At 40.6% G+C, this 1136145-nt stretch overlaps 12 protein-coding genes, 2 non-coding genes and 2 pseudogenes across 58 annotated transcripts; 7 read left to right on the top strand and 9 right to left on the bottom strand.

Annotated features, from left to right (window-relative positions):
• Window positions 1–4337: 4337 nt before the first annotated feature.
• MICAL1 (microtubule associated monooxygenase, calponin and LIM domain containing 1) lies at window positions 4338–16051 on the top strand. Of its 14 annotated transcripts, none has more exons than XM_033867622.2 (26): window positions 4338–4713; window positions 5090–5153; window positions 6244–6542; window positions 6636–6843; window positions 7123–7227; window positions 7391–7531; window positions 7642–7797; window positions 8522–8622; window positions 9360–9617; window positions 9871–9986; window positions 10189–10315; window positions 10517–10598; window positions 11192–11339; window positions 11748–11938; window positions 12310–12401; window positions 12525–12566; window positions 12799–12882; window positions 12998–13154; window positions 13471–13547; window positions 13836–14106; window positions 14223–14317; window positions 14582–14695; window positions 14820–14913; window positions 15094–15193; window positions 15307–15380; window positions 15775–16051. In XM_033867622.2, exons 3-26 carry the CDS (start codon window positions 6285–6287, stop codon window positions 15921–15923), a joined length of 3240 nt encoding a protein of 1079 aa, XP_033723513.1. In that variant the 5' UTR covers window positions 4338–4713; window positions 5090–5153; window positions 6244–6284; the 3' UTR covers window positions 15924–16051. The 14 variants fall into 14 exon arrangements, with proteins under 14 accessions (XP_033723513.1, XP_033723512.1, XP_073645593.1 ...); XM_033867621.2 differs by having other exon boundaries at window positions 6241–6542; XM_073789492.1 differs by having other exon boundaries at window positions 6209–6542.
• A 139-nt stretch (window positions 16052–16190) lies between these two features.
• SMPD2 (sphingomyelin phosphodiesterase 2) lies at window positions 16191–19110 on the bottom strand. The gene is made up of 10 exons (XM_033867625.2): window positions 18978–19110; window positions 18700–18796; window positions 18508–18584; window positions 18057–18150; window positions 17819–17908; window positions 17491–17573; window positions 17232–17364; window positions 17032–17136; window positions 16698–16851; window positions 16191–16596 (listed from the first exon to the last, which is right to left on the bottom strand). The coding sequence occupies exons 1-10, from the start codon at window positions 19025–19027 to the stop codon at window positions 16208–16210; spliced, it is 1272 nt and encodes a 423-aa protein (XP_033723516.1). The 5' UTR covers window positions 19028–19110; the 3' UTR covers window positions 16191–16207.
• A 473-nt stretch (window positions 19111–19583) lies between these two features.
• On the top strand, window positions 19584–53828 carry PPIL6 (peptidylprolyl isomerase like 6). 3 transcript variants are annotated; one of them, XM_019929555.3, is made up of 8 exons: window positions 19584–19723; window positions 22779–22874; window positions 26003–26191; window positions 29487–29549; window positions 29654–29801; window positions 39159–39215; window positions 48217–48352; window positions 53630–53828. In XM_019929555.3, exons 1-8 carry the CDS (start codon window positions 19622–19624, stop codon window positions 53739–53741), a joined length of 903 nt encoding a protein of 300 aa, XP_019785114.1. In that variant the 5' UTR covers window positions 19584–19621; the 3' UTR covers window positions 53742–53828. The 3 variants fall into 3 exon arrangements, with proteins under 3 accessions (XP_019785114.1, XP_019785115.1, XP_073645597.1); XM_019929556.3 differs by having other exon boundaries at window positions 48217–48363; XM_073789496.1 differs by lacking the exon at window positions 22779–22874 and having other exon boundaries at window positions 19622–19723.
• Window positions 53829–61273: 7445 nt separating this feature from the next.
• CD164 (CD164 molecule) lies at window positions 61274–75724 on the top strand. 2 transcript variants are annotated; one of them, XM_019929559.3, is made up of 6 exons: window positions 61274–61581; window positions 64417–64500; window positions 65927–65998; window positions 67455–67490; window positions 71511–71567; window positions 73082–73215. In XM_019929559.3, the coding sequence occupies exons 1-6, from the start codon at window positions 61395–61397 to the stop codon at window positions 73126–73128; spliced, it is 483 nt and encodes a 160-aa protein (XP_019785118.1). In that variant the 5' UTR covers window positions 61274–61394; the 3' UTR covers window positions 73129–73215. The 2 variants fall into 2 exon arrangements, with proteins under 2 accessions (XP_019785118.1, XP_004331327.1); XM_004331279.4 differs by lacking the exon at window positions 73082–73215 and adding an exon at window positions 73222–75724 and having other exon boundaries at window positions 61285–61581.
• A 17261-nt stretch (window positions 75725–92985) lies between these two features.
• On the bottom strand, window positions 92986–184110 carry LOC101321152 (uncharacterized). The gene is made up of 17 exons (XM_073789490.1): window positions 177533–184110; window positions 168805–177009; window positions 167607–167761; window positions 167389–167526; window positions 159170–159330; window positions 157931–158042; window positions 156471–156520; window positions 155915–156091; window positions 148939–149056; window positions 146275–146437; window positions 130187–130342; window positions 125591–125820; window positions 124522–124660; window positions 122900–123122; window positions 112779–112888; window positions 99740–99904; window positions 92986–98204 (listed from the first exon to the last, which is right to left on the bottom strand). The coding sequence occupies exons 5-11, from the start codon at window positions 159292–159294 to the stop codon at window positions 130329–130331; spliced, it is 759 nt and encodes a 252-aa protein (XP_073645591.1). The 5' UTR covers window positions 159295–159330; window positions 167389–167526; window positions 167607–167761; window positions 168805–177009; window positions 177533–184110; the 3' UTR covers window positions 92986–98204; window positions 99740–99904; window positions 112779–112888; window positions 122900–123122; window positions 124522–124660; window positions 125591–125820; window positions 130187–130328.
• On the top strand, window positions 173058–173130 carry TRNAE-UUC (transfer RNA glutamic acid (anticodon UUC)). The gene has a single exon. It is a non-coding gene; the product is annotated as a tRNA-Glu (tRNA).
• A 39260-nt stretch (window positions 184111–223370) lies between the features above and the next one.
• On the bottom strand, window positions 223371–314332 carry CEP57L1 (centrosomal protein 57 like 1). 5 transcript variants are annotated; one of them, XR_012324776.1, is made up of 12 exons: window positions 314003–314199; window positions 280850–281070; window positions 279128–279307; window positions 277848–277969; window positions 263983–264099; window positions 262931–263008; window positions 262351–262437; window positions 257530–257607; window positions 257172–257413; window positions 256006–256150; window positions 252701–252839; window positions 223371–224746 (listed from the first exon to the last, which is right to left on the bottom strand). XR_012324776.1 is itself a non-coding variant. In XM_033867608.2 (11 exons), the coding sequence occupies exons 2-11, from the start codon at window positions 281010–281012 to the stop codon at window positions 253632–253634; spliced, it is 1431 nt and encodes a 476-aa protein (XP_033723499.1). In that variant the 5' UTR covers window positions 281013–281070; window positions 314223–314332; the 3' UTR covers window positions 252899–253631. The 5 variants fall into 5 exon arrangements, 3 of the variants coding, with proteins under 3 accessions (XP_033723499.1, XP_019785105.1, XP_033723500.1); XR_012324775.1 differs by lacking the exons at window positions 223371–224746; window positions 252701–252839 and adding exons at window positions 253715–253850; window positions 255343–255500; XM_033867608.2 differs by lacking the exons at window positions 223371–224746; window positions 252701–252839; window positions 314003–314199 and adding exons at window positions 252899–253850; window positions 314223–314332.
• Window positions 314333–315473: 1141 nt separating this feature from the next.
• Window positions 315474–447385, top strand: SESN1 (sestrin 1). 10 transcript variants are annotated; one of them, XM_073789489.1, is made up of 11 exons: window positions 315474–315752; window positions 407022–407087; window positions 407916–408116; window positions 408746–408928; window positions 410812–411054; window positions 414202–414349; window positions 416579–416691; window positions 418861–419051; window positions 420334–420478; window positions 439471–439558; window positions 444049–444163. In XM_073789489.1, the coding sequence occupies exons 1-10, from the start codon at window positions 315474–315476 to the stop codon at window positions 439525–439527; spliced, it is 1626 nt and encodes a 541-aa protein (XP_073645590.1). In that variant the 3' UTR covers window positions 439528–439558; window positions 444049–444163. The 10 variants fall into 10 exon arrangements, 9 of the variants coding, with proteins under 9 accessions (XP_073645590.1, XP_019785096.1, XP_019785099.1 ...); XR_002175235.3 differs by lacking the exons at window positions 439471–439558; window positions 444049–444163 and adding an exon at window positions 419244–419371 and having other exon boundaries at window positions 420334–420469; XM_019929537.3 differs by lacking the exon at window positions 439471–439558 and having other exon boundaries at window positions 444049–447385.
• Window positions 379713–379828, bottom strand: LOC117307547 (U12 minor spliceosomal RNA). The gene has a single exon (XR_004521316.1). It is a non-coding gene; the product is annotated as a U12 minor spliceosomal RNA (small nuclear RNA).
• LOC109549067 (large ribosomal subunit protein uL23) lies at window positions 412341–412903 on the top strand. Its single transcript, XM_019929552.3, has one exon. It carries the CDS (start codon window positions 412362–412364, stop codon window positions 412830–412832), a length of 471 nt encoding a protein of 156 aa, XP_019785111.1. The 5' UTR covers window positions 412341–412361; the 3' UTR covers window positions 412833–412903.
• Window positions 412351–694772, bottom strand: ARMC2 (armadillo repeat containing 2). Of its 4 annotated transcripts, none has more exons than XM_073789488.1 (19): window positions 694494–694772; window positions 624255–624409; window positions 536550–536810; window positions 535995–536067; window positions 527743–527914; window positions 520381–520582; window positions 507172–507248; window positions 502721–502819; window positions 498389–498564; window positions 493229–493331; window positions 491406–491629; window positions 476524–476669; window positions 472484–472583; window positions 457817–458132; window positions 446041–446163; window positions 445621–445734; window positions 443522–443654; window positions 443009–443169; window positions 412351–427317 (listed from the first exon to the last, which is right to left on the bottom strand). In XM_073789488.1, the coding sequence occupies exons 3-19, from the start codon at window positions 536765–536767 to the stop codon at window positions 427283–427285; spliced, it is 2472 nt and encodes an 823-aa protein (XP_073645589.1). In that variant the 5' UTR covers window positions 536768–536810; window positions 624255–624409; window positions 694494–694772; the 3' UTR covers window positions 412351–427282. The 4 variants fall into 4 exon arrangements, with proteins under 4 accessions (XP_073645589.1, XP_033723498.1, XP_073645588.1 ...); XM_073789487.1 differs by lacking the exon at window positions 412351–427317 and adding an exon at window positions 427326–436725 and having other exon boundaries at window positions 694494–694771; XM_019929553.3 differs by lacking the exons at window positions 412351–427317; window positions 624255–624409; window positions 694494–694772 and adding exons at window positions 427326–436725; window positions 543067–543208.
• A 13583-nt stretch (window positions 694773–708355) lies between these two features.
• Window positions 708356–826242, bottom strand: FOXO3 (forkhead box O3). 4 transcript variants are annotated; one of them, XM_073789479.1, is made up of 4 exons: window positions 826049–826206; window positions 824117–824869; window positions 727445–728880; window positions 708356–713282 (listed from the first exon to the last, which is right to left on the bottom strand). In XM_073789479.1, exons 1-3 carry the CDS (start codon window positions 826130–826132, stop codon window positions 727480–727482), a joined length of 2238 nt encoding a protein of 745 aa, XP_073645580.1. In that variant the 5' UTR covers window positions 826133–826206; the 3' UTR covers window positions 708356–713282; window positions 727445–727479. The 4 variants fall into 4 exon arrangements, with proteins under 4 accessions (XP_073645580.1, XP_073645581.1, XP_073645583.1 ...); XM_073789480.1 differs by lacking the exon at window positions 727445–728880 and having other exon boundaries at window positions 826049–826230; XM_073789482.1 differs by lacking the exons at window positions 708356–713282; window positions 727445–728880 and adding an exon at window positions 781445–784339 and having other exon boundaries at window positions 826049–826238.
• A 49239-nt stretch (window positions 826243–875481) lies between these two features.
• AFG1L (AFG1 like ATPase) lies at window positions 875482–1070576 on the bottom strand. Of its 9 annotated transcripts, XM_073789483.1 has the most exons (15): window positions 1070230–1070567; window positions 1039777–1040000; window positions 1020253–1020304; window positions 1011545–1011646; window positions 1010493–1010623; window positions 998393–998492; window positions 979585–979643; window positions 944301–944360; window positions 941785–941867; window positions 935577–935668; window positions 919456–919530; window positions 919103–919203; window positions 882691–882831; window positions 878379–878492; window positions 875491–876449 (listed from the first exon to the last, which is right to left on the bottom strand). In XM_073789483.1, exons 1-15 carry the CDS (start codon window positions 1070363–1070365, stop codon window positions 876321–876323), a joined length of 1599 nt encoding a protein of 532 aa, XP_073645584.1. In that variant the 5' UTR covers window positions 1070366–1070567; the 3' UTR covers window positions 875491–876320. The 9 variants fall into 9 exon arrangements, 8 of the variants coding, with proteins under 8 accessions (XP_073645586.1, XP_073645585.1, XP_073645584.1 ...); XM_073789485.1 differs by lacking the exon at window positions 882691–882831 and having other exon boundaries at window positions 875482–876449; window positions 1070230–1070571; XM_019929531.3 differs by lacking the exon at window positions 944301–944360 and having other exon boundaries at window positions 875491–876481; window positions 1070230–1070568.
• Window positions 987125–987852, bottom strand: LOC141276009 (ras-related protein Rab-22A pseudogene; annotated as a pseudogene).
• LOC101324221 (large ribosomal subunit protein eL42-like) lies at window positions 1053038–1053576 on the bottom strand (annotated as a pseudogene).
• A 21333-nt stretch (window positions 1070577–1091909) lies between the features above and the next one.
• On the top strand, window positions 1091910–1135876 carry SNX3 (sorting nexin 3). 2 transcript variants are annotated; one of them, XM_004318322.4, is made up of 4 exons: window positions 1091910–1092217; window positions 1125018–1125113; window positions 1133445–1133569; window positions 1135132–1135876. In XM_004318322.4, the coding sequence occupies exons 1-4, from the start codon at window positions 1092056–1092058 to the stop codon at window positions 1135235–1135237; spliced, it is 489 nt and encodes a 162-aa protein (XP_004318370.1). In that variant the 5' UTR covers window positions 1091910–1092055; the 3' UTR covers window positions 1135238–1135876. The 2 variants fall into 2 exon arrangements, with proteins under 2 accessions (XP_004318370.1, XP_073645587.1); XM_073789486.1 differs by lacking the exon at window positions 1125018–1125113.
• Window positions 1135877–1136145: the final 269 nt, after the last annotated feature.

The following is a 1136145-nucleotide window of genomic DNA, read 5'->3' as shown; positions in this document are numbered from 1 at the left end:
TATGTGCACATATCACCATTCTCACTGGAAATGTACCAGAGTAGGAAAGCTTTTAGGTAACAAGTTTAGGTAACATTAGCAAGAGATCTTAGCTTTTTTCTTTTTTAATGTAAGTGAAAAATACTACTGTAATCCCTTTCTACTACTATGTAGAAAGGGAAAAATTTGAGCAGAGCTCAGGGAACTTCCCCGGTCTTAGAACATAGATTTATTATTTATTTTGAATTAATATCCATAATATTCGATTTAAAATATGGATTTGAAGATTTTCCAAATGAATAGTTTGGCTCTTGGTTTTACTTCATTTGTATTTTATCCTTGTTAGATGAAAAGTTAAACTGAAGTGTCCTTAGGCTAAATTAGGGATATAAACAAGAATGTTTACATTTTAAAAATCTACCTCTCATAGATAATTCTAGTATGATTAAGTGGCTTCTGAACAGATTTTCCTATAATCTTAATGTTTGAAGTATGAAAGTACTCTCATAACAAAAATATGGGAAAGTAAACAGATCTTGAACATATTTGTATTTTTAATCTTTGTCGCCTGTGTTATCTCGGAGTCTGTGCAATCATCACACTTTGACTTCTGGGGAAGGGATTTGAATAAAAAGCGGCATATAGAGGATAAAGTTGCAGGGAAGGGTAAGAAAGAATGAGAAACTGAAATTTTCGATTCTCTCACTCTTACCAGCCAAGAAAGAAGGCTGGGAGTCATTCTTGATGGGCCCCTCCTCACCCCCACTCCCAATCCGTCATCAAGTTATGTCAGTTTCATCTCAAACTATATTTTGAGTCCATCCACTTCTCAATCCCAACTGCTACACCATCACCATATCCTCTTGCCTGGACTCCTGCCAAGGCCTGCCTTTCTTCCCCTCCCTCACCCATTTCTCTGCTGGAAATGGTGATCTGTCTGGGCTTACCATTGTGCCCATAGCATCAAGCAGAGTGCCTTGCTAAGTGCGTGGATATCATGTTATTAACGCAAACACGATCGTTATCTCTGCTCTGCTTACAATCCTGCAGTTTCGCACTGCACTCAGAATAAAATCCCCAACCCATCTTCCTCTTGGGTCCCTTCCCCATTCTCACTTCCAACCACACTGTCTTCCTAGCTGTTCCCCAAACATACCCAGCAACTTCCTGCCTTAGGCTTTAAGGCAGGCAGTTTCTCAGGCTTGAAAGGTTTCTTCCCCCTACTCTCTGTCTCACTAACGTCTGCACATCTGTCAGAATTCAGTTCAAGTGTTGCTTCCTCACCCTCTAATCCTCCCTGACCCTCTGATCTCAATCAAGCCACACTTTCATATCCGTCCACAGCACGCTACACTTTGGTCTCAGCTGATAATTATTTTTACATTAGGAGCTGTGTCTGCCTGGTTACACTGCAGCCATGGCTCCTGACCCAGGACCATGGCTGTGGTATTTGAACACGCTGACCTACAGGTGTAAAGTCATATATAGGGTGGCTTAGAACCGTCACCTGCGGTGCTAGGGATCTAGTTTCCGACTCCAGGCTCAGGAGATGAAAAGTTAGGAGGTGAAGTAAGGATGGCATTGCAGGAAGACAGAACATGATGTGGATTAGAGGAAAGGGATCCTGTTTTAATGGCTCAGGTTTTTGACCTAGGCCACTGCTGGAGTGATTATTTGCAAAAACATTAGAATGTGATTCTTTTTTTTTTTTAAGAAGATGGGGGTAGGAGTTTAATTTATTTATTTTTGCTGTGTTGGGTCTTCGTTTCTGTGCGAGGGCTTCCTCTAGTTGTGGCAAGCGGGGGCCACTCTTTCATCGCGGTGCGCGGGCCTCTCACTATCGCGGCCTCTCCTGTTGTGGAGCACAGGCTCCAGATGCGCAGGCTCAGTAGTTGTGGCTCATGGGCCTAGTTGCTCTGCGCCATGTGGGATCCTCCCAGACCAAGGCTCGAACCCGTGTCCCCTGCATTAGCAGGCAGACTCCCAACTACTGCGCCACCAAGGAAGCCCTAGAATGTGATTCTTTTTTTTTTTTTTTTTTTTTTTTTTGGGGTACGCAGGCCTCTCACTGTTGTGGCCTCTCCCGTTGCGGAGCACAGGCTCCGGATGCGCAGGCTCAGCGGCCATGGCTCACGGGCCCAGCCGCTCCGCGGCATGTGGGATCTTCCCAGACCGGGGCACGAACCCGTATCCCCTGCATCGGCAGGCGGACTCTCAACCACTGCGCCACCAGGGAAGCCCTGATTCTTTTAAAACTACCTTTTTGTGGAATTCCCTGTCAGTCCAGTGGTTAGGACTCGGCACTTCCACTGCCAAGGCCCCGGGTTCGATCCGTGGTCAGGGAACTAAGATCCCACAAGCTGTGCCGCATGACCAAAAAACCACAAACTGACTTTGCATGTATCAACCACTTATTTGACCCAATATGAATTAGCCAGTGTTTGTGCCAGTATTTTTAGTTTCATATACACATATAATGTGGATCATGACTCAAGATTCTAATTAAGAAGAGAAACACTTGTAGATAAATAATAATTTATTCTTTTAATTAGAGGTCTTTTTTTTTTTTTTGAAGAAAATCTAAATAGAACTTGTTTTGGGCCTTCTGGACTATACATTTCTTAGAGTAACCAACATTGAATAATAGGATTTTAGAATCAAAATGGGTTGATGAGGTTGAGTAATTAAACTGCCTCCATTTAGATTTAAGACTGAAGCATGGTGGTTGGTGACTTTTCAAGGTTACGTAAGTTTGTATGAAGCAAAGGTGGCATCTGGCCAGATCTTCTAGATTACAAACCAACATATTCCCCATTGATCTTTGCTCCACTGTGTATCTTTAATTAACATAAAGTGAAACTCCCAAGTCAGCCGTTTTTTAAGCATTGATGAAGTCATTATTGTTCTGTGATCTCTTTTAAAGACAAATTTTACCATCTGCCATTCAGAGAGCCACACAACCCTGCCTGGCTGAGACCACAAGTCACTGAGTCAAGGGCCCCTGCTGGGCCTCAGCTAATCCACTAAATCAGCGCAGCTGCTTATTTACCATCAGCTAATGAAAGGGAAATGGAGTGATTCTAAAAGCCTGGTAACCCATTCAGACTGGGCTTTAGAACCCTTCTTACACTATGTATTTAAATACAGGTGTGTCCTCCATTTAGATATTTGGCAAATTGTTTTCAAGCCAAATAACTAGTCATACTCAACTAGTCATACTCAAGAGCTAGAATGGGTCCAACTGGGAGGCTGTCCTAGTTTCCTGAGCCTGACCTGGCTGAATTCAGGCCTCTCCTGGCAGAGAGCAGGCATTTCCCCTTCCCTGCCTGCTTCTCAGCTCAAGCTGGGAGCAGTATAAGTATACAGGTCTTGCTTGTTCTCAGAGGGTTTCCAGACAAAATGCAAAGTGAGAATAAAGAGAAGGGAAGAGCCATAGGGTAACCATTTTTTTTCTGTCCCTGGATCTCAAGAGGAGGACCCTCCCATTCATTCCTCTGTTTTGTTAGTGTTTATTATGTCACTTCTTCTAAACAAGAAACAGCTTCTACGATGCCAGCCTTTCATTTGTCACATTGGATCAACACTGGTGTAGTGGAGTCCAGATAGACCTGGGTTCCATACCAGCTCTGCCACTTGCTGTGTAACTTTGTTGCGGGTCACAGAACCTCTGTGACCCTCGGTTTCCTTTTCAGTAAAGTGGGACTCATGTGATCACTGAGATTAAGGTAATATTCATGGTAGATGCTTAACAAATGAGATTGATGTTTTATTAATATTAACTAGTTGAATGACCTTGGAAGAGTACCTTCACATTCAGCTGTTTCCTTATGGGGAATATGAGGAAGTTGATCCCAAAGGTCTCTCAAGCCCTTTTCAGCACTGACAGCTCTGTGGGTCCTTTCTCCAAGGCATTCTTGAATATTGGGGAACTAGCCTCTCACCCAAACACCCCTCTCATTTCCGCCGGTCTAGTACCCTCACGCCCAAGACCCTCTTGCCCGCTCACTCATGCCGCTGTGGAAGCTGCAGATTGCCGAGTTTCCAGGGCTCTAAATCCGTGCCGGTTGCCCGCAGCCCGGGTCTAGAGGCAGACTGGTTTCAGGGGAGGCGGACCCCGAGCTTGGATCCATCGTGGGGCGCCCGGGCCGTGGATCTCCTGGTAGGAGAGGTGAGGAGGACGCAAACGCTACCTATGGATCCAACAGCTTCTGCAAACTTCTTGCCCAATCCGAGCGCCCTCTCCGCCCAGTTCTCGGGGGGCGGCCACGCAGTACGTACTGCGCAAGGGCGGGTGGCCTCGCCCTCCCGGGAAGCGCTAGCTTTCAGGCGCAGGCTCTGAGAAGGAGCCAGAGGCCGCGGGTGCGCAGTAGGGCTCCGGATACCTCCGACCCGCTTCTCATTGGCCCCCACCAGGCGGGGCCCGGGTCTTCGGCCCTCAAGCGGAAAGCGGCGCCGGCTGCGCCACGCCCTCGGGCACCACCCTGCAGCCATGGGCGGGCCCTTGGCTGCCCCCAGCCGGGAAACGCCGGGTAATGAGATGCTAATGAGGCGCGAATAAAGCCTCTGCGGGCCGCGTGCCCTGGTGCGGGAGCCTACACACTGCGTGCTGCCCTGTAATCCCGGCATTTGGTCCGCGCCTCCTCCAACTCCCTTCCTCCGTCCCCGTCCCCCAACCCGCCGGACTGGGACGCCCGCCTGGCAGGAAGCGGCCCCTACGGGCTCCCGAGCCCCCGGGTAAGTTGTCCAGCTGCGCCAAATGTGCGGCCCCCGCCCGCGGAGGCCCGGGGTAGGAGTAGGGGTGCGCCTCCGGGGAAATGTGGCTCGCGGCGCTCCTGAATTCCGCCTGGCCGGTCCGGCCCGTCTCTCTGCACCTCCGTCCTGCTCAGCCCCTCCTCAAACTGTACGGTCTGGAGTGTGAGTACCCCCGACCCCCGCTGCCAGTGGTCCAGCTCCCTCTCCATCCTTCCAGACCGGTCCACCCCTCGCACATTATTTGTCCTGGTGTTTCCAGGTTGGGTCCCCCCTCTCCCCACTTCGCCGAGGTCTTCCTCCTTCCCACCCCCTAAGAGAGACCTTCGCCCTTCTTGACGTTCCGTCCGCCCCCATCCAGGTGACCTGCGGCGGCGATTTTCATCTCCTGCTTCGGCCCGGCCGCTGGGTTCGGGCAGGGACCGGTGAGGCGACCGAGCAGCGTGAGGGGGATCAGCCCAAGGATCTCCCCCCATGAGTGCCACCCTCCTCCTACTCGAACTCCCCCGTGGGCAGTTCTCCAGGAATCCCCGTGCCCTCTGATTCCTCCGGGTCCCAGCGTGAGAAAGCTCTCTCCAACACCCCTCAAGTTGCGTGGGGGCCCGAGCGAGGGAGAAGGGGACAAAGGGAGGCCTTGTTTCGGGAGATTCCTGGGAGAGCATGCAGGGATGGGGTGGGGCGTCAATGGGAGTGAGAGGAAGCTGGGAGGGGCGAACCCTGCTGCCCTGTCGCCCCCGCAGTCCCCCAGCCGTACTGTGGCCCACTGGAGCAGTGGCAAGTCACAAGGGAAGTATTTTGACCACAGTGAGTCAGAAATAGACCCAGTTGTGTGTTACTCAGTCAGATGCAACATCCTGGGGCTGTTCCGTGCAGTATTTTGGTGGTGGGAAGTGGAACCTACAGGGTTAGAGACCATCTCCTCCCCGTGGTGAGGCAATGAGCAGCGCTAAGGAGGAGAACTTTGCCCCTGGCATAAGATGCACCCCACACCCAGCGTCACACTGAGTCCCTCGAGGGTGCTGGGCACAGGGAGGCTTGGGGTGAGATAGGGCAGTACATGTGCCTAGCAGCTGGGGTTGCCGGTGTTAGATCTGTCCCTGTCTGTACTGCACGGAAAGCTCTCTTCCTGGGCACCCTGCCCTCTTCACATCCGAGAAATTACCCGTGCTCTGCTTCCAGGGCCCCGAGAAGGCAGGGTAAGAATTCCTGTCCCCTGGGCCCCAGAGATGGAGCAGGGCTTGGAGATCCCTGAGCAAGAAGGCTGAGGTGGAGGCTCCCTGGCTTTCCGCGTGCCCTCTGTGCCCAGGACTGCTGATTTTTCATTTCCAAATTTGGCAAATTTCACTTGGAGTGGAAGGGATAGCAGTTGTCACTGGAGCAGCTGGCAGAGAGCAGCAGAGCCAATCAGGGTTGGACCTGGAGCTCCCTGGGGATACCAGACTTTCTTCTCCCCTTCCTTTTCCCTTCCTCCTTTCTCCAGCCTCTTCCCTTCTCTTCCTTCCTTCTCTCCAGCAGCCACGTGCCCCTGCCCCTCCCTGGGAGCCTCCGAGGTCTCCATGGCCTCACCCACCTCCATCAACCCAGCACATGCCCACTTTGAGAGCGTCCTGCAGGCCCAGCTGTGCCAGGATGTGCTGAGCAGCTTCCAGGGGCTATGCAGGGCCCTGGGGCTGGAGCCCGGTGGGGGGCTGCCCCAGTACCACAAGATCAAGGCCCAGCTCAACTACTGGAGTGCCAAGTCGCTGTGGGCCAAGCTGGACAAGAGAGCAAGCCAGCCTGTCTACCAGCAGGGCCGGGCCTGCACCGGCACTAAGGTGGGTACCCGGTGCCTGGGATGGGGCCTGGAGAGTGGGGGAAGTCAGAGGAGGGGCCAGATGCCATGCCGATGCTGCCTTGTGTGTTCGCAGTGCCTGGTGGTGGGTGCTGGACCTTGTGGGCTGCGGGCTGCTGTGGAGCTGGCGATGCTTGGGGCCCGAGTGGTGCTGGTGGAAAAGCGCACCAAGTTCTCTCGTCACAACGTGCTCCACCTCTGGCCCTTCACTATCCATGACCTTCGGGCACTCGGCGCCAAGAAGTTCTATGGGCGCTTCTGCACAGGCTCCCTGGACCACATCAGTGAGCACCATGTGGTGGCCTGGAGGGGCGGGTGAGCCTGGGCCTAGAGACAGGCCAGTGGAGGGGGTCAGGGGGCTGCTGCTGGGCCGGCCAAGAGGCAGGGTGGATAAGATTCACTTCAGCCAGGCGGCTTTCAGGACTCAGGGCCCTCACCTGTAAAATGGGCAGTTGGACTGAGTGACTTCTAAGACCTTCTCCGGCTCTGACCAGGAACACACTGGTGCTTGGGAAGGCTGTGGGAACCTGGGGTCCCTGTTCCTAATGTCCTCTCCCTTCCAGGCATCCGGCAACTTCAGCTGCTTTTGTTGAAAGTTGCATTACTGCTGGGGGTGGAAATTCACTGGGGTGTCACTTTCACTGGCCTTCAGCCCCCTCCCAGAAAGGGTAAGTACTTCTCTGCTCCCGAGGACCCCCAAGTATTTTTTTCCTTACCTACTTTCCATGGCTGTTGTGAAGGTGTAATTTGATAGTGTGTCATTGCTTTCTAAACCATAAAGCCCTTTAAACGTTTATTTAATTATTTCACTGGATTGTCCTGGGAATACAGGGGCCCCTTCAGATTTCCACACACCCTCTGCCCCAGGGAGTGGTTGGCGTGCCCAGCTCCAGCCCAGCCCCCCAGCCCAACTGGCCAACTATGAATTTGATGTCCTCATCTCTGCAGCTGGAGGTAAATTCGTCCCTGAAGGTGAGTGATCCCTTCCCTCGAAGAAGCCAGCATCTTGAGCTCCTTGTGGGCCTTTCTAGGCTGTTACACCAGTCGTCCTCCTGCCACCACCCCCCTGTCCCCACCTCTAGGCTTCACAGTGCGGGAAATGCGTGGCAAACTGGCCATTGGCATCACGGCCAACTTTGTGAACGGGCGCACGGTGGAAGAGACACAGGTGCCCGAGATCAGCGGCGTGGCCAGGATCTACAACCAGAGCTTCTTCCAGAGCCTGCTTAAAGCCACAGGTCAGGACCACCCTCACAGGGTTTGCCCCCCTCGTGCCTCACTGTGGCCTGCCTCCCACCTCTCCCTCTCAGACCTGTCCACAGTCCAAGGAATCCCGTACTTTTCCATCTTTGTGGTCATGGCAGCAAAGAACTTGAGCCCCCAGGGATTCAGCAGCCACAGCCCCACTCAGCCACCCAGCATGACGAGTCTTAGAAATCTCTCGCAAAATGCATGGGATTTTGCTTTGTGCTTCTTTACATATGCTTTAATATAAAAATGCTATATAACCTGCTGTATAAAAAATAAATAAAATAAAATTCAGGAATTCAAAAAAACAAAGCAAAACAAAATGCTATATATTCAAAATGAAAGTGGTACTTCCAGAAGATGCCCTGTGGTTACTTTGGCTTCGCACTGCCACAGCCCCTGGAGTGTGCACATCCCGGTCGGAGAAGCCGGGCTGTCCTCTGCAAGCCTGTGGACTATGTGGTGCACATCGCCCAGCTGCCACCCCACCCAAGTTTCTCATTTTGCTCCACACCTTTAGGCCTCCTGGGCCTGGGACAGATGGTCCGCTGTGCCACCAGAACTCATGGGCCCCCCCTGTGTGTGTGTGGGTAGAGGTGCTGCTGCAGGCTGAGCTGTGATCCCAGCTCTCAGAGGTCAAGCATGGCTGGGGTATTTGGAGAGGTGACACATGATGACGAGGCACATTCCTCGTACCCTGCCCTATCCCCACAGGCATTGATCTGGAGAACATTGTGTACTACAAGGATGACACCCACTACTTTGTGATGACAGCCAAGAAGCAGTGCCTGCTACGGCTGGGGGTGCTGCGTCAGGTGGGGCCCGGGCCCAGGCAGGGAGGGGCTGGGTGGTGGGCCCTGGGAGGTAGGGGCCAGGCCTGGACACAGTCTCTCCTTGGGTGTGGAGGGAGTCCCTCCTCTCTGCGATGGCGCTTCCTCCACCTCGATAAGCTCTTCTCCCCTGGGACTTACGTGGCAACCTGAATCATATTCTGGGCTAAACACCTTATACCAGCCACAGGACTACACAACGTAAGCTCCATGAGGGCAGGGGTTTTGTCCGTCTCTTGTTTACTGATGATTCCCAGTGCCTAGAATGGTGCCTGCTATGTAGTAAGCACCCTGAAAGTATTTGCTGAATGAACTAGTTGAACACCTACTATGTGATAGGTACTTTGTTGAGTTTTATGTTCATTTTCTCACCTAATCCACACGAGTACCTTGAGAAGTTAGGTACGTTATCTCTAAATGATGGGGAAACAGGCTCTGAGAAGTTCAGTGACTTGTCCAAAGCAGGTGTATGGTAACAGTAATGATACTGGGCCTTGGAGGCAGGGTGGGACCTGGGACCCCCAGCGAGCGGCAGGCTGAGAGTTGAGGACAGGGCTCGAGTGTGGGAGGCTGGACATTCAAATTCTCCTCCCAGCTCAGCCTTCAACTGCTGTGTAGTCTGGGGAAGCCCGTTCCTGGGGCCTCAGGATGTGTACCTTCTACACCTAAGGGGATGTGATGGCCCAACTGACCCTGCTGGTTCTGATCTGTTGGCCACATAGGACTGGCCGGAGACCGACCGGCTGCTGGGCAGCGCCAACGTGGCGCCCGAGGCTTTGCAGCGCTTTGCTCGGGCAGCTGCCAACTTCGCCACCCACGGCAAGCTTGGGAAGCTGGAGTTTGCCCAGGATGCCCATGGGCGGCCCGACGTCTCTGCCTTTGACTTCACAAGCATGATGCGGGCAGAGAGCTCTGCTCGGGTGCAGGAGAAGCATGGCGCCCGCCTGCTGCTGGGGCTGGTTGGGGACTGCCTGGTGGAGGTGAGGGGTCAGTGTTCGCTGATTGGGGAGGGGCTCTCCGGACCCCTTGTGAGGAGGCACAGGGGTTCCCTGGCTGGGGGAGGAAGCAGCCTCGTGGGAAGGAGGGGGTATAAAAAGGTCTGCTTCTTGTAAGGAGGAGCAGAAGGTGGCTTGGTGTGTCAGGGCCCCCTCTGCTATGGCCCTGCAGTCATCTGGGCGTGGACACCCTTGTTGGACTCTCCCTGAACTGTTTCCTGTCCTTCTGCCCCTGCAGCCCTTCTGGCCCCTGGGCACTGGAGTGGCCCGGGGCTTCTTGGCAGCCTTTGACGCCGCCTGGATGGTGAAGCGCTGGGCAGAGGGCGCTGGGCCCCTAGAGGTGTTGGCAGAGAGGTGAGGTCTGAATTGGGGAGTTGGGGGGCGGGGTGGGGGCAGGGCTGGGTATAGGACAAGAGTCAGGAGTAGGGTCGGGGATGCTGGTTGAGTAGATGGGGGTGTAGAGAAAAGAGAACGCAGGAAAGGCCTGGCACTTCTGGAGGGGTGGGTGCTGATGGTACCCTCCCACTTGTGCCTGATCCTGCCCTCATCTCCCCAGAGAGAGCTTGTACCAGCTCCTGTCACAGACATCCCCAGAAAACATGCACCGCAATGTGGCCCAGTATGGGCTGGACCCAGCCTCCCGCTATCCCAACCTGAATCTCCGGGCCGTGACCCCCAGTCAGGTCAGAACCCCTGGCACCACCCGCCAAGACTTCCCGGGTCAGCTCCCGCACCCCAGGTCAGGCCTTCCCTCCTGTGGTCTGCCCAGTCCCTGCCCTGCGGGTGAGTCCCACCCAGGCAGCCCCTCCCCCATGGACTGGGGGGGGGGGCGGCGGGGGTGTGTGTGGTCCGCCTGCCTGGAGACCTGAAAGGGGCTGCCTTAGGTACGAGACCTGTATGATGTGGAGGCCAAGGAGCCTGTGCAGAGAATGAGTGACAAGACAGACTCAAGAAAGCCGGCCACTGGTGAGCAGGCCTTCCTCCGGGGCCATGTCCAAAATATTTACCAAGCAGTGAGGCACGAGCACCAATGATCAGAACAGTGGTAGACGCTGGCGGCAGGGAGCAGGGTGCTGGAGCACTGCTGGGTGGTGGAGATGTTTGGGGCCTCCTGGAGAGTGCAGGGCAGTGGGGTGCTCAGCAGCAGCCATTTGCCAACTTGTGTGGAGTATTTCAGCACTCTAACAGCCGCTGTAACGCAGCAGCTGGATGGCAGCAGAGCTGCACTGTTCTCAGCTGTCTGCCCCTTCCCGCCTTGCAGACCCCAAACCTGCCTCTCCTTTTAATCTCTGGGCCTCCCTTGCCCCTCAGCTCATAGCCTGCTGCCCTCTCTGTGGCCAGCAGTGGTTTCACTCTATTCATTCCCCTACTTTATTGCCAGAAAGATTTTTTCAAATGAGAAAACTGGGATGAAGGAGGTGCTGCTGACAGTGAGTGTTAGGCTGGTGCCCAGTAGGCGTGGGTCCCTGCTTCCCCCTCCCATATAGACCCCGCACCCAGCAGCTGGGCTCTCTCTGCGGGCCCTGGTGCCTTCAGTACAGCGTGGCTTCCTCTCCTAGGGTCGGTGGCCACCCAGGAGGAGCTGCTACACTGGTGCCAGGAGCAGACGGCTGGGTACCCAGGGGTCCACGTCACCGACCTGTCTTCCTCCTGGGCGGATGGGCTGGCTCTGTGTGCCCTCGTGCACCGGCTGCGGCCCGGCCTGCTGTGAGTCAGGCATTGGGCTTGGGGGTCCCTGATAGCTCCTCCCTCTCTAGGCAGTGTGGAATGGTGGGCGATCACTGTGTAGGAGTTAGCACACCCAGCTGCGTCCCAGGCCACCCCTTGCTAATAATCCTGCTCTAGTCACTTTGCTTCCCTAGAGATAGATTTCCCGCCTGACTCTGCCTGCCCATGAGAATCAAATGCATTCAATACGAAGAGCTTTGTGAGTGGTAGAAGCCCCCCAAGGCCAGATGCTGTTGTCATGGGAGGGGTGGGGGGTAGGTAGCACAGAGAATAAAAACCCTTTATGCCCTCTCCTCCCTTTCCCGGTGTCCCTCCCCTACTGCTGTCTCCCCCTTCCATGGGGCAAGTTCTGGTCTCCCACTGGCCTTTCTCCCTGACGCCCCACAGGGAACCCTCAGAGCTGCAGGGAGTCGGGGCTCTGGAAGCGACTTCTTGGGCGCTGAAGATGGCAGAGCATGAGCTGGGCATCACGCCCGTGTTGTCCGCACAGGCAATGGTGGCAGGGAATGACCCACTGGGCCTCATTGCCTACCTCAGCCACTTCCATAGTGCCTTCAAGAGCACACCTCACAACCCAGGTGACCCGGAGGTGGGGAGGACGGGGTGGGGTGAGGAGGGAAGGAGGGAGGGAGGGAGGTGTGTGTGTGTGTGTGTGTGTGTGTGTGTGTGTGTGTGTGTGTGTGTGTGTGTGTGTGTGTGTGTGTGTGTGTGTGTGTGTGTGTGTGTGTGTGTGTGTGTGTGTGTGTGTGTGTGTGTGTGTGTGTGTGTGTGTGTGTGTGTGTGTGTGTGTGTGTGTGTGTGTGTGTGTGTGTGTGTGTGTGTGTGTGTGTGTGTCCGTGTCCTCCACGGGACAGCCTGGGAGAGGTATCCTCTATCCTTCTGGGCTGGCACATAGCTGTCTGTTCTGGGGGGTACAGTATCGGCCCCCTATCTACCCTGATTCTCCCAGCAGGCCCAGTCAGCCAAGGCTCCCCAGGCACTGCCAGCGCTGTGCTGTTCCTTGGCAAACTGCAGAGGACCCTGCAACGGACCCGGGCCCAGGTGCGGAGTTTGGGTGGGGTTGGCCTGGGCAGTGGGTTCCTTGTGGGGATCCCTGGGGTGATGAGGATGTTCAGAATGGGGGAAGGGGAGAACTGGGGGCTCAGAACGTAGGACTTCTTGCAGGGAAATGGGGAGGATGCTGGTGGCAAGAAGCCTCGTGTGGAGGTAAATGCACGCAGGGGCCGGACAGTCCCTTCCCTGAGGTACTCTTTCCCATATCCTGTCCCCCCAGGCCTTGCTCGCCACCCCAGCTCCTTGTAACCTCCCCCCGCACCATCCAGTCTCGCTTCCTAGTCTCACTCCCTATCCCTTCCAGTCCTTTCTATTCATCTGTACACATGGACTCCCCAGCTGATCCTGCCCCTCTGCCTCTGGGCCTGAGCACTTACCTTTTTAGGTAGAGGCTGAGACCCCAAGTACTGAGGAGCCACCTGTCCCAGAGCCTGATGTACCAGTGACACCCCCATCCCAATACCAGGAGGTGAGAACAGGGGCCCTGTCTGCAGGCAGAGGCCTTGGAAGGGCAGGGAGGGGAAGGGAAAAACTTGGCAGCTGCCTCGGACTCCAGCTGACCTGCGGCCTGGGGGTTGGTGCAGGCCAGTGCCGAGGATCTGTGTGCACTGTGTGGGGAACACCTCTATATCCTGGAACGCCTCTGTGCCAATGGCCGTTTCTTCCACCGGAGCTGCTTCCGTTGCCATATCTGTGAGGCCACATTATGGCCAAGTGGCTACGGGCAGCACCCAGGAGATGGTGAGTGGGCCTGGGAGGCATTCAGAGGGACTCTGGGTCTGGCCCTGCTTGGGGGGGCCAGGAGCTTGAAGGTGGAGGGGAACCGGGGTGCTGGGCATGAGGTAGAAGCAGGCTGAAGATGACACTTTCTTCTCCTGAGCTCCGTCTCCTCTGTCCCCTCCAAAGCCCCAAATGCGGGGTTCTGAGAAGCCAGGAGGCTGGTAGAAATTTATCAGCCAATGCAGAGGCCTGTCACCCCCACCTTCCCTGATAAACCGAACATCTGTTCACCGGGCTGCCTGCATCTGATGGATCCTCCCCTCTCCCGCCTTCCCAGGACATTTTTACTGCCTCCAGCACCTGCCCCAGCCAGGCCACAAAGAGGATAGCAGCGACAGAGGCCCTGAGAGTCAGGTAAAAGCTGTGGAAGTGTGGGATGGAGGGTGGGAAGGAGGAAAGGGCTCTCTAAGCCCGAGACTTTGCTGGGGGTAACTGAATGTTCTCCACTAGTGTAAACTGCATGATGGCAGGGATCTCTGTACCGTCTTACTTGTTGATGAATCCCAAGTATCTAGAACACTGCCTCACACTGTTCGGTAGACGGCATAAATGAATGAACGCCAGGGCCCACATCTGTCTCAAGGGGCTGCCTCAACCCACCCTGGCCAGGTCACTGACCAGAGCATATGGTGGCTCTTCTAGGACCTTCCGACACACAGTGAGAATAACATGCCATCACGCCCCTCGATTCCCGGGGCCCCCCAGGAGGGGACCACTCCTGTCCCAAGCCAGCCCACCCGTCAGCTGATCCGCCTCTCCAGCCCAGAACGCCAGCGGTTATCCTCCCTTCATCTCACCCCTGACCCGGAAATGGAGGCTCCACCCAAGCCGCCCCGAAGCTGCTCCGTCTTGGCCCGCCAGGCCCTAGAGGGAAGCTTTGTGGGCTGGGGAATGCCAGTCCAGAGCCCTCAAGGTAGCTGCTGGCCCAGGGTGGGGATGGGAGGGTGGTATTCGGATTCTTGGACGGGGATGTGGGGAATGGGGAGGGAGGTCCTGCGGATCTCAGCCCATATCCACTTCTCTGCTCAGTTCTTGTGGCCGTGGAGAAGGAGGAAGAAGAGAGTCCCTGCTCCAGTGACGAGGAAGCAGAGGAAGACGTGCCATTGGACTCAGACACAGAACAGGTGAGTGGGAGGAACCTGGCCACCTATTCTGCCCAAGCCAGCACACATCCACTAAATATACCCTGGCCCCTGCCCAGGAGAAACCCACAGCACCCATCCTCTTGAGCCCAAATGACTCTGAATGTCTTCTCACCCAGGCTGACTCTTTCATGTCTCTAGGCCTCCACCTTTTCTATCAGAACTTATGCCACTTCCAGCCCAGGGTCTTTCTGGTCCCTTTCAAATGCAGCTTTCCCAACCCCTATCCACCTGACCCTGTCATAGGTTCTGTGGAACTTGGCTAAGAACTCTGGCACCATGAACAGTTACCCAACGTGGCGTCGGACTCTGCTGCGCCGTGCTAAGGAGGAGGAGATGAAGCGGTTCTGCAAGGCTCAGGTGCGGCCTAGGGGTTCCCGGAGGTTCTAACGGGATCAGGGTTCTGAGACTGGGGATCAGAGCTCCTCCGGGACTCTGTTCTTGAGCAATCTGCAGACTCCTGGGCCTTCTGTCTTGTACTCAGGCCATCCAACGGCGACAAAATGAGATCGAGGCTGCCCTGAGGGAGCTGGAGGCCAAGGGCATGGAGCTGGAGCTGGCTTTGAGGAGCCGGAGCAGTGAGTGAAGACAGGGAGGATAAATGAGCCTAGGACACCTCTGCCTCCTGGCCCTGTGTTCCACCCCCAGCGACCCCCAGACTACCAGGCTGTGGCCCACAGCAGGTTCTGTTCCTCATGCCGTGATTCCTGTGACCCTCCTTAGAAGCCTGACTGGCCCCTCTTCTTCCTTCTTGTCAGGTTCCCCCGAACAGCAAAAGGCACTATGGCTAGAACAGTTGCTACAGCTTGTTCAGAAGAAAAACAGCCTGGTGGCCGAGGAGGCTGAGCTCATGATCACGTAAGGGGTGTCGGAGTTGGGGCGTGGGGGGCAATGGCGTGTGAGCCAGGCCCCACAGCCAGGTCTTCGGTCACCCTAGACACCTGTGCCTTTTCTATCCCTGCCCCCCACAGGGTGCAGGAGCTGAACTTGGAGGAGAAACAGTGGCAGCTGGACCAAGAACTGCGAACCTACATGAACCGGGAAGGTAGGTGGGATGTGGGGAGAGGCTGGTATTTGCACAAGCCTCGTGATCTCAGATACTGCCCAGGCAACAGTCCTCTAGTCTGAGTACCTCTGAGGCTGAACTGCCTTTTGAATTGCTTCTTGAACTGCAGGAAGCCAGAGGATGGGGCTCCAGGCCCACATTCTGCGCCTTCAGTTCAATCACAGCTGCACAACTGGGCTTTTACACAAGATTCCTTTAAAAGTGGTATTGCTGCTAAACAATGCTAGAAAACCATTAGTGTTGATAAACCAAATTCAGAGTGGGAAACAGCTGGGGTTGTAGAAGTCACACAGGCCGGGATTAGGTTGTGCCTCTCCTGCCGTCCTCCCCGTTCTCTGTTCTCTAAGTAAGTAAGTTTCACCCCTCCCTTCAGAAACCCTGAAGACAGCTGCTGACCGGCAGGCTGAGGACCAGGTCCTGAGGAAGCTAGTGGACGTGGTGAACCAGCGAGATGCCCTCATCCGCTTCCAGGAGGAGCGCAGGCTCAGTGAGCTGGCCTCGGGGCCAGGGCCCCAGGGCTAGAAGAGGGTAGGCTGCCTGTCTTCTTCTCTGCAAGGAAGACTGCCTCACCCCAGGTCAGTGCCACCCTGTTCATCAGGGCTGCCTGGGAGAGGCCTCACTGTTTACAATAAAAAAGCTTCTGCCGTAAACAGGACTTTGGCTGCCTACAGGGGGGAGGTGGGGGAGTGTGCAGGGAGGGCAGCTGTGTAGGAGCCTGAAGGTCTACACTGTGACAATCACACCGACCCTTGGCCCCAATCACTGCCTCTACAAGGAAAAAGGCAGTGCCACCAAAGTGTCAAGCTTTATTGTTCCTCTGCTCTGTCTACTTCCTGCTGTCCCAGGAGCCCGGCTGGCTGGGACTCTGAGCCCAGGTCCTGGGCCTCCCTTGCCCTTCCCAGCACATGCTGGAGCTCAGCTCGGGCCCGACACAAGCCCTTGGCCTCCTGCACGTGGAAGAGATAGAATGCACCCGCCCCCAGCACCAGTCCTACACTGGAGGTCCAGAGCAGTACAGCAACTTCCCTGATCTCTCCTCCAGCCGCCAGGGCACACAGCAACGCCAGGAGAAGAAGCCCTAGACCAATCACGTAGCCAGCGATGGTGGCCCACCAGCGACCTTGAGCCATGCCCTGGTCCAGTTCTGTCCAGGCCTCCCGTAGCACACTGATCAGCGGAGACCTCTCTGCTGGTCCTAGAACAAAGCGGGACAGTGGGGAGGGAGAGTGAGGGTCTGAGGGAGGGATGGGGCTGCCCCATGGGGAAGGGCCAAGGAAAAGGATGGGGCTGACTCACCATGGGTAGGGCTGGGGTTGTGCTGGGGGGGGCTGTGTCTCACACACAGAGTAGCCATCAGCGCCTCATGATCGGAGAGGGGGCTGCCGCCGTGAGGCTCGTGGCCTGTAGTAGTTCTGAGAGTCTTACAGAAGATGTATAGCCCAGACACCGCCTAGAAAAAGAGCCAGAGAGAAATTTCTGAGAGCGCCTTTCCCAGAGAACCAGTTCCTGGCTATCCCATTCTCCAGCCGCCACTGATAAAGACTAGACTAGTTGGACAAAGAATCAGCATAGGCTGATATGCCATGAAGAGAGACAGAGACTGAAGGCACATTGCAGGGAGACGTCTGACCTTATAAAGCACGTAGTCAATACGGATACCCAAGGGGAACTGCTCTAGCTCCTGCTGGTTGACGTAGCAGTTCTGCGGTACCATCGTACAGCCTTCTTCAGGGCCCTAGGTGAAGAGTGGGCTTGAATGAGGATGCAGCGGGAAGGAGGAGGGAGAGAGGCTGAGGGTGTAGGTGGGGAAATAATCAGGCAGGTCCTCACCTTGAAGTCCCGAGTCTCCAGATAGGCATCCTGCAGTCCCGTCCACTCCTTCAGCAGGCGGAAGCCCAGGTCCTTTGGGTGCAAGTTGAGGTCCCCACACAATAGAACCACATCAGCTTTCTTGGACGTGTGGCTGGGGGAACCAAGATGGTAAGGCAGGAACTCTTCCCTCACCAGCTCTGCCCTAAAAGTGGGGCCTTAGCCACCCTCAGTTCCTGGACCCCATCCCACTTCCCCTGTCAAGCCCAGGCTCACACACTGGATGAACTGGGCCAGTTCCCAAGCTTGGGCCACACGATGTGCTAGGTAGATGTCCTTCTGTCTATTGTACTCGGCATGGAGCTGAACAAGATAGAGGAGATAATTGCAGATGAGACTGAGGGTCCCAAGGGCAGGAGTAAATCAAGCTTGCATCTGTCACTTGGCACGCTGCTTGGTAAAATATGTGTGAACCTTGCCTACTGGCCTTGGGAGATCCTGCTGCCACGCCTCACCCCAAGGCAGCCTGGCTAAAGGAGGAGTCCCATCTTCTCCCTCCCAGGACCAGGACGCCTGTCCCAGCCTTAAGCACTGCCGCCCTCACTCACATGGGTCACGTAGGCGTTGAGCACCAATCCACCCAGACGGAGCACCAGCAGCCCCACGGCCTTCCCACAGAACCAGTCACCGTGGTGGATCTGTAGGCAGGAGGGGGCGGGAACTCAGGGCACTGCTACCCTCTTTCTGCCCATCCCCTGCAGCCCTAGGAAGGCCACCTCCTTTACCATGTGTCACAGGGCGGCGGGGTAGGGAAGGGACGTGGAAGAGGTCAGAGGTCAGGCTCACCATGTAGGGGTAGCCATTGAGGGTGAAGACGTGCTGGGTGAATTCCTGGATTGGGTGTTTGGAGAAGACACAGAGACCACTGCCAATGATGCCACTGAAAAGCCAAGTCCTAGTCAAGAGCCACAAAAGCAAGGAGAGAAATACCCAGCCCCCTCCCCCTCCCTCGTCTCCCAGCTCTTATCAGCTACTGTTTCTCCCTCTGCTGCTGGTACCACCCCAGATCAAAGCTCAAAGAGACGGCATTTACGTGGGCGGACAGGATGGCCTGATGATAAATCTGATGAGCTGAAGAGCTAGGTCTTCCTCATTCCACCTTCTCCTGCTCCCACACTCAGAAGAGAGGGCGCTGGGGCAGAGGGAGGCGGGCGCAGGAAGCACGGGGAAGGGCTGGCTGGCAGGGCCCAGGGCCTCCAGCTCTGAGATCAGGCTTCGGGGCCAGTGGGCTTCTCACCTCCTGAAGTAGTGTGCTGCTGGGTAGGCGGGGAGCAGCTTCTGCCTCAGGTACTGGAAGTCCTGCTCGCTCCACACCTGAGGGGAGGGGTGACGATACCTGCCGGTCCTTCCCCCAGGGCGGGAGCCCCCGCCCGCGCCCCAGCCGCCCCCACTCCCGCCGGGCTTCCACACCAGCTCCGCGCGGCCCCACCTCCTCCAGGAGAGCTAGGTCGAAGCTCTCCCTGTTCAGAAAGTCTCCCAGGCGCTTAACGCGGTCGGCCCGGTGCTTGCTCAGGTAGGGAATGCCCCTGAGGACGAAAAGCGCAGGGGAGGTGACGGCTGGGGCCAGGCGCGGGCCCCGGAGGTAGGGGTTGCCCCGCACCCCGAGGGTGTAGGGCAGGGGAGCGCCGTGGGCTGGCTGTGCGAAAGGCCTCCTGCCTCTGGCGAGGGGGACGGCGGCCCCAGACCCGGGTCGGCGGGCGCACTCACCAGCAGTTGAGGTTAAAGACCTTCAGTCGCAGGGAGAAGTTGGGCTTCATGGCAGGGACGCTCGGCGGCGCGGGACGGCTCGGCCTCCGCAGCGACGGTCGCGTTGGGGACAGCGGCGGGCGGGCGGCCTTCCCCGCGGGGAACCGCGCACAGGTGCTCGCCCTACTCCCGCTCTCCCGGGAAGGCCGCGGCCCCGAAGTGCCCGCGCCCGGGGACTGACTCCCGCGTTACCCGGGGAACCGGCCGGCTGGCCCCAACCTGGCTGCGCGGCAACCCGGAAAGGCGATCTGCGGTGAAATCAGGCGCTGACTGGAGGCGACTACCGCGCTGGAGGACCCTGGGCTTGGGGTCCCAGAGGGGGTCCGTGGATGGGGGGGCGGCGGCGGCGAACCACGCTGACGCACGCTAGGCGTGGGGTCCCTGTTCCTTTTCTCCGAAGCTCGTCGCTGGTGGCGGCCGCCCGCGCGCCCTCTCCAGCCTCTCGAACGCCTCAACAGCAACAGGCACAAAGTTGAGGAAAGGGCGGACCTTCGCCGACCGCCCCGCCCCCGGCCCCCTCCTTCCGGCGAGCGGCGGGGGCGGGGCCGCGCGGTTGCCCTGGCGACGCGCTATGTTTGTGAGCCGAGGAGTCCTTGCGCGCAGCCATGGCGAGCAGCTCGCAGACGCCGCCCGAGCAGCCGCTGCAGGTGAAGGTGGTGGGGCTCTTCAAAAGCTCCAGCTTTCAAATTGCGAAGAGCGCCGCTGAGGTAACCGCGAAGAAACCACAAGGGCGGGAAGGCCCGTCCGGCTTCCGAGTCGTGCGCCTCCTGGTGGCGGGGGTCGAGGTTCAGGGAGGGGATGTCCCGGCCGGGGTGGGCTGTCTCTGGATGGATATCTGCGTGCAGAGGGCGAGGGCCGGTCCAGGCGGGAGTTACACTTCGAGAAGGGCTACCTTTAAAGAGAGATCCGAGCGAAGGAATCGTTCAGAACCTTTTTGGGAATAACACACATTTTATCCCACGTTAATTTTTTTTTTTTTGCGGCACGCGGGCCTTCCTACGTTAATTTTTAACTGAAATTATAGATTTTAAAACTTTGTGAAAAAAATGTTACCATATAACTAGCTGATTTTTTTACAAACTCCTTTCCCAAGTGATTTTTGAAAACTATTCATTCGGGGAGGGTTTTTGTTGTTTTTCTTTAAAGTTTCTATAGCAGTCACTGCATTCCAGTTGAATTAGGTGCTTATGGGATTTCTTAACAAATGACCCACAAGTGCTTTGGAGACTACAGACATTTCTTTGTAAACATGCAGAACAATGTAAAATGAAAAACACTTTAAGTAACTGGAAGAATTAGGCCAGGTCAGTAATGCCGCAGCATTCCTACAACCCGAATGCAGGAGAAATGTAGAAGTGTATAAAATGTTGAAATGTAAAATTCAGCACTTCTTTGGGGTTTGCTCCAGAAATGCTGTTGTAAGATTATGCCAAGCTTCTCTCCTTCAAAACCCCAATAGGCTCCAGGACAATGCCTTATTCATGTCTGTACCTCCCAAAGTACCCAGCTGGATACTTGAAACAAAATGTTCCCAAATAGAATTAATCTTAAGAAATTCCTAACTTCTTACCTGCTCCAAGTCCACAGAGTTACAGTCTGAATTTAAATCAAGTCAGGAAATAGTGACTAATTTGTGAAATAGGTAAAGTTTACATTAAGATGAAGAGAACAAGTGATAAGAAGTCTGTGAAAATGATACATGGATCATTAAAAGAAGTAGAAATTATGGACTGTGTTAGCTGGGCTGATAGGATCAGCAAAGTTATATGGCTCAAATTGTATTTAATAAGTGTGAGGGATTTTTTTTCTCTTGTTTTTCTTAGCTCCTTTTCTGAAGGCATATGTTTTCTCCACACTGTAGAGAAGACGTTGGCATATTTTTTTTCTGTAAAGTCCACATATAAAATTATTAGGCCTTTGGAACCATAGGTTCTCAGTCATGACTACTCAACTGTGTCCTTGTGCAAAAGCAGCCACAGACAGTATGTAAATGAATGGTGGTTTTCCAATAAAACTTTTATTATGGACACTGAAATTGGACTTGCATATAATTTCACAGGACATGAAATGATTCTTCTTGTGATTCTTTTTCAACTGTTTAAAAATCTAAAAATTATTCTTAGTTCTCAAGTCTTACCAAAACAGGCAGTGGTCCAGCTTTGGCCTGCTGGCCACAGTTTGCCAACCCCTGTTGCAGAGGACACTAAGTCAAGCAAACAATGTCTTTATTATATTAATAATGTTAATTTTCACTTTCTTAAGTTTTGCCTACCATAGCTCTATTTGAATATGAAAATATATGAATGTAAATTCAGTTAGTTCTGTTAATAAAGGATCCTTGAATATATTTCCAACATGATCACTTGTGAGCAATCCCTGATGCCTAATAAACTGAAAGATTTAGATTTATAAAGAGTATTACATAATGTAGTCCCTTCTGGAACAAATTATGAAGAAAGCATGATTAAGTATGCTTAATTTGAAAACTATTGGGCTTATTAGTTATTCCAGATGGTCCCTCAGAAACAGCAGTCATCCTGTACGACTGCCTCAGACAGAGCACAGACGCTGGAATTGAGAAAAAGGACACATCAGCTGTTGGTTGGGTACAGCAGACTAAGAAGGAAATGGCCAGATTGCTGTTGCCCTCTTCTGCTACCCCTGGTCCCAAAGCAGGGTACACTCACATCCTGGCTTTCTCCCCCTTGGACTGTCCACCCTGTGTGAAGCACGCCAAGTCAGTGTCCCCTTAGACCACAACAGAAGTGGCCAGATGACACTTTTCCCTTGTTGGTCCATTTACTTCTCAGACTTGCTCAGAAAGGTGATGCCTAACTGTTACTGCCTCAACTGTCTTCCCTTGCTTTAGGAGGAGGCAAAGTGTAACATAACAGGAACCAAAACTTTTTTTTTTGACAGATGTTGTTAACCAGTAAGAATTTTCTCTGATTCATATAGACAAAACAAAATACATTAAGTCAATACATGCTTAATGTCTAGACCAAAACACATTTAATATTTACTTCTCTTTTTCCCAAGGGGTATAACCACAACAATATCCTTTTGGTCATTCTCCATATGTCAGTGAATTAAAGCAATAACATTTATTTTAGTTAAAAGTATCCATAGAGGGGCTTCCCTGGTGGCGCAGTGGTTGAGAGTCCGCCTGCTGATGCAGGGGACACGGGTTCGTGCCCCGGTCCAGGAGGATCCCACATGCCGCGGAGCGGCTGGGCCCGTGAGCCATGGCCGCTGAGCCTGCGCGTCTGGAGCCTGTGCTCCGCAACGGGAGAGGCCACAACAATGAGAGGCCCGTGTACCGCAAAAAAAAAAAAAAAAAAGTATCCATAGATCCACTGAGGTTTAGTAAGAGTTTAATTTAGGGAAAAACTGGTCCTAAAAGAACATGGCAGGTCACAAAACTATTGGCATAAACTCACTTGTACATTTGTTTATGCAGTTGCTATGTGTGGATGGTCCACTATGTACCAAATACTGAGGCCAGTGGGAAACTAAGACATAGTCTTTGCCCTCAAGGAGCTTATTCTCTTCAGATGAGAGACCAATTAGTATGGACTGGGGAGGGACTTACTGGAGGTAAGCACAGGGGCCTCTGGGAGCTGGCGAGGGGTATCTAAGCCAGACTGTGGCTTGGGTGTATGTTGCATAAAACTTCCTGAAGACCCCATAAAAACTGGGGGGAATGATTTCTACTTTAAAAGAGAACTTACTCTAAAATAATTATTCTATTTTGAAACCTAGAGTCTGAAGAGTAATTATCCATCCAAATTTGAAGACCCTATAATAGTTCCTGTTCAAGAATTTGCATGGGATCAATATCTACAGGAGAAAAAAAGGGTAAAGGATATTTGGGGTGTGGGAAATGAGCCAAGTTTTGCCTGATTTATTTACATATGCATTGGTTTGGAAAAACTGAAGCAGTAATTTTGATACAACTAGATTTTATTTCTCTAAATTACGTACTTTTCCTAAATTATTTCAGTCATTTTACCCAGCTGATTTTAAGAAAGAGTCAAACATTTACAGAATTTTCTTTTGGAAAGCATGTGATAAAGGTAAGTTTTAAACTCTCAGTGCTGCTATTTACTCCTGCCGATGGCTACCTCTCTTTCCCGGCATATCACTTACTCATACTTCCTGTGACACCCGGGCACTCAGGTTACTGTGGCCTGGCACTCTTTTTGGCCCTAACTCTGGAAGGTTTCAGTGGTGTCCAGCACAGATATAGCAGGGGAGCATGTAGGGTTGCCTAGGGGAGCTCTGATGGTAGGCGCCAACTTCCCACAGGGTAGCCGTGTCCTAATGGACGCTTCCTTCTCTGCATTCTCCCCCCTAACAGTACCCTTGGAGAACTCCAGACCCGAAGGCTGGCAGAGCTTATCCAGGGATGGCAGATTGGTTTCCTCTTGGGTGCCATCCCTGATTAACTGGTAGTGCTGCCTGGAACATGTGGCATCCTGGCTCAGATACAGCTCACGTTGGGGGGCAGACTAGAATGGGTACGCCTCCTGCTTGTCACCCTTGGCCTAGTCCTGTGGAGAGTCCCAGTCCTGGCTTCCCTGCCCAACCGCATCTCTCAGTGGCTGAGGAGATCCCATTTCCCCTGACCAGAGCAGTTTTGATTGTCCTGTGCTAGATTGCACAAGGATGTCCTGTGATTTACCATGCAGATGGTGCTGCTTTACTTCACTCTCTGCTCAGTCACATGAACGGTGCAAGACTGAGTCAGGAATACCGTATGTTAAGTCTCATACCATTTTCACAGCCACAGTACATTTTCATTATATAATTCAAACAGAACCATAACAAACACTTACCTATGGTGCTTATTATATGCCAGGCACTATTCTAATGACTTCTATAAATATTAACTCTAATCATTACAACAACTAGGGTGACCAGTGGTCCTGGTTTGCCTGGATCTGAGGGGTTTGCTGGAATGCACGAATTTCAATGCTAAAGCTGGGACGGTCCTAGGCAAATTCAGACAGTTGGGCACCCTAACGTAAAACAATATGTTTTTCTTCATTTTTATCATCAAACTTCCTAAACTGCCTATCGTATCGTGCTCTCCACCTACAGGAGAGCCATGATTTCATGCTTCGTGGTTTGCACCCACTCCTCTTCCGTATTCCCACCATACTCTGAAACACTGGTGTGGATTCCATTCTGCAGTTTCTGACCCTTGTCAGCCTGAGTTGCTAACCTTGAGCTGTTTTGTGTTCTCTTCCTTCTGCTTTTCTCATGGGGCCTGAATGAGGCTTCCTAGGTCATCAATGCTGCTTCTTCCCACATATCCTTAACTCCTGTCTTTCTTTTCTTCCTTCCCCCTCCTTCATCTCCTGGATACTTGCCACCTTAACCTCTTCTTCCTCTTCAGGCCAGCTTTTTGTTCTCCTTTCACATAAGCATTGTCTTATGTTATACATAGTGCTTCTTAGTACATTTGAGGTTAGTTTGCACTGGCCTCAGTGCCTCAGTATAATGTAATGCCAACCATGAGGGATGGCTTCAGACCCTTTGGGAAGGCCCTTTTTCCCCCTCCAAAAAAAGGCAACATCATACATCTTAGTGCTGGAAAGCCCTAGAAAACATCGGGTCCAGCCTGCTATCTTAAGGCAGGCGATGAGGGCTCCTCATGTATAGAAGACACCCAGACAAGGCACGTAATTTTCAGCCTCCAAATAAAGTGTACCTGCTACTGCATTTCTCCTACCAGGCTAGCTAAAATATCCACAATTAAACTTTCCCTCCCCTTTTTAAAGTTTTGTGTCCTGTAAAATGTGAGAACCCTGATGAGTTTCAACATTCCAGGGAGTACTGACCCATAGGCTCAGCGATTGACAGTTCAGCATGAACAAGTTTAGGAAGTGAGGAATCTGAAGCGAGCTCCTCCTGAGAGAAGAGCGGGGAATGGAGCACGCTGGCAGCTGAAGGCAAACGGTTCCCCAAACCGGCGTTTCTCCAAGTGCGGTCTCCAGACCAGCCGCAGCAGCGGCGTCCCATGGGATGTTGTTAGAAATGCAGATTCTCGGGCCCCACCCCAGAATCAGAAACTTGGGGTGGGGCTCAGGAAACTAATTCTGACTGCCCACTAAAATTGGAGAACAGCTGTCCCAGATGATGCATGGCTTTGCCAGGACTGGCACCGGGTAATAACAAACCAGATCTACTCCGAGGCCACATTATTCAGTGGCCACACACTGAGGTTTAGGAGGTTGGCTGGCAGTGCTGTATGGATAAAAACACCAATGCACTTCATTCTTAGGGGCTTAGGGCTTAAAAGTGTTAAGGAGGGACTTCCCTGGTGGTCCAGTGGTTAAGACTCTGCACCTCCACTGCAGGGGGCACAGGTTTGATGCCTGGTCGGGGAACTAAGATCCCACATGCTGCGTAACCAAAAAATAAATAAATAAATTACTTGAGTTAAAAAAAAAAAATTGTTATGGAAGGTGAGTTCTCTTCCTCACGGCCCCTGGTGTGCCCCGCAAACTGCTGCTGGCCCTCAGGAGGCATTTCCTCACCTGGTCTGATTTCCCTCCATCAAAAAAGCGTTCTTTCCATCCTTCCCATTGAAAACCATGTCTTATTTAGGACCCCTAACCAACTATGCCTACAGTAAAATGTGCTTCAGAAATGAAGCTAAAAGATTGCATTTTGTTTTCAAATTAATATAACAAGTATGCTATGCACACAGACTTCTTTACCAGATTACCATCTATTTTCTAAGATCGTACCATTTTAAAGATCACTGTTAGGTCATTCTTTGATTTCAACACCATCAGAGTCTTGAAAATGTTCTTAAATTCCCTTTGAGAGCAAAATTCTGAAAGACGGCAAAAAATATATTTTAAAGATTCAGTCCTAGGGTTGATTCAAGCTCTGGCTTGTGGGTTTAGCTAAGTTCCCCCCCCCATCCCTACCCCCAACCCCCACTACATTTTTTTGGTCCTTTTCCTTTACAGGAACTTAAGAAAGAAATCTGGGAATATTCTTCCTATGTGATGTGTTTTATTAACGATCAGCTCCTGGGTGATGCACTTGATCTTCAGAAATGGGCCCACAAAGTGTGGGATATAGTTGATTTTAAGCCTCCTGCACTTTACGAAGCACTTACTATGGATTATTCTGCCAAATTCTTAAGAGACACGAAGGCAAGTTGCACTAATTTTTTAAAGGAGAATAGTGGAATCTTTGAGCATTTACATTGATTGACCATTAATTACTGATAACCTAGCAAAGGGAATATAAAAGAGTAAGAGACTAGGTTAAGTTCTCAATGACCTTATGATCCAGTTGCAAAGGATTCATGGCAGGGTTTGGCTTGGTGGTGTGTAAAGCAAGCCTATCTCACAGCAGGCAGATGGCACCGGGAGAAGATCATCCCTGTTCAAACATTTCTACTCCCAGCTAGAAGCGTATATGCATTAATTATCATCTATTTAAAAATATTAAGACCTTCCCCCTCAGAGAAGGTCAAGCCTATCCTTCATTCACCTTTAGCATGAAATATTTTAATTAATACTTTCTAACACCTAAGTGACAGCTACTGCACTAGAGAATGGCAAGTTTGAGAAGGTGATGTTTTAAAGCATGACACATAGTTGTCAAGAGCAGGACTAGACAAGCTATGGCACTGGGGAGGTTTCCAATGGCAGAGGACAGCTAGGAAGCGTGAGGTCCAGAGAGCAAGAGACAGCCATCAGGGTGGAATGGCAATAGAGGTAAAAGTATGTAATTTTGCTCAGAAACCTTGTAGCCAACAGCTACCACATGCTGAAAATTATTTCACGCCTATGGTGGCCTGTGCCTACATAAAGACCCAGTGCTAGGATCTGAGTTGTGCAAAGGCAAAGACCTTGTCTCGTTCACCCTTGTTCAACCACTGACTTGAACAGAATCTGAAACACTGGAGGTGCTCAGTGAATATTTTGTTGAATAAACAATGCACTTGGAAAATGCTTGAAACTCTAGGGTGTGGGGAGGAAGTTAACATTCATAGCAGTTCATTCCCAAAGGGTCAAGAGTCTAGAAGTACATGGTGTACTCTGGGAATGGCAGGGGACAGCAGGGAGGCCAGAATTAGTGGGAAACGACACTGGGAAAATGAGAATCAGTCAGGATTCTTGGTGCCAGCAGTACCAAGCTGTTCTAACTAACTTGAGGAGAAAAAGTATGTATTAAAAGGATGTTGGGGGGGCTTCCCTGGTGGCTCAGTGGTTGAGAGTCCGCCTGCCGATGCAGGGAACACAGGTTCGTGCCCCAGTCTGGGAAGATCCCACATGCCGCGGAGCGGCTGGGCCCGTGAGCCATGGCCGCTGAGCCTGCATGTCCAGAGCCTGTGCTCCGCAACGGGAGAGGCCACAACAGTGAGAGGCCCACATACTGCAAAAAAAAAAAAAAAAAAAGGATGTTGGTAACCTCACAATTGACAGGAAAGCTGGAGAACCAGCTTTGGAAAGCAGGCAGGAACCAAGGGAGACCTGGCAGCAGGAAAACATGACCAGAGTCATGCCCCAGGAATGTGCAGCCAGGATGCTGCCATGCGTGCCCAATGGCCCTAATGCTGCCTTCACCAAGCATAACTTCTCAGCTCTCCTTGGGTCTTTGTCACTTCCTAGACATCTAAGGCCCCGGGCAGGAGCACCTGACTAGTTGAGCCCAGGTTATATCCCCACACCCTGGCTCACACGTAGCGGGGAAAGAGAGGAGGTTCTCCGGAGGCTGGTGCAACCTTGTGAGGAGTTTCTCAAATAGGAAAGGTGCTTAGATGTTTAAAAAAAACAAACAACAAACAAACCCCAAAACCAGATCCACTAGAGAAAGGTTGAACTTACTGTCCACTCTTAACCAGTTAGTTAGATTTCATCCAGAAGGAAGTAAGCCAACAGAACTTTTCATCAAGAGTATGACAACATCTTCTTTGGTGTTTCGGAAAAAATTTTAGGGCTGTGACCAAACAGGGTACAGTGGGGAAAGCTTGGTGGCAGGGCGGCCATTTGGAAATCTGCTATAATAGTGTGAGCTAGAAATAATGACAGCCTGAATTAATTAGTGGCAGTAAGGAGAGAGGACCCAGATTCCGGAGAAAATCCTTGGATTTTTTGCACAGAGGCTAGATTTTTTGTGCTGAGTAAAACCCAGGGACTTGTTTACTTCTGGTTTGGAACGATATAGCAGACAATTAGGTTTGGCTGCTAGGTGACATTATCTTGTGTCACAGTCACTCTCTTTTCATTAGAATTTTTAGAATTATCTACTCTTAACAACCACATAAAGATAATATATTGATGCCCAGGGAAGTTTAATGATGTCTGAATGCACTCACTCACTTCAGAAATCAATTATGACTTGCAATATGTCCTTTTTCCTCCTAAGCCTATGAAGTTTACTATGCCTCTTATTCTAAAGTTATAATATTCTTTTACAATTAAGAACTTGTAGTACAGAAGCTTAGAGGCACAAACAATTAATTATAATAAGTATGGATGTAATACTTCATTCCTGGATGCCAGATATTACAATACTATTTCAGTCTTTTAATTTAAAAAAAAGCTTAGAGCGACATAAAATAATGATAGTGATACAACTAAAAATGATTTCATTTATGCCTCCTAGACTCTTAAGAAATAGGGCAGGGCAAATTATGTACTTGTTAAATCAGGCAGCATTTTTATATATGAGAATGGTGCCTAAGAGTTGAAATGTATTCCATTAGATGTGTTCTGCTCCCTAAATGAATGCTACTGTGATGGACAACAGTGTTTTCACTTTGATGCCTCTTTGTAGGGCTAGACAAGGGCTCACAAATGTTAGTTGTCTCTACCAGAAAGTATGTCAATTGAAAACAAGAGCTGGGGGTATCTGGGAGTATGAGGTCATGAATGAAATAACTCAAAAGCACATCATCCTCTCTTTCCTACCCCTGGTATGGTACCTCCTATTCATATAGTGGCCTTATTTTCCTGCTCAGAAAGACTATGGCCTGGCTCTGCTCAGCTAATCTGTGCAGTCTCTGAAAATCCAGAACACACAGTAACCAAATCCATGGGCTCATGTTGGATCTTTTCCCAGAATTACTCAGGAAAGAAAAGAATTCCCAGTCTGCTGCTTTTTCCAGAGGGAATGACCAGTGTTCCTTTCCACACCCAGTTTGTGATGCAGTGGATATATAGGCCATGTGCTGTCAGTCTTGTGTGATAGGTTAATGTGATTCAGAGCTTTACCACTTAAGGGTTTTAAAAAGCATGTTATTTAGGTAGTAAAATTTTGGTATAATGAAACAAACATCCTTAAGTCATTCTTTTAATTTTGCTGTTACATTATCTACTGTTAATGCTGTCAATCATCTTATCACTGAAAACATTATTCTATTATATTTTTGGTCATTTCTAAAACTTTCTGCTAAAACACTGACCTGCATTACCTTCTTCTCTCTAATTTTAATAGCATGATTTTGTGTTCTTGGACATTTCTATTGATTTTTATCCAATCGGAAGATTGATTTTTGAGGTAAGAGGTTTTTGGTTGTTGTTTTTTAATAAGTTGGGGGGAGTGACAATCTCTGTCAAAATGTTAAGTTTTTAATCTATGAAACCTTTTCTCTTTATTTTTAGCTGTATTGTGATGCATGTCCCAAAACATGTAAAAATTTTCAGATCCTGTGCACAGGAAAAGCAGGGTTTTCCCAAAGTGGCATCAGGCTACATTACACAGGTTCCATTTTTCATCGAGTGGTACGGAATGGTTGGATACAAGGAGGAGGTGAGTTTAAAAGCTTAAATACAACTTAGTTGCAACATTAAATCAAAATGTCCAAACTTTTGTTTATCTGCCTTTGTGAAATTCATACAGAATTAGATATATTTAATAGTAGATGTTACATATATATTTAAAGGATGTTTTATATGGCCAAATGATGAATTAAGATATTCATACTTTTTAAAAAAATTCCCTGATCTTTAAAATAAACAAATCTAAAGTGTGTCACCAGGAATATTCCAGGTTAAAAAGTAATACAAGCAAGTAGGATAGAGCAGAAGCAAGAAGAACTACAATCCTGCAGCCTGTGGAACGAAAACCACATTCACAGAAAGATAGACAAGATGAAAAGGCAGAGGACTATGTACCAGATGAAGGAACAAGATAAAACCCCAGAAAAACAACTAAATGAAGTGGAGATAGGCAACCTTCCAGAAAAAGAATTCAGAATAATGATAGTTAAGATGATCCAGGACCTCAGAAAAAGAATGGAGGCAAAGATCGAGAAGGTGAAAGAAATGTTTAACAAAGACCTGACCTAGAAGAATTAAAGAACAAACAAACAGAGATGAACAATACAGTAACTGAAATAAAAAATACACTAGAAGGAATCAGTAGAAGAATAACTGAGGCAGAAGAACGGGTAAGTGACCTGGAAGACAGAATGCTGGAATTCACTGCCGTGAAACAGAATAAAGAAAAAAGAATGAAAAGAAATGAAGACCAAGAGACCTCTGGGACAACATTAAATGCAACAACATTCACATTATAGGGGGTCCCAGAAGGAGAAGAGAGAGAGAAAGGACCTGAGAAAATATGTGAAGAGATTATAGTCGAAAACTTCAGTAACATGGGAAAGAAAATAGCCACCCAAGTCCAGGAAGTACAGAGAGTCCCAGGTAGAATAAACTCAAGGAGAAACATTCCAAGACACATAGTAATCAAATTGACAAAAATTAAAGACAAAGAAAAATTATTAAAAGCAACAAGGGAAAAACGACAACATACAAGGGAACTCCCATAAGGTTAACAGCTGATTTCTCAGCAGAAACTCTACGAACCAGAAGGGAGTGGCATGATATATTTAAAATGATGAAAGGGAAGAACCTACAACAAGATTACTCTACACTGGCAAAGATCTCATTCAGATTTGATGGAGAAATCAAAAGCTTTACAGACAAGCAAAAGTTAAGAGAATTCAGCACCACCAAACCAGCTCTACAACAAATGCTAAAGGAACTTCCCTAAGTAGGAAACACAAGAGAAGAAAAGGACCTACAAAAACAAACCCAAAACAATTAAGAAAACAGTAACAGGAACATACATATTGATAATTACCTTAAATGTGAATGGATTAAATGCTCCAACCAAAAGACACAGGCTTGCTGAATGGATACAAAAACAAGACCTGTATATATGCTGTCTACAAGAGACCCACTTCAGACCTAGGGACATATACATATTGAAAGTGAGGGGATGGAAAAAGATATTCCATGCAAATGGAAATCAAAAGAAAGCTGGAGTAGAAATACTCGTATCAGATAAAATACACTTTAAAATAAAGAATGTTACAAGAGACAAAGAAGGACACTACATAATGATCAAGGGATCAATCCAAGAAGATACAACAATTATAAATGTATATGCACCCAACATAGGAACACCTCAATATATAAGGCAAATGCTAACAGCTTTAAAAGAGGAAATCAACAGTAAAACAATAATAGTGGGGGACTTTAATACCTCACTTACAGCAATGGACAGATCATCCAGACAGAAAATTAATAAGGAAACACAAGCTTTAAATGACAAAATACACCAGATAGATTTAATTGATATTTATAGGACATTCCATCCGAAAACAGCACATTACGCTTTCTTCTCAAGTGCACACAGAACATTCTCTAGGATAGATCACATCTTGGGTCACAAATCAAGCCTCAGTAAATTTGAGAAAATTGAAATCGTATCAAGCATCTTTTCCAACCACAACACTATGAGATTAGAAATCAGTTTCAGGGAAAAAAATGTAAAAAACACAAACACATGGAGGCTAAACAATACATTACTAAATAACCAAGAGATCATTGAAGAAATCAAAGAGGAAATCAAAAAATACCTAGAGACAAATGACAATGAAAACATGATGATCCAAAACCTATGGGATGCAGCAAAAGCAGTTCTAAGACAGAAGTTTATAGCGATGCAATCCTACCTCAAGAAACAAGAAAAATCTCAAATAAACAATCTAACCTTACACCTAAAGGAACCTGAGAAAGAACAACAAACAAAAGCCAAAGTTAGTAGAAGGAAAGAAATCATAAAGATCAGAGCAGAAATAAATGAAATAGAAACAAAGAAAACAATAGCAAAGATCAATAAAACTAAAAGCTGGTTGAGAAGATAAACAAAATTGATACACCTTTAGCCAGACTCATCAAGAAAAAGAGGGAGAGGACTCAAATCAGTAAAATTAGAAATGAAAAAGGAGAAGTTACAATGGACACCACAGAAATACAAAGCATCATAAGAGACTACTACAAGCAACTCTATGCCAATAAAATGGACAACCTGGAAGAAATGGACAAATTCTTAGAAAAGTATACCCTTCCAAGACTGAACCAGGAAGAAATAGAAAACACGAACAGACCAATCACAAGTAATTAAATTGAACCTGTGATTAAAAATCTTCCAAAAAACAAAAGTCCAGGACCAGATGGCATCACAGGTGAATTCTATCAAACATTTAGAGAAGAGCTAACACCCATCCTTCTCAAACTTTTCCAAAAAACTGCAGAGGAAGGAATACTCCCAAACTCATTCTACAAGGCCACCATCACCCTGATACCAAAACCAGACAAAGATACTACAAAAAAAGAAAATTACAGAATAATATCACTGATAAATACAGATGCAAAACTCCTCAGCAAAATACTAGCAAACAGAATCCAACAACACATTAAAAGGATCATACACCATGATAAAGTGGGATTTATCTCAGGGATGCAAGGATTCTTCAATATATGCAAATCAATCAATGTAATACACCATATTAACAAATTGAAGAATAAAAACCATATGATCATCTCAATAGATGCAGAAAAAGCTTTTGTCAAAATTCAGCACACATTTATGATAAAAACTCTCCAGAAAGTGGGCATAGAGGGAACCTACCTCAACGTAATAAAGGCCATATATGACAAACCCACAGCAAACATCATTCTCAATGGTGAAAAACTGAAAGCATTTCCTCTAAGATCAGGAACAAGACAAGGTTGCCCACTCTCACCACTATTATTCAGCATAGTTTTGGAAGTCCAGCTACGGCAATCAGAGAAGAAAAAGAAATAAAAGGAATACAAATTGGAAAAGAAGAAGTAAAACTGTCACTGTTTGCAGATGACATTATACTATACATAGAGAATCCTAAAGATGCCACCAGAAAACTACTAGAGCTATTCAGTGAATTTGGTAAATTTGCAGGATACAAAATTAATGCACAGAAATCTCTTGCATTCCTATACACTAACAATGAAAGATCAGAAGGAGAAATTGAGGAAACAATCCCATTCACCATTGCAACAAGAAGAATAAAATACCAAGGAATAAACCTACCTAAGGAGGTAAAAGACCTGTACTCAGAAAACTATAAGACAGTAATGAAAGAAATCAAAGATGACACAAACAGATGGAGAGATATACCATGCTCTAGGATTGGAAGAATCAATATTGTGAAAATGACTATACTACACAAAGCAATCTACATATTCAATGCAATTCCTGTCAAATTACCAATGGCATTTTTTACAGAACTAGAACAAAAAAGCTTAAAATTTGTATGGAAACACAAAAGACCCCAAATAGCCAAAGCAATCTTGAGGAAAAAAAAAACGGAGCTGGAGGGATCAGACTCCCTGACTTCAGACTATACTACAAAGCTACAGTAATCAAGACAATATGGTACTGGCACAAAAACAGAAATATAGATCAATGGAACAGGATAGAAAGCCCAGAGATAAACCCACACACCTATGGTCAACTAATCTATGACAAAAGAGGCAAGGATATACAATGGAGAAAAGACAGTCTCTTCAATAAGTGGTGCTGGGAAAACTGGACAGCTACATGTAAAAGAATGAAATTAGAACACTCCCTAACACCATACACAAAAATAAACTCCAAATGGATTACAGACTGAAATGTAAGACCGGACACTACAAAACTCTTAGAGGAAAACATAGGAAGAACACTCTTTGACATAAATCACAGCAAGATCTTTTTTGATCCACTTCCTAGAGTAATGGAAATAAAAACAAAAATAAACAAGTGGGACCTAATGAAACTTCAAAGCTTCTGCACAGCAAAGGAAACCATAAACAAGACGAAAAGACAACCCTCAGAATGGGAGAAAATATTTGCAAATGAATCAATGGACAAAGAATTAATCTCCAAAATATATAAACAGCTCATGCAGCTCAATATTAAAAAAACAAACAACCCAGTCAAAAAATGGGCAGAATACCTAAATAGACATTTTTCCAAAGAGGACATACAAATGGCCAAGAGGCACATGAAAAGCTGCTCAACATCACTAATTATTAGAGAAATGCAAATCAAAACTGCAATGAGGTATCACCTCACACTGGTTAGAATGGGAATCATCAGAAGATCTACAAACAACAAATGCTGGAGAGGGTGTGGAGAAAAGGGAACCCTCTTGCACTGTTGGTGGGAAATGTAAATTGATACAGCCACTATGGAGAACAGTATGGAGGTTCCTTAAAAAACTAAAAATAGAATTACCATATGACCCAGCAATCCACTACTGGGCATATACCCAGAAAAAACCATAATTCAAAAAGACACATGCACACCCCAGAGTTCACTGCAGCACTATTTACAATAGCCAGGTCATGGAAGCAACCTAAATGCCCATCGACAGATGAATGGATAAAGATGTGGTGCATATATACAATGGAATATTATTCAGCCATAAAAAGGAACGAAATTTGGTCATTTGTAGAGACATGGATGGACCTAGAGACTGTCATACAGAGTGACGTCAGAAAGCGAAAAAGAAATATCGTATATTAAGCCATAGAATCTAGAAAAATGGTACAGATGAACAGTTTGCAAGGCAGAAATAGAGACACAGATGTAGAGAACAAATGTATCGACACCAAGGAGGGGAAAGCAGGGAGGCGGGGGTTGTGGTGGGATGAATTGGGAGATTGGGATTGATATATATGCACTAATATGTATAAAATAGATAACTAATAAGAACCTGCTGTATTAAAAAAAAATTCAAAAATTAAGAAAAAAGGATAACATTTTTTTAACCAAAAGATAATTTTAAATGCTCACCTAAAAAAAGGTGTATGTAGAAAATACAGTGCTTTTAAGAAACATACTAAAGGTGGGAATTTGAAAACAGAATGAAAGAAAAACAGCTTATTTCTCACCAAAGATGTTACATTGTTACAACTGCAGTAAGATCTAAAGCATTTTGGTCTGCATCTTTGCTTTCCATTCAGGTCAGTCCTTTGGCTTTACACAGACTAGGTGCCTGATTAGCAGCACAAAATTCAATTTTGGAGGCTTTTTAGGAGATATCCCATAGGGAGCAATCAGGCAGCAATTTAAAATTAATTGGCTTAGTGTGGAAGGCGATTTGCTTGAACTTGATGAAATATGCAGGGGCTTAAATTAATAATGTTTCATTAGTTTTCTATAATCTGGAACATTCTGAGGCTGATAAGGAGGAAAATGTAGATTTAATCCAAGTATCTTGTATGTAAATCAACTGTTTTTTCCTCAGTTTCTCTAAGATATCACCAATACTGTTTTCTAACCTTATTATTTTTCACTTTATATAGTATTCATCTTCATATGTCAATATACATAAACACATAAAATGTTCAGGGTCTGCCTAATTTTTCATCATAGTGCTATGCCAATTTAATTAATTTCCCATTGGTGAACATTTAGACTGTTCTCCATTTTTTGTTAGTATAAAACAATCCTCAAGAGGGCCCATATCGGGACTTCCCTGGTGGCGCAGTGGTTAAGAATCTGCCTGCCAATGCGGGGGACATGGGTTTGAGCCCTGGTCCGGGAAGATGCCACATGATGTGGAGCAACTAAGCCTGCCCCCACAACTACTGAGCCTGTGCTCTAGAGCCCGCGAGACACAACTACTGAGCCCGCGCACCACAACTACTGAAGCCCACGTGCCTAGAGCCTGTGCTCTGCAACAAGAGAAGCCACTGCAATGAGAAGCCCGTGCACCGCAGCGAAGAGTAGCCCCTGCTCACCACAGCTAGAGAAAGGCCCGAAGCCCGAAGAGTAGCCCCTGCTCACCACAGTTAGAGAAAGCCCGAAGCAGCAACGAAGACCCAACGCAGCCAAAAAAAAAAAATTAATTAAAAAAAATAATTTAAAAAAAAGGGCCCATATCAGTGTCTCCTGATACTTAGTTCAGTGTTGACTCTGATGTGTTTGGCTTCCGGAGGCTGTGTTCTTCTTTGTTTTGCTTTTGGCTAGACCTCCCCTCACCGCTGTGAGCCCCAGAGCAAAGTTTGGGAAAAGTAGGCCATGTTACTTGTCTATTTATTTGAAGTAAAATTTCCAAATAGTAAGTGTATAGGTCTCAGGTCATGGTTTCAGATCACAAGGCAGGGATGTTTAAGGACAGTTTGCAAAAGAAATTCTGGTTACTAAATTCAAATCCAAACTGATACATACAAGTTGTACCATGCTGGATAAGGCACTTGTCATCTCTGAATAAGTTTCTTAATCATAATTATAATATCACAGGTTGTGGTGAGGATTCAATGACATGGTATATTGAAAGTGCCAAGCTTTTTAAGTATTCTCTTCCTTCAGATGTCAGATTCCCACAGGGCTGTGAGTAGAATTTTGGAGTACAGGAGCTAAGTGTGGTTTGGTGTTGTGCCTTAGGATGCTTCCAGGCACTATTGCTCGCCCTTTGGGACCAACAGGCCCCACACAGCCGTCCTTCTCCCCCCAAGCCCATCTCATCTTCTGACCTCTCCCTCTTGCTCACTCTGCTCCACACATTAGGCTCCTTGCTGTTCCTTAGCACATCAAGCATATGTGTGCCCTGAGGTCTTTTGTCGTTTCTTTTGCCTGAGATATCTACACCCAGCTATTCCTCCATGTATGCCCTTGCATCGACCCCTGATCTGTTTCTGATTTTTGCTGAGTTTATCTCAGCAGGGACTACATGACCACCCTATTCAAAAACTGCCACCTTCCTCTTCATATACCTCTCCTCACCCCCTTCTCTGCTACTCTCCTATCCCCTTACCCAGCTTTATTTTTCTTCCTAGCACTTTTCACCACTGGACATACTATTAATATTTCTTTGTTAACTGATTTATTGTCTGTTTCTTTTCACTAGAATATAAGTTCCATGTGGGCAGAGATTTTTATCTATTTTGTTCAATGTTATATCCTCAGGTTGGAGAACAGTGCCTGGCATATAGTAGATGCTTTTTAAGAATTTGTTAAAAGAATGAATGAATGAATGGATAGTTAAACAGGAAATATATATTCTGTTCATTTCTGAAGTATGAAGTTAATGAAGATACCAAGTTATGAAGCCACTTTGGCAGTTATTAAGCCTCTTTGTGGCTCCCATAGCCCTACTGCCTTTAGAAGGATCTCTTGAGATATAGTTTAATATATTTTATCATCATCATGGTCATCAGAATGATGGTAAAGATGATAATGAGAGGATACATTCCATAAGTGTGTGATGCTGCACAATAATAATGGCCACTAATGAAGGAGCATGACACTCTGCCAGGCACCACACCATGTGCTCTCCCTACATGACTGCCTTTAACCCTCAGAACTACTTGGGAGGCACTTCCCATTATCCCTGTCTATATTGATGAGGAAACAGTTTTGGAAAAGGTAACCAACATCAAGATTGAAATCAAAATCATCTGACTTTGAAGTTTACTTTTAACCACTATTCTGCATTGCTGAATTTGTTGCCAGAAGTATAGAAATATTAGATATCCAAAGCTGAATTCAAGGGGGTGGGTTATGGACACAAAAAATATTAAATACTGACTGAAATGGTGTCAATATAAAATATTCACCTGGGAGATCTAAAGCAAAGGGCAAGAGTAATGGCAGGTGTTAGAGACAGAGGGCAAGGGAGTGTCACTGGTATTTACATAAGTTGGCAAGGGAGGGGAATCACCTGGGCAGATTTGCCTGAGCTGAAGGAACTGGTGCTAGAGGACATTCAAGTTCCACACATCTGGATTTAGCCTGGGGCTACTGCAGCAGGCTCCTGAGAATAGCCATAGGCTGGGGGTGAGTGGGAGGGTGGGGGCAGAAGTATCAGGCAGAGTAGTTGGAGACTTAAGGTTTATCAGTTAACTTCTGAACCAGCTTTATGAATAGTATAATTTAAATGCTATAGGCCCCTGTCCTGCATAAATTCTCTCCCCATGCTTGCATCAGATTTCTTTAAAATAGCACAGACTCTTTTATTATAAAGTACTCATATTGAGTTTAAATGGCACAGTCCTTCAACAGTTATTTATTGCGCACTATTCAAGGAGGGTGGTCTACAGAGCTGAAGGAAGTAAAGGGTGAGATGGGGAAAACACAGACCTCAGAGACCTCTAGTTTCATTAAAGCTAGCTTTGCTTCCCTGGTAGCTGTGAATTGATAAAATAACTTGTGCATGGAGGATTTTTATAGTAGGATCATTGCCTAAGCCAAAATATGCATATAATGCATATCACGTGAAACAAGTCCTATAAATATCATTTTTTAAAAACCTCATTATATTACGAAGGAACTTCTTTTCTAAAATACCAGATACATGAGTTATATCACCATAGGGCAAGGAATAAAAATTTGAACATTAATTCTTTTTAGAGTATCTATTTTTATTCTTGCGTTAAAAAGACCTTACTGTTCCTATTTCATCCTCTCAGCTTAATCTTTCCATTTTTCTGAAAAGCAAGATGTATCATGGAATAACTTGTGAAATAAGCAGAATTTATATGAACACACACTCTTTAAATCGTGACCACAATTATAATTTAATACTTCATCATTTCAAAGGTTTTGCATTAAATTTAACTTATTTCAGAGTTATGAGGGAAAAAAATGGGATCATAAATGTAAAGCTACTTACAAAATACAAGTGAAATCATTATAGAAATATTTTCATGGTATAGATATTAAACAATTAGGTAACTTACTCTAGTTATTGTTATAAGTGGAATCATAAAGCATTCTTTCCCTGCCATTACTATATTTTCTTTTTTAGTCTCAGAATGTTAATGTTTATTTATTGCTGTTTCTCAGATATAGTTGCTGGAAAAGGAGATGGTGGAGAGTCAATTTATGGACCAACATTTGAAGGTATGTATCTTTAAATTTTGTCAGTCACATTTTAATTGATTATTCAAATTTAACAGGACTGGATGATTTCACAACCCCAAATTAGATAGTGTTTGGGGTAATATACTACAAGTACACATACTAAAAGTGGGAATTTAAAATAGGGTAGGTGGGAAGGCATCCCAGTCCAGTTCAGTACAGCTTTGTACATAAAATTTTTCACTTGCTTAATTATGTTATTTCTTTAGGATAAGTTTCTAGAATTAGGATTGTAGGGGTAGAAGGGAATTTATATTTTTAAGCCTTGTACTTTGCCATGCTCACACTTAGAATTGGTACCTTGATAATCATCCTACTAAGACTGCTGTTGGGGATTCTGGAAAGATGATAGTGGTGGTGGCATAGTTCTTTAATTTTTTGAAATCCCAACATAAATACAGACCAAAAAAATTAGATAGGAAAACTAAAGACCCATGGATAACACAACAAAACTAGGTGACAAGGTATCTACATGAATTCCAAATATAAACAGGTAAGGACAAACTACCAACAGCCACAAAATCTGCATGGTATCAGCATGTATGTGAGAGAAAGCAGGGCATCTGACAGAGCTGAGAATATAGAACTCCACAATAGGCAGTAGCAGTTGAGTGCATGGAGCCCCTCATAAGGCTTGAGGAGGCTGGAGCAGTCTAACCTCTGCAAACTCTCAAAACCGATCTGAAAGGCCTCTCTTTCAGGAAGGAAGAAGTGCTGGGAATGGAATAAAAATTATGCAGGTATCGGGACAACAGTGATAAAGAGGGAAAGGCAACAGAGTCAGGAAATCTCAGAAAGCAAGTTGCCACACAGCTGAATAACACATGAAAATAGAAGAAGAGGGAACTTTGTGAAGTTAGGAAAACTACCTTGCTTCTAAAGCCACACCTACTTCTAAACATTGAGGAATACTAATTTTACATAAAACTAAAGTTGCATTAAAAAGCAGCAGAAATTTTCATGATTATTTAAGAAAAAAAAAAAAAAGAGCACAGTAACATCGCTACAGATAATGAAAGTACCCTAGAAAGAAGGCTCACAGAACAGAGCAAAACTGTAACAATTTCAAAACGAGCTAAAAGACATGAAGACAATGATATAAGACAGGAAAGAACTCATAAATCAAAATGAGGAAGCTTTAGACATGAGGTTACAGAACTAGAGAAAAGAACAATAAAAGAAAATTTCAGAAATGAACAAATTAGGAGGAACACAAGACCAAATAGGCAGTCCAGTGGTTAAGACTCTGCCCTTCCAATGCTGGGGGCATGGGTTCAATCCTCGGTTAAGGAACTAAGATCCTATATGCTATGTGGCATAGCCCAAAAATAAAAAAATAAGAGAAGTAGAAGGTAGAAGAAGGAAATTTTTTTTAAACCAAAAAGAGATGAAGAAAGCTAAAAACGATTTACAAGAAAGTGATAAATACTAAAGATAGAAAGAGAAGATCCAGCATACAGATGATAAGTATTCCTAAGGAATTAAACCAATGGAAGGGAACGCAACAAACACTAAGAATTATAATTAAAGAAAACTTTCCTGAAATAAAAAAGGATTTGATATTCTATATTTTGTTTTGGGTGGTGATTACACAACTATACCCAACTGTCAAAATGCATCAAAGTGAACATCTAAGACATATGCATTTTACTGCATGTTTATACCTCAAGTAAAAATATCTGCTTAAAAACTTGAAACTACTTACTGAAAGAACACACAGGTACCGGACAATACTGAACCAGAACAACCAACACCAGACATATTTTACTAACGTTATTAGATATTAAAGAAAAAGAAGAAAATTCTTTGGGCAGGTAGTGAGTCACAGCAAGTGATTTATAAGGGGAAGAAAAGTACATTATCATCATACTCTTATGCCAGAAGAAAATACAGTAATATATTTAGGATGCTCAAGGAAATGAAAAGTGAACTGGGGACTTTATATCCAGTCAAACTGAATTTGAATTATAAAGGGCACACAGAGTTATCAACATGTAAAACTTTAGGGAATAGTGTTGTCATGAGTCCTTCCTGAGGAATCAGTGACTGTAGCATGAGTTTCATTCAGCCAAATTACAAGAGGGACCCTGAAAGAAGAACTGGTGGTGAGCATTAATCATATAGTTACTTATAAAACTAAAATTTAATGAGGATTAAAAGGGTGAGAGTATGGTATACAATGACTATATGCTTAGTCTAACAATTTATTTTAAATGAAAGAAATGGGGAGAATATATGCAAAATTTTAAACTATTTTCAGTAAATTTTACTGGTGATGGTATTATTAATATTATTTTGAGATTGTTATATATATAATGTAGGAAAAAACAAGTAAGTAATTACGGGAATTTCTAATTTCATCATTTCCTGTGTCCTTGAGAACTGGAATCTTCAATGTGGAAGAAAGGAGATACAGATGAAATACGACAGAGGTTAATAAGTAAAATATTCCATAGTCCTGAATTTGAATTAGAAATATCACTTTAAACTCAAGAAGTATCATATCTGTATCTGTATCTATATCTATATCTAATCTATACCTGTATCTATAGTTCTGCCCATGGAATTCATCTGCAAACAATGACCAGCCGAGTAATGACAGAGACTCCTGGAATTTAGATTGTTGTTTTGAAATGTCATTTCTTGATTAAAGAAACCAGGGCCTCTGCGACAAATGGCAGATTCCAGTTCTGAGACAGGAAATTTTGAAATGAGCCTGGAACCTCAGTCATGCTATCATGGCATCAGACAGCCAGGAGTGCTATTAAAGATTTACTGGGGTCATGGCAAAGGGCTCAGGAGCCAATTTGAAGAGTCTCTCACTGGCCAAAGATGAAATAATTTGAATAGTAATTACAGTTGATTGAAACCCAATAAATGTTTTAAATCCATGAGTTCATAATGATATTATAAAATAAAACCTACTTGCTCACCTCTGGGGGAATGATAGGAAATGAATTCATTATCTTGAAAACTGATAAATATAGGTAAAGAATCAAGCATTTATCTTGCCTTTCCTATAGGAACTACACCAAACTGTAGATAAGGGGAGACATCGTGTTATAAAAGTATACCAATTAATAATGAAAAGGAAAAATAAAATTAGAATGTCACCATTTCGCTGCCTCCAGGGAAATAATGGATGTAGGCATTGGCTGCATCAGCGTCTGCTAACTTCACAAACACAGAGACAATCAGACAGTATGAGCCTTCTGTTGAGAGGACACACTACCAAAGGGATAGAACAAGAGTCTGATGAAGCTGTTGGACCTAGCTTCCAATTTGCGAGAAATGCAATCAGTTCTGCTATAATGTGTTCTTAAAAATCTGTGCTATGTAAAATCATGAAATGAAAACCACAGGACTTATGGCAAAACTGAGGTAAAAAAACTTCCTCGGTGACACATTAATAAATAAGTTAATAACCTAATAAAAACAGTAACACAGTTTTATATATATTATGTGGTCAAGAAATACATCAGAACCATAATAAATAAGGCACTTTACCCTGAAAACTCCTTGACATCTGTGGAGGTGGCATGGGAAGAGCTGCAGCTTGTGAGTGATCTTGAGGTGGCTGAAGGAGCATTATCTGCAGCCAGAGGGAAGCTGTAACTCCAGATGTGGGTGGATGCAGCTCATACGTGGTGACGGATGTGGCTGGTCACGTCTGAGGTGTGTGTGTTCCTGGGTAGCTAGCTCAGTTCAGCAGAGGCAGTCTCCTACATTCGCCTGGTGGTTCTCCTAGAGGGAAGTGCATTAAAGCAGGGGTGAGATTCATCATGCTCAAGTCATTCCCTCCCTAATATATCAATCAAGGTGAAACAATCTGCATCTTCAACACAAGTATTAGCACAGAACCCACAGGACAGGGAACAGAGAAACCTGTTGAACTGCACCGTGTGTGCAATCGGCAAACTCTGGCCTGGGAGAAATTCTAGAGGTGAAATAGCTTAGGTTCATTAACAGATAAAGTGTAAAAAAAGAAAGGGATAGAGGTAGAACCTGTGGAGGGAAGGCTGGCAAAGTTCTTTTTCTTGGTCTGAATGGTGATTAAAAGGGTATTTGCCTTATAATAACTTTAACAATAATTCTAACTATAGTGTTCCATGGCTTTTTGTGTCTATACTTTAATACAATGAAAAGGTTTAAAAAATAATCAATGGCCAAAGGAAAAGGGAAAAGTAAAAGCTGGTTTTCCTTCTAAAGTCATGTGGAGACAGCTTTATCAAATGAAATCATTCAAGTGACACCACTCATTTATTTATTCATAGAACTTTAAACTCTTAGTTAGGTGCTGACATGGTACTAGGACCTTAGAAAACAAAGATAATGTGACCCAGTTTCCACACTCCAGGATTTTAGTGTTTTTGTACAGACAGACATTTAAACAGATAAAGTACAGGCGCGAACAGGCGGAACACAGGCTCTAGGAGCATGGGCTTCAGTAGCTGTGGCTCACGGGCTCCACAGTCCAGGCTCAGTAGTTATGGCCCACGGGCTTAGCTGCTCCGTGGCATGTGGGATCTTTCTGGACCAGGGCTCGAAATGGTGTCCCCTGAATTGGCAGGCGGATTCTTAACCACTGTACCACCAGGGAAGTCCCTCCTTGTCTTTAAATGAAAGTAAACATTAATAAAAAGCAGAGCCTGATGCACTGTCAATATTCAATAATGCAACTAAGTTATGCAAAAGTATTTTTTAGTAGAAATAAGAACTGAAGATAATGTGGTCTGGGTAGCCATTTAAGGGCTATTCATTGTTTTTAATTGTGAGATTTATCTTATATAGAGAAACTGCATATGTACAATTTAAAAATAATTATTGGGACTTCCCTGGTGGTCCAGTGGCTAAGACTCCGCACTCCCAATGCAAGGGGCCTGGGTTCGATCCCTGGTCAGGGAACTAGATCCCACATGCTGCAACTAAGAGTTCACATGCTGCAACTGAGACCAGGCGCAGCCAAGTAAATACATAAATAAAAATATTTTTAAAAATATATTTTAAAAAAACTTAAAAATTATAAAGCAACCCCCCACATTACCATCTTTGTCAAGAAAAAAAAACTGCCAGCATGCCAGAAGCACCCCATTTGTCCATCCTCAATAATAACTCCATCTCCCTATTAGAGGTAACCACTAACCTGACTTTCTCCTTGTTTTTCTTGTTAAACACTTGTGTATGGATCCCTAAATAACAGAGTTATTGACTATTTTTGGACTTTATATAAATGGACTCATATGGCAGGCATTCTTTGTGTCTTGTTTCTTTCGTTCATCACTGCCTATGAGATTCATCCATGTCGTTAATAGCTGGAATTCTCTCATTTTCACTACTGTTTAATATTATGAATATACCCAAATAATCTATCCATTCAAGTACTGATAAACACTTGGCTATTTATTCCTAATGTCATGTACACAATCAACATGTTTTAAAATAAATATTTCAATGTCAAAGAGTGTTCTGCCTATGTTCTCATCTAGGAGTTTTATGGTTTCAGGTTTTACATTTAGGTCTTTAATCTATTTTGAGTTTATTTTTGTATATAGTGTGAGGGCATGTTCTAATCTCATTGTTTTACATGTAGCTGTCCAGTTTTCCCAGCTTATTGAGGAGACTGTCTCCTCTTCTCCTCTCCATTGTATATTCTTGACTCCTTTGTCATAGATTAATTGACCATGGGTGCATGGATTTATTTCTGGGCTCTTTATTCTGATCCATTGATCTATGTGTCCATCTTTGTGCCAGTGCCATGCTGTTTTGATTACTGTGGTTTTGTAGTATATTTTGAAGTCTGGGAGGGTGGTACCTCCAGCTTTGTTCTTTTTTTTCCAAGGTTGCTTTGGCAATTTGGGGTATTTTGTGGTTCCATATGAATTTTAGGATTATTTGTTCTAGTTCTGTGAAAAATGTCATGGGTGTTTTGATAAGGAGTGCATTAAATCTGTAGATTGCTTTGCATCTTTGTTTCTTAAGGCAAAAGAAATTAAAGCAAAAATAAACAAATAGCCTAATTAAACTTAAAAGCTTTTGCACAGCTAAGGAAGACATCTGCAAAATAAAGAGACAACCTACTGAATGGGATAAGATATTTGCAAATGATATGACCGATGGGGGTTAATATCTCCAAAACATGTAAACAGCTCATACAACTCCATATGAAAAAAAGAAAAGAAAACAACCCTATCAAATGGGTAGAAGACCGGAATAGACATTTTTCCAAAGAAGACATACAGATGGCCAAGAGGCAGGTGAAAAGATGCTCAACATCACTAATTATTAGAGAAATGCAAATCAAAACTACACTGAGGTATCACTTCACACCAGTCAGAATGGCCATCATCAAAAAGTCTACAAATATCAAATGTTGGAGAGGATGTGGAGAAAAAGAACCTTGTACACTACTGGTGGGAATGCAGTTGGTGTAGCCACTATGGAAAACAGTATGGAGGTTCCTCAAAAAACTAAAAATAGAACTAAAATATGATCCAGCAATTCCACTCCTGGTATACATCCAGAAAACACAAGAACACTAATTTGAAAAGATACATGCACCCCAATGTTCAAAGCAGCACTACTTACAGTAGCCAAGCTATGGAAGCACCCCAAGTGTCCATCAACAGATAAATGGATAAAGAAGATGTGGTGTATATATATATATATATATATATATATATATATATATATATACACACACACACATACATACATATATACATACATACATATATACATACATATATATACATGTATATATATATATATATATACACAATCGGATATTACTCGGCCATAAAGAAGAATGAAATACTGCCATTTGTAGCAATGTGAATGGACTGAGAGAATATTATGCTTAGTGAAATAAGTCAAAGAAAGATAAATACTGTATGTTATCACTTATATGTAGAATCTAAAAAATAATACAAATGAGTATATAACAAAAAACAGAGACAGACTCACAGATATAGAAAACAAACTAGTGGTTATCAGAGGGGAGAGGGAAGGGGGGAAGGGCAAGGTAGAGATATGAGATTAAGAGATACATACCCCTATGTATAAAACAGAAGAACAACAAGGATATCTTATATAGCACAGGAATTACAGCCATTATCTTGTAATAACTTTTAATGGAATATAATCTGTAAAAATACTGAATCACTATGCTGTACACCTGAAACTAATACTGTAAGTTAACTATACTTCAATTAAAAATATAAAAAATAAAATATTTCATTAAAGCAGTTTAAGAATGCTAGGTAGCATACCCAATTTACTTTTATATAACAATAAGTAATTAGTGAATAGCTATTATTATTTAAATATGCTGGTAAAATTAGGGCAGTAGGTTTAAAAAATTGATGTTGCAGGATTCAAGTCCAATTTCTACTTGACATTATTGTCTTCAGAAAATTATATAGAAATGTCCCAAACTGTCTGCTTATTCCCTTACCAGAGAGAATAGAGGCAGTTTCCCCAAACTTGAGAAAGCAGTAGTTGCTTTTATTATAAACATCAGAATGAGTTTTATATTAAATAAATTCAGAAACTGATTTTCTTCAGCAGGTGAATTCTGATTTCTATTTCAAACAAAGTTAAACCCTTAATGCTTTAAAAGTTCTCCCATAATCACAGAATTTTTGGTAAAAATGTTATAACTCTATAAATTTTCTTTCCAGTTACTTTCAGAATTTAAGAAAAATTGATCATAATATCTAAGAGCAATGACAAATACCATTTTGTTAAAACTCTCTGAATCTCTGCTTGGGCAGATTTCTATGCCATGTGATTTTCTATGAAATTAATGGGCTATTCTCTATTCCACTGAAATGAATATGGAGTATCAATGTAATTATAAAGATATATTTGCACAAAAATACTTTATTTTCATTTCATAAGATTTCAGAGGTCTTTATTCAGTGTGCAGTTTAAGAAGCTAAAAGTAACCACCATAGATATGGCTTAATTGCTTTGTTGTCTTAGGTTTGAAACTTAAAATAAGAATAGTCAGCAATTGCAGTTTAAGAAAATCTTGACAGTTAATATTCATATCTCTCAATTATTCCCAGAATTTGATAAAGTTATTGAATGAAAACTTTTACTGAATTTCTCTTCTATTACTTCCTTCTGTGTTTTTGAGTTTGGAGGCAAATCTTATTTCATGCTGGAAATGGTTCTTCCTGAAAATGGTGGCCCAATAATCACCATATAATTTTTTTACTTATTAATCTTACACTAAAAAAATCACTTTCCACAAAATCTTGGTCAACCCATATAAGGTTTGAAATTAAAATTCGTTTAAAGACTACTAAAAATAAGCATAAATTAACTTATTTTCATCATCAATATTTAAGGCCACACATGTGCCAAGTAATGTGCTAGGGGGCCCCGGGGGTAAAGCGATGATGAGATAAAGCCCCTGCCTTCACAAGCATGAAACAGCCTGTAAACAATTACATAAAGTGTTTTAAAGACTATAATAGAGGTCTGCAGAAGATGCTGTGAGGGGAAGGGTCTGTCTGTGAAAGGTTTCTCCAAGGAGTCATTTTTTTGTTTGTTTGTTTGTTTGCAAGGAGTCATTTTTAATATCACATTGATAGTTTGAATAAAATATTACTGCCAAAACAATACAAGAATGTTTGCTGACTTTTATTCCTAAAAAAAGGTATGTGCTTCCTTTTGTATTATTAATTTCAAGTTCTTCCTTTTACATTATCTATTTTCTTAGCACACTTGTTTTTAGCTATATTAATGATAAACTAAAGGTAAATGCTCAAATAGGTCTAAGACTTTCCAGCTTCTCTTTTTTAACAGCCCACTTAAGTGAAAGTAATATGAAACAAATAGAATATTTACAATTTGGAATATATTGCTAAATATGATTGAGAACCCTTGTTACCAAGCATTGTTTGTGCTTTATGTATTAGTATCAATCAAGAAAATAGAAATATTTTAGTGACCTATTGCATATTGTCTTTTCTAGATGAAAACTTCTCAATCCCTCATAATAAAAGGGGAGTTCTTGGAATGGTCAACAAAGGCCATCACAGCAATGGGTCACAATTCTACATCACACTACAAGCAACTCCCTATCTAGATAGAAAATATGTGGCTTTTGGGTATGTGCATTGTAAGTTCGTCTATATAATATTCATATATGTAAAAATGTGGTTCAAAAAGATGTGGGTAAGTATTGTACATAGTCTACGGGTAACTAAAAATAGAATTTAAAAGCCAAAGTAATACAAATACTGTAGACAAACATGTTCAGAAATAAGTATTTCATAAGAAGCTTGCTATCTATAATAAGCATGGAAACCATTTAGGCACAGCCATTATAATGTCCTGTGCATCCATCCATCCATCCATCATCCATCCTTCTATGGCTCTTCAGCCTCAAGGATATTGTCAATTCTTTTAACTACGAATAACACCACAGTTCTTAATAATGTAGATATATTTAGATGCAAAAGTGAGGTGAAGCCATTTATGTAATTGTCCATGAACACTGTGAAGAGAGAGAGAAAATCATCCAAGCTACAAGTAACTTTATTTTTACTGAGCGATTTAAAATATGGAAATATCTCAGGTAATAATTACTAGAATATTATTAGCAAGATGCTTATAGGCATGTGGACCTAATATGGATGGTGACTATACTTTTCATCACTCCCGTGTTTCATATCTGTTTGATTACTGAAATGAATATAAATTGAAGCTTACTTTGTCTTTCCTGAATTGATGTATAAGGTGTCAGAACTTTTCTGAATATTAGATTATTCTAGCTACTCCACAGGGATAATTACTGACTCTTCATCCTCAGAAAAAATTCCAGGCCAATGTTAATTTTAAGCACAATTTAAACAAAAATTTAAGCACAATTATTCCTTCAGTGTAATGCAGGTGATATTTCCAGGTTGAAAAAAGCAGAAAGTATATTTTCATCCAAAGGAGATTTCTTTAAAGAGATGATTTTAACAGCTACATAAGCTAAAATAATGCATTTTCCCTGGTCTTAATAAACTATATTCTGATTTTGAAAATGCATTCTTCAATTATTTTTTAAATCCAAATAATTCTTACAATTTCTTAGGTCTTTTAAATATCTTCCCGTCATCTTGCTGGTAGTAACTTGCCCTCAACCATATGCTTAGGTGATCCTTTATATCCTTCCAAAAGGTACCTTTCTCAAATGCAAACATGACTACTTTAAAAAATTTAGTGACTCCTTCACCACCTCCACCCCCAGATGCATACAGCCTAGAGTTCAGAGCGGCATTCCAGGTCCTCCACCCTCTGGCCCCACATCTTTTTTCAGCCTTCACTGCTGCTGGCCTTCTGACCCATTCATTCAACCAGCATTCTATTAGGCACCTAACAAGTGCTAGTCCCGGTGCTCAGTCCTGGGGCAAGAGTGATGGGGCACAACTTCCGCCCTTCGGGGAGCCTATATAGTGTGTTGGAAAACCCAACAACTGTGACAGTGAGACATGAACATGCAAGCCCTGTAAAGAGTGCACTGGGAATACAGGAGAGAGGGCAAGGCAATAAGTACCCTCCAACTCCTTAGTAAAAGCCAACGCAGATCCTACAGGATGGTAGTGGAGAGGAGGAGTGCTTGGTCTCCTTTTGGCGATTGCCTTTTTCCATGTGATTCATCTTTAGGGGAATCTCTCGCACTAATTCGTTATCACCAACACACTGGCCTCAGGGAGGCACTGCACTGCTTTTATTGCTCTAGCCTAAGTATAATCTCAATTTTTTTCCCTTAAGCCTCCAAGTAACAGCTGAGTCTGGGCTGAAATATTTAAACAAGACCTGACAGAACGCTAGGGGAGAAGCAGAAAAGTAATACCATGATAGGCAACTAGATAATCTGACAAAATATAACTAACTCCTTCAAAATATAACTACCCTCCTTCCCTGCTGTAGAACTGCCTCTAGTGGAAGATGCTTTCTCTTCCCTATCATCACAGAGCACCCGCAGGTTTATCTGAGCTTCCAGAAGCCCAGACATGGTTACCAAGGTCCAGAGAGATACAGAAATTTCCTTTCCTATTTGAGACAGACCCTCCTTCCAAGCCCTAGTTTCTGGTACATGAACTTGCCTTGTCTTCAGATGGATGACACTGGGAATGCCCTTTAGGGGAGATTGCATCAACCCACAGTCTTGTTAATGGCCCTGCCCTGTGGTTTCACAGGGAAAGAATATCAAAATACAAGCCTGTAAGATCTCCATTCACACATACATAGGTCAAAGGGGTATACGTTGGGGATAGTGCTGGGGAGGAATTAATTTCATTATAAGGGACCCCTAAAGTGGGGAGGAGTCACGGGAAGCTTCATGAGAAGGTGAAATGGGTACTGAAAGTCATGTAGAAGCTAGCCAGATAGAGAAGGCTGGAAAGCAAAGTGAGTAAAATAAATTTTAGAAAGAGTGAAGGACCTCTGTAGAGAGGCCCTAAGGAGTATCCTATCTACCAGTCATCTAGTTTGGCTAGAGCTTAGAGCCCAGGGGGAAATGGAGAGAGTAGAGGCTGGAGAAGATGAGACAGCCAAGTCCTGGCTCTCAAAGGGCTGTGGGTGCCATGCTGCTGAGCACAGGCCCCCACCTGAAGGGGCTGGGAAGCCATGGAGAATTTTAAGTTGGGAGCAACATGACCAGGTTCTTGTTCTGAAAAAAATCTCTTTTTAGCAGAAGTGAGGAATTAATTGGCAAAGGATGAAAATGAAGGTAGAAAGGCCAGTTAAGAAGCGATGGTAACCACCTAGAGGGGTGGGATAGGGAGGGTGGGAGGGAGACACAAGAGGGAGGAGATATGGGGATATATGTTTATGTATAGCTGATTCACTTTGTTATACAGCAGCAACTAACACACCATTGTAAAGCAATTATACTCCAATAAAGATGTTTAAAAAAAAAAAAAGAAGCGATGGTAATAGTAGGCCATAAATGAAGTCCTAGTCTAAGGCACTGGCAGTACAGATGAGCAGGGGATAAATGGAAAAATTCAACAGATATTTGGAAATTAGATTCAAAAAGACTTTATGACTATTTAGATGTTGGTGGTGAGGTTATGGGAAAGGTATAGAGCAATGGTATCTAATAGAACTTTCCGCAGTGATGGAAATGTACTATGATCTGTGCTGCCCAATATAACAGCCGCGAGCCACATAAGCCACTTAGCACTTGAAATGTGGCCAGTGCAACTGAGGAACTACATTTAATTAATTTAATTTAATTTAAATAGCCACCTGTGGCTATTGGCTACCATATTGGGCAGTGAAGATCTGGAGGAACTCCTAGGATTTTGGAACTGAGTGGATGGCTGGTGCCATTCACTGCAGTAGAGAATACAAGAAGGAGGATATGGGAGAGAAGATCATGAATTCAAGATGGACAAGTTATGTTTCAAGTGAAGATACCTGTATGACAGGCAGATGGCAACTCCTGAATACCAGGAGTAGGTATTCAAGCTGGGCAAGGGCTAGAGATGTAGATCTGGAAGCTTTGAACATGGCAGCTGAGCTGCAGCCAGACCAGAGTACCATCCCTCCCAGAACAGCCTCTGGGCCTTTGCTTGTCTTGTTACGTTCTGCCTTCCTTCAGTCTGCCAAACTCCTGTTCAAGGCTTAGGTCAGAAATACCCCCCCTAACTACCAAAATCAAACTGCCTCTTTGTCCTCTTGGCACACTGTGAACAACTTGGAATAGGAACTGAGTCTCACTTACTTTGTGCCCTAACACCTGTCACAGTGGAAAGGTGCACACAGTAGGTGCTCATTCTGTATTTGTGAAACCAATATGGAGAATAGGCTTCACAGCCTCTTGGGGTTTTTTTTGTTTTGTTTTTTTTTTTTGTGGTACGCGGGCCTCTCACTGCTGTGGCCTCTCCCGTTGTGGAGCACAGGCTCCAGACGCTCAGGCTCAGCGGCCATGGCTCACGCGCCCAGCCGCTCCGCGCATGTGGGATCTTCCCAGACTGGGGCACGAACCCGTGTCCCCTGCATTGGCAGGCGGACTCTCAACCACTGCACCACCAGGGAAGCCCTTCACAGCCTCTTTGGACAGAGGTGAATCTGTCCATTTATTCCCTGCTCTTCATCCTCAGAATGTATATTGTGTCCTGCTCTGCGTCATGTTTTCTAATTGCGATGGCAAAAATAGAGCCCCCCAGAAAAGAAATGACTAGAGATGGTCAGTGTCAGCACTGACACTGTCCCCATAAAGGATCACGAAATGGAAATTGCACCTTCCCCTTAACCACTGCTTCAACCCAAACACTGGCAGAGGGCACAGTCCTATGTTTAGAGCTATCTCTCTGGCCTCTGCTGCCTTTTTTTAGTTGAGAGAACCATCAGAAGTCTAGTTCCACTCAGGGAGTTCTGGCTTGTGGCCAGCGAACATGTACAGAGACCCAAACTAGCATGGCTCTGGGCTGTCTTTTATTCATGTATTCAGTGGATGGCAATGAGGTGCCCACTCTGTGCTAGGTACTGAGCACTAAGCAAAAGCATTTAAATTGGGAGCAACATGACCAGGTTCTTGTTCTGAAAAAAATCTCTTTTTAGCAGAAGTGAGGAATTAATTGGCTGGAAGTCCTAGTCTAAGGCACTGGCAGTACAGATGAGCAGGGGATAAATGGAAAAATTCAACAGATATTTGGAAATTAGATTCAAAAAGACTTTATGACTATTTAGATGTTGGTGGTGAGGTTATGGGAAAGGTCTCTGCCCTCAGGGGAGAATCAGAAATTAATCCAAGAAGCATAGAAATAAATGTCAAATTTATCCCTGATCACTCCTATAAGGGAGAGGGGGAACTTGACATAAGCGGGGCGGGGAGGGGGGCGGTGTCTGGGAAACATCCCCCAAGGTAGTGATGGCTAAGATCTGAAGGAAGGCCAGGAGGTGACCAGGCCAGGGGACAGAGGGAGGCAAGAGCAAAGGAGACAGCTGTGGCAGGAAGGGCACATGGGGCGGTGGCTGAAGTGCTGAGAGCCAGTCTGGCTGGAACCGACAGAGCAAGGGAGCATGCTGCAAGGCACCCTCAAGGGGAGTGGGGAGGCCGGCCATGGGAGAGGCCTTTGGTCTTTATCATAAGGATGATGGGAAATTATTGAAGTGTTTTAAGTGGGGGAGGTGAGACCACATTAGCATTTTGAAAAGATCGCTCTGATGGCAGTGAGGATAACAGACTGGAAGGGTCCCGGAGCAGGTGTGGAGGAGCATGGCGAAGTGGACATATCTAGAGCTATTTAAGATATTTATGACTGATGTTAATTTAATTTGTAGGAAACAGCCTTAGCTAAGCTAGATAGGACTCAATTTAGGAATGGAAGCTAAATGTGAAAATTTATGACTGACTGAATTTTCCATTTTTTTCTCCTATATAGGCAATTGATTGAAGGAACAGATGTTCTTCATCAACTAGAATTGGTTCCAACAGAGAACGAAAGACCAATACAACAATGTGTAATTATTGACAGTGGAGAGTTTTATGCCTAACCTTCATATCAGTATTTTCTGACGATTTATTATTGTATATCTGATCAGCTGTTTCTACATTTAATTAAAGTGTTTGTTAAAATTTGATTTGAAAGCTGTGGCGGATGCTGTAGGTTAGCTCTCCCAACACCCAATCCCTCCCCATTTTCCTTTCTTGCCTAAAGCAAAATACACAATTTTCTAGCCTCCTTTGCAGCTAGGAGTAGCCATGGGATACTGTTCTGGCCAGTGAGACAGCAGCAGAATGCCAGTGGTCCTGCCCCTTCCCCTCTATCCAGTCTTGAATGCAGAGAGGCTGGAGCCATGAAGGAAAGGCCAAGAGAACAACAGAGGTGTCAGCCCCAATTCTTGAGCTGCGGGACCAATACCAGCAACTCCCTATGTCTAGATTTCTTGCTATCTGAGACAAATAGATCCCTGTTTGTTGGTCAATTATTGTTACTTGTAGTCAAAACCATTCTTAATTTAGCAGCAGTACCTAATGGCCTTTGAATCCTAAAACATTTGTACCTATAACAGAATTATGTTGGTGTCTGTAATTATATTTCTGCCATAAGAAAATTGGTAAATAACCAAATAGAGAGGCAACAGAAAAAAATTCATTGTAATATTTCGTTGTTTATACATAACATTCAGAAAGGGATATACACTTTAGATGGTTTTATGAATAGAATGCTTGTCTCTGAGCCATACCAACCATATGAAAACCAAGGGCTTGGGTTATAGTCCCTGTGGTGGTGGACTCCTGAGATGTTACTGGGATCCAGCTTTATCAGCTGCCCCTTAAGCTGAGATTCTCAAACCCACGTCCCCTACGGAAGCTTTTAGACAAAGACTACAGGACCCTGTCCTTGACCTGCAGAGTCTCTAGATGGGGGACAGGGATTCTGCGCATTTGCTTAGCTCTCTCCCCAGAGGTTCTTATTTAAGCCACCTGGGCACTGGGCACTTGGGAATCACTGCAAGACATAAGCAACATGTTTCAGCCCCCTTTTTGCAGTCAGTGAGGTGCTTGCCTCTGTTAGTGGTGACTGCGCTCAGCTGCCGCCACCACTGCTGTCGAACTGCTGCTCTGCCCAGACCCACTGCACTTCTCTTGCCCTTAAGTGAAGGTTTGTCTTCCAAGCACCATCTCTCTTTGAGCTGATCTTAAGGAGACAGCCCCCTAATTGACCTGGGGCTTGCCAAAGGGAGGCAAAGGATTTTTAAAAACTTTTAATTTTGAAATGATTATAGGTTCACAAGCAATTGCAAAAATAGAACAGAGCAGCCCTGTGTACAGATCACCGTTTCCCCAGGGGTCCTATCTTACACTACAGTATAACATCAAAACCAGGCAACTGACAATGGCAGAGTTGTCATTTTATCCTGTATATTGTAGATCTGTGTGAGTGGCACCACAATAAAGACACAGAACTTTTTCAGCACCACAAAAGCCTCCCTCTGGCTAGCCCTTTATAGTTAACCTACTCCCTTGCTCCCATCCGGCATCTATATATACCTCTATCTTCCTCCCTTCCTTCCTTTCTTTCTCTCTCCTTCCCTCTCTCTCTCTCTCTCTTTTCCTGTCTCTCTCTCTCCCTCCTCCCTCCCTCCCTCTCTCTCTCTCTCTAATAACAGCTTCATTGCTATTGCCATATGGTTCTATCCTAAGCTCTGAGGTGGACGGTGAGGAAGCGTACTGCCTGTGTCACCTTCTCAAGTGACCCAGGGGCAGCAGAATGTTAAGAATATGTGTTCTAGAGCCAGACAGCCTGAGTCTGAATCCTGGCTCTGCCCTTCCCTTGCTGCATGAACTCAGGTAAGAACTTCACTGTGCCTCTATTGCCTCATCTCAAAACAGCAGTACCTACCACACAGAGCTGCTGTGAGGGTTCAGGGGATCAGGAATTTGTAGACAGGATCTAGAATACGACCAAGTGCTCGATACACATGATTAATAAAATCCTGGTATATGACCTTCAGAGTGTTGTCTAGGAACTTGTATTTTTAAAAAACTCCTCAATGACTGATTAACAGCCAGATTTGGGAAACACTGAAGAGGAGGTATCTCCTCCTCTTCTACTCTTAGGAGTTTTGGCCAACCTGAGAATTCAAGCTGTTTGTATGAAGCCTCCAGATCCACTCCCTGGGCCTTTGGAGGGGTTCCTCCAGTCACACTGGTGACACCTCAAACAAAGGGGCGCTGGGCTTGCCGCAGAGGCTCTCAGCAACTCCTGAAGCATGCAATGAAAGAAACTGACACGTTGCAAAGGTCCTGGTTAAAACATTACAGGAATTAGTCACGTAATAACAAGCAGCAGAGCAATTCTTACTGGCAATGAACCTGTATATTAGGGCATTAAGCATCTTTCTGATATTGTGAAAGAACTGGGATATTTGCATGGGTGTAAGAAACTGATGCCAGCTCCCCTTATTTTTCAGTTTGGCTGCAATGTAAAGGTAGAACTCTGCTAACCACCTAAAGGATGGCAAGTTCATGGTCACTTTGTTTGCTCTCACTTCCCACTTTTAGGCTGTGTAGAAACTTTAGTCACAGATTGTATATGCAGTGGTTCTTACTGCCATCATTTAAAGGTACATGCACTGATACTTCTGTCTTAGAATATATTGTCTTAGAATGATTTATGTTTAACTATATTGTTTGGAGAAACTGATTGTTACAGAGGACTCAGAAGCTTATCCCAGTTAACTCCAAATATAAGACTTTGATTTAACCAAAATGAAAGATTCCGATTTGATTAAACAGAAGGAATTCTAAATTTGTCCAAGTCTACAAATATGAGAGTAAAGGCATTCTGATGCTTTGTACAAAATGTTAGCTATGTGACCTAGCCCTAAATGCTGATATGGCCAAGTCAAGTACATATGCTCTGTCTTACGCCAAGCCATGTGAATAAGCAGAGTGTGGTATCGTTTCATTTTGTTTATTTTGGGAGATTGGAGATAAATATTTTAAATTCTGTCTAAAGAATATGTTTTCCCCAACTCCAAACAATGCCAGCTATTTGTTAATGAACGAATAGGCTGGCAACCTCAGGATTCCATACTATTTACATTTTATACATATTTAAAATCAGGTGTGTTTGTTTTAGTCCCAGCTAGCTAGCAAAATGGTGCCCAAATCACTTAACCTTGCATTTTCTTCATTTGTAAAAAGAACAAATAGGAGTAAAGAAGTTGTTAGCGCCCTTCAGGCTCTAAAACTTCAGTGGTTCCCTGCGTAAATTTATAAAATCAATACTATTATCTACTTTTGGGCTTCAATTTCACTAGTAAAATCGGGGTACATCTATCTCATAGTGGTTTGAGGATTGAGATAATTTGTGAAGACACCACTAATGATCCTTGACACATAGCAGAAATTTGATAAAAATTATCTTCCCATCCGGAATGTCAACCCACAAAAAACAGAGAAACTGCCACTGATAGAAAGAACATCATTATCATTTCAAGAAACAGCAAGTCCCTGTTATGCTCAGTGTTAGCTATTCTCACTAACATACTAATTTCCAATTGACTGAATTAATTCAAAGGTATATCCTCAAAATTAAAATTAATCTCTATCAACCTAGTGATACTCTTTCCCTCATGGAAACTCATTTTTTAAACTACTATATTGCTTATACCATCCACTACCCTTCCCAAAATGGAATCGCAACTTAAACTTGCAAATCTAGTTGGTCCATATCTCCAATAAATTTTATACATCATACAAAATGTAACAAACTCAGTAGTAACACATAAAACACAAATTACAAAGTTTGACACTTGATAGGGGGCTTTGAAAACGTGGTGAATCATAGGTTCTTCTACTTCAGTGAGCATCAGAAATGCTTGAGCCTATTAAAACACAGATTCCTGGGCCTCACACCAGTTTCCCATTCAGTGGATCTGGAGTGGGTTGGAGAATTTGCATTTTTAACATGTACCAGGTGATGATGATCTGCTGGCCTGGAGACCACACGTTAAGAACCACTGGGATATATTAAAGTCATAGATACATGAGAGACTTGTGGCATACAGGTATGCAGAACAAATAAAAAAGTTATTAAACGCTAAAGTGTGACAACAGAAAAGAATGAGAAAAAATGATGAGACAAGAAACTGATTTCATCAAAGCAGCAGGGAGGTATGCAAACACTGATCAATCAGAAGGGATAGCAACTAGAGGCCTGGTGCAGGGTCCTAGAGCTCTTGGCTGGGCTGGAAGTGAGCCCTCCGCTTCTAGAGAGGCAACAGGGCAGTCTGGGGTTTCAGAAGAGTGACTGGGACCCTTGCTTGGGCTGCTCGGGCAGTGATCTTTACCATTCAGTACAGAATCAGTTGAACATTTTAATAAGCAGAATATCCATCAGGGTGTGTTCCGACTGAAAAGCAGCACTCCAAGACAGGATTGGGAGGAGCACAAAGGATGCCTGGGCACAGGGGGAAGTAGTGGGTAATGCTGGTATCAGAAAGCTGCCTGGGTGTAGTTTACTTTGAACTCGGGGGTTGTTCCTAAGGAATGAGTTATTAACAAGTCTTCATTCTGTTTCCTAAAGGACTAAGAGATATAATGGGAAAAGCTCTAGCCTGCCCAGGATTTAAAGCAGTATAGAAATAAAAATAAATGTGTCTCAAATGCCAGCCTAAAGGGAACCTAGGCTGGGCTCCAAGACTCCTGCATATCCAGTAGTTTTGTGTTGCTTGTACCATAACCTTACATACCTTTGTAAAACAAGCAAAAACCCAAATAAAGAAACAAAAACTTCACAACATGTCTTGCTTGATGTAATTTTGTAGAGGATTCACCACTAAGAATTGCAGCCACTTAGGAGAATAGTTCTCCACAGGTTATAGTGTAAAGCAGTCTTCTCAGACTTTAATAGGTGCACATATGGATCTCGTTAAAATGCAGATTGTGATTCAGGAGGTCTGAGGTGAGGCCTGACCTGCATTTCTAACAAGTTTTCAAGTGGTATGAATGGTATTGGTTCATGAACCAGGCTTCGAGAAGCAAGGGTAAAGTAGTGGTTTGCAACCTAAGCTGCAGACAAGAAACACCTGGGGAGTTTTTACAACTCCTGAAGCCCAGACTTTATTCCAGATGAATTAAATCAGTACCCAGGCATCAGTATTTTTCAAAACGTCTGGGTGGTTCCTATTTTCAGCCAAGGTTGAGAACACCTGCTTTAAAGTGTAATGCTCCCCTGTGAAACCCTGGAACAATTATCAAGGAAATACCATAGTCCAAGTGGAGAGCATCTAGTATTTTATCACCAATCCTAATCACAGTGTGAACAGTAAGAATACGAATACACAGTTTTAGCTCACTGTTAATATTTGACTTATTACAATCCTTCTCTAGTTTTGTTGAAAGTTATTTAAATATTACACAAGGTTTAATACCTGTTAAAACTGTATTATACGCATGTAAATCAAGAAGTTAGAACACTCCCTTACATCATACACAAAAATAAAATGAAAATGGCTTAACTTAAATATGACATGACAACATAAAACTCCTAGAAGAGAACATAGGCAGAACATTTTCTGACATAAATCGTAGCAACGTTTTCTTAGGTCAGTCTCCCAAGGCAAAATAAATAAAGACAAAAGTAAGCAAATTGGACCTAATCAAATGTAAAAGCTTTTGCACAGCAAAGGAAGCCATAAACAAAACGAAAAAACAACCTGCGGACTGGGAGAAAATATTTGCAAAGGATGCAACCGACAAGGGCTTAATTTCCAAAATATATAAACAGCTCATGGAGCTTCGTAACAAAAAAAACAAACAACTGTATCAAAAAATGGGCAGAAGATCTAAACAAGACATTTATCCAAAAAAGACATACAGATGGCCAACAGGCACATGAAAAGATGCTCAATATGGCTAATTATTAGAGAAATGCAAGTCAAAACTACAATGAGGGACTTCCCTGGTGGTGCAGTAGTTAAGACTCTGTGCTCCAAATGCAGGGGGCCGGGGTTCAATCCCTGGTCAGGGAACTAGATCCCACATGCATGCCACAACTAAGAGTATGCATGCCACAACTAAGGAGCCCGCGAGCCACCACTAAGATGCGGCGCAACCAAATGAATAAATATTTTAAAAAAAAAGTTGACTCGTGCCTTCATTTGGTCTGGTGTCAGATGGTTATGTGCTAAATAAATACCGTGTGAGAAATATCCTGAGAAAAGAAATACCTTTCTTTGTTTGAAGGCTGATAATGAGACCTCACTTACTTACTTGTCTGTACTCTCACGCTTCTGGCCATAGGTTGGATCAGTCAAAAACCGAGTTTCTTGTTTACATCCAAGCAAATCTCCAACTAGTGTAGTTGATGGAACAAATATTCATAGTCATGAGGGTACAGAAGCATCCCACTGATCCGATTTTAGGGTTAGGAAAGGCTTCAAGTTTAGGTAAAAAATGATAAAGCACTTATGCAGTCTTCTTTTTTGGCGTTTCCATAGAAAAGCAGATCTCAAAAGCAACTGATGTTGTTATTTTATTAGACTAAATGCACGTAATTAAAATTAGATGATAATACAAATAGCTGAAAACAGCGTTAAATACAGCTTTTATAACCTAAGTTCTACCATTTGATATAAGCATGGCTGCACTTCTGAATATTTTTGTGAGTTGGGCATCAGATGGCGCTCACCCTTACTAAAAGCCTGAGCTGTGACAGAATATTAACAGGCATTTCGAAAACCGGCCCTGACGCCAAGCAATTGTGCTTTACGGTCAAGTCTCCTTTTAAGTTTCGGTTTCTTCACCTGTAAAGTGGGGGTGGGAACAGACCAGATGGATTTCCAACCCGTAGCGTCTTTCTTTGTTTGATTCTTCGACTACAGCGGTGGCACAGACTGGCTGCTGCTACCGCTGGCTGAAATCGCCAGATTTAGATAAGTCAGGGTGGGAAAGCGTAACAGAGGTAGACAGTGTGCGTTCCCGGCTGGAAGGCAGGAGACCGCTTTCGGTGTTTCAGCCGCTCACATTACGTGGGCGGCGGAGCAGAAACTCCTTAACCGCGTGGTGCCTCCATTTCCCTGGGGTGTCCCAGCACAAGGTTACAGAATTCCAGCAAAATCGACTTTCAAGGAAAAAAGCGCGGGTCCTACGAAGCATACTTATGCAAGCACGTTGGGAACGCGGGAGGACAGTACAAACTTAATTCTTCCTCAACTAAACGCCTGAAAACAACTTCCGCCCAGCGGGTCTCAGGTCTGGGAAGTGCTGCCCCGCAGGTCACGTGGGACCAAGCTGGTCGTTCGCGAGGACTCCGTCGCCACATCATGTAGGTTGTTCCATCTAAGCCGGGGGGAAGCCTTCTCTATTACAGGAACAAGAAAAGCCCAGCCGCGCCCTGTGTGGCAACCTGAGGGCAAATAAGAGTTTCCTGTGTCTAGGCAGTTTCTTCGCTTGGCCAGTACAGTCGCTTTGGGGAAAATCTTGCCTCAGTTTCCTCTCGATTCCTCTGTTCCCCCTTCCGTAGGATTCCAGTTGGTATCGCCGGCTCCCCGCCTCCGCACGCCGCCCTCACGTGACACCGGCGCGCTCCCGCGGGGGGAGCCGGGTCTGAGAGGCGGCGCCGCAGGAGACGGAGGGACGGGCGCAACGTTGGGTGTCTTAGCTTTTGCTCCAAGGCCAGCGCGGAGGACGCGATGTCGGGGCTCTTTCGCCCGCTGCTTTTGGCCGCTGGCTGCCTGGCCTCGCTTTGCGTGATGACCGCAGCTCAGAACACCACCCTGGCCCCGAACACGACTGCACCCTCGGTTCTACCGACCACCACCACCACGACAGCGCCGATGCCGCCGCCGACCCTCGCGACGGTCACCACTCCAGCACCAGGTGGGCGCCGGCCCAAAGGGCTTTCTGCTCTCGCCCCCCCGCTGGCCCTCTCCCTGCCGGTGGTGCGCGCGGGGCCGGGGCGGGCCGCGGTCCGGCAACATGGCGGCCCGTCCGAGTCCGGCCGGGGACGGGCCGAAGTGGCCGCTGTTGGGGATCGCCCCGGGGGGAAGGGGCGGCTGAGCCTTGGGGCCGTTGGGCTGTTTCCGGCCCAACAGTGTCCTGCCCGCCTGGAGGTGTTGTTTAAAAGTGCCTCGTAATCTCCATCCTCACTTCAGGCTCCGAAGAGGGGACGTGGCTTTCTTCCGTGGTGGCGGCAGTGAGGTTGATTATGGGGCGAGGCTACCGCCTCCAAAGTTGGCGATGAGACCGAACTCCCTCTCTCTGGGGTTAGTCGTTTGTCCACCCAGGTCTTCTTTTCGAAGGGAGGCTTCTCCCGAAGTTGGCGAAAGAAGGAAAGAGACGCTGCAAACTAATGCTTGCTGGTGTCTCAGCCCTAGGTCTGAAAAAATAAGTCGTTTGATATTTAATTATATCGGTTTTGCGGATAGGTATGGGATATATTTGAGGCTTGAGCATTTAATTAATTAAAATTTTGCACTCCGTGCTGTGTGCAAAGGAGAAAAAGTACCTATTCGTGTACCCGGTGCTTCGCATGTATCTGTTAGTATTTTAGGCTAAACTAGAAGATAAGTGGTGAAACCTAGGAGGTGGCTGGAGATAAAGTAACTCCGCCAGAACCATGTGTTTAGTAGATTGTGAGGCTGAGATTGGAACCCAGGTTTGTCGTTCTTCTAAAACTAGATCAGGACCTTTTGTTAAGCTCTGCAGTCGATTTGGAGACTGGTTGAGGCATACACTGAATCTTACAGCAGAAATTGTCAATGCCGTGACAACACGCACGAGAGGAGGGAAGATAAATTTTAAATTAAGGTGAAGAACCTTAGATATGTAAAACTTGCAGTCTAGTGTGATTGGTTATCCTAGTTAATATTGGGTAAGGAGTAACTGGCATATAGACCGAAGACTTGAAGTGTAAGAATTTTTACCTTTTGTTTTTAGGCCGATCACGTTGTTTTACAATATCTTCTCTAGTTTTTGTATTTTGTAGGAGTTTAATGACATATATAGTAAACTTAATGTTATTTGTTAAATTTAGAAAGATGTAATGGTAAAATTCAAACATCTTTTAATGAAGAAAGGAAATTGCAGTACAATACTGGAGATTCTAACCGCACTATTCCTAAGATGATAGAGCAGAATTTGTTTTCCGCTTATTTGGTAGTTTCCTCCTAGAATTTTTTTCGAGGGGGGGGTTGGGGTGGGGTGTGTGTGTGTTTAAAGAGAGGCTTGGAAATATGTTAATTGCATTTGTGTAATTGAAATGAGTGCAAAGGAGATGATTTGTGTTTTATGTTAAGTGGTGGTTGGATAAACTGCAGCCTGAAAGGCAGCAAGTTTAGTTCATTGTAAATAACATACACTGTGCTACCCAAATATTCATCATCAAGCACAGAAGATTTTAAACAACTAGCATTTACAAACCTCTGAAGAACTTATTTCTACTTTATGACTCCCTGCCACTCCCCAAAGGGTATGGTATATGTCCCAATCTCTGATAGATATTGAAATGCAATGTGTTTATGCAGAACTATTTTTTAGGCACGGGGAAAGCAAATGAGAATGTTTTTTGGAGGCATCTAGCTTCTAGGAAAATGTATAGAGCCTAACTCTATAGTCCATTTGTTTGTCCAGACTTTGAATTGTAGTTAGCTGCCTTAGATGTCCTGTCTCAGAGCCGTTTGGCTTAAATTATTGACAAAGACCTTGCTAACTTGTTAAATTATGTGATTGTAGCCCCCTCCAGATGTGTTGTCTCTTATCCTCCCGTCATGGAAAACCCCGGAAAGAGTGGACCGTTTATGAATTACCGATCTCAGATTTTTCAGGATAGGCATCATCGGAGCTTGGGTTCAACCTGTAATAAATCTTTATTACTATTAAAAATTGCAGTTCACATCTCATGTTTTGGGGCAGTGATTTCCTTGTGTATAGTGTTGGCCTCGCAACAGCCTTTTTTCCAGTATTTTTCTTTTTTAAGGAACACTCAAGAAACTCTTGAGTGTCTGAAATAGTTGCTGTGCAAAAAGGGGTTGTTTAGATAGGTACCAAGAAATATTGAGCGTTCCCACTAGCTTATGCTTTTTCCCCCCTTTCTCTTGAGTTGACTTCTGGCTTCATAAGTTTTTTATAATGATAGGAATTTTTTAGTAAGCCACTTTATAATGTTTTTTTTTTTCTGTGTGTGGTTTTAAAAGAACACGTAAGATCTACCCTCTTAATAGATTTTTACGTGTACTGTACAGTATTAACTATTAGCACAGAAGATCTCCAGAATTTTTCATCTTCCTTGAAGCTTTATACTCATTGAACAGCAAACCTCCATTTCCCCTCTCCCAGCTCCTGGCAACCACCATTTTACCTTCTGCTTCAGACTTTGACCATTTTAGATACTTTATATAAGTGGAATCATGCAGTATTTGTTCTTCTGTGACTGGCTATTTTCACTTAGCATAATGTCCTCAAGGTTCATCCATGTTGTAGTGTATAAAAGGATTTCTTTTTTTTTAATGGCTGAATAGTATTCCCTTGTATGTGTGTAACACATTTATCCATTCATCTGTGGATGGGTTATACAGTTTTGCCATTTTCTTGAAATAGTAAGTCTGGTACTGTATGTAATACTTGCTGTTGTTTAAAAACGGTAACTAGTACAAACTCAAAATAAGATACCAATTAATTGATTTTATATATTTTAACCCCCACTCCTACCCTCAGAAATCTGTGAAAGCCGCAACAACTGTGTTTCCTGTTTTGACCCTAATGCTGCTAACACTACCTGCTTTTGGATAGAGTGTAAAGGTAAGAAACTTCGGGATTGCTTTAATTTTGAGAGTTCAGTATTGTTTTGTTCTAACATTTAAAAAATACTGCAAGGTATTCTTGAACACTTGAAACTTATGTAAAACATTTGGGATGGTGTGCATTACTTATTTTGCAAATCAAATACTTTTCCTTTAAACTTAAACCAATTGCTTAATACTCTCCCTAAAATCTTTTGTTGTCTCCCATGCTCCCCCCTTTAATTTCTTAGACTTGATAATTAAGGCTCGATAGCTTTAAAAGGAGAAGAAATTTTAGACCTTTGTGGTTAGGTTAAGTGTACTAGTACTCTGAAATTAGCTGTGAGAGAAAGCTGTGGAATTTTCCCCTGAAAACTGTTCCCCAGTAAAATGTTTGAGGCATTTATCTTCTGTAGATGTCCTACTAGATGAACTATAAAGAGACCTTATGAAGCATTGTTGGATACTTAGATATGGGAGAATGAGGTGGGAAAAGAGTGACTTTTTTTGTGCTACTGTTAAGTTTTAAAGTTGTCTTTAATTTGATTGAGGGATAAAGAGCTAGATGGAGATAGTTTGAAATGCCAATAAGGTTTTTGTTAGAACCACCGGATTACAGCATAAATTATTCTGTTTTCTTAAGGTAAGATGGTTGCATTTTTTTCTTATCAGTAAAACAATTTCTCAGGTTTTTTGTTTTATATATAAAGAAAAAGCCAAAGCTACATGTTAAGCTTTATTATTCTTCATTGAAAAATTGAAGAGTTCTGGCAATTATGTCACTACGTAACAAAGTTTAAAAGCCTCTTTTAAAATTAAGGTATTAGCTTAAGTTTGAATTAAATTAACTTTTTTGTTGTATAAGGGTCACTTTTCTTTAGGTGATAAAATGGAATTTAAGAGTGTGCCCCTCCCCTCTTGTATGGCAGAGTTGGCAAGTTTTGGAGATTGAATGCCTGCCTTACTGTAGGATATGTTGGGGAAGCTTTCCCTTGCTGGTGCTACAAGTCTTCCCATCCAGGAAAGTGGTTTTAGAAAGTGTAGAAGACTAAAGCAGAGATCTGGAACAGAGATCCCACTGCTGCTATGGGGCACCTCTCATGTTTACTAAGCCTTTATTAGTTTCTAAGGACTTCCCCCTACTGACTCAGCCCTCTTGTGGATTCTAGCAACCTTCCTGGTATAGTACCACAATTCTGAGATATACGTGTTTCTGACTTATCTGTTCAGTATATTCATGTGGATTTTAAAAGGATGTTTGGAGAGATCCTATGTAATATGTCTAAAACAAGGGGAAAAAGATAATAACAAAGTATTTTGTTTATCTGTGGACTTCTAGAGAGTTTATACCTGAGTTCGATTTTTGGAAGCAACTCTGGAGCATAGTAACAAAGTCAAAGATAATGTGAATAATTGATGCTCTTCCCGTCCCCTTCCAATAACAGGTAAAAGCTACTGTTCAGATAATTCAACAGTTAGTGATTGCAAGGTGGTGAACAGCACCGAATTCTGTACTGGTAAGTATTCACATTGGCGTCTGGGAAAAGTGGCTACAAAGAGGTAAGGAAGATCATTGCCTCGGGAAGCCTTATTTCAATATTTGGTTTAAAGCATTTCCATAATTCTAATCTCATTACAAACTTGGATCTGAATAGTATATTCATATTGATTGCTGAAAGGACAGTGTTCTGAAGCTTGATTTAGTCATTTGCTGGTACATACCGTGGAGTGCTGTACAGATATCTCCTCCTCTGTGTTTTTTTTTTAACTCTTCCAGATACTCACTGTATTTTACACCCTCTCTTTATTTGCATTTTACAGGCCTGGACAACCTTGTTCTGGCACTTTCTTGATTATGGTACTGGTGATTATCACAGTCTGGATCAGTTTGTGCTATGGTTAAATGAATCCTCTCTGTATTCCTCCATTTTCTGTACTTTGGTTTGGGGAACTTGGTTATTTAACCTTTACTCTGCCCAGGAAATAGTTTTTAAAAATTCCTAGATGAAAACTGATTTTTCTAACAAGATTATAAATTAATTGGAAAGTCAAACTCCTAATTTGGTGTGTAGATAATAAATAGAATAAAAGATTTTTCTGGAGTGTGTCAGTAACCTTGAAAGACTACCTGTAACTGTTTAATTTTGGTAGGGGTTTCCCCATTCCTCTCGCCTCCCCCCATCCCAAGTTGAACTTTGTAACTGAAACTTTGATTAGTATCAGATCAGTTATACCCGATGTAGAGTCCATAATATGGTTTAGGTGGTAAATGAACAAACAGTTTTAATATTTATTTTAATGTGTGTGTACCTGTGATTTTATGATAATATTGTTTAGAAGTAAGATTAAGTATAGAATTTTAAAATACATTGAAGAAAAACTGAATAAGTAATTCTACTCATTTGATGATGTATCAGTTAGAATTAGTTTTGGCTATCAAGGACATAAAACCCCAAATTAATATGGTTTAATTGATAGATTAGTTTGGCTCTTGTGTAAAGGAAATCTGGGTTTCAGTGCAGCTAGAGGGCTAGAGAGGCATCTCTACAACCATTAGACCCAGGCTCCTTCTAGGTTTTTACTGTGTCATTCCTCAGAAATGGCTTTGACCTTATTCTCCAAGGTGAATGCTTATGTTCCAGCCATCAAAATGGTTTTCCTGCCAACAGGAAGAGGAAGGGAAAGTGAGAGACCCCTACCTTACAGATACTTCCTAGCAGTTGCACATGGCTACCTAGCTGCAGGGGAGGCTAAGAAATGTCTTTGCATGGGAGGCTGTCACTAAAAATTGGTGCTATTTCGAAAGAAGGGAAGGCCAATATTGGGACAGAGCAACTCTCTACTCCATATGCGGCACTTAAATGAAAACATTGTGAAAGTGGCACTCAGATGACTGCAGGTTGGGAAATAGTGTTACAGATTGTGATATTTTAGACAGCTTTGACTTACATGTGTGTTTGTTTTTTTAAATAGTGCCCACTGCCACACCATTGCCAACCAATTCTACAGGTAATACAAGATAATTGACTCTTTTCCCCCTCCTTTGAAGGTTTTTAAGCTTTTTTTGATGAATAACTTTAGTAATTAAATATCTAAAAATCAGTATGATTTTAAAAATGAGTAGACGTAGTCTTGGACTACAGTAATTACATTAACGTGTACTATTTGTGACAGTGAAACATAACTATAGTGTTTCACGTTCATTGAATTTGAGCAGATTTGCCATAGCTTTGTACATTGAGTCTGCAAACAGCTTTTTGTGCATTTTGTGGAACTCTAAGGAAATATAGAAGCCTAAAGGAAATTAATTCTCATCATCCATAGGTACACCAAAAGGTTTTCAGTTCTTCCAGACTTTTCTCTTTGTGTATCTAAATAAATACACTTATTAGGAAATTGGATGATATGGCCATGCAGGTTTGAATTGTTCTCCCTGTTAACTGCGCACGTTGTTGTATGCACTTTAGCCATCTACTCTTGGTTGGATAGTTAGATCATCTTTCATTCTTCATGCAGTGAATATCTTATAGGAAAGTATTTGCTGTCATCTCTGGTAGGATTGATTCAAACAGCATTCTCTGTCAGAGGATATGATTATCTTAAGACTCTTAATAATGATTGCTTTCCAGAAAGATATGCTTTTCATTCCTATCAACAACTGGAAAGTTTTTTACCACATCTTCAACAGCAATTAAATAGTATCTCCTTGTAAAAATCTTTACCAATTTGATAGTAAGACTAAATAATTAAAAAACATCTTCTCCACGACAAGTACTAGGCTAGAAGATAGGGATATAGGAACACAAGTAAGATAGTATTTTGTCTGTTGTAGGAACTATGAAAGGTCGGGAAGCACAGTGTGTTGGGGGATTTGTAGGAAGGTGTGTGTGTTGAGTAATATGTGGTGACAGCTTCCTGGAGATGTTGACTGAGTCTTGAAATTACCCTGGTAAAATCCGAGAGGAACTTCCCAAGTGGAGCAGGCTGGTTAGCTCATGTGAAGGAGAGGTAAAAGAGTATAATAAAGTCAGGGAATTGGCATTTGGAGTGTCCAGTACAAGGCGAGAACAAGTTAAGCTGGACAGTCAACAGGTCAAGAGCCAGATTGGGACGTGCCATTGTATACTTTGCTGGTGGGTTTGAAGCATGATGAGATTTGCATTTTAATAAAATAACTTACTTTAACTGTGTAGAGAGGTGAGTGGAAAGAGGCAAGAGTGAACACAGATGAGATATGCTATTGCAGTAATTCTAGAGAACTAATAGCGGAGGAGTTGCAGATGTATGCAAATTGGCTTAGGAAGTAGAAAGGAAAGCACTTGATGATTGAGGTGATGGGAGAACTCTGCTACACAGCACAGATAAGTTAACCATTGTAGGCAGTGGTAGAGTCCACTGGAGCAGCTTTGAGAGAGAACAGGGCTTGAGGACCAGGCTCTTGGGAACAGTAATGTCTAAGAGGTGGGAAGAGGACTGGATAAGAAACTGAGTAGGGATGGGCAGAGAAGTAAGCCCAGAGACGTGTGCCTAAGAAAACCTGTGTTTGTGTGTGTAGGCGTTTTAAGTGTAGTTTTTCAGAGGAAAAAGTAGTCAAATGGTGTAACGAGGCTAAGAACTCATTTTGAAAGACTTTGGCAGTGTTGAGCTAGCTTGTACCAGCTTCTGCTGGCACAGCTCATCCCCCCTGTACCCTCAGTGATACTATGTTGGCAGCTTGAATTAATGGCTACAATGGGAGTAGTCACTCCATGGAAATCTGCAAATTCTACAGAAAGTATTTTGGAGAGCAAACAGTTGTGTGCTGATAAAACCACCAGAAGTCATTGACAAGGAGGATGTGTTAAAAGTTGATGAAAGCAGAGATACTGAAAGAATATGGATTTCCAGAAGGTAGGATATGAACAGAGAGGGGCAGAGGAGGAAATAGTTTCCCCAAAACTATTGTGGGTTGCTTTTCATTTCTTCCTTATGAATCTTGATGTAGTTCTACTTACTCTACACTGGGTTCTCCTGTGATCTCCTTGAGTGTCTTTTGTTTTCTCTCTTTGGTTCTGTGAAGTGGAAGGAGGTCAGGGCTTGCTTGCAGAAAATGCATCAATTGAGTGGTAATTAGTGGTTGAAGAGCAGCCTTTGTATGGTCTCTTTCCATGTCAGCTGCTGAAGAGAGCAAGTGAGAAATAAAGGAACTGTTAAAGAAATGATGCAAGGAGAATCTGATTTATGTAGATAGGCTTTCAGTGAGGTTAATTATATAGTCTAACACCAGTACAAATAATATAAGTATTATAAACATAAATAAAAATATTTATAGGTAACATAATATCTTACAGTAGAATGACTAAATTATATTAGAAATACAGTGGAAAATATATTAAGTAGAAAACAAACTGTGTTAAGTAGTTCCAGTACAATTTTATTTTTTTGTTGTATACATGTCTAGAAAAATGGCCAGCAGGAAGTAACATGTTTCTCAGAATGATAGAGTCACTTAAATGCTTCTACTGTATTTTCTAAATTTTCTATCACCAGTAGCAGCTTTTATAACCTATGAATTATTTTTTTAAATGAAAGGAACATAGGGTAGGTCAACAAGGTATTCCCTAAGTAGTGCCTGATTTTGAAAATTTTACCAGTGTAATACTTCGGTTAAAAGTAAAAATATGTAAATGTTTTGCCTATTTCAAAAAATGAATTATTTTTTTAAAAGTGAGGGCAACTTTTACAAATACCCAAAAATTAAACCTCATAGCTCTGCCTTCATTGATTATGTAGTGGGCTTCTGGTGCTTCAGAGATTTAAACCAGTGCAGATTTCAAAATTAAAATACATATATATATATATATATATATATATATATATATATATATATATCTTTTACCATGTTCAGAGGGTGGTAGTGAGAAACAAATAGCAAATTTGCAAATTTTTTCCCCTAAGGTTGTCAGACAAAATTAGTATTTTAAGATTGAAAAGAATTTGACATATGTTTAATTTATGAAGTATATTTTTTGTTTCACAGAATGTATAAGCAACAAAAACTTTGAAGGGATTATGAGTCTTAAAATAACCATACCCTCTAATCTAGGAATTCTGTATAAGAATCAGTCCTATCAGAGATGAGATCAAATATTACCCTGTAAGATGTTCATAGCATGCAGAAATGAAAGATGACCTAAATGTCCAACCAAGAGCTGGACCGCGGTGCTTACAGTTAGAGAGAAAGGGGTATAAATAAATGTGTGTGAACATATCATAGCGTTTGCTAATATCTATTAGTAGTATCGATACTATCAGAAGTCTCAATATAGTGCTTTAGTTCCTAAAATGTTTTTACATTCAAACTGACTCTTCCCATGAGTGCATTTCTTTAGAGACACTCATGCAGTATGGTAGAGAGAGCTTACCCTTGGGCTCTTAATATCATTTAGATGGGGAATGATGGCCCCAGGGCACCTGTTCTTTTAAATAAAATTTTTGGGAACACAGCCATGTCCATTCATTTGCTTGTTGTCTTTGACTGCTGGTGCATTACACAGTGCACAGTCTAAAATATTTACTGTCTGCCTCATTAAGAAAAGTTTTCCAAGCCCTGGAAATGAAGAAGATAAGCAAATCTTGATACTTACATAGACTGAATTGTATTTGTTTCTTACCTGACTTATTAAAGTTAATAGTTTTTGTCTTGGAAGCAAGATTATTGGGAAAGAACTTGTAGTTCCCTCACCTAAATACTAATTCTTGCCCTTCTGTGTGTCTTTTTGCAACTTTATCCAAGTGTATACATAAATTTTTATACTTAGATATGTACATAGATGTTAACATAGATAGAAGTTTTTGATTGCTTAATGTTTTAAAATACACTTCAGAGCTAATATTTTGGATGCATAGATATGTTATTGAACCATTAACTGAGATTTGGCCTTTATTCTCTAAACAATTTGAAAGCATGTTGAAGTGGTAGTAGTGTTTCTAAAAGATGCTAGATAATTGAGAAATTTAAAATTTTAATACATTTTGTTTACATTCCAGCTAAAACCACAACTCCGCCTTCCCCTTCTACAGCTTCCACCACAGCTACTACATCAGGTAATTGAGGTTTTTTTAAACTAACAGCGGGGTAGGATGTGTGTGCTGTGTTGCCTTTTACTATTTCTGCTATCACTGTCCAATTTTATTCATGAATAGTTATGAACTGAAATTCATCTCTTGTATTTGGAGGACCAAGATAGTAGGCTGTTAAAGCAATAAGATAGGTTTGCTGAGAGTCCTCTTCTGGATTTTTAAAGTGTAATCACATTTGGCATGACATGTTAGAATTAAACAGTAATGGTTTTCCAAAACCCTTTCAGTACAACCTGTAGGTGAAATCTAATTTCTTATAACTTAAAAATTAAATACTGATTATTGTTAGGGATTCGTTGTGTGCTGTATTAGACCATGGCAATTTGAGTGAAGGTAATATAGCCATCCTTTTTGCTGTGAAGGGTCTAAAAAGCCAAGATCACTACCAAATGTGCACCTCATATTTCTTACCATTTCTTATATTCCTTTATAACCTTTGCTAGTGTGTGTGAAAATTAACTTTTTATTAATTAATGATTTGACATGTTATTAACTGAATCATATTTAGGTTATGCCACAGGGCACTGTAGGTACACAGGTTAGGAACCCTTCCCTCCAGCCATATTTGTAATACTGTTTTGATTCTCATGAATATTTTATGGGTTTTTTGATCCTTTTGGTTTCATTCTTGTGCTACCTTTCTCTAAATTGCAGCGAAGCCATTCTGTCTTCACAAGAAGAAATACAGAACAGTTGTAATTAATTTTAAAGCTGGCCAACTTATACAGCCACAGGAACCAGTGTTTATTTGCTATTCCAGTTAAGAAAATAAACTTTATTTTAAATATAAAATTGTTGGGACTTCCCTGGTGGTCCAGTGGTTAAGAGTCCACACTTCCACTGCAGGGGGCGTGGGTTGGATCCCTTGGTCGGGGAACGAAGATCCTGTGTGCCGCGTGGCACAGACAAAAATTTTAAAAAAAGAAAGAAATTGCTTTTTGTTAAAGTGGATGGTGCTCCACTTGAAACATTTTAGTCTCTGGAAAGGAATTTTTGTTTTGTTTCTTGTTGAAACATTTTACTGCCTGAAAAGGAATTTAAATTTTTGTGCTTTATTTCCTTTGGTAATACTTTTTCATTATAACATTTTCAGAGTAAAATTTAAATGTCTTTAATGGTGAGTTCTGCTTGTTAGAATTACAAATTGAAGATTTATAAGATTATAATTGTAGATTATTAAGATTACTTTTGTAATTTGAAAAACTAATCAAATTTTTATTTACCTTATATATTTAGTAAAATGCAAAAGTTGTATAAATTTTAAACACAAATATTAATATTTACTCTAGCAATTAACTAAAATATGTAGTCTGAAGAAACCAGGTTTTAAAAGTGCTTGACATGTTCCCAGGGCATAATGTGCCAGGAGAGTCATTTTTGTCATTTTCATATTTGAAATTATATAGCAGCATTGACCATTTGATGTTGCTGGATAGAATGAAGAATGGGATTGGTAAATGGTCGTCTTCCTCAATTAGGAAGCTGTAAAGACTTGACACGAGAGGAAATACTTCATAGAATTTAACACATGGCAAAAAAGAAGCTCAGGTGAGTCTTGAAATTATAGAGGATCATGAGACTTATTAAGTGTTGTTATTTCTTTCATCTCATTTAACAGGTACAACTAATACCACTTCAGCTCCGACTACACAACCTGCGCGGAAGTCTACGTTTGATGCAGCCAGTTTCATTGGAGGAATTGTCCTTGTCTTGGGTGTGCAGGCTGTAATTTTCTTTCTCTATAAATTCTGCAAATCTAAAGAACGAAACTACCACACTCTGTAAACAGACCCGCTAAATTAACAAGGACTGGTGTGTAACTCACTGAAACCAAAACATTATCTTTCAAGATGTCCCACATGGAAGACGCTATTCTAGGATCTTTAATTTTTCAAAGGATGCATATAGGAGCATCGCCCTTGAAGAAAAATCAGTGAAATCTATTTGCTCAACGGGAATATGTAAAATATTCTGCATGAATCCTTGTGGCTGTCTTCTTTTATTTTAAATGGCTGCTGCTGTGGGATTATGTTCTCTCTTCTTGACATGCCAAATGTAACTCTGTAAGTGATGGAAAACATTGTCCTGCGCAGACAACCTCATGACTCTTTTGGCAATTTAAATATAGTTATTTTAAAGCCTGAAAGCTGCATTTTTTCATCCTAACTCAGGATGTAGTTTAGTGACCAGAATTGAGAAGAATGTGCCAAATGAGCATCAATCAGGTGGATTTGGGGCTATCGTTGCAAAAGTGGAATAAATTTATAAATTTAATATCCTTAGAGTAAAATTTTGTGCTTGATAAGTTATTTTTTCTACATTAGAAAAAAGATGCCACACAGGGAATTACATTCCAGATTTAAAGAAATGAATGGAAAGGATACAAAACATTAAAGTGTAGCAGGTTATTGTTCATACTTGTAAAGCACCTTATATCATTGAGAAAATAAAGAACAGTGCCTTAAAAGACAGACTGAAAGGTAGACTGTAACTTAAAATGTTGGTGATTTGTTCTTTCACATTAATGAAGGGAAGAAGGGTTGGTCTGAGGATGTAACTGTTGATGTGAGCAGTAGTAAACCTGCTTTTAGATACCATACTGTTAGTACTCAATTGAAAACTTACCTACTTTATTTCAAGCCTGAGTAATCTAAAGGATGTTATACAAAGTCAAAAGCTTTCATCTATTGAATCTCCCAACGTTTTGCTTATGGCTGTTAAAAAGTATAGAGATAAAGTTGATTTAATTATATTTTCCTTTGTACTTCAAAAAATTATCCTAACACTGTTGTACCTTAAAAGGATTTCCACGAAGCTTTCTGGAAAAGTAACTTCTGTAAGGCAAGAAAGAAAGAAGTTGTTTTAGAATCATTTATTAACTCTTTAAATGAGACAATCATTTTAAGTTTTGAGACAGCAAACGTGAGCAGTGTAATTTCATGAAAAATTTTAGTTGATCAGATTACTGTAGATTTTTAATGATGATTGCCCTGGATAAACAGGTTGTACTTTTTTTCTCCTTTTCCATCCTTTTCTTCTGAGTTTCAATTGCTGTAGTATAAGCATGCATACTTTTATTTCTTTAGCTTCCTTATGAAGCACTAGTTTTTTCAGGTTTAGAGGGATACTTCGTCCCTGCCTTTGACACATTGGATTAGTTCAGAGGCTTAAATCAGTTTAAAATGAGCTTTTGCTTTTCTAGGTCATTAAGGTTTTTTGTTTTAGTTTCTTTAGCCTATAGTGGCTATGTTTAGCACTTGGTTTTCAATATTTTATAGTAAGAAATGACAAGTTGCTTTGGTCCATTTCATAAGCCAGAATTCCTTACATTTAGATAATTAAAGGTTCTTAAAATGAAGATTTACTGTTTCTTCTTTACTTGCTGGTACAGCTAAAGTTTGTTTTACTTGCACATTGGTACATATACCTAATGTTTTCAAGTGCCTTAATTGTTTAAAATCTCTGGCTTCAAAGGTTTTTGGGGAAAGGTAGGCTTACCTCACATTTTTGTTTCCCTCAGTAGTAATATTTTAGGTACCTCACAAAAAATTTTATTATGGTGCCATGGCTATTAGTTTTTAGTGAGTGCTTTAAGATACAAGATTCAGTTGAAAACATACAGAATTTCCATTCTCCCAAAGTGGTAAAAATTAGCTACAATGGTATAATTGTCAATTACCTAGATAGGAATACCTTGCCACACATTAATGTTAACACTATAGCTACTTTTGTGAAAATATAGCTGATGAAGCCTCTCATCTTCTGTAATTTTGAATACTACTCTAACAGAATCATAATATGGAATTAGATTTTACAAAAAGAGCTCTTACAACAGAACTCACAGGCTTTTCCCCTCTTCCTTTAGCAGTTTAGTGTCTTGAGCCATTAATAATTTTTGGGTTCTTTTTAATCCAGAAGGTATATAGAAACCTTTTCAGATTTTTCATCTGATTTGTTCATGCAGATTGTAGGTCTATTAAAATCCCTTATTTTACCTTACAGATATTTGTTGCACAGACACTGCTGTATTTAGAAATTTCTATTTCAGTTCATTAAAAACTGCAAAACCAATCTGTATCATGTACCAAACTGATTTTAAATAAATCTACATGTTTGTTGGATTAATCTGCTCTTTTTTATTAACTAAAGTATGTTTTTATATTTTGATTATGAAGTTTAATGCTAGTGAGTTTACCTTAGTCTGTTGGGGGATGGCTTGTCTCCTCAGTTTTTCATTGCTCCTGAAGACTAGCAGATAGTAACTAAGGGACATATTCATCAGTGGAGAACAGAGCCTTAGAAATGATAGTTGGAGGGAGGACTTGGTATGCCTGTGGGATTGACATGCAAGTTGATCTTCCTCAAATCATTAGAAATCATCTACTTATGTGCTAGTTAAGCAAGTATTTATCAGAATACCATCTGTTGTTAGATATCTGAAAGCTTGTTTGTGACTTTCTGCCTTATTCAGATTGCATATAAAGTAAAATTGGGTTTCTGTTCAGAGACTTTGGTATAAATATCTAGGACAAAGCCACATGCTGGTATGTGAAATCTGGTTCTTTAGGCCCATGTTTGGGGCAACATTATATTCTATATTAAATCACAGAACTTGGACTAAGAAGAGAGAATAAATACCTATCAGCCTTAAAATCCAGAAGAGTGTATTGAAGGCTCCTCAAAACATTGCTAGAGACAAATTGTTATTTTGATAAGAATGGTGTTCACAATAGGTTTTTTTTTTATGATAATGAAAAGTCCTGTGTATTTCCCCATGTAGTTACCATCCCTGTGCTCTTCCTTAATTTGTATAGATAACCTGTTGCTGGTGTTATCTACCTTCTGCCTAAAGGATGTCCTTTAACCTTGAACATTTCTAGTTTTGATGGTACAGGTATTGTTGATGAATTCTTCCAGTTTTTGTGTGTCTGCTTTCGTTTTTGAAAGACGTTTTCATTGGATATAGAATTCTAGGTTGACATTTTTGCTTTTAGCCCTTTAATGATGTTGATCTATCATCTTCTCACATGCATCGTGTCCTATGAGAAATCTCATCTTTATCTTTTGTTCCTCAGTACATGTTTTTTTTTTCCTCTTTAAAGATTTTTCTCCTTATCACCATTTTGAGCATTTTGATTGTGATGTGCTATGCTGTAGTTTTCTTTGTTTCTTGTGGTTGAGGTTTGTTGAGTTTCTTGGATCTATGGTTCTTCATCACATTTGGAAAACATTCAGCTATTTCGTCAGGTATCTTTTTCTGTTCTTTCCATTCTCTGTGTTGGGGACTCTAATTACACAGAGGCTGCTAGAAGGTGACTTACAGTTTACGCATGCACTGTTTAGGTTTTTAAAAAATCTTTCTCTGTTTCATGTCAGATTATTACCATCTTCAAATTCACTAACTTCTGCTATGTCTAATCTGTTTTTAATCTTACCCAGTGTGTTTTTCATTTCAGGTGTCGTCACTTTTAAAAGTTCAATTTGGGTGTTTTTCACGTTTCTGCGTGTTCCATCTTTACTTTTTGAACATATAACAGCTTTTAACATCTGGGTCAGTTTCTGTTCATTGACTTTTTTTTCCCCTCATTATGGGTCATATTTTCCTACTTCTTTGTAGGCTTGCTAATTTTTTATTGCATGCCAGACATAAATTTTAACTTGCTGGATGCCAGTTATTTTTGTTCTGAAAACTATGAAAACAGTTGGATCCAACTTGGAAACAGTTGGATCCTTTCAGGTCTTGCTTTTAAGCTTTGTTAGGTGAGACCAGAGCATTTGTTCTAGGGTTAATTGTTCCCCAATTCTGTGTACGTAGTTCCTCCTGGATTAAGAGGCTTTCTGGTCTGGGCTAGTGGAAACAGCCTCTATTCCTAGACTTGTGTGCGTTCCAGGTACTGTTTCCTCTAAACCTTTCCCCAGCCTTGGGTAGTTTCCTCATGTACATGTGCTGACCAGTACATTGCTGAACACTTGAGGGGAGGGGTGCGCTCTGCAAATCTCTGGAGTTCCACTTTGTGTAGTTTTCTCCTCCCTGGTCCTCTGCCCTGGGAACTCTATCTCCCTTCGTCTCCCTTAACTTTCAGCTCCATCTCCTCAACTCAGGAAGTCCACTGAGCTCTGCCTGGTTGTTTCCTTCCTGCATCATGGCTTAGAAATTCAAGGCAGTAAGCTGGGTCGGTGGTTTTCTTTCCTTCAGGGATCACTGTCCTTCTTTGCCTAAAGTCCAATGTATTGAAAACCACTGTTTAATGTGTTTTGTCTAGTTTTTCATTTGTTTCAGGGTATATCCAGTCTCTTATTTCATCTTGGCCAGAAGAAAAAGTTCGAGATAGGACTTTAGTCTTAATTTTTAATTATTTAAGTAATAAATACATTTTTTTTTCTTGAACTATTACAGGTGAAGTCTGCTTTGACCATCCCTAGCCCCTTCCCCTTCCTTGCCCTCCTCCACTTTCCAGAGGTAATTACTAGAATTGGTTTGGTGTTAAACTCTTCCCCTCAGCAATTTATATACACATAACTAAATGTACCCTTAAAAAAATATATGATGTGAATTTTTATTTTAACATTATCCTGCAACTTTTTTTCCACTCATTAGCTATACCAAATTCTTAAATTCTCTGTTGGTATACGTAGTGTGAATATTGTAAGTATCTACCTATTGAAGCACAATTAGGTTGTTTGTAATTTGTAGTTTTTACTGTTTTCTAAAGAATATCTTTGTACCTGTCACCTTGTTTATGTATGAATATTTCTCTAGAGTAAACATGGAGAAGTGGACACCTACGTCACAGGGTTTCCACTTTAAAATTTTTAACACACTGAGATTGCCTTCCAGTCCCCACCAGCAGATATCAGAATGTTTTCTGTATCCTTACCACTTGATATTGGCAAAGTTAAATTTTAATATTCCAGTAAGTAGAATGATTTATTTGGTTACTATAATTAATTTGTACTTCCTCTGTGAATTGCCTGTTTTTCTATCATCTTAACATTTTGTAGATTTTTTTAATCTTAAAATATGCTGGGTGCTAACCCATGGTCAGTGGACTTTCTTCAGTCATTATTTTCAAGTCTTTGATTTTGGTGTCTGTTTCAGCAGGAGACAGAAGCCACATAATATGAACAGGAAGATTTGACAGAAAAGTATTAACTATAGGAGTAGATTGGAGTGATGGGGCATATTATCTGTAATATTTTAAGAAATAAAAATCTGCAAAGCAGTAAAGAGAACTCTAAAGAATACACAAAATAGCAAATCTCGGGAATAGCCACTATCTGTGTTCCTTGTGGCTGAATTCCAGAAATCAAGATACAACCATGGCTCTTGGGATGAAGCTTGTGACAGCTGTAAATCCCTTGGCGATGGTGCCAGGGAAGCTATCCATGAGGAGATACTACATCAGTGGCAGTCTGTGAAGTCATCCAACAGGGGGTGCAGGGTAAGGTGACACTGTACTGCTAAGCTATATGCGCTGCTAGAGCTGGGCACTGTTAAGAGTCTACCCAGAACCAGGAAGAGAAATTCCTCCAGTACCTTCTACTGACAAAACATGCCACCTAGCAAAAAAGTATTCATATGGCCCAGCTCCATTTTCACCATAATAATTGATGGAGCAGGCAACAAGGAGTAGATTCAAAGCCCTTGTTTCTAAATTAATGAACTTCCACTATATATTCGATATTTCTTTTGCGCTTTGTCAGAACCTCAGTTGGTCAGGGTTCTTCACCTGGTGGAGTGACCCAAATATTCATTACCAAAGGTTCTGAATCCTCTAATTGTCCTACCTGTTTTGGTCACTGTCATTTTTCATTAACCTTTTCTGTTTCTCAGGTACCCAGAGAATCCCCTGTGTTCCAGATATAGCCCTTGCCTCAATTATGTACCAGCAATACAACCTCCCTTTGGTAATCAGAATTGATCATTCCAGCCAGTGTAGTAAGACCTTTTTCTGCCTATTGGTTTAGCGGCAAAAGAATCCTGGCCAAGCGGCAGTCTCATCTTAGATCTATTTAGGCCCATTGTTGTGTCCCTAGATGAAGCATCCCTTGGAAACTAAGACCTCCAAACCAGCACAGTTCGAGGTTGCTGGGATGAGAGTATATTCATGAGAGGTGCCACCCCTTGATCTTGGACCCATATACTCTGTCTCAAGCCAGCTGCTACCTTTAAGACAGAATTCCATCCTTGCAGGGTGGTGTCTCCCAACTGTTACACACGAATACTCTGAGCTGTTCCACCTTTCAGTTAGACCAGCTACTTCTGAGTGTTGGGGTATGTTAATTTCATGAGCTCACTGCAGCATTTCCTTGATTGTGAAATTGTTTCCTTGGTTAAAAGAAATGCTATAGGAAATGCCATGATGGTGGGTAAGGCATTCTGTGAGTACATGACATGGGTCAGGTGGTAATGCTGAAAGAAGCATTATGGACAGGAAGGCAATCCATGTCCAGAATCCATGTCTATTTTAGTGAAGTTGAATCTCTGCCCCATCTATGATAGAAGGGGTCCAATGTAATCAAACTGCCACCAGGTGGATGACTATCACCCATGGGATTGGTGGAGTACTGTGGCCTTAGTATCGGCCTCAGCTCTTGACAGATTAGGCACTTGTCAGTAGTGCATGCCAGCCTTAGGAAGGGGACGTCTATGTTGTTGAGCCCATTCAAAGCCTCTGGCCCTGCCACCAATGCTATATTGTTCATGGGCGCAGTGAGCAAGCACTAGGGTAGCTGGGGAATGAGGTTGACTGACACCCACGGAGTACATTATTTTTTGCCCACTGGATTAATAAGAGCCTCCTCTGCTGTGGATGACCTTTACTGGACATTGACATGGGACACAAATATCTTCACAGTGTGTGACCATTCCCAGGTCCATCCACATACCTGTTCCCAGACTTCCTTATCACCAGACTTTCAATCCTGTTTCCTCCTAGTCCTTGGATAACCGAACCATCAGCCCATGAATCAGTATAGATCTGTAGCTGTGGTCATCACTCATTCAGACATAGTGGACAACCAGATGTACTCTCAGACTTCTGCTCACAGGGAGGATTTTATTTCACCATTGTCCTTCAGGTCCACCCCTCGTGCTGCAGATGCCCACTTTTGGGTGGAACCAACAATATGCAGACCTATCTATAAAGCAGGCTTGATTTTGTTTTGTTTTGTTTTTTCTTTTTTGGCCAGCTAGTTGTTAGAGCACCTCAGGTCAGAGGTATGGATTGAGTTGATACTGAGTCTGAGCCACGTGTTCAAGGACACTTTATGTTGCAGACCAGCTCAAGCAAGCTAAGTCTATTGTATACCATTTCCATTGACTGCTGCTGTGCATGCTCAAGTTTATGACTAAGTGGGTCCTACAACACCCAAATCATGATGGGAAGCTCAGGCTATATGATCACCTAATCTCCCTTGGTTAGACATTCAGTCTCTACCAAGGTGCAAAAGGAGAAGAGTTATCTTCAGAAGAGGGCAAAGATTTGCTCCAAAATCCTAGGGGTCTGCCCTGTGATTCTCCTACTGGTGCTTGACAGAAGCTCCATGCTGTGTCCCTATATGCCTGGACACTTAGTATCATTGGCTCTGTTGGATCATACGACCTAAATGGCAGAGCAGCTTATACTTTACCTCAAATTCACAACAGGGCCTTCGCGAGTGATTTCCTACTCAAAATTGGTAGTCTTACGGGTGACTCTCTAGGTTGGTTGAAGTAGCACACTCAAATATAGTATATGTTTGCCTTTAAAATCCAAAAAGGCCTACTTAGCATCATACCTCTTTTTTCATGGTAACATACTGTGAGATGAAGCAATATGGCTTTCATCTTGGGGGTTCATCATGCTCTAAGCCCCCAGAAACTCTGTTGCAGTTACGTTTTGTAGGATTTATCTTTCACCCTCTAGTTCTTACGAGTCTTACTAAGGTACCTAAGTACTTACTACTTCCTGCTCATCGTATCCAGTCAGCATAATTTTGTCAATGTAGTGGATCAGTGTGATGTTTGTGGAATATCATGATGCTCTAGGTCTCTATGAACTATATCATGACAGAGCAGGAGAACTGATGAAGCCTTGAGGCAAGAATTTGAAGGTATATTGTGACCCTTCCAGGTAAAAGCAAACTGCCTCTTGTGTTCCTTGCAATTTGATATGGAGCAAAAGGCATTATAACAGTGTAACAAGTGCCAAGGGCATACTCATTTGCTCCAGTAAGATACTGCATCTGGGATAGCAGCTGCAATTGGAATCACTACTTGGTTAAGGTGTGAACCTGATAGTCCCTAGTCATTTTCTAAGATCCATCTGTTTTCTGCACAGGCCAAAGTGGTGTGTTAAGTGGTGATGTTAAAGGTATCACCACCCTCACTTTCAAGTCTTTGATGATGGCATTAATCTCTGCAATTTCCCCAGAGTTATTGCTTCTAGTTTCTTGATAGAAAGGGGAAGTTCCAGGGGCTTTTCATTATCCCTTCCTACCATAATGAGCCTTTAACTAATGGGTCAGAGAATAATATTGGAATCCTTTCAGTTGCTAATTATGTCTATTCCAATTATATACATTCAGGAAGTAGGGAAATAACCACACTGGACCAACTGGGTCTACTGTAATTTGGACCTGAGCTAAGCTATCACCTCACTGTAAGCCTTCATTTTGACTGGTGAGCCATAGTGGTGTTTTGGGCTCCCAGGAATTAGAATTAATTTAGAGGTAGAATTAATTTAGAGGTAGTACCTAGTAAATGCCAAATGGTCTAGATTTTTTTTTTTCCTCTCATGAACAGTCACTCTAGCAAATAATTATAGATACCTAGGAAAATGGAGGAAGATCTATGGTATGTACCTTCAAGGGGATCTATCCTCCTGTAGTTAAGGGGCCCTGGTCTGTGAATTGACTTAGGTCTGGAATCTGGATGAGAGGCTGTAACTCTTCATTGTGCCTATTCAAGTCAGGTTTTGGCTACCAGAGTTTCTCCTGTGTAGATCAAGCAATATTCTATCAATAGTTGGCTGCCCATAGGATTTCATTCATGGAGGTGCATCAACCACCAAACATCTCTGTGTGCCAAGGCATTTTGACTACTCACATGTCCCTGCTGCCCTTTATGATAGATGTCCCACCTTGTCTTGGCAGTTGGCTTCTGCTACTGTGGAAGTGCATCATCATCACTGAAATGAGAGAGCCCGTTTCAACAGCAGTGAGAAACAACAAGATTGTAAATTCATCTATCTTGGTAATTTAGCATTTTGCACAATTAAAATTTGTGCTTGACTTTTAGCAGTATTATCCTCCTAACTACAAGAAATAAGAGATTTTAAAAGGCTACTATCAAAGCTTTCTGGTTCTCAGGGCCATGATTTGAGCTGGGAATCAAAGGACCTGAGCTTGTCATTTTCTTCCCTAAGTGCTGAAGTGCATTAAAAAAAACTCCATCCCACACCACAGTCCTTATGGTCATCATTACTGCCATGAGAGTCAATGTAGGAGCACTTTAGGTTCCCAAGGTAGTGCTTCAGCAGGTACTTCATCACAGTCTACGAGAGGTGGTAGCTCGGTTAATTGTCATTCCACTGCATGCAAAGGATTACACACAGCCTTCCATTTCCCCTTAGCAAGGAGCTTGGCATTGTGTTCAAGCCCAAGGATGTAACCAAACAAATCCCCAAACCCCATCTTTGTGGGTCTGTCTCCTAGGACCACTCCGTTACTGGTATCAGTTCTATATTGGTCATGGGCCATTTAGGTGACAGAAATCACATGGAAATCAAACGGGGAAAGTTTAATATAAAGAATTATTTAACAAGGGATTGAAGTAATGGGAGGATTGGCTGGTAAGCAATAAAGAGAGCTCTAAAGGATATAGGAATATCAGATACAGGGAGCCACCACTACCCTCCTGGGCTGACATCCAGACCTCATGGGAGAGGGTGTGGCCAAGGCTGAATGGCAGAGAAGTTCACTGAGGCTGTGAAGCATCCAAAGGGGTGCTGGGGCAGGAGAAGCTCCTTCATAGGAGGAGCCATGCCAGTGGCACTCCACCAGGGAACTGCATGCACCACTGGAGTTGGGCATTGCAGAAGCTGCGTGTGCTACAGGAACCTGGTGCTGCAGAAGCCATGCATACTGCAGGAGCCTGCCTAGAGGAGGACCCCAGAACCTGGAAGAGAAACCCTTCTTCCTTCTCCAGGGTCCCTCCAGCACCCTATCCTGACAAAGCTTAACATCTTGCCAGGTGACAAAGAAGAAACGTTTACAGGGTCCAGATTCATTATTTCATGGAAGACAGTGAAGGATGAATTTGGAGCTGAGAGGTCATAAATCGTTAAGTGGTATCATACCTGGTCATAACATGTTGAATTTTTAATTTTGATGTCAAAGTCATCAATCTTCCTTTTGTTTTTTATGTCCTATTTCAGAAATAAGTTTGTATGTCTGTGCGTGTGCATGTGTGTGTGCATGTAGATATTTAATCCATTTGGCATTCATTGTGTATAGTGTAAGGTGATGATTTAATCTAATTCAAATAGACCCAACTTTTTCCTTAATTTGAAAAGCTACATATATCATATATAAATTTATGTACGTAAATATGTTTCTCTAGTCTCTTCTGTTCCATTCATCTATTTATTTATTCCTTTACCCAAGATAAATTTTCCTGTCTGAACAAAAAGACTTGGATTAGGACTTTATAAAAGTCTGAAGAGTGTCTTGCCATTTATAGGAAGAAAAAAAAGACTGTTAATAGAGAATGGTGTTCTTAAGTGAAACAAATAGAAATAAGTGCTTTGAAGTTTCTTTGGATTAATCTCTGTCCTGGTTTTTCACTTGTTAGTGAATACTGTCTGGTAGCAATGCCCTCTCTCCTGGCTCTCTCACCTAATCAGTAACTCTAGAACCCATATTACGAGGTTGCTCATTGACCAGAGGCAAGGCCTAGGTTGTAGAAATGCAAATCAAGGGCCTCCCTGGTGGCGCAGTGGTTGAGAGTCCGCCTGCTGATGCAGGGGACACGGGTTCTTGCCCCAGTCCGGTGCGTCCGCAACAGGAGAGGCCACAACAGTGAGAGGCCCACATACCGCAAAACAAAAACAAAAAGCAAATCAACTCTTATGTTTTAAAATTCAGGGCCAAACCCTACTTCATCTGGGACAACAACATGTACTCATCTCAGTTCTTCCATGCTATCTTCACAATACAGATAGTAAAATTTAGATAAAAGGCTTAATGGAATTTAGAATCATTTTTATTCACTCAAATGCTCATAGAAATAAAACTTGGAAAAAGGATATATGATTACCAGTCAGGTCTGAATGGGATTCTGGATGGAGCCATTTTAACTTGAAAACCTGAAAGTTGAACATTTTCTGCCACATTGGGTAGGAAGACATGGTCAATTCTTTTTTTGTGTTTAATAGGTACCTGCAATATAAATATTAAGTAGATACTGGAGCCTTTTAAAAAGATGGTGAATAATTCTTGTTATAGCATCATTACAAGTCACTGTTATTAATAAGACCAAGGTCATTGGTTCAGTCTGGGTTAGGCCATTTAGTGTGCCTTCTTGTACATATTTTGCCTCTTGTTATAAAGGGAACTGGTCAGGAATGAATCCATCAATGGAAAGCCATTTCCAGCTAAGGAAGGAAAGATATCCCATATTTGGAGTAATCAATAAATTCTATTTGTGTTGGTGCAGTGCTACTTTTTAAAAGAAAATCATTGGTGTTCTTATATCTCAGCCATGTATAAACTCCTCTCAATCTGTATTTATCTCACTTGTTTCATAGGCCTTATTTCAGAAGTCAGACCTTAGATAGATTTGAAGAGGCCCCAACTAATTTTGTGGCTTTCCTGGACCTCAGCCTTTTTGCTCGGGGTCTCTATACTGTACGCAAGCCAATGGGCCCACAAGACACTTCCTTATTTATTAGAGTTTATTTAGTAGGGTAATGTGGCCAACAATTAGTCTTAGACCATCACCCTTCTAAATCTCTAAAACCTAGTGGATGTCCACTAATGTAGTTAGCTACTTAGCAGCTTTCGCAACCATAAGAGTTGTGATCAGCAACCTGCCCCACTGCAGGAACATTTGCTTTGGGGAGTGAAATGGGGATGGAGTGAATCTTAAAAGCCTTGTGGTCCCATACAAATCAACAGAATGTTGCTTCCTTTTGGAAAGGGCTTTGCAGAAACAAATAGACATATAGTAGAACTTCACCTTTTGCTGAAAGATGACTGCACAGAGATTGGTGGGCCAAGCAAAAGGTGGGTATTGATAATGTGGCCCTACTTGGTCAAGGATCTCAATTGGGTATGTTCCTGACCTGCTTCTTCCCTCTCTGTGTGTCTCCCCTTAACTGTGTCTAAAAATACTGCAACAAACTTTTGGTCCACTAACTAGACCATCAGTTTCAAAAGAGGCCTTAGGATGGCATATTTTCTCTGACAGAATGATTATATTTTTTCCTCTTAATTTTTCTCAAGGTAAGAGGGGAGGAACTGTTAAATGTGTTGACTAGATATAAAAACCTCTGGAGGGGATTCTGAAAAACAGTGGAGCAAAGAGTGTAATACTTATTACACTCAGAGAAGGCAGTGGAAGAGGATGCAAATAGTGTTTTACATAAGCTAAGAGCTGAAATATTAAAAAAAAAATCTTCAAATATATGCTATACTTCAAACTAATCTGCATTCCAAGAATTTCTTTGGAGGGTAGATTTCTCACGTGTTTTAAGATGACTTCTGAAATTCTTTATTTCTGCTCTGCCAAGGAACTCAGATAAAGGCTCTGATGCTGCTAGTTAATTATTGTAGATAATCAAAAAAAAAAATTCAGAGACAGAACACGGCAAGGTGTTGGTACTGACTTTCATACCCATTTACTGAACTGTAATTGAGTGAGAGCTTTTGGACTTAATTGTTTCAACATCAGAATTTTATTACTGAGGAGTGATGTCATCAAGATGGCAGAGTAGGAAGCCCTAGACCCTCCTTCCCACATAAACACACTGATTCAGCAACAATTCATGGACAAATTCCCTTTGTGAGAAATCCAGAATTTTATTTTCTAACACCCAACCACTGAGATAAGGTCCTGATACACAATTTTTTTTTTTTTTTTTTTTTTTCTGGTACGTGGGCCTCTCACTGCTGTGGCCTCTCCCGTTGCAGAGCACAGGCTCCGGACGCTCAGGCTCAGTGGCCATGGCTCACAGGCCCAGCCGCTCCGCGGCATGTGGGATCTTCCTGGACCGGGGCACGAACCCGTGTTCCCTGCATCGGCAGGCGGACTCTCAACCACTGAGCCACCAGGGAAGCCCCGATACACAATTTTTTAATGTAAGTTTGAAGTGACCCTAAATCCATAATTTCATATTTACATTTTTCATTGTTTCATATACATAATCAAATTTATCATTACTTACAGTCTTTGGCCTTTGAATCCTTCTTGTTATTTTACTGCCCATGAGATGAGTCTTTAAAAGGTGTTACTGGCTGTATCTGGATGATGTGGAAGCAGAACTTAGGGAGTAGTGAGCCAGGGATATAAGGCCTATAATGTGAAAAATGTTAAATTGTATCTCTGGTTACAATGTACAGGCCTAGATTTAATTCATAAAATTTTAGAGCTTAAAATGGGCCTCTGATCCAGCTTCATCAGTTCTGAGTGAAGATGTCAAAACCTGGATGGAGTCTTTTGCCTGAGGGTCCATGACCAAGTGAAAGAGAAAGAGGTGATGGGTTACTTGGACTTGTGGGTAGAAGTGGACAGACTGAGATACTCACATTAATAGAACTTGGTAATTAATTAGATTTACAGGGTGAGGAAGAATAGCTCTCAGATTTCTGGCTCAACTGGTTAGATGTTAATTTTATTTTATGGTGGATTTTATGATGATGGCACATACATGCTCAACAAGTCATTGTTGGTTATTAGATCAGAAGGATAGATGTGTGGGAAACATGAGTGTGTAGAGAGGAAGCAGACAAAGATTAGCTCAAGACCCCTGAGAAGACAGAAGCCCATGGGATGCTGTTAACAGCAACTGTCCCAAGGAAGAAAGGGGGCACCTTTTCCATTTTAACAGGAGGGAAGGAGAAGCAGCTGAGTATAGATGTAGGTAGGCTGGGGACAAGAAGTAGAGGGAGTTCCCATCTGATAGGGGAGGAGGACAGTGTCTGAAAGTCTGAAGAGACCAGGAAGATTTAAAATAGTTGCTGCATTATAATAACTTTAAATAGAATATAATCTATAAACACATTGAATCACTATGTTGTACACCTGAATCTAATATGATACTGTAAATCAACTATACTTCAATTAAAAATAAATGAAATAAAATAAAACAGCTGCTGTGAAGAGGAGGCGAGAGTGAGCTGACTCTACCCTTGGCTCCAGGGGAGAACATGTGAGCTGGGCCTAAGCCTACCAGGCATCTCAGTCTCTGGCTTCAGTGATTTGTTCAAAATTGGTCACATGACCTGAGTCAGCCTAGTCAGAGCTCGATTGCTTTTAACTGTCCCTTCTCCACACCCCACTCCTGCCATGTGAGCTTGAACAGAGGATGGAAGCTACAGGGGTGGCAGCCATCTTGCTTCCCAAGGGGCTCTACTTCCTGTCTGCTCTCAGACTGCTCAGGGCCCAGAGATGCAGAGAGAAATCAGTCCTCAAGAAATAGTTCAAACCTTGATCGCACCCATATGGATCAATGGAATGGAATAGAGAGCCCAGAAATAAACCCACACATCTATGATCAATTAATCTTTGACAAAGGAGGCAAGAATATACAATGGAGAAAAGACAGTCTTTTCAGCAAGTGGTGGGAGAGCTGGGCAGCTACATGTAACTCAATGAAGTTATTAGAACACTCCCTTACACCATACACAAAAATAAACTCAAAATGGCTTAAAGACTTAAATATAAGACATGACAACATGAAACTCCTAGAAGAGAACATAGCCGAACATTCTCTGACATAAATTGTAGCAATGTTTTCTTAGGTCAGACTCCCAAGGCAATAGAAATAAAAGCAAAAATAAACAAACGGGACCTAATCAAACTTTAAGCTTTTGCACAGCAAAGGAAACCATAAACAAAACAAAAAGACAACCTACGGACTGGAAGAAAATATTTGCAAACGATGCGATTGACAAGGGCTTAATTTCCAAAATGTACAAACAGCTCATACAACTCAATAACAAAAAAACAACCCAGGGCTTCCCTGGTGGCGCAGTGGTTGAGAGTCCGCCTGCCGATGCAGGGGACGCGGGTTCGTGCCCCGGTCCGGGAAGATCCCACATGCCGCGGAGCGGCTGGGCCCGTGAGCCATGGCCGCTGAGCCTGCGCGTCTGGAGCCTGTGCTCCGCAACGGGAGAGGCCACAACAGTGAGAGGCCCGTGTACCGCAAACAAAACAAAAAACAAACAAACAAACAAAAATAACCCAACCCAATCAAAAAATGGGCAGAAGACTTAAATAGACATTTCTCCAAAGAAGACGTACAGATGGCCAGCAGGCACATGAAAAGATACTCAACATGGCTAATTATTAGAAAAATGCAAATCAAAACTACGAGGTATCACCTCATATACCAGTCAGAATGGCCACCATCAAAAAGTCTACAAATAATAAATGCTGGAGAGCGTGTGGAGAAAAGGGAGCCCTCCTACACTGTTGGTGGGAATGTAAATTGGTATAGCCAGTATAGAAAACAGTATGGAAGATCCTTAAAAAGCTAAAAAATAGTTGCCATATGATCCAGCAATCCCACTCCTGGGCATATATCCAGAGAAAACTATAATTCGAAAAGACACATGCACCCCAACGTTCATAGCAGCACTATTAACAATAGAGAAGACGTGGAAGCAACCTAAGTGTCCATCAACAGATGAATGGATAAAGAAGACGTGAGATACACATGCACACACACACACACACACAATGAAATACTACTCAGCTATTAAAAAAGGATGAAGTATAGCCATTTGCAGCAACGTGGATGGACCTAGAGATTATCATACTAAGTAAGTCAAAGACAAATATGATATCACTTATATATGGAATCTAAAATATGATACAAATGAACTTCTTTACAAACCAGAAATAGACCCACAGACGTAGAAAACAAATTTCTGCTTGCCAAAGGGGAAAGGTGGGGGGGGAGAGGTAAATTAGGAGTTTGAGATTAGTAGATACTAACTACTGTATATAAAATAGATAAACAAGTCCTACTGTATAACACAGGGAACTATATTCAATATCTTGTAATAAACTAAGGCAAAAGAATATGAAAAAGAATATATATATACACATATGTATATATATATGTATATATCTGAATCAATTTGCTGTACACCAGAAACTAACACAACATTGTAAATCAATAAAAATTCAAAAAATAAAAACAAGCCTTGATCAAGCCAGCTTAAGCCAATCTATCTCTGAACATTTCAGTTTTGTAAGCCAATTGATTCCATTTTTTTCCTTAAGCATTTTGAGAGTAACTGAACTAGAACAAATTGTAATTTCTCAGGAGTTACAAGATCCTAAGGGGAATCCATGTTAATGCTAAGTAAAGAGAACTTGCCCCTTAATTCTGCTTCTGCTGGGAAGCAGGGAGGCTGCTGTGACCACCTCTACAGAAAGGAGAGAGACCTGGGTCACCTCACGCTTCTGGCTAGACATCTGAGAAAGGAGTGGTAATGGCTGACTTTTACCTTTTAGCACCAATAGTATAGGTAATATCTGGCTGTCCTCTAGTGCTTGGTACTAAATTTAGACAGGTATGACCTCTGATGAATCTACACTCTGGAAAGGGAATGTTGCCTGCCATTCCAGTAAATGAAGAATGTTGCCTGCCATCAAGCCATCAGCTACTGCAGTTCTGCTCCCCTCAGTGTGCCCTGAGGGGAATTTAGGATGGAGAAAAACAGGAAACATTCTGTGCTCTGGAAGCTGGCCCTAGATGGTTAAGATGCATACCTAGGGAATAATTTCAATGAGCCCAGACTCTTGCATCTTCCCATACATAGAAAAGCACTAAAATCATTAACTTGTTTTTTTTGTGATTAGCAGTAATCTTATGATGTTCAACCACATGGTTTGTTTTTCAGCAAAACTCCTCTATATCCTGGATCCTTCTCTACCTCTTCAGAGCAGTTCCTCAGAGCTATCTGAGAGGCTGTCTCCTGGGCTACAGTCCTTAGTAAGCTCCCCAAGTAAAACTTAATTTGCAGCTTTTAGGTTGTGCATTTTTCTTCAGTAGACAACATGTAGAAAGTCCTAAGCAAACCCCCTCCCGTCGCTGCAGGAGACAGATAGGGGCTGAGACTTGGGAGTAACTTCTACCTCTGCTTCCTGAAAGAGAGGCTTCTCTTTTACTCCTGCCGTGTCCCCAATCCTGGGAATTAGGGTTCCCCCCACCTGCCTCCTGCCCCACTCTGGTCCTTCTTTGTAAATGTGCAGGTCTTAGAGGACACAGATGGCAGTTTGAGAGGACATGTTAACTCAGAAAGGAATTTAAAAGATGCTTGGCTGGGCTGGAGGCAGAGGGGAAAGGGAGAAACAAAAAACCCCAGCGAGAGTGGAGAGGAGAGTGCAAGGACAGAACCACTCAGGGTGGGTGGTCAAAATAGGGCCCTTGGGCGCTCTTGATTTGCTTCCTCTCTGGACCTGGGCTGGGGTGGGGGACGCCAGCCCCACGGTCAGGGCCCAGGCAGCAGGCACCGGCAGGCAGGAGCACCCTGGGGCTTTACCAACAAGCCCAGCCTTGTTCTTAGAAAACCCAAACTATCTTGACCTTTGAAAAGAATCTTTCTGCCTCTGACAGGCTATGTTTTCTCACATCATTCACACTATAAGTAGCCAAAAGGAAACACATAAAGGAGGACACACATATATGCAAGTGTAATAACCAACATTTGCTCAATGACCTAGTGCTACTACACTCTGTGGCAGACACACATTGTTTCACTGAGTCCTCAGAATACACCTTTGAGGTGGGTATTTTTCAGAGAGGTGAATTAACCTGTCCAAGGTCACACAGCTAGCAGTGACAGAGGAAGGATTTGAACCTTGGCTGTCTTACCCCAAAGTCCATACCCTCACCCACCAGCTATGCTATGGAACAGAAAGGAGGAGCTTGGCTGACCTTAACAATAAGCTGATCGTGGCTACTGATTGGGTAATATTTTTGATAGATCTAGAAGAGAACCTGGAATTTATTTAGTCCTCATCTTATAGGGGAAGAAGTTAGTTTAGAGACATCCCGGAGTCTGGCCTCTTTGCTATTTGCTGGCTGCACTGTCCGGAGTGCTGTTTTGATTGCCATTTCCATAATACTCCTCAAGCCCCTAGGACCCAAGAATCATGATGTACTTTCTGAATAACATCTGAGAAATGTGGTCATTAATATCCTATCGGGGAGGAAGAAATTTTCCTCTACCTTCTAGGTTCTTCTGGCTGGTCTAAGAATTGAATTGACATGAGGTGGATTAACATGAGAAAAGCAGACAAAAGTTTAATAACATGTATACATGGGAGAGACTGAGGAAAACTGAGTTACTTGCCAACGTTACCGAAGCTCTCAACTTAAATACCATCCTCAGCTAAAGACAGAAGAGGATGATGAGGATGGGGGAAAGTCAGCTATGGGAGGTTACCAGGAAAATCACAATAAACAAGGGTAAGACTGTTACACAGATTTGTCTTTTCCATAGATAAATTTCTAGAGATTTGGTCATCCTCCTCTTCCTCGTACTGAAGAGGGAGACACCCTTACAACTGTAAACAGTTTTTACAAAAGGGCAACTTCTTTCCAATGTCTGCTTTTTCTCAGAGACAACCAGCTTAAAACAATATGCCAAAGAGACATATTAGGGTGGCAAACTCTACTCCTCTATAGGACCAAGGTGTTAAGATGCTTCAAAATCTAGTGAACTACACAATGTTCTTTAGTTGACATATTTCAACTGGAACCAGTTTTTATGATTGAAACTTTTTAGTAGAGCCTATCAGTACTCCAAGGTGAACTGAAGTAGAAAGTTCTGACTGCAACCGAGGATGAAGGTTTATTCATTCATTCAATAAACATGGAGCACCCACTCAATAACCACTGGTTTGTTATCGTTAGTCCCTGGGGCCCTCCTTCAATCCCAACCCTGGACCCTGAGAGCTTAGAGAGAGAAAGGGTATCCTTACCGCCTGGTGAGCTCCTCTGGGCAGAGGATCTCTCAGTGTCACTAAGCTGACTTTGTAGCTCTTCCATCCACTGGAAAGCATCCAGCTCCATGCTACGCTCGTGGGCAAGCCGGCTTCTCATCTGAAGGGAAAAGTGCTTGGGAAGCAGAGATGCTTCTTGGTGCACACTTTTGTCAGTTCACTGTGAGGGGTGGGTTGGGGTATTACTATGGAGAGTGTGGGTCCCAGGCTACCCCAGGAATACAAGTCTTTGTGAAATCCTGGTCAGGCTGAACTCAGCCTTCTGAAAATCAGGAGCTCCAGGAAGGCCAAGAACTTAATCAGAGAGGGACAGAGGCAGCCCTGGGAACCCTTTATTACCTTATAATAGCCGGAAGTTTACTCACAAAAGTCATATCTTTTATGTTTATTTTATTAGAGGGGAAGTGGGGAGGGGGGAGGAACCAGTTCACCTTGTAGGCCAAGCCATGCATCTACCCCAAGAACCTGTGGGAGCCCCGGGATGGCTTCAAGCAAAGATGTGATCTCTTTTCCAGATCTCTATGCTGAGTTCAACTCATCATGTGCAGGGAATGCTCTGAGCACTGTCTCCAGGCCTGACACAGGGCCCACAACCAGAGGCTAACTTTGTGTTTGCTCTCCCCTTGCAACCCTTACCCAGAGTCCCCTGGCCAGAGAGTCGCTAGGTCCAAAGCGTGCCTTATCTGCATAGATCACAGGCATTTTTTTCTTTTTTAATTTATTTTTATCATCTCCTAATTGTTTTTAATTATAAAAAAAGTAATAGTGTAATGGGTTGAATAGTGTCCCCCACAAAGTGTCAACCTGGAACCTCAAAATGTGACTTTATTTGGAAAATAGTCTTTGTAGATGTGATTAAGTTAAGATGAAGTCATACTGGATTAAAGGGTGGGCCCTAAATCCAATGTTGATGACCTTACAAAAAGTGAAGCAAGTATAAACACAGGGAGAGAGAGAGAGACAGGGAAGGGGGCCAGGACTGAAGAGCTGTAGCTGCACGCGGAGGGACGCGGGGGATGGCAGGCAGCCCCCGGCAGCTAGGAGAGCCATGGAACAGGTCCTGCCAGAGTCTCCTGTAGGGACCCACACCTTGATTTCAGACTCTGGCCTCCTGAACTGTGAGAGGATACATTTTTTATCCTTTTTTTTTGTCATTTATTTTTGTAAAATTCTCCTTACTGATCTCCTTGAGCACTTGAAACACTTGCAATCATTTAAACTTCTGATTTCTGTTTCCTAATATCTCTGGTGAATTAACTGACTTATTCATTCAATGAATATGTGTGAAGTACCTACCCCAGAAGGTGCTCAGTTTTTTTTGTTTTTTGTTTTTTCCCTTTGTGTTGAATTTCATTCTGTGGTCTCCTTTGTTGGGACTTGCATTAGTCCGCATGTACACTATATTATTTCCTCCCTTTTTTTTTTTGCTGTGGGGTTTTTTGTTTTTTTTTTTTTTTTGCGGTACGTGGGCCTCTCACTGTTGTGGCCTCTCCCGTTGCGGAGAACAGGCTCCGGACGCGCAGGCTCAGCGGCCATGGCTTACGCGCCCAGCCGCTCCGTGGGATGTGGGATCTTCCCGGACCGGGGCACGAACCCGTGTCCCCTACATCGGCAGGCAGACTCCCAACCACTGTGCCACCAGGGAAGCCCCAACTGTGGGGTATATTTAAGAATAACATATTGAGTCTGGAAACCACTTTGCCTTTCCTTTTTTATTTCTGTAGTTCCAGAAACACCATGAATAAAATTCCCTTATAATAGCTTCCATAATACTTGCTGCTTTTCCAGATTATTCATCGAGATTTTCCAAAAGATCCCTCCTAGTTCAAAGATTAGAGCCAGGTAGAAATATGTTTTTCAAGTGGCTTACAAAGACGTCAAGATTCTGGGCCTCGTGGCAGTCAAGCCATCATCTTTTGTCACAAGCAGCCTGAACCATCACCCAGGTATAGATATTTCCATTTCCCTGCTGTTCCTGGGAGTGCCAAAGGTGAGGAACACCGCTCTGGAGGCATGAGAGGCACGGAAAAGACAGGGGAAGAATCAAACAGCTGTGGCTGGTACACCCTGATTTACTACCTCTCACTGGAGTTACCTGTCAGAGTTCTCTCTGAATTTTCTTCTGCTGGAGCTGGCCCAGTTTAGAAGTCATCTTGGACTCTTCAGTAAGGAGCTGCAGGTGCTGTTCTTTTTGCTCCACATCCTCCAAAAGCTTCTCCATGCTAGAGGTTTTCATTAAATCCACCTGCTGCCGGTGGCGAGCTTCCTGGGTCACTCTGTGTTCTAATTCTTTCAGCAATTCAGCCTATGGCAGGAAAAGGCCAAAGGAAATAAAGGCACAGAGTCTTTCTTCTCAGCAGAGGGCAGGGGATGAGAGGTTGGCCAACACAACTGTCCCCTCCATTAGCGCCCAGGGGCAGAACTGTGTGAAGTATTCCTGGGCTCAGGGTACCACAGCCCAGCTGCTCTATCCTGTCCTGTGCCAGCCAGTAGCAAGACCAAATAGTCATATCTACCACAACCTGCATTTTCCCTGTCACTCTGCCTTTATCACGCAATAGCAATGGAAGGGCTGAACCTGGAGACACAGGGTGATGCAATACGTACAGTGAGTGGGGAAGGGAGGTGCTAATCTTGTCTCTGTTTCGACTTCCAAAATAGCCCTGAGGAAGCCAGATACTAGATGGTTGGAAAAGGAAAAGAGTAGTAATAATTGGTTCTGTTCTGAAATTTTTCTAATCAACAGTCACTAGAAGGTCGATCCTTAATTATAATATTAATAATGATGATTAATATTTGTAGGGTGACTTTATATAATTATACATCATGACTCACTGGCACACAATAATGGAAGAATTAGGGTCCAAAAGGAACAAATTATATTTTATGTTTTAAAATATGCCCAGCTTTCCTCGGCTGTTATTTGAACTCAGCTGTTCTCTCTCTAAACGTAGGGTCTCTGTTTCATTCATGCTCAGAGGGTTGGCACAGTTATTAAGAGCTTAGACTTAAAAAGCCTTTATTTTGGTGCCAGGCCCTATAGAGCATCAGTAACTTCTGAAATTAAGACTTAGTGTGGGTCATCAGGAAAGGAAACCAAGACTCTCTGCTTGGGGCATAACGCTGATGGCAGGGCCACACTCATGGAAAACATGCTTGGAGCGTGAAAGGAATGTGTTAGAGGCAGAGACCCAGACCCCAAGATACCCTCTGGGTAAAAAAGATCCTCAGAGAAACACACAGAACAATCTTAGTTATGAGCTATATTTCACTATTTTAGCCAAATATGAATAAGAACAAAAGCCTTTTGGCCACTGCCCCGGTTTCTGGGCTGGAAAGAAGGCAGAAGGGAAGCCAGGGTCCAGGCCATCTTTCACCAGTAGTGCCGTCTGCTTGGCTTCACACTGTGTTCCTCTGGTGACTGCTACAGGCAACGGAGTGCCACGTATGGTCGCCAGAGCGTGTTCAAAGAGAGGGAGGAAGAGGGGTTCTGAGCTCAGACACCTGGCTCTCCTGCTACTTGCATATCCTCACGTTGTCTGCCTGAGCCCTGGCCAGGGCCTGCCTTAGAGCCAATAGCTGTTGACAAAATAAAAGCACTTCTTGTTCTGCCATTAGTTTGATGTTCAAACACTCTTTTTTACTTTGCATAGCTTCCTGTGAACATCCCAAACACAGTAAGGTAGGATATAAGTTTCCTTTCCGTATTTTCAGCTTCCCAAGGAGTCTCTAAACCACTTCATCATCCATCGTTCTCTAAAATTTCTGGTAGAACACAGCTCCTGCTGGCCACTGCTTCCTTGATTTCAGTTAAGAACAGTGTGACAGATCAGAGTAAATAAAGACTTTCAGAAACAGTAAGTAAAAGTTTCCAAACCACTATTGATATGTGCTCTGGTTTCAATTTTCCTTAAAGCAGATTTTCCACTTATTGTTCCTTCATTTTCCTCAGATCATCATGATTGAAACTCAAGGATTTGCAGTGTTTTGACAAAGCTTGCCCGCTCCATCTTTTCCCTTCCCTTGTGCTAAACTCTGATCTGTTCTCTCATTTGCTTCTTTGCCATTTGCTTCTGGCTCTTTCCTATTTCTCCCCAGGCTCTGCTCTTGCCCGTTCCCAGGAAAACTTGCTACCTGACACCAGCACAGCAGCTGCAGCCAAGGAGGCCAGTGCCACCCCCTCCCCCTGCTGGGCCGGGCCTCCCTCCCCCAGCGCTCTCACCTTCTCAGCCCTGCTCAGCTGGCCCCGGAAGTGCGCCTGCTGCACCGCCAGCCTCCAGTGGCCCAGGCTTCTCATTTTGCACACCAGGGCGGCCAGGCTGCAGTTGTCCTGCTCCAAGGCCAGCAGCTGCTCCTGCTTAGAAAAGCCTTTCAGAAAAGGCTGCCCCCAGCACTTTTCTCAGGAAGGACATGAATCCTGACATCAGAAACATGCCTTCCAGAAGATGAGACAATTGTGCAGTGAGACCCAGTGCCCTTTTCAAATGCCTGACACAAGGATTTCTCAGGGAAACAGGACAGGAATGCAAACAGAGTGAGCAGTGGGGTCAGACGCTAGGATGAAATGCTGATACCCCACTCAAAATGAGATCACATACTATGGCTGGATTTTCTTTCATTTCTTCGTCAGGTCTGGTGGAGCCCCATTTCTTCTTTAGGCCTTTCTTTCGTATTGTCAGTCCCTTCTGTTCTTACTTCACCGATGAGCTCACACACTTTCTGGATCAAATTAAGCTGATTCTCATCCAGCTTCTGCAAATTGCAGGCTCAAGTTCAGGAAGGTCAGCTGAGGAAGAGTCACTTTGCCCCCTAAAACCCAACTTTCAGAAATAATATCACATGAAAACAACATCCACCCAGACAATTACTCCATCGGGTATTGTCTGGAAGCCTCACTAGCGGCCCCTTTAGTGTTGTCTTCAACCCGCAGGGCTTCATCACCCGCACATCTCAGAGCCTGTGGTTGTCAGAGGCCGAGACAAGCTGAGCAGGTAGAAGAATGGGAGGTCACAGGCGGAAAACCAAACCACTCCCCAGCCACCCCCCCCCCCACTGCCCCATACACAAAGGGTTACTTGGGAATTTGAACCTAGGGATTTTTGCTATCAGTTTGACCCAGCAGAACCTGACCAGGTAAGACATTGTCCATGAGCCACTAACAAGGAACTCCATTAAAAATAGATAAATTAAGGGCTTCCCTGGTGGTGCAGTGGTTGAGAGTCCGCCTGCCGATGCAGGGGACATGGGTTCGTGCCCCGGTCCGGGAGGATCCCACATGCCGCAGAGCGGCTGGGCCCGTGAGCCATGGCCACTGAGCCTGCGCGTCTGGAACCTGTGCTCCGCAACGGGAGAGGCCACAACAATGAGAAGCCCGCGTACTGCAAAAAAATATAATAATAAATAAATAAAAATAAAATAAAATAAAATAAAAATAGATAAATTAGAGGAAGGAATCAAGCTGGCTGCCTTCCTCTTTAGGCTCCAACAGAAATCTCATTGTGAAACAGCCCGTTCCGAATGTCTATGGCTAACAGCTTATGGTGAAATAGCTCGCTCATCAGTAAGTACAACTTGGAGACCCAGCATCCTTGGGTGAGGGGTGACTGTGGGATATCCTTTCACCTCTAAACCACTTCCCGGGAGAGGAAACAGGAGGTTAGTGCCGGGGAGCCACAGCAGGAAGCCTGGCTACTGGCCACACAGCAAAAGCTTCACCATCTTCTTGGGACCCTGGGGTAAAACAGCGATTCCCCTACCTTCAGGGGCTTGTGGAACTCACTGAGCCTGAGAGAAGTGGAGAATTTCCTTTTTGTCTAGGAATCTGGCAGAAACTAAAAAGAACCTAAGACATTTTCCAACAATTTGACACCCGAAAGATGGCTTAGTAAATTCTAGACTTCACTGTCTGCTCACCTCTCTCCTGCAGCACCAGGCCCAATGCACGTTGGTTTGGATACCTTAATATTTGTAAGCATTTGTGTTTTGTGGACACTTCACAGTAAGGAGAAAGGTCCATTCCTCTCTGGAATAACCAGACCAAGGCAAGGCATCAGTGGAAACTCCTCTCAATGGACCAACTCCAGGGACCATCCTGGAATCCTTTGGGGGAAGGGAGTAAGGGAAGGACCCAAATGGGGCTGGCTCTGAGGAACATCTAATAGCAGAGAAGGGGGCAGGTCTGGGGGAAGCCATGGACTTGGGGGTGGTAGGTTTGTACTGAAATTCTCACTTGTAGGGCAGGGGGACCAGGCTCCACAATAGCCCATTTTAGGCATGGGTCTCCATCTTACAGCTGCTCAGACATCATAAGACAGTGACAGGCTTCCACAGTGCTGTGGGCACATGGGAACCCCCTCACTCCTCTTCTGCCTGGATCTTTACTGACAGGTCAGCAGCTCCCTGACACCAGATGTGAGAGAAAGGCTGATGGGCATTTTGAAGGTTGTAAAATCTCTGAAAGCTGATTCAGATTCTGAATCTGCCCAGTGAGCTTCCAGGAGGCGGCTGTTGCTACCTACACTTACACTGGGGTTTGGCCTGGCCCAGGGCACTGTGCTCTCCTGTTTTGGATGGTCATTCAATAGACAAAACAGTGACATAAACTGTTGGGGTTTGGGAGAAGAAACTCCCCCTTCCCTCAACAGCAATCAGATGGCAACATGGCAGTAGAGTGAGGAAAACTGCAAATATCTAAGTTATTTAAAATTCAGTGTCTCTTTTGGGAAAATAATGACCACTCATTGCTGACTCATTCTCTGCAGCGAAAGCCTGGAGCTGGAGAATTCTTGGGCCCAACAATCTCTTGCTGTCACAAAGCTCACTCTGTTATTGATCTCTCCGTACAGCCACCGCGGGGGTCAGGTACACCCGGGTCCCCACAGGACTGCCCAGACATCCGACCCAGGTCACTTACTTTGATGTGCAAACATGTCACAAACAAAGCTTGAACTAATGCTTCATATTCTTCTTGGACTTCTTTTCGAATTTGCTTTTTGAGATCCAGAGTCTCCTCCTCCCAATCCGTGAGTCGAGTCAGAGCAGTGACTTCCATGATCATATTGTGACTGAGCTCTGCAATCTAGTAGCAGAAATTTTGTTTTAATGGAAAATAATTCAGGAATTCCACATGGCCACTGCAAAAAGAGTCCTTTGTATCAATATATCAATGTTGAATTGGTATTCTACTTTGAACTTAATGAAGAAGGTGAATATCCTGTTGTGCAAGTGTGGGCAGAAGAAGCTAAAGTTGGCTTAAGGGTCCCAGAACAGTTCCAGACACATTGTAGGTGCTCGATAAATGGCTGCTGAATGAATGAACCCAGAAGAGATGCTACTTAAGTACTTTGGAGAAAATACTTCAACTGTCTTGGCTTCCATTTCCAAACTGGCCTCCCCATGACACCTTAGCCTATATACCTCCTCCTCAGAAGGCACATTGGCCTCAAAAGAAAACAAACACCCCCCCCCCCCAAAAAAAACAGAAAGAAAAAACAAAGCAATAAAAAAATAACAAAAGTCACCAAAAAACTAAGAAAAAAAAAGCCCTCATTGCTTAAAAAGTACAGGCACACTCCTTGGATGTCTCTGCAGTGGACCAGTCATTGATGGGATTTCTATAGGAAGGGGCACAAGAAAATGACACCAGGATGTCCCATGTCTGACTACTGCTGAGATTGTGGATTTGAGAAATGGAGAACTTTTTTAGTAATAACTGACCTACCTGACCAGCCTTGTCTTCAGGTGGCCTCTGACCTCTTCGTATAATGTCTAATTCCTAAAGAGGAGAAAGCAGTGCATACCCAAACTCAAATATTTATTCAGTGCACCATGCTCCAGACAGCCCTCATCTGTGTTATTCGTGCTTCTTTTTGAGATCCTCAGGCTCCACCTGGAGCTAGGACTGTGCTTGTTGCTCCACTGAACTTTAGGACGGGATCTCATTTTAAGGAAGTCTCATCAGTGAGACCCATGATGTGCATCCTAAAGACAGAGTTCATTCAAGGATCCTAGCTTCTTTGCTGAACCAGGAACAGCACAAAGTCCCTTGGGCTTGCTGAGGGTGGGAAGGTCAGCTATGGATCTTCCCCTGGGGGCCAGCTGCCTTACTGCTTACCTCTTATATTCCCCACTAGACCCCTCCAAAGCATACAACCCAGTGTTGCTGGGGCCATCACCTTCCCAGCTGAGAAGACCAGAGCCCAAGGAAATGAGCCAATGAGAAGAAAACGTTGGAGAGGGCCATCTACCCTCAATTCTTGCATAAGAACACCTCCCTGCACCAGACTGCACCGTGTTTTATTTCCTCTTTGGAGTGATTCCTGGGCCTTCCTCCCCACACCTTCCCCAATGCACTTCTTGTCTGTCTGGGAACATACTTGCTCTTTCTGGCAGAGCTTCTGCCTAGCATGCTCCAATACATGCTCTTAACACATGGAGTAGCTCTCGAAGTTGCTGCATTCTTTGGCCATCACATCACAACCCAGGGAAAGGAGGCAGGTCTCGAGGTGGTCTTTCCTGAAAGTGATCTGAAAAGGGGCATCGCTCACAGCAGCTCCCCCAGGCAGCCCCACCACACCAGAGCTCAAGGCACATGTTACCTTGGCTTACAGATCCACTTCCATTTCTCCTCCATGGAAAAACATCAGCTCTGTAGCCTTGAAAGTCTCTCTTTCAGGTCTGCTCTTAACATTTGCAGGGCCAGGGACAAGAGTACAAACAGATGCCCACGTTCCACGTGTCTAAGTGTTCTATATATTTAAAGGTTATAAATCAAACTATTAAAATGAAAATGTTTAATTCTCCTACTTTGAAAAACAGACCTTCAAAGGGACTCAGGAGGCCAGGTTTGATTTTTATCATCCTTGGACTACTCTGAGTTCTATGCTGAGATATGGTCAGGGAGAGCTAGTCTCCAACCCATAGTTTACAGTTTGACCCCCTTTGCTTCCTCCCTTTGACCTCACATCACACGGGTGGGAGGGGGGCTTGCATGCATATAAGCAGACACCCTGGCTGTCCACACCCCTGCACAGCTGTCCTTGTCTACCCCACAGGCCAGGGCGTGCTCACGGGTGGTGAGGCCCATTCTCTCTCTGGGGAGAATGATCTGGGGAAGGGCCAGGAATTCCAGTGCCCAGGTATCCGGAGCACGGTCCAGAAGGAAGGCCAGGGATCGGAGTGGGCACGTCCCCTTGGCCGTGGGGAAGGGTGGGGCTGGAGCAGAGCCAGAGGGGCCTCTGAAGTGGGGCCTCTGACAGGGGCACTTCTTGCCTTGGTCAAAGGGCCATAGTTCTCCCTCTCTAGGCAGTCCCATTCCATTCCTTTCTCTAGGCTGCTGGGCACCCTTTCTGAAGAGGTGGTCTTTAAGGAACAGAGGAAAAGTCCAACCGTCCAAGGCAGACTTAGGTTTAGACTCCAAGAGAAATGGGAGCCAATATGTGGAAGGTAGGGCAGATCTACCTGACTAGGACCTGCACGTCCATGGGAGTGCTTGTGTGTCTCTGTGTGTCTGTATCAGCGAGTGTGTCTGTGTGCATTTGTGTGTGTGTGTCTATATTCATAAATGCATGTCTGTGTGTGTTTCTCTGTGTGTCTGTACCTCTCTGTGTATGTCTCTCTCCGTGAGTGTTTGTATAGGTCTCTATAGGTCTGTATGTGTCCCTCAACACGTATCAGTGAGTGTGTTTGTGTGTGTATCTGGCAGTCCTATGGGGCCCACTCCAAGATTCAGCCTGCTCAGTTGATGAGCTTTATCTGTGACACTTCCAGGGTCTGGACGGCTCTAGGCTCACTGGAAGTTTGCTGCACAAACTAGGTTCTCCTTCCAGCCTGGGGTGATTCCCCTGGCTCTGATTTGATTGTCCTGGTGACACTGTCCTATCAGTGCAACCTCTGTGCCACTGACCTCCAGAGAGGGCCCAGACACGCTTTGCCAGGTCAGGCAAACTAGCGGAGATGGCAAATACTGATAAAAACCCAGTACTGATGGAGTGAGGAAAGTGGCTCGCTCACCACTGCTGACAGGAGGAGAAGTCAGTGTAGTACTTTGGAGGGCAGACCAGCAGTGGCTGTGAAAGGGTTTTAAAATATTCATGCTCTTTGATCCAGTAACTCCTCTTCCAGGAATTTATTTTTAGAGAATAATAAAAGTTATACACAAAAATATATGTTAACAGATGTTCTTTAGAGTAGCCCTTCCAATAGAAAAGAAAAATGGAAACAACCTAAGGTACTTAATGATGGAAAACAGGTTGAATACGTCTTATTCATCTATAGGATGAAACACTAAACAGCCACCAAAAACTGTGCTGTGGATGTATGTTTATTGACAAGGAAACATGTTTATAACATATAGTCAAGTGAAAAAAGTACACTACAACAAAAAGGCATATAGAATAATCTTATTTTGTTAAAAAAAAGTGCATGAATTTTTAAAAGTTATAAATAAAATTTGGAAGGAAAGACACCAAAATAATAATAGTGGCTATCAATGAGGGTAAGATTATGAGTGTATTTTCTAATACATCATATTTCTATTTTCTAATATAATCATAAAATGTATATATAATTATAATAATTATATATAAAAATGTATGCCTAAATAAAATGTATATACTAATTTAAAAATAGTAAAGCTTCGGTAAAGGTTATCAACTATAGCAGCTTGGCAGGATGCACTCAAGACATGCATAATGGAAACAGTAGATGAAAACCTCTGCTCATGGGGGATTTTATGAGCAGGAGCCAGGCAGTCAGGGGAGGCGCTCAGCCTCCCACCCTCACTCTCCAGGGCCTCCTCAAGGGGTTCCCTCAGAGGAGGTGGGTGAGGTCAATCCATCCTGGTCCTGGAAAGTGAGCAGTAGGACAGCCAGAGTCCACTGCTGACACCAAGGCAAAGGACACCAAGATTCCATCCCCTGGACCTTTACTTCTTTATGGTGAAAGGGCCAAGGCTACATGAATTAGTATTGACAAAGAGAGCACTTCCCAGACTGAGTGCGTTGAAAGCCTGAAGCCTTGAGAAGTCATGAGACCACATTGGGGCCATCAAGGTGTGGCTGGTGACCTCATCCAGGTGGGCCAGGCCCAGTGCTTGGAGTCAGCCACAGTGACTCACCCCTCTCTGTCCTGAACAGCAGTGCCCAAACTTGAGCATGCCAACAGGGCCTCCACAGGGCAAACACTTCTCAAACTAATGCCTCCATAGCCACTGCAGATATAGGATCCCAAACAAACAGAAATGCAGACTTGAACCACCATGGCCCTCTGCCATCCTCTCTTAGCCAGCATGCTATTTTAACCAGCCAAGGAGGAAGCCTTGGATGAGTCTGTGTTACACCAAAGAGGTAAGAATAGCCAGGACTCCCCTTGAGCATCTCCAGAAGCCAGAGAAATCATGTTGCTCCCTTCCCTCAGTGGCTCTGCTGAGGCTTCAGGAGACTGGGCTGAAAGATCAGCTCAAGGCGATGGCATATAGGGGGTGAGGGGAAGGCAGGGAGAGGAGTAAGGGCCCTGCCAGAGCATCTGCAATGGGCACATGGACCATGTCTGAGTGGGGCAGACAGGCAGCAGTGACTGACAGGTGACAGAGAGGTGCAGGGAGACTCCCAGTTCCCAGCAGTCCCTCTCTCCAGATGAACTTTGCTTCTGCAGATGGTACTTGGCCTCCCAGAAGCAGCATTGGAGCCACCTGAGCAGCATCTGTTGTGGGACTACAGCCTATGTGCTTCTGTTGGCAAGTCTTATGAGCTCAGAGAGCAACTTGTTTCTCAAAAGCTGTTCTACAACTCACCCCTGCCTTCCTAGGTCACTAAAAGTCTGCTTGATGTCAAAGTGCAGCACAAAGGGGCTTCATCTGCCAACTTCCCCTAGAAGGCAGGTGCCTGGGTTGCATAAGAACCAGTCATGACCGTTGGCCCAGTGCCCTCCAGTGGGCTGATTTCTTCACCAACTCTTAAACCTGAACCATATTGTGTGGCACTGGCTGGAAGAGCACAAGATTGCCCCATGGATTCTTCTGGAGATCCAGCCTGGAGTGAAGCATGGTAGGTGCCAGGCCTTGTTATGGCAAAAGTCTGACCCTGCTGGGAGCAAACTGTGCTTCTGTGGTTTGCTTCCTCTCGGAGCCCCTCACAACAATCCATCTAACATCAGGCACACACAAGGTGTTTTGATGATATTTCTAAAACCTACCTCTGCTGACAAAATACTTCAGTGACTTCCCACTGACTCTGGGATGAAATCCAAACTCCTAAGGATTACACACAAGGCCATTCAGGATCTGGCCCTGCCTACCTTTACAATCTCCTTCTCTGAACTCTGCTATAACTCCCTTCCTAGATTGCTGCCTTCCCTCCCCAGCCCTTCTTCCTCTGGCCAACTCCGACTTGTGCTTTAAAACTTGGCCCAGGTTAATCTCATCGACTTCCGGGAAGATGGCAGAAGGGTAAGACACAGAGATCACCTTCCTCCCCACAGATACACCAGAAATACATCTACACGTGGAACAACTCCTACAGAACACCTACTGAACGCTGGCAGAAGACCTCAGACCTCCCAAAAGGAAAGAAACCCCCCACGTAACCTGGTTAGGGCAAAAGAAAAAAATAAACAAAGACAAAAGGATAGGGACGGGTCCTGCACCAGCGGGAGGGAGCTGTGAAGGAGGAAAAGTGTCCACACACTAGGATGCCCCTTCGCGGGCGGAGACTGCGGGTGGCGGAGTGGGGGAGCTTCGGAGCGGAGCTGCGGAGGAGAGCACAGCAACAGGGGTGCGGAGAACAAAGCGGAGAGATTCCAGCACAGAGGATCAGGGCCGACCGGCACTCACCAGCCGAGAGGCTTGTCTGCTCACCCGCTGGGGCGGGCGGGGCTGGGAGCTGAGGCTCCAGCTTTAGTCGGAGCACCGGGAGAGGACTGGAGCCTGCAGGGCCAGGGCGTTAGTGCACCGCGGCTAGCTGGGAGGGAGTCCGGGGAAAAGTCTGGACCTGCCGAAGAGGCAAGAGACTTTTTCTTCCCTCTTTGTTTCCTGGTGCACGAGGAGAGGGGATTAAGAACGCTGCTTAAGAGAGCTCCAGAGACGGGCGCGAGCCGCGGCTAAAAGTGCGGACCCCAGAGACAGACATGAGACGCTAAGGCCGCTGCTGCCGCCACCAAGAAGCCTGTGTGCGAACACAGGTCACTATCTACACCCCCCCTTCCGGGGAGCCTGTGCAGCCTGCCACTGCCACGGTCCCGGGATCCAGGGACAACTCCTCCGGGAGAACGCACGGCGCGCCTCAGGCTGGCAATGTCACGCTGGCCTCTGCCGCCGCAGGCCCGCCCCACACTCCGTGACCCTCCCTACCCCCGGCCTGAGTGAGCCAGAGCCTCCGAATCAGCGGCTCCTTTAACCCCATCCTGTCTGAGCAAAGAACAGACGCCCTCCTGCGACCTACACGCACAGGCGGGGCCAAATCCAAAGCTGAGCCCCTGGGAGCTGTGAGAACAAAGAAGAGAAAGGGAAATCTCTCCCAGCAGCCTCAGAAGCAGCGGATTAAAGCTCCACAATCAACTTGATGTACCCTGCATCTGTGGAATACATGAATAGACAACGAATCATCCCAAATTAAGGAGCCGTGTGGATGAAAGGCTCTTGGTGCTGCAGCCAGGAGTTAGTGCTGTGCCTCTGAGGTGGGAGAGCCAACTTCAGGACACTGGTCCACAACAGGCCTTCCAGCTGCACATAATATCAAACGGCGAAAACCTCCCAGAGATCTCCATCTCAACGCCAGCACCCAGCTTCACTCAACGACCAGCAAGCTACAGTACTGGACACCCTATCCCAAACAACTAGCAAGACAGGAACACAACCACACCCATTAGCAGAGAGGCTGCCCAAAATCATAATAAGTCTACAGACACCCCAAAACACATCACCAGACGTGGACCTGCCCACCAGAAAGACAAGATCCAGTCTCATCCACCAGAACACAGGCACTAGTACCCTCCACCAGGAAGCCTACACAACCCACTGAACCAACCTTAGCCACTGGGGACAGACACTAAAAACAACAGGAACTACGAACCTTCAGCCTGCAAAAAGGAGACCCCAAACACAGTAAGATAAGCAAAATGAAAAGACAGAAAAACACACAGCAGATGAAGGAGCAAGATAAAAACCCACCAGACCTAACAAATGAAGAGGAAATAGGCAGTCTACCTGAAAAAGAATTCAGAATAATGATAGTAAAGATGATCCAAAATCTTGGAAATAGAATAGAGAAAATGCAAGAAACATTTAACAAGGACCTAGAAGAACTAAAGATGAAACAAACAATGATGAACAACACAATAAATGAAATGAAAAATACTCTAGATGGGATCAATAGCAGAATAACTAAGGCAGAAGAACGGATAAGTGACCTGGAAGATAAAATAGTGGAAATAACCACTGCAGAGCAGAATAAAGAAAAAAGAATGAAAAGAACTGAGGACAGTCTCAGAGACCTCTGGGACAACATTAAATGCACCAACATTCGAATTATAGGGGTTCCAGAAGAAGAAGAGAAAAAGAAAGGGACTGAGAAAATATTTGAAGAGATTATAGTTGAAAACTTCCCTAATATGGGAAAGGAAATAGTTAATCAAGTCCAGGAAGCACAGAGAGTCCCATACAGGATAAATCCAAGGAGAAATAGACCAAGACACATATTAATCAAACTGTCAAAAATTAAATACAAAGAAAGCATATTAAAAGCAGCAAGGGAAAAACAACAAATAACACACAAGGGAATCCCCATAAGGTTAACAGCTGATCTTTCAGCAGAAACTCTGCAAGCCAGAAGGGAGTGGCAGGACATATTGAAAGTGATGAAGGAGAAAAACCTGCAACCAAGATTACTCTACCCAGCAAGGATCTCATTCAGATTTGATGGAGAAATTAAAATCTTTACAGACAAGCAAAAGCTGAGAGAGTTCAGCACCACCAAACCAGCTCTACAACAACTGCTAAAGGAACTTCTCTAGGCAAGAAACACAAAAGAAGGAAAAGACCTACAATAACGAACCCAAAACAATTAAGAAAATGGGAATGGGAACATACATATCGATAATTACCTTAAATGTAAATGGACTAAATGCTCCCACCAAAAGACACAGATTGGCTGAATGGATACAAAAACAAGACGCATATATTTGCTGTCTACAAGAGACCCACTTCAGACCTAGAGACACATACAGACTGAAAGTAAGGGGATGGAAAAAGGTATTTCATGCAAATGGAAACCAAAAGAAAGCTGGAGTAGCAATTCTCATATCAGACAAAATAGACTTTAAAATAAAGACTATTAGAAGAGACAAAGAAGGACACTACATAATAATCAAGGGATCAATCCAAGAAGAAGATATAACAATTGTAAATATTTATGCACCCAACATAGGAGCACCTCAATACATAAGGCAAATACTAATAGCCATAAAAGGGGAAATCGACAGTAACACATTCATAGTAGGTGACTTTAACACCCCACTTTCACCAATAGACAGATCATCCAAAATGAAAATAAATAAGGAAACACAAGCTTTAAATGATACATTAAACAAGATGGACTTAATTGATATTTATAGGACATTCCATCGAAAAACAACAGAATACACATTTTTCTCAAGTGCTCATGGAACATTCTCCAGGATAGATCATATCTTGGGTCACAAATCAAGCCTTGGTAAATTTAAGAAAATTGAAATTGTATCAAGTATCTTTTCCGACCACACGCTATGAGACTAGATATCAATTACAGGAAAAGATCTGTAAAAAATACAAACACATGGAGGCTAAACAATACACTACTTAATAACAAAGTGATCACTGAAGAAATCAAAGAGGAAATCAAAAAATACCTAGAAACAAATGACAATGGAGACACGACGACACAAAACCTATGGGATGCAGCAAAAGCAGTTCTAAGAGGGAAGTTTATAGCAATACAATCCTACCTTAAGAAACAGGAAACATCTCGAATAAACAACCTAACCTTGCACCTAAAGCAATTAGAGGAAGAAGAACAAAAAAACCCCAAAGTTAGCAGAAGGAAAGAAATCATAAAAATCAGATCAGAAATAAATGAAAAAGAAATGAAGGAAACGATAGCAACGATCAATAAAACTAAAAGGTGGTTCTTTGAAAAGATAAACAAAATTGATAAACCATTAGCCTGACTCAACAAGAAAAAAAGGGAGAAGACTCAAATCAATAGAATTAGAAATGAAAAAGGAGAAGTAACAACTGACACTGCAGAAATACAAAAGATCATAAGAGGTTACTACAAGCAACTCTATGCCAATAAAATGGACAACCTGGAAGAAATGGACAAATTCTTAAAAAGGCACAACCTGCCAAGACTGAATCAGGAAGAAATAGAAAATATGAACAGACCAATCACAAGCACTGAAATTGAAACTGTGATTAAAAATCTTCCAATAAGCAAAAGCCCAGGACCAGATGGCTTCACAGGCGAATTCTATCAAACATTTAGAGAAGAGCTATCACCTATCCTTCTCAAACTCTTCCAAAATATCGCAGAGGGAGGAACACTCCCCAACTCATTCTACGAGGCCACCATCACCCTGATACCAAAACCAGACAAGGATGTCACAAAGAAAGAAAACTACAGGCCAATATCACTGATGAACATAGATGCAAAAATCCTCAACAAAATACTAGCAAACAGAATCCAACAGCACATTAAACGGATCATACACCATGATCAAGTGGGGCTTATTCCAGGAATGCAAGGATTCTTCAATATACGCAAATCAATCAACGTGATACACCATATTAACAAATTGAAGGAGAAAAACCATATGATCATCTCAATAGATGCAGAGAAAGCTTTTGACAAAATTCAACACCCATTTATGATAAAAACCCTCCAGAAAGTAGGCATAGAGGGAACCTTCCTCAACATAATAAAGGCCATATATGACAAACCCACAGCCAACATCGTCCTCAATGGTGAAAAACTGAAAGCATTTCCACTAAGATCAGGAACAAGACAAGGTTGCCCACTCTCACCACTCTCATTCAACATAGTTTTGGAGAAGAATTTGGAGAAGGAAGCAAAAATCACAAGAAGCCAACGTGGGTTCAAGAACAGTCAGATCAGATTAAACTTTTCCCTCAGGAAATATAGCAGATGCAGTGTATCTGGATTTCAGCAGGACATCTGAGAAGGTTTCTTATGATGTCCTTTTGGACAAACGGAGAACATGGGCTGGGTGAAAGGACAACCGGATGAGTTTCTGGTCACTGAAAGACTGTGCCCAAAGTACCTGTTAAGCCTGGAGGGGACCCAGAGTGGGTAGCACAGCACTTGGGGCCTCTCCTTTCATACACTGTTATTAAAGGCTTGAAGGAAGATACCGAGGGTAGGCTGACATGAACCTGGAAGGGAGAGAGTATGGTGGATGATAAAAATCCAGAGTTTTAAAGATTTCAAGAGGTTCAAAGAGTGGACCAAGTTGAACAAGAACAAAGCTAATAATAAGGCAGTAGCAGGATGCCTGAAGGCCATGTGTGGGCTTCAGGTAGCTGTTAGCCTAATGAGTCAGCTGTGACAAAACCTAACACATTCATGGGCGTTAATCAAAGCAGAGCACCCAGGACAAGGGTACTCTTGGCTGGCCAGACAACCTTGAATTTAGAGGATCCTGACCAGGAGGGTGGGGCACTCATAGAGGTTGAAGGAAAGGAAGCTGGTTTAGGCTGAAGAAGGGAAGGCAGGGCTCAGGCTTTCCTTGCACACCAGTGCAGTCTGCTCTGCGCAGGGGCACCCAGGTGAGGGGAGCACCATTTCCCTGTCCATGTGCCCTGGTATAGGCTGTACGGCCTGAAGGAATGGGTAAATATTTGTTATCCACCACCCAGAGGGGCACCTGTTTGGGTCTGTCCTCCTGGAGCTGGCCCAACTTGTAATTTTACAGAAGACTCATGCATGCTAGCAATGGCCCAACTGAGCTTCTCTGACTGACCTGCCCTCATTTATCTCAAGGCTTGTTGTGAGGGGTCAGAACCGTGATCTGTGGTGTCCCAGAGACAGAACTAGGATCCATGGTGGAGACAGTGGGGAGGCCAAATCCAGATCAGTAAGAGGTGCCTGAAACAAGAGTTGCCAGGGATGGGGGTGGGGAGGTATGGGTGGGGATTGAAAGAGAGTGAGCTCCCAGTCACTGCAGATGATCCAGAAGAGACTAGAAGCCCACCAGGCACAGACTTTGGAGGGACCTAACATTCTGGGGTCCTGTTATTCCAAGACAACCGCAGGCTGATACCAGCCTCTTCAGTGTGCCCTCAGTTTCAGCTGTGCCTGATCTAGGTTTGCCCTGTTTACTAATACTCACATTTCTTTCCCAGAAGATCCTGTCTTCAATGTTGGGGTGAAGTACATAGATAAGGGATGAGCAGATCTTGAGCCACAAACTTTTTGTTTGCTTTTTTTATCACAGTAAAACATACATTAAATTTGCCATTTTAGCCATTTTAAAGTATACAGTTCAGCGGCATTAAGTACATTCACAACGTTGTGCAATCAATCTCTAGAACTCTTTTCATGTTGCCAAACTGAAACTGTACCCATTAAACACTAACTTCCCATTCCCCCACCCGCCAGCCCCTGACAAACACCATTCTACTTTCTGTCTCTATGAATTTGATTACATTATGTACCTCATCTAAGTGGAACCATGCAGCATTTATGTTTCTGTGACTGGTTTATTTCATGTAACAGAATATCTTCCATAATGAAGCATGTGTCAGAATTTCCTTCCTTTTAAGGAAAGCCACAAAAGTTTTTGATTCAAACATTTTTCTGAGCATACCCCACCTTAATCACCTCTGTACTTCTGCTTGAGGATCACTGAACTGCAGGGATCCAAGAGGAATTACTTCACCCCCTCATCAGAATACACAGCACCACACTGGGTATAATTGAAAGCTTAAAACAAATACATATAAATTCTGAGGAATAGTGTATCTCTAAGCAAGCTTGTGAATTCTCTACCTTATAAATAAGAACTGAAGTGCTTATTATAAAATTATGGGGACTATTTGGAGAGCTTAGAAAAATGTAAATGTGGAGAAAATGTTGTCCAAAAAATTGAGCACATTTTTCTAAGGCAGGCTTTTAAAAATGATTGAATTTCAAAGGACACTGGATTCACAGCTACCTACTGCACTTAAGGCTTAATTCCTTAAAGATCCTAAAAACTCTGTTATGGCCAAATATCCACAAACACTCTCTCATACTGCCTTTTCAGCAGATTCCTTTGATTTAGAAAGGTACCTCCTGTCAATAGTAAACAGTTAAAAACTCCAAGGACTATGTGTATGCCTGTTGTGTGTATTAAATATATATTATTGTTAAATACATATTATATGGAGTAGTTATGAATTCAAATACATATACACACATACAAATTGTTGATACTGGTTTCCTTTGGGAGAGGAAACTGGGGATGATGGAGTGGAATAGGGGTGAAAATGTTACCTCTCTGAGGTGTTACGTTTTCTTCATATTGCACATTTAAAGAAGTTTTCTAGGTAGTGATTTCATAGGTTATTTTGGTTTTTCTCTTAAAATTTTTATACTAAAAAAATCAATAACAGGAAATGTTGCTAAAAACAACTCATCCATAAACTCCAAGGTTACTCTAAAGAATTGGTCAAATCTGAAATTAGCCAACATGTATATTCTAATTACTCTCCCAACTTAATTAGAAATCAGTCTTTTTCCAAAATTAAAATGGTAACATGTGATTTCTACTTTGAGTTCAGCCTCAGTTTTCACATCTTCAACTCTAAGGGAGTAAGGGAAGCATTAGGAGATGTGTTAAAGGGAAAGTCTTTCTTGTTTGTGTTTATGTTAAAAAAAAAAAAAGCAAACCACACTCTAGAATGACTAATTTTCAGTACATACCTCTAGTCCACCATCCTGGTAATTCTCCAGTAATCTCTGTACAAAATTTTCAACTATTTGTGGTCTGATAACTGAAAAGTTTTCTCTCATGACTTGGTGTTTCCAAAGGTCTAGGGGAGAAACATACCAACACCAGTACCAGAAAATATTGAACAACCATTAATAGCTACGAGATGGCAACTGTCTGAGACATAACACTGGACACAAGCTGTCACTTCCAAATACACAAAAACTAATGGGTGAGGCAGGGGAGGGGAGGTGGTGGTTGAGGACACAGGATCCTCCAGAACATGGGAATAAGGAAGATCTCTAACAAGATTCCTAACAAAAAGATTTGGAAAACTACCTCTGAAGTCCAGTGAACAATATTTTGTTACCATAACTAAAAATCCCAAATCAAATATAATTATTGATCCTATATGGCATCTGTTTTCATAAAGTCCCTATATGTATCTGAACAATTATTTGGACCTAACACAACGATCAGAAATAAATGAAGAGCTATTATATTTATCTATTTAAGTACATTCCTGGTGTTACAAGGCAAAATTAATTTGAATGCAGAGTTAATAAAAAAAGAGGAGGAAATCCAAAAGAGAGAAGAAAGAGTCACACATTAGAAATGTTGAGAGCCGCAGAAGATGAACTTTAGCTCCTGCACTGAAGCAGCAACAGGGCTGACACACATGTGATGAGGCATATACACAGTTATTCAGAATAGCATTGCTGAGGACAGCAAAAACTTAGAAACAATACACAAACTGTGGTATATCCTTCCAATGGGATAGTATGCAGCTGTAAAAAAAGAGAAGAATTTCTCCATGTACTGATGTGAAAAGAACCATAGATTAAGCGGAAAATGCAAGGTGTAGAAAAGTGGGTATAAAATGCTATCTTTTAAAAGAGAGATACAGAAAATAACAATAAAGGGAGAGGCTATCCCCTCAAGTCTATTCAAGGTCATTGGTCCAAATATTTGCCTTTCTCTGATATCATCACTTCTCCCCTCTTTCCTGAATCATTCACAAGAGCACACATTTCTCCCACCTCATAAAAATTCTCCACTTGACCCCATTTCCCCTGTCAGCTTTTGCCTCATTTCTTTGCTCCCTTTCTAGCAAATCTCTCAGAAAGAGATGTCTATACTTAATGTCTGTGACTTCTCTCAAAATCCTTCTTAGACCCACTCACACAGCTTTTACCTTTCACTCCACTGAAACTGATTTTGTCATAAACACCAGTGACCTCAACATGGCTAAAGCCAGTGGTTTTACTTGACTGCCAATAACATTTCACACAATTTTTCACTTCCTCTTTCTTGAGAAACTTCCATCACCAGACGTTGGGACACCACCCTGTCCTAGTTTTCCTCTACCTCACTGTTCCCTGTAGGTTCCTTTTGCTGGTTCTCCTCCTGCCTCCCCCCTCTACCACCAGCTCTTAACATTAGAGTGTCCTAGGACTCAGCCCTTGGTTCACCGTTTTTGTTTTTCCTATCTGCACTCACCCCCTTGGCTATCTCATTTAGTATCATGGCTAAATACCATCTGTATACTGACAACCCTCAAATTTAGATCTAATATCCACTTGGCATCTCTTCTTGGATGTCTAAAAGGCATTTCAAATTTCACTTGTGCATAATTAAATTTCTGATCTTCCCTCCCTAACTTGCCATCTCAACTGATGGCAATTCAGTTTTCCCAGTTGCTCAGGTCAAAAGCCTTGGAGTCATCATGGACTCTTCTCTTTTTCCCAAACCCTATACCCAGTTCATCAGTGACTACTTTAAAAATATGCCCAGAATCTTACCACTTAATACTTCCACTGCTCCCAACCTTGTTTGATTCACCATCTCCTCTTGCCTGGATTACTGCAATAGCCTCAAAACCAGCCTCTCCCTTCTTCCACCCTTTGTTCCCAACATAGCAGCCAGAGAGATTCTATTCAAATGTAAGTCAGATCATGCCACTCAAAATCTGGGACAGGCTCCCCATCACATTCAGAGTAAACACTGAAGTCCTTGCAAGCTCCTGCACAGTCTGTTGTCCTTTCATGCTTCCTCTCTGACTTCATCTCCTACTACTCTTCCTCACTCTCTCCACTCCAGCCACACTTGGGTCTTTGCTGTTCCATGAATATGACAGGCATGCTCTGCTTCGGGCCTTTGTATGGGCTGTCTTTCTGTCTGGAATGCTCTTCCCCCAGATACCCACACAGCTAACTCCCTCACCTTCTTCAACTCTGCTCAAAACGTCACTTTCTCAGTGAAGTCTATCCTGACTACCCTATTTAAAATTACAATGTGCCCCTTTGAACCTTCACACCACCATCCTCCTCACTCCATTATTTTCTTATTTCTTATGTTCATTGATTATTGTCTGTCTACCCCCTTCTAGATGATAAATTCCATGAGAGTAAGGATTTTTGCTCCATGACAGTTAGGATGTACAGTAGTCTTCCCTTATTCGTGGTTTTGCTTTCTGCAGTTTTAGTTACCTGTGGTCAACTGCAGTCTGCAAATATTAAATGGAAACTTGCAGAAATAAACAATTCGTAAGTTTTAAATTGAGCACCATTTTGAGTAGCACAATGAAATCTTGGGCCATCCTGCTCCATCCCGCCCCACCCGGGATCCCCAACCACTAACATAGTCTCCTGACATCCAACCATGGACGTCATAATGGCCCGATGATCCAGGGTCACCTGAAGCAGACGATCGTCTTTCTGACCTGTCGTTAGAAGATCAACAGAAGCCCAGTGCTAAATCATAATGCCAACGTCATTCGCCTCACTTCCTCTCATCACGTAGGCATTTTATCATCTCACACCAACACAAGAAGAAGGGTGAGTACAGTACAATATTTCGAGAGAGATCACATTCACGTAACTTTTTTATAATATATTGTTATAAGTGTTCGATTTTATTATTAGTTATTGTTCATCTCTCACTGTGCCTAACTTATAAATTAAACTTTATCGTAGGTATGCATGTATAGGAAAAAAACACAGTATACTATATAAATCATATATATCTATATCTATATCTATATCTATATCTATATCTATATCTATATCTATATATATAGGGTTTGGTACTATCCCTGGTTTTAGGCATCCACTAGGGGTGTTGCAACATACTCCCTACAGAAGAGGGAGGACTACTGTATGCCCAAAACAGTGCTTAAAATATATAGCCTAGAAAATAGCAGGTGCTTAGGAAATAGGCATTGAATAAAAGAATGAAATAGTATATATATAAAAAGCACTGAAAAGGATATATTAAAAACTGAAAAAGATGATTACATAGGGGTGGCAGAAGGGGGTCAATGGTGGCAACAAGCCTGCTAAATATATATGTTTTATGTCATTTTGAGTTTTGAACCAGGTAAATGCATTATCTGTTAAAAAATAAAATCAAATTTAAAAATAATATGACAGTGCTGGAACAATGAAGTATGTCAACACTCTTTAACTTCCATATGGGAGAGCAAAAGTACTTGTGTACGTAATCATTTTGTGTGAGGCCTACTTCCTCGCCCATGGCCCCAGGAGAGTCTTTTTTTTTTTTTTTAATTGAGGTATAATTGACCTACTACATTGTGTTAGTTGCAGGTGCACAACATAGTGATTCAATATTTCTATACATTACAAAATGATCACCACCATAAATCTAGTTACCATCTGTCACCAAAGTTATTACAATATTATTAACTATATTCCCTCTGCTGTACATTTTGTCCCCATGACTCACTTACTTTGTAATTGGAAGCTTGCACCTCTTAACCTCACTCACCTATTTCTCTCCTCTTCCCACTCCGGGGGAGTCCTGAAACTGACAGAGCCGTAGGGCTTCAGAGGTGGAAGCCAAGCCCCGCCCCACTCCCTTTTCTGTTGGGGGTGGGGTTGGCCACCAGCAAGTGTACCCACAGGGCCTCTCCCTGCCCCCACCTGTTTCTAATTTTAGATGAGATTTCCTACTCATACTTTCATTTTCAGACGGGAGACTCAGTGCACACAAGAACAAGCGTCCAGCAAAATCCTCCCCGAAATGTGGATATGACAGAGCAGGAGCCTCTGGTATTTGCACTTATTATTTATCAGGGGTCCTGTTTTTCAAAATGGAACTCAACATTTCTTCTACAATTGGCTACTTTCCATCATAAACAAATAAATCTGATTTTGCTTTTTCTTTAGGATAATAAAGGTGAATAGACATATCACCACTGTCCTAACATAGTTGAAGTAGAAAATCCAAGAGTTAATGTTGTGCCTAGAAGTTCATACTTCTAAGATGTTTAAGACTTCCATAAGTCTAAACTTTGACAAGACAGAGCTCATGTATGTTTCAGAAATGCTCAGATAAGAAACTGGATACTTTTTCCAGGGTACTCTCCTGGCAGGTCTCTGGCTCACAGATAATCCTTGCCAGGGGCCACACACTTCTACAGTTTGGGGATCTTCACCTGGCAAATGCCCACAGAGCTGGTTTGGGGTTTAGCTATGGGTTCAGCTAAGGGGGTAATATTTTACTGAAGTGTTGGGAATTCTTCCCTCATGCTTCCTCCTCCTGAGTTCAAGTGCAGACATGCACCTGCATCTGTAGGCAGGAGTCAGGCAAAGTCAGGATGAGAAGAATTCATCCCAGAGAAACAGTTCCTGGCCAGGTGGTGTTGGTGGTTTCCAAATGTGTCCCATTTTAGGTGTGTGTGTGCATGGCTTCTTTAAGACAATGCATGGAGATGGGAGGGAGATAGCACACTGGGGGTACAACTGCGGTTTTTTCTTCCCTCTCACTCTGTTCCTAGGTCATTTGACTGAAGGAAACTTTGACTTCCTGGTGGCCAAACGACTTCCCCTCTCCTCCTCTCTGAACACCCCACACCCACACAGCCCCCTCCTTCTGAAGGGCACCTGGTTTGGCAGCACTTCACTTCTCTAACACAACCACCAACGCTCTGCACCTGAGGGGCCCCTGCATCCTAAGCCAAGGCAGAGTTGAAATTTGAAGGCACACAACTGCCAATCACGTTGTTCTCTTGATCAGCTGGGTGGCTGGGGGCAACTGGTAGGTTGAAAACCTTATTGCTTCAAGCATATGTATGAATTTTGTACTCCTGTGTTTCTCAAACTGCTTCCCAGAACACTAGTTCTTTGAGGTGATGAAAGATATTCCCAAGGGAATAAAAGGGTTCTGTGGTCAAATAAATTCAAAGAACATTTCATACTCTCTCTCTCTGGAGATTCAACACACAGTAGGATAGTAAAGGCTCTGAGAAAGTCTGGAGTAAAGGAACCTTTCTAACATTATTTACTCCCAGTTTCTGAAACTTATTTTTAAAAAGCAAATAAAACCCTTCTTCCCTAACCCCTGCAAAACACAGTAGAAATCCTCCTGTCCAATGCAATCAAGACTAAGAGTTGGTTCGTCAATCATAAGAAGTCTGTTAAACCAGAGAATGCTTAAAAAATGACATGCACTATCTTAAACATTTTATTTTAATTAAAAATACACAAATAGGGCTTCCCTGGTGGCGCAGTGGTTGGGAGTCTGCCTGCCGATGCAGGGGACATGGGTTCGTGCCCCGGTCCCGGAAGATCCCACGTGCCGCGGAGCGGCTGGGCCCGTGAGCCATGGCCGCTGAGCCTGCGTGTCCGGAGCCTGTGCTCCGCAACGGGAGAGGCCACAACAGTGAGAGGCCCGCGTACCACAAAAAAGACCCAAACAAACACAAATATAAACATTTGCCAATCTTCTAACATAGAGCCTAGGCTTTTTCTTTGTATGTACCCACTCACTGGAGTTCTGTACCATCTTTCCTCTATAAATCATAATACATAGTGTGTGGTCTACAATTTCTAGTGTGTGTGTGTTTTCGGCGTGTTTCTCTTTAAGGAGAGAAATCTTAAAGACCATGAAACAATCCAAAAGCATCATCTTTTGTTTTTTTAAAAGAAGTTTTAGGTTCACAGAATAATTGAACAGACAATTCAGGGAGTTCCCATAAATCCCCTGCACCCTCACCCAAAACATACAGCCTCCCCGGCTATCAACATCCCGCACCAGTGTGGTACATCTGCTACAACTGATGAACATACATTGACACATCACTATCATCCAAAGTCCACAGTGTACATTACAGTTCACTCTTGTGAAACTATGGGTTGGACAAATGTATAGTGGCATGTATCCACTACTGTAGTATCATACAGAATAGTTTCATTGCCCTAAAAATCCTCCGTGCTCTGTTATTCATTGTTCTCTCCTCTCTCAACTGCTGGCAACCACTGATCTTTTTACTGTCTCCATGGTTTTGTCTTTTTTTGAATGTCACATAGTTGGAATCATACAATATGTAGCCTTTTCAGGTTGGCTTCTTTCACTTAGTAATATACATTTAAGCTTCCTTCATGTCTTTTCATGATTTTATAGCTCATTTCTTTTTAGCGTTCAGTAATATTCCGTTGACTGGATGTACCACAGTTTATCTATTTCAACTTAGTTTTTAGAGAACAGATCTTTCTTTTTGTACTCCTATTTCATTGGTTTACATAATAATTAAATTACTCAAACACAATGACAAGTAAAACTGGCACAAACAGGTTTGGAGCAAACAACGATCAATGATGCTAGGTAAACATATGCAACCCAAAGGCTGTGATTAGTGAGTACTTTGCTGGCTTGTGCTACCAAAGGAATGGAAAGCTTCAGGTCATCCATGAGTCTGTTAGTGAAGGGGGGTTGGGAGAACTACTGCATTAACATGCTGAGGAGTTAGTATTCCAGGGCACACTTCTGGGGAAATGCTGACTTAGCCCATGTTCTCCCAAATGTTTTGATTGTGCTTCCTTCAAGAAAAGCATTTTTGTTCACTCACCTTTAACATATGTCTGTTTATGTATTCATAACTACCTCCAGTACTATCGATGGCTAATATTGCAAAGCATGATGTACATAGGGTGAGATTCATCAACAATAAGAACGAATCTCAATCCACATTCCCAATAGTTTCTTTGACTTAAAAAAAAGTTTTGTCTGACTTCTTAGATGTGATTAGGTTATCTTTTTTAACCCCATAATGTGGCTAAAGATAAGCATGTACTAGGATTAGTACTGTCAACTCTACTCTTTCTTATTATTCTCTTGTGCATTGCCTCCCCGTGGTCACTTCAGGACGCCTTAGTGTAGCGCGAAACATGGGCTTCTTACATACAGACGTAATCTATTTAGAAGTTCTAGTATTTTCTTCCCACACCCCTGGGATATATGCCTCCACTTTGGAGGCTGCTGGCCTTATAAACTTCTCAGAGAAATTTAGAAGATCAATTAAAAATTACTTCAATGCCAAAATGTCAAAGATGGGGAATGACAGAGCCTTTTTGAATCAGTGGTGCCCATCTCTCTGTTAAGCAAGCCGTGAGGATATCTGGGGCTGCTTTTGATCACTCTCAGGGGAGCACAAGCTACCAAGAACTAGCACCAGACCAGGTGTGGCTGCCACATTTTCAGATGTTCACTGACAAACTGGAAGCTCATTCAGAAGCTATATAAAAAGATTAAGCTCCAAGACAAGGTGGGGAGGAGGGAAGGAAATAGGGGAGAAATATTCGAGCCTGTGATGTCCCCTGTTCTCAAGACTCTCCATTCCCAACTCCCTCTGGAGAAACCCCTAGCCCCAAGCTAACCTTGACCACAAATGGTGATCTCTGCATGAAGAAGCAGCCCCTGTTGGAAGCCCAATCCACTATGGCTGCTTCTTGCTGCTGAGATGAACAGTAGGTGAGTGCGAGTTCCAGGTTTTATCACCCTCTTCTACATACCCAGCCCACAGAGGTCTCAGGAAGACTAAGACGAAGAATATAAAAGCACCCCTAGCACACCGTGGGGACTCCATCACTTGTACTAGGGGAACTCAGCACAGGAGAAGACCTAGGCCTCTCCACCGAATCATGCTGAACCATGATTCAAAAACAAAACCCAACAATAACAAAACACCCTCATTACTGGCATTTATTTAAAAAATCTTAAGAGTACAGACTCTGAACAAGACTTTAGAATTGGCCAGTATACTCTAGGTTTTGGTAAGGTTTGGTAATATCAACCTTACCACCATTAAAAATAACTCTACCCCTCCCCTTTGCCTGACTCCCACCAGCCCCTTACTGAAGGCCCTTTCCAAGCACAGCTGCCAAGCACCCTGCACAAGGCAACACATAGCACAGCTGCCAAGCAAAGACACTTCCCCTCCGGGCCCCCACCCGGAAGTCTCAGAAGCATCACAGCCCTGAAACGTGCAGATGGTTGCACCTGCCCTGTGCTTGTGGATTTTCTCCAAGGACTCAGAAGGGAACCGCCTGGATGCAGCAAACACAGCACAAACAACAGTCGCTTTGTGTCTTGTTAAATGTTCTGTAATCAGAGCTCAACCACACTCCACTCTCTGGTGACAGTCAGAGATGCCCATTTGGTGGGGGCTTGCTCTCTCACTGCAAAGCCTTTTCCCAAAGTCCTGCTTACAGAATTCAGTTGCTCGAAGCACTGATAAAACCACAGTGTCTTAGATGCCCACAAAGGTTATTAATTAACATTACAATGTCTGTGAACCTTGTCTCAAAAGGAAACCATTATTTATTTTGTTAGTCAAACAACTCCCCTTAGCTCAAAGGTTGTGGATTTTCCTACAGAATTAGTAGGAGTTAGGAGTAGACACTGTAGTTCAGAAAGGACCGGCCACATAATCTATGGTGCCCCATGAAAAATAAAAACGCAGGCCTTGTTCAAAAAGCAGGAAAAAAGTGCCATTAAAGGTACTTATAAAATGTAAGTACCAACATTATAAAATATAAAATGTTCTTCTTTCTTCTTCAGTCTCTCTCTTGACCTGTCACAGTGTTTTTGTTTTTAATGTTGGCTCCTTGTTATGGGGATGCGCGCAGGGGTACCAGGGGCCCCACCCTGTGACTGGTGCATGAATGCACCTGGTCTACTAGCTACTGGACTGAGGCTTCATGCCGAGCCAGGGGCGAAGAAGTTGAGGTGGGCGTCTCCTCTTCCTTCAGGCCCATTGCTCCTATCTACCGCGGATGGGCAACCCCAAGGGTATTGCAACCTCTGCCCTGGGATATTCTAGGTTCCCAGGGATGGGCAACAAGCTCACACCCAGTGAGTCACCCATCAAACATAGCCTGGTGCTGCCAGTCTGGGGTCCCTGAAATACTGTCAGGTACACATGCCCCACACATGCCCTCGCCGTGCTCAGGCCCCCACTGGGTGGGGAGTGGCAGCCATTGCTGGATGCAGATGGTGAGGGGGAAGTTAGTGGTGCCTGGGGTGCCAGAGGGCAGAGGAGCAGGCAGCTGAGAACTCCTCCTGGCAAGGTGGGGAGGCAGCAGGAGTGTGTGTGAGCCCAGGCTACAAGCCTTTGGTGCATCCTCCATTGACTCACTGGATGCCACTTACAAAATACAAATTCTAAGTGAAAATGAAGAGTACAAGATGGAACCTACAAAGCATTAAACCCCAAGTGCCCCTGTGAGAGTCCTGTGGGAGTGTACTAGTCACTTGCCCATTAAGTCACCCTGACTTTAGACCTCAAATGAAACAATTTTGATTGTCTTCCTATCCCAAATATATGTATTTCTAAGATATATATTTATATACGCTTATATATAAGAAAAAGCTTTATGTGTTTCCCCCATTTCAACTTTATATCAGCTATGAGTTAATCAGCAGAGACTGAAGTTTACAAATGTTTTCTACTTAAAAGCCCTTTAAGTCAAGAATATATATCAAAACGGTAAAAGTACTTCTCTCTGAGCACAGGGAACTATAGTCAATATCTTATAATAAACTACAACAGAAAAGAATCTGATAAAGAATATATAACTGAATCACCAGAAACTAATACAACCTTGCAAATCAACTATACTTCAATAAAAAAAACTTTTTTTAAGTACTTATTTCTTGGGCCAAGGTGTTAAAAAGTAATTTTTATACTATTTTCTGGGCGTTGTAGTGTTTTTGTTTTTGTTTTTCCATGAATATGGACACATGGATTGCTTTCATAATTAGGAAAAAAAATAAAAATGTTATTTTATAAAGTAATAAAATAAACATACTTTACCTATAGGGAGAGTATGCTGCTCCTTGGACTTTTCTGATACAACTAGTGTTATCTCTCTGTTAACTTAATACCTCCTGGATCATATGAATTTCAAGATTTTCCAGAAGTTTCTGAAGCTAGCGTAAGAGTTTGAGAGCCACTCTCCACTATTGGCTTATACTCTAGGCTCCTAAATTCTTGCATAAGGGCCTTGGGCTGGGTCCAGTCCTTTTGTTACTCTCTCCTGGGGAAGAAGAAACGGTTCCTTTTTTGGGTTCCCAAGTGGGGTAGATGCACCTTTTTGGAGACAGACATCTTTTCTTCCTGGCCCACATCTTGATTGATAAAATATATCCCTTTTTACCAGGTTCTGCTCAATTGCAAAGTGCTCAATGTCCGAAGTGACCTCTTGTGTTTTGGAGTCTCTAAATGTGGCCAGGAATTTCATGAGCTGTTATTATAAGAAGCGCTTAGGTCTGAAACTCAATTTAGATGCCAAGGAGGATTTCACGGGAAGATTTAAAACTCCATACATGATCAAGAAAAAACTATGTTCCAATACCCCTGAGCTCTTACTCTACCCATTATGCTTGCAAAGCCCACGTTTCTCCCTGTCAGAGGACCCAGGTGCTAGAGAGGAAGCAGAGTTCAGAAGGGTAAGCAACGGGCTTGGGACTGGGGTGTGTGTGTGGGCAGGGGGTGGGGGTGGGGGCGAGTGCTGAGTTCTCCTGGATGCTCAGTGGACATGCACCTCTGCACTTACACCCAACCAGCTAGAGTCTTTGTTCCCTGTTACAATAAGCACAGCCAGGCAGAGCCCGCATCCCAGGACCAAGAGGAACAAACACTTGGGAAAACAACCCCTCCACATAGACCATCAACACACACCAAATAGACTAGTACAGAAATTGTGTTGTCTTATTCTCAGAAAAACAATCACAGGAGCTATTTTAAATATTCCACTTCCATGAGTGTGCGTGTTGCAGGGGAGATACCTGTGTGCAGGATTTTATGTTTAAGATGCTAGTGGTTATGTTTTCTATTGTCTTTTTTTTTTTAATTTGAGGAAAATAAAAATATGAAAACCTAGACTTACAGAACTGAGATGTTAAAGGGTAGTTATTTGCTTAATCAAAGCCCCACATACCTTTACATACTGAGTTTCCTCAGAGTCTGTTCAGCAATTTACAAACCCTCAATAAACACTTATCTTCTTAGCAAAAACACCACTTGGGTATATCTGTAGTTTTACATGCTAATGTCATAAAGCAAATTTTCAAGTCAAGTTCAAGATAACTCCTGCAATGGACTTGAGGACACGGGGTGCGGGGGGAGGGGGAAGCTGGGGTGAAGTGAGAGTGGCATAGACATATATACACTACCAAATGTTAAATAGATAGCTAGTGGGAAGCAGCCGCATAGCACAGGGAGATCAGCTCGGTGCTTTGCGACCTCCTAGAGGGGTGGGATAGAGAGGGTGGGAGGGAGGCTCAAGAGGGAGGGGATATGGGGATATATGTATGCATATGGCTGATTCACTTTGTTGTACAACAGAAACTAACACAGTATTGTGAAGCAATTATACTCCAATAAAGATCTATTAAAAAAGAAAAGAAAAAGAAAAAAAAATAGCTCCTGCATACCTGCTGAGTTTTTATTTCAATTTCTGAAGCTCCTTTAGGGGGAAGAGTAGACTTACTACTTATTATAAGTCCTTCAAATTCATCCTCTTTCCTGATCCGCCTAGCTATAGCTTTCATGCTAGGGTAGAGAATGTGAGTTCTATTAAAGAAGAGAGACAGAAATTAACAAACATTTTTTCTCTTTCAGATTCTCTGACAATTCTTTTCATTCATGTTCTGTTTCCTGTCATCATGCATAAACCTCCCAAGTCATCACAGACACTTACATCGACATCTAAATCCACCACAGTTACCACTCCCTTAGTCAATATTAAATCGTGAGGCCTTTTCCCATTGGGCACATTTAATTTCAGTCTTCATTCTTCAAAATATTGACAAGTCTCCTCACTCCCTGTTTACCAGGAAAGCTGACTGTCATAACTCATAAGATAGACAATTTGGACTAGCCCACCAAAGTGAGCCCTAATACCCTCAGTAAGGCCCTGGGGTGGTGGTTGGGTGCTTAGTGAATGCTTGTTTGGTTACAGACACATGGCAGAAACCACATGCCTTTCCCACCAGCTAAGTCACCCCAGCCAGGGCTTGAAGTTGAGAAAACAACCCAGCACTCTGCATACTGAACACCTCATGCTGCACCATATTGTACCCTTGGCTGTGATGCCTGAGGCTCTCAGAGACTCATTAGACTTGGGTCTAATGGGGCGGAGAGCGGAGAGGAGGCCACGGCAGCAGCACTCCCCACTCAATTCTCGCTGGGATCCTATGAGCTAAAAAGCTTAGAGTTAGCACTGAAGGGACACTTCAGAAGCACCAGTTCCCAGGGACAGAACTCTGGGAAAATGATATACAGTGTTGCTCAGTGGAACCCAGGGCTGTCCCTGCAGTCAATAGAACTCAGCTTTTCCCGTAAAGCACTGTTCACAGAGACACACTGCCCAGCTTCCTCTGTGATCAGTGGGGCTAGGCATGCCAAATTCATGGACCAAACGTCACCCTCAGAGCAAGGGCAGTCATCTGCCAGATCCCAGGTTCCACTCCTTCACATGAATTTCCCCCTGAGCACACTCACCCATAGAGCTCCGAGAACTGTTTGTGGAGAGAGGGAGAATTGATGTCCCGGCCTCACAGCTTGAGGCGGCCCCAGTGCTCCTTTAGCGCTTCCAGTTGCTTCCAGAGCACCAGAAATGATCTCAGCAAAGCAAGGGACATCACTGCATCACACGGGCCCCCCAGCAGTCTGGAGGTCTTTGGGCTGCTTTGGAACCGGCTTCTGAATCCTTGTACTCTGGACAAATCTGGCTGAAAGCATTACAGAAATTCTTTTTTTTTTTTATTAGTCATAGACCCCTACAGGATGACCTTTTACATTCATTCAGCTCATGCAGAATGAAGTCTTTGGAGAATGACTTTTCTCCCCAGGAGTAATGGTTTACAGGCCAGCAGCACATGTAGAGCTTAGAGAGTGTAAGCGTCCTTCCTGAATAGACAGTATATAGAAAGGAGAGAAATGTCTCCATTTCAAGTTTCTGCTTGAGCTGTGAACCACTCACTTTAAAACTCTTTTACTTGGGTGCCAACATTTTATCTGCCGTTGAAAAATTGAGCCTTTCATATTTAGCCTCTGCATTTTGGAAAGAGCTCTTCCACACACTCAAGATTTAACAACCCATCGTGGTAGAGCTATATTATAACTTTAAATTGGGGATTTTACCCATTTTATGGGTAAGGAAATGGAAACTTAAGTTTATCTTATCTCCTATTCCTCCTCCCATCCTTTAAAAGTTAGGCAGAGAACATGTCTCTTGATTTGAATTTATTATTCAATAGGAAATTTCACTTTAAAATTATGATTTGTTCATTCATTCTTTGGTGCTTTCATTAAATAAGTGTTTGTTGAGGGGCTGCTGCGAGCCCAGGAGGACGTGGAGGGAATAAGGTTTTCAGGTCCCTGCTCTCCTGCACCAGCGATGTGAGGGCCAGGGCTACCCAGAAAGTGACAGACAGAAGGGGAACCTGTATCCCACCCTCAGCCTGAAGACAGTGTCTCAGTTATAGGAAAAGGAGCTTTCCTTTGCACACCTGGACCATGATGTTATGACAGGAAGGGACGCAGAGGACATTCAGGTAACAATACCTTGGACACTCAAGTTTCCTGGTCAGGAACAGGAAGAACCACCACATGATGTAACTGGACCCTAGATCAGTGCTATTAACATATGGGGAGGGTAGGATGGGGGTGGGGCCTCCAGAAAGAGAGGTGGTTAGGGGAAGAACTACAAGCAAGACCAAGGGGAGAGTGAACTCCCGCCAACAGCTGGCAACCCTTCCACCTAGTAGCCTACCTCCTCAACAATCAGCTAATTCATGCGTTTCCAAATTTATTTTATCCTCAGAAGCCTTTCAGCAAATGAAATCTTACTCAGTGACCCAAGATATCCAACAGACCAAGGCCAAGCGTGGTGACAAGGAGGGGGCTGCCTACAGGCCATGTAGTTGGGCCCCTCCACTCAAAAAGCCCCAAGGTGCCTCTGAGGAACCCAGGGCTCCTGGGACCATTCTAAAGGTCCTGAGCTAATCCATCACCTTCACTTGGGAGTCTTAGAGACTGAAGTCTAAGAGGTCATAGAACTGGTGGCATAGCTGGGACAGGAAACCTAGAGTCCTAAGTCACAGGCAGTATAAATTCCAGGGCTGCCTATTGTCTATGAATATTGAAATACTCTTAAATGGAACCAATCATAAAATAAAACCAATTAAAATAAATAATAGTTTAAAAGCAAACTTACCTTGTTAATATATTCCTGTTAAGAGAAGTCTTCTCTTCCTAAGTGTTTTACAGGATGGGAGAAGGAACAGGAAACAGGATAAAGAACAAGGCAGGGGAGGGCAGAATTGTCAGGGAAAGATGGTAATCCATCAGAAACAGGGCCAAAAGAGAGTAAACAGAAGGACCAAAGGGCCCTTTGGCAGGCTTCTTGGTCTTGGCACTACTTGGTCTATATCCAGCTTTGCAAATGCTCCCTCTGGGTGAGGCATTGAATCCCGCTGTGGAATTTAGTTGGCACATCTAGCATACTTCATTTTCCACTAGTTGGCCTGAAATGGACTTGTGACTCAGTTTTAGCCAGTGAGACACAAGAAAAATCTACTGGAAGTCTTCTGAAAAAGATTTCCCTCCTTGATAAAAAGACAAAGCCCCTTAAGGAGAAAGCTTTTTTGCTCCTGTCTTCATCTTACAAGGATGAGGGAGACATTTTACTGACATACCCAGGATGGCAGAGCTGGGTGCCTGCACCAACATGAACTGCCTCCTTCTCGACCTGTTTGGAAAGATTAATACACTTTCTAATTTAAGTCATGACTAGTTACTTCTAGCAGGTGCACCCTAACTGGCACAGAGGGGTATTGGCTCAAAGGTGGGAGATCAGATAAAGCTTCTGAAAGAGTGGTTTGGAAGTTGAAATCTGAAGGATAAGTAGGAGTTAATCAGATGATGAAGCAGAGAGTGGGAGGACAGGGAAGTTTTCCACCAGAGGGGCCAGTTTGCATGAAGGTACTGAGGAGAGAGCATCGTGCATCTGACAAAATAAAAGGAGTTGAGGGTAGAGATATTGGCATGATTCAGGTTGTGAAGATCTGGTTAAGGCACCCAGACTCTATTCTCAGGGCAGTTGGAAGTCATTGAAGAGTTATAGGAGGGAAGTGACATAATCGGGTTTGCATTTTAAAATACTATCCTGGTGAGTGGACGTGAAGGAGGCAAAGGGAATACAGGGAGTCCTTTGGAGGTTATGATCTTGGCCCAGCATTAGGAGATGACAGTGATTTGGACTGGTGGAGGGGAGTGCTGAGGGAGGATGGAGAAAACTTGAAAGATATTAAAATAATAGGATAGTAGAACTTGGTGTCTGATTGTGGGGTATGATAGACAGAAATCAAAGATGGGTGTCCAGATTTTTTTTGCCTGGGTAACTGGGCAGGTGGTGGTTAACTGACAGGGAATAAGGAAGGAGGAGCACCTTTAGGGGCAGTAAAATGAGCTCAGTTTGGGACACGGTATCTCTGAGATGGAACAAGGCAGTTGAACATATGAATCTGATAGGATTGAGATTTGGACTAGACATATAAATTTTGGAATCATCGCATAAAGCCATCCAAGTTATAAAATTAGCTGGGTTTGCCCATGGAGAGGGCGAGGAGTGGAGCAATATCATGGATAAGAGTATGAGGGAGCTCCGGGGCCTGACTGTTAGGTTGGAACCTGCGTTTCTTTTCTCTCTCGGCAAGTGACTTTCAGGCATATCATTTAACCTTTTTGAGTTTTGGTATTCTTACCTGTAAAATGAGAATAATGAAAGTACCTACCTCATAGGATTATTGTGAGAATTAAAGAAATTAATAGTTAATAAAGCCTCTGAACAGATCTCAATCATAGACATTATTAATTAATAATTATCTATTAATAGTGTTCAGGGCCAACTTATTGATTAGACACAGAAGGCACAGTGCTTAGGGCCCACAAAATGTTTTAATTTCTTTTAAAATCAGAAAGAAAAAGAATATTTAGGTTGAATAAAATGCTATAATTTATGATATTAATATATTTTTCTTTATATTAACACAGTTGTAAACTATAACTCTTCATGTTTTTTAATGGAGAAATGGGCCCACAAAGACAAAAGTGGCTAGAGTCATGGAAGTCAAAATGCAGCCCTGGCAGTGGTGGAAGTGGGACAGAACCCAAAAAGCAACATTTTCAGGATTGGCAGAGGGAGGGCACTTGACACAGAAGTCTGAGAAGGCATGGCCCACGATGTCAGAGGAAAACTGGAGAGAGTTGTGCTTTAGAAGCTAAGGGCAGAGAGGCTTCAAGAAGGACACACTGTGTCAAATGCGGCTAAGGATTCAGGTTGGAAGGGGACTGAAAAGTAACCAGGAGATTTAGTGACAAGGACCACGGTGCTCTCAGTGAGAGCAGTCTTGATGAGATGAGGAAGAAGACAGATCACAGTTTCTTAGGAGTGGATGGAAGGTAAGGAAATGGAAATGGCTGGTGCAGAGACTTTGGCTCTGAAAAGGGGACTCTTTAAATGGGGGCACTGGCTAGCTTACCCCACGTCCAGACAAGTCTCTGTCTAGTTCCAGAATCATGCAGAATTGTTTCAAGTTATGATACTAGGAGGACTACTGGCTCTTGGTACGTTAGAGCTTCAGGGAGGCAAGTCCGGAGAAGGGAGTGCTTGCTTAGGAGTCCATGGGCTAGCGGAGTGATGCAGACAGGAGCCAGGCTGAAGATGTTCACCTGGGGCCTCTGTCATACCCTGCCAAGTCCAGCCCGAAATGTGTGAGACTCACAAGGAAAAGCAGCCAGTTGGAGTTCAAACTGGTTTCAACGGACCGCCCCCCATGAAGTTTGTTCTAGTTTTAAAATTAAAAGAAATAGATATACCACTGATCATGGGACTTGCTGTGAAAGAACATACTTTGGAGGGGCTCTCACGGGCTACCCCTGCTTCACTGCTGCTCCTGTGCAGCATAAGCACAGTCCCGGGACCCTGGGAGAGGCTATGGGATGGATGAAGCTATCTAGTCCATCTCCCAGATAGAAAGGTCCTTCAGTACAATGCAGCACTGGTCAAGTACGTAGACCGTTCACCAAGAATACCTGTGTATTTTTGTCCAGTGTGGCCTGCCATCCTGGGGGATGCTCCATGATCATATGATAGTTACTCAGAAGAACATCTTCCATTAGCAGTTGCTTGTCCGCCAGCTCTCCATGAGCCACCTTGAGGTCACGGTCACTCAGCCTACAGAGGCATAGCTAAAAACAAAAAGGAACAAAATGAAACCCAAACATCCGTTTTGAACACTTCTATGTATCCTTTACACGTGGTTTTGAGGGAGAAAATTAGGAGTAGTTGTGTTTACAAGCCCCATGCTCTCAACTATTAAAAAAAAATCCATAAAAATCAGAGCAACATATCTAGCTCAAAGTCCCCCTTGAACATATCAGACTTTCGGCTCTGTGTGGAAGTCCAAGTTTCCTAAACCTTATGGTGGTGTCCGTATGTGGTGTATGTATAGTGTGATACATGTATGCACAGGGAAAATACTGGAAAAAAACCAAAATGAACTGTGACCGTCCCCTAGTGGGGGACTATGATTAATTTTTTTTTAAGCCATTCTTACTATTTCACTTTAAAAAAAAAATCTTTTCACTTATGGAAACTTTTGAGCACATACAAAAGCAAACAGAATAGCTCCCATCACCCGGCCCTAAGAACCACAAACCTATGGCCAGTCCTGCCCCATCTTCATCACTCCCCACCTCCATATTATTTTGAAGCAAATGTGCCATTGACTTTAATGTTGTTAATAATACTTTTTAAATATTTTCTATTTAAAAAAATGAAAACACAATAATACTTGCTTAAATAATCAGGGGGAAACATATAATTGAAAGAAATTCTCCCTTTGAGTCCTGCTTAAAGAGTTCTCTTCCTACTACTGTAGGTTGGTCAGTAGTCACACGTCTCCGAACTGCCAGCCTGGGAGTTACTCTAAGAGTTCCCGAGAGTGATCAGAAATGGATGACCACTCCCTCAGATCATTATTAGCCATGAGTATTTCAGCTGTTTCAAGTCTGATGCCAGCTGAAACCACGATTTTCTTGTGTCATAAGAAAACATGACTCACCTTGCAGCACTGGGTTTACAGTTTCATAACCAAACACCTTGCTTATCTCATAACTTATTCACCGCTGACTAGAGTATGAAGGATCAGACCTACGGACCCAATGACACCTGCTTTGCAGTCTGCATTCGGCTCTCTCTGTGACAAGTGGGAAGACCTATCCTACCTGCATCTTATATTCTAGGGTATCTGGGCTGCTACTTGTAACTGGAAATGGTCCTCCATCTTCCAGAAATGCTCTCCAAGGGAACAGCACAAATGCCTAAAAGAACCAAATAATAAATATAATAATGCTGCATAATAATGTCCATAAGAAATAGACATTTGTATATGAACGAGATGTCTGTGTCTGCACACCAGAACGCTGTGGGATGATTTCTCTATTATGTAGAAATAGTTCTTGATGGATAGTCCCGGATGATGCGCAGGAGAGAGTAATAATCTTATTTTTTAAACTGATTTTTCAGAAAGTGACTAAACACTGAGGGTACTTAAGATTTCAGTGTAAATAGTCAACACCAGTATTTTGAAGTCCCAGAATAGTATAAAACCAATAGTACATATTTATAATCAAAAAAAGTAAACTTACTCAAATTTTTTCAATATTACAAACCTTAAATATTTGTCCTTTATCTCCATTGTGCTCCAGTTCTAGGCATCAACTCAAAACCAATGCCACAACGTTACACATGGGCCTCTGTCTTCTCCACATCACTGTCCAACAGCCAAGGCATCCCCTACTCCCTGGGGCATGACATGCAGTCCTGGATATAGTGGGCCTGTCCACCTGACCCCATTTTACACTTCCAGACTCGGTACTGGCTTCAGACAATTCCCAGAGTTGGAGTTGATTCAGGTAGCAGGGAATCAGGACACCTGCATCCACCTAACCCCAGGCAACACTCAAAGGCAGCAGGAGCAGGCCCAACGGTCACGGTCCAACCCTGTCTTCGGGTCTAGATGAGGGTCAAGTCTTGGGCCAAGAGTCGCTGTCTTGTAGTTATGGAAGGTAGAAATGTGAGACTTACCTGGGGTTGATGCTGGCATTGCTTGGCTTAGCTTTGTAACATAAAACATTAAGTTGGAGGTTTTGGAGTCAAAAGATCTGGGCTTGTGAGGTGGTTTTAAAGATATGCCCACAGGGACTTCCCTGGGGGTCCAGTGGTTAAGACTTTGAGCTTCCACCGCAGGGAGCACGGGTTCGATCTCTGGCTGGGGAACTAAGTTCTCACTGTGAGGCCAAAAAAAAAAAATACGTCCACAAATTCTTTTTTTTTAAAAAGATTTTTTTTAATGTGGACCATTTCTAAGTCTTTATTGAATTTGTTATAATATTGCTTCTGTTTTATGTTTTGTTTGTTTGGCCACGGGGCGTGTGGGATCTTGGCTCCCTGACCAGGGATCAAACCCATGCTCCCTGCATTGGAAGGCGAAGTCTTAATCAGTGGACTGCCAGGGAAGTCCCGGTCCACAAATTCTTTGATTCTCTTCCCATTAAGAGGTGCAGCACCTTGACCACAGCCTCATGAGAGATCCTGAACAAGAACTACCCAGCTAAGCTGCTCCCAGACTCCTGAGCCTCAGAAACTATATGAGATAATTAATGTTTATTGTGTCAATCTGCTAAATTTGGGGGTAATTTGCTCTGAAGCCATAGATAACTAATACAGTTTGTGACCTGGTGTTGCCATGACTATGCGGCAGTCTGATCTCTGGCCTTCTAGAACCTCAAACTCTTTAGTTGTAGCAGGTGGGTAATATAGTTAGTGCCTAGGAGCAATAATATTTGCCAGGATTACATTCGATAACGCATGTTGTTACCGGGCTGTTCACAACTCAGCTGCTGACCTAATTTACGTTATCGTAATTGCTATCATTATTATTTATTACATGGAAGAGATCAGGTGTTGGTTTTGCTACCAGCTGTGAGCAGATAAGCTGTTGTCCCAATTAGCCTGTTGAGCGGTTTAGAGGGAGAGCACCTGACTGGGAATAACAGCGGGCCATGGGGGCCTAGCCCACTCTACCACGTGAGTGAAGGCTAAAGGGCATTCCAGCACAATGCACGTTTGATTGGTATATAAATAGCTCTCAACACACCTGGAGGCTCTGTGGATCCAGCAGCTGTGGCAAGCTGAGCTGGGAAGCAAACATGCTCTTCACGAGAGAGTTGCTCAGTGGCGGCAACCCATGCTACATGTCATCTGTGACAGACTGGTAGGCAGGAGCATTTCCAGCTGCCAAAAATGTTCTTCTACTAAAACAGGAAGGGAATCTCATTAACAGCAGTTACTCAAGTTTCTAAAGCTCAAAACTCTCTTCAAGGTTACTGGAGCAAGATAACAATTTGAGATATCAACAGGTTTCTTCCTCAGCAACATCATCCCTCACTCCCTTTTCTTTACACACTGCCCTTCACTCTCACAGTTCACAGCCCTCAAGGGAAAGGTAGCTATCCTCTAGACTAGCACGGTCTAGCTGCAGAACTTTCTGCAGGGCGGAAATGTTCCATATTTGACTGTCCAATATGGTAGCCACTAGCCACATATAGCTGTTGAGCACTTGAAATGTGGCTACCATGACTGAGGAACTGAATTTTAAGTCTTATATCACCAAAATCAATATTAATTTAAACTTTTAAATTAAAATAGCCACATGTGGCTACTGTACTGGACAGCTCAGCTGTAGCTCTAGAACAAAGACATCAGTTGTTGAATTTATTTTAAGACCAGTAGCTGAGACAGCAATTCCTGATATGTAAAACCAAATTTTAAGTTAAATAATAAGAGCCTGGGGTTTGAGAGAGAAAGCTTCTTGTTTTGTTTTGAACAAAACTTGGCTTTGCATATCAAGAACCAAAAATCCTGGAGACTAGAGCATGGAATTTATACCATAAGTCACAGAGAAGGAAGTATGCTTGATAAATTACAATCATTTTCTTGCCCCAAAGGAAATGAGTTTAGCGAGCAAGGAAAGACTGTCTCTAGAGCTTAGATCCTGTGGATGCCCAAGAAAAGATGATGAAACAGGATCAGTTTCGGGGGGATCCAAAAGATCCCCAGGACAGAAGGGATCTTTTGCCTAAATCCTCCATGGGCTTTGCCAAGTCATGCATAAAGCAGATATCAAAAAGGAGATTAGTGGGCTTCCCTGGTGGCGCAGTGGTTGAGAGTCTGCCTGCTGATGCAGGGGACACGGGTTCGTGCCCCGGTCCAGGAAGATCCCACATGCCGCGGAGCAGCTAGGCCTGTGAGCCATGGCCGCTGAGCCTGCGCGTCGGAGACTGTGCTCCGCAACGGGAGAGGCCACAGCAGTGAGAGGCCCGCGTACTGCAAAAAAAAAAAAAAAACAAAGAAAAAGGAGATTAGCAATGACTGAGGGAGATGTTAGCACTGATGGAAATGAGGCAGGCTCCCAGAGATGAGCAGATAGTCAAGTGTTGTGGAAAGACCTGAGGAGTGCCTAAGACCCCACAAGGGGGTGTCCAAGTGGGGTGCTGAGCAGCAGACCAATCAGAAGAGATCTGGGATTGGACAGAGATGGGTGAGGTAGCCACTCCTCTTCAACTGCTGGGATGATTTATAAGCACCCCCAGGAATTTAGATCACCTCTGAGAAGGATAAAGGAGGAGAAGGGTGTGGTGTAAGGCTTAAGGTAAGGTCCAGTATTAGTGCTGCCTTGACATCTGGTAATATTGGGAGGGCTTTGAATGACCTAACTATAAGTTCCCCTGCCTACTCTGCTCCCACGGGTAAGGTCCCCTAGTCAAACAAACTTCCTTATCAAAGGGACCAAGTACAATCCCTGCTTATCCCCAAGTAGTGGTTTCAGTTCCCTGCCAGACCACAAAATTATTCAAATGAACCAATCACATCCTCCTATGGGAGCCAGGAAGCACTATATCCTCTTGATACTACAAAGCCTGCCTCTCAAGCCCCTAGTTGTTCACTCTGGTCACAAGTACAAATCCTCTGTGGCCCTGCATGGCATGCTATGTTCTATTCCCCTCAGCTGTGAGTACATGTGATGAGTAAACTGCTGTTGATCCCATCTGTCCAGTATTTAGTGTCATGTGTTTGGCCATCCCCATAACCTTAGGGCGGAATCCCTCCCTCACCAACAGGGTAAAGAGGAGGCAATTAAAACAAAGGTAAAAGGGGATAATCTTGAATTAATTGATTTTATATCTCAAACTGACCACTTTAAACTGTAAATGTGGCTGACTGACATGGAATTGAAAAGTTTAATCTTTTTGTCAGCAGAAGTAGGGGCTTATGAACTTAAGTTCAAAGACAGATAAAGGTAACTCTATTATTTGCATATCAAACCACTGTACTAGTGCAAAAATCATACCACCCTTTTCACGTTTTTGTGAGAATTAACAAAAGATAGTTGCATACAGTTATATACTGAGACACTGAATAAAAACTTTGACTTATCCTGATAGCTCAAGGATGGCGCTTGGAGTTGCTCAATGGATATATAAACATTTTCTCCTGTTTCTCATATCATTCACATGCTTTCTCATGATTCTCAATGAGCCCTGCCAAGAGGCCCATGATTCATTCAACACCCATGTGACAGTGATGTATCAAGCATCTACTATGTACTGGGTACTGTGTCAGGAACTGTCTGAGATACAAAGATGGGTCCCCCATGGATCTGACCTTCTAGCCCAGTAGGGCCCAGTGAGGCAGAGCTCATTATCCAGCCACTTCTGACCTTCCTCTAAACTCCCAAGGCACTTTCTATATATATACCTCCCTTATAGGTTGTATATATCTTCTTAAAATAATGGTACTGCAGACAAAAAAATGTCGCCTGCCATTCCACTAAACAAAGAATGTTGCCTGCCACCAAGTCATCAGCCAATACAGCTGCCCCCCAACGGTGCACCCTGAGGGGAATTCAGGATAGAGAAAAACAGGATACTGGCCCTAGATAGGTAAGATGCATATCTAAGAAATAATTTTAATGAGTCCAGACTCTTGCATCTTCCCATATGTAGAAAATCACTAAAATCATTAACTTGTGATGTCTGTTTTTTGTGATTAGCAGTAGTCCTTTGATGTTCAACCACATGGGTTTTTTGCTCTTTTTGCTGTTTTGCTGTAAAAACTCCTCTATATCCTGGCTCCTCCCTTACCTCTTCAGAGCAGATCCTCAGAGCTATCTGAGAGACTGTCTCCCGGGCTATAGTCCTCAGTAAGGTTCCCGGAATAAAACATTTGCAACTTTTAGGCTGTGCATTTTTCTTTAGCCAACAGTACCAAAAAGCAGAGTATTCTAATGGAAACATTTATTTTCAGCCTAAATCAAGAGCACAGAAGCCCAATATCCCACAAACCTCTTTCTGGTTGACTCCTTCCATGTCATTCCTATGCTTTTCTCCCACCAATCCACAAAATTATTTTCTCTCTCTCAGCCTCTGGGTCCAGCTTTGTTCGTACCTTACTGTTGACTGTATTGCTTATATCTTAAAAGATGTTTTAACATCTTTAAAAACCCTTGCTGGCTGGGGAGAGACTGCCCTTCCCTGCATAGCTAATTCTTAGAGATAGCTAAGGGCCCAGCATGCCTTTGATATGCAAACTAACCAATCTGAGCCATACGTCCTCTGACCCTTGCAACCCAGGAGGCAATGTTTCTCTCCTTTAATCATCCCAGGGCTAGTTAACAGGCAACTAGAGACCTCTCCTACAGCCCAAGGCCCGCTGGAATTATTCAAAGTAGCCGATCTTAAACTGTTCCTCTGCCCTGCCTTGCCTTTCCAGGTCATGGCCTAAGCACTCTCCTTGCTCCCGACCTGTGGCCCTGTATGACATGGCATGATGGATGTTTCTAGGAACTGAGTATAATAATTTTGTTTTCCTGAGTCTCTCCTGTGTCTCCTCTTGTGGCTGCACCAGACTGATTTTCACATAAGAGAACATAGAACATTGACTTGCTCTCTTATCTTGGTAAGTTTGTGCAGAACTTTTAACTACTAAGTGCCACAAACAACCACAATTTTTGGCAGAGTTTTAGAGCCCCAAACACGTACTAGGTCTATTAATTTATAGATGCTTGGAGACTATTAAAAAATATCAATACAGTTCAGATGTAAATATGACTGCTACTCTAAGCTAGAGAACCATAGCACATGATACACTCTTTAGAGAGACGAGAGTCAGATTCTAGGCACCACCGTTGGTCAAATCATTGGTTAACCTTTTCCTCACGTTCCTAATTCTTCAGTCTAGATCACTGTCCTTGATAGGTCCCATCTCTCCTTTATCAATAGTACTACTTATTAGGGAGCTGTACAATGTAATGCTATGTATAGAAAGGGGTCTCAGAATGATACTTAACATTTTTAGCACTATATCCTCTTTTATTTCCTTCCTCTCCATGTACCCCATATTTTGAAAGATTTTTCTACCAAATTAAGCATTCTCCTGTTTTTAACTCAAAGCCACATAAACACCTAGCCTAAGATCTGAGCTGTAGGAAGAGATGAAGAAACATGATATAAAGGAAAGAACAGGGCACTGGAGTCAGAAAAACCCTGTGAATGTAAGGTCTGCTACAACAAGCTTGTGACCCTGGGGCAAGTTATGCAACTTCTCTCTCTATTTCTTCATCTGTAAAGATGGTGATATGATTGCTATTCCACAGAGTTGGCACATGGCGGGAACTCAACCAAAGCAAGTTCCCTCTCCTCCTTATCTCATTCATTCTTATGATTCCAGTTAAAAAAAGAAAGAAATGTGACATTTTCTTTACCTGCAAAACTTTTGGGCAAACGTGTCTTTTTCATCATGTCTTTAGAAATACTGAAAACAGCTCACTGTGACAACTCATTCAGACCCTCAGTTGGTAAACCTGGCCTGAGCCTTCTGTTGGGGTAGGTCTGACCAGTGCAGCTTGCCAGCAGCACTCAAGATACAGGGAAACTCACAGGAATGAAAGGTCAGCTTGCTGCTTGTGCCAGTGCTACACCTGCCAACTGCTAGCCCCTAATAAAGTCATGTCTCCCCAGCAGTCCACTAAAATACAAGGATAGATGTATCACGTTCTCCAAACTGTTTTGCCACACTCCAGCCGCCTTACTGTCAATAAGTGGTCAAGGGTTTCCTAGAATACCAGTCATGTTGTGTGTGACACAGTCAGCCATAATGCGATCCCAGGCAAGCTGGCTGTAGCCACAGGGAGCAGGGAATTCATGGGACACATGCTAGGGTTTTTCCTGGATGCAAGGATATGAAAAAGAAAATGAAACCCAAAAAACGCCTGCAAAGTGGCCGGAGGAGGCCAGGCAAAAGTTGTGGCTCTTCACTTCTCAGGCGCTGGAGACCAGGAGCACATGGGGCCTTCTCTGTGTCGCCCAGACATCCCCAGATAACCCTGAAGCACACTTTAATATCTGTGTGTTCAGAGACCCTCAAACTAGGTGAGCATAAAGATAAACTGAAAAATGAAGAGAAAACCAACACAAATTCGAGGACCAAGAAATTGGTGTTGCTTCTTGAGAGATTGCTTGATGAACTCTTAAATCAGGCTTATCGCAGAAAGTTAAGGTACCTTTGGTTTATTTCCTTAAATTCCTCCTTTTTACCGTATTCACTCTGAACATCAATAATACACTCAGATCAGGGGCACTCTGCATGCCATATGTTTTATTCTGTCCTATAGAATTCCTTTGAGGGACTTTTTTTTTTTTTCTGGTTTCCCTCCATTCTTGAATTTCAAACGAATTCAATCCTTTAAATCAGGGAGGGAGTGGCAAACTCTTTCTTAAAGGGTCAGATAGTAAATATTTTCAGCTTTGTGAATCATATAATCTCTGTTGCAACTATTCAACTCTGTGGTTCTAGTGTGAAAGCAGTCAGAGACTATCTATAAATGAATATGCCTGGCTGTGTTCCAAAAAAACCTTCATTTCTGGACACAGAAACTTGAATTCCACATAATTTTCATGTGTCACAAAATACTACTCTTGAGTTTTTCCCTCAACCATTTAAACACATAAAAACCATCCTTAGGGCTTCCCTGGTGGCGCAGTGGTTGAGAGTCTGCCTGCTAATGCAGGGGACACGGGTTCGAGCCCTGGTCTGGGAGGATCCCACATGCCGCGGAGCAACTAGGCCCGTGAGCCACAACTACTGAGCCTGCGCGTCTGGAGGCTGTGCTCCGCAACAAGAGAGGCCGCGGTAGTGAGAGGTCCGCGCACCGCGATGAAGAGTGGCCCCCGCTTGCCACAACTAGAGAAAGCCAGCGCACAGAAACGAAGACCCAATACAGCAAAAATAAAATAAATTAATTAAAAAAAGAAAAAAAAAAACCAAACATCCTTAGCCCACAGGTCTTACAAAATCAGGCAGGGGCCTATGGCAGTAGTTTGCTGATCTCTAACTTAAACAGATGAGATTGATTAGAACCAATTGTACTACTGAAGCATTTACCTTTGGCGCAAATGATTAATTCACCTGAAATTAAAGATAAACTCAATCCTCAGGCATTTCTTGCTCTGGCTAATAAATAACTCTTATAGGTTGGTGGACATGCCCAGAGGTGAATGACAGGCCCTGGGCAATGTGATTCTGATGCCATCAGAGGACAGCACCAATTTCTATCAGGTCCTTGGCAGAGGACAGGTCGACAGGAGCAGAGTGAAACTTTTGTGCCTAGAAACATTAAACTTTCTTGCAATCTGAGCTGGTCTATGCCACAGAGAAGCAGAGGCCAGATATGAGGGGACTCTACGGGGCCACTGTCCTGTTGTCCTTGAGCTACATGCTTCTTCTCCTCCCCTGGTCTATGGAAGTATGCTGTTCTCATTCCAGTAACAGTTCCTTCTTTTCAAACTCAGGAGAAGTCTTCAGTTTACATAAGCAAAAAGTTCCCTGGGGTAAACAGTCATATTTACTCAGTTGGTGAGCTCTGGGAAGGGCGAGGGAACTTCTCCAAGCTTCCTGTCTCTTTTGGTTATCTAAGGACTTCTCCTTGCTTGCAGGTTCAGCACTAAGTAAAATCCTCAAGCGGAAAGACATTTATCTTTCAGCTTCTCCTTTCCTCCTGCCTCTTGCCTTCTCTTTGGAGTCTCCCTTTCCATCAATCCTGCTGCTGTCTGGCATCCATCCTAGCTCTCAGGCTTTGGAGTCAAATGCACATAGGTTCTAATTCTGGTCTGCTACTCACTGGCTGTGTGATTCCAAACACAGACACACCCCAAAGACCTCTGAAGAAAAAAGGCTGGAGGAAATGCTATGAATGAAGGACTCCTGGTTCCTTCTGAGGTCCTCTGAAAAATATACTGAATATACTGAAACCAGTCATTGGACACAGTGCCCTCCATTCCTGCAGACTGAGAGCACCAGGGCAGAGAAAGCCCCATAAAGCAGTTCCTGGGGGAAGCAGAGGGGCTCCCCTGGGAGAACCGGAGCAAGCTGAACTACATGGAGCTGGAATCCAAGAACTTCTGGGGTATAGTCCTATTTCTTCATCCTATGTAAATTCCTTGCAAATTCGGACTTGAGATTTCAGAGCCCAGAGGGCTAATGAATGGCCATCATGACAATTAGTCAAAACCTTTATATCCTACGTGCTTGACAAAGCTACAGCTCCCAAAGCTGTTTGTCAATCAAAAGAAAACAAATTAGCCTGATTTTTTGTCCTGCTGAATTTGCATTCTAAATGCAGAGTCCCATGATGCTCAGAGTAAGAAAAAGCAGAGCAGAAAGAGAAAATATGGTTCAGTACAAGCCCCACATTTCTATTCTCTATGGACACTCATGCTAATGGTGGGAAGTGATTATAATCCACAGATAAAAGCACTGCCCTCCCAGGTCCCCCTCATTGACTAAATACTCACACTGGGAATTTATCAAATGAAGTTAATTAATTTTGACAATTTAAGAATAAGCAGAGACCCTCAGGCCTGACCTCTTCCCTTCCCATACACAGCTTATTATTTATACAGGAAACATTGTGACTCTTAATCCAAGCTAATTTTTTCATCAGTCATGATTAATTAACCAAATAAACATTCTTTTTGAATGCAGAGTATTTAATACCTACAAGGCCAGAGGTAAATTAACTTATTTATAAATTTAACTCAGGTGGTGATTTCCATTGGTTTCAGATGTGCAGTGAAAAATTGTGTGTTTTTGAAAGGTAATTAAGGGCTGAAAAATAAAACTCTTACGAAAAATCACCTTCAGAAGTATAAAAAATGTGATTCCTAATAAAACAGCCTGTTATGCAAACTAACTATATTGAAATCACATTTAATAAAATCAAGAATATTATTATCCAACAAAAACACAGTTCACCTGGACAGCCTCCGCAGCCGAACGTGTTTGGTAGCGGCAGTGTTCTGGATCAGGTTGTGCCCCCGACTATTTAAAGCTCATTATCTAATAGTGCCAAGAGTGGCCTCCCTCCATGATCACTCAGAAACACCTGCCCCACAGAATTTATTGGACAGGATTAGCACTCCAGCCCTTACCGGATGAGGTACCTCACTGCAGCATCAAACTGCAGAAACATAACCTCCCTTTGAAGGAGGAGGACCTGGGACACCACAGTGGGGTCTTGGGGTCTCTGGAGGCTGTCAATCATTTTCTGCAGCTCTTGAAGCTCAGACCCTAGAAGATGGACGACATTTTACTCACTGTGAAACACAGGCTACCCTAGCTACCCTGTGAACCATTTCACCTCCAAAGCTAACTTTTTACCTAAATTGACTTCTCTTTGTTTGTGAGTATACTAATTATATGTTTTGCAAGATCAGCAAAGCCTTATGTTCTAGAACCCAAGGTCTGATTTATCTTTCCTTCCTTCCTTCCTCCCTCAGGAATGTAATAACTTGCTTTGCTTTTCAGCAGAATAAGAACATACTGTTGAAAGAAAGTTTCAGTGTTTATAAGGCTACAGACTCTAAATAGATTGAAAAAGAGAAATTACAAGGAATGGGAAAGTATAGGCCTCAGTAAGTCTATTAGGGGCTTGAAATTACTATAAACCAGCACTCATTTCTCATAGCCATGCCATTCAAATCAGCCCTGTCACTGGCTCATCCTGTCAATGGCTCATAGATTAAAGAAGACTCAGGACCATCCAAGGCAAGCAAAAATATGTATACATATATGTATACATGTATACAGACACATACATAGATCCTTCTAGGAGATTCTCATCATTTCAGGAGTAGATGTGGGAGATCCTAAATTGGCTTATTTCTTGGACCCTTACTGCAAAAGATTTATATGTGTTTTGGATGGAAATTTAAGTTAGAGGCCTTTTGGGGCACTCAATACTGGTTTGAGGAACCTGGCCTGGGTCTAGATGGCTGTACTAGCATCTCTATTATTGGCTCAGGAAATGAGCTGCTTAGAATGGGAGAGCACAGCAAGAAAATGACAAGCCCTTAGGGAGCACTCATGGGGCAGGTGGGTGGGCCCCATTTCCAGGGCTACCAGAATGTCAGCTGATCTGAAGTGCTCATCAGCTCCCTGTGGGCACAGTGATAGTTTTCTACTTGAGAGGACATCCCTGCTATGGGAAGAGAAGGATTGGGAAATTGATCACCATCCCTGATTGTAGCCCATGCAGAAGTGAGATGGGAGATCCACGAAGCATTTCCGGAGTTACTCTATGTCAACCTCTCATCCAGACTTGAGCAGCCTTGTACCCTATCTGGCCCGGTACTGGATCTCTTCCTACATTTCTGGCATGGAAGGCAGGGGAACTGAGGGAGCAGGGAGGCTGTCCCTGAGAGCCTGATCAGGGCAGAGCCAGGTCTGAGAATGGTTGCTAATATGTACTTGCAATATATGCTCTTGGCTTTAGGAAAAGATGAGCAGTCCAGATTTTATATCCATTTGATGTTTTACACACCACAGAAAAATGTTTTTTGGGTATTTTCCCAGCCACAAAAGAATTGGGGCCAATCATTAGAGTTTTTATGAATCCTCTATAAATCTGATGGTCATATTGGGCTGAAAAGAAACTTCCACCAGAAGAGGAGTCACAGATCAAATTGTACAAGAACTTTCAGAATGTTGCACTGGATGGGAGAAGTGATGGTCAGTGAGCCTTATTTGTTCAAGGTCTAACGTGGCTGGTCTACAAGCAATACACTCTGTCAGGCTATGCAGCAACCAGGGGGAAAGGTTTATCATCGCCTGCAATGACAATGAAAAAAGAATACGAAGTTGTACATACCCTGTGATTAAAGCTCTGTAAAATGTATTTTGGGCAAGGGCTAGAAGGAAGTAAGGATAAATAAAAATATTTCACTTGTTACAATGGTTGGATTACGGGTGATTTTTCTCTTTTCATTATTTCCATTACTGTTTATATAATGCTGTGTGTGCACTTTTACACGATCACTTCCCAGCAAAATTGTTCTGTGCTGACAGGTGGCATTATCATTAAAGTACAGGTGTGGAGGAGGGCCTACCTTTTCTTTGTTACGCACTGGTAACAGTCCTCATTTGGGTCTCCCTTTCTTGTGGGCTCACACGGCTCAGTGGGAGCAGAGATGGCAGGCACAGGCAGGGAAGGCAGCCTGTCTGTGAGGAGGCGGCAGATGGTTGCCGTGTGGTCATGGGGGTGGTGGGAGGAGACCCTCCGCCGGGAAACAAATGAGCCTCTTCTTGTGCCTTTCCCCAGGAGGGTTCCCTTTGGGAAATCAGACAGAGAGAGCAGAATCACAGTGGCCCTGCTTCCATGTGAATACTCAAAGCCAGTACATTTTGTTCATGAAACCCTGAGTTCAGTGTGTAGTGTCTGGGTTTAATTGGCCTCCTAATCCTTTACAAGAAAATCATAATGTAAACTCCTACATTCTGATTCCACCCTCTGCTTCACACTGACTCCAAAGGGAGTTGCTGGCTTTCAGGGAAGGAGAAAATTTGGCAGGGTCCACAGAACTAGCCCACAGTATCTCATAGCTGCTTCCTCAGTCAAGTGGGAGGACCACAGCTGAAATTCGAAGTGTCTCTTTAAAAGATATTTTAAAGCACATAAGTCTTCAAAAGTCACTTTAACTCCAAACAGCTCTGAAATGGCTAAAAGGAGTTGGGTGGGTCTATGAACAGACCCGTCTCCTCTTTTCACCTTAGTTTTCCTTGTCTCCTCTGGGAAGCAGGCCAGGAACTGAGCAGCCTAGCCTTTTAAAAAAGATGATTATCTTAGAATGGAATTTTTTTTAGTTCAGTTTGCTCTTTATCTATTTTCAGCGAAGCAGAGTATGTAAAACTTTGCACATTCTCCCTGGAGCACAAATGTTTTTACTGGCAACATGACAAGGTGTGTCTCTCTAGTTGTACACCTTGGAAAGCCTGGGCCCCAATTATTTCAATGGTTTCCAGTTCATAAGCATTTAAGTAGTAAAAAACCAATTTCCTTCATCCTCAATTCTAGGTCCTCAACAATTTGGCCTCATTTACCACTATCCCTCAGTGTTGCACTGGTGGGTTCATCATTCTTTCTGGACCGGCCATGTGTAGTCCTGCCTGTTATCTTTGCCAGTATCCTTTTCTTGTCCCCCTTTAGGACAAGCCCTCCTATTTTTCTCCATTGATTCAAGTGAGGACAAGTCCTCCCAGATCACCCTCCCTGAGGGCTCTTCCCTCCCAGTTGCTACAGAACTTCCTATGCAGTGACTTCTTTTGGAAACATGGCTCTGGCCCTACCTTGGCTTCTATCTCATCTTCTCAAGGGCAGGGATAGCATTCTTCCTTGCCCATCCTCCTTTCTCCTGTCCCTCATCTACAGTCCAGCCCCACACCCTCCCAACATCCAGCTCCACTGCAGAGCATCTTAGTTTATTTTCTGAGTTAACCCCTTACGACAGTCCCCAGATTAGCAAAAGGAAAGGAGCTAAGAGTTCTTTGGAACTTCTGTAATCTCTTGATGCTTATATTGAAGACTTGCTAGTAGGCCTGCAACAATTCTGTGCTTTCTGCTGAGGTAGCACCAACCCCTTCCCTTCTTCATGCTGCCTCTCCTCAGATATAGGATCAATCTTCCTCGTGGAACAAGTCAGAATCTCCCACGAACATTTCCTTGATGCACCGCCCAGAGAGGAATAGGTTCAGATTATATCATGTTTGTTTTAAGACCACTAAGTTTAGATAGGCATGTTACCTCATTTCTTTGGCTCTTCTCACACTTTAAAATCCTTGTCTACTATGTTATAATATACTGCTGTTAATTGATTAATATTTACATGACTAATGACATAATTAGGATGGGAGTCAAATTATTTAAATAGTAAGACCAGTTTCACTGCTTCCGATAAACCCAGCTTACTAAGCATTTCAGTGTCTTTAATTTACCTCATGCATTTATCTGAGAACTTGTGCTGAGTGAGAGTTCACGGATTAGCACTGGGCAGATAAAACAAAAGCCTCAACTATTCTTACTAACAGGACTACCGGGTCATTGTTAGCTTACTGAGGGCTGTCCGCAAGCTTCTTGACAGTGAATGCTTGGCCTTGACCTTGCCACATTAGTTCACGAAGCCCAGAGGGGGAAAGGGAATGAAAGCAAAGCTAATATTTAATGGGGACTTGTACATCCTTCTAGAATTTTTACAGATTTTAATCCACAGAACATCTCCCTGAGACAGGTGTTGTCACCCCTGTTTTACAGATGACAAACATAGAGCCAGGGAGTAAAGTGCCCAGCTTTTAGTAAACCAAGTGACAGAGGCAGGGTAAAAACCCAGGCCCCCCAAATTCTGACTTGGCATACTTCATGGTTTAACCTGTAAATGTGGAATCAATCCGTTTGGAGGCAGTATATAATGGGACTTTCCCTTTGCCCTTCTGTCATTTATGAGGAAATATTTTAGTCCTGTCTTTCCAGGTATTAAGAGCTTCATAGTAATTAACTAGATGGGGGAAATCCTTTCACAATGTATATGTATATCAAATATAAAGTTGTTCACTTCAAATATATGACAATTTTATTCTTCAATCAGGCCTCAATAAAGCTGAAAAAAAAAAAGAGCTTCATGGAATTTCAACTGAATATTGAAGGCAATTTTAATCACCTTTAATCACTTACCAATACCCTTAGTTCCTCCCCAGTCGTCTCTCAGAGGGTTAGGACTTAGAGGAAATTCAAAATTTGGACGATTTCCAAGTTTAGCCAAACTGAAGAGGTAGGCCACAATGTCATGGAGACGGGCTATCAGCTGTAGAGTTAGCTTTAAGGCTCTAAAAGCTACCTGTGGGTAAAATCAATACAAGGAAATAATTTTCAAGAAGCTTCTAAAGGGATATAAAAATATATGAGCATCGATTAGGAATAATATATTTAAACAAGAATATTTAGATAAACATTTTCACAGTATAATACAGGATAATAGTTACAGGATAATATCTGAAAAAAAGAACAAGCCTTTTCATGAACTCAGGTTATATATGTCTTTGGACAAGGTAACTCTGGCTGGGGAATTAAAGCAAAGTGTTTCTCTTTGTTTAAAGCCATTGGAGGCCCAAAACACATCAAAATGTGTTTGTATGACTAACTATCAATGAATTACAAGGGTCACAAATAAATTCCTAGCAGGGACTCATATTCAGACAACATTACCCTGAGGGAATACCTGTAAGCAAAACATAACTACTTATCAACACAGTTTAAACACATGATTGAAAAACAAACAATGGATCATAAATATCAACATTCAGTGAAGGAAAAGAGAAAAATTATGATTTAACTGCAGAAGGAAGTAGTTTTATATATTTTTAAAAACCCTAAAAATTCTTCCGTGAATGAATGAAATAAAGGGTAGTTCTATTTCTAGTTTTTTGAGGAATCTCCATACTGTTTTCCATAGTGGCTGCACCAATTGACATTCCTACCAAAGGTGCACAAGTGTCCCCTTTTCTCCACACCCTCACCAAGACTTGTTTTCTCGTCTTTTTTTAATAATAGCCATCCTAACAGGTGTGAGGTGGTATCTCATCATGGTTTTGATTTGCATTTCCCCGACGATTAGTGATACTGAGCACCTGTTCATTTATGTATTGGTCATTGGTATATCCTTTGGAAAAATGTCTGTTCAGGTCCTTTGACCATTTTAAAATCGGATTATTGGTTTAAAATTTTTTTCTTTGTTTTGTTTTTGCTTTTGCTATTGAGTTATAAGAGTTCCTTACATATTTTAGGTATTATCCCCTTATCAGATATATAGTTTGCAAATATTTTCTTGCATTATGTAGGTTGCCTTCTCCTTTTGTTGAGTTTTTTCTTTACTAGCAGAGACCTTTTAGTTTGATGTTATCCCACTTGTTTATTTTTGCTTTTGTTGCCTGTGCTTTTGTTGTTGTATCCAAAAAATCATTGCCAAGACTGGTGTCAAAGAGCTTTTTCCCTGTTTTCCTCTCTGATTTTACGGTTTCCAGTCTTACAGATAAGTATTTAATCCACCTGAAGTTAATTTTTGTGATTGGTGTAAGATAGGGATTCAGTTTCATTCTGTTGCATGTAAAATTACCATATGATTCAGCAATCCCACTTCTGAGTATATATCCAAAGGAGATAAAATCAGTATATCAAGGAGATTATTCATACTTCCATGTAGCATTACTCACAATAGCCAAGATATGGAAACAACCTAAGTGTCCAGTAGATGGATAAAGAAAACGTCACACACACATGCATGCAAACACACAGGAATATTATTTAGACATAAAAAAGAAGAAAACCTTGCCATTTACAACAACATGGGTAAACTTGGATGACATTATGCTAAGTGAAATAAGCCAGACAGAGAAAGACATACACTGTATGATCTCATTCATATGTGGAATCTAATCAAAATGAAAAGGTCAAACTTATAGGAAGGTGGTTGGTTGCCAGGGGATGGGGGAGATGGGCTGATGTTGGTCAAAAGGTACAAACTTTATTTATAAGATAAATAAGTTCTGAGGATCTAATGTACAGCATGGTGACTATAGTTAATAACACTGTATTTTATACTTGAAATTTGTTAAGAGAGTTAGACAAGCATTCTCACCTCCAAAAAAAGGTAACTATGTGAGGTGATAAATGTATTAATTAGCTTAACTGTGGTAATCATTTCACAATGTATATGTATATCAAATCATCATGCTGTACACTTTAAATATATACAATTTTATTTGTTAATTACACCTCAATAAACCTGGGGGGAAGAAAGAAAGGGTAAGAAACCTAAATTGCTAAACAGGTTTTCACTTACAAAGAAAAATCAGAATGTTCCCAAATTGCCATTTTCAACATTGCATTTTATTTAACTAATACTTGAATGTTTTATGTATTTCTATATCTACTCTTTTTTAATGGTCACCCTCCATCAGTAAATGAGGTACTTGGAGGGACCCCTCAAAAAACAGGAACCAGCTAATGACTGTGGTTAAGTGCGAGCTCAACCTCTCCTTAGTTTCAGCGCATCAGGGTGGGATTTTCTTGGCGTTGTGGAGGAAATTAAGGATTAATAAGGAATGTCGGAAGCTCCAATTAGTGTTCAGTAATGACCATGGAGAAACAGAACTATGAAATAATGAGGCACAAGGGAAAATATAATAAAGCAGGCAAAAACATGAGGAGCTGTGAGATTTCAGTTATTAGGTGTTCCTGAAAAAAAAACAAAAACAAGAGATGTTCTCTGAAATTGATATGTTTAACTGTGGGACATAAAAAAGCCAATTTCCATTCTGGCACACATAAAAAAATACAAACCTTTTCAGGCAGAGTTTTGAACATAATCAGCACTTCAGAAGGATGGGGTATGAACCATAAATTGAGGAAGACTTTCCCGTCAGCAGGCAGCAAACGTCGCGGCCAGGGCTGAAAACTCCTGCGGCATGAGAAGAAAACTCCGGGAGTACAGCATTTCTCTTTCTAAAAGGGGCGTCTGGCATGAACTTATACCACCGCCCTCCAGCCACAGCCCAGAGCCCACGTTGTGGTGACACACACACCCAGCGTCTAAGCCCAAGGGCAGCAGCCCTCCTTTTCAGGCTGCTCACAAGTGGCCACAGTTATAAATAACTCAACAGGAGAAGAGCAGTTGGGCTGGTTTTAGCTTCAGCTGTTATCGGGAGGAAAGAGTGGGCACAGGGGGAGGGAAAGGTGTAATAAGAAAGGAAGCGGAGGGCATAAATTAAGTGCCAGCACCATACCTCGGGTGACATTTTCTCACTTAATTCTTATGACAACCTTGGGATGTTCCTATGTCGTTCCTGTTTCACAGATGAGAAAACTGAGGCCCTACCAGGCTACGTAGATCTTTCCTATCCAGCTCCTAAGAGATGAAGTTGAGATTTAAGCGCAGGTCCGTCTAGTTCTAGAATCCAGGCTCTGGAGACCAGCCTCTATTTTCCTTCTCTCCCCACCACGTTTCCTGCCAGGTTCTCTAGACTCTGGCCCACTTTTCCTTCTTTCTCCTTTCTTCCTCCTTCAAATACTTGATCATTTCTTAGGCAGCAGTATTGCTATCTCTTCGTTACTGGTTTACATACAAATACATAATTCATATATGTCTGGTGTAAGGATTCACACAAGCCCAGGTACCCACTACCTGGCCTGGGAAACAGAATGTCTCCAGCTCCTCTGAAGCCCTTCCACAGCTCCAGAGTCCCAACTTGCTCCACCTTGGCTGGCAGTGCCTCAGGGCACCTCAGTCAAAAAAGGCAAGAACTGAACTCCTCACCCCTACCCACACCCCGATCCCAGGCTTCCTCCTGTGTTAAAAGAAACACAATCCCCAAGTCCTCAAAACCAGAAACCAGGGAGTCATTTTTAGATCCTTCCTTCTTTATCCCTCAGGTCCTATTGATCCCATTGCTCTCTTGTACCCAGTTTCCATTCCCACTCCATTGTCTATAGCAAGGACTCTCAACGGGAGGGTCTCACGTTCTAGGGAGCCTTTTGGAAATCACAGGGGCATTTTTTGATTGTCATTATTTCTGGGTCCTTAGGAGACACTCAGATGACCCTTTCCATTTCTTAAAGTAAAATGTAATTCATTTTAACTGAGGGCTGAATGTTTTCGATATCAAACATTCTGAATACGAAACTTTTTAAATTACTAAAACTCTACTTGGAGTAGTCTCAAGTCTCAGGGTTTTAATCAGGTAATTTGAAGCTCAGGAACAAAGTATGGTGGTGTTAGTTTGGAGAACTTCTCTTATTTCAGCAACCACAAAGTCAGACTATCCTGTCCTGGAGTAGGTCAAAACCAGCTTAAGCTCGTCTTATCTCTATTATTTGTTTGAAGGTGCCCCAAGGAAACACTGACTATCAACAATAAAAAGTCATAAGGCCCGTGTCCGAGCACACAGGTCTGTGGGCCATGGGGCGTGCAGCAGGGTGGCTGAACTCAGTCTTGGCCTCTGAGAAGCACATGTGTTCCTGGAGCCACAGGGCCCTCTACCACATGTTATCCTTTCCTTCTCATCCATTATTTCCTGCCATTTCTACCCCTGCCTGCAGCAGGTAGCCCTCTACTGAAGGGGGACAGAGAGGGCAGCAGAAAGCTTTCGGTGCTCAGTGCAGGAGCAAAGCCTGGTTCTCAGCCCTTCAAGGAGGAATCTTCCCCGCTTGTGATGGCCCACCAACTCAGTGGTCTGACAATTCCTTGACCTGCTCGACATCACCCCCTTCACCTCCATTCTCCTTCACTGCCCACTCCAGGGCCACACTCCAGACCTTATCATCACCGGGAACCATATCACCTCTAAAGACTTAAACTCAAATATCCTACTTTCCAGCTCAACCTTTTATTCTTCCAGTTTTCTCACTCATTCACTCCCACTAAACCTCCTTCATCCCCACAAAATATGCTCCTTGACGTCATCCAGCCCTCTGGCCTCCCCTTCCATCTGTCAGTTCCATTCTGACCCCCACTACTCCCTTCCCTATCCACACTGGGTCTCACAGCCAAGCACATGAACTACTCTCCCACCAGCACCTTCGGTTCTCTGCCTTTTTGTACTTGTGACCCACTTATCTAGCAAAACCCCAGCTCTGGATCCCTCTAGCTAGTCTGCTTTCTGCTTCTAGTTGCATGCTGCTGAGCACAGCTAGAGGAACTCACACTGCTAATTGCATTGATGCAGCAACAAAAAAATGGTTTCCAGCCTGAGCTGTGTCATGCCAGGGAAAATTGGTTTTCTTTCCTTTGATCAGCTGTCATGTCCATTTCCTTTTTTAACAACTCCAAGTCTTCCTTAAGCCTCATACCAAATTCCTAGCAGCAGATGATGACATGGTCTGTTATTTCATAATTGAATTAAAGGGGCTGGAACTGCCCCCACTTCCTGTGGGCTCACTCTCCCCTCCCCATCCTCCCTTTCAAACCAAGGTCAAAGGCACAGGCACACACACAGGATATGAAGTGAAGACAATCTCTGCCCTCAAGGATCTTACATTCCAGAGGCAGCTAGACCTGCGAGCATGATGCTATGATAGAAGCATGGAGGAATGGAAGTATGTGAAAGTGGAAAACATCCAGAATAAGAAGCATCTGAGACTTGCTGGGAGACCAAGGGAAGAAATTCACAACAGGGGCTTCTGAGCTGTGATTCATTATCTCCCCCTCCATATCTCTCCTCTTAATGGCACTACCATTCTTTTTTTCCTCCATTATAAAATGTGATAAAACATATATAACATAAAATTTACCATTTTAACTGTTTTTAAGTGCTCATTTCAGTGGCATGAAGTATATTAACACTGCAGTGCAACCATCACCACCATTTATGTCCAGAAAAATTTTTTTCCATATTCCAAAACTGAAACTCTGTACCCATTAAACAACAGCAACACTGCCATCTTTTTATTCACCCAAGCCAGAGACTCTGGGTGACATCCTAGATTCCTCTTCCTTCTCTTCACTCAGTTCTGCATTAAATCTAGCACCTGGCCTAGCTGATTTCACTTTCTAAACATCTCCTGTCTGTACAGTTTTAGTAGGTTCCTAAATGGTCGCTGACAATCATCTTGCCCCCTTCTCCCTGTTTGTTGAAGCACAAATGGCAGACTTCTGGATGGTTGCCCTTCGTGCTGTACATTTTGCTTCCCCAACTCATCCTCACATACCTTGGACAGGAGCCACTGGGAGGTCCACATGCTGTCTCATATCTCTGTGCCATTACACATGCAGGTCTCCCAGCATGAACTGAATTTCTCTTCCTTGTGCACCTGAAACACTAGTCATCCTTCAAGACTCAGGTTAAGTGTCCCCTCTTCCCTGAAGCCCACCTAGCTCCTCATCCCCACCTCCCTGCTCCTTCAGATAATACTGAATACTTCCTGGTGAGTGCTTTCATTATACTTTAATCTTATTCTTTATCACAACGTACTGTAATTGCCTATTTCCCCTTGCCTGAAGGGAAAGAACCATGTCTAATTCATTGCTATACAGTGCTTGGCACCAAGGCTACCATGTACTGTTGTTCAGATTGTGCCCTGAGGCAACCAGCAGTGGCTGAGATCCAGCCTATACTTTACTTGCCAAGCTCTGCACCCTGGCATGGGGCTACCCCTGCCCGGGGGAAACCGTGCTTTCTTCTAATCCTCATAAAGCAGCAGTGTGGCATAGTGGTGGATCTGGCTGTCACACAGTAGGGGCTTGAATGTTAGTGTCCTCTCTTTCTGTCCCTGCTTTGCTCCTCTATCAGCCAGTGCCATGGCTCCTGGGAGTGTGGCCAAGTGTCATCCCAGTCTCCAGACTCCAGTCTCCTCTAGAGCCATGAAGGACATAGAACCCTCAAGGGGCATCATTCTTTGGAGGAGAGCTTCCCTTGGCTCCTCTTCTATTTAGGTTCTGGTTTAGGGGCAGGTGTCTCTGCTAAAACTAAACAGTATGTTACAGCCTTTAAGGATTGAGTAGCATCTTAGGATTTTAGACCTACAGAATTTACAGGGCTCTTCTAGTCAAGGGGATGGCAAACACAAGCAGGGAGGCCTCCTTTCTCCCTTTCCTTGACCATGGTATGACATTGCCAATCAATCACAACAATATCACAAGTTTGGGATGTCTTAGAATCCTCAGCAGGACACTAATACAGCAGGACACAGAACTGACATTTAAAATAAAACATTTCTTATCCTTGATCTAACACAACTCCTTATTTTAGGAATAAGGTGAGGACCTCTGTTCTCCATGACCCTCATTCCTCAACTCTGTCCCTTTATCTCTAGTTAATCTTGACCTGGGATGATTCCCACTGATCATTTCATGAACATTCTTAGATGGCTCCCTTCCCAGTAAGTCTTTCCTGAGCAGTCCTATTCCTTGGAATAAAGCTCTAGACAATTTAGCACTAAGAAACTTAGCATGTTTAACTTCAGAGAGCTGCTACAATCTCCTCACTTATTTGATGGAAAGTTGAAGTCCAGAGATTGAAGAAAAGTGATTTGCCCGAGACCTCAGAACAACTTATGAATATGCCGGGTAAAGTCCAACATTCTAATTCTTGGGCCATGGCTCTCCCTATTATACCTTCTTGTGGCTGAGGTTCATTTCTTATTAATACTCAATGCATGGAATCATAGACTTTGGAGTTAGGGTTAGGGTTAGCGTTAGAATTATATACAGTACCTTTTCCAAACTTCCACAGAAGACAGAACTTCCTTTCTCCATGCTCCATTTCATGTGAGTGTATCAAAAGGGACATGTTAAAATCTAGAGGTTTTAGGAAGCAGGAGATGGGTGTAGTGGAGAATTGCTGAATCTGTATCAGTCAGTTGCTGTTCATCCACTGCCTGACTATATGACTTGGGCTCTGGGTGGGCACTCCCTTTGCTCACACTTTCCTAGACCAAAGCCCTGTCCTGAAATGATCACACATTAACTGACCAGACGATTTAGGGCTCTAGCCTCTCCCATTTAAATGACTGTTTCCCTTAATCTTTAGGTAACACACATCATCTACAAAAAAAAAAAAAAAAACCAATAACGGAATAGAGCAAAACCTGCAAGTTGGAGAGATTTTTTTTTCCCTCTCTACATCCTGACCTCCTTATTTGGTGGCTGCAAATAAAACAGATTAGAAACCAAAATAGACTTCCTTAATCCATTTATCCTAAATAAGAATGTAGTGAACTCACGGTTAGAGTTCTGTAAACTATTTTTAAAATTTGATCCAAATGTAGATTGGGTTTATAAATGGTTGACATGGCTATTGGGTGGATGAGAAAATGGAACTAAGAAGTCTTAGAGGATTATCCTGTGATGTTTTTATATGAAAGAAAGAGGCACTTCAGCCTCACTGGGCAATAGATGTCCAGTCAAACTTTCAGCAAAATTATCAGTCTCCTGAGGTATTTTTTGCCCTGCTTCTCTCTCTAATGCATTCTTCCATTAGGTAAATCCTGAATTCTACCCAAGTGAATGTACTGGCTGGGCTCATGAGACAAAACACTGGTAATCCACAAACTGGTCATCTTATAAGTATCAAGGTCAGATTGGCCACTATTTTGATAGCCAGCTATCAGTCAGTCAAGGGCAGAGACTCAACTTCTTTGATTCTCTAGCATTCTCTAGTCTGTTCTACCATCACCTTTTCCTTGATGAACTCCAACTTACTTGTCACCTCTTCTTTGACTTTCTCCCTGAGGCCCTGGGCTAGAGTTCAACACTTCCTCTTTTGTGTCCTCACGGGACTTTCACATAACTCTAACATGTTATCTTTGAAATCTTTGAAGTGACTTGTTTGTTTATAGAGATTTCCTCCACTAGACTGAATTTATTGCCAGAGCCAAAATGACTCATTCACCTTTGTAACTCCAGTATACATAACAAAGTACTTGGTACTAACTAAGCACTGAACAAATAATGGTTGAATAATCCATGAATGATAAGTGAGTGAAAGAGTGGTCTGATACAAACGGTCTTTCAATTCCCTTCCATCTTTCTGTTCTGTGATCATATTTATTATTACTCTTACTCAGAACTAAACTCTGTGCCCATGCCAAAAGGGAAAGAGTAAGGAGGGAAGGCAGCTCACCCTATAGGGCGTTTTTGCTCCCTCTTGGAGGCTGTGTAACTGTGTAATACCCCCTTTTTTTTTCCTCAAAGGAGATTTGGTCACTTACAGCACAGGTATGCCAACTCCTCCATCCAAGTGAGTGAACTCTAGGTAGGCTGAATTACGAACATCTGGAAAACTAGATAAGGCATGATAAGAAGGCATGGAAGCAGCTCCACTCTTATCACTTAATATCATTCTACATATATATATTTTTCTCTATCAGTGAAGTACGGAAGGACACTGATTTATCCAAAGCACTGGAGTATCACTGTTTTGTTTTGTTTTTTCCTGAATATTTCTTCTACTCCACTGAGTAAAATATTTGAAGCCAGAAACAGTTCAAGATCAGGTTTACTTATTTGTTTGCTTACTTTAGATGCTGGCCTATGTAAAAGGGTGTGACTGATGACAATCTCTGGGTACTCCAGGGGTAAACAAAACTTCATAGATTGAAAAAGCAGTCGAACAGCCCATAAACAAAGAACTCCTTTTGCGTTCAAATACAAAGATACACTTATTCTTGGAGTGTTAGCCCTTTCTTTTCCCCTTCTGGACCGGAAGATCAAGGTTAAATACGTTAAAGGGAGCAAGATTTCCATACCAAACTTAACAAACCTCTCCCCTAGGAGAAGTGGGATGGGGAGGGGGAATAACAAGCTCTAAAGAGAATTCTGCACCTGGGGTCAGGCTTGAGGCCCTCCTTGGAGTCCCTCGACCCCTTCTTTTCTTGTGGTTGTCCCACCACGAAAAAGGTATCTCTGATGGTAGGGAAATCGTCCAGCAGGGCTCTCAGGCTGTTGCAGTATGCCATGATCTGCCCCCGAAGAGCATAGTGAGACATGTGGCGGTTGAATCTAAAAAGTCAGAAGAAGAGATGATGTACAGAGGTGAATCTAAGTTGTTCCATCTCTCACGGAAGTTCCAGGATATAAGTCCCTGGAGACTTTTCAAAGAGAATAGAGGACCTCTGTCAAGAAGAAACGTCTGTTTTGGTTAGGTTGCTGTTGTCTGAAGGCAGAGACATGGATCTCTTCCAAGTGCCTCTTAGCCATCACTTCTGATACTGCTTCCTCCGTGTGTCAGAAGGCAGTTTAATTTGCTTTTATCCAGTAGGACTGTGGCTTATTTAAACACAAACCAGCTGATTAATTGTATGGATTTCTGTATAATACTGTTGTTTATTGAGTTCAGAGTCATAAATCAGCATGTGTAGTTCACATATACTATACTTACTTCTGGCAATATTCAGCTATAACATCTCTCTTGACTTTCCCAATTTCATCCTGTGATAAAAGAGAATGACAGTTTTCCTATTAGACAGTTGGCTGTAAGAATTCCCCAAGCTAATACATCTGTACAAACTTATAGCTAAGTTAAAGCAGGAGAAGGCCACACAGCTGACATATTCTTTCTGAAGGTCAACCTACTGGGGGATATTCCTCTGTGGGTCTTTCCTACTCCAGCACATCTTGTGAGTATGCCAAGAATTCAAGGCCCTTACCACTCTTTACCTGAACCATTTCTCAGGGTTATGTTTGCAGAGAGCAGTCTGGAGGGATGAGGTAACATCTCTCTCTAGAAAAAAAAGCAGGTGGATTCCCAAGCTCAATGTCACTCAACTGTGACACAAAACTGCGTGTACCTCGGCTCCTCCATGTTGCCCCTGTGGAACCTCGGAGGCAAAAGGAAATGGCGCAAACATGAGGCTCATGAGGCTGGCTCTGCTGTGAGTAACAAAGTTCTTTGTCTCTGACCTAGGAGTCTTGTGTCCTCTGCCAGCATCCTCAGAACAGTAACAGGCTAACTTATTAGCTTATAAGTAGGCTAAAATCCCAGACCTTGACAAAACTGACAATTATATTGTCTGAACCCTTTCTAATCTGATAGGCATTGGATATTCCTGAAGGGCAGTTAATGAGCTAATATACTTTTCACTTGGTCAATATTTTTTGAATATTTTAGTTAAAAAAGTAATTTACTTAATTACTTATCAAAAGGAGTCCTTTGCCCCCATTATTGCTCAGCAGTAATCTAGAAGGTCTAGCCTCCATCATATCCAATTTGTAGAACTTGATTAGGTAAATTGAAGTCCTTCCTTTTCAGTCACAGGTATGAACAAAGCCTAGAGATTGTGAACCTTGTCATTTCATTCCCAAATAACTATATATTAGCCTAAGGACTTCTTCATCAAAAAATTAATGAATAATGAAATAATATCCATAAAATTAAGCAACACTTTTAATTGACAAAGGTTTGAATTTCATAATACTTCTCAAAAGATTAGGTTAGTATAAAACTGTTTAATAGAAACATGGTGGTAGTGTCTGAAAAACCAAGATAACAGGTGAATTTGATGGCAAGAGCCCTTGTGTACCTTGTCTACACGCCCTAAGCACCTGTGGGTCACTCAGGAGTTGTCAAATGTTCCAGAGTAGGTGCTGAAACTAGGTCTGCTTAGAAAGTGACAAAACAAAATGTGCCCTTGGAAAAATGCACATATTTTAAAAACTAGACTGCAATTAGCTTGAATTCCTTCCTTTCTATTTCTTACTGAACTCTCTTTTTCATTTCTTTATATTTTCAATAGTTCTAACCAAATAGGCTGAAAGCAACAGGTTCCAAATTAAAAATTTTTATTTGTTCAAATGTAAAAGATGATGAGATCTTTAGGGAGCCCTTCTTACTACACTCACGAGGTTCTTCATTCTGTCAGCCATGGCTTGTTTCCTGAGGAGGAAGGCGTTCAGCACAATGTCCCGCAGCCCCACCTTTTCTAGCTGAATAGACACGAAAGCTTCCAGAGCCCTGACAAGTGAACAGAGACATGTGAGCCCAAGGCAGGAGGTGAATGGACATATAACAATAAGACTGGTGGACAGGAACACCTGGGGCTGCATACTGGGCACTGCAACAGGAGATCATGTGGCTCTGTTTCTGTGGTTCTTACCTGCTCCAAGTGTTTCTCTTATATTCAGTGGGGATGCTGATATGTCACCATCCTTGTTGGGGACCCCCATGTGCCTGAGGCATGCATCATCAGTCCCTCCTCACTCCCAAACTTCATAGCCTGGCCCAGTGTTTGTACTCCCAAGGTCCCTTTGTGCCCTCCTGGTCTGAACTGTAGGGGTACCTGGACTGAAGTGGCCTCCTAAGGGTCCTCTTGACTAGACACATTGGTCTTAAATCTCCCATCCACACATTGGGAATGTGAATTTAGAGCACTCAAACTCTGGCCATGTGTCAGATTAAGGGCATCTTGAGGAGTAGAGTGGCTTTGCCTGTTACTTTTTTTTCATTCTAAATTTGCCAGAATTAGACTAGAGTCTCATTGGTATGCCTCAATAAAATATTCAGAGCATTCATAATTATTACAGAATACAAATGTCGTATTTTGTAATACAAATTATTACAGAATACGAGATCAAGATATAATACAGAAACCCTGGTTTATAGATATATGTCTGTAGAGGCCGTGCCTCTCTGACACTGTACCATTCTATTATTCTAAGCAATGGAAAAACCCTTGTTAGAATAGTGAGGATAGTTCTGTGCTTTTCTGTTTAAGATGTGGAAAATTTGGACATGTTCATATTCTTCTTCCTTATGTTCTACCCTCGTTGGAGTTCGAAAAATATAGAGAGAGGGAAGAAGGAGGGGAAGAAGGGAAGAGAAAGAGAAAGGAGAAGAGGGAGAAGAGTCGAGTCTGAAATTAGGAACCGTTGACTCTCCTTCATAGATTGGAGCATATTAGAAGGAGCTGAGCCTTCTTGGTGTTTTATAACGTTTTCAGACAAGGTCTTAAAAATTTAACACATGCTGGTGACTCTGGGAGTTTAGGCATCATTCAATCCCATAATACTGTTATTAACTAGCTTGAAAGAGGACATTTTTGTTATTATAAACAACCCTTCACCGTCACCCCCGTGCAGTACCTTTTGGTAGCCTGGAATCTTTCTGAAGGATGAATAAGCGTGTCTGGGACTTTTGGAGTTGCAGCTAACAGCATGCTTTCTATGCCATTCACAATTCTGGAATTTCTTCTTCTGGTTGGACCCATTCCACTATGATTTCTCAGACCTGAGCAAGTTATTTCCTAAAATATTTCAAACCAAAGTGAATTAAATTTGTTGGATTTGTAAGTCCTGTGGTACTGACTATAAAATTATCTCACAGCCATAAGTGACCCCAAATACATGTAAATGGCTGGATACACTGGGGGTGGGAGGGAGTGGAAGGGAGAGAAGAGAAGGGGAGGAGAGGAGAGAGTAAGGGAGCAAACGGAAGAGAGATACCATTTTGCACAATGAAGGGGTGAGGCACTAAGTGTGACTATTTCCAAAATAGAGTTGTCTAAGGTGCTCTGAGAAAAAACTCTTCATTTTACAAGGTGGCTAGTTGGAGTGCTTTGTATACTGGCCTCTCAAGAAATACAGCTGATGAACTTCATGGCTGCAAGATCTGAAAAATCATCTCAGGGTGCCCTTTTTTTTTTTTTTTTTTTTTTTTGCGGTACATGGGCTTCTCACTGTTGTGGCCTCTCCCGTTGCGGAGCACAGGCTCCGGACGCACAGGCTCAGCGGCCATGGCTCATGGGCCCAGCCGCTCTGCGGCATGTGGGATCTTCCCAGACCGGGGCACGAACCCGTGTCCCCTGCATCGGCAGGCGGACTCTCAACCACTGCGCCACCAGGGAAGGCCTGTCCATTCTTGTATAGCCTAAGCATATGGAGGTGGGCTGTATATGCTGCCCTGCATAATGTAATAATGAGGGAGGGAGAGGTGGAGGGTGGGTGGGGAAGGAAGAGGGGGAAGAAAAAAAGGGAAATCTGTATCTTCCAATATTCCTATTGGTTATGGAACTACAGGGCATGATGGATGGAATTCTTTTACATTTGTCTAAAATACTAACTAAAAGAAAAATATTAAGCCTTCAAAGGAAAGACTATTCTTCTTCAAAGAAAGAAATAAGTTCTCCATAGCTGAATTACTGAAGGACACTTAAGGAAAATGAGACAAAAGAAAAAAATCTTGGGTTAAAAAGTCTAAAGTTTCCATCTTGATTTTTTCTGAAGACTCTTGGGCTATCCCAGTCTCCTGGAAATAGTAGAATATACAAGTTCAGAAGACTCAAGAGGTCTTTGAAAGGCTATGAGTGAGCTAAGAGGGAAGAAAATAAGCTCTGTAATCAGATCCTAGTGCTGACACTCAGCTGGTGATCTTGGCTCTGTTCCCTAACCTTTCAAAACCTGTTTCCTCACCTAGAAAAAGGGGATGATGTCCTCCATCTCCTAGGGCTGCTGAGAGGACCCATGAGCTCAGGTATATCCATCACTTAGCTCACTGCCTTGCCTGGACCATAGAAGCTGCTAAGTGGAACCCTTAAATCCTTGACCCCCTCAAGTTGCACTCAAAATCTCAACCATGACCATCTTTTGTTTCTATCCTCACTTTCTTCATTTTTTCCAGTCCCTTCCTACAAATATGATCACATCTATTTTATTCTTAATTCTCCGACCCCTCAATCTTCCTCTTCAATTCTGACCCAACTTCTTAAAGAGTTATAATGGACTAAATGCTTGTGTCTCCCCCTAAATTCTTACGATGAAGCCCTAACCCCCAGTGATGGTATTTGGAAATGGGGCCTTTGGGAGGTAATTAGGGTTAGATGAGGTAATTAGGGTTAGATGAGGTCATAAGGGTGGGGCCCAAATCTGACAGGGCTGGTGTCCTTATAAGAGGAGGAAGAGACACCAGAACTTTCTCTCTCTCTGCCTTGTGAGGACAGTGGAAATGCAGACATCTGCCAGGAAGAGAGCTCTCACTAGAAGCTGATCATGTTGGCTCCTTGATCTTGGACTTCTAGCCTCCAGAACTATGAAAAAATAAATTTCTGTTGTTTAAGCCACCCAGTATATGGTATTTTGATATGGCTGCCCCAGCAGACTAATGCAGGAGCTGTAAATATACCCTACTTCTACATTGCTATCATTCTGTCACTCCTTAACTCTGGCAGTCTGGCTTTCACTCTAACCCCCTTAGAACTGCTCTTTCAGAGTCAGCAATGAACTTTTGAGTGAACTTACCTCAACATAATAATGACAAACCCACAGCCAACATCATGCTCAATGGTGAAAAACTGAAACCATTTCCACTAAGATCAGGAAAAAGACAAGGTTGCCCACTCTCACCACTATTATTCAACACAGTTTTGGAAGACCTAGCCACAGCAATCAGAGAAGAAAAAGAAACAAAAGGAATCCAAATTGGAAAAGAAGTAAAGCTGTCACTGTTTGCAGATGACACGATACTATACATAGAGGATCCTAAAGACGCTTCCAGAAAACTACTAGAACTAATCAATGAATTTGGTAAAGTAGCAGGATACAAAATTAATGCACAGAAATCTCTTGCATTCCTATACACTAATGATGAAAAATCTGAAATTAAGGAAACACTCCCATTTAGCATTGCAACAAAAAGAATAAAATACCTAGGAATAAACCTACCTAAGGAGACAAAAGACCTGCAGGCAGAACACTATAAGACACTGATGAAAGAAATTAAAGATGATACAGACAGATGGAGAGATATACCATCTTCCTGGATTGGAAGAATCAACATTGTGAAAATGACTATACTACCCAAAGCAATCTACAGATTCAATGCAATCCCTATGAAACTACCAATAGAATTTTTCACAGAACTAGAACAAAATATTTCACAATTTGTATGGAAACACAAAAGACCCCAAATAGCCAAAGCAATCTTGAGAAAGAAAAAGAGAGCTGAGGAATCAGGCTCCTTGACTTCAAACTATACTACAAAGCTACAGTAATCAAGACAGTATGGGACTGGCACAAAAACAGAAATATAGATCAATGGAACAGGATAGAAAGCCCAGAGATAAACCCACACACATATGGTCACCTTATTTTTGATAAAGGAGGCAAGAATATACAATGGAGAAAAGACAGCCTCTTCAATAAGTGGTGCTGGGAAAACTGGACAGCTAAATGTAAAAGAAAGAAATTAGAACACTCCCTAACACCATACACAAAAATAAACTCAAAATGGATTAAAGACCTAAATGTAAGGCCAGACACTGTAAAACTCTTAGAAGAAAAGATAGGCAGAACACTCTATGACATAAATCACAGCAAGATCCTTTTTGACCCACCTCCTAGAGAAATGGAAATAAAAACAAAAATAAACAAATGGGACCTAATGAAACTTCAAAGCTTTTGCACAGCAAAGGAAACCATAAGCAAGACGAAAAGACAACCCTCAGAATGGGAGAAAATATTTGCAAATGAAGCAGCTGACAAAGGATTAATCTCCAAAATTTACAAGTACCTCATGCAGCTCAATATCAAAAAAACAAACAATCCAGTCAGAAAATGGGCAGAAGACCTAAATAGACATTTCTGCAAAGAAGATATACAGATTGCCAACACACACATGAAAGGATGCGCAACATCACTAATCATTAGAGAAATGCAAATCAAAACTACAATGAGGTATCACCTCACACCAGTCAGAATGGCCATCATCAAAAAATCTACAAACAATAAATGCTGGAGAGGGTGTGGAGAAAAGGGAACCCTCCTGCACTGTTGGCGGGAACGTAAATTGATACAGCCACTATGGAGAACAGTATGGAGGTTCCTTAAAAAACTAAAATTAGAACTATCATATGACCCAGCAATCCCACTACTGGGCATATACCCTGAGAAAACCATAATTCAAAAAGGGTCATGTACCACAATGTTCATTGCAGCTCTATTTACAATAGCCAGGACATGGAAGCAACCTAAGTGTCCATCGACAGATGAACGGATAAAGAAGATGTGACACATATATACAATGGAATATTACTCAGCCATAGAAAGAAACGAAATTGAGTTATTTGTAGTGAGGTGGATAGATCTAGAGTCTCTCATACAGAGTGAAATAAGTCAGAAAGAGAAAAACAAATATAGAGAATTGACTTGAGGACACAGGGAGGGGGAAGGGTAAGCTGGGACGAAGTGAGAGAGTGGCATGGACTTACATATACTACCAAATTTAAAATAGATAGTAGTGGGAAGCAGCCATATAGCACAGGGAGAGCAGCTCGGTGCTTTGTGACCACCTAGAGGGTTGGGATAGGGAGGGTGAGAGGGAGACGCGAGAGGGAGGAGATATGGGGATATATATATATGTATAGCGGATCCACTTTGTTATAAAGCAGAAACTAACACACCATTGTAAAGCAATTATACTCCAATAAAGATGTTAAAAAAAAAAAAAAGCAACCATCCTAGCTACTACATGTTTCCAAGGATTTTGAATCACATCAAAGAGAATGTTATTAATGAAAACATTTTGGAAGAAATAATACTAGAGGTATTGTTGCATCTCACTTCTCTATGTCAAACTTTTAACCATTTATTCCCAGAAGAGAAATTTGAAACATTAAGGCAAAATTGTTGGGTAAAAGATCCATTCGCTTTTTGAAACCCAGAATCAATAATTGAGTTCAACTTGGTGCCTGAAGAAGAAAATGAATTATTATAGCTCAGTTCTTCATATACATTGAAGAATGATTATGAAACATTAAGTTTATCACATTTTGGATTAAGATAAAGGAAGACTTTCCTTTGATAAGTCGAAAGAGTATCCTGCTCTTATTACCATTCACAACAACTAGTTTGTGTGAGCTAGGGTTTTCAGTCTTAATCCAGAAAAAACAAAGGAAAGGAATGGATTAAATGGTGCAGCAGATATGCAAGTAGCATTATCCTCCTGTGTTCCAGACTGGCATGAACTTATGAACAGGCAAGCACACCTACCACGTTAAATAAATCTTTTTTTTTTAAATTGGAGTATAGTTGCTTTACACTGTTGTGTAAATAAATCTTACCTGGTTTTTGTTTTTTCATTTCTTATTTTGTGATTTTTTATATGTTGTATTTAAATGTTAATTTAGCACTGTATGTGATAACTTTATGTTTTAATTTTTGTTATATTTAATACTAATAAAATCATAATGTAATTTAAAAAAAGAAAGTAAAAGGGAAAAATTTGCCATCTACAACTTCAAAGGAATATTATCAATATGCCTAATCTAATTAGTGCATAACTATGTGATTCTCTGCCTCTTTATTACTTTTTTATCTTTGGAGTAAAAATTCTTTAAAAAAAAAAAAGGAATTAAGGGTCCAGAAATACACTCTTACATTTACGGTCAACTGATTTTTGCCAAGGGTGCCAGGACAATTCAATGGGGAAAAATGAGTCTTTTCAACAAATGATACTGCGACAGCTGGATAAGTACACTCAAAAGAATGAAGTTGGGGCTTCCCTGGTGGCGCAGTGGTTGAGAGTCTGCCTGCCGATGCAGGGGACACGGGTTCGTGCCCTGGTCCGCGAAGATCCCACATGCCATGGAGCAATTGGGCCCGTGAGCCATGGCCACTGAGCCTGCGCGTCCGGAGCCTGTGCTCTGCAACGGGAGAGGCCACAACAGTGAGAGGCCCGTGTACTGCAAAAAAAAAAAAAAGAATGAAGTTAGACCCCCTATCTCACACTACATATAAAAATTAACCATAAATGAATCATTGACCTGAATATAAGAGCTAAAACTACAAAACTTTTAGAAGAAAACATAGGAGTAAATCTTCCTGACTTTGGATTAAGCAATGGTTTCTTAGATGTAACACCAAAAGAGTAAGTGACAAAAGAAGAATTGGTAAATTGGGCCCAGTCCCGAAAGCGATGGCGGTTGCAGTTGTGGGTCTTACTTCTCCTCCCTTGCCCTAGAGGATCTTCTCTTTTTCTCCCTTTCTGCCATTCCAGCAAGCTGCAAACCCTCTGAAAAAAATGCCTCTGCACCTCTAGCTCTTGTGGAGGTTGGTGTCTTTAGTGGAGTCTCCTATTTCAGGGGGACCTTCAAGATGGCTGACGAGTAAGACATAGAGATCACCTTCCTCCCCACATATACATCAATAATACAACTACATGTGGAACAACTCCTACAGAACACCTACTGAACACTGGCAGAAGACCTCAGACTTCCCAAAAGGCAAGAAAATCCCCACGTACCTGGCTGTGCAGCTGACAGGATCAGGCCTGACACCAGGCCTGGTGTCAGGCCTGAGCCTCCGAGGTGGGATAGCCAAGTTCAGGACACTGGACCACCAGAGCCCTCCTGGCCCCACGTAATATCAATTGGCAAGAGCTCTCCCAGAGATCTCCATCTCAATGGTAAGACCCAGCTCCACCCAACAGCCAGCAAGTTCCAGTGCTGGACACCCCATGCCAAACAACTAGCAAGACAGGAACACAATCCCACCCATTAGCAGAGAGGCTGCCTAAAATCATACTAAGTTCACAGACACCCCCAAAACACAGTGCTGGACACGGTCCTGCCCACCAGAAAGGCAAGATCCAGCCCTACCCACCAGAACACGGGCACCAGTCCCCTCCACCAGGAAACCTACACAAGCCACTGAACCAACCTCACCCACTGGGGGCAAACACCAAAAACAATGGGAACTACGAACTTGCAGCCTGCGAAAAGGAAACCCCAAACACACGTTAAGTTAAACAAAATGAGAAGACAGAGAAATATGCAGCAGATGAAGGAGCAAGGTAAAAACCCACCAGACCAAACAAATGAACAGGAAATAGGCAGTCTACCTGAAAAAGAATTCAGAGTAATGATAGTAAAGATGATTCAAAATCTTGGAAACAGAATGGAGAAAATACAAGAAGAATAGGTAAATTGGACTCATCAAAATGAAAAACTTTTGTTTCAAAGAACACCATCAAGGAAGTAAGAAGATGATCCTCAGAATGGAAGAAAATATTTTCAAATCATATACTTGATAAAGAACTTGTATTCAGAATACGTAAAGAACTCTTATAACTCAATAATAAAAAAAAATCCAATTTTATAAAAGGGCAAAGGATTTGAATTGACATGTCTTTAACAAAGATATACAAATAGCCAATAAGCACATGAAAAGATGCTCAATGTCATAAGTAATTAGAAAAATACAAATCACAGCCACAGTGAGATATCATTTCACCCTCACTAGATGGCTAAAATAAAAAAGAGAGATAATAAAAAGTGTTAGCAAAACTCAAAACATACATATGTCCTTACAAAAACTTGTACATAAATGTTCATGGCAGCATTATTCATAATAGTTAAAAAGTAAAAACAACCCAATGTCTGTCAACTGATGAATGGATAAGTAAAACGTGGTATATACATATAATAAAATACTATTCATCAGTAAAAAACGAAACAAAACAAAAACGAAGTACTGGTACATGCTACGACATGGATGAAGCTTGAAGACACTATGCTAAGTGAAAAAATTCAGACATAAAAGGCCATATATTGTATGATTCTATTTGTATGAAATGTCCAGAATAGGCAAATCTGTAGAGACAGAAAGTGGATTCCTGGTTGCTAGGAGCTGAGGAAAGTGGGGAATGGGGATTGACTGCTAATGGGTACAGGGTTTCTTTTGAGAATGAGGAAAATGTTCTGGAATTAGATAGTGGTGATGATTGCATGGTCTTGTGAATTATACGTTAAAGGAGTGAATTTTATGTTATGTGAATTGTATCAATAACAACTAAAAAATTCAGAAAAGAAAGAGAATATATTTTGTGTTACCTTTTGTGAAAAAAAGAAGGGCAAATGTATCTGGTTACTTTTGCAAAAAGAAATACAGGAAGGATAAAACAGAAAACAATGGAATCATTTATCCACAAAGGGTAGGGGTGGAGGAACAGGATATTTTCTGCTGGTTGATTCTAGCTTGTCAATATTATAGAGTCACATACAATGGAAAAATTATCAGCAAACCACTGAAAATTAAGAGACCCAGTAAGAATTTGATCATATGTCAGTTTGTATTAGGAAAGAAGGAAGGGAGGGGAAGAGGGAAGGAAAGAAGGTAAAAAGATAGGGAAAAAATGGTCAAAAAAGGGAGAAAGACAAGGAGGGAAAAAGGGAGGATGGGAAGAAGGAAAGGAGGAAGGAGTGGAGGAAGGAGGAGGGAGGGAAAGGGGGAGGGAGGAAACAATGGGGCAGCCTGACAGTAGCTGGTGGTAGTCGTAGCACGCCTCAGGCTTCTCTATCTTACAGGCTGACCTTGACATCAGCATGACGGGCCCCTCAGGGAGTGTGATAGAAGGACGCCTGCTGGACAGCCACCATTAAAGCATTTTTCTGAGTAGCTTGGCATGCAAGGGTCACTTGCATATTTTCCACTCCCGGATGGAACAAGAGCTAAAGGAAGAAATGTGAAAGTAATTAGGAATTTCTCTCATAACAGAAAGGTGAAGTTGAGGGTGGGGATCACCACTTACTCAACATGTAAATGTATGGATCAAACTGCTGGATATGTTGAGATCCTTGCTCCTCAGCCACAAGCCTGAATTTGGTCTGTCCATAAGCAGTGTTTCATCCCATGAAGGCAGGCTCCAGGCCTAATTGCTCTGTATCTGGACAGCATCAGGTTTCCCTAGTTATCAGAAAAGGATGAGTAGGCTCTGATTAACTAGCAAATATATGCTCAAAGGTAGGCTTTTGTAAAACTGCCAAGATTGGATTAGTGTTTAAAACATACACACACAAATACAAACCTGCACATACACATATAGAAGCAAAGAAGTCCATCTGAGTGACAGAGAAATGCAAATCAAAACTGCAATGAGGTATCACCTCACACCGGTAAGAATGGGCATCATCAGAAAATCTACAGACAACAAATGCTGAAGAGGGTGTGGAGAAAAGGGAACCCTCTTGCACTGTTGGTGGGAATGTAAATTGATACAGCCACTATGGAGAACAGTATGGAGGTTCCTTAAAGAACTAAAAATAGAATTACCATATGACCCAGCAATCCCACTGCTGGGCATATACCCTGAGAAAACCATAATTCAAAAAGATACATGCACCCCAATATTCACTGCAGCACTATTTACAATAGCCAGGTCATGGAAGCAATCTAAATGCCCATCGACAGATGAATGGATAAAGAAGATGTGGTACATATATACAAAGGAATATTACTCAGCCATAAAAAGGAACGAAATTGAGTCATTTGTAGAGACATGGATAGATCTAGAGACTATCATACAGAGTGAAGTAAGTCAGAGAAAAACAAATATCGTATATTAACGCATATATGTGGAACCTAGAAAAATGGTACAGATGAACCGGTTTGCAGGGCAGAAATAGAGACACAGATGTAGAAAACAAATGTATGGACACCAAGGGGGAAAAGTGGCAGGGGTGGTGGTGGTGGTGGGATGAATTGGGAGATTGGGATTGACATATATAAACTAATATGTGTAAAACAGATAACTAATAAAAACCTGTTGTATAAAAAATAAAAAAAGAAAGAAAGGAAAAGAAAAACATTGACATCATGGCAGATAGAGTATAAGGGAGAGAATTTAGAATGCAATTGCATTTGCATGGCCAGCGGTGATAGAAATTAGTTTTTACTGGCCACTCATTCTACTGTTACATTATTTTTACTTTGACCCTCTCTAGGCTCACCTATCTATGTGGTCACTGTCCTCCAGCAGAGCGATCATAAAGACAGGAGGTGGATGGACCACCTTGTCTTCGTGTGATGCAAATTCAAAGTGAACAGGCCTCAGATACAAATGGAACTCTTCAAAACCCATCTCACATGCCAAGTCCTTATAAGACTAAAAGGGAAAAAAAAAAAAGCCAAGAACATTTGCTATTATTTTCCCCTAAAAGGAAAGTAAGTGGTAAGAAAACCAAACCATCTGAATAAGCACAAAAACAAAAGTCAAAACAAAAGTAAGCCAAGTCCGGTGTGAAGTGAATGAGTCACAAGGGTTTTGAGTCTGCCCTAAGCTCTGACAGTTAAAGACAGTAGTTAAGGTCGGAGGAGATATGCTTGGGCACTTCCTCAACTCTCATTTCCTACAAGTTGGCTTCTATCTTCAGAGCCCTCCTGAGGTCACCAATATTGCCCTCAATAGGAGGTTCACCATTTTTTCTCAGAGCTCCTCATGGTTGGCCTGTCTCCTCCTTGAGGAACATTTTTGTTCTCCTGGATCCAGGATCTCCATGCTTCTGCCTCTTGACTACTCTCTCTCAGTCTTCACTGGCTTCTCCTCTTTTTGGTTGTTGAAGTAGCCCTCCTCTACCACCCATGCCATGTCACTGACCTTGTTGGAGACACTGCAGGACCCCACGTGGGTCACCCGGATGGCTCGGAAGGGCAGTGGCGCCAGTCGCATGTGCACAGCCCCTGCTAGACGTTCCCCCGGGCTGTTGATGACACGGTTGTGGCTCTGGCGGACCACAAAGAGCTGCACCCACCCCATGCCAGGGCACTGGCTGAGCAGCCAAGCACTGCTGCCCCCGTCCCGCCACCATTGCTGCTGCTACATTCCGGCTTCTCCTCTTTATTTTCAACACCTGTTTCCTGGTGTTCTAAACCTAATCCTCTTCTCACCTTCTCCATGCCCTCCTTAGGGAGTCTGTCATCCAACTCCAGGCCCTAACCATCACCCCCTTGTGTAAGAACCTGTGACCCCCATCTCTGTCCTGCTTCAATTCTGAGCTCTACTCTCACGTGTCCATGGCTTGCAGCCAGGATCCATTCAGATGTTGCTCTGGCATTTCAGGCTTCTGTGTCTAGAATGCCTTCCCTTCCTCTCTTACCCCCATTCTAACACACATCTTCATCTTGAGAATTTGGTACATTAAGGCTGCGTTCAAATGGCACCTGTATTAGTTTGCTAGGCTGCTGTGAAACAGTACCATAAACTGGGGGGCTTAAACAACAGAAATTTGTCTCAGTTCTGGAGGACAGAAGTCCAAGATCAGTGTTGCAGGGTTGGTTCCTTCTGAGGGTTTTGAGTGAAGGAGCTGTTCTAGGCCTTTCTCGGCTAATAGATGGCTATCTTGTCCTTGTGGTTTCACACAGTATTCCTTCTGGGTATGTCTGTGTCCAAACTACCTCTTCTTATAAGGACACCAGTTATATTAGATAAGAGCCTACTCTGATAACTTCATTTTAACTTGACTACCTCTGTAAAGATCCTATCTCCAAATAAGGTCATATTCTGGGGTACTAGGGGTTAGAGCTTGAACATATGAATTTTGGAGTTACACAATCATCCCTAGGCCCTTTTCTATGGAACTTTCTCTGATTCACTTAGAAAGAGTGAAATACACTATTTCCTGTGCTCCCATAGTATTTTGTTCATATGACTAAAATATCATACTAAACTTTATTAGGGGGAACTTTTACATTGTGAACTCCCTGAGAACAAGGATCAGAAATTATGAGGAGGTAGTATCATAGCAGTTAATAATATCTGGGCTCATGGTTTGAATTCTGCTTCTACTACTTTCTAGTTATTTGATCTTAGGCAAATTACTTAATTTTTCTGAGCCTCTACCTTCCTGCTGGTAACATGTTTGTAAGCTATCATATCATAATATATCATAAGGACATCATAAAGCTATCATATCAAAAGAATATTCTGAGGAGTACATGAACTAGTACATGTAAAGTCCCCAGTACAGACCCTGGCCACACCAGGCCCTAGACAGTGGTTGATGGTTGATGATTGGACTCTTTGCATCTTCAGGGCCTCTCATGGGGACAGAACACAAAAGAACTCATACACGTTTGCAACAAATCTTCAAGTTCCATGTTTTTGCAGTTTGGGGAACATGTTCACTTAAATGTCTTACCATCATCTCACGCTCATACCTAAAACCTAACTCACTAAGTGTTCTCTCCCCCTGCCTGCTGAACCTTCCATACCTCTGCCAGACCTGGATGCTGTCACTGACTCATTCTTTCCTTTCTTTAGGCCCTCCATTGCTTCTGCTCTGCTATTCAACTTCATTATATTTGAGAGCAAATACAATCAGTATTCACTGAGTGCCCAGTGAGGGTCAGGCTTCATACCCCTGATAGGATACTAGGGAGCTTACACTAGCAGGAAAACCAACAAACCAATATTAAGCATCTAATTAAAAGGCAATGGCTGAATGAAGAGGAAGCCCGGGTGCTTGGAGGAGAACCCAGCCTAGCTGAGTGGTCAGAGAGGCATGTGGGGAGGCCTGAGTGAGAGGATAAACAATGGAGGGAGGGAGAAAGGGAGGTCATCATTTCAGCCATTTAGAAAGCTCACTCTGGCTACTCTTGGGGCACAGATGGGGCAAGGCTTGCAGGTAGGGGGACCCGTAGTCTGTTATCCTCCATCTGGATCCTCAGTCCCCCTACTGACCGTGCTAAGTGTACACTCCCCAGACTCATCTCTATCAGCCTATGCCAGAGGGTCAAGAGTTCCAAAAGTTTGGAAAATGTCTGTAGGAGCAGCATATGAGAATCTTGGCCTTGGTTCTGTCCTACGTCTGCTGCAGACTTGAATGCAAGCAGGCCTATCTCCCCCACGAGGAAGGGATCGCCCATCACTTTAGCTGAAAACAGCTGAAAGAAAACAGAATACTTTTTAAAACACACACACACACACAGAAATTTGACATATTAAGAAAAATACATCGGCAGCATAGACTTTGGATCCAGAGTTCCTGGGCTCAAGTCCTAGCTCTGACACTTATAAGCTGTGAGATTTGCGGCAACTTATTCAATTTAGCTGTCTCTCAGTTTCCTCATCTGCAAAGTGGGGATAAGGATAATAACAGCACCTAATAGGAACTGATAGATCAAAACTGTATCATAGGGTTGTTGAGAGGGTTAAGTGAGTTAATATATGCAAAAGTGCTTGGTACAGAGTATTTGCTATTACCATTATCATAAATGTTTTAAGCCAAAATAAAGAGAGAAATGATAAAGATGACCTAAATAGAAATAGAAGTATCTGATATATTTCAAGTATTTTAGTGGCCAATAATAATAATATTAATAATTTCTTATAAACTCTAATTGAAGTTTTAAAAATTTCAAGTATTTTCACATATATTAACTCATTTTTATTTTCACAAGATACCTATGATTTAGGCATCACAGATACTATTATTTCCATTTTACCAGTGAGGGGTCTGAAGCAACACTGAAATTTTCTAAGGTCATACAACAGTACCAAGAATAAACTTAGGTTTCCTAGTTTCAAGCTGTACTTTTTTTCTTTTTTTTTTTGCGGTACGCGGGCCTCTCACTGTTGTGGCCTCTCCCGTTGCGGAGCACAGTCTCCGGACGCGAAGGCTCAGCGGCCATGCATGGTTCACGGGCCCAGCCGCTCTGCGGCATGTGGGATCTTCCCGGACCGGGGCACGAACCTGTGTCCCCTGCATCGGCAGGCGGACTCTCAACCACTGCGCCACCAGGGAAGCCCCCAAGCTGTAGTTTTACAGTATACCAAACTGCCTCTGCAGTGCTCCTCCACTCAGTCAGCCCTGGGTGATTGGTGAAATAACCACATTGCTCTTTTAATGTCCTTCTGCCTTGCTCACCTCCTCTGCTCTGGCATTTTTGCTACCCTCTAATATACCACTCCCAGCAAGGACCCAGTTTGGAGACCCCCTAGTTTGCCTTTCCTGGTTTGGCTTCCCAAGGGTAGATCCACTTATTTACCAAAGTCCTTGCCTACTCAGAGATGCAATTTCTAGACAATTGAAGTCTTCCAAAGTGATAAAGAGATTTATTAAACTAATTTCCTGCTTGTCTTCTGAGGGCAATACCTGCCCCATTTTCTGTCCCAATACAAAAGATTAATCTGAATATTCATCATTTCTAGGTCCCAATTTGAACACATTTCAAAAATAATAACAATTAAAGTTGTGTGGGGAATTCCCTGGTGGTCCAGTGGTTAGGACTTGGCACTTTCACTGCCAAGGGCCTGGGTTCAATCCCTGGTCGGGGAACTAAGATCCTGCAAGTCATGCAGTGCGGTCAAAAATATGAAATAAAATAAAATAAAGTGTGGGATCAATGAGAGACTGGATAGGTACACCATATATTCACTACGATTTATAAGAGGACTAAAAATACATTTGAAAAAAGATCTGTTACCATAATACAATGTGAAAATAATCCTCAATAAATGGTAGTAGGATACATGGCTGGTAATTTGGGGAAAAATTCTATTTTGAGCCATACCTTACACCACACACACACTCATATACACACACATACATGCACACACACTCCAGGTGGAACACTCAAAGGAGTTAAATATTTTTGAAATAAGATAAAACCTTAAGAAGTTACAATAAAATAAGATAAAATATGAAACATCTGGAGGAATTTTTGCTTTCTGGATTTAGGAGGATACAAGAAATTGCAAAAGAAAAGACAAATAGATTTGACTACATGAAAATAAGTTTCTGTTAAAAAATAAAAAGACAAATTGGGGAAAATATTTGCAGAAAATATGATGGACAAACGGGTTAAAGTTTGTTTTTTTTTTTTAAAGAAGAGTCCATGTAAGTGGATAGGAATGACATTAGGATTCCAAGAGATAAATAAACTAAGGGAAAGAACAGAAAATTCATAAAAAATAAAATTAGTAACAAGACATTTGGAAGAATATTTAATCTCAACAAATAGCAAGGAAAGAAAATCAGCAGTGTAATGCCACCTTTATATATAATATGTATACATTAGCACAGACATTACATGCTTATAACTAACATTGTAGGGTATAGCAGAACTGGTACTCTTATACACTATCAGTGGCATGACTCTTCTGGAAAGTGATCTGCCAGCATAAATCAAAAGACTTAAACTTTGCTTCAGCAAATCCACTGCTGGGATCTATCCAAAGGAATTGATTCAAAATACGGAAAAATCTGTGAGCATGGAGATGTACCTTATAGCACTTTTAATAATAATGAAAAATTGGAAACTACTTGAATGCCCATTGATGGTTGGATAAGTTATGATTCACCACTTAAGGGAATTATGTGGTCGTAAAGGTGAGTGAGTATAAAGACTATTAGCAATACAGAAGAATATATAATATGATGTTAACTGAGAAAAACAGGAGATAGTGTATGAAGGATATGATTAGAAAGAACTATGTAAAACATGTATATGAAGAATACTTGAATTCAGAAAAATAATGATTACAAATGCATTTGAATTGTTATATTTAGAGTAATTTTCTGTTTTCCTCTTTTGCTACAATTCTAAATTTTACTTTTGATCAACTCAACATTAATTTAAAAGAAAATAAAACTTTAGTTTGGGCAGGAGGAGATAGGAGGCTGAGGCAGACCTGTGGAACAAATATTTTTGGCAGCTGGGGTCCTTGAAAGTTCCTTCATCTTTTTTTTTTTTTTTTAGCAGTACGTGGGCCTCTCACTGTTGTGGCCTCTCCCGCTGCGGGGCTCCAGACGCGCAGGCTCAGTGGCCATGGTTCACGGGCCCAGCCGCTCTGCAGCATGTGGGATTTTCCCGGACCGGGGCACGAACCCGTGTCCCCTGCATTGGCAGGCGGACTCGCAACCACTGCGCCACCAGGGAAGCCTGAAAGTTCCTTCATCTTAATAGCAAGTAAGGTCAAATTAGAAACCCAGGCTCAACTGTGATAGCCTTAATAGAAAAAGAAAAAAATTAAAATCCAATTACATACACCATGTAAGGCACTGGGCCACAGTTTGAACCACAGAGCGTTAGAGCTGGAAGGGGCTTTAGTGATCATTGAGCTCACTTCTACCCTCCTCCCCTCAAATACACAAACATAATGTTAAAAAATAGGAAAGTAAGGCTCAGAGTCACACAGCAAGTTAATGCAGGACTGAACTTGAGTCCAAGTCACTGACTCCTCACTCAGTGCTGTCTCTCCTCTACCAGATCTCAGCTCAGGACAAAAGAGTACATTTTAGGAAGAATCTTAGAAAGAAAAAAATTTAATTAAAAAGATATTTTAAAAATATAAATAATAAACCAGAAAATATTTTCCCCATATCTAGTACATCTCCCTTTAAATTATAACTGTAGCAGCATCCTGATAAACTAGAAACTTTGAAAATGAAAACTAGAAACTTTTTCAAAAATGAAAAAAAAATAGAAATAAAAATGTTGTCAAGCCCTAGGACTATGATCTGTCCCTGGCCAGATAGAGGGGAATAGAGCCAAACATAAAAACAAAGCTAAGTAGTAACATCTGGGAGGAAACATTCTCTTTGCCAAGGACCCACCTACCCCTTTCAGAGAACCTACGTCTTTCTGGAGCTGTGCGCCGTACCAGGACTTGGGCTTGGCTGGAGTGAGCCACACATCCAGGGCCAGCTGCAGCATGTGTCTCTCTAGCAAGGTGAGGGCACTGGCTGATGTGGGCCTGCAGGTGTGGCAGGCCTCCCTGAGGAGGTGCTCAAGGGCTCTGGGGATGTGCAAAGCCAGGCCCAGGGAAGGATGGAACTCCAGCAGGTAAATGTTTGTCAAAGCTGGGCTTAATGAAGAGAAACAATTAATGACGATTTTACACAGTGAAGAACTTAATGTTTCTACAGGTATTTGGATTTCATATTTTTTGAGACCAATAAAACACTCTTATAATCCAGGGCATCATAAAAAATTGGAAGCTCAATGGGGTCTCAGAGGCTGTCCAGGGAGCCCATCAAGTTACACAACATGCTTTTTGCTTTAATGTGAACCTTTTTAAAACTAGAAGACATAGTTTACTCTAAAAGCCAAAAAGAATAAGATTCATTATAAGTCAAATCATTATGCTGTATACCTTAAATGTATACAGTGCTGTACATCAATTATATCTCAATAAAATTGAAAAAAGGGATTCTAAGATTGTATATGGCAAACCTGTCAACATTTCAGTAATCAATATTTAGCCAAATATTTGAAAACAAAATAACTTAATATAAAAGTATCTAAATATTAAACAAGTACTTTCCATGACTATTTCTATTTTTCACCCGATTCTTTATCCATTTTTTTCCCCCAAAATGATAATGGATGAAGACGATTTTTAAGTTCTGTACACAACTGCTGGAATCATTCATGTTTGCCATAAAAATGTTATATTTTATGAATGAATGAGGCCAGAGATAATAAAACACTTTTCTGTGGGTTATTGCTTTGGAAATAAAGGATATAGCACCAGTCAAGTCAAGGGCCTTTCTATATCTAAATACTTCTTAAACCCATGCAAATGGGATTCTTCTTACTCCTAGATCTTAGGAAATACAAACCTAAGTCTGGAAAGGAATCTCATCAAGTAAATATCATTTGCTTTTGAGACACTCTGACAGGTTTTAGTATCCATATAGTCCTAGCATGTTCTGTCAAAAACCACTTCCTGAACAGTAGAAGTGGTCTCAAACTTACTATAGTTAAAAAATCAGTCCTGTGAAAGGTCTTTGGAGAAAATGCAGTCTTGTGCCTGGAACTCCCAGGGTTCTTTCTCAAGAGAAAGAAAGAAAAGGTTAGAACCTCAGCTATGAAATCCCATGGCACCCTACCCATGGGATGCCTGTCCATGAAATGATGGACCAAGATGACATCACAGCCCATTGTGGCAATCTCTTACTGCAAGTCTGCCTGTACTGCTAGACTATACACTTCACAGGAGCATAGGGCCATGCCTGCATTGTTCATTCTGTGTCCTCAGCTCCTAGCACACTGCCTGGAACATGTAGATGCTCAAAAATATTTGATGAATGTTGAAAGGAGCTGGACAATTTCTCCACCCATTTGGAGCAACAGAGAGGTTGTGATCTTGGGTTACACAGACCAACTTGGAGCCTGTCACCAGCTTCTTGGTTCCTCTGTACCCCTGAAGCCTGGAAAGGAATGGTGAGGGGGAATCATACCACATATCAAGGGGGTGACTTCATGTACTCTCTCTGAATGATCTCAGGAAATTTAATCTGCTCCTTAAAGGGGTGGAGGTGGTATCACAAGATAAGCCTGCAGAAACCTTTTTGTTGACACTTGCTAGAATAAGGAAATTCGTTTTTGAGAAATTTAAAGCACATCTGTGTTTCACATATGTTGGCTTGTGTGGCACCTCTGATAAATCCTACGACAGCATTTCAAGAGCAACCGGGGTTTTTTAGGACTCCTCAAAGGAATGAAGATTCTGCACCCAGTGGCATAAGTCTAAATTCTAGCCTCCTATTCTTTATTTACAAAGTAAATAGATATTGAGTATGCAAAGGGATCCCTCTTCTGTGACTTTTATATTTACTTCTCTCAGCTCCAAATACTTGAGAGGTGCTTTGTAGAATAGTATTAGGCTTAACATCATACCCTTAAATTATCCAGAAATTAAAAGTAAAATGTCTAAAGACAACACCAACTTACCAGCTATTGTTGATGGAAATGAGTTATTTGCAAATTATGTTAAGGGGAAGTCCAAATGTATTGCTAGCATCTGGATGGCCTTCACGTCAAAGCCTCTGGACATACTCCCACTGACACTCTATCTAGAAATATCACATAAAAGTTAAAATTAGAAAAGTCAAACTTTCCCATGGATGTGAGTTATGAGCCTTGGCATGATAAGAACAGAACATCAGCCCTTTGCATCTCTTCATTATTTGGCTAATTTTCACCCAGACATGGGTTTTAAGGATTCACTCACACAGAGACATGCTTGTCTTTAGTCTGAGCCGAGGGTCCGCCAGGGAAAGCAAAGGCAACCAGCTTCAGGCGATCTTAAGAGGCACAAGAAAACTTCTTTCTGTCAAATAATTGACTACAATGAAAAAATTCTAAGCAGGCCTAAGGTAACTGTACTGCAACAATCGTTATCTTCTAGCCTTTCCCCAGAGGACACAGACTGTGATCATTTCCTGTAGTGTCCTAGAAATAATTGCAACCTTTTAAAAAATAAATATAATTTTACACTTTAATGTCTTACAAGGGGGTAGGTTTCATCCTTCTTTCACTATAAACTCTGTGACTGAATGAAAACAGGTGGTCAATTCTTTGGTATCGTTAAATGCAATTAGGATTGGAAACCTCCCTTTAAGATTGTAGTCATGCTTGGAATTCAACAATGCAAATAAGCTTACAAATAAACATCGTGTACGTGCTGCCCTAGAAAACCCAGATTCTGGACTGGGACTGAAAGGAAAACACGATTTTCAGTTCTGGCCTGTGTTTTTCATCCTCTTCTCACATGGAATCTTCTAAAACCCAAATATACTCACGTAAGGATGCCCCTCACCAGCTGCAGGTGAAGCCTCAGGCAGGTGCATTCCTCTCCGTAGGCCTTAATGAAGTAAGGGTAGCTGAGATCAAACCTTGGGCACCTGTGTATGCCGTTAGTGATCACTTGTGCTAAGGCAAACCTCTCCTCTGGGTCCAACACACGCTGGTAGGCTTCAGAGTAATTGCCAAGAAGTTTCAAATAAGGTTGACAGTCAGGGAACAGGGCCCAGCAGAGAGAGGTGAGCCTCCACCCATTCCATGCTTTGGAAAGACCCCCCACCATCAACAGGAAAGGGACAGCTCTGAACCTCTGGGTACCAGGCCAGGGTGGGCAGCTGCCGCACCAGTGCAACACAGACCAAGCTAGGGAGGGTGAGGGACAAAGCACTCGTTTCACCGCTGTCCCCTCTTCCTCTGCTCTCCACAAATAAAGGGGGGTAATATAATGAATAATATAACATCTAATAATTATAAGCTCCAATGAGACAGTGCATTCAATGTCACTTCATCAAATCCATTTATCTCCAACACCTTTTTCCACAGACCCACTCTCCCTCCCCCATTTTACTCTATCACCAAAGGTGAGCAGGTGGCCTCCACCCCTCTTCTACATCCTCAGTCCCATTTATGACCCTTTCGCTTTAACAGTTTGCCGAAGTTTCACCTATGTAGAAATGGTGGGGGAGGGGGTTAGAGTGGCAAGCTGAGGATGAAAGTGCCCTCTAGCTATAAAGGCATTTATCCCAGATCAGACTTCACTAGGAAAGGCCTACGTACAGAACTCTCAAGAGAATCGAGGGGGCTTCTGTTTTAGTGGAGTTCACAAGTCTTTTCTAAAAGCCGAAGGAAGCTTCCATGCACTAACCATTGAAGAGGGTTCTTAGTGTGGGAATTCAGAAAGAGATGCTCTTTATTTTGTTTTTACATTTGTTTATGCACTTAAGGAATTTCTGTTCTCTGTGTAAATTCTATTTGTGTGTAATCAGTCATGGTGCTAATCAGAAAAAGCTCTTCAGAGATCACTGGGCTGGAATCCCAAACAGGGACCTAAGGGCCAATATGTAAGTAGTTCTGAACAATGTAATTACTTTCTTAGGGTTGTTTTAAAACTTTCATAGGAGGGAGGGTGGGAGGGAGGGAGACGCAAGAGGGAAGAGATATGGGAACATATGTATATGTATAACTGATTCACTTTGTTATAAAGCAGAAACTAACACACCATTGTAAAGCAATTATACTCCAAAAAAGATGTTAAAAAAAAAAAACTTTCATAGGCCTTAGATTCACTTACTTTTGGAGACCCTGACCCACATTATATCAAATACATTAAAACACATCCCAATCAATTTTTTTCTGTAAAAATGTTAAATGATATTTATAATTTTCAAATTATTTGGCTATGAGCAATACATTTCATTAATGATTGGCTATGATTTCTGGGTAGTATGTACTTGAGAATTCTTATGAAGTGAGAAAATCTGACCTATAAATTGTTTTCAAATGTAATGAGATGTTTACAAGTGCTCAGTTAAAGTTTTAACATTTTATGGACATGTCAGTTAAGCATTTATTGATAACTGTTTTGTATTTCCTTTTTGGATTTCCGAGTAATGCATGTTTTTTTTTCTCTCAGATCTCACATATTTTCAATGGTCCCTGAAAAGCTCTTAGATCCTAAACACCACGTCTATATTACCTGATGGATAAATCAACTCTAACTGAAAGCTTCTGAACTTTTACTCCCAATGGTCTCACAACAGAACAGATCCCTTTCCTCTGCCGATCTAATCCAACTTCCCCCCAAGAGTTTCAGCTCAACATGTCCCTCCCCAGTCTTCTCTGACCCACTCCTCTAATGGAGGTTTCACGCTTCTGAAAGGCCTCAGCTCTCAAGGTAGCTGTATCACCAAAGACACAGGTGTGCCCAGTGTGTGCATTTAATTGACAGCAAGGAGTGAATTGTTGAGCCTGCAATTTCTACCCACCCGACAGCCTAGCACACGCTGAGATGCATTAGAGAAAGAGCATTTTTTGTTTCCTTGGGTGTTGGTCTTCCTGGTAGTTTGAGGCCAGGAAGCCAGCTCACTTCTTAACAAACTACGGAATTTCCTAAAAGGAGATAAAGAGCCCCTTTCATTGTGTGGAGCCCATAGCTAAGAATGCAAGACCAGAAAGAATTGAGAGGGTGTAAGCACTACTTGAATATAGGTGGCAACAGTGCAGCGGGGAGTAAAGGAACCAAGTGGCAGGAAAAGCCAGGAGTGTCTCCATCTTGCAATAACAACTCCTGAAGCTCCCAAGGAGGTAAACACTTGAAAATCAATAGCAGACTAGGAATCAAATACTGCCTTAGTAATAGAAGTCCAGTGTCTGAGGGCTTCAATGCTAAGGCTCAAGCAGGGAGAGCCTGGGGCACTTTATTTAGCATCCAGTTTTGCAGGATGCCCTTTGGGAAACATTGGTTCAAAGGGCCTTGGGTCAACCTCAGTATAAAAAGGATAACACCAGAAGAGGCTAAAAGCTTAGGACACAGAATGTGCTCCACAGGTTAAAAACTCACACAGCTCAGAGTGTGAAATGAAGGTGCAGCTCCCTTGCCTTTAAGTGAACCCCAGGGAAAATGAAGCAAGCAGGGTGATCTAAATGACCTTATCCCATCCACAGGGCTCTACTCTAGAATAGCATTCAGTTATTAAATAGCAGAAGACAAAGCAGAAACGAAGGAGTGATGGGGTAAGAAGGGTGCCACTCAATAGCCTAGGGGAAGATTAGAAAAGAAACAATAACTTCCCTAAATCATTCTGGATGAATTTAAACCTTTTTGGCTGGGCCAGGGCAATCCCAGGAGCTGGTTTATAGTATTTGTATTGCCTTGACCTGTTTTTGTACAATAAGCCCTATTGTTTGGTTGTTTGGCAGGGGAAGTTTGTGGTAAGGGTTCTTGCTGGTGATTCCAATCTGGTGATACCAGGTTGCAGAGGCTGGTGCTAAATTGCCACTATCACTTTGTTGTTGGTAGGATTACCAGATTTAACAAATAAAAATACAGGTCATCTAGTTAAATTTGAATTGCTGATAACCAATCAATACTTTTTCAGTATGTCCCCAATATTGTCATATTTTACCTGGCAACCCTAGCTGTTGAGAAGGAAAATGTGGCTCTTTTTAAATTGACAAGCCTTTTTCAAGCTTTGCCCTCCACCTTGAAAAGCTCTCAGATGGTCCTTTGCATAATTTTATTATGAATTCTTTCTTAGTAGGGGTAGGACTGTGATCTTTCTGCCTCACAGTTGCTATTTATTATCTGTTTGCTAACTGGCCCATTTCCATTTAAACTCTGGGCTGGTATTTGTCTAAGAAGTCTTCCTAGCCTGTCAAATGTCACCTGTGTATGTCAAGGGCCAACTCTCAGGCAAAGTAATACGTGGTGCACACTGACGGTAGGCATCAAACATTGGAGAAAATAGAAAAGTGAATAATCTCAAACCGGACTGTGTTTATATTTTTTACCTCAGCCTTTTTTTATTTCTTGGACTTAAAATACTTTTAAAAACAGTATTTTAGGTCAAATGAAAGTGCAAAACAGAAAATCAGTGTCAGACACATCTTGTCACAGAATTTTTGGCCTTTTTTTAGTGCTCTAAACACTAATTCAAATTACCCTGAAAATGTGTCCTCTGGTGGCTGTGGAGAGAATTAGCAGTTGGTATAAATGTCAGGAACTGGCACAGCTGATGCCCAGCTTCTGAGTCTCTTAATCCACCTAAATTCACACCAGCTCTATTTTTATGAGCCTTTTACATAATATGGCTACTTTAAGGATTTAAGACAAGCCAATGTGTTTGAACAGTTCTTGACTTTAGTGATTCCAATATAGTTAACAATAAAAAACAGCTGAGGACACTTGGCAGTAGAATCAGTACTGGGGGAAATCAGTTGTACTTTAGATAAAAATCTGGTTTATCCATTAAAATTAGGCCCTTTCAACAATTTCTGATTTAGAAAGCCACATTTTCCAGTTTTGGGCACTGATAGCTCAGTTTCTATAGGGAACACATTCTTGGGGTAGAAAGGAGGGAGATATTTTCAATGATTGTTTTAAGTTAAAATAATTTCACATACCACAGAAGAAACCAGTGGACAGCCCTGGTAGCTTAGCACAGAATGAACCCTAGGCCAAAGTAAGAAGAAATTTGTTTTTTATTACTCTCTGCCTTTCTATTCTTCTCTGCCATTGAGTCCTGCCTGGGGCCTCCATAAAAGGCCTAGAAGAACTGAAAGTGGAGGTGGGGAGAGTACAGAAAAGGGGGGCTGCTTAAAACTCATGTCTGGCCCAATAAACTTGTCGAGTTTGAGGATTCTGTATTACTTTACGTTTAATGCAGCCTCTCCAGTTTCTACACTGAGTCTAAATCTCCCATTTACTCAGCTGATCACAGTAAGGTTCTGTTTGGCAGATCAAGTTTGCAGATGCAAACTCTAGAAGCCACTTGTCTTTGAAAAGAGGAACAATTTTCAAGGCCAAGGCTTGCACCCTTTAAGTCCAGCCAGTTGTTTTCAAAAGTAGGTGACCTACATCTCCATGAGTAACAGACCAGAGCGTAGATGAAATGGTAAACCCTCTACTCTACTAGAAAAACAATTCAAAGAAAACATTTCCACTTCCTCATCCTCCGACCACATCACAATGCCCTGTAACTGGCTTCCATCTCTGCTACGCTTTTGAGAGAGTCCTACAAAGCTGGCAATGACTGCCTGATGGCTGACCCCACTGTCTGGTTTTTAGGACTCACCTTTCTTGATGTTTCACATCCACACAGGAAACCATCCTCTCCTAATTAAAATGTTTTTTTCCTGTGGGCTTTCCTAACACTATCCCTTTCTTTTTTTCTTCAGTCTCTTTGGCTCCTCCTTCTTGCTCCTCTCATGGATTCTTGTTCCATGACCTTCCCGTGAAATGTAAGTGTTCCCAGGAACCCATTTCAGGCATCTCCGGCTTTTCCTAGTCATTTCGATTCATTACTGTGGTTCAACTTCCACATTCATACTCATACCTGCTCCTGAGCTTCAAACCTACAGCTCCCGCAAAACATTCACACCTGGGTTTTAGCAAACTCTCCTCACACACCTGTGTCCTAGACTCAATGCTACCTTCCCCTCTAAAGAGGCTCCTCCTCTTTCATTCTGTTTCAGTTAACAGCCTCCTCCCTGAGCCCGAGGAAGTCATTTTAATTCCACCCTCATTCTCTCACTCCAACATCCAGTCTTCAAATCCTATTATTTCCATTCTGGAAATCCTTGCCCAACTGCTCTCACCCACCCACATGTGGCATACCCTTCTAAAGGCCATAATAAGGTCAGTCAGTTTGTCTGTGTTTAGCAAAGTGAGGCTTGTCCCTGACAGGACAATGAACATGAATGGAATCATCATTCATTCTCGATAAAAGCATACATATTATAAAAGGGCCTGAATTATACAGCCCTCTAACAAATTTCCCTTATGATAAAGTCATATCCTTCACATTTTATTTTTTGTAACAAAGAACCACAGTAAAGAACGTAAAATTTATTACTCACATCCTTACAACTAGCTAAGGTTATTTAAATAATTATTCATTTTATTGGGAACTGCTCTAAAAGACCCACTGGGTTTAAAAAAGTATATTGGGGTTTATAAGAATGTTCAATAGATGTTTTGTTTTCTAGGTAAAAATACCTGGCGCTTGTTTTCTAGAAGAGTTGCTTCCCAAGTCCACATGTCATACAGCACAGCAAATCTGTCCATACCTGCATGGGCCCATCCCCAGTCCTGGTCAACATTTGACTCGCTGCCCTCTTTGTGACCTGGTAGAGAAATGGATGAAAATGACCAGAGACAGGTCTCTCTATGAAGATATTCCTAGTAGAAATGGACCCCTCAGATTGTCAGCTCCCTCTCAGGAAGGAAAACACTGAATGGGTAACTGGGATTCCTGAGAATCGGTTAAAGAGCCATGGGCAAGACCAGGTGCTAAGTTCATACTTGCTGACTTTTAAATCAACAGAGGTTTTTGTTTTTACTTCTAGTTTTAAAAGACTAATTTTAGAAATATAACCAAAATTCAGTTAACATGAAATATTTACTAAAATGTCTGCAAACCTGTAATTTAAAGGCAAAACACACATTTCTCCTTTGGTAAAAACAGGTCCCTGGTGGTTTAACAACAAACCCAGTTTAACCTGCTGTATCAATTGATGCCAGCCAAGTCAAAATTTTTCAGGGAAATTTCTAAGATATTCCTTAATTATGTTAATTACTAACTTAAATCAATAAGTGTAATCATTGCCATTATTCAGCTAAAATATTTTCCCACTATAGTACTCTAAGTTTTCACTGTCGACATCATTATTGCTTAAAATTTTAAGTGGTCTATTTCAGAATAAAATATTCAAAAGTAAGAGATTTTCAGGTTTAATAATTATCAAGTATATGGTGCGTACTTGAACAAGAGAAAGGCTTTGGTCAGGAATTTCTATAGCAGCAGTTGGAAAATCATTTTACAATGGATGACCGTATACTCACTAGCTCAGCGAGAGATGCTCATGTGACTAAGTATTTCAATCAAAGTAAGTTCTTAAGAGATGGAAATAGTCGAATCGTAGCGTAAACTAACATCAGCAAAAAATGATGCATTAGAATGTAGGATGACCAGTAGAGATAAAAGCTAAGAGCTGAAATTAAATGCCCTGGAATGTTGGATGCCAGCACTGCATCCCATGATTCAGATCCCAAATGGTCTGCAGCAAAGACAGAACAAAGAATTCAATCTAAATTAATTCTGTCTGGGATCTGAAAGATTAATTGTCAAACATTCTTAGAGCAGCCTTTTATAACAATATGAACATGAATTATCCTTAATTAAAGTCTACATATATTACAAAATAGCACAAACTCTTGCTAAATTTCCCTCCAAGTGTTGCAGTGTGTCTAGAAACTCTAAGTTCTTTCCAAATGCAATGCTAATGCAGTCATATTATTCCAATAGGAATATTCTTACCTCATCTACTTCTAAAACTGGATAAATTTGAGTGATGCCAAAAGGAAGAGAGAATACAGATTACGGGTTATTTGATTACCCTGACTAATGACTTCTCCCTCTGGGGTTTGTCTGGCATTTTCCTACCCAGGGCTTTTTGCATCCTGGTGGTTTTCTGTTAGGAACTCAGGAATGTCTCTGCTTCTAACCGCAGTTTCCCCAAGGTCAATCAGTTTTTTGTCACTTAGAAAAAAAATCATTAATTTCCCTCAGGGCCCTGCACCCAGTGGTGGGTAAGGCAGAAATGCCACTGGGCAACAAGTAGAGTCTAAACAACAGTAAGAACTATAACCAAGTTACAGTCTCCAACAAATGGAGGACCTGAGCTGGAAACAAAACTGTATCTTTTCTAAAATGGTGTGTGTTGGGGAGGTGTATGTGCTTATTGAATTTTCAGATACTATTGTATATGCCTATATATTTTGAGGTGGGAGGTGTTAAATAGAGCCCTTAGTGGTTTTTGTCTGTTTGGCTGGTTGACTTTAAAAAATCTGACTTCTGACCTTTAATAATTAGGAGCTTCCTTTGACTAGGAGTTCCAAAAGTGAACATATTGTTTTTTATGAAATGATAGGCACCGGTGGAAAACAGAAATGATGCTGAGAAAATTACATGTAACATACAAAAATTAAACAGTTTGCTTAGATTTATAAGCTAGCATGTCAGCCTCTGCTGGCATTTAGCTCCTATAGCCTGTTATGCAAAATGAGCTCTCCTCTGAGGAAAAGAGGGACAACTTAATGTGGTATGTTTTATCCACTTTACTGGAAAAGACCTTTCTTTCCCAGTGTTCTTGTACAGGGGAATTTTCTGAGACTTTAAAGAAATGGCTACCGGATTGAGTTCTGAAGCTGATGGAAAGCAGTAACAGTGTCAGGATGCCGACTGTAATGCCATCATCTACTTAAATGGTCTTTTTTTCCACTTTTCCCACCCCCAAGTCATGGTTCAAGCCCTTTATATAGACATACATATTTCTTTCCTTTCCCTCCCTGACTTCCTGTGTCTGAAATGTACACTTATGTCCACAGGAGATGAACTGTGAAGATGAGATGGCCAAACTACCTCACACAGGGTTATGGCTCAGTCACTATAATATTTCCTTTTTATTTTCATTTCTTCCACAGCCATGTGGAAGACCTTCCTTCTAATGTTTTTGTGGTGTAGAGAGTTGATCCTTCAATATTATTCTTGGAGGAGTGGCAAGAAAAGGGTGGCAATAATTACCTGTTTGACTAAGGTATAATCTGATCTTTGGGATGATTCATATGTTTTTAAGCCTGCAAATTAACTGATGCCAAAATAACTATTTGAGTATAGTAACTATAGGAAAATTGGTGCCCATCATTAATGCTTTTCACTCTATTGATTTCTGCCATCATTTGTTAGGAAAAAGGTTAGGCCTTTTGGCAATGTAGACAATACTTCTCTGGCTAGCCTGCCTTTTTCTAAATCATCTTTTCATTAATTTCAAATAATAAATAGTACTACTACTACTACTACTACTACTATAACCCAGTCTAAGAACTCATCAAACTTTGTTGGGTGACTGACCCAATCCTTTGGCTACAATCTTTTAAAACGAAAATAAAAAATATCTTCTAGTCTCCACCTCACCTGCAGAGTGATACTTTCTCATAGCTATTTTATCATAGCTATTTTTTCTGCATTTGAACAGCGTGATATACTTTGCAAAGCACTTTCATTTATATTGTCTGGCTGTGACCTCACAACCATTCTGTTACGAACAGAACATTTCTTTTGTTCAACAAACATTTACTAGATACCTACTATGTGGAAGATATATATACAACTCCCCACTTCCTTTTGCCACCTGAACATCTATTAAGAATGGCAAAGTTTCAATGCCCTTAACCAAGATCCTGATCTTCCCAATAAACCTGCTCCAACCACATCTTAGATGATGGCAACACCAAACTTTCAGATACTCAGGCCAAAACTTTGGAATCAACCTTGACTTCTCTCTTTCTCTCATATTCTACATCCTAACTGCCTGGAAATCATAGCGGCTGTACCTTCAAAATATATCCAGAACTTGACCATTTCTCATCTTGCTGTCTTCCCAGATGCATTGTCTCTAGTTTGATCAGTGTAATAGCCTCCTAACAAATCTCTGCTTAGCCCTTCAGTCTATTCCCAATACAGCAGCACAAGTGTTAAAATGTAAGTTAAATCACATCACTCTCTGGCTCAAAACTCTCCAAGGGCTTCCCTTCTCACTCGAAGTCCTCAAAGTGATCCATAAGGCTCTGCATAACCTGTTCCACTCTTCCAATCTCTCTAACCTCATTTCCTAACAATTTCCCCCTCATTCACTCTAGCTGCACTAAGCTCTTTGCTGTTCCTGCAACACTGCTGGACACGGTTCTGCCTCAGAGCCTTCGCATTGGCTCTCTCCTCTGCCTGGCACTCTTCTCTCAGTCAGTCACATGGTTTGCTTCCTGATTTCCTTCAGGTCTTTACTCAGATAGTACCTTCTCAGTAAGGCCTTCCCTGATCACCCTACTTACACCTGGCAATATCCCATCACCAACTCTCTATTCCCTTTTCCTTCTTAATTTTTCTCCACAGCTTCTACCACCATCTTCACCAGTCCACAAAGCCTAGGTTATTCTATGATAAACAACCCCAAAGCTCAGTAGCCAATACTTAAAATTAATGTATCACTCAGGCAGAGCTCACTGCAGGACTAGTTGCTTTCTAGGCCTCTCTCTTCTAGCAGTGACCCAGGGATCCAGGATGTTTCTATTTTGTGGCTTGACATGCTGGAGCGTCATGGATTGGCTCTTACATGCTTTGGACTGGAAGTGACACATCTCATTTCTGCTCACAGCCCTCTGGCGCCTCCCAACTGCAAGGGCCTAGGATGTCTGGAGAAGCTTTGGTGCCAAACCATTAGGCATTCTATATATGTTTCTTACTTATTTATTTAATGTCTTTTTCCATTAAATAGTTCCATGATGGCAAGGATTTGTGACAGTTTGGTTTACTGCTGTATCCCTAGTGCCTAGTATATTTATTGGTCAGAACATTTGTGGGGTGAATGAATGGGAGGATGAATGAATGACAGGCTCATAGCCTGTGGGAGTAGATAAGCCAACAGTTTTAGAATGAGCCAAGTGCTGTAATGTAGGTAGACAAGTCATAGGGAGAAGCACTCAGCTCTGCAGAGAGATGTAAGAAAGACTTCTCAGAGAGGTAATGTTTGGATGGACTTGAATAGAGCAGGCCTTTATCAAGGAAAGAGGAGGTGAGGGACAGAAGGGCCATTATGCACAAGACCCAGAGGCATGAACAGCTCTGCCCATTCAGAGGAAGGCCAGGCCCAGCTCTGTAAGAATGAAGGTATAGGGACAGTGGGGGGAAATGAGGTCTGAAAGGTTGGCAGGGGCCAGCTTGCACCCAGCCTTGTAAACTTCACCAAGGAGTCTGAACTTTATCTTGTGAGAAACAGAAAATTCATAAAGACTTCAAGCAAGGGAATAAATGTGATTATGTTTGGGCAAAGATCTGGAGAAATTTATAAAACAACGAGGAGTGCCATTTTCTTATTTAAAATTCTGTTCCTCACCAACCTTGGAATTAGTCCCACATCCTGAGGAGAGCCTAGCCTTTCATGGTCCGCTTTTTTCTGCAGCCTCATCTCCCACTACTTGCTCACAACAGTCTCTGCTACCAGCATGTCAAGTCCAGGCAGATCCTGAACACACTATGAGGTGTCAGGCCTATGTGTCTGAAGAGACATGCTCAAGGTCAAACAGCCAGGAGAAGCCTGCTGTCTCTCATTCTGGGGCCCTTTCTACCCTGCCACATGCTTAAAGTAGGCACATGGCAAAGTGTCCATGACAGGTTGTAGGGGCTTTCCTTTTCTGGTATTATCACTGAGCAAACACATGGCCCCAGACTTTCTTCATGGGATCAAACACACTGGGCCCAGGGAAGAGGGTCTCCATCTCAGGGGCTTCTTCGATGTTAGCTCCCCTGGCTGGTAAGCCCAGTGATCTTGCTCCCAGTAGCCTCAGCCCTGGCCTGGTGAGATCAACCCAACATATTAGCATCTGTTCCTTCCATCTTCTACATGGGAAAGAATCACATAGTTATTCTGGACATTCTAGATTAAATGCTGACATGGCCACATACATGGAGTGCAGTAAACCACATGGTCCTATTAAAGACCCTGAAAGAGGCCACTTCCTTGAGTTTCTCACACTGAAGTAGTAGCTGCTGGCAGCTTCTTAAGGGTGATGTTATTCCTATCATTTATGAGAGCATAGGAAAGAAAAACTGTATTACCCTTGAGAAGCTCCTCCTACAATTAATGGGACAGGATAGGATTTGTCTCCCCTCTCCTCCTTCATTTTCACCCCACCCCATCACAGAACAAACAAACTGGGAGATGGGCTCAGTGGTAAGAAAGATCTTTTTTTAATCTACAGCTGTGATATAAGACAGGCTGGATATTAGCAACAGAAAGATGTGTTTGTTTTATGGGTGTGTTTGTTTCCAAAGTGTCTTAACCCTCCTCTCCAGCTCCACTGTGGAACATACTAACTGGACTTGACAAAGCATGAACTAGGATCAAGGGAAGAGGGCAGAGGGGTAAAAAGGGAAGTCTGTGTATGGTGAGGAGATGGGAGGGGGGGAATCGTTAGGGAAGGAGACCAAAAAGAGGAGTCTCCCAGATACTGAGTGAAAGTTGGACTTGAGGTGACTAGGTAGGAAAAATAAGGAAATGTTTTCCAATATCTAGAGCTGAACTGTTCAATACAGTAGGCTCTAATCACATGTGGCTATGGAGCACTTGAAACGTGGCTTGTCTGAATTGAGATGTGCTGTACATATAAGGTACACACTAGATTTTGAAGATTTAGTATGAAAAAATATATATCTCATCAATGATTTCTTTATATTGATTACATGTTAGAATGATGATATTTTGGATCCATTGGGTTAAATAGATGACATTATTAAAATTAATTTCATGTTTCTTTATACTTTTTATAATGTGGCTACTAGAAATTTTTAAATTATACCTGTGGTTTGTGTTATATTTCTACTGGACAGCACTGCTGCAGACTGCATATTAACAATATTTGATAATAAGATTTCATACCCTTATAAGACATGACAATCATAAGTCAGGGGTCATACAAGCTTAAAATATGACTTATTTAGCAGCTAAATAGATTTTATTTTTCACATTTGTCAAGTTAGTATCTTTTAAGAAGATAAAATCCATATCAAACCCCACCTTCAGGAATAAACCTTCTAGAGATTGAGATGAAAATATTGCAAGAGTGTCTACGACATTTCAAGAAAATGTATGCATTTTCAACTTTAGTCCCAAAGAAAGGGATTTAATATGAATCTTTTAGACTATAGAAAAACATATTCAAGAGATAGTAAAAGCACCAAGGGACAAGCAGGTTTTGGGAGGGATAGATTTTTCCCTGTTTCAAATTTTTTTCTACATTTGTTTTTTAACCTATTTTTTAAATTGGGGTTTAGAGAACAGGAAAGAGGCAAAAAAAAAAAAAGTACCTCTAGCAATGTCAAGGAGGGTCTTACAAGAGTTTCTCTGTAAGGACATGTGGTTCTCAGGATAACATAAAGGGCCCCTCTTGCTCTGTTCACTATCAAGTGGACAAACCAGCAGCTGAAATGCCTTCCTTCCTTCCTATTGTGGTTTCCAGGGCTGAGTGTTCCCTGCCCATGTCCTGCTCTCAAGTGGACACTGCCTTTTATTGTGGGTTAAAAAGTCATTTCCCTTTTCAACACCATTTTTCAGAAAAGCTATTTCCCTAGAAACTCCCACCTGTTACTTCATCATGTTAACTGATTCCAGGTGTTAAGAAGAAGGTGGCTTGGGAGATGAGATAATCATGGAAGAAAAAATTGTAGCAGAATCCTCACCTTGTGCTCGGCAGATGTCCCATGGGCATAGTGGTGAGCGCTTAGGCCTTGCGAGGTGCCCACGCCTCCTTTTGCCACATTTACCCAGAAACTATCTTCTGAGGTGGGGACCGGACTCCCTGCAACCAAGGTAAGGCCTGAAGTGTTGATCGTCAGTGTTCGCTTAACAGATCTAAAACAGTTCAGAATTCCTAAGCAGATGCGCTGAAACAAAGAAAGAACAGGGTCATGACCCTGCCTTTGCTGGCCCACCCTACAGAGTGAAACTCACTGGGGCCCCAGAAGTTGGCAGGTCAACCCTACTGCTGGAAAAGGAGCACACCACCCCACAAAAGGCCTGGTTTCATGGAAGAATCAGAACAAAGAACAAAGTGTAAAAATGCATTACTACCAGAGTAGCAGGAAAGCCCCCTTTCCAGACAACCAAGCAATTCAGATACATGCAGGGCCATCCGCATACCTGCAGCTCCCTGATCCCCAGGTGGCGCAGATACAGAAAGGACAAGTAGGTCCCCCTCATCAGGACAGGATCTCTATCAATGGGCCCAGTCCCGTCATCCAAGCCCAGCAGTTGTAGGGCCACTGCATAACTGTACCTTTAGCAGGAAGGAAAAACAGAACAAATGCCTTTCTCCTCAAAGTGGTTCAAAAAATTCACATATACCATACTGAAGTCATTTTATTTCACTTCACAATAGCCACTTTTTAAAAATGCCCTGGAAGGAAAATAATGGCTCTATATGTATAAATTCAAAAAGAAATTTCTCTTAGCAATCACTCTCATTAAAAATTCCGTCCTAGGGTGAAACATTAGTTATCTGGTCTGCTGTAACACTCTTGCTTTTATTTCAGCTTCAAATATTTTTGAGTTAATATGTAACCTACACATTAATCAGTCACTCAATTTTCTCCACAGTGTTTATTCCATTTCCTTGAGTCACCAATAAATGATTTCATTTTACCCTGTCTCTTTCTTCTGCTTGACAGGCTCATTAGCACACTGGCTAAGACTTATTTGTGCTGGGTCATTTTCATCTCGTTCCACTGAAAGATCATCTTCCTTCATGTTTTCATTCTAGCAAAAAAGTAGCATTAGTTGAATTACATGAACATTCACAATATTATTAACAAAATCAAAGTTGGGTCATCACAAAATTAAATCTCATGATCCAAGGCACATTTAGATGAAAAAGGAGAACAGCCTTATGATCCATTTCAACCTGACCTATGAAAATCTGGATTTCTACAATAAATTAGAGGTCGCTGTTTTTACTATGATTCATCTTATGAAAAGTGGACACACATATTTGTAGATGTTTGGAACCTCGAACCTCTCTAATCTAGTCTTGTCCCAGGCTGAGAGAGATCAGTGGATTAAACTCCTCTACTTTTTAGCTATATGATTTAATCATCTAAAGTCTTGATCCTGTTTTCACGTTTGTAAAATAGCATGAAATTGAAAAATAAGTTGCTGTGAGAATTAAATGTTAGAATGTGTGTAAAGCTCAGTGACTGGTACCTCATAGGTGTTCAGTACATGCCAGTTCTCTCCTGGCCAGGGATAGCAGTAGTCAGTCAGCCCTGTAGGATCTACAAGAATCTGTGGTTTACACTTATTTCCATAGACATCTTTCCTAATGTCGAGAACGATGAGGTCATGCACCCAGGGCCCTAAGGAAAACTGTGAGGAAGGTGATATTGACCTATGGTCCTACCCCTGCCCTCTGGGCAGCCCCTTTCTTAGTTGCCCTCTCTGCCTGAACCTGGGCATATACCCCATTCTCATAAGATGTGCTCTTTCATAGTGGCACTGATCCTCATGAAAACACTGATTGTCAATGGCTTAGCTGGGTTACTTGTATTCTAACAGTGGTTCTCAGAATTTCAGCAAGTCCTTATGGTAGAAACTGTTGGCTGTTCCCCAATATCCATTCTCCTCTTCTCCCACAGTACTTGAATACGTAGCTTGGCACATGGCCACCCAGATAAAGATGACTTTTCCCAGCTTCTCTTGCAGCTAGGCGTAGCTATGTGACTAAGTTCTGGCCAATGGAATGAAAGTAAAAATGCCATGTGGCAGCTTCTGGGAATCACCCTCAAGTGGCAGCTTCCCCATTCCCATTTTCCGTTCCGCTGCTTAGCACATGAATGTGACAGCTGGAGCTCCATCTCAGACCAAGTGTTGATCTCAGGTATGGAGGCCACATTTGTTGGAACTTCAGGATGGAAGTAGCATGGGCCCCTGAGGACTCCATGAAGCAGTCATCACATCAGCTCTGTACTTCCTACCCCTGGATATTAATATGAGGGGAAAATAGAGAAATTTCCATCTCCTTTAATCCTCTGTTATTTTGTTTTTAACTACGACCGACACACAAACCTAATCTTAACTAATAAAGTCCCCAGGACTCTAAAGATAGACTACCAGTTTTTATGACAGGCAGTGGGGAAGAAAACTTTGGACAGGGATATTGGGAAGAGACAGTGAAAGAGAAAGTTGTCTAACCGGGTATCTCTATGTGGCTTCCCATTCTGCCTGTGGGCAGAGGTAGCTCCTGTCTGTTCCAGGTAAGTATGTACATCAGTGTATTTCTGTGTAAACATCCCACAACCCAAGGACTGGAGAGGACCCTAGGAGGTGACATGGTGCACTCCTGTTCCTTAATATAGGAACACAGGATCATCATCTCTCTGTTATTTAAAATAAAAAAAAATTCATAGGAAATCCATGAGGGGGGTTGAATTTTGATAGTTTCTATTTGACCCAGAATATTGGGTGAGAGGGGCTCTACCGAAGCCTTTTACCTCTGGGACTTATATTGCTCTTGTGTTCAGCATTGCCTGATATGGCTCCAGACGGAAGCCTAGGAGTCACAGCTTTTCTCTGTGGGGTTGTGACTTTTTCAGCTGCTTCTAAAATTACCCAGAATTACACAGGAAGGAATAAGAAGTGATGTCAAGTTACAGTGAAAGAAACTTTGAAGGAATGACTGAACAAACCACAAAAATACTGTTGGACCGGCAGATTGCCAGGAAGAAAGGAAGCGGGCACAGCAGGCTAGGGTGAGTAAAGATAGACAGCCCAGCATCCTCCCGGAAAAGCGAACCAGCCACAGCCCACAGAAGCAAACTGCTTAGGAAATGCCGTAAGTCCATGAGTGTATTCCCCTAAGAGAACTGGACACAGCGTAGTTAAGCAGAGGGCTAATGAGAAACCAGAATGTCAATACCACCTGTGTTCATTCTCTCTTCCTGGGTAGGTTAATTCTTTGACATTTACACTGCCTTGTGGCTGGGTCTTTGAAACCAGAATGGCTGAGTTCATGTTTTTTTGACAGTTCAGGGATTTCCACTGATTGCCAATCTCATTTTCTCCCGGAAAATTGGCAGAGGCAGTGGAGTGGGAGGTAGAGTGGAGGGAATAATTAGGGGAAAAGTAAGCCTATTATGTATTTCCCACCTGCCCAAATGTCTCTACGGTTTACTTGTGTATACCCACAAAGTAAAAAGACTAGAAGGATATATACCAAATGTTAACAATACTGTTGTTATATTTGGGTGATAGAATAATGGGTGATTTTTATATTCTCCCTTGAACTTTTCTATATTTCCCGAATTTTCTGTGATAAATACATGTCACTATTGTCATCAGAAAATGTTTGTTTTTAAAATGTCCTATTGAACTTAATGACGAAAGCCAGGAAAAAGGTGTTTCATGTTTCCCTAAACTTCCTGTACATTGGAGCTACCACACACAACACCACTTTTGTGAGAGCACGCCACGTACTCACTATATTGCATTATCGCTGGAGATGGAGGGGGGCAGGAACACAGATGGGGAAAACGGCTGTCCCCTTCTTCCCTCCTTCGTGTGGCCAGTGAGAAGAAGCAAAAGAAGAGGCAAAGGATGCAGTGTTTTCTGCCACTTCACCACTCCATAAAGTTAAAGAACAGCGACCAACGTAAACTGTAGCTTTAGAAATATGATGATCCATAGCAGTATTTAATGTCTGTACATAGCCATTTTAATAATCAGGTGTTTTTGAGAAGAATGGAATTGGACACAGTAATAGAATTACAGGTCTGGGAGTATCTACGCAGGGGTAGCTGGTCCTTCTTCTGATCAGGACTACAGTTAAATTATCTTAAGTTTTCTTCAAAAGAATATCCCAAAATGCAGTCCATCTGGATCAGAATTAACTCTTTCTAGTTATACATCGTTGTCAATTAACAAGCACATGAAAATCTGACCTTTCTTACCTCCCAAACCCAGATCTTTAGGTGTATGTGGAATTAGAATTGTGTTTAAAGAAAAGCCTTCAATGCTAATAGTAAATACAAAACATTTAAAAACTCTCTAAAGAAAGGTTACTGGCCAACAGTATTTACTAAGAATTTTTCAGAAACTGTTCTGAAGTTGCACTACATTTAGTGTCTGTATTCTCTCAGAGCTGTCAAAATGAACAGTCCTCTGAGGTTTGCCTTCCTTCATGCAGAAGGCCCTTAAGAAAGTTATTTTTCATAGGGTATTGGTGTTCAGAATCAGGATGCTGCCCAGCATACACGTGCTAAAATTCATACTTGACTGCTATGTGCTTGCAAAATAGTAACAGAGCTTTAAAATTCATATCCACATTCCTGTGACTCCTCCCAGTTGCCACCTTTTCCTTAATCCTAATCTCATCTGACTAGTATTCAACATTCAGAATGGCAACACACTACTATTGGTGCTCTGATACTGCATAAAGCGCTTGACCAAAGCAGAAATACTGGAGGAGGTCACAAAGTAACACCCACAGGAAAATGTGAAGGAAGGTAGAAAACTATTGGTTGTTGCCTCAGGGTTTCCTTCTTAAACCCTGGGCTATTTTCTGTTCCCTACTTGGATAGCTCTTCTCCAGGTTGTGTGCATGGCTGACTCCTTCTTGTTCATCAAATTTCAGCTCAGATGCCCCCCACTCTGAAAGATCTTGGCTGACCTCTCTATCAGAGGATGTTCCTCTCTACCCCACTGCCCTCTACTTCTCGGTTTTCTGCATGGCACCCACACATTAGAGATGTAGATTTACTTCTTAGTTACTCGTTTATTGCATGTTTCTTTCCTTAAGCCCAGCACAATTCATGGCACAAAAGGTAGTACCCATGCAATTATCACTGAATGAATGAATGGGAAACTGGAAAACTTGTATGACACTAATATGTAGGGTAATCTGTGTGTGTGTGTATGTTATGTTTCTCCCCATGCTCCACCTCTAGGAACTATAGATATTCTAAGTCTGTTTAGGGTCTATTTACCATAAATCAGCTTGAAAATACAGTGTTCACATTTTTCTCCCTTTGGTCAATTCCAAGAACAACTAGCCAGTAACTAGCCAGAGGAAGTGGTATTCTTTCCCTTCTTTCCTTCCTTCTTCCCTCCTCCCTCCTCCTTTTACCACTATCGGCCCCCAGGAGTTTAGTTCCCCCTACTCTCATAGCCAAGGAGGAAAACAGATTTGTGGTGATGGCTCTCAGATGTTAATACCAGAACTTCCCAGGTAATTTCATCAGCATCATTGACTGTCAGGATCCTAGGAGCAGAGGTCTTGTTCAGAGATACCTGGGCTCACTCTGCCTTCACTCTCCTCCTTTCTTCCCTATTCCCTGTGTCCTCCCCCACAAGTTTGGTTCAAGAAGCAGAAGAGTCAGATGTTTTTAAATTTCCCCTTGTTAGTAGAAGGTCTTCTTGAATGCTGACATATACCTCAGTGTGACACAGCAATGGACTAGGAAAAATGTGGCTGTTTTCTCAACTCTGGCAGGATATTAGCTGAGGAGCGGGTATCACTGGTAGCTGCATACCCTGTCAGGGAGTTCAGGGGCCAGGGAAAGCCATGCTATGATATGCTGCATCTCCTCCTGGTCTGTGTGGCCAACTCATTTTTCATTAGATTCTCTAGATTTTTGTCTACACAGATTAAAAAGGTATAGAAGGGGTGTGTGTGTGTGTGTGTGTGTGTGTGTGTGTGCGCGCGTGTGCGCGTGCATGTGTGTACACAGAGGCATGCTTCCAGCATGTGTTTGCTTACAGCCAATCTGTAACTCATTAGATGCATTTCAGGCTTCACTTTCCCCCATACCCACCCCGGGATGGTGGACCATGACAGTGCTTCTTTCTCTAGCATTTTACTAAAATTCTCCATACCTGTGACTTTATGTGTGATTTTTAGTCACTCTACAATTATCTTTAGGGGTGAAAGTAATAGAATTATTATGCAGAATGGGCTCACTACAAATTCATGCCCTCTTACTTCGACTGGGCTCTCTGAGCTACATTGTCATATTCTTTTCTTGCTGGTGGTCCTGTGGCCTTCCCCCCACAGCGATACCCCTCCTCACGTGCCACTCATACCTTCTACCTCACTAATTCAGACCTCCTCCTCCTCTCTCTCTGAGACAGCCGGGGCCATTCACAAGCTCCAGCATCTTATCTTTTGCACCTGAAAATTCTATGTACCTCATTCACCTCAAGGGAAGTGATGCCATTCTCCTTTTCTCAAAATTACTCCTCCACCTGGTTTCTTCATCCCATACCCTCTTCTTTCCCCAGGGTCACCTGTTTCTCAGATTTACCCTTTCATGTCTTCCATCTCTTCTCCACTGCTCCTTCCTCTCAGACTATAAACATACCAGGTCTTCCCATCTTCAATAAGCAAATGAAACAAAACTCTTCCCTTAGAGCAACAAACGAATAATAGCCAATTATAGTTTCAAAAATCTTATAGTTCCATTGTAAGGATAAGTACCCACTAGCTTTGTGTAGAAACATCCTTTCATTGCCAAACTCCATGCCTATCCTATGTAGCAGCTACCTAACTGGCTGCCCTGCCTCCAATCTCTCCCTTTTTCAATCCAACTAATAGCCTGCTACCACATTAATCTTCCTAAAATACAGGTTTGTATATATATCACTTCCCTTATAGGATTAAGCACAAATTTCCTTAGTCTGGAATTCTGGGCATTCACAAGATGCCCCTACCCGCCCCCCCACCCCCCAAAAAAACTTCTCTTCACTCTATTTCCACGTGACTCTTCCACTCAACCTAACTGAGCTTGAACACTCCATATACCGTATCTCCTCTGCACTGTTGTTCATGCTTCCCTCCTGGAATAGGCTCCCCACTTCCCTCTCTACTACCACTTCCCTAAGCCCTATGCTTCCTTCAAGCCCAGCTCAATTTCCTCCTCCTTCAAGAGACTTCCCCCAATAGAACCAACCCTGTGGAGATCACTTTCTCTCTAAATACAATATTTAACATCTGTCCAACTCATCTAGTGTTCAGCACTAGACTGTGCAACTTTGCATTGGTATTTACTGGTTGAGTATAAGTCCCAGCAGCAAGAACATCTTGTATTACACCTCTTTACATCCCTCTTTCAAATTATCATTTAATACTTTTTATAATGAAAACAAACCCAGCTAGGTATACAGCTTTTAGGGGAGGATCTCTAAAAAAACTACCAAAGTAAATTTCTAAGGTCTACACACAGGTGGTGAGTTGAACAGAAAGGCGTATTGGTTATTTCTTCCTGTTGTACCTGGTAGAGGTTGATGTTGCTATAAATAGTCTCCCAGATTTGGTCATAGTTGCCCTGATGCAAACCCTGGGAAGCCACAAATGTTGGATGAGACGAAGCCAGCGAGACTGTTTTTGCAGCATGATCTTGGAGCACTTGCATTACTCTCTCAGGGTTGGAAATCTTGAGTAGAAGAGAGAGGAGAAGGGATGGTTGGGAGAAGGGTTATTCCCTACTTTTCAGCAAGAATCTGGTCATGTTCTCATGAATAAGAAAGAAGTCCCAGGTGGGACTTTATTCAATTAAAAAATAAAAGTAAACTCAAACATCATGATTCCCTTAGGCATGTTCCTCCATTCAACACTGTACCTATTCATATGTACACAGCAACTCATTTAAAATTCTGTGACAACCCCCTCAACACAACAGCAGGTGCACCCCCACACGTGTTGTGGCACCAGTGAAAAGATAAACACTCATCAGTTTTGGGTTTGTCTACTCCTAGGAAGCTGTGAGGAGATAGAGGAGGAGGCAGCTGGGTAGTGTGAGAAAAGCACAGGCTTTGTAAGGACACAGACCTGGGCTCATATTCCTGCTGGAATCCTGGCTTTTCATGCAAAGCAGGACAAGTCAACCTAACAAGAACGCTAGTGAGGTCTCTCCTAGGATTGCTGCAATAATGCCTGGCATGTAGTAAGTGCTGAATAAATGTTCCTTTTCCTCCTCTAGAGGTAAAAAAATCAAATAATAGTCCCAGAGCTGAACTTCTACTTCAACGATACACATATTAATATATTTCAATTATTTTAATACCACAAAGAACCTCAAAGATAATTTAGTCCAATCCCCATCAAAATCCCAGTGGCATTTTTGTTGAAGTAGAAAAATTCATCCTAAAATGCATATGGAATCTCAAGGGACCCCAAATAGCAAAAATAATTTTGAAAAAGAAGAACAAAGTTGGAAGACTCACACTTCCTGATTTCAAAACATATTACAAAGCTACATTAATCAAAATGGTGTGGTACTGGCATACACTAGACATATAGACCAATGGAATAAAATAGCGAGCCTAGAAATAAACCCTTGAGTGTATAATCAAATTATCTTAGTAAGGGTGCCAAGACCACTCAAAAGAGAAGGGGACAGTCTCTTCAACAAATGGTTCTGGGGAAAAACTGGATAGCCACATACAAAATAATGAAGTTGGATCCTTATCTTATACCATATACAAAAGTTAACTGAAAATGGATTAAAGATCTAAACATAAGACCTAAAACTTTATAAAACTCTTAGAAGAAAACAGGGGAAATTTTTCATGATATTGAACTTGGCAATGATTTCTTGGATATGACACAAAAAGAACAGTCAAAAAAAAAAATCAGGGACTTCCCTGGTGGTCCAGTGGTTAAGACTTTGCCTTCCAATACAGGGGTGCAGGTTCGATCCCTGGTCAGGGAGCTAAGATCCCACATGCCTCGTGGCCAAAAAACCAAAACAGCAGCAATATTGTAACAAATTCAATAAAGACTTTAAAAATCGTCCACATCACACACACACAAAAATCTTAAAAAAAAAATCAAACATAGACAAACATGACTACATCAAACTTAAAAAATTCTGAAGGACAAAATTAACAGAGTGAAAAGGCAACCTACAGAATGGGAGAATATATTTGCAAATAATATATCTGATAAGGGGTTAATATCCAGAATATATGAAGAACTCCTACAACTCAACAATTTAAAAATCAAATAACCCAATTAAAAAATGGGCAAAGAATTTCAAAAGACAGTTCTCCAAATATGATATACAAATGACCAACAAGCATATGGAAAAAGGCTCAAAATCACTAATCATTAGAGAAATGAAAAGCAAAACCACAGTGAAACATCACCTCATATCTATTAAGATGACTAATGTAAAAAAAAGAGAAAGAAAGAAAATAACAACTGTTAATGAGAATACAGAGAAGTTGAACCCTTTTGCACTATTGGTGGGATTGTAAAATGCTGCAACTACTATGGAAAATACTATGGAGCTTCCTCAAAATAAATTAAAAACAGAATTATCTTACAATCCAGAAATTCCACTTCTGGGTACATATACAAAAGAACTGAAAGCAGGATCTCAAAGAGATATTTATACATCCGTGTTCATAGTAGCATTATTCACAACAGCCATGATGCGAAAGCAACCCAAATGTCCAACAACAAATGAATAGATAAAATGTTGTGGATACATACAAAGAAATATTATTCAGCATTAAAAAGGAAGGAAATTCTGACATATCCTACAACATGGATGAACCTTGAGGACATTATGGTGGGTAAAATAAGCCGGTCACAAAAAGACAAATACTGTATACTTCCATAATATGTGGTACCTAGAGTAGTCAAACTCATAGAGACAGAAAATAGAATGGTGGTTGCTAGGATCTAGGGGGAGAGAGGAATGAGGAGTTACTGTTTAATGGGTAAAGAGTTACAGTTTGCCAGATGAAAAGAGTTCTGGAGAGGGATGGTGGTGATGGTTGTACAACAATATGAATTACTTAATACCACTGAACTGTACACTTAAAAATGGTTAAAATGGTAAATTTTATGTTTTGTGTATTTTACCACAATTTAAGGAAAGAGAAGGAAAAAAGGAAAAAAATAATATAAAGGGATCCCATGTAACCCTCACTCTGTTTCCCCCAATGTTAATATCTTACAAAACTATAGTACAGTATCACAACCTGGATATTGACATTGATACAGTCAAGATATAGAACAGATTCATCACAAGGATCCTTCATGTTGCCCTTTCACAGTTACACTCCCTTCCCTTCCCCTCCAGTCTCTCCTTAACCCATAGAATCCATGAATCTGTTCTCTATTTCTATAATTCTGTCATTTCAAGAGTACTGTATAAATGGACTCATACAGTATTTATGGGATTGAGTTTTTTCACTCACACAGTTCTCTGGAGATTCATCCAGGTTCTTGAGTATCTCAGTAATTTGATCCTTTTTTATAGCTGATTGCTATTTCAGGGTATGGATGTACTTCAGTTTATCCACCCACTGAAGGACAACCAGATTGTTTGCAGTTTTTGGCTATTGTGAATAAAGCTGATATAAATGTTCATGAAAAACAAGGAAGAAGGAAATCTGGTCACATGCTACAACATGGATGAACTTTGAGGACATTCTGATAAGTGAAATAAGCCAGAACAAAAGGACAAATACTGTATGATCCTATGTATATGAGGTATCTAAGAGCAGTCAAATTCGGAAACAAAGTGGAATGTGCTTGACAGGGGCTAGGAGGAGGAGGAAATAGGGAGTTGTTTAGTAGGCAGAGAGTTTCAGCTTTGCAAGAGAAAAAGTTCTGGAGATCTATTTCACAACACTGTGAATATACTGAACACTAATGAACTGTACACTTAAAAATGGTTAAGATGATAAATTTTATGCTATGTGTTTTTTTTTTACCACAATAAAAATAAGGTAATTTGGGCTTCCCTGGTGGCGCAGTGGTTGAGAGTCCAACTGCCCATGCAGGGGACACGGGTTCATGCCCCGGTCCGGGAAGATCCCACATGTCGTGGAGTGGCTGGGCCTGTGAGCCATGGCCGCTAAGCCTGCGCGTCTGGAGCCTGTGCTCCACAACGAGAGAGGCCATAACAGTGAGAGGCCCGCATACCGCAAAAAAAAAAAAAAAGGTAATTTAGTCCAATATTTTGATTTCACAGATGAGGAAACTAAAACTCAAAGAGGTTATGTGACTAGAGCAATATCACACAGAGACTAAGTGTTAAAGCTGTACTAAAATCCAGCTGTTTTGACAATTGTTACTCTCTAGTGAAAGCTAACAGGATATAAAAGTTTGGCGATTAGATTAGAAAATTCCAAATATAGCCTTCGCAGTGAAACCATGACTAACATTTTTTAAAAGTGGAAAGAATTCAATTTTCTGAGAACAGAATTTTATCTACAAGGGATCATGGTTATTTTTTTACCTTCAAAAACTTTGCTTGGAGTTGCATTAATACATCTGTTCTCTGTTCTTTTAGTTTGGTCAAAAGCTTCTTTTGCCAAGGATCACATTTTGGCTTAATCTAGTGGACAAACATGTTCACACAAACTTACAATATAACAGAATGGTTTTCAGTAAAAGTTGCAAGCAAAGAGAATCAAGGACCTTCTGAAATGGGATCTGGCCTTTAGTGCTAGGAAGTGTGCTAGAGCATGTGAAGTCTTGGAAAGGGTCTGTGTGGCTTCACAGATCTGTGGAAGGAGATGGCAACAGCAGTTCCTGTTTGTACCTGGCCTATGAGATGCAGTAGCTCCATCTGGGATGACACAGCGCTATCCATTGGCAGAAGGGACCCCAATTCCATCAGTGTTGGGCATTGCACTTAATTTATGGGGCAAGAGAAGTTTGTCCACAAAAACTCCTTGTGGCGGGACTTCCCTGATGGTCCAGTGGTTAAGACTGCGCTTCCAATGCAGGGGGCGTGGGTTCCATCCCTGGTTGGGGAACTAACATCCCACAAGCCTTGTAGCGCAGCCAAAAAAAACCCCCCACAAAACCCCTTTTGGTTCCACATGTAAAACTTCACCTTTCATATTAACAAGTTGTATTTAAAAAATTAGTACTATGGCTGTAAATATCAATATATCAATATAGTGACAACTCTCAAATTTAGATCTAGATCTAAGCTCCAGCCTGTTATATCCAACTATCTCCTTGATATTTATACTTGAATGGCATGTGTAACAATCTAAAACAGAAAGCCGGGCTTCCCCTATACCAACCACCTATTTGCTCAAGCCCCAGATTTAGGAATAATCTGTGGTTTCTCTGCTTTCCTCCCATCCATCTTTATCACATAAGACTTTTCTTTCCTTCATGATACAGTTGATCCTCATTATTCATGGGTTTCGTATTTGTGGATTTGCCTACTCACTAAACTTATTTGTAATCTCAAAAATCTATTCAGAGCTTTCCTGGACAATCATGGACATGCACAGAATAGTGAAAAGCTTGAGTCACCCAACTCTGTATTTCCAGCTGAGGTCAAACAAGTTGACATTCCACCTTCTTGTTTCAGCTTATACTGTAAACAAGTGTCCTTTTTACGGTCTAGTTAGTGCCACATTTTAATATTTTTTGTGATTTTCGTTAGCTATTTCACTGTTTAAAATGGCCCCCAAGCATAGAGCTGAAGTGCTCCCTCGTGTTCCTAAGTACAGGAAGGCTGTGATGTGCCTTACAGAAGGAAATGTGTTCAGAAAGCTTCATTCAGGCATGAGTTATAGGCCATGAGTTTGATGTTAATGAATCAACAACATATATAAAATAAAGTGTCTTTAAACAGAAACACACAATAACTAGTTATGTATTGATTATGTATGATGAACCTAACCCCATACTTCCCCTATGAGCTGTGGTTCAGGATTTAACTCAGTGTTTGTGGCAACTTTATAGAACATAACCACCCCAAATAATGAGAATCGACTGTATTTACCACTACCTCAAATCATCTCATTTAATCTGCTCACTTTCATATTATTGTGAATTGTGTATCTCCAGCACCAAGGGCCATGCCTGACACACAATATGTAGTCAATCAATAGTTTTTGACTAAAAAACTGGATTTACACAGCTCAATTATAACTTTGAGCATTATTCTTTGTTCTTGCCAAGTAGCCAAGGTCACTAACAACAACAAAGGAGTTCTGACACAAAAGGGAGGGGCACAGGAATATGTGGGAACTTCCAGAGAAGGCAGATCAGTCTGGCTAACTTCAACATAGACCCGAGGCAGGAAGGAGCTGGGAGATGCTGGTACACAAGGCCAGGTTCTCTGAGCTGCCTCTCCTGAGTCAGGTAGGCACCTACCCTTGCTCCTAGGGGACAGTTTGCTGAGGGCATTGAGGAGAGGGGATAATAGGGATCTGACAGACCTGATGCTGCCAGGTTGCCTGGCCTCCCTGGAGGACACTTTATGACACTGCTTACATCATTTACAGGTGACTGTCACCAAAGGTCTCCTTACCTTTATAAAGGAAATCCAGTTGGCTCTCTTTTCAAGGCCATACCAGGTCCTACCAAACCCAAATTCTCCACTTTAGCTATCTCAGCATCATAATCTGGAAATGTTTGCATTCTCTGTTGCTCCATGAAGATGCTTTGAAATTTTGGGGAAACCTAAATAGGATTGAGAAAAGAGAAGCAGAGCCCAGAAAAAAAAATCTCAGGTTGTAGGCAATTTCAGAAACAGGTATTGATTGCCTCTGAAACAGTCCTGGAGTCAAACTAATTCATAAAACATGATTCTATGACAGTAACAGGACCTTAAAGGTATATACCTAAGGGGCACATGTATTCAGTCAGCCCATTACCATAACTGTGTGTCGTGTTACCTGTTCCAAGTATCTGCTCTGAAGATTAGAAATAATTTAATATATTTATTTATATGTATTTTGAGCTGGACCATAAGTGGGAAGTAAACTGTCCATCTTTGGAAACACATTCCCTTTTCCTGGCACCTGGTAAATGAGAAAATCTAAGGGTTAGATAAATCCTGCTCCTAGAAGCCTGACCAGGATATTGCTAGAGAGAAGGGTCCAGATGCTGGGGCCTGTTAAAAATCTTTAAGGTACCTCAGTCAAACCCCTCACATCTCAGTTCCAGACTGAGACAGACAGAAAGACAGGCAGAGAAAAGGACAAAGAGAGAGAGAGAGAGAGAGAGAGAGAAAGAGAGAGAGAACCTATCACAGTGCTGGCACACACTAGGGCCTCAACAAAGGTTTCTGGAATAAGTAACTTCAGTGAGTCACAGAGCTAAAGATTCTTCCAGTTAATGCTGGTACCTCCCAGGCTGTGCTGTCCAATACTGTTGCCCCAGCCACATGTGGCTATTTAACATTTAAATGCAAATTTATTAAAATTAAATAAAATTTAAAATTTAGTTCATTTACTCTACCCACATCTCAAGTGCTCAAAGGCCACATGTGACTAGTGTTAACACATCGGACAGACACAGATCATACCCCTCGGTGCAGGAAGTTTGATGAGACAGTGCTAGTCTAAGGCTAGGGTGGCAAACTTTTTCCTAAAGGGCCGGATAGTAAATATTTTAGACTTTGCAGACCACATGGTCTCTGTTGCAACTACTCAACTCTGCAGTTATAGTGGAAAGCAGCCACAGACAGTACATAAATGAAATGGCATGGCTGTATTCCAATAAAACTTTATTGCAAAAAAACTAGGTGGTGGGCTATAGGCTGTAGTTTGCTGACCCTGCTCTAGGGCATTAGAGAACCAAAATAAACACTCTTCCTGTTTGTAGAAATTCTTCCTACACAAAAAATTTGTTGTAGTGTGATTATCTTGGAAGCACAATTAGCATTGCGCATAATACTGTTATAAGAAAATCAAAAGTAGAAACTATCTCTATATAAAGAAGACAAGCTATCCTTTGGGGACAGGGCTGCTCTGTGGGAGGGCTCTGCAGCCTCATGTTCTTTTGTTATCACCGATGATAGTCTACTGTGCCATAAACTACTTTTATTTATTTGGACTCTTTTTAAACACCACCTTGTTCTGATTCTGGTTTTCGTCTATCATAATACGCTGATAATGAGGGTGAGGATATTCCCATAGAAGCACTCTCTGCTGAAGACAGTGCTGCTGCTGCTATGAAAAGAAAGACAAAAGCTAAACATCATCACCTTCAAAGAAACCAGAGGACATGTAATACCACTGGTTTCAGTGAGCTTAAAGAGTCTATGTTACATACTAATAAAAATAATCCTAGGAAAATAATGCTGGAACAAATACACATGGATGCAAAACTGCAAGGTCAGAGCAAATGGTGATGAAACAGTGGCTCCTTCTTACACGAAAAGTGTTCAAAAACATACAGATTTGATCTTTGCCTTTTTGGATTAATCAACTTACCATTTTTACCTAACAAATATATATATTTACAAATATTATACACCCAGAGCTAGAAAAATATCTTTATGTTGAAACTCTGGCTGAAAACTTTATTATTGTAAATTCGAGGTTCTCTATATACAATCCTATTTTTCCCTTTGAAACAAGTTTTAACATGGCTTCTGATAGGATGATTTTTTTTCAAGGAGGTGCAATGCCATGTGAGAGCAGACTAGACTGCATGACTTTAAAAATCACTACACAATATACACTCTATTGAATATAAAGCATTTTGCCAATAGGAGAGCTATTGGAACACTTTCTGATAATCAGAGGGCTTTAGACACTAAACAACTCCACAATATAAAACTGCCAAATCTTGGCTATGTTTACATTATCTACTATGGATTATAACCTACCATTTTCTTTAAATTCCACTGAAAAATAATCCTACAGTCTCTCTGGTCTGGATATTCAAGGGGCTCATAACTCTTACAGAGAGAAAGTTCAACTGCTAGTCTAAATTTCACTTATTACATTTTATCACTCTAGAAACAATTGTGGCAGTATGAATATTCAACTTTGTGGCAAATACCAGTATTTTCTTTTATGAACACCTATACTTGTATTAAGAAAGAATCCATAAAGTACCAAGGAAAAAAGTTCTATCTCCTTAGAAGCATCCCTTAGCTCTTCCATGTCATATGGGATACTGAAATGGGAGAGCAGGAGCCTCAGCTGAGGTTTCAGTTCTTCTGTTTCTGTTGTGTGTTGGGGCAGAAAGAAAGCAGCTTCTGTTCTTGTTGGCCCTGAAAAAAAATCCAAAATCAAGAGCATTAACACCAATGAACACCAGTCAGGGAGAGAAAAAGGAGAGTCCTTTGAGATAACTGGAGTCAGGGCCTCTTCTGCTGATGGGGAAGACCATTCTGCTCCATGCCCAACCTTCTCTTCCACAATCTGTAGACTGCCCCACACTCAGCCAGGCCTATCTGACAAATTCTTGGTGCTGGCTTTCTGGGGGAGGTAGCCAGGACCCTCCCTTCTCACAGTCTGCAGGAGAAACCCAACATATCTTTTGGGGAATGACTTAGTGGGAACAGAACTACCTATAGTCCTTTGGGGTAAACAAAGAATATGATTTATAAGTTAACAAACAAATTAGGAGAAGCTGAGAACCTTCACCTCCTTTCACCTGGCTCACTCCTACTCCTCTCTAAGCACCCAGGTTGGACTTTCCCCTGGAGATGCTTTCTCTGATTCCCCACAGCTGGGTTGGCTGCCTCTCCAGGTGCACCTGGTAAACTATCACGCAGAGTGAAAACCTGATCGGGTTTCTAAGTCATCTGTAATACAAGGTAAGGGCAAGAAGACTATTAAATTGATTCAGATAAGCAAAGTCTTTAAAAATCATGTAAAATTAAAAATGAAAAGAACCTTAGAGATCACTTCATCTGAAAGGTTTATTATGGAGATGAGTAAATTGAGGCCAAGGAGATGAAATGACTTAAACATGTAGGCTCACAGTGAGGCCACAACAGTAGGCCTAGAGCTCAGTACTCCCAACTTCAAGTTCATTGCTTTTCTCCTCTATTTTAATTGTCTAGTTATAAAGATGGAGATAATAATTTCTTTTCTTTTTTTTTTGGCAGCCCCACATGGTATATGGGATCTTAATTCCTTGACCAGGGATCGAACATGCACCCCCTGCATCGGAAATGTGGAGTCTTAGCCACTGGACTGCCAGAAATCCCCAGGATGGAGATGATAATTTCTAAGGGAAGTGTCTGTTATTTTCTTCCATCAGAAAATATTAAATTAACACTTGTTAATTAAGAAGATACAATTTTGGGGAATTCCCTGGTGGTTCACTGGTTAGGACTCAGTGCTTTCACTGCTGAGGCCCAGGTTCCACCTGTGGTTGGGGAACTAAGATCCCACAGGCTGAGTGGTGTGGCCAAATAAAAAATATATATATATATAACTTTTTGGTACATAGAGAAATTTCAAGCAAGATCAGGTGACAAAACAGCACATGTGCAAAATCACAATCTTCTTTTTTCCACATTTCCCAAGGGGAAAGAAGACTTCTTACCTGAAACGCTGGTATTCATAGAGCCTGGAGATACAGAACCCTGGATGTTAGGGTCAATGTCATTGACAGGGACCTTTTCATTTTCCTGACCAACACTGGGGACTTCATCAACAGCTACACTCAGCACTTTGGAGATGGGCAAATACTGGAGGGCCTACAGAAGGGGACAACCAAGAGATCACACATCAACTCAGTTCTCACAGAAGCTTCCAGACTTTGTTTCAGGAGCAGCCCTTGACTTTGTAGAGGAGGAAGGAGGTGGAGGTGGGCCTCAGTAACTTGCCCAATCATGAAAGGTAAATCTGAAGCTGGGGGACCTGGTGATATCACCACCTCTAAGTGGCCTTAACCTCTAGGCAGGTCTACATTGATCAACCACCCATAACGGACAAGGCATTGTGTGAGGTGCTAGAGATACAAAGATAAATAAGATATGGACCAAATTCAAAGAGTTCAGAGTTTAGTGGGGGATCCAGGACTTATAAGCAGTTCATTACGATTATTACTATACCATGTGACAGGGGAGAGATGATTCAGAGGTAGATCCCATAGTGACTGATTGGGGAAGGGATATTGTCAGGATGATGGCCAGGTTTCATGGTTGGTTGTATCAGTGAGATGAGGTATAGAGGAGTAAGAAAAGATTAGGTGGCAAAATAGTAATCTTTCTAAAACAAACGTGATCACATCACTGCTTTCTGATGCCTCTATCTTGTGTTAGGGCCTCTCCTCTGTGACTCTCTTTACTCTGTGATTATACTTACCACACTGTATTTAAGTTGACTATTTACTTGCCCTTTTTCCTACCATCCTGTGACCCACTTACTTTTCAGCAAAGATTATATATTCCCTACATGGCCCAGGATATGTACCTGGCATAAATTAGACCCTCACTAGATGTTGCTGAATAAAAAAGTGGATCTACATTAGACAGCATAAATCCAGAACAAGAGGATGAAAACAAGAACTTATAGCGTGATTATGAAATAGTTTAACAGAAACATCTTTGAAAAAGCTAAATGGAGTAATTTCATTAGAGCAAGCTTCCAAAGGAAAAAAGTTTCAAAGGTCTCAAAGAAAAAAGCTAGTGACCCATTATTTTCTTGTCATTTGTAAGGCAGATGGAACGCAGAAACTGACAATCAAAAACTGAGAGGTGTGAGAAAACAATGTGCTGCCCATCCTGGGAAGGCACTGCATCATCATATAACTGTTTCACGTACCTGCAGGTAGTGGTGAATAGTCTTGAGTGAGGGTAGGTGACACAATAACTAATTTGTGTAAACAGTCAGGTCTTCCTGTGCCACTAAGTTAGGAGGATTGTTTTTTCCCATAAGGAAGTTTTCTCCTGCAACAGACAATCTATCAGCTCTCTGAAGGGCAACATTGTACTCCTGCATAATGTAGGCAACTTGTTTCTGTTTAGGAGAGATGCAAAGACAGAACTTGGTTATTTACAAGCCTTACTTCTTGTGTCATTTGCTTCCAAGTATGGTGTAATACTGTTTGGGAACCAAATAAGAGGCTTTTGGAATATCAAAATTCTTCCATATTCTGAATTTGACTGACAAGGACAGTGATCAGTCACATTCTTAGGACTCTGAAGGAGAGTGACCCAGCAAAGAGTCAGTGCACAAGGATATTTATTTAGTAACTGGAGTTGACTTCTTAGATTTTTACCTATAGCCTATGAAGAAAAATGTATTTTCTATAATATAAAGCTTCCTTCAAATCTCATTCTTAAAAATAGGTACCATTATCTTCTGCCACAGGCAGAACTGGCAAGTAAAGGCAGCCACTAGTTCCCTTCCCATCTTTAGCTACCACTTTAAAAGAAATTGACAAGATACACTGTGGGAATGTAAACTGGCACATCTATTATGTAAACAGTATGGAAATTCCTCAAAAAATTAAAAACAGAACTACCATATGATCCAGCAATTCCACTTCTGGGTATATATCCAAAGAAAACAAAATCAGTATCTTGAAGAGATATCTGTATTCCCATGTTCAACTGCAGCGTTATTCACAATAGCCAAAATATAAAAACCTAAGAGTCTGTTGATGGATGAATGGATAAAGAAGATGTGGTACATACACATATAATGGAGTATTATTCAGCCATGAGGAAGAGGGGAATCCTAATATTTGTAACAACATGAATAAATATGGAAGACATTATGCTAAGTGGAATAAGCCAGAGAAAAAGACAAATACTGTATGGTATCCTTTGTATGTGGAAGCTGAAAAAAAAAAAGTCGAACTCATAAAAGCAGAGAATAGAACAGCGGTAGCCAGGGGCTGGGGGGCGGGGGGAAAAGGGGAGATGTTGGCCAAAGGGTACAAATTTACAGTTATGTAGGATGAATAAGTCTAGAGATATAATGTACAAGCATGATGACTATACTTAATAATAGCCCATAGGTTCTGTTCATGGGCCTCCTACCTTTTTATAAAAAGGATAAAGTTGCTCCATGATCTTACTGTGATGGCAAAATCTCTTCCACCTAAGCATGTGTAAATATTTACTCTGGGCCCCTGGGTAATTCTCGCTGTATAATACTTTAACAACAACAAGAAAAATTAACACTTAACCACCATGTCATTTCTCAAGTCCTAAGATCCCTTAGGAAAGCAGCGCAACTTCTTTCTACCTTTCAAAATATTCCTATGTTTGCTTTCTGTGCTATGTCCAGGAGTTTTTAGGAACAACCTGGAGGAATGACATTACTTCATGTTTGTGGAACTGGAAGTCTCAAAAGGCCATTTTTTAAGCATTTGCTTAGTTTACTATCTGGAGTCTCCCCCAGGTTGTCAAAAGTCATGAATCTTGTACTTCAACAATTTACAACCTAGACTCTGCCCTGAATAGATGCATAGTAAGATACATAAACAGGTGAATCAAATGCATACATAATAAGAGGAAATAATGGCACCCCACATTTTTATAGGGCTTCATGGTTTACAGAGTACTTTCTACATATCTATATATACATATATATTCTTATACATTTACTAATTACATGTATACATTTACTATTTAAAACATATTACTTGATAAATAAATATATATAACTCAACGATGTTGCAAGGTGGGTGGAGTACATATTGTTATTTAAAAAAAATAAATAAAGGCTATTTGGTTAAGATTCTTACCAAAGGTGGAAAGAAAAAATGAACACTTAGAATACAATTATAACAGGAAGACTGGATTAAATCTTAAGAACACATATAATGGGAAAATAAGTCTGATTGTTTTGGAAAGATGTATTTTCTACATGAAGATAATAAAATTGAGAAACCTGTCTCAAAATTGATTTGGAGAGAAAAGCTCTCCAATTAAAGAGGGTGGGGAGGGAGGGGGGAACTGATAAAAACAAAACAAAACCAAAAAAACCAAACCTGGTTCACCATTCAAATTTAAATGAAGCAAGTAGGCATTTTGCCATTCCAACAGATTGTAGTTTAATTTATCAGTTGGTGAACAATTTTAGCAGTGACATAAAAGCCTATAAAATTATCTAAAGCTAAGCTTAAAAGTTTGCTTTTACACTGAAGTTTATGACTCTAAAATACAAAGCACATTACAAGTGAGATTACAGCTTCTAACCTTAGACCAAGAATTTTACTTATACTTAAAGATAGTCAGATAAGCCAACTCTTTTAAAATATTTTATTTCTGATAAAAATAATAGTGGCTATGATGGAATAAATAGGGCCAGACTTACCCTTCCATCATAAACAACTAGAATATAGGACAAATTACACAAGGCAACTGTTTTCTGACATGAGACAACAGACAATGCAGGACTCTTGTCCTTGAGAGAAAGGAAAAAAATGAAATGTGCCCAGGTTTTCTGCCTGAAGAAGGCAGTTTTTGAACCATAGAGTAGGAAAGCAGAGCACGATGGTCTCTCCAAAATCAAGTTTGGGAAGCTGAGTCGGCCGGAGTTTGCAGGGCAGAGTACTGGAGAGGAGAAAGTTATGCAGAAAAAGGGTTCCAGAAATCTGCATAGAGATCCCTTTGAGCTTTTTGCTGACTATTAAGCCCTGAATACAGAGAGCAAAACTCCATGAGGCTGTGCAAAGAATAACTAACTAGGGAACTGTAAACTGAACACTTCTCAGAGTTCAAACAGGACTAGGAGATGTTCACGTTTCAGTCAGACAGGGTGAAGAGTCCTCACTGAATACCTGGGGTATTCAGCAGAGACATGAGAGGGGTGACAATTTAGTAAGAAAAATAAACTATCTCTAGAGTAAAGGTAACTCTAAACCTGCTCTAATAAAGCTTAAAAACCAAGCCTTGTAAGTGTGAAGCTGATCTAAAACTTAATTGCCCACCAGAATGAAGACCAACATCTTTAAAGGAATACAAAAAAAAATCAGCATTCAGTAATGTAAAACTGCAATGCCCAGTGTCCAAAAAAATTACTAGACATGCAAAGAAGCAGGAAAATATGACCCACAAGCAGGAGAAAAATTAATGAAGAGAAACAGACCCAGAAATGGCACCAGTGAGGAAATTAGCAAACAAGGACTTTAAAAGGGATTTTATTAGTATGCTCAGTATGTTCAAGAATTGAAAGGAAAATGTGAACATAAGAAGAGAAACGAAAACTATTAAAAATAATGAAATAGGGACTTCCCTGGTAGCACAGTGGTTAAGAATCCACCTGCCAGTGCAGGGGACATGGGTTCAAGCCCTGGCCTGGAAAGATCCCACATGCCACGGAGCAACTGAGCCCATGTGCCACAACTACTGAGCCTGCGCTCTAGAGCCCGCGAGCCACAACTACTGAGCCTGCGTGCCACAACTACTGAAGCCTGCACACCTAGAGCCTGTGCTCCACAACAAAAGAAGCCATTGCAGTGAGAAGCCCATGCACTGCAACAAAGAGTAGCCCCCGCTCGCGACAACTAGAGAAAGCCTGTGTGCAGCAACAAAGACCCAACGTAGCCAAAAAAAATAAAAATAAATTTATATAAGAAAAATAATGAAATAGAACTTCTAGAAATGAAAGCTATATGAAATAAAAAATTCATTGGAAGTGATTAACAGCAGATTAGACAGTGCAGAAGAAATGATTAGTTAACTTGAAGATATAGCAATAGAAACTATACAAAATGAAGCACTGGGGGAAAAAAAGACAGAAAAAGATTTAACAGAGCCTCAATGACTTACGGAACAATATGAAGTAATTTAACATATATATCACTGGAGTCCCAGAAGGAGGGATAAAGATAGAAAATATATTTGGAGGAGGGACCTTCAAGATGGCGGAGGAGTAAGATGTGCAGATCACCTTCCTCCCCACAAATACATCAAAAATACATCTACATGTGGAACAACTCCTACAGAACACCTACAGAATGCTCGCAGAAGACCTCAGACTTCCCACAAGGCAAGAAAACCCCCACGTACCTGGGTAGGGCAAAAGAAAAAAGAAAAAACAGAGACAAAAAAATAGGGACCTGCACCTCTGGGAGGGAGCTGTGAAGGAGGAAAAGTTTGCACACACTAGGAAGCCCCTTCACTGGTGGAGATGGGGAGTGGGAGGTGGGGGAAGCTTTGGAGCCTTGGAGGAGAGCGCAGCAACAGGGGTGCGGAGGGCAAAGCAGAGAGATTCCTGCACTGAGGACCAGTGCCGCCCAGCACTCACCAGCCCGAGAGGCTTGTCTGCTCACTCGCCAGGGCGGGCGGGGGCTGGGAGCTGAGGCTCGGGCTTCAGAGGTTGGATCCCAGGGAGAGGACTGGGGTTGGCAGAGTGAACACAGCCTGAAGGGGGCTAGTCTGCCACAGCGAGCTGGGAGGGAGTCCGGGGAAAAGTCTGGACCTGCCTAAGAGGCAAGAGACCATTGTTTCGGGGTGCACGAGGAGAGGGAATTCAGAGCACCGCCTAAACGAGCTCCAGAGACGGGTGCGAGCTGTGTCTATCAGCGCAGACACCAGAGATGGACATGAAAACGTTAAGGCTGCTGCTGCAGCCACCAAGAAGCCTGTGTGCAAGCACAGGTCACTACCCACACCTCCCCTCCCGGGAGCCTGTGCATCCCACCACTGCCAGGGTCCCGTGATCCAGTGCATCCCACCACTGCCAGGGTCCCGTGATCCAGGGACAACTTCCCCGGGAGAACACATGGCGAGCCTCAGGCTGTTGCAACGTGACGCTGGCCTCTGCCACCTCAGGCTCGCCCCGCATTCCGTACCCCTCCCTCCCCCCGGCCTGAGTGAGCCAGAGCTCCCTAATCAGCTGCTACTTTAACCCCATCCTGTCTGAGCAAAGAACAGACGCCCTCAGGTAACCTACATACACAGGCAGGGCCAATCCAAAGCTGAACCCCAGGAGCTGTGCGAACAAACAAGAGAAAGGGAAATCTCTCCCAGCAGCCTCAGGAGCAGCGGATTAAATCTCCACAATCAACTTGATGTACGCTGCATCTGTGGAATACCTGAATAGACAACGAATCATCCCAAAATTGAGGCAGTGGACCTTGGGAGCAACTTTAGACTTGGGGTTTGCTTTCTGCATCTAATTTGTTTCTGGTTTTATGTTTATTTTAGTTTAGCATTTAGAGTTTATTATCACTGGTAGATTTGTTTATTGATTTTGTTGCTGTCTTTTTTTAAAATATATGTATATTTTTTTCCTTTTTCTCTTTTTGTGAGTGTGTATGTGTACACTTCTTTGTGTGATTTTGTCTGTATAGCTTTGCTTTCACCATTTGTCCTCGGGTTCTGTCTGGTTTTTTTTTTTTTGTATAGTTTTTAGTGCTTGTTATCATTGGTGGATTTGTTTTTTGGTTTGGTGGCTCTCTTCTTTCTTTTTTATATTTTATTTTTAATAATTTTTTAATTTTTAATTTTAATAACTTAATTTTTTTTCTTTCTGTCTTTTTTTTTTTCTCCCTTTTCTTCTGAGCCAAGTGGCTGACAGGTTCTTGGTGCTCTGGCCGGGTGTCAGACCTGAGCCTCTGAGGTGGGAGAGCCGAGTGCAGGACATCGGTCCACCAGAGACCTCCCAGCCCTACGTAATACCAATCGGCGAAAGCTCTCCCAGAGATCTCCATCTCAACGCTAAGACCCAGCTCCACTCAACAACAAGCAAGCTACAGTGCTGGATACCCTATGCCAAACAACTAGCAAGACAGGAACACAATCCCACCCATTAGCAGAGAGGCTGCCAAAAATCATAAGTTCACAGACACCCAAAACACACCACTGGATGCGGTCCTATCCACGAGAAAGACAAGATCCAGCCTTATCCACCAGAACAGAGGTACCAGTACTGTCCACCAGGAAGCCTACACAACCCACTGAACCGACCGTACCCATTGGGGGCAGACACCAAAAATAAAAGGAACTACGAACCTGCAGCCTGCAAAAAGGAGACCCCAAACGCAGTAAGTTAAACAAAATGAGAAGACAGAGAAATATGCAGCAGATGAAGGAGCAAGGTAAAAACCCACCAGACCAAACAAATGAAGAGGAAATAGGCAGTCTACCTGCAAAAGAATTCAGAGTCATGATAGTAAAGATGACCCAAAATCTTGGAAATAGAATGGACAAAATACAAGAAACGTTTAAGAAGGACCTAGAAGAACTAAAGAGCAAACAAACAATGATGGACAACACAATAAATGAAATTAAAAATTCTCTAGAAAGAATCAATAGCAGAATAACTGAGGCAGAAGAATGGATAAGTGACCTGGAAGATAAAATAGTGGAAATAACTACTGCAGAGCAGAATAAAGAAAAAAGAATGAAAAGGATTGAGGACAGTCTCAGAGACCTCTGGGACAACATTAAATGCACCAACATTTGAATTATAGGGGGTCCCAGAAGAAGAAGAGAAAAAGAAAGGGACTGAGAAAATATTTGAAGAGATTATAGTTGAAAACTTCCCTAATATGGGAAAGGAAACAGCCAATCAAGTCCAGGAAGCACAGAGAGTCCCATACAGGATAAATCCAAGGAGAAATACACCAAGACACATATTAATCAAACTATCAAAAATTAAATACAAAGAAAAAATATTTAAAGCAGCAAGGGAAAAGCAACAAATAACATACAAAGGAATCCCCATAAGGTTAACAGCTGATCTTTCAGCAGAAACTCTGCAAGCCAGAAGGGAGTGGCAGGACATATTTAAAGTGATGAAAGGGAAAAACCTACAACCAAGATTACTCTACCCAGCAAGGATCTCATTCAGATTTGATGGAGAAATTAAAACCTTTACAGACAAGCAAAAGCTAAGAGAATTCAGCACCACCAAACCAGCTTTACAACAAATCCTAAAGGAACTTCTCTAGGCAGGAAACACAAGAGAAGGAAAAGACCAACAATAACAAACCCCAAACAATTAAGAAGATGGTAATAGGAACATACATACTGATAACTACCTTAAATGTAAATGGATTAATTTTAGGCAATTCCAACTTTTTTCACTTTTATTATAATGCTGCAATAATAATCTTTATGGAAAATCTTTCCCCCCAGGTTGTGAGTTATTTTCTTAAGAGAGATTTCCAGAATCTTCCCTAGGTCAGCCAACAGTTTTTGAGGTCTGCGACTATCTTAGTCAATGTTGTATTGCTTCATAATACCAGCACAGGGAGTAACTAGTAGAAATTTAGTGAATTGTTTAGTGACTATAACTAAGCTGAACTTAAATGGCGTGGGTCTCTAACAAAGAAGAGCATTTATATTAACCAAGTTCTGCAAACCACACATATAGAGAAAATCCTACCCTGGCCAGAGGACATACCAGAAAGCCAGCTTTGTTCATACATTTCCACCAAATTCCAGATCTACTTTTCAAATTGCAAAATGACTCTTACCTGCAACAGAAGCAAAGGTAAATTTTCAGGAGTGTACTCTCTCCTTAGGCAGCTCTCTAGCTCCCTCTGCATGACATCTGCTTGAATAACAAGGGGTTTTGACTCAGCCACCTGAACCCGGGGTTGGGGGTGTGGGGAACAGAGCAAGCAAACAAAAGGAAAGAAGGAAATAAAACTATCAGGGTCTATGACGGAAAATGGCATATAATTTATGATAGTTTTTATACAACACATTATGCTGTTACATATAATGAATTTACAAATAATGAATTTTAACATCACAAATCAAGGAACTGTGAAGTTTAAAACACTACAAAAATCAGATCTCTCCAAAGAAGTATTGGCCTGCTCTGATCCAGCAGTGAGCTGAATATTGGGCTGTTTTGTCTTTGTAACCACTGTCAATAAGATCAGCTGTTTGTTTGCAAAAATAAGCTTTCCCTGCTAACAGTTTCCAACAAGTTAGCAAATTCTAATTTATTGTTGTGTTGATATCGCCCACTGTTCTACTCATCTGTAAAGTTTTCTTTAGAGCCAGTTCCCTTTCTCTTTGAAAGTAAGAAATGTCCTTTGGCATTCGAACAGAGCTGCAGAAAGTTTTATGCAATAGAAGCTGTAATTATAGAAGCTATAATAAATCAGATTAAAGATAGGCCCTGATTAATCTGTAACTCCACAACTGCTCATTTCTAAATAAGTGTATCGTATTATACTGGAATGTTGGGGGCATGTAAAGGCCACAAGCTTCTGTCTTAGTCAGAATCTCTCTTGTGTACACCTCATGCCGGTTAAACCTTTCCCTGGGCCAGTTTTTCTCTCCTTCTCATACAAACATCGTCTTTCCTCTACCCCTGATTTACCTCTTTATTTCTGACAATAGTAAGGATGTTTCTTTCTCCCACCCATATTTCCTTCAGTAACCACATTTCTAACAACTACTGTGCTTATCTGACCTCTATCTTACCGTAGCTGACACATAAAATCATTATTTAATAATTTAAACAAAATGTTTTTATTTTTGTGCTCTTGCTCAATTATCTAGAGGGTGAAAATGACCCTTAAATATCAAACATGAAATACTTTGGAAATTATCTGCACCAAACTTTCTGCTTCAGAAAAATTATTTATCCCTAGGAAAAGCATAGCAGAAGTGTCTGCTTAAGCACCCTCTGACTGCTGTCCAAGCCCAATCATGAGGAAGTTGTTTGTACCAAAGGCTCTGACATGAGGAGGTACAAGCAGCACTGCCTGGGGCCTGATAAGAGGTTGGATCCTGGATCAGGAAGAGGAGCGCTCTCCCCATTGGGTGTAAGATACACCCCAAGGCTTGGCAGCTTTGGGTACATTGCAACCATGGAGCAGATGTTACTTCCTTAAGATGGGACTTCGGGAACACTGGCAAGGGAGCCACAGGAGATAGTTCTGGAACACATGTGAGAAACCACCTTGAGATCTGAGGGGGACTGTAGTCAGTAAAGTATGGTTAATGTTCATATGACTGTTATCAGTCCCCATGGATAAGTTTTAAGGGAAGATAAAAATAGACTTGCCAGCAGTTCACCCCACTGGAGGCAGTGGTCCTGTGAAACGAACACCAGGCTGACAGTCAGGAGGTCCCTCAGCCACGTGAGGCTAAGCTTGATCCATTTGTGTTGAATTCACAACTGCAGTTGGAATAATGCCTTCCCTTATCTCCTCACGTCTTGTTTTTGTGTTGTTTTTTTTTTTGTTGCGGAGCACAGGCTCCGGATGCGCAGGCTCAGCGGCCATGGCTCACAGGCCCAGCCGCTCCGCGGCATGTGGGATCTTCCCGGACCGGGGCACGAACCCGTGTCCCCTGCATAGGCAGGCGGACTCTCAACCACTGCGCCACCAGGGAAGCCCTATGTCTTGGTTTTGATGGAAAAAAGACAAAAGCTCTGAAAGGGTAAAAGCATTAATAAATCAAAGGTATAACTTCTGTGATTACTGGGTACCTGAATTCTGGCTGCAGCCTCATGGAGGTGGAGAACCAGTAACCACCTAGAAAGGGGACCAGCTACTAAAGGCAGTTAGAGAAACAGAAGAAACCCATCCCTTCCCTGCCCTTTGGTCTTCTAATTCTTTGGCATGCTGGGAGATTGGGTGGGGTTCTGGGTTTAGTTCTCTGACCCACTCTTGCTTAGACCATGCTCAGACCATGCCTTTCCTTTAACCCCAAAGTGTCTGCGAATGACCTAAAAGAGATTGGTGAACATGGTATGTACATCAAGCCAAAAAAAGAGATTCACTCATTTGTTCATCAACATACATCAACATACATTCATTCATCTATGTATTCGGCAAGCATCTATGAAGTACTTAACAACCACAAAGACCTGGGCTTATGGGGGCAAGATGAGGGAAAAAATGGGAAAGAAGGAAGGAAGCTAGGAAGGAAAGAAGGAAGGGAGGGAGGGTGGAAGGAAAGATGACTAAGGCACAGTTATCCTCCAGTTCTCAATAGATTTTGTAGTCTAGTAGGAAATGAGAATTCTAAAGTTATTATCAGGAGTGGATATTTTCCATGGACTCCAGAACCAAGCACAACACCTGGCAAACAGAAGGTGATCAATAAATGTTTGTTGGTTAATAGTTAGATTCTTCAGGTCCAGTGTTTGGTGGTTTTGGGGAGTGGAGAAATACAGGTATCCAGAGATTTCCCATCACTCTGTCCTAGAAGGGACTTCAGAAAACCTTTCTTACCACAATGCTCAGTGGGCAGCCCCTTGCCTGACACCCTGACATTTAAGTTTTAACAATATCAACATTTGATCTTTGCATGGTGTTTTATAGTTTTCAAAGTGCTTTGGCATTCATGATCTCAACTGACCTTTATAAGGTAGGCAAGGTACATATTTTTAACCTTTCAAATAAAGGAACAAAAGCTGGGAGAAATTACGACTTGCATGGTCCCATTCCCTTTCCACTTCATCACACAATCCTTGATCTGCTTCATATACCTCAGGGCTTTAAATACCAAATTATAAAATACACTAAATACTGGTTCTTCAGAATCATCTTTGGAAGGAGGTACTAATGTACCTATTTCCTGCTTCTTCTCCAGACCTTCCCTCTCCAACCTTCACCATCCACATTGTGTTTACTCAGCTACTCAACCTAAAAGGGTCCTTATAACTGCTCCTCTTGATCAATTGTGGCAGTAGCAGAAACAGAGGAGTTTGAATGTCCTGGGCCCATGAGGGCTGAATTGGCTACCCTGTCTCTCTAAAAGAATTTGATTGCTATGGTTGGCAGCATTTACCTATAGAATAGCTCCTAACAGAACATCATTTTGCAGAATTCATTATCAAACACCTCACGTTATTTTCGTTTTGAAATTTCTCATCAAAATCAAGGTCAAATTCAGTTAAAATATCATTGGAGAAAATGAGATTTCATTGACTATGATTTGTATAGTAGCTTCTGGAACTTTAAGACAATGATATTTGTGAGATGTAAGAGCACTTTTCCTTCTTCCTTGGTAGCACATTGCCTCTAAATGCCTTGACAATTCTAGAATATAGGAAAACCTTAGGGGCAGCAGTTAAGTCTGAGCTTGAGATGATGCCAACTGTCCAAGTAAAAAGGAGAGGGGCTTCTGATGGAGACTATGGGATGAGAGTAGGGGTTAAAGCCCCTAAGACCATGCCTTCACACTGCCCTTATTTACCTGTAAGCTCGATGAGTTGACCCCTGAAGAGTCCCCTGTTCTTCTGTCTCAGACTTCAGTTCTGTCAATTGTACAGCCAGTTCTTTTTCCAACACCTGGATCCTTTCTGTGGAAGCAATCTTATAACTTTCATCCATGGTTTGCATTTACTAATTTTCTGATCCCTGAAAAAAAGAGAGAAAAAATTTGTGGCCGACTTCCTCAGTGACCATTAACCAGTGCATGGGACTTTTCTATCATTGTCCAAGAAATCATGTCAGTTTTGTCGAAATGTATGCTTTTGTAATTTGGAGAAACAGCTGGACCAGACTGCTGTCATTTACGAGTTAATTACCATTTGGTAAACAGTAGAGAAAACATAACATAGGTTAGAATATCCATTGACCATCTTTGTTCAGCCCAGCTCACCTTTAGAAACATCTCTGTTCCAGCTTTGACTGTAAGGGTTTATTAAATGAGTTTGCATCCACCCTGCCTGACTTCTGTTGTCTTCATAAAGGCTGTAAAGGGGATTACACACTAAATGTTATGAGTGGTGGTTACTGCTGCTTTCTAATACCACTTCAGCTGGAACAAACAATAGGTATGCGCAGGATCCCTCTACTTGCCTAAAGTATATCTCCATAAGCCTTTTTGAAGGCATGAGCTTCTGACAACGGGTAATAGACTGAGGGTGCAGGTCTGTGGCGCATGATCATGATCCATGTACTTTTGGGTTTGGAAGAAAATCACGCTTACGCATTTGAATGTGTTTTCTTAATTCTGAATGCTGATATTTGTCATATAGCTTTTACAATGAAATAAAATAGTTGATAACCACTTCCTACCCCCACTGCCACCCCAGTTCACAGCCTGTCAGATTCAACACAATTGTTTGCTAAGTACTTAGTGTCAATATTTTAATGAACAACATAGATTAACTTCATGACCCAGAATGAGACCCACGAATTGCAGGAGATTCAGTAGATGATGTGTTTCTTGTGCTACTGCTGCCCTCATCTGTCCTGGATGAGAAGGGGTAAAGTCACAAGAAGGGGTAAAATATTTAAACTTTTCTTTTTTCCTTTGACATTTCTAAGATTTTCATTTTCAGAGGTATTTCATTTTCTCAAGTTACTCTGCTGCCTTTTCAACAAATAGGAAAGATGTAGAGACGTTTTGTGTAGAGGCTACCTTTGGGAGCCTATTCATTCTTTTTATAAATATTAAAAATGGAAATGAGCATTGTGTTCAGTCTAGGTTGTGAACCTGCAGAGTTATAAATCTGTCATGTTTGGCACACTGCTGGAGCTCAGTAAAATGCACTGTTGTTGTTCTCAGCAAAAGTAAAATGTTGTTATGAAAAGTATTTGCCACTTGGCAGTGTCCTTTCAAGTTGGGCAAACAGTTAAACAGCTGCCTTAACAGCTGCATTCCAACCAGCAGCCAAGAGGGGCAGCAACACAGACTGACATTCTTCTCCCAAAGGATGGATATTCTGCCCTTATTTCCTGATCACTTTCAACACTTCACAGCTCAGAAATGAGAACATTTAATCCTGCATCATTTAGCTTGTTACACAGTCAAGTACAGTATTCACAAAATTAACATAAGGAGAGGTTGGTCTTTGCCAACTGTCCGTGAAATGCATCCAACCCAGAGGAATCCACGCCTGCTGAGCACTCATGGCCAGTGTTAAAGAGACAAACAACTGTTTATTTATTTATTTTTAACTTTTTATTGGAGTATAATTGCTTTACAATGGTGTGTTAGTTTCTGCTTTATAACGAAGTGAATCAGTTATACATATACATATATCCCCATATCTCTTGCCTCTTACATCTCCCTCCCTCCCACCCTCCCTATCCCACCCTCCCTATCCCACCCCTCCAGGCGGTCACAAAACACCCGAGCTGATCTCCCTGTGCTATGAGACTGCTTCCCACTAGCTATCTATTTTACATTTGGTAGTGTATATATGTCCATATATACACTACCACTCTCTCATTTTGTCCCAGCTTACCCTTCCCCTTTCCCGTGTCCTCAAGTCCATTCTCTAGTAGGTCTGCGTCTTTATTCCCATCTTGCCCCTAGGTTCTTCATGACCACTTTTTTTTTAGATTCCATATATATGTCTTAGCATATGGTATTTGTTTTTCTCTGTCTGACTTACTTCACTCTGTATGACAGGCTCTAGGGACACAACAGTTTATTTTGGGAGAGGGAAAGATGGGTTCCATTTATCGAGCACCTACTCTGCGTGAGACAGGCACTGGGCCCTCATTTAACGTCTCAGAAAAGAGATTCTCAAGAATTGTTTCAATAGTGTCTTTTAAAAAATAAATACATTTAATTAACTATCAACTATAAACAAACAAACCAACCCCCCCCCTTTTTAAAAGTGGGTTTAAAAAGTGGTACAATCTAAGCTCTAAGGAAAAGATGGTAAGATTAGCTTGAGTAGGGTTTGAGGGTGTTTAATAGGTAAAGTGGGCTTCAATGGGGTTAAAGCAGGAATGTTTAGAAGAGAAATAATGAATAACTTCAGAGTCTTATAGGGAAATGTATAATGCATGTCAAAAACTTCAAAGTGACTACCAAAAGAATGGAAATGCAACACAGAGCTTCCCAAACAAGCAGGGGTGAGGGATAGGAAATGGGTCTTTTAAATCCAGTAGAAGGCAGGAAAAGAGAAAAAAGGAAACAAAAAGAAGTATGGTAGAAATAAGTTCAAATATATCAGTAACTATAATAAATGTAAATAGATAAAGCCCATCTATCAAAACACATAAATCAGCACAGTTCTGAACATTTTTAAAACCCCTAAAATTTGGTAATGTGATAGGTACCAAAATAAAACAATGATTTTTATTCTAGCAAATGCTAGAATAGAATTTAAACTGTGAGCAAGCTGGCCCTGTATCACCATGGGGCAATTCAATCTTCTTCACAAAGATCTGCAAGGTACTCCATAACTTCGCTGGGTAAACCATTTTTGATGCTTGGTCATCTTTTTTTTTTTTTTGCAGTACGCGGGCCTCTCACTGTTGTGGCCTCTCCCGCTGCGCAGCACAGGCTCCAGACGCACAGGCTCAGCGGCCATGGCTCACGGGCCTAGCCGCTCCGCAGCATGTGGGATCTTCCCGGACCGGGGCACGAACCCGTGTCCCCAGCATCAGCAGGCGGACTCTCAACCACTGTGCCACCAGGGAAGCCCTATGTTTGGTCATCTTTGATCATCAACATGTTCTTCCTGTGTACAAATGAAATTTCTCCTGTGACACATTATACACCATCTCCTGGATCAGTAGGGTAAGACTAACTGTTTTAACAAAAAGACACAGTCATCAGTGGCTTAAAGAAAAAAATTGTTTAAATGTGTCTAATGTAATGTGTTTGGTAAATGTGTGTAAACTGCCTGCTCCTCTTGGACATTCAAGGACCCTGGTTCCTTCCAAGTCAGTTCCACCATCCCCTAGGCATTTTTCAGACAAACACATTAGTGTTTTCTCCTCAGTGTGGCTACAGAACATGACCTTTAGTTGGGTGAGGGGACACACAAGACATATATTTGATGTTCTGAATTGGATAACCTGCATCTACTTCTACTTTACGGAGAGCTTTGTTTTGTTTTTCTTGAATGGGTATTGAATTGTGTCAATTGCTTCTTCAGCATCTATTAAGGTAGCCATGTGACTTTCCTCATTTATTTTTTTAATGTGGTGAATTTCACAGATTTTCTATTGTTAATACAAAACTGCTTTCTTGGAATAAATCCCACTTGGCAATGATCTGTTATCTTTTTTTTTTTTTTTAAAGAAAAATGGACTCATTTTGCTACTATGTTGTTTAGGATTTTTGCATTTATGTTCATGAGAACAATTGGCCTGTCATTTTCTTAAAATGTTCATGTCAGATTTTGGTATCAAGATTATACTACCCTCTTAAAAAAATGTTGTGAACTGTTCCTTTCTCCTCTATATTCTGAGAAAGTTTAAGGTTGGTATTATTTCTTCCTTAAATGTTTGGAATAATTCACCTGTGAAACATCTCAGCCTGAAATTTTCTTTATGGGAGGGTTTTAAATTACAGATCCAATATTTTTAACAGATTATGATTATTCACATTTTTGTTTCTTTTTTATATACATTTTAATATTTTTTAAAAGAGCATTTCATCTAAGTTGATTTTTTTTGGTGTAAGGTTATTCATAATATCCTTTTATATTATATTTTTAACAGCTGTGTTGAGATATAATTAATACACCATACAATTAACCTGCTTAAAGTGAACAATTCAATGATTTTTAGTGTATTCACAGTGGTGCAACCATCACCACAATTCATTTTAGAACATTTTCATCACCCAAAAAAGAAAACCCATATCCATTAGCAGTCACTCCCCACTTTTCTCTAAGCCACCCCACCCCCCAGCAATAGGCAACCACTAACTTACTTTCTATCTCTATAGATTTGCCCATTCTGGAAACTTTATATAAATGGAATCATATAATACATGGTCTTTTGTGACTGGCTTCTTTTGTTTCCCATAATGTTTTCAAAGTTCATCCACGTTTTAGCATGTATCAGTATATCAGTCCTTTTTTATAGCTGTATATTATTCCATTGTATGCTTATACCACTTTTGTTTACTGGTTCATCAGTTGGTGGAAATTTGGGTTGTTTCCAGTTTTTGGCTATTATAAATAATGTTGCTATAAATATTCAAGTCAAAGTTTTTGCCAGACTCTTCCAAAGCAGGGGCACCATTTTATAATCCCATCAGCATTGTAGGAGGGTTCTAATTTCTCTACATCCTTGTCAACACTTGCCACCTTTCTTTTTTATTTTAGCCATTCTAGTGGGTGTGACGTTGTATCTCACTGTGGTTTTGACTTACATTTCCTTAATGGCTAATGATGTTGAGTATCTTTTCATGTACTTATTGGTCATTGGTATATCTTCTTTGGAGAAATGTCTATTCAGATTCTTTGTCCATTTTTAAATTGAGGTTTTTGGTTCTTTACTGATGAGTTGTAAGTGTTCTTCACATATTCTAGATACATGTTCTTTATCAGATATGTGATTTGCAAATATTTTCTCCCAATCTGTGGGTCATCTTCTCACTTTGTTGATGTTGCCCTTTGAAGCCCTTTATCTTTTTTTTTTTAACATCTTTATTGGAGTATAATTGCTTTACAATGGTGTGTTAGTTTCTGCTGTATAACAAAGTGAATCAGCTATACATATACATATATTCCCATATCTCCTCCCTCTTGCGTCTCTGTCCCACACCCCCATCCCACCCCTCTAGGTGGACACAAAGCACTGAGCTGATCTCCCTGTGCTATGCGGCTGCTTCCCACTAGCTATCTATTTTACATTTGGTAGTGTATATGTCCCTATATACATTACCACTCTCTCACTTCGTCCCAGCTAACCCTTCCCCCTCCCCATGTCCTCAAGTCCATTCTCTATGTCTGTGTCTTTACTCCTGTCCTGCCCCCAGGTTCTTTAGAACCACTTTTTTTTTTTTTTAGATTCCATATATGTGTTAGCATATGGTATCTGTTTTTCTCTTTCTGACTTACTTCACTCTGTATGACAGGCTCTAGGTCCATCCACCTCACTACAAATAACTCAGTTTTGTTTCTTTTTATGGCTGAGTAATATTCCATTGTATATATGTGCCACATCTTCTTTATCAATTCATCTGTCGATGGACACTTAGGTTGATTCCATGTCCTGGCTATTGTAAATAGAGCTGCAATGAACATTGTGGTACATGACTCTTCGTGAATTATGGTTTTCTCAGGGTATATGCCCACTAGTGGGATGGCTGGGTCGTATGATAGTTCTATTTTTAGTTTTTTAAGGAACCTCCATACTGTTCTCCATAGTGGCTGTGTCACTTTACATTCCCACCAACAGTGCAAGAAGGTTCCCTTTTCTCCACATCCTCTCCAGCTTGATGATGGCCATTCTGACCAGGGTGAGGTGATACCACATTGTAGCTTTGATTTGCATTTCTCTAATAATTAGTGATGTTGAGCATCCTTTCATGTGTTTGTTGGAAATCTATCTTCTTTGGAGAAATGTCTATTTAGGTCTTCTGCCCGTTTTTGGATTGGGTTGTTTATTTGATATTGAGCTGCATGAGCTGCTTATAAATTTTGGAGATTAATCCTTTGTCAGTTGCTTAATTTGCAAATATTTTCTCCCATTCTGAGGGCTGTCTTTTTGTCTTGTTTATGGTTTCCTTTGCTGTGCAAAAGCTTTTAAGTTTCTTTAGGTCCCATTTGTTTATTTTTATTTCCATTTCTCTAGGAGGTGGTCAAAAAGGATCTTGCTGTGATTTATGTCATAAAGTATTCTGCCTGTGTTTTCCTCTAAGAGTTTTATAGTGTCTGGCATTACATTTAGGTCTTTAATCCATTTTGAGTTTATTTTTGTGTATGTTGTTAGGGAGTGTTTGAAGCCCTTTATCTTTTTTTTAATTTAATTTTATTTATTTTTTATACAGCAGGTTCTTATTAGTTATCTATTTTATACATATTAGTGTATACATGTCAATCCCAATCTCCCAATTCATCCCACCACCACCACCACCCGGCCACTTTCGCCCCTTGGTGACCATACGTTTGTTCAGCCCTTTATGTTTTTAATGTCTATGGGATGTATACTGCTGTCTCCTTTTAAATTCCTGATACTGATAATTTCTGTACTTGCTATTTTATCTTGATCAGTCTTATTAGGGATTTAATAATTTTATTAAATGTTTCAAATGACCCATATTTAGTTGTTTTTTTTTTGCGGTATGTGGGCCTCTCACTGTTGTGGCCTCTCCCATTGTGGAGCACAGGCTCCGGACGCGCAGGCTCAGTGGCCATGGCTCATGGGCCTAGTTGCTCCACAGCATGTGGGATCCTCCCAGACCGGGGCATGAACTCGTGTCCCCTGCATTTGCAGGCGGACTCTCAACCAGTGCGCCATCAGGGAAGCCCCCCCATATTTAGTTTTATTGTGTCTACTCTATGTCTGCCTTCTCTTTCATTGATTTTTGCTCATTTATTATTCATCTATTATTGATATTTATTTATATAATTTATTATACAAATTGAGCTATACCTATTGATTTATTTATCATTTATTATTTACATATTTATTATTTATTAAGAGTCATTTATTATACCATTTATCTTACTATCTTAAATTTAATTTGCTCTTCTTTTTCTAGCACTTGAGATGGAAGTTTAGATCATTAATTTTTTACCTGTCTTCTAAGATATGCATTTAAAGCTATAAACTTCCTTCTAAGCATTATTTTAGCTGCATTACCATTTTGGATGTTGTGTTTTCATTATTTATCATTTAAATGCTTTCTAGTTTCCATTGTGATTTCTTCTTTGACCTATAAGTTGTTTAGAGGTGGTTCTATATTTCTGTTATTAATTTCTAGTGTGATTGCACTGTGTTCTGAGAACGTACCCTGCATGACTTCAATTTTTAAAAATATTTTAAACTTGCTTTATGGCCCAACATATGATCTGTTTTGGTAAATGTTCCAAATACTCTTGAAAAGAATATATATTTACTATTGTTGGGAATAGTGTTCGATTAGGTTAATTAGATCACATTTCTTCTTAATCTTTTATATCTGATTTATTGGTATGATTTTTATGAGAAATTGAGACAGGTATATTAAAATCTTTGATAATAATTATGGATTTTTCTATTTCTTCATTTAGTTCTGACATTATAGTTTTATATATTTGAAGCTATATTATGGCTGTATACAAATAGGATTGTAAATTTTTTTTCATTGAATTGAAACTTATCATTATGACATGTCCCTCTTCATCTCTAGTCATATTTCTTCAAGTCAAACTTACAAATTAGTAATATAGTCACAGAAGTTTTTTGTTTTGCTTTGTTTTTGTTTTGGGGGTTAGTATTTACATGGTGTATCTTTTTAATCCTTTAAAATTATCTGTGTCATTTTGTCTCTTCAGTCTGAAAATCTTTGTCTTTTAATTGGAGCACTGAGTTCATTTACATTTAATGTGATTACTGTTACAGATGGGTTTAAGTGCACAATCTTACTATGTATTTTATTCATTTTATTTATTTTTCTATTTGTCCTACCTATTTTTTGTTCTTTTATTCTTCCCTTCCTTCATTACTCTGGATTAATCAAGTATTTTTATTATTCTGTTTTGCCTCTTCTATTAGGTTTTTAATTATACTCGTTTTCTTTTGGTAGTTACCTATAGTTCTCAAATTTTAGTGTGCATCAGAATCACCTAAAGGACTTCTTCAAACATAGATTTCTGGGCCTCACCTCCAAAGTTTCTGATTTAGTAGGTCTGGGGGAAACCTGGAAATTTTCACTTCTAACAAATTCCCAGATGATGCTTATGCTGCTAAATCAAAAGGCCACACTTTGATAGTTACTCCTCTAGATTCCAATATATTCTTGACTTATTACAGCCTACCTTAAGCTAGTAGTTTTTGTTTTCATGGTGTCTTCCACTCTAAAGCTAGCAATTTTTTTTACAGTCTTTTACTATCCAAATAAAAATCTTACAATGGTTTAAGTCCACATAACTCCTTCCTACAATTCATGCAACTGTTTATTATATGTCTACACATAAACTCCATAATATTTTTATTTTTGCTACTTTGAAAGTCAATTAAAATTTTTTTACCCATATATTTATCTTTCCTGCTGCTCTTCTTTCCTGAAGATCTGTGCTTCCATTTGAGTTCATTTTCCTTTAGCCTGAAGAACTTCCTTTCATATTTTTCATAGTGTGGGTCTGCTCCTGATGGATTCTCTCAGCTCTCATTTGTCTGAATAAATCTATATTTCTACTATGTTCTCTAAAGATATTTTAATTGGACATAAAATTGAGAGTTTTTTTTTTCTTTTAGTACTTTAAATATCTCTTGGCTTCCATAATTTCAGTAAAATAGTCATCTGCCCTACTGTTGCTTTTTGAAAAAGTGCCTTGTTTTCTCTTGCTGCTTTTAAGATTTTATCTTTGTCAGCAGTTCAACTATGATATACTTAATTATGGTTTCCTTTGTATATATCCTTGTTGTGTATTGAGGTTCACTGAGCTTCTTTAATGTTTGGAATGATGTCTATCATCAATTTTCGAAATTTCTTGACTATTATCTCTGCATATATTGCTTCTGCCCCATTCTCTAATTCTCGTCCTTCTATGACTCTAATTAAATATATATTTGACTGCTTCACTGTATTCCACATGTCTCTTATACTAAGTTTTATTCTTTGCATTCTTTTTGTCTCTGTGCTTCAGTTTTGGGTACTATCAACTTATCTGTCCTCAAGTTCACTAACTCTTTTTGCTCAGTCTAAGCTATTGCTAAAACTGCACAATGAATTCTCAATTTTAGCTGTTGTATTTTAAAAATCTGTAATGTATATTTAATTATTTTTATAGATTCCAATTCTGTCAAAATTATCCATCATTTTATCCATTTTGTCCATCTTTTCCTTTGCTCCCTTGCACGCGCGTGCACACACACACACACACACACACACACACACACATATATACAATTTTTTTTTTTTTTTTTTTTTTTTTGCGGTACGCGGGCCTCTCACTGTTGTGGCCTCTCCTGTTGCGGAGCACAGGCTCCGGACGTGCAGGTTCAGCAGCCATGGCTCACAGGCCCAGCCTCTCCACGGCATGTGGGATCTTCCCAGACTGGGACATGAACCTGCGTCCCCTGCATTGGCAGGCAGACTCTCAACCACTGCGCCACCAGGGAAGCCCTATACAATTATTTTAAAGTCCCAGCCTACTAGTTCCAATATCTGGATCATCTATGGGTTTGCTTTTATTATCTGCTTTTTCTCTTATCACTCACATTTTCCTGCCTGTTTTCAAGCCTTATAATCTATTATATGCCATATTTGGGGTATAAAATGAACAAATGGGACTTGTAATGATGTTATTTTCCCTCATAAAGGTTCTCCCTTTCCTCTGTTAGTTGCATAATTTGAAGGGCTGATCACCTTAATCCCATCAGGAACTGAACTAGATTGGGGATGGATTCTGGTTTTAGTTAGACTCAGTCTACCTCTTGTTTGTCATTTTTCCTCAGATGTGGCTCACCTGGACTTTTGATCAATAGCTTGGAAGGTCTCTTTCCTTTCAGCCCGTAAACACTATGGGAGATTCAGTCTGCCCTTTGGAGGTTTTAATTTAGCTCATTAGCCTCTCGCCTCATGTAGCTTTAAAATCTGGCAAATGTCTTGAGAGGAAAACTCATCAAGTGTTTCTTGCTGACTTCCTGTCTCTGGTGGGAGTTTGTCTCCTAAGCACTGTGGACAGATTTCACTATGACTTTGCAATCCAGCTTCCTTCCTGGGTATGGCCTTCTGAGACTTTTGACTGACAGCTGGGCTTTTCCCTTTCTTCTCATCCCTGAAATTCTGTCCTTCAAAAGTTTTGAGCTTAGCCTCCCATCCCATCAAGTTCAATATCTGGCCAAAACTTGAGGGACTGTTTGATGCAGTTCCTTTTGCTAGCAGGAATTTATCTCTTCACCATGAGACTGCAGATCTTATTCTGCCTTTCTTGGCCAGTTCTCCAGTTTCTTTTATACTCTAGCATTCAGCAAATATCCAGTGGTATTTTTCAGAATTTAAATTCAAATCTGTCATGCCTGCATCCATGGCCTTCAAAAACTCCCCTGGCTTTTCTTTGTCCCAGTGGAGTCCCCATGCCAAAAACAGAGTCACTGTGACCAGAATTGGTAAATGTTCTAAGGAATAAAATAGCCAGGGATTGTCAAGTGACCTAGGAGGGTTCTTCCCTTTCTGGAATTTTAATTCTTCTAGTCTTCATTGTGTCTATAACTTCCCAATGACTTTAAACATATGACTTTGTAATTTATTGTTTTAGTGGGAGCGTGGCTTTTCTACTAAATCTTACCTGAAGTAGAGGTCTCAATACTAACTTGAGAGTACTACCTAAATGTATTCTCATATTTTCTATTCTATTTCATTAAAAACAAACTTTTAGTCACAACCCACTAGTAATCAATGTTAGGATCCACTAATGGATCATAATCTGCATTTTGAGAAAAACTGCTCTAATAGATCTCTGGGAAAAACCAAGGTGCCTGGCTGTTTGGAAGAGGTCAGCTAACAGATATGGATTAAATGGACCTCAATCCTCTTAGTATTATATAAATTTTTGAAGTATATAATTCTGCATGCATTTTTCTTTGAGGTATGACAAGGTCAGCTTTTGCACACAATTTACCTTCTCACTGGAATACCCTGGCAAATTTAATTTTGTTATACTCCTTCTCCTGGATTTTTTGTCAGGCAAAATCAAATTCTTATGATTTGTCTTAGTCATTTGTATATTAACCCTATACATTCTAAGTTTCCATTATTTTGTCCACAAAGATATGACAATTTCTTTCAAGAAAAAAGAAAAAATATCCCTCATATCCAAAGCACCTTCCCTCAAACTTTGACTTTCCCCTCTGTACTGTTATGTCTTTTACCTTAAGTGATAATAAACTACCTCAGTATTTGTTCATGGAAGGATTTGTAACTACCAAGGACTAAAGGAAGCATGTATGGAAGCAAAACTGATACAATGCTTTGCTGCCATTATCAGTAAGTGTGTACATCATAATAATAAAATAAAACAACTTGTACCCTGAAAGATATAAAAGAAGCAAACAAAAACAGGGTCCCTGTGCCTGGTTCACTTTCCCAAAACAAAAGAATCCTTAGGTTTTGTTTATAAGTACTGACTGCCTAATAAAAGCAACTTTATCATCAAGTTTCTGCAATATTGATAGTTGAAGATCTGTGATAACCTCTGTGGCTACGACAACTGTGTGAGAAAATTTCTGTCTTTTCTACCATGGACTGCATAACTACAAACTTGGTCATGTTTGTAATTTTGTGGGGTTTTCCCCCCATTTTTTGTATTTTTTAATTTGATGAACCAATTCTTTTAAAAACTTGGAGTTTCTTGCAAACTTTTCTTGGAAGTAAACTTTTCTAAATGCTTTGTGTCTGACTATTCCTTTGGCAATTCTAGAGATTCCACCAAGATTTTATGTATTTATCTACCAGAGGTGTATTCACCAGCCAGAGCCAAGTAAACTGCATTGTCCATGAGGAGCAACTCAAGAGCTTTTTGAGGTGTATCTTTTTCTAGTCTTAGGGTGAATCTCCTGTGGCAATAGTTTTTTTTGTTGTTGTTTTTAATTGAAGTATAGTTGATTTACTATATTGTGTTACTTTCAGGTGTACAGCACAGTGATTCAGTTACACATATACATATATATTTTTTCAATTCTTTTCCATTATAGGTTATTGCAAGATATTGAATATATTAGTTCCCTTTGCTATACAGTAAATCTTTGTTGTTTATCTATTTTATATATGGTAATGTGTATCTGTTAATCTTATACTCCTAATTTATCCTCCCCCCTTCCCCTTTAGTAACTGTAAGTTTGCTTTCTATGTCTGTTTCTTTCTGTTTAGTAAATAGGTTAATTTGTGTCATATTTTAGATTCCATATATAAGTAATATCGTATTTGTCCTTCTGTCTTACTTCACTTAGTATGATAATTTCTAGGTTTATCCATGTTGCTGCAAATGGCATTATTTCATTCTTTTTTATGGCTGAGTAATATTGTATATATATACCACAACTTCTTTATGCATTCCTCTGTCAATGGACGCTTAGGTTGCTTCCTTGTCTTGGCTATTATAAATAGTGCTGCTATGAACATTGGGGTGCATGTATCTTTTTGAATTAGAGTTTTCATCTTTTCTGGATATATGCCCAGGAGTAGGATTGCTGGAACATACGGTAACTCTATTTTTAGTTTTTTAAGAATCCTCCATACAGTTCTCCATAGTGGCTGCCCCAATTTACATTCCCACCAGCAGTGTAGGAGGGTTCCCTGTTTTCCATACCCTATCCAGCATTCATTATTTATAGACTTTTTGATCATGGCCACTCTGACTGGTATGAGGTGATACTTCACTGCAGTTTTGATTTGGATTTCTCTAGTAATTAGTGAGGTGAGCATCTTCTCGTGTGCCTGTTGGCCATCTGTATTTCTTTGCAGAAATGTCTCTTTAGGTCTTCTACCCCTTTTTTGATTGGGTTGCTTTTTTTTTTATATTGACTTGTATGAACCATTTGTTTATTTTGGAAATTGAACCCATGTCAGTCGCTTCATTTGCAAATATTTTCTTCCAGTCCACAAGTGGTCTTTTCGTTTTATTTATGGTTTCCTTTGATGTATAAAAGCTTATCAGTTTGATTACGTCCCATTTGCTTATTTTTGCTTTTATTTCTTTTGCGTGGGAGACTGATCTAAGGAAACATTGGTCCAGGGACTCCTGTGGTGGTCCAGTGGTAAAGAATCTGCCTTATAATGCAAGGATGCGGGTTCAATCCTTGGTCAGGGAACTAAGATCCCACATCCCGCACACCACAACTACTGAGCTCATGTGCCTCAACTAGAGAGCCCATGTGTGCTGGAGCCCACGCACCACAACTAGAGAGAGAAAACCTGCATGCCACAACTAGAGAGAAGCCTGCGGGCTGCAAAAAATCCTGTGTGCCACAACTAAAACCCAACACAGCAAAAATAAATAAAATAAATAAATAAAAAGAGGGCTTCCCTGGTGGCGCAGTGGTTAAGAATCCACCTGCCAATGCAGGGGACATGGGTTCGAGCCCTGGTCCGGGAAAATCACACATGCTGTGGAGCAACACAGCCCATGCGCCACAACTATTGAACCTGCGCTCTAGAGGCCGCAAGCCACAATTACTGAACCCGCGTGCCATTACTACTGAAGCCTGCGTGCCTAGAGCCTGTGCTCCGCAACGAGAGAAGGCACTGCAGTGAGAAGCCTGTTTACCTCAATGAAGAGTAGCCCAGCCTCGCTGCAACTAGAGAAAGCCCGCGCGCAGCAACAAAGACCCAACACAGCCAAAAATATAAAATAAATTTTTTGAAAAATTTAGGGAAAGAAAAACATTGGTACAATTTATGTCAGAGAATGTTTTGCCTATATTCTCTTCCAGGAATTTTATAATGTCATGTCTTATACCTAAGTCTTTAAGTCATTCTGAGTTTATTTTTTATATCGTGTGTGGGACTATTCTAACTTCATTGACTTATATACGGCTATCCAGCTTTCCCAACACCATTTGAAGAGACTCTTTCTCCATTGTATATTCTTGCCTCCTTTGTTGAAGATTAATTGACCGTAAGTGTGTGGGTTTATTTCTGGGCTCTCTATTCTGTTCCATTGATCTATATGTCTGTTTTTGTGCCAATACCACGTTGTAGCTTTGTAGTATTGCCTGAAGTCTGGAAGGGTTATGCCTTCAGCTTTGTTCTTTTCGGCAACAGGATTTTAATCTAGTTGATTCTATTTCTTTTTCTGACTCTTTATGTTTGTTTGGTTGTTTCCTGGTTAAGTCTTTTTCATGCTGGTTCTGATTTGTACACAACCACTAATTTCTCATTTGGTGGCAGCAATGTTGATAATATAGATTTTAATGTTCTTACTGTCTGATCTTTATGAGGTCTTTATGACAGAATATCTGATTGTACTTTATATTTGTCTTGAGGATTTTGTTATCTTTTGTCATCTGAGATACATCTTCCCTTTGCTTCTGGGTCTTGAGACATTGATTTAGTCAATCTGATAACTAGTTTCAGTAGTAAGTTGGGAAGTTGTTCATATCATTCCCTACATTACTGATTTATTTTATTGTTGCCTAACCATTGATGATATCCTCTGTGCTGTTTTTCATGTGTGTGACACTCTGAGTTCAAATTAATTAAGAAAAAAATATTTTTGTGCCCACAGGAATGGAGAGCAGCCACTGGAGATCTGGAGCTGCTACCATCAGCCAATTAAATTTTTTGTACTTTGATTACATTTGATCCATCTGTGGCTAATGTTATAAAACTAAGATTGTTGGTTCTTTTTGTTTATTTTTAAAAAAGACTCTTTTCCTCTTTGCAAAAGGAAGGCACAGCTTTTAACAATAGTCTGTTTACAATTATAACTTTCTCTCTGAAGCTAAATTTCTCTCTTCCTCAGCATGCTATTTGAGATTAATAGGTCAGAAAAGTTGTACTCACTATATAGGGATATCTAATTCCAATACCAGATTTACCATCAAAGAGAATATACACAATGGACAAAATTAGAAATTATTTTCACATGCTTTTAGAGCAAAGGGTAGAGAGAGACTTTAAAGGTTTTGTTTGGTTTGTATAACCATTCTACAAATGAGCCTGAATTTATATATTAATAATGCTGTCTTAAAACAACTATATGTCTCTTTCCTGATCTTATCACAATGTGATTGAATAAGAGTGATTGCTACTGGCTTGCCTAGAAATTCATGACCACTGCAAGAAATCTAAAAAGCTCTGGGTGTATAACTTTTACCCTCTCTCCTCTCAAAAGAAAATAAGAAAGCATAAATACACAAGTGAGTCAAGTAAAGATGTGAGAAACAGCTTGGTGTCCAAAAACAGGGTGTTAATAAACTTAAAGTTGTGCCCCCAGCTCAACCCACGATCTGATTGAACAGTACTACAAAAATAGCATACACACAAAGAGAGAGAAGTCCAGCTATAAACTCTCCAGAGCTCTTTTCATAGCTTTCCCATAAGATTAATATGTTTATCTGTTAAGTGAGGGCATATATTTTCTGAGCACCTTTGCATATTTCTGGAGCGGTGGTCCTCAACTGGGAGTCATTTTGATCCTTTTCTGCTCTGCGGACATTTGGCCATATCTGGATACATTATTGGGTGTCACAATTGTGTTTGTGTATGGGGGTGCTATTGACGTCTAGTGGATAGAGGTCAGGGATGCTAACTATCCTGCAACGCACAGGAGAGCCCTCCCAAACAATAAATTATCTCCTTAAAATGTCAATAGTGCCAAGGTTGAGAAATCCTGCTCTAAAGAAAAATTAGATTATAAGTCTCTTAAATTTAATTGCATTCCTTTTTTGATTGGCTTACAGAGACTACGGAACACTTTTATAAATTTAAAATAGAGAACTCAAGAATTTTTAGAAAGGGAAGAAAACATCCAACTTTCATTGCTTTAAGTCTGTTGATTCTTAAAAAAATATTTCTCTTAATGAAGCCTATATGCAGAAGGAAAAAAAAACTTTTAGCTATGAGTTAAATCAATTGCCTTGTTTACAGGTTGACAAAATAAGTAATGCAATGTAAATTGACAGAGGAGAGAGAAATATTAATAAACTTTATTACTTTTAAACTTAATTCGAAGAGCTCTTAAAAATTAAGAATAAAAAATAGAAATAGAAAATACGAAGTTCAAAAGTTTGTATTTCTAATCAAGGTGAATCCTTGAACAAATTTGACTAGCTTAATAATGCTGTCTTAAAACAACTATACGTCTCTTTCCTGATCTTATCACAATGTAAATTAAAATGTTAGCATACTAGTATAACTCATGAAAGGCTTGGGTTTGTTTCCACAAACCCAAAAAAACCTAATTAATTAAACTTTATAGAAATTTTTCTAATTTTTTTTTTTTTTGGCTGCACCTCTCAGCTTGTGGGGTCTTAGTTCCCCAACCAGAGTTCAAACCCGAACACTTGGCAGTGAAATGGCTGAGTCCTAACCACTGGACTGCCAAGGAATTCCCTCTAATTCCTAAACTAATATTAAATTGAGTTAATCATTTAATTAATAATCCTTGGATACAAATTACAATATCTAAGCAAGTCATTTGTGGAGAATGAAATAAATACTGGGTCAACAAACATAGTTTTAACATACCCCTGGCTTTGCTTTTATACACTGTAAGTGACCATTAATTAATAGGTTGAAAAGATATATATGAGAAACTGAGATATGTTGGTATATTCCTTTTTAAGAAATGTAAAGGAATATTTATGTGTCTGTAAAGAGGTGTATATGCAAAATGATAAATTTTTATTTCCCATGGTAAATATCATGGGAAAAGGAAAATGACTTTGTCTTAAAGTAAAATTGTCTGCTTGTGCCAGAATGTTAGCTAGATGTAAATGAATTTATTTATAAGATGAAGGAAAGACTTGTGAATCTTACTCTATAAAATATGGAGGGCATCCAAAAGAGTAGAACTAGAATTTGGATTTTCTTTTCTGTTAAATTGACAAATTAATCTTTGAGTATATGTCTACTTGGAACAAAATGCAGTTAAAAAGTATTTAGTGCCCAAATAGCAGAGGTTTCTTGTATTACCAAAATACTCTTGAGAGCCTAACATTTTGTGCTTTTGCCATACCTTTCAACTGTTTGTTTAAACAAAAGTTCCTCTGGAGAACAGTATAGAGGTTCCTTAAAAAACTACAAATAGAACTACCATATGACCCAGCAATCCCACTACTGGGCATATACCCTGAGAAAACCATAATTCAAAAAGAGTCATGTAGGGCTTCCCTGGTGGTGCAGTGGTTGAGAGTCCACATGCCGATGCAGAGGACATGGGCTCGTGCCCCGGTCCAGGAAGATCCCACATGCCCGGAGCGGCTAGGCCCGTGAGCCATGGCTGCTAAGCCTGTGCATCCAGAGCCTGTGCTCCGCAATGGGAGAGGCTACAACACGGAGAGGCCCGCGTACCGCAAAAAAAAAAAAAAAAAGAGTCATGTACCAAAATGTTCATTGCAGCTCTACTTACAATAGCCAGGAGATGGAGGCAACCTAAGTGTCCATCATTGGATGAATGGATAAAGAAGATGTGGCACATATATACAATGGAATATTACTCAGCCATAAAAAGAAACGAAATTGAGTTATTTGTAGTGAGGTGGATGGACATAGAGTCTGTCATACAGAGTGAAGTAAGTCAGAAAGAGAAAGACAAATACCATATGCTAACACATATATATGGAATCTAAGAAAAAAAAAATGTCGTGAAGAACCTAGGGGTAAGACGGGAATAAAGATACAGACCTACTAGAGAATGGACTTGAGGATATGGGGAGGGGGAAGGGTAAGCTGTGACAAAGTGAGAGAGTGGCATGGACATATATAGACTACCAAACATAAAATAGCTAGCTAGTGGGAAGCAGCCGCATAGCACAAGGTGCTTTGTGACTACATAGAGGCATGGGATAGGGAGGGTGGAAAGGAGGGAGATGCAAGAGGGAAGATATATGGAAACATACGTATATGTATAACTGATTGACTTTGTTATAAAGCAGAAACTAACACACCATTGTAAAGCAATTATACTCCAATAAAGATGTAAAAAAAAAAAAAGATGTGGTACATATATACAATGAAATGTTACTCAGCCATTAAAAAGACTGAAATAATGCCATTTGCAGCAACATGGATGGACCTAGAGATTGTCATACTTAGTGAAGTCTGACAGAGAAAGACAAATATGATATCAGTCATATGTGGAATCTAATTTAAAAAAATGATACAAATGAAAGTGAATGACTGAGATAATGTTATCAAGAATAGAGAGACAAAAGTCAGAAGTAAGAGTTGATTTACAGAGGATATTAATTAATATAATATGATGTTGAATTGTTTATAAGATATCTAAGTGAAGTTTATCTCAAGAAGATCTGATTTTTATTAACTTCTATGTTTGTTTACTTTTGTCAATAAAAATGGTTCAAGGGAAAAAAAAAGTTCCTCATCTTTGAAAAAGTTCCCTAATAAGTATCATTACTTGATGCTTAGTTTATTTTAAATATTGCCTGTAAACTTTATTTAATCGCTTACTCATATCTTTTCTCCTCTGATAACATTTTTTGATATTGCATTTCCAAAATTCAGTCCCCAAATTCAGAATAAACAACTCTTTACTATGTCTTTTATACCAAAGTTGTCTTTGGGGTTTCCTAAACAGCTGCCAGACAGCCACAAAGGTTTGCTCATTTATCCTACAAAAGGAGTGTTAAAAATGATATGTTCGATATACTCCAGATTATTTATTAGCTCAAAACTTCTGTAAAAGTCATCCTGCTTATCAAGTCCTCAATATGAAAAGAACTTGCAAATCAGTAAGAGGAGTTTAACTTAATTGCCTTTAAGTAAAATGCATTAATATAAAATAAAGATACTTTAGTAATTGTGTAACTTTCAGGTTGGACAGAAAAATAGTCATGTCCATCTACAAAAATTGGCATAAAACCTATTTTTAAAAATTAATTTTTTAAAAGAAATATTTTGTTTCCAGTTGACAATCCCAAGATGTTTTATGGGATAAATTAAAAGAACATGGAGACTACTTAATGCCTACTCTGTCCATAATATAGTTTTTCTCTCAAGGTAATTATTAACTAAATCCTCAGAAAGTGATTATGTGTTATTTCAGAAAAAAGGGATTTCACTCTTCACTATTCTATCATTGTTGGCTATTACAAATTAACATGAGCCACTGAGTCTTGTCATCCATAGATAGTTTCTGCTTTTTCCTTACATTTGCCTAGTCTTAAGTCCCTATTATGAGCTACACAGACCAGAAATTGAGTCTTCTGGCAGAAACATGAAAATAGTGAAAGCCTCAGTAAAGACTTTTATCATACTCATAACTGTTGACTCTACAGGGAGTAGACTCATGGAAGCAGACTTTTCAGTATAAGCTGATGTCAGCATGACAAACAAATACCTGTCAGACTACCAAAGATAGAGTCAGATTTCTAGGATTCTTTAAATCCAGAAGCAGATAACTTTGTGAAATAGATTGCTTCACCCAAAATCAGAAAAACAAGAATTATTTACCCAGGGGTAAATTAGTTAATTATGACTAATGTTCTATATCTAATGGACATATAAGAAAAATTCCTTTCTTCTTTATTTCAAACTCTCTATTGGCCACACTTGTATAAACTGGAATGAAACACTCTTTAAATGGCATCATGTTCCAACAGAGCCTTTGGAATTCAGAAAAAAAATTCTATGAAAATTCTCAGTATAGCTTATAAGTAATACATTATTAGAGAAACATAAAAATTATGATTCTGGAGAAAATGACATAAAAAACTATTCCAAAATAATAAAATTGGTTAAAATTACACAAAATACCTTTACTTAGTTCCTTACTTTTCATGGCCATGACGCTATTTTACATAGGTTCCATAAAAATATTCTCCTTTCTGCAAGGCAGTTACTTAAAAATTGCTTTTGCAACCATGGCCATGTCTCAAATCTCATTATTAAACAAGGTCCAAGCAACTTGCTTGAGGTGAACTGGATGGTTCTTGGTTCCTGGTCTTGGTATATGAGCTGATAAGAGCAATATTTTACATATAAAAGTAACGACAACCATATGAACTTTACAAAGCCTTCAGACAAAGTTAACTCCTAAATTTTAGTATCATGTGACTCTAGTTTTATTAACCAAATTACAAGGTTTTTGTATATGTGTGACCTTTCATCAATTTACATAATAAAAACAAAACATCAAAGTAATGATATTGAATCAGAAAAACACAAAACAAATTTATGTTGTCAAAGCCATGCCTTAGGAGGAAATTTGAAGGCAAAATTGACACCTTAACCAGAGTAAGCAATGCACATCACATTCCAAAATCAGAAAACGAAATAAAACAACACTGTGTAGTAAAGGATTAACATAGTCTGTCTAGGCTGTGTAAACCTTTCACATTCTGAAGAAAGATTTCACACTTGCTCAATTCCTGGGAGATAACCTCTAAGCCCTTGGAACATTCTGCCTTATAAAAACGTTTTAGTTTACCTGGGAGTCTTATGCCCTGCCAGATGATCTATGCTAACAATGTGATTTATGGTGGGGGCTTTCAGCCATTTACTATCAGCTTAACCTCTAGAGGGGATGGAGACTGAAGGTCAGTCACATGTGCAGTCAGCCATGCTATGTGACCAGCCCACAATTTAAAAACATGGACACCAAAGCTCAGAGGAGCTTCCTTGGTTGGCCATACTCCAAGCATACCACACATCGTTGCTAGAATTAAGTGCTGTCTGAATGACTTCACTGGAAGAGGACAAGTAGTAGCTCATGCCTGGTGTTTCCTGGACTTTGCCTTATATCCATTTTTGAGTTGCTGATTTAAATTTGTATCTTTTTGCTGTAATAAGCCATAACTGAGAGTATAATAGCTTTTCTGAGTTCTATGTATTCTTTAGTGAGTCACTGAACCCAAGGGTGACCTTGGGGACCCCTGAAAACACACTTTGCAAACGTGAGATAAAGTAATATCAACAAAAACAGTCAATCGGCCTGGTTTTTGTTTCCCCAGTAAATGAAACCTTGAGTCTTTCCTGTAAGTTATTCTCTGATAAAAACAACAGTATCAAAAAAAAAAAAAAAACAAAAAAAAAAACAACAGTATCCCTGATTTTGGCAATGCTGATGTCTGAAGATATGTGATGACTTTTTTGGATATGACAATTATGTGAGAAAACTGCTGTTTTCCACCTTGAAGAGAGTAACTGTAAACTTGGTAACCTTGGTATTTTTGTAAGTTATTTTTTTCTTTTAAATACTTGTCATATCTTTGATTTGTGAAAGCTATCCTTCTATAGCTTGGACTCCCTTACAAATCTTATTTGCATATAAACTCCTTTTCTTTTCTGAATGCTTTAGTCTCTGAGTGGTTTATGTTTTATTTCAGTCAGTGGTAATTTGTATCAATAGTACTTTAGTAGACTGATTAAGAGAATCAAACTTCACTTTCTGCGGAATATCCGTAGAAATGCTCAGAAGTGGCTCTGAGAATTAGAAATCACAGGAAAACATTCTACCTAAATACCAAAGGCACAGTCCTCACTCTACTTGAGAGCTATACGGTAAAACAACAAAGCGAAAAGAACCCTCTCTGAAAATTTAGCTTAGGTGCCCAATATTTAAAACACACCACAAGACAGAAGCATAGTATGTAATAATGATATAAATTCTTCCAAGTTTATCAAACCAAAGAGTTGTATACATAAAATCATAGAATAAGTTTTTAAAAGACCAGTTCCTTTTGAGATTAAAGTAAAACATAGAACTTCTTAACCTAGAAATAATTTCTTTTAATTCTGGTACTGAATTTCCCAGCTTTAAATTTGTGGCTTAGCTTATTTTGGGGAAAATGAAGGTAATTTTTTAACTTTATGCTCCAACATTCAATATTTAAGATATTAATAGTGCTATTCTTTCACATGTATTACATATTTGGGGTTTAGCTATCTCTGAAAATATATTTTTAAAGTATTAAAGGTACTTTTCCTTTTGCTAGAAATTATAAATTATAAAACCAAAAATGTTCCATGGAATTCTCAAGAGTGTTTTAAAATTTAATTTTAAATGGGTTTCCTGTGTACCAATAGGGTTTACGTTTTGAATAACACATTTGTGAAGTTAAAAGAACCTACAGTGATGGAAAGTGAAATACTTTCCAATTCAGCAAGAAGATTCTGGACAAGTGCCCTGTAAACAGCAATCTTATATTTCAGGCAAGAAATGATTCACATTCTGTACTCGTTCAGTAATAGATTTTTCTGAGAAATACCCTACAAGTCAATGTACACTTAACTTTTTTGTGTGTGTGTGGTACGCGGGCCTCTCACTGTTGTGGCCTCTCCCGTTGCGGAGCACAGGCTCTGGACGCGCAGGCTCAGCAGCCATGGCTCACAGGCCCAGCCGCCCTGTGGCATGTGGGACCTTCCCGGACCAGGGCACGAACCCGTGTCCCCAGCATTGGCAGGCAGACTCTCAACCACTGCGCCACCAGGGTAGCCCTGTACACTTAACTTTAAGGAAACTAACCAAAGAATATCTTCCAAGGTTTTTCAGAACTTATCCTAAAATTTACTTAATCAGATCAAACAAAATTAGGTCAAAAGTATATTATTTTAACTACAACTAGAAGGTCTGGCTCACATTACAATCCTCTTTTCATAAAGACTAAAATCTATTTAATGATTTAAGCACCTTTAATAATTTGTAGTGGTGAATAAACTTTCACAAGTGACTAGAATCCTATTATAATGAACATCATTCTAATGTTCACTTCCTTATGGCACTTCTTCCTATGTTCTGACCATAGCCCAGAGCTGATACGGCCATGAAGAAATATGTTGAAAAGGATATCAAAAGTCACAGAAATACAGCCTCTCAGTTGGTAGTTAGTTCATTTAATGAAGGTATTTTTCAGGTAAGATATTTATATACTCCCATTCACTCATTTAAAAATATTTTATCAGCTCAGTAAAGTGACATGTTTTTAAAGAGTGTCATGTGGGTGGTACATCAGGTTTTAAATTTTTTTTAGTGTTGTTGACTGTTGATGCTCAGACAAATAGGGTTTGTCAAGGGATAAATTTTTGCTCATTTCAGATTCAAGACATGCACACAGTTTTTCTCCCACAAATCTCATTTCTTTATGCATTTTAAAGTTGTCTCAAGCACCATACAGAAAAAATTTCTTTCCTATCCATAAGACCCAAGCTTGGTTAGATTCCACACAGAGGCACTGTCTAGATAGAAACAATGGGTGAGGAGTAACAGGGCCATTTGTTAAGGAATTCATGTTGAATATATTTATTTGTATCTACATTAGGAAAACAACACTCCTCTAATGTAGGTTGGCTCGTGTTTTGAAAAGAGTATTCTATAGACGAGCAAATGTAAATACCGTTACATTTAAAATGGGACTTCTATCTGTAGAACATACAAAACAAATTTGAAATGGTATTTCTGGGCTAAACAGTAGTCTGCCACAAGCCATAGCAGGGGATTTCAGAGTATTCCTGGTTTTATTTTATTTATTTTATTTTATATTTATATATTTGTTTATTTAGGCTGCGCCGGGTCTTAGTTGCCACATGCGGGATCTTCCTTGTGGCATGTTTAGTTGCGACATGTGGGCTCTTAGCTGCGGTATGCATGTGGGATCTAGTTCCCGGACCAGGGATTGAACTGGGCCCCCTGCATTGGGAACACAGAGTCTTACCCACTGGACCACCAGGGAAGTCCTCAGGAGTATTCCTATTTTAAACTGGCTATCTCACTTTCCTCTACAACATCTTTCAAATTCATTCCCTTTGAACATTTATTAAGAGCTGGCTTTTTCTTTTCCAAATAACATTTAGGACTATATTTTAAATTATAATTCAGTACTCACAAAGTTTCATGAAACACCACTACCTTCTCTATGTGTGATGCACTCTGATAGTTTCAATGCTATTCTATATTATTTTCAAAATGTTGGTAGTGACCCACTAAACTGATTTCACAATCCATTAATAGGATATGAGCTACAGTTTGAAAAATATTGACCTGGCCTAAGTGATAAGGAAGATGAAGTATGAGGAAACTGAATGGCTTAAATTCATAAGGAAAGTGACTGGCAATCATTTGCATAATTCTGTGCAAGTCAATAATTGGCCTCTGGAATATAACTTGTCTCTATATTATTTTTCTGTTGCAGTCTAAATCATTATTGCTTGACTTTTGCCCCCCTCATTCTCCACTCGCTTCCCATTTACTTCCGTGTTTCATACCCATTCTTTCTACTCATGTCTTTGAATTTGATGCTTGTTATGTGGCAGTACTTGTTTGAGATTACTAGGTGAACTGGTATCTTCAATCAACAAGCCTATAGAAAATTAAGAATCCGAGACCAATTCTGCCATATATATAAAGATAGTGAATGAAGAAATACAAACAGGCCAACTTTATCTATCAATGGTTGAAAACAAAGGTTTGGTAGACAAATATTTTTAGAGCATCTATTCTGTGCTGGTCATTATACCTCTGTGTCACCTATTGCTTTTTTTCCTTGTATGTTTATGTATAAGTCTTATCTCCCCTATCAGACTATAAGCAACTTGAAGACAGAATCCATGTATAATGTGTCTTTGAATCTCCCATAGCAACTAGCAAAGTATCTTGAGATCAACAAATCCTTGATTATTAGAGATCAATAAATACTTGCTGAATGAACAAGTCAAACACACCAATATACAAGTAAAGAACTACCTTGGTTCTCAAACCTCTTCCTCTTAGCATCATAACATCAAAGAAAGCATCATTCTGAGTGCCTGTTGTCTGTGCCCACAAAGAAACAAATAATAAAATACTGAAGTATTCTTAACAAGTGGTTATGTAAAATATGATCACATATTCTTAAAAGATGAAACAGCAGAATAGCTGAACCGGTGCCTGAAACAGCAGTACCTGACCCAATATGGTCACTCCGGATGAGACCCAATATGGTCACTCCGGATGAGACTCCGGATGAGAAATGTAATTATTAAATATTTATTGAGAGGCTACTTGCACAGGGCAGGTATTATGCTAGGTGCTGGGCTACAGCGGTGAGCAAGAAAGAATCTTGCCCTCAGGGAGCTTTCAGTCTATGGGAAGACAAACAAACAAATGATAACAAGAAAATGTGCAAAGTGCAAAGATAGGAAAAATATCCAGAAAAGGCAGCTAAGCCAGAATTCGGAGCAGGTAGGGGTGTGAAGAGGAGGCTTAAAGAGAGCTTCTTAGAGGCAGCAGTTAGTTGAGACCTGAAGAATGAGGGGAAGTTAGACAAGCAAAATCTGTGCAGAAAGTATGGTGGATAACTTCACCTTTATTTTAAAAGATTATTCTAGAAAGCTGATTATACCATTCATAGAACTTTTTATCTTCCTTTGACAGAAAATTCATAATGCCCAACATTCCACCTCCAACCTGGATCCAGTCTCCCAACATTACAGACTGTTGAACTGGTCATTTACAAGTCTTATATTGTCAAAAAAACCCACCTCAGAGCATAAAGTAACAAGAGATCAATTTGCTTCTCTAATATTTTCTGTTAAAACTGTTAAACACATAAGATACAATGGACCGTGCATATATAATAAAAATACATTTCTTCAGTGGGGGTGTACTGTTATAATTCTAATGATTGCCTATGGCATCTAGTAGGCTCTTGCACCAAATGAGAATGCAATGACACTGTACCCATAAGGAGAACACTCCCAAAAAACCCACCAGGAAAAAAATCCACCTGATTCTTTAAGTAAATCATTTACAGCTATACTCAAAACAAACTCTGGTCTAGACAATATTTTAAAACTTTAAATTTGCAATTTTGTTATGTCTAATTCTCCTTATGTAACAAAATACAAAAAAAAAAGGAATTAAAGGAGGAAAGTTACATGAAAATAAGTATGAAGAAAAAAGCTGAGGCATTGGCAAGGTCTATTTAATTACCAAGAAGTGAATTTATTTTCACATCAGTGACAAGTCAATTATTTTTATTTATCCTCATTTTACTTTAACTAAAAGGTGCCATGGCACCCATAAAGAATTTTTTTAATCTCACAGATGCTCTTATGCCTTAGATAGGTTTGTCTTGTTGTACATCTGGGAGTCGGCTTATACTTATCTAAACTTCACATACAATTAAATGTTCTCCGTAGGTACAGCTTTAGTTACAGCTGAATAGAGTTCCAGGAAATCCCATTAGGAGTTTCACTATTTACTCTACACCAACAACGGCAGCTGGTGCATTTTTGGCCACCGTGAGCACTCCTTCCATTGCGCATGACCAACCCACCTTTTCCCCTGAGTTTGATGTCTCACAAGTCAAATTTTAATTTAACTTTTGATGTTTTATCATGGGTTAAGAATACTACTTTATAGTTAAAATTTTATTTTTAAAGTAAGAAGGCTATACAAAAAACTCAGAAATAATTTTCAAGCACACCATCCTAGCCAGTTAGCCCACTGCATTAAGTATCTCCTTCTTTAATCTTATACTGCTAAAAACTGAGCATTTCCCTCCAACCCTCCTACCTTTAGCTACAACCTGATAAAAATGGCTATGTTGCCAATGACCCACACAAGTACAGTTAATTCAAGACCCCAGCTCCTATTTCCAGGATTAGAATAGTCACAATACCTCCTGCTTCAGACACTCAAACTTTCTAGTTTCAGTTTCATTAAAGTTGAGACCTGTCGTGGCTAAAAAGTTCCAATTTCATTTTTTTCAATTTCTGATTAAATAAAAAACAAACAAACCTGTTTTTACTTAAGTGAACAAAATCTATGATATCCTACCGAGTTTCTGCTAGGCAGAGCACAGCTGCGGGGTTGCTACAGCAACTCTTGTACACTGACCATAGACTGCCCCATCCAGGAAGGAAATCATTTGCTCCACCCCCTGAGGAGTCAAAGGCAAGCAGCAGGCTGTGAGCAGAGATACATTTTGAGTTCAGTAATTGTGATCGAGCAATGAGAGACCATTCCTTATTGTCTTTCCTAATAAATGTCACCCCAACAACACAAACTCCAAACCAAGTTGCTGTGTGTGATTATGTATTTCTGCACCATAGTAGGACTATATTCTTTACCCACCCCCCACTAGAAACCTGAGCCACGAAACAAGCCAAAGCAATTTCCTCCCAGGCACATAGAAAAAGAAAAAAAAAAAAAAAATTAGGATATTCTCACTTTTTTGAAGAGTACCTTTTGGCTCTTGCTTTCAGGCTCTAACCCATGCAAACTTAGGTTCTACGACAATTTTTTCTTTTTTTTGGCTACTCAGATTTAACATTTATTGAGTTTTTATTCAGTGCCAACACTTCTGCTGGGTGCTTTGACATGTTATTTCATTTAATCTCACAACAATCCTATGAAGTAGGTAGTAATATAATCCCACCTTTACAAGTAAGAAATGGAGGCTCCAAAAAGTTATTTGATCGCCCAAACTACTAAGTGGCAGAATCACAACATGAACCCAAGTCTCCTAATTCTGAAATCCATGTTTTTTTCTACTACACTACACTGATTTTGCAAGAAATGTCTCAATTCTTAATTGAAATATTCAAGTGTTCTTTAAATGAATTTAATTTCTTATGGTAATTTGTTTTAGTAATACATTTCCAAAAGTAATGACTTCAATACTGATAAATCTATCTGGCCACTGTCCTAAGTGCATAGAAAACAAAGGCACAGAAAGATAGGGCTGCATTAATAGTCCTGGTGAGTTTTTTGCTAAGTATAAACTACAGCACTCACATTCTTTTTTTGTTTTTTTTTTTAAGCATAATTGAATTTTATTTTCTTTTTATATAGAAAAAGAAAAAAATGAAATTTATACATTATTACTGAACACCAGCACATTTTATTATTGATGATTTGAGATGTTTGCTTTGTAAATTAAGACTGAAGGTTAACACACTGGGAATGAGCACTGTAAGCAGATATAGAGGGTGTGTGTGTGTGTGTGTGTGTACTGTAAATATATATATATAATATATAAATATATATTTATATATTATATATATACATAATCTTGTAAGAAAGGAAACAAAGAAATTAGCTCCCATATTAAATATCAAATATCAAGCTTAAACTGGCCTAGTACATAGTTTTCTAGGATTTATGATTATGATTCACTAAAGTTATATGACTTACTAATGTAAAGACCTCAAGCTGTTAGACATATTCTCAAGAAAGAAAAAACAAATGAAAAACAAACAAAAATAACCTACAACAACAAAAAAACAGTGAACTTAGTACAGAGCCCTGTACATAATAAAATGTTTGGCAAATGTTTGTTAAATGCAAAGATCTTCAAGAGTTACTGTGATGCTGGTAGCCAGCCAGTGTCCCAGGTATCTACCCTCTCTAATTAGCTACAACAAAGCCTGCTCTTTTCTGCCTCCTGAGGTCAGCCCTTTGGTGAGAAGGGAAGAAAGGTGCACAATACGAAACAGCTTAAGTGGAATACTGACAAGAGGGAAAAAGAAGCCAAATATACAAAACTAAGAATCTAATTTATCTTATGCTACCCAAGTCCCCTCCAAATCTGAAAAGGCAACTGCTCCCAGGCACTCAGAAATGGGAGGAATGGATTATTGTTTGGGTGAGGTGATCGGCTGGAAAAAGCCCTGAAATATGTTTCAAAATATTCTGGACTACTGTATTCCTGATTCAGGTGGTATGTTAAACAACAATGTGCATATGTCTGCTCTTTGCCTTATTTGATGACATTAACAAAGCAGCCAGTCTAGCAGTAAAGCTGAAGTATCTCTGGAATAGGAAGTGAAGAAGGGGAAAGGGAAAAATCTTCAAACCTTTGAATTAATTTTACTATTTTTTTTTTTTTTTTTGCGGTACGCGGGCCTCTCACTGTTGTGGCCTCTCCCATTGCGGAGCATAGGCTCCGGATGCGCAGGCTCAGCGGCCATGGCTCACGGGCCCAGCCGCTCCGCGGCATGTGGGATCTTCCCGGACCGGAGCACGAACCCGTGTCCCCTGCATCGGCAGGCAGACTCTCAACCACTGCGCCACCAGGGAAGCCCTAATTTTACTATTTTTATAACATGCATCAGGGTTGTTTGCTGTAGTCCTGATTGAAAAATGTATCAATAATCATCAAGTCTTTGTTTTAGTAGGTGTGTAAAGGTCATTTGTTACTGTTATTCAAGATGTAACAATAATGACTTTATCTTTAAAACAGTAGATGGTACTGTGAACAGATTGTCACAGGGAATTGCCAAGACATAGATCAGTCTGGGAGTTGGTGGCAGGAAATTAGAATGAGATACAGAGCAAAGTGTCAACAGCAGCAAGTGTGCATATCTGCCATTTTTTATCAGTTTTTTTTTTTAAAGCAGTGAAGAGGAGACCTGGATGAACAGATCTCTAGAAAAAAGAGAGGAAATTCCTGAAGAATGTATATAGAATAGTGGAATTGGATTCACAAAAGAAGACATCATCTAATGGAGTTAAGTTCAAGTCTTTCCAAACTTGAACACATGCAAAACCTTAATCCAACGTTAGATTTTTAAAAAATGTGTAAGTAACTTCAAATTAATTGTATAAGCCTGTCTTAGCAATTATCATTTATGTTTTTATATATAAAATGACGAATATATTAAGCAAGCATTCAAAGTAGTTTATTCAATGTTCTAATATTATTCTTTAAACGGATGAAGGAAATCAGAAGTTAACACTTAGAAAATGTATGTCTCCCTATGTAAAGAATCAAGATTTCAGTAGAAAACAGTATCACAGAAGACAGCCACGATTCAGTTAGTATGAAGCCAAGATTGCTGAGAAGGTGCAGTTCATGAATCAAAATTAAGGGTAAAATCAGGAAATTGAATGACTAATACCAGAGAGAGGAAAGGGTCTTTGAAGGAACTAAGCAAATATGATCTTGGATAGATTATCTCGGCACATGGCTTTCAAAGGGAAGGACAATGGTTAGGAAAATAAGGAAAAAAAGGAAGACCGTGAAACAAGATGAAACTCTGAGATAATGATGGAAATAACCTGAAGAAACGTCAATTTTAACCTCTGTTCTACAACCACAGTTTCCAAAGATTTTATTTTAGATGATGGTGATTATTATTATTAAAACAAAACTTATGCTAACTAGAACAACTTTACTACTGCTTTCTCATTCTCAAATTCTCTATTTGATTCATTTCTGGTTAATTAGTTTCACCTTCTGTTGGAGTTTTAGGTTTTGTTTTTTTTTTAACATTTATATTGGAGTATAATTGCTTTACAATGGTGTGTTAGTTTCTGCTGTATAACAAAGTGAATCAGCTATATGCATACATATATCCCCATATCTCCTCCCTCTTGCGTCTCCTTCCCACCCTCCCTATCCCACCCCTCTAGGTGGACACAAAGCACCGAGCACTCACATTCTTGAGGAGAAAAGGCAAAGTTGAAAAATAGGTAAGGTGATGAAACTGAGTTTATACGAAGCAGTCTGTGACATCTCTGGGGCTGAAGGTGCTGTAAAGGGAGAGGGAGTGAAAGTGGGTGAAGGACAAATGTACTATTTGAACCAAAGGGAGAGAAACTTTTATCTCAGCCATTAGGTGCTTTCAAGGACAATTCCAAGTATAAATGTGCCGATTTTCAGTCATCTCCCCACTTCAGGTATGGAAAGGTCTTCTAACAGCACCTCTTCTCTCAATGAGACTGAATCTCAGTTTTCCTCCTCCCCCAACAGAGGGTCCACAATTACCCTCTTTCTCCTACACACACTTTTTGGGATTTCCTAGGAGGATATAAGGACTGTCTTTTAAAAAAATTGCTTTTCCTAGCTCCCCAAGATGTTGATCTTTTTATTCTTTCACACCTATAGCTTGAACATCCCCCCAGCTGTAGATAAAGATGTACCTCCCAATTCCTTCGGAATCACCATCTCTTAAACTGCTACCCTATCTTCTGAGTTCCTCACTTCCGTTATGCCTTTTCTGTCAGTCTTCTAGTTCTACTTCAGTTGATGACTCCAGTTCTCTAGTTGCCCCAAAGGATTCTGATGAGAAACCAAATAAGTTCAGAAGAGTTGTACTAGTTTCCATAGGCTTCTGGAAAGATAGGTCAACAAATGTAAATTTATTATAAAGCATATATGTACAAAGAAATCTCTTATGGCACCACTAATCAAAATATCAAAAATATAGTTACAAAGGAGTAAGATCAAAAAAAACAAAGCTAGATTTGTAAAAGAGAATGGGAATAGCAGAGGAAGGCTTCCACAGCTGAGTTATTGTCATCTAAAAATTAAGTAACTATGGGTTCCTATTTGTAATTGTCACATAAAAACTTGGGCTAAAGGCCTCTTCCCAAAGCTTTTCCCTTTCCAAAAAAGAAAAACATTTCCCAGCTCTAAAACAAGATAGGAAGGAAGCACCAGGAAAGTTAAAAGACCTTTCCATACTCTGTTAATTTTGTATTGGTTCTTAAGGTTCCAAGCCTACTAAATGAAAAAGTGTTATGGCACTTGTATCTCAAATTTAACTCAGTTTTAAATATCATCAGTCTAGTATAATTTTTTAAATTTATCTTAAGGTATCTGCAAAGTGAACAATGTTTCTAACACAAGATTAGGTACTTCAGTCAATAAGAAAAACAAGAAAGCAATCATTTATTATTTGGGGCTCTTAGGAGGTCATTAGGCACTAATTTTAAAATATATAATTTGACACTTTATAGAGGCTAGAAACATAATTCAAAATTTCATAAAGGTATATTAAATTAAAACCACTTTAGACAGTTCAAGATCTCACTGACAAAGTTCATTTAAGGTGACAGTTTTGCTACTGTGTTACTGTTCCCACATGATATCATCTCTTCTCAATTTCATTTGAAGATTATGGACTCGTATTGGAGGAAAGTTGCTGTTTTTTTGAGGAGAGTTAGTTAGCAAACATTTTCTGGGGCTATTTTTTATGTTCTTTGATCCTTTACAGTTGCTATCTTCTTTCTGAATAGCTGAAGCTTCACTCATCTTCAAATTCTGAACTTTTTGCTGCAGTTTGCAGACCTGGAGAGAAAAAAATCTAACATTTTAGTCAAAAATATACTTAAAATATACCTTACAGTAGATGGATTGGATTGATGGTTTAAAGATTACATGAAATTAAAAAGTTCGTTAAGTCTTTATTTATTGAATACCTATTACATGCCTAACACTGTGCTAGTTAGACAAAAATATAATGAATAAAACAATCTTTGCTTTCAAAGAGTTTACTGCTCTTATTAGTGAAATCAAAGCATATATGTGACAACTAGAGAATAATTCAAGCCACAATAACTTTGAGTAGGACAAAAAGTATATATCTGAGAAGGCTAAAAGTAGGACAAGATCAATGTGGGCTGGAGAAGCTGAGAGGAAGGAATGTTTATGTAAGATATGAAATGGGAAAAATCTGGAGAACAGGGAGGTGAGAGAAGGACCTTTCAGGTGACACTAACAATAAAGCAAAGATTTGATGCTAGGAATGGACATCAAGTTTATAGAGTCTATATATATATATATATTTTTTTTTTTTTAATTTAAAGTATTCATGAATTTAAAGTACTACTGAATGCCAGTTTAAAAAAAAAAAGGCAAAGGAATAACTTTATCTCATTGAGGAGTATCTAGTAATGATTGGGTAGACAGAATTAAACAAAACTTATAAACTAGTCAAAACCTATTTCTTCGAAGTCCAGTCCATTACTCAATCTTTTTTAAATTTTTAAATATTTATTTAATTAAATTAATTAATTTATTTTGGCCAGGCCACACGGCTTAGCTCCCCAATCATGGATCCAACCTGTGCCCCCTGCAGTGGAAGCGCAGAATCCTAACCACTGGACCGCCAGGGAATTCCCTCCATTACTTAATCTATTTCACTTAAGCACAGCCTAATTTGTAGAGCTGGTCTAGACATTGGCTAAGTATCTGGTGTTCTATTTGTCTAAAAATGCTTGAAATTTTATACTGCTATAGTTATTATGGAATATAAATAATATTTTCAAAATATTATTTATGTACACACTTCCTAAATTTAAAAAAAGTGACTATTCTTCTATTCCTTTCAAGTTTCTCCTGTGTGATTCTAAGAAAGTATACAAGTTATATAATCTTCACCCTAACACAATCATACAAAAATTTTACTTACTATAGACTTAAAAGCCAGTAAAGTGAAAATGTTTGCTTCAAAATTTCATTTCCTTCTTTCTTTCTTTATTGGCTATAGAAGAGTAAAGGCAGTAAAATTCTGCATTCTTTATTACTTTCCTATAAAAGTGGGGAAGGCTTAATTGTGAGGTTAATATATCACCAACTTATATGAATGCTGATTATTCCATAGGCAGATAGCTACATGATATGACCTGAGGGTTCCTGGAAAGATTTTCTCTGCTTTCTGTTCCAGTAGCATAATCGTACTAAGAATGGAGTCATTGTCTTGGGATAAAATATAATATTCCATGATTTTTTCATTAAAATATTAAAACTGTTATGCCATTCTTAGCTGTTAAGAACTTACACACAAGGATAGAGTCCCCCTCATCACCCCTCTAGAGCTAGCTCAGCACAGGTCCCCAGCGAATGGAACACAGCATAGCTTGTTCTGGGAAACTGGAAATAGCAGTCTTAGAGTTGGGGTACTGCTTCAGAAGCCAGGTTTATATATGCACTAGACACCTGTTGACATAAGGGGTTTCATTAAGGCATTAGGGAAGAGAGGGATAAGGGGAAAGAATGCTAAAAGGATAACTGGGAGAGCTGTAAAGCAAATCTAGCCTACCTCTTAATTTTCCCAAACTTATTTTTGAATACATAACTAAACTTTCTTTTCTTTTCTTTTTTTGGCCACACCATGAGGCTTGCAGGATCTTAGTTCTCCAACCAGGGATTGAACCTGGGCCCCAGCAATGAACGGGCTGAGCCCTAACCACTGGACCACCAGGGAATTTCCCATAACTAAACTTCCTTGTTTCCTTTTCTTTGTATTATCTTGGAGAGTTACATAGGAGGCCATGTTATTTCAATGGACAGATGACTCTATAATAAGCCTAAGGGATTCCTATCTATCATCTTTTCTCTAAGCCATACATACAGGCCTCAAATTTGGAAGGTCATACAGAGATATAACACTGAATCCAGATACATTATCTTTTCATTAAAATCTTTTACTAAAGCCTCTTACATTGTCTTGATGCTTCATTAATTTAGAAATTTGTTCTCCTTTAATTTCCATTTTCTTGACTAAATGTTCTAGTTCACATTCTATGTTTTCACAGACTGATTGGCTTTCAGTTTCTTTCATTTGATTCAGAAGGTCTTGGTACTCCCTATGAAAGAAAAGCAAATATCAAGCACTATTACAGTTTATAGTATATGTCTTTGTCACAATTAGACAATATTCTGTTCAATCATAAATTTTAATCAGAGTTAAATATTAACCTTCAAAGACAGTCTCTTTCTGTAGGGTTATCAAATTAAATCTATGGTAATTATAAACAGGCTCTTATGATTTGAGATTAGATATATTTAGAAATATATTAGACTTAGGATCTTAAAGAATCCTAAAAAAAAGGTCTGAATCCTTGATGTTTACAGTTAAATGTAGTAAAATATTCTGATGTCCTTAGCTAGAGGCATTAAGGGACTCTTTTTCATTCCAAGTTTGGAATTCTTAATGTAGAATCTGTGGAAGAATTCCAGCTATAGAAGTATTTGCCTGAGAAATCCCTAGATTTGGTGATAGCCTACTCAAAGAAACACTGCCAATAGAACTAGTTATATCTTCTACAGAGGTCTTAGTTCAACTAGCTGGCCGCCCAAATCACATATTTTCTGGAATTTTTGTTGAATATATATTTAAACTTGAAGCTTAAAATATATATCCCATACAGAATATTGTTTACTATGGATGCTTCAAACGTGTAATGCAGACCAGCCAGAATCTAAAACAAGAAATTGCTTTCCTATTTATCTAATGAAATCATTCATTTAACTAAAAAGATTATAAAAAACAAATGGAGAATCTTTCTTATAAAAGTATTTGTGAGTTACAATTTAAGGTCACCAGACTCCATTTGTTAGAATGACAGAAATATTTGTCTATCAGTTCAGATCTTGGGAATACAGAAACACTTTAAATTGGAAAAAGTAGTAATTACACATAGATAATTAAAATGCAATTTAAATACAACAAATATAATGAAAAATCAATGACAACAAATCTGCAGATCAAAATAAATCCAAATGGCTAAGTAAGACTTTTAAGAATTTATAAGTGGCACTGTTTGAAAGACTGAGAAGAAAAAAAGATACCTAAATATCTTGCTACTTCTTCTGATAAATACTTACATAGTCATTTGGTCCAGCTCATCTTGCATTGCCATCAAAAGTTCAGATAAATTGTTACAAACGGAAATGGACTTTTCTGAGTCAGAAGGTACAGCTTCACATTGAGAAGTTGATTTAGAAGGCTTGTAGAGACATCTAGGTTCAGAAACTTCAGCCAGTTTCTGAAGGATATGTGGCCTGTAATGTTGCATTGTCTGCAGGTTTGGGGTACTTGCATTCCTGGAATGGCCTGCACTGGCAGACTTCGGGGGAAAAGAAATAGCTGAGAACGATTTTAAATAACTGATGGCATTTAAATATCACTTACAACAAAGCCTGAGTTTATCTGACCAAGTATCCTCATTTTTCCCCCTCTCACCTTCTCAGCCACAATAGGCAGTGATCCAAACTTTGAATAAATTTGCTGAGGTGGTCCTCTCTTTAAACATTTAGTTTTCTAAATATTGACAAGGGAAAAAGTAAACAAAAAAATATTTAAAAAGACATTTATCAAATGCAACATTATTAGCCATTAGGAAAATGCAAGTTACAATGAAACATCACTATACACCTATTAGAACAGCCAAAAAAAAAAAAAAAGTGACACCACCAAATGCTGGCAAGGATGTGGAGAAACCAGATCACTCATATGCACAAAATAATGCAGTCACTTTGGAAGACAGTTTGGAAGTTTCTTATAAAACTAAACATGTAGTTATCATATGATTTAGCAATTGCACTTTTAGACATTTATCCCTGAAAAATGAAAACTTATGTTCACACAAAAACCCATACACAAATGTTTATAACTGCTTTATTTGTGATAGCCTAAAACTGAAAACAATCCAAATATCCTTCAATAGGTAAATGGTTAAACTGTGGCACATCCATAACATGGAATACTACACAGAAACTTTTAAAAATGTATTAATACTTGGTGGATTGCAAGGGAATTGGCTGAGCAAAAAAAGCCTCTCAAAAGGTTACATACTGGGCTTCTGTGGTGGTGCAGTGGTTAAGAATCCACCTGCCAATGCAGGGGACATGGGTTCGAGCCCTGGTCACGGAAGATCCCATATACCGCGGAGCAACTAAGCCCGTGCGTCACAACTACTGAGCCCACGTGCCACAATGAAGCCTGTGTGCCTAGAGCCCATGTTCCTCAACCAGAGAAGCCACAGCAACAAGCCCGCACACAATGAAGAGTAGCCCCCACTAGCCACAACTAGAGAAAAGCCCACGTGCAGCAATGAAGACCCAACGCAGTCAAAAATAAATAAAATTTTTTTAAAAAAGGTTACATACTGTATGATTACATTTATATAGCATTCATGAAATAAAATTATAGAGATGGTAAACAGATTAGAAAATGCTAAGGGTTAGGGAGCAGGATGATGTGTAACTATAAAGGGATGGAATGAAGAAATCTTATAGAGGTGGAATAGTGCTGTATCTTCATTGTGGTGATAGTTACATGAATATACACATGTGATAAAACTATATAAAACTACATATACTCACACACACACATACATATACACACACAACTAAGTGAATAAAAAACGATTGAAATCTCCATAAGTTCTGTGTATTGTACCAATTTCAATTTCCTGGACTTTATACTATATTTATGAAAGATGTTACCATTGGGGAAAACTGGTTGAAGATACATGGGACCTCCCTTTATATTTTTTTGTTATCTCCTGTGAATATATAATTTTTCAAAATAAAAAGTGAAAAACAAAAATAGACACTTATGGTTAGGATATGGAACAATGGTAACTGCTGATTGGAACATAAACTGGTCCAATCACTTTGGACATTATCTCGTAAAGCTAAGGTGCATAACACTTATGGCCCAGCATCTTAGAGAAACTCCTGAACACATGCACCAAGAGGTATGTACAAGAAAGTTCTTAACAGTGTTTTTTATAATAATAAAAAGTGAGAAACAAACCAAATGATCACTGAAAGGAGAAAGGAAAAAATATTTTTAGCAATAAAAAGCAGCAAACCATAGGTATATGCATCAATTGGAAGAATCTCATAAACTTAATGCTGAGTGGAAAAAGAAAGCTGCTGAAGAACACGAACAGAATAAGTCCATTTACATAAAGTTCAAAGCATAACCCTAAAACATGTATTTCTTAGGAATACTTATTTGGCAAAGTAATTTTTTTTAAAAAAGCCAGAGAATGATAAAAGCAAAATCAGAATTGTGGTTAATCCTTGGACGGAGGGAATACAATTTAGGAGAGATATATGCTGGGGCTTAACAGTGCTGGTAATGTTCTATTTCTTAAGCTGGGTGGTCACTCTACCAAGTGCTAATTTCATTATTATCCTTCGAGCAGACATTTTTTGTTATATATACTCCTTCATGAAACATTTTTAAAAAGACACTGCTGAACTACATTCTTTTTTTTTTTTTTTGCCGTACGCGGGCCTCTCACTGCTGTGGCCTCTCCCGTTGCGAAGCACAGGCTCCGGACGCGCAGGCTCAGCGGCCATGGCTCACGGGCCCAGCCGCCCCGCGGCATGTGGGATCTTCCCGGACCGGAGCACGAACCCGTATCCCCTGCATCGGCAGGCGGACTCTCAACCGCTGCGCCACCAGGGAAGCCCTGCTGAACTACATTCTTAAAAGTAAATGATTTCACTATTTTTGTAGGAAGGATTGAACTAGGGTGACCAATTGTCTCAATTTGCCCATGATACAGAATTTTCAGTACTAAAACTAGGAAAGTCACAGGCAAACTGGGGTGAATTGGTCACTCTAGTTAACATTTCACCAAGAGAATAATCAATAAACTGAGCATATTCCATAATGAAAACAAAATATTCCGAACTCTAAATGAAAATTTAGATATCTTAACTATTATAAACATTCAATTTTTTTTTTCTGAAAATTAAAGAAATAAAATGGCTTAGAGGTAGAGAAATCACAAGTTTGTGAGTCAGTTCTTATTCACTCAGAGTTGCCTGGTGACCCTGGACAACCACTCAACCTCTGTACTTCAGGAACGGTAATTTCAAGTAATGGAAAACAATGGTCTGGTCTAAGGCTATTTCAAGCAGTTATAATTAAGAGTAAAAGAAATTTAATTCTTTTAATTACTATATTGGATGAGATCTCTGATTGATTAGTCTAACCTTTTAAGAGAATAATGAAAACGTCACAGGAAAGGCTTCCATCATCTTGCTTACCACATTCAAACAGCCCGATTCTTTACTTCCAAGTTCACCTTATACTGTTGTCGCTTACCATCTAGAAGTATAGCTCTAATCATTTGCCTACAAGCCTGCAATGGTTCCCAATGACTTATAGAATAAAAGTTCAAATTCTTAACATAGCATTGAAGATCAGTCATAATGTCACCTCAAGCTATATTTTCAATTTCAGTCTCATATGACACCATCTCACACCCAGTACTGGACAATTACTTATCGTTTCGTGGAAAAACCAACTATACTCTCAGACTGTAAAACACTTCTCCTCATCTCTATCAGTACTTACTAATTTTCCAAGGCTGCCTTTAATGCTGCTTCTTGCATGACCCCTTCACATATTCTTTATCTATACAGCACCACAGTACTTTGTTTATACCTTCATTAAGTTTTTATTATACTCTGTCTTATATTTGTATATTTATCTGCCTTTCTGTAAATTCCTGTGTTATTTATCTTTTTACTACCTAAAGGTACTAGTCTATGTAAATCAAGATGTATGAATTGAATGAACTACATTCAGGATATGGAGTGTCAGTGAGACAAGCAGGACTCTCATTGAGGTCTCAAAATCAGATCCTACCTTCAGCAAGCAACGAAGTGTCCCTGCCATCTTTAAAGGGAGGCATTATTACAGGCAGATCCTATGAACTTGGGACTTGAACTAACTACTTTTTAAAAGTGATTTTGCTGTTAATTACTTTTTCTTTTCTTCCAGCAGCTACCTTTTCTTTCCTTCATTTCTTTTACCTTGTTTCTCCCTGTACCTTATTAAAATTTTTTTTCCACTAACTCATCAAAGGATGCCATAAAACACAAATACAAAATTAAGTCAATAATTTTTCCACTTGCAAATTACTTATAGTGATTTTCTATTTGGCTTTGCAGCTTCTAATCTTCCTGTAGAGACAAGAAAGAAAACATACTTGAGGAAGGAAATAAGCTAAAAAATCAACATAAATTGCATTGGGAAAATGCTTTTCATTACTGTATTTTGCAAATTCTTTGAAAGAAAAAAATCTGTGAAAAATGCAGCCAAACTATTAAATAGTAACTCTTATTTATGGAATAAATAACTAGCTAAAGTTAAGTATAACATTTCCTCCATTATCGTATCCATAGGGTGAGCCTATGGCAGTGGCCAGAACTTGCAAATAGCATGCCTGGTTCCCACAGCAAAGAACACACACAAACACTACATGCTTATTGAGTAAACAGTAATGATGGTCATCAAAACTATAATTTCAGAATCATGAGATTAAAAGGGATTAACATTTTCTTTCTTACCATTATAAATAAGAAAGTTTAATATAATAAACCCCAAACATCAACTCATCTAAACAAAATATTATTGGTAAATCTATAAAGTACTTCCCCAATCTTTATTTTTAGGCAAATCCAAAGGCTATGAGCACAGAAAAAAATAAATAATTTACCTAGAGAAATGACTATAATTTATAATACAATATAATTTAATACTGTATCTTTGTCTTTTTATTGTGCATATATTATATAAAACTGCTTCTAGGATCTATTGTGCTTGTCAGTATCTATTGTGTTGTTTATTGCCTCTTTCGTAAAGTATCCAAAGTACATTTCTCTAACAGTTTAGTACTAGGAAAATGTTTGTCTTTCTAGAAAAACTGGAAAGCTTATTGTTATTTCACAAAGATAGATGTACTGCCTATTATATGCTCCTTTTTGCTTTGGCTGTTAAGCAAACTCAGAGCTAGGTTTTGCACTCAACTGCTGTTACTTTCTTTAACCTAAGTTTTATGGAATTTTCTGTCCTCACACCCCAAACCATCATTACTTGACTCATGTTTTTAGGCCCATTTCAAAGCATTGTCTTGTATTATAAATCTTTTCAAATTTTTTTTGGAAATGGATAGGTATAAATATTAAAAAGGTAAAGAAATAAGTATTAGCAAGAAATAAGTATTAGCAAGATAAGAATAAAGTGTTTGCATACCTTTGAAGATTTCTTCTTTTCCTTGGAGCGCTTTGGATTTGATACTGAAGACATCAAAATTCTACTGATTTCAAGTTCAGTTTGAAGCTACAATATTGAAAAAAAATGTATTAAATTGATTTTTAACAAGTTCCTTCTTCTTCAAAAACATTATAATGAGGATCAGATCTCAATTTATAAAGACAAAATATTTTTTGAGGAAGAAAAGAAAACCTCAAACACTATTTTTTGTGTGAAAAAGTTACCAGGTCTACTGGTAATTACAATCATTTTCTGTTTTTAAGAGAATGAATTATTTTATATATCTCAAACTGAAAACAATCTATAGCAGGAATTGTTTCAACTGAGAATATATATATGTTTGTCAGAATTTCAAAAGACCAAAAGATCTCTTGGCAATACATCCAAGTATATAAATATACTGGCTGACTTATTGAGAACTTCAGTATTATAGCAAAATGAGACAAAAAATAACAAGCTAGGAAGCAGAAATTAGAGTCTAGAATACAGGCTTCAGTTAATAAAGTACAATAAAACGTACATGATTTTAATGTGATAGATGATATAGTGCTCTATTTACCTGAGAAGCTTTGTCTTGAAAGAGCTTACGCTGATGTTCTTCTTCCTTTAGTTTTTCCTCTAAATGTTTAATCTTGCCCTGCAAAAGAATAAAAAATCTGGGATTATTATACAAAAACTAAAGCCAAATATCTTATATTCCTTTTCCAAATAGAGTCCTTAGGGTATTGATTCTTGATAGTTTGGTAAATTAAAGCAGAAAGTAAGAAAAAGGAATGGCAAAAGATGCTAAATTTTTCTTGGCTTTCTTCCTATGCTTCTTTACCTGCTATTATATACAAGAAGAACAAAGGAAAAGCAAAGAATGTATATGCATAGGCTCTTTTAACTTTCATCAACAAAATCATAATAATGAAAAATTTGGGAGGTTTTAAAGGTCTAGAATGTCAAACAATTATAGTCTTGGGTCTCAATGTTTCATTCAAAATATAGACAAATTACAACAAACATCTATTTATGCTGTACTTAGGGAAACAACAGTAATATACATGAAATGATATGATTTGACTCATACCATGTATATACTGTATAACCTTATACACATAAGTATTTCATCTTATATCCATGGTGTAGTTTAGAATAAGAAGACAGTATTATTTCAAAGGGTGAGCTTCCTGAGTGATGGAAAACTCAAGGAAGGCTTCACAGAGGAAGCAGGACTGGGAGAAAGTCCTATGAAATGGATAGGATTTGGGTGGAAAAGGAGAGGGTATTTCAGGACAGGATCTAGAATAGGCTTAACTTAATTGTAAGTGGTGAAAGGCAATCTTTTCAATATCCTTTAGGTAAATTACTTAACGAATGAAAATGTTCTGCCATTGCAGAAGAAACCAAAACTACAATTTCACATCAAAAGGCAAGCTCATTCATGCTGTGATAGAATATATTAACTTTTCATCTCTATAGGCAGGAATTCATATCTGGATTACTAAAAGTTGTTAATGAAGTTTTACGAATCTAATTTTACTGCATATTCACATACAGTGTAATTATGCTTAATACTAAAGATTTATTCCTGGCATCACCACTTCAAAGAAACAAGTAGAAGCTTACCTCAGCAGTTTTCTGAGTTGTTGTAAGTTTAAAACATTCTTTTTCTAAGACATCAAGCTTTTCAAGTTTTGCTTGCAGCTTCATATGATCCTGTTCTTTTTCCCTTTGAAGCTGGGCCTGGAAAGGAAAAAAACAAAACCTAAGTTTGGCAAGTGATGCCAATGGCTCAAGAGTAATACAATTTCTAAGAATTCAAAGTATAATATAAATCTGTCATAAGAAACACGCACATACATGTACATACTTTAGGTGCTTATGAGCAAAAAACAAGAAAATAAAATACTTTTAAAAAACAAATATAATGTGTAAAAAAAGATATTAGATCAATGGAACAAAATCTTCTATGTATCTTTATATAGTATTTCTTACTATGGAAAACATCATCAGTGAAACGTGTATTAAATAAATAAAGGTGTTATTCACAAGGTGACCAAACCAGTCACTGATTTACCCCCTCTCTAACTATAACATAGCAAAGTAACTATCAGAGGAATAAAACATACAGAGAACTATCTTTTATTAACTTAAAACTGCTCTAAAAAAATAGTCTATTAAAAAACAAAAAACTGAAACAACCAATAAACAGAGTCTTGGTGACCTGTGGTCTAACATTCAATTGGAGTTATAGAACAAGAAGAGAGAGAAGTCAGACAAGGATAATTATTTGAAGGATAATGGCTAAAAATGTTCCAATTTTGATGAAAAATATTAACTAACATATTCAAGAATCTAAAACAAACAAAAAATAACCCAAGCAGAATAAATACAAAGAAAACCCCATTTGGGCACATTATCAAATGGTGGAAAACCAGTGATAAAAGGAAAAAAAAGCAGCCTGAGAAATAACACATTATGCACAGAGGAATGAAGATAACAATTCTCATTAGAAACTATGAAATCCAGAGGACAATTGAGAGAACAGCTTTAATGTGCTAAAAGAAAAAAAGCATCAACTAGAATTCTATATCCAGTGAAACTATCGTTCACCAATGATGGTGAACTAAAGCCTTTTCCAGACAAATACATGCTAAGAGAATTCCCAGCATACTTTTAAAAGAAGTACTTCAGACTAAAGGAAATGACACTAGATGAAAAATTGATTCTACATAAAGAAATAAAAAGCACTGGGAATGGTAAAAATGTGGATAAATATCTCCTTGTTTCTTAATTTTCTTTAAAGGAAAACTGATCATTTAAAGCAGAAACAAAAACAATGTATTGTGAGTTATATAACATATGTAGAAATAAAATATATGAAAACTGTAGCACAAAGGGAGACAAGTGGAAGCATACTGTGGTAAGGATCTAATATTACATGTGAATGTTTTAATACTAATTCATGGCAGACTGTGGTACGTTAAGAACACATATTTTAACCTGTAGAGAAGGTGCTAAAAAGGAGAAGGAGAAGGGAAAAAGTACAAGAAGAGAAGTCAATAGAATATAAGAAGAAACCACTAGAGAACTTAAAAAATATTTTTAGCTGAAAGATAATGAAAATACAAAATATCAAAATCTGTGGGATGCAAGTAAAGCAATGTTTACAGTGAACTTGATAGTTTTAATCACAAGATATAACATTTAAAAAGAAATAATAAAAGTTTTAAAATCAATAATCTAAGTTTCTAACATACAAAGGTAGGGAAAAAATAGCAAATTAAACCCTACATAAATAGAAGGAAGGAAATAATAAAAATGAAGTGCAAATCAATGAAATAGAACATAAAACTTTAAAAAAAATTTTTTTTGAAAAAATCAATAAAGTTGATAAAGTGATAGGTAGAGTGATAATTTTAAAAAGAGCAAAAATACAAATTAGTAATATCAGGAATGAAAGAGGGACTTCTCTAAAGACACAAGAAGAAACGAAAATCTGGGTAGCCCAATCTCTGTTACAAATAAATTGAATTCATTATTCAAAAACACTTTACATTTAAAGAAAACTCCAGTCCCAGATAGCATCTATCAAATTTGAATTCTATCAAACATTTATGGAGGAAATAACACTACTCTTATACAAGGTCTTCCAGAAAATAGAAGAAGGAATCTTCCCAACTAATTTTATGAGGCCAACAAAACCATAACACCAAAACCAGACATTATAAGAAAATTACAAACCAAGATTCCTCATGGACAAAGGCACAAAAATAGTTAAGCAAAATATTAGCAAACTGAATCAAGCAATGTAAAAAAAGAATACTATTTTAAGATTGATTGGGGTCTATACCAGGAATGCAATGTTGGTTAACATTTGAAAATCAAACAGTGTAACTTACCATGTTAACAGAAGGAGTGAGAAAAATCATATGACCCTTTCACTAGATGTAGAAAAAGCAATTCACAAAATTTGATACCCATTCACAATAAAAGCTTTTAGCAAACTAAGAATAGAAAGTAATTTCCACACCTTGATAAGGAACAACTATGAAAAACCTAGAGGTAATATCCTAGTGAAAGACTGGCATCTTTCTCCCAAAGATCAGAAACAAAACAAAGATGTCAGTCCTTACTACTCCTAATTAACACTATACTAGCGGTAATAGCCAGAGCAATAAAGTATGAAAAAGAAATAAAAGCCAAAAAATTTGGAAAAGGAGAAATAAAGCTGTCTTTATTCACAGATGACATGATTGTGTATAAAGAAAATCCTTTGAAAATATGAAAACTACTAGAATAAATTTAGCAAGGCTGCAGGATACAAAGTCACATAAAAATCAATTACATTTTTATATGCAGTAATAGAAAAATGAAAAAAAGTCCAATATTGCTCATAATAACATTAAGAATACAAAGTTCTTAGAGATAAATTTAACAAAAGATGTGCAAGACCTCTCATAAAAACTACAAACCACTATGAAGAGAAAGTAAAGAAGACTGAAATAATAGAGAAATATACTATGTTCATGGATCAGAAGATTCAATATTTTCGAGTTATCAATTTTTCCCCAAATGATCTATAGATTTAACAATATCCCAATCAAAATCTCAGCAGACTTATTTTTTAGAAAATGTTACACTGGTTATAAAATTTATATAGAAGTGCAAAGGATCTATAATAACAACAAAAAGAACAAAGCTGGAAGATTCACACTACTTGATTTCAAGACTTATTATAAAGCTACATGGTATTAGTGTAAGAATAGACCAAAAGATAATACAGAGTCCCAGAAACAGACTTTTTCCATCTTTGCCAATTGATTGTTGACAAAGGTGCCCAATGAATTCAACAGGAGAAAAGAAATCTTTTAACAAGTGGTGCTGGAACAACTGGGCATCCACATGGAAAAAATTTAACCTTGAATATTTCCTCTCACCATACAAAAATTAATTGCAGATGGATCACAGGAAAAAAATGAAAACAAAAAGCTTTTAGAAGAAAATATTTTGGAAAACAGTTTCACAGTTTCTTATAAACATACACCTACCCTGTGGTTCAGCAATTCTACTACTAGATATTTGTCCAAGAGAAATTAAAACATATGGTCACAAAATAATTTGTACAAGAATGTCCATAGCAGCTTTATTCATAATATCTCCAAACTGTCCATAGCAGCTTTATTCATAATATCTCCAAACTTTATTCATAATATCTCCAAACAAGCCAAATGTCCATCAACAGAAAAATGGATAACCAACTTGTGGCATATCTATATAATGAAATTCTATACAGCAATAAAAGGAATGAACTACTGATACATACAGCAACATGGATTAATCTAAAAAACTTTATGTTAAACCAAAGAACCAGACACAAAAAAGTACATTTTCTATGATCCAATTTATATGAAGCTCTAGGACAGGCAAACTTAATCTGAAGTAAAATAAATCAGAATAGTAGTTGTGTTGTTGGGAGGTGGGTATAGAACAGGGAATAACTTGGCAGAGATATAAGAAAATTTCTGGGGTGATAAAAATGTTCTGTTGGACTTCCCTGGTGGCACAGTGGTTGGGAATCTGCCTGCCAATGCAGGGCACACAGGTTCAAGCCCTGGTCCAGGAAGATCCCATATGCCATGGAGCAACTGGGCCCATGCGCCACAACTACTGAGCCTGCACTCTACAGCCTGTGTGCCACAACTAAGCCCACATGCCACAACTACTGAAGCCTGCGTGCCTGGAGCCCATGCTCCGTTAACAGGAGAGGCCACCACAATGAGAAGCCTGCACACTGCAATGAAAAGTGGCCCCCACTTGCCACAACTAGCAAATGCCCACACACAGCAATGAAGACTCAACGCAGCCAAAAATAAATAAATAAATGAATTTATTTAAAAAATGTTCTGTTATTTGGTAGGACTATGGATTACATGAGCATATTCATTTATCAATAATCACTGAACTGTACATTTAAGACCTGTGTATTTCACTAGATGTAAATTATACTTCAATAAAAACATTTAAAAAATGGTTAAAAGTCACTGATCTACAATATTTAGCTAGCATAGGAATTTCTACGTTATTTTATAAGGTAAAATGTGAATAGGTGAATAGATAGATATCTTGTGCTTTTAATTGGCATTTCCCTGGTTACTAATGAGATTGATCAAGTTTTCTATAAATGTATGACCATTTGTGATTCCTTTTATCCTGCAAAATGCCTCTTCATAACTTTGCCCACTTTTCTACTGCTTTGTTACTTTTTGTATCTTGCCTAAAAAATCTCCCTTAACTCCAAGGTCATAAGGATATTGTTCCGTATTTGCTCCTAAAAATTCCAACGTTTACATTTAAGTCTTTAATCCATCTGGAATTGATTTTCGTGTATGGTAGGGATCAATTTCTTTCTGCTTTTTTTTCTCACACAGATAACCAATTTTCCCAAAACTGTTTAGTGAAGTCTGACTTTTCTCCAATGTTCTGCAGTGGCATCCTTGTTTTATATTGAGTTTCCACATAAGTGTGTCTGACTATATCCTATTCCTTTATTCAGGTGTCTATCCATACAAATATCATGTTAATTTTTATTTATTTTTTTGCGGTACGTGGGCCTCTCACTGTTGGGGCCTCTCCCGTTGTGGAGCACAGGCTCTGGACGCCCAGGCTCAACGGCCATGGCTCATGGGCCCAGCCGCTCTGCGGCATGTGGGATCTTCCCGGACCGGGGCACGAACCTGTGTCCCCTGCATCAGCAGGCGGACTCTCAACCACTGTGCCACCAGGGAAGCCCTATCATGTTAATTTTGATACCATCAATACAGTAAGACCTCACCTTATTCTTCTTCAGAATAGCTTGGCTACTCTTGGACCTTTCCTTTTTATATAAATTTTAGAATCACTTTTCCAGTTCCTTGAAAAACCTATTAAATTCTTGCCCATTAAAATCCAGTATTGACTGGTACTTTACCCATTTCCAACATAAAGCAAAGATCTTAGAACACTTAAACTATATTTACCAGTTCCCAATTTATGAGCTTCTGTTCTCATTAATTTTAATCCTTTATATATATTTAAATACATAAATAAAACATTATTATTGCTGTTTTATACAATATTCATTTAGATTTACCCATATATTTACCATCTTCGTTGTTCTTCATTCCTTCCTGCATCTCTGACCTTCCATCTAAGACACCTTTCCTTCTGTCTGAATAATGTCCTTCGGTGTTTCCTTAGAATGTATCTCCTAGTAACAAACTATCTCAGATTTTGTCAGTCTTAAAATGTCTTCACTTTACCTTTATTTCTGAAGGATATTTCCCCCAGGCATTGGACTCTAGATTGGTAGTTATTTTCTTTTACTGCCTTAATTATATCCATTTTCTTCCAGATTCAGTATTTTCAGTTGAGAAGTCCACTGTTACTTTAATTGCTGTCCTTTTGAACATACCCTTCCCCCCACCGCCAGCAGCTTTTAGGATTTTATTCTTGTCTTATTATTTCTTTTTATTTTTCCTACTTTGGTTTTATCTTCTTGAATCTGTGGTCTGATTTTTTTTAAATCAATTTTTTAAAATTCCCAGCCATTATCTCTTCAAATATTGTTTCTGTCCTATTCTTTCTCTTTTCCTTTTGGAACTCCAATCACAGATAAATTTGACCTCACTCTAACTTCTGCCTCTTACTCTCTTTTCTAAATTTACTATTGTTTTGTCTCTTCATTGATCTGGACAGTTTCAGTGTCTAGTTCACTAATTATCTCTTCTAATCTGCTATTAGATCCACCATTAAGTTCTAAATTTCACTTATTGTATTTCTTAGTTCTACAATTTTTATTTGGTTCTTTCTCAAATCTGCTCTGCCATTTTATGGTTTCTAATGCTCTACTGAAAATTTTGTTCCTATCTTCTGTCTCCTTGATTTTAGCAAGCATAATTATTTTAAAGTCTCTCTCTTCCAGAGCCAGTACCTAGCTGGAGATAACTTATGAGAGTGTTTATATAGTCTGTTATGTATGCTATCTCTTTTCATAGTGCTTTATCTCCTTCTCCCTGTTTATCTTTGACTGAAAGTTTCTCACTATGTAGAAGAGATGTTTATAGAAATAATTTGAGGTCCTTGGGAACATTAGCCATCCAGGATAACTTTAATCCAATTTCGGGGACTAAGATTTTCTGGATTACTCTGATAACCTAGAGCAGAGCTGTAATCTGGGTTGTTTTTCTTCTTGTTCACCATTACAAAGCATTCAGAGCACAGAAGATATACCACAGTTCCTACTCTTGGCAGGCCCTGGACTCTAAATTTCCTTAGCCCCATAACCATGGCTTTCAAAAGTATTATTTAGCCTCTCAACAGACGCTTCTGGAATCAGAAATGCCCTAAGAAGGAAGGGACCTGAAACTAACCTCTCTAGAGCTCAACTTCTTTGGATTTAAGTCTGCACACAGATTTTTGAATTGGTGATTTTACATCACCTTGTTAACTCTACAATGCCTTTGTGTACTTTCTTTTCTTCCTTTCTTCCTCCCTCCCTCCCTTTCTTTTTAATTTTCTGTCCAGTTTTTTGTGTTTTCCTCTACAAAAAGGTTGGTCCAAACAACCTAGTATGTATCACCATAACTGGAAATTTCCTATATACAGCTTTATATCCTATTTAAGATTTTTAATATGACAATCTTCCCATGGCATTAAATGTTCTTTAAAAACATATTACAGGAGGCTCGGGCTTCGGTCGGAGCGCAGGGAGAGGACTGGGGTTGGCGGCGTGAACACAGCCTTCAAGGGGTTAGTGCACCACGGCTAGCCAGGAGGGAGTCGGGGAAAACTCTGGACCTGCCGAAGAGGCAAGAGACTTTTTCTTCCCTCTTTGTTTCCTGGTGCGAGAGGAGATGGGATTAAGAGTGCTGCTTAAAGGAGCTCCAGAGACGGGCGCGAGCCGCGGCTAAAAGCGCAGACCCCACAGACGGGCATGAGACGCTAAGGCTGCTGCTGCCGCCACCAAGAAGCCTGTGTGCGAGCAAAGGTCACTATCCACACCCTCCTTCCGGGGAGCCTGTGCAGCCCACCACTGCTAGGTTCCTGGGATCCAGGGGCAACTACCCCGGGAGAACGCACGGCGCACCTCAGGCGGGTGCAAAGTCCTGCCGGTCTCTGCCGCGCAGGCTCATCCCGCACTCTGTGCCTCTTCCCCGCCCCCCCCGCCCCCCCCCCCCCCATGCCTGAGTGATCCAGAGTCCCCAAAGCAGCTGCTCCTTTAACCCCGTCCTGTCTGAGCGAACAACAGATGCCCTCCGGGACCTACATGCAGAGGCGGGGCCAAATCTAAAGCTTAGCCCCTGGGAGCTGTGAGAACAAAGAAGAGAAAGGGAAATCTCTCCCAGCAGGCTCAGAAGCAGCGGATTAAAGCTCCACAATCAACTTGATGTACCCTGCATCTGTGGAATACATGAATAGACAACGAATCATCCCAAATTGAGGAGGTGGACTTTGAGAGCAAGATTTATGATTTTTTCCCCTTTTCCTCTTTTTGTGAGTGTGTATGTGTATGCTTCTGTGTGAGATTTTGTCTGTATAGCTTTGCTTCCACCATTTGTCCTAAGGTTCTATCCGTCCGTTTTGCTTTTTAAAAAAATTTTTTTCTTAATAATTATTTTTTATTTTAATAACTTTATATTTTACTTTATTTTATTTTACTTTATCTTCTTTCTTTCCTTTTGTCCTTCATTCCCTCCTTTCTTCCTTCCTCCCTCTCTCCCTCCTTTCATTCTTTCTTTCCCTTTCTTTCTTCCTTCCTTCCTTCCTTCCTTTCTTTCTTCTTCTAATTCTTTCTTTCTACTTTTTATCCCTTTTATTCTGAGCTGTGTAGATGAAAGGCTCTTGGTGCTGCAGCCAGGAGTCAGTGCTGTGTCTCTGAGGTGGGAGAGCCAACTTCAGGACACTGGTCCACAAGAGACCTCCCAGCTCCATGTAATATCAAACGGCGAAAATCCCCCAGAGATCTCTATCTCAACACCAGCACCCAGCTTCACTCAACGACCAGCAAGCCACAGTGCGGGACATCCTATGCCAAACAACTAGCAAGACAACAACACAACCCCACCCATTAGCAGAGAGGCTGCCCTAAATCATAATAAGTCCACAGACACCCCAAAACACACCACCAGACGTGGAACTGCCCACCAGAAAGACAAGATCCAGCCTCATCCACCAGAACACAGGCACTAGTCCCCTCCACCAGGAAGCCTACACAACCCACTGAACCAACCGTACCCACTGGGGACAGACACCAAAAACAACGGGAACTACGAACCTGCAGACTGCAAAAAGGAGACCCCAAACACAGTAAGATAAGCAAAATGAAAAGACAGAAAAACACACAGCATGTGAAGGAGCAAGATAAAAACCCACCAGACCAAACAAATGAAGAGGAAATAGGCAGTCTACCTGAAAAAGAATTCAGAATAATGATAGTAAAGATGACCCAAAATCTTGGAAATAGAATGGACAAAATGCAAGAAACATTTAACAAGGACCTAGAAGAACTAAAGATGAAACAAGCAATGATGAACAACACAATAAATGAAATTAAAAATACTCTAGATGGGATCAATAGCAGAATAACTGAGGCAGAAGAATGGATAAGTGACCTGGAAGATAAAATAGTGGAAATAACTACTGCAGAGCAGAATAAAGAAAAAAGAATGAAAAGAACTGAGGACAGTCTCAGAGACCTCTGGGACAACATTAAATGCACCAACATTCAAATTACAGGGGTTCCAGACGAAGAAGAGAAAAAGAAAGAGACTGAGAAAATATTTGAAGAGATTATAGTTGAAAACTTCCCTAATGTGGGAAAGGAAATAGTTAATCAAGTCTAGGAAGCACAGAGAGTCCCATACAGGATAAATGAAGGAGAAATAGACCAAGACACATATTAATCAAACTGTCAAAAATTAAACACAAAGAAAACATATTAAAAGCAGCAATGGAAAAACAGCAAATAACACACAAGGGAATCCCCATAAGGTTAACAGCTGATCTTTCAGCAGAAACTTTGCAAGCCAGAAGGGACTGGCAGGACATATTGAAAGTGATGAAGGAGAAAAACCTGCAACCAAGATTACTCTACCCAGCAAGGATCTCATTCAGATTTGATGGAGAAATTAAAATCTTTACAGACAAGCAAAAGCTGAGAGAGTTCAGCACCACCAAACCAGCTCTACAACAACTGCTAAAGGAACTTCTCTAGGCAAGAAACACAAGAGAAGGAAAAGACCTACAATAACGAACTCAAAGCAATTAAGAAAATGGGAATAGGAACATACATATCGATAATTACCTTAAATGTAAATGGACTAAATGCTCCCACCAAAAGACACAGATTGGCTGAATAGATACAAAAACAAGACCCATATATATGCTGTCTACAGGAGACCCACTTCAGACCTAGAGACACATACAGACTGAAAGTAAGGAGATGGAAAAAGGTATTTCATGCAAATGGAAACCCAAATAAAGCTGGAGTAGCAATTCTCATATCAGACAAAATAGACTTTAAAATAAAGACTATCAGAAGAGACAAAGAAGGACACTACATAATGATCAAGGGATCGATCCAAGAAGATACAAGAATTGTAAATATTTATGCACCCAACATAGGAGCACCTCAATACATAAGGCAAATACTAACAGCCATAAAAGGGGAAATCGACAGTAACACATTCATAGTAGGGGACTTTAACACCCCACTTTCACCAATGGACAGATCATCCAAAATGAAAATAAATATAAGGAAACACAAGCTTTAAATGATACATTAAACAAGATGGACTTAATTGATAGTTATAGGACATTCCATCCATAAACAACAGAATACACACTTTTCTCAAATGCTCATGGAACATTTTCCAGGATAGATCATATCTTGGGTCACAAATCAAGCCTTGGTAAATTTAAGAAAATTGAAATTGTATCAAGTATCTTTTCCGACCACAACACTATGAGACTAGATATCAATTACAGGAAAAGATCTGTAAAAAAAATACAAACACATGGAGGCTAAACAATATACTACTTAATAACGAAGTGATCACTGAAGAAATCAAAGACGAAATCAAAAAATACCTAGAAACAAATGACAATGGAGACACGATGACCCAAAACCTATGGGATGCAGCAAAAGCAGTTCTAAGAGGGAAGTTTATAGCAATACAATCCTACCTTAAGAAACAGGAAACATCTCGAATAAACAACCTAACCTTGCACCTAAAGCAATTAGAGAAAGAAGAACAAAAAACCCCCAAAGTTAGCAGAAGGAAAGAAATCATAAAAATCAGATCAGAAATAAATGAAAAAGAAATGAAGGAAACAATAGGAAACATCAATAAAACTAAAAGCTGGTTCCTTGAGAAGGTAAACAAAATTGATAAACCATTAGTCAGACTCATCAAGAAAAAAAGGGAGAAGACTCAAATCAATAGAATAAGAAATGAAAAAGGAGAAGTAACAACGGACACTGCAGAAATGCAAAAGATCATGAGAGATTACTACAAGCAACTCTATGCCAATAAAATGGACAACCTGGAAGAAATGGACAAATTCTTAAAAAGGCACAACCTGCCAAGACTGAATCAGGAAAAAATAGAAAATATGAACAGACCAATCACAAGCACTGAAATTGAAACTGTGATTAAAAATCGTCCAACAAACAAAAGCCCAGGACCGGATGGCTTCACAGGCGAATTCTATCAAACATTTAGAAGAGCTAACACCTATCCTTCTCAAACTCTTCCAAAATATAGCAGAGTGAGGAACACTCCCAAACTCATTCTATGAGGCCACCATCACCTTGATACCAAAACCAGACAAGGATGTCACAAAGAAAGAAAACTACAGGCCAATATCACTGATGAACATAGATGCAAAAATCCTCAACAAAATACTAGCAAACAGAATCCAACAGCACATTAAAAGAATCATACACCATGATCAAGTGGGGTTTATTCCAGGAATGCAAGGATTCTTCAGTATACGCAAATCAATCAACGTGATACACCATATTAACAAACTGAAGGAGAAAAACCACATGATTATCTCAACAGATGCAGAGAAAGCTTTCGACAAAATTCAACACCCATTTATGATAAAAACCCTGCAGAAAGTAGGCATAGAGGGAACCTTCCTCAACATAATAAAGGCCATGTATGACAAACCCACAGCCAACATCGTCCTCAATGGTGAAAAACTGAAAGCATTTCCACTAAGATCAGGAACAAGACAAGGTTGCCCACTCTCACCACTCTTATTCAACATAGTTTTGGAAGTTTTAGCCACAGCAATCAGAGAAGAAAAGGAAATAAAAGGAATCCAAATCGGAAAAGAAGAAGTAAAGCTGTCACTGTTTGCAGATGACATGATACTATACATAGAGAATCCTAAAGATGCTACCAGAAAACTACTAGAGCTAATCAATGAATTTTGTGAAGTAGCAGGATACAAAATTAATGCACAGAAATCTCTGGCATTCCTATACAGTAATGATGAAAAATCTGAAAGTGAAATCAAGAAAACACTCCCATTTACCATTGCAACAAAAAGAATAAAATATCTAGGAATAAACCTACCTAAGGAGACAAAAGACCTGTATGCAGAAAATTATAAGACACTGATGAAAGAAATTAAAGATGATACAAACAGATGGAGAGATATACCATGTTCTTGGATTGGAAGAATCAACATTGTGAAAATGACTCTACTACCCAAAGCAATCTACACATTCAATGCAATCCCTATCAAACTACCACTGGCATTTTTCACAGAACTAGAACAAAAAATTTCACAATTTGTATGGAAACACAAAAGACCCCGAATAGCCAAAGCAATCTTGAGAACGAAAAACGGAGCTGGAGGAATCAGGCTCCCTGACTTCAGACTATACTACAAAGCTACAGTAATCAAGACAGTATGGTAGTGGCACAAAAACAGAAAGATAGATCAATGGAAAAGGATAGAAAGCCCAGAGATAAACCCACGCACATATGGTCACCTTATCTTTGATAAAGCAGGCAGGAATGTACAGTGGAGAAAGGACAGCCTCTTCAATAAGTGGTGCTGGGAAAACTGGACAGGTACATGTAAAAGAATGAAATTAGAACACTCCCTAACACCATACACAAAAATAAGTTCAAAATGGATTAAAGACCTAAATGTAAGGCCAGAAACTATCAAACCCTTAGAGGAAAACATAGGCAGAACAGTCTATGACATAAATCACAGCAAGATCCTTTTGACCCACCTCCTAGAGAAATGGAAATAAAACCAAAAATAAATAAATGGGACCTAATGAAACTTAAAAGCTTTTGCATAGCAAAGGAAACCATAAACAGGATGAAAAGACAACCCTCAGAATGGGAGAAAATATTTGCAAATGAAGCAATGGACAAAGGATTAATCTCCAAAATACAAAAACAGCTCATGTAGCTCAATATCAAAAAAACAAACAACCCAATTAAAAAATGGGCCAAAGACCTAAATAGACATTTCTCCAAAGAAGATATACAGACTGCCAACAAACACATGAAAGAATGCTCAACATCATTAATCATTAGAGAGATGCAAATCAAAACTACAATGAGATATCATCTCACACCAGTCAGAATGGCCATCATCAAAAAATCTAGAAACAATAAATGCTGGAGAGGGTGTGGAGAAAAGGGAACACTCTTGCACTGCTGGTGGGAATGTGAATTGGTACAGCCACTATGGAGAACAGTATGAAGGTTCCTTAGAAAACTACAAATAGAACTACCATATGACCCAGCAATCCCAGTCCTGGGCATATACCCTGATAAAACCATAATTCCAAAAGAGTCATGTACCAAAATGTTCATTGCAGCTCTATTTACAATAGCCCGGAGATGGAAACAACCTAAGTGTCCATCATCGGATGAATGGATAAAGAAGATGTGGCACATATATACAATGGAATATTACTCAGCCATAAAAAGAAACGAAATTGAGCTATTTGTAATGAGGTGGATGGACCTAGAGTCTGTCATACAGAGTGAAGTAAGTCAGAAAGAGAAAAAGAAATACTGTTTGCTAACACATATATATGGAATTTAAGAAAAAAAAAAGGCATGAAGATCCTAGGGGTAAGAGAGGAATAAAGACACAGACCTATTACAGAACGGACTTGAGGATATGGGGAGGGGGAAGGGTAAGCTGTGACAAAGCGAGAGAGAGGCATGGACATATATACACTACCAAACGTAGGTAGATAGCTAGTGGGAAGCAGCCACATAGCACAGGGAGATCAGCTCGGTGCTTTGTGACCGCCTGGAGGGGTGGGATAGGGAGGGTGGGAGGCAGGGAGACGCAAGAGGGAAGAGATATGGGAACATATGTATATGTATAACTGATTCACTTTGTTAAAAAAAATACACAACAAAAAATATATATTATATTACTATAGAAAATATGGTCACCTGTTGTTCTAGGATCATATTCTTCTCTCGCTCTACATTGAGAACCATTCTCTTTGTATATTCTAGTTGTTTCTCTAGAAGGGTACAGTGAGACTGGGCTGAGCTTAACTGCATACTTATATCTATGAAAAAGAAAAAGTAATGAGTCAGTTAGTTATCACATAGATCAGAGAGTTATAACAAGAAATGTATTCTATGAATTCAATCAACAGCTAAAAGTTCAAGAGTTCTTTAGTTCTAAATAGTGACTCTCCAAAAGTTATGAACATACATTTTGTGTGTATCTCATTAATTATATATAACCAATTTAACGATGCCTCCTCATAAACTCCCAGAGGGCATACTTCTGAAAAGGAAGGATGTCAGTGACCTGTGGGATAACAAAAAACCTGGCTCTTCCTGGGAAACAACACCATCTGGAAAATAGAGGACCTAAAGTCTCTTTCCTAACAATACATTTCTTCTCTTTCAGGAAACTCAGGTATATGCATTCTACCATTCCCATTTTCCTCTGTTCTCGACTACTAACTGCACAGTTAATTCTATTTATAATAAGCAACCTCGTTCTAATTCTTTAATTTGTTACTTTCCTCAGCTCTTTCTTCTACTTTTGTCCAATTACCTTGGGATGTTTTTTTTTCCTCCCCATTTCTTCATTCTATTTATAAGTTGAAACACAAATTTGAACCTTGTTTATGAGGGTGATGTAGTGTTACAAGGAAAAAAAAGCCACAATTTTTAAGTGAAATTATATAAAGAACTTATGTTCTAAATCTCTAAAACAGATGTCCAGAAGTCCTTTTCATAATTTCCACAGAAGCCTCCACCTACCTGTCCATTTCTTCCAATTAATCTTTTAAGTTAAATATAATTTTTTAAGTTAATTTTTATTGTTTTATGTTGTTTAATTACTAGTATTGCTTTATATTTTCTAATTAAAAAAAAACTAGTGAAAACATGAAGTATTCCAATTATATTATGGGCTAATAACATATTGCATTTTGTTGGTATTCTGAAAATATTATAATTCTTAAACACAACTTGTCTAATTTTTCTTTTAATCTCAAAAATTTATGAACTGGGATAACAGATATAATAGAGGTAAGTTCAAAATTACATCCATTTAATGCAAATACCAAAATGTCTGAGAACAAGCCCTCAATGTTCGAATGCATATAAGAACAAAGATATTTGAGTAAATCTTCTTAGACTGGGCTTATTATTTTTAAGTTGTAAACTTTGGTAACCACTTGTTTCTGAGAACTATTGAATGTTCTTACCTTTTTTCTGCTTTATTAGTTCCTCATGTGCCAGATTTCTCTCCTTTGTTTCATCCTCCAAGGCCTTTTTATACTGTGCCGCTTCTCTGGAAAGAATGTTCAGGTTATCTTCAGCTTGTGTTCTCTCTAACTCTAAACGATGAATCTTTTCCTGAAGAGTTTTTAAGGCTAAAATAAGAGCTGTTGAAAAAAAATTTGCTTGATATTTTAAGTGAGAATTTTTGAACACTTAACAATCATAGTAGCATATAAAAGTGAGCAGTATGTTTTTGTTAGTGAACCAAAAAAAATAAGTAATTTATATTCCTCATCAAAAAGAAAAATGACAAAACTTTAAAGCGGGACAAATTCTAACATATCTTACAAAAACAATATATTTATGATTGTATTTAGTACTTTCGTAAATTTGAGGTATGAGAAAGCTAATAATCACTAAATTTAATAAAATAAATATATTCAAATTAAGGCAAAAAGATATGTATATATGTATATGTATATATGTGTGTGTGTGTGTATATATGTATATGGAAAGAGAGAGAGAGACAGAGAGGGAGAGAAAGGGAGGAAGGTTGGGAGGCATAAGAGTATGAGCATGGATAAAGAAAATTAAAATATAGTGCCCACTAATTAACAAGGAAACTTAGGTTTAAAGTTAAAAGTTTTTCTCAGTTCTTCATGTATTCAGTTTCAGTCAAACCAGAAACATTTATTGTTTCTTTGTCCAAGATATAATGTTAATAATTAGGACATATGAGATAGAACATAGTTTCTTCCATTAAGAAAAAATTACAACCTAGTGGTTTAACTGATGTCAGGCTTGAAAGATTATAAGTGTTACACATGTACTACTGTGATTTCTTTTCAGCTATATTAATATCTTCATGATTCAGATAAGCTCAGAGTTATAAAATTTTCAAATATTGTCTTACATTTTCTTCTCAGTTACAACTTTAAATTATAAAAAACTAGAGATAATTGAATATAAATAAATGTTATAAGTTAACTTTCAAATAGTTTATATCCAATTAGAAAGATGTCTGCTAGAGATTATTTTTTGATTTGGATTATTATTTCTTCAGTTGCTTTGCTCCACAAAGCCAGTCTATTTAATAATGGCAACCATTATTATAAAAGATTAAAAAACAACGTGACTATCATCATCTTAGAAAGTAATTTGTAATGGTGTAGGTATGCCTGGAGTCATAAACGTTTTCCTAATTCAATTTTAAGATCCTCCTAAGCTTGTATTTTAAAAGTTATATTACTTGTATTTTGTAGTTACTCCAATGTACTGGATTCATGAAGAATTTTCAAGGGTAATTTCAGATATATGAAATTACTGAATTTAATCCTTGACTAAGACAATTCTACTTAATTCATTAGTATTCTAATCATCTTGTTTATTAGAAGGATTCTGAAAATCTGACCTTTTATTCTTCAGAGAGTATTTTCCTATTTTCTAATGACGTTTTAATGATAAGCCTGTAATATGTGCTTAGCTGGTTATATTAATTTTCATCTTATAGCTGAAGAAGCCAAAATAAAAAAATGTTAAGTAACTTAAGTTTACAGAAACTTTAAGAAACAGAGTCAAAATGAGCAGTTTTACTAAGATTAGTTAAATACACAATCATCTTATTTTCTATATAAAAATGAAAAATTTTGTATAACATACTTTGTACCATTCCCCTAATGTTAAATAAGATTTTATATTAGCATTACCTTGGCTATTTGGACTACGAAGCATTTTAGGAGAGGTAACTTCTAAGTTCACAGAATAGTGAGTCTGAGATGATTCAACACTCTGGGCGATTGATGGAACAAACACTCTTTCTGGAGGTTTACGATAGCTTCCTACTATACTGTGCATTAATTCAGAATCCATTATCTGTACTTCTGTACTGTGCCAGTAAAGGAATAGCACAGTATAGCATCATTCTTTCCTATGTGAATGACAAAAACATTAGACAAAAATTCAGATGAAACTTTAAAATAAATACATAATCATATACTGTGGAATTTTGTCTTTACGAAGTTAATTATCACAAATTCAACTATAATAAATTCAGCAGTAAAAGAAAGAAAAATGACTATTTACTCTATAAACAGTATAGACAATTCCGCCTGACTTTCAATGAGTATATGCTCTGGAGTGAGCGTTACATGCGTGGTGTGAATTTGCTGGTTTCTCAGTTGATCATAAGTTCATCATCTGAGCACCCCTCTAAAAGAGTTTGACTCTAGGGTTCAGAGAGAAAAGTATATATTCTAAAAGACAACACAGCTTTGAAACACAAGCCACCCACATAACATGATTCTCTAAGACTCTAATGTACTGGCCTCCTAAGGGATTTTCAAGGATAATTTTGGATATATCAATTTCTGAGTCTAACCCTTGAATAAGACACAACTCCACTTAATGCACTAGCATTCTAATCATGTAGTTTAGAAGGGTTCCAAAATCTGAAAATCTAAAATAGCTTTACCTTGTCATTCTGGGCTTTTTTTGTATGTTTGTTGGAGAGCTCTTTTAACCATCTTAGCAGATAATTTTTAAATGTTCCCAAATCATTTTATTTTCCTTTCTGTAATTTAAATATTTTAGAAATGTATTCTACTTAATAGATTATAGTCAATGTTAAATAAATTAACTCATAACCACACTGAAAGAAACAGAAAATTGTTTATACACAAAACAATTTACCAGCACAATTTTTAGAATGAAAGCTTGCTTTAAAATGTAAATTTAGAATTCCTTTGTAGAATTATAATTAGCCTACTTTAATTTTTGAGAACTGTAAAATTTCAGTGATTTCACTACCTTCCCAATTCACAGGGCAAAGGAAGATACTTCCATGACTGTATTTCCTGGGATGGCAGGGAACATAACTTCACTCAATAGGATTTTCTACTTTAGCCACTGTCATGATGTGTAGTCTTCCAGGACATTCTCATCAGTCTAAATTAGAGGTTATAGAGCCTAGGAAGCTTTGCTAGAATACTTGATGCTCTTTGATCTTAGGAGGTGATCATTTTTGCTTTTGTTATTAGCACCAGCTACCATTTACTAACCATGTCTCTGTCCCTCTGGGTTCTTGCTGCTTAGACACTGTCTGCTCCCCTTGGGAGACTGCATCTATCTAAGTTGCTGTTCCCTCAAAAAATAAGAGAGCAAATTTAGTTACAGCTGGCTCACAATAAAGTAAAGGCAGGGCCCCAAAGTACAGATGTTCTGAACATGGTTGTACATCTTCAGAGAGAGGTATGTGGTTGAAACTATCCAAAGAACTTTGGAGTTACTCGAGAAATCTGATTCAGTTTTCAGCTCCTGCTGAGTCTCTCCAATAATGAAAAGAATGAAATTTTGCCATTAGTCACTATACACTGAAGTCCTTGGGAGGACTGTCTGCTTCCTCTGTCCCAAATATAGTATTATTTTACAAAGTCAATTTTTGCACCAATTAAAAAGAATTCAAGGGTTTTAGCATATATGAAATGACTACTCAGAAGATACCAATAAGTTAAAAATTAGACCAAAGTTTATTTAAATTAAATGTGTAAACACATCTGAAAGTTGGCATAAGCAGAGTAATAACCTACTGGTATATGAAGAAAAGAAAGGAAACAGTAAAGAAATGAGAGAAAACAAGCCATGGGGTTCTCACTGTAATAGGGGTTCCAGCTTAACCCTTACAATCTAGCCCTGTATTATAAACAAGTGCTTAAAAACTACTCAAAGCTTATTTACATAAAGAACCGAGGCATCCTAGGAGAAAAACTCTGAAGGAATATGACAGATGTACAGAAACCCTGATCCAAAATCAAAGCCTTAATTGGTGGAGAAGAGGAGGAGTGATTCTGAGTAGAGTATGGTGGTGGTCATTTTAATTCATCTCTGACCTAGTCCCATCTACTTATACATGGCTGTAGGGAAGAGAGAGGGCTGGAAGTAAAAAGTGAGAAATATTTCACCAAGATCTCTATAAAAGATTGAGGCACTAGCTGCCTTGCTTTGTATAAGATGTTATATTCCAATGAAGGGGGAAGTTGCCAGAGGTCACTAACACAGTTTTGGCACTTTAAGAGTTCTGTTGCATTGGTAGTACTGTTCAGCCAGAGAGAGACAGCAAGAGAGTGACAGAGCAGCTGGAAAGGACATATTCATGGCATGTATGAGAGAATTTTCTAGAGGAAGTTTTCTGAAAATACAGAGAGCTGCCTAAGCCCCATCCTCCAAGGAATGTGAATGTTTGGTATGAGGTGTAGCTGTAGGTTATTGAAAAGACCTCAGAAATTCTTGTTGGAGTATTCTGTCCCACAGGTAGGGGCAAAGGGCTGTAAAATGTGGGCCTCGATTGTATCAATAGCCTGGTAAAGCTTAGGAAAACTCAAGTTATGCCTGGAACCATTCCTGACAGCTTGTAAACAATCAGGGAAATTATCCATTGCCTCTATGGTGTATAAAATTAAGACACCTTAATTGGCTGCAACTAAGGTGCCACTGCATGAAGAAACTATCCCCTCTAAAGAATGTGCTGGACACAAATACTTAACTGCAAAGCATTTTCACTCGTTCTTGAGGGAAGTAATTGTTCCAAAATGGTCCCTTTAAATAACCAATGTCTATTCCTGCTGGTGGCATCATCTTTGTGTAATCTCATAGGACTATTAGGGAGACAGCATTTAGGAAGCAGTCAGAGATACTACAATGGGTTCTTGAAATGGAGGACTCTCTGTTTCCGTACTGGTAATTCTTTCAAGTTTAGATTTTTTCCTTGGAGAGACTGGAGAAAGATCAACAGCTCTGCTTCTTTTATCTGGTTTTCTTTGTGTATGCATCTAGATTAACTTATCCAAAGAGCAAACACAGTAAAGGCTGGACTAACTTTATTTTATTCTTAATGTATATTACTTTTAAAAGTACTCTTACAATTGAGTAGAATAATTTGAGGTTAAGGAATTTGCCTTACAGATGCTCTAATAGATATTACAACCTATTATTTACAACATATAATAACTAAGGTGTTAAGACAGTGATATAAAAACTGACTGGTCAATAGAAATTAGTAAATCTAAGAACTTCACATAAATACTTCCATGGGATTCAACAAATGTTTCATTTGTTGTTCATTCAATGAATGATGTTAGAAAAACTAGGGAAAAAACCCAGTTAAACCTTTCCATAATAGCACACATCAGTACAGAACTTCAAATAACCTACAGAGTTAAAATTTTTTTAACTTTAAAAATTATAAAAAAAAACAGTGAATAGTTAAAATAATCTTAGAAGGGGGCAAGATATTTTGTGTTTAAAGGCAGGAGGAAAATAAAGGAAAAGATACAAAGACTACATGAAAATTCATTCTACAACATATAGAAATTATGAAAAAATTTGAAAGACAAAAGAAAAGCAGAAGATAATATTTGCAATCACTTATGCAGCATTCTGGCCAGGAATGTGTAACCTGAATCTCAGTACATCACAAAAGCCACAAATGGAAAACATTCTATTTTTTATAAAGGGGGGACTGTTTTCTTAAAAAATGGCAACGTCATAAAAAATGATGACATGTCTAGGTATATATATCCAAAAGAAAATTGAAAGCATGGTTTCAAATAGATATTTGTAAACCTATATTCATAATGGCATTATTTACAATAGCCAAAAGGTGGAAACAACCCAAACGTCCATCAATGAATGAACAGATAAACAAAATGTATATACATACAATGTAATACTATTTGGCCTTAAAAAGAGAAGGAAATTCTGGCACACGCTAAAACATGGATGAACACTGAAGACACTATGCTAAGTGAAATAAACCAGTCACAGAAAGACAAATACTGTATGATTCTACTTATATGAGGTATCTAGAGTCGTCAAACTCATAGAAACAGAAAGCAGAATGGTAGCTGAGGGGAGGGGTAAATGGGGAGTTGTAGAATTTCAGTTTCGCCAGATGAAAAAGTTCTGGAGATTGGTTGTACAACGATGTGTGGCAGGAGAGACAAGTTAAAAACAAGATATGATTCAATGGGATAAGTTCCATAACAAAAGCATACACAGAGTGTTATGGGAGCACAGAAGAGGGATTATCTAACTCTGATTGACAGAGAGATAAGTAAAGCCAGAAATAATTTGGAATTATGAACAGTTTTGAAAGAGTAGTTTAGGTAAATATGGGAGAGCTAACATATACACTGACTTTTGCTTCCTCTTCAAAACCCACTAAAATAATATTAAAACTTTTTAAAAAAGATAAACCTGAAAGGACAAAGAAATCAGAAAAGATGACAACAACATAACTTTGGAAAATGGAAAACACATGTACAAGTAATAACAGACTTAGCTAATGCAAAAAGGCAGATTCCTAACTCAAGTAATAAAAGTGACTTTTAAGTTTACCCTATAGAACCTCCAAAATGGCTCATGAATTAGCTACACCTCTGTAGTAAATTTGTAAGTTGTTAAGATAGGGCTGAAACCTAGAGAATAGGATGAAAGTTTAATTTAGACGTAAATTATATGCCCAAATCTCCTTTGCTTCTCCATACAACCAAAAGACTGCTTTATCCCCTCGTCTGGGAAGAAGACCAGTAGTTGTTGTTGTTGTTGTTGTTGTTTTAATGAAGAGGGACTTTTAGAGTATCTCTGGATTGGGAGACACTCAGCACAGGTGAGGGTGGGGAACCAGACTGAAAGGAGGAAGATTCAGTACACAGAATACTGGCAGTCTACATATCCAAGTGGAGACGGGAAGATCCTTATCAAGGGAATATGACTAGCCCAAGTTAACAAAGATACTAAAGGCAATAAAATGAATGGATTGGACGGATTTGGAATTTCCAATCAGTTTTTTAGTGCTCCACTCTTAAATATAAGTTGTTTAACAAAGGCTTACGACATTGAGGAAAGATGTGAAAGACAGAGATCAAAACAAGCAAACAATAAATGGCTTAACAGGAACACAAAATTTGGAAAAACATAATTAAGAGATATAATCATTGAGGGACATGACAGATCCTAGTGAATTTGGCTTGAGCATAGTGAGTAAATGTTGGCAATAAGAGATGGCTAAAAAGGTATATGAGGGCCAAACCACAAAGGATTTGGTATATCACACAAGTAGTTCGTATTTTATAGGATCAGGCAATAGGGAGCTAATAAAGGATATAAAGGGGAATAACATGATCAGGTTTGTATTCTGAGTTTATTCAGATGGCCCTGAGGTAGATTGGAGGGAGAAGAAATTACAGGCAGAGAGACAATTTAAGAGGTTACTGAAGTAATTAAGATGAGAAAAAATATAAGGCCTGAACTAAGACTGTAGTAAATGAGATCAACATGGAAGATTCTTAGAAGATACAATCAAAAGGACTTAGGAACCAACTAGATATGTGAAATGGGGGAGAGGAAAGAATCAAAACCACACTCCAAAATTTCACTTGGGCAAGTAAAGAGATGGTGGTGGCATTAACAGAAATAAGAAATAATATAAAAGGAGATACAAGTCTGATGGAAAACAATGAACTCTGTTTTAGATATAGTTGAATCTGAGGTGCCCACAGACAAAGTCAAAGTAAGAACAAGTAATTCTTTAGTATCTACATCTAATATGCTATGCCCTGTAGAAATAAACACACAGGGCATAGCTTCTGCAGTCAAATAGTTTGCAATCTCACTGTTGAAAAAAGACAAACAAGAGACAATGAAAAGGGAGAAAAAAACACAGGGGGTGAGTTAGCTAGCAGTATACCCAATAAAATTGGTTTGCTTATTTCATAATTATTAAAATTTTATTGACCATTCTTCAATCTCATTATCCTAAATGAGTCTGAATAGAAGAAATATGATTACATGAGTAAAATATCTTGTTTTTTAAAGAGTACAAAGCAATCTTTTACAAATATTTTATAAATTATAATACAGCATCTAATTGTTACGTGTACAGTTAATTCTCAATGCTATGCTGTAAGAGCTACCTGATTTCCAGCAAACATATTAATTTGTGGATTTAAGATAACTAGACTTACGAACATTTTATCTAATAATCAGAAAGTTAAATTTTTCCTTACTGAACTTGAATATAAATAAGTTTAAAACTTAAAAATGTCTGAGATTATTTAAATGATTAGACTCTCCATCATCTTTACCTGTACTTTATCTTGAATATTCAGTCCAGAGAAAGTGTTCCTGATTCAATATAAAGTGAATAAAGGATATACAATTATATAACTATAGCTCAATTTTTAAAAAGGACAAAGATAAGCATAAAAGACTATATATGTATTAAATAATATTTATTATAATATATTATATACAATAAATAATAATTGTAAATATATTAAATGTTACTAGATGGACAATAGATTTTTATTTTCTTATTTCTACCTTATACATTCTCTACAATAAATACATATTAGTTTTATAATAAGAAACAAAAACTTACTAAAATAGTTTCCTTTTAATTAGATTTCTACAGAGGTAGAAAATGGTGAAGATGTAGAGTATCAGTGGCTTATATTGATATTTGTAGAAGCACTTATATCTTTTCATTTTTAAGGGTCTTATGCCTCTTATATCAACATAATCTCAGGGAGGACAATTATGTTTATTTCTTCTGTAAGCTTCTACAATCTAAATTGCTTTGCTCTGCAAAGGGGCATTGTATCCTCAGGGCCTAATCCAAAAAATACTTGTAAAATGAATCCCCTGAAACTAATTTGATATGTCAACAACTTTTCCCTACCTTCTTACACTAATGTTTGTCATAGTTAAACCCAACAATTCTATAAATACTATCCTAAGTTTTAAAAAATCACATATTATACCTTGGTATATACTTTTGCATACAGTGTATATTGTGTTTCTAACCATTTCTCTTGTAAAAAATTAATAAACAGAAACCTCAATTAAATAGAGTAGAGATCAGAAGGGGGAGCTCTTATGCCCTGCGACATAGCTGAGTCCAGCAGGTAGAAGAAATACTCTTCTTTCCTGGCAAGGATTCAGCCAATGAAAAGCCATAGATTCTTTGTTTACTATAGCTCTCCCAACTTCCTTTCCCCTCTATAAAAGAGTTCGCCTTCCCTTGCGCTGCAGGGATTTGCACAGGGCTCACCACAGTTGCAGACTCCAAATTGTAATTTTCTGCTGATCCCAAATAAACCCATTTTTGCTGGAGAAATATCTGGCAGTCTGTTTTGGGTCAACACCCTTTAGAATGGTTGATGGCAAACTTATCACATGTAGAAAGAATTTAGAAATTGAGTCAACAAATAATGAATTTTAAAGTTAACAATACTCAGATTAGTTGCTACAAATCCTCCTTGGCCTTTACTATTTTTTTTTCTCCCACAGATAGAGCACACATAATAATCAGAATTAATTACGGGAGTACTGATTAGTCAGGCAGCCCAAGGGCGAATGAGCTGTTGGACAATGATAAATAACTAAAGCTTACCTATTTAATTGCCAAAATTTATTTCAACTAGTTTTAAAAGAAATATTTCTAAAATGCTTAACCTACTTTTTTTCATTTTAGATAGAGTATACTCAACACAATTTAACCTTAAGGATATCACAATAGAATTTTAATTATGCACAATGATACTTAGAGAACCACACTGATATTTGTTGGATTGTTTGCCCTTTCACTGGAAAGTTCCAGACTGTTACAGATTTTGTTTTCTGTCTTTTCACCTCTTGCTATCTCTTCTCTTCCTGCCTGCTTATGAACTGTCTACTTGACTCTAGTAGAATATATCCCTCCCCTTTCTAATTGCTTTCCCAACCTAAAACAAGTAAGAAACAATAAAACAATCACACTTTATTCATTAACCACTCAAAGATGTAAAACATAGTCCTTGGCAGCCCTTAAAATGTTCATAGCTTAATTATACTAAAAAGGGTGCTATGGGAACCCAGAGGACGGGCATCTAAACAAGTCTGGGGGTTTCAGAGATGGCTTCCTGGAGGAGCTAGTTCTTAAACTGAAAAACAAAGGATGAATGAGTAGGATTTGACAGTCAAAAGAAAGTGAGAGAATGAGTAGAGAAAAAGATCAAGTGTATAAGCAAAAGAAATAGCACGGTAATAATAAAACTAGGGATAACTCACATTTATTGAATGCTTATTATGTGAATTAATTTACTAAAATCCACAGAGCAACTCTATAATGCACAATTATTCCAATTTTAAAGATGAGTAAACTGTGGCACAGAAAAACTGTGTTTTGCCCAACACAACTAAAGTGGCAAAGTCAGAACTTGGCTCAAAGTTTGGCTCTAAACCTCACACTTTTGACTCAGGCAGTTTGGCTCTAAAGCTCTCACTTTTAACCACCATGCTATATTGCTGATTTATGCAAAGTTATAAGAGCTAGAGAGGATGTGGTGTTTTGGGCAAGCTACTACAAGAAATGTACAAAGCTGGAAGATTGCAAATGTGCCTGAGTGTTGCAGAAGAGGAGGCAGAAACCAGATCTGAGGAGGCTTGTAAGCCAGGCACAGGTGTTTGGATTTTATCCCGCAGGCAATGAGAGCCACCCAGCAGAGGAGTAGCAGTATCACATTGCCTTTGATAAAGATTTCTGTGAGTTAGAATGGAGAAAAACAAGCAGAGGTTAGAAGTCCAGACAGAAGACTATTCCAGAATGCTATGTGAGGCAATAAAGATCCGAACCAAAGCAACAGAAATGGGGATGAAATGAAGGGGACAAATTAGAGATAATTAGGATACTGAATTCACAGAATGTATGACTGGGATGAGGAAAATTAATGATAGGGCGAAATTAAATATAGCTCTAGTCAAAGCAGAAAACAGATTTTGAGGGGTGTCGAGGTGATTAAAAAAAGGTTCATTTTAGACATGCTTGACATACTTGTGGGACAATAACAACATAAAAACAGCTACCACTTATATTGAGCTTAGTGCCAGGCACTGTCAAAGAAATTTACATGTATTGATCCACAGAATCGTCTAGGCAACCCTATGAGGTATTTATATTAATTTCATTTTACATGAGGCAACTGAGAAGTTAAGTAACTTTGCCAAAGGTCACAGAGTTATATAAGTGGCTGAGCTGGGACTTGAGCCCATGTACCCCAGATCAGAGTGTATTCTGCCTTTAATAGAGACATGTCAGTTGTATAGATGAATCTGGCATCCAAGAAGAATGGTTTAGACTAAAGATAAGGATTTGAAAACCATCAGTATATATAGATGGCAGCTGAAGTCATGAATATTCACTTAGATATAGAGTATGCAGTTTTTCTCTAAGTATGGTTCTTCAATCACTTAGGTATGAATACCTTGAGGATATTTAATAAAAGTGAAGATTCCTGGGCATCACCCAGGTCCACGGAAACATAATCTCTGAGCATAAGGCACAGAAATATATAATTTTCACTCCCCAATTGATTCTTATGCAAAAAAGTTTGAAGATCACTGATGAGGAATGAGCAAAGAAATGTGTAACAATGACACTGAGTTTATTACAACTGTGCCTACAATGCGAGTAAACAAGCTCTGAAGAAGTACAGTAAGGGCCTAAGCAAGCATCTGATGGATCTTTTATCAAATGTAAGTCACCACCTATTGTAAGATGCACTATTCTTTCACATACCACAAGAAGAGAAAAATAGGAGACCTCTCATGTAAAGCTGGAACAACAGAAGGGCCACAAATACTGTGTAGAATAAATGGCAACTAAACCCACAAAGCAGAAAGAGACAGCAAGAAAACTTGAATGCCTTTACCTTTCAAGTACTGGGCACCAGGTAGAGGGAATTTTATCCAAAAGACAATTCTTACACAGCTTTACAGTCTGAATTCACACTACCAGTGGGGTAAAAATAAAAAAACAAAACAAAAAATATATAAATCTCAGAGAATTTAATTTAAAATGGTCTCAGGTAGTAGTGCAAATGACTGCTAGAGGCAAATGCAAGTCCTTTCTGAAGTAATCTGATTTCAATCCAGGCCAATAATGATTACAAGATGTATCCCTATTTTAGAAGTGTTTTTAAATGTGAAAAAAATGTCTTAGAATCACTAAAATGCAGTAAATGGAATGTATGCCTGCCCAGAAACTTTTGGGTGGAGTGGCTATTTTCTGGCTCTCAAATGTACTTCATACATAATTTCATATAGGTGTTGATTTGTTTTTAAAAGTAAGAACTACAAAATAAAGACTATTTAAAATTCTAAAAATCCTTTTCCTTCCCATCACATTAAACATTTTTAATTATTCACTCTAAATATTAAAAAAATCTTATCCATAAAAAAATATAAATCAAACAAACAAAACAACCAACAAGTGAGATCAGACAAGTTGTACCCCAGAGTGCATGTAAATGCTTCAGTGTTCACTGGGACTTTGAGAACTAGATTGCAAAATTCACCACAGGCCCTGGTAACAGTCCAGACACAACAGGAGGAAGAGCAAACTTTGCTCCTGCCAAAGATGATGATTTACAGTCCCAGTCCAACACTTGGTGTTCTTTCTTTCACGCACAGGCCACAAACATACTATCTTAATATTTTCATTATATCCAGAATACCTGGCCCTTTCTAAGAAAAATTGATCCCTTCCTAACAATGCCGCTGTGAAAAAAAATTCCTTTAGCACTTTTATAATATTCCAGTAAAGGAGTGTATTCCTTGTTCAGACATGCACTTTCCATCTTTTCCAAGGGTAGTATAAAACACTGCACAAATTACACACCATAATTGCTCTGGGAACTTAGAAAACTGCAATTTCATTGAATAGCAAGCATATCATCCAAACAGGTGGTTAAAGGACTAAAATGGCTTTAGAGTGAGAGTAAGCACCAATTGATCACTGTGAGGAGTTCCCTAATTCAAATGTGTGACTTACATATAAACTAGTTATACAGCCAAACTGCTGGCTTCTCCCTACTTTTAGTAGATGAAGGTCCTCAAAATCCCTCTCACAGCGCAATCTGTCTAGAGCAATTGATAAAAGAATTCTAATTTGAATCTCACTCTTGCCACTCCCTGCCACAGTACCTCTTTCACTCAGGAAAGCTATTTCCTATCCCAGGAGTAAATGCATACATATATGTATATACATGAGTATAGGGATTTTTCTAAGACTGTAGAAAGTAAAGTTTCCCACATCCCTACCTACAATTTAATATTCACTTTCCCATAGAAACAAGAGAATAATGGTTTTATAGTGCCACTGATGTTCCAACCATGTTATAAAAATATTGTTTCGGGACTTCCCTGGTGGCACAATGGTTAAGAATCCACCTGCCAATGCAGGGGACACGGTTTTGATCCCTGGTCTGGGAAAATCCTGCATGCCGCGGAGCAACTAAGCCCGTGCGCCACAACTACTGAAGCCCACGCACTCTAGGGCCCACGTGCCGCAATTACTGAGGCCACGTGCTGCAACTACTGAAGCCCGGGCGCCTAGAGCCCGTGCTCCGCAGCAAGAGAAGCCACCGCAATGAGAAGCCCGCGCACCACAACGAAGAGTAGCCCCTGTGTGCAGCAACTAGAGAAAGCCCACATGCAGCAATGAAGACCCAACGCAGCCAAAAAATAAATAAGAATTTTTTAAAAAAGAAAAGTTTTTTAAAAAAATATTGTTTCTATGTGGATCTGTGGAAAATTCACTCTGAATGTCAATGTCAACCTACTTGGTAACTCTTGGGATAAAGTTTGTTAGCACGGTTTATGTACTATGTAATATTTAATGAAACAATTTTTTTTAAGTGGCCCATAATCCAATTATACAGAAACTCCTATTAACATGTTTTTTTAAAAAGTAGTATACCCACAGGTAACAAAACTTAAACAGCACAGAGAAGAACAAAATAAAAAGTAATAACTTTTCTACTCCTAGACCGTTGACTCCCAACCACATCTACTGCTTTCCCCTCTCTGAGGGTAACCACCAACAGCAGATTCTTAAGAATAGAAAGAAAGGGCTTCCCTGGTGGCGCAGTGGTTGGGGGTCCACCTGCGCATGCAGGGGACACGGGCTCGTGCCCCGGTCCGGGAAGATCCCGCGTACCGCGGAGCGGCGGGGCCCGTGAGCCATGACCGCTGAGCCTGTGCATCTGGGGCCTGTGCTCCGCGACGGGAGAGGCCACGGCAGTGAGAGGCCCGCATACCGAAAAAAAAAAAAAAAAAGAATAGAAAGAAAAACAATTATTCATATACCTAAGTACTTTTCTTTTGGTGACTTTCCTGTCATATACATCAATGAACAGGAAAGATTTATCAGATTCTAGAAGCTTGGCAATCTGTTCGATTATAGCATTACTGGTTCATTCTTTACCACTGCATCCCTGTTGCTATTGCTACTCTCTTGGATTTAGCAATGATGACTAATTCTTTGCTGAGGCATTTCCCCCTCCATTTCTATGGATCTGAGGACTGAATCTGCATGATTCTACTAAGGAATATGATGTAATGGATTGAGTTGTAAGACCTGGGTTCTTTCCTGTTTCTGACACTTACATAGCATGTAATCTTAGTTGTTACTTCCTTTCTCTTAGCTTTGGAAAATATAAAGTATTATGTAAATATACAGTGGTAGAAGTAGAAGTGATAAACTCTTTATCATTCTTTTCTCGGAGTTTCAGTTTCCTTATAACTTAGCCTTTATATATATATTAATCTCTGACATAAATTCTTCCCTTCCCTCCCTGTAATAATTCAACTTCCTGTACTTCTGTTTCCCAAATTTTTCTGACATGTCAGGTTTTCATTCCTCCTAACTAGCAATGTAATTCCTCTCTCTCTCTCTCTCCACACACACACACACACACAAACACACACACGCCACATTCTTGACATTAAACTATTTCTGAAGTTCTTACCGCCTTACATTTCTAGAAATTTTACCTTTACAGGGACTTTTGTTTATATAATGCATTTCCATTCTCCCAGATGAGCAAAGGTACTTGTAACCTGTACTGTTTGATAAGGCAGTATAGCATAGTGGCTAAGAGGTGGGCCCTGCAGCAAGACTCCTTGGGGGTGAATCCTGTGTGATCTAAGGCAAGTTTCTTAAACTTTCCATGGTTTTCCCCTACCTATAAAATGGGAATAATAAGTCTATATACGTATTTCAGAGAATTATATGTGATGAATCAATACAAAGTTCTTAGAATAGAGCTTGACTCATAGTTAGCACTCGGCAAATCTTACTGATATCTAAAAATCTTTATACGTTGAATATCACGTCCAAAATTTTGTTAGTATAATCATTGATGTCCATAATGATACTGAGAAACAACAAAATCCAAAAGTCCCTTTTGAACTATCAAAACCTAAACTATATCTAGTACTGTTCTAATATCATGCCATACTATGAAGTTTCCAAACAGTAGTCTATAAATGGTATATAAGATGACTTTTCACAAAGTAGAATGCTCCATTCCCCACAATATTTAACTTACTTATAGTAACTTTACACTGCCGCTGTACAAACCCAATTTTTATACCTAAAGCCTTCTTTACACACAGCCCTCCTCAAGCGACAATATTACGTTGGGGGTTGCCCTAATATATTTGCTTTTTATCTACTCAAGATGATAATTTATTTCTTATCAAGTACTGACCACCATTTCTCTGAATTTTAAAAGTTCACATCCACTCAGATGTCCCAGAGGCACCTCAAACTCATATCTGAAACTTAATATATCATCATTCCCCTAAAAACTTTTTCTTCTTAAATTTTTTTTTTTTTTTTTTTTTTTTTTTTGCGGTACATGGGCCTCTCACTGTTGTGGCCTCTCCCGTTGCGGAGCACAGGCTCCAGATGCCCAGACTCAGCGGCCACTGTGCACGGGCCCAGCCGCTCCGCGGCATGTGGGATGTTCCCGGACCGGGGCACGAACCCGTTTCCCCTGCATCGGCAGGCGGACTCTCAACCACTGCACCACCGGGGAAGCCCTTCTTCTTAGATTTTTAATCTCGCTTAATAGTATCATCCCCCTACTTCTCAACCCTCAAGTTCTGAGGATTTCAACACCTAAAACACTTCTTGAATCACCTATACTGTCTCATCCTACCACCACTAACTAGGTGCCCTAGCCTAGGCCCTCATCATTTTTTGCCTCGACTACTACAATGGCCTTCTAAAATGATTTCCCTGACACTGATCGTGTCCCACTAAAACTATACTCTTCTCTGCCTCTAGAGTGATCTACCTAAAATTACAATCCAGCCATGTCACTTCAATGCTTAAAACTTTTCAGTGACTCCTCACTGCCTTCAGGATAAAGATCAAGCATGTTCTCAGGGCCTCGATGACCCGTTCTCTATCAATCTAATTCTTTTCTCCTGCCTGCCTATACTGAGTGAACACATTTCTAGTGTTCATATTGTATTCTCTTCCTACAGTATTCTTACCCATTATGCAACACACAGTTTATCAGTTAATCTGTCCATGAAGCTTCCCCTTTGCATACCTATATACTTAATATATTATATTGAAATAATCTGTTCATGTCCTCCCCATTAAACTGAAAGCCTTGAGGACAGGGATCAAGTCTCAGTCACCTTTATAACTTTAGCACCTAATTCAATATTTAATAAATGCTTGCTAAACTGAAATGAATTAAAGGCCTAAAAGCCATGCAGAGTTCTAAGATAAATCCTAGTGACAAGTCATCTCAATGTGAAGTAAAAGGACGATGCCTATGCCATTCAGACAAAAGAGGGCTCTAGTCACTAACAGTAGTGCCTGAGTTATTCTTTCAAAAAGCAACACACCCATGTTTGTCTCCTTAGCATCCAGAGCTCCAAATTTATAATTCCAATTCTTATTCCTATTAGCAAGCTGCAGTATCTTAACCACACCAACTTTTGACATGTATGTCTGAAGTGAACAACTGTTCTAAAGGGCTGAAGTAATCTGTTGATGGACAGAGTTGTTGACAGGCTGATCTGTAAAGAGACACCATTAAGCCCTTACTTTTTTCCAAACCGGACTTGTTGGCACAGCTGTTAAGGTCTTAACATGAGAAATAGCATATGTTATTGAATAGCACAGAGGGAAAAAGGACAAACCAGATATTCCTGCCTAGCTGAGGCAGAAGCTTAGTTAAGATAATTAAAATACATTTTACTTAAAATGCACCTATGAAAATTTATATGACCTTCCTCTTATAGCTTCCAATTCTTCATTAGTTTCCAATGTTCATCCTTTACTTCTAGCTAGCTGTGCCAAATGCTGAAAGTGTTGAGGGCCTCCCAATGTACCACTAGCAGCCAAACTACAAGAGGCATAGAGAAGACCCTATTATGATGGCTAAACATGAGATATCTTTATTGTTCCTAAGAACTTCTCTTGCATCCAAATAGAGACTACACCTGTGACTGTGTCAGCATAACTCACTTCATTTAAGATTGAGATGACTTTTCAGTAAAGGTAATGTTAGGAACCTGCATAATTTTCAGTTTTCATCCCACTTCAATTCCAACACTATTTGCTGAGTGCCTAACATGTGCCAGACTTTGTGCTAGACATGGAGGGAGAAAGAGGAAGAGGGCATAGTCTGAGGAGAAATAAATGCAATGCCTAACCAATGTGGGCCTTTGAACTTGCTCTAAACTACTACTAATCTGGTATCCCACAAAAATTGGGGTTGACCCTCCAATGCTGCTTTCATCATGGTAACCAGCCAAGTTTGCCAGTCCAGCTCAGATGAGCCTTAGCTAAGACAGACTCAGCCTCCTTTCGACCTCGAACTAAAAACTTCCTATTGCCGCAGACTACATTCCATTGAAAGGTATACAAGGGTTGTAGCACAGCAAAACCAAAAGGCACGGCCAAAGGCATTTGCACTGATAAGTTCAATCATTAATAATATTATTCTTATGTATATGAATACTGCTAACAACTTCTTATACTTACATTATATATAAATCCATAATATTTTACTGTGCTAGCTGAGAGATTAGGGTGAGAGTATTTGGAAAGAGGTTTGACAAAAAACTGAAAACAATATATATACTGTTTTTCTCCCCGATTACAAAAGTAATACACGCTCATTCTACAAAATTTGGGAATGACAGAAGAAAATAACAATCACTATAAACTCTAGCAATCTAAGATTGTTAAGGTATTATTAATACTTTGGTATCTATTAAGTCAATCTTTTATTATTTTAACCAAAGTTAGGATTGTATCATACAATGTTTATGTAAATTGCCTTTCTACTTAACAATATACGATAAACATTTTCTTGTATCATTAAATATTCTTTTAAAGTATAGGGTTCTTTTAGTGGCAGTAGATAAATATTTATGTAAATTACCAATTTTTTTTATTAGGATACAAGTTAAAGTTTTATTAGGATACAACTTAAGTTAAAGACAGTTTTGATGCTTCTGATACATACTGTCAAATTGCCTGGAACAATTTTATTTTTTAACATTTTTTTGGAGTATAATTGCTTTACAATGGTGTGTTAGTTTCTGCTTTATAACAAAGTGAATCAGTTATACATATACATATATCCCCATATCTCCTCCCTCTTTCGTCTCCCTCCCACTCTCCCTATCCCACCCCTTCTAGCTGGTCACAAAGCACTGGAGTTTTTTTTTTTTTTTTAATGCGGTACGCAGGCCTCTTACTGTTGTGGCCTCTCCCGTTGTGGAGCACAGGCTCCGGACACGCAGGCTCTGTGGCCATGGCTCACGGGCCCAGCCGCTCGTGGGATCTTCCTGGACGGGGGCATGAACCTGTGTCCCCTGCATCGGCAGGCGGACTCTCAACCACTGCACCACCAGGGAAGCCCTCCTGGAGCTATTTTAAATTAAGACATTACTGGAGCTTTGCTTAGACTGAGACGAAGTCCTAAAGTTCACAATTCTCACCATGTCTTGAGACTATTTCTCCAATCTATAATATTTTTAACTTTTACAAAGCCATCAACTGTCATTAATTTAGCATTAGCTTTAACATATTTGTTAATTATAGCTTGTGTGATTTAATTAAATTGCTTTAAGAAACTTAGTTTTATTTTAGCAAGGTCTGGACACATCTGCCTTCCTCTGTAGTTCCTTAAGAGCAGAGACCATATCTTATTCATTACTCTATTATCCACTGGCCTTATTAAATGATAGTCATTCAATAAGCATTTGTTGCACTTGATTCAATTAATGTAGAAATACATAAAATGAAACACATCTAAGGCTAATAGTTAACAAACATTTATTAGTATATGTAATGCATACATTCTACTTCTCTGAAATCCGGATTCAACTTTAAATTATATTTGGCAACATTTTTTCTTTCATTGTGGCACATAAAGTAATGCTGTGCCTTACAATCTCTGGTGCCTTAAATTCAATGAATAAACTCTTCATAAAACCATACACTGAGAACATTTTTCTCATGCTACTAAGTAAGTAAATGCAAAGTGCTGATCATGGATCTCTACAGCTGCACAAAGATGTGAGGGGCTATCCCCTATAGGGGTTCCTCTGCTCTATTAAATCAGTGTGTTAGGTCTTCGAGGCCAGAACTTCACCTTATTCATCTCTGTATTTCTAACATATGCTCTCTAGGGGCTCAATAAAGATCAGCTAAATGAATAAAAACATTTGGCTTGGAGGAAGGGAATGATTGGGTGACAGGGGATGAGCCACACTGTAAAGGAAGAAAACAAATTATAAAGATAATGTGACAAGAAATAAAAAGAAGGAAATATACTTATTATTCTAAATATTTAAAGATTATAGATTTACAACTCACTATGGTTTATACAGTATTTATCAAAATGTGTCCTACAGAATACTAGTTTTATAGGATATTAATTGGAGTTACTCCATAAATTAAACAGATTTCCAGGCAAATAAAATTAAACTAATTTGGGGAAATTAGTAAAACAGCATTAACCAACTTCTTCACCAGCAAATTTTATCAGTATATTTAACATTCTACTATCATTTTGAATTTTTCAAAACAGAGATAGAGCATGTATCTCCCAAACTTATTTGCAACAGAAAACATTTTTGGGGGTCCTCCTGAGAAATCAGCGTTCCACAGAACAGACTTCAGGTAATGTCTATATACAGAATCTTCAAAGCAGCTCTACACGGAAGACAGTTATCAAAATATCATGAGATAAGTAATTGATAACAAAATAACAACTGGTAACAGAAATAAAGAGAAAATTGTCTAAAGCATCCGTATTGCATACATAGAAATTCATATTTCCAGTGGAGGAGGGTAAAGGAAGAGAAGTAAAGAGACTGTCCTATAAAACAAGGGTTAAAGATTGTAGTATTCATGCATTTAAGTTCACTTGATTTAGTAAATAACTACTCTGGTGTATCTGACTAAATGGTACCCCAAAATTGTAGTGTACCTTCAAAAGTACCTGACAGAATCATGATATAACCAAATTATTTGGTAGATACTATAATTTTTCTCATTAACACAACTCATGAAATAAGGAGGGTTCATAGAAGAGACAGTAAAATTGAGTAACAGAATTCAAACAACTGGCATAAAATTATTTTAGAGTAAGAAACAGAATTTGTCTCTTATATGTTCTAAATGAATAAAGTCTAAAAAAAAGAACATATCACAAGAGAAGTTTCACAGCCATTATCTATCCTTTTTTGAACAGAAGAATATAAGGAAATACAATTAGGTTCAAACAAAATGAGAAAAGTGAGGAACATTAAATACCTGGGGTCAGAGACTCCTCCAAAGCACTGCTACTTACTGATGGGGCATTACATTTGGATTTGCTGGTATGGTGGCAATAATACGGAGTTCTAACTAGTCCTGTGACCTCATCCTAATTAGTAGCTTAACTTCTCTACAACTTTCTCTCTATATAAAATAAAAGGGTTGACTTAAGTAATCTTGAAGTTTTCATCTATTTCTAAAATTCTAATAAAAGGGAAGCAAATTTACAAACATGTTGAAATGTTACTTAAGCTTTTGCCATAAATCTTGAGTTTAGAAACACTGGGATAATGTCAAATAAAAATTTGTAAGTCCTTAAATTTACTATAGAGTTTTAGTAATCAAAGCAGTGGCGTAAGGAGAGACAAACAGACTGATGAACAGAAAAGAGTCCAGAAACTGACTCTGGTACATATAGGAATTTGGTATTATGAAAAAGAGGGCATTTTCATGGGGAAAGGATTAACCAGTCACAATTTGTGCTGAGATAACATACTACCCATATTGTAAAAAATAAACATATATCTCCACTCCATGCCAAAGACAAAAATAAATTCTAGCTGGACTGAACACCTACATGTAAACAACAAACCAGAACTCTTTTAGAAGAAAATATAGAATATGTTTCAGACTTTGGGTAAGAAAGATGTTGTAACAAACAAGACAATTTACAACAAGGAGAAGGAAAAGGGATTAAAAACTGTACTAAAATTAAAATTTCTATGCAGCAAAAGACACAATTGACAAAGTTTTTTAAAAAAGCAACATATATAACAGATAAAAGATTAGTATCTGAATTACAGAAACAACTCCTATTCTACAAATCATTAAGAAAAAAACCAAACAGCTCAATTAACAAAGGGACAAAAGATATTAACAGTGGTTAACAGATGAGAAAATATGAATAGCTAAAAACCAAAAAGGTACTCAACTTCAGGAAATACAATGTAATCAGGAAAACACAAGTTAAAACAACAATGAAAAATTATTTCATACCCATTAGGTTGGCATAAAAACCTGTCAATATATAACAAGGATGTGGGGAGATGAAAATTTTCACACACTGCTGGTGGGAGGGTAAACTGATGTAAAATTCTGGAAGACAATTTGAAAGTTCTGATGCTGTATATACTCTATAACTCAGCAATTCCACTTCTTAGTACTTATGAATGAACCCTAGAGAAAATGGCATATGTTAATTTGGAGATATGTATAGTGATGTTCATTGTAGCCTTGCTTGCAATAGAAAAAAATGAAAAAATAATCTAAATATATATTAACAGGGAAATGAGTAAATTGTCATATTCATACAATGAAACACCATAGAGCAGCTAAAATTCAAAAACTAAATCTACACTTAGCTACATGGATAAGCTTTGCAAAATATATTATTGAGTGAAAAAAGCAAGTTATACAATGACATATCATAAGATGTCTGTTTTGTAAAATTTTTTTAAACACAAAGACAATATATTATATTGCCAAGGGCACTTCCACCACACACGTAATTTTTCCTTCCATTATAAAAGAATTAAATTAGACATTCTCTAACACCATATACAAAAATAAACTCAAAATGGTTTAAAGACCTAAATGTAAGACCAGAAACCATAAAACTGCTAGAGGAACACAGAGGCAGAACACTCTTTGACATAAAATGCAGCAATATTTTTTTTTCTGATCTGTCTCCTAAAGCAAAGGAAATAAAAGCAAAAAATAAACATTGGGACCTAATTAAACTTAAGAGCTTCTGCACAGCAAAGGAAACCACTGACAAAACAAAAACACAACCTACTGAAAGGGAGAAAATATTTGCAAATGATATGACCAATAAGGAGTTAACATCCAACATATATAAATAGCTCATACAGCTCAACATCAAACAAACAACCCCATTAAAAAATGGGCAGAAGAAATGAACAGACATTTTTCCCAAGAGGAAGATGCTCGGCATCACTAATCATCAGGGAAATGCAAATCAAAACCACAATAAGATATCACCTCACACCTGTCAGAATGGCTATCATCAAAAAGAACACAAAAAACAAGTGTTGGTGAGGATGTGGAGAAAAGGGAACCCTTGTACACTGTTCATTGGAATGTAAATTGGTGTAACCACTATGGAAAATGGTATGGACGTGTATCAAAAAACTAAAAACAGAACTACCATATGACCCAGCAATGCCACTCCTGGGTACATATCTGAAAACAAAAACAAAAACACTAATCCAAAAAGATACATGTACCCTAAGAGAAAAACAAATACTGTATGATATCACTTATATGTGAAATCTAAAAAATACAACAAACTAGTGAATATAAGAAAAAAGAAACAGACTCACAAATATAGAGAACAAACTAGTGGTCACCAGTGAGGGAGAGGGAAGGGGGAGGGACAATATAGGGATAGAAGATTAAGAGGTACAAGCTATTATGTATAAAATAAGCTAGAAGGGGACTTCCCTGGTGGTGGAGTGGTTAAGAATCCACCTGCCAATGCAGGGGACATGGGTTCGAGCCCTGGTCTGGGAAGATCCCACATGCCGCGGAGCAACTAAGCCCATGCGCCACAACTACTGAGCCTGCACTCCAGAGCCTGTAAGCCACAACTACTGAGCCCACGTGCCACAACTACTGAAGCCCGCATGCCTAGAGTCCATGCTCTGCTACAAGAGAAGCCACCACAATAAGAAGCCCGCACACCACAACAAAGAGTAGCCCCTGCTTGCTGCAACTAGAGAAAGCCCATGCACAGCAACGAAGACCCAATGCAGCCAAAAAAAAAAAAAAAAAGCTAGAAGGATATATTGTACAACATGGGGAATATAGCCAATATTTTATAATAGTTATAAATGGAGTATAACCTTTAAAAATTGTGAATCATTATATTGTACACCTGTAACTTATATAACATTGTATATCAACTATACTTCAATAAAAAGATTAGATTTTATAATTAAATGAAGCAAGCAAATGAAGCAAAATATTAACAATTTATCCATTCCAAGAGGTAGGTAAAAGGGTTTTATTATATTTTTCTTTTTGTTTGAAATATTTAAAGTTTTTAAATGACACAATGACACAAAATTTTAATACCTTACCTCTATATATGTATATATTCACATAAAATATGTGGATAAGGAAAATAAGAGTAGGAAAAAAAAGAATGAAGCCAGCAGTGAGATTGGTCTATAAAATTTGTCATAAATTGTGTGTGTGTATATATATATATGTGTGTGTGTGTATATATATATACACACACACACATATACATATAGTGAGTCGGCTCACAAATATTTAAATAAGGGCAAAATGAATATAGTTTTTTTTTTTTTTTTTTTTGCGGTACGCTGGCCTCTCACTGCTGTGGCCTCTCCCGCTGCGAAGCACAGGCTCCGGACGCGCAGGCTCAGCGGCCATGGCTCACGGGCCCAGCCGCTCCGCGGCATGTGGGATCTTCCCGGACCGGGGCATGAACCCGTGTCCCCTGCATCGGCAGGCGGACTCTCAACCACTGCGCCACCAGGGAAGCCCTAGATTTTTTTAAAAAATAATAAATTGTTTAATCTATTAAAGTATGCCAGAAATACTGGAGATTTAGACATTCAAAGCATATTATAGTAAATCTGGTAACATCAAAGACAGAGGAACTGGAGAAAATATTAAAAGAGTAAATCTGATTTAAGTGGTTCATTCATTTATTCTTGAGAGATAGAAGCAAAATAACACAAAAAAAAGAAAAAGAATTCTTTTCTGAGAATAGTATGTATGACAGTGTTTCAGAAAGTAGGTGTTTTAAGGCTTAAAAGAACATAATTCAAATCAATTTTGTTACAGACACCTTAAAAATAAAATCTAAAGATTCAACATTTAAAAGCCTTTATGATTCATCTGGGCAACACATAAACACCAAGGTACACATATAATAAACAATTGGTTGATAAACTGTTTTCCAACAAGCCAAAGTAAGAAAAACCAAGTATTTCAAGGCAAACCTATTCACATTACTAAATGGCAGATAATTAGGAAAATTTCCTTTAAAAACAAAATTGAAGTCAGTCAAAATATAGGGAGATATTTAAGGTTCAGATGGCTTCATTGTTTCACAGTATAAAAGAGTGAAACTATTGGAGAGAAACCACAGGTGGATTTTTGCAAGCCTGTATGACTAGGCAAAGTAGCAAAGAAATAGCAATGTGAACAAATAACAGGGTGTATTAACTGAAGTAAAATATTCCTAATTGTAGGAAGTCTCCCCAAACAATTTGCACATACAGCACTCAGCCAACTGCACATGTTAACAATAGATAACAGTAGAGCGGCACTAAAATGGAGCTGTTAGTCCAGTCTCCTGATGTGTTTCAGATAAAGCTCTCCCTGGCCCCATCTTTGGGCTGACTTCGAGCCTCTCGCTCACTGAACAGTTTTGAAGAACAAAACTTATATAGTTGTGAATATTCAGTATATTATTTGTTTTTTTAAAGTTTCTGTCACCTTTTAATATTATTGATCAAAGTAATTAATAATTTCAGATCCAGCAGAAACTTTCTTAACATATAAATGAATCTAGGCACAGATCTTATACCTTTCACCAAAAAGACCCTAACTCAAAACGGATCATAAACCTGTAACATAAAACACAAAACCATAAAACTTCTAGAAGATAACATAGAAGAAAATCTAGGTGACCTTGAGTCTGGCAATGACTTTTAGGATACCAAAAGCACAACCCATGAAAGAAAAACTGACAGGTTTGCCTCTATTAAAATTAAAAACTTCTGCTTTGCAAAAGACACTGGCAAGAAAATGAAAAGACAAGCCACAGACTGGGAGAAAGTATTTGCAAAAAACATATCTGATAAAGAACTTGTGTCCAAGATATACAAAGAACTCCTAAAACTCAACAATAAAAAAAAGAACCACTCAGTTTTACCGACCTGGAGAAGTTCTTCTAAATTCCATAGTATCTATTTACTTTATTTGTGGCTAGAAAAATAAGGTAGACATTATAAAAATAAGAGCTCTGAATTAAGCAGTATAAAACTGTACCACATTAAATAAAATTTTATGTGATTGGTAATTATATTTTCTTGAAATATACATTCTTTACATTTTTTATATCATATAGATATGTTACAGATGAAATATGGTGTTTTTAAAAATTTCTATAACAAAGCTGGACATGGAGTCCTTGCTCAGAAATACAGTAATCTCTCATTTTGCTGTTTTATGAAAAATCATAATTGCCATATTTTTACTTATAGCAACTTTCCCCAATTAAGAAGCTTAAAATATAAAATATTATTAAAGCTAAGTTGTAAATTTGGGAAAAATGAAATATAATTCAAGGATCTCATTATAAAATCTTAGAGAATGCCAACAATAGTAGCATTATACAAAATAACACTTTTCAGTTCAACCACAAAGCACCTTATAAATATTTCATTAATATCAATCAAGTTGAAGGACAAGTACTATTTTACATAAAGATGATCATTTTGATGATACTGTTTCTTTCATTTTTATTTTTTATTACATCTTCATTGGAGTATAATTGCTTTACATTGTTGTGTTAGTTTCTGCTGTATAACAAAGTGAATCAGCTATATGTATACTTATATCCCCATATCCCTTTCCTTTTGCATCTCCCTCCCACCCCTCTAGGTGGTCACAAAGCACCGACCTGATAGCCCTGTGCTATGCGGCTGCTTCCCACTAGCTATCTATTTTACATTTGGTAGTGTATATATGTCCATGCCACTCTCTCACTTTGTCCCAGCTTACCCTTCCCCCTCCGCGTGTCCTCAAGTCCATTCTCTACGTGTGCATCTTTATTCCTGTCCTGCCCCCTAGATACTTCAGAACCATTTTGGTTTTTAGATTCTGTATATATGTGTTAGCGTATGGTATTTGTTTTTCTCTTTCTGACTTATTTCACTTTGTATGACAGATTCTATCTAGGTCCATCCACCTCACTACAAATAATTCAATTTTGTTTCTTTTTATGGCTGAGTAATATTCCATTGTATATATGTGCCACATCTTCTTTATCCATTCATCTGTCGATGGACACTTAGGTTGCTTCCATGTCCTGGCTATTGTAAATAGAGCTGCAATGAACATTGTGGTACATGACTCTTTTGGAATTATGGTTTTCTCAGGGTATATGCCCAGTAGTGGGATTGCTGGGTCATATGGTAGTTCTATTTTCAGGTTTTTAAGGAACTGCCATACTGTTCTCCATAGTGGCTGTATCAATTTACATTCCCACCAACAGTGTAGAAGGGTTCCCTTTTCTCCATACCCTCTCCAGCATTTATTGTTTGTAGATCTTTTGATGATGCCCATTCTGATTGGTGTGAAGTGATACCTCATTATCGTTTTGAGTTGCATTTCTCTAATGATTAGTGATGTTGAGCATCTTTTCATGTGTTTGTTGGCAAACTGTATATCTTCTTTGGAAAAATGTCTATTTAGGTCTTCTGCCCATTTTTGGATTGGGTTGTTTGTTTTTTTGTTATTGAGCTGCATGAGCTGCTTGTATATTTTGGAGATTAAGCCTTTGTCAGCTGCTTCATTTGCAAATATTTTCTCCCATTCTGCGGGTTGTCTTTTCGTCTTGTTTATAGTTTCCTTTGCTGTGCAAAAGCTTTTAAGTTTTATTAGCTCCCATTTGTTTATTCTTTTTTTAATTTCCATTTCTCTAGGAGGTGGGTCAAAAAGGATCTTGCTGTGATTTATGATACTGTTTCTTGAGTGCCAATTGCTAATCTAAAACTTTATATTATCTCATTAAATCTTCACAACAGCCCTGGGAAGGCAGGTACTATCCTCCCTTTACAGGTAAGAAAACTAAGGCTATTTCATCTCCCACATTCAAAGTTAGTGAGGTTAAATAACTGACCAAATTCACACTGCCAGTAAGAAGTAAAGTTGGGATTCATACCCAAGATACTGTGACTCCAAGGTCCATGCTCTTCTCACTATTTGAATCTACAGCTACATCTCACAAAGAACAGTTAGGGTTTCACGTACAGAAGGTGTTCATAAGCAGTACTGGTCATTGTTCACCTGAATGACTCATAGGTCCCTCAAAGAAGATGATTAACATGTGCAAACTTGGACTCAGTATCTTTCCATCCAAGACTGGTCTTCCTAATATATTCCATACTCTGATTAATGGAAGGAGTTACTCCTTACCATCTGGATAGTAGTCTCCCAGGCATTTCCTTTTTTTATCTCCATGATCCAAACAGTCACCAAATCCCATTGAGTCTACCTGCTAAACATCACCCTTCTCTCATCATCACTCACACAGTCCTTCAGCTACTATCCTATCTCTATCCCTCGCTGTTCAGCCAAACTTCTTCAAAGAACAGTCTACATTCCATGCAGGTTGTATGCTTAAGGGCAGTTCTTAATGGCAGCTTCTTAATTATGCTGCTGTATAATTAGTGCCAATCATAAAGCTTGTCCATATTAGGTTTTCAATAAATACTCGACAAATGAATGCAAATATCAGGCTTTCATTCCTCCATTCCCCTGTAAGTGCACTGAAAAAGGTCATTTTCTGATAGGAAAATGGCACTGCCTTCTTTAATAAATAAAATTCAGATCCTCTGAGGTTGACAATGGAAGAAGAATCTCTACATGCAGAAGAGGAACTTATGAGTTAAATCTACAAGCTCCAGTTCTTGTCGTTAATATTCACTTTCCCCTTGGAGATCTCATTATCGCTGTCCCTCCTCACTGGCCTCACTGGGAGAAGGGTGCTGCTCCCCTTATAATGCTAGAGCCTTGTCAGATCTATGATTATGACTCTTTCCCCTATATATCTTGATACAACAAAGATAAAGTTATGATATTTAAATAAGACTTTACCAAAGTCAAAATATAATAAAAGAGAAGCAAGCACAGACACCAAAAAAGTAACCAGGCAGTGAATCTTAAAAGTTAGGATTTTCTCTCTGGGGCTTTTAGGCCCTGTTCTATCATAGTTCCTGATCTACCCTCAACTGGTGAGCACTATTTTAGCACCCACCACCCAAGAATCCATGCTTACCATATCCCCTCCTTAAAGACTAAACCTAGGAAAGAGAACCCAGAAGGATCCAGAGTTACCTATCCCCACTTAAATCCTTTTATCCAAGTTGTAGTTTCCTGATCTGGAACCTACATTTTTGGTAGAGGTGAACAAGAGAAATGCCAGCCCTTTAGGAGAGACTCTCCTATCTTCAGGGAGCAGCATGGTTTTACCCTAGGCCAACCCAAGTCAATCAGTCTTTATCTCAATACAGCATAGTAATTCAATATTAATATGGGAATATACACCAGATGCATATATTATAGGGTAACAGAGACTACCTACTGTCAAACCATTCAGTAACTTTAGCCTTCTAGACATGTTGGTAGCATTCTCCATATTGACTAGTCATTTCTTCTTGAAATTTTCAACCCTGGTTGCCCATTTCCTGGTTATTCCCTTCCTTCTCTGGTCAGTTTCAAACTACCGTGGCTCTTATTCTGCATCCTCACCATAGCCAATTGTATTTGCTCCCATGGTTATAGTATAACACTAACATAATGGTTAAGAGTAAGCTTTGGATGAACTCTAGCATTTCTTTTTTTTTTTTAGCTATGTAAGGGCCAAATAATATAAGTGCAAAGCATTTAACAGACTGCCTGAACCGCAGTAAGCACACAGACATGGTAAGTTAAAAGCAAAATAAAACAAAATACTCTAATAGGCTGATAGTTATAATACATCTCTAGCTCAGACCTCATTGTTGAGCTTAACATCAATGTACACCCCTGTGATATGTGGGGCCTACAAAAACTTAGAAATAATATTACCTTCAGAAGGCTAAACTATAAATCAGTACATAATGGACCAGAGCAGATATATGCAAAGTTAGCTTATAGAGACAGAATGGCTCTAAGACCAGAGACTAGGCTACAATATAAATGTTTTAACATATTTAAAGACAGAATGTTTTCATCAAAAAGAACAGCTGTCAGGAATAGAAAAATTTAACTCAGATGGGCAGAAATTGGAGGCAATTTAAGCTCTACTGTAGAGGTTCTCAGAGCTTAATGCTATTAAGTGACCACAACATACATCTAATTTCCTTTGTTGTGATTCCAAGCTCCTAAGCAACCTGATTTCTCATATAATCTTCCTAAACAGAAAACCCCTTAGTCAGAGAATCAGTATGCTATCTACTTGACAAATATCTCAAAGTATATCAATAAACTGGCATCCTGATAAATTCATCAGTCAAGTGTGTGTGTGTGTGTGTGTGTGTGTGTGTGTATCTCACAAACTCTGGTGCATGTAGAAAGATTGTGTTTGTAAGTGCACAAGACTTAGAAGCCCTGTTTTTCTTACAGTCAATTAATCAATGAATTTCATAGTGAAAGCCTCTTGTCGGAGACCAGCCAGTCAGCTTTTTCCTTGACTAGAGGAAAGCACTATTGACTAGAGCACTATTCATTTAAAGCATAAATGAATGTAGAGGATAGTCGCGCATTTTTACGTAGAGTATAAAGTAGAGGATATCCTCTACTTTATACTCTACGTAAATATGTGCGACTATCTTATAACAGGATGAGACATGCAGGAACATGGTAAAGATATCAGCAAATCCAATTTCATGAGGGTGAGCACTACAACTCACTAGCAATAAAAGTTTTGCTCTCTTTTTAAAAAAAAAATTTATTCATTTATTTAGGCTGTGCCGAGTCTTAGTTGAAGCACACGAGATCTTCGTTGTGGCATGCGGGATCTTTAGTTGCAGCATGGGAGAATCTTTTAGTTGCGGCATGAGGACTCTTAGTTGTGGCATGCATGTGGGATCTAGTTCCCCAACAAGGGATCAAACCCGGGTCCCCCCCATTGGGAGCGCGGTCTTACCCACTGGACCACCAGGGAAGTCCCAGTTTTGTTCTCTTTTAAGACTAATTTTCTAAAATGTTTTCATTATAAAATATCCTCCTCCATCCATTAATTATCTTGTGTTTTTGTAAACAACAGGTAAATGTGCAACACCTTTGAAAATTCTGACATTACATTTTTCTTCCATTCATTCTTTCGTCAAGTATTTATTAAGTTCATTCTGTCAGACACTGTACTCGGAGCTGAAGATGTGCAAAAACTGGCACAGCCACTGCTCTGGCCTGCTTAAGCTTTAGAAGCAGATACACTTAAGTCAAATTATCACACTAACAATCGTAAAACTACATTTGTAACTTATTAGCAAGTAAAGTATACAGCACAATAATAGTATGCAATAGGGGCATTTAATCAGATCAGGGAAACTCTCAGAAAGTGATATTTCAGCTAAGATCTACAGGAACAGGAGTCAAAGACTAGTCTGGATAAAGAAAACAGTACCATACTCACTGTCTCTAGCTCGTCTTCTATTCTCTCAAATAAAACACCCTTCTGGCTTTTCTACCCTTTACCGCACTGAAACTGCTCTCAAGATCCTCAGTGAGCTCCACGTAACTGTATGCAGTGATCAGCTATCCTCATCTCACTTGACCTAGAGCGGCATTTAACATAACTTAGCATTCCTTCCTCCTCAACCACTTTCACTTGCGTTCTAGGATGCCACACTCTAGGTTTTTCTCTCGGTTCACTGGCAAATCCTGCATAGTTGCAGATAAATCCAAATCGACCCAAACTCCATGGAGTGCCTCTTTTTGTGATACCAGCTATTCTCGGTGTTTATCTACTATCAAAACACTACTGTGAAGCTTAAAATTATATCTATAGGCAGATCTTTACCCTCATCTCTGGACTCATTTATCAAACTGCCTGCTCCACACCTCTACTGTAATGTCTTAGAGGCATCTCAAACGTAACACGGCCAAACCAAACTCCTGATTTACCCTGCTACCCCAACACACAAATCTGGAGACTTTCCCATGACACTGAATGGTAATTCTCTCCTAGTTGCTCAAGCTAAAAACTTGTAATCATCTTTGACTCTTTTACTCTCACACCTTATATCCAATCTGTCAGCAAACCTGTTGGCTATACTTTCATAATATATTCAGACTCTGGCCTCTTCCCACTGCCTCCACTGCTATCACCCTGGCCCACTACCACTACCATCTTTTACCTGGACTATTACCTTACCTTTCTATTTAGTGTCTCTGCTTCTACACTTGCTTCTCCATGGTCCATGATCAACACAATTTAAAAGAAGTAATCAATTTTAAAAGTCAGATCATGCAACCCATCTGCTCAAAACCTTGCAACGGCCTCCTATCTCAATCAAAAAAGTCAAAGTTCTTTCAATCACCTACATGACCTCCATCCTCTGTGACCTCATGTTTTTCTCCTCTCCTGCCACACTGTTATTTGTCAAATGTGAGGACCCGCAGGCCTTTGCACCGGCTGTTCTCTTCACAGAAACGTTCCTCCTCCAGGCATCTGCATGACTTACTCCTCCTCCTACTTCAGATCCCCTCAAATGACCCTTTTTGATTAGGTCTTCTCTGACCACCTTATTTAAAAGTGAACCTTGCCTCCCAAAACCTGGCACTCTCCATCCCCCTTCTGAGTTGGTTCTTATTTTTCTCCACTGCATTTGTCTTCGTTTACTATATATGTCACATTTTTATTGTCTATCTCTCCTTAGTAGAATGTAAGATTATGAGAGTAGGGACTTTTGTACATTGTGCTCAGTAGTATAACCTCAATGTCCTGTTATATAGTAGGCACTCAACAGATACTTGTTGAGTGAACAAATGGATAAAAAGGAATATGAGAACCAGTGACTGAAGAAAGATCTGTATGGCTGAAGCACAGATAGGTGGAGACTGGTAGACTAAGTGAGGCTGGAAAGGTGGAAAGGGACCAAATGACATTAGGCTTACAAAGAAATTTTGCCTTTAAGATTAAGGCAGGACATCACTAAATGGTTTTAAGAGAAATCTGAATTTTGAAACAGTTATTCTGGCTACTGTTTGGAGAACTAATGGAGAAAGGCCAGAGTGAATAATCACTATTGCAATGGTCTTGGCAAGAGATTATGGCAGTTTAGAAAAGACTGTGCTTATGTAGATGCATGGAAAAGGATGGATTTGAGGGATATTTGGGAGATAAAATTGATAAGTCTTAATAATAATTTGGATACAGAGGTATGAAGGACATTAAGAAAGACACGGGTTCGAGCCCTGGTCTGGGAAGATCCCACATGCCGCGGAGCAACTAAGCCCGTGCACCACAACTACTGAAGCCCGCGCGCCTAGAGCCCGTGCTCCACAATAAGAGAAGCCACTGCAATGAGAAGCCCGCGCACCGCGACAAAGAGTAGCCCCCGCTAGCTGAAACTAGAGAAAGCCCACACGCAGCGACGAAGACCCAACGCAGCCAAAAATAATAAATTTATTAAAAAAATAGTACTAATGCTTAGGTTTCAAATTTTCATCATAAGTGGATGGTAGTGTCTTAAAGTGAAGTAGGGAACACTGGAAAACAATCAGATTCACAGGTGATAACCATGCATTTGGTTTTAGGCATGTTAAGTTTGAGGTACTTTTGAGATAGCCAAGAAATATCAAGAAGATGTATATAAGAAAGCTGAAAGGTGAAGCTGGATGGAGCTATACATTTAAGAGTCATAGGTGGTGGCAAAACCATGGCTATGAATGAGATCATATTCAATTACATAGCAAAAAGGAGACTCGGACTTAAGAAACTACCCTATGAGCTTCCCTGGTGGCGCAGTGGTTGAGAGTCCGCCTGCCAATCCAGGAGACGCGGGTTCGTGCCCCGGTCCGGGAAGATCCCATATGCCGTGGAGCGGCTGGGCCCATGAGCCATGGCCGCTGAGCCTGCGCGTCCGGAGCCTGTGCTCCGCAACGGGAGAGGCCACAACAGTGAGAGGCTCGCGTACCGCAAGAAAAAAAAAAAAAAAAGGAAACTACCCTACCCTTTGTGGGCTGGACAAAGGAGGATGAGCCCCTCAAAAAGAAAAAAAAAAGGAATGGCTTTTTTGGTTTTTGAAATCATACTCATAAGAAGTTCTCATTTTTTAAAATTCTGATTTTAAACCAGTAACATTAGAATGTCAAAGGCTTTCCAAATTAAACCAATTCATCAGAACTATAAATCTGTTCAAGGATAGATGACTTTCAGAAACTATCTGGAAAATTCACAGTACCTTTCTCTTTGCTGCTTCAAAGTACATCAATACACAAAAAGCTATCCCTCTCAAAATATGTATGATTTTGGCTTATTGCAGTTTCCTGAAATTATCTTCTCTCTCTCACTCAGGGCCTCACCATATGCTGTTCTTTTGGCCCTCTTTCCCTGAGATGAAGATTTCCCTGACTTCCCAAGACTGGGCTCAGTGATCTTTCTAGCCATCCCAATGATATAGTACTATATGTTTAATGTGTGTAATGTGTAGTATGTTTAACCATTAGTTTAACTAGATAACAGTCTTTTCCACTGTTGCATACTTAGTACCTAACAAGGCTAAGTTTTAAGAAACACATCTATTCTGCAACGTGAAGGATTAAAACCTAATTTGGTCTTCAGTCCATTGACAACACTTCAAACGTCGACTTTCCTCAAGAGGAATGACTTTTTAAAATCAAACAGTAATTTGTAAACAAATGATTGAATCTTTAAAAAATACTAAATTTTGGAGATTTTTATGTCTCTCTTCATATTGTATCCTTAAAGCCTGCAAAAATTCATATTTAGGAATACCGGGGATTCTTTCTCCTTTAGTCTCATACAAAAGGGATTTTACAACTCTCTTTGAAAGCCTGGCTTGCGGTGACATTTGACTGATCAAATAAACCACAACCCTGTGCAATGGCAAACAGGTGCAATTGCATAGGGGTACTTAATCCATGCCGCGCGAGCCCACTTGAGAGAGCGGAAGTAGAGGCAGCAGCGCGGAGCACCCGGTTCCACAGCATCCTCCTTCCCTGGCCTTATGCTGCACCCTCCGACCCTCAGGATAGCAACCATTCCCAAATTCTCGCCTCAACGCGCCCTCGGGATTGGGCACCCGGACTAGTCCTTCCCACATAGATTACTAACAGAAGTCCCTGGACTAAGGATACAGCCCTAGATGGCTTGGTTTCTAAAATCCCAGAGGAAATGAAGGAAAAATCCTGTCAAAGGAAAAGTGGCAACCAAGCCCACAATGCTCACCAAACCGACGCTCTCAGTCAATCTCCGTCAACGCTAACCCTTGGCTCGCAGGCCGCCACAGGCTACGTCGCAGTGGCTCACGGGGGCGGTAGTTTCTGTCGCAAACAGAACGCGCCGAGGGCACCAAAACTATACTTCCCAGAAGTCAATGCGAGTACGCCCTGCCTTCTTAAACCTGGGTTTAGCGTAATAAAGAGACCGTTTCTATTTTTAGGCTGACCTTAAATTTAAATTCAAGAACTTCCAGGTGTACGTCTGTGCTACACTCTCTGCCGTGCTTGTGTACTTCAGCTGTCCCTTATTTTCCTTTCCCCTTGTTCAGGCCAAAGAATCCAAACCTCAGAGCAGCTAGAACACCCCCCCGGCGCAGCTTAACTGCCTTTTAAGGCGCATGCGCGCTGCCCGCCGTCACGCAAGCGTAACGGCCGGCAGCAGTTGGCGGCCGCGCGCGGACTTGGGGTCTAGGAGGTAGCCTGTGGGAGGGCGGGGTTTTTTCCAATGGCTTTGCCTCCGCGGGTCGCGTCTGCTTGGGCGGGGAACAGGGCGCAGGGGCGGGGGCGGCTCCTCGTTTGTGCCGGGCGGAGAAAGGGGAGGGGCTGGGGGTGAGGACCCCATCTTCCCTCCCCGCTCCCGCCCTCTGGGCCGAGCCCCACCGATGGGGCTGGGCGAAGGGGCGGGCTCTGCGCCGCGGGCCCAGCCGTTCCACCAGCTTCGCTCCCCAGCCCCGCGCTCGGGGATTGCGGGGCCGCCCTGTGCCTGTCTGGCCTGGCGGGCGGTGGGCGAGGACGCAAGGATTGGAAAAGAAACGGCGTCTGCCCGGGGAGTCCGGAACCGGCAGGCCGGAGACGATTTCCCCCAACGCCGCCACCGAGACAGCGGCTGCACGAGGCTGCCGACCACCCGGGAGCGCCAGGGTCTCTGGCCGCCGGGGCCAGCAAGCCAGGGCTCGGCAAGCCTTCCCAGCCAGCGCCTGGCCGGGAGGGAGGAGCTGCGGAAGGCGGGGACTGGTGCCGGAGGAGGGGCGGAATGGGAACGCTCCCGAGAACACCGTGGCTGCACAGACAAAAAACACCGAATGGCTGGTGAGCGTTCAGCTGTTACCAGCCTTTTTGGGCAGAGTACGGGTTTGACAGCTCCACAACGTGAGGATATCCGCTGACGCCGAGAGACGGAGGAGAACGCTTTCCCGACACTGCCTGTCCAGCAAAGCCAGCGCTGTAAGGTTTCAACTTTCCAACTTTTTTTCTCAGTCTCTGACCAGAAGACTGCCCCTCCGGGCAGAAGGAGAGGGCGAGCTCTATCTTGTAGATCGAAGACACTTCTGCCTCCAAATGTCACCCAGACGTATGTTTTCATGACGATTCGAGTTCTCTGATTTTATTCTTACATTTCTCGTTTTAAAAAATGCAAAGTGCTTTGGGGGACATGCTGAAAGGTAACTGAAGACAGCAAAGAAAAAACTCCAATTGTCATGGCTGAAGGAGAGAATGAAGTGAGATGGGATGGACTGTGCAGTAGAGATTCAACTACTAGAGAGACAGCACTGGAAAACATTAGGCAGATCATTGTGAGAAAAACCGAGTGTCTTCGTTTGGTGAAAGAGACACCTTATCGTCCAGCAGACGGCCTTTCAAATGCTGTTTCTTTGGATGGGTTGAATAAGCTTCTTGCTCATCTGCTTATGCTTTCTAAGAGGTGTCCCTTTAAAGATGTAAGAGAGAGAAGTGAGTTTATTCTGAAGAGCGTCCAGGTAAGAAATAACATTATAAGTACAACTGTTTATCTAGTAATGTGAAGTTTTACTTGCAGATATTCACTTTGTATTTGCTTCAAATAGATTGTTATAATTTGAACCACTCAACATCTTAAATTTAGACTGTTGTAAAACATTGAATTTGGGGTTAAAATTGGACAAGGTGAACTAAAGTAAAAGTAATTTTCAAATACAACTAAACAAGTATTGTCTTTCTAGAGAGTATTAGCAGAAATGCATCATTCCTCCATTGGGAGATTGGGATTGACATATATACACTAATATGTATAAAATAGATAACTAATAAAAACCTGCTGTATAAAAAAATTTTTTAAAGAAATGCATTCCTCCTGGGCAAAATATGTGAAAACTACAGTTAATTACAAATGAATACTTACTTTTCCTTATATTCATTTTTATGTGTTGTTGAGAAGTGTAGCCAGTATGCTTTTCACATTGCTACAAACAGTGTTCTCTGTGGAAAGTTTCACGTTTAAAACCCTCTAAAATGATAAAGAAATATTTCCTAGTCAGCTTGTTCGAGATAACTGGTGAAACAATTTCCTCTTGTTCTTAAAAACAAAGCAAAAAACCCGAGAATCTGTTCCCTAAATGCAACCTTTTTTTCCTGAAAGAATTATATAAAATAATAAAAGCCCATGTTATAAAGGAGCTGACATCTGCAGATTGAAGAATTGGATTCAGGTTGAGTGAATGGTAGGCTGTTATGGTCAGTTACTTAACTAGCTTTCTCTGTGTTTGCCTAAGTTGTTTGATTCTTTTTTTTCACATATATACCTATTTAAGTTGTGAGTGCAAAGGATAAACGATGTTATAGTTTTCCTCCTGTTTGTACATATTCAATTTATCTTGTTTTATTAGAAGATATATTAGAAGGTTTTTTTTTAAGGGAAAGATTTTTAGATATTAAGAATTGTCAGAAATGGTCTTTAAGCTCATCAGTCTAAATTACTCAATCCACATGTGTTCAAAGTCACAGTATGAGAAGTTTTTTAAATTTATAATTTACTTGGGTATATATGTAAGCTAAGATGAACAGTTTTTCTATTTTGGTTTGAATTCAGTTTAAAGCAACAGAAAAATAAGAATGTGTATAAAATGAAGACTCTAAGATCTCTGGATATTTCTTCTCACAAACGCTGTGGAAACAATAGTTACAATTTATATTTATCCAGAGTTACTAGAGAGGAATTATTCTAGTACTTGAAGTTTACCTCTTTGAGCATCAAAAGTTATTTCTCTATCTTTTAGTGTAGTGACTACAACAACAGTTTTTTTCATAATGGGGTCATCATTATGCACATCAAGTACATACTCTTGTACAGCTGAGGGTGGAATGTATATGTAGGCCTGTATGATACATTTTGTTTGAATTTGTGTGTTCAATTTTTATAGTCTTTCTGTTCCTTACCTTACTGTTGGTATACTTCACTTCAGTCTCTTCCTGAATCTTTTATTTTGCTACTTTTTTTTATATTAGAATGGGAAACCAGATAACCAGTTTTGTTAAGAGTTAGATTGAAAACAGAAGTAATGAGGTTCTGGGGAGTACAGGGTCAAAGGACTAACATAATGGTAAGTAAAGTGGTACTGGTGTCAGACCTGGGCTCAGGTTCTCCTCCTTTATTAATATACTGCATACCCTTGAACGAGTTAAGTTACTTGACCTCTCTTAAGCTTGGATTTCCACATCTATAAAATGGTAATAACAATACAGAGGTGTATTACTATAATAAATAATATAAATTATGATAACTGAGATGTAAAGTGCCCCATATGTAATGGATGCTGCTCTCCCCTTTCATAAAAGAAATACATGGACTGTGTGATATGTATTTCAAGACTCATTCATCCTGCAAAAGGATTCAAGAATCTCTCCTGTAAAGATTTCCCATCAATTTATGCCTTCTTTCTCATCTCTGCATCTATTGCACATTATTCCAGCTACAATTCTAACAGGCACTTTACTTATATTGGGCTATAATCACATGTTTATGTGTCTGTCTCTCCCAGAGCCTGTGGGAGAGACAGAGCTCCTCTCCCGGAGCACAGGCTCCGGACGCGCAGGCTCAGCTGTAAGTTCTCAAGAGTGTTGACTGGGACCTGGAAGCTACTAAATAAATACTGTTTCTTAGTCTGAATAGATGAAGTTACTAGATTAGGGAGTTTTCATCCCTACATCATTCATTCATGCCTTCATTCAACAAATGTTAATTGAACCCCTGATGAATGCCATTCTAAGAACTGAGAATCAGTGGTAACAATTTTGACATTCTACTGAAGGGAGACAGACCATAAACAAATAAACAATATAATTTTAGATAGTAAAGGAAGACTTCCCTGAAGAGATGGCATTTAAGCAGAAATGAATAGATATTATCCAGGCAAAAATGAGATTTGTGAGAGGGACATTCCATGTATAGGGAATAGTGTGTGTGAAGGCCTCATGGTAAGAGAGAGCAGGTGAATTTAGGAGTGGAAAGTAATGCAGTGTGGTTGGAGCATACAGTGTGAGGAGAGTGTGAAAGTTTAAGTACATGCTCTGGAGTCAGACCTGAACTCTACAGCCTTAGGTAAGTTACATAATCTCTCCTTGACTCAGTTTTCTCACCTGCAGAATGAGGGTGATGCTAATAGTTCCTGCCTCACAATGAGAATAAAATGAAATAATGCTTATAAAGCATAGCACAGTGCCTAGCACATAAGAAACACCCATAAAGTTAGGAATTCTGTTTTTAGGCAGGAGCCAGAGAACAGAGGATCTTGTGGGCCATGTTAGGAGTTGTAGGCTTTATCCTAGCAACAATGGGAAGCCACGGAGGGGTGTTGAGCAAGATGGTGACATGATACATGGTGTATTAGAAGCATCACTTTGGAAGCAATTTGAAGAATGGATTTCGGGGGTCGAGAGTGAATGTACAACAGTTAGGAGGTTGTTCACTAGTCCAAAGCAAAAATGGTGGAGTAAGATGTAGTGGGCAAAGTGGAAAAAGGTGAATAGATTTGGGAGATAGCTAGGAGTTAGAACCTATGGGGTATAGTATTTAATTGGATATAGGAGATGAGGAAAATAAAATCAAGGATGGCTCTAAAGTTTCTAGCTTGAACTCCTTGGTGAATAATTAAATCATTTCGGGAGACAAAAGAGTGGTAGAGGGTCACTTGAGGGGAATGGTGAGTTCTGTTTTGGACATGTTGAGATTAAGTTGCCTATGATAAATCTGATTAGAAATAGCTCTTAAAGGGATTTCTGCCCCTGCCACCACTTTTCTACTCCTGACATTCTTATCTCTCACTTTTCTCAACCGCCTTTATATCCATCCTCCACGTAATTGCAGAGCTATTTATCTAAAATAAAAAGCTGACCATGTTTCTCTCCTCCCTAAAATCCTTTAGGATAGAATCTAAACTTAAGTATGTTACTTAATGTCCAGCATCATCTGGCGTCCACTTAACGCTGCAGCCTCACAAGGGAAACAAAATAATGTAGTGCTCTGTAATGCCTTGTTATTCACTAGTAAGCAGCAAAAGCTGAACTGCATTTGCAATTCTTGCAGCTGTTCCTGAAGGGGCCCTTAATTGCTATAGGTCAGCTCAGAGGAGTATGGTCAGGAAGATATGGTAGGGTGGTGGTAGGATGGATTCAACTCAGAATGGCTAAACATGTAAAAAATTGGCACATTGAGAGATAGCATTCTCTGTTTGTATTCCTGTTCTCAATTTATTGATTTCAAGTCAGCATACTTAAATCTGTTCAACACATTTTTGAGAACTATTCTGTGCCAGGCACTATAGTCAGGACTGGAAGATCAATTAGATTTGTTCCCTGTTTTAGAGGAAGGTCTTCTGTTCTCATAGGAGATTTTAGTTGTGCTGTTTGTTTGTTTGTTTACACCCATAATACCTTTTGGATATGCTTGATTCCCTAAGCAAATGAATGGAGTGGCCCAATATACTATTATAGTCCACTGGTGAGCTATTGTCTTTATGATACATGTAATTAAGGGGGGAAATGTGAGTATGTGTATATTCATCAAAACATTATGAGGAGTATCCAAAATAGCCAAGTACTTTTCCAAGAGTAGTCATTTGATCCTTTTCATTTCTATACCATGACAAAGGAAAACAAATTTTCTTATATGCCTGTCAGCAATTAACACTATCTGAAAGTAACTTGGCTTAAGGTAGAAAACTTAGACCAAGTAAGAAGTATTTATCTTAAGTGGGATGGAGGAGACTTTCATTTAGTGAAGTGATTGTTACCCCCCAGGGAGAAATGAAACTTTAGTTGTTGGGTATGGTGCATATTTATAGTTGTAGAGTTGCAGTTGGAGTATCCAGTTGGTATCCATTGGGTAATATATAGTTTGTAGGTTTAACAGTAAGAGGTTAGTAAACCTCCTATTGTTCGCATAATGAGTCTGGAAGTTAGGCTATTTCAAGCCTGAAAGATTGATTCATTAGCTGAACTATGTTACCTTTTTGCCTTTTATCTATTTGTTCTCCAGGCACCATGTGTAGTCATTGACCATTTGCAGCTAAGAGGAAAAGAGTTTTTCCCCATGCCTCTATTAGGGAAGAAAAGCTTTCCCCAGAAACCTTCCAGCAGACTTCTTCTCAGTTTCTATTGACCAGTGTCACATGCCCTTTACTAAGCCAGTAACTGGCAAAGAAATTGGGCATTTCTATTTTTGGTTTGGATTAATCCACATTCAGCCCCTAAGAGCCAGAAGAGCCCCCATCGTGTGAACAAAGGTTTCTGTTGGTGAGGAAGAAGAGGGACAGAAGACAGGTTAGTCAGAGGCTGCCAATAAAACTGATATCTAACTAGGTAATATATTGCTTTGGTCTAGTTATAATTTAGATTCTATTAGATTGGAAATGTAACTAATTTATAATGATGCTATAAAATATAACAGATTCGGAACATTCTAGAAGCAGATTTGGCCTTTTAAGATGATTGTTTTGTTTTTATTTCTATTTTACTGCCGTGTCTAGTCAAAGCCAAAAATTTAAGGTAGTCCATCTCAAACATTCACTGCTGACTCTTAGGTATCACAGCAAATATGAAAGTCCTCTTTCAGTGTTTACACTGAGCTTCTCTCTTCCATATCCACTGTTTTTTGGCCTTCCTTATTTTATTGATACACTGAGAACTCAGTCCCTTTCCCTCAGAAAGCCTCCTGCTTCCTCTTATTCCTATCTTTGACCACTTTCTTTCTTTGCTTTTGAGCTCAGAGGAGAATACTATTTACCCTCAGGTTGTCTGGGCTTCTTTGGAAGAAGAATGTAAAGAAGTTGAAGGCAAATCTTTAACTTTTTTTTTTTCTAAATGCTTTGAAAACAAAGTAAAAAGCCTATGTTCTTTCTACTCACTGGCTTACAGGATGAATCATATCTACACTATCTACCCTCAGTGTCCTCTTCCTTTGTTCTGACTTTTAAGAAAGATTGAAACTAACACGGATACTCTTTTTTTTTAAGTTTTCAGATTTCAAATATTTTATTCCTGCTATAGTGCCCCAAATGGTCTTTAGCATGGAAACAAACAAAAAACCAGAATGATCAATTTTTAAAATATTTTTCTAACATTGTTTTTGTTTATAAATGAGATGTAGTGTTTTGTGGGGAAATGGGATGTTAAACACTTGCCTATTAGATTTCAATTTAAGGTCATGGGTTGTTTATGTCAGGAGGACTCCCTGAAACAATAGTTTAGCTTAATTAGAATTATTTTCTTGTCTTTAATACTGTGTGCCCTTAAAGTGCTATACAGATCATTCTTGGAGTAAAAGAATTTGAAAATAGATGTGCTGTTCTCTTTGTTTTAGGGTTATATTTATTTTCCTTTTGTAAGCCATTAGAAATTTGCAGGATATCTTTTAACCAATTGAGTAGATAATAACTTAAACAGCCAACTTAAGGATTTGTTGAAACTTTGATGTGACAGAAAGTAGCTGTAGAATCTTCGGTTTGATGAAGGATTATTAATCACTTAGAACTTTGAAACAATGGGGCCCTATTTGGTGTTATGTCTTAATCATAAATAATTTCATATCTAAAAACAGTGTTTATGAGTAGCAAATTAGCATGTACTGGAGGAACCAGAGGCACGGGGAAATTTTAGAATTTGTGGAAGGACAGGGGAGATGCTGGTGGAGGGAAGGCAGTACTTAAATTGCATAAAAGGATGAAAGTTATGCTGGATGTATATCAGCACCAAGCAAGCCTCGCCACCAATTACAATCTCTTCTTTGTCACAGTTTCTCAAATCAGTCTGTTTTTTTCACACCATGATAAAATATTTACTTTTATTTTTATTTTATTTTTTTTGCGGTACGTGGGCCTCTCACTGTTGTGGCCTCTCCCGCTGCGGCGCACAGGCTCCGGACGCGCAGGCTCAGCGGCCATGGCGCACAGGTCCAGCCCCTCCGCGGCTTGTGGGATCTTCCCAGACAGGGGCACGAACCTGTGTCCCCTGCATCAGCAGGCGGACTCTCAACCACTGCGCCACCAGGGAAGCCCCAAATATTTAGTTTTTAATTGAAGTCAATAGAAAATAGGATTTACTTTGACCCAGCTTTTGTAGATCATATTTATTACATTAAGAGAGAAAGACCTTAATTGACCTTGATGTTATGAACTACTACTTCAGTTACACTAGCACAGTAAACTCAGGGGCATCTGAGGGTTCTTCAGAATATTTGATAATGGTATTACTAGGGGCAATGGGCAGACTGGAAGTTTAACCCACACTATGGGAACATTATTTTATGCTTTGCTTTTTTTCCTGTTGGTTACTACACCAAGTTAAACTAATGTCAGTAAAGATACATTTACCATGACATTTGTGTATAGAAAAACAGTCTTTAAAAGATGCTTGTTTTTTATGAAATTGAGTTATTTGTAGTGAGGTGGATGGACCTAGAGTCTGTCATACAGAATGAAGTAAGTCAGAAAGAGAAAAACAAATATTGTATGCTAAACACATATGAAATAAAAAAAAAAAGTTTCTGAAGAACCTAGGGGCAGGACAGGAATAAAGACGCAGACATAGAGAATGGACTTGAGGACACAGGGAGGGGGAAGGGTAAGCTGGGACGAAGTGAGAGAGTGGCATGGACATATATACACTACCAAACGTAAAATAGATAGCTAGTGGGAAGCAGCCACATAGCACAGGGAGATCAGCTTCATGCTTTGTGACCACCTAGAGGGGTGGGATAGGGAGGGTGGGAGGGAGATGCAAGAGGGAGGAGATTAGGGGATATATGTATACATATAGCTGATTCACTTTGTTATACAGCAGAAACTAACACAACATTATAAAGCAATTATACTCCAATAAAGGTGTTAAAAAATATTGCTCAAAGAAAAAAAAGATGCTTGTTTTTTAAAAAAAATGCTTTTTCACTGAAAATACTTAGGGAGTTTTTGTAGGATAGCTGTTAGGACCATTTATTGGACTTTCACAATAGGCGTTTTTATTGTTGAAAGCCTGTATACTGCTAGTAAACTGTCACCATTTGTGACATGTTTCAGTTTATATGAAAAAGACTTGTGAAATTTGGCAACACAAGAATCATGTCTTCTCATGTTCTTATCTCTTTTCTACAATTACTTATAGAAAAATCTAATAAGATTGCAATGAAATATGGAATTACCTTAGAAAAATGAAATACTTTTAGTTTTATGCTTTCTTTAAATCTGACTCTTTTTAATTTTAAAAGGGAAAGGTCTTCATAGATTTTTAAAATATTATATTATAAAATTACCTTCAAACAACTTCCTAAGCTTTTAAACCATACTAAAGGAAAATAAAATTTATGGTGTGAGTTTTGTTAGTTATATTACCCAAATCAACTTTCATATATACATATTCATTAAATGAATAGTATTAATGTTTTAACTTAAAAATTGTTTAAATTGACAATATTTTATACATATATAATATATACGTATGTATTTTATATATATATAAAATATGCACATACATACATATACATATGCTTTCTTAAATAGCTAGGATAATTTGTCAATTCTATGTGTAATATTCAGTAAAGTCTAATTAGAATCTTAGTTTACCCCACTAAAAATGAGCATTTACTGTTTTCACACTTCACTGTTTGACAAGCATTGCAGTCGTCTTTAAACTTGACATGATTTCATTTTCTAGCAAGTTGGCAGGTGTTAGCTGTCTATAATTATAACTGAGTAATTTTTCAAATGCTATTCATAGCCTAAACACAGTAAGAAATTCTTCCGATCATGTGATAAAGGCCAAGCCTTGCAAAATAATGGTAGAATGATATGATCAGTGGTACCGAAGGACATATTTAGAGAAGCCTTTCAAAAGTAAAAAGTGATTTAAATGATAGGGAGACGGGGTTTCTCACAAAATAAGATCTCTCAAGGTCATTGATAGTGATTACACATCACCAAATTAAGGTGTGTCTATTTTTTCATCTAACAAGTAATGTATACATTGGCAGTCTTAAATTATAAAATATTAATCTGTATTTATTCAGTTTTCTTGATGACAGAGATTCTGAGCATAAATGAAATTTTATTGAGGCTGTATAGATTTTACCACTGAATGCACTGAATATTTTTTCTCATTTCATTCATGAGGTATTTACTGTGTACCTACTATATGCCAAGCGCTGTGCTTAACTATCTTTTGGCATATCAAAGAAAAGGCTGTAAGCGTCTCTTAATTTTAATCATTATTCTACTTTAAAAACAAAAGAAGCTTTTGCTTTTTCTTGATTTTTTTTTTTCTTTCTAACCATCTATTTTAAATATACAGTCTCACATTGACTAGAGATGTTGCTTCAGAAGGGTTTAAAGATCTTGGATTTTCTTTACCAGCCATGAATAAATTAACCTCTGTAGTCTGTTTCCTCATTTGTGAATTGACATAATTTTAATATCTGCCTTGTGATGTGATTATAAAAATTAAAGGAGATCATATTGGTAAAGCATTTTGTAAACTTTGATATACTGTACAAAGTTAATTACGAATAAACTTTTTGAGACTGTTTACTTATTGTAATATGAGGATAATAATACCACTCTCACAGGGTAGTTTTGAGAATTAAGTGAACAGTAAAGTATGTAGAAGTGGGCCTGATACACAGTAAGTGCTCAGTAAATATTGGTGATGATGGTGATGAATATTGGTGATAATAAAGAAGATGATGATGAACTTGATCTAGGTCTTTTAGCTAATGAGTCAAACTCCAAACTGGCATTACTTTAGGATTTTTCTGTTTAGAGTTTAGGATTTTTATGTATTGACTTATAATTGACTTTCATATATCCCACTCTTTGTATCCACATGTATTTACACCCCTAATTGCCTTTTGTACAGTAAATTTTAATATATTAACATATTAATGCTATGTCCAACTTTACCAAAGGATGCTTCTAACCAACCACTGCCTCAGGGTAAGTGGTGGACTTACTCAGAATTTTGCTCCGTTGGTGATGGCAGATCTGTAGCATCCATCCCCTCCTTGGAGTTCAGCACCATTCTAGTATGTCAACGTGGCACCAGTAGGGAGGGGTCGCAGGCAAACAGGTGCAGGTGCATGTGTCATCCAGGGGTCAAGTGTACATGGAGAGGTCCATTGCCAAGGCCTGTGCTTTAATACCTGGACAGCAGTAAAGGAGCATGCTTAAACCATGGGCTTTAGAGTTAGTCAGACCTGGCTCTAAGTCCTACTCTGCCAAGCTTTGTGACCTTGGGCAAGTTATATAATCTGCTTAAGCCTCAGTTCCCTCACAGAGTTGTGAGGATTAAATGAGGTAACAAGTGCAATGTTTACTGTAACTCAGCACTCAGTGAATATTAACTATTAGTATTCTGTTTTGCCCTCACAGTGCAGTTGGGGGAGAGGAGATGGGAAGTTGAGCCCTCTGGCACCATATGCCCTTTAGGGTACCCCAAGTCTCTGGGCAACTGGGAAAGTTTTCACCTACTTTCCAGGTCTCTTGGCCCTAGGAAATAGCATCCTAGAGGAAATAGCACCTCTAGGAACCAAAGTAAGGGTTTTATAAACATTGTTTTAGTACTCTGGGAACCGGATTCCTCCCCTGATACAATGCTCGTCTATTGTTCCATTTAGGAACATCTGACTCTCCAATGTATCTTCAGGGGTAAAAAATGTAGAAAAGCAAATGATGACTTATATGCCAGTGCTGTCAGTAAGCAGCTGAATCCTCTGTGCCTAGTCGATTCATGTCTGATACTTCAGGCAAATTTGCTGCAGAGACTGCCTGCCTTGATGGTCTGCTGAGGAGATTAAAGCTGCACTATCAGTGTTCCTACTCAGCTTCCCCCAGTGGGAGCTTGACATATTAAGCAGAAGGTCCCCAAAACAGTCCTTTCACTCTGGCCGGATAACTGGCCTGGCCTAGACTGCTTGATATGATTTTAAGAACAAAGTAACTAAGCAAAGATTACATGGCCCCAAAGATACCCCAGAAGTAACAGGGCTTGAAGAGATTTTGTATCATGTTTGATTTCTTGAATTTGCTTCATAGGGCATGGCAGGTGTCTTTGGGGCTCCTCCTGAGCTCCCATGCCTGCCCCGCTTAGAATCTGCCACACATTGGGACAAGGTTACCTAAAGTCATTTTCAGCAGTCTCTTAATCTTTCTAGTTTCGAAGAAATGTGTATTTTTGAATGTAATAAGAATAGGCATTCTATATGCGAAACCTAGTTCTTAACCCTTTTCATATATTCTTAACCCTTTTTATTTAATCTTCACCACAACACTGTAAGAGTAGGTATTATTAGCCCCATTTTATGCATCAGGAAAAAAAATCAAGGCTCAGATGGGTTAAATAACTTGCCCAAGGTATCATAGCTCAGTAAGAAAAGGAGCCAGGTTTCAAACCCAGGCTGTGAGACTCTAGAGTCCATGCTTTTCATCATTATACTGCATTATCTGAATAAAAATTTAATATGTTTCCTATTAAAATATATATTACTTTCTTTTCCAAATTATTTTTCCTTCAGGATGAAATGTAAAACTTTGGTTTCTAGGAGAAACCACATTCTCAGATGTTATTAAATTGCATATCAAATTCCTATTTAAACCCTGACCCATCTTGAAATTGCATTTGAACTCTATTGAATCTTTGTGTTTCACTGTGGCATATAATTTTCATTATGTTGTCATTATAAATTTCAGCTGATTGCAAGAAGGTGGCTAAGACTGTGATCTTGGAAATATGATATATAAAAGGCTTATCTTTACATTAAGAGATTACCAAGTAAGATGATTTCTTTAGTGAACTGCCTAAAAGAAAATTTGGTATATTTCCGTGAGTAATAGACTCAAGATTAGCTTTGAATGTTAAAAGAGCATTCTCCTAGCTAGTTCATTGTTGCCATGACAATGCTGGCAGTGTGAGTGCTGTAGTAACTCCTTGCAATGATCTTATTTTAGACCCTAACGTTTGCAGTGTTGAACATCCCCTTCCCCGCCCCACAAGTAGCGGAAAAGTACTGGTTTTATAACTGGCTTCTGGCTTTGTAGCTGAAAGACTGCACTATTGTGGGCTTAAAAAAATGGTGTAGGAGTGTTGAGTGTTTTTCTCGTGGATTATAAACGTTTGAAATTTCCCAAAATGTTGTATTGCGTTACATGTCATACAGCAAGTTGTTTACAGCTAAAAAGAAAAGGGGCTTCTATTGTCTTTTTAAGAAGTCAAGCCCAGATTATATCATTACTTGGAGCTCTTATAGAAATCATTTTTCCACTTGTATGTTTCCTGTGCATACTTGAAAGTCTTTGGATTCTTTTATTTAGTTATTTGGAAAATTATCATAGGATCATAAAGGATTATGTTTAAATAGTGTAAAAAGTATTTTTTTCTTGTCCTTTCCATAGTTCAACATTTACCTGATTAAATTGGAACATTTTAATCTTGGTTTCTTAAATTACGAACTAAAGTTATAAAATGATTTTAAGAAATTACCCAATTTGAACTGTGTTAAACTAACATAATTGTTTAGACATTGTTAACTTTGTTGCCTATATGTTATAAATTAGATTTTAAAATATTTCACTGATATTTTCTAATTGTAAACCCCATTATAACTATACTGTTAAGCACAAAATATTTTCAAACTCATAATAGTAAGTGCCATTTTGTATACTTTTGCATACCATTTGTTAGGTCAGAGGTTTGGTATCTATGGCATGTACACTAAAAATCTAGTATAGCATGATGAAAATAATAATATGGCAGTAAACCTTGTCAAAGAAGATGGAAAATCTAAATATTATACTTCTTTCATTAGTGACAACTACTAACAAACTACTAACAAATTTGCTTTTTTTCCCTAAATACTGCATTAAAAGTTTAGTTCATCTTATTTAGATGCTGAAGATTTAAACAAATCTTGGATGATTGGGCCTGTACTAAGTATTGGAGTATGGGTGTCTGGCAAGCCCTTTTCTTTCTTCATTTTAATGTATAAAAGTAAATTTCTAAACAAAAATTTCACTCTAAGCTAGAGTTGTGTTTGGCTCTTCAACCAAGCAATGAGTATTTTAATCTTTATTTTATTATTATTTTTTGTTCCCTTTAGTGCATTTTGTTATTATAAATAAATCCTTAGTGGGAATTGTTCTGATTAAGGGGTGTCTAATTCCAATTTATACTGGCCTTCAATGGCTCCTTCTTTGAACTTGGAAGTAATTTTGTAGTAAAATGTGAAGAGTCAAACCTTGAGATAAATATTCTGTCATTTTAGTACTGCATATTTGTATTAAATGCTTTTTATTGGTTGGAATGAAACTAAATTATAGTTCTTTTTCCTTTCTTAAAATAATAACAGGGTTATTGTTTTCTTTCCTGAACTCACTATACCTCTAGCTGACCTCCCTCTCTATCTAAGGCTGAAATGGGAATACTTTTTTAAAGTAAGAATTCATTTAAAATCTTTCTTTGTGCCTAACACTGTTATGGCACTGTGATAAATATAAAAAGAAGTTGAAAACAACCACTACTGTTAAGAGTTTTGCAATGATTTAGAGAAAAGCAATTAAGAACAAATCAAGACTTTCACTAAAAATGTTAAATTTTGTGGTAGTACGTTGACAGTAGTGCAACTGTTAGTGGGAGTGTATGTACACAGTAATTCCACATCTAAGAACTCATCTGAAAAAACATGTATGATGATAATCTCTGTAGTATTATTTATGATATAAATGTGTTTATATTATTATATATAAGTTGGTAATCTAAATATCCAATAATGAAATTATTAGTTAATTAAATTATGGTACATCTGTATAAAGGACTATTACATAGTTATTGAAAGTTGTTTTAAAATGTATAAGAAAATTAAAAATTATATTTAAGTGGAAAAGCAACTTTTAAAATAGCAGGCCAAATATATATTTTTTTATAGAGAGGGGAAAATGTCAGGAAACCTGCTTGTAACAAAATAGTACCAAAACCCTGGTTCTCTTTTAGAGGTGGGATTATTGGAGATTTTAATTTTTCTTTTTATAATAATAATTAATAAATATTTAATTTTATTGAGTGCTCACTATATGCCAGGCTTTGTTATAAGCATTTGACATATAACATTGCAAGATTTCACGTGGGTTACAGGTTTTGAGGAAGCTATCTTCCCAAAGCAAAACAAATATGAATACACCCACTTGCTCTGAAATTAGATTAAATTTCTAATTTATTTAGCAAAGGAAACATGAACGTCTCAAAAGCTAGGGTTTCTTGTTGAGAAGAAGCACTTGCCAGCCTGCTTGGGTACTGCTTTCCTTGGTCCTCAGTGCTCCTAAAGGTGGTGCGACTGCTGGTGACACTACCTGTGTCACACCAGATCTTCAAAACTCAATTCTTGCTATATTTTGCCTTTTTATATTTGACATTTACATTCACATTCTGGAAGAATTTTTACAAACTACCTGTGCACTTCCTTTGAAGGCTCATTTTACTGCAATATCTAGTTTCATACCTACAGCCATTCTGTGACGTGAGTTTTACATTTTATAGATGAGGAAACAGAAAGATTAAGCCACTTAACTCAAGTAGTGAATACTGAGAGTTAGGAGGCATGTCTGACTCTACATCCTTAAGCACCAATCTGTTTTCCTATAGTCTTTTTGTTTTTGTTCGTGAGCACATATTATTTTTATATTGGAAGATGACTTAAAATCAATGTGGGAAAATTAAACGACATATAGAGCGTTAGAATAATTCAGAGCAAGGAAAGATCAGAATGGGTTGGGTAATAAAGACAGCTTAGTGGAGCAAATAACTTTTAATGTAATAATTAACTTTTCTTCTTAGCTTATCTGTTTGTTTATATAAGTACACACTGCTTCTATCCCCAACATGCCCAAACCAAACCTCTTATTACTGGCTGTAACTAATGCTCTGTTGTTCTTTCCTGCAGACTAAATTTTGGCCTCATTTTTGTTTCCTTATTGTGACCCCCCCCCCTTTTCTTTCCTTTTGCTATGTGTCAGTGCATGTATGAACATGTAACTGTGACTTTTGTCAAAGCTCCTTCTCACTATACTGTTGGGCATTATAAATAAAACAACTCTAGCTTGGCAGTTTCCATGTGGTAATACCATCATAATTTAAAGATTGAGCTGGCTAAAAGAAGTTGCAAAAATTACATAAATTGTATTTAAAAACTCACTGAAAGGAAATAGAACTAAGATCTTGAATATTGTCTGATGAATTAACTTCACAGCATAAACTAGAGTTGATGTTCAGACGTTATGCACTGGCATGCAATACTTGTTAAAATACTAAAGTATTTTCATACCAGTTGGTAAATAGTAAACTCCAAAGAGCACTAAAACTAATAATACATAGTCAGGATGGGTGGCTTATCTTAGAAGCCACACATGCACTTAGATTCCATATTGGTCTGGTCACTGAAGCATGGAGCTAGGAAGTTTGCTCAGATGTTTTATTATTTATTTCAGATGTTGAAGGTACAAAACCCCTTGGGTGGGAGAGAGATACCAGGCAGGTGAACTGAGGAGAACCTAATCTGTAAACTCACAAAAGAAGTGCCCAGTTGTGCCAGGGGCACAAGAAGGGTCTAGGCCTTGGTGGTGACTGGGGAGGCTGCCAAAAGCCAGTGACAGATTCTCAGGGTATGCGCTCTCAAGTGGGCTCAAGCAGCTTTTCTTTGTTTAACAACTGAATTAGTTATCTGTTGCTTCATAACAAATTTGGTGGCTTAAAACAATACACATTTATTATCTCACAGTTTCTGTGGGTCAGGAATCTGGCTGTAGTTTAGCTAGGACCTCTGCTTCACGGTCTCCCACGAGCCTACAGTTAATGTGCCATCCAGGGCTGTGGTCTCATCTGAAGGCTTAAGTGGGGAAGAATGTGTTTTCAAGTTCACATGGCTGTTGGAAGGATTCAGTTCCTTGAGAGCTGTTGGATTGAGAACGTCAATTCCTTGCTGGTAATTGACTGGCAGCTCTTGCTGTTCCTTGCCATGTGGGCCTCTCCACTTGCTTCTTCAGAGAGAGCACCTGAGAAGAACCAGAGACAAGATACCAGCAAAAGAATGCTAGCATGACAGAAGTCAGTCTTTTATAACCAAATGTTGGATGAGACATGCCATCAGTTCTGCCTTAGTCTGTTCATTAGAAGAATATTACACAATAGAGTGAGTACCAGAAGATAGGGCATGGATCCTTGGGAGCCATTTTAAAGCAGCCTACCACAGCAGCTTATGTCCTGAAACTAGGTGCTGGGACGAATGGGCCTCCCTGCCTACTATGAAGAGAGTTGTAATTTAGGTTATGCCCAGGAACCTAATTAATGTCTGGAAGAGAGTGCAGTCCAGCAAGTGACAGTATGAGCCCAGGCTCTGCCCCCCTTCCCAGCCTTGCAACCAGTCTCCAGATAAAGGAGCCTCACCCCAGCCTGGCCAGTAGTTGCCCTCCCCAAGGCCCTACTGCCTCACTGATTGGAGGCTACCAACGTTCAGTTGGAGAGGCCCGCCCACCTCCCTCTAGCAGCTTCTTGGTCTTTTTTTCTCCATCTTCCCCCATGACTCTTCTGACCCTATTATTCCTGTGTGATCCTAGGAAATTCCCTAATTCCCATTCTTTGTACTAAATGTAAAAACAGCATTTGTCCAAAAGGTAGGAAGTGGCAGACAGCTTTCTTTTCATCATTTAATGATTATGTAATGAGCTGTGAATCAAATCTTGGCTGTATTAATGATTTGAGGGGAAGGGGAATTAAAAATAAAGCCAAAAACTTCTATGAGCATTCTCAAATTGAATAACAAGATTAAACATTATTGCAAACCCAAATTTTTAATTCAAATCTCCCAAATTCAAATTGGTATACTACCAATTTAGTGATATCTAAAAGAGAACAGGTGAAATAATTTATCTTTTTTCATTTTTTAAGCCCAGTCCTTATAAATTTTGGCTATTGCAAAACCAGGCCAAAATGATTACATAACTGACAGCAAGTTTTAAAAAATTTTACCCCACTGAATACAATGTTGAGGCTAGGGTTTTTTTAATTGTAGGGAAAGCTCTCAATTTTAGTTTAAAAATATCATTTATCATATTCTCATATTTCATTTTTAATATCTTGGCCAAATATTTGATGAAAATTAAAATGTTTTTCCCATGTATATTTTAAATCAAGGATAAATATATATATGTACTCCAAATGCTAACAGTGGTTACCTCTGGTCTGTGGTTTATACTTTTCTATATTTTTCCAAAATTTTTATAATGGATACTTCTGTTTCTTCTAATAAGACCAGAAAACACATGCCATTGAAAAGAAAATAAGCTCAATGCACCACTTTATTCATAGCAGGATGACCTTTATGGTAAGTAGATCTTGAGCATACTCTCTAAAATGTTTCTTCTAATATGGTATATACTAACTTTAAAAGCTTTAATTCTTTAATTTTCTGTATAAATACCTTTCTTTCAAAGACTTTGGCTGTTGATAGAGCAGATTTTTTCCTAACGAATTTTGCATTTATAGGTTTTTTTTGTCTTCACACTATGAAAATCTACTCCGAATTCTCAGCTTGTTGTAGCTTTTATGAGCACTAGATGGCACTCTTGCTCAACTGAAATCTGGTTTATCGATCATATTTTGGTGCTGTGGGCCTTAGAAGAGTTGGATGTACAACTTAAGAATGCTTATGTTTCTCTTTTGTTTTAGAGGGAGGGCGTATGCGAAGAAAGGGAAAGTTTCCAAATTTAAGTAGCTGAGCTTAAATGGTTCAGTTTTTTTCATCTATCCAGAAATCACCATGTTGATAACAGTGATATCAGTCACTCATTCCACAGATATTTATTGAGCACCTGCTATGTTTAGGCACTACATACATCAGTGGCCAAAAGAGGTAAAAATCACTACCCTCATACAGCTTACATTCTAGTGCTTGGACTTTTTCTTCAGGTGCCATTCTAAGTTCTGTACTTGGAGTCATCCATTAACTCACCCATTTCATAAGAAGAAGCTGAGGCACAGAGAGGTTATCTAACTTGCCCCTGTTCACCTGGCTAGTGTACCTGGGAGAGCTGGGATTCAAACTGAGGCATTTAGCCTCTGAAGTTTGTTCTATTCATCTCAACACTATACTGCCTCTCAAAATGAAAAAATATTTTATTATTGCTTCTGCTGAAAGCAAATAATATAAATTTACCTGTTTGTTTATATTGTCCCTAGATCTGTTCAATTCACATATTATTGCCATTTTTTATTGAAAAAACACTGACTAAATACAATACCTTTTTAAAAATGATTCTGTGGACAAATATCATAGTATTAGCTCTCTTTCAAGATAATGGCGATCAAGTCACAGACACAGCTGGCCTTGTTTCAGTGTATATTTAAGCATCCTTATAGCTCTGTTTACTTTAAACTGTTTGTATTGCCACGTAATAATTTGGGTATGTTGTATTGCTGAGAGCTTAATCAGGTTGTGATTCAGTTGTTGTATAATGAAACATGGGCCCTCAAGTATCAAAAGTTAACAACTTGCCTGCTTGCTCCGGTGTTTGGTTTTACATTTTAATAGTACTGTGTTTATAAAGAAAATAGAGTAAGGTCAATAATACACTATGAAAGCTTCATGATTTGGGAGAGGAGTGGGCAAATTTACCTTCCTCTAAAAAAAAAAGTTTTATATGACTTAGGATAATTTACAATTATATTTGTATTTCTGAAGGACCAGAGTTGTATTCAACAACATACTTGTAAGCCACTGAGTATAGACGGAAAACCAGCCACCATAGAATAAAAATATTGATGACTAATTCATACACACACAATTGATAAGTAAAACTTGCCTTCAGGGAAGCTGAAATAGTTAGTTCTTAACAGCTAGCTAGGCCCCTGTTCTTTTTTGCTGCAGAACTGTCTTAGATTACAAAACTATGTTTCTGATTGCTAATAATCAGAGTTAGGTATCTTTTAGTTAAATGAAATAATTAGTAAAAGAGAATCACTGTTGTTCACCAGGGAGTGGAAGGAAGTTTTCAGCGAAGAGATTTATTTTGGCAGATGCTACAATTTAATGGTTCTCAAATTGAGGATTTTGGCTTTTCTAGGGGCCTGTTTGCCCCTTAGATTGAATGCAAAATTGTGTAGACTGATGAGCGTTATTTCTTGAGAGAGAGCCCAAGTTTTATCAGATTTTCAAAGAGATTATAACCCCAAAAGATTAAGAACCACTGCTAAAACTGAGCTACTGCATATTAAGCTTACTTTTCTTAAACTTTAGAAAAAAGTTTAAGTGATTGAAATTTGGGAGTTTTAAACCAACAAAGGGAAAATTTTGTTGATTCAATGTTAGCTTATCCCTCTTGGTCTAGTGATCCTCTTGTGGTATATCTGGTGGTATTGGTACTTGAGTTACTTAATGTTTGTCATAAACTGGCAGGCAACACCTCACAGTTTAGAGGTTAAAAGTTTAAGTCTTGTTTCAAGAATATTAAGACGTGGGGAGCTCAGCTGAGCACAGCAGAGCTCCAGCCCTTGTATAACAGAAGCAAGAAATACATACTTGCAAGCCACTGAGATTTGGGGGTTGTGTTTTTCCTCAGCAAAAGTTCATTAATACAGAAATTGGAAATAGCCATACTGTCAGGGTCCATATCCTGGTTCCCCTAGTTGTTTAACCTTGGACAAGGTACTTAACATCTCTAAGCTTCAGTTTTATTACCTGCAAAATAAGTGAGATAATAGCACCTTTATCTCTTTAAGGTACTCAGCATAGTGCCTACCTTAGTACTTAGTACGGCAAAAAACATTAAATCTACCCTTGTATATGACTCAGTTGTCGAAAACAGCAAGTCTTCTTACCTTCTAGCTCCTTATCTTGGTTTATTTTTCTTCTTAGCCCCAAACATTGTTACTAACTTACTTGTTGATTCTATCTGCCCTACTAGGTTGTAAGCTCCATGAAGATGGAGACTTTTTCTTGTTCATTGCCAGGCTCCCTAAGCCAGTGGTAGCACATACAAAGAGATGTCCAATAAATATTTGTTGAATGAATGAATAAATGTTAGCTACTATTACTAATGGGCCATTTCTGTCCATGTTCCCATCTGCCTGTATCAGCTGCAGCTTCAAAATGAGGTAGGTATACCAGGACAAAAGTCTCTTTCCCTAACTGGGATAGCTGAAATTATAGCTTCAAAAGGAATATTAATCTCGTTAGGCCCTCTCTACTGTGGCCTACAGACCAGCAGCATCTGTGTCACCTAGGAAGTTGTTAGAAATGCAGAATCTCAGGCCTCACCCCAGTCCTACTGAACCAGACTTGAATCCCCAATGACTCTAATGCATATTATAGTTTGAGAAGCACCATGTTGACCATTTTAAGGATTTTGGATTGTATCCCAACAGTAATGGAGAACCACTAAATTTTAGGGTGGAGATTACATTATCAGATTTGTTATTTAAAAGACTTTTTTTTTTTTTTTTTTTTGGTGGTACGCGGGCCTCTCACTGTTGTGGCCTCTCCCGTTGCGGAGCACAGGCTCCGGACGCGCAGGCTCAGCGGCCATGGCTCACGGGCCCAGCCGCTCCGCAGCATGTGGGATCTTCCCGGACCGGGGCACGAACCTGCGTCCCCTGCATCGGCAGGCGGACCCTCAACCACTGTGCCACCAGGGAAGCCCCAGATTTGTTATTTAAAATGATCACTCTTGGGTCAGAAACAGTGGTTGTCTTTGGGAACGGAAACCTTTTAGCTGGGGACAAAGATGGGACTGATGCTTTTTGCAGTATACTGTTATCCAGATTCACTCTGATATGGCCATCATGTGGCCTGTCCACCCTGTCCTCCTACCCCAACCCCACTCTCAGACATACCATGAAGGCTGGACACCTGCCCTCACATCAGGACTCTCTGTACACCCACATACAGCTACCACTTGCCCACTCCTTGGGCCTAGAGGTGTCCTGATGGGCCCTGTGTTCAGCCAAAGGTGGACAACCTATGAGCCCTGGAAGAGGGCTTAGCCCATCTGGGCAGAGAGTCCCAGGGTTCAAGTACCTGGAGCATGGTCTTGATGAATATGTCCTTGGCTCTGTGTACTCTTCCCCTACTGAAGGGGTGTACCTGAAAGAGGCATATAACAGGCCCTCTAAAGTGCAGGGACCCCATTGTCTGGGTCTTAGAAATGTAATGCCTTTTTGTACCTTTTATTTTCAAATCGTGTGAATGTATTTTTCAATGTGAATATATTACCTACATTAAAAAATAAATAAAATAGAATATTAAACTATAATAAAATTACATGGGCTTCTGTGTGGGAAAGGATAGGAGGGGTACAGCAATGGGAGCATGAAAACCAATTAAAAAGCTATTGCAATGTTTCAGCAATAATTGATATAATGTTTGGACTAGCATGATAGTAATGAAGATACAGTTTCAACTAGTTTTCCATTTAGGTATTTCACTGCTATTTTGCTTAGATTGCATAAACTCAGTATTATTATTTTTTTCTTAAACAGTGTGTGGGGGGTAAGCCTTCTGGCCCTTGAATATTTGTATTTTTACTTTGCCCTCAGGTTTTATTATAGTTCATTAGAATTCTAGATTAAAATCATTTTCTCAGAACTGTGAAGACAGTTGGAGCTCCATCTTAACCTTTTCCCATATGTCCTTTCTTTTCTTTTCTTTTTTCCTTTTTATTCTATACTTCGGAGAGTTCCCTGAAGTTTGTCCTCCAAATTACAAATTTGCTCTTCAGCCTGGTTCTGTTATTCAGTGCTTCTATTGATGTGTTTATTCAGCAGTCATGTTTTTAATTTTCAAGAACTCTTTCTTATTCTCTGATTGTTCCTTTCTCAGAACAACCAATTCTTGTATTATGAGTATTTTATTCTCTGTAATCTCTCTAAGGATGCCAATATAATTTTTAATTAGTTTCTTTCCCTCCCTGCTGGATCAGCCAGGATTCTGGCAGGAAATGGATGGCACACTCAAGTGGGGTGCCTGAAGAGAGTTTAATGAAAGTGTGGGCAGAGTTAAGGGAAACCAACAAGATGATAAGCATTTTGGACTAGTAACAGCTATAAACTTCAAGGGACAAGGTTTCAGAGAAGTTACTGGAACACGATGACATTTACAGCTATAGGAGAAGGCTGCCAGCCTTACAGGAACTGTGGCCTTCAATAGAGGAATATACTCACTGCTAGCCCTCAGCCTGGCAGGGAGGTAAGTGGAGGAATAAATACCCTGACCTTCTTCCTCCGCCTTTCAATCTGTTAGCCCCTCCCATTGGAAGAGTGTAATTATAAGCCAGATGGCAAGGGAACCCCAGTGATACAGTCCATAGAGGTGAGCATTTTGAAGCACAAAACAAGGTAGAATAGGTCAGAGAGACAATTTGGAGAGGCAAATAGAGGATACATGACATACCTATACTATATCTATTTCATGCTGTTTAGGAAGACATCTTGATGGGCGGATTGGGGCTGTGAAAAGAGTAGCACTTTGGGCTGATCTGGTAGATGGTAGCAGTAAAAATAAATTGTTTGGGTGAATAGTCAAGATGAGAGCAGTTGTGGTGGGGGGGAGAGTACTTTTTCAAGATTCGAGGATTCAGAAACAAGGGAAGAGATGAAAGAGAAAAATCTGGGGAGAGGGAGGATAAGATTGGCATATAGCTATTGGAATGAGGGTCTGCCAATGAAATGGGTCCCTTTGAAGTGTTTACATTCATTCTTATTTTGCATTTGGAGAACGATCATATTTAGCAACAGTTTTAGGAGATTTTCTCAGTCCATACAAGACTTTTACACTCAGTGACTGCATATTAGTGATGTTTTGGAGGTTGATGGTGGAGTGGGCACTGTGCAGAGGGAGTGCCATGAGAGCTCAAGGAAGTGTGTTACAGTGTGGAGGAGTCCACAGTGAAGGTGACACAATTCCTTTGTGCCCAGATAAACTAAATCTCTGTGGATGGGGAGGGGAAGTTGTATGGCTGGGAAGACATTGAAATTCAAGTTATTTTGTTGAACAGTAAGGGCTGCAGGACAGTGGGACATTCAGACTGCAGGCTCTTGCAGTTATATGATCTTTTATTCATCAGAAAAGCAACTAAATTAAATGGTATTAGAATGCAGGTTTAAATAGAATATATTTTAAATAAACCTATCTAAGGGAACAATTGATTTTGTTAATATTGTACCAGAATAGCCACATCCAAGGAGGTAATGAGATTATAATAGATTTTTGTTTGTTTTGTTTTTTTTCCCAGATCTGAATGTTTGTTTTGTGTTCTGGTATCTCTTTACTACTTCATATGTGGTTTATGTTTGCTGTACTGCAGGTCTTCATTGATTCTTGACCCAAACAAATCAATTTTTCTCTGCATGGACTCTCTAAAACTTTTAACACTGTCTTTTGCTACTGTAATGTGTTCCTTGTGAGGCCAGTCATTATTCTTTTATCCTTTAAAATAGGATTCATTTATATCTATTGGATATTTAAGTGGTTTAAGAACTTTCACCATTTTAGGTGTCTTGGACCCCTTGCAACCTTTCTTCCCCTTGGGTAGTTTTTCATACTTGTTCCTTAGACTTAAGTTAACCAATTTGAGTTGTATGATATTCTTAATTTTATCTTGTTAGGTTTTGGGTCTGCTTTTCAATGATTCTGATAGTTTGGTTGTTCTATGATTTTTCTAGGAATGAACATTTATTCCATCATCTTCCTAGAAATCCCCTAAGCTTTTTTTTTTTTTCCTTAAAAATAAATAACTATTTGGTAAATTTCTTGGGTTTCCACTCTGCTGCTGGGTTATTTAAGCACTTTGCCATTATTGTGTTCATTAGTGGCTGTTTCAGAGTCCCCTCCAGGATAAAATCATTTTCTTCATGTCACACTTTCCTGAAAATAGAAGACTATCTAGTTCACTTCTTTGGCTTAATTTTTTATTAAGTTTAAATGCCATCGGATAATCTCAGTGCTCTGATACATGTCCAGATCTTAGTTACCAAATTGGTCTAATTTTCCTAAGGGAAATAGAATAGACTCACATATGAGTCCTACCTACTTTCTTTTTCATCCTATCCCAGAGGGTTTCACATGACTCTCTTATCCTCACTACAGGGGAGAAAGAGAAATAGTAAACCTCTACCCCCTCCTCAGAACAAAAAGAAACAAAAAAACCCAAAACAACAACAACAACAAAAAACTGTAGTAACTAATCTATGCTTCCTAAACAGGCTTGTGCTTGCTTTTCCCTTCATTAGGAAGCTACAGCAAAGGATCTAGGGAGAAAGAGATATGAATAGAAATTGTAGGTTTGTGTCTTTTTATTATTAGCTTACAGATATATTATTAAGCCCAAAATCAAGATATGGTATCTAACAAAGTATTACCTGTCGACATGAGTATTAGAATTAATTTGCATGCAAAACCAGAATTTCTAGAGTATTATCTTAGTTTCATAAGTTTACCTTCTACTCTGTATATATTGGTAATTCTTTTATCCATTTAAAAGATACTTTCAGATTTTGAGGGGGCAATCTCATTCTTAGCTTCTTTAGGCTCTTACCCTACATTAGAATAAAAGGAGTTCTTTGTAAAAAACCTTCAATGTCTTGGTTTTAGACTGTAATTATAGATAGTATTTTGTGTTATAATAGGAAAAAGGCATTACTATATTTTAAAGAAAATAAATTATATTTTTAAGTTTTGTTATTTTTCTGTCTTTAATAAATGGACAGTATTTTGTGACACTGAGAATATTACTATCGCTCTGTCCACAAATGTCTGAAAGACAAATGTGTGATTCAGAACCTTTTCTACACCTGAGTACATATGTATTTTATTTTTTGGCTTGTAGCCTTTCCCCTGTTAAGCCCAATATTTTTTTTTTCTTTTTTCCTTTTTTCAAAATCCTCTAGTCATCTTATACTACCTTCGAAGGTCCTTTAGAAAGAAGAACAACTCTGCTTCAGAATTTCCTCCCCTTGTCTCATGATCATATAGAAGGGAATGTGTGAGAGGGTCAATTAAATGATTTTAAAAACTGATTTTATATTTTAGTTACTTAAAGCATAATAGATTACTATTTATTTTAAAATTGAATAATAAAAAGAAACAGGTCTATGAAAATTGAATGAGTTAATGGAAATAGGAAAAGGAGAAACTAAATAACAACATTTATTCTTAAAAAGCTGAGAGGCAACATAATAAATAACAGCATTAAGGAAAAACTATATTTTTTTAATAAACCTGTAAGAACACTGATAATAATAATGATTCTCAAATATGCCTATATCGTTAGGGAAAATAAAAGCTTATGAAAGTTAATGTAATAGATGTGAAAATGAGAGATAATAGGAAAAGAGAATTTAGAAGGGTTAATACTCCATTAAATTTGGGGACTGAGCGGGGAGAGATATTAAAAATAAGTGCAAAGTTTCAGGTTTGGCAGCTCAGGAAGTTGGTCCAATAGCAGGAGAAGTGGTTGGGGTAAATATTAGGGTAAATAACTACCCCTAATTATTATTATTTCATGTGTCTTATTCAAATAACACAATTTCATATGTAAAAGGTAGCCTATATGTTACAGTTAATGAAAAAACTAAGAGCACTCAGTACTATTATTGGTAACTGTTTTTAAATTGTCACAGTGTATTTGGTAATCTGAAGGTTTGCAGACTGATAGTTAGGTGTAGAAAGTATAAAAGAGAGGTCTGTTTATTGTTGTTTTGCCTCTTACATAAGTAGAGAACACTGAGTGTTATTAGTTATGAACACACAGATTTTGACAACATTATATTATCAGTGATGTAGATTTGTTTACACTTGATGTACTCTCTGTGGTTTTCTCTTTGCTTTGCTTTTCCTTTTCTTTCCTTTCTCTTTCTCTCTTTCTAATAGTTGATATTCTCTAAGCTCGTTAAAAAACCAGCTGATTACGACCCATGTTTTGATTTGGTGATTCATGATAACTTGTGGCTTTCAGATCTTGCCTTATGTTCTACATACTGTCCTTAAATCACTTTCTATTTTGACATCAATCAGTACATCATGGGGCAGAGTATTATCTACATAGCTGAATCCATGAGGCTTTGGGGTCAAGTATACTACCTCCCATTATAGTCTGATATAGTGCCTGAGTCACCTTAGGTTTATTGACCCTAAGCATATAATTCAAGAACATAAGGGTATAGCTGTTTGATTATTTGGAATGTTCGTAGTCTATAGGAAAAAAGGGGGCGGGGAGGAACGCTAAAGGTTGGCAGATACCAAGCCAGTTTAGTGACAAGGCTAAATATTAGTTCACTAAGATCCTAAGACTATTTCATGATGATTGACCATTCATTGTTAATTTCCATGTCATGAATTTCAGTTAATTCTTTGGATCCAAAATTATGCACATGGCTCAATTTTATTTCACCTATTTAATTTAGCATTGGTATGAGTAAAGTAAAAGGCTGAAAGTTAGGGTAAAAGAGAAGAAAGCCTAAATTTTTCAAGGTTTTTTTCCTCTTTAAAACTATAGCTATTTTCAGGTATTTTTAGATACCAGATGACTTGTGAAAGTTTCGTTTTTCCCCTCTATAAAATGCTTTATAAACTTCACAATATACAATGAACATCTTTCTACACAAATATATAAAGGTCCCCTGCTGAAGAATTTATAGACTGGTGAAAAGATACTCAGATTAGAAGATGTAACACAAGACTCACCTGATAAAGGTATCATCAAAAGGTTAAATCAGCAAAGGTACACCAGAAAAATGCAAAGGGAAAACAGCAGTGGTCACAGTATTAATCTCAGAGACCTCAGCATTGAAAGGTTAGGCAAATGTCACGATAGTGAGGATGCATAGGCAATTCCTCAGTAGCAGTTCCCTAAACTTTCTCTTGATTGTTCTCATCTCCTTCATGAACATTTCCACATCCTCTTCATCCCTTCCCATCCATCATCGTCATTGAACTGCGCACTGGGTATGGCCCATGGGGAATTTGGGGCAAATCATTGGTCTCCTTCCTGCAGCCTGCTGGCCTTTCCCCACCCAGGGCTTTCTCTTTTCTGCATTCTCTCCCCTGCTCCCCCAATTTGTTTTTCTTTAAACTGTTGCTCCTGGGCCCAGACATGTACCTGACCCCTCTTCAGGCCAGAAGCCCCCTCAACCTCTGTAGGGCAACTGGGAACTGGGACTCAAACAGAGCAGTGACCAAGCACCCAAGAGCTGTTTCTCTCTGTGGAACGGTTTTATTGCTCATTGATTTGGTACCATTTCAGTTGTCTTGTTCTCCCTGAGACCAACAGTGAAGTGCATTTCAGACTTTGTAGGTGAAGGAATCTCTAGCAATTGTATATTTACCTTCATGTTTAAATTCATGTTATAATACTGCTATTTTTCTATGTCTGTCTCTCTCACACACACACACACACACACACAACTTTAAAATTCTTATAATGATTTCTGATGGTGTTTTGGTCAAGGGCAAAATTCTATATATGGCCTCACATAATTTATCATCCAAACTGGGACATCATGAGAAGATGGATCATGACAGGTCAACAGGAGTAAACCAGGACGAATAGTCACCCTTCCTATAAGGCTGTCTATGGTCAGGCAGTTGCTGACCTCTTATCTTGCAGTATGCTTTTCCTTGCTCTGTATGGCCCAGGCTCACGGACTGTCTGCAGTTCCTTTTTCAAGTGCACTATGCTTTTGACTGCTTACTCTTACTAGAAAGCCTTTATATTTGTCTTTCCCTCTCCCTTGACAGCTTCTCCTCTCTCTTTTTCACCCTAATAAACTCCATTTAGTCATCTTTCAGATCTCACTCAGTTGCAACTTCCTCGGCTAAGCCTTCTCAGACTTCCCTTACTAAATCCATTCTCTCTCATTATTCCTCAGGGCACATACTTTATTACATTTAGATCATTCTTGGGTTAATGTCTGTCCTCCACTAGAGTGAAGCTTCATGTAGGTAGAGGCCCTGCCAGGTTTTTCTCATCATTTATTTCTCTGTCACTTGGTAGGCACACAGTAAAAGCTAAATAAATATTTGTTAGATTAATTCATTTAAAGGAGGAAGGTAAAGTCAAGTTTACTACATAGCCCAAAATATTTAGGGGAAATAAGTTCTGATATGTCCATTTAATTTTTGTTTAAAATAATTAATACATTTATATTTATAATTGAAAATGTTCAGAATCTTAGAATTTTTCATTTTTATATTATACATAAATAAAAAGTTCTAACACTTTAAATTTATTGGAAAAAACAATTTTTTTGTTCAAGGCTGTTTCTTTCCTTATATAACATGCCTTTCAATTATTTAGGTTTAATCTGTGGCATCAGCTGTGGTTCACAAGTCTCTGTGTTAGTTAGCTCATTGTTCTTTTTTCCTAAGGGAACTTTAAATTAGAAAAAATTTATTGATGCTTTCATTTTATATTATGCACATTTTAAAATCAGATATACATCTGAGTTGTGAATAATATTTACAAGATATTTGAGTCGAATGTGTTTTCAAAGAAAATGTTAACTTTCTGTTATTGTAGCAGTTTTAATCACAAATTAAATCAAGGCTCATGCACATTTATTGAATTAACCATTTAAATTTATTTGATTTGAAGTCAGCCTATCCTGATGGCAAGATTGGGAGGGGAAGTTAGAAAGAATAGTGTATGCTTTCCCTCTTGAGACATTGAAAATTGTCTGGCATAAATTTAATGAAGAGGGAAGGAAAAACGTGATTATTCCTGATTATATTGGTCACTTGTCTTGGGGGAAAAATTGCTACCTTCCAGTAACAAATTTTCTGAGGCTTACTAAATGACTCCATGACACAGTTAGTACTGATCTCATTTAATCATAATTTAAACAGGATTAAAGTATTCTATTGTATGTAGTTAAAGTAGAATGGAGTATCTGACAGATACTGTACTAATTATAGTCATTAATGACCTACTTTTTCTGACCTAAAAAGGTAAATGAAGGAGGGAATTGTCTTTGCCTTTCAGGGATTTTCCCTTTAAAAGAGATTAGTTCACTGTCATTGCTGTTTATTTTCACATGACACTTTTCTAAAATCTTTATAAAACTCCACAGTGCTGAACTAATCCATGGAAAAAGCAGAATGCATCTTCTCCCATAGGAAAAAAGACTTGGTAGGTCAGACCTCTCTCACTGCAATTAGAAATTGTGAAGTTTTGAGAATTCCCTGGCTGTCTAGTGGTTAGGACTCCAAACTTTCACTGCCAAGGGCCCAGGTTCGATCCCTAGTCCGGGAACTAAGAAATTGTGAAGTTTTATAAATAGGCTCTTTTAACAAAAGACTATGGATCAGCAATGCACACATGAAGTGTTAGTATGAAAATGCTATTACAACGTTTCTTATAATACTTCCCTTAAAAGTCTCCTTTTAAGTGTTTTAGAATGTATTTGGGGGGAGGGGGGAACTAACCTCAGAAAATTGTCCTTTGTTAATGTTTTATTTAGTGGTGTCTTTTTTCACAGATTAGGTGATATTTACTCCTTAATATAAATGTGTATGTGTGTTGTTATCATTTATTAATGCACGATGCTTAACAGAGCCTAGCTTTGGTGCTTTCAGGCTCAGAACTAAAGGGGTGATTTGTAGAAAACCAAAGTAGGTCAAAGAGTACCATGGTGTAGCAAAAGGGAAGTCCCCATGCTTACTCATATTGTCTTGCCTCTGGTGGAGTTCACTTTCATTGTTATGGTCTAGACCTGTCTTCCTGTGAATGGAAGAAAAGTAAAATTGAAGAAAAGTTTCAGGAAAATTATCATAAGTAATTTTTTATAATAATGTATCATTATCAATCATTGGTAGGGTTGGTGGGGGCAGCATAGGTGAGAATGAAAATTAGAACTGAATTTAATCCTAGATTCTACAGGTCAAAAGCAAAATTATGCATAAATAGGATAGCTTCTCTAAGTATAATATAAGGAGTGCTGTGTGGGTCTTTGTGGAATGGGAACTAGTATTTCAAATTTTGCCAGCCTGTTCTGCTTTTTAACATGTAGCTGTTGTAGAAGTGACCATGTTTTAAAATCAAGGAATCAGTTCATGTCATATTAGTTCTGAACATATGCAATTGAATGAACATTATAGGCAAATCTACTGATCATTGGAATAGCAACTATGAAACACCATTTTGTGCCTACTTTACTTGACTAATCCTATTAGAATCTAGGAGTATACTTCAGCTAGCTTCAAAGATCTGGAATGTTTTTTACATCTCAAAGTTAAAATGAAATTTTCTTAAAATTAAATTTTAAGAAATGGCTTCCTTGGGTTGGTTAAATGTTTAGGAGTTATTATCTACAAATTTATATATGTGAAGTTGTATAAATTTTGGAAAACTCTATATTAAATATGGTGTTTCCTCAAATATAGTATTCCTGGTATCTTGGATTATGTTATTTCTTAGAGCAGAAGGTTTCTTTTCTGGCTAAATTTCCTTTCTTAGATCCTTCCTCTGCCTCACCTTTTTTAAGGGCAAGAGACCCATGAACATGCTAATAAGCCTTTTAGAGCTCAGAGTTGCTGAAGTTATTTTCTATTCTTATATTTGCCAAGAATTGCTGACAACTTAAAAGCTATCATACAAGTGAATACCAGTTGCCTAGATTGTTTCATGATTTTGGACAAGTGTGGATCAGGATTTCCTGTAATTTTACTTCCTCTTCTGGGGCTGTGTTGCCTCTATCTCTGAGCAATTGTACACTTGGAAAGAAAAAACAAAGCAAGGTCACTGGATCTAAGTTACTTTTACTTCTGTGCCAACTGAACCTTTCCTTCTGCTATGTGTTACAGTTTTGGCATCTTTTGGCATCTAGAGAGAGACATTTAGGAGGGGGAACGTGGGGGTTTTAGGAGAGATTTTTTTGAGCTTAAGCCTCATGTTTTCTGTACTTCATTCAGGGCAGAGACAGCCAGTCCCTGCTCTTTGGCTGAAACGTGTTCCTAGAATCCATATGATAAAGCAGAGCATCCTAAGAGAAACCAGTTTTCCTATGGATTGTATAATCCAGCTGTTTAGAATCCATTCCTGAATTCTCCGTGTTTTGTGGTGTGGCTGAATGGATCTTTAAAAAGGATACATCAAAGGGGATTTATTTTAAGATTAGTAGGCATGCTACTTAAAGAATTGTAATTGCTTCCTAAATGAAGAGGATAATTCTAACCATTGCCTTTAGATACTAGGAGTGCCTGCAGTTCCGCCTGGGTATTTTTTCTGGATCAGGGAATGAACTCCTGGGTTCCAGAAGATAAGAGAAGTATGAACTTCTGAGCAGAGTCAGAACTTTGAATAAAAGGAACCTATCTTTGAAAACCGTAATTGGGTTTTGGGAACTGTTGCGTATGTCACTTAGGAATGTGTTTGGCTGCAGATAACAGAAAACTACCATGTGGCTTATGCAGATGGAGGTCTTCCTCCAAAAGAAATCTTAATTGAAGTAGTTCAGAGCTGATGCTGATGCTTAACTGTATTAATGATGACTCTCTGCCATCCTTAGAATGTGGTTCTCACTCTCAGGGTTACCAAATGACTCATACTTTCAGCATCACTGTACTTTTTATCTATTGTCACATAACAAATTACTCCAAAACATATCTTAAAACAACAAACATTTTTTTAATCTCATACAGTTTCTGAGGGTTGAGAATTGAGAGTGGTTTAGCTGGGAGGTTCTGGCTCAGGGCCTCTCATGAGGTTGCAGTCAAGATAACAGCTGGAACTGTAGTCCAACTAAGGCTTGGCTGAGCTGGAGCTATGCTTCCATCCTAACTCACATGCCTTGGCAGGAGGCTTCAATTCCTTACCACATGGACCTCTCCATAGGGCTGCTTTTGACATGGCAGTGGGCTCCCCCCAGGGCAAATGGTCCAAAAGGGAAGGGGAGTAGTCTTTTATAACCTCATCTTGGAAGTGAGGTATCATCACTTCTGCCATATTCTGTTGGTCACACACCCTGATATGGAATGGGAGGGAACTACACAAAGATGTGAATAACTGGAAGCCAGGATCACTGGGGCCATCTTGGAGGCTGCCTATTACACATCACAAATATATTCCTTTCAATAAGAAAGAAAAGAGGCAGAAGCAAGAAGAACTATAACTCTGCAGGCCGTGGAAGGAAAACCACATTCACAGAAAGACAAAATGAAAAGGCAGAGGACTTTGTACCAGATGAAAGAACAAGATAAAACCCCAGAAAAACAACTAAGTGAAGTGGAGATAGGCAACCTTCCAGAAAAATAATTCAGAATAATGATAGTGAAGATGATCCAGGACGTCAGAAAAAGAATGGAGGCAAAGGTTGAGAAGGTGCAAGATATGTTTAACAAAGACCTAGAACAATTAAAGAACAAACACCTAGAAGAATTAAAGAACAAACAAACAGAGATGAACAGTACAATAACTGAAATGAAAAATACACTAGAAGGAATCAATACCAGAATAACTGAGGCAGAAGAATGGATAAGTGACCTGGAAGACAGAATGGTGGAATTCACTGCCATGGAACAGAATAAAGAAAAAAGACTGAAAAGAAATGAAGACAGACTAAGAGACCTCTGGGACAATGTTAAACGCAACAACATTCACATTATAGGGGTCCCAGAAGGAGAACAGAGAGAGAAAGGACCCGAGAAAATATTTGAAGAGATTATAGTTGAAAACTTCCCTAAAATGGGAAAGGAAATAGCCACCCAAGTCCAGGAAGCACAGAGAGTCCCAGGCAGGATAAACCTAAGGAGAAACACGCCGAGACACATAGTAATCAAATTGACAAAAATTAAAGACGAAGAAAAATTATTGAAAGCAACAAGGGAAAAATGACAAATAACATACAAGGAAACTCCCATAAGGTTAACAGCTGATTTCTCAGCAGAAACTCTACAAGCCAGAAGGGAGTAGCACGATATATTCAAAGTGATGAAAGGGAGGAACCTACAACCAAGATTACTCTACCTGGCAAGGATCTCATTCAGATTCGACGGAGAAATCAGAAGCTTTACAGACAAGCAAAAACTAAGAGAATTCAGCACCACCAAACCAGCTCTACAACAATGCTAAAGGAACTTCTCTAGGTGGGAGGAAACACAGAGAAGAAAAGGACCTACAAAAACAAACCCATAACAATTAAGAAAATGGTAATAGGAACATACTTACTGATAAGTACCTTAAACATGAATGGATTAAATGCTCCAACCAAAAGACACAGGTTCACTGAATGCATACAAAAACAAGACCCATATATATGTTGTCTACAAGAGACCCACTTCAGACCTAGAGACACATACAGACTGAAAGTGAAGGGATGGAAAAAGATATTCCATGCAAATAGAAATCAAAAGAAAGCTGGAGTAGCAATACTCATATCAGATAAAATAGACTTTAAAATAAGGAATGTTACAAGAGACAAGGAAGGACACTACATAACGATCAAGGGTTCAATCTGAGAAGAAGATATAACAATTATAAATATACATGCACCCAACATAGGAGCACCTCAATACATAAGGCAACTGCTAACAGCTATAAAAGCGGAAATCGGCAGTAACACAATAATAGTGGGGAACTTTAACACCTCACTTACACCAATGGACGGATCATCCAAAAGAAAATTAATAAGGAAACACAAGCTCTAAATGACACAATAGACCAGATAGATTATTTGATATTTATAGGACATTCCATCCAAAACCAGCAGATTACTCCTTCTTCTCAACTGCACATGGAACGTTCTCCAGGATTGATCACATCTTGGGTCACAAATCAAGCCTCAGTAAATTTAAGAAAATTGAAATCACATCAAGCATATTTTCCGACCAAACGCTATGAGATTAGAAATCAATTACAGGGAAATAATGATAAAAAACACAACACATGGAGGCTAAACAATATGTTATCAAATAAGCAAGAGATCACTGAAGAAATCAAAGAGGAAATCAAAATATATCTAGAGACAAATTACAATGAAAACACGATGATTCAAAACCCATGGGATGCAGCAAAAACAGTTCTAAGAGGGAAGTTTATAGCAATACAAGCCTACCTCAAGAAACAAGAAAAATCTCAAACAATCTAACCTTACACCTAAAGGAACTAGAGGAAGAAGAACAAACAAAACCCAAAGTTAGTAGAAAGAAAGAAATCATAAAGATCAGAGCAGATATAAATAGAAACAAAGAAAACAATAGCAAAGGTCAATAAAACTAAAAGCTGGTTCTTTGAGAAGGTAAACAAAATTGGTAAACTTTTAGCTAGACTCATGAAGAAAAAGAGGGAGTGGACTCAATAAAATTAGAAATGAAAAAGGAGCTGAGCATCATAAGAGACTACTAAAAGCAAACTGTGCCATAAAAATGGACAACCTGGAAGAAATAGACAAATTCTTAAAAAGGGATAATCTTCCAAGACTGAACCAGGAAGAAATAGAAAATATGAACAGACCAATCACAAGTAATGAAATTGAAACTGTGATTAAAAATCTTCCAACAGACAAAAGTCCAGGACCAGATGGCTTCACAGGTGAATTCTATCAAACATTTAGAGAAGACCTAACACCCATCCTTCTCAAACTCTTACCAAAATTGCAGAGGAAAGAATACTCCCACACTCATTCTATGAGGCCACCATCACCCTGATACCAAAACCAGACAAAGATACTACAAAAAAAGAAAATTACAGACCAATATCACTGATGAATATAGATGCAAAAATCCTCAACAAAATACTAGCAAACAGAATCCAACAACACATTAAAAGGATCAAACATCATGATCAAGTGGGATTTATCCCAGGGATGCAAGGATTCTTCAATATATGCAAATCAATCAGTGTGATACACCATATTAACAAATTGAAGAATAAAAGCCATGTGATCATCTCAATAGATGCAGAAAAAGTTTTTGACAAAATTCAACACCCATTTATGATAAAAACTCTCCAGAAAGTGGGCACAGAAGGGACCTACCTCAACATAATAAAGGCATATACGACAACCCACAGCAAACATCATTCTCCGTGGTGAAAAACTGAAAGCATTTCCTCTAAGACCAGGAAGAAAACAAGGATGTCCACTCTTGCCACTGTCATTCAATAGCGTTTTGGAAGTCCTAGCCACGGCAATCAGAGAAGAAGAAGAAATAAAAGTAATACAAATTGGAAATGAAGAAGTAAAACTATCACTGTTTGCAGATGACATGATACTATACATAGAGAATCCCAAAGATTCCATCAGAAAACTACTAGAGCTAATCAATGAATTTGGTAAAGTAGCAGGATACAAAATTAATGCACAGAAATCTTTTGCATTCCTATACACTAACAACGAAAGATCAGAATGAGAAATGAAGGAAACAATCCCATTCACCATTGCAACAAAAAGAATAAATGCCTAGGAATAAACCTACCTAGGGAGGTAAAAGACCTGTACTCAGAAAACTGTAAGACACTGATGAAAGAAATCAAAGATGATACAAACAGATGGAGAGATATACCATGTTCTTGGATGGGAAGAATCAATATTGTTAAAATGACTATACTACCCAAAGCAATCTACAGATTCAATGCAATCCCTATGAAATTACCAGTGGCATTTTTTACAGAACTAGAACAAAAAAATCTTAAAATTTATATGGAGACACAAAAGACCCTGAGAGGCCGAAGAAGTCTTGAGGGAAAAAATCGGAGCTGGAGGAATCAGACTCCCTGACTTCAGACTATACTACAAAGCTACAGTAATCAAGACAATATGGTACTGGCACAAAAACAGAAATATAAATCAATGGAACAGGATAGAAAGCCCAGAGATAAACCCACGCACCTATGGTCAACTGATCTATGACAAAGGAGGCAAGGATATACAATGGAGAAAAGACAGTCTCTTCAGTAAGTGGTGCTGGGAAAACTGGACAGCTATATATGTAAAAGAATGAAATTAGAACACTCCCTAACACCATACACAAAAATAAACTCAAAATGGATTCGAGACCTAAATGTAAGACTGGACACTATAAAACTCTTAGAGGAAAACATAGGAAGAACACTCTTTGACATAAATCACAGCAAGATCTTTTTTGATCCACCTCCTAGAGTAATGGAAATAAAAACAGATGGAACCTAATGAAACTTAAAAGCTTTTGCACAGCAAAGGAAACTACAAACAGTACGAAAAGACAACCCTCAGAATGGGAGAAAATATTTGCAAATGAATCAGTGGACAAAGGATTAACTCCAAAATATATAAACAGCTTATGCAGCTCAATATCAAAAAAACAAACAACCCAATCCAAAACTGGGCAGACCTACATAGACATTTCTCCAAAGAAGACATATAGATGGCCAAGAAGCACATGAAAAGATGCTCATCATCACTTAATTATTAGAGAAATGCAAATCAAAACTACAATGAGGTATCACCTCACACCAGTTAGAATGGGCATCATCAGAAAATCTATAAACAGCAAATGCTGGAGAGGGTGTGGAGAAAAGGGAACCCTCTTGCACTGTTGGTGGGAGTGTAAATTGTTACAGCCACTATGGAGAAGATATGGAGGTTCCTTGAAAAACTAAAAATAGAATTACCATATGACCCAGCAATCCCACTGCTGGGCATATACCCTGAGAAACCATAATTCAAAAAGACACATGCACCCTGATGTTCATTGCAGCACTATTTACAATAGCCAGGTCATGGAAGCAACCTAAATGCCCATCGACAGACAAATGGTTAAAGAAGGTGTGGTACATATATACAATGGAATATTACTCAGCCATAAAAAGGAACTAAATTGGGTCATTTCTAGAGACATGGATGGATCTAGAGACTGTCATACAGAGTGACGTAAGTCAGAAAGAGAAAAACAAGTATCGTATATTAGCGCATATATGTGAAACCTAGAAAAATGGTACAGATCAGCCGGTTTGCAGGGCAGAAATAGAGACACAGATACAGAGAACAAACGTATGGATACCAAGAGGGGAAAGTGGCCGGGGTTCGGGGGTGGTGGTGGTGGCGCTGGGATGAATGGGGAGATTGGGATTGACATATATACACTAATAGCAATAAGGTAGATAACTAATAAGAACCTGCTGTGTAAAAATAAAATAAAATAAAATTTTAAAAAAAGAAAGAGGTAGTGCTAACAGACGTCTATTTGTGTCTCACTGGCCGGAACTGTGTAACATGACCTCTCAAGGAAGGCTGGGAAATCAAATGTTTAGTTCTTAGAGCTTCTGTTGTAGAGGCAGCCAGGGGAAAAGCAGGGGAGAAGCAGGTAAGAAATGGAATTTGGGCTGGCCTAAGGTCCATTGTCTGCCACTACCAGGGCATTTAAAGACTATAACTACTTTTAATTTGCCTGTATTGCGTATTCTTAGAATTAACAGTTAGCTTTCTAGGAGATTTAATCAATAAAAGTGTGAAGGGCTTCCCTGGTGGCGCAGTGGTTGAGAGTCTGCCTGCCGATGCAGGAGACACGGGTTCGTGCCCCGGACCGGGAGGATCCCACATGCCGCGGGGTGGCTGTGCCCGTGAGCCATGGCCGCTGAGCCTGTGCGTCCGGAGCCTGTGATTGATTGATAAATAAATAAATAAATAAATCCCTGAACATTTTTTTAAAACTTTTTTATTGAGGTATAATTAACATGCAACATTATGTTAGTTTCAGGTATACAATGTAATGATTCAAAATTTGCATATATTGCAAAATGATCACCATAATACATCTAGTTAACATCCATCACCATATATACATAGCTACAGAACTTCAAAAATTTCTTTTTAATGTAGTGATTCCTCTGTTACAGAAATAAAGCTCTTACTGGTGTCTAGCTACCAGAAAATATCAGAAATTTACTTAATTATGAATCATAAGAAAGTTTGAGGAAATTTTAAGTTATTTTTCTCCTTTGTATTCTTCTGTATTTGTCTGAACAAAATATTCTGACAGTAAAAATTCTGAAATTTGAGACTATTCCCAATGTCTATATTTTCAGACATCTAAATAAATAAATGTTTCATATATCATGATATATATTATATATCATGAAACATTTCATATATCATGTTTCATATATCATGTATCATATAGCATATGCAATTAGATTAGTAATTTATAAAATTTTTGGAAAATTTGAAACAATCTCTGCCAGGCACTTGCGCTTGGTGAGCTTTTCCTTTCTATTGATGCCTAAATTTGGGGGAACCATATTGTTGATTGGAATAGCCATATTTGATTTTCATATATTCTTTCAGCAGTTTATACCAAATTACATACCTGAAAAATGCCCTACAACTTGAAAACATGGGAGTAGAATCTGAACTTAACCTTGGGACCCAAGAAGGACTGGAGCGGAAGGTGGTGGAAGTTGGATGCCAAACATCAATTAAAGGGAGGTTAGGACCAGAGTTATCCTATGCTGTTTTACCCAGAGACCAGAAAAGGAGAGGTTTCTCTCTGCAGAAAATAGGCTGAAGAGGAAGGGACACCACATAACCACTGGCAGGTAGAGGTGAGGATCGGTACCTAGAACACTGAAAATATATCCCACTCGGAGAGGGGGCTTGTTTCCATAACTGTGCTGGAACAACTGTTCAACTTCTTCGGGAAAGTAGAGTCTGAACCTATCTCACACTAACAAATGTAACTGATATTTAATTCAACCTCAAGTTAGGAAAGGTCTTTTAAATAAAGGGAAGAAATATTTAACAGAGAAAATAGTTTTGACTGCATAAAAATTAGATACATCAAAAATACCATAAAATTAAAATATAAACCAGAAATTAGAAACAAAAATTGCATCATGTATGAAAAAAGTTAATATTCTTAGTGTATTAAAAGCTCTTAAAATCAATAAGAAAAAGCAAAAGACAAAAATAGAAAAAATAAAAAACTGTCAACAAATGTGCAAAAAAGGTTCAAATTCATAATAATAGAAGAAATTTTTGAAGTGATTATTTTCTTGCCTACTATATTGGCAGTTTTAAAAAATGATAATCCTTATATAAGTCAGGATATACCGCATATAAATTTATGTAACATAATTTTTCATCTTTCCAGTAATTTCACTCAGAACAAAAATCATATTTCTTCACAATTGATCTCTAATGGAATGCTTTAACTGTTTTTTAAAGGCTCATAAGAATCAGGTATAAAAATATTTTAAAATCATATGTTTGAACTTTAGACTGTACTCTTCTATTAAACTGAGAAAATTAATGAACTTATTGTTTCTCCCTTCCCCTCACCTCCTGTTTTTGTTAGTCAAATTATTCCTTTATATTCTTAAGATCTATGACATTTAAATTTTATTTCATAAGCATAACTCCCAGAGTTAGTCTATATTTAGGTGTATTTGTGGTTCATCATTGATATGAATAATCAACAGAAAATTAAATTGACAATAACTTAGAACTCTGTTCAGAGAATTTTAGCCAGATATCACCCCCCCTACACAACACACACAAAAAAAAAACTAAGGAAAGAGAAACATCTTGCTGGTAACATTAAAAATGGAAAGGTTGACAAGGGGAAAATTGGGATAAGAAATAATCCCAAAAGAAAGATGAAAAGTACTAAAACTGTACAAAGTAAGTTTACCAATAAAAAAAAGCAAGTCAACTTTTCTCATCATACTTGAGAGAATAAGACTTGGTAAAAATAATGGTTACAAAAGACAACTCACAATGATAGATCCTATAACTGATCAAATTTTATATGGATGATAAAATTTGATATGGGTAAAAATCTGATGGATGAATCAAATCTTCACTGTAAAATTTATGGGCAAAGAATTTATTTCAATGAAAATAATTTCAGGTAACTGAAAATTGAAAAAAATTGGGTAAAATGCAACTGTACTATATAGATAATTGATCATAGACTTCAGTTGCTTCAGAAAGTATATTCTAGATGAAATTGATTATTATTGTCATAATAAAAATTCAGAAGATGCAGTCAAAGCATTCTGAACATGTGTGATCCAAAGGACTGCATAAATGAATATAGCAACTAATCTACATGTTAATGGAGATTACAAAAGATTTATTACCCAAGGGTCAAATTAATTGAAAATAACATAGTTTCTACATGACATACAGTCTTGTTATATTAAGATTGTTGGCATATAGGGAGGATATTTTAAGACTGTATCTTGGAAATACCTTTTTTTTTTTTTTTTTTTTTTTTTTTGGAAATACCTTTTACTATAATCTTTCCCTTTACTCTTACCTCCCACAGCCTGATGAATAGCCCAAGTTTTTCCAGCTTATTCTCAATGGTATGTTTGTTTCCATTTTCATAACTCGGATACCATCATTTCTTGACTACTATTAAGTCTGAAGTCTATGTCAACATTCCCTGCTTCCAGTTCAGACCTGGGGCCTCCACATGCCTCTGTATTAAATATCAGCTGATTGACCCACACCTGTTACAACCAAGCCCAGACCATTTTCTAGTACTCTCTCTTTATATAATCCTCTTCTGTAGTTGTACATCAGACCCAGAAGGAAAAAAACAAACCTCTTTTGAATTTATCTACATTTGAGTTTATTTTAAAAGGTATTTAAAAGCCCACTTTGGTTCCTCAAGTGTTCAAACTTATTGGTACAGATATGATAGGTCCCAGAAAATATTTTCAAAACTGAGCAGATATTTGTCCTTCTATTCCTTGCTTCATTAAATCCAGCCTTTGTGAATTTTCTTACCCTTAAGTTTTTGAATTTCAAATAAAAGGAGTAAACGTGTCTTGTGCCTTTTCATAGCATTTAGGGTTGAAGCCAACATCCTTAATGTGGCCTATGAGGGCTTTCACTGCCTGGGTCCTGCCTATTCTCATCTCTGTGTTTCCCCTCATTCCCTGTGTTCCTGCTTAGTTCACTGTCTTTGTTATTGTTGTTCCCTCTTTGATTCACTGAGGTCCTTGCTATCTCAGAGCCTTTCTCATGCCTTTCAGTCTGCATGGAATATTCTTCCCTGTTCTCCCTCCCTTCATGCTTTATTAACACGTACTAATCCTTTATATGTCAGCATAAATGTTAATTATGCTGGGAAGTGGGATGTTGCATATGCCTCTAGGCTTTGTTTGCTGCCTTATTGTCTGGGTTCCCCTCCCACCTCATTCTTTACTACCTATATAATCTTAAGTAAGTTATTTGACTTTTCTCTGAGACTCAATTTCTTTATCTGTAAAATGGGGGGAAATTATTGATGGATAAGGTACTATGATTATTAAATGAGAAAATGAGAATAAGCCATGTAAAGTACCCAGTCCAGGGACTGACTAACATTGAATGAAGTACTCAATAAATGTAGATAAAATTATTCCCAACCCACCTCCTACTCCCAATTCCTGATACATACACACACATTACCAAACAGTCTAGGCCAACTCCTTCGCTATTATGTAGAGACATATGACCACATACCTCTTATTCCTAACATAGTTTACCACCATTGTGATTTAAATTCATTTGTTGATTGGTCAATTAGTCTGTCTCCCTTGACTAGCTGCAGAGATTATAAGATTTAGTTTATAAGCCCTATGGGAGCAGTAACTCTAGTTTTGCTCACTGTATTCTTAGCCCATAGTAAGCCAATAATAAATATTTGTTGAGTAGATGAACAAATGAATGAACTAGAGGTATATCCTGTCTCCTCTCAAAACAGCATACTAGATGGTAATGTTTCCTGTAGGATACTCTTGCCTTTAAGCCTATGAATCACAAAATCAATAACAATGACTAGAGAATAAGCTAGTACCATGTCACGTTAGTGATTTATCATTTTCCTCCTGTATTACAGAACAAAAGAAAACCAGCAACTGCAATTTCTAAACTCTTTGCAATTCTTCAACCCTTCTAATGTTTTTCATACCTTGGAATCCTATCTTTGACATAATAATAGTCCAGTGTAAAGGTGATAAGAGTGACCCAATTTAAACATTCCTTAAAGGGTTACATTTTCTCTTTCAAAGAGTCAATTCACATAGTGTTACTCATTAATATACAGTGTTGCAGCTTATCTAACTCTGTTAATGTTAAAAATAGTCAGCTGATATGTTGTATTATCACTAAAGTAACACCATTATAGTCTGACTCAGTTCAAATGTTCAGTAAGTAAAAAACTAGCAAATCTTTGTAATAAAATATTTTGGTTCTCTTTGAAACTTCATGAAACCCTGCAATTTCATAAAACCAATTTTAAAGCTACTGATCCAAAAGAATTTTAAACCATTGTGAAACTAATCTCTGAAATGAGTTCTCTGTTTCTTAACAGGAGTTAGTTTATAAGTTTATAAATCAGTTGTTTAGGACTCAACTTATATTTCTTTGTATAGGTAGTATTAATACTTGGTGGTTAGCTTCAAGAATCAGCTCACACAAGTAAACTGTTCAGCCCATTCTTACTTGAAAAGTTATAGTAACTGAACAACTTTTACCATAACAAACTACCACTTATAATATTATTCCTATGGAAAGGTATGTTTGGAGGACCATATCTCCCCTATCTAGGCAGTAGAAGCTGTGTTTTTGCTTCTTCCCTTTCCTTACCAGACTGGGATCCAAAGACTGGAAGCAGGATTTGGAAAAGAAGGGAGGCTAGTGGTGAGTGATTATTTGTTGACACCAGTATTTTATTAATTTCACATGCTTACTAAAAGAATATAGCACTCTTGGGTACTTCCCTGGTGGTCCAGTGGTTAAGAATCCGCCTTCCAATGCAGGGGACACGGGTCGATCCCTGGGCTGGTAACTAAGATCCCACATGCCACATGGCAGCTAACCCCTCAAACCACAACTAGAGAGAAGCCCACATGCTGCAACAAAAAATCCCACGTGCCGCAACTAAGACCCGACGCGGCCATAAATAAATAAATAAATAAAAGAGAGAGCGCTCTTGGAAAGTTGCTCTTCTTATGGTCAAACTGGAAAACAGAGCATTTGCCCTTAGGCTTAGAAACCTTGGTTAAGGGTTGTGTAAGTCTGTTGTGATTTGGAGATGGGATGGAACTACTGCTGCTTGCCCACTTGTAAAGACTGGTTATTTGAAAGTTGGAGACTGCTTTGGTATTTGTCTGCTTCTCTTAGGAAGTGAATTTCCTCAATCTTTTAGACCATTCCAACTAACTTTATTCCTCTTGCAATTTAAATCGGCTTTTTAATATTTAAAGACTTGCCATACTGTCTCTATTTGTTAGCAAGATGGTAAATCTATGACTCATTATAATTGAAATGACTTTTTTTTAATGATAAGAAAAATTCATGTGTCTTTTCTAGTCTGGGGATATATTCACTGCTACCTAAGGTGCTGTTGCAGACAGACACTACCTCAGCTAATAGCATAGTTGGTCAGTCCTAGAGCGGCTCCCAGTTGAGTCAGTTATTACTCTATTTGGACATGTTTAGATTCAAAGTTTCTTCTTTCCACTGGCTATCTCTATCATGTGATTAGAACAAGGTTGTGACATGCCACAAAACCTGGTGAAAATTGAAAAAGTAGTTAAGTCAGATGCCTGATAACCAGTTAGGCTTTATCACTGAATTGGGCAATATTTTTACTTCATATATACAGAGTTTTATTTATTTATTTATTTTATTTTTGGCTGCATTGGGTCTTCGTTGCAGTGCACGGGCTTTCTCTAGCTGCGGTGAGCGGGGGCTACTCTTCGTTGAGGTGTGCGGGCTTCTCATTGCGGTGGCTTCTCTTGTTGCGGAGCACAGGCTCTAGGCGCGCGGGCTTCAGTAGTTGTGGCGCACGGGCTTAGTTGCTCCGCGGAATGTGGGATCTTCCCAGACCAGGGCTTGAACCTGTGTCCCCTGCCTTGGCAGGCGGATTCTTAACCTCTGTGCCACCAGGGAAGTCCCAGAGTTTTAAAAATCAGTTGTTCCTATATTTACTACCTTTCCTTTATTCTTGTTTTTTTTTTTTTTTTTTTTTTTTTCGGTACGCGGGCCTCTCACTGTTGTGGCCTCTCCCGTTGCGGAGCACAGGCTCCGGACGCGCAGGCTCAGCGGCCATGGCTCACGGGCCTAGCCGCTCCGCGGCATGTGGGATCTTCCCGGACCGGGGCACGAACCCGTGTCCCCTGCATCGGCAGGTGGACTCTCAACCACTGCACCACCAGGGAAGCCCTGCCCATTTTTTGATTGGGTTGTTTGTTTTTTTCATATTGAGCTGCATGAGCTGTTTGTAAATCCCTTGTCAGTTGCATCGTTTGCAAATATTTTCTCCCATTCTGCAGGTTGCCTTTTCATTTTGTTTATGGTTTCCTTTGCTGTGCAAAAGTTTTTAAGCTTAATTGCTTCCTATTTGTTTATTTTAGTTTTCATTTCCATTACACTTGGAGATGTATTGAAAAGGATATTGCTGTGATTCATGTCAAAGAGTGTTCTGCCTATGTTTTCCTCTAAGAATTTTATAGTATCCAGTCTTACATTGAGGGCTTTAATCCACTTTGAGTTTATTTTTGTGTGTGCTGTTAAAGAATGTTCTAATTTCATTTTTTTACATGTAGGTGTCCAGTTTTCCCAGCACCATTTATTGAAGAGACTGTCTTTTCTCCATTGTATAGTCTTGCCCCTTTTGTCGTAGATTAATTGCCATAGGTGCGTGGGTTTATTTCTGGGCTTTCTATCCTGTTTCATTGACGTATGTGTCTGTTTTTGTGCCAATACCATGTACAGTTTTGATGACTGTAGCTTTGTAGTATAATCTGAAGTCGGGGAGCCTGATTCCTCCAGCTCTGTTTTTTTTTTTTTTTTTTTCCCTTCAAGATTGCTTTGGCTATTCGGGGTTTTTTATGTCTCCATACAAATTTTGAGATGTTTTTGTTCTAGTTCTGTGAAAAAATGCCATTGATAATTTGATAGGCATTGCACTGAATCTGTAGATTGCCTTGGGTAGTATAGTCGTTTTGATAATATTGATTCTTCAACTCCAAGAGCATGGTCTGTCTTCCCATCTGTTTGTGTCATCTTTGATTTCTTTCATCAGCATCTTATAGTTTTTGGAGTACAGGTTTTTGTATCCTTAGGTAGGTTTATTCCTAGGTATTTTATCCTTTTTGATGCGATGGTAAATGGGGTTGTTTCTTTAATTTCTCTTTCTGATCTTTTGTTGTTAGGGTATAGAAATGCAACAGATTTCTGTGTATTAATTTTGTGTCCTGCAACTTTACCAAATTCATTGATGAGCTCTAGTAGTTTTCTGGTAGCATATTTAGGATTTTCTATGTATAGTATCCTGTCATCTGTAAATAGTGACAGTTTTACTTCTTCTTTTCCAATGTAGATGCCTTTTATTTCTTTTTCTTCTCTGATTGCCATGGCTAGGGCTTCCAAAAGTATGCTGAATAAAAGTGGTGAGAGTGGACATCCTTGCTTTGTTCCTGATCTTACAGGAAATGCTTTCAGCTTTTGACTGTTGAGTATGATGTTAGCTGCAGGTTTGTTATATATGGTCTTTATTATGTTGAGGTATATTCTCTGTATGCTGACTTTCTGGAGAGTTTTTATCATTGAATTTTGTCAAAAGCTTTTTCTGCATTTATTGAGATGATCATATGGTTTTTATTCTTCAATTTGTTGATGTGCTGTATCATACTGATTGATTTGCAGATATTGAAAAATCCTTGCATTCCTGGGATAAATTCCACATGATCATGGTGTATGATCCTTTGAATGTATTGTTGGATTTGGATTGCTAATATTTTGTTGAGGATTTTTGTGTCTGTGTGCATCAGTGATATTGGCCTGTAATTTTCTTTTTTTGTGGTATCTTTGTCTGCTTTTGGTATCAGGCTGATGGTGGCCTCATAGAATGAGTTTGGGAGTATTCCTTTCTCTGCAATTTTTTGGAATAGTTTCAGAAGGATAGGTGTTAACTCTTCTCTAAATATTTGATAGAATTCTCCAGTGAAGCCATCTGGTCCTGCACTTTTGTTTGTTGGGAGTTTTTAAACCACAGTTTCAATTTCATGACTTGTGATTGGTCTGTTCATATTTTCTATTTCTTCCTGGTCCTGGTTCAGTCTTGGGAGATTGTACCTTTCTAAGAATTTGTCCATTTCTTCCAGGTTGTCCATTTTATTGGCATATAGTTGCTTGTAGTAGTTTCTTATGATCCTTTGCATTTCTGTGATGTCCATTGTAACTTCTCCTTTTCTCATTTCTAATTTTATTGATTTGAGTCCTCTCCCTTTTTCTCTTGATGAGTCTGGCTAAAGGCTTATCAATTTTATCTGTCTTTTCAGAGAACCAGTTTTTAGTTTCATTGATTTTTTTCTATTGTTTGTTTGTTTCTATTCATTTATTTCTGCTGTGATCTTTATGATTTCTTTCCTTCTATTAATTTTGGGTTTTGTTTTTTCTTCTTTCTATAGCTGTTTTAGGTGTGAGGTTAGGTTGTTTATTTGTGATTTTTCTTGTTTCCTGAGGTAAGATTGTATTGCTATAAATTCCCCTCTTAGACCTGCTTTTGCTGCATCCCATAGGTTTAGGATCATCATGTTTTCATTTTCATTTGTCTCTAGGTTCTTTTTTATTTCCTCTTTGATTTCTTCAGTGATCCATTGGTTGTTTAGTAGCATATTGTTTAGCCTCCACACGTTTGTGTTTTTTACAGTTTTTTTCTTGTAGTTGATTTCTAATATCATAACGTTATGGTCGGAAAAATGCTTGATATGATTTTTTAATTAATTATTTTTAATTTTTGGCTGCATTGGGTCTTCATTGCTGTGTGCAGGGTTTCTCTAGTTATGGCAAGCATCGGCTACTCTTCATTGTGGTGCACAGGCTTCTCATTGTGGTGGCTTCTCTTGTTGCGGAACATGGGCTCTAGGCACACAGGCTTCAGTAGTTGTGGCTCGCGGGTTCTAGAGTGCAGGCTCAGTAGTTATGGCGCATGGGCTTAGTTGCTCCATGGCATGTGGGATCTTCCCAGACCAGGGCTCGAACCCGTGTCCCCTGCCTTGGCAGGCATATTCTTAACCACTGTGCCACCAGGGAAGTCTGCTTGATATGATTTCAATTTTCTCAAATTGACCAAGGCTTGCTTTGTGGCCCAGTATGTGATCTATCCTGGAGAATGTTCCATGTGCACTTGAAACGAATGTATTCTGCTGCTTTCTGATGGAATGCAGTATAAATATCAGTTAAGTCCATCTGGTGTAATGTGTCATTTAAGCTCTGTGTTTACTGATTTTCTGTCTGGACAATCTGTCCATTGATGTAAGTGGGGTGTTTAAGTCCCCCACTATTATTGTGTTACTGTCCATTTCCCCTTTTACGGCTGTTAACATTTGCCTTATATATTGAGGTGCTCCTATGCTGGGTTCATATATATTTACAATTGTTATATCTTCTTCTTGGATTGATCCCTTGATCACTATGTAGTGTCCTTCTTTGTCTCAAAACAGTATTTTAAAGTCTATTTTGTCTGATACAAGTATCGCTACCCCAGCTTTCTTTTGGTTTCTATTTGCATGGAATACGTTTTTCATCTCTGTTTGTTTGTTCTTTAGTTCTTTTAGGTCTTAAACATTTCTTGTGTCTTCTCGATCTGTGTCTCCATTCTTTTTCCGAAATCTTGGATCATCTTCACTATTATTACTGTGAATTCTTTTTCCAATAGATTGCCTATTTCCACTTCACTTAGTTGTTCTCTGGGGTTTTATCTTGTTTCTTCATCTGGGACATATTCCTCTCCATCTCATTTTTTCTAACATTCTGTGGTTGTGGTTTCTGTTCTGCAGGCTGCAGGATTGTAGTTCTTCTTGGTTCTGCTGTCTGCCCTTTCATGGATGAGGCTGTCTAAGAGGCTTGTGCAGGCTTTCTGGTGGGAGGGACTGGTTCCTGCCCACTGGTGGGTTGAGCTGGGTCTTGTCCCTCTGGTGGGCAGGGCAGTGTTCAGGAAGACTTTAAGCAGTCTGTCTGCTGATTGGTGGGGCTATGTTCCTACCCTGTGGGTTGTTTCACCCAAGGCATCCCAGCACTGGAGCCTACATGCTGTTGGGTGGGGCTGGGTCTTGGGGAGAAAATGGCAGCCTCCAGGGGGGCTCACACCAATGAGTATTCCCCAGAACTGCTGCTGCCAGTGTCTTTGTCCCTGCAGTGAGCCACAGCCTCCCCCTGCCTCTGCAAGAGACCCTCTAATACTAGCAGGTAGGTCTGGCCCAGTCTCTTATGAGGTAACTGCCTTTTTCCCTTGTCCTGGTGTGCACAGGACCTTGTGTGCACCTTCCAAAAGTGGAGTTCCTGTTTCCCCCAGTCCTGTGGAATTTTTGTGATCAAACTGCACTGGCCTTCAAAGCCGGATTCTCTGGGGGCTCCTCCCCCTTGCCAGACCCCCAGTCTGGGAAGTCTGACATGGGGCTCAGGATGTTCACTCCTGTGGGAGAACTTCTGTGCTATAATTATTTTCCAGTTTGTGGGTCATCCACCTAGCAGGTATGGGATTTGATTTTGTCGTGATTGCGCCACTCCTACTGTCTCATTGTGGCTTCTTCTTTGTCTTTGGATGTAGGGTATCTTTTTTGGTAGCTTCCAGCATTTTTTTTGTCAATGGTTGTTCAGCAGTTAGTTATGATTTTGGTGTTTTCATAAGAAGGAGTGAGCTCACTTCCTTCTACTCCGCCATCTTGAGATTTTCTCCCCTTTGTGTTTGTTTAGACATTTAATTGTTATGATGCAATTTTCTTCTTGAAAAAAATTTAAAAGTTCTTACGTAAGTTAACTTCCTTTCAGTTCTACATTATTAAAATATGTGTTAATATAATATATAATTGACTTCAGATATTATATATTAATAAATATTAGTATGTAACATATTAATATAAATCATAAATATCCACTCTTTTTTTAAAAAAAGAGGGGGTTCTTTATTTTTTTTTAATAAATTTATTTATTTATTTTTGGCTGTGTTGGGTCTTCGTTGCTGCGAGCAGGCTTTCTCTAGTTGCAGTGAGCGGGGGCTACTCTTTGTTGTGGTGCATGGGTTTCTCTTGTTGCAGAGCACGGGCTCTAGACATGCAGGCTCAGAAGTTGTGGCTCACGGACTCTAGAGCACAGGCTCAGTAGTTGTGGTGCATGGGCTTAGTTGCCTCGTGGCATGTGGGATCTTCCCGGACCAGGGTTTGAACCCATGTCCCCCGCTTTGGCAGGCGGATTCTTAACCACTGCGCCACCAGGGAAGTCCCTCTTCCTTTTTTGATACCGTCTTTTTCTGCTCTGATGTGCCAAGATGTTTTCCAAGTTTTGCATAAGTTATGGCTATTATTCACATATTCATTCATTCATGCATTCTACAGATGTTTGTTGAAAGCCAGCTCTGTGCAAAGAAGGGTGCTAAGCAAGCAGGATAGATATAGTATGTCCCAGACCCTGTCCTCAAGAGACTTCTTGTTTAGTGGAGGAGATAAAGAAGTAAACAGATAAAATGTTTTAAGTACTCACCCCCTCACTTTTTATAGTTCTCAACTTCACAAATTGGAGTATTATCACAGCCTGGGATATGTGGTTGTATGTCAGTGGAGTAAATATTTGACAGGTCATGACTTGAGCCTATTGCCTTGCCTTTATTGCAGGTAAATTTTGAATGATGTGACCAGTGATTTTGGTTTTATTTTGTATTTACAGGGTTTGCCATTAATAATAATTAATTCCCTTCTATGGAATACTCCTGTTTGTACCTCAACAGATGCAAATTTTCCTCTTGTTTGCCCTACAGCCCTTTTGGTACACTTAGAAGTTGATTTCCTTTTCACTGATGGGACTATTTCTTAGTGTTTTAAATTGGAACATATCTTGCCTCATGAACATTTAAAGTATTACTTTAAGTTTCTCCCAGATGAAGTGCTCTCATCTAACATGTGCTTGGAATTGTGCCACTTCCAGTCGTATGTAAGCTGTACCATCCTCTCCAGTATGATATTTCTGTTGCACCTTGTAGTGAAATCTGCATATTTTCCCCACCTAGAGTAAATGCAGCATATCTCCCTGGAATTTAAAATGGGGTGGAGTTTACAGGGGGGACAGGTCTTAGTAAGAAATAGGTAATTTAACTGATAAGTAATTTAAAACATTATTTTAGGTTAAAAATAAGCATGGCTATATTAGGGACTAAGATACAAAGTTTGATATAAATAATTGTCTGGCTTTGGGCCAGCTACTCTTGGGCTGTTCATCACTTTATCCACTATGGAAGGAGTTCTCTCCCCTCAAAGATTAGAAATGCCTCTGTGGGAAATTTTGAGAGACCCTTCCTGTCTGATCTTATAAATGTGGTGTTAAAGGGAAAGGCTAGAAAAGGTAGCTGCCTTTTCAGACCATGTATCCTTATTTCTTTGATAGTCACTACATTTTAACAGCTGTCCTTTAGAAGTAGTTCCACTGCTTTGTTGACTAAATCCACTGGAGCAATACTGATGGTACAGATCTCAGGTTGAATAGGCAAAGTAAGTGGAGGAATATCTGTGGTAAACTCCTACACTACCAATAAGCAGGGCCATTTAGGGGCAGCTGAATGTTTATTTAAGCCTTTGTGATCTTGGAAGACAAGATTTAGGGGGGCCCATCTATGAAGGACATTCTTCTTTTCATGGTCTCAGTGAATTTTCAGAGCTTAAGTATTGCCTCAGATTTTTTAAACCTTGTAAATATAACATTTTTTACTTATGTTCCACAGTGGGTGAATTATTGAATGTTGAGGCATTAGTTTTTCTTCTAGAGCAAAGGATGGGTTACACTTTCTTCAGTCCATACAGGTTCAAAGTCAAATTCTCATTTTCATTTAGAGTTCTTCTACATCATGCCTCACGTTACATTGTTTATTTAACATTTATTGAGTATTTACTCTGTGCACTAGGGAAACAGAGAAGGCAAGGCAAAGGCTTCACTCTCAGGGAGTTCACAGACACGTGGGGGAGATGGACAGGTGACAGGCAGTTGCAATAAATAGTGGCAAGTGCTCTGAAGGAAGGTCAACTTACCCAGGAAAATGACTAAAAAGGGCAAAGCCTGAGGTTTTATTGTGGTGTCAACATGTGCTTGACTCCAGAAGTATGTGGGGTAGCAGAGGAGGTTTTGGATGATTGAAAATGAGGGGACACAGATAGGGAATGGTCAGGGAAGGCTCTGTAGAAGACTATAGCCTCAACTGGCTCCTGAAGCCTGACTGAGGAGCACCCGGTTGAAGAGGTAGGAGATAAGGTGCTCTAGTCAGAGAGATTAGCATGTGCAAAAGCACAGTCATGAGAGTTATCATGTTTGAGTCGAACTCAGTAAGTTGAACTCAGTATGATTGGAGAGATTCAGAAGGGAATTGTATGCCATGTGAAGAATCTGGATTTCATTCTGAAAGTTAAAGGGAAACCTATGAAGGATTATAACATCATCAGACCTGCAACTTAGAAAGACTTTTCCAGACTTTTCCAGTATGGAGAATAGGCTGGAAGGTGGCACAAACAATGAGACAGAGAAGAGGCTGTTGCTGTAATTAAGAAAAGAAATGGACAGGAACCAAATTGATGGGGTTGAGGGTAAGGGGATGGATTTGACAGTTTTTAGGATGTGTAAATATTCAGAACTTTGCAAGAGATTAGTAAAGGAGTCAGAGCAGCCTATGCAAGGACTTGCAGATTTCTGCATTGGAAACTGGATGTATGCTGAGGCTCATTTTGGAGATAGAGGATAGAATATAAGAGCTGGTAGGTAGTGCAGTGGGATGGGTTGGGAGAAGGTGATGAGTTTGGCTTTTAATGTGTTGGATTTGAGATGGCTGTAGGATATCAAGGTGAAATATATTAGGTAGCTGGATAAATGGGCCTCAAATTCAGGAGAAAGGGTGAGATGTAATTACAGCCTTGATCAGTGTTCATTGTTGAAATTATGCCAAGAGTGAGATCACCCAGGGAGAAAATATACAGTAAGAAGAGGGTTGAGGATGGATGGAACATTGGAGAACACCTATTTATAAGAAATCAGCAGTGGAAGAAGAATCATTAAGAGATTGATATTGAGTGGCCAGAAATAGAGGATGGAACCTGAAAGAGGATATTATCCCAAAAACCAGGAAGGGGAGATTTCAGAAAAGGATTGGTCAACATTGTCAATTGTGGAAGAAGTAAAGTAAGACAAGACCTGTATGGTGAAAATGCCTGGGCTGGAGGTAGAAGGCAGCCAAGGGGCAGTGTCTGATAGACCTGAGAAGAGGAAAACCCTGAAATAGCCAACAGATATGGAAAATATGGCAGGCCAATTTGCAAACAGTAGCTGAAATGGGGAGGAATTTTGCTCATTACAAAAGTAGGTGAGTGCGAGATCCACTGTAAGAAAAACTAAAGAGACTGGAGCAGTACAGCTTTTATGAACTCTTAAAACCAACCTTTCTGTGACTTCTTTCTAAGACAAGGTCCCATACTGAGAAACAGTAGAATAAAAATTGAGCAGAATAGGGACAACAGAGATGAAAAGAAAAGAAAGTCTGTGGGAGAGGAGAGTGGAGCCCCCAAAAATTGCAGAATGCAAGCTGTCACAGTTTTGAAAACTACTCAAAAACAACAGAAAAGGGAATTCTGTGAAGTTAGAAAATCTGTCCTGTCTCATTCAAAAATTTCAAGAAAGCTAATGTCACATAAAAATGAGCAATATACAAAGTTATAATAGAGAATAAGGAGTTGTCTACAGACAATGAAAGCATGCCTGAAAGATTAGTCAAATATTGTAACCTACTATTTAAAACAAAAGACATTAGGAAAACAATAAATGAAAGAACAACAAAAATAAGAATTAGAAAAACTCAGAAGTGAGGTAATATAACTCTGCAACAAATTAAAAGAAAAAATCATTTCAAGAAATGCATTAAACTGGAAGGAACGTAAGCCCAAGTAAATAATACCATAAGAGAAATAGAAGGTGAAAAATAAGGAAGGAAACTTTAAAAATAGGAAAGAGATGAGGAAAAAATTTTAAAGGATTTTTGAGAGGTGACAGATATTAAGGATAGAGAAGAGCCAACATAGAGATAATAAAAGCCACTGAAAAAGAAATCAGAGGAAGGGAACAAAATGAATACTAAAATTTACAATTCAAGAAAACTTTCCTGAAATTAAAAAGAAAGAAACTGTATATTGAAATAATATACTGTGTGCCTAAGAATATTAACCCAGAATGGCCATTATTACCAAGACATAGTGATATTAACTTATAAGGGAGAAATTAGATTATCATTAGACTTTTCAATAGCAATACCAAAAGAAAATAGAGCAGCATATTTTATATACTCCAGGAAAGAAAGTGAGACAAGGATTTTCTAACTTTCAAGTGTAAACAACAAACTTTTCAAAATGTACCAGCTCAGAGAATCTATTTCCTGTGATCACTTCCTATAGAATCTACTTAAGAATGAGCTTTAGACTGTCAAAATGACCAGAGAGACATCAGCAAGGTGTGACTGTTGCTACTAGGGTGTCATTAATTGCTTTTAGGCCCTCTTAGCAGACAGAGTAAGGAAATATATATGTGTATACTAACCTGTGTATATGCATCTGTAAATATGTCTGTATATAACCATCTCTATATTAATCTAAACATGAGTTTGTAGTGATATTTCTAACTCTAATCCATTACCACATGGATCATTCTAGATTTCTCCCCTTATCTGTAAATTCCCCCTCCAACAGTGGGAAATCTGGCTCACATCATCCACAATCCATTTACTTAATCATTCAATTTTAGTATATATGTATAGCCGTATAGAATTGTTGACCCACACTCATGTAGAAAACAACTTCAGCAATGACTGTGCAGTGCTTACATACAATTCCTTTTGCTTTAGTCTTATAGACTCTACTCATTTTCGAAGTTACTAAGATCGGCAAATTTTTCCTTTACCCACTTCAGTGAGGTTGTTTCATACATTTGTAATTTAAGTTAGATTCTCTTGTCACAGTCTGCATTCCTTTCTGGGACCCAACGCCCCAGCCCTCTAGATGATTTTTTTAAATTTGTGTTCATTGTTTTACTTTTTGCTCCATGAGTTCTTTGGGTTTTCACAAATGTATAATGTCATATATCTAACATTGAATATCATACAGAATAATTTTATCACCTAAAAAAATTCATGTGTTTCATCTATCCAATTTTGCCCTCTTCTTCCAAATCTCTGGCAACCATTGATCTGTGTACTGTCTCCATATTTTCCCCTCTTATTCCTTTTCTTCTGCTTGCTTCTCAGTTTATACTGATCTTCTTTCTCGAGGTTCTTGAGGTAGGAACTTAAATTATCTATTTGAAAATTTCCTCTTTCCTTATGTATGCACGCAGTGTTATAAATTTTCCTCACACTACTGATTTAGCTGTGTCTCACAAATTTTGGTATGTTGTATTTTCTATTTCTTCAGTCTATTTAAAAATCCCTTGATATGTTCTCTTTTATCTATGAATTATTTCTAAGTGTGTTTGTTTAGTTTCCAAGTTTCCATTTTCCTGTTATCTTTATGTAACTTATTTCTAGTTTGATTTTATTGTGATCAGAGGACACACTTTTATTTCAGTTCTTTTACATTTGTGGAGGTTTGTTTTATAGCCATAATATGATCAATTTTGTTTCATATTCCTAGGCATATGAAAAGAATGTGTATTCTACTGTTGGGTGGAATGTTCTACAAATATAGATTCTGTTGTTTGATGGCATTGTTGAGTTTCTTCTACATCTTTGCTGATTTTCTGTCTAGTTCTATCATTTGTTGAGAGAGGGATGTTGATCTCCAACTATAATGTGGATTTGCCTATTTTTCCTTTTAGTTCTATCATGTTTTGCTTCATATATAATATTTTGCATCTCTCTTTAGTGCATGAACATTTGATTACTATATCTTCTTGTTGGATTGATCCTTTCATTGTGATATAATGTCTCTGTCTCTGGTGATTTTCTTTGCTCTGAAGTCTACTCTACCTTATGTTAATATAGACATTCCTGTTTTGTGGGAGGGAAAATGTAAAATACACATAAAATTTGCCATCTTAAACATTTTCAAGTGTACAATTCAGTAACATTAAGTACCTTCACATTGTTGTGCTAACACCACCATCCATCCACAGAACTTCTTGCAGTATTTTGATTGATGTTTGCATGATATATCTTTTTCTATCCTACTTTCATCCTGCCTATGTTGTTATAATTCAAGTGAGTGTCTTGTAGACAGCATACTGTTGGGTCATGTTTCTAAATCCACTCTGCTGATCTCTGTCTTTTAATTGGTATATTAGACCATTTACATTTAATATAATTATGTTATATATGGGTTTGTATCCATATTATATGTTAGCGCTTACACCTGCCATTTTATTTTCTGTTTTCTGTTTGTTCCCTTTGTTGTTCATTTTTATTTCCTTTTTACTGCCTTTGTTTGGGTTTGTTGAATTTTTTTAGAATTCTATTTTGATTTATCTATAGGTTTTTTTTTTTTTGGAGTGTATCTCTTAGTACAGATCTTTTAGTGTTTGCTCTACATATGACATTTTATATACATAACTTATTACAGTGTACTGGTGTTATCATTTGTTTCCTTTTATCTGAGAATATCTTGGTTTCCTCCTTCATTCTTGATGGATACTTTCACTGGATGTAGAATTCTGGGATGACAGTTTTTTCTTTCTGCACTTGAAAAATGTTGTGCAACTTCCTTCTGGTCTCTATGATGAGAAATCTGTTGTCCTTCAAATTGTTTTTCCCTGTAGGTAAAGTGTCATTTCTCTCTTGCTGCTTTTCTTTGTTTTTATTTTTCAGAAGTGACTATGATGTGTCTTAATGTTGGTTTCATTCTGTTTGGAGTTCACTCAGCTTCCTTAATTTGTAGGCTTATATCTTTTGCCAAATTTGGGAGTTTTTAGCCATTATTTCTTCAATTGCTTTTTCAGTCCTGCTGTCTTTGCTCTTTCCTTCCGAGATTCCAGTAACACAAATGTTAGATTTTTGTTATAGATCCACAGGTCTCTGAGGCTGTATTTTTTGTCAGTCTGTTTTCTCTCTGTTGTGTGGATTGTGTAATTTCATTTTTCTGTCTTCTAGTTCACTAATTCCTCTGTCCACTCCATTTTGCTGTTGAGTCGATCCATTGAGTTTTATATTTCAGTTATTATATTTTTCAGCCCTAAATTTCCATTTCATGGCTTTTCTTCATAACTTCTGTTTCTCAACTGAGACTTTATATATTTAATTTGTTTCAAGTGTTTGAAATTGCTGTTGAAGACTTTTTAGGATGGCTTCTTTAAAACAATTCTAATGACTTTTTCATCTGAGTATTGACATTTATTGATTGTCTTTTTTTATTCCATTTAAGATCTTCATGGTCCTTGGTATGACAAATAATATTCAATTAAAACCTGTACATTTGGGGTATTATGTAATGAAATTCTGGATCTTATTTTAGTATTCTGTTTTAGTTGGTTTTGTCTAAAACTTCTCCAGTAGGGAGATGAGCAAGCACTGCCTTCCCTGCAAGGTGGAGGTAGAAATCCAGGTTCCCCATTTGGCCTCCATCAACACTCAAGCAGAGGGATGAGGGGGACTCTATGTTATTTCTGGGAAGGAGTGCACGTTCTAGCCCTCCATCAGGTCTCCAAAGGCACCTGATGATAAAATTATCCTGATTGCAAGGAGTGGGAGTGCCTTGTTACTGCTCCCATGACACCACAAGTTGGAAGTGGCCTCATTACTACGGGGCTATGTTAAAAGTCCTGACTCTCCCCTAGGCCTCCTCATCAATACCACCCTAACAGGGAAGGAGGAATGCTTATTCTGGTGTGAGTGGATGTTCAGGCTCTCCACATGGTCTCTGTCACTAACATTGCCAGTCATGGGGTGTGAGAAGCACTATTGCCCAGTGGGGATAAACATCCCAGCTCTACTGGGCCTTCTCTGGCACTACCCTGGCAGGGAGTTTAGGGTACCTTGTTACATCTGGGCAAGGGTGGGAGTCTAGTCTCCCTACTTAGCCTTTGCGGGCATGGGTGAGAATAGGGCCACAGTTTTGTTGTTGTGGTGGTGGTGCTGGTGGTGGTGGTTGACTGAAGTAGAGTGGTTACTGCTGAAAAATGTTCTGTCTTACTAGGCTCACCTTTTCCTGGTCCTTTGGCTACAGAGACCAGGCTTTTATATTTCTCATCTATAATAATTGATCTAAAACATTGTTAGATTTTTTTAAAATAAAACATTGTTAGAAAAAAATTCTTTCCAAATAGGTCTTAATTTATAGTGTTTATATTGTTTCAATTTTTTATAGTAGGAAGACACAGACATATTGAATTCACATACTTGCAATTATATAATTTGTGGTAGAAGTACTATCTATTATAAATGTATGTTTAATAAAATATATCTTATGCAGCAGAAATCTTCCCATTTTTCAGTGGTACTTAAGCCAAAACTAGAAATATTTATGTATTTACCTATCTAAACATTCATACATTCATCATCAGTGTCCTAAATGGTTTGCATAAGGATATTAGAGGCTTAGAAAATTATCTGCTAGATTGTTTTAATTTGATTAATTTATACCCCAGGTCTACTGCCTTTTTTTTTTTTTTACTGCTATCATTTAAAAGATAATTTCTCAATGCTGCGTTGGAATATTTTGTTATGAAATTTTTAAATAGTTCAAGAATTATGACATGGTTTAAGAGAGAAGAGATCCCAGGATTCTTAGTTAAGCAATCAATTCTGAACTAATCAGTGCTACATCATTAAAATATTCTATATTATTCACATATTGATCATGGGCCCTGTTGTTTTCCCATGACATGAGGAATTTTTGTGATTGAACCTTGATTCCTTATGTTATAGAAACTTCTACCACTTCTTCATTGCCCTCAAAATCCCTCCTTTGGCTCATTAGTTACTTGTTAGTGCCACAGGTACTTGTACAGGTAAATGCTGGGTTGTCCTTGGAGAGAAGAAATGGTGAAATGTTGTCTGCTATTTTTATGTTTCAATTTAAAATGATGAACACTCTGCAAACTGAGAATATGTTGTTAAAAAAAACTTAAATTAGTTTGTCATATAGATGGTTAACATTTCACTTGTTTTTAAGAAGCTAAAATAAAATCAAGGAAGTGATACCAAGAACTCCTGTTTTAATTTAATTATTGTAGCAAAACACCTGATGTAATTTGCTGGCGTTGCCTCAAGAGTCCTTGGACAAATGTTTACATGTAGAGTAGCACTACCAAAATGATAAATTCGTAATAACTTTCCCACATTTAACAACTAAGTTGACAGAGAAATCAGAAGTCTGAACATTAATTAAACTCAACCCTTTCGTCCTTTCTCTGTTCTCATCACCACCCCAAAAAACCTTCAGTTTGATACTTTTGTGCTAATCAATTAAAGAAGTATATTTAAATATAATAGAAAGTTGATATCATATAAATAAGAAACCTGCCAACTTAAATTATTTCCTTTGAGAAAGGGGGAGTTGCTGTTGTTGTTGTTGCTTAAATAATTTTCATTAGTGCTATATATAGCTGAAGACTAGCAATTCAAATAATAATCTCTCTTCCCATAACTGGGGTTTTCATGCTGAAGATAACACCTCGTATCAATTGGCCATGTATTTCCAGTTAGCTGTTTTCCCAGTCATGGTTCCCAAGTGAGCTCAGCCATCTGTATTCTCCTAAAGAACTCCATTGGGCTGGTGGTACATACACATTTGTGAAATACCAGCCACAGCCATGGTGCAGTCAGTGTGTGGCCACAAAATAACCCCCCTCAATGTGCTTTCTCCCCTCTCCCATCCCTGTTTCCTTTTCAGATTTGAGGCCACAATAATTCACTTGACTAATGTATTTTCTACATGAACAATACTCTAGTTAGGAGAAAGAGGACTATCAACAAGTTTCTTGAAAAACTGAATTTGTAGCCAAAAGAACTCTTAATAGAAACTTAGTTTGTAAATTCATGAAAATACTTGTTCCCATTTCTGTCAACTTCATTTTGCTATTTGGGTCAACCAGTTTAGACTCTGTACATGTAAATTGTCTCTATATAATTTAGTAACTTAGGATTTTTACTACTAGTGATAGGACTATGACCCCTCCCACTTTAGACACTTAAGCAGTGCTTAGCTAGATAAAGAAGCCAGCACTTGCTGGCAGTACTTAGTAGAAAAGCCACAAGACAACACTGTGTTTTATGAATTTGATGTTCTCACCTCCAAGTTAACTTTTTAAAATTGAGCCTCATCTTGAACTGAAAACAGTAAAATATAAAATGATACTTTCACACTAATAGTTACTATTTGCAAAAGTGAAGGGAAATTATAGTAAATTCTCAGTTATCTGTCATGTTTGAGAATGTGGGATATTATGGTTAGTAGGGTATTGTGACTTAAAGGTTTTATGCAGCATATGCATATCTATACTCTAAACAAATTTGTGCAGTAGGCAAAATTTATCTTTGACCATGGTCTTTCCCCACCCCCCATGGGATCTTTCCTTGTTCACAGACACAGAACCTGTTCTTTTCTCTACTGCGCTAATAGGCCATCAAAACCTGGTCTTAAGGAAAAACTGACCCCTACAATGGAATTACATCACGCATACATTTAACTTATGCAAATGTAACTATTCTTGTTCATCAAAAGAATTTTCAATGTGAGGCAGAATGTATTTTTAATATAAATATCATAGGCAATTCTGCCTAACATTATACTCAATGAGCATATGCCCCTGAGTGAGTGTAAAATAAGAAACAGAAATCTGCTATGTTCTCCATTGGTCTGAGTTCCTGATCACTTCTCATAGAGTGAACGTCTCACCATTCTGAGGGTATTTCAAGTGTTAAAAGACTTCTTTTTTTTTTTACACAAGGCTTTTTTATACAAGCCTCCTAAACACAAGCCAATGACTCCAACTGGTGTTGAACCAAATAAACAGTCATCAGCTCTAATACTGAGGGACAAAATGTCTGCTTTGGACTTATTAAGAAGTGGACTATCTGTCTTCAGTCTGGTACCTTCAAAAGAGATTTTCAAGGATAATTTTATCTACATGGTTTTCACCTTACATGCCTATGTAAGGTTTGAATCCATTATGTAGTTTGAGTTTTTTCTTTTATATGAGTTTTATATTTGCATTTTAACAGAAAATAATGGAATTAATCTGCTTATAGAATTATAGGCATTATTAAACCTCAACTAAGTATGAAAAAGAAAGACAACTAGGTATCATTTTACTATTTCCATCTCTGAGGGAAAATTTGGGTGACACATTTTTATGTGTTTTTTTTTTTGGTAATAGCACTTCTAAAATTACACCAAGTAAGCAGCCATTTACTCTATCAAATCCTAAGACCAGCCCTGATTTTACACACAGATTTCCAAGTTTCTCAACACTATAATATGATAAATACATCAACATTTAAACTGTGTATTTCACCTCTGGTTCTCAATTTTTTCATTTATAGAAAGTATTTGTATTTAGACACTCTCCAAATTGCAATTCTAGCTTCACTCAGTTTATTTTATAATTATTTTAGCTCTGAAATCTATGATTATTATATCAGATGTGGACTAGATGCTGGATATATAATTGCGTTGTTTAATCAGAGGGGATTTTAATATCTTGCAGTACTTCAAAGTCATCCCCATGAATTAAGGTTGCCATAACTACTGCTATGCAAAGATACCAATTAGTAGAGATTTATAGTTTCTAGGGCCTAATGATGTTTACTGTGTGAAATAAAAACATACTTTTTTCTGTTCCCTAAATCCAATTTGATAGAATAAGAGGGAAAAAAACCAGATTTTTAGGACTTTGCTGGCCAACATTTGAGCTAAGATTTTAATTGGAAGAATACATTTTTATAGAAAAGAGTAGTGCAGTATTGTTGCATCACAGAGTCTTAAATAGCATGGTTTATAAATGAGGTAACTTGTTTTTCTGGACTTATGGTCCATGGGGGAGGAAAAGACTGTCTTTACTACTTAGAATGTTTTCTTGCTTTTTTATGCTGTATCAGGAATATAACAAGTGTTATGTTTTGGCTGCATGTTATGGACAGGGACCCTGTAGAAAAAGACAAGGGACCCTGAGTTTCCTGACTCAGGTGCTAAACAAAAGCCAAAGAAAGTTTTTAAGCATCCTATAAGCCTTTTTGCTAGTACTGGTGGGAGAGTGTTCCTGTTTTTCTCTGTTTCAGATTTATAATTGTTTATTTTACCATAATTATTTCATATTAATTTTTATATACTACAAAAATTTTTATTAGGTTAGAGCAGTTTTATTAGGCTAGAAAGTAAACATATGATACTTTCCTAATGGAGAAATACTGAGAATAATACTGCTCAACTGGAAACAAGAAAGCTAAAATTGTGGTAGCACTTCCTCCAGGTATTTAGCTCAAGCTTAAGCAGAGTTGTCTGAAAAGTTAACAGGAAAAGAAACTACTTGTGAAGTGTTAAAACCACAATCTAAGAAAAAAATTTTTTCATAATGTCATATTATAGAGTATTAAGAACTAAATGTCACAGACTTGTTTAGTAGTATTTAACAAATACATTTTCCCTCACCTAAGATAAAAACAACAACAACAGAAAGGCACCAAAATCCCAACATCAGTAGCTGAATTGTTTGGGTGTTTTGTTTTTGTTTTTTCATTCTTCTGGAGCCATGTGGCCAGCAATAGCACCATCTTTATATTTTAGGCAAAGAATGATTTTCAGGTTTTCTATGTCTCACAGTGGGACGACAATCCAAAGTTAAAATTCATATTAATTATTTGAAACTTAGAACTTATTTTCTCACTCTGGCAAATCCTAAAAACAACCCATAAAAGCCAATTTTAAGTGCTCTATTGCCAAACAATAAAGTTAGTAGCAAAAATGATGGTTATATTCTATTTTAGCAGTGTTTGTGTGAGAAAATTAAACCTAAATTTTGATTGGGGATTTCAACAACACTGCCTCCCCATTCTACTGAATCACCTCTTTCCTCAGGCGACACTGGTAGAAGAAGGTTCCAGTAAGAGGTGAGAAGGGGTAGAAGTTCTAAATAGGCGCTGGGATTGGGAAGGAATAGTGGGGAGCTTTCTGAGGGTTTGTGAAGGTCTTTGCTTCTAGCAATGCAAACAGCAGATATAATAATAAGGAGGGCGGTTGCTATTCTCTAAAGGTTCCAGAAGTTTAACAATAAGCTTGTCCCTATTAATCACTAACACAGGAAAAAGGTTTTAAGGATATATGAAGCCCAGTAAAATTTATTGAGTGTGTGTTCCTTTCCCTTCTCCCTCCTTCTTCCTTTGCTATACGGTTACATCTTGCCTTTGTCCCTGAGAGTCCTCCTCCACACCTCCTTATTTCCTGCTCCCTCTCCATATATCTGTTTTCTCCCAATCTTTTATATTCACTTACTTTCACTTTGATCCTTTAGTAAAATTTGGGACTATAGAGGTGTAGTACACAAATAATAGAACACAGTTCAATCTGCATTTTAAAATATTGCCTGACTTAGCTCTCTGAAGTCAGGGTCTGTTTTATTCATCAACTAACAGAATACAGTAGGCACTCAAAATATGTTGAGTAATGAACAAATAAATGCTGTTTTTGAGGACAGTTCTTTTATGGAGTTGAAATTCTAGGATGAAGAGCAAAATAGACTCTAGAGTGGATGGGGGTAGACTAAAGAATAGGTTAGAATATAACTGTGGTAGTGGTGGAGCAGCTGAATGAACTCACCCCCCTCTCCCTCCCTCCCTTAACACCATTGAAATGAATCAAAGGTAATGTCTACAGGTGTCCAGGAGTTTACAGTAGGAATAAGAAGAAAGGGGACATAAAAAGACCAGGCATGTATAAGTTGAGAACAAACTTATTAAGAAAACAAGTGAGCTTAAATTTTGGCTTTCATTTTGTCTGTATTTTTTAGGATTGGATTATATTAGGCTGCCAGTTCAGAAAATCCAATATAAGAATTCTTTTTTTTTCAATATAAGAATTCTTAAAAAAAAAAAATAATTCTTATACAGGACAGTTTCTTTCTTTCTTATGTAAATGAAGGCAGTCCAGGACTGCTTCAGAAGCTCCATGTAATCATCAGGTGCCCAAATCCTTCCGTGTTTTTCCAGCAGCCTCAAGATGTGGCTTCATCTCTAAGACAGATATCCAAGATGGCCACTGTAGCTCCAGAATCACATCCACATTCCAGATAGAGGAAGAATTTACTAGGAGAATAAGCATGTGCTTCGTCACTTTAGTGACATTTATTATGCACACTCCATTACCCTTTATAATCACATTGGCCAAAGCTTACCAACTTGGTCACACCTAGATGCAAGGAAAGCTGGATAATTTATCTTTTTTCTGAGTGGCAATATACCCAACTAAAGATTTGGGGTTTTATTAACCATAGAAGAAGCAGAGAATCAGCACTAGGGACAACTAGCCATCTCTACCATATTGACCAATGGATTTTCTTGGAAAAATATCAATAATAAAAGGTAGACAAAGAATTGTTATAGAAAACAATATTGTATTGTTTTTAAAATATAGATTCTCTTTTAATGTGTAAAATAGTTGAGGCTAGGTTGTGCTTGATATTAAATTATTTGCAGATACTTAGTAAACATTGTAATTAGAAGAAACAGCATTACAAATACTAAATTTTAAAAAGTACATTGATACCTAATAATTTTAATCTTAAATGCACCTTGTTCAAGCCCCACACACCAAAAGGATGAGTAAAATTTGAGTATTTCACAAACGCTGTGCTAAAGAGTTATTTAATTAATATTTTAAATAACAACTGCTGGTTCGATGTATTGTAGCTCTTACTGTGTAGCTCTCAGAGCTAATAGTTACTGACCACTTATTATTCCAGTCACTGTGTGATTTCATGTAATCCTCTGGCCTTCTAAGGTCACTATATTATCATTCACATTATACAGGTGAGGACATCAAGGCTAAAAGAGATTTAATTTTTCCTTGGAACCCAGTGTTGTTGGACTCTAATGCCAATGCTTCTAGTCATTATACTTTACTGCTGCTTCTTTATAAATGTTTAATAGTATAATCTATCTGATTGTTACCTTGTATCCACATAGAAAAAGATCTTCTCATTTTAAGTACTGATTCTTTTCACTTAATCATACTACTTTAAGCTCTAAAGATAATTGCAGAGGGACATTATGGAATAAAAACAGCTGGAGGCATCTGTCCATAAGTGAACAGTCACAACAAATAAAAGCAACCTCAGTATCTTATCCATAAGCATCTCATCAAAACCATCTTTGACAACACCACCTTTGCCTTATACAGTATTTGTTTAGATACAAAGTGGAAAGAAGCAAAGGCTTCTTGGGAAATAAATTTTCTTCTAATTCATAATCAATTTGCTGGGCGGGGGGAGGTCACCTTAGGAGCAACCTTTACCCACTCAAAAATTCATCTCACATTAGCAGTGAGGATTCAGGTATCACTTCAACTCATTGTTTTCCTTACTGATAAGTTTAAGGCATTCGTAATCAAATTTTAAGATACTGCCTTCTTGACTTTACAGAATATGTCTCCTGCATTCTATTTCTACTCTCATCACTCTGGCATACATCCAGTTACCCCTTAACTAGACCATTACACTGTCTTAAAGTCTATTTCCCCTTAGCTTCTCCCCACAACTCAGACCATCCTAGAAGTTTCTCCTAATCTTCTAAAATCAAAGCTCAGTCACCTCATTTCCCTGCTTGACACATTTTTTATGATCTCTTGACTTCTTCCCTTCATCTGAAGCCATAGCACTGCTTATACCTTTAACATAATTCCATTGTGTGTGGTTCTTTATTGGATTATAAAGCTTCTTAGGGCTGGAATTATGTTTCTTTCATCTTAGTGTACTCTGAAATATCCTGTGTGGGTTCTTGCAAAGCATTGTGTTCCCTGTAGAGAGTTGTTAAATGAAAGTTGTTAAATTCTTTGCTCCCTTTAAGGCCAAAATGTGGTTTAAAAAAATTACAGCCTATTATCCTCAAGCAGTGGTTATAAAAAGTATATCTTCTTCCTACCTTTGTCACGACCCTGATCCAACCCTCTCCTTCATTAAGGGGTTTTGGGTAGATAGAAGGAAAGAAGGCTTGGAATATCTCTTTCACTGAGATTGAGGCTATCTTCCACATTACATTCTTCCTTATTTAAGCATGGCTATACATGTATCTGTCTTTTTACCTGTTCATATAATCTTAGGGAAAGTAGCCCTAAATCTGTTTCCTGATCTTATACCCCTCCTTACTTCCTCTGATTCACCCATTATGTGCCAAGGGATTCAGTGCTGAACAAGATGGGTCATTTCTTACCTTTGGAGCTTTCAGTTTAATAAGAGAGACTGGCTAGCCCACTAGGAATTACAATGCAGAGAGATAAGTGCTTTAACAAGGGAAGTATATAAGGGAGATATTTACTATGCTCAGTGGGTGGGGGGAGGACAGGGAAGGCTTCTCCAAGGCAGTGATTTCTAACTTCAGACTGACAGTGAGAAGTGGGCCTGGATTAGAGGGAACAGAATTGTGGTCAGAGGGAAGAGCATGTGCACAAGTCCAGGAATGATCCCTGTGGGTAGACTGTGAAGTTAGGTAAAGTTGTGAGGCTGAAGAGGAGGGAGACAGTCTCACTACCTCTTCCTTAGATGTACTCAGGTTTCCTTTGCCTGTGCTCATCTTGTACACTTGTGAAAGTCACCACTTTCACCACTTTATACCACTACTCAGAAAGCTTTTAGGGCTCCATTATTGCCTTTTGCTTTCTCTAGTCTCCTCTTTCGCTGGCTTTGTAGGCTCCCTAAAACTGACCCTAACTTATTTCCCACTGCTTACTAACTCATATCTCTTGCCAGGGACAAGACAATTTCCTTTCAGTCTCTAGAGTTCATCAAGCTTGTTCTCTCCCCTGTGCCATTCCCCTCTACCCATCTTTCAAGCCTATACTGACTCTCCATTGCTGCATATTTTTCAGTTTGTGGCATGTAATTTAACACAGAATTACACATTGCCTACTGTTGTCCTCATTGTTTCTGAGTCTTTTATCATCAACTGTATTGTAAGCTCCCTGAGGGCGGGCTCGGAAGCTGCATTTTAAACTGTTGAGTAGGGGAAAGGAAAGGACATTGGACCTGAAGTCAGACAGACCTGCATCTGACTCTGCCTCTGCCACTTAAAGGTTGGCTGGTTTCTTCTTGGATAGTACAGGAATAATGAGATCCATCTCACAAGATGGTTGTGAGAAATGGCACAGTCACTCCATGGGAAATTTGTGGACTGTAAAACTCTATATACATTTTCATTTTGTTCCACAGTTATGTAGAGTTATATTCATTATATAATGTGAGATTTTATGGTTCCTTCCAAGACCTTAGGATCTTGAGAATTGCAGACAGTTATTTCTCCTTTTTGACATATTTCTCTCTAATCCAGGTCCTGGCCATTTTTATTCTTCCTCTGTTTCATCTATTTCTGCCCTGTCCTCAAACTTATGGATGAAATCATTTTAGGCAGCCGAGAAAATAGTATTTTGAGACATGAAAAAGTCCAGTTGCCTAATTTATTGATACACTTAAGAAATCTCCCACTGTCTTTTTCTCCTAGCATACTCTGCACGCATAGGAAACAATTACTTAGCATCTACACCTTTACATGAATGCTCTGGACATAGAGCACTGCTCAGGCCTTTGTGGGCATTCTTCTTTTTTTTTTCCTGTGGTCATTCATAGTCCTAGTTTTTCTGATATCCCTGCTTCTCCAGAACCCATTCTTCTTATTTTTCATTTTTATACCTCTCCTTAGACCAGATTCTTGGATCAGGGGGTCCTATCAGTGACTTGTCAGGTTTTAAAGCTCAGATTCTGAGGGTTCGAGGGCTAGGGATCTTGTTTATGCTATTGCAGGACCAAAGAATGGGGAATCAGAGGAAGCAGACACATGCCTCTAATCCCAAGTGTCAGGGAAAGCTATGGCCAAGTTAAAAGGCCATTTTATTAATTATTACCTACCACTTATACTAGGGGGAAAGAAGGGACCCAACATACTGTTGTTGGTTACCTTACTATCTAAGAACTTACATTATTTGTCAGTCTTTGACTGTATCTAAGAACTTTACTGAGGAGGTTGAAGAAGCTCAGGAAAATAGACTTTAATTGAATGCAAATTTATATAGGAAAATAATGAACATTTCCTTCCTTACTAAGAAAAGCAGAGAGTAGACAAATCTGCTTGTTATTGGGGAAAAGGAATGTTTACGGGGGAGGGGAAGTGGTAGAAAAAATGGCAACATTTAAAATTCAGGGCTTCCCTGGTGGCACAGTGGTTGAGAGTCCGCCTGCCGATGCAGGGGACACGGGTTCGTGCCCCGGTCCGGGAAGATCCCACGTGCCGCGGAGCGGCTGGGCCCGTGAGCCATGGCCGCTGAGCCTGCGCGTCCGGAGCCTGTGCTCCGCAACGGGAGAGCACGACAGTGAGAGGCCCGCGTACCGCAAAAAAAAAAAAAAAAAAAAAAAATTCTGTATTCATGGCATTTTAGGCAATAATTCACACTCAAGAAAAATATTTAATAAAGCAAAATCATCCCTGCTACTCATAAGAATTGTTCTGAAAAGTAAAATTGCCATGAATCAAGTGCATTTAGTCTGGAGACCACCTTTTCGGTATAATTACTGTGTTTTAAACCATGGTTTCCATTGTTCCTAATAGTGTCTTTAGTTATCAACAGCTAGGGAAAAAATCTAGGACACGGAGCTCTATAATCTTTAGAAATAGTAGCTCTCTGAAATTCCTTATAGAACTCAGGACCATTTTTGCTACTTTGGTTCCCCATTTACTGCTTACATTATTGCAAATGTTCTATAATAAATAATCTTCTTAAGCAGAGAGGATAGAAAGTATCCTAAAATCATTTTCATACACTAAATCTCTATTTCAGAGTAGTCTTGAAACTGTAAGAATTTTAGATGATTATCAAGTGAACAGTTTAGACTCTAAATGTACATGAGACAGTTAATGTACATTTTTCAAGGTAATCTTCAAACCCAGTTCAAAGATACCTTCTCTCATGTCACTGATAGGCACAGTGTGTGATTCCAGTACCATTTTTTCATTTCTTCATCTGCAGATTTTTTGGCATGTTTAGGTGGTACTATTATTTTCTGATACAAATAAGCATAGTTTGGGGACTTTTTAAAAGTACCTCTTTGTTCAACACACTGCTTACATGGCCCAGTCTTTGTTTTTTGCCAGATCCTAGGATTGGGGGAATCATTTTTAAGTATTGGATTCTCTTTGTCTCTATGGTATGTGCTGCCCAGTTTTCCAGGTGGCATCAACTAATATTGCTTTTTAAGAAGTGGTTTTTTATGACCCAAGGATACCAAAGAAAAACTGTTATTTAACCCTGTCTTCAATATCTACCTGCTCTCGTCTCTGGAAGAAAGATGACTTTATTTTTTTGCTGTCTGAAGTTAATGTAGCAGAAAATCATCAGAACAAGACATAGACTAGAAGAAAATATTTGCAACACATATATCAGGCAAAGTCTTGTATTCAGAATAAAGAACACTTTCAACTCAGTAGCAAGAAGACAACCAGCCCAATTAAAAAAAAAAATTAACAGAAGATTTGAATTGTCACTTCATGAATGAAGATATATAAATGACCAATAAGCACATTAAAAAATGTTCAATATCGATAGTTATCCAAGATATACAAATTAAAACCACAATGCATTATTACTACACAAGGGCTTCTCAATTTCAGCACTTGACATTTTGGACCAAGTATTTCTTTGTTGTGAGGGGCTGCCCTGTATGTTTTAGGATGTTTGGCAGAATCCCTAGCCTCTACCAGGTACGTGTCAGTGGCAACTGACTTACCTACCAGTTGTGAAAAACAAAAATGTATCCAGACATTGTCAAATTACTCTAACAGGGCAAAATCACCCCCAGTTAAGAACCGCTTCACTACACCCATTAGATTGACTGAAATGAAAAATATTGACTATGCTAAGAGTTGGTGAAGATGTAAAGCCACTGGAACTCTCATACACTGCTGGCAGTAATGTAAAAATGGTTCAACCACTATGGAAAACAGTTTGGCAGTTCCTTAGAAAGTTAAACCTATGCTTGTTATATGAGCTGGCCATTACACTCTAAGAAAATAAAATGGAAACATATGTTCAATACAAACCTATCTAAGATCCTTAGGGAATGTACTATCCTACTTAGATGAGAATTTTACACATGAATTGAAAATCTTAAGTACAAAGAACCTTTTCTTTGTTGACATGTAGCATTTTTTCCACTTCCTTACTGGGATCATTTTGCTTCTTCCTGAACTGAAGCTACTTCAGTGAGGATATATTGGTGTAGACTCTTACTTTTTCTCTCTTAAAATGTGTTTCTTGCATTCACTTTCTTAAAAGATAGTTTCATATATTAGTACAATTCAAGAAAGGCCATTTTCTCTCAGTGCTTCAAAGATATTTTTCCCCCAGATCTTCTGGCTTCCATTGTTAAAAATTAGACTGTCAGTTTAGTTTTTCCTTTGTAGGTAATCTGACTTTTCTCTTGGATAACCTTTAAGATCTTCCCTTTTTCTTGGAATTTTTCAGTTTTACTCTATGTCAAGGTATATATTTCCTTTCATTTATTCTGTATGGGATTCATTGTGCTTCCTGGAAATGAGGATTGGTGTCTTTAATCAGTTCTGGAAAATTCTCAGCCGTCATCTCTTAGAATATTGCCTTTCTCCTTCGAGAACTCCAATTAGATATATATTAGACCTTCTATTCCATCCTCCATGTTTTTTATTTCTTCTTCCATATTTTCCATCTCTTTGTATTATGTGCAACATTCTGGATTATTTCTTCAGATTTACTTTCTAGTTTATTAATAATTTTCTCCTCATCTATGCTGAATACACTGTTTATCTATTGAATTTTGTTTCAATTATTGTAAAGTCTGTATTGGATTCATTTTTAAATCTGGTTATTTTTTGATGGTTTCTTGTTCCTCATCCATACTTTCAATTTCCTTTAAAAATTTAAGAAACATATTAAACTGGTATTCTGCATCTATAATTCTAACACCTGAAGTCTTGCAGGTCTTAGGTGATTATTGTTTCTTCAGACCTCACTAATGGTGCTTTTTTTCATGGTATGTTTTATTATTGTAAGCTCACATTCATCAGAATTTTATCTCCTTCAGAGATAATCTGTATTTCTGACTGGAGCCTGGGGGACATAACCAACCCACTTTAACTGAATCCTTGCCTTGTTTTTTGATTGTTTCTTTTAAGACCAGGTAGATAAAGGGATTTAAGGCCCCAGCTCCTCATATGTGAGCCACTTTGTGCTTATAAATTTTCAGAGGAGGTTTTACCCCTTCTACCAAGAGCAAAAGTTGAAACAGGCAAAATTTTTACCTCCTTTTGTAGATGGGGTGTTTTTCCTAGTTAATGCTTTCAATGATAGTTTAGCCTTTTGGGGTTTGGCACCACCCAGTTTCCCAAGTCCTAGGCTTTGTCATCTGTTCCCTATGCTGCTGCTCTAGGTTACTGGGGATTCATAGCCACCAGGATCAGTAATCCCTACCTCCTTGGATTCCTCCTATTGGCCATTTTTGACTTATGAGGATTGCTGTTACTTTGCCAGTTTAGCCATACCTTTTAAATTATATTTCTTATAGATATATTTGTAGGTGTTTTTTACAACGTGAGTAAGAATCATTATCATGGAGGTTAGCTATTACCCTAATCTGTCAGAGAGTGGTGCTGTCAGAGCTCCTTAAGGCTTATTACATCAAAGTACACTTTTAGGGGACTTAACCTGGCAGTCCAGTGATTAAGACTACACCTTCCAATGCAGGGGGTGCAGGTTTGATCCCTGGTTTGGGAGCTAAAATCCCACATGCCTCATGGCCAAGAAACCAAAACATAAAACAGAAGCAATATTGTAACAAACCCAATAAAGACTTTAAAAATGGTCCACATAAAAAAAAAAATCTTAAAAAAAGCCGTAGACTTTTAGTAAATGGCCTACTACTGTACTATCCAAGTTCTTATTTCTGCTTTTTTAGAACTTTTCTGACTCTTTACTTGTGATCAAATGGTTGACTATCATTCTTTCTCTGTCAGTGTAAACAGTAGTAGTCCCTACTTCCTTCTAAATTACTGTGGAATTAGAAACTAAATAAACAAGCTTTTTGTAATTTTATACAAAATAAAAGTAAATTGTGTCTAAGAGAGGTAAACCAAAGGTTTTCCTCTGAGTACAGTACATATTCTTTGGTATATATACTCTGTACCATCTATTTTACTTTTTTTTTTTCTTACTTGTTCTAGATTCTTTTTTTGAGATTGTCAAACGAGTCAATTCAGGTATAATGAGATATTACTATATAAATAGTGTATAATAATCACCTATTTTGTCCAAAATTACTGATTTTCAAATGTGAAAGAAAACATTTTAAGGGGTGTGTGTGTAAATAATCATTAGATTTAATCCTACCAAATCACTCTGAATTCTACTTTTTGTGTGTGTGTGTGTGTAGGCAATACGGTATTTAACAACTAAGAAAAATTACCATATTTTCTTATGTTTTAAGTCTGTTAAAGTGACTCTAATGATTATGTGCCAGTTTGTCTTCATTTATGTTTTCATTTTTCCCTTTTACATAAAATGTTATAATGTTTTCTAGATGTTATGGAGCATTCGTATTCTGGCAGTAGGCTCAGTGGGGAGTCAGTCTAGATTTCCTAGAAAGGGATGATGTTCTAATGACTTGGGTGGTCACAGAGGGTGGGGTGAACAGTCAATTATACAAAAGAGATTTAGGGAAAACAGTACAGGGGAAGATAGGGAGGGATGAAGAGAAAAGTTCATGGTCCCTTGGCCACTTTCCTAATGGACATACAATCACTGGAATAGTAACAGTGGAAAGGAAACTATCTGACAACATCATGGTATAGTAGAAAGAACATGCCTTTGGAGTCGGACAGGCTTAAGTTCTAACCTTTGCTCAAGCCCCTTGCTATGTGACCTTAGGTATTTAACCTCTCTGTCTCACAGTTTCCCATTTCTGAAATGAAGATAGCATCTACCTATAGGGTTATTATAAGGGTTAAGAGTTCAAACATGTAAAGCATTTAGAGGAGTACCTGACACATACTAACTAAAATATGTGTTAGCTATGCTGTTAATATTACCAAATCTGCAACCATGAAGCGTAGCATCTATCTACTTCAAATCTTAGACTAAAAGTCAAATCAAATCTTAGACTAAAAATCTGGGCTTCCGTGGTGGCGCAGTGGTTGAGAGTCCGCCTGCCTATGCAGGGGACACGGGTTCGTGCCTCGGTCAGGGAGGATCCCACATGCTGCGGAGCAGCTGGGCCCGTGAGCCATGGCCGCTGGACCTGCGCGTCCGGAGCCTGTGCTCCGCAACGGGAGAGGCCACAACAGTGAGAGGCCCGCGTACCGCAAAAAAAAAAAAAAAAAAAATCTTTGACTAAAAATCTGAGTTACTGGTTTTGAGGCTCTCCATCAACCGGCAGTCAGTTACCTAAGTGCCACGATAACAATCAGGTGTTTTGCATAACACAGAATCCTGCTTTCCAAGCCCTTTGTACCTCTTTGCCTTTGCAGTTTAAGGCATTTCTCAGTCCAAGTGTCCCTTTAGGAGCAAAAAGACTACAGTAGGTGGATCTTATAAGGAAATCATAAGAAGGTGGAGAAAGGAAGAAGGTATGGATATTGTTTTTAAAGAAGGTAGACTGGGAAGAAAAAAAATGTCTGGCTGATAGTAGATGCCTAATTAATATTGGTTGAATGAATATTGAATAAATAGGCCCAATATATCCATACATATAGAGATTCATGAATTTAACAGAAACATACACAACCAATCCCTGGTGTATAGATACATAAGTGTTAAGTAATTGATGAAACTTTCAGTAATATTTGGATGGATACTGTTTTAAATTATTAAGGCTTAAGAGACCGAGGAAAATACGAGCTTGATGTAGAGTGTCTCTTTCCCAAATGATGTATTGAAAATACTTTTTTTTCTTGACACAGCATAGCTTAGTTATCTGTGACATTTGAGGATAGAGGAAAAGGATAAAGTAAGGATATCACCAATAAATAAAACCTAGAGTTAGTCTCCAAATATTTGTTTAATTTCCCCCTACCTTCCTAGAGATGTATAGAATACAATGAAATATTGAGAGGAAGTATACATATATACATTTTTGACAGCACCCTACAGTATCAGTAGCAAATTTCTTATGTTTTTTAGTGCATGGTAAGTTCAGTATATAATTGATGATATGGCAAGTCAAGCTGATCTGCTTAAAGTAATTTTTTTTTAGGGAACTAAAACTAGCAAATGATCTAAGCAGTACTTGAAGAAAAAAACAAAAGGTGGTTCTTGAAGATTTTTACAGAAAATATTAGAAACTGCTTTAGAAAACTTCATAAATTTGGCAAGCCAAAAGCAGAATGAAGAAAATTATTAACTATTGTTTCACAGTGTTTTTGTGTCTCTATTGCAAGTAACACTGTCAATTTGAGCAAATACTGAGGTTTGCACTAAACATTACAATGATGAAATCTGTAACTCTTTGAAAATCCCTTCTAAATCCTCAGAAAACTTTCTTCTCTCAAGAATATGTATTGAGTGATAGAAATAAGGAGGAAAAATTACATAGAATGGCACTGTACTATTTGTTGTTTGCTTGTTTTGAAGGTTGTATTTGTATGTGGTTGTTTTAAATCATATTTACATTTTTTGGATTCGCACTGTAGCATTTTCTTATTGGGTCCCCCCCACCAATCCCCCGTGAATTTTAGAAATTGAGTATTAGGGAATTTACGAAGAGAAGAATCTTATACATCTTCCTACCCTTATCCTCTATGCACAGACAAGAAAGAAAATTTCCCGCAAAATTCTATATATTATTACAAATACCCAAATATTTTAAAGATAACTTTATACAGGATCTGGCACAATAAGGATGTAAACAAAATTATCACTACATTACTAAAATCTGATATATTTTGTTTAGGGTTGGTGAAGAGATTTTATCTTTCCTTAACCCAGGACAGTCTATCCTGTTTTATAACTTGTGCTCTGCTCTGACATTATATAATTTTTTTAAAAAAAGCAAAAAACAACAACAACAAAAAAAAACACTGAAGGTTGGACTGCATTGGTATCTGGATCGGTTGAGTCCTTACCTGTTTGTCTGCTTTCTGATTGGCTGAAAACTGTTGCTAAGCTTGTTTTTTGTTCTTCGGGAAAGTCAAAAGTTGAATGTGACCTATTTGAACTGTATCCTGCTGCTTTTGACTCTGCTTTGCTCTTTCTCCGATCCACATACTTTTGTCTGCTATCTTTTGAAGTTTAGATTTTTTTTAACCCATCAATTTGTAAATTTAGAGTGCAGTATTTTAAGGTTTTAAGATTTTAATTGTACATTTGTAATGCACAAATTAGAGTACAGTGGTTTATTCTTTTTTTAATCTGGTTGAATACTTGAAAGTTGAATTTTCTGACATTTAAAGCACGTTCTAATTGTAAAGAGCAAATACATTATTTAAAGACCTGCCTATTACAAACACAAAAGATTATTTGGATATCAATAATATCTTTATTGTTAATAACAATTCCAAAGTGCATCACTGAAGAATTTATTAGGTCACCTTTTTGTGTTTTAGGATAAAAGCTATTATTGATCATATTGGCATGTATGTCACTGAAGGATGAGATTGACTTTATACATGTTTTCTGGAGAAAGGCTAGAAGGATTGACAGTCCTTTCAGTTATAGACCAAATCCGGGACAGCCTAAATAAAAGTTCTACTGGAAGCCAAGTTTGGTTTGTAATTCAGTAAACCATAATTGAACTGTTGTGATTCCAAGAGCCTTTTCTCTAAGGCTCTATTTGGCATTGATGGGAATGAGACTTTGAATTAGATTTCCCCGGCACTCTTTTAGAACCAGCAGAAATCCTGGGAACATTCTCTGAGCCTTAAAGCCTGACTCAAGCCTTGGATGAACAACATAGGGAGCTACAGACTAGCATGGATTCTCCAAACCTACTGGGAGTTCTAGTGTACAGATCAGGAGATGTGGCATGTATATAAAACAGTGATGTTCAAATGTGTTATTGATTTTTTTTTTGTCCACATAGTCTTTAGTGAAACAGTATTACCAGAATTCTGATTTATATACAATATCTAAAACTGGTGTTTTATTAATAAATGATCTCTTTAAAGTTCGAATAAGTAAAGTTAAATTATTTATCAAGCCAATTAGTGAGAACAATGAGCTTATGTTTTAAACAAACTTGAAATAAAGGGGTTATGGATTATAGTTACAGTATTTCTGTATTTTCTTGTATTCATAATATCAGAGAAATCTGGACTGACACAGCAAAGTACCTACATGCTGTAGCAGCCCACTCACTACTATAGTTTTACTCGAGCAGATGCAGGCAGGCATGAATTTTTTAGAAGGCCAGAACACACAAACTATACCCTTCCTCGCCACTGACAAATTTACAAGAATGTTCAAACATACACTCACAGAGATGATGGAAGAAGCTTTATTTACTCCAGTATCTAAATTATTATTTTGGTGGTTTCCAATGCATTTGCTGTTTATAGATGTTTGTAGGTTACCTTGAAAAAGAAAGCTCAAATATAATATTTCATAATATCTCTAAAGTACTTATAAGAAATACAATTCTGAAATCACTGGTAATGTACAAAGAAGCCTGGTGTAGGAGGAAGCCAGGTTCTGTTTAGCGTAAAGCATATTAATTCTTGATAAAATCAGGAATTATATTAACAGAGTAGAACTTTAGAGCTGAAGTAAAGTATGAGAGATCATGAAGTTCATTTGCCCTTCATTTTAAATTTGAGGGGACTAAAACTAGAAGGGTTGTTAAGAGATTGCCATACCTTCTGGGGTTTTGGTTTTGTTTTCTTATTTGTTTGTTGTTTTGTTTTTTTCCTCAGAGTTGGACATTAGTAGATGACTCCCTATTTAATGATCCCTGACAGAATCCCAATCTATTTGCCAATCTGTATGACTTATGTGAGGTTTAAGTCTAAATAAAATAGATGTCCAATCTCAAATTAAGATGTTTCTGCTTGTTCATAGGATTTAAGAAATTAAGTGCATATAATTGGTATTCAGTAAATATTTATAAATAATGAATGACTGAAGGGTTTACGTATTATTAAGATTTCTGTTAATTGGTAAAATAATAGCACTGACATCCATACATAAACCTATGCCGAAACATACTTTTTAAATTAGAGATATAACAAGTTAAAAAAGAATACTACCTTCTCCAACTTGTAATATCTGAATAAAATCCTATTTTAGTGTTTCTCAACTGCCAAAAATTAGGAAAATCAGATTTTCTATTACTACAAATGAAATGATCTTGAATTCTGTTCAAACTTAATCTCATATAACAAAACAAAACAAAACATAATTTTTAAAGTTGCATTCTTTTTTTGAGTATTCTTAGCTAAATAGAGAGATAGTAGTGGTAAGTGAAAATAAATATATTTGTTGAATTACAGTGCCCTGAATGTACCCACATCCTTTGGGCAGAGGGAATAATGACCCACAGAGGTGCAGTGAGGATTTTGGAGGGCAGAAGAACAGATGAGAAAATCCAGTGAATGGCATTTAATTTCTAAAATGCTTAGTAATATGCAAGTAGTTTGTAGATGTGGCCTTGTACTTTGTGACGAGGTTAAGGATCTACAACTTAATACCCTCTTGAAAAACAAGAGATCTCAGAAGGAGGCAAAGAAAGAAGGTGGTTTAAAGGATTAAAGGACCTACAACTAAAGATTATCACAAAGGAACTGCGTGGGGGGTTCTTTGAGCTGTTAGAAAAGCACATATTGAACTCTATTCCCAGCTTGGTAGTACTAATCATCGTGAGGGGACATGGATAGGGAGGTCAGGATAGCTGTTATAAACAAAAAATAACTTGATTAAAAGATTTTAGAATATTGTCATTAGGATTTTGTTTCTTTGAATTAAAATTATCTCTAGTTTGAATAAAACATTCAAAATTCAGACGTGATTAAGCAGATGACTTACTAATATGCATTTAGCCTAAACATTTTAACTGTGGGTAAATTCAGTTTTATAAAGGAAGTAAACACTTGAGAATTCAGTTCCATGAAGTCTGTGGGCTCAGGATAAGTTGAAGATATTAGGTTTGATTTTAATCTATTTTGAGAAGACAATTTTTTATATTATGCCAGACCAATATATTCCTTGGACGTAAAATTATAGGTTACGTATTAAAACCAGTTATTGCCTTGTGCCCACAAACAGAAGCATTTTGAGAATTTAAAAAGCATTTTCACATATGTTTTTAGGTACAGATGAAATCCAGCTCCTCAAAAACTATTTTTTTTAACATCTTTATTGGAGTATATCTGCTTTACACTGTTGTGTTAGTTTCTGCTGTGTAACAAAGTGAATCAGCTATATGTATGCATATATCGCCATATCCCCTCCCTCTTGAGCCTCTCTCCCATCCTCCCTCTCCCACCCCTCTAGGTGGTCACAAAGCACTGAGCTGATCTTCCTGTGCTATGCGGCTGCTTCCCACTAGCTATCTATTTTACATTTGGTAGTGTATATATGTTAATGCTACTCTCTCACTTTGTCCCACCCCCCACCCCCGTGTCCTCAAGTCCATTCTCTACGTCTGCATATTTATTCCTGTCCTGCCACTAGGTTCATCAGAACCATTTTATTTTAACATATTTATTTTATTTTATTTTTTTAGATTCCATATATATGTGTTAGCATACGGTATTTGTTTTTCTCTTTCTGACTTACTTCACTCTGTGTGACAGACTCTAAGTCCATCCACCTCACTACAAATAACTCAATTTCATTTCCTTTTATGGTTGAGTAATGTTCCATTCTATATATGCGCTGCATCTTCTTTATCCATTCATCCGATGATGGACATTTATGTTGGTTCCATGTCCTGGGTATTGTAAATAGAGCTGCAGTGAACATTGTGGTACATGACTCGTTTTGAATTATGGTTTTCTCAGTGTATATGCCCAGTAGTGGGATTGCTGGGTCATATGGTAGTTCTATTTTTAGTTTCTTAAGGAATCTCCATACTGTTCTCCATAGTGGCTGTGTCAATTTACATTCCTACCGACAGTGCAAGAGGGTTCCCTTTTCTCCACATCCTCTCCAGCATTTATTGTTTGTAGATTTTTTGATGATGCCCATTCTGACCAGTGTGAGGTGATACCTCATTGTGGTTTTGATTTGCATTTCTCTAATGATTAGTGATGTTGAGCATCCTTTCATGTGTTTGTTGGCAATCTGTATATCTTCTTTGGAGAAATGTCTATTTAGGTCTTCTGCCCATTTTTGGATTGGGTTTTCTGTTTTTTTGATATTGAGCTGCATGAGCTGCTTGTATATTTTGGAGATTAATCCTTTGTCAGTTGCTTCGTTTGCAAATACTTTCTCGCATTCTGAGGGTTGTCTTTTGATCTTGTTTATGGTTTCCTATGCTATGCAAAAGCTTTTAAATTTAATTAGGTCCCATTTGCTTATTTTTGTTTTTATTTCCATTACTCTAGGAGGTGGATCAAAAAGGATCTTGCTGTGATTTATGTCATAGAGTGTTCTGCCTATGTTCAAAAACTATTTTAAATACAATACAGTATATATGCACGGCCTGCCCGAGAAATATTTTCTACTTGAACATGTCATACATTAAGTATCTTCCATTATCTTTTTGGTTTTTTTTTTTGAGTTGGTATTTCTTTTTTGTCCTTCTTTAAAACCTTCAGTAACTCCTAAGAACATATGGGATAAAGACCTAACTCTCAGTTTCCCACTACACTCACCTTTTTCTTGAACCTCATCCTATTCCAGATTAAATCCATTCCTTATTATTTACTTCAACAACAATGCTGAAAAGTAATTAGCTTCTAAAAGTCGTAATGAATGAATTTTCCCACCTAACTTTGATATCTCAACACTTTCTTTACGGTCACTTCACTTTAGAGAAGCCTCAGGGTGTTTAAAGCCAGACTTGGTTACAAAATGTTCATGAATTTGTCAAACTATGGTATGTATACAGGCAGTGTCTGACTTGTAAGTACCTGCCTGACTTAACAAGTCAGCCATATGTACCATTGCCCAAACCTATATAGTCACTATCTTGGTAGTGCAGGAAGACAGGAACAGAAAAATCAAAGGAGCTTGGGAATATCTGGGGTTCCAAAGGGGAAGATGGGAAGAGACTATGAAAAACAGAATTTGCTTGGTAGAGCTGGAAAGGACAAGCTGATTCCCAAGCAGAACCTGCCTGTCTGCCTAAATAGTGACCCCAAAGCCTCCAAGAGTGTTTGTCTAGATGGCCCATATCTTTTATTATATGAATATTGAACTTGAAATTCATTATTAAGTTTTCAGTTGAGTTAAGCTTCTTTTTTTTTAATGGAAACGTCTCTGTGGAGTTCACTCATTCAATACACTCTTATTGAGGGTCTACTGTGTGCTGGGCACTAAGATATGAGAAATACAGCAGTGAACAAAAAAGACAAACATTCTGATTTTATGGAGCTTACATTCTATTGAGACAGACTAAATAAATAAATAAATTAGTATGAGATGTCAGTCCCTCATATAATAAGTGTGAGTTAGTATAAGAAGCCTGTTTTCTTCCTAATACCTACCAGTTATTCTAAGAAGAATAGGGGTAATGTGAGGAGCAGGTAGGAAGTTGGGTAAACTCTATTGAGGGAGCTTTGGGTAGCATGAAGTTACCAAAGGTCTGGGGAGACACTGAGAGGAATGACAGGGGTAGAGAAATAGAGGAGAGAAGCTCTCAAAGACCAAGACCACTCATTCCATGATTTCTTTTTTCTTTTCTGTTTTTTAAAACCAGATCTCACCCTGAGTATGAGCAAGGGAGATACATTTTTCTTTCTTCCTGCCCTCTTTTCTCGCCATCAGAATCAAGAACTTAAGCTAACATACCATTATTGACATTTTAAAAATATTCATTAAAGGAAGCAGCCCAGCTTCTGCTGCTTTGGATTCAGACAGACCTAGGTTCTGATCTCAGTCTGCATTTGACTACTTTTACAACCTTGGACAAGTTACCAATATTTCATGAGTTTCTGTTTTACAAATTTGTAAAATAGAAATAATTGTATCTGCCATGTAAGTGTAAAGTTCTTAGTGTCTGATATATTGGTCTTATCATTAGCCTGGAAAACCTGACCATGATTTAACATGCTTATTCTTTGAGGGAAAGTGATTTTCTAATTTAAAACCACTGACACTATTTGGAGTACTACTTGTTTACAAATATGAGTGATGGTCTGTTTCTAAAACCCTATGTAGAAATTTAAAACTGTGCATTTCTAAAAGAAGAAACCCTAAAGGAGAGAAAGATAGCAAAGATTTGTCAACGTTCTTGCTCCTTTATAAGTAATATAATTCTAAAAATTAAATTGAAGAAGTGAAAAAGTAGAGGACAAATAAGAGAATATAAAATTAACGTTCAGTACTAGAAGGATCTCAACATACCCAAAACGTGATGTTGAAAGGAAAAAAGTGCTTAGCAGGCAAGCTATATATTAAAAAAAAACAGGAAGATATCAGCTAGAGGAGAAAAATCTTGACAAAATTAGTAAGCAGAAGTAATCTTAAAACCAGCATTCATTCCAAGTAAAAATGTTTTAAATGACAATACGGCATTTTTTTCAAGAATGCTTAAACCACATAAATCTAACAAATCCCACTCCCCCTCTTAAAGGAGTTCTTTGGTTTAATGGCTAAAATCATGGCTATGTGTATCTAACCAATTATTAAATATAATTTCTAAAGAATAGATCTACAGATCTATAGTACTTTAATTCCTTTAGTTAATGAGAAAATTCAAGATTTAATATGTGGTCCATGAAAGTGTGATTATACGTTTTGGCCTGATTAGTATTCTTTCTATTAAAATATACATATTCTTTTTCATTAGGTGACTATATTTTTTAAAGTCTAATGGATTTAGGGAAGCCACTTGGTCAGGAGAGCATATAAGTTGAGATTTATCTCCTAAATTTCAAAAACAAAAGTATGAGGCATCATTTCCTTTCTCAAGAAACTTATTATCATGTTGGAGAGACAAATCCACCTTCATCCCTACACTTTGTTTCATTTCCATTGTTCTTCACATCACCCTCTTGCCTTGACAGAATTGCCTCAGCAGCCTTCCTAGCTCATCTTCCTGCCTCTAGTTTTGCCTAAACCTTAGCTGAAATGCAAATTTGATGTCATTCTACTCTTTAAAACTTTTAGTAACTCCACACTACTCTTAAGAATGAAATTTATTGTCCTTAATGAATCTTAAACAAGGTCCCTTCTTACTGTTTATGTTTTACCTAAACTTCATCCATTACTCTCCATACCCTGTGCTCTAGACCCCAGTGAACTTCCTTTATTCAGTTTTCCTAACGGACTACCACTCTCAGTCTTTCCCCTGCCTGTGGGCTTTTGCACATGCTGGTTTCTTTGCCTTAGAACTCTGTCTTTACTCTCCCAAACACTCCCCCGATTTTCTTGCCAAGGCCTCTCTACTAATCCTCTAAGCCCCCTAGCTCAGATATCTCTTCCTTCTGGAAGCCCATCTTGAACCACCAGGCCACGTCTGGACTCTCAATGCCACATAGCTCTCTGCTCAGATCAAGTCATTTGACACCACTCTTTTACATGGGTGTAACATCTCGTTCTTGAGAAAATTTAGAGTTGAGACCATTCCTGCTAATGACAAATGCAAAAACCTCACTTTGATACAGTTTGAGTAGGTTTACCAAAACATTTTTATTTTTATATTTATTTATTTGGCTGTGCCTCATTGCTTGTGGGAGCTTAGTTCCCCGACCAGATATTGAACCCACACCCTTGGCAGTGAAAGCTCGGAGTCCTGACCACTGGACCACCAGGGAATTCCCAAAACATTTTTAGAGGAAAGGAAATATTTCAGATTTACTTCTTGGATTAGATGTCAGGATTCTTCATCGAAGAAAAAAATGTTGAAAGGAAATGTTTAAATAGCAGATTTTGTAAATAGCTGCTGGCCTATAATGATAGCCTGTGGTAAATATCAAAAATGTAGTCCTTTGCAATTACTAATCGGTGCTCAGGAGGTTTACTACATGCTTAGCACTGGGGGTTCATTAGCAGAAGCACCTTCAGGACATCTGGCCTACTCACGTAGTGAAATCTTTGGAAAATATAAACTTTTTATTAAATGATTTGGAACAAAGCATTTCCAGAAGTGAGATCTACACAATGATATTTGCAGGTCAATACAGCTGTTGGAATTCTTGGTTAATAAATTTGGAGGCAGCTTTTTTATGTTAGAGAAGAGAATGACTAATTCACAGTTACTGCTCTATCAAAAAGAGCAAAAATCAGTACTCTTTGAAGACCTTAAGTCAGTCTTTATAGAAACCATAAAGGAACCTTGACATTTAATGGCTTGAAAGGGTCTCAGTAAGGACTGAATTAGAATATATTAAAATTATTTTTCTTTTTATGTAAGGCAGCATCAAAATAAACTGAAACTTTCAAAGAAGGAGGAGGGAGGGAGAGAGAGAAAAGAAAAAGAAAGAAAGAAAGGAAAGAAAGGAAGGAAGCAAGGAAGAGAAAGAGAAAGAAAGGAAGATCCTAATTGGAGCTTCTTATTCAATTTCAACATGTTTCTTCAATAAATATTTATCAAGCACAAAGTATCAAACATGAACATATATATACATACACACATATACACACATATATGTATATATACACATGTGTATACACAGTTTGCAGTTCTAATTTGCATTTAAACCATTTTTGCATTAGCTAAATGCATGCTTTTTCTTGCCTCATTAGAAAATAGAAAGGTAAACATTCTCCATTTTGTAAATGATATTTTAATGTTACAGACAAGGTTATGCCCTACTAGACAGCTAATCCCCACTATTTTATTCCTTCCTGAAAATAAAATCACAGCTCAACTCTTCTAGAGCCATTTTTCACATACTTCCCTCATTAAGTAGCTCTATAGCTCACAACCCCTACATCAAGTCCATTTATGTTTCCATGTTATTCATCTACAACCAGTTTATCTTGGAGGGTATGTCATATTGCTGCAAATTGGATGGTTTACTGGGTTTATTTTTGCCTGTGTGTTTGTGGCTGAGTGGGCATCAGATTAGACTGTTTTTGTGGCTGTGCTCAGAGGAAGAGAGCTTGGACGTCTCTGTAACCTTTTCTTCTATGTCAATATTAACCTCAAATTGCTTTTCTTGACCAGTAAAAATATTTTGGGTGCTTTAGCAATTTACAAAAGTGTATGAGAACATATAACATCATTTTATTTATCTGGAGAAGATAAATAAAAAGTAACCATTTTTAACCTGCTACTTTTAAAATTTGACACTTTAAGAGCTCAAAGAGTAACTCAGTTTTCTCTGAGACATTTTAACCTCACTCCTAAGACTGAAACTTATTTTCATTTATGAGCCCTGGTTCTGTGTCTGTCAGTATTATTGACTTAAACTCTGCTTGTTTCCTTCTATCAGAATGTTCCAACTTTTTTTTTTTTTTTTAACCTGAGCATGTAAGCCTTTGAAAATACGGGGCAAACATGCAAAAAAAGAGACCTGATTTAGGAGTTAATTTTTTAAAAAGAAGTTAATGGAGCCCTGTAAGGAAATAGTGTTGACACAGGACTTGAGAGATTTGTGTTCCAGATCCAACAATGTCAGTTATTTGTGTTCCTTTATGACCTGTTTTCTCACGTTCCTCATCAGGTTTCAGAGAGAGATTCTTTCTTTAGAACCTAGGGCGCTTATAAGGAAACAATTTTAAAGCTTTCGAATATACTTGTGAAGAAAAGAAATTTAGAGATCTGCTACCAAGGCTTATCTGTGTAGGAGAGTGATATTTATAGTTTCTACATAGCTTACCCAAAATAATTTTACATTGAATATGGGTCATGGTCCCCTACTTGTTTCTTCATTCTGCGGCCCAGTCAGCGCTGTTTGGGCATTATTGGAAAGAAAGAAGGGAAATTTCAAAAGTTCATAAAATGTGAAGCGAATTTGATTCCTCCTGGTGGTGTCGGGGTCAGCCTAGAGGTGGGTTGCTGTTTGGCTCTAGGTAAATGGACCCGAGCGGGTGGAGGGAGGGCAAGCTTTCAGCTGCTGATGCTGGGACAGGGACACTTTTGCCTTTCAACTGAAACCCGAAGGCTCGCGCTGCATCTTCCAGCCGCAGTGCACGCACAGCTCCCGGCGGACCGAGCCCATTCCGACCCGAGGATTAGCTCCTCGCGGGAGTTCGTTCCCTAGAGGCTGTTTCTCGGCCGGCCGCGTAGCCCGCTCCCCGCCAGGGCCCGCTCCTCAGCGCCAAGGAGGCGGGGTGCCGCGGCGCTGCGAGCCCCCATTGGTGCGCGCGGCTGCCGACTCGGCGGAGTGACGGAGGGGGCGGGGCCGCGTGTCTTGTTTGTTTGCGCCGTCCCGCCCCCGCACTGCCTCAGCCGTCAGCACGGACTGAGGCGCTCAGCCTCTGAGCTGAGAGGCCGACTGGCAGCCCGGCCAGCTTTCGCCTCCTCCGCGCCGCCGCGGCTCCCTTGCGCGTCCGCAGCTGTCCTCACGCTGACATGCGCCTGGCCACAGCCGCGAACGAGGCGTATACGGCCTCGCTGGCCGTCTCGGAGCTGCTGGGCTGCAAGCAGTGTGGCGGGAGCCGCGGCCAGGACGAGGTACCAGGGCAAGGGACCGGGCAAGTGGGCGGGCGGGCACCCGGCCAACTGCTTGGGCTGCACGGAGGTCGCGTCGCTTCCCCACCCTCGCACCCTAACAGCTTCGGAGAACGCTCCCCGGGGAGGGCGCCCCTGGAGCTACCGCCCGGACGGCCGCCCTGCCCGGCGGGGCGTCGCAGGCTGGCCCGCGCCCCTCAGGTGAAGGGGCGGCCAGTGGTGTTGGGGGGGCGTTTGCCACCGAGAGTCGTCCCCGGGCAGAAAATGTTGCGGCTGGGAGGGACAGCTGCCTCGGTCATTTAAATGGAAGTCTCCGAAACGTAAATAACGTTGTCTTCTGTACAAGTCTCCACAAGCCAGAAGAAACCTAACAAACTAGTCTCACGGTAGAACAGCCTGTGGATTTTTTTCCCCCTCAGCGTCTTGTCAAAAAAAATTATTCGGGAACCCTCACTCTCTTCGCCTCCTACTTTAAAAAAGAAAGAAAAAGAAACATATTTCGGTCAGTTAAAAATGATGTTGCCTAGAATAAGTATGTACTGCCAGCTCTATGACGTTATGCACAGCGTTTACTCTTGTATTAAACTATCTCTTTTTGTGTCTGAATTGGCCTTCAGAAAGAGCTATTTAATTGTAACATTTTGTATTTTCCCTAAGTGGCTGCAAATAGGGCACCATTTGAGAGTTACTAATACACCTTTAACTCAAATTTGAAACTTTAAAAGGCTTTAATTCAAAAGGTGGCAAGGGAGAAAGTAGAGAAATAGTAATTAAAATCAGAATGTTTTAAGTATTGACTTAAAGAAATGTAAATACGAGGTAATTTCTCTACTGTACTGCCCACTAAAATGACTCAGTGTTAGTATTTATATGTATATATATTTTTTGTAAATGGAGTCTACACCATGATATACTACATATATTCATATAAACTTAAATGAAGACACTTTCTCCTGAAGGTTGTAGAACACCAAATGCTTTTTCTAGATTTTAGCATTCATGGAAGGCTATAGAACACCAAATGCTTTTTCTAGATTTTAGCATTCATGGATACATAATGTGCTCCTTGTTTCCAGATAATACAACAACCTAAAAAAAGTCTCATAACTGTTGCTTTGAAACTTTATCATAGAAAAGAGTGTGAAAATGTTGAAATAGAATTTACAGTTTCTGTTTGCAGGCTGTAACAGATCTGTTCTCATTTTGAGCCTCAATCATTGTGCTTGAATCTGTTATTTCTGGTGGTATTTGTGTGCAGAATCCTGGTTTTTGCCCAGATCTAGAATATCTAAATATAGCCATGTCAACTGGAAGATACAGATACATTTTATCAATAGCTTGCACATTGATTACAGAGCCTATGGGATTGTGTTCGGGACACCAGGAACCTTTGTATAGTTGTATTTCATTTTTAAAACCTCCAACATGTGGGAAGATAAATTAGGAAGTAGTGCTTTATAGGAAAACTATTCACTTTACAAAAGAATTAATAACACAACTCTTTCAAATAGCAAGCTTCCACAGTGCCTTTAAATTAAACCCTTTCCAGGAATGGAACTCCTGACTAAAGTATAGGGCACACATATGGCCTAAGTCAGCCTTACAAAGCCAGTACTTTGAAGTCAGTGAGTTTTTATTTTTCTAGAATGTATTTCATAGAAGACCAGACACTGGAAAAAGAGGTACCTGAACTTTGAGTATTTCTAAATTCCCTATAAAAGAGTTAATGACAATTTTAGAAGAAGCACTAGTACATGTCGTTATAATAGGAAGATTTCTTTATAATGCTTCTAGATTTCTTCATTTCTATTTAAAAATTTCAAATGTCAAAAGGCTAGCACCCAGCTATAGGCAATGATTCTCATAAATAAGGAAGAGTGGGATGGGAACTTTTACTTTTTACACAGCATATTTTTGCCTTGTTGAAATGTGTTTCAAACAGAACTGCTTTTGTAATTTTTTAAAATATCAAAATTAATATTATTGTGATTATCAGTATTAAGACATCTAGACAGTTTAACAATGTACCAAGTGCAGTGAGAAAAAATAAAATGATTGAAGTGATCTAATCATTTTTACTTTTCAACTAGTTTTGCATGTAGATAGACACTGTAAGCCAACAAATGCTCTCATTTTGCACTTGTGGCAAACTGTTCATTTTTTTGGTTAAAGATATTCATATGGATTCATAAATGTATCTGAGAAATTTGAAAAATCTGATTAGAACAGTAAATTCATAAACACAGATTCATACAGTGATACATTACATACATTAGTCATTCTGTGGTGCTGTCAACATTTGCTGAGAATTTTCATACTGTGAAAATTAGTGTGTTAGTATACACTGTAGAGGAAACAGATATCGCGTCAGAGATTTGCAGCAATGTTGTGATGGCAGAGGCTGTTGCTATGACTTCAAAGATGCTGATTAGGAGGATTGTTGAGAGGAGAAGACTGTTAGTTCCCATGTTAGATTTCCCAGCCACACCTTCACCAAGAGCCCGTGAGGTTTGTGCTGTGGTTAGCATTTACATCTGCTTCACAACAAGGCCATTTGCCGTTGGCAAGTGCTGCCTCCTTGAATTTAGATTGGCCAAAATTTGTTCAAAGTCTGTAATTCAGTTTCTTACAGGTACATATGAAGGCACAATTGAAGGAACCTTTAGGACGTTATGAAGTGCACTTAGTTTGGCTTACGATCACACCATTGAAGACCTGCAGTGCCTTATTTTTTTTTTTTGTAATCAATACCTGCTAGAAAATAGGGTAGCAACTAATTTGTCATGTGACTAGGAAGTGTTTCAAAAGTGAGTTTTCCAGAAAGTTGAAACTTTTACCCCTTTAGAAATCAAGAATACAATTGTATAATAATAATGGTATCTAAAAAGACCTTTAAGTATCAAAAGCTCTTTTAAAAAAATTTATTTACTCATTTATTCATTTTTGGCTGCATTGGGTCTTCGTTGCTGTGCGCGGGCTTTCTCTGGTTGCGGAGAGTGGTGGCTACTCTTGGTTGCGGTGCATGGGCTTCTCATTATGGTGGCTTCTCATTGCAGAGCACGGGCTGTAGGCGCGCGGGCTTCAGTAGTTGTGGCACGCGGGCTCAGTAGTTGTGGCTTGCAGGCTCTAGAGTGCAGGCTGAGTACTTGCGGCGCATGGGCTTAGTTGCTCCGCGGCATGTGGGATTGTCCCAGACCGGGCTCGAACCCATGTCCCCTGCATTGGGAGGCAGATTCTTAACCACTGCGCCACCGGGGAAGTCCCTCAAAAGCTCTTAAAGAGGAGCTTTTGAGAGTAATTAATTAAAGACACCAACTCTAGAACCAGACTTCCTGGCTGTTTTCAAGATAATTGTCACCTGTTTCCTTTTCCCATAAGTTAGAGCTCAATTTGTGTGCTGTGGAAGGCTAGACGGAATCAATGACCTGCTTCCTGACAGTATCTGGATTAGGATAAATTGGGATGCAGTTTCAGAGTTCATAAAATTCTATTTTACCTAGAACTAGCCATAAGTAAAATAATGAAATTGGAGTCTTAAATATCAGAGACTCCATTCCATTCCTTTCCTTTCTTCAGTTCTTCTATTCTGTCCCCTGCTTTGTTAGACTGGTACCTCACCAAGGAATGAATGTGATCTTAACAGTAAGAGGTTCTTAGCATAATAGGTTTATAGTCCGTTCCTGAGAATGTTTGCTTTTTCTTAACATCCTGTTTTAAAACACATAATTTTTCATAAAATACATAAAAGAATCTATTTCTAAAGGAACTGGGAAAGAAAGATTTGACCTTTGAAGGCAAGGAAGAGGGGAGACAGTGATACCAGTATGGCCACTAAATTTGGCTACAGGGATAGACTTTCAAAGACTTGAGAATTAGAAAGGACCATTGGGAAAGACCTTTGGCATGCCTATAGGAAAATATTCCATTTCTGAAACATTAATAGTCATTTTCTTGGAACTGTAAAGCTATTGTTTTGTAAGTTTGATATATAAACTATCTATTTGGTATAGAAATAAAACCAAAACAATGTACTTCAACCTCTTTGTTTTGAGGCCCATGTGCTAGGAATCTGGTCTTATTTTTAAAAAAATAAACACACACACATACACAATCCACATGCTGCTAATGTATTTGTAGGATAAAGTCCTAGAAATGGAATTGGTAATTTTTTTCCCTTTCCTTACAAATAGTAACATAATATATACATATTATATACTTTGTCTTTTTCCCCCCACATAATATATCTTGGAGATCTTTTAAAGCCAACTTGTATAGAACTGCTTCATTCTTTGTGAGGACTTCATGCTATTCTAGTCTATGATCATACTAAACTTTATTGAAACAGTACTCTATTGATGAGCATTTAGGTTGCTTTATAAAATCTTGTACTACTAGAAACAATGTTGCAGTGATTATACTTTTACACATGACATTTTAGAAATGTGAGTATAGGGTAATGTTTAGGATGGAATTATTGATTAGGGTATGTAACTTTTAAATATTGATCAGTATTTCAGATTGCCCTCCTAGAGGTTGTAGTAATTTATACTCCTTTTATGTTTCTTGATATTTTTTCCTCACACTTCAAAACACTCCCATCAGAAAGTATAAGCAATGAATGGCTATTTCTCCACCCCCTCTCCAACACAGCCTATCATCAAACTTTTTGATCTTAAGCAGTATTTTAGGTGCAAAATTGTATCTCAGTGTTTTATTGTGAGGGTTGATCATTTTTTCAGCCATTTATATTTCATTTTCTTTGAACTGTCCATGTCCTTTGTTCATTTTTCTGTGAGGTTGTTGGGGGTTTTCTTAGTGATTTGTCTTTATGTATTAAAAAAATTTAGCCCTTTGCTATATGAGTTGCAAATATATGTCCAAGTTTTCTGTTTGCTTTTGACTTTATATGTTTATTTTTCCCATATGAAAGTCTTTATTTTTATGTCATCAAATTTATCAATCTTATATTTTATGATTTCCTGGTTTTGTGGCATTCTTAGACCTAAGTCCACAGGTATTTTCTTCTAATACTGTAATGTTTTTTATTTTTGTTTTTTACACTTATATCTGATTTATTGTGGAGTAAAGTATGATTTAAGCCTCCAATTTCACTTTTTTCTGAGTGGCTCTCCAGTTGTACCAAAATCATTTGTTGAATAATCCATTTCTCCTCCTTTGAAATGCCACCTTTTGTATACTAAAGTCATAAGAATAGTGTCTCTTAGGTAGAAAATGAATAATAAACCCCTGAAATGGGGTGTTTGCTAAAATGCATTTTGTTTAAATAAGATAGTAAAGAACTGAGAAGGGGTATTGATTTTTAGCCTTAAAGTCTTGCCCAATATATTTTGTTAGAAATATATGTAATTAAATCAGAAAGGCCAATAGAGTCATCATTTTATATAAATGGCTGCATTTGTGCCAAGATGATGTATTGAATAGCAGGAATGTGGGTTTTTTCCTTGCATTTATTGTAGGATATTAAAATTGAGACACATACATGGCTGGGGCAGTGAATTTAGTGCCTCCTCTAATGAGGGGCATGGTTATTAGACATTACTGTCTTCAGTATAAGTGTGGAATTATCAGAGTAAGAAATCACTGACCTCCAATACAAGATTATTTGAAACATATATAAAATTTTAGATTTAGTTGGCAAATCCAGCCTACTTTGAATCTGAATCTTGAGTTCTCCTAATTAAGATTCTCTTCAATTTTGTCCTGCCTGCTTAATTTTTAAAAATCCATTCTGCTCAAAAGGTTTTCATTCACTTGGACCAGATTTCTTGAATTGTTGCCACATGTTCTTCTCTGACTGCCCCCTCCCCCCTTTTTTTCCTTTAAAAGGAAAGCATCTGGTTTATATCATGAAGGACTTTTGGAAGCAGTAGAGAGAGGGTAGAAATAATATTTGTATGTAATTATATAAGCAAGGGTTAATATTTAGTTGTTAAAGAAGGAGGGGGTTTTTTGTTTAGAGACTAGAGTGATAGGACATGAGCCTCAAAAAGAAAAAAAAAAGTCTGAATTACATTTTGGTTTTATTTCTATTAGCACACTGTATTGAGGGAAAAGATGGAAGCCTAACAGTAGATTGTCAGTTTTTGTTAACCACACTACACTGTCACATAAAGTATAGAATTCTAGGTTCACTATGTCAAAAGGCAGAAAACCATTTATTTTTTAATTAGTTGAGCTCCTCTAAAATATAATATAAGCAAAGTTGATGAGATCCTATAAATTAAAAATTTAAGGAAAACTCACAAACAAAATTAATTTCTCTAAAATTGTTTTACTCAAGCACAGAGAAACCATGCCCTGTACTACTTTCTCTTTTGTGGATTTAAATAGCTTTTTTATTTTTCATAGTATTTCTGTTCTTGTGAAGTGTTATTATAGATGTAGTAATAATTATACTTCTTTCAGTTTAAGACATCTAGGTAGAGGTTATGGCTTTTTCATTTCCTGACAAGATGCACAGGGATTGATATTTTGGTTGGTTGGGTTTTGGATGTACAAACACATTGGTCTTATTTTGTATCACTGACAATCCACAGGGTTGGCTGCTATGTGCTGAACTTTCTGTTCTAGACTTTCTGCCAAGTACTTTATGCAAAACTCTGGTTTTAGTGAAACAGGTTTTATTGTTTTTAGTCAGAGTTGTATTATAAACTGTTGTCAGCTATGTGATGCAAACAGAGGATCTGGTATATATATATGGCCATGAAAATAAATCACCAGAACAAGCCAGTCTCTGTTCAACTGGCTGTTTTTCTCTCCCATTCCTGTGGCCTCAGTTCATGTTGTTTACTGCTGGAGGCCTGAGATGGTGTAGTTTTCTTTTCTAGGAACTTGGAATTAGAATTCCTCGACCACTAGGACACGGACCAAGCAGATTCATCCCAGAAAAGGAGGTATGTTGTTTGTGAAAGTACATAGTGAACTGTATGCTTTTAAGGAAAAGCTTTCATGACCCACATCTTCGCATCTGAACAAGTTGTTGGTCAACAATATGCTTTACACAAGTTAATCATCATGTTTTGGCAGTGAATATGTGGGATTAAAAAGCTGTTATAGTCATGTTGATTTCTAGTATTTCATGATGCTTTTCTAACACCCATATTTAATCAAGCAAAGGCAAGACTTTTTTCTGACCAATGATATGCCACCTGCTTATATTTAGATGTTGCTTAGGTGTGCCCATAAGCCGAGTTACTTGGTCTTGGCCAACTCCACAGGCTGGTATCAATGCTAGAGTGGATCTTTAATTCTAAATATGTAAATGCTCCTATACTTTGTTTTCACAGGGATTGTTTACTGTTAGTTAATTTTGGTTCTCTGTAAATTGAGGGAGAGTAGGTGTTGTTAAAAGGAAAGGCATTAGGGTCTGTTTGCAAGCTCTGCAAATTTGATAATCTAAATCTGGGTTCTGGATTTAGATCTGGATGTCTGGATTCTGGTCAAGTCTGCAAGCAGCCTATCTAGATGGCCTTTAATGTCCGGCCTTTGTTGTTTTTCCCCTACTACATGATATGTGACTCTTTATTCTGCTATCTTGCAACAAGTTGAGTTAAATTTGTAGAATTATAACCTCTCTTTAAGCCAAATTTAATCTGCTTCTAGGTGACACTTAAAGTGCAGTGCATGCATATTCCTTTTTTTTTTTCCTTCCCCTGCATGTTTTCTTTCTTTTACACCAATTTACAATTTCTGAAACCATGGTTTTCCTCTCTTTCATACAGATTCTCCAAGTGGGGAGTGAAGACGCACAGATGCATACTTTATTTGCAGATTCTTTTGCTGCTTTGGGTCGTTTGGATAATATTACCTTAGTGATGGTTTTTCACCCACAATATTTAGAAAGTTTCTTAAAAACTCAACACTATCTACTGCAAATGGATGGGCCATTACCCCTACATTATCGGCACTACATTGGAATAATGGTTTGTAAACATTCAGTGAAAAATTCTTTCTGCCTGCTTTATTAATCTTTTTAAGAGATGGTTAATGCTTCAAACACAGAAATAAATACTTATGTTCTAACTTCTAATCGAATTCCTGTTAAGTAGTATCTATTTTTCCTCTTTCTAAATAAGTACGCTGTCAAATATAACAGAAAAAGAAATATGTATTTACACTCTGTTGAGAACCATTTTCTATTAAATACGAGAATAAAGTAGAACACAAGATTATTTCACTGATAGTTCAGATTGACATAAGTGGTGGTACTCATGTTCAATTTATAAATAATATTCCATTGTTTTATGGTTGGCACCTTAATTGAAGTTTCTTCTTAATCTGAGGTTCTGACAGTAGGTATAAAATTTTTCTAAAGTTCAGATACTTTGATCAGATATTTTATTTGTTCTTGGGATATTTTTGAGGTGCTTTCTATAGTGTATGAATTTTTAAATGTTTATATGAAAACTTCATTTCTGTAGTATATGGAAAATTTGAAAACATACTAATCAAAAACTTAATTAGCTGTTTTGCATATTGTAAAGAAAAAGATTTGTAGTTGTTCAAGATTTTAATATGTGTAATTAGAATAATCTTTTTGTTTTCTCTTAAGGCTGCAGCAAGACATCAGTGCTCCTACTTAGTGAATCTCCATGTAAACGATTTCCTTCATGTTGGTGGAGACCCCAAGTGGCTTAATGGTTTAGAGAATGCTCCTCAAAAACTACAGAATTTAGGAGAACTTAACAAAGTGTTAGCCCATAGGCCTTGGCTTATTACCAAAGAACATATTGAGGTAAGTAGAGAATATATCTAGGGTGTCATTAAAAAAAAAAAATTAGACTAATTTTTAGAGCAGTTTTAGGTTTACAGAAAAATGGCACAGAAAGTAGAGTTCCCATATTCTACCCCCGTCAACCATCCACCACCCCCCGCCCACACACACATCGTTTCTCTATTACTAACATCTAGTATTAGTATAGTACATTTGCTGTAACTGATGAATTAATAATGTCTAATTTACATTGGGGTTCACTCTTTGTGTTGTACAGTTCTATGGGTTTTGACAACTGCATAATGTCGTGTTATCCACCATTATGGTATCATAAAGAATAGTTTCACTTCTCTCAAAATCTCCTATGCTCCCTCTATTCATCTCTCTCCCCTTCCCCCTGAAACTACTGCTCTTTTTTACAGTCTTTATGGTTTTACCTTTTCCAGACTGTCATATAGTTGGCATCACACAGTATATAGCCCTTTCAGACTAGCTTGTCAGTATGCATTTAAGGTTTCTCCATGGTTTTTCGTGGCTTGGTAGCTCATTTTTTATTGCTGAAAAATACATGTATGGATGTACCTCAGTTTATCCATTCATCTATTGAAGGACATCTTGGTTACTTCCAGTTTTTGGCAATTATGAATAAAGCTTCTACAAACATTCACATGCAGGCTTTTTGGTGGACATAAGTTTTCAACTCAGTTGGGTAAATAACTAGGAGTGTGATTGCTGGATCGTATGATAAGCTTGTGTTTATTAGCTTTGTAAGAAACTGTCATCCAAAGTGGCTATACCAGTTTGTGTTCCCATGAGCAATGGATGAGCATTCCTGTTGCTCCACATCCTTGTCAGTATTTGTTGTTATCAGTGTTCTGGATTTTAGCCATTCTCATAGATGTAAAGTGGCATCTTGTTGTGTTATCTTTTTAAAATACCATTTTAAACTAGTTTTGTCTGGTTCTATTTATTAATAAAGATAATAGAATAAAAGTAGATGGACATTCTCTAAAAGAATCTACCATGCAGTGGAAATTCTTAAAAATACAATATATTTTTGGTGTTGTCTTTCTCTTTTTTTAGAATATTTATTTATTTATTTATTGGCCATGCCTCAAGGCTTGTGGGATCTTAGTTTCCTGACCAGGGATGGAACCCATGCCCCCTGCAGTGGAAGTGCAGAGACCTAACCACTGAACCTCCAGGGAATTCCCTAGAATATTTTAGATTCTTTTATGTAATTGAAGCATCTTTTTATCAAGGAGATGCAAGATTTGAATATGATTAATGCAATGTCTGTTACATTGTCTAGTAATATAAAATTACATATTATAAAATAGATAATGAAGCAGAATGGACACAGATTTGTAAGACTTTGAAGAACTGTAGACTTTACCTTGAGCATAATTTTTAAAATAAATATAATTTGATGATTTAAGAATATTCAGAGTCAAGCTGTTCAAACCACTTTTTAAAAATTCCTTGAGGAGGCCTGATAATAAAGAAAAACAGGCGTATTTTACACAGTAGCTTCTACTTTAAACACAAATTCATTACATTTCGTTTGAGACTGCACTAACAACATAGTTAATGCATTCATAATCCATCATCTGAGATATGGCAACTGCTTTTAAACAAAATGTATTCTACATTTTTAAATCAGGATTTCAGAAAGTCAAAATAATAACGAATGTGTCGTTATCAGTTTATCTTAAGCTCTATTTGTGAATACATATTCATAAAAATTAGCAAATTCTGGGTTCTACATGCCTCAAATTGTAATTTTATCTTAAGTTTTATATAGTAACTAATCCTGTTTTCAGTAGGTTAAATACCAAGATGAACTGTATTCTTTCATCAATACCATACCCCAGCATAAAAATGTTCTCGTTTTTTTTCCCAAGGGACTTTTGAAAGCTGAAGAGCACAGCTGGTCCCTTGCAGAACTGGTACATGCAGTAGTTCTACTTACACACTATCATTCTCTTGCCTCGTTCACATTTGGCTGTGGAATCAGTCCAGAAATTCATTGTGATGGTGGCCACACATTCAGACCTCCTTCTGTTAGTAACTACTGCATCTGTGACATTACAAATGGCAATCACAGTGTGGATGAGATGCAGGTCAACTCAGCAGGAAATGTTTCGGTAAGTATCTATTATTTATTATAGGATCATCCTAAGAGTAATCACAGTAATTGCTGTTACATTATTTTTTCATTTGGCTTTTAAGAAAATCTACCCTATTAAGTCCAAAAAGATATTAGGCCCCCATACCTGTTCATTCAGCAAGTATTTATTGTCTGCCTCCAAATGCTCAGCACTAGTCTGATGCTAAGGGACATACAAAATTATAAGACCCTCTAGGAGGTTACATTTGAATAATTTTAGGATCAGAAGCCACCAGCAATGTGCCCCATCAGAGCCATCTGGTATTGAACAGCTACTGAGTGAGATGAGGGGAGACTGAGAACAGTGGAACTTGGTGGTAGAAACTTCCTGATGCTGATCACATCCTTTTGCACAGAAGAAACAGGCTGTCTTCTTAATTACTTTTTAGAAGATTTAATCAGCCTTGATCTGGAATTTCTCCTTTTAAAATACTTCTTCATGTTTTAACTTCTCACAAATATATATAAAAGTGAATGTAAATTTATTAAATTGCTTTTATCTCTATTCCTTCTCTTCTCTGGCTTTTATATTTTCTCAGTTATGTTATTCCTTTGAAACAGATCAGAATGAGTTGAATTTTCTGTAAGCAAATTTGAATTCTATATATGATGAGTCAAAATTCCCTCTGCATTCTTTAGCTGTAGTGAAAGAGAAAAGGGTTTATATTTCCAAATTGAAATCAGAGAAACAACATTACAGTCTTCTGAATACTTTGCACAGATTTTCTCAGTTGTATTATTTTAAACAGATTTGGACAGGTTAAATTTATATATTTGACTTTAACGTGTATTTGACTGTTAACGTATATTTGACTGTGGGCAAGTTATCTAACCTCTCTGAGCCTCCATTCTTTCATTTCTAAATGAAGGTCAAACACAAGGTTATTGTAAAGTTTAAATGAAATGTCTCTAAAGAGGTAAAAGGCAAAAAAAAAAAAGGTTAAAAGGCCTAGTACAGTGCTTGGCATTTATCAGGTACTAAATAAGAGGTAGCATTTACATATGGTGAGATTAGCACAGGAGGGAAAATCATGTTCCCAAGGTTCATCACTGTGCTGTGCTGGCAATGCCCAAGACCATCAGTTCCACCCTCTGTTGAGCTATCTGGATTGTTGTTGGAGGCCTGCATATGGCCACTGATTATTTATCAAAGCTTAAAGGTTATGAGATGGTCTAAGGGAGAGTACATCAGTTGCTAGGATGCTTAGAGTTGGATTGTTGTCCTTCCCCACCTTTGATTTAGTACAAGGCTAAAGAAAAAGTACTGAAACCCTTTTCACGAAGATGGCGCCGAAAGCGAAGAAGGAAGTCCCTGCCCCTCCCAAAGCCGAAGCCAAAGCAAAAGCTTTGAAGGCCAAGAAAGCAGTGTTGAAAGGCGTACACAGCCACAAAAAAAAGAAGATCCGGACGTCACCCACCTTCCGACGGCCCAAAACACTGCGGCTCAGGAGGCAGCCCAAATATCCTCGGAAGAGCGCCCCTAGGAGAAACAAGCTTGACCACTATGCCATCATCAAGTTCCCCCTCACCACCGAGTCAGCCATGAAGAAAATAGAAGACAACAACACACTGGTGTTCATTGTGGATGTCAAGGCCAACAAGCACCAGATTAAACAGGCTGTGAAGAAGCTCTATGACATTGACGTGGCTAAGGTCAACACCCTGATCAGGCCTGATGGAGAGAAGAAGGCATATGTTCGACTGGCTCCTGACTATGACGCTTTGGATGTTGCCAACAAAATTGGGATCATCTAAACTGAGTCCAGCTGACTAATTCTAAATATAAAAGTTTTCACTAGAAAAAAAAAAAAAAAAAAAAAGAAAAAGTACTGTTCCTAGTTATCCCTCTATTAAATGAGATAATAGTGAAATAATAGAATTTTTAAAAACTTCCCTAGTAGATAAGCTCCCTGTTCCCAGGTGTTGAGCATTTTTTAGCAATAAATATTTTTAAATTAAGGTATGTACCTTGTTTTTTTAGACATAATGCTATTGCACACTTAATAGCCTACAGTATAAACAGTATAGTGTATAGTATAATACAGTATACAGTATAATGTACAGTACAGTATAGTGTATTTTTGGCTGCATTGGGTCTTCGTTGCTGCGCGCGGGCTTTCTCTAGTTGCAGCGAGCGGGGGCTACTCTTGGTTGCGGTGTGCGGGCTTCTCGTTGAGGTGGCTTCTCTTGTTGCAGAACACAGGCTCTAGGCGCGCGGGCTTCAGTAGTTGTGGCTCGTGGGCTCTAGAGCAGAGGCTCAGTTGTTGAGGTGCACGGGCTTAGTTGCTCCACAGCATGTGGGATCTTCCCAGACCAGGGCTCGAACCCGTGTCCCCTGCATTGGCAGGCAGACTTTTAACCACTGTGCCACCAGGGGAGTCCCTAAACATAACTTTTATATGCACTGGAAAACCAAACAATTCATGACTCGCTTTGTTGCAGTGGTGTGGAACTGAACCCACAATATACCTGAGGTATGCTTGTCTATTGACAACATGCCCAGTGTACACAGTTGATGCAAAAGCACTTATACTTTGTGTACCTTATTTAACTGATTGAGCAAGTAAAAGCTTAACTCTTAAATATTCAGTTCTGTTTTAAATCGACAAGTAGTGTTAAATTTTTAAAATTTAGCATTGATAGTAATATTATTACTAACTTTAGTAATAAAAGGTAAAACATTAGAATGTGTTCTTAAAATCATTTTTCTCTTATATTTTAAAATTTAAATATCTGTATATATAATAGGCCAAATAATTGTTTTTTTGTTTTTGCGGTATGCGGGCCTCTCACCATTGTGGCCTCTCCCGTTCTGGAGCACAGGCTCCGGATGCGCAGGCTCAGCGGCCATGGCTCACGGGCCCAGCCGCTCTGCGGCACGTGGGATCTTCCTGGACCGGGGCACGAACCCGTGTCCCCTGCATCGGCAGGCGGACTCTCAACCACTGCGCCACCAGGAAAGCCCCAAATAATTGTTTTTGATTCATCCATGTGCATTAAAATTATAAGAAGATCTTTTCTTATATTGTATTAAGATGCAAATTCTTATGAAACAGACTTAATAAAATTCAAAAGTTTCATTCCGTGTTTGACATATGTAACCTTAATTGCACTTTCTTTTCAGGTAAGTGATTCCTTCTTTGAGGTCGAAGCCCTCATGGAAAAGATGAAGCAGTTACAGGAATGTCGAGATGAAGAAGAGGCAAGTCAGGAAGAGATGGCTTCACGTTTTGAAATAGAAAAAAGAGAGAGCATGTTTGTCTTCTCTTCAGGTAAAAGCAACCATTACATAGTCAATAAAATGTCTATTGTGTCCAAAAACAAAAGCCCAATTTTTTAAGAGAATTTAAATAAAAGTATCCTTTTTTATTGGAATATAGTTGATTACAATGTTGTATTAGTTTCAAGTGTACAGCAAAGTGAATCTGTTATACATATATCCACTTTTTTTTTCAGATTTTTTTCCCATATAGGTCATTACAGAGTATTGAGTAGAGTTCCCTGTGCCATACAGTAGGTCCTTATTAGTTATCTATTTTGTATGTAGTAGTATGTATATGTCAATTCCAATCTCCCAGTTTATCCCTCCCCCCTTTTCCCCCCAGTAACCATAGATTTGTTTTCTACATCTGTGACTCTATTTCTGTTTTGTAAATAAGTTCATTTGTACCACTTTTTTTAGAGTCTACATGTAAGCGGCGACATATGGTATTTGTCTTTCTCTGACTTAACTTCACTTAACATGATAATCTCCAGGTCCATTCATCTTGTGGCAAATGACATTATTTTGTTCCTTTTTATGGCTGAGTAGCATTCCACTGTATATATGTACCACATCTTCTTTATTCACTCCTCTATTGATGGACATTTAGGTTGCTTCCATATCTTGGCTATTGTAAATACTGCTGTAATGAACATTGGGGTGCATGTATTTTCAAATTATGGTTTTCTCCATATATATGCCCAGGAGTAGTGTTGCTGGATCAGATGGTTAACTCTATTTTTAGTTTTTTAAGGAACCTCCATACTGTTCTCCATAGTGGCTGAACCAGTTTACATTCCCAGCAACAGCTGTAGCATTTACTCTTTGAGATAAGATGATGGCCATTCTGACCAGTGTGAGGTGATATCTCATTGTAGTTTTGATTTGCATTTCTCTAATAATTAGTGATGTTGAGCATATTTTCATGTGCTTTTTGGCCATCTGTATGCCTTCTTTGGAGAAATCTCTATTTAGATCTGCCCATTTTTGGATTGGGTTGTTTTTTTGATACTGAGCTGCATGAGCTGTTCATATATTTTGGAGATTAATTCTTTGTCAGTTGCTTCGTTTGCAAATATTTTCTCCCATTCTGTGGGTTATCTTTGCTGTGCAAAAGCTTTTAAGTTTAATTCAAATATGGCTTTCCTTTTAGAAAGGTTATTGCATAGGTAGAAAAGGAAGTTATAGTGAAAACAGCACTAGACTAAGAGAGAGGACATTTGATTTGGGTTCTAATACTAAAAAATCACTGCTAATAAACTTTGTGAATATAAGTCATTTAACATTGAGTGCTTTTTTTCCTCTTCTTTAAAATGAGGAAATTGCATTCATAAAGGCCTGAGATTGCTTCCAGCTTTAAAATTCTATGATTTGTGAAAAGGAGCTACTTCTTAGATAACTAACAACAACGTAAATCCTTTATGTTTGGCCTTTATCAAATGTAGGCTATAGGATTTAATATGTAAACCAGATAATTTAAAGGAAAAAAGTTAATAAAGTGTGTCAGTGTATTTTGACAATAATAGAGTGGGACAAAGAGTATATGTTAAAAGCAAGTTTCTTAATAGCAAAGAAAAAATCAAATTTGTATAAATGGAGGTTGGATGTTAGCTTGAGGAGAAGTCTTTGATTTTATTTACTTGAAACTATAATCTCATCGACCCCTAAACATGAAGATAATCTGAAAAGGCTTAGAAGCAGTGCAGGAAACATTGTAAAAACAGTGACACACAGAACCTCTTTCCTTTGTTCATCATTTTAGAATTGTTTCTAGGACCTTTGAGCTGTTAAAGAGATCATTTTATATATTGTGTGACATTAAAAATAGTCCAAGTGCTAAAGTTTAGAGCATAAAGTTTAAAGTTTATATTTGTTATCACCATAAAGATTATTCAAAAGGGTGTTCATACTTGGAGTACATACTTTTCAGTAGAACCTAGTATCTATAAACTACAGTCGGGACACAGAGGGAGAGAGGATCTGTGAGAGAGAGGAATTAAAAACAGAAAATTAACCATGAGTATTTTTTTAATAACAGAATCTACTTTTATTATATTCCATTTATTAGTAAGTAGGCTATTTCTCTTTATAGTTTTAAGACTTTATTTTAGTTGATATTGGTTACTCAGTGTCAGAGAAAGGGTAATCCTGTTTTTACTTGTTATAGGTAAAATGAATTTTAACTAGCATCCTGTTTTTGAAAGTCTTTCAGTGGTTTTTTTTTTTTAAATTATTTCAGATGATGAAGAAGTTACACCAGCAAGAGATGTATCTCGTCACTTTGAGGATACTAGTTATGGCTATAAGGATTTCTCTAGACATGGAATGCACGTCCCAACATTTCGAGTCCAGGTAAAATGACAACTTGTTGTATGTACATGCTCAATTAGAAATACCTCAATCTGACTTAAAATAAGAAAGAGCCATCTGGATTTGAGAACAGAAAGCAATGCAGAGAAAAATAACTTTTCTACGTACACGTAATTCCCTTAGGTATGTTTATTATATTGTTAAAGTTCATAAATCAGTTGCTCAGAATTCAAAACACATTCACCCATAAAGCAAAATTACAATAGTGGTTAGGTTCCCAGAGATGGTATGCAGAAACCCAGTTAAAGTTCCTACTATAACTAAACAATAAATAATAGTTGTGTTTGAACCTAGCTTGCTTTTATAGCACTGTTTTACTGAGCCCCAGTGTTAAAGTGAGGCGATTTCTGCCCTGATATGCACCAGGCCTGAGTGACAAGAGAAATGTCCTCACAGCATCTCAGGCATTATGTGTGTGGGGGTGAAGCGAAAGAGGATGAGAAAGAGTGAAAGATTTGCTTAAATTAGGACTTATAGGGAAAGCAGATATTTTGTTTTCTTTTTAATTTGGGTGAGTTTTTACAGATACCATAGAAAATAAACCATGATTACAATAACCTAATTCCCTTTAAAATATGAACTGAATGTCATTTGAAGCAATGAGAATTTTTAAAGGTTTCAAATTTAAAGCTTAAAGAGGATTCACATAAATAAATCTTATTCCAAAATTACTTAGTTAGCACCCATCTCTTAGAATAAATAAAGTTACTGGGGTAGGGAGTAGAATTATTGTTGGTAGACCCAGTTTGTTTAGCTCCATAATCATTAACTTTGAAATACACAGTAAAACTTCCCAGTACAATTCTGTATATACTGAGTCCATGGAAACTTAGGGACCTCATTGTCCTCCAGGATACCAGGGTCCTTCTCTGTTTTCGCTTTGGCAGGAGGCACTGTGCTAAGTGCTTTGCGAGTATATCTCAGAAGTAACAATTGCTGTATCTTCTAGTTCCAGAATAAAAGTTGAGAATCATCAATTAGCAAACATTTATCTATTCTGTGCTGTAGTTTTGGAAGACCGCTTCCAATCCGTCAGTAGAAACATACTGTAGTTTAAATGTTTTTCTTAAACAGTCTGTTATATATTTCATTTAGATAGGTAAATATATAATTCAGATGAGTTGCTGTTCCCAACTTTCCCAATTATTGTGCAGGGGCTATTATAACTCTTTTACCAGAATTATGAAAATATTTGAGAACTATGATTTTTTTTCTTTGCTCAAGGAACTAACATATTGTTTAAGGAGACAGAATTAGGCACAAGGAAGAATTATAGAATATTTTACTCAATAGTGAAGTTGTATCATGAAATATAAAAGATTACAATTGAAGGGATCATGTGGACTGGAAAATTTTATGGAGGGAGATTAGGATTTGAGAGATTTGAATGGTTTAAAAGCATGGGCATTGTAAGCAGAGGAGACTGTAGGCAATAACTGAGCATAGGTTGAGGGAAGGGATCATAAACTGACTGGGCTGCTAAGACCTTCAAGCAAAGGATAAGTGGGAAGTTAGTTTAAAATTGATCAGATTTGTAGGTGATGATCAGATTTGTAGGTTTTGACCATAGTGATGGCATAATATCAAAGAGGTGTTTTAGGAAAATAAATATGGTAGTAACATTGAAGTGGGAGGTTATTAAGTTTTGCTTGAGATGGAAAGAAAGGAAGCAGGGAGACTTTAATTTGGGAAAACTAATTAGGAGACACAATTAATAGGGCTGAGAATCAGAGGTGGGTAGGAGGAAAAAGAATGAATGATGGATACCTTGAATTAAAAATTTACAAAGTTTGAGGACCATTTGAATGCCTGCAGCAATAGAAAAGGAGAGTGGCCTCCCAAGATGGGTCATCTCTGGAGGCTGACGGGTGAAACAGTGAGAGAAAGCTGAATATGGGTGACCTGTGTGTAAGGGGAAGAGATTCCACTGGTTTTTAAACTCGCTGAGTTCAAAATGTAACTTTTGCATGTTGCAGTATAGAAATTGAAAACATCAAACTGGAATGCAAGTGAAACTGAGAGCTAGGAATGTACTAGAAAGGCAGTGGATTTCAGCTGCCAGTAATTTCACTGCACCGAAGAGCGACAGACGTAGAACTACAGTTGGCCACGTTTTAATTAATTCACATTTGTTCTGTTCTCTGTATTTAGGACTATTGTTGGGAAGACCATGGTTATTCTTTGGTAAATCGTCTTTATCCAGATGTAGGACAGTTGATCGATGAAAAATTTCACATTGCTTACAATCTTACTTATAATACAATGGCAATGCACAAAGATGTTGATACCTCAATGCTAAGACGGGCTATTTGGAACTATATTCACTGCATGTTTGGAATAAGGTTAGTCTGTTTTCTTATGTTTATGAAGAGGTATTTTCCTTTAGCCTAAATTATTCAGGTGCTTGGAACACATATGCACACAGACCTACGTTAACATACTCAAAACCATCCCCTCCCCAATAGCTTATTTTTATGCATTTTGTGCTTCAAAGACTTGATTTTTTGCAGCTTGGTGTGTTTTCTCTTGCCTAGCTAAGCAGGAGGGAGAGTTAGGAATGCTGACAAGAGTTAAATAACAGATGCCTCCAGGGAAGAGGAGAGCAAGCAAGCTGGCCCAAGAGCATAGAGGAAGAGGCAAAGTTTGTCTCTGCACATTTATGGTATCTTTTCCCTTTGTATCATCTTTTATCTCCTGACACACTCATACTTCTACCTTCATGGAACTTAGAACTCTTACAGTACCCTTCTAAAGAGTACCTACTCCCATGATATTTCATCAAAATACAAAACTTTCATATCCTGTTAGGTATTCAGCCACATTTAAACACAGCCATCATAAACCACCTTCTAACATACACAAACAACCATGCTGTGGTACTTTCTGATTATTTTAGCTGTAAAGTCACACTTTGTCTTGCTTCTTCACTTTATCAGTAGCCAGGCTATGACTTTAGACTCCTGAATGGTTATACAGGACCCGCTTTCTTCCTTTTCTACTAAAAACCAATTAGGAGACTTCAGTTCTAGGCACTATCTGCCAGTGCGGCAGAGGAGACATTGGTGCCTACGACCATCTTGGCTTAGCCTTTCCCAAGTGTAGACGCTGTGAAGCCATCTAGAGACTGATTCTTTCCTCTCAGACACCTCTCCCCCTTTTTTCTCATCTGACCCCAAGAACTCCTGCCCCCTTTTTTCTCATCTGACTCCAAGAACTCCTGGAAACATAAGAAAAAAAATTTATTTACACAAATAGATTATAATTGATATATCATGTAATAGTATCAATAAGTATTACTGTCTGATTAATTTGTTAATTTCTTAATATCAGCAATACTCAAACTTTGTTTCCAGAATTTGTTCCTCAGTGTGGTTGCTTATTCATGATTGTAAATATACGGTTGCTTGGGCACTGGCAATTTTTTTGTTCATCTGACTTCTGTTTCTTACCCCTTTATACTCATTCATCCACCCGCAATGAAACGTAAAAATTGTAAAGCTGTCATTTTGGGGGATAGCTACCTACACGAAGAGGGGGAAAGAATACAGCATTTACTATTGATGTCTGTACTTCCATAAGAATAAAACAGACTATACATAAAATTCTCACATTATCTTTTAACAGATATGATGACTATGACTATGGTGAAATTAACCAGCTATTGGATCGTAGCTTTAAAGTTTATATCAAAACTGTTGTTTGCACTCCTGAAAAGGTTACCAAAAGAATGTATGATAGCTTCTGGAGGCAGTTCAAGCACTCTGAGAAGGTAAGTACCTATTGTGTTTACTCTAATTTAGCAGTGATCCTTATTCTCCTTCACCTAATCTAATGGGTCTCAAACCCCTTCCATCACTTCTACCAACCCAGATAAGAACACTCCAGATCAGCTGTCTCACATACCCCTTGGAAGGGAGACCTCATTATGGTTTAAAGTAAAAGAATAAAGACAGGGAGAACAGGTGTGCTGGCCTCTCCTCAGAGTGCTGGCATCACTGTAACTGCTTCAGAGAAAGAAGAGAGTGTTTGTGAATGATGATTTGGCAGGGAAGTTTTTATTCTAACAAACCTTCAAGAAGAGATGTGATCGAATATAAATACAAGCTCAAAACATCTATCCAAAAAAGATCAGACAGCTTTTGTTTTGAGAAACTGATGTTATTCAGTGGCACACAGAAAACATTTCTGGTGTTTATTAGATGCACTGAAACTGATTGTGAATGCTTATAACCCTCTTTTTTTTTTTTTGCATCTTTATTGGAGTATAATTGCTTTACAGTGTTGTGTTAGTTTCTGCTGTATAAGAAAGTGAATCAGTTATATGTATACATATATCCTATCTTAAATGATAATGTGTCTTATATTCAGGTTCATGTTAATCTGCTTCTTATAGAAGCTAGGATGCAAGCAGAACTCCTTTATGCTCTGAGAGCCATTACCCGCTATATGACCTGATGCCTTTCCTCCATTAAAGAAGATGAACGATCAGCAGATATTGTCCTACAAGGGGAAGGTACTAAGCCCCAGGACCAATGGTAGATAAAAGAATTCAGAAATCCATTGTGCCATGATTCCTTTAGTTTCTGCTATTTTACTGTGGAAATGCCACTGCTGGCACAAGCAGTGAGTGCTTGGCAGCTTCAAGTTTAGAGCTGTGAAGAAGGGCTGCTGTTCACAGTATTTTGCTTTTTGACAGTACAAGATGCTGTATAACTTTTAATACAGCAAATAGTAACTCTCAAAATCCTGTTGCTTTTATGTTAAAAAATAACAAGAATTGGAGCATGCAAAGAATGGGACTTTTTGATAATGATGTAAGCTTTTATATTGATACGTAAAGGATTTTAGATATTGGTGCTGCTATTCCTGCTGGTGGAATGAATAGAGTGGCTGTTCCAGTTAAGCTATTAGTAATAAAGTGAACACTGCTACTATCTGAGCCTACGTACATAATTTTTGTGGTTTCAAATTAAACTTGCATATGTGTTAACTTTTTTTGCACCTAAAATTACTCACAGCTCGGCAAAGACCATTATGATGGTAACAGCTCATTTCTTTCATACAGTTTTTTAATTCAGTTATTGGATGATACTAAATTACAGTGGCATTCTTAAAGATTTTCTTCAAAAAGCAATCTTAAATGAAAGTGTGTAAATTATAAGAAAAGCTGGCTACCTTTTGATATGCTGTTTCCCAAGATTCTCTGACACTGGAGGGCAGCTGTCTTGTACAGTATTTTTGTTTCCAGCACCAAAGTTATGGGAAATATTGCTGTAGACTGCTGCGCAGTCCCAGGTGCATTCTGCCCCTCTGCTCCTGCCCACCTCATGGTCCCCACTTCAGAGGTTGTACAGCTCCTTAAATAATAAAGCTGGAAAATATATTTAGTCAGGTTATCAAATTTGATTTACAAAAATGCTAGCTTTGTTTGAAATGCAAACAGGCTTGAAAAAAATGTATTAAGTACTTTGTATTCTGGAGGCGTGAACTGCTTTTGAAGTCTGTCAGTATTATTGGTATTTTTCAATAAAGAATAATTTTTCTGCAATTTTTTTGCTGTCTCAGTCTCTTAAAAAGTCATGACTTCACAATCGGTAGCTATGCTGTTTCTTTTGACTTTTTCATTAGCCATCACACTTAAATAATTCTGTAATCAGATGAGAGACTTAAATGGCAAACTCTTGAAGTCACTTTGAAAGATATAAAGAAAAGTTTTATCTCGGAAATAACTGGTACAGCCCCATGCCTTGTCCATTTTGAACTGAGGTGGACTGAGATGTTTTAGAAGTCAAATAGAATTATTAAAAATTATTAGAAACAAAGGCTAATTAGGGAGCCACTACAGAACAAAAAATGACACTGTCAAACAATTAGAAATAGCTCTAAATTTAATCAAAGCTGTTGTAATAACTCTCTTACTCATCAAAACATTTACTGAGCTCCATCTAGTGCCTATAAATTTATAGTGTGGGATGGGAGGCACAGTTTTGAATGGAGGGGATGTACTTACCTTCATGGCTGTTGAGAAGATTGAGAAGATAAGACTATCACCTTAGATAAAAATTATCTTCAGTATATTTAAAGATATACATAAGCCCATTTCTAGTCAGCTTACAATAATATACAAATGGTCTTACCCATTGAATTTGCATCATACCTCTGCCCTTTTCTGTCTGCTGCTGGGTTTTTTCATCATAGCAATACAGGTGAATCCAACAAGTAAAGTTGCACTGGATTTAAATTTTTACTCATTCTGCTTCTGCTCTTTGTTCTTTGCACTTGCTCTTGAAAATACAAAATTTCTAATAGAGGTTCTAATCAGTAGTAGGATGATCACAAAACAAGATAAACTGAATTCATTATCTTCTTTCACTGAAGCTTATAAACTACTTACAAATCATGATTTGAAATTTTAATGAGTAAAAAAGTGTGCTTATATCTAAAGTAATAAAGGCATGCCTGTGATACAAAGTTGATGTTTCAGTACCTCCCATTTAACAGGTGTTTCTTATTACTCAATGTTTTCTCAAAACTAAACACACAGGATTTCTAATGTCACTATAATCTTTGAAACTAATAGTTTCCAAAATAACTGGGGATGGTAAAATAGAATACACTATGGAATACCAAAACTCTCCCCCACAAGAGGAATTTTTTTTCTTAAATAATCATGAATAGATTTCTGGTTGAGGTTTACAAGATTCAATTTTTACATCAGTTTTTTGGTAAAAATTGGGGAACTTTTTTATTAGATGAAACTTAATTCAGTATCTCTTACTATAAGAATGAGATTAAATTCTAAACATTTATGTATTTACCACAATTATTAACTTCATATAAATAATGGTGATATTTTTAACTTAAAATTCATTTAAGAGTTAAGAGATTTTTAATTCTTCTAATGGTTTACCTATTTCAAATTATTTTGATAACAGACCATTGGTAGGTAAGTAAATAAATAAAACTTGTTGGATAAGCATGTTTTCCAAGCACATTTCACTCATTAAGATACTCAAATTTTGTCACATATTTGTGACTAGTGAATATCAAGGGAAAGCAAAAGGCAGGTAGGTGGGGAGTGACATCACCAGTGAAGCTCCAGGTCCTTGTTCCCCATGAGACACTGAGCTAACAACAATATAAGGACCAAAATACCTTTGTGAGAACTCTAGAAACCCCTTGGGAAGCTATAGCTCAGGCAAACACAAAACCAGGAGAAGGCTGCACCAAAAGGTGTTAAGAAAATTTGGGGCATTTTGCTTGTCCTAGCCCTTCCCTTTGCCTGGCACAGTATGATGCAATTGAGAGGAAACCCCCAATTCGTGGCTCCTCCCTCAGGACAGAAAGGAAGAAGGTGAACTTGTGTCCAGTATTCAGGCTTGTCTGGGGGCTGTTTGAGGGACTGAATTGTGTCTCACCTGACTTGGAGCACTAGTGGGAGTGGTAGCATGGTTTGGATGCTGGTTGTGGGCCACTGAAAACAGAAGTGGGCGTAGAGGTGCATTAGAGCAGCAGGGAGTCTACAGTTCGGTAGGCAGGTGCAGGAGATCCAAGAGAGTACAGCCGGGAATAAAATAGAAAGTGGAACAGGAAGCTCCTGAGAAGAAACAGAGACAAGCCTCTTAGGGAAATTAAGACAGTTAAAAGCAGATATATATCTTGGAATGAAAGCATACACACATGCCCAAAGAAGATACGTCCCTGGAAGTAGCTATTTTTCAAATGCCCAAATGTCAACAAAGTTCACAGGGTATATAAATAAACAGAAGAATGTGGCAAAATCTAAGAAACAAACCTAGAGAAACCAACCCTAAAGCAATGCGGAAATCTGATTTACCTAACAAAGAACTTTAAACAGTTGTCTTAAAGATGCTCAATGAACTAAAAAAGAACGAGACTGACAAATCAGGAAAATGATGCATGAACAAAATGAGAATGTCACTAAAGAGACAGAATAAAGAAGAAATCAAATTCTGGAGCTGAAGAATACAATAATTGAATTAAGGAAAAAAAACTAGAGTTCAACTGGAGATTTGATCAGAGAAAAACTAATCAGTGACCTTGAAGAGTTACTGATACTATCAATAACTTTATAGTTACTATTAGTAACCTTGGAGGTTATTTGATATTATCAAGTCAGAGGGACAAAAAGAGAAATGAAGAAAAGTGAAGAGAGCCTAAGGGACTTAGGGGGACATCAGTAACAAAGTGGGGAGTGGGCAGAACTGTAAAGGAATGGAGTTTTGTATGCAAATCAAGTTCTTATCAGCTTAAAATATTCTTATAACTTTAACATTTTTAAATGTAATCCCCATGGTAACCACAAAGAAAATCTCTTTAGAATTTACACAAAAAGAAATGAGAAGGAAATCAAAGCATGTCACTACAAAAAAAAAAAAAAAGTCAGTGAAACACAAAGGAGGAAGAGGGGAAATGAGGTACAAAAAAGCTACAAAACTTGCAGAAAACAATTAACAAAATGGCAGTAGTACGTCCTTCCCTGTCAGTAATTACATCAAATATAAATGGATTGAATCCCCCAATCAAAAGACACAGATTGGCCAAATGGATAAAATAAAAAAGAGGATTCAACTATATGCTGTCTATAAGAAACTAACTTTAGATCTAAGGACACATATAGACTGAGAGTGAAAGGCTGGAAAAAGATATTCCATGCAAATGGTAACCGAAAGAGAGCAGAGGTGGCTATATGAATATCAGACAAAAGGGTCAATTCACCAGGAAGCTATAACAATTATAAACATATAGGCACCAAATACCTAAATATATGAAGCAAATGTTAATAGAATTGAAGAGAGAAATAGATAACAACACAATAATAGTAGGAGATTCAATACCCACTTCCAAAAATGAATAGAACCAACAGAAGATAAATAAGGAAACAGAGGACTTGAACAACACTATAGATTAGTTGGATCTATCAGACATATACAGAACACTTAAACAGAAGAATATACATTCTTCTCAAGTGCACATGGAACATTCTCCAGGACAGACCACATATTAAGCCACAAAACAAGTCTTAACAAATTTTAAAAGATTGAAATCATACAAACTATCTTTTCTGATCATAATGGAATGAAACTAGTAATCGATTGCAGAAAGAAAAACTGGAAAGCCCACAAGTATGGAGAAATTAAACAGCACATTCTTAAAAAGCCATTGCAAAGAAGAAATCACAAATGGAATTAGAAAATATCTCGAGATAAATTAAAAACAGAACACACCAAAATTTATGGATGCAGTGCTAAGAGGGAAGTTTAGAGCTATAAACTCTTACATTAAAAAAGCAAAAAGATCTCAAATCAACAACCTAACTTCACACGTCAAGGAACTAGACAAAGAACAATCCAAACCCAGAGCTAGCAGAAGGAAGGAAACATAGAGCAGAGATAAATAAAACAGACAACAGAAAACAATAGAAACAACAAAACGAAGAGTTGTTTGAAAAGATCAAAAAAATTGACAAACCTTTAACTAGATTAAGAAAAAGAATCAAATATATAAAATCAGAAATGAAAAATGGGACATTAACAACCAATGTAAAAAAAAAGGATAGAAACTATTATGTATTGGGTGGGCCAAAAAGTGCCTTCGGTTTTAAAGTAAAAATAAAAGACACATTTTTCATTTTTACCAAACACTTTATTGAACGATGCATTCACCCTTTTGTTCCACTTCCTTCTGCCATTTTTCAGGCACCTTCATAATTCTATCTTCCCAAAACTTTATCTTTTTTAAATATATTTTTTAATTAATTAATTAATTTTGGCTGAGTTGGGTCTTTGTTGCTGTGTGTGACCTTTCTCTAGTTGTGGCAAGGGGGGGCTACTCTTCATTGCAGTGTGCAGGCTTCTCATTGCGGTGCGCAGGCTTCTCATTGTGGTGGCTTCTCTTGTTGCGGAGTGCAGGCTCTAGGCACGTGGGCTTCAGTAGTTGTGGCTCGCAGGCTCTAGAGCGCAGGCTCAGTAGTTGTGGCACACGGGCTTAGTTGCTCCACAGCATGTGGGATCTTCCCAAACCAAGGCTCGAACCCGTGTCCCCTGCATTGGCAGGCGGATTCTTAACCACTGTGCTACCAGGGAGGCCCAACTTTTATCTTTTTGAGCAAAGAACTGTTCCAGGTGCCTTCTACAGTCTAAAATTTCAAAAAATTGAAATTTTTTCCATTAAGAGAATTTTGTAAAGAACAAACTAAATGGAAATCCAAAGGTGCAATGTCTGATGAATATGGCAGACGAATCAGAACTTCCCAGCCAAGCTGTAACAGTTTTCGCCTGGTCATCAAAGAAACATGCAGTCTTGTGCTATCCTGATGGAAGATTACGCAGTTCCTGTTGACTAATTCTGGACGCTTTTCGTCGAGTGACGCTTTCAGTTGGTTTAGTTGGGAGCAGTACTTGTTGGAATTAATCGTTTGGTTTTCTGGAAGGAGCTCATAATAGAGGACTCCCTTCCAATCCCACCATATACACAACATCACCTTTGGATGAAGACCAGCCTTTGGTGTGGTTGGTGGTGGTTCATTTCACTTGCCCCACGATCTCTTCCGTTACACATTGTTGTACAGTATCCACTTTTCATCGCCTGTCACAATTTGTTTTAAAAACAATGTTTTCATTACATTTCAGTAGAGAATCACATGCAGAAATATGGTCAAGAAGGTTTTTTTCACTTAACTCATGTGGAACCCAAACATCAAAGCAATTCACATAACCAAGCTGGTGCAAATGATTTTCAGTGCTTGATCTGGATATTTTGAGTATATCGGCTATCTCCCACCAGGTATAACACTCATTGTTCTCAATTACTGTTTCAATTTGATCGCTATCAACTTCAACTGGTCTACCCGACCGTGGATCATCGTCCAGTGAGAAATCTCCAACACGAAACTTCGCAAACCACTTCTGACACATTCAATCAGTCACAGCACCTCCTCTATAAACTGCACAAATCTTTTTGTGCGTTTCAGTTGTGTTTTTACCTTTCTTGAAATAATAAAGCATAATATGCCAAAAATGTTGTTTCTTCTTCCATCTTCAATATTAAAATGGCTACGCAAAAATTCACCAATTTTGATCTTTTTTTAAACACATGCCGATATGACAGCTGTCACATACAATCTAACAACTGTTCCGAATGACGTTAAAAATAACTAACTGCTACTAGAGCCATCTTATGGAAAAAAACGAATGAAACTTTTGGCCAGCCCAATACACAAATTGGATAACTTAGAAACACACAACCTACCAAGACTGAATCACGAAGAAACAGAAAATCTGAACAGACCTATAACTAGTATGGAGATTGAAATCAGTAATCAAAAACTCTCAACAAAGCCCAGGACCAAATGGTTTCACAGAAAAATTATACCAAACGTTTAAAGAAGAGTCAACACCAAACTCATCCAAAAAACTGAAGAAGAGGGAACACTTCCAAACTCATTCTATGAGGTCAGCATTACCCTGAAACCAAAGCCAGACAAAGCGGCTACAAGAAAACTACAGACCAATATCTCTGATGAATACTGTTGCAAAAATCCTTAATACTAGTAAAGAGAATTCAATGGCACATTTAAAAAATGAAGATAGATTCCTGAAATGCAAGGATGATTCAACATATAAAAATTGATCAGTGTAATTAATACACCATGTTAACAGAATGGAAGGGGGAAAAACACATGATCATATCAATTGATGCAGAAAAATCATCCGGCATAATTCAACACCCTTTCATGATAAAAAATACTCAACAAACTAGGAGTAGAAGGAAACGATCTCAATGTAATAAAGGCCATATGTGAAAAGCCCACAGCTAACATCATACTCTGTGAAAGACAAAGCTTTTCCTCTAAGATCAGGAACAAAACAAGGATGCCTACTTGCACCACTCATAGTACCAGAAGTCCTAGCTAGAGCAATTAGGCAAGAAAAAGACGTCCAAATTAGAAAGCAAATTTAAAATTATCTCTCTTTGCAAATGACATGATCTTATATATAGAAAACCCTAAAGATTCCCCCCTCACACACACATACACACACAAAATAAAAAATTAAATTTTAAAAACCTGTTGGAGATAAATTATTCAGCAAAGTTACAAGATACAAAATCAGTTGCATTTTTATACACTAACAATGAGCAATCTAATAAGGAAACTACGGCAACAATTCCATTTATAATAGCATCAAAAAGAATAAAATACTTAGAAATAAATTTAACCAAAGGAGTTTAAAGACTTGACACCGAAAACTACAAAACATTACTATAAAAAACTAAAGGAGACACAAATAAATGGAAAAGGACCATTCGATGAGGAAAGGACTGTCTTTTCAACAAATGGTTCTGGGAAAACTGGATATCCACATGCAAAAAAATTAAGTTAGACCTTTACCTTACAACCATACACAAAAACTAACTAAAATGGATTAAAGACCTAAATGTAAAAATTAAAACTTTAAAACTCCTAGAAGAAAACATAGGGGGCAAAGCTTCAGGACACTGGATTTGGCAATGATTTATTTGACATAAGACCAAAAGGCAACAGAAAAAATAGATAAATGGAACTACATCAAACTTACTTCTCTAAGCATCAAAGGGCACAATCAACAGTAAAAAGGTAACCTACAGAATGGGAGAAAATATTTGTAAATCATGTATCTGACAAAGGCTTAATATCCAGAATATATAAATAACTCCTTTAACTCAACAACTACCACCAAAAAACAACAAAACAAACAAACAAAACCCCACAAATAGCCTGATTAAAAAATGGGCATCTTACAGTTTTCAGAGTACAGGTCTTTTGCCTCCTTAGGTAGGTTTATTCCTAGGTATATTATTATTTTTGTTGCGATCGTAAATGGGATTGTTTCCTTAACTTCTTTGTCTGATATTTCATTGTCAGTGTATGGAAAAGCAACAGATTTCTGTATATTAATTTCGTATCCTGCAAACTTACTGAATTTATTGATGAGGTCTAGTAGTTTTCTGGTGGCATCTAGGATTTTCTATGTATAGTATCATGTCATCGGCAAACAGTGATAATCATACTACTTCTTTTCCAATTTGGATTCCTTTTAATTCTTTTTCTCCTCTGATTGCTATGATGAGGACTTCCAAAACTATGGTGAATAAAAGTGGTGAGAGTGGGCATCCTTTTCTTGTTCCTGATCTTAGAGGAAATGCTTTCAGATTTTTACTGTTGAGTATGATGTTAGCTGTGGGTTTGTCATATATGGCCTTTGTTACGTTGAAGTATGTTCCCTCTATGCCCACTTTCTGGAGAGTTTTTATTATAAATGGATGTTGAATTTTATCAAAAGCTTTTTCTGCATCTACTGAGATGATCATATGATTTTTATTCTTCAGTTTGTTAATGTGGTGTATCACACTGATTGATTTGCAGATATTGAAAAATCCTTGCATCCCTAGGATAAAACCCACTTGATCATGGTGTATGATCCTTTTAATGTATTGTTGGAGTCAGTTTGCTAGTATTTTGTTGAGGATTTTTGCATCTATGTTTGTCAGTGATATTGGCCTATAGTTTTATTGTGATATCTTTGTCTGGTTTTGGTATCAGGGTGATGCTGGGCAAAAAGAGTGAGTTTGGAAGTGTTCTGTCCTCTGCAATTTTTTTGGATGAGTTTGGTATTAACTCTTCTCTAAATGTTTGGTAGAATTCACCTGTGAAGCCATCTGGTCCTCGACTTTTGTTTATTGGAAGTCTTAAAATTACTGATTCAATGTCAGTACTGGTAATTGGTCTGTTCATATTTTCTATTTCTTCCTCGTTCAGTCTTGGGAGACTGTACCTTTCTAAGAATTTGTCCATTTCTTCTAGGTTGTCCATTTTATTGGTGTAGAGTTACTCATAGTAGTCTCTTATGGTCCTTCTGGTATTCTGTGGTATGGTATTTCTGTGGAGTCTGTTGTAACTTCTTTTTCATTTCTGATTTTATTGATTTGGGCCTTCTCTCATTTTATTCTTGGTGAGTCTGGCTAAAGGTTTATCAATTTTGTTTATCTTTGTTTAGCCAGCTTTTAGTTTCATTGATCTTTTTTTTGTGTGTGTGTGTCTCTATTTCATTTATTTCTGCTCTGATCTTAATGATTTCTTTCCTTCTACTAACTTTGGGTTTTGTTTGTTCTTTATCTAGTTGCTTTAGGTGTAAAGTTAGGTTGTTTGAGATTTTTCTTCTTCTTTTTTTTTTTTTTTTGTGATACGCAGGCCTCTCACTGTTGTGGCCTCTCCCGTTGCGGAGCATAGGCTCCGGACGTGCAGGCTCAACGGTCATGGCTCCCGGGCCCAGCCAATCTGCGGCATGTGGGATCTTCCCAGACTGGGGCATGAACCCATGTCCCCTGCATCAGCAGGCGGACTCTCAACCACTGCGCCACCAGGGAAGCCCACAGTCTTTATTTTAAAGTCTGTTTTGTCTGATGTAAGTATTGCTACTCTAGCTTTCTTTTCATTTCCATTTGCATGGAATACCTTTTTCCATCTTCTCACTTTCAGCCTGTATGTGTCTCTAGATCTGAAGTGGCTCTCTTGTAGACAGCATATATATGGTTCTTGTTTTTGTATCCATTCAGCCAGTCTATGTCTTTTGGTTGGAGCATTCAGTCCATTTACATTTAAGGTAATTATCATTATGAATGTTTTTACTGCCATTTTGTTAATTGTTTTGGATTTGTTTTTGTGGGCCTTTCTTCTTTCCTTCTTCGTTTGTCCTCTTCTCTTGTTATGTGATGACTATCTTTAGTGTTATGCTTTGATTCCTTTTTCTTTTTTGTGTGTATAGATTTTTGATTTGTGGTTACCATGAGGTTTTGGTATAGCAGTCTGTATATATACATGATTGTCTTAGTTGCTGATCTTAGTTTCAAATGCATTTTAAATACTTGCATTTGTACTCTCCTCCCCTCATGATTACTGGTTTTGATATATTTTACATCTAGTTGTTTTGCATATCTCTTAACTGCTTATTGTGATGATTTTACTACTTTTGTCTTTTAATTTCCCTACTAGTTTGTGTTTGTTTGGATGATTTTACTACTTTTGTAGATTTTACTACTTTTACTACTTTTGTCTTTTAATGATTTTACTACTTTTGTCTTTTAATTTCCCTACTAGTTTGTGTTTGGATGATTTCCTATCTTTACTGTATGTTTGCCTTTACCAGTGAGCTTTTCCATTTCCTAATTTTCTTGTTTCTAGATGTGGTCTTTTCTTTTCTGCCTAAAGAAGTTCCTTTAGCATTTGTTGTAAAGCTGGTTTGGAGGTGTTGAATTCTCTTAGCTTTTGCTTGTCTGTAAAGCTTTTGATTTCTCTGTCAGAGTACAAGACCATAAACTATAAGTCCATGTACTCCATAAACTATAAGATGCTGATTAAAGAAACTGAAGATGACACAAACAGATAGAAAGATATACCATGTTCTTGGGTTGAAAGAATCAATATTGTTAAAATGACCATGCAATCCAAGGCAATCTATAGATTCAATGCAATCCCTGTCAAATCACCAATGCCATTTTTCACAGAACTACAACAAAATTTTTTTAAATTTGTATGTGAACACAAAAGACCCCAAGAGCCTAAGCCATCTTGAGAAGGAAAAACGGAGCTGGAGGAATCACACTCCCTGACTTCAGACTATACTACAAAGCTATATTAATCAAAACAGTATGGTACAGGCACAAAAACAGGCATACAGATCAATGGAACAGATCAATGGAAAGCCCAGAAATAAACCCCCACATCTACAGTCAATTAACATATGACAAAGGAGGCAAGAATATACAATGGGGAAGAGACGGTCTCTTCAACAAGTGGTGCTGGGAATACTGAACAGATACATGTAAAAGAATGAAATTAGAACATTCTCTAACACCATATACAAAAATAAACTCAAAATGGATTCAAGAACTACTGTCAGACCTAAATGTAAGACCGGACACTATAAAACTTCTAGAGGAAAACTTAGGCAGAACGCTCTTTACCATAAATCACAGCAATAGTTTTTTGGATCCCTCTTCTAGAGTAATGGAAATAAAAACCAAAATAAACAAACAGGACCTAATTAAACTTAAAAGCGTTTGCACAGCAAAGGAAATCATAAACAAAACAAAAAGACAACCTACAGAATGGGAGAAACTATTTGCAAATGATGTGACTGACAAGAGATTAATTTCCAAAATATACAAACAGCTCATACAGCTTAATATCAAAAAAATAAACAGTCCAATCAACAAATGGGCAGAAGATCTAAATAGACATTTCTCCAAAGAAGACATACAGATTGCCAACAAACACATGAAAGGATGCTCAACATCACTAATCATTAGAGAAATGCAAATCAAAACTACAATGAGGTATCACCTCACTCTGATCAGAATGGCCATCATCAAGAAGTGTACAAATAATAAATGCTGGAGAGGATGTGGAGAAAAGGGAACCCTCCTACACTGTTGGTGGGAATGTAAATTGGTGCAGCCACTATGGAGAACAGTATGGAGGTTCCTTAAAAAAAACTAAAAACAGAAGCTACCATATGACCCAGCAATCCCACTCCTGGGCATATATTTGGAGAAAGCTATAATTCGAAAAGATACATGCACCCCAATGTTCATAGCAGCACTATTTACAATATCCAAGATATGGAAGCAACCTAAGTGTCTGCTGACAGATGAATGGAAAGAGAAGATGTGGTATATATACACAATGAAATATTACTCAGTCATAAAAAAAAGAGTGAAATAATGCCATTTACAGCAACATGGATGCACCTAGAGATTATCATACCAAGTGAAGTAAGTCAGACAAAGATAAATATAACGATATCACTTATATGTGGAATCTAAAAAAATGATATGAATGAACTTATTTACAAACAGATATAGACTCACAGACATAGAAAGCAAACTTATGCTTACCAATGGGGAAAGCGGGGTGGGAGAGGGATAAATTAGGAGTTTGGGATTAACATATACACACTACTATATATAAAATAGATAACAAGGACCTACTGTATAGCACAGGGAACTGTACTCAGTATCTTGTAATAACCTACAATGGAAATGAATCTAACAAATGTATGTGTGTGTGTGTATGTGTGTGTATGTGTGTATTATATATATATATATATATATCTGAATCACTTTGCTGTAAATCTGAAACTAACACATTGTAAATCAACTATATTTCAATAAAAATTTTAAATAATTATTTTTCAAAATAAATAAATAAAAATGGGCAAAGGACTTGAATAGACATTTCTCCAAAGATGATATATGTGGCCAAAGACCATATGAAAAGATACTCAATATCACTAATTATTAGAGAAATGCAAATCAAAACCACAATGAGATACCATTTCACAACCACTAGGATGGCTACTATCAAAAAAAACCCAAAAAACAAAAGCAAAACAAACAAACAACAGAAAATAGCAAGTGTTGGAGAAGATGTAAAGAAATGGGAACCCTTGTGCACTGCTGGTGATGTGAAATGGCACAGCCTCTGTGGAAATCAGTATAGAGATTCCTCAAAAAATTAAAAATATTACTACTATATGATCCAGTAATTTCGTTTCTGAGTATACACCCAAAGGAATTGAAAGCAGGACCTCAAAGATGTATTTACACACCCATGTTCGTAGTAGCATTATTCACAATAGCCCTGAGAGAGAAGCAACCCAAATGTCCTTTGATGAGTGAATGGATAAAAAAGTGTGATATAAACATACAAGGAAATATTATTCAGCCTTAAAAAGGAAGGAAATCCCATCACATGCCACAACGTGGATGAACTTTGAGGACATTATGGCTAAGTAAAATAAGCCAATCACAAAAAGACAAATGCTGTATGAAATATCTAAACTAGTCAAATCAAATTCTTGGAAACAAAGTAGAATGGTGTTTTCTAGGGCCTGGGGAGAGGAGGAAATGGAGAGTTGTTTAATGAATTATAGAGTTTCAGTTTTGCAAGATGAAAAAGTTCTGGAGAACTGTTGCAGAACAATGTGAATAAAGTTAACACTACTGAACTGTACATTTAAAAATAGTTAAGATGGGGACTTTCCTGGCAGTCTAGTGGTTAAGACTCCACACTTCCTCCACAGGGGATGTGGGTTCGACCCCTGGTTGGGGAACTAAGATCCTACATGCCACACAGTGCACCCCCCCCGAAAATAAAAAATTTCTTTTTAACTTAAAAAAAAAGTTAAGATGGTAAATTTTATGTGTTTTTCACCATAATTTTTAAGGCAGGTAGATGGTTCCAAATGGTCCAGCTTGCACATGAGTCTAACATGGAGAACAGGTACAATGGTATTCCACTATGAGTTATATTAGTTATAAATACAGAGAGTGCTGTTTTAGGGGGAAGAGAGTTTTAGCTTTTTCACTGAAAGTAGAATATATAGCCTGCTATGGTTAAAATAAAGACTTAGATCTTCAAATGTTTTTGAGAGATTAGCCTGTCAGACTTTTTAAAAATGATTTCAACTATTGGAGTGAATCTACTAGCATATAATTACAGATGAAAGACTTATGGATAAGGTGCGTGTCTCTAGAGGATTTTGCTGAGCCCCAACCAGGGATGAGCCCCAAACTAGAGGAGCCCTTGGTAAGTCTATTTGTTCCTGGAAATTTAGGTTTTTTCTAATAGATTTTAAGAGCCCATCTAGTCTGGGATGCCTGCCTTCATCCCATTAGTCTTGGTATTTTGTCAGTGTGAGAGATGAGCTTTTTGGTTATTAATGGCTCATCTCTCACCCTACAGAGTAGAGTAGTAAATCTACTTTTATTTCCAAATCGCCTTTGGCTAATATGGGATAACAACGGTTATCTCAATTTCTTTGGTTTTTATCATTTATTCAAAGGCCAAACTTATCCTACAAAGAGTGGCAAACTAATAAACTAACTACCATCATAATTTATTGAGCACCTACTATACATCAGTCACTGTACTGGACAATTTGCCCATTTTGTTTTTTTCCCTAAACTACACGATATTAAAATAGATATTAATGCCATTTTACAGTTGAAGCTAAAAAAAATTAAGTTATTTGCCCAAGGCCCAAGCAGGAGAGAGCTAGGATTCAAATGAGATCTGCCGTACACTTAAGCCTACACTCTTTCTAGTACATTATATCACCTCCCTAGTCACAGAGAGTTATAAGTAGAAGAATTGTCTGGTCTACTCATTTTATTTCAAATGAAAATAAAAAGGTAAAATACTTCCTTTTCCATCTATTTTACTTATTTAGTAAAGAGTAGATGGCCACAGGCAATCTTCTCTAAACGTTTCTGCTTACCCCTTCTCTTAATATGACAACCAGAAAAATACTGGTACCTAACCAGAAAATTATTATTAGATGCTGTAAGAATTAGTGCAGATGCTTATGTAGTAATGTATTCCTAATAGTGTTGACCACCATTATTTCTATACACAAAACCTAATAGTCTTCATTGCACAGTTGATTTACTGAACTGACAAGCACTTAAATTCTAGAATTGTTAAGTCAGGATTTTAAGACTAGAACTAAATTATTTAATAGAGAATAGAAGAAAAAGTCATTTACTTAGAAATCCCATGCATATATTTTCATCTTACATTTCTCATAGCAGAAAGTACAAAATGTATATTCATTTTTCCATAATACCTAACAAGAAGAAATGCTTATTTCTTTTAAAATACTAAGACTACTCACTAAAATCAGTACCTGAAAAACTTTCAATATTTGTTAATACTGAAAAAAAGTTCACATATGTTGCCACTTCTTAAGAATGAAGGAGACCTGACTTCCTGTTTCTGTTGTTAATCTGCATCATGTTAGAAAGAAGGAACAGGCAGGGGTTCCAGGAAGGTGTGATGACTCTGAATTCGGTTTAGAAGCTGCTGTGCCACCGGTTTGAATTCTGTTTCCCAATGTAGTTTGTGATAGTTTTTTAGGTCTTGGTCAAAACTCCCATTCAGTGCTAGTTCTTCATCTGTATCAGAAAAATTAACATTACAGCAATTATTTAGAAACATAATCCTACTGAATTAAGTTTAATTTTTGATGGCATGAGTTAAACTCATCCTGGATCATCTCTAATTCCAACAAGGCTTTTTTTTTTTTTATGGGAGTAGTTCTTTAACTCTTTTCTGTTCTTTACAAAACTTTTAAGTAAGTATAGGTTAGTCTCTTAATTTAAAAAAGATAATAATCTTCTCACAAAAAAAATCCTAGATTGACTTGAGCTCTTACTTCAATTTATCCCTAACGTTTACATGTAAGTCTACATCCAAAAGTCAGATCACAATTTCTCAGAATAAACAAAGTATTAATAGTTTATGTCCTCATCTGCACATTAGAAAAGTTAATTACTTCAGTGGTTAACAGATATAAAAGAAGTTAGGAAATCTTTGGGGAAAGTAGCACAGCTGAATTTGACACTGTAAACTTGATTAAAAATCAAATTGCTCATTTCAGAGCAAGCCAGACATACTTCTTTGAAAAGATAACCCCTCTCCCTGCCACCTTATGCTCTCACCAATAAAAGTGAAAAGTGGGAGACTGAGAATCCTAAGGAGTATCAGAATCCCAAGTGAGTCCATGGATAATGCAGAAAAGCACTTGTAAAAAAAAAAAATGCAATATTACAACCCTGATTTGCTTCTTTTTTTTTTTTTTTTTTGCGGTACGCGGGCCTCTCACTGTTGTGGCCTCTCCCGTTGCGGAGCACAGGCTCCAGACACGCAGGCTCAGCGGCCATGGCTCACGGGCCTAGGCGCTCCACGGCATGTGGGATCTTCCCAGACCGGGGCACGAACCCGTGTCCCCTGCATCGGCAGGCGGACTCTCAACCACTGCGCCACCAGGGAAGCCCTTGATTTGCTTCTTAATCCAAGGGCACTCTGAATTCTGTGAATGTCATAAGTATATCCAACCCACGTAGGAAGACAAATGGCTACTGAGGTTTCTGCACCGACCTGCCACTGCATTTTTCTTTGTTTATATTGGACCCCATGTGAAGGACTTCAGGACAATGCACTGGCCTGCCAGTCAGAAGGTTGCTCTGCTACTTCCTAGGTCTGAGGCCTTCTTAAGTGGTAACCACTAAGTCCTAAAGTGACCACAAATATTGCTACTTGCATAATTCGCAAACTTTTTTCACAAGGCCAATTAAAATCCTACCATAAAATGCTTCATTAGTGTTTACATCACATTTTCTACCCTGAATATTTTCAGTACACGGAGTGTACTTTGGCACTATTGGTGTTAGTGTCACCATCCAGGATAAGATAAGTCTGGAATCCCAGTCTGTACCTTCCCCTCCTCTCCTCCAGCCAAGTGGACAGCTATGCAGCTCTGAGATAAGTTCCGGGCAGACACACACACTTCAGCGAGGCTCTCCATGGAGACCCCTGTAAGCAAACCTGGTTCTCCCCACCCATTTGATAATCAGGGCCTTGAAAGAAAGAGAATACAGATGGTGTGCAATGCCTTCAAAGTCCTTCACGTTGGGCTACTTCCAAACAAAAGGAGTCTGTGAGACTCTGAGTGCTTTTGAATTTCTAGATCTTCTTCCTGCTCACTCTTCTCCAGATTTTCTGAGCACTAAACTTTCATTAAACATGAATTCTCTTGTTTCATGCCCTTCTTACCCAAGCAGCTTAGGGCTGAGGGCTGCCCAGGCACCCCACAGTCCTTTCCTCTGCCCAGGGCTTTTGGTTGGATTTGATGGTTTTAGCCAAGTCACTATTTTAGTGTTTTAGGGTTTTTTAATCTAACGTCAAGACTATGTTACTTTTCTTGAGGCTTAGCACATAATTAGTTAATCTACACTCAGACCCTATTAATTGTAAATTGGGTTAGGCAAGATAACAAAAGTGGCCAAATACCTATAGGTAAGATAAAAGCAGTCTCAAGTTTCAAAGTAAATACAGCAAATGCCTAAAATGTGTCATATTGTACTAGGTATTAAATTTTGGAACTTGTACTGCAAAGAATAGCAGAGGCTAATCCAAGAAAGATTTAGGTCTATGATTTTCAAACTTTTTTTTTTTACTGTGACCTAAGAAGTCCATATTACATGATGACTATATATGCACACTTAAATATTCATATACAAATAGCAAATGTTTCACAATAGAATACTTACTTTACTTATTTAACTTATTTATATATTACTACATGTACTATATATTTTTTTAAATTATTTATTTATTTTTGGCTGCGCTGGGTCTTTGTTGCTGTGTGTGGGCTTTTTCTAGTTGCAGTGAGCGGGGGCTACTCATTGCAGTGGCTTCTCTTGTTGTGAAGCACAGGCTCTAGGCGCACGGACTTCAGCAGTTGTGGCATGTGGGCTCAGTAGTTGTGGCTCGCGGGCTCTAGAGGTAGGTCCAGTAGTTGTGGCGCACGGGCTTAGTTGCCCTCCAGCATGTGGGATCTTCCTGGACCAGGGATCGAACCCATGTCCCCTACATTGGCAGGAGGATTCTCAACCACTGCACCACCAGGGAAGCCCCATGTACTATATTCTGATATTCTGTTTCTTTGCTACTTCATTTTTTAAAGATGCTGGTCACAGTGTGAAAAGTGCTGATTTAGATAACAAATTATTCTTAAACTTTCTTTGTGCACAACATACTTCCAAATACTAGAATTTTAGGTAAGATATTAGAAAGGATTAAAGGACTCAAAACAAGTTTGTCAGTGACCATTATAACACAATCTCTATCTATTACAGTTGAAGGATCCTGCAGCAGCAATAAAAGCTTCCTCTACTCACTGCACCATTTCCTAGCTTGCTGTTCAGCACCAGGTGGCTCTTGAAGGTTCGATTATTGTTGTGACTATTAGAAGGCACAGTCCTTACATGTTCCAGAAGCACCTGATGGCTCTTTGGCATGGCCTTGGTGGTGTGATCCTCTAACTTGAACACTGGGTCCCCCTCTACCCCGTCATATAACCTAGGTGCTAAGTTCCACATACCACAGACGAACGTAAAATAACCTAGTGTCGTTTACATTCACAATAACAAACTGCACACACTAATCACCATTTTCAGGCAATCCTGAGAGAAGCTCACAGTAGCCTAGTGTGCCAGGGCACACCACTTAAGAACTTCAAGATAAACACATTGCTAATGAGTTTATAAGAAGCGGCTGCACTACATCAGGAAGTTTCAGACAACATTCTTTTTAAGCCACTATTCTAAAAGACTGTCAACATCCCAACCACATTGAGGACCATTACTTTCTTTTTCCAGTTCCCCATCAAGAAAAAGTTGGTTAACTTATTACATTGCTTTATCAATTACCCTACCATTATTTCTAAAAACAGTGCTCACGCTTCAGTGTGGGACTTTTGTGATCTAACAGCTCATCCTGTTTTCAGCTCTTTTTGTAGAAGAGTTGAAATTTAAGTATACACTCACTCATATATCAATTTCACCTGGTGCCACCCAACTGGCCAGACGCAGCTACAACCCTGTCAGAAGTAAGGGTCTGATGCCCACACCGTGGAGAGAAGAGCCAGCAAGCAGCCGGTCCTCCACAGTGTGATGACCTGGCTCCCTGATGCACTATGTTGATTTTTGTTCCCCATGCCTCTGTCCCCTTCCACGGCAGGGTAGGGTAAGGGTATACTATGTAATGGAACAGCAGAAAAACACAGGGGCTAGATGTTTACTTTCAGATGAAGAGCCCTGGCCTTGCTACAGTATGATCTTACACAAGTCACCTAACCCTCCTAGACCTACCTACCTCATCTGTTACCTAGCTGATGACCTTAGAGAGATCTTACAAGGATAGAATGAACGTGCTTTTAAACGTATACAGCACTATTAAAGATACCACTCTTGTCAGTTAATCCACAAGCATCAAGAACCTGCTTTGCACAAGGCAATATCCTTCCCCCAAAGTGTCTCCACCGGAGTGGGGAAAAAGAGATAAAAGTTACAAAACAATAATACAGAACAAGTTACACAGCTCATGATTAATTGCTATATAAGTAGTATAGATTTCTTATGACCGTGGGCTTGAAAAGCTCATGGGAAGGGCCTGCAAGGGCCGGCAGCATTGGGCCAGGTAGGTAAGGGATACGGCACGAGCAAAGGTACAAGGTTAGGGAAGCACGCGAAGCCCAACCCGGCTGTAGGGAAGGTTGGGGGAGGGAAGAGGTAGGAACAGGCCCGTTACAGTCGAGTGTCCGCCCGGTGTGCTGCCCCTTGCCGCGCAGCCGGCCGTGCCCACATCCCTTCAAGGTGCCACACGGCCCCACCATTTTGTTATATATCATTGACTGCCCCAGACTTAGGTGCCAAAGCAAACCACAGACAGCCTGTGGTCGAGGCAGCTGCTGCCTGAGGCACGAAAGCCCGACACCGCAGGAGAGTGACTCACGGAACCAGTCACATCTCCCCAGTGGGACACAGAAAGTCATGCCAACAACAGAGGAGACAGAGTCCCACTCACGGAGCGCGGCAAGAAGAAGACTCAAGGCAGCTGAAGCCACGGCCATGCAGGAGCCTAGAGGGAACGAGGGGGAGGAAGGGCTTTTCCTACAAGAGCTGACAGAGCACGGCTGGGTCTCAGCAGGGTGGAGCAGATGACGCCCGCTACTGAGGGGGCCACTGGGGGGTCTCTGGTTCCACCTGGAACAACCTTCCTGGTCCTGAGTGCCTGTCCAGCAGGCTCTGGGCAATGCGCTTGTTTCCCAGCTTCCTTCTTCCCCAGACATCCTCACCTTCAACCCCTTCATTAACCAGGGCAGAGGTTCTCAGTGCTGCCTGAAGAGCAGACTCACCTGTGGAACTTTTTAATGGTGCAGATAATCAGCCTCCCACCCAGAGCTCCTGAATCAATTCCGGGGGATGGGGCCAGGACAAGTGTTTTGTTGTTGTTGTTTTTGTTTTTTAATTCCACAGCTGATTCCAATGTTCTGCCACAGTTGAGAACTGAATTAAGGCAAGTTGAGCAGGCTTCTGCGCCTGGCAACCTGAGAAAGCTTCACGTCCACGGAGCAGACTGTGAGCCTCAATGATTTAAAGTCACGCTCATTTTTCCTACTCTTATGCAAAATTTTATTTACCTGGAAAAAAGCAAATTTCACATCAACCTAGCACACCCGATTCTTTCAAATAGCTTCAGGTTCCGAGTTCCTGTTTAATAACATGTCGTTACGACACAGCGTTTATGAAGCACTTTCACAACCGTGATTTGAGGCCTTGCTGTCTGTCAGGCTCTGGTATCAGGTTCTTTGTACAGGTCTGCTCATTTATTAGCCTTACAGGTCTGCAAAGTGGACATCAATCATCCCCATCTTAGACATGAGAAATATAAGCTCAGAGAGGTTAAGCCCAAGGTTAAAAGCTTGATAAAGCGAGGCCTTAACTCAGAATTGTCTGACTACAGCCTTCTGGTCTTCCTGGAGTGTTCTTAGGATGCTTGTTTGATTTTCATGACTCTCTGCAACAGGGCAGGGATATCACGTCCCCATTTTACAGACGAAAAGACGGGTTCTGAGAGATTCTCCTGTCGAGTCACCCCCCCCCCCCGCCCCAAGAGAGGCTGGATTTGAATCCACAGCCTCTGAGTCAAACCGAGTCTTTCCACACGGCCTTGCTGATCCAGCACAGTGCCTAGGCAATGGTAGGGACACCTCCGTTTTGGAAAAGAGATTATTTAAACACTCAAACTCATTTACTGACCCAAACCACTGCTGTTAGACCTAACCCAGGATGAAAAAATTATCCTAAAAATAGAAATTTTTCAAGGTAAGACACTCTCATCTTTCCTTTGGTTTGCATCAGTGATTTCCCACCGTTCAATGTAGGGCCCCACTGTAATGTCACATAGTTTCACAGACCCTCCCTCACATAATTAACATAGATGCTAATGAACACGTACGGGTTCATGAAAAGCGTGACTTAATTCAGAGTAGCTTTCAGCTGTATTTCTCAATTACGACAATGTCTATATACTTTTTAAACAACAGCAATACATTTATGCCTAGATCTTCTATTTATGCAGTTTACAGAAAATGCAAACAAGGGGGAAAAGCCACAGAAGAAATCATGACATCAGGCAATGAGTTAAAAGTCCTTGCATCCCACTGTAAATAACATTCAGCCTCTTCCAGAGAGCTCCAAATTATAATCATCTTTAACATGCTCTTGTTATTTATAGAAACAAAGCCACCCAAATGCCTACCAATCTTTACCCATACAGGTCACAGAAAACAATTTTTTCTCATTTTGATAAAGCTCACAGTCAGGGTCTTACCTAAAAACGATGAGAGCAGGACTAAGAGTGTGTTGGCGGCCTCATCTCCAAAGCATGACGAAGCACTGGTGATATTTTCACTGAAGTTCCATAAAGTTTTGCACACCAAGCAGGCCAGCTGCCAATCAGTGGGACCAAAATCCCTTAAACAATCCACTAACCTGAGTTAATAAAAGTCAAATTGAGAAGTTATTAGGACAGGATCTCTTTAATTTTTATATTTTTAACATGATGCTTAACTTTCTGTGATATTTCATATGCATTATATATAATTCAGTGTTATTAAAATTAATTTCATATCTACAAATTTAAGCAGCTCTAAAGTAGCAATAACCTACTTCTGAATTATTTTAAACATCCAATGGAACCTAAATCCCCTCTTTAGCCCTAGCTTGGCACTTCCAAATGTTGAAATACCTCTGCCTGGGAGAAGTGAGGAAAGGGACCCAAGCTCCCCGGAATACTACGTCCTCTGAATCCTGACAGAGTCAGGACTCCATGCCTTGAACTTACTTTTTAATGCCACCTCCTTCTTTTAGGATGACACGCTTGTCTTTATCCACAGTGAGGTTTAGAAGAACACCACAGGCAGAAAAGCAAATATCCTGACGCTTAGCATCCAGCAGAGCAATCATGAACTTGTGAACTGGGAGGGCAGAGAACGAATGCAGGCCAGTAAAGCTCAGGGGCCCCAGCTGTATTTCATTTCTCAAATGGCAAAGGGTAAATGGGGAGCAGCTTGCAAAACTGGAAACCCTGCTCGGGGACTCGGTCCACTCTTCCTAAGTGGACTTCACCCACTGCTCAGAAGCACCTTCCCCAACATCCACCACTTCAGAACCTGCTCCCTGCCCCCCAGGCCCCCTGTCCCCTGATATTGCTGTATCTGCCGCAGGCGTCAGCTCCCCCTCCCAGGCAGTGGTAGAGCCCCCGCCCTTGGAGAGGAGGGAACCACGGGCCTTCCAATCACACAGGTGCCATTCATTTCATCTCTACACAGGTGCCATTCATTTCATCTCTAACTTCTGGTTGTTCTCCAGGGCCCTTATGAACCTCCAGCAGCAACTTTCTTTGAATACACAGCCCTGGGAGAGGGGAGCACAGGCTCCAGTGGAGATCTTCCTGGAAGTCTTCCAGAGCCACGGTTTGTAAGAGAAGACTCACGCAGACCGCAGGAAACAAGCCTGTAGTGAGGCCGGACTTCCAGGGTAGGGGATGTCTCATATCAGGACAGGCTCCCAGCCTTCCCTTACTCCTAGAAATGGAACTGTTTGTCCTGTCTTCTCATCCCCCAGCAGGGGCTGGGCAAAGGGTTGGGGGAGAATGAATAAGGTGTGTGCTCTGTTCTACTGCTCACCTGAGAGGTGGCCACCCTGTGCTGACCTTGGCCTACTGATGTGTCACACAGTAAGCTTGGCAAAGGCTGCATCACATGTAAGTGTGTTTTTAAGAGTCTAAAGAATATACACTAGGGCTTCCCTGGTGGCGCAGTGGTTGAGAGTCCGCCTGCCGATGCAGGGGACACGGGTTCGTGCCCCGGTCCGGGAGGATCCCACATGCCGCGGAGCGGCTGGGCCCCTGAGCCATGGCTGCTGGGCCTGCGCGTCCGGAGCCTGTGCTCCACAACAGGAGAGGCCACACAGTGAGAGGCCCGCGTACCGCAAAAAAATAAAAAATAAAAAAGAATATACACTAAAATGTTAACAGTTATCTCTGGGGTAGTGTTTTTTTTAATCTGTATTATCCAAAGTTTCTATCATGAACATAAATAATTAGGTATTTTTTACCGTTTTTACATGAAATATTTAAGACATACAAACAGTATGTTTAGTATACACTCTTGTGTACCTGCTACCCAGTTTAAGAAATAAAACATTACAGATTCAATTTTATATTTGGGGGCAACCATTCAAATGTAACTTTGTCTTAAATGTGGAGTTTATCATTTCCAACTACATTTATACCCTATTCCATTACCATGTGAGTATTACATAAATAATATCCAAGGTTGTTTTGCAGGTTTTAAAACTATATTAATGGCATTATTTCATATATGTCCTCCGACTACTAGCCTTTTTGCTCCTATATTACACGTTTGAGGTTGACGCACGGTGATACATGAACTTCTAGCTCATTTATTTTCATTGCTGTAGAAGCTTGGTTGCATGAATATACTGTAATGTATTTATCCTCTTACCTGTTGATGGACATTTAGGTTATTTCCAGTTTTCACTATTACAAGCAGTACTATAATAGACATTCCAGTACATGATGGAGAATGTCTTTTGAGTCCATTCCCATGGACAGAAATGATGTGTACAGATTACTTGTTTCTCTTCAACACACGCACACGCACACACACACAGGCACACATGCGCCATCTCAAAACTCAGAAGACCACTTGTGAAGGAGAGGGAAACGCTAAGAACACAGCCTAGGTCCGTCTTGGCATCCTGAGCTGAGAGCCTTATGGATGGACGGAACAGAATGTGAGGCATCACTTGTGCCAAAGCAGAAACAAGTATCACGTTGTCATGACCCAAGCTGCAAAACTGCTCAGCTGTTTATTGGCAAGACATGCCTGTTTATGAATGTGAGTGTCATTAACTCACCATTTTTCTGCACAATGAAATCACAGATATCATGGTCCTGGGAGAGATTTCCAAAAACGCGCACAGCCTCCAGGATTCCATCCATGTTGTGACTCACAAGAAGCTTTAAGAGCACTGGGTTTTGTGACCAGAGAAATAAAATTAGTGAACTTAAGTTTCAATTTAAAGGCTATTAGAAACCAATATCATGCTAAATACTGATAATTTTAAAATTAATAATAAAATTCCAACTATAGGGGACGTTAGCCAGAACTAAGAAACTAATGTGTCCCCATATTCAACTTTCTTAGAATTAAATCAGGCTCTTAGATAGTAGCACCAGAAACCAGAAAATATAAATGCCTCCAGTTCTGTATTTAGTTAGTAAAGTCAAAACCTTAAATGAACATGCATCTACCCAAACCCAACTCTGAATCTTACATTCAGCAATATATAGCTTTTTGTCTTGAATTATGGAATTCTTCACTTGGTAGTAAGATAAGTTGTTGATCGCTGCCGTAGTGTTGATCACCAGCTCCTCACAATCATCAATGGACTTAGATTCTGAAATAAAGTGAGGACAAGGGTGTCAAAGACTCGCTGCAGGGCAGAAACCACAACATCCTCACTGCAACCCCAGCAGTGGCAGGGACAAGCCGTTGTCCCAGGCAAGGGCTGTGTGAGGGCAGTGTTTGCCCTCGCTGTTTGCTGCTTTATTTCCCATGACTCTTCCTGCAGGGAAATGCACCAAAGGCAGGGGACCACTCTGGGCCAGGGTTTGGAACACTCTAAGCTCAGTCCCTCCAGCCAAGGGTCTGGAAACGTTGGGCTGATCTAGTTCCTGTGTACAAAGGTGCCAACACCACTGAGCAGAGCTTGTTTGCCCTGACCCAGAGGTCCCCCGGGCCCCCCACCCTGGAAGTCTGTTCCCCAGACCTGCCCCCCTCCCAAAAGAATGGCCCTCAGGTCATAATCTATCTATAACTCCTATCAACGCTGCCTTCGAAACACGCAGTCTGATCGCCTCTCAGCTCCTCTGCTACCACCTAGTCCATCTTTCACCTCCTCACTGGCTTCTCTTCTTCTGCCTTTGCCTCTCTGAGCCTGTCCTCAACATGGTGGTGCTTTAAAATTCACTCAGATAACACCACTCATCTCATCCAGCCCACAGGCCTGACCCAGCTGCCCCAGTCCTTACCTCCCTGGCCTCATTTGCTGCTCCAGCCCCCAGCTCCCCCCATCCCCATGCCAACCTCACCAGTCTTCTTGCTCTTTTTGAACATGTCAGCCTGATCCCGCCCAAGAACCTCTGCACTGATAGTCCCCCTGTCTGGCATATTCCTTCCTCCAGTTATCCAGGCTCACTCCTCATGTCCTTTGGGCTGTTGCTTAGCTGTCACCTTATTGGACATACTTTCCTCAGCCACCCTATATAAAATAGCACTGTTACTCACTTTCCCCTCCCCCTCTTCTCTGTAACACATGTGACCACCTGACTTGTTATGTGTTTAATGTCTGTCTTCCAGCTCTAAGGTGTAAGCTCCACAAGACTAGGGACTTCTTCTATTCATCACTGCATTCCCAGCATCTAGAACAGTGTCTGCACAGAGCGGTGCTCAATAGATAACTAATAAGAACCTACTGTACAGCACAGGGAACTCTACTCAATACTCCGTAATGACCTACATGGGAAAGGAATCTAAAAAAGAGTGGATGTGTGCATATATATAAACACAATATTGTAAATTAACTATACTGCAATAAAAATTTAAAAAAAGAAAAGAAATCATTCCCTCTGGAACTCCCCCCGGAAATATCGACTAACAAAACAGAAAACTGTAGCATTTCAGTGTCTTGGGGTGGATCAGAATAAAGCCTAGATGATAAATTTTTGAAGCAAAATAATAATAATAAACTTCATTGTTGTAAAAAATAAATAAATAAATGTTTGCTGAATGCAAGAATGAATGAATGAATGAATGAACCTTTAGCTTAGCACATAAGACCCTTAGTTATTTTGTCCCTGCCTTCCACTCAGCCTCCAGACTCATCTCCTGGTGACTGAGACCACAGTGCAGAGAAGGGCAGATGCAGGGATGCCAGTCCGGAACCTCCTGTGGTGTTCCAGATGGCAAATAAAGCTGAGGCTGGGGTGACGGCGGAGATGGAACAGGGAAGCCAGGCTGGAAAACTATTTAGGGAGGAAAACGGACAGTGTGTGGTGAAGACTAGATTGGGGGATGAGGGAGAGGAATCACTCAGGATGAGCTCTGGGTTTCTGGATTACATAATTGGATGGACGGCAATCCCATACTCTGAATTAATGGGAAGAAAGGCCAGGTGGAGGAAAGGTCATGAGTTAGACATCTTGAGGTGCTTCTCAAGTACCCACAGTTGATGAGATTAGGTAAGGCAGGTGGACATACGGGTCTGGGAGTCAGAGGAAAACGCCAGGAGTCTGGTTATACTAAACTAGCTATAGCAGCCTCTGCCTCTCACCTCTGACCCTGCACACGCCCCCTCCACTTCACCCCCCGCCCTGCCCCGTGCCTGGAGTACATTCACCCCCCTCTCCACCCAGGCATCGGTCACCGCCTGACTGGGAAGCCCTTCCCCAGCCTGGGAGGGAATAACCTCAGTGCCCACGCATGTCTTGGGCCCTGATTTGCCCACTGGGTTTTACTGGTTAAGAAGTACCTTGTACCTCTTTTTTTAAAAAATTCAAGTATAGTTGATAAACAATATTACCTCAGGTATAGAACACAGTGATTCAATATTTTTACAAATTATACTCCATTTAAAGTTATTATAAAATATTGGCTATATTCCCTGTGCTGCACGATATATCCTCGTTGCTTATCTATTTTATACACAGTAGCTTGTACCTCAATCCCCTACCCCATCTTGCCCCTCCCCCTTGCCTCTGCCTACTGGTAACAACTAGTTCTCTATCTCTATGAGTCTATTTCTGTTTTGTTGTCTTCATTTGTTTGTTTTCTTTTTTTGGATTCCACATATAAGTGAAATCATTACAGTATGTCTTTCTCTGTCTGACTTACTTCACTTAGTATAATACCCTCTAGGTCCCTCCGTGTTGCTGCGAATGGCAAAATTTCATTCTTTTTTATGAGTAAGGAAGTGCCTTTTATCTCTTGTATGAAACCAAAGTTCCTCCGGGATAAGAGGGAGGCTGTGAGCTGAGCAGGAGGACTCTGCGAGCTCTTACATTCTCTGATTTAATTCTCCCTCCTTTCGGCCTTCTTTTCATTAAAGAGAATGACCTTTCTACGTTTACTCTATTCAAAGGGAAATTCAGGCATTTGTTACGCTACAGAAAACACGTACTGGCCCTTCAGCCAGTGGTTCCTCCACCCACAGCAGCCAGCATGGGCCCAGCACCTGGCAGACACTCAATGAATACCTGGAGAAAGAAAGAATAAATGAGGCCCTAATTGCCTGGTTTGTTAGTTTAAATACATGGGAAGGGAATAAAGAACAGAATTATCTTGGACTTCAGTATGGATTCTACAGCAAGGAAATATCCTACTGGCCTCAGGTTTCTAGAAGATCTGTAAAAAGATCCCAGGTGTTTTTGAGGGAGGCAAGGTAAAAGTAGGGACATAGGACCCCCAAAAGTATCCTCGCTTGCTTCGCTGCGACTCTGGAGCTGGAATCCTGATCTTCTACCTGCTGGCTGCGTGACCTTGTTCAAGTCATTTAAACTCCTTGGGCCTCAGTTTCCTTGTCGGCAAAGTGGGATAATAACTGCACCTACATTACAGATTTGTTACAAAGTTTAAATGCGTTAATACTTGTGAAGGGCTTATAAAAGTGCGTGGCACACTGTGGGTGCTAAATAAACATCTGTTAATGAACAGGAGGGCTGTCCAGAATGATGGCTCATGGGGAATGGCTTGAGTGAATGTCTAAAACTTAGCAAAGAGGAATTCTCATCCCTGGTTCCCTCCATCCCTGGACTGATGACAAAAGATCTTGGGCAGTGTCTAGGAATCTGTTTTTTTCTCTTGCCTTGGTAGGAGAATTTATTAGTTTGCCCAGAAAAAGGAATGTAGCTCTGATGTGTCACCACCCCGCTGTAGGACCTCACGTTTGGGAGCAGGGATAACGTCTGGCATCTGGGGCAAGAGGAGAGACATTCACAGCTACTAGGCATCTATCATGAACAGCACCAAGCACTTTCCATGCATTTAACCCCACAGAAGTTATTTATTAATAACGCTTTAAATGCACTTACATTTAAACCCACAATAATTAATACTCCAAAGGTGCACCTGCCTCAGTCAGCTCAGGCTGCCATAACAGAATGCCGTAAACTGAGTGGCTCAAACAACAGGAAATTATTTAACAGCTCTGGAGGTGAAATGTCCAAGATCAGGGAGCCAGTATGGCTGGGTTCTGGTGAGGGCTCTTCCTGGCTTGCAGATGGCTGCGTTCTCTCTGTGCCCTCATCTAAACCTAATTATCTCCCAAATGCTCCATCTCCAAATACCATCACCCTGGGGGTTAGCGCTTCAACACGTGAATTTGAGGGACACAGTTTAGTCCACAGCAGCCTCCTAATATCCCATTTTCTCCTCCCAGATGAGAACATTGAGGCTTAGACAAAAATACCTTGCCTGATTTCATAGAACACACGTGTGAATCCAGGGCTGCCCGACTCATCCATCCTGCTCTTTCCACAGCATCTTGCTGAGTGCCTATTAGAGCCAGTTGGGGCAATAATTTGCCTCCAAAGAGCATGAGGCACCCACCCAGCCCTCTGTAGCAGACTCATGAATATAAGAGAATCTGGAATTTGGAGATTCCACTAAGGCAGCAAATCGCTGCATCTGGGCGCTTGCTGAGAAGGCTGGTCCTTACTAGAAATATTTTTTATTTTAAAACACCCTCTGCAATGAGACTGGCCTCTGGAGGGGAGTCCTGGGGTACAAGCAACTCCTCTGTGAGGGGAGTAGGGCTGGGGAGAGGTGGAGGACAAGGTCCCAAGGGATGCCTTTCCCACGTGCCTGGGGGGAGGGTGCAGTGCAGCAAAGGTGTCAGGCTGGGAGGAGTGAGGACTAAGTGAGCACAGGGGACTATCAGGGCAACAGCTGCCTTGCCCTCAGGCAAGTGAGCAGGTCAGAGTCAAGCCGGCCCTGGCCTGCTTTCCAAAGCCACTACCAGGCTGGCTAAGGGAGGCAGGCGCTCTGAAGACCAGCTCCCTCTCCCAGGATCTGATCGCCCTTCTGCACTGATGCAGGGACTCCAGGTAGGAACCAGCAGAGACAAGTTTCGGGGGGCCTCGTAGGGCTCAGGACATTCGTCCCTGCAGCTGAGCTGCCAAGGGGAGGGTGCAGGCGTATGACCCTCTGTCAAGGTCACTTCACCCCACCACAGCTTTTCATGGGAGGTCAAATCGTTCAGGAGATAAAACAGACAAGGGATCCCACTGCCTGCCCAAACAACTGCCCAGCATGGCAGGCTAGAGAGAAGGGTTTCGTCACTTGGGCTTAACCTCAGACAGCACTGAGCTCTAACATGCAGAGACTGAAGCATTCTCAAGTGAGACCTTCCACCACCCACATCAGGACCAGCCGGGGAGCTTTAAAAAATGCAGACTCCTGGGTTCCACACCTCACTTGATCAGTCACAACTTCTGAGGGTAGGGTGAAGAATCTGTGTCTTTCATAAGCTCCCTGCATGATTCTACGCACAAAGAAGTTTGCGAAGTACCAGATTTGAGTTTCACTGATCGCTTTAGAGCAAAAGAAAGAAAGTAGGCTATTCCCGAGTGACAGTAACCTCAAGAGGGTGCACTGGAGAGACCTCACATGGGAATCCCCCAGTGACCAAGACAGAGCACCTACCCTCCCAGAGGACTTGGTGATGGAGGAACGGAGGGGACAGGCCCTAGTCTCCTAAGGACTCTAGCCAGGCCCCCCTGGTTAACCCTTTCAGCTCTGGCCAAATCTGCTTCTCAGCCTTTCTTCTGCCTCCAAAGCATCAGTTTCCTAGAAGTCAAACACAAATTATCCATTGTACCTTTAGTTCATAGGAAGAAATGTAATTTCTAAGCTCAGAAGATACATATAAGACCAGGAATTTCCTCAGTTCACACGTGAATATTAATAATTGCAGGAAGATGAATCATGCAGAGCTTTATTTCTTGACTATCCACAGTGATGTGTCCAGGGGTCTAAGGGCAGGTCCTCAGGCTCTCCCCAGGTAGCTAGTCAGGTGAAGCGATTTGGCCTGCCAGCAGATGAGAACTCACCGGGTGGGTTTCAGACACCTGCCAGCGCCTCACTAGCCAGAGAGGCTAAAGGTGATTCTCTGAGCAGTGGGTTTCAACATTTAAGGGGCAGAAGAATCAACTGGGAGCAGGGGAGTAGTTGAAATGCATATTTCAAGACCCTAAAACCATCCCTCAGGTAAAGCCTTTTTCTGGGTAAGACCAGAAACTAGAAAGCGTATTTTAATGAGCCCCATAGCTGACTCTGAGGCAGCTGGATCCCTGACTTCTGGGTGGAGAAGAATTGATCCTCCAGATGCAGAAGGATCATCAGAAGACAGGGAGATAGTATGGTCCAAGTGCTGGAAGTTTTGAGGTTGTTAGAGAAACTGAATTTCTGGAACAGCTCGATGCAGGTTTGCACAGACGGTTTAACGTGCCGTCAGCAGCTTGGAAGACAGTCCCACACTAAATGTGTAGGTTTTTGAGTTATCATGTGGAAGTGATTAAGTCACAAGGAAAGACCTCAGTCGGAATTTAATAATCCTTCCTTAAGACCAGCAACATGCAGGGACTTCCCTGGTGGTCCAGTGGCTAAGACTCGGAGCTCCCAATGCAGGGGGCCCGGGCTCGATCCCTAGTCAGGGAACTAAGATCCCAAGTGCAGCAACAAAGATCCTGCGTGCCTCAACTGAGACCCCGCAGAGCCAAATAAATAAATAAACATTTAAAAAAAAAAACAGCAAAAAAGGATCAGCAACATGCAGAGTAACCCTGTCACTTACTAACTTTGTGACCTCTAAAAGTCACTTTATCTCACTAAGTCTGTTTCCTCCTCTGTGAAATGGCTAAAATAACAACAACCTACTGTCGCACAGCTCCTGTGAGGTAACAGATGTGAACATGCTTCTTAAACTGCGTGGCTATGATAGTGATCATTTTGTAATGTACAGAAATATCAAATCACTACGTTGTATACCTGGAACTAACATAATGTTTTCGGTCAATTATACCCCAGTTAAAAAATAAATAAAATAGGGCTTCCTTGGTGGCGCAGCAGTTGGGAGTCTGCCTGCCAACGCTGGGGACACGGGTTCGAGCCCTGGCCCGGGAGGGCCCCACATGCCGCAGAGCAGCTAGGCCCGTGCGCCACAACTGCTGAGCCTGAGCTCTGGGGCCCACGTGCCATGGCTGCTGGGGCCTGCACGCCTGGAGCCCGTGTTCCACAGCGGGAGAGGCCACGACGATGAGAGGCCCGCGCACCGCGGCAAGGGGTAGCCCCCGCTCGCCACAACTGGAGAGGGCCCGCGCACAGCAACGAGGACCCAACAGAGCCAAAAATAAATAAATGAATAGGTTTATTTTAAAAATTAAATAAGTAAATAAAATAAAAATAAATCACACAGCTCCACAACAAGGGAAGGCACGGTCACTTACACTCCCACACGCCAAAAGCTGGGCTCTGTGGCTCTGTCCTCTCAGCTTCCATGTTCTGTATACCCCATGCTGCTGGCACTTTTCATAAGCTTCTTGTCTATACACCTGATATTCCCCCACCACGTACCCTGAGTTCCCTGAAAGCAGATACCAACCTATACTTTTTTAAACGTTGTGCTGGCCTGAGTGTTTGTGTTCCCCTCCAAATTCGTATGTTGAAGCCCGACCCGCAATGTGACTATATTTGGAGATAGGGCCTGTGAGGTGGTAAAAGTCAAATGAGGTCGTAAAGGTGGGGCCCTCATCCCACAGGGCTGGTGCCCTTAGAAGAAAAGGAGGAGACACCAGAGCTCTCTCTCCACCATGTGAGGACTCAGCAAGAAGGTGGCCATAGACAAGCCAGAAAGAGGAGTCTCAGCAGACACCAACCCTGCTGGCACCTTGACCTTGGAATTCCAGCCTACAGACTGTGAGAAATAGATTTCTATTGTTTAAGCTACCCAGTCTGTGGTATTTTGTTATGGCATCCTGAGCAAACTAAGACAAACCTCTTTTAACATACAGCATAGGACTGATTATGCAGTGAAGACTCAATAAATGAGTGGCAAAGTTCAAAGATTACCCCAACACGTCATTTTCATCAGGCATGAATGCTTCTTCCACAACAACACAATCTTTCAGAGTCTGGTAAGTAGTGGCGAAGTAGATCACTCTAGATGGCAGTCAATTTCCTTGCACACTAGTAGGCAGAGGTGCCCATGGGAAATGACAAGGCCTAAAAAGTGGAAGGGGGGGTGCTATGGACTGAACTGTGCCCCTCCCAAATTTGTTTGTTGAAGCCCTCACCTCTAATGCGCCTGTATTTGGAGGTAGGGCTGTTAGGAGGTAATTAGGGTTAGATGGGTGAAGTCCTTATCCAATAGGATTGGTGGCATTAGAATAAGAGGAAGAGAGAGAGAAGGCAGCCGTCTATAAGCCAGGAAGAGAGGTCTCACCAGAACCAACCACACCGGCACCCTGACCTCATACTTTCAGCCTCCAGATGTGTGAGAAAGTGTCTGTTGTTTGAGCCACCCAGCCTATGCTATTTTGTTGTGGCACCCTAAACAGACTGAGACAGGTTTGGGTGCCTAGCAGTGAGGTGCTACTGTAACAAATACCTAAAAGTATGGAGGTGGCTTTGGAACTGGGTAATGGGTAGAGGCTGGAGGAGTTCTGAGATGTATACAAGAAATACGGATGTTAAAGGTTGTGAAATAAAATTCATATTTTATGCCAAGACAAGAAAAATTTAAACATAGAACTTCTTCTCTGCTCTTTGGCCTCCTCTCTCCCCACACTGTGCTTTGTGTATCTGCCTTATGCATCGACCAAACCTCTCCCATCGGTAGGAATACCTGTTCAACCATAAAGAGCAACATTCTCCTAACATCAAGACGACTCCCTCCTTAAAAGATAACATTCCTTCTTGATCTTGTAAGGGGTCACATGACCCACCAGGATGATGCTTAGATCTGGATTATGTAAACTGTCAATAACACATCATTTGACGTACAGCCTTCTGCCTCAAAAAAACTTATGTAACTGTGCCTTGATTTCTAACCAGTGGAACAGTTCTCAAAGCTTTCTGAGATGCTCTTCCTGGGTTATAATCCTCAAATTTGGCTCGAATAAAATTTTCCAATTCTTTCTTTGATCCACTGATTTTTTTTTAATATAAACTTATTTATTTATTTATTTATTTATTATTTTTGGCTGCGTTGAGTCTTCATTGCTGCACGCAGGCTTTCTCTAGTTGCAGCGAACGGGGGCTACTCTTTGTTACAGTGAGTGGGCTTCTCATTGCAGTGGCTTCTCTTGTTGCGGAGCAAGGGCTCTAGGCTCACAGGCTTCAGTAGTTGTGACACACGGGCTCAGTAGTTGTGGCACACAGGCTCTGCAGTTGTGGCTCGCGGGCCCTATAGCGCAGGCTCAGTAGTTGTGGCGCATGGGCTTAGCTGCTCCGTGGCATGTGGGATCTTCCCAGACCAGGGCTCGAACCTGTGTCCCCTGCGTTGGCAGGCGGATTCTTAACCACTGCACCACCAGGGAAGCCCTCTACTGATTAATTTTTTGTCAACAGGGTGATTCCGGCAAAAGCTCAAAGACAAGAGAGAGCTGGAGAGAAAGCTTCCATCTTCTTAGAGAACACAGAAATAATCATGAATACAATGCTGTTAGAAAGATGGACATTAAAGGCCACTCTGACAAAGTCTCAGATGGGAAGGAGGAACAGGTCCTTGGAAACTGCAGGAAAGACGATCCTTGTTATAAAGTGGCAAAGAATTTGTCTGAATTGTTTGTGTTCTAGTGTTTCGTGGAAGGTCTAGTTTGCGAGCAACGATACTGGGTATTTAGCTGAGAATTCCAAGCAAAGTGTTTAAGGAGAGGCTTGGCTCTTCCTGACTTCTTACAGTAACATATAAGAAGAGAGGGATGAACTGAAGAAGTTGTTAAGCAAAAGGAACTAGAACTTGAAGATTTGGAAAATTCTCAGCCTGTCCATATTGCAAGAAAGAAGAAAGCCTGTGCTGGAGAGAATACCAAGGGTGTGGTTGGCCTATCACTCAGTAAAGAGTTTACGGGATTATGTGAGCAGAAACACTGCCAATTTGAACTGAAGCTGAGACAGGACCAAACGAAGGAAGGCTGTCAGACTCCTTGGATTTGACAGGACAGAGTGTACAGCTATTTGGCTGTGAATATGCACTATTCTTCTAGTAGAGAAGAGAATGTCCCCAGTGGTGATTCAGAGATCACCAGGGCCACTGCCTCAGTTTCAACAGGCCACACTGGCCTCCACCCCAAAGCTTTGAGGGCAAGACTGCCCTGCAGAGCCCTGGTGGCCTAACTGACAGAGCTGTGGAGGAAGGGCCACTGTCCCAGTGGGTCTGCAAGGCAAAGCATCTAACCAAAGAGGATTATTCTCAAGCCTTAAGGTCTGATGGGGGCTTCCCTGGTGGTGCAGTGGTTAAGAATCCGCCTGCCAATGCAGGAGACACAGGTTCGAGCCCTGGTCCGGGAAGATTCCACATGCCGTGGAGCAGCTAAGCCCGTGCACTGCAACTACGGAGCCTGTGCTCTAGAGCCTGCGAGCCATGACTACTGAGTTCACATGCCACAAGTACTCAAGTCCACGCCCCTAGAGCCCAGCTTCACAACAAGAGAAGCCACCTCAATGAGAAGCCCACGCACCGCAACGAAGAGTAGCCCCCGCACTGCAACGAAGAGTAGCCCCTGCTCGCCGCAACTAGAGAAAGCTCGCACGCAGCCAAAAATAAATAAATAAAATAAATAAATTTGTTTTAAAAAAAAAAGATCTGATGGAATTCGCCTTACTAGGTTTGGGACTTGCTTGCGACCCATCACACTTTCTTTTTTTTCCTATTTCTCTCTTCTGGAATGGGAATGTCTATCCCGTGCCTGCCCCACCATTGTATCTTGCATATAACGTGTCTGGTTTCACAGCTTCAAGCAGGAGAGGAATTGTTCCTCAGGATGTATCATATCTATCTGATTTAGATGATATTTAAATGAGATTTTGGACCTTAGACTTTAGAGTTGATGCTGGAATGAGTTAAAATCTGGGGGGCTGTTGGGATGGAATGAATGTATTTTGCATGTGAGAAGGACATGAAATTGGGGGACCTGGGGTAGAATACTATTGACTGAATTGTGTCCCTTCCCCCAAATTCATACGTTGAAGCCCTAACCCCTAATGTGATTATTTTTGGAGACAAGGATTTTAGGAGGTAAAGTTAAATGAGGTCAGAAGGGTGGTGTCCGTATCTGATAGGGTGGTCTTATAAGAAGAGAAAGATCATTCTCTTTCCCATGTGCACATGCACACATTGAAGAAAAGCCACAGGAAGACTTAGTGAGAATGTAGCCACCTGCAAGCCAGGAAGAGGGCTCTCCCCAGAATAGAATCAGCGGCACTTTGATCTTGGATTTCCAGCCTCCAGAGCTGTGAGAAATAAACTTGTGTTGCTTAAGCCACCCAGTCTGCAGCATTCTGTTACGGCAGCTCCAACTGACTCATGTGGGGTGGGCAGGGGAATGGGACCTGAATGACCAGGGGCTCTAATTACTGATAATGTAAAAAGCTGAAAAAATAAAAAGATAAATAAACTTTAATCGTGTGGGCTACCCCAGGAAAAATTTGGGATTTTAAACTCTGTGGTTACTTTGGCCAATTTTTTACAATCTGATTGGTATGCTTTCAAAAGAAATTGTGATATAATTCACATACTGTAAAATTCACTTTTAAATTGTACAGTTCAGTGAGTTTTAGTAATAATTTGTATTACTATTTTTTTCTTTTTTATCTTTTTTTAAAAAATCTGGACGACGTTTGAGGCAGTTCTGAACAGAAAAGGAATGAATTTTCCTTCACAGCTGAGAAGGCCTGTTAAAGCTAGCCGACTGTACTCCTAAAGCCCCCATGGCACCCGAGCTCCGGTCCATCTCCCGGCAACGCCCTTGCCGTCAGGGGGCCTCATTTCTTACCCAGCATGGCGAGGAGCAGGCCCACGATGCGCGGGTGGGCGGCGATGGCTGGGCCCACGCTAGGGTGGATGGCCAGGTTGGCGAGCACGCGGGTCAGCTTGATGAGTACGTCCTCCGCCTGGGCCGGCCTCGGCGCCTTGGGCCTCTCTTCTCCTTCCCCCAGGGGCTTCTGGGAATGCAGATCCAGTTTGTAGAATGTATGGAATAAAGACAGCAGAGTTGGGATGCTCCCTTTCTCTTTGGAAAACTGCTCACGAGCCTGGTTATTTTTCGCTGTCAGGTTGCCAAGAATAAAAACAATACGAACGACTAAATCCTGCAATAAATTAAAGACAAAGAGTCACAAGACCGAAGGGGTTGGGACAAGTTGTTGGGAAGAAGACAGTATTTAATTAATTCACAATTTAATTAATAGTAAAATGGAACACATCTGGCTTCTTCTGACTTGTACAGTATTTGATTCCCAAGATTGGTGCAAAGTGACAGAGGAGATTAAAAGCATTTGGCAACAATGAAAGAATACAAACTGATTGATGCTGTCAGCAAGGTCTATTAACTTCAGATCCTTCATCTGAAATGCTGCCTGGCCTTTTTTTTTTTTTTTTTTTTTTCCTGGAGAGCAATTAGTTGAGCGGGATGACATTACTAACAATGTGTCATATAAATCTAAGTCTTGACCCAAACAGATTTCTTGAGTATCCAAATCTTTTCCTAAAAGTTCACCTCTTGCTGAAGCACTGTGTTTCTAAACCCTGTGTTTGTCCCATAGTGGCTAATCAGCTTGTGTTACAGCAGGCTTTCTCAGCCTGGGCACTGCTGACTTTGGGGGCTGAATAATTCTTTGCTGTGGGGGGCTGTTTATGTTTAGTGGCATTCCTTTCCTACTAGATACCAGAAGCACTTCCCCAGATACCACAACCAAAAATGTTTCAACGTCCCCTGAGGGCAAAATGGCCCCCAGGTGAGAACCACTGTTACAAAGTGTTCACCACTTTAAAGCAGTATTTGTTTTTCTTGACCAGGGTGGTGGTTACATGGGTGACACTTTTATAACTGTTTGCTAAATGGTACAAATGTGTTTTGTGCACCTTTCTGTATATGAGCCATATTTCACAATAAATAAACGTTTCTAAAAAATCCCAAGCTGAGAACACTTTACAATGAACAAGAAACAGAAACAATTATGTTCTTAATTTGACAATAGCAGGCAGACATACCAGTTCAGTGGTTAAAGGAACACTTACTGAGGGGCTACAACTGGCCAGGGTGCTAATGCTCACTGTGCAGGCGCTGTGCTATTTACAGACAAGAAACTGGCTTGGAGAAGCTGCCTTGGTCACACCCAGTGAGGGGTGGAGTCAGGATTTGAACCCAGGATTACCCAGACCTGGAGTCCTTCCTACACCCATGCCTCTCACGTGGCCTGTTATTTACGAACCTCCTTCGACCTACCCTGCTTTCAGAGCAGTAAAGGAATTATCTCCTTTTAAATGTAAATACATCACCAGGAGAGATTCTGATAAAGGTTAATTTATCAGATCTATAGTCAGCAATAGCCTTAAGGAACTGGGACAAAGGGCAAAGGGCTGGGTTGGTTTTTCTCCAGGTGGGACCTGGGGGATGGGAGCAGCACTGAGCACTGTGTGTGGCCTAGAGAGAGTGGGTGATCCAGGACAAAGGACAAGACACTGGGGTTTGCCTGGGTCTGCTCTGCCAATACCAACTTATTCCTGCTTGTTCCTGAAAAAGTCTTCCCTGGCCCTGGTGAAGAAGCAGCCAAGCTGCTGCTTGTGAAGCTGGGAATCATTTGCCAACATTAAGAAAGGATGGAGTCTAACAGGATGCGCTGGCCCAGGAGAGCATTCACGCCGGGGGTGTGGGGGGGGGCGGGGAACCTCAGCTGGGCAGTGTGCAACCAATCACAGCAGGTGGTCCAGTCAGGGGACCCACTCCTGCCCCCACCCCAACTGGAATGCTAGTCCTTGGGTATATCTTGAATGCTGGGGTCTGGGGGAAATACACACACACAAACAAGGATAAGGCAAGGTGCTCTGAAGAGTTAGAATCGACTTGAGAAGACAAGGCTAGTGCATGAGGGAACACAGCAAAGACTGAAAGGCTAATAAGGAAGAAGCTAGACACCCTAAGGGATTACGACTCCCAGCAAGAGAGCCAGGCAGCCTGCGTCACACTTCACTTAGCTTCTTTGTGACTCGATTAACTCATCTGTAAAATGGGGGGAATATTGTGTTGCAAAATTAAGACAAAACAGATAAAGCACAGGGACTTCCCTGGTGGCTCAGTGGTTAAGAATCCACCTGCCAATGCAGGGGACATGGATTTGATCCCTGGTCTGGGAAGATCCCACATGCCGCGGAGCAACTAAGCCCGTGCGCCACAACTACTGAGCCTGCGCTCTAGAGCCCGTGCAATGAAAAGCCCGCGCACCGCAACGAAGAGTAGCCCCCGCTCACTGGAACTAGAGAAAGCCCCGCGCACAGCAACGAAGACCCAACACAGCCAAAAATAAATAAAAATAAATTCATTTGAAAAAAAAAAAACAGGTAAAGCACAGGTTGTGGTGAGTGATGATTCAGGCACTGTTTTGGGGTTTTTTTTTTTTTTTTTTTGGTTACACCACGTGGCTTGTGGGATCTCAGTTCTCTGACCAGGGATTGAACCCGGGCTACGAGAGAGCGCCGAATCCCAACCACTAGACCACGAGGGAACTCCCCTCAGGCACAGTTAAGAACCCTTTACTATCAATAAAATGTTAGTAGCGTTAACCATGATAAGTTCAACCTTGAAAAATGAATGAAAGCAGACATGTGGCACGGGGCAAAAGGAGCATGTCTTGAGACAGAGGACCTAGAGCCGTCCCTTTCCGGGGCCTGGGGTCACCTTGTTTGTGTCCGATCACCAGACAGTTCCCTCAAGAAGCTGAAGCCTGTAGGCCTTAAATCTAAACCAAGCACACGAAGTTTCGTTACAATACTCCAGTCTCCCTTCGCATGCAACCAATGGTTACTTCATGTAATTCCCGATGGTGCAGGCTCCTCCCTGGGCTCTGGAAGGAGTGCACTCCTCCACCCTGGCAACACCCAGCGGCAAAGCAGACCATTTTCCAACCAGGACAGAGGCTATTTCTGAGAGCTAGTCTCCCTGAAGGAAAATTCCACTGAATTTCTAAATTGAGGAATATGAGCTTTTCACACAAACTGATACAAGATTTCTGATTAATCACACTCTACACTAGTCCTACCTCTGAAAACTGTAATACTTACTATTACTACTGATAGTAGTAGCAGCAACTAATACACTGTGTTTATGAGGCACCAGGCACTGCTCCAAGCACCTAGGTACACAAATTAACCAATGCACTAAAAGTGACAATTTGCAGTTCTCTAATTTGAACAAAACGTTCCCAATCTCCACAATCTGGATAGCCACCTCCCTCACGCCCTAGACAGCAGTTATGGCCAATATTTTTGGACGTCCCGGTATTCCCTGGATTGTGCTCTTATTTCCACAAAAGCACATTAAGCAAGTCAGGAAAGACATGATCGGTGCTCTTAAATGACTTCACAAAGAATACGATAAATAACTGCATTCTATTGGTTAAATCATTGCCAGGACTAATCAAGTTACCTCCTAAAATGTCACTGCCGTCTTCTGAAGGATGCTAGACTCTTTTTTTTCTCCTTTCTCCCTCTTCCTAGCTCTGCTGCTTTACCTCCACCTCTGATGTTTGTTTTTCTGGTTGGTCTAACTCAGAAGGCTTCTCTGACCCTGTACCACCTCCACCTGTCCCTGCTGATTTGCTGACCAGATCCCTGGCTGCAGGTTAAAAAAAAAAAAAAAAAACAGCAGGTTTCCTTAGAGGTCCTCATTCTTCATAATTCAAATGACCTCTACCCCCTGTCACATGTGGTCAAATCTGGGAAGACTGATGCTGCTTTTCTTGTTTGAAAAATCGCCTCGGGCCCCTTCCACTTCTAAAATTCTTGGATTCAAATATCTCTGTGGGTCCTAACGTGGCACAGATTATTGAGCCTGATGTGGGAAGAAGAAACGTTAGGCTTCAGGGCAGGAAGAGTTAACCCTGCCGCAGCACCTCTCTCCCTTCCTTCAGATGGAAAAAGGAGGGGGTGGTTCCTGGCAGCAGTGGTGCCAACTGAAGGATGGCATGCAGAATCAACAAATGGGCTGGCAGATTGCAGCACCAAACTTGCAGCGACTGCTGTGCTTGCTGTTTCTGTCCTCTTTCTCAGGGTTGGCTAAGGCATCTTTTTTTTTTTTTCTCCCCCCATCCCCTCTCTCAAATATATTCTCTGTGAATCGAGGGAATAGGCCACAAGAGCAGCAGTCTCACAGGAGGCTGGCGGCGGTGGTGTTTCCTTACTCCCATGCCAGTGCTTGTCTGGACTCATCTGGAATCCGGAACAAGGAGGCTGACCAAGAGGGCTTAGCAGGGCCCCCTCAGCTCCCTGCGGGTGGCCTCTGCGCCGTGCAGAGCACTGCCCCTGGATGGTGTACAGAGAGGTGGTTTCTTGTTCCACAGCCCAATCTATCTCAAGTCTACCAAACATCACTTAGTTAAAATCCTGTAAAGATTTGAAAAATCAGGCAAAGGCCAAAATCATCAATCTGTAGAGAAACAATGTGCAGAAAACGATTTCATCGAGGGGCCATTCTCCTTTGAGGTACAGAGGCTCTCCTTTATTCTTAGACAACATCTGAGAACCACCTATAAATCAACACTGCACTTTTTATAGCCTTCTTATTAAACTGAACACAAAGTTGCATATTCATACCACAACTATGTAGTTTTGAAACAGCAAAATGAAGATGAATCAGGAGACAGAATCTTATTTTTCTTTTTTAAGAAGGCAGTCTAGTATAACCAGTTCATATCGACTCTAATTTTGCTTAAAATGGAATCAGCCCAGCAACAGCTCCGGCCAACCAGAGCTCAGACAGGTACACCTACCGGACAAAGCCTGACTCAACTGTGCATCCCAGGTATAGTCTATGGGATGTTCTCCTTGGTTTAGCATAAGCTATGCCCTCATGAGCAAGCATGTTACTCAGTCTGAATGGGCTCCCCATGCCTGTAAATAAAATTAACTGGAACAAAACAAGGAGCAGGACACTGCTGAAAAGAATGGTCTCTGTCAAGTTCCAGCAGCAGCCACCGTGTTGACTGTTACTTTCCGTGTGAGAACGACTGGCCTAAAGTCAATGGAGGAGATTCCCCCCTACTCAGAGATGTAGAAACTGAGGCTTCAAGAGGCTCCCTGGCCCCAAAGTCCCACACTGGTGAAGAGAAGAGGCAGGACTTGGACAATCACTTCTGTACTCACAGATGGATTCCAAAACCACCTAAGCGCACCTGCTCACCTTCCCCAGGCTCAGCCCCAGAGGCATCTTCCATTCCTCCCTATCTCACTTCCCTCAGCAGCCAGTCACCAAGTTCCCTCCAACCTGTCGTCTTAAAATCAACCCTGGCTCCCCCGTCTGTAGACTCTTGTCAGAGACCCTCGACGGGCTCCTCCCTCTGCAACCAAGGTTAACTCCACTTCTTGAAGCGCAGCTCTTACGTCATCCCCTTGCTCAAAAACATCCACTGCCTATTAAATGCCAAAGCCAGCATCTAACACGCCATCTGGCCCCATGTGACCACTTCTACGTTGCTTCACGTTATTCCCCACCCACGGCCCACCAATGGGATCGCACTCCTCCCCCACTCCCACACACTTCCTACCGTAGTACCTTAAAATAACCCTTAAAACAGCCCATGTGCATCATGTTGACCATGGGGAAGGAACCCTATCGAGCTGTCACAGAAAGAATCAACGATGTTCAGCAGACTCCATTACTTACTTGGGAGAGGACTACTTCTTCTAAGTCAAGGAAAACATTTGAGAAAGGTTTTCAAGAATGGGTTGAAATTGAAAGAGCTGTAAACAGACTTAAAATCAGAACCCTCTCTTAACCAGAAAATTAAACTAACCAAGATGCCCTGTTTAAATCTGGGTTAAAAAGTTCTCGTGCAGTCTGGATCTGACAGCTCAGTCAGGATCTGCAATTTGCAACATTTATCCAACTTCTCACCCTCAAACAAAACCCCAACATTAATTGAGCTTATAGGGGGCTTGAAGAACAGATAAATGTTACCAATCGGGAAGACAGACTGCAGTGCTGCAGAAATGCTAATTAATCTTAGGCGACTGAAAGTGGGTCAATGGTTTGCTGAAGTGCTGAGCCATACAAAGCGAAAGAATCTGAGATGTTGGAGACGCAAAACCAGAATCTAACTAGAAAATCATTTGAAAACCAGAAGAGATTATTCCTGATGCTTCCATCCATCTATCCATTCCGTCAACAATCGTTTACTGAGCGCCCACTGTATGCTTCTGAATGCGGCTATCACTCAAAAGCACCAGGACGATGCTAGAATTTCACTGGGCTCAGTTCTTTTCTAAGTCAGCAGACATAAATCAGGCTTTTGGGTTCCGTGCTGAGTAGGGGGAAGAGCCAGTTCCACAAGGGCAAAGCAGCAGGAGCTGGAAAGAATGAACAAGCTAAGGGCTTATTGTGCTGCCCGCCCGGTCAGGGGTAAAGACCAAGGCCAAGGCCGAAAGAAGGAGCCAGCTCAGCCAAACGCTGCGGCACCCACTGGGAATGTGCCTGCAGAGGGGCTGGGAAGAGAGCCACGGGCGCGCTCCTGCCAGGCAGGAGGCGGAGGGCAAGCGGGGAGCCAAGTCACCATATAAAGGCGCCAGGGGAAGGGGTGGAGGCGCCTCCCTCACCAATCCTCTCCGGCCCCAGAGAGGATGGAGGGGAGGCAGAGAGAGGTCGTGCTATCTCTGGCCTGCTCCTTGGCTGTGGCTGCATTGGAGGTAAACAGCTCCAAAAAGGGCAGATGTTTTTGCTTTCAGCCTATACTCTCCAGACATTCCAGGTCTCGTTTTCGACATCACGCTGCCTGAGCGCTCCAAATCAGACACTGTTCATCATGGCTGGAGACAGCTGCTTGCCCAGGAAGAGGTCTAAACGGGATGAGAGAGGCATGACTTTAAAAGCAGCACAAGCAAGGACATGTCGGGGGATTCCCAGACAGTGCTCTCTGAGGCGCTGATGATTGCCCTGCATTTGGAGGTTCTGTTTAAAAAAAGAAACACAAGAAGTTGACCATATCTAAAAGTGGAGAGGGTTAGACAGACAGTTGTTCAATGGACACAAGTGATGGGAATGTAGGTAAAGGTTATTCCTTTTGGACTGTGACCTTTGCAAAATAGTGCCAGTCTTATAAGTCTTGTTTGAGACATTTTACCAGATCTCCTGCCCAGTAGATATTTACAGAAGAAATGGGGGAAAATCCTTTCACGTTTTTCCAAAAAAGCAAACCCAAACGTATTTTGCTGAGCTGCTAAATGCGGCAATGCTGACGTCAGAGGCACCTCCTGAGGCGGGTCTGCTTCGCAAGGCTGCTATGGCCAGCCCCTGCCCATGCCTTCGACACTAGGCCCATCTGTTTGCACATTTGGTTGTACCAAACGCAGTTTATACCATAAAGCATACAATATGTGCTTGTTTCTAAATGAGATTTGCCATTTAATTGAATTTCAGTCAGCGTTCTAAATAGATGCTTTACTTAATGTTAGAGTCTAGCTTACACACTGCACCCAGCTGACTGAAGGGCTGCATTTTTCGGTCTCAGGTTCTATGTGTGTAGGAACTGGGAGTTACTAGTTGGACCACGGATCTTGGACAAATCAACCTCAGAGACAGACATGAGCCAAAGAAGTTTCCCTTGTTCTCCTTGGGGAAGTCCTTCGTTAGAGCTGGGAGGAGTGGATTCCTTTTCTCTGAGACTGTTGATAACTAGAAACCCTTGGCTTATACCACAGCCATCATATTCTGACATGCCCCCGTCACTGACGGGCTGTGTGTGGCGGGGGGTGTTATAAACCAAACCCTGCGTTACTTAAAATGAACAAATCGCCCTCAACTTTATCTGTTGCAAACTTACACGGTTAAGGTATGGCTATCTACTGAAATGTCGCAAAGCAGACATAAAGCTTGGTGGTTGTTTCACTGACAAATGAATCAACAGCAGCTCGTGCTTGTCTAGCTAACGGAGGATAACGAGCCCTCCCTTCTGCAGCCAATTCAAGGGTCCTGGGGGCCCGTGCTCACCTCTCCCCGTAGCCAACTCTGACCAGTGCCTCAAGCCCCATCGGTGCGATGGCCTAGTTATCAAATTGGGTTTGGTCTCAGGATGACTTGTTTGGACACAAATCTGGCAGAGAAAATTCCTGTAAGGGTCTAATGACCCATCTCATTTTCTCTGGCTAAGAAAGTGCTCCTCAGCTATTGTTGCAAACGGCACAAGGCATGTGGTTATCACCACTCACTGGCGAAACCTACACCAACACCTGGCATGTCTTGCTAATTTGGTTCCTACTTTGTGAGGGAGATTCAGTTTCAGCCACATGCCTGTAGAGAAAGACTGACCCTGTGTGGCTGCTTTTTTTTAATCACTTTAAAATCTCTTGAGGTTTTGCAGAAAACCCTCTGCTGTCGATATGGGGGAAAAAATTGTTTTCAGGAGCCATCTTAATAATGTATACCACAGGTTCTCAACCTGTTCTTCATTTGAATCACCTGTGGAGCCTCTTAAAAATAGGTTCTTGAGCCCTGTCCCAGATCTGAATCAAGATCTCCCAGGTGGGGCCTGAGAACCTGTATTTTATTTTTTGTATTAGAGTATAGTTGCTTTACAATATTGTGTTAGTTTCTGCTGTACAGCAAAGTGAATCAGCCACACGTATACATATATCCCCTCTTCCTTGGATTTCCTTCCCATTTAGGTCACCAGAGGGCACTGAGTAGAGTTCCCTGTGAGAACCTATATTTTTAAAGCTCCGCAGGTTTAGGAGACACTGATTCAAATCAAGAAAGAATTAGAAATCTCACCACCTTAATACCTACTAACTGTTCTTATAATATCATGTTTAAACATAATATGAATCCATGTTCCTTGTAAATAATTCCCACAACACAGATGTGTAGAAAATAAAAGTGAAAATGCTCCTCCTACCCTTCATTATCAACTGACTCAACAGAGACAGATTAAGGACTTTCCAAAAAGACCCGTTCTCACATGCTGAAGTCAGACTTTACCCTTGAAAAGAGATGAATATGAATAATGTAAAAAAAAAAAAAACTGGAAAACAATTTTTACTTTTGACATTTTCTCAAACAATTTCGTTTCTTTTTTTTTTTTTTCCTTTAATGGGAAAAAACATCGGATGAGGGAGGAAATATCCTACTTCTCCCATCAGCCATCAGCTCTCGTACTACCTAGTTCCAAGCAGGATTTCCTCCCCGGTGGACTGTGGAAGTGGCTGGGCAGTTTCCTGCCAAGCTCCTCACCTGGTTGATAAAAAACACTTAAAGAGGTGTGTGTAGGTGACAGTTCATTTATTACTAGAGAGGATTTTTCTTTTTCTTTTTGTTTGTTTTAGATTTTTGTTTCTATGTTCTTTGAAAATATACTTAGCCATAACATGATTTATGATTTTTTTTTACATCTCTATTGGAGTATAATTGCTTTACAATGGTGTGTTAGTTTCTGCTTTATAACAAAGTGAATCAGTTATACATATACATATGTTCCCATATCTCTTCCCTCTTGTGTCTCCCTCCCTCCCACCCTCCCTATCCCACCCCTCCAGGTGGTCACAAAGCACCCAGCTGATCTCCCTGTGCTATGCGGCTGCCTCCCACTAGCTATCCATCTTACGCTTGGTAGTGTGTATATATGTCCATGCCACTCTCTCGCCTCGTCACAGCTTGCCCTTCCCCCTCCCCATGATTCATGATTTATGTTATGGCTAAGGCCCAGAAAAATGAAATCTCCCAATTGCCAATGTAGTCTTCAGACTTTTAAGACAAAGGCAACACTAACCTCTCAGAACAAAGTCTATAGACTCTTTCTGATTATTAATCCCTGGGTGATATCTGTGTACATTAAGAGACTATAAAGCCTCCAAAGTACATATGTGTCCACAATCCAAGTTAGCCTAAGAGAAACATTTCCTAGAGCTGAAACAAAAATAGTTCCAGGAAGTAAGGACTCTATTTTAAAAGTTGCTGGAGGACTGGTGTATGATTCAAAGATCAGTTCAAAGCCTCAGCGTCCAAGTAAACCTCAGATGGAGCAAAGTTTGAGCCACCAAAGATTAATACACTCATATCAGAATGTTGTGTGCGGTTTCTGAAAATCACTTTTATCACTAGGCAAAGAGGAAAAACAAATCTTATCCAACTGGTCACCTGGGCCAAGGGGAACAGGAACCTAAGATGTTGTGCTGGTCCAAAGTAATTTAAGATCCATCATTTCTGTTTTGCCATTGTGTATGGCAGCCCACCAATGTGAAAAATGTGGGGAAAATTATGATTTCCTCCTCCAAAGTAGGAAGAAGAAAGTAAACATTTAAGGAAGAAGTACTAGATGACTAGAAAAAAATACTGTATAATACTTTACAGATTCCAAAGCATCTCACATACTCAAAATTCATTCTTTCAGCACTTTTATCATGAGTCTGTTATGCCAAGAATCATCTCAGGTTTATAAAGACAAAGACTGTGTCCTTAGGAAATCCCAACAGTGGGTGAGGTAGCTACGCAAATGATAACCATTTGGAGAATCACAGAAGACATATTTACAAAGACCTATGAGAGCTTCTGGTTAGTGATTTTAGGAAATAGTTGGGACACATAACTACTTCCTTGTAGCCTGAACAATTTCCCTGCTCTTCTAAAATATTTTGGTTTTGAGGAAAATATGAATTATACATATTTTTTCTTACTAGAAAAAAATCAAAGATGGTTCAAAACTGTAATATTTCATTCTTCTACATAAGTAAAAGACAATATAGAGTCAAAGTATAATTTTTAAAAAGTTAACATGGCTCTCAAAGAAATATAAAATTAACACAATTAAAAAAATTATCTCATTTAATGAGGGAAGCCAATACAATGGTAAAGTGGGCTCCACGAACAATCAAAGAACAGGGGGGTTTACAGGTATTAAAAAGAATGTTAGAATTAAGATTACTAGGTTAGATACACACCTGGCTAATAGCCTAAAGGTAACAAAACATAACTTTGAGGTTATCTTGTCTACCAGAGAGAAATCTACAAATTAATGTGTAACTTTATAGTGTCTGGGTTCTAATCAAATAGTAAACAGCAAGTTTAAACAAAGATATATTCTCCTTGAGAATTAAGCCCTGCCCATTAATGCCCTAGCATGACTTTGTCAGGACATCTAGGCTCCTACCCCACACCCTAGTTCTAAGTTTTTGTTAGTTTTTCTTAATAACAGTGAAATGGTTGAGGTCAGGGACATACTGCTTGGGTCCTTAGCTCTGGCTATACTAACTGGGTGTGCTAGCTACATTAAAGTCTTCAAAATGATGCATGCAGTATGTAAGCTTTGGGGATTGGCTTTTTTTCACTCAGCATAATTGGAGATTCGTCCAAGTTGTAGTGTGTATAAATAGTTCACTCTTTTTTTATTGCTGAATAGTATTCCATGGTATGGATATTCCACAGTTTGTTTAGCCATTTATCCAGTGAAGGACATCTGGTTGTTTCTAGTTTTTGACTATTACATATAAAGCTGCTACAAACATTTTAAAAATAAAAATAAAATGAAGCACTGATGAGGGAAAAATTGGCTGGTCTTAGAAGGCTTCACAGAGAAGGGAACTTGAGTGCTACATCTTGAAACATGAATTGTCTTTTGAAGATGAGAAGGGACAAGAGAAACTTCATCAGAGAGTCCCTCAAGCCTTTCTCGCTAAGAACCTATTCATGTTCAATTTTTAGACTATTTAGGTGTTACTTTTAACAAGTTTGGTTATGAGGTTCCCCTGCTAATTGCAAATAAATGCAAAAGACAGTTAATGATTACCAAAGGCAAAGTTAACAACCAGGGAAAGGGAGAGAGAAATCTACAAGAAGAACAGACATTAAAGAACCTTTTCAATAGACTCATGCTCCCAATGTAGGACAAATAACCTCTAGAGTAACAATACCTGTAATATTGACCTTTGGCATCAAGAAGAGGTTAAATTATTTTTAATATCCTCTAAGAAGGCAAGGAAATATGCAATATATTTGAATATGATTTTACCACAATGATTAAAATAATTTTGGTGATTAAGGGGATAAATTACATATTTCCTTGATGGTTCTGAAAACAACATATTAATGTACTTAGTTTGCAAGGTGCTCTTTATTCTTCTTTGGACCAAAATAACTTTAACAGGAACACAAAATTAAAACATAAATCAATAGAGAAGAATATGGCCTTTAAACACCAATTTTGCTTTACAGACAACTATTGGTCCAAAGTGAAAAGTAGTTCAGTAAGAAGTGCGTTAAAATTTTATGCCAATTAAACTTTAAGACATTTAGTCCCTTGAGCCAGAAAAAGCATATCCTTAACCATACTGACATCTCAAGTATCTAATATTAGCGGGATACCAGGACTTTTCACTGTTCATTAAATATGACCATAATCTAAGCTACAATCAGAGAAACAGTTATGTGCTCATAATGCCGTAAGACAACAGGGCTATTTGTCAGTACTGAACTGATGGGTTTTCTTCCTTTTCAAACAGATTACAGGTTACGACATAATTTGAAATCAAACTGTAAAACAGAAGTGTTTTCTTTCATCCACATTTGAAAACATCTTCTCTGGTTATGTCTAATCTAAGTCATCCATGATCAAAACACCAAAGCAAAAGAGAAACGATGATAAAATAATATTACAATTAAAACCCATAAAGGACTCCCATAAAACAAAACTACAAAATAAAATCCATAACTAAATCCCTTTTTAGATATAATATTGAAAATTTCTTTTAATGTTATAGCAAACTATCTTTTCTACCCTTTTAATTTTTTCCTTAAAAAAGAAAATGAGGACTAGGAGTGCCTAAGCTCCTATGGGGTTAATTCACTTGTCTAAAGATTAGAGTTCTGGTAATATATTGTACCAAAATCTAAATCAATAAATGCTTAATGGACACTTAAATTAACACTGTGACTACTTTAAGGTACATTAATCAAATTCATTCTCCACCTGACACAGCAAATTCTTATACCAGGAAATCTTTCAAGGTATGTAATTTAAAGAAAATACAAAATACATAGGGGAAAGCATTTGTAATCCAAATACTCAGAATCAGGAACTCAAGTGCCTATTTGTGAATGGGTTTTTTAAAGTTAAATAGAAACATTAACACTTTAAGCAAAGTTTTATCACCTTTAAAATGTAGTAATGGTGTAATATGAGCACAGAAATTTCTCTACCATCTATATAACCAAAAAGACACTAGTAGCCATTTAATAAATAGCTGATAACAGTGTAAAATATGACAAATTTAGTCATTCTCAGCAGAAGTACTTGGCTGGGTAAGAATAAGTTCAACGCTGTTTGTGGCAAACAGGGATTATATTTTGAGGTGGTTTTGATATGGTTAATATAAATAAACACAAAGCTTTATATTAAAATGGTCTTATATATACATAAATTATTTGGTTTTAAACTGGTGATACCTACTATGTGATTTTGAAAATTTACTGTATTTCAAATGAATATATATTGTCTTCATGTATAAACCGTCTCCGCTAAAGAGTTGATGTCACTTTAAGCATTTTATTTATATACTGCATTTAACGAATATTCAAAAACTTCTAATGAAACTTAACATTTGCACTATTATAATTTTATTAAGGGGAAGTCATTTGTGAGTTCTTCCTTTTTTTTTCTTTTTAAACAGCTATACACATTTTTGTCCGATCCATTAAAACCAAATTATTTCCTTTAAATACTTACCTAGAAATGTCATCTTCTAAATACAGCAGTGTCAAGGAATTAGAGAATTTCAGGGCCAGAAGAATCTTTAGACTATATCCAGCGTAGGAGATCCCAAACTTTAGTCTGCATCAGGAGTCCCTGCAGTTCTTGTTAAAGTGCAGATGGCTAGGCCCATGTGCACCCAGCTGGCTCAGCAGGCCTGGGGTGGGGCCTGGAAATAACCCGGTTAACCCCACCCCACCCAAAGATGCCTCTCATGTACGGGTCCACAGATCACTGGGAGGAGCAACACTGGGGGGGGTCCACCCACCCTGCACCCCAAATCGTGAATCCTCCTACTGCATCCACATCCTACTGAGGCCATTTCTCCCTCAAACTACTCCCTCCCCACCTCCTCCATGGAACTCTGCCTCCTGGGGAAGCTCGTTACACATCGGATGGAAGCTTCTAATAGAAACCTATACATTCAAAACATAAAGTTATTCAACATGGGATTACACAGGGACTTGACTGGCAGTCCAGTGGTAAAGAATCTGCCTTCCAATGCAGGGGACGCAGGTTTGATCCCTGGTCAGGGAACTAAGATCCCACATGCTGTGGGGCAACTAAGCCCACCGGCTGCAACTACTGAGCCTACGTGCTGCAGCTAAGGCCCAACACAGTCAAATAAATAAATATTTAAAAAAACAAAAAAAACATGGGCTTACACAAATACACCAATGCAAAGACACACTGAAGAATTAAATGTATGAAAAACTGACCTGCTTCTTCTGGTATTTGTTTATCAGATTCAAAAACAAGGCATAACATCTGGAGTAGTTGGCCAAGGCTACACAGCAGTCATGATAAGTAGTAACTTTGCTGCAGAAATGTCAAATGGAAAAAATAAAAATAAACTTTGTTTTTCAATAAAGTTCAACTATACCTAGGGTCACTTTAAATGCAGACCTTCAAAGCACTGTTCTGTGCATGAAAAGCAGTCTGGAAATACTGTACACACTGGTCCAGAGAAGCCTCAAGGAGGCGCGCTGTCTGCTCTAGACTCTGGGGGCACAGAGTGGGAGGAGGGAAGATTTTTTTTCAAGTTCTTTGAAAAAGAGAAACCTGAAGCCTCTAACACATGTACAAGGTATGAATTTACACTGCCCATGTGGTTCAGAAAACACAAGCGAAGAAATTTACACAAAATCTGGCTGGATATCAACCAATCTCCTGGGACTCCAGTAGAAGTAAATGTTAAAATGCTCAAATATACTAGGCTGTTAGTGGTATATTAATATCAGGCAAGATAGACCTTAAGGCAAAAAGCCTTGAAAATAGCTTCAAATTTTCAAAAGTAAGCAAGAAAACAATGAAACTCACAAGGTGGAGTTGACAAACCTACCTCAAATTGGGAGATGTCCATAAATTTCTCATTAAGTGATAGATTAATAGGTAAAACATCACTAATATTTTAAAAACTTGATTATGTGCCAGGCCATTAACAAGTCTCAGTAAATTTTCAGAGAACCAGTGTCTCAGATAACATTCTCTGGTCAAAGTACAATTAAATTAGAAATCAATGAAAAACAATTATTTAAAAAACTTACTTTTGGAAATTTAAAAACACATAGCTTGTGGGTCAAATCAATAAGAAAATAGAAAAACACATATCTGAATAATAACAAAAACACTACAAATCAAAATTTGTGAGATGCAGCTACAGCAGTATTTAGAGGAAAATTTATAACCTTAAGAAAGCTGAAAAGAAAGGAATTTCTAATCAAAACAGAAGAAAATATAATGTATCCCCAAAGAATAGAAGATAGGGATTATTAAGGATAAGAAGGAGTAAAATACAAAATAAACATACAACAGAGTGGTTCAATAATCTGTTGATTCTTCACAAAAACTAATAAATTGTCAAACCTTTGGCAAGACTGATCAAGAGAAAAAGAGAAACATCACAAATCATCAAAATAAGGAATAAAAATCAATATCAAAATGAAGAGGCGGTGTAACATAGCTTTTAAATGTATGAATTCTAGAGCCATACTACCTGGTTTAAATCATGGCTGTGTGACCCTGGGAAAACTACCAAACCTCTCTATGCCTCAGTCTCCTCATATGTACAATGAAGATAATAATAATAGTACCCACCTTTTAAAGCTGTTATAAGGAATAAATGAATTAGTATTTGGAAAGTGCTTAGAACATTGCCTGGCACATAGTAGGCACTGTATAAGTATTTCTTAAATAAATAATATAAACAAAAGGGGCATAATTAGAGATAGAATAGAGATTAAAAGGATAATAGAATATTTGGGATGACTTTATACAGTTTGAAAACTTAAATGGACAAATTCCTATAAAAATATAACTTTTAGAAACTGAATCAAGTAGAAATAGGAATATGACTAGACATATCACTATTAAAGAAAGTGAATCAGTTGTCAATGACATTCACACATGCATGCATGCACACACACATATACACACACCAGGATAAAACAGCTTTCAAGCAAGTTCTACAAACTTTTCAAGAAACAGGTAAGTTTAATTTTCAGAAATTCTTCTAGAAGAGAGAAAATGTTGGAATATATCCCAGCTCATTTTATGAGGCTGGTATAAACTTGACACTAAAACCAGACACGGACAATATGAGAAAGGAAACATACAGGTCAATGTAACTCATAACCATAGATGAAAAATACTAAACAGAATATTAGTTAAGCAAATCTAGCAATATATAATGGCTTAACATGAGAAAATCTGTTAAGAAAATCCACATAATCAAAATACATTCTAGGCAAGTATTCAAGGAAACTTAAAATCCATTAATGAGAGAAAATTATTCCTTAACTGTCCAAGGGTATCTACAGAAACCTACAACAAACATTAATTTCAACTGGCAAAACCACAAAAATATTTCCTTTCAACTCAGGAGAAAGTCAGCTGGTTCAACACTCTCACAACTTTGTATTGGACATCCTAAGCCACACACCCAAGAAAAAGGTAGGGACAGGGGCCAAGAGTTGTAATCATCGGAAAAAAACCCAAAAGTAGACTTATTTGCATATAATTTGCATAGAAAATCGAAGAGAATCTATACACTAACTCTTAGACCTAATGTTAATCAAGATGTCCTGGGGCTTCCCTGGTGGCGCAGTGGTTGAGAGTCTGCCTGCCGATGCAGGGGACACGGGTTCGTGCCCCGGTCCGGGAAGATCCCACATGCCACGGAGCGGCTGGGCCCGTGAGCCATGGCCGCTGAGCCTGCGCGTCCGGAGCCTGTGCTCCACAACGGGAGAGGCCACAACAGTGAGAGGCCCACGTACCAAAAAGATGTCCTGGATACAAGATTAATAAGCAAACATCAATACTATCCATATACACTAGCAACACTCATTAGAATTGTTTTTTTTGAAGACTGCATTCATAATTGCACCGTGAAGAAATGTATCTAACAAAAGATGTACAGAATCTTTTTGGAGAAAGTTATACAATTTTATTAAAAGAAGAAGACATCACAAATGTTTGTGGATGGAAGACTTGATATCATAAAGATGCTAATCAATTATCCCCACGTCTGTCCCAGATACTCTACACAGTCAATGTAGTTTCATGAAAAAAAAAATCCAAAGTTCCTGTCATGGACTTTAGCCTATTCTCCAATTCATGAGGAAGAGAAAATAAGAATTTGGATCTTAAAGGAGAAAAGAAGTGAGGGATTCATCTTATCCTACAGTAAGACTTAAATCCAGAATAGTAAAAACAGCATGGAACTGGTCTGAAGACGGACCAAACAGAATGTCCACAAACAGGCCTGCAAGTATATGGAACCTCGTGTTCTACTGACTAGGCATTCAAACACAGTGAAAAAAGAAAGGTGTATTCAATAACATGTGCTGGGAAAACTGTCCACGTGGGGAAAAAAAAATTAAATTGGATCTCTACATGCCACCATATACAAAAATAAACTTTTTATGATTTTATAGTGCTTCAAAATGGGACTAAGTACCCAGAATGAAGTACCCAGACAGGAAAGCACAGTGCTAAAAGATCAAAGCTGGACTCACATCCTCATATTGGGGTCAATTACCAATTCAGTCTTCAGGAAATTTTGTATTTCATTAAACAACTACAGTATTATAGTTCAAGAAAGGCCCAGGTCTCTTGAGAAGGATCATTATGTAAAAACAATGGCAAAGAGCAGTGAGGGAAGAAATATAAATGCATAATTTAAAGACAGTTCCGAAATTTAGCCACATCTTGCTTTGAGGCAGCCTGGATTCAGGTGATCATTGCTTCTGGAGAAAAGTAAGTATAAACATGACTAGCGAATGTGTGAGCCAAAGTTCAGCCAAACAGCTGAAATAAAATGACCTTCAATTACAAATTAAGTCAGATCAGTCTTTCTAAGCAATGGCCTCCATTTTCAGTTAAAATCTGTAAGCATTGCTTCCAAGCGCACCAGAAGGTTTGCCATGTTTTGTGATATAGCTCTTTATCTCCAATAAGCTGAGAGGAAGTTTTGTTTGTTTGTTTGTTTTGTAAAAATACTAGGACAACTCACAACTTTAGTTACAGTAACTTAAAATCAATGAGTTTAGAATCACAACAGAAATACATAAGAAATGAAGTCATTAGTTTAAATCATTTTTTTAAAAACTCAGGCCACTAGGTTTACCTTTTCTTTGAGGTGACATAAAAAGTAAAAACGGGATTCCTTGCCAGTCACACACACAAATATTAAAAACAACCCCCTAAATCTAAACATTAGCATTTTTGTAAGGCTACTTTGTTTTCCTAGTCCACCTACCTGAATATTCTGGCAACATTGGTGCAGACCTCCTTGTCACCTATGTACTGTCCCATCACCGTGCAGAGCTGGGGAAGGGCACTGATGCTTAGCAACTTACTTCTTGCTAGTGGTGAGTCAACCAAGTTTCTCAGCGTAGCAGTCATCTATGAAAAAAAAACATTAGTGTCATTTTTTAAAATTAGAAAATACAGCAACACTAATCGGCACAGCATAATTCATACCATACGTTTCGCTACATAAGTAGCTAAACCGAGGCCCTGTTATGCATCTCCCATCCGAGAACATGGGCCTTATATGCACAAGTAGCACAAAATGAAGACCAAGAAATGAATACAAAGAAAGCCTACTTTGGTTCAAAAGTAATGAATGAAATATTCGTGTTAAGAAGCAATTAGTATACCAAAACCCCAGGGTTAAGCAAATCGTCATCTGGGTTTAGTAGAAGTCATAAGATCATCCACTGACCCTGTGACATGCCACAAGAGTTCCACAGGACAGAAATTCCTTGTTCCATATTCTTATAAATACCATCAAATAACAATGCTGTAGCCAAAGAATATTTACGACTGTTAGTCTCATTCTCTTCCAAGTGGCAAGAATTGATGTCTTGCAAATTTGTCTTATTTTGTAAAAAATGTTCAGAAAAGCTATGTACTTTAACCCTTGTCTGAAAGTGGAGAACAATTTAATAAATCCATAAAATGAAAGTTGCTGTTATCTAATCCTTTTAAATATGCAGGGTGATCTTTCCTCGTGAGATAGTACAGGCAGGCTACTGGTTAAGAGAGTCAGCTTGGAAGTTGGATGGCCTGGTCAAATCCCAGCCCTACCACTCACCAGTTTAGGTTAGTTAACCTCCCAGAGCACATTTTTCTCAACAGTAAAGCGGGGATGGTGATAATTGCCCTGGAGTTATTAGGATTCAATGAGATGAGATGCATGAGTGGCATTGCCACTGCTGATTAACTAACAGGAGCTCAAAAGTCATGGGTCCCATCCCCGCCTTTGTTGTGGGTCTTCACACCCAAAATGCAGAAGAAGGGAGATCGCTGGCCGTGGAGTGAAAGGATGGAGATTCAAGTCCGAAATCTCTTCCTAAATAAGTGACTGAGGCGCTCACTCGTTCCTCAGCTCCCTCAGTTCCTCATCTGTGAAAAGGGGGTTACAACCCCTGCTCACCAGCCAGGGTTGTGTGTATCAGGTGGAAAAAATGTAACACTGTTTTTGTACACTGTAGAGCATTATGTAAATATAAAGCCATAATTAATAAACTTTGAAAACAATTATTAAGATGACATGTACCTTTGATTAGTTTTCCTTTGTAACAACCGCAACAAAAAGATTTTGTTAAAATATAACCCACTACCTTTTAAAGCAGAGAAAATAAAATTGTTTCAAATAAATGTGTGCAAGTCTTTTGTAGTCAATTCACTTATGTAGCAATTTAGTAAATTCTTCCCTGAAAGGTTCAGTATCCAAAACACTGGAGGGGAAACAAACTATTCTAGCATTCCACTTTACCAGGGATCTACAACGCAGTCTCTTAAGCTAAGGAAAGCTAACAAGCCATTCTAGGCATTTCAAGCCATCACTGCCATAAAATGGAAAATTCTCATCATCGGATCCTGGCTCTACCTGTTCTCCTTCTTCAGAGACAGCCCAGGCACTGGACCACTGCTGGTTTATGTCAATCCAAAGGGAAACTCAGAGGCTTCCCCACTCCGACACCAAACAGCACAGATGCCCAAGTGAATCCTGGCCTGAACCAGACAGACAGAGACCGTGGCAGATCATGGAACATTCATTCCACCCACGGTGCACACAAACGCCTCCCCTTCCCTGGCCCCCAAGGCTTCACAGATTGGGCACCTCAATCTGTTGTCATCTTCTGGCTCCCTAACTCAACCTCTGGCAGGGGGCGCTGTCAGCAGGAGGGACCAGACTTTTCTTAGGAGATTTTCTTGTTTCAACCTCAGTTTTGGTGGGTTGTTTTTTCTCCCTTTCAACCCCTTTTCTCACCTCATTAGAAAAAGTTAAGACAGCTCATGGTTCTTTTGCCCCGAATACATAACTTTTATAAATGGCCCCAATCAAGAGTGGAAGCACACATTTATATGTGACACATCACCTGATTTTAAATCTCTATCTATTTACTGCCTGTATCAAACACATTGTATGGAGCACAGGGAGTTGAGTGAGTTGAATGTTTCCAAATTTGTCAGTTGTGATGCTAGCAGAATAATATACATGAAACATATACCATATGCACATATACCATATGCACTTGAAAAATACATAGTGATGCCTCAATATATGACACTAGCATCAACACAGTGTCTCAAGTCGCAAAACTTCAGACACATTCCAGAATCTTGCCTTTCTGTCACCCTAAGCCCTACTGGCTTTTTGTCTATTGCTCCTAGAATATGACTCCATTTCCTGACCTTGGTGTACAGGGCCTGGTATGGTCTGACTCTTGCCAACCCCTCAAACTTCATCTCATACCACACACCCCCCACAAACTACTTCATGTTAGGTTATTTAATATTATGTTTTATTGTCTATTTCTCTATACTAGAAGCTTCAGTGAGGGGATACACTTTGTCTTGTCACCATTGTGCCCCCCAGGCCCAAATCTAGCGCCTGGCACACAGTGGGTCCTCAATAAACATTTGTTGATGGAATGGACGAATGGATTAATACCTACAAAGGAAACATTGGTATAAATAGAAAGAAAACCATGGATGAATCAGACAATATCTCAGGTAGATGGATTTTAAGATGATTTAAAAGGAGCGGAGGAATAAAAAAATAATCGATGAAAGAAAAATGGACTTCCTGGAGGGGGACTAGTGTATTCCCTACTCATCTCATTCACGACAGCAGCTCCTTCCTAGGCTCCTAACTCCTCTCCCTCCTTCCCTTTCAACAGCTGATTGATCACCTGTTCTACCTCTTCTTCCCATCTTCAAGGCTGCTGGTTCTGTTTAAGCCCATTTCATCTCTCTCCCAAACTCTACACTCCCCGCATGGGCTCCTTCCACTCTCTCCACTGTTGGGCTCATCTCCCCACAGCATCTCCCTGCTGCCAGAGGGAGCATCTTGAAACCCAACCTTCCCTGTTCAAAGACTTCCTCTGACTTCCGGTGGCCTACTGGGCAAAATCCATATCCTAAAGGCTATTCACTCTCTAAAGCGCGGTTCACCCCCCTCAAGCTCATCTCCTTCACCTCCCCCTTCCTCCCTCTCTATCTTTCAGACTCTGCACCTCATCCTTTCACAATTCCAAGCCTTTGAACGGACCACTGCCTCTGCCCAGAATGTCCCCCTCCATCACACTCTGCCGCCCCCTCTCCAATGTGCTCACCTCCTGCTCGGGTTTATGGACCCAGCTCAGGCTCACTTCTCCTCTGTGAAGACTTTTCAGCGGTTGATTGCTTCTCTTCCAGGTGAACAGACCTTCCTGCTCCACACCCATCACAGACTCCTAACCACTAGTTTCAGGTACCTTCTCTCCCACTGTGAGCTCCTCCACAGTCCAAACAGTTTCTTATTCCTTTTCCTACCCAGAGGACAATAAATATGCCCATAAAAAGCTTACGGGATGGGGCTTCCCTGGTGGCGCAGTGGTTGAGAGTCCGCCTGCCAATGTAGGGGACGCGGGTTCGTGCCCCGGTCCGGGAAGATCGCACATGCCGCGGAGCGGCTGGGCCCGTGAGCCATGGCCGCTGAGCCTGCGCGTCCGGAGCCTGTGCTCCGCAACGGGAGAGACCACAACAATGAGAGGCCCGCGTATCGCAAAAAAAAAAAAAAGCTTACTGGATGATACACATCAGGAGAAGGGAAGGAAGAGGGGATGAGGAAGGGAAAGAAGGAAAGGAGGAGGAGGAAGGAAATGAAGGGACAAGGGAGACAGGAGACAGAAAAGGAGGCTTTTCCCCTTTAAGAAGCCTCTGACAAGAAAGTGCCGGCATTAGCAGAGGGCTGGTGGTAAACCAGAGCTTAAATCCCCGGGGAAGAGGGTCAGGAGGAGGTCGCCAGGCAGATGCAGCCGTGAAGGCCCCCCATTTGAAAGGCTGGCTGTGAGCCAATGATCTCACTGCGGGAGGGGCTGGGGCTGAACGCTGAGCACAGACAAGTGGCTTTTTCTGGGAAAAATATAAAGAGATCAGTGGGAGGAGAGTCTAGCTAAATACTGTGGTAACAGTAAAAGCAAATTCCAAGTCAACCCACCTAACTCTCAGCCTCGCTCCAACTTTTTAACAGAGATGTATTTGCAGAAATTGTTAATGAGCTGTGTGCTCTGCCGCTGAGTCTTTGTTTTCCACCCTGCAGGAAAGCCCACCCACTGGGCCTGCACCCAAAGCAGGAGTTCACCGAAGTCTGAGCTTCGTGCTGGGAGAAATGTATCTGTTCCTTTCTTAACTTTCTATTCTAGTTTATATTGTTCCTAATTCCACTGAGTTATGTACTCTTCTATTTTACTGCATATAATCTTTTAAGCCATGTCAAACACTTTATGACAAAAAAAGAAAAAGAAGTAGAAGTCAGATGCATACACAGATGCTTGTTTAGCTTCTAGAGGACTTTACTGGAACAATTCCCAACCTCTGAACTGTCATCTCACCAAGCAAGAGCAAACTGAAAAACAGGAGTTTCCATTCTTCTTTTTCCCATCACTTAATGTGCAACCCCTTGGGACAGATATACTGAGTCAGAAGGCGAGCAGTGGGAAGAAGAAAAAGGAGAAGAATATGGAACTGGTAATCCACAAAAAGGATTGATAAAAATTTAAGTGTCCTTGCTTATTAGCAGCTGTTAGATGATGTCTGGGACAAAAGGGGACCTAAACGTTGGGTATGTATCAGGGAAGAAACATGCTGGTGTGATTCTGGTCGCTAATCTACTGCTGGAAAATGACTGCGCCACACACACACGTTACAGCTTTGTGGTGCTCACTTTTCCTGCGGCAGCTTTTTCTCTCTGGGTTTCCCCAAACTCCTTGATCGTCAGGTTGGGCCCCAACCTCAATCAGCATCTCCAGGTAAAACACCTGGTGAGTTTGGCAAAGCTGTCCTATCTCACACTGAATTAGTTGGGCCTCAAAGTCTTCACCATGCAGTCAACATTGGGAGAGCCATTTTAAAGGGAAAAATTCTATCAAGAAGTGATTATTTTATAAGGGCTCAAAAAGCATTTTAGTAAAGCAAAATTAGAATTCAAAAGATTTAGCATTTAAAAAAATCAATTTAGGTACTTTATTATCGATTTTAAATTATGTTTCCAATTATTAATTATTTGAAAAACCTAAGCAAACACATGAAATATTTGCCTTAAAATATGAGGCCCTCCTGATTTAGATCGATGAACTTAAGAATGACAGTGCAGGCCCAGCAGCTGTGGCCTCATCCCCAGCATTCTCTACTGCAGGGGGGTGTGCGCACGGTGGGGAGGGCTGGTTGGTCCACCTGGGCCTCCATATACTGCTCATTTCTCGAGTGGATGACTTCTCTACTCCCTTTGCACTCTCCCTCCATCAGAGTCCTCAGTCCCCAGGGAACTCACCAGATTCTTCTGCCCTAGGAGGCATTCAGCCATCAGAGCTGGCCCAGATCAGAGGGGCTTGCAGCTCACAGCCCACCAGAGAATTCCCGTTTAGGTGCATCAGAAATTGAACAGGCTCTTTGGCTAGCCCAGGAACTTCACCGTCAATCATGGTATTATTCCTTGGAGAAATATTTTCCCAATTTCAAAAAACCGGCTTTCAAAGAAAACTTTGGAACATAATGCAATTGAAAATAGCACTAACAGTCTGAAAGTTATTATGCTTCCTCTACCAAAATTAGCATCATGAGTCATTTTATTTTTATACATTGAATGTTATTATGAAAAAAATATGAGCAGCTACTTTATTTTTTATAAAGCTATCTTGTGAGCTTGATCTCATTTGCTCCCTGAATGTTGTAGACAGGAAAGGTATCCTGAGCTCCAACTTTCAGATGAGGAAACTGAAGCTCAGAAAGTCTACCAGCTCCAGGTAGGTGGGCATCTGGGGCTCTAACGACTCCTCATCTGTTGTCTCCCCTGCTCCATTTGACTGTCTCCTAAAAGCATTCATTTTATTGCTCAATCATCTGGAATATCCATAACCAAAATCCCTAGAGCTTTATCTCAACTTAACTGCCAACTGCAAAATGGTTCACTTCCCGCTGATGATGTGAAAGAATAAACACAGCCGCCAGAGACCACAAACAGTGTCAAATGATTTAAGACCAAAGCCACACCATTTTCCAACCTCAGCAAAACCATCTCCCTCTATTAATGAAAGCATATTCATTTTCTGGATTTGTGCCCAATCGAGACCACATATATGCCAAAACCAGAGCCCATGTGGTAACCCAAGAAGTTTCATATTGTCTCATGTATGATTAGTACAGCTCTGCCTGAGAAAAAGGAAACCAATTGTAAGATGCCACTATATACATGAAACCACTAGTTCCAAAACGTCCTAAGCATTTTCTTGGAGTTAAGATACATGCATGTGAAAGTCATATTAATTCGCAATCCTCAGCAATGCTTGGTGCCTGGCTGTGGAGCCCATTTGGCACATTCCTACCATGAGTGTCCTACTTCTGCAGGAAATGGTTCTGCCCTCAAGCTCCAGTGCCCTACTTTGAGACTCTTATTTAACACTTGCCTATGTTTGTTATTGTTTCTCCATTTACTGCCACTATGTCAGTTACCTTGGTAAAATGGGTAGGTAGCTGATTCTTCCAGTTGTGGCCATTATATGTATCAATACAGCTGAAATTTGAATGTCATCTAGACTACATAGAATGCCAGAGCAGTAAAATAAGGAAAATGAGTCTGAAAAAGATAATGCTTTAAGAACTGCAGAGTAATAACACTGATTTTCAGAATTACATGTTAAAGTTAGTGACATTTCTTTATTGCCACAACTAATATGTCTACAGGGAAGAGATGAGACTGAGCAGATATGACAGCAACTGAAAAGCAAATGGCTCTCCCCAGAAGCAGGTGGCATAGGAATACTTACTTCCCACACCTGATGTTCCTTCCTTGTGAGGTGACATTTCTTAGCATAATCTCCTGGTCACTCTCCACCCCTCACTTCCTGCTTGGTGAGCACAGGTGTTCTCCTCTGCTCCTCCTGGGGCAGGCGTGGCCTGTGACTGGGTGGGCAAATCTGATTCAGGGGTTCAGGATTAGAAAGCACACCCACCACAGCTATAAACTACATGCTTCAACTTTCTTCCCCATCTGCCTTAGTCTCTCTCTTATTTCTAATTCAAAGCCCAAGGCGTTACACGTTTGGGACCTCTGACTGCCCCCAAATCTTCAGGTATGCCATCCGTGGAGAGTCAAAATTGAACAAGAGTTGCCTATATGTAGCCCTTTCCCAGGAAAGGGAAGAGTAGGCTCTGACTGCCCGCTCTCTCATGCCAGTTGGATGACTGAGTGGTCATTACACTACTGGGTATTCCTTTATAGGAAGGAAACCTCATAAGCAGAAATAGCTCCCCTTCCCACTAACAAATACATCATTAAAAAATTAGCAAGCCTAATAACCAAACTAAATACTGTGACAAAAAAAGAGACTCACCTAATCTCAAAAATAATATGCAAATAAGTAAAACAGTTAATTGTATCGTACTCATATCAGTTTCCCCCTTTTAATAATGTCCTACAGTTACGTAAGATGTCATCACTGGGAGAAGCAGGGTGACCGGGTAAATAGGACCCCTCTACTATTTTTGCAACATCTTGTGAACCTATACTGAGTTCAAACTAAAAGATAAGAAGGAAAGCCACACACACACAAAATACACAAAGATGAAATCCATCTTTAACTCTGTCATCTTAATTGTTGTGATTAATTTTTTCTTATCAGAAATAATTGCTCTTTGAAGCTTCAAGTTTTTTTTTTTTTTTTTTTTTTGCGGTACGCGGGCCTCTCACTGTTGTGGCCTCTCCCGTTGCAGAGCACAGGCTCCAGACGCACAGGCTCCAGACGTGCAGGCTCAGCGGCCATAGATCATGGGCCCAGCCGCTCTGCGGCATGTGGGATCTTCCCGGACCGGGGCACGAACCCATGTCACCTGCATCGGCAGGCGGACTCTCAACCACTGCACCACCAGGGAAGCCCGAAGCTTCAAGTTTTGGTAATTCTGATCTCACTTTGTTTAATAAATTTCTGCTGAGTGCCATCTACGTGCCATGTCCTGTTCTAGGTGCTTCAATAGATCATCTTGTTTAACTCGCCTGACTACCCTCTACCCCAGGCACAGCCAGTCACTGGGAGATGAGGAGGGCGAGGCTCACAGAATGTCAGAGCTGAACCGCCAGTTCAGGCCTGTGCTCCCATCACTAGTCCATGAGGCAGCACTGAGCCCTGTCCCTGCCGGGCACAAAGCCAGAGGGACCATCAGGGCTCTGGAAGATGACAGTACCATGTGCTCAGGACGTGGAATACACAATACAGGAGTGAACTCGCATTAGCCAAGGTGGGGAGTTTACTCTAGGGCTTAGAAATTAAAAAACAAAACCCCAACTATATCAAAACATCTTTTTTTTTTTTTTTGCGGTACGCGGGCCTCTCACCCCTGTGGCCTATCCCGCCGCGGAGCACAGGCTCCGGACGTGCAGGCCCAGTGACCATAGCTCACGGGCCCAGCCGCTCCGCGGCACGAGGGACCCTCCCGGACTGGGGCACGAACCCGCGTCCCCTGCATCGGCAGGCGGACTCTCAAACCACTGCGCCACCAGGGAAGCCCCCAAAACATCTCTTAATTTAAAAGTGCAGAGATAAAGAAATCATTTAAGATTTAAAGAGAGTGTGGACAAACCCCCTGCAACAGGACGCGACCCCACCTGCCCACTCAAATTGCCCCACACAGTAGCGGAATTCCTCTTCCCCCGTGTGCTTGCCGTAGCACTTGCCAAAGCTGACCAATCCTTGCTCTTAAAATCTCTACCCTCTTCCACACACTGTCCTTTCTGAATTTTCTGGTCACTTCTCTTGTCTCTCCCTATTCCACAAATCTGGCCATTTTATGGAACCTGTCCTCAGCCCTCCTCTAGCCCTACTCTCTCCCTCTACTCTCCCCTTGAGTAGTATCATCGTCTTTCTTGACTTCAACGGTCAACTCCATGTAGATGACGCTAAGTCTGCTTTTTTGGCTTTACTTTCTCTGCTAAGCACGGGGTCTTCTCTCCAGTTTCCCACCGGACAGTCCCGCTTGGCTGTTCTGCTGGTACCTTCAAGTTTTACACGAGGGCTAATTACATCATTTCCCTCCCTCCTCTCGCCAAATCAGTTCCCTTACGTAACCCTCTAATTTCTGACAATAACATTATCATTTTCTGAGCTACCCAGGGTCAAACCTCTGTTTAATTCACTCTCCTCTTCCCCACACTCTAGAGCCAAAGTGGAGGAGAGGGACTGCCAAGGGGTGGGAGGACCGACCTTCCTGAGAAACTTCCGCTCAGAAAAAGGAAGAATTGGACAGTGGAGCTGTACTGAGCAAGAAGGGTGAAAGATTAGGACTTGAAGGACCCTCTGGGCGGCAGGTTTGGAGGTCAGAGAAGAGAGACCAGGTGTAAGACGAAGGAAAGAAACCACGTTATCTGGGGGCGGTGGGGGATGCCAGACAGTTCTAACTTCAAAAATGTTAAATCTGAAGCAGGGAAAGAATATATTTCTCTAAGAATTGAACTCAAGATCAAGTGGGTCAGGCTGTAAAGAAGAAAAGGCTGGAAATACAAAGGAATCCATAAAAATAGGAACATTAGTTTAAATCAACCTGGGTTTAATAGTTACGTTATATACCTACAAGTTACCTAACTGTAAATGGGAGTACCTTGAGATTTTCTTCAATTACGGTAAAGCAGCTTTGTACATAGTGTCCCCAAGACACAAGAGGACAAATGAGACACCAGGGAAGTTGGGGCTTGTTTGTGACTGTGATGCATACAAAAGACTCTTCTCCAGTCCCCAGAAAGGGGGCACGATGGAAACTACAACAGACTGATCTCATCTCCTCCTCCCCTTGCACTGCACGATGGAAACTACAACAGACTTTCTGGTGGAGGTGACTCCAGGAATTTTCCTCAGTTCCTGTATTATCCCTTCCCAATTGTTGGGCCTTATAAGCCAGAAATGAACCCTAACACCTCCTGATAATCCCCTATTTCGTCTGTGTCACCTCCTTAAGTGATGCAATTTAATGCTGGAATCTAGAGGGCCTAGCCTTTTTATCTGGTCTGTATTTCTCTTTTTCCAGGTTTCAAGGAGCTCTCCCAAAAGCCTAACGTTCTGGAATTTAGTGATCATGCACAGATTAACCTTCTTTACGCTAAGGATTTTGCAGACAAACTCCCGTCTCCAGTTTTGCCAGACTGGGAATATTAATCCTTCCACTTAGTGGGAAGTGGTGCTGGTCCCTCTGAGCACCAACGATCATCCTCTCCTCAAAATGCTATTAAGCACCTGACAGGTAGAACTGAACTCGTGGAAGTACCAGAGTTTTGTCAAAGAATAGGGCATCAGAATACTATTATCTGGACATGCGGATCATCAAAACGTAGGCCCCCTGGGCTTCCCTGATGGCGCAGTGGTTGAGAGTCCGCCTGCCGATGCAGGGGACACAGGTTTGTGCCCCGGTCCGGAAAGATCCCACATGCCACGGAGCGGCTGGGCCTGTGAGCCATGGCCGCTGAGCCTGCGCATCCGGAGCCCGTGCTCCGCAACAAGACAGGCCATGACAGTGAGAGGCCCGCGCACCGCGATGAAGAGTGGCCCCTGCTTGCCACAACTAGAGAAAGCCCTCGCACAGAAACGAAGACCCAACACAGCCAAATAGAAATAAATAAATTAATTAATTAAAAAAGTAGGCCCCTGCTGGCAGCTCTCTTGCCCTCCACTGCCTTACTAACCACCCAAAGCACGCCTGGCACAGAGCAGCCACCGCACAAACACTTGTGAAATCAATGTCTCTTGATGTCAGTGGTGCAGTAATAAACATATATGTACGTGTACACAAATACATATATGTAAGAAACAATGCAAAGGAAACTTTCAAAAATCTCAACACTTCAGTATCTTTTCCTCTGAGCATCACTGGCCCCTATGCTGTGGAGGAGCTTTTCTTCTTTCGTGCCCATTCCTTGATCTCGATGCTTTAGCTCCATTATAATCACTCTAAAATCTAATAACTGCAGCAACACCTCTTAATTGGGGCTGCTGTGTGTGAGATCTTAACCCTCCAATCCATCCGTACCACTGACACACTTTCCTCCTGCCACATTTCAGCTTTTCGGCCTTTACCAGTTTAACATCTCGTGCATGCCCACCTGTCTGCCACTCTGATCTCATCTCCTCCTCCCCTTGCACTGACCTCCAGCCGCTCTGTGTTACTCCAAGCCTGCACTCTGCAGCCTGGTATTCGAGGCCCATGACCGTAGCCTCTGAATCTCACCTCCCACGCCTCCCCCACGGAACTCTCTGCTCTGGACAGACATACCTTTTCAGCAGCCCCCAAACACACCGTATCCCTTTTCCTCGGTGACAGTTTCCCAAATCCTACACAACCTGCAGGACCCAGCTTCACACGCCTTCTACTCATTCAATGGCCTCCAACAGGGCTGCTTTAGGGAGACAGGACGACTCTAGCACTGGGTCGGATGGCAGAATGCACAAAGTTTAACAGCAGTTAAAGTCATAAAGGAGAGGAAGTCCTGCCCTTATCTTTTTGCCTTGCTGTGTTCTCTCTGGCTTACAGACATTATTCTATTAGTACAGCCGCAAGTCATTTATTTATTTTTTCAATTGAACAAAGTTGCTTTTTAAAAATGCCTTGAGCTAGAGTTACCGGTTCTGAAGGCTGGTGTAATTGAACAATTCTGCCCACGGCCAGATCTGTTGGGGTGAATGTGCCCATGAGCAAGCTGGTAAAAAGCCCGTCAGTGCGACACATTCGCAAGAGTAGAGATTTTCATCTTGGTCTTACGGTGAAGTCAAGTTGCTTACATTTTTATCATTTGGATGATACAAAACAGTTTTTCTTTGTTTTAATTAAACACAAGGGAATGTCCAGTTCAGGGGATTCTGCAAATGAAATACCCTAAAACAACATCTCCCTTCCCCCAAATTTGTAAACGTACATACACATAGTGACAGTGTACAGTTGACACAAATGGCTCTTGGTGACCACAGCAGGAGCACGTTCTCAGGTGGAGGCAATAATGGGCCCCTTTCTCCTGCTGGACTGGGATGTGGGCTGCTGACTGCGCTCCTGAGAGAGGCCTCGGGCTGTGTAAGCCCCTCCCCCGCCAGATCCCAGGCAGGTTCAGAGGAAGGCTTTGGAGATGATGACAGTGCCCGGTGAGTGGTGGTGGGCAGCGAGGAGGGAGTTACTACAGTGCCCTTTCCCCCACACCCTAGAGGGACGCAAGGACCTCGGGACAAGAAAGGGGCATCTGACCCACTGAGTCAGTTTGCGTGTGAGGACGCCGAAGCAAGGGAAGAGGGAAAGGAGAGGAGCGTAGGGAGAAGTGCACTGTACATACTGGCATACCAGAGGTCCTAGCTCTGGATTTGATGTATTTTGGGTCACAATAATACTCAATTCTCCTTTATACCAACTGATTTAATTATATATTTTTATTCTATACAAATACATTTATATATTTGTTTTTATTTTTAAATTTATAAATTATGTATAAATATATAAATGCATATACATATATCCAGTCAGCACTCCTATCTGTAGGTTCCGCATCTGCAGATTCAACTAACCGCGGACAGTGTACTGTATCCGTGGATACAGAGGACCGAGTATGGGACCTGAGCATCTGTGGACTTTAGTATCTGGGGCAGGTCCCCCATGGATGCTGAGGGACAACTATATATATATGAAAGAGCTTTTTAAAACAAGACAAGAATTCCAAAAGCTTTTACATAAAAATTAAAAGCAGACTATCTCAATGGAAGAATGGTTGAGAATTTGAGGTACATCTTCATCACAGAATATTATGCTGCCAATGAAAAGAATAAGTCTATTGAGTTTTTTTTACTGTGTATTGTTAAAATAGAAAAGAGATGTGCACAGAATATTCCATTTTTGAAAACCTATGAGTGGGGTTTCCCTGGTGGCACTGTGGTTAAGAATCTGCCTGCCAATGCAGGTGACACGGGTTTGAGCCCCGGTCCGGTAAGATCCCACATGCTGTGGAGCAACTAAGCCCGTGCACCACAACTACTGAGCCTGTGCTCTAGAGCCCGCGAGCCACAACTACTGAGCCCACGTGCCACAACTACTGAAGCCCACGTACCTAGACCATGTGATCCGCAACAAGAGAAACCACCTCAATGAGAAGCCCGCGCACCTCAACGAAGAGTAGCCCCTGCTCACCGCAACTAGGGAAAGTCCACACACAGCAATGAAGACCCAACGCAGCCAAAAACAAATAAATAAAAATAAATTTATATAAAAAAAGAGAAAACCTATGACTGTATTAAAAGGTGCTGAGCACATCTGTGTGAAGAATATTGGCTAACAGGGAGAACCAGGAGGAGAAACAAGGAGGAAAAGAGGGTGACAGGAAACAAGCAAAAACAACTCTTAGAAAGAGGAAGTTCATGATAAAAAGCAAGAATTATATAAAATTATACATATGTAAGTGTATATAATATGTATGCATGTAAAATGCATGGAAGAATGGTTACTAAAATGTTGGAGGTAGATTATCTAAGGGTGAAAATAATTCAGGTGATTTTTACACTCTTCCTCATACTTCTTTTTTTGCATTTTAACAAGAAACATAATAATTATATAACCCAAATAACTATTTTCATTGAGGGAAAAATTTAAATAACTCCGTAACACTGTCAGCATGAAAATAATGTTTCTTAAGTCTCCCTAGCCAAAAGGTGACACATCCAGTAGAATTTTGAATCACTCAGAACTAAAGGAGGTTTTCACAGTCTTTTCTGAAATGGAGACAGACCACAAAGTCCAAAATTAATAATTATCACATACACTTTAAGCATCTTTAAGGCAGGGCCTAAATCTCATTTTTAGCACACTTTCCCCAAGGCTTCGAGCACGCAGTCCTTGATCAAGCCCCATTAACTGACAAGCACATTTCAAATCTCATCAATTATTACACCAAAGATGCTATTATCTGATATACAAACGCTATTAAAGAGTAAAATCTCTTCTAAAGAAGAATACGAGACCTGAAGCAGCTCCAATGAAAATAATTCAACTATGAAATTTAATCTGCCGCAAAAGAAGTAATGAAACTCTAACACATAACACATTTTTTCTTCCTGCCCTGGTCATACTAAATGTATCTGGCTTTGCTACCGCCGTCTACACATGCCCTCAACAACTGTCCACTCAGTGTCATTAAATTCTGTTTTCTTTATTGTAGATACAATATTTATGATATAAGCTACCAATCTTCATGAACAATCTCCAAGCTAGACCTGTCTTAAACTCTGAAAGTTAACACTCTGCCTATTAAAATTCTGATTATAACATGCAATTGTTTTGAAGAGGTGCTAATTTTTCATTCTTCCAGTCTTGCTTTCTCCGCAGGGTAGTGGAAATAGATGTCTACATGCTGGAGACCTGCTCCGTGAAAAGCCATGGAATAGCCTTCCCAGAGGAAATGGGCACACACGGGGCAGAGGTGTGGCTAGGGCTGCCACCCTGATCCCCGAGGCTGGGCACCCTCACCTGGCTACAGATAACAGCCCAACTGTTTCCCGATACACCCACTGGCAGGTAAGTGGTATTAGACAACATGAAGACTAACTTTACACGTCTAACTCTTTCAAGTAAAATACTTACTTGGACTAACAAGTGGCCTGAATTAGGCAAACATGTACCAGACTTCTTGGTGTTCTCGTTTATTTGTGTCATCAAATTCATCAATATTTCTACAGCACCTTTGCCAATCATTTCATGAAGAAATCCTGGATTTCCAGAAATGAATTTGATCACCCCCATGCAGTATAAGAAAGCCTCGGTGTTAGCTTGCAGCTCTTCACTTCTCAGGACCTCCAATAATGATTCTGTCAAAAAGATGAATTATTACAAATGGATGAGTAGAACAGCTGGAAAGAGAGATATTAAAGCACTTGTATGTGAACATCAAATACGATTTGTAAAATGTTAGCCAGAACCTACATTCAACTGCTTGTGAAGAGTTGCTCACATGGCATAAACAGGAAAGCTTACTTTTAGCTAAGACATATCTCTGTAACAGTAATGACAGCAAAAAGATGGGATTATTATATGTAAATAAGAAAATGTTCTTTTAGCTGAGTGCCATTCCTTGCCTTTTGTTTTTTTTTTTTTTTTTTTTTTTGCGGTACGCGGGCCTCTCACTGTTGTGGCCTCTCCCGTTGCGGAGCACAGGCTCCGGACGCGCAGGCTCAGCGGCCATGGCTCACGGGCCCAGCCGCTCCGCAGCATGTGGGATCCTCCTCGACCGGGGCACGAACCCATGTCCCCTGCATTGGCAGGCGGACTCTCAACCACTGCACCACCAGAGAAGCCCACCATTCCTTGCCTCTTATTAATATTTGCCAAACTTTATTTTTGGTTACAAACAGTTTGAGTTATTATAGAATAACTAATAATCAAAGCAATTTAAGAGTTAAATTTCAACAAACCTTTAAGAATATACTGGTTGCTGTATGAATGGAAAGTTAATCAAGATAGGAACTTTTAAAAGTATCTCAACAGTAGAAAGGGGTGCTTCGAATATAACATCCACCCTTTCCCAAGACAACTTAAAGAACATCCATCCAAATAACATACAAGTACTAGGTTTTACGATTAATCCAGGCAGCTCTGATAAAGTTAAACATGCCTATCTCACATTAATTTTTATTAATGTCAATGTGATCATCTGTCAGAACCTTTCTTTGTTTTTAGTCTCTTACTCTCAATGAGCTGATTCAGTGTTAGAAATTTCTTTCAGTACTGGCTTTGTCCCTGTCTGCTGGGATTAAAAAAAAAAAAAAAAGAAAGAAGAAGACCATTTATCCTATGTTGAAAAAGAGGACTTAAAGCCTTTTCCATGTTGCTGCCTTCTCTTAGATCAACAATACTAATTCATAAAAGATTTCTGTTTAGGTAACTATTTAAGCATCTTAATTATTTAAGGGTATATAAAGAATTACACATTATTAGCTAGATAATTAGAATGTATTAAAATTCCTCTACCTACATATTTGAAACACATTTGACACACTGTGATGTCAATTTTATACAACAGTTATAGATGTTTTCCCAGTTCTAATCATTCCTACTATATCAAAAGATCAAACATTTCAATTATGTCAAACACTATTAAATGTATTTTTTCTAGTAGTAAAACCAAGACCAGGAAATGAATTTTTAAATAGGAACCACTTTATAAATTATATATTATTACTACAGGCATTTTAAAAAAAATAGCAGGCTATCCTCCTAGGTTCCAAAGGATACATTAAGTGAAACATGGAAAACATAAAGGACAGAGAAAAAACAGGCATCACCTAACTTCTGCATATTATGAGAAAATAAAATATTCCAGTTATCATTAATTATAACTTTGCTCTCCAAACTTTTCATTCATACTCAAGTACAACATTTGCTCAATGGTAGTGCTGAATAATACTCACCCAGAATGCCATCATTTTGAATCAGAGAATCATTCTTCTCACTCCTGCTAATTTTAAATATAAGCTTGCAGACATTAAGAAGATTCTTTCCACTCACTTTAAGCTGCAGAGAAAGAAATCACATTTCCACTGCAGGGAAATAAAGATATGCCATAATTTTTAAACATAAACATCTAATTTAAAAAGTGCGGCAAGAGAATTTTTAAAACATAAATAAAAGTTCTAAGGAAGTCAACTTTCAAAAGTTTTGGCCTCATATTTGCCAACTATGGTATCTAATTAACTCACTTATAGTAAACAATGTAAGTGATATTTAGAGTAAGCACCTTTTAATGATCAGCCTTTATTTCTTACTTCATAAAGTCTCATGCTTATATGTGAAATTATTATTTTTCAAAGAATATATGAGGAAAAGGGGGGGCTGATGTTGATAAATTTAAGTAAATGGAGTAATTGCCTTCCACAAAAGTAAAGGAAGATGGATACTAAAATTTCAGATTAAACTAACCTAGAAAAGAATACATCATGGAGGTGAAGGAAAGAAAAGAAAGGGGGAAAGTACAATTATATTTATCATTTGTATAAAATAAAATGAAAAAGTAATATTCTTTGATTAGATAATACATATGTATTTATTACAATATTTAAGCCTATTTCTGGAATGCTTTGAGAAAATCGCAAGTAACGTTCAAAGGTTAAAATTACCTTCTAAATCACAGAAAAATATTCAAGTAAATTAAGCAATAAGGAAGTATACTCTTTAAAAGAAAAACACAGTATAGGAGGACTGAATCAAATGGTCTAAATTAGCTGCATATTTATGTAAAGTAGTAAAAATTAAAATAAAAAATCCTAAATACCCAACATTTAAGAATAATTTAATAAATTGTGGAACATCAATACTATTCATATTAAGCAGTCACAAAAGTGTGACAGTGAACACCATGCATAAAAAGACATAACCTACTGTAAGATGGAAATACCATGTGCCCTCATTGCAAGAGTGTAGAATATATTTGTAGGAATGAGCTCATCTGAACAAATAAATATATCTCTGTGAAAAGGATGGCATATAGGTCATTATTTTATAATTAAAAAGTACCCTTAAAAAAAAAGGGTCTTCCCTGGTGGCACAGTGGTTAAGAATAAGCCTGCCAATGCAGGGGACACGGATTCGAGTACTAGTCTGGGACGATCCCACGTGCCGCGGAGCAACTAAGCCCGTGCGTCATAACTACTGAGCCTGCACTCTAGAGCCACAACTACTGAGCCCACGTGCCTAGAGCCCGTGCTCCACAACAAGAGAAGCCACAGCAGTGAGAAGCCCGCGCACTGCAACGAAGAGTAGCTCCTGCTTGCCGCAAGTAGAGAAAGCCCATGTGCAGCAACAAAGACCCAACGCAGCCAAAAATAATTAATCTAAGAAAAAGAAAAAATTCCTTTAGAAAAAAAGTATCCTTAAAATTATCTTCAATATTGTTTACTTATTTTTTAAATTTTATTTATTTAGGGCCACAACTACTGAAGCCCGCATGCCTAGAGACCATGCGCTGCTACAAGAGCGCTGGCTCAGTAGTTGTGGCGCGTGGGCTTAGTTGCTCCGCGGCATGTGGGATCTTCCCAGACCAGGGATCAAACCCGTGTCCCCTGCATTGGCAGGCGGATTCCCAACCACTGCGCCACCAGGGAAGCCCTCAATATTGTCTATTAATGAGTTTTCAGCTAGTAAAAAAAAAAAAAAGATAATGGAATTTGTCAGACATATTTTTAAAAGATTCATTCTATATTTGATCCACAAATATTATTGAGCTCCTATTGTGTACCAGGCACTGTGCTGTTTGCTGTAGGAAATACCAAGGTGAACGTGGTCAGCCCCGAGCTGGAGAGAAAGGGGGAGGTGAGTATTATTCATGGAGCAGCTTCTGTCTGCCCCTGTGCTCTGGTGCTTTTCATGACATCTCAGAGCAAACCCTGCAAATTAGCTGTAGTCATTCCCATTTTGCAACTGAAGAGTCTGCTCCTCAGACAGGCCATGTCATCTCATCTCAGCATCACCTGGGTGTGTACTAGAAATGCAGAATCTCAGGCCCCACCAGCCGTACTGAACCAGAATCTGCATTTTACAACTTTGCCAGGGGATCGTGTGTACATTCAAGTCTGAGAAGCTCTGTTACGGAAGGCTCAGAAACTGTCACACGTGGCAGAATGGAAATTCTTTCTGTTCTCAGGATGAAAAAAGGAAATGGAAACTTAAAAAAAATGTTTTCAATGTTTAGGTATTTTTAAAATGTTGTTTAAGAACCTAGGGAAAAAAAGCTGACTAGAGAGAAAAAAAATCTGCATCAATGGAAATATATATTGTCCTTTATATCTGGGAATATATTTTAATCTGTTGGCAATCTTCCACTACATTATGAGCCTTTGAGGTCAAAACCATGATTTGTTACTCTTTCTACATGTGGAACATAGCATCTGCTATGTACTTAGTGAAACTTGCTGAATAAATGAATGAATACAACTAACCTCACTCCCCACTCCAAGTCTCATATTTTTACTGAAAAGTGGGAAAGAAAACAACAACAACAACAACAAAAGAACACCTGGTATCAGAGTTTTCATTAAAAAAAACCCCAACAAACCCCACCATTTCCAGGCCTGCTATAAGGTCAGTTTACATTCAGAGCAAATTCCTATACCTTCTCTTTTGGTAACTGTAAAATTATGACTTTGAGACCAAAAAAGACAATAAAACATTAAATTATATGCAAGGAATACAGACTACCCTGTATAAAACAGCACTTGCCCCAACACAGGCCATTCCCTTTACTCTGCTTTATTTTTTTCCCACAGTGCTCATCAGCCCCTTTAGCACTTGAAGTGTTTACTCTCTGTCTCTCCTGCTACATGGCCAGCCTGCAGGGCAGGGGTTATTTTATTCACTTTCATTCCCTGGCACAAAGTAGGTTCTTGCAGTGGGGTAGTTCACCTTTATGTTAAACATAGGAGTTTATTTTATTTAAAGCCAATTTGGAAAATTAAAGAAAAGGGAAGTTTAAAAATCACTCATAACACTGCCACTATATATAGCCACTGTTGACATACTGCTATTTCTTTTCTGTTTTTCCCCCTGTATAGGATGTTAGATTGTCCTCCCTTCCTGAATGTAGTTGCTTTCACACTGTATATATGTTTGTACTCTAAAAAAATCTTAAAATAGGCAGATATATTTTTGTAAGATTTTTTTGATACAAAGGTTAAAATGAAAATGGCTATCTGGCAAACCCCACTTAACCAAAGAATGCAAGAAATGAGAACTAACATTAAACTCACTGGATTTTTTTTTAACTATAAATAATTTTAAATGTCTGAATTATAATATTAAACTGGTAGATAAAATCTTAGCAGAAGTTATTTAAAAAAATTTTACTCCTATTATCTTCAGTTTTTTGTCAAATTTTTTTTTCTTCAACAGCTTTTTATGATGTCCTTTAAAAAAATTTACATAGAACCCCATTACCAAGGTCTAAGGGAAGCGATGTCTTGCCTGGAGCATTATAGAAGATTCACGTGGCAAATGGGAAGTGGGACTTGTTGGTCGATCCTGGCCGCCATCTACACTCGATCAAAAAGGACAGCCCACCCACCTCCGCACTCTGGACTGTAGCCTAGCGGTCTTGCCCAATTCAGCCAGGCGGTCAGTGTCATGGAAAGGGCTTTATCTAAACGTATGTTTCGTTCAGAATGTGTTCACTGCCTGGCAGATCGCAGCCTTTTGCCCTAAAATATTTAAATTGTGCCATGTATATAATTAATTTGAATGGCGCCTTTAATAACCAAGATGACATTTTCTCTGCAGAGCATTAACAAATTCATGGCATTTTCCTTCTTCCTTTCTCTCTCTCTTTTATTTATTTACTTACTTGGTACAGAGCACAATGCCTAGGATGAAAAACAAAGGCAGTCCCTGGGCAGCTGGTTGCTTGGGTCCAGCCCAGGGCAGCTACACCAGTAGAGCCCTCCAGCCTCACACTGGGGTCTCCTGGGCCAGGAGGTGCCCCAAATCCAGGGCTGGAGAAGGAACTGGGCAAGCGTGCAGTTATCTTTTCATCTCTACTTATAACTTCTGACTTTAAATCCTCCCTGTGGTTTATGGTCTTTCTGTTTCATTAAAACTGATCCATTTTCATCAATGAGAGGGGATTAAACTACTACTGAAATCATTATTTCAAGGAAATGTTGCTTTCTGCATCACATCACAGTTTTTACAAAGAGGGTGAATAGTTTAGGGTGGCAGCTAAATAAGAACGTACTTCTCCAAAACACTGCATGCAATGTGTAGTCAGAATATTCTGCTCTTTGAAACACTTCAAAGTAAGAAATAGTGGGCACCCTTACTAAACTATTAGTAAGTATGCCAACACTTACCTTCACTGTGTACATTAAGATTTTAAATTACATGAATTATGGGTGTTAATAGCTTTTACTTTTATGAAACCAGGTAAACAAAGCTTCATTCATTTGTTTTAGCCGCTCTCTTAGAACGGTCTCTAATAATTGTGTCTTATCTTTTGGTTCCAACTGTTTATGGCTGTGACAACAAAGGGCTGCCCTCAAACAATGATATCATTTTGCTTGAGACAGAGCTTCTACATACTTTTATTAAAGGTGTCTGGCCTTTTCTTCTAACACCTCACAGGAGCCTTCTATGACCACCAAGCAGCTGGTTCTGTTTCACGCGGCCTCATAAAGCACCTGGCCACTATGACCGCAGCCCAAGTTATCTGAAGTTATTTATTAAATCACGTGATAGAACCAAGCACCCAGCAGAAACCACAGTCTGCTCTCCGATACTGATCTCCAGTCAGGTTACCTGAGCGACTGTTTTGACTGTGTTTGCCTGTTGTCACTTTTTTTTAAAAAACCTTGCCACAGTCCATGTGTAAGCGTTTATTTGAACATTTCATCTGTACTCAGCCTTAGTTCCTTAGATGGTACTTTCTGGTCAAAATTCTGGGATGTCAGTTTACCACCTTAATTTTTTTTCAAGATTCTAAACAAACACACTGCATTTCTAATCTTCTTTGTAATATTTACAAATAAAGCATTAAACAGAACTTTTACGTGCTACAGTCTACGAGACCAGAGGAAGGAAAAACTTACTGCTAGGATAATTTTTGCAAGTTTAAGGCTCAGCATGTCTGAGCCAACATCAACAAGTTTATATAGGGTCTTCAGGAGAATACTTCTTCTCTTAAATTTACTTCCAAGCATGTTTCCTTCCTCTAAAGCGTGGTGAAGCTGTGTGCAAGCAGCACAAACCGTTTCAATGTTTTCTTCTGTCAGGGCAAAGAGAGCAAAGCAGAACTTACTCATTGAGGTCAAGTTTACAAGTGTGTCAAACACAGAAGGTGTAAGTAAAACCCCATAATTAGTTCCCCGGACATCTTCAAATTCCTGAACTATGTTTCTTTTTTTTTCCGTTTCTTATCATTTCCAACTACCTGATTTTTTTTTTCCATTTTGTTGCTCCATCTCCTACCATGTTGACTTCTTTACTAATCAGTTAGCTTATCTAAAACACACAGCCTTTCAAAGAGTGTATTGAGAAGCGGAACTGCACTATCTCAGCTGCTCTCCTTTATTCCTGATGAGCTACCCACCAATGCTCTGCTCAGGGCCCCAGAAGCATTCCGCTCACGACTCTGCCGTCGACCCTCCGCCACACAGTTCCAAGGGCCCAGAATGTTCTCCTTACCCTCGTCCCTACTGATTTTGATCCTTCAAGGCTCTGTTTACTTTCTGGCTCCTCTAGAAAAGGTGTACCATGCAACATTCGACAAATACTGTTATTTTTCACATATATATGCATGTTGTGTTACATGTCCAATGCCCTCAAACAGATGTCATGCTAAGTGAGTAGGAACCATGTCTGACACATCTTTGTACCGATAGTGCCTGGTGCAGTGAAAATACTGTACTGACAGCCTATACCACAGTTTAATGCAGATTCATTTTCTAATATGTCTGTTGATAAAAACGATGATCAACATTTTCCTATGAGACTAATGCTCATTATCTGAGAAAGGAAGGCGCAAGTGGAACAAAATCTCAAAATGTCACCACATCCACCATTATTTGGAGGTGCGTATTAGCAAAGAGGATAATAAAAAGAAGACTTTAGTTAGGAAACGGGAGACCTAGACCACTTCATTTTATAATTGGGATTCTGAGGAAAGCAATTTTTGCAAGTGGTAGCCCTACCAACAGGCATACAGGGAAGAAAAGTAGCACACAAACTAGAACAGGAGGGGAATACAAGGATCCAAGGTATAAGGCATTCAGTTGAAAAATATTATCTCTGATAGATCCCGTCACAAAATTTAAAAGTAGGAAACCAATCTTAAATAAATACCATAATGTGCTCTTGAAAGCCCGCATAGAGGAAGTGTGCGCCTGCAGAAGGAAATGACTCAGGCCATTTTTAGCTCTTTTCAACAATAACATCTAAGAAAAAATTTTAAACCTCAATAGCTAAGTAACCTTCCATGCCTTTCAGTTATGCGCTTAAATAAATGAATTGATGGGAAATGACTTAGACTAACTTTAAATAAAGGGAAAAACCTGAGCTCTACTGTAAGAAATGGTTTTGTTTTGTTGTTTTATTCTTCTGTTACTGGCAGTTTCTTCACAAAGCCCAAGTCCAGGCTGAGGGCTACTCTGTGGCAGTGGGTAGACGTCAAGGTATTTTTCTAATACTTCCCTCCGCAAACTCTTCAGCCTGGTGGGTTCTACTTAAGAGTAGCTGTTTTAGCTTAAAAGAAATTAAAAAGGAAGGCTCCCGGGTCAAATTTTAAACTGTTGATCAAATTACCTCTTTCTACCAGTTGGTCTGTTAGAACTGCCATGTAGCGTCAAAAGACAGCTTGAATCTAAGAGCCATCAAGATCCTCAAGGGGCTAAAGCTAGTGGGTGAAAGTTTGAGGAGTAACAGAAAGCAAGGCAGACTCAAAGTAACTTCTCCCCATAAGATACCTGTTCACTAGAAAGTGAAAAGCAGTGATTTTACAGTGGAAAAACCTGGCAGACACCACCTTCCCCAAGCGATCAAAGTCCACGTCACCAGTAAAGGACCAAATCAGCATCACGTGCTTCCGGATAGGACACACTGGGAAGGACACAGCCCCGCTCATGCTGCACACTGCCCCAAACACCTAACAAGCATCCAATGGTGAGAACAAACCAGACAAACCCGATTTGTGGGGCAGTCTATAAAATAATTGGCCTTTTCTCCTCAAATACATCAAGATCCTGAAAGAGACATGACAAACAACTGTATTTTCTTTCTATAAAGGAAATCATTAGGATAACGGGCAAAATCTGAATACGGTTTGTAACTTCCAGATACGTAACAGAATGCCCTTGTTTCTACAAATACATGCTGGAGCACTTAGGGATATGGGTATCATGATGGCTATTTGTTCTCAAACGGTTCAAAAAAGGGGAAAAGACAATGTGTGCGTGTGTTGGGGGGGTGTGTACAGAAAAAGAGAGCAAGAGGGAGAGAGGGGGGCAGGGAGAGAGAGAATGATAAAGCTTATGTGGTAAAATGTTAATATTTTGGGAATCTGGGGGAAGAGCATACAGGATTTCTTTGTACTATTCTTGCAACTTTTCTAAAAGTCTGAAATTAGGTCAAAATAAAAAGTCAAAGAAAGAAAGAAAGAAAGAAGGGAGGGAGGGAGGGAAGGAGGAAGGGAGGAAAGAAAGATCTCAAAGGGTCAAGTAACCTAGTCCTACCACCACCTGCTGTTCTTAAAGTTGTCTATGGAAGAGATGTCATCCTTCAGCATTTAATAATCCCCCAAGAAGGGAGATTCATCCACATTTCAAATCCCAAACTCCTGCTAAGTTTTCTCTGTTAGTGCCTGTGGTGACAGAGCCCTCAGAACGCTCTTAAAATCCTTCAAGCTGAAGACTTTCTCCAAGACAGGCCTTTGTGCTGCCCCTATCCTCCCCACTGTGCTCCTCCTGGTATGTTTTTTTCTTTAACCTTTGCCCAGATTGATTGCTCTTCCCATTAGTTTTTAGGCACATCTCCTAAAATAAAGGACCCAATGCTAATCAGGCTATCATGAGGGTGAAAATGATTGACCCTGGGGGAACAAAGTCATCATGGTCTTATTCTCAGGGTTTTGAGCTGCAGTAGACTCTGGTGATGTTCTAGCCTCGGCTATGCCTCACCTGGCAGGTGAGAGCACCTCTGCGCACAGAGATCAGGTGATTCCCAGCCATCTGCTTCGTTAGCAGCACCAGGACCAGAAACCCCATCCAGGGCTCCCACATTAACCAGCAACACTGCCAGGCACCATCAGAGAGCCCAGGAGGCGTGAGGTCATTTGAACCTTTAAGGAAGTAGGTCTTTTGCACAACTTCCCTGGTTCGTTGGTGGGAAGGACTCATTTACCCTGCTTCTCCTAGGGCTTCTTCTGGTGGCTACCATGCTGGTTCACTCATCCAAGGAGCACTCATTCCACAGTTGTTAGTGAGGGCCTCATGTGTGTTGTGGGCCAGGCACTGGGCTCGGCCCTGGGCCAGGACTGCAGCTCCAGAGGAGCCCATTTCAACTTCAGAGGTGGAATCCCTGAGGAGCAGCAAGGGGGCAGAAGGTGGGATGCGGGGGGGAATTCCATAGGTCAAGCTTTCCATAGGTCACCTTGGCAGAGACCCATGGGCTGTGAGCCTTCCTTGCTGGGGCATTCCAGAGTGTAAGGGTTGGGCATATCCCAGACCACTTCCTGCTCTGAGTGGCCTCCCTGACATGCATGCTCAACCTTAGGAAAGAGGACATACAGTCCTCCCTCAGGATCCACAGGGGATTGGTTCTAGGACCCCTGCATATACCAAAATCCGTGGATGCTCAAGTCCCTTGTATAAAATGACATAGTGCAGTCGGCCCTCCATATCCGCGGGTTCTGCATCCTTGAATTCAAACCACCACGGATCAAAATTCCATTTGCAGTTGGTCGAATCTGTGGGTGTGGAACCTGTAGCCATGGAGGGCCGACTGTATATGTTTGGATCTAGAAAACCACAGGCACACCTGCCAAGGATGCCAGTCTATGAGACTTAGTCAGGGTTTCAGAGGCCTGAAATGTTTTAATTTTTCACCGTTTTTCATGAACTGCCACTCTACAGTGTTCAAACTGGCATTTCCTTGGGAAGAGGAGGTGATAATTTATATTCCAAAGGGAATTTCAGAAGTAGGTTCTTTTGCTGCATTTAAAGTATAATTTTACTCATTGAAAATTAAGTTTACATGTATTGATAACATCTGATACATACATTACTGGGTAAATAAAATAGATGACTTCATTTGTTTTTGAACATGTTCACAGAAATGATAGTCAAAGTGTGCTGAAAATATCAGGGCAATGAGGAACATATAAATAAGTGCAGATATTTTTAATGTAAAACAACTTTTTTCTTTTTTACCTTTTTCTAATTCACGCAAAATCGGTACGATCCTTGTATTCCAAAAGACTTCACCTACTTCTATTTCTGTATCTTTTTCTTGCAAGTCGAGTTTTGAGTCTGCAATAGAAACCCAGAAGAGGAGAAAGAGCCATGAAAAAGGAGTTATAACTGGAGCACCGCCATGAGACTGTGTTATCCATCCGTATAATTAACAAACTCTAAAATTACATTACGCTTTGCCCCCCAAGCCCAACTAATTCTAATTAGAACTACATTTCTTCTAATCAAATCATCCCAAATTAAACTCAGATAAGATAATGTAAAGAAATCAGAACTTTAAACTCTGGGATACTGCATAAAGTCTTCAGCTTTGTAAATGTTGAAATTATTATCAGTGTGGCAAAGAGTTTGGAGTTGTTTTTTTGTTTGTTTGTTTACTTAGACATATCCCTCTGTAATATAAAATAAATAGAAAACTACTGATATGAAAAGAATAAGGATTTTGAAAATGTTTAATGAAAAATTTTCTGAAAGGGAGGCCTGCAGGGGCTATCCTTCCTATAGAAAATAAAATGTCCACGTTATTGTGAGGCCAGTGCTGTTCACGCCTGTGGCTCTGTGTGGGGCAGTGGGAAGCCCGAGCTCTGGGTGCTGGCAGATCTCATTTCAAATCCCAACTCCATTACTGATGCACTGGGTGACAGGGGTCTGGTTTCTTATCCTTTCTGAGCCTCATCAGCAAAACAGAGATTAAAATATTTGCCTTCAGGGTTATGAGAATTCAAAGACATGATATAGGCAAAGCTCTGAGCCCAGTGCCTAGCATCTAGTAACACTCAATCAATATGGATTTCACTTCCCTGATTAAAAAACCAACAAACAGATCATCACTGTCTGAAGCGTATCGGGCTGTATGATGTCACCACATCACCGAGAAGAGATGCTGCCGGAGGATGCAGGCTGTGGAAGAGTAATAGCTCCCACAGCTTGTGTACTTTAGATCTAGCAGGCCTGTATTTAATTTTTGTCACACTATGAGGAGGTCCCCAAACTGTCACTATTTTCCAGATGAAGAAAGTGGGGCTCAGGGTTATTAAGTGACCTGCCCAAGGTCATAGAGCTCCAGAGCCCTTGCACTTGACCTCTTCAGGGCCATTCTGCCTGAAGCAAACTGGAAAACTAGAAGGTAACTTTGGGGAGAAATGTAAATCACATTAGAAACTGCAAATCATGATTACATTTCATACAGGCAAGATCTCCAGGTCTAAAACACTGACAGTCTAGCCAGAGGGGGCACCGCGGTGCCGGGCACTAAGCAGCAGTGCTACAGACAAAATCCTCAGCCTTCCTTCTCTGAAGGCCACCCCCTAAGGCCCTCACCTGGCACCCAACCTATACTGGTTCAGGGAGTCCGTGCCTGCTTAGAGCAGACCTGGTACCAATTAAGTGCCCCCGCAGTGGGTGCCTGGACCCTAAAAATGTCACACGGAGAGTTAGAAGTCATAGGGGCAATCAGAAGGTTCTGCAGAGAGAGACAGAGTAGTGAAAGGGTGTGTGGCTTATATATTTTTAGGGTGTTTTAACTCAAAACCAAGACAAGCTGACCAGGGAAGCCTGCTAAGAGCACTGGTTCTAGAGTCACTGTCTGGGTTTGACTCCTAGCTCTGTCACCTACTAGCTGACTCTGGGCAAGTTGCTTCACTTTCCCTCTGTAAAATGGGGTAACAGTGAGCATCTCCAAGTAATGGGATTACAGGTTATTATCTTCTTTTATGTGCTCCTGTATTTTCCCAAACCTCTCATGTACTTGTATTACTCTTGAGAAAAAAATACACAACACATATTAAATTTTCCAAGCAGTGGTGATATCACCCAGGAGAACCTGGACAGCTCTCCCGCCCAGTGTACAGGCCTTTCCCTGACACTCCATGCTGGAAACGGCCGCCCCCAGCTGCTGTGAGTCCAGGCTTGCTTTTATCAAACCTTCCTAATATCAAGAGGGGCCGATGCACACTGGGCATGAAGAGCATTTGAGCAGCCAAAGCAGATAGAAAGGATGTCAACAAAGCTGTTATTAAACAATGTAGGTGCTGTCAATGGTTTTAATAGCAAGGCTGCACAGAATCTGCCCAACCCCAAAGGAAGAATTCACCAAAACACACAGTTGAATTGTCTTTAGGACAAAACCAGTCCATATCAGTTCACAATCCCTTAGCCAAAACCTTTGGGACCCGACGCGGTTGGGGATTCAGAAAATTTTGAATTTGAGTAAGGCAATATGGTGCCCACACTGCATGACATACCACCACCAGCGGGGTCTCCTGAGGCAGCACCCTGCAGCAAAACATGGGAATACTCACACTAAAGAAACAAAGACTATAACTGGCCTCCCATCAGGGCGGGTCAGGCATTGCCACTAAGTGAGTTTGTGCAGTATTTCAGCTTTCAGAGCTTTTGGGGTTTCAGAATTGCAGGAAAAGGATTGCAGACCACCATCTCCATCTTTTGGATTATTACTTTTATGAATCTTCCCTCCCACTGATAAATCATGGTTATGGATCCTAAAAGTAAACATGACTATTCAAGCAATATGAAAAAGCCATAGTGGTTCATATTCCCAGGTATCAGACACAGTCAAAGTCCAAAGTATGCAAATAAATTCAACATATATCACGGCAAGGGGAAAGCCAGGAGATAATAAGCCAGGCAAAAAATATAATAGACAACTATTTATGACACACTTAAATTTATTAGAAAAACAGACCTCAAGTCCAATCAGTTCAAAGCAGCCTTTTCACCTTCTATGCGACATGCTCTTTAGCAGGACCGCTCTACGAGAAACCACGATTATCAAACCGTTTGTCAGGACAAACAAAACTGATAACATGTTCACCCCAGGAAGAGCTGAATTACAGGGGTGAGCCAGAAATCACAGAGCAGTTTATTTAGCCTTTGGAAAGGAAAGGCCCTCGCAGGCCCTTCTGAATGTTTCTGAGACTTGTTTCTTCTCAGAACAGCAGTTTGCCAGACACTGTGGTGTAAGTCTGCTTTCAACCCTCTCCCAGGAACCCCTGTGCAAGCAGTGGTGTCCGGCTATGGCCTTTCGCCTCCCACACCTCCTCCAACTCTGCTCTCCACAAAACTCCCATTTTATACACTAACCCAGCTTCTACCCTAGAAACTGAAGCCTAGAGTCATGTGACTACTTTTTAAGATCCACAGATGACAAATAAATACAGTTTGTCTCAGTCCTGGGCAACAACCCATTTAGAAAGCACTTTCATCTAGGTTCACAGTTTGCTAAATATAAAAATTATGATTCAACAGGAAATTGGGTAAGTCAAGCAGAAATTTCAGCATGTTTTTGAAGATTTTGCTGTCTCAGTTGTTATAGTTCTTAACCGCAGCTTTGAGTTCTGGACACAAAAACTTGACACAATGTTTATTGGCTGCTGTTTTTAGCATGTACACGTAAGATGCTTAGCAACAATGCTGATGAGGAAATCAGTCTATCTAAGATTTTCCTGAGTACTACAGAAATTTCCACTGGTCACAAAAGTCATTTGATTGATAAGAAATTAGTTCTGAAGGTAATAAAATATTTTTGAACTGAATATTAATTTGGTTTCATAAAAGATCACGTGCACCAAAAAAAGTATGAAGAATGTAACAAACACCTGTGTACCCACAAATAGTTTGGTCAAATACTAACTGTATTTTTATTCTCCTCCTTATTTCAAAGAAATAAACATTACAGATATTGTTAAGGCTCTCTGTGTGCCTACCCCATCCATTCCCCTCCCCAGGGGTTACCACCACTCTAAATTCAATGATTATTTTTATCATGCTTGACTTTACATGTTTACCACATAGATCTGTAACCATAAACAACACATGTCATTGTTTTTCCAACTTAATTTTTTCATGTAATGTTATGTTTGTAGTCATTTCATTCACTATTATAAATGTGCTCTGGTTCATTTTTCTAACTGCTATGTTCCATTGTATGAATACACTCTGTAGCATTTCTAGCCTGTGATTTATATTGTTTTATACTTTCTCAAACAGTTTAAGTTGCAAAGGGCTGATTTCACATAGTTAATATAGTTTCATTTAAGGGAGCCATGATTTTGACTCAAGTATTGAACTTAAGAACAATGTGGATGTCAAGTTTTGCAACCTTCCAAGTGCTTTTGCAAAATAATTTCTGTGCAGTCATTAAGACTGTAATCTACAGATGCTTGAGGCACTAGAGCCGGGTAATGGTAAGAGTGCTAAGACTGTTGTGAAAATAATAAAAATTTATCAAAATAAATGCTGACATGTGACCAAGCTGGACTAAGTTCCTGGAATTTTCAAAGAGTGAGCCAACATCAGACCTCTTTAGTGCAAATGATTATCCTACAGATGGAGATTCTGAGGATAAGATGAAGGAGTGCTGGGGACCTCTAAGAACACGGGAGCCTCACCTGTTTTGGTGTCTAGCCTGCTCCGGTCTGAGCTTCGGGAGCATAAGGAGGCCCCTGAACGCCTCTTCCCCTGGTCCCTGGGAGGAAGAGGAATACACACAACACTCAGCACAAAAGCCATAGCAGTTCTCTTTTTGTAAGTGTCAAGAGTCAAGAGTTGGCTAAATATAATTTCTAAAGAAACCAGAAATGGAGTTTGGTACTCCATACCTCATTTCAAGCAACCTCTAATTTTCAACTGAGATTTATCTTTTAAAGACAAGTCAGATTTGCTTTACAATATGAAATACAGCTACTAGAAACAACAACAAAATAAATCCAAAGTTTATTTTGCAAATCAAAAAAACTGATTAAGGATCTACACCACAAGAGGTCACTGTTGCAGTAAGCAAGAACTCTGGTATGCTTGAATCACAAAAGCCTAGTAGTGTTTAGGGGCTGGAAAAGACCTCTTTCTCTCACACTCTGGTACACACGTGCTCCAGGCAAGAAGACTGTTCCCAGATTGGTCAGATGTGGCGAGGATTGCACGGCAGGGTCAGATCTGGAACCCACGTCTCATTTTTCCAATTCACTGCTCTTCCCACCAAATCACTAAGTCTCCTGTCTCCATTTTATAATTTTAAAATTAATTAATATTCTCTAAAAAAATTTTTTTTAAGAAATATTTGACATGATAAAAAATCGAAGGTAAATTCTAGCAGTCCCCAGATGACAAATATTCTGTGTTTCAAATGAAAATTTGGTGGCTGGCCAACAGCAGGATTATATGCCTGGGTTTTTTGTTTTGAAGCTTATATACAATGTAGAGATGGTCTATGAAGGACATAACTTCTCTTTAGCTAGAGCTGATACTTAAAACACTTACTTTTAAATATCTGTACAAAATTCCAAGGTAAAAAAAAAAACTACTTAGAGAATAATAGCGCAAGTTTTACAACAAAAATTTCATTTTCGCCATCAAATATAATATTTGCCGCAAAAATCATAAAGAATGCACACTCATGTGGCCAGGGTCACCCATGAACATCTGTGGCTGTCCACTGCTCCTGCTTCCTGCGTAGTGAGATCCGCAGCAAATGTTCAGTGCTGTGTCTTGGCCCTTGGCCTTGACTACTGCCCCAAGGATTCGTTTCTCCAAATATCGTTTTTTCCATAAACATTTCCTTTTTTAAAAAACACCTGATTTAACACTTCCTTTTATCGTACAATAGAGAAAAGATCGAGTTACTCTCCCCAAAAGGGTCTAATTATTTAATACTCTGAAACAATTGCTTTATTTTTATATACAGTAAAATCATAGATCTGGTAGCAAAATATTCTGGCTAATCCAAGAAAGAAATGGGGATGGGATCCTTTCTGTCAACACTCTCAGAGTAGAGATGCAAATGGAGATCTCAAAGAAGACAGAAATAAATAAAGTCAACACTATGAAAAGGCAGAATACCAAAAGTTTGGCAGGGTATAAGGCCAAGGAAGTTCCCAGACTTCAATTCTAGAAATAAGAAAGTCTGAGGACCACAGAGACAAGCCTTTCTTTTCATTATGGTCCTAAACAGCTACTGAAATCAAGCAGGATAGTTTGCATCTAATGCAAGTCCCTGACCCATCCTCCCTGAGGACATGGCATCTAATGCAAGTCCCTGACCCATCCTCCCTGAGGACATGGCCGTGATGAGGCTGCCTCCGTAAATACCACAGTTGTGTGTCCCCATTTGGAGAGGCGATTAAGAAGGGTCCTTCTTATCAAATACCAAACCTTGACAGTGCTGGGTCTTACTGGTTCTCAAGAAGAGCACAGGGTTGGCACCCACTAACCCTCTGTGTGATCATCATGGTACAGTGGTTGAGTGTGCAGGCTCTGGGACCTAAACTACCTGGGGTCAAATCCTGGGTACAAGTATTGTCAGCCACGTGGCCTTGGTAAGTTACTTAACCTCTTGGCCTTGTTTTCCTTTTCTTAAAATGAGGGCAATGTCTCTACTTAGCACAGTGACTGGTACGTTTGAAGAACTTAATAAATTGTCAATATTCTTTCTCTCTTTTGTTCCGAGTAAACAAGCACCTGTCTGAGCAGCCCAGTGCTGGGTGTTACTGTGATAAAGAATGTATAAGACATTGCCCAGAAGTTTAAAATCTACTTTGAGGAACTAAGGAAGTTTTTTATTTTTTTAATGGAAAATTCTAATGGATTCTCTAATCAAATACTAGAACGTGAAATTCAGCAGGTTACAAGGACTAGAGGGATGCTGAAGAGGAAGTGATTACTGAGAGGGAGAAGTGGACCACAGGGTGGGACTTAAAAGCATAAAAGTCAAACCGACAAATGACAACACTGCTCTCAGTGGGGGGAGTAGCATGAGTGAAGGTAAAGAGGAGCATGAGAAGCCTGGTGGGTAGCGTAAGGGGGGTAACTGCACAGGGCCAGCAACTTAGGAATAGGTTTCTGCTGGCAGGTATCAGGAACAGCTGTCTGAAACTCTGTGTTGAATCAATGGGCCCAATTAGATGGGCAATAAGGATCTGTCCTAGGTTCTTATACGAGGAAATGGTGAGATTTGGAGTTCTGTGATGACAAAAGTATTTAGGAGACTTGGAGGGAGGTAACAAGGACTAATTCTTTGAAGGTGATAGTGGGACTGGAGAAGCAGGAACAAATTCAAGAGACCCTATAAATGAAAAGTTGATAGGATTCAGTGGATGATTTCAGGCAGAAGAAAGACGAAAAGGCAGACCTGGAGGAACAGGACAGCAGGGTTGCCATAACAGAAATGGGGAGGTTAGAGAGCAGCACAGTTTGAGGGGTAAAGCAGATCTCTGTTTTGCCACGTTGAGTTTCTGATGAAAAACGGAGCATCAGCAAAGGAGATGTGGAGATCAGGAAAGGAGCTCCGTTTAAAAGTCAAAGCAGTACACTGAGACTAGAGTTATCAGAAGAGTGGCTCAAAGACCAGAAGCTCAGGACACGGCCTTGTCTCAGATAGTCACAAGTAAAGGACAGAAATAGAAAAAGGAGTCCAAAGCGAGAAGACAGAGAAAACATGCTCTCGTGCAGTCCAGCATGTTGAGAAAGTGAGCGTGATTGACAGGTCCAGGAAGATGAGGACGGAGGAAGAACCGTCCGGTCTGGAGAGGGTAAGCCTAAAAGGGTTTCTGTGGAGCAGTGCAGCTCAGGACCCACAGAAAGCATGAAGTGGGGAGAGAGGCATCCAGAAAAGAAATTCCCTCTCTGCTCAAGACTAGATGCCCTTGTACTTAAAGAAGAACTGTCTCACTGTAAATTCTACCCATTGATCTTGGCTCTATTAATGAAACAAATCTTTATACTTCTTCCTCTTGACCATCCTTCAAATATTTAAATATGTCGTGGTCACCACTTAAGTTCATCTCCTACGGCTTAAATCCTATGGTTCCGCCACTTCTTAGCTGTGTGACCTTGGGTTAAGTTTTTAACCTAAGCTTTGGTTTCCTTATCTGCATATGAGGGGGTGGTAAATAACAGTGCCCCTCAACGTAAGGCTGTTGTGAGGATTAAACGACGTGATGTGGAATCGCTTAGCACAGTTCCAGGCACACAGTAAATACTCAGCAAGTGTTTACTATTATCATGGCTGTCACCACTGTTGTCATTAACAAACTCCAGTCCCTTCAACTGTTCCTCATCAAATCTCTTCGTCAGCCTGTTCAGTTACTCAGAGTGAGTGTCCGTTTGTCTGGAACCCAGCACTGAGCTAAAGATATGGCCTGAGGAGCAAAGAGGAGAGCTTCTAAATGATGCAGCCTAAAACTGCGTGAGCGGTTTTGGTGGTCACATCACAGTGTTGGTCAATTCTCGTCTTTTCTTCCATATGCAGCTAAAGGCAGATTTCCCCCATCTACGTTGGACTCCTTCTTATTAAATTTCAGTGTTATACTTGGCAAAGGGTTTCTGCCTATTAAATGTTTCTAGATCTTGATTCAAACATCCAGTATAATTGTTCTTCTTCTCAGCTTTCTGTTCCACGCTGTTAAAGACCATAATTAAATTTTTTTGGAATATCTTTTGATGTACCAAGAATAAAACAATTCCAGAAAATATTCTTTAAAGCTCTTTTGTGAAATCCTTCTTAAAGCCCCAATAAGACCATTTCATTAGGATATCTTCATCTACAAATAACGGAAACCTGATTCTAACTGACTTAAACAGTAAATGGAATTTACTGGCTCATGTAACCCAAAAGTCAAGCACTAGGGGTGGGTTTTAGGTGTGGTGTGATCAGGGCACTGGCTCCATCTTTCTGCAATTCTCTTAGCTCTGCCCTTCCTCTGGTTCCATCTGTAATCAGGTTGGAGTCCTGAGGAAAGCATAGTGGGTATGGCACTCCCAGGTCTCTCTGCTGTAGCCCATATGTTTCAGAGCAAAAACAAGGTCCTCTCTTCCCAATCATTAACAAGAGTCCCATCTTTCACTCTGAACAACCAGAACCAAGCTCTGTAGCCAAGGCAACGTCACACACTGACTGAGTTACTACTGCCCATACATGCGTCAGTCACATTGGCAGCATCTACTTCTGGATCATTTATACTCCAAAGAAAGAAAAGTATATTTCTTTAAAAGTATTCCAAAATTCAGATTTTGCTATAATTCAGACAGTTCTTCCAATTATTATGACTGAGGTTCTTTAGTCAGGGGTCAGCAACTTTTTCTTAAAGAGCCAGACAGTATATATTTTACACTTTGTGGGCCAAGTGGCAAAACAGAGGCTATTAATGTAGGTACTTTTGTAACCATTTAAAATGTAATGATTTTAAAATGCAGAAAAAAATTCTCGGCTTAAGGGCTGTAAAACAAACAAACAAACAAACAACCAGATGGCTGGCCAGATCTTGCTCCAGGGCTATAGTTTGTTGACTCCTCTGGAGCAATAGCTAAAAAGATATTAAGAAGCAGACTAAACGGTGGGATCTGGAATTAAGAAAAAATATATAATAAATTTATTTCCATTTGGGAAAAAATTACATGTAAAAAAATGGAAAAGGAAATTTTAAAGGATATATATGATAAAAAGAAATTTAGGAAATTTGAGCTAACATTTTCCTTGCCCTAAGAAGATGACACTTCATTTTTAGAATTAGACTCAAGTTGTATAGATTCCAGTCAGGTAGTAAATATCTTAGGCTCTGCAGTCACTCAGTCTCTGTCACAACTACTCAGTTCTGTGGCTATAGTGTGAAAGCAGCCAGGGACAGTAGGTCAATGAATGGGCGTGGCTGTGTTCCAATAAAACTTTATTTATAAAAACAGGTAATAGGCTGGATTTGGCCCATGGGCCTCAGTTTGCTGGCCCCTGCTTTGTAGTCTCTTTGATTTTTTTTTTTTTACTGCAATTTAAGAGTACCACCACCAAAAGGTGGTGGTCCCTTTATCATGTCTTCACAGCCTGAAACACCAGATACACAGTTTCTAGACATTAGTACTGTCTTAATAACTAACACTAAAATAGAATTCTACTTAAATGGTTAAATAGAAACACAGTGAAATGAAAGAACATGATTTTAAAGGAATGGTCCTAAGATCAAAATTTTGATAAAGTCCTCAAAGGTAACCATAGCCTTGGGTTGGTGGTCCAAGATTTAAAATATACATTTTTAAAGATTATGCATATATTCTTGTACCTTTTTCAATGATCACTAACTGGTTATTACTCAAGTTCTATATGCAGAAACTTGATTAGACACTGCTTTGTAGCTAACCACATTAGCTTAACTTAGTTAGGCTTAAATTCCCTTAGCTTAGAGTAAAAGCCCACAGTTTCACGCTCCCCTTCACCTTCACAGCTCCAGTTTCAAGGCGCCTCACGTGAAGAGCGCTGTAACTTTTCACCGCGGCAGCTACGGGCACTTCAGCACAGGGGAGAGTTGCTGGCACTACCCTCTTCCGTGGCGTTATTGTGGAAATGATTACACACCAGTTTCCACAATCTGCTCTCCATCCCAATGTCCTAGTGGGCTGCTCCAGCTCACACATCACCATCTCCCACCAGAACTGCTACTGCTCTCCCGTCTCCAATCGTCCTTCACGCGGCTGCCAGCGTCACTCTCCTGAGAACCCCTCAGCACTCCACGCAGTCTACAGCCTTAGGACCCATGCTTCCGCTACACTGGGCCATCTGCCTTTCTTTGAACCTGCCGCCACCAAGTCAAATCCCCCCTGCTTATGCTGCTCCTTTAGCAAAGAACACAGAGCCCCACCTCTATTGAAAACCAGCCTCAAGGGGCATCCCAGACTCCACAGACCCCAGGAAACCTTCCCTGATCTTTAAGTCAGAGTTAGGTGCTCTCATCTCTAAACTCCCAAGGCGCTTTCTTTCAATTCTCCTTTCATTCCTCCAGCATTAGAGTCAATCATTGAACAGTGCTTCTAAAACTTTGTGTGAATTCAAATCACTTGGATACCTTATAAAAATGCAGATTCTAATTCAGCAGGTCTGGGGTGGAGCGTGAGATCCTGCATTTATAACAAGCTCCCGCGTGATACTGATGCTGCTGGTCTAGGGACCACTCTTGAGCCTCAGAGCCTGACATGCTGGTAAGGTTCTCATGGACAGGGTCCATTTGTGTATCTCCCAACCCCGCTAGTGCAGGGCTTTGCTTATCAACAAATTCTTATCGAATGGAAGCTGTCAAATAAGGTGGGATTCTACAAAGTCATTTTGATCGATGACTGTCTTTTCCGAATGCAAAGTTTCTCAGCCACATTTACTTAATTTCTTAAAACAATAATGACTTCATTATTTTTGAAAAAATGATATATTTATTATTTTTTAAGGCCAGGCAATATAAGAAGTACAAAGAAGATTTAGAAAACCATCTAAGATCCCACCACCAAGAAATAAATATCGTTAATGTGTGGCAAACATCCTTCCAGACATATTTTGCATATATTCAGATGAAAAGATAAAAGAATGAAAGAACAGAAGGATGACTTGGAGGGAAGGGCAGATAAAAGATACATATAAATGGGATCATACCATACGTGTCATTGTAATTAAAAAGTATGAAGTATAAATTTTACTTGAATATGACAGAGAAATAGAAATTGAGGTGAAACTGAAGGAATTGTAGAACTTCAGATGAATGGGCCTTCACAAGAGACATTAGTTTCTAAAAGATCTCTCTAAAGTTAAGAAAAGAATGAAAAACATTAGCAGGCTGAAATCACTCTTTTTTAACTATATATTTCAATTTCAGACTGTAGCTACTGACAAATCTATTCCCTACTATGAAGTGAAGCGATTAGTACTCACACTTCCTCCCAAGTACCAGTTTTGGTTCTTTATGCTAATATTACACTGTCAAGGTTTCTGTTCTGTAACCATCGTTTTCAGAGTTGTTTACGCTTTGTTTTGTTTTGTTTTGTTTTGTTTTTGCGGTATGCGGGCCTCTCACTGCTGTGGCCTCTCCTGTTGCGGAGCACAGGCTCCGGACGCGCAGGCTCAGCGGCCATGGCTCACGGGCCCAGCCGCTCCACGGCATATGGGATCTTCCCGGACCAGGGCATGAACCCGTGTCCCCTGCATCGGCAGGCGGACTCTCAACCACTGCGCCACCAGGGAAGCCCCTGAGTTGTTTACCTTTAATTCAGTATGAAAACAAAGTCAGTACTCACCATGAATGCTTTTACCATAGCTTCTCCATTTGAGTTCTGAATTTTGACTCACCATTTTGTTGTCAAAAAGTTTTCTAGAAAGCGCATGAGTACCACAGTTCCCAAATCCATTCACATTTGAAAATGTCTGTTGCCTTTTTGCTGAAGGAACTTGGCTGGCAATATAATTCTTGGGTTATCCTTCTTGTACTTAGGACTTCATAAGCCTTACTCCACTGTCTTGTGGCACTGAGAGGAGCTCTAACAGAACCAGAGGCAGCCTGCCTTTTTTTCCTTCTGTGTGACTTGCTTGTTCAGCCTGATGGCCATAGGATACCTTCTCGCATTTACCCACCCAATCAACAATTGCTAATGGAGTGTGTACTACGTACTGGGTAGTATTCCGGTGCTGAGCGCTACTGGAGACGTCTTAGTGTGGATGACTCCGTATCAAATTTTGTTGGGACATGATGTGTCCATTTGAGCTTCAAATTCAAATCTTTATTTCAGAAAGTTGTCTTCTATTATGTTGATATTTTTCTTTTCATTCTCTCTGCCATTCTCAGTGGGTTGTTGTGAATATTAAATGAGTTAATACATGTAAATCACTTGGAAGAGTGCCTAGCACTTAGTCAAAGTAAGATGGAGGACGGGGAGGGGGAGGACGGGGAGGGGGAGGACGAGGATGCCTTTCCTCTTCAGGGATGCGAGTGCCGTTCCTTCCACACCTATCTCAATCTCTCTGATCATTTTTCTATTTTCTTATTCACTTCTTTATGTATGATTTCCTCTAGCTTATCCACCATGTCTGATTGCATTTTCAGCTGCTTTTATTCTCACTTTTAATTTCTAATGTGGCTTTTCTCTCCACGTTTATACATTTTTCTTTCATTCTTTTTTGAGAACTGTGAGCATATTTGCATTCTTTATGTGGGCTTAAAATCTCTAATTTGAATTCTTATAACCCAACAAAGAGCTCTTTTCCTCTTTTTTTAAAAAGAGGGTAACAACATTATCTGTAATTTCTTTGACACTATGGACAATTGTTTTAACTCTCCTTATTCTTGGAGGGTAGTTCCTTTTGCGATCCATTTCCTTCATCTGTCTTTTGTTATGTTCCTTACAAAGCCCATACTCAAGTTCCAAGTTAACTCTTGTGCTAACATTACTTATCTTGAAACAGAGCCATGTATTTGTTGAAGAATGAAAATGGTCCACGGAGGGAGAGAACTGGGGTGCTCGGCAGCTTCAACTTTAGTTTTCCTGAACATCCATCCACCAGGTCTTGTTATTTTTCTTGACCTGCAGTGTGTGTTCCCTTGGTTTGTATGTACCAGGTTTCATGACTCACAGAAAAGCCCCTTTACAGGCTAGGTTCCTTGGGTTCTAATCTATCAAACTCCCTCCCCCATAAACACACACACCAACTGACTGGATCACAGGAAACGAGGAGAGCGTGTCACCCTCAGCTCCATTCCCCCTGTGTCACTTCACACTCTGGATCTTTTTCTTTTTTTTGGCCGTGCCGCACAGCTTAGGGGATCTTAGTTCCCTGACCAGGGATTGAACCTGGGCCCTCAGCAATGAAAACACAGAGCCCTAACCACTGGACCACCAGGGAATTCCCCACACTCTGGATCTTGAAGGGGGCCTCTACTGTGGCTTCCCCACTTCTCCTGTCATTTCTTTCATTAAAGACTACTGGATACACCTTTCTTAACTAAGAGACTCGCTTTTAGTGAAATTTGTTTTTTGCTGGAGTCTGAGGAGGTGTCTGCTCTCAAATTACCCCCCTGTCCTCATCTATATTTCATAAAGTCTAGTAGGTTAACTATACTCTTTTGGTTGCAATATTCCAAGTGACATAAACCTAATCTTAAGTACCATAAGCTGTTCCTGTCAAAATAAATCAATAAAGGAAAGAAGAAAGAAAGATAAAAAAGGAAGGAAGGAAGGAAGGAAGAAGAGGGTAAGAGAGAGAGAAAGAAAAAGGAACATATTGGCTCATGAAACAGAGCAGTCTGCAGTGTGGATGTGGTGGCCTCAGGCACAGCTGGATCTAGGGGTTTATATGTCATCCTTGAACTCAGTCACTGTCTCCATTCCTCGGCTCTGTTTGTTTCTACATCACTTCCCAGACAGACTCACCCTCCACAAGGCAATGAAATAGCCACTGTTGGCTCCAAGTCAACATCATCTTTACAGCTTGTGAACTTGGAGAAAGAGCACTTTCCCCAAAGGCTTTGGCAAAAGTCCCAGGGGAGGATGCAATTGGTCTGGCTTGGATCATGTACCCACCTCTAAACCAACAGCTATCATTCCACAGCCTATAGTGAGGGCTGGGAGGAGATGGAAGTGAAGGAGCACAGTTTTTTCCACTTTATAGATTAGAAAACTGACTCCCTGAAAGTGTTCAGAGACTTGTCAAAGAACACACAGCTGAATCAAGTGGCTGAGAGAGAACCAATCCTAAATCCACAGACTCTGGTCCCCCAACAAAGAGTTCTTGACTCTCCACAACTGAATGCTGTTGGGCTTTCCTCCTAAAAGTCACATTTCCAAACCATGAGAGTTTGAACAATGTTTATACAGAAAGCCCTAAAAGGTTTTAAAAAGCAGATGTATAAAGGGGTTCATCAGATAGAACCACTGGATGGATGATGGATGGAGATATACACACAGACATATTCTAATGGAAGCTATTTTCAAAACATGGCAACATAAAGTAAGAGAAGACAGAGTGTTGTTAAGAGCAGGCCTGCCAAACCTTGACTGAATCCTCAAACGGACACACAGACTGTCGTAACTGGCACGCTGTTTGAAGACGACAGTTCAATAGGGGCTAGAGATTGCATTCTCTTCTGGAAAGTGAGAGAGTGCTTCCTCCTCGCCCCCCGCCCACCTTGCTTGCAATGATGCCTTGCTCAGCATTTTTTTTTTTTTGGCGGTACGCGGGCCTCTCACTGCTGTGGCCTCTCCCGTTGCGGAGCACAGGCTCCAGACGCGCAGGCTCAGCGGCCATGGCTCACGGGCCCAGCCGCTCCGCGGCATGTGGGATCTTCCCAGACCAGGGCACGAACCCGCATCTCCTGCATCGGCAGGCGGACTCTCAACCACTGCGCCACCAGGGAAGCCCAGCAAGTCCTTTTTCCATCATGACCAGCATAAAGTTAAACTCCAGTCCATCCCAGGTCTGAGCTTATTCTAAATTATAGGTTTCCCTAAAATCAATGTGGTTTCATTGAATTAAACTACTCCTTTCTCTCCCTGGCCCAAGAAGTCCTGACATGAAGGTGGAGGCTCCCACGCTGGACTGGCAGCAAGGACCCTGCGCGGGGAGCGTGACCTCACTTCCTCTGTCCCCTACACAAGCTGCTCGCACTCCTTCTCAGCCCTCAGCCCACCGTCGGTTCCTGCTGCCCCCTCTTCCACTTACGCAATCCCTTCCCTCCCTTCTCCTGCCAGCCCAGTTCACTGACAAGAGTCTTCATTTTCCACTTTCTGGTGTAAACATGGAAACATGTTAATTGAGGGTAGGGCTTTAGCATCAAGACTGGGAATACTCCACTGCAGAGCAAAGATCATTTCTTGGAATTATTCACTTAAATGTTTACCAGAAACAACTATCAAGTGTTCCAGACTGATTCACAAATGTAATTAGTGAAAGAACTGCGAATAGTTTCCATTTTCCGGTTTGTTTTAATCCTACTGTATAAAAATATTTTGTGGGGGAATCACCTCAGCAAAAGTTCCATCCAATGACTAAAGGAGGTGAAGATTCCGAAAGCCAAAATGTTACTGGAAGTTAAACTTGCCAGGGTGTATGGCAAACCCAAAACAGACGCAATCACTATACGATGCAAAAGCCATCCTAACAAGGCAAAAAGAAAACAATTAGTGCTGCCACCAGTGCCTCATAATTTTGGACAGTCAGGAAGAAGTGCCTCTAGCCCCTAAACTGATTTCTCCTTTGCTGTTCGTGGGATAAAATATGTAACTGAAAATGCCTTTGCTGTCCCAGACTGAGGAAGACATAATGAACCCTGGCTTGCCAGATTATTCTGCAACATCTGAAGGCTTGCAAGAAGAAAAAAGAAAAAAGAAAACAGCTCTTGTCTGGTTTTTCCTAGTCAACTTTAATTACTGTAAGGATGGGTGCAGCAAGATAAATGTTTCCTTTTCAGTTCAGTGCTGAAAGAAACACAAGTTTTGCTGCTGCCTTTTATGTTTAAGCTCTGAGGTCCGCAGCCTATTCTTATTCACTAACTGGAAAAGATTTGTCGCAATGGCTAGTTTGATGTTTTGTGCTCAACTCCCAAAGTCCCAATTTGAAGTCCTCTTCCACTTAAGGAGACATTTCATTTTTACTTTAATTTAAAAAATGTTCTGAATGCAAAGCGACATTACAAGGACTACTAGGTTGCCTAATATAAATTCTGTGTGTGCAAAGCTCTTCAGGCTGTGTCAGCAGACAAGGTCAGTTCAGCTAAACTAACCCGCTGCCAAGCAGCCAGTAGGGGTGGGAGGAGTTTTAAGCACACAACATGTGGACAAGCCAAAGTCAGACCCAAATCTAAGTGAGGGCAACAAGCATTTGGTCTTAAAATGGCCCATGGAATTTAATCTTGTTAAGCAAATTCGAACTGGGCAGTTGCCCACAATGACCCAATGGAAAGTCGTAGAAAAATATCTCTTAACTGAGTGCCCCTGTCCAGTGCAAGACCTTCTGCCTATCTTAGCATCACTACTGGCTGGGACTGGAAAACAGAGCCTGCTCTGTTCCCCACCCTGGTTCCCCAGTTAGTCAAGGCTTCTTTAGGGAAATACCAGTGTAAGAATTCACACAGTCCATACAGTGAACATTCTCTACAACTTCTTAATATGGTAGGAAAATTGCTCCTCAATTTCCTAGGGGAAGCCTAGAAAGCCCTACACAGGAACACGGTATGAATTTAGGGGTTCCTAGATGGGATGGGGGTGAAAGGATCACAGACTGGGGTGAAAAAAGCCTTATCTAGGAACATGGTATGAAATAGAGTAATCCTCAATCATTCATTTTATGAGGGATTAGTAGTGAGATATCATAGATAAGAGAAATCCACAGGACTCTCCTGTTTTAACTATTAGTTTCCAAAATAAATATTCTAATCCAAGTTTCTACTGCAGAATAAAATAAATCAAGTGTCCACTCTTTGGTGGAGTCAACAACAGCGAACTAACCTAAAGGGAGGTAATGAGACATTCCAGCCCGGGCAAGAATCCCAAGTAACACAAACAGAATGATCAGTCATCACTCAAGGGCTTGCTAGAACAGCCCAAATAAAGCAGAGACGTTATTCTGACAGTCCTATCAAAGCAGCATTTTGGCAGGTATGACTGTTTTCCTGAGGATTAAAGAGGGAGATGTAAAATCAACCCCATTCAGCTGTGAGAAGACATCTCTCCCTACTCATGCATCATTAACTTAAATTTTGTTTACATAAAAGGGGAAAATGCAAATCAATCATCTACATAAGACAGAGAGCAAACTGGTAAATGACATAGTTGTCCTGACTGGAAAGTTAAATGAAAAGAATACTGACCTTCCCCTTCTGAGATGAGATGGCAAGGATGCTGCCCCTTTGAAAATTTCTTGCTCCTTGATTTCACCGAAGTCTCCGTCATACGTTAGCTGAGGTGGGTGACTCAAGTGGCCAATGGCATTTGATTCTGTTAAATAAATCCCATGTATTTTCACCATAGAGTCCCCCATCGTAACTGTTTCTTTGGATTCCACTCTCTTTGCTGTAATAACCAAGGAAACGTTTTGTCAAAGCATTTCTTATTTTAGGAATCACTACCTTTCAATATATTTTTTTCAATCCAAGAATTTATACAATTTTAAAACTACATATGGGGCTTCCCTGGTGGCGCAGTGGTTGAGAGTCCGCCTGCCAATGCAGGGGACATGGGTTCGTGTCCCGGTCCAGGAGGATCCCACATGCCGCGGAGCAGCTGGGCCCGTGAGCCATGGCCGCTGAGTCTGCGCGTCCGGAGCCTGTGCTCCGCAATGGGAGAGGCCACAACAGTGAGAGCCCGTGTACCGCAAAAAAAAAAAAAAAAAAAAAACAAAAAAAAAACAAAAAAAAACTACATATGACTTATAGTGATCAAGTCTGGAATTGTACGGATAAAGCCTCCCTGAACGTATGCAAGACCTCACCACTATTTTAGGTTTGACATCATCAATACAGCAGGTAAAAATGAATAGAATCTTAGCTCTATTAGCTTTGAGTCTACCTGTAGGTAAATACTCTAATTGAGGTTTATGAACTACCTAAGTCCACATAAATACTTCTGTGTCCCATAACAATTCTTCTTCCTGAATTTGATCATGTTAGTAACTTTTCATTCAGAAATATTTACTGAGTACCTTCCTGATGTCAGGCACTGTCCTAAGCACTTGGGATGCATTAGTGACAGAACAAAGATCCCTGCCCTCATAGGGCTTACATCCTAACAATACACCTGTTTACACAATAGACAATAAGTAACAGACCATAATAAATGAAGTATATAGATAATAAGTGCTATGGAAAAAAAGCAAAAGTAGAAAAGTGGAGAAGGGTAAAAGGGATTGGGAATTGGGGCAGGTAGCAATTTTGAACAGGTGGGCATGGCAGGCAAACCCTTACTGGAGGTAAGGCATCAAGCCACCAGATGATGAGGGACAGTATTTCCAGCAGAGGGAACAGCTCGTGCGGAGGCCCAAAGGCAGGAGTGTGCCTGGCATGCTCGAGTGGAGTGTGTGACGGGAAGGGGAGGAGAAAGGTGATCAGAGAAGCAGGGGCCGGCTCTTGGAGGCCCAGCAGACGACTCCCAGGCGGGGACACAGGAGGGCACTGAAACACTTAGAAGGCTTTCTAAAAAGGAATAAGATAAAGTTGCAAAAAGGAAGTCCAGTCTCTGAACTGAAACACCTACTGTGTTTACGGCTACAGATCCTTAGACTTAAAATACAACACTGTTTCTTCATCAGCAAATTGACATTAGGAAGAGCTTACCCACGATGCTGCTACTATACTCTAGTCCGTGACAAAATATGTTTTTCAAAGGGGCAAGAGGGATGAGCTTCATACAGAGAAACAGTTTTGCAAGCTTTTCCAAAATGACTCAAGGTTTCCTTTTCTGCACTTGAACCATCAAACCAATAAAAACCAACAATAACAAATCCACCTCGTCTGCTCCTCTAAGCTCCGTGCTTTCCAAACACTGAATTTTACAACAGAAAGGAACCTTAGAGATTGGCTAGTCTAACCTTCATTTTTCAGATGAGAAAATGGAGAACCCAAAAGGTAAGGTGACCAGTCTAAGGTCACAGAGCAGGTTCGGGGAGAGCCGAGACTGTATGGTGGGGAGAGCATGGGCTTGGCATTCCATCAGACTTGGGGTCAAGTACAGGCCGTGTGATGCGGGCAGCTCACTCAGCTTCTCTCCCCTTCCTCAAGTGGTCCCAAGTGATAATGGCCTGGTAAAGTGACTTCTGTGGTGCTAGCACACTCAAAGCCCAGAAGTTACGATCATTATTATTAATGGAACCCACGAATCCTGACTTCTAGTCCAGGGCTCTCTCCACAGCACCAGACAACCTTAAATATCTTTAGGTCTGAATTACAACGCACATACTTCATTTTAGATTACAAAGCACTGTTAGCCTGTCCCTATATTTTAGTATTCGTTTCTTTTACTCCACAAATATTTATGAAGCATCCACTGCCATGTGCCAGATGCTGTTGCAGGGGCTGGTGGTCTAGTGGTGAACTGAGAAGTCCCAGCCGCCATGGAGCTTCTGTCCTAGAGGGAATAATGCAACCCTACTTGTGGATGGAGGAGCTGCAGTCCCTCTGTCTTCACAATCTACTGGAGCGAGCTGTCAGTTATTACTACAGCGAAGAGTGGCCCCGGGGGGCTTCCCTGGTGGCGCAGTGGTTGAGAGTCCGCCTGCCGATGCAGGGGACATGGGTTTGTGCCCCGGTCCGGGAAGATCCCACATGCCGCAGAGCGGCTAGGCCCGTGAGCCATGGCCACTGAGCCTGCGCATCCGGAGCCTGTGCCCCGCAGCGGGAGAGGCCACAACAGTGAGAGGCCCATGTACAGCAAAAAAAAAAAAAAAAAAAAAAAAAAAAAAAAAGAGTGGCCCCGGGGCTCACTCTTACTCCTGCTAGATGTCCACCATTCAACTGAACATGAGTAACGATGCTCTAGGTCTCTCTGGAAAATATGTGCAGCACGTTGTACTAATTTTGTAACAGATCATGGTACACTTCAAAAGGATTCTACAACCAGTAGCCTTACCGTGTAGGAACTGTCCTGTTTCACAGATATTTTCTTTGGCACTTACTATAGACTACACCCTGTTTCATGCTCTCGGGCTTCAAATAGAGAAAACCACTTTTCCTACTGAAGTTGTTCAGTCTAGTAGGGGAAACAGAGAGGCAGATGCGTCCAGACAGAGATTCAGTACAGTGTGGTCTGTGCCAGGTAAGGACTAGTAAGAGAGCAGATGAGTCCTGAGGGGTTGGAGTTGGCCAGCGAAAGATTCATAGAGAAGATGGAGCCTGAAAAGCATTCCAAAGGGTTAATAGGAGGCCAAAAAAGAGTTCTGAGAAAAGGGAACAAAAGTCTGGCGTGAGAGTCAGCTTCAAGTGTGTCGAAGCTGTACAGTCAAGCAGGACCCCATGCTTAGAAGGGCCTTGAACTTGGTTTAATGATTTGCTGTTGCCATCTTGAAATTCTAAACAATTTTTGAACAAAGAGCTCCACATTCTCATTATGCCTGTGCCCAGCGAATTATATAGCAGACTGCATGAGGCATGAAACAGCAGGATGGGTGTGGGGAACTGTAAGGGTTCCGTATTGCTGGTGCGCAGACCAGAGGCAGGGGGTGTAGGCAGGCGAAGGACAGGGGCTAGAAGGGCCTGGAATGTTAGGCTGGGGCAGAACTATGCACGCTGCACAGTGAAGACTTCATCCCCTGGACCAGGAGTCAGCAAACTGCAGCCCCACCAAATCTGGCCTGCTGCCTGTTTCTGTATAGCCTGCAAGCTAAGAATGGCTTTTATATTTTTAAATGGTTGAGCAAAAAAAAAAAAAAAAAAATCAAAAGAACAATATTTTGTAACATGTGAAAATTATATGAAATTCAAATTTTAGCAGCCATAAATCAGTCTGCTGCAATGGCGGAGTTGAGTAGGTTGAACAGAGACTCTATGGCCCACTAGGTCTAAAACATTCACTCTCTGGCCCTTTACAGAAGAAGTTTGCCAACTTCTGCGCTAGGTCGGTGTTTCCCAAACTGTGTTCCCCAAAAGACAGATTCCACAGTCAAGTAGGTCTGTAAAATGCTGGGTTGAATTTAAATGAAACAGGTGACTTTACTAGGTGGCCTTCCCCACCCTTTACTATGCTCACGTGCACTGCGGCTCTCCAAGAGGGAGGGAAGTAGGCACAGGTTGAGCACAGGACCCTTCCTCCAAGGAAAAGCTATTAATATTTTTGCCAAAAGTGTTCCCTGGAACTGTTTGGCAAGCTCTCCTTTAGGCACAGGGGGCCCTCTGAAAGGTTTTCAGCAAGAAGATGATGCAAATCTAATTTTTATTTGCTTCCTGACCTCTTGTCCCTTATGGCACACGGAGAGAAAACCATCGTCTTTCATGGCCCACTGGGATGAAGGGACAAGGCTGCTGCTCACAGCCATGTCTGCGTGGGCGCTTGGTGCCCACGTTCTGCTGGCTGCTCCAAGGGCCAGGGTCCTTGTGCTGACCCACCTGCAGCCCCCCAGCGAGCGGAGGGTGGAGCAGGAAAGGAGCGCTGGATGACCAGGGACAAGGCAAGAGGTGATAAAAGCAGTGGGGCAGTGTTGGGATGGAGAATACAGACCCGGGGATATTTAGGAAGCCCACATAGGAAGCCTGTCCATGGCGGCTAAGACGAAAGAGATCGTGAGAAGGTGGAGCCTGCACTGCGGTCTCCGTCCAGCTGGAGTAAGGGGGGCGTTAGCAACACGGTCACCTCCAGCCAAAAACCCTATTTGAACACAAGTGATTAAACTGCTGGCCCTACAAACACGACGACACACATCTTTTCTTTCACTTTCTTCAAACAGGAATTCCAAACCTGCCACGGCACCAAACCAGCCCTGCCTGGGGAGGTGTCAGCTACGAATGACTTCACACCAGGGGCAGGGACATTCCCTCTGTCTCAGTCTCCACCACAGGCCTTTATAGCCTGTTACCCAACAAAGGATACCTTTTCTAAACAATAGGGACTCTGAAACAAGCCCAGGAGCTCCTGTACAAAGGAAAATGAGTCCAAGGCTGGAGCATCAGAATGGTTTTTTAAATTGGGTGATGTGTGCTTTTAAAAGACAATGACTTTTTACTGCCTCTGTCTCCTGGGTGCTGACGCAGACCCCAGGGATGATAGGAGTGGTGAAGGGGGCAACTGCCAACACGGTGGATGGAAAAACAGAAACAGGGACATGCCTTGGCTGGTGGGGAAACATCTGTCTCTCCTGTCACCTTCACACACACGGCAACAGCTCAGCAAGCAGCAGGATTTTCAAATGGAAGCTACCGAGAGTTAAATGTGTGCGGCATTCAGGCTCAGAAGCAAAAAACATCTGATAAACAACAGCTCAGCAAGCCTCACTCCAGCTCTGCCATCCTGTTTACAAGAAGTGACCCTGTTCCTATCTGAGTCTGACCTCACCCTGCACCGTGGCTCCCGAGCCCATTGCCTCTCACCTTGGCAAGGACTCGGCTCCCGTAAGTACCAATTCTTTCTGATGTAACTGGTCTGACTGGGGCCCTGGTGGTGCAACATCTGAAAAGTCCCTTGGGTGAGTCTAAACGTGCAGCTACTATTAAGAAACAGAAATCAGATGATGTCTCTCCCTTGCTCAAACCCTGCCCTGGCTTTTCACTGCAGGAAGAATAAAGTCCTGGCCATGTCCCCCCTGGCCCGGCCCTGAATGGGCCCTGTGTCCTCAGCTCCCTCTCCCTTCCAGCCACATGGGCCTTGGGGTCCACCAGCCGAGTCTGCGCCCATCTCCGGCCTCAGCTTCAGCCTGGGCACTGTGTTTACAGATTTCCACCCGGCTGCCTTCTCCTCATTATTCACATTTCAACTCAGAGGCCACCTCCTCAAGGACACCTTCCAGAGGTGACACGATTCCTCCTGCCACAGTCACTCCCTAGCCCAGCATCTAGCTCACCTTCTTCTCAGCACTCAGAACCCAACTGCTGTCTTACTTCTTGGCTTTCCAGTTTATTGCCTGTCTCCCCTCACGAGCTCTTTGAGGGCAGGACTCTGTTGGCCTAGACTGGCACCTGGCAGTTAGTAGGGGCTCAATAAATACCTGATTGACTGTTAGAAAAGAAACAAACTGGGACATCAAGGTAAGGCAGATTGCCTCATTACACACTCCGTACGCCATCGAGGTGTGGCACGCACACCCTGCGCTGTCTCTGTCTTTTCCTTTCTCCTTGATTGTACCTCTTCAGCTGCATCAGGGATCCTTAGGGACCAGACAGGAAAATGAGTGCAGTAGGCGGGGGAGACATGGGGACTGCAGATCATATCCCGGGCTAATGGGGCTGGGGGCTACTCAGCTCAATCACTCCCCATGGGGGCTGCACAGAAAGCGGGCCCAGCGCTTGCCAGATCTTCCAATTTTTCACAAAAAGTCATACATCTAGATTCTTCCATGAGATCTTCTACATTTAAATGTTGGTGACTAATTAAAAGAAAAGGCTTGTATGTCAAACAAGTAGGATCCTAAGGTGGTGGCTTGTAACTTTGGGGATCATCTTCAGATTATCTCCTCTCTCTGAGTGTAAACCTATCCCTCCTCTTCATCAATCCTGGTGACTGAAGGAGGGCCAATTCTATCAGCCCCTGTTAAAGTGGATTTCTAACTTTTGGGGCTACATATAGTAATGATAAATTTGTAATATAAATATAATGTATAGTAAACTTGTAATATGATCCTGAACACACGTGTACGTGACTGAAGTCCTTGAAGCCATACTAGCATTTATTGTCTGCAATGTGCCCTGACATTTTCCATTCTATTTTATTCTACTTCATTGTTTTAAATGTTGGTGTGATCCACTAAATCGATTGTCATCCAACTAACCGGACATTTCCTACAGTTTGAAAAACTCTTAGTGTGCCCTGGACAGGGGGTGATTCCAATTATTGGGGGCATTCCTTAGGATGTGAGGTTTTTAGCTTCTCTGTTTCCAGGTTTAGATACATGCCAGCACTTCTGTGGCCACAGGATAAGCCCCATTCAACTTGTGGTTACATTTTCACATGGGATCAGAAAGGTATTTTCAAAGACCTAAGCTTAGCGTACATTATATGAATCTTAAATATGCCTAATGAAATTAACAACTTTTTGAACTCTAATTTAGAAATGATTTCCAATATATCAATAGGTAAATGCATTCATTAAAGAACACTTATCCTAATATTCTTTTTCTACAAAGTAACTTTTCTTTTTTTTATTTTTTTTGCGGTACGCGGGCCTCTCACTGCTGTGGCCTCTCCCGTTGCGGAGCGCAGGCTCCGGACGCGCAGGCTCAGCGGCCATGGCTCACGGGCCCAGCCGCTCCGCGGCATGTGGGATCTTCCCGGACCGGGGCACGAACCAGTGTCCCCTGCATCGGCAGGCGGACCCCCAACCACTGCGCCACCAGGGAAGCCCCAAGTAACTTTTTTTAAAAAAAACCTTAATAAACACCCATAAAATGTTTCTTAACCAGCTTTTGCACAAGATTAATGAAGTTAACATAAAAAATCATGTGCAGTTTGAAAAACATCATATAAAAATAACTCTTGTGTGCAAACTCAAGAAACATGCTTGCCCCCAGGTTTTAAAGGATGTTATGTGGCCTTACGCTGAGCAGGAAGAAGGGTCATGTCTGGCAGAAGAGCCCCCTGCGAGGCTGCCCTGTGTAAGCGCGCCCGGGCACTGCTTATCCTTCTAATCTTCGTGGGGTCCACTGGGGGTTTTGGAAAGGAATGGCAGGGATCCTCTTCTGTGGCAGGAGATGCTGGAGGTTTTGGTTTCTGGAAAGAGATTTTTTTTAAATGATTGGCATGAGTTTGTCTTGAATAAGACTCACCACGCAGAGCTGGCCCTGACACTTCCAGAGGAGCACAGGGCTTCCTGTCTGGCTTCTCCCCAGCCCCCTGGTTCTCCGTCTCGTTGGCCCACCTTGCTTAATGTGTCAGGTATATAACATTTTTTCATTGTTTTGTCAATTATATTGTATGAAATACTCTACTGTCCTGCTTAGTGTATTTGAAAAAAAAAGGTTTACCCATGCCAGCAAACAGATCTCTACAAGAGACTATAAAATATGGTATAGTACATTCAACATACTTTGTAAATTTTTGTGTTCGATTCAGCTCAGAAAACATTTATTGGGCACCCACATGTGCCAAGAACTGTGTGGAATTTAAATACTACCTTTATATATTTTGGACTTGACAGAAGTATCTTTTTAATGATATAAAAAAATTTTTAATAATGTAGATTAAAAAGTCACAAAACAGAAGAGCAATAAGTAGTCTTGGACTTATGATATGAAAATGTTTTATTTGCTACATCTCAAAAATTCTATGCTGATACCCTTAGAAAAGGGACATTACTAGCAAAATTCCAGTTCCTTAAAGACTTAAAACCACCTGCACCAAGCACTGTGCCACCCAGAGCACCCTCTGGCCTAACCTCCAGGTGGCAGTGGCCTCCAACCCAACCTGGGGCCGCAGCCTCACAGGGGCCTAAACTCCCACTTTTTGCCTGGTGGTGTTGCCTGGTGGCCCAAGGCAACAAGATTATCTGTCTATGAAAGCACAATCTTATGCAGCAAGTGCTTCTAGCTCTCTAGCCAAAAGTAATCAAGTTAAAGTTCCTCAAATCACTTACATACTGTGTGAAGTGAGTGACTCTCAATCCAATAGGTTAATTAACAAATTTTTAAAAAATCTAGTGTGACATTCAAGTCAGATAATTTAGAAAAATGGGTGAGGTCATCTATCATATATGACACAGAATTTCACTCATTTTCTCATATACATTAATAGAACACAGACATCTATATTAGTGTTCTCCTCTCAAGAATCTGCTTATTTCAATAACGGTAACATTTTTCAAAATATTTTTTATATCCTCTTGGTCATTTACATCTGTAAACGGTTCATAAACCAGACCCAAATAAAACCCAAAATCGGTTTTATGACTATAGGGATACATTCTTCTAAACACAGTTAAAAAAGCATAAATAAAATAATCAGCATAATAGACAGGAAGAGTAAATGACTCTGAGATCAAACCCACTTACTAGTTATGTGAACTTGGGTGGGCCATTTACTTCTTTGAACTTGCCCAGCTATCAAATGGAGACAGCAGTTCCCTTCTTGCAGGGACACTGATATATATACAAGTCTTCTTATGGAGACTCAAGATATGCTAGCTCCCTCCCTAGCATATCTCGGTAAGCTGCTCACCCTTTACCAGATTTGGTTCCACGTTACTTTTAAGTCTCAAAAGCTAAGGCCCTAGATCCTGAGGCAACCTTGCTGGAAAAAAGATCCCGAATTCAGAGGGGTTTATTCTGAAGGAGACAACACTCGTCTATCTGTATAAATTATGTTATATTTGTTTAATAAAGAGTCGGTTTACTTTACAGCCTCCTTAATTTGTTGCAAAATATTCATAAGAATGTGACTTAGGCCATGAAACTAATAGCAACGATAAAATCTAAGAGTATGATATAGGCAAATAAGTGCTCTACATTTAATTATGAAAGATGAAATACATAAGTATAACCTTCTCAATACTGAATGTGGATTCAAGGTTTTCTTATCTCAAAATGTCTGTACTCTGCAGGTACCTTGCATCTGAAACAAAGATTGAGAAGTCTGCCAAACAATAGTAACGCAGACAAAGTAAATGGCTGCTTTTACAGATGCCGTAACTATTAGAAATGTTTTGGGCACTAAATAAACGATCTTATAAAATAGAAAATGTGGTTTTGCAATGCTAATTTTTACCCAGAAGGGAATAACTGAATTATCTCTGGATGGCAAGATAAATCCCCTTAACTGCTCCTTGATAAAAGGCATTATTTTCCTAGTGCAAAATTAGTCATTGCTTGCATAATAAAAAATTAGTTCCATTTTACTACTGAGCTTTACTAAATTATGTATCGCATTTAAACCTATACCTCATTGGACTACTTAAAATATAAAGTGATGCGTGTGAAGCATTTTTAATTCTCCAAGGGAAAACGAAACAAGCCATCAATTTCTATCATGTCAGGTTCTACAAAATGTTCTTTCACTCTGTGGAGCAAAATGGCTTTTTTGAAGCACAAGAGTAAAAATTTTTTCTTGTAAAATTCACTTCATTTTATAATTCAGAGAATGTTGCAAGTGGGTTTAAATCTTCACTTGAGAACCTTACCTCCCTCAAGTTTTGTGTCATAATACTAGCCAGTGACTGGCGTATAACCAAGGTACTGGAAAAGTCAGATTTCAAGATCTGTCCTGTTAGAGAAAACTGCTAGAGTCCCTTGAAGACTGAAAGACTGTTTTCATAGAACAACCCAATCAACGAAGACAAACCCCCTAGAATATTTAAGGGGTCTGGCTGGCCTTGACTCTCATCCCAGCACGGTGGGCCCTGACCAGCTTCTGACCTGGCTCCTCCGGATCACCAGCTGGGAAGGTGGGGTCCCACTCTACATGAGGACTGGAAAAGGGGGTCCAAGACCTCCCATCTCAGAAGGTTGCTGTAATTTAATCTGTAAGGCAACAGAACACACACACACACACACACACACACACACACACACACACACACACCTCTTTGGATGTGGCAATTGTAGGTGCATTTCTATTACTATGATTTTCTCCACAGGTCCTCTGGCCTCCTCTGTCACTCCCAGCATGTGATTCACTGCTGTAATGTCACCCTTCCGTTTCAGAAACAGTGAAAGAAAAAACACTGCTTTGACATTCGCATTCTGCTCTTTCTTACCCTGGACCTCCCCTAGTCCAAAGGTATATATGGGCTTCTAAGTCCCTTTCTTTTTAAAATATATTCAGTTTTGTTTTACTTGTCAAATACTTGGAACTCGGTTCCTATAAAATACAAAAACGGGCTAAAACTAATCTATGCTGTGAGAAGTCAGGACGGTGGTCACCCTGGGAAGGTGGTTTCTGGGGCGCCGGTAATGACCTGTTTCTTTCTTCTTCAATGCTGGTTACCGAGTCTGTGGAGTTTGCGTAAATTTATCAAGCGGTACTCTTATGATCTGTGTCTTTTCAGTATGTCAGTAAAAAGTTTAATTAATAAAAATACCTGGGGACTTCCCTGGTGGTCCAGTGGTTAAGACTCCATGCTTCCACTGCAGGGGGCATGGGTTCCATCCCTGGTCGGGGAACTAAGATCCCACATGCCGCATGGTGCAGCCAAAAAAAAAAATACTTGGAGCGTAAATAACTAGGCTTTGTAAGTTTCAGAAACATAAGGAGAACTCTGTTTTGACAATGATAATGATGAAAGACAAAACTTCCTATTTCCTCAATCTCTTTTCCTACTTTATACAACCCTGTAAATCGGAACATCAGCTAACTAACCCGAGTGGCAGAACGGAAATAACTATCACTACACAACAGCCCCACGTCTCAGAGCTGTCGTGGGAAGGGGGAGAGCTGCTAAGAAAGAGAAAGCTGTGCACGGCACACCTACATAGAAGGTGGATATAAATGCTCATGGCAGACTGCAAACTGCAGTGCTTTCCCCTGACTTGTAAGATTACAGGTGCTAACGGGAACCCTGGTGAGCCGGGACCAGGAGTGTCAGTTCTCCTGTCATTCTCAGAAGCCCAGGGCGCTTCTAAGTGTAGGCAGCCCACACCTGCTGGAGGCTGTGGGAGGAGCACAGGCCAATAAGGGGAGGGGGTGGGCGGGGAGGGGACAGAGAGCTGTCAGCCTACAGGTGCAAAGAGTTGAGAGGATTTGTTAAATGTAGGAGCTGGAATGGGTCCCTCTTCCCTGCCTGAGGGCTGCATGAGGAACTATGAAAAGGCAAACCAGCCTGAGAAAGTGTCCCAGATCTAAAAAGTGCTGAAATTCAATTGTTTAGGTCTTCACAAATTCTTTCAGCAACTGCATCCTTAAGGAACTTAAGTATGTACCACCCCTCCCCCACCCTCTAGGGGTCGTTACCTCCCTCCCTCTCCCTGGGCTCCCATTGCCCCTGATCTCCCCTCTTTGTCAATTTAGTGGTCACCAGAGTCAAAGGGTTCTTTAAAAGGTCTAGTGGAAAGGAGGAGAAAAGGTGGAAGGGGAGGTAGTTATGAGGCCACTTTCAGGTTTTTTTGACCGGGAGCTCCAAACTTTAATTATGGTTTAAAACGAAATATACCTGAGACCCTTAAATAATCCACTCCAACAAAAAAACTCAAACTAACGGAGTTATTCTTAGCCTGATTTGCACACAGCACCCAACCATTCTGCGGTAAAGAAATTTAACTGCAGTGATCCTAAACAGAGGCAAATGCCAACATTATCTTTGCCTAACACCTAATCCTGCAGTCCAAGAACTATACTTTGACAGGGACCATGTGAACTCTAAAAATTTAGATTTTTAGGAAAGAGTGAGTCCCCCCAAATTACAGCAATATTAAAAACAAAGCATAGGAGTCAAACGACAGAACTGTAGAATGGAGAGCCACTCTGCAACAAGTCAGACCTACTGGGCTGCTAAACCGGGGGCCCTCTTGCTGTTGCTGGCTCAAAACCCAAGTGGTTTCCAAGGCTGTAGGTACAAGAAGCCATACGTCAACGATGGCTGACAAAATACAATACTTATTGCACACTGGTTCATGCTTCCTATTTTGGAATCTTATTTTTGTCATCTGCAATATAAGAACAAGTATAATCTTCCTCACAGAGGCATTTTGATGAGTACTTTGGGAATATATGATGCATTTTGAAACAATCGGGGTCATTTGGGCACGGACTATACATTAAATGATACTACTGAGTAACGTTAATTTTCTGATCTGTGATGATAGCATTGTGGTGTAGGAGACTGTCCCTGTTAATATGAGATGCATGCTTAAATTTTTGTGGAAAAAGTCTTATAAGGGCTACAACTTACTTTAAAATAGTTCATCAAAAACAAACATACGGGGCTTCCCTGGTGGCGCAGTGGTTGAGAGTCCGCCTGCCCATGCAGGGGACACGGGTTCGTGCCCCGGTCCGGGAAGATCCTACGTGCCGCGGAGCGGCTGGGCCCATGAGCCGTGGCCGCTGAGCCTGCGCATCCGGAGCCTGTGCTCCACAACCGGAGAGGCCACAACAGTGAGAGGCCCACGTACCGCAAAAAAACAAAAAAACCCAAACATATGCACACACAAACATACACACACATAAACAGTAATAAAAATTGAGAAGCAGCTTGACTGACGCCCCAGTTCCATGAAAGTCTAAGGAACTGGTATCACCAGGTACTTGCGGTAGCAGGGGCATAAAGGCAGGGGTGCCTAAGGAAAATTGGTTGAAAGTCTGTGTAACTCCTTCCCTCCCAGCTCTACGCAGTCAGGCTACTGAACCCAGGATTAGATGGGGAGTGTGTTCTTCGGAGAGGATGAAACAGAGGGTCTCTGAATCAGGCTAACCAGGCACAGTCAAGAGTCAGGATACTTAATGTAAACATAGATGTTAACTGAATATTGACATACTGAATGCTAGGCATTCCTACCTTCTTCCTCCTGGCTCCTAGAAGTCAGTGTATGTATGGTCAGGCCACTCAAAATGACTGATCTCTTGCTCTCTGTACATCCCCTGCACGAGCAGCATCTGCTTCACCTAAACCCTACTCACATGACTGACCTTCCTACATATTCGCCCCTGACCCAGCTGGTAACTGTTCTAGTCTTTAGATCAGAACATCTCCACCTGATAGCTTATCAAAGGGGAAGTGAAGGGCATGCACCCCTGCTGGTTCCCCTGGTAACTAATGAGCCAGAGAAATTGCCCCCTATAACTGATGTCTCTATTGCCGACTCTGGGCTCTTTCTTCAGTCTTAAAGCTGGGCAAGCACAGGCGTTGCAGGCCTGCAGGGTACAGCCCAACAGTTAGCAACCAGTCTTTATCCTCCAAGAAATATTCTACAGAGAATTGAGCAGCCCACAAGGAAAGCCCTAAAGATATTGCTATTGAGGGTCTCACAAACAACACAGCCCAGCCAAATCCCCCTAAATGCAGGTTTGCGTAGATATCACCTGTGGGTTGACCAATCCATTCCACATGCTTCCCCTCTCAAATAAGAACAGCCAAACAAGCAGCGTGAGCTATCAGAAGAGAGTCTCTTACGAAAAAAAGAGAGACCAAGGCAAATATAAAACTGCAACAGAGACACAGAGGACAGACCATGTGATGACACAGGAAGAAGATAGCCATCTATAAGCCAAGGAGAAAGATCTGAGAAGAAATCAACCCTGCTGCCAGCTTGATCTTGAACTTCTAATCTTCAGAACTGTGAGAAAATAAATTTCTCTTTTTTAAGCCCTCCCCCCAACATACACAAAAGCAACAGAGATTTTAAAAGAAGCAAACAATTAAAAAATCAAAACTACCATTAATATACTGAGATAAGATGCTGCAACCATTAAATAAGAACAGAATACTATATATTTAAAAAAAGATAATTTAGAGGGGGAAAAGCTTTAGGAAATTAAAAATATCATAGCAGAAATGAAAAGGACTCAATAAAAGGATTAGAAGATAAAGCCTCATCCAAAAAATGATGAGAACCAGAAAAGAGAAAATAAGAAAACTGAAGGGCCAGTCCAGGGGATCCTATATCCGAATAATAAATTCCAGAAAGGGCAAAAAGAACAGAAAAGAGGGGAAGACACATCAAAATGATTCAAGGACGTTTCCCAGAGCTGAAGGGTACAAGATTTCACATTGAAAGTGCTCAGCATCAGGACATTTCAGAACACTGGGAACAAAAAGAAAAAATCCTATAAACTTCCAGAGAGAAAAAACAGCAGTCAAGGTCTCAAATAATTCATTTCCCATACACCCTTTCTCAAGAAGCTATTGGAGGGAGTACTCTGCTAAAACAAGAGTAAATCAAGAAAAAGGAGGACTTGGGATACAGGAAATATAAAACCAGCACAGGAAGGAGTAGCAAGCTGTGTGCAGATGCCCAGGGCAAGTGGTCCAGGAGGGAGTGTGAAAAGTTCTCCAAGGAGATGAATCAATACCTCATGTGTCTGAATATATGAAGGAAATTTAGGCCACTGGAGAAGAGTTTGGAGTTGAAACAATAATAATACAAAACTAAAAGAGCAAGGCAATTATTAACACCAGGGAAAACAAAGAGTGGTGCAGGGAAGGAGAAGTAATCATCATTAATCATCATTAGTTCAAGGCTCAGCTATAAACAGAATTTATATAATCACACTCAGAGAAAAGGGATCTAACCAAAATTATGATATATGTATACTGGGAGTAGCAGTGGGGACAGAAAGGGTGAATGTGTTGTGAGGAGGTGTGTGGGAAGACAGACAAGGGTTAAATCTTCATCTTCCCTAGCAGGAAGTCATTAGATAATTCCTCAAGCTCCTAAGTCAGAGAGCAGCAAGACACTGTTATTATTTAAAAATTTGGATGTAAATACCAAAAGAATGTGCCAAAAGAGTTTAAAGTGAGAGCACTGGGGAGTGGAGAATGAAAAATAAGGGGATGGAAGACTGCTGGAGGGTTTTTTTGGTAACAAATCTTTGATTATGTACATGCATCTATAATTTATTTGTATATGTAACTACTGAAAATAAAACACATATGCATAATTTAAAAGATACTGTGAAACATTTCTGTTTGCCAAGTTACTATATATCTCTAAAATTCCTCTTTGTTATGAAACTATAGGTGAATAATAAACATGTTTCATTATATACAAACCATTATATTTGAAAAAGTATAAAAGAATTTGCTTTCATATTAAATTATTAATACATTTAGGTCTATGTGATCATTTTCTTAGCATATAGAAGTGCTGATTCCAAGTACTGGGGCCAATTCCATTTCATAGCACCCGTGGTAATATAAAGTACTCACAAGCTCTAGTGGACTGAGACGTGTGCCAAAGATGGGCCTGGAATCAGAGGACTCAAAACTGGATGCATGGACGCTAGCATAGGAGACAGAATAGAAGTGTTAGTTTGTAAAGAATCATTTTTAAAAATTTCTAGTATGTTAGTTAACTCTAGACCCCAAACAAGTAAAAGCATTCAATGCATAAGCCTTAAGGAAGAAGCGATTTTTAAAAATCATAGTACTTTAAACATTTTATTAACAACTCTTTTCTTGCTTTTAGGAGGATTGTAATTATTGAATAATGAAAAGAAGGAATGTATACTGTGATTTTTTTTAAAGCTTTGTTCATATCACTTTATAAAGTTGGTATGACAATCATTATTAACCATTTCAAACCAAAGCAACTTCTTGGACCCAAGGTCTGGAAATATCTTTAGAAATCTTGAACAGATATAAGAGGTATAATTAGCAGAAGTCACACTTAGAAAAGCAACTACCCATAACTAGAATTAAGGGAAAATGTCATCTTCATACATATATATACTTGAGTGTATAGGCAAGAGACATTTTAAATACCTGAAGGAAGACGGGGGTCTATTTTCTGGTGTTCTTGAAGATGCACGTCCAAATAGTTTTCTTTGGTCTTCCCGTGGTGTAAATGGTCTTTGGGTCCTAACCGTTCTTAAGGCATTTCGTGCTTCACTTATGATTTCTGCACTGGTCTTCTGCTCGGACACTGAAGGTCGGTAAAACGGATCTAGCTTTTCTAACTTTTTATCATTTGGAGACAGCATCTTTCCTTTTAAAGTGCAATGTTCTTCAGGCAGACACCACACCCTGCAAATATAGGGTACAAAATATCAACTATTTTCACCCAGTCATTTAGAAAGGAGTGCTCAAACCCAACCATACACACTTAAACCATTCCTGTATATTAAACTTGAAAAAAAAATCACAACTTTTAATTAAAAACCTACCACGCAGTTACACTTAGAAGATCAGGAAGGGAAAAGAGCTTTCAAAAAAATAGGTTGACATGCACAGTGATGCCTTTGGGAATACACGCGATTAAGGGAAATGATGCGCAGGGAAGAGACCTAGAGTGAAAGCTAAACCTGGAGAGAAAGAGGATAAATCGTGAAAGAAGACACCCCAGGAAGGGAAAACCATCTCATAGTCTCCAATCTATAAAAAACACACTGGGTGGCAGGGCAGAGGGGTTCTGCTAAAATGTTTAACTGAAGTTTCCCTTTTTTTTCCCAGTGCCCTCCACATAAAATGCTAGTATAAGATTAAAGTTAGGGCTTCCCTGGTGGTGCAGTGGTTGAGAGTCCGCCTGCCAATGCAGGGGACACGGGTTCGTGCCCTGGTCCGGGAAGATCCCACATGCCGCAGAGCGGCTGGGCCCGTGAGCCATGACCGTTGAGCCTGCGCGTCCGGAGCCTGTGCTCCGCAACGGGAGAGGCCACAACAGTGAGAGGCCCGCGTACCGCAAAAAAAAAGATTAAAGTCAGTCAGATGGGGCCTCTATCCAAACTATATCAGCTTTTATAAATGTACATTTTTAAAAATGTAGCTTTTATAAATGTAGCCTCAGAGAAAGGTTCAGCGTTACATTTGCCTATGATATATTTGAATGAGTTGATTCAAATCACCTTCAACTTGAGATAATGTCCTACGTGAATAAATACCGAATATCGATATCAAATGATCCTTTCCCAGGCCACCGCCCTCGGTTAAAAAGTTAAAGTCACACATAAGGGCCATGAGAATGCAGATCCTTCTTTATGCTCGTGTGCCCATGGAGGCCTGGCTAACCTGGCAACACACCTCTGACAGCTCTACACTTTAAAAGAGTCGAGATTTTAAAAACTTAATTCTAATCAGTACATTCAGTGTTCATTAAAAAAAAATGTTGTATCTCCAGGGAGACTGAGGTCTGTAAATTATTCATATATCTCAGTTGCCCAATTTTAGAATAACTTCTGCAAAAAAGAAAAAAGTTTTGTGACATATGCCCAAGGAAACTAAAAAGACACCATTTTTGTAAGTAGAATCTACAGGTGATTCCTTAGACAACTAAAGAGGGCTTAACTGTATTATGATTCTATACGTTAAGGTGTTACTTAACAACAGACAACAAAAACATTTGTTTAGTTCTACCCTCCATAAGAGTTTTTGAGGAAAAGAATATGATAACTGCAAACAATATGCTGTTCCTTTCATATGGAAAGGCCAGGTGTTGAAGTAAAACAGTAATAAATTACTAGATAAGCAACACTATTCTAGGAATTTTTGATATAGGAGTTCCAATTTAAGCAAGGTCTCCGGAATTATGTACATTAGAACAATTAACAAAAACTGTGGCAGGCCTCGTACATTTACTTCTAATATGATATGATATCCTCTTTACTAAAAAATATTCAATGTTAATTATTAAAAATAAATATAAAGTGTTTCATACACACTATATATATGTGTATATATATATATAATTTTTTGATGCATAATAATACAAATTCAGAACCACGACATCTAACTTCAGTGTCCATGGCAAGTTTGTTTGCTGGTTTGTTTTTAAAAGGCCCACTGAAGTAAGAAAAAAAGACATTTCAGTACAATGAACAAGTTTCTTCCAAAGACCAAATGAGGTTTGTGATGCCTTAGCCCCACACGGCACTAATAAGTTTAGGGATGTCCAAAGGTGATCTGGCAAAACCAATTAAGATTAGAGAACGTGCTTTGGATGAGTAATAATGGACCATCATTCCTGACTAAGGTTGTCCTTGGCTGTATTTTAGTTTACATTGAAAACTATACCCTTTCATAGAGTAATGAAGGAGGTCAAATTCTAAGACCTCTGTAAATTATTTGGGCATACAGGAGTTTAGATTGATCAAATACTGCTGGAAACGATGTACATAATGGGTTTAAAAATCTTTTCGTCTGTAAATTTTTACCACAAATTCTAACACAACTTTCTCTCTCCCTTTGCCTCTCTCTTCCCCGCAAATCCCACTTTAACAGCTATATTGTGAAAAACTGTTTCAATAATGTAGTATCTGCTCAGTTAATCTATTATCATATCAATATTAATACATTAGTAACTAACTCAAACATGGAAATGTTCAATAATGCAAGTGAACTGAGTTAGAAGTGGGGGTTTTTTCAGGGGGAGAGTATTTTCTTTATAATTATTAAATTACAAATTCTTAGTAGAGATGGTTTTTGCCAATTTAAAACACGATCAGAGTTTGAAAGCTTGTCTATTTATAGTAAAGTATGCCTGAACCATAACACAATAACACAACAGTATCACAGAAATTTTAACTTTACAAAACTTCTCCTGACAACTAGAACAAATCCATTCAGCTAGTATAGATGAACTGTTTCCTCCCCTTGGATCTCTGGGAACACAGACTTCACTGTCTTCACTCTCAGGCAAGGACCAACCACTAATGCTATTCAACATTTACTTTAATACCAAGCAGCGTGCTAAGTACTCTCAAGTACATCATCTCAATTAACTCTATGAGGCGGATAAAGTCTTAAGCAATAGCATGCACACACACGCACACACACAACCTAAGACATACGCCCAGGGCTGATACTGAAACTATTACCCACTGGATGGGGTGGTGGAAGGTGGGGACTCAGAGGCCCTGGGGCTACAGCTATTTACACACCAATATAGAAACATGCCGGTGTTTTCACAAGTAGAGCAGCTTTCTTGGTGTGAACCAGCTGGGTATCAGTCCTGCTTGTACCCACCTGCTTTTAATACAAGGTAGAAACTGATGGGGGCAATACAAAAAATAGAGATAAACTACCATGTGATTATGAAAGAGAAAGGGATTTCTGATTGGGAGGTGTCAGGCAGACATCCTAGAGGAGGTGATGCTTGAGCTAGGTTCTGGAAAATGGTCTGAATTTGAACAAATGACAATGGCTGACATTGGGGCTGGAATAGAGCAGGAATTTCCAACCAAGTCAATGAGTGAGGCAAGGCAGAGTATCTAGGACATATGGGGTGTGCACTGGAGAGGAAGGAGCTCTGGAAATGAAAACTGGAGTTGTAGCAGAGACAGAACTGAATGGCAGGTCAGGAAAGTAAATACAAGCTGATAAGCAAATTAAAAGATGTTGAGGCATGATGTGATGGCAGGAATGGGCAGGATGGAAAAAACTAGAAGGGACAAGATCAGGCAGTTTTTATATAACCACCCAGCTAACTCTTAGAGGTCCTCAAGAAAGCTTTCCTGGACATGCCTCTCCCACCCTCAACTAGGTGTCCCTCCGCCATACTCTGCAAGGTCCCCCGTGGTCTCTGTTAGCACACCCCACCCCTCACTGGGTTAGAATTGCCCACGCACCTGGTGTTGCCCCACCAGACTCTGAGCCTTAGCTCTTCACATGAAGTACAGTTTAAAGTCAGCATTTGTGTAATCGCTGGACTCCATTTTCAAATACAGACCCAAGCTAGAAAATATCCAGATGAAGGCTGCATGGCTTCTGAATTGGAGACATCTGTTACAGTGGATTAAGAAAGCACAAGGGACTTTATTTCAAATGGCATCTGATTCTTGATGCCATGGGGTAATATGAGATCAAATTTAGCCCCTTTTTGCTTTCTTGCTTTCACTTCAAGTTGCCCAGCATGGAGTAAGACTTGATAAATGCTGTGATTAGTGGATGGGGCACTGAAAGCCCGAAGCATAGGAGTGAAGGTGAACTAGAGTAAGAAGAGAGATGAGAATGAGTAAGGTGCACCAAGAACACAAGAACCAACAGGATTTGGCATCTGAGAGGGCAGGAAGGGGGCAGAGGTGACACTGGGTATGCAAACTTAGGGAGGTTGGGAGGGCAAGGTGACCTTTTAAAAGAAAACAGGAGGGGCTTCCCTGGTGGCACAGTGGTTTAGAGTCCGCCTGCCGATGCAGGGGACACGGGTTCGTGCCCCGGTCCGGGAAAATCCCACATGCCGCAGAGCGGCTGGGCCCGTGAGCCATGGCCGCTGAGCCTGCGCGTCCGGAGCCTGTTGCTCCACAACAGCGAGAGGCCACAACAGTGAGAGGTGCACGTACCACACACACACACACAAAAAAAACAGGAGGAGGGACTTCCCTGGTGGTCCAGTGGTTAAGACTCCACACTTCCAATGCAGGGGGCCTGGGTTCAATCCCTGGTCGGGGAACTAGAACGCACATGTCGCAGGACCCAGCACAGCCAAATAAATAAATATTTTTTTTTAAAAATAAAAGAAAACAGGAGGGGATGTGCACTTTGAAGGGAAAGAAGCAGCTGAGTTCTGTCTTGCATCACTGTCTTGAGTTTATGATGTCCACAGGACCTCTAGCGGATGACCACCACCAGCGGTAGGAAATTTGAAACTGGTGACCTTTTCAAACAAAATATTTCTTATTGGTTAGGGGAAAAGTTGTGCGTTGTCATTTATAAGTTTATACCTAATTATAAAGATCTGTCTTTACCTCTGCTGCTAACAGTCATCTGAAACAGGCTTCTTGCTAAATGTAACACGGCACTATCAGGATGTTTGCAACAGGGGAAAGACTGGCCATCTCCATACTCTTTTTCCTGCAAATCAAATACTCAAGACCCTTACCATGATTCTGAATGACTTTCGTGTTAATATGAGTATCCAAAGAAGCAGTGATTAAATGCTTAGATGCTGGAATAAAGGTTCAAATAATCTGACAATGTGCAGCTATGTAACCTTGGGCAAGGCTTCTAACATCTCTAAGCCTCAGTTTCTTCAGCTGTAAAAAGTGCGTAGTAATAGTAATTGCTTCATAGGATTGTTTGGAGGATTAAATGACAAAATTAATGTAAAGTGCTTTAGCATGGCGCCTGGCCCTTAAAAAACATTAAATACCGTCCAAGCACTGTGTGATAAAAGGATACAACAAAAAATTTACTCATGAATGAAAAGCTGCATTTAAAAAAAAAGAAATTGCAAAAGAAAGGAAATGACATTTGTTCAGTGTTGTCATACATTTTATAAGTTTTAAAATTTAAACCAGGGTGTTTTGCTTTGTGAAAAAAGAATCTTAAGTATCTTACTGAATATCAGCTATGTCAAACAATTGATCAGAATTTTATAGATTCACAAAATAGGATACAAATAAAGAGTGGTACTTGTTTTTCTACCAAGTAAAATAATTCTAAATCAGGGTGAGATGGAAGATGTGCTGTGACACTCATAGGAATGGATTATAAAAGGCATTATATGTATGTACAATATATTTTAGTGCATATTGTTACATATACACTTATTTATTAAGACCCTATGTATTGGGGCTTCCCTGGTGGCGCAGTGGTTGAGAGTCCGCCTGCCGATTCAGGGGACGCGGGTTCGTGCCCCGGTCCGGGAGGACCCTGCGGGCCGCGGAGCGGCTGGGCCCGTGAGCCATGGCCACGGAGCCTGTGCTCCGCAACGGGAGAGGCCACAACAGTGAGAGGCCCGCGTACCACAAAAAAAAGCGAAGACCCTATGTATTGCCTAGAGGAGCCCAGGTACAATTTGAGTGACCTTGGCTGGGTCACTGTATGCCTAAACAAAGTCCCTCAGTCTATCACTCTCATTCAACAAATACTACTGAGTTTCTACTAAGCACCACGCGCTTGGCTAAATGCTCAGTGTATAGAAATAAAGACAGCCGCGGCCCGACCCCGACAGGCGTGCACAGGGAACTCTCATCACCTCTCTCCCCATAGAGGGACAGAAGGCGGACAACAGCAGGAGGGGTGCCGGGTGAACCGGCGGGGGACGCCTCACCTCCCACGCAGACAGCGGCTTCCCCACTCCCGGCAATACCCCCTCCTCCACCGGTCCAGGCCAGAGCAGAGCGCAACAGCATCTTCACCCTGCCCGCCAGCCAGCTAGCCAGCCTGCTGGCTCGCCCGCTCGGCCGGGCCGGCCAGTGTCTCCATGGTAACCGTACACAAACTATTTACCCGGGACGCCCAGGCCGCCTCCCTGCAGAGCCAGGAAGCTGCTGGACAGGCGGAGTGGGCCAGGGAATGAGTTGGGAGTGGGCGCAGGGAAGGGGGCTTCCGGCCAGACCCAAAGCACCTGTAGGTAGCGGTGGAGACAGTGACAACTGCGGAGACTCAGCTCATCCTCCAGCTTTCCCCAGGCGGCGACGGCGGCAGCAGCAGCCACCGAGAGCAGGCGGGGCCCAGCAGGGTGGGGCCGGGCGAGGAGGGTCCGAGAGGTCCCTCAGCCCCCGCTGGGCCACTGGACTTGCGCAGGTCTCCCCAACGCATGCGTAGAAACACTGAGGCGTGGGCGCCAGCAGGCGGGGAGTGGGAGGAGCGTGGGCGAGGGCCCGTGGCCGGGAGTACGAGCATCAGGTGCTGCGAGAAAGGGCGACCGGTAAGCTTGGAAGAGCGGGGGTGGGAAGGCGTCTGCTTTTAAATCAGCAATTTACGGAACCGCGTTTGTTGAGCCCCTATGAGATATCAGCGCCTGTATTAAATCGCAATAAGCAGGACAGCGGCTTAGTGTTTAGGAGTAAGATTCAGGATTTACTGGTTCAAGTTGCGGTTCAGTATAATCTTGAACTAGTTGTTTAACCCTCTCAGTCTCTCCTCTGTAAAATGGAGGGAATAAAAGTACCTAGCTAGGTCTTGGGGTGGTTGTGAAGATTGAATGAGAAAACAGATTTAAAGTGCTATGCATGTGGCAGTCAACGAATGTTAAACTGTTGCTACTATTAAGACCTTGCACTTGTGAAGCACTTTAGAGTTTACAAAGAGTATTTCACTGTGTAGTATCTTTTTGAGCGTCCCTGGCACTCTGAGGTAGCCAGCCTGGCATCCCCATTCATAGGAAACAAAATCGGGGCCCGAGGTCTAGTGAGTGACAGCGGTAGATTCAAGTCTAGGCCTCCCATCAGCAGCCATTTTTTGCTCCTACTGCATTATCACAGTTGACTGGCAGAAGAACGCCATTTATATGTTTCTGGTTTAAATTCTGTTCTCTCCTGTTAGACCATTCAGCAACACTTTACAGTGTTAAATACAAGTGAGACCATAATCACTCTCCATTCAGGATTGCACCACATTTTATAAATATGGGGATTTTTCAGCTGAAGTGTTGTTGTCAACATTGGAAAAATGCCACATCCCTTGGTGCTAAGTATCTTGTAAAGAATAATTAAATTGAAAATATTTTTGAGCACTTACTATGCATAAGGCATGGTGTTAGGTGGGAAATGATACTAACCTGAACTAGAGGAATCTAATTATTCTTCAAAGTACCCAACAGGATTTCACATATAACAAACAATAAATACTTATTAGATTACTGGGTAATTTTAGGGCCTGAAACAAAGCATTTGCGTTCTTCAGGGTTGAAATCTTTTCTAGTGACTCGACCTGAATTATCATATCAAGTCCCTTTTACTGGCCATTGGACTCTATTGTGCAAAGGGACTTTTGCCCATTTAATATAAACCATAACTAGTACTTTGAGTTCACAACTTGTGAGATATGACCCAAATGCTACTTTAGTTTTGTGTCTCACTGCCATTTAAAAACATATTCAGTGTTGGTTATCTTCCCCTGCCCCTGGATGGAAAGCTGGGTAGAGTTGTATTTTCTGCTCATTTATAGATAACTGATAGTCCTCTAGTAACTAAGTCTCAACCACAGCTTCGTTCCAAAATTCTAATGTTGGGTACAAGATATAAACAAATGCATCAAACTTAACTTGGAAGTAAGGCCTCATCACTCTCTTCCCTTCTCAGGCTTAAGGTCTGTAATTGGCTTTCCCAGAGGGGATGCGGTTGGCTTAGGCTCACCACTTCCCCATTGAATAGAGGCTGCTTAAGACCCAGCCTGGGTGGAGGTGGGCAGGAAGTTGGGAAAGGAGAAGCCAAGAGCTAGAGCACTCGTTCCTGGAGCTGATGGCTTTGAGCTTGCTGTGCCTGGCCTGTGATTAAAGCAACCCACATGGGTCTTTCCTGAGTCCTTCAGAGTTTCCTGTTAATGGGGACCTCTCTCCCTGAGACTCTGGGTAGGTGCAGTACTATTCTATTGGTTGCTCGTAACTCCTTCCCATCCCCTAGAAATCCAGGGTTCACTCCAGACCCTTCAGATGGATCCCAAGATGGCCCCACATCTTGTCCCAGGGAAATCCCACACATCTCTTGCCCCTGAGACTCTGAGAGTGCAGGCCCATGCAGTCCCCTCCATGCTATCCCAGGATGGAGCTTTAGTTTTCCCAGGACCACCTAACTGCAGTCTCTGGGAAGCCCCTCTTGCTGAGTTTGAGATGAGGGAATTGGCAACCCCACACTCCAAAGAAATTTTCTCATACATCCTCCCCCTCCTCCACTCTCTGACTCCTTATTTTTAGCCTCAGCCTGGACCCTTAGGTCCAGGGAGTCTGTATGTTTCTTTGTAACTGGCCCTCTGGAGACTTTGCCTCACCTTCATTTTGGAACTGATGATTATACAATTACCATCTCATTTGAAACTTCAGTTTAAAAACCTGTTGTACAGTCAATTACTAACTATGGTCTTTGCACCCTAGGATCTTGGGCTAAAATAGACCTCGTAAGCACACTACTGGAACGTGAAGCTGACCGGCTCAGTTGGCCAGGAAATGTCTGCCAGGCAAGTCAGAACGATTGAAAAGAATGACAAGGGCAGAATTATAGGCAGCAGTTATTTAAAAGCAATAAAGCTGCCCAGCTTACCTCACTGAAGGGCACGACATGGGAAAGTCTTGAGGATATCATAGCAGTGGCCTATTATATTGACCTGGCTGTTCCTCCATGGTTACCTGATGGCTATTTAACCGAATTTGACATAGTTAAGCTTATAAGTGGAATTATTTCAGAAACAAAATTGTTGACATTTCTTATACCTTAGAAGTATTAAAGAGGAAAACATTTAGGGCTTCCCTGGTGGCGCAGTGGTTGAAATTCCGCCTGCCGATACAGGGGACGCGGGTTTGTGCCCCGGTCCGGGAAGATCCCACGTGCCACGGAGCAGCTGGGCCCATGAGCCATGGCCTCTGAGCCTGCACGTCCGGAGCCTGTGCTCCACGACAGTGAGAGGCCCGCGTACCGCAAAAAAAAAAAAAAAAAGAGGAAAACATTTAGTCTCTAACATTTATAAAGCACTTTATAGTTTCTAAACTGCTTTCATTTGGAGCATTTCCTTTTTATTGTTTTATTTAGAGTTTACAGTAAGCCTGAGAGGTAGTTGGTTTGGGGATTATTATCCCAATTTGAGAGTGGACAAAACTGAGGTTCAGAGAGGGTAAGTGACCTGCCCACAGTCACACAGCTAGTAAAGTGATCTGAGACCTGGTGTTTTTGATGCCCAGGTCCCATGTGTCATACACCATTGTACACATGTAATTTTTCAGGCTGAGGCCTCTTGTTCACAGCATTGAGAGGTACCTCCTAGGCTGCCGACGCTGTTAAGATATGCTCTTCATTTTCTCCCCTCACTTATCTCAAAGTATATCCTGTGTGGGGCTATAGGGAGCAAGAGGAACTTAAGAGTCTTTACATTCACCTGAAAATGTCTGCTGGATTTCTGGATTAGGGGTTAAGGTGAGAATTATATAGGTGGTAGAGCAGGTAATAATATAATTTTACGTACCCTAAGATGCAGAAGTACAACAGAATGATAGCTACTTTCAACCACAGACGACCAGTGTGTTTTATAGTTTATACTAGTTTACATTACATATACTTCATATTTAATATCTGTAACCTGTCTTTATTTGTACATTAGACATATTTTTGAAAAGATACAAGTTAAATAAATACTTCTTTCATGCTCACAATTCCTTCAATGGTTTTTATGACCATAACAAAGATGTGACTCACAGAGAAGAAATAATTGCTTCTGGCTTGAAATAAAAATCACCAGTTTAGAATTCTAATATTCCGTTTGAGATACTTTCTGCTTTTGCCAATATGGAATCTCTGTGCTTTAATTATTTTTATCACGTATCCCCATGAGGCGTTCATCAAATTGATAGCCTATGCAGACTTTGCACGCAGATTTAAAGGTACAGATACATTAGAATGCAACTTGGTGAAAATTTACAGTGCAATGGAAGTTAACTAATTTCATGGAACTGGATAGACACAAGACTGTGGGAAGGTCCTAAAGTGTATTCACTGAAAAAAAAATTACATGAAAAGTCTATTTAATGGAGCTCAGCTCTAATCTGTGCACCTTCGGTCTTTGCCTTTCAACACATTATCTTACCATGGAACCTGCACCACCTGGGCCACTCTCTGCAGGAGCAGCCAAGTCAAGCATCGCTGAGGATGCTAACAAAGAGGGTCCATTTAATTACCAGGTGCACAAAGAGTCTCTAACTACCTCGTATTTCATTGGATGGGAGAGGGTTCTAGTTTTCAGGGATTGAGTCAGGAGTCTTAGCTACAAATTGCTTCATCTTAAAACAACTGCTGAAGTACCTCCTGTAGAAGAAAGCATCAGAAACCCCCATTCTTTGTCAAACTCACCTGTGAGGCATTACTAAGTGAGGATGCCTATATCTTTTGGAAGCTTTCAGCTGTGAATAACAGGATACTCTATGAAAAGTAGCTTCAATACCAAGGACGTTTATTATGTTGTTTAAATCTCAAAGTGGGCTATTTCAGGGTTGGCCCTGAAGCTCAGGGATGGCATTAAGGAGTGTCAGTCATGCCTCCTCCCCACATTGTCACAAGACAGTGGTGGCAGCACTGACCTGTGCGTTCTCACATGATAGCGTCTCAGAGCAGGGAAGAGAGAGAGAAGGGGCAGAGTGCTCTCCATACACTCTTTACACCGAGAAAGAAAAAATGTCCCAGCAACGCCTCAGCTGTGTTCTCCTAACACCTCATTGGCCAGAACTGTGTCACGTGTCCCCACGGCAGTTGCTGGCAGAGATGAAGAGGATGACTATGACTATGATTGATTTAGATCAATCGAGTTTCCTCCCCTGGGGGTTGGGGGAGGAGCCCATCTTCTCTCAGTATTTTGCCGCCACAACCTGAACCAAACTGGAGGCTGTTCATCAGGGAGAAGGGGCAATGGCTGTTGGGTAGGTGCCGACAACATCTGCCACAATGTCTGGGTGAACTAATGAAGAATGTCTCCTGATAGGCAAGAGATTTTGAAAGTTGCTCGTCCTGATTGGAACGAGAGAACCAAACGAGTAATGCCCAGACAGGGTGCTGTGGTGCCAAGTCCTGAAGTGAGGCTGTGGTCCCTGGTCTCACTGCTGCCCAATCGTGGCTGCCATTAGAATCACCCGAAGAGCTTCAAAAAGCATATCTGGGGACTTCCCTGGTGACACAGTGGTTAAGAATCTGCCTGCCAATGCAGGGGACACGAGTTCAATCCCTGGTCCAGGAAGATCCCACATGCCGCGGAGCAACTAAGCCCGTGTGCCACAACTGCTGACCCTGTGCTCTAGAGCCCACAAGCCACAACTACTGAAGCCCGCGCGCCTAGAGCCTGTGCTCCACAACAAGAGAAGCCACCACAATAAGAAGCCCACGCACCATAACGAAGAGTAGCCCCCGCTCTCCGCAACTAGAGAAAGCCCGCGTGCAGCAACGAAGACCCAACGCAACCAAAAACAAATTAATTAAAAAAAAAAAAAGCATCTGTGCCCAGCACCAACCCCGATGTTGGTCCAGTTGCTGGTGGAGGGGAGCACAGGGCAAAGGGTTCGGCGTTTTTTAGAGCTGCTGAGGAAGCTATAACATGCAGCAACCAGCATGGAGAACCCCAGCCCCAGTGAAGGTCAGAGCTCCCCTGTCTGAAGGCCTCAGCCAGGATCCAAACAGGAGGCAGAGGTGTCCCAAGAATCCTTGGCTTCAGAGCAGAAGGAAAAGAGAGAACTCCTACGATGCATGACTCAGAGATGAGTCTCAGAGACTCAGGGTGCTATCCTTGATGTGCCCCCACCCTGTTACCATGCCATCCTGGCACTTTTTATATCTACTCTCCACCCGGTCCCTCTGACCCCACTCCATTCTCCTCCTGCTCCAAGTCCATCCTACAGGCAGCAACCAAGTAACTGTCATGGACCACAGTCCTGGATGGGCCTGTCTCTGCTCACAAGCTCTCACTGTGTGCCCGTCGACCACCAAAGTATATCCCAGATCCTCTGGGTTCTGTACTGCAGCTGCTGCTTCTACCTTTTTATAATAACTAGGATTTATTTGGGGGGTATAACAGCACTTAGCTGTGTGGTAAGTGCTTCGATGACTTTAAACTGGCAAATCTTTCAACCCTGAAGCTCTGCAATTATTCTCACTTTACATGCAAGCAAACTGCGGTTTAGTTCATTTGCCCAGGTCACACAGTTGGTAAAAATGGTGGATCTAGGACTCAAGCCCTGCTTGTGTGATTCTGGAGGCCATGTTCCTACACATACCATGTACTCAGACAAACCGGACTGCTGCCATTCCCTGGACACTCCTACAGCTCCCCACCTCCTTGCCTTGGCTTTGAATGGTCCCTTGCCCTTAGAAAGCCAGGGCACTGGGTAGGGATATTTATACTAACCAGGCACTCCTCTGGAAGGACTGCAAGGTGGAACTCACCCTGGGGTAGCCCACAGGAGAGAGGAAGACGATGACATGTATCTGCTCATTCCCTCCTGCCTCCTGTTGTCCACTGGTCAAGTTCATGGTGGATCTAGTCAGGACACTTCTGTGGCTTTCTGTACAATGCCCCGTGGCCCGGGAAGAAGAGCAGAAATAGTGTGTAATGGGGACAACCAGGACCGGGGTTGGCCCAGAGGCTTAAGTCTGAAGCTGAAGGGACGGGCTACAGGCCTAGGCTGTATGGGGGAGTAAAGGGAGAGGAAAGTGTGCTGGTCTGAAGGTTTGGGGGAGGGTAGAGGACAGAGGTCACGCCAGGGCACAGAGCAGATGAGGTGGCTTGAGGGAGGGAATGAGGAGTGTGCTGCGGTAGAAAGAGTCCTGGACCAGGAGTCAGGAGACCTTGCTTCAAATGCTGCGTCTGCCACTCCTTAGCTTCGGCATGTCCCCGAGCAGCTGCGCTTTTCTCACCTGTGAGATGTGGAGGGTGAACTACATGACCCTTGAGATACAGCCAAGCTCCAGCATTCCATGGCAGGAGGTTGTAGTCAGAGAGAGGGCTGAGGGCTAGAGATTTCAGAAGTGGCTCAGTTGTGAGAGCCAGACAATGAGGTCCAAGGTGTGGCCTGGCTGGCCACTGCCCCAGGGAAAGTCAGGGTGGCCGGGGGCCTAAGGAGGCCAGAGGAAGTGCTGACAAGGCAGGGACAGAGGGAGAGAAGAACTTGACCCATCAAGTAGTTTGTTCCTCAAGACTCTCATGCTAGTAACACCCGTGTACGAGTGTCTCCCCACAGAACCTGGCAGCCCCAGAGAAGGCTGTGACTCCAGGGCTTGAGGCCCTAGGAGAGAGAGGCTTCTCAGCGCTCTTGGGTGATGACGGCAATGAGTTGCCCTGAGAAGGAGCCCCCTAACCAGTCTGGAGACCCGTGGGCCTAGAGGAGCTCACCCAGGAGGCTTACTTTGCCACTTCTTGGGGCTCTCAAATTCAGTTTGTTTGATTTTCAAAACAATGTACTTCTGTACTGAGTTACCAGCCCAAGAATATATTATCTTGGCAATATGACAAGAAAGAAAATTTAAATAGAGGGAAAAAAGTTTAATTTAGCTGTGGGAATTCAGGTGATCAAGGAAATGTAGAGTTTCAGCATTCAGGCAGAAGGAATCCTAGCAGGTCCCAAATCTAGCTGATAGTATCTGGGCTGCTAATAGCAATATCTTTAAGAACTAAAGGTGCTAAGCACCTATGTTCATTGAGATGAGAAGAATCACACAACTCTTTATACTATTCAGATAAAAGATATTACATAAATTGGGTTCGCAATATTATCTACCAGGAAAGCAAAAGTAAAAGCCACAAACCAATGAAAACCTCATCATAATCACTGTGTACTTGCAAAGCACTTTGCATCAGAGCCCCAGACACTTCACATTTCATAGAGCTAAATACACACACACACACACACACACACACACACACCAGTACATGTGAAACAGGAAATCTGACAATGATGGATTTTGTTAGTGACAATGTCATTGTCCTGGCTGTGACGTTGTACATAGTTCTGCAAAATGTTACCACTGGGAAACTGGGTAAGGGGTACACAGGGCCTCACCATATCGTTTCTCACAACTGCATGTGAATCTACAAGACCTCAAAGTAAAAAGTTTCAAATAAACCACTTCACCCCCTCACTTCCTACTTCATCTCTACAAGGCTCATAAAGTGAAAAGCTATGATGGGAACACAGAAGAAATATAAATTCAGAAATAAACAGGATGATTATCCCATGATGCAGTGTGGATAAAACAATTTCTGTCTGAACTTTGAAAACAGTGCATTGGCCTTGACTGATCAAGAAGCGTGAAGTTTCAGCACTGAAAGTCTCAGTGAAATCATTCTTTCTGGGTGTTTTCTAAGTTCACACCCAGAGATTGTTAAAATAAACAGTGTGTCAATCAGGTTTGTTGTTGTTGTTGTTTTTAACTTCACTGTGACAGTTCTTATTAGGGTATGGATAGAAACAGAAGCTTTTCAATTTTTTAAACCATTTTGATTTTGAGAGCTCAAACTCAAACTAAGAGAAGGAATTTTTGGCATAGATGGCTGTGTTCGAAGCAGCTCATTTTCTACTAGGAGTGGAGACCCCCTGGCTCCTCCAGGCCCCTGCTACTCTCTGCCCATTGGCTGCAGCTGCTCCAGACCCCCCCCCCCCCCACTGGTCCTACCTTAATTAGAGGTCCCCTGCCCTCTAATTAAGCTGCAGGGGCCAAGCCCCTAGCCAACCATTGCTCACCACGCACTGTGCCACCTCCTGTTTCAGCCTAGCACCCAACACTAAAGATCTGCCAGGCTTTGCACTAAGTGGCTTAAGTTCTTAAGAAGCCATGTGATTGCATCTTGTACCAGCTGGTCTCCGAAAACAGCTCGAGGCAGAGCACACTTTAGTTCTCCGGCCAGGACACACTCTGAGGTCATGGTTTGCCATGAGGAAAGCTCATCCGGTGTGGAACAGCATCATTTCATGTTCCCCGAGCCCTCAGCCCAGGTGTCCCACACCCAGACAGTCCTTGTTTTCGAGAACCTCACCAAAAAGAAAGATTAATGCCTCTGTAGCAAGTTTTTAAAGACGCTCCAAACCATCTCTTTCTTGGTTATTATTTTTCTCACTGCATATTATACTTCTTGTTCATTTGGGTCCTAGAGAGGAGAACCCCAAGGAGAAGAGAATGGAACTGCACAGCTAAGCAGGATGGTAAGCACTTGAGAGCACAGGGTTTGTCCCTCTCGCTCACCTTTGGGTATCCTTGATACGAGAATGGTAGCCAGAACACATAGATGTTTAATAAATACTTGTTGAATAAATGAACAAGTGAATGTGGGCTTGAGAAGATGATATTCAGGGCCAGAGTGTCATGATGTGTACCATGTATGTTCCACGGTATCAGTCCACTGACAGTCACCCCCAGCCCCCTCCAGCCCCGCCTACCGCCAGTCTCTTGTCAGTAATTTCTGGGAGTGCCTGTGGCTGTGCAGTCTCACCTCTGATCAGAAACAAGCCCATCACGCTCCTCAGCTCACACCATCTCACTGCCCCAGCTGTGGGAGCCCTTTCTTTGGGAGAGTGTGGTCTGGGGCCAGCCTGGAGTGGGAGCATTGGGGTGGGCTCTCCTGGTCCTCTGTGCACCTCGTCTCCAGGGCCCGGGCCAGCACTGCTTCCGCCCAGAGCCTCACACAGCCATTCACAAACAGAGGATCCTCACTTCTCACCTGCTCCTCCCTCGGGGGCTCAAAACCGGTCCACAGGCCTGGCTAAGGGTCAGAACCCCTTCATCCCTCTTTTTCTTATCTTTCTATTCCTTTCGGCACCAAGAAACTCCTTCCTTTCCCGTCAGTGTCAGTGTGAGCCGAAAGCTCTCCTGCAAATCGGCTCCTGCAGACAGGCACCTGCAGGGGTCGCCAACCTCCCAGGTCTCCAGTTAGCAGAGGTCTGGTGTGAACTACCCAAGAAAGAGCCCTGGGCTTAGGGCCCGGAGTCTGAGGTCAAGCCTCACATCTTTCTCCTGACTGCTTTGTAACATGGGAGAAAGAATCTGTGGGAGTTTCTTGGGCCTTCCTTTCTGGGTGTGTGAAGGAAAGTGGGTTCCAGCAGTCTGTGGTACCATGAGCTATTTGAGGGAGAAGAAAGTGAAGGCGAGAGGCCTGGGAAGGAGCTAGAGGCATGGTAATCAACGGTTAGCCAGGAAAGGCATGTAAGGGAGCGCCCCTCTGGTCATGGGGAGGAGATAGCCCACCCCAGGAGCTAACAGGGGAAGCTTCTGTAGCAAGTGCAGAGATAAAAGACACCTCTTAGGTAGGGTCACCTTCCTGGAGCTTCCACGGGATGAAAAGCAGATGTGGTTCTTTTGTGCAGTCATACAGGATGGCTGGCCACACTCCTAGTCAAGATTATTTTTTTCCTTTGTTGCTTGTGTTTTTGGTGTCATATCTAAGAACCTATTGCCAAATCCAAGGTCATGAAGATTTTTTCCTCTTTTCTTCTAAGAGTTTTATAGTTTTAACTCTTACGTTTAAATGTCTTTGGTCTGGGGTTTCCCTGGTGGCGCAGTGGTTGAGAGTCTCCCTGCCGATGCAGGGGACACGGGTTCGTGCCCCGGTCTGGGAAGATCCCACATGCCGCGGAGTGGCTGGGCCCGTGAGCCATGGCCGCTGAGCCTGCGCGTCCGGAGGCTGTGCTCCGCAACGGGAGAGGCCACAACAGTGAGAGGCCCACGTACCGCAAAAAAAAAAAAAAAAAAAAAAAAAAAGTCTTTGGTCCATTTTGAGTCAATTCTTATATGGTGTAAGTAATGGTCAAGCTTCATTCTTTTGCACGTGACTATCCAAGTTGTTCCAGCTGTTGAAGAGAGGTGAGAGACTTTTTCTGAGGCAATAATAACATTGTATCACTTAAATGTCCTTTGACCTAGAGCCAAGGGAACCTGAGTAGAGGTTTTCAGGAAAAGGGCCTGTAAGATTCTGAGGGCATGAGCTCACCAGAGAGTGACTGCGCAGTGGTTGCTGTAATGCATTGAAGGAACAAATTCCTTTCCTTCTCAGCGAGAACAGCTTCCGCTGACACCTGAGGCTGGCAGGAGGGTGGGGGCAGTGACAAAGGGCGGGTGGCTTTCGGGCAAAAGGTCAAACTATATGGAGGCAGTAATGGCTGACTGAGCCACCAGGAGGCAGAGCAGGGGGGGGTACCAAGTGGGAGCACATTAAATGGCTACCACTGATGCAGGTTTTACCCAGAGGGTCATCTGGGAGGGGAAGAAACGAACTTAGAGGACATGGGTTACAGCATTTCCATTGGTGGGCACTTGGAGGCAAAAACTATTTTTGTTACTTTTTTGTTTGTCCTCCCCCAGGATGGCAAGGCCTGGAAAAGCAAGAGTTACAGTTAGTGTCCCTTTTCAAAGTGCAGTTCAAAAAAGAACATTCTGTTTTCCAGGACCCCAGCTTTCTGTGAGAAATTCTATACTAGCATTCCAAATTAAGCAGTGTTTGCCAAAATGTAAATTTCTTTTAATGGCTAATTTTTTTTAAAAAGTGAATGTTTATGTTTGCAGCAGAGAAAATAAGAGAAAAAGAGGAAGAGTAATTTATCTAAAAAACAGCAATTCTATTTTTGGGAGGGATGCCACAGAGAACTAATGCAGTTCTGTAATATTAATCTATTTCAAATTTTTCAAATGTCAAAACTACAGTTTATATTTACTGCCACAAATTCAGTGAACACTTTTCATTATGTACGAAGCAGAAAATTTGAAATTAAATGTTCAGCAATGTTCAAACAAACGAAGAAGTCCCCTCCCCCAGGCCATCCTTTGACATAACTAGGACAATCCAATATAATAACCCTCTAAAAGGATTAATTCTGCCTAAAACCATCTCCTGAAAAAACCACATGGCACCTTCTGAAACATTCTTGATAATATGCACACCGTTATTACATTTACAACCCATGAGCCTGGTCCTGACTCTGTCTTGGAACATTCTATGATAATGCCGAACGAGGGAATCTTCACGATCAGAATCGTAGGAAAACCTCAATAATAATTAAAATATACGAAATAAAAGAGCAATAAGGTTGCATTTTGCTTCTATTAAATTAATAAGATATTTTAAACACACTCGTTGCTGGAGATGGTGTAGCAAAACGGGTCCACATGTACACTGATGATGGCAATGCAAAACAGCAAGGCCAGGCAAAGCCATTCAAAATGTTTATCTGATTCAGTGATTTGCATTATTCAGAGGAAGAACAATGTTTTGCACCTGCTTAATGCAAAATTAATAGAAGAAAGTCTGTAAGCTTGGAAGCCTCCTAAATATCTAGTGAGTGTAGTTGGTGGTTAGGTAAGATATGTTGTACCCACTTAATGAAAGGCATTGGTATATGCAAATAATAGTGTTAAGAGGCACAAGGAGTTCTGTCAAGGCAGCAGGAGGGGCAGAATTATAAGTGCAGTTTTTCCTTCTGTTGTTGAAAGTTTCATTAATGTTACCATAAATTTGTTTGTTTAATAAAAATGTTAAATAAATTGCAAGGAAGGTTCATTACCTTCTAGTTATTTGTAAGAGGATACAGAATCATGCATATACAACGTCTCTCTTTTTTAACCGTTTTATTTATGCTCGGCTTGACTTGGCTAGACTGGTCTGTGGTTTCTTCCACACAGTATTAAGTTACACCTACCCATTAGGCCAAGGGGGAAAATTCTCAGGGTATGAAGCCATTTGGAACTGCTTAAACAGAGAGGCAGTAAGAGCAGATTTCCAGAAAAAGGTAGTAATCATTGAGTTATCCCAAGGAGGACAATGGAGAAAGGAAGCCAGGTTCAGCAGCAGGGCATCATAAGTGGGGGGCACCCCACAGAATACAGCCCCCTGGTGGTTTGCAGTGCTGACTACCTACTGATCCCCTGCTGGAGTAGACATGGTTTTGCCTACCCAACAGCTATTCTTCACTTCTTCCTTGCAGAGTTCCTGGTCATAAAACAACAGCACCAACTCAAGCTAGTTTAAGCTAGAAAGGAGTTTCTTTAAGGACACAGGGAGCTCACAGAATCCCCAGGAGGGCTGGAAAATCAGGCTTGAAGACTATATAACCTGGAACAATACCCAAATTATACCACCAGATTGCTCCAGTGGAGACCCGTGGCCACTGCCACCTATAACGTGGATGCAATGCGCGAGATGTTACCACTCAGCCGTTTCAGAAAACGGCATTGTCTATCTGAAATGCTCCTCCAGCTTCACCGGAAAAAGGAATCTGCCCGGCATCTAATCCCTCACTTTGCTCAGTTCTAAATCCAAGTCTTGTGAAGGTGTATCTGGTTGGTGGAGTTCAGGTAACATACCTGCACCCAAACTTACCTACCAACTGGGAAGGTGAGTTCTGCTTCCATCTGGGACTCATCATGTGGGAAATTTCTCAAATATAGGAAGCCACAAATGTGACGTGTCCACAAAACTTAACCCAACTTTGTCTAGTTGTCCATTTTACTTTTTTTGGCCATGAGCTCTGGGGCAGGCTGGCCCCATTACCAGCTATCTCGATTAAGCCAGTTGTGGAAATGCCATTTTCCTTCGTGGTAACTGGCCAAAAAAGTTGTGTGACCCAATTCTGACCAACGAGGCATGAAAAGACATCTGCTGAGGGTCTTCTGAGAAAGGTTTCTTGGCTCTCACGGAGAGACACAAGGACACAGTAATCCCTTTGTTCTGCCTCTGGATAGTATGTAGGGATTTGAACTCTGGAGCTGCCGCCACCATCCAGTGACTGACACACTTAAAATGGCAGAGCAGAAAGATGGAATTCAAGTGGATCCTTGATAACATTGCTTAGCCACTGACTCAACCCATCCTATCTCAGGACTACTTGCTATGTGAAATAATACTTTTTTGTCTTGTCTGAGCCAGTTGAGGTTTTCCTTGCAGCCCAAAGTATCCCGATCTACCCACTCTGTCCAGTATTGCAAGGATGATTGAGAATGAGTGGGAACATAGGCATGGTCATCTTCTTGTACTGGAGGAGCCTGAGGATGTATCCGTGAAAATGAAATGGGTGGGTAACATGTGGCCATATCAGGAAAGTCCCTTCTGAAGAGCTTTCCCTCTCAGAAGTGAACCCATCCATCCCCCGACTGCAACAACATCCTATTTCCTTTTGTGAATTTCATTTCCTCCAGTAATTGAAGACACTCTGTCCTGACACTGAGAAGGCTGAAGGAGTTCCTGGATATTCCTTCTGGCAGAAACCTCCTGTCACAACCCCACCCGCATCCCCCCTCACTCCGACAGCCAGGGGCAGGCTCAGGCCTAAGCGCAGGCAATCAGACTCTTTTTCTCAAGACTTGATCTCTCCGACCAAATGACTCAATGACGGAAAGTAGTAGTAGGTATTCATTCATTCCAAAAACCTCTCACTCCAGCCCTACTCCCTGGCCAGGACTGCTAAGTTGTTCCTGCTGCCTGGTTGCCCAAAGCTACCCTGGAGGAATATCTGTTCTGTCTCTAAAACCACTGAGTTCCCAGGAAACAGAGATTTCAAAACCACCGCAGTAGCCCAGCCAGAGACATTCCGGGTGTGAAAGCTTATACACTTGAAGAAAATCCAAATTAAAACATTACGAAAAGTTGTTTCTACAATGCCGCCTCTTTCTGTAAGGATTGCTTCAGTGAATTTATACTGAAATGTTCTTTATGCATGAAAGCCATACTATTTCTTCTTCTTCTGGCCCCCCACCCCAAAATTGGGGTTTTATATTATGAAATAAAAAGGCTGATATAAAACAAGCTGCTAAAATTAAACTCATCAAGAAGTTTACAGATGACGCAACTATTCACGAAGCATTTCTGTTTATAAATTTCAGTGAATACTGGAATCCTGGATCTTTGCTTGCTGGAAACTTGAAGACAATTATTGGAAATATTTTTAAAAGTATTTTATTTCCAGGAACTGTGATACTGAGTAACATGTGACATCCAAGGGCAAAAGAAATAAATATTGAGTATGTGCAGGAAAAAGAAAACCATTTTTTCTCTTCATCTGGAACATTTTTCTTACATAAATTTTTTATTGTGGTAAAATACACATAGTATTCTAACCATTATAAAGTGTATAGTTCAGTAGAATTTTTTAAAAATTAGAAACTTGAATGTTTTGGGTTTCTCAAATTATATGCTCATACAACTTGCTACCATGAACACTTGTGAATTTTCTCATAAAATTAGAATTCTTTAGTCTGCTGTCTGCAGAAATGTTAGTTATAAAGTTTACTACCGGGCTCCGGCATTCGTCATGTTTAGGCTGAGTGCGGCTTGGAGGGCGTGCAAGTTTTTGCTAGCAACAATTAAAACGACCTTGACTAGTGAAGGAATGTCAAAAAGGAAGCAGATGTTGATGTGTGCAGACTGATTCGTTGACCTGTGTGCTGGATAGGTGTCCTGTTTCTATCCTACCATTTGAAGGAAGCCCCAAAGTTGAACATGCAGCCTGCAAAAAGGAGACCCCAAACACAGTAAGATAAGCAAAATGAGAAGACAGAAAAACACACAGCAGATGAAGGAGCAACATAAAAACCCACCACACCTAACAAATGAAGAGGAAATAGGCAGTCTACCTGAAAAAGAAATCAGAATAATGATAGTAAAGATGATCCAAAATCTTGGAAATAGAATAGAGAAGATGCAAGAAATATTTAACAAGGACCTAGAAGAACTAAAGATGAAACAAGCAACGATGAACAACACAATAAATGAAATTAAAAATACTCTAGAAGGGATCAATAGCAGAATAACTGAGGCAGAAGAACGGATAAGTGACCTGGAAGATAAAATAGTGGAAATAACTACTGCAGAGCAGAATAAAGAAAAAAGAATGAAGAGAACTGAGGATAGTCTCAGAGACCTCTGGAACAACATTAAATGCACCAACATTCGAATTATAAGGGTTCCAGAAGACGAAAAGAAAAAGAAAGGGACTGAGAAAATATTTGGAGAGATTATAGTTGAAAACTTCCCTAATATGGAAAAGGAAATAGTTAATCAAGTCCAGGAAGCACAGAGAGTCCCATACAGGATAAATCCAAGGAGAAATACGCCAAGACACATATTAATCAAACTGTCAAAAATTAAATACAAAGAAAGCATATTAAAAGCAGCAAGGGAAAAACAACAAATAACACACAAGGGAATCCCCATAAGGTTAACAGCTGATCTTTCAGCAGAAACTCTGCAAGCCAGAAGGGAGTGGCAGGACATATTTAAAGTGATGAAGGAGAAAAACCTGCAACCAAGATTACTTTACCCAGCAAGGATCTCATTCAGATTTGATGGAGAAATTAAAACCTTTACAGACAAGGAAAAGCTGAGAGAGTTCAGCACCGCCAAACCAGCTTTACAACAAATGCTAAAGGATCTTCTCTAGGCAAGAAACACAAGAGAAGGAGAAGACCTATAATAACAAACCCAAAACAATTAAGAAAATGGGAATAGGAACATACATATCGATAATTACCTTAAATGTAAATGGATTAAATGCTCGCACCAAAAGACAAAGACTGGCTGAATGGATACAAAAACAAGACCCATATATATGCTGTCTACAAGAGACCCACTTCAGACCTAGAGACACATACAGACTGAAAGTGAGGGGATGGAAAAAGATATTCCATGCAAATGGAAACCCAAATAAAGCTGGAGTAGCAATTCTCATATCAGACAAAAGAGACTTTAAAATAAAGACTATTAGAAGAGACAAAGAAGGACACTACATAATGATCAAGGGATCGATCCAAGAAGATATAACAATTGTAAATATTTATGCACCCAAAATAGGAGCACCTCAATACATAAGGCAAATACTAACAGCCATAAAAGGGGAAATCGACAGTAACACATTCATAGTAGGGAACTTTAACACCTCACTTTCACCAATGGACAGATCATCCAAAATGAAAATAAATAAGGAAACACAAGTTTTAAATGATACATTAAACAAGATGGACTTAATTGATATTTATAGGACATTCCATCCAAAAACAACAGAATACATATTTTTCTCAAGTGCTCATGGAACATTCTCCAGGATAGATCATATCTTGGGTCACAAATCAAGCCTTGGTAAATTTAAGAAAATTGAAATTGTATCAAGTATCTTTTCCGACCACAACGCTATGAGACTAGATATCAATTACAGGAAAAGATCTGTAAAAATACAAACACATGGAGGCTAAACAATACACTACTTAATAACGAAGTGATCACTGAAAAAATCAAAGAGGAAATCAAAAAATACCTAGAAACAAATGACAATGGAGACACGACGACCCAAAACCTATGGGATGCAGCAAAAGCAGTTCTAAGAGGGAAGTTTATAGCAACACAGTCCTACCTTAAAAAACAGGAAACATCTCGAATAAACAACCTAATCTTGACCATTGCAACAAAAAGAATAAAATATCTAGGAATAAACCTACCTAAGGAGACAAAAGACCTGTATGAAGAAAATTATAAGACACTGATGAAAGAAATTAAAGATGATACAAATAGATGGAGAGATATACCTTGTTCTTGGATTGGAAGAACCAACATTGTGAAAATGACTCTATTACCCAAAGCAATCTACAGATTCAATGCAATTCCTATCAAACTACCACTGGCATTTTTCACAGAACTAGAACAAAAAATTTCACAATTTGTATGGAAACACCAAAGACCCTGAATAGCCAAACCAATCTTGAGAATGAAAAACGGAGCTGGAGGAATCAGGCTCCCTGACTTCAGACTATACTACAAAGCTACAGTAATCAAGACAGTATGGTACTGGCACAAAAACAGAAATATAGATCAATGGAACAAGATAGAAAGCCCAGAGATAAACCCACGCACATATGGTCACCTTATCTTTGATAAAGGAGGCAGGAATGTACAGTGGAGAAAGGACAGCCTCTTCAATAAGTGGTGCTTGGAAAACTAGACAGGTACATGTAAAAGTATAAGATTAGATCACTCCCTAGTACCATACACAAAAATAAGCTCAAAATGGATTAAAGACCTAAATGTAAGGCCAGAAACTATCAAACTCTTAGAGGAAAACTTAGGCAGAACACTCTATGACATAAATCACAGCAAGATCCTTTTTGACCCACATCCTAGAGAAACGGAAATAAAAACAAAAATAAACAAATGGGACCTAATGAAACTGCAAAGCTTTTGCACAGCAAAGGAAACCATAAACAAGACCAAAAGACAACCCTCAGAATGGGAGAAAATATTTGCAAATGAAGCAGCTGACAAAGGATTAATCTCCAAAATTTACAAGCAGCTCATGCAGCTCAATAAAAAAAAAACAAACAACCCAATCCAAAAATGGGCAGAAGACCTAAATAGACATTTCTCCAAAGAAGATATACAGACTGCCAACAAACACATGAAAGAATGCTCAACATCATTAATCATTAGGGAAATGCAAATCAAAACTACAATGAGATATCATCTCACACCAGTTAGAATGGCCATCATCAAAAAAATCTAGAAACAATAAATGCTGGAGAGGGTGTGGAGAAAAGGGAACACCCTTGCACTGCTGGTGGGAATGTGAATTGGTACAGCCACTATGGAGAACAGTATGGAGGTTCCTTAAAAAACTACAAATAGAACTACCATATGACCCAGCAATCCCAGTCCTGGGCATATACCCTGATAAAACCATAATTCAAAAAGAGTCATGTACCAAAATGTTCATTGCAGCTCTATTTACAATAGCCAGGAGATGGAAACAACCTAAGTGTCCATCATCAGATGAATGGATAAAGAAGATGTGGCACATATATACAATGGAATATTACTCATCCATAAAAAGAAACGAAATTGAGCTATTTGTAATGAGGTGGATGGACCTAGAGTCTGTCATACAGAGTGAAGTAAGTCAGAAAGAGAAAGACAAATACTGTATGCTAACACATATATATGGAATTTAAGAAAAAAAATGTCATGAAGAACCTAGGGGTAAGACAGGAATAAAGACACAGACCTACTAGAGAATGGACTTGAGGATATGAGGAGGGGGAAGGGTAAGCTGTGACAAAGTGAGAGAGTGGCATGGACATATATACACTACCAAACGTAAAATAGATAGCTAGTGGGAAGCAGCTGCATAGCACAGGGAGATCAGCTCGGTGCTTTGTGACCACCTAGAGGGGTGGGATAGGGAGGGTGGGAGGGAGGGAGATGCAAGAAGGAAGAGATATGGGAACATATGTATATGTATAACTGATTCACTTTGTTATAAAGCAGAAACTAACACACCATTGTAAAGCAATTATACTCCAATAAAGATGTAAAAATAAAATAAAATAAAATAAAGTTTACTACTGAGACTGCATTACAGTGATGACCTCTCTTGTATTTTTGAACACTGAAACAAATGAAAATGATCCAAGAAATAAAGAGAAACACATTCATGATGAAAGCCACTTAATTTCTCATTTTTAACCTCCAGCTAATTAAAAATGCTGGATAATGTTCAGTGGGTCTTGCTGTAGTCAAAAGGAATTATATTTTAGCTCTTATATTTTTTAAAACTTCTATTATGGAAAATTTCCAATGCATGCAATGTGAACAGAAAATAACCCCCATGTACCCAACCTCCAGCTGCAACAATTATTAATATTCTGCCATTCTTGTTTCATCTGTATCTCCACTGCCCACCCCCCCCGCACTCAGTTACAACTATTATTGTTCATTATTTTAGGTGATTTCTACACATTAACATACACAAATCTTAACCATGTAATACTGGCAAATAAACACTCCCACATAACCTCCACTCCTATCACAATACAGAACTTTCCCATCTCCTCAGAAAGTTCCCTCATGTCTCCTCTTAGTCATTCCCCAATCAGTGCTAAGCCACTGTTTTGATTTTTTAACTTTTGATTATTTTTGCCTGTTCTAGAACTGCACATAAATGGAACCATCCTCTTTCAACCTGCCTTCTTCCACTCGGCATAACATTTGTGAGGGTCATCCATTTTGTTGAGTAATTCCTTCTCGATTACTGCTGCGAGGCATCCCATTGTGAGCATACTGGTTCTTAAGTGGAAGGACCATTGTTAGATAGGTCTTACTATTTGGTTGATGGACAGTGAGTTGCTTCCAGCTTTTGGCTATTGTTTTAAAAAAAAAAAGCTGCTATGAACATCCTTGTACAAGCGGGGTTTTTTTGTTTTTGTTTATGTGTGTGTGTGTGTGTGTGTGTATGTTTTCATTTCTCTTGGATAATGCCTAGGAATGGAATTTCTAAGTCAAAGTGTAGCTCTGTGTTAATTGTATGACACTGTCAAGCCATTTTCCAAAGTGGTTGTACCATTTTGTAGTCCAACGTATATCCAACTTTATACATCAACATATGAGAATTCCAGTTACTCCATATTCTCACTAACGTTTAGCTTTCTTTTAAATTTTAGCAATTCTGTTGGGTATGTGGTGGTATCCCATACCAAACTCTGCCAGCTAACTCACTGACCCAGTGAGAGTGTGGATTTTTGCTGCCTCTGAGCTGCACAGAGATTGGAAAGTTATCAAAAGCAAATAGCTGCTGCAAATAGCAAATCTCACCATGGTAGATTCTTGTCTAGTTTCTCTCAGCTTTTGATCATTCTTCAGTGCTTTCTGATAGTCATTTTCATTAAAAATCTTTCCCCAAATATTATAGTTATTATTTGGGAAGGCTTGTCTAACCAAAGTACTCTGTCACTGTTGGTGATTATTTTAAAACATATTCAGAATATTGGGAATTGTTTATTGAGAAGCTCAAAATTACCCAGGTGCTCATATCTGGAACCTAGCTATACATAGGGCAAAATAAAGCACAATTTGGACCTCAATACAAAAAAGCACATAGAATGAACATATATCTATGTATATACACACATACATATATATATATATCTCCATTCACAAGGTGCTATCCCTGGATGATTGCTGCTGACAATTCTGCTCCATTGGCAACTGACGTAGGACAAAGCAGTTTGGGGCAGGGGGGGCATGGACCATCTAAATCCTGAGTGGTTAGCAGTGAGTACTCCACATCCAACCCGTTGGCACAACTAGCCAACCATCAGGCGTATAGCCTTAATTATGAGACAATACCAATAGGAGAGATATATGTGGAAGTTGGACAGTGGAATGATACATGAGCAGACACTGTATACTCTCCAGAAACAGTGCAACTTCAGGCAGGGTGGGAAGGAAAGTGCTTTTGAGGACATACAATTTCAAGCATGAAACCAGTTGTTTAGTAGGTTTACATTTGTCGAAGGCATGAGGGAGGGAGGGTGGCTGATAGCAAAAGAGGGAAGAAAAAGCACTCCTATTCCTTTCATGTCCAAATTCCCTAAAGTAACTTCTACTGTTATTCCTCTTTATAAATTAAGACTGAGGCTTAGTGAGGTAACTGCTTAAGTGACTCCAGTGTGTCTCACATATCACTAGGGCAACAGTAGTCAGTTTTTAGAAGCTGGAGGTCAAGTTGCTAAATCCTTTGTCTTTGATGGATGACAAAATGGTCACTAAAGGCATGAAAGACATATAAAGAAGGTGTCATCGTTTTAAAATCTCTCACTCTGCTCTACACACACAATCTATTAATCAATCAACCCTCCAGTCAGTTAATTCGAGTTTTAAGTGGGTTAAAAAGCCACTCTTAAAAAAATACAGTCTATTCCTGGGTGGCGTATATATCAGTCATGCACATCACTGTATTAATTATTTTACTTACACGGCTATCTGAGAGAGAAGCGTGTCATCTTTCTTTTTTCCCTTTGGAAAAGGAAGAGAGGCAATTGTGGAGCCAGGGCACTTGGCAGAGGACTCTGGGGAAAGCAGGCTGGCGCTTTAGGCACCAGAGAATATCATGGCTTCTGGAGGGCAGGAAGAGGAAAATGTTAATTGTCAAAAAGATGTTAAGGACTCTTTTGCCTCTTTGGACTTTTCTAGGGTCTTTTTGGAGGCAACTCTCATAACTTTGATCACTACTGAAAACCCTGCATGTGATGCTGGCATGGAAATGAGTTCTTCTCCTTTTGACTTATTTTTCTCACCCTCCTTGGGTTGACTCTTGAAAAGAATGGGCATTGTGCTTACAGACAGCAGGTCCACAGGCTAAACTGAGGACTCCCCTCTATCCCATGGTTTCAAACACATGTGGCCCATCACGGCAGGCACCAGACTAACTAACCCAAATGAAGAAAACCACTGAGAGGTGGGCACGCAGACACTGAGGAGCTAAGCTTTGACACACTGTGAAATTTGCAGTGAGTTGTGTTCCTTTCTTTGCTTTGGTCCCCAGGACACCCGGATCTAAACTCAAAAGTTCAAAAATTTCTGACATACATTGCTACAAACTAACTTTATCCTTGTCTTTATCTTTTATTTTCCTTTTTCCCTACCTCTATTTGTTTATTCTTAGTTTGATATATTGTGTGTATTTGTATAAAGCTGACTCGATTCCTTTTGGGAGTAAGGTGGGGGAAATAAGTAAGTAAGGGCCTCTTTTAATAGCCAGAGTATGCATCATTATTTGGCAAGAAGAACTAGAGCTGTTTGGTATCCTTCATCAAATGAGTTATTGAGCAAGCCATGAATCTTGCTTTTAAGTAGGGAAACAATTTTTTAAAAAATAAATTTACTTATTTATTTATTTTTAAATTTTTGACTGTGTTGGGTCTTCATTGCTGCACACGGGCTTTCTCTAGTTGCGGCGAGCGGGGGCTACTTTTCGTTGCGGTGCGCGGGCTTCTCATTGCAGTGGCTTCTCTTGTCGCGGACCATGGGTTCTAGACCCACGGGCTTCAGTAGTTGTGTCTCCCGGGTTCTAGAGCGCAGGCTCAGTAGTTGTGGCGCATGGGCTTAGTTGTTCTGCAGCATATGGGATCTTCCCGGACCAGGGCTCGAACCTGTGTCCCCAATCCGCATTGGCAGGCGGATTCTTAACCACTGCGCCACCAGGGAAGTCCTTAAGTAGGAAAACAATTTTTAAATGTGCCCATCTCAAAGCCGAGTCTTCTTCTTCTTCTTTTTTTTATTCCTTCCTATTTAGACCAAATTGCTTACTAGCCTTTTTTAAAAAAAAAAAAAAAAACTGACTTAATATCTCTCTCCAAGTTTATAAAGGGTCAACAAGCTTTTCTGTAACTTTATGAAAGTTGAAATTAGAGAAAATGTTTAAATTTGCAGACGCATTGTCTTCCAGTTTGCCAAAATAATAAAAGCTTTGTTCTGAAAGTGATTCAATTAAAAGGTGGGCTTACCTGGTAGGTTGTAGAATTCCTGTTGCCTCTGGCTCAAAAAATTAGCACAGGTAACTCCCATGGATGACTGAGGTACGACTATCTTCATAATGTCCTTATAAAAAATTTCTGACACGCCACTAACCAACATATAGTTATCAGCTCTTAACTATTTCAAGATATTATTCTCAGCACTCACAGAATTGCAAAGACAAGTAAGCACGGTCCTTGCCCTCCGAGGCCCTACGATGTGTGGTCTGGGAGACGGTTTGTGTGGAGAAGTAGGCAGAAAGGTAAGTAAATGCATCTACTGCAAGACAAAAGGAGGGCAGGGCCATGAAAAGGGACACGCACTGTGAATGCAGAAGAGGACGGGGTCTGGTTTGGGGGCCAAGATGGGCACTGGCTTCACGGAAGAAGAAGGTGGTTGTTTCCATGTGGGGAACAGTGAGAAAGAACCAGAGAGGCCCACTGAGGCCCTCCATAGAGATCCTGGAACTCGGGGTCGAGGTATTTGTCCTCAATTTTGCAGTAAGGGCGATGGGGTGTGGGCACTGAAGAATTTGCATCTGACAGCAAGGACATTTTAACTGCCTTTTATATAGATACCACATACCTCCAGATTCGGTTTTGTGGTGGCTTAAGACAAAACATAAAACTGTCTTTTAAAAGAGAAGTGGAATGAAGAGCCTAAGTCCCAACTTACACTCCAGCAAACGGATAACGGACCAGCCTGTTTGTGAGCTACCATGGCCTTGTTTGGATTCTACAAGGTACCTAAACAACTTGAATCGTGGAGAGAAGTAATCAGAAGTCAAACAACATATTTGTGAGGGCAGCTCCTCATAGCTCAGCAACCTGACATTTTAACCTGCCTGCTCTTATTTCAGTTGCCTGAGTTCACCTCCAAGAAGAGCGCAGACATTGTAATAGCATTGTCACACAACAAACCTCTTCTGATTTTACCAAATTTTCCCTCTGGCTTGCAACTTTCCTGACATGACCGAATTCCCCATCAGGAATAGCCCTCAAATTAAACTGCTTCCTTCCCTTCTCCAGCCCCTGAAGTTAAGGAACAATATGTTTCTAATTCCTCTTTTGGGTTTTTAGTCTCAAGTCAATGTTTCTGCTCTAGTTATATTATTGATGGGGCATTTTATGTCCTCAAAATGCCTTGTGGACTTCCTATAAAATAATACCTCTATTAACAAAAAGGATGGTTCCAATGACATTTCCTTGGCAGACACTTTATCAGTAGAGGGAAAAATAAAATCGGAGGAGAGGGCTTCCCTGGTGGCGCATGTGTTAAGAATCCACCTGCCAACGCGGGGGACACAGGTTTGAGCCCTGGTCCAGGAAGATCCCACATACCGTGGAGCAACTAACCCCGTGCACCACAGCTACTGAGCCTGTGCTCTAGAGCCCGTGAGTCACAACTACTGAAGCCCGCGCGCCTAGAGCCCGTGCTCCACAACAAGAGAAGACACCGCAATGAAAAGGCCACACACTGCAAGGAAGAGTAGCCCCCACTCGCCACAACTACAGAATGCCCATGGGCAGCAACAAAGACCCAACGCAGCCAAAATTAAATAAATTAATTAATTAATTTAAAAAAAATCGGGGGAAAGGGGAGGTAAGGTATAGGAAATAAGGCCAGGAAGGTTGGTAGAAAGAAATCATTAAATATGATCTAAAATGCTGTCACTTGGATGATAATGTATGTGTCTAGGAGTCTCGGGGTCAAAGCAGGCAAGGTAGGGACAGATGTGAGGAGACGGGAAGGAAGTGGGTCTGTCTTTAGGTAGGAAAGTGAACATGAGAGGCTCGCAAAAAGAGGCCCAAGTTCCCCCTCTCATCAGCTCTCCTGGGGTCAGGCCCCATCCCGCTGGACCACACTGATTGGAGGAAGCAGGGGACTCTCAGGCGCTGGTTCACTACCCAGGGTTCCCTAAGGGCCAACCTGTCACCACCAGGCCTGGGACAATTCTGGAGCACCTACTGGCCCATAGCCATTGCCCTGAAAATGGACCTCTCCTCCCCTACCTACGGACACCTGAAACCCTGTTAAAGAGGAAAAAGGTAACGACAGAAGGCTTGAAATGAAAGCTTGGCAGGGTCACACCTCCTGTGGAAGAACCGGTTACCTTAACCTTCCCTCCAGCCAAAGGCGGCTACAGGGAACTGGACGTTCACCTGGGGGTGGGCTGTCAAGAGAGAGGGAGGAGCTTGTGAAGTGGAGAGCCTGCGACAGAAGAGGGACCTGGAAGGCGTCCCGACTCTGGGGAGTCCCCCTGTTACCCTCAGTGGACCCAAGACAGCAGACACCGTGCCGCGGGTTAGCCTAAGGAAGCAGTGCGCGGCCCCAGGACCCTTCTTTGCTTGGTTACGTAAGTTCGCCCATTTGGTCTAGCTGTCGGCGTTTCCGCTGGGGCAGTCTACCGGTCCTTCAGTCCCTTCAGTCATCTGACGGCTGCCTTCACGGTGACAGTGGAGGTGATGGTGTTGCTCCAGGCACCACAGCACCAGAGCCCCAGCGGCTCACCTCTTGCTTTTGGATTTGCCGCAGAAGGAGCAAGTGTACTTGGTGTGCAGGTTGATTTCAAATTCCTTCACCATCTTCCTGAGGGAGGTGCCATAACCAGCTCTCTACTTGCCAATGACGCCCGCCTTCCTGGCGCCTTCACACACTGCGTCCCAGCTCGGAGAGGAAGCCACGCCCTTTATGGCAATGTCGACCGATCACTGTAAACTGACTTCATCCCCAGGAGATTTGATAATTGAAGTAACATAAAATTTGCTATTTTTAAAAATGACTTATTGGCCAAATCAGAGGGGGGTATTTCAGTCACTGAGACATTGATAAACAGACTCAGAAAAAGCAGGAACTGGCACATGCCCAGTTCAGGTGCTGCATGGGGATGGGGCAGGGGCAGGATGAGAATTCTTAGGGAGGAATCCTACCACCCGCTGCTTCGCTAGCAAAGGATACTTCTTTCTTCTACGCGCTAGCTCTCCTGCCTCAGAAAGGAGCTGCTTGCTTTACAGAAAATCTCATCGACCATCAGCACATCCTATGAGGTGTGCATCCTTCTCCTGGTTAGGCAGCGGTCAAGGCCCTGGCCTGAAGCCATACCCCGGCTCAGTACAAAGCTGGGGCTGAAGCAGGCCTGTGAGACTGCGGAACCCTCAGTCCTGACTGCAGTGCACACCCCCAACACCTCCCCTGTTCCACCGGGACCTGAGGAGGCAGCACGCCGTCTCCGGTGGGGGGACGTCTACCCCTACACCCCACCTCCGAGATGTGAAGGGCACAGCAAGAGAGAGGGTCTAGCTTGCATCTGGAGAGCCTTTTTGCCCCCTTGAGCCAGGAGATCTGCCAGGGCCCTAATGTGGCGGGAGACAAAGTGACCCTGCAACCAAGGCAGTGCGGGGCAGCCTGGCTGGGGCCCAGGGGAAGAGGGTGGCAGAGATTCTGAGGTGTCTGTGATGACAGAGAGGCAAGGGGAGCCCAGATCCACAGGGAGGGGCAGCGAGCCCACAAATAGGCTGAGAAAGAACACACTAGGAGTTCACAGGCAGCTGAGACCAGTGAAACATCAAACCAGCCAAACACAGCTTAGGGGTCCCGGAGAGTGTTCACATGCACAGACCAGCATAAGGCCGGGGGCCCATCCCACCCCCAACTGCCATGACATCCTGGGAGGCCTCTGCTGCCGCCCCTCCGCTAGGCAGCTTCTAAGATAGGAGCAGAGGAGTGGAGGCGAGCCTGGAAGACTGAGCAGCATGGAGACAGAAGTCACCCTAAAGACAGCGTAGTGATCACTGCATCGAAGTCGAAACTGGTCACTCAGTCTGGCTTCTCTTTACCTCCATCCAGTGGGTAGGGGCCTCACAGAAACCACGACATACATTATTTTGGACATGCAAGCACAGTGAGCACAACAGAAGTCCTGCTTCTCACTGCAATCACTCCCTGGGTACCACCTAGGCTACACTTGGCAACCTCGTCTTGTTTTTTCCATAAAGTATGTCACATGCCTCTCCTAGAGGAGGCCCAGCTCACATCTGAGTTTCTGTGCAAGTTGTCAGGCCTCCCCCGGTGCCAGTGCCGGGGCGGATGGCAGGATCTCTCAGGGGCCTAATCCTCCCCACTTAGCAAGTTATGTTTTCAACACGTGGTCTCATCTTGAGGCACTAGGGGCCCTGTGTGTCCCTCCTCCCTACTTGGGTTTCCAGAGAGTGAGGGTAGAGGGTGTAGCGAGCTCCAGGCTGCAAGGCAGGTAGTTGTAGGAGGCCCAAATCACCAAGAATTCCAGGCCTGGGGGGGGTTCATCTACTCCAACTCTGCCACTTGAACAAACCAGGAAACTGAGGCCCACCACGTCATAAAGCCAAGACTGAGCCCGTGCATGGGGCTCCCTGTCCTTTGCAGCCCTCCCCTGGGGTCCGGGACAGGGTGTACGTGGAGGCCTCCCAGGAGGGCTAGTGGAGCACACCGGTTCTGCTCACATCCGTTTTCCTTCAGGCCAGCCTTGACTTCGAGACCCACCTACAGTTCCAGTTTGTTCTCCTTCTTGCTCTCTTAAAGAAAATTTTAAATGAACTTCACAAGTTAATTAACCTTTCCCACTGTTTGGCCTCATCCTGGTCCCTGTGCTCTATATTCCCCCGGCAACAAATCCCACTGTTTGCCTATTGATCAGCTGTAAATCGAAGCTTTTACAACCTATTAAGTCACACCAGATCGACTAGGTGGTTTTTGCAAAGTCAGCATTTTGGACAAGCAGGGCTGTTCCTTCTTCTCTACCAGCTTCAGAGATGGGGGCGAGTGCTCTGTGGCGGGGATGGGGGCTGTTGACTTTGGAGCTGACCAGTGTGTAAGGTTCCAAGCTAAATTTAGCTGGACCCTCCCAGCTGGTTGTTATTCCAGCAACTAAGTATGGGCTTGCCCATCTGTCTTTTAAGCTGAGCCCCAAATTTCCTCCTGTTTGGTTTTGTTGTGTTCTGCAGGACTTTGGTTTAGCTACCAAAAATATAAAGGGTTTTCTTGTGGGCTGTGAAGTAAGTTCAACCAGAGAGAGTCAGAACAAACTGTGTGGCACTGACATGGGAGTCTGTGATTTGAAGGGACCTGTCCAGCTAGTGTAGAACATTCTTGACACGCTCCCCCCATGCCCACAACCCTGAGTTAATTGTCTGAGAGCAGGCAAGAAGGAAGAGCATGATTGCTAATTTGCACATGTAGAAAACTTACCGTTTTTATATGTCAACTATACCTCAATGAAACAAATTTAAAAAAAAGAAAGCTTACTGCTAAGAAGCACTTCCAAAATTTTCAAAACCCTGTGCTTAAGTACCAAACCGTATACAACAGTATGCTACCATCTGTGTAGGAAAATAGAAAATACATGTTTGCATATGCAAGTACTATTTCTGGAAACATTCACAAGGAGCTGGTAATGCCAGTGTGTCTGGAAAGAAAAAACGAAGGACTGTAGGCCAGAAGGGTAGTGTTGGAATTTTTTCCTGTGTGCACAGATTACTTACAGTTTTTAGGTTTAAAAAAAGTATTCTTCGGCCAGTGCATTCTGTATACTGACATGTGAAGTCATGGCTTCATGATTTCCATTATTGCCATAGCAGTTTATAACACAGCACCTACCAACTCGGAAACTGCAGGAAAGAGCAAGCAAAAAGCCACAAATGTGTGAGCAGGTATGTATGTGTGAGTTCACAGTGTGCACACACACACTGGAACACATCATGTTTTTTAGCACATAATTCCACCGTGTAGGTTTTAAAAACAGAGCATCGAATGAAAAGGCTGGAAACAAATATGCCCACATGTTAATAATACTTAATTCTGCCTGATGGGAATGTGGGTCATTGCTATTTTCTTCCCTATATTTGTGTGCCCTTAAAAAATTTCAACCCAAAAGTTTCCACTTAAAAATAGATCCTGACCCTGTGTTGTTAAAAAGCAGTGTATTAAGTACAAGAAGACGGTAAAGGAATCCCCATAGCCACAAGTCTCCAAGTGTTAATGTTCAGTCTCTTATAGGAAGCATCGGAATTTTTTTCTCATTTCACTTATTTGACATCATTCAGGGATGATGGGGATATTTGCTCATGTCTTACCCTTAGATCCGCTCATGTCAGTTCAACAAATGCTTATCAAATGAGTATGATGGGCTGGGTGCTAGGGGGATACACACCACTGCCATTTCTCCCATCTTAAAAAAGAGAAAAAAGAAAGAAGATACTTTCTTGGATTCATCTCTCTCTCCAGGAGGCTCCATGCCTCCTATTCTCCTTTGCAGCAAAATTCCCTAAAAGAGTTGTTTAAACTGTCTCCGATTCCTCTTTTTGAATTCTCCTTTGAACCTCCTTCAGTCACCCCACCTCCCACCCCGCACCTCCACCACATTGTTCTTGTCTGGTCGCCTGTGACCTCCACCCAGCTAAATTCATTGGACGGTTCTTGGTCCTCATTGCCTTTGACCCTGCTGTAGCAGGTCTTCTACCTAGAAACACGCTGGGACGCAGCTGACCTCCTCCCTCACCGACTACTCATTCATTCTCCTTTGCTGCTTGGTCTTTTTCTCCTCTGCTTTAAAGGGTGGGGGGCTCCAGAGCTCAGTCCCCAGACCCCTTTTCTCTCTGCACTTTTTCCTAGATGATCTCATCCATTCTCACAGTTGAAACATTACTGATCTGCTGAGAACTCTCCCATGTACGTATTCAGCCTGGATCACGCCCCTGAACTCTAGGCTCACATCGCCAACCACCTACTTTCCATTTCCTCTTGGATATCTAAGGGCATCTCAAAGTTATCATGTCTATAACTGAACTCCTAAATTCCTACCCCAAACCACTCTCCCTGAGGTCTTCACCTCTCAGCAACTCCATCATTCCTGTTGCTCATGCCCCAAACCATGGAGTTATCCTTGCTTCCCTCTTTCTCTCATGTGTCACATCAAATCCACGAGTATATTATGTTGGCTGCACTTGCAAAATATATCCAGGACCTGACCTCTTCTTATCTCTTCCAGTGCCACCACTCCAGCCCACACACCCATCACCTATTACTGCCATAACTTCCTTAATGTTCTCCCAGCTTCTCCCTTGCCCTTTATCCATTCATTATCAAGAGAGGAACCAGGCTGGTCAGTTTAAAACACAAGTCAGGTTATGCTACCTACTCCTCTAATCGAACTTCAGGAGCTTCCCATGTCACTTAGAGTAAAAGTCAAAGTTCCTCCAACAGTCTGCTGATGAGGCCTCATGGGATCTGTCCACCACCTCCCTTCTACCTCTCATTATCTCCCTAAACTCTTCTACCACTGACCCCCTTACTCATCCAGACACACTGAACTCTAAACTGCTGCTTCTCTAAACACAAGCATGTTCCCACCTCAAAGCCTTGGCCCTCTCTGTTCCCTCTATCTGGACTATGCTCCCCAGTAGTCACAGTTACCTGGTACCTCCTTAAGGTCTTACACTCAAGTGTTATGTCCTCAGCAAGGCCTACCCTGACTTACCCTGTCAAACATGGCAACACCCGGAGTTCCCTTTCCCCTTCCATGTTTTTCCTCCTTATCACTATAGAATACACTCTATATTTTAATTATTTGTTTCACTATTGCTTGTTGTCTACCTCTCACCGTAAAACATAAACTGCTCGAGGGCAGAGACATTTGAACATTTCTTGTTCACTCCTGTACCATTAGTGCCTGGTATGTGGTAGGTGCTCAGAAAATTGCTGTGGAATGGGTGTCATTGTTGAAAAATATTTGGACTTGGTCTTGTGGGGAGGAGTGGGGTGAAACTGAAAGCCCATGCTCCCACTCTATACCCACATATTCAACTAATCACCTCTCTTCAGAGGAGCTTCATATCTCCATCTCTGATCTCCAAATTTGTATTCCCAGTGCCCAATTAATGATCTATGAGAAACTCAGAATGCAGACATTCTGAGTTTATACCTTTTTCATGTTTCTCATCTCAGAAATAGTAGGTCATTACCTACTATCCATCGAGCTATCCAGATAAGGAACCGTGATCAATTACACTTTTGTAAACATGCGTTGAGCACCTATCTTGGGGCATCCAGTAAGCCAGACCCTAGTCGCACAGGGCAGAGCATGTAGCCCCTTCCTTCAAGGGACCAAGTTTGGTGCAATTACCATTGTAACAGAAAAATGTACTATTGTTCAGTTTTCCGAAGTGGAAATATCTTATTTTTTAATGATTACTAAAATAATATATGCTCATTATTATAAAGAATTTGATTAAAGAAATAAGAGAAATAAAAATTGAAAGTCACCTGTAGCTAATCCACCAGAGGGCAGACAGCAGAAGCAAGAAGAACTACAATCCTTCAGCCTGTGAAACAAAAACCACATTCACAGAAAGATAGACAAGATGAAAAGGCAGAGGGCTATGTACCAGATGAAGGAACAAGATAAAACCCCAGAAAAACAACTAAATTAAGGGGAGATAGGCAACCTTCCAGAAAAAGAATTCAGAATAATGATAGTGAAGATGATCCAGGACCATGGAAAAACAACGAGGCAAGATCGAGAAGATGCAAGAAATGTTTAACAAAGACCTAGAAGAATTAAAGAACAAACAGAGATGAACAATACAATAACTGAAATGAAAACTACACTAGAAGGAATCAATAGCACAATAACTGAGGCAGAAGAATGGATAAGTGACCTGAAAGACAGAATGGTGGAATTCACTGCTGCGGAACAGAATAAAGAAAAAAGAATGAAAAGAAATGAAGACAGCCTAAGAGACCTCTGGACAACATTAAACTCAACAACATTCGCCTCACAGGGATCCCAGAAGGAGAAGAGAGAGAGAAAGGACCCAAGAAAATATTTGAAGAGCTTATAGTCAAAAACTTCCCTAACATGGGAAAGAAATAGCCACCCAAGTCCAGGAAGCGCAGCGAGTCCCACACAGGATAAACCCAAGGAGAAACATGCCGAGACACATCGTAATCAAATTGGCAAAAATTAAAGACAAAGAAAAATTATTGAAAGCAACAAGGGAAAAATGACAAATAACACACAAGGGAACTCCCATAAGGTTAACAGCTGATCTCTCAGCAGAAACTCTACAAGCCAGAAGGGAGTGGCATGACATATTTAAAGTGATGAAAGGGAAGAACCTACAACCAAGATTACTTTATCTGGCAAGGATCTCATTCAGATTCGACAGAGAAATCAAAAGCTTTACAGACAAGCAAAAGCTAAGAGAATTCAGCACCACCAAACCAGCTCTACAACAAATCCTAAAGGAACTTTTCTACATGGGAAACACAAGAGAAGAAAAGGACCTACAAAAACAAACCCAACACAATTGAGAAAATGGTCACAGAAACATACATATCGATAATTATCTTAAACGTGAATGGATTAAATGCTCCAGCCAAAAGACACAGGCTTGCTGAATGGATACAAAAACAAGACCCATATATATGCTGTCTACAAGAGACCCACTTCAGACCTAGGGACACATACAGACTGGAAGTGTGGGGATGGAAAAAGATATTCCATGCAAATGGAAATCAAAAGAAAGCTGGAGCACCAATACTCATATCAGATAAAATAGACTTTAAAATAAAGAATGTTACAAGAGACAAGGAAGGACACTACATAATGATCAAGGGATCAATCCAAGAAGAAGATATAACAATTATAAATATATATGCACCCAACATAGGAGCACCTCAATACATAAGGCAACTGCTAACAGCTGTAAAAGAGGAAATCGACAGTAACACAATAATAGTGGGGGACTTTAACACCTCACTTACACCAATGGACGGATCATCCAAACAGAAACTTAATAAGGAAACACAAGCTTTAAATGACACAATAGACCAGATAGATTTAATTGATATTTATAGGACATTCCTTCCAAAAAGAGCAGATTACACTTTCTTCTCAAGTGCGCACGGAACATTCTCAGGGTAGATCACACTGTGGGTCACAAATCAAGCCTCAGTAAATTTAAGAAAATTGAAATCATATCAAGCATCTTTTCTGACTAAAATGCTATGAGATTAGAAATCCATTACAGGGGAAAAAAACGTAAAAAACACAAACACGTGGAGGTTAAACAATACGTTACTAAATAACCAAGACATCACTGAAGAAATCAAAGAGGAAATCAAAAAATACCTAGAGACAAATGACAATGAAAACATGATGATCCAAAACCTATGGGACACAGCAAAAGCAGTCCTAAGAGGGAAGTTTATAGCAATACAGTCTTACCTCAAGAAACAACAAACATCTCAAATAAACAATCTAACTTTACACCTAAAAGAACTAGAGACAGAAGAACAAACAAAACCCAAAGTTAGTAGAAGGAAAGAAATCATAAAGATCACAGCAGAAATAAATGAAACAGAAACAAAGAAAACAATAGCAAACATCAATAAAACTAAAAGCTGGTTCTTTGAGAAGATAAACACAATTGATAAACCATTTGCCAGACCCATCAAGAAAATGAGGGAGAGGACCCAAATCAATAAAATTAGAAGGGGTAAAGTGGCAGGGTGTGGGTGGGGCTGTGATGAATTGGGCGATTGGAATTGACATATATACACTAATATGTATAAAATGCATAACTAATAAGAACCTGCTGTCTAAAAAAATAAAATTCAAAAAAATATATAAAATAAAATTAGAAATGAAAAAGGAGAAGTTACAACGGACACTGCAGAAATACAAAGCATCCTAAGAGACTACTACAAGCAACTCTATGCCAATAAAATGGATAACCTGGAAGAAACGGATAAATTCTTAGAAAGGTATAACCTTCCAAGACTGAACCAGGAAGAAACAGAAAATATGAACAGACCAATCACAAGCACTGAAACTGAAACTGTGATTAAAAATCTTCCAACAAACAAAAGTCCAGGACCAGATGGCTTCACAGGTGAATCCTATCAAATATTTAGAGAAGAGCTAACACCCATCCTTCTCAAACTCTTCCAAAAAATTGCAGAGGAAGGAACACTCCCAAACTCATTCTATGAGGCCACCATCACCCTGATACCAAAATCAGACAAAGATACTACAAAAAAAGAAAATTAAAGACCAATATCACTGATGAATATAGATGCAAAAATCCTCAACAAAATACTAGCAAACAGAATCCAACAACACATTAAAAGGATCACACACCATGATCAAGTGGGATTTATCCCAGGGATGCAAGGATTCTTCAATATACGCAAATCAATCAATGTGATACACCATATTAACAAACTGAAGAATAAAAACCATATGATCATCTCAATAGATGCAGAAAAAGCTTTTAACAAAATTCAACACCCATTTATGATAAAAACTCTCCAGAAAGTGGGCATAGAGGGAAACTACCTCAACATAATAAAGGCCATATACAACAAACCCACAGCAAACATCATTCTCAATGGTGAAAAACTGAAAGCACTTCCTCTAAGATCAGTAACAAGACAAGGATGTCCAGTCTCACCACTATTATTCAACATAGTTTTGGAAGTCCTAGCCACAGCAATCAGAGAAGAAAAAGAAATAAAAGGAATACAAATTGGAAAAGAAGAAGTAAAACTGTCACTGTTTGCAGATGACATGATACTATACATAGAGAATCCTAAGGATGTTACCAGAAAACTACTAGAGCTGATCAATGAATTTGGTAAAGTTGCAGGATACAAAATTAATGCACAGAAATCTCTTGCATTCCTATACACTAATGATGAAAAATATGAAAGAGAAATTAAGGAAACACTCCCAATTACCATTGCAACAAAAAGAATAAAATACCTAGGAATAAACCTACCAAGGGAGACAAAAATCTGTATGCAGAAAACTATGAGACACTCGGGCTTCCCTGGTGGCGCAGTGATTGAGAATCTGCCTGCCGGTGCAAGAGACATGGGTTCGAGCCCTGGTCCAGGAGGATCCCACGTGCTGCGGAGCAATTGGGCCCATGTGCCACAACTGCTGAGCCTGGGCTCTGGAGCCTTTGAGTCACAGCTACTGAAGCCCACATGCCTGGAGCCCATGCTCCATGGCAGGAGAGGCCACCGCAATGAGAAGCCCACATGCAGCAACGGACACCCAAAGCAGCCATTAATTAATTAATTAATTAAAAAACCTATAAGACACTGATGAAAGAAATTAAAGATGAAACAAACAGATGGAGAGATATACCATGTTCTTGGATTGGAAGAATCAATATTGTGAAAATGGCTACACTACCCAAAGCAATCTACAGATTCAATGCAATCCCTATCAAATTACCAATGGCATTTTTTACAGAACTAGAATAAAAAATCTTAAAAGTTGTATGGAGACACAAAAGACCCCAAAAAGCCAAAGCGGTCTTGAGGGAAATAAAACGGAGCTGGAGGAATTAGGCTCCCGGACTTCAGACTATACTACAAAGCTACAATAATCAAGACAATATGGTACTGGCACAAAAACAGAAATATAGATCAATGGAACAGGATAGAAAGCCCAGAGATAAACCCGCACACCTATGGTCAACTAATCTATGACAAAGGAGGCAAGGATATACAATGGAGAAAAGACAGTCTCTTCAATAACTGGTGCTGGGAGCACTGGACAGCTACATGTAAAAGAATGAAATTAGAACACTCCTAACACCATACACAAAATAAACTCAAAATGGATTAGACACCTAAATGTAAGACCAGACACTATAAAACTCTTAGAGGAAAACATAGGAAGAACATTCTTTGACATAAATCACAGCAAGATCTTTTTTGATCCACCTCTTAGAGTAATGGAAATAAAAACAAAAATAAACAAATGGGACCTAATGAAACTTAAAAGCTTTTGCACAGCAAAGGAAACTACAAACAAGATGAAAAGACAACCCTTAGAATGGGAGAAAATATTTGCAAACGAATCAACGGACAAAGGACTAATCTCCAAAATATATAAACAGCTCATGCAGCTCAATATCAAAAAAACAAACAACCCAATCCAAAAATGGGCAGAAGACCTAAATAAACATTTCCCAAAGACATACAGATGGCCAAGAAGCACATGAAAAGCTGCTCAAAATCACTAATTATTAGGGAAATGCAAATCAAAACTACAATGAGAAAAAAAAAGAAAAAACTACAATGAGGTATCACCTCACACCAGTTAGAATGGGCATCATCAGAAAATCTACAAACAACAAATGCTGGAGAGGGTGTGGAGAAAAGGGAACCATCTTGCACTGTTGGTGGGAATGTAAATTGATACAGCCACTATGGAGAACAGTAGGGAGGTTCCTTAAAAAACTAAAAATAGAACTACCATATGACCCAGCAATCCCACTACTGGGCATATACCCAGAGAAAACCATAATTCAAAAAGACACATGCACCCCAATATTCATTGCAGCCCTATTTACAATAGCCTGGACATGGAAGCAACCTAAATGCCCATCGACAGATGAATGGATAAAGAAGATGTAGTACGTATATACAATGGAATATTACTCAGCCATAAAAAAGGAGCGAAATTGGGTCATTTGTAGAGATGTGGATGGATCTAGAGACTGTCATACAGAGTGAAGTCAGAAAAAGAAAAACAAATATCGTATATTAACGCATATATGTGGAACCTAGAAAAATGGTACAGATGAACCAGTCTGCAGGGCAGAAATTGAGACACAGATGCAGAGAACAAACGTATGGACACCAAGTGGGGAAAGCGGCAGGGGGTGTGATGAATTGGGAGATTGGGATTGACATGTATACACTGATGTGTATAAAATGGATAACTAATAAGAACCTGCTGCATAAAAAAAATTCAAAAAAAATTAGAAAGTCACCTGTAATCTCACATTCAAGAGAGAACTGTTGTTTAACAGGTTAGTGTATATTCCTCCAGACATTTTTGTGTACCTATTTAAAAATAACTAACACTAAATTCTTATTATGAACTAAACATCATGTAAAGTGCTTTAAAATCAACTTGTTTTAACCTCACAATGATCCTCTGACGTAGATAGTATTATTTTTCCCATTCTATAGATTAGGAAACTGAGGTTTAAAGAAGTTATATAAGATCCCGTTCGTTGCCAGGTGTCTCTCAGTCAACCCAGACTGAGTGATGCTATAGTAATAGCATCTTCAACATCTCAGTGTCCACACTAACAAAGGTTTGTTTCTTGCTTATGCTAATGAGCCATGTCGACCACAGTTAGCCCTACTTCATGCCGTCTTCATTCCAGAACCCAGGCTGAAGCCAAAGGAGCACCTCTAGTCGGACTTACCTGATCATCAGAATACAGAGAAAGGAGAACACGGCTGAAGCAAATGATGGCTCTTAAAGTGTGTACTCAGGAGGCACATACCTCATTTCTGCTCTTATTTCATTAGTCAAAGCAGGTCACAGGACCAGCCTGGTATCAATGAATGGGAAAGAATAACCTTCCCTCAGGGAGGGACAGAAAATATTTTCAACAATGACACAATTCACTGAAAGTACTGAGTTTAGATTTTAATCCAGTCTGTCCTTAGAGCTTAAAATAAGCTCAACTACTCTATATATATATATATATATATATATATATGCACATACATACATACACACACATATATATATATTCTAGTTCTACATACACTGCTAAGTGACCTCCATTTATGTAGTCTATATTGGACAGCTTGCTCTATTTGTGCATATAGACCTCCATTTATGTAGTCCATATTGGACAGCTTGCTCTATTTGTGCATATAGACTCAGGGTATTCTTTTTTTAAGGCTGCGGAGTTTCACATGCGACACCCCACATTCTGCCTGATGAGATCCTCGTCTTCCCTAAGGTCCAACTCAGAGGCTCACCCCTGGAATGAGTCATGGCTTCTTCAGCTCTCTTCAGCTCTACGGTTTACACTTTTACTTTTGTCACGTACGTGCCGTGTCTTACAGTTATTTGTATACATGTCTGTTTCCTTCGCTAGATTTTGAGCACCTTGAAGCAGGAATTGTATCTATATAAAGATTTTTATCTCTCTGTGCCTGGGCATGCTTGACAGAGAAGAGATACTCTCTGTTTATTTTGTAGTATCATGGAATTATGCTCTTTTCCATCATTTCGTTACCTATACTGAATCATTTAAATATAGTGACCTCTTCAGAATTCATGCAGAATTTGTCTCAATTCTGCATGAGACAAATTAAAGGGGTTAAAGGGGTTCTCAAATATTTTGCCTTCCCATACTTGTTAAAATTACAGCAGCAATAAAAACATTAGGGAAACAAAATGGCAAATAGATATTAATACCTCCCTGCTTACTCCTTAAAGGAAGTGCATTGCAGGAGAAACACAAACCAAATATAATAATTGCTCTAAATTCATATCATCAAGTTTTCCCCTCCCCTCTCTACAGCAAAAGTTACTAAATGAATGGTAGTTAATCTTTAAGAACAGAGCTGTCGGAACAATGCTGGGGTGGAAGCAAGGAATAATTCCAAAGTGCTGGGAGCACTTGCTCATTATCTAAAAGAGGGTCTTGCCACATGTACACCAACATCCAGAATACTCTCAGGGTTGAAAAGCTCCCTTTCTTGTGCCCAGAATGTTTATTTTTTTAAGAGTGGCAAGTAAAAACGGACCCCTAATCTGCATGGCAACTGTGGAGCACCAGCCTTTGAAGGAAAGCCCTTCCCTGACACAAAGGCCACGGCCATCTGGAAGAAAAGCCACCCTCCTAAGCAGATCAACTGCAGGTCCCATCACACTGGGCGGATCTGCCCGGAAACAGGCATCTCGCCGTTATTAACTTACCCCCTCATTAGCAGTAATCAGAGTGTCCTCTCCATCTAATTCTTACTGAGCACCTGTGTAAGTGGCATTGTGTGGCCTCTCCCTGAGGGACCCTAAGGAAAAATGCCGCATCCCCTCTTGTCCCCAAGCCAGCTTTGTCTACGGCAGGTGCTTTGGAAAAGTAGGAGTGAGCAGGGCCCAGAAAAACCAAAACTGACACAATTTTTTGAAGTGTGATGTGTGTACAGGGGGATCGTCAAGTCGTTGCTGATAAGAAGGTGCTCTCAGGAACCTCACCCTCCTTCCTGAGGGCCTGTCCCCTGCCTGGGCCCTCCAGGGGCATGGCCAGATTTCCGCTCTCACCCCGGAGTCTGATGAGGCTCCTGCTGGAGGGGGGCGTTGGTCGGGCTGGGGTGTGAAACCAGCTCCCTGCCAAGCCCCAGGGGCTGTTATCACCACTCACCACGCTGCTTCCATCATATATCCTGTGCCAGCGCTGTGTCAGGCCCATCTTACATTTTTCAAAATGTCTTTAGCATCATTTCCTGAGCCTGAACATTTTGCTCGTGCTGCAAAACGGCATCTAAGCTGAGAACCATTTCTGAAAGTTTCACCCGGGGTTACGGGGACCACAGACTTCCAGAGGCGGGAACAAAAGCTTTTCTCTTATCAGCGGGTGAGAGTCAGCCCAGCTTTCCTGTAAAACCCCAGCAATTTGCAAACCAGAGATGGTTTGTGCATTTTCGTCTAAGTAGAGACCTGCTCTTCCAGTTAAAAAAAAATCATGTAAGAATTAAACTCTCCCCACATAATTTAGCATCAGGTTATCTTCTGCAGCCATTCCTCCTTTCTCGAGGCTGGGAGGAGGCAGTTCGGAGGCACTGGGAGTTGGGCTCAGGGCACAGGTGGTGGGTGTGTTAGTCTCTGCTTAGCCTCAGCCCAGCTTTCTGTAATAATACAGCCTGACAAGATTTCTCCTCTCCGTTAGCCTTTCTCCTAACCCTTTCAGCTCTGCTTGCTGACATCATCCTGGCTGGATTTAAATAGCTAACTGTGCCATGTTCTCCTGGATACAAACCACCCGATTGGTCACCTCCCCAGCTGGCCTCTACCTACTGAAAGGCAGGAGGTAGAGCTTTGGGGCCAATGGCTGCCAGAGCTCAGCTGCTGCTGGAATCCAGTGGGTTTTCTGTCACTAAGGGAGGGAGAAATGTAGAGGTACCAGAGGTCTGTCCTGTGCATGGCTATACTTGCATGCCCAGGCAATGAACTGTGATCTGCTAATCTTACTATGTTCTGGGCATAAAGGGAAAAGATAGTGCACATCCTTTGCTCCCTCCTGTTGAACTGTAAGTAGATTATAAAATCAAACTCGGTGGCTAACTGATGAGATAATTTCAGTTCAAAGAAAAAAGGAAAATGAAAGAAAAGATGGATAGGAAATCTCAGAAAACTGAAGCCTCTCCCTTTTTATTTTGAGGATAGGTTAGCTACATCCTTGCGGTAGAGAGACATTGCATCAATATCAAGCTGAGTTTAACTCCACTGTGCTTAACAATGAATGCTTTTAATTATGAGGGGTTTTTTTAAAGTAATGAATTATGGGTTAAGCAGTCTGCTAGGCTGCAGTCATCTTCAATAATTCTTGCAAAGAAAAAGGTTATAAGAGAAAACTGATTGAAGAAGGTAAGAGTAAGATGAATGTAACCCACTGGAATCATATCATTCTAGAATTTTAATTAAGTAAATTTAAAAGCACTGGAGAGCCATCTACACAAATAACGGGCTGAACGTTATGAGGCTGTGTTTAATACTGCAATCATTATTCAAAGGAAAACTGAAAAATCTTAACCCTGTATGTGCAACGTGCAAAGAAAGTGAACACAGTGAGAGCAGGGGATGGGGCATGGAGAGAACCCTGGCTTCCTATTCAGAAAAGCATTATTAAAATCCCTGCAGAAGGTATGAGGTCTACAATGCAGTATAATAGAAATTATGCCTACACATACACATACATATGCCTTTACGAAGAGATTAAGCCACAATCAATTCAAAAGATAAGGATAAAATTGAAAGCTCATTCCATTTTATACGGGCTAGAATTAATCCCTGTAAAGTCATTTACTCGTATGGCTGGATACTTGGAGTGGACTCTGCGTGGTGCAAGCAGTCACCTCTTAGCTAATTCAGGTCTCTCACCAGCCCCCACTCCTTGTCAGGCTAGGCCTCGGTCGTCTCACTGTTTAGGGTCAAGTACACCAAAGAATCGTATTCAGGAACACACACCTGCTGGGTTAGAAACACAATCCACTTGGGACACTGATGAGGCCACTAGATGGAATACATTTACAATCCTAGCAACATTTGAATTCAGGCTTCCAGATCGTAAAGCAAAATCAGATAACCTCCTTATTCCAAATCATTAATACATAACCCATGAGTTAGTGACTGTACATTTCAGTGTTTCCTAAAGGAAATGTGATTTTCCTTGTTGAGATGTAATAACGCTGGGTATAGTGTTAGTTACATTATTCTTTATACTTTTTGTATATTTAGATTATTTCACAGCTTTTAAAGTGTACATGCCATTTGACCCAATAATTCTACTATAAGAGTTTATTCTATACATATGCTTATATATAAGTATTCTTTAAAATAACAAAAGATTGCAAACAACCTAAAAGTTCTTTAAGAAGAACTGGTACAGATACTATGCTATATCCATACGGGGGAAACTACGCTGCCCATCCGTACGGGGGGAAACTACGGGGGAGACTACGCTGCCCAGGGACATGGAATCATCTCCACGATACGTTATTATGATGGCATGCAGGGAATATCTCTGGAAGCCTATACCCTGCTCCCTGACAGCAGCGGCCTCCAGGGAGGGATAGGGTGGCTGGGGACAGGAATGGGAGAGGAACTTGTTTTTAATATCATAACCAGTTCTTTTCCAGTTTTATAAGTCAGCTCTATTGGAATATACCATTTGATGAGTTTTGAAGAATGAATGTTATGCTCTTTTGTACTCTTCGATTTTGTGCACGTATTGCAAAAATTAATTTTAAGGAAAAATTTCTGTTTGAGCTAGATTCTTCAGAAGTTCTATGGAATAAAGTATTTACATAAGATACCTCCTTTGGTCTATGAACTAGTGGTAGAAGGCAGCTACTTTAGGAAGATTACTTATTCTGATCTGAAAGGTAAATGTCCCACATGCTAGTGAATTACCCGGGAAAGGTGTGAAGACTCAGCCCATGGAGGAAGGGTAAGCGGGGGAGAGGAGAAGGAAGGTGACCAGGAGAAAAGAGAGCCTGGGGGCTGCTCTCACTTTGATTATAACATAGGTAGAGGTGCTGCTAAAAGCACCTCTACCTATGTTAGAATCTGAATGATTGAGTCCCCCAAGATTCATGTGTTGAAGCCCTAACCCCCCAATGTGATGGTAATAGGAGGTGGGGTCTTTGGGAGGTGATTAGGTTTAGATGAGGGCATGAGGGTAGAGCCCTCATGGTGGGATTAGTGGCCTTATAAGAAGAGGAAGAGACATCAGAGCTTCCTCCCTCTGCCATGCGAAGATACAGTGAGAAGATGGCCATCTGCAAGCCAGCAAGAAGACTCTCACTAGAACCCAACTATGCAGGCACGCTGATCTAAGACTTTCCAGCCTCCAGAACCATGAGACAAAGTTCCATTGTTTAAGACACCAGTCTATGGTATTTTATTGTGACAGCTCAAACGGATTAACATCACCTAGTACAGAGGATGAGACTAGAAATCTATTTTATAATCATGATATCAAAATTTAAGGAGGTCCTTCTGAAATGCCTGCTTGTGGCCCAGTGTTTCCAGAACCCTCTAAAGAAATATAAAAATTAGTCTGTGTGCTAATGCCAGTGTAATGTTCTAATTGTACCTTCCATCAGCTTAGGAGGTGGAATTCCATTTTACTGCAAGTGGTTTGAAATTTACGTTGTCAGCTTGGTCTGGGTACTTTGGCTCCTGCTCTACCAGAAAGGCCCTATGAGGTACGGGCAGCAAAGGAGGAAGACAGAGCCAAGGCAAGGGGCTGGGAGGGCCACAGCACGGGAACATGGCGCATTAACCCCACCAGAGAGAGGCAGGCCAGAGGCCAACTTCGTGTGAGGAAGAGGCTGGAGATACCGTTATGGTCCTGCCTGTGCTACCTGTGGCATTATCAGTATGTCCCCAAACACTGTCACGTCCTTCTCTGCTTCACATTTGTGCACCTGTTTCCTCACCTAGAATGCAAGCTTCCCAAGTGGAGAGGCTCTTTTCTCCTTCTTCTCCTCCTTCTCTTTTTATGCCCAAGCCCTCAGCAAACATGAAGAAAGAAAAAGGAAAGAAGGAAGGGCAGAGGGGGCAGAACTATTGGCCTAAGTGTCAGTGGAGTTAAGGTAAGTAAAAGGTAAGGTAATTATACAATTTAAATTAAGCAGAGCTAAAATTTCTGAATTTCAGTCTTTTTGACAATATATCTAGAGGTGTTACATGGGAGACTGGTGAGTAGAAGCATGGCCCCCGAACAAAGAGAGGGCAGCCCTGCACCTTCAAGTCTCACCATGTTCATACGGTGAAGGTAAGATGACTTTGCCGGTGGCTGCAGCTCCACCACTGCCTAGCTGTACAGGCTTGAGCACCTAACTCCCTGGGCTTCATTTTACTCATCTATAAAATGGGGCTAATAGTACCTTCCTCACAGAGTTATGGTGAAGACTAAATATAATATATATCATATACATACAAATATGTATTAATATATGTGTGGGCTCAGCATACTATCAGGCACGTACAACAGTGGGTTGCAGTTAATAGGATAATTGATGTTGTTTAGTAAAGATGAGATTTATTCTACATTCCGATGGCTGTACAATCAAGGTCCATGAAAAGATCTGAATATACTACACATATAGGGATGCTAGTCACTAAAATGTGCATACAGGAAAGATCCCATTTCCTGCCATAATTATTGCTAGAGGAAGAATTCATGAGAACAGCCTTGTGAAGGCAATATTTGCCATCACCCCGTGAGTGCAAGGCAGCCTCACCTTTTGGAGATACTGAGCACCCCCACCAAAGGCAGAGTAATTCCTGCATCAATATATTATATTCATGCAATGGACTCATCTATCTAATGCGAATTCAATTTAGAGGACACTGCCAGACAGAATTAAATATATTAGTTTGAAAAATTACAGAGAAAGTATGTTTATAGCAGTTCCATTTGACTGAATCAATTTTCTAAGTGTTTTTCTTTTAAGAGTCCTAGAAATCTTGCTTATAGGGTGTGCCTCCAAGATAGACTTTGCATTACACCATCTGCTGCAAGAAAGAACCCCAGAATGTTTTATTTTTGGCCTTCAATAGCTGCCCAAGGGGACTGCCGCAGGAGAAAAGTGCGTGAAATATCACTTATCACAGACATTTCCACTAGCAATTATTCCAGCCCTTACCTGGATTATTAATCCGCGTATTTTAGGGAGATCAAAATTATAGCAAAGGGGTTATGATTGGTCATGACTAATGAGAAGATCTCAAATACTAAATGGGGATAGCTCACATGATGGCACTAGCTCTAATTAAGATTTTTATGCAAGAAATAACAATAATCTTTTAGGAAGCACCTGCCATTGGCCGGACTTCGCACAAGGCACTTCACATGTACCTAATCATTCATTCCTCATGTCAGGGCTGAAGGGTTTATTTTATGGATGATGAAATTAAGATTCAGCAAGGTTCAGCAAGGTTAAAATAAGTTGTCCAAGTCCCACATCTAGTCAATGGCAAAGCTGGCATTGGAACTCAAGTCTGGTTGACCCCAAGCATATGCTCGTTGGCATCCTACTGATCTATCAGGTTCAACAGGTAAAATCATGAAATATGTGATTTTCCCCTCCAACATTTTCAGAGATAGCCCCTTAGCATAAATCCAATCATTTAACAAATATATATATTTAAAAAATTATAGCCACCTTAGAACAATTCTCTATATTTAAAGGGTATATTTGGAGAAGGTATAGTGTCTTCTTAATGGAAAAATTTCCCACTGGATGAAACTCAAGTCCTCCATTTTAAGATTTAATATTCTTTTTGAGGAGAGTTATCTCCTTTACTTTGTAGTAAATAAAAAATCATAACAAAAAACTAGAATATGGATCTGAGAAGTATTCAAAATACAATTCAGAATGAGATTCTTTATGGCAAAACTAAAAACAATGGAGAATAAAATGAGAAAATATAACATTTACAGAGGTCTCGAAAGAGATTAGAGAGAATGCAATATTAAAATAGGTAATAGCTGGGAATATTGTAGAATTAATTAAAAAACACAAATCCTCACACTGAAGGAGCACAACAAACACTGAATAGAATAAATAAAATAAACCTCACTTAGATACATATGGTGAAACTAAGGAAAACTTCAAAAAAAAAAACTTAGGAAAACTTAAAACAACCAGTAAAAATAAAAGGGGGGGGGGACACTGTTTGTCAAGGAACATCAATTAGACTGAGAGTTGACATCTCAGCAGCAAAAACTGAGGCCAAAATAAAGTAGGAAGAAATCTTAAGAATTGCTCACCTACAATCCTATACCCACTTAAATTATCATTTAAGAAAATAAAGACATTTTCACACAGGGGCTAAGAGAATCTTCCATTCACAGATTCTTTAAGAAAGAACTACATAAAGATGTACTTCAGGGAATAGGAAAAATGAACCAGTGAGAAAGGATTCAAGAAGCAAAAAATTCACAATGAACAACCTAAAAATAACATTAGGAAACAATTCCATTTATACTGGCATCAAAAATAGTAAACTACTTAGGAATAAATTTAACAAAAGTACAAAAAAAGTACAAAAGTGCAAAACTTGTATTCTGAAAACTATAAGATATTTTTAAAGGAAATTAAAGAATCCCTAAATAAGTGGAAAGACATCCCATGCTCATGGATTAGAAGGTTTAATATTATTAAGATGACAATACTTGCATATTCATCTACAGATTTAATGCAGTGCCTAGCGGGCTTCCCTGGTGGCGCAGTGGTTGAGAGTCCGCCTGCCGATACAGGGGACACGGGTTCGTGTCCTGGTCCGGGAAGATCCCACATGCCGCAGAACGGCTGGGCCCGTGAGCCATGGCCGCTGAGCCTGCACGTCCGGAGCCTGTGCTCCGCAACGGGAGAGGCCACAACAGTGAGAGGCCCACGTACCAAAAAAAAAAAAAACTCCAGCTAGCTTTTTGTTTAGAGATTGAGAAGATAGTACTAAAATTCAAATGTAAGTCCAAGCGATCCAGAATAGCAATCTTGAACGAGAAGAATAAAGTTGAAGAACTCACACTTCCAGATTTCAAACTTATTACAAAGTTACAGTAATGAAGACAGTGTGATACTGGATTAAGAATAGAACTGAGTCCAAATATTAACCCTATACTTATAGTCAACTGATTTTCAACAAGGGTGCAAAACATTCAAAGGGGAAAGAATAATTGTTTTCAACAAATGGCACTTGGATAACTGGATAGCCACATGTAAAAGAATGAAGTTGGACCTCTTCCTCACCCTACACACAAAAATTATTAACTCAAAATTATCATAGACCTAAATGTAAAAGCTAAACTATAAAATTCTTAGACGAAACATAGAGATAAATCTTCATGACCTTGGGTTAGGCAAAACGTTCTTAGATATGATACCAAATGCACAAGCAACAAAAGAAAAATATATAAACTGGGTCATCAAAATTAAAAACTTTTGTGCTTCAAAGAACACCATCAAGAAAGTGAAAAGACAACCCACAGGATGGGAAAAAATATTTGTAAATCTTGTATCAGATAAGATTTGTATCCATAATATATAAAGAGCTCGTACAACTCAATAATAAAAAGACAAATAGCCCAGTTTAAAAATGGGCAAAGGATCTGAATCTCTAAAAGAAATATACAAATGGTCAATAAATACATGAAAAGTTGCTTAACATCATTAGTCAGTAAGGAAATGCAAAGCAAAATCACGAGATACCACTTGAAAACATTATGTTAAATGAAAGAAGCCAGTCGCAAAAGACCATTTATTATATAATTCCATTTCTATGAATGCCCAGAATGGGCAAATCTATGCATATAGAAAGCAGGTTAGTGGTTGCCTAGGGCTGGGAAGACTGGAGGAAAATGGGGAGTGACTGCTAATGGGTATGAGGTTTCTTTTGGAGGTCATGAAAATGTTCTAAAATTGATTCTGCTGGTGGTTGTGCAAGTCTGTGAATTCACTAAAAACCACTGAGTTGTAAACTTTAAATGGGTGAATTGTATAGTGTGTGATTTATATCTCAACACAGATGTTTTAAAAAGAAGTAAATGGAGAGTAAAAATATTGATATACAGTAAATCTAAATAAGCATTGAATGTCCATAATAATCGTAACAAAAGCACTAACAGAAGTTATGAAAAAAGATGGAACTAAAATACTAGAAACAATAATATGTGAGAAGAGAAGAAGAATGATTAGAGATGAAGCGTCCTAAGGTCAATATTTAGTTTGAAAGGAAGGTGAGGTGTATGGATTAACCTACCAGATTGTTCAACAGTATGCTTGCTAAATTTAACAGTAAGCAGGAAAAAGTAGAAATATAATCACTTGAAAGAAAAAGAATCGATCAGTTCTGTAGAAGTCAGAAAAAGAGAAAAAAAACCAACATGGTGAATGGAAAGCATGAAATACGCTTAAAGAATAAATTCATCACAATATGTAATCACAATAACGTAAATGGGCCAGTTAAAAGACTGAAGCTCAGATTTAATTTAAATAAATCCAGCTATATGTATTTTTTTTTAATGCATTTCTGGGCTTCCCTGGTGGAGCAGTGGATAAGAATCCATCTGCCAATACAGAGGACACGGGTTCAAGCCCTGGTCCGGGAAGATCCCACATGCGGCAGAACAACTAATAAGCCCGTGCGCCACAACTACTGCAGCCTGCGAGCCTAAAGCCTGTGCTCCACAACAAGAGAAGCCACCGCAATGAGAAGCCCACGCACCACAACCAAGAGTAGCCCCTGCTCGATGCAACTAAAGAAAGCGCATCTGCAGCAATGAAGAACTAATGCAACCAAAAATAAATAAATAAATAAATAATTTAAAAAATGCACGTCTAATTGTTTGTTCCTCGTAATTAGGATGCAATTGCACCTGAATATTTTTCCTTTTCTTGTTCCTGACTTTAACTGGGATGCTTTTAGCGTTTCACCATAAAGAAAAATATTTGTTTAGGATTATGCTAGATACTCTTTTTCAAGTTAAGGGATTTTCCTTCTATTCCTAGGTCACTAACAGAAATACATTCAGACTGTTGACAGAAAATACTTGTTAATTTAGAATTCTATACACAAACTATCATTCAAGAATGAGGATAAAATAAAAAGATATACCATTTACAACACTCTAAAAAACTATATGATACCTAGGAGTAAGTTAACAGAAGATGTGAAAAACTTTCATGGAGAAAACTCTAAAAGTTTATTGAAATACATAAAAATAACAAATAAATGGAGAGATGTAACATATTCATGTATGGGAAGACAAGAGCTTAACAGTAGTAGTTTTCCTAAATTTACACCACAAACTTAATAAATGCTATTAAAAATCCTGGGGGAATTTTTTTTTATTGACCTTATAAGCAGATCATAAAACCTACTCAGAAGAGTAAAGAGCCAAGAACAGCCAAAACTATTTTGAAACGAGAAAGGATTCACACTAGCAGATACCAAGATTTATCACAAAGTTATAGTAATTAAAATACTCTGATATCAGCATTTGGATAAATAGATCCATGGGACAGGTTTTCTGAAAAAACAAGAATCACTAACATATACATAGGAATTTGGAATATGACAGAGGTGACATTACAAATCAGTGGGGAAAGGATGACTAATAAATGGCACTGGGACTATTTGCTAATAATATTTTCAAAGGGAAAAATTAGATTCATACCTCACAGCATGCACAAAAGTAAATTTCAGAGATGTTAAGGGAAAGCTGTATACATTTAGACAGACTATGGAAACTATATACAACATCCTAGAAGGGCACAAAGTGAAAATCATCATGGAAAAGTGATAAATTGAACGACATAATTTTTAAAACTTGTCCATGACAAATGACATCAATAACAAAGTAAAAAGACAAACACAGACTTAGAAAAAGTATCAGCAACCTACATTTCAAAGATAACTACAGCCAACATTACAAAGATAACTATCCAAATTATATAATAGGCTCCTAAAAATAAGCAAGAAAAAATCACCAAACAGCAAAAAAGGCAAAGGGTATGAAGAAGCAATTAGTAGGAAAGGACATTTAACAGTCAATAGACACATGAAAATACTCTTGACTTCACTAGTGGTCAAGAAGGTGCAAAACAAATAGATACTGTTTCACACCTATTAGAGTGGAGAAAAAAATTTTAACTCTGACAATACCAACAATACCAGTTGTGAGAACGGAGAAATGAAAACTTTCATCCACTGCCAGTGGAAGTATAAAATGATCTAACTACTGCAGAAAGCAATTTGGCAATACCTGGTAAAGTTACTACATGCATAACCTATGATCAACAATTCCACCTTCATACATGAGATACATTGGCCCAAGGAAATACAAACAAAAGAACGTTCTTTTCAGCATTCCATGTAATAGCTAAAAAGTGGAAGCAAACTACCTGACCTTCAGGAGTAAAATGGGCAAATAAAATGGGAATTATTTATACAATGTCACCTTGCATAGCAGTTAACATGAGTGAACTAGATCTGTATCATCTACATAGATAAATCTAGAATACATGTGATAAGCTAAAACGATGCAAAGTAAATATATGTGATATCATTTATATAAAATTTTAAATAAATGATACAATCATACATATTATTTACCAATACTACACTAAAGATACCAAAATCTTCCTGGTTATGATTCACATCTCTAAGGTGGAGAGAGAGGTGCCTTCTACCCCAGGTGTTCTAATACTACAACATCTAGAGAGGTCCTTGAATATACACATCATAAAAGGTAACAAGAATGACTAAGCTGCTTATGAGAATTTAGCACTATTATGTGCCTAAGTACAAAGCACCCTAAAGGACATCTTGGAGGTTCTGATATCAATGGCTAGTTCCTCTTCCCTAAGGAACTGATAATAATAACCCTCAACCAGTGGGGCTAAGAGATTGGCTCTGGCCCTGCTTCTTGTCTTCTTCTACAGGTCCTGGGTGGTTCTCCCTCACCCAGCCTGGCGTGCGCTGGGAAATCTCTTTCCTACTTCGGATGGATTCATTCCTGTGTTTCCTCTGGCACTCACCAGAAGTACAGACCAGACACTCCAAGTTTCACCTGCTGATTTCTGTAGAAAGTTCTACAGCCTAGCTCTGCCTCTCTGATCTATGCCCAGGGCCTATACTTGTGCCTATTCGAGAGTGCTGCTTCCCTGGGTGTGCTTAGCTTTCCTCTAGGTGCTGCAACGCTGGGCATAGGGGCTTTAAACCCCCTTTGGCTTGGAGTTACAGAACAATATTCCTTCCTGGGTTCCTCTATTAAATACACACACACTTTCATATATACACAAACACATGCTTACATACACAAACACATTATATAAACAATTGCACACATGTGCACAAACTCATATACACAAAGAAACACACACACACATACATACCTACACCACTCCCTTCTCTGCGACAGAAGCCGGGTTGCTTCATCAGTCAAGATCCACTATTGTGTAAATACTGTAGGGCAGATCTGATTTTAGAATGGAATGGAAATAACAGAATTTGCTATTCACAAACACATCAAATATCAAAGGACAACTGTGTGATACTGTTGGAACCACTATAACACAATAGATCCCCCCTCATACAAGCTCAAATTCTGTAAATTTTCTTTTTCCACTTTGGGAGCAGAGTTGATTCAATTATACTCTTCCATTACCATTACCACATGCGAGGCCCCTCTCTAGTTTTATTTTACTTTATTTTCTCCTTTGTGCCCCATTCCACTCTCATTTCCCATCCCTCCCGCCCCTCACAGGCATCCTCTGTAATGTGTTTGATATTTGCCCGATTGTTCTTATCCTATTGCTTTTCTAGTAGGATGGCACAGCAAGACGATGCTTGTCTCTGATCCATTAGGCTGATTCATTTTTATTAAGAAGCCATAAAATTGTAGGTGTCGTGCGGGAGTGACGTCTGCTGTGGCACTGAGCGGCCAAATGATGTGCACAGCTGTTTAACGTGGTGGTGGGTCCAGATGTGTCTATTATATATACAGAACTCAGCTCCCAGGATCATGCGATTGTGGGGGAAAGACACTGTTTAAATCAGGAAAAGGCTGATTTGTTGTGAATGAATTGAGAGTGTTTTTGTCTGAGAGCAGAGGGTGCGGTGACTAACTGTTCCACGAAGCCTCCTTTCTGTGTGGAGTCTCTCTGGCCGAGCCCCACGTGCGGGCTCCCCTGTAACCTGGCCCATAGGTGGCAGTCTCCCTTCATCATTCCTGGACCGCAAACCTCCGGAGGGCAGACTGCCATATCGGGCTCTTTTGCTTTTTCCTTCGGTTTCCTAATATTTAATGTTCCCTCTGCTCAACTTCCCCTCCTCCCCACACAGAGGGCAGAGTGAGCAGAGCTGATGACAAAAGAAACTTCGTGTGGAATCAGCCAAATCAGAAGACCTGGGTTGTGCCCCTCTCCTGGCAGTTGTTCTGGAGTTGCCCTGAAGCCCTCTTGCAGAACTGCTCTGTAAATTACAAGGAGTGACTTTCACTCTAAACAGACAGTAAAGCCTTCGCAAATTGTCATATTTTTAAAAAGCAATCATGTTGATGCAAATCTTTATCCTCTGTTTTGTCTCGCCCCCAGCTCTCTGCCGACACACACCGACAGATTTGGGATTAATCTTTAAGAGTGGGTTGCAATCAGACATTCTCCCCACAGTGTGCCCCAGCCTTCACCAGCCCCTCACAGAGCCTATTTGACAAGATAGAGAACAGTCACAAGCAGACATGTGGAGCGTGTGTGTGTGTGCGCACACACGCGAGTGTATGAATTCTCTTGCCCCTCTCCCCTGCGCAGAGAATTCTAGATGGAGGATTCAGAAGAAAACCGAGACATCAAGAAGAGGCACCACCTTCTCACCTTCCTTCCACTGCACTCACCCTGCACCCAAGAACGAAGGCAGGTGGAGAACTACCCCAGCCCCAGCCTGCCCAATGGGCTTCTAATCAGCCAGCACTGCACTGTCTGGCCCCCACTGTTTCTGGAGCCAAAGGGAGTTTCAATCATTAGCAAGTGTCAAATCGCCTGAGGATTGGGTCTGTCTGAGATGCCAAATGGAGCGGTTCATTAGCATCTGTAAAAACTGCCTCAACCAAAACTGTAGAACCCAGTGCTAGGGTGGGTTTTGTGTACTCCACTTGAATTAGCAAGTAGAATGCCTTATTAATCTCATCAACACCTGGGTTCTGAAAGGAAAAGACTTCCTTATCTGTGCTGGAAGGAGGGTTTCCCTGCTTCTAGGTGCTTCTCTCATGACTAGAGACCTGGTTAGATGCCTTGTCCCCTCCTCCTTCCCCAGAGGTGGGGAGGGCTCAGAGACTGTTGCTTAGGCTTTGGGATAATGAAGGTCATGGAAGCCCTGAGTGTTACAGCCAGCTTTCCTGACTCAGAAGTAGCCAGTGGTTGGCCTCTTCTAAAGGTGGCCAAATTCATGTTCCTCCAAAGGACTAGACCCTGGGGTAGGTGTGGGGGCAGGGTTGGTGGAGGGGGTGGAGGTGGAGGGGCTGGAGGAGGGATGGAACCTGGCTCAAGTTGGAACTTGACAGAGCAGTGGCCATGACAGGCAAGCCTCTGTCACCACAAGGAACCTTCTTTTGTCATACTGTCTTGGATGTTTGGCCACTCTAGGGCATGCATGTGCATTCACTGGGTGTGGTTCTGAGGAACCAAAGCCAGTCTCTTCTTGCCAGGCTGACTTCAGGGAAGACAGTCTCTCCAGTCTAGCTGGGCGGTGTTCAGACGCGCCTGGTGGCTGGAAGCCTGTGAGGGGGCCCAGCCTGTCAGGAGCACTGCCCTCTGGGCACATACCCACAAGGGAGCTGAGGCCACCTCACTTTCACTCCTAGTTATTTTTGAGGTGGAAAGATCTGATCATTTATGAGATAGTCTCCATCAGGAAGTCCCGCTGGCTCAGCGGCCACGTTCATTTATGACACAGGAGATCATGAGTTGAAATCAATTTGCAAAAAGCTGTGGATGAAAGTGTTGTAAAGAAACTGGATTTCAGGTTAATTTCTTCTATCTGAATCAGAACTTAGTCGATTATAATTCCATATTGCTTTACCATTCTCCATCCTCCGCTGACCTTGGGGGTGCCTACCAACGTGGGAAGCGAATGCAGATCTAACGACATACAATCTTTCGTTTCTTTAGACCCTTTTCCTTGAAAAGCTAGCTCTGTGAATTCAGATTTTCTTTCCTCATATGAAAAAAGAACTGCTTAACAGCACCACCAATCCTCAAAGTCTATAAAGTAAAGCCTTAGCAAGATATTTAAATTCTGCTGGAACCTGAGCCCGGCAGCCTTTCCCACGTCATCTCCCACCACTGATGTTTTATCAGACTCATCCCAGTTCTGCAAATACCAGGTGCGTTTCCACACCTCTGTTGTCTCTGCCCGTCCCTCAGCCTGGGTGCCCTCTCATCCTACTCCAGGTGATGGGATCCTACATATTCCTCAAGGCCTGTCTCACTCATGAAGCCTTTTCCATCTGGAGCAAGTTAACCAGCACCACTCTGTGCTCTCAAGGGCCCTTTGAACCTCCATCCCATCTGTGCGCACAGCCTGGTGGGTCAGCAGCCTGCATGTGTGCCTGCCTCTCTCCTTCACAATCCTGAGCTTCCTGTGAGAGGCAGCCACATCGCACTGTATCTCCTCTAACACCCAGGCCAGCATCACCCAATGAGTAAAGCTCAACGATTGTTGGTGGAATTTGCAGTCAAACCACGTTAGCTTATAAAAATAAACATAGGGGCTTCCCTGGTGGCGCAGTGGTTGAGAATCTACCTGCTAATTCAGGGGACACGGGTTCGAGCCCTGGTCTGGGAGGATCCCACATGGTGCGGAGCAACCAGGCCCGTGAGCCACAACTGCTGAGCCTGCGCGTCTGGAGCCTGTGCTCTGCAACAAGAGAGGCCACCATAGTGAGAGGCCTGCGCACCGCGATGAAGAGTGGCCCCCACTTGCCACAACTAGAGAAAGCCCTTGCACAGAAATGAAGACGCAATACAGCAAAAATTAATTAATAAACTCCTACCCCCAACATCTTCTTTAAAATAAATAAATAAATAAATAAAATAAACATAAATGTCAGAACTAATCCTCCCCCATTCAATGCAAGAGGCCCCACGGATTCACATTAACAGAAAAAAAAATTAGTAATTTAAAACTAGAAATGAATTAGCTAATGAAGAGAAAGATAGAGTGCTCAGCCTCTCTGGAATTCAAAGATTTGTTTGTGAAAATAAGGAAATGCCAAATTTGGCAAATCAAATTAACGATTTAGAAGAAATTACAATGGTCATTGTTGCCAGGGTCACAGTGAGACATACATTGTCAGGGCTGCTGGCGATGCCATGAGTACAGCCTCTCTCAAAGTAATTTTATGAAATGTCTCAAGAGCCTTACAAATCGTCACTCACTTTGACCAAGCAACTCCAACAAGAATGTATTGTAAGGTGACAAGCTGTGATACAGATGAAGAGTTGTGTTTATTAAATGTTCATTGCAGCCAGCATGATTTATATATTAAGTTGATAATAACCTAAATAGCTAATAATATATAAATGGTTCAATAAATAATAGTGGATCTGTGTAACGTATACTGTGCATAAGGATGAATTTTTAAAATATTTACTGTCATGGGAAAATTCATATGATAGAATGTTAACTGAAAAAATAGGACATAAAACTGAATATGCATTAAGATCTCAAATGTGATGTTATATGTGTATATATATCTACATACATGTATACGTACTATATATGTGTATATAACTTGTGCTATCTAATACAATAGACTCTAGCCACATGTGCTCATTGAGCACTTGAAATGTGGCTAGTCCAAAGTGAGATGTGCTGTAAGTATGAAATACATATGCGATTTCAAAGACTTAGTAAGAAAAAATAATGTAAACTACTGCGTTAATAATTTTATATTCATTATATATTGAATGACAATATTTTAAATATATTGGGTTAAATAAACTGAATTATTAAAGTTAATCTCACCCCTTTTCTTTTTACTTTTTAAAATATGGCTTCTAGAACATTTAAAATTACATGTGTGACTCACATTCTATTTCCATTGGACAATGCTGTGTTGGGCAATTACATTTAAAAAAAGATGAAGAAAATTGCTAGTTGAGGTTATCCCTGGGTTTTAGAATTATAGGTGATTTTAGTTTTGTTCTTTAAACTCTTCTGTACTCTCTGTTTTTTCAATGAGCGTATACTTCTAGTGTTTCACTTCTTTGGGGGAACCTTCTCCAACCTTCCAGATTGGTGTTAGATGCATGCATGACTCTATACTTTTTCTCTATGGCACTTACTAGAGTTTGAAATTATATGCTGTCTGATCACTTGATTCATGTCAGCCTCCTCAGCAGACCATACAGTTCACAAGTCTGGGACCTGTGTCTGTTTTGCTCATCTTTGCATCCCCAGCACTTAGCGCAATGCATAGTATTTAGTAAGTATTTAATAAATACTGGTTGGATCAATGAATGAATGAATGAGCGAATGATTAAAGAAAAACATGTTAGTGTTTTAAAACAGAAAAGTTCAAGTCACTGCAACTATAAAATCAAAGTAAATCATCGTGTAAGAGAAGTATTTTCAAAAAAAAAAGGAAAAGGGCTTCCCTGGTGGCGCAGTGGCTGGGAGTCCGCCTGCCGATTCAGGGGACACGGGTTTGTGCCCCGGTCCAGGAAGATCCCACATGCCGTGGTGCGGCTGGACCCGTGAGCCATGGCTGCTGAGCCTGCGTGTCCGGAGCCTGTGCTCCGCAACAGGAGAGGCCACAACAGTGAGAGGCCCGCGTACCGCAAAAAAAAAAAAAAAAAAAAGGGAAGTATTTGCAAACTTCAGTAAAGGGATGGTCAGAACAGATTTTGGATCTGCTGCTGGGAATGCCACTCATCGAAGGCCCCGTCTGCTGTGCTCTGAGTCCATCAACAGTTCTGAGGCTGCCTTTCCAGGTGCTGCTCCCAGCCATTGACTAAGCAGGGCAGGGAGACTAAGGCACACCCGTTCCTGTGGGAGGTGGGACTCTTCCCACTGGTGATTTTGGCTTAAGGACTCCCATTGGTTTTGTCAGAACTTCCTTCCTTCCTTCCCTCTCTTCTTCTCAGGGGTCAGACCTTTATCACCATTTGGGGGCTTTCCCTGCTGCTTCTGGCTCCCTCCCCATTTTCTCTAATAAGTCACTTGCATGTCTGATTTCACCTTGTGGTTTGCTTCTCGGAGGACCCAAATAACACATTTGCTTCCAAAATCTAAAAATATATATTATTTACTTTTTTAATGGACCATACATGTACACTGCACAAAATTCAAACAGTGCAAAAGGTAAAAGGTAGGTATATTAGAAAACGAAAGTTTCTTTTGCATCCTTTTCCTACAGCCACCTGTTTATCTTCTAAATTCCCATGCCTTTTCCAGAAGTCAATCTCTATTCTACTCTTCCATACAATTGTAAAAACAAGACAACAGACCCCAAATGGAGTCACTTATGTCACCATAATGAGATAACTACAGTTGCAGCCACTCCCAGAAATGGAATCTTAAACCAGTCAATCAGGAATCACTTGAACAGTACTAGTTAGGTAATCTGCCTGAGAGACCCCTGCCAGCCCCTGAAGGAGAGCGACCTTGACATAACCAATCCGATTTTTGCTAGTATAACTTCCTTGTTCCTGCTGCCTTCTGCCTACAAAATCTTAACATTTCATACAGCTCCTCAGAGTTCCTTTCTATCTGCTAGGTTAGATGCTGCCTGATGCATGAATCATTGAATAAAAATAATAAGATCTTTAAATTTTACTCAGATGAATTTTGTTTTTTAACCCTGCATATACTATTCTTACGTTGCTTCTGTTGCTTAAGAGTGTATCTTGATTAGTATTCCATGACTTTATATATTACAGCTCACTCTTGTTATGGCTCCATAGTACTTCCCTGTATTTCCACATTGATGAATATTTAAGTATTTACAGTCTTTTGCCATGACTATTGTACTATTGTATATTTACTGTCTTTTCATTTATGTATATCTGTACATAAATTCCTAAAGATAAATGCCTAGAAGTGGACTTGCTGGATCAAGGGTAAAGATGTGCTAAATTTTACTGTTGAATTGCTTTCCACAGAGGTTAGACCGATTTATACCCCCAGCAGCGTGACTTTACAGCCTTTTGCCAACACAATGCGTTATCCATCTTTTCATCTTTGCCAGTCTGACAGGTTAAAGATGTAGCTTTGCAGTTCTCTTATTATATAAATGAAGGCAAGAATCTTTTCATACTTTTAAGAACCATTTTATTCCTTTTCTGTGAACTGTCTGTTCACATCCTTTGCTCATTATTCTATTGGGTGTTTTTGCTCTTTTAAAATTCTGAGAGTTCTTTATACGTTAGGAAATTAGCACTTTGGTTGAGATAGCAATGTGCTAGATTTTTCCCAATTAGAATTTGACTTGTCTTTCCTTTATGCTGTTTTTCTTTTGTTTTGTCAGGAAGAATTTTTAAAATTTTAAAATTAGTTAAATTTATCATTCTTTTTCTTTTATAGCTTCTACATTTTTAGTCAGTTCGAAAGGCCTTTTTCATTCTGAGATTTTTTTTTAATAATTATAATTTTTTTTTCTGAAAATTACTTTAAAAAATTTTTTAAAACTCCCATGTTTTCTTTCCTTTCTTCCCTCCATTTTAATATTTTACTCTTTCATCCCTCTATAATTAATTTTGGTGTAAGGTGTGAGGGATTTGGGGAAGAGACTATTAGTTATTAACCCAATATATTTCCTCTTCCTCTTGGGTACACAAGTAGACTACGTTTTCCCTCTTCCCTTGAGTTAGGCATGGTCATATAACTGAGTTCTGGCCGATGGCATGTGAAGGATTCATGTGACCCTCCTATCCTCTCTCTTTCTCTAGCTGCAATGTCTATTTACCATGGAGAAGGCTTTGAAGATGCAGGGGGCTTCGTGGCCCAGAATATGGGAGGCTTCTAGGACCTAACAGTTCCTGGCTGACAGCCAGAAAGGAAATGGGGTCCTCAATCCTACAACCACAAGGAGCTAAATTCAGCCAACAATCTGAGTGAGACTGGAAACAGATTCTTCCCTAGTCCATCCTCTAGAAGGGAATGCCACCTCACTGACATCTGAATTCCAGTCTTGCTAGACCCTGAGCTGAGAACCCTGTCATGCCATGCCTGGGCTTCTGACCTACTGAACTGTGAGCTAATTAAGTAGGTGTTACTTTAAGCCACTAAATTTGTGGTAATTTGTTTTGTGGCAATAGAAAACTAATACATCCCTTATATCTATTTTTTTTTCAGATTTTTTTCAGACTACTAATTATTTTTGTTCAAATAAAGTATAAAAGTATATAATCAGCTTATCTAATTCTAAAAGAATATTCTGATAGTAATTTTATTGTTTCACAGTTAGAGATTAACTTGGGGAGAATTGACATCTTTACAATGTTGAATATTCCTATCCAAGAACATAACATCTTTCCTTTTTTAAAGACTTCATTTGCATTTGAAAGTTTTCTCTACTTAGTCTTTGCACAGTTCCCTTTTAAATTTGTTCTGAACAATTTATTTTTTGTACAACATGAGGTCTTTTTTCCATCACATTTTTAAACGGTTATTGTTTCTACATAATTAAATTATTATTTTCCTAATGTTAACTTTATACCAAGCTTTCTAAATAAATTTTATTACTATTTATAATAGTTGAATCTCTTGGATTCTTCAGGTAAACAATACTATCTTCAAAGAATGATAATTTTACCTCCTACTTCCAAGTTTTTATACCTCTTTTTTTTCTCTTTAATTATGTTGGCTAGTGTTTCCAATATATTGTGAAATAATGGTAATAATACATATTATTATCTATTTCCTGGCTTTAATAGAATTGTTTCTTTTATTATGGATTTTTATATCTTATTTGTAGGTAAGATTAGGCTATGATTTTATTTACTTTTGGTGCTATTTTTGTTGGGTTTTAACATCAATCTTACACTGGTTTCATAAAAAGAATTTGCACCTTTGATTCTTTTCCTTCATTCTGAAACAATTTAAATAGCATTGGAGTTACTGGTTTCTTAAAAATTTCATAGAATTTGCCTGAGAGACTATATAGGCCCATTGCTCTTTGGGGGTTAGGTCATTAAAAACATTTTCTAATTCCTTCATGTTAATTGGTCTGTTTAGATTTTTCTTTCTGTTCTGACCAATTTTGGCAACTTATATTTTCTAGGAAAACATCCACTTAGCCATTTATTGGCATAGTTAAGCAAAGCAGCTACTTATGGTTCATTTTTTAAAATTTTGTATATTTGTGTTTTTGCCCCTTTTCTTGATTAGATTACCTAACATCTATATATATTTTATAATTTTCCCCCTAAAGAACCAGATCTTGGATTGATTGATTTGTTAGTATTGCCATCTTTCTGTTTTCTAATGTAATAAGTTAAGCTTTTATCTTTAGTATTCTTTCCATCTGCTTGCCTTAGTTTTGTTGTTGCTTGGTTTTTATTTTTTTAATTTTTTTATACAGGGGGTTCTCATTAGTCATCCATTTTATATACATTAGTGTATACATGTCAATCCCAATCGCCCAATTCATCCCACCCCCCACCCACCCCCGCCATTTTCCCCCCTTGATGTCCATACGTTTGTTCTCTACATCTGTGTCTCAATTTCTGCCCTGCAAACCGGTTCATCTACCATTTTTCTAGGTTCCACATATATGCGTTACTATACGATATTTGTTTTTCTCTTTCTGACTTACTTCACTCTGTATGACAGTCTCTAGATTCATCCAAGTCTCTACGAATAATAAGTTAAGCTTTTATCTTTAGTATTCTTTCCATCTGCTTCCCTTAGTTTTGTTGTTCTTTTACTAACTTTCAGAACTTGATTCTTAATTTATTTTTATTCTTTCTCGCTTACTGATATAAATATTTAGGACTTCAAATTTCCTTCTGAGCACTGTTTAGCTATATACCATAGGTTCAAATATGTAACATACATGTTACCATTACTTTGTAGATTTTCTATGCTTTCTAATTTCCTCTTTGATCAAAAAGGAAATGGAGAGCTTAAATTCTCCAAACAATAAGGTTTTTAGATTTGTATTATTTAAAAACCAATTTCCAGTTTTATTGAAATATTGTCAGAGAATTTGACCTGCACTATTTCTACATTTTGCAAGTCAATGAAGTATTCTTTAGTTTAATAGAGTCACGTTTTGTGACTACTGCATGAGTACCTTAAAGAAGTTGCATTCTCTGATACAGTATTTGAATATGTGTTCCTTATGTTCCTTAGGTCTTTAATATTATTTTTATGTACTTGTCTGGGCTCAGATAAAAGAATTAAATTTTTCTACCATTAATATTTTTCTTTCTATTTCTCTTTGTATGTTCTGTACCCTTTGCTTCATAAATTTGTTGCTATATTATTTACTACATATCTATTTATAATTGCTAGGTCTTTGTTGTGGTTTACACCTTTATCATTCTAAAACATCATGCTTCTTGCCTTAAATTCAACCTTGTTTAATTTTAGGAATTCCAGTTTCTATTTTTCTGTTATTTGCCTTTGCTTTGTATGATCTTGCCTATCCTTTTATTTTCAAGCTTTCAAAGACACATTGTTTTACATGTGTGTTTTATGTATAGGCCACAGGGAATTTTACTTTGAGATCTAGTTTGAGTTTCTTACTTTATCTGAGTAGAAAATCTGGTCACCTCTAACCAGACTCTACTGGAACTGGAACATTCTCCTCCCTGTCTTCTGTCCCTTGCTTCCAGCACCATCTCCCCTACATTCATTTCTCTAGTCCTTTCTGTTCTGCCTTCCAGTGACCTAGCATGTTAGCCTCCCTCAGCACAGGCCTCATACTAGACCACAACAAACATCCTCTGAGCCTAAATCAAAATGAAGAACATTTACTTGATAGTTGAGTATGAAAGTGTTATGTGTATGCTCCTACTTCAGCATAATGAGTAATATTTATATAAACCATACCATACACATGTACATGTATTTGGTATTTTGGGTGGAAGGCCTGGAAAGAATATTGTATTTGGGAGCTTTTAATTTGCAGAATCCACTAAAATTTACATCCTCTTCCTTATTTAGGGTAAATAAAAACTATTAGAGATAAAATAGACATATATTTGAAACATAAAACCCTCTGTTTATTCATGGTAAGCGTAGTTACTGCAAACCGTGTTCAGTTGCAATGAAAGTGCATCATGATTAACTGTCCCAAATATCTATTTCCATATAACAAATTATCTAAAATTCAGCAGTAAAAGACAACCGTTGCATTATGTTCAAAGATTCTGTGGGTCAGGAATTTGGAAAAGGCTAGGTAAGAACAGCTTTCCTCTGCTTCAAAATGTCAGTCTCAGCTGGAAAGACCTGAAGCAGAGGAACTCGGCAACTGGGGACAGGCATTGTCTGGAGGCATCTTCACTCATGTGTCTGGTGGTTGATGGCAACTGTTGGCTGGGACCTCAACTGGGCCTGTTAGCCAGAACACCTACACCTGGGCTCTCAATGTAGCTGGGACTTCTTCTCCACAGCTAGTGACCATGGCAGCTCAGGGCTCCAAAGGCAAGAATCCCAAGAGAACCAGGCAGATGCTATATTGCCCTCTGTAACCTAGCAGCAGAAGACATAAAGTATAATTTTGGCCTTACTCTGTTGGCCAACAAGTCACTACAGTTGATCAACAAGTCACTAAGGCCCAGAATCAAGGGGAGGGAATATTCACCCTACCTCTTAGTGGGAGAAGCATCAAAGAATTTTCAGATGTTTTAAACCCACTACATTCTCACTGCTCGTCACTGGGTCTCTCTATCTGTGTCTCTCATTCTCATTTTCTCTCTCTCACACATACATCACATACAATCATACCCATACTCACAAACTTACATATAGTTGCTTGTCAATACTAGCTATCAGTATAAGGAACTAAACTGTAGTGACAGTTGTTGTGGCATTTTGTAAGCAATAAGAGCAAAACTGAAAAAAGTGAATATATCAGCTATTGACTAGTAGCAAATATAAGATTATTCCATTTCCCAAAATATCTACAAATCACAAGGACAAAATTTTTTTAACCTTATGAACATTAATTTAAGAAAAATGTTTGAATATTGATAAGAGCAGTGATCTTTGTGCCATTTTGACTTTGCTTAGTCCCATTCCCTTTCCCCAGCTCAACAGTAGCCTTGAAAACCAGCAATGGACAAAAATTTGAATGAAGTTACACAAGAGAAAGCCCAGAGTCATAAGAAGAATATAACTTGCTTCCTGTTTAATTTTCCATGCACTGGGCCACACTCCAGCCAGAGCCTCCCTGGCTTCACTTGTATTAGCCTTTTCCTCAAATCTCCCATGGCTTCTTTCTTTCTTGACATAAGGATTGTATATCCTCTGCTAAAATTTACTCTAAAAGGATGCAGCGTTTCTCTCTCTCTGATCCCATGACTGTTACCTTTGCTGTACCCACACCAACCTCTCATCCATTATTATCGCTTTGTTTCCTATATTCAATACTTCGTTTGAAATGCCAGGACACATGACCTATGGTAAGCCATTTCATCCAAGTCTGGAAGTGGTGGGAGGAGCCAGAATCTACAATATGTTGCCACTGTGAGGTGGCAGCCAAGGAGGAGGGTCTGGCATAACTGCCTGAATGCAAGTAGCTTCACTCAACCGGTGATGGCCCCATTTGGAGCAGAACAAGTGGTTGAGGGTCCAAGAGGCAGTGGCGCCAGAAGAATGTGAGAAGATGGGACATAATATGCATGTCCCATCCATCTGGTAGCTCCCAAATCTATATCTGCTTTGACTTCTCTCCTCATCCTCAGACCTGCATCTCCAATAAAAGGTCCCAACAGCAGTTCAAAATCAGTGTGTCCAAATCCTAATTATTTTACCCCTTCTACCAAAACATGCTTCCGTACCACATACCTTAACCCAGTGAAGGGTGTCACCATCCATTCATAACCAAGCCACAAACATAAACTTATTATGAATTCTCTTTCTCCATCACTCCTTATCAAATCATCAAATACTCCATATTTTATCTCCTTAATGGCTCTCAAAGTAATACAATTGTTCCTATCCCATTTGCTATCATAGAGGTATAGCATTTAAAATGACATCTGGCACCTAGTAAGTACTATCATCTCTCAACTGTATCACTGAAATAGATTTCTAACTGCTCTCTCTGCCTATATACTTGCTCTCTCTGAGCCACTCACCACACTCCAGGAGAATCTTTCTAAAATAGAAATCTTATCATATCACTCTCTTTAATAAGTATTTAGTGGTTCCCCACTGAAGTTTAGGATAGAGTCCAACTTCTTTAATGGGGCTGACAATCATCCTTAAAGGTTGACCTTGGCCTATTGCTCAAACTTCAGCTTTTCCCAATTCTCACTCAATGCCTTAGCCAAACTAAATTTTTGTAATTCTCTACAACTGTCACGTCCTCTTTCACCTCTTCTTGTGCTTCTCCCCTGTTTGGAGTACCTTCTCTCTGCCACGACCACTCCCCCAGCTTACACCTGTTCATCCTGCACACCTCAGCTTAGACATTAACTCTCAGGGAAGACTTCCCTGACTACCTGCCATCATCGGCCACATGATCAGTTATAACTGTATCCATCAGCTGCACATAACAGAATCCTCACTGACAGCAAGTTAAACAAGTTGGGGGTTATCTTACACAAGCCATGAGAAGGTAAGTGGTTCCTGATGTTGGTTTAGCTTCTCAGCGATGAGGTCAGAGACCCAGGATCCATCTATCTTTCATTCTATCATCGCTACAGGTTAGTACTTTACTCCAAATGTGTGGCCTCATGGTGTAAAGATGGCTCCTGACATCACATCTATGTTCAAGGAAGAAAGAAAAGAGGGGAAAGCAAACACTACACCAATAACTCCACAGTAGACTTCTGTTGATCTCTCATTGGGCACGGCTATGTCACATGGCCATTCCAACTGCCAGGGAAGTGGAGAAAGTGAATACTTAGAATTTGTTAGCCTCCACAGTAGAAGACAGCCAGCGAGAAGGAGTTCAGCCATGACTGGTATGATCTATCACAGTCTACTACACCCCAGAGTGGGTGGACACCCCAGATCTGGTGTCCAATTTTTGCTTATTACAAATAGTGTTGAGATGAACACGCTTGTAGATATCTTTCTGTTGAATATATACCCAGAAGTGGAACTGCTGATCATAGGGCATCTTCAGCTTCGGTAGACACCACCAGACAGTTTTCCAAACTTGTATCCTTTTCTCCCCGCGCCCCCACTAGTAGTGTCTGAGCATTTTAGATCCTCCAAATCTTCAACACCTGTTTTTGTCAATTATTTAAAATTTAGTCATTCTAGTATTTATATGTGGAGTGCTGTGGTTTTAACTTGTATTACATTTTCACTTAATTTCCCTGATACTAATGATGCTGAACATCTTTTTCTATGTCTGTTCACCATTTTGATTACTCTCTTTCGTGAAGGGCAGTTTAAATCTTTGGTTCCTTTTTAAAAAAATGAGCTATCTATGGTCTTCTTATGGACATATAGGAAGTCTTCATATAGTCTAGATACAAGTCTATTGTCAACTATATACATAGAAAATATCTTCTTCCGCTCCATGGCTTGTATTTCCATTTATTTAATAGTTTCTTTTAATAAGTGAAAGTTTTACTTTTAATGAAGTCCAATACAGTCAAGTGGTTGATTTTTCAATATTTTGAATTGAATTTTTTCAATACTTTTCAGTATTTTCCTTTAAGATAAATAGGCCAGAGAACACACTAATTAAGAAATAAGTGCCTACGCCAAGCCCATGAAGATATTCTAGATTATCTTCCAGAAGTTTACTATTTATCCTTTACATTTAGCTCTGTGATCCAGCTGAGATTGATTTTTGTGTATAGTGTGAGGTAGGTGTCAAGTTTTTCTTAGATGTATACCCAACTGACCTAGGATATTGTTTATTGAAAAGATCATCTTTCTCCCACTGCATTGCAATGGCACTTTTGTTGAAAATAAAATGACTGTGTATTTCTGGGTCTGGAATCTTTACTTTGTTCCTTTGGTCTATTTGTCTACATTTGAGACATTCTGTTTTAATTACTGTAGCTTTATAATAAGTCTTCATATTTGATGGTGCTAAAAAATGATTTTTCTTCTTCAAGGTAGTTTTGCTATTCTTGGCCTTTTGCCTTTTCGTATAAATTTTAAAATTAGCTTGTCAATTTCCACAAAAATCTGGGCTTTTGATTGGAATTGTATTTCATTCTCTCAGAGATAATCGCCTCCAATCCTGGCTGCCTTGATGTTTCTCCATGCTGTCAGACAGCAGTGTTTTAAGCACAGATTTATGGTTGTTCTTGACAGAAGGATAGTCTGATATCTGCCATTCCCTGGAGCAAGAAGCAGAAACACTTTGCAAACCTTCCCAATTCTATGAAAAAAGAAGTTCCATTAGAAGAAATTTATATGACAAACCTTGACTCTGCTGATAGTTTATGTAAAGTATTATTTTATGAAACTGGGTCCAGTTGACTGCAGTTGAGAGAAGACATGACCCAAACTGGGTTTAACAACAACAAAAAACAATTGGCTCACATAACTGAAAACTTCAGGAAGATCATTTTATACAAGATTTCAAAGGAAGTTTATCAGGGTCCAATTTTATCTCCATCTCTCTGCTCACTTCTTGTTGAATGTTGAAGCCATTCTGAAACAGGTTCATGCCCATCAGACGGCTGTCAGCAACTCCCAGAACTACACACTTCCAGGTCCACACCCAGTAGAAAGTGAGTCTTTGTCCCAGAATATCTGGGAAAATATCATTGGCTCTAACTTTACCACTGCTCATTCCTAAACCGATCACTTTGCCTAAGGAAATTTGATAGAATGATTAGCTTAGGCCCAGGTCAGGTTCTTGATTCCTGGGCTAGGGGTAGATTCAGTTCCTTCAGAGATCTATAGATCGAGAACAGGGTTAGTGGTAGTTCCCAAGTAGGAAGTTAGGATGTGATTAACAGGAGAAAAGTGAACAGATGCTGGACAACTAAAAGGACAAATTCCACAGGCCAAATCCAGTTGTTAAATGCACATTGCCTGAAGGTACTTGGAAGATCATTGTCTTCCTGCTCTGGTCTTGCAAGGTCATTTCCATGATCCTGCTTCTGGGACTATGACCCCACTCTCTTCACACTGCCACCTGCTTTACACCCATCCTCTCCATAACACACACTCCGCTCTTCCATCCCTGGCATGACCCTCCTCATGTATTTTCTTCTTCCTTTTACTCTGAAGTCTTAGCAAGAGTTGGGGTAGGAGTAGAAGGAGGATGAGATGGTTTCTATTCCTTCATTGTCACCTTTTTCCTTTTCTCTCCTTATCACTTCAACAGGACAAGAGCCAGATGATCAAACTTAGCTTCCCAATTCTACCATTTACTACTATGATTCTGAAAAAGTCACTTCACTACTCTCTCAATTTCCACAACTGCAGATGGAGCTAATGATATCCACTTCACCTCTTTCCAGGCAATAGCTCGAAAATGAGCGAGAGTAAGAGGGTGACAGGTCTGGAGACTGCATCCTTTTAAATGGCTGTTGAGATTGCTGGTGATGCTTCTGCAAGAGAAATCTTAAAATGTGGGTTTTTTCCCCCAAGCATTTCAATGATTGTGAAGGTTAAATGAAATTTTTTTTTTTTTTTTTTTTTTTTTTTTTCGGTACGCGGGCCTCTCACTGTTGTGGCCTCTCCCATTGCGGAGCACAGGCTCCGGACGCACAGACTCAGCGGCCATGGCTCACAGGCCTAGCCGCTCTGCGGCATGTGGGATCTTCCCAGACCGGGGCATGAACCCGTGTCCCCTGCATCGGCAGGCAGACTCTCAACCACTGCGCCACCAGGGAAGCCCAAATGAAATATTTTGAAAATGTTTATAGACTCTGAAGCTCTTAAGAGATGCTGAATTGCATTATGGGCCCCAGACAGATGATTATAAAGCTCTTGTCCCACCCCAAGTATTGTTTGTGTGCATCACTTGTGAAGGGCTTCCACCTAGGGAACAAAAGCACAACAGTTTCACTGAAGTCCTCTGGCCTAATCCTCTTAAGAGTCATTGAAGCCTCTTTGAATTGATCCAAAGGGGGTCAAGTACCTTCTTAAGACAGAAGGTTCTTTCAGATTTTCTTACTGTTCCTGGTTCAACAGGGAACACTCAAGTGTTCCCTGTTATACACCACTGTTGCCCATACACCACTTGAAGCCAGGGATTTTTGCCCAAGGTCACAGTGCCAGGAAATGGCTAACAGGGATCTTTCTAGAATCCACCCTCCCTCCACATGGCCAGCTAATCCAGCAAAGTCAAAAGGGGTACTGTGAAGTACAAGGCTGCAGAGGCCTCTGAGAAACAGATTTTGACTGCACACTGCAGGAGGAAGAAGACAGCGTCTGAGCAAGTGTTGTGTGCGCAGCAAGGAGTGGCAGGTCTGGACAAGAAAGCAGGGCCGAAGTCATAAGACCGAATGCTTTTTTTTGTTTTGTTTTGGTTTGTTTTTTTTTGTTTTTTCGCGGTACGCGGGCCTCTCACTGTTGTGGCCTCTCCCGTTGCGGAGCACAGGCTCCGGACGCACAGACTCAGCGGCCATGGCTCACGGGCCTAGCCGCTCCGCGGCATGTGGGATCTTCCCATACCGGGGCATGAACCCGTGTCCCCTGCATCGGCAGGCAGACTCTCAACCACTGCGCCACCAGGGAAGCGCAAGACCAAACGCTTTAATGATCATTGCACATGCAGAGCTTAGCACAGTGCCTGACTGCAGGGATGCTCAGCCGACCCGATGGTGCGGGTGGAAAGCAACAGAAAGACTTAAGAGATAGCCTGGAGACTAAAACTTGTGACTGGCTGAATGTGAAGGATAAAGAGTACAAGAGAGTAAACTATGGTTTTGGGTCTGGGGAACTGGCAGACACAGAGACGTTTGGGTGGGATGATTAAGAGTTCAGTGAGTGGCTTTAGTTTGAAGTGATGGTAGGTCAGCTATGGAAATCCTATCAGAGATTGTACATGATGTGGTTTTTTAATGAAAAATTCATATGAAATTCTAATAGGTTTTGACTATAAAATGTTAAGCCAATAGAATATGTCTTAGAGAAATTAGAGAAATTTTCCTTTCTGTAGAGCACAGACCATTACACACTCTCCTGACTTCTTCCTTACTAATGGAACTCTACTTTTGTCTGAGGTATCAATATGCCTGACTCAATATTTTCGTGTTCCAGCCTCCCTTGCCAGATGACCATGGAACTAAATCTAGCCAATGAGACATAAGTAGAAGCTCTTGGGTGGGACCCAACCAACTGGTATGTACATTTTGCTCTTAGACTTTTTTTTCCCTTTTCCACTTACAATGTGGACCTGATGGCTGGAGCTCCAGCAGCCACCTGATGACCACAAGGATGGAAACCACATGCTAAAGATGGCAGATGGAAGGAATCTGGGCCCCTCACGGCATTGTGAAGCCATCATATCAAGCCCTGGACGCTGCCCTAAGACTTCTATTTAACATGAGAAATAAAAGCCTCTAATTGGTTATGTCTCCATTTTTCGGGTCTCTGGCCCTCACAGCCAAATGCAATTCCTTGTTGATAAACCATTGTCTTAAAAATTATGAAAAACCTTTAATTTCAGAGTGAGTTTTAGTGTTTTGCAAAAGTAATGACAAGAATAAAGCATTATGCCTTGATTCAAAATAATAAGCATCAACTCTACAAGCATGTCTATCATTAACAAAATCTAAAAGGAAGCTTTTGGGAGCCCGGTGAAAATACTCATTAGCATAGCCCATGGCCTACTTATACCTCTTTTCAAAAAGACTGAGAGAACAGCATGTCTCAAATACTATACAAGTCACGATTATAAACCCTGCTCATGACCATCACTTTGCACTTAAAACCACTCACTACTTTTAATGCCAAAGAGTCTAATAAATTCTAAGAGCATCCTGGTTCTTGTTGTGGTGGAATCTGTGAAAACAAACTCACTCTTAGCAGTCACATCCCAGGGAGATCACAGTTGTTGAGGGGAAGGAGGGAGACACCAGGCACCCACAGTCACATCAGGCTCCCTCTCAGCTACGATAACTGAATGCGAAGTTTTTGTTTGATTGAAAGCACATGGCAGGAAATGGCTGCTTCAACCCTGGCTCTGCCTCATGCCCAGCTCCAGCCAGCCACTGACCACCTGACTGACCAGGACTAACAACATTTTCCAGGAGACAGTCTTTGCTTAATCCAGCCCAATTTGTAGATGGGTTCCCCCAGGTCCAGGATTGGGCAGGGCTTTTTGATAGAAACTTGGCTAAGAGCGTCCCCTGTGCTTGGTCAGGGGCAGTTGTGATTCTTAGAGTGAGGCGGCTTGGGTGGGCCCCGGGAGGGAGTCCAGATGAAACCCAACTGTGGGTTATAAGGAACAAACAGCAGAGGTGTGTGTGCCACAGGTATTTTCCTGCCAAAATGCAAATACCCATGTCAGGAAGGTTCCTTAGTCAGAAGCCTATCTGGTTTCATGCCTGAAGCTTTGGGCATCATTCTCACCTGTTCTCAAGCCTAAGAGCTTCTCAAGCCTAACAGCCTTCGCAGATTGTTTGAAGGATACATTTCTGTTTGAAAGACAAATTTCTTTTCTCCAGATTAGTTCAGCTGACCTATCAGGTAACCCAGAAACTTCTAAAAAGAAAAAGAAAAGAGAAAAACCTCAACCTTAATTCTACAGATCCCATAAATAAAGATACCCCAGTAAAGCCAGACTCACAGAGCGTCCGGCTCACTAGATGTGCTAAGAACAGACTCCCGCTCAAGGATGGGCCCCTTCAGGAGCTGCCTCTGGATTTCTCCCCGACCCTGAAGTCTTTGCTACTTCCGTGTCCTCAGTTGTGAGACGGAAATAAAACACACTCAGAAGTCTTGGCAAAGCAACATCCTTGTCTCCAGACCTATTCAGAGGGAGGGGCAGGGCCTAGAGACCCACTCTAGACTAGTGAAGAGTGAGTGTAGACACACTTCTATCCCTTGCCTGAGACAGTGGAAAGCGCGTGTTGATGAAGGAAGGCCTGGACAGTCTCCCCAGCTCCTCAAGCAGAGTGACCTCACCTTCACAGACCATTTAGAGTTTGTATCACATGCATTCTCTCCTTTCTTAGATCACTGGTGTCGGTCAAGAGATCCCCTAGCTCCAGCCCCACACGGGGCAGGAACCCCCATCAGGAGGTGAAGCTGCTGCACATCTGATGGGCCAGAACCACTGCCTTTCAAGGCCTCCTGGCCCCATTTTTACATCTCAACTCTGCATTCCTCCAGTTTCCATTCACCAGCCTCGTTCCAGCCCTGCAGCTTTCCACGTAGATTATGTACCTCCTCGTCCTCCTGACCATTTAATTACGTGACGACCACCATCATGTCACCCCAATGAGTACTCTTCTTTGCAGGTCATATAGCCCCTGACATAGACCACGATTTCCCCACCGCTTACCCTGGCTCCAGTTTGTTTGATCCTCTTACAGAGCGTTGTTATGGAGCCCAGTGTTCACTTGGCTGTGCGTGCAAGCTCAAGGTGAGCCCTTCTAGGCTCTATACCTTTGTCAGTAGAGCCCATGGTTGCACTAACGTCTTTGTCAGCCCCAGTTACATTGAGCCTCCAGTCAACTAAAATTTATAAATCTTCTCCAGTCCAAACATGTGCATTTTGCTTGCCCAAATCCTTTCTAAGAGTAGAAGAGATGTGAATCGATAACAAATGCTGCCCCTGATGCAATTGTTGTTAAACCCGAGTACAACTGTGGCCATTTACCTTAGAGGTTCCATCCCGATGTTCCAGCCAGTCTCAAGATCTTCTAGAAAACTGATCTGTCACTTGTCATTATTAGCTACACATTCCAGCTTCGTAGCATTCACAAACTTGGTGGGCCAGCTATGTATTTCTTTACGCCAGCCATGGCTACACTGCGATGGAAGCTAGCTGTCTCTACCAGGGGGTGAGCCTAGGTGATCGAAACTATCTTACACAGGGTTTGCTCAAGATCACACAGTAGACCTATGCCCTGTGGAGCTGGCACTGGAACTCCAGTCTCCTGAAGCCCAGGGTGGAGATTTTCCCACAGTGCCATTGGGCTGCTGCGTGGGATGCTTGCCTCCCCCAGGCCCTGCTACACCTGCTACATGCTCATCAGCCACTCAGCAGGTAGGGTCTCCACACTGTTTCCAGGATGAGAAACTGTGTTTATTATTTTGTGTTGGCTGACACAGAAGGCCATAGCTACCGACAAAGCAGCTCTCCATTTGCATTCACTTCTGGACTTCAAGGGTCTCTGACCAAACCCAGCTAGATCCTTCCCCTCCAGAGACTTGCCTATACCACCCAGCTCACCACCATGGCATGGACATGCTCTGACCTAGGCGCTAAGAGACCTGGATCCTAATGCTCATTCCATCATGTTTAATTCTTTGACCTTGTTTGACACAAGCCATTTAATTTCCCTGAGCCTCAGTCTTCTCACCTAAAATAGAGGACACATCACCCTTCCTTTCAGAGTAAATCTGAGCATCAAAGGAGAGAATGAGTATAAAAAATTTTTGAAAACCATCCAATGCTTTGCAAAGTATATTGTTATTATCAAATGGGTACAGAGAACTCCAAAATGAGTCAGAACCACTTAAAATTCCTTTTTACAGCAGTTCATTGTATCCTAACCTATTTATTCATTTCTTTCTCTTTTTTTCTCTTAAAGTCCCAATAAAAACTGAATATTAAGAATGCATGCAGGGAGAGGACTGAATACAAATTAACTATGCAATGTTCTTTAGTCACTTTGGCAGGGAAGCGATACACCTATTAAAATACCCCAGGCAGAGTTGGCCCGTACTCTGCTGATAACCCCAGCAGGCAACGACCTTGGCACCATTACAAGGGCAATATTTTCAAATGGATGAACTATTCCTGAACAAAGTGTCCAGTGTACTAGGAATAAACAGGCTTTTTGTCAACAAAGCCGTGTGTTTTCTGGTTCCAACAACCTTGCCCAGAGACAGCATCAGAGACTGGGGAGGACCAGGAAGCAGCACCTTCCAGCAGCCTGCCCAGTCTTGTCATCTCTCCTCGAGAATCCTGTGACTGAAAGGACCTTCAAACCTCCCTCCTCTCCTCTGAAGTTTCCGTGATTACTTGCCTACAGTTTTTCAAAAGTAGAACCCAGTGCTGTCCATTGCTCTCCTGGTCAGACCTCAGAGTGTGCCTGGTAGGAGAGCAGGTGGGGGAATCACGCCTCCCTGCAGTGTCAAACGGAGCCCTGGAGCCTCACGAGCAAAGGCCTGTGCTGGAGAGTCACATAACGATGCCACCAGGTGTCTACAAGGCCAGTTCTATGAGGAAGAGACAGGTCTCCCAAGACAGTCCAAAACAGGGTACACAAGAGGCTTTGAAGACAAGATCCTTGGGACAAAATTCACTGGGAGAGCAAGAAAGGACTCTGATTCACCAGAAATAAAGTGCACATGCACAACTCAACTGGCGAGATTTGCTTCTTCTCCTGGGCCAATGAGGCTGCAGCTGGCTCGCTTAGCTGTTCATTCTTTCATTCATTCTACAAATATTTATTGAGCACCTACTGTGCACCTAACATTGTTCTATGTTCTGGGGACACAGAATGAAGAAGACAAAGTCTGCTCTCCTTACATTCTGGTGAGAATTGGCAAACAATAAACAAACAAATAAGAAAATGTCTAGTGTGCCAGGTGGTGATAAGTGCTAAGAGGCACAGGGGGTGCAGGGGTGGGTGGGCATGAGTTTCTATCAAGGAAGGCCACACTGTGAAGGTGAATTTGACCAGGGGTTTGGAGGAAGTGCAAGAGTGGGCTATGACTAACTGGGCGAGTGTATTCCGGGCAAGAATATGCTTGAAACAGCAAAGAAGATAGTGTTACAGGCGCAGAGCCAGCCAAGGAGAGAGTCAGAAGAGATGAAGTCAGAGAGGCGATGGGGAGCCACTCATGGAGGGCCTGAGAGCCATTTTAAGGACTTTGGTTTTAATTCTGAGCGATCTGGGAAAACACTAGGGGTGGGGCAAGACTGGAACAGAAAAGTGACGTAATCTGATTTTGGTGTCTAAAGATCATCCTGGATATTCTATTGAGAACAGCGTGGAGACAGGACAGAATGTGCGCAGGGAGAGTATTAGGAGGATAGTGCAAGAGTGTAAGCAAGAGAGGGCAGCAGTGCCTTGAACCCTGACAGCACCCATGCAAGGGTGAGATGAGCCCCGGGATATTTTTAAGGTAAGATCTATAGGAATTGATAATAATGGGATGTGGGAAATGAGAGACAGAATCAAGGATTAGTCCATTATTTTGACTTAAGCAAGTGGGAGGATGGAGCTAACATTTTTATTAAGAAGGGGAAGATGACGCGTGAAGCAGGACTAAAGGCATCAGGAGTCTGGTTTGGGACATGTTATGTTGGAGGTGTCTGGTGGATACCAAGTGGAGATGCCTTGTAGGCAGTTGGATAAGCAAGCCTTGGGTCCAGGCTAGAGATATAAACGTGGGAATCATTATTGTAGAGAAGGTGCATAAAGCCAAGTGCGAGGATGATATTAACGGAGGAATGAGTACTAACAGACAAGAGATCCAAGGACTGAGGGCTGGGAGGCAGTTAACATGAAGAAGAATTAGCAAAGGATATTATAGTGAGTTAAGAATTTTTTTAAAAAATGAAAAAAAGAGCCCTCAAGAATATATGAAAAAAATTTCGCAAGAAGGAACCATTGTTCAACGTTGCCAAATGCTGCTCTTTGGTCACATGATAATAACAAAGAATTCACTATTGGATTTAGAAATTTGGTGGCCACTGGTAATTTTATTACACAGGCTTACTTCTGTGACAAATAACCCTCAATCAGTGACTTGGTAAGAAAATGCTTATCTCTCACGTCTGTCACAGTCCAGTCAGTGCTTGGTGGATGGCCTTCCATGTGGTGATTCAGGTACCCAGCCTCTGTCCATCTTCAGTGTGTGGCCTCCATGGTTACCTTGGAAAGGGAAGGGACAATCTATATCGAAGCACACCCTTGCTCAAATGCCTCAGCCTGAAGGTCCATGCTCCCATGCCAAGAACTAGTCACCGGGGCTCATTTACATGCAAAGGAATTGGGAAATGTCATTTAGTCGTGTCGCCAGAAAGAGGGAAGAGTTGGGTGACCATCTAGCCAATTTCTGCCAAAATGGCCTTAACAAGTTCATTTTGGGGGATGGTAGGAGCAAAAAACTGATTGAGGGGATTTCAAGAGAAAGAGGCAAGTAGAGAAATGGCGTGGTAGCTAAAGTGGGATTTGGGATCAAGAGAGGTTGTGTGTTTTGTCTCCAGCTTGTTTATAGGATGGAATGGACGATGATCCAAAAGAGGAAAAAGTGCGACGATGCAAAAGAGAGAGGGGAGCACCCCTGGAGGCATAACCCCTGAGCAGGTGAGAGAGAAAGGGATCTAGCTCAGCGCTTCTTAAACTTCACTGTGCCTAAGAATCACTTAGAGAGACAGTTCCCGGCCCCCACCCCAGAAATTCTGATTCAGCAGGTCTGGAGTGGGGCTGGAGAATTGGTACTTCTCACAGGCTCCCAGGTGATGCTGATGCTGCCAGTCAGGACTGAGGACCACTGCTGATCGACTCTTGGGAAATTCATCCCGGTACTAGGAGGGAAGGCAGAGTGGATAGGCTCTGATGAGGGTGGGCGACTGGGTGTGGTGGTGGGAACGTGGAACTTGTCAGCTCATTGTTCTATTATCCCACTGAACCAGGAAGCAAGGCCATCAGCTGAGAGTGAGGATGGGGGAAGAAGAGTGAGGATGGGGGAAGATGACTGAGGGTTTGAGGAGGGAGGAGAAAAATGTGAAATCAGTGTCTTCAAGAGTGGGAGAATAATAGTGTAGGGAAATGAAGTAGGAGTGCCAAGCAAGCACCAAGGACCCACCTGCAGGTGTGGTGATGGACTTAAAGTAAGACCAGGTAGCCACGCCTGGCCGTGCAGGTGCTGACACAGTGGGCAGAGGGAGATTCAGCCAGGGTCATGGTCTTGCCAAGAAGGGACAATGAAAGGAGGGGTCGAAGGGAATCAATTGTATATTAATGGGCAGGGTGATAATGAGGCACCACATAATCTAAGTGGGTAAGGAGGGCAGTGAGGGCTCATGGGTGATGATGGGGTGGTGAGGAACAGCGAAACGGTAGTAGATCCATCAGTTGCAGATCTCAGTGAGGTTGAAGAATCATTCAATAGAGAGAATAGAGAATAGAAGACTGAGCTGGAAGGAGAAATTGTGATGGGAGAGTGGGACATTTGAAATTGAGATTATGAAGGGAGCAAAGTTGTTAGTAATGGCAAGGTCAAGAGCATGGCTATGGGTGTGAGTGGCCAAGATACCATAAAGGATCGACGGAACAGGATAGAAAGCCCAGAAATAAACCCACGCACCTATGGTCAATTAAGCTACGACAAAGGAGGCAAGATCATACAATGGGGAAAAGACAGCCTCTTCAATAAGTGGTTCTGGGAAAACTGGACAAGCTACATGTAAAAGAATGAAAATAGAACACTCCCTAACACCATACACAAAAATAAACTAAAAATGGATCAAAGACCTAAATGTAAGGCCAGACACTATAAAACTCAGAGGAGAACATAGGCAGAACACTCTTTGACATAAATTGCAGCAATATCTTTTCGGATCCACCTCCTAGAGAAATGGAAATAAAAACAAAAATAAACAAATGGGACCTAATTAAACTTAAAAGCTTTTGCACAGCAAAGGAGACCATAAACAAGACAAAAAGACAACCCACAGAATGGGAGAAAATATTTGTCAACAAAGTGACCGATAAGGGATTAATCTCCAAAATATACAAACAGCACATGCAGCTCAATATGGAAAAGAAACCCAAACAACCCAATCAAAAAATGGGTAGAAGATCTAAATAGACATTTCTCCAAAGAAGACACACAGATGACCAAAAGGCACATGAAATGATGCTCAACATCACTGTCAGAGAAATACAAATCACTAATTATTAGAGAAATGCAAATCAAAACTACAGTGAGATACTACCTCACACCAGTCAGAATGGCCAACATCAAAAAGTCTACAAACAACAAATGCTGGAGAGGGTGTGGAGAAAAGGGAACCCTTTTGCACTGTTGGTGGGAATGTAAATTGGTACAGCCACTATGGAGAACAGTATGGAGGTTCCTTAAAAAACTGAAAATAGAACTACCATATGATCTAGCAATCCCACTCCTGGGTGTATATCCGAAGAAAAACATAATTCAAAAAGATACACGTACCCCAATGTTCATTGCAGCACTATTTACAATAGCCAAGTCATGGAAGCAACCTAAATGTTCATTGACAGAGGAATGGATAAAGAAAATGTGGTACACATATACAATGGAATATTATTCAGCCATAAAAAAGAATGAAATAATGCTATTTGCAGCAACATGGGTGGACCTTCCTTCACCTAAGTGAAGTAAGTCAGACAAATATCATATGAAATCACTCATATGTGGAATCTAATTTTTAAAAAACCATATAAATGAACTTATTTACAGAACAGAAACAGACTCACAGATTTCAAAAACAAACTTACGGTTACCAAAAGGTAAATGTTGGGGGGAAGGATAAATTAGGAGCTTGGGATTAAAATACACATACTACTATATATAAAATAGATAACTAACAAGGACCTACTGTATAGCACAAGGAACTCTACTCAATATTCTGTAATAACCTACATGGGAAAAGAATATGAAAAAGAATGGATATATGTATATGTATAACTGAATCACTATGCTGTACACCTGAAACTGATACAACATTGTAAATCAACTATACTCCAATAAAATTTTTAAAAATAAATAAATAAAAGCACTATTCCATGTGAGATAGGAAAAAAAAAGATTCCATAAAGGAATTCCTTCCATCACTGGGAGGAAAGGAAGTTGAGGAACTGGGAGTCTAAGTATTAGAAAGACTGCATGTGGGGGCTTCCCTGGTGGCGCAGTGGTTGAGAGTCCGCCTGCTGATGCAGGGGATGCAGATTCGTGCCCCAGTCCGGGAAGATCCCACATGCCGTGGAGCGGCTGGGCCCGTGAGCCATGGCCGCTGAGCCTGTGCGTCTGGAGCCTGTGCTCCACAACGGGAGAGGCCACAACAGTGAGAGCCCCACGTAACGCAAAAAAAAAAGAGAAAGACTGCATTTGAGGATATTGAAATTACCAAGGATTATTATCAAGAGTATTATTGGAAGAGCACTGAGAGCTATTGTTTTCAAACTCTCCTTACAGAATCCGGTGCTCTAATGAGGGGAAGAAGTTCTGAAATATAAATCCTGGGCCCCCAAGCAAAAATTTCCCCATGAGTCTCCTAATGCTACTTGCAGAATAAACAGGTGAGCCAGTAGGGGCTGCTGGTGGAGAAGCTGAGCCAGCAGAGAGGATTCGCTCTAGCTGGCCGGTGCTGGCCTCAGAAGAGCCCAATGTTCCCCAGCTCTTTCCCTGCTTAATTTGAAGAATTAAGCGAGATGCTGAGATGCTGAGAACCTGAGGTGATTCATCACAGCCCCTGAATGCTTGTGATGTCTCCCCACACATTTTATATGGAATAGTAGTAGGCTGCTGGTTTATGACATCTTGGATTTCATGTTTAACTGCTGTGCGTGTTCTAGTGCAGAAAAAACTAAATATAGACTTCAAATTAGGAAGTCTAAGCAGCATCAATGGTGAGTGCAGGAACCAGGAGTTAAAAGTGGCAGATACTTGGCCGAGAGGGTGGTATTCCTGCCTGAGGACCCCACTCCATAACAGGGGTGTCCCAAGAGAAAAAATAACAGCTTCAATACATGATGGAGAATGGACATCCTCCCTCCCGTCACTTGCCTGAGCAGAGCTGCAGTTCTCAGAATCCTCACTGTGTGGGACACACTGAACTCTACCCAGAGCTGTGGAGTGGGCTCCTCTCCTCCTCCCCTTCTTGCCCCCCATCAGATCCATCCATCCCTGAGGCAGAAAGGGGCCCAACTCCATGCCGTCCTCTCCATTTACCCTCTAAGCCTGAGAATTCACACACAAAATCTGGCCCCTTCTGCTGTGTAGACCATTGCTGCAAATCAGTGGAAGGAGGGGAGGGTGGAATAGTGGCCACTCTTCTGGCCACATATGGACCTCACTTGGGACCTTCCACAGGTGTCGGTAGCTGCCTAGGAAGCGAGAGATAGAGAGAGAAAAGGAGGGAAGGACGGATTCTCATCTAAAGCTGGCTGTCCTTATCTCTGGGTGATAGGATTATGGACAACTTTTCCGTTTTCTCATCTGTATTTTCTAAAAGGAGTATGTGTTACTAATGTATGTGGGAAACTCCTAATAAAACTTGTTTTGTTGTTTATAAAATGCTTAGTTGGATGGGTTTGCCTTGATGAGAAGCACACCAACCGTGCAAGCCCGCTCCAAGCAAACAGCTAAGGACTCTCCCGGCACACACCTGGGGCTCCGGTGCACCATATGGTACACGGCAGTGGCAAGTATAAGAGCTGGTGATTCAGTGTTAGCATCACCTGGCAGGAGCCCCAAAACCGAGAGGATGGAAAAGACAAAGAAGCGTGGGATGTGGTGCTCTTCTCAAGAGGGAGAGGACACTTACTGTCCCTCCAGCTGGTGATTCTCCATCTGGTCCCAGATTGTGGGGAAGGGAGCATTCTCCCGCAGGGTAACTGCTTTGTAAGCAAAGGACATTACATTGCACTGGCCAGTGTTACAAAGGAGGACCCTGTGCCACCCAGTCGGACATATATTTCATTTTTCCCACCTGGCCTGGGTTTCTCCGAATGCTGCACTGGCTTTGTCCTGAAGGTTGAGGTCAGGTTCAAAGACCTCTGGTCTAGTATAAATGCACAGTGACCTCAGATCAAGGGCAGACCCCCGGTAAAATTGTTAAATGAATAAAGTGCACCTTTGGATATCTCCCTAAAAAGGAAAGAGCAGCTACTTCTCATTGGGGCACCTCGCTTTCTAGCGTCTCATGCAGGTAGCCGCTGCAGTACTTCCCCATCCTGAGTCCCAGTCCCTCAGGATTCTCATCCAGGACGAGCTTCCTAATCTGAGCCACTTGTGCAAAGGCTCAGGCGCTGTAGCCCAACGTGTCACACCTCCCGCCACATCCAAATTGTATCTGAACTCAGGCCTCTTTCTAGAAAGACATGGCTTTACCCAGATAAACAAAACGCTAATGATAGAAATTTCAGGTTGACCTCTAGGGTGCAAGTCGAGGAGAATTGGGTGAAGGGTCAGGAGCCCCGCTAAAATAACACTTTACTTATTCTTAAATACGTCTCTGTCAACAAGAATGTTGACTCACTGGAAGAGTAAGCTACTTTAAATCCTTTATGGAGCAACAAGGACTTTTTAAATGGAAAGAAGAGAGGGAAGAGAAGATAAGAAAGAAAAAGGGAAAATAAGGAGTTAGTAGAATGAGAGACCGATTCTTAAAACACACCTATCTTCTTTCATTTGCTTTTCTCCTTGTCCTTTACAAGGGTAAGTTGATAATTAGCCCATGATCATGTGCTTCAAGTCTTATTTTTAATATATTATTTTCTAGGACATCAGTTCTCAAAGTGTATTCCAGGGAACCCTGGGGGGTATCTTTGAGTCAAAACTATTTTCCATTTTAGAGGATTCTTCAGGTCAAAACTATTTTCGTAATAATAAGAAGTCACAATTTGCCTTTTTTACTCAATCAAGTTTTCCAGAAGCCACATGGTTGTGTGATGACATCATTGCATGAAAAACTGTTCTATGGTCCAAAATGTTTAGGAAATGCTTTTAGACTCTCTTAGAGAATTCACAATGTCCATTAGCATATTAAAGGCCGTGAGAAGTTCTGTGGTAAAAACAATTCTGTTTAACTTGTTTTAATACAACATTGCAAATTTATTTGACCATGGAATTTATTTTTGTTTTGTTTTAGTTTTGGTTCATTGGTTTAGTACCACTTGCTATCATGTTTTGGGAAACGTTCCTCCAGGGGTAAGATATCAAGCCAGGAATCCTCTGGCCAAGGAATTTATTAGAGATCCCTCCCCTGGACCGGAAGTGAATAAAGGCTGGGCACTAGTATGTCAGGGTAGTGCAGTGCTCAAGAGAAGAGCCAGACTGCCTGAGTTCAAATCCTGCCTCTGTCACTTACTAGCTGTGACTTTGGGCAAGTTACTTAACCTCTCCATACCTTATATTCCTCATGCATAAAATGGGAAAGATTGTACTCACACACACACACACCCCATATATATCTTACACCAGCACCCCGTACACAGTGAACACTAGATAAGAAATCTGTTACTGGGACAAACATACTGGCCTAAGGTCAAGACCTAAAGCTAGGCCACTAATTAGTAATGGGACTCGAGACAAGTCATCTCTCTGCTATGGACTTCATTTTACCCATATGTCAAATTAGAAAGTGGGGTGAGGCAGTCTCTGAAGCACCTTCTAGTGCTGATATTCTCTGATTCCACACATTTCTTGCAGAAGGTGGCACTAACCTGGAGCACGACCGGAGAAAGGGTGGTCTAAGAACCCTCAGGTCCTGGGCAGTACCATCAGCGGATGAAGGGGTCCACAAGATGCGATGGTTGGCCCTTGAGGATGGAGTCCATCTGTTCCACAGTTGTGCCTTCCACCGACCCAGCTTCTCACCCTGCCCAGGTGTGAAGGAGAAAGAAAGTGGGGTTTGCTATTCCTACCACCACCCCGATGACACCACTATGACTTAAAACTGGCTGCTTGAGATGAGGGCCTCGCTACAGTGAGGAATCGGCTCTTTACAAGGGGTTAAGAGGACACGGGGCTTCCAGCTTCGTGGCAGGTTTTCCTGATCTCTTCTAACCACCCCAGCTCCAGGGAAACCTATGGCTAGTAAGACACAACAGTGACTGCCTCTATAAAAATTCCTCCAGTGTGACTTTACCACCACTGGGAATGAGGAGAATGCACAAACTAAAAAAACTGAAAATGTCTGTATAAGAAAGAGCTTTGAATTGCTGGCAGCTGTGGGCCAAGGTAGAGGCACCCAACGTAATGCTTAAGGGGCTAAATTGGGAACATTTGAATGCTTGGTTTTACTCGTGCTTAAAAAAGCCAGTAGCAGCTCAGCTGCCAGATGTTGGAGAACTTCAACATGTAGCTCACAGGCATGGTATCAGCAATGCTTTTACCAGGTGACCACACGTCAAAGGGAGATGATGACTTGCTTTCCTAAAGCTGCTTATCTAGGGAGGGAGCCCGGTGGCTTTCATGTTTCATTTTCACTGAAGAAGTTAAATTTGGGAATACCACAAAGATCTCACTTAACTCAGAGAAGATTGGCACTAGGGCTCGTCAGCAAAGGAAGAATTTCTGAGAACTGTGGCTTCATAAGAGTTCAGCTCCCTGTAACTAAGGCCTTTGAGTATTCATTGAGCTACCCTCTCTCTAATTCAGTGTATCAATTAGGAATTGCTTTCAGTTGCTAGTAACAGAACTGACTACAGTGACTTGAACACAATGGTCTATTTTTTTATGTGAAATGCAGGTGTGGATAATTACTGGCATTGGTTCAGTGGCTTAAGAATCAAAAAAATTAGTACTGCGTCTTTGTGATTCTTTTAGTCTTTTCTTTGTGACCTCAATATGGCTGTTGCAGCTCCAGCCATCACATCCACATTTCAAATGACAGGAGGCAGGTAGGATGGAATGGCAAAAAAGTATTTCCCAGAAGTTCCATCCAACAATTTCTGCTTTCATCTTCTACAAGAGAGGCAGAGAATCACAGTCTTTTTACTGAATACATGCCATCTGGAATAACATTGTGGGTCTGTTTCTAAGAGAGAAGGAGAGAATGGATATCACATAGGAAACTAGTGTTCTCTGTATGGGGCTTTCTAGAGATGTGTTTAGACAAGAAGTTGCTGTCCAAACTGGTTTTTCTGGGACAGCTTGTTACGTGAAAGGGCAAGCACCTGGGGGAGCCTCAGTTTACCCATGAAACTGACTTCCAGACCTCTCTCACTATGAGAGGAGGGGCAGCTAGTTCCCTAGTTCCCAAAGCAACTTGGTTAGGGAAGAAGAAGGGGATTCAGAAAACAGGAAAACCTCTGAAAAGTGGTGGATTCATTTCTTGATCAAAGGCAGTGTGCTCAACATTAAGCCTAAAACAGATGAATGTATGTGGACACGGTGGGTGACAGCACTGCTTGCTGATGGAGTGAGGCAGGCAGTGAATAAAGAAAACATGTGGGGCTTCCCTGGTGGCGCAGTGGTTGAGAGTCCGCCTGCCAATGCAGGGGACACGGGTTCGTGCCCCAGTCGGGGAAGATCCCACATGCCGCGGAGCGGCTGGGCCCATGAGCCATGGCCGCTGAGCCTGCATATCCGGAGTCTGTGCTCCGCAATGGGAGAGGCCACAACAGTGACAGGCCCGCGTACCGCAAAAAAAAAAGAAAGAAAAAAAAAAGAAAACATGGTTCACACCCCTGTTCTCAGTAAGTCTTATGTGTCCAATAGCTGTCATAAGCCTATATTAATAGGCTGCATATTTTGCTTTGAGGGACATTATTTATTCTACTGTGACTGTGTATTTGATGGGACTGGAGATTGGCAGTTTTTTATCTTCTCTTCTCATGGACCTGGAATGTCCTCCCTCCCACCATCTCTCCTCCTCCCCTTCCCAACATCTGCACATTGGCCTACGGAAAAGGCTCCTACCCATCCTCCAAGCCTCAGCTTAAAACTCACTTTTCACGACCCTCCATGGCAGCGTTCGGGCCCCTTTCTCTGACTCTCCCAGTCCCCTTGCAGCCACACTGAAGCAGTGCTTCTCACGCTGTGTTACCGTGGCCTCTCTACAGGAGCTTTCTTGAGCCCCTTGGCTCAGGAGTCCCTAGACTCTGAGTCCCTTGAACTTCAAGGGAAAAGGCCAAGGCACTGGGATCTTTGTAACTCCTGGTGCTGGACACATAGAGGCTAAAAGCATTTTAAATTATTTTAAAATCTTTTTTATTGCAGTGTAATACACAGAGAGAAAAGTGTGCATATTAAAAGGGGATAGCTGAATTGATTTTTATAAACTGAACACATCTCTTTAACCAGCACCCAGATCATGAAAGAGATTATTCCCAGTGCCCCAGAAGCCCCATGCATATCCCTTCCAGTCATAACCCCTTCTGCTATCCTGACTTCACTCCTCTGGAGGCACCTAACACAGCTTTCCCTGTCCTGCCCAGATGCCCATTTCATTCATGCCCATTGTCTGGGAAACTGCATGGCAGAGCCTTAGCCCTGCCAGTGGACATAAGAATGTCATGGCTATGCTGTCTCTAGATGCCCAAACTCCCACTTCACAAGGTGCCAGAGTCAGAGAAAACGGTCCCTAACTTGTTCCACACTACTAGCTACAGGGCAACTCTGCCTGTGACCCAAGTCTAAGTCCCTCATGGGCAGTTCTGTCATTTGATCTCCACTTTTATCAAGTTGGATAAGGTTCCTTCTGTTTCTAACTTGCTGAAATTTCATATGAATGTGTATAGAATTTAATGCTTTTAAGCCTCTGATTAATTACAAAATCATTTCTTTTTAATAGATAAAGACTCCAGGGTTTCTATTTCTTCTTGTGTCAGTTTTGGTAAGCTGCATTAAAAAAAGAAAGAAATTTATCCATTTTATCCAGATTGTCAAATTTATTGCATAGTTACTTATAATCACTGCTTTGTTTTTATTTTGTGAACTCTGTGATTCTTGTATCTAATTGTATTTTCTTCATTGCTTTGACTAGTTAGAAGCTTGGTCAATTTTTTTGTGTAGATTCTAGAAACTTTAGGGAGTCATATGGCATTATCTGAAGATCTTAAAAAACAGATATGATTAAAAAGAAAAAAAGAAAGAAAACATGATTCAGACCCTCCAGAATCTTATCATTTAGAAGAGACACAACATGTAAACTAGATAGTGAGAGAGGCTGCTAGAGACTGAATATTTGTCTCCCCGCCCCCCACCAAAATTCAAATGTTGAAACCTATCCCCCCAAAGTGATGGTATTAGAAGGTGGGCCTCTGGGAGGTGACTAGGTCATGAGGGTACAGCCCTCATGAATGGGATTTGTGCCCTCATAACAAAGACCCCAGGCAGCTCCCTCAGCCCTTCTGCCACGTGAGGACACAGCAAGAAGACACAGCCGGGGCTTCCCTGGTGGCGCAATGGTTAAGAATCTTCCTGACAATGCAGGGGACACAGGTTTGATCCCTGGTCCGGGAAGATCCCACATGCCACAGAGCAACTAAGCCCACACGTCACAACTACTGAGCCTGTGCTCTAGAGCCCGCGAGCCACAACTACTGAAGCCTGCATCCCACAACTACTGAAGCCCGCACACCTAGAGCCCATGCTCTGCAACAAGAGAAGCCACCACAATGAGAAGCCCGCTGACCACAACAAAGAGTAGCCCCTGCTCATCGCAACTAAAGAAAGACCACGTGCAGCAACGAGGACCCAACGCAGCCATAAATAAATAAATAAATAAATAATTTTAAAAAGAAGACACAGCCGTCTATGAACCAGGAAGCAGGCCCTCACCAGACACCAAATCTTCTGACATCTTGACCTTGGACTTCCCAGCCTCCAGAACTGTGAGAAATAAACTTCTGTTGTTTATAAGCCACCCAGTCTATGGTATTTTTGTTACAGCAGCTTGAACAGACTAAGACAGGGGCTAAGTGGAGTCGGCACCAGGCTCAGAGAGGGGGATGGACATCACCACCAGGAGGCACCCAAAGGAGTCAGAGAAGAGGGGAAAGATTCAGAGTTTGTTGGATAACCAGGTAGGGGAGGGGGTGGGTTTTGCCTAGCCACACAGTGGGGCTCCCTCAACTGGCAAGAGAAGTAGCCCTTGGCCTGAATTCCCAAGGGCCACATGGATCTCAAACAAAATGTCATCCCCACATTTCCAGCTCTCCATCCAGCCCTATAAAACAAAGAGGTGGAATTTAAGATCCAACCGAAACCAGGAAAGGGCACAGCACATAGAAATACCATAGCCAAGAACCAAAATGCTAACTTCTGTTACAGGAGAGGAAAAACTCTTTTACATGATGTGTGGGGGATGGATTGAAGAAGAGGAGATATCTTGTTCTGGACTTTCCTCTTGGGTCTTCTTCAGATTTGGGAGCAAAAATGGGTTGTGGGAAAAGGTGACGTAAAGTGAAGGAGTAGTACAAGAGAAAGACAAATACTGTATGTTATGACTTGCATGTAGAATCTAAAAAATAAAATGATAAAAAATAAAATATAAAAAACAGACTCACATATTAGAGAACAAACTAGTGGTTACCAGTGTGGAGAGGGAAGTGGGGAGGAGCCAGATAGGGGTAGGGGATTAAGAGGTACTACTACATATAAAATAAATAAGCTACAAGGATATATTGTACAGCACAGGGAATATAGCCAATATTTTCTGATAACTTTAAATGGAGTATATAATCGATAAAAATATTGAACCACTATGTTCTACACCTGAAACTAATATAATATTGTAAATCAGCTATACTTCAATTTTAAAAAATAGCATGTTCCCTTTCAAAAAAGAAAAAAAGAGTAGCTTGTTTGTTCCTTAAGTCTATGGTTTCCAACTGCTATTCCATGCTTCCAGCAGTTACCATATGCTCACAGATTTTAAAATCACAATAAACGTCAGGGAGAGCTGCAGTGCAATAATTCCCACCTTTGTTCACTTTCCAGCACCGCCTTCCCATCAGATCACATTGCTTAAATAATGACTGGCCCTCCCTCCCCCTGCACATTAAGGTCACAGCTCCTCTCTGTTAACAGCAGTGAGAACAGCCAGTTTTACTCTTGTGGGAAGTTAGCAGAATCGGAAACTAACCGCTGAGGTTTGAATGGGTCATGAAACTTTCTGTTGCTAACACTTGCTTTTCCAATGGTTAGACTTTAAAAATATTTCTTCTCCCTAGTAGCATCTTTTATATTATCACAGCACACAAGAGCAAAGACTGATTCCACCCTGTCCTCCGTGTTTAATTTGTACCATGAGAGGCTGATAACGCGGGAAGCAGTTGAAGGAGTGACTCTGGAGGTGAGCTATCTGGGGTCAAATCCTGGTTCTACCATTGTTCGCCCTATGAAATTGGGCACAGTATTTACCAGTCTGTGCCTCGAGTTTCTCATTTGTAAAATGGAGCTAATCTAAGTGTCTACCTTGTAGGACTGTGAAGATTAAACGAACTGACAAATGTAAGCTGATTAGAACCGTGCTGGGAACAGATGCCAGTTATTATTACCAAATAACTAGCCGTGAATGTAATCATGTACTTGTTTACCTTGGTAGCTTCTTAAGAGTTAATCCTTAAGGCTCAAGTCCTGCAGGGACCTTCAATGTGTTCGCCCACTTAGATTCTGGGCAACGAAGAGGCCTGCTCTTCTTTATACCTCCCCTCCCTCTCTCCCTTGCCCTTCCCACCGCCAGCATCTTCTATGGCACATGGAGCAGGCCTAAGGCCAGAAGTAAGTCACTGGCTTCTCTGTGTCCAACAGCAGAGAAGGATGGAAGAGAGATGGAAGGACGGCACAGACCTGAGGGGCAGAAGTGTCCTCAGCTGAGAGTCGTTCTTTTTTCTTTCCTGCAAGCCTGGTAAGGTGGCTACCTTACACCACTGCAGTCTGTCCAAGGCATCCAATTATCTGTACATCTGTTTGAGAAGCAACCTGCTCATGGAGGCGAGGCGAGCAGGCCTGGCCCAGCTCCTCATGACGCCAAACAGGCTAGCACTGCTCTTGGGAGCCTTGCCGAGTGGTCTGGCCTTGGAGGAGCTGCCAGCTCCCCAGAGAGAGTTGGACCTTTTCCACGTAATGAGATTGACTCAAAAAGAACGGAGTTGCTCTCGACACCTGCTCACCCTCTCACAGCTCTGAAGGCCAAGAGGGGAACGGGTAATTGCAGACCACAGGCAATGAAAGAAAAAGAAGGAAAAAAAGTCAGCAGCCCTTAGTTCAGCATCTTCCCCACTGTCCTTTCATGGGAGGAGATCAATGCAGGACTCACCATGTCTGTCTCTGAGTGGACAACCGGGAAACAGAAGAAGGGCTCAAAGGGGAGCAGGAGGGAAAGGACAGAGGGATCCAGAAAGGCAGCCCCAGAATAATCTCCTTTTTTTGCTGAAGCTATAGCTTAAAATGGGTTTCTATGACCTGTACCCACACTCATTTGTAAAATATTTCGTGAGAAATGCAACACGGACCCCTGGGCACAAGCATAACAGCCTGGTCCCATTTCAGAGGAGCTGCAGGGTGGCTTCAAGGTCCCCGAGGCACCCCACAGGCCCAGCCCCACTCACTGACAGGCCTCCAGCCTCACCTTGGTTCACTTTGCTTGGCCTCAGTGCCCAGCCAGGGCCAGGCTCCACAGAGCTCACAGGACAGGACTCACAGAAAACAGCAGAGACAGCGACACTATGAGAGGAGGTTCTTAAAATCATATCTCACTCTTCCGTTGACTGCTGTACTCAGGCCACTAGATGTTGCCATCGTGTTTGCAGAAGACACCTCTCCTGCTACCTGCCCAGTTCATGCCAACAGGGATGGACAAAGGTGTGACCCCTGCCCACACTCACGGCTCGTCGGACAAGGAGTGCACCCCCAGCCCAGGCTGAACCGATGTGAATGAGGACCTGGGAGAAAAGTCTGGGCTCATGGCTTGAATGGAGGGTGTGCAATCGCAGGTGCCACGGGGTGACCATATTTGGCCTGCAAGCCAGAACAAAAGAAGACGATCTGCAGAGAGGGAGGAAAATGAGGACATGTGAATGTGCAGAGGAGCCAAAGGGAGTGAGCTGCGTGTTTTCCCAGCTCTCAGACCCTCACTCCCTGCCCGTGGTTTCTGAGAGATTTCCCAGTATCCTCTCAACTCAGCGCCTTCTTTTTTTCCGCTCACTTATTAGGTTTTCTATTATGTGCGCCCAGAACAACTTCCACAGGGCGGTGATTCACAGTTTACTGAAGGCTCACTTTCCATGTTGTTTGGATTTCACTTCTCACACTACTCCAGGCAGAAGACATGGGAGGTATCAGCAGCAGCATTTTACGGCCAAAGAAGCCCAGGCGACGACCCACCAGCCACTCAAAGTCTCCCAGGAAGGGAGGCAGTCTTTGACCCAGACCCAGCATCACCTCTACCACGCCCCCTTGACCTTGAAGCTGTGCCTCCAGGAAGAGGGACATTGGCTCCAAGGCATAATCAAAAGAGATGCGCTGCATTCCTAAGCACAATCAGATGCTTCATGGGAAAATGGGAGCTTCGCTTGATCTTTAATTGCCACACCTTCATACCAGTCACACCAGCCTCTACAGGCAGAGCTGGCCACGCCTCCGACTTTGAAAACAAAGCACATAGAGAGCAGAGAATCCTCCCTCTTATAAAACTATTTGAAGCCTGTACTCTTATGATATTGTTTTAGCATCCATGTACTTTACATCTTTCTCCCTTCCTCCAGGGCATCTGTAAACAGGGAGCAGACGTGTTACATTTCTCCTCCCTACCTTTGTCTAGTCCTCACTCTGACGTCTCCACCCGAAGTAGATTAACTCAGAAATTGGCAATCTCTCCTGCTGTCCTGTGTCTGTGCTCATGTGCAAGTGCACACACACACACACAGCTCATGGATAACAAATTTTTGAAAAACAGCTTTATTGAGATATAAATTCAGATACCATACCATTCACACATTTAAAATGTACAGTTCAATGGTTTGAGGTATATTACACTATTTATCTTTAACTGTGGTAAGTATATACATATAACATAAAATTTGGCATTTTAACCATTTTTATGTGCACAATTCAGCGGCATTAATCACATTCACGTCGTTGTGCAGTCATTGGCACTATCTGTTCCTCGTGGGTGCCATTTTTGGCTCTATCTCTTTCTCCCTCCCTCCCTTACTGCTTTCCGTCTTTTTATTTATTTAAGGAGATAGGGAGAGTCGATCTCTCCTCTAGCCCTGGCTTTCCCATGCGCGCGAATCCCCACTGCTTCACTTTACATCCCTCTATTAACCAATGGAAGCCAAGACTTGAAGGCAAGATGTTGACTTGCTCAAGTGGGAATTTCTGCCTACTCTCAAGTCCCCATGACACAGAGAGAACAACCTGCTTCTGGGAAGTCTCCTGGGTGCCAAGCTCCCCTGCCCACAGGGGAACTGCTGGAGGGCAGGGCTGTGTATCCTCAGGGGCTCAGCAAATGTCTGCAGAGTGGCCTTGGGGGCTTGGTGGGCTGTCCTCTGCACTGGCCTAGAGGCAAGCACCTATAGGGTTCTTCAAGGAATTTCTCCCCAGCTGAAAGTGAGGTTTTGAACGTTTTCTTCCTTCTTCATCACTTTTGCTTGTCTCCTGTTACTTTGTACATGTCCTAACTGGTGTGAGAGAGAACCTTCTGGAAATGCAATCTAATTGGATGCTAATGTGGGCTCAGCATTTTCATGCTCTCCCTCATGGCCTGTGGGGAAAAGTGGGTCCTGAAAGGGTGTTAAGTGCCAGATTCTTACTTCTGGGTTTTGGGGACAGGCACTCCCACCCCAGAATCCACTCCGAGGGGAGGAGAGGAAGGAAAGAAGGGCTTTCCAGAGGGAAAGCACAGCTCTCAAGCAGAATCTCGGGATCCCTCTGCACAGGACTGACTTATGAACCTGAACGGAAGGCTCCCAATGAGCCCCATCTCCTCCACCAAAAGCCATCGTTGGGGATGTCATTACTGTCATTCATCATGCATGTGGACAATCAACAGCCCAGTCTCCTTGTGAGAGTTTTCTGTGTAATTAAATGTGCTACACTGACAGCCCCCAAAAGAAAGGGTAATATTTCCTGGATATAAAATGGCTTTTCTTTAATCCCAAGCGGCAGCATGTTGTTGCTAAGTGCCTATTTTTCTGCCTTTCAAATATAAAGTGACTAATGGGGTATATTTCATAACACGTTTGCAAGTATGTAGGTATTCTCATGCTTCAGTGCTCTTTAAGATATTATTATCTGCCGACACTTGGACTATGTGCTGGTATGCCAATGAGACATAATAAGGAAGAAGGGAGAAGTTCTTTGCTCCTGAAAAATCATATTTATAAGGTTCACGAGATTTAGATATTACATCTGGGAACTGGGGTTAAAATGCAAGACTTTTTAAATGGAATAGTTGGCAACACTAAAGACTCGCTGGTGTTTTTCCCTGCACAAGATCAAAACTGTTCATCTCTGCTGAGGTTTAATGAGATGGAAAAAAAAAAATCCCACAAAATCAAAACACATAGACTCCAACTTCAAGAACAAGGCAGACATTCTAAGTTGAATGTTTTTGACTGGCAGTGCCAAGAACAGGAGCAGGGTTTTAAAAACACATAACTTTGCATTAAAAAAACCAAGTTAAATTAAATATTTCAATGAGTTATCCATTGAAGCCAGGAAAGTGGGCACTTTTATTTTTTGGATAAAAGGGAAAATACCAGGAAAATGCAATCTAATAAAATACACATGCCCCCCAAAAAACTGGAAAAAATTTACATACACATGTACATATGCACACTTTATAGAATTATGATGCACTCTATAAACAAACAGGAAAATGTTCTGAACCCAGCCTGGTCAAATAATGGGAAGATATGATTTAGTAAGTATTCTGATTATAGGTAACCGTCTCTACCTTAGAGCATATGTCTATTTAGTATTAAAATAGAAACATAACTAAGTTTGTACTTGCTAAAGAATCGGAAATCAGCAAAATACAGTCAACACTAAAACAATGATGATGATGAAGTTATCAGTGATGATTCAAAGACACTTTAGGATCTTGCGGCACTTGGGACCATTATTACAAACATGAAGTTACAACTGTCTTTGAAGCCGTCATGTATCAGTGCTGAATAACTAAGTTCCAGTTGATAGGGTATTGGATTAATTAAATGTAGATGTTCTGGGAAGGTTTCAAGAGGCCAGCAATGGTGGAGCCACCCAGCACACCCAGAAGGAGGCCAGGGCCAGGCCAGTTTTGCCCTTTACTGGGTACACCTAGGCATAGTCCTGGGCACATAGTACACACTGGATGAGTATTTGCTAAATAAATATTGTGGATGAATGAATTAGTGAATAACAGAGGGTTAAATTGGAAATTTTCTGTTGTTTGAGAACTTCTGCTGATGCCCAAAACTGAGATGGGTAACAAGTGGTCCAAAGAGAGATACAGCTTCTCTCCACGTAAGACTTGTTAGGAGTTGGCCAAAAACAAGAGATACAGATACAGATATATAGATATAATTTTAGATTGATTGTAAGGGAGTTTTAGTAAGAAGTATTGTGCATTCATTTATTTTCCTTTTCCTCTCATTGGAGGAGGGGAGGAAGTGCTTCCCCCATGTTTAAGCCAAGTGAGGATGGACCATTCAGAGAGTGGGGGAGGAGCAGAGATAAAATCTCCCTTCTTGGTGGATGCTTGCTGAGCTACAGGGACTTGAGACAATAGGTGGAAAGTTTCTCCGTGGACCGCGTGAACCCTGAGGATGGTAGCTGGGCTTGAGTCTTCTACAGGACCAGCCAAGGGCCTTTCTCTGCTATGGAGAGGCGAACCTGGCATTAGACATTAGACGGCCATGTGGGGTATCCCATTGCTCTGAAGCTGAAGGGGAGTCCTAAGAGTCAGCCAGAAAGGGCATCATCGCAAGTCCAGGTACTGCAAGGCACAGGCTCTGGGGGTGGGGTGGGGCGGGGAGTGGGGATGGGGCACGTCCAAGGAACTCACTAAAGTGCCTTCCAAGAGAAAGAACCTGTACCAGAACATCTGTATTCAGAGGACACCAATGGCTGTTACAGCAGACCCCCCAAGTAAAAAGACATTTTTGCTTCTTCCCCTCTTCTCCCCTCTCTTCCTCTACCTCGGGGAGTCATGAGCAGCTAGTGAAAGGCAAGAGACAATGCAATCATAAAAGGCTATGCAAACTTTTTGAGCTTGGGTCAAACCTGAGCTGAGGGAAGAGGCAGGAATTTGCATTTGACAGGAAACAGTTGTAAATGTATATTGGACTGGACTTTTTAATACTCTAACAAAAGGACAGTTCATTAATACCTGAAAGGGACTGAATAGTTCTGGGATCTGCCTGAGATGTCGCCCAATGAAAGAAGATTTGACAGCAGTTTGGAAGTGCAGTGATAAGAGAGAGACAAAAAAAGAAGCAATTTCCTGGTTATATCCCACCAAGTCCAGCGCACTTGATAACTAGTTATAAGTGAATAGAAGAATGAATGAATGAAATAATTTCTGTATAATTTAGTTGGCACTATGGCCACCTGTCCCTGCTCACCTTATCTGTATCCAGATGATGTCCTCCCCTCAGCTATAGGTAGAGGATGGGATGAGACCTCTCCACCAGCTGCAAGGTGTGGCTGGGAAAAGTCAGCCCACCGGTGAGTCAGGGAAGGTTGACCTCTTGCATTCCTGACTTCTCTCTGGTGTGCTGTGGCTTGATCACTCATTATCACCTTATCAAACACTGTGACTGCTAAGTGTTACTTTGGCCCCAATAAGAAACGACTTTCAGTGGGCAAGTTAGCAAAGCGTCTGGGTGTTATATAACCCTACGTTTGGTACAGGACGTCTCCACTCCAGGCTGCTCAGGACACTCCCCAGACAATAGGCCTGAGAACCTGGTAAGAAGTGTGGAAACCTCTCTCTCCCGGGTCTCTGGGTGTTTCGGGGACCAACCCTCTGCAAGAAGGCTGAACGGTTCCTGCTCTCACCATCTCTCCCTTGATGAGCACAGCACAGGTTCCTTTGTAGAGGTGTCTATGAAATTATGTTGGCAAGAAGATCCCTTCTAACCCTGCTCTTTAAGTGTAGGGCTCACCGTAGCCTCCATGGCATTGTCCCCATTCTTCTTTTGTAACCTAACTGCATTGCCCAGAACTGACTGATCACTGGTCTCTTCTTCTAGGGCCGGAGTTTCCTTTCATTCATGATTCTGCCTTAGGGTACAGAGTAGAGCTTCAACAGATGCTGGTTCAGTGAATGAATCTGATTTGCTCTGATAGGTCTCCTCGAGATAGGCAGAATTAGGGAACAGACTCATCTTCCAGAGGCAGTAGCAGAGGCATAGATGGAGGGGTGTGGGAAGTGTTCGGCCAAAGGTCGCAGGTGATGCAGGAGGACAGGTAAGAATACAGCAGGGTGATGAGCCTCAACAAATAACCATGAAGCCAAATGTCTCGGTAAAGTCAAGTCAAAAGCTAGCTGCCTGGAGGTCAGGGCGCCTTCTCTGAGTACGGACTCTTAGCCCAGAGCCCCAGATAGTCATGAGGCCACCACCTCTGTTTAGTGGCATTTTATAGGTCATCAACTCACTTTTCACAGCAACCCAGAGGGAAGAGAAGCAGATGCTTTTCTCCACATTTTACAGGTCCAGAGAAGTTAAATGACATTCCTGAGGATGCAGAGCTACTAAAGGAGGAAGTGTGATGACCTCAGGTCACATGATCCCAAACCTGTGAGCTTCCCACTAAACCCGATCAAACCCAACTGTACAAGCACGTACAGAGCATTTCAGGACCCTCCAGGTGCCGCTTTTAATTTCAGGGCCATGCTAGGAGAGATGTCTCTCCATTTTTGTGTACTCTTTAGAGGTTCCTTCAACTCTTCCCCAGAAGGGCCCACCAGGCCAGGCAGTGGTCTCATTCCCAGGAAGAGCCACACACAATCCCTCCTCCCGGGTCCCCAGTTGTAGTGCGGGAGCCTGTTTGCAGAATCTGTCTCCAGACTGGGCTCCACAGCTTGTGCTGAGCCTGGATGGGACAGATTGCTGGGATCCAGAAGTGACTCTGCAGCCAGCACACTTGTCGTATGGAAGAGGCCACCGTGCCAAGGTTGTCACTTTCTGCTCCAAAATGTCGGGCGAGAAGCAAGGTCGGCAGCATCCTGCCCTTGGTGCCTCAGATGTGCAAACTTTTGTTTGCACCAGAAAACCCAATGTATTTCATTCTCTCTGGAGTCGTGTCTCAGCATAAAGATAAAAGAGTTCCTGAAATTTGGCATACTCAGGGGTCTAATTAACAAAGTTGGGACCAGAAGGTGGAATGGCTTTCGAGGTTTCGTTCAGACTGTGAAGAGACATGCCAAAAGATGTCTTTTTAATGTTCAGTTGGCTTCCTCTTTTAATGTCAATACCAGCTTAATGATGAAGGTAATAAATGACACACTGTGATATCTTGCCCAGTTAATTTTTAAAAGAAAATTTAGGGGGAGGGCCTGAAATTACTTTTTGTTTTTTAATGACAAAGCATATTTAGACAGGCTAAATGTGGCAAAATAAATAAGTAAATATCAGTTCAGAGACTTGGATTTACCGAAACTCATTTTAAAAGCAGGAAGAGACATGAAAGGCAAAAATTCTACGCAAATTCAAATAGTTTCCAGGGAAAATTCCTGTAACCTTGAAGAAAAATAAAGGCTCACGGATATCTTTGGAATTTCTGAATGGTAGGACTGTTTCCCGAGAGCGTTTAAAACATCCCAAGTGAAAAATGAGAACAAGGCCTAAATTGTTTGGTAAAGAGCAAAGAACCCTTTGGTTTAAGAAAAAGAGAGGGGGGACTGTAAGAGTCAAAAATGCTATAAGGGGCTGGAGTTTCACATGAAATATGAATGATGGTAGCTTTTTGCCAGAAAACTTTTACTAGATGCCGTATGCAAAAATGTATATTATAATCATTTTTAAAAGCCCATTTTAAAAGCCATCTTGCACTCTCTGAGCTTTCCCTTTGCGTTTTAGCCCCGTAAAAGGTGTCAGGGTCTGGGGCTCTGCTGGGTGGGGCCTGCCAGCCACACAGAGCCAAGCTCTTTTCATGTCTTTGCAGGACTCCAGGCATCTGTCGTTTGCAGCCCCCTCCCTGCCCAGATCCCTGTTCATCTCGAGGCAGGGGAGCTTCTTTGCCATTATCATCTATTCTCTCCAGCATTGCTAAGCCCCTCAAACCTCAAAATTGGACATTATCCTGGATCCTAAGGAGGATACATGGTAGAGTGACATGGTAGAGTGACATACATGGCTGACCTCAAGTAGCTTATAATCCATTGGTGTAGATGGCGTCACGTGACACACACAGGAGGTGAAATAATAGCCACTATCATCTGATGCGTGTAATAAAGTCAAAGCACTTTGAAAATGCTAACAAGAGAGCAATCACTTCCATCTGAAAGGCTGCGGAAGCTCTCATTCAAGCAGCATCAGTGCAAAGGAACCTTGGGGGGTGAATTGGGATTTGGCAGAGAGAGAGAGAGAAGCAGGCAGAAGGAGCACAGGAGGAACACAGGCCTGGGGCCTGGATGTGCCCGGCACCTTCAAGGAATCTCCAAATCCTCTGTGCCTGGTAAAAACGTGCAGTGGGACATGGGGGGAGGGGGAGGTTGGGCCATGCCTTGGGAGGTTTGAGCACTGGAATAAGGACTCAGAGTTGATTTTGGAGGTGAAGGGAGGCCAGACCATCGGGAGCAAAGGAATTATGAGCTCAGGGGACCCGGGATTCCTCTGAAACTGCATCTATTCCTGTGCTCGTGTGTGGTATGTATTGTGAACAGGAAGATGTGTCCAGGGGAGAGGGGGAAAATGGCGGAAGAGTAAGACGCGGAGATCACCTTCCTCCCCACAGATACATCAGAAATACATCTACACGTGGAACACCTGCAGAACACCTACTGAACGCTGGCAGAAGACCTCAGACCTCCCAAAAGGCAAGAAACTCCCCACGTACCTCTGTAGGGCAAAAGAAAAAATAATAAACAGAGACAAAGAATAGGGACGGGACCTGCACCAGTGGGAGGGAGCTGTGAAGGAGGAAAGGTTTCCACACACTAGGAAGCCCCTTCGAGGGCGGAGACGGTGGGTGGCGGAGGGGGAAAGCTTTGGAGCCGCGGAGGAGAGCGCAGCAACAGGGGTGCGGGGGGCAAAGTGGAGAGATTGCCGCACAGAGCATCAGTGCCGACCGGCACTCACCAGCCCGAGAGGCTTGTCTGCTCACCCGCTGGGACGGACAGGGCTGGGAGCTGAGGCTCGGGCTTCGGTCGGATTGCAGGGAGAGGACTGGCTGCGTGAACACAGCCTGAAGGGGTTAGTGCACTACGGCTAGCCGGGAGGGAGTCCGGGAAAAAGTCTGGAGCTGCCGAAGAGGCAAGAGACTTTTTCTTCCCTCTTTGTTTCCTGGTGCGCGTGGACAGGGGATTAAGAGCGATGCTTAAAGGAGCTCCAGAGATGGGCGCGAGCCAGGGCTATTAGCGCGGACCCCAGAGACGGGTATGAGACGCTAAGGCTGCTGCTGCAGCCACCAAGAAGCCTGTGTGCGAGCACAGGTCACTATCCACACCTCCCCTCCTGGGAGCCTGTGCAGCCCGCCACTGCCAGGGTCCCGGGGTCCAGGGACAACTTCCCCGGGAGAACACACGGCGCGCCGCAGGCTGGTGCAACGTCATGCTGGCCTCTGCCGCCGCAGGCCCGCCCCGCATCCGCACGCCTCCCTCCCCTTGGCCTGAGTGAGCCAGAGTCCCTGAAGCAGCTGCTCCTTTAACCCCGTCTTGTCTGAGCGAACAACAGATGCCCTCAGGCAACCTAAACGCAGAGACGGGTCCAAATCCAAAGCTGAACCCCGGGAGCTGTACGAACAAAGAAGAGAAAGGGAAATTTCCCCCAGCAGCCTCAGGAGCAGCGGATTAAATCTCCACAATCAAGTTGATGTACCCTGCATCTGTGGAATACCTGAATAGACAACGAATAATCCGAAATGGAGGTGGACTTTGAGAGCAAGATTTATGATTTTTTCCCCTTTCTGTGAGTGTGTATGTGTATGCTTCTGTGTGAGATTTTGTCTGTATAGCTTTGCTTTCACCATTTGTCCTAGGGTTCTGTCTGTCCGTTTTTTTTTGTTTGTTTGTTTCTTTGTTTTTACTTAAAATTTTTTATTCTTACTAATTATTTTTTTATTTTAGTAACTTTATTTTACTTTATCTTACTTTATTTTATTTTATCCTCTTTCTTTCTTTCTTTCTTTCTTTCTTTTTTTCTACTTTTTCTCCCGTTTATTCTGAGCCGTGTGGATGAAAGGCTCTTGGTGCTGCAGCCAGGAGTCAGTGCGGTGCCTCTGACATGGGAGAGCCAACTTCAGGACACTGGTCCACAAGAGACCTCCCAGCTCCATGTAACATCAAACGGCAAAAATCTCCCAGAGTTCTCCATCTCAACACCAGCACCCAGATTCACTCAATGACCAGAAAGCTACAGTGCTGGACACCCTATGCCAAACAACTAGCAACACAGGAACACAACCCCACCCATTAGCAGAGAGGCTGCCTAAAATCATAATAAGGCCACAGACACCCCAAAACACACCACCAGACGAGGACCTGCCCACTAGAAAGACAAGATCCAGCCTCATCCACCAGAACACAGGCACTAGTACCCTCCACCAGGAAGCCTACACAACCCACTGAACCAACTTTAGCCACTGGGGACAGACACCAAAAACAACGGGAACTACGAACCTATAGCCTGCAAAAAGGAGACCCCAAACACAGTAAGATAAGCAAAATGAGAAGACAGAAAAACACACAGCAGATAAAAGGAGCAACATAAAAACCCACCAGACCTAACAAATGAGGAGGAAATAGGCAGTCTACCTGAAAAAGAATTCAGAATAACGATAGTAAAGATGATCCAAAATCTTGGAAATAGAATAGAGAAAATGCAAGAAACATTTAACAAGGACCTAGAAGAACTAAAGATGAAACAAGCAATGATGAACAACACAATAAATGAAATTAAAAATACTGTAGAAGGGATCAATAGCAGAATAGCTGCGGCAGAAGAACAGATGAGTGACCTGGAAGATAAAATAGTGGAAATAACTACTGCAGAGCAGAATAAAGAAAAAAGAACGAAAAGAACTGAGGACAGTCACGGAGACCTCTGGGACAACATTAAACGCACCAACATTTGAATTAAAAAGGTCCCAGAAGAAGAAGAGAAAAAGAAAGGGACTGAGAAAATATTTGAAGAGATTATAGTTGAAAACTTCCCTAATATGGGAAAGGAAATAGTTAATCAAGTCCAGGAAGCACAGAGAGTCCTATACAGGATAAATCCAAGGAGAAACACGCCAAGACACATAATAATCAAACTGTCAAAAATTAAATACAAAGAAAACATATTAAAAGCAGGAAGGGAAAAGCAACAAATAACATACAAAGGAATCCCCATAAGGTTAACAGCTGATCTTTCAGCAGAAACTCTGCAAGCCAGAAGGGACTGGCAGGACATATTTAAAGTGATGAAGGAGAAAAACCTACAACCAAGATTACTCTACCCAGCAAGGATCTCATTCAGATTTGATGGAGAAATTAAAACCTTTACAGACAAGCAAAAGCTGACAGAGTTCAGCACCATCAAACCAGCTTTACAACAAATGTTAAAGGAACTTCTCTAGGCAAGAAACACAAGAGAAGGAAAAGACCTACAATAACGAACACAAAACAATTAAGAAAATGGGAATAGGAACACACATATCAATAATTACCTTAAATGTAAATGGACTAAATGCTCCCACCAAAAGACACAGATTGGCTGAATGGATACAAAAACAAGACCCATATATATGCTGTCTACAAGAGACACACTTCAGACCTAGGTACACATACAGACTGAAAGTGAAGGGATGGAAAAACATATTCCATGCAAATGGAAATCAAAAGAAAGCTGGAGTAGCAATTCTCATCTGAGACAAAATAGACTTTAAAATAAAAACTATTACAAGAGACAAAGAAGGACACTACATAATGATCAAGGGATTGATCCAAGAAGAAGATATGACAATTATAAATATTTATGCACCCAACATAGGAGTACCTCAATACATAAGGCAAATACTAACAGCCATAAAAGGGGAAATCGACAGTAACACATTCATAGTAGGGAACTTTAACACCTCACTTTCACCAATGGACAGATCATCCAAAATGAAAATAAACAAGGAAACACAAGCTTTAAATGATACATTAAACAAGATGGACTTAATTGATATTTATAGGACATTCCATCCAAAAACAACAGAATGAACATTTTTCTCAAGTGCTCATGGAACATTCTCCAGGATAGATCATATCTTGGGTCACAAATCAAGCCTTGGTAAATTTAAGAAAATTGAAATTGTATCAAGTATCTTTTCTGACCATAACGCTATGAGACTAGATATCAATTACAGGAAAAGATCTGTTAAAAAATACAAACACATGGAGGCTAAACAATACATTATTTAATAACGAAGTGATCACTGAAGAAATCAAAGAGGAAATAAAAAAATACCTAGAAACAAATGACAATGAAAACACGATGACCGAAAACCTATGGGATGCAGCAAAAGCAGTTCTAAGAGGGAAGTTTATAGCAATACAATCCTACCTTAAAAAACAGGAAACATCTCAAATAAACAACCTAACCTTGTACCTAAAGCAATTAGAGAAAGAAGAACAAAAAACCCCAAAGTTAGCAGACGGAAAGAAATCATAAAGATCAGATCAGAAATAAATGAAAAAGAAATGAAGGAAACGACAGCAAAGATCAATAAAACTAAAAGCTGGTTCTTTGAGAAGATAAACAAAATTGATAAACCATTAGCCAGACTCATGAAGAAAACAAGGGAGCAGACTCATATCAATAGAATTAGAAATGAAAAAGGAGAAGTAACAACTGACACTGCAGAAATACAAAAGATCATGAGAGATTACTACAAGCCACTCTATGCCAATAAAATGGACAACCTGGAAGATATGGACAAATTCTTAGAAATGCACAACCTGCCAAGACTGAACCAGGAAGAAACAGAAAATATGAACAGACCAATCACAAGCACTGAAATTGAAACTGTGATTAACATCTTCCAACAAACAAAAGCCCCAGACCAGATGGCTTCACAGGCGAATTCTATCAAACATTTAGAGAAGAGCTAACACCTATCCTTCTCAAACTCTCAAAATATAGCAGAGGGAGGAACACTCCCAAACTCATTCTACGAGGCCACCATCACCTTGATAACCAAAACCAGAAAAGGATGTCACAAAGAAAGAAAACTACAGGCCAATATCACTGATGAACATAGATGCAAAAATCCTCAACAAAATACTAGCAAACAGAATCCAACAGCACATTAAAAGCATCATACACCATGATCAAGTGGGGTTTATTCCAGGAATGCAAGGATTCTTCAATATACGCAAATCAATCAACGTGATACACCACATTAACAAACTGAAGGAGAAAAACCATATTATCATCTCAATAGACGCAGAGAAAGCTTTCGACAAAATTCAACACCCATTTATGATAAAAACCCTGCAGAAACTAGGCATAGAGGGAACTTTCCTCAACATAATAAAGGCCATATATGTCAAACCCACAGCCAACATCGTCCTCAATGGTGAAAAACTGAAACCATTTCCACTAAGATCAGGAACAAGACAAGATTGCCCACTCTCACCACTATTATTCAACATAGTTTTGGAAGTTTTAGCCACAGCAATCAGAGAATAAAAGGAAATAAAAGGAATCCAAATCAGAAATGAAGAAGTAAAGTTGTCACTGTTTGCAGATGACATGACACTATACATAGAGAATCCTAAAGATGCTACCAGAAAACTACTAGAGCTAATCAATGAATCCGGTAAAGTAGCAGGATACAAAATTAATGCACAGAAATCTCTGGCATTCCTATACACTAATGATGAAAAATCTGAAAGTGAAATTAAGAAAACACTCCCATTTACCACTGCAAAAAAAAAGAATAAAATACCTAGGAATGAACCTACCTAAGGAGAAAAAAGACCTGTATGCAGAAAACTATAAGACACTGATGAAAGAAATTAAAGATGATACAAACAGATGGGGAGATATACCATGTTCTTGGATTAGAAGAATCAACAATGTGAAAATGACTGTACTACCCAAAGCAATCTACAGATTCAGTACAATCCCTATCAAACTACCAATGACATTTTTCTCAGAACTAGAATAAAAAATTTCACAATTTGTATGGGAACACAAAAGGCCTCAAATAGCCAAAGCAATCTTGAGAACGAAAAACGGAGCTGGAGGAATCAGGCTCCCTGACTTCAGACTATACTACAAAGCTACAATAATCAAGACAGTATGGTACTGGCACAAAAACAGAAAGATAGATCAATGGAACAGGATAGAAAGCCCAGAGATAAACCCACGCACATATGGTCACCTTATCTTTGATAAAGCAGGCAGGAATGTACAGTGGAGAAAGGACAGCCTCTTCAATAAGTGGTGCTGGGAAAACTGGACAGGTACATGTAAAAGTATTAGATTAGAATACTCCCTAACACCATACACGAAAATAAGCTCAAAATGGATTAAAGACCTAAATGTAAGGCCAGAAACTATCAAACTCTTAGAGGAAAACATAGGCAGAACACTCTATGACATAAATCACAGCAAGATCCTTTTTGACCCATTTCCTAGAGAAATGGAAATAAAAACAAAAATAAACAAATGGGACCTAATGAAACTTAAAATCTTTTGCACAGCAAAGGAAACCATAAACAAGACCAAAAGACAACCCTCACAATGGGAGAAAATATTTGCAAATGAAGCAACTGACAAAGGATTAATTTCCAAAATTTACAAACAGCTCATGCAGCTTAATAACAAAAAAACAAACAACCCAATCCAAAAATGGACAGAAGCCCTAAATAGACATTTCTCTAAAGAAGATATACAGATTGCCAACAAACACATGAAAGAATGCTCAACATCATTAATCATTAGAGAAATGCAAATCAAAACCAGAATGAGATATCATCTCACACCAGTCAGAATGGTCATCATCAAAAAATCTAGAAACAATAAATGCTGGAGTGGTTGTGGAGAAAAGGGAACACTCTTGCACTGCTGGTGGGAATGTGAATTGGTACAGCCACTATGGAGAACAGTATGGAGGTTCCTTAAAAAACTACAAATAGAACTACCATATGACCCAGCAATCCCACTACTGGGCATATTCCCCGAGAAAACCATAAATCAAAAAGAGTCATGTACCAAAATGTTCATTGCAGCTCTGTTTACAATAGCCAGGAGATGGAAGCAACCTAAGTGTCCATCATCAGATGAATGGATAAAGAAGATGTGGCACATATATACAATGGAATATTACTCAGCCATAAAAAGAAACGAAATTGAGCTATTTGTAATGAGGTGGATGGACCTAGAGTCTGTCATATAGAGTGAAGTAAGTCAGAAAGAGAAAGACAAATACCGTATGCTAACACACATATATGGAATTTAAGAAAAAAAAATGTCATGAAGAACCTAGGAGTAAGACAGGAATAAAGACACAGATCTACTGGAGAACGGACTTGAGGGTATGGGGAGGGGGAAGGGTGAGCTGTGACAAAGCGAGAGAGAGGCATGGACATATATACACTACCAAACGTAAAATAGATAGCTAGTGGGAAGCAGCCGCATAGCACAGGGAGATCAGCTCGGTGCTTTGTGACCACCTAGAGGGTGGGATAGGGAGGGTGGGAGGGAGGGAGACGCAAGAGGGAAGAGATATGGGAACATATATATATATATGTATAACTGATTCACTTTGTTATAAAGCAGAAACTAACACACCATTGTAAAGCAATTATACTCCAATAAAGATGTTAGAAAAAAAAACAAAAAAGATATGTCCATAGCTTTCTCTAGTTTTTCCAAAGGTCTCACTGTTCCAAGGTCAAGTCCCAGGGCCAGGCTGGAGAACAGTCTCACTGCCATCCTTCTCCCCAGCTCCCCATCTACAGCCCTGACACAAGCACAGAAGATGCCTCCAGCTCACCCACCACTGGACAGGAATCACATTAAAATAGAGACCTTGTGCGGAGGGGTTGCGGGCTTCCAGACACAGGTGGCCCCATTGGGCCTCCTGTGGGACCTCCCTGTGGTATTACATTTCCAAACTACCTAAGGGTGTTTATTTACACCACATTTTAATGTCAAATAAAAGGAGAATTGGCCAGTAACTTCGGCCACGAGGTTCAGATTTCAAACTTTCCCCCTTTGGCAGCATCATCTCAATTGTTTAAAACAAAGCAGCAAACTCTGTCCACAATTTCCGTGCTCCTCCGGTGGCTCAAAACCAGACCCCAGCCTCCGTCTGTGTCCCTCACCACTGTTGCCAGCTAGCAACCAACAGAACTCTGCTGGCCTTTTCCATTTTTTATTTAGTGAGAGTAAATGTGGCCCTCTCCCCTACACCCCACTCCTCTCACGCTTTTCATTAGCGGGCCAGGCTACAGATCTTGTCCTCGGAGCCCTTTGCTCTATAGACCAACAGTAGCAACGGAGTTTTCCAGAACAAAGCCCATGCTCTACCTGAGATTAGTTTTAGCTGTTTTACTACAAACCACTGCTGCGAACAGCACCAGGTTGGTCACTAGAAGGTCTCCACGTCGAGAGCTGTGGGCTGTGGGAAATGGGGATGAGGTGTCACAGAATCTGGGGGAGGAAGGAGGCCGTTTGTTGGATCCAAATCAAAGCGTCCTCAAAGACTGGAGAAAGAAGGGCCTCACAAAGGGCAGCTGGCAGGATGCTGTGGCTGATGTTAGAAGTATGGAGGCTACAAACCTGAAACACCACTCAGAAATGAGTATTTCCTGGATTTAAAACATGCAGACTTCACCAAGAAGCAAGGATCAGATTCAGAGGCTCAGGGATGTGTCTGCACCCCTCCGCAGGTGCCTTCCCTCTCCCTCACCTGACTGTGACCTTGCAAGGTGCCTGACTCACCAGTGACACTCCCCAAGCCCCCACTCACAGTCCTGAGTATGGGTCTTGCATGTGGTAGACGTCAGTGACTGTGTGCTGAAGAGATCTGGCTTGTTCAAATGCTTGCTGAACTCTCATTAGGTACCAGATGCTGTACCAAGCCCCGAAGACAGACTTAGATAAATAAAGCCTAGTCCCTGTGCTCCAGAGGCTAATTGACCACGGTAGACAGGAAGGGAAGACCTAACGTTTAGGTAAAATGACCTAAGACCTAAACAAATGAGGAGGTAAACAAGTGAACAGGCATAGCATGGGTCTGGTGAAACTTTGCTTTGGTTGCAGGGCAAAACTGCTCACATTACCTGGACCAGGGCAAGGAGCTCATCTACTTACTTCCTCCCCTTCTGGTAAAGCCAAAGGAAAGAGAGCCACACCCTTGCCCCAGCAGAAGGAGAACTTGCCTGAACACACACCCCTTCTCTTTCCCACCCCATCTCTGCAGCTCTGGCAGCCGGATACTCAGAAACACAGAAGCTGGGACACACATCGCCATGGATTTGCTCAGAAACACAGAAAGGTCAGGACGCCCCAGTGTCCTGGGGACAAATACACTGGGAAGAAGAAAAGAGGAGGTTGATTTGCAGGGAAAGTTCAGAGGTAGAACTGCAGGTTTTCAGAACTTTCCCGAAGTTAAGTGCACACACACACATCTATCTACCTACCTACCTACCTATCACCCATCCATTGCCCTTTCCACTTTGCTTTTAGAAGTGAAAATGAAGACACAGATGTCCAAGAAGCACATGAAAAGATGCTCAACATTGCTAATTATCAGAGAAATGCAAATCAAAACTATCAATACAATGAGGTATCACCTCACACCAGTCAGAATAGCCATCATCAAAAAAGTCTACAAACAATAACTGCTGGAGAGGGTGTGGAGAAAAGGGAAACCCTTCTACACTGTTGGTGGGAATGTAAATTGGTGCAGCCACTACGGAGAACAGTAGGGAGGCTCCTTAAGAAACTAAAAATAAAATTAACATATGATCCAGCAATCCCACTCCTGAGCATATATCCAGAGAAAAACATGGTTCTAAAGATACATGCACCCCAGTGTTCATAGCAGCACTATTTACAATAGCCAAGACATGGAAGCAACCTAAATGTCCGTCAACAGATAAATGGATAAAGAAGATGTGGTACATATATACAATGGAATATTACTCAGCCATTAAAAAATGAAATAATGCCATTTGCAGCAACAAGGATGGACCTGGAGATTATCATACTGAGTGAAGTAAGTCAGACAGAGAAAGACAAATATATGATATCACTTATATGCAGAATCTTAAAAAAAATGATACAAATGAACTTATTTACAAAACAGAAACAGACTCACAGTCTTAGAGAATGGAATTTATGGTTACCAGGAGGGAAGGGTAGGCAGGTTGGGAATTTGGGATTGACATGTATACACCACTATATTTAAAATAGGTAACCAACAAGGACCTACTGTATAGCACAGGGGACGCTGCTCAACTCTGTAACAACCTAAATGGGAAAAGAATCTGAAAAAGAAGAGATACATGTACAACACTCACTTTGCTGTACACCTGAAACTAACACAACATTGTTAATCAATTATTCTCCAATATAAAATTTAAAAAATGTTTTAAAAAGAAGTAAAAATCAAGAAAACAGAGGACTAGAATATTTATGGGGTGAAAGGAATTGGGGCCAGGTGGGGGATAGGGCTTCCTGCTTTGTTACAAACTGTAAACCAAGGGCCACAGCTCTCTCCTCACACTCTCCCTGGAAGCGCACCCTGCACCCCACCCCCTGCTTGCTCCTCTTATAAAAATCCCCAGCTGCGTGAGAAAAATAAAACAAAACACATATTACAACATCTGTACAGTCCCATCTAATTTAAGTTTCTTCCTGAGTAACTACCATCATTCCTACACTCATTGCCCTCCTCCCACCAAGACTTTCTAATTTTAGAGTTAACAGCATGGAACTTGACACTGGGTATGTTTCCCTTTACCATGAAAGGCATGTTTCTCCACAAACAACTGGAGGGCAGGCTTGGAAAACAGGTTTAAAGACCAGACTTGTAGAATTTTGGCACGGCAATTCTCTGGACATGTCCACCCGGCAAGAGGCAGGGAGCATCGAGAACGAATGTGTGTTCTGGCTTCTTTCAAGTGAAATGATTTAATTTTAAGAGTTTCAGTTCAAAAAATAGCCTCAGCTAATTTTCCAAGGAAAAGGAGCATATTTTGTTTTTCTTCATTCTTCAAAGAATATTTGGGCCGTGAAAAGAATTTATACTGAATTTCCTTAAAAGACTTAGTTGAGTACTGCCCCAGTGCTCTATGAAGGAATATAGAATAGTGAAAGAAGCCAGTTTAATAGGGATAGAAACTTTTTTTGTGATTTAGAAATTAGAGATCCGTGTAGCCTTCATGATATTCACAACTAAAAAATAAACTGGAAGAAACCCTTCAGCATGCTCTAGTCCATTTGTGTAGTTTTGTAGATTTATAGATTTAGAAGTAGAAATAGCTTCTGTTTCTACAGAAGGAAAGGCCAAGTCTTCGGTTGTGAAGCTGACATTTTTATACCTACATGCATGTCCTCTTTACCTAAACTGTAGGTCAGTTCCTTTTATTGCCACTTATATAATCAAATTATCAATATTTTCCTTTAACCATCATTTTATAAGAGGAAAAGTCAGAAAACATTCTCAATGTAGTTTTAAAAATCACACGGGACTCCCACCTGTTCAGTGTCCGTGTCACCTCCCTCTCACCTGCCCGCTCCCTCCATCACCTATCCTCCCAGGAGGACAGCACTGCTCCCAGCACACAGGCCCAGGTGTTCGACCTGCTTTGCTTTCCACTCCAGAGCTGCTACCACCAACAAAGAGCACTTTCTTCCCCCATGACCAGCTCCTGGGCAAAGCACAGTCTCCCCGACTCCACTTTTACCTCATCCCTCAAAACAAGCAAATCAGCAATCAGTTCCCCTTTCATTTAAAAACTTACTGCTAATTCCTCTGTGGAAACAGATGACGGACGCTGAAAGTAACAAGCATGAGGAAGCTATGAAAGCTTAAGGAATCTCCTCAGCTCCCAAGGCTCTCCCTGATTAGAGGAAATCTCTTACGTGGCCTGCAGGAGCTTCTTTCAGTCTGTATTGGATATTGAGAAAACCTGTAGAGATTGGAGGCCAAGTTAAATTTGATCTGGTTTCCCTGCTGGAAGAATCGATCAACAGAATTCTTAGCTATTGTCTAAGACACCTACCCAGGATGCTAAACTCTGCTGCCTCTCCATCCTGTGCCCGAAGCAGACTTGGCTAAACAATCACAGATCTGTTTCCTAGTGAGCCTGGATGCTGCCCCAGAATCCTTCTTAACAAGGTGCTATAGGTGGCCACTAGTAGCTCTTTGGATTTGGCATGTGAGATGGACTTATCTGTCATTTCTGTCCTACCCTGTCCCATATCCTGGGTGCTCTGAGTGAGATACAGTCATCAGCCGTTTACAAAGGTTGCATCCACCTTGCAGGAAAGCTTGGCTTCTTTGCCTCTTGTCTTAAGGAAGCATCATCCAACAGATAGGTATTTGGCCTACTTGACCCACTTCCGCACCGGGTTGTGTTAGGCCTGAGGTTTTTTAGCAAATCTTAACGTTTGCCCAATTAGTTTGTGCATATGAATTAGTCAGGGGCTAACTACCTGCCTATAAGAAATTTGAGACATTGGTCTAAACATGGAAAAGGTAGTTCACTTGTGCAGATGGGACAGTTTATTCAAGTTAATGGAGAGGCAGGTGGGCCCACTTTCTACTGGGTCCTCATCAGAAGGCCTGTGAGCCTGGTGGCTGAGGCTCCTCGAGGGTATGAAGAGGAGGAGTGATTAAGGCAAGTGATTTTCTTCATGCTCATGCCCTCCTCTGCAGCCATTTATGGGGCACTTGGAAGACTGTGCACATCTAGTTTATTTAATGCAGGCAAATGGCTAGCTTTTAGGAGCTTGGAGAGATTTCCTAAGCGCCTTCCAAAGATGCATGTCTTGTTAGCATTAACATGCTCTGACGTGGCTCACATGGCCACACCTTCTTACGATGCTATAAATCATCTGAACGCATGGAGCTGGGGCTCCGGGGAGGAGAGCATTTCTCACGTGAACCCGGAAGTATAGGTGTCCAGTTCACACAGGCATGTGGCTTCAAGAGGAAACAGAAGCCTTTCTTTCCCATTCCTGAACTGCCCCGGGTGCCACTGTCACAGGTTTGAACCACTGAAGGGTTATTTGATGGAAATGAAGTCACAATTTAAGGAGACAGTCACAGATGAAAGACGTGAATCACGCATACGTTTCTCTGGCTGCCTCTGGGGTTTAAGCCTGGGGGTGTGGCCAAATTATCAAGCATGTGCCACATCATAGTGACTCAGTTTCACTGGACTGGCCACCTAGATGACTTGATATTTCTGGAAACTTGGAGATCCACTGCAGAACATGAATTATCTGCTATGAGCCAAACTCTATGCCTCACTTATATAATAAATCAGCTGGAATGAAGTTAAAGATCATCACTCGTAATGTAAACCTACCTCCAGAACTGAGATATGGTTTTGATTTAATACATACCATAGTCCTGAGCATAGTCCAGACCTCTAAATACCGATAATCTCTCGACTGCCTCTGATTAAAGACTGATTCTGGGCCTCTAACTGTATATTAGGATCTGAAAAAAGGGCTTTGTTTTTGTATTTCTGATAAATATCTACATGTTCAAATAGCTAAAATCATCTACCATTTAAAAATTTCATGCAGCAAAATGCACCATATACGGATTTCTGATGGAATGGTTTACAAATGAAAAAAAACCTAAACACACTCCTCTCTTAAGGTAATGCCTGGGCGGGAACCCACGTACTCAACTATTCCAAAAGTGTTTAATCCTTTTAACTCACTTTTCTTTCAATTTCCAGCAAAATGTTTTTTATTTAAATTCAAAATATCCTAAGGCTTAGGTTCCTGATTCCAGTGTGAAAGAAAGTCCTTCTAGGTTCACTGCCATTTGCCAAGCTGGAATAACTGACACATCCTGTGACTAAGGCCTCATCTTCCCTGAAACAAAGCATCAGTCCCCTCCCCCGCCCAGTCCTCAGTTTTCAGCAATGACTCACTCCCCTTCTCCTCATAGGCCTCTCCCCTTCCTGCAAGTGATCCTTGAAATTCCCCATTTTAATGGGTAAAAATAGAAGAAAAAAAAAAAAGAACTCTGCCAAGAGAAAGAGTCTTCTCAGCGTATCTTTTACAGAGACACCTCAGTCTTCATTCTGAAGCTCCTGAGGACTTAGAACCATTCCAGTGGAACATTCTAAGGACCTTGACCCATTCCCTCTGCCATCTTGCCCTCCATTCCTGGACACTAGTGAGTCCTGAGTGGCATCTTCTATCCTCCCAGGCTGGGTTCTCTGGCTTTTCTGTGTCCTTCACTGCCACATGAGTCTTGAGTGTCCAGAAAAGTTGGCACCTTTTTCCATCCTGGTGTATAACAGGAAGAATGGGGAAAAGAGAATTTATTGAAAAAGAATCCCAGACAGTTCCTTCCTGGATCTGGCACTGACTCCCTCTGTGGCATTGAGAAGGTCATGTCCGGTGTCTCTGGTTTCACTTCCTCATCTTGCACGGGATGGGTGGGACCATAAGACCTCCAAGGCCCCACCCAGGTCTAGCAAGATAGAATCTACCCTCCCTCAGTGAGCCCTGGAAGTGGCCTCCATGAAACTGACCCCTCATGGCTGGGGCCAAGTGGCTGGTTCTGCTCTGAGAATGTGGCAGGAGGGGCAGGGAGAGGGAAGAGCAGAATTACAGAAGTCGGTGGGGCAGCCAGCTAACACTTTGCAAAAGGACAGATAGAACAACAAGGAGGGAGAAAAACAAACACTGTATACTCTCATTATACGCGACATCTAAAAATACCAGACTCATAGAAACAGAGAACAGATTGGTGGTTGCTAAAGGGCAGGGAGTGGGGGAAATGGGTAAAGATGGTCAAAAGGTACAAACTTTCAGTTATAAGATGAATAAGTTCTGGAGATGTATTATACAGCGTGGTGACTATAAATAACAATACTGTATTATATATTTGAAAGTTGCTAAGAGTAGATTTTAAAAGTTCTCATCACACACACAAAATTTAACTGTGGGAGGTGGTAGATGTGTTAACTAACCTTATTATGGTGATCACTACCTAGTATACCTTAAACTTATATGATGTTGTAAGTCAATTATATCTCAATAAAGCTGGGGGGAAAAGAAGTAAGGACAGCCAATGGGCACAGGAAAAGATGCTCAACATCGTTAATCATCAGAGAAATGCAAATCAAAACCACAGTGAGGTATCACCTCAGACCGGTCAGAATGACTATCGTCAAAAAGGACACATAACAAATGTTGGCGAGGATGTAGAGAAAACAGAACCCTTGTACACTGTTGGTGGGAATGTAAATTGGTGCAGACACTATGGAAAACAGTATGCGGATTCGTCAAAAAACTAAAATTAGAACTACCATATGACCCAGAAATTCCACTTCTGGGTGTATATATATGAAAGAAACAAAATACTAATTCAAAAAGATACATGTGCCCCAATGTTCATAGCAGTATTATTTATAATAGCCAAGGTATGGAAGCAACCTATGAGTCCATCAATAGAGGAAAGGATAAAGAAGCTGTGGCGTACACACACACACACACACACACACACACACACACACAATGGAATACTACTCAGCCATAAAAAAGGAATGGAATTTTGCCATTTGCAACAATATGGATGGTCCTGGAGAGTATCATGCTAAGTGAAATAAGTCAGAGAAAGATAAATACTTGTACGTGGAATATAAAAAATAAAACAGGGACTTCCCTGGTGGCTCAGTGGTTAGGAATCCGCCTGCTGATGCAGGGGACACGGGTTCAAGCCCTGGACTGGGAGGATCCCACATGCCGTGGAGCAACTAAGCCCGTGTGCCAGAACTACTGAGCCTGTGCTCTAGAGCCCACGAGCCACAACTACCAAGCCCACATGCCTAGAGCCGGTGCTCCGCAGCGGGAGAGGCCACCGCAATGAGAAGCCCGCACACCCCAACGAAGAGTAGCCCCCACTCGCCGCAACTAGAGAAAGCCCGTGCGCAGCAACGAAGACCCAATGCAGCCAAAATAAATGAATTTATTTTTAAAATAAATAAATTTATTTTAAAAATAAATAAATAAAACTGGTGAATATAACAAAGAAATAGATATAGAGAACAAACTAGTGGTTGCCAGTGGGGAGAGGGAAGTGGGGGGAGCCAGATAGGGGTATGGGATTAAGAGGTACAAATATATGTGTAAAATAAATAAGCTACAAGGATATGTTGTACAGCACAGGGAATATAGCCAATGTAAGTATAAATGGAGAATAAACTTTAAAAATTGTGAATCACTATGTCATACACCTGAAACATATTATTGTAAATCAACTATACCTCGTTTTTTTTTAAAGTATGCTATTAAAAACAAGAAACAGAAAAAAAACCCAATAAGGATGAACATTTATATGGCGCTCCACAGCCGGACAGGCTTTCACTTACATTATCTCATTGTTGTATTATCTCATGAGCAGCATTTCTAAAATGTAAAAAGTATGTCTCTCCGTTTAAAAAAACAAACAACAAACCCTCAAGCCTCTTAGCATCGATTCAAATTATTTCACTGTGTGTCTTGACTTCAACCAAACTAAATATAAGCTAGATATGAAACTTAATAAAAGCCCCTTAAACCTTATGGCACGTAGGTGAGCGTCTGGTTTTGAAGCTAAATTGCCAACACTGGATTAAATGGCAGATTTAATCTCCCATTAGATTAAATGGTCTGCATTGGCTTCTGCATTTGGCCTTGGGAATACTACTGGCAGAGGATGCCTGTGTACCGCGTACATGGTGGGAAACAGCATTAATAACTGCAGAGCTCTTTTGCCACTTCAGGATCATCATTTTAATACTTAACCAAAGTTCTGCCAGGAGCAAGCCTTGAAAGCCATCTCTTAACTGTGGCCATCTAGACCTCTGCCTCTTCCACTTGAAGATGAGGTTCACGTCTTGTTGGACAATTCTCTCCCACGTTGCTCACGCTCCTCCCTGCCGTCCTGTCTCTTCTTGTTATTATTCTCATTATCACCATCCACATCCTCACCCTTCTGCCTCCTGACCTTAGGCTTAAAAGACTGCCACCCTACGGTGTCCTGGAAAGGTTAACCACCAGGGAAGGAAAGGGGGCATTTCCCAGAATGGCATGGCTGCCTCAAAAAGGCAGATCAGGCCATGCACTGGTGTCCAGAGGTGGCACTGGCGTGTACTTTGTGAAGCCTGAAAGATGGCAGGCGACACAAGAAGCAAGTTCTTCCTCCGTGTCCATCCCCTTCTCTGGCCTGGAGGTGTGGCAAGTACAGCCTGAGCTGGGCAGCGTGGACAGGAGCCAACCCACAGCCTTTGTTGCTTGGTAACCACCAGTTGATCCCTCTACCCAGATTTCTCTCTCAGGTGGCTCCAGCCACGTATCTGCCCAGGTTCAGGCCTCTGAGATGGGTCATGTGGGCTCAGCTTGTCTTCCCTGGGATGGCTCAGGGCCAGCTGGCTGACGGCGGCCCTCAGCTCCCCTCCCAGTCGTGAGAGGACATCAGATTCCTTCCGGTTTGGTAAGGGCACTCTTTGAGGCTGCCTTCTGTTACCCATCCATAGTGGAAGTTCTCCTTTAATGAGCAGAGAGACACACCCTGCCCCCAGGTAGGAGGTGGGGTGGCCTTTCACAATGGCCAGCCCACAGGTGAGGGACTGGCCCCAGCAGTCTGAGTGGGACGTGGCCTCCCAAACCTGCTGGGTCAGGCCTCCCCTCCACCCGGCTACACCTGCTCGGCACCCCACCTGCCCAAGCGGCTGGAGAGATGCTGTGGCTGCAGTGGGAGCAGGCAGAGGAACGGCGGGAGAGCTGGGGTAACCAAGCGCGCTGTGACGCTGGCTGGAGCCCAAACGAAGCTGCAGCCGGCCGGGCGGTGCTGGACCACTCCTGTTCCCTCCACTGCTCCACTGAACCCCGGCCCTGCAGAAGCTGCAGCTCCACGCAGCGCTCCCCAGTTTACAGGCACACTCGTGTACTGTCTCACCTTCTTTAAACCTACCAGCAGCAGGAAAGCGATATGAACCTTATCTGCAGCTCAGGACAGTTAAGGGACATGTCTGAGTCACGTGCTGCTAAGGGAAAGAATGTGGACTCAACCCCATGAGGCCTGACTCCAAAACCTCTCCATTTTCTACTACAACACTGGTTTTTCAAGCTTCTTTTGAAGAAAGATTTTTTTAACACTGAAAAAGAATATAAAACTCTATGTTCCTCGCTGTACTATCTTTGCGGCTTCCTGTGAATCTATAATTATTTCAGAATAAAAAGTTAAAAAAAAACCTATGTGGGGCCTCAGTGTATAGAAATATCAATGAGATACTGTTAAAAATCAGGAGCGTGGCTCCCCTTTCAAGGGCAGCACTGAAAAAGAGCACAGGGGCTCCCGGGGGCTGGAAATGTTCTCGAGCTGGGCTGGTTCCACAGGTGTTTACAGTTTGTAAAAATCACTGAGCTGCACACTTAGGATAGGTGCACTTTTCTATGTAAATGTTAAACTATAAAAGTTAAAAATATATCAGAGTGGAGGTGCTCTGGTTGAACAGGAAGAGGGGCTGGGATTTGCTCAGCTTCTCTCACCTTCCCCTTAACCCCCTGAGGACTCCAGGGTTCTGCGGGAAAGCAGTTTGGAATCTGGGTCCCGATTCCTCCACATGAGTGGCTGGGTCAGAGGACCGCAGCTCTCCAGGGCCTGAGCTGATTGTTCTAGCGCCATTTTCCATTATCTGGTTACAAACCGTAGCCCTCGGATAAAAACCACCATTCAAATGCATGCAAAGGAAAGTGTAATCCTGGGTGGGGAGGAGACCCCAAAAGGATGCTGAGTGGGAACGCAAAGAGCAGGCTGTAGGTTTCCCACTTGGGTAGGGCAGCCTTACACTGAAACAGTAAACTTAGAGGGAAGGATTTCCAAAGAAAACTGGGTTGTTGTTGTCGTTGTTTAAAAAGGCTTTATGCCTTGAAAGGAACCGATTCAGACATAATCATAGGAGCTGAAAAGAATGGCCATTCAACACATTCTGCAAGTAAAAAGCACCTGACAATGTAAAACAGACAAGCAAACCTCCCTCGTGCTCTGAGTCGGCCATGTACTTCATTTCCACTTGATCTGGCTTTTATGAAAATTTCTGGGTGGACTGTACACTTATGATCAGCATGCTTTAGCAAGTTATTGTTCCCCTCATGCTTGGAGGACATGGCTAACATTTTTTCCTTTAATCCACCGAGTTAATTTCCACTGTTACCTGCCCACTACTGTACCTGGAATGAGCGGTAGCTGCCAACACACAGCTAAGGGCAGAAGTTAGCCCGGTGTGAGGTTAACTGGACCAAATTGAAGCCTTTACAGTTTAACAGATCCTCTCAGAGGTCTATGGGAGGAATGCTTAAGTGGGCTCCCCGGAGACTTAGGGAAGTTTGCTATTGACTGTAGCAGGGGCCCCAGTTTTATGTGTCAAACAGTCACTCTCCAGGCTGCAGTGGGATGAAACTGTTAGACGAAAGAGAATCTTTTATGGGCTCCTGTTTCTAGAAGAGGCTACTCCCTGAGGCGTTTAGGAAATGATAAAAAACAGTGAATCAGACTAATGACCCCACCGAGGAGGTGAGGGGCAGTGAGGAGCGGAGAGGAGTGAGGCATGCAGATGTCAGGGCCTCTCTACTTGGTGACGTGGCTTTCCCGGGAAGTTCTTTCCAGTTCAATAACACTCCACTCCACCTCAAGGAAAGCAGAGTTTTGTTTTACTGAACTTTTAGGCTAAGTGAAAATTATTTTTTGGTACATCATTTATCATCGGAGCACCTCAGTCTCTGTGACTTCTACCCAGAGCACTCTGTTTGTTGGGACCCCTCCTCTGTGGGATAAAGGCAGGGAGGTACCAGCTGGTCAAACACACAGCTCTTGTTATAAAAGCCAACCCCACAGAGACAGCCTTCATCAAAGGGTTCATCTAGTCCAGGAAGGCAATAGCATGGTCCCTCTGTGCTTTCAGGACATCTGGTTTGTTGGGTACAATTGTGAGAGGCTTATTTTAATAATGACACGCTAGAATCCTTCCAGCAAAGAGACCAGCGTGGTAACATGTCTGGGAGCTGTGTCAGTTACAGAGAATGGGCATGTATAGCCCACAGAATAGAAGACTTACCTGGGGGTAGGGTAGGCCCTGGGGGAAGAGCTATGACCTCTGAGTGGTGGTTCTAATGCGGGGATTGTTCAATACCAAACTCCTAGATAGGGTTTCCCCATGCCCCAGTCACAGATCTAAACATTGCACATACTATGAATTCATTTAATGCTCATGACAGTCTTACGGGACACTAAGTCTTATTATTATCCTCATTTTACAGACGTAAAAACAAACACAGAGAAGTTAAGTAACTTGCCCAAAGTCACACAGCTACAAATGATAGAACTGGAATTCGAATCCAGCTTTCTTACTAGCCCAGGGTTTCTCAATCTTGGCACTATTGCCATTTGGGGCTGGGTAATTCTTTGTTGTGGAGGACTGTCCTGTACAATGTAGGATGTTTAACAGCATCCCTGACCTCTATCCACCAGCAGCCAGTATCAATCTTGAGTCATGACAACCAAATGTCTCCAGACATCGCCAGATGTTTCTTGGAGGGCAAAATCCCTCAGTTGAGAATCACTAAGCAAGAGTCTTTGGCATGGGACAGCCTGTGTCATGCAGGAGAGGGCATCCTTGATATCCCCTCCAGCTCAGCATGGGGGCCACTGAGGACCTCTCCACCTCGAGGTTTTAATGACGTTCATCCAAATGGAACAGGGTGATTGCACTGGACCTTGTATCTGCCTAGAGACGTCCTGGCCCTAGAAGCTAATGTGTAACATTTCCAATTCTGATCTTTTACATTTACTAATTTTGTTGTCATCTGTCCCTGTGTCTCAAATGAAGGCCAGAAAGCAATTCTGACTCACTGGGGCAAAAGCTGAGGAAAGGCCTAAATTTTACACAATAAAAAGGCTTAAATCCTCACAATAATCCTACCGGGGCAGATACTTTTATGCCCATCTTATAGAGAGAAAACGGAGGCTCAGAAAGTTTAGAAACTTGCCCAGAATCATAGCTAATAAGTAATGGAGCCAATATTTGTAGGCAAATCTGTTGACACCAAAATCCACATGCTTCTTTAAGGGGCACAGGTTGGGACAATCAGAGATAAGCTCAGACACACGATGCTCACTGTCACAGAGCAGGGTGGGCAGAACCTGAGCTGGAGAGCAGGGGTGGACCAAGGGGCAGGGGACCTGCTGCTTCCACCCTTCAGGGAGATGGCATGGTGTCACAGGCTACTGTCGCAGGGGCTGATGCCAGGGCTGGGTAGCACGTTTGGGAGGCTGCGTGCATGGCCCCCATCCCTTGTCCAGCTCAGGCCCCGTCCTCTCTCTCATGGGCCCCCTGCCTGCTCTACCTTCACCATCTCCCCTCCAGTGTCTACAGAAGTCAATTCTAACTGCCAACCTGCCCATGTCACTCTGTGGCTCTAATCCTCTTTGCTGCCCTCCTCTCAGAGCCAAAGCTCAAACCACCCAAGGCCAGACTCATGCAGCCTCTCGGGCCCCTGACCTTATTTGCGAGTATGTATGTCTCACTGCTTTTCTTTCTTGTTCAAGCTCTAGGCGGCCCAGTTGTCTGCTCCCAAGATCTATCTGTGCGGGGCCAGCACAGTGCCTGTCATGTTGTAGGACTCAATAGATTATTTGCTGAATGTATATTTAACAAGCATATAATTTATGTTCTCATTTAAGTCACGGATGAAAACGCCAAGCAGAAGTGGGCCAAGGCAGGGGCAGGTGGCTGTCAGTAGACACCACCCTCTGGGTGATGTCAGGCCCCTCATCCGCACCATCTGGGTCATTCAACCTCCCACCGCCATCCACCTGCCTCTTCATGCAATCAGTGCACCTCCACACCTCCAGGTCCTGTTCACCAGGCACCATCAGAGCACAGCAAATGCCTGCTAACATCCCTTCAACAGGCGCCTACACACTCCTTTGCTTTCCCATGCTAAGAACCCTGTTTAAAAAGAAAATGAGTCTAATCTTGATGGAAACTCCTGCCTTTGATGGTCCTTCTTTAAGTTCTCAAAAGTCCCTCCGTTATTTTACTACTTATGATCTGATCCTTAGGAAACTGAGAACAAGCTCTGAACACATGGGCCAGGACAGGTGTAATGTGTTTCAACTTTACTAAGGTAACTGACTTTACCACAGAAATTAAAACTGTACAACTTGATGAGTTTGGGCAAATGTTTACCCCATGAAACTATCAACGCAATCAAGATAATGAACATTTATTTCCATAACCCGTGAAGGTTTCCTTGTGCCCTTGTGTAATCCATTCCTTTCTCCACCTCCTTCCTGAGGCAGCCACTGATCCGCTCTCTATCACGACAGATTAGTGTGCATGTTCAAAACCTTGAAATAAATGAAATCATACTGCATGTATTTTTATGAGGAGGTAACTGGCTTTTTTCAGTCAACATAATTATTTTAAGGTTCATCCATGTTTGTGCATGTAGTGATTGTTCCTTTCTTTGCTGAGAAACATACCATTATATCGATATACCATAGTTTCTTTATCCATTTACCTATGATGGACATTTGTGCTTTTACCCATATGGAACCATTTCAAATAAGGCTGCTAGGAACATTTCTGTACAAGCCTTCTGTGAACACGTTTTCATTTCTCTTGGGTAAATACCTAGGAATAGAATGGCCAGGTCATTTAGTAGATGGATATTTAACTTTTTTTGTTTTGTTTTCGGTACGCGGGCCTCTCACTGTTGCGGCCTCTCCTGTTGCGGAGCACAGGCTCCGGACGCACAGGCTCAGCGGCCATGGCTCACGGGCCCAGCCGTTCCGCGGCACGTGGGATCTTCCCGGACCGGGGCACGAACCCGTGTCCCCTGCATCGGCAGGCAGACTCTCAACCACTGCGCCACCAGGGAAGCCCTGGATATTTAACTTTTTGATAGACTACCAAACTATTTTTCAAAGTAGTTGCACTAAGCTGTCCTGATTACTATAGCTATATAATGTCTTAAAATCAGGTAGAGTAAGTCCTCCAACTTTGTTCTTTTTAAAGTTAGCTTTGGTTATTCTATGTCCTTTACATCTTCATATACATTTTAGAATAAGCTTGTCAATCTTTACAAAAGATCTTCCTGGGATTTTGATTGAGAATATATTGAATCTGTAGATCAATTTAAGGAGAATATTGAATCAATTTTGAATCAATATTCTCAATATAAGAATCAATATCATTGATTCTTCCAATCAATGAACACAGTATAGCTTTCCATTTAATTATATCTTTAATTTCTCTCAGCAGTGATTTGTAGTTCTCAGCATGGAAGACTTGAGCATCTTTTATTAGACTTATTTATAACTATTTTATGTTTTGTGGTGCTATTATAAATGGAATTGATTTTTTAAAATCTCATTTTCCAATTTTTTGCTGCTAGTGTATAAGAATACAATTGATTTTCTTGTAATAATTTTGTATTGTGCAACTATACTAAATTCACTTATTAGTTCTATTAGTTATTTTGTAGATTCTTTGGGATTTTATATATAAACAATCATAACATCTGCAAACAGGGAGAGTTTTATTTGTTCTTTCTTGATCTTTATGCCTTTTATTTCTCTTTCTTACCTGACTGCAATGGCTAGGACCTCTAGTACAACATTGAGTAGAAGTGAAAGCAAGCATCCTTGTCTTGCTTCTGATCTTAGGGAGAAAGTTTAATCTTTTACCATTAAGTAAGGTGTTAGCTATTGGATTTTTTGTAGATGCCCTTATGAACCTGAAGTTTCTAGTTGCTAAGAGTTTTTATCATGAGTGGTGCTGAATTTTATCAAATGCTTTTTTTGCATTGATTAAAATGATCATATGGTTTTCCTCCTAAGTGTTTCAGTCCATTCGGCCTGCTATATCAAAATGCCAGAGTGTGGGTGGCTATTAAACAACAGAATTTATTTCTCACAGTACTGGAGGCTGGGAAGTCCAAGATCAAGTCACCAGCAGATTCAATGTCTGGTGAGGGCTCACTTCCTGGTTCATATATGTGTATTTGCTGTGTCCTCACATGGCAGAAGGAATGAGGGAACTCTCTGAACGTACTAATCCCATTCATGAGGGCTCCACCTTCATGATCTCATCCCTTCCCAGAGGCTCCACCTCCTAATAACATCATTTTGGGGATTAGGTTTCAATATATGAATTTTGGAGAGACACAAACATTCAGTCTATAGCACTAAGACAGGTGTAACTTTACGGAGGTAAGAAAAGGTGTGGAATATGAGATCCTGCCACCACAGAAAGTTCCAGACATCTTGGGGAAGAGGAGTGAAGGTGATATAAGGATTAGAAAGAGCACAAGCCTTTTAGTTAGCCAACATGGCTTTTGAAACCCAGTTCTACATCTTACTATAAGCAAGTTAACCTAAGGACTTTGAGCCTCAGTCTTCTCATCTGATGGAGGAAATAATACCTACATTGAAAGGTTGTGTGGAGGATTAAAAAGAAAAACACATGCATAGCAGGTAGCATATATAAACAACAGACCCTCTTGCATAAGCTGCTGGATGTGAAACTCTGGAGGCTTTTGCCCTTGGGTAAAGACAAAGTGTTCACAGCTGTGATGACAAAAACAAACATCCCAATCCAGCTTCAGCTGAAGGTGGCAAAAAATATGTGAATATCTGGATAAAGGTCTCTCTACTTCTTTCTTGTGTGCCTTGATGATCCTGAGTAGCAGACATATTAGATTTAAAAATCCATATACATCAAAAATGACATTTTTTTTTGGTTTAACAAGATGCTGGTATATCTGAATCCAGAAGATACAGAACCCATCTTTTGTGAGAAGTCCATCTTTTTCAATCATAAGTTAAAAATTTTCTGATGACTAAGTGTATATAGTCACAGAACACCCCCATTTTGATTTCCAATTCAATTTAAAATCTGTCCCTAAAATTGTCACAGCAATTGGTGTCATCCAATTCTTGGTTAGCCTACACTAGGAATAGGGTGATTTAGCATATCTCAAAGTGTGTTACATCGAATCAGGAATATGAACAGTGTGACATGAATAAAAGTGTCTTTATTAAGTGGTCAAGTAAATGTGAAAATACCAAGTTTATCATAAACATTCTTTTTAAATCACAGGACTTTAAGATACTAATGTGTAACGTGAACCTCCAAAAGGAATATACAGATGGTGGAGTTTTCCAAACATTTGATTTCAGGGCTCTTTGTCAGTTTACTTTCTCTTTTGTTTTTGTTTTTGTTTTTGTTTTTGCCGTACGTGGGCCTCTCACTGTTGTGGCCTCTCCCGTTGCGGAGCACAGGCTCCGGACGCGCAGGCTCAGCGGCCATGGCTCACGGGCCCAGCCGCTCCGCGGCACGTGGGATCTTCCCGGACCGGGGCACGAACCCGTGTCCCCTGTATCGGCAGGCGGACTCTCAACCACTGTGCCACCAGGGAAGCCCAGCCCTGCCCAGTTTTAAGCTGAATAAGAGGGGAAGCGGGGCAGCCCAAGCCTTGAAAATACAGGAAATTGTGGGTAGAGGAGAGTGAGGAAAATGTTACCCTGACATTCAAAATGAAAAATTGCCCTAAGGTGGTTACTTGATTGTATTAACTGGCAAGTAATTGCCAGGGTGTGGGGAGGAAAAGACCTCATCACAGGAAGCCAAGCATAATTTAGTAATCCCACTGAGACACTGAAACAGACACTGTCCTCAGATGTTTGGAAATCTGACTTCAAATGTAATCTGTGGGTGGAGGGGGGATCTCAGGTTTGCCTTTATTTTGAAGATGATGAACATGGCCACACTATTCCAGGTTTAGATTTGAACATCTTAATGTTGGGCAAGGAGGGGAGAAACTGGCACTGAGGTGTTAGCTTCCCAAACAAATGATACAGTGTCTTTCCTAGCTGCAAAAACAGTTTGATAAATCAGCTAGTAGCTTTTTTGGTACAGTGGTCCACTCATAAAGGCCACATAGAGTAAGAGGATAAAAGCAGAGATCAAAATTAATCAGAGACTATAGAAATGGACTTATAAAATAAGTGGCACCCAAAATCCAGGTTGGCAGTTTTATCCTCTGTAGGGTCCTGGATCCATTTGGGAATTTGATGAACACGGATGTAAATGCACACGACTTTGTGTAAACCTAAGGTTCTCACTGTCCCACTGGGGCTTCACCATAGACCTTCTGGGCATGTAGAGCCTAGATTTAGAATCCCTAATCTTGGCAGAAACCATTTTTAAACTGTCAAGTGGCATTGATTCTCTCCTTTTGAGATAATTAGCTGAGACAACTTTTAGAGCTACGTCTGGGACTGCTCCAAGAAATCATTTCACTTAATCATCTGAGGTAGTCTATTAAATATTGGCTGTTCTGAAAAATTGGCCTGCAAACTGCCAATACTGGTGACTTATTAGAATTGATAAAAGACAATCACCTACAGGGTGGATTTGGATCCCATTAACCCCTCTTTAGCTGTGGTGCAAATATTGAACACAGTGGCCTGGTGTAATGAGGTGAGGTTTGGGATGGGATCTTCAAATGCCACCAACTATTGATTCCCAGGGAATTGATTTTGTCCTTAGCAAAGCATACAGTGAGATAGGCTGTGTCTCCCTTGTGCCTAATTTGATGAAAGTCATCTTCTCCCACGCAGGTCATCAGCAAACAGTGGGGTGGGGGACCTCGGGCTCCAGGGGAAATATTCGTGGATTCTCCATCCTGAACTGGGGTTGGGGTACCCCCCCCCATCCCTAGACTATGGACTCCCTGCCATGGCCAGGCTCAGAAGGTGAAACTGATGAGGTTTAACACTCTACTCATAGGTCTTGCCTGCCTTTTGGGTTCATTTAAGGAGAGCTAGAGAGAAAGAAGACTTCGTTGACCAGCAACAGAGTCTCTCTCCCTATACCCAAGCAAGGAAGGCACTTCCTAAATCCTTTTGACGTTGCCAGGTCATTCCAGAACAACATCCTCCGAGATGTATTTGGGTCATCCTACCTGGAGCAGGTTCTACTGCCTGCGACAACAATGTTTACTGAACCAAGATGGGGGCTGGAAGTCTCCTGGTCTGCTGTGTAGTAGTGTACGTGGAAGGTCAGACAAGTTGGGGCTGGCCGAGTCTGGGAAGCTGAGGGTCACCATAACCACACCTCACAGTGGCTCCCCTCCTGGACCAAAATCTGAACGGTACACAGCTGGCGTCTCAGCACACTTCTGCAGGCAGTGCTTTCTGAGCTTGTTTTAAGGGCAGAATGACTGGAGTCCTGCCACTTTGTGGCACACCTTCAATTATTCCTAAGTAAACTCAATGATAACTCAGATCTCACCTCACACAAGAGTCTAGATTCTAGTCCACATAAGTGTTTCAGGTTATTTTTAAGAAAAAGTAACACAAAAATTCTTAAAATTGAGAAAAATTATACCATGAACCTAACTTCCCACCCTCTCCACCCTTCCCCACCTCCCACCTCATGAATTAGGAAAAGACCGGAGTTCTTTGCCTTGGGAACAAATCACCCCAATCTAACTTGTGATGTAAAAGCATCATCTCGGAGACATTGGTTTAATGTTTTAAAAGAGAAGTGAAGGACAAAAACAGGGAGGGAGGGAGAGAGAGAGAGAGAAAGGAAGACCTATTTGCATTGGTATTAACTGGATTAAATCTTAATATTGTCTAATTATAGCAGGTATTTCCTTTCAGCCTGGCTTCTTGTTTCTCAAAAATCATAGTGTCTCACCCAGATTTCCATTAAGCCTAACAATTTAAATCTATTCCTAGCAGTCTGAATGGCAGTCTGGTGTGCACTCTGAGATTTCTTTCTATTCAGGTTTTCTGAAAATACTTAAAATGAGAGTTTAAAAACTTATATTTATTTAGGGCTCCCTAGAAATAAGGAGAGGCTGCTGGAGTAATTTTCAGAAGCCAGAGCCATCCTCACCCCAGAACTCTCCTTCCACTGGCTTCTCACAGTGCATCTAATGTTTCCCCATACAGTTATCCAAGAAGTATTTCCAGATGGCAGGAAAACATATTAGAAAGAGAATAGTATAGAAACACAAAAGACCCTGGATAGCCAAATCAATCTTGAGAAAGAAAAATGGTGCTGGAGGAATCAGGTTCCCTGACTTCAGACTATACTACAAAGCTACAGTAATCGAAACAGTATGATGCTGGAGAGGGTGTGGAGAAAAGGGAACCCTCTTGCACTGTTAGTGGGAATGTAAACTGATACAGCCACTATGAAGAATAGTATGGAGGTTCCTTAAAAAACTAAAAATAGAACTACCATATGACCCAGCAATCCCACTACTGGGCATATCCCCTGAGAAAACCATAATTCAAAAAGTGTCATGTACCACGATGTTCACTGCAGCTCTATTTACAACAGCCAGGACATGGAAGCAACCTAAGTGTCCATCAACAGATGAATGGATAAAGAAGATGTGGCACATATATACAATGGAATATTACTCAGCCATAAAAAGAAACGAAATTGAGTTATTTGTAGTGAGGTGGATGGACCTAGAGACTGTCCTACAGAGTGAAGTAAGTCAGAAAGAGAAAAACAAATACTGTATGCTAAAACATATATATGGAATCTAAAAAAAAAAAAAAAGGTTCTGAAGAAACTAGGGGCAGGACAGGAATAAAGACACAGATGTAGAGAATGGACTTGAGGACACGGGGAGGGGTAAGGGTAAGCTGGGACGAAATGAGACAGTGGCATGGACATATATACACTACCAAATGTAAAACAGATAGCTAGTGGGAAGCAGCCGCATAGCACAGGGAGATCAGTTCAGTGCTTTGTGACCACCTAGAGGGGTGGGATAGGGAGGATGGGAGGGAGACGCAAGAGGGAGGAGATGTAGGGATATCTGTATATGTATAGCTGATTCACTTTGTTATACAGCAGCAACTAACACACCATTGTAAAACAATTATATTCCAATAAAGATATTTTTTTAAAAAAAACAGTATGACACTGGCACAAAAACAGACATATACCTCAATGGAACAGGACAGAAAGCCCAGAAATAAACCCACGCACCTATGGTCAATTAATGGAGGCCAGAATATACAAAGGAGAAAAGACAGTCTCTTCAATAGGTGGTGCTGGGAAACCTGGACAGCTACATGTAAAAGAATGAAATTAAAACGTTCTCTAACACCACATACAAAAACAAACTCAAAATGGATTAAAAATCTTAATGTAAGACCATATACTGTAAGACTCCTAGAGGAAAACATAAGCAGAACACTCTTTGACATAAATTGCAGAAATATCTTTTCAGATCCATCTCCTAGGGTAATGGAAATAAAAACAAAACTAAACAAATGGGACCTAATCAAGCTTATAAGCTTTTGCACAGCAAAGAAAACCATAAACAAAATGAAAAGACAACCTACGGACTGGGAGAAAATATTTGCAAATGATGTAACCGACATGGGCTCAATTTCCAAAATATACAAACAACTCATACAACTCAATAGCAAAAAAACAAACAACCCAACCAAAAAATGGGCAGAAGACCTTAATAGACATTTCTCCAAAGAAGACATACAGATGACCAAGAGGCACACGAAAAGATGCTCAACATTGCTAATTACTAGAGAAATGCAAATCAAAATTGTAGTGAGCTATCACCTCACACCAGTCAGAATGGCCATCATCAAAAAGTGTACAAATAATAAATGCTGGAGAGGGTGTGGAAAAAAAGGAACCCTCTTACACTGTTGATGGGAATGTAAATTGGGGCAGCCACTATGGAGAACTGTGTGGAGGAGACTTAAAAAGCTAAAAATAGAGTTATCATATGATTCAGCAATCCCACTCCTGGGCATATATCCAGAAAAGACTAAAACTCTAATTCGAAAAGATACATGCCAATATTCATTGCAGCACTATTTACAATAACAAAGACACAGAAGCAACATAAATGTCCATTGACAGATGAATGTATAAGGAAGATGTGGTATATATATATATATATATATATATATATATGTGTGTGTGTGTGTGTGTGTGTGTGTACATAAAAGCAATGGAAAATTACTCAGTCATAAAAAAGAATGAAATAATGCCATTTGCAGCAATATGGATGGACCTAGAGATTATCATACTAATGAAGTCAGACACAGAAAGACAAATATCATATGATATTGCTTATATGTGGAATCTAAAAAAAGAAAAAAGATACAGATGAACTTATTTACAAAACAGAAAGAGACTCACAGACATAGAAAAGAAACTTATGGTTACCAAAGGGGAAGGGGGCGATAAATTAGGAGTTTGGGATTAACATATACACACTACTATATATAAATTAGATAACCAACAAGGACCTACTGTATAGCACAGGGAACTATACCCAATATTTTGTAATAACCTATAAGGGAAAAGAATCTGAAATATATATATATATATCATACTGTACACCTGAAACTAACATGACATTGTAAAAAAATATTCACAACAACAACAAAAAAGAAAGAGAATAGACTTGGGAGTGAAACAAACTTAGACTCACATCCTAGTTATTCCACCACTTATTAGCTGGTAACCTTAGAAAATTAGCCTCTTAAGATACTCAGTGTCCTCTCTATATAAGTGACTGTTACATGTATTAGTTTGGGTCTGAATAATAAAACTGATGCTATATGAAATCATCTAATAGGTAATAGTACTCAATGCATGTTGATTTCAGTGTTAGTCAGGAAAACAGAAACTGACATGTCAGGATATAAAACAGGAGGAATTTAATGCAAGAAATTGGTTACACAGGTGATGGAAAAGGTTAGGAAGTCAACCAGGGACAATGAGGCAACTCAGAGATCAGCAACAGCAGGAAGCCACCACTGCCTGAGGCTGGGAGAACACAGGGATGAGGCAGCTCTCCAAGACCAGGCACCAAGGTCACTGGGAGGAAACTGGGGCCACAGCAGGAGTCAGGGTCATAGGAAAAACGTGGCAGTTGCCAGAGATGACATCCAAGGCAGAGAAGAAGGGGAAGAAATACCATGCTTCCTCCCACCCCCATCCACCCTCCAGTCTCTTGCCAAAGCGTCCAGTTGGCAGCACCAGGCCAGCAGCCCACTGACCCAGCACCCGGGGAAGCACAGCCTGCAGAGCACACCTCCTGCCATGCAGAACAGACGGGAGGATGAGGAATGGGCCTGGGGGCAAGCAGACCCAGCCAGCAGTGGAGACCAGAAGTCCTGAACGGCCCTGGCCTCCCCACGCTGGAGTCTTTCCAGGCTCAGAGCTGCCATATCCCTGGCTGCAGGCCTCAGGCACTGCCCCTGCTCTCCTTCTCTCTTTAGAGCTGTCACCACCTTCTGTCACCCTCTAAACTGACCCCGGGGTACACAGAGCTCCCTCCCTCTTTCTAAGCAGGGCTTCCAGAAGGCAAACACACAGCCCCCACTCCAAACCCATCACGTTGGGCAGGGTGGGCTGGGCAGCAGCTAGAGTGAAGGCATATGGAATTTCAAGGGCCAACAGGCACAGTGCTGCCCTCAGGCCTGGGCTGGGGGGCCGCTGCTCTGGACTTCACCTTTAAAGTCCAGGATTCCAAAAGCCAAGGAGAACTGGCTACCACCCCCGTGCTCTGGGTGTCCAGGACACCCGAATTCCCTGCCCGAACAGCCTGGAGCATGTTTACAGGTCCTGACAGGCCTGTCCCCTGGTCTGGCCTCTCAAGTGTAGACCAGGCCCACAGCCCATCGTTAGACCCACGGGGTGACCATCTACAGGGGCGTGGGTGTCGTGGCTGTGACATAGACTACACACCACGGCTGGGGTGGCCACACCCCTGCATGTGAAGCCCCATGGTGAGGGATGTATCTGGGGCATGAAAAGAAGGGGCACAGTCTACACACCAGGGGCTGGGGCCATGGCCAGCTCTTTCTATGCATGATGCTCCAACACAGAATTTCAAGGAGTTCTAGATTTGAACCTGGCCTTCCAGGTGGTTATGAAAGTGCAGCTTTTGAGTTTTGAGGCTAGAACATATTTATTTAGCAGTTGCTAGCTTGATTTGTAAGTTTCACATATCGGGGCGGGGGGGGGGGCTGTCATTTATACTCCTGCCACACGTGTTCAGGGTGCGCCTGGGCCAGAGTGGGCTTGTTCTTTAACCAAAGGTTGGGCTCTAATAGTTTGGGGCTTAGGCAAAGAGGGAAGAGGAGGTGGGCCCAGAGCCACAGATGCTCACAGGCCAGGGACGAGGGAGGGCTCCACGCCCAGGCAGGGAGGTAGGTCTAAGGCTTCTGAGTCTGGTGTCTGCAGCCCTCTACAGAGAACTCCCTTAGGCTTTGAGAGACGGCATACTCGCTGGTTTTTTTACACTAACATTTATGGAATATGGCAGACTTTGTTCTAAATATATTTCATGGACTGTCACATTTAATCCTCCTGTAAGGCGGGTAATATTATCATTCCATTTCACAGATAAGAAAACAGACAAGATTAAGCAACTTGACCAAGGCCCAGCCGGGATTCAGGCTGGGGAGTCCAAGGCTCAAGTCGGGCTCTTAACTGTACCCTACACTGCCTCCCACTCTGTGAGAACCGTGTGTGCATGTCCAGGGCTCCATTGAGAACTTGAAGAAGCCTCTGACCCTCCCCACTCCCCAACCGTAGAGAGACCACTTGCTGTCATTCTCCCACACATTTAAAGACAGTTTTTGCGTCCTCATCTGAGCATTCTCTTTTCCTGGCTGAACGTGCCCATCTTTTTGCTTTTCCTCATGTGACAGAGCTTCTACACTCTTTACCACCCAGACTGCTCCTTAGTGGGGTCCCTCCATCCTGTCTCACTGTCTCTTTTGAAGTGTGAGGCCCAGACCTGAAACCCATATTCAAGTTGTCTGATCTGCCCTGTGTGAGCAGAATTAGGAAATCGTTTCTCTCCATCATCCCCGTACAAACACAGCAAAAGACGGGATTAGCTTTGGGGGCAGCCAGACCCTCTTCACAAACATTTGCTGGACACCCACTCTGGGAATGAGGGAGCCCCTGCCCTCAGGTAGTGCATGGTCCCGTGAAGGAGGCAGGTGGGAGAATTGGTCATCTGAACAAAACGTGGTGAGTGCCGCAAGGGGCCACAAGGAGGAGTGCTCTGGGACAGGGTCCTCAGGATCCCGAGAGGCTCCACCCAGATGGAGCTGCCAAACCAGGTCTTTAAGAGTAATCTATCAGGTGATCTAGAGGGGGTGGGAACAGTGCGTGCAGAGGCATGGAGGTGTGCAAGGACATGGCACACTCCAGATCCCATCCAGTGACTGGTAGCCAGATCACATCTGGATCTGACCCTATGGAAATATAGAGCATCCTGAAGGCAGAGGAGGGCCATGAGCCTCTTACCGTGGTTTGATTCCTATTAACTCAGATGGAGCTTGTAGTCCACTAAAAGCCTTGAGTCCTTTTCACCCTGGGTCATAGACTTGTTAAACCAAAGTCCATAATTTTCTATTTGTCCCAAGTAAGTTTCATACTATTAGATCCTGCCCATTATTTCAGTCTGCCTGGGTCCTTATTTCTGCATCTAAACTGTTAATTCTCTCTCCCAACGCTGCATCATCTGCCCTTGATGTTATTGATAAAATATCCGAAACAGCAGGCTCGGGGCAGGGACTTGGTGCCACCACTACAGACCGCCTCGGAGTTATCATCAATCAGCAGCCCTCAGGTTATATAGTTAATCAGCTACCAGTTCTTCCAAATAAAAGCATCTCTAGCTCAGTTTTCCAATTTTGTCTACAAGGAAGTCATGAGACATTATCAGCTGGCTTGCTGAGATCCAGATATACCACATCATCAGCATTTCCCTGATCCACCAGCCCGGCAGCCCCATTAGAAGAGGAAATGAGGTGAGACCCACATGATTTGTTTCAAGTGGACCCTGTAGCTCTTTTGGGATCTGTGCTCCTATTTTTAAGGGGCACAAACCGTTTGCTCAATGGCATACACTATAATTTTATTGGGGCTCCCTCATACCTGTGGGATTCTGCAGTTTGCAGAATCTAAAGTGTCCTCCCTTTTGAAAACTAGGACTTTTGCCTGCACTTGGGGCTCTCTCACATTTGCTATGGTCTGTGAAAGATTAACAACAGCCACGGAGCAAGCTGGGTGCCCTCACTCTCCCAGGCCCGGGCTTGGGCTGGGTGCACTGGTTGGGGAAGGGGATCTGGACTCCCTTCCAACCCTGTCCTGCTCCTCAGGTATCTTCTCACAAACGCTGGGTTCCAATCCCAACTCATTAAATCTATTTTTTTCCTCTCCAGATGGAAGATTATTTTTGAAAGAGAAAAGGGCAATAGGAGTTTGGCATTTTGTCATACTCTCTTTGGTGCTTTGTACTGCAGGCTAAAGAGTTTGAACTTGATGTGGTAAGCAAAGAAGTCACTGAAGATTTTTGAAAGACAGAGTGACGTGATCCTATTTTAGGTGAGAAGTTTTAAGGTTTTTGACTGTTTCACATCATTAATAATTGCTCTTAGCATCAACACTGAACACTAGCAGTTGCCTATAAGCATGACAGGCAGTGCAAATATATACTAGCTAAGGTGAACTATTTTATCTTTAGAGTGAGGCAGAAAGGGGAAGGGGCTATAAGTAGGATTTGGAGTCCGACAGACCTGGGTTTAAATACCAACTCCATCATTTAAAGGCCGGGGACCTTAAACAAGCATCTTACCACCTCTAGGCCTCAGTTTTCTCATCTGTAAAATGGGAATAAATAATTGTACCCTCCTCACAGAGTGGGTTATGAGGATGGAGATAATGAGTGTCAGTGCCTGGCTCCACAGAAAGAGTAAGTGCTCAATAAGCTGTCCTTCATTGGAATCCTTCAGCTGCAGTGTTATGATTACACAGTAGTTACCTTGCACGATTCCCAAGAGCCCCAAGACCAGAGGGTGTACTCCTAAAGCAGCCTGAGGGGAGTGGGGCTCCGTGGAAGCAGCTGCCGCCCAGACGTGGAGGTGTTGCCTGCTTGCTGCACGGCTCTGAGCGGATGCCTGCCAAGGCAGGGCCCCGACCCCTGAGTGACCTGCAGGGGAGGCTGGCACCAAATTTCTAGAGTCCTGGTCTCCCGTCCCACCCTAATTGGCTCCACCTGGGTGTGTGTTTTGTCAGGAGTGGTAGGGTTAATGGCTGGAAGAACTGGTTTTAAAATGCACTCTCAGGAGTTGGTCTGGGTGACTCTTCAGAGGAGACTGGAGCCTGAACGGGAGGCGCCAGGCCCTAGAACTGGCGTGCACCACAGAGCCCTGCCTGAGGTACCCACAGCTTCCTGCACGTGTGGCCTATCACCCCCCACACACCTGCGTTACCTCCTCCCACCCGGTGTGGGTGTGCAGAGAAGGCAAATGAAATAGGCCTGGGGAGGACTTGTTGGGGAGGTGCCAGCCACCCCTCATCCTACTGTCATCGCAAGTTGAGCAGAATGGCTTTGGATAGTGCACGAGCCTACTCCGACTTCTAGCCCGGGAAGGGCCTGTTCAGGCCATCAGCTTATCCTGGCCAGAAGTAGCCACATTTTCTTTTCACTGAACAATCTCCATCCCAATGCTCAGTTCTTTCACTACAACATGAATTCTCCCATACCCGCTTCAACCCTGTCAAGAATCCCGGAACTTTCTAAACACTAACATAGCATACTGGGCAAAACGCCGAGGGCTTCCACAGGATGACTCGTTCCGTCCTCACCCTATGCCTATGACGTGAGTACTATTACTGCCCCCATTCTACAGATGAGGAAACTGAGGCACTTGAGAGCTCAGGTACCTTGCTCAAAGCCACATAGCTAAGCAAGTGGTAGAGATAGGATATGAACTCTTGAAATCTTGCCCTACACTGTATTCTATTTCCTCTCTTGTGATAAAAAGTTGGGGACTTGGAGACCTGGCAGGGACAACTGCCAGTCACTGAGCCTCAATCCACATCCTCTAGGCAACTTATCCAAGTAAAAATAACCCCGGACTCTCTAGTGACCAGGTTAATTTGGACCTCCAGGACCTCTGGAGCAGGATGTAGGCAGAGCAGAACCCACTCTGTCCCTGACCCTCACTGCACGCGCGCGCGCGCGCACACGCACACACGCGCACACACACACACACACACACACCCCCCTCCTTCTCCTCCTCTTGCGTCCGGGCAGCAGCCATAGCCCTTGGCCACTGGAGCATTAACTCTTTTTTGAAAATGTGGTAAAATAAATGTGTATATTATATCTATCTATCTATCTAGATAGATAGATAAAATATACATATGTAACAAAATTTACCTTCTTAACCATTTTTTGGTGGATAGTTCAGCAGTGCTAACATATTCACATTGTTGTGAAACAGATCTCCAGACCATTTCCAACTTGCAAACCTGAAACTATACCCATTAAACAGCAACCTCCCTTTTCCCTCCCCCTTCACCAGACCCTAGAAACTACCAGGCACCTTTCTGTCTCTATGAGTTTGACTACTTTAGATACCTCATATAAGTGAAATCATCTGGTATTTTGTCTTTTTGAGATGGGCTTATTTCATTTAGCATAATGTCCTCTGTGTTCACCATATTGTAGCATGTGACAGGATGTCCTTCCTTTTTTTTTAATGATTAATTTCTTTTATTGCTGATTTAAAAACATAATATGAAAACACTTTTCACTCTCCCTTCTCATAAAATGTCTATTTAAAACCGCTTCCAGCCAACTTCTACACTATCTTCCCAACACCGCATAACCACACTCTCCATCCCCCCTACCCCGGCCCCCCAAGCTCTATGTGACTGCACAGAATCACAGGACACTCTCTTCTGCTAAATATCTAGAATGCCATGGAATGCTCTCGACACACCGTTTACAATCCACAGAACTCGAGCAAAGCGTCCTTTCGTTTGGCCGCATCACAGAATTTCCTGGCTTGTGATCTGATCTTTTTCTAGCATGTGATTCCAGCAAACTGACCCATTATGCCTAAATTTAAGTTGCAAATATTTCTATGCCCAGAGCCAATTTCCTCTAATTGCATCTTGTCTTTTTTTTTTAACATCTTTATTGGAGTATAATTGCTTTACAATGTTGTGTTAGTTGCTGCTGTATAACAAAGTGAATCAGTTATACATATACAGATATCCCCATATCCCCACCCTCTTGCATCTCCCTCCCACCCTCCCTATCCAACTCCTCTTGGTGGTCAAAAGCACTGAGCTGATTTCCCTGTGCTATGCGGCTGCTTCCCACTAGCTATCTATTTTACATTTGGTAGTGAATATATGTCCATGCCACTCTCTCACTTCATCCCAGCTTACCCTTCCCCTTCCCTGTGTCCTCAAGTCCATTCTCTATATCTGCATCTTTAACCCTGTCCTGCCCCTAGGTTCTTCAGAACCTTTTTTTTTTTTTTTAGATTCCATATATATGTGTTAGCATATGGTATTTGTTTTTCTCTTTCTGACTTACTTCACTCTGTAGGACAGTCTCTAGGTCCATCCACCTCACTACAAATAACTCAATTTTGTTTCTTTTTACAGCTGAGTAATATTCCATTGTATATATGTGCCACATCTTCTTTATCCATTCATCTGTCGATGGACACTTAGGTTGCTTACATGACCTGGCTATTGTAAATAATGCTCCAGTGTACATCGTGGTATATGACACTTTTTGAATTATGGTTTTCTCAGGGTATATGCCTAGTAGTGGGACTGCTGGGTTATATGGTAGTTTTATTTTTACTTTTTTAAGGAAACTCTACACAGTTCTCCATAGTGACTGTATCAATTTACATTCCCACCAACACTGCAAGACGGTTCCCTTTTCTCCACACCCTCTCCAGCATTTATTGTTTCTAGATTTTTTGATGATGGCCATTCTGACTGGTGTGAGGTGATACCTCATTGTAGTTTTGATTTGCATTTTTCTAATGATTAGTGATGTTGAGCATCCTTTCATGTGTTTGTTGGCAATCTATACATCTTCTTTGGAGAAATGTCTATTTAGGTCTTCTGCCCATTTTTGGATTGGGTTGTTTGTTCTTTTTATATTGAGCTGCATGAGCTGCCTGTATATTTTGGAGATTAATCCTTTGTCAGTTGCTTCGTCTGTAAATATATTCTCCCATTCCAAGGGTTGTCTTTTCATGCTGTTTATGGTTTTCTTTGCTATGCAAAAGCTTTTAAGTTTCATTAGGTCCCATTTGTTTATTTTTGTTTTTATTTCCATTTCTCTAGGAGGTGGGTCAAAAAGGATCTTGCTGTGATGTACGTCATAGAGTGTTCTGCCTATGTTCTTCTCTAAGAGTTTTATAGTGTCTGGCCTTACATTTAGGTCTTTAATCCATTTTGAGGTTTTTTTTGTGTATGGTGTTAGGGAGTGTTCTAATTTCATTCTTTTACATGTAGCTGTCCAGTTTTCCCAGCACCACTTATTGAAGAGGCTGTCTTTTCTCCACTGTATATTATTGCCTCCTTTATCAAAGATAAGGTGACCAGATGTGTGTGGGTTTATCTCTGGGCTTTCTATCCTGTTCCATTGATCTGTATTTCTATTTTTGTGCCAGTACCATACTGTCTTGATTACTGTAGCTTTGTAGTATAGTCTGAAGTCCAGGAACCTGATTCCTCCAGCTCCATTTTTCTCTCTCAAGATTGCTTTGGCTATTCCAGGTCTTTTGTGTTTCCATACGAATTGTGAAATTTTTTATTCTAGTTCTGAGAAAAATGTCATTGGTAGTTTGATAGGGATTGTACTGAATCTGTAGATTGCTTTGGGTAGTAGAGTCATTTTCACATTGTTGATTCTTCTAATCCAAGAACATGGTATATCTCTCCATCTGTTTGTAACATCTTTAATTTCTTTCATCAGTGTCTTATAGTTTTCTGCATACGGGTCTTTTGTCTCCTTAGGTAGGTTCATTCCTAGGTATTTTATTCTTTTTGTTGCAATGGTAAATGGGAGTGTTTCCATAGTTTCTCTTTCAGATTTTTCATCATTAGTGTATAGGAATGCAAGAGATCTCTGTGCATTAATTTTGTATCCTGCTACTTTACCAAATTCATTGATTAGCTCTAGTAGTTTTCCGGTGGCATATTTAGGATTCTCTATGTATATTATCATGTCATCTGCAAACAGTGACAGCTTTACTTCTTCTTTTCTGATCTGGATTCCTTTTATTTCTTTTTCTTCTCTGATTGCTGTGGCCAAAACTTTCAAAACTATGTTAAATAATAGTCGTGAGAGTGGACAACCTTCTCTTGTTCCTGATCTTAGTGGAAATGGTTTCAGTTTTCCACCATTGAGAATGATGTTGGCTGTGGGTTTGTCATATATGGCCTTTATTATGTTGAAGTAGGTTCCCTCTATGCCCACTTTCTGGAGGGTTTTTATCATAAATGGGTGTTGAATTTGTCGAAAGCTTTTTCTGCATCTATTGAGATGATCATATGGTTTTCTCCTTCAATTTGTTAATATGGTTTATCACATTGATTGATTTGCATATATTGAAGAATCCTTGCATTCCTGGAATAAGCCCCACTTGATCATAGTGTATGATCCTTTTAATGTGCTGTTGGATTCTGTTTGCTAGTATTTTGTTGAGGAGTTTTGCACCTATGTTCATCAGTGATATTGGCCTGTAGTTTTCTTTTATGTGACATCTTTGTCTGGTTTTGGTATCAGGGTGATGGTGGCCTCATAGAATGAGTTTGGGAGTGTTCCTCCCTCTGCTATATTTTGGAAGAGTTTGAGAAGGATAGGTGTTAGCTATTCTGTAAATGTTTGATGGAATTCACCTGTGAATCCATCTGCTCCTGGGCGTTTGTTTGTTGGAAGATTTTTAATCACAGTTTTAATTTCAGTGCTTGTGATTGGTCTGTTTATATTTTCTATTTCTTCCTGGTTCAGTCTCAGAAGGTTGTGCTTTTCTAAGAACTTGTCCACTGCTTCCAGGTTGTCCATTTTATTGGCATATAGTTGCCTGGAGTAATCTCTCATGATCCTTTGTATTTCTGTAGTGTCAATTGTTACTTCTCCTTTTTCATTTCTAATTCTATTGATTTGAGTATTCTCCCTTTTTTTCTTGATGAGTCTGGCTAGTGGTTTATCAATTTTGTTTATCTTCTCAAAGAACCAGCTTTTAGTTTTATTGATCTTAGCTACTGTTTCCTTCATTTCTTTTTCATTTATTTCTGCTCTCATCTTTATGATTTCTTTCCTTCTGCTAACTTTGGGGTTTTTGTTCTTCTTTTCTAATTGCTTTAGGTGTAAGGTTAGGTTGCTTATTTGAGATGTTTCTTGTTTCTTGAGGTAGGATTGTATTGCTATAAACTTCCCTCTTAGAACTGCTTTTGCTGCATCCCATAGGTTTTGGGTCATCGTGTTTTCATTGTCATTTGTTTCTAGGTATTTTTTGATTTCCTCTTTGATTTCTTCAGTGATCTCTTGGTTATTTAGTAGTGTATTGTTTAGCCTCCGTGTGTTTTTATTTTTCACAGATATTTTCCCTGTAATTGATACCTAGTCTCATAGTGTTGTGGTCGGAAAAGATACTTGATACAATTTCAATTTTCCTAAATTTACCAAGGTTTGATTTATGACCCAAGATATGATCCTGGAGAATGTTCCATGAGCACTTGAGAAGAAAGTGTAGGTTGTTTTTGGATGGAATGTCCTATAAATATCAATTAAGTCCATCTTGTTTAATGTATCATTTAAAGCTTGTGTTTCCTTATTTATTTTCATTCTGGATGATCTGTCCATTGGTGAAAGTGGGGTGCTAAAGTCCCCTACTATGATTTTGTTACTGTCAATTTCCCCTTTTATGGCTGTTAGCATTTGCCTTATGTATTGAGGTGCTCTTATGTTGGGTGCATAAATATTTACAAGTGTTATATCTTCTTCTTGGATTGATCCCTTGATCATTATGTAGTGTCCCTCTTTGTCTCTTGTAATAGTCTTTAAAGACTATTTTGTCTGATATGAGAATTGCTACTTCAGCTTTCTTTAGATTTCCATTTGCATGGAATATCTTTTTCCATCCCCTCACTTTCAGTCTGTATGTGTCCCTAGGTCTGAGGTGGGTCTCCTGTAGACAGCATATATATGGTTCTTGTTTCTGTAACCATTCAGCCAGTCTATGTCTCTTGGTTGGATCATTTAATCCATTTATATTTAAGGTAGTTATTGATATGTGTGTTCCTATTACCATTTTCTTAATTGTTCTGGGTTTGTTATTGTTAATGTTTTCCTTCTCTTGTGTCTCCTGCCTAGAAAAGTTCCTTTAGCATTTGCTGTTAAGCTGGTTTGGTGGTACTGAATTCTCTTAGCTTTTACTTGTCTGTAAAGGTTTTAATTTCACCATCGAATCTGTTTGAGATCCTTGCTGGGTAGAGTAATCTTGGTTGTAGGTTTTTCTCCTTCATCACTTTAAGTATGTCCTGCCAGTCCCTTCTGGCTTGCAAAGTTTCTGCTGACAGATCAGCTGTTAACCTTATGGGGATTCCCTTGTATGTTATTTGTTGCTTTTCCCTTGCTGCTTTTAGTATTTTTTCTTTGTATTTAATTTTTGATGGTTTGATTAATATGTGTCTTGGTGTGTTTCTCCTTGGATTTATCCTGGATGGGACTCTCTGTGCTTCCTGGACTTGACTGACTATTTCCTTTCCCATATTAGGGAAATTTTCAACTATAATCTCTTCAAATATTTTCTCAGTCCCTTTTTTTTCTCTTCTTCTTCTGGGACCCCTATAATTCCAATGTTGGTGCATTTAACATTGTCCCAGAGGTCTCTGTGATTGTCCTCAATTCTTTTCATTCTTTTTTCTGCTCTGCACTAGTTATTTCCACTATTTTATCTTCCATGTCACTTATCCATTTTTCTGCCTCAGTTATTCTGCCATTGATTCCTTCTAGAGAATTTTTAATTTCATTTATTGTGTTGTTCATCATTGTTTGTTTGCTCTTTAGTTCTTCTAGGTTAAACTTTCCTTGTATTTTCTCCATTCTATTTGCAAGATTTTGGATCATCTTTACTATCATTACTCTGAATTCTTTTTCCAGTATACTGCCTATTTTCTCTTCATTTGTTTGGTCTGGTGGATTTTTACCTTGCTCCTTCCTCTGCTGTGTATTTCTCTGTCTTCTGATGTTGCTTAACTTACTGTGTTTGGGGTCTCCTTTCCGCAGGCTGCAGGTTCGTAGTTCCCGTTGTTTTTGGTGTCTTCCCCCAGTGGGTAAGGTTGGTTCAGTGGGTTGTGTAGGCTTCCTGGTGGAGGGGAGTGGTGCCTGTGTTCTTGTGGATGAGTCTGGATCTTGTCTTCCTCCTGGGAAGGAGGCACGTCCAGTGGTATGTTTGGGGGTGTCTGTGAACTCATTATGATTTTAGGCAGCCTCTCTAATAGAGGCTGGGGTTGGCGTTGTGTTCCTGTCTTGCTAGTTGTTTGGTATAGGATGTCCAGCACTGTAGCTTGCTGGTTGTTGAGTGTAGCTGGGTCATCACGTTGAGATGGAGCTCTCTGAGAGAGCATTCATCATTTGATATTACATGGGGCCAGGATGTCCCCCACATCCTGAACTTGGCTCAATGTCCTGAACTCAGTGGACCAACGTCCCGAACTCGGCTCTCCCAACTCAGAGGCTCAGGCCTGACACCCGGCAGGAGCACCAAGACCCTGTCAGCCACATGGCTCAGAAGAAAAGGGAGAAAAAGAAAGAAAGAAAGGAAGGAAGGAAGGAAGCAAGCAAGGAAGGAAGGAAGGAAGGAATGGAAGAAAATAAAGTTATTAAAATAAAAAAATATTATTAAAAATAAAGAAATTAAAAAGTAATTTAAAAAAAGAAAGACGGAAAGAAGAGAGCAACCAAACTAAAAAAGAAATCCAGCAATGATAACAAGTGCTAAAAACTATACTAAAAAAAATACAAAAACAAAAAACGGACAGACAGAACCCTAGGACAAATGGTAAAAGCAAAGCTTTTGGGAAGTCTGAGGTCTTCTGCCAGCATTCAGTAGGTGTCCTGTAGGAGCTGTTCCTCATGTAGATGTATTTTTGATGTATTTGTGGGGAGGAAGGTGATCTCCATGTCTTACTCCTCCACCATCTTGAAGCTATCTGTGTCCTTCCTTTTTAAGGCTGAATAATATTTCATTGTCTGTATATACCACCTTTTGTTTATCCATTAATCTACTGGATTTATCCTGTATGGGACTCTCTGTGCTTCCTGGACTTGATTGAGTATTGACTGTCAATCTAGAGCATCTATTGATGGACACCTGGGTGGCTTCCACCTCTTGGCTATTGTGAATAGTGCTGTTGTGAACACTGGTGTGCAAATATCTCTTTGAGACCCTGTTTTCAATTCTTTTGGCTATATATGCACAAGTGGGGATTGCTGGATCATATGGTCGTTCTATTTTTAATTTTTTGAGAACCTCCATATTGTTTTCCATAGAAGCGGCACCATTTTACATTCCCACAAACAGTGCATAAACTTTCCAATTTTTCCACATCCATGCCAACTCTTGTTATTTTCTGGAGTGTGTGTGTGTGTGTGTGTGAGTGTGTGTGTTACCATCCTGTTGGGTGTGAGGTGTGGAGCCTTAACTCTTGAGCATGGAGTCCTGCACACCTGACTGAGGCTTGGGTCTCCCAGTGACAGGATTGAGACTCACACGTGACAACAAGAGCTCCTTTTACGTTTTCCTCATGACCAAAGAAGTCAAGTGATTCTTGCAGACTTGCTGAAGAGCCTTTTTTGGGCATTACAGCTTCATCTTAGAGAATCCCTGAGGAACTGCTATGGTTCAGTAAACTTTCCTGGGTGAGCAGTGTTTTCAGTGGGTGTTGGGTAGACATTCATGATCATAGAATGTAAGCTCCATGCGGCCAGAGACATGCGTCTTGGTCATCTCTGCATCCCCAGCACTTGGCACATAGTATGCGCTCAAAAATATGTGTTGAATAAACAAAGAAATGGGTAGCTTTTGAAGACTGTGGAAAGCAGTCCCTCTGAGCTCACATGGTCCACAATGGGGGCCTTTTGCAGCCTACCTTTGGCGGCTTGCAGACTGTTTTTCATGATAGCCCTGGATGTCCCTCCCTCATTGCTCTAAAGCATTATGCACCTGGCTTCCAGCTACCAGCTCGTTCCTGTCACCCGCTTCTCCTGAGAATGACTCTGGACTTTGTTGTTCTGACGAGGCCGACAGGGAGAGAGTTTTTAAAGTTTGAGAAGGGATGCCTTAGAGAGAGCTTTTGGCAGGCAGTGATAAATTGTCAGCTTTGCTTCTAGAAAAACAAAGTATATATGTCCTCACTCCTTGCAGGGAATGTTTTTAAGGATCTCAGCACTTTTTTGTGCAAACAGTGAGATCTAGCAGTCCACCAACCCCACTGCCAGACACAAAGACACTTTAGTGGGGAATGAGAATGAGGGGGTTTCAAGCTAATACAGACACAACAAAATTTGTTTCCTCCAGGATAGTATGAGGAAAGGGCAACAACTGTGAGGAGAATTTATGCCAGGCCCGATGTCACAGTCTAAGGAATTCAGTGAGAGAATCCTTATTGTGGGCTTGGCATTGTTCTCAGTGCTTTACACGTACTAACTCATTTAATCCTCCCATCAATCTTGAGGGATGTATATTAATGTCACGCCCATTGTACAGATGGGAAAACCAAGCCACTGAGAAATTAGGCCACCTGCCCATGGTCACACAGCTGGCTTGATTTGGATCCAGATGTGTACTTCCAGAGTCTGGGCTCTTAACTGAACTATGCTCGTTCTCTTTAGTCTGTTACCAATTCATTTGTTAATTCAACAACCACTTAGAGAGAGCCTACTACCTGGCAGGGACCACGCCCAGCAGTGAACAAAACACAAGCCTCAGCCTCCAACGTTTTCTGTGTAACAAGGAGGTCTGCTCCAAAGGCGTCTGGTAGGAGAAAGGAGACCAGGGTTAGTGGGAATCCAGACCCACAAACTGCCAAACCAAATTCAAATTCATTTGGCGATCAAGAGAGTCCTGACAAACTACTTCTTAGGAGCCAAAACGTAATCTTCTTTGAAGAAAACAGCAGTAAGTATAGGTGTGTTTTAAATGGTGACTCTGGCCTCGGGAACAGACGTTGGAACATACCAACCGATACGGGGCGCTGCTGACACCACTGCCACACCCTTCACGCCAGCCCCACCTGCCCACCCAAGAACCAAGGAATGCCAAGGCTTCCTCATGAATATGCCCAATGAAGCCATGAGAACTATCACCTGAGAGTAACTTCACCCGAATTCCTGCACTGGAGTAGGATGAAAGGAGCTTCTGGGGCTGCCCTTCGCTTCTCTGGGGAGACCAGCCAAGCAGCACTTTCTCTCAACTCAAATAAGCCATGGGTTGTGTGTGTGTGCAAACTAAAAACCAGAAAGGCAAATACCCTGCATTCCACAGACATGCTGGGGAGAGAGGAACATTTGTGTCTCTGCTTGCGGGGCAGCGGGCAGTTTGGAGCGCACACCTGGGTTTCATCCCCGCCCCACGGCTCACTCAGGCAAATCCCCGTCTCTCCTTCAGTCTCCACATCCGTAAAATTGGACGAATTTCTAATCCTATACCTTCTGCATGGGGTGGATGTAAGGATGAAAGGAGAGAATCTTATTGAGTACTTAGTACAGTGCATGGCCACAGAAAGGCACCAGAAGTGTTAGCTATTGTTATTATATTATCTGCAAATAATTTCACCGGCTTTGAAATTCACTACATTTAAATAAATATGCTGTGAACACCTTATGAGAGCATTTGTTCTATGTTGTTCGAAGTTAAAGCATTATCCCCATCAGAAACATGGTAAAGCTGAGGCCCATTTCTTTCCATGTTCAATCAGGTGGCCATAGGAGCAGGACCCTCAACTTCCTGTTCAAGCTTCTATCCAGTACCTTTCAACCTGGCTTCAGTCCATTTCATATATTCAAAATCAGAGCGCTGTGCCCACCCCACTCATCCTGACTTCCATGTCCCTCTTAGGTTGGCTTCCCCAGAAAGCAGACTTTTTTGGGTACAAGTAATTTATCAAGGAGATTCTCCTAGAGGAAACCAGTAAGGGGAGCAGAGCAAGGGAGGAGAGAAGGCCCAACCATGGTGAGGTCTCAACAGAGCCCCACAGAGGGCGGCTTTAGACTGACCCTGCAGCGGACCTGGGCGTGCACCTGAGTCTTCCCTGCCCGAGAGGACAGAGCCTGAAATGCACACAAGGAAGGGCAGGTGGTGGAAGTGGGAGAGGCCCTGTTCACCATCTTTCCCAGTGACCTATTTGGAGGAAGCTGTGTTTCCCACTGTCACAACTTTAGGTTCTGTGGGTCCAGAGAGCCTAATTTCCAGAAAGGAGACACAGAAAGGGTCTACTCAACCTAAATCTATGGCAACCACTTGGTCATTTGGGGGCTTCTCATACTGTAGAGCATCAGGCAAAGAAAGAAGGTGCTGTCCTGGCCGGGATAATTAACCCTGATTGTTAAAAGGAGGCTATGTCCCTGCTACCACGGGCCAGGCGGGAGTATGTGCAGAACTCAGGGCAACTGGAGGTTAGTCCTATGCCCAGTGTTAACTGTGACCCAGCAGTTACAGCCAGCGTGGCCATGGTAACCGGGCTCAGCCTCCTCACAGATGAAGGGCTGAGACACCCCGTCAAGGGAGCAACCGGCAGAAGCGCCAGCCGGCCGAGGCTGAAGGTTCGAGGAGGGTTATGTAAACTTCATCAGCCTCCGGTCCAGCTGTAGCAGGTGAGGACTGTGAATTGTCCAACTAACTCACCTCTTGTAAGTTTTCCTATAAATTGTGGCCTGTCTCCATCGTGAGGGCTCCGTGGGAAGGTGGGGCGGAACTGAATGCGGGATGCAAGTGAGCAATGTCTGTGCTCCACCAGGTACTCTCAGATCCCTTTTTGTGGTTTATGCTCACCTGGCCTCAGTGCACTTAGCTCCCCAGCCCCACTTTGAAGCCAACTGTCATAGGTTGGGTTCCCCAAAGCAGGCCCCAGGTGAGGATATGTGTGCCTGTGATGTGAGGACACTGGGAAGGAGTGGAGGGCGAAGGACAGGACTGGGGAGGAGCACAGGCCAGAGCTCACAGAGGGCAGCTGGGCCTGACCCTGTCAGTCGTGCTCCAGGCTCTCTCTCTGTGCAGCCGAGGCAGCTCCAGAGCCCCCAGGGGCCATCTGCCAAACTCATCACAGAGCTGGCTTTTGGAACCAAGGCCTGGGGTGCGCAAGAAATGGTAGAACGGGACTGAGGGGAGTATGGGCGGAGCACTGGTGTTTTCTGTTACCAGCTTTACTACATAAATGCTTTTCAAGTTGCTTTACTACAGGTAAGAATGAAGTCGGGTCAAAGAAAAATAAACGGAACCAAGGGAACAGTCAGCCTGTTCCAACAGGACGGGAAGACCACGTGTACCCAGCCTTGCCTCTAAGGTCCAGGGGTACAAGGCAAGGCGGATACACAGTCCTGCCCTCCGGAAAGTCCCCTCCGGCTGCAGAGAGGAGAAGCCACCTGTGGACTTCTTAAACCACAGCCCAGCAAGCCCCCCAGGCAGCCTATTATTACAGGGCAGAAGGGAAGTGCGTGCCCCAGGAGATTAGAGACTGGTGAGGTCGCTCTGAACCCAAGAGGTGAAAAAACAAGTCAAAATAGACAGAGAATTGGCATTGACAAATTCAAGACACAATTTGTTTCTTCAAATTACACTTCCTTAAGTTTTGCTTGGACTTGGAGTTATTTTCAAGCCAGGCAGGTTTCCAAGAGTCAAAAGCTGTTTTGAGAGCAAGCATATTCATTGGTTCATTCACGGCGCCTTTCTTTCAGTACACATTTACGGAACACCTGCTCTGTCAACAAGCACAGGGACGGGCACGCAGCTGGTGAAGAAGAAGACACTGGCCCTGCCCGCATGGAGCTTATGGTTTACTAGGGAGACATTTGCTACATAAATAAATAACTCATAGGTATTGAAGTACAAGTTGTGATGGGCATCTTAGAGGAAAAGTGTAGACTATCACGAGAAACAACAGCAGGGTGAACTCAATCAACTTCATTTGTCAGGAAAGATGCCTCTGAAGAAGTGGCCTGCTGTAGATTGAGGCCTGAGGATGAGTAGGAGTTAAATTATGGAGGGGAAGGAGGTTGGGCTTTGGTGGACTGGCCTTCCTGGGCAGAAAGAACAGCCTGGAGTTGGGTAAGACAGGGGTTGAGCTGAGGATCAAACAAACCAGAGCAAGCAAGCAAGCAGAGTAGTGCATCCAAGTCCCCCGAAAGATCCAGGCAAAAGCTTGAGCATCTTTCTGTGCATGTGCAGTGGGAGTGGGGTTTCGGGAGCGGTAGGGGGCCTGGAGTAGTGATAAACATTAGCCCAGAAACCTGCCCTGGGTCAGATGCTTACATCAGACCAAAACAATAAACCTTTTGATAGAAGACAAGGCAGAGTGTTCTCGGCTTATAGTACCGCACAACTCCAGGGGGCACCGTACACGCTGTAATCTGTGAAGACGGCCTCTGGGTGTAGGCAGTGTGCAGCCTGTACAGCTGTAATGTGAGTTTAAAACCAGAGCTAGTGGGAAAGAAGCTCTCTGGAGAAGTCAGTAAAATGGTTTCATCACTGGGGAGAAAAGAAGAGGTTAACTTAAGTGATGAGATTTTTATTTTGTGCAGAAGCTGCAGAAGCAGTGAGGCGAAACAACAGAAATGGAAGTGTAATTTGTATTGAGAAGAAGAGATTTTTCTTCCTACAACAAAAAAAGATTTGTGGAGCTTTCGGCTAGACAGATAAGACTGAGGAAAATAGACAAGTTCCTACCCTCATAAAGCTTACAATCCAGTGGGGAAGGAAAGGCATTAATATAAATAATATAAAAACAGATTGGTCCTTGTACGTTGAGAAGACGCATGCAGGGGAGGCCTGCGGGGGTGTGGTGGTCAGGGGTGTGCGCGGGGGTCCTAAGTCTGGAGTGTGTCAGGACACCTTCCTTGAGGAAGCAGTATTTTAGCTGTGATCAAAAGGATGAATGAAGGTTAATCCAGCAAAGGAGGTGCAGATTCAGAGATTCCTAAACTTTTTTGACAACAGAATCGTTCTATCTCAGGGCATCTTACTGCACTAGAAAAATCTTTCTGGCAGTAAACTAAGGTAACCAGGGCACTATGTTTTTTTTCCTTTGAGGACAAAACCAATAGCCTTACCTTATGTTTGAACAGTGCCTCACACTTGACTGAGTGCTTTTGTATCACTTCTTTTTTTTTTTTTTTTTTTTTTTTTTTGGCGGTACACGGGCCTCTCACTGTTGTGGCCTCTCCCATTGCGGAGCACAGGCTCCAGACGCGCAGGCTCAGCGGCCATGGCTCACGGACCCAGCCGCTCTGTGGCATGTGGGATCTTCCCAGACCGGGGCACAAACCCGTGTCCCCTGCATCGGCAGGCGGACTCTCAACCACTGCGCCACCAGGGAATCCCTGTATCACTTCTTATTCAGCTTCCCAGACAACCCTGTGTGGGTGGTAGCAGTATCCCCATGCACAGACAAAGCTCAGATGCGTTGAGTGGCACGCCCAACGTCCGTTGTCTCGCAGCTGGTGAGGGGCAGACCTGCAACTAAAGTTAGGGACTACCAGGTCACCAGCTCCCAGATCATGTTAAGTTTTATGACCTTGACTGCTCCCACATGCAAACACAGTGTTATTAATTGAATAGTTATGAGGCTGATGCTTGGATCCTCAGAGCCTTCAACTGGTAGCTGAAAAGCCTATGCTTCTGAACCAGACCTGCTGCCTTTTAATAACCTAAAAATGGCGACACTGAGTCAGACCCAAGGTCCACCGCAGTGGAAGCACATGGCTGTCCTCACAGAGGTCAGCTTTAAAGGCCAGAGCCATACTCCAAGCGTCCTGCTTCTCTTTAATAGCCAATTATGGATCTAACACCTTCAAATTTATCTAAAACTTAAAAAAAAATGATTTATTGGGCTTCCCTGGTGGCACAGTGGTTGAGAATCCACCTGCCGATGCAGGGGACACGGGTTCGTGCCCCAGTCCGGGAAGATCCCACATGCCGCGGAGCGGCTGGGCCCGTGAGCCATGGCCGCTGAGCCTGCGCATCCGGAGCCTGTGCTCCGCAATGGGAGAGGCCACAACAGTGAGGGGCCCACCGTACTGCAAAAAAAAACAAACAAAAAACAAGGTAGTAACCATTCCTTCTTTATTCTCTAGGAGAGTTTATGGTTTATGTAAGATTGCTACTATTTCTTCCCAAAATACTTGAAGAATTCACTGATGAAGCCATCTGGGCCTGGAGTTTTCCCTGAGGGCAGGTTTTAAATTATAGATTCAATATACATAGGACTATTTAGATTTCTGTTTTTCCTTGTCTCAGCTTTAGTACAGTGTCTTTCTGAAGAATTTATCCATTTCACATTTTCTAATTTTTTGGCAGAAACTTATTTATCACCTCCTCATATTCTCTTTTAAATATCTGTAGGATCTGTGCTGAGGTGCTCTTTTTTATTCCTGATATTAATACTTTGTTTGCTCTCTTTTTTCTAGATTATTCTTGCCAGAGGTTTATCAACATTATTGATCTTTTTGTATTATAGAACAAACCTTTGGCTTTGTTGACTCTCTCACTATACATTTGTTTACTATTTTATTAATTTTTGGCTTTTATCTTTATTATGTTCTTCTACCTTCTTGGGTTTAATCTGCTGAGTTTTTCCCCCCTAATTTCTTGGGATAGATTCCTACATAACTGATCTTCAGCCTTTCTTCTTTTTTAACATATCTTTTCATGATATAAATTGCTGCCCCCAACTCCCAAGCACAGCTTCAATGGAATCCCTTATGTTTTGATTATATACATGTTTTGATTATATATAATACATGTTATATTATATTATCATTTAGTTAAAATACTTTTTTTCTTTGATCCACAGATTATTTACAAGTGTATCACTTAATGGTGCTGGGAAAACTGGACAGCTACATGTAAAAGAATGAAATCAGAACATTCTCTAACACCATATACAAAAATAAACTCAAAATGGATTAAGACCTAAATGTAAGATTGGATACTAAAAAACTCCTAGAGGAAAACATAGGCAGGACACTCTTTGACATAAATTGCTGCAATATTTTTTTGGACCCACCTCCTAGAGTAATGGAAACAAAAACAAAAGTAAACAAATGGTACCTAATTAAACTTAAAAGCTTTTGTGCAGCAAAGGAGACCATAAACAAAACAAAAAGACAACCTATGGAATGGGAGAAAATATTTGCAAACAGTGTACTGACAAGGGGTTAATTTCCAAAATATACAAACAGTTCATACAGCTCAATATAAAAAAAAAAAAACCAAATAACCCAACCAAAAAATGGACAGAAGACTTAAATAGACATTTCTCCAAAGAAGACATACAGATGGCCAACAGGCACATGAAAAGATGTTCAACATCGTTAACTTAGAGAAAGGCAAATCAAAACCACATTGATGTATCACCTCACACCAGTAAGAATGGCCATTATTCAAAAGTCAACAAATAATAAGTGCTGAATAGGGTGTGGAGAAAAGGGAACCCTCCTGCATTGTTGGTGGAAATGTAAATTGGTGCAGCCATTAGGAGAACAATATGGAGGTTTCTTAAAAAACTACTGAAAAAAACAGAGTTACCATATGACCCAGCAATCCCACTCCTGGGCATATATCCAGAGAAAACTCTAATTCGCACCTCAATATTCATAGCAGCACTATATACAATGCCAAGACATGGAAATAACCTAAATGTCCACTAACAGATAAATGTATAAAGAAGATGTGGTATATATATATACACACACACATATAAAATGCAATATTCCTTTTTGCATTTTCTTGATTCCTTCTGGGATTCTTTTCCTTCTACCTAAAAAACTCTGCTTAATTTTTCCTTTGGTGTCTGTCAGCTAGCTAGAAACCATCTCAGTTTTTGTTTGGCTGAAAATGTCTTTATTTCACTTTCGTTTTTGAATGGTACTTTCTCTGGTTATAGAATTCTGGGTTAGCAAGGGTTTTTTTAGCCTTTTAAAAATGTCATTTTATTATTTTTTTAGCTTCCATTGTTTTTGTTGAAAATTGGCTATCTTCTTATTGTGTCTCTAAGCAAAGCGTAGCTTTCTTGTTGTTTGTTTGTTTTTTAACATAGGCTGCTTTTACAGTTTTTTCTTTGGTTGTTTTCAGTTACTATAACGTGCCTAGTTATGACTTTCTTTGTATTTGCCTGCTTGGGGTTTGTAGCACCTTTTGAATCTGTGGCGTTATGTTTTTTGTCAGTTTTTAAATTCTCAGATAATTTTCTCTTAAAATCTTATTTATGCTACATTATCTCTCTCCTTTCCTTCCAGGACTCTAATTATACAAAGTTTACGCTGGGTTCCATATATATCGTAGGCTCTTGTCTATATTTCATAAACTTTTTATCTTGTAATTAGAGAGAGGTCTGCATATTTTCTTCTGGCTTATATTCAAGTTCATGAATTATCTCTTCAGTTGTGTGTAATCTGCTTTTAAACCCTTCCACAAGTTCTTAATTTCAGTCCTAGAATTCTTATTTGATTCTTTTTAAAAGAAATTCAACATATATGTTTAAATTATATCATTTTTTTCTCTTAGTTTTCAGTTATTTGGTCCTATCTTCTTGTATGCCTGGTATTTTTTAAAGCACATACTGTGCATGAAAAATTGTAGTGATAAATTTGAGGCTCTGGATGATGTTAGCTTCCTCCAAAGAGGATTTACTGGGTTTCTGGCAGGCAGTTAGCTAGGAGAATATCTCCTTAATCTATTCTGAGATTGAATTGATTCAGATCTGAGTTTTAGTCTCTGTGAGTGCTAGTCTATTTTCAGGCTAGCTTTACTACCAGGATATATAGCCTTCAAGGTTTCCAGCTAAAAGACTGGGATGTTTACTAGAATCCCTCCTTTTGGAAAGACTTAAATCCCAATCTTTGTTTCCTTAGCCCTGTGAAATTGCCAACAACCCTGTTCAGCTGCTCAGCATCTCTGTACTCATTCAGAACTGCAAATGCTTTGTGGAGAAAGCAGCAGTATGTTGAGCCACTCACCTCTCTGTGTTTCCTTTTTCTCTGCCATCTTAGACCCTGTCTTTGTAGCTCTCCAATGCTTCCAAATAGATATTTTACAGTTTTTTTAAAATCTAGGTCTTTCTAATTGTTCTCGTAGGGAGGAATGGTCTGCTACAAGCTAGTCCATCATGTCTAGAAGCAGAAGTCACCCCCTAAGGAGTTTATAACTAGTACTGCTCTATTTTATCATCCTTGGTTCCTGCCCTTGAGGAACCTTTGCTTTAAAACTCAATCTCAAAAAAATAATAATAATAATAAAACTCCATCTCAGTTGCTATAGTAAAAATCTTAGGATAACAAAAATAATTGATGCCTTGGATGTTGAGTATTATTTTTCAAACAATATGTTATAATGTCAATGATAATTATAACCAACAATTATCGAGGGTTTACTCTGGGTGAGGAAATGTCCTAGGACCTTACATGCATTAATTCATTAAATGAGAGACAGTGAAAACCTAGTGCTGTCCATATTCCTCAATCACAGAATTTGACCAAGGGTGGGTCATGGGTGAAAGATGACAGATAATTCAAGAAACACAGCCAAGGCCCAACTAAGAAAAAAGTTTAGACATTAACTAGGCTATCAGATTACAGGGAATGCACAGGCAAAAGTGTAATCTACAAGCCTCAGACTTCTTCCCCACTAGTCTTTTTCTAGTGGTAACTACTAACTAAGAGTTAGTTGACAACAAAAGACAAACAATGAGCATGCTTTCCTTCCACTTGAGTGCTTCCTGGTGGAGGTGATAAAATTTCTAAAGTAAGTAGCAGAAAAGAAGTAACAGAAGGAAAAGAGGGAATAACTAAGAGTCTAAATCAACTGCCACTGGGTATCAAGAATCAGCTTCATATGCATTCAGCAGACACCAAATAATTGCAGGTTTAGGCCATGGAAATGAGCTGGGTGACAGATATGAGACAATAATGGAGTGGAGGTGATATGGTACTGATGGCTCAAGACTCCACCAAAGAGAAGTGAAGGAGTTATTTAGGCTATTTGCCCAGAAAAGCAGAAATGTACACCAAACACCAGGCATAGGGCGTAGAACATGGCAATCCCAGCCTAACTTCTGCTCTCAGCCAGACGCTCTCCAGGGCCTGATACTCCTCACCATTTGGTATCCTCTAGCCTGGGTAATAAACAGTGTGGGCCTCATTCTTGTTATTGGATAAAATTCTATTTACCTCCCTCTATATGCCAAAAAATTTTGTTTCTACCAGTGGAAGCAGTCTGGGGTAGTTGAAACATAGGGTGCAGAATAAGTCTGCCTTGGGTCAAGTCTTGGCCCTACCTGGGTTACTTTGGGCAAATTACTTAACCTCTCTGAGCTTCAATATCCTCATCGTGAAATGGGGATGATGACAATAGTAGTTAGCAAGATGACATGAGGTAATGCTAGTGAAGCACTTGGCCAAAACATAAATAAATAAATGTTGGCTATGGCTATCATTTAACTTAATTTAGGGTCCTGTAGTGCGTAGGAAGAGCTTATACTATTCTCATCTGTTGGATTCCTCATTTGAGAGGCAGCCTCAGGAGTGCTGTGGGAGGGGAAGGAACAGGTGGAAAACATAGGCGTTTCTGTGATTTCATGGGTGAGCGTAAGTTTAATCCAACAGTAATTGTACTTCTAAGGCTGGTATCTAGATCTTTTTAGAGAAATGTTGCAAAATTTATGAATATGGGTGGTCATTAGCTAGATTTCCTGTTATCATTCCTCCCTGGGAGGAAACTGATTCTATTTCAGAGACATCACAGGTCTCAGCTTCCTCCCACCTATGCCCTCCAGAAACACAAAGGCTGGAATGGCCTTAAATTGATCACGAACAGATCGAGACAGGCTGGGACCTGGGATCTGGGACCCTTTGCTGCAGTACTTGCACCTGGACACACGTCTCCTCAAGCAACAAAATACAAAGAAACTATATGGGACTAAAAACAGCTGGAGCAAATTATGGACAAGATGATACAAAAAGACCAAGAACCCAACTGCCACTTTGAAAAGCCGGGAGCAAAAGCAGGGTACTGTGCCTGCCCCATGCACACACCACCACCAAACGGGTAGGCAAGTCACCTAAGCCACCCCTCTGGTCCAACCCCTGGAACCCCCGTATAAGGAACCAGCTGGTCCCCCCTCAGGGAGCTAGCAAGGGAACCTGTTACCTGTTTTCACTCCCTCCTGCTGCAGCAGGAACCCCGAGGAATCCTTGCCTGAATATCTTGTCTGGTCTCTTATCAATTTCTATTGATTTGGGAAGGCCAAGAACCCTGGTCAGCAGCAAGACGATGCCTCCCCACCGTGATGGTCAGAAGTGCTCCACCATGGAGCTCGGGGGCCTCCTCATCAAAATCTCTCCTCAGTAAAGTATTAAACATCAATTATTTACCTCCTAATGTGAACTGAATTAATGTGTCATTTCACCCAAATGCATTTGTACATTCTGCCTTACCTTCACTCTGCTGTGTCTCCGTAAAAGCCAAGGAACAGCACCAAGAAGAGGAGCTAGTGGACAGCCAACTTAGGAGTCAGAAGACCCCTGGCACCACTTCCAGGTCTCATTAGCTGTGTGGCTTCAGGTAATTTATTTTTCCTCTGTTGCCCTCAACATCCGCCTTAAAGGGTCTCTAAAACCCCTTCCAGCTCTAAACCTCTACAAAAGTAGGTTTAGGTGGAGGACCTGAAGGGCGCCCAGAAACCCTCGGGCACAAACAGCCCTCCCGCTCCGACCTGACCCAGGAAGCTTTCCACGCCCCCGCGGCGCCCTCATGCCGGCCCCTCCCCTCCCCCAGCGTCCTCCTCCGCGTGCCTCTGCTCCCCCGCGGGCGGGGCCCCTCCTTGAGCCAGGCGCCCAGGGCGCTGGTAACGTGGCCCCGCTCCGGCCTCGCTGGCTACCCCCACGTCGCCCCTCCCCTCCAGATCCCCGTTTCCTGTCTGGCAGATTTACGATGCGGTTCAAAGAAGGAAGGATGATATAACGCTTTCCTGCTCCCTCCCTCTCCCAACCGACTTAGGCTAACTGGCTGGGGGCCAAGCGGTTTTGTTCTCCGCAGCCTCGCATTTGTAAAAATACTCCAGGTCCCAACCTCCCGCCTGTGACATGGCGTCAGCTCCCAAACCCACTGGTCAGGCCTTCGCTCGTGGGCGGGAACGAGGCAGCCTTGCGCCGCGCTGGAGTCTAATTAAGTGCTGAGCAAATAAACCATGGGCTTCAATTTTAGCCCTGAAAATAGCTGGGGCCCAAGATTCCTCTCTCTGGCCTGAGCTGTGAGACTGCCCACCCCCCTTCCCTGCAGCGACCTCCGGGCCAGGACTGTGGGGTTTGTGGGAGGGCGAGCACAGGGGTACCAGGAGCCGGGAGCGCACGGAGGCGCAGGGGTGCAGAAGCCAGTGGGCGAAGCAGGAGAGGGAGACTGGAGCCTGGGGGACAGGCTATCCTGGACCCTCCATCTCAACTTGGCATCCTGGCCACTGCCTCTAGACTGTGCTGGCTGCCGGCCTGCAGGACATCCAGGAGTTCTGGGTCCCACTGAACGCATCTCTGAGCCCTGTGTGGCTAAGAATGCTGAGCTCTGGCCAACGCTGAGGTGATTCTCTAGGCAGATCGTAGAGTGCACATCACGGTTTCATGCATAATCAGTCCTCTTGGGCAATGAGGAAAAACATCAACAAGTGAACACATGGAAATAAAAACTTATGCGAGTCAACCGAATGTATTACTGGCTCAGTTAGACTGGGTCCTGAGCATCTACCTGCCCACGCCTGCCTGGAAGTCTCGAGAGAGACCAGCCTGCTGAGGGAGACAGGCAGGGGACAACTAACCACACCAGTCAAGGTGAACAGGAGGGGCGGGCTGTGTGAACTAGGGCATGTCCAGAGGGTCATCAGCTTCACCATCTGGGCAACTCCTCCGTACTTCATCCCGTCCCAGCTCTTCTCACACTGTACCCTTGTCGGCTGTCTCCTGATTACACCACGGACATGGACGGAAGCTCTGTATTATTTCCTCCCCTCCCCCACTACCCAACGCATAGGAGGCTCCTGGCTTAAGTGCTTTTGTTCCTTTTCAACCTCCCCTCTGTAACAGCCAGGACTGAATTTGATTTGTATGGTCATCAGCACTCTTACCTCAGCATCAGAGAGGCAGGGCGTGAAGCCATGACCAAGGACAAGCTAAATGAGTTCAGGGAACAAGCTTATTTGGTGCCATCTGCACACCTGGACGACCCAGAGGGACAGGAGACCTGGGGCGAGGCCTCTTGTGCCAATGGTGGCCATGAAGACAAACGTTACATGTGCCTAAAACTAGGCCAGTACTGCTGCTCCTGGCTTAGCTTTGGAATGCTCCTGTGGAATGGTTGGAATAAAATGGAAGGCGCAACTCAAAGGAAATCAGACTCAAAGGGCAGGAGTGAGGGCTCTTACCTGCCACTCCTTGGTGAGAGCTTTTCCAGCAGGACAAAAATGCCGAGCGGGCGAATCCCTGGACACAAGCCCCTTCAGCTCACTCCTGGAGATGTCTTCAGAGTTCCTTCTTCTCTTCAAATGCATTGGGTCACTCCATGAGGGTGTTCAGAGCAGCTACCACAGCTGCACGTGGCCCGTGCAGTGGGGACACAGCCAGTCACACGAGTAATTACAGCACACTGTGACAATTACAATGTAGCGTGATGAGGAGGGAATGGGGGCTGAGGGGGGACACGGCAAAGGCGCCTACGGCTGCCTAGCAGTCCTGGAAGGCCTCCCGGAGAGGGTGAGGGTCCCTGGGCCTTCTCCAGGCCGCTGCCCCTCCGCTGCTCTCTCCCCACTTCTCCAACCCCGCAGCACCAAGGGTCTAGGAAGGGAGTCCTGTGCCACGGGAGACAGATGGGCAGTCAGAGGACACATTTCATCCTCCAGAGACCCGCTGGTGCCCCGGTCTCCTACTTTCCTGCTCTCAGGGGGCTCCTCTGGGGCCCGCTTGTTCCTAACGCAGCCCCTCCTCTTGGTGGCGCCTGAGGCCGCAATATGGGCAACGCTGGGGCAACAACAATAATAATAATGCCGAGAGAAGCGGGCAGAGAGTGGAGTGGCGGAGGAGAAACACCACTTCACCCTCAGACCCCACCCTGCGGGTAACTGTCTCAACCCCCAACTGCGCTTGTGGAGAAGGCAGCTCCGTGTGGCCAAACCACAAAGTCCCCATTTGGAAGATCCCGTTTCCTAACCACCTTGGCCCAACATCAATAGCAATATTGCCCCACAAGGAGCGGCAAGCCATTTACTGCAAAAACCACCAGCGCCAGGGCTCAAAACCCAAGTTCAGACACGAAGAACTCCCCTCTGGAGTGTAAAACGGAGTTCAGAATGAAGAAAAACAATTTTCAGCCCAAGTTGCCTCCACAGAGGCACCCTCAGCGCCCCTTTTCACCGCTGCGAGGCCTCCTTCCCCGGGCTGGGCCCTCATTAGGAGCTAATGGGCCCCAGCTGTGCCAGCTTCCAGGCCTCCTCCTTAACCCCTTGGTTTCCTCCATCGTTTCCAGAAAAAATTGAGGCCTCAGAAATCCCGTGCAGGGCTCAGAGCAGAGGGTACCCACTGCACGGAGTCCATGGTGTGCATGAGCTATGGTTTCTCCTGATAAACCAGATAATTAATCATTGCTACCATTTGTGGGGTGCCTTGTACGCCTTACCCACTTGCATTATTAGCCCCTCTGAGACCTCTCATCTTTGCAAACACAGTAGGAGGTAGGAATTGTTTCACCCATCTTATGGATGAGAACATCAAGGCCAGCAAGGAGACGTGATTTAAACTTGCTCTGTTCTCTTGCTGCTTGCTACCCACCCTATCACTTACTCTGAGCAAGAGTTGATTCTTCACTGTGTGGATTAAAGAGATAATCACCACTCTTACATTGTCCATCTGTAGAGGTTGTAAAACTTTAAAACCAGAAAACACCGGGTTGAGAATCAGAACAGCTGGGTTTCCTCCCCAACCAAGGGCCCTTGTTGACTTTGGACAAACACCATCTTCCTTTAGCTCTCACAACCTTATCTTCAAAATAATGCAAGTAGGGCTTCCCTGGTGGCACAGTGGTTGAGAGTCCGCCTGCCGATGCAGGGGACATGGGTTCGTGCCCCGGTCTGGGAAGATCCCACATGCCGCGGAGCGGCTAGGCCTGTGAACCGTGGCCGCTGAGCCTGCGCGTCTGGAACCTGTGCTCCGCGATGGGAGAGGCCACAACAGTGAGAGGCCCGTGTACCGCAAAAAAAAATAATAATAATGCAAGTAAAAATACCTGCCTTTCTTCCTCTTGGGCTTGTTGGAAGATCAAATAGATTCAGTTGGGCAAAAGCATCATAAACTGTAGGGAAGAAGGACTATGACACTCGAGGACTCCTCCCCACCTCCCCACGTGACATAACACATTCTAAGAGAAGAGAGGTTCACCCCAATGGTTTCAGAGTGAATTTGGGGGCCTGATGTTCCAAGGCTTTTTCATTTCATTTGTGAGAAACAGACTCTGAGGCTCTCTGTCAGACCCTGTTATTTTTATGATTTTGGAAGACCAGAGGTTTATTATGATGACAAACTTTAAGTCCTCCCTGGCTGAACCTAGCCTGTTAAAAAGGTGACCCACTGGCAGGAACCAAGTGTAAACCAGTCTTTAATTCACCACCTACCCCCTCTTACCACACTGGCGCTATGTCAGACTTTTCCTCCTCCATGGAAAATAATTTACATCATTAACATCATTAGGTTTATTGCCAAAACCCAGAAACCGCCCAAATGTCCTTCAGTTGACCCTGAATGACTCTGGTACCTTCATAAAAACAACAAAAGGAGTGAAATACTGTTACCTGTCACAAATGCTTTATGCCAAGTGAAAGAGGCCAGACTCCGAAGGGTGTGTATTATATGACTGTATGGTTAAGTGACATTCTGGGAGAGGCAGAACTACAGGGATGGGACCAGATCAGTGGTCACCAGGGGTAAGTGTTCAGGAAGGGTTTGACTAGAAGGGGGTTGGTAGCACAGAGGAGTTCCTGCCAGGTGGTGGAACTGTTCTGTATCTTGATTATAGTGGTGGTTACAGGACTCAAAGCATTTGTTAAAACTGTATAAAAGGGCTTCCCTGGTGGCGAAGTGGTTGGGAGTCCGCCTGCTGATGCAGAGGACACGGGTTCGTGCCCCGGTCTGGGAGGATCCCACATGCCGCGAAGCAGTTGGGCCCATGGGTCATGGCTGCTGGGCCTGCGCGTCCGGAGCCTGTGCTCCGCGGTGGGAGAGGCCACAACTGTGAGAGGCCCGTGTACCGCAAAAAAAAAAAAAAAAAAAAAAAAAACTGTACAAAATAGGAGTGAGTTTTACTGTAGGTAAATTCAGACAAATTCTTAAAGATTAAAAAATAAACTACTCCGAGATTTTTTTACAAAAGGATCATTGAGAAAGTAGAGCAATTTAACAGGGAGTCCAGCGGTAGCGTGTAGTGTAGCACAATGTCACGTAGTGTACAGCGAGGGGTAGGGTAGTGTCTAGGAATCTGGCCACTGGTTCTCTACCTTGAGTTGGCAGTGATGGCCTGGGGAAGGGGTTAAGAGTCCAGGACCCCCACCCCTCGATGATCCGATTCCCTGGATCCAGGGTAAACTTGGGAGTTTGCATTCTAAACAAGCTTCCCAGGTTGTTTTGGTTCAGGTGGTTAACAGCCCATACTTGGAGGCCCACTATTAGACCTTTCTTCATTATTTGGGAATTCAATTCTTTTGTGAGCAGGTCCCTATTATGCCTTGGTGTTTCCACCAGTAAAATGGGGACAATTCACCAGTCTCCTGCTTTACAGCGATCTGAGATGGCAGGTCACTGAGGTACGTGCTGGGGGCACTCCAACACTGTTACCTGCATTCAGTGGCAGTAGGCTTGGCCTCTGGGGCCTGTACCTTGAACATCTTTTCCTGTAACCTGGTGTCTTGGAATTTACCTCTTGGGAAGTGGTAGCTTTGACCTTAAGGGGATACTGTTAAGATGAAATTTTGTTTCTCTGAAATGCTTTGAGTTTTCTCACAGAAAGAAATCCAAAGTCAGAGGCATGTCCTCCTGGGATGACTATAATTCTGAGCTCTAGAACCATTCAAATAGAAGACAGGATGTGAACCTGAGGTCAAGTCCCTGTTCCATCACTGACCATCTGCGTGATTCTGGGCAAGTAATTTCATTCTTTGAATCTCAAATTCTTACATTCGAATTTTTCAGGTGTAAAGTGGGGCTGATAACTGTACTTTGCAGGGATCCTAATGGGGTTTGGAAGATGCATGCTGAGGTATTTCGAGGGGACGAGCTGTGATGGCTGAACTTTCAAAAGATTTGGCAAAACAAAAACATATATATGTATACACACACACGCACACACACATATACACCTACTATAGAAATATATAAAGCAAATATGGCGAATGTTAGGAATTGTTGAATCTAAGTGACAGGCATGTGGGTAATCATTTTTTCAACTTTTCTATACGTTTCTAAATTTTCATAATGAAATCAGGAAGAAGAGATGGTACGTGTCAGACCAGCACAGTGCCTGTTACTCAGTAGGTTGGAGAGCAGGGGAGGCGAGGATGGCAGGGCAGGGAATGGGCGAGAGAAAGGCCTAAGGTTCGTCCAGTGCAGGAAGAACCCAGGGAGAGAATGAAGCCAGGCAATGCCCACCCTCGGGGAAGGTGTGGGTGTGAGAACTGCCCTTGTGTTTCCATCTCCAGAGAATCTGGGTATGGGGGAGGGGCACCCCACTCCAGTCGGGAGGCTCTGCCACGTTTCCTCCCCTTTCCCTGGGGATCTGAGAAGAACCAATTGCACTGTTTCCAGGTGCTTGCAGCCCTCTTGGCTGGGGTGGGAAACACGATAGAGATTCTTCGGGCCTCTGGATTGTCTGCAGTTTATAGACTCTCTGAGCCCCCGTGATGTACAAGCATCTTGCTCAACAGCTGTTCTGAGCAGCAGAGTGGAAATGAACAAGGTACAACTGGCAGAGGAGGGTCAGCCAAGCTGTGAGGACAGCCTGTGAACCCGGCAGCTGGCCCCCCTTCCCTTGTAGCTCCCCGCAGCCAAGGGCTCCCACCCTAGCCCGTGGCTGCACCTCTCGGGTCTTCCAGATCCAGTGGCGTGAATCCAACCTGGTTGAAAAGGACATACTTGTTTCCTGTTGCTGCTGTGACACGTCACCATAAACTTAGTGGCTGAAAATAACACCATTTTATTATCTTGATGATTCTGGAGGTTAGAGGTCCAGGTTGGGTTTCATGGGCTAAAATCAAGCAGGGATGAGTGCCTTCTAGAGGCTCTTGCCTTTTTCAGCTTCTAGAGGCTGCCCTCATTCCTTGACTGGTGGCCCTTCCTCCATCTCCAGGGCCAGTCGAGTATTCCTCACAATGCCATCTTTCTGGTTCCAACTCTTCTGTCTCCCTCTACTCCATGTAAGGACCATTGTGATTACATGGGGCAGATAATCTCCTTCTTTTGAAATTCTTAATTAGCAACCTAGATTCCCCCTTGCCATATAACCTAAGACATTCACAGGTTCCAGAGAGTGGGACATGGACACCTATGGGGGCCATTATTCTGCCTACTACAGAGGATGCCCCAAATGATGAGCATTCTTACCTTCTACCCTCAGGAATTTTCAAACTTTAGTGTACTTTAGAATCATGGAAAATACTCGAAAAGCCAGAATTTTAGGCCCCGCTGGATTCTGATTTGGCACTTTGGGAATGGATCCAAGGAATCTGAATTTTTCGTAAGCTCCCTAATGCCTTCCTGATAGACATGATCCAAGGAGCACATTTTGAAGATCTGCTGTCTTTTGTCTTTGGACAGAGTATAGTGGCTACATTTTAGCAACTTAATGACAAAATCTATGATCTGTGATTTATTGAGCAATTCCAATGTACTAATAAACATAGCTAAGTGTAGCAAGCACTTACTATGTGCCAGGTCCATTGTAAGAGGTGTCCATGCACGATCTCCTTTAATCCTCACAATAACGTGACAAGCTATGATTATTATTATCATCTCTATTTTGCAGATGAGAACATGAAGACACAGGGGTTTAAGTCCCTTACCTAAGGCAAATCACTTACAAGGAAAAACCAGATGCCTATCCATCCCGCTCCTTTCTTTTCCAAAGCCTGAGGGGCAGCTCCACCTCCAAGGATAGAGTGACCCCTGTGTATAGCCAAGGGGTGGGAGTCGGGGGGCCTGAACTTTTACACTCAGGGAGGTACAAACACAGCAGGTAGAAGCCTCACTACCTGGTTAGCTTCTCTTTAATCCTCCAAACACCCAACAGAGCCACAACAATGCCGGTGGGCAGGAAGGGGTCTGTTGAGGAAAGGCCATCCTGGCCCATCCTGGAGACAGCAACATCAGAGGGCCTCTCTCTCTCTCTCTCTCCCTCTCTCTCTCTCTCTCTCTCACACACACACACACACACACACACACACACACACACACACACACACACACACACACACACTTGCCAGGAGACAGTTTCCCTTTATTACAAGGGCAGGTTCCAGCCTGCTGCCATTCCCTGCACCGTTCAAATTAGCAGCGGGTCACCCTGGCCTCCTGTCTGTGTCTGAGAGACCTTCCAGCTGGGCCCTTGTGGGCCCCTGTATCATCTCACTTCTTTAGGACAGAAACTGGAGAGACTCATGTAACACCAGATGGGTTACAGGGCTGACATCTCCATAGGGTGCACCACCTCCTCTGAAATAGACACCACAGGGCAAGCCACCCTCCCCCCACACCCTACCTCCCCCTTCCACCTCCCCCATCTCCAGTTCCCATTTCCTCTTCCATCCTTTCCCCTTTCTCCATCTCTTTCCCTATCTCTTTAGGATGCACTCTCTCCCCTCTCTCCCCAGGGTCTCACTGCCTTAAGCATGTGACTTTGGAGACAGAGGAACAGAGGGGTTGGTTACAACCAGAAACCATGAACCTTTAAGCCCACTTTGGACTCTGCCTCAGTTTCCCTTCTGGAAAATGAATGTATGAACATTTGCCAATTTCCTAACTCAAAACAGTGTCTGTGGTTCTGATACCTGCTTTGTGGTTTGTAAAGCACGTGCTCCATTTCCAGGCTGGTCCTGATGCCTTATGAAGTCCGGTGGGTTCGTGAAGTGGATGCTGCAGATGGGGAAACTGATGCCTAGAGAGGGAAATGACTCACTCAAGGCCACACAGCGTTTAGTGGCCGGGCCAGGGCCAGAAACAAGTCTTGCAATCCTGTCTTGCCATGACATTTGAGTTCTTCGTGATGATGATGATTCTATGGTACACAGCACAGAGGACATGGACCACGAGCGTGGCTGCTGCCAACAGGTCCTGAAGAAGATGAGAGCAGAAAAATCTTACAGGTCGGTTACCTTACTTGCTGTGCAATCTAATTATACTGACAGGGTTCATTACCATGTCGAATTTTGTTTTATGTCATGAGAAGCCATCAAAGAATAGAGACGCAGACATAGAGAATGGACTTGAGGACACGGGGAGGGGGAAGGGTAAGCTGGGATGAAGTGAGAGAGTGGCATGGACATATACACTACCAAATGTAAAACAGATAGCTAGTGGGAAGCAGCCGCATAGCACAGGGAGATCAGCTCGGTGCTTTGTGACCACGTAGAGGGGTGGGATAGGGAGGGGGGGAGGGAGACGCAAGAGGGAGGGGATATGGGGATATATGTATATGTATAACTGATTCACTTTGTTATAAGGCAGAAACTAACACACCATTGTAAAGCAATTATACTCCAATAAAGATGTTAAAAAAGAAAAGCAGACAGCACCCCACGGGGTGTGGAGCCAGTGGGCTGTGTGTAAAGAGAGGACTTCTGACGAAGGGCTTGCTGCTGACTTGCTGAAAGCGCTGCAGTACTTCCCACGTGCCCTCTCAGGTCATCCTCACGACCCGAGACACAGGCAGCCTTGTCCCATTTGGCAAACGAGAAAACAGAAGTCCAGAGAAATGAAGGGACTCGCCTATCACCATTCAGCTAGTGAAGGGCAGGGCTGGCTCCAGTCAAGGCCTGTCCCTTCCAAAGTTGTTTCCCTCCCCTACTCCGTGACACCGGCTCCCCACAGAGACGGAAAGGGCTTCTTCATAAAATGACTCCGCTTCCTCTTTGTAAAATCCTGCCTCCCGGCTTCTGCGTTCCCTAAGCAGAGCCCCCTCTCACCCCACGTGCCAACCTGCACAGCAGGGCAGGAGGAGGGCTGGCGGGGCACCAGCCCGCGGGACAGTGTCAGCGCTTCTCCTTTGGAGGAGCGTGTTCCCCCCACTTGTGAGGAGGAGCCGCTGAGACCCTTGAGGCCCCCAGCCCCAGCCCCCCACCGCCCCTCCTGGGGACAGCCCCGCTCTGAGAGCTGGAAGCCTTGCCCAGGGGCACCAGTGGGCCAGGGCCCGGCTAAGGAGTAGCACTGTTCTCCCTGTGCCCCGCCAGGCTGTCCTCCAGCCGGTTGTGCAATCTTGCTATGAATAGGTCTAGGTGTGTGGTTTGGTGCCAAGGAGACCAGACTTGATTCCTTCGGGTGACAGCTCCCCTCTGGAATTCTGGGAGGTGAGGGAGCACAGCTGCGAGGTCAGGCTGATGACCCTGAGCTGGGCGGCTCCGAGCTGGTGGCGTGAGGGGAGGGGCCCGTGGCCAGACTGGATGGGCAGGCTGGCAGCACGACACCGGGAGCTCTTCTTCCTCCCTGGCAGTCACCAGGCCACCCTGGGTCTGCCTCCCAAGCCCCTCCCATCTTCCACCCCTCACTCTCACCAGGCCCTCATGGCCTTAGGTACAGACTTAAAACAAAGAAGCTAAGAGGGGCAAAGGCAAAGACAGACCTGCAAGTTAATTTTTTAAACTTTAAAAACACGAGGCTGTGGGAAACCAGGGATTCGCATATATTTTGGTGTTGTGAATTGGTACATTCGAGGGCAGTTTGATCCACCTTTCAAAATTGCAAATGTATATGTACCTCTTGCCCCAGTAATTCCACGTTTGGGCATTAATCCTACAAAGATTCTGACCTGTGTACGTAATACATGTATAAGGTTATTCGCTGCAGTGTTGCTGATGATAACAAATGTTCAGTAACAATGTCCAATGTCTATCAATAGGGGACTCCTGGTTAAATGAACTGGGATACAATGAACAGTGGAATACTATGCAACTCTAAAAATGAGGAGGCTTTCTACGTACTCATATTTCCTCCATGTGTGAGAAAATCATTAACAAAGCAAGATATCTGACAGTGTGTATAATGTACTTTTTGTGTAATAAAAAGGGGAAAGTAATAATTTGTGCTTTTTTTCCTTGTAGGTGCATCAGAGATTCTGGAAGGATACCCAAGAAACTTTAGGGTGGGAGGAACCAGTCAAGAGAACCAGACAGGGGTGGGAGGAAAACTCTCCCTTTGTGTGTATCGCGATATGCTTTCTAGCATTTTAATCATGGGAATGCATTACCTTTCAAAAATACAGTGCAACAAATGAAGATAATTTTGACAGAAAATTCCATAACCAGTTGCCAGCTACAATGGACATTTGTCTTTTGGGGACAAGTCCTGGCAGGAGGACACCCTTCTAGCTGGGGATTTACCCAATGGTCGCATCTTGGTGGGAAGAAGAACCCCTTCTCCCCCACTGGAGCGGGACTCGGAGTGGCCAAGGAACAGCGTTAGCTTATTCACAGTGGCAACAGTTGAGGTCCTGAGTCCAGTTTTGAGGCCAGAAGTGTCCAGGACACAAGAATTATTTCAATTTTAGCATTTTACCTTTTAGTACCTCTCCTCAGCCACAGTTTACACGGGCATATACTATTTCTATTCTGCTTTTTGTTTTTCTTATATTAATATAAAAGTTACAAGAGCAATAGATAATTACGTTTCTAAGAGTGCATCCAATATAAGCATATAGTTTTTATAATTAACAGGTGCATAAAATTCCTTTGTTCTGATTAGGTGACTCCTATACTGATACTCAAGGTGTTAATAGGAGGAAATTATGGAAACCAAAAGTTATGAAGACACAACGTTGCAATGATATCATTCATTGATCAGTCAGATTCCTTTCAAACAGTATAGTTATCTCACTATCTCCACTTTTATTCCCTAACCCCCTTCTCCCATCTTATTCCTTCCAGTCTCAGAAGAGGAGTCAAAGCCAGCCTCTCCCCCATGGCTCTTCAGAAGCCATATTTATCTTTATACTAGTAACACTCTCCCATTTTGATAACTTAAAAGAGTACATAAGGAGAAGAGTTGAAAGCCAAAGTCCCTTGCATCCGTCCCTGGACTGAACCATTACCAAGTTTTCTGTAGTTTCTTCTAGATCAGGGCTTTCAGTTCGGTTGGGAAGTTACAGGGGTGCCGAGCTATTGACCCCTCAGCCTTTGGGGCAGCCTCTCTGGCCAGCGGCCATGAGAAGCCTGAGATGGGAGCAGTTTTCTCTGCCATCCCGGTGCCTGGCACATCCTGGTGCTGGTGGGATGGATGAATGTAGGACTCACGGAGGTGGGCCTGTGCTAAGGCAAGAAGAGCATCGAGACTTTTCTTCCCTGCGTGGGAGTGGGGATGTTTGTAGTGTGTCTAGTAAGTCCTCTGAGAAAGAAAGCAAAAACGAAGTTTTGAGCCATTACTATGTGATGGACACTAGGCAGAACTACAGACACACACACACACACACAATCTAATTTTCTTCAGGTCTTAAATATTGCTGAGACTCCTCCTCTTTTAATGTTCGAATAAAGAAAATTCAAGGGGAAGGACCCCTCTTCCTTCAGCTCCAAAGGTGTCCTCAGGGCCCAGAACCAAAGCTTCTCCCTGACGGCAATGGAGCAGAGGGAGGGTGGGTCCCCTTCTAGATGCTCCTCTCTTCACCTCCACCCTCCAAACACACTCCCCTGCACATGCCCACCATGGGCTGAGCTGAGGGCACCACAGCCATCACCCTTTTTCCCCATGTCCCAGGGAAGTGGTCATGGGGACGGGGGTGGAGTGTCTGCCAGATCGACTAGAGTGGCTGTGAACTCTACCTTCCTCCACCTTTGACCTCTGTATTCCAGCTGTGATGTGCGTGGCTAGGCTGATACGTCACGTGTGCTGTATTAAAGGTTTGCCCTCACTACTCAAACATTTGCGAAATCAATTCCCTAAAGTGTTAGCAAGATTAACCAGTTCAGATTCTTCCTCTTTTAAACAAGAAGCTGAAGCAGGGAGAGCCGGCAACAATGAACTCTTTACTCCTCAAGGTGGAGCAGATAGATGATATCTTGAGTATAAACTCATGGAGGTCAGGGTCTAGCTCGACTGGTGCCCATCACAGCCTCTGGCCCACTGCCACACTTGAAATTGACTTAGTAATTGTTGTTCATTAACTTCAATTAATTTTAGTTGAATTTTTACCTGGTTTGGGAAAACTCTCAGTTACTGAGAATCTTGTGAAGCTGGTTTTGGATTTCCATCTTTAACCTTTTGGGAGACAGAATCAAAACTTGAAAGCAATCGCAAACGAAATACCTTCTCCTAGTTGGCTCTGGTATTAGAAGATGAAGTTTTACCTGTACAGGAAATTAAAACAATGATAAGGACAGACTTATGAAAGCATGACCCTTCACCAATGTAGAATTTATCCCAAAGGGCAAACTTTAAAATCTTTTTTACCTACCTGATCTGAAGTAAGAGTCCATCGTGCTGCTTAGGACTTTGAACCCAAAAGCTGAATGATTTTTATAATGTCTATTAATAGGAAAACCACAACCCAGGCTACTAAGTATAGTTTTACAGTAGGGTGGAGTTCCCCCTAACTTAGCTAAGAGGAAATATTTATGCTATTGCCACCAGCAGCCTTAGGCATTATGTTTGACTTTGATGTGAAGGAGGGCACCGTGATGACCGACATTCATCTGCTGGACTCCCGTGAGCAGGACCTCCTTAGGGCCAAAACTGTGACAGGTCAAAACCTCTGACACCCAAGGAAGACAGAGTTTAAATTCCGCCTCCCTATGTAGAAGCTCCTCCGGGGCAACCTGACGCAGGGCAGGCCGAAAGAGGCTATCAGCCACCATTAACAATGCCATAAATCTGCTTTATTAAATTGTACGGGTGCCTGTGAAGGTCAAAAGTGGGTCAGAGGAAAAGTCTGCAGGATTCATTGAGTTTAGAGATCTCAGGATAGAGTCTTCCAGCTTTGTGCCTCTTCCACAGGAAGACCTTGAGATAAACTCAGCTATTTCACTCCTCGGGTTAAAGAAAGGGGGAAGGAGAACAAAAAACTTCTCGGAGTAAGATAGTGTCATTGATGCTTTATTTACATGCGTCACCATCTCTTTTACAAACTAGATTACGGTTTTAAATGGAATACACAAGGCAATATCTACAAACACCAAGGAAAGTTAAGTACTGCATCTCTATTTCATTTGGAAAGGAGAAGATTCCCAAATCAAACTGGTTTTGATTCTTGAGAGGAAAGGTGGTAGAGATAATTCATGGCAACATATGGATAGACAAAATCCTCAGTAAGAATGCAATATGATAGTGTTCGCTTTGAAAGAAAGGATGAGGTGCTTCAAACCAAAGTATCAACTGCGTGACTCTTAGGTGTTTGAATATGGCCAGGCACCACAATGAGTTCTAGTTTGCATGGGTTATGAGCAAGAAACTGAAACACATAAGACAGTTTTACAGATACTGTATACAGATTTTTTTTCCATTCATGCAGCTTTTTTTCTTAAAAAAAAAAGTTAAACATGTGAAGCCAAAATGTACATTTTTTTAATATTAACTAGTTTTTCTGGTCCTCTTCACATCTGTTTACATTTTGCATGTACATAATGTACTAGGACAAGTGTATTGAGAGAAGATTGATTGCCAGGCAATGAGATAATTTTAGAGAAATAAGTGACCAGACATGTAGTTGTTTTTTTTTTTTTTTTAAAGCAGCCGCACAAATATTTCTGGAGTGTGGCAGAGGCCTCGGAACCAATCATTCAACAAAGAAAAATACATACAAATAAAACTAAACGAGGAAAATATTTCATTCATTCGAACTGCATAAAATGTTACCCACTAAAGATCTAGATCAAATATAATACACAGTCACCCCTTGGTATCCGTGGGGGTTTGGTTGCAGGACCTCCACAGATACCAAAATCTGTGGATGCCCAAGTCCCTCATGTAAAATGGTGTAGTACAGTCGGCCCTACGGATCCGTGGTAGGTTGAATCCGAGGATGCTGAGCCCGTGTATGCAGAGGGCCGACTGTACTCTTCAGTTACTTGAGCATCTGCGTTAAGATCTTGTCTGACAGACGTGATTTCACAAGGACTTCACTCTCCCCTCGCTGTGCCCTGCCGCCCCTGGTCTCCAGGAGAGGCTGGCTTTTTCATACCTCTTTGCCAGTGATTGTATTTCTACAAAATTTTTTGCTTTTCTTAATTAAAAAAGAATACATTATACCTAATCGTACAGTGTTCCCCAAATACACCGAGAAAGAAGAAATCAGAGTTTGGAGCTGTCAGGATTTTATTTCTGCTTTCAGAGAGAAAGGGTAACTTTTTAATTTCCCCTCACCAGCCCTTGGCATCAGCATGAAAAATGGGCCTGGGTGTTTGACTGCTTTCCTCTTGACGGCCTTTCCAAGAGATTCAAATATTCCTTATTCTTTAAGTGGGGTTCATTAGATAGACTCCCTACCATCTTTAACAATTTCAGAAGCCGCCTGAAATGACACCCTGAGACTGGGCATACCTGTCCTGACCAGTGAGCCAAGAGGTCTTCTCCTCAGGGTGGGGGAGCAACACACACAGGGCAAAACTCACCACCACCCACACACACACACACACACACACACACACACACACAGAGTCCACCATTACTACACGTGTGTGCCCGCTCTTCCCGTTAACAGGAGACAAACTTCTGAAATTTAAAAAAATATGTTTCGGCAGTCATTACATTGCAGGGGATGCAATAAAGGATAAAGGAAATCGACCTCAGATTCACTCACAGTTAACGGGATACTCTGAACCTGGCGGTCAGGCCTCACTCACGCCAGGACAGTGAAGCCTTGTGATAAAGCTCTTTTCTAACTTTGGTAAAATGTATCTGGCTCCGGAGCCCTGAAGAGAACAACAGAACCCTGGAGTTCGGGTCATGTTTTCAACATTGTTACTCTTCTTTCTAAATTTCCCATCAAAAAGTGGAAGGCTCCCTAGCTTATTTAGAGGCTGAGTGTAGACTCCGAAAGTTCTTATCAGGATGCAAACATTACAACCGCCAGACTCCCGGAGACTACCAAGTATTCCACTGAGATACTCCAGGTCAGAAGACTTCCTGTGAGGGCCCCTGGCACTCAGAACTCCACATGGTGGCCATCGGTAGGCCCCTCCTGAAAGCAGGGTCTTCAAATACAAGAGGGAGAGGGCTCAGGTGGCACCTCTGCCCTGACTGCCTTCGGACTCAGTTAGCCTAAGGGATCCTGGCCTCTGGGTGGGCGGCCAAGGGTGAGAGTGGGCCTGCTGTGATCCTGGACAGGCTTAACTATCCCATTCTTGCCTGACGCTGGCGCTACACTTTGCCCTGATCTCAGCTGTCCGCGACACTCTACATGTAGATGCTGACTTACTTCAAAAAAAAAAAAAAAAAGGAAAAGAAAAAAATTCCAAGCACCCCTCCCTCTCCGTTTTCCTGATCTGCTCTGTGGCTATCCTGCTCTCATACCTCTCTGTCCCTCCCTCAGCTGTTTTAGATTAAATTAGAATCCGGTTCTAGGACATTTTGTAAAACATTCTGCCTGAAATCTAGCAAACATTGGGGGGAAAAAAAAAGAATAAATGAGATGCCACATGTCTGAAAGGAATTCAACACTTTAAAAGTCAAAACACATTTGAGGGTTGTCTTTCTTACTCCCAAAGTATTTCCCACGGTGTATAAAACTGCAAAGGCAAGTAGCTATTTTGTTAGTTTTCTTGTTTCTTTGAGCTCAGGAGAGAAGTTCTCAGGGCCCTCGTGTTGGAAGCACTCGGATTCTCCCCTATATCCAACACCCCTCTGCCACTCCCCACCGTCCCTGAGCTGCTGCCACTGTCTCTGAACTATGTCTCCACCCAGGGGGCTGCACCACTTAGGGACCCAGAGAGGCAGTCCTCTCTTGCTGACACTTGACAGTTCTTGTGTACAGCAGACTACCAAAGAAATCAAGGAAGTGGCTAGCTTTATTACAAAAGAATACAGTAAGCAAAAGTCTGTCTCACTGACAAGCAGACCACGTGAATAGAATACATATTTTTAAAAATTATACGTACTTTCAAAATGAAGATTATAAACTTGTAGCAGTTTAGAAAAGGTGATATGCTACAGGTCTACTGTAACCACAAATTGCACAACAATTTACAGATTCAGTAGGGGGCAGGGTGAAATCAACAGGGCCATCGCTCAAACATGACAGCCCAAGCGAGGCGGGAGAGACAAGTGGTAACACCAAATGGAACGTTCATTATGCTAGGAGCTGTTATCACCACCAATGTCACCCCCAGAGGAATCAGGAAGCAAAGGTGCACAAAGGGGCCCCTGGTGGCTGGTGATGGGTGCAGGGGGTCGGGTGGCACGTCTGTGTTGGTGGAAGGGAATCAGTGCCCACTGCACGGTGCAAGCATCAGCGAGAACTCATGCAGGGAGGTCTGTGCTGAAATACTAGCCTGTATCCCTAACATCCATGCAGACGGTTCCATTTTTGTACTGTACATGATAAAATATATTTATACATTTCTATGCCTAATGCTTTTTATGCAACGAAAAGAGTCTTCATATATCACTTTGGAGAAGTATGCATATGCTGTGCTAATCAGAGCATCATTACACCAGTTTCATATGTACCAAAGGTGTTCCCAACTATTCTGTCTACCAAAGAGGGTAACTAATATACTCACACTTCTCAGGTTAAACAGAAAGCACCTATACAGCACCATAACTTTTTGAAAAGAAAAAAATGAAATCCATAGAAGCAGGAAAAGTGTGTGGGGGGAGGTCAAAACTGCCCTATCTTGTACTTCCATTGTGACACTTGTACAATTACAATCTAAGCTTATTTATATTAAAAGGAAATCAGTTTGTATGCTATTGCTTGTCACTCATACACGTCTACTAGATCAGATTATACAGAGCAAGACTGAAAATCATCAAGGGTGCACATTTAGAAAAATAGTGACTCGGGTTTGTACTTTCCACACATTTCTCACTGCGGGCTTAATGTTCACCTGTAAGTTCACGTCTTCTGCAAAGAAAAACACGACTACTTTTTTTTCCTTTTCTTTTCTTTTCTCCTTAAAACTAAACCTGTTAGTGGCATTTGGCAATGAGCGGACAGCTGAGCTGATTTCTTCCTTGAAAAATTCTAACTTCTAACCAACATACCATCACTGTGGACTGTGTTAGCTGAGGATACCGACAGGAGACCACAGGCCCTACTGATCTGGCAACTGCAGACCAGGTGCCGGGGTCTCATCCCCCGACCACCCTGACTCAGAGCCAAGCACGTGGTTTGGTTCTGAGTCAGGTTTGCCGATGCAGGGCTCTGTCCTGGACCGGTGCACACAGAAAACACTTGTGCCACTGTTCAGTTTTTAGAAAAGGATAGTCTTCTACCAAACGAAAGAAGAAAGAAACCCCCCCTCTAGTTTACGTAACGTGTTAGTTTGGGGAGTTCTACGGGCTCGAATGCTTGTGACACCCAAAGCCAGCATAGCAGCTGGTACAACATTTTCCTTCTGTGTTTAAATTTGCCAGGGGAAGCATGATTAATATTTTAACATAAAAAGACTGCAAGTAAATGCATGTGAGAAACTCAAAGTCAAAGGAAAACAAACACAAAAACAACACTTAAAACATCCCATAAACCATCACGATATTACAACACCACAGAATGGCCCGCGGGCTCACGGTGTGCTCTGAACAGGGTGGGTGGTGCTGGCAGGGTGCTGTCCTTCGCTGGCAGGTGGCTGTCACCCCGTACAAGGAAGGTTTTGCATACTTTATAGAGAGAGTTCTGTGCGAGGGTAAGTGCTTCACCCGGGGTAAGGGGCCGATAACAGTCTCTGCTGGGGTAGGAAACGGCAGGGGCTCACAAAGGTGTTAAGCTGTAAACGGTATCACTGTCCACTTGCTGAGAGCAGATTTGGCAAAGGGTTTCCTCTGTAGGTCTTGTGTCAGTTTGAGGGTCTAAAGGAGGAGAGAAGAAAACCAGAGACGGTTAAGGACATTCAAACAGCAGCAGTGGGTCCTCCAGGTCACGTCTCCTCAGCCTCCGGTCCCTCACCTGCCTCTGGCCCAGGGGTGCTGCAAGTCAAGCTGTTCTGCTGCACTAGCTTCAAAGGGCTGAAAACCTAAGGACAAAGCCCGGAGATCACTTACCTTATTTCCGTGCTTGATAACAAAACGCCCTCACGTTAAAAAGCCTCGAGGAAACGGGGCCATTCGCTTGTGGAGGTTAACAAAGCGAGGCAGATCGGGGTGCCTCAGCGGGCCCTTCCAAGTTAGGGAGGCCTGGGGTGCAGATGGGGTTTTACTCTAGATTTTTGGATTGAGGGGCTTCCTGGGACACGAGACTTACATGCTAAAACCAGGGGAGCTGGTCACCCCAAGCAGACCAGCTATGCTCTTCTGGTTCCCCCTCCCCCAGCTATGAGGACTAAGTGACCTTGCTTACCACCCTTCCCATTGATATCCCAACATCAGGGGAGTGGAAATGGCCACTTTCCACAAAGGCTTCATCGGTCTGCACTGCTGGGTTGGGGTAATCTTGACTTCCCTCACTATAAAAGGAGAAGTAATCTCTAAGTGGGGTGTCCTAGGAATTTGCTTTTTATATTAAAAATCTGCAGAGGAAAAACAATTATATCACGCATACATATGGCCCAAAAAACCTCCCACAAAACATCCCTTTAAAAATTAACAACACTATTATTGTTGGTATTATTATTATGCACTCAGCCACCTTCAAACGGTAAATCCTCTCAAAGCATCTGAATTTACACAAATCTTATCAGATTTCTTGCGACCACTGAGCCCGGAAAAGTTAGAGAATTAAATATATATATATATACACACACACATAGTCATAGAGATGTAGCTAAAGGAACTGACATGACAGGCCTCAAGACCTTTTGTTTATGGAGACAGTGTCAGCTGTCATGGTAGGAAAAAAATGGCTCTAGGCCAAGAAATGGAAAAGTGGTAGGGAAGCAACCTCAGGATCTTCTCACCAGATAAGGTGAACAAGTAATGAAAAATGCATCAATAAGCTCTCTCTCTCTCACACTCACACACACACACACGTTACGTACATCTGCTTCTCTCTCCTTTAAAAAAGACAGTATCTTAAATTCACCTGGAGGTTTCACAAGTGTACAATTCTGTTCTGTGGCTGGACTGTTTGGCAATCTTACCTCTCACCACCAATATTCAGAAAGACAGCAGGACTTGGTACTCGTAATATTACATACCTACGGTCATAATTACTCCTGCTATAGCTCCAAACAGAAGAACTTCGGTTGTTTTATTAGAGGTAGAGACAGTAAAACAGGAAAAGGCCCCTTCTTCCCACCCCTTCCCCAAGTATTTCGTTTCCCTGGCTGATGGCGTTTTTTGAAGGTATTCTTTGCTTTGTAATGATACTAGACAATATTGGCCTAGACTATAAAATAATGGCTTGTTGATTTCAGATGGAGAAAAGGTAATAAAACGATATCAGATCTCAGTACCTGTGAGGTATTTAACCTGCCAGAGCCAGTGCTATTCTAGCTACTCAACCTGGGACCCCTGAGGCATGAAGAAACAGGGGTGTAGACATGGTTCTTTGGGAGGGGATTTGGTTCTTTCCTTCACAGTAACACTTAATAAACCACAACCTAAGATCACCAGGCAATTAGTCATCAGGTGACTATGGTCCCCAAGTCCCGATCCTGACTTAACTGTAAGTGCCAAAAGAGAAGGTGTAAAGTATTACCTAATCCAGACCCCATCCCCCGGTTCCCTCTGGTGTTAATTATTCAGCCACAGAAAGCAGTGCATGCTGGGAAGGTGACACACTTCATTCTCCAAGTACAAAGGCAGGGCACGCAGCTTGCTCTAATGCTGGCGCCGGGTCAGCACAGGAGGGAAGAAGGCAGAGGGCACCTACAACCCCCAACGTGGCATCGTTCTAAGCAGAATAGGGCATCGGCCCTGAAACCAGGGGCAGGAGGCCAGAGTGGGCAGTCTAGAGCAACAACCATCACAGTCTCACCCAAAGGTCCAGAACCTTCAGGGAACTTCATCATTAAGAAGGGAATGCACTGATCGTCACTCTTTCCTTCTTTGCAGAATGGGCTTGGGGCCCCTTGTGGCACTACATCCTGGAGCTCCCCCGAGGCCTCACAGGAAACGGCCTGTGCCTGGCGGTTCAACTGGGAGACGCCTGGCCCAGGTTTAGAAGTTTAAATTTGTCACAGAGGACAAACTGTTATTAACAGAGAAACCCCCGCTCCACAGGACAGAAAGGCAACTTGTTTCTCTGTGATAGAAGGCAAACAGTTTGTTTGTAAAATATTGTGAAAACAGAAAGGAAATGCAATCACTCTTCTAAGAGGAACACCAGATTCACCATTCACTAGGAAGACCTTACGATCAAAAATCGTCACAAGGACAGCGGCCCCTCACCTGCCTTAGATTTTTAACCTCTCTTTGATGGCTCAGTGTTTGCACATGTTTATCTGACTCCATCAAGGACTGAAAAAATGGAGGGAGCACATTAATGGGATTTAATGATACTTTGTTTGGATACAAGTTCCCTGCTTCTGATTGGTGCTCTCACCACTCTGACATTCTTTCAAGTAAGAAGCTTTAGTTAACTGTGAAGTTTACGTGTGTATGTTGATGCCCTTACGGATCTAAAAACACATCAGATTAAGCAAAATTTTTGGAAGGAAAAAGAAGCCTACAGCTGATGGGAATTACAGCTATCACGTCACAGTTACTAGGCAATGGGCCAACTAACAATAAATAGGCGAACACCGTCCCGTCCCATCAGCGACTTTCACTAACACGGAGAAAAATCTCTTCCCTCTCTCTCCCTGCCTAACACTTAAGTTTGAAATCAGGCTGTTGATGCAGGGAAAATGAAATGGGGAAACCAAATTATCACCACTAACTCACATGATGTTCTAAGAAAGGGCAGCACCTCCAAGAAACTGTACACAAAACGTAACAACCCCCATCAACTTTAAACAGGGAATAAAACATAAATGTTCCTGCTGCTGTCCTCCCACAGCTCAACTCCACTGTGACAAATCTGGATTTCTCAGCAGTGTTTTCATCTTCCTGGCAGAGAGGAAAGGAATAAGACCCCCGATACCAAATATGACAGGGAAGGAAAAAGAGCCACAGGGATGAAACTCTCCTATCTGCAAATCCATACAGGTTATCCACGGCTTTCCTAGCTAAAACGGAAAGATCTTTGGAGGAAAGTCTGCTTGAAACTCAACATTAAAGTGAAATATCACTTTCCTCACTCTTTAAACGTAATTTAAGCCAAACTTGCAACCCCTGGGGCAAACTGGGAACTAAATATGGAACGTTCAGGATAGAAAAGGAAATGAATTGATATTCACTTGATCTGACAGGGAAACTTCATGTGTTCAGAGAACAGGTGTGGGTTTCAGAGTATGAATGTTTCTACCCGAGTAGAGGGAAAAGAAATGCCTGCCTGCCACCATCTTAATTTGGTTAATTTTTCAAAATCTTCTGGGTTGGAACGGGCGATAACAAGGACTTAGGGAAGTGCATGAAAACCAACCTGGGGTTCAGGGACTGCAGGGGCCTTGCTGATTAAAATGCAGCCTTCTGCCTGCAAGGCTGGCCCAACAGAGCCATCCTCCAAGACAGCCCAAGAAGGGGAATTAGGAGGTGCAGCTCTATAAAAATCCATTTTAGCAAATGCTGTCAACTTGCCATTTTAGAAGCTGAATAGTTTACGAGGGGAAAGAAAACAGGTATGGAAATTCTGGCCAAATTTGTACACAGCTGAGGAGCCTCCCTGAAGGAAAATCACGTTTCTAGAAAGGGCAGCTCACAGGCTTTCTAAGGGGCAAGTAAGTACTTATGGAGAACGTGGGATGTTACAGGGAAGCTTTAAATAAACTTTTCATGGCAAAGGTGACACTCAGGAAGATACTGGAAAGACACTCAGCTAGACTTTTTTTTTTTTTTTTTTAAAGCTTAGTTTGTGTAAAAGCGTGACCTGTGTAAGCACTGCTTGCAGCTGCCTCCTCCTGTAATTCCTGGGCTTCTCAAGGTGGCAGCTGAAGCCTGTCCGCGAAGGCTGGCGACAGGCCACTGAAGAGCTGTCGCCTCCAGGACGCTTCAGGACCTGGATCTGGTGTGGACTGCCCTTCCAGCCAGCCTGTGTGCTGTGCTGATAAACACAGGAAGAGGAGAGAAGCTGCCACCCTAGCACTTCACAGCTGAGGGACACAGAGCAGGAGTGACCTGCACAGAGACGCAGACCTTCTGCTGCTCAGACTGTAGGGATTAATGATGATTAATACAAATTTAAGAAAGTCCTGTCTCTGTCTTTACTTTGGGGCAGAGATTATGGTGACCAATATTCTTTGTGCATCCGGGGTCAAATATGGTGACTGCAATAGCAGAAACATGATACTTGTTAATTTACTGTCAAGAGCAAAGTCGCAGAGATTTCCGATTTTCTTAAGATTCTTAGATTTTCAAACCACACAGCACAACTTGCAAAGTTCTGGATTACAATCTTTTAAAGAACTGTTTTTAAGGCCAAAGACCTTAAGGGGCTTTTGGATCCTTTCTGGATGCATGGTTACTTAGCCTTAATTATAATACTCCAAAACCCTGGCTGGCAGAGTCCTGGGGGTCTGGCTCCGCTGTCCTTAACACGCTTTAACACCCCCTCCTGCTTATCCGATGGGTCAGGTTCAGTGCCTTTGCCTGGTTTGCTCTCCCCATCCAAACATCCAGATGGCTCTTCCAGCCCCACCGGCCCCAGGCCGTCCTCTGCTAAACTCCTAAGCCACTTACCTGGCACCTCATCACATAGTGCCCAGAATGGTTACTTTCTCATACACACTGAAGTCCCAATATATTGAGGGCAGAGCAAAGACTTCAAATCAAACCAAACACTTACGGAGCATCTACAATTTCAAGAGCGCTGTCTTAGACATGGTATTTACCCACAAGAAGTGCACATTCCAGCAGGGACACATTTTCTTGATGTCCCAAGTAGCCTGGAAAGTTGAAACAGAGGAGAGGCACACAATAAATGTTGGCTGAGTAAATGAACGAGCCAACTCCTGGAACAGCCCTCTCTTCCTCTCTGCCAATTCAAATGCTTAACACCCTTTTAAGCCTTACAGCTTCCACAAAGCATTTTAAACAGACTCGCATTTGCTAAGAGTTAATCTCATTTGAATCCAAGCAGTACCTACTGCTTATGGGACAAGACCTAGAATTTTAATGATCCCCTTTCGGGAGGAGGATGGCTTCTGATGAAGTTTCTATTCAGAAGAATATGAGAAAAAACTCATACTTCTTGTAAGATGAAACCTCCTAAGGACCAATACAAGGCACAGTTTTAACATCCATATTATTTTATTTTTAAAATAAAATTTTAAATAGGATTTAATAAAGAATTTACCTTCTGCCATCCTACCAAACCCATTCTTTATTACCAGCCCCCCGAATTAAGAGTCACGCTACTCTCTCAAATTGCTGTCACTGCTAAAGTGATTCACCATTTAGAAACACAAGGGAAATACTTAGAGGAAATATTTCCAGGAGGAAATACTTAGAGCCATAAACCATGACCTGAATATCACAATGTTTATGTTTACTGGGTGTGGCCCCATCCTGCGTGACTCCTCACTGCATTTACTGGCTAGAGGAGGTATGGGGACAATTGGGAGCGTGCAGCTACCCCTTTGGGCTGGGATGCCCTACCTCCCTTGGGACTGAGTGCAAGTGTGGCCGTAATGCTCCAGCCCGTCTAAGGGTCCAGCTACCAAGCACAAAAGAGGGAGGTCTCCAAAGTCTTCTTTTTCCTGCTTTAGATATGCAGGGTTTTGAAGACAATCTAAATTTTCCAAAAGTGATTCTGAAATCGAAAACACAAAATCAGCTATTTTAGTTCCACAAAGTCCAAACCACTCATCCACCTGTGAGGTATGACCAGGACATGCAGGTAACACAGATGGCAGCAACCACACCAGTGCAACCGAGGAAGGAAACCAAGAAGGAACAGAAAGGAGGGTCTCAGGGTAGCTCCAAGATCGACAGAGACAGAGGCCCGTCTGTCCTGAGGGCGGCAGGCCGGTGGGAGTGCAGACCCAGGAGTGAGGTGGACCCACACGGTGGGTGGCCCTCCTCTCCCCGCTCAGCCTGACCAGCACCTGGCGGTACGTGTGCTGGGAGCTCCTCACCTCGGCTCTCCACCCCCGACCCCGACCTCAGCCAGCAGGACAACCTGAGTTGACTGGGGCTGGGCAGCGAGTGCATTCAGGAGGTAGGGACACTACCAACTAAGGGATACCTTCTAACAGGTCTATCAGTCAACACATATTTTCTGATTACTTATGTTGGGCTCTATTGCTTTCCAATAATTTCTGAAGACACAAGTGATCAATGGAAGTTCCAATTAATTACAGTGGCATGTACACCAATAGAAGCCCAGTGGAAATTAATTTATAAATTCAACCTCAGAACTTCCGGCCTCTTCTTGGCCATTAATTTCCACTAAGGAGTCAAACTGAACACTCCACACAGACATGAATACTTAAAACAAAAAAATCTTATGGTCCAGATGTCTTTCAACAGAGAGAAAGACAGAGGAGAGAGGAAAGGGGAGGGGAAGGGGGAGAAGGAGGGAGGGAGACAGAGAGAGAGAACATACTGATATGCAAACCGTCAATCAAACCAGGACTGGCAGTTAAAGTTTTATCCTTAGAAACACTGGAATTATGCTCTGAGGGCTTCATGACTAAGTAATTCTCATCCTTTAATAAATGAATGTCATAGACTTTAGCAAAAAAAGAGGTTATTAAAAAACAGGAAAGTCTAGAATTACAGAGTAAGGTTCGCATCTGTTATTGGGAACAGAAACAAAACAAAACACCTGCAACCAAGTAGGCAGTAGCTCTTCTGGGTGGTATGTTTCACCTCCAGGCTTGGTATCTCTTCTCTGGAAGGAAAGCTCCTGGAGAAGAACAGCCCAGTTTCTCTGGGTTTTCACTGAACTTAGTTGGCAGATCTTAAAGATACAGTGACCATATTTTCTGAACCCCAAATTGTGTCACGTTAGCCAGTGACGGCGGGGGTGGGGGCAGTAAACCACCAGCTCTTGGGGAGGTGGGGTCCATGGCGAGACCACTGCCAGCATCCTGCCATTCGCTGTGTGGCAACGTTTCTGCTCCCAAGAAGTCCTAGGAGAACTGGAGCAGCTTTTTATTTCTCTGTGTGGCCACGGTGGCCTGGCAGTGGAGAGGGAAGATCAGATTTCCAGGCTCCCTCCCAACAGGAAGAGGCTCCACGCTGAGGAAGCAGAAACGGGGCAGGGCGAGGCTCCCCCCTCAGCACAGAGTGGATATGACAGCCTCCCTAAGGAAAGAAGGCGGAGGCCAGACAGCTAGGATTTCTCAGGCAATCCTTTAAAGATATTAATGGAACACCCTGGGTACCATATATGAACCTCCCCAATCCGTCTGTGGCAGAAGGTCCTTTTTATTAGTGAAAATATAGCCCCTGTCCTGGGTATCCCTAAATTGGCAGGCAGGACTTCTAGGGGACATCAAAGGTTTCACACAACAGGCAATTGCTATACCTTTTTAATGAAAAGCAACCTAACTGATTCTAGTTTATTGAGGAAAGTAATTGCTCTTTGTGCCAACAATGTAAGACTGGCTTGGTGCTTTCCTTAATTCTGCATTAACCTCCAGAACCATTTTAAGTAACAATAAACATTAAGTAACTTTTTAAAAAGTTGACGAAGGACATTAGGTCATATCAGAGATAGTCCTTACAAGAGCTCTGTGGGGTAGGTTTTCGTTTTAGCCCCATTTTACAGACAAGCAAACTGAGACTCAGAGAAATGGAGTGGCTTGACTCAATGACACATAACCATAAAAATGGCAGCCTTCTGCTACAGATTCATAGGTTCTCTGCTGTACCACAAAGGCATTATTTTACTTGGGGTGGGCTGCAGGGGAGGCTTTTTAAATCCACATCTCCCCTCGGAGCAGAGCCCCAGGGACAGTGATCTTGGAGTGGGTGGCTGGCTCACATTCAACTGTGATGATGAACCAGTTCTAGAAATCAAACAGAAAAGCAAGTCTCCTGCAGGGCTTTTAACATGAACCAGCATCTGGATTTAGTCTGAACTCTGCCCTATCAGCATGGAGCCTATGTTTTTATCCCCCAAAGACAGGTGGAACAGACCACGTGATAACGGAACAGAACATCTGAAAGAGCAGGGTTGTCCCAGAAAACCAAGCATGCAAGGTTGCCACTGCCCCATGGGTCCTTTGCTCCACCCCTGCATGGAAAGCAGTCTTTTCCCCTGGGACAATGGTCACCGTCACCACCACCACCACCACCACCACCACCACCACTGCACCACATCCCCAGCCAGGCCATGCACACCTTGAGGGTGAGACCCTATTTTATCTTCCTCTATCCCCTGTGCCCAGCACACTGCAGGTACTCAATAAACAAATTTTGTTTAATAAATTCAGACTTTTCCTGAGCACTTCAACCAACGTGGGACCTACCATTTTGCCAGGCAGCTAGCTCATCCAAGAGTAGAACCCACCCTGTGGCTGAGAAAGGCTTGATGTATGACAAGGTCGTACAAAAAGCTCCAGTAAGAATCAAGAGGAAAAAGGGCAAAGAATCCCTCGTTCTTAAGAGGCTGCTGACCTCTTTCAGGATTTCTTTAGGGGGTTCCTTAGGACACTGGTCCTATGGTTTCCGGGAGAAGAAGGATTTGATTCGAGATGTCAGATAAACTTAGGAGACACTGCAATCCGATCCTAGAAGGTTCATAACATACATTAACTTCTAAGGCTCTGAGAAGTCCTGCAGCAAACAACCCTATTTAACTTTATTTAACATGGCGTTCCTCAGACATTTGACCACAGAATCTATTTTCCACTTAATACCCATGAATATCCTGAGGATTGAGTATTCTGTGAAATACTTTGAGAAACACCGACCCACGGGACCTCTGAATATCTGAAGTGCCTGTCACTAGTTCACAATACAAAATTTTAATTCATTTTAGTTTTTAAAATTTTAAACTTCAAAATAATTTGGATGGGGGAAAGCAGTATTTTCAAATTAAATGAACATACCAACAAAACCAGGGTGAAGTCTCTTGCAAGGTGGGGAATCTCCATCTTGGAATGAAAATCCAGCATTAAGACACGTGTCTCCAAGTTGGGAAGAGAAAGCAGTGAACAAACATCCTTCTACCTGCCCCAGGGCCATGGGGGACCTCTGACAGGCCAACCTCTCTGGCCATGGCACAGAGGCAGGTCCCAACAAGCCCCCTTCTCCCATCTCTATACAGAAAGGTATGCCTATGAGAAGCAGGCCCCTGGGGGAAGACTCTACTTACAGAAAACATTATTTATAAGATGAATATTGAGCATTATGAACACTCTGAAAAGAAGCATTTAACGGGAGCTTAAAGTGTACATGAAGTTCCAGTAGTAATTCTGGTGATTTTCATTCCACTTATTTATGTTCCACACAAGCTCTGTGGCCAAAAGAGACCTGCCAGAAAGCCATCTATAAATGCTACTGCATGAAGAGCAGCAGTCACTCAGGCTCTGTCCCCATGCTTAGCAGGCTGGCCAGTGGTGAGCAAAGGCGCATTAAAAACCCGACAGACCCAGGAAGAGCAGCCTTAGTGCTGGACGTCACTGCTTTCCAGGGAAACGGGTGTACGTAAGGAGTGTACCAGCCTCTGCACAGAAAACGTCTTTTCAGGGCTCTTGTCAATTTTCTTTCACTGTTGTCAACACTAGGAACATCCAGACAGCCATTCTCTCCATGAATGACAGTTCAGACTTTGGGTTTTTTAAAAAGTAAGAATAAAGATCCCTGCAGGTACAGAATTCTTGAGGCTAGTACACTATAACCAAAGACTAGACAACAGTTCACAAGTGCAAGTAACAGAGTACGTTCTCCACGCAGTACGTACTGCACGTTATATTCCCTAATGGAAATATCTATCAGTACATCAAGAAAAAACATCACATGAGTAGCCTATGATATTGTCTGTCTTTGGTTAGAATCAGTCCTATCCCCCAACATGAATATTTAAAGACATAATGGAATCACAGCATTTAAACATCAGTCCAACAAGTATCAAAGATTTGTTCCTTTTGGGAAGTAGCCTAAATTTAAATTCTCAACGGCTTCCAACACCAGGACCTGCTGTTGCCACACTAGTATACCACTGTTCCTTTACAGTTCCATATCATCGCATATCCCTTACGGTGGCAATTTCACAGACAGAATGTTAGGTTTCAGGTTTAAAAGTATACATACTATGCACCCTTAAAATTCTATGACTTTGCTAAAAAATACAACAACTAGTGAATATAATAAAAAAGAAGCAGACTCACAGCTAGTGGTTACCAGTGGGGAGAAGGAAGAGGGGAAGGGCCAGATGGAGGTAGGGCATTGAGAGTTACAAACTATTAGGTATAAAATAAGCTACAAGGATATGTTGAACAACACAGGGAATAAAGCCAGTATTTTATAATAACTATAAGTGGAGTATAACCTTTAAAAACTGTGAATCGCTATATTGTATGGCAACTACAATTCAATTTAAAAAACTAAATAAATCTTATTGGTTAAACAAACAAAAAAACCCAAAAAACAAACAAAAAAAACAACTCTACAATTCTGTCCTCTTTTGACAGATGAGAAACCTACTATTCTAAGAGATTCATCAGTGACATGGCCAGTGGCACAGACAGGAAGAGAACTACCTCTCTCCTCTCCACCTGGGGTTTTCCTAGTTAGTATTTTCCAATCCTTATCATAAAGTTGTTTAAAACGCAACTAAGTATGGGGCTGCTCCCTAATGGGGTCTCCAAATGCCAAAAGATGAAGACGAACGAAAAAGCATGTGAACTTAGGCACCTTCTGACATCAAAACTACAGTGAAACTGACGTTGCTTTCCTGCAAGAACAGACACATGTCAATCTCAGGAGGGCTTACCGGAGGCACAGCCCTGAAACCACCACACTTGCTCACAGCCATGCCTGCTGCCAATCTGTACACATGCACACCAAGCTTCCCCAGTGCCTGAGAGAAGCAAGTGCCCGTCATACCCCAGTAGCTGGCACTCACAAAGAGGTACAATTATTCTTTCCTTTTCCAGATAGACCTGTAGGTCAAAGGATTTCACACGTGATCTATAAAATGAATGACATGTGTGAAACACCCACCCCTCCAGAGAAGCATCTCACCACAGCTCTCCAGCAAGACTGTCTGTCAACTGGACAGAACTGCTCCGGCGCCCACTCGGGGTCACATGACCTTCAGTTAGCAAGGCAGGAAGTGAGTCTAGAGAATACCACAACTACTGGCTTGAAAAAAAAAAAAAGTCAAACCAAGAAAGTCATTATAGAACAAATCTTGGGAAGCTGAGGTGCTTAATTTGGGAGAAGTGAATTCTGAGACTGTGACCCAAGTCCTGTTTTGTGAATTCAGGAGAATCTTCAATAAAGCGATAGCCACAAGTTTACTGTAAAAGTAAGAATATACATTAGGCCACACATGCTCCTGGCTATATAGTGGAGCAATTTATTCCAAAGCAAAATGGAAATCCTAGAGCCAGAAACCAGACTCCCTCAAAGCCCTTCACAGTCTTCAGGATGTTTCTTTCTCTTGTTCTGGTCATACTGAGCTGGTTTACTTTCAGGAAAATTTGGTGACTTTTCATATTTTTTACTCAAGAAATATCTCCTCAAAAACACTTCACCCAAAATATTTTGAGAAAAAGGTGACTAAATGACCCTAATATTCCAAAAGGGTATAATAATAAAATGCATACTTTTAAAAGTAGTTACTTATTATCAAAATAATAATTCACTAAATATATTTTTTTAAACATAAGTATTTAAATCTCCCTTAAAAATATATATATATATTTTTTGCGGTACGCGGGCCTCTCACTGTTGCGGCCTCTCCCATTGCGGAGCGCAGGTTCCGGACGCGCAGGCTCAGCGGCCATGGCTCGCGGGCCCAGCCGCTCCGCGGCATGTGGGATCTTCCTGGACCGGGGCACGAACCCGTGTCCCCTGCATCGGCAGACGGACTCTCAACCACTGCGCCACCAGGGAAGCCCTCCCTTAAAATATTTTTATACCACCTTTTAGAATTACACACACACACACACACGAAAAGTCTGCTACTGAATTAAAAGGAAAACCTACACTTGAAAAATAAGACAAAAATTGATGGCACATTTTCTTCTCAATGAACTAGAAAGTGGATTCCTTACAACCAAACCAAAATTAAAACCTACTGTGTCTTCAGAAGCCACAATCATATTCCTCTTCTTAAAGGAAGACAAACTGTTCTTCTAAAAGCCAAATATCTAAATTTCTCAAGGCAAGTCTCCACCAGTCCGAGTTCTGGCAGTACGGAAGTGTGTCACCCTTCTTAGCTTCTGCTGCAGTCTTTTTACCGTCTCAAGGGCTATTAAATGACTCGAAACAGATGTCTGAGTGCCATTAGGGACCTGCTTCTGCCTGGGAAAGCGGAGAAGCTGAGCATCACAACACTCTCGACATTCCACTTTCGACAACTACCCATGAACGGGATGAGCTCATCACAGGAGACCCTTATAATTCCTTCACCAGGGCAGAGGGTTAAACAAGGCTCAGCTTTTTATGGCTTTGAATCCCATTTCTCTTTCACACCACTTAATAAAGAAGAGTGTAAGTAGCTTGCTGATACTAAAAAAAAAAAAAAAAGGAACTGGGGCATAAAAAGAGCCCCTGAACATGGGAGGGTCTGGGGGTACAAATGTGTTATAGCAGAAGACCCCAGTGCTCATCTTACTACTTGAAGATTGAGAGTTCTGGGGCAAGCAAGCTTGTATGTTACCTACTGATTCTGGCTCCGGTTCAGAGCACTTCTCATTTTTACCATCTAGAGATAATTAGGAAGAACGATTATGGTTCAAGCCATTCCAGAAATAGGGATTCTGGGTCCAGCTGTGTGACCCTGGGCAGACCACTTAACCTCTCTGGGCTCCCTGCTTACTCATGTATCAGTCGGTATGTGTACCTAATAACACCGCACATACTTCAGCCCACTGCAGTTTTACAAAGCACGTTCACACACTTCAGTGCATTTGATTCTTGCAATAACCCTGTGGAGTAACAGGGGCTATTATCCTCATTTTATAAAACTGGAAATTGAGGTTCAAAGGCTAAGTGACACACTCCCAATAGCAACCAGAAAGCAGTAGAAGTGGAACGGAACCCTCAACTTCCGATTCCAGTCAAATGCTTCTCTTTTCTTGCCACATCATGTTGCATGATCTCTCTGGTTCCAACAGAATTAAAATGCCACAATTTAAAAAATCTCTGTCGCCATTCACAACTCTTGTCACCGTTTGGAACCGGACACCATTTATACACTGGGAAAAAGAAGCACATGAGTTAAGTGCTCTCTCACATTAAAAACTTCTGTTTTCTATTTAATTCTTTTTGCTCTTTTAAATGTTTAGATGCTGAGTGCTAATAAAGATTGCTTAGTACTAATGGTGAAGAATCTAACAGATCTTGCTTCTTGGAAATACTCCTGTATGAAAGAGTCCAGAAAGCATAGTCTACTGTCAAATTAGAAGCACCTAAAAATTGTTACTTTGCTGGATAAAAAAGATATAGAAACCGTAGCATCGAAGATGGACAATGGCAGTGCTGGACCTGAGAGCCTAAGAAAGGCCCTTTGGCTGCGTCCTTAACCTTGATGTTTGTGTGGCCTAAGGTCCCCTTCCTCCCATCCCTTCTCTCCTCATCCATCCATCCAGTAGGGGGACCTGTGTCATAGGTCAGCGAGGGTGACTGGATACAAAGAAAAATGAAACCTCTGAATGTGTATTCTTTTTACTGGCAGTAAAACTCCTGAGCTGTCAGCAAACTGTGGGGAGGGGCACCTGACAGCCCTATTTGTTTTGCTGGTACCACTCAGAATGAACTGGCTGGGAGCCAGGTTACTGTGCACCACGTAAATGAAAGCCATTGTCCCCCACCGCCCCTGTTATTACTATGCCGTAGCCCTGGGCACTGACCTGCTCTGCCCACTTCCCCTTTCCTCAGTGAGCCTTCAGCCTGGCACCCAGCTCTGAGATGAGGCCTGCTTAGCACCAGTGAAGCTCCCCACATTCAAACCAACAACGTTCTGTGTGGAGATGAGTGAATCAAAGTTAAAATCCAACCCATCAGCATCCATGAGTTCGCTACGGATAATGGACTCCATGTCACATTCCAAGCTCCCATTGAACATGTCCAGGTCCAAGTCGCTGGGGAACTTCTCGTGGCCCATGACGGGAAGGTGTGCACTAGCTGAGTACAAGGAGGAGCCTGAGAGAGAGTCCGAGAGGGTTTGCATAGACTGGCTGACAGGAGACTGCTGCTGGTGTTTGGCTGACCCGAGGCTGCTGGAATCGCTCAAGCCCATGTTGCTGACGGAACTTGACAAGGCACGGCTGCCACCGAGAGCGCCCTGGGTTTGGTGCTGGTGGTGGAGCAAGTTCTGATTGACCAAACTCCCCTGGTTAGGCTGGGCGGCAAAGGACATCATTGGATCGCTGCGAAGCATCACGCTCCGGCGGGAGTTCTGGGCGGACACAGCGGTGCTGGCCTGAGACATCAAGGGGTCCGACTGGGTCATCATGACATCGCTGTGGCTGAGTGAGTCCGACGTGAGCAGGTCCTGGAGTGTCTGGTTGCCGTAGTGCGACATGGAAGAGAAGGTGGCTGGCTTGTTCTCTTGGATGGTCTGCATGGGAGACTGACGCAGGGAGTTCAGAGACGAGGGGCCAAACACCGTGCTGCTGAAGGAGCTGGTGGGGGAGCCCAGGCCGGAGCCCTTGGTGGTGTATGGGAAGCTGGAGCTGCGCTGCATGAGCCCTCCGGGGGGCGACGGCTGGGACGCAGGGAGCGCGATGTTGTCCAGCAGGTCGTCCATGAGGTTGTCGGCCAGCCCGTCGTTCAGATTCATGGTGCCCGCCATGTCGGTCAGCCGGGGCAGCTCCACGGTGCACGGCTTGCTGACGGAGGGGGACAGGCTGGCCGAGCTGCTGTAGAGCATGGGGGAGAGTGGCGCGTCATCATCCTGAACGTCGTCCAACTCCGTGCTAGCCAGGATAGGGGACAGGCGGCCACTGACCGTGCTGGCATTGGAATTGGTGCGTGAGCGGAAGTCGGTCCACGCATCCAGCTCATCACTGCTGCGAGACGTGGGGCTGCCGGGCCACTTGGAGAGCTGGGAGGGACTGTCGTCGTTTGACTCGGTGGCGGTCTGCAGGGCTGCCTTCTTCTTGGCTGCACGGCCCCGGCTCTTGGTGTACTTGTTGCTGTTGTCCATGGAGACGGCCCGCCGCCGGGGCGCCTTCCCGCTCTTCCCCCCGTCGGGGTTGATGATCCACCATGAGCTCTTGCCGGTCCCCTCATTCTGAACCCGCATGAACCGGCTGTGCAGCGACAGGTTGTGCCGGATGGAGTTCTGCAGAGAGAGAAGGGACAGTGCAGATGAGCCAGAATGGTCCAAACTGAGCACTCAGAAGAAACAGTTGCTAATCAGACTCATTTTTTAAAGCAACCTCAGAGGCTAAGGGGAAAAAAAAAAAAGGCTTTGCATGACCCTCCTTGGCTTGGTATTAAATGACAGTATTGAAAATGGCAAGCTCCGTATTTAGAGGGTGGGAGACGGTTTCATATCCAGGAAATGCGGGGATGTAGGAGCTCACTGGCATTGTTCTTCTTAAATTCCCAAGTTTTATTGTCCTTTCTGTAACTGTACTTCCTATACTGAAGTTCACACTTATAATGTATTACCACACCATTTCTCCCTGCGCTTTGCAATAAACCTCCCTGGCTCTCTAAGGATAATTAATCACTTAGGGGGCTATTTTATTCTATTTTGGTCCCCTCCTCCTCTAGTACAGAGGCAGCATCTACCTTTTCTTAACCACTTCTATGAACCCAGAACTGGTGTGAATTGTTACCAATCCTTTCTACGACTCCATCTCCTCCTGCCACAATTTCACACCTGTCTCACAAGCATAAGAAAAAAATGGTAAAGTAGGATTTGCTGAGTCGACAGAAGTAGGCAAGTTTCCCATTCAAAAAAATTCCAAATAATTTATACAGACACTCCCTCCTCAAGGCAATGTGGTCTGAGCACACTTCCTTCCTTCCGAAGAGTACAGTATAGAAAGAGGCGGTGGGGGAGAGTAACTTTACTGTGAAGAAACCTGACATCTCAGCCAGGTGATCAACATCAACATCAACAGGGCAAAGTCAGGTTGATAACAGGCACTAGCTATAATGTGATGAAAACAGCACCTTCCTCAGTGGTCTTCCTTCCAAAACCCATCATGCCAGTCTAATCATGAGAAAAACTGCAGACAAATCCCAGATAAGGAACATTTTAAAATGCCTGTCCAGTAGGTCCACGGAGCCTAAGGAAGCATGATGACTACATATAATGTGGTATCCTGGATGGGAAGCTGGAACAGAAAACGGATATTAGGCAAAAGCTAAGGAAATCTGAATAAAGCACAGATCTTAGTTAATAACAATAACGTATCGACATTGGTTTATTAGTTGTGACAAATGTACCAAACTAAGATTGGATGTTATCAACAGGGGAGACTTGACGTGGACACCCAACATCAAGAACTCTCTGTACTAGGTTTGTAGCTTTTCTGTAAATCTAAAACGATTCTGTACTGAAAGGTTTATTTAAAAAAAGAAAAGAAAAAGGGCAAAATACCCTCGAAAACCTCACAACTGCACCCATCTTGCAAGAATCCTCCTGGCTTGGTAGACAAGCCCAGTTAACAGGGATGACCCAGATCCAGTCCTATCTCTGCCACCGACCAACCATGTGACCTGAGCAAATCGTTTAATCTGTCTGCAACAACTTCAGTTCTTCTTCACTACAGCCATAACATCCAGACCGTCCCTCCCTGACAGGGATGACGTAAGGATGATATATGATAACATACTTCCGGAGCCAGTCACGCTACCAAGTCAGGGTACTCTTACTGCTATTATAAAGCACAGGGTCATCGCCTGGGGAGGGCTCATTCTAATCTGAAAATGCCTCATGTGCAGTAAAAGAGAGGAGTTGATGGTATGTGCCACACCTGGAATAGCACCTGCAGGCCAGATGAGTTTTTATTTGCAAGTTAAAAAGACAGAAGATATTGCCTGCTGCTGTCTATTAAATACAAACCATTCTAAAAGCTACCGTAGTTTAAAAAAAAATTGGCAATCACCAACTGTATTTATGTAGAAGATACAAATACATGTGTTCTACCAGAATGTTTTTAAAACATAGAAAGTGAGCAGGATTTCACCATACGTAAATAACCCAAAATACTCAGAGTGTTTCCCGTGTACATGTTCCCATGCAAGGATGCCCAGCAGCTCTGGCTGGGCAATGAGCATCAGCAACCATGGGTCATAATTCGGCATTTCTACGACAGCCACAAAGACGCGTTTGAGAGTAGAAAACAGGCAACGTGCTGAGTATCTGGTGAGACAAATGTTGCCCATGAGACTATATATCCTGCTTCCCTTTTACTCTTATGGTTTTTAAAAGAATAATGGCATCTCTATGAATGGTTCAGAAATCACATTTCTTTAAAAAGTAAAACACCTTCTCAATAAAGATATGAAGCATGCTCTTAAAACTCACTCTGCAGGGTTCAACAAGCAGGCAAGTGCGAGGTGGTTCTATTACTGAGTACTCAGACAACTAGCTGTATTAACTAAAAACTTAAACTCAAGCTTCTCATTGAAAAAACAGGGTGGTCCTGAAGCTCTGTGGGGGCAATGTAGACGCTAGCCGAATTACCCCTCCCCTGGCCAGCCCCCTTTGCTCTAGATTTTGGAAAGAGTTCATACCAACACCCAGAATTAGCAATGACCAATCGTAAGTACCCAGTTATCCACCCGCCCTTTAAAAAGCATTTGGAGATTTTTTTTAATGCATTTTTAGTCTCACAATTCCAAACCAAGTAAGAAAGAAAACGAAACCTTTAGAGACCTCCAAAATGTTCTCTATGGATTTTCTAATGGTCATCTATTTCTACAACTCTAAACCCCAACAATGTATGTGTGTAATTTTATAAAATTACAAGCTACCATTGGTTAGGAATTTGGAGAGAGAAATTAAGCTTCTGTAGGGGTTTGTGGTAAAGGGGCCGGAATACCCACAAGGAGGACCAGAACCACAGCCTGTCAGGGCCCAGGTCCCTAATTGCAAGAGGGAAGAGTGAGAGCCTGCCTGATTACAGCACCGTCAGTTACGGTGGGCCAGAGCTTTTAGATTCCTCGACTCTAATCCTCCTAGTAAACCCGCAAAGTTGGTGCCCTCATCATATATATGAAGGCTCAGACTGAGAGAAATTAAATAACTTACAGAAGGTCACACAGCTAGTGTCTATAAGAACCAAAACAAACTTGTTTTCCCAACTCCACTCCAATGCTTCCTCTGCAACCTTTCCCAGGTCTGTCACCAAATTAGACAGAAGTCATCGTGCTATCTGTGCTGACATCTAAAAAGAGAAACTTTTAAGAAAGAAGAAGGATACAAAGGCACTATGACTATAATTTTGTTTGTGAAATAGTTAAGGGTAATAATTTGGTAGGTCTTTCCTAAAAATGTTTTTAAAAGAAAGTCTTTAGAAGAGCAAGCCTGAAAGTAAAGGCTCATCCTATAGCCCGCATTTGTGTTTCTTTACTAAGGTGGCCATCGTAGCATTCATCCTAAAGAGAGGACAGTGGTTACCATACAAACCAATATAAACTACCCTTAGATTCTGAAACAAAACCCAACTTATTAAATGGGTGATTAGCTTCAGTGTCCAATCTTCGCTCAATTCTTGTTTTAGAGGTTACTAGTGGCAGAATACATCTCCCTAAGGCATATTACCTACAACCCAACACTCGGACAGGTTTTTCCAGTTCCATTACTAAGACGACGCAAACAAAAACCTGTGTCACCACCATCCTCACAGTCCCCAGCCTTCCGTTTATAAAATCCACAATCTGAAGGGGACGGGGGGCATTGACAAAGGCCATTCAATGTGGCCCCTCTGTCTATTTCTAGCTCAAATGCCCCTCACCCTAATATGGTCAGATACCAGAAATGTATTCTGCCTTTTTGCCTCATAGGTCATGATTCTAATCACCAGGTTCTCTAACTAAATTTCGGTGAAACAGGAGAAGGTGAATAAATGCCAGAGAAAATATCAGAACTACAACGTTTCCCCAGCACCTTCCCTGATAACGGAAGTTAATGGTGATATGATTTCTGTTAAGATTTCAAACCGCCCCTCCCTCACCTCAATCCCAGGAATGAAGACATGGAATTTATAAAACGAGACAAGCCAATTATAAAATCTTCTTATGATCTGTAGTTTAAGTTCTCTAAAGACCTCTCCACTGGAGGCTCTAAATTAGTTTCCAATGTACTGTGTGCGTTTTAAACTATAAAACTACCATCAAAAATATTCTATGGTTTTCCACTAATTCATCTGTCATACCAAATAGTCCAAGTTTGTAAGACGTAACATTAGTTTGGGGGTTGAGAGCTGACAGTAAAGGAGGGATGGTTTGATAGGACTAGAGTGATTTTTCTAATCACATCTAAATACACATTTTGAAATACATTGTGAGGCAGACCACTGTTAATTGGTCGGGTGTGCTTTCCTTAAGGCTAAGGTGATAAGGTAAATATAACCAACCAAGACTCCCATTGCTAGAGCTCAGGCCATTCTGTCATCACATTTGGTTACTAAAGGAGTCGATAAATTACTCTAACCCCAACCCTAAACCCTGTAAATAGTTCTGGTTATTTAAATCCACTACTAAGAAATCCAGAGACTGATGAATTAGAGCAAACCAAACATCTCTAGGAAGAAACTTTTGTCAGAGACAAATATGCCAGCTTTTTCCAACTTGGGCCCAAAGATGTAGAAAACCCCGCAAGCAACTATAACACGATGTCTCTGAAGAGAGAGCAGAGATAAAAATGAGACGAAGAGTATTCTTATGTCAATCTTCTCTTTAACAAAAAGATTTACACTGAAGCAAGGCCTGCACTGGGGCAGTAAACACTTTAGGTGTAATTAGTAACAGAGCTGTCAAACCTGTCCTGTGTGACTGCAGCTGCCATCAGTGGCCTAATCCTTCGAGGAGGGATGTGCAGGTACGTGAAGGAGGCCGCCTGATGGAACTCACATTTCACAGCTGGGCTGACTGCGGCCGTGTGGCTCAGAGCCTGGAGATCCCTTTGCTTGGCTCTCCTTGAAGAAATCAGCATAAAAGATGACTGTCTTCATCAGAATCCGGTAATTCTTTTTCTTGCTATAATGAAGACAGTCTCCTAATGCAAGATACCTTTATCCCTAATGCTAAAGTGCACAGTCACTACAGTTATGCCAACTGGTTGTGAAGACAGATGGACCCCAAACAGATTAGATTAGATTAAGTGTCAGAGGGAAGCTGCCTGAAATGAATAAGTATTCCACCAATATTTACAAAGTGGCTAATTCACACATGCAATTTAATGTGGCCAGTGGAGGGAGGCAGGCTTCAATGTCAGCCAGGTCGGAGCTGGAGTCGTGGCCCTGGCATGTGTCCTGTGACCCTGGGCAATTGACTTAACCTCAGTTGCCCCTTTCATAAAACGGGGATAAAACACCCTCTCTGTCTAACTCTAGGATCTTTGGGAAGATTAAATGAAAGTACACATGCAAATTACTCATCGAGTGCCAAGCACAAAAGAGGCTCTCAACTGTCAGATCCCACGTACGGAAGCAGTGACATCACAAATGTTCACTTACTGTTTTCCGTACATCATATACTTGAAGCCAGAAGGGGAGAGGGTGGGCTCCTTCCAGGAAGAGATTTCAAACTCTTAAAAGTATTTCAAAGGTGCTGTGCCACTCAAGAGTAGCTGGTAATTTCCCAACTGTTGCTACCCTATGTCCGCTCCAGCCCCTTCCAACCCATGTTTACCTTGTAAAGACTGCCCACTAACCCAGACACCAGCTGCATGTGCTTCCCCTGGAACACAGAGAGGGTTTTGTCTGGAAGCAACATGTGGTATCTATTTATCTTTCTCAGCAACAGGCAACAAGGAATCCACTGACTTTAAAAATAAAAAGGGAGTTGTGTAATTTAACTCTTAAAGGCCTCCACCTTTCCCTCTCTCTCGCTCTTTTTGCTGTCTCAAAATGAATTATGGTTGTCAACTCCCAAGCCAGACCCACTGCTTCCCACCAAGCAGATTGCAGGCATTGCCCTGGTCCTCACGAGGGATTTCAGTGGGGACGATCTATCAGGCACTGCTTTTAAATCCAGGACTCATCTACCTTGCACACAGGACCAGCATTTCAAGTAGGTCTCCTTGCTTTGACTTGTTGGCACCGACAGTTCAAAATGAGGCTGCCAAAGGCCTGAATCCTAATATATGCAACTGCTGAACAGGAGATGATAAAGGTCACGTGAAAAGCCCAATGGAATCCGTGAGTCCTGGGGAGACCCAGGGGACCGTGTGCCACAGCAGAACAACACAGAGACACAGCTTCAGGAGAGGGCCTGGGAAGATGCCTCTGATTTATAACGACAGGCTCTTTCAAAGGCAGTTCTCTGGATGATGCCCTGATTTCTCTTATGCATCAGTTTTCCGTCCTGGCTGCCTCTTCGAATCACCTGGGGAGACTTTAAGTACTCACTCATAGAAACTGGTGTGGGTAAGGCCCGGGGAGGTACATCTTTAAAGCTCCCCAGATTATTCTAATGTGCAATTAGAGCTGAGAATCACTGGAATTTCCCCCTTACATTTCTACCGGCTGAGACTCTAAGATAATGATTCCCAGTCTTCCCAGGTCTGGTGCACAGCAGATGTTCTTTAAGTCCAAGTTTCCACCATTCAGAAGATAAGGATGAGAATCGGGCTCACAGATTTAAGCTGTGTTTATAGGTACAGAGTAAAATGGAGAGTTAGAGTAATTTATCAAATAACTGGGGTCCAGATATCTTTTTTCTTTAAAAAAAAAAGGTAAGGGGAAGGGTTCTTGACCTTGCACTGCCTTGTAGATGGTCACCCATTCTGCTCTGTGCCACTTCTCTACCCAGCACGGATAGACATGGACAGAAAAGAGGGTAAGTGGACTTTCCAAAAGTAGGAACTGATGATATAGGCTGAAGAAGGAATGGGCTGGGACCATAATTGATCCCTGTAATTTTCAGAATCTTCCCCAAATTAGCATGAAACCTCACATAATCTCTTTTATAACAGACTGTCCTTCGAACAAAATGCCAAAAAGATAGACTGCATAAAAATAACCACTGAAAAAGCCATACCCCAATCCTGAGGTACTTATTAGCTTCCATTGTTAAGAATACTTAATTATTACTTAATGAACTTCCCTGAGAAGCAAAGTACACATGCAGATCGCCTCAGTAACAATCACACAGTTTCTCCTTCCTCGACTGTACAAAACACTACATCACCGCACTCACTGCAAAGACCCTGGGTGGGGTAGGGGGAGGGAATACTGCAAAGGGCCAGGTAGTGCCACCATCCGAGGGAGGAGTGTGCAGGGCTGGTCCTTCTTACTAGACATTAGACATTTAGCTGGCTTATCCTCTTCCTCTACACTTTATCTACTCCGGGACTAACTTGTTCGAAAGCAAGTATGCAAAGTATGATGGCATAAAACAGACTTGTGAGTTACTATTTCCGACTATATGGAATCCCAGCTTCCCTGTCTTCAGACAGAGAAGAAAACTTACACATTCACATACAGGATTGCATAATCAACCCTGATGTGTAAGACAAGGTCCAGGCTAGCTCCAGTCTTACTTTTGTCTAAAACACTAAAAGTTCAAACCATTAAGGGACTTATTTAAAAATACGACGGCCTAAAATAAATAGTGTCGGGAATTTGCCTGAAGGATTAAATTTCCAGCTGGAAACAAGATTTCTGTTACATTTGCTGACAACTATCCTCTACCCGCAGAGGTCTCCTTGGAAAACTCACATTTGTTTCACGTTTTCATGCAGTAAGCAGCAGGTTCTGGCCCCTCCTTTGGAGGAATAAAATAATAATAACCTGGTGATCAACAAAATGAACCCATTTCCTACCCAAGCCAAGATACGTGAAGCTTTCTTAGGGGAGGAAGGACTAGGCAGACAATTTTTTCTGTCCCCAATTGAAAAAGAAATCCTAGATGGGAAGAAAGTCTCTTAAAGAGCTACCACACTATTACAGAGAGTTTTGTTGGGTTTTCCAGGGTGGGTTTTATTTTCATATTAACTTTTAAATTTTTTTCATTTAGCGATCTTTTCAAGCCCTTCCACAGCTGTTTCTGCTCTTGGAGGGCAAGAGGGAACATTCCATTCCTCCCAGCCAAACCTGCACTTCCGGCACACAGAGAACCCTGGCAGCCTTGCGCCCTCTGCCCACACCCACTCCCCGCAGCACCCTCCCCACCACCCGAACCCCCTGCTTCCAGACCCGTGTCCTCCTCCCCACCACCCGAGGAAGCAGCAACTAAGGGCATGTGCAATCAACAGAAAGACAGTCTCCAGAAAGCAGGTCAAAGCTGCAGCACTGGGCCACCCCTGCCCTCTTGCTCCAGGCTTGAACCCTGGTGTGACTGAATCCTTTCCCCTTCCCACAAGGAGCTCAGCAAACACACACCTTAAACTCCCCTTTAAGACCATGCAGGACTAGCCACACCAAATGGATGTGTCAAAGGGTTAAAACCATGAAGTTTCAGCACCTTCCTGAAACCGACTCTGCAAAGTAGAGCAAAGTGGAACAGAAACAGTTTTATTATTAACATACTTTTCACTTAGATTAAAAAAAAAATAAAGCTGCAAGTTTTTCCAGTTTGAAACTGTATTGTGGGTGGAAATGGAGAGAATAAAAGGGCACTGGGAATACACATCCAGAATTCTGGAATACATTAGAGTCTAATCACTTTCATGGCATTATATAAGTGATCGTCAGGGCAGGAAGTTCAGTAAAAAGTTAATACTGTGGAAAATGGAGAGGGCTGTGAAACCCATCTAGTAACAAGCAGCCTTAACTTTACAGTGAAAGAAACGGAAGACCAAAGAGATACAAGGCATACCTAAATTCAATCAGCTAGGAGGTGACAGCCAAGCTGAGACAACTCAGATCTCCTGGCCTTGACATGTTATAGTAATACCATCCAGAAACACCATTAGTCCCAGTGTCTGGATTACCATGACAACTGAAGTGGTGAACTGCAGGGAGCACGGAGGATGGTAAGATCTACCATCCACTCACCCATCCATCCACCCACCCATCCACCCATCCACCCATCCATCCAACTTCAGTCTGCCTTGCTTTACAACTTGAGGAATAGAAGTCTGTCTCCTCTAACACATACTGAACTCTTTACAACCAGACGCCATGTCTTATTATAGCTTTATCACCTAGCATGGGGCTGGCACAGAGTAGGTGCTCAAAAATATTTCTCTAATCAATGAATTAATGGGAAGGGGGCAGCAGCCACAAAACAGGCCTGAATTATACTTTAAAATGAAATGTTATAAAACATGACACCAGTGAATGATCCTCAACATGAAAAGATGGAAGCAAGCTTCCACTGTAAAATGTGAAAGAGCATCTAGGTTGTTCTAAAGTTGACAAGTCTCAGCCTTAGGTATTAACTTCAATTATACAACTGAATTTCCAAAACCAAGATGATGCAGTCTAGTAAGTAGGCTTAAGGTTCTCTGTAATGATATTATACAGATGGGCAGAAGGATGGTAAGTGGGCTACTCGGGGGAGCAAGGGCTCGACAGAATGGTCTCAGGTCTGTCCCGGGTGTAGAGATGACTCTCCACCTGTCTCAGGATGTTACGGAGGCCCCATTACTTGGTAATGTGGTGGGCCCAGAGCGCTCAGAGGCATCCTTGAAACCACAGATAACACATCTGGTTCTAAGTCTCCTCCAAGCAGGCACAGGGGCAACAAGAGAAATCCAAAACAGAGTCTACTTCACCTGCAATCTGAAGGAACTTACTGTGTTTGGTGCCAACCAGAGCCAAAACTCTGTGCTTGACAAATCTAATCTCATTTTACTTTCATGGCACGCCTGTCAGGAGGAAACTGAGGGGCAAAACAGTAACTGTCTATAGGCGGTCGTGCCGGAAATCCAGCCCAAGGCTAACTCCTACGGCAAAGCTCTCACCACTGCACTGTGTGTCCCTCTAAAGTCACTGAAGTGCCCAAGGAGAGAGGCACCATTCACAAGTGACCAAGGAACATGAAGCTTTCAAGACTACCCAAACCAGCCACTGAATTAAGTGTTCCCAGCTCTAAGTTTCTGTACGTGGTCCCTAGGACTGTGATAGGCGGGTAGGGGGGAAGGTGGAAAAAGCACTAGCTGTGAAACAAGCCTTGTTGGAACTGGATCATTTTTAGAAATGAGCCTTTTCTTCTCAGACACTCCCCAAAAGGGACACTATGGACATGTCCTACCTTGACCTGGGATCACTATTTTAGGGAACGACCGAACAAGATCACTGCCCGAAACTTTTGAGTGTCCAGGCCTTCCTCAGAGGCACATCTGGTGGCCTCTGTGCTCAGGGACCATCACCCCATAACTGAGTCAAGCCAGTTTACCTGGTTGTCCCTGGCAGGCCTATTCAAGCCCCCAGTAGCTGGTACCCTGCTACAGGTCCTGAAGCCAGAGACATCAGGCAAACGTCTGCTTTGCCCTGGACCTTGCTATTTCAAGGCTTAATGTGAAACAGGGACTCGGCTCTATACTATTTAAAACATGTAATTAGTTTATTATTGAGCCAGAAAAGATTAGCTTGCTTTCAAACTATGTGAATTTAAAAATACGATGCCTTTTGCCTGCCAACTGACAGCACAATCAGGTTACTTCTGTTTAGCCTCAATCAAAAACTCTGGTAGAAAACTGCTCTAAGGCTTCATATGCATGCTATTTTATTATTTGTCTTCTGGCATCAAATCCTGCAGAAACAGAAATCATTGAAAATGCAAGCACATTAAAAGGGTGGATGTGGAAGTGCTGAGTGGGTGAGTTAAACAGCTTGAGAGTTTGACATCTGAAATCCAGGAAAACTGCCTTTCTGTTCTTAGTTTACAATCCCTCCCTTCACATGGAATTCACTGGCTTTAGCGTCACACATACAAACACTGACTGTTTCCAGCTCTTCAGATGTTATGGTTCAGAAAAAATGGTTCTTTTTTGTCTTGTTATTTCAAGAGCAACGAATCTCTTTTTGGTAGCTCTGAAATATATGCCAGTGTGTGGGCACAGTCACACAGTTACACATGGGCCCACACCCTGGAAAGACTGGTAGGGGTGGAGGCATATTTTTCAGCTAGGGCAGGAGAAAGTAGGGGCTAGTATTTACAAAACAGACACGTGTATATGCATCTGGAAGCAGGCTGCCTTCCAAGTGTCAGTGTTCATTATTCTAATAGTCATCAAAAATCAAGGTGTTACTGGTGAAATAAGCAGAAAAAGAAAATAAATGCCACATAACAGAGTATTTCATGTTGGCTACTGCAAACACACCACTGACGGACTTTTTCTTTATGGGAATAAAGAGTACAACAGTCAATTCTGCAAAATGACTCCGGCCTACAGTACCCTCTTTCCGCTCCACACCCCAGGGAAATTCAGTTAACAAGGAGTCTAAGGAACTGCTCCCTCTACCTGAAAACCTCACCTGCATGTGCAGCATTTCACGGTACTGGTTTTGCAAGATTTCTTCTTGTTTAAAACCACATGATGCAAAAGTGACTGATGACCAATATAATGATGTTGCTAAATGCTGAGTGAATCAACCATTTATTCCAGGACACTCCTGGGTGCCAATTACATGCACAGATGAGCACTAGCCAGCTTGAAATTCCACATGAAATGATCAAAGAAAGGAGAGGACATTTCCACTCACCAAAGAGCCAGGAATTCATTCCAGTTTTCTGAAGTAAACATTGATTGAGCCATTCGTATCTTAATTTATCATCTAGGATGCATTTTAATTTATAATCTAGGATGTTCTCAAATGTGCAAGTTAATATTAGCACTATTCCCCAAATGATGATGAAGTGGGTTCAATATGCATGGGATAAATCTCAGTGTTTCTAAAAACCATGACAAGAATGCAGTACTTTAATACCACTATGTACCAGGCTATAATCTTCTTCACGTACACTGCTAGGTAAGCTTGAAAGCACTTAAGAAACTGGAAGCACCAGCATCAGTGGTGATATTAATCTATCACCCAAAGGGCAGGAGGGATAATATTCATTGGCAAGGACAGTCACACAGGAGACTAAGAGTCTGTAAGACACGAGACTCTAAGTGTGTGGTGGAGAGTCGGGGGGTGAGCCCATGCCTCACCCAGCAGGTGTCAGAGTGCTCCAGGGCTCCTGGTTCCCCTACACTCACTGTCAGTGATTCCAAAGCCACTTCTGAGGATGCAGGACCCCTGGGCTCTACAACTGCCTCCCTGGTGGAGTCTGACTTGGCAGATTCTCTCCCCCAACTTCCTGGGGCTCATCATCTGGACTTCCTGAAGTTTCTAACTCTTCCCCCTTAGGTTGTTCATTTGCTAATAAGAAATGTGTGTGAGCTCATAGCACAACCAGGTGCTAGGTCTTTCCCTAAGACTTGACAAAATCGCCGTACGTACGGGGCCCACTGAAACTAATCCCCTCACATCAAGACGAGGGAGGAAAAACACCCAAGGACAGATGCTGCTGAGCCATTCTTAGGTGCAAAGGTAGCTTCAAGTAACGCACTTCAGACTCTCTGCGGCATTACGTGGAATAATATCACCCAATATACCTGTTTCTCCAGGAACAAGTTCATTGGGTTCTTTCAAACAGCCATGACCTCAGCAGTCTTCCCAAGTGAAAGAGATAGCCAAGTCCTGACGTTAATTTGTGGATAGAACAGGAAATCACATTAAGCTTCTTATAAGGTTAACAAATTCAAATTGGGAGACAATTCTACACCGGTCTCTGATGTATCTGCACATCTTGCAAGCAAAATACTAACAGCCTTTAGTGCTGGGTTATCTTTCAAGGATGTCTGCATTTGCATAGTAAACAGCCTTGAAAGACAGCGACAGCATCACCCTCCAGAGCAAAGGGGAGATATGCTGACTGCTCATTACAAGAGACTTAGGATCCCCAAACTCAGGGTTCCTCTCCCATTAACAGAACCCACGGCACGTGCAGGCATCAACCTAGGCTCATCTGTGTCACTCATTCCCATGGGACACTCGGGAGCAAGGACGGACCTGATGGAAAATATGCTGCTCATGCTGCTTGCTGGGTCACCAGTGAGTAATAAATTCCTTTGCCTCCGACCCAAGAATCTCATGGCTAGTAGGGTCAAATCTCAGATCCTTCCAGTTCTTGACAGTCTACTGCTTTAGTTTATGAACTGCTGACACTTCCTTAACTGCACCAGATAAAACTGGGCGATTCATCTCTAGCTAACCTTCTTCTCTACCCCTACATGAATAAGAAAGAACACAAGGCAATGGGATGGAGGAAAATGAGGTCACAAGTACGAGGCAGAGGCACATGGCTCCAGCATTTTGAATGTTCTGACCTGGCTCTGCTGAGGACCCACAGCCTTTATGAAAGCAAACCACTAATAAAGGGAGAGGGGCAGGGGGAACGGAGACGCTCCTGATACAGTCACTCTGCAGTGTTTTGTCTGCATCCGTCACCATCTTTTTCAGTGGTTGCTCAACGCTGCGGTTTGCTTGTAAGAGCAGAGTGGAGCGAGCCGCAGGTCTGGGTTTGTCGCTTCTGCCTTCCTCCTCTACCAAACACAAGAGTAAACCACATTTATGTCCTCCAGGGAACATTTGCTGAGTTTCTGCAGGGGCCCGATCTCCATCAGGGAGCCCTAGGCCATTCTCAGAGGGAAGAATTTCTCCCTCGTCCCCTTGACTTGCCTAGGGGCTGCCCCAAATCTAATCCTGATGGAAATGCTTTCAAGGTCTTTCTCCTTGCCCCAGTGACTGTTGTTGCCACCTGTCACGTAGGCAGAAGCCCAGGGTTCCCTCCTCCTTCCATGCTAGCTCTCCCACATGCATTTTCTTCATTCTTCAGACAGTATTTAGCAGCTTCAGACCTGTGGAAAGGAAGACGGACTAGGCAGTTCCCATGAACCAAGAGCAAGCACACGCACACACATGTTTATATACTCCAAGTTTTCAAAAGAGAGTTAGTTTTCTAGCTTATTAACTATGAACCAGGAGCCTCTACTATGAAATATAAAAACCTTACAAGATTTCATGCTCTACAGTTTTCAACTACTGATTTAAGCCAGACGTGTTCTGGACATACGAAATTGGTATTTTCTTTTCCCTTCCCTTTCCTCTTGGATAACCTACTTCCACTCTTGGCAAAAGGAGGCATATATTTACTATAGTGTCCACATGCACCTACACGTCCAGTGCCGGGTGGATTGTTGCCACCCGGCCAAATAATGTGCCCTTTGAGAAATACTTATCAGTTAGAGTGCTATAAAGTGGGCCGGCAGTTCTACTCTGCTCACACTGTGTAGTAGTTTGGCTACCAAACACAACAAGCTTTCTTTGGTTCTCTTTACATCAATCAGAAAATTATGTTAATCTGCTCTGACGCTATCTGTGGACCTATGTGGAAAGAATGTGACATCCAGGAGTAAATTAGAGTCAACTCACTCCACTTGGGCAGCAGGTTCCCACACAGACACTCCAGATACTAACAGTATACCGGGCCCCCAACCTGGGCTCCGGCAAGGGCTACACACATAAGGAACTATTAGCAACAACTTGCAAGTAATCAATTTTTAGTGCTTTTCAGTCTAGAGTAGCTGCCCAAAGAATACGGCAAAAACCACCATTTTAAAAACACCAATTTAAGCTACAGTAAGGTATTCTTACCATAGGAAATAGGTTTTATTTTGTCTCTCTGCATCCATATAGGAGGTCTAAGAATATAAAAAAAATAACGGTTTAAGATTTAGATACCACTTGGACATTTAAAAAGTTCTATAGCTTTTCTGTCCTTCCTCCTGACAGCTCTCTCTTATGTGGCACTATGTTTGGTGATAATTATTAAAATATTTCTTGGGGGGAAAAGGTGCATAAAAATATGAAGAAGTTACATAAGCTTTTAATAGAAGAAAAACTGGGAAGCGTTAAATAGCAAAAGAAAGCACAAGTACGTCCCTTTTTCTATCCTGACACATGGAAGACTGTCAATACATCTTCTTGAAAGGAAAAATGAACTCCCCCTTTATTTTCTCTTCTGAAGTAAACCATGCTGAGTGAGGTTAGCATCTGTAACACAATCCAGGAAGCCCAGCATTACAGAGGTAGAGACTCTTTTCCCAGGTTCTCCATCTCCAAGGAAGTCTACCCTTAGCATTGAAAATCACAGTAAATAAAGTATCAGATTTAAATAAAGTTAAGACATCTGCCGTAAACTTCAGAAGCACTTAGAAATTCAAAACGTGGATATTACTCATTTTATTAGAAATCATACTCATGCTTCAAGTGAACTACACAATTCAAATATAGTAGGAGAGAACATTTTGCTTTTAGTTAAGATTCATGGAATTTTTTTTTTGTAAGTGGGAAAATAAACCTTTGGACTGATTGGCAAAAGTATTAAGTAGGTACAAACTTAAAAAATCAGTATCTATTGATATTAAAAATGTAAATAACCTTTGACTTAGTAGAACAGACCACTCCGTTCTCCTCTTCTTCCTTACCACAGAATACTGATTTTTAGCTAAGCACATGGCTGCCCAGAACAAAAAGAGACAAAATACTCCAGCCTTCCTTGAAGTTGGATGTGGTCGTGTGACTTAGTTCTGGGTGACGATATGGAAGTGGGAGTTCCGTGGAACTTCCAGCAAGATTAAAAGCAGCTGACTCAGATGAGAGACCTTTTTGTTCTGCCTTTCTTCTTCCTGTTGGCCTACATCTAGATGGACCGACCATAGGGGGAACCTTGAGGATGAAAACCACCTGCTAAGGTGGGACAGGATATAAGAGGAGACTGATCGTCAGTCAGTTCTTAGAGTGACCATATCACCCCTAGACTTCTTTTACATGAAAATAGTTCACTATTAATTTTGGGTTTCCTGTTATATATAGGCAAACCTAATCCTAACTGATAGACCCAGAAACTCTATTTTTAAGAATTAATCTTACTGATACACCCTTCTACACACACACTCTCTCTCTCCCTCAACTTTTGCATATATTAGATTGATAACAAAAAATAGTTGATTACAAAATTACAATTATTAATAATGAGAGGTTTCTAATCACATCAGGTAAGCAATGCAATAGAAATACCTAGCAAGAAAGGCCATTCTGTGCCTGTCTCCCATCCACCTTGATGTACGTGTCATCAGGCACTTTGAAAGTGCTTTTCAATGAATGATTGTGTACATGCTGGACACTGTCATCCTTCAGTGGTACAAGGCTGGCAGAGGAAACAGTAAACCTCACGGCCTCTTCTGAAGTTTTAGAAGTTCTGATACGGAGCCCACTACGGAGAGGAAGTCAGCACATTCGCAAGTGAGGAGGCTGTATTATGGTGAGGCTCTTAACACTGCTTGTTTTGGGTACACCTGTATTTCAAGAGAAAGAGCACTTTTGCAGTTTCAAGACATAAAAATGAATTGTGGGAATTATGGCTCAGAGAGACATATGGTCTTAGCTTCTAGGAATTACTTTCACAGTGATATATAAAGCTATTGCTACCAAACGTGGGAATTATGCAGGGCCACACCTTAGCGATGATTTTTACAAACCTATCAGAAACAACATCAACAGCCAGTAAGCAAAGAATATCTACAACACGCCAAAATGTTCTAACTTGGACAAAGGCTTGCTCTCCTGACTTTGGAGCAATGTGAAATGAGTGGAAAGTAAGGCAGACATAGTGATATACCAGTCTCCACTTAAGCCCAGAGCATTAAATCCAAAAAGTAAAAATGCTATCTAATAAAAAACCAGCGGTCTCACATCTGGACAGTGTGGGATAGCATCCAGTACGAGCATTAAAAAAAACAACAACAACTCTCTATTCCCACTGAACCAAATTGTGGTCAGTTATCCCTAAAATGAATTTTCAAAAATCAGGGAATGAGTAAATGAAGAAATCTGTCACAAAGCTATTCCAATATTCTGAATAATGAATGCTACACAAGAATAGAAACTTTACTGCATTAAGATACCACATGACTGTCTCAATTTTTCATGTCTAAAGGCTGGATATTAAAAATTGCATCTATGAAGGCCTAATAGACAGGACAGCATTACAAATGTTTAATTATGCTGCCTAATTTCACCAATATGTGAGAAAAAACATGCTGGGGAAAGAGTCTTGAATATTCCCAGTTAGGTATGCACTACGGTTGGTAGTCTTTGACTGTTGGTGAAAAGGGAGCCATCCCCAGGAGAAGAAAAGATGGGTGATATACTCAGAGGAAAGGAGCTTGCTTAGTAACCGACATCTTACATACATCTCACTGATAAATACTACACAGCTACTCTCCAAGCCTGTGTGGGATGCAAAGGGTTATTTCAGAGTTTAAACTGTCCCGTTCAACATCTTTTAACCTCTTCGTGATACGCTATTGAGTTCACTCCTGGCACTTCATAAACAAACTCATGAAGTCTTGGCTCTGGAAGGGCGGTTTGTGGCATCAATATCCTACTAGAGGGCAATGCCATTGGGCCAGGACCACCAACTTCTCTGGTGTCTCCCTTGAAACTCCTAGCACAGGGCTGGGCACTCTTTGTCATTAAACTGCAACCACCGTGATTTTAAAAGGGAAGAAAACCCCTCCTAATCACAATAAATGTTTAATGGACTAACAGCTGTTTTGGAAAGTGATCTTAGTTTACTAACATTTTGTCCTTAGGTATGAATGTCCTACACCGTCCCAATTTCCTCTGGCTTAGGGATTTGCGCAAACCCCGCAGGACGTCCCATCCTGATGGCTTCCCCAGCACTAGCCACTGGTGCTGATGTTAGTCTTCTGATGGTTAACTTTGAGGATGCTAGCACTTGAAGATGACCGTGGCTAGAGGTAAAAGGGAAATGGCACAATCCCATAAGACTCCCCCTGACACAGAGGGTGGATCTAGGATGGCAGGGAGTGGAAGGAATAACAACAAAGGGGCAGCCTCTCCCACCAGCCTCATCTGAATTGTCAGGGCTGGAGCAGTGGAGGAAGAAATAGAGGGGCCTCACATAACACACAGTCATTCAAACAGGTATTTACCGAGGTCCTTCCATGTACCAGGTGAACAAGACAGTCCCTGGTCTCATTCACGGATTTTACAATTTTGTGGGGTGAGGGGGAGACAAGGGATAGACAGTAATTAAAACAAATACATACATAATTACAAACTGTGAAAAGTGCTCTGAAGGAAAGCAACAGGGTACCATGAGAGAAAATAATGGGGTGGGTTGGATGAACCTAAGATTTAGACTGAAAAGTCAAGAAAGACCTATGAACTGGAGGATGAGCAACCAAGCAGTGCAAGTCATCCGGGTGGACGCATTTACCTAGAGAGAAAAAGGAAGAAAGAATCTGAGATGTTCTCCTTGAAGTCATGCAACATGAGGTCAGGTAGAGAATGAGGACCCAAATGAACAGGAGCCACCAGACAGGAGGGAGTGTGGTGGTCATGACTGTGAGAATCTTCCAGAAGGAGACAGCAGGCACCGCTGAAAGGTGCAGAAAGAGGAGGAGGTGAAGACTGTCCATGAGCGTTGGCAAGAAAGAGGTATCCCTGGTGGCCTTGGTAACAGCTGTACTGGGAGTGCTTGGGGAAGAAGCTAGGGAAGATGCCAGCAAGGGATAATAGATAATAAATCACAATCACAAGTCATAATCATAATTAAAGAGGTAACATTTACTGAGCGCTCATTATGTACTAAGCACTGTTCTAACAATGGCAGCCATATTATCCCCCATCTTGCACATGAGAAGACTGAAGCCTGAGGAAATCTGCTCAAGACTGCATGCTGTGCATGGAGGGTCCAAGATCAGATCTCAAGGCGTCTGGCTCGAGTCCAAACACTATGCATCAAAGGGGTGAAAGGGAACAAGACCCAGAGCCTGTGGGAAGAGGCTGGCAATGTCCTGGCCCTTGAGTCTAATGCAGGCCTTTCCCAGCAGAGGACATGGCTGGGCAGGCTCTACTGGGTACAGTGGCCACAGGACCATCCTTCTAACCTTGGGAAAATAATGACTATCTGAGGAAGGGTATATCCCAGAGTAAGCACTTTGCAATTTCCCACTTGCTTTTCCACTATTCATCCGTGAGACCCCTGGCAAGTATTTCCACTTAGAGACGCCCTGAGGGGCAAACAGAGCTGGAGTCCATGCTGATGTCAGGCCTTACTGCCCCTGCTCCACACCATAACTCAGCACCTCAGCTCTGGACCACACGCTTTCCAGTAACAGGCCCCACCGCCACAGGCTGGGCAGGGGCAAAGCAAAGCAGAGCACACTGGATGTATCCTCTCCCCTACAGTTTAGCCAGAAAGGAAAGTTGAGCAACGAGGAGAAACTGCTAGACTGCTGTCGAGCGGCCCTTTCAATCCATAACCAGGAAAATAAACATACGGACATAAGCAAAATAGAGCAGCCGTGGATTTCTTCTGAGGTCTGCTCATCTTGTTTTCAGGACCTGGCATTCCCACCGCCTTTACCTCCACCTAGCACCGTTTTTAGGTACTTGGGAGGGTGCATGCTAGTTCTGAGGCGACCTAAATGGTCAAAAACAGTAATTTAAGTAAGTTAGGGTCCTTGGGTGGCCTCCCCAAGCCTTCCTGTCCCCTGGCCCCTTCCTGGTCCCTTCTGCCCTAGACAGTTTAATGTAGACTAAGTCTGAAAACATCAAGCTGGCCCTGGATAAAGAAGGTACCTGTTGTTTCCACAGTAAAATGACAAGAAAGAAATAAAAACGAAGTCATCCTCTGTGGAATAGCACTACGCAAGAACCGAGGTGAAATAAAATTCCTCCTACAGTAAAGTTTTCATAGAGATTACCAAAGGGTAGGGGGAAACTAGAGTCTAGAAGCCTGTTTAACATTGTATGAGTTCGTCTCTAGATCAGGACGTGAAGAACATGTAGAAATTCTTTAGTTAGGAAGTTTAAATGCACTTATTGGATCATGTGAAACATGCATTATGTTCTGGAGTCTTACAAATGAGCTCCACCTGTATGCAAAGGACTAAAAACAGCCTGCAACAATAACGAAGACTGAAGCTGCATTAGCTGGGGATGAATGAGCCGTGGGACCAGTAACTGGACGTCCTGCTACTCAGACAGGGATCAGATCATCCTACCTGTGACTCTTGCAGCAACTGTCTAAAACAAGGCAAGTTAAGAGTTAAAATTCTAGTCTCAGCGAAAGGACTAACGTAACTTAGACTGCAACTCATGCCATATGCAAAGTATTCTCATTTTCCAAGATCTTGGTTATTTGCTAGCCTTGAACTGGGTAAAAGCTGTTGAGCCGTTTTGTTTTCAACTTTTCTCTGATTACCAAAGTCATATGTGCTTATTCTAAAAAACTAAGAAGATTAGGAAAGTGTGAAGCAGAGAAAAAATCTCATAATCGGCCCTCCAGACACAACCTTTGTAGATTTTGCTATTATTTTCTATATTTGTTTACATGAATGTGAACATCCTGCACGCTATCCTGACGTTTTCCCCAAATTGATGTTATATTTATAATAAGCAGGGCCTCTTGTCAATAAGCCCTCTTAAATGTACTTCTTAAAACTTCAATGACCTGTATCATTCATTATTGAGTTTGGGTACTGCTCTCAAGGTCTGAATCAAGGCTTTTTATTTCGAGTTTCATATACTCTTGCATTCTTCTCCCCAAATTCCATGCAGAATGCAGAACGTAAGCATGCAGGATGCTCTTCCAGTTGGCCCACTTGTATAGACAGGTCTTTTTTTTTTGGCTGCATTGGGTCTTCGTTGCTGCACGCAGGCTTTCTCTAGTTGGGGCGAGCGGGGGCTACTCTTCGTTGCGGTGCGTGGGCTTCTCATTGCGGTGGCTTCTCTTGTTGCGGAGCACGGGCTCTAGGCCCGCAGGCTCAGTGGTTGTGGCTCCCGGGCTCTAGAGTACAGGCTCAGTAGTTGTGGTGTGTGGGCTTAGTTGCTCCGTGGCATGTGGGATCTTCCTGGACCAGGGATCGAACCCGTGTCCCCTGCATTGGCAGGCAGATTCTTATCCACTGCATCACCAGGGAAGCCCTAGACAGGTCTTAATACAAGGAATGGCATCTGTATTCAAGGTATAATGAAAAGTTTACCCTTTACAAGCAAAGCACATGAGGGATTTTGGTTGTAGGGTACTACTTGTTCTGTCTTTTGGGGGACTGCTCGAGACCCACCGCACACAGCACACCTGAGCATCTCCTCCACCCCACATCCTCGTGTTTCCATGGCTGCTTCTGCACTCCCCAGTCCTCAGGTCCCATCCTGCTGCTATGGGGGCAACCAAGCCACTATACGGAGGAAAAGACCCAAAAATGGATTAGGGGGAATGACACCTTACGTCTGTATCAAGTAGTCATCACAACTCTGTCTACTTGGTAAGTTAAATGTTATTCCTATCCTATTAAATACAGGAGAAAAATGGCACAAAGAAGTTAAGATGGAATTTTAGAATGGGAAGGGACTTCAGAGATCAGCTAACCCAGTTGTGTCCAGACTGCTTAGTGGATTCGTGGAGGTTCTGGTTCTTTAGGGCCTTAGGTGGGAGAAGCAGACCAACCCACCAACACTCAATGTGGCGAATTTACCAAAATTGATTACTTTCTAAAGCATTTTCAGAAATGTTTTAACAGCATTAGTAAGACTGCTTGTTTTTTGCTATTGATGAAATATTTCAAAATAAATCAATGGCTTAAATTCAAGGGCATCATAAGGAAACCAACATGAGCTAAAACAATCCTATCACACTGAAATACTGAGTTTTGTTTCTAATCAGTAACAACTGGGAGCTCAATACCTAGAGCAGTGCTCAGCACATAGTAGGGCCTAATAGATATTTGTTGGATGAACTTTTATGAATGAATGGGATCCATCAACTCTGTAGAAAAACCAAACACATAAGAGTAAAATCATTCAAGGCAGTAAGTAGGAAGGAAGTCTGGAAGGCATTCATGAGCTGTATGATTAATAACTAATTTCATATCTACTAATTGTACATACGAAATTGTGAAGGACCAAAAAACTCAAATTGATTAAGTATCTTAAACAGGCTACACAGTGGATGCTAAGAGGTTCACACAGCTGAAAATGATAGAAAAAAATTAAACATCAGGATAAACGGAACTACATCCACATGAAATTCTGTCCTTTTTTGTTACTGATGAAGCATATCTTTGTGAATTTATTTAATATGTGCTCAAGGTGCATAAAAGTACAGTGTGTCGCTGTTAAAGCACTTGGTGATCTAACATGAGAGGCCTACATGGGGAAGCACATGGCCAACCAGGGCCAAGGGGTATCTCCATTTCAGTTCAGCCTATATGTATTGCTGCCCAAATTACGGCACCTGAAAAATTCTCCTGCCAAAGGTGACCATAATGTCTACTGTGGTGCAGCTAAGCTTTTCAGCTGTTGTGCACATGCTTTCAAACCCTCAACCTTTTTTATTAACACACAACCTCACCTCTACTTTCCTCCTCCAATGAAAGCAATCTGCTTGCTTCCCTCCACAAATCTCTCCAGGAGCACTGCCTCGCCGCCCCCTCACACTCATCCTTCCTTCAAATTCCAGCTCAGAGCTCACTGCCCGCAGCAAGGCTGGCTCCACCCCATTCAGATCACTGCTGTGGGCCTGCAAGGACAGATACTCCATATTTAAAAGTACAACTATCTTATACTCAGTGCTTTGCAGTTTTGAACTATGGTTTTCTGTTTGCTGCTGCCTCTTCGAGTAGATTGTAAACTCCGAGAGCCAAGAAGTGAGTTTTCTACTCTTCCTGTACCTCAGAGTGACTGACAATGGTTTGATGAATGCGGTGTGGTGTTCGAGCAATATTTAGAAAGTAAAATCTACAGTAAAATTCTGTGCTATAGGACGGAGACCACAATGTATTGATGATCCAAGTTTCGTCCTCTTAAAATTCATTGTACTTTTAGGGGAGAGTTAGTCCCTACTTAATTTATTCAAATTAAATTTTTTAAAACGGTGCCTAGGTAATTGCAGTAGCTGGATTTCTGGGGGGACGGGATAGGGATAGGAGGGAGTGTTAATTAACCTGGGAGCAAACCCAAACGTGCATGAAACAGGGTCCAGGTTCACTTGCTCCTTTCTGAAGGGCCCCTGTCATTGCTGTCACCGGGGGTCGCTGCACCCACGCTTAAGCAGGGTTTTCTGTCCCAGGGAATGCTTTCTGAGCACAGTACAGTAAGAAACAAGGCAGCCTCACCTGGCTTTCTCACATTTCAGTCCAATGCACTTCTGACCAACAAGCTGAACTTTAGAATTTACAACACCATGGAGATGAAAGCTTTTCCAAAAGTCAAAAAGCTAATGCATAAGTAGCGTAGCCACCAATGGAGGTCCTTCTTCCTTCCCCAGAGGGCTCCTGGTGAAGAGATTATGCCTTGCCTGCGAAAGGAAGCAGGGTCTGGGCCTCACCTGAGGTGGCTGTGAGAGGTGGTCTGAAGGAGGGTGCCCTACCTTCAGGTCAGAGGAGCAAACTGGTGCCCGGGCTCCAGGCCTCTCCAGCAAGAAAGGACAGATCCTGAGGTGACCTTTCCTCTCGGTCCATTAATGTGAAAGGTCTCCTGTCACAGCCCACATGTCAGAGGGACTGCAGCTTCCTCACACCCATCTGAGACCATCTAGATAGTATGGACATAGCAGCAGGAAGGAATTCTGAAAATGAACACCCCAGACCAGTCAGCCAGGACAAGGTGCATGTTCCTGGCCTTTTTCCTACTGTCAATTTGGAATAACTTTAAGCTGAGAGTAATCACCATCCACTTTCTCTGAAGAGCCCAGACCTCTAATCTAAACACAGCAACGCACATCACTGCGCTGGCTCCTCTTGTCCCTCGTCTTAGCCACACACTCCTACTAGAAAACAAATCACAAGCTAAAACCCAAACGCCCAAACGTGGCGCTTGCTAAAGGGGTCTCTGGTCCTCCAGGTGTGGGCAGCAGGAGGAGGCTGGGAATCACGGCTCTCTTTCCCTTTTCCTTTTTTTTTGCCGTACGCGGGCCTCTCACTGTTGTAGCCTCTCCTGTTGCAGAGCACAGGCTCCGGACGCGCAGGCTCAGCGGCCATGGCTCACGGGCCCAGCCGCTCCGCAGCATGTGGGATCTTCCCAGACCGGGGCACGAACCTGTGTCCCCTGCATCGGCAGGCGGACTCTCAACCACTGCGCCACCAGGGAAGCCCTCCCTTTTCCTTTTTTACATTACCTGCGTGGAACGTTCCGAGGTGCCAGAGCCGTAGGGACTTCCAGACACCACCTCACCCTAACGCCTCAACTCAGAGATGGGAACACCAGAGTGAAGAGAACTGAAGGGACACAGAAGGCCACCCGCTGCTGGTTAGAGCTGGCCAGGGCCCACACCCAGGGTTCCTGGCTCCGATGCCAGGGTTTGCTCTTCTCTCTACAGCAGTGGTTTTCAAACCTTATGCTCAGCAACAGAATCCTTTCCCCAAATGAAACCTTAGGCAAACATTGATTCACAGAGCAAATCGAAGTGGCAACCCTCTGGATAAAGTGGGGCTAGAAGATCCGGAGGCCCTACCCACAGCCCTGACCTTCTCTCCAGGCCTGCAGCCCCTCTGAGGAGCCCTGGGGTCTCCTGGGACTGCATTTGAAAAAGACTGCTCTTACACTCCACTGTCCCACACACGGGAAAATGCCAGATGGACTGGTGGCAAATATAAGCACACAAACGACGAGATTCCTGAACATGCAGAAAACAGGGGAAGTAGGTTACTCATAGTCCAACCATGCTAACTTATAACCATTGCTGACAGTTTGACGTATTTTATTTTCATTGTTTTCTTCTAAGTATATTTGTTTAACAAATTTGAAAACATAATTTTCTGTCCTGTTTCACTGACTTGGCATTGGACATACATTTGCTTAACAAATTAAATTTTTATGAACACACGAGAATTTCAGAATGTTTTTGATTAAGTGCCTACCTTTGGAAATACGTCAGAAAACTTGGACATTATAATCATTCAACTGAAGTGAGGAAAAGATATTTTTTAACAGAGATAATATTAGCTAAGGAGCAGACGACCAAAAAGTTACTGAAAAGGAGGCGGAAAAGACCAGGACTAGAGGACAGGACACACTGTCGACTTTCACAGAAAAACTCAGCGGGAAAGAAAGAGCGGCGCTAGGAAAGTCTTGGTGGAAAGGCAGCCTTAGAGAACCGCACCTCCAGGAAAATGAACTATTTCCAACTTTATCGAGAGTCTGATATGTATAGTAAACCCTACAGGCTTAACTCATCTAATACCACTTTTATACATCCCTGAAAACACTCAGAGGTGAATTACACCGTTCTGTTACGGCCCCCACTATTCTGGAAGAGAACCAACAGCTGGATTTAGACACTTTAAAATCCATAACAAGGTACAAGAGGAGCAGGACTCTAAGACAAAGCCCGCTGCCTCGTGCTAGGCGGCTTCTGGCTTTCTAACTGTGTTCTAGATGTTGCCGCTGGACCCAGCAGCACCTCAGGAAGCTACTGATTCGCATGCTCACACGGACTCATCAAACTTAAATATACTTTTTTCCCAAGTGGTGCTAAACTACTGGCCAAACAGTTACAGAAGACAAAAATAGGTAACACAAAATAACCTCTCAATTATATGTATGTTCTTTTAATACTGCAATTTATTTTATTTTATTTTTTGCCAGCTTTGAGGAAAACTTTATTAAAGGACAACAAAGTTGGAAACTAAAATAAAGGACAAAGGCAGTGTAGCAGAACACTGCCCAGCACTAAGGGACCCCTCACTCTGCAGAAGTCTACCCCATCCATTTCTGCTCATCAGATCTTCAGATCCATCCACAGGGCTGTTCGTTTGGAACAGCTGGGATTTAAACAGAGGCAGGTCGTTGGGTCTGACTGGGAGGAAGTTGCAGAGCTGCCCATGTCACCTGGGTCTCATAACCTCTCAAATTCTTCCAGGGAATGCAAATAAGCCTGCACAGGTACGGCACATAAAGTGAGTCCTCTCTGGGAACACAGATCTCATCGGTGGCTGATAGTCTGGTGGTCTTTGCTTCCTGTGCTTTCTCACCAGGAATACACCAAAGGGAGGTCCCTTCACATCTATGTTCATCGTCACAAACTTCCAGAACACACACTAGAGACCTCCATCTCTATTTAGAGGAGGCTATTCCCCGAGACGGGTGGTGAAGGGCTGTTCTGGTCTTCTCGTCACCTCCTTCCTCAGACTCCAGGATACCAGCCCACGGGGCTCAAAGCAGGGTCTCTGAGATGCTTGGTCCCCTGACTACGCACCCCTTCCCCACCTCCATGCAGCCTCAACACAGCGTTTGCTCTATTAGCAGAAAGTTTAACCTGTAGGGCATGTTGGGTTTATCCTTTCCTCTCTTGATACCACAGCAACTAACATCTTAAATCTGTATTCCCCTCGAGACCAAGTTAACATTTTACGTGCGTACACTGCACAGTCACTACCCCCAACATCTACAAATACATTAAGTCACACACAGAATGAGACCTGGGCACAGGGATCGCTCCCATCTCCGAGCCTTCCTTCCCAGAAGCAGGTGGGGAGGCATGGAGGTGCGGGGTCACATTTTGGAAGTAGGCCATGAACCCAGGCCTCAGAACAATCGATCTTACTCTCCAAACTGAGGGCTTGCCTGCCAGGCCAAGGGAGTGACACAGCTTGATCCTGCCTTGTGTGGAAAGGCTGACAGGATTACCACTCAGACAACCAATCAGTAGTAGAAGCAGCTTTCTTTTTTACTAAGAAGTCTTATCAAGGGAACCAGTTATTAAATTATACACAAAAGATATGCTTTTTAAAAAAATCTCCCTTTTCTTTGTTGCTTCTAAACACTCAAGTCATTGTAACTAACTCATCCCCCATGACTTGGCCCAAACTTTCTGATGAAGGCAACAAGTCAGCATGTTCCAGAAAACAGTGCCATAGCGGACGGCCTTTCACTCCGATCCCCTACCTCTGTCTCTCCTGACTCATGAGGGCTTCTCCCCTGTGCAGCCATTTGAGGGGCCATGTCCACCACAACGTGAAAGGCTGTGTCAGGCCGTGTGTCTCTAATAGAAAGGAAAGCGCCGCTCAGCCCCGTTGAAGCTTGGTTCCTGACAAGTCTAAGAACACTTCTTGATACAGAATCATAGCATTATTATTCTTTTTATTGTGATATATTTTCAACAGGAAAAAAAAGCTACACAGAATATAACAAACACCCATGTGCCCACTGCTCAACTTTAACAAATCTTAATATTTTGCCATACTTGCTTCAAATAACTTTTTTTTTTAAATAAATAAAACATTACAGATACAGGTGAAACACCATGTATCCCCTACTCATTTCACTTCTCTTCCACCTCCCTTGGAGCTAACCACTATCCTAAAGTTAGTATTTACTATTTTTTATAAAAGTTTAAATTTTTACTATATAAGTATATATGTATAAATATTACATAATATTCTTTGCATATTTTAAAACTTCATATAAATGGTATCTCCCTGTCTGTATTGTTATGCAACTTGCACTTTTTGCTCAAGTTTTTAAAAAACTCTTATGGAAAGTTTCAAACATATGCAAAAGTAGAAAGAATGTTATGATAAACCCCTACCTACTCATCATCCAGCCTCATGAGCAATCTTATTATACTGTATACATATATTATATCTATCCCCTACCCCAAATTACTCTGAAACAAATCCCATACATGCAAAACTTTTAACGGTCTAGTTTCTTTTGGAGCTGGCTTTTGTTCCAAAGAGAAGCCAAAGCAGAAGGGGAAAAAAATCGAAATACACAACCTGGTTTCAACCACTCTAGAGAATTATAGTCAACCCTCCCTACCTGTGCAATTCTGCATCTACAGATTCAACTAACCTTGAATCAAAAATATTTGGAGTAAAAAATTCCAGAAAGTTCCAAAAAGCAAAACTTGTATTTGCTGCACACCAGCATCTATTTATACAAGGTTTATATGGTATTTACAACTATTTATATAGCGTTTACATGGTATTAGGTATTATAAGTAATCCAGAGATGATTTAAAGTTTACAGGAGGATGTGCCACGGTTACGTGCAAACAGCACGCCATTCTATATGAGGAACTTGAGCATCCACAGACTTTGGGAACTGTGGATTTTGGAAACTGCGGGGGTCTTGGAACCTATCCCCCATGGATTCCGAGGGACAACTGTATAGCTTAAATCATTAGCAAATGCTTCTGACAGGGCAAAAAAGAATGCCCAGCAGTCAAAGCATAAGCTTCTCCCTTCCCATTGGCTGTGAGGTTGGGAGGAGGTCATCCCTGAACCTTTCCAGTGCTACTGCCTTCAACCCCAGCTCAGTCTTATCTCTGAATACTTGAACTGCTCAAGATAGTATCCTCTTGTCACCTAGAGAGAAACCCCATCCTCACCCTCCTTCTCATGCTCAATGTCTGAACTGCATCTCTAAATAAATTTACACATACACATGTAACAATAGCTGTTAGCGTTTACCAAGTGCTTTCTTTGTGCCAGGCATTTTTTTCATGCCTGAGGTTGCACTAAACCCATTTTACAGATGAGAAAACTGAGCAGAGGAGTTAAATAATCTCCCCGTGGCCAAATAGCTAACAAGTGGAGCCATGTACTGAACCGAGGTGGAATGGCTCCAGGGCCCACATAACAACCCCCATGGCCTCCTTAGCAGAAGGACCAGTTCCCAGTGCAATATAAAGAAGCCACATGCTTGAACATTTGGAGGCAATCAAAACTCCACTAGCAAGTATGTGATAAGAATTGGAGTAACTGAGCCAGACTGAAGGCTATCTGTGGACTTCTCAGCTCCACGACACTCAACTTTTTCTTTTAAGAGGTTGCAATCAAATTGACTTCCGTGAAAGAAAACTAAAAAACAGTACATAGGTAGACAAAAGCCATTCATGAGGCCAGCCTCCCCCTTCAACTCTACCCTCAACAGCCACTTATAACAGGGAACTGAAAAAAGAGTAGATCATGCTCTTAATGCCTGAAAACACGTGACCTTCTTCATCTTGAGAATGGGGCATCGCCATATCAAAGAGCTCACTGTATTGCAGGCACAAAAGGGGGCAGAATTATAATGATCTAAGTACTTGACCTTCATGCAGTAAATGCATCAAGTTTGGTCCCTAACAATTTTTGGTCATTCATAACAGAAATTGGTTTGTAAGGGAAAAATGCCATTTTTCTTTTAAGAACAAAATACAGAATTTCACTCAGCAGCTTTTTAGGAACATAAAATTTGTGACAATATTGCTTCTGCTTTTATATATATATATATAATGCTGTGTTGTTTATAAACATACAATCTTTTTTAAAAAATCAGTTAGCAGATAAATCCTTCTGTTTGCCAATACAAAACACACACACACACACACACACACTCCTCCCTATCCACCCCCTAGTGTCCAAGCCAAAGTCCCTTATCCAAAATGGACTACGATTTTTCACTGTGGTCATATTGTTTACTTGAAATTTCTAAACAAGAGTACACAGCACTGTCCCAATGTCTCATTTTATTTATTCAATGAACATTTATTGACCACTATGTTAAATGCTGAAACACAGCAGTGAACAAGATACTCCTTGAGAGCTTTTAATTTGAATATATAGAGAAATTTGCTCTTTTGCTTAAGTTCTTGACTTGACAAAGCTCAGCTGAGAGGACATCTTCAAGTTGAAATTTTACTTTCATGGGAAAGAAAAATTTACAAGAGGTGGAGATTGGGTAGAGACAGGTAAAAAGATCATAATATGGTAACAGATACTTTTTCATAGGGTTTAAAAGAACAGTTCTATAAAGGCCACATAAACAGTTTCAAAGCTCTAGCTTCATTCCTTTTTTTTTAAGGTTTTTTTAAGTTTTTTTTGATGTGGACCATTTTTTAAAGTCTTTATTGAATTTGTTACAATATTGCTTCTGTTTTATGTTTTTGGTTTTTTGGCCACGAGGCATATGGGACAGCTCCCCGACCAGGGGTCAAACCCGCACCCCCTGCGTTGGAAGGTTAACTCTCAACCACCGGACCGCCAGGGAAGTCCCCTCCAGCTTCATTCTTGATAAAGTGTAAGCCTCTCCATAATATCCCTCCAAAAAAAGAGAAAGAAGGAAAAGAAATAGGAGGGTGTTCACTAGAAAGCTGGAAGTTTTTTATGCTGTACTGCTTCTGTGCTCTGAATTTACATGGGTCGGGCAGGACAAGGTGGAGAAACAGAGGCAGTTGACACCGGTGGATCTCCAGTTCAAACATGGGGCCACGGGCTTCCCTGGTGGCGCAGTGGTTGAGAGTCCTCCTGCCGATGCAGGGGACACGGGTTCATGCCCCGGTCTGGGAGGATCCCACATGCCGCGGAGCGGCTGGGCCCGTGAGCCATGGCCGCTGAGCCTGCGCGTCCGGAGCCTGTGTCTCCGCAACGGGAGAGGCCACACAGTGAGAGGCCCGCGTACCGCAAAAAAAAAAAAAAAAAACCAACATGGCACCAGCTTTCTCTTTTACTGTGAACTTCACTTGCCTTTTGTGTGTCTCACTGACCAGATACACAGAGTTATAGGGATGCCTGTCCCAGATGCACTAAAAGGCAGCGACAGCAAAGTTACAGTACCTTGAATAATGCAATACACAGCGGGTTAGGGAGAGATAAAAGTTACTTCAGAAAGACTTACAGGGAATAAAACTAGCAGTAGAAAAGAGTGTAGGTGCTATTGTATGGGAGAAAGTATTACGTTTCTGTATTAACTGTTTCAGAGTGCTAAAATTTCAAAGGCTTCTAAGGCTTCTCCTGATACAAGGTTTCACCGTCTAACTCTTGACTTCCTGGTCCCTGGCTACACTTTATTTATCCTGTGTCATGCTGCTGGTCAGGGTCTGCTTCCAAAAAAAAATGTGAGGCATCTCTGCAGTCCCCAGAGTGCCTAGTACTGTGTCTAAACCAAACTCAGGGCTCACTAATAAAAATTTATCTTTAATTAAATTAAGAAGGCTTTCCCTGCTGTGAAGCAACATGAAGGACACAGCACTACTAAGAAGGTTGAACCTGAATCCAGCCTCTAGAGCAAGAGCTAATTTCCAATTTCAGGAAATTCAGGCGATAGAGCAACAAGATAATGACACCACAAGAAAACTGATATATCCAAAATGTGGGACACTGTGCAGGACAACTGACCCAGTTTCTGCAACGAGTCAACGGCCTGAAAAAAGAAAGGGGGCGGGGTGGTGGAGGCTGTCTTGATTATGAGACATAACATCCAAATGCCATGTGCGGACCTTGTGTGAATTCTGAGTCTAACAAAATAACTTTGAGAAAAAAGAAAGAAAAAGAAAGGAAAAAAACCAAAAAAACGTTTTGTTAACACACACAAAAAATTTTTTTATAAACTGGGTATTAGATGATACCAAAGAATACAATAAATATAATTGTGATAATGGCACCGTGGCTATGTAAGAATGTCTGTGTCTTTCCAAGAGGCACCCTGAAGTATGTAGACGTGAAATAACTGACCTAGGAGCTGCTTTAAAATTCTCAAGAAAGGAAAAAAGAAAAAGGGTAGATTAAGCAAATGAGGCAAAATCTTGATAACTGCTGAATATATATTCCATATTTTTTAACATGTTTGAACTTTTTCCTGATTTTTTAAATTAAGGAGGCTCAAAAGCAGTAACTTAAAATTTTATGCCTAAATGAAGCAAATATTTCCAAACCTCTCTGACCGCATCTTCATGCCTATCAGAGAAGTAGCTTAAACTGGCATACTGTTCATAGATCCTCACCCCTAAGACTTCAGGGAAGGAGAAAGTGGGAGTACAGGTATGTGAAAGTCAGCTAGGCTAGATGTTTGCAGAAGAGAGGTGGAAATGACCACATGTGTAAGTCAGGTCCCTAAAAAGAGAAATACCGCATTTATCTGGAGACAGCCTAACAAGTAAAACCGATAGTTTCCATCCTTACTGGTCTGCATCATCATTCAGAATTTACAGACTCACCAACATATCCCCAGGTGCTCAGCAGATAACACACTCAAAGGAATGTGAGTAAATATAGCTACAGTCCAAACTACCTCAGTCTTCTGTCCTCTCAAAACCAGAAGACTTAGAAAATATTGATGTCCATGATGATAAACTAAGTTCCACAGATTTAGTTTAAGAAAGCTGTACAATTTAATATATTTTAGAAAGACTATGAAAATGTATAAAATAAATGGGCTTAGGCACTTATACATACTTTTTACACACATACAAAAACCTCTATCCAATGAAAAGCAATAAAAGACCCTAAAGCTCATGATTCTTTTATGCATTCTAATCAATTAATTAACAAATGCAGCCTTTTTCTAATGCCTCCCTGAGAAGGAATATGAGGAATAGTTCCTTGATAGTAACAGGTGAGAAAGAAGGAAGAATAGCAGAGTTTGAGAAAGTCTAATAAAGCTTTTTCTTCTTTTTAAAGTGAAACAAGTCAGCAAGAGTTAGAGAGAAAAGTGGCAAGACCTATGCACAAATCGATCTAACTTAGGAGGTGGAAATGTAGAGCTAGCTGACCCAACAAGATAGGCCTGAGTCACAAGATCACAAGAAAATTAACATAAAAGGATAGGCAGAGCTGCCTTCTTCTGTTTCCTCCCCGCTCCAAAGCGCAGTGCAGGTGATACCATCAGGCACAGAGGCCCCACCACTTCCTAGTTCAACCAGGTTCTGAATGTCACCCTGGCCCCCACCAAAATGTTCAAATTCTCTTGAAACTCTCACAGCCACAAAGGCATCCCTCAGGCTCCATCTCCCTCAAATCTAACGCATTCTCCTCCCCCTGCCCTCCCCGCATTTATCTACCTCTACCCCTTTCGTCTCAACCTCATCTCTCGCCATCCTCTCGGGGTTGTTCGGTATTCCCTATTTTCACCATTTTGCCCTCTTTCTCCCTTTCCCTTCCAACCTGCTCTCCTCTCCTCCCCTCTTCTCTGTCCCCTCCTCTTCAGATCTTTCTCATGCTTTGTGTTACAACGGTTCCCACTCCTGTTTCCCACTTGAACTTTCTGTCCCTGCCACTTCCTCCTCTTCTCCATTCTATACCTAGAAGCCAGTTCTGAAGCCACTTGTCATCTGACTAAACCAGAGGAAATAATCTTCTCCTAGAAAGGGCCAACATGAGGTTTAAACCAATATAATATTTAAAAATTGGTCACGTTAAAGATTGTTTTAAACATCTTCAAGGATGACCTGGATGTAGTAAGAAGGCCCCCAAAGCTTCAGGTGGGCTTTTCCAATTTTAGGGCCTGAAGTGGAGAATTTATATAACCAGGCAAATGTATCCAAATTAATATCCTGGTCTGCATTTCTAACCCATTTATCACGGGTTCACCATCAAGGCCACAGGGATTTATAGACGAAAAGATCTCTCTTCACTGGTTTATTGATAAATTCCGTTCAAAGGTGCTTAAAGACAAGTGCTGCTTTATTCATAAGGAAGCCTGAGAAAAGTACAGAAAGAGCAGTTACCTCACTTACTTAACATCTCCTGTTAGAAAAAAAAAAAGGTGTTTTTTTTTTTTGCGGTACGCGGGCCTCTCACTGCTGTGGCCTCTCCCGTTGCGGAGCACAGGCTCCGGACGCGCAGGCTCAGCGGCCATGGCTCACGGGCCCAGCCGCTCCGCAGCATGTGGGATCCTCCCGGACGGGGGCACGAACCCGTGTCCCCTGCATCGGCAGGCGGACTCTCAACCACTGCGCCACCAGGGAAGCCCAAAATAGGTGTTTTTTAAGATCATAGAATAATACCGCTGAAAGAGAGGTTTTACTATGAAGCAAATGTTCTACCTCCTCCTAATCCCTTCTGAAAAGATAGAATATTTGTTTGTAACATTATCATCCTTTGACTTCGCAATGCCATCAAAGTACAATACGCCGGTAAGGCGGTAAAAGGAGAGAAAAAAATAAAAAACCTCCCTGTAAACTGATACCGCAAACCTCTACCTATGGGCAGTCCTCCCCTGCGAGCCCCCCACCCCGTCACCACTTTACCACATGACTCCACTGTGTCTCGGATCTTAAGACACCACAGTAAGATGGCGCCAGAAAACTACACAACCCTCATCCTCAGCCTTACTTAGCCTTTCCTACAGAACTGAACTGGGAGGTCTTAGAGGGGCCCTTCACAATCTAGATAGAAGGTAACTCTGGTCCCTCGTCCTTGAAAATGCTGCTTGATTCTTCTGATCTATCTGCCCTCCTTGGCACCTCTGACTGCTGTTGGTGATTACTATTATTCACCACCAAGAGTAAGGAATTACTTTTTGCTAGGAACTGTGCTAAGCACTTAACATGCATAGCCTGAATGCAATCCTCAACTGGGATTTTAGCTATGAGAAATGGGGGCACAGGGAGGTTATAGAACTTGCTCAAGGTCTTACCAGCAAGTCAAGGAGTTCAGACTGGAACCCAGGTATGTCCTAAAGGCCAAAATCTAAACCATGACACAACCTTAGGCAAAAAGGATCCTCCAAGACCCCATCCCAACTGCAGAAGTTCAAAGCCCCCTAAAGATCAGAAGACTCATTGTGTGAAAACTTTTTCACCCACCCATGGGTCCTCCCACCTTCTGCCTCTGCCTGCCATGCCCAGTGTGGGAGGAAGGAGGCGTCTTCCCCACCCCATCTCAGGACAGAGGACTGTCCCACCTCTTCCTAGTTACAGCTGGCGGAGAGTGTGGGTTTAAATGCTTTCAACGCCACAGCACCTACTTCGAACTTTGATAGAGCCTCCTTCCTCCTCCCTGTCCCACCTCATGTCCTGGATGAAGCAAATGGACCAGAGGAGAGTCATGTACCAAGTGACAACACTCCATGGTGAAATGCCACACTTCCTCCCACCCAAGCCCTCTGAGTGACATTCCTTTCAAAGGACCACACAAATGTCCTCTCCCCCGCTAGCGCTAGCGCTTCTCTTGTACAGGAGAAAAAGATTGAGGAAATGAGTTACTGTGGATTAGCCATTAGAAAGCTCCCGCTGAGCTCATGCTTTATCTTAGTTAATGCTTAAATATGCAAGTCAGAGACTTCAAGTTCATACAGGGCTTTTGGAGGAGGGGAGAAGACTACACAGAGGTAATCTTGTCGTTTTTCTTAGCACGAAGACACATATTTTGTACTGAAAAGTAGATTCTGAAACTGAAAGCAAAAACAGAGAACTAAAATGCATGGCATCTTCCCATATCTCTGTGGAGGAAGAACCAAACAAACTTGGACCAAGGGGCAAGTATCAAAGACTGATAATGGTTACTGGTGACTGAGCACTCGGTCTCTTCCAAGCTCTGTGCTAGATGCTTTATAGACAATTTTTCACTCAACCTTCATAACCCTGTGAAGTTCTTATTATAAAAAGGAAACTGAGGCTTAGGGACTCTACTGCCAACATAATTATACAGCACTTACTGTGTGCCAGGCACTTTAAATATGCATATACTGACTCCTTTAATCCTGCTGTAAGGATTAAAGGAGTAGGTGATACCATTAAGAGATGAGCAAACTTACTGAGGGAGTCACTTGACCAAGGTTACACAGCTGATAAATAAAAGGATTTAAACCTAGGCACTCATGGCTCCACCATCTGTGCTCTTGTTGCTGAACTATACTGCAAAACATACTACCTGGGTTTTTGTTTTACCTTTCTTTTTTCTTTTTTTGCTGTTATTTCTCCAATGAGACTGCAAACTCTTGGAGAACAGGGACCACTCTACACATCCTACTCAGCAATCAGTATTATGAACCGGTTAAGGCAGAGTCATCAGTAAATACAGTTAACCCTTGAACAACGTGCGGGGTGGGTGGTTTAATCCATGTATAATTTACAGTTGGCTCTCTGAATCCATGGTTCCTCCAAATTCTCGGATTCAACCAACCACAGACCACACAGTACTGCAATATTTACTGTCGAAAAATATCTGCATATGAGTGGACCCATGCAGTGCAAGCCCGCCTTGTTCAAGGGTCAACTGTAATCGACTCTGGTGCAACAGAGGGATGGATCTGACTGCTGAGAGTGCCTCACTCAGCTCCACTGCCTGGGTCCAGGCCTCTAGCTCCTCCCACCTCAGCAGTCCCCGAAGCCTCCTGACCTGCCTGGGCCCATTCTGGGGATAGGCGAAGGATGACTGGTACAGACTGCAAATGGCCTAACATAAAGGTGAGATTCCTTTACTCCCAGTTTCTAATCCACTGGGAAGCAATGCACAGCAACTGGACATCTGCTCCATCCCGCTCCATCCCCCACCCAAGGTCCACAAGAGTTTGAAGCCCTCCCCCCCGCCAGGTCCAGGAGTGACCTCAGAAGCCACCATTAATAAGCAGGTCAGCATGCAAGAGGGCATCTACTGACCATTCCTGCCCTATTGCATAAAGAACACACCCTTTGTCCTGACCTTTGGGTGGACCTGTTCCCTTCCTTCCCACTTGTCTGTGGTTGTTACTCCTTGACAACTGTTTCTGGAGCACCCACCATACACTAGGCTGTCTGTAAGGGGCTGGAAATACAGGGTGAACTAGAGACGCAAAGTCTTTGCCCTCACGGAGCTTATCCATCCTCTTCACCTAAAGAAACTCAAGGCTCGGGACTTCCCGGGTGGCGCAGTGGTTGAGAATCTGCCTGCCAGTGCAGGGGACACGGGTTCGAGCTCTGGTCTGGGAAGATCCCACAGGCCGCGGAGCAACAAAGCTCGTGAGCCACAACTACTGAGCCTGCACTCCGCAACGGGAGAGGCCACGACAGTGAGAGGCCCGCGCAGCACGATGAAGAGTGGCCCCCGCTCGCCGCAACTGGAGAAAGCCCTCGCACAGAAACGAAGACTCAACACAGCCAAAAATAAATAAATAAATTAATTAATTAGGAAAAAAAAAATCAATGGCCTGCCTGTGCATCTCTGATATACGTGCTCAGGTCATTAAGTAACCTAGGAACATGGATTAAAATAATGGGGCTTGTGCCTTAAGGTAGTGACAGATATTCCAGAAAACAGCGACCACTTGCTAGGAGGACAAGGTGCCACGGGTATCTGAGCTGGCAACGCGACCAATGAGTTCTGACACCCCAAGAGAGAAAGCTAGCATCCTCGGAGATCACCTCCTTGGAGTTAACAGTGATTTAAACTCTACCCAGGCCAACTGATATACCTTACCTATCTCATACCACAGGAAAATACAGGGATCACGCATAAGTGAAATTTTCATAAACTAACGTTTACTTCTCAATGCCAAAACATTAAAATGTTAGCCAATTTAAGAGAGTGTACTGGACATAAATTAACACTTTCTGGATGTCCAGGGTCATACTGAAGCGTGCACCTACACTAAACAGCCTCATACTATGTCCCCTCCTCAGAGCCTGCTTCAAGCGGCTTCCTCCCCCCACCGCCAACCTCCCCCGCACCAGCTGTCTACCTAGGAAGAACTGAAAGGAAAAGCAGGTAACTAAGCTTATGCAACACACCGGCTGAATCTGGACACAGTTCTAAGTCAACCTGCTCTGATCTCCCTTACAAGGAGGCAAGAGGCAGGGAAAGAAGCCATCATGTACGAAGCGCCCGTGCAGGGGAGGCACCATCTCAGCGTTCCATAACCCCATTTAAACAACCCAGCACATAGCAATACTATTCCACTTTAGAGAGAAGATGAATGAGTCCTGGCAAAGTGGGTAGCTCACCCCAGCTCTCACAGCTGGTAGGTGGCAGGGTGGGGCTGGGTCCCAGCTCTGACTCCAAGTCACATCACCCCTCTATTACACCAAAGGTGAGTCACGGGGGAGGGATGATCTCGCCGGAAGATCCTGACAAAGGCTGTAGAGCTTCGAAGTCTTCTCACCACAACCTCCCAGAGTAAGGATTTCTTTAGTTTTAGAGAAAGAATTCCTTTTATCGTTGTATCTTTTAGAAGTTAAAAGTTATTGGCTAGTACCAATGATTAATACAGTGAAGACAAGTATCTCAGACCAGACACAAGAAGGCACCTTTAACTGGGGTGCTGTGAACAACCTAGGATCTTCACTGTAGTTTTCATCAATAAACCTAAAGGAAGAAACTAATTGCTATGACTATACAAAAGGGGAGACCACTCACCTAACAACCTAACAAAATTATTACTTCAATCATTATTTTAAGATTGAGCAAACTCACCAAGAAGCATGAAAATATTTAGAAATTAAATTTTTCGCAGGAAACTAAATAAGAATTAAGAAAAGCATAACTGCACATACATGCCAGTTCATTATAGATAGTTTTATCAATACTCTTGCTTAAATTGTAACAAATACCAGACAAAATATTTAATCCTCTACACACGGCATGTGTTCAGTTAATACTCTTTAGTCGGGGTCTTATAAAAATGTTAAGGAACTGCAAAAAATACGATAAACATGAGAAACACCAGCACCCATTTCCACTCAGCTGAGGACGCACTTGTGATTTCTTTGATCCTCACTTTTACACAAAGAAAAAAAGTTTTTTATGAAATCAACACACATCTAAAGCTTTACCAAAATGCAACACCAACTTTAACTTTTTACATTTTGATTATTTCCTGCCAAAATAAAGTGGCGATGTAAATCTTCTTTCCAAGTCCACATACAGTATTTACCCTGCAACTACAAATCTTTCCTAAAAAGTGCACTCATCCTAGACCCATAGCTTCATTCTTGCCACTATTTATTAAGCAAGCAACCTACTGGTCTGGTAAACTTGATAATTTCCCCCTTCACATCTTGAAATATAATTATAAAACCTAACCCTTTTACTTGAACTTCCTTGGATTTGTGCCCAAAGAGCTATAAATCTTTCTAGAGTAAACCAAGAGATTTTTTTTTTTACCACTAGTCCACCCTAAAAAAATGTCTCTTCAAAACAAGGAAAGGAGGTACACACCCTAAATTCCACCATCCATGGGCTTCCAAGCTCAGACACAAGTGCCTGGGAAGCACGGGTACGATCTGATCCGGATCTTGCTCTCCAAGCAAGTGAGAGAACTTTTCCCCACAGCATTCCCAAAATACCAAACAGGTTCTCACTAGAAGAAGGAAATTTCCCTGCTCCAACACTAACTAGCCTCTGATGTCTTTGTCATTTGTATGCAATCCGGACGTCAAAACCTCGGTGGCATGATGGCTCCTACCTACCCATTAACTTGGTACCTATCTTTACTGAGGAATACACATTTCTCCATTACTTCAAAATTCATTTCACAAACGAACCAATGCAACTTGCAGGTCGTTCTCTCTCTTTTTTTTTTTTTTTTTTTTTTTTTTGGTGAAAGGGGGAAACTCTTGTATCAACTGATCCCCAAAGAGGAAACATTAAGAATAGTCAATATCATGAAACGAGGAAGATTTTTCTTGTTTAGACCAGTATAGGAACCCACAGCCTAAGATCTGAATTTTATTAGCCAATATTCTTTACTCCTTAATGAATCAGCACGACCTCGTATAAATACCTGATTTGTTACAACTGTGTTTTCTACAAAGGTCAGAAGATTGACAGGGGTATATTCCTTTGCCTTCCTGGAAAAAGGTTTTGTGATTTCTTATTGTTAATGACATCAAAAAAGCAAATATCCAGGAGTAAGAAGTCTAACAAGGCCTACCCAGGGTGAAAACAGGCTTTTCCACAACTGAAGGGCCAGGCCCGGCGGCCACAATGGGGCTGAGCCAGTGTCTGTCAGTTCGGTGCCTGAGACAGGGCTGAGTTGTCCTTAGGGAGGGGCCTGGAGGTAGCAAGCGTCTCCACCCAAAGTGAGGTGGAGAGACATTAAGGAAAGCTTTGCATGTGCAGGTGGGTTCACGAAAACCTACTTACCACAAGTATCTTCTACTCACCCACAGAATGTCCTACAACTCCTATCCACACTCACCAATGACCCAGAAACCATGACAAGAAACAGCTTGTAAGCTCGTCAGGAAGACTCCAGAGACATCTAGGGCTCAGGATGTCTGCCCTGACCCCTCCTGAGGGCTAGCCCAGAAGCACACAGAATCCTCCCCAGACTGGACAGTGGAAAGCATCCACAGATTCTGGTAGGCTTCTGAGGCATGCTTCGGTCCTATGATGCGCCCACAATGAGAAAGGGAACCACGCCACAGAGCAGAGATGGGCACGTGTCACCTGCCCGTCTCAGACTCCTTCTGTGGCCTCTCAGACCTGGGAAGCGGCCGATGATCCTGCTGCCTCCACTGCCGCTCCGGAAGGGGAAACACTTCCAGTTTAAGGCCCGCATGATTCTAGGACTCCAGAGAAGCACGTTTCTGAAAGAATGCCTGAATGGGAGACATAGCACACGGGAGGCCCCAGCTCTCCCACAGACATCTGCAAAGTGAGTCACTTCATCTACGTCTGCTGCTGACACCCCTGCTCTGAGTAAACGAGTAAGGCAAATGGACCCACACAGCATCCGTGGAAACTGGATGTGTGATCACCACAGCAACGGGGAAGGAGTGGTCCAGGAAGAATGCCTGCTGCTGCTTCCACACATGCTGGTTCCTTCCCCAGAGGGGCAGAAAGGCTCCCCTCAATGCCTGTGTAGCTGTGGGGAGAAGGGGGAACAGGGGAAATACAGGAAAGGGAAGGAGAGAGAGATACTGAAAAACAAAAAACACCAAAAAAAAATATATTCGTGGGGAAAACAATCTCAACTCAACCATATTCTCATAACTCTCCAAGGGGCCGGGACTCTTTCCTCTGATTTGATCCCAAGCAGAAATTACACTGGACAGAGATCCATCTGCCTTCTTCTCTCCTCTGCCTTCTCCTGGCTGCTTCAAGTGGACTCTCAGGAACAGAGCAAACCTCAAGACAGAAAGTTTCCACTCTCCCCAGCTCTCCTGCCCTCCAAGAGGAAATTAAGGAGAGCTGCCCCGACCACTCCTCAAAGCTTCAGATGCCTCTGCTTCCTTCTTCCCAACTCTGCAGACAGAACTTGCGATTGACTCCTCAGTGGCATCAGGCCCACGACCATCCCTAATGTCATATAAACCTGACTGCATGAGCCTGAGGCCAAATTCAGGAGAAGCCCTCCTCGCACGCCCTGCCATTAGGCATCGCCTGGCCGGCAAGCACTGAGTGGACTGACCGTGGGGAGCTAAAGCCCTCTCGCCTCCAATTTTCTCCCCCACAAGTTGTGCAAGAGCCTGGACCCCTGTCAGGTGTAAGGCAAGGTTTCTTAGCCTTGGCACTACTGAAATTTTTTTTTTTTTTTTTTTTTTTTTGCGGTACGCGGGCCTCTCACTGCTGTGGCCTCTCCCTCTGCGGAGCACAGGCTCCGGACGCGCAGGCTCAGCGGCCATGGCTCACGGGCCCAGCCGCTCCGCGGCATGTGGGATCTTCCCGCACCGGGGCACGAACCCGTGTCCCCTGCATCGGCAGGCAGACTCTCAACCACTGCGCCACCAGGGAAGCCCTCTACTGATATTTTGAGCTAGAGGATTCTCTGTTGTGAGGGTGTGGTCCTGTGCACTGGAGTATGTTTAGCGCCCCCCCCCCACAGACTCCAGGACCAGTCCCTCAGTTGTGACAATCAAAGGTGTCTAAATGTTCCCTGGGGGTAAACCTCTTCCCCTGACAAACACACACAGGTCCCCTGCTCATGCTGAGAACTACTGGCTTAAGATATCACTTCTGCGTATTCCCTTTGTAAATTCCTGTTTTCTTAGGGGGAGAAGTAAGACATGAACTGCTACAAGTGACTAAGACTTCAGTGTGAATTAATCTTTGTTGAGAGGAGTACAGCCTGACAAAGACATAATTACACTGAGGGCTTGGCCTTTGTGGCAGGGCTGAGGGGGGGAGGTGGGAATGGAGATGCCACCAGTAGGAAACACGGTATAAAAAGAAACAGCTGACTCCCCATTAGCAGCAGGGACTTGACGCTGCTTTCCATTCATTCATTCATTTATTTATTGTAAGTAATCCCAGGTTGCCTTTCTCAGTTTTTTGTTATGTGAGTTTATCAACTTTTAATTGGGCTTTCTGATATTTTTTATTTAAAAAAATTTTTTTAACATCTTCATTGAAGTATAATTGCTTTACAATGGTGTGTTAGTTTCTGCTTTATAACAAAGTGTATCAGCTATACATATATATATATCCCCATATCTCCTCCCTCTCGTGTCTCCCTCCCTCCCACTCTCCCTATCTCCCTATTTATAAGGGAACAGAATGGAATCCACCTCTCTGTCTTACCCAAGGAATACAGGCTTGGCACTGTAAGAAGCTCCAGGACTACAGAAAGTCTGAACCTCACCAAACACCCATGACCAAAGGGTGAAACTGGACCTGGCCACTGAAACGAAGCCAACAATTCCAACATTCTGCCTGAGGACTGTCTCTAGGAGCCCTGGACAAGCGTCCTGGTGCCCACAGAGAAAACTGGAACAGGTGAGACGGAAGCCTACGATGTGGAATGACTCTGATGGTGGACTCACAGGGATGCAAAATCACACTGAATAAGCAACAAGCAACTTATTCTAGGAGTTCCACATGATATCCAAAAGGATAAAACATGGTTCCTGCCCTCAAGTTGCTGACAAGTTGAGAAAAGAAAAGGGTAATTACACATTCATCGTCATCACCATCTAACAGCAACAGCTAAGGTTTATTGGAAGCTTATAATCCCAAGCTCTGTGCAAGTCACTTTATGTCCATTATCTCTTTCAATCCTTACAACATCACTATAATATAGGGAGTATTACTATCTCCATTCTAGAGCTGAAAAATTGAGGTTCAAAGTGACTACCTGCCCAAAGTCACAGAGCTGATAAGTGATGGAGCTGAGTCTCGAATATGGATCCCTTTAATTCCAGACTCCTATGTAACCAATGTACAATGAATGCTGTGCTCAAGGCCACAGCACCGCAGGAGTGCAAAAGGGCCAGAGTGCTGAGGACTGGCAGACTGCCAGGATTCTCAAGGAAAGCCAAGAACTGGGGTTGGCAAAGGAGAAGAAAAAGTGCTTCCAAAGCAAAAACTTCTTTAAAAATTAGCTCCCTGTCTCACAGCAGCCTGATCAGCTATTGGAAACGTTACTGCCCACAAGGGAAATCATAGTCTTTCCTTCAAAGGATTTAGAGGCTGGAATGAGGGGCTTCTGCAGGCAGGCACAGCTGAAGGCCAATAAATGCTGGTTTTTCTTCCAGGGATAAATGGAAGAAATCAAAATTTTTCTGATGGGCTCAAAGCTTTAACTTTCTTCTCACAACCACACCATTGCTCTAGGTCAGTGGATCCTCATCCCGTGGAGTTATGGACTCTTCTGAGAGTCTGGTGAAGGCTACACCGCCACTTCCCAGAAAAATGTCCATGTACACAGTCTTCTGCATACCATTTAAGAACACTTAAAAGGCTTTATACTTTACAAGGGCAGGAGGACATGAATCCCTAATTTGGCCCTAGGTTTGGATTTCACTTTTTTCAGGCATTTTCTTCCTAATGATCCATCTACTCCTTCCAAAGCGGGTCTGTACTGGACTAAATTTGGCCAATGAGGTGAGAGATTCATTCTAGAGATTTTTTTCCCTGTAGTAGCTGAGGTGTATCATGCACTACACACATACGTAATTCTTTCTTCTGGGTGTTGCCTTGCAAATTGTATTTTGAATGTGACTCCTGACACGGCCTTAAAAATGACCAAGGAAGGGCCCCGATTTGGTTGTGATGGCATCTGATGTCTCTGGGACTCACACAAGCAGTTAGTGGGTAAGGCAGCCACTTGCTTACATGAACAGAAGCTCCACTCCGTCACCCTGACAACTACATCCTGGATGAACTGCTGCTCCTCATGGGTAACTTCCTAGCTATTCAGGCAGAGCAAGGACATACAAGCTTGGCTTCCAAAATGCTTAATGGCGATTACACCAGTCTGCTGATTCACTAAGCAGTACAGGATGTGCCCAGCTATACACTCTATTTCTTCCCAATCTTATTTCATAAATTCCAATTTCATAAGAACATAGATTCTCCATCCAAACAAAATTATCCTAAGTGAACAACTGAAATACTAGTTATCCCCAAAATTTTCTTTGGAAGTGGAGATATAAATAAGACATGATTTTAATAAGCATTTTAATCGTTTTGGTTGTATCATTCATTCAAACATTTAAGAAATGCCTACATCTGGGATACTGGGGCAGGTCACAGGCACAGATAGAATCATTTGCTGAGTGTCAGTAATAAAACACTATGTGACAAAGACACCAGCCAGGCCCTGTATCAAATAAAACAACTTTTATCAAGTAAAGACATTAATAATTTTAATTTCGTTCTCTCCTACTCCAACCTCAAAATAAAGACTACAACTTGAAATCTTTAGTAATAAGCTGCCAACGACAGCTGCTATTGAAAAATAAAAGACTCTTACTATAAACAAATTACTAGTTCTGTCCAAGATAAATAACTTGGTGTCCTCAGACTCAGAAACATGGCTTCATAATACAAATGATTCCAGTTCCACCAGAAAAGCGGCATGCCTTCAAACACACACAGCCCCTTCCGCCTATAAAACACTATAAAGTACTTCCATCTGTAAAGAAATACAGGGGCCCTGTCTGCAAAAAGCAGGTAACTTTAGTTTCTACGGGAAACATCTAGATTCCAGATGGAATAAACTGAGGCTACTTACCATCAAATATTTTACTCCTACTTAAGGAAAAGGACAGGCAAAATAACTAAGTACTGTTAAATGTGTTAAGGAAAATGTTTCACACACAAAAACAAATAAAAAAGGCAACATGAAACCATGCAAGACTTCTAAGACAGGAATCAGTCAATGATGCTGTGTATCTCTGGGCTCCTGAATACAAGCATGGTCTGTTTTCTAACTCAAAAATATAATGAAAGGATTTAATTAACTTAAAGATCTAACAGAGGACACTGTTAGAATTGGTTTGGGAAATAAACCGTGCTCTCGTGCAAAGAATGTTATTTAACTATTCTGCTCTAAGAATGATCTGTGGAGATTCCCTATGACTCCGTGCAAGTTTGGTCCTAAAATTTAACCTGTGAGAAACCCAGGGGGGTTTAGGAAATGGGATCCCAAGAAGGCAGTGACATGTCTTAGCTTGGCATGTATGGAAGACTCATCTGTCAGGCTTTGCAACCAAGCCTAAGTGAGATTTAAGAGTAAGACATGTCAAAGTAAAACTCTTAAGTCACTTTGTTATAAAGCAGAAACTAACACACCATTGTAAAGCAATTATACTCCAATAAAGATGTTAAAAAAAAATTTTAAAAAAAGGAACTGAAGAGAAAAAACAAAAAAGAACCCTCTTAAGGACCATTAATCACACCGTCATGACTTCAGATACAGTCATACAACATATGCTTATGTAGGTCTGGTCTTTATTCTCCATCAGAGGTATTAGCATCCTACTTCAACAGTCTATAGGAGGAATTGTTTCAAAAGTGGGGCAATCATGGTCCAGCCCATTCATTGTTCTAAGTAATTAAATAGTACAGATGTGGCTATGAAATTTTTGCTATTCTTGAACACAAATAAACAGATGGCCAGTGAAGAAATAAGATCAGTTTTACAGCTGAGAATATACTATATTCCACTTCCAGTTTCTGAATGTCAAAGCTTGAGAGATAAATCCAAGAATACAACTGGTAACCAGAATAGGAAAATTATTTTTATTTCATTTGTTTGCTATACTCTAACTGTTAAGAAGTAGGAATAATGAGAAGTAATGCCTAGCAGAGCACCAAGTACTCAATGGGTATTTAATAAATTAAATATTAGTTGGATGACTAAAAGGGGCCATTACTCAAACAATGACTAGCACACTGAAGATCCAGGTATCTCTTCTTTAAATCACAAATTCCCTAAGTTGGAAAGCGACGGTACCACTTCTGTACATAGGTGGAATGCTTTCTGCCTTGGGCCCACAGTGATACTGACTCCATCTTTTATTCCCTATAACAGGCTCCGCTCTAAACAGTTAATGTAGTAAAAGATTTTGGCACAGACATCACATTTATCATGGATTCCAGCCATGAGGGAGTAACCTAGAAAACCAGACAGAATATATGAAACAACTGTTTTCAGACACTGGACAACAGGCAGCACAGAACTTAATTCCTGAGAAGACTGAAACAAGTGAGGCAAGCCCTATGATTGCCTGAACTTATTGCTAGGAGGCAGTTTCCAAGCCACAGCACAGAGAAGGGGGAACTCAGAAGATGGTAGTCACATTGAGTCAAAGGGTAGAGATCAGTATTCAGGGAGGCCAAGATGGCTAGATTTGGTGGGGCAGCACACCTGGGAGGAAGGGGCAGCACACCTGGGAGGAAGGGGAAGCACAGAGGTCCCCTAGAGCCAGGTTGAGTTCTGATCTGTGTGACAGCAGACTACCTGAAGTTGGGAAGAGAGGCACCAGAAAGCAGCTGGTCTAAGAAGCCCCAGAGCTCTACAGGGCTAGGGATAGTTCATGTTTCCACTAACAAAAATGGCAGTAATTCATTAATAATACACATGGCATCAGAAAAAAATCCTCATTAGAGTATCACCTTAGTACTGGCGCTAAATCATCCCTAACCTAACAACTGCTCCAGACCCACCCTAACGAAGCCTAAAAGATGGCTTCAAAATGATACAACTAAGTCCCAGTAACTTAACTGCATGCCAGAACAAAGTCCAGCACTACTTCAAGAAGTACAACAAAATCTATCACCCGAACAATATATGTCTGATATCCAAGCAAAAACCATCAGGCAGGCAAAGGAAGAAGAAATTATGACCCATAACCAGCACAAAAATCAATCAATAGAAACAGCCCCAGAAATGACAGGAGATGATGGAATTAGCAGATAAGAGCATTAAACAAGTTATTATACTGGCAGAGCTTCTCTAGAAAATAGTTCGGCAGTTTCTTAAAAGGTTAAACATAGAGTTACAATATGACCCAGCAATTCCACTCCTAGGCATATACTCAAGAGAAATAAAAATGTATGTCCACACGAAAACTTGTACACAAGTGCTCACAGCAGCATTATAAATAATAGTTAAAAAGTAGAAACAATCCGAATGTCCATCAACTGATGAATGAGTAAAATGTGGAATTATCCATACAATGGAATATTATTCAGCAATAAAAAGAATGAAGTACTGATACATGCTACAACATGGATGAACCTTGAAACCATTATGCTAAGTGAAAGAAAACAGTCATAAAAGACCATATATTATACGACTCCATTTATATGAAGTGTCCTGAATAACCAAATGTACAGAGGCAGAATGTAGATTAGTGGTTGACCAGAGAGGAGTAGGACAACATGGGGAGGGACTGCTAATGGGTACAGAATTTCTTTGCGGGGTGATGAAAATTTTCTAAAACTTGACTGTGGCAATGGTTGCACAACTCTGTTTATATACTAAAATCCACTGATTTCTATACTTTAAGTGGATAAATTATATACCAGTGTGCATTATGCCTCAACAAAGCTGTTAAAAAGTTATTATAAACATACTCCATGTAGTAGGAAGGCAGAGCAAAAGGAAGTGGAGAAATGACAGATACAAAGCAAACAAATCCAGTGGCACTTCCAGTGAAGAAGAATATAAGATCTCAAATAAAAAATATACTGGTTGGGATTAATAGCAGATTAGACATTGCAGAAGATCAGTAAACTTTAAGACATAACCATAGAAACTATCCAAAATGAAGTGGAGAGAGAGAAAAAGACTGAAAAACAAATTAACAGAGTATCAGTGAACAGAGTATCAGTGACCTGTGGGACAATATTAAGCTGTCGACACATGAAATCGGGGTCGAAAAGAGGAGAGAGGGAAAGGGCAGGAAAAATAATTTTAAAATAATGGCTAAATTTTTTAAAAATTTTGATTAAAAACTATAATCCCACAGATTCAAGAAAATTTAACAAACCCTAAATAGAATAAATATAAGGGAAACCACACAAAAGTACACCATATCAGAACTAGCAATAAAGAAAAATTTAAAAACAGTCAGAAAAAAAGACACATTAAAAAGAATAAAGAACAAGAGCAAACTGCTTTTCAGAAACTATTTTAAGACAGGAGACAATGAATGAACATCCTTAACAAAGGAGGGAGAAAAGCTGTCATCCTAGAATTCTATACCTAGTAAAAATGAAGATAATATAAGACTTATTCAGACAAACAGAAGCTGGGAGAGTTCACTGCCAGCAGAGCTGCACTGTGAGAAATGTTAAAAGAAAGTTCATCAAGCAAAAAGAAAATGACACCATATAGATGGACATTTGAATTTAAACAAAGGAATGAAGAGGCAAAAATTATCAATACTTGGGTAAATACGAAGGATTTTTTTCTCATTTTCAATCTTTTTAAAAGGTAATGACTATTTAAAGCAAAATAACAATAATATATTATGGGGTTTACAACATACATAGAAGTAAAGTAGGACTAAACAGGAAGGGAGAAAGGCACTTTATTGTTTCAAGGATCTTACACTCTATGTAAAGTGGTATATTTGAAGATTGACTGTAATCAGTTAAAGATGTACAAACCCTACAGCAACCGTTATAAAATAACGAGGTACAGCTGAAAAGCCAAGAGTAGAGATAATAGGGATTCATTTAAACAACAACAACAACTTAACTCTAAAGAAGGCAGGCAAGAGGGGAAAGGACACAAAGAACATATAGGAAAATAGAAAACTAATTACAGCATGGTAGATTTAAACCCAGACAAGTCAATAATTACATTATATGAAATGGTCTTTTTAAAAAACTCTCTAAATAAAAGGCAAAGATTGTCAGATTGGATCAAACAACAGCAATAACAAAAACAAGACCCAACTACATGCTATCTACATACATATAGAAAGATTAAATACAAAGACACAGATAGGCTAAAAGTATAAGGAGTGAAAAAAGCTATATCACACAAACACTAATCAAAAGAAAGCTGAAGTAACTGTATTAATACCAGCTCAAAAAATATTGGGGTGGGATGAACTGGGAGATTGGGATTGACATATATACACTATTGATACTATGTATAAAATAGATAACTAATGAGAACCTACTGTATATAGCATAGGGAACTCTAATCAATGCTCTGTGGTGACCTAAATGGGAAGGAAATCCAACAAAGGGGATATATGTATATGTATAGCCGATTCACTTTGCCGTACAGTAGAAACTAACACAACATTGTAAAGGAACTATACTCCAATAAAAATTTTTTAAAAATATATATTGTGGGGCTTCCCAGGTGGTGCAGTGGTTGAGAGTCTGCCTGCCAATGCAGGGGACATGGGTTCGTGCCCTGGTCCGGGAAGATCCCACATGCCGCGGAGCGGCTGGGCCCATGAGCCATGGCCGCTGAGCCTGCGCGTCCGGAGCCTGTGCTCCGCAACGGGAGAGGCCACAACAGTGAGAGGCCCGCGTACCCCCCAAAAAAAAAAAAAAAAAAATATATATATATATATATATATATATATAGAGAGAGAGAGAGAGAGAGAGAGAGAGAGAGAGAGAGGGAGAGAGGATGAAGAGGGACATTCCATAATAACAAAGGAGTCAACGTTTCAAGAGGATATAATAACCTTAAATGTTTATTTGCCAGTAATAGAATTTCAAAATACTTGAAGCAAAAACAGATAGACCTGAAAAGAGGAGACAAGCCCACAACTACAGCTGGATATTTCAAAATTTTTTCACAGCAATTGACAGAACAAGAGGTCCAAAATGAAGCTGACCATCTTGATCTCATTGGCAATTATAGAACACACCAGCCAAAACAGCATATAACATTCTCTTCAAGCACACATTAAACATTCACCAAGAGAGATCGTATTCTAGGCCATGAAACAACTCGCAATAAATTTTAAAAGGACTGAAATCATACCAAGTAGTTTCTCTGACCACAAAAGGATTAAGAAAACAATAATAGAACGATTTCTGGAAAATCCTCCAAACACTTGGAAATTTAAAAATTCACTTCTAAATAAACTATATAGGTCAAAGAAGAAATCACAAGGTAAATTAGAATATAGTTTGAACCAAGTGTAAAAACAGACATTGTTAGATACAGCTAAAGCAGGTGTTAGCAGGAAATTTATTATCTTTTAATGTTTATATTAGGAAAGAAGAAAAGTCTCAAATAAATGATCTAAGCTTCCATCTTAAGTTATCAGAAAAAGAGCAAATTAAACCTACAAGCAAAAGGAAACAAATAATAAAGAGCAGAAAGTATGGAACTAAAAACATAAAAGCAAGAGAGAAAAATCAGTGATACCAAATGCTGATTCTTTGAGAAGAGCAATAATATCATATGACTCTGCCCAGACTAATAAAAAGAGAAAGATGAGACAAATTGTCAACACCAGGAATGAAAACAAAAACACTACAGATCATACATGTATTAAAAGGATAATAATGGAATAATATAAACACCTTTATGCTCAAAAATTTGACAAGTCAGATGAAATGGACAAATTTATGAAAAGACACAAACTATCAAAACTCACGAAAAAAGAGAAAAGCCAATAATAGCAACTCTGTCTATTAGATAAATTAAATTAGTAGTTAAAAACCTCACAAAGAAAACTCCAGGCTCTGAAGGATTCACTGGTGAATTCCGCCAAACATTTTAGGAAAAGATAATACAAATTCTACCAGAAAGCAGAAGAGGGAACAATTTCCAACTCATTTTACAAGATTACCATTACCCTGATACCAAAATCAGACAAAGATAGTATAAGAAACTTACAGATCAATATCTCTCATCATAACAGAGACAAAAATTCTTAACAAAACTTTAGCAATTTGTGTTGCTAGAGACTCTAGCAACAAAGATAACATATCATGACCAAGTGGGATTTACCTCAGGAATGCAAGGTTGGTTTAACATTGAAAATCAATGTATTGCATCATATTAAAAGACTAAAAAAGAAAAACCATAAAATCATCTCAATAAATGTGGGAAAAGCATCAGATAAAATTCAATATCCAATCATGATTTTAAAAAAGAAAAAAAAAAACTCAAAAAAATAGTAAAAACCCAAACAATTCTGAAAAAGAACTAATTTGGAAGGCTTATACTGTCTGATTTCAAGACTTATTATAAAGCCACAGTAATAAAGACAGTATGGTATTGGTATAAGATATGTACATCAATAAAACAGAAAAAAAGAGTCCAGAAATACACTAAGGTGGTAGCTCAATGGATAAATTAACAATACATTAAAACTAACTCCAAATGGATCAGAGACTTAAAATTAACAGCTAAAACCATGTAGCTTGTTGAAAAAAACACAGAGAGAAAAACCATCATGATTAGACAAAAATTTCTTACAACAGAAAATGCACAAACTGGACTTGCCCCAAATTAAAAACTTGTTCTTCAAAAGACACTGTTAAGAAAATGAGCAAGCAATCAGAGACAGGAAAAAAACTGCAAATTATATTTCTGAAAAAAAAAATTGTATTAAAAAATATAAGGAACTCTTGTAACTGAATAGTATGAACACAAATATTCCTAGTTCTAAAAACGGCCAAAGATCTCAACAGACACTTGAGCAAAGAAGAAATACAAATAAACACATGAAAAGATGCTTAACATTATTAATTATGCAAATTAAAACTATGGGATATCTACCATTACACACTTAGTACATTCTACAATGGATAAAAGTAAAATAACTGACAATTACAAATGATGGAAAGGATGGGGAATAACTAGAATTCTCAAACTTGGCTGGTTTGGTGGTCTGGCAGTTTGGCAGTTTCTCATAAAGGTGCATACGCTATACATAATCCTATCCCCTAGCTATTTACCCCAAATAAATGAAAACATGTACCTCAAAAAGACTTGAACATGAATATTCCTAGCAGCTTTATTCATAATAGTAAAAAAAAAAAAAAAAAAAAACACTGGAAACAACTCAAATGTCCAATGTCCATCTACTGGTAAATGGATAAAATATTATGCTATATTTATATAATGGAATATTCACACAATGGAATACTTCTTAGCAATTAAAAGGAATGAACCACTGATAAAAGAAAGACAGGAATGAATCTCAAATGCACTATGCTAAGTGAAAGGAGCTAACACAAAAGGCTATATACAGTATGACTGTTTATATAAAATTCTAGAAAAAGCAAAAAGCAGGCTCAGATGTTGCTAGGGGCCAGGAGTAGGGGCAGGGGACTCAATGAAAAGGAGGAGCATGAGGGGACTTTTGGGGGTTGATAAAAATGTTTGAAATGTTTTACATCACGATTGTGATGTTAGTTACACAACTGTACACATTTATTAAAACTCAAATTTTACACTTAAATTGTTAAAGTTTTAATGTATTCAAATTATACAATTCAATACATTTGATGAATTTTTTCCATGGGTGAATTTCAAAATAAATCACCATAGGTTTTTGTTTTTGTTTTTTAAGAGAGAATTTTATTTCAGTGTAAAATTATACAAATACTTCAAACAGCAGGATGGTAGGGAAAAAAATCTTTATCCTCCTTGGGTCACAAATTGGTGTAGGTGCGGGTGGGGAGTGGCGTTAGGGAACAGGAACAAAAAACATGAATGCGAGAAAAATGTGGGGCTTGTTCTCTGAATTGTTTGAACTGCTCTTATATGCCCACCCCCTACCCCCATCCCTTATATCTACTTGTAAAGGACACAGAACGGGAAGGTATTTCTCTCTTTCAAAAATCAACCCCCGCCCCCTGTCCCCCCACCCCAGTCCTTTATCTATTCTCTTTTCCTCTTTGACTCAGAGCACAAAGGTGAAGAGACTCAGCCTCTTAGGCTGAGAGGTCCAGTCTCATGACTCTCATCTGTACAGACTTAACACTGAATTCTCGTCTCTTAATTCTACTGCATTTCTTGTGGGGCAAATTGCCCTGCAGCTAATTTCCTGATCAGGAGTCCCCAATTAGAAACTTAGCAATTTACAAGACTCTTAGATGCAGTCCTTTTATTTTAAAATTACAAAAAACAGTAACTATAATATTAACGAATACTAAAATAAAGGGGAAAAAAACAAGGGCTCTCCAACAGGGAAACAGTTAAAAAACATTATAAATCCATCCAATCCTTGTCCTCTTAAAGTAATAATTTAAAATAGTCAACGGCTTCCCTGGTGGCGCAGTGGTTGAGAGTCCGCCTGCCGATGCAGGGGACATGGGTTCGTGCCCCGGTCCGGGAAGATCCCACATGCCGCGGAGCGGCTGGGCCCGTGAGCCATGGCCGCTGAGCCTGCGCATCCGGAGCCTGTGCTCCGCAACAGGAGAGGCCACAATGGTGAGAGGCCCGCTTACCGCAAAAAAAAAAAAAAAAAAAAAAAAAGTCATTATGATGCCCACGTACGGATAAAAACAAAACACATAAAACAAAGAACAAACTCTCTTAATGTAGCTAAGTAAATATTTAATATGCATATGATCAAATCTGCAAGGAACTCACATAAAATAGGAGGGTTATAAAAGGTTCCCCATCCCAACATCTTTCTTCTCAAAAGTGTACAGTACATATGTGTGTGTATATATATATATATTTTTTATACATAGTAGTTTGTACCTCTTAATCCCCTCCCCCCATCAGGCCCCCATCCCTCTCTCCACTGGTGACCACTAGTTTGTTCTCTATATCTGTGAATCTGTTTCCTTTTTGTTATATTCACTAGTTTGTTTTATTTTTTAGATTCCATATATTACATCATACAGTATTTGTCTTTGCCTGACTGTGCGTATATTTTTTAAATCCAAGGTGCACGTTTCCTGAGCTTAACGAAAGGACTCTAGCCTAGGCAACAAGCATCCCTGTGGTCAACAGTCAAGTCCTCTAGGCATGTTACCGGCACGTACGTATGTTGTCAGCCCTAAGCTACAACTGAAGGACCTGTGATGATGTGTACTGCTAAAGGGGTTTGACATGAAGAAACAGGTGAGAACAACACTGCTTCCAAATTAAGAGGTCACTTTGTTGGTCCATGTGGCTGACCCAGAAACACAAATACCTCCACCCTAAAAGTGATCCATAAAGTTATTTAGAGAGAGATACAGTGAGAACAAATTCACTTGCCCTTCTGGTACCTCTGCTTCCCTTCTTAACAAAACCACCTTCAATCTCAATACTCTATGCTCATCACCACCTTGAAAGAAGTAGAAAGGACAGTGTTTGGACTAATGTTAAAACTAAAGACGGACTTTCCTGGTGGCACAGTGGTTAAGAATCCGCCTGCCAGTGCAGGGGACATGGGTTTGATCCCTGGTCCAGGAAGATCCCACATGCCATGGAGCAACTAAGCCTGTGCGCCACAACTACTGAGCCTGCACTCTAGAGCCTGTGAGCCACAACTACTGAGCCTGCGTGCTGCAACTACTGAAGCCCGTGTGCCTAGAGCCCATGCTCCGCAACAAGAGAAGGCACTGCAATGAGAAGCCCACGCACTGCAACCAAGAGCAGCCCCCGCTCGGTGCAACTAGAGAGAAAGCCGCGCGCAGCAACAAAGACCCAATGCAACCAATAAATAAATAAATAAATAAAATTACCCAAAAAAAAACCCTAAAAAAACCCTAAAGAGATCAAGACCCAGCGCTTTACAACTCTGCCCGAGATCATGCAGCTACCAAGCAGCTGTGCCTGGCCTAGAACCCAGCCCTGTGGACACCGGGGTACTCTCCATGAATGGTGGACACTACCCCCAGTCAGCACAACCAATCCTACCCATCGCCTTCTTCCAGAACAACTCCAGGGACCTGTCTTGTCTCTAAGCCCTCACTGAAACAAAACCTTTTGGAAGTGACATGATGATTCACAATTCATTTCGGGGGAAAAGCTAAAAATAATAAGGCTCAGAGATAATCCATTTACTCAGCTTACCACCGCTTTACTGAATATGAATTACGGTAGGCTGATCTTAAAGACATTTAAGAACAAACCTGCAATAACCTCTTCTGCATCATGTCCTCTGGTAACTGTCCATTTGGATTAAGACAAAATCTTGAGGTCCAGCGAACAGACACTCACAGCTGGAGGAAGCACTCTGGCTACTTCAGTGTTAACAAAAGGAAACACACTATACTGCTGAGCATTAACTGCTGAAGCTACTATCCTGAGGTTGAAACAAATCTGTCCAGGGAATTCAGGGCCAGTTTTCTGACCCTGGGAGGATAGAAGTAAAGGAAAAGTTAAGCTTCTTATTTTTTTTGCTCTGAGAATAGCATGCTTCTCTTCAAACGTTGAAGAACTGATGATTAGCAATGCTAAACCCTATAAAAGTATCAAGGCCAAGAGAAGAGCTTTTAAATTGTTTTCCTCTTATAAACACACACTGGAGTGGTTTTCAAATAAACCCAAAGACAGCTAAAAGGGATCCTCAATGGTACACTCTGTTCAGAACCTCTAGAGTTGGCTAGCAGGTAGGATATTTGGTTTCCTGATTTCTGTCAGGGTATTTTTGTTTCTGGATTGTGTTTTTGATGGAGAACTGCAGGAGCATCAGAAAATGGCTGGCTTTTCTTTTCTTTACCCAAGTTCTGAAAAGTTCTTTGAGTAGCCTCCTACTTTGTTCAGACTGTGTTCCTAATCCAGTCCATGTTCCATTTCCCTCTGGAGGAAAAAAGATAATTCCCAGTTAGAATAAGCCTCTTTGGTAGAACTACTTGTAATACTAGAAAATAGGTCTGTGATAGCCAATACTAAATGATGTTTAAGTAGGAGTGCCCATTTATCCACGCAGCAAGTTTTCCAAGAGGCTGAACTAGAGATTTCACTCAACTGAAGCATTTTAAGGATGATTCTGAGTATAAAAGAGACGTGCTGAAAACAGTGAAACTTAAGGTGATCTTGAGGCCAACTGGGACCACGCATATGAAATTCTACATTACCCCTGATGAATAAAATGAGGGAACTAGATTAGAATGTCTACATATCTTTCAACTCTGACATTCTATGATACTAAGGTCCTTGGAAAATGGCAGCAAATAGGATAAACAGTACTGAAGGCCAGACCTGCCATCAACTCTCAAACTGCTGTTGTCATGAAGCAAGACACTGGCAATGATCAAGATTAGTTCTTCCAGGATAACCCACTGTCAGAGAATACACATTTCAGTGCCTGCCACATAGTAGGCATCAATAAACATTTATTGAGTGAATGAATAAATTTCTCCCTTAACATCTGAAGTAAAGCATCCAGAGAACTTAATCTGTGAGCCGTTAAAGGATGCTTATATGTTACTACATGTCAGGATGGCAGACAAACAAGAATATGGAGCCTCCCTTAGGCTTTGGAGACTGAGCAGAATTCATCCACAGTCACCTGGGCATCTGAATAGAGCAAGACAAACAGGGTTTGAAACAAAAGCATCTTACAATCCAATCTTCAAGACATAAAACCTTACCAGGATCAGAAAACACGGTATTAGCGAAACAAGTTTCTGATAAAGGAATGTAGGAAATATTATTCTTCTACAGTATTTCAACTAGTGATTTAAAAAAAAAAAACAAACAACAATCCTTTCATCTCCTAAGTATGTCCTTTTCGGTAGGAAAGACAAAACATACTATAAATTAAAGTCCAGTTCTAGGGCTTCCCTGGTGGCGCAGCGGTTGAGAATCTACCTGCTAATGCAGGGGACATGGGTTCGAGCCCTGGTCTGGGAGGATCCCACATGCCGTGGAGCAACTGGGCCCGTGAGCCACAGCTGCTGAGCCTGCGCATCTGGAGCCTGTGCTCCGCAACAGGAGAGGCCGCGATAGTGAGAGGCCCGCGCACCGCGATGAAGAGTGGCCCCCGCTTGCCACACCTAGAGGAAGCCCTCGCACAGAAACAAAGACCCAACACAGCAAAAATAAATTAATTAATTAATTAACTCCTACCCCCAACATCTTCTTTAAAAAAAAAAAAAATTATAAAAAAAAAAGTCCAGTTCTAAATTCCATGAGTCTGAAAACCGATGACAATACCTTGCCCCTCAATATTCTAGTACCTTGTGGGGGTTCATTTGTTTTTTAAACATAGCAAAACAAAAAACAAAGCCCAACATGAACACTTGCTGGTTGAATTACCATTGCCTCTTCAATATACTCCTGTTGAGCTATCTTTATGGGACCCTCATCCTGACCCCCTGGTGTCACAGAGGGTAACAAAAATGAAAATCACACACAACAGTGGCCAAGTAGCCAGCTGTGCAAATCAGCAGGTGCTAACGGTGATCAAAATACACATTTTAACTACTTAAAACATGCAGAACGATCACTAAACCCTTGGTAGAAGTAGGACTGGCTGGTAAAAGCACTGGAAAAAGTTGTGGCTCCCTGGCTTTCTGAACCTGCCTGTTCACAAGGCTGCTTCCTGGGAAGAAGAAGAAGAAGGTTTTTAATGGGGTTTCCTTAATCACAGCATGGCAGAACGATGCAGACACATCAAATCTGAGAAAACTTTTTTTCTCCTGTTCTCCTTTTGATTTTTGTTCTACCCGTGGCAAGAACAGAAGAGTTTATAAGGTGTGTGTCAAGAACCCAAAGAGTTTAAGGCGAGGGGGAGGAAGGTCACAATTGCAGAAGCCTGATTACTATGCAGAAAACACCACCCTCCCAGACAGACGTGCCAACAACAAACTGCCCTTGGGAAGAGAAGCCAGGGTACAGTCCGTGGCAGTGAACAAAAGGGGTGATGTACTGTGGAATTAGTTTCAGAAAGAATTCCTCATCTCCAGAGTTTCTGGATTTCTAGGCAAGAGCAGCAATTAGTCATTAACTGAGAAGAACATCATTGACAACCAAGAAAGAGGCTTTGATCACAGAATTCTGGTCCTCAAATCCTTAATACCAAATTAGCTGTGTTCCCATCCTGCCCCACCTCTCTTAAATTTATATTGTTCCGTTTCAGACCAAACTTGCCTGGACCAAAGTTTGTTAAGACACAAACTGTCTTAATTTACTTGTAATTCTTATATTTAAAAAATCCAAAACATTTTACCAAAGACAATCTGCAAAGCAAATTAATTGTCAAGCATCACATGTTCACATTATAAGATTTAAAAAAACTTTTTTTCTGGTCTTTTTTTTGGACTGCATTGGGTCTTTGTTGCTGCGCACGGACTTGTCTCTAGTTGCGGACAGAGGGGGCTACTCTGTTGCGGTGCGTGGGCTTCTCATTGCGGTGGCTTCTCTTGTTACAGAGCACGGGCTCTAGGCGTGCGGGCTTCAGTAGTTGTGGCACGTGGGCTCAGTAGTTGTGGCTCGCGGGCTCTAGAGCGCAGGCTCAGTAGTTGTGGCGCACGGGCTTAGCTGCTCCGTGGCACGTGGGATCTTCCCGGACCAGGGCTCGAACCCATGTCCCCTGCATTGGCAGGTGGATTCTTAGCCACTGCGCCACCAGGGAAGTCCTCCGGTCTTTTGAGTGATATGAAAGTACCACATTTTACAAAATAATTGCATCTTGTGACTTCTCCTTTGAACATAATTTTCTGTCCTACCTCAACCTCATACTACATACTGTTTTCTCTGGCTGAAGTCGCAGGCTGTTGTTCAACTTCAGTTCGAGCACAGACCCTAAAACTGTAACATTTATTTGTTGATCGAACACAATAATGAACAATGAATGTGAACTGAATATTCCTTGTTCACAAATAGGTCAATGTCAAACATGATGTACTAATAAATCATGGAAACCTCCACACTCCAATACAGTTTAAAACAGGACTATTCATTCACTCACTTCAGGCAAAGGCACGATGCTGTTAAATGCTACCTAAATTCAAGAACAAAAAAATATGTCAGGAAGTCTTCCACATAGTCATCCAAAGGTACAAAAATCCACAACAATTTAACCTCTCACTGAAGAGGTCAAAGGAAACCAAAAATTTTCACCTCATTTAGTCACCAAGATATGTACTGCTGTCTTTCCATTCCTCTTTGTTACTTATTACATCCACCATAATTCTAGATTTTCATAAGCAAAACTTTCCTGAAATATCTATATAATACATCTCCTCTAGCACCTTCTGACCTCCTCAATAAACTAATTCTGCATGACGCTGAATCATCTCCTAATAACCACTCAGATTAGAATCAAACATCATCATTTTAGTCAAAATGGTCTGAGAGTCTGATACTGCTGTTTGCATTTGATCAAAAGCAAATCATACTCTTTCAGGGTAGCTTAAGTCACCATTCCTAGTCAATTTCATAGTCAAAGATTCTTCTAGGAGTTCTCAGACCTGTAGATATTTTCATGATCATCACAAAACTTTCTGTTAAAATTTTTAAACTGCCTATAATGTACCATGTAGAGAAAAATTTTAATTTCAAAAATAGAACTAAGCTCTGAGCTTCAATTAAGTTGATAGATTCCAGATTCCTCCTACTGCCGTGAAGGAAAATGACGATACACACTCAATTTGGGAAAGGCTGTACTTTACCCAAAACTCCCCAAGGGATCACCCCTCTCTCCCCCATTAAGCAGAGCCCCCTTCCTGCATTCTCAGGTTATATATACCTAGAGATAAGAACAAACCACGTGATGTTTAATACTCTATTTTCTTTCCTAGGCCACAGTGCATGTGAATGTTCTAGGTACTTAATTTTAAGATCACCAATGCTGTTAAGAATCATGATAAATTGGAAAAATATGACAAGGAACGAGAACATTTTCTTTATCATCCCTGAAAAAGTGAATAGTTTTCATGGATGTCACTTTACTTGATCTACTCGTTTTGTTACACTCATTACTAGTCTTCAGCTATGAATCTGTATAAGGTATTTAAATGGCAAAATGAGTAACTTCTTATAACTTTAAAAAGAGAAATGGCAGATTCTGCCAGCCTCCTTTATTCATTTGTAAGAATGGGGTCTGTCTTCGTCACATTAGTTTAGCACCAAGTGAGTTAGTGGGCACAATCTCTTCTGAAATCACCCAACCTTCTGTAAGAGTGATCTGCCATTCTAAGAGTAAAACAATTTTTACTGAAATCAGTCTGATTCATCTTATATACGGTACCACCGGTAAAGAAGAAAACAAATAACTATAGAGCTTGAAACACAAAAAGGAAAAAAGTCTTACACTGGAAGGAACGTCAGTTTGCCACATTCCAACCAGAAAGTAATCTTCAAACCAAAGATGTCATTTATCTCAGAAGACACAAATACATTTCCTGGGTTTTAGTAGATATATATCCTTAACCTTATCTTATTCCCTGAAAATCACCGCCTAGTCACACTGAGAGAAACACAAAAATACTTTAGTGTAAGAAGGAGAAAGAAAAGCATCTCACCTCTCTATATACTTAACAGCTCCCTTAAGTCTATACTTAAATCTCATCTCATCTCTAAGAGCTTCAAATGGGCATAACACACATAGACACACACACATACTCCTATATTGTTTATCAGCTTTTATAAACAGTGCTTCACATCTCAAAGGTTTTTCTTTTCTAAAGGTCCTGTCTAGTTCTTCTGGGTGAATATGAGGTACAACAGAAGACAACATATAGAAACAGGTGGACTCAGAGTGATTTCTTATAATTCTTTGTACCTATCTTAGACCAAGTCTTCTGAGGCTCTCCAAAACCACTTTAGCCGATTCCCAGACCTCACACAGGACAAGGTCTTGGTGGCGACTTGGTTATTCTAAAAAACTTTCTTAGGCAAGTGGGACTGGAAAGCCAACAGTCAAGCTGTGTTTACGCTGCTATCGGGGTAAGGTAGAAATTTACAAAGACTTTTTTAAAGTAATAATGCTCTGTGTTGGCAAGGGCATGAGAAATGGGCATTGCTGGTAACAGTCTAGCAGGTTTTTATGAAAGAAAAAAAGAGAGATACTAGGAAGAAAAGCAAAGCTTTAAAATTATGCATAGTCTGATGCATCAATCCCACTTTTAGAAATAAAAGGAGATGTGCATAAAGACTTAACTATAACTCTAAAAGATACTTGCACCCCAATGTTAACAGCAGCATTATTTACAATTTCCAAGATATGGAAATAACCTAAGTGTCCATCACAGATGAGTGGATAAAGAAGATGTGGTATATATACACAATGGAATACTACTCAGCCATTAAAAAAAAGAACGAAATTTTGCCATTTGCAGCAACATGGATAGATTTGGAGGGCATTATGCTAAGTGAAAACATACAATGAAAAACAATGTGAGATAATGAAATATTATGCCATCATTAAAATGAAGTCATTGGACAGTTAGCCCAGTAAAATGAAAATTTATGTTCACACGTATGTTCTTATATACACTAATATAACATTCTTGAAATGACTAAATTATAAAAAGGGAGAACAGATGAGTGGTTGCCAGGGGTCAGGGTGGAGACGATAAAAGTAGGTGGGTATGGCTATAAAAGAAAGAGTAACAGGAGGAATCCTTGTGATAGAAATGTTCTATAGCTTGACTTATCACTGTCACTAACTTGGCTGTGTGCACTACAGTTTTGCAAGACATTGCCATTGGGGAATCCAGGAATGGCACATGGGATCTCTCTGTATTATTTCTTACAACTGCATGTGAGTCTACAATTATCTCAAAATAAGATGTTTAAGTTTTTAAATGAAGTCATTAATGATTGTTAATGACACGGAAAAGTATCAATAATTCCACCCCTTTTATGAAAATTAACCAAGACATCAAACCACGAAGTCCCTGAGGCTTCCAGGAAAAACCAGGTTTCAAGGCCATAGGTATAATACGTAATACTAGCCAACCAAACAACCAGAAAGTAAGTACACTAAAATGCTAACAATAAACTGCAGTATTACAGGTGATTTTTATTTTCTTCATTTTTGCAATCTATGGCTTTCACATTTTCTTCAACGAACACATATATTTTAATAATGAAAGAGAATAAACTTTTAAAAGGCTTACATCTTTGCAGTACCAATTTGTGTTAAGCTAATCCTCCCAGGTAATAAGGTTTTGTCAGTAGTCTCTTAAATAAGTGAATGGCTTTAAAAAACAAGTGCAACTATGTATGGTGATGGAAGTTAACTAAACTTATTGTGGTAGTACTTCAAAATGATATACATATATCAGATCAGTATGTTGTACACCTAAAACTACAATGTTATATGTCCATTATATCTCAATAAGAAAGAAAGAAAGAAAAAAATTAAGTAAATAAGTAAATGGCTTACCCCTCCGAAGCCTGGAAAGACAGCTATATCTAGGGGCAAGTGGTGCTAGGCAGCAACTCCATCTTTTGCCCAAACAGAGGGCTGGTATAGCCAGGTGGGTCTTTTAGGAAAGAACCAGCTACCCAACATCTTGCTGGAATGTGGCTACACTCTGAAAGGAAACTTGAAATGGGACAATCCACAACCACAGTCAAGAATAAATGGGATGAAAGAAGAGGATGGAATCTGTCTGAAGAAATGGGACAGCCCTTAACAGAAACAATTCATATGGTGGATGTGGAGCGAGCTTGCTTCCCAGATACTTATTTTTCGAGGGTGGGAGAAGGGTTTTACAAAACTAAACCCATTGAAATACAGTCAGAAATGTATTAAACTTGGGAAAGGCTTCTGTTCCAGATCACCAAGAGAAAAGACCAGAAGCATCTTTGTAGAAACACAAAATTCCCATCGAGTTCCAGGGCAAGGCACATACTGCATAAAAGATCATTATGAGAAGCATTACGAAAAGCCTATAATCTTAAAATATTTATGCTACTTCCTAAACAAAATAGTAAACACCATTCAAAAAAGGAAAAATAACTGAATTCAAAACTTAAATCCATAAACTCTAGTTGTGATATCTACACACACACACAAATTCTAGAACACACACACACACACACAATTCTAGACATAGCTGAGAGCATACAGATATATACAAATTAAATATTTGGGGGTCCTAAAATAAGCAATAAAGTTAGTACCTAGCAGGATTATACTTTTTATATAAAACTGCCCTGTTTAAAAGAAAATCCCCATTTAAAAAGGTTATGCTTTTAAAGAACATTCCCAAACCTGTTGCAATTCAGAAGGGTCATTTACTTATTAACTGGAATAATATCAGGGTAAAAGGAAGAGGGTGGACAGGAAATAAAAAACAACCTACTCTTGCAAAGTTATTCTGATCTAGGAATATGCAAACAGGTCTCATTCAATTTTTCTAATAAACTCAAATTTATTAGAGTTTATTACATCTCGAGTTTACATCTCAAGTTTCTTATATAATAACTGTTACTAATCTTTCTATTAATTGCATCTAAAAAGAAAAGGGAGAGAAAAAGAATGTGCACAGATGAGACTCTGAGAAATCTCTCCCTGGCCATAGTGAAAAGCCAAGAATAAAGAAGTGGAGGTTCATGGATGGAGAGAGAGGGCCCTTGTCCTAGGCTGGAGGTTTCCAGCCACCACCAGGTTGCAATAAAAGGAAAAGATACTATCAACCATCTTCATCTTGCTATATAAATCTGGTTGGCATTCCTGGAAGCCATTTGCCTGCCAAACCAATTCCATGAATGGGAGCCTTCCCAGAAAATATTCAGAATTCCTTCCCTAAATTTCTGTTTCCATGATGGTGAATTTCCAGTAAGTCAGTCGCCAGAAAATGTGTAACACTCCTCCCCCACCCCACCCCCAAATCCGGATGGCCCCAAACCTTTTGGAATTACGCTTCTGACTCATGTTGTACTTAACAACTTTGCTCAAGAGAAAGCTCTAGATTTTTCCTCCTGTTTCCCAGCAGGCCCAGCACAGAGAGCTGGTTCAGAGCAATGGATCAGTGTGTCTCAGGGGCTCTTTTTTGCACATCCTGCTTGTGGTTGCCTCAGTTTCAGTTTATCACTCAGCAACTGCTTGGTAATCCCCTGTCATCCCCACCCTACGAGTGTCCGTATCAACAGAGTTGGGGAGCAAAGAGTCAGCAGAATTCAGCCAATCCCTTCCTCCTCTGGACTAAGATTAGAGTCACATCAAGTGAAGATGAAGAATCCACTGAAGAACACAATTCTGGGGCGAAAAGACTGCTTCAAACTGAGAGAAGCAAGGTGGTGGTGGGGTCCCTCACTAAATTGGGGGAGATAGAAGAAAGGAGGATCCAGAGGAAGGCAAGAATTAAAGCAGAGAGAACCCACAATACTGAATTATTATCAACTGCTTGGGAACCAGATCCTTAAAGGAAAATACAAGCCTCACCAAATAATTGGGAACCTCAAAACTCTATGAGAGGAATTATGTTTCTATTGTTTATATTAAGTTTTTTCTTTCTTGCTTTAGGTTGAAGGTTCACAAACTCTAGCTCGGAATTTATGGGTTTAGAAGAGGTTATTTAACAAATATTGCTGACCAGGAGTAGTTTCAGCAAAGGAAGAAGAATCACTAACTTAAAAAAAAAAAAAAAAAAAAAGCATGAATTCTAATTTTAGTACCTCTTTAGAACTGTAGTAGGTGGCATGTGATGGACTCTGTGACACATCTCAAGAGCCAGGCAGACCTATGTGCTTATTAAAAATTAGAGGAAACATGAGGTTTGTTCCCAAAAAAGCTCTCCAGCTACCACCCATGGTATGGCTGAACTCAGCCACATACAGGTGTACAGTATGAGCCACCAAAGCCTATTAATACTGCAGAATATCTGTGTTAAAAAAAAAAATCCTTGAAACATATTAAAACGTGGGTTACCTAACCAGGAGACTGATAACAAGGCACAGTAGAATCAAAGCACCCCTTTGTCCTGTACTGCTTGGCTTAAATTTAGCCCACGGAATCCATAATTTCACATAATCATTATCCAGAATAGTATGAACACCACAAGGCAGCACGGAGATGTCTGATCCCATTAAACACAGCACAATCATTCTGTTTAATAAGAAAGCAATTTCTCTTACGTGAGCATCCACACAGCTGAAAAGAAAAATGTCTTTTACACTCAGAGTCACAAGCAATTTTCTTCTACCTAAGTGTGTTACCTAGTCTCAGCCTGGTGGACTCTGGATTAAATGGGTGACATCGCTTCTAAAGGAACTGGACACTCTCAGGTCTGCTCTCCCCTTCTCAGGGAGCCATGGTGGGAACTCGCACAACCTCTGGGCTGTGTGCCTCTCAACACAGTCCGACGGCATCACCCACATTCTAGCACGTCCCCTTTGGGCCAACGTGAAGAGACAACTGCATGGCCTAGTTATGTTCTCACTTAGCTGCTGCCACCTCCACAGTGACACTTTCTCTCTAATCTTTTGGGATTTTCTCTGCTTATTGTGGTTCAGGATACCGTCCACACCTCAGACTCTAAAACTTAGAAAGGACACGTTTATCTAGTCCGGTATTTCACTTTCCAACATGTGTTCTGCTGATAACTGTTTTCCGCAGAAAGCATCCCGTGGACCTAAAACTGTCTGGGAGATGGTGGATTAAACCATGTAGAACAGGGTTCTTTACTGCAGGAGTCCTCCGGGACTTCAACCTGCTGATATGTATGCATCTTGAAGATCCTGAAGGGTGATGGTGTATTATATTCCAAACTCATCTAACCACAAATCTTTTAAAAAATAAAATGTGTGATTAGGCTAGGGTTCTAGATTCTCCCAAACACCCTATAATTTTGCCTCTAGATAGGTGCACAGTGACCTCCTCTTTCCCCTGAATGGCCCTGCTCAGTGCTCCTGAGATTTCCATTTCCTGCTTAAATTTTCCCACCCCTTCACAAACAAACATTTTGCTTCCCTGCTTACAAAACATATTTGAGATGTTCATCGTTCATCAACCCATAACTCTCAAGTAATCTGGACATGGTTTTCTTCCCCTATATCTCCAAGTCCACATTCCTACTTTTACTTTGAGCAATGTATTTTTTTAAATCAGGGTATTAACCAGAAGTCCACGGATGGGACTTAGAGCATTCATAAACCCCTGAAATTATATGCAAATTGCATGCAAAATGTCTTATGTAACCACATTTTTCTGGAGTAGGCAGTACAACTTTCTCAAAGGGTTCTGTTAATAATACATAAAAAATAGCAAAAATGGTATTATAAAAATGTTTTCAATGCTATGGGATAATGGAATGGAGAGGAGACATGTAGAAAATAAAGCATTTGACCTTTACGGTAAAATAATACATACTGACAGATTATAAGTTTGGGGAGCATTCTAAAAAAAGAGAACATTGCAGGGGAAAAAAACCAAAAAGGTTAGCTTAAACAAAAAGGACAGGAGGAAGGAACCAGGGTCTCGGCAGAGTCTGACAGAATGACAGAGAACCAGGCTGCCACCATTAAAATATTTATTTTAGGGCGTTCCCTGGTGGTCCAGTGGTTAGGACTTGGCGCTTCCACTGCTTTGTCCCAGGTTCAAGCCCTGGTTGGGGAACGAAGATCCCGCAAGCCACGCAGCACAGGCAAAAAATAAATAAAAATTTAAAAAGTAAAATAAAATATTTATTTTACTGGAATCTTGAAATATCCTACACTTGACCCTATATTTTGCCTTAACACAAAATCTATTTCCAGCAGAACTATGAAGCTTATCACTAACAAGATAAAATGGCAGCTTGGCATGGTAACACCAGCAAGGCACTCATAACATGTGGTCTTACAGAGGTCATTATGATTTCACATGTGTACAAAAACTCCCTTAGACAGCAGTTACTGTAAACATAAAAGCAGGTTTTATCCTGAAGTCCTAGGAATGGAGAACATAAGAAGGCTGATTTCTACGACGTTTCTGCTCTCACTATGCCTTTCTGTCCTAGAGTAAATAGCCAATCTTTGGGAATTGCATTAACAAACTTGCCCTCCCCTCTAGAAAGACATGTTTCTGAGACGGAGAAAACATCAAATAATGAAAGGGCAAAAGCGTCCCCCGTACCCAACAGCATTTGTTGAGTTTTTTAATAACGAAACTCACGCTGTATTTCATATAAAACAATAACAGTGCTTAGGAAATGAATTCAATATAACAAGGACCAAAGTTTTTCTATATTGTTAAATTCAGCTCAAGTTGAAGAGTTAGAGAGGTGACGGTTATAATGAAAAGTATTTTCACCCTATCTCCTTCTTCAGAAATACTTCCAGTATTCTTGACAACTCAATTTGCATTCCACAGCACTACCTAAAAACACTACATGCTCACACCTCTCATAAATTCAGCAAAAATAAGCAGCAGGCTTTTGACCTCAACAATGTGTGGCTTAACAAAGGTTTGCAAAACCCAGCTGCTTGGGGCAGAGGGGAGGGGGAGGGATGGAAGTCACGCCTCAAAAAAAAAAAAAAATTCTCCTTGAGAACAACATTAAATTACCAAGAGGATAAACTGAACTCTTAGTTCTTGCTAGTGTTGTTTGGGAAACCACCATGAAAATACTCTGGATCACAAACGTCTCCACCAAAATCACACACTTTCCCTGACAGTGCAGACCACTAACCCACGTTCCGAAATGGTTTCTACAAGCACAAAACCGCTCAGGTGAAGCCCGTTCTGAGTTCTTATCTCGCAGCACAAGGGAGGCAGGAGGCGGTTGGGAAAGAGCTGGGTCTCTGCCAGCGCCAACAAAGCCAGATTTGGGACAGGGCCTGGCTGTGCTGAACTACCCCCACCCGGTCACTGCGACAGGACAGCCAGGCCCTGAGGCTCCCGGGGCCACCACCAGGGACGCAGAGCCCCGGTCTGCCATGCACATTCTCAGAGTCTGGGGCAGGAGTACAAAATCAGCCGGGCCAAGCCCAGGGAAGAAGGGCCGTGAGAGGGAGGCGAGCCCACGGAGGGAAATGGGGCTGAGGCCGCTCACCTTACAGGAGCCCCAGGGACCTGCACGGCGCTGCCGGGGGTCAGGAGGCCAGTTCACATCTTGATTCTATTAATAAGAAGCCAAAACTCCACTCATTCGCCTGCAGTTTTCTCTATTTGGCTTCTAAACCACAGGGGCATAAAATAAGCTTTCGATTTTCTAACAACTCTCCTGAGAAGGGGAAGGAGGAGAAAGGGGACTCTCCTTTCTTCTCTAAAGTTGCACAAACTTCACCTGCTTTCATTTCGTAAACAAATACACAGCTCACACCAATCTAAAAAGCTCAAGTGGCCCATTTCCCTCCCCGCTCCCTTGAAATTAATTTGCCAACAACTTTTTGGGGAGGGAAAAACCAGAAAGAGGGAAGAACATCTGCATACAGCTCTGCACCACCTCTCCACGCTGCCCTCGCAGTCTTAAGAAAGCCAGTTAACAAAAACACAACACAAGCACACAACCAATAGATGTCCAAGAGAAAGACACAACAAGGGAAAAGAATATTTACTTTTCCCTCCCCCAACCCCAATTATTTAGTTCTCCTCTGGCACAGTTCACCTTCTGACACAACATTTTCTCGCTCTTTTGAACTCATCTATTTAAAAACAGTAAGATCTAAAATATCTGCACACCCTATTTCACAATCAACACCTTTTGATAAACTAGGAAATAAAAGAACATCTTGTTACTATAATGCGTAATCCTCCCCTCTAAGAAAAAACACTTGAACCAAATCCAGCTAACATGATCCATTAAGAACAAGTTCATTCTTTCTTAGAGCCCGGTTTGATGATACATGGAGGACTTGAACTTTAAAAACACTCAACGGTATTCCTGATACCTAGATGTTCAAATTACCCACTAAATCATACATTCCTAGGCATGCATCCACTCCTCTGTGAACACACTAGGAAAACGCGCTCATTTCTAATGGGATTGAGATTCAAGACTGGAGAATGGGGAAAGCGCTGAGAACCATCCTTCGCCCCTCACCCGCTGAATTACCAGCCGCATGACCATTCTCAACAAATGGCTTCTCAGAGACTCAGAAACCACAACAAATGTGCAACCCTAGGCCCCAGCTGTGGCAGACAAATGCCAGAAGCAAAGTTCATGACACCTTCTTTTACTATTCACACAGAAGCTTAGACAGGTGTGTGGAACCGTGGCACAATTATCTAAGGACACATACCCTCTTCCCACACGCAAACACTCATGCTTCCACCACACCTCCATTCCAGAAAACCACTAATGCTTACACGACCTCCTAGGTGAAAAATAATTTCAGGTGAATTTAAAACGCATTTTTGCTGACTACTAACAAGGACTGTAAGTTCCTGAAAGGAAAGAATTTCTAAAGCTCAAATCACAAAAAGAGTGGGAAAGCAGAAGAGATGGGCAGCCTCGTGAACACAGGAATAACTGAAGACATGTGAAAGCAAAGGGCCAGGCCTACATTACAGTGCTGAAAAACTGGCCGAAATGCACGATTTGTTCTTCGAGCTACACAAATTCCAATCATAGTCTTTCTAAACTTTCTCTTCTTTTTAAATCAACTTTACTGACGTATAATTTGCACACCAAAAGATGCACCCATTTTCAGCACACAGCTAGATAGATGAATTGTGGCAAATGTATAATACACCAATGTGACCACCACCATAACTATACAGAACGTTTTCATGTCCCTAGAAAGTTCCCTTATGCCCTTTTTGCAGTCAGTCCTCTACCCCCATGGCCCCTGGTAATCACTGATCTGCTTTTTGTCGCCATGGGCTAGTTTTGCCTTTTCTAGAACTTCACATAAATGAAATCAAACAGCATGTCCTTCCGCATGTTTGACAGTCATCCATGTTTTGTATCAGCGGCTGTTCCTTTTTATTGCTGAGCAGTATTTCCTTTGAATCAAGATACCACAATTTTCCAAACTTTTTTCTAAATAAAAAGGCAGCAATGGTGAACTTTAAAACATGTACATAAAACTCTTTAAGAATACCACTATTTCTTTCTTTCAAAGTAACTGGAATGTACAAGTAACTGAAATGCAGATCTCGGCTTCAGGAACACAAAGTTTTGTTTTGTTTCACCTCCCCACGACAATAACTTGTTCAATCAGATGGAAAGAAAAATGATAACCTGAGATTTTTGTTTACTGCCACCTCGAGATGTTATTTCAAGCTGCTGAAGAACTATGAGGAAAGAACTATGAGGAAACTGTATCCAAGCAAATTTTTATGTGCTGCTTCCTGAATGCCTGACCCAAAAGTGAACTTCAGGGCTACGTTATATTTGGTTCTCATCCTTCTGATTACTCAGAATTTGGGGTTTCAAGCTGACTCCCGAGTGACTTTACCACCAAAAGGGTGTGATGAGACTGCCTCAAGAAGTCCTATGAGGAAAAGAAAAGAAAATATATCACTTAAATTTTGTTCAACCTAACTGCCCAAATCATGAAGCCTACTACTATTTGCAGGGGAATAGTTTGGGAAACACTGTTCTAACAGATATAAAGAACATCCCTCACGTGGTACTTAGCTTCAGGAGGGCTGCCCAGCTGTAATGGGTATGGTTATCCTGAATGTAAACGGACCACCCTTCGCCCCTCACTACTGGGTGCAAAGTTAAATAGAAAAATAGAGGTTCTGAAAGAGCTCCCAGTGAGTCCCAGCTACACCTGGGCTGTGAATGAGAAACTCTAAATGCTCCAGAGGCAAAAGGAACTCTCCTGCCCCCAGGCCCCAGTCCCCACCCATGCCCCAGGCAGGTCTTTATAACAGTCACAAAGGCAAGCAGCAACTTATTGTAAAGGAAGGGCCTGGAGTGAGAATTCAGTTTCCCGCCAGCTCTGCCTAACCCACTAGCTGGGTGCTCTGTGCCCACCCCAAGTCGCAGGCCTCCGTTTATTCTATCGAATGAGGAGGCCGGCCTAGAATGAGCGCTAATACTCTCTCCAGTCTGAAAGCAGTAATGTGAGTCTCATAAAAGAGCCAAAATAATGCCAAGAGCAAAATGAGAAAAGGCTGCGCGTTTTTTGAACCATGATAGAATTTGTGAACATGGCATCCAAAATTTTGACAGAAACATCAGCCTCAATTCTCTATCCATAATCCTTGGCCAATATAGTCTGTAAATAAGTACTTTTATTTTGTCTATCCATTACCTCTTTCCTTTCCTCTAATTAAAGTATTTTTTTTAATCTTTATTGGAGTATAGCTGCTTTACAATGTTGTGTTAGTTTCTACTGTACAGCAAAGTGACTCAGCTATACGTATACATGTATCCCCTCTTTTTTGGATTTCCTTCCCATTCAGGTCACCACAGAGCACTGAGAAAGTTATTACCCTGTCCTCCTCCTGCTCTGAAAGTTCACAGCCGCTGAGGCTGAGGATCCTGCGCGGGGGCTAGACTGCAGGGGAGTGGGCGTGGGGTCTGCTCTGGAATCTGGAAAAGGGTATGTAGCTGGGGAAAAAAGCCTGCACTCGAAGAACAAAAGCCTGCCTCGAGGATGGAGCGCTTTCCAAGACAGTCAGGAATGGCAGGGCTGAGCGTGCTGGCAGGAGCTTTTGTGCAGGCGTGCGGTCCTTCTTAGTACTCCATGTCCCAGCACCAAGAGGAAGTAAACAAGGACCCGGCTCAGGCATGCGTCTGTGTGGCCCAGGGCGGCCAAGGCCTGACTGGTCAAGACTCCCGACCCTCAGGCAGGGGCGCTGACGTCACGGAGCTCCAAAATATGGGCTGTGTGTGCCCAGGAAAAATTACAAAGGCCAGCTTAAATACAGCCTATATTTCTCTCCACCACTCAGATTTTCTTTCTTCAAAAACAGTAATTTTCTGAAGAAGTTCAGCAAAGCGGGAACATGGCAAGCGGCTACATGTGGAGTGGCCCACAGGAATGGTGCCAGGCACTGCGCACAGTGCCACCCCCTCCTTCTCCTCAAAATGCGCCCCGATCAAACCACCCCACCCCACGGGACCAAAAACATTGTTGGCTCTTTTGTCTTAGGAATGATCCTCAGGGATTTCAAGTTTTAACTATTCTACTGCGGAACCTACAACACTATGTTTACCTAAAAAATGTTAAGGAACTAAGATACTGTCATGACTTCCCATCAAAAACTGTCAGCATCCCTTCAAGCTTTTTCATTTTCCAGTCACACCAGAGCAAACTCCCTTTCTTTCTTCCACCTAGGCGCAGAAAATCACCCCAGCCGGGCAGAAAGCACCCCGCGGAGGCTTGAGCGCAAGCATAAGGCGCCATGGAGCTGGCTTGTTTCCCCAGCCCAGACCGCTGCCTCCCCGCCAGCAGGACGCTTCATCTCCACCCACCACAAGGACAGTCTCCGTGTGCCCTGACGTTCTAGTCTCTTCTTCGCCTCTGCCTCTTAGGGCGGGGGAAAGCGGGAGGCCGGGGGGTATAAAGCAGCAGCAGTGCTGACCACAGGCAAGAAGGGAAAACTGGGTCTGGGTCTGTGCATGCACATCTCATTTTGTATAACAAATGCATTCTTGTAAAGTTGACTCTAACTGCATTTCTGAAATCTGATTTTTTTTAATGTAACAGCTGATTAAATAAATGTAATTGTACAACAACTTCAGTTATGTGGGGTTTTAATTTTTTTTTTGTAAATCTTAAGTTTTCATACAGTCCAGCTTAAAAAAATACTATGATATCCAGTCCATGGTCCATGCCAATGAATCAGCACACTTGCAAAAAGAGTAAGCCCAAACGAGGGGAAAAAGTGAATGGAATTTTTTTTAAATGTACAGTTCAAAAGCAATTTAACTACTTAACTCACACCTATCATCTCTACCTTTGTTGAATTTATCAAAAGATGATGACACAAAACGTTCTTAAATGAGGTCACAGGCAATGCAGCTGGTTAGCAGATTGTCACAAGAACTTAAAAGCTTTTAACTCTGTTAAAGTAGCCTTAAAAAGTATCTTCACTTTTAAATGGAACCTTACACTTAGGAGACAGGTCCCTTTGGCCCTACTGCAAACAGGGTAACAGGACAGACAGCTAGACCGGTGAAAAGCTAGAGCAGGGAAGAGAAGGCGAAGCCCTTCTCCAGCCTGTATCCCAGTTAGTATTACTAGTTTGGAAACACTGGTCTGAGTCATCTCCTAGTGCAGGAATCCTTAAGTTTTCTATAAAAATATCTCTGTGTTTTATGACTGAACGAAACAGGGGTGGGCAAAAAGAAAGTTCCAGGTTCCAGAACCCAATGTACCATCAGGCAAGTCGACTAAGTTCAGATAACCTCAGGGAGAAATTAAACGTTTCGTCAAGGGTTTCTGATGACAATGCAAAAGCAGGACAGCACACTGTACTTTCAACAATGCCTTGTCTGTTCGCAGGAACATGGATTGGCCCAAAATGGAGGGGAGGAAAAACAAGGACAGCACCGAGCCCCAGCTTTCACTTCAAAGGCAAGCTGCGGAACTTGTGTGTGTGTGTGTCTGTGTGTACACACGTATACATTTTTATAAGAATCAGCATGATACATGCACCACCAGTGGGCACACAAAGCCCCGGGTGCCGCCTGGCGCCCCACCCCCCTCAACCCCTGTATCTGCCGCCTTTCCCTGGAACTACCTCACTCCCTGGAGCAGTTCTGGGACCAACTTTGCCCAGAGAGAAGCAGTCTCAGGATCCCTTCATCTGTCACCCGGAGGCTTATTCCAGCCCTGAGCAACTGTTCTAAATAACAGGGACCTCTGACAGAGAAGGGAGAGCCAGGAGGCGGAGGGGGCAGACTGGGCCTGCACTCACTGCCGCTCAGGAGCCAGACTGGGTGCACCAAACGCACACTGAACAAATCTGGGGCCAGACCCAGCTCTGAGCTTCAGTTTCTTCAGCAACTAAAAAAGGAATCATCTTCTCTTCAGGTTCATCACGAGGACAGTCCTCAATGAACTTGAACATGCTTTCCTTGCCGATTCCCTGGTCCCTTCCCTGAGGCCTGCGTCCTGACAACCAGTCTGGTCTCACAGCCCAGGTCCTGCCAGAGGCTAGACTCCACCAACTGTTCCCCGGCATTCCCCTTCTGCTAAGTCCCTGGACTTCTTCTTGGTCGATGCAATCCCCTATACTGAGACATCTGCCTTCAGCCCGCCTCTTCTCACTCCTCAGTCTTCCCACCAGCCTCAGTTTCCCGTCCTGGGCTACTCCAAGGACTTTCCCAAAGAACCTGAACCATACGGCTTCGTCTGTAAGTCCTAGTCACTCCCGAAGTCTGGATCCACACACACCCAACCAAACTCCTGGTATGTCAGAAATGGATTTACCAGGCTAGACAGACAGACACACAAATACACCAGTGAGGAGAGAACACTCAAAACAAACAGACTGGCTCATAACCTTTGATAACTAAGTTTCAAGTAGGAGAATGTCACCTATTAGATCAGTGTTTTCTTTATGACGTCCTTAGGGAAAAAAGTTCCTCAGTAACAGAAAAAGCCATGCTTCTTCTGTGAAACGGATCTGTTTTTATTTAAAGGCAATTACAAATTTGGAAGCTGATCTTAAGTCCCTTTTCTTTCAGCTGCTGTGAAACTCAAGAGCCACGTGTGTGGCCTAACTTCGGCACCTGTCAACTACTATCTCGTCCTTTGCCCTCAGGTTTCAGCCTTTCACACTGCATATGTCTTTCTAAGTTGCCACTGTGGTATAAGAGGAGCATAAACAAACTTAAATTTGAAATTAACACCTTTAGGGAAACGTGGTCTTTGCTTTCCCGTAGGCTTGAGTCCACCCGGGAAATGGCAGATCTATGTTGGTTTTTAGACTGACAATAATAAGGCAAGGAGCCTGCTGAGAATGTGGGATGGGAATGAGGTGGAAGCAAGCTTAGGCCTGTGCCCCTCAGTTCTCTCCCATGTACCCCTAAAGGATGCATGAGGGCAGCGGCCAGAATAAGGGACACGGATGCCTGGGGCAGCACACTCCATCACTCTGTGCAAGCCTACTCGGGATGATACCAAATCAAACGCGTATTTAAAGCAGTTTAGATTTTCATTTGGCTAAAACCAAGGAGACTGTAGACTAACAGAATAATAAACAATAACGATAGCTTTTCCTAAGTCGCCCTTAGAAGCACTCTAATGGGAGGTGAAAGGCATCTCTAAATCGGGGGAGAACAGGTGGCACACCTTGCAGAGGCTCTCAGCTGACTTGGGAAAAAGAGCGCAGCCATACCCTGCTGAAGTGCTGAGAAGTGCAGAGGGCCCCCCCGGAGAGTGAGAGAGTCATGGATGCACTGCCAGCTGGGCTCCAAACTCAACAGTCAGCAGCCGGTCCCCAGGCCAAGTGACCCGTGAACCCCGACCCACTGTGAGATCTATCAGGCTTGGATGTAGGCACCTTCAGCAGAATTCAAACTCCAGGTGGGAAACCTTCACTCCAGAGGACTGGGAAAATAAAACGGCAAAGATTCTTCATGGTCTGGAAACTCTGGAGACAGCAATGCTTGGGGGCAAAGCCAAGAGTCAAAGCCATCGGGATCGTGAATTCAACTTCTCGTTTCAAAAGGGACAGCTCTATGACCCTGTGCAGGCTACCAAGTTTCTATTTCATTGCTATGAAACAGAGTAAGATTCCTGCCTTTTACCTCCCATTAGAGTGCTTCTGAGGCTATTCAGGGCTTCTTAGGAAAAGCTATCATTATTATTATTCTATTAGTCTACAGCCTCCTAGGTTTTAGCCAAATGAAAATCTAAACCACTTTTAAGTACACATTGGACTCAGTATCAGCCAAAATTGGCTCTGCGTCCTAGTAAATGCAAGTTTCCAGATGGCAAGATTCTAGGTGAAATCATCAAAAGACTACATAAGTGCCACATATTATTATGTGCCTTCCACTCATTAATTCACCCGACACTCTGCAGGGTAGGGATGAGCCAAGCTATCTCCTTTACAAAAAGCAGACTCAGTGTTTTTTCACAGCTACACAAACAGCCAAGCCAAAATGAAAGGAAGGACAACTCCCTCCTCCCCGTACCCTGCAATCTATCAAGCGGGGTCTGTGTTTTATCACTTCTCCTTGAGGGTTGCAAAAGTTCTGCAAAGAATTCTTTGATTACTGTAATACTTTCATCAACAAAAGAAAGTGAACTCCAGCAACACACTGTACTGTCAGAAGTGTCATTATCAGAGGTGAAAATAATGAAGGATGGGCAGAAATAGATGCCAGGATGCACAGCTCAGCAAGACTTCCCTTCTTTCCAGGCAAGATAGACGCTGGGCCCACAGCGGGCTTCCTCAGTGCAGCCTCCAAAGAAAAGGGGCAACATTCTGTGCACATCCCTATCATTCAGTACACTGTATACTCATAAAGGCAATGCCCACTTCTTGGTCTTCCACGCATCACCACGTTGGCTGAGTGAAAGCAGATGAATAATCGTGGCTGTGACCCAGGCAGCACATTCCCATTGTCCTGTCCCTAAATGACCATGTCACGTGAGCCCTGGGGTAAGACCCAGACCCTGGCCCAAGCTATAGAAGCTAGCACCACTGCCAGCAACCTGCTGGGGAGGGACCAGAGCTTCCAACAATTTGTGTGACTAAAAAAAATTATGTTCACGTAAGTCTTATTCAGATAATTTGCTGTATTTTTAGTTCACCTTTAAGGCACATGTAGATTAATTCACCACCACATTAGAAATCCCATTTGCTACAAACCTGTCAATAATCAGTACTGAGTCTGAAAGTTCCTGGTAACATTACAAGTGACTAGAAGTGGCACTTTTGCTCTCAAGGCCAAAGCCAAAGAAACTGCTTGTTCCAAAGACTACCAAATTTCTCCAATGCCTACAATGGAGCTTAACATTATCCATCAGACTTTAATAGTTACAGAAAGCTGCTTTGGGGACGTAATTCTCAATAAAAGATATCCAAGTCTACTCAGTAGCATGCAACGTATGGGCCGCTCAGCATTAAGACTGATGGAACCGTGAGCTTCCCTTGCAGCAAACCGCTGCCAGTTAAAGCCACTGTTCCAGCTAACTGTGCCCACTCCTCTGGCACAAAGTAACGAATTCTTGGAAACACTGCATGCAGTGGAACTCTCTCCCAAAGTCACAGGCCTCCAAGTTACAACCGCTTAAGAAAACTCAGGCCCCGTAACTCCTGATTATAGGGCTGCCACCAGGCAGTCATTCTTCAAGGTCCGGAGGTTTATAAGGCAGCATTTGGGCTGCCTGCAGGTCTCCCACAGGTGCATTTCCACAGAATGCCTTCACACTGGCTACAGTGAAATAAAACACCTTGTTCCTCCCTAGAGAGTAATGCAGGGCTGTCTGAACTGAGGAACCTGTCCAGGCAGGTACCGGCAGGTGCACAGACCCTCGTGAGACGGTGCAGAGGGCTGTCCTCTGGAAAAGTGACTGTGGTGACTACTGAGGCAGCGCACGACTAAGGGTAGCCTCCCTGTGTGCTTCACATCTCTCATCCTCAATTTCCTCACCCAGAAAATAAAGGGATAAGTCAGACGACATCCAAGGCATTCAGTTCCGGAACTCAGAGGTTCCGTCATCAATTCAGCATTAATTTGCTTCTCGGATTAGTCCTCCCCTAGAAAATCCCTAAGGAAACAGGGCCCGGGTGAGATGAACGGGGGAATGTTAGGTACCTACAGTGGGGCTGCCAAGAAGGGTGGGCTCGCTACTAAGAGTCAGGAGTACTGGGCTGGCAGATACACCTCACACAGGTGGTAACAGTTCGAGGGGTGGTTTGATCTACTGCACTGCTTTTTGGGGATCAGACGTGGCTTTCCTATCTTAACATCCAGGAAGAAGGGAAAAAGAGAATATCAAAAGTCTGCCCTGAAAACTGTCTCTTCAGAAAAGAAATAACCCCACTCCTTAACATCTTCTGAAGGAGTCACTCATCATCTGCACAACAAAAACCTAACTGGAAGGTATGAAGTTAAATAGGATAAATGCATTATCTCACGAACACCTCATGTATTTTCTTTTAGGTCTCTTAGGACATCTCTGTTTACATGCAGAATGCAAAATTTTCATTTTTAAAAATTCCAACCTCTTTCAAAAATATTACTAGTCAAACGACTAAGAAAACAGATGTTTCTGAGTTCTTCCAACTAGATACAGAGACTTCCACATGACTTCTGGGATGAAAAAGCATCTCCCACCAGCACACGGGGCTGGGTGCTGTGGCCTTCTTAGCACATGCTTCCCCATCACTTCCACTCACCAGGACACGTCACAGCCTGCTGGGCCTGCCCCTCACATCTGGAAAACAAGGTGTTTAGGATGAGCCCTATATTTAACCTAAATGAAGCTGGTAGGCACTCGCTTCCGTGGCTAGGGAATAAACGGCGTACGCCAAACCAACAAAGAAAGAAAGAAAGGCGGTATCTCCTTTTTCCTCCGGGAGTGAAGAGTGCAAGGAACATCACTTACGTCTGCTTTGCAGCCTGGAGAGAACAGGCAGTTCAGAGAGTCCCATCCCGAAGAATAATTACACTTCACAGGAGTGCAAGTCTTAAAAGGCTTCTGCATTCACTGTGGGTGCTTGTCTACAACCACACACTCAAGTCTGTTCTTCCTGGGTTCCGAAAGAGCGACCAGCCAGGTATAACGCGACTGCCTCATCTTTATCAGAGATCATGCAAACTCCCTTCCTTCCTCTCTTAAACCAAAATAAGAGATATGGTAGGAAAGAAGAGCCCGGTGAGGTCTCAGGCAGTTTTATGAAATCAAAATCCCTAAAGCTGGGATTAATTATTGATTTTGGAGTTTATTTAGTCAAAGTAGAGGCATGCTGATAGAGGTATCCCACCTCTATCACTTTCCAAGTGTATGGCCTTGGCTAAGTTACAAAGCCACCCCGTACCTCAGTCTCCCCATCTGTAAAGAAGAGCTGATTAAGCATAAAGCCCACAGCAGTGTGTGGCCCATGATAACTGTTCAATTAACAGTAGCTTTTAGTTACAGCCATGAAAATGATAGGTCAACCTAAGGTTGTGACTGCACACAGCACACCCATTCGCACCAATGCAGCTTTAACATACAACTGTTTTTGCCCTTTTTGTGGGGAGGGGATAAAAGCTTTCTAACTTCAACTACAACCTTCCCCGTAGAAGTCAGGGCTCGGGGACCTTATCCTCAAAACCAAAGGCCTCCTCTACAGCCTCCCAGAGGGGATTTCTGAAGAGAGGTCGAGCAGATTGATGTCCCTGATTTCCATCTTCAGTTCTGGGCCATAGAAGCTGAGGACTCAGATCCCTCTGATCCTTGGGCTGGGAGCCAAGCCTTCTACACGGCTGCCAGGCAAGCTTTTTCTTATGAGCCAGATTGTTCCTTAAGGCCCTTTACTCCTCTGTAAATGCATCCTTAATGGCAGAATTTTTTCCAACATACACCACCACCACCCCATCCCCCAAACATGCAAGCAGCAGCCCATCCTTTAGGAAAACCAAAATGGAAGTGAACTAACATGTGTGCATTTCCTCTGTGAGCAGTGGCTGCTTTGGGAAGCACCCCACCGTCGCAAGCGCTGAAGTTCCCACCAGCTGACTGACCTCTGACTTCTTTGAAAGGCCTGCGCCCTCCCGGAGCCCAGTTTCGAATTCTGCTCACAGCGTTAAGGTCACCGTATTTCGGACTCTCCTCCAAACTCTGGCTCCAGACGTGAAGTCTCCCGATGCAGCTTTCCCCACCACTGCGCGAACCTGCTGATGTTCCAGCACCTGGGCCTGCCTTCTTGCTCCTTCCCAAGACTCTTGGTGAATCTGAGGAGACTAACTTGCCTACCCTCCCCATTCCCAAGAAGAAAACCCAGATTCCTGTCCCTCTGAAGTTCAGCACCCGAGCTACGTCATCTCGGATAGAGCTTCATGGAGGAAAAGGTATTGTTAACAGCAGAAGAATTCGTAATCCAAACTTAAGTGTCAGATATAAGAGCATTTATGAATCTCAGGCAACATTCTGAAGCAGCTGCTAGGAGGTCCTGAAATGAACTTCCAAGACCCGGCCAACCAACTGTTCTTCGCACTATTTATATTCCTAAAGCCATCAGCTGTGTTTGATATGGGTGATCATGAGGCCCTGTTTAATGGACTCCAGAATCCGGGGATACTGACAAGCTACAGTAAGTTGTTTTTTGCTCTTTACCTGGCTTCACCTCGTGGTGGGAGAGGCCGTGTGTCCTGCAGGACTCTGGGCCAAGACTCTGGCACCTCCTCACCAGTGCCTCGCCTCGACCTCGGCACGAAAGCAGCATCACCTTCCCCTTCACTTCACTCGCCCTCTCACACTGATTACACCCAGCACATTTTAATCTTATCTCTCTCCCACATGTCCCACGTCTGTCTGTGGGTGAGTCAGGCGACTGACTACTCCCCCTGTCCGACGCTGGTCTTAAACTAGGAACATTCCCCAAAGACCAAAACAAACAAGTACGGGGAAAAGATCACAAAACAATAAGAATCCAACCTAAACACGAGTCCTCTGAACACAGTACACACACCAGGATGAACACGTGGCTTCCTCTGTGCACCTGAGTGCATCGTCTATTATTGTTGTCTGGGGGAGGGGGGAGGTCGGTGCCCTTGACTGCACAGAAAGCTACACAGCAACAAGGATCTGTGCAAAGTCTATTCTAGGGCTGAGAACTCTGTTACATCTCCACAGATACCACTGCAAGCTCTCTGTTCATCTCTTCCTACTCTTATCAGGCCTCTGAAGTCAAGATGGCACGAAAAATTTGATTTTTGACTGCTAATCTGCACCCAGCAGAATTCTGGACTTAGCAAATGACTAAAAGCAGTGGTTCTCAAACTTCAGCTTGCGGCAGAATTACCCGGAGACCTTGTGACAGTACAGATTGCTGGGTCCAGACTTTCTGATTCAATGTTTGGGGTGAGCCCAAGAATCTGAATTTCCAACAGGTTCCTAGGTGATGCTGCTGGTGTGGAGACCATGCTTTGAGAAGCACTAGCTTAATGGATCAGAACATGGTAGAACCCTCTATTATATCAGATTAGGTTGCACAAAAGAGTGAGTTTCTGTGTCTCAGATTTCAGGAAACGTACAATGACTCGAAATAGCACTGTCTCTTCTTAGGAATGCCTGAAAACTTCAAAATTAGTTAACTAAGGTCCAGTGGAGACTAGAAAAATGAGTGGGGGCTGGAAAATTTTAAAGACACCACATTCATTTACACAAAAGAAAGTAGAGAGGAAATCCTAGTTAAACACAGTTTATTAAATAACGATGCCCGTGTCTTAGAAGCCAACTGTTCTCTTAGATCCCAATTTCATAGTGCTCCTTCCTTTTTATATGGAGCTTCCAGGGAGCAAAGTCTACCTTGTAATCTCCCTATGGAGAATAGGGTGGAAATAGGCCTAAAAGTCATTACTAAATTGGTTGATAACTTCCACAGCCAAAATCTCTCGCTTTTCTAAGACAGTGTTCTCAACCCTAACTACATTGTAACTACGTGGCAGCTTTAAAAAATATAGAAGCCCAGGCTCCATACCTAGAGGTTCTGACCTAATTGGTTTTGGATGGGACCTCGACACTGATGTTTTCCAAAGCTTCCCCGTGATTCTCAAATACGGCCAAGATTGAAAACCACTGATGCAGGAGGAAGTTCACAGAGAAATAATGGGTGATGGGAAAGAGAGAAGAAGGGCAGTTAAGACCTCTTTAGATAATGTCTAATGACACAAAACAAGAAAGAATGGGAAAGTAGCTGGGAACGACTAGGACAAGTAAAACTGAGGCTCTTAGATTCTGAGACTATCTAAGGATCAACCCAACACTGGCAGTCTTAGGTTCAAAAATCAGAAACAGCTAGATAATCAAGGAAGTACCCTCAACTGCCAAAGACATGGCAACAGTCCAAAGGACATATCAGGAAACCTTTTTTAAAACGGTACTATTTTTTTCAGAAGAGTTAATAACTAGGAACTTGAGGCAAAGAGCTTTTAATGTCTCACAAACAAATCCTCTAAACGTTCAACTTTGAAATCATGCTCCGGAAAAACAATAAAATGTATCCTTGAGCAAAGTTAAATGTTTTTCTTTTCCAAAGGGGAGGCAAGAGGGAAGAGACTGCAGCAGTAACTCTCAGAGCCCTTGGTAATTGAACTTATCTCCCCAGTAACCACACTGACAAGTGAGTTTTCAAAGTTGTAAAATCATGTGATGCAGATGATAAAACCAAGATAGAGTTATTTTCTTCTCTTCCTTCTTGACTAAGCACAGATGCATGAGGTAACAAGCCGGAAAAGATATCTGAAAGCTTTATGATCCTTTTTAGGGCAGAATGATGAACACAAAACAGACAGTAGAAGAATGCAGTGTTGGTGGTCAGTGGACAGAGCAGGGAATCTCAGCGCAGGTAACGCAGACAGACGTCAGGTGAAAATTATCTTTGCTCACAACAGGACAAACACTGGGAGCCCAGAGAGAAAAACCAGATGTTATCCCACTGCGCTAACAGTTAAAACTATCCATCAATTCAAAGCCTTTGATGTGATTAGAAAACCAAGATGTGGGAAAATCTGCATCTTAAAAATGAGAATAGTAATTTTTGATAAAAACATTCACTTGTTAAAATCAATCTGGAAGATGGTAGCTTTCACTAACACCTTAAGTTAACTTTCCTAATTTGACACATGGTACTTCACTTAATTCAGGACTGACTGCCCACAAATTAACTTGAAGCTTTCCCTGATTTTATGAGACTATCAGAATAAACCTCTCCCTTCTCCCAAAGAACACCTACTAAAAGATGCCTATAATCGGATGCCAGGGAATTCCCCTGGCAGTCCAATGGTTAGGACTCCACACTTTCACTGCCAAGGGCCCGGGTTCAATCCCTGGTTGGGGAACTAAGACCCAGCAAGCCATGCAGTGCGGCCAAAATATATCGGATGCTAAATTTCACCTTGGCAACTAACATGAAGGTTGAATGTGGTAAAGCCTAACATATGGCCCAGATCACCTAGACTCTCAGCCTGAAAAAAAGGATCTTTCTTGGAAAGGAAGGGCACTAAATAGGACTGATTTAGATAATTCAGTTCAGCGGAGGACATGCATCTATTCAAACAGAAGGCTGTAAGCTTATCTGTATTGGACAGGGTTGTAGATAGAAGGCCTGATCGAGGTCACTAATTTCAAGAAACAGTATACTAGCTCACCTAGGAAGCTATCTATCAGGAGCTAAAGAGCCCGAGTGTGCTACAGCAAGCATGCTCACACCCATGTCAGCTGGAAGACAACTTTAAAAGAATCAGGCCCACAGCATTTCCAAGGCACACTCCGGGTTTCTCAGGGCTACACAAATGATGCACCCCAAGTAACTGATCATTGTTCTTTTTTTTTAATTAATTAATTGCTATTGGAGTATAGTTGCTTTACAATGTTGTGTTAGTTTCTGCTGCACAGCAAAGTGAATCAGCTATACGTATACATATATCCCCTCTTTTTTGGATTTCCTTCCCATTTAGGTCACCACAGAGCATTGAGTGCAATTCCCTGTGCTATACAGCAGGTTCTCATTAGTTAGCTATTTTATACATAGTAGTGTATATATATGATCACTGTTCTTTTAAAGAAATTCAGGAGAATGCTTGGACTCAGAGTTTCAATTTTTTACTTTTTAAAAAAAATTACCTTGCCTAAAGTGTACTCTATAGGCCACTGTTCATTTACATGATAGGTATATTCATAAATGGCAAATTGATGCTGTTAATGGGACTATTCTGACAAATAACTAGTGAATAATGGTATGTCCCTTCTCATCCTACCGCCTGGGGAAAGAAGAAAAAAACAAAAAGTATGAAGGGTGCGATTAACAAGTCCTTGATTTGGAAATGAAGGCTGCCACGAAGCCCCGGAACAGCGATCATATAAGGTAAAAATTCTAGAAGAAATATGCAGCAAAACGGAGTTTTAAATTAGGTAGAATTTTTTTAACATCTTTATTGGAGTATAATTGCTTTACAATGGTGTGTTAGTTCCCGCTTTATAACGAAGCGAAATACATATATCCCCATAAGTAGAATTTTTTTAAGGAATTTACCAACAAGAAGTTCTAATGGAGAGATCTAGAGAAAGTGTTTTTACTTTATGAAAACCTTACAGCATTAGAAGAAAAACCATACTGAGTTTTTTAAAAAAATATCAAGTAAACTAAAAATGAAAAGAGAAAGGACAGGAAGGTGAGCAGGAGGCCTTAAACATCACTCAGACAAGCTTAATGTGAAATATGGAACCAAGGCAATTATCTAGATAATTTACGATGAAAGAACGATCATTTTTGAAATTAATTATTAGGACACTTTAGGAAAAAAGGCAGTTTTGAGATCTGATTTATGCGAATCAATGGCTTAACTCTCCACTTGATCTTTTTAATGTAGTACCAATTTTCAAGGAGACATCTAACAAGTTGTACTGGATATAATTTTATGCCCTGCTTCAACTTCAGGCCTATACCCAGAGTTGTGCCTTTAAGAGTCCACAGAGGCCAAGGCCGCCTTCTGCGCAGCTGCCTCTGGCCCCGTCACCCTCCCCCACACCCTGGCTGTGCTCAGCTATCAGGCAGAGCCATTCTGCCTGCTCCACGTTTATCACGGGTTTTCAGTCTATCTTCTGGACACTGTCCAGACACTACTCACCTATCTTTACTGTGAAACTGAGAGTTCTAAAATTTTTTCCAACACACACATGGGATTAGTGTTCTGCAAGCCATATTTTATCTCAGGGGGCATGGGTGCTACATTCCTACGGCCAATTAAAAGCATCATTTTAGGTCCTACTCATACATATTTTACCTTGAAGACAAAAGCAGTAAGCTCCTTAATAAGATAAACGCTTTAACCTGGCCAGCCACTTGCATTATGCAGCATTTTCTGTTTCTGTCTTAGTACCTGCCTTTAAACCCGTTAGCAACTGCATTGCAAAGGGTCGACCACCTCACAAAATATGCTTAATACCTTTAATTATGAGATCTGACTCAGCAACCACACTTCCGCCAGAAACTTCTTATAAATGTTTTCTTTTTTTCTCCTGAAATCCATTTTTCTTGGTGGTATTACCTCCATCCACCTACCTACCCAAAGCCTACAGAAACAGAAATATTCTGTTCTACCAAGGCAGAAATTTCTCAGAGACAAAAGCCCAACCCAAAGGATTTCCACACACCATGTATCACTCTGTTAGTTCTCAATACTAATACACTATTTATCTGACCCACAGTGAACCATGGTTACAGAAGGCAGTGTCCAAACAGAAATGAGAATCCCCAAATCAAACTCCCCCACTAAAAGCCCAGGCACTGTCTGGATTCTTAAAATTATTAGCTCATGCAAAATCAGAGGCAGGAGCCTAAATCATGGGTCTCCGTCCACTCCCCCAACAACACAGAGACGTGCTAGTTACCCTGAGTCAGCCACAGTTCGGAAGATAAACATTCAAGACAGTATTCTGAAAGATTAATAATGGGATTGACGGTAATATATATAAAGAAAGTGGCACACAGTAGCAACTTACAAAATGGGAGCTATTTAATTTTACTGCTGTCTCACCCCTACCGAAAGTCCCACCCGCACTCAGGAGGCAGCAGAACATACTAGAAAAGGCAGAAGTTCAAAGAAACCTGGGTTTGAATCCCAAGCAATTTACTGAAACCTCTCTGAACCATTTTCTTGCCTTTAAATTGGGATTTATATTTAAATGAGTATCACGTAGGATCAATATTCAATGTAAAAAACCTAGCTGATTGGCACATAGTAAGTGTTCAATAAATCACAGTTACTACTACTATTATTATTATAACTAGGCTTCAGAATATCTTGTGTCAACTCCTCTTTTTACCGTAAATACAAAACTGTGCTTCCAGTTGACTTATAACCCTGGCTCCCTTTCCCAGAATTATCATTTTGAAATATGAGAAAAAAACAGATGCAATTCTGATTCTTAAATACTTCTGAATAATTCAGCCCAAACACCTACGAGGTACCTAGAAAATACCTGCTGCTACTTGGATGAGGACAACCACTCTATGTTCTATGCTCCACCGGAATTGTTGGGTTTTGTGGACATAAATGTATACAGAGGGGACGGGAGCCTTAAGGCTCAAGTGTGTTGAGACTCTGAAAGGCCTTGAACCAAGCATAGGAGGAGCTGAGGGGACTCCAGAGGGATTCTGGATTGGCCTTACTGCCACCGTGGATGGCAGTGAAACTGATGGGGCTCCATCTTCTCAAGCCTGACTGGGACAGGGAAGAGAGAATTCTTCAAAACTCACTCTCCTTTCGCTGAGTTGCTCCCTGCCCTTAAAGACTGACGGTCCTAGACCAGATGGCTCAGCCAGACCTCAGGGCCTTAGAGTAAACCTCAAGTCCATACTCCACAAGCACAGCCATTCCACCAGCTTCACGAAAGAGGCCAAAAAGTAGAAATTGAGTAAGGAGAGTGGGAGGGTTAGGGAGGGAGCCCAGAGTACAGGCTAAGCGGGAGGGAGGGAGGGACGAGTTGTAGCAGTTCTCACTGGGAAATCAGGGGAATTCATGCCTCCCTTCTGTGCCTCAAAGCAGGATGAAGAAAGAAGAAATTTAAATTACCAGAAAGTAGCCTATCAATGATTAACATTTTAATTTTAATCTCAATAAAACCTTTTTTTGGGGGGGTGGGCAAAATATGTGAAGGGGGTCAAAAGATACAAATTTCCAGTTATAAAATAAGTAAGTCCTGGGGATTTAATATACAGCATGGTGACTGTAGTTAATATTTGTATATCTGAAAGTTGCTAAGATAGTAAATCTTAAAAGTTTTCATTGCAAGAAAAAGAAATGTTAACTAGACTTACGGTGATGATCATTTTGCAACACATATAAATACCAAATCGTTATGTTGTACACCTGACCCTAATAATATTGTATGTCAGTTATATCTCAATTTAAAAAAATAAAATAAAACGTTTTTATTCTTCTCTTCTATCTACAACCCTTCCTGTCCCTCTCTTCCACCCCTGTGCTCCTATGTTTGTTTCCTAGAGCGAGCAGCTTCAAACAACAAAAACTTATTCTCTCACAGTGCTGGAGGTTAGAAGTCCAAAATCAAGGTATGGGCGGCACCGTGCTCCCTCTGAAGACTCCAGGGGAGGATCCTTCCTGGCCTCTGCCTAGCTTCCGGTATCTCCCAGCAGTCTGATGCTCCCTGGCTTGTAGCTGCATTGCTCCAACCTTTGCCTCAGCCTTCGTGCAGCCTTCTCTGCATCTACCATGTCCTCTCTTCTCCTCATAAGGATACAAGTCATTGGATTTAGGGCCCACACTAATCCAATATGACCTCATCTTAATTTAACTAACTACCCCCGGAAAGACGCTCTTTCCAAACAAGGTTACATTCTGAGGTTCCAGGTGGACATGAATTGGGGGGGGGGCGGATATTATTCAACCCAGTACAGCTGCCAAATGAAAATAAACCACCACCACCAAAATATGGGGCAAAGTGGAGGGAGACGACAAATTACAGCTTCACAGAACTACAGAACTTTAGATGATAAAAATGTCAAAGTTATCATCTCCAGTGGATCCATAACTACTAAATATGAATTGGGAATAATGTAGCTTTTGCCTTTCTCTCACCCACAGGAAAATGAAATCTCGGAAAATATCAAAAGTCTCAATCAAAAGAGCACTAAAACACAGAACCATCCACTGACCCAGACACTTGACATACTGGGAAGTTTGGTATCAGGTACAGATGAACATTCACATATATTATCAGGAGTGGAGCAGCAAAAAGATGTAAGCCAGGGGAAGACATTTTTCAGTTAAAAACGCTTTCATTTAACTATTTGGGGATGAGAATTGGACCATGGGTCTTAGAAGACCAAAGTTTCCTTTTAAAAAAGTTACCTTGGGTTTTTAAACACTCCCTCCTCCAAATTATCCTTTTCTAACAATGACATAAGCCTACACGGAAGCACTTTAGAGTTATTTTTTTTTGTTGTTTTTAACCAAGGTATTATTTTAGCTATGTGGGGGGAAAAAACCTTGAGATCAGTTTGAAGACTTGGGTACTCCCTCTGCTGGCTCTAAATTTAAAGAAAATTCTCAATGGTTTCAGGAGCCAAGTTATTAATTTCACTAGACATCCAAACACAAGGAAAAATATGATGCGGATTCTCCCACACATACACACACAGAAGTCTTCGAAGAAATAAATAAGAAATTACAAAACACATACTGAAAACTGCCAAAGGCATCTGTTGGGTTTATTACGGGTTCACTCCAGAGGAAAGCTAAGGCAGTCGCTTATCTGAGTGTGGCAGGGGCCACCTCCGACCTTGGCTTTGCCCCACAAGCATGCCACAGCTTGCCTTGCTCTAAGCTCACCTCTCCACTGCAGGCCAGGGGTGCATCTGGACACCCAGGCATTGTGAGCCCCCAGAAGATAACCTGGCTTCTTCATCACAGACAATTACAGAAGTAGCAGATTAGTGCAGGTACCACAGGCCACCAGAGAACTTAGCCTACTTCACTCTGTAATGTTATCCCATAGTAGGGACTAACACACTCCAGAGAAAAAGCCTCAAGATTAAAACCACAAAAAAAAGGTCCAAGTGAAAATGCACACTCTTGAGTGAAAAAAAAAAGGCCCAGCTTGAAACATACTCTAATTATACATTTGTGTTTCACCAGGAAGGAGTGATACAACACAATATTCTACAGATGCTTGCTATTATACTTCTTTTTCCAACTGGGGAAACTGCAATACTGAGAAATGAAAGTTGTTCAGTCAAGAATAAAATGGTTAGATGCTGAGCCTGTCTGGGCAGTGATGCGATCAGAATTGGGATCTTCTATGATAATCACTATCTGAACCACCTATTCAGAAAACTACTTCGGAAGAGCTGCAGACTAGCCCTGGAAAGGTCCAGCTCAGACTGCTCGGTATCTCTTCTTCTTTCATATGTGACTTCTATTTTCCAATCCATAAATAAAAAACTTCAAGTACATCTAGGATTTATACCCCCAAATGCAGAACATTATGGACAACTTAGTTTTACACCACAGTTCTGCTCCTGTAGTGGGCAAGTATGTACATTTTAGGCTGAACAATGCCATGGTGACTCTTTCTAGACAGTCATATTGATGCTGCATAAAGCGGGGTCCACACACAGAGGGAAGACTTGATTTCAACCTTCTCTTAAGGAAAAGTCATCTGAAGATCAGGTTTCCCTCAGTTTCTGTGATGGGTAGTGACTGGCACTGATGAAGTTTTCAAGGACCTCTATGCTAGAACTGCAGAAATAAGACACTACAAGAAATGCCTTAGATAGCAGAGCATCATTTCATAATTACACTACATCATATCGACACCAACGCTAGGAGGTCTGGGCCACCTTCATAGCTACAAGTATCCAAAAGATTCTACACATGACGTCACCCCACTCCTGAGTCACGTCATCCCCTTTCAATGTTACTATCCCAGAGCAAGGCTAGGCTCATGGGCTGAGGGCATAATGATCCCAAGAGCAGATCCCAGCATCAGAAATGCTTTTGTCTGTTAGACACCTTCCTTGCTTTCAAGGCTTTTACACTGTAGCTGAGAATATACAGGAGTCACAGAAAAATGGCAAAAGGAACAGACAGGAGTCAGAGGGTGGGCAGGGTAGGGTGGGGTTGAGAGAGTAGGTTTTTCCAGAAAGGTGAGCGGAGAGTGCTGATGCAGAATGCAAAAAGAGAAACACAGCTACTGTCCTGCCAGCCAGCCTAGAGGATGGGGGAGGGGAAGCAGACGAGAGAAAATGAAGTAAGAGTTTGCAGAAATGGAGATGACTAGAACAGCTGTGAAACCACAATGGTTAGTAACAGATATTACAGAACGCTAGTGCCCTGGGTTCAGCTCACACAGACACTCTTAACTCCACCCCTGCTAGCTGTGGGTCCCTGAGGCAGTCCCTCACATGCCCCTGGCCTGTTTCCTCACTTGCAAAATGAAGTAGTTATATGATTTTTAAGACTTCGTTTAGTTCTGAATTGGAGGCAAGAAGCAATACAGATGATTCGACTGCATCAAGGCTCCACATCCACTCCGAGAGGCCGGTCCTATACCAGCCCCACGAGACAGAATTGGGGCCCCCAGATTAGTCCAGGGCCACAGGCATGCTCTAATCCGGGTGGGCCTGGGAAGGCCCCAGCTTCTCCCAAACAGACCCAAACTGCAGGAGCCACGTGACAGCGGTCTTGCATCTCCAAAGCAAGCTGAATATGATCTGCAGAGAGCTAAAAGCCAGCTCCAAGCCAGATCTCAACTTCGACTTTTCTGCTTGCTGGTAACTTCTCTGCAGAGAGCCGAAGCACTAAGGAAAGTAGAAGTACAGAGGGGAAAAAAGGCAAAGAGAAGGGACAAGTCTACAGAGCACAGATTTGCATGTTTATTTTCTGTCTTCCCCCAAGAGAACACAAACTCCTATGAACTGGAACCTTATCTGCCTTGTGCTACCACTACATCCCTGGGCCGGGCAGAACGCCCTGCACACTGTATGCCGTTGATACATACTTGCTGAATGAATCAAACGGCATGAAATGCAAACGGGGTAACGGGTAAAAAGGTTTTCTCTTTCCAATCTTTCACTCGCTTACTGTACGCCAGCTGTATCATCCACTGATACTAACCCACCTACATATGTGTCATCGCCAGCTCCTTCTATAGCAGCAAAAAGCCAAAGTGGTCTTCAGGGCTCCTCCATTTGTGATACAGGAAACGGTGAGGAGAAAAATGAGGAGTCAAAAATAGGAGCAAGTCTGTTCCTCACAGACAAGATGAATGAGCACGAAAACAAAACAAATTCCCATATTCTCTCCAGCCCAGGGAATCTGGAATCTGATCAGCAATGGGTAATTTGGGTACCTCCCCAGAAGGCACTGGCCTAGAAAGTCTTATCTTTGCATTTTTATAAAGATCCTTGGATGAATGGTGTCTGCTAAACTTTTTGCAAACCAAGTAAATGACTTTTTAGTGGGACAAGGCTTCTTCATTAATTTTCCAAATAAAAGTACCTTGCAGGTTTTAAGTAAGCATCACGAGTATTAAAAAGTTTAACTACAAGATGTTCTTCTATGGTGTCATTCTCTTAAAATAGAACCCTCCTAAAAACTCCTAAAAATAAGTCTGCATAGTTTCATTTCATTTTCGAAGACGGAGATAAACATATCAAAACAAACAGCTTCTTTTTAAAAGAGTCTCTCTGCTACACGGGGCTCACCGATCAAAGTCTAAAAGGGCCAATTTCTTCACCTCACAGGTCGATGACACAGCTTTGAAAAAGAAGAAAAACAGTCCCCCTGGTGTATTGCTGCTGTAGAAAGAGGAAGTATGTTAGTTGAGAATCACTGACGAAGACAGTACTGCCAAAGGAAATTACGAAACAGCATTTTAGCAACAGGGGCCAAGCTGAAGACAGATTCCTCATACATGGCATGATCGTAACTGGCCCTTTACTCCAAAAGGTGACTGAGGTCAAAATTAGAGGCCAAAATGGAATTATTATGAGTGGAATTATTATGAGTCTGTCATTTTGAAATTGTTAAAAATATTTTTAAACGTCAAAGTTGCAGTTAAAATAACATTTTTTAAACACAGTATGTTGAAAAGGAACTGGGTGCGTTCATCTAAAAAGCTAGAACAGTGAGGACGTGAGCAAGCTTTATGCGGCAGGTCAGCCCTCATCTTTCAACCTTGGGAAGTATTGGTGAGAGGACACATTCTCACATGAAGGAAGACTCGGTCTCTTGAAGAACCATCCTCTGCAGCAGCAGCCGAAGTCCTCACACAGTATCTTACGTTTATGAAATTGTAGGAACCACCACAGAAACTCATGGCTGCCTAACGTGACTGTGCCCCGACCCACGGGAACCACAGATGTGTGGACCTGTGTAGGAGAATCAGTAATAAATGGGCCTTACCAGGTAAACCCTGGAGTCCCAGAGGTCTGCCTGAGACAGGTGGAAACAGACAACTCACCAGCTCAATTACAGGTCCCATGCAAGTAAGCTGAATCTGAATTAAAGGAAAGGTAACCTTTTCCCCTCTTAACCACATCTGATTATTCATTTCTACTTTCATGCCCGAAGTAAGGGAACCTGCAAGATAGCCATCACCTTTCTCCCTGGCACAGTTTGCATCCGACAAACTTCAGTTAACCAAGAGCTTCCTCCTTTTGTTAAAATGCTCTTTTTTGCCTCCTTTGTCACTTCATAGTTCCTAAGTACCCATCCTGATAGGCACCAGACAGCTTTCAAAACACTGTGCACTCACTCAGCCTCCATCAATCATCATCCATCTTCCGATGTTGAAACAATAACCAAGATTTTTTAGATTGAGAGGCAAATATGCTTTTCAGGAAAACAACTTCTAATTACATAAGACTACTCAGTATTTAATAAATAACCTTTAAAAAGGATCAATTTAAAGAGAAAAACAGTGTGAAAAAGATCTCTAGAACCACGGCTACTAACTACCTCTGTACTAACTAGCTGTGTGACCTTAGAAAAGTCGTTAACTTGAAGAATCAAGTTCTTCACCTATAAAATAAGGGGGTTGAAGGAGATCTGCAAACCTCATCCTGGCTGTACATTAAAATCACCTGAGAAACTTCAAAATAAAACTAAAACAACCCCACCAACCAATGCCCACACATCAGCCCAGTTAAATCAGGTTCTCTGGGCACTGGTATTTTTTAAAAGCTCCCAGGTAATTCTAACATGCAACCAGGATTTTGAGCCACTGGTCTCAATTCTGATCGCTAAGGCCTCTTTTCTAATTCAGTCTACGATCTTAAGAGTGATAATTCTGGATAAAAGATCTCATAATACAATAGCCCAAAAAGCTACAAAAGAAGTAAGGCCTAGACCCTGCATATTATGCCTATGTGCACACATGACTAGGAGAGGTTAACCTGAATTCTAGACATTTTTAGAAGTTAGAAACCTGCATGCATAACTCAGAATGAAAGTAGTGTGGTTTAAATGCACATGCATGCTTCCAAAATGAATAATCATGATAGAAATCAACTCCTGAAACTCGGATGCATGGAAATGAGTCACAATTAGCTCCTGACTTCTCCCTTGTCCCTCTTCTTCCACCCCCCACTAAACCACAAGCACAAAAAAGCTTGGCTATTAGTCATAATCGGAATGTGAAACCAGCAGCCCCAGTTTCAAAGGGCATTCTCCATCATCAAAGATTTGGAAGTTCCTGCATGGCTGCATCTTTTGATAAAGGTCATCTTACAAAAATTCTTCAACTAAATTATATCCCTATAGTCTTCAAGGATTAGTTTTTGTGTGATACTCAGAAACAGAATTGGTGTAAAATTTTCAAGTAAAAATACTCATAGAATATGTGCCCTGTATTAAACATATTAGGGCTGGGCAGTTTCAATTCACAATATTTAATAGAATTTTAGTTAAAGAAAGATGAGATAACAGAGAAGGAAAAAAGAAACCATGAGACCAAAAATAGGACAGAAAACCACAAAGTTTATGACTAGGCCCAAAATCTCTATTGCAAATCCTGCAAGCTACATGAAAACATAATTAATCCAGTCTCAACTCATGGCTACTTTTGGTAATACCACTTTCTCACATAAATCTTAAATTCAGATACTATAAAAAATTCAAATACTATAAACTGGTATTATCTTCAACTATAAACACAATGCAAGAAACATTATTTGTGGAGTTTAAATTACTTTCATAATCTTAAAAATAATAAGAAAGGTAAAAACCCTTCCTATGTTAACTTTTAAACTAACTTAAAGCTAACTTTTAACTAACAGATTTTCTGCCAAATTCAAAATATGCAGAACTAAATTTCAAGTGTGAGAAATTTGGAAAATATCCCACCACCCCCCAAAATCCATCTTCTTAGATCCCATAAATTCACCCTTTCCTAACACTGAACCTTGAGATTAACCCTCACCATCCACTTGGAAACTCAATTTTTAAAGGTATCACATTAGCACTGTTTTGAAACAGAACTCTCATCTGTTTCATAAATATCTCTCATATCACACAACTCATATCCCTTGGCAAAGCAATAAAATTAAATCAAATGTAAGATTCATAATATCAGCATTTGTTCAAGGATGAGCTACATCTGTGGAATAATATCAAAGCACACATTTTGCTTTTAAAGTATCTAAACAAGCCCTTCCCAATACTAGCCATAAAAAAAAATTTTTAAAGGCACTTTGCAAGATTTTTTTAAAGCAAATTAAAAGTTAATAACACTAAATTCTTTAGCTTTTTCATACACTGAGTCTTCTACAGTGTTTCAGTTCTCCGCCTAAGGTCAAGTTATTCTTATTTTACACACCCACTGGAACCCAGGAAGTACAGGGCTCCCCAAAGACAACGAAGGAAAGGACAGAAGGAGAAAGCAACTACCTCTTTAATTAAAATAAAATTTAAAAAAAGCTAACTTGTTAATAGAAGCAACTGACAAACGATATATGTATCTCCAACTGCACAAGGCACAGGGCTCTCTTTTGCTTGGTACACATTCATATCTTAGCAGACGGGACCAGGAGGATGAGGTGCAAGAGCAAAGCAGCTGGGTATCAGCAGCCCCGCAGGGGGACAGGAGTTAATCTCTTTGGATGCCCAACTGCAGGAAGTCATTACATCATAGGCCTTTCCACACCTCTCTCCCTACCACGTGTCCAGTGCCCCAAGAGGCAGAAAAGGAGCAGTAGAGAGCCTCTCTTCGGGTTCACTTATAATAATAGGTAGAAGCCATTACAGTCCAGCCCTGCCAGCAAACCTCCCTCCGAAAGGCTTAAGTGAAGCGCCAGGCCCCGGTCCTCCACACCTGGACCCCCTGCCTCAGACAGGGCCAGAGTCCAGGCCTCAGAGGGGAAGCAGCAGGTGCAGCTAGTCCCTGTCGAGGTGGCAGGGCTGGCCCGTTCCAGGTCCCAAATCATCTCAGAGGCTACTCCGAGGCAGGTTTGCTGTTGAGACATCTCTGAGGAATAAAGGTGTCAACACAGGCAAGGAAAGAGAACCGGCCAAGAAAAGGTTTACAACCACTGCTTTTTGTCATGGGATCGATGTGCCTGTGGGAATTAATTAACACCCACAACCCCGAAACTTGGACACAAGGGTTCTCATCCAGCTAGTCACAACACACCATGCTCCTGCGACCTACTGGAAACCACACATCCTACCTCACCTCCGGGCACCGATTCCCAAACACGTCCCCTCACTCCACCCGCAGCGGCCTCGCGTGCACCCACTACCGGGAAATCGACTCCAAAGTTGGCCGAGGACCTACCTCCTCTGCGATGACCCAGGAATCCGGCAAATGCACTCCTGTTCGTCTGTCCTTCCCTCGCCAGCGTCCCTCGCGCCCTCTCCTCACCTGGCCATGCCCGAGGCTTCCCCAGGAGCCTCCTCTCCCCCTCCCGCCGCCTGCGCAGCCTTCCCCAGGTTCCCCTCCTCCCGGGTCACACAGAACCCCCAAAGCCTCACAGCGGAGGCTCTCCCTGCCAACCCCTTTCCCCGGCGCCCGCAGGCGCGCTCCGACGAATCGAAGGCACATCTCGCAATGCGCAGGAGGCCCGGCGGGTCTGGCCGCCCGCCCCAGGTGAGTACGCACCTTCCAGCCGGCAGAGCTGTTGCTGTCGCCCTTATCCTTGAAGTAGGGCACGCAGCGCACCATCCACTCGTAGATCTGGGACAGAGTGAGACGTTTGTCCGGGGAGCTCTCGATGGCGCGAGTGATCAGGTCAGCGTATGACAGGTTCCCCCAGGCGTTCCGTCGCGACGAGCATTTCCTCGGCTGCCCGGAGCCCCCAGCCGCCCCCGGCTGCGGCGGTGGCAGTGTCTGCTGAGGCTGCAGCGGCGTCTGCGTCCCCCCGCTCAGCGCGCCCGCCGCGGGGGCTGGCCCGGACCCGGGGTCCTGCCCTCCCGGAGCTAGCAGCCGAGCCGAGTCCTCCAGGAGCAGCCCTGAGCCCAGCGGGCCGCCCGCGCCGCCGCCGATCGCCATGGCCGAGCCGGCCCTACCGCCGCCGTCCTCGTCGTCTTCATCGTCCTCCTCCTCGGGGATCATGGAGTCAGCGGCCGCCTCCCCCGAGGGCTTGGCCGGGCTCCCCTGGAGCTCCGGCCTCTGCAGGGGCCACGTACAGGAGCGCGGCCGGCTTTGGGGCTCGAACTCCGGGTCCAGCTCCACTTCGAGCGGAGAGAGCGGGGCCGGGGAGGCCGGCGCCTCTGCCATCTTCGCCGCCCGCCCGCCCGCGGCTCGGGCTCTCGCGCTCTCCTCTCGCGCCGGGGCGGGGTGCGGCGGGGGAGGGACGGGGGCGCCGCGAAGACTCGGGCTCCCGGGCGCCGCCGTCGCCGCTACTGCCGCCGCCTGGGGAAGCACGAGAGAAGAGAGAAGGAGAGTTGGTTATCCCGGGCTGCAGCCCAGTCCTCGCCCGCCGCCGCCGCGGCCACCGCTTCCCGATCGCACCGCGCCCGCCTCCCAGGAGCAGGCAGACCTGGAGACGTGCGTCCCGCGGACCTGGCGCAGCAGACGCGGCCCCCCTACCAGGCCGCTGGGGAGACTGGAGCGAATGGACGGGCTCTCACGGGGCACTCCCCACTCCCCACTCCCCCCGCCGCCGCCGCGGAAGCTGCAGGTCTCTCCTGGGCTAGGTGGCGGGGCGGGGAAGAAGGGGGAGGGGCGGGGAAGAAGGGGGAGGGGCGCGGGCCGCGCCTTTAAAGCGGGCAGCAGCCCGAGCTGGCGCAGCCCAGCCGTGGTCGGAGCCCGAGTATGGGCGGGCGTGCGTTTGTTTATGTTTCGCTCCAGCCCGCTCAAGTGCTTCCCGCGGCGACGCCGCCAAAGTCTGTGGCGTCTTCGGCTCTTCTCCCAGTCCCTGGCCCTGCCGCCTCCGCGCCCCCCTGCCACCCCCCCTCCTAACGGAGGGCCCAAGCCCGGGGAAGGCGCGGGCAGCTCCCTTCTCCCCTCTTCGCCCGCGGGCTGAGAGGGTGAACGTGGGTCCGAGAGCAAACGGGCTCTTGTCACTTCCAGAAAAAAAGGAAAGAGGGAAGAAGGGGAGCAAGCAGCTCAGCGGGTATTTGCAAAGGGTCGAGCCGAGCAGCAACGGCCACTTTGGGGGTTTGTGTGGTTTATTTTCCCGCGGGCGTCGTGTACTCCACCCCCTTCCCTGTAAGAGCGAGAGGAGGGGGCAAGTCGGAACGTCAATCTTCCAACAGGTCGGGAAGCACCAAGTCTCCCGGGCCGCCAGAAAACCCGGACCAGCACGTTCATCACCTCCTGGCTCCCGCTGCTGCCATCTTGACAGTTTCCCCCTTCACTCAAGTCCTTTAAAAACACTAGCGGGAGAGAAGAGCGGCGCGCACACCGAGTCACGGGGAGGGAAAAGGGAAGCGCCTGGCCCAGCTCAGAAGCAGATCCGGAGTCACCGGGAAGGCGGCCGACCCGCTGCACAGCTCCGGCGCCTACCTGGGTTCCTTCTCTTCAGGAACGAGGGGGGAGGACTCACAATCCCGCGCGGGGCCGGGGCAGGGCGAGGAGGGGGCGCGCAACCTCGGCCAAGAAGAGGCGCTCCAGCAGCCGCCGCAGCCCGCCTGAAGAACCGCCTGTCAGCCTGCGCGCTGCTGCCTTCCACATTCCTCCTCCTCCCTTCCACGAGCAGGGCGGCCGCGGCAGCAGCACAAAGTTATAGACACACGCAGGGTGCCTCAACCTAAGCTGACGGCGGGCGGGCGGGTCCCCGCCCAGGGGGAGGGCTGGGCGGCGGGCCCGGGTGTGCTGGTGTGCGTGTGTGTGCGCGCGTGTGTGTGTGTGTGTGCGCGCGCGCGCCTGCGCGACCCGGCCCCGCGGAGCCGCTGGCTTGGGTGTGAGGCCGCGCGCCGGGGGCTGGGACTCCGCAGGCTCCAGCAGCGGTCCCCGCCGGGCTCCTCCTCTCTCCCGCGAGCCTCAACGACAACAAAGCGCGGCGCTGGCCCAGGAGAAGGTGGGGGGGCCGCAGAGCCCCACACCCTCCACCAGCGCAGTCGCGTGGCCTCCCTGACTCGGAGCAGGGCGCCTGGCACCGGGGGTCCCCAGCTAGCGCGTCGCTTCGCCAGGCTCTGCGCCCGCCCTGGTGTCCGGTTCCCCATTAGAACCCGACACCCAGGTAACACCCGAGATAAGATGCTGACCGTAGATGGCAAGGGTTACCTCAGCGTGAAAATACTGGCAAGCGAAGATGTTGGTGCCCTCAGGACTTCGATAAACCGATGCCCTCAGATTTGATCAGGCACCAAGAGGTTTGCACTAACCTAGGACGCTTGACCGCAATCGTGTTTCACTTTTCGTGAATTTCACGGCAAACGAGGGGAGAAGTGTAACTCGGGAGAAAAGCAGATTATTCCACATTCCTAAATGCAAGAACAAATTCTGAACAACTGTGAATGGGAAATAATGAGTCTAATTTTAAAATGACGGCGAAACACCTAATTGTGCATTTTTTACTTTTTAAAAGAAAGCTACTCCTTTAGGTTTAGAAAAATATCTTCACAAGTCCTTATCCTACGATCAGTACCCAAAGTCGTTCATTTGTGCACTAAGAATGCAAGACATGCGACACGCACACCAAAATTCTATCCGCTTTGGTTTATAAATATCTTTCCCCGCCCCCACCCCCCAAATCCTTCCAAGTCACAGAAATATCTTGGAGTCCAAAGCGGACTCCGCAACAACCCTGTACACAAAAAGGTCCAACCCAGCGTACCCAGGAATCCGCCCACCGGCCGAATCCAGGCTCCGTGCTTTGCGTAGGACCCGTCACTCAAGTGACGCGAGGCCCCGCCCCTGCACCAAGCTAGTTCGACGCGTACAAACAGATGATGTCATTGTATCCACAAGCGCGTGACCCGGGATCTCTGCGCCGCGTCGCCATTCGCTGCGCCGCTTACTCGTCAAGCCGCGCCGCTTACTCGTCAAGCCACGCCGCGCGCTGACTGGCCGCGGCCACCCGTCACCAGGCCCCAGACGCCCCTCTCCGCCCCCCGCCTCCGCCCCCCAACAAATAATAAACAATCGAGTAAAATTCGAAGGAAGGAAAGAGGAGAGGATAGAGAGAGGGCGAACCAGAAGGCAATCCTCCGCACGCTGATGGGAGGGAGAGTTAAAAGGAGAGGGACGTGAGAAGACCGGGGAGGGGAGGGAAGGAGCAGACCTGAGACGATGTGTCCAGCCGCGATGAGGTGGCATCAGGGGAGGAAAGTTGGAGAGCATTCTGCGGGGCACGCCTGGTAATACGGGGGGCGCTAGGGCCCGGCAGCGGCTGGTCTCGGGGCTCCTGGGCGGAGAGCGGCCCGCCGAAGGGGCGGAGACTGGGCCGCGCTAGCGCAACTTGGGCGGAGCCGGCAGACACGTGCGGGAGGAGGGCGGGCGCGCGCGCGCGGGCGCGCCTCACAGGCTCGCCCTGGGCGCGCGGCACCAGCAGCAGCGCGCGCTTGTTTACCAGCGCACGTGGGTGTTATTTTTAAACGGAATGTTGTGCTGGCAGCTCAGCGGAGTGGCGGGCGCGTGGGGCCGCCCGCGCCGCCTGGGGGACGCGGCGGGGCCCGCGCCACGGCCTCTACGAGCGAAGCTCAGGGGCCAACAAGGCTGTCCCCACTGCGGGCACTTGTGCAGCCGGCCGCTCCGGCTGGGAGCCTGATTGCGAGTTTCGCGCGCTGTCCAAGCCCCTACCGAGACAAGTGTTCTCGCCGCGGAACGCTGCCTTTTGTAAGCTCGGCCTCGGCTCCCTTATTCACATCCCGGGAACAAAGCCACCTCTTTCTTTTCGCCCTGGAGGCCGCGCCAGGCCGGGCTCCGCGGCCACCCGTTCCGGAGTAGAGTTCACACGTTCACACACTCATTGGCACAAAATACCGTCCACGAGGTGGATTCTCATCACCCTTCGTGGTTTGTGTCCCAGCTCCCTTGCTACGAATGTCCCCGGTCCATCTGTGCCCGTCTCTTGGGCACACATCTCTGCCCACGTACATCTGCCCTTCTACTTCGGTTGTCTGCGGAAGGGGAGGTCTGGGGTAGAGGTCTCTGCTTCCTGGGCTTGACCCCTCTGCGTGCGGCCCCTCTCCTCTCGTTGTGTGCCTGTCCCACTGAGAAGCCCAGAGTTTGCATTTCGTTTATAAGGTGGCAGTGTGGAAGATGATGTACGATCGCAGCGCTCAGCTTCAAGTGCCCAAGGCTGGGTAGAATTCATTACCCTGAGTCTGATTTTCTGCTTTGCACGAAGAAACAGGAGGCCAGATTACCCAGGGGTTTGCACTGTGGTAGAGCATAAAATCCAAAGAACTTTCAGTTGCTTCTTTTTAATACTTTAACACACTGTAAAAGAAATCACCCTTTTTCTTCTCTAAATCTAAGCAATCCTTTGTCATTAAGACATAGAAAGAATGTGTTTACACTGGCCAGGCTCTCAGCCATTATATTTTCACTATAAACATGTTGAGTGTCCATTTACAGAATGCATATCCCAAGGGCATTACAAAAAAAATGAAAGAGTTAAAAGATTCAGTAGATTAATTGAGCTCATTGTGACCCTCTTGGTGATTAACAGGGGTAGGGACATAATAAAGCTCTTTCCCTCCAAAAGCTTTACAGTCTTAGGGGGATGAAACGTTTAAGAGTTCAGTATTTCAAGAGCTTAAAAGCAGTACAAGACAAATACAAGAGGTCATACATACAGTGTTGAGTAATTTTCTAATGAGTTGAGGATCAAAACTTCAAATGGCAGTGACTATAAACATTCAGTCTGGTAAATGTGAATCTTACCCAAAGAATTAACACTTGTAATGTGTCCCTATAAGCAAGCCTTTGAAAACTCAGAGTGATTGTTTCCTTTTAGCCTGAAAATGCTTTGACCTTTGCTTTCTTCTTGAAGGCTTCCTTGGTCCTTCATTTCTTCACCCAAGTGTTTAGTATAGGAAATCTGAATAAGTTATGGTTGTTGATTAGGAAAGAGTGCCAGCATTACCTTTGCAGTAGAATTTTTTAACAAAATTTTCCCTACTTATCATACCGTGTTTATTTCTACAATGATTTAAGGTGGCAACTGTCCACTCCATTTTGTAAATTCAATCACTGGAGGAACAAACATTTTTTTAAAATTTTTACTTGAATAAGCTAAGTAATCTGCTAAAACTGTTATCCTTATAAAACAGGAAGAGACATTAGATATCTTTCTCTCCACTATGTGAGGACACAGTGAGAAGGTGGCTATCTGCAAGCCAGGAAAAGAGCTCTCACCAGAAACCAAATCCTGTTGGAAACTTGATCTTGGACTTCCCAGCCTCTGGAATGTGAAATTATTTCTTTGATCAGAAGCAGTGCCATGTTAGAGCACTGGAATCACAACTAGATGCTGAACAATCATTGACAGGAAGACACTGGAACTCACCAAAAAAAGATACCCAACATCCAAAGACAAACGAGAAGCTGCAATGAGACAGCAGGAGGGGCACAATCACAATAAAATCAAATCCCATAACCGCTGGGTGGGTGACTCACAAACTGGAGAACACTTATAGCACAGAAATCCACCCACTGGAGTGAAGATTCTGAGCCCCACGTCAGGCTTCCCAACCTGGGGGTCTGGCAACAGGAGGAGGAATTCCCAGAGAATCAGACTTTGAAGGCTAGCGGGATTTGATTGCAGGACTTTGACAGGACTGGGTGAAACAGAGACTCCACTCTTGGAGGGCACACACAAAGTAGTGTGCACATCGGGACCCAGGGGAAGGAGCAGTGACCCTGTAGGAGACTGAACCAGACCTACCTACTAGTGTTGGAGGGTCTCCTGCAGAGGTGGGTGGTGGCTGTGGCTCACCGCGGGGACAACAACACTGGCAGCAGAAGTTCTGGGAAGTACCCCTTGGCGTGAGTCCTCCTGGAGTCTGCCATTAGCCCCACCAAAGAGCCTGTAGCCTCCACTGCTGGGTTGCCTCAGGCCAAACAACCAACTGGAGGGAACTCAGCCCCACCCATCAGCAGACAAACAAAGTTTTACTGAGCTCTGCCCACCAGAGCAACACCCAGCTCTACCCACCACCAGTCCCTCCCATCCAGAAGCTTGCACAAGCCTCTCAGAGAGCTTCATCCACCAGAGGGCAGACAGCAGAAAAAGAAGAACTACAATCCTGCAGCCAGTGGAACGAAACCCACATTCACAGAAAGATAGACAGAATGAAAAGGCAGAGGACTATGCACCAGGTGAAGGAACAAGCTTAAACCCCAGAAAAACAACTAAATGAAGTGGAGATAGGCAACCTTCCAGAAAAAGAATTCAGAATAATGTTAGTGAAGATGATCCAGGACCTCAGAAAAAGAATGGAGCCAGAGTTCGAGAAGATGCAAGAAATCTTTAACAAAGACCTAGGGACTTCCCTGGTGGCGCAGTAGTTAAGAATCCGCCTGCCAATGCAGGGAACATGGGTTCGAGCCTTGGTCCAGGAAGATCCCGTATGTCACGGAGCAACAAAGCCCATGTGCCATAACTACTGAGCCCGCACACCACAACTACTGAAGCCCTTGTACCTAGTGCCTGTGCTCCGCAATGAAAGAAGGCACCGCAATGAGAAGCCCACGCACCTCAACGAAGAGTAGCCCCAGCTCGTCGTAACTAGACAAAGCCAGCGCACAGCAACGAAGACCCAACACAGTCAAAAATAAATAAATAAATGGCCTCCTCCTTTAAAAAAAAAAAAAAAACAAACACCTAGAAGAATTAAAGAACAAACACCTAGAAGAATTAAAGAACAAACAAACAGAGATGAACCATACAATAACTGAAATGAAAACTACACTAGAAGGAATCAATACCAGAATAACTGAGGCAGAAGAATGGATAAGTGACCTGGAAGACAGAATGGTGGAATTCACTGCCATGGAACAGACAAAGAAAAAAGAATGAAAAGAAATGAAGATAGCCTAAGAGACCTCTGAGACAACATTAAATGCACCAACATTCGCGTTATAGGGGTCCCACAAGGAGAAGAGAGAGAGGAAGGACCCGAGGAAAATATTTGAAGAGATTATAGTCGAAAACTTCCCTAACATGAGAAAGGAATTAGCCACCCAAGTCCAGGAAGCACAGAGAGACCCAGGCAGGATAAATGCAAGGAGAAAAAGGCCGAGACACATAGTAATCAAACTGACAAAAATTCAAGACAAAGAAAAATTATTAAACACACAATGGAAAAATGACAAATAACATACAAGGGAACTCCCATAAGGTTAACAGATGATTTCTCAGCAGAAACTCTACAAGCCACAAGGGAGTGCCATGATATATTTAAAGTGATGAAAGGGAAGAACCTACAACCAAGATTACTCTATCTGGCAAGGATCTCATTCAGATTTGACGGAAAAATCAAAAGCTTTACAGACAAGCAAAAGCTAAAAGAATTCACCACCAAACCAGCTCTACAACAAATGCTAAAGGAACTTTTCTAAGTGGTAAACACAAGAGAAGAAAAGGACCTACAAAAACAAACCCCCAAAATTAAGAAAACGGTAATAAGAACATACATATTGATAATTACCTTAAATGTAAATGGATAAAATGCTCAAACCAAAAGACACAGGCTTGCTGAATGGATACAAAAACAAGACCCGTATATATGCTGTCTACAAGAGACCCAATTCTGACCTAGGGACACATACAGACTGAAAATGAGAGGATGGAAAACGATATTCCATGCATATGGAAATCAAAGAAAGCTTGAGCAGCAATACTCATATCAGATAAAATAGACTTTAAAATAAAGAATATTACAAGAGACAAGGAAGGACACTACATAATGATCAAGGGATCAATCCAAGAAGAAGATATAACAATTATAAATATATATGCACCCAACATAGGAGCACCTCAATACATAAGGCAACTGCTAACAGCTATAAAAGAGGAAATCGACAGTAACACAATAATAGTGGGGGACTTTAACACCTCACTTACACCAATGGACAGATCATCCAGAGAGAAAATTAATAAGGAAACACAAGCTTTAAATGACACAATAGACCAGATAGATTTAATTGATATTTATAGGACATTCAATCCAAAAAGAGCAGATTACACTTTCTTCTCAAGTGCACACGGAACATTCTCCAGGATAGATCACATTTTGGATCACAAATCAAGTCTCGGTAAATTAAAGAAAATTGAAATCATATCAAGCATCTTTTCTGACCACAATGCTATGAGACTAGAAATAAATTACAAGGAAAAAAACGTAAAAAACACAAACACATGGAGGCTAAACAATACATTACTAAATAGCCAAGAGATCACTGAAGAAATCAAAGAGGAAATCAAAAAATACCTAGAGACAAACGACAATGAAACATGACGATCCAAAACCTATGGGATGCAGCAAAAGCAGTTCTAAGAGGGAAGTTTGTAGCAATGCAATCCTACCTCAAGAAACAAGAAAAATCTCAAATAAACAATCTAACCTTACACCTACAGGAACTAGAGAAAGAAGAACAAACAAAACCCAAAGTTAGTAGAAGGAAAGAAATCATAAAGTTAAGAGCAGATATGGCCTTTATTATTTTGAGGTAGGTTCCCTCTATGACAAACCCACAGCAAGCATCATACTCAATGGTGAAAAACTGAAAGCATTTCCACTAAGATCAGGAACAACACAAGGATGTCCACTCTCGCCACTCTTTTTCAACATAATTTTGGAAGACCTAGCCACAGCAATCAGAGAAGAAAAAGAAAAAAAGGAATACAAATTGGAAAAGAAGTAAAACTGTCACTGTTCGCCGATGACATGATACTATACATAGAAAATCCTAAAGATGCCACCAGAAAACTACTAGAACTAATCAATGAATATGGTAAGGTTGCAGGATACAAACTTAATGCACAGAAGTCTCTGGCATTCCTATATACCAACAACAAAAAGTCTGAAAGAGACTTTTGTGCCAATATGGTATTGGCACAAAAACAGAAATATAGATCAATGGAACAGGATAGAAAGCCCAGAGGTAAACCCACGCACCTATGGTCACTTTATATTTGATAAAGGAGGCAAGAATATACAATGGAGAAAAGACAGCCTCTTCAATAAGTGGTGCTGGGAAAACTGGACAGCTACATGTAAAAGAATGAAATTACAACACTCCCTAACACCATACACAAAAATAAACTCAAAATGGTTTAAAGACCTAAATGTAAGGCCAGACACTATCAAACTCTTAGAGGAAAACATAGGCAGAACACTCTATGACATACATCACAGCAAGATCCTTTTTGATCCACCTCCTAGAGAAATGGAAATAAAAACAAAAATAAACAAATGGGACCTAATGAAAACAAAAGCTTTTGCACAGCAAAGGAAACCATAAACATGATGAAAAGAGAACCCTCAGAATGGGAGAAAATATTTACAAATGAAGTAACTGACAAAGGATTAATCTCCAAGATTTACAAGCAGCTCATGCAGCTCAATATCAAAAAACCAAACAACCCAATCCAAAAATGGGCAGAAGACCTAAATAGACATTTCTCCAAAGAAGATATACAGATTGCCAACAAACACATGGAAGAATGTTCAACATCATTAATCATTAGAGAAATGCAAATCAAAACTACAGTGAGGTATCACCTCACACTGGTTACAATGGGCATCATCAGAAAATCTACAAACAATAAATCCTGGAGAGGGTGTGGAGAAAAGGGAACCCTCTTGCACTGTTGGTGGGAATGTAAATTGCTACAGCCACTATGGAGATCAGTATGGAGGTTCCTTAAAAAACCAAAAATAGAACTACCATATGACCCAGCAATACCACTACTGGGCATATACCCAGAGAAAACCATAATTCAAAAAGACACCTACACCCAATGTTCATTGCAGCACTATTTACAATAGTTAGGTCATGGAAGCAACCTAAATGCCCATCGACAGACGAATGGAAAAAGAAGAAGATACATATATACAATGCAATACACCCAGCCATAAAAAGGAACGATATTAGGTCATTTGTAGAGACGTGGATGAACCTAGAGACTGTCATACAGAGTGAAGTAAGTCAGAAAGAGAAAAACAAATATCATATATTAACACATGTGCGGAATCTTGAAAAATGGTATAGATGAACCAGTTTGCAAGGCAGAAATAGAGACAAGGATGTAGAGAACAAATGTATGGACACCAAGTGGGGAAAGCGGGGTGGGGGCAGGTGGTGGGATGAATTAGGAGATTGGGATTGACATGTATACACTAATATGTATAAAATAGATAACTAATAAGAACCTGCTGTATAAAAATAAAATAAAATAAAATTCAAAAAAATATAAGCTAAGTAAAGTCACCAATTCAAACATCGAATTGTGGTGGTATTGGTGGTAGATGCCAAGGCTTTCCTCTGAGGGGTCACCACTAGCATCTGGGTCCTTGCACAGTCCTCCTTGCACCTAGGTCAGCTGGATACTCCCTCTGACCCAGCCCAAACACCAGGGACTGAGCACGCTGCCTGTGAGCAAGGCGCTCATGTCCCTCTTGGATTGGCTTCTATGTCCATCTCACTAATGAAGACAGGAAACACAAACACAATATAGCCTCCAAGCAAATGTATGACCTAGCTGAAAGGAGAGAAGGATCCCCAATATTCAGGTCTATAGATGCTCCCCATCCTTTGTCTGACACCCTCATTAGTCCTTCCTCTGCTCCCCCACTCCTCAGCAAACTACTCCCCTGGAAAACATATTTATTGAAAACTATGTACCAAAGAGCCTGAGCTTTGTCTTGTCCTCTGGGGCATCAACCCAGGCAGGTTTCATCACCACCCTCTCCAAGAGTCTGGAGCTCCTGTCCTCTCCCCCTCCCTTTTCCCCCTTCAGATGTGACATACCCTGGCAGAGCCTCCCCCAGGTCATTACAGTGACTGTCCTGTGGTTCATCTGGAGGGCAAGTATGTGTGCTTTCAGGGAGAAGAAAAGGTGGAGGATCCAAAAACGGGTGAAGATTTACCTGAGATGGAATTGCATAGACCAGAGAACGTGGGAAGTATTCTCTGTTTTGGTGTTAGGAGGTAATGATGACAGCTAACCTTTGTCACTTAATATGCTCCAGGTCCTGAACTAAGCATTTTATTGGCAGTGTTTAATTTAATCCTCACAAAGACTATATGTAATAGGTAGAGTAGTGCTAAATGGAATGGGGTTTAAGAATTGAAGCTCTGAGGTTAAGTCTGATCCCCTCACCTACAAGCTATATGACCTTGGGCTGTTATTTAACCATTGAGCCTCAGTTCTTCATTCATAAAATGAGAAGAATACCATCTAGGATAGTTGGAAGGGTTGGGTGAAATGAAATTATGAATCTAAAGCATTTAGGATTAGAATCTGAGGAGGAGGGGGCACTTTCTAAAATAATGATGCCCAGGCTCCTTCTTGGACCAACCAAATTAGAACCTTTAAGAGTAGGTTCTAGCACTGATACTTTTTTAAATGTTTGCCGTGTGATTCCAAGGCAGGGAAGGTTGAGAAGAGTGAGCTAGAGGTCTTTCTTCTGAACACTCCAGTGTTTGCCCTCAGCTATGACTAATTGGGTAGGGTTCCTACATGTAACATCTCAGTTTATCTTTAGAACAACCTACTCAAGCAGGGACCATCCCCCTCATTTTACAGGATTTTCCCTGAGATCACACAGTAAGCGGCAGGCCCAGGACTTGAACTGAGGTCTGTCTGAATCCATGGCATGTGCACTTCCCCCAACCCTGCACTGCCTCTCCAACAGCAGTTCTTTATGTGGGCCATTTGGCCTAGAGAGGACAGAACTACATAAGCAAGCATAACCCCAAGCACTAACCCAACCAGACAATAGCTGGTGGTTATCTGGCCAAACCTGCCCCCCTCAGGTTGTTTTTGGGCTCTCTCATATGTTTTTAAAGTTTCTGAGTCAATTGCCAACATTTAGAAAGGAGATGTCACCTAAATGCTAGATTTCTAACTCTCCTCGAAAAAGCAGATCTGGTAACACTGACACCATACTCACAGGGCAATGATGAGCTGGTACATGCTCTCCAGTTCCCCTTTTCCTTATCAGGCCCTCCTCCCTCACTTATGAGTCCTGACTGATCTCTAGGCACTTGATTCAGCCACCCTGTCTTGCATCTTCTACCTCTGCTAGAGGTGGTTCATTCCAGTGTGTGAGAAACAACTGTGTACATCTCTTCCCAACTCTCTGTTTAGTGAATCAAACTGGTAGCTTGAAGTAGACTGCTGTGGAAATATTCAGCCCCCAGAAATGGCAAATGCTAATAACCAAGTCTTCTATTTTTCTTTCTGAGAGCCAGTTTGCCAGCACACCATTATCTCTACTCTTCTCAGCCACTGTCTAGTATTCTGAGGACAGAGATGGGTTCTGAATAAAAAGTGAAGGCAACAGAAACACTTGAGAAACTGTACCTCAGCTCTGCTTAGCAATTGATTATACATTGCTAACCTTGTTTTTATAGTACTTCAATTTAACATGGTGGGTAGATACCCAGAACAAACCTCTTGATGAAAACTAAAGCTGGATAAGATTTTAAAATATTTTTTTAAATGAATCATTGAGCTGGCAAGAAAACCACGGAAACCAAAAACAAAGTTAAAGTGGGACCCCTGGGAAGTGAGCAAGCTCATAGAAAATCTGTCAAACAATAGTATCATGAGTTTTCACATTGCCAAGGTGCAGGGGCTGAGAGACAGAAGATAAAGCCTCACGCCTGCACAAGATCATGAGCAAAATAAGAATCTGTCCCAATGTAAACTGATACAACCACTACGGAAAAAGAGTATGGAAGTTCCTCAAAAAATTAAAAACAGAATTACCATATGATCCAGCAATCTCACTTCTGGGTATATATCCAAGAGAAATGAAATCATCTCAAAAAGATATCTGTACCCCACATCCATTCATAATAGCCAAGACATGGAAACAACCTAAGTATCTGTCATGGGGAAAGAAGATGTGGTGTATATATGTAATGGAATATTCCTCAGCCATAAAAAAGGAAATCCTGCCATTTGTGAAAACATGGATGTACCTTGAGGGTATTATGCTAAGTGAAATAAGTCAGACAGAAAAAGGCTGTATGATCTCACTTACAAGTGTAAACTAAGAAAGCCAAACTCACAGAAACTGAAAGTAGATTGGTGGTTGCCATAGGCTGGAGAATGGGGGAAATGGGAAGACGTTGGTCAAAGGGTATAAACTTTAATTATAAAATGAATACGTTTTGGTGACTATAGTTAACAATACTGTTGTATACGTGAAAGTTGCTAAGAGAGTACATCTTAAATATTCTCACCACATACAAAAAACAAGTAACTATGTGAGGTAACGTATATGTTAATTAACCTTATTGTGGCAATCATTTCACAATATATATGTATATCAAACCATATATACCTTAAACTTACACAATCTTGTATGTCAATTATATCTCAGTAAAGCTGGGAAAAAATAATAATTTCATACAAACTAAAAATTTATGTATTAAAAAAAGAAACTCGCCATAAAACTGGGACTCCAGAGAGCCAAAGTGAAGATGAATGTGAAACTGACCTGCTATGCAGAAGAGGACCCCCTACAGTTTGGTTGTCTTGATCCTGGTGCTGGGTGAATTTAGAAAAGATGTCTAAACCTTCCTTGAGAGCTCATAACTATGGTGTGGTCTACATGTAAGATTGTGACCCAAATTCATGATACCACAGAATTTAAAAATCTTAATGAGTTCAAGTTTTGGGTGCTCCCAACAACCGGCAGAAGCAAACACAACACCTCTCTGAAGGAATATCTTGAACCTACACTGCTAAGGATGCAGATAAAGTTGCAGGAACAAAAGCTCACAATCAGAAAACACAAAAGACACACGAAAGCAAAAGCCCCCATGAGTAAGAGCAGACAGAGACAAAAAGTAGCGTCAGACACAGGGAGATTTGGGGTATTGGGAATAAGCAGATGCAGAAAATAAGTGTGCTTAATATATTTCAAGAAATAAAAGAGAAGTTTGAAAATATAAACAAGGAAAAAGAGTCTACTAAAAAAAAAAACCTGAGTATTGCAATTTAGGTTAAAAGTTTAAAAAGCTGAGTGGATTTGAAATCAAAGTACTTCTTTCTTATTTTTAATTTTTTCTCCCCAACTAGATTTTGAGGCACAAGCCCCTTGAAGACACAGGGTCCAGGCTGAACACTTCATAGGTTATGGCTTACTGAACGAAGGAAAGTAGTACTCAACTCTGCTTTTGAAAGTCAGCAGTAAGAACTCAGTTTGTGATTACTTTTTCAATATTCTATTGTAAGATCCAACAAATCACTTCTAAGGGAAAGGAAGACATGAAAGCAGACTTAGTGCAATGCTGCCAGTGACCGGCCTGCAGCAGATGGCATTGGGCTTGGTAAGTGGTCCATCTACTCCACTTCTCATCTTGGGAAAACTTGTGAAGTGAGCATGTGTCCATGTCCACTTGGTAGAAAATCTATTTATTTATTATTTGTTTTTAATTTTTTTTAATTTTATTTATTTATTTATTTATTTTGCAGTACACGGGCCTCTCACTGTTGCGGCCTCTCCCGTTGCGGAGCACAGGCTCCGGACGCGCAGGCTCAGCGGCCATGGCTCAGGGGCCTAGCCGCTCGGCGGCATGTGGGATCTTCCCGGACTGGGGCACGAACCCGTGTCCCCTGCATCGGCAGGTGGACTCTCCACCAATGCGCCACCAGGGAAGCCCCAGAAAATCTATTTTAAATGCCTAGTGATTGGAATTTTAAATACAAATTACTATAAAACATTGATGTGGTACTTAAAGAAATCAAGGCCATATGGAACCATTCATTACTCTTCAGAATGTATGGCATTTCCCTGGTGCAATGTGGCATGTCCACTAACGTTTGAAGTTTTCTGGAATAGTCTGATACTAAAGCCCACACAGGGTATGATTTAGGGCTCAGGGGACATCAGATCTGATTTTTGCCTCTCCCAAATCCACACCTGGAAATGGAGCAAACCTGTGAAACAGGAAGATGACAGAGAAAAAATTTTACAGTTTGACAAAGTTTGCAAGTATGATTTGAAATTCTCAAGTTACCAAGGTATGAGGCCTGTGCTCATGTTACAGTGAACCCTGGCTGTAACACAGAAAGTACCACATAAAGCTACTACCGCAGTCGCTGTGAGGATGGTGTATTTGAGCTTGAATGCTATTCATTAACGATGGTTCAAACATCTTAGGAGAAAGTTCTCCTTCACTGAAAGAACTTTTCTCTGAGTCCGGTTCTTCTTGGTGGCCTATCAGAGAAGGATGTTCATGGGACGTGCTTTGTGAGCCCGCTTGGCCCACTCCAGGGGATGGAGTTCAAGGCGTGTGACCTAAGAGCACCCGGGTTCTCGCCAGAGGAGAAATTCTGGTCCCTGGTTAAATCCTCTCTTCTCAGAAGGTGGCTCTTCTCCTCATGTTGGGAAAGGCTCACCTTCACTCTTTTCCCGCTCCTGGAGTAGTTCACGTTCCTTTAACACATTTCTGTGCCCTCTTAAGGGCTACTTATGCTCATTTCTGGAAGGACACCTGATGCCGCCAAAATGGGTGACAAAATCGCTAAGTGAGACATATGTGAGGAGGAAGTGTCTAGGCCTCCAGCATTAAATCTGAACCTCACACATTTGCACAGCATTTCGAGTCCTTTTGTTATCTCATTTCTCAAATGTATAATTTGAAGGCTTTGTTTTTTACACTTAAAATGACTTTCATAAAATCTGTATTTGGGAAACAAATAACTAAGCCAAGTGAATAATTCCATAAAAGAACACAATCCCCATTTCATAATATATGCAAATGTCAAACCACTATGTAGTATACCTGAAACTAACATAATATTCTATGTCAACTATATTTCAATTAAAAAAAAAACAAACATCATAATCCCTGGGGTACCTGTCCTGTTTGGGGAACTGACCAAACCCAGGTACTTTTGGTCAGGCTTTCCTATTCTCTATGAAACTCCCTTTGGAGTTTGTGGAGATTTTGCCAACCAATAAAAGGATGAGGTTTGAGCTGGGCCTTTTTTTTCCCCACTTTTTGTGCCATAAAGATATGCTGTTGACATGGATGGACCTAAAGACTGTCATACTGAGTGAAGTAAGTCAGACAGAGAAAGACATCATATGATATGGCTTATATGTGGAATCTAAGAAAAAGGTACAAAACAGAAATAGAGTCACAGATGTAGAAAACAAACTTATGGTTACCAGGGGGTAATGGGGGGGAGGGATAAATTGGGAGATTGGGATTGATATATACACACTACTATGTATAAAATAGATAATTAGTAAGGAGCCACTGTATAGCACAGGGAACTCTACTCAATACCCTGTAATGACCTATATGGGAAAAGAATCTAAAAAAGAGTGGGTATATGTATATGTATAACTTGATTTTTTTGCTGTACACTTGAAACTAACACAACATTGTAAATCAACTACACTCCAACAAAATTTTTTTTTAACAATATTGTTGAAGAGTGAATGGGCTGTCATGACAACTGACTGGAAGGGTTGTAAGTGACATGGAGCCTTAAGATGGGAGAGACTGTGGGCTGCACAGGCAACCTTTCTCCAGTGGACAGGCCGTGGAGAGGAGGGCCCAAAAGCTAAGGGAAGGTCAGTGGCTGCAGAAACCATTGTCAGCAGGCCCCCAGACCTGATGACTCTCTGGGTTAAGTGGCAAAATTAAGTTTCTTTATCTGCTGAGTAGAGAATCAGGCCTGATCTGGGGAAACCATAGGCAAAAGAATTCCATGAGGCCCAGACTAAAAGAGGTGGCCATTTTGACCCATTTCCCCTCTAAAAATGCCATGTTATCAACAAATTGTTCTTCTCAAGCTAATTGATCCCCAAGTGAACAATTAGAGTTGCATTCCTTTCTCAGGAGTATAAGACTTGCTTGTCTTTATAGGTTTTAAGTTATTTCCCTCCACTTTTTCACAGTTGCTGTACATTAATACTGAAATTAGGCCAGGTCGAAATTCATCTGTCGTTGTTTCTTAACTTCTGAATTCAAGAAATACTCAGGGCTTCCCTGGTGGCACAGTGGTTGAGAGTCTGCTTGCCGATGCAGGGGACACGGGTTCGTGCCCCGGTCCGGGAGGATCCCACATGCCGCAGAGAGCGGCTGGGCCCGTGAGCCATGGCCCAGGACTCATGGACGCTGAGCCTGCGCGTCCAGAGCCTGTGCTCCGCAACGGGAGAGGCCACAACAGTGAGAGGCCCGCGCACCGCAAAAAAAAAAAAAAAAAAAAAAAAAAGAAATACTCAGAAGATGAGAGAGAATTGAAAGAGAATGTTAGATGGCTTGAAAAATTCCTTCTGGAAGTCTTTAATGTTGTCTACTAATGCTACTTCATTCTGTCAGATATAAAAATTTATTGACCTTGAATATCTCAACTTATCCAATATGAATCACAGGCACTTAAAATGTTTTTAAAAATACTTATATTTTTTACTTGTCCTATATTTCTGAGAGTGGATCTCCCATCTCCCTCAGCATATACTTTTTTTTCCACTTTTTATCGAGAAATCTAACCTGCTTTCAGAAAATCACGGAACAGTTGACAGTTTGTGTAACAGTGCACAGTTTAATGAGTGGTTAAGAGAACACCCATATTAAAAGAGAGAGAGAGAGAGTGAGAACACCCATATAAGTAACACCTGGGTCAAGAAATAGAATATTACTAGCACCTTACAAATTCCTGGGGGTGCCCTTCCCCATTGAAACCCTCCTCTCTCCCCCTCAAAGTAATCACTCCTAACTTTTGTGGTAATCATTTCTTTGCTGTTCTTCATAGCTTTCCACCTATGTTTGATCCCTAAACACTATCATTTAGTTTTGCCTGGTTTTGATCTTCATATGAATGGAATCACACCGCATATGTTCTTTTGTGTCTTGCTTCTCCCTCTTGATATTGTGTTTGTAAGGTTCACCCATGTTGCTGTGTGCTGCTGTACGTCACTCATTTTCGTGGCCACGTGGTACTCTGTTGTATGAAGAGTTATCTCTCTATCCATAACCTGTATAGAGATATCTAAATTTATCTCTTGTAATATTGATGGCTAATTGGGTTGCTTCCAGTTTAGGGCAATTGCGACCATTGTTTTTCTGAACATTCCTAGGCATGTGTGCATGAGTTTAGTGTATACTTAATAAAGGCACTTCCAGGTCAAAGCCACGTGCATCTTCCAATTCACTGAATGCCAGACAGTTCTCCAAAGTGGTTGTACAGTTTACACTCACCAACACAGTATGAATGTGTGCCTCATCCACTCTCTCACTAGCACTTGGAATTGTTGGACTGTTTAAATTTTTAATTTTCTTCTTTTAGTGATGATGGATTTAAACAATTTAGATGTAATTAAGATTAATTGGGCAACTGCTAAGAAGCAGTGCCTGGATTAGGAGTTTCTGTACATATTTAATCATCATTAATCACAATAGCCCTATAAAAGAGATGATGTTCTCCCCATTTCAGAACTAAGGAAACTGAAGCCACAGCCAGGAGTTTCCCAGCTGAGGCCCTGACAGAGCTGGGACTTGAACCCTGGTCTGGTTCACTGTAAAGAGCACGGTCTCTCCACATTATCACACAGTCTCTCCTCGTCATCATCTGGAAGACGGCTGACTGGGTTGGAGTGCCTCCTATGGCCCACCTAAGGCCTTTGCTGGGGCCTGGGCCCTGGCTCTGACCTCGCACATGCCCAAATCCAGATGACAGATCTCACCACCCAAAGGAGACATTACAGGAGGTTTCTGCTGCACTAACTCAGCAGAAACATATTTCTCTCGTTATAAAGGATTCTTCTTAAATGCTCTTTAACTAGCTTATTCCGTTTCGTTTAATGCCCAGAAACCTACTGTTCTCTTTCAGCTTCAGCCTTAGTCCTTTTGCAATGGGATTTTTCCCTTCCAGACTGAGCTACTTGAGGGCAAAGACTGATCCCGTTTTTAAAAAGATCATGGGGACTTCCCTGGTGGCACAGTGGTTAAGAATCTGCCTGCCAATGCAGGGGACACAGGTTCGAGCCCTGGTCTGGGAAGATCCCACATGCTGCGGAGCAACTAAGCCCGTGCACCACAACTACTGAGCCTGCGCTCTAGAGCCTACGAGCCACAACTACTGAGCCCATGTGCCACAACTACTGAAGCCCATGTGCCTAGAGCCTGTGCTCCACAACAAGAGAAGCCACTGCAATGAGAAAAGCGGCCCACGCACTGCAACGAAGAGTAGCGCCTGCTTGCCACAACTAGAGAAAGCCCGCACACAGCAACGAAGACCCAACGCAGCCAAATAAATAAATAAATAAATAAAATCATGTTTGGGGCGGTGTCAGTCAAAAGGTACAAAGTTTCATTGATACAAGATAAATAAACTCTGGAGGTCTGTACAACATGTGGCCTATAATTAACAATACTGTATTATACACTTAAAATTTTGCTAAGAGGGTAGATCTTCTGTTAAGTGCTCTACTATGAAAGAAAAAAAATCTAATTTAAACAACAACAAACCAAAAAGAAAGAAAGAAATAGGGTGGAAATAAACTTTTGGAGGTGATGACCTCATGGGTGTATACTTATCTTCAAACTCATCAAGTTGTATGTTAAATATGTACAGCTTTTTTTGGTCATACCTCAAAAAATGGTTAAAATAGAATAAAATAAATTATAAGTTGAATGCCCAGGTCAGAGATCAACATGGGAGAAAGAACACAGGGACCACGAGATGTGGCTCCCGTTCTCTGCTCCATCCTCGAGTCACTCAGGCCTTTTGACCTTCCCCAGTCTCAATTTCCTCTTCTATAAAAACGAAAGGGCTGACGAGAGAATCTCAGAGGCACTTTCCAGCGCTAGCATCTGTGACTGTGTTAATTTCAACAAGCAGTTATCTAACACCTTCTGTTTCCACCCGTTTACAAACAAAACTTCTGGCCCATATCATTGATACACAGGTAAAGTGCCACAGAGCTGTTTTGTTTTCCCTTGTTTCATGTTCGTGGGTATTTGTCATTTCTTCATGGTTTACCTATTTCTAACCTTTAGATTTAGTTCTTTTTAAATCAAGGGCCATCTTTGCTGTTTCCCCAATTGATTGTGAGGCCAGGGATTGTGTCTAGCTTGTCTTTGTCTCTTCAGCACATAGGAGGCACTCAACAAATGGAGAAGGAAAGAAGGAAGGAAGGACAGGAGGAAGGAAGGGAGGACAGATCTTTCGAATCTTCCTATACTTGTGATATCACTGAGCACAGATAGTCGCTATTTAAACTACTCTCCCTGCTCACACAGCTGCCATTGGTAGCAGGCGCTGACCTTTCACTGTATCAGCAAATCATCAGAGCTATACAAAATTACATTACTTTTATTGAAGCCCTTTGCAGGTACCTAATGTAATCATGGCCGTGATAAAGGATGCCAAGTGCTTCTGAGTGCAAAGGAGGAGAGAAAAATATTATAGTAAAGTTACCAGACTCATTTGGCTCCTAACCATAGAAAATCTGCCCTGGAGGATCCTTATTTCTGCTGAATTGGCATTACTGTAAAACAGCCTACTTTCTGTTCATTTGTGTTAGTATGTTTTAGAGATGCTCTTTAGGAAGGTCTAATTTTCTTTACCTGGGTCCAGCTCTGGGCCCTGCCAACTTCCTGGTGACCCGTGATTTACTATGAATATGTCCCAATTACACTTGCTTCCAAAGTTGCCACCATGTCCCTAACTCAAGTGTAAAATACAAAATTCTTGTTTGCTCAACCGTGTTTTCCCGTGCTTAGCCAGGGTGCCCTCCTACACTCATGTGACAACCCCTGGCCCTTGGAAAAAGAAACCTATGGACTTCTGGACCTGGAGTGGGGAGGGGGAATGGGGGAAGGTGGGGGGACGGATAGACTTGCCAACACCAACCCCCCACCCCACTCCCCAAAGTCTAACCACTGGCTGGTTTTGGAGCATTAATCAGGCTACTGATTTATTTTTTCTTTACCACATCGCTCTAAGGTATCCAGGGGAGGAGGACTAGTCTCTAGGTGGAAGGGTGAATTCTTTTTTAAAGCACTGGAATGAGCCTGTAATAGAGCCAGACTGCCTTCAGCCTAAGTTTCTCTCTACAAGGTTTGCCTTTCTCAAGCCAGCCATCCCTTGGAGAGGTTCTGAGGGAAGAACCTGTTTCAGTGGGGAAGGCAGAGAGAACAGTCTCAGCTCTATACCAGGCAATGCCAATGAAGAGTTAAGGTTCTGGAGTAGGGGAACCGGTGGGAAACAGACATGACCATCGTACTCTTGCCCCTTTTGGCTCCCCTGGAGCACATCACAGCAGATGCTGTGTGTCAGGCCCCAGATTTCATTATGGTACCATCCCTCCTCCCCTTCTCCCCTCCCCACCCTCATAGTCCCCAGTTATTCAGCAACAGAACCTCGGGGGTGGAGGGTCCGACGTCAAGTGCCACGTCCTTGCCTGTTTGTCCCAAAGCTCTCAGCCTCCCAGTGCTGTGGTAACGCCAAGGCTCTGAGGTCAAAGCTTCTGTGGGCCCATTTTTAACAACTAGATGATAGATTTCTTAAGGGTAGGGATACATCTCAGCCTTTTTACCCTCCTGGGTTTACAGGAGCTGTCACAACGGCTCTGCCAGTATCCTCCAAACATTGTCTGAGATTGAAAAAGAGTATCTCACACATCCACGCATCACTGTTTTTGAATGGGATTTAGGTACCATTGTAAACACGTATTATGAATTTTTCTCAATTCATCGATAATAAAGTAGAGCGACAATCATGGGAGAGGCCTTGGCTCCTTTTGACACTAAAAGGGGGCCCTCATATACAGAAAGGTTGCACAAAAGATATCGATGGATGTTTTTACCTGTCTGACTGCTGAGTATCCCCATTCCCAGATCCCTGGCTTCCTATTCTTTTGTGATGACGCTAAGGAAAGATGCCAACACTCTCTCATGGACAAGGGGGTTCTGCGTAATTGGGTGATGGGCTTGATGTCTTTGCACTTCTGCCTTGGTTGACCTGCAACTGTTGTCATAGGAAAGATTCACCTTGGAGGGGAAATACCCCTTTTTAAAAAGACATGAGCAACTAATAAAACCCTTGACATCTATTCCGGGTTTTATAACCACAACAACCACCCACATTCTAATCTTGCATATCTTTTTTTTTTTTTTAAACAGACATTTTTCACAGTTCTAGAGGCCAGAAGTCCAAGATTAGGGTGACAGCATGGTCTGGTTCTTTTTTTTTTTTTTTTAACATCTTTATTGGAGTATAATTGCTTTACAATTGTGTGTTAGCTTCTGCTGTATCACAAAGTGAATCAGCTATACATATACATATATCCCCATATCTCCTCCCTCTTGTGTCTCCCTCCCACCCTCCCTATCCCACCCCTCTAGGTGGTCACAAAGCACCGAGCTGATCTCCCTGTGCCATGTGGCTGCTTCCCACTAGCTATCTATTTTACATTTGGTAGTGTATATATGTCCATGCACTCTCTCACTTTGTCACAGCTTACCCTTCTCCCTCCCCATATCCTCAAGTCCATTCTCTAGTAGGTCTGTGTCTTTATTCCCGTCTTGCCCCTAGGTTCTTCATGACCTTTTTTTCCCTTAGATTCCATATGTATGTGTTAGCATACAATATTTGTTTTTCTCTTTCTGACTTACTTCACTCTGTATGACAGACTCTAGGTCCATCCACCTCACTTCAAATAACTCTATTTTGTTCCTTTTTATGGCTGAGTAATATTCCATTGTATATATGTGCCACATCTTCTTTATCCATTCATCTATTGATGGACACTTAGGTTGCTTCCATGTCCTGGCTATTGTAAATAGAGCTGCAATGAACATTGTGGTACATGACTCTTTTTGAATTATGATTTTCTCAGGGTATATGCCCAGTAGTGGGATTGCTGGGTCATATGGTAGTTCTGTTTTTAGTTTTTTAAGGAACCTCCATACTGTTCTCCATAGTGGCTGTATCAATGTACATTCCAACCAATAGTGCAAGAGTTCCCTTTTCTCCACACCCTCTCCAGCATTTTTTGTCTGTAGATTTTCTGATGATGCCCATTCTAACTGGTGTGAGGTGATACCTCATTGTAGTTTTGAGTTGCATTTCTCTAATGATTAGTGATGGTGAGCATCCTTTCATGTCTTTGTTGGCAATCTGTATAGCTACTTTGGAGAAATGTCTATTTAGGTCTTCTGCCCATTTTTGGATTGGGTTGTTTGGTTGTTTGATACTGAGATGCATGAGCTGCTTGTATATTTTGGAGATTAATCCTTGTCAGTTGCTTTGTTTGCAAATATTTTCTCCAATTCTGAGGGTTCTCTTTTCGTCTTGTTTATGGTTTCCTTTGCTGTGCAAAAGCTTTTAAGTTTCATTAGGTCCTATTTGTTTGTTTTTGTTTTTATTTCCATTTCCCTAGGAGGTGGGTCAAAAAGGATCTTGCTGTGATTTATGTTATAGAGCGTTCTTCCAATGTTTTACTCTAAGAGTTTTATACTGTCTGGCCTTACATTTAGGTCTTTAATCCATTTTGAGTTTATTTTTGTATGGTGTTGGGAAGTGTTCTAATTTCATTCTTTTACATGTAGCTGTCCAGTTTTCCCAGCACCACTTATTGAAGAAGCTGTCTTTTCTCCATTGTATATTCTTGCCTCCTTTGTCAAAGATAAGGTGACCTGATGTGTGTGGATTTACCTCTGGGCTTTCTATCCTGTTCCATTGATGTATATTTCTGTTTTTGTGCCAGTACCATACTGTCTTGATTACTGTAGCTTTGTAGTACAGTCTAAAGTCCAGGAGCCTGATTCCTCCAGCTCTGTTTTTCTTTTTCAAGATTGCTTTCGCTATTTGGGGTCTTTTGTGTTTCCATACAAATTGTGAAATTTTTTCTTCTAGTTCTGTGAAAAATGTCATTGGTAGTGCGTAGGAGTTACACTGAATCTGTAGATTGCTTTGGGTAGTATAGTCATTTTCATAATGTTGATTCTTCCAATCTAAGAACATGGTATATCTCTCCATCTATTTGTATCACCTTTAATTTCTTTCATTAGTGTCTTAAAGTTTTCTGCATACAGGTCTTTTGTCTCCTTGGGTAGGTTTATTCCTAGGTATTTTATTCTTTTTGTTGAAGTGGTAAATAGGAGTTTTTCCTTAATTTCTCTTTCATATTTTTCATCATTAGTGTATAGGAATGCAAGAGGTTCCTGTGCATTAATTTTGAATCCTGCAGCATTACCAAATTCACTGATGAGCTCTAGTAGTTTTCTGGTAGCATCTTTAGGATTCTCTATGTATAGTATCATGTCATCTGCAAACAGTGACAGTTTTACTTTTTCTTTTCCAGTTTGGATTCCTTTTATTTCTTTTCATTCTCTGATTGCTGTGGCTAAAACTTCCAAAACTATGTTGAATAATAGTGGCGAGAGTGGGCAACCTTGTCTTGTTCCTGAACTTAGTGGAAATGATTTCAGTTTTTCACCATTGAGACTGATGTTGGCTGTGGGTTTGATATATATGGCCTTTATTATGTTGAGGTAAGTTCTCACTATGCCTACTTTCTGCAGGGTTTTTATCATAAATGGGTGTTGAATTGTGTCAAAAGCTTTTTCTGCATCTATTGAGATGATCGTATGGTTTTTCTCCTTCAATTTGTTAAGAATGGTTTATCACATTGATTTGCACACATTGAAGAATCCTTGCATTCCTGGGATAAACCCCACTTGATCATGGTGTATGATCCTTTTAACATGCTGTTGGATTCTGTTTGCTAGCATTTTATTGAAGATTTTTCATCTATATTCATCAGTGTTATTGGCCTGTAGTTTTCTTTTTTGTGACAGCTTTGTCTGGTTTTGGTATCAGGGTAATGGTTGCCTCCTAGAATGAGTTTGGGAGTATTCTTCCCTCTGCTATATTTTGGAAGAGTTTGAGAAGGATAGCTGTTAGCTCTTCTCTAAATGTTTGCTTGAATATGCCTGTGAAGCCATCTGGTCCTGGGCTTTTGTTTGTTGGAAGATTTTTAATCACAGGTTCAATTTCAGTGCTTTTGATTGGTCTGCTTATATTTTCTATTTCTTCCTGGTTCAGTCTTGTAAGGTTGTGCTTTTCTAAGAATTTGTCCATTTCTTCCAGGTTGTCCATTTTATTGGCATATACTTGCTTGTAGTAATCTCTCATGATCCTTTGCATTTCTGCAGCGTTAGTTGTTACTTCTCCTTTTTCATTTCTAATTCTGTTGATTTGAGTCTTTTCCCTTTTTTTCTTGTTGAGTCTGGCTAATGGCTTATCACTTTTGTTTATCTTCTCAAAGAACCAGCTTTTAGTTTTATTGATCTTTGCTATTGTTTCCATCGTTTCTTTTTCATTTATTTCTGATCTGATCTTTATGGTTTCTTTCCATCTGCTAACTTTGGGGTTTTTTTGTTCTTTCTCTAATTGCTTTGGTGTAAGTTTAGGTTGTTTATTTGAGATGTTTCTTGTTTCTTGAGGTAGGATTGTATTGCTATAAACTTCCCGCTTAGAACTGTTTCGCTGCATCCCATAGGTTTTGGGTCATCGTGTTTTCATTGTCATTTGTTTCTAGGTATTTTTTTATTTCCTCTTTGATTTCTTCAGTGATCACTTCGTTATTAAATAATGTATTGTTTAGCCTCCATGTGTTTGTATTTTTTAACAGATCTTTTCCTGTAATTGATATCTAGTCTCATAGCGTTATGGTCAGAAAAGATACTTGATACAATTTCAATTTTCTTAAATTTACCAAGGCTTGATTTGTGACCCAAGATATGATCTATCCTGGAGAATGTTCCATGAGCACTTGAGAAGAAAGTGTAGGTTGTTTTTGGATGGAATGTCCTATAAATATCAATTAAGTCCATCTTGTTTAATGTATCATTTAAAGCTTGTGTTTCCTTGTTTATTTTCATTTTGGATGATCTGTCCATTGGTGAAAGTGAGGTGTTAAAGTTCCCTACTATGAATGTGTTACTGTCGATTTCCCCTTTTATGGCTGTTAGTATTTGCCTTATGTATTGAGGTACTCCTATGTTGGGTGCATAAATATTTATAATTGTCATATCTTCTTCTTGGATTGATCCCTTGATCATTATGTTGTGTGCTTCTTTGTCTCTTGTAACATTCTTTATTTTAAAGCTTATTTTGTCTGATATGAGAATTGCTACTCCAGCTTTTTTTTTTTTTTTTTTTACTCCAGCTTTCTTTTGATTTCCATTTCCATCCCCTCACTTTCAGTCTGTATGTGTCCCTAGGTCAGAAGTGGGTCTCTTGTAGACAGCATATATACGGATCTTGTTTTGTATGCATTCAGTCAGTCTGTGTCTTTTGGAGCATTTAATCCATTTACATTTAAGGTAATTATGGATATGTATATTCCTTTATCATTTTCTTAGTTGTTTTGGGTTTGTTTTTGTAGGTCTTTTCCTTCTCTTGTGTTTCCTGCCTAGAGAAGTTCCTTTAGCATTTGTTTTGAAGCTGGTTTGGTGGTACTGAATTCTCTTAGCTTTTGCTTGCCTGTAAAGGTTTTAATTTCTCTGTCGAATCTAAATGAGATCCTTGCTGGGTAGAGTAATCTTGGTTGTAGGTTTTTCCCTTTCATCACTTTAAATGTGTCCTGCCACACCTTTCTAGCTTGCAGAGTTTCTGCTGAGAAATCAGCTGTTAACCTTATGGGGATTCCCTTGTTTGTTATTTGTTGTTTTTCCCTTGCTGCTTTTAATATTTTTTCTTTGTATTTAATTTTTGATAGTTTGATTAATCTGTGTCTTGGCGTGTTTCTCCTTGGATTTATCCTGCCTGGGACTCTCTGCACTTCCTGGACTTGACTATTTCCTTTCCCATATTAGGGAAGTTTTCAACTATAATCTCTTCAAATATTTTTTCAGTCCCTTTCTTCTCTTCTTCTTCTGGGACCCCTATAATTCGAATGTTGGTGTGTTTAATGTTGTCCCAGAGGTCTCTGAGACTGTCCTCGATTCTTTTCATTCTTTTTTCTTTATTCTGCTCTGCAGTAGTTATTTGCACTATTTTATCTTCCAGGTCACTTATCCGTTCTTCTGCCTCAGTTATTCTGCTATTGATTCCTTCTAGAGAATTTTTAATTTCATTTATTTTGTTGTTTATCATTGTTTGTTTGCTCTTTAGTTCTTCTAGGTCCTTGTTAAACGTTTCTTGTATTTTCTCCATTCTATTTCCAAGATTTTGGATCATCTTGACTATCATTACTCTGAATTCTTTTTCAGGTAGACTGTCTATTTCTTCTTCATTTGTTTGGTCTGGTGGGTTTTTACTTTGCTCCTAAATCTGCTGTGTATTTCTCTGTCTTCTCATGTTGCTTAACTTACTACATTTGGGGTCTCCTTTTCACAGGCTACAGTTTCATAGTTCCTGTTGTTCTTGGTGTCTGCCCCCAGTGGGTAAGCTTGGTTCAGTGGGTTGTGTAGGCTCTCTGGTGGAAGGGACTGGAGCCTGTGTTCTGGTGGATGAGGCTGGACCTTGTCTTTCTGTTGGGCAGGACTGTGTCCAGTGCTGTGTTTTGGGGTGTCTGTGAACTTAATATGATTTTAGGCAGCCTTTCTGCTAATGGGTGGCATTTTGTTCATGTCTTGCTAGTCGTTTGGCATGGGGTGTCCAGAACTGGAGCTTTCTGGTCATTGCGTGGAGCTGGGTCTTAATGTTGAGACAGAGATCTTTGGGAGAGCTCTTGCCGATTGATATTACGAGTGGCCAGGAGGTCTCTGTTGGACCAATGTCCTGAACTCGGCTCTCCCACCTCAGAGGCTCAGGCCTGACACCCGGCCAGAGCACCAAGACCCTGTCAGCCACACATCTTAGGCTTCTGCAGATGCATCAAGCATCCACTGCATAGACGTCTGATTTTCTCCTGTTGTAATTCACTTTCCAGTCCTTGTAGATTGGCTCTATCAGGTCACTCTTCTGACGCTCAGCAAGGCTCTAATCTTGCATATCTTTAAAAAATTAAATAGCTGCTGAAAAGTGAATCAATCACCTCAGGGATGAGACCCAAGCTTGCAGCATTTTTCTCCTGAAAGGGTTGTTTTTCAGAACAATCTTGGGAGGTAAAACTTGGGCGTGCCAAACCAGTCCTTGGGGCCCCAGTCAGTATTTGTGTCATTGTTTTGCCCGCGTGAACCCTGCGTGAACCCAGGTCCATTATGTGTCCTGAGCCAAATGTCATCCCAATGCTCCTGACACCCTTGCTGTTGCCATCCTTGTTGCCATGCAACATTGCCATGCAATGCTGTTTGACATCAGTCTCTCTGCAGGGGTCACTGTGGATTGCCATTAACCTCCTTGCTGTGGGCTCCCTGCTCTTGCTGCCACTGGCTGCCAGGTACCCTGGATCCCTGCACAACGGCCAGTGGCAGGGCACCCCTGAGCTCACTCAGTCACACCGCAGGGCCCGTCAGGCAGTGCTCAGGGAACGGCAGCTGTCCGAGCACTAGATTACAGGCTTCTCCAAGCTCCCAGTGCATGACCCCCCCAATGCCTCCTTGTTCCATAATCGTTTTGTACCAATGACACATATCCACTTTAATTCTATTTCTCAAGTTCCTTTCATCTGAACCACCAGACTTTCTCCCGATGCCCAATCCAGAAAACAGGCCAACTGAAGAAAGGTTCATTCTTAGGCCAGGCTTTCCGGGTCCCCCAGAAGGCAGTCAGAGTCTGCTCCGTGACTGCACTTGGAGAAGGCCAGACGCCTTGAGACACCCTACTCATCAAGGCCCGAGCACCCTGCCTACTCCTCTAGGGCCTTCATCCTAGTAACTCTGGAGTCTTCAGTTCGTTTTAATTTTCACCTCCCAGCCGCCATGTGTAAGGCATTCAGAGGGTCAGGATGGGAACAGAAAGAACTTCGGTAAAGTTTCAAGAAGAATCTCCTGATTAAAATGAAAATACACAGTGACCGCAGTTATGTTGCTTCTCTCCCAGCCTACGATGCCAAGAAACACAGCGATGTGTATGAGATAGGATGAAGTTACTCACCGGAAGGAGTAGCACAAGCTGGCGGAGCAGCTGGCCAGAGGCCGCACCCTCCCCCCACCTCTAACCTCACAAGGCTCCTCTAAGCACAGAGACTCCATGTTTCCCTGGTGAGGACAATCAGATACCCTGAGAAAAGAGAGAAAGTGAACACGAAGGACCAGGAAGAGACAGTCTCTAACTGCCACACACGGTTACGTACAAAGTTTGTTCAGACCAGAATTCATGTTTCTCGTCATCTCAGCTGGGCCCGTGAGGGTTCATGAGACAGGCGTTGCCTTCAGGTGTGGGGAGTTGAGGCTGAGACAATCAGGTGGGGTCACAACAAGACTGAGGTCTCAGCCACAGCACCTGTCTCCAAATCCATCCTCCCCAGAATCCCCCCCAACAAAGAAAATGTCTTCCTCCACTACCTCTGGCACTTGTCAAGAGGCGCCTCTTTCTGGTGAGTGTTTGTAACTCAGTTGGTGTCACTGTCTTCCTTAAGTAGAGAATGATGTCAGAATTTAGGATCGTCCCAGGGACCACAGCCACCTGAATCCCAGGGCACTTCACTGTTCGCGGAGGTTCCGGGAGGGTCAGACACACGTGGTGCCCCGACGCCAATCTTCCCAGAAAAACACCTTTCACCTGCGACACTCAGGGCACTTCTCTTACCTGCTTTATCACAGTGAGGTAGGCCACAACCAGGACCCCCACTTTGCAGATGGAGAAAGACAGGCAGAGGGCAAGAGGAAGAAGCAGAAACATGTATCCGTCCCTGGTGGTTGCATTCACTATCAAGCTTCACAGCATCCACTTGTTTGGGTTGGCACCTCTTACTGTTTTACAGAAAAAAAGAAAGTGATTTCTCTCCTTCCTAACTTACCCCAAAGGGGGAGCTGGCCAGGCACTGGCAGGTTGCGGTTTTCCTAAGTGGAGCAAGCGTCCCCAGGGCCGCCTTCTGCGCAGCCCAGAAGACGCAGGTCTTTGCCTGTTTTTACTGATCTCCTCCTGCCATCTTGTGGCCGAGAGCTGGGCATGCATGCGAATGCCGATCATTTCCCTTGCTCTGAATTATCAGTCTCTGTCCCTCGCAATCCACACCCTGGGAGGGAGAATCCACCGGACCCATAATTTATTTACTCCTTAGAATGAAACAAGTGAAAAGAAACTGATTGTCTGAGAACATGGTAAAGTTACCAAAAGGGAGGCGGAAAACGTCAGATGCCAACTTTTAGCAAGTTGATCTTTTGCTGAAATTGGGTAGCTGAGGTGCCCTGAGAATCGGGGCCCTCTCATTAGCTCAACTTTGTTCTGAATGCAAAACTAACTAGGATTCAGGACAGATTCTACAAACAAGTCTTAATTTAACCAGCAATGCAGCCAGCCCATTAGTGATATTCCAGAACATTGATGGTGCCTCTGTTGCATAGTTCAGCTACATTTACTATTCTCTCATTGTTTAAATTGGGACTGTTCATGTTTTAAGTAACAGCAAATATCAACCAAATCAAAGGAATTTCTTGGCTCCTATAACTGAAAAAAAAAACAAAAGAGGGGGGAAACCCAGGCACAGATTGATCCAGAAGTTCATGTTGTATTAGGCTCTGGGTCCAAGTCTCTGTGATTCTTTCTACTCTGACCTCCACTGAATGTTGGCATCAACCCCGGGCTGCAGAACTCACTGTTAGCATTGCCAGGGCAGGCCTCATATCTTCAGGCTACATGGTCCAAAGAAAGATAGGATCTCTCTTCTAGTAGTGCCCAGAAGATCCAGGAAGCTTCCTGGTCAGAAGTCTGTGGTAAATATTTCCCCCTCTTTGTGAGGGCCAGGCTGGGTCCTGTGCTCACACCTAAGTCAATCACAATGCCCAAGGGGAATGGGATCCTCTGACTGGTGTAAACCAAACAGAGGCCACTCCTGGAGTTGGAGTGGGATCAGTCTCAGCAGCACCCTTGGCTGCCACAAAACAAGGTGGGGCATTGCCAAAGAAAATGGGCGATTTTCTGAATTTTGATGGAAGCAAAGGAATAGATGCCAGGGAGGTAGCCCATACAAGTGTACTACACTAATTGTGGTCTCCAGTGTTTTTCATCATATACCTCAGTCAATAAACATGATGCAGGGGCTTCCCTGGTGGTGCAGTGGTTAAGAATCCACCTACCAATGCAGGGGACACGGGTTCGAGCCCTGGTCTGGGAAGATCCCACATGCCACAGAACAACTAAGCCCGTGCACCACAACTACTGAGCCTGCACTCTAGAGCCTGTGAGCCACAACTACTGAGCGTCTGCTCTAGAGCCCGCGAGCCACAACTACTGAGCCCATGTGCCTAGAGCCTGTGTTCCGCAACAAGAGAAGCCACTGCAATGAGAAGCCCACGCGCCGGGATGAAGAGAAGCCCCTGCTCGACGCAACTAGAGAAAGCCCGCGCACAGCAACAAAGACCAAACACAGCCAAAAATAAATAAATAAAATACATAAATTTATAATAAATAAATAAACATGATGCATATTTTGCTACCAATGTAGCTACCACTAATGTAGCAATATATGTGTACATTATAAAACAAAAATATATTTTAAAGGCTGAAATAAAAGAAAAATTGTAAATAGTTGTTTTATGTTATTTTATTTATTAACAGGGTTCAAAAGCTCTTTGCCGTCAAGACTGTGATTGGAAATACTTTATTCTCTTTTTTAAAATCTTAGCTTAATACTTTATGACTCAAAGCCCTAGTCTTTTTAAAAATATTTTTTAATTGATGTATAGCTGATTTACAATGTTTTTTTAGTTTCAGGTGTACAGCATAGTGATTTGGTTATATATATATATTCTTATATATATAACATATATATTCTTTTTCAGCTTCTTTTCCCTTATAGGTTATTACAAAATATTGAGTATAGTTCCCTGTGCTGTACAGTAGGTCCTTGTTGGTTATCTATTCTATATATAGCAGTGTGTGTATGTTAATCCCAAACTCCCAATTTATCCCTCCCCATCCCTTCCCCTTTGGTAACCATAAGTTTGTTTGCTATGTCTGTGGGTCTATTTTTGCTTTATAAATAAGTTCACTTGTAATTTTTTTCAGATTCCATATATAAGCAATATCATATGATATTTGTCTTTCTCTGACTTACTTCACTTAGTATGATCATCTCTAGGTCCATTCATGTTGCTGCAAGTGGCGTTATTTCATTCTTTTTTATGGTTGAGTAATATTCCACTCTGTACACGTACACATCTTCTGTATCCATTCATCTGTCGATGGGCATTTAGATTGCTTCCATGTCTTGGCTATTGTAAATAGTGCTGCAGTGAACATTGGGGTGCATGTATCTTTTCTAATTAGAGTTTTCTCTGGATATATGCCCAGGAGTGAAATCACTGGATCATATGGTAACTCTATTTTTAGTCTTTTAAGGAATCTCCGTACTGTTCTCCATAGTAGCTGTATCAAGTTACATTCCCACCAACAGTATAAGAGGGTTCCTTTTTCTCCACTCCTTCTTCAGCATTTATTATTTGTAGATTTTTTGAAGATGGCCATTTTAACAAAAATTTAAGAAAGTAAGTTTTGCAACATTGATACTTATTATTAATTTTTGTGTGTGTGGTACGCGGGCCTCGCACTGCTGTGGCCTCTCCCGTTGTGGAGCACAGGCTCTGGACGCGCAGGCCCAGCGGCCATGGCCCACGGGCCCAGCCACCCCGCGGCATGCGGGATCCTCTCGGACCGGGGCACGAACCCGCGTCCTCCGCATCGGCAGGCGGACTCTCAACCACTGCGCCACCAGGGAAGCCCAGACTTTATGTTCTTAAGTGTGCATTTTATAGATGATGTCATTTTTGGCCACAAATCACATCTTGATGCAATATTCCCAGACATGTTCAAATTGTTCTCTTTATAGCAGCAGTTACAGTCGTTGTAAAGCTGCTTCTTTCTCACTCTTATTTTTAAAATATCACCCATTCTTTCAAGGTACTGATTTTAAAATTACTCATTAGTAGCATACTACTAAACTACTTATCACAGGAAAAGTTGGCAAATTTATAACAATTAAGGTTTTTTTCTTTTCTTTGTCAAAGAAAAATGCGTAACTCATCTTTAAGTCCAAAAATTTCTTTTAAGCACTTGGACATGAGCAATTCAAAAACCTCTATGTGGTACAGAAGTTTTTCATGGCCAGGTCTATCCTCCACCATTTCATTTACAAAATACTGTAAAGATCCTCTTACTGAAAGGTCTTGTTTTTATAAAAGTAGCCATGTCAATGACAGCCTGTAACACTAAACTGTAGTGAGAGGTGATTCATTGCTGGCGAATGGACAAGTGAGGGCGCCATTGTCAGGTCTCAGCATTGTGGTTGCCACCGCGCCCTGAGGACAAGTCACGTGACTCTGGCTGCCTGCCAGTGGACCTAGAGAGGCGCTAAGGGGAAGCCAGATTGCGAAAACAATGTTCATTTCTAAGTTTTTAGTTTATTTCTAAATTTTAAATAAGCAATACAATAAAAGAGAACTTCTGTACTTTCTTCATGCATCTCAGGGTTGTCATGTGCTCCTGTGGTGTGCACTCCCCCCAGTTTGGAGACCACTGCCCCTTGGTAGTACTTTCAGGATGCTGGTCGTGCCTGTCCCGCCCCAACCATGGATTTCTAAGCTTCTTAGGAGCAGGGGCTGTGCCTGGTCCTTCCCATCCCTCCAGAGAACCCAGCACAGGGAGAGCAAAGCTCAGCTGCTCCGTGACGCTGGATTGATGGATGACTGCATTCTGCCAGCCAGGGGTCCTATGTTGTGCAGATGCCCGTGCAGACCCAGCTAGGGTAAGCTCAGAGATGAATAAATCCCAGGCCCTATTCTTTTTTTTTTTTTTGTAATTTATTTATTTTTGCTTATGATTTTTGGCTGCGTTGGGTCTTCGTTGCTGCATGCGGGCTTTCTCTAGTTGCGGCGAGCGGGGGCTACTCTTCGTTTGTGTGCACGGGCTTCTCAATGCAGTGGCTTCTCTTGTTACGGAGCACGGGCTCTAGAGCGCACGGGCTTCAGTAGATGTGGCACGTGGGCTCAGTAGTTGTGCCTCACGAGCTCTAGAGTGCAGGCTCAGTAGTTGTGGCGCACGGACTTAGTTGCTCTGGGGCATGTGGGATCTTCCCGGCAGAGCTTGAACCTATGTCCCCTGCATTGGCAGGCGGACTCTTAACAACTGCACTACCAGGAAAGCCCCCAGGCCCTATTCTTGAGCCTTTCTCATGTACTGGGGTGAGGGATGTGTAAACATGAGATGTCATACAACCCAGGGCAGAATGAAGTAGGAGCTGCTGGAGAAATGCAAGAAGGGGTGTGGGAGAATGGAGTAAAAGACTTTTGGTTCTCATTCATTCTCCTTAGAAGGATTGCAAAAGGCTTCCTGGGGGAGGTGGCATTTTGTTCAGTGGTATAGTTTTTTGTACCATTGAAACAAGGGGAAAGGATAGAGAGAAGAGGATGAAGTGGCCTTTAGGAGAGGTCGTCAAGGAGGAGGGCCTGTTGGGAGAAAGTATAGATGGAGGAGGGAGAGCTCACCATATCACTCTCAAGGACAGACTAAAAAATTCCATGGGAGGTGGGCTGGGACATTATAGTAGCATCTCCTCAGAATTCCAGATACATTGGAGTTTTAATAAAAGTGTTTGCCTAATGGGTAAAAAAAAGTCATTAGATGTGGGCTCACAGATATTCTTCCTCTTCCTCCCACATCAGTAATATGGTCCTACCTTAGGGAGGCAATAGCTTCCCTCTGTCTAGGATGCCCTCCCCAGAGGGTCACACAGCTGGTCCCCATGTCATCTGGGGCTCCACTCAGATGCTGCCTCCTCAGAGGGCTTCTCTGACCCCCCAACTGAGGGGAGAGCGCAGGCACTCTCCATCACATCACCCTTCTTTTTTGTCTCAGCACTTAAGACCCTGATGTTTTCTTGTTTATTTTTATAGTCATTTGTTAACTACTGTTCCCTCCACACTTCCCCCACCCCCCCACACATACAAATATAAGGGTCAGGGCTGCTGTGCTCACCCAGCACAAGTATTGAGTGAGAGATTTCACCCAGGTCCTCTTAAAATACTTGTTATAAGGTCATTTTGATGAAATGGTCCAACTTAAGATTACCCCAAATCCACTTATGGGAATAAAGAGAGAAGGAGGGAGACAGAGAGAGACAGAGACAGAGGAATATAAGAGAGTGGGAACTGCTCCAGTGAAATCTGATGTACGAGGTTACCAGGCAAATTTAGTTTAACTCCTATTTAAATCTAATTTATTATTTTCTCTTACTTCGGTTAAATAATCTTACTGTGTTTTTTGCACCTCTCAAAGGTGCCTTAGGTTATAGAAAAATGTGGTAGAACTAATAAATACACTAAAAATATTTGGGGTATGTAACTTTTGAGTATTTGATTTCTCCAGGAACATTAAAGGTATTGTCTTTGTTTCTCAATTTTAGTTAATCACAGTTTCTCTGAGAGCACTTCTTTAAAATACAGATTTCTAGGCCCATCCACTGAAGATTCAAATTCATTAAGTTTAGGGTGGGGTCCAACAATCTGTATTAAGCTTCCCAGGTGATTCTGCTGGTTCAACAGGTTTGGGGAACAATATATAAATGATCCTATACCATCATCTAGAAAACAACATCAGTGGTTCATTCTAATGCTTGAAAGTTCTGTAAGGAAAATAGTGTTAAAGAAATGTAATATTTTACTTACAATTTGCTGATTATAATGTTGACACTAGGCCAGACTCTCCCTGAACGTGCAGGACACCTCATGGGGCCTCTTGGGTGGCCGAGGGCCTTTGGCCTCCCTGGGAGGAGAGCAGGGCAGGACCTCAGTCTCTTCTGCACCCTCAGCAGCGCCAGCAGCCGTGCCTGGGCTGGGGGCACCCTGAACCTGTTACCTTCCAGAGAGCAGGAAGCACTCTGAACCCTTCCCTTCCTGGAATAGGCTGCTGCACACACACATGGAGTGGCCATGACTGACAGGTCCTTAATGTGGTGTCCATGGGCCCCACAAGAATCCATGCAATGGCCTTGAGGGTCTGTGTGCAGAATTTGGCCGCGTTTCCGTTACCTTGAGAAGAGGTTTCTGAGCATTCATCCTAGGTTCTCAGTGAAGCCCACGACTCAGCTTAGAGAAGGAGGCCGTTTCTTCACAGCATCACAGGGCCAATTGGCCGCACTCCTCGGCAGCCCCACCCCACAGGGGGAGGTTTGTGCTGGGGAGGGACTCAGGGCCCTCCTTACGCTGCTGCAGAAGAAGCACAAACACAAACACTCGGGGCAGCGATCCGCAGGAGGAAGCTTGAAGGTGGAAATGGGCTGCCCCAGCCAGGGTCTGGGGGCAGGAGTGCAGGGGTGACAACGGCTACCATCTGGGCCTCCAAGTTCACGGGCAGGTTCCTCAGGTCGCCTCTCTCTTTTTTCAGAGGGAACTAAAGTGTCAGCCTGAAAAATGGGGAGGAATGGGCGTCCCTGTGACCCAGCACAGCTCTCAGAAGGACCATTATAGACGACAGTTACCATCAGACGGATGCCGGCTGTGTCATGTGCTCGTCCCCAGAACACCTGCGAGATAGGTGTCCTTTCCCGGTTAGGAACATACCAGGGTCACGCGGCCGTTGACAGGCAGAGCAGGCACTTAACCCCAGGTCTGTCTGACTCCAAACAGCAAGCTAGCCCCCTTGGAAGAGTGAGAAAAACCAAGGTCCGTAGGCTCTGGGCTTTGCTGGGACTCAAGCCAGCCGGCGTCTCCTGGTCCCGGTCCGGACCGTCCTACCTCCCACGGAGCTTGGCAAGAGGAGGAAGGAAAGCAGGAACCGGAAGCTGTGCTCTGCAGAGGACGAGCAGGCGGAGGCATGCTGTGAATGCAGGGAGAGAACAGGTGTGAGGACACCCTCTCCCCAGCCTCGAAACCCCGGGGCACAGTTTCTGCCTTGAGGCAGAATTGAAGGGGCTAAAACTCAGGGGCACAATCTGGGGATGGCCCGGAGCCTTGGAGGAGAAAGCTCTTCCGGAGACAGGTGTCAAGGTGAGTCTAGAGGCCACACCCAGGCTGCAGACCCAGTTCAGCCCCGAATGAGGAGCTGGGCCCTGGGCCTCACTAGAAGCTGTCACACCAGTTCCAGCAGGAAGAAGGACCTGCTCTCAGCTGGCATCAGAAAGCCACCCTGGAACCCTCTATGTGGTGCTCTGACCCCAGCTCTGAGTATCACTGTCCTGCCCCTCTCCTCTGCCCCCTGAAGGGCTCCTCTCCCGCCATCTCCCAGCAGCTTCTTCTCTTCCTCCTCACAGCGTGGGTTACACTGCAGGGATCCCACCATGAGGGTGGAGCTCACCCATACTCTGGGTGTCTATTTTGCCCCAAACTGAATGTTACCTCATCATGCTTTGAGGATTACCTTTGTGCTGTTAAATTATGTCAGTACCACAAAGGTATAAGCAATTATTTTTAATTCTGTAGACTATGTTACTCTACTCAACAGAAATCAACTGATGCTTCTTTAGCAATTGAATTTAATATTCTTCATGTTACAGAATTTGGTAAAAATATGATAGGTTATTAGTGCAAAACAAGGGGCACGTTTTGATGACATCGGCAGTTTTCACACCATGCACCCTGAATTTTGGGTTCTAAAGATGAACTGTTAAGTCTGGGAGGACCACATTACATCCCAGTTCTCTCTGACCATTCAGAAGAATAACATTCAGGTCGTTATATCTCCCTCTTCTGAATTTCCAGAATTTCCACTTAGTAATTTCTCATAGTGTTTATCACACTCTGCCCTGTGTATTAGCACTGTGTATCCACACTCAGTTCATCTCCTGGGCAGGAGGGATGGGTCTTGTCACCCTGCACCTCTCCCCCAGCATACAACATCTGTTGCTCTGTCCTTTCTCTGCCTTTTACTAAACTCCCTGGCTGACTTAAGTGCTTTCAGTGTTCCCAGGACACCTGGGCAAGCTGCTCTCTTGGCACTTACTACATTACGTCCATTTGTTTTCCCCAAAAGATCAGGAGCCCATCACAGCGAAGGAGTTTGTCTCATTCACCTTGGTGTGCCTAGCTCCTGGCACAGAGTAGACAGCATGTAAATGATGAATTAATGAATGATTAGTGAATATCTGTACACGATTTTTTAACAGCTTTATTGAGATATAATTCACATATCCTAAAATTCTACCATTCGAAGTGTACAGTTCAGTAGTTTTCAGTATATTCTCAGAATTGTGCAATCATGACCACAATCTAATTTCAGACCCCCTGAAACTACCCGTAGAAAAAACCCTGTACCCATCAAAAATTATTCCTCACTCCTGCCACCACCTCTAGGCCCTACTTTCTGTCTCTATGGAGTTGCCTACTTTGGACATTTCACATACACAGAATCATACAGTATGCAGCCTCTGTGACTGGCTTCTTTCATTTAACATAATGTGCTCCAGGTCCGTCCACGTTGTAGTATGTATTGGTACTTCATCTTTCAAATGCTGAATAATTACCCGTCGTATGGGTATACCACATCATGTGTACCAGTTCATCAGTTGGTGGATATGTGCGTTGTTTCACTATGGGGCTAATGCTGTCTATGAACATTCACGTACAAGTTTTTTTGGGGACATATATTTTCATTTCAATTGGGTAAATACCTAGGAGTGGAATTGCTGGATTATACAGTAACTTTAAATGTTTAACATTTTGTGGAACTGCCAAGCTACTTTCCAAAGCTGCACCATTTTACATTTTCATCAGCAATGTATGAGGGTTCCAGTTTCCCTTCCTCCTTGCCAATACTTTTTTTACCTGTCTCTCTGATTCTAGCTATCCTAGCAGTGTGAAGTGGTAGCTCATTGTGGTTTTGATTTGCATTTCCCTAATGAGGTATTGAACATTTTTGTACAATATATGGAATATATTTTTTCATGCATTTATTGGCCACTTATATCTGTACACTATTCAATCAAATTATAAATATCAGAACTTCACAGAGAAAAACTTCGTAGATGAGGCCCAAAGAATAATGTTAAGTGACTTGTCCAAGGTTATGTAAGCTATAGCAATACAAAGTCTCAAATACACTCCTGACTCCTAACCAGTGCTGTGTTGTTGCCCCGCTGGCCCTTCTGTCAGGTTGCCTCTGGATCCCTACCCCACTGGATGAGCGAAGTGTCTGGATTCCTTATGAGTCAGGATAAGCATGTGCTTGAGCTAGTGCTGCTTGACTTTATGCCTGTTGGCCATCTGTTTATCTTCTTTGGGGAAATGTCTATTTAGGTCTTCTGCCCACTTTCTGACTGGGTTGTTTGTTTTTTTGATACTGGCTATATGAGCTGTTTGTATATTTTGGAAATTAAGTCCTTGTCGGGCGCATCATTTGCAAATATTTTCTCCCAGTCTGTAGGTTGTCTTTTCGTCTTGTGGATGGTTTCCTTTGCTATGCAAACGCTTTTAATTTTAATTAGGTCCCATTTATCCCACTCCGAATAGACGTTCTACAAACCCTCATCGCCAATCCCAAAAATGTCTGTTGTCTTTGTACCTCCCTGGAGTCCCAGTATGCTGGAGAATTTCCGATGATTCTGCCCCAAATATTTTCCATTCTTCTCTCTTTTGAGGGACCTCTGGTGCATCGAATTATGTTGATCATATGCCTCAGTTTATGATACACTGACATCATTTGCCCATGGGAGGCGGCCTTTTTAATTTTCCTCTCTCATCCACCATATTCAGTCTCATTTCCTTCCTCCCATAAGCATCCACTCTAGTGTATGTTGTTTCTCTTTAATCTATTTCCATAAGTATATATAGATTTTGTGTGCCCTAGAAAAATATTTAGTGTAATTTTGCATGTGGGTTTCCAAACTTATGTTAATGGTATTAACTCTAATTTTCCCTCAGTGGTATGTGAGCCTTGTCCATGATGCTATACATAAACACGGTTCGTTGCTCTGACCCTGCAGAGGAGTCCCTTGAGGGCAGAGTCCACCTTCCTTAGCCATTCATTCCCCTAGTGATAGATACCCAGTGGCCTCCAGTTAGTCCATCTTTTTGACAGTTTTCTCATCAGACAAAAACACTAGAGGTGATAATACCTCCTTTTACATAATGATCGTGCTGATTGATACTTCAAAGTTTTGCCAACTACCATGTTCCAGTTCTTTGCCATCCCCTATGGTGCTGTAAGGAGCAATACCCTTGTCCATGCCCCTACACCCACATCTTTCCTATCCCAGCCCTCAAGGTCCACAATGGCTCAATAAATGGGGGCTATTGGGCTTCCCTGGTGGAGCAGTGGTTGAGAGTCCGCCTTCCGATGCAGGGGACGTGGGTTCGTACCCCGGTCCAGGAAGATCCCACATGCCGCGGAGCGGCTGGGCCCGTGAGCCATGGCCGCTGAACCTGCGCATCCGGAGCCTGCGCTCCGCAACGGGAGAGGCCACAACGGTGAGAGGCCCGCGTACCGCAAAAATAAATAAATAAATAAATAAATAAATAAATAAATAAATAAATAAATAAATGGGGGCTATTATTAGTACTGCTGTGGCAGACAAGGCCATTAGCACAAGAATTGAGTCTAGAAGGCATGTTTCCAGGCTGTGTCACCTTGAGCCTCCATTTCCCCTTAGGAAGTAAAGATAATCACACCTTCAGAGAACTGCTGTGGATGAAATGATAGGGTAGAAGCGAATGCTTTGCAAAGTAGGAAGCACTGGGGGGTTAGCTAGTCTGCTGTAGTAGGGGTGGAGAAGGCAGGAGAGTCTAGGGAAGGAGGAGAAGCAGAGGAAGCAAGAAGAGGAACAGGCTCTCGGAGGCGGCAGGGAGGCCCTTAAGAGGCCTTGGTGTGCATCACAGCAGCAGCCTCTACTCTCTGGAAAGTGCCCTGGTGAGGAGTCAGGAGTCCCACATGGGCCAAACTCTGTGTGGTCAGGGGAAAGACCTCCTGATTGGCGGTTATCAACCCCGGCTGCACATTAGAATCCCCTGGGGAGAATCCCACGGGGAGCTCTACCAAGTACCTACCTGGGGTCCCACATCTCACCAACTGCGTCTGACTCTCCAGGGTAGGCCTGGGAACTACAATTTTGACAACCTTGGCTCTCCAACTCCGTGATTCTTAGACATTTGTTTTTGTCAGTTCTTCTCACTGACCACAAGATGGTGCCCTCTTTCTGGGAAATCTTTGATGTTCGACAACAATCCATTTTCTCTATTAATCCTGAAAGAATGGGTTTGAAATTAACAATCTTCACAGCATCTCATTAAGCCAGAATTCTGTGCCCTTGGTGTCCAGCCATGTAATGTGCATCTTTTCCCTTCTGCTAGAAACCGTACTGAGTTGGGATAGGTCATCTCGTTTTGCATTCTTCAAGGGGCTATGATGCAAAGCAGAGGAGACATTTATTGTTGCTTTCTGATCATAATCATCACTATCAATAACAACTAATATGTATTTAATCTTTTGCCATTTGCAAAGTGCTCTTTACCAACTATCCTCAGAATAACTTTATGAAATGGAAATTGCTGTTCTCATTTCTGGATGAGAAAACAAAGCTCAAAGCACTAGCTCAAGGTCACAAAGCAAAAGTTGGCAGAACCAGATCCAGGGCCCTTCTCTCTGTCCTCGGATAAGAGCAGGTGCATCAGAGAGATCAGCTCTCAACTGATGGGGCCCCGACAAGTACAGCCCTGAGAGAGGAAACTTCTCAGGATGACCTCTGGAAGACTTCCTGAGTGAGCTTGGAAGATGCACAGATGTCCTTCTGGAATTTCACACTATCACAGATGACAAACAGGTCAGTAGGTGATACATTTGACTGAATTGAGTTGAGACGAGATGAGGTGATGTATCACATTAGGTTTTTAGTGCAAAGTTGTATACGGCAGCAGACACTCAACAAGAGGATAGATTGTATTATTTTAAATTTTCTGTACCAGGAAAATGAACTGCTGTACCAGTGGGTAAAATGAATCTGCCTTAAAGAAAAAGTTATAAATTCATCTCCAAAGAAAATCCTTTTCTACTAGCAAGTGATGTCTTATGAGTCTAGTGGATCTGAGGAGGGTCATTTACAAGATCACAGACTTACTACCAGATGGAGTCCCACAATTGATCAGGAACCCAAATGTCAGAACCCAGGACCCCAATTCCTCTGGGTGTTTTTACCCCAGATGAAGGGGATGCAAGTGTAGGTTCAAGTTACTTGGAGTAGAAAGAATGTTTTCAGGAAAGAAGCAGTTACATGGAAGTTTATTAAATTAGTATTTTGATCATTTTACTGACTCCAGTGTACATCTTAGCAGTTGTTGGACCCGTTTTCTGTACTTCAGCTTCCCTGTCTGCAAATGGTATAACAGTACGTATCTCATTGAATTATTATAAGGATCAAAATAGTTTATTTATAAAGCACTTAGAACCATGCCCAGCACATAGTAAGCATGATGTGTTTCTTAAATAATGTTAAATAAATAAATGGATATGAGTATAGCCATTTACATATTTTACAAATAATATTTTAATTTTTTTCAAAATTCCAAGTAATTTAAAAATTATGTTATTTGCACACTTGTAGGTACAAGGAATATATATATTCAGGGAGATTAAAATATTGCCTATGACTAAAATTTGAAATCCCACTGAAAATGCATAAATTTGATTAGAACAGTACTATAGTCTTTGGTGTCTTGTAAACATCAGAAATAGGTTAAAAATTCTTTAAGTCTATTATATCATTATTACTGATGTTGACAAATAAGCCTATCAACTGTCTAAAGAAATACAAGAATAATGCAGTGATTAGATTTTTCTCCTTTTTTTTTTTTTTTTAAAGAAAAGTGTTCCTTTTTCTCCACTTGATTTCTTCTAAATTTGGAGATTAGTGGTCATTTTGGAGGGTACTCTTGGCATTTTCCCAACTATAAGGACCCTCAGTGTGACCCTTGGTCACCTCCTAGGTGAGAGGGAGTGTTCCACAGCAATACTCAGCTCAAACCTCCATCTTCAAAGTATGAATTTAAAGCATTTTTTTAAAAAGAGAGAGAGAGCGTATTTGCTCTGAGAGATTTCATGCAACCCCAGGGAGAAAGACTGGAATGCTGAGAGGGTAACTGGGACAGGGCTTGGAAGAAAAAACACATGAATTGAAATGTTGCTTTCCAATCTAGGGGTCATTTTCATGTTTCACTTTAGCATTAATTTCCTTTTTAGTAGAACTACCATATTGTTTCCTGGTAGGAGGTTTTCTTTAAGTCTTTGGTTTCTTTTTCTTGCAGCCTGTCTTATGAAACAGACTCTGTGGAGAGGAGATGGGGGTAAAAATGTACCATCTCCAGTTATCTCCTGATAAGCCCTCCTCTGCCTTCCTGGTACCTAGGCCCGAACTACAGGGCCTAGGTAAACTGACAAAAACTGTATTTTAAAAGGAGTTTAAGTTCTTTAGTACCAAAATTATAAGGCGTTTACACTGAGAACTCCATAGGCTTCTGTGCATTGAGTCAAGGCTCTAACTAATATCACATTATTGTTTCTATGGAAAAATGAAATTCTCGTTTCAAATATCTGACCTCAAATGAACTTTTGCAAAAGAACTTGAGTGGGGGACTATTTCACATACACCCACACACTCAGGGACCATTCCTGTTTCTATCGATCAGGCTGTCCACCAGTCTGTCTAGCCATTCACACTGTCTTTCTATTAAAGAATAGCAAAACTGGCAAAGAAATGTGAAAACAAAAAGCTAAGATTGAAAGACTAAAGTTAAACATTTTATACCTTTTGAGTTCAAAGCAATGGTTCTATTGTAAGTTCATCTTCACTGAGTTAAACAAAAAAGAATCACTATTAAAACGGATCTCGTTGAGTGGGAGGTTGAACTGCAGGGAGTTTGGGGCTGAAATCAGGAGCCTCCACTGCTCACCGGCTCTGGGGACCCGTGAGGCCTCAAGGGATGGTCCTGTGATTCGAGTCAGGAATCGAGTTAAAGAACCAGCTTGAAGCAGGAAATTCTCAGGAGATACACCAGAAATACATCTCCACGTGGAACAGCTCCTACAGAACACCTACTGAACGCTGGCAGAAGACCTCAGACCTCCCAAAAGGCAAGAAACTCCCCCACGTACCTGGGTAGCGCAAAAGAAAAAGGAATAAACAGAGACAAAAGGACAAGGACGGGACCTGCACCAGTGGGAGGGAGCTGTGAAGGAGGAAAAGTTTCCACACACTAGGAAGCCCCTTCGCGGGCGGAGACTGCGGGTGGCGGAGGTGGGAAGTTTCAGAGCCGCGGAGGAGAATGCAGCAACGGGGCTGCGGAGAGCAAAGCGGAGAGATTCCCGCACAGAGGATCGGTGCCGACCAGCACTCACCAGCCCGAGAGGCTTGTCTGCTCACCCGCCGGGGCGGGCGGGGCTGGGAGCTGAGGCTTGGGCTTCCGTCAGAGCGCAGGGAGAGGATTGGGCTTGGAGGCGTGAACACGGCCTGCAGGGGGTTAGTGCACCATGAGCAGGGAGGGAGTCCGGGGAAAAGTCTGGACCTGCCAATGAGGCAAGAGACTTTTTCTTCCCTCTTTATTTCCTGGTGCGTGAGGAGAGGGGATTAAGAGCGCTGCTTAAAGGAGCTCCAGAGACAGGCGCGAGCCGTGATAAAAGCGCGGACCCCAGAGACGGGCATGAGACGCTAAGGCTGCTTCTGCCGCCACCAAGAAGCCTGTGTGCGAGCACAGGTCACTCTCCACACCAACCCTCCCAGGGAGCCTGTGCAGCCCGCCACTGCCAGGGTCCCGTGATCCAGGGACAACTTCCCCGGGAGAACGCACGGGGCGCCTCAGGCTGGTGCAACGTCATGCTGGCCTCTGCTGCCGCAGGCTCGCCCCGCACTCCGTACCCCTTCCTCCCCACGGCCTGAGTGAGCCGGAGTCCCCGAAGCAGCTGCTCCTTTAACCCCGTCCTGTCAGAGCGAACAACAGATGCCCTCCGGGGACCTACACGCAGAGGCGGGTCCAAATCCAAAGCTGAGCCCCTGGGAGCTGTGAGAACAAAGAAGAGAAAGGGAAATCTCTCCCAGCAGCCTCAGGAGCAGCGGATTAAAGCTCCACAATCAACTTGATGTACCCTGCATCTGTGGAATACATGAATAGACAACGAATCATCCCAAATTAAGGAGGTGGACTTTGAGAGCAAGATTTATGATTTTTTCCCCTTTTCCTCTTTTTATGAGTGTGTATGTGTATGCTTCTGTGTGAGATTTTGTCTGTATAGCTTTGCTTCCACCATTTGTCCTAGGGTTCTATCCGTCCTTTTTTTCTCTTTAAAAATTTTTTTTCTTAATAATTATTTTTTATTTTAATAACTTTATTTTACTTTATCTTCTTTCTTTCTTTCCTTCCATCCCTCCTTCCTTCCTTCTTTCCTTCCTCCCTCCCTGCCTCCTTTTTTCCTTTCTTTCTTTCTTTCTCTCTTTCTTTCTCTTTCTTTCTTTCTTTTCTCTCTCTCTCTCTCTCTCTCTCTCTCTCTCTCTCTCTCTCTCTTCCTTTCTTTCTACTTTTTCTCCCTTTTATTCTGAGCCGTGTGGATGAAAGCCTCTTGGTGCTACAGCCAGGAGTCAGTGCTGTGCCTCTGAGGTGGGAGAGCCAACTTCAGGACACTGGTCCACAAGAGACTTCCCAACTCCACATAATATCAAAAGGCAAAAATCTCCCAGAGATCTCCATCTCAACACCAGCATCCAGCTTCACTCAACGACCAGCAAGCTACAGTGCTGGACACCCTATGACAAACAACTAGCAACACAGGAATACAACCCCACCCATGAGCAGAGAGGCTGCCTAAAATCATAATAAGGCCACAGACACCCCAAAACACACCACCAGACGTGAACCTGCCCACTAGAGAGACAAGATCCAGCCTCATCCACCACAACACAGGCACTAGTCCCCTCCACTAGGAAGCCTACACAACCCACTGAACCAACCTTAGCCACTGGAGACAGACATCAAAAACAGCGGGAACTACAAACCTGCAGTCTGCAAAAAGGAAACCCCAAACACAGTAAGATAAGCAAAATGAGAAGACAGAAAAACACAGAGCAGATAAAGGAGCAAGATAAAAATGCACCAGACCTAACAAATGAAGAGGAAATAGGCAGTCTACCTGAAAAAGAATTCAGAATAATGATAGTAAGGATGATCCGAAATCTTGGAAATAGAATGGACAAAATGCAAGAAACAGTTAACAAGGACCTAGAAGAAATAAAGATGAAACAAGCAACAATGAACAACACAATAAATGAAATTAAAAGTACTCTAGATGGGATCAATAGCAGAACAACTGAGGCAGAAGAACGGATAAGTGACCTGGAAGATAAAATAGTGGAAATAACTACTGCAGAGCAGAATAAAGAAAAAAGAATGAAAAGAACTGAGGACAGTCTCAGAGACCTCTGGGACAACATTAAACGCACCAACATTCGAATTATAGGGGTTCCAGAAGAAGAAGAGAAAAAGAAAGGGACTGAGAAAATATTTGAAGAGATTATAGTTGAAAACTTCCCTAATATGGGAAAGGAAATAGTTAATCAAGTCCAGGAAACACAGAGAGTCCCATACAGGATAAATACAAGGAGAAATACGCCAAGACACATATTAATCAAACTGTCAAAAATTAAATACAAAGAAAGCATATTAAAAGCAGCAAGGGAAAAACAACAAATAACACATAAGGGAATCCCCATAAGGTTAACAGCTGATCTCTCAGCAGAAACCCTACAAGCCAGAAGGGAGTGGCAGGACATACTGAAAGTGATGAAGGAGAAAAACCTGCAGCCAAGACTACTCTACCCAGCAAGGATCTCATTCAGATTTGATGGAGAAATTAAAACCTTTACAGACAAGCAAAAGCTGAGAGAGTTCAGCACCACCAAACCAGCTTTACAACAAATGCTAAAGGATCTTCTCTAGGCAAGAAACACAACAGAAGGAAAAGACCTATAATAACGAACCCAAAACAATTTAGAAAATGGGAACAGGAACATACATATCGATAATTACCTTAAATGTAAATGGACTAAATGCTCCCACCAAAACACACAGATTAGCTGAATGGATACAAAAACAAGACCCTTATATATGCTGTCTACAAGAGACCCATTTCAGACCTAGAGACACATACAGACTGAAAGTAAGGGGATGGAAAAAGATATTCCATGCAAATGGAAACCAAAAGAAAGCTGGAGTAGCAATTCTCATATCAGACAAAATAGACTATAAAATAAGGACTATTAAAAGAGACAAAGAAGGACACTACATAATGATCAAGGGATCGATCCAAGAAGAAAATATAACAATTGTAAATATTTATGCATCCAACATAGGAGCACCTCAATACATAAGGCAAATACTAACAGCCATAAAAGGGGATATCGACAGTAACACATTCATAGTAGGGGACTTAAACACCCCACTTTCACCCATGGACAGATCATCCAAAATGAAAATAAATAAGGAAACACAAGCTTTAAATGATACATTAAACAAGATGGACTTAATTGATATTTATGGGACACTCCATCCAAAAACAACAGAATACACATTTTTCTCAAGTGCTCATGGAACATTCTCCAGGATAGATCATATCTTGGGTCACAAATCAAGCCTTGGTAAATTTAAGAAAATTGAAATTGTATCAAGTATCTTTTCTGACCACAACGCCATGAGACTAGATATCAATTACAGGAAAAGATCTGTAAAAAATACAAACACATGGAGGCTAGACAATACACTACTTAATAATGAAGTGATCACAGAAGAAATCAAAGAGGAAATAAAAAAATACCTAGAAACAAATGACAATGGAGACACAACGACCCAAAACCTATGGGATGCAGCAAAAGCAGTTCTAAGGGGGAAGTTTATAGCAATACAAGCCCACCTTAAGAAGCAGGAAACATCTTGAATAAACAACCTAACCTTGCACCTCAAGCAATTAGAGAAAGAAGAACAAAAAACCCCAAAGCTAGCAGAAGGAAAGAAATCATAAAAATCAGATCAGAAATAAATGAAAAAGAAATGAAGGAAACAATAGCAAAGATCAATAAAACTAAAAGCTGGTTCTTTGAGAAGATAAACAAAATAGATAAACCACTAGCCAGACTCATCAAGAAAAAAAGGGAGAAGACTCAAATCAATAGAATTAGAAATGAAAAAGGAGAGGTAACAACTGACACTGCAGAAATACAAAGGATCATGAGAGCCTTCTGCAAGCAACTATATGCCAATAAAATGGACAACCTGGAAGAAATGGACAAATTCTTAGAAAAGCACAACCTTACAAGACTGAACCAGGAAGAAATAGAAAATATAAACAGACCAATCACAAGCACTGAAACTGAATCTGTGATTAAAAAGTCTTCCAGCAAACAAAAGCCCAGGACCAGATGGCTTCACAGGCGAATTCTATCAAACATTTAGAGAAGAGCTAACAGCTAACCTTCTCAAACTCTTCCAAAATATAGCAGAGGGAGGAACACTCCCAAACTCATTCTATGAGGCCACCATCACCCTGATACCAAAACCAGACAAAGATGTCACAAAAAAGGAAAACTACAGGCCAATATCACTGATGAACATAGATGCAAAAATCCTCAACCAAATACTAGCAAACAGAATCCAACAGCACATTAAAAGGATCATACACCATGATCAAGTGGGGTTTATCCCAGGAATGCAAGGATACTTCAATATACATAAAGCAATCAATGTGATACACAATATTAACAAATTGAAGGAGAAAAACCATATGATCATCTCAATAGATGCAGAAAAAGCTTTCAACAAAATTCAACACCCATTTATGATAAAAACGCTGCAGAAAGTAGGCATAGAGGGAACTTACCTCAACATAATAAAGGCCATATATGACAGACCCACAGCCAACATCGTTCTCAATGGTGAAAAACTGAAACCATTTCCTCTAAAATCAGGAACAAGACAAGGTTGCCCACTCTCACCACTATTATTAAACACAGTTTCAGAAATTTTAGCCACAGCAATCAGAGAAGAAAAAGAAATAAAAGGAATCCAAATCAGAAAAGAAGAAGTAAAGCTGTCACTGTTTGCAGATGACATGATACTATACATAGAGAATCCTAAAGATGCTACCAGAAAACTACTAGAGCTAATCAGTGTATCTGGTAAAGTAGCAGGATATGAAGTTAATGCACAGAAATCTCTTGCATTCCTATACACTAATGATGAAAAATCTGAAAGAGGAATTAAGGAAACACTCCCATTTACCACTGCAACAAAAATAATAAAATACCTAGGAATAAACCTACCCCAGGAGACAAAAGACCTGTATGCAGAAAACTATAAGACACTGATGAAAGAAATTAAAGATGATACAAACAGATGGAGAGATATACCATGTTCTTCGATTGGAAGAATCAACATTGTAAAAATGACTATACTACCCAAAGCAATCTACAGGTTCAGTGCAATCCCTATCAAACTACCAATGGCATTTTTCATAGAACTAGAATAAAAATTTCACAATTTGTATGGAAACACAAAAGACCCCGAATAGCCAAAGCAATCTTGAGAAAGAAAAATGGAGCTGGAGGAATCAGGCTCCCTGACTTCAGACTATACTACAAAGCTACAGTAATCAAAACAGTATGGTACTGGCACCAAAACAGAAAGATAGATCAACGGAACAGGATAGAAAGCCCAGAGATAAACCCACACACATCTGGTCACCTTATCTTTGATAAAGGAGGCAAGAATACACAATGGAGAAAAGACTGCCTCTTCAATAAGTGGTGCTGGGAATACTGGACAGCTACCTGTAAAAGAATGAAATTAGAACACTTCCTAACACCATACACAAAAATAAACTCAAAATGGTTTAAAGACCTAAATGTAAGGCCAGACACTATAAAACTCTTAGAGGAAAACATCGGAAGAACGCTCTTTGACATAAATCACAGCAAGATCCTTTTTGACCCACCTCCTAGGGAAATGGAAATAAAAAAATAAACAAATGGGACCTAATGAAACTGAAAAGCCTTTGCTCAACAAAGGAAACCATAAACAAGACGAAAAGAGAACCCTCAGAATGGGAGAAAATATTTGCAAATGAAGCAACTGACAAAGGATTAATCTCCAAAATATACAAGCAGCTCATGCAGCTCAATATCAAAAAAACAAACACCCATCCAAAAATGGGCAGAAGACCTAAATAGACATTTCTCCAAAGTAGATATATACAATGCCAATAAAGACATGAAAGGATGCTCAACATCAGTAATCATTAGAGAAATGCAAATCAAAACTACAATGAGGTATCACCTCACACCGGTCAGAATGGCCACCATCAAAAAATCTACAAACAATAAATGCTGGAGAAGGGATGGAGAAAAAGGAACCCTCTTGCACTTTTGGTGGGAATGTAAATTGATACAGCCACTATGGAGAACTGTAAGGAGTTTCCTTAAAAAACTAAAAATAGAACTACCCATACGACCCTGCAATCCCACTACTGGGCATATATCCTGAGAAAACCATAATTCAAAAAGAATCATGTACCAAAATGATCATTGCAGCTCTATTTACAATAGCCAGGACATAGAAGCAACCTAAGTGTCCATAGAAAGATGAATGGATAAAGAAGGTGTGCCACATATATACAATGGAATATTACTCAGCCATAAAAAGGAATGAAATAGAGTTATTTGAAGTGAGGTGGATGGACCTAGAGGCTTTCATACAGAGTGAAGTAAGTCAGAAAGAGAAAAACAAATACCGTATGCTAACATGTAAAATATGGAATCTAAAAAACAAAAAGAAAAAAAAAGGTTCTCATGAACCTAGGGGCCGGACAGGAATAAAGATGCAGATGTACAGAATGGACTTGAGAACACGGGGCAGGGGAAGGGTAAGCTGGGACCAAGTGAGAGAGTGGCATGGACATATATACGCTACCAAATGTAAAATAGATAGCTAGTAGGAAGCAGCCACATAGCAAAGGGAGATCAGCTCGGTGCTTTGTTTCCACCTAGAGGGGTGGGATGCGGAGGGTGGGAAGGAGATGCAAGAGGGAGGAGATAAGGGGATATATGTATACATATAGCTGATTCACTTTGTCATACAGCAGAAACTAACACAACATTGTAAAGCAATTATACTCCAATAAAGATGTTTATTAAAAAGAAAAGCCAGGGTCATATAAAGTACCATGGGGGAAAAAGAAAAGAAATAAGATCATAAAACTTTCCTTGTTTTTAATTGAAATGTAGAGTTTTTTCTTCCCCTCTCATAAAGATGTGTTTCTATTGTGCGGCTACCATGTAGCCAAAGCTTAGAGATTTCCCGACACCCTGCATTTACCGTGTGTGTGTGTGTGTGTGTGTGTGTTCAAGGTTCATTCAGGTGGCTTAATATGAAACCAAAATGCCTAGTCCTACATTCAACTTCAGAAGTGCTGATTTTAATTTTGTGGTGCAGAAATAAGGCCAAATAAATAGGCAAAAAGTAGACCTAAAAATGGCTTTAACTTACTAATCCACTACATCTTTGACAGCAATTTTAGATAAAAATGGTCCAGAGGACAAAGTGCTTAATTAATGATGAGAAAATGATTCCTTCAAGTCCCATAATAAAGAGTTCTCCCTGCGGTAATGATTTGCCCAGAGTTTTATTCATGCAAAAGTGACGGCTACTTCTTCCTTCTGTCCCCTTCATTCCAGTATTGTTCAGTCTGCATTTCTGTGAGTCGGGAAATTGTGCGCTGAAATGCAAAGATTTCCTCTTCTCCAGTAAACATGGCGAGTCCTTCTGCTGAGTCCTGGTTACCAAAAAACAAAACAAAACAACAACCTAGCACCAATTAAAACCCCCACAACTAAAAATTTGAAGAACTAAGTACAGGCTTTAAAAAATACTTCTTGGGTTTACATTACAAAATATTCTATAAATTTTTTTCATATACAATTTCTTAAATTAGACTGGAGAATCAGCTAATTTAAACCAATAATCAATAAACAGAGCAAATTACCAGGGAGAAAACATTAGATGAATAATTAAAGCTGAAACAACACCCCAAAATCCAAATAAGAAAATTTTTGCTCAGATGAAAGTTCTCTACATAATCTAATGGAAGGACATTCCAGACAGAAAGGAATTTTTTCTCAAAAAGTGCACACCAGAAATAAGTAACAGAAAAACCAAGAAGTTCTGGTATGTCAGGATGAAGCTAAGACCCTCTCCTGAAGCTCCACAGACAGGGCCACATTCCTGACAGGAAGTCTGAAGATGAACCTCTGAAGAACCTTTTCCAAACTGGGTGACTGAGAGGTCTCCTGTGGGCCTGGAGATCGTGCCTGGAAGCTTACTTCGGGAAGGCCAGAGCTGCTTTTGGTCTTGAGCTGCTGGGACACTTGATCCTCCCATGTAGCGGCTGAGTTGGGGAGCCCCTTGTGAGGCCAGTAAACATCCTGGGACTGGTGATTCTAACACCAGCCTGTGGCTAGAAGTGAACGCTGAACTTCTGTCTCTTTCCTTAGGGGTTTGCTATTAAACTCTTTCAGAGAAAAGTTCTGGACTCCTAAGTCCAAGTTACTGACCTACCGTAAAACTGCATCACCCTACGGTCACGTGCCCTGATTTCTTCATGATTATTAGCCCCAAGTGCTTAGCTTACTTTGCCCTGTATCTGAACCCTGATCAGAAGAAAAACTGTAAAGCCAATGAGTTAAAGGACTTTAGGAACTGAGATCACGTAGCCCCTTAAGTGTATTCTTCCAAATTGCTGAAGACGTTATTTGGATGTATCACTCTTAGAGAAATGGGATCATAAGCAGCCATTTATTTCTACATGTAGATTTAAATAATCATATTTTGAAAGTTTACTTTTTAAAGAATTATTGGCCTCATTTTCCCAGACTCCTGAGAATGCATAATTTCTACTCAGGTCAATAAGGAACTGTCTCCTCATTCCAAATAGCCTTTCACCGCTGGGGTTGAAAGAATGGGGCTGGTCTCATTCTGGGGGTGAATGTTTATAGTTTAAAATTTTTGACTAATATTTCAATTGCGTACAGTTGAGAAATACACCCTGTAACATTCATAAAGAAGAAGGAAATGCAAAGTCACTTATGTTTGGCTTGGGGTGAAGCACCAGACCCCAAGCTCCAGGAGAACTAGGCCAGCATAGGCTGGCTCCCAACAGAGTGTCCCCAGAGCCTGGCACCCACAGGTGTTCCACAAATGCCTACAGAATGGGGGTTAGGAGATGAAGCATGGATTTCTTTTAAAGCAAGGGCCTTGCCAGGCACTTCATAGTCCTGGTATAGCCAGTTCACATGGTTGGATACTGTATCATGCACTCTACAAATCCAGCAGACATGAAGAGGATATCCAGAAAAGGCAGCATGGTGTAGCAGAATGCAGAATGAGCCCAGAACCAAAGACGGTGCCTGGATCCAGCTCTGGCCTGCCATTAGTCAGTGGTAAAACTGCAGGCCCATTAGTCCACCTCCCTGGACTTTGTTTTTGTCATATGCAAAAATGATCACGAAGATTCCTTCCACTCTAAAGCTGTAATTCTCTACATTTAGTGATGCTGAGGATACGTCTGCTATACTGGCTTTAGAAGAGAGCAGCAAATCAGTGGTTAAATACATACTGCATTCCTTCTTCAAAATGTAGCCATGCATCAAACCAAAAACAATTAAGCTGTTTTATAATAAAAAGAGATTATGTTAATATCGCCTACCTGGCTCAGCCCCAAATCATCCATCAGTATTCTGCTTTGCTCCAACTCACTGTCATGATGTTCATACAAAAATAAGCTTGATACGGGAGTTGATGCAGAGCAAATTATGCGCACCTGAAACAGAGGAACGCGAGTAAATGGTGTTACTCCTTACCTTTCACAAGTTGAAGGTAAAAACAAATTTCTCATAAAAATCTGTTTGTCATAACAGGGAGCTTGGATTTTTGCTTTTAAAATGTTCATATTTGTTCTAATAGTTTGAATCTCTTTAAAGTGATATATAATTTTAAATGGTTCTAAATATATGCAGCAAAACTGGTACTTGGTGAAAATACACTCTTATGAGTTTATAGAATGCGTATTTACAAAAGAACAATGCCTTGAACTCCTCTCTTTCAATCTAAGTAACAGTCTTAACTTTATTTCTACTTCTACACATTTTCTCCAAGTACTATGTTTATTTTGGAAAAATAAATATTTTAAAGCTTCAATCTATGACATTTTTTTCCTATTTCATTAATCTGTTTTTCTAATTAGAGATTTTAGCTAATTATCCTGAAGTTATCCTAAATTATCCTAAAGCTACTAAAAATTTCATTAATCTCCATGCTTAAACATCTACAAAAAAAGCATCAGCAAAATGTGGTTGTCAAAGTTTCAAAACTGGCAGGACCCATTTACACTGTATCTTCTTCATGAATAAAAATCTTGCATAAATAAATGAATACAGCATTTCTTTTTTTTAAAATAATTATATGGAAATCTCTTAAAAAAATTTTTTTTTTGGCTGTGTTAGGCCTTCCTTGCTGCGCGCGGGCTTTCTCTAGTTGCGGCGACTGGGGGCTACTCTTCGTTGTGGTGCGCGGACTTCTCATTGTGGTGGCTTCTCGTTATGGCACACGGGCTTAGTTGCTCTGAGGCATGTGGGATCTTCCTGGACCAGGGCTCAGACCCGTGTCCCCTGCAATGGCAGGTGGATTCTTAACCACTGCACCACCAGGGAAGCCTCAGCATTTCTTTAAGGTGGATTTCAATATTTGGAAAACTTTTTTCCTATTTCTGGAATAGCTCTGAAATGTAAATAGACAAACCACATAACCCATATTCAGATAGCCTAGGATCACAGATGTTTCCAAATGTATTTTTGAAACAAAATACTTTTTAAAAAAGCCTTTTGACCATGTCCATATTTTTTCTTATAGTTTGAGTCTCTTTAAAGTGATATTTTTTAACTTTTTAAAAATATTTTTTGCAGTACGCAGGCCTCTCACTGTTGTGGCCTCTCCCGTTGTGGAGCACAGGCTCCGGACGTGCAGGCTCAGTGGCCATGGCTCATGAGCCTAGCCGCTCCGCGGCATGTGGGATCTTCTCGGACCGGGGCACGAACCTGTGTCCCCTGCATTGGCAGGCGGACTCTCAACCACCGCGCCACCAGGGAAGGCCTAAAGTGATACTTTTAAACTGCATAGTACTTTACAAATATTTCCACACAGCTTATACCACCCTCTGAAGTAGGGAACAAAGCTTTTATTGGGCAACCTGGGGCCTGGAGAGGTCTCAACTTGTGACACCAGCCCAGATCTTCCAGTTCTAAGTTCAGTGGTTTTTCCATTACAACTGAGGTTGACATTTTTACCTGTTTGGAGCCCATCTCTGTGTGCATCAAAGATGCTCCCCAGATGCACCGTTACCACTTTGCTGCGTAGGTGACTGCTAAGTTCAGTGCATTGCTACTCTACTTATACCCTGAGTTTCCAGAACCTACATTTATTTCAGCATCCTGCCAGACATCCTTCAAAAAGACTACGCTTGACATTAATATTTCTTGATTACATAGTGTTTGAGTGTACATATGTGATCATATATCAGAAACAGCTTTTTTATCTTTATAAATTTTATTTCCACTAGTTTATATATAAAACATACTCTTCTTGATGTTTAAGGAGACCTGAATTTGCTTTCAGGATTCACAGCCATCCTTTTAAAATCATTATTGAAGTAAATATGCTGATACTTCAAAATAATGTATTGATGTTTGGGACTAGTCTTTCTATATCCAAATAGCCTTCTACCTCCTCTTATAAATTATTTAAATCACAAATGACACTTTTTTCATTACTCAGATGGGAATGCCCTTATTTCACAGATACATCTAGAATACATTCTAGAACAATGTCTGTTTAATGCTCCCAATTTCTGAAATAAGATAATTTCGACTATGCTTTAAAAAAGTATAAACTCCAAATGCATGATTTGGTTAAAGCAAATGTTAGGAGAGTAGTTCTGATATTTCATCATATTGCCAGATAAATCTTTCTGTCTAATGAAGAAGTGAAACAGTGTGGGGAGGTAGGATCAGGGGGTGGGACTAAGGGGTGGGGACCATAAGCTTTCTTTAAGGTATTCCTAGACGAAAGATTAAAAAAAAAGTTTATCAATCCTCCAGTGTAAGAACCACCTACCAATGCCCCTCTCCCACTTTCTTCTTGAAGCACTGCCCTCTAAAAACAGAGTGCCACCTCCAGGAGATTTATTCTGGACTCCACGTGATTATTTCAGAGCAGAGTCTCTGGATGAGTGACCCAGAAGGAGACAAGTGACAGGACTTGACCCCTAAGCTCTGGTGTTCTCAGCTTCCTGCCTCTGCTGACTCCCTGCTCGCACACCCCCTGGAAGCATGCAGCAGAGTTTGATCATGCTCACTAAGGCAGGCTGCCCTCGGTGTTGCACCAGAGCCACGCTGGCTGCCCTTCATGCTCAGGCTCATCACAGGGCCTTTGCTGCAAACTCGCCGCCCTGGTGAGGGCTTTTCACCCTGCACTTTGAGCTTGGCCATCACATCTCAGAGTTTGTGAGCAGCACTTGAGGAGCTGGTGAACGAGCAGGCTCCAGGCCCCACCCTTGGTCCTCATTTGCTGGTGGGGGCGGTGTGGGCTCTGGAATCTGGATCTTAAGTAGCTCAGATGATTCTGGTGCAGCTGGTCCTCAGCAGGACTTTCCATGCCCAGCCCCATGTCCCACACAAAGATCAGTTTACTCTCCCCCTGTACTCTCATAGCACCAACTCCCCTCTCTTTCCAAAAGAACATCCCAGTGAGGACTCTACACTCAGCTCTGTGTTTCATTAGTGTTTCTTCAGCACTAGACTATCAGCTCCATGAAGGCAGGCACCATGTCTGGCTTTGCTTGTCACTGAATTAGCACTTTGCTTGGCATGATAAATGTTGTTGAATGAATGAATAAAGGAAACATTAAACATCTCACCTCTCCCTCCCAGCAGATTCTGGTACTTTCTCCTCCCCTCAAAGTCCCTTCAATTTTAGAATCACTGCTCTATATCCTTCTGTGCAAGGAATAAGGAGGAAAAACTGTATCTAACAGTGAAACAATATTTTACTCTAATTTGAAGTGGTACTTATACTTTACTGTAAATATATATTTATAGGTATATATTATTAATCGTGGCTCACCTTCATTGAAAGCTTACTGTACGCCACACGATGTTCTAAGTACTTTACATGCTCATGTACCTCACAACAATCTTATGAGGTAAATACCATTATTGCCTTCTTTTGCTAAAGAAGGCAATTCAAGTTCAAGAGGTTAAGCTGGTCTTCAAGGTATTCAGCCTGGTCCCAGGGCCCACTCCTTAACCACTAGGCAATACTGCCTCTGATGAAGGGACAAAGGCTCTGCAATTCATGCTAAAACACCTGGATTTTTTTTTTTTTTTTAGAGAGATGACAGGTACTGGGATTTCTGGGTCAGAGGGAGAGAAAACTCTAATACTGAGGAGGGCGGTTTAGTCATTCATTCATTCATTTTGTTCATTCCTTATTTTATCAGTCCAATAATTTATTCATGCAACAAGTATTTACTGAGCACTCAATCTACGTAAGGCATTGTGCTGTGCATCCTCATAGACAGAGCATATGATATGTCTGGTTGAATGAAGGATTTGGTAATATAGCAGACTGTCTTATGATGGGATTTTTAATATAGTACTATTACTATAGTACTATAGTACTAATTAGTACTATTAGTACTATAGTACTAATATAGTACTATTACTATTACTAGTACTTACACAGCATTCAGCTTGTGCCAAGTGTTGTTTTAAATGGTTTACCTGTATTAGTTTATTTTGTCCTCACAACAGTTCTCTGAAGTAAATACTATTATTATCTCCAATTTGCAGATGAAGAAACAGGTACAGAGAAGTGAAGTAAGTGGTAGACCAGGATTCCAGCCCAGATAATTTTGCTCCACAGTCCAAAATGTTTAGTTTTGAGAAAATGTGCCACATCCTTACCTTGAAATCATAAAAGTTATCAATGAGAGTTATGAATCTCCGAGCTTGGGTCCTCTTTGCCAGGGTAAATTGTGGAATGTTTCGTAAAAATACTGTATCAAAATTCTTTGACAGTTCCAAATAGTCACTGGCTCCAAGTGGCTACAGTTAAAATGAAATAAAGAATAGAAAATTGAAATAAGCCAATTCTGGTTGAAAACATCTCTTTTTCTTGTCATGGTGTGATCTAGGTGGTAGCTTTGGGGTAACTTGACCAAACGGGGCAGTGTTTTCAGAGTAGGCTGAGGACAGAATTCACTATACTGTAACAGTGCTGTAAACAAGTAAGAGAGAAGGCAAGACCTTGGTGGGAAGTTAGAGAATAACTCTGGCCGCCTCCGCTGGTATCTTGTAGGCCCCCATCCTAAACCCAGTCTTTACTCTTTTTATTTATACGACATGACTTTAAACACATCCTAACAAATCCTTCCTACGACTCAACTGCAAACTGTCACTACTGGTAAATAGAGCTGTCTTATCATGGCAGCTGAATATTTTGTCACCATTTTGAAATAAAGACTATGCTCCAGCATGAAAAGCATCAGAAAATATTTTTCGTTTAATTTGAGGTACAATTACTCAAGTACAATGTAGTAAACACTGCTAACCTCTGTAAGGAATACCAGAGGGTTTTCATGACCAGAAGTAGACCAAGACCTCAGGCATAACGTGGTGCAGCTGCTACCTCTACACACGAGGAGGATGCAGCACTCAGGGTCCACAAAACCATTCACAAAGGCGCCACCTACAGATGTAAAGTGCTTGCTCCTGAAACAGGAAGTTAACTCACGACAGTTATGAAAACGACTTGCGAACACTCTTTGGGGTTAGGAACACTCCCAGGAGAGGCACTTCTTATTTATTTATGTATTTATTTATTTTTTTTGGCACTTCTTATTTTAAGTTGTGTGTGGATGACTGTGACCTGTGAGCAGGAACCATGAGCAGGGCCAGGAGAGTGTTTCTGGCCCTGCGAGAATGTGGAGGAGACTAGCATGCCAGGAGCTGCTCTCAGGTGCCTCTGGAAGCTCTTGGATCCCAACAACTGATCCCTGGGACACAGATGGCTAAGCCTCCTCAATTTCTGGCAGAATTCATTAATACCTGTTCAAAAATGTCTCCCTCACTAGGGTGGTAATTTGCATTAAAACTCCTGCTTTCAGAAGTGTAGACAGGGCTACGTTCCTGGGAGAATCAGGGAATTGCAAGGTAGGGGAGGGTCATTCTCACCTTAGAGTCCATCCATTTAAGGCCACCACTATCCTAATGACCAGCTAAAATCAGTTATATTCAGAAAACTTCTAGTGGAGGTGTGGGGAGGTAAGAGTGAATCAGAGTGAAGCTCTGGGGAGGTGGCCCCTCAAGAACAGCAGTCCTAAGAAGGACGCGGTAACTACGAGCCTAGGGCGAAGGGGCACACCGCCAGAGAGAGCACAAAGAATGACATGATGCCTTCGAAATCTGCTTAGAGAGGCCCCTTCCCCCATCTCCTCTCGCCAACCAAGTAACAAATGGGGCCAGAAAAGAGATGACCTTGCCTTTTCCATTTCCCTTCCCTAGCTGGACAGCCTCTACCTCCAGACCCAGTGCCTGACCTTAGCTGAGACTCCCTGCTCACCTCAGCCATAGGGGCTCGAATGTGCGTGTGGTTTATTTTGGTCTAACCTTGACTCTGTTATGAGGAAACACTGCTGTCAAGCTTGATGTGGACCAGAAGGGTGTGTTAACAGAGCAGCTCAGAACAAGGGCTCTAGACAGCCTGGGTTTGAATCCTCAGTCTGTAATTTATGAATGGTGTGTCTTCGGCAAGTAACCTAATCTTTCTGTTCCTTAGTTTTCCCATCTGTAAAATGAGAATTGTTTCCTATCTCACAGCGTTGTGAGGATTAAACAAAATAATGCATGCAAAGCATTTTACACAGTGCCTGGAACATACATTACCACTCAACCCACTTTAGCTGCTTTTTATTTTTATTATTTCGAGCTCAAATGATTAGGCTCAGTACAAATGAGTTGAAGGTGTGAAGAAGTGTCATTCTCAATAGGACCAGGTAGCGTTGCTCTACCCCCTGACTACATCCTAAACCTTAAAAATCAGCCTTTGTGCATTTGCCTGTCCTCAGAGTCACAGCAGGGACCAGATGAATGAGACTGTGGAATCCCATGTAATGAAAACAATTCCCGAAAGGGGGAGGGGGAAGGTAATATACAGTGTCTTCCTGTAAAAAGGAGAACTCATACAATAAGACACTCATGCTCTGAGGGTGACTCATACTACTTTTCTGAGATCAGTTAGAATTTAGTGTCTCATCTTTTGTAAATCAGAAATTGTATGTAAAAAAATATGTAAAACCTCATCTTAGGTATATAGTTATGTATAATTAAGCTCACTCTTTATGCATGGATATGATTTCTATCAGTATAACTACATGCCCAAGGAAAATCATTATCAGAAGTGCACTGAAGTGCCTAGGGCAGCTGAAAATCAGAATTCTGCCCACTCAGCTATTTTTACAAATTATATACCTTTGTCAGTAGGCTCTGCATTTGCCATTATACTGGCAAATATCCCTTTCCTTCATATCCCTCATACAATTATGTGCTCATTCATTTAAAGAAAACTAAGTTAATACAGTTACCTATCTCCTTTAAGAACAATAGTCATTGGGGGAAGTTGTTTAATGGGTGCAGAATTTCAGTTTGGGATGATGAGAAAGTTCTAGAGATGGAGAGTTGTGATGGTTGCACAGCATGTGAGTATAATTAATGCCATTGACATGTACACTTTAAAAATGATTAAAGTGGTAAGTTTTATGTTATATATTATTTTACCACAATAAAATAATAGTCATTAAATAAAGGAGAGTTTATTAATTGCCAAAGAAATCCCAATTTAGGCTATGAAGAGAGTAATATCACCTTTTTCTTTAAAAATATGAAAAAGAATGAAATGTATTAATCAAAGAAGGAAGTCTTTTCCCCAAAGAAATCAGCTCCAAAAAGATTAATTTAAAACATAAAGTTTTAAAATATATATATTTAAAGAGTCTGTTTTCTTATCCTGGCTTTGATGTTGAAGTGTCTAAGAAGTGACACTCACCAAACTTCCCCAGGACTGAATCTGGGGAGAGATGGGGGTTTCTTATTAGTTAGAAATACTATTTTTCATTAATTAAATAAGTTAAATAGTTGTGAGAGAAAATAACATAAGGACTTTGGAATTATGGTCTGTCACGTCTAGTATGTGACCTTGAGCAAGTCTTTCTGAACTTCCATTTCCTCATCTGTAAAAGAGGGATCATAACCTGTCTCATAGGTTTGTCCCAAGGATTTGATGCATTGATTGCACGTAAAATCTTACAACAGTGGTGGTTACACAGTAAGTGATCACTAAATGTTAGTTCTTAACTTACAGAGTTCATGTGAGAAGTAACTAAAATGAATTATGCATAGTATGCTGTTTGGCATACAATACTTAATAAATAATAGCTATTCTTTTATTAACTATTAAATAACCTTTTCCTCAGCTCACAAAGCCAGGCAAGTGAACAGTTCAACAGTTCAGTCTGACTCTGCCTTTGCACTCAGGAGGTAAGAGCCACTCCCTCTGGTCCTTCCTGTCTGTGGTCCACCAAAATATCTGCCCTCCTGGCACCTCAGCCCTCCATGAAGTCATATGTAGATGATAAAAATAGCATGTGTCTCAGGCCCTCTCCTTCCCACATGTCTTGTGGTAATAACACGAGCACCTGTGTGTGGTAAAGCCCCAGGCCCACATAATGAACAGCCCCTAACCCAGTACATGTCACATAGGAAGTGCTTAATATTTATTGAATGCATTAGTGAGTGTATGAATAAAACACAACATAGCCTGGGCAGCAGGCCTACTCCTTCCTTTATACCCATTTGTCACCAAATTAATTGAAACACCTACCAAAAAAATCCCACTTTTTCTTAGTTGGCCCAAATTCCTCACTCCCCAGGTAAGCCTTTGTTGTATATCCTAGAAAACACATGTAGGAACATTCTAGAAAAGATATAGACCATAATGTTAACAATGGTTATCTTTGGATAGTGGAATGAAAGATTAACTTTGTTTCTTTGTTATACTTTTTGGACTTTTTTTCCCCAGTGAACTTGTGTTACTTTTGAATAGCAAAAACAATAATGCTTTTTTTGGAGATCATTTTTATAGCGAGCATCTTATCATTTATGCCTCACCTGTGTGAGATCATAGTATCGGTTTTGTCATGGACATTTCTCTTTTTATCCCTAAGCTTTCTTAATCTATAGAAGTAGGATTTTTTTCAGGGACATTTAAAAAAAGAAATCATAAGCTGAATGCGTGTGTTCTCCTTTAAAGTTTGACAAAGGAAAACAGATTTGACATTTGGGATGAAATCTGACTTTGGTTGTATAGTTACATTCAGCTAATGATTCTTCACACCAGGGAGACAAGGGGGAGGGAGGGGATGGGATGAATGGCAGCATTCCCCAGTAGTTCATGTTCAGCCCTCATGGCCGAGCACCAGAGTCCCCAGATCAAAGGCCTAGTAATGTCAAAAGGCAAGTCTTTGCCTTTAACAGTTGTTGTTTTGTGTGTTATCAGTAAAGAGTTCACCCTGTATATTACAAAGAGGTGAGACACATATGGACCTCAGAAATGGTCCTGAGATTAGACAGTGGATGATGTTAATTGTGCATCTTTTCTTTAAAGCAATGAATTGGAATCTAGATTCATCTTTGCAGACCAACTTTCTATAATCAAAAATAACTTGCATATATTTATTGCTACCCTTTGAAGAAAATGAGTGGTGAAAAATAATTTAAAATAAAGATCGACATTTCTATGCTTACCACAATTAAACCTGATGCTTACCACAATTAAAATAATTAAAATTCACTGCAAAATTTGTTTTCTCCAGGAAATTATACTATACACACAATGAGATCTGTACATGAGTTGGAAATAAAAAATTGCTTATATAAAATTAAAAATCAATAGTATACAATATTTACAGCTTGTTGGCCCAGGTGGATATGCTCCCATTGATATCGTGTCTTAATCTGAGCAATTTTTCTCCACGTGAGCTTGATGACCAGCACGCTGTGTTTCTTTTTTCCATAACTGTCAGACAATATCCAGTCCATCTGCACGTGTTTATTACCTCTGCTCCGTTTTCTCTCTCTCTCTCTTCCCCTTCTGCTACTCTAAATGAACCAAGTTAAACTTCATCATCTCCATTTCTTTTATCCTTTCTTTTGTATTTTCTTTTTTTCACTTCTTCATGATTCATTTTGGATAATTTCCTCTGACCTATATTCTATTCCACCATGTTTCTCCCTAGCTGTGTTTTATCTGCTCTTAAACTCGTCCATTGAGTTCTTAACTTTGGTTATATACTTTACAGTTCTGGAAACTCTACTGGTTCTTTTTCAAAGTTGATATCTCTCTTTTTATATTTTCTAGATTCCTACACTTAAATTTCCAAGCCTATCTTTCGTTTTAAATCTGTTTGAATATGTAAGCTTAGTTGTTTAAAATATGAACTCATAATTCCAATATCTAGTGTTTTAATTTTATTGTCTTGTCTCCTCATATGTTTGGTTAACTTTGTGTACTGTATTTTTTCTTTGAAAAAAAAAAAACACTTGTAGAAAGAATTTCAAGTTCAAGGCTTGAAAGTATTCTGAACTACTTGGCTCACACAAAGTTTGACTGAAGCCCACAGAGAGCTGGATTGCTTCGGGCTCACTCTTATTCCTAGAGTGCAGTCCTTTAGGGCTCCAACCAAAGTGGAGAGCAGTTTACTAGGTCCCCCACCTTTGGCTGGCCCTAGTCTCTGCCTTTTGTCTCACTACCCAACTAGGCTGCCAAAAGCAAGTTCAGTTCAGCTCAACTTGTTTTTTAACAGAAGACTGCTAGTGCTTACCAATATCTATGTTTTCTTCATTTTCCTGGGCACACAGCTAGATTACATTTAGGTGTGGCCATGTGATCAAATTCAGGCCAGTGGAATGCAACAGAAGGTGATATGCATCACTTCTAGATCTGGCCCATAAATACTGCCCACACAGACTCCTCACTTCCTTTACTCATCTCCTGGTTGAAAAGAGAGGGCTCTGAGGACTTAAAGGAGGGTGGAGGCACAACAGGGATGAAGCCTGGATCCATGAGGGACCACATGGAGCAGTTTCCTGGCCAACCTGCACTGGATGGTGATATGAGCAAGAAACACATGTTTATTTGTTAAGCCTCTGAGATTTGGGGCTTGTCTGTTTCCACAGTTAGCCTATCCTAATACTTAATTCATCCAACTTCTTTCATTGTCCTAACTACAAAGTTGGTGCAAATTACTGACAAAGAGTCCACAATTATTGGAAGTGGATGGCTTCCTAACACTTCCTGTATGAACAAGGATTCTTGTTCACATAAGATGGTAACTATCAAAAGTTTCTCTTCAAATTTTCTTCAGATTATCATTAAAATTTTTTAAATCAGGAATTGCATTTAGCCATTTCCAACATCAAATGTGATTCTTAAAAAGCTATATTCATAGAGATAACTTTTCTCATTACAAATTTTGAAAAGATTTTGACAGTTTTGTTCAAATTCAGTGTTTGACATACTTAAAACATCTTTGTAAATTTATTTTTCTTCTCATGATTATATAATATACAGAAATATAATAAATGTTTTCACCAAACCACATATAGATGCTGCCAAATCATATTATATAGCCCAGTGTGCCATGGTATCACCAATGGTATCACTTTTGATATGTGACATCTTGATCACTGTGACCGAGAAGCTGATACTAATGGTTCCACAGGACCACTCACCCCCTCACTTTCAGTAGCATTCAGTATTTAAAGGTGTCTGGGGCATTCAAATGCATTAACTAAAAAATTCTCTATAAGATTATGATAATTTAAAATTCATTTAAAATATTTTTGGAGAAATGAAGAATGTCTACGTGGGGTAGTCTGATTACAATTATGGTTCCAATTATTCTTGCCTCCTTGTCCACACCCTTTGGATTGTGACTTTCCAGCTGTAGCATGAAGACATGGAGTCTATCTGCACAACTCTTCAATCTCGGCTGGACTTGTAATTTATCACAGCCAATAGAATGAGGCAAAAGTGACAAATTTCCAGTTGTGAGCTTAGGTCTCAAGAGGCTTTGCCTGCTTCTGCTCACTCTGTTGCAGCAACTAGGCTGGCCTGCTAGAAGAGGAAGGGACAGAAGGAGAGCCAATTGCCTAAGCTGAGAAAGTATCTCAGGCCAGCCTACAGCCAGCCAGCCCCCCAAACAGATGAGAGAGCCCAACCAAGATCAGCAAGGCTGAGTGCTGATGCATAAGTGAGCCCAAAATAGATCAAAACAGTTTCCCAGCTGACCTCCCAACTTCCTAGCTGACTAGAGAGTGATGATAAATGCTTATTTTTTTAAGCCACTGCATTTGGGGTGATTTGCTGAAATACTATACTTGCTACAGAGAGATTTACTAAGAAAAGCCCATGTTTTAGAAGTCATTAGCAAGTCCAGCACATGTAGAAAAAATACGACCTAGATTTTATAGCAAAAGATTGGTTTTACACTAAAAATAGAACTACCATATGACCCAGCAATTGCACTACTGAGCATATACCCTAAGAAAACCATAATTCAAAAAGAGTCATGTATCACAATGTTCATTGCAGCACTATTTACAATAGCCAGGACATGGAAGCAACCTAAGTGTCCATCGACAGATAAATGGATAAAGAAGATGTGGCACATATATACAATGGAATATTACTCAGCCATAAAAAGAAACGAAACTGGGATATTTGTAGTGAGGTGGATGGACCTAGAGTCTGTCATACAGAGTGAAGTAAGTCAGAAAGAGAAAAACAAATATCATATGCTAACACATATATATGGAATCTAAAAAAAAAAAAAAATGGTTCTGACGAACCTAGGGGCAGGACAGGAATAAAGATGCAGATGTAGAGGATGGACTTGAGGACATGAAGAGGGAGAAGGGTAAGCTGGGACGAAGTGAGAGAGTAGCATTGACATATATACACTACCAAATGTAAATTAGATAGCTAGTGGGAAGAAGCCACATAGCACAAGGAGATCAGCTTGGTGCTTTGTGACCACCTAGAGGGGTGGGATAGGGAGGGTGGGAGGGAGACGCAAGAGGGAGGAGATATGGGGATATATGTATATGTATAGCTGATTCACTTTGTTATGAAGCAGAAACTAACACAACATTGTAAAGCAATTATACTCCAATAAAGATGTTAAAAGATTTGTTTTACATAATTAATAAATACATGTAAGCACATATAGTGTCATTTATTTTATGTTCATTTACTTTTGTAATCAATTTTGGAATTTTTATGGTGCAGTATAAAACTTATTTCCAAAAATAAAACATGATTTACTGTACATAAGAACTAGAAAAAAAAAGGCAGAAAATTATGTGGCATCCTTACTTAGAGTACAAGACAACATGGACCCAACTGAATGAAAACAGAAAGCCATAGAGAGAAAGCAAGTTGACATGAAAAAGGAATTGGGGGAAACAAAGACTGACTGCAATAAAATTAAAATTGTAAGAGCATTCCAATAGAAAAATAATGAATTTGAACAGACAATTCATGGAACAGAAATTATAAAAATTATAAGGGGCTAATAAGCAAACAAAAAATATAATCAAGCTCAGTAGTAACCAAAGTAAGACAAAATAAGAATGATGTATCATTTTTCATATTGCAATTCTGTAAAGAAAAATAAATTACACTACTCAATGCTGGAAAGCATATAATGAGACATCCATTGCTGCTGGACGAGTAAATCAGTTCAGCTGTTCCAGAAAAAAAATTGTTAGGTTGTATTAAGAGCCCTAAAAGAAGTCATAAACTTGACCCAGTCATTCTCCTTCTAGAAATCAATCTATAGGAAATAATCAGAAATTCAACCAAAGGTTATACACAAGGATTATTTATGACTATGAGAACCCAAAAGCAACTTTAAAGCATAACAAACAGAAGAATGGCTCAATAGAGCACATTAATATAATGCACTAATATGTTGCCAACAAATAATGGTGTTTATGAAAAATATTTTATGATATGGAAACATGCTTACGGTAAAAAGTTAAGTGAAAAAAGGATAATGAAAATTTATAATTGTATTCAAAACATATATGTAGGACAAAGGCTAAGTAAATACGTAAAAAATACTAACAGTTGCTGTCTCTAAGTGGTCTGAGTGACAGACTTAGAGGTATTTTTATGATCTACTTTAAGACTTTTCTGATGACTCTTAAAAAATACGGTTTGAACTGTGTGGGTCCACTTACATGCAGAATTTTTTTGGTAGTAAATACTGCAGTGCTACGTGATCTGTGGCTGGTTGAATCCAAGGGTGCGGAACCTCAGACATAGAGGAACAGAGTATACAGAGGGCCAACTATAAATTATACATCTTCAACTGCGTGTAGGGCCAGCACCCCTAATCCTGCATAGTTCAAGGATCAACTGCACTATTTATTCACCTCAGTGTCCCTAGCACCTTGCACAGACCAGGGAACAGAGTCTTGCATAATACAAGATTGGTGAATAAATGAATACAGTCACCAATTCTTCAAAATCAATTATATTTACTGAATGTTTAATAAATACAAGGTATTGTAATAAATCCTACAAGGACTTTGCAAAACACAGAGAAGACACATTTTCCACTTTTTTGACTTCACTAACATACCACTAAATTGCATGCACATGATACCTATGGCAGCTGCAAATATTTATAGTTACGTTTTGCATTAGTCCATCTGCCTATGTAAATAAACCATAGCATAAGACACTGTTTGAAATCATAATTAGTATCATAAATTCATGCATTGTGTCCTATGAATAACTAAGGCATATGATTATTTTTGAGTACTAAATGGCACCCCAGTTAGTAGCATCCTTAAGTATATTATTTTAGCTCAAAATTCAAGTAGCACTACCAAATGCAGATTCTTCTTACGATAGATAAGGATGACAGTCTCCATCTTTCCACCTGAGCAATTAAAAAGTTTGTCTTTCAAAGCGAGAGAGAGGCATGGACATATATATACTACCAAACATAAGGTAGATAGCTAGTGGGAAGCAGCCGCATAGCACAGGGAGATCAGCTCGGTGCTTTGTGACCGCCTGGAGGGGTGGGATAGGGAGGGTGGGAGGGAGGGAGACGCAAGAGGGAAGAGATATGGGAACATATGTATATAAATAACTGATTCATTTTGTTGTAAAGCAGAAACTAACACACCATTGTAAAGCAATTGTACTCCAATAAAGATGTTAAAAAAAAAAAGATGTGGCACATATATACAATGGAATATTACTCAGCCATAAAAAGAAACAAAATTGAGCTATTTGTAATGAGGTGGATGGACCTAGAGTCTGTCATACAGAGTGAAGTAAGTCAGAAAGAGAAAAACAAATACCGTATGCTAACACATATATATGGAATCTAGAAAAAAAAATGGCTCTGAAGAACCTAGGGTCAGGACAGGAATAAAGACGCAGACATAGAGAATGGACTTGAGGACACGGGGAGGGGGAAGGGTGAGCTGTGGCAAAGCGAGAGAGTGGCATGGACAAATGTACACTACCAAACGTAAAATAGATAGCTAGTGGGAAGAAGCCGCATAGCACAGGGAGATCAACTTGGTGCTTTGTGACCACCTAGAGGAGTGGGTTAAGGAGGGTGGGAGGGAGGGAGACGCAAGAGGGAAGAGATATGGGAACATATGTATATGTATAACTGATTCACTTTGTTATAAAGCAGAAACTAACACACCATTGTAAAGCAATTATACTCCAATAAAGATGTAAAAAAAATACAAAATAAATTTTTTTAAAAAATTAAAGAAAATAAACAGCATTGCTCTAGTAAAAAAAAAGTTTGTCTTTGATGTGGCTGGTTATCTGAATAATTTTCTAAACAGGAACAATGAAAATCCACTTATTCAATGGTTTATGCATTCTCGACTATTGTTTCAAACTCTTTGTTTCTGTGGAAACCTGATGAAAACTTAAAGAACTTTAAATCTATAATGAGTTTGCTAAGGGCATTTGTTTTCCTTAATTACCAAGAATATACAGCTGCATTATATGTAGCACAGTTTCTCTAACAAACTTTTAGGAATAAAGAGCTTGCCTGCTGTCTTCTTTCTCCTGTATGAGGAACGGCACAGCTGTCTGTTTTGGTTTGACCCTGAGGCCGGGAGTGAGGATTTTCTCAATGCCACACCAATGTGAAAGGCACGAGCATTACCACCAGCCTGCCTTCTGCCCTGCAATGAGCAGTTGATCCACTTCAGTGACACGAATGAGCTGCCAGCTTGAGTTTCTTTTTTCTCTGCCTGGCTAGTGCTTGTTCTGCCACCATTATTTCAGCTCAAGTAGGACGATTATTATTTCAAGCGCTGTCTAGATTATACTGTCCTAAGGGTTACTCTTTATCTGTATAGACTCCTCTTTATAAATTCCTTGTAGTGATGCCCTGATAGCTCCTAATTAAACAAGTATGTGTGGCACCTTGCTTTGTTTACACAGAAATGACAATGTCTCAGATCTTAAAGAGAAGTACCTTTTAATAGGAAAAAAAAAATGCTTGAATGGAATTCAGATGAATGTGTCCTTTTCAAAACAAACAAAAAAAATAAAAAGAATTGACATTAAAACAACTATGTGGGGCTTCCCTGGTGGCGCAGTGGTTGAGAGTCCGCCTGCCGATGCAGGGGACACGGGTTCGTGCCCCGGTCCGGGAAGGTCCCACGTGCCGCGGAGCGGCTAGGCCCGTGAGCCATGGCCGCTGAGCCTGCGCGTCCGGAGCCTGTGCTCCGCGATGGGAGAGGCCACAACAGTGAGAGGCCCGCGTATCGCAAAACAAAAACAAAAACAAAAAAACAACTATGTGCACCAAAATAATAAAGATAATAATTAGAAAAAGAGCACTGAAATGTGTGCAAATAATTTCCCAAGATTGGTCATATGGCACCTTAATATGAGAAATCTCATTAATATGAAGACCATACCATCCAGCTGGGAAATATCTCGCCATTCCAGAAAATACTATCAACTCTTACACATTCTATTTCAGATGTTCTTTTTGTGCTGAGGAAAAGTCTTACTACTTGATTTATACAGTCACAATGGCAGGAGGCTAGTCCTACCTAGATCTGCCAGATCTTTGCCTAACACTCTATCCTCTCTATGGCCAAATAACAATGGTTAATATAGTATTCTATTGGGGGGTGGGCATCATATTTTTATTTTAAGAGAATCTGTAGAAACAATGACTCAACAATAACAAAAAATCAACGTGGCAAACCAGAGGCAATTGTACCCTTTCCCCACCCTGACGCAACTAGCTCTGCATATCTAATAGATCTCCAAATCCTGGAGATGTCTAATTCTGGAGATTATGGAACTGAAAACTTTCTCGAAACACAAACTGCATCCCAGATCTACTGAGTGCCCACTATGTGAAAAGCACTGTGCCAGGTTTATTTCTAGGAATTCTTCTAGTTCGACTGGGGAGTGGAAAACCCATTCGACTTATAGCCTGCAGCATAGAAAACCAAAATGAAAAATATGGAGATAGGTCAAAAACACAACATTAGAAGAACATGAAGAAGTAGGAAATCATTAGCATCATCATTATTATTAATAAGCACCACTGAGTGTAAGCATCAATACCACTCTAAGGCAATACATTAACGATGAGATGGTAAGAATTACTGGAATGGATTATACTAACCACCTGGGATTGAGTAAGTAGAGACCATAATTTGTTAAGCAATTAGCTGGCATCTGACTGGAACGTCCAATTGTTTAATAGACATCTAAAATTTGAGGAGTGTCAAGAGTTGCCCCTTTAGGAAATGAGATAACTGGGTTTGATCATGCCAACAAAATTAACATCATGAATGGGTTCGTGTAGCTTAGAACCTTCTATTCAGAAAGACCCTAAATACTTCTGGAATTAGAAAGTCCTGCCCAGGTAATTTATTCAGTTTAAGCTTTCAATTTAACTATGCATGATAGTCAGAAAGCAGCCTAGATTCTATACAAAACAGGACTGCTTCTTTGGTTTTTAAGTCTGAGAGAAATGAGCCTTCACAGCCTCCTTCACAGACCTTGGCTAACCATGTCCTAGAATCTACCCTCACCATGGGATTATTCAACCTGGCTAGACTCTCTTGCTAGTTCTCAGGGTATCTAAAGTTTCTGAATTAAGGTAATGAGAGGGTTATGCTTTAGATTTTATAAGAAGCCATGGGGGCGGGGGGAGCAGGGGGACTTCCCTAGCGGTCTAGTGGTAAAGACTCCATACTTCCAATGCAGGGGGCATGGGTTTGATCCCTGGTCAGGCAGGAAGTTCCTCATGCAGCGCAGAGCAGCAAAAAAAAAAAAAAAAAAAAAAAAGCCATGGGGATACTTTGAATTACTAGGTTTTGTTTATAATGACTCCCAAAATTTGTTTAAGCTTTAAGCCAATTCTAACCAGATTCTAGAAAAATGGGAACAACACAAGTGGGCTGAACAAGGCATTATACTGAGCATTTAGCCTAATAAGAGAACCCATATTCTCCATGTCCAGGAACACAGGCAGCAGGACAGTTTTCAAAAACATGCCATATACAATGTGTGTGTGTGTGTGTGAGTAAGTATTTCACTAGTTAAAGATTTTTTTTTCTTTGCCTGACTTGGGTCTTCATTGCTGCATGCAGGCTTTCTCTAGTTGCAGCGAACAGGGGCTACTCTTTGTTGCGGTGCGTGGGATCCAGGGGTGCGGGCTTCAGTAGTTGTGGTGCGTGGGCTCAGTAGTTGTGGCTCGCAGGCTCTAGAGTGCAGGCTTGGTAGCTGTGGCACACAGGCTTAGTTACTCCGTGGCATGTGGGATCTTCCCAGACCAGGGCTCAAACCCGTGTCCCCTGCATTGGCAGGCAGATTCTTAACCACTGCGCCACCAGGGAAGTCCTAGTTTTTGATTTAAGTTTTTGATTGGAAGGTATTTAGTTTAATGTGGTCCTCTACTGTTAAGTAACCATGTATAATCAATCTTTTAAAATCATAAACAATGAGGAAATTTTATTTTAGCTGCACAAACAGCTAGTTCTTTGAAATGATTAACCTAGATATTAGCAATCCAGCAGACATTGAAAAAAATATTGGCAGGGGGAAGAAAAATAGCCCAATAGTTGCTAGAATCATTTCACAAAATCATTTATTAAAATAATGCTATAACAACCCCCTTCTAATTTCCCACTGCAAAACGGATTTTCTTGGCTCATTCAAAACAAATGGAAATTTAAACATTATTGTTAAAGCCTCAGACATTATGATATCTGATTGTACAGACTACAGAAGGTAATAAATGTACATGGCCAAGGCTGATACATGTTTCCATCTTTTTCATTTTCTATTTTTAATTTAATGATTTTAATAAGAATGTACATGATAATGATGAAGTAATTAGTAACAATACTACCAAAATCACTGAAATCAGTAACTGATAGAAGATTAGCACTTGATGGTGAACATAATTGAGTCATCGTGAGCATCCCTCAGTAGAGGGCAGTATTTGTTACATCTCATGGGAGGAAAGGCAATGTTATAAATTCGTCTGGCTTTGAGATCTATCCGGAAGAAATTTGAAAGATTACCCCCATATGGTGCAACATGAGGTTCTATACCCTTTGCTACTGGTTCTACATGCGCATATGAAATGAAAGGTCCATCAATGTTAACTCTTCCCTCTGGATTTCAGCGGCATGAAAAATTACATGTAGGACACTAAAAAGTAACTTTGTAAAGAACTTTAGAATAGCAAAGAAATTATTTTAAATTTGAGAATGATGGTTTCTGAACGTGTTAAAATCTAACAAATGAAGAGATTTTATTGTTTTTGTTTTGCTTTGTGAGCAGTCATTGGGAAGAAACTGAATCCTCTTAGAGGTGGGTATTAGAAAAGCCTAAGCAGAGTTGGAAAAGTAGATATTAAAGAGTTATCCTTCCTCATACTCTTCTGCCTTCTAAATCATGGAAATACTCAGTGAAAAATGCTAAATTCATACTCTAAAGATATTAAAACATGAAACAGAGCAAGGTTGTATGCCTCTCCGTACCGCTGCATACACAAAGGGCCAACTCCTTGAAACGTATTAAGACCAATAGAATTCTTCACTCCATTTTCTTGTCAAAGAGACAACTTTGAATTATCTGCTACCCAAATTTTATTAAAAGATACAACATTCGTGAAGGGCTTGAAACTGAGTCTATCCAATCTCTAAACATTTAAAACTATTTCTCTGGATCAAGTCAAATAATAAAAAGAAAAGCTTAGTTGCAAAGTACTTTTTTGACCTCTATAGCCCTAGTTTCATTGAACTGTACTTTGTCATTGTGCCCCCAGCTGATATATAAGAACCCGTACAATACAAACTTGTATTAGCAGCAGGAATGGTGCTGAGTAAATTGTCCACTGGCATCTTTCAGACGTCCCTTTATGAAAGGTACAAGTCCTGCTCCCCGCTCCGCCCCACCCCCACCCCCGGCAAAATCTTCACTTCTTCTGAGTAGCTAACTTGCTTCTATCTTCTAACTTACTAAGTATCCTTTCCCCTCTTTGGCTGGAGGGAGGCTATCCTTTCCCCTCTCTGGCTGGAGGGAGGCTAAGTGTTGATTTAATTTTTCAATTTTAAGAACTTTGTAGAAGTTTATGATATGGATTGATAGATATTAACTTTTCTTGTCTTTCAACTTTTCTCCATTTTCCCTTTGCTCTAATTTTTTAAAAAGTCTATTTAAATCTATTTGTGTATGTATGTGGGTGTCTTTGTATACATATGGGTACACATACATACAAAATGCTTTTTGGAATCAAGTAAGGTATAAATAAATACACACTAAAATTACCTTTTTCTATTTCTTTTTAAAGCTTATTTTGTTATTTAGTTTCCTTTAGATAGGCGGTAAAACAGAATCAGGGAAATAACATGTCAGTAAGAACTTCAGATAATAAACAGCAGTGCCTCTTAATTTTGTTAGTTAACAATTATGCACTGAACACCTATCAGTTACACAGTACTAAATGTAGAGAGCAGTATTCTTAGAGAAGGTGGGTTTTCAATGGAGAGGGAATTTGCCCAGTGTAGGAAAGTAGAAATCTATTTCATAAACATGGAATTAAATGGAATTTGGTGAAGACAGAAGAAGTCTGAGAAAAGCAAACCATCACTGGCTTTAGTAAACACTGAAGGGGGAGATTAGAAAATGTATTGCAAGGGCTGCAGCAATCCAGAATGATGTGAATATCTAACAATTCAGATTTGTATTATGACATGATAGGGAAATGCAGAATGTTCAGGAAAGAAGCTGAGAATATAATAATTTGCTGTTTACACAGTTTTTTTACATACATTAAAGCTGAAAGCAGTAAGATTAGGTTGCTTGTTATATACTCCTGTTAAGACCTTCTACAAAGTAATATCCAAATCCTAAAATGTTACCAATCTAGTAAATTACTTCCATTTTAAAAAATTCAATAAAATGGTGGGAAATTTTATTGCTCCTACTGTACCTTTGATTCATCTACGGTAGTACATTGGCTCTGTTTCCTTCTACTGATTCTCATGATAACACATTTTCCAACTCCACCCCTACCCATCATCTCTTCCTTTTTCTATGTCAGTTCAGGTGACTTCACTGACCGCTTTAGGCTCCAAACTAACACATCTCTATAAATATCTTCCAGGTCTATATCTTCCATACTAGACTTCCAATTGTTTGTAAGAGCTCTTCTCTTACCTCTGGTATTTCTGTTAAGGGTTCTGCTGTTCCTCTGGTCACCCAAACTGAAAACGTCAGAGCTCTCAGTGACTTGCCTTGAACCCGAGACCCCTCTACATCCAATCCCATAGATTTCTCTCATATCCATCTGTTCTTTCCAATCATGTAAATTTGGCTTATGTCCCTGGTTGAGGGGGCAATTAGGAACTGAAATCCAGTCCATGCTGTTTGCTAAGCCACGCACCCTGATGAGGGGCAGCATCTACCTAGAGGAAGGGGCACACTTTTATCCACATAAAGGCATGACTTGCTTATTTAGGTCCATGCCCATCTTCACGGGTGGCTTTATCTAATGCACACAAGGCTCCACATGTGGTAGTAGCAGTGCCAATCTTGCCAGATTATCCAATACAGATCTGTTAAAAAATAATGACTAGTTTGTTTTATGCTGATGAAGGTTCTAATCCAAGCTCTACTACCTGATATGCAAACCCCTTTACACTGACTTCAACCCTTCTATCCTGCCTGAGTACACACCACTCTCCCACACATAATCGAAGTTCCAGCCATGACTCTTAAGTCCTCTACATAGAGAATTCTGGATTGTCAGTTTTTTCCTTTCAGCACTTTAAAGATGTTGTTGTACTGTTTTCAGGTCTCTATCGCTTCCAATGAGAAGTCAGTCCTTAATGATATCGTTGTTCCTCTAGCTGCTTTGAAATTTTTTTTATCTTTGGTTTTCAACAGTTTGACCATGATGTGCCTAGGAGTGATTTTCTTTGTATCTGCTAGAAGTTTTTTGAGCTTCTAGAATCTGCAAAATTACATCTTTTACTAAATTTCAGCCATTTTCTTTAAAAATATTTTTCTGTCCCACTTTCTTCCTTCTCCTTCTGGGACTCCATGACACATGAGTTAAACCTTTTGATAAAGTTTCTTAAGTCATGAGACTTTGTTAATTTTGTTTTATTGTTTTCTGTTTTTCAGATGGCATAATATCTATTATCTATCTTTAAGTGCACCAACTTTCCAATCATCTGCGATTAGTGTTAAGTATACATAGTGAACTTAAAAATTAAGTCTAGAATTTTTAATTTTTAGCATTAGAATTTCCATTTGGTTCTTTTTTATAGTTTCAATTCCTCTGCTAAGATTTCCTATTTGTTCATTCAATTCTAGTATATATTTCCTTCATATCCCTGAGTATAGATATAAAAGCTACTTTAAAATCTTTGCCTCTATTTCCAACATCTGTGTCATTTCAGGGTCAGTTTCTGTTAATTACCTTTTCCTCTTTTAAAATGGGTCAGATTTTCCTGTGTCTGCTCACATCTAGGAATTTTGGATTGTATTCTGGATATTGTGAATGATGTTGCAGAGGCTTGGGATTCTTTTATATTCCACCAAAGTATATTGATTTTGTTGTTGTTGCTATTTTAGCAGGTAATTAACCTGGCTAGTCTCACACTCCAAACTCTGTCTCCTCTGTGATGCGCAGCGACTGAAATCTCTGTTCAATTTTTTTTTAGCCTTAGTTGTACATATATAGTTCAGCCCAAGATTTAGGCAGAGTTTATATGAAGAATGTTGGGCTCTTTCTCTGTGTTTCTCTCCTTTCCATAATTTCTCCTCTTATTCTCTAGCTGCTATGGTCACTCTCCTCTGATTCCTCAAGTCAGGAATACTGCAGGTTTCCAACTATTTTTAAATATCCCATAAGAAGCCAACTGTGATCTGCTCTCAGGCAAAATCGACAAAAATAAGAATTCATCGGTATCAATCTCTTCTTCCATGTGTGGATAGTGTTCTACTTTCTCCCTGCTTTTGGTTGCTCAATAATGCCTTCCAGATAATTGTTTTTTAGATTTGTCCAGAGTTACAATTGTGATCTATAGGTGGGTTGGTCAAATAGGAGCTACTCTGTCATTAATGGAAGTAGGATCCTCCAGAGTCTTCAAGTCTCTAAACATACTCTGTAATTTCCTACCTCTGTGTTTCTCATAGAAACATAAAACCTCAGAGGAGGAAGAGGTCACAAAAGTTGCCCTCATGATCCTTTACCCTTAGGAACAACCAAACAACCACCCCTTCTTCCTCCTCCCCTGCACCAGCCGAGTCTCCAACCATCCAGCCTTCAAGGCTCACTTCCTCTTTACTACCCACAGCATTCTGGTCATACAGATCCTGTGGTACTAATTATAATCTGCCTCACATTCTGGTGATCTATATACTAGTCACGTTTTCTCCTCTAAATTAAGACTAACTATGGTGACTGACTCTTAATTCATCTTGTTACCCCCTATAGCACCTAGAACTATGCCAGCTTTCCATTAAGTACAGTAGATCTCACTTTCCATGGTTTCACTTACCTGTGGTGAACCCTGGTCAGAAAATTTTAAATGGAAAATTCCAGAAATAAACAATTTGTAAAATTCTAAATTGCACACATGAGCAGTGTGATGAAATCTTGTACGGTCCCATTCAGAATGTGAATCTCCCCTTTGTCCAGGGTATCCCACCATTAGTCACTTAGTAGCCATCTCAGGTATCGGATCGACTCTCTTTGTATCCCACTGCTTATGTTGAAGTAACCTCTTTTTTACTTAATAATGGCCCCAAAGTGCAAAAGGAGTAATGCTGGCAATTCGGATATGCCAAAGAGAAACTGTAAAGTGCTTCCTTTAAGTGAAAAGGTAAAAGTTCTCGACTTAATAAGGAAAGAAAAAAACCGTATGCTGAGGTTGCTAAGATCTACAGTAAGAATGAATCTTCTATCTGGAATGTTGTGAAGGAAAAAGAAATTCATGCTAACTTTGCTGTTGCACCTCAAACTGAAAAAGTTACAGCCACAGTGCATGATAAGTGCCTAGCTAAGATGGAAAAGGAATTAAATTTGTACAATAAGGTACTTTGAGAGAGAGAGAGACCACATTCACGTAACTTTTATTATAGTATATTGTTATAATTAAGCAATTTTATTATTTATTGTCAATTTCTTACTATGCTTAATTTATAAGTTAAACTTTATCATAGTTATGTATGTATAGGAAAAACAATAGTATATATAGGCTTAATAGTATCCATGGTTTCAGGTATCCACCACAGATAAAGAGGGACTACTGTACTCGGTAAACATCTATTGAATGACTGGGGAAAAGGGACATAAAATATAAAATGGGTAGGGCTCTCTCTGTTACCCTGCTTCCCTCCCTCCCTCCCTTCCTTCCCTCCCTTCCTTCCTTCCTTTCTCCCTCCCTTCCTCCCTCTCTCTCTTTCTTTCCCTCCCTCCCTCCCTTCCTTCCTTGACCACAGGGCATGTGGCATCTTACTTCCCGGACCAGGGATCAAACCCATACCCCCTGCAGTGGAAGCATGGAGTCTTAACCACTGCACTGCCACAGAAGTCCCTGTTATCCTGCTTTAAAGGTTACTTAAACAAATATCTAGCACGTTGGTTTATTTATTTAGCAAGTTTCCTTCCTAAAAGGATGACATTCCCAAGAGGAGATACTACTGGCTGACCCACTAGAACATGCTGGTCAAAGTTACAACCTTTCCTAGAGTTTACTGCCCTATTAATTGTCCTAAAACATTACTTTATGTACCATGTTCCTGCTCAAAACCTCTGTAGATGTACCCTGTGGATCAGGGTAAGAAGTCTATACTTTGCTGCCTGATTTTATGGCGAATCTGTCTAGGATTTTCATTCTTCCCTTTTCTCTCCAACATGCACTTGCTCGTATTAGGCAAGTTTCTTCTCTTCCTCCTGAAACATTTGGTGCTTGGCTTCAGATCATGGCTGAAATACCTTCACTCTGCTTGTCTAAATTCTACTCACCTTTCAAGCAAGATCATTTTCCTCCTTAAATCTCATGTCTCCTCAGAGCCTTCCCAATCCTTATTATCCTTACCTTTAACTCCTGATGCACTCATAATAATGTATTTAACTAGTGAGCACGGCTCTTTAAAATACTGTTACAGCTGAAAGGAGTGACAGAAACTAGCTGATCACATCATGCATTTTACAGATGAGGTACTTGGACCCAGAGAGGTTAAGTGACCTGCCTAAGGCCATTCAGCTACATAGTATCTGAGTAACGATTCGGATTCATATTTCTTGATTCAATTGGGCCTCTTTCCACTCTACTGCATTGTTTGGTATTTGGTTCATGTTATTTCGTTTACTAAATTGTAAACTCTTTGAAAAAACTTCTTTCATTCCTTTTATATTCTTCATAACATAGTGGCATACAGATATGGAAGCACTTAAATAGTTGCTGACCACTGAATCATTGTAGCAGTCTTGGGAGGGAAATCTTACATAACATATATTTCTTGATTAACAATAAAAGATAGAAGAGTTAAGTAATACTTGACCCTTGACAACAAATAATGTTGCTTACCATCTGGTTCTACAAGAATGAAGTCACTAGCCAAGGTAGTCACTGACCATTAACACACCCTGAAAGGAGTTCAGGGTGGAGATCAGGAAGGAGACACTCTATGCTCTGGGAAAACTGGCAGAACAGGCCTGCACATAGATATTTTCAGATAGATTTTACTCAGTTTCTTGCATCTTCTCATACTTAGAAAAGCACTAAAATCATTAATGGAGACATCTGCTCCTCATGACTAGCAGCAACCTTGACGTATGCTTGATTGCATGCATCCTCTTTGCCAGAATCGTATATATACTGATCTACCCCTTACCTCTTTGGAGCAGTTCCTCAGAGCTATCTGAGAGGTTGTCTCCTGGGCTATAGTCCTCAGTAAGTCCCCAAATAAAACTGAACTCACAGTTCTCACGTTGTGCTTTTTTTTCTAGTCCACACCCTAAAATACGTGGAAATCTTATGATTTCTTAACACTATACCTCACTTCTAGTTTTTTTCTCAAAATCTTTTGCCTGACTCCACAGTATCTTCACAAGTTATTTTAAGAAACAAAACAGTATATTCTAATAATTCTCAAACTTTTTTCTATAAAATACATCTCAAAGTAATAATATATCTAGTGAGATGTACCTTATTGAATATTCTAACTAGCAATGTAGTAAGTAATTATTAACTACTTTAATTAATTACTTTAATTAATTATTAATTATAATTCTGAGTAACTGATCTAATCTAGGGGAAGGTACTATGGAGTATATCAAATCATGTACTTTATGATGAGAAACAGAAAAACTTAAAAATTACAGATCAAACAATTACTTGATTAAAACATTTTTCTATTTAAAAAAAATCAAGCCAGTTGGAGGTTAGCATTAGAAAAGCCATCAGTGTTAAAGCTTTTTTAAAAATCAAGCAAGTACTTTTAAAGTGTTTTATAGTCATGTTAATTGATTGGCCTAGATTTTCTCAACCCTTTACCCATCATCTCATTGTATAGGTCTTCTGTTTAGAGAACTATTCCCAATAATTATTTAGGGCTGTGATACATGTGTTATTAAAAGCCAAGTGAGATCACGTACTTTAAATTCTTTTTTAAAACTCTCATTTTACAAAGTTAATGACCACTTTAATTTTTTTTTTGGCTGTGTTGGGTCTTCGTTGCCGCCCTTGGGCTTTCTCTAGTTGTGGCGAGCAGGGGCTACTCTTCATTGCAGTGTGCCATCTTCTCATTGCAGTGGCTTCTCTTGTTGCAGAGCATGGGCTCTATGTGCGTGGGCTTCAGTAGTTGTGGCTCGCAGGCTCTAGAGTGCAGCCTCAGTAGTTGTGGCACACGGGCTTAGTTGCTCCACGGCATGTGGGATCTTCCCAGACCAGGGCTCGAACCTGTGTCCCTTGCATTGGCAGGTGGATTCTTAATCACTGCACCACCAGGTAAGTCCAATGACCACTTCAATTTTTAAAGTTTTAATTCATACTTCTTAATCATTGTCTGAGCAGACAGACACATTCCTCCCAAAGACCAAAGCAACTATTAAATATTAGTTTGTCATGCCTTCCTAGAGTAGAAGAGGTCTTGAGAGGAATATGAGGAGTTGCGCCTACTACTAGCTCTGATTCTCAAAATAATTTTATTCCTAAGAAAGAGGACATGTTGAAGGTATACAGTTCTTAGCACACTGACTCTTCCCTTGAGGTCCCCTGGGAATTCTGAGGCAACTTCTCCCCATTATAGGGACTGGATACATTTTTTTTTTTAATTATTGGAGTATAGTTGCTTTACAATGTTGTGTTAGTTTCTGCTGTACAGCAAAGTGAATCAGCTATATGTATACATATATCCCCTCTTTTTTAGATTTCCTTCCCATTTAGGTCACTACAGAGCATTGAGTAGAGTTCCCTGTGCTATACCGAAGGTTCTCATTAGTTATCTGTTTTATACATAGTAGTGTATATATGTCAATCCCAGTCTCCCAGTTCATCCCACCCACCCCCTTCCCCGCCTTGGTATCCATAAGTTTGTTCTCTCCTTCTGCTTCTGTGTCTCTATTTCTGCTTTGCAAATAAGTTCATCTGTACCATTTTTCTAGATTCCACATATAAGCAATATTACATGATAGTTGTTTTTCTCTGACTTACTTCACTCTGTATGACAAATACATTTTTAAATCGTTTCAGTTACCAGCACAACATAAATATATTCAAGAAAATGAAAGCAAATTTTCTCCCTTAGAGAAGCTTCAGGCAGCTGAGTCTGAGAAGTCAATGGCCTGCAGAGCTTAAAATTTTTGTTGCCATATTCGCTGCATCAGCTAAGGAGCTGTTCTCACCCCAGTTTGGGAACAGAAGCTGAGCAAGACTACTCAGACTCACAATGAGTCCTGCGACAGAAAACTTCCCATGTGAAGAAACTTGGAAGGCACTCTCTCCACCCAGCTTTTCTCCATTCCTTCAGATTCTTCTCATCTCCCTTTTTATCATGGAAATGACCACAATTATTTTAAGTGGCCACAGTTTTCTAACTTCTAATCTAGCCCCCTTTTTTTTTAAATATAAAATTTATTTATTTACTTATTGGCTGCGTTGGGTCTTCGTTGCTGAGCGTGGGCTTTCTCTAGTTGCGGCGAGCAGGGGCTACTCTTCGTTGCAGTGTGCGGGCTCCTCGTTGCAATGGCTTCTCTTGTTGCAGAGTACGGGCTTCTAGGCACGCAGGCTTCAGTAGTTGCAGCACGCTGGCTCAGTAGTTGTGGCTCACAGGCTCTAAAGCACAGACTCAGTAGTTGTGGCACACGGGCTTAGTGCTCCGTGGCATGTGGGATCTTCCCAGACCAGGGCTCGAACCCGTGTCCCCTGCATTGGCAGGCGGATCCTTAACCACTGAGCCACCAGGGAAGTCCTAATCTAGCCCCTTTTTAATGGGCATTTCTCTTAAAGTCCTTTTTCCTTTAAAATAATAAAACACAAAAAACATAACAATTTTAACCCAATATATAGTTATTTCCCTGGAAGAGACAAATCATCATCAACAATTAGTAAAAACTGATCCTTCAGTCTAACTTCTAACCTTACAGAGAATTCTTTTTCTTTCATTTACAGAATTTCAGGATAATTATGTAAATTCAGGTTAAAAGTTACTTGTATAGGGCTTCCCTAGTGGCGCAGTGGTTGAGAGTCCACCTGCCGATGCAGGGGACACGGGTTCGTGCCCCAGTCCGGGAAGATCCCACATACCGTGGAGCGGCTGGGCCCGTGAGCCATGGCCGCTGAGGCTGTGCGTCCAGAGCCTGTGCTCCGCAACGGGAGAGGCCACAACAGTGAGAGGCCCACGTACCGCAAAAAAAAAAAAAAGTTACTTGTATACACCTTAACTTTTTCAATCAAATTATGGTATAGGTCTATTATGAGGTTTTATCCCAAAAACCTTCTTTATAATTCAGAGGGCCAATATGAAACAGCTGGCTCCAAGATGTATGTTGAAATTTGACATCTTACTGCATACGTCCTATATTCCTTCTCACACATTTAACTGTACCCCTCAAACTGGCACAGCAAGGCAAGCATGGGTTTGTAGGGAGGATTCAGGATTAGTTGAATGGTTAGATAAGATGGCTTTCAAGGTGCCTTTCTACACCAAGACTATGACTCTTTAGCTTAAGGGCTGACTAGGAATGAGGACAGGGAAAGACAAAGGACAGAAAGACTTAGGACTCATTTTTGACATTGGATTCACATTCTACCCTTCAAGAATCTGACCCATTCTCTACTAAGCTCTTTGCTACCTCACTTCTGCCCTACGTGTTCCCTATGCTTTAGCCAGGCTAGCAGACTGCCTTATTTGCACATGGTATTACCAGAGGTCAGAATATTTGGGAAAAGGACACACACGGATCAGCAATGCTACCAGAACGGTTTTGCTGCTGGGAAGGTAAAGGGCTAAGGAGATTCCTGGGCTGCCTCAGCTCTGGTGATTAATGCCCTTACTCCCTGATGCTAATCACCACCATTGGCATCCAAACACCATCAGCCTTGACTCTTGGCCAAATAGTAGAGATAAAAGCTATTCAACCTTTAGTATTTACTGAGAGTGTACCAAGTACACAAACCAGAAGTAGTTCCCAATCAGTGGTTTCATTTGGAATACATGAAATGAAATAGAGACAGAACAGAGAAAGAGAAGGGAAACGTCTTTTAGCAACTCCCCCAAGGATTCTATTCGATACAGTTCGAAGTCTAACAATATACAAACTAATATGATATAATAAAGACTAATAGACAGTTGAAAGCCAAAACACATATCTGATGGATCTCCATTCCTTGAATACTAAGAACCAAAGAAGAAAGCTAATGAACAAAAAGTTGATAATGAACAATGTATACACCCATGCATCTGCATCAACTGGTATATTTTTCTGCTCAGACTTCTTACAAACACACCTGGCTACCTGTCATTATTTTTAAGACACAAATAACAAACTACTCTTGCAAACAGTTACTTGTGAGCACAGTTATCAGTTGAGGAAACAATTTTCTGCAGGTGTAAAAATTACATTTCTCAATAAGAAAAATTTAGGTATAGTCAGTTTACTCGTTAAGCCTTTAGAATTTAGTTTTGGCCTGCTTTCTTTGAATAGGGTACTTTCGTTTTAGGTCCACAGAAATTTAACTCTAAAGAAAGTAGTTCTCAAACTTTTTGGTTTCAGGACCCCCTAGCACTCTTAAAAATTACTGAGGAACCCATGAGCTTTTGCTTATGTGGGTTATATCTCCCAATAGTTACTGTATTAGAAATAAAAACTGAGAAAATTTTAAAATATTTATTAATTTATTTAAAAAACAATGATAAAACCATTATATTCAACCCATAAAATTAACAGAAATAACATTTTTATGAAAATAATTATATTTCTAAAATGAAAATAGTAAGAAGAGTAGCATTGTTTTATACTTTTGGCAAATCTCTTTAATGTCTGGCATAACAGAAGATGGTAGAATTCTCATACCTGCTTCTACAGTCAAACTATTGTGATATGTTGCTTTGGTTGAATCATATAAGAAAATCTAGCCTCACACAAATATGTAGTTGGAAAAGGGAAAAGTTTTATTTTTTTTTGTGGTACACGGGCCTCTCACTGCCGCGGCCCCTCCCGTTGCGAAGCACAGGCTCCGGACGCACAGGCCCAGCAGCCATGGCTCACGGGCCCAGCTGCTCTGCGGCATGTGGGATCCTCCCGGACCGGGGCACGAACCCGTGTCCCCTGCATCGGCAGGCGGACTCTCAACTACTGCACCACGAGGGAAGCCCAGGGAAAAGTATTTTAACAGTCTTGTTAGATAATTGTGGATTTTCTTCTTTGCTGCCACATGAAAACTCAACAAGAACTTCCTTCCAAAGAGCTCACTATGGAAAGAGGGGGAAAAGAATAACTTTATAGTGGAGACAAACACTACCTCAGACAAGTGTGATCAAGGTTAACATCAACAGTGATAAGTCATGTTGATAATAAGTACCCTTGATATGATCTGATGAAAATAGCACTTAACCTCTGTGATCTTCCTCCCAAAGCCCACAATTCCAGTCAAATCATGAGAAAAACATCAGACAAATCCCATTTGAGGGACAATCTACAAAATAAATGACCAGTATTCCTCAAAACTGTCAAGGTCATCAAAAACAAGGCAAGTCTGAGAAACTGTCACTACCAAGAGGAATCTAAGGAGGCAAGATAACTAAAGGTAATGTGGTATCCTGGAACAGAAAAAGGATACTGGGTAAAACTAAGAAAGTGTGAATAATATATGGACTTTAGTTAATCATATCAATATTGGTTCATTAATTGTAATGAATATACCATACTAATGTAAGATGTTAATAATAGGGGAAGTTGGATTTGGGAGTATATGGAAACTCTCAGGACTACCTTCTCAATTTTTCTGTAAGCTTAAAACTTCTAAAATATAGTCTATTTAAAATTTTTTAAAAACTTGATAAGAAGTAATTTTTTAAATAATTGTTGCGATGTAGAGTCTGAAACAATATTTGTGTATTTTTTAAATTCTGTTATATTAAAATCCATTATTAGTCTTTCTTGCATTTTAAATAGACCTTCGTCATGCATGATTTTGTAAGAGTATGCATTGGTTATTGGAAAATATTCATTCAAAGAGTAATGCATATCTTCTAAATGTTGATACATTTAATTATACAATACCAAAACTTAGCATTTGTTAATATCACCATCAATCTCATCAGAAAAAAATACTTAAGAATTGGGAAGAGGTGCCAAGTTCATGGTGGCAGCAACAAGTTTTCCAAAATTCTATTTTTTACTTGTTTGCTCAAATTTTTATCATTGGCAACAAATACTTGTAGTTGTTTTCTTAAAGTGACAGTTTTATCAATACTTTGTTCATTTTCAAGAAAATGTCTGTCAAACACTATGAGAAAATGTCTGCCAAACCTGAATAACTGTAGTCTATCTGTCACTTATTCTTCCAAGTGAAAATGGTGTTCCAAGAAAAAAGTGACTAGTTTAGCTAGCAACTCAAACAATTGCATAAGTGCTTTTCCTAAAGACAGCCACTGTATTTGGTACATAGCAGAAGAGCTTTATGTGTACTTCCTTCATGACAGTGAGTATTAAAAAGACATGTTCTTAAAAAAAAAAAAAAAAAAAAAGACATGTTCTCAGGGCTTCCCTGGTGGCGCAGTGATTAAGAATCCGATTGCCAATGTAGGCGACAAAGGTTCGAGCCCTGGTCTGGGAAGATCCCAAATGCTGCGGAGCAACTAAGCCCATGCGCCACAACTACTGAGCCTACACTCTAGAGCCCGCGAGCCACAACTACTGAAGCCTGCACGCCTAGAGCCCGTGCTCCGCAACAAGAGATGCCACTGCAATGAGAAGCCCGCACACCACAACGAAGCATAGCCCCCCCGCTCGCCGCAACTAGAGAAAGCCCGCGCGCAGCAACGAAGACCCAATGTAGCCAAAAAATAAATAAATATCTTTTTAAAAGAAAAAATAAAAAGACATATTCTCAAGGGTTGAGATTTAACAATATTAATCATTTTTAATTACTGCTTCTTCAAGGACATTTTAAAGTGGAACTGTAAGTATTCTTCATGGGCAATGAAGAATATAACATGGTTTGGTGCCATTGCCTTGATTCATGCTAAAGCACCAGCAGTTTTATCCACCATTGCTTTTGCACCATTACTGCAAATGTTACCACAGTGGAAAAGGCAAACAGTATCCTAGTATTATTATACAGAGTTTTGACCTCCAGGACCTCTGAAAGGGTTTCAGGACCCCTAGATGCCTAAGAACTGCACTTCAAAAACCACTGACTTAAGTGATGACATTTCTGACTTCTCCATTACCCTCTGATTGAGCCAAGTAACTATGTCAAGGAAAGGAAAGGAATCCCTAAAGCTCATGTCATGTCTGGAGAAATGAATCTGCCTCACTTTCCTTTACCATGCCTCTGATATGGAGGTAATGACAGGGAACAAAGACCACCCAAACATATTCTCTTTTACCCTCCCATAGTTCTCTAAAGCAGGGCTTCCCAACCTTTTTAATATCATGGCCAGGAGAAAAAAATGATAATATTTTCACTAAGGAGTAAAGGAATGAGGCTGCCTAAGGCTTGAGGTCCCTGTCCTGGAGGCACAGGCCCTATATTGCCTTCAGGAGGATGGAGGGGTTAGTAGCTGGGCCCATTCCCAGTGGGCATGCCAAGGCATATGAATTGGACAGTTCTGCACTAAGGTTCTAGCAGAGAGGTGGGTCTCTCAGACTGGAGGATATCTTGTTCCCCAGCCAGCTTCACGCTTTATAAAGGGCTCAAAGCTTAGCTCAGATGTGGGAATTCACAAAGTATCTGATTGTACTTCATGGTAGAACCAGAATTATATTAAAGGTTTGATGTAGAACTTTTCCAGAACATTTTCAGATATACTGTAGTGATTAAGAGCACAGAATCTGACTCCTAGACTACCAAGGAGTTCAAGTCCTGGCTCTGCCACTTACTCGCTATGCGATCTTGGGAAAGTAACTTAACATCTTGGTGCCTCAATTTCTCCACCTATAAATGGGGACAATAATAGTACCTACCTATTGTAAGTATAAAATGAATTAATACATATAAAGTACTTAGAACGATGCCTGATACATGGTAATATTGCTATTATTACTATGCAGGTGCTATAGGGTCTCCTAATTGAGACTGCTTCTCTGAGCATGACAGTGTTGAATTGTTGATTTGCAGAGAATAAGAATCCCATAGATAACAAAAGATTAGATGTTAACCTGCTGGATTCCAGATCTGAGGAACTGTGCTTGGTGCTGGGAGGGGTACAGGTGTGAGAAGAGGGTAATAGCCCAGGCCTTTTTAGCTTTACTTATGGCATACGTCAAGGGTTTAGAGTTTAAACCTCCTTTAACCTATTAAGATACTAATAGATAAGTTTCTACCTAATATATATGTCTATAAATATATCATTTTTTCTTGGAAAGGGCCATGGTTCAAAAATAATGGTTATAGGCTATCAACCCATCCACTCCTTGCCGAAGGTGTTTTTCATGATAATGTCAGGATGGGTGGTTGGGTGAGTCTCAGACTTCAAGAGCCTCCCAGAAATCTAGAAGGGCAGTCCAATGCTGGGACTGTCCCAGACACACTAGATGCCTGCTTCTTTACCTTCAGCTGGATGTACCTTCTTCTTTACTGAATGGCTTGTGGCAGCTATTTAGCCTGGCTCATAATATCATTATAACTAATGAAGAGTTTTAGGCTACATCTGAAAGTACAATGATTTTAAGAGTCCTCTTCATGCAAAGTGTTCTATATCTGAATTGCCATAGTTATAAGGTTGCAAAGAAATGCAAAATCATCATAACAAGAAAATAGTTACAAATAAACTGACCACTTAGAAATGTAGCCCTTCCAGAAATAACAAAGATCAGAGTGGAAATAATAAAATAGAGACTACAAAGACAATAGGAAAGATCAATAAAACTAAGAGTCAGTTCTTTGAAAACATAAAATTGACAGACCTTTAGCTAGATTCCCAAGAGAAAAAGAGAGAGGACTCAAATAACTAACATCAGAAATTAAAGAGGAGATGTTACAATTGATACCACAGGAATACAAAGGATAAAAGAGACTATTATGTGTTCATAGTAGCACTATTCACAATAGCCAAAACATAGAAACAACCTAAATGTCCATCGACAGATGAATGGATAAAGATGATGTGGTACATATATACAATGGAATATTACTCAGCCAGAAAAAGGAACAAAATAATGCCACTTGCAGAAACATGGATGCAACTAGAGATTATCATACTAAGTGAAGTCAGAAACACAAATACCATATGCTATCACTTATATGTGGAATCTAAAATATGGCACAAATGAACGTATCTACAAAATAGAAACAGACTCACAGACATAAAGAATAGACTTGTGGTTGCCAAGGGGGAGGGGGTGGGGGCTGGAAGGACTGGGAGTGTGGGAATAGCAGATGTAAACTATTATATATAGGATGGATAAACAACAAGGTCCTACTGTATAGCACAGGGAACTATATTCAATATCCTGTGATAAACCACAGTGGAAAAGAATATTAAAAAAAAAATGTCTGTATGTGCATAACTGAGTCACTCTGCTGTACAGCAGAGATTGGCACAACATCGTTAATCAACTATATTTCAATTAAAATTAAATTTAAAAAAAAGAGACTCATGAACAATTATATACCCACAAATTTGACAACCTGGAGGAAATAGATAAATTCCTAGAAGCATACAACATACCAAGACTGAATTGTGAAAAAATAGAAAATTTAGCAGTGAAATTGAACAAATAATCAAAAACCTCCCAACAAACAAAAGTCCAGGACCAGACAGCTTCACTGGTGAATTCTACCAAACATTCAAAGAAGAATTAACACCAATACTTCCCAAACTCTTCTAAAAAACAGAAGCAGTAACACTTCCAAATACATTTTATGAGTCCAGCATTACCCTGATACCAAAACCAGACAAGGATACCACAAGAAAAGAAAATTACAGGCCAATATCCCTGCTGAACATAGATGCAAAAATCCCCAACAAAATACTAGCAAACCAAGTTCAACAATACATTAAAAGAATCACACGCAATATTAAAATGGGATTTATTCCAGTGATACAAGGATGGTTCAACATATGCAAATCAATCTGACACACCACATTAACGAAATGAAGGATAAAAATCATTTAATCATCTCAATAGATGCAGAAAAAGCATTTGACAAAATTCAACATCATTTATAATAAAAACTTTAAACAAAGTAGATACAGAGGTAATGTACCTCAACATAATAAAGGCCATATGTAACAAGCCCACAGCTAACATCAGACTCTACAGTAAAAAGCTAAAAGCTTTTCCTTTCAGATCAAGAACAACACAAAGATGCCCACTCTCAGCACTTTCATTCAACATAGTATTGGAAGCCCTAGCCAGAGCAATTAGGCAAGAAGAAGAAATAAAATGCATCCAAATTGAAGGGAAGAAGTAAGACTGTCACTGTTTGCAGATGACATATTATATGTAGAATACCCTAAAGACTCCACCAAAAAAACTATTAGAACTAATAAAAAGAATTCAGTAAAGTCACAGAATACAAAATCATATACAAAATTTGTTGTGTTTCTATACACTAACAACCAACTATCAGAAAGAGAAATTAAGAAAACAATCCCATTTACAATTACATCAAAAAGAATAAAATGCCTGAGAATAAATTTAACTAAGGAAGTGAAACACCTATATACTGAAAACTACAAGAGATTAATGAAAGAAATTAAACATACAAATAAATGAAAGGATAGTCCATGCTCATGGATTAGAAGAATATTGTTAAAATGTCCATACTACCCAAAGCAATTATAGATTCAATGCAATCCCTATCAAAATTCCAGTGTTATTTTTCACAAAAATAAAACAAACAATCCTAAAATTTATATGGAACCACAGAATATCCTGAATCGCCAAAGGAATACTGAGAAAGAACAGGCCTGGAAGCATCATGCTCCCTGATTTCAAACTATATTAGAAAGCTATAGTAACCAAAACAGCATGGTATTGGCATAAAAACAGATGCAAAGATCAATACAACAGAATAGAGAACCCAGAAATGAATCCATATATATGGTCAATTAATTTATGACAAAGGAGCCAAGAATATACAATAGGGAAAGGACAGTCTCTTCAATAAATGGTGGTGTGAAAACTGGACAGTCATATGCAAAAGAATGAAACTCGATCACTATCTTACACCATACACAAAAATTAACTCAAAATGGATTAAAAAATTGAACATAAGACCTGAAACCATAAAACTCTTAGAAGAAAACACAGGCAGTAAGCTCCTTGACCTAGGCCTTGGTGATGACTCTTTGAATCTGACACCAAAAACAAAAGCAAAAAAGCAAAAATAAAGCAGGAATACATCAGACTAAAAAGCTTCTGCCCAGCAAAGGAAACCATCAACAAAATGAAAAGGCAACCTATTGAATGGAAGAAAATATCTGCAAATCATATATCTGATAAGGGGTTAACATCCAAAACATATGAAGAACTCATCCAATTTAATAGCAAAAAAAAAAAAAATCCAATTAGAAATGAGCAGATGGGACTTCCCTGGTGGCGCAGTGGTTAAGAATCTGCCTGCCAATGCAGGGGACAAGGGTTCGAGCCCTGGTGTGGGAAGATCCCACACGCCGCAGAGCAACTAAGTCCGTGTGCCACAACTACTGAGCCTGTGCTCTAGAGCCTGTGAGCCACAACTACTGAAGCCCACACGCCTAGAGCCCGTGCTCCACAGAAAAGAGAAGCCGCTGCAATGAGAAGCCCGTGCACCGCAACGAAGAGTAGCCCCCTCGCTGCAACTAGAGAAAGCCTGTGTGCAGCAACGATGCAGCCAAAAATTAATTAATTAAAAATAAAAATGGGCGGATGATCTGAATAGATATTGTTCCAAAGAAAACACAGACGCCCAACAGATACATGAAGAGATGTTTAACATCACTAATCCTCAGGGAAATGCAATCCAAATCCACAGTGAGATATCACCTCACACCATTTAGAATGGCTATTATCAAAAAGACAAGAAATAACAAGCGTTGGTAAGGATGTGGAGAAAAGGGAACACTTGTGCGCTGTTGGTATGACTGTAAATTGGTACAGACACTATGGAGAATAGTATGCAGGTTCCTCAAAATATTAAATATAGATATGATCTAGCAATTCCACTTCTGAGTATTTATCTAAAGAAAACAAAAACACTAACTTGAAGAGATATATGCACCACATGTTCACTGCAGCATTATTTACAATAGCCAAGACATGGAAACAACTTAAGTATCCATCAATGGATGAAAGCAAGTGTGGTATATCTATATACTGTAATATTATTCAGCCATAAAAAAAAAAAAAAGAAATCTTGCCACTTGCAACAACATGAATGGACCTTGAGGGCATTATGCTAAATGAAATAAGTTAGAGAGAGAAAGACAAATACTGTATGGTCTCACTTATATGTGGAATCTAAAAAAATGAAAACAAAAAAACAAGCTCATACATACGGAGAGCAGATTGGTAGTTGCCAGAGGTGGGGGTTGGGGGGTGGGAGAAATGGGTGAAAGGGGTCAAAAGGTACAAACTTTTAGTTATAAAATAAATAAGTCATGGGGGTATAATGTATAGCATGGTAGCTATAATTAATAATATTGTATTACAGACTTGAAAATTGCTTAGAAGATAGATCTTAAAAGTTCTCATCACAAGAAAAAAATTTTTTGCAATTATATAAGGTGACTGATGTTAACTAGATTTATTGTGGTGATCATTTTGCAATGTATACAAATACTGAATCATTATGTTGTACACCTGAAACTAATATAATGTTATAGGTCAATTACACCTCAATTTTTAAAATGTAACCCTTCCTCAAACTTCCATCACAGCTTAATACTAGTACTTAATCCAACCTATCATATCAATGTTTAATGTCAGTCATCCAGTCTGACGTAGTAAACATCCTACAATTACAATATGGATATAAAGCAAACCTATCCATGCAAAGCCACTGAGAAATGAAGATCTGGCTAACTGAAGAAGAAAAAAACTCAACAAGGATAATGACAACATAAAAACTTTAAAAGAAAAAAAAAAACTTTAAAAGAAAGTAACTGAAATATTCATGAATTAAAACAGGACTTTGAAAAAACAGATGATATCCTTAAATGTTTTTATAAACATGATTTTCCATGTACTCGAACAACCAATCATGAAGTGTAGGATATACTAGTTTATCATCCTAAAATTTTGTCAAGGAAGTTATGCCAAAAATAAATAGTAATTTGTTCACTATTTATTTTAGGAATTTAGTTCTTAGTTGTTATTATAGTCCATATTTTTGTCAAATAAGATAAAAACATCTATTTTTATAAGTATTATCTTAATTTTTCAAGATAAAGTCCCAATCAATCTTCTTCCTCACTACCCCGATACAGTAGACTATGAAGATATTGGTCTCTGATTAGTGGCTTTTTCCTGGTACTAAGTCTCCTGAAATCATGAGCACATAAAAAATAGAGATAAATACTCAGTAGCTGCTCCAAGAGACCACCTTTGCCTTACCACCTCAAGACACAACAGGTCTGTCCTTCCCCTTTCCTCACTAGGTCCCCTTCTATGGAAGTGGGGGTAGCTTCTCAGATATATAAGATTTTTCTCAAGTGGCAAAGTAAGTAAAACTTAAATGGAAGCCTTAATAAAATTATGTCTGAAGATACTAGGTTATTAGGACCTTGATGAGATAGATGCAATAGAAGTGTGAAGCGTCCGTATCACACAGAATAACCTTTACAACCACAGACTGACATTATCACCTTGTCAGAGGATTCTAATTCATCCTAGTCCTTATTGGTCTTGAAGTGCTTTATTTCTGTGATAGCATTTGTAGATTGGATTCTCTCTCTGGTTTGAAAATTACAAATTTAGAAGTAATGAAGTCACTAGTTTTTAAGAAAAGTGGTCATAAAATGGCTAGCAGGTATAAAAAATACTTTCTCTTCCCCCTGAAAAACAATTCTTTTTTAGCTACATAAAATTCAAGATAAATCAGAGAGACTAGTTGAAATGATAATTTATACGTAATTCAGGTATTATGCTTAAAGATATATGTAACTGGCTTTGTTTTTCTCAAGTTTTACAGTCAATTGAATACCCATTGAGTACTGAGAATTCCCAGAGCTTTTAAAAGACAGAAATCAGGGCTTCCCTGGTGGCGCAGTGGTTGGGAGTCTGCCTGCCAATGCAGGGGATGCGGGTTCGTGCCCTGGTCCCAGAAGATCCCACATGCCGCGGAACGGCTGGGCCCGTGAGCCATGGCCACTGAGCCTGCGCGTCTGGAGCCTGTGCTCCACGACGGGAGAGGCCACAATAGTAAAAGGCCCGCGTACCGCAAAAAAAAAAAAAAAAAAAAAAGACAGAATTCATATCTATAATTAATCTGTAATCAACATCTTTCTCATTTATATGAATATATATGTATATTTTTTTTCTCTGTTGGATATATTGTTATATAACATAGATGTCACAGTTATAAAAATTTACTTTCTTTGACCTTGGCCCAAATAGGTCAGATATTATGACAATAACAGATGAGCCATAAGAACAAGGAATGGAAATTCTTTTATGTCATACCTCCTTGGATCATGGTATTATTACTTCATCTTCCTTTCCCCTGGTACTAACCTCACCTCATTTTTAAAAAAAATTTTCTTATGTTTGACTTTTACAAAATATCCCTAAAGCTGATTTTAGTTTTGCTTCCAGCAATAGCTGACAGTTCTCTCTGTTTCTAATTTTGTTTTCGAGCCCTTCTAAGAGTAAATTTCATGCCAGTATCTATAAAAAGCACATGGGTATATACACATGAGTATTTCTCTTAATGAGACTTTTAAATCGGTTCTGACTCTGTGAATTGTATTTTAAAATCTGAAACAGGAAGAGAGGAAAATATGAAGTATTTTAACATGTGAAAAGGCCAATGAGTCTGAACATGTCTGGATACTCACTCTCTCACACAGCTCTTCAAATGTGCAGTCGGCAATGGTTCCACAGGCTTTATTCAGCCGCAGCTCTCTGCCTTGCACTTTTAGAATCCTTGGTCTAGTTACTATGGGAACATGAACAAAGACTCAATCTTGTCTGGATAATTACTATAAAATTCATCTCTTACAGATAGGAAATGCATAGCTTGATGAATAATAGCACATGATTCAACACATAAATTAGACAAAATGCTGATACAATGACTGCCACTTGAGTGTGGCATCAACCCATATACAGCAATGGAACTTATTAATTGGTCAGTGGAGATTGGGCATTGTGTTCTAAATGTATTCTCTTTCAAGAGAAATTAACTTACGTACAATCATTTTGTTTCTGAGCCAGCTCATCAAACAACTTATCCATGACAGCCTCCACATCAGCTTCACTTGTGCTACAGTGAAAAGAATAATAGAATATGAAATTAATAACACTTGAAGCCAACATCAAACAGCTGCCTGAGCCTGCTTAGCTTTTTGCCCATAAAAAAAAAAGAACAGGATGTTATGCTCTAAATACAAACATCAGATTTAGAATACACTTAAAAGCAGAGAATATTAACTCTCAGGTAGATGATTCTGCCTTATTTGCATACACTGAAAGACTTCTGTGCTTCTGGCTGTTTTCAGTAATGAGACGATACAGGCAGAGTAAATCCATTAATACTATGTGTACACAATGAGAAGAAAGGCTTCTGGCTCTCTCTTGCATGCAAAACAAGAGCAAATAGACAAGGCAGTCAAGCATCCAGCAAAGTATCCTTTGAAATCTCTACTGCGAGGGTACATGTGAAATTAAATACTGAATCTGCCTTTTAAAAAAATCAAGCCAAGCCACTGACTGAGAGGATCAAACATGCAGAATTAAATTACCAGCTTCAAAATACCAACTTGATCTGCACATCAATAACTTTATCAGACTTTGAGTATAAGGACGATTATAGACCACACAGTTTCTCTCAAAAGTGTCCTTGTCGGAAACTCAAGAAAACTCTCTCCTTCTGTGATGCCCACCATTGCAGCTACTATGAAGTTAGTCTCGACAAAGAATCCTTTGTATTCTAATTAGAAATCACCATATGGTTTAGGGAACCCACATACACAAATGTGATAATACTATGGCTTTTTTTCCTCTCACTTTTTTTTTTTTAAAAGAAAGGACTGATAAATTAACAGTCAATAAAATAAAAATAACTGACAGAAGAAATAAACATCGTTAAAAAAACAACTTCAAGTTAAAATATAAGTTTACTTCAACTCTATATATAAACTTATACAGGATGACCTGCCAATATGCTTAATTTTGACACACAAATCACTCTTATCTAGGAGTGGAAGAAATTAACCTCTATTCTGGACATCGGTCTTAATAAAGTCTTACTGAAAACTAATATGATAAATTATTTTTCTTTAGATTAAGCTTAAACTAAACCAAAATAATTTCTCCCTTGAGATAATTATCAGGTGGCAAGCATTTAACACATAAGCACCTAATTCTTCAAATGTTCTACAGTAAAAGCACACAGTCATTATGAAGGGTTTGGAACTATCACATTTCAAGTAATAACCACTCCACCTCAAGGATCTTAAAAATATCATTTGCAATGGTTGGCTTTGCAGGGGAATGCTATTTGACTTATATAAAGGCTTGTATGATATTTGAATAGAGCTGTATTAATGTAATAAAATTACACTACAGAAAGTGATTATAGAGACTAAACAATTTTAAAGTACAAAGAAATCATACAAGCCAATGTAAATGTCAATGCCCACACCAAGCACATGTATGTTTAGATGGCTTTGCCAACATCATTCATAGGAATTCATTTGGAATCATCTCCACCTTGCAATGGAGATGAACACGCATACAACTGATGGAGAAGGGAGCTACTTTTTAAGGGATATATAAAGAAGAAAGCAATGTCAGCCACCCAGGACATCTGCTGGCTTTCAGAAAGTTAACCTGTCCTTAGGTTAGGCATGTTACCTAATAGAGGGGGAGAACTGAATTCTGAAAAATAACTAAAATAGAAGACAGTCACGTTTCTCAAAGCATATTTGGTTAACAAACAATTGCTTATAAACTTCCTCAGTGGTGATTTCTTTGTTATTCTGTGCTCAAATATACTATAATATTAAAATATGGCTCACTAGACTTTAGTTAGGCCACATCTATGAAATTGCTATATGTGATTTCATTTACAGTGAAATTATATGTGAAATGATAAAATTATTTTTATTATAATAGTACCTTATAAGAATTCTATTATATTATCATAAAAAGTTACTCAGGGACTTCCCTGGTGGAGCAGTGGTTAAGAATCCGCCTTCCAATGCAGGGGACACGGGTTCGAGCCCTGGTCCGGGAAGATCCCACATGCCGCAGAGCAACTAACCCTGTGTGCCACAACTACTGAGCCTGCGAGCCACAACTACTGAGCCTGCACGCCTAGAGCCTGTGCTCCGCAACAAGAGGAGCCACCGCAATGAGAAGTCCGCACACTGCAAAGAAGAGTAGCCCCGGCTCGCCACAACTAGGGAAAACCCACAAGCAGCAACAAAGACCCAACAAGACCCAATGCAACCAAAAATAAATTAATTAATTAATTTAAAAAGAAGTTACTCAGAAGTTACAACATGTAAAATAAAAAAAAATTATTGGTGTAAAGTGGCCTAAAAATAAACATTCATAAAAGCATTTTATGTAGCTCGCAACTGAACAGACTGTTATCTATCTAAGACAAATTGCACTTGACCTCAGGGAGTAAGAAGCTCTACTGACCTGCTGGGGGACAGAAACCTTATTTGCATATTGTCTTAAAAGCAGGAGGGGCTAGTGTGTTATTTTGGTTTTATCAGATGTATCTATATTGATATAAAATAAATAATGATGCTATGAAAGAAATCATTACCAGAAATGAATATATTCATAATCCCTTAATAGTAACTTAGAAGAAAACACTAGTCTTCTCACACTCCACTCAGACTTCAGACTTCCCTACTTAAGAGGATCCATCAATCAGAACTCATTAATTTTTTTAAGAACAAAAATTAGACTAGTAAAAAAGAGAAATTAAAAGTTACCTGTCTATACTGGCCTAAAAGATACAGAGTTTCACTTAATATTCAGGTTCATATCTGGTTTAAACTTCTTTGACTATGTTTTTTAATTCTAGTAAAAAATTTGGATGATTCTGAACTTTTTCAATGTGTCACATGGAATAAAAAAAAGCTATCATTTGTTGAGCAACTATTATGTAGCAGTTAATTTACCTAACCATGTAGTATGTATTATCTTACCATGTAGTATGTATTATCAAGTTTTTAATTTACCTAACCATGTAGTATGTATTATCAAGTTTTTACTGAAGAGAAAACTGAAACTCAGAATTAAGTCATTTTATCTAAGATCTGAATACATAAAAATTTAAATTTTCTGTATAACAGAAAATATTACAAATAAAATGTACACATCAAATTGGGAAGCATAGTGGCAACATTTATGGCATACGACTAATATTTTCAATGTATTAAAAACGCCAACATATAAAAAATTGAATACCCCAATAGAAAAACTGTGAAAGGACCTGAACAGGCAAATTGCGTTAAAAAAAACAGCTCAGTAGGCAAAAAGCATGTGTAAAGTGTTTCATTCTTACTAGTGATAAAAATGCAATGTAAAATCATGAGAGGCCATACTTTTATCTAAACTGGCAGAGATAAGGCAAAAGATAAAATAGCTGGAGCAAGCATAGATAAGGGGAAAAAGAACCCTCTTATGTACCACGGGGAGGAATGTAAAACTGGTTACAAGAGTTCAAGGTAACCAGATAGTATGTAATAAAAGTATTAAAAACATGCATATCATATCACCCAGCTATTCCACCCATAGGAATCTCACTTATGGAAATAATAATGTTTAACGACTCCAAGGGTGTTCACTGTGACACTGCTAACATCAAAAAAGTGAAAAAGAACCTAAATGTCCAATAATGGGGAATTTGAAGTACATTTGGATACACCCATACAATGGATCATTATGTACTTTTTGCATTGTGCAATGTTTCCCTCTTGTCCTGGAACTGTAATTAAGGCTCAAAGTTGATGGACAGAAGTGCTGAGTACACTCAGATTTCTAAAGAGAACCACCAATAAGCCACCAATAACTGGATCCAGACTCCTGCCCCTGTGGTTAAATAATGAGAAGAACCAGCCCTATTCCAAATGCCACCCTCCTCCACAATCCCCCCTATTCCCCACACCACAGTGTCTTTCTAAGGAGGGGAAAGAGGATCAGGAATCACTGGCTTTTGTGTCTAGTATTTGTGATAAGAACCTTTTCCCTCCCTTCCCCTTAGGAAAGAAGAGGGTGATTTACCCTCCCCAAAAAACAAGTGATGAGGGAAAGTGATTCTTAGAGAAGTACTTGGAAAGATTAGGGAAGCCTGGAAGAAGAAAAGACTAGCATTGCTTTCCTTAGTTGGATGAACAGGACCTTAGTAGATTGAGAAATCAGAAGGTGGGAGGTGGGGTACTGAGCCAAGATAAAGCAATCCAGTCCTCACCACAAACTCCCCAAAGGTTTGGCACTACTAGATATACTCAAAAATGCAGGTGAGGGGTCAGGCTGGAAACACAGGCATTGTTTGAAAATAAGACAAAGGCAGTTCCTTAGATTCTCTCCTTTCACCTGGACAGCCAGACTCCTATAATTCCTCCACTCCAGCTGAAACTGGTAAGTTTACTGTCTGGGACACTTTTAACATTGAGAAAGGGTGAGAGACACCGTACTACAATTCTGCAAAGTAAACAGTGAAACCAACAGTCCTTACCTCTTCAGCATCCAGAACCCTACCAGTCCAGGAAGCTTCCATCCCAAGAAGTAGACAGAAAAATTGGAGGAAACTCAATAGCCAAAAAAAAAAAAAAAAAGACCTGCAGATACTGACATTTGGGGGTTCTTCATTGGAAAACCTGACCTGCCACCTTATCTAGTGAAGCCCACCAATCAATAAAACCCTATCTATGCACACAGAACTTCTAATCGGCTTTTCAGTGCTTCATTCTTGTGAATGGACAACAAATATTTCTAGGCATTTAAGGAAATCCTCTAGGATAAAAGATAAAAATCACAATAAAGAAGTAGAGAAAAGGATCTTGGAGGAAGGAAAGAAAAAAATACAGAGACCAAAAGGGGAAAAATACACTCTAATATGCCTATTATTATATAGGCATATTGCACTGCATAAATGCTATAAACAAAAAGGACAATTTGGGCATAAGAAAGAACTCTGAATATGACTGCTAAATAAAAAATTTGGGGAAAAAGGTTGAAGTAATCTTTCAGAAAATAGAGCAGAAAGACAAAAAGATGGAAAATAAAAGAGAATAAAAGAATTAGAAGATAAATCCAGAAGGTTCAATATCTAACCAGGAGGTGTTCTAAAGACTATTGGCGGGGGGGAGGAATTATCAAAGAAAGAAAGAAAATTAAATTTCTTAGAACTGAAGGACATGATTTTCTAAATTGAAAGAGTCCCAGCACAAAGAATGGGGGAAAAGCTCCATTCTAAGGCACATTATTATGAAGTTTCAGGAAACTAGAAATAAAGAAAGAATATCCTAACAACTTCAGAAGGGAAAAACAGGTCAAATACAAAAGATCAAGAAACTTTCACATCGAACTTTGCAACAGCAATAATGGAAACGTGAAGATAATGGCATAGTGCCTAAAAGTTTTGAAGGGAACATTATTGTCAAACTATCCATGCCCAGTCAAACTATTAATCAAGTAAAATAAGGACATTTTTGGACAAATGAGCCCTCAAAAAATATATTTCCCATGCAGTCTTCTCAAGAAGATAGTAGAAATTGTGCTCTATCAGAACAGGGAGAAGAGTTATGCTCCTAGTAGGGCAAACTAAGCTCTGCCCTAGCTGACTCTCCTGCTGACGGGCAGCTGTAAACTCTGCACAAAGTACAGAAACAGGTAACCTGAAGGCACTGGAAAGTGAACAGAAGCAGGCAGATTCTAGAAGAAGCTGACACTTGGGAGAAGTGTTACTCATTTTTACAGCTTTTTCAGACTAAAGACAATAAAATCAGTACTGCTCAGGGCAACTAAAATTCTAACAGAAAACCTACAGTCCTTATGGCATGAAGAACCAGAGGAGAGTTGCAGGTAATCACACAGCTGAAAAATCGGGGAATTCCAGAAAAAGTGTTTCCAAATTCCCAAAAGATATTAATCTGGAAAATTCCTGAAATCCTAAGTAGTTCTGTATTTATCATAATACTTTATGTGTTCTCAAATAATGTGCCCATAATAATAAACAGTGAACCATTTTTCTATTATAGGATTATACTAAAAGTTTCAGCAGTTTTCTGTCCAAAAAACTCCATAATAATAATAAATTCATGGCTTATCACTAGTGTAAGTCAATATACTATGACAAGATTATGTATTTCAGTAACATGTTAGAATGATCTCTACCTGATAAAGACTTATGATAGTAGAAAACATTAGAAGGAAACATTAACACAAAATAAATGCTAAATAAAATTATTTTAAAATTTAAATACATCAGAAGTTTAATATGTGAAAGTCACCATTTTTAACGTTTTTATTATTTCTTAAAGGTTTTTAAAACACGAAGTATTAATTACCGAATCTGATAGTCCTGACCTTTGCTGGTTAACAATATTCCAGACATAGGAAAGTGTCTTTCATTTTGCACTGACATTGATCAAATCAATGACAGTGTGTCCTAAATCATTTTCAAATTGGATATTAGGGTACATATTGCTTCATATAAACTCATTTCCTTTATTAGCAAGTGTCTGGCTTTGTTTACTCAATATTATGTGAGATTCATCCATGTATGTAGAAGTAGTTTGTTTATTTTTGTTTCTGTACAGTAATATCCTATTGCATGAAAATACCACAGTTTATTATCATTCTACTGTTGATGAGTGTATTAGTCTGCTAGGGCTGCCACAAATGAATATCACAAACTGGTGGCTTAAACAACAAAAATTTATTTTATCACAGTTCTGGAGGCTGGAAGTCTTAAGATCAAGGTGTCAGCAGGTTTGATTTCTTTTGAGATTTATCTCCTTGGCTTGCAGGTAGCCATCTTATTGCTGTGTCCTCACATGGTCTTTCCTCTGGTGTCTCTTCCTCTTCTTATAAGGACACCAGTCCTATGAGATTAGGGTTCCACCCATATGACCCCATTTAATTAATTACCTCCTTAAAGGCCCTATCCCCAAATACAGTCCCACTGGGGGTTGGGGCTTCACCTATGAATTTTGGGGGAACACAATTCAGTCCCTAACGATGAACATTTGTGTAGTTTATAGTTTGGGGCCACTGTGAATAGTTCTACTGTGAACATTCTAGTACATGCCTTTTGGTAAACTCATGTATACATGTTTGCTGGGTATATAACTAGGAGTAGAATTGCTTTCATAGGGTATATCTACATTCAGCTTAGTAGATACTGCCAAGCAGTTTTCCAAAAGAGTTGTAGCAATTTACTCTCTCACTTGCAGTGTACAAGAAATTCTACTTGTTCCACATCCTTGCCAATACTTTGTATTTTCCATCTCTTCCATTTTAGTGATTATGGTGAAGGCATGATAAATAATTTTAATCTAAGTTGCTGCAAATCATTTTTGGAAATGGAATAAAAATACAATCAATGCAAGTTAATCCAGAAGCATTTTCTTGGTAAAATGTCACTATGATATACATGAAAATTTGTAAATCTGTTCTTAAAAACACTTAAGATCTCTGGACTTCTTTAAGTAGGAAATTTCAAGAATGCAACTTTATTGTAAAAATTTCAGCCAGAGAAAATGCCTTTAACTTCAAAATGGGGCTGGTGGTGGTGGTGGTGATTCACTTATAATGGAGAAAAACTAGAGTGACAGCAGTGAGTCTGCAACTCCAGGGCTCTCTTGTCAGTTTTCCAGTGAAACTATTTAAAAAGACAGCAGCATTACCTTACACTAAAAATCTATACCCAGAAATACAACCATGTCTGTGAAACTCTAAAAAGGGATGAGGGTCAGCTAGTTTCAAAAAAAAAAAATCAAGTTTGGAACATACAACCCAAGGTTGGCAACAGGTATATTCAGAAAACGAATGTACAAAAACCACAAAAGGATATAGATTATACAAAAATACAGTGATTATAATTATCACATTATAATTATAAACATAACTGAAAATTATAAACATACTTGAAAAATATTTCAGCCTAACCAATAAAACTGAGGGGGGGATAAAGCCTGGTAGTCAAAGGCAGTTGCATGGAAAAGCTACAGCCTAAAGAGGGCACTAAATTAAACATGATTTTTTAATGTAAAAGGGGAGATAAATTCAGAGTTTTCTTCTGGGGCTACAAGAATATCATGTCACATGGATGGAAGAACATGTTCTGCTTAGCTTTGTGTAGTTCAATTTTAACCACAGAGCCATATCTTAAGGAAGAGTGCCTTGAGTAGCATCAAAATGATCAGGAAAAAATACAGGAATTAAGCTTAGATGCTTAGATGTATCCCCTTTTCTCTCATGAGGGGAGACAGAAACATAAGCTCCTACAAGTGAGTAGGGATAAAGAATTTAAGGGACTTTAATTCTGGGTAACTGCCCCACCAGTTGGATGCTATGTAGAGCAGATAAGATGCAAAATAAAAAACAAATATCATATATTAACGCATATATGTGGAATCTGAAAAAACTGGTATAGATGATCTTATTTACAAAGCAGAAAAAGAGACAGAGATGTAGAGAACAAACGTATGGATACCAAGGGGACCGGTATCCATGAATACCGGATGATGAATTGGGAGACTGGGATTGACATATAAACACTATTGATACTATGTATAAAATAGATAACTAAAGAGAACATACTGCATAGCACAGGGAACTCTACTCAATGCTCTGTGGTGACCTAAGTGAGAAGGAAATCCAAAAAAGAGGGGATATATGTATACGTATAGCTGATTCACCTTGCGGTACAGTAGAAACTAACACAACATTGTAAAGCAACTATACTCCAATAAAAATTAAAAAAAAAAAAGAAAATAATCTGCTCACAGATAATCAAAAGGTGACCATGGTAAGAGAATTAAAAGTCATTCTGAAGAAGAAGCAGAATCACTCTTTTCAAATGCTTTTTGTTGGGGGGCAGAGTGTGAGGGGCCCAAGCAGAGCACAGACTCTTTTTCCTTTGTTCTAAATGCTCTGGGTAAAATCCACCCATTTCATTGCTTCTGTCACCTTTTGTTAAGCTCAGAAACTGCACTGGAGGGGCAAGTTTCCATTTTCTGTTGAGTAGAACTACTCTGTCTTTAAGTCAGAAAAGCCCTGGAATCGACCACTGTTTCGTTGCCAGGAAATTTGGCATAGGAATCCTGGAGTACAGTACCCTGGATTAAAAGCCTGACTGCTTCGGAAGTATAAGAATCATGATTTATTATTCCATAATAAATTAGTAAACGGAGAGGAAAGTAATCAGTCATTTCAATTTTGAGAAAATTTCTATAGCTGAAATAAGGCATTCAACATAAGACTTACACTCAAGAAATAGAATATGTCAAAAAAGACCTTATTGTTGCTGAATCATTTGAAATTCTCTACAAAAATTCCAAAACAAGTGGAGGTTTCTAGAAGAGGGTCACACATGAATTTAAATGGAAATTAATTTCTTCAAGAACCTCCTACTTCATTAGGATTGACTCAGAGGAACAGAATGCTACCCACACTTTACCCCTTTATCCCCTTTTATAAATCAACAGCTTGTTAAGGTATCAACAAGTAGAATAGGGTTGGCTTTCCTTGGTCCCTCTCTCTCCATGTTCTCTATTCCAGAGAGCCAAAGTTGATTCAACGAGGGAGAAATTTCCCCTTCCTCTTAGAGTTCTTGTGCCAAACTTCCCTGGCAGTGAGCCTTCTCACTCTACTGATTCCTTGTGCATTCATGCTGTACAGCTCTTTGTGCTCATACCAAACATAATCTGGGGCTGGAGGCAGGTCTAAGATTAAGTTGGTTTATACTCGCCTTAATATAAAACGGACTTGGTTGCATTTCAAATACTGTAGGTTTGTTTTACATAACAGAACCAGTTGTTAGGATGGATTTTGTCCTAGTATTTATCTTCTTCTCAATCACTCAAAGGCTTAATTGACTGTTCAGAGATCCATTTCAGTCTCTAAATTTCCCACCCTTCTCAATCACCTGGAGAGTAACTTAACTGGTTCCATTAATCTTGACCTATGCATAATGCAGCAAGCGGGATCTAGCACCTTTAGCTCTCAAATTCCAGACCTTAATCACCTCCCCCTTTCTCAGCCCCAAACTCTACATAAAATTTCTACTAAATCTATATATTGCATTCCCCCCAAATAAATCAGTGGTGTAACATGTAAAATTGCAACTTGGTAGATCTAAAAATAATTATTTTTCATAAAATTTCAGAAAGGCTACAATGATTAAATATTTTAAACAACAACAATAAAAATGAAGAAGAAGCTGGAGAGTAAGAATCTGTAACTCCTCTTTAGGTGAAGAAGATAGTCACATCCACCTCAGAAAGAGAGGCCAGGGAGTTTTAATAGGTATAAAAAAGGTACACAGCAAAACTAACTAAAGATATAGGACTTCTGCCGGATCAGCTTTACTTATGTTGAAGATTTTTAGTTATAAATGTGATATATTTGAAGATGAAATAACAAGACAAGAATTCTAAGGAAATTTAGCAACTTTCTATGTATAAGTATATATATTATCTACTCATGTACATGTTGTATATATAGCTTATTTATACTTTACTAGATGAGTACAGTCATATAATTGAATACTTTGTCAATGTGTTTAGCTGGAAATGGTGAGCCAGCTCTATTCTGGTTCTGTCTGGCCTGCTGGAAAACAAACACTGTAACATGCTATTGTCAAATTACAGTTCAATAAAGGAATAGAAGATAAAAGGTGTGCTGAGCTGACTGATGGAAACTGATACCAAAATATATACAAGATGGACTTCTTTCGCGCTTTCCCACTTTTTAGGTGGTGTTTCAAATAGTTTCAAATCCTTGAAATTAATTTTTAATTCAGCAGTCCTTGTGTTAATATAAGATTAGTATTTAAATGTACATCTAAATTATGTCAAATAGGATAATTTTGTGATTTTTAAGAGACATAATAAATGGCCTACCTGACTATGCGCTATAGTACATAAAGCAGAAAACTCTTACTGTTGTATTTTACTAATATACAGTTGTAAGACTGCAATGTCACAGAGCCTTACTCATTGATAAAATATCAACAGGAGTTCTTATGACAAAGATACTATTGTGTATCTACTTTTGAGAATCAACTATATTTTCCCACCATAGAGACCTTTTCCCTACTGGTGGTCTTAGGGTAAAGTTTCATTACCATTACTGATATTTTAATTATCAAAACATACAGCAACATGCATTGCTTCATTTTGAATTTGAGACAACATTTCAGTTTGAATGAAACTTTATACTTCTCATAGAGATAAAAGTTCTTCACTAAAAAATGACAAAAAATATAAGGGAAAACAATCATTAAAAGGATGAAAATATTACACTAAAAATATTCACTTAATGTAAAAGAAATCAGTAAAGGAAGAACAGAGAAACAAGAAAGTCATGAAACATAAAGAAAATGAAAAATAAAACAGCAGATGTAAATCCAATTATATTAATAATAACATAATTTGTGAATGAATTAAACAATTTAATCAAAAGGCAGAGATTGGTAGACTGGATAAAAAAAGCTAGTTCCAACTATATGCTATCTACAGGAGATAGCTTTAGGTTCAAAGATACAAATAGGTTGAAAGTAAAAGGATGAAAAAAAGATACATCATGAGAAAAGCAACCACTACTAATATCAGACAAAACAGACTTTAAAACAACAACAAAAATGTGATTAGAGACTAAAAGGAATATTTTATAATGATAAAAGTATCAATCCATCAGGATGATATAACAATTACAAACATATATGTGCCTAGAAACAGAGCCCTCAAAATTCATGAAGCAAAAACTGACATAACTTAAGGGAGAAACAGACAATGCAACAGTAATAGTTGGAGACTCCAATATCCAACTTTCAATAATGGATAGAACAACTAGGGAGAAGATCAACAGGAAATAATAAGACTTGAACTACACTATACACAAATTAGACTAACAGACATCTATATAAACACTCCACTCAATAACCACAGAATATACATTTTCTCAAATGCACATGGAACATTCTCAAAGAAAGATCATATCCTAGGCCATAAAACAGGATTAAATAAATTAAAAAGAACTGAAATTATACAAAGAATGTTCTCTAATCACAGTAGAGTGAAATTAGAAATTGGTGACAGACAGTTATTTGGGAAATTCACAAATATGTGGAAATTAAACAGCACACTCCTAAATAACCAACAGGTCAAAAAAAGAAATCTAAAGGAAAATTAGAAAATACTTTGAGACAATGAAAATGAAGACATAACATACCAAAACTCATGAGATGCAGCAAAAGTAGTGCTTATAGGGAAATTTATAGTTATAAATGCCTACATTAAAAGAGAAGAAAAGTCTCAAACCAACAACCTAACTTCTATCATAAGACCATGGACAAAGATAAAATTAACCTAAAACAAGTGGAAGGAAGGAAATAATAAGGATTAGAGTGGAAATTCATGAAATAAAGAATAGAAAAATAATACAGCAAATCAATAAAACCAAAAGTTAGTTCTTTGAAAAACTGAATAAAATGGACAAACATTTAGCTAAATGGACTAAGAAAAAAAGAGAAAACTAAAATTACTAAAATCAGGGATGAAAGAGAGGACATTACTACCAACCTTATAGAAATAAAAATAATTATAAGGGAATACTATTAACAACTGTGTACCAACAAATTAGATAACTTGGATAAAATGGGCAAATTCCTAGAAGGACGCAAACCACTGAAGCCAACTCAAGAAAAAAGATAAAATCTGAACAGAAGAGGAGGGATCTCTTCAAAACTCATTCTATGAGGCCAGTATTACCTTGATAGCAAAATCAGACAAAGACACCACCAAAAAGAAAACTACTGACAAATATCTCTCATGAGTATAAACACAAAAATCCTCAACAAAATGCTAGCAAACTGAGTCCAGCAATATATAAAAAGTATTATACACCACAACCAAGAGAGATTTATCCCAGAAATGCAAGACTGATTTAAAATCCAAAAATCAATAAATAAAATACACCATATCAATCAATAGGATAATGGACAAAAACCACATGAGCATCTCAATAGAAACAGAAAATGCATTTGACAAAATCCAACACCCTTTCATGATAAAAACACTCAAAAACTAGGAATAGAAGGGAATGTCCTTAATCTAATAAAGGGCATCTAAGGAAAACCCAGAGCTAACATCATAATTAATGGTGAACGACTGAAGTCTTTCCCCCAAGCTCAGGAATAAGTCAAGGATGTCCACTCTCTATGATAGAATATACCACTTCTATTCAACATTTCACTGAAGGTTCTAGACAGGAAATTTAGGCAAGAAAAATAAATAAAAGGCTTTCAGATTGAAAAGGGAGAAGTAAACTATCTCTATTCCCAGATGATATGATCTTATATTTAGAAAATCCTAAGAAATCTACTAGAAACTATTAGAACTAATAAACAAGTTTAGCAAGGTTTCAGGTTACGAGATCAATACACAAAAATCGATTACAATCACCATTGTAAAGCAATTATACTCCAATAAAGATGTTTTTAAAAAAATCAATTACATTGCTATACAGTAGCAATGAACAAACCAAAAAGGAAATTAGGAAAACAATTCAATTTACACTAGTTTAAAACAGAATAAAATGTTTATGAATAAATTTAACAAAAGAATTGCAAATTTTATACACTGAAAACTATATAACATTGTTGAAAGGAATTAAAGAAGACCAAAATAAATGGAAAAACAGCTGTTATGAGTTGAATTGTGTCCTCCAAAAAGATGTTAAAGTACTAGCTCCCAATACCTGTGAATGGGACCTTATTTTGAAATAGGGTCTTTGCAAATGTAATTCAGCTTAGATGAGGTCATACTGGATTAGAGTTGTCCCTAACATGATAACTGGTGTCCTTATATGAAGAGGAAATTTGGAAACACACACACACACACACACACACACACACACACGCACACACACACACAAGGAAAATAGCATATGAAGCTAAAGGCAGAGACTAGAGCAATGCACCTACAAGCCAAAGAACTCCACCAGAAGCAGGGAGCAGATTGTCCATACTGCCCAGAAAGAACCAAACTGCCAACACTTTGATTTCAGACTTCTAGCCTCCAGAATGAGAGAATAAATTTCTGCTTTCTAAGATATCAGTTAGCAGTACTTTGTATGGCAGCCCTAGAAAACGAATAAAACATTACATGTTCATGGATCTGAAGACTTCATATTGTAATCCCCAATGTGATTTACAAATTCAACACAATCCCCATCAAAACTCCAGATGGCTTCTTTGTAGAACTTGACAAGCTGATCCTAAAATTCATACGGAAATTCAAAGGACCCAGAATAGCCAAAACAATCTTGAACACACAACAAAACAAAACAAAGTTGGAGGACTCACACTTCCTAATTTCAAAACTTAGAACAAAGTTATGGCAATCAAGACAGTGTGGTACTGACATAAAGTTAGACAAATAGATCAATGGAATATAATAATTGAGAGACCAGAAATAACCCTTTACATTTACAGTCAGTTGATTTTCAAAAAGGGGGTCAATACAATTCAGTAAGGCAAGAATAGTCTTTTCAACAAATAGTGCTGAGGCAGCTAGATATCCACATGCAAAAGAAAGAAGATAGACCACTACCTCACACCACATATAAAAATAACTTGAAATTAACCAAATACCTAAATATAAGAGCTAAAACTATAAAACTCTTGGAAGAAAACATAGGCATAAATCATTGTGACCTGGATTAGGCAATAGTTTCTCAAATGTGACACCAAAAGCATAAGCAACAAAAGAAAAAATAAATTGGACCTCATTAAAATTTAAAAGTTTTGTGCTTCAAAGGACACCATCAACAAAATAAAAAAAAAAAAAGAATGTGAGAATATTTTTGCAAATCATGTATCTGACATGGAACTTGTATCTAGAATACATAAAGAACACTTAAAATTCAACAATAAAAAGACAAATGACCCAATTTAAAAATAGGCAAAGTATGTAAAAGAATGAAATTAGAACATTTTCTTATGTCATACATAAAAATAAACTCAAAATGGATTAAAGACCTAAATGTAAGACTAGAAACCATAAAACTCCTAGAAGAAAACTGGCCAAACACACTTTGACATAAATCTTGTCAATATTTTTTTGGATCTGTCCTCTAAAGCAAAGGAAATAAAACTAAACAAATGGGATCTATTTAGATTTAAAAGCTTTTCCACAGCAAAGGAAACTATCGACAAAATGAAAAGAAATCAATAAAATATAAAACATAAAGCAACAGAGAGAATAAAACAAAGCTGTTTCTTTGAGAAGATGAATAGAACTAATAAAACTCTAGCTAGCATAATCCGGAAAAAAAATAGAGATTTGTATCTTTTTAAAAAAAAACTTTTTATTGTGGAAAATTTCACACATATATACATGTAAAGACAACAGTATAATAAACCTGATGTAACAATCACCCACTCAATAGATGGCCAATCTTGCTTCAACTATACCTCCCCTTAATTCTCCCACCCTGGCTTATTTTAAAGCACATCCCATACACTGTATTATTTTATCTGTAAATATTTTAGTTTTTGACTATGCTTATGACTAAGTAGATAAACCTGTATGTTCCATGTCATGATGCTAAGAATAAGATTTAATCTGTAAATGTCAAAAATGTCCCCAACAGTCTTCTTCCCTTCCCCAGACTTAAGAATTAACCAGATCAACAGTCTGAACCTCACGAAACTAGTTTCTCTAATTACCAGAGGCAGAAATCCTGTTCCCCACCCTCTGAGGAACAGACTTCGGGAAGGCCTAGTCTGGTCTTGTTGAAGAATGGGAAACTGACCTTTCGTTCACACTGATTGACAGTGAACATTCAGGCATGTCCTGGGGTTTGTACCTGGTAATTGTACCCAGTAAGCAGGCAGGCACATAGCCAGAGTCTCTCTAAACCACTCACCCAAGAATGATAAACATGACCTGTTGGGATCCTCGTCCTGATCAGGTGCTATATGTCAGCTTCACAGGCCAGCAAAACTTAAACTTCCAATGAGAATATGCTATGCTGTCTTCTGTTTTACTCAACTGTCTCCATATGGATACGTTTCTGTGTCTTTTGCTGCCAAATAAATTTCACATTGTTTACCTGTATGGTATCTTCTCTTCAATACCATCATGGCTCCACTGTGACACCATGCACTAGTGTCAGAAGTAGGACTGATATGAATGGAGAAGACTCTAAAAGACACATGAGAGAATTCAGGGAACTGAAGGGAAAGTATAGCAGGCCCATGTTTGGCATCAGTCCATAAAAACTTTGGTGTAGGTGACCAGAGATCGACTGTTTCAATGGGGTTATGCACACAGCCTAACCTATGCAGGGACCCTGGGCAGCCTAGTCCATGGAACTGAAACAAATCACAGTCTAAAAGGAAGGGGGGACTTCCTTGGTGGCAGAGTGGTTAAGAATCCGCCTGCCTATGCAGGGAACATGGGTTTGAGCCCTGGTCCAGGAAGATCCCACATGCCATGGAGCAACTAAGCCCGCGTGCCACAACTACTGAAGCCTGCGCGCCTAGAGCCCGTGCTCCACAACGAGAGAAGCCACCGCAATGAGAAGCCCACACACTGCAACGAAGAGTAGCCCCCGCTCGCCACAACTAGAGAAAGCCCATGGGCAGCAACGAAGACCCAGCACAGCCATACATACACACACATACATACATAAATAAAAATTTTAAAAATAAAAGGAAGGGAGCCAGACTTAACAATTTTCAAGTTGCTTCTATTGGCAGGTGTTTCAGAGGTTCTTCAGTGGGAACTGAAATAGGAAATGACTGGGCTGGTACTCTGGTGAGAAAAACTAAGACTGAAACTGCAGATTCCAATGTCTGGGGCAGAAACACCTGGAATGGTAATGATGGGGGATGAGGAGAAGGTCCCAAGATGCCCTAGAGACTCTGCTGAACCAGAAGGTGGCAACGTTCCAGGCAGAAGACAGATCTCTGTCAAAGTTTTAGGGATGAGAAGATATGACAAACAAGCTAAGAAATGTTTTAAATTTTCATCAATGGTTGTTCCAGTTGGGGGCAGGGTAGTATGTGTAGGGAATATCACAAGCAAAAAACAAGAAATTTTTAATTGTGGGGAAGTAAGTTGTAACATGCATGAGTTCCAGTCTTTGTTTTCACAGACCTTTCTTCTAAAACAGAGCTGTACCTTGAAGCTGTGTGTTTTTAGCCAGCAAACTTTTTTTTTTTAAATGGTGTTCAAAGATACATTCTTAGAAGTAATTTCCTATTTGGAATAGATGTTTCCCAAGTGGAAAATTAAGAGTACTTGAGACATGAAGTTTCCATTAGTAAAAGAAATTCCTTAAAACTGTTCAAAAGATGGATGAAGGGCTTCCCTGGTGGCGCAGTGGTTGAGAGTCCGCCTGCCGATGCAGGGGACACGGGTTCGTGCCCCGGTCCGGGAAGATCCCACATGCCGCGGAGCAGCTGGGCCCGTGAGCCATGGCTGCTGAGCCTGCGCGTCCGGAGCCTGTGCTCCACAACGGGAGAGGCCACAACAGTGAGAGGCCCGCGTACAGCAAAAAAAAAAAAAAAAAAAAAAAAAAAGATGGATGAATACATGTACTATGTTAGCCAGGTAAGAAAATGTGACTATTTGGTCTCTGTCTGAAAAGTTGTAACATATATTTTTCATCATTTCAGTATGATCCATAGTCCCCATATACATGGAATTGAAATGGTCTTGAGACAATTTAATTGAGGGATTAAATAACTGAATAACCCATTCAGATATAATTTTGTTGAAGTGGTGGATGACTTTGGTGGATAGGAGCCAAATGAAATAAAGGGAGAAAGTCTGGCTTCTTTAAGGTTAAAAGTCTGATAAATGTCCCCTGTGAGGAGAGACAGTTATCCCTGGGTCTCTCACTCACCCACATTCTTGCCAAGTATGCCAAGAATGCAAGGCCCTAACCATTTCTTAAAGTGTATTTGCAACGAGAAACCTTGAGGGATGAGGCAACATCTCCCTTGGGAAAAAAGCAGTCTTGCTTACTTCTGACTATAAATTGGTACATTCCCCAAACTCAGAGTTCCTCTCCTGTAACACAACTCACTGCCTATGCAGGCATCCATCTGCGCCCTCAGCAAAACTCCTCTTCCCTTCCCTAACGGGACTCTGGAGCAAGGAGGGAACTGACACAACATGCTATCTGTGCCTAGAGTAATAAAATCCTTTGTCTCTGACGCAGGTTTCTTGTGTCTTCTGCCAGCATTCATGAAATAATACAGGCAAAGCTATTACTTCATAAGTAGGGTAAAATCAAATCCAAGGCCCAACACCTCCCTCTACCCCTTTTGGTTCAGTTTAAAATATTCCACTGAGGCCATGGCTTCTATGTTGGGGGTAGGGTGTTTGTATGTGAGTATGGTGGAGATATGGTGCTTGAATAGGAAACCTCTCCTCAACTTCCTTCCTTCCTTCTTTTTAGTAGAAAAAAAGAACCTGCACTACTCAGCTCCTGAATGAAAAAGGAAAAGAGACAGAGAGTGAGGGTGAGTCCAAGGTGACCTGACTTCCTCTTTCCAGGAAAACATAACCCTTCACAGAATTTACAGCAAAATGGTCTGGGGCAGCATCCCATGGACCCCTCGGCAGTGGTGTTTCCTGTCAGAAAAGAGATGCTCATTGTTGCATATATAAAATGATAACCTCTAGTGTCACCAGCCCCATAGTAGAGAGCTAATCTGAAGCAGTTAAATTCTCTGGAAGGCACGGGATGGGGCCTCCTTTGGCAAACACCACGTAATTCAAAATAAATTACTGGTCCAAGTCTCCGCCCAAGTGCAAACAAGAAGCCCAGTGTTTGGTTGACCTGTATGGATTTTGGCAAACCATAGTCCACTCATGGGGAATCTTACTGAGCCCAATCCGCCAAGAAACCAGTAAGAAAATGACTTTGTGCTCACCTCTGAGGAGATCAGGTGCCACAGAATGAAAAACTGGAGAACCATGGGATGTTTTAATCTATGCAGAAGTTTGGATTTTTGCACTCAAGCTCTGTGGCTTACAACATGCTAAATTTAAATTCTCTTTTGAGTTAGTTTTATGTGAGATTAAAAACTTCTTGGGATGAGCCAAAAGCAACTGGAACTTATTTATAAAGGTACTCTAGGATTTCTAAATTTAATGTGATATAAAACTACAACTGAAATAGATTACATACAAACATACAATGGCTTGTATGAATTAGTTCTTGTGTAACTCAGACAATATTATGAACTATAGAAATTGTTCCATGCCAAATTTTGGAGCAGTTTTTTAAATCTCTGGTAATTCTTGATATTATATGAATTACGTTTTGGGACATTTTAGATTGGCTTTTGGAAAGTTAGACTAATAAAATACTGAATTAATGACTATTTCTATTTAATTAAATATCATATATGGGATTCTGCATATATGAAATTCTGAGATAATGCGTGATGTTCCCCTAGAGGGAAGCTAGAATTTTGCTTTTCTTTTTTTTAGTTGGGGTGCCAGTGAGATTGACAAAGGGAGTAGTCAAGACTTGTATATTCAGGAACCAATTCCAGATGTTTAGGCAGAGGGTAATAAAGAGAAATACATGCTTTAATCGGGCAATATATAGCATGGCACATTAAAATCTGTTATAGAGGGGAAAGTAATGTTTTCCTATAGGAACAAGATAAAACGAAACCTAATTAAATCAGAAATGTTAACATGACCCAAGGAACTTTTCTTTTACTCTTTCATGAAAGAAGTTCTACCCAAGGGCTCATGTGAAACAATACAAATGACATCCCTAGCATCCCATCTGGGTATCTAATACTATTTTCCCACTTCTGAGATGACTTTAATTCCTAATTCTCCTCAGGCACACGTATCTGCTTTCCCTCTGAGGTGTGCCCCCAGGCTCTATATTCTTGATTATCAGACTATGATAAAGCTCTTTTGATGTTAAATTCATAAATAAATCTACTTTCCTAGGACTGCCCTGGTGGCAAAGTGGTTAAGAATCTGCTTGCAATGCAGGGGACACGGGTTTCAGCCCTGGTCCAGGAAGATCCCACGTGCCGCGGAGCAACTAAGCCTGTGCACCACAACTACTGAGCCTGAGCTCTAGAACCTGCGAGCCACAACTACTGAAGCCCGCGTGCCGCAACAACTGAAGCCCACGCTCCTAGAGCCCATGCTCCGCAACAAGAGAAGCCACCGCAAGAAGCCCGTGCACTGCAACGAAGAGTAGCCCCTGCTCGCCGCAACTAGAGAAAGCCTGCACACAGCAACGAAGACCCAACACAGCCAAAAATAAATAAATAAATAAAATAAAAATTAAAAATAAAATAAATAAATCTACTTTCCTTGAAGGTTAAAGAATTTACATATTTTTAAGAAAGCCATTCTAGAGTTTCACAGTAGCCTTTGTAGATTCTAGTTTTCTGGACTCTGGGACGTTGTTAGATTCTGATTTCCTCCAGTACTTGTTTAAAGTACAAACCTGAATTTCGATGTGTTAGAACTGTATTACATTTTTCAGGAAGAGGAAGAGGCAACACAGAGTAGGTCAGAGAGAAAGTGGCTCTGCTGAAGCAAAAGCAGCCTTTCCAACTCCTGTAAATTCCACCGAGACCTCTCTAGCACCCGGAAACAAATTTCATGACTTAGAGTCAGGCAACCATCTTTACTGAAAGAACTTCCCTTTAGGAAAATGTTTTAATTCTTCCACATAAGGATATACTTTGTGGGAAAACAAGGAACAAGGACTTGTTGAAAAAGAATAAAAGGAATAATAATAAATTAATTTCTAAGTACCATACATCTGGCACATCAAGAAATAGGTAACAAAGCTTCAGGGAAATCTTGTGAATATCAGAAAAATAAAAAGACCAGAAAGCACAAACATAAAAGAAATGGAGAGGAAAAAGTCCAAGTTAAAGCAGAAAAAAATGTGTTCTAAGAATTTTTCAAAACTATAAAGTATTTAAAGACAAAGTACTTAAGGGCAGATGAAGAGCCTCCTATAATAATCATCAGAATCTGAATAATAAACTGAAACAGTCCCCCTGGTACACTGTAAAGTATGCAATTTTAATTATGTGATTTTTCTAGCTAATTTCTGCTTCAAAAACAGTAAAGTACTTCTGCTTACAAGGTGGCAGAGACAAGAACTTTTCTGAACTTCTCATATGCACGTTGTCATCAAAATTTAAATTAGCAGAAACATGCCTTTGAGTTAAATCACAATTAGCCCTTAGACAGACCTATTTACTGAGAACCCACTAGGTGCCCAACACTAGCAGCATACACTAAACAACACTTTGCATTTGTAAAGCACTTTTTCCTTTTCAGGTTCTCACAACTGACATTTTTAAAACAAACTATATTTGTTTTTCAGCATTAACTACACATGCTGAACACATCTATTATTATAAATTGCTCCTACTCAGGAGTGTCTGAGTTTTTTTAAAATTAATTAATTAATTAATTAATTTTTTGTTTGGCTGCATTGGGTCTTCATTGCTGTGCGTGGGTTTTCTCTAGCTGTGGTGAGTGGGGTCTACTCTTCATTGCAGTGCGCAGGCTTCTCATTGCAGTGGCTTCTCTTGTTGCAGAGCACGGGCTCTAGGCACACGGGATTCAATAGTTGCGGCACGTGGGCTCAGTAGTTGTGGCTCACGGGCTCTAGAGCACAGGCTCAGTAGTTGTGGTGCACGGGCTTAGTTGCTCCGTAGCATGTGGGATCTTCCTGGGCCAGGGATCGAACCCACGTACCCTGCATTGGCAGGAGGATTCTTAATCCCTGTGCCACCAGGGAAGCCCGAGTCTGAGCTTTTAAAAGACAAAATATATCCAGTTGTACTTGTGTATATATATTTTACATAGTTATGTATGGAAGTCAATCAACAATGATAAATACAAACAGACTGACAAAATAAAACACAATTTTCAGAGAACAGAAATGATACATTTGTCAGAAGATGTCCACAAATAATTAATTACTTGAGCACAATAAAGATATTCTCTTAATACTAGAGTTTCTTAAAAAGGATACTCATTATTTTCTAACCATCTGTCATCACTCCTCCCCAAAAAATTAATTAGGGTTTCCACCAATCACACATTATAAATCATGCAAATGTGGATGGCAGAAAACACAGTTTAAAGAAGTTAACATTATAACATTTTGTATTTTAAAAATCACAGGCTTTAGCACTAGGCTTTCATTTTCTAATAATTACCCTGCTTATTTTTCTCATCTTTTCCTGATTAATTATTAGATATTAAACTTAGAAAATGAAAATTAAAAAACAACTTACAGGTAGTAGAGTTCTCCTGCAGCAGGAAGTTCCCTTTTCCGATAATCTATCCCAGAATCTAGCTGGACAGTATTACAGTATTCCTACAATCCAAACACATAAAATATCTTTTTAAACAAATGGTAGCTTAGAATTATAATCTTTCTGCTATCCTATATTTTTTTAATTTTTCAAATTTTCCTCAATAAAATAATGAGTTTAGGACAAAACAATAGAACTCATGTAAGAATCATAAATGTTGCAATATTAAACATTTATTAAGCCAAAAAATATCAGTTTAATAAAATTAAGATTTATAGCATGCCTTCCTCAAACTTTGTTAAAACTGTTCTGTCAGCAAATTCCCCAAATAACCGCATTAGATTTTTTTTAATTCCAATTTCCATTATTCTGAAGTGAGAAGCTGGAGGCTATCAGAAAAAATAACTCATGGGTCTTAAGCATCACAATGGGAGACAGTCTAAGAAAGCTGCATCAGAACATTAGCATCCACATTTTAAACTGAATGATCGTTCTAAAGTGATGCTATAGGTATACCTGCCCTTCACTTCTAAATGATAGCCACTGCCCTTGTTCCTTAGCTCCCTCTCCAGCCATCAATGTCTTCAGAGTTCTTTCCTACTATGAATGCTTCCGTTCAACCCGAATGGTCCTGTGCCACTGCTGTCCTTGTCTCCTCCCAGTTACTCTTTCCTTTCCATCCTCTGGGGTGCATGTATGCATAGAAACTCCCCCCCCCCACACACCTTAAAATTCTTACTATGGAAGCAAATGAACTTTTACTACACCTATGTCGGTCAGTTGGCTTTTTGGGAAGACACACACACACACACACACACACACACACACACACACACTCATTCCAGTAGAACAGTGGTAAGCAAGAGTTCTCAGAACAATTCAAGTAACATTTACAGGCTGATCTTTTTGTTTTCATTCGAAATAAAAATTGCATTAAGAAAACTCATGAGGAAAAACCATATTTTAACAACTTTACTACTTTTATTAATGAAAAACCGCATTTGGAAGCTAAGGTAATTGTGGTGGATTATATTTTTCAAAGATGGCTGCAATAATGTCTCCATCTCAACAGGTTGTGACGTTGACCTTCTAACTATCATGAAGTAGGGTCTAGGGACTTCCGTAGTGGTCCAGTGGCTAAGACTCAGCACTTCCAATGCAGGGGGCCCAGGTTCGATCCCTGGTCAGGGAACTAGATGCCACATGCCGCAACTAAGATTTCGCATGCCATGACTAAAGATCCCGCGTGCTGCAACTAAGACCTGGCGCAGACAAATAGATAAATATTTAAAAAAAAAAAGAAGTGGGGTCTATGCTCCCCACTTGAATCCTGTGGCTCTGGTGAAAATGATGCTATACAATAATATCTGATGTGACATTTGAGGCAGCTTCTTTCTTGTTGGCTAGAATACTTGCTCCAGAACCCTAAACTGCCAGGTAAGCATCACCTGTCTGAAAGCAACCAGGAGAGCTTAAAGTAGCCCATAGAGAGGCCTTGAGATGACATGAAGACAGAGGTGTTGAACTGGTCTCCAGCTGTTCCAGTTGTAGCCACTGTCATAATGAGGGAGCCAGAACTGTCAGCTGAGATTTTCTCAAATCCCAGAACCACAGAAACCAGAAGAGATAATAGTGTTATTTTAAGCCTCTAAATTTTGCAGTCATTTGTTATGCAGCAATAGATAATCAGAAGAGCACTATCTGGGCACACTTGGGATGTAGCAACATTCTTCCTCCCTGAAATTACATCCTGGGTTGTACTGCTATGTAAGAGCTCTTCATCATCTGTACTACAGGGAAGAGATTGTACACAGTGGCAGCGAGAATGCATTTCCCCTCCTCCTATGCTACGGCTGCTAAGGGCTCAGGGAAGTAAAATAGGGTGATCAACCATCCCTCTGAGACTGAGAGGTTTCCCCAAGACTGAGGATTTTTTTCCTGAAAGCACCACTTTCAGTACTAATACCACGGGAGTCCTGGGCACACTGGGATAGTTGGTCACCCTCGGAGTGAAGACCAACTGGCCTGGAAGGCTGGAAAAGCTACAGCATTTTGATTTATATATTAGCAATTGTGAATTAGGTTAGAATAAAATAATCCCCAACCCTACAAAGCTAAGCTTTTTTTTTTTTTTTTTTGCAGTATACGCGGGCCTCTCGCTGACGTGGCCTCTCCCGTTGCAGAGCACAGGCTCCGGACGCGCAGGCCTAGTGGCCATGGCTCACGGGCCTATCCGCTCCGCGGCATGTGGGATCCTCCCGGACCAGGGCATGAACCCATGTCCCCTGCATCGGCAGGCGGACTCTCAACCACTGCGCCACCAGGGAAGCCCAAAGCTAAGCTTTTTGACTACACATTTGAAGAACCACCCCTGAAGCTAAGAGAGTCACGCCACTGTGCAATGCTTGGCCTAAGCAGCCACCCACACCTCCCTAGCTCATCATCCCAAGTGGCTCAAACCTACCCTCAGGGCTCAGGCCCTTAACTCATCTCACCAGAAAGAAATACAGCATTGCCCAAATACATGCATTCCACTCTCCCATTGCCTTAGAGACCTGTAAAAAAAAAAAAGGTATAGCTATACATCTCTCTTCTCAACTTTAAGTTAATGTAGGAAACCTGGGAAAGGAGACATTTCCTCCCCTGACCCCTGCTATAACTGTGGGGCTCAGCCACCCAGTGCAAAGAAAGAAGGAGATGCACTTGTTCAGCTAGCATTTCTTTCTCTCTCTCTCTCTGAGGGAAATCTGTCCTGGTTTGGTAAGGGCCAACTATTCATAAGCTACCTATAATACAGACAATATACTACATGGTGGAAAAGTATATTCACCTAAGTGTATTTCCCCAGGTTCTCTATTTCTTTTAAACAACAATTTATCTTATATTACTCAATATTCCTAATTTAGTCAAAAATTATTCTTCTTTATTTTTTTGCTATTAAAAAAATAAGGCTAATGAAAGTTATACAAGCTTCAATTTCTCCTTCTGGGTAACGAACTTCTCTCTCATATAAGTGATTAAACTCTACCGAATGATTGCATTTGTACATTCACTAATCACCACCAAGGAATACCTAATCAGCAGCATAAGAACTATAACCAAAGCCCTTAGATGTTAGCCCTTAATTGTCTGAAAAATACTAACACTCAGTTTATATTTTTAAAGAAAAATAAACCTCAAAATTTCTGATCTTATTCACTTAAGCTAGAGTCTTCAAACCACTGTGCAGAAGGGTGGAGGAAAGTGAAAACTAACTTTATTTCCAAGTTGAGGATGAATCTAGTCAAAAGGGCCTGATCTCTAAGCAATTTCCTAATTTCCAGGGATATTTACAAGACCTGTGACTTCTTACCACCATCCAATTCAAATGCATAAAACTAATCAGCCAGCAAACTGAATTTATTTTAAAATGGTTTGTATATTTATGTATACAAAGGACAAATACAATTACACAAGCTAAAAATGCAATTAGGAAACTTGAGGAGGAAAAGGAGGGAGGTTAATTCACCCTTGGGAGCATATTCATGAGTCAAAGGCTTTTGACTTTGGAAAGAAAAGTATGCCACTAAAAGAACTGTATTCCAACAGTTTGCATTTTCCTCAAGATCTATTGTGTGTATTTTTAGCAATTCTTAATAATACCATTAGAAAAACAGCATCTCACAAAATAACTTTTTATAGCTTCCAGTCTGGCTTTTCCCTTCCCAGTTGGAACAAAAGAACAATAAATATAGTGGAGAAAAATCCTTTAAAAGTACAACATATTAACCTCATCAGCAAAGACTGAAATAATAAAGATTTGCCTCCCTTAAATACTTCTATTATAAAAGTAATATTGCTTACTCTAGAAAATTTGGAAAAACAGAAAAAACAAAAAACCAACCACATAAATCAAACTTTTATGTTTTATCTAAGTGATGACATTAAATAGGAATTTAAAGATCTAAATTATTGGTGTTTTTCTTGACAGTATTCAACTGTTAGGTTTTATACATTTTTAATAAGTAAGCATAAAAGGAAAAAAGGTTGAGAGTTTTTCTAGTTCTAGGATATAAAATATTTTAATAGCTAAGATCTATCTTTTTGCTTAATTATTAAAAATTGTACCTTTTAAACTAAAAGAAGAGACACATGCTTATTGTAAAAAATTCAAATATCAAACATATAAAAATAGAAAGTTTACCCCCTTCTCATAAAAAAGTTTGCTTATTGCTTATATCCTTCCAAGTTTTTCCTTTACACCTAGAAATGATGACAGACAGAAAGAAAAATTGGGATCATATTACACACAGTTCTAAGCTTAATCCTTCTTGATACCTTAAAATTTCTGAGAGAAATAACTATTTAAATACTGAAAAGCTATACTGCATACTGTACTATTTTGTTTGTTAAAAATACAATTCCATAAGTAAACAACAACTAAGAGTACAAAAGAAATACTGAACCAAAAAAAGGGTGGGAGACTGGGTGGGGATGTCTTTTTAAATTCTTTCTATCTATCTATCTATCTATCTATCTATCTATCTATTTATTTATTTATTTATTTATTTATTTTTGTGTGTGTGTGTGGTACGCGGGCCTCCCACTGTTGTGGCCTCTCCCGCTGCGGAGCACAGCCTCTGGACATGCAGGCTCAGCGGCCATGGCTCACGGGCCCAGCCGCTCCGTGGCATGTGGGATCCTCCTGGACCGGCACGAACCGGTGTCCCCTGCATCGGCAGGCGGACTTTCAACCACTGCGCCACCAGGGAAGCCCTCTATTTATTTTTTGAGGCAGCTATACATTCAAATATACATACTGAAGCAGCTATACATTCTGACAGCTGCTTCAGTCTCATTTAAAATAATCATGTGATACTACTTCTAAGATATCAATGATATATAAAAATTCAATACATACTTTTAAGCCTTTTATAATTTAAGTATAACAAATACAGAAAAGTATACAAATAAGTGTCCAGTTCAATCAAGAAATAGAACATTACTAGCACCTCTGAAGCCCCCTTAGTATCCCCTTTTACCTTTCCAAAGGTAACCAGTATCCTGATTCTAGCATCATAGAATTTTGCCTGTTTCTGGAGCTTTATATAAGTAGAATTATATAGTGTGTATTCTTTTGTGAATGGGCTCCTTTATGGTTTACAAGATTCATCCATCCACATGTTTTGGTAGTTGTAGCTTATTGATTGTTGTATCATACCCACAATGTGAATATGCCACAATTTATTGATTCATTCTACTGTTGATGGACAGTTGGGTTGCTTCTAGTTATTAGCTCTTTCAAATAATGCAGGCACAAACATTCTTGCACATGAGCTTTGGTACATATGTGCACATGCTCTTGCTGGATATATACTGCCTAGAAGAGTAACTGCTTGATCATAGGATAAAAGTATACTCAGCTTTAGTGAATATTGTCAGTTTTCCAAGGTGATTGTGCAACCTTCACTCCCACCAGTAGTGTATGTGCATTCGTTAGTATGTATCAGCTACTGGTATAAAGAAATACAATTGATTTTTGAATAGTGCCCTTAGATCCAGCAGTCTTAGAAACTCACTTATTAATGTAATTTTTTGTATACTGATCTCCAGGATGATACTAAAGATGTTCCATATATTTCATAAGTATGCTGCATTGATTTATTCACAAAAATGTACACCTATGGTTTAACAAGTCCCCTGCAAATTCAATATTTATTTTGAATCATCCTAACAATCATCATTGTATACACTGGGCACATCCCTGGTAACTGGAGATACAATAATGAATAAGATACAGCTTTAGCTCTGACAGTCTGGTAGAATTCAGATATTTTCCTCAAGTTATCATATTCTGCTCCTCCCAATCATAGACTTAATTTTTCAGAGTTGATTAGTCTTCCACCAATTGCTTAGCTATGTGATTTTAGCCTGTTACTTAACCTCTCTGGATGTCAGTTTTCTCCTCCATAAAATAAAGGAATTGAATCATGATGCCTTTCAGTCTAAAATTCTTAACATTATTGCTGAAGTTATCTCACTTCAGGGCTAAATTCTTCTTTGGGCTTTTCGAGTTTTGGAGTCTACCTCAAGCCACCTCAGTTCCTTTGCTTTCTTGATCATCTCATGCTCCAAAGTAAATAAAAACATTTTTTTTTCTCCACTGCCCCACTCCTCCTTCCCTGGCTACCCCAGTTGTCTCTGACACTTAAAACACCCACACCCTATCACTGTAGCAGGTAAGGTCTGTGTCTCTTTTTTTTAATCAAGCAATTTCAGAATTTCTCTCCCCTGCCAAAGGCAGGAAAGGAAGATATTTAACAATTGCGAAGTACCTATTATGTGACTCAACTGTGCCAGTCAACTGAGGTGAATTTCTCATTATAATCCTCACAATAATCATACACAGAACAAAGTAATCATTTTTATATCCCTATTTTACAGTTAAAGAAATGTATGAGGGAGGTTATTACTATTTTTTTTTAATCACTGCCATGGGTTGAATTGTGTCCCCTGCAAATTCATATGTTGAAGGCCTAATCCTAGTACCTCAGAATGTGACAGTATTTGTAGATAAGAGCCTTTGAAAGGTGACTGCATTAAAATGAGGTGTTTATGTGGGCCCTAATCCAATATAACTGGTGACACAGACGTGTGTGCACAAAGGAAGGACCATGTGAAGACGGAGGGAGAAGAGAGCCATCTACAAGTCAAGGAGAGAGGCCTCAGAGAAAATCAACCCCATCAACACCTTGATCTTGGACTTCTAGCCTCCAGAGCTGTGAGAAAATACATTTCTGTTGCTTGAGCCACCCAGGCTGTGGTATTTTGTTATGGTAGCCCTAGTGAACCAATACAATCACTAATACTCTTGGTCCATCAATAAGCATACAGGAAGGCATTTTTTAAAAAAGAGTAAAAAAGGAAATAATAGTTGTGAGATTAAAAAAAAAAAAAAGCCAGGACTGAAGCTAAAAACCACACCTATATATACTTGCTTCTAAGCTGAGCCACAAATCTTACCCTTTCTGCAGCTACAGTTGGAAGGGAAAACAGTTTTCCTTTGAATTCATAGAGCTCCAGAGAGGCCACATAGTTTGTAGGTAGCTGAGCCATTATTTGCCCAGATCATTCTTGCCCCCAAATCCATGGTCTTCCCACCATGTCACACTGCTTTATTAAGCAGTAGCCACAGGTTCATTTTTCTTTCACCTTACACAATTTACAGGATTAATTTTTGCTCCCCAACTCCTCCATCCCTGTCCCAAAGTAATTACCTCTGTCCAGTATAAATATGCTAATTACTCTTCTAGAGATCCATGCTGTATGATTCAATTTTTAAAAAAATTTTTATTTATTTATTTGGCTGTGCCGGGTCTTAGTTGTGGCACACAGGATCTTCGTTGCTGCATGCGCGATCTTCATTGCGGCATGCAGGATCTTTAGTTGCAGCAATGTGAACTCTTAGTTGCGATATGTGGGTTCTAGTTCCCCGACCAGGGATCGAACCCGGGCCCCCTGCATTGCGAGCGTGGAGTCTTAGCCACTGAACCACCAGGAAGTCCCCATACTGTATGATTCTATTATGATTTCCTTCAGGTATGTAGTCCAAAACTGTGTATGAGATATATGCAACTATACTAAATCTACACTTTAATGGGTTGTATTACAGTAAACTTCCATTATATAGGACATTTTCTATGTTTAAAGTGTCTGGCCAACTCACAGTTCACTGTTTTTATGACCTTTACTTTATTATCTAAACTGATGTAGTCAGTCTTGGAAGGTAAACTCCAAGAGAGCAGGGGCTGCCTGCTTAACTTGGGGCACAGCACCATATACTCACGGGCCCACAAAGTAGGACTGGAGTCCAATGATGATGATGATCTCCCCTCTCTCATGAGTTGAAAAAGGAAAGTACAAACTAGTCTCTGATGATTACCCTCTTCTGCAAATTACGCATGAAGATTCTGCTCATATTTTAAAAGATCTCATAATAAGACTACCATAAAACCAGTAAGAGAATTTGAGATGTAAATAAGTGGGTCTATCTTTATCATCAACATCATCAAAGAGCAAACAGAGATATATGGGTGTACTTTGTGCCAGAAACCATTCCAAACTCTTTATATTCCTCTTAACCACTCTAAAAGGTAGGCATTATTATTAACATTCTCATTTTACAGATGGATAAGGAAATAAAGCACAGAGAAGTTGTGAAACTTGCCCATTGTAAAGAGCACAAAAGTTGTAGACTCAGGATTCAAACCCAAGCATTTTGCTTACAGTGTTCATATTCTTAACTACTTTGCCATGTTGCTACCCCAGGATATGTTCAAGCAACCAGGGCTCTTGCTTGGATATACAAAGCAATGCAAAATTCATGTGGGCTTATGGTCACCTTATCTTTGATAAAGGAGGCAAGAATATACAGTGGAGAAAAGACAGCCTCTCCAATAAGTGGTGCTGGGGAAACTGGACAGCTACATGTAAAAGAATGAAATTAGAACACTCCCTAACACCATACACAAAAATAAACTCGAAATGGATTAAAGACCTAAACGTAAGGCCAGACACCATCAAACTCTTAGAGGAAAACATAGGCAGAACACTCTATGACATAAATCACAGCAAGATCCTTTTTGACCCACCTCCTAGAGAAATGGAAATAAAAATAAACAAATGGGACCTAATGAAACTTCAAAGCTTTTGCAAAGCAAAGGAAACCATAAACAAGACCAAAAGACAACCCTCAGAATGGGAGAAAATATTTGCAAATGAAGCAACTGACAAAGGATTCATCTTCAAAATTTACAAGCAGCTCATGCAGCTCAATACCAAAATAAGAAACAACCCAATCCAAAAATGGGCAGAAGATCTAAATAGACATTTCTCCAAAGAAGATATACAGATTGCCAACAAACACATGAAAGAATGCTCAACATCAGTAATCATTAGAGAATTGCAAATCAAAACTACAATGAGGTGTCACCTCACACCAGTCAGAATGGCCATCATCAAAAAAATCTACAAACAGGGGCTTTCCTGGTGGCGCAGTGGTTGAGAGTCCGCCTGCCGATGCAAGGGACACGGATTCGTGCCCCAGTCCGGGAAGATCCCACATGCCGTGGAGCGGCTGGGCCCGAGAGTCATGGCTGCTGAGGCTGCGCGTCTGGAGCCTGTGCTCCGCAACAGGAAAGGCCACAACAGTGAGAGGCCCACGTACCGCAAAAGAAAAAAAAAAAAAATCTACAAACAATAAATGCTGGAGAGGGTGTGGAGAAAAGGGAACCCTCTTGCACTGTTGGTGGGGATGTAAATTGATACAGCCACTATGGAGAACAGTATGGAGGTTCCTCAAAAAACTAAAAATAGAACTACCATATGACCCGGCAATCCCACTACTGGGCATATAGCCTGAGAAAACCAAATTCAAAAAGAGTCATGTACCAAAATGTTCATTGCAGCTCTATTTACAATAGCCAGGACATGGAAGCAACCTAAGCGTTCGTCAACAGATGAATGGATAAAGAAGATGTGGCACATATATACAATGGAATATTACTCTGCCATAAAAAGAAATGAAATTGAGTTATTTGTAGTGAGGTGGATGGACCTAGAGTCTGTCATACAGAGTGAAGTAAGTCAGAAAGAGAAAAACAAATACCGTAAGCTAACACATATATATGGAATCTAAGAAAAAAACAACTGGTCATGAAGAACCTAGGGGCAAGATGGGAATAAAGACACAGACCTACTAGAGAATGGACTTGAGGATACGGGGGAGGGGGAAGGGTAAGCTGGGACAAAGTGAGAGAGTGGCATGGACATATATACACTACCAAACGTAAAACAGCTAGCTAGTGGGAAGCAGCCGCATAGCACAGGGAGATCAGCTCGGTGCTTTGTGACCACCTAGAGGGGTGGGATAGGGAGGGTGGGAGGGAGGGAGACGCAAGAGAGAAGAGATATGGGGACATATGTATAGGTATAACTGATTCACTTTGTTATATAGCAGAAACTAACACACCATTGTAAAGCAATTATACTCCAATAAAGATGTTTAAAAAATAAAATAAAATGATTGAAAAAACCCAAAATTCATGTGAGCTTATTGGGAAGTTCTTTCAGTACTCTGTTAGCCTGCTGGGGAAAGTCCTACTTCTGTTGCTCATATTCTAACCAAGTAAGGCATCTAGTCTTGACGATTATCTGGAGAAGCAGCTATATTGCAATAACAGATTTGTTTATTTATATACAACCTAGCTCCATACAAAAATGATACAGGGCAGCGTTTTAGAGACTCCGTCCAGCTATATTATACCACACATAACAAACTGGAAGTTTTCCTACAATAATTAAGATAACAGAAACAGATTTGGGTTTCAAGCCTATTAAGTTCTATGAGACAAGGATCATATCTATGTTGTTTATTATTGTGTCCCCAGTACCTAGTACAGCATCCAGTACATAGTAATTGCTTAGTAAATACTGATTAACTGAACGGTTCATTATCAAACTCATCCCTGTGCAATGCTTAGGTATAAGTTGGTATGTTAGGAACTACAGAAAGAAGCCAACCAGTACAGTCCTCTGAACTTTTATGGGAATTGACTTAGCAAGATTCTTGCTAAAACTGGACTCAGCACGGATGGACACAGACATTGTAGGCCAAAGTTGAAGCCGAGTAGAGAATAGGGGTCAGAAGAGGCTAACTAAAGTATGGTCCAGGGAAGTCTTTGTTAAAACTCAGCTGAGACAGGAACTCAGCCAAGAAGTTCTGTCTCCTCCAAGTAAGAGTTCCATCCCTAAGCAGGATTTCCTCACACCAAAGAGATAAAACAGAAAATACTTCCACAACCATAAAACAAAAGTCCTGGGCTATGTTGATTAGGCTGATTATACCCACCACAACCAATTCATGTAGCTTGGGGAATGGCACAAGCTAACTGGTTTAGGTTTGAGTTTCTTAAATCAATGCAAGTGGCAGGGAAGATGGAAATACCCTGGTGAGTAGACCAGTGGTTCTCAACACTGGCTGCATGTTAGCTTTAGCTGGGAATTATTTAGAAAGTGCCGCTCCACTCCCAGGCATATTTGCGGGGGAGGATTTGGTTGGCTGAATTTGTCTCTTGTTTGAAGCTCCTTCAGCGATTCTAATGGGCAGCCAAGGCTGAGAATCATTGGCTCAGCCTAATCGGGCCCCACCTCTGATCAGTTCCATCCAAATCAAATGGCTACTACACAAAAGCAGAAAGATGAAATGGGTTTGGGGGAAATAACCACAATGTCCACCACAGGTGGTAACTAAAGCCACAGGATGAGGGAGGGTTGCTCTTTATGATCCTAGACTCACAGAGCCAGAGATTGGTAGCATTGATACCCTTCTTGTTTATGTTTGGATAAACTGAGGTGAAAAGGAAATCAGCATTACTCTGCAATGGGGGTAATGGACATAAAAGCCTATGTGTTGTCAAGCACTATTTGAATGAACAAAGGAAAAAAAAATAAAATAACAAGGAAACAAAGGATTGATAAAACTTAATGTGGGCTAGAGAAATGTTCTAAAGCTGGAGTAGTTTGAGTAGATGAAAAGGGTTTGGAACAAATTTGCCTAGAAAAAAAACTATGGGAATGTACAGAAAGGATAGAAGGAGACCTGGTGGTAAGATACTACAAATGAGTCCAGCAAAGGATTGCAACATCTCAAACACAATGACCATAAGTTTATAGATGACCATAAGTTTTCAACTCACATCTCCCATTGTAAATGAGGTGACATCTTTATCTTTTTGAACACCACCATGATTTGGAACATCCCAATATTCCTTTGAAATAATAAGTTTCTGAATATGTCACTAAAAATATTTTCAAAGTAACTAATTACAAAAAATTAAAAAAGAAGGAGGCAAAGCACCAGCATCTGGTGGCACACCTCATCAAACTCAGCAAGTGTAGCACTAAGGCCAGCACAACAGTTGTAGGGTCTTCCTGTCAGTGTTTGGAACTTTGAGATGGAACCATGGTCCTTCAATCACACCACCACTCTTACCACCTCTAAAAGGAAAGGTGAAACAGCTGACTGTGGCAACTGCTGCTGTGAACCAGAGGTCTTGTTCAAAATGTCAATAACTTACTTTCTCCTCCATATGCTTTACCTTAGACATACTGATTTCTAGAAAATATGTGGACTCTAGTAAAGTATGGTATTTATCATCTTTAAGCTATCAGGAAACAGGAAATTGTGGAAAGCAAAAATCTGTACTGACTGTCAACCTGGTCAAGGCTTTGAGTGCCGTTAGCTTATCAGTTTCCTGGTAAGACTTAATTAATTTGGATGATCTAAGATATCAGTGTGCATCCCAAATAGCTATGTGGCAGGACGGTGAGCAACAGAATTGATGAAGTCCTGTCCTATCAAATTGTTTTGGCACAGAAATGGAAACCAAAACAAAGAATCCTAATTGTAAGAAGAGACTGTTTCTGTTCATCAGAAAAGTGGTAATCTTTGAGCCAAGGGATGGATGCTACAGAGAGGTTACATGTTTTCTATTTGTTATACAGAGGATGCCCCAAGGCCATTTAATCAAGAAAATAAATATTTAATCATGGTTATCTTTGTAAAACTGCCACAGAAGAATAAAAATTAGAACACCTACAATTTATTGGTAGTTAATTTTACAACAACCTATAAAGATAGAATTATTGGCCTCAATTCACCAATGCAGTACAGGAAATTTAAAAAGATCAAATATTCTGATCTCTACTTGTCTGGAGTTATTTAGCTCATAGGGCGCAGAAGACCTGAACTCAGGTCTGCAGACCATGTGCTCTTCACCATTACACATACCTCCTATGTTCAGAATAAGACACAGAACAAAACAAAAGTTCCAAAATTCCACCACCCTTAAATATTTTGGTAATTACGATTTTGCAATAACCTATTGCTGACTCAGTATGTAGAAGCAACTTCTAATAAAATTCCCAGAGCATATTACCTCAACTCCACATGATTTGTCATTTATTTATATCCTACTGTGTCATACAAGGGTTAATGTGGCTTCTTAAAAATATGGCATCTTACCATTTGTAAATTCAATTTCGCCATTTAATTATCAGTGACAAATAAAGAGTAATTTGACAGAACCAACCAAAGCTTTAATTGCATAGAAACTTTGAGTTTGAAATTCCATTTATAGGAATCCAACCTACAGAAAACATTGACTCATGCAACTAAAAATACATTTGTAAACAGGCTTTTTAAGCATTATTTAAAAAGCAAAAAACTAGAATAAACCTAAGTATAAAAAAACAGATTAGTTATAAAAATGATAGTGCAGCTATAATGTGAAATAGAAAGCAGCCATTTAAAAGAATGAGATAGAGTCATATTTGAGATCAAAAGATCTCTAGGATACCTCCAAGGGATAAAAGCACAAGTCAGATTAAGATGTAACTATTACCCCACTGATTTACAACAGAACAAAACTGTATGTTTAGGCATATACAGAGACAGGTATGCATATAAATGCTTGAAAATATACACTAACTTTTTTCCAGCTTTACTGAGATATAATTGACATATCACATAGTGTAAGTTTAAGTTGTTTAACTGATACACTTGGTATATTGCAAAATGATTACCACAGTAGCATTGGTTAACACCTCCATCATCTTACATAATTACCATTTCTTTTTCTGTGGTAAGAATATTTAAGATCTACTCTCTTGGCAACTTTCAAGTATATAATACAGTATCCTTAACTATAATCACCATACTGTACATTAGTCATCTCGTAACTGAAAAGTTTGTAACCTTTAACCAACATTTCCTCATTTCCCCCACTCCCAAGCCTCTGGTGACCACCAATCTACTCTGTTTCTATCAGTTCAGCTTTTTTAGATTCCACATATGAGTGATATCATCCAGTATTTGTCCTTCTCGTGTCTGACTTACTTCACTTAGCAGAATGCCCTCAAGGTTCATCTATTTTGTCACAAGTGGCAGGATTTCCTTCTTTCTCTTGGCTGAAAAATATTCCTCTGTGTGTGTGTGTGTGTGTGTGTGTGTGTGTGCGTGTGTGTGTGTGTGCGTGTGTGTGTGTGTGCCACGTCTTTTTTATCCATTCACCCATTGATTGACACTTAGGTTGTTTCCACAGGTTGGCTACTGTGAATAATTCTGCAAGGAACATGGGAATGCAGATATCTCTTCAAGATAGTGATTTCATCTCTTCTGAATAAATACCCAGAAGTGGGACTGCTGTGTGATATACTAGCTCTCTTTTTATTTAAGGAACTTCCATACTGTTTTCCATAGCGGCTGCACCAATTTACAGCCCCATCAACATTACACAAGGGTTTCCTTTTCTCCATATTCTCCCCAACACATATCTCTTATCCTTCTGAGAGCAGCCATTTTAATAAATGTGAGGTGATATCTCATTGTGGTTTTGATTTGCATTTCCCTGATGTGATTATTGATGATAAGCTTCTTTCCATGTATCTATTGGCCATTTGTATGTCTTCTTTGGAAAAATGTCTATTCAGTTCCTCTGCGCATTTTTTGAAGTACCCTATTACCAGTGTAATGTTGACTAGTTCTCCCTGCAGATCTGTTAGTATTTGCTTAATATACCTAGGTGCTTCAATGTTGCATGCATATGTATTTATGACTGTTATATCTTCTTGATGAATTGATCATTTTATCATTATAATGATCTTCTTTGCCTCTTATTGCAGTTTTTAATTTAAAGTCTATTTTGTCTGATGTAAGTATAGCTATCCCTGCTCTCTTTTGGTTTCCACTTGCATTTAGTATCTCTTTTCATCCCTTCACTTTGAGCCTAGGTGTCCTTAAAACTCAAGTGAGTCTCTTGTAGGCAGCATATAGTTTGGTCTTTTTTTTTTTAAACCATTCAGCTACTCTATATCTTTTGACTGGAGAGTTAACCCATTTACATTTAGAGTAATTATTGATAGGTAAGGACTTACTAATGCCATCTTATTAATTGTTCTATGGCTGTTTTATAGTTCCCTTGTTCCTCTCTTGCTGCCTTCCTTTGTGAAAAGATAATTTTCCTAGTGGTATGCTATGACTCCCTTCTCTTTATCTTCTGTGAATTTTTGTTTTGTGGTTACTGTGAGGCTTACACAAAATATATTACAGATACAACAGTCTATCTTACACTGATAACAACTTAACTTCAATCACATGCAAAAACTCTACCATTTTACTACCCGATCTTTTTTGTTTTTGATGTCACAGGTTTACCGATTTTATATTATGTACTCATTAACAAATTACTGTTGCTATATAGTTATTTTTAATACTCTTGTCCTTTAAGCTTTATACTAGAGTTAAGTGGCTAACACACAACCATATTACAGGATTAGGGTATTCTGAATTTGACTATGTACTTACCTTTACCAGTGTGCTGTATATTTTCATGTTTTCATGTTATTAATTACTGTCCTTTCATTTCAGTTTGAAAAACTCCTTTCAGCATTTCTTGTCAGGCAGTTCTAGTGGTAATAAACTTCCTCAGCTTCCATTTGTCTGAGAAAGTTGTTACCTATACTTTACTTCAAAAGAGCAACTCTTGGTTGGCAAATTTTTTTAATTTCAGCACTTTGAAATAAAATACATCCCACTCTCTCCTGGCCTGTAAGGTTTCTACTGAAAAATCTGCTGCTAGCCTTACAGAGGTTCCCCTATAAGTTACAAGTTTCTTATCTCTTGCAGCTTTTAAGATTTTGTCTTTGATTTCTGACAGTTTTTTTTAAATAAATTTATTTATTTTATTTATTTATTTTTGGCTGCATTGGGTCTTGTTGCTGCGTGTGGGCTTTCTCTAATTGTGGCAAGCGGGGGCTACTCTTCATTGTGGTGTGTGGGCTTCTCATTGTGGTGGCTTCTCTTGTTGCGGAGCCTGGGCTCTAGGCACTTGGGCTTCAGTATTTGTAGCATGCGGGCTCAGTAGTTGTGGCTCTCGGGCTCTAGAGCACAGGCTCAGTAGTTGTGGCGCATGGGCTTAGTTGCTCCACGGCATGTGGGATATTCCCGGACCAGGGATCGAACCCATGTCCCCTGCACCAGCAGGCGGATTCTCAACCACTGCGCCACCAGGGAAGCCCCAGACAGTTTTATTATAGTGTGTCTTGGAGAGGATTCTTTGAGTTTGTTTGATGACCTATAAGCTTCATGAACCTGGATATCCAAATCTCTCTCCAGAAGTTTTCTGCCATTATTTCTTTAAATAAACTTTCTATCCCCTTTCCCTCTCTTCTCCTTCTGGAACCCCAGTAATTCACAGACTGTTTCTCTTGATGGTATCCCATAGATTATGTAGTCTTTCTTTATTCTTTTTTCTTTGTTCTCCTCCGATTGGATAATTTTAAAGTCCCTGTCTTCAGTCTCACTGATTCTTTCTTCTCCTTGATGAGGTGTGATACTGGATGCTCTCTGTTGCATTTTTTTTTTCATTTCATTCATTGTGTTCTTCAGCCTCACAATTTCTGTTTGGTTCTTTTTTATGATTTCTATCTATTAAACTTCTCGCTTTGGGTATTGTTTTCCTGATTTTGTTGAATTGTCTTCATGTGTTTTCTTAAAGCCACTGAGTTTCCTTAAAACAGCTATTTTGAATTCCTTATGGTGTAAATCCCATATCTCCGTGTCTTTGGGACCAGTTATTGGAAGATTATTGTGATACTTTGGTGGTGTCACTTTTCCTTTATTTTTTGTGTTCCTTGATGTTTTGTGTTGCTGTCTTCACATTTGAAGTAACAGTCACTCCTCTAGTCTATACTAAGTGCTTTCAGGACAGAAATACCTTCCATAAGCCCTACTAGGGATTTTGAGGCTTTCTCAGACCTTCTAAGCAGGGGTCCCCAACCCCCAGGCCACAGACCAGTACCGGTCCACGGCCTCTTAGAAACCAGGCCACACAGCAGGAGGTGAGCAGTGGGTGAGTGAGTGAGGCTTCATCTGCCACTCTCCATCGCTTGCATTACTGCCTGAACCATCTCCCCTCCCCATCCATGGAAACCAGTCCCTGGCACCAAAAAGGTTGCAGACCGCTTCTTCTAAGGATACACCTGCTTGATAATTCTTGCTCCCTCTTGTGGAAGAATTTTTAAGCTTGTATGCCTTCTCTGGATCCTGCAACACACCAAGCTGAGTGCTGACAGCCTCCCTTTTGTTTTCCCAAAGGTGGCACTAAAGCTCAAGTTTGTGGTCTCTCCCTGGTCCGCATATTCAGGTTGACTTTCTGAACATGCTCACAAACCATCTGCTAAAGCTTGCTCCTAGGAGCACACACAGGGCACCAGCCCCAGAGTGGGGGATTGCGGGGGAGAGTACATAAAGCACTGGGAATGACTGGGACCAGTTGGGGGGGATCTGTGGGCAAGGTGTCCCAGGGGCTGGTAGGAAGGCTTCTTGATGGTGTCCATGAAGCAGTCAGTAGGATCCACCTCCCTTTAATGTCCTCCAAGAGTCCTATCTGCTGCTCTCCCAGCCTCTTCCCATCCTCCAGTCAGGTACCTCCAGATTCAGTACTCTTGATGGGGCAAAAGATAAATGAGCCTCTTTGGAAGCATCTGCATAGCTGGGGAAGCTGGAAGATCATTCACGTGCTCTTTCCCCTGCAGGAGAACTCACAGGCCAAGATCCCTCTTGGTCCCAAGCTGTGCTGCCTTGGGGGGACAGTGATGTGGATAAAGTCAAAATATTACTCTTATCCTCTCCAATGCATCCAAATTCGTATTTGTTTTTTGCTCCAGCAGTGTGGTAGAACCTCTCCACTAGAAATCTGGACATCCACAAAGGCTCTCCCTAGTCCTTGAGTGATTGTTTAAGATAGTGCTTCCAGGGGCTCCCAGACCATGGTCAGGATGGCTGGAGCTGGTTCATGGGCCACTGCAGGGTCCACAGAAAGGATCGAGGTCTGTATGTGTTGCCTGACACATGGGTGGGCAAGCCTCCTCCCAGGTCCCTTGGTGTATGGTGCTGAATCTGACAGCTCTCACAAAGGTCTGTGGATGGATGCCAAATTGTTGGTGGTGGAGGGGGAAACATGAACAAGAGGCATCTTATTCAGCCAAGATGCTGATGTTACTCCTCCACATTCAATTTTTAACGGTGGTTACTCCTGAAGAGGAAAGTAGTAATGAGGTTGGGGTGGAAGGTAATGGGGAGAGGATGTGGGGAGCAGTGAAGGGGGAACTTTCAATATGCAATATATATACATTAATATGATGTTTGGATTTTTTAACCTAGCACACATTCATATATCTCTCATGAAATTTTATAAAAGGAAAGATCTTAGAGAGCTCCATGTATTGTGCCCAAATAGTGGTGCTCAGAAAAAGCTGATAGCTATCTTACTGAAATCACAGCTATTATACATTTCCAGCTCTGTCATAACAAACAGAATTTTAATTAATATTCCATTCTTCTTCTGCTGTTTACTTTACCCAAGAAAACCAGAGTTCTCATTCTGGAGGTAAAAAAAGAAAAACATAAGAATGACATAGACTGGAAAGAAGTTGATGAATGTACCTTTTGAGAATCTTTTTTTTAAATAATTAATTAATTTCTTTTTGGCTGCGTTGGGTCTTCATTGCTGTACATGGGCTTTCTCTAGTTGTGGCGAGCAGGGGCTACTCTTCATTGCGGTGTGCGGGCTTCTCATTGCAGTGGCTTCTCCTGTTGTGAAGCGTGGGCTCTAGGTGCACGGGCTTCAGTAGTTGCAGCACACAGGCTCAGTAGCTGTGGCTCACGGGCTTAGTTGCTCCGCGGCACGTGGTATCTTCCCGGACCAGGGCTCGAACCCATGTCATCTGCATTGGCAGGTGGATTCTTAACACTGCGCCATCAGGGAAGTCCCGAGAATCTTTTTTATAAGCATGCTACCAAATGCATAACTGCAGCTCCTATAAGTTTCATTTTCTCCCACAAAAAGGAACTGTGTAATACATTTCCAGGCGAATAGGAACTTCCCACTATACATGCAGCTTTGCAAACTCTATTTTTTCAAATCTAGTCAATTTACCCACAAGATTTTTCCTTCTTCTGTACAAATAATCAGAGGTAAATAATAACTTTTCAATCTCAAAATATGTAACCATGTTATAAATACATAAAGTCCATAACGCATATGACTCATTTACACTATAATCACAACTTTTAGAATAATAAGAAAAACTAAGTCTCAATAATATGTTTCTATTTTCAGAGGGTTCATTATTAAGACTTCCAGTATCCAGGGTAGCATTATAAATACTCTAAACTCTAGATCTGCTCTTTCTTCATTGTATTTGCTCAACTTTTTGTCATTTCACTATTCATTAGCACTTTTATCTGAAGATGAAAAGAGAAAGAGAAAGAAGACAAATTCAATCTTTCAGCTTATTCTTATCTCTGATAAAAGATCTGCAGAGTAAATTTTAAGCTACAAGCTAAAACAAGATTTGGATATCACTATATTTAACTTATCACTGCACACGACTAAAGGTAGATTAATAAGGTAAATTATACTTTTATAAAAGAAAGATAAAGATTGATAAATATTTTATCAATATTCTTATTAACAAAAGCAATTGAGAATTAATTCTACCCAAAGACAATAAGATTATAATATATAAATACAGTGAATATATAATGTTAATACACACACACACTGTGCAACATGGTTTGGAAGAAAGAACTCTCAGTAAAAAGCAGGAAATCTGGTTTCCAGACCTGGCTCTGCCAGTAGCTGGGCAATCTTAGGTAAGATGATCTTAGGCATGAGTCAGTTACCTCCACTGCACAACGAGGTGGTAGGATAAATATTCCTAAGGCTCCTTCAAACTCTGACATCCTGTGAGTATGTGTGTACACACACACACACACACACACACACACACACACACACACACACACACTTACTTTTATTTACAGGCAAGGCTGTACTCACTAGCCTATACAAGTATGGCATGACTGATGTTCACAGCCCAGCACCCATTCTGATTGGTCTGTCAATGCTGTACCAGTTGTTAAACAGTTTGAATTATCATCCTATTTACAGCCACCCCCAAATTACAAAATGTCTAACATGTGTATAGCCCTGTGCTTGCAGTCTGCCTTTTCCAACCATAATGAGGATACTCCAAAGTCAAACAGGCTCTCTTAACCTCCAGTTGTAACTTAGAGTACCACCCCTTTCCTACTACCATTTCCCCCCTCAAAAAGAGTTTCTACACATTTTGTGTTCTGTATTTCTCAGCTCTCACTATTCATATCTTATTTAGTTCCATGTCAGGTAACTTCCCACATACACTGAAACTATTTTTAGCTTTCTTCCTCTGCCTTCACCTTCTCCCTTCTAAGCCTTGTCCAGTTTTCTCAAGAAAGCCTCTACTTCATTCCAATTAGAGCAAAACAAAATCGTAAGCATGACTATTACACTAGGAATGATGGCAGTGATACATCTAAATAAAGAAATTAAAAGGCAAAACACACACACACACAGAAGAAAAAAAAGGCAAAACAAACTAAAAAAAAAAATTTTTAGGGACTTCCCTGTGGTCCAATGGGTAAGACTCTGCACTCCCAATGCAGGGGGCCCGGGTTCGATCCCTGGTCAGGGAACTAGATCCCACATGCATGCCACAACTAAGAGTCTGCATACCCCAACTAAGAAGTCCGCATGCCGCAACAAAGATCACACATGCCGCAACTAAGGCCTGGCACAGCCAAAATAAATAAATAAATAAATTTAAATTTTAAAGGCAAAACAAAGGTCCAGTTTCATCAACCTCTAAAATTTGTAGACACATACAGGAGCCCATTCAAAATTCACAAAAATTTCCATTTCATCCACTCATCCTCTACAATTATCAGCATTACAGAAGGTAGAAAACTTATTTAAATTTTGTGATTTTACTTTAATATATTGCCGTTTTATATAACTGTTAGCATTATAATCTCCCAACACACAGTTAATCACTCCTCACTCATTCTGTATCGTAGCACAGTATTTTTCCTATACTGTATTATAATTATTTGTTGGTGTGTCTAATTCCTTGATTAGAACATCCTGATTTCCTTGACGGCAGAATTCACCTCAGGACAATATTCATCACTGTAACCCCAGTGACTAAGCACTTAATAAATGCATGTCAAAATCTGAATATTGTTTTCTTCTATTTTATCTTAGAAAGGTATAATATTTGAGCTACTTGGGCAATTAGGCTTTTGTTGACTAGCTAGCCCAGGACTTAAATACCACATTTAGGACAATGTTTGGGGGAGAAATCTATCATAGTTCAAAAGAAATAACTTAACAAGTAAACTTCTGAAACAATCTTTTTGAAAATTTGTAGCATGATAAGGGACTTGGCAGTCTTGTAGTCCAATCCCATCATTTACAGAGGAAAAAAAAGTAAAATCAAGCAGATTCAAGAGACTTGCCCAAAGTCAGTGACGGAGCCAGTTTCACAGCAGACTGCCTTCTTAACCCATTGTTTTTTCTGCTGTATCATGGAAACCACATAAATATGTGACATGACTGGGTGGTTTCTTCTGTTTCAGTTGTTAAAAATTTTAAAGATTTAAGTTATTTTAGACATTATGCCAGAGTTTATTCAGTTAATGAACTATATTTTTCTAATCTATGAATCCTAGCAATTATTATTCATTAATTATTGTCTGAGAAATACACTAAAAGAGCTTCTACATGTCTTCAGAGACAAATTACAAAGTTCACATTTAATAACAACAAAAACAAGTTGAATACTGACTACAGATGGTAAGAGTACATTCTGATTATACATCAATAAGTCTTTTTATTAAGTCTAATTTAAGTGCCAATCTACACTTTGTTCTCATTAATTTTATATATTTGTGTGACTATTCAGAGTGGTCATTGTCTCAATAACCTACATATACTATTTAATACCAACTTAAAAATGGGAAGTATAGATACAGTCAGTAGTAAATAAATATATAAAGTGTTTTGGACCAAGCACCCCTAATATACTATAATTTTGAGAGAGAAAAGCTAAATTTACTATAGCAGGAAAAGATTTCTTGGATATCTTGAAGCCTCAAAAACTTGGCCAAACTATTGTTCAGTGTGCACACAGTTTGTGTCTTCATGCTCAGATGTTGTTGAAACAGCAGACTTAAAAGAAATAATGTCAATGAATCCTACCAAGCACTATACATGACCTCTGGGGTAATTAGCAATCATTCAAAAGCAACAAGACTAAAATGTTCTATTCTTTATTACTGTCAGCTCTTATCTTGATCAGCATTTTAATAAAGATGGTTCGTTTCTAAGACAGTTTCATGAATCAGTCATAATTACATTCTGACATGCAGTGAATAGTAAAGCAAAACTAAATATCACTTCATCAACCTTTCTAACCTTTATGCAAGTATTAACTGTAAATAATTTTTACACAATCCTACAACAGAAAATCTGCATATTTCTTAGCTTTGTACATACTTTACCCCAAATGAATTTCCTGTGACCTATACCTGAAAAACACAATCAGCCGTAATTATCCAGTTTTGTGAGATGTTCAGGTGTTGCCTTTCAGAGTTCAAATCAACTTCAAGTATAAAAGCCTACTTTATTCTACAAATGGCACAATATGCAAAATGGGTTAAGTAGCCAAAAGCATCTCAGAGCATTGTGGCTTGAAAGAAGTCTATCCAGAATCAAAATGTCAGAACAAAAATACACTAAAGCAAAGCAGTACTTACAAAAATAGATTCACAGATTACACACTAAGAAATGGATCACATGGGGCTTCCCTGGTGGCGCAGTAGTTAAGAATCCGCCTCCCAGTGCATGGGACATGGGTTCGAGCCCTGGTCCGGGAAGATCCCACAAGCCACGGAGCAACTAAGCCCGTGCGCCGCAACTACTGAAGCCTGAGCACCTAGAGCCCATGCTCTGCAACAAGAGAAGCCACCGCAATGAGAAGCCCACGCACCGCAATGAAGAGTAGTCCCTGCTCGCCACAACTAGAGAAAGCCCGTGCGCAGCAACAAAGACCCAACACAGCCAAAAATAAATAAATAAATATTAAAAAAAAAAAAAGAAATGGATCGCTGATGACTACTGCAGAAAATCTTATAAATAAAATATATTAAAAGAATATTAATTAGAAGGAAATCTGAACATTTAAGTAATTGAAGGGTAGATTTTGTTTTAAATGTAATTCCAAAATAGCTGATGGAAGAGGGTAAAAATTTATCAGAAATATAAACTTAGAGATAAACTATTCTGATATTAAAGTGTAAACTGTTTTAGCCACCCCCACCAAATACATGATTTACATTAGAGTTTTGAAATAGCTAATTTCTCTTTTTGCTGAGGGCTAATTTTTAAAAATATTTTAGATAGTCAAAGTGAACATAATTCAGCTACCAGAATAAATTGTTACTACATTTTAGATGATTTATCGTTTCAGGTCTCAGAAAATTTGAAAATAAATGCAATTCTTTCTCAAGAATATTTCCTGTGTTCCCAGTAGTAGACACAAAATATCCACACAGAGCCAGGTTCCCAAACCTGTATTTCCACTAAGTCCCTCAAGTAAGTACAGTAAATCTACTGAGTAACATTTTGAAACCAAACTGATTTCCATTTAAGAACTTAACTACAGTGAAATAGAAACATAGTTACCACTTTACTTTGTGTAATTTCAATTTGAAAAATAGGCTCTTTTAAAAACCAATCTAAAATCATCCTCTATATGTTTTCTTATACATTTTATTATAAAACAACCTCATTAGAATATTACCAATCTGAGGCAAAAAGGAATATAGTAATCTTTTTCATATGGAATTAAAAACAGAAAAGTATTAAGTCTTCTTTGTGATAATTTTTAACTCCTCTATTTAGTTTTCTTGATCATTATTCCTTTCTCTTATTGGAGGTGCAAGCAAAGAAGGGAAAAGAAGTGCTAATTTAAGAAAACAGATTTCCCAGAAAGAAAAAAAAACTGTGATTAAGATTTAAACAAAAGCTAAAGATGGCTTCCTCTGAGCACTGATGAGGTCTGCTACCTCGTTACTAACAACTGAAAACTTGTGATGCATTTTGTTTCAAGAGAATCCAAAAGTCCTTGCTATAAAGCAAAAGCGGGGGGGGGGGGGGGTGGGGGTGGGGGGGGGGAAGCGGATCCATTCACTCTTTCTGTATCACCACCATTATGTAAGAAGTATAAAACACTGCCTTTATGCTGCCAAACCACAATGACTCTTCCTACATCAAAGGATTTTCACCACTAGGGTTTTTTCTTCAAAATTTATTCAAGCTAAGGGCAGAGAGACAACAATTCATACACGCTAATTACGTCTAATTATCTATTCCCTTTTCTGACCAGCTCCGACCAGTGTTATTTGCTATCTGGATTTCTCACAACCTCCCTTTGCCCTGTCCATCCAGCCTAACAGTGAAGGCTTTGAAGAAAACAGTTGTGGCTTTTTAGAGTTTTCTCAATATAGAGTTCAAGCAATTAAATAATTATTCTGTTAGTTTTGACACATTTATGTGTTAAATATGAGGACCTCTTGGTTAATTTGACAAATTCCTCACATCTCTTCATGGTTGGAATCATAGTAACACCCTCTCTTACAGGAGCTTCTCCTCATGCTTTCTTTTCATGATCTAAATGAAATGTTGATTGGATTAAAGTTCTTCTCTGCAGACCTCCATGGTGGCCTATGACAAAGAGCTTAAAAGTTCTATTAATTGGCTTGAGTTTTCAGGGAGGGGAAAGGGAGAATTTTATTTCACATTACATCACTAGTCAAGAAAATTGCCACATGTAATTAAACTAATTTGTCTCATGAGTCAAAGAAACAGCTAATTCATATTTAAGACACACTTCCCTTAAACCATTTTCGTCATCAAAGAATTGATTTCTTGTAATTTAACCAAAAATAACTATTTATTATTCTAAGAGAAGAGAATTCAAGACTTAAACAGTACGTGTTTTACATATAAGCAATAGCTTGCTGTATTCCAGTTTGATATAAATACGTAGCTATATATTTTATATATAATTATACAAATACAAATATATATTTATATATTTCATGGGAAATAGTTATTCTCATTTTATATAAGACATTGATGGAAAATAGTATTTTAAAAGGCATACAGCCAAAATTACTATTTCATAGGTAGGCTCTGACTAATAGAAGGTATATACTCTGGTATGAAGATGGACAAAATTACATTTTAAATCCATATCACAACAATTTTTATTCTAGATACTTATTAATTTCATGGACACAGCACAAAAACACTATTACAAATAAAGTTTAATGCCTGTACTATAGCCAATTTTTTAAAATACATTTTCTCAAACATATATAAAATAGGTTTATGAAAACATCTTAGGTAATTTACTTAATTTATCTGCCTAAAACTTGCTAATTATAGAAATGTTTTGCAAGTCAAACAGTAATTTTTGTATCTTAAAATATTAAATACTAAAATTCAAATGAACACTTTAGTGGTTTGGGGGGGAAAGCCAAAACTCTTTTCAATTCAGGATTTCAATTTACTACTTTTGTTCTGTCTTTTGTTTCTTTCAATCTTAAGTATTAAAAAGCCAACTCATAAGTAAAGACATTATCACACTAACAAAGGATTAATCCCTGCTAGGCTGACTCAGGTGACAACACAGTGGAGGTCAGTGGGGCTGACACTGACCTCAAAGGCTGATTCTGATTATTTAGCCCTGTGAAAGCTCTAGTATTGAAAGTTATAATGAACAAACTGACAAATCAATTTCACCAATGAAATGAAAATTGTGGCCAGAAAAAACAGCAAAAATACACTTAGCAAGTCTATAAATCCTTATACAGGTGGCTGGGCAAAGGGTGAACACTGAAGAATTTTATATAAGGGTTATACACAATTTTGCTAAAGTTTATAACTAGAGAGCACACCATGGTAATAGTCTCAGAGTTCAGTAGAGAAAAAAAAAAAGTTCACTATAGGTATAACAGAAAAAAACCCACAGGAAACAAAAACATAAAGAAAAAAACCCACAGGAAACAAAAACATAAAGGCTAATACATAGCTTAATTTATTTTTTTTCAAGCTTTAGATAAAGGATGCATAACAGCTAAGAAACATTAACAACCAAGTAGAAGAAATGAAGTCATTGCTTGACACTAAACTAATATTATAAAAACAGTAATAATAACAAAACTATTACTACCTTAGATTACAAAGTATTTTTATATGTTGCATATTTACACTCAACAAATGTTAAAACAAATCAGAATATGATGCTTACCAAGTGGGCAACTCTTTTATCAGGAAAAGGGAAATTCGTATTTATAAATGTTAATGCTAGTATCTTATTTTTCTCCAATTTCGTCATCTGACACTCATCAAAGAGAAAATTATACTGTAGAATTCCTTGCTGGTTATTTTTGACCAGCTTACAGTTATCATTTCAGTAATCTATTAATCACCTAACTCACTTTATTTTAAATAGAAATAAAAAATTTAAGGATTAGTTTGCTAAAATGTTAGTGTCAACGAGAGTTAAAGTGCTGTATTATTGATAACAGATTCTATTGTTTTGTGGCAAAAATACTACATACGATATTGCACTAGAACATTTCCCACAAGAGGATTATTTGAGATTTGTCTATACTGTTAAACCAAATAAGAAAATCATAAAAAGAAAGTTAATGAAATTCACATGGAGAATTTTTTTTAACTCTAAAAATTATGTATAGCATTTATCTCTTTCAGGGCTCATTACAGAATGAATCAAACAAAATGGTTGATGTAGGTGTAAGTGATGGAGTGAACAGAGAGATTTACCTAAATATAAAACACCCTCCAAAATATGGAGTGCAAGATTTGACCACATGGGAAGAGCAATGCTTGCCAGGCAATCCATTTATCAAGAAGGCTAATAATAGCAGTCCAGTTGAAATTAACCTAAGAAACTATTCTGATCAAAATATCAGTTGGTCCCCTTTTTCTTTTAACCACAATAGTTTTAAATAGTGTTTACAATGCAGTGAGATTATGTTCAAGTATTATTCAATGCCTGTACATTTAAGATATTATTCTTTTAAAATGTATACAATTGAAGGCATTCTAAGAAAGCTGATCCTAGCAAAGCTGGTATTTCTCAAGTTACCAAATTATTTGAAACTGATACTAGACCACCCTCTTGCCTTTAGTTCACCAAGCATCCTCCTTTCAATCAACCATTTATCCAGCAAGCTCTTGAAATGCTGCCTTCTCCAAGACCTACTAATGAATCTATGCTGACACATAATTTCCATCAAATAAAACAACTCATAGTTTATGGAAAACAAGTGTTATTTACATTTTATTTTTAACAGTTTTTTGTCACTCTGTCCTTTGTATGTTGCATAGATCAGGGGTAAGAAAACCTTTTCTTTAAAGAGCCAGACAGTAAATACTTCAGGCTTTAAAGACCATAGTTCTCTGCCATAACTATGCAACTCTGCAACTATAGTAGTGTGAAAACAGACGTAGAAAATACATAAACAAATGAGCATTAAGTTTTTCAATAAAACTTTATTTACAAAAACAGGTGGCAGGCCAGATTTGGCCACTGGCTGTAGTTTATTAACCCCTGGTATAGATTATCAGTCTGCTTTAAAATACTGCAGTGCAGAGACTGAGACAGATGTATTTAATTTGATAAATTGGTGCTACGTAGATACCAACAAATGCTTCCAAAACTATATCTGTTTGCATACTTCAGAAGAATTACCTAAGTTTTACTAAAATCACAACAAAGATTCTTCAAGAGTAAATCAGCAAAATCAGGACATCAAGTCATAATGAAGTTTCAAGTTTGAAGCAGGCACAATAATCATAATACTAACCATCTCCTTTATATAAATAAGGGAATGTTAACTACCAAAATGTTTTTTTTTCCACTTACATACAATACAAAACATATTCTGCTTTTATGTTGGGTGGGGGAAAATCTGAGTTTTAAATAAATTCCCAAGCCTCAAGTAAACAGAAGAATAGTAATAGTTATTTTATGAAAACTCAATGAGCTAAGTACTAATCACAGCATTTTTAATCTGTAATTCTCATGCTTCTGTCTTTCCCATGTGCTTTTTCTTCCATGATGAATGCCCTTTCTCACTTTGCCTGGTAACTTTAATTTGTCCTTTAGGTCTTAATTTAAACCTAATCGGCTCTTAGGAAATACTCCTTACATGTGCCATCTTCTCTACTCAAACTGCTAGTGTGGGTTGAGGTCCCTTTTTTATACTGTTTGCATTCTGTGGTTAACTCAACTACAGAAGTTCACACGATATGAAAAAAATTTTATTGTCTGATTTACAGACCAAAGTAAGACACTATTTAATCAAATTCAATGTCCTACCACCAATGTTTTCTTACCATAATATCTCCATTAATAAGTTATTAGCTTTGACTGGTAGTACAAAGTCTTAAAGTAAGTTCTTCAGGAAGTTTCATGAGGGCTGTAATTCTTGAGTTACCATATATCCAAAAATATACATCTGTGGGCTTGGATTTTCATAACAGCCTAGCTGACAAGAGGACACATCTTTTCTTTTTTAATATAGTAAAAACTATTCTATTCTATTCCAGTATCAACTTGTGGTGGAAAAGTCTCAGTCCAGCTTGATTTTTTTCCCATTGGTTCTTCTTCTATGTAATTGTAGGATTCTCTCTTTATCCTTGAAGTGCAGTTTTGCACCAGAAAAATACATTATTCTTTTATCTTTATGTTCTCTTTTTTAGAAATACTAATTATGTGAATATTTGATCTCTGTTGTCTATTTTCCATACTAGCACCTTCTCTGTAATAGTTTTTATCTCTGACTATTCTGACTTCATTTAGTGTGATTCTTTTCTTAACTCTGATCTCTGTATAGGTGATTTTATTTTCAGTAGTGTTGATTCTTTAACTTACTTTTGCTAAAACACTTTTCACTTTTTTAATGGGTCCACCTTCAGTCTGTTTTATTTTAGCTCTGCCAGCTCATTTTTCATCTGATTTTACATTTTTCATCTCTGATTTCTTATTTCATCAGTACCATAACTTTAATTTCTTTTTCTGTTAACTAGTCCTATTGTATTTTCACTCTCCTTTTTAAAAAAAAAAAAAAAAAAAGGGCTTCCCTGGTGGCACAGTGGTTGAGAGTCCGCCTGCTGATGCAGGCGAGTTCGTGCCCCGGTCCGGGAGGATCCCACATGCCGCGGAGCAGCTGGGCCCGTGAGCCATGGCCGCTGAGCCTGCACATCCAGAGCCTGTGCTCCGCAACGGGAGAGGCCACAAGATTGAGAGGCCCACATACAACAACAACAAAAAAAGATTTAAAAAAAAAATTTATTTTTTGGCTGCATCGGATCTTTCGTTGCAGCGCGCAGGCTCTTCGTTGTGGTGCGCAGGCTTCTCTCTAGTTGTGGCGTGCAGGTTTTCTCTTCTCTAGTTGTGGTGTGCAGGCTCTAAGGCACGTAGACTCTGTACTTGTGGTGTGCGGGTTCCAGAGTGTGTGGGCTCTGTAGTTTGTGGCACACAGGCTCTCTAGTTGAGGCACATGAGCTCAGTAATTGTGGTGCGCGGGCTTAGTTGCCCTATGGCATGTGGGATCTTAGTTCCCCGACCAGGGATGGAACCTGCGTCCCCTGTACTGTAAGGTGGATTCTTTACCACTGGACTACCAGGAAAGTCCCTAATTTCTTTTAAAATATAACAAAGTGTTATCTGAAAAAAAAAAATCTCCCATTTCCTGAGATAATTCTTCTTCTAAAGCATATTCTTCAAGTGCTTTTACTTGTTGGTTCATGCCTACCTCTCCCATCTGCTCCTGATGCTTCCTTCTTATGCCTGCCATTTCATCTTTTTAACAGTCTCTATACATGGGACCCATGTTCAGTCCATTTTGCTTTTTGCTGATTTCTCAGTTTTGAATATGGGTAGTCTTATCCAGGTCTGCTGATTTGCTAGGAAGGGTGGGTAAAAATTTACCTACTTAAAAATGTTTTTTATTATAAAAATAATACAGTATCATTCCAGAAGTCTTTGAAAGGTCTAAAAGAGATAATTTAAATCATCTATAATCTTATTATTCAGAAATAAGTTCTCTTTACATTTTGGGATATTTATTTCCACTATTTTCCATGTATGTATATTACTTTCATAGTTGAGAGAGTAATACACTCCTACATCGTATTTTTTTCACTCATATTATCCATGAGCATTATTCTACATTATCACGTGTTTTGAAAATGTCATTCTAAATAACTCTAGTATATCCCCTCATGTGACTATACCATCTTTTACTTAACAAATCCTCTAAACATGGGAGAGAAAGACATGCCCATAACTGATTTTTTTTTATAGTTATCCTATTTATATTTTTGTATCTATGGAAAAATATGGCTCTGAGCTCCCAAATTACAAAAAAAAAAAAAATAAAATCCTGCATTATTCTTTTTTACAACTAAAAATTAAGAAAAAGACTAATGGTTTTGACCAAGGCAGAGTAGCTGAAACTCAATTTTGCCCTCCTGTCATAAATCACTAAAACACTGGATAAAACATGTGAAACATCTGATGTCAGACATAACACAATGGGTAGCAAAGGACAGCAATCCCTGAGACGTGGGAAGTAAATTAGGCAAGCAAGTATTATATTTCCCCTGGCTTTCCATCTAGAGGCAATTTCTAGACTTCAGCACAGCAGTCTAAATGAGTTGAGGAGACAACATCAGGGTTTTGGAAAGCTGAGGCAGTTGCAATTTGTATGGTACAGTTCAGTAAGGAGGAAGTTATACAGAGAAAGAGCTTCAGATAATCTACATAGAAAAGGTCTGTAATCTTCAGCTGAATGTAAAATTGCACATGTATATGATGAAACTTGACAAGACTGGGCGGAGAACAATCCACACAAAGCTGGGAGATATAAGCATTCTGAACAGCCAAAGTAGAGAGACTTCAGTGAACACTAAGAGGGGGGATTCAGTAGAGAACCTATAGGGGTGACATCCAGAAGAAGGTTAAAATATAGTCCTAGAGTAAAGGTTACACTAGACACGATAACAAATTTTAAAAACAAGCCTCAGAGGATCAGGATGACCTGCAAGAAAAAACCACTTGCCAATAAAAGTCAACAGTCTTAAAGGAAATAACAGAGACTCAGTGCAATAATCACAATGTCCATCATCCCATCACAAATTACTAAACTGGCAAAGTAGCAGGAAAATAGGACCCACAACCAGGAAAAAAAAATCAGACCATAGAAACAAAATCAGAAATGACAAGAGATGATAGAATTAGCAGACAAGAACTTCTAATAAACTGACTTTTGCTTTTGGGAAGACAGTAGCTGTACATTCCCCTGTTCCTCCTGCTATGTACAGTTTAAAATCCTGGAAATTATATATAAAACAAACATAAGAAAACACCAAATAGTAGAAAGAAAGAAAAACAGCGAAGGACCTCAAGACCTGAATAACAATAGAATGGTGAGTTCTCTAGTCTTCTTTTGACTCATATATCTCAGACTTAGAAGTGAAGAAGCCGGCGACCCAGAAATGCCAACTGACACAGACAAATGAGGCTCCAACAAAAGCCTGCTCTCTTTAGCCAAAGGACCAGGAAAATGGCAGTGTAACAAGAAAGAAAACTTTTAGACGGTAACAGTTCTACTGCAGCAAACACCACAGAAAACTGTGGTGCCACCTCCACCCATTTTAGCAAAGGCTGAAGGGAGCCTTGAATTAAAATCTCACAAGGATGTCATGAGGCCCACGAACACTCCTGCCAGGCTAATGTCAAAGAAGGAAGGCCAGGGACTTCCCTGGTGGTTCAGTGGTTTAGACTTTGCACTTCCAGTGCAGGGGATGTGGGTTCGATCCCTTGTTGGGAACTTAGGTCCCACATATGCCACGTGGTGAGGAAAAAAAAAAAAAGAGATGGAAGGCCACGTAGGGAGCTGGGACTTTCATCCCTGTCAGTCAATAATGAGCATCCTCCCCATCCCCACAATGTCAGTGGAAATTAAACCCTTCCACCAGTAGTAACAAGGAGTACCCTTGCCTCAGGTGTCAATAGGCTGAATAGGGAATCCAGATGTCTACCTATGTCTGGCAGTGACAAGGCAGTGTCTCTCCTCCTTCCAGAAGAGTGTCCAAATAACCAGTTAAAACAGAAAGTTTAAATAAGATCCACAAAGAAGATATGCAAATGGCCAAGAAGCACAGGAAAAGATGCTCAATATCACTAATCATTTAAGAAATGCAAATCAAAACACAATGAAGGGGACTTACCTGCTGGCGCAGTGGTTAAGAATCTGCCTGCCAATGCAGGGGACACGGGTTCAAACCCTGGTCCGGGAAGATCCCACATGCTGCGGAGCAACTAAGCACGTGCACCACAACTAGTGAGCCTGTGCTCTAGAGCCCGTGAGCCGCAACTACTGAACCTGCACGCCACAACTACTGAAGCTCGCGCACCCTAGAGCCCATGCACCGCAACTACTCAGCCCACGCACCACAACTACTGAAGTCCACGTGCTCTAGAGCACGTGGCCAACAGATGAACGGATAAACAAAATTGGTATAAACATATAATGGAATATTAGCCTTAAAAGGGAATGGAATTTTACAATTTTTTTTTTTCCTTGATACGCGGGCCTCTCACTGCTGTGGCCTCTCCCATTGCGGAGCACAGGCTCCGGATGCGCAGGCTCAGCGGCCATGGCTCACAGGCCCAGCCGCTCCACGGCATGAGGGATCCTCCCGGACCAGGACACGAACCCGTGTCCCCTGCATCGGCAGGCGGACTCCCAACCACTGCACCACCAGGGAAGCCCCAAGGGAATGGAATTTTAACTCTTGCTACAGCATGGATGAATGAATCTTGAACTCATTATGCTAAATGAAATAGGCCAGACAAAAAAGGACAAATATTATATGATTCTACTTATATAAGGTACCTAGAAATGACAAATTCACAGGGACAGAAAGTAGAAAGGTGGTTACCAGGATCTGGGGGAGGGAAAGAATAGGGAGTGATTATTTAAAGAGTACAGGGTTTCAGTTTGGGAAGATGTAAAAGTTCCAGAGATGCATGGTGGTGATGGTTGCTCAACAATGTGAATGTACTTAATGCCACTGAACTGTACATTTAAAATGGTTAAAGTGGTAAATCTTATGTTATGCATATTTTACCACAATAAAATATCAATTAACAAATATAAGATTCAAAGTCTCATGACAAATTATTAAATCGTCCAAGTTTCAGTTGAAAATCACTCATACCAAAAACCACAAAGACCTCAAACAGAATATAAAAAGACAATCAAATGCCAACATCAAGATGACAGAGATGTTAGAATTATCTGATAAACAACTGAAAGCAGGGTTTCCCTGCTGGCACAGTGGTTAAGAATCCGCCTGCCAATGCAGGGGACACAGGTTCAAGCCCTGGTCTGGGAAGATCCCACGTGCCACGGAGCAACTAAGCCCATGCGCCACAACTACTGAGCCTGAGCTCTAGGGCCCGCGAGCCACAACTACTGAGCCCACGTGCCACAGCTACTGAAGCCTGTGTGCCTAGAGCCCATTCTCCGCAACAAGAGAAGCCACTGCAATGAGAAGCCCACGCACCGCAACAAAAGAGTAGCCCCTGCTCACTGCAACTAGAGGAAGGCCGTACGCAGCAACGAAGACCCAATGCAGCCTAAATAAATAAATAAATACATTTATTTTAAAAAAAAAGATTTGAAAGCAGACGTGATAAAAATGCTTCATCAGGAAATAATGACTATGCTTGAAACAAGGAGAATTACTCCTTCATGATAAAAAATAACTTTTAAAAGTTCCATTCAGAGGCAATATTGAATCATTTTAAATCTGTATGCAACTTACAACAGTCTCCAAATATGTAAGGTCAATGACAGAATTATAAGAGAAATGGATAAATTCACAGCCATAGTGGGAGATGTTTTCCATAAGCCTCTCAATAACTGATGTGAAAAATATATAAGAATAAAGATTTGAACAGCATAATTAACAAACCTATTGATAAGTTAATGGGTATTACATGTATCACACAATAACTGGAGAGTACTCATTATTTTCAAGAATGCTGAGAATATTTACAAAAATTATCCACATATTTGGCCATAAAGCAAGTTTCAACAAATTTGAAAGAACTGAAGTCACAAAGGGCACATTCTCTGACCACAATGCAATTAAGTATTTATTAAGAAAACAGTAACAAAAGGATAACTAGAAAATTCGCATATGTTTGGAAATTAAGAAATAGACTTCTAGATAATTCATGGGTTAAAGAAGAAATCACAATGAAAATTAGAAAACACTTTGAACTTGAGAGTGGAAATACTAAATATCAAAACTTCATGGATGCAGCTATTCAGAGGGAAATAAATAGCCTTAAATGCATTTAAGAAAGAAGGTTAAAGTGAGATAAAAATCTCAGTAAATTTTAAAAAAGAACAGCAAAATAAACTCAAAGAAAGTACAAGAAAAAAACAGGAAACTCCCTACTTAAAAGGCAGTAAAAAATACATGTAAGAGTTTTCTGTTTTGTTTTGTTTTCCTTTGCTTTTTACAAGCAGTTTCTAGAGGATGTATCTGATCGTTTCCTATATCCGTTCTAGTCCTATGGCTTCTTTTCTTTTTTTATAAATTGTGGTAAAATACACATAACATAAAATTTATCATTTTAACCATTTTTAAGTGTATAATTCAATGGCATTAAGTACATTCACAATGTTATGCAACCATCACCATTATCCATTTCCAGAACTTTTCATCATCCTAAACAGAGACTCTGCACGCACGAAACAATAACTCCCTATTCCCCTTTCCTCCCAGCCCCTGGTAACCTCTATTTTACTTTCTGTCTCTATCAATTTGCCTTTCCTAGGTACCTCATGTAAGTGGAATCATATAATATTTGTCCTTTTGTATCTGGCTTATCTCACCTAACATGTTTTCAAGGTTTATCCATAATGTATCACATCAGAATTTCACTCCTTTTTATGGCAGAACAATATTTCATTACATGAATATATTTTGTTTATTCATCTGTTGATGGACCTATGGCTTGTATTATTTTTAATATTTATTTATTTATTTATTTATTTGGCTGCATCGGGTCTTAGTTGCAGCATGCGGGATCTTCATTGTGGCACGCAGGCTTCTCTCTAGTTGTGGCGCCTGGGCTCTAAAGCGTGCGGGCTTAGTTGCCCCGCAGCATGTGGGATCTTAGTTCCCCGACCAGGGATTGAACCTGTGTATCCTGCATTGGAAGGCAGACTCTTAACCACTGGACCACCAGGGAAGTCCCAGACCTATGGCCTTTAATAACATATTAGTCCTCCTCATCATTCTTACCATCTTATGAAAATACTGTTCACTAATAGCTTACATAAGTTTTTGGTCATTTTGCAATACTCCAAGCAACAAATCACAAATTCTTGTGGTGAATTACAAACTTGTTATCACTCAGTTTACAGAGAAAAACGTAAGGGAGAAAAAGGATTTTACACTGTACATTTCCCCAAAATAAATTTCTATCTTGTTTATAATCTCTTTTTATTAAACTAAGATCCTCTATTTGTTTTAAGTCTATCTTAAAACAAAGTTTTGATATTTAGTATTTCCACTTCTACTATACATGTCTCTCAGCTGGGCCAAAATAAAAGAGTAACGCTAGCATGTGTGAAGAGGTAAAATGAATATGAAACAACTTTGCTTTACAAGGGAAACTTCATACGCCCACCAAAAAAGCTCCAAGGAAACCAGCTCTAGTGTACATTTCATCAGACTGATGTTTTGTTACATGTGAAAAGTCTTTTAAATAAATGAGACATTTTAGATATTTTCTCATCCAATCTGGTATTTAGTTTCCTGGAAATTTTAGTTCATATTTAATTTCAAATTGTGTATTATCAGGCTTCCCTGGTGGTGCAGTGGTTGAGAGTCCGCCTGCCGATGCAGGGGACACAGGTTCGTGCCCCCAGTCCGGGAAGATCCCACATGCCGCGGAGTGGCTGGGCCCATGAGCCATGGCCGCTGAGCCTGCGCGTCCAGAGCCTGTGCTCCGCAACGGGAGAGGCCACAACAGTGAGAAGCCCGCGTACCGCAAAAAAAAAAAAAAAAAAAAATTGTGTATTATCTCAGATCTTGTTGGATCTCAAATCAGATTATTCACCTCTTTGGTTTTTCTTCCTCTTTAAAAAAAAATTAAGGGTGGGAAAGGGAAAGGAAATTAAATTCAATCTGGTCAAATTAGTTGTCTATTAGTAATGCTATTATATGTTAAAGTATGACAAATAACTGACCAAAAAATAAGGTTTGGGGTTAAAAAAGTACAGCTACAAAGTTCCCTGAGAATCTTTTAGCTTGTTTCATTTGTGAGCCATCTCTTTATATTTTGTGTATTTTATGCTACATGAAGAAACTATTTTTAGCAACTATTTTTCTTAGTTTCCCTGTTTATATTTTGGTATCTACATACACCACATTACTTTGTATTCCTGGCGTGGAGAAAACATTGCAAATCTACCTTCTCCTCAAATGTAAAACATGAATACAAAGGGGAAAAAATTACTAACAGCATAAATCTTCAAAAAGTACTTTTTCCTACATCGGAAACCATCTCAGAGAAACTAAAATCTTCTGGGAACCTAAAATTGGTCAAGGAAACAGATGTTTGGATAGCACAGGGAATAAAGTTTGGCACTAACAATAGCTCCAACTAAAGTATATTTCAAAAAGATTGTCTGACTACATCTTCAGAATATGTGAATATAAAATGTTTTTACTCCTCCTTCTTGGTAAGAATTTTTGAGGTTTTAGTTCTTTTTTTAAAAAAAATACACTTCTATCCTTTCTTTAGATATGTTGTTATGGACAGGGAAAAATGTGCCTGAGAATTACAGGAATTATATGTTGGCATATACGCTTCTTTTTGGTAATTATTTTACCAAAAACATTTTGCTTTGTGTTATAGGTATCTATGTACATAGTATATGCCCAACCAGATTATAAATGACTTGCAAGCAAGAAACACAACCTACTTAATGATTATATTATCCATTATGCCTAATGTAGCACTTTGCCCATAGTAGGTTCCCAATAAATATTGGTAGAATGTAGAATTATTGAATAATCGTGTAAAAAAATTACTAAAATTAACAGTGAAAAAGAAGGCTACTTTATTCTTCATCATATTGTAATGAAGCCTATTTCAAACTCTATGCAGTGATGATACACACAAATATTCAAACTATTTATGTACCTCAACTTGACATAATTTCATGATAACTTTATGGCAATCACATTTAAATATATTACAATATTTTTGTAATAATGCTACTCCAAAATAGCAACTTTAATAGCTGGGAAAACATGTTAATGGCCATTAACCTGAAGGAAACAAGGAACATTAAACATTTTTTCAGAAATCAATGTATAAGTTGAAACGGTCCACTATAATTTACAAGCAAACCTCAAATTAAAATTTATAAAATGCTGCAGCTGGACAATAATTTAGACTAAATTTTGTAATTTTTCCTGTGTACATATTGATGAATACTATATAAAAAAGATTCTTTTCTCCTTTAGAGTCTTTAACTATTACCATCAAATAACAAAATAAATTCTGCTTGAATGCAAGACCATAGCAATCCTATAAATGCCCTTGATTATCAATCAATATGATATTAGTCAGTGAACACAAGTAACTAATTTTCCTTACCTTCAGGACAGCTATGAATGGTACAAAGTTAGCTCTTTGGAGTCCATTTTTATAGAGATCTGAAAGAAAAAATTAGTATTAGCTTTTCACTTCACCTAAATCATAATGTTAGCTTATATTTTAGCCTGGCAAATAAAGCTTTCTACTGATGAAAAAGATAAAGAAGCAAAAGAGAAGAAAAATAACCAAAATTGATCTCTATTCTGGTACTATACAAAATTTATTACATTCTTAATAACAGAAAAAAATTAACAATCACAGAAAGAATATCAAAAGGCATTCAATCAAATTAGCTTTAAAGTATAATAAAGGGCTTCGCTGGTGGCGCAGTGGTTGAGAGTCCGCCTGCCGATACAGGGGACACGGGTTCATGCCCTGGTCCGGGAAGATCCCACATGCCACGGAGCGGCTGGGCCTGTGAGCCATGGCCGCTGAGCCTGTGCGTCCGGAGCCTGTGCTCCGCAACGGGAGAGGCCACAACAGTGAGAGGACCGCGTACCACAAAAAATAAAAAACAATAAAAAAAAAAACTATAATAAAAAGCAAGAAAAGAATCTGGAAGATATCACGAATGATCCTAAATCAAAAATTCAACATAAAAAGAAGATCTATTTAAAAGTACTTAATATTTGAACATACAGATTCTACTGGGAAACAAATTATAGTTTCCTTTTCTCATCTATAATAAAAGTTCTCAGTACAGAATACTGTGTAACACAGTTTGCCATTCAAGAAAACACATCAACAGGCAGAACTGTGCATGCCTTTATATCAAGTTGATATAAAGTAAATAACATTAAGGCCACTTTCAAAGAAACTACCTAAAAATTAAAACTCCATTCTTAATAGACTGTAAAGTTAATGTAATTATATATCATAAACAGGTAGTTTTTGTTGCCTTATAATAGTGTTTTTTATATATATGTATATGTGCCATGGTGTATGTATATTCATACGCATATACACACACATAAACACACATATTGTTAAGAATAAATAAATGGAAAGGGGAAACAAATTTTAAGCTTTGCATACTTTTTGTTAATAATGGAGACTTGGAATATTCTTTTCAGGAGGTTGAATTTTTATTGCATATAAAACATTCCTTTTAAGGAATTCCCTGGCAGTTCAGCAGTTTAGGACTCTACGCTCTCACTGCCAAAGGCCCAGGTTCAATCCCTGGTCAGGGAACTAAGATCTCACAAGCCGTGCGGCACAGCCTAAATAAATAAAATATTCCTTTAAAAAGTCAACTCTATAAAGTAATGAGATTTAAAAAATAAAAAAGTATAAAAATGAGAACAGTAAAAAGTTTTCCAAATTATAAAAATCACAAGTTAGTTTGTGTCTCAATTTTTCTTTTTAAGTATTGCATTAAGGGATCCTTTCTATATTTCCCTGTTTAAAGAAAATTTGATAACTAAGATTTCAACTACCATATTTACTTATGGAAATAAAATATGGTCATTAGGAAACATTTATTCTCTTTAGAAAAATATTCATCATAACATTATAGTGAAGAAAGTATTTGCATAAGCTCTTTGGTTAATTAAGGACTACAGGCTTTAAATTCAGTTACACTTAAAATTTTTATTTAGTGATATTATAAAAGGTAAGATAATGCAGGCTTTAAATTCAGTTACATTTGAAATTTTTATTTAGTGATATTATAAAAGGTGGGATAACGCTAGCCAGATATTATAAAAGGTAAGATAATGCTAACCAGGATCTCTTCAAAATGAGATCTTTTTTTCCTATAATCAATACCTCGAATGAATAAAATGGGTAAAATGCAGGAAATGGGTTTAAAGTTAGGTATTTTCATAGTCTTCCCAAATTACAAAGTTGCTGGGGAAGGTGCATAAAAACATTGCTATACGATAAGAGTTGACAGCCATGATTGCCAGTAAGTGGTAAAAATCAAAAATGAAATAATTTTTTAAATACACTTGATGTTTATAGCAGCTTTATCATAATAGCTAAAATTGTAGCTTTATCTGTAACAGCCAAAAACTAGAAGTAATCCAAATGTCCATCATTAGATGAATGGATAAACTGTGGCATATCTGTACAATGAAATACTACTCAGCAATAAAAAAGGTAAACTATTCATACACACAAAAAAATAGATGAATCCCAAAATAATTATATGGGGTAAAAGAGGCAAAACCCTCCTACCCCTCAAAAGAAAAGAGTCATACTGTGTGATTCCATATATATAAAACTGTAGGAAAAGCCAACTAATCTATAATAATCTGAAGAAATCAGTTGCCTGGGAAAGGGAGGGATTGGGACAGGGATGGCAGGGAGAGATGAAAAAGGGGAGGGGGAAATTTGGGGTGTGATGGAAATGTTAATTATATTGTCAGGGTGGAGATTTCACAGATGTATATGTATGTCAGTATTTTAAAAATTGTATCCTTTAAATATGCGCTATTTATTATATGTCAACTATGCCTCAATAAGCTCTTTGAAAATTTATTAGAGAAACATACACAACACTAGTGAATGTCAAAAAACGAAATGTTACAGAATTAAAACTAAAATATTACAGTAATGAAAGTTTATGTTAAGGTAACATTTTGGTCTTACTCATGGAATATCTTTTTTTATGGACATATAAGGCAGGCCCTGACATGTAGTTTAACAGGCATGAACCATTCAGTAGGTTAATGACAATGAGAAATGTAAAGGCCCACTTGTAATATTCTTGATTAAAAGATTTCCACTCAGCAAAATTAAAGTAGAATAACAATGCCTTTAAGTCTTTGAGATTTAATTTTTAAAGGGTTAACTTTAAAAAAAAATCAGCCTTTACAAGGATATATAATTCAAACTTTATGCTCTGGGAAGTATTTTCTGAACAAAATTCTAAACAGAATTCATTTGGTTGGAAAACCTTTAGGTTTTTACAGGACACTTAAGTGAAAAAGGACTGTACTCATTAAATTGAAGAGTTTTTTGCAATTCAAATATTATGCAAATTGTCAATACAATAGATCCATCTCCTGAAACGTTATTTAGCTACCAAAATTTTTAATATTAGTTGTTTAATATTATTTTTCTTAGACATGAAGATTTTATACTACATTAATATCAACATTTGTCATTATTTACTAAATATTATTTTATAATTCAACAGAAGTTCTTGCCTATTATTTTTTAATGATCTCTAAACAGAGCTAAAAGAGCACTTGGCCATATAAGACAGAGTACTGGAATTATGGGACATTCTTTTTTTTATAAATTTATTTTATATTTTATTCATTTATTTTTGGCTGTGTTGGGTCTTCGTTGCCGTGGTGGGCTTTCTCTAGTTGCGGCGAGCGGGGGCTACTCTTTGTTGCAGTGCACAGGCTTCTCATTGCAGTGGCTTCTCTTGTTGTGTGCAGAGCACAGGCTCTAGGCGCGCAGGCTTCAGTAGTTGTGGAGCGCGGGCTTCAGCAGTTGTGGCTCGCAGGCTCTAGAGCGCAGGCTCAGTAGTTGTGGTGCACGGGCTTAGTTGCTCCGTGGCATGTGGAATCTTCCCGGACCAGGGATCGGACCCATGTCCCCTGCATTGGCAGGCAGATTCTTAACCACTGCGCCACCAGGGAAGTCCCAGGATGTTCATTTTTTGAGAATGGTATAAGGACCTCTACATTCTCCACAATGAATAACTGTAATAAGACTTACAGATGAAGTGCATGCAAAGAGGATTTATAAAGTAATTACAAGGATCTACATAAATACTTTGGAGATACACATGGATATGCAGATCTTTCCCTTAAAAACCCAGTGTCAAAATGACCAGGATGTCCACTTAGTTATATAAGTACATATGGATTTAGAGTAAGAAACTTTTAAGATAGATAATTAAAAGGAGTTTTCCTATAAATTAACACAAAATAATTATATGGCTCTATGGAACCAATCTGATTTACCTTTACAGGAGATTCTTATTTTAGTACAGATTAAAAGAAAATGGTGCCTTTAGGCCATGTAAGCAGGAAGAGCTACTTAGCTTCTTTTTAAAAATCTAACTGGAGTTCAAACAGTATTTTACTAGATGTATAGATAATACAGCTAATTAAATGTTCCCATTTGATGGTATATTACAATTTTATATTCAATTCAACATACATTCATGAATTCCTATTATTTGTCTGCACTGAAATGAGTGCTGAAGACAAAAGATAAATAAAAGGAGGAACTAGCATTTAGAGAACACCTACTAGGAGCCAGGCAATTTGCTAGACACTGTACACAAATTACAATAATGCTGCATAGTAAATATTTCTACCTCTATTTTACAGATAAAGAAACTGATACTCAAAGTTTTAAAAATAATTTGCTGAATTCCCAGCCAGTAATTGGTATATCTAGAATTTTTGAGGAAGGTTTTTTTTTTTTTTTTTTTTTGCGGTATGCGGGCCTCTCACCGTTGTGGTCTCTCCCGTTGCGGAGCACAGGCTCCGGACGCGCAGGCTCAGCGGCCATGGCTCACGGGCCAAGCCACTCCGCGGCATGTGGGATATTCCCGGACCGGGGCATGAACCCGTGTCCCCTGCATCGGCAGGCGGACTCTCAACCACTGCGCCACCAGGGAAGCCCGAGGAAGGTCTTTAATGAAGCTAAAACTCATAGGCTTTTTCAGAACCATGTTGTGACCAGCTAGACTTGTCACAGCTGACAGACACAACCAGATCATAACCATGATACAAGGTAAAAAAGGATACAAGGTATAAACATAATATACAGAACATGAACTACTCATTTTACCTGGGTTCAAAGGCAGCTTTGCAGGTAACAATGGGACTAGAGCACCTTGGAAAAGTAAGTGGGGTGCCACCAAGCAGAGAAGAAGGAAGCGTATCCTAGGCAGAAGAGTCAGCACAAGCTCATGACTTTACCTCTACCTTCTTTTCTAATACTATACAAACTATTGCTCAAATCCCACGTTTTCTAACAAGCCTTCCTTGAATCCACTATCGTGGACAGACTTTTAGAGTGGCCTTCCATAATCCCAGACCTGGTCATCATAGCTTTATATGAACACTGGACGCCAGAAAAAAGGGACAGTTATCCCTAAGAATAGAAAACAAATGCACTTAGTGTCTGGGGAAGTTTATAGCACTCTGCACAAGGAGGGGGAACCCAAACAGAGCCTGGAAGTCTCCCCAGCTGAGGAGATAGGTGAGAGTCCAGGGAGGAGAAAGCAGCTAGAGTTCACAGAGCAGCGTACCACAGAAAAGACAGCTGCCCAGTGAAAAAGCTCTAAAGATCTGCTGAGGGTCCCAGTTAAATCCCCAGCTGAGTACTGATCAGCATATGTGTGTGAGGAAATGACCTGAAGCCAGGAGAAGAATCATCTGAAAGTACTCAAGGAAAGCATCACTGGGGCTCACACATGGCTGGGAAGAGTGCCTATCTCCACCAGACAGACTGGAAAACCTCTAAATTTATAGGGTATTGAGCAGAATACTGAAAAGGGATTTATCTCAGTAGTGAGAAAAATTAGTCCTAGACTAAATGTGCTCTAGTCCTGCCATACAAAACTTAAAAGCAATACCCAAAAGAATCAAACTGTTTGTAAGAAAGAAAATAAAGCTCAAGAATATTCATAGGGATATAAAAATATCCAATACCCAACACAGTAAAATTCATATTGCCTAACATCTAATAAAAAATTACCAAGCATGCAGCAAAACAGGAAAATATGACCCAGAACAAGGAGAAAAATCCATCGACAGAAACAGACCTAGGAATGACATAGGTGATAAATTTAGAAGACAAGAATATTAAAACAGTTACTGCTGTATTCCATGTGTTCAAGCAGCTGGAAGAGCAAGCATATCAAATAAAGACATGGGAAATATAAAAAGACCCAAGAAGAACTTTTTGAGATGCAAACTTACAATATGTGAGACAAAAAAAATATGCTGGATGGGAATGATAGCAGATTAGACACTGCAGAAGAAAATATTAGTGAACTTTAAATCATAGCAATAGAAACTAGCCAAAATGAAGCACAGAGAGAAAAAAAACTAAGAAAAAATGCACAGAGAATAAGTGAGCTCTGGAACAACTTTATGCAACCCAATATATGTGGAATTGCAGTACCCGAAGGGGAGAAGAGGATGGGATAGAAAAAATATTTGAAGAAATACTGGCCAAATTATTTCCAAACTTGATGAAAACTATAAACCCATAGATCTAAGTTGCTCATTAAAGCCCAAGCACAAGAAACATGAATAAAATTACATCAAGGCATATTATAATCAAACTGCTTATAACTGGTGATCAAAGGAGGAAAAAAAAAAAACTCTTAAAAGCAGCCAGAGGCAAAAATATATATTACATACAGAGGAATAAGGTTAAGAACGATAGCAACTTCTCATTGGAAACAACGCAAGCCAGAACATGGTAGAGCAACATCTTTAAAGGTCAAAAACAGAAAAAAACAAAACTGTCCACATAGAATTCTATCCTGAGCAAAAATATCTTTTCAAGTACAGACTTTTTGTGACATACAAAAGCTGAAAGAATTCATCACCAGAACACCAGAACTATAAGAAATCTTTAAAGGAAGTCCTTAGGCAGAAAAATAATATTGGATGGAACCCTGGAATATATAAATGAGTAAAGAGCACCAGAAATGGTAACTGTGGGTTAATATGAGCCTTTTTTATTATTATTATTATCTAAATTCTTTTAAAAGATAATTATTTAAAGCAAAAATAACAATATATTGTGGGATTTATAACATATGTGGAAATAAAATGTATGAAAACAATAGCATAAAGACTAGGAGGAGAGAAATGGGTGTATACTGTGGAAAGTTCTTAGACTATACCTGAAGCAGTCTAGTATCACTTGAAGTAGACTGTGATAAGTTAAAGATATATACTAAAATCTCCAAAGCAAACCATAAAACCTTAGATAAAACTTCATAAAAATGAAACTATAGCGTATATATTCTTTTGTATAAGTCTTCTTTAACTCAGCCTAATGTTTCTGAAATTCATCCATGTTATTATGTGCTCATTCCTATTCATTGCCAAGTACCAATACTGTGTTTAGTGACACACAAATTTAAAAATCTGAAGGAAAAATTAGGGTGACCTACACATTTATTGTTGTTGATGTTAATTTTCCACGTGCATCCTTGGCTAATGTTTTCAATGAAAACTGCTTTAGACGTAGCAGGAAGATGAAATCCTCTCCATCAATCCCATGAATAGTCCTATAAATTGAATCCATTTTTGACTCAAATAATAATTGTCAGCCTCCATTTTAGATATCCTATGCCATTTTAAATGGTGCAATCCTTTATAGCAGTGATAATGGGGATCCAGGGAAATTACAGGCTCCACAGACTCTTTTTTTTTTAAGAACCATGAAAGAGAAACTTAATAAAATGTTACATAAAACCTTCACTGCAAAAATACTACCTTATGTATTTATTTTCAGTAAAGTCAAACACCAGTGAAGTAGTTTTTCACACCAGAGTTTCTTTTTGTAACAGAATTCAGTGAACAGAAATATCATGACTGGAGTCTTCAATGAGAAAACAGACCTTGGGTATTTTGGGGAATCCCCTGTGCACAAAGAAGACTCAAAACCAGCCAGGCAAAAAGTAGTGGCAGAGATTCGAAGTCCCCTGTTAACTTTCAGAACCAACTATTTCATTATCAAGTGTGAGAGGCTGAGGTTCAGCCAACAACAGCTTTTTTTCACTTTGACTCGAAAGGTTGTCTTTGGAGTCAGAAGCCCTTACTACCAAATGGGGGGTGGGAGGGGCGGTGGGTTGGTGTGAGTGAATGGAATTCTTTGAGAAACTTCTTTAGAGTCCTTTAAGTTCACTGTGGTTTTTGCACTGATCTCTACAAAAATTGTATGGCTGAGTCAGTGCAATCCTTAGCATCTCTCTCCATGACTCACCTTTTGCAATAATATCGCACTTATTTCCTGCCACATCAACTACAAAATTAGATGGGACTTGCTGTCAGAGATCTTTTAATTCATTCCTTAATGTTGAAAATACCTCTCCTTTTTGGCATCATAAATCATTATAAATGAACATCGGTGGTAAAGCAGAAAATCATTCTTGTGTAGCTGTATCCCAGGTTAGGAATTTATGCCACTCGTTTTGGTGCTAGACAAAAGATGCCCTGTTGTTGAACTGATGTTAGGCTCAAAACTGTTTTCCACAAACCACCACACAATACTTGATTTACCCACAACTGTAATCCCTAGTGGACAAACTCCAGCACCAAGGCCCGGGAGTCAGGGGCGCAGGACCCCTGCTGCCATGAACTGAGGACAGAGAGGCAGAGCCCAGCACAAGCATCCTCTGGTGGGGCCAAAGGGACTGGCAGGGCCTGCCTCAGTCAATTTAATCTGACGTTAATAAGCCCACACACATCAGGCTTTGTATTATTACTGTTTGTAGAATATACCTCTTTGCATCCATTTACTTTCAATCTATATTTATATTTAAAGTATATCTCTTGATATTTTTTAATCCATCCTGATAACCTCTACCTTTTACTGGAATGTTTAGTTCATTTAACATTTAGGTCTATGATTTTTTTAAAATATTTATTTATTTATTTATTTAGGCTGCACCAGGACTTACTTAGCTGTGGCATGCAGGAGCTTCGTTGCCGCGTGTGGGATCTTTAGTTGCAGCATGCAGACTCTTAGTTGTGGCATGCATGCAGGATCTAGTTCCCTGACCAGGGGATTGAACCCAGGCCTCCTGCACTGGGAGCATGGAGCCTTACCCACGGGACCACCAGGGAAGTCCCTAGGTCTATGATTTTATTATTTGTTTTCTTTTTGTTTCCTCTACATTTTCTTCCTGTGTTCACCTTTTCTTGCCTTTTTTCAATTATTTGAATATATTTTAAAATTCCTTTTTGTCAACTGGTTTTTATTTTATTTCTGTTGTTCTAGGGGTTACAATATATACAGGCATACCTCATTTTACTGTGCTTTACTTTATTGATCTTTGCTGATACTGCATTTTTCCAAATTGAAGGTTTGTGGTAACCATGTGTCATGCAAGTCTATCAGCACCATTTTTTCAACATAATTTGCTCACTTCATGTCTCTGTGTCATATTTTGGTAATTCTCACAATATTTCAAACTTTTCCATTATTATTATATTTATTTTGGTGATCTACAACCAGTGATCTCTGATGTTATTGAAAGCAGCTCTTTTGCCCCTTTCCTCTTTGTCCATTTCTGTTCCCCTCTAACCTTAAAAGAACCTAATTATAGGAATGAGATCATTAAGCAATTGAAACTAACTCCTGACGTATGCTCTCTTGAATATACACCGTACCTTGTCTAACCTGATTATTTTCCTAGATAGAAAGTAAGAATGAAGAATTAAGCAGTTAAAAAATTACTAGCTCTCTACACCCAACAGCCTCCTTAGCAATCCTGCAGGCAGATCACACAGGCAAAATAACATCTGAAGAGTCAGCCAGTCTGCACTCAACGGAGAATGATGCAGAACCAAACCTCCTGCCTTGATGATTCACTGAGATTCTTCGCCTCCATTTTTCCCTTTAAAAACTGTCATGGTTGAGGAGAATCTTTGGAGTTGGTCTCTGGACACAAGACCGCCTTCTTCGCAGATTGCCAGCTTTTCTGATTAAAGCACCTTTCTTTTCTACTGACGCTTGCCTCTCAAATTAGTGGCTTATGAATGGCAAGCAGCCAAACCTGGATTTGGTTACATTACTATTGCAAAAAGATTACAACTCATTGAAGACTCAGATGATGGTTTGCATTTTTAGCAATAAAGTATTTTTTACTTAAGGTGTGTAAGTTGATTTTTTAGACATAATGCTATTGCACACTTTATAGACTACAGTATAGTGTAAACATAATGTTTAAATGCAACTAGGAAACCAAAAAATTTGTGTCACTCACTTTATTGCAATATTCACTGTATTGCAGTAGTCTGGATGTCTCCACAGTATCTTAAAGGTATGCCTGTACCCTTAACTTTTCACACTCTACTTAGAATTAATATCATACCATTTCACACAAAAAAATGTAGAAACCTTCCATCCATATAAGCCCATCTAAACACCTCCCTTTATGCTATAGGTGTCATATGGATCACATCTACATACATTATGAACCCCACAAGACAATGTTATAATTTCTCATAAAATGATCATTTCTATTTTTAAGAAATTAAGAAGAAAAACTAGTTACTGATATTTACTCTAATATTTACCATTTCTGATGTTCTTCATTTCTTCTTGGGGATCCAAGTGTCTTAATATTTCCTTTCTACCTGGAGAACTTCTTTTAGAATATCCTGTAGTGCATATCTTATGCTGATGAATTTGTTTAGTTTTCTTTCATATCAGAATGTCTTTATTTTGTCTTTATTCTTGAAGGAAATTTCTATTTGATATAAAATTCTAGGTTGACAATTTCTTCCCCAGCATTTTAAAGATGTTGTTCCACTGTCTCTGACCTCCATAGTTTCTAATGGAAGTCATCAAAAGCTAATCATTGTTCCCCTGTATTTAATGTCATTTTTCTCTGGCTGCCTTCTAGATTTCTTCTTTATCTTAGGTTTTTAGCAGTTTGACTACAATGTGCCTAAGCAGTGTTTTCTTGTATTTATTCTGCTTGCATTTAACTGAGCTTCTTGAATCTGTAAATTTATATCTTCACCCCAGATTGGGAAATTTTCAGTCATTATTTCTTCAGAAGATTTTCTGCCCATTATCTCTCCTTGCCTTCTGGGATTCCAATTAGAAATATGTTAGAAAGCTTGTTATAGCTCTACAAATTCTGAAGTCTCTGTTTCTTTACTTCTATCATTTTCTATTCTTCACCTTGGATAATTTCAAGTTCTCTGGCTCTTTGCTCTGTTATCTCCATTCTGCTATTAAGTTCTTTAGGTTAATTTTTTATTTAAGATACTGTCTCTTTTAGTTCTAGAATTTAAATTTGGTACATTTTTTATGGTTTCTATTTCTCTGCTGATATTCCTTATCCTTTCATTCATTATGAACATATTTTCTTTACCTCATTTCCCCCAAAGTTATAGTTATAATTCTTGTTTTAAAGCCCTTGTCTGCTAATTCCAACAGCTGGGTCATATTGGGGTTGCTATCTGTTGATGGTTTTTTTCTCTTGAGAATAGGTCAATATTTCCTCATTCATCACTTTGAGATGGTATCCTGGACCTTATGGATTTTGTTTCTGAAGAGTGTTGATATTTTTGTTTTAGCAGGAAATTACCTTGGTTGGACTCAAACTATAAACTTGAATCTCAGTTCAGTACCCTATCATTAGGAAGCTTGTGGTTTGCTCTGCAAATGTATGGTTCAGAGGCCAGTCAGAGATTTGGGCAGAATTTATACACAGAACTTGAGAACTTGGGGCTATACCAATCTAGTTCTCAGTGGGATTCGTTTTTCATTTTCCAGCAGTAATGCTTGCCCTAAACTCTGCCATCTGATTCTTCTGGCCAGAAAGACTGTGGGTTTTCTATCAGAATTTTAGTCATCCAATGCAGCAATAACTTTACCTGTCCTAAAGCTGATAGCTATTTTTTAAAAAGAAAGAAAAATTAAGAAAACAGGAAATTCTCTCCATTTTGGACCCTCTTCCAAGTTTTGTCTCCCCTCTATAATCTTTCTGACTTTTTTTCACTCTCTAGGACCTTCAGATAGTTGTGCTACATATTTTGTTCAGAATGTATTATTGTTGTCTGCAAGGTCAACTGACTAGGAGCCTACTCAGCCACATCAGAAGAAGTTTTAGTTTTTAATAGAGGAATGTAACCCGTTTGTATTTCCTGTCATTGACAAGGAATGCCTGATTTTGTTTCATGTTTTTATTTATTTATTTTTTGCTGTTTCTTCTGCTTTCTAGCTTTTGCTCTAAGAAATATTTTTACTTTGATCCCTCGTCTTTTCTAGTAATTTGAAAAGTAGAAGGTGTATCTTAAATTCTAAAATACTTGACTGTATATTACCCTAGTTATCAGTGCCACAAATAATGACACTGTCACTCAGGATCTATAAACCCTTTCTCCAAGGGGAACAAAATTTACAAATATATAAGCAAGCAGTAACTACAAATATTCACTTATACTCAATTCATTGTTATGATCAATTTTCTTATTTCAACCACTTCTTTTTAATAAGTTCACATTTTAAGACCTCTTTCCTCCAGAGGACTTATTTAATTTTTTAAAAATCATTTCATTCTTGGGCTTCCCTGATGGTGCAGTGGCTAAGAATCCACCTGACAATGCAGAGTACACAGGTTTGAGCCCTGGTCCGGAAAGATCCCACATGGTGTGGAGCAACTAAGCCCATGCGCCACAACTACTGAGCCTGAACTTTAGAGACCGCAAGCCACAACTACTGAGCCCACGTGCCACAACTACTGAAGCCCGTGCGCCTAGAGCACGTGCTCCACAACAAGAGAAGCCACACAATGAGAAGCCTGTACACCGCAACGAAGAGTAGCCCCTGCTCGTCACAACTAGAGAAATCCCGCAAGGAGCAACGAAAACCCAATGCAGCCAAAAATAAAATAACTTTTTAAAAAAATCATTTCATTCTTTATTCTCTTTCTACACGTTGGCAGAGCTTCTTAAGTTGCTTCCCTTATCACTGATTTCATTTTCTATAGTTTTAATTCTACACTTCAGTGCTTCAAATGCTGATTTTAACTGATTTAATTAATTTAAACCCCTTTATTTCATGTAGCTTTTTTTAATTACATCTGATTTCTCAGTAAAAAGGTTTTCAACTAATCTGTTTGTCTTCTCTCAGCTTAGATCTTCTATATCACAGAGTCTATGTTTTCCTGATTTTTAAAGAACACAAAACAGAAATCTTCTAATGCTTACTTACTTCTCTTTCCTACTTATCGTTCCCATATTAGGGTATTTTCTATTCACATAACCTTGAAAAAGGAGTGGTATGACTAATCTTGGAGAACCCCTCTAATCAAGATATGTGGTGATTCCCTTCCCTATACACCTAGTTCTTATACTGTCTGTAATGTAGTTCAATGTTAAAAAGTGATAATTGACATCCTTGCCTTGTTCATTCTTGCAGTAGATATACCACAGTGTCCCCAATAAGCATACTTCTGACTTCTGAACTGATATACATATATTTGGTTTCATATTAAGAAACTTTCCATCTATTTACATGTTATGGAGTGATTCTATCAAGATGTTGGATTTTGCCAAATGCTCTTTCAAGCTTTTATGGCGAACATCAATAGATTTTTTTTCTTCCTAAAAATATTAATATGATAAATTACATTAGTGTGTGTGTGTGTGTGCATGCACCAATTTTCTAGTGATATCCAGTCTTTTATTTACTATAGATACATTGGCTTGAGTTAGAATCACACAGTGTCATTGCCTAATAATCTAAGGCAGACTTATTCTTGGACATTCTAATGCTATCTATAGCATTTTCATTATAATAAATAGCAAATTAAAAACTAGAAAGTCCACAATGCACTCTTCAGTCAATAGGGGACTTTTTTCCCTTAGCACTTTGTGTTTTACTGTCAAAGAAGCATAGTCATTTCAAGTTACATATTCTTTTTCCCCATAAAAATATATTCTTATTTTTGTCCTTAAGTTTAATTATTAATTTCAATTTAATTAACTTAATCTACCAGTCTATTATTAATCTGTTTTTAGGGTCTCCATGCACTTAAATCGATAATATTGCTTTTCCCTACTAGAATATCATGAAATTAACAATTTTTTTCAGAACCTAAAAAGTGACTGGCATATATATGATATTTTAATTGTGGATTTTTGCTTCTGGCTCTTCTAATGACCTGACAATATAATCTTTGAAAAGTAAAAATATGTCTATTTGTACATGAGCCATATAAAAGTATTTACCTAAATGACAAAAATGCTAAATAAATCATTTACTTGAGATTTTATAAAAATACAAAATTGAATATAAACTATCTCTAGATACAGTTTATCTAAAAATTTCCCAGCAATTTCCTACTCCTCTTTGCTTCAAGTTTAAGAGCCTTAATCAGATTACCCTAGAAAATATAAAATAGCACTACAAGTGTTGCGTTACAAATGTTTAAAATATACTAAACATTTTGAGCTTGCCAGAAAGTAGGAAAGTCCCTACAGATCAGTAAACAAACAGGAAGCTAAAAGCTAAAGTTGTCATCATGAACTGACACTGGTTTGAGATTTTAACAACTACATGGTGTACAGGATGAGGCCTTGGACCCCAGGAAGGCACGACTTAGAAGTGAGGACTAGAAAAAAACAGTGACATAAAGGCAGTCACTGGTACCTTATTCCCTTCACCCCCTCAAGTATTACTTCCCTTTCTTTTCTTCTACCGGACTTTCCCAGACCACTTTCCTCCATAGCTATTTTCTCTGCTAAGTTCCTAAATTCTGGTGTTGCTTTTACTTCGTTATCAACTGTTTTCTATTAAAATTATTAATTATTTATTAAATGTTTCTGATCATTTTCTATTAAAATTAATAACTTATTTGTCTATAAATTGACAAGTTATTAACTGAGAAAAGATGAGTGTTTGATTGTAATCTCCACCAACAATAACCCCTATTCTTGTCCAGGAAATTGATGCATTATAACTAGAAATGGAAGGAATGAGATGAATAATGTGGAAGAAAATTAAACACAGCAGCTAAAGAGTTAACAGAGGGGAAGAAAATACAGTGTTCTTGTCCACTGGGCAACATGATCTGGACTTCTAACCTCCAGATTATTCTGTCTTTATTGAATGAAGGCACCACTAACCACCCACTTGTACAGGCCAGAAATTTAGAAATTGTCCTTTCCCTTTTCCTCAGTATCCAACCTATAACAAGGTGCTATCCATTTTACTTCTTAACTATCTTTCAAATCTATCCTCTCTATATACTATATCAGGTTTTCTCAACCTCAGAACTATTAATATTTTGGGCTAGATAGTTCTTTGTTGTGAGAAGTATCCCTATACACTATAGGATGTTTTGGCAGAATTCTTGGCTTCTACCTACTAGATGCCAGTAGCAGCACCAAACCCCCCATCCTGTCTAGTGACAACCAAAGATGTCTCGAACATTGCCAAATATCCTTGGTTTGCAAAACAGCCCCCCAGTTGAGAATCACTGCCTTATATCAAGTTATTATCATTTCTTGCCCAGTACACTGCAATAGCTTCCTAGTGTGTCTCCCTGAATCCACCATATCACTGCATCCCATCCTGTAACTCATTCTCCATATGATAACCAGAGTGATATTCCAAATCCAATCTTATCAGTCCCTGCTTAAAGCACTACAGTGGCTCCCCATTTCTCTTAGAATAAAATCCAAAATCCTTACTACTGCTTTATAAGGTCCTAGCTCTCACTTCTCCAGATTCATCTTGTACCTCACTGTATCCTACTTCCCCTACTTCACTGCACTCTAGCCACACTGGCTACCTTTCAGTTCCTCAAATGGGTCATTCTCTCTCTAACCACTGGGCTTTGCCTCAACCCTCTGCCAGGAAGGTTCTTCTCCCACCTCTCATAACACTCTTAGAATAAGTAGATGCTATTTTTAAAATAATAATAACTATCTGGGGGCTGTGGATTAAAAGCTGTAACCTAAAGAAAAAGTTGAATGCATTCTGATGGCTGGAAAAGAGGACACACTGTATCTGGGACAGAGTAGACAAAGATTAGTGATGACCAACAAGGAGAAAAGATAGAGGACAATGTGTCAAAAGAGTCACAAAACCTACTTTCTAGACCCTGTTCTATCACTCACTAACCATGTGATTTGTTTTTAATTTATATACAGGAAAATTAACTTTTTTGTTGTCCAGTTCCATGCGTTTAAACATGTAACCACCAGTACAATCGGGACACAAAACAGTTCCAAAACCCCCAAAATTCTCTGGTGCTGGCCCTTCGTAGTCAAACACCTCCCCACACCAGCCCTTGGCAAAAACTGACCCATTCTTTGTCCTATACTTTTTCCTTTTCCTGAGATTCATACTTAATCTGAGTCTTGTTTCTTCAGTCATGAAATTATACACACACACACACACACACACACACACACACGCACGCACACACACACACACACCACGAGGAGATGGTATATATACATACCATCTTCTTTATATTAAAATATTAAGCTACTTATGATGATTGTCTGCCATGGCTAAAAAACCTGGTGTATGTTAAGCATTCTGTCCAGGTTCATATTTAGAAAAGGCTTTCTTTGAATTTGTGGCTAATGCCCAATTTTTGGAATTCTGCATCTTAGACTTTCAGTCTTCTCCAGAAGGATGGCTCCATCTCGGATTTCTCTGTGCTACCTTGGTGGGCCTGTAACTTTGCTTAGTCCTACAAAGCTATGAGCTCCAGAATGTTCCTAACCTCTCCTGTGGTTGTCCTTCCTCAGTGGACCACACTGCAGTAGCTTGAGCAGCTGACTGCAATTTTCTTTTCAGCAGTATTTGCTGGGGGGGGGGAGGGGAGGGGCGTTCCAAGCTTGTTCTAGCACTTTGCTCTTTATGAACATAGCTTATCATTGAATGTCTATAGGTAATACTGAAGATACTGTTAAGTCAACAGTCAAGTGAAGGAGAGTCAAGCCTCACATCCCCATAGATGATCTAATATGAAAAACTCACTGCCTCGTCTCACAGAGTTGTTACACTAATAAATCACAAGAATGCTATATATAACATTATAAGGATTTTAATAAATGCATCTGACAAAATCATTCATAATTCTCTTAACAGTGTAACAGATTAGGTATAAGTGTAATTGTTTGAATAACTAGGTCTTAAGGTATTGATTAACTAATTAATGTCTCCCTAAAATAAGGCCTCTAATGGTATACTACAGGAGTGTAAACTTGGTCCTACCCTATTTACATATTTTAGTTAATGAATGGCTAAAGACACAGAAGCACGATTACTAAGTTTATAAATGTCATAGCTAGTAGGGGTAGTTAAAAAAAATTTATTAGAATCATACTTCAAAAAATATCAACATAAATCAATAATATGAAACAATGTAGACAAACTAATATGCTGAAATGTAATAGGAAGGAAAAAGAGATCAACTACAAAAATATAGAAAGAGAGAGACCTAGTTTGACAACAGCTCACATAGTAATATCTGGGCATATTAGTAGATTACAAATTCATTATAAGTCATTAATGTGACATGACTTAATTTAAAAAGTAAAAACACACTATTACATTGCTCTTTTCAGGTTCAGTTATAAACTCCATGTTACCAATTCCAGCAGTCAGTTCTCAACCTCATTTTTCACCTCCTAGCAGCATTTAACAAAGGTGATCATCCATCGTTTTTGTACCACTTTCCTTTTCCTTGCTTGACATTCTCTTGGCTCTCCTCCTACTCACTGGTTGCTCTTACCAGCTTCCTTTAGGACTGATGACTCCCAAATTTATACCTCCAGTCCAAACATTTCCATTGAAATCCAAACTCTTAAATGCATCATCAGCCTCATAATCGTAGAAACCCTACTTCCCTACCCAAATTAGCTTTTCCTATAGTCTTCCCCATCTCAGTAAACAGCAATTTTATCCTTCCAATTGCTCAGGCCAAAATCTTTGAGTCATTCTTGATCTTTTTTATTTCCATACCCTATATTCATTCCATCAGTAAATCCTTTTGACTCTGTCTACAAAATCTGACCACTCCTACCACCTGCACTGCTCCATCATGTCCCCTTGGGATTGTTACAGTCATCTCCTAAATGGTCTCCCTACTTCCAACCTTGAAACCTCATCCCCACAATCTATTTTCAGTACTGCAGCCAGAGAGATCCTTTGAGAACACACATTTATTCAACATTCATTCTAAGACTATTTACTGAGATCCATCCATGTGCAAGGCACTGTTTTAGGTACTTAAAATATGTATACCTGTGAACAGAAGAGAGAAAAGTTGCTGCCCTCCTGAAGCTTTTGCATCTTGGCAGAGGACAGATAATAAACTATATATATAGTAAATAAGTAAACTACATGGTGGCTCCATAAGTGCTATGTGAAAAAAATAGAGCAGGTAAAAAGAAGTGGTGCCAGGAAAAAAGAGCATGGGTTGTAGATTTAAATGGGAGATGAGTCTAGGCTTCATTGGCAAAGTAACCTTTGAGCAAAGACCCGAAAGAGGTAAGAACTTAGCCATGCAGGTATCTGGCAGAATAGCATTCCAGTCAGATGTTAATATTAAGAATGCATAAAATATTATTTTTGGTTCTTTCAACCTTCAACTGACCACATGATGGGCTGAAAGACACAAAATTTAAACTTGTTTTTATCTATATATTATTGTATTTTAATTTTTAATAATGTCCTAATAAGCCAGAAGTGCTTTTTCAGAAATGATAAATGAAGTATCAGAAACCACTTATGCAGGAAAGCTTTAAGTCTTTTTCCAAGATTCAATTAGGAACTTTTTCTTTCATTTCATGGAGTTTCTTTTATGGCCCATAAAATGCAGTTAGAGAGGCCTGTATTTTTTTGATATGCACACATGGCATATCTAATGCTCAGGGAAAAACTGCAAGTGCATCAAACACGGGAGATCACGTGGATTTAGGAAAGATTTTTCAAATATTATACAAATACTGACTGATTTTTCAGATTGTTAGTTATAAAACTTAGGATAAAGCAAAGTAATCAGATTTATTAACACAATAAAATGAGTCCAAAATTGTGAATTTTTAAAAGCTTGTTTGTTTCTACCTAATTGGATAAGACACTACAGCACAGTGTTTGTTTTTACCTTCCGGTGGCCTGTTGGATGTTGCCACAACGACGACCCCGTTTTTGAACAGATTTTCAAAAAGCTGTTTCAGAATCATGGCATCAGCAATGTCAGTGACCTATGGACAGCAATACATTGGTTTTATTTTCATTTCACTTCTGCTCTAACAAATTTGCTAATGGCTCATACTTTTTTTAAAAAAAAAAATAGAAGTGAATTCCAAGAGAAAAATTCTAATTATCATGAAGAAAAGAGTAGATAATTAAAAGCATGAAAGCCTGCAGTCTTTAAACTTGACTCTTCTTTTTTGCAAGCCTATCATTTCTATCCAAATTATCAACTGATTCTATGTTAACTTATTTTATAGAACTACAGGTGGAAAGCACAGATAATTGTCCTAAACATCTAGGAAGCCTAACTAATTAGAACTAACATGACCAACTCCCCCCTCCTACTCCCATCACAGCCTCCCTCCCCAAATAAAGAAGAGAGAGAAAAAAAGAAAAAAAAAAAAATACACAGGCTATTTGAGATTTCTAATACCTTTCTGGCAAAGGTCCCTGAAAAGGTGACTTTAAATGGTCATGGGACTTTAGAAATAAGGACAAGTAGCCAGTGAGACATAATCAGCTGCTGTTGAAAATAGAATGATATGACATAGATACTATTGTGCAATTGTTGCACAAAACAATTCAACAGATGGCCCATCACAAAAATAAGCAATTTCATTGTTCTTTTTAAGTGCCTTCTATTACTGTCCATGAATAATCAAAAGGCACTGCAGTCACTTCCAGCACAGCCAGCCTCTGCTAACCTTCCCAAACACAAATATTCCTTCTACCAAAAAAAAACACAAAACCTTACAAGAATGGTTAACACAGTGCTTTAAAAAAAAAAAGCTTCTGACAAAACCAGAAATGCATAATGCAGATAAGACTATTTCATCTAAGTTACAGAGATACATATAACCACTGATCTTTTCTAAAATTTTTTTTAAAAATCCACAATTAGCAAGTAAGCTTAATGGTAACTTTGTTGTTTTTTTTTTTAATCCCCAAAAATAGAGAGAGGCTCAAGAGGGAGGGGATATGGGGATATATGTATGCATATAGCTGATTCACTTTGTTGTACAGCAGAAACTAACACAACATTGTAAAGCATTTATACTCCAATAGAGATGTGAAAAAAAATAATAATAAAAATTTAAAAAAACACTCCTGAAAAAAAAAAATCCCCAAAAATACAGAAACTAGGGAGGGTAGGAAGTTGACTTCAAAAAATAAATATATAGTGAAGATTGATGTTAATCATTGCACCTTCCCCTAAGAATATAATAACATGGGTTTTATATTCTCCCAATGTAAAAATGCTTTGATCTTCCTTTAACAGCACATTTTAGATAATCTCAATAAAACTTATTTTATATTCACAAAATATATCACACAATATATATCACATTGTTTTGTTTGTTTGTTTGTTTTGTTTTTTTGCAGTACGCGGGTCTCTCACTGTTGTGGCCTCTCCCGTTGCGGAGCACAGGCTCCGGACGCGCAGGCTCAGCGGCCATGGCTCACGGGCCTAGCCGCTCCGCGGCATGTGGGATCTTCCCGGACTGGGGCACGAACCCGTGTCCCCTGCATCGGCAGGCGGACTCTCAACCACTGCGCCACCAGGGGAGCCCCACATTGTTATTTTAAAACCATGTTAAAGTACATAGAAACTAGTGGAATTCTTTCAAATTAGATCGTAATACTAAAAGTTGCCAACTAAATGGTTATAACACTATGAACAGTAACAACCTGGGTGACAGAGGTCTAAATCACTTTTCTCTTTCAGCTGATATCTTACTCAAAAGTTCAATTATTTCCTTTCCACCTGAACAAAACAAAACAAAACCAGGATATGGGAATGTGCAGATCTTTTTTTTTTTTTTTTTTTTTTTTTGCTGTTTCAGGCTATAACTTTAAAATATTAACTAAAAACCTACTGAAGATTCCTTAAATTAAAAAGACTTCAGGAACTTACAAAGTGGTGATTAAAATGAAAAGGAAAGTGGTACTGATATTATTTAATTTGGAGCTTAGGATCATTGTCAAATTTTGCTTCCGCCAAAACACTCACAGAGAAGGCCCTTTTCAAATGCTTAAACACCAGTGGCATTTCTGATGAGAGGACAGAACAAGCTTGCAAATTTTAGAAGCAACTGCACTTTTAAATTGGATTCCCAATGCACTGACTTTTAAAAAGAATGATATCAATTAAAATCACCCAATTTTAGAGAATAAAAATGATCATTTGACTATCTCGCTGAGGTTCTTGAAAAAAATAAAAATAGCTTTTGTGCACTAAGGTTCAGAAAAGTGAAGGGATGTTTAGCTTATAACACTGTACAAAGGTTTAAACTGAAAGTTGAAGAAAGCAAACAATAAGGACTTGTGGGTGAATTATCATTTGTTGTTTTTGTCTTACAGAATGTTTTTGCTCTAGCAGAGTAAATTAACTTGGAGAAGCTATGGCTAATTAATAAAGCAGGAGTCACTTGGTGTAGCCGGGTGCCAATGTATACTCTTTTGATCTTGTCCCTGCACTTGTTCAGCTTTGCTGGGGAACAGAAATTTTACAGTATAAGTGAACAGAAGACAATTGGCCACACATTCTTGAAGAGCGAGCTTTTTCAGCACCCAGCATTTCATTACCACCAGGAACAAAAGAGAAGCCTACAGATTACCACTAAGGGTAGTCTGCTAATACAGAGAGTGGAGACATTTCATTAGCATTAAAGAGAGAAGATTTTTTATGACCTAGAGTTGCTTTCCATTATGACTCACTTAAGTAAAAAAAGGGAAAAAAAAATCTAACTGTTAATTTACATGTGTAAGTGCTTGAGTCTCAGTCATCCACTGATTGGTACAGTGCCATGTAATGAGTGACAAACATAAGCATGCATTATTAGTAATTAGTATTAGCACAGAAATAAGCATCTATTTTTATTAGCAGTTTTTAATAGCTTTCCTGTTTTATAAAAACGGTCAAAACTATTTTTTAAATGATATTGATAGCTTACAGAGGAGAATTTTGAATGATATTCTGCTCATCAGAATTCTTTTTCTGGGGGGGGTGCATATTAGTAAAACATCTAACCAGTGTCCCTAAAAAGAGACATGAAAAAATAACATTTTTAAAAAATTTGTTCTCCTTCAGTATTCTGATATCTTCAGAATCACAAATGGTTTAATAAGAAATGTTAATATTCAAAGAGAATATAATGAAGACCCTAAAGAAAACTTTATTCTTTTATTTCAGTAATTAAAACACATAAAAACATCCTATCTACAAATTTCTCAAACAAGATAAGAATACTGCATCTATCCCACGTAAAACTGAAATACTACACTTAGTAAAGATGACCAAGCTAATGAGGAATACCTTCTACAAATGTAATCCGAATGCTACGAAAACATAATCTTAAAAATGCCCTAAATTCAAGAGAAAAGACTATATTCTTATTTTTAAGCAGCAACAATTCCTATTCATCCCCCTAGTAAAATAAATATTATACTAATTAACATCACCTAATGGCCAATAATAACTAGTTAAAAATCAAGACCACTAATAGGATTCAATTTGAAAAGTGAAGTGGTGATTGCAGACATACTGTTGTTAAGATTAAAGTGCCTAAAAAATTCTTTGCTAGTAAATCAGCAATGTATCGTACTAGGCTTAATAGGCTTAAGGATAATTTTTAGGTTCCATCATTAAAACATCTACTAAAAGCCCACCCAGTTCTAGGTCTGTATATTTAAACACATAATAGAAGACATATAGCAAAGAGAACACATAACATAGCTTTTACTACTAGTGAATAAGAGCACTGATGATGGATTCAAATGTAGTTACCAGCTGTATGATCTTGGAAAAGTCACTTAACCTCTCTGACCCTTAATTCCCTCATCAATCCAATAAAGGCAGTAATAACAACTACTCTGCAAAATCGTTACAATACGTATGGTAAATCCTCAAGAAATGTTGATTATGACTGTTACCTATATATGTTACATATGCTAGGTTAAGTCCTTATTATTTACGTATAGCTATACAGAATTTTAGCTGTAGATGGAATGATACATAGCATAGTACAGTAGTTAGGAACACAGAAAGCACTCAGTAAACAGTAGGTAATATTATTACAGAATATACTAATAGATAAAATAAAAGCTTTCTAATAAATAAATGGGCATTGAATCAAACAGTTCATAAAAGATGGATATTAACAGTAAGCAAATAGATATTAAAAAAATCAACCATAATATTACTTAAAGAAATATACATTAAAACAATGAGATCCCATTTTTCACCTATTAAATTAGACAAAAATGTGAAGATAATTTAGAACGTTGACAGGAAAAAATGCAGGTTGTTATATATAAGGGAAGTGGGACTTAGTTGGGGGACTACTTCAACAGTAGTTGAACTACTGTTGAACTAGTAGTTGAAACTACTTTTATTCATTCATCTGTTCACTCATTATTATTGTTCATTAATTCATTCTCAAGCACTGTTCTAGACATTTCAGATATGTCAATTAGCAAAACAAAGATTCCTGCCTTCAAGTTTACATTCCTGTAGAGAAATAATGATAATAAGCAATAAACACAATAAATAAGTAAATATATGTCAGAAGGCAATATATGTTATGAAAAAAAAGGAGGGTAAGGGGAATTAGAAGAGTGGGGGGTCAATGGCAAATTGCAATTTTAAACAGGGTTTAGGCCTTGTTAAGGAAGTAATTGAGCAAAGATCTGAAGAAGTAAGAGTTATCCTGATGGACGTATGGGGGAGGTTATTCCATGCAGAAACTGCAAAGGCTTGGCTTGTTTGTTCTAAATTGTACAGATGTTGGGGATCAGAGCGCTGGTACAGCAACATTCTGGGTTATCATTTTACCCTTTTGATTTTTAGAAAAGGGGGACAAGTAGAGATCTGGACTTGCAATTAATCCAGTTTTGATGTGCTAGAGGAGCTTCTCTAAGACCAGTGAAAGATAGTCCAGGATACTGAAACTAGGAAATCTAGGCTCTGCTCAGTGATCTCTCTGCCCTTAGGCGACACATTCTTGCCCTTAGATTCTCGCTTTCCCTGGCTCTTCTCCACAAGGGGTATATGCAAATATTGGTCTTTTCTTGCATGCAGTGGTAAGCTCCAAGGTTCAAGTTTCGTACTTCAGGGGAAACAAAACAGCAAGATTATTAACATTTTTCATTCTAGGACATTTAGGCCAACTTTGCTCAAGGGAAGAGGGTCAACACTAACATACTAGAACGCTACACTGAAATTTGTGAGCAAATAAAAGCAATCAATTTGTTTTTCATTCTTGTTCTGTTGTCTCTGTGCATATTTTCTTCAGCACCCTGCTGAGAAAGAAGCATTTGGTATAACACCCACTATTAACTACAGTTCCCTAATCTATGAAGAAAATAGGATTGGAAAAAGTAGGGAGCATTGAGTGAATCTGAAAGTATAGGAGATAATGTTAGAGAGGAAGCAGGGGGGTATGAGCAAGGGTAATGACACCATCTTATATAGCATAATATATCCCACCTTCAAGTTTAAGCCCTTTTAAGTTGGGTTTTCTGTTACCTGCAGGCAAAAGCATCCTAGTAGATACCTCATCTCTTTGCTTTTCTTGGGCTTTGGTTCATCAGGTAAACCTCCTTCCATTAGAGGTAACAGATTTTATATTAAGGAAGGTGAGATTTCCTCACAGTACTCCTATTTATTCTTTTCTAGATCATAGGGAAATCCTTCTTGACATAGAATATAAGAGCAAAACATGAATTGAATAGTTCCTTTCTCATCAAGACTCTTTGCAAGAAACAGGCACAGGAGATTCAGCTAAACATAAGGGGTTTATACTTGAGACCTCAGGATGGAACAGCACTGAAAGCACCTCCTGGGAACAGGAACTGGAGATTGGCATGAAATTACAGGTAGCTCTGCAGCTGCCTAGGGAGCACCCTGGTATTCCTCCCCCTAATGTGATTCAGCTCCTTCCTATGTCTCTTTGTTCCTGTCTCATTACTAAGTGGGCACTTCCCTCTGCATCTTTTAGTTCAAATACATGAGAAAAAGTATATGATTGGCTCAACCCCCAGGCCACACCACACAAGTCCAAGGTTGTTGACAAGCTTGTGGACTGGCTACTTATATATCAGATGTCCAGACATGATCCATTTGACTGTGGGACAGATAGAGTTCTGTAGTATGGAATAAGGTCTTTAAGACAACTGGGATGAATGACTAAGTGAATGAATGAATATCAAACCAACTCTGGATAAGGCAGGAGATGACAAACAGAGCCATCACATCCACTTTCTTCTCTTCGTTAGCAAGAAACATTTTATGAGCAAGGGGTCTGTCTCCCTCTTGATCTCCCTTACACATCCTTAATATATAATTTGAAAAATCCTTTTGGTTGCCTTATATTTCTTTTACAAGATTTGGTTCATCCTGATAGATAGTTGCTTTTGTTTCCTTCTTCCCAACCATGTATCAATCTTCTAAAATCTGAACTCAATGGAGAATGCCCAGAGCAACCAGACAGGTTTCCGTTAGGACCTCACTATCAGGGTGGCATTATGACTTTCATAGGCCCTTTAACCTTCAGAAGCCCCTTCCTCAATTAAAAAATAAATTTACTTAAAAATATATATATATAAATATACATATATACATAAATTATATTTTCTAACTGTGTTGGTATAAGACAAATATAGTACAGATGCAGACAGATACAGGCTGGATTCATTATTGACATATTCATTTCTTCTTCAAATTTTAAAAGAATTTAAATTAAAATATTTTCATGGGCCCCTAAAACTATCATGGACCCTCAGCACCATACCTATTGTGCCTAATGGGTAATTTGGACCTGCTTGCCATAAATCTTCTCAGGATCTGCTTTGCACAACCATACTTTTATCTTTTCCTAATCTTAAACAGTCTTGCCAATGGTCCTCATGTCACAGAAACATGACAATCATTTCTCAGAATGTTTTAAAATTCACATTTTTTAAGTTAAGGGTAATGAGTTTTACCTGATACCTAAGAAATTCTGATGCCTTTATATTCCTTATATACATGATGGAAATAATAATAACTATTTAATAGAATTAAATGAAGTAAGGATGTAAAAACACTTTGTAAACCCTGAATTACTTTACAAAGGTTGGGTATTAATATACTTTAAAATTTTTAATTTCAATACCTTAATCAAAAATTTAACTGTGATGGATGAAGGAACAAGATAAAACCCCAGAAAAACAACTAAATAAAGTGGAGATAGGCAACCTTCCAGAAAAATGATAGTGAAGATGATCCAGGACCTTGGAAAAAGAATGGAGGCAAAGATCGAGAAGATGCAAGAAATGTTGAACAAAGACCTAGAAGAATTAAAGAACAAACACCTAGAAGAAATAAAGAACAAGCAAACAGAGATGAACAATACAATAACTGAAATGAAAAATACACTAGAAGGAATCAATAGCAGAATAACTGAGGCAGAAGAATGGATAAGTGACCTGGAAGACAGAATGGTGGAATTCACTGCTGTGGAACAGAATAAAGAAAAAAGAATGAAAAGAAATGAAGACAGCCTAACAGACCTCTGGGACAACATTAAACACAACAACATTCACATTACAGGAGTCCCAGAAGGACAAGAGAGAGAGAAAGGACCCAAGAAAATATGTGAAGAGATTATAGTCGAAAACTTCCCTAACACGGGAAAGGAAATAGCCACCCAAGTTCAGGAAGCGCAGAGAGTCCCAGCCAGGATAAACCCAAGGAGAAACATGCCGAGACACATAGTAATCAAATTGGCAAAAATTAAAGGCAAGGAAAAATTATTGAAAGCAACAAGGGAAAAACGACAAATAACATACAAGGGAACTCCCATAAGGTTAACAACTGATTTCTCAGTAGAAACTCTACAAGCCAGAAGGGAGTGGCATGACATATTTAAAGTGATGAAAGGGAAGAACCTACAACCAAGATTACTCTATCTGGCAAGGATCTCATTCAGATTCGACGGAGAAATCAAAAGTTTTACAGACAAGCAAAAGCTAAGAGAATTCAGCACCATCAAACCAGCTCTACAACAAATGCTAAAGGAACATCTCTAAGTAGGAAACATAACAGAAGAAAAGGACCTACAAAAACAAACCCATAATAATTAAGAAAATGGTAATAGGAACATACATATTGATAATTACCTTAAATGTGAATGGATTAAATGCTCCAACCAAAAGATAGGCTTGCTGAATGGATACAAAAACAAGAGCCCTATATATGCTGTCTACAAGAGACCAACTTCAGACCTAGGGACACATACAGACTGAAAGTGAGGGGATAGAAAAAGATATTCCATGCAAATGGAAATCAAAAAAAAAAGCTAAAGTAGCAGTACTCGTATCAGATAAAATAGACTTTAAAATAAACAATGTTACAAGAGACAAGGAAGGACACTACATAATGATCAAGGGATCAATCCAAGAAGAAGATATAACAATTATAACTATATATGTACCCAACATAGGAGCACCTCAATACATAAGGCAACTGCTAACAGCTATAAAAGAGGAAATCGACAGTAACACAATAATAGTGGGGGACTTTAACACCTCACTTATACCAATGGACAGATCATCCAAACAGAAAATTAATAAGGAAACACAAGCTTTAAATGACACAATAGACCAGATAGATTTAATCGATATTTATAGGACATTCCATCCAAAAACAGCAGATTACACTTTCTTCTCAAGTGCGCATGGAACATTCTCCAGGATAGATCGCATCTTGGGTCACAAATCAAGCCTCAGTAAATTTAAGAAAACTGAAATCATATCAAGCATCTTTTCTGACCACAACGCTATGAGACTAGATATCAATTACAGGGGAAAAAAATGTAAAAAACACAAATACATAGAGGCTAAACAATACGTTACTAAATAACCAAGACATCACTGAAGAAATCAAAAAATACCTAGAGACAAATGATAACGAAAACACGATGATCCAAAACCTATGGGATGCAGCAAAAGCAGTTCTAAGAGGGAAGTTTATAGCAATACAAGCTTACCTCAAGAAACAAGAAAAATCTCAAATAAACAATTTACCCTTACACCTAAAGGAACTAAAGAAAGAAGAAAAAACAAAACCCAAAGTTAGTAGAAGGAAAGAAAGCATAAAGTTCAGAGCAGAAATAAATGAGATAGAAACAAAGAAAACAATAGCAAAGATCAATAAAACTAAAAGCTGGTTCCTTGAGAAGATAAACAAAATTGATAAACCATTAGCCAGACTCATCAAGAAAAACAGGGAGAGGACTCAAATCAATAAAATTAGAAATGAAAAAGGAGAAGTTACAACGGACACAACAGAAATACAAAGCATCATAAGAGACCACTACAAGCAATTCTATGCCAATAAAATGGACAAACTGGGGCTTCCCTGGTGGCACAGTGGTTGAGAGTCCGCCTGCCGATGCAGGGGACACAGGTTCGTGCCCTGGTCCAGGAAGATCCCACATGCCGCGAAGCAGCTGGGCCTGTGAGCCATGGCCACTGAGCCTGCACGTCCGGAGCCTGTGCCCCACAACAAGAGAGGCCACAACAGTGAGAGGCCCACGTACTGCAAAAAAAAAAAAAAAAAAAAAAAGGACAACCTGGAAGAAATGGACAAATGCTTAGAAAGGTATAACCTTCCAAGACTGAACCAGGAAGAAACAGAAAATATGAACAGACCAATCACAAGTAATGAAATTGAAACTGTGATTAAAAATCTTCCAACAAACAAAGTCCAGGACCAGATGGCTTCACAGGTGAATCCTATCAAACATTTAGAGAAGAGCTAACATCTATCCTTCTCAAATTCTTCCAAAAAACTGCAGAGGAAAGGAACACTCCCAAACTCATTCTGTGAGGTCACCATCACCCTGATACCAAAACCAGACAACGGTACTACAAAAAAAGAAAATTACAGACAATATCACTGATGAATACAGATGCAAAAATCCTCAACAAAACACTAGCAAACAGAATCCAACAACACATTAAAAGGATCATACACCATGTTCAAGTGGGATTTATCCCAGGGATGCAACGATTCTTCAATATATGCAAATCAATCAATGTGATACACCATATTAACAAATTGAAGAATAAAAACCATATGAAAAAAATTTAACTGTGACAAATACCTGATAACTGTGGCAAAAGGAGAAGGTACTGAGTCGTGTATAAGTTTATTTTGCTTTAAAAAGTTGACACAATACAAGTAACATATAGAAATAGTGCTTTGTTCACATCACTTGTTTCCCTGTTTCAATAAAACTTCTGTTTCTCAATGGAAAACAAAATTTACCTGTGTCGATTCAATTTTGTTTAGAGATATTTTGGTTAAAAGACTCATAATGAGAAACCAAGAGAAATGGCCTTCACTGATTCAACACTGACTTTTGTTGTTGAAGTCCACATAACTGCTAACTTGGTGCTATTTTTAGAACTAAATGAGGCCCTTCTCTTTCTGCAGTACACCAGTGTACTTAGTGTACCTTCAGAGTAGCAGAGGAACATCTCTTTTCCATAAGCCTTTCTTTTGAAGACCTTTGTAGTTCTACAATACAAAGTGTGAATGCCAGGCTGTCTGAATATGATTGAAGGGAGAAAGAAATAAAAATTCCTCCTCCCCAGATGGTTCAGTATAACACCATTCCTGGTAAAAATTCTCCTTTCTCCTCTATCATAAATCGAGACCACTGTTAGCTATGAGTATCGAGTTGCTAGAGGAGACCTACATGCGTCATTTGGGTTAAAGGCATCCTGGCCACATCATCTTCCCACTAACCCAGGTTTCTAAGCACAGAAGAACAGGAGATAACTCACTACCAATTTAAACGCATAATTTCAGAGAATCTTAAAACTGGAAGAAACTTTAAAATTCAACTAGGGCAATTTCCTCACTTCATTACAAATACACTGTGAGGCTTAGATGAGATGTATGAATCACTCAGGGCCTGCCTCAGGGTAGGCATATAACAAATGTTAGTCTGCTACTCCTGAAAGTTCTCTGGGCCTTTATTCTAGGCAATGAGACAGGAGTTTCTGCACTCAGCCCCAGAAATATTTTTTCAAAAGCTTTGGGTGTGATGCCCTGTTTTTAAGCTTATATTCAGTCCTTGTGGATTTTTCTATTTTCATTCCAATAATCAATTGCTCTTATGGTAAGCAACTTAGAAAAACCAACTATTACATTTTATAACTACTAAAAAGAGCAGTCAAATAAAGAGAAAGTAATTCTTAACCTAGAGTATCTTCTATTATTATTATTGTTACTGTTATATTATTAATTACTACTATTATAACACTGGACATGACATAGGATACAGAATAAGCATAAGACATGGTGTTTGCTTTGATGCGTTGTTCTCATAAGAAATAAAGATCAGGAAATAATGTACTACCAATTTAAATGCACAATTTTGAATCCTAAAACTAGAACAAATTTTAAAATTTCAACTAGGGGGGAAAAAGAAATTTCAACTAGGGCAATTCTCTTCCTTCATCACAGATAAGTGGTGAAGCTTAAATGAGATGTGTGAATCACCTGTTTCTTTTTAATAACACTTTTAAAAAACAGTCAAACATCTTTAAAGACATTATTTTGTAATAATTATATTATCTCCATCGTGGTGTAGGGGAAATGTGAATCCATTGACTAGAATATAGGGGTAGGCAAACTTCCTATAAAAGGCAGAATAGTAAATATTTTAGGCTTTGCAAGCCATATACAGTGTCTGTTACATTTTCTCTTTCTTTTTTTAATGATCTTTTACAAATATAAAAATCTTCCTCTTCTCACTGGCCATACAAAAGCAGATGGGCCAGATTTGCCCTGTGCAAGCTGTGGTTTGCCGACCCCTGGACTAGATAATAAAATTAAAGTCATAAGAGATAATGTATTAAATCAATTTATAAAACTGATAAAATCAGAACAGGATTTAAATACTCATACTTCCTTCAGTATACCATTCTACATCTATGAAACATCTCTACCTTACCTGAAATTCATCGAAACATAAAAGACTTGCTTCTTCACTGATTTCTTCAGCTATAGGAGCTATTGGATCGTATGATTTAGCCATGAATCCTGGTTTCCTTTTTGGCAAACTCTGTTTAAGGCGGTGTATTCCTTAAATGGATGAAGTTAAACACAAATCAAATATTGTATTAACAGTACATTTTAGATAACTAAAACATATTTTTAAAATCTCTAAATGAAACAGAGTGTGAACATAAAAATGAAGTTTAAATTTCACATACAAACAAATATGATTATTGAGGTTGGTTGCAGTTTCTCCACCTCAAATAAGTTGTTCACATATTACTATATTCCCATGGTTGTAAGAACACTTTGTGGTCATTCCATCTCCACTCTTCAATCACTTCAGAGATGACAAAGTGATAGAATAGACGATCAGATTGTGACTGATGGATCAACACACAGATCTTAGCCCTGAGGATTTCAGAGATGCAGGCAAAGGAGGTGATCCTGCCCTCTATGTCTAGCATATCTAATCAGGATGTTCCCTTGTTTCCAGCCAGTCCCACTTCCTTCACTCTATGTTACTAAATGCTGAAAGTATTCTAAGAAAAGTACAATATTCCTGCCCTGAGAAGGTTACAGTATAGCTAGTAAACAAATAATGCAAAGATGAAATAACATACCCTTGACAAAGAAATAAAGCATACATACAAGAACAAACTGAATGCCTACATGCTAAGGTGACACAGAGGAAAAGGCCTAATCAAGAATAACTTTGTGAAACAGGTGAGGCTTAAAGATTTCTTATTGATCCTTAGTAGAAAGAGAAAATGCCTGACCTTCATAGAGTAACCTCTGTTCTCTGATTTGGAAGTAATGAATTTGTCTCTAGGACCAACTCTGGACACATTACTAATTGCTTCAATATAGCACAAAACAAATGAAACCAAATAAAATCTTACTTTTAGCAAAAATCTAATTTTTTAAAAGATTAAGAACTTTAAGATGAGGAAAATTATCTTGTAATGTTTGTCCATTTAAATCACTTCTTTCAGATCATTAACTTACTTTTGTGAACATCTAGCATGAAACCATGAAAATGAACCCGTTTTTTCCTCTTCATTTCCACATAAGCATAAAACATGTCCATCACCATTGTTTTCCCTGTACCTTAAAAAAAAAAAAAAACTATTAAACAGTATGTACTGATTGCTCTAATGATTGTTCATTAGCTTTGGGATAATGAAACCACACTCTGCTACTGGAAAGCTTAAGACTATGTTAACTTTTTTAAAAGCAGTGTTTATGTCTTATGCTAAACTACCTAAAAATAAAATGTTGATATTATTCTTTTCTGTTAAAATCCTGTTTTTAAGAAATACAACATTTAGTTAGCACTCCAGGGAGTATTTCCTCCAGAGAACTATGCTTTTAAACTGGCAAGATTTACAGATTATTCATTCTTCAGTTTCTCTTCCAAAAGGCACAGTATAAATAAAATAACTTTAATTAATTAATTATTTATTGGGCCATTACAAAGGATGAGGAACTGTCTTAGGCACTATAGGAAAATTTACCAGTGAAAAATAAGAAAATACAGATTAGCACCTAACATAAACATTGAAAATAAATAATAGATGTTACAGCTGGAGAATTGCCAATTATAACACTTTTTTTAAAAAAATTTATTTGTTTATTTATTTTTGGCTGCATTGGGTCTTCGTTGCTGAGCGCAGGCTTTCTCCAGTTGTGGTGAGCAAGGGCTACTCTTCCTTGCAGTGCACGGGCTTCTCATTGCGGTGGCTTCTCTTGTCGTGGAGCACGGGCTCTAGGTGCGTGGGCTTCAGTAGTTGTGGCACGCAGGCTCAGTAGTTGTGGCACGCAGGCTCAGTAGTTGTGGCTCACAGGCTCTAGAGTGCAAGCTCAGTAGTTGTGGCGCATGGGCTTAGTTGCTCCATGGCTTGTGGGATCTTCCCCCACCAGGGCTCAAACCTGTGTCACCTGCACTGGCAGGGGGATTCTTAACCACTATGCCACCAGGGAAGTCCTGTAACACTTTTTTAAAAAGCTGAGAATATTGGCTTTCAAAATGAGGCTTACTTGAAGAAATTCAGATACAGTTAACCCTTATGATTAAATTATCTAATTTTCAGCACTCAAACTGTTAATCACTACGATCACATTAGTAATTGAAGAGTCAACAGCCTAAGCATTTCACAAGGCATGCACAGGAAGCCTATTCCCTCACAGAAAGCCCAGAGCTTTGGGGACACTGACAGTAGTCAAGTTTGGTTCACACCCAGCATTCCCCAGCAGGCAGGCCAGGGGATGCTGGTCTTGTCTCTCATCCTCACTGCTTCCTCCACCACCACCTTACCAAAGCGTCCAGGCTCTCCTTGCAGGAGCTGCAATTATTATACTAACTTCAAAGGCAGCTCAGGAAGCAAGATTTGAGTCTTAAATCTGTTGAGCTTTCCTCCATTCCATAAGATGACTTTGGGCCATGCCATTTGAATTGTCAGAAAGTTTTTTGTATATGAAAATACAATTCACAGGACTTCCCTGGTGGCTAAGACTCTGCGCTCCCAATGCTAGGGGCCTGGGTTTGATCCCTGGTCAGGGAACTAGATCCCGCATGCAGGCTGAAATGCAGACCCAGCAAGCCAAATAAATAAATAAATAAAATTTTTTAAAAAAGAAAATACAATTCACCAGACAGATTTTTAATGAGAAGACCGCTTAGCCTGAAAAGTAATTTTTTGCAAATATATTCGGTACAAGTCTCTTGATATAGTGAGTGGCAGCAAATTTTATATCATTACATTTACACAAAGAAGTGAATTAATAAAGTTTCAAATTCTGCTGCATGAAGCATAGTATACTTATAGATCCAGAAAAGAAGTCATGAATTATCTAACAAAAAATGTGAACAATATATATTTGAACATAATCATTGTGCTCTTCTTCAAAAATGTGCTTAAAATGTAACAAAACCATCATATAAAAAGTTTCTGAAAATAAAAGCAAAAAGAAGAAATCATAAAGGAAAAAACTGATAAACTAGAATATGTAAAATTCAAACTTCTGAATATCAAAATCACCATAAATAAAATATTTTTATTTATTTAATCAACATATTTTCATTGAATGCCTACCATGTGTGAGGCCCTATTCTAGGTGCTTATTAGGAAATGGCAGTGAACAAAACTAACAAAAATCCCTGTCCTCATGGAACTTGGCAGTTTAACATTATGTATCTTTATATCTTTTCCTCAAACACTGTTGGTGGGAATGTAAATTGGTGCAGCCACTATTGAAAACAGTATGGCAGTTCCTCAAAAAATTAAACATAGAATGACCATATGACCCAGCAATTCCACTCTTGGGTATATATCTGGAAACAATGAAAACACCAACTTGAAAAGATACATGCATCCCAATGTTCACAGCAGCACTATTTACAATAGCCAAGACGTGGAAGCAACCCAAGTGCCCATCAACAGACAACTGGATTAAGAAGATGAGCCCTATGTCACTCCAACTTTTAGCTTGGAGGCACCTTCCAGATTGCTGCACAGAGAAGGTGAATCCAAGTTAAACAACCAGGTCTGAGTGAGTTAAGAGAGATCAGGATTATGGGAGTCCAAAATGCAGGTGAAATTTGCAAGGCAAAGTGCCAGAGAGGAGGAAGCTATATAATGAAAGAGCTCCAGAAACCAACAGGTGGACACTCTTGAGTCTTTGGCTGAATAATAGCTGCTCATGCGTAGGGTGATACTTCATGATGTGAGGCAAGGGAAGCTGTGTTATGAACCCCTAGGAAACTGAGTGATAAACAATTTCCAGAGATGTTGATACATACAACAACTTGAATGACTCTCCAATGAATTACACTGAGTGGAAAAAAAAAAAGCCAATCTTAAGTTACATACTTTTTCATTTATATAACATTTTTGAAATGACAGAATTTTAGAAATGGAGAACAGATTAGTGACTGCCAGGATGTAGAAATGGAGGGTGGATATGTATGGTTATAAAATTATGGGCAATACAAGGGATTCTTGTGGTGATACAGTTGTTCAGTTTCTTGACTGTGGTGATGGATATATGAACCTACAGAGGTGATAAAGTGTATAGAACTAAATACACACATAAATGAGTACGGCACAGCTGATGTGAAACTCGTAGATACAGAGTGCTGACTGTATTCCTTGTACTAGGCCATTTTATATAAGGGACCTGAATATCACCAAATTTTGATATCCTTGGGGACCCCTAGAATCAATCCCTGTGGATACCAAGGGATGACTATACAAGTAAAACTGGAGAAATCTGAACAGGATTGGTGAATTGTATCAATGTCAATACCTGGTTGTGATATTTTTACTATAGTTTTGCAAAATGTTGCCTTAGAGGGGAAATGAGTGTATACAGATCTCTCTGAATTACTTCTTATAACTGTATGTGAATCTGTAATTATCTCAATGAAATTTTCAATTAAAAAAATACTTCAAAGGAATCAAAGTGGCATGCAAGTAACTTATTTAACTCCCTGTCAAAATAAAATTCAACATATAAAAATTATATAATCTCACAACGTTTGAAAAAAATTTTGACAAAATTCAACACACATACATGATAAAAACTCTCAGCAAACTAGGAAACGAAGCAGACTTCCTCAACCTCATAAAGGACAAATACCAAAAAACCTACACTGAAAAGATGCTCAATATCACCAATTATTTGAAAAATGCAAAACAAAACTACAATGAGATACCACTTCACATCCATTAGGATAACTATTATGAAAACAACAAACAGAAAAATAATGTATTGGTAAGGGTGTGGAAAGTGGGGACCCTTGTATATTAATGGTGGGAATGTAAAATTGTGCAGCTGCTATGGAAAACAGTATGGCAGTTCCTCAAAAAATTAAACATAGAATGACCATATGACCCAGCAATTCCACTTCTGGATATACACAAAAGAATTGAAAGCTGGGATTCAAACAAATATTTGTTCATCAATGTTTATGGCAGCATTATTCACGGAAGTCAGAAGATGGAAACAACCCAAACATCCATTGACAGATGAAGGGATAAACAAAATTGATATATACAATATAATGGAATATTATTCAGCCTTAAAAAAGAATGAAAAAAAAAAGAAAAAAAAGAATGAAATTCTGACATAGTATCTTGAAGATACCATGCTTGGTGAAATAAGCCAGAAACAAAAGGATAAATATTATATGATCCCACTTACATGAGGTCCCTAGAGTTGTCAAATTCATAGAGACAAAAGTAGAACAGTGGTTGCCAGGGACTGGGAAGGAGGGGGTTATAGAATGGGTGTTATTGTTTAATAGGTACAGGGTTTCAGTTTGGGAAGATAAAAATGTTCTGGAGATGAATAGTGGTGACGTTTGCATAACAATATCAATGTACTTAATGCCACTGGACTGTACAGTTAAAATGATAAATTTTATATTATATATATGTTGCCACAATAAAAAAAACTAATACATTAAACACACACACACACACACAAACACACACACACACACCCTATAGTTAACATCATATTTAACTAGGGAAGACTGAACACTTCTCCCCTAAAATCTGACACAAGGCAAGGACATCCACTCTCATGACTTCTGTTCAACATTGTACTGCATCCTAGCTATGCAATGAGGCAAGAAAAAGAACTAGAAGGCATAGAAATTGTAAAGGAAAAAGTTAAATTGTCTTTATTCACAGATATGATTACGTTCACAAAAAATCCTGAAGAAGCTACCAAATAACCAGTAGTTATAAGAGTTAATAATTGAATTTAGAAAGGTCATCCAAAAAATCAATTGATTCTATACACTAGCAGTGATCAACTGGAAATTTAAATGTTAACATACAATACCATTTGCAGTAAAATACACGGGAATAAATTTATCAAAAAATATGGCAAACCTCTGCACTACAAACTACAAAACACCACTGAGAGAAATTAAAGAAGATACTTTAGCGACTTCCCTGGTGGCGCAGTGGTTAAGAATCTGCCTGCTAACGCAGGGGACACGGGTTCGAGCCCTGGTCCGGGAAGATCTCACATGCCGCAGAGCAACTAAGCCCGTGTGCCACAACTGTTGAGCCTGTGCTCTAGAGCCTGTGAGCCACAACTAATGAAGCCCACATGCCTAGAGTCCGTGCTCCGCAACAAGAGAAGCCACCGCAATGAGAAGCCCGCGTACTGCAGCGAAGAGTTGCCCCCACTCGCCGCAACTAGAGAAAGCCCGTGTGCAGCAACGGAGACCCAACGCAGCCAAAAATAAATAAATAAATAAGATATTTTTAAATGAAGAAATATACCACGCTCATAGATTGGAATACTCAATATCTTAAGTTATCAATTCTCTGTAGACATTGCTCTATAGCTTCAACATAATCCCAATCAAAATCCCCAGATTTTTTTTAAAGAAATGAACAAGCTTATTCTAAAATGAACATGGAAATGCAAAGGCCACAGAATTGCCAAAATAATCTTGAAAAAGACAAAGTTGGAGGACTCACATCACACCACAGAGATGCATCAGCAAAATCCAAGTTGTAGGAAATCTTACAGGACAAAGATGTTTATAAGTATGTATGTATATATATATGTGTGTGGTGTGCACACACCCAAGCATATACTACCTCAGGATGTAAAATATATTACTTACTGTGAGTCATGTTTAAAAATGTTTCAAAGCCATTGCCACAGTTTGTAAGCTTTGGGTGAGCAAAGGCTGTGTCTGCTTTTATTCACCATTACGTTTCCAGAAACAACAGACTGCCTGGCACAAGGCAAGTGCTCAACAAGCATTTGTCAAGTGACTGGAAGAATGAGGACAGATGTTGGAAAAAAGGAGGGAAGAAACCAGCACTAAATTTCACCTGCTTCATAATTTTTCTTTGGTCTCTACAGAATCCTAAATAAAACCTTGTAATTTTCTCAGGATAAGATTCTTACTAGGGGAGTCATTTATAAAACCTAAAAATCTTTTAAATTCTAACTTTTAAGCCTATAGTTGGGAAGCCAAAAAATGACTACTCGAGAGCCCCCTCTAGTGGTGCCCTTTTCACAGCTGACCTCCTGCAGAAGGAGCTGGAAGTGGTATCCTCCACCACTGCCTCCCACCCAAGAAGAATTTTGCTTTCCAACCCCTAACCTTAAGAACAGTCTAGCTTTCCACTGGTGAAATTATCAATGTGGAACAGGTAAGGTTAAACCAGGAGACAGCAAAAAAGGGACTGACAAACAAAAATGTACTTATTCTCTTCTAATGTACGGGAGAAATCACTAACCCTGCCATAACCACTCATTCTGCTAGTTTAGAGCTGAAACCTTGTTGTAAGAAAGCCAGCTGTAGGGTAAGAATGAAGCCACAAAATACTACTACTGCAGCTTTTGACTTCTGCATGAGATATGATAAGCATTTTATTAATGAAAACATTTCAAGATTGAACCATGATGATATCAATGCTCCTGGGGTTCCCGTATTGAGGGTCCATCTGAGTCAATCATCTCAACATACCTATGAAGACAGACTAGAGTGAAGTGGGCATGACAGAGTCCAAGCCAAGGGCAGGAATAAGGAGAGGGAAAGGGATGCTATGAAACAGACATCTCTTTTCCACCAAGTCTCTTTAAAATTTAATATCTGTTTCCCAAGTCTAAAAAAGAAAAATAATAAAGAATAAGAGCTTGTAAAGGTATTACGAGGCTATTCTCCCAGCCAGCGAGCCCCCCCAAAATGAGAATTTGACCTATCTTTTATTACCTATTTTGTAAGTATTCTAAACTAAACTGAGTATGGCCACCAAAATGTTCATCTCACTTCCTATTTCAGAATTCCTTTCTCTTCCCCTCTCTACATTATGAAGATGTTCCTAGCCAAAGATTGCCACACACCCAGCCTATGTGAATATCCCATGTTACACATCTTTTCTAATCCCTTCAAACATTCAGATAAATTACATTTATTGTACCTCCTTCAATTCGTTAGAATATGGCTGTATTTTCCAAACTAAAAATCCAACAACTTTCATAGTTGTTGTTTTTATTTTTTTTAAGTCCTTTTGTAGAAGTGGAAACAGTTGTGCCTTACTAACCATCTCCATTTATGGTTAAGTGGTTAAGGTAACAAGAGAAACAAAGATGCAGATTTTAGCAATGACAGAACATGAAAGTGAAGGTATAGGAAGTAAACGTTCTCCAAAGAGGCAAAAAATAAGAGATGACAACAGAATGAGATCTGCTAGCGGTGCCCAAAGGTGCAGACACACAAAACTGCTCAAGTACCTGGTATAAATTAGATTCTAAATAAGAAGCATACATTGGTCTCAAAAATACCAATTAGCCAATGAACTAAGAAAAAGAATAGTTTGAGCTTCTTTCACATTTTTAAAATCTGCAAGTTTGAAGAATCTCTATCATGCACTTTTTAAATACTAATTCCCTTTTTATTAGATTTGCTAAATCTATAAATGTAAAACAGGCATTTAGAGGCATTAGTAAACAAATCAGAAGAAGAGGGAGGACCCAGAAAAGAACATTTTGATCTTTAAGGCAGTATAACTACTTATTCAACTTCTATTATTTTTCTTACCCTAAAATTCTTATTAAGATAACGAACCTCTGCCACCACTTCCTCACAATGCAAATTTGTTGATCTCGTTGATTCGTTGATCTCGTTACATTAAATGTGCATTTTGAGTATGTAAAGAACTGAAGGACAAGCCATAAGGTCACAGGAAGGAGGAGCCACCTTCATAACATCAGTGAAGGTGGGTAACCAGGGAGAGGTTTAAAACTGGAGAAAAAGATTTGATTGAAGGAAATAGAAACCAGAAACAGACAACTTCAGCAAGAATGAAGTCAGGGAAGAAGAAAGACATTAACTGATTAGGAAAATCCAGAAAATAAGTGACAGCTCATAAGGTTTCCAAGAAAATGTGAGTCTTTGTGCCAGTGCATGACCAAGGAAATGTTACCACTCATATGTTAAGAACGTCTACTCAGGGACTTCCCTGTGGTGCAGTGGTTAATAAACCGCCTGCCAATGCAGGGGACACGGGTTCGAGTCCTGGTCCAGGAAGATCCCACGTGCCTCGGAGCAACTAAGCCCGTGCGCCACAACTACTGGGCCTGCACTCTAGAGCCCGCGAGCCACATCTACTGAGCCCGAGCACCACAACTACTGAAGCCCATGCGCCTAGAGCCCGTGCTCCTCAACAAGAGAAGCCACCACAATGAGAAGCCTGTGCACCGCAACGAAGAGTAGCCCCTGCTCGCCGCAACTAGAGATAGTCTGCGCACAGCAACGAAGACCCAACACAGCCAAAGTAAGTAAGTAAATAAATTTATTTTTTAAAAAAAGTAAAAACAAACAGCTTATTTTTTTTAAGTTATTAACCTGAGTCAAATAGCACTGAGCAATGAGATTCTGGTTTATCTAATAACCTATCTGGAAATGACTTCCTTCCCTGAGATCAACTGACTTTATACATTAAATAATGTTTGCACCCTAACATGCTAACTAATCCTGTCTTCAACTGCAGTCACCCTATGAGAAATAAAAGTAAAAACTAAGATAACTGCACTCCTCTCCTCTCTCCTATTTTACCTCACCTCATCCTGTTCCTGCTGGTAGTGTACTGAGGGATAGAAATGGAAGTTATCCCTGAGTGAAAGCTGGGAAACTTTTTGTTTGGACCACTTAAAACTTATTTTAACACACTTACCAACATCTCCATAAACATACAGGCCCCTTGGAGGTTTGCTCCTTGAAAAAAGCTGCAAATTAAGAACAAATTATAAATCTCCAACGTGGAAATAATCGAATATCATCATATATATAGTGTTCCTAACCGTGCTACATATACAGGACTGAAATGGGCTACTGTACACAATAAGTACAAAAAACTTGATACAAAAGGCTATGAAGCCCCACTTAGGTTTTAATATAGGAGGCAAGAATCATAAGAGCTCAGAGCAAGGCTCTGAAGTCACACAACTTAAGTTTACATCCACTTCACAATTTACTAACCATATAATCTTCCCCCTCTTTCCCAAATGGGCTCCCCAAACAATGACAGCCTAGCTCATTCCCAGCAAACAAGAGATCAGAAGACTTTTTCTGAAGAAAGTGAATGGTTTCCAGAAATAAAGGCCCAAAGGCACCTAGTGTGGGTTTCTCCCAAAGAAAGAACTGGGTCCCTATCAGATCACCTTACAGTAAAGCATACTAGTCAACAAACCTCTTAAGATGGAGCCTTCAATCAGTTCATTAGTATCTGAAAAGACTCTCAAACGAATTGACAGCCAAGAATCAACAGAAATTTGAAAAAAAAACAGAAAAACTCCCGTTATGAAAGTTGGAGACCACAGCAAATATACAGGGGGCAAAAAACTCCAAGGAAACAGAGACTACACAGACATCAAAAGGAAACTTCAAAATAAAACTGTAACCAATATAATTAATATGCTGAGGAAAATAAAAGAAGTTATTAAAACTATAAAGCAGGAACAAAATGCAATTTTTAAAAGGAATATTAAGAACAAAAGAGAGTACTTTGAAATTTAACATATGGTAGCAGAAACAAAATTCCAGAAAAGGGATTAGAAGATAAGCTTGAGGAAATGTTAAAGAAATACAACAAATAAACAATGAAAGATGGAAAATATAAGAAAATTACAGGATTAATTCAGGAGGTCCAATATCTGACCAAAAGGAATTCCAGAAAGAGAAAATAGAGAAAAAAGAGAGGAAGAAATTACCTAAGATTTTTCTCAGATCTGAAGGACGAAATTTCAAGATTGGGAGGACAGATTATATAAGTGTCCAACACAATGAGGGAAATAAGACGCATACCAAGTCATAATCCTGAAATTTCAGACACCAGGGATATAAAGGAAATCCTACAAACGTCCAAGGTGGCAGTGGGGTGGGCGTTCAGGGGGAAAGGTGGTGCGGAGCGGGTGGCTGGAGACAGGTCACAAACAACCGATAAAAACTTGAATAAAGTTTGAGGGGCAGTGATTTCCAACCTAATCCATCCAATCTATCCATCAAGTGTGAAAATGGGAAACTGACATTCCATACCTACAGGGTCTCAAAAAACCCTCCGCAACAGAAATAGGAACACCTAGGCTCCATGAAACACAGAAATTCCTGGGGAGAATGCCCTGGTAAGATGGAGGGCTGCTCTCTAGAACCACAGTGGCACAAGCAGGACAAGAAAGCAATCAAGTCCAGACCAAAACAGGAGGATGGAGGCCTCAAAGGAAGAAACAAAATGGAACTTCTCTTTGCCTGATATTATTATCAACCCAAATTACCTTCCTGAATTTTGCTCCACTTAGAAGAGTAACCTTCAAACTGTATGACAGTTCCTAGACACCTGTGCAAAAACCAAGGTGAGCCAGAGCTGAGAGAGTTCAGAAAGGGTAAAGGCAGAAAGAAGCGAAGGTTATGCCCCTTAGCACCAACCAGAGCAGTCAATATTTTGACAGAGAACATTTTCAAAAGCTAGACTTCAGGATCCACTACCTAATGCTTTTGTTTTTTAATCTGTGGATTCCCTCCAGCATGCCTCAGAAACCTCTCTCGCTTTCCTGTCCCTCAGCTTTCTCTATAAATCCAGCCTCTGACTCTAGCACGCCCCTTCCAAAAGAACCTTCACCATGGTTTAGGCGAAAGGATCTTCTTTGCTTTGATTCTGCCAGGTGGATATGCCTTCCCTGTGTTCCTCTGCACATTAACTCTCGATCTATTCTTAAATCTCAACTGAAAACAGATGCCACTCCTGCCAAAACCTCTTAATTTGTCTTGGTGTAATATCTTATGTGAACCATTCTTGTACATTGGTTATTCTATTTTCAATTTGCCAGAAAAAAAGCATCATGCTCCTCAATAATTTTAGAACAGCTTCAAATTAGAAAACTTATATACAACCTAATAATCTCTAAGTATATTCTATGTATTAGAAATCTTTTGAAAGCAACTTTTTGCATAAGGTAACTGGAAATGTTATAGCAATTCTTCACATCACATTTTGTAGAAACAGTCCGGGATCTAGTCATGATATAATCAACATATGCTGAACCAATGAAGTTCAAGCCAAAAATTTAACAAAGGTGGGGGAAAAAGATGACATGGGAAGAGCTCAATGCTGCTAAAAAAAAAAAAAAAAAATCACTTGGGCCTATCTTCTGTTTTACCCAAACTCAACGTATTTTTGAAAGAGCACTTTGGCAAATATTACAGTACATTATCTATTACATATATAATTTATATTATATTATATTTTATGGCAATATTTAGAAGATGATAAAGAGATATGGTTATAGAGTATCAAAGGAAAAGATTCTCAAACATCTGAGATCACAAATATCTCGTATGGCATAAATACTGTTTAAGAAGCAGATTTTACTCCAAATAAATTGATAAACACAATGGATAATCCTCTAACAATAAATGTTAGACATCATCTATCTAAACTATGTTATATACACACCAAGTATTTTCACTTGGAGAGGCAGGTTAGTTTTCTCCTCATAAAATTTCAGTCTTCCAAAAATTATTGAAATTATTTCAAAGGATTTAAAACTCTGTATTTTAAGGGGAAAATCAGAGGATTGAATGGAGAACAGTAAGACTATTTAGAAGGCTGTAAAATGGATTCTAAAGAAGTTTTTTAATTCTTTATTCATAGTGGTCAATTCAGGGAGAGTTAGGTTCACACAGTTTTCTTCAAAATAACGACACAGGCACCCACATAATTTACATGCTCCTAATTTACATTTTCTCACAATTTACCCTATTTTTCAGGTCCATTAAATTTCCTTTCCCAATGTTTTAATTTCCTGTAATGTGTTCCTATGTCTCAGAGCACTCCACCCTGGCATAGTTCCTGGGTGCTGGGGTTCTACATGTGCTCCCATCCTCCACAAGCCTCCTTCATCCTGCTCTCTACCCTGGGGGCAACCTTGCTGGCTAGCTGCTAGCTGGGTTCAGTCCCTGGGAGGCACTACTTGCAGGAGATAGGAGGGAGGGGGTGGAGAGAAATCCGGGTCATTCTCTCCCGTTGCTTCCCTGCTTCAGTGCTGTGTCTCTAGCAGAGCTGCATCCCTCCATAATCATTAGGTCCTCATGCCACAGCTACAGCTCTCTGCAGGCTCCTCCTTCACTCCTCCATCCTTTGTTTGCTGCCTTAGGCCTGCCCTGCCCATGACTCTCTAAGTCATCTCTTGATTCAGTCTTTAAAGTGCTGTGAACAGTTTCCTGACAGCGCTCTGATACATGCCCAACCTCTAAAATACACCTACTTAACACTGACTAGACAAAGACTTGAAGATCTGAACATGAATAAGTTTCTCTAGTGACCAGTTGTAAGATTTGTCATGTTACTTATATCTTAGGGAATTTGTGAAGTAGGATGATGACACCTTCTCTAATGTGTTTTTGATAAGGATCCAGTGATACTGTATTACAGATTGTGCAGATGGTAAGCTTAAGGATGATGTTGGAAGACAGTGGAAAGCTATCACCTACCTCCACTAAGCATAAAAGATATAAGGAAAGAGTATTAGAGTTGAACTCAAAAGATCTGGGTACAAATTCTGGTTCGGCTACTTATTAGCTATGTGACTCTGGGTAAGCCACATCAACTCTACAACCAGCCATTTCCTTATCTGTTAGGTGCAGGACACGGCACTGGGGAGTTCCCACTCACTGCCCACCTCTGCACACCTAATCACAAGGCCCACTCACTCATGCTGAAGACTGTAAACTTCATGTACTGATACCTGCTTCTATCCAAACCTATGGACCACTAAGAAGAAACATCGCACCCTTTGACACACCCTTCTCAAAGATCTGAGCAACATTAATGTACACTTAAGCTATTTTATATCTATACAAACTCTACCAAACAAATCAAGAATACATTCAAGAACATGGAGCACATTTTCAAATACTGTGCATATTCCAAGCCATAAAGGAAACCTCAATAAACTCTAAAGAATCACTGTAGTCCAACCAAAATGGAATAAAATTAGAAATAAATGATGGAAGGATAGCTAAAAATAGAAAAATCTCATACTAAGATACTGACTTTCCCTCACATTCCCTCATGTCCACCCAGACTTCTGGGATTGCAATTTCACATAGGAAGTGGAAGTAGGTCCAACCCAATGCCTTCTGTTTTCTCTTTATAAAGATGTAGACATTTGCTGAAAGTGATAGGGGAAGTGTAGTTCAGCTTGAAGGGAGCTAAGAAGGCTCTAGAGAATCGTTACAGAGAAGAGTGAACTAACCAGCGAAACAGATTTGTTGACAAAATGGAGGGACACGCCTCAGGGCTTTCAGATTGTTCTCAACAATCTTCTATACCTGTGCAGTAGCCATGTCCTTTAGGTGAGAATGATCCCACTCCCAGCTCTATCCTCCACAACCGGATGAGGGGTTCAAGGGTGAGCTTATGACTAAGTCCAGTCAAGCAGAGTTCTGTTGTTCAACTCTAGGTGAAAGAGAAGCTCTAGTCTTCTGGGCAGTATGCTGTGTAGATGTGATGCTAGTTTGCTACTTTGAGATAAGCCAAGCTGAACACAAAGCCAAAATAATCAAGAGGGCAAGATCAAGAAGATCTCCAAGTAAGTAATAGAGTCAGGGGCCTAATACACTGCACCTGAAGCATACTTATCCCTGGACTTCTACATGAGCCAATGATTACTTGTATTATTTAACCTAATTTAGTTGGGTTTTCTGTTATTCGCAACTGAAAGCATTCTAACTGATGTCATAATATATTTTACTAGGCCATTTTAATGGTTAGATATAAGTATTTATAAAAGTATCTGAAAGTATCTATTCTCAAGAGAGAGCTATAGTAATCAAAACAGTATGGTACTGGTATTAAAACAGACACACAGATCAATGGAACAGAACAGAGAGCCCAGAAATAAATCCACACAAATATGATTAATTAATTTATATCAAAGGAACCAAGGGTATACAAAGGAGCCAAGGGTATATAAAGGAGCCAAGATTCAAGGATAGTTTCTTCAATAAACGGTGTTGGGAAAACTGGACAGCCACATGAAAAAAAAAAATGAAACTGGACCACTACTTATATCATACACAAAAACCAACTCAAAATGGATTATAGACTTGAACATAAGACCTGAAACCATAAAACTCCTAAAAGAAAACACAGGTGGTGAGCTGCTTGACACTGGTCTTAGCAATGACTTTTTGGATTTGATATCAAAAGTAAAGACAACAAAAGCAAAAATAAACAAATGGGACTTTATCAAACTAAAAAGCAAAAGAAACAATCAACAAAATGAAAAGGCAATCTACCAAATGAGAAAAAATATTTTCAAATCATATGTGATATTTTAGTATCTAAAATACACAAAGAACTCATACAACTCAACAGCAAGAAAACGATCCAATTAAAAGATGGTCAGAAAATCTGAACAGACATTCTTTCCAAAGAAGTCATACACATGGCTAAAAGGCATGTGAAAAGATGCTCAACATCACTAATCATCAGGAAATGAAATCAAAACCACAATGAGATATCATCTCACATCTGTTAGAATGGCTATTACCAAAAAAAACAAGAAATAAGTGTTGGTGAGGATGTGGAGAAAGGGAACCCTCATGCACTGTTGGTAGGAATGTAAATTGGTGCAGCCACTATGGAAAACAGTATGGAGGTTCCTCAAAAAGTTAAAAATAGAGCTACCATATGATCTAGCAATTCCACTTCTGGAAATTTATCCAAATGAAAACACTAGCTCAAAAAGATATCTGCAACTCCTTTTTCATTGCAGCATCATTTACAGTAGCCAAAACATGGAAACAACTTAAGTGTTATACACACACACAATGTAAATTATTCAACCATTAAAAAGAAAGAAATCCACATTTGTGACAAATTGATGGACACTGAGGACATTATGCTATGAGAAATAAATCAGACAGAGAAAGACAGTGTATGAACTCACTTATATGTGGAATCTAAAAAAAAACAAACTAAACTCATAGGTATCTAGTCAAGAGAGTATGTCAAGTTTAGGAGACTTACTATAATAAGTATTACAATACTATATACTAAATCAAAAGGGAGGATAATAAGAAAAGCAGCTATCAGAAAAATATCTTTAAAATTTTTTTAAATGATATGAATAAATTGCCAATTGTCCAATAAGGAAATGTGCTGATGTCACAAGTGTTTGGGGTCCTAGTTGTTATGCATTTAGTGATGCACCCCAAACCACTAAATTTAGTAAAAATTTTATGATTTGAATTTTATATACATAAAAGCCCACTTCCACATAGAGAATCTTTTGAACGTGAGGACTATAATTTTTAAAGTAAATATCTGATAATTATTCTATCAAAATTTTATTAGACAAAGTCAAATGTAAAGCATGATTACTGGATTCAAACACACACAGTTAAAAGAACATTTGGGGGACAACTGAAGAAATCTGAATATGGGCTTCATATTTAGGATTGCCAGATAAAATACAGGATGCCAGGTAAATTTGAATTTCACACTGATATCAAATAATTTTTTAGTGCATGTATGTCCTAAATATTGCATGGTACATATATACACTAAAAAACTATTCATTATTTATCTGAAATTCAGGTTTATCTGGACATCCTGTATTTTTGTTTGCTAAATCGGGTGGCCCTATTTTAGATATCATTACATCAATGTTAAGTTTCTTGGGTATGATAATGGTAATATAGTTATTCAGGAAAAGGTCCTTGTTAGGAGATACATAATGATGTTTTTAGAGGTCAAGTGTTATGATATTACAACTTACTTTCAGATGATTAAAGAAAAAATATTGAGAGAGAGAGAGAGAGAAAAAAAGAAAACAAATGTGGCAAAATGTTAACCATTAGTGGTTTTAAGTGTACTGTTGAAATTTTTCAAAATAAAAAGTTGTGAAAAACAAAACAAAATCTGGTAAAGTGATTAATTACTGTATTACTTTTACTTTTGAACTAAGTCTAAAATTATTCTAAAATATCTACATATTTGCATTTTAGACAATTGCTTTCAAAACTATTCCTTTAACTTCTGCAAAGTAAACATTTGCCATCCATCATTCCAAATATTTTGATTTAATCATTCTAACTTTATGCTTTGTTCCTTATGATATTAAAATTCTAGCATTAAAAATAATCCCAGGTGGGCTTCCCTGGTGGCGCAATGGTTGAGAGTCTGCCTGCCGATGCAGGGGACACGGGTTCATACCCCGGTCTGAGAAGATCCCACATGCCGTGGAGCGGCTGGGCCCGTGAGCCATGGCCGCTGAGCCTGCGCGTCCGGAGCCTGTGCTCCACAACGGGAGAGGCCACAACAGTGAGAGGCCCGTGTACCGCAAAAAAAAAAAAAAAAAAATCCAAGGTGATTCTCATCAAAGTTATAAATTAAAACAGCATGTCCTCCACCTTTCTGGGTTACTGTCTACCTGCTAGTCAAGTATAATTTCCATTAGGACAATTAGATAATAAGGGTGAGGCTTTAAAATAAAGAGTTGGTTTCATTTGTTTAAAATGTAGGAATATTCCTTTTCCTGTTTCTCCCTACTCCCCTCACCATCCATTACTAACTCCTAAAATGATAGACAGTGATTCCAGCTGGAATACTGAGCATAATTACATCTTTTAAAAACAAGCATTATATCATTCTCAACATAGACCACTGTTTAATAAAAGTAGATCACTTCAGGTTTCTAAGACGATCATTAAAGCTAAAGAACTGAACTATATGTTAGCACCCACAAATTCTCTTTAAATGAAAATCTTTTTTTAAATACCATCAGCTGATTTGCAAAAGAACCCTTGTAACCTAAAGTACACCAATTTGTTCAGTTTACTAGTATAATTAAGCCTTTTAAGTACCTAAATAATAAACAAGTGTGGGGGGCAGAGTTTAAACCTCTACAACTAGCATAAGAAACGGCTCAATTTCTCATTATAACAGAATTTGAAGATGCAAATGACTTTTTAATGTTGCATGCATTCAAGCAACAAGCATTTCTAAGTGCCTATGTGTGTCAGTGGGAGACAAATGACAGGAGGCAATTTCTCCAGCAAATCCTTCCAGTTCACTCACTCCTGATATTCGAATTCTGGACTAGCTTAGGTGAAGATAAGCTAGGTGTGACCTACTCCAGTCCACCACTTGTTCGGAGGGATATCCAGGACTTAAGCATAATTCTCAAACCTACCTGGAGTTTATCAAAAGAAGGATGTGGAAAATATTCCTCAGTCTGAACCTAGTTGAGGCTCTGAATTTGAGGGATTAAAGTGGCCTTCCAGGCTTCTCCTGGATTTTCAAAGAACTGACACTATGGAGGAAATGAGAACACAAACATGTCCACAGAGAAGCAAGTGAATATAAAAACTCACAGAGGGCTTCCCTGGTGGCGCAATGGTTAAGAATCCGCCTGCCAATGCAGGACACACGGGTTTGATCCCTGGTCTGGGAAGATCCCACATGCCGTGGAACAACTAAGCCCGTGCACCACAACTACTGAGTCTGTGCTCTAGAGCCCGCAAGCCACAACTACTGAGCCCATGTGCCAGAACTACTGAAGCCTGTGTGCCTAGAGCCCATGCTCCGGAACAAGAGAAGCCACGACAATGAGAAGCCCACGCACCACAACGAAGAGTAGTCCCTGCTCACCGCAACTAGAGAAAGCCCATGCACAGCAACGAGGACCCAATGCAACCAATAAATAAATTAATTAATTTAAAAAAAAAACAAAAAAACTGACAGAGACACCTATGCTCTCACACAGACATATGGATAGGCTCACAGCCACCAGGACAACTGCCTTCAGAGTCAGCAGAGAATTATTTTGTGAATCTTCAGTGATTGCTTTGTTATTCATTCAAATCTTCAGGTTTTTTTCATTTATTCCAGAAACATGGATTGAGCATTGATCACCTACTTTGTATCAGGCAGTGAGCTAAGTTCTGCAGACCTAAAAGATCCAGAAAACAATGACATGGTATTTACTAAAGGAGCATGTGGTCACCAGGTGGGCCATGTGAGACGGGCTACAGTAAAAGGATGGGGGGACAGGCAGCCTTAACAAAGACCCAAAGGCAAGAGAAGGCCCCAGTCTTGTCTAACAATCTTCAAGTAGCTTGTCACAGCTGCTGCTTTTATTGTCAGCAGAGAACAAAGACAGATGAGGCCAGCAAGAGACAGGGACCAGGCAGGCTCTCAAGGACCCTGTAGAACTTGCTAATGAGTTTGTACTTTCTCTAGAGGGCACTGAGAAGTCTTAAGCAGGAGAATGGTCCAATCAGATTATCCATTAGAAATATCATTATTGATACAGTGTGGAGAATGCATTGAATGGGAGGAAACTGGAGGAAAAGACAACACTACCTATTACCTGCTCTGCTGACAAGTCACCCTTGCCAGGTGGAAGTGTGGTTCACGGAGAAATACTTGTGGGGGCTTTTTGTGGTTCATCAGGGCAAAGGTAACTGACGGCAGCTCTGTGGTGGTCTTCACTGCCAAGAAGGGACTATGGATTACCTTGGAGCTATGCTTCACGCTTCTCCTGGAGAAGCTGTATATGGCTGTGGTAGTGTGGCCTGAAATGTGTGTTCAGTGTTCAGGTCCTAATATCTGCACATCTCCATTGAAGATGATGGCATGGATTGGAATTGCTCAGTTTTTCTTTATAGTTCTCTTGTTTCTAAATAGAGGTTTTCACTCAGTTAAAAACCAATTATAAGGACTTCCCTCGTAGTCCAGTGGGTAAGACTCCGTGCTCTGAATGCAGGGGGCCTGGGTTTGATCCCTGGTCCGGGAACTAGATCCCACATGTGTGCTGCAACTAAGAGTTCACATGCCACAACCAAAAAGTCCGCATGCCGCAACTGAAGATCCCACATGCTGCTACTAAGACCCGGTGCCGCCAAAATAAATAAATAAATATTTTTTTTAAAAAAGAAACTGTATAAAGCAAAATCAGAATTACTATTCAATTTAAAAAAACTAATTGAAGGCAAATATGTAACTCCTGAGAAGTTTAATATTGTTAAAAGACAATATAGCTTCTTAGAGTTATCCTTAAGAAGTGCCAACTTCATAGAGAATCTTTAGGAACAGCAAATGTGGAGGCAACTGGTGAAGAACTCCGAGCTTCAGGCTTTAATAGATTTATGGAAAAACAACTGAAAAAAGAAATCTAAATAATTTAGAACTAGATTAATTGACTGGTAACTTTATAAGGAGAATGAAATCACTAGAACAGAAATCAAAATCTACCACATCCTATGGCTTTTCCAAATAAAGCAATGCCCTTCACCGAAGGGTAGGCCTATATCTGAAAAGAGGTCTTTCCACTGCCCTTTACTCAGATTCTCACCTTTAGCAGCATGCTTTCCTCCCTACTTCTTCCTCCATGTCCTTGTTGCCAGTGGATCCAAGTGAACAAGCCTTAAAATAGAGACCTGTTTTCCTTCTTCATAAATATTTTCTGCCAAGGGATTTTTCTTGTCTCCTGTCTATCCACCCTGATTTTCCTCTCTTATGTGCTGGATTTCCCCCCACCATTCCCACATCCTGAAATGAATAAAGAATTATCTTTAGGGTTGATTCAGTCTTCACACAAGCCTACTATTGAACATTCTGAATCTGAGAAGAAACTTGAGACCTTTTTTTTTTTTGTCTCTCTTCAAACGTAATTTTGATTTCTCAATTTTAGTTTCAAAAACTGCTGTTATTTAAGTGGTATACTTTTGCACAAATGGAAGCTTTATAGAATAATAATTCTCAGAAATGTTTTATAAAGTTTATTTAAATATTAATCTTGAGTGCATTATTTACATTTTATTATTCTCTTTTATTTTATTTATTTATTTTTTTGGGGGTACGCAGGCCTCTCACTGCTGTGGCCTCTACCGTCGCGGAGCACAGGCTCCGGACACACAGGCTCAGCGGCCATGGCTCACGGGCCCAGCCGCTCCACGGCATGTGGGATCTTCCCAGACCGGGACACAAACCCGTGTCCCCTGCATCGGCAGGCGGACTCTCAACCACTGCGCCACCAGGGAAGCCCCGGGGCTACTCTTCATTGCAGTGCGCGCGCTTCTCATTGCAGTGGCTTCTCTTGTTGCGGAGCACAGGCTCTAGGCGCGCGGGCTTCAGTAGTTTTGGCATGCGTGCTCAGTAGTTGTGGCTCGCAGGCTCTAGAGCACAGGCTCAGTAGCTGTGGCGCACAGGCATAGCTGCTCCACAGTGTGTGGGATCTTCCCAGCCCAGGGCTTGAACCCGTGTCCCCTGCATCGGCAGGCGGATTCTTAACCACTGCGCCACCAGGGAAGCCCAGCATATATTTTTTATGGGATTTATGTTGTTAATTTTGATGTATATCCTTAGAACCTTGTCCTTCAAGAGTAAATGAATAGTAATTTGATTCATAAAATTTCTTTATGAGAAACAGAATTAGAAGTCTCAAGTGAAGCAATAATATGGAATAAAATACATTTAAATCCTTTTATTTAGAGTGGGTTTTCAAAGACTGTCCCCATATGCATTTTATACCCATATGAATTTTTGTACTTAATTCACTGAGTTATAAACAGCTGTTTATGACCATTTCTTCCACTGAATAAAGTATCACTGAAATCACAAAACATTAACCTTAATTACACCTGTATCCTTGGCTCCATGGAGCCTAGTACATAGTGAGGACCAACTCTTCTTGTTGTTGTTGAACTGAATTTATATATGATAATTCCAGGCGTTCTGATAAACAAAGAGATACATTTTCTAGCTAAGCATGATAAATTTTTCTGTAAAACGAAAAATCATTTGCTTTTCCCAGCTACACAATAGAACTTCTTTCCCCAGTGCTCACCCTGGAGATGTATTAATCTCCTAAAGGACAAGAAGACACTTGGCTAAGTATTTCCCCAGTATGTAAAATGGACACATTACCTGGAAAAGACAAACTCTGCTGAACATGGGGTAAGATTAAGTCCAATGTACATAGAACTCAGAAACATCTGGCATTCATGAAAAAGATTTAAGGCCAAGAAAACTCAGCTGATGAGATTCCAGAAAGAGGAAAGAAGTTTCATCGCTAAAAACCTCTTACTAAGATATTCCCTATGTCTTGCTGAGTACTTTTTGAGCTAATAATACCCCTTCCTCACTCAGTCTATTTGTAAAAAGCAAATGCTGACTAGTAGAGTCTAGAATTATATTATCAGGAAAAGTTATAATTTCCTCAAAATTATTTTCTTAAATCAACTAACCTGTTGAAATATCTCACAGTTACACTTAAAAATACTTTTATTATCGAATATTATAAACACGCTAAATTGGAAAAAATATTGAATACCTGGTTACCTGCCACACAGCTTTATCAAATCTTTATATTTTGAAATATTTATTCCAAAATTTAATAACACATTAGATAGAGTTGAAGCCCCCCCTTTGTGCCCTTCTTGCTCAGAGTTAACAATTCTGATTTTGAAGTTTATCATCTCAACATTCCATTTTAAAAAATACATTCTGATTTACTTATCTATTTTTGTGGCATCTGCTAGTTATCACCCCAAAACAGACTCTTCTTTGTCCATTTTTCTACTAAGTTGTTTGATTTTTTTTTCTATTTTTGGTAGGAGTTCTTTATATATTCTAGATATATATAGTCAATTATAGTCAATCTATTAGTCAATTACTTTTGATGCAAATATTTTCTCCCAGTCTGTGGTCTGCCTTTTCACCTTTCTATGGTGCTTACTGTTGACTAGAAGTTTTAAATTTTAGTATAGTCAAGTGTATCCAACTTTACCTTTATAATTTAAACTTTCATATCTTGTATAAGAGAGTCTTCCTTTCCCCAGGTTCACAAAGATAACCCTCTATATTTTCTTCAAGAAGTTTTAAAATTTCACTTTAAACTTAGAACACTGACTCTATGGAATTTATGTTTATGTTCAGAGAGGTAGGTACCTAATTTTATTTTCCTTTTCACAAAGATCATCAATTGTCTCATCCCTGCTTACTGACTAGACCATCTTTTTCCCACTGATTTTCAGTGTCAACTCAATGGTATATCAAGTCTCCATGTATCTCCTAGACTTCCTATTTTGTTCCATTTGTCTGTTTGTCTATATAATAAATCAGTGAATAGTTCTGTTGACTAGAGGCAGGTATACATAAAGGGAAGTAATGAAAAATCAGATTGGAAAGCTAGACTAAGTACAGTTCCAAGAGAACCTTGAATACTATTAATGGTCTCCCACCAGCCCTCAAATCTAGTCAGGAAGCAGTCATCCATCTATAGCAGGGGTTGGCAAATTATGGCCTATAGGCTAAATCCAGTCTGAAATCTGTTTTTCTAAATAAATATTATCAGAATACATTTATTTTTGAATTATCCATGGCTACTCTGATTACAATGGCAGAACTGAATAGCTATGACAGAGATCATATGGCCCCCTAACCCTAAAAGATTTCCTACATGGTCCTTTACAGAAAATATTTGCCAACCCCTGATCTAGAGACCTGACCAAAATCTCAGCATAGATTCCATGGCTCTAATGCCTCCTTATGGCCTACATAATTCTGCTGCCATAACCAAAGTAGTCAGTTTTGGCGGACAATGACAGATAAAATTCCTATCTCAGACATTATAAAATAGGGCTATACCCCTTTTCTTTAAATTTATTTTAAGGAATTTATAAAAGACATTCTCATCTGGCAAGGGGGGGGGGAGAACTGGATGAAGGTGGTTAAAAAGTACAAACTTCTAGTTATAAGATAAATAACAGGGATGTAATGTACAACATGATTAATATAATTAACACTCATGTATGTTATATGTGGAAGTCGTTAGAAGAGTGAATCCTAAGAGTTCTCATCATAAGAAAAAAGTATTTTTTTCTTTCTCTTTTATTTTGTATCTACAGGAGATGATGGATATTCACTGGACTTATGTGGTAATCATTTCATTATGCATGTAAGTCAGATCAGTATGCTCTATACCTTAATTATACAGTGCTATATATCAAATATATCCCAATAAAACTGGGAAAAAAACTCAAAAAAAAAAAGACACTCTCATCTACGTTGACGGCATAATTTTACCTTCAGAACCATGACAAAACTTAAAATGTAATTGGATACATTTGTTAATTATTCTGGAGACTGAAGCAGGCCCATTACACTCTCTCAAATTTCAGACTTTAAATGAGTCTTTGGCATGTGTTAGTTCTCAAAAAACAATGCAGTTTGACTCACTTCCTTACAAATAATGCCGTCATTGGGTTAGGACATAATCTTTTGTTTCGGCTTTCATAAAAATTTGATACAAGAAAATATTCATTTAAAAATATTTCTGGTCTTTAATAAAGCTGTAGCTATAGATGTCTATTTCATACTCAGTGTTGCTTATGATGTTCTGAAGGATAAATGACCAGGAAACAGGGAGGCTTTACCTAAATCACACTGCTCAACCTACTTCACCTATAGGAAATGCCAATTCTAAGAAGAGGAACGGAGAGTATAAGTGCTCACTTCCTTAGCTGGGGGAGAGAAGGGAGGAACTGAGGAAAAACCAGCAAACTGCCTAGTCTTGGATAAATAACTGAAGGGACCCAGACAATAGGCCTCCTGCATCTCCTGAGAGAAAATTCCACAGCCCGGCATTCCAGGTATCCTATTCACGGCCTCCAGATGCTAGAAGCCAGATCACAGAAAGCACCAACACCTTAGATGAGCCAGATTCAAGGCAGCGCAGGTCGTCTCTACCTGCTATATGCATTGTTCTTGGCAGAGTGAGGAGAGGTATCCAAATAAAAGACCATAGGTTGTAAAAGGAAGTTTGAAATAATAATTTCTCATGAGGGAAAAGCAAAATTATTTTGTGAAGAGCAGGAGAAAAGGAAAAGGAATTTTGTTCCCCACTCCTCTTCCCAATTCCCAGGTCTCTCTGGCTATGGTTTCTCCTCCCCAGAGATGAAAAAACCTGGCTGCCTGTATACACCTGATTAATGGAAACAGAGATTTTCAGAGTAGCTCCACACTCTTTAATTCTCTCCCTCCATGACTCTAGAAATGCTTGATTTGGCTGTGTAAAAGTAATTCTAGTTATAGTGATTTACATGAACTACTTACTTACCATTTATGCCTAATTACCTCACAGCACAATAACAATTATGCATACATTAAATGTGTCAGATTAACCTGGCTATAAGTTTTATTTGATAACAAAAGTAAAGTATTCATAAATGCTTATTCTTTATAGTTTGTTGCTCATATAGCATAGTCATCTGCTCATAACTTTTTCAAATTTTTACTAGAGAAAACATTTTTATGTAGGTAGGTGAAAGCAGCCTAATAGTCTGCCACCAATTTTTTCCCACTGACTAATAATTCTGGCATTTTGTGAAGAAGGTGCATTTTATTCTAACATTATGGCTTACCCTTACAGAAAGTTTCTTAGGAGTACAATTTTTTTTTAACAAGTCCACCAAAATGAGTATTTAAACATCTGCATCAAAATCAAATGCCCATATATGCTAACTGAAATAAGTCAGACAAAGACAATACTGTATGTTCTCACTTACATGCAGAATTTTTAAAAAGCGTAATTCATAGGATGGTGGTTACCAAGGGCTGTGGGGTAGGGGAAATGGTGAAATACTGGTCAAAGGGTACAAACTCTCAGCTATAATATGAATAAGTTCTGGGAATCATGGTGACTATAATTAACAATACAGTATTATATTATATACTTGAAAGTCGTTAAAAGAGTAGATCTTAGGGGCTTCCCTGGTGGCGCAGTGGTTGAGAGTCCGCCTGCCGATGCAGGGGACACGGGTTCATGCCCCGGTCCAGGAGGATCCCACATGCCGCGGAGCGGCTAGGGCTGTGAGCCATGGCCACTGAGCCTGCGCGTCCGGAGCCTGTGCTCCGCAACGGGAAAGGCCACAGCAGTGAGAGGCCCGCGAAAGAGTAGATCTTAAATGTTTTTACTACAAAGAGAAACAGTAATTATGTGAAGGGATATAGGTGTTAACTAATTTTATTATGGTAATCATTTTGCAATGTATACAGGTATCAAATCATCACATTGCACACCTTAAACTTACATATGTTATCTGTCAATAATATCTCAATAAAGCTGGGGGAAAAATCAAATGTCCATGAAATTATAAACCCTATTTACCAAAATCAAGAACTCTACATACTAACAAAGTTCTACTGCTGGAAAACCTAACAGTCCAAAGTTTCCTTCTCTGATAATCAGCATATCAGTCTATATTTTTAGAAGTAGTCTGTGGCACCTTTAGAATCTTCAAAACTAAAGCTTTTATATATGTTTTATTCAAATTACATTTGGTATTTGGATCTTTTTCAATGTTTGAAAAACACTGAAAAACAATGATTTGGTGGGCTAAAGAAACTACAGGACAAATACTATCATAAAGAGATGTCGATCCATTTACTAAACATTCATTCACGTATGCACTGGGATTTAACAAATATAAGCTTTCATTAGACACATTTGAAACTACCTGACTTGTCAAATTTCCTCCTTACATAAGAATTACCCAATAAAACCAGGGCCTCTAGATAGAAAGTACTGCATTTACTTACTGCTAAATAGCTATCTATTTACTAGGCAAATCCAGCATAGCCAATTTATAAATCAAAGGTGGAAGTATGGGAAAATACCCTTAAGAAGAGCCAAATAATAATTTTAAAGAAAAAAATAGGTTGTTGAATTGGCAACCAGATAAGTTAATTTAAGGAATATTTTATTAAGGAATGGAAGTTCACCAACCCCTGTAAGATGAGCCCTAGGGATGATACAGAGTGGGGAGGAGGAAAAGGACTGTATTTCCAAAAGGGAGAGGGCTAGAAAGGGAATAAGATACAACAGTCATGAGAGAAATTTAACTTTCAGATAACAAAAAAAAAAATCTGGTAAGTAAAACATCTTGTTTCCTGGCTATGATACATAACAAAGTTGTTATTTTGTTTGGAAGACCTCCTGTATTGCAAACTATAATTAGGTATGCAGTACCTAAGCAATCTGTATTTTCCAAACTTTTTGCTTCTTGACTCACCCATCAACTTTTGGAAACACAGGAAAAAGAGAAAAGGTTGGCCATCAAAAGGGATAATTCATCATTATTTCCCATAACCATTGTTCTGGATTAGCTAACACACTCTGGCTTCCACACTCACAGTCCACTTCTGAGGGAAACCGCCCTGCTCACAGGAGCCCTGGATGGCACCTTATACAGAGATCCAATCTTTGTGCTAACTAGCAGCCTCTGGAAAACTGGTGTGAAAGCTCTGCCCAAACAGGGATGAAGTGTTTGGGTGGATGGTCAGATTTTTACTCAGGAATTTAAACCATGGATACAGGAAAAGAACCAAGAAGCTGGTAGAATAAATAGAAGTGGGTAAGGGCATGGGAAAAGGAACAAAGAGTAAGCAGATTATGTGAATGGCAGGGTTCTGGAGAATCAATGGGTACCTCCTACTACAAGTCATCAAAGTTTTCAGAGCCGCTGACACTGCTGAAAGCTGGCACAGGCTCTGTGAGGCCTGGCTGAGCGATGGAGACGCCCTTCATTGTTATTTTCTTATGTAATCTTATTCTACATCTCCATTTCTCTCTCAGACCTAAATAATTCTCTATTCCTTTTAACCAAAAGATGCTAACACAATGGCAGCCTTTTCCTTATATAAAAATAAAACTATTTCATTACACTCTGAAGTGCTTTTTAAAACATAAAATTACTTTCAGTAGAGTTTTTAAATAAAGTACTACTAACACATTGTTATACAATACCTTTCTTATAAAGATCTTATAATAAAAGAATATTTGTGTAGCGGGGTGGGGGGAGGAGGTTTGGTCAGTCAGTTAAAGGAAAAGTAGTTTCTTAGGTTGAACAAATTCTAACTCTTGTAACTATTAATACCCCTCATGATTTGAGGATGACACCACTGATGACAATGGCTTCTACAGAAGGATAAGGAATGGGAGTTTTCCTGGTGTCTCAGAATTTCAGCAAAAACTCAAAGCTGAGGACAAGGGGAGACAGGTCCCCCTACACACTAAAGAGAGGCACTAATTGTATCCATGCAGGAATTACTTAAAAAGAGAAAAAAAAAAGTCAAAAAACAGCCCTAAAATCAAAGTAATCAAGGCAGAAAGCTGTTAGCTGGGTAAAGAATTCTGTGGCATTTCCCCCAGATGAACCTCATGCCAAGTGCAGGGGGTCCCCAAGAGAAACATCCAAGGAGATTAGCATTAAGGAAAAAACGGGGTGGATACTCATTTAGGTGAGAAAATCTACAGACAGCTACCAAAGCAGGGTGTGAAAGAACTCATGGAAGAACTTGACACGTGTCCCCAGGAGTATAGGGGTGCACAGGACAAAGACAGACACTGGTGCTTGCTTCTTATATCTGCAGAAGTCCAAGGGCAGGAGACTGACTGAAGCTGCCCATGCAGAAGGGGTTGGAGAAATGAGATGTTATACTTCCCGTGGCCTAAGTAGACGCCATAAAGGTGACCTGGTTAGCGCTGTCCCGAAAGGACCCCTCTTAGAAGGCTAAGTGCAAGGGCAAGGCCGTCTCAGCCTCACGTAGTGGTGTGAGGTGTTCCGTTAGAGCCATAAGAGGTCAGTCACAGAGTGGAGCAGCAGGGAGGTCCTCATGGGAGTCCTGAAGAATCCACCCAGTGCCCCTCACAGAAAGCTAGCATGTCAGCATCTACCACACAAAAGGCCCTTAACTGGTGACTTCAGACTCTGCTGTTTCACTCTAATCTTCTATCCCCCTCGTTCTGAGCCTAGAGAAGCCAAGCGAGCAGAGAGAGGAGAAGAATAGAGAGAGAAGAACAAGTCACCCCCTCTTCTCTGCTGCTGATCCTGGGCCAGGCCTAACCTAGAGAGAGGGAGAAGCTTTGAAATGCACACAAGTGTTCACTTTGACTGGTATTTAGGGTTTTTTTTTTTAAATACCTCAATATGAAGCTATCTGAATCCCGCTGAAGGTGAAAGAAAGCTATGGAACATCAAGAGGTCAGAAATGGGGATCCAGCAGAGCTTGTTTAAAGGAACTGGTAGGAAATTTTCAAGCTCTTTCATCATTGTACCCAACTGCAGTTAATCCATTTTTTAAATGCTTACATTTTTAACTGTTCAATCTTTAATGTCACACAAACCTTACCTTAGAAAAAAGGCCTTCTGCCTCTATACTGTATCCTTTAAGTTCCTCATGTAATTCCTGCAAACACTGTATGACTCTTCTTTGATGTTCATCGTCCTTTAGCTCACGAGCTTTGATCAGAAAGTCATAGTGGTCCAGTGGTCCATGGCAAACAGCTAAAGCTTTTGAATAAACCTCTGTAGCAGCAGTTGAAGACATACTCTTGGCTGTCTGAACTGTATAGGCTATAAACAAAAATATACATAAAATTTTAGACTTTCTGAAATCAAGATATTTCATAGTGCTCTACATTATTTCTTAATGGCCACATTAAAACTTTTAACCAGTTATAATTATATTTGAGCAGTTGTAAATATCACTTTGATGAAAATAATAATATAAAACACATTTTGTAACATAAATATATTTATAAATGTCTCAGTTTAATAAACCCCAAACTCATAAGCTATCACTACAACCCCTCTTCCAGGAAGAATGGAATGTCTGCTTTGCCTCCACTCCAATGAATGAGCCACCTGGGTTCATCACATCTTTCTTCACAGCAGGGGTGGTACCTTTCTTTGCATTAGGCCTAAATCTGGTTCTTCAGTACGAAGACAGAGACTTAGACGCTAGTCACAAAGGGTTTTCTACTGCCTCTTTATTCACTGTCTAAAACAACACAGCATTCAGATGTTACCACATTGAATTCAGCACACTTCTTGCGAGACTCCTTCCCTTTTCCATCACCTTTAGGTTGAACACAAAGAGTTGAGACACAACAGAGTGTCTGTTTCAAAGCAGGGAGGTGTGTTAATCCTTTTTTTAGCTTCTTGGGGAAGAAAGTTGATTGTCTGTGTTAAGGTCCAGTTAGAACTCCATTCCTTATCTGGGGCAGGTTCAGTGAGCAGCAAACTGGCACATTTTTAGACAAAGATTTTACAAGGGTATTTTGCCATTGTTCCTCTTGTTCCATTGAATACCATGTTTCCTTTATTTCAATAATATGAAAACTACTTAATTTAGGAAAAGAATTAACAGTCACAACATTATTTCCATCATTTTCTAAAAAAGGAAAAAAAAATCCTTAAATATACCATGACTGTTAGGGATAGGGCAGAGCTATCCTCTAATAACTGCTCTCCCTTTTTCTGAATAAAGGTTTTAGCTGGGTGCAAGGCTGCCGAGTGAAATATTCCATATCCTGGCCTCTCTGGCAGCCAGGATGGTCATGTGAACAATGGGATGTAAGCTGAAATGTGTGCAGCTCCGCTCTGGAGCACTTAAAGGGAAAGGGCGAATCCCACTCCTCCCCTTCCCTTCCCTCCCTCTGACTGGAAAGAAAGTGCCATGACTGCAGCTGGAAGAGCCAACCTGGCAAGGAGAGGCGCACAGAATGCTGAGCAAAGCAGAGCAAAGTTCCCTAACAATGCTGAGCTGCCAAACCAGCTCTGGACCACCTGCCGGGATTTTTATGTAAAATAAATGTCTATCTTGCTTTTCAAGCAGTGTATTTTAGGGTCTCTTTGTTACGGAGGCCTAAATTGTACCCTAACTAATACAGGGGGCTTACAGCCTGCAAAAGAGAACCGGACTAAGGGTCTCTTGGAAGCCTAGGCCTCGTAGGACCAAGAACAAGGCTTGGGTTCATGTTGAAGCTGGAGGCATAGGTTGAGAGTTCCATAAGGTTTCCAGCAATTTGAGATGTCTACCAGAGTGGTATAAGAAACATATTTGCCCTTGGTCCACAGTCCCTAGTACGGAGCTCATAAAACCCTTGGAATTTCCTAAGTGATAGAGTGTTTTCTGTTTATCATAATGAGCCTCTTTCCATCCCACATATGCTAATGAACGCAGGGTAGGGCCCCAAAATAACCTCAGGACACGGCTGGTTCCCAGAAAGACCAAGTGTTTAGAAAGTTGGAACTTGCAGCCCCACCCACCAACTTGGGAGGGCAGGGGAGGCTGGAGATTAAATTCTATAACCACTTTTTTTTTTTGTATTTGAATACTCAAAGCAGCAGCTTTATTTATAATATTTAACAGCTGAAATGAACCCAAATGTCCATCAATTGATGAATGGGTTAACGATGGTATATCCACACAATGGAATATTACTCAGAAGTAAAAAGGATTAAAACTACTGATAAATATAACAATGTAGATGAATATTAAAAGTATTATGCTAATTGAAAAAAGCCAGAAGCAAAATTTAATTTTATATGACTACAGTATACAAAGTTCTAGAAAAAGCAAAACTTTTCTAGTGGAAGAAAGCAAATCAGTGGTTTCTAGAACCCAGGAATAGGGTTATGGGATTGGTAGCAAAGGGGTAGGAGCAAATTTTAGGGGTGATGGAGGTATTCTATATTATGATTATGATGGTGGTTACATGACTGTATACATTTGTCATAACTCATTGACTTGTTCACCTAAAATCATGAATGTTATTTGTATATAAATTGTACTTCAATAAAGGTTTCACAGGAAAAAGGGAAACTTTGGGCTATAGATGCTGTTTTACAAGTTAGCTTTTAAAAATTATAGGGCTTCCCTGGCGGCGCAGTGGTTAAGAATCTGCCTGCCAATGAAGGGGACACGGGTTCGATCCCTGGTCCGGGAAGATCCCACATGCTGCAGAGCAACAAAGCCCATGCGCCACAACTACCGAGCCTGCGCTCTAGAACCCATGAGCCATGACTATTGAGCATGCGTGCCACAACTAGTGAAGCCCTCACGCCTAGAGCTCATGTTCTGCAACAAGAGAAGCCACCGCAGTGAGAAGCCCACGCACCGCAACAAAGAGTAGCCCCCACTCACCACAACTAGAGAAAGCCTGCGCGCAGCAACAAAGAGCCAACGCAGCCAAAAATTAATTATTTAAGTAATTTTTAAAAATTGTATGCTTACATGCTTCTATAAACACTCTTGAACAATAAGATATGGAGGGCTTCCAGGATGGTGAAAACGTCAAGGTGCCAGGAAGGTGACATACCCAGAGAGGGCATGGAAGCTCCACACCCCTGCTCCTATCCCTTGCCCTGGGCATCTCTTCCATTTGTCTGTTCCTGAGTTCTATGTACCCTTTATAATAAACTGATAAACATAAGTAAAGTGTTTTTTCTGATTTCTATGACCATTACTAGTAAATTATCAAATTTAGCTAAGTATCAACCCACTAAATTTGTAGTCAGACGTGCGGAAGTGTGGGTAGCTTGGGCAGCCCATTTGCAGCTGGCCTCTGAAGTGGGGCCACTTTTGTGGGATTGGCCCTTTAACTTGGGGGATCCGATGCTACCTCCAGGTAGATAGTGCCAGAACTGAACTGACGGATAACCATTAGTGTTGGAGGATTTGAGAAACTCACAACCAGGGAAAATGCTCTTTTCCACTCCCTGGAATCAACCAAGTAAGAAACCTAAGATAATGCTAATTTCCTTCTCCTCCATCCCACAAACCCTTTCCCCAGCCCTCAACCAGGTCCTCAGCCAATCAATCATCAGTGCTACTCAATTTTACATCCTAAATACTCTCTAATCCATTCCCTCCTCCCCTCTTCACACAACCACTCCAGCTGGGCCTCTTATTGTCTCTGGCTTGGCCTCCCTGCCTCTGATCGCCTCCTGCCTCACATTTACCATGACCACACCACAATCTCTAAAAATATCTTCCATCAACTACAAGGATGATCTTGCTAAAATCTCAATGTGATTTTATCAATATTTTGCTTAAAATTCATCTCATTGTTTAAAGGCGTGGTTTTCTTTTTTTTTTTTTTTAAGGGAAACAGTTTTTTTTTTGTGTGGCTGTGCCAGGTCTTAGTTGCAGCACACGGGATCTTTAGTTGCGGCACGTGGGATCCAGTTCCCTGACCAGGGATCGAACCCGGACCCCCTGCACTGGGAGCACAGAGTCTTAGCCACTGGGCCACCAGGGAATTCCCTAAAGGAGTGGTTTTCAAATGCAATGTTAACAGCAGCAACTTTTTCTATACAAAACTTTCCATCGGATCCCAAATCTATTTGAGAAAAGAAGAGGGGGTAACAAAGTCCTGACCTCTTCACATTTCCCTCATTCCCAAGCCCATATCACCCCATTTCCAAATCAGCCCCTAAGGCCACTTCCCCACCTTATAGGATCACATTAAGTAAGAATAGTGTGCAGAAAAGAGTTAACACAGCAGGCCTGAGACTACCGTCCTTAGCAATGCCTGCTTGCAAAAATGGGCTCTTGACTGGGAACTTGGGTTCCCATCATTCCCAGAAATGGTAAGAGTGATTCACTGTGCCTAAATGTTTGTATCGTATACAATGTGATTTATGCTGAACACCTAGTTTCCTTCTATAAATCTGTAATTTTGGCACATGCTAGGCAGAGGGTGCCTTTGTAACCACGGCTCAACTCTAGGCATTGAGCCTATAATGAGCTTCCCTAATAGACAACATTTCACACCTGTTGTCACAGTAAGTTGCTGGAAGAATTAAGCATGTTCTGTTTGACTCTCCTGGGAGAAGACGCTTGTAAGCTTGTGCCTAATTTTCTCTGAACATTGTCCCACATGTATTTTCCCTTTGCTAATTGTGCTCTGTATCCTTTTGCTATGATAAATCGTAGCTGTGAGTATAACCATATGCTGAGTCCTCTGAGTCTTCCTAGTAAATCACCAAACCTGGGGGTAGTCTTGGGGATTCCCAACACAGATAGTGTCCTCATTCTGAGGTTCAAGGAATCCATAATACGGGTGCAGCCTGCATTTTCAGACTACTCCCCCTCTACTGTTCAAAATGCATCTATTTTTTCGATACAAGAAATGACTGAGTACCACCACATGTAATGGGTAATAGGGAATATCAAAGTTGACTTGTTTTTTGGTTTTTTTTTTTAAATTTATTTATTTATTTATTTTTGGCTGCGTTGGATCTTTGCTGCGGTGTGCAGGCTTCTCTTGCGGAGCATGGGCTCTAGGCACGTGGGCTTCAGTAGTTGTGGCACATGGGCTTCAGTAGTTGTGGCTCGCAGGCTCTAGAACACAGGCTCAGTAGTTGTGGAGCACGGGCTTAGCTGCTCCGCAGCATGTGAGATCTTCCCGGACCAGGGATCGAACCTGTGTCCCCTACATCGGCAGGCGGATTCTTAACCACTGCGTCAACAAGGAAGTCCCAAAGTTGACTTGTTTTAAGTGCAGGTGGAAGAACAAAAAAATTGCAGCAGTAATGTATCAAGATCAACTGGAAATAGCAAGTAAAATGAATTTGGGTACAGAGAAAATGGTTATGAAACTATTCTAAGTGGGAATAATACAGGCCCATATTAGGATGGCAACAGCAAAAATGTTAGGAAGCGGGGTAGAATGGAAAATGCAAAGGTAGATTCAATAATGTGGGTTGCCTTCTAGTCAAACTGGATTGCTTACCATATCTCAAACATTTTCCATTCTTTCATTTCATAGCCATGCCTTTGTTCACAATGGTCCCAACTGGAGAGCCTCCTCCTCCAACCCTCTGCCAGCCTAATTTCTCCTCCACAAATCTCAACTCACCCTCAGCTCCCTACCACCAGATTTCCAAACTCACCTGTATCTACCCCATTCTCTTTTCTTTCCGCAGTTACAGCTTAAGAGCTATTTCTCTTTCCATCAAGGGCTATTAATGCCTTCACTCACCCTCTAATCAGTGGATTTCAATTTTTTGGAAAAAAAATCATGACCCAATATACACACAAATATACATAACTGAAAAACAAGTTTCATGAAGTAATAACTAATTTATTAAAAGTATGAAATAGTAAGAAAAAAAGGATCTTTCTATGCATGATATTCTCTGGTATTTTATACACATATATTTTTATTATTTATATCTAAAGAACCACTATATTTAGTTATACTAAATGCCTTATATGATACTTATTTACCTTTTTGTTTTCTTTCCCCATCAGAACATATGCTCTTTGAGGGCAACAGTGCATGACATGATTGGTGCTTATTAAATATTTCTTGAATCCCCTCCCTTCGTACATTTTCAGAGATATCATTCTCTTCATTAATCACCTCTGTACTATATCATCTCCTTTCCCCTCTCTTCTAGTTTTTTTCATATCAGCTCAACCCTCTCCTCTTAAAATAATAACAACAACAACAAACAACCTCCTTGACTTGACACCTGCTCTCCCTCTTTCCCTTCATAGCCAAACCACTTGAAAGAGTTGCCTTTACTTTCTCTGGCCGCCCCCTCACATCCTGCTCATTTCTCAACCCACTATAATCAAGCTTCTACTGAGATGGCTTCTGCCAAGTTCATTCAATGCCTTTTTTTAAAAATATTTATTATTTATTTATTTATTTATTTTTGGCTGCGTTGGGTCTTAGCTGCAGCATGATCTTTCGTTGCGGCATGTGGGCTTCTCTCTAGTTGTGGCATGTGAGCTCCAGAGCCCACAGGCTCTCTAGTTGTAGCACATGGGCTCCAGAGTGCATGGGCTCAGCAGTTGCTGCACGTGGGCTCTGTAGCTGCGGTGCACCAGCTAACTGTGGCGCACAGGCTTAGTTGCCCTGTGGTATGGGGGATCCTAGTTCCTCGACCAGGGATAGAACCCGTGTCCCCTGCATTGGAAGGCAGATTCTTAACCTCTGGACTACCAGGGAAGTCCCCACCCAATGCCTAGTGTTGCCAAATCCAGTAGATATTCCTCAGTCTTCATATTCCTGTTTACAGTTATAAAGTATCTAATTTTTAAAGTTATTCATAGGAACCATCAGGACTGTGGGCAAAGTACATTGTTTCTATTGGGATCTGGCTTTGGAGAGGCTTAAAGTCCTTTGCTTCCACTTTTATTTTTACTAACCCAACATCTTTATTGAGTAGTTTATACTGCATTCACATTTCTCAAAAAGGAAAACCAAGTTACACTGAAGATGAGGCATCACTTCAGGCAATCAGCAGACATAAAAAGAGAATCATAGGTTATCTAGTACTGCATATAAGAAGCTTATAAGTCGCCATTCTATCCCAACAACAAGTAAAAAGCTGAAAAATCAACGTATCTTTTCAGATCCATAAGAGAAGGAAGGACACAGGACAAACTGCTGCCCCCAAGATTGAAAAGAAATTGATTGGTGTAAATGAACCAATTAAAAGATTGTCAGAGTGGATCAAAACCCAAGACTCAATTACATGTTGACTAAAATAAACTCACTTTAAATTCAAAGACACATACATATGAATAGTAAATGGATGGATAGAGCAGAAACTAACACAACATTGTAAAGCAATTATAATCTAATAAAGATATTTTTAAAAAACGGATGGAAAAAATTACACCATGCTAACACTAATCAAAAGAAAGCAAGAGTAGCTATATTAATTTCAGACAGACCAGACTTCAAAGCAAGGAAAGTTATCAGATATACAGAAGGATGTTACATAAAGATAAAAGAGTTGATTCTACAAGAAGACATAACAATCGTTAATATATATGCACCTAACAACAGACCATCAAGTTAAACTACATGAGGTAAAAATTGATAGAACTATAAGGAAAAATAGATGAATCTACTATCATAGTTGGAGACTTCAGTACCCCTCTAGCAGAAATGGACAGATCCCGTAGGCAGAAAATCAGTAAGGACTTAGTTGAACTCAACAACACCATTAATCAACTGGCTAAACTTGACATCTATAGAATAATTCATCCAACAACAGCACAATACACATTATTCTCAAGCTCACACAGAACATTCACCAAGATAGATCATATTTTGGGCCACAGAACACACCTTACCAAAGTTAAAAGAACAGAAATCATACAATGTCTGCCATCAGACCACAATGGAATTAAACTAGAAATCAATAACAGAAAGATAAATGGAGGGCTTCCCTGGCGGCGCAGTGGTTGAGAGTCCGCCTGCCGATGCAGGGGACGTGGGTTCGTGCCCTGGTCCGGGAAGATCCCACATGCCGCGGAGCGGCTGGGCCCGTGAGCCATGGCCGCTGAGCCTGCGCGTCCGGAGCCTGTGCTCCGCAACGGGAGAGGCCACAATGGTGAGAGGCCCGTGTACCGCAAAAAAAAAAAAAAAAAAAAAATCTAAGAAAGATAAATGGAAAATTCTAAAAGATGCAGAAACTATGGGACTTCACTGGTGGCACAGTGGTTAAGAATCCGCCTGCCAATGCAGGGGACACAGGTTCGATCCCTGGTCCAGGAAGATCCCACGTGCCGCACAGCAACTAAGTCTGTGTGCCACAACTACTGAGCCTGCGCTCTAGAGCCCACAAGCCACAGCTACTGAAGCCAGCACGCCTTAGAGGCCGTGCTCCGCAACAAGAGAAGCCACCACAATGAGAAGCCTGCACACCTCAACGAAGAGTAGCCCCTGTTCGCCGCAACTAGAGAAAGCCCACGTGCGGCAATGAAGACCCAACGCAGCCAAAAAAAAGTTTTTTTAATTTAAAGATAAAATAAAATATGCAGAGACGAAACAACACACTTCTAAATAACATATGGGTCAATGAAGAAACCTCAAGATAAATGTAAAAATTCTTCGAGTTAAATGAAAATGGAAGCACAATTTATCAAAATTTGTGGGATGCAGCAAAAGCAGTGATTAAAGGGAAATTTATAGCAATGAATGTATATATTAGAAAGAAGAAAGATCTAAAATCAATCATCTAAGTTTCCACCTTAAGAAACTAGAAAAAGAAAATTAAATCCAAAGTAAGCAGAAGAAAAGAAATAAGAGCAGAAATCAGTGGAATTGAAAATAGGAAATCAACAGAGAAAATCAATGAAACCAAACACTGGCTCTTTGAAAAGATCAATAAAATTGATAAGCCTCTAGCCAGGCTAACAAGGAAAAAGGAGAGAGGACACTAATTGCTAATATCAGAAATGAAAGAGGGATATCACTATAGATCCCATGGACATTAAAAGGATAATAAAGGAATACTATGAACAACTCAACCCATAAATTTGAGAACCTAGGTGAAATGGACAAATTCCTTGAAAGACACATCAGCCAAGATTCACACAAGAAGAAACAGACAATCTAAATAGGCCTGCATCTATTAAAGAAACTGAACCAGTAATTAATAGTCTTCCAAAACAGAAAGCATCAGGCACAGATGGGTTCACTGGTGAATTCTACCAAACATTTAAAGAATTATACTAATTCTCTACAACCTCTTTCAGAGGATTAGAAGCAGAAGGAATACTTCCTAACTCATTCTATGAGGCCAGCATTTCCCTAATACCAAAATAAGACAAAGACATTACAAGAAAAGAAAACTACAACAATATCTCTCGTGAACATAGATGCAAAAATCCCTAACAAAATACTACCAAATCAAATCCAACAATGTATAAAAAGAATTTCACAATATAAACAAGTGAGAATTATCCCAGGAATGCAAGGCTGGTTCAACCTTTTTTCTTTTCTTTTTTTTTTTTTTTTTTTTTTTTGGCTGTGCCATGTGGCATGCAGGATCTTAGTTCCCTGACCAGGGATCGAATCCATGCCCTCTACAGTGGAAGCATGGAGTCTTAACCACTGGACCACCAGGGAAGTCCCTGGTTCAACATTTTAAAATGAATTAATGTAATCCATCACATCAACAGACTAAAGAAGAAAAATCACATGATCAGATCAATAAAAGCAGAAAAAGCATCTGAAAAAACTTATACACATTCATGATAAAAACTCTCAGTAAACTAGGAATAGAGGGAACTTCCTCATCTTGATAAAGAATACCTACAGCAAACATCATACTTAATGGTAAGAAACTAGATGTTTCCCACTAAGATCAAGAACAAGGCAAGGATGTCCCCTCTCCTCACTCCTTATCAACATAGTACTAGATAAATCCATAAGACAAGAAAAGGCAATAAAAGGTATACAGATTGAGAAGGAAGATATAAAATGGTCTGTTCCCAAATGACATGGTCATCTATACAGAAAATACAAAAGAATCAATAAAATAACTCCTGGGACTAACAAGTAATTATAGTAAGGATACAAGGTTAATATACAAAAGTCAACTGCTTTCATATATGCCTGCAATGAACAAGTGGAATGTGAAATTAAAAACACAATACCAGGACTTCTCTGATGGTCCAGTGGGTAAGACTCTGTGCTCCCAATACAGGAGGCCCAGGTTCGATCCCTTGTAGGGCAACTAGATCCTGCATGCATGCCACAACTAAGAGTGCACATGCCACAACTAAGAAGTCCACATGCCACAACTAAGAAGTCCACATGCCGCAACTAAGAGTCTGCATGCCGCAACTAAGAAGTCCACATGCTACAACTAAGAAGCCCACATGCCACAACTATGAGCTCGCATGCCACAACTAAAGATCCCACATGCCATAACAAAGGATCCTGCATGCTGCAACTAAGACCTGGCACAACCAAAATAAATAAATAAATAAATAAATATTTTTTTAAAAAAACACAATACCATTTACATTAGCACCCTCCAAAAAGGAAATACTTCAGTGTAAATCTAACAAAATATGTACAAGATCTATATGAACAAAACTACAAAATTCTGATGAACAAAATCAAAGAACTTAAAAATGGAGAGATATTCCATGTTCACGTATAGGAAGACTCAATATTGTCAAAATGTCAGTTCTTCCTAACTTGATCTATAGATTCAAAGGCATCTCAATTAAAATCCTAGCAAGTTATTTTGTGGATAATGACAAAATAATTCTCAAGTTTAAATGAAGAAGCAAAAGACTCAGAATAACCAACACAATACTGAAGGAGAAAAACAAAATTGGAGGACTGACACTACTCAACTTTAAGATCTACTATAAAGCTACAATAATCAGAACAGTGTGGTATTGCCAAAAGAATAGACAAATAGATCAATGGAACATAATAGAGTCCAGAAATAGGCCCACGTAAATATAGCCAATTGATCTTTGACAAAGGAGCAACGGCAATACAATGGAGCAAAGATAAGACTTTTCAACAAATGATGCTGGGACAACTGGACATCCACATGCAAAAAAAATGAATCTAGACACAGACCTTAAACCCTACACAAAAATTAACTCAAAATGCATCATAGAGCTAAATGTAAAAGAAAAAACTATAAAACTCCTAGAAGATAACATGGGAGAAATACAGGAGACATAGGAGAAACCTAGACGAGCTTGGGTATAGCTTTGACTTTTTAGATACAACACCAAAGGCACAATGCATGAAAGAAATCATTGATAAGCTAGACTTCATTAAATTAAAAACTTCAGTTCTGCAGAAGACAATGCCATGATCTCAAAAGACAAACCACAGACTGGGAGAAAATATTTGCAAAAGACTCATCTCATAAAGGACTATTATCCAAAATATACAAAGAACTCTAAAAACTCACAACAAGAAAATAAACAATCTGATTAAAAACTGGGCCAAACAGGACTTCCCTGGTGGTGCAGTGGTTAAGAATCCGCCTGCCAATGCAGGGGACACAGGTTCGAGCCCTGCTCTGGGAAGATCCCACATGCCACAGAGCAACTAAGCCCGTGCACCACAACTACTGAACCTGTGCTCTAGAGCCCGCAAGCCACAACTACTCAGCCCACGTGCCACAACTACTGAAGCCCATGTGCCTAGAGCCCGTGCTCCGCAACAACAGAAGCCACTGCAATGTGAAGCCCGTGCACCACAACGAAGAGTAGCCCCTGCTTGCTGCAACTAAAGAAAGCCCACACGCAGCAACGAAGACCCAACGCAGCCAAAAATAAAACTAAAATAAAATAAATTTTAAAAAAAACAACTGGGCCAAAGACTTTAACAGAAACCACACCAAAGAAGATATACAGATGACAAAAAAGCATATGAAAAGATCTCCATATCATATGTCATCAGGGAAATGCAAATTAAAAGAACAATGAGAAGGAATTCCCTGGTGGTCAGCGGTTAGGACTTGGCACTTTCACAATCCCTGGTCAGGGAATGCAAGCTATGTGACAAGGCCAAAAAAAAGAAAAAAAAAATGAGATACCACTACACACCTATTAGAATGGCCAAAATCCAGAACACTGACAAATGCTGCCCAGTATGTGGAACAATAGGACCTCTCTTTCCTGGGGAGAATGCAAAATGGTACAGCCACTTTAGAAGACAGTTTGGCCATTTCTTACAAAACTAAACATACTCTTACCATACAATCCAACAATCATTATCCTTGGTATTTACCCAAAGAAGCTGGAAATTTATGTCCACAAAAAAACCTGCACACACATATTTATAGCAGCTTTATTCATAATTGTCAAAACTTGGAAGCAACAAAGATGTCCTTCAGTAGGAGAATGGATAAATAAACTGGTACATCCAGACAATGGAATATTATTCAGCACTAAAAAGAAATGAGTCTATCAAACCATGAAAACACATGGAAAAAACTTAAATGCACATAACTAAGTAAAAGACCAATTTGAAAAAGCTACATACTGTAAGGTCCTATATTCTAATGATATGACATTATGGAAAAGGCAAAACTATTGACAGTAAAAAGATCAGTAGTAAACAAAGGGAGGGGGTAGGTAGGAAGAAGGTGTGAATAGGCAGAGCACAGAGGGTTTTTAGGGTAGTGAAAATACCCTAAAATATACTATAATGTGCATATGTGTCATTGTACGTTTGTCCATATTCGTAGAATGTACTACACCAAGAACCCCATTGTAAACTATGGACTTTGGATGATGATGCTGTGTCAATGTAGGTTCATCGACTGTAACAAAGGTACCTCTCTGGTATGGGATGTTGATAACTGGGGAGTATTGATAACAGGGGACATGTGGGGGGCAGGAGGTATATGGGAAATCTCTGTAACATTCCTCTGAATTTTGCTGTGAACCTAAACTGCTCTAAAAAATATCAGTCTTTTTAAAAAGAAAGAGAAAGAGAGAATCAGTCAGGCAAGATACTCAAGGCTGAGAGATTGGCCAGCTTAGGCCTGGACAGCAGCTGTATAAATTGAATCACAAAAGACTTCTCAAAAGCTGCACTAAATTAAATCTGTTACTGCATCAGTGTACACAAATTATGTGATGCTGCTGCCATATTATTTTGATTTGTATTAATTTGTCTTATTGTACTCCAAATGGACAGTGGGAAAATGCCATTCTGAAGATCCACAAACTAATCTACAAACATAAATGTAAGATTTTAGAGGCACAAAAAGTCTGCGCTGTTCTAATACCTCAATTTTGTACCTTATTTCACTACTTTCTCCTAAACGAAGTTTAAGGAAGATCCCACTATACTCCATAGCCCACTTGTTATAAGATTTACTCAATATCATGATGTCTTAGCATCTGAATAATCTATTATAACTTTCTAGATAGTATTTTAACAATTACTTCAATTTTTCTCCCCAAGGAAAATAAATGAGTTTCCCCAGGCTCTGAGTGTATTTGTTATTACTTCAATTCCCCCTGCTTCAACTTTTTTTTGAAGTGAACATAACCTCCAGATTTTATTGTCTTCACAATAAAACAAAAGATGAAGTTTAGAACTGGAGTACTTAGCCCTTTCTCTTATCTCCTCCCAGTTCAAAATGCTTGCTGGTCTTAACAGTCAGCACTCTCTAACTCTGCAGCACTTTCTAGGCTCAATGCATTCAAGCCTCAGCACAATCTCCATTTGCAGTTTTAGCCTTTTTTCCAGAAAAGCAGCTTAGTCTGCTTCCTGTCATAAGACCGCTTTCCCTGGGCATTCAGAGAGTCCTTGCCCTTCTTGTCCTGTGTCACTCTGTGGGTTTAATGCTTGGCATGCTTCTTACAGTTAGTTTGGAAAGTTTCAGGGATATACACCATGTTTGTCTGTTTGTGGGGGTGCTATCGGCAGGGGAAGAAGTGATTTCCCCCAATATTTAAGTTTTCATCTGAAGACAGAGGTTTAGAACAAAAAAATTCTTCTGAAGTTCTGCAGTATTACAGTCTATGCTAATATGTTCCACTTAAACAATCTCATGGCATTAATAAGTAATATAACAGGGACTTCTCTGGTGGTCCAGTAGTTAAGACTCCTTGCTCCCAGTGCAGGGGGCCCAGGTTCGATCCCTATTCAGGGAACTAGATCCCGCATGCTGCAGCTAAGATCCTGCATGCCACAACTAAAAGATCCCACACGCCGCAACGAAGATCCCGGGTGCCACAGCTAAGACCCGGCACAGCCAAATAAATAAATAAATATTTTTAAAAAAATAATAATTAATATAATAAACCACATTTATGCTCTTCTTAATGGCACATGGTAACCTATAACACAGAAAGAAGAGGCAATTCAACAGCAACAATTATAAAAGAAATTAGAAAAAGGCAAATTGTCACGAACAGCCCTAACAAGAATTGTTATATACACGTAGGTTGTTTTTTTTTAAACAAGGTCTTGACTTGGGGTCCATGACAAGTCAACTGGCAGGGAAGGGGGGGGATGGTCTGAGAGCCCTCTGAAATTAAAAGAAAATTGTGTGTGTGTATGTTTTTGCATTTCTTCTGAGGTAAGATCTCTAAATATACTACAGATTCCTTCAGATTTTCAAACAAGTGAACAAAAACTGATTAAGAACCACTGTTTTAAAAATAATTGTCAAAACAGTTTTAGAAGGAAATTCTAATAATAGCAGCTCACATTTATTGAGCACCTACTGTGTGCCAGGGACTAGGTTAAGTAACTTAACATAATTACTTGTTTTACTCCTCACAATAATCCTATTATACAAATAACTTAAAAATCCATGGATATGGACTTATATACACTACCAAATGTAAAACAGATAGCTAGTGGGAAGCAGCCGAATAGCACAGGGAGATCAGCTCCGTGTGGTGCTTTGTGACACCTAGAGGGATGGGATAAGGAGGGTGGGAGGGAGATGCAAGAGGGAGGAGATACGGGGATATATGTATGCATATGGCTGATTCACTTTGTTGTAAAGCAGAAACTAACACACCATTGTGAAGCAATTATACTCCAATAAAGATGTTAAAAAAATGATAATAAAAAAAAATCCATGGATAAATCTATTCATTGATTCATTCACTCAGTTTTCTTGAGAACCAACTATAGCTCAGGCACTATTCATGCCACTGGTGAAACAACAATTAAAAACAAATTTCTTTCCTTATGGAGCCTTCCCTCCAGTCAAGGGGAAGAGAGACAAAAAATTAAATAAAGAGCAACAACAGATCACATAATAATCAGTATGCTGGTGAAAATAAAACAGAGTGATATCCTAGGACCTCTGACCAACAGCATGGCATCTCCAGGGAGCTCAACAGAAGTACAGAATCTCAGGCCCTACCCTAGGGGTCTGAATCAAAATTTGCATTTTTAACAAAACACATAGGTGTTTCATATGCACACTGAAGACTGAGAAGCACTATGCTAGGGAATGATTGAGGACTCCTATAGATTATGAGGAAAAGCTTCCCTGTGGAAGTGACATAAGTTGATACCTGAATGCCCAAAGGAGTCAGCCCTGAGGAAGATCTGGGAGAACTTCCCAGGCAGAGCGAAGAGCTCTGGCAAAAACCCTAAAGTGAAAATGGATACAAGCTTCACATTTTCAAAGAAAGAAAAGAAAGTCTACGTGGCTGATTTAAATGAACAAGGTGGAGTATGTTACAAGGTGAAGTTGGAAAGGAGAGGAAGGACCAGATCATGTACGGTCTTGTAAGCCACGGTAAATAGTGTGAATGTGATAGGATTAAGATCAAGTAGAAGGTTTTGATCAGGGGTGTGTCACAATTTGTTTTTTAAAAGATTAATCCGTTTGTAGAAAATAAGATAATAGAAATTCAAAAGGAAAGCAGAAACGGAGGAATAGTATGATATTCAATAATGCTATTATATATTATATATAATATACATATATTTTTATATATGTATGTATTTTTATATTGTATGGTATTCAATAAAACTATTATACACATATATGTAATTTTTTTTTTAAGTGGAAGCAGGGAGACTACTTAGGAAACTCTTAACAATAGTACAGTTCAGAGATGTCTATGATTTGGACCAGAGAGTTAGCACTGCAAGTTGCAGGTTAAGTAAACTGACCAAGATCATATAGTTAATAACAACAGCAGCAACAATTGCTAACCTTTAGTGGGTACTCACTAAGTGCCAGGTACTTTTCTAAGTACTTTACATACCTTCATTCATTTAATCTTCACAACCACCCTATGATGTAGGTACTAACATATTCCTACCTTAAAGGTGAAGACACTAAGGCACAGAGGGACTAAGTAAGTAATCTGTCCATGTTCCCATAGCTAGGTAGTGGCAGAGCCAGCATTTGTACCTACAGGTCCAGCAGGGAGGCAGCATGTTACAGTGGAAGCAGCATGGGCTCTGGAGTCATACCCTCCAGATTTATCTCCTGACTCCACCATTTTGACTCTGGATCATGGCAGCTTGGGCACATGATCACCATCCTAGCCAATGATGCCTAAGAGGAAGTCAGCTTCTGCCAAAGTTTCTCCTGATACTCTTCAAAAGGAGACCAGGACAGAAACTCATTCCTTCCTGCCTCTGTACTTTTACCTGTGAAATTAAGGTAGCTGGACTGCTGCAAGCACCTTAAGAACATGAGGGGAAATGCTGCTCATACACTGAGGACAACAATAATCTTGACATATGTTGTGATAGTTAATTTTATTTGGCAACTTGACTGGGCCATCGAGCGCCTATACATTTAGTCAAACATTATTCTGGATGTGTCTGTGAGGGTGTTTCTGATGAGGTTAACACCTGAAACGGAAGACTGAGTAGACTGTTCTCCCTTATGTGGGTGGGCCTCATCCAATTACTTGAAGCCCTGAACAGAACAAAAGGCTGACTTTCCCCTTAGTAAGAGGGAACTCCTTCCGCCTGACTGCCTTTAAGCTTGGAACATCGGTTGTCTCCTGCCTTTGGACTCAAACTGAAACATCAGTTCTTCATGGGTCTTAAGCCTGCCAGTCTTTGGACTACAACTACACTATGGGCTCTCCTGGTTCTCAGGCCTTCAGACTCAGACTGGAATTACACTACCAACTCTCCTGGGTCTCTGGGTCTCCAGCTTGCTGACTGTAGATCTTGGGACTTGTCAACCTCCATAATTGCATGAGCTGATTCCTTATAATAAATCTCTTTCTAAATGTATATACATCTTATTGGTTCTGTCTCTCTGGAGAACCCTGACTAAAACATATGTCATAAAGCTTAACTGTGTTGACACTGTCTCCATAGAGCTGAGAAATAACAACAAAGGGGATGTGTGGTCTCTGTGTTCTTTGGTGCTTTAAATTGGAATGGAATTTCAAATTCTACACAAAGGTAGATAGTTAAGAAAGTCTTAGAGATATTCTTTAGAGACTTAAGCAAAATGGTGGACCAGACTATTTGAACAAAAAGTAAGCATTTTCCTTTCAGAAATGTTATTTTAAAGGTTTGCTTCACCCTTAAGGTTTTTTTGTTTTAATACCTAAGGTTAAATATTTTTTGAGAATCCATCTCCAACTTCATACTCAAAATAAGTAGAGATGTAGTTTAATGTGCAGAAGTTTTACATACAACTTGTCAGTAAAGTGGGGTTCAACTCAAAAACATTCTGTAAAGATTTCTCAGCTCAAAAGTATCCTATGATTAAAGGAAAGAATTGAAGATACACAAGATAACACATGACCATACAAATTTAAAGAGTTTTCAAGGTAAAGAAAACTATCTTTTTGCATTATTCCTTCCTAGACGGTTGTATGTTCAGAAATATTCAATACAATTTGTGATGAGTCTAGACTACTTCAAGGCATTACATGTGTTTACTTCAGTAGAATTAAAGATGTTATACAAAACTAACAGATTACAAGAGGTATCCATGTAACCCAGAAAAGTTATATGCTTTAGGTTCATTTAACAGCTTAAGGTTTTCTTTACAGACCTTGGATTCATTTGAAAATTTATGAGTGATAGAATTCTGAAAGGTATTCTATATATTATCTTCTCCAAAAAAATCTAAGGTAGATATTGTTATTTCTTACAAATAAGGAAACTAAAACACCACAAAATGTTAGAAAATTTAAGTGAATAGGCAAGATAGGATCTAAAGCTAAGTGACCCCAAACTACCACCAGGATATTGCCCTCATTAAAATCACCATAACACTACAGACAAGTGAAGATTGTGCTCCCATTTATCATAGCCAGGCAACAGAAAAAACACAAACCTCCCTCTAATTTGAAGTACTCAAGCCTCCTGGAGCAACCAACAATCCACCCCTCCTGGGTCTCCATCCTACTCAGGCCCAGCTAGAGCTCTGCCCTGCCTGCACTCTGGGCTCAACCTGCCTCTGCTCATATACGGCACTCTTGTAAAACCCAGTAGCAGCAGCAGCAGCAAATTTTTTTTTTAATTGAAATATAGTTGATTTACAATGCTGTGTTAGTTTCAGCTGTACAGCAAAGTGATTCAGTTATACATCTACATATTCTTTTTTCAGACTCTTTTCCATTATAGGCTATTACAAGATATTGAATACAGTTCCCTGTGCTATATAGTAGATCCTTGTTGTTTATTTTATATATAGTAGTGTGTATCTGTTAATCCCAAATTCCTGATTTATCCCTCCTCCCGCCTTTCCCCTTTGGTAACCGTAAGTTTGTTTTCTATGTCTGTGAGTCAGCAGCTTTTTCACTAAAAGCCCAAAGTTGAAGTGTTAGAGGAAAGAAATTCCTTTCCATATAAATCTAAAAGCCCTTACATTTCACATAGCTGGCTTTTAAGAATTTTGACTAACTAGATTTATGTATACCTTTTTGAGCTTTGAGAACAAAATCTGGCACTAAATGAAGACCTAGCCCTCAAATACAAAGATGACACAAAGTTAGGAGACAAATCAGTGCTGTATCACAGTCAAGATGATGTTGCCGTGCTACACAATGGGATAAAAGTACCAACAGGTGCAATTGGGTTCAAAAACTTAATTATACCGAAAAGAATCATTTGAAAACCTATTAAATAGAAAAACTGAATAAGCAACAACTAATTCCACAAATTATAAAGCAGCTATAGAGTGTAAAGCTCTGTACTAAAAACTTCAAACACAGCTAGCTAGACAGATACTGTAACTGCACTCAAAATATCAACAGGGCACTGGGGGAGATATAAACAAGTGGATAAACAACTTTAACAAAGTGTGGTATGAAGTAAAGGGAAGAGGAGGATGCTATGAGATCACAGAGCCAAAGCTAGTAACCTAGCTTAAGGAGATAAGGGTACTCAGAGGAAATGATGTTTCAATTGAGAGCAAAAGGACAAACAGGAGTTAGCCAGGGAAAAATAGAAGGAAGGGAAGGAAATGCATTAAGCTGGGAGAAGGCTCTAAAATATGAGAGGATAGTACACTGAAGAAAATGAAACAAGTTCAGTATTGAGATATAAAGTGAAAGGCAGAGGGGGCAAGAGTTGGGCTACTAGAAAAATATAAAGGAACCAGGTGACACAGGGCCTTACAACGATAAGCAGTTTGAATTTAATCCTGAAGTTTCCAGGAAGCCACTTATGAATTTTAAAGAACTCAGTGGCTTAATTATACCCCCTCTTAAGCAAAGGAGAATACTGGAAAACATTTTAATGGCTTTATCTTTCTGACATATTAGCAATGACCTGTTGGAAATACAATAGAAGAAAAAAAAACGGATCCCATTTACAATTAAGATAAAAAGTCTAGAATAAAGAAGAGTCATAGTAACAATCAACTTCTAAGATCTATGTGAAGAAAACTAAAATCTTTCTCAAAGGCATAAATGAAAATTTGGGAGACTGGACACAGTGTTATTGAAAAGAAATGCACAACACTGTAACATTGTCAGTTCTTCACAAATTAATTTGCAGATTAAATACAGTTCCACCAAAATCCAAATCCAAAATCCTTAGAAAATCATGAAGATGCAAAGTAATGAGGGGGATCTTGACTACCAGATGAGAAAATAAATATAAAACACTATGAGCAAAAGATCAATGAATAGAATAGATATTCTAAAAGGAAGTCTTCAGGGAATAATTTAATATATAATAAAAGAGGGAGGCATACCAAATATTATCACTGTTCTTTTCTTTTATCACCCAACTTGTAATTATCTATTTGTTATTTATTTTATGTCTGTCTCTCTCAACTAGGCTGCAAGTCACAAGAGGGAAGGTACCATGCCTATTTAATTCACTGTATACCTAGCACCTACAATGCCTGGCATGTGATGGGCACACAATAAATATTTGTTGAATCAATGAATTAAGCAATGGGAGCCAAGAGATCATTCAACAAGTGACATCTGGACAACTGGAAAACAACAGAAAAATTAATTTAGATTATCCCCTCATACTACATACCAAAATACTTTCCAGATGGTTTTAAAATGTAAATATATAAAAAATTTCAAACCAAAAAAATAAAGTATACATGAATATTTACCTAGTCCAGTGGTCTGCAAACTATAGCAGCCTGCAGGCCAAATTGACCATGCACATTAGTCTATTATCTCTGGCTGTTTACACACTACACCACCAGAGTTGAGTATAGTTGTCCCTCAGTATCTGCAGGGGAGTGGTTCCAGGGCCTCCTGCATATACCAAAATCCACAAATGCTCAAGTCCCTTGTATAAAATGGTGCAGTACAATGAATAGTTGGCCCGCTATATCCGCGGATGCCAAACTCACAAATATGGAGGGTCAGCTAAAGTTGTAACAGAGACCATGGCAGGCAAGGACAAAAGTATTATCTGAATGTTTACAGAAAAAGGTTGCCAATCCCTGATCTCTCTTAACAGGTGTGGACTTTCTAAATCTAATCCTGTCTGGACATCACAATCGCCTGTGAAACTCAGACTTAAGGACTCCCAATTAAACCCCAGTAGGAATGGATCAAAAACGTAACTGTAAGAGCTAAAACTTTTAAATGCTTAGAAGAAAGCATAATTGTAAATCTTCATGACCTTGGATTAGGCAATGATTTCTTAGCTATGACACCAAAAGCAGCCAAAGAAAAAATAAATTGGACTTCATCAAAATTAAAACTTTTGTATATCAAAGGACATTATTGGGACTTCCCTAGTGGTCCAATGGTTAAGACTCGGTGCTCCCAATGCAGGGGGCCTAGGTTCAATCCCCAGTTAGGGAACTAGATCCCACATGCTGCAACTAGGAGCCCTCATGCTGCAACTAAGACCTGGCACAGGCAAATAAATAAATTTTTTTTTAAAAAAGGGACATTATCAAGAAGGTGAAAATACAACACACAGAATGACAGAATATATTTTCAATCTATAAATCTGGCATAATTCATTAAGAAATAGAATCCAACAATTTCACCTATGAGTATTTATCTGAAGGAAACAAAATCACTATCTCAAAAAAGTATCTGCACCCCCATGTTCATTGCAGCATTATTTAAATAGCCACGACATGAAAACAACTTAAGTGTCCATCAAGAGATGAAAGGATAACAGAGCAACTAAGACCGTGCACCACAACTACTGAGCCTGTACTCTAGAGCCCGCAAGCCACAACTACTGAGCCCGCATGCCACAACTACTGAAGCCCGTGCACCTAAAGCCTGTGCTTTGCAACAAGATAAGCCACCGCAATGAGAAGACCGCGCACCGCAACAAAGAGTAATCTCCACTCACAACTAGAGAAAGCCTGTGTGCAGCAACGAAGACCCAACGCAGCCAAAAATAAATTAACTAATTAATTTTTTAAAAAAAAGAAAAAAGAAGAGATGAAAGGATAAATCAATAGTAACATAAATCAGGATGTTGATTGCCATTGGGAGTAAAAAGCTAGTGATTTGGAGGGTACACAATGGGAGCCTCTGGGTACTACAAATGTTCTATTTCTTGATTTAGGTTGTATTTACACAAATCTATCCTCTTTATGAAAATTCAGTAGGCTTTACACTTACCACTTGCGTACTTTACTAAATGAATCTTATACTTTAATAAGTATGCTTAAAAAATAAAAATGAAGTTAACAGTAATTATCTTTCCTGTATTTTCTACTATGTACATATAGTATTTTTATAATAAAAATAATTTATTTTTAATAGAAAAAATAACTAATCAAATATAAACAAAAGAGACCTGTCTTATAATAGCCCTAGGAGTCTTAAGGTGAGACATGAATATGACCTGGCCACCAACTTAATGCAACAGGACACAGAAAAGGTAACCTAAAATAGTGCTCTGGCCAGACATGTCCAAAGGAATATATTGAGATATGTGGGCCACATTTTCAGAGTGACATTCAGAAAGCAGACTGTAATCTCAAGAAGGGAAGTAGTTCAAGGATCTAGAAACCGTGTCATAAGATTTGACTGATAAGACAAGAGACAGTTGACATTGAGGAGAGAGTAACAACATCCCAGCACTCTGTGTCTAGCATACAGATGGCACCAAGAAATATTTGGGGAATGAATGAACGGATGAATGGGAGAAATATGTCTTTAATGTTTTAAAGGTTGTCAAATGGAATTGGGACAAGGAGGCAACCAATAATATGATAAATGAATAAATGACTATATAAATGAATAAGATATACTTAAAAAACTGTCATAAGCACACGAGAACTAGAGTTATATAAGTTGTGCCTGGGGAAAGAGTCAAGATGAATGAGAAGTTACAGAAAAGCTCTACTTGAAGAATTCTACTTAAAGAATTTTCTAGCAATTAGGGCTATATAAAAATGAACAGCATGCCTCAAAAAGAAACAATAAAGGCAGAAACTACCTTCCCACCTGACATTTAACTACATAACCCAGAGGTCCTCTTCAGCTCTATTATTCTATGATCCCATGAAATGTTATCTTCATATCTTGCTGCACAGCAAATAATTAACAACTTGAGTTCCTTTGAAAACAGTATTCATAAGCAGTATCTTACTAAATTAAGATAATTTACCTTAGTGACTTACCTGCATACTATAAATCAAATTTCAATAGCCTTCTTTGAAACATCATGACGAAAGCAGTAGCTCATATTTTCTAAGACCCTCTAGATATTCAGAATATCCAGAGGAAAGGTAGTTAAGTCCAGGATAACAATAACCATCCCTGGTTATCTATAGAGGCCCTCTGCACAATCTTAGAAAAATCAAAACTTCGTCTTCTGGAATTCAAAGCACTGAAATCAGACTGAGCCCTTTGCCATTGTTAATATAAGTTAGTCTCCCCGAAAATCAAAATGGTTTTAGTAATTATACATAGAGTTGAGTTCATCCCATTCCTATTCACTGACTGGAATCCACCACCTCTAGCATTTCAATATTAATATTTCAATTACTCCCAGCATAGCCCTACATTTATATAACATTTCTTATAATTTTCAAAGGACTTTCTCCTATTATATAATAACTTATCTGAGCCTCATAGATGACATGTGAGGAAGGCAGAGTTAGGATGACTAATCCCATTCTACAGATGAGAAAAAAGAAATACCAAATTAAATGATTGATCCAGTACCATAGGATGAAACCAGAATCACAATCTAGTCTTTCCGGGTCACATTTTATTATTCATCTGGTATCCCATATGTTCATTAGTCCTATGACAGAACTGATCAAAATTCTTCTAAGTAACAGTTATGGAATAAAATGAGCTTCACTTCTTCACAAAGAGAAAGAAGATTGTTGCCAAAAAAGAACACACGCTTAGTTAAATGAAATCAAAACTATATAAGGAATTTAGATTTCCAGTTTAAAATGTTTACCCAACTGCTGTGCGAAAAATGCACAATCAGGAAAAGCACGTTTAATATTTCTAAAGGGCTGGATTAAAATTTCAGCTGTAACTTCATTACTGTAATTATATTTTTAATGCATATTTATTAAACATCCATTCAAATACTGTGTTCACAATTATTCATGAGTGTTTTGTACATTTGTGTTGATTTTAACAAACTGTAAACAGTGGCCACTGACCAGAAATGTTCTCCTACAATGACAGAAGCCCATGCTAAGGTCACAGGCAGCCCGTTTATGCTCTATTATGTTCTATGCATACCCCAAAGAGAAATAGCTGCTTTTTTCGAAAACTGCAACGGTCATCAATGACCCAAAAAGTCAGATTTACCAGTGACATTAAACACCTATGTTTGATTCAGTGATGAATAAACAAAGTGCAGAATAGAAGAAAATCAAATCTTAATTAAACTCTTTCTTTAAAAAAACAACATAAGCCATCATCAAGGAATGCATTTACTTTATTTATAAAAGGATGATTTAGGGGCTTTAAAAGGGTGCTTTTGATTTAAATAGAAAAATTATGAAAATTAAAACTAAATGCTTGCCAGTTATCATTCTTTTCCTTTTGAAGCTAATCTTAAATGTGCCAATGTGTGTAACTTTACAAAAGAAAAAAAACAGTACTTAAATTTCATAACAAATCAGTAAAATACTGCCTAAAAATCTGAATAAAGCTATTCTGAAGTAATTATAGGCATGGCCTAGCATACTGAGTAACTCCTTAATATTCACCCTTTTCAAACACTATTTAATAATGAGACCTAAGGGGTCTATTTTCTTTCAAACAATAAAGAAAAATAACGTCTATTTGTTATGTTCATTTATTTTAAATTTTTTTACACAAATATATAAATAAGAATTTTTAAATGTAATCTATAGGAATTACATTTAAGATATAAATTGCATTATGAAGCTTTGAAGTAACTACACTAAGAACTGCATGTTCAGGCTTTAAAAATTGTTGAAAACTGGCACACCTGGTCAAGAATATGGATAGATAATGTGTTGAAAAGTATCTTCTAGGATGAGCTGAACGGAGAGAAGAAATAAGGACAAGTAGGACAGTGAAAGAAGGTTATGAAAAAAGATTCTGGAGATTAAAGTATGAGGTACCTCCAGCAGGGTACACATAGAAATGGGACCTCAACAGAGGACCTTAGGCAAGGAAGACAAAACACAGCAGGAAGAACAGACATATTCAAAAGGCTCTTAAAAGAGAAATTAGAACAAATCTTAGTCACAAGCAAGAAAAAAATGAGTGGCCTAGGGAAACAGTATTAGATATAGTCAAGCTGAGGCTACATGACCTTCTGTCAGAATTTATAGAGCGTATTATTGCACTGGGCCCTTGACATCTATTATTTCTGTGGTACTTTTGTGAAAAGACAAATCTAAAATAGGTAAAACCAGGATTTAAGTGGTTAAGAATCCATCTTGCAATGCAGGGGACACCAGTTAGATGCCTGGTCGGGCAACTAAGATCCCACATGCTGCAGGGCAGCTAAGCCCGCACGCCGCAAATAGAAAGAAGCCCACTTGGCGCAACTAAGACCCAACGCAGCCCAAAAAAAAGTTAATTTTTTAAAAATAGTTAAACCCATTTAAATATTCACCATTTACTTAAACAAACAGAATGAAGCTCTTGAGGTATAACACAGTGCAAATACAGTAGATCAATAATCCATCTCTGGACTTCTAAAGTTCCTTTCTAATGGGTTCTACTCTTGAACCCACCCTATTTCATCTGCCCACCCTCCACCCCAGAACTACATCTGAGCACTAGCTATGCCATGTAATAAGTTGTGCTATGCTTAAAAAAAAAAACTGAAAGAAACCATTATCATGAAGTTAATAGTCTCAGGAGCAGGCATGAACCTTCTTTTCTAATATAATAATAAACAATAACGGAAATCCAAGAAACATGAAGTTTCACACAGGGTGTTCATCTAACTGAGTGATAAAAGTCCAAATCCATTTTCTTAACCACTAATCTATACAGCCAATAAATAATACCAATTCATATGGCTGAGTTCTACTCACATTAATACCTAATCAAGATCTCCAATGTACATGTACTAAAGAAGAGATTGTGACTAAAGGTAAATACGAATCTTCAGTTAATATAGAGATCTAAAAATATAACACTGAGATACAGAAGGACACTACAATGATAAGAAGTCACAAGGTGTGACTGTCATATTACCTTGCCTCTATGAAATAAACTTAATTTCTGGGACTTCCCTGGTGGTCCAGCAGTTAAGACTCCGCGCTTCCACTGCAGGGGGTGCAGGTTCCATCCCTGGTCTGGGAACTAAGACCCCACATGCCACGCAGTGTGGCCAAAAAGTAAGAAAAAAAAACAGAAAGAAACTTAATTTCTAAGGCTAGCTTAAGTACAATAGATACGCTGATTTTAAGTTTTAGAAAACTTAGAAGCGTTCTCTTCCTTGGCTTCTCTCCAATTTCCCCTATGACCTCTCTAACTGCTCTCTGATGAGGTCACCTTCTGCTCATAAAACATCAGTTTTCCTCAAGAACTCATCCCTAGCCTTTTCTCCTTTTCATTCTACAAATATTTCAAGGCTAGTTCTTCCATTCTCATGGCTCTCAACACCTCATATTTCCTTTCTTAGACTCAGATCCCATATTTCCTACAACTACTTAGACTTGTTTACCTGGAATTATCACTAACACCTCAACTTTAACATATCCAAAATGGAACCCCTCCCTAAAATGCCTCTGGCCTTACTTTTCATTTGTTTAGTTTCCTTTGATAGACGGAATTTGATGCCATTAAATTACCCAAACTAGGAAACCCAAATTGACCTTAACTCCTCTCTTTCCTTGTCTCCCCCAGATCCTGTCAATTTTACCAAAGCAGGGTCTCTGAATTCCCTCCTTCGCTGCCCTGCTCTCCATCTTTACCACAGCAGTAATTCAGGGCCTAAATCACTCTCCCTAAACTACTACAACTTCCTCCTAAATAATCACCAAGCTTCCAATATTCCCCCATCCAGGCATTCCTGACCTGTTTTTCAGGTAGCCACAGGGATAATCATGCTAAAATGGACCTGATCACTTCTCTTCTTAAGAAATCTTCAGCAGTATCGCCCTGAGCCTACACATCTTTGCATACTATACAGGACTCTTCTAACCAGAATCCAGCCCACCTGCCAAGCTTCATCTCTAGCTGTTCCCCCTGAGGGACTATACATACACCAATAAGGGCCAGGTGCAGCTCACTTCCACACTTTTGCTAAAAAGCCCTCCCCTCTCCAAGCAGAGAGGCTTTCTCCTCTGTAGTCCTACAACACTTCAGATGGGCCTAGATTATGGTGGTGTTAATGTTCATTGTCACGGTAAAGAGCTAGTAGAACACAGTGGTTGGTTAAGTTTGTGCTTCTGGAGGGAAAATGCCTGGGCTCAAATACCACTTGAGTAGCCATGCCTGTTTAGTCATTTATAAAACAGAGATGACAATACCTTTATAGATAGCACAGGGAACTCTACTCAATACTCTGTAATAACCTATATAGGGAAAGAATCTTAAAAAGAATGGATATATGTACATGTATAACTGAATCACTTTACTGAATCACTAAAGTGATTCAGTTTCACCTGAAACTAACACAACAATGTAAATCAATTATACTCCAATATAAAATTTTTAAAAAGAAACATTAAAAAATAAAATTTTTTAAAAAATTTTAAAATAATTTTATAATAGAGTTTTTATGAAGATAAATTATGAGAGAAAGAAACGGCTAGCAGACTGCCTGGAACACAGAAAGGGCTCAATAAACATTAGCTCTTGTAATTCCATCTCCCAAGACTGTAAGCTATTCAAGGCCTGGCAGCCAATTTCATTCACTTTCCCCCTCCATACACTTAATACAAGACTTCAACTGAATTAGCAATCTCGAGGCATTTTCTACCCATACCATGACCACTCTGATTTCTAATAAAATGTTTCCCCATAACTATCTGGAGACTGAATAACTGTTACATTAAATGAAAATACACTTAGACCTAAAAGAAAACAAGCAGTAATATCAAAATTGACATATATACTTAAATTATTTAAGATACCAAATTTTATTGATACTTTCAATTGTTTAATAATCTGACTAATGGAAATACATATATCGCAAAGTGGAATTTATAAGTTGTACTTCCTAAGGAATTTAAAGTTAGGTGATATGAATGAACACCATTTTAGGACCCCTAAAGTTTTCACATTTCCAGTTACCAAAATGTCTTAGAGCCAAGGCTGGCATTAAAGCTTAGATGGGGACTTCCCTGGTGGTCCAGTGGCTAAGACTCTGCATTCCCAATGCAGGGGGCCCGGGTTCAATCCCTGGTCAAGGAACTCGATCCCGCATGCTGCAGCCAAGACCCCATGCAGCCAAATAAATTAATTAAGGGAAAAAAAATGAAAGAAAGAAATGAAGCACAAAAACAAAGAATATGCTCTTCCTTTCCCCTCATTCCTTTCCTTTATCTACTTCCTTCTTTTGTTTAACATTAAGTGTAATGTGCTTCCCTCACATTACACTGCAGTAAACAGTAGGCTTGAAAAGATTAAAAAAAGGAGATAAAACAAATGTCAACAGTAAATACCCCCCCAAAAACATCAAGAAAACGATAGAAAACAAACTTAAATCAGACTCTAAATACTGAATAACGTTTCAACTTAAATTTTTCTTTTACTTAAAGAGGGGGAAGGAGCAACTTTAGTTACAATTAAATTGACCTCTAACTGCATTTTCATCAAATGTCCACATTCAAAACAAATTCTGGGGCTTCCCTGGTGGCGCAGTGGTTGAGAGTCCGCCTGCCGATGCAGGGGACACGGGTTCGTGCCCCGGTCCGGGAAGATCCCACATGCCGCGGAGCGGCTGGGCCCGTGAGCCATGGCCGCTGAGCCTGCGCATCCGGAGCCTGTGCTCCGCAACGGGAAAGGCCGCAACAGTGAGAGGCCCGCGTACCGCAAAAAAAAAAAAAAAAAAAAAAATTCTGCCACTTAACTAGCCAAATAACTTCTGCAACCTTGGGTTCCTCATCCCCAAAATGAGGATAACGGGAATTAAACAAGATAAGCACTTAGCATATTGCATGATCCAGAACAAACATTAAGGCTCATGTTGTTATGCTAATGTTCCTTAAATCCTAATTTTCATAAATTATGGTACATGCATTGAACGGAATTCTATTTTAACCATTTAAAACATGAGGTACAGGGACTTCCCTGGCAGTCCAGTGGTTAAGACTCTGAGCTTCCAATGCAGGGAGGGCCCATTCAATCCCTGGTTGGGGAACTAAGATCCCACATGCCTTGTGGCAGCCAAAAAAAAGAGGCAGTTCTACACGTATTTATATGGAATGATCTCCAAGATATACTACATGAAAAAAAAAGGAAGGACCAGAACAGTGTGTATAGTATATTACCACTTCTATTTTTCTTTAATTCAGGTATTTATAAAAATATATGGTGGATATATACAGAATGTCTCGGGAAGAATACATAAGAAACAAGTATGAGAAGTTGCCTCTGGGAAGGAAAACTAAATGGCTATGGAACAGGAGAGGAAGAAAGTCAACATTTTACCAAATTCCTTCTTGTACCTTTTGAATTTTGTGTTATTTGCTTGTATAGCCTATTCCAAAATTTTTTTAAATAGTTTATATTAAGATCGAAACCTCATGCTACCAAAATATTCCATTATACAGTAAGTGGATTACGCTAAACTTTACAGTAAAACCTAAGGTGACTTAATCACAGTTTTAGTATTAATTTCAACTCTATTTATGATAATAATCAAAGACTGATAGAGTTTTAGCTAAACTGCCAATGAGAATCAGTTTATTAAGATGTATAAGGGTGGGGTTCCTGAAGATTTTTTTTAAAAAGGAAAGCTTAAGTATGTGGATGAGGGAGCAATAAGAATAACGTCATTCATTCACTCAAAAAATATATCTGCCCATCAGGTGCCAAACACTGTGCTAAGTGCTGAGGAAACAATGACACCCAGTCCTTGCCTTTGAGTAGCCCGCAATTTAGTGGGAGTATATGAATATAGTAAAACTAGCACTCCTGTGGCCTTGGTTACTCAAAATACAGGTTCATTCACTCATGAATAACAATTTGAAAGAATGAATGAATGATGCAAGCCCGGTGACAAAATACGCCTCGCTGAAGCCTCTAAGACTTGAAAAGAACACAAAGAATCGACCCCTCAATCTGAGAATGTCAGTACACTTGCATTCCCGCAATCCAGAGAGCACGCAGGGCCTGCAGATGTCAGAGGTACAGTCCCGGGTCACCAGCCTGGAGAGCTTGGGATGCGGCAGGTTGGAAGAGTTCCCAGGCCTCAACCCCACACTTGAATCCCTTCAAGCGAGGTACTCCCCACACCTGGGTTTACAGGTCTCTAACAGCCGGAAAGGAACAAACCCTGGGTCGACATCTAACCCTCAAAATGAAAGTTACTCTGGGCCACCTCCCTCAGTGCTCCTTCATGAGCAGGCAGTAACAGCGGTGCAAGAGAGGGTGGAACTCCTCTCGAAGAAATCTCTCGAAAACCGTGAACCAAGGAGGCAGTTTGGGGAGCTCGAGGAGGGAGGGTGACTGCCCCGAGACTTCCCCGGTCATAAGCAGTCGTCTCGGCTTACTCCAGATACAGTCACTAACCTTTACAAAAGGGGTTTCCAGGGGCGGTGACCGAAGTGGGGAGAGCAGCGGCCCAAGCCCTGCACCGGACACATCTTCCTCTCAGCCGGCTCGGCGCTAAGCGCAGGGTAACCAAGGGCGACCAAGAGGCCGCCATCTTGAGCTCCGTACAGGGGAAGGAAAAGGAAAACTTTATTGAAACCCAGAAGAGAGACGGTAGCACAGACAAATCCAGCCGTGCTCACGGAAGGCTCCGCCCGACAGAACGAAAGGGAGCAGCGGAAGAACGCGACCTCTAGTAGCTCGAGGGCAAGCTGGACTCCAATGCCCTTCGATCCCTCCGGGCAAAACAAACCGGGACTACGACTCCCAGCATGCAGTGCGGCGGCGCGGGGCCGGGCGAAGGGACGGGGCGGAGGGCAGCTTTAGGCTGGGGGGAGGGGCAGTTGTCCGCCCAGCGCCTGCTGCAGCTGATCTAAAAACATTTTCAAGGAGTTAGAACGTGTTTGCGGCGTGTATTCAAGTAACCACTCCTCAGCCTTTTCGGTAGCGTACCTGACCGAGATTCCAAAACCTAAATAAAGTGTAGGTGATCCAGTGGGCCTTCATATTTTAACGAAATATTGTTATCGCCATAAACGGTATCCCCAATTTATTTGCCTCCAGCGTCCAACGCATCTTTGGCAGAGTACATGAAATGTGCTCCTACCACTTTTACTTTTTGTATTTCAAGAGCATAAATCATTTTCAATGTGGCATATACTCAAATGTTTTGAAAGAACATGGAAAATTTGTGTAACATGGGAAAGCCAATGGCCCGAGATGGACTGTGGGACAGTGTATCTAAGGAGGAATTTCTAAGTGATCTGCCCTAATTTGATTAAACAAAAAATGTTTTGAGTCACTATGATAACTGTATTGGGAATACAAACTGCTGTCCAGAAGAGGCAGGCAATCCGGTAAGGAAGGATAAAGAAAGCGACCAAAGATTCTACTAGGTGTTCTGGAAACAGTGAAAGAGCACTTTGGCTGGGAAATCAGGAAGGCCTTCTAGCAGCTTTATTTTTAACAGGAAACGAAGACCTTCCAAGAACAGGAAATAGAGTGAGCTAAGGCAGGCAAGCAAGAAAATCTGGACTAGGGACTTTCTTGGCATTCCAGTGGTTAAGGCTGCGCTTCCGCTGCAGCAGGCACGGCTTCCATCCCTGGTCGGGGGAGCTATGATCCCGGGTGGCGCAGTGGGGCAAAAAAAATAAAAATAAAAAAACTGGATTACAGGAAGGAGAAAGCCACGTTTCAGACTACACTAGAAAGAGTTCCAGGAAGTTAGTTAGTTGGTCTACAATAGAAGATTCCAAAGAAACAGGAAAAGGAGAGCATATAATATTTTGGAGATTTCTCTACTGACTCTGTCAAATCGTTTATAGAAAAATTATTTTGATTGTGTCCTTCAAAATGTCATTTCACATTTTTTTCTATCTTTAATTCCATTGTCTGACACGACAAACGATTCCTCCATGTTTGTTTCATTTAATGTTACTAATTTTTGGTGTGACACTTTGTGAAAGGCCTTTTGAAAAAACTGGACTGTTTCTTCCTTGACTTACATATTCATTACTCTCAAGACTTTTAGAGAGTGTCTGGGTATCATTTTGTTTGCCCTGGGAAAACAACTTCTTGTCTTGGTCTTGGTCAATGAAATTACCTCTTAGTAGAGATTCCAAAGGCTTAATAATTATGGAAGTGAAATAGGAACTCATTGATAGTTTAATGCCAAATTGGCAGGAAGATCTGCAGGAAATTTTCACATGACTGTGCAAGTGGACAGAAACATGGCAAATGAACTTTATTGTGTACAAGTATGAGGTAACTTGGAAATAATTTAAATTACATTTGTTGTATTCAAGAGAATTTATTATGACCAGAAAACTAATTAAGTAGCCACTGTAAACTATTTTATTAAAATACCAATCCCAAACTCCTGCTGTTCCTGCAATTGCTAAAACAAAAACAAACAAAAAAAAGCCCTAAGGCTTCCCTGGTGGCGCAGCAGTTGGGAGTCCGCCTGCCGATGCAGGGGACACGGGTTCGTGCCCGGGTTCGGGAGGATCCCACATGCCGCGGAGTGGCTGGGCCCGTAAGCCATAGCCGCTGAGCCTGCGCGTCCGGAGCCTGTGCTCCGCAACGGGAGAGGCCACAGCAGTGAGAGGCCCGCGTACCGGAAAAAAAAAAAAAAGCCCTAAAAGGCATTTTGAACATTATCAGAAAATGTAAATCAGAAAATCACAAAGCATTATCTTTTCCTACTAAAAAATCTCCCTAGAGAAGTGCCAATTAGTTCTGGACTCTAATCTCAGGGACAAAACCAGGCCAGGGCTGGCACCGTGGTTAAGAATCTGCCTGCCAATGCAGGGGACACAGGTTCGAGCCCTGGTCTGGGAAGATCCCACATGCCGTGAAGAAACTAAGCCCGTGCACCACAACAACTGAGCCTGCACTCTACAGCCCGAGAGCCACAACGACTGAGCCCACGTGCCACAACTACTGAAGCCCGCACGCCTAGAGCTCGTGCTCCGCAACAAGAGAAGCCTCCGCTCGCCGCAACTGGAAAAAGCCTGCGTGCAGCAATGAAGACCCAACACAGCCATCAATCAACGAATCAATGCAATCATTAAAAAAAAAATGATGACAAAAATGGGAAAGAAAGTTGTTGGTCGATAACATACTATGGTATGTGAGTTTCTGGAACTCACAAACCTGTTTCCCACCTCAAAGCTTTTACATTTCCTGTGCCTTCTGCATGGAATGCTCTCCTCCAAGATATCTACTTGGTTCACTTCCTTGTGTCCTTAGTTCCTTATGCTACCTTGCCAGTGAAGGCCTTTCCTAACCACCTAACTACCTAACTTCCTCCTTCCTAGCTTTATTTTCTCCAACATCACTATATATACTTTACTAATTTATTAGCTTATTATCTGCTCTTACTGCTCTTCCTAGAGTTTAAGCTCCATGTGGACTGGGATTAATGTCTCTTTTGTTCACCGCTGTATCCCCAGGGCCTAGAATAGTGCCTAAGTTAGTACACACTCCATAAATGTGTATTAAGTGACTGAATGAGTTGTCTTAGTACAAATACAAAATTTACCATCATTTTAGTCTTTCTGCAAAAACCAGACTACCTGCTTCATGAAATCAGTGATGCTCCTAATATTTTGAGTCCACTTGAAGATTAATAAAAAACACCATCGGACTTCCCTGGTGGCGCAGTGGTTGAGAGTCTGCCTGCCGATGCAGGGGACACGGGTTCGTGCCCCGGTCTGAGAAGATCCCACATGCCGCGGAGCGGCTAGGCCCGTGAGTCATGGCCACTGAGCCTGCGCGTCGGAGCCTGTGCTCCGCAACGGGAGAGGCCACAACAGTGAGAGGCCCGCATACCGCAAAAAAAAAAAAAAAAAAAAATCAAATTCAATATCAGAGAAGTAATTGGAATACAGCCAAAGAGCCCTTATTTTTCACTTATTTATTCATTCATTTATTTATCATCACACATGTTTCCTCATAATTATAGGTTCTTCTAATTTAACAAAGAAACACTTTAGCTACAAGAGACAATATGGTTCATTTGAAGACACATAAGGAATGATTTAAACCATAAAAACTCATTTTCTGGAGTCAGAGTCAAAATATCTAGCTTCTAAATTCCAATATTTGTAATTAAAGATCCTTGGTCAAAAATATAATTTAGGTTCCTTAATTTCAACAAACAATAAATATGCCTAAGTGCCTTATTACCTATGGAAATTTCTAAACCAGATATACCCACCTCAGTAATATAAATTTATATCAAGTATAGATGTTGTGGCAAGCAATCCATTCCTTCTAATAAGTAAGATTACACATCTGCTGAACTTCCAACAAAAGCTACCATTTTTTTCCTTAATGAAACACTATTTCATCTGTAACCAGAGACTGGCCAAAGACAAAATATTTGAAGTCATGTTCAGTGCTCAACTCTTTATTTAGTTTCTTTCTACTTATTTTCAACAACAGATTCAAAATAACTGGTTCGGTTGTTTTTCAGGTTTTTTAATTGAAATATAGTAGATTTACAATATTATATTAGTTTCAGATATACAGCATAGTGATTCAGTATTTTTAGAATATACTCCATTAAAAGCTATTAATATTATAAAATAATGGCTATAATTCCCTGTGCTATAGACTATATCCTTCTTTCTTATCTATTTTATACATAATAGCTTGTATCTCTTAATCCCATACCCCTACCTTGCCCCTCCCCACTTCCCTCTCCCCACTGGTAACCACTAGTTTGTTTTCTAAATCTGTCTGTTTCTGTTTTGCATCTATGTTCGTTTGTTTTATTTTTGAGATTCCACATATAAATGATATCATACAGTGTTTGTCTTTGATTTATTTCACTAAGGATAATATTCTCTAAGTCCATCCATATTGCTGCAAATAGCAGAATTTCATTCTTTTTATGACTGAGTAATATTCCATTGTATATATAATTTGTTTACATATATATACATATATATACACCACACATATATATAAACACATATATACACCACATACACATATATGGTGTGTATATATATTCCCTCTGTTCATGGACACTTGGGTTGCTTCCATATCTTAGCTATTGTAAATAGTGCTGCTATGAACATTGGGGTGCATGTATCTTGCTGAATTAATGTTTTCTTATTTTCTAGATATATACCCAGTAATGAAATTTCTAGATCATATGGTAGTTCTATTTTAGTTTTTTGAGGAACTTCCATACTGTTTTCCATAGTGGCTGCACCAATTTACATTCCCACCAACAGTGTATAAGTGTTACCTTTGCTTCACATTCTTGCCAAAGTTTGTTTTCTGTAGACTTTTTGATGATGGCCATTCTGACAGGTGTGAGATGATACCTCATTGTGTTTCTGATTTGCATTTCTCTAATAATTTGCAATGTAAAGCATCTTTTCACATGCCCGTTAGCTGTTTGTATGTCTTCCTTGGAGAAATGTCTATTCAGATCTTCTGCCCATTTTTGGATTGGGCTGTTCTTTTTTTTTTTGATTTTTTGGTTTTTTGATATTGAGTTGTATGAGTGTTTTTCAGTTTTGAATATCCTTTATCAGGATATTTTTTTTTATTTGAACCACATGATAATATGTCTATTTGTCTATTTACCTATATATTTCCTCCTTAAATGTTTCTTACCCAAATTTTAAGGGGGAAGGAGAGGCTTTTCTTATGTAATTTCTCCACATGCCCTCTCTGCCATCTTTCTTTTTTTTTTTTTTTTTTGCAGTACGTGGGACTCTCACTGCTGTGGCCTCTCCCGTCGCAGAGCACAGGCTCCGGACGTGCAGGCCCAGCGGTCATGGCTCACAGACCCAGCCGCTCCGCGGCACGTGGGATCACCCCGGACCGGGGCATGAACCTGTGTCCCCCGCATTGGCAGGCGGACTCCCAACCACTGCGCCACCAGGGAAGCCCCCATCTTTCTTTCTAAAATAGCAGCAACCCACAGCCATTTCTAACCTCCCCCAAATCCACATGCAAATTTGTAATCTGGGAGCCACCTTCAATTAATTTCTCTTCCTCATGATTCAGATGCAATCTTTCATTAGATATAATTGAATCTATCATCTTAATATGGCATAAATCCACCAACTACCATTGGGTCTTCCTCCTGTCTTTCTGAGGGTAATACAGTCATCTCCTAACTGGCTCTGTCTCTCTCTCCTCTGATCCATCTTGCTATCAGGTTTGTTTCCAAAAATGTGACCTATCTGACCACATTGCATCACAGATTCTGAACTTGCAATGCCTCCCTACTGTCTACCGAATGAAATACAATTTATTATGGACCTTTAGAAAATCAAGATCTGGTTCCTAACCTACCTTACCATCTTCTCATAAGTGATTGAAACCCAGTGATTTACCAAGTATCTCATTTGTTTTCATGAACCTCCATATATACTATTCTCAAAAAACTGGAAAACTGATCTCATCTTCCCACACCCTACCCCCATCTTTATTTCCTAAATGCGTTCTGATACTTTTCTTATTGGGTTGGGCAAAAAGTGCCTTTGGTTTTTAAGTAAAAATAAAAGACACGTTTTTCATTTTCACCAAGAACTTTATTGAACAACGTAGTCACCCTTTTTTTCCACTACCTTCTGCCATTTTTCAGGCAACTTCATAATCCCATCTTCCTAAAACTTTTTATCTTTTTGAGCAAAGAACTGTTCCAGGTGCCTTTTACAGTCTTCCAGGGAATTGAATTTTTTTCCATTAAGAGAACTTTGTAAAGACCTAAATAAATAGAAATCCGAAGGTGTAATGTCTGGTGAATTCAGTGGATGAATCAGAACTTCCCAGCCAAGCTGTAACCGTTTTTGCCAGGTCATCAAAGAAACATGTGGTCTTGCGTTATCCTGATGGAAGATTATGCATTTTCTGTTGACTAGTTCTGGACGCTTTTCATCGAGTGACGCTTTCAGTCGGTCTAATTGGGAGCAGTACTTGTTGGAAATAATCGTTTGGTTTTCCTGAAGGAGCTCATAATAGAGGACTCTCTTCCAATCCCACCATATACACAACATCACCTTCTTTGGATGAAGACCGGCCTTTGGTGTGGTTGGTGGTGGTTTATTTCGTTTGCCCCACAATCTCTTCCATTCCACATTATTGTATAGTATCCACTTTTCATCGCCAGCCACAATTTGTTTTAAAAGTGGAACATTTTCATTACGTTTAAGTAAAGAATCGCATGTGGAAATACAGTCAAGAAGGGTTTCTTCGCTTAACTTATGTGGAACCCAAACATCAAAGAGATAAACATAACCAAGCTGGTGCAAATGATTTTCAATGCTTGATTTGGATATTTTGAGTATGTCGGCTATCTCCCGCGTGGTATAACATTAATTGTTCTCAATGAATGTCTCGATTTGATCGCTATGAGTTTCAACTGGTCTACCCCACCGGGGAGCATCATCCAGCGAGAAATCTCCAGCATGAAACTTTGCAAATCACTTTTGACATGTTCGATCGGTCACAGCATCTTCTCCATACACTGCACAAATCTTTTTTTGCTTTTCAGTTGCGTTTTTACCTTTCTTCAAATAATAAAGCATAATATGCCAAACATGTTGCTTTTTTCTTTCATCTTCAAAATTAAAATGGCTACATAAAAATTCACCAATTTGGATGCCTTTTTTTTTTTTTTTTGGCTGTGTTGGATCTTTGTTTCTACGCACGGACCTTCTCTAGTTGACGTGAGCGGGGGCTACTCTTTGTTGCGGTGCGCGGGCTTCTCATTGCGGTGGCTTCTCTTGTTGCGGAGCACGGGCTCTAGGTATGCGGGCTTCAGTAGTTGTGGCTCACGGGCTTAGTTGCTCCATGGCATGTGGAATCTTCCCAGACTGGGGCACGAACCCGTGTCCCCTGCATCGGCAGGCGGACTCTCAACCACTGCGCCACCAGGGAAGCCCTAATGTAATTACTTTTATATAATAATTATGATCTTGAAAGTCTGCAAAGTGATTAAAGGGCATTTTCTAAGAAATAGATTTCTGGATTTAAATTATACAGTTTTTCTGCTTATAGTTTTGGTGTTATCTAATTTATTATTATTACTATTATTAAATAGTTTTGAAGTGGCAAGTATAGAGTTAGACATTTACAAATATCTGAGATGTTAGGTCTAAAATGTTTTTAATCACAGATTTTGAAAGTTGACACAAGTATATCCCCGTTATCCTTTTTGTTTTTTAGCATTTATTAGTTTTGACTCACTCTAGCATGTTATACACATAGCACCTGTGCCCATTTAGCAAAGAATTTCAGTACAAATCACTCAGAATTGAATAGACATCTCTAAGAAGCATTACAATTGTTGAAATATTTTTAGAAACTGAAACAAGGAAATAAACAACTTCAGTAAAAGTGATTTAAATAACAAATAACGTATCTTTATAAACAGCTTATCTCCTTGAGAACAAAGAATAAACAAGGAGATGAGGTTTTTTTTCCCTTCACTGTTAAAGCAGATCACAATATGAATGGGTGAAATGTCATGAATAATTGGAGAAAATCACAGAGTAATCTTCGACAAAAACATCTGATTTATTTAAAATTGTCGTTGTTTGTCTTATTAGAACCTTTATTTAACCTTGTTATCCACAATGCAGTATTCAAGCTGGGCTATCAAAAACATACTTTGGAACTAACGATATTTTGAAATTTTTGACTTTCTCAAATGCAGGCTATGGTAATGTAAATCTCCCATGGCAGATGTTTTACTTGGGACCTAATTAATTGACATTGCCTTAGACAGAAATGCCTGTGAAAACTAATATTTTGAATCTAAAATGACAGTAAATAAATCAAGGTTTTGAAACACTCTGTCAATAGATTTAAGCTCAGGTTTCTGGTCAAGAGGATCATCAAGCTTTCCAGTACTAGATTCATTTAGTTACAACATTGATTGAATAGCCTCTGCTCACAGGCCTAGCCACACAGCACCAGTCACTTCTAATCATGGCTTCAAGGCCTCATCCTATGATTTTCAACTACATTCTTTCTTTCTAGGTAAGGCCATTTCCTTATGGACTTGTTCACAGATTCTAGGCATTTCAAGGCTTACCATGTGTCCGGCACTGTTCTAACTGCTTTATAAATATTAACTCTCAGTACTCATAATCACCTGGTAAGGTAGATACTATTTTTGTCCCCATTTTACACATAAAGAAACAGAGGCACAGTCAGGCAAAAAACTTTTCTAGGGTTACTTGGCTACTAAGGATTTTGCCCATTTCCTCTACCAAACCCTCACTAAATATAATTGATTTGCTCATAGCATTGTCTTCAAGTCAGACACATTTATGTAAAATATAAATTTCTAGGCAAGAGATATCTATACTATAAAAACATATCAGAACGGTAGTACGTAAATCACACTAGTATTGTGCCTAATGGATAGAAGAAATTAGAGAAAGCAAGGTAGCATGGAGATCTCTGTGGTCTAACATTAACCAAGCTAGGGTATGGCAAGGGGGTGAGGGCAGATGAGAAAGAGGTGAAAAAGATGATGCACAGCTAAAGCCCAAGCGATCCAAAAAATAATACTTACAGCAAAAAGGATATAAATATTGGGGGTATTGCTTGAGAGTAAATGGAATGAGAGTGACTTTAGATATGCTGAGTTTGGTTAGTCAATAGGACAACAAACAGAAATAGCACATGGGTGCCTGTGTGAGTGTGTGCTGTGGGGTGGCAAACATGGTAGTAATAGGCCCATACTCCAAGTTGAAGTAAGTATCGATTTGGGAGCATTAAACAGCTGAGTGGATCAAGCCTTGTCGCAGCAGGCCTGGTCAATCTCTCTACTGAAACCAGCCCACAGGTTCTGGCCAAATACACCTCCTGCGAAGATGTGTTCCCAAACGAGTAGTTAGGAGAGCTTACTTCCTTTGCAAACACAACTAGGAGTCAAAGCTGGTGTGCCTGTGTATATCCTAGTGGCTAAGGCCTTTCACTAGAACACTGATACCAAATCACAGAGATTTGCCAGGCCTTTCACCTCCCAGTAGGAGTTACGGCGCTGTTTGCGTCCTGACACTCTCTTCCGACCTGGCATCTCATAGATTTCCAGTCTGGGCAGTCCTCAGCTGCTTAATGCAGTACCTTCTTTGGGTCAAACTAGAGAAACAGGGGCAACTATTTCTCAAGTCCATTCTTTTCTCTACATTCCCACTGCTGCTATCTTAGTTCTGCCAGAGTGATCTTTCTAAACTAAAAATCAAGTCACTCCCATTCAGTGGTTTCCTTTAGAATGTCTTTAGATAAGGGTCAGAACCACAAACACTGTAATGCCTCATGGCCTTGTCCCTCTGGCCTTAGTCCTTGTCATTTTGCACTTTCATTCCAGTAGTACTAAACTATGTGTAGTTCCCCAGCAGTGCTTTCCTCTGGGCCTCTGTATTTATCTCTTTCTCTGGAATGCATCTCCCACACACAGGCACACCCAAATCACAGGCACTTTGCACGTCAAACACCAACTTTATGTCTCAGTTTTGTTGCTTCCTTCTGGAATTCTTTCCCTACTACCCTTCAGACTGGGCTATGTGGCTCTCATCACGTTCTACTGACGTGTCCCTATGACCACACTGAAAGATCCTGGAAACAAAAACCATATCTTTTTCCCACCTTCCCTCCTCTCCATGCTCCCTCCTGCCCTAGCACCTAGCACAGCACTTGGTTTTCTGTAGCTGCTCAGTACGTATTTGTCACATGAATGGCTAGAATGCTCTAAGCGTCCTAAGGGAGACATATCTGTTCAGCTAAGGAGATCACATGATGCTATTGGTTCTGGAAATGACCCTCTCCCTGCCCCACCAACTAATCAATACAATATATATGGCATTCTTCAGATTCTCTAGATCCTTGCTATTTGGTGTGGTCTGGAGACCAGCAGCGATGGCATTTTCTGGAACTTGTCAGAAATGCAAAATCTCAGGTCTCATCCTAGAACTCCTGGATCAGAATCTGCAGTTTTATACAATCTCCAGGTGACTTGTATGCATATTAATGTTTGAGAAACACTGCTCTAGATAACATTGTTGGTTCTTTACTTAGAAAGTTCATAATCCATTTTCTTGAGAGAAGGAATACAAATGCCTGGTTCCCACTGTTCCCACAGCTCAGGATTGTGTATTTTCACCCTGATTCAGGTTTACACTAACCTTGCCTGGCCTTACATGGTTGAAATCAGCCACCCTGCATGAGGTCAGGGCCTTTCAATTTCAAAAGGAATCCTGCGGCGTTTTTTTTTATCCCCCCAGAAGTCAACCACTTGAGCAAGGACAGAAATTGCTCATTGTCATGGCTGCTTTTGACTCTTCCAGACACTGGATCCAATGTCATCTCTAAGAGGAGAAGTGTCTGAGCAGTCCTGATGTCTAAGCAGTCCTCAGCCATTGCCTGGCGTGCTCAGCATTTGGCTGCGAGCAGCCATGGGATACGTGGACTCAGAGCAAATGCAGTAACGAATTTCAGCGCACAGCAGCTGAGGCCATAGGTTAATTATGTTTCCTGAGGCTAGAGATCTGAGAGGCACATTCTCACGGCTACCACAAAGGGTTGTGAGAAGATATAGGGAAAAAGGCATAACTGGTGGAGACGAACTTGGATAAAAGCAAGAGAGGGGGGTTCCGATGTTGATACAACCAGCTGGGCACTGCCTGATTTACCAATACAAAAGAGACACTAAATCACGCAAAAAAAAGTAACCAAATGTAGAATTGAGTGTGCATTGGAAGAGACACCCTGTGAAGGATCTCAGGGTACGGAGTAAGACCCCGCTAAGGGCATGCCTAAAACACAACAGATCAACAGATGCTCACTAACCTGCCTTCTGAGAGTGAGTCACATTACCAGGCTTATTTTGCTGAGTGGCTTGCTCCAGGTCTTGCCTCTTCTTTTTTTCTTTCTTTTTTTTTCAGGATCTTAGTTCCCCAACCAGGGATCGAACCCATGCCCCCTACAGTGGAAGCACGGAGTCTTAACCACTGGACCACCAGCGAAGTCCCCTGCCTCTTCTTTAAATGAAACTGTGAACAAATATACAAGGAAAATCGGTGTGAGGACGTATTAACCTCCCCAAGATCCCAAACTCTTAGACAGTCCAAGAAGCAACCCTGCAGTGACCCCTCCATGACCGTGGAAGTAGAGAACTTAACCTTTAAGGGAAGGATAGAGACTACCTGATATGCTCCTAGAAGGGCTTAACATCATCTCCAAAGCCTGAGTCTCCAACCCCAGCTGGTCGTCCAACAATTCAATTCAATTCTGACACTAAATACCTGGACTTAGCACAGACCCTGCAGGTTAAAGACTCAGTCCCACAAGACTGCTCCCACTTCAGACACCAGCCTTAAATGGGGTGCCTAAGCTACCCACTCCTGCCTGGCTGGTTACAAATGTGAGGATTCTCATGACCCCCTTCCCTCCTCAGGTTTGACAATTCGACTCACAGAACTCAGAAAAAAACACTTTACTTATGTTTAACAGTTTATTATAAAGGATAACAACTCAGGAATAGCCAAATGGAAGAGGTGTCCAGGGCAAAATATGGGGGATGTGCGCAAGGCTCTTCCTTGCCCTCTCCTGTCTGCCACATTCCCAGGAGTCAGGGGGTGGGGCTGAAAATTTCACTGTGCTTTGCAGACATTGCAATTTTACAAACTGAAGGTTTGCGGCAACTCTTAGCGGAGCAAGTCTATCAGCGCTATTTTCCCAACAGTATTATTTTTTAATTAAGGTATGCACATTGTTTTTTGAGACGTAATGCTGGAGCACACTTAACAGACTACAATGTAGTGCAACATAACTTTTGTATGCATTGGGAAATGAAAAAATTTGTGGACTTGCTTATTTGTGATATTTGCTTTACTGTGGAAGTTGGGAACTGAACCCATAGTATCTCTGAGGTATGCCCATACAGGAGCTTATCCTGCAAATATAATCCCATGTGTGTGTAATGACGGCATATTCAAGGTTATTCACTGCAGCACTGTAATAGTGAAAGACTGAGGTCACCAAAGATATTCGTCTGTAGGGGATGTAGTGGAGAAAAATTTTTTCCTCTACCCTTCTAGGGTAGATAATAATCAAATTGACATAAAACAACGTAACGGGAGAGAAACAAATTTAATTTTGTATGTACAGGAGTCCAATAGAAGCATGAAACTAAAGAGCAAATTGGGCAGTTGAAGCTTATGTACCACCCTGAGCTAAGGAATGGGATAGGGGCCTGGGGCTTCCAAGGAACAGATGTTTGGTAATTAGATGTTTGCCCTGCCACAGAAATAGGTCATTCAGGCAAAAGTTCTCTCTGGTAATAGCTCTCTCTAGGCCAGGCCCCCTATCTACGTTCTTTTAGGTAGTGGTGAGAGAGGTACAAGTTTTTCTTGAGTCTGCTGCATCTTGATTGCCCTCCGTTCAAGACAATCCACATGCCAAACTGGCATATTTTGGGGTCACACATTCTGCTCCCCTTCAGGGACAAGTTAAATAAATTATGGTACATCAGGTAATGAAATACTTTGCTGCTGTATAAGTGTGGATCTATCTCCAAGATACATTGTTAAGTAAAATAAGGTGCAAAAATGTGTTATCCTATGATGCCATTTTTGTTATATATACATATATATATGTAAACATGCTAGAATATTTCTGGAAGGATACAAAGATACGCAGCAAGAAACTGGTAACAGTGGCTGTCAATGGAAAGGGTAACTAGATGGCTGCAGACAGGGATTGGAGGCAGCTATATCAATGGATACTCAAGTGCATTTTGACTTCTGAATCATGTAAATGCTTTATTTAAAATTAACAAACAAGCCACAGTGTTTATAAATAATTTCCTCAATACCAAATCTGAAAATGCCCGCATTCTCAAAAGCTGGAAGTAGCCTGGGCATGCCTTGAGCTCTCAGAGGTTCTGAGGGTGACTCATGTTGTAAGTAGTCTTCAGTGGAGAGGAGGGAGATACTGAGCTTTGTGGGTTTTACTTTGCTTTGTACTGCATGAAGTGAGGCTACATGCTGAGAGTAAGGAAGAGGGGTGTGAAATACAAGGAGAGGATAAAATAAGGGAATGCTGAGGTGTGTTGAAGGGTCAGCTGAGATTGGAAACCATAAATTTACAAAGGTGCCAGCTAGTTTGGGATTTTCTTCAGGAAATCACAGCAGCCTGGGAGCAGGGGTTTAGAGGTACGTCAGGGTGTGAGCTCTGAATTAGAAAAATGATATAAGAGTGGCCAGGCTGGCCCTTGAGAAGTTTACAGGACTTCACTAGGTTCGTCACATTTTCAGAGTCTGACACTCTGGAGGTCCAGTTACTTGGTTTTACCATTTTCCTCAGAGGTGATTAGGCCTGGGGGAGTGATGCATTAGTCAAGTTCACAAGACACTGATTGATAAGACAGAATCTCAATTTACAAATTTAAAATGAAAATATAAACTAGCTGGTCCCACAAGGCAGCATCTCCTTTTGCCTACAAGAAAGTCCTCATAACAAATAATCCTAAAACGTATATGGAACCACAAAAGACCCAGAATTGCCAAAGCAATCCTGAGGAAAAAGAAAGAACCTGGAGGCAATCCTGGAGGCATAACCCTCTCAGACTTCAACAATACCTCAAAGCTACAGTAATCAAAACAGAGAAGTATTGGCACAAGAATAGACATATGGATCAATGGAACAGAATAGAGAGGCCAGAAACAAGCCCACACACCTATGGTCAATTAATCTCTAACAAGGGAGGCAAGAATATACAGTGGAGAAAAGACAGTCTCTCCAGCAAGTGGTGTTGGGGAAGCTGGAAAGCCGCAAGTAAATCAATGAAGTTAGAACACACCCTCACAGCATACACAAAAATAAACTCAAAATGGCTTAAAGACTTAAATATAAGACACGACACCATAAAACTCCTAGAAGAGAACACAGGCAAAACATTTTCTGACATAAACTGTAGCAACACTTTCTTAGATCAGTCTCACAAGGCAAAAGAAATAAAAGCAAAAATAAACAAACAGGACCTAATCAAACTTACAAGCTTTTTGCACAGCAGAGGAAACCATAAACAAAACAAAAAGACAACCTACAGAATGGGAGAAAATATCTGCAAACAATGCAAGAGACAAGGGTTTAATTTCCAAAATATACAAATAGCTCGTACAGCTCAATATCAAAAAGCAAACAACCCAATCAAAAAACTGGGCAGAAGACCTAAATAGACCTTTCTCCTAAGAAGACATCCAGATGGCCAACAGGTACATGGAAAGATGTTCAATATCACTAATCATTAGAGAAATGCAAGTCAAAACTACAATAAGGTATCACCTCACACAGTCAGAATGACTGACCATCATCAAAAAGTCTACAAATAAATGCTGGACAGAGTATGGAGAAAAGGGAACCCTTCTACACTGTTGGTGGGAATGTAAACTGGTGCAGCCACTATGGAGAACAGTACGGAGGTACCTTTAGAAATTAAAAATAGAGTTACCATATGATCCAGCAATCCCACTCCTGGGTATTTATCAGGAAAAGATGAAAACTCTAACTTGAAAAGATACACACACCCCAATGTTCATAGCAATATTATTTACAATAGCCAAGGCACGGAAGCAATCTAAGTGTCCAACAACAGATGAATGGATAAAGAAGATGTGGTGTATATATATATATATATATATATATATATATATATATATATAAAATGGAGTATTACTCAACCATAAAAAAGAATGAAATATTGTCATTTGCAGCAACATAGATAGACCTAGAGATTATCATATTAAGTGAAGTCAGACAGAGAAAGACAAATGCCACATATCACTTATATGTGGAATCTAAAAAAAAAATTATACAAATGAACTTACTTATGAAACAGAAACAGACTCACATACACAGAAAACAAATTTATGGTTACCAAAGGGGAAAGGGCGGTTGAGAGGGATAAATAACAGTTTTAACAGATACACACTACTATATATAAAATAGATAAACAACAAGGATTTACTATATAGCACAGGGAACTATATTCAATATCTTATAATAACCTATAATGGAAAAGAATCTGAAAAAGAATATATATATACACATATGTAATATATAACTGAATCACTTTGCTGAACACCTGAAACTAACACAACATTGTAAATCAACTATATTTCAATTTTAAAAAATGTTTAAAAAGTCCTCATAGAAATTGCAATTACTATCAGCCGACTGTTCAGTGATCTCTGAATAAAGAGGAATGGATGATCTTAATGACTAGAACTACCTAGCTGTGATAATCTAATATACTACTCAAGGAACACAACTCTCAAGGTATCCACAGTAATTCAGGCACATTGACAAATTATTTTTCTAGAATTGAACCATTAGGAAAACATAAAATTGGTTATAGTTTTCTATCATCTTAGCCCATGGTTACAATATGGTTGTATCTTCTCGTCCCACCACCCACTTCAGTTGCCACCCTTGTGTTACCAGTGTTAACAGTTTGGTGTATATCCTTTGCTACAAAAATATGCACATATAAAAGTACATACATACAATGACAGGGTTTTGTTTGTTTACCCAAATGGGATCATACTGCACAAATTATTCTTTGATCCTTACTTACCAAAACATCATGGATATTCCTCTTCTAATTCTAATAACTAAAACTAGATATATTCTAACATCTTAAGACATAAAAATAGGGACTTCCCTGGTGGCGCATTAGTTAAGAATCCGCCTGCTAATGCGGAGGACACGGGTTCAAGCCCTGGTCCGAGAAGATCCCACGTGCCGCGGAGCAACTAAGCCCGTGCACCACAACTACTGAGGCTGCGCTCTAGAGCCCGCGAGCCACAGCTACTGAAGCCCACGCGCCTAGAGCCCGTGCTCCGCAACAAGAGAAGTCACAACAATGAAAAGCCCATGCACCAAGACGAAGAGTAGCCCTCCCAAAATAAAAAAAAGAGTAGCTCCCACTCACTACAACTAGAGAACGCCTATGCAGCAACGAAGACCCAATACAGCCAAAAATAAATAAATAAACTTAAAAAAATAGAATTATTTCATTTGCTCTAGTATATAATTTATATATTACATATAAATTACATAAAATATTATATAATTTCCCTTAGTTTGAATATACTATAATTCAAGCATTTCTAATTCAGGCTGTTTTCAGTTTTTGCCACTACAAATAAAGCTGCAGTAAACATCCTTGGACTTACATCCTTAAGTACTATGGTCTCTTGAAGCAAAAGCTGGATTTTGGGATCAAAGTGTCCTGAATATTTTTAATTTTGATAAATATGAGCAAATTGCCTGTTTCCTTACAGTCTCCCTAACACTGTATGTTTCTGTTCTTTTTGATTTTTGCCAATATGATAGAAAACAGTATTTCATATTTGCTTTAATGTATTGATACATTTATTTGATTAGTGAGTTTGAGCATATTTTTCCCACTTATTGTCCATTTGAATTTCTTTTCCTAAGAGGCAGCATGAAATATTGGTTATGTATATAAATTCTGGAGCTAGTTTTGCCATTTTGTACTTGTTATTTTGCCTTTCTGCCTCAGTTTCCCCATGTGTAAAATGGAGACAGCAATGGTACCCACCTATAGGGTTGTTAGGAGGATGTGACAAATTCATTATCTGAAAAACATGTAAAATTGTACCTATCCATATTCTTTGCTCATTTTTCTATGGGATTGTCTTTTTCTTATCAATTTATGGGAGTTCTTTTTATATTAGGAATATTAGCCGTTCACTATCTTACGTGTTACAGATATACTTCCCCCAATTTTTAAAAAAATGCCTTTTGATATGTAATTTTTATTAAAAATTTATGTACTTAAATGACATTTTCTTTATAGCTTGTTTCCCATATTGCTTAGGAAGCACTTTTTTTACTCAAGGTTATACAATTTTTCTCCTAAATATTCTCTAAACATTAAAAAAAATATATATTTCAGGGCTTCCCTGGTGGTGCAGTGGTTGAGAATCTGCCTGCTAATGCAGGGGACACGGGTTCGAGCCCTGGTCTGGGAGGATCCCACATGCCACAGAGCAGCTGGGCCCATGAGCCACAGCTACTGAGCCTGCGCGTCTGGAGCCTGTGCTCCGCAACAAGAGAGGCCGTGATAGTGAGAGGCCTACGCACCGCAATGAAGAGTGGCCCCCACTTGCCACAACTAGAGAAAGCCCTCGCACAGAAACAAAGACCCAACACAGCAAAAATAAATTAATTAATAAACTCCTACCCCCAACATCTTTAAAAAAAAAATTTTTTTTTTCAATTCTATCTTGGAATTCCCTGATGGTCCAGTGGTTGGGACTCTGTGCTCTCACTGCTGAGGGCCTGGATTCAATCCCTGGTTGGGAACTAAGATCCCACAAGCCATGTGGTGCGGCCAAAAAAAACTGCAACAAAAATAAATAAATTCTATCTGGAATTTTTCCATGGTATAATTCAGGGGACTAGCTATGTGGTCTCCCTATTCCCTAGACACTCAACTGTGTCAGCAACATTTCCCCAATTAATTTGAATGCTCCCCTTGTTGTATATCATGTTCGTTGTTAGGATCTGTTCTGCACTCTATTTTATAGAGAGCCCAAACCATACTCGTTTTGTTTGTTTTTTTCTGGCCATGCTGCGTGGCTTGTGGGATCTTGATAACCCGACCAGGGATCCAACGCAGGCCCTTGGCAGTGAAAGTGCAGAGTCCTGACCACTGGACCGCCAGGGAATTCCCCATACTCTTTATAGTTAGCTTTGCGGTGAGTTTTAACATTTGGTAAAGCAAATCCCACTTTGATTTTTTTCACTTTCATAATCTTCTTGGTTAATCTCCAACATACGAACTTTAAAAAAATCTTTTCCAGTACTACCCAATGCACCCAAGGCAGAGAGGAGGTTAAAACCAATCACAGTGGGATTCTGATTATATTTGCATTATTAATTTTATTTATTTTTTATGTGTCAAACATTTTATCAAATCATTAATGAGAGAATAAGATGTTACAATTGGTTCAGAGAAGTCAGAGGGAACAGACGTATACATAAACAATCAGGAATGCTGATAAAATTTTTTTTAATTAATTTTTTTATACAGCAGGTTCTTATTAGTCATCCATTTTATACACATCAGTGTATACATGCCAATCCCAATCTCCCAATTCATCCACCACCACCACCACCACCCCCGTCACTTTCCCCGCTTGGTGTCCATACGTTTGTTCTCTACATCTGTGTCTCGATTTCTGCCCTGCAAACCGGTTCATCTGTACCATTTTTCTAGGTTCCACATATATGTGTTAATATATGATATTTTTCTCTTTCTGACTTACTTCACTCTGCATGAGAGTCTCTAGATCCATCCACGTCTCTACAAATGACACAATTTCGTTTCTTTTTATGGCTGAGTAATACTCCATTGTATATATGTACCACATCTTCTTTATCCATTTGTCTGTCGATGGGCATTTAGGTTGCTTCCATGTCCTGGCTATTGTAAATAGTGCTGCAATGAACACTGGGGTGCATGCGTCTTTTTGAATTATGGTTTTCTCTGGGTATATGCCCAGTAGTGGGATTACTGGGTCATATGGTAATTCTATTTAGTTTTTTAAGGAACCTCCTAAGTTATTTTATTTATTTATTTTTATTTTCAGCTGTGTTGGGTCTTCGTTGCTGCATGCGGGCTTTCTCTAGTTGCAGCAAGCAGGGGCTACTCTTTGTTGCAGTTCGCAGGCTTCCCATTGCAGTGGCTTCTCGTTGCGGAGCTTGGGATCTAGGTGTGCAGGCTCAGTAGCTGTGGCGCACGGGCCTAGTTCCTCCCTGGTATGTGGGATCCTCCCCTACCATGGATCAAACCCGTGTCCCCTGCATTGGCAGGTGGACTCTTAACCACTGCACCACCAGGGAAGCCCCTGCATTATTAATTTTAGATGAAGTGATATTTTTCTGATATTAAGTCCTCCTATTCAGGAACATGGAGTCTTTTTTATTTAGGTTTTGGCTTATATCCTTTAATAAAATTTCATAATTTTGTTCTTATAGATCCTGTGTCTTCCTTCCTATGTGTTTTTTTTTTTTTTTTACTTTTGGTCACTGATGTGAATAGGGTATTTTTTCCATCTCCAGTCTAACTAGACATTGCCTAGACAGAGGAAAATTATAAATTAAGTTCTTTACTTTCACTTGGTCACTAAATTCTCTTGTTAATTCTAGTAGCTTATTCTAGTGGCTTCTTCTTTATTGATTTTTCTAGGAATACAATCGTATCTCCTGAAAAATAAAGATTTTTTCCTGATGTTTATCCTGGGAAGCTCTTCTTTAGCTATTTGACGGTGCTGCTATTTTCTATAGCTGCTTCCCCACTGCAGGCAATTGTTGCTGCTGCCCAAGGCTGCACTGAGTGGCCTCCAATGAGACAGCTTTCTAAGAGAATATCCCATGATTGCTTTGTACAGGTGTCAAACACAATACAGTGGTTGTGGATGACAACACAATACAGTGGTTCTTGGTCTCTTAGCTCTCATATATTCCAATTCCAAGAGTCATTTATACACATTTTTGAGCTCACTGCCCTAATCACAGCAGTCAAGTTTCCACTTGGTCTCTTGCAACAGGCCCAGCAGGGAGTCCTGCCTGGGTACTTATTCTGATATTACTCATACTCTTTGACAGAGAGATATACTCAGAGAGAACTTGTCTGACCACCCTAATGAGCTTGTCTGGGTCACTCTCACATTTTCCAGTTTTATTTTCTTTATAGCACCAATCATTTTGGCAAATATGTTATTTATTGCTTTATTATCTGTCTCCCCAAGATAAAGCATATACTAGACAATTAATCTGATGAAACCAAGGAATTTCAATGTCTTCCTCACCCTTTTACCTCTAGTATATAGAGTTGAAGACACCTAGTAGGCTTTCAATAAATACTTGTTCAATGAATGAACGTTGAGTTTTCTTGAAAATAATCTACATCACGTTTAAGTAAATTTTTTTAATACCAACTTTTCTTATTTTTATTAAGAATGGTTGCTAATGATCCAGACAATTTTTCAGCTTAAGGCACAGATCAGATTATTTTAAGTGAATGGGTTTTCTGAAACTCAACATAGAAAGAAACGCAGAAAGAGTTGTGAGACTATAACACCAAGGGAGAGAACTCCCCAGGCAGGAATAGACATCTATCCTTCTACCTCAAAGTCTGCATTTGTTGGAGATTAAATGCGATCTACTTAACTGTTTTGTCTTTTTTTCATTTCTGATAAAGGCTTTCTTGAGTTCCATTTCAAATGCTGTACCAATACGTTTACCAATTTTTTTTTTTTTTTAATTTACTGGAACTTTGTGGGAACTGAAGGGAAAAAGTTGCAGACCACTCAAACACCAGAAAGTCAAAGCAGGTTTCAGCCATATTATCTGTTATCTTGTTTTAGAGGGCCGACCAGTCTCCCCAAACGGTTCGACCGTACGGTTATGATCTCGCGACGTTGTTTTTATTCCACTCTACTTTCCCACGTTCAATTTACCAGGCCAGACACATGTACGGTGAAACTCTCAAGTTGATATCAAAATCATTTGAGGCATCAATTCAAGGTTACCTAGAAAGGCGTTTTCAGTGGTTTACAGTGAGACGGTGGATAGGTTGCCACTAAGCGTAGGCAGTTTTGTTCGGATTGCGGGCAAACCTCCCCTACCTCGCCTTTTAACTTTTGTCCCCGCGGCTCCCAAGACCGCGAAGACCGTTTCCGGCGTTCTCCCCACCGGTCCAGGCCAAAACGGACACAGAAACACAGGAAGCGCCCGCCCTCGCACCCCCGGTCCCGCAGCACCTGGGCCGCAGATCCGCGGCGGCGCGCTCGCCCGATGCACTGTGGGCGCTGTAGTCTGGCCGGAACGTGTTCGCACCTACAAGTAACCTGACTGCGCTTTTCTTCCTCTGCCTGGTGCGCTGTCACGCTCCGCGGCTTCCGCTGAGACTCCTGGCCCGGGACGCAGCGTTCCGGCGGGTCAGCTGTTCCCCTCTTGGGGACAGAAGGCGGAAGCCGGAGGGGCGCGGGGAGGAGCTACGCGTGCGGAGTGAACACCCACTCTACGTGCTCGTTCGCCCTGCGACCGCTGCGCGCGAGCCCGGCGTCCCCGCGGCGGGCAGCAGCGGCGGCAGCGGGGTCGGTGGAACGCCGAGGGGGTGGACGGAGCCCGCGGCGGCGGCGGCGGCGGCGGCTGCAGCAGCGAAATGGCGGAGACCGTGGCGGACACCCGGCGGCTGATCACCAAGCCGCAGAACCTGAATGACGCCTACGGGCCTCCCAGCAACTTCCTCGAGATCGATGTGAGCAACCCGCAGACAGTGGGAGTCGGCCGGGGCCGGTTCACCACCTACGAAATCAGGGTCAAGGTGAGGCCGTCTTACTCCCCTACGGAGAGACCCCTCCTGCGGTCCCAGGTGCCCCCAGCCGACCCTGGAGCGCAAACCCTCAAACGGCCAAGGCCGCCTAGGCCGGGGCTCCCGGCTGTCCACGGGCGGGGTCGTGGGCCAGGGCCCTTCTTCGTGTAGGGTTTGGATGGGGGCGGCAGAGTGAGCTGAGCCCAGCGCTGGCACTTGAAGAAGGTACTCGATTAAGAGGGCGTGGGTTGAGCGCCGCTTGCCCCTCAAGCAGCTGATCTGGGAATGACATCTGAGTTGGAAAGAGGTAGATCTTTCGAGAACACAGCCCTTCATCGAGAAGGGAGCTAGCCGTGACTGAGAAAGGGGGTTTGCGCAAAGTTGAAGTATTTCCGGTTTTCTTTTCCTGGATACTTTTCTCCTAGGTGGCCAAGCCAAGCTGATTGCTTCAGGCCCTTCCCAAGCTACCAAACTCACCTAGGTTGTACGCTTTTCTGAACAGAACCTCATGGGAGTTCACAAAAGCCTGGCAAATTTGGTAGGGCTGAGCCAGGAGAGAACGGTGATTGGAAATGATTGACGTTAGTATTTTGGGCCACCGTCGTGCTAAAGGCTGAGGAGTGGGGAGTGTTGCCTACCTCACAATCAAAACTACCACTGCTTTAAGAAAAGCCTGTTCATTTAGGATTTTGCTCTCCTACTTTTGAGATTTGCACTTCACTGAATGAAGGAATCAGCTGAAGTAGAAACACATTTATAATTTCATAACCAGTATTTGTTGGCAGTAAGAAATTCAGATGATTTGAAAGATGCTAATTGAGAATAGTGCTTCACTTTCACTCTCTAGTTCAGAATTAAAGAATTTCCTCATGTATGGAAGTATCCTTAAAAATTAGTTATGTAAAACGAATTCAGCTGTTAATGACAACAACAAATTACTAAAAATTAAGTGTAAGAATTTGGTTTTAGAGTAATCAAAATTTACATAACAAGTTACTATTAACATTTAAGTGGAGTAATTTCTCATGAACTCACATTTTTTTGTGTGGTAAAATATAGCAAAATTTAACATCTTAACCATTTTTAACTGTACAGTTTAGTAGTGTTCAGTTTATTCACTGTTGTGAAACTTACTTTAAAAAATGATTTACTTTTCATGTGTTGCTAGAAAAATGTAACAATCGTCAAACTTTAAGATATGAAACGAACAGGTTCATGTTACAAGCCATGGTTGTCTCCCTAAGGATGCGTGGGCCACAAGCAGTCTTGTTACAGTGAAACTGCAAAATTTGAGCTCCAGTGTACCTAGGGAAGTACATTATCACGTAAGCCAAGTGAAAAAAATGAGGCACTTTTTTTTAACTTGGAATGGTTTGGGATTGTCTTAAATATATGGCAGATCGTTCACTAAAAAGAACTTCCTCTTTTACCCTTATTCACTAGCATGTTTTCCTTTATTTCTTGTGCTAAAACAGAGCTTGGTGGTCCTATTTCTAAACTTCCAGAGCTAGTACTTCCTGTCACACAACTGAAGTGGAATCTCCTGCCTACATTTCCTCCATTTAATAACTTTGTGTTTATCATGCTGAGTGCATTATATTAAATGGACTCTAGTAGGATAATTATTTTTAAAAGTTCATCTGATATTTTATTACCAAATAGTTTATGTGACACTTAAAAATAGTGTTTATGGTATGATCATTTGTATTCTGGAGATTAAAATCATTTTTAAGAGTGGTTAATGAGTTAAGGAATTAACAAAGTACACATCTACACTGGTTTGTTAGATTATATACACCAGTTTGTTTTGTGTTAATGACTGTTAAGTCATAAGTCATGTGCCCTCTAAGAAAATGTAATTGAGTTTCTAATGCTTATGAAATGCCATTGGGGATTCTCTTAATAATGTAATGTATTAACTTAAAACTCAGGATACCATATAGTAAGATAGTAGAACTTATTTTAGCAGCATGTGATTTTTGAGAGAAATTAAGGTAGAACTGCCAGGGAGATGGATAGGTAAGTCATTTTGTCATTTTTTTTATTACTACTTTTCTGAACTCTTCCTGCTATCCCTAGCTCCTGCTGCTTGCCTTCTGCTGTTGAATTTGACATGTGGCAAACCATTTTATGTTACAAAGTTTGGGCCCTTAAACTATCTTATAGTTACTGTCTCATTCTAATCTTGAGAAAAATGTTCCATTTTATAGGATCTGATTGAAATTACTCTAATTCACAGAGTAATTTTATCTGGATGGTGGCACTTTAGAATGCAAGTTTCCCAATCTCCATTTATCTTTTGGTTTGAGGATAGTGTTTAAGACTATTAGAATCATTTGATTAATATCTCTGGGCTTTTGAAAATAATTGGTACAGTGGTAATGTTTTTTAAAATTGTTCTAATGGTAGATATAGCAGAGAGCACCATAATGATTAAAGGTTTTTGAAAGCTCAGGGTCTAGAATTATTTTGGCATATTAAAGGGAAGGCTAAAGGTGAGATTCAGTCACTGTTTATGAAGTTTGTGCTATAATGTAACTTTAATTTTCTGGAGATTTTAAGTTAATTAAGGTCTGTTGTACCTGGAGACAACTGTTTTGAATAGGAGTGAAGTTAAGGATCTTTCTTTAGCTCTGAGTTCAAAGAATAGATTTATCATTTATTAGCAGAGTAAGGTGCAGAATCTAAGCTCCACTTCCCCTCTGTAAAATAGGTATGCTAATAATAGTACAGTTGGCCCTCTGAATCTGCTGGTTCCTCATAGGAGGATTCAACCAACCACAGATCTAAAATAATAGAAAAAAATTCCAGAAAGTTCCAAAAAGCAAAACTTGAATTTGCTGCACACTAGCAACTATTTATATAACATTTACATTGTATATTAAGTATTATAAGTAATGTAGAGATGATTTGAAGTAAAAGGGAAGGACTTCCCTGGTGGCACAGTGGTTAAGAATCCGCCTGCCAATGCAAGGGACACAGGTTCGAGCCCTGGTCCGGGAAGATCCCACATGATGCAGAGCAACTAAGCCCGTGTGCCACAACTACTGAGCCTGCACACCACAACTACTGAGTCTGTGCACCACAACTCCTGAGCCTGTGCTCTAGAGCCCACGAGCCACAAGTACTGAGCCCGTGTGCCACAACTACTGAAGCCCACATGCCTAGAGCCCGTGCTCTGCAACAAGAGAAGCCACTGCAATGTGGAAGCCCACGCACTGCAACGAAGAGTAACCCCTGCTCACTGCAACTAGAGGAAGCCCACGTGCAGCAACAAAGACCCAATGCAGCCAAAAATAAATAAATAAATTTATTAAAAAATAAAGTAAAAGGGAGGATGTGTGTAGGTTATATGCAAATACTAAGCCATTTTATATAAGGAACTTGAGCATCTGCAGATTTTAATATGGAGGTGTGTGTGTCTTGGAACCAAATCCCCCGTGGATACTGAGGGATGACTGTACCTACCTCATAGGGATAAATGCCACAATGCACATAAATCTCTTTAGCACAGTGACTGATATATAATAGGCACTCAAAAGTTACCTCTTTCTAAATACAGCTACTTCTAAATTAAAAGTCAGGGGCTTCCCTGGTGGTACAGTGGTTGAGAGTCCGCCTGCCGATGCAGAGGACACGGGTTCATGCTCCCGTCCAGGAGGATCCCACATGCCGCGGAGCGGCTGGGCCCGTGAGGCATGGCCGCTGGGCCTGTGCGTCCGGAGCCTGTGCTCTGCAACGGGAGAGGCCACAGCAGTGAGAGGCCCACGTACCGAAAAAAAAAAAACAAGTCATTGATCAGCTAACTACATTTTCTATGTTAATGTGCAGTTGAGCTACTAAAATCATTGAATTTTCTTGTCAAGAAACATATTTTGTGGCATTCCATGTGGGAAGTTGTGATGCCATTCAGAACATAGTAAATTTCACACTTAAGAACAAAAATAATGAATAGAATACTTCATATTTTAAGGTAGTATGTTTCCTATGATTGTACTAGTATTTTTTTCCAGTTTGAGATATAATTGACCTACAAAATTGTATTTGTTTAGGGTGTACAACATAATGATTTGCTATATACATATATATAAATGATTACCACAATAATTTTTAAAATAAATTTATTTATTAATTTACTAACTTTTTGGCTGCAGTGGGTCTTCATTGCTGTGTGCAGGCTTTCTCTAGTTGCGGTGAGCAGGCTTCTTATTGCGGTGGCTTCTCTTGTTGCGGAGCATGGGCTCTAGGCGCACGGGCTTCAGTAGTTGCAGCACGTGGGCTCAGTAGTTGTAGCTCACGGGCTCAAGTGCAGGCTCAGTAGTTGTGGCACACGGGCTTAGTTGCTCCATGGCATGTGGGATTTTCCCAGACCAGGGCTCGAACCCCTGTCTCCTGCATTAGCAGGCGGATTCTTAACCACTGTGCCACCAGGGAAGTCCAATTACCACAATAATTTTAGTTAATATTCATCACTACACATAGTTCTAAAAGAAGCTTTTTGAAATTGAGGCATATTAAAACATAACACTGAATAGTAAAGTTTGCAAATAAACAGTGTGATGAGAAAGATAGTGAAAGTCGCATCTTGACAGTATTTGCCATTCTAAACCTGTATTGGTGATTCTTCTCTGGATGAGTCCTCTCATTTTAAATTGAGAGTCATTAATATCCTGATCAGAAATAAGTTAATTTTTAGACTTGTTTTTAGGATTTATAAGAATCAGTTGTTAAAGGGCCAAAATAGTTTTTAAAGAATCAAGGCATTTTGGAGCCAAAGGACATCTGCAGGATCTGTGTAGCTTTATCAGTTGGCCATGAGATGTTGTCTGATATACATATTTGCTGCCAGCTACAGCTCACCTCCAGGATCTCTATCAGGGAAAGGCATTTTGCTAGCTTTGAAGAGTCTCATCTTACCTAACCCATCCCTTAAGATGGGGGGAGGGAGGCAGTGGCAATTAAAAAGTAGCCCTGTTATATTGTGTTAAGGGAGTCTGTTCTATGTTGTTCATTTTGACCAATAAGGGAACCAAGGCACAGAAAGTTGTCTCTAACCCAAAGTAAATTATCTAACTAGTGTCAGAGCCAGGGTTGGATTTGAAGTATTCTGGTCCTGGGTCAGAATTGCTTCACAGCTGCAGTTAATTGAATTTAAAACAATACATTAAAACCTTTGTTATCTACTGCCTAGTGTTGGGTAACCCTCAAGTGTCTGAACCTTTAGAAGGAAATCCCAGTGTTGGCACCCTTGAGACCTGAGAGTTGACTCTTCAGTAATCCACAGTAGATAAGATGCACCCAGGAAGAATAAATAGCTTAAAAGAGCTTACTGTTGAATTCTGTGCTATGATGAGATGACCTGAAGAAAAAGTGTGTTGCTTGGCTTTCTCATGTTATGTTAAAGCTGAAAAGTGAGGGGATTTTTCACTTGAGTACCTGCTCTGTTCAATGGACTTTGCTATATATAGTATAATTTGATCTTTGTGGTAACCAAGCAGAGCAGATGATATCTTTGTTTTGCAAATGTGAAAGGTGAAGTCACTCTTGGTCCTCATCTATTGTCCTTCCTTCATCCTTATTTCAGTCCTGCTGAACTACTTGTATCTCCCAAGGAAGCTGACTGGTATCCAGGCCTTTGCACACACTTCCTCCTCTGTTAAAAAGTCTTCCTTTAGCAGCCTCATCTATCATTACTTATCCTGCAGGACTCAGCCTTGATTTTACCTTTTTAGAGATTTTGCTGATCCCTGGAATCTAGACTGGATTTCCTTCCTGGGTGCCCTTGTAGCCCTATTAGGATTAAGTCTGTTTGCTTGTCTGCAGCTTCCTTTAGTTCCTGTTTCTTCTACTCTAACCTCCTAGAGGACAGGGCCTGTCATGATCACCCTTACTCAACACCTGACATTGTGCTTGGCATGCAGTGGATTCTCCGGAATAAATGAAGTTTAGGGAGGTTAAGTAACTTGTCCAAAATCACAGCTATTAAATAGCAGAACTAGGATTTAAATGTATATTTTCTGACCTTCAGAGCCCTTTTTCTTCCACCCTCACTGAACATTCAGATCACCTGGAGCACTTCCGAAACCCTTTAGATTCTCTTTTAATTGGGTTGGGGTGGGATTTGGGAAGTGGCAATTTAAAAAGCACCCCAGCAAGGCCACCTTACTGATATGCAGCAAGGATTATCCCTGGTGGCACCAAGCTTTCTGTCTCTGAGAAATGACAGGTAGCAGAGAAGTATGAAAAAAAAAAATATGGAGCCACAATGGTTGGTAGCCTTGATGAGTTTTTTAAAAAGGCAAATTCTTGGGGGGAAAAAAAGAAAGAAGAAGCAGATCCTTACAGCAAAGAGGAAAACCAGTGATATTTGCCAAAGATGAAAACTATTTTTAGAGGGGAGACAGTTTAGATACTAAGCTGAAAGCATGCCAGCAGCTTAGCTTTGGGGGAAGAAGGGAAGGCATTGACTACATTCAGCCAAGCTAGATCTTTTCGCCCCTGTCTTGCACCATCCATGTCTATATCCCTGTGTAATAATCATGAAAGTAAGCCAGAAATCAGGAAGAGACAAAATATCTATCCACTTAAAAAATCTTTATATTTTATTAATATTCCCACTCTATACCTTTAAAGTGGAAAATCTACAAGTGCTTAATTTTTAGCTGTTTTGGTGATTCCATGAGAGATTTTTCATCTCCTCACCTTCACAATCATGCTTACAAAAAAAAAAAAAGGATTGAACTGTTACTTTTAGATACTTCTATGTTTGTACCATATTCTGCTTCCATGTAAGCAGAGCCAGCAATTTTTTGAGTATTAGATAAGAAAGATGGTGTCCAAGAAAAGCAATACTGTAATCTTGGTACTGCTGTTTACTGATTTCTTAGTTAAATGACTTAAAGCTCTCAGCCAAAGTTCTACTTCTTTTAAAGAAATATTTAGCTTAGAATCTAGGAAATTAGACAGGGTAGTAAAATGTGACATATGCTGTAGTTTGCCAGAAAGCTTGTATCAATTAAGATACAGTTTGGACTGGTCTCACAGAGACCTCAAAAAATGAGTTTATTTTTTTCTTGTGAAGAAGTCTCTAGCAGTCCAGGGCTGGTATTGTGACTATCAGCTCCCAGTATCACATCCATATTCTAGCCAAGGGGAAGGCATATTCCTGCCCCATTGCCACATTTGGCTAAAAAGGAAGCTGGAATTTAGTCTAGCTGGGCAGCCATATGAAGAAAGGAGGAACAGACACTGTTCTCTGCTTCACCATGGTGGCAAATAAGTGATTGGGATCAGCCTTCTAGGGTATGGCTCTAGCAACATTCTGATCATGTCTCTTGATTCTTTCCTTTGCTGATGACTGAAATTTCAGTGTTTAGAGAAAGTTCATTTGATTTGTAAGAAATAAAATTTGAGCTCCCATTTTGACATTCTTAAATGTGAATAAGTTTCCATCCCTTCCTGAGAAAATTTTGGTGAGTAGAGAAAGGAGGCACGCATGAAGACATGGCGTATTGATAGAGGTATATCATGGGGTTGAGTTTGGTTTAGAGGTACTGAAAATAGATGATTAACATTTTTTGGCCTTCAGTGACTTTAAAACTATAGGCGGTTTTACCTAGGACCAGCGTTTTAGCTGATGACATTGAATGATGGAGTATATTGTTTGAGCCACCTAAGTAAGTGAGGTCAATGTCTCTTACCAGAGAATCATAGGAAGACTTTAAATTATTTTAATAAAATTACTTAGTGCCTAACAATATTGGAATGGTCACTTTCTAAATTCTTTGCCCTCTAGACTTTGATTTTATCAATGATGTAGCATCTCTGTTTCCTTGGCTTTCCTAAAATTATTCCACACCTGCCACCTACAGCTTGTTTGCTTTCTGTTTTTTCCATTCCTGTCCTTGTGGTATGAGCTTCTCTGTTCTGTAGGAAGTTTGGGCATTCTAATCCATAGAGAGGAACAAAGGAGCCTCAAAGCTCCCCTTCTCGTGTCTAGTTCTCAGTATCTCCTCTCTTGCCATGCAATTATTGATCATCTTCAGGTGGAAATAGAAGCAGATAAAAATCTTGTTGGCTAGGCATACTTCTGTGTATCACCAGATCTTTGTTTAAATTTACACTCAAATATTACCTCCATATTATATAACTGAGAACATTCTTAAGACACTAATCACTCTAGAGCAGGGATCAGCAAGCTATGGGCTTCCCTGTTTTTGTAAAGTTTTATTAGAACACAGCACACCTTGTAATGTTCTGTTTACATAGTATTTATGACTACTTTCGCACTGAAAGGGCAGAGTTTAGTAGTTGCAAGAGCCTAAAATATTTACTGTCTTGCCATCTGAGAAAAAGGCTGCCAATCCCTGGTCTAAATTTTATGTAGCATTGAAGTATTGGAAATCAAAAGCACTTGGAGAATCTTATTTTCAAAACATGAGACTTTGAAAAAAACATTCAATTAGAATGCCAGCAGTAAATGATGGAGGAAATGGTAGTTAAATATAACACTGCTAGTTAGGTTTTTTTCCTTAGACATTCATCAAATACCAATAGGATTTCAAAGCATAGTCCTATTCTTCGGTGCTGAATGGAAATATTAGATGCCATTTTTTCCTTCTGAAGGTCCTGTTTTTGCAAAGACACAATCTAACTTTGTGAGTTATTAGATTACATCTACTATTCATATTAAGGCCAAGCACAAGGATTTTTAGTTTATAAAATTAATTTTCCTACTTGAAGCCTTTCATAAACTCCTTTGAATAACTACTTAGAGTTGGTGCTGATAAAAACTGTTAAGCAGCTGGTTCATGGTAGTTGAGGTTCAGTCAATAAACCAGTGGCAAAACTGAAGATGGTGCCTGACAAAACTATAGCCAGTTCTAGCCAGGATTGGGGTTTGGATATTTTTCAGCTCAGAAGTAATTTTTCATGCCATATCATCATTTAATGTTTTGTGTTCTTACATGGTAACTTTCTACGTATTATGGCAGTATACCATTATTAAATGATTAAATTAGTATTGGTTGAACTATTGACGTGGGTAAGTTTAATGTCTGAGTTGTAGAAAGGGGTTAAGTTGAAAGTTGAGGAACTGTAATATTAGCTCTCAAAACGGGACAACATAGTAAATTGGTAAAATTTTTATCTTCGTTTAAAGGGTAGTTGATGTTGATACACTGAAGTTGAAATAAATTATAGAGCTTTTTGCTAAGATGTTAGGATATGGTTCATATCTGTACTCTGTGTATTTGCCCAGTTTTATTCTCTCAAGATTCTAATCTAACTAAATTTCTTTTTAGATTTAACTTGACATTTGAGTAGCTCCTGTGGGCCAGTTGTTTTATTGAGCACTTGGAATGCTAAGTTTAATAAGACATAGTTGCTGCATTTAGCAAGTTCACACCAACCTGAAACAGGACTAGACGTTTTCTTTTATCAGTTTTCCCTAAAAGTGTCCAATAAATGAACATTTATGAACCACCTACTACATCCCAGACACTGTGCTAACATATGTCTTGCCCTTAAAGGCAAGAAACTTATAGACTGGAGGTAGGGAGGTAGGTCAATTCAATTCAGTTCAATTCAGTTCAATGTAATGGTACTACTTGGTGAAGACAGTCATAATGTGCAGTAGGAACCCAAGCCTGCATGAGGGACCGGGGGTGTAAGGGCAGAATGGGCCGGGAATGTTCTAGGCAGAGAGAGCAGCTGTCTTTTCCGTCCTTCACTGCCAACATCTGATGTCAATAACCTGCCAAAGTCACACAGTATTAATACTGGATTCTGACCACTTTATGCCCTGGGACCCCTTGTTACTGTCTGGCTCGTACATCTTTCTCTACCTCTTTATTTATGGTTTGTTTTGTTTTAAGCATCTCTTGGGCAATTGCTATATCTCAGGCAGTATGGTAGGCACTTTCTTCTGTGTTTTCTTTGATATAGTTTTAGTTATCTGACTGCCTCTTCTTAGAAACTATAATGACTCTCATTTCCAGTTACAACAGATCATAGAAATAAACCAGGGTCATTCTTACTTAACAGTAGTCATTTCCTTTATCAGCCTGATCATGCTTTGTAATATAGCCAAGAAAGTTTACCTGCTGCCCTCCTCCCAAACCTAACCCTAATGACCTTATTTATTCCTCCCTGCAAAAGCTCATCCAGATATATATACATTGTATAGGCTGGTTTTCCCACTAACCAATATTGTATCAGTTGCATAACAAACCACCCCAAAACTTAATGATATAAAACAGTGATTTATTTCCATCCATTCTGTGGTTTGGCTGGGCAGTTTCTCTGCTAGTTTTTGCCTGTGCTCTCCAGCTTTTGAGCTGGAGATTTGGCATGTCTGGCATTTGATGGCATGTCTGGCTATCCCCTGGGGTGCCTCATTCTCTTCTATATGGCTTCATTCTCCAGTAGGCTATACTGGCTTCCTTATATGGCAGTCTTAGAATAGCATTCCAAGAGAATGAAGATAGAAAGTTGCAAGACCTTTTGAGTTTTAGGCTCTGAAACTTGCTTGTCACTTCTACCACATTCTGTTGGTCAAAGCAAGTCATAAAGCTAGTCTAGATTCAAATAGACTCCACCTCTCAGATGGAAGGCTCTTCAAAGAATTTGTGGCAACATTTATTTACCACACATTACTTGTTAGGGACCTCCAGATGTCATAGTTGGTGGCACCTGTGGCTTGGGTGATTGTGGGAGCAGAATAACAATTCCTCAAAGATTTCTACTCCCTAATAACTAGAACCTGTGAATATGTTACCTTACATATGTTACCTTTGGAGATAATAATCAAATTAAGGATCTTGAGATGGATTGGTTGTCTTGGATTATCTGGGTGGGTCCAGTATAATCACAAGGGTCCTTGTAAGTGAAACAGGCAGGAGAGTCAGTTACAGAAGATGTGACAATGGAAGCAGAGATTGGAGTGATCTTATTGCTGACTTTGAAGATGGAAGAAAGGACCATGAGCTGAAGAATGCAGGTAGCCTCCAGAATCTAGATAAGACAAGGAAACAAATCTCTCCTAGATCTTCCAGAAGGAATGCAGCCCTAGTGACATCTTGATTTAGCCCATTGAGACTCATTTCAGGCTTCTGACCACCAAAACTGTGAGATAATAAATTTGTGTTGTTTTAAGCTACTAAGCTTGTGGTAATTTGTTAAAGCAGCAATAGGAAGCTAGTAAGAATGACATGCCGCTGTCCTAAAGATCATTTCCAACAGAAGGAATCACTGTAGACTCACTCCAAGAGAATGAGAGTCAGTGGGGACTGGGGCTCAGCCTGACTCTGAGCCTTGGTCATAGGCCACACAGCCGTATCTTTCTTTTCTCCATCAGAATCTAGCACCATCAGCTCTCATTATCCCTTGCCTTCTAGTCTGCCAAGGTGTTTTACCAAAGGCATAGAAAAATATTTTTTCTCATGGAAAAAGTTAAGCGTGTTACTTAATAGCCTGTAGAGGATTAGTTTTCCAGACTATAGAGAAAATTACTAAAAGACTGTCACTTTGGCTGTCCAGGTGTAGGTCAAGATTAACAGTGCATTTTTTTAAAAGTATTGAGCATAAGAGGAAGAACCACCTAATCTTTGATACAGTTGTTTACCCTTGCTGTTGCCTTTGTATGAGAGAGGGCTAACTTCTGAGACTAGAAAAGTGTAAAATAATGTTGTAGGTGATGAATACCTTAGGTTATTGGCTCTTGATTAAAACTTAGAAAAGATTTCATACTCTATTGTAAGGCCTTTGACCCTCCATAATTCCAAGCAAAGTCTTAAAGCAAAAGTATCTTCCATTCACTGCACACCTTAGGAGAAAAGTATTTTGACTATTGCAACTTGTGATTCTAGGTCTCAAAGTCTAAAATATATTTAAGGATTTCAAACAGTGAATGTATAACTGAATAATTTCTTCTGATGTCACACGATTTTTTATGTTTCTATTTTGAGAAGAAACCTGAACCTTAACTTGAGGCAGTCATTCAAAATGAACAAAAACAATCTTTTAAAACACCTACGTCCATTTGTGACAGAATAGGTTTTAAAAATCCAACTTAAAAGATTATGAAGCATATAAAAATATGTATGAAATATGTATGGTACCCAGAGCTTCTTTATGAAGAAGGTTCAAGAATGTCAAAGCTAACAGAGCATTGTAGAAGGATTATAATTATATAGAATCTGATCAAACTTTAATAAAATTAAGAAAAGCTTTATAGGTTGAAGTAGGACATCAGTTATGGATATACTTCAGTGGATTATTTAGAACTAATATGTTCTTTGATCTGCTTTTCTCTAGAACTTTTGATACTCTTTGTCTAAATCTGCTTTAATACAGTAGCCATTAGCTATATTGGGCTATTTAAAGTTTTAGACTCAGACTACCAGACATATCTTTGTCCAGTTTTCCTTGGAATTCAGATTGACTTGTTTGACTTGTCTTTAGTTGACTATAATTGATATTGGCCTCAAATATACAGGATGGCTCATATATGAAGGGACCAGTGCACCCAGGGCTTTTTCTCCTGAGGTTTTGTTTTGTTTTGCTTTTTACCTTTTTGCCCTGTCTCTCTGTGTTTCTGGTCAGTGGTCACTCACAATCTGGTCACTGTTAACCCCTGTGCCAAACTCTAGGTGTGACTGACTGCAGACACACCCCATTCTTTACTGATTGAGAGAGAGAAATTTTCTTAATTTCTCTCTTTTAACCAAACAAAGGTTAGAGACTTATTTTCTTTTTTTTTTCTAAGTTGCCCAAGAGGCAAGGTTTTTTCTTTTTAATAAATTTATTTATTTTTGGCTGCATCGGCTCTTCGTTGCTGTGCGTGGGCTTTCTCTAGTTGCTGCAAGCCAGGTCTACTCTTCATTGCAGTGCGCGGGCTTCTCATAGCAGTGGCTTCTCTTGTTGCAGAGCACAGGCTCTAGGTGCGCAGGCTTCAGTAGTTGTGGCTCGCAGGCTCTAGAGTGCAGGCTCAGTAGTTGTGGCGCACAGGCTCAGTTCCTCCGTGGCATGTGGGATCTTCCCAGACCAGGGCTTGAATCCATGTCCCCTGCATTGGCAGGTGGAATCTTTTTTTTTTTTTTTTTTGCGGTATGCGGGCCTCTCACTGTTGTGGCCTCTCCCGTTGCGGAGCACAGGCTCCAGACGCGCAGGCTCAGTGGCCATGGCTCACGGGCCCAGCCGCTCCGCGGCATGTGGGATCCTCCCGGACTGGGGCACGAACCCGTGTCCCCTGCATCGGCAGGCGGACTCTCAACCACTGCGCCACCAGGGAAGCCCCCAAGCAGGCGGAATCTTAACCACTGCCAGCAGGTAAGTCCGACTTATTTTCTTGATAGGATCATTTTATTACTTCAGGAAATTGAGTATCATGTGGTTTCAGAGACATCTTAGCAGTTTTTTGATGTCAGTATTGCTAGAAATTCTATATTCTATGCCAGAGTCTGCAGAGAAATTTTGTTTTAATTCCTAGTTGCTGTTATTTACTATTGTTATTTCCTATACTTGCCCTGACTTTACATTTTGTTTCTCTCACTCTCCATCCATTCCTTTATAGGGTTCCCTGGTGTTATTCCACCAACAGAAGACCTGACACATATCTCATTTTCTTTTTGGGTTTTGACTGATAGGTCTATCATAGTGTTTAAGTTTTCCTCTCAAGGAAGCTAGACTTCTCTCCCAGTTGATCTAAACATCTGGGCAGTCTTTCCCAACCTAGTGATGGTAGAAGAGAACTGGAGGCGGACTTAGTATTATGTGTGTTGGGGGTAGAGGAACAAAACTTTGAGTACTTATGTACCATGGACTTCCATTCTTTTAGAGTCTACTAATTTTTTTGTTATTTGGGAGATAACGTTTAACAAATTCTAAGTGTTTAACACTTGAACTATGGACATGAATCCATATCCCAGTTTTGCCCTACCTGCTAATTGAGTGTGCTTGATCAATTAACCCCTCTGAACTTTTTGCCCATCCTAAGATTAGAGTGTTAGGATCTTCCTCAGAATTACATGAGAATTAAATGACGTGTGTTATGGACTTTAAATACTATCTTGTTTATTTGATATTAGCCGCTGCTGTTATTATCTGAGAGTTGGCTCCAGCTTTCTATTTATTGCACTGTCAAAAAGGAGAAGAAAGCGCTGATTTCAGCAAATGATTAGTTTTAAGAACCCATTACTCATTCTCTTATAGAATGTATTATTTTAAACATTCTTATAGAATGTATTATTATTTGGCAATAGATGGTAGTGATGGTTGCACAACAATGTGAATGTACTTAATGCTACAGAACTCTGTACACTTAAAACTGCACACTTTGGGGCTTCCCTGGTGGCGCAGTGGTTGAGAGTTCCCCTGCCGATGCAGGGGACACGGGTTCGTGCCCCGGTCTAGGAAGATCCCACATGCCGCGGAGTGGCTGGGCCCGTGAGCCATGGCCGCTGAGCCTGCGTGTCTGGAGCCTGTGCTCCACGACAGTGAGAGGCCCGCGTACCGCAAAAAAAAAATTATCATAAATGCAGTACCTTAAAATATTACCTTAACAGTTTCTATAAGTCAGAGGTCTGGGCATGGCTTAGCTCGGCCCTTTGCTCAGGTCTCACAAGGCCTACAGTCAGGGGTTGGCCAAGGTTTTGGTCACATGTGAGGGTTGGGATTCTTTCCAGGCTCACAGAATTGGCAGAATTCATTTTCTTGGAGGTTATAGAATTTATAGTAGCCTTCCTCTTCAAGGCTAGTCAGACTATCTCTTTGGTCTAAGAGGAACTAAAGCCCTCTTTTAAGGGACTCACCTGATTTAAGTCAAACCCATCCCCCCAAAATCTCCCTTTTGATGAACTCAAAGTCAAAATGATTAGGGACTTTAATTCCATTTGCAAAATTCTTTCACTTTGTCAGAGAATGTAATCTAATCATTGAAGTGACATCCATAAGACTCACCCACACCTAAAAGGAGGTGTGTACACCATGGGGTGGGAATTTGGGGGGCCATGTCAGAATTCTGTCTACTACGCTAGGTACAGAATTATTTGTTGTTGTGTTTTCTTTCAACATTCTGAATATTCCACTGCTTCCTGGTCCCCATTGTTTCAGGGGGAAGTCAGCTGTTAATCTTATTGTGGGGGATTGGGGGGTATGTGATGAATCATTTTTCTCTTGCTACTTTCAAAATTTTCTGCTTGTCTTTGTCTTTAAATACTCTGACCATGATGTATATAGAGTCTTTTTATGTTTCTCCTACTTGGAATTCATTGAGCTTCTTGGATGTGCAGATTAAAGATATTAGTCAAATTTGGCAAGTTTTCAGTCATTATTTATTCTCTTTGTCTCATTCTGAGACTCCCGTTTCACCTGTGTTGGTATGCTTGGTGGAGTCTCACAGGTCTCTGAGACTGCTTTTTTTTTCGTTTTTTTTTTTTTCCTGTATATTCTTCAGAATAGAAAAGTTGGTTGATCTGTCTTCAGATTTGTTGATTCTCTTGTCTGCCAGTTCAGATCTGCTGTTGAGCCCCTCCAGTGAATTTTTTATTGCAGTTATTGTACTTTTCAACTCCAGAATTCCAATTTGGTTCTTTTTTATAATCTCTTTTTGTTGAGATTCTCTGTTCATTGAGTCATTGTCATCATACTTTGAATTCTGTAAGTATGGCTTCCTTTGGTTCTTTGAACATATTTGTGATAGCTGCTTTGAAATTCTTGTCAGCTTAGTCCAACAACTGAACACCCTCGGAGACAAGTTTCTATTGACTGTTTTCACCCCCATACGGGTTACACTTACTTGTTTCTTTGCATGTTTTATAATTATTTTGTTAAACCAAGCATTTTAGATGATACATTTTAGAGACTATTGAGCTAGATCACCTCTTGGCTTTCCTCCCAGGGGAGCTCTGATGCTATATCTTTATTTTTTTTAAGGACTTGCCTGTACTAAGTCTGTAGTTTGCAGTTGCTGATGTTTTTCTTCTCTCTCTCTCTCTCTCTCTCTCTCTCTCTCTCTCTCTCTGTGTGTGTGTGTGTGTGTGTGTGTGTGTGTGTTTTAAGCCTGGCTTCCTAGAGGGTCACCCTTGGATCAGGACTGCTTTAGTGGTCAGACAGTGACTGTTCAGAGGTTCTGCATAAACACCTTGAGCTAGTAAGGCTTCTGCCCTTTGCTAGTGTGTGTGTTTGTATGTAGGTTGGGGAATTGAAAGTATAAGCCAGGTTACAAGTTTGTTTCAGCTTTCACTTCGTGCCAAGTCTTCTCATGTCTTTATCTCTCCTGTATCTCTGAAAGACCTCATATTCCGTTACAGATGTATGGATAATGCAGGTCCTCACCATTCTTTTCTGAGCTTGCATACAGCTTTGTGCAAGCACATAGCCTTTCAGACCATCAGGGGTAAGTGAGAGCTTATCAAGGCCTGTCATTGCTGTGCCATTCTCAGGATACCCCTGCTAAAATTCTGGCAAGTCTGCTGATGTGTTTCTTGCCCCAGTCAGTACTGCAACCTTGGACTACTGCAGTATTGGCCTTCCCCAATTGTTTGTTTGCCACCAAGATCACTATTGTTAACAACACCCCTGTATATGGAACTTTTCTGCATTCTACTCTTGATCAGTGATCTGTGTCCCTCTAGCAGCAATGGTGCTGGTTTGCACAGGTTGCCTCACTGGTAGAACTACTGGTTTTATATTTGATTTTTTTGGAGGGAGAGAGTTTACCAAGCTCCTTACCCCACCATTCCAGCAGTTCCACCCTTATCTTTTTACATTTGTTGACTGAAAAAAAAAAAAAAAAAAAGCACAACCTGAAAGATGAGAACTATGGTTTATTCTGCAGACTTGCTGAAGACTTAAGCCCGGGAGGCAGCCTCTCAGATAGCTCTGAGGGACTGTTCCAAAGAGGTGAGGGAGGAGCTAGGATACATAGGAGTTTTTGCAACAAATACCAGGTAGTTGGAACATCAAAAGATTAATAAAGACAAACAGACAGCAGGTTAATGAATTTAGCGCTTTTTATGTATGGGAAGATGCAAGAGTCTGGGCTCATTGAAATCATTCCTTTGATATGCACCTTAACTATCTAGGACCAGTATCCTGTTTTTCTCCATCCTGAATCCCTTGAGGGTGCACAGTGTGAGGGGGTGGAGTGGAGGGCCGGCTGCAGTGGCTGATGGTTTGATGGCCTCAACATCCTTTGCTTCTGATATGGCAGGTGACATTTTTAGTCCACACATTACACCTTTCTTTTAGGTTCCATATTTTAAAGAAACAACGTTTTACGCATTATGGGGTTTTTTAAAAATTTATTTATTTTATTTTTGGCTCCGTTGGGTCCTCGTTGCTGCGCATGGGCCCTCTCTAGCTGTGGTGAGCAGGGGCCACTCCCTGCCGTGGCGCGGGCATCCCACCGCAGTGGCCTCCCCTGCTGCGGAGCACGGGCTCCAGGCACACGGGCCTCAGTAGTTGTGGTGCATGGGCTTCAGTAGTTGTGGCTCACGGACTCTAGGGTGCAGGCTCAGCAGCTGTGGTGCTCGGGCCCAGCTGTTCCGCCGCATGTAGGATCCTCCCGGACTAGGGATGAACCTGTGTCCCCTGCATTGGCTGGCAAACTCCCAACCACTGAACCACCAGGGAAACTCTCCTTTTTTTTTTTTGGTATTTTTTTTAAACTATTTTTTTTAAGTACTCTTTTTTTCTTTTTGAATTTTAAAATTTTATTTTTTTATACAGCAAGTTCTTATTAGTTATCCATTTTATACATATTAGTGTATATATGTCAATAAAAGTTTTTTTAACTTTTATTTTATATTGGAGTATAGTTGATTTACAGTGTTGTGTTAGTTCATATTATTATGTTTTAATGTTAATTTATGGGTGCTCAGAAGCACTTGTTATGCAGTGTTTAAATATTTTTAAAAGCCTCTTAACCAAGTATTACTTAGCTCTTTGCACATAGTAGTTGTTGAACTGTTTATTAAATGTTTAGTAGATTTTTAAAAAATTATTTATTTTTGGCCATGTCGGGTCTTAGTTGCAGTGTGCAGGCTCTTCATTGCAGCATGTGGGCTTCTCTCTAGTTGTGGCGTATGGGCTCCAGAGTGCGTGGGCTCTGTAGTTGAGGCAGACGGGCTCTCTAGTTGTGGCACACAGGCTTAGTTTCCCCGCGGCATGTGGGATCTTAGTTCCGCAGCCAGGGATCAAACCAACGTCCCCTGCATTGGAAGGTGGATTCTTAACCACTGGACCACCAGGGAGTCCCTTTAGTAGAGTTTTTAACCTTTTTTTTTGTGATAGGCGGGCCTCTCACTGCTGTGGCCTCTCCCATTGCGGAGCACAGGCTCCAGACGCGCAGGCTCAGCGGCCATGGCTCACGGGCCCAGCCGCTCCGCGGCATGTGGGATCCTCCCGGACCGGGGCACGAACCCATGTCCCCTGCATCGGCAGGCGGACTCTCAACCACTGCGCCACCAGGGAAGCCCCTAACCTTTTTTATTTAACATCTGTTTTGGGTCAGGTACTCTAACCATAGTGTTCCTTAAGAGCATGAACCTTGAACATAGGTAAGAATCCTCTTTATCTCTTTGTCTATTAGTAGACATGTGACCTTGAATAAGTTTCATATCTCCTCTTTTTGAGTTTCTTCAGCCATAAAGTGAAACTTTACACTAAGTATCCAATAAGTGATAATATGTGTGAAGTAATAATAGTTCCTATTTAATTGAGCTAAGTGGCAGTATCTTCATTTTAAAGATACTGCAACTCAGTTATAGAAGGGGAAAGTAACTTGACAGGGTCATACTGTTTAGTTCCAGAGAAGGGCTTGAGCCCAGGTCTGCTTGATTAATTTATCTGTTTTTTTGTTTGTTTGTTTGCTGCTTCCAGGAATCAGAAATCATTGTCACAGATTTGTGATTAGCTTCTATTATGCTAAGTCTACAATCATACAAAGGAAATACTGAATGAATGTATATATACTCATATATATTTGCTTGCATTTTGTTCCCCCAACAATGTATCATGTCAGGAACTTCCACCACTAAAAGTGTTGCAACAATTATTTAAACCTTATGTCTCTCTCTGAGATACAACCTTAATGGCTGTTACCTTGAATACCTTAAGTGAATGGAAAAAACGGGGACTTTAAACTTTTCATCCACATCTAAACTTGAAAACTTTTGATACATAATGATGTAAGCAGCCATGAAAATACACTTAGAAAATTTTTCTATTAGCTTTAAGACCTTTGACAGGTTGTACATACATGTCTTTATCATAATGTACTCCCCAAATTGAGTACTATCTCACAGAAACTGCCCCATGGTATTCCACTCTCCTTAGTATCTACCTCCTAACCCTAACCTATGCTTGTCTGTATAAAATCTAAGTCAGGGACCATGTCAATATACTTAGCGTTCATGGTAGAGTCTCAGTAAATGCCTTTTATTCTGTATACTTATTAGCATTCTAACATCAGTTTAATGGCTTATGAGACTTTATCATTAATATTTATAAATATTAAATAATTTATAGGGTTTCAAGTAGGGTTCGGGGGCTAAAGGTGAAGGATCTGGAATGATTTCCTTTTCTTACAAACTTCACAACACAGCTTGGAGGAGAGGTCACGGAAAGGAAAGTACGAGAAGAAAAGAGGCTAGATAGAGTACTCTGAAATGAACCGACATTATAAGGGAAAGAACCAGAATGCCTTGCTTTCCAGCCCTACCTCAAACACTGATTACACCTAACAGTTAAAGAGGATCTGCTGGCCAGAAATTTTTTTAAATTATACTGACCTAATTATTAATATATTGAACCTTTGATGACAAGTTACAGATCCTCTTGTGACCTGTGCTGTTAGTCATGGTATATTATGAGGATTCTTAGAGAGTTACTTACTGTTTCTAATAAAAAGATTTTGCATTAGTGATTTGAGTACTTTCAGGTTAATAGAACAATAATCATTCTTTGTGCAGCTTTATGAAAGGAATAAAATATTGTAATGGCACTGCTGTCAATTTGTAAATTTAAATCATGCATGCATATAGTGTTTAATATCATTGTCTAGTTGCTCTTACTATAGCTAATCACTTTGACTAGAAGAGAAAGGAGTCTATTACTATGGGGATCACTCATGTCTTAGAGAATTAAGAATCATGAAATACCCTCTTTGATGTTTTTTATAGTTTTCCAGGTAATTCTTTGAAGAAACACCTTAGCTTCATTCTTTTATAATATTGGTGGCAAACTATTTCATACTATCTATTCCTAGAGATAGATCAAGTTACTGTAGAGAAAACAACTCAATCTTAAATTATAACCATTATTTTAAAACTTTGCCTTTGTTCAGAGTAGGAAATCTTCAGCTTCAGCTCATTTGATAAGCTTCTTAAGTTATGGAGGAACACTTCCTTTGCTGAATAATCCAGAATCAATAAAGTCTTTTGGATTTTCTGGAAACTTCAGCTACTCAGAAAATAGTCAAGAGCTGATAAGGCAGTAAAAAAGTAAACAGCAAAGAGTTTAAATTTTTTTAAAGTCTATTCGCTCTTTAGGTATCACATTTTTATATGTGACATACTGTCCTCTCAGTCTCTTCTTGTTTATTAGCATGATTCTACCAAAGTCAGGTTACTGATTCAGTTATCTATTGCTGTGTAACAAAACTCCCAAAAGTTGGTGGCTTAAAACAACAATTTACTTTCACTTTATTACAGTTCTACAGTTTGGTCAGATCTTAGAACAGACAGCTTATCTCTGTTCTCCTTGATATCTACTGGAGCAGCTTGATTGGGGCTGATTTATTTCTAAGATGACTCAGTCACATAGCTAGCTGGCAAGTTGGTGCTGGCTACCATCTGGGAGGTAAGCTGGGGCTGTTGATCAGGTCCTGAGTTTTCCTCCATGTGGATAGTTAGATTTCTAATAGAATAACGGTGGCTGGGTTCCAAGAGACAATGTCTTTATGAAGAAGCATTCCAAGAGGACCAGCCCTATTGTAATCAATAGATATTTGCTAATATACCATTGATCAAAGGCAGTTACATGGCCAGGCTGATATGGGAGCGGATACAGAAAGATACGGAGGATACAGAAAGAAACATACTGAGAGGCATTGTTTATTGTAGGCCACCAAAGTAATAGCCTACTACAGTTGTGTACCTCCTTAGTCTACAGCAAAGCAGCCTCTCTGGAGGACATTTTGAAGCCTTAACATTCATAGCTTTTGGCCCAGTAATTTTACCTTTAGAGGTTTATCCTAAGGACAGTATATCAGTTCCCTGGATCTATATTAAGGCTTCATCTAGCTCTCATCCATAGCATTTTGCCCAGGGTCAGATAGCTGATTAATGCCTGAGTTGGGGTTAAAACCAGATTGTCTGGTTCCAGAGCTGTATGTTTTAACCATTGTACTATACTGTCTCTCATGTAGATGATGACTCTACACAATCATGTTAACGATATCAAATGAGAAGCTGATATTTTTAATAAGAATAAAATTTGTATATATGGAAGTCTGAAAGGATATACAGTTGGTCCTTGAACAGCATAGGTTTGAACTGCATGGGTCCACCTATTCACGGATTTTTTTCAATAGTAAATACTACAGTACTACAGGATCCATGTTTGCAGAACCGCAGATAGAGAGGAACCATGTATTTGGAGGGCCAACTATAAATTATACTTGGATTTTCAACTCTCAGGAGGGTCAATGCCACTAATACCCAGCATTGTTCAGGGGTCAGTAATGTATCAAAATGACATATCTGCAAATGAGCATGTACCATTGTGTTTTCTTTGTTTGTTTTTTTTTTTGGTAAGGATACTTTTTATGAGCCTACCATGCAGACTTAACCTAATATATTCATGTGTGTATGTTTTATGTCTATTTCATTTCTACACTGATGACTCTAGTGCAGGTTTCTACCCTTTTATCTAAACAGTAAGTCTGTGATGAATTACGGTTTTCACTGCTAAAGGTAATAAATCTTGGAAGACTACTTTGCTCTCCACCCCCCAGTTTTATGCTGTAAATATCTCTTAAGGAGGGTGTCTTTTTTAGATCTCTGTTGTCCATATGTGCCTGGTAATGCATATACTGAAGTTTAAAATATACCTACTGAAAAGAGCTTCTTAACTAATATTGTTTCACTGGTTTCTACATTATAGTTTTACTTACAGTGACTTTGCATCCCGTTTCCAGTTCAGTGTTCTCATAGTGCTAGTTCCAGATCACTATCCTTGAGGAGGTAAAATATTGCCCCTATCTGTCCTGGCTAAACTAGAATCACTGGTGACCATACAGATTCCTGAGTCCCCCCCTACCCTGTTTCACATTTAGTAAGCCTAGGGCAGTGGTTCTTGACCCTGGTTGTACCTTAGAATCACCTAAAAATACTGATGTTTGGATTCCAACCCATGCTAATTTGAATGAGATTCTCTAGATGAGGGCACTTGGAGTGTGTGGGGATGGGAGTGTGTTTAAAACCTCTTGAGGGACTTCCCTGGTGGTAAGATATGATATATCTTATATGATAAGATATAAGAAGATAGTGTCCAGGGCTTCCCTTGTGGCGCAGTAGTTAAGAATCCATCTGCCAATGCAGGGGACATGGGTTCGATCCCTGGTCTGGGAAGATCCCACATGCTGCAGAGCAACTAAGCCCGTGAGCCACAACTACTGAGCCTGCGCTCTAGAGCCCACAAGCCACAACTACTGAGCCCATGTGCCACGACTACTGAAGCCCGCGTGCCCTAGAGCTCACGCTCCGCAACAAGAGAAGCCACCGCAACGAGAAGCCTGCGAGCCGCAACACAGAGTAGCTCCCGCTCGCCGCAACTAGAGAAAGCCCGCGTGCAGCAATGAAGACCCAACGCAGCCAAAAATAAATAAAATAAATTAAAAAAAAATAAAACCTCTTGAGGCAATTCTTACAATTAGGCACGTTGGAAAGAGATAGAAAGTAGTTTTGCACTTCAAAAATTGTTCAAAAAGGTTACCCTGTTAATAGGCAGTGTTCTTTCAGCAGAAGCCTGTAGGATTATGTAAGTGTTCCTGAACTATTAAGAACAAATTTTCCTTTACAGTAGAATTATTACTGCACAATTCCATTAAAGGTTGTTCATTGAGAACCTTGCATGAGCTCACAAATGAATCTTGTTGCCATTCACAAATGAATATGAACAAAGTAGGAAAAGTATTTGGAATTACTTGGTTTATACATTAAACCAGTCTAGATAATTTCTTCTCTACTGTCTCAGAAATTATACCATAGAGGATACTTCTTTTAAAATAACGGGAAATTGTATCACAGGAAGGCCACGTCCTTATTTTTAAAAAAAAAGAAAGAAAGAAACTAAACTAAATACCTTGGCTTAATGACAATCTACATTTCAAAGGTTCTCCAGACTAAAAGCTTATTCTTCACTTCAATGACTTCTCCCAAGCCATATTTAGAGTTCATCTAGGTTATAAACCATATCTCCAGTTATTCATGCTGTTCCAGTTTGGGTAAAACAAGTATCAAAAGTACTGAAGGGCGAGGTAATAGCTTAAGCACTTCTCAGCTTATCCTTTATCTCTAGATGTAGATATTTGGAGAAATACAACCTTTTAATGAGAACTGTAGTGAGGCATCCATTTACATCTCTTAGGATTGGTTGAATAGAGTATGGTCTATTGGGTATACTTTTGATGTCTTTGCCAGTCTCTTTTTTCAAATGTACACATGACACTATCTGAAGAAATACTAGAAACACCTAGTAAACATTTTTCTAATATCTATTGTTAAGCTATATTCAGGTGACCACGTTTTGAGGCTTGGTTTTCTGCTTGGCTATCAGTGATAATCAGGTTACATATAGGGTATCTGTGAGCTGCTGACTTTAATAGGTCAGCCTGTGTAAGTGTGTAAGACCTAGCTTTTTGGAGACCAATAATGTGGCCATTTCCTCTGCTTGGACATGAAGGGAGCACTTGTTTTAGAGCTCTATACCATGGTTTCAAAATCTGTTCTTTAGTATATAATGTCTGTTTGGATTCCTGATGATTTTACCCTATGTGATTAGTTATACCTTGTGGGAAATGACTGGTTTCTCTTTTATATAAATAGCCTTTTAAGAGTATCAGGCATATAGGCATCTCTCATAACATTTCATCCCTTTGCAGTTTTGTTTCTGGTATATTATTAGGAAAAATAAAGAGCAATAAAATAATATTGAATAGTTCTCTTCAAGCTGTTAGTCTTGTTCTTTTCTAGTTTTCTGAATGCCCCAGGTTTCTTATATAGTGATCAGTCATTACCTTTTCATAAGCTACACAGAAGCTTGAGAATTGCCCTGAATTTTGCATAGGACAAGTAACAAATATCCATGGCTTCATTCTAGCCAAGTAGACTGTAAGTCTTCTTAATTTTTCTGAATCAACAAACTGTGAACATAATGTCCTTACACATCTGCGTGTTCACACTGTATCTGGCAGAGAGTAGGGCTTTCCTGCAGTAAGCCAGTCTCTCTCTTAATGGTTAAAGTCAGGCAAGTAATTTCACCTAAAAATGTGAATTCTCCAAGAAGAATTCATTCTGTGCTCTGCCAGTTCTATAAGTTTTAAATTTAGCTGGGTAAATTCCAAATGGCACTAAATTTTATTATGAAGGGTAAGTGCAAGAATAAAAAAAAACCTCACTATAAAGAGGAAAAGAGGTAACTTTACATGGGAGAAATCTTTACATGGGAGAAATCTAGCTGACCTCACCTTAACCAAGTGATCCCATAATAGGACAAGCTGACATCACGTGCTTTCTGATGTCGGGCACTGAGAAACCTTCAGCATTCCTTCTGTAAGGACATTCCTGACAAAAATGAATGACATGAAACTGGTCATGAGGAAAAGGACAAACTCAAGTGTATAATGTATCTCAGATATCTGGCCTGCATTCTTTAAAACTGCCAATGTCTTAAATGGCAAAAGGGCAGGAGGATTGCTCTAGATTGAAGGAGACTAAAGAGATAACAAGGCATATATAAATAAACTACAAGGATATATTGTACAGCACAGGGAATATAGCCAATATTTTATAATACAAATGGAGTATAATCTATAAAAATTTTGAGCCACTCTGTTGTACACCTGAAACTAATATAATATTGAAAATCCACTATACTTCAATTAAAAAAGAAAACTGCAGAATATTACTGACATCACAAAATTCAGAAATTAACATACTTTTACTAACTGCCTAACACCATTCTATATTTTTTTGAGGTTTTTGCTGCTGTATACTCGTTGATCACTTCTACATATGACAGCAATTTTACAATATTTTACATAGAAAAAATTTTTAAAAATTATATTCCTTCCTCCAGCATGGAGAATAAAATTTTGTTCTTTACTAATGATAATTTAGGAAAAAAATAGTGTCATATATCATTATTTGTAATGCCATGTAAATTATGGGGCTTGTCAAATTTAGGGAAGTCTCCATCAAGTTTCTTTCATTTTATGAATTGTCATATTTATGGGCATTTTGAATTTTCTTTGTGCAGTATTAAGCTTAAATACTCTGAACTGACATTCCTTAACCAATTTGTTACCAGTGTGAATCTTGTAAAGAATTTTATGTTATCTTCGTTTTGTGTCAAATCAGTAAAAAACTTAAACGTTAAAAAAAAAAGAGGAATAATGAGGCAGTGCTTGATTCTTTTTTTTAAAATAAATTTATTTATTTATTTTTTGCTGCATTGGATTTTCGTTGCTGCATGTGGGCTTTCTCTAGTTGCGGCGAGCGAGGCCTACTCTTTGTTGCAGTGCGCAGGCTTCTCATTGAGGTGGCTTCTGTTGTTGAGGAGCGCAGGCTTCAGTAGTTGTGGCACGTGGGCTCAGTAGTTGTGGCTCACAGGCTTTAGAGCAGAGGCTCAGTAGTTGTGGCGCACGGGCTTAGTTGCTCCACGGCATGTGGGATCTTCCCGGAGCAGGGCTCGAACCCATGTCCCCTGCATTGGCAGGCAGATTCTTAACCACTATGCCCCCAGGGACACCCCATGTTTTGTTTTGTTTTGTTTTGTTTTGTTTTAGGACTACCCAGATTACTACCACCAGAAAACTTATTGAGCTGTACCCTCAATGTATTTGTGCACTTTTCTCTATTTGTGTTATTCTTCATTTAAGAAGTTGTTTTAAACTACTCAGGTAATTCTGAAGCATAACCAGGTTGAAGAAGACTTCTTTGACTTCAGTAGTAGGAATAGGATACGGAGTAGAGATTTTGGATTGACTTTTTTAGCTCTGACTTTTTAATATTGTGTTCTATATTTAGATATGACTTTAAAAGCTCCTTTCAGTGCCAGATCTGATCACTCGTGTTGTATTCTCAGCTTTTGCCTCCCTTGTTAATATAGGTAACCTATTTTATAGTTTTCCAAAAAAATGTTATTAAGTAGTGGTGACATTTAACTAGTATTTGGCTTATTATGATTACTAAAAGCATATTTTCAATGTGGAATAAAATAGTTTTTATAGACTTTATGGATTCCAGGCAACCAACTTAACTTTTTGAGGGGCAGATGATTATAATTCTCTGCTTTTTAAGTGTTAGTTTGGGCCATTGCCCTGACATAGCTTTAAATTATGGTTAATTTGCAGTTTCTTATATGTATGACAATAGTTGATGTTTATTAGGAGCCTCTGTCTTTGCTTTGCAGAACGTTCATAACTCCATGAGTGAAACTGAGAAGTCTAAAATAGGCCAAGGTTACTTAAGCTTACCTTCAGCATTTACTAATAACACATACCTACACAAATAGCTGATGGCTGTCTTAGTTTATGGTTTCTGCCTAATGATGGACTTTAGTTTTGCTTGTCTCTGATCTTGCCTGTCTCTGGTCACTGTTCCTCAAATATTGTTATTTCATACAAATGGCTGAGTTTGACACTTTTACCTGTTAGGTAAAATGAACCATAGCTAGAGGAAAACAGTGGTTTCTAGTTTATGCTCAGCTTGAGCAACTAGAGCAGCTTTTCTTTGTTTTCTTTTTATTTATTTATTTATTTATTGGGGCTGCTCCAGGTCTTAGTTGTGGCACATGGGATCTTCGCTGCAGCATGCGGGCTCTTAGTTGCGGCATGTGAACTCTTAGTTGCAGCATGCATGCAGGATCTAGTTCCCCTACCAGGGATCAAACCTGGGTCCCCTGCATTGGGAGCACAGAGTCTTACCCACTGGACCACCAGGGAAGTCCCTAGAGCAACTTTTCTTGAAATTAGGAGGAAAATATGAATGTAAGGATGAGAAGATACTAAATCTTGCCTTTTAAGTTTCAGAAGTTTTAGTCATCTTAAGTTAACCATAGTTAAGTCTGACTTATGTTTAGTTTCAGAATTCAGCACTTTATTTGTCTCTGGATAAGTCAAAAGCATTTTAAATGATATCCAAAAAAAAACCTTTAAAGAATTTTTGCTATAATTTGCCTCAGTTGTCTGTCTCTTTTCCATATTCTTCAAGCAGATAAAACTTAAAACTAGCTAGAACCAACCTTTTTCTTTTTTTAAGGAATAACTGACATATAACATTATATTAGTTTCAGGTGTACAACATAATGATTTGATATTTGTATACATTGTGAAATGATCACCACAATAAGTCTAGTTAATATCCAGAATCATACATAATTACCACCAAAAAAATGCTTCTGTGTGTGGTGAGAATAGAACCATCTGTTTTCATGCTGCCCCTTGGTAGTACATGTAGCTAATCTGTTGAATTCATAGTAACTTCTCTGTTATACTTTTTTTATTTAAAGATATTTTCCTGTTCAGAGATGTTTGTTAACTGCTGGTGCTCACAGGAGATACCTTAGCCAGACATTCAGGCTTTTCAGTTTTAATTCCCATCGTCTCCTATGGTTTAGAAATATACAAGAATTACTTCCTAAATATACTTCTTTCTTCTCTGCATGTAGTTCACACTGTTTTCACCATTCTCAACTGTCTTCCTGAAGTATGGCTGACTCCGTGTGTTAAAGGAATACTGACCAAACCAATCGTCAGTTCCTTTATGCTTTTTCCTTTTACTTTATACAAATGGTATCATACTGTAGATAGATACTGTTCTGAAACTTCTTATACTTCACACGTCTCAGGCAGGCTTCCTGATCAGTCTATGGCTGAGTTATATTTTCTAAAAGCTGTATAATAATTCATTTTACATTTGTAACAGTTTAATAAGATTTTTAGTTTTCTGGGTTTTGGTGTGTGTGTTGTGATTTTTTTGTTTTTTGCTATTATATAAACAATGCTAAAGTAAATTTCTATGCACTGATACCTTTCTGCATATGTGGAAATATTTGTAGGATTAATTCCTGGTGGAATTGTTGGCTCAAAAGATAAATGCGGGCTTCCCTGGTGGCACAGTGGTTGAGAGTCCGCCTGCCGATGCAGGGGACATGGGTTCGTGCCCGGTCCGGGAAGATCCCACATGCCGCGGAGCGGCTGGGCCCGTGAGCCATGGCCACTGACCCTGCGCGTCCAGAACTTGTGCTCCGCAACGGGAGAGGCCACAACAGTGAGAGGCCTGCGTACCGCAAAAAAAAACAGATAAATGCATTGGGACTTACCTGGTGGCGCAGTGGTTGAGAATCCGCCTGCCAATGCAGGGAACATGGGTTCGAGCCCTGGTTCGGGAAGATCCCACATGCCGTGGAGCAACTAAGCCCGTGCGCCACAAGTACTGAGCCCGCGTGGCACAACTACTGAAGCCTGCGCGCCTAGAGCCCGTACTCCACAAGAGAAGCCACTGCGATGAGAAGCCCACACATCACAACAAAGAGTAGCCTCTGCTCGACGCAACTAGAGAAAGCCCGCGTGCAGCAACAAAGACCCAACGCAGCCAAAAATAAATAAATAAATTGAAAAAAAAGTTTTAATTAAACTAAGAAAAAAAGATAAATGCATTTAAAAGAGTGATAGATATCACCAAAACACCCTCCTTAAAAGGTTGTACCAGTTTTCACTATTATCAGCAAGTTTTTTAGATGCCTATCTATCTTCACCATCATTGGGTATTAAAATTTAATACCTGCTTGTCTGACAAATGAAAATGGGATCTTACTGTTTTGACTGGCATTTCTTGTGTGAGTGAAGTTGAACATTATTGACATAGTTTTTGTGTGTTCTGCCTGTTCTGTTTGTCACGTTATTCAGCTTTATCTTTCATTAGTTTTTAAGTTCTTTACATTTTCATGAAATTATTTCTTTGTTTTTTATTGCATATATTTGTCTACAGTTTTTTGTGGTCTTTCAACTTTTTGTTTATGGTGTATGGTATTTTTAACCATGTAAATTTAACTTTTTATATGCTTATCTTGTAACCTAACATATTATAAGCTTCATAAGGGTCGGGACTGCATCTTACTCATTGTTATATTCCTCATCTTATCTAGCACTGTGCCCTTTTATAGATGCTCTTAAACTGTAGTAATAGTTGCATCCTCCCAAAACTGTAGGGGAAACAAATTATCCTTACTCTTTTCTCTTTAGAAAACCAAAATAGAATATCTTATAAGGGTTAAATAAGTTGAAAGTGACCAATCATGAGAGTTTGTAATCAACGGGGATAGTCCAGTGGCTTAAACAAAAAACCTCAGCATCTTTCATTTGTATTTTGATCAAGTTGAATTGCAAGTCCTTGTGATGATCAGGGAGAAGTTAACAGGCACACTTACCGCTCTAAAAATAATGGGCAAATAATACTAAGAATTACTTGATGTGACTTTATCGAAACTCTATAAACAAATACACGAAAGGATGCTCAACATCACTAATCATTAGAGGAATGCAAATCGAAACCACAATGAGGTATCACCTCACACCGGTCAGAATGGCCATCATCGAAAAATCTACAAAGAATAAATGCTGGAGAGTGTGTGGAGAAAAGGGAACACTCTTGCACTCTTGGTAGGAATATAAATTGATACAGCCACTATGGAGAACAGTATGGAGGTTCCTCAAAAAACTAAAAATAGAACTACCATATGACCCAGCAATCCCACTACTGGGCATATACCCTGAGAAAACCATAATTCAAAAGGTGTCATGTACCACAATGTTCATTGCAGCTGTTTACAATAGCCAGGACATGGAAGCAACCTAAGTGTCCATCGACAGATGAATGGATAAAGAAGATATGGCACATATATACAGTGGAATATTACTCAGCCATAAAAAGAAACGAAATTGAGTTTTTTGTATTGAGGTGGATGGACCTAGAGACTGACATAGAGAGTGAAGTAAGTCAGAAAGAGAAAAACAAATACCGTATGCTAACACATATATATGGAATCTTAAAAAAAAAAAAAGGTTCTAAAGAACGTAGTGGCAGGACAGGAATAAAGACGCAGACATAGAGAATGGACTTGAGGATACGGGGAAGGGGAAGGGGAAGCTGGGATGAAGTGAGAGAGTGGCCTGGACATATATATACTACCAAATGTAAAATAGATAGCTAGTGGGAAGCAGCTGCATAGCACAGGGAGATCAGCTCGGTGCTTTGTGTCCACCTAGAGGGGTGGGATAGGGAGGGCGGGAGGGAGACATAAGAGGGGATATGGGGATGTATGTATATGTGTAGCTGATTCACTTTGTTATGAAGCAGAAACTAACACACCATTGTAAAGCAATTATGCTCCAATAAAGATGTTAAAAAAAAACCACAAAAAACTCTAAAGCAGTCCTCATATAAAGAGAAATTATAACCAGCTGAGAAAACCATGAAATTTTCTTAAGCTAACCATGATCTTTTTTTAATATATAATCTATCAAACTCTTAGCTAATCATAGAAAGGAATGGACTTTTTCTCCCTCCCACTACCTGTCTATTAAAGTGAATCAGATATAATCATGCTTGTGTCAAAAGTTCAAAAGGGAAAATGGAGGTAAAATGAGCTGAATTGGCATTCTTCCCTCAACATTGTACCTGTAAGCTTGATATGTTGTTTCAGAGATTAACTTTATAGACTTCCGTACCCATAAGTATGAAAATTCTTAGGGAACTCTTTTCACAAGCTTGATCTTAACATATTGAATAAAGAGAGCAGCTAATCCCTTTTGTAAAGTAATTTGAGAGGAGGGAATTCAAAATGTAAAGTCTCACCTGCAGAAAACACTCAATTCTGTAAAGGCCTTTCTATCTTTAGACACTTACAAAGACTTAATATTTTAATGCGGAAGGGTGAACTTGGTTAAAAAGCCAATGGGTGAAATTAGAGAGAAATAATCCAGTGCTTTCTTTCTGGGAATTATCATCCTGCTCTCCAGGGGACCTAATTTTATTCCCTTTGGGGAGTGAGAATACCCCTCTGTACAGCAAGCCAGCATCTCTAAATATAAGCTTGACTTTTAGTATAATAAGAGTCTTGTTAGGTGCAATTTTGCTCTTAGTCATTAATACAATGAACAAATGTTGTGGTTACCTGGGAAAGAAAATTCAAGTGCTTTTAAACCTCTTGTGAGATTTGGTTTCATGCTTGAAACCTATACAGTGTTATGCCCAATAGCATCTGTAGAAGATTCCAAGCTATAAGGTATACTACATAGAGAAGTTAATACACGTTGGAAAAAATTGAAACCACTGCAAAATGGGTTTAAGGTCCTGAATAAAAAGCTTTTCTTTTGCTGAATGACACTTACTAGTGGCATTAAGTTTAACAAATGATTGGAAGTTTCTTAGGGGTGAATTTTACATGATGATGATGTCCCTGTAAGAAGCCAGTCTTTCCTTCTGGTGACACTTTTTCTTTTCAGCTTTAAAACAGTTTGTCATTCTACAAGTGCAAAGACTGAATAAAGGACAAAATATAATCTGAGAGTACGTAGTATTAAATAGCATTTTCAGTATGGTATGGCATTAATTGTGTTAGGTCATTTCTGTCCCTACCAACTTTGTGATATTATATGCATTTTAAAATCTATTCTTGATTATAAAATTGTAGTGGTATACAGCTTCTGCTAATAGCCCTCAGTCGTAAACAATTTTAAATTGCATTTGGTAGTGTATTTTCTCTTTAGGATCAGTAAACGATAATAGAAATCTTTCTTATTACTTTAAGTTTAGAATTTGACCGAAGTAGTCTTTGCGTTCTTTCAAGAATAGTCTTCCATTCCGATGTAACCTCAAGGTACTGGGCATTATGTTTTCAGTTCTTAAACTTGCCCTCAGCCTGTAAGCTCTGGATAGATAGACCTTATGTGTATGACTCCTAATTTCCTATTGGTGGTAAGAGTGCATTGCACTCTTTCCCTGCTGTTTTCTCGCATTTTTAAGAAGACTATTAAGAATAATTCTGTATTCTTTTCTTTCACTATGAAACATCTAATTTAGTCGTAATAACAAAATATTTTGTATTTCATTTCAAAGTAGTTAAGGTCTGTTTCCCCTATGAGCGTTATATACTAAACTGTATAGCAATCAGAGCTAGCTTCATCTCACTCCTGACATTTTTACAGCTTACTGAAATAGAAAAACTGACCTATATTTATGTAACTGACGTCAGGCAGAATGACATCCAAAAGCATATGTACAAACGTGCATTTTAAAAGTTGTATTCTAGTATAAATAACATACTTTTTAACAGCCATGTAAAAAATGTACTTTTTTACATTTAAAGGTAAAATGTCATCTTAATAACTTTATGATTTTCTTATATTAACATAACTAGGCTTGCCATATTATCAATTTGACAAACAGGTCCTCCCCCAACCCCCCACTTTTTTGAAGTCACTATAACATGCTTCAACTTAGGAGTGATTTTCTGTTTGTTTCAGACAAATCTGCCTATTTTCAAGCTGAAGGAATCTACTGTTAGAAGAAGATACAGTGACTTTGAATGGCTGCGAAGTGAATTAGAAAGAGAGAGTAAGGTAAGAATTATTTGTAATGTGACTGTAAAACAAAACATTCCAAATTTTAACGTTTAAGACTTCTCAGGAGAATGATCTTGAATAAAGTGAGTAAAATAAAACATTTCTTTTTTTTTTTCAAACAGTTCAATTTCATTTTACTTCATAGGAGATGGGGGAAGTGTGCAGTTTTTCCTTAGAACTCTTCCTTCTCATGTCTACTTCAGTGGCCCAGTTGAGGCCTTTGCTGACTCACACTTAGATAACTCTTCTTAGAACTTTCTTGCTATTGCTTCCTTCCTTTCCATGATCTTCCTGTCCCACCTTCCTCTCCTCCCCTTGCTAAATTTCTCTTCTTCAGTACATCTCCTATATCAGTGTATTTCCATTTTCTTTTTTACTGACACTATACTTTTTTTTTTATCATCACACATTTACATATAACAGAAGTTTCATAAACCAGTACTTACCTTACTCTGTGTGACAGGTACTGATATTCCTCAGATTAGCTTTTTAAATGATGGCCATGATCTACTGTTGGGTTGCTACCTGCAGTTTTAGAACACTGTCATATATCCTGATAATAACTGTCTTCTCTTAGAAGAAATTTGGTGGCTTTGGCTGCAACATAGAGAGAACAAGGTCTCATTCTAATGTCTCTTATTTCAGCCCTACATCAGAATGACATATATGGCATGGAGTCATGAAAAGTACACTCAGAATAGCGAAAAGTTATCTTGTGACTCAAGTGTAGTAGGATAAGAAGTGGGTATGGTAGGAGCCCTGAAGTAGGTTAAGGCTAACTCGTTCTCGCTTCTGAAGCATACTAAGGTAGAAAAGGAAGGAAAACGTCCTTAACCAGAAAAATGTGGCTGGATACAAGAGCAACATATACCAATCATAGCATTCCATCCAAAATGGAAAAACAGTTTTACTCCAAAGAATATCCAAGTATAAAATACTTACAGATAAAACTGGAAATATAAGACCCATGTAAAGAAAACTTTAAAACTTCATTGAAAGATCAAAAGAAGACCATAATAAACAGAAATATTACATTCCTGGTTTGGAATATTCACTTTTGAAGATTCATTTACTCTATAAACATTTGAGAGCTCATTCTGTGTGTTCTGTCAGTTGCAGACAGAACTGTGAACAAATGAAGGGTCCCTACTTTTATGGCACTTTATTGGGTAAGTTGGGGTAGTGGTGAAGGGAGACCAGAAAAAGATGGTAAGATATATAATATGTTAGATGGTAATATGCTCTAAAAATCAAAATTAAGGGAAATAGGGAGTGCCAGGAGAGCTACTGTCATATAGGATAGTCAAGGGAAGGCCTCTCTTAGAGGTGGGATTTTAGCAGTAGACCTGACAGAAATAAGGCAGTATCTCCTAACTTATTTATAAATTTGTAAAATTCTAATTCAAATCTTATTGGAATTCTTTATAAACCTGCAGATTTATATAGAGCTTTAGAATCAGAGAAAGCTCAAGAATAGCCAAAAGTTATTTTTACCAATAATTTAGCACCTGCAGCCGTCAGAGCATATGTTAAGACTATAGTAATTAAAACAATGTAGTATTGCTTTAGGTATGGACAAATAGATTAGCAGAATGTCAGAAAATTTAGAAGCTGACCACATGTTTACTAGAAATTTAGTTCATAACAAAAATAACATTGTCAGTTTGTGCAGAAAGGAATTTATATTCAGTAAATGGGGCTGAAACATTTGGCTATTTGGGAATCAAGATTTATAACTCACTGTATATAAATTACAGACGGTTTGAAGATCTAAATGTACAAAACAAGTTAGGAAAGTTTTGGGTAACAAAGAAGAAATTTTTTATGACCATAGGGAAAAGTGTCTTTTTTTCCCCCACCTTTATTGAGCTAGAATTAACAAATAACATTAAGTTATATAACACAATGATTTGATATATGTATATATTGTGAAATGATTACCATAATAAAATTAGTTAATACATGTGTCACTTCACATAGGGGTTTTTGTTTTTGTTGTTTTGTTGTTAGTGGTGGTAACATTCAATATCTCTTGAAACATTCAATGTTTCTCTTAGCAACTTTTAAGAGTACAATACAATCCTGTTAACTATAGTTACCATGCTATACATTAGATCCCAGAACCTACTCATCTTTTAACTGAAAGGTTGTACCGTTTGACCAATGTCTCCTCATTTTCCCCACCCCTCAACCCATCTACTACTCTCTGTTTCTGTGAGTTCAGCTCTTTTAGATTCCACATATAAGTGAGATCATATAGTATTTGTCTTTTTCTGTCTGATTATGGGAAGAAGTGTCTTGATAGGCTTGTGGCTTTGCTTAACATAGCACCTGGCACACTGGAGTGTTTAATACGCATTTCATGAATGTATACATCACTTTTTATATGACAGCTTTATTGACATAATTCACATGCCATACAATTCACCAATTTAAAGTGTACAATTCATTAGCTCTAGTAGTTTTCTGGTAGCATCTTTAGGATTCTCTATGTATAGTATCATGACATCTGCAAACGGTGACACCTTTACTTCTTCTTTTCTGATTTGGATTCCTTTTATTTCCTTTTCTTCTCTGATTGCTGTGGCTAAAACTTCCAAAACTGTTTTGATTAAGAGTGGTGAGAGTGGGCAACCTTGTCTTGTTCCTCTTCTTAGTGGAAATGCTTTCAGTTTTTCACCATTGAGGACGATGTTGCCTGTGGGTTTGTCATATATGGGCTTTATTATGTTGAGGAAAATTCCCTCTATGCCAACTTTCTGCAGGGTTTTTATCATAAATGGGTGTTGAATTTTGTCGAAAGCTTTCTCTGCGTCTATTGAGATGATCATATGGTTTTTCTCCTTCAATTTGTTAATATGGTGTATCACGTTGATTGATTTGCGTATATTGAAGAATCCTTGCATTCCTGGAATAAACCCCACTTTGGTAAATTAGCAGGATACAAAATTAATACACAGAAATCTCTGGCATTCCTATACACTAATGATGAAAAATCTGAAAGTGAAATCAAGAAAACACTCCCATTTACCATTGCAACAAAAATAATAAAATATCTCGAAATAAACCTACCTAAGGAGACAAAAGACCTGTATGCAGAAAATTATAAGACACTGATGAAAGAAATTAAAGATGATACAAATAGATGGAGAGATATACCATGTTCTTGGATTGGAAGAATCAACATTGTGAAAATGACTCTACTACCCGAAGCAATCTACAGATTCAATGCAATCCCTGTCAAACTGCCACTGGCATTTTTCACAGAACTAGAACAAAAAATTTCACAATTTGTATGGAAACACGAAAGACCACGAATAGCCAAAGCAATCTTGAGAACGAAAAACGGAGCTGGAGGAATCAGGCTCCCTGACTTCAGACTATACTACAAAGCTACAGTAATCAAGACAGTGTGGTACTGGCACAAAAAACAGACACATAGATCAATGGAACAGGATAGAAAGCCCAGAGATAAACCCATGCACATGTGGTCACCTTATCTTTGATAAAGGAGGCAGGAATGTACAGTGGAGAAAGGACAGCCTCTTCAATAAGTGGTGCTGGGAAAACTGGACAGGTACATGTAAAAGTATGAGGTTAGATCACTCCCTAACACCATACACAAAAATCAGCTCAAAATGGATTAAAGACCTAAATGTAAGGCCAGACACTATAAAACTCGTAGAGGAAAACATAGGCAGAACACTCGATGACATAAATCACAGCAAGATCCTTTTTGACCCACCTCCTAGAAAAATGGAAATAAAAACAAAAATAAACAAATGGGACCTAAAGAAACTTCAAAGCTTTTGCACAGCAAAGGAAACCATAAACAAGACCAAAAGACAACCCTCAGAATGGGAGAAAATATTTGCAAATGAAGCAACTGACAAAGGATTAATCTCCAAAATTTATAAGCAGCTCATGCAGCTCAATAACAAAAAAACAAACAACCCAATCCAAAAATGGGCAGAAGACCTAAATAGACATTTCTTCAAAGAAGATACACAGACTGCCAACAAACACATGAAGGAATGCTCAACATCGTTAATCATTAGAGAGATGCAAATCAAAACTACAATGAGATATCATCTCACACCAGTCAGAATGGCCATCATCAAAAAATCTAGAAACAATAAATGCTGGAGAGGGTGTGGAGAAAAGGGAACGCTCTTGCACTGCTGGTGGGAATGTGAATTGGTGCAGCCACTATGGAGAACAGTATGGAGGTTCCTTGGAAAACTACGAATAGAGCTACCATATGACCCGGCAATCCCACTACTGGGCATATACCCTGAGAAAACCATAACTCAGAAAGAGTCATGTACCAAAATGTTTATTGCAGCTCTATTTACAATAGCCCAGAGATGGAAACAACCTAGATGTCCATCATCGGATGAATGGATAGGGAAGATGTGGCACATATATACAATGGAATATTACTCAGCCATAAAAAGAAATGAAACTGAGTTATTTGTAATGAGATGGATGGACCTAGAGTCTGTCATACAGAGTGAAGTAAGTCAGAAGGAGAAAGACAAATACCGTATGCTAACACATATATATGGAATTTAAGGAAAAAAAATGTCATGAAGAACCTAGGGGTAAGACAGGAGTGGAGACACAGACCTACTGGAGAATGGACTTGAGGATATGGGGAGGGGGAGGGGTAAGCTGTGACAAAGCGAGAGAGTGGCATGGACATATATACACTACCAAACGTAAAATAGATAGCTAGTGGAAAGCAGCCGCATAGCACAGGGAGATCAGCTCGGTGCTTTGTGACCACCTAGAGGGGTGGGATAGGGATGGTGGGAGGGCGGGAGACGCAAGAAGGAAGAGATATGGGAACACATGTATATGTATAACTGATGCACTTTGTTATGAAGCAGAAACTAACACACCATTGTAAAGCAATTATACTCCAATAAAGATGTAAAAAAATAAAATAAAGTGTACAATTCAGTGGTTCTTACTATATTCACAAAGATGTGCAACCATTACTATAGTCAGTTTTAGAACACTGTAATCACACCGTAAGAGAAACCCCATACCCGTGAGTAATCACTACCAATTTCTCCTCACCCAGCCCTAAACAACCACTAATCTTTCTCTATGGATTTGCCTGTTCTGGGCATTTCATATAAATAGAAATGTAGAATATGTAGTCGTTTGTGTCTGGCTTCTTTCACTGGCTTCTTTCACTGAGAGTGTTTTCTAGGTTCATCCTATTGTATTGTTAATCACTACTTCATTTCTTTTTATTTCCCCAAAATATTCTTTTGTATGGATAAACCACATTTTATTTATCCATTTATCATTGGCAGACATTTGGGTCATTCCTGCTTTTTGACTATTGAGAATAATGCTGCTGTGGGACTTCACTGGTGGTCCAGTGGTTAAGACTATGCTCTCAATGCAGGGGGCCCGGGTTCGATCCCTGGTCAGGGAACTAGGTCTCGCATGCCGCAACTAAGACCCACGCAGTCAAATAAATAAATAAATAAATATTAAAAAATAGTAATAATGGTGCTGTGAACATTCATGTACAGGTTTTTGTATGGACATATGTTTGTATTTCTTGGGTACATACCTAAGAATGGATTTACAGCCATATGATAACTCTGTTTAACCTTTTGAGGAACTCCCAGACTTTTTTTTCCAGAACAGCTATACCATTTTTACATTTCCACCAACAATGTATAAAGGTTCCATGTTTTTCCACATCCTCACCAACATTTAATATTATCTGATTCCTTTATTATAGCTTTCTTAGCGTGTGTGAAGTGGTATCTCGTGTTTTTCATTTTCCTGATGGCTAATCATGTTGATCATCTTTTCATGTACTTATCAGCCATTTACATATCTTCTGTGGAGAAATTTTTTTTCAGATCCTTTGCCCATTTTATTGAGTTTCTTTTATTATTGAGTTGTATATAGAATATACTAAAAAAACAAAAAAAACCTCTTAAAAGTCCCTCATCAGATTTACAGTTTGCAAAAATCTTCTCCCATTCTGTGAATTGTTTTCACTTGATGTTGTCCTTTGACGCACAGTACTTCACTTTTAACATTAGGCCAGATAATTATTTTGGGCATTTAACCTGTGTGAAAGTTGTACATACATTAGTATTGCTAAGAACAATTAATCAAGTTGTTTTATTTATATATTAGTACTTTTAATTAAGATCTGTTATACTAGACTAGAAAGTAGATGAAATTTATTGTATTTACTGGTCATTATGGTTCAATCTTTTAGCTTTTTTTATTTCAGTATGCTTTCACTATATTATGCTGGCCAGATAGCCTTCTGTCCACTTCTTGCCCCACATACACACACATATCATCAGACTCATTACTTTTAAATTGGTGTAAGAATTCTAAGTAGATCTTTTCAGACTGCTTAAGCAAAAATAATTTGATGTTGAAGATCTTTGGGATCTTAGCTGGACAAACCACTCATGATTTTTGTAGGTGATTAATCCTGTTGCCTACAACCTTACCATCCATTTCAATGAGTATTTTGAGATACTCATTGAGATACTTTAGTAAGAACATATCTCTACGGATGATAATACGTAGTAATTTTTAATCTTATATTTCATGCTAAATTCTACCCTGAATTAATGGTGGTCATTTCGTTAACACAGTGGTTCTATATTCCTTTTTTTATAATAGCTTTATAGATACAGATGTTTTTTCCTGCCCATCATATAAACTATTCTGCTGGAGCTCAGCTAGTGGTCATGATCCCTGTTTTTTAATTGTAAGTTCCCTGCAGGTTTTAACTCTTCAACTTGACAAATGCTAATATAGGGGAGAGATTTAAGAATGTTAAAGCAAACTTGTGAAGACAAATCTTTAGATGTCTTAAGCATTGGGTATCTGGGGAGAGTAGCTCTAGGAAGGAATTACAAAGTTTATGTTGGGCATTGGTTTTGTGTTTCTTTTTAGCTCTTTGTTTTTTGCTGATCTGTAAGAAGTTGTATGATCTTTCCCTTTTTTACCTTGTTGAATTATCGTTTTAGGATAGAAACTCTGCATCAAGGGTTTTAGGTTTTACCTCTTAGAATATATATGATTTTATTACTGGTGTTTACTATTTATATTTCTCCTTGTTTGACTTGTTTGCCCACACCTTTTCTCTGTTTTAACATAAGATAAGGATTCACCTAAGTGGTTAGTCATTTAACAGATATTTGAGCTTCTGCTGTATGCCCAGCTTTTCTTAAAATAACCATAAAAAGCCTGAGACAAGGGTCCTTGATTTGAAAGCATTAATAGGATAGATTGGTGGTTCTCCACCAGGGGCAGTTTTGTTCCCCAGGAGACATTTGACAGTGTCTGGAGACCATTGTTATTGTCACAACTGTGGGGTGCCTACTGGCGGCATCTAGTGGGTAGAGGCCTGGGATGCTGTTGAATAGGTATTCTACGGTGTACAAGAAACCCCTCCCCCCAGTACATTATCTAGTTCAAAATGTTAATAGTGCCATAGTTGAGAAATTCTGAGATAGAGAACCCAACTAACCTGTGAAATAAATAGCTAGGTGCTATTTAATTCAAACAAATATTTGAGCTCCAGATAATTCCCAGAAGAGGGAGATCAGTCATAAGTTGTCCCTAGAGGAAAGTTAGGCTTTGACAGGGAAAATTTGGGATGTTCCTCTAGTGTGGGAAGGAAGAAATGACAGGTCTTTGGGGAAAGATAGGATAATGGGTTTGGGAGAAAGTTGACGTGCTTCTTAGCCTAGGAAATGGAAGAGTGGCAACAAGTAGAGTTGATTATTTTGTCATCACCTCAAAACACAGGTAGGAAAGATTATATGCAGATGGTATGAGGTGGAAGAAATTTACCACAGAATTCTTATCTGCCCATGCCAGAAAGAACATTGTTAGTATTTTACTTCTTCATTTAATTGAGAGTTGAGTTTGATCTCTTCAGTTACCATTGTAATAAAGCATTGTCTTCCCCAAGTGACATCAGAACTGTCTGAGGGGCATGGTAGCCTTTACTTCAGTATTGATTATTCGCTCTGTATACTTGTGCTTTGTTAAGTCCAGGAAAAATGAAAATGAAGCTGTGGGCCCTGCCATTGAGGAGCTTTGGTCTGATGGACTATTGTGGCATTTTGGTTATCTTGCCTCCAAAACATTGAATCATTTTTCAGTGTATTTTTATTGATTCCCTTTTACTGTATATTTAAACTAGTTTAACAATGGGATGGTTCTCATAGTGAAGATATACTTTGTCTTCATGCTATGCTCTCTAAATTTTCCTGACTCAGCCAGCATGTTCAAGAACTTTCTTTCCTTATCTTGTTTTAGGTTGTAGTCCCCCCACTCCCTGGGAAAGCGTTTTTGCGTCAGCTTCCTTTTAGAGGAGATGATGGAATATTTGATGACAATTTTATTGAAGAAAGGAAGCAAGGGCTGGAGCAGTTTATAAACAAGTAAGTGCTTTCTGTTCCTCAAGGTCTAAGAGTGAATAGTGTTCTGAGCTGTCTTTAGGTGACTGCTGTTTATTAATTTAGATATCAGACTAAACTGGTGCTTTTTCTTTTTGGTCATTTCCTAACTTTTTGTATCATTTAAACAAAGTGAAAACATATAACAAGTTGAATATCGTGATAAATATTAACACACTTGAGTAATACGAGTATCTTTGTGTTGACCTAAGTTTTGTATTTGTTTTTCTTGGTTAATTTATGCAAATTACGTTTAAAATTACAGCATTTAAAAAATAGTTTTACTTAGGATTCTTTCTGATTTAAGGTATGTTCTAGCATGAACAGTAAAACTTACAATACACTTGCAATCATTTTGATTGCAGATGGAAGTATCATCAGCATGTCTTGTGTAAAGGTGCACATTTAAAATTTTTGTGGCAAAATATATTCTTTTGAAAATGTAAGGAGACTGTATCATTTATCTTTTACTTTAGAAACTTAATAAACTCAAACTCTAGCTTTTAATTTTATTCCTATTTGAAATATAGCCTCTTTTTTTTTTTTTTTTTGGAACAGTTATGCCTGGAAAGGGCTCACTATAATTGTGCATTTGGCCTTAAGTTTGACCAAATAAAGTTAACTCCTAGAGAATACGGTTGTGTGAGCTTATTTATTAGCAATACTTCAATTTTTATCTAGTAATTTGAAGATCTGTGAGTGGTAAACAGAGGGAAAGTTATACAAAGCCCTTAACTTTTAGTTATCTGAGAGCACACAACCTTCATTGTCTTCTTATGAACATACTTTCTTTTTGGAGAAGGCAGTGCTAGCTTGGATGTTTTTAAATTCTGAAATAAAGTCTGGTTGCTCAGTCTGATCTTGTGTTTAGTCTGATGGAAACGTTTAAAAGCAAGCAAAAAAACAAAAACAAAAAAACCTGAACATTTGTGCCTATTTCTTAGTATTTTGGGGCTTTTATTGAACTTCAGTGTATTTCTAACTATAATCCTATATCTTTTCCTTCTTTAAAATGGATTCTTAGAATCAATGACATTGTTTCACTTTTAACATTAAAATTCATTTAGGTTTCTTACGAATATACCAACTAATATGTAAAGAAGTTAATTGCGTACATACGCCAGAGGCAGTGCAAAACTAGTGATTAAATGTTTTCTAAATTACCCTTATGTGGAGGGGTGGGATAGGGAGGGTGGGAGGGAGGGAGACGCAAGAGGGAAGAGATATGGGAACATATGTATATGTATAACTGATTCACTTTGTTATAAAGCAGAAACTAACACACCATTGTAAAGTAATTATACCCCAATAAAGATGTTAAAAAAAAAATCAATAAAAAAAAAAAAATAAAAAAAAAAAATAAATTACCCTTATGATCTGAAGGAAAGAAAATATACTGTTAGTTGATAGACCATAGCTTTATGGGCAGTCCAGAATAACACTTATTACTAAGTTGTTTGTGCTTCCTAACCTTAAAATGTGTATATTTGGTCCCCCTCCACCACTTTTATAAAATACTGGACTGAATTTGTATCTTTTATTCCTAGGGTCGCTGGTCATCCTCTGGCACAGAATGAACGTTGTCTTCATATGTTTTTACAGGATGAAATTATAGATAAAAGCTATACTCCATCTAAAATAAGACATGCCTGAAATTTGGCACGAAGGGGCAAGAAAAACTTTCCATGACTATTAATGATTCATATGCACCAGTGAAGAAGTTCTAACTAACTTTAGCATGCTGCACAAAAACTGGTATAATATGCCTTCAGTATACTAACACTCATATGCTCAGTTTTGTTCTGTTTTGTTTTGGCAGTTGACAAGAAGTTAATTTGCTTTCGTGAAAAAAATCTCTCATTCCAGCCTTTCTATATAAATAGTTCTTTCTTGCAGTTTTAATGTGGTACACACTCTAGCTTCACAAACCTGTTACTCTAGTATAACTTGCAGTGTCCTAACTAAAGTTACTCATTTGGTCTTACCTGCAGTTTTTGTGTCATGTTTGCTTCTTGAATCTGATTAATAGAATTTTTCTCTTATCCCCTTTTTAATACGTGGTGTCACTTGACCTAATTTATGTGTGGAAGCACTACACATTGGTTTCCAGTACCCTACACGTAAGATACACACTTGTGTGCAGAAAGTATCTCCCTTCAGGCTTGTAATCCCCTTCACATGGAAGATCGGTGAGGGAAATCTTTATATTCTGTATAAAAACAAAATCAAATTTATATACTAAAATCATTTGTCTAAAAATTTAAGTTGTTTTCAAATAAAAATAAAAATGCATTTCTGATATGCACTGATTGTGTTGCTTCTGGCTTTTCTTTTCTCCCTTCAGAAGACTTTCCTACTTAACTCACTTGTTGAGAGGGATTATTTACTAATTATATACTTTACTCATTCCTGTAACTCCATTCCTCTTTAAGCAGTGGTGATATCAAATATGCTACTACCCTTTGAATGGGGCTATTTTCTTTTACACAACAAAAAAAGTGATGTACTAGGAAAAGCATTCCTTAAAGCTTACTGAGTTGTTATGAAGCACTTTGTGTATT

Source organism: Tursiops truncatus, chromosome 12 (genome assembly GCF_011762595.2).
Source record: "Tursiops truncatus isolate mTurTru1 chromosome 12, mTurTru1.mat.Y, whole genome shotgun sequence".
Classification (NCBI taxonomy): Eukaryota; Metazoa; Chordata; class Mammalia; order Artiodactyla; family Delphinidae; genus Tursiops; species Tursiops truncatus.
This window is presented reverse-complemented; position numbering and strand designations above follow the sequence as displayed.

What these genes read in the sequence shown, in the direction of transcription:
- ARMC2 (XM_073789487.1), bottom strand. Translation starts at nt 536,767, where the DNA reads ATGCTGTCTCCAAATGATAAAAAGTTAGAAAAGCTAGATCCGTTTTAC. An exon ending in TCAAAATGATGGCATTCTGG is followed by an intron (nt 491,630 to 493,228) that starts GTGAGTATTATT and finishes TCTTTTTGACAG; the next exon opens with AATCATTATTGGAGGTCCTG. An exon ending in CCTGCTCCTCGCCATGCTGG is followed by an intron (nt 446,164 to 457,816) that starts GTAAGAAATGAG and finishes ACTTTATTTCAG; the next exon opens with AATCTAAGTCCATTGATGAT.
- MICAL1 (XM_033867623.2), top strand. Translation starts at nt 6,285, where the DNA reads ATGGCCTCACCCACCTCCATCAACCCAGCACATGCCCACTTTGAGAGC. An exon ending in TCAGCCCCCTCCCAGAAAGG is followed by an intron (nt 7,228 to 7,390) that starts GTAAGTACTTCT and finishes CTGGGAATACAG; the next exon opens with GGGCCCCTTCAGATTTCCAC. An exon ending in GGCTTTGAGGAGCCGGAGCA is followed by an intron (nt 14,914 to 15,093) that starts GTGAGTGAAGAC and finishes CCTTCTTGTCAG; the next exon opens with GTTCCCCCGAACAGCAAAAG.
- SMPD2 (XM_033867625.2), bottom strand. Translation starts at nt 19,027, where the DNA reads ATGAAGCCCAACTTCTCCCTGCGACTGAAGGTCTTTAACCTCAACTGC. An exon ending in GCAGCACACTACTTCAGGAG is followed by an intron (nt 18,151 to 18,507) that starts GTGAGAAGCCCA and finishes TTGGCTTTTCAG; the next exon opens with TGGCATCATTGGCAGTGGTC. An exon ending in TCAACGCCTACGTGACCCAT is followed by an intron (nt 17,574 to 17,818) that starts GTGAGTGAGGGC and finishes TATCTTGTTCAG; the next exon opens with CTCCATGCCGAGTACAATAG.
- FOXO3 (XM_073789479.1), bottom strand. Translation starts at nt 826,132, where the DNA reads ATGTGGAAGGCAGCAGCGCGCAGGCTGACAGGCGGTTCTTCAGGCGGG. An exon ending in AGCGCCTCTTCTTGGCCGAG is followed by an intron (nt 824,870 to 826,048) that starts GTTGCGCGCCCC and finishes GTGCTTCCCCAG; the next exon opens with GCGGCGGCAGTAGCGGCGAC. An exon ending in ACAGCTCTGCCGGCTGGAAG is followed by an intron (nt 728,881 to 824,116) that starts GTGCGTACTCAC and finishes CTCTCTCTGCAG; the next exon opens with AACTCCATCCGGCACAACCT.
- SNX3 (XM_004318322.4), top strand. Translation starts at nt 1,092,056, where the DNA reads ATGGCGGAGACCGTGGCGGACACCCGGCGGCTGATCACCAAGCCGCAG. An exon ending in CCTACGAAATCAGGGTCAAG is followed by an intron (nt 1,092,218 to 1,125,017) that starts GTGAGGCCGTCT and finishes TGTTTGTTTCAG; the next exon opens with ACAAATCTGCCTATTTTCAA. An exon ending in AATTAGAAAGAGAGAGTAAG is followed by an intron (nt 1,125,114 to 1,133,444) that starts GTAAGAATTATT and finishes ATCTTGTTTTAG; the next exon opens with GTTGTAGTCCCCCCACTCCC.
- AFG1L (XM_019929531.3), bottom strand. Translation starts at nt 1,070,365, where the DNA reads ATGGCGGCCTCTTGGTCGCCCTTGGTTACCCTGCGCTTAGCGCCGAGC. An exon ending in TATGTTTCGATGAATTTCAG is followed by an intron (nt 998,493 to 1,010,492) that starts GTAAGGTAGAGA and finishes TGCTGTCCATAG; the next exon opens with GTCACTGACATTGCTGATGC. An exon ending in ATCCAACAGGCCACCGGAAG is followed by an intron (nt 979,644 to 998,392) that starts GTAAAAACAAAC and finishes TTTTTCTTTCAG; the next exon opens with ATCTCTATAAAAATGGACTC.
- LOC109549067 (XM_019929552.3), top strand. Translation starts at nt 412,362, where the DNA reads ATGGCGCCGAAAGCGAAGAAGGAAGTCCCTGCCCCTCCCAAAGCCGAA.
- CD164 (XM_004331279.4), top strand. Translation starts at nt 61,395, where the DNA reads ATGTCGGGGCTCTTTCGCCCGCTGCTTTTGGCCGCTGGCTGCCTGGCC. An exon ending in CTTTTGGATAGAGTGTAAAG is followed by an intron (nt 64,501 to 65,926) that starts GTAAGAAACTTC and finishes TTCCAATAACAG; the next exon opens with GTAAAAGCTACTGTTCAGAT. An exon ending in CAGCACCGAATTCTGTACTG is followed by an intron (nt 65,999 to 67,454) that starts GTAAGTATTCAC and finishes TTTTTTAAATAG; the next exon opens with TGCCCACTGCCACACCATTG.
- SESN1 (XM_019929537.3), top strand. Translation starts at nt 315,474, where the DNA reads ATGGCTGAAGGAGAGAATGAAGTGAGATGGGATGGACTGTGCAGTAGA. An exon ending in TTACCAAAGAACATATTGAG is followed by an intron (nt 408,929 to 410,811) that starts GTAAGTAGAGAA and finishes TTTTTTCCCAAG; the next exon opens with GGACTTTTGAAAGCTGAAGA. An exon ending in CACTGCATGTTTGGAATAAG is followed by an intron (nt 419,052 to 420,333) that starts GTTAGTCTGTTT and finishes ATCTTTTAACAG; the next exon opens with ATATGATGACTATGACTATG.
- LOC101321152 (XM_073789490.1), bottom strand. Translation starts at nt 159,294, where the DNA reads ATGGGTCCAACCAGAAGAAGAAATTCCAGAATTGTGAATGGCATAGAA. An exon ending in AGATTCCAGGCTACCAAAAG is followed by an intron (nt 158,043 to 159,169) that starts GTACTGCACGGG and finishes TTCACTTGTCAG; the next exon opens with GGCTCTGGAAGCTTTCGTGT. An exon ending in TCAAAACTCTGCCTGAAAAG is followed by an intron (nt 146,438 to 148,938) that starts GTTTGTATTTTT and finishes TTTTACCCACAG; the next exon opens with GTAGCTTTTAGAGCCTTAAA.
- PPIL6 (XM_019929555.3), top strand. Translation starts at nt 19,622, where the DNA reads ATGGCGAGCAGCTCGCAGACGCCGCCCGAGCAGCCGCTGCAGGTGAAG. An exon ending in ATCTACAGGAGAAAAAAAGG is followed by an intron (nt 22,875 to 26,002) that starts GTAAAGGATATT and finishes TTTCCTTTACAG; the next exon opens with GAACTTAAGAAAGAAATCTG. An exon ending in TGGTTGGATACAAGGAGGAG is followed by an intron (nt 29,802 to 39,158) that starts GTGAGTTTAAAA and finishes GCTGTTTCTCAG; the next exon opens with ATATAGTTGCTGGAAAAGGA.
- CEP57L1 (XM_033867608.2), bottom strand. Translation starts at nt 281,012, where the DNA reads ATGGATTCTGAATTAATGCACAGTATAGTAGGAAGCTATCGTAAACCT. An exon ending in TCGTAGTCCAAATAGCCAAG is followed by an intron (nt 279,308 to 280,849) that starts GTAATGCTAATA and finishes TTTTTTCAACAG; the next exon opens with CTCTTATTTTAGCCTTAAAA. An exon ending in CAACTCAGAAAACTGCTGAG is followed by an intron (nt 263,009 to 263,982) that starts GTAAGCTTCTAC and finishes ATTCTTTTGCAG; the next exon opens with GGCAAGATTAAACATTTAGA.